The 1,153,433-nt window shown below is 39.2% G+C and overlaps 6 protein-coding genes, 2 long non-coding RNA genes, 1 other non-coding gene and 1 pseudogene across 27 annotated transcripts; 2 read left to right on the top strand and 8 right to left on the bottom strand.

The window, feature by feature from the left end:
- Nucleotides 1-266,247: 266,247 nt before the first annotated feature.
- LOC128312236 (uncharacterized) lies at nt 266,248-300,622 on the bottom strand. The gene is made up of 5 exons (XR_008291259.1): nt 300,490-300,622; nt 299,096-299,218; nt 295,850-295,934; nt 269,138-269,247; nt 266,248-266,518 (listed from the first exon to the last, which is right to left on the bottom strand). It is a non-coding gene; the product is annotated as an uncharacterized LOC128312236 (long non-coding RNA).
- Nucleotides 300,623-419,515: 118,893 nt separating this feature from the next.
- On the top strand, nt 419,516-615,449 carry RORB (RAR related orphan receptor B). Its single transcript, XM_027041032.2, has 10 exons — nt 419,516-419,649; nt 554,176-554,261; nt 559,537-559,678; nt 568,107-568,508; nt 587,674-587,795; nt 589,185-589,317; nt 592,832-592,939; nt 594,451-594,561; nt 597,450-597,562; nt 609,623-615,449. Exons 1-10 carry the CDS (start codon nt 419,643-419,645, stop codon nt 609,776-609,778), a joined length of 1,380 nt encoding a protein of 459 aa, XP_026896833.1. The 5' UTR covers nt 419,516-419,642; the 3' UTR covers nt 609,779-615,449.
- Nucleotides 541,508-547,080, bottom strand: LOC128312234 (mediator of RNA polymerase II transcription subunit 6-like; annotated as a pseudogene).
- LOC128312235 (uncharacterized) lies at nt 603,036-643,823 on the bottom strand. Of its 2 annotated transcripts, none has more exons than XR_008291257.1 (6): nt 642,640-643,823; nt 640,187-640,330; nt 609,643-611,767; nt 609,015-609,071; nt 607,927-608,021; nt 603,036-607,568 (listed from the first exon to the last, which is right to left on the bottom strand). It is a non-coding gene; the product is annotated as an uncharacterized LOC128312235 (long non-coding RNA). The 2 variants fall into 2 exon arrangements; XR_008291258.1 differs by having other exon boundaries at nt 640,187-640,294.
- Nucleotides 643,824-652,357: 8,534 nt separating this feature from the next.
- TRPM6 (transient receptor potential cation channel subfamily M member 6) lies at nt 652,358-851,403 on the bottom strand. 9 transcript variants are annotated; one of them, XM_053205268.1, is made up of 42 exons: nt 850,260-851,403; nt 849,423-849,646; nt 846,376-846,520; nt 820,492-820,657; nt 772,216-772,295; nt 768,825-768,863; nt 762,494-762,671; nt 759,148-759,361; nt 755,785-755,909; nt 751,679-751,850; nt 745,877-746,045; nt 744,654-744,777; nt 741,969-742,041; nt 741,747-741,847; nt 738,846-738,980; nt 737,467-737,520; nt 734,235-734,387; nt 731,975-732,109; nt 730,243-730,523; nt 728,542-728,770; nt 723,907-724,059; nt 718,828-718,974; nt 715,921-716,049; nt 714,328-714,579; nt 712,542-712,716; nt 712,223-712,337; nt 708,199-708,392; nt 704,929-705,061; nt 687,503-688,638; nt 687,207-687,319; nt 682,645-682,768; nt 679,307-679,398; nt 677,732-677,790; nt 676,179-676,204; nt 672,334-672,384; nt 670,797-670,862; nt 668,546-668,832; nt 668,172-668,254; nt 667,204-667,409; nt 660,362-660,413; nt 655,817-655,923; nt 652,358-653,217 (listed from the first exon to the last, which is right to left on the bottom strand). In XM_053205268.1, exons 4-42 carry the CDS (start codon nt 820,498-820,500, stop codon nt 653,084-653,086), a joined length of 6,105 nt encoding a protein of 2,034 aa, XP_053061243.1. In that variant the 5' UTR covers nt 820,501-820,657; nt 846,376-846,520; nt 849,423-849,646; nt 850,260-851,403; the 3' UTR covers nt 652,358-653,083. The 9 variants fall into 9 exon arrangements, with proteins under 9 accessions (XP_053061243.1, XP_053061242.1, XP_053061244.1 ...); XM_053205267.1 differs by having other exon boundaries at nt 849,423-851,403; XM_053205269.1 differs by lacking the exons at nt 846,376-846,520; nt 849,423-849,646; nt 850,260-851,403 and adding an exon at nt 845,784-846,232.
- A 153-nt stretch (nt 851,404-851,556) lies between these two features.
- On the bottom strand, nt 851,557-857,289 carry CD4H9orf40 (chromosome D4 C9orf40 homolog). Its single transcript, XM_027041027.2, has 2 exons — nt 856,522-857,289; nt 851,557-852,139 (listed from the first exon to the last, which is right to left on the bottom strand). Exons 1-2 carry the CDS (start codon nt 856,948-856,950, stop codon nt 851,981-851,983), a joined length of 588 nt encoding a protein of 195 aa, XP_026896828.2. The 5' UTR covers nt 856,951-857,289; the 3' UTR covers nt 851,557-851,980.
- A 16,329-nt stretch (nt 857,290-873,618) lies between these two features.
- On the bottom strand, nt 873,619-916,888 carry CARNMT1 (carnosine N-methyltransferase 1). Of its 2 annotated transcripts, XM_027041026.1 has the most exons (9): nt 916,418-916,531; nt 909,261-909,340; nt 908,570-908,765; nt 907,575-907,738; nt 889,850-889,990; nt 888,707-888,885; nt 886,354-886,467; nt 877,165-877,268; nt 873,619-876,264 (listed from the first exon to the last, which is right to left on the bottom strand). In XM_027041026.1, exons 2-9 carry the CDS (start codon nt 909,272-909,274, stop codon nt 876,163-876,165), a joined length of 1,014 nt encoding a protein of 337 aa, XP_026896827.1. In that variant the 5' UTR covers nt 909,275-909,340; nt 916,418-916,531; the 3' UTR covers nt 873,619-876,162. The 2 variants fall into 2 exon arrangements, with proteins under 2 accessions (XP_026896827.1, XP_026896826.1); XM_027041025.2 differs by lacking the exon at nt 909,261-909,340 and having other exon boundaries at nt 916,418-916,888.
- Nucleotides 916,889-917,620: 732 nt separating this feature from the next.
- On the bottom strand, nt 917,621-966,530 carry NMRK1 (nicotinamide riboside kinase 1). 9 transcript variants are annotated; one of them, XR_003414538.2, is made up of 13 exons: nt 966,284-966,530; nt 962,972-963,035; nt 957,499-957,589; nt 957,163-957,211; nt 951,233-951,380; nt 951,070-951,141; nt 949,907-950,040; nt 947,533-947,616; nt 942,248-942,358; nt 934,677-934,954; nt 931,720-931,921; nt 922,186-922,373; nt 917,621-921,065 (listed from the first exon to the last, which is right to left on the bottom strand). XR_003414538.2 is itself a non-coding variant. In XM_015081134.3 (9 exons), exons 2-9 carry the CDS (start codon nt 962,998-963,000, stop codon nt 942,339-942,341), a joined length of 627 nt encoding a protein of 208 aa, XP_014936620.1. In that variant the 5' UTR covers nt 963,001-963,035; nt 966,284-966,529; the 3' UTR covers nt 941,132-942,338. The 9 variants fall into 9 exon arrangements, 2 of the variants coding, with proteins under 2 accessions (XP_014936620.1, XP_014936621.1); XR_003414539.2 differs by having other exon boundaries at nt 931,720-931,855; XR_008291253.1 differs by lacking the exon at nt 934,677-934,954.
- On the bottom strand, nt 944,360-944,473 carry LOC113594303 (small nucleolar RNA SNORA12). Its single transcript, XR_003414665.1, has one exon. It is a non-coding gene; the product is annotated as a small nucleolar RNA SNORA12 (small nucleolar RNA).
- OSTF1 (osteoclast stimulating factor 1) lies at nt 966,390-1,023,789 on the top strand. Its single transcript, XM_027041022.2, has 10 exons — nt 966,390-967,035; nt 992,138-992,184; nt 1,001,202-1,001,252; nt 1,004,404-1,004,467; nt 1,007,293-1,007,346; nt 1,009,594-1,009,701; nt 1,010,645-1,010,694; nt 1,014,343-1,014,421; nt 1,016,979-1,017,077; nt 1,023,214-1,023,789. Exons 1-10 carry the CDS (start codon nt 966,390-966,392, stop codon nt 1,023,270-1,023,272), a joined length of 1,257 nt encoding a protein of 418 aa, XP_026896823.2. The 3' UTR covers nt 1,023,273-1,023,789.
- The last annotated feature ends 129,644 nt before the right edge of the window (nt 1,023,790-1,153,433 follow it).

Below are 1,153,433 nucleotides of genomic sequence, written 5' to 3'. Positions count from 1 at the left end.
GGCATCTAGGTGGCTCAGTTGGTAAAGTGTTCAGTTTCTGCTCAGGTCATGATCTCACGGTTTGTGGGTTTGAGCCCCGCATCAGACTCTGTGCTGACAGTTCAGAGCCTGGAGACTCCTTTGGATTCTGTCTCTGTCTCTGTCTCTCTCTCTCTGCCCCTCCCCTGCTTGCGCTCTCTCTCTCTCTCTCTCTCTCTCTCTCTCTCTCACTCACTCAAAAAATAAATGATAAACATAAAACAGTTAAAAAATAAAGTGGTTTTTCTTTTCAAATCTTAAGAATTTACTTACTGTCTCAAAATGATAATAATTCATCATAGTTGAGTACCTACTTAAAGTTTTCAAGCCATTTTCATCTGGGTTACTGCTTTCAATCAAATTCAGAAAAGGTCATTCCTTCAACTTAGTTGTAAATCCAATTTGTTTTTAAGAACTACATGTCATTCTACCTGAAAAACCCACACATATTTGGACACTAATTAGAACCAATAGACCATTTGCATGGAAATTCTCAGAATTAAAAGTTTACAACCTGTGTCTCGTGGGCTATTTTGGGCCCCAAACACCTTAGATTTTATTCACATGGTACTTTAAAGTATATTTGAAATGGTTGTCAATATTTGAATATTATAGAGATTTCTCAAAATATTGGATTTCTATCTTCTTTCAAAACAATGTGAAGATCAGCACAGGGTCTGTCTACCCTCAGAATAATCTGTGGAAACAGGGTAGTAATTGCCTGCCTGTTAGCACTCTGCAGTTAATATCATTATTTAAAAAAAAATCACATTTATTTATTTTTGAGAGACAGAGAGCGACAGAGCACAAGTGGGGGAGGAACAGAGAGAGAGGGAGACAGAATCCAAAGCAGACTCCAGGTTCTGAGCTGTCAGCACAGAGCCTGACGTGGGGCTTAAACTCACGAACCATGAGATTATGACATGAGCCGAAGTCGGATGCTTGACCAACTGAGCCACCCAGGGCCCTGGGTTAATCTCATTCTTGCAGGAACAACCTCATCATTCACACTACAAGGGTGGCCCTTTTAGCGCTGTCCTTTAGTGGTTTCAAACTTGCTGCACATACTAATCATCCGGTAGAACTTTTAAGAAGTCCTGATTGCCTTCACTCATCATGACCAATTCAATCATGATCTCTGAGCAAGTGGCCAGGGGATGGTTTTAAGCTCCCTGGGTGATTCTAGTGTGCACGCATCCAGGTTTGGGAGCCACAATTCTAGGGTTTCTGCGTATCCTCCACTGACACTCAAAGCACAATCATTCACATCCGCATCTCCTAGGACACTGTTAGCAATGCAAACGCCACAGCCCATTCCAGATCAAAAAATCACTCTCCAGAGTGGAACCCAGGAAATGGAGTCTCACATGCGTTCCAAGAAAGTATTTAATTCACTACAAGCAACGCATATCTAAAGCACAACTGCCAGTGAGAAAAATCTCATCCTTAATCTGTCCTCTGTGCCTCAGCATCTTTCCTCAAACCTACACAAAGGCCCTAATCCCTGATGTTGGTGTAAGGCCCCACCCGCCTACACTTCTCCTTTATTTTGTTCTACGTGCTTCAAATTTCCCTTCGCCTCTATGATCTTGTTCAATTGCAGATCCATTTTCTCCAGAGTGCTGGTTAAAGGAAAACAATCTGGATATTAATTTCATGATTATGATTACTACCTAGGTTATCCTTATGGAGAATTTAAATTTTAAAGGGTTGGTAATATAAAGAAATCTCAAATTTCAGCATTTGCAATTTGTAGGGAAGATTTGGGGTGGTCAGCAGGAGATACAAGTGCTTTTCCAATCAAGCTTATTTTATGAAAATTGACCTGACTTTATACTATAAATTTGGGTTCACACACAAATGAAATTCCCTAGACATCAAAACATCATAGCCTTGATTCTGTAGGATTTGGGGGCATATTTTCTATATTTGCGTGACATTTTCGCTAAGTCTCATTTCAGAGACCCGTAAACTAAAATGATTAGGCAAAATTCATTATTTTTTTAAAGAGCTTTTTTTTTTTTAAGTAGGCTCCACACCCAGTGCAAAGCTGGGCCTGAGCTCATGTCCCTGAGATCAAGACCTGAGCTGAGATCAAGAGTCAGATGCTTAACTAACTGAGCCACCCAGGTGGCTTAGAGCAAAATCATGAAATCCTGTTACACAAAATAGCTAAAGAAAACTGAACACATTTGATACAAGGGGCACAGAGCACGGTTGTTCACCAGTTTCCCCTCAGTCTGATTGTAAACAATAGGCCAGAAAAGAAGAAAGGAAGGAAAGAAGGAAAGAAGGAAGGAAGGAGGAAGGGGGAAAGCAAGGGAAGAAGGGAGGAAGAAAAAAGGAAGAGGAGAAAGGAGTTACTCTTGGGAGAATGACCCTTTGCATTACTTTCTAGATAAATACAGAATTAATGAAATCTAACCATGTGTATATTTTTTCAAAATCCTTTGCATTTTAGCAGCCAGAGAAATCAGGTTAGTAATATAGGAAAAACAACAATTTGTAAAACTGAAACAGGTATGTTTTCTAATATATTAAAATGCAGTTTTATTGAAACCATGGTGTTTCAGAAAAACTGTTACATGATTAAAATAGATGGTTGAAAATTCTCTTAAAAACACTTCAGGGTGCCTGGCTGGCTCAGTCAGTTAAGCATCTGATTCTTGGTTTCAGCTCAGGTGATGATCCCATGGTTCATGAGTTCGAGCTCCACATCGAACTCATGACTGGGATTCTCTCTTTCCCTCTCTCTCTCTCTGCCTCTCCCCAGTTCGTGCTCTCGCTCTCTCTCTCTCTCTCTCTCAAAATAAATAAAATAAACTTAAAAAAACTTTTTTAAATAAAAAAATAAAAAAAAACACTTCAAGGTAGTTATTACTACTTGTATTTTGCAAAAGAGAAAACTGAGACACAGAATATTGTATAATTGGCCTAAGGTAATATATCTATTAAAAAGAGGTCCAATCTCTTAATCAATGTTCACATTGGTCAAAAGACCAAGTTTTGGGTTGCCTGGGTGGCTTGGTCGGTTGAACATCTAACTTCAGCTCAGGTCATGATCTCACGGTTTGTGAGTTCAAGCCCTGCATCAGGCTCTGTGCTGACAGCTTGGAGCCTGGAGCCTGCTTCAGATTCTGTGTCTCCCTCCCTCTCTCTCTCTGCCCCTCCCCTGCTCATGCTCTGTCTCTCTCTATCTCAAAAATGAATAAACTTAAAAAAATTTTTTTAAGAGACCAAGTTTTACCCATTGCATCAGGCTATTGCTCATCACTAAACACAAAATGTTTCAGACACACATTCCAGAGTCCTTTTATTTGATATTCCTAGTCAGTGAAAGAATTTGGAGTGTGTTTTTTACTGTTGTTGGGATACAGCATATTGAAGTAGGCAAGATCACCCACTGGAGTCAGTTTTATCACTGTTTTACCAAATACTCTGAGCATCTATTTCCTCACTTACAAATAGGATTACAATCCCTATCTTGCAGAATTGTTGGAAGAAGGACATAGAATATTTGTAAGCAAAAGAATGCCTGGCATACAAAAGGTGTTTTTAAACGTTAGTTTCACTTCTGTCCATGGACTTAAGTCTCTGCATATTTCCCTTTGGCCTGGTGCCATGAAAATAAATAAGATATAAGCATTTCAATGGAATTCTGACATTATTAAATGTTGAGAGGTTTCAGACAAATTTTATACACCTAATAGGATTAGAGGAGCCTTGTTAGCTTTACAAAATGATTTGCAGAACTGGCATAGACAGAGGCTAAAATAAGGAGAGTTGTTTTGTTTTGTTTTTAGTTATTTGTTGGGTGGTCCACATGTTTTATATGAGAAATAAGTTGTAAAAAATGATGAAGTACTTGTCAAATATAAAAAGATTAATGAATACTAATGTTATAAAAAGCTAAATCTCTACAAATAAATTTACCCTCAAAACTGAGCTACATGTTTGTGTCTCTGGTTTTTTTTTGTCAGTTTTCAAATCAATTCTTCCTTCAGATAGTGCACTTGGGATCAAAAATTTAGCTTTCTGTTTGAAGAAAACTGGACTCAATATGAATAAATATATTTGTTCTGTGAGTAACTTTTTTCTATTGTTTACAAATACATTTAATAGGTTTTATTCTTCTTCATTAAACTTATAATTTTTCAGTCTCTTTGGAAGTCAGTGTGGCAGTTCCTTAGAAGACAAAACATACCCTTACCATACAACCCAGCACTTGTACTTCATGGTCTGTGCCCAAAGGAATTGAGAAGCTAAAACACACAAAATTAAAGCATACAAAAACCTGCATATGTATCTACATAGAAGTTTATTAATAATTGAGGCAACGAAAAGGTCTTTCAGGGGGTGACTGGATGAATGAACTGTGGGATATCAGGACAACAGAAGACTATTCAGTGTTGAAAACAAATGAGCAATCAAGCCATGAAAAGACATGGAGAACACTTAACTACATATTACTAAGTCAAAGAAGCCAATCTGGAGTGACTACAAATTGTCTGATTCCAACTCCATGACACTCTGGAAAGGACAAAACTCTAAAGATCATGAAAAGATTAGTGTCGCCAGGTGCCAGGAGGAGGGATGAATAGGCAGAGTACAGAAAATCTGTAGGGTGCTAAAACCATTCAGAATGATACAACGATGGATATATGTTATTTTCATTTGCCAAAATCCATGTAATAGACAACACTAAGAGTGAATCCTAATGAAAACTATGGCCTTTGGATGATAATAATGTGTCAGGGTAGGCTCATCAATAATAACAAATATAACATCTGGTGAGGGATATTGATAATGGAGAAGGCTATGCAGGTATGAGGACAGGGAGTATATGGGAACCTCTTATACTTTCTGTCCATTTTGCTGTAAACCTAAACTGCTGTAAAAATCACGTTTACTAATTAAAAGAAATGATATGGAAGGTGCAAAAAGAGATTCTCCAAATGCACTATTAGAACCCATGAAAAAAAAAAACGGGAATAACAGAAATGAACAATTACTTAAAGATGTAATTCAAGAGAACAGGCTTTCAAAGAAGAATTACATATTAATTACATATTACGTACATATTACATATTACCATGACACTAGGAAAATATATCCAAACTGACCCAACTAAAGAATTTTGCCCCAAGTCTAATAAAGTTGTCATACTTCAAAAAAAAGTATCTTGTATATTTCAAGAAGTAATTTGAAGAAGTAACTAGAAGAGCAATAAAAGCACTTATAAGAGAAAAATCAGCCTGGTCTCTGATCTTTCCACAGCCACATTAAAGGCTAGAAGTCAGTGAAGCAATACCTACAATTTTAAAAATGAAAAAAAAAAAAAAAAAAAACAAAGAATTTTTTTTTTTACTTGCCAATATTCTCATTCTAATACAGAAACAACCATCAATAAACATGAGTGTATACACACAGGAACCAAGGGAACAAGGTTCCCATTAATTCTCCTTAAGGGATATAATAGAACCAACCAAGAAAGTATGCAAAACATTTCCAAGCCAATGCTAGTAAACATCTGTTTAAGTTTAGTCCTAATAAAAAGAGAAATTATGGTAAGGAATATTAAAACTAAGAAAAATTGGGAGCTGGAGGAAGAAAAAAAGCATAGTGGTGAGGGCATGTTCTAAAACTCAAAATAGAATTCACAAACCTACAAATTAAAAAATTTATATACTTTTATATGGGTGTAAGCACTAAAATACTGTGAAAAATATATAATAAACAAGAAATTTCAGATGGTGGAGGAGAGAAAGAAGAAGGTGAGAAGGAAGAAATATATAAATTGTATCACAAATTTGTGTGTAGTGGAAAACTTAAGAAATACTATATATCTGTACATTGTGCGTGTGTGTGTGTGTGTGTGTGTGTGTGTTTATTCTTAAGAATATAATATAAAGTTAACCACCAGAGAAACTGAAGACTTTTCTATCAGGCAAAAACCAAAAGTCAAGCCAACAACAACAACAAACCCATAAAATAACCACACATTGAAAAAAAATTTTAATCTATTTTAAAAACAGAAGTCTTAAAATACGGTAAGACTGAATTGAGAGTGATCATACATCCTTTGGATATTTATGCAAAAATGTTCCACACTTCCCAAACTCTATGATTACGGAAGAAATATACCTAAAACTTTGTGACTTAAAAATATTGAAAATAAAAAGATGGCCACAAAAACCTAACAAAGACAAAAATAAATCATGTGTTGCTATTTTAATTCACTTTAAAGTCATGCAGGGGTGCTTGGGTGGCTCAGCTGGTTGAGTGTCCGACCTCGGCTCAGGTCATGATCTCTCTGTGAGTTCGAGCCCTGTGTCAGGCTCTGTGCTGACAGCTAGAGCCTGGAGGCTGCTTTGGATTCTGTGTCCCTCTCTGCCCCTCCTCCACTCGTGCTCTGTCTCTTTCTCCCTCACTCTCAAAAATACAATAAAACATTAAAACAAATAATGCAAAGAGGCAGTAAGTGAAAAAAAAGAGGTGATTTCATAATGATTAATAGTACAATTAATATGATAATATAGCATTTATTAAAATTTACATGCCAGTTAATTTAAGATCAATCTTCATAAAACAAAAACTATAGAAGATTCAAGCAGAAATTGGCAAAAACACATCAGTAGACAAAAACTGTAATTCTCCCAACAATGATAAATCAAGTGAACAAAATTAAGTAAGATTATTAAGATTGAGTCAATATTGGCTTAGTTTAGCTGCAATAACAAACAGGACCTCAATCCCAATGGCTTAAAACAACAGTTTATTTTTTGCTTTTATCACATGTCTTCCAGGATTAGATGGGGTCTCTGCTCAGAGTACTCACTCAGGGATACCAGATGGCACATTGTCCATGGTCTCTAATGTGGCTAGTTTCTGTGTTAGATAGGAAAAGAACATTTTGGGGCATCTCTCCAGCAATTAAATGGCATGTGTCATTTTTGCTTGCCATTCTTTTCATTGCCCCACCCAACCACAAGGTGGGGGCAGAGAGATACAATTCTATACTATGTCCAGAAGTAAGAAAAACCATAAATATTTTGTAAACTGCATTAAAAACTACAGTATAACCAGTGAAGTTTATTTAATTGAGATATAGATATATACATATGTATGCTATAGGTATGGACTTAGATATAGTTATTGGTAACTCACTACCCTAAATACTGTTGCTCATGGAACATTCATAAACATTGACTTGTATTTGGCCATAAAACAAACATAAAGGTGCACTAAAGAAATTATATGATGACAATCAAAAAATGTAGAAAATTAAAAACACTAGAAATATTTGACTCACCTGGAAACTTTTTGAAGTATGTATTTTAAAAACTATTATGAAAAAAAAAAGTTGTGATCAAAACTCATGGGCATATATGAAGCAACGCTCAGAGGAAAATTCACAGTGCTAAATGTTTATGTCTTAATAACATAAAAACATAAAATGTATATATAACATAATAAGTTATATAAATATATAACTCAAAAATGGAGGGGAAAATACAGACACAAAATCTAATAAAAAAAAGAAAATACTGAATTTTAAAAAGAAACAGAAAAAGTTAAACACAAATCTACAAGCTGGTTCTTTTAAAAGTGAAAAAAGGCGCCTGAGTGGCTCAGTTGGTTGAGTGTCTGACTTCAGCTCAGGTCACGATCTCATGATTTGTGAGTTTGAGCCCCACGCTGGGCTTTGTGTTGACAGCTCAGAGCCTGAAGCCTGCTTCAGATTCTGTGTCTCTCCATCTCTCAGCCCCTCCCCTGCTCATGCTCTGTGTCCCTCTGTCTCTCAATAATAAATAATTTAAAAAAGTTTAAAGTGAAAAAAACCCCTACTATTTAACCTTATTAAGCAAATAATTAGAAAATGAAGGGAAGGTGAATGAGCAAATAAGAAACACTATATAGAAAGTAACTATAGAAATTGAGAGAATTAAAGGATCCATAAAAAATTATTAACTCTAAGCAAAACATCTGAAAACCTCAATTAAATAATTCAAAGTGTACCATAACAGACCGTAGGATAATAGAAGATCTAAACAAAGCAATTAGAATAGATGTGGGGGAAAGCAAAGTTTGCAAAGAACTAATCATAGAAAACATAAGGTCAAGATAGATTCATCGTAAAATTCTACTAAATCCCAAAATAAAGGGTAATCTCATTTTTAAAATACTTAAGAGCATAGAAAAGGAATGTCTTCTAAAACATTCTTATAAATAAAATTTAATATTGTTCCCAAGAGCAGCAAAATTTTTAAAAATATGGAACTACCTGATGCCACTTATGAATATCAATGAAAATAAAAACCACATAAAATTATGGAAATATTATAGTACTTTTAATATAAATTACAATATGAATAGATCTAAGAAAAAAAGTAACTTAATCATGCCTATCGATGTTTTATAATCATCTGACTAAAAACCCACATTTCCACATCTTTCTTTATTAAACTTTAAATTCTTAATAAAACAGAAACAGATGGGCATTTCTTTAACATCTTTTACAATACCAAGGATGGCATCATTCTGAAATGAAAAAACACTAAACATATACCCATTTATTGTCAAGAAAAACACAAGAATTTACCCTGAAATTATTACTGTTTAAAATTGTTCTAAATGATCTAACTGATGCAATTAGAGAAATAAATAAATAAATAGATAAAATTAGTTAATTACAGATACAATCTCCAGCTACCTAGGAAACCCACGAAAGCTAACTTCAAAAGCATCATAAGCAAAAAGGCAATTCAGTGAAGTGGCTGGAGACAATATCAGTACACAGAAAAAATAAACTTCATATATACAAATTCACCAGCCTTATAAAAATTACAAGTAATGACCCAATTTACAATAAAATAATCATAACAATCATTAAGTAAAATTCTTAAAAATAAACTTTTAAAAATCTACATAAATAGAAAGATAGAACTAGACAAAGCATCTAAGAGATAAAAAAAATACTGAACTAAATGAAGGTTCTACCATGTTTCTAGACAGAAAATTTCAACATTATAAGATGTCAATTCTCCATAATTTAATTAATAAATTTAATGTAGTTCTAACAAAAATTCATGATGATTAAAAAGGCATGCAAGATATTGAAAGAGAAAGAGAGAGATATGAGAAATTTTCCCCAATAATCAAAATATATTTTAAAACTACAATAGTTAAAATGTGTATTACCACCATATGTATAGATGATAGATCAATAGAACAAAATAAAAAATTCAATTCACTTAAATAGATGTGATAATTATGTTTATTATTATGATGAAGGTGATATTTCAACTCAGTGAGGGAAGGGTTTTTTTTCAATTAATATACTTGAAAAAATAAATAACTGCAAAATAATCCACATCAGTATAAATTCTACATGATCAGATATTTAAATTTTAAAAAGAAAAATAAATAGCATAATAGAATTAGAAGAAAATATAGAACTTAAAAATTAATTTTAGAATGTGGGAGACTTTTATAAATAAGTCATAAAGCTAGAATTCATAAAAGAAAAAACTAAATTTAACTAATTTAACCTTTACATTTTGTAAAGTTTTCATGGAAAAACTCACAATAAAAAAGCCAAAACACAAACTGTAACTAGAAAAAAATTACTTATAAATCATGTCACGATGCAATAATGTTTATACATATGAAAACTTGTTAAAATCCCCTAAGAAAAGCACTGTGAATGCATTAGAAGGAAAAAAAAGACACAAAATATAAACTGACAATTTACTGAAAAGACAATATACATGACTAAACATGTGAAAAGGCAGTCTCAATTGTAATATGAGAAACACAAATTAAATTTCTCTGACCAGTTTTCATTGGGCATTTTGCCAAAGAACAAAGAGTTAGATCTCATTGCTGCACCAAACATGTGAGAAAGCAACCAGTCTCCTCCTCTGTGATAGTGGTGTTCACTGGTATACCAGCTATGAAAGGAAATTTAGCAAAAAAAAAGTACACACATTTTAAAAGCAGTTGTTATTTCCCTGCTCAGTTCTACATCTAGAAATTATCCTATAATTATGTTCATATCCATATGAAATGATATATGCTGGGCTGATGTTAACTAATATATACAGTTATGTCCAGACTGTTATTTACAGCTAACATCTGCTCTGAGGCATCTGCTCTGTGTCTGTAGTTACTGGTTGGTACCCACACCATACTGGTAGTTGTTAAGTGTTTTGAATATTACTCCAATATTGCAGTATCATGGACAGTAGCTAAAGACTGGAAATGACATTCGACATCATTTACCCTAAAAAAAAAAAAAAAAGGAAACTAAAATCCCATCGAAACATCACTACATCTAATAAAATGGCTTTAAAAAAGGACAATGGTAGGGGCGCCTGGGTGGTGCAGTCGGTTGAGCATCCGACTTCAGCCAGGCCACGATCTCGCGGTCCGTGAGTTTGAGCCCCACGTCAGGCTCTGGGCTGATGGCTCGGAGCCTGGAGCCTGTTTCCGACTCTGTGTCTCCCTCTCTCTCTGCCCCTCTCCCGTTCATGCTCTGTCTCTCTCTGTCCCAAAAATAAATAAAAAACGTTGAAAAAATTTTTTTTAAAAAAGGACAATGGCAAGTTGTGAAAAGGATGCAGAACAACTGGAACTCTCAGACATTGCTGGCAAAATGGAAAATGGAAAAAAGGTCAGTTTCTTGCAAAGTTAAATATGCACAAAGTTAAACATACCAGGGATCCCACAGCAAGAAAAACATAAAATTTATATTTACACCAAATCTGTATGCAAATGTTTCTAGTGGCTTTATTCATAACTGCCAAAGAAAAAGAAACCTAACTTGTTCTTCAACTGGTAAATGAATGAACTGTGGTACATCCAAGAAATGGAATACTACTCAAATTTTTTAAAAAAGCACAGACAGATACATAATATGTATTAAAAATATGAAATGAGGGGCACCTAGGTGGCTCAATCGGTTAAGCGTCCAACTTTGGCTTAGGTCATGATCTCATGGTTCGTGAGGGTGAGCCTCATGTAGGGTTCTGTACTGACAGCTCAGAGCCTGGAACCTGCTTCAGAATCTGTGTCTCCCTCTCTCTCTGCCCCTCACCCGCTTGTGCTCTGTCTCTTTCTCTCTCTCAAAAATAAACAATAAATTTTTTTAAATATGAAATGAAAAAATACATACATTTGTATCCTCAATAAAAGAATTCCAGATAAAAACTAGCCAAGTTGAGCTCACTATAGTAGATCTCACTCCTCTCTAACCACACTTAGCAGGTAGCTATCCTTTTCAAGGTTGCAATAAATGTGGCCTATTCCCAAGATTCACATCAGTGCTTCAGGTTAGAGAAAAGAGAAACTTCAGGAAGTCTTAGCTTTATTTTTCTTCAATAGCTTTTTGGAAGTATAATTTGTATACTATAAATTCCACCCATTGTAACTGTACAATTTGGTATTTCTGGTGAATTTACCCCGAATATTGTGCACCTATCACCACAATCATTTTAGAATAATTTCTTCATTCCAGAAATAATGTTCATTTCTAATCAATCCTCATTACCACTTCCAACCACTAACCTGAGACTTTCTATATCTATAGATTGGCCCTTTCCAAATATTTCAAATACATGAAATGATACAATATCTGATTATTGCATTTAGCTTCATTCACTTAATGTTCTGAAGTTCACTCACGTTATAACATGGTTCAGAAAAACCTAGCCAGGAGAGATGCCCATTTTGAGGTCAGGAAAAACTTGGTGAGCAGAATAAGGAAGACAACAAAGGAAGGGAATTAACAAATGAAAATGGGCCATCCAGCATGGTGTGGGGCTGAAAAAGCCAGACAATTTAGGGCACATTTAGCGAGTTCTGAGATCTCCCATAGATTATCTATTATGTAGAACAAATATATCTCCTCATAACAAGCACAGTTACATGAAGCAGCTCACCATGTCATATGGAAGTTCTGTGCCTTCCTGTGATGACTGAATGAGTGCAAAGTAGATTTATTCATATACAAAGAAAATGAGGAAAAAATTTAGTCTCCCGGTTCATTTCATTTGATCGCTTAAAATAACCTTCCAATACATATAAACACCTAGAAATGACAGTAAAAATATAACAAAATTCTCTTTTACATGCTTTATTGAGCATATTAAACAATCCCCAGATGTTAAAACTTAAGAGAAAACAGAAAATCAGAATTGATGAAACCTTTAGTTGTAATAAAGAAACACAATTCCCAAAATGGATAAATATAATCAATGCAATGTAGATGCAGTGTACTATTTTGTTGTGACATTATATGTACTAAAGGAAAAAAAAAGAAAAACTCAGAAAAAAACAGAGAAAGATTGATTCAGGAAAATTGTTTAAGTAAATCTGAGCTTCATAACAACTGCAGGTAAAGTTATATTTAAAACATAAAGATTGAAAGAATAAAAAGCATAAATTCTAATTTCACAAAATAAAAAATAAACATAATAATAAAAATAAAAAATACAAACAAAAATACCTAGTGAAACTTCATTAATCCAAAAGACAGAAGAAGGATAAAGATCATAGGAAACAAAAATCGAAAATAAAGTGGCAGAAATAAGAGCAAACACATTATAAATTACAATAAATATAAATGGGCTAAATGAACTGGTTAAAAAATTATTGACTTTTCAATCTGGACTAAAACAAAAAAAAATAAATAAAACAAAATTTCACTAGACTATCAATAATACAAAATAAAACCAAAAGTACACAAAATGACTAAAAACTGAAAATATATATACTAGGCAAATAATAACCAAAGGACTAAAGAAAAAGAAAATGAAAAATGTGAGATAAGCAGGAGATTAAAGACTTTAGAAATAAGAAGTATATCAAGTAAAGCTATTCGTTTTTTATTCTTAAATTCCAAAATGAACATTGTGTCATGAGGTTATTTCAAAGTAATTGTGATGATGATGATATTGATGATAATTAATCATGCAATTACTTTTCATGGCATTTTTAACAATGAAATCCCTATGCATGTTTCTCCAAATTATTTTTTTCTGTGCAGATTAACAAAATATTTGTCTTTGCTTTTTGTAATTTTTCATCATACTTCTTCGTATATTTGTTGCTTTCAAAATTAAGTTTTTCAGGCATCTTTCTGAGAAGTTAAACTATGTATATAAACCCTGAGTGTTCATACATAAATGAATTATATCCTGCTGATACTCTGACACTTCCACACAGAGATTTAATTAGGAGATACTTCTAACTGACAGACTTTCAAGAAATAGATAATTATATTTCTCATTTTAGTTAATAAACATAAGAACCATTATCATAAATAAGTAAGAGACTGCCCAATTTTGAGCACTTATTTCCTCATAAATCTGTTTATTCAAGATTTTTATTACATGCAAAATGATGTGGAATAGTTTACTGAATTAAAGATAATGTAAAATAGGGGCTTGTACATAAAATCAAAGCAGAAACATTATATTCATAGCTTCTCATTGTTTTACACACACACACACACAAACACACACACACACACACACACACACACAGCAAGAAGTTTATCTGGGAAAGATATTATTAATTAGTTAATTAGAGATAAAATAGAAACCTTGATTCCATGGAATAGCTTCTTTGCAAAATTTTGTAATATATATTTGGCTATATAGTTTGGCAAAGGTATAAAACACTAATCTCAAGGATAATCTTTTCTATTATTACTGTCATATTAAATAATGTAGAAAATAAAACTAATAAATGGAGAACATCATTTCTGCCAGGATATTAAAAACAATTAAAGAAATTATTTCTTTATAATTAAAAGCATCTCTGGATATGTTATATTTTGTCTTAATGCTGGGGAAAATATGTAGATTGACTTCAAAGTATAATGTTCTGTGCATCGATGCTTGAAATAACTCTAGATTCACATACCTGTTCAGACACACTCGATAAGTAATATGAATTTACCTAATCATAGGAAAACTACTATTACTAAAGAAAATATATTAAAAATAACTCCAATAATAACAAGAGAAGTTTAATGTGTATATTTTTCAAAATATTCATCACAATAAAATTAACTTTTTAAAAAGCATGAAGAAAAAAATTTTATTTCTTCCACCAAGAAAAAGGCAACCACAAATATGTATTTATTTCTATTACATATCTATCCTTTTTTGTTTTGTTTTGTTTTGTTTTCCTTCTCAAATTATAATTTTCCCCTTTACACGATTGATGTGGTTGTTTACACTGATTGATACTGAACCTGCTTCCATACCTGAAATAAATCTCACTAGGTTATGGAGCATTTTTCTTTTTACACCTTGTTAGATTTTGATCTGCCTGCATTTTGTTGAAGAATCTTGCACCTAAATTCATTCCTGATACCAGTCTGTAGTTTTCCTTTCTTGTAATCTTTTAATCTGGTTTTAGTGTTAGGATAATATTGAGTTTATAGAATTAATTAGGAAATGTTTCTTCACTTTTATTTTCTGGACTAGTGTGAGAAGAATTGGTATTTTTTTTTCTTATTATATGTTTGGTAAAATACACCAATAAATACATTTGAACCTGTTTCTTTATTTAAAAAGTTATTAAACATTTCATATTGTTACTAGTTATAGGACTATTTAGGCCATTTCTGTGAGTTTGGGAAATTTGTTTTCTTCAAGAAAGTGATCCATTTCTTCTAAGTTATCATATTTGTGGGTACAAAGTTGTTCATAATATTCCTTCATTGTCCTTTTAGTGTTCAGGGAATCACTAGTGATTATCTCTCTTTTATTTCTGATATGTGTCTTCTATCTCCCCCTTTTTTTTAATTGACTAAATAAATGTCTATCACTTTTATTGATCATATCAAGGAACTAGATCATATCAAGGAACTTCAGATTTTGTTGCTTTTCTCTATTGTTTTCTGTTTTAAATTTTACCAATTTATTTTCTAACTTTTATTATTTCTATTTGTCCTGCTTTCTTTTTTCTTTTCTTCTTTCTTTCTCAACCTTCCTTCCTTCCTCTTTCTTTCTCCCTTATTTTCCTTCCTCCTCCTCCCCCACCTTCTTCTTCCTCTCTTTCTTTTCCTTCTTTCTCTCCTTTTTAAAAAAATTTTTTTTCAACATTTATTTACTTTGGAGAGGCAGAGAGAGACAGAGCATGATTGGGGGAGGGGCAGAGAAAAAGAAGGAGACACAGAATCCAAAGCAGGTTCTGTGCTCTGAGCTGTCAGCACAGAGCCCGAGGTGGGGCTCTAACTCACTCATAAAGTCAGACACTTAACCAACTGAGCCACCCAGGCGCCCTTCTCTCTCTCTCTTCTAAAATGAAAGATTAAGTTATTGAATTGAGGTCTTTCGAACATTCTAATGTATGTTTTTAATGCTATAAAATTCCTTCTAAACATCATTAGTACTGTATCCCTCAAAATTTGATACATTGTATTTTAAGTTTCATTTAGTTCAATATGTATTTTTTCAATTTATCTTGCAACTTCCTTAACCAATGTTATATTGGAAATATTTATTTAATTTCAAAATACCTTGAGATTTTCCAGCTTTATTTCTGTTATTGATTTCTAGTTTAATTCCAATGGAATCTGATAGCAAACTTTTCTGATTTCTATTATTTGAAATGTGTTAAGGTGTGTTTTATGTCTCCACATGTGGTCTATTTTGGTGAAGTTCTATGTGAGTTTGAGAAGAGTGTGTATTCTGCTATTGGATGTAGTATTCCATAAATGTCAGTTTGATCAAATGTCCGTTAGATCTACACCCATGCTGATTTTCTGCCTGTTTATCAGTTACTGGCAGAAGGGTATATAATCCACTGTAATAGTGGATTTGTTTATCTTTCCTTCAGGTTCTATAAGTCTTACCTCACATATTTTAATGCTTTATTGTTTGTTGTACAGACATTTAGGATTGGTATGTCCTCTTGGATAAAGAACTTCTTTGGAATTATATAATACATCCCTCTCTCTCTCTCTCTCTCTCTCTCTCTCTCTGTGTGTGTGTGTGTGTGTGTGTGTGTGTGTGTGTATACACACACACACACACACACAGATATACATATACACACATATATATGTTTTTAATTACTGCATTTTCCTTTTCTCCTATTGGGAAATTTAGGCTTTTACTGCAATTTCTGCTACAGTAGAAATCTTTGCACTTGCAACCTTATCACATTAGGAAGGTGAAATTTCAACAGGGATACAAGACTCTCATAATCAATGAATCCTCCCAAGAGTTTTGAAAAGGGGTTCCAATTACATTTGAATCTGAGAGAAACATAATTGAAGACCATTATGTTATCCAGGATAACCTAGATTATATCAAAGTAAGGCTATGCTTTGTTTTGGTTTTTTTTTTTTTTCTGGAACTTTATCAATCAACATTATCCCCACTTTAATAATGAAAAGCAATTACTTCATATATTTTCAAGAGAAATTTGTAACTCAATCAAGTACAAATTATTAATGGACACTAGTTAAGAAGAAAAGTATTTAAAATAAAGCAATAATGTCAGACTACTGAACTATGTCTAATGCAATGTCTGTTACAGACCCAAAAATACTTAGTAGTTCCTAATAATTATAATTATATTAAGACTTTATAACAGAAAAATATGTATTTACTTCAAAACAGGAACAAAATGTTTTATATTAGTAAATGAGTAAAGCAGAAATCAGATCATAAATAGAAGTGTGAGTGCTTAGCATATGTTCACTTTAAGCAAAACATGATGACCTCATTATATTTAAAACCCTTCATAAGAGTATTTAGCTTCAAAGCAGGTGACTAAGTTAAGCAATAGGATACTGGCTGACTTTGATGAAGCTAAACAATTTAATTTGGTGAAGGTAATAATCACTTCATAGAATATACAGGTCTATACAGACAATTAGTAAGTCTAGCTAGTCCATAGCTTATTTTTTCAGAGAAGTATTGAAACTCACCTTAAAAATTAACATGTACTATTATCCTCTCCAACTTGCAATTTACTTAGAAAATGATCTAAGATGTGGCATTGAAGCACGTCCTAGGAACTCAACACTGAACTCTCAGTCAAGGTAAAAGGGTTCTGGATCGCATTTGTCACAAATTAATTCAATTTAAAGTGTAGGAGCCTTCAAATCTCTGGGCTTCGATTTCTTCCTCAGTAAATTCAAGATACTTGACCACTAAATTTTCTTATGTTTTCTCCTAACACTGTTTATTCATCTTTTACTCAGTGAACAAGTAAACAAATATTTATTGAGTCGCTACTATGTGACAGTTGCTAGGCTAGGCACTACAGATAAAATGATAAATGACAGGATATAAAGTTTTTGCTTTAAATGAGTATTAACGTTCATCCTCTGTTTAATAAAAGATACCACTATACATCAACTTACGAAATCAAAAATGTGTCTGTCACTTGAAAACTCTTATGTTTCATAAACTCACACATCTATATAACCACCAAGGAACTATATGGAATTCGGTGCTTTCACAGGGAATGTGACAACAGAAGCACTGAATTAAGAGAAAATTTCTGCTATCTCTCATTCATATTTATATCCCCAGGGTTTAGGACAATGTTTACTTTGTCATACTTTGGCATATGATAGATATTCAATAAATAGTGTTCAATCAGGACATGAATAATATCGTCTTGTCCAACTAGAATGAAAACACAAGTAGAAGTGAGAACTGGTGACATGCTACTACCTTTGATTTATTCACTGAGAAAAACCACCTGCTTTAAAAAATACACAGTAAAGCTTTGGATTGCGAGTAACTTGTTCTGTGAGTGTTCTGCAAGATAAACAGACATTTCTAATAAATTTTAACTTGATAAATTAGCGATGTCTTGCAATAGGAGTAGCACATGATGCCAAACATCACATGATCACAACAGAGTCAATGGTTCTTGAAATTTGCTGTGATATACAAGTGCTTTGGATTATAAGCATGTTTCTGGAATGAATTATGCTCCCAAACCAAGGTTTTACTGTATATCGTTATAATCACTATAGGGTATATGGATGAACAGATCTTAAACCCTGACCCCAAATAATTCACTATGTGCTGATGAAAACAAGGCATGACAATAAACAATAAACATATAGATTAGGACAGAGTCTAAATACTCATCTTTTTAAATCTCTAAATCCATGAAGTTGTACAATCTTAGAAGAATAAGGCAAGGAATAGGCCAAAATTAAAGCAGGCTTCATTTATTTTGTGTTATTTCTTTTAGGCCTCTCCTCTAGGAGACTCATTACAGGGTTACCATCTCTGCTCTGGACTCTTATTTAGGGTTTACAACAATAGTGCACCACCTGCTTCCGCAAAAATTAAAAACTACGTATCTTCTTACCAAAGTCCATTGTACTCTTCTATCGTAAAGTGCTCAAAGTAACAATTCAATAGAACTAAATTTTCTGTAAGCACAAAAGAAAACTTGAAACCATCTGTCTCTGATGGGACTGAGGACTTTTTAAATAACCCCTTTAGATAAGTTGTTGATTCTGTTTTGTTTTGTTGTGTTTAACGACGAGTGTAAAAGTAATTGTTTCATTTTGGCTAGACAGGCCAATTCTCAGGGAAAATGTTTTTGAACTGAAGAACAAGAAATGACACCTTTTTTTTCCTCTAGAATGTAAATGAACTCACTGAATGATATCTATTTTGAAAATCTATGAAAAGTGACCTCAGCAGACTAATTAGTGCCTGTGTTGACACTTCAATTTGCAACCTAATTGTTTACATAACTGCTAGTTATTTTTCTTCCCCCTCAAGGTTGATAGCACTTTTAAAATCATGTTTTAGAACCTGGTAAATTAATCATTTATTTAATCATTAGCTCCCAAGGACCAGGTTGCAAAATGTTATTTAAGAAATAATATAACAAGTAAAAATCAATGAAAATGCTGAAAGGAGAAAGTAAACCATTATCTCACCAGCCTACTAGAAAAATTCTTTTTTCTTCCATATTTCTCTCTAGCCTCTGCCCTATGCATGAGTACTTTTCCCCCCTTTCCCTATGTGTTAGTGACCAACAATGACCCTCACAAATGTTTTTTTTTTCCTTTCGATCATTTTCCTTTCCTTTCTTCATCTTTTCAGCCTTCAGTATTTTCTATCTACCATCATTCAGAATGCCCTAGAGTTAAGAACTGTATAAGCAGAAAGCCCTCATGTCAAAGAATCAGCCCAAACTTCTCAGAATAGTTTTCACAGATGTCTGAGCTTTCTAATAGATGTCATTTAAAATATAATAACTTTTCACTTGAGTTTATTTATTGCGGTTAGACAATCAAGAGAGGAAGCATATCTATACTTCTCAGGTCTTCCATCTGAGCTTATTCCCTTCCTCTGAGTGGAATTATTTTCCTTCCTCTTCTGCATAACACAAACTCATTTCTTTCCTATGCGGTCTGAGTACAGACACACATACTTCATACAAACATACATACATAAAGCAGAGCACAGAAATTTTCTTCTCCCCCTTCTCCCATTATCTTCCTTTACATAAATGTAAAGTTCTACACATCTAGCCAACAAATATGAAATGAAATGAAATAAATAAAATAAAATAAAAAAATAAAATAAAATAAAATAAAATAAAACAATAAAACAAAACGCAGGACAGGAGATGGAACAGAAATTTTAACAACTCAGAAGAACAGAACAGGAAGTGGGTGTACAGCTTACAACAAGGAGGCCTAAAAGGTCTAGATATCACGGGAAAAAATAAAATAGGTGGACCCTTCAGAGCAATGTGGGTCTTGCAGATTCGGCAAGGAGAACCCTATGAATGGCATCACAAAGTGAGGAAAAAAAAGTCTGCAGTACCTACAGAAAAGCAGGTGCAGAAGCTGACTGGAGCAGTGGAATCCAGCAAACTTCACCTGAAAGAGGCCACTATGGTTCACAAAAGGAAACTGAGCCTTAAATAAAGATGTCTTTGCTGCATTCCTCTTGACTCTCATTTTTAGAACCGGACTTCACTCTTCCACCCTTCTGGTGTTAAGAACTTGGCGGGGGAACTGGCCCCTTGCCAATGCCTTCAGCATAATACACAGCTGAGAACTGAAGCCACGGGAGGATTACGGAAATGGTGAAAAGGAATACTACCTGGTAATGCAAAATAGTATGGATTCAAATCATTGAAAGAAATGAAAAGCATTTTGTAAATTCCAAATTGTTGCAAACATTTTACTTGCTAATGTGATTATGTATTATCACTGCCTCTTAACAATCTACTAGCCAACCGCTGCTAGCCTCTAAGTCAGTGGTTCTCAAACATTTTTGGCCTCAGGATTTTTATATTCTGAGGATTAGTCAGAACCCCTAAGAGTTTTTGTTTATGTTGAGTGTACTTATCAGAATCTACCACATTTTAAATTAGAGCAAAAAATATAAATATATTTATTTAGCTATTCGGTTAGTTTAAAATAGCAACAAGTCCCCTGCATGTTAGTATAAACAACATGCTTCCATGAAGAATAACTATTTTCCAATATCGCAAAACAATTTGAGAAGAATAGCATTTGCTTTACATTTAAACAAAGCTGCTTAATCCCTGGCTTAATAGAAGACAGCTGGATTTTCAAATCTTCCGCATTCAATCTGTTATGATATCACATGTCATGTTGTCTCTGGAAAACTACACTATATGTTCATGAGAGAAAAAAATGAAAAGGGCAAATAATAGCTTTCCATTATTATGAAAATAATTTTGAACGCATGAACTCTTCCAAGTGTCATGGAGATCCACACTTTGAGAATCTCTACCCAAAGTCATGGTCATTCCCAGACTAGCTCACATTTCCAACATAAAGGAACATAATTTAGTTGTTCTTCACTTCACTTCAATGCAAACACACCACAATGGTGAGGTTAATTCTGGAAAAACGAAATTAAACCATAGTTTTTTAGCTGTCCCCTATATCTTAGAAATTATTTTGTAAAAACTTGAGGACTATAACTGCTATATGTAGCCCAACTGTGTGTGTGTGTGTGTGTGTGTGTGTGTGTGTGTGTGTATGATCTTACTTAAGATTTACAATAATCTTGGTCCACAAGTGAAGCAGGAAGTGTTCTCATGACTATTTTAGTTGTGAGAAAACAGGCTCTATGAGGACACGTGGGTTCCTCAAGCACAGTGCCTCTATGCATCTAGCTAAACTGAGAAGGCTAAATGGCATTGAATATTGTCCTACAAGTGGATACTGCTCAACAAAGGGATCTGACAAAAAACAAAAGAGAAAAGGGAGGAGAAGAGAAGAGGTAAAAACAAAAACAAAACTCAGTTTATACGTTGGCTCTGTCTGCTGTTCGCATTGGATCTTCTAGAATCTCCTTATAAAAGAAGAGAGAGGAGTTCGGATAAACTAAAAGTTTCTCTAATGCCAACATGTATAAAATGAAGAGAAGGATGAGTTTCTGACTCTTACCTGTCCCTCAGCTCTCTATTAAAGAGTAATTAAACTATCAATATCTGAGCGGGTTTCTTTTTATTTTCTCTCTTGTCCCATTTTCAAATCTTATTTTTATTAGTGTTTGCTGCTCATTGGGGCAATCTGTGGAGACTGACCTGTGGGGTCACCTGGGGGTGGACTCGCTAACTAGATCATCAGTCACTCCCTGAGATGGAAGATACCCGAGCAGTAAAAGTGTACGCTAACTTCTCTGTGGTGAATACTGAAATAACTCAGAATAAGCAAGTTCAAGCGGAAATTTATGATGAGGCAAAGTCCATTAGTGTTCCAGCAAACTCATGTGAATTCTGGAAGGGTTTTAGGGACTGAACCAAGCTTTCTAATTATCTTTAGACTAAATCGTATTAGAAATTGAGCTCTATTCCCCCCTGTACCAGGCTCTCTGGCTGTAACATGCTTTGGGAGGATTGTCAACCCTTCAGGGCCTACAAGGTCCTACTTTGGGTGGATTGACATTTAGCAGCAAGGATCTCACATTTCTGACAAATACCTCTGGGCCTTTTCCTTATGCATGCAGGCTAATATGTGATGAGACCCCACCAAAAAAGTTGGATATATAATCCTTATGCACTTCCATGAACAAAAGACTGGCAGCTACTTTTATCTTAACAACTTCTCTTAACACTGAGAGCAGAAAGATTTCAGATCTTGCTTCATGTTGTATTTTTTTCCCTTTAATTATTTTTTTTGAATCTCTCACTCGCTTAAATATTTCAATTTGTAGGTTCTAAATGCACAACAAATTCAGTAGGTCAAACACAGAAATCTACGTCTTCTTCCAAGAAATCTTCCACAGCTGCTCAAATATTAATTTTAATAGAGGAAATATCAAGTTCTTCTCTTTCTCCCCAACCCAAATCCAAGGTCAAGTTCTGATCTGTTTGCTTTCCTAGTCACATCATCTCTTCCAACATAAAACTATTCAGTTAGACTTATTCTCTTTCCCACTAGTAAATCTCCTGCTTGAATCCTCAACAACATACCCCGGAATGAGAAAAATCTATCTTCTGTTGAGCCTGACACACCAAATCTGGCCTGGTTTGGCCATGCTACTGTGCCAAACTCTGCCCTTAACGCCTGGTGTCTTGTCATTTTGTAGACCAAATTAATGATTGACATTTCAGTGCGGAACTACAGTACTCTCCTTTCAGGTAAGAATACTGCATTGTTGTTACTGTTTTTTAATTACTTAGAACACATTTTAAGTATTGCTGTTAAATATTCGATATATTTTAGATAAAAAAAACTATACATATGCATATATTAAAACATCAAGAAAAACATGAACTTGTGAGAATCTACAAATACTAAGGCTTCTCTGCGATTATAAAATATTCTCTGCTCCCTGGTCCTGGTGCTTCTTTAACTTTCTGCCACCACATCATTCTTGCTGCTGTGATCTCTCTGAAGGAGCTAGTCTTGTTTGCTTTGGTAACTTTCTGTTCTGTTCAGTGACCTGAATAGAGCCTTACATCTGAACCAGTACATCTGAAAACTGCAATTTTGACTTTTCTCCTCACTGGTCAGGGAAGGATGGTCCCATGGTGAAACAAATATCTTTCCCTCGCCAAGACAGAAGTAGACATCAGAGAGTTCTTCTTGCCTTTGTTATGGTGAGTAGGGATCAGGCTACATGAACAGAAAACTATCAGGAGACAGGATAATGAGTTCTAAGAAGTAAGAGGTAAAGAGGATTTGTGAGGGCTTGAGATTGTCAGAAGCGTGAGAGTGGTACTGCGATGGAGAAGCTGCTCAGGGTATCTTTAAAAAAATGTTTTTAATGTTTATTTATTTTGGGGGGGGAGGGAGCATGAGCAGAGGAGGAGCAGAGAGAGAGAGAGGGAGAGAGAGAATCCCAAGCAGGCTCCACACAGTTAGCACAGAGCCCAACACAGGCTTGAACTCATGAAACATGAGATCATGACCTGAGATGAAATCGAGAGTCAGACACTTAACGGACTGAGCCGCTCGAGCGCCCCTCAGGGCATCTTTAATAACAATGTAATACCCACAAAAATACTCGTATTTTGGAACTTTCAAAACTGCAACATGTTGTAAGCCTATAAAACCAATAACAAATATTTTAATCACCAGATCCAAGCTAAACTAATGAATTCAAGCATCTCTATGAGATATCTATTAACATCCACATTTTTAATTAAGAAAACAATTAAAGAAGTTAAATAAATTGCCCAAAATCACATAGCTACCAAATATCAGACACAAAGTTCAAGCTCAGCCTTAAACACTTCACATAATCCTCCCTTCCTGTCAGTTCTGCTTCTATTATGTTAAAATTAAGGTCTGTGAGATATTAGAGATGTGTTATACTTAGTTGGATATTAGTCTGGAGCGGCAGAGTAAGGCCCAGACTGGTGAGACAGTCCTGGGTTTTTCAGAATGTAAAGATGGGGAAATGCATATCAACATTAGAGAAAAGTGAAAAAAATGATATTGTGTTCAGAAATAAATTTTTCAGTACAACAAAATGGTTCGTTTCTATTTAAGATCACTAATATCATCGAAGGGATAAGGTGAGCAATCTATCTTCAATAATTTTCCCTGCATAAAATCTACCCACAGAACCAAACATCTGTTTCTATGCAAACAGCTCTCAAGTTTGTCATCAAAGTGGGTCAATTCTTTCATTCTGCTTCTTTTATTTGAGGGTAATGAATCCAGTAGGAAAGATATAACCTTTTATTTGCACAAATCAGACAAAAGAGTATATCTCAAAGGTAACAACATGTAAACAAGTATTATATTTTTAGAGTGTTATTTGAGAACGGCATACCAGAAATCAGAGGAGTCACATTTTATATAATATGTACACACACGCAAACACACACACACACACACACACACACACACACACACACACACACAACACATCTAATGTATAACTACAACACTTAGTGACATCTTTCAGGTTACTATATATATTGATGTAACTTACTTTTCTTCTTGTTGTGTAATATTCTGTATTGCCATAATCAATCTTTCCCTATTGAAAAACAGTTTTAATTTCCACATCTTAGCTGAACCAGACAACACTGTGATACAATTTTTAGATGTGTTTATATGCAAAGTCACTATACATTCTGATGCTATTAATTCTCTTAAATAATTTCTTCAAAGTGAGATCCTGGGTCAAAGATTATGTGGAATATTCACTTAAATGAATTGCCAGATTACAAAATGATGTAACCATTCAGCCTTTAACCAATAATTTTTGATGTACTGATATATTTGCTTGTTTTCCAACACTTTACTTGTACCCTTTATTTAAGTTTATTTATTTTGAGAGATGAAGAGAGAGAAAACAAGAGGCGGGGAGGGGCAGAGAGAGAGGGAGAGAAGAATCCCAAGATGGCTCTGAGTGCTGTCAGTGTGGAGGTAGATGCAGGGTTTGAACTCACACACCACACCATGGTGTCCCATGTACCCTTTATTTAAATAATTGCTGGGGTACTTGGGTGGCTCAATCAGTTTAGCATCCAAATTCAAGTCAGGTCGTAATCTCCCAGTTCATGGGTTCAAGCCCTACGTAGGGCTCTGTGCTCACAGCTCAGAGCCTGGAGCCTGCTTCGGATTCTGTCTGTCTTTCTCTGCCCCTCCCTTGCTCATGCGCTCTCTCTCTCTCTCTCTCTCTCAAAAATAAATACACATTAAAAGTAAATAAATTTAAAAAATGCCAATTCTAATGATGAAGATGACATCATTATTCACTTTCATTATTAATTTACTTTCTTTTTCATAACAACCAAACAACCATGCTAATTGGCTACTTTGTATTTTTTTGTATATGTATTACTTGTATGTTCCCATTTGCCTATAGAAAATCGAATGATGGTGTTTTCTTTTTAAAACATAACTTATAATGTTTTTCACATTACTGGTATGGCAAGACGAATCTCTCATGCACATTGTGAATATTCTCCCAATCATTTATTTGTCTTTTTATTTTATGGTTTTATTGTATGTTTTTGCTACAGGTACTTACCCATGCAAATTTATATTTACTTTCTGGGTAAATAATTGAACAGGTATTTTCTGATAAATAAACGGCCACTCTTATCAGTACTTTATTAAATGATTATTTCCTCTCTAAATGTAAATTATACAATTTCTTTTTAGTAACTGTGATATATTTTAAAACTTCATATATAATAATAATGCAATTCCTCCTTGCCGTTTGCTATTTTCAGACTTTCTTCTGAAGTGATTTCTTCCCAACGAATATTAAATTATTTTGTAAAGCTTTCAATTTTTTAAGTGTAAGTTACACATATATTTTAATCATTTGATTTTAATGAAAATAGTATAGTGTTTACAATTTCTTTTTTAAAAAAATTTATTAATGTTTATTTATTTTTGAGAGAGAGACAGAGCGCGAGTGGGGAAGGGACGGAGAGAGAGAGGGAGACACAGAATCTGAAGCAGGCTCCAGGCTCTGAGCTGTCAGCACAGAGCCTGAAGCGGGGCTCAAACTCACAAACTGTGAAATCATGACCTGAGCTAAAGCTGGATGCTCAACCGACGGAGCCACCCAGACGCCCCTAGTGTTTACATTTTCAATGCAACATAACATTTTATAATATTATGTTCATTTACTGTACTGTTTTTGTACTTTAATAAAAAATTTCAGATTTTTTTCCTATGATTTAACTTTCTCTAAATTACTTCTTTTCACTTCCATTTCTATCTTGAACTAATTATTGCTAACTTTTTCCTTCATACATACTGAATGGATTAATTTTTTGGTAATCCTCTGTTAGTTTTTCTCAAGACTCTTAGGCTTCCAATGTAAGCAAATATATCTTGACAAACATAAATATTTTCATTTCTTTATTTTAAATATTTATATTTATTACTTCATTTTCTTATCTTGTTTCATTAATTACTGCTTCCAAAATGAGGCTCAATTATGGCAGTGATAATGTAAACCCAAATTTAGTGAAAATAGCATTACTATTTCACTCTTCAATGCAGTTTCCTGGTTCAAACAGTCTTTAACACTTGAGTTTCAATCTGTGCCTATTTTCCATAGCAGTTTAAGTGGAACTTTTGCTAAATATTGTTAAATGCTATTTGAGTCTTTATAGTTGGTTTTACGAATTATATTGATGGCTTTTATGGTCTTAAATGTCTTTTCATTTTTCAAGAAAATTCTAATTAGTGTTGGTATTAGATAATAGTTAAGTTTAATACATTACTATATTCAACCTACTAGTATCTAATTTAACTTCTGGTATTTATATTCATCCTATTATTTAATCATGATTTGAGTTTTTAAATTATTTTTCTAAGTTGTACATAAGGGCATGACAATTTCATAAAATATTGACTTTTCTAAAATTTTATATTATCTTGGATAGTTTTAATAAAGGAATTTTCTGCTTTTTAAAACTTTGATTTAATATTGCGATAAAACTAGGTGAACATGGCAGTGTTTAAAAATTGTAGGTCTTGGGGCAACTGGGTGGTTTAGTTGGTTAAGTGTCCGACTTCAGCTCAGGTCATGATCTCCCCATTTGTGGGTTTGAGCCCCAGGTCCGGCTCTGTGCTGACACCTCAGAGCTCGAAGCCTGCTTCAGATTTTGTGTCTCCCTCTCTCATTGCCCCTCCCCTGCTCACCACACTCAGTCTGTCTCTCTCAAAAATAAACATTAAAAAAGTTAATAAAAAATTTAAAAAATTAAAAAAAACTATAGGTCTTCAGTTATCTTCCCCATTCCTCTCTGGTTATTTGGCTCCTTGAGTCAATTTGTATTAGTTTATATATTTCCAGAAAACTATCCCTTCACTCTAGATATTAAAATTAAGACTGGAAAGTTACACATACATTTTTAATCATTTCTATGTTTACAGTTCTTCTTTCATTAATCAGACTCACCAATTCTTTTTTTTTTTCCATTTCAGGAATCTATCCAGAGAATCATCTTTTGATTTTATCTTTCTTGCCTATTGTTTTCTGTTTTATAATTTGTACTTTATCTTATGCATTCCTGCCGTCTTATTTCTTTCATTCTGTTTTTACTTTATCCTCTAAAGTTCATTGCAGTCTTAAATAATATCATTTCTTTTTAATTTTAAGAGTACTTAACACCTTGTGGTCCTCTAAGTACAGCTTTATTGTGGCCCCTAATTTCTCTTCACTATTTCTAATTTTTTTTTAACGTTTATTTATTTTTGAGACAGAGAGAGACAGAGTATGAATGGGGGAGGGGCAGAGAGAGAGGGAGACACAGAATCGGAAGCAGGCTCCAGGCTCTGAGCCATCAGCCCAGAGCCCGACGCGGGGCTCGAATTCACGGACCGTGAGATCCTGACCTGAGCTGAAGTCAGACGCTTAACCGACTGAGCCACCCAGGCGCCCCTCTCTTCACTATTTCTAAATAATTTTGGTTGTTGTTTTGTTTGTTTGTTTGCTTACTTTGTCTTTGATCTCGAGGTTATTTATATTTTTTCCAAGCTACAAGTATTTATAGTTTTTAGCATCAAGAACCAAGAAATCATTCACTTACTTGTTCATTTATTTAAAACTACTATTCAATAATGGAAATTCAGACAAATCATTATGAAATGCAACTATACTCTTTAGGGCCCATTATATTCTCTTAAAAAAACACCAAACAAACAAACAAAAACACTTCCTTGGCCATGAGAAGAACGTACAGTCTTTCTTTGAAAGACACAAATTTCTACATGATTTTTCCCGTTATTGCGTTGTTTGTGCATTACTATTTTCCCAATGACTAGAAAATTATCTATAGACTGTCGGTGCTTGAGAAGTATTTCTGAAGATATTAATATGTGTATTCTTACCCTTGATTGTATTAATGAAGTTCTTAACCACCCTTATGCTTTGTTTCTTGGCTGGCAAACTCTGAAACACGGGTAGTGGAATTACTTAATATAATTTTTTAATTATCAAATTTTCCTTGTAATTATAATTTTTTGTTTCATAAATGTGTTCTCCATCTACATTTAGTGCATAGACATATCGCTTATATCATATTTTTAAATTTTTTATTAAAAATAAATCCCTTTTTATTCTTTTTAAATCTTTTGCTATCGAGTTATGTTTTAATATTAATATTGCCACTTTTGCTATCTTATTTTACATATATCAGATATAGCTTTTCCTGCCCTTTATTTTAAACTTCCCTTTGCCAATTCATTTTAGATGTCTTTGTAAAGACATCATAGCTGGATTTTTGTTTTTTAGTCTCCTACCACCATATTGTTGCCTTTTTGCAGGGGAATTCAGTCCACAGGCATTTATTCTGAGGTCCCATTGTTTTTTTTTTTTTTATTTCTCTTTTCTCATGTTTGAATCTACATATATTTGTATTTATCTCTCTTTTATCCCATTCTTATTTTTTCTGAACTCATCAAAATTCTTTTTGTTCACTTGCATTCCCGCCTTTACTGTCCGAAGTCATAGTTCAACTCACATGTTTTTGTTTTTATATCAATACTGAAAAACCCTTATGCCTAGTCACTGAGATATTTTATATTAATTCTTGTGTAGTATCCAGGGAATGAAAGCCACCATATTCTTTTTCTCCAGACATCTATGGAGAACTCTTAGGGACACTTCTAGGTTCTACCAACAGTTCTTCTGTTTCTTTGACCAGGAAAATAATTTGTGAGAAAGAGAGGGGACATCAGTGTATATACAGCTGTTCTTACTCTTAATATTTTGTTCTTTTTTTTAAAGTTTTTTAACATTTATTTATTTTTGAGACACAGAGAGAAATAGAGCATGAGCAGGGGAGGAACAGAGAAGGAGGGAGACCCAGAATCTGAAGCAGGCTCCAGGCTCCGAGCTGCCAGCATGGATCCTGGCGCAGGGTTCAAACTGACGAACCATGAGATTGTGACCTGAGCTGAAGTCGGATGCTTAATCAACTGAGCCACCCAGGTGCCCCTTACTATCTTGTTCTTAAATATCTTGCTCCTTTTTTGATAATTTAAACTAAGAATTATATTGTACTTCAAATGTTGTTTCAAATATTTTGTAAAATAAATGCTTCACCGTGAAATATGTTATAGCACACGGAGTAGTGTGATTCATTCAAGGACCAAGCAATCATCTACTTATTTATTTACTCCACAATACATATGCACAACTAATCTAACACATTGCTAGATATAGATACTAAAATCTCAAACTAAAAAACAAATGTCTGTCATTGCTTCCTACTTACAAAGGCAACACAGAATTACTCATGAACTAAATTTCAGAAAGATAAAAAAGGTAGTTGTCAAAGAAGAGTCACATATATTACAGATGATCCAAGAATGAAGAATTTACTGCTAGAAGACTGTACACAGCAAGTATAGAATAAGTGAATGAGATGTGTTTGTGATGAAACTCTGGGGTAAAGTATCCCGATTCACAAAATATGATGGATCTAGAAGGGGGGGGGGGTTTGACTCTATGATGAAAAGTAGGAGAAAGGTTCTAGAATACTGTGGAGACAGGTCACAAAGGGCCCAGGTGCCAGGCACAGGACTCCTAAAAATCTTTTGACAAATGTGCAGCACTTAATACTGATTTTCTCTATCTTTTAAAAAAATTTTTTTGGATATTTTCTAATCATTTTTTTCTATATGCAGTTCCATTCTGCATATATAGGCTTCTTCTATTCTTAATTTTTTTAAATAATTTTCTTCCCCTTTTTAAATTTTTTTTTTCATTTAATTTAGAGAGAGAGAGAAAGAGAGCACAAGTGGGGGAGAGGACAAAGGGAGAGAGAGACAGAGACAGAGAGACAGAGAGGGAGAGAGAGAGAGAGAGAGAGAGAGAGAATCTTATGCAGACTCCATGCTCAGCATGGAGCCCAACTTGGGGCTCGATTCCATGACCCTGGGATCCTTACCTGAGCCGAAATTAGGAGTCGGACCCTCAACGAACTGAGTCACCCAGGCGCTCCGATGTTCTCCCCCTCTCTTTCTGTTGATTTCCTTTTCTAGCTTTCTTAAATATGCTTACCCTTATGTACACAATGTTATAACTAAAGCTATTAAATAATGAATGGCAACTTTCTTTTTGACTCTCATAGTCTATTTTATACTTTATTTTTATGAAGATTTCCAGTGTCAAGCTATTAAATACAATGGTATCGAGAGTCCTCCGTGAAACAAGAGTACCTGCTTTTTCATCTCAGTGTTACCACAATCTATACCAATTCAGAAAGCCACTTAATGATTTTATTTTCTTGCTTCCTCACCAAAGAATGGCAACATTAACACTTGCTAAATAAAATAAAATAAAATTAATGATTGTGCTCTGGAAAAATTTAACTTGTGGGCTAAAGCAATATAAGTTTTATTTTTTTCTCAGAAGCCACCAAAATAGTAAATTTCCAAATTTTTTCAACAGATCCTTTCCAACCCACGTTTTAAGTCACTGTCTATTCTCCCTTCTCGCCAACTGCTCCTCCAGTAGTTCTTCCAGCTGTTGCTATTTCAAGTACTAATGCTGCCAATTTTGTTTTCCTTCTAATAATCCTACATCCTATTAATCATATCAATGTGCCATCAATATTTTCTAGTCTTCACACATTATCATAAGACGGGTTATTTTTTCCACCTGTTTCTCTGCATTGCCAACATAGTATCTCTCTGAGTCCAAAAGATCACACCTGTGCAATTTGGAAAGTGTCCAAAAAACTCTGTAGAATTTTCAATTACATTACCTCTAATTTAGCTCCTTTTGATACAGTATCAGTGGAGTCAAGTATTCTATCCCATTGATTTCTCACTCAATGTTTATATCTAATCCCCCATAACAATTTTCTTTCCATGGCTTACTCAATCCTGCAAGATACATCGTTCTTTTAAAAATAATGTATATATTTTGAACTAATGAGTGTTCCCTCTCAATTCACATCTTTTGCAATTTTAAGGCAACAGGAGACACCTTATTACAAATTCTTACGAACTGACTAGGACTGTTAATCAATACGCGCGCGTGTGTGTGTGTGTGTGTGTGTGTGTGTATGCATATATAGTATACAGGCTTACTTATAGACAGAGTAAGCTTTTTTAACTATGATAAATTAAGTAAGACACAATGAAAAAACAAACCTCATCTCTCAAAACTGTTTTATATATTCCTTCCTTAAGAATGTACTTATTAATTACAAGTTTAATTTAAATACAACGAAATGTGTTGCTACATTAGTATGATACAATTTATCTCCCCAAATTTATTATTTCTTTCCTGAATTATCAAATCTTACCTGATAGAATGATATAAATTAAGACCTTAAAGCATAAAATGCTTCAACTGGAAAGGATCCAAGAGATAATTTATTTTAATCACTTTATTCCGTAACGATCAGAACGAGGCACAGATGGACTTGTGTGTTATCCAATATCACATTTCTGGTCATTTTTTTTGTAGTCTCTAGAGTTTTAGACTGGCACTTTTTTAAATACAGACCTCTCCATTCTTTCCCTCTAAACTTTCCAATGAATATAAATATATTCATAGTTTTGTTAATCGCAAATGCAATTTTCCCTACATTGATTGCATTGGATAAACTGGTCAACATCTGCTAACTCCAATCTGTCTTTTTCATATGTCTTTTACTAAGTGGTTTTTCCTTTCAACACACTTCAAATACTTTGGAAAACCGGAACTCTAATGAAAAACAGAAAAATGAAACATGTTTTTAAATAACCCATTGACCACTATCATGTTATTAAGATAGAAAATTGAGAGTAATAATACAACCTAGTTTTGATTCATGTGTGTCTTTCAGGAAATTCTATGGACAAAGTCTCCTTGCTGTTTTATTACTAATTTCGTTATAATAATAAGCTGGTATATTCATTCCTAGTCATTCTTTTTTCTTTTCAAATATGACCCATTTTCAGTACAATATTCGGTAGAGGAAATTAGTTCCTCTACCAAAACCAGTACTCATTCTTTGACTCCTGCCCGCAATATTTTAGAACCTGATACACTTTATGCCTGGAGCCCTCAGTTGTCACGATTATATAGGACTGTGTTCTACTGTCGTGACCTCTAGTGCTCGCTTCGGCAGCACATACACTGTCATGACCTCTGAAAGCGAAGATGGGCTGTGTTTGTGTTGGAAGAAGGTAGTAAAGGGAAAGGGAGCAGGAGGAGGTAGAAGGCACTTGATGGTTGGCTGGTACAAAAGGAAAAGGTGTAAATGCTTTGTCACCTGCAGGGGCTAATGTGTGTGGGTGGTGCTTCTTTGCAGACTCCAGCTCCTCTCTGAGAATGCAGTTTCTATGGGGCTCTGGACACTTCTTTAGATTAGAGTTTACCAAAAGCGGGTATGTTAGGCCATGACAGACGTTGCTATTTCATGGTGAACTGCAGGTAAAAAGGGACAAAATATTGAGTCTTGTACAAAGCAAGATATACTTAAAGAAATGTGACTTTTCTGATAAACCATCCTTCCTATCTTTATTGTGCTAAAATGTCACTTTCCAAATGTCTTTTCCCAGGAAACTGAAGTTGGTTGCCTGATGTCAGTCACTAGTTTTACATTTCACAAATGCCTATTATAACAACAGATCTTAATCAGTTATTCTGGATGATCTTATGTGAATAATAATGTAGCTAACAGGTTTTGTAGAGCTTTTGTGTAAATATTTTGTGCAGGGCCCATGGCTATATAAATAATTTTTTTTTTTTTTTTAAATTGGCTCCAGGCGCTGAGATGTCAGCACAGAGCCCGACACGGGGCTCAAGCTCACGGACTGCAAGATCATGACCTGAGCCGAAGTCGGCCGCTTAACCGACTGAGCCACCCAGGCGCCCCATATAAATAATTTGAATGACCCAGATCAGCGTGCATGTAGCATTTCAATAGCTCAAGTTCAAGTGACGCGATAAAAAAGCTATCTGTTGGCAAGGCTGCCTTCTACAAACCAGGGCCCAAGTATAGGGCTCAAAACTGAGCCCGTAGACATGAGTCCTGGAAATTTGTGGGACATCTATGGTGTGGTGCTAGCCCCTGTGGCAGTGCTATGGTTTCAATGTTTTTGTCCTCCTCAAATGTGTATGTTGAAGTCCTAACCTGCAAAGATGATGGTATTGGGAGATGAAGACTTTGAGGGCAATTAGATCGGGAAGGTGAAGCCTCTTCACTGCTTTTACGTAAGAGGCCCCAGAAAGATTCCTAGTCTCTCTGTCATGCAAGGATACATAAGTCTGCAGCCCAGAAGGGAGCCCCCATCCGACCATGCCGAAACCTTGATCTCTGACTTCAGCCTTCAGAACCGTTAAGTGACACATTTCTGATGTCTATATGCTAACTCATCTATGGTATTTTATTCGAGCTGCCAGAATGGACTACCACAGGAGGTGTGGTGGGAGAGAAGAAAGGGAGCAGGATGAGAGCAGGTCCAGGACTCCCTGCCATGACAGTATTGCCACCTCTGGCCAATCCTAGGTACCAAAGGATAACTTGGACAGTTTCGAAGGTGGCACTACCACTGACCATGACCCACAGGGAATTGAGTCTGAGCTCAGGGTACCCTTCCTGAGTATTATTGGCTGGTCCCAGGCACCCAAGGGGATCCCAAAAATTTCAAGGAAGGTACTCCAAAGTATAGAGGCTCGGATCTAAGAGGATAGGTGCAGTAATTACTATTATGGTCTCCATTTTCCAGATAAGACTTCATCTGTCAGAGAATGTCCACCAGCCATGTAAAGAATTCAGTGTCTAGCAAATAGTACTTTTTGGTAGTTAGCAGCTACATATACCGACGCAATACTTTTCTTGTCTGATTAAACTCTAAGAAGATAGCCAATTTCTTTTAATATTTCTAACCATTTTAATCATCAATAAATTCTCTTCTTTTGAAATGATGAAGTACAGGATCCCATTTGCTGCCTAAACTTTTGAAAGAGAAAAATATTAGAAGTCAATTGCTAAATAATGCCTATTCTCTTTTAAGTAAGAGAACTTAAAAAAGTAAGATATCCAGGACATGTCTAAGTTTAAAGCCTACTCTCCTATTCCTCATAACTCTTATTTATGCCTTTTCTCATTTTATATTCAGTTTTTGGTTGGTTGGTTGGTTTTTTCAGAGCGAGAGAGAGCGAGAGGGAGCGAGAGAGAGAGAGGGAGAGGGAGAGAGAGACAGCATGCACTGGAGAGGGGCAGAGGGAGTGATAAAGAATCTTAAGCAGGCTCCACACTCAGTGGAGCCTGACGCGTGGCTCAATCTCCTGTGAGCTCATGACCTGAGCCAAAATCAAGAGTCAGATGCTTAACTGACCGAGCCACCCAGGCGTCCCTATAATAAGGACTAGAGAAAAGTCATCCATATCCATATTGGAGATGATCTGTACCATACTTTCAAAATATTATCCAGCAATTTCTCCATGCTATTATTCTAACGCACTTGTTCCCAACGCTATTTCCATTTTTTTTAAATTAACTTTATTTTCTTTTAAGAAACTGTATTTTTTTCTTAATTTCTGCAAAACCTATTGCATTTAATGCTCAAAGATACCAAAAGCATATTTAAAACCAAGTCCTCTTCTTAATTACATTCACTCAGACACCTCGATAAAATTTCCACATATATCATTCCATATTGTTCCTCTAGTTTGTCAGAAATAAAAATATGACAAAGGTCTGATGGAGGTCACATTATCAAGGATTTTTCACTCACACACAAAGTGTTGATAACTAAATTTGCATGTGATTAATCTTCCTGAATAAAAAATAGAAAAAATTTTAAATTTAAAAAAAAAATGGTTTCCTATTGTTAACTACAGATACTTCATCTGTCACCTAGTGAAACTGCATGCTAAGGAACAGGGTGAGTTCATTTTATTTTTCCATAGCCTACATTTTACTGAAAACTTCCTCAGAATATCTCTATAAAATATTATCAGGGACAACCCGGTGAAGATTTTTTTCATCTCTTAATTTTTTCAATTGTATCTGATCACCAGTGAAACTGAGATGTTCCAACCAATTTTAATTTTTTTTAATGTACAACCCCCAGGTTCTGAGCTGTCAGCATAGAGCCCGACGTGGGGCTCAAACCTACGAACCACGAGATCATGACCTGAGCAGAAGTTGGATGCTTAACTGACTGAATCCCCCGGGAGCCCTCCAATCAATCAATTTTAAACATCTCCTTTAAGTACTTTATAATAATCAACTTTTGTTTTGTTTTAGCAGCTGAATTATGGTCATTTCAATTGCCTTTAACAGAAAACAACTAAATCATGCACGAAGGCTGCCTATCTGTAGCCTGAGCAAAATGGAGTCTTGAGAATGATATACTTACATAAAAAAAACCCATAATTATTGAAATATTAGCAAACACAGGGATACGTTTATATATGTATATATATATATGTGTGTGTGTGTGTGTGTGTGTGTGTGTGTGTGTGTATATATCTTTTGCATATTATATGCTAAGATAGTAAATTCAATGATCACCCTAAGGGCTTATCTATCCATGGCTTCCTGTCCTGTCCCCCATGGTTTAGGTAAGTATCATCTGACTAAACTAATACTCTGCTGGTGGCTTCCCAGACTTTAAACTCTCCTAACTTGCAGTTCTGCTCTTCACAATCCTCCAAATTACACTATTAAAACCCTACCTTCTTCATCACGCCGTTGGTTTGAAACTTTTCACTTAGTCTCCGTTTTCTATAAGACAAAGTCCTCAAATTTTACCCCTCTAATGCCAGTTTATGCTTCTAGTAGCAACCCTATACTCCATATATGAATCTAGGTGGGCCTATGGTCTTCTGCTGTCTCCTGGGCATGGCTTCCTCTTTTCTACAGTCACAGAAATGCACATTTACTGCACTCCTGGCCAGCCAAATCATGACCATCATCTGAGACCAAATTCCACTCTTCCTTATGCAATACAATGTCCTTTTACTGAGCAGAGATCTGAGGTTTAACAAAGCATTTTCACAGACAATCTCAATTAATACATTTTAGTTGAACTGATATAAATAGGCATTTTACAGATAAGGGTGCTGATGCTCAAAGAGATCTTTCCTAACCATCAGAATTCATGTTGCTCCCTCCTTTCTCTAACACTGGTAGCAGGATGTCTGTGATATTTATTGGTGTAACTATTTGGCAACAGTTGTATTTACTCTTCATATATGTAAGGTTTTTTTTTAATATTCATTCATTCATTCATTCATTCATTCATTCGACACCGGGTTTTCTGAGGTCTTATAATGTGTCCAGCATTACCTGGGCAGAGTCTCTGTAACAGGAAGCTTATTGCTAGTATTTTTAACTAAATGGTAAGTAAGCTCCTTCCTGGGAGAGATCAGTTTTATCACCTGACAGTGCCTATTACAGGCAATATGCAACACATGTTTAAAAAAGGATAAAGCAAAAGTCAACCATGATTTCAAGATGAATAATCACATTTTTAAATTAAAACGATGCAAACTTGTAACCTGAACTTCTGACACTTTCCCTTAACTATCTCACATGCAGCCTGCTGCATTCAATCTAGTTTTCTAAGTGTAAAGTAAATAACAAATACAAAACCCATACATCAAACTCTTTTAGGACTCGCTGCCACAAGTGATTAGCCATAGGTGTGATTACCGTTACCACCGAAGGCAATTTTTTTGGCCCTAAAATAATTATGCTGAATATTCAGCATCTTTCGGGAAGGCTAATTGAGGAAAAATGAACTAGTAAGCTTCTGTGCTGTGCAGCTGCAATTATTAAGATGTGAAACTCTTGTCATTAGAGTCTCACTGAACATCAGTAGAATGAGTCTTTGTCTGAGCATATCTGCGTTATTTAAACACCTTGATTCCAGATACAAAGTAAGTTGAAATTTAGCTTTGGGATGCACTTTTATGTGTAGGATGCTCAAAGCTCATAAACAGTAATGCGTCTGTCCCCAATAGAGAACAAAAGGATGCCTCTGACTGAGCTACTCATAGGAGATCAACAACTTGGTGATCAGAAAAAATGTAAATCCTGTTATCTGTTCAAGTGTGAGGAACAGGACCTTGTCAATGTGTGTCATCAGCCTTGTATTTTGAAGACAAAGTCTGTGAGCATGCTCTTTCCTCCATGCAGGAGGTTCCTAAAAGAGCCAACGTAAGACCCCAGACCTCTCCACGGAGTACACAGGAGGGCTGTTCTTTGGTTAGTGCTTGGGACCACCACTTGCAAGGCTTTTGTTGCTTTCAACTTTGTTTGCCACAGAAAAAGCTTGACCTCTTTTCCTACACTGAGTTAGCTCAGCTTTGCTGCAAAGCAGAAAGGGCTGGAATATGCCACTGTTGCTGCTTCCCCAAAGCTCTGGCTAGGAAACCTTAGGCGACACATTCTGCTGCCACGTTTCCCCTCCTCTGAGGTCCCTTTCAAGATCTGGGTGCTGGAAAACCTGGTGCTGCAGGTTTTCAGGAATCCTATTATATAAGTAACATAATTTGCCATGTTAAACATTTGGTTCATTTTGTGATAGTTCCTCAGAGGCAAATATGAGGAGCAAAGTATGTTCAAAAAGCTTGGCTTTTCTAAGTGTAAAAGAGGGACTGCATGGATTTCAATTTGAATGGACCTCGGGCACAAAACAGAGGTCCCTCTTGATGTAAAAGACTGTGAAATTTTTGTTCTACTTTTAGGATCTCTGCTCCATTAGGGACTTCTTTCCCTAAGTGCCTAGGGTAATCTAGTTAAGTCTGGGAAAGGCCTAGTATCATAAATTTCTTCAATTATTACAAAAAAGGAAGAAATATCATTTTCCTAACTAATCTCCCCTTAGTGTGGAAACTCCGCATGAAGTACAATGTTTTTCCTGCCCAATGTAAGTGAAAAGAACCATCTTTCAAAACTACCAGTGTTCTAGATTCTTTTTATAAAAGGGTAATCTTCATTATTCTGGGCAGCAGACCCAGTGAATCTCTAGTTATATAAGTGGAATTATTAGAGATATATGTATATTGAGAAAGTGGAATTAATACTGAATTTCCCTTGCCTTTTTCTACTTTTATTTAGTGTGGAATCATATTTAACCCTCTGTATTAATGTCAGCAATATGATTAGAACTGAAAATTTTACTTCTACTTCCACTATCAAAAACTCCCATTATTAATTCTTGATTAGAAAATCATTATTTCAGTAATTAAGGATAACCATATTTTAAATAAAAAAATCTGTTATCAAAAAGCCTTATCCTTTAAATCCTTAAAGATGCACTTGAGTCCTTTTCTACTGGTTAGAAGATATACAACATGGAAATTCATAAGGCTTACCAGCCAATGGGCCTTGAGGAATCACTTCACCCTCTGATCCTATGCTTCCTGTTTCAATGATGTAAAATTCGCCCTGCCAACAGACACAGAGTTGCCGTGGGGATCAAAGAAATTAGTGCAACTGTACAGGAGTTTTCAAAACTTAATAAAGCATTGTACAAATGTAGGATGTACAGCAGGGAAAAAATGGGTGATTTTTATGGATACCAAACATAGATGTTTCCAAAGATTAATTTACAGTTTAAAGGATAATGCTTAATTCTCATTAGAGGTCATGTCTTAGATGTCACTCTTCAGTATGGTGTGTTTCTCTGAGGGTCTCTGTTGACCTGCTCTAGCACGCATATAACTGCAAACAAGTAAATTATTTCCTTGAGCTATAAAAGAAAACAGGTTGTACTGATGGGGTAAAGGAGACAGGGAAGAAGAGCATTAGACAAAGTGAAGTGACTTCCTAAATGCATTCATTCACTAAACAGACTTAGAAAATGTATAGGTTCAATGGCAAGAATAAATGCAGCCTTTTGATACAGGCAGACAGTCCTGTGAGTCACGTCCTAACCCTGCTGTATACTAACTGTATGAGATTAGTATGGGTCAAATCATTTAAACCATACTTCTTAATGTGTGGTCCCAGACCAGCAGCATTAACATCACCAGGGAACACGGTAGAAATGCAAAATTTCCAATGGCACCTCAGATACACAATGTTAAAAATCTTTGAGAGTGTGGCAATGCAAGCTGGTACAGCCACTCTGGAAAAAAGTATGGAGGTTCCTCAAAAACCTAAAAATAGAACTACCCTATGACCCAGCAATGGCACTACTAGCCATTTATCCAAGGGATAAAGGTGTGCTGTTTCAAAGGGACACATGCACCCCCATGTTTATAGCAGCACTATCAACAATAGCCAAAGTATGCAAAGAACCCCAAATGTCCATCGATGGATGAATGGATTAGAATGTGTGGTATATATATATACAATGGAGTATTACTCGGCAATCAGAAAGAATGAAATCTTGCCATTTGCAACTATGTGGATGGAACTGGAGGGTATTATGCTAAGCGAAATTAGTCAGAGAAAGACAAAAATCATATGACTTCACTCATACGGGGACTTTAAGAGACAAAACAGATGAACATAAGGGAAGGGAAGCAAAAATAATATAAAAACAAGGAGGGGTATAAAACATAAGAAACTCATAAATATGGAGAACAAACTGAGGGTTACTGGACGGGTTATGGGAGGGGGGATGGGCTAAGTAGGTAAGGGGTGCTAAGGAACCTACTCCTGAAATCACTGTTGCACTATCTGCTAACTAATTTGGATGTAAATTTTAAAAAAAATAAAAAGAAATAAATAAAAGAAATAGAAGATAGTGTCAAATTAAAAAAAAAAAAATCTTTGAGAGTGGATCCCAGAAATCTGTGCTTTAACCAGCATTCCACACGATTCTGATGCACTTTCAAGTTCGAAAACCACTAATGAACTATCTGATAAGTTTCTTTGCCTATAAAATAGAAACAATAACACTTTTCTTAGAAGTACAATAATAATGATTAGAGACAAGCTATATGTAGAGCCTAACGCATGTTAATTGCTCAATGAATAGAGTCAATAACATTATCCTTCTAGACTTATCTCAGATGCCATCCAGTCCATGAAGTCATTCCTACCTTTCTATGCAGGCATCACCTCCCTACAATTATGAAGAGTAAGTAATCTCAATTCCAACTTCAAGCTATATCATTATATTATATTATATTATATTATATTATATTATATTACTACTACACTATATGCTATTGGCAAATTCTCTCTCTGGGATTATAGGTTTCTTGAATTCAGGCAGAAGACTCCTTGGCATAACACAGAGTGTGGTGGCTTGTCTTTTCATCCAATTAAAAAAGACTAATAATTGTATATATTCTATTATTACAGTGCAGTATTAAATATATTAAATATAAAGCAATTAACACAGTGCCTGGTAATTAATGGTGGTGTTTATTACATTGATATTTTTTAAAACTATTTCAGAAATAAGTACCCCTTAAATATTTGTTGGATTGACTGAAATTGCTGGCGATATCTAAAGTTCTTTTTGACGATATGATTTTAGGAGATGAGGAAAAGTTACCAAGCATCAGCCTTTGTATGAGCCGTATTTACTTAGGAAAAGTAAGAATTTTCTAGTAGTCACTGATCACCTCATCATAGGCTGTTTTGTTTTTTTAATTCCTAGCATTTTCCCCTAAGCAAATAAAAGTGATTGAGCCAATAACAATTGGTGTAGTGCTTCTAATTCATTGGTCTTAAGAGAAAATGCACTAAGGAGAATCCACCTGCTACTCTGACAAGTTTGGCCTAGACACCCTTGAGGAACAACCTGGGAGTGATGGTTAATTTTGCGTCACCTTTACTGGCCATGAGCTGTCCAGGCTAAAGATTGTTTTTGAGTATATCTGTGAGGGTGTTTCAGGATGAGATCAGCATTTAAACTGGTGAGCTAAGTAAACTGCCTTCCCAGATGTTGGTGAACAACTGTCAGTTTTCTTTCTGGGCCTGAATAGAAGAAAAAGTGGAAGAAGGTGGAATTTACTCCTTTTTCTTCCTGCCTTCCTACTTCAGCTGGGACATGGGTCTTCTCCTGACTTTAGACTGGGATTTACACCACTGGTTCTCAGATATTCAGACTTGGATTGGAATTATGTCACCAGCTTTCCTGGGTCTGCTTGCAGATGTTAGATGATAGGGATTCTCAGCCTCCATAACTGAGTGAGCCAGTTCCTTAGATTAGATCTCTCTGTATCTCTCTCTTTCCTCACATATATGCATATGTATGTGTGCATACATATGCATATATGTGTACATGTATCTATATATCTATTATATCCATATCTATAAACCTATATCTACATATATGTATCTATATATGTATATGTATCGATGTATCTCTTATATCTGTATCTATAAACCTATATCTATACCTATACTTATATCTGTATGTATCAATATCTATATATCCTATTGCTTTTGTTTCTCTGGAAACCCAACTACCAATAAATACTCCTGGGTTCTTCCTATGAGAGTGGTGGACAAGGAGAGACCATTGCTATAAGACTGATCCCTCATACAGGGCTGGGCAGTATGGATCTTGCTTATTCAGTTAACATTTTGAGACCCAAACATCCTCCACAGCTTTCCAGAGGGTCAGTAGCTCTGGGCAGGGCATCATACAGCTTAGCCATAGCCCAGGAAGAGATGAGGGTATAGGCCAAGGCTTCCTTCTCCATACACTGCTTTTAATAAATAGATGTCTTCTTCTCCAACACCCACATACATTTTTTAAGAGCCTGGTGTTAAATGTCCAATTAAATTTAACCATGTGGTTAGTATATTAGTTTTCTATTGCTTTCCCAGAGTAACAAATGTGAGAACACAGAGAAATCCTATTGGATTTCCTTTCATTTTATTGGAATGTACAAAAGGAGACATGTCTGTCTGATCTTTTTCCAGAGATAGTCATATCAAATAGCCAGTCAGCAAATAATCAAATGAAACGTGGCTTCACATGGAGGATTAGTAGTCACTACTCTTTTTTTCCCACTGTACACATCAAGAGACTATTCTTCAGACACAGGGCACAGCCACCTTTGTCCACTTTATACAGGAACAGAAGTATTAATCTATGAGTAGTGATCATTCCCAAAAGAAGGATAAATTATTACAAGGTACTATGTTGACAATGCCATGAACCATTTGGGGATTTTCCTAAAAATTTCCCATAGTGTTATCAATCAAAAATGTGACTTTTATTTAGTAAATTGGAATTTGTTGGTGACCATTTTTGATGGGTATAGAAAAGGAAAACTTTGTCTCTGCTTTCAAGGGATTTAGCTTTTGATTTTCACATCCCATTCTGCCCAGACTGTGAGGGAAATGGTTGACTGTCTCACATGTGGAAAGATAGTATGGTTTCTGGCTGAAATGGAAGACTGCCCTTCTAGATTTTTACATTAGATCTACAGGCATTGAAAAGTGTCACTTAAGTACTAGCATCTTCTACTTATAACATCTCTGCCACACCCACAAAAGAAAGGGCAGTGAAACTGTAATTAAGGATATGCTAGTATCTGAACGAGAACTCCTTAAGTTATAGTTGGTCTTCTTAAAATTTTGTTTATTTATTAATTTGCTAATTTTATCTTGATATTGGCTTACATATGTATTTCATCTCTATATAAATTTCAAGGAGTCAGGATTTTTGTTTGTTTTCTTGTATTTTCTTAACTTGTTGATCCTCACTAACTACCTGACAACTTCTTCTCCTATGAATGGAAACGAAATAAAAAAAAAAAAACATTATCATTAGCTAAATATTATCTTTAAGTTTCAAAAGAGTAAGAAAGAATATAATGTTTAGATCTTATTTTATTCCTTACTTTTAAACTGCTGGACAACCAATTTCTTGACAAGTTATTAATATGATACAAAGTGGGTTATGTTCATTTTGTCTGATTTCTGTGCCCACCTTACAATGACCATGCCAACAACTCATGAAATTTAAAAACAAAAGCAAAAAGGATGGGGGACATAAGAGAAAAAGATCTTCATTTTGCTGAAATAACAATTCAATCAGTAAGTACATATACCACGCAGTGATTCTTTCTATCAAAGGGCTTGAACAAATTAACTACAGCTGGTATTTATTAAAGGCTCAAGTCCTAGGCATTGCACTTGGGACTTTGATATGTCTTTTAATTTGTTCTCACAGTAACTCTTCAGAATCAGTACTATTTGTCCATTTCACATTGAGGTTTAAAGAAGTGAAATAAAAAATCTGACTCATAGTAAGTGGCAGAGCTATAAAGTTCATGTATTTTTTTTTTCTTTCTGAAAAGTCAACATGTTTTCCTCTACATAATTCGGTCTCATAAATATATCATAGACTCTAGAGATGATTTGTTTCTATATTCTTCCATGTACCTTAGTTTTCCTAGGTTAATATTTATGATAAGTTAGGTCAGAAAGTTTTGGTTTTGGGTTATTGTTTTTGTGTGTCTGCGTGTATGTGTGTGTGCGTGCTTAATTTGTTATTTAGCATACATTGGTATTTAGCATACATTTGGTATTTAGCATACATTTCTACTCAATTAGGAAAATTCATCTCAAGCCATTCATTTAGCCCTGGATAAGATATTCCTCCGAATAAACTGCTCTTCTACTGTATCTCACTCTGCAGTGTACTCTGAGCACGAGATGATTCAGCTTTTTATCCAGTTGACTACTTTGTTAAATCATCTTATGTCCATATTAACGGTGGTTTAATAACACTTACCATGTGCTGCTGGCCTAGAGGGCACCAATGAGAGAAATCAGTCATAATAAGGGGCTACAGATCAGATACACTGTGCTTTAATGCTATTGAGAAATTACTCAAACAAGATTATTATGTGTTATTACCAAAAACTCAGGCAGCTAAAATGTTGTCTTTGAGAACACAGACACTGGATGTCTAGTCATGGGCAGAGTCATCAATAAATTGTACTCTCTTCAGAAGCCAAGAAAGCTGAGGAAACTATCTGAAGGAATTGGGTTTAAGCGTGCTCTTTGAAGCTGACAGGAAATGGTGTTCAGTGTGTGCCAAGGTTAAAATGCTCTTTACTCAAGGCTAAATTGGATGTGGTCACAGTTGGAAGAGACCATTTACTATCATTTATGCACATTTCAGATCTTTCCAGTGACACATGGGTAACTATTATTTGGGAGACCAAAAAGGATTAAGTGGGAAAAGATGAAAAGATGAGTAATGCAAACAGGCTACACAATGTAACTTTTTCATTTTTATTATTGTGAATTTGTAAAATGACTAAGACAGTCATGTGCTAGTTTACTGGCTTTCATTTTGTTTTAATTTATAACTTTCTAAGTTAATACTACTATATTTCAAACATATGTTCAAGATGTTCCTTTTCTTGAATTTATTTAAGGCAGAGACAAAAATTGAGGAAAGGGAGAACACTTTAAAAAAATATTTTTTCAAAAAAAAATTAAGGGAACATATAATATAATATAAGGAAGGAAAAACCTAGGTCTAAAAAGAGCAAATGACTTCTGCAAGAATACAATTGGTAGGAAGCCAGGTCTTTTATTCATTTACTGGTCCTCTGCCTCCATGCAGTCAACCATTATGCGGCCTAATATATCCATGAGATTATTGAACCTACTCCATAAACTGAGTTCTAGAAACATTTACAAAGCACTTCAATAGCGTGATATTTAATGCATGCAGTAAAAACAACTATAGCTCATAATTTTTGAACATGTAACCAACAACATCAACCAAGTTACTAAGTGCCATACAATGAAGAGGCCACAGAAGGGCATACAAAACAATGACATAGTTTCCTCTCAAAAATGAAGGCAATAGAGTTATACAAAAATAAGAATATGGATAGAAGTGTGTATACTGACGAATCAACAAAATTGTCATAAGCAATTTGGTGTGTGTGACATACTTCCACAACAATTATCAGATTTGATCCTTAACATTGTCCCGTGAAGAATTTAGTACCATTATCTGTATTTGATTATGGGCTGCAAATATTTTAATTCTTTAAATTATACTTACCAAAATGAAATAATGCATCTGACCAGTGTGTGAAATTTACAGATTACCAATTGTTTTCACAAATATATTTTCATTTAATCTACCAGTAACAACCTACTTAATAAGAATCCTATTATTATCCTCACTTAACAGACATGTTGAGAGTGCGTGCCTTTTGCTTAAGTTCTCATAGTCAACAGGTTAGAGTATACAGACTAAAACCCAGAACTGGAGACATTAAATCATACAATGTCCCTTTGATATTATGCTGTTATGGATGGGCAGAATAGGAAGATAACTCTTTTAAAAGAGCAATTAGAAAAGCTTTAAGAAAATAGGCTAAAAATAGTTATTAAATTGTATTCAAATTATTAGCCTTTACATCTATGTCTTTCTTTTACTGATATACAAAATTCCTTAAGGGTCCATGTCTTCTCTTATTCCCAATTATTTCTAATCATTACTGCAATTTGGTCAGACCAAATATCGAATATATTTAAAACAGATGTTGGCATAGTTTCTAGCACTTGACAGGTATACATAAATATTTGCTGGATAAAGAAATTACTTTAACTAAGAGAGCCTTATCATTATTGGAACAAACCCACACCACGGGTCTCTGGATATTCTGCACTGGGAAGGACACATTGCTTCTGTGGTATTCCTGCCCTAACAATTATGAGGAAACAACAGGCAAACTCAAATTGAGGAACGTTCTACAAAACAAATTGGTTTTCCCTCTTCAAAATATCAAGGTCTGAAAAGAAAGAAAAGCTGAGGAACTGATCCAGATTAAAGGAGACCAAATAGATATGACAACTAAATATGGCACATAATCTTCAACTTGATCCTAAACTTAAAACACATAGCTATAAAGCATCATTAGGATAATTTTTAACATTTAAATATGGACTATGGATTAGATAACTATACTGTATCCATATTGAGTTTCCTGATTTTTGTTAACTGAGCTATACTTATGTGACAGAATGTCTTTTCCTTTGGAACTGCACTTAGAACTAGTTAGGGTTAAAGGGGCATGGGGTCTCCAACTTAATTTCAAATGGTTCAGAAAAAGAAAATGGGTGTGTGTGTGTGTGTGTGTGTGTGTGTGTGTGTGTAACAATTGGTGAATCTGGGTAAAAAGAATAGTGGAGTTCTTTTCACTACTTACTATTCTCACTAATTGTAAATTCGAAATTCTATTAAAATTAAAAAATACCAAAAAAAAATTGGATCTCTAAAATGCATCTCTTTCCTCACACCATATCATTCAAACCACCTTAAAGGGATTCTAATCAGTTTGGTCTTCCTGTTCAGACTCCCCTAAAACCTTGGAGATAAATTCATAAACTAAAAATAACTAATAAATAATGAACTAATTTAAAATTTTCATGTGATTAAAATATTAAATGATCAAAGTATGACTATGAAAAAATTGTCAGACATCGTTTTCCTAATCAAAGGTCAATGTCATCATTCATGTTATGGATTTATAAAGCACACAAGAGCTTTGTTTTTATTAACGAAACCTGGTGTTTTCATTTCAGGTACTCATCAGTGATTTTAATACAGGAATATTTGAACATAATCCATTAAAAACTAGACTGGAGCACTTAGACTTTGAGAGAAATAGCTAAACCATCTTACACACTGGTTATGCTGGATTATAAAAGCCCTACATGCAACTCAACCTACAGCATCAAAAATCAACAAATATAATCTCCCCCTCTGAGTTACATTCAACTAAAGACTATATTTTATTTTGTTTTTAATTTTTTTAACGTTTATTCATTTTTGGGAGACAGAGCATGAGCAGGGAAGGGGCAGAGACAGAGGAGACACAGAATCCGAAGCAGGCTCCAGGCTCTGAGCTGTCAGCACAGGGGGCTTGAACCCACGAACTGTGAGATCATGACCTAAGCTGAAGAAGGACACCCAACTGAGCCACCCAGGCACCCTAAAAGACTATATTTTACTTATTCTTGATTGCATTTATTAAACAAATGTTTATTGTATGTCTATTCTACTAAAAACTGAGAACACAATGAGGCCAACAAGAGATATAAAGATGTAAAAGAACAGAGTAAGTAAAGTAGAGTTAATAGAAAATTAGACTCTATAGCATAGAATAACTCTACCGTTCAAGAAAATTCAAGATACCATGGGAGCCCATGAGAGGGACAAAAACAAGCCAAGTATTACAAGGTAAGTAAATGAAACCAATAACATAAAACCTAGTAGGAGTTAGTGAACTGGTATAAGAGAAAAATACATCAGGCTGAGAAGTAAATGGAAAGCCAGTAGATTCCAAGAGAATTTGGGCAACTACTATGAACTTCAGTATGACTTGGGCAAGAGCAGTGGATGGAGACGTTCACAGAGGCAAAGTCACAAAGGCCCATGGGTGGTGATTGAGGAGCTTGGTATTAGAGGTCGATAAAGAGACACTGAGTTGTTGTTTTTTGTTTTTTTTTAATACGAAATTTATTGTCAAATTGGTTTCCATACAACACCCAGTGCTCATCCCCACAGGTGCCCTCCTCAATGCCCATCATCCACTTTCCTCTCCCTCCTACCTCCCACCAACCCTCAGTTTATTCTCAGTTTTTAAGAGTAAGAGACACTGAGTTTTAAGGAGCAAAGAGGCAGGGTAAGATTTGCCTTTTGGAAAACTTCACTGAATATTAGTAATCCTGAACCTTGTTTTGAGGGACCTACTATAAATAGCAGGCCACAATCTCTTGGGAACCTTGGGGGACTAGATATGATTTAGAATTCAGAATATGCTGAGCTTCTAGAAAAGTAGAAATGTAACCATACTGGATATTACATAACACCCCCACAGGGATCTGGAAAAAAAATCCCACAATCAAATACATGAAAATACTCCCACCAAAATGTATACATTTTCACTTTCAATCAGACTAATCAGTTCAGATCAGGTGTGTCACTAAATGAAGTAAAATGAAATGTTTGGTTGCGAATGCATTTCAACTTCAGAATTGAGGGTGAGGGATGGTGGACATATATCAAAAATGCCAGAGACAGACAGGAAGGCAGTATAAGTGTGAAAGCCAAAATGAGCACCTGAGTAACAATTATGATGCAGACACTACAGTGGTATAACCGTGGTGCTACGGTGTCTAGAAGAACATCCACAGGCTGAATTGCACTCACCGACTGCCTTTCACCAAAGGCAAATTGTTTACACATTTTAGTACACACTGGATTTTTTTCTCTCGTATAAAGTCTACATTATATTAGGACTCGGAGCAAGCTGAATCCCACAGCTTTAATGTGATCCACACTGCTCAGCATTCTCTCTAACTATTTTAACAGTGTATTGATAAAACTCTGGTTAAAATATATCATTAAAATCCGGTGACGTAGCCTCTGGACAGTTTGAATTATACTCCATGCTACAGCGTAACAGTTGAGAACTACTCAACAGTTGAGAAAATGGATGGTCAGAAGGAACAAGATTTCAGCCAAGAGAGCTAGTTAGTAATAACCATCCTGTTAATCTCAGAAATAGATGATGGTAGCCCTAACTGGGATCATTGTGGGGGCCCCTGGGTTCTCAGTTGGTTAAGCTTCTGACTTCACCTCAAGTCACGATCTCTCAGTCTGCGGGTTTGAGCCCCACATCGGGCTCTGTGCTGACAGCTCAGAGCCTGGAGCCTGCTTCGGATTCTGTGTCTCCCTCTCTCTCTCTGCCCCTCCCCCCTCACACTCTGTGCGTCTCTCTCTCTCTCTCTCTCAACAATAAATAAACATAAAAAAAATTTTAAAAAAACTGGGATCATTGTGACAGTGTCCTTTGTCCTGGAAACACAGATGATTTTTGTCCCTCTATAGCACAGGGTGGGGGAAAAAAATGAACATATTATTGACCCAGGGAAACAAAGAGTACTAATTTATGATTGGAGCTATTTAGAATGTTTCCTGAAGGGAGAAACTTTTGTCCTGAATCTTAAAACATTCAAAGACAGTCTACTAGTGGAAAAGATAAAGTAGACAGTTAAGTCTAAGTGAGAGATAAGAATGAAAGCCTTAAGGTATGTCTAGATGAAGTTGGCAAGATAAGGTGGGGGTGGAACTATCATGACCTACTGTCACATTAAGAAATTTTGTTTTACTCTGCAGGTAATGTGGGCCGCCTACATAGCTGCAGTATAAAAGACAGATCAAAACAAAGGAGGGAAATTTCAACAGCCCTTATGTTCCAAATATGAGCAAGAATAAATAAAATGTATTGTTAAAAAATGTTAACCCCAAATACACTGGTTCTCTAGAAGACTGCTTTTGTGTATGCACACACATATAGTGTCTATGGGCATGTTTGTGCATGTGTGTTTGTGTATGTATTCTATAACCTCATTTTCTAGGTTTTAAGAATTCAGCTCAAAGGTATTTCATGCATAGCAACTCAACCATAGAGCCTGTAGCATGACTACCCTTCAGCAATGAAAATTCAGCCATCTTTTCCTGAAATAAACGCAGTGAGGTGAAGCATTCCGTGGCTCATGGGGTGAGAAGGTCTCTCTTGAGGCCCTCTGCTGCAGTGCCCTGCCTTCTTACTAATGAATGCTTCCCTTATTTGTAAACTTCTTTAGGCAAAACAATTTCCTTTTAAGGTGCTTTATAATGTCATTAGATTTCCCATTTGTGTTCAAATGCACTACATTCAGGAGCAGGAGATGCCAGCACTGGTTTTCTCCGAAATGAGGGACCAAGAGAGAAACTCCTTTCCACCGAACATTCATCCTCCTTCTCCTTATAGCTCTGCTTCTTAAATGAGAGTATGCCAGGCATCTGTTCATTTTTCCTACCCAACATTTTTTTCATGGACATGAAGAAGAGTGCAATAACACTAGCAGGCTATTGGGGTTCCCAACTTTAACCAGTGGTGTCACGGCCACCATGACATGATGACGGTAGAATCCAAAAGCACATGAACAATAATCACTGGCATCAGTATTTTGATATGACAATAATATTTTCTTTTTTATTTCCCCTTAAAAGCAGAATTCACTAGAATCTAAAAGACACATGTCTTTGGTCCATGAAGAATAAGGTCATACTTCTGGAATATGTAAAGTTCCCACCATTTCATGAGCCATGAACAAATATTTTCTATACTCTGGCAGCAGTCTGCTCTACACTGAGACTATCAGAATGTACCCTAGCACAACGTTCTCAGTGCTTCAAGTATCCCCGCATGTGTGACTTCGTTTCTCTCAACTTGGTATTTTCTTTTGTTTGTTTGACTGTTCATTGGGAACTGACAGGCAAATGAAGTTTAATCTATTCTTCCAGCTTCAACCCTGTGAATGCTAATACTCACGTGCATTCTGACTCTTAGGAGGTTTCGGCACTGATACTTCTCAAAGGATTATTGCAACGAGCTTAGGATTTAGTGTGTAAATCTTGTACCCTATGATTAGCAACCTCTAGAATCCATCACGGGAGGTAAAATAAATAAATATAGATAGATAGATAGATAGATAGATAGATAGATAGATAGATAGATAGATAGGCAGGCAGACGGACAGGTAAATAGACACCATTATGGAGTTCCCAGGGTCTTCATCAGGCCAGGGGAAATACATTACATATATTTTTGTCAAAAGCTGATTAGCCAAGTGGTAAAATAAACACTTGGCTGAAGCAGAGACCAAAACCAAACTCACAGTATTTTGAAGATGAAGATTTCATGCATACACATAAAAGATTTTTTTTTTCATTATCAAACACTGTTTCAACATCCTCATCGCCCTTTATTTAAGAAATAGCTTCCAGTCAGGGATATATCCGATGAGATAGTTCTATAAGTAATATAGTCACAGAAAAGTAGTTACATCAAGATGCCCTTCCAGTTTTCTGCGTGAGTCTTAAGGCTATGCCAACATGACTGATCCACGAATGTTCCCTGTAGAACAGTGTGCTGATCACAGTACAAATTCACTCTGAAACGGTTTGGGTAAAGCTTTCAGAAGCTAACCACTCACTCCTAACTACCTCAGGCAATGACAGGCTTTGTGTAAATGGACTTCAGCCCAAGTGAGCAAGTAAGGCTTCTACTGCAGCTGTTGATGGGGATGAGGCGGCAATGGAGTGTTTTCCCGTTATGTTCTTCCAAGCTGCTTAGAAATAAACGTGAAGTAATTTATCTGCTTTTATGAATTAACATCTCATGTCTGAGGAGCTCAGATATAGACCTTCAAGCACTTGAAGCCAAAATAAATTCATAGATAATTAGTTGGCAACTCAGCAAACAGGGTCTCTATCTTCCCATTCTACTTTGAAGTAGCTATGATCCCAAGGTCCCCAGGCTCCAGGGGACATGTTCAACAAAGTGAGTGACGAGTACTAGCCGCGCTCATTTTCCTACAGTATCTTAATTCACTGATACTCAACTGTGCCTGTGGTTTCCTATGCCTGACTTAAGAAAGTATGTCTCCTCTGAGAGTATTGATTGCTGTGATTTTCTGAAAGAACATTATATTAACTAATTTCTTGGCATTATGTAATATTTAAGCTGGTGTATTGACAGAGGTGAATGAGGGGTCTCTAAGAAGGAAAAAGAATGAAAACAGTTCTGAGCCATCATATTTATTTTCTTCTCCTGATTTCTTTTTTTCTAAATAGAATCAGGACTATCTTATTTTCAAAAAGAATAGTCTATGAAAAACAAAATTAAAGGTATGCATTTATAGTATACAAAGCCATGAGTCTGATGAAAATGTCTTAAGAAATGTGGTGTTAATAATGAAATATTTAATAGCCTCCCACCAACCCCACCCCACTCCCCACCCACCTTGGTAACACTCTCAGTGGCTCTGTTCCCACTGGGCTTTTCCAGCTCCATGAGCTTGTGTCATTCAGGAAATGACAGAAGTCAAAGTCTGCATTTGCAGAAGTCAAAGCTAGAAGTGTGCCACAAATGTGCCCTGACTAGGGAGAAACCGAGGGGATGAGCATGTGTGCCTGACGGAACTTTAAGAGAAGTACTTTCATTCAGGAAAAGACAGTAAGTCCAGTGGATGCAAGTGAAACTCTATGACTAGCTGGAGATTTGCAGTGATGTGGATTGATTCCAGTCAATGGACACTCCAGGTGCAAAGTAGAGGTTTAGGTAGGTTTAACTTATAGTATCCTGGGCCCATTATTCTCTTCCCTCAAGAACTTATTATTATCATATGTGACATTGAAATTACTTTATAATCAGGGATATTGGCTTCCTTTATGTAATTGCTGATATAATACAAGTAAAATCACATGATTTCCTGGTTCATTCTAATTATATCAAATTTATTAGTGTCTACTATGTCCCCACTACTTTTTTTTAAGTTTTTATTTAAATTCCAGTTAGTTAACATACAGTTTAATATTAATTTCAGGTATGCAATTTAGTGATTCAACATTTGCATACAACATTCAGTGCTCATCATGACAAGCATACTCCTAAATCCCCATCACCTACTTAACCATCCCCCACCCACTTCCCCTCTGGTAACCATCAGTTTATTCTCCACAGTTAAGAGTCTGTTTTTTGGTTTCCCTCTTTCTTTTTTCCCCTAATGATCATTTGTTTTATTTCTTAAATTCCACATGAGTGAAATAATATGGTATTTGTCTTTCTCTGACTGACTTATTTTGCTTAGCATAATACTCTCTAGCTCCATCCATGTTGTTGCAAATGGCAAGATGGCATTCCTTTTTATGGCTGAGTAGTATACTATATATATATATATATATATATATATATATATATATATATACATACATACATACATATAGCATATCATATATATATATATATATATATATATATATATATATATATATATATCACATCTTCTTTTTCCTTTTTATGTCCTCACTACTTATAAAATTGGGTCTCTGTCTTCCAGGGTAAAACCTTTGAGTGTAAAAATTTTATCTAGCCTAATGAAATTATATTTTATTTTTCTTGACTTATTTAAACTTGGCAACTTTTAAAATTGTCTTTTAAACTTTCTCTGAACACACAGACCAATGGAACAGAACAGAGAGCCCAGAAATAAACCTACACAAATACAACCAGTTAATTTACAACAAAGAAGGTAAGACTATACAATAGGGAAAGGACAGTCTCCTCAATAAACAGTGTTGGAAAGACTGGATGGCTACATACAAAAGAATCAAACTGGACCTCTAACACCATACAGAAAATCAACTCAAAATGGATTAAAGATTCAAATGTAAGACCTGAAACCATAAAACTCTTGGAAGAAAACATAGGGAGTCAGTTTCTTGACACAGGTCTTGGCAATAATTTTTTGGATTTGACACCAAAAGCAAAGGAAACAAAAGCAAAATCAAACAGGAGGGACTACATCAAACTAAAAAGCTCCTACACAGCAGGGTGCCTGGGTGGCTCAGTGGGCAAGCATCAGACTTCAGCTCAGATCATGATCTCACGGTTCACAAGTTCGAGCCCCCATCAGGCTCTGTGTTGACAGTTCAGAGCCTGGAGCCTCTTTCGGATTCTGTGTCTCCCTCTCTCTCTGCCACTCCCTTACTTGCACTCTGTCTCTCTCCGTCTCTCAAAAATGAATAAACATTAAAAAATAATAAAAAGCTTCTACACAGCAAAAGAAACCACCAGCAAAATGAAAATGCAACCTATGAAATGGGAAGAAATATTTACAAATCGATAAGGGGTTAATATCCAAAATGCACAAGTAAGCACAAATAACACAATAGCGCATATATATATATATATATATATATATATATATATACACACACACACATAAATATACACACACATATATACATACATACACATATATATACACACATATATATGGCAAATATATGTCAAATAAAATTTGGGGAAAGGACTTGAATAAATATTTTTCCAAAGACATATAAAAGGCCAAGAAATACATGTAAAGATGCTCAACATCACTAATCATCAGGAAAATGCAAATCAAAATCACAATGAAATATCACCTCACACCTGTTAGGATGTCTGTTTGATAACAATGCTGGCAAAGACATGGAATAAGGGAGCCCTTGTATACTGTTGGGGAATACATAAACAGATACAAGCACTATACAAAGAAGTATGGAGGTTCCTCAAAAAATTAAAAATAGAACTATTATGTGACCCAGAAATCCCACTTCTGGGTATGAAAACAGGATATCGAAGAGATATCTGCATTACCATGTTCATTGCAGCATTATTCATTAACAGCTAAAGTATGGAAGGAACTTAAGTGTCAGTAGATGAATTAATGGATAAAAATTATATAAATATATGTATATATTACATATGTATTATATATATCATATATAATACATAAAATTAAATATTATTCAGCCCTAAGAGAGAAGGACATCCTGTCATTTATGATAACATGGATGAATTATTTATGCTAAGTGAAATAAGCCATACAGAAAGGCAAATACTTCATGGTATCACTCACATGTGGAATTAAAAAATAGAGATGGGAATGCAAGCTGGTGCAGCCACTCTGGAAAAAAGTATGGAGGTTCCTCAAAAACCTAAAAATAGAACTACCCTACGACCCAGCAATGGCACTACTAGCCATTTATCCAAGGGATACAGGTGTGCTGTTTCAAAGGGACACATGCACCCCCACGTTTATAGCAGCACTATCAACAATAGCCAAAGTACAGAAAGAGCCCAAATGTCCATCGATGGATGAATGGATAAAGAAGATGTGGTATATATATACAATGGAGTATTACTCGGCAATCAAAAAGAATGAAATCTTGCCATTTGCAATTACGTGGATGGAACTGGAGGGTATTATGCTAAGTAAAATTAGTCAGAGAAAGACAAAAATCACATGACTTCACTCATATGAGGACTTTAAGAGACAAAACAGATGAGCATAAGGGAAGGGAAACAAAAATAATATAAAAACAGGGAGGGGGATAAAACAGAAGAGACTCATAAATGTGGAGAACAAACTGAGGGTCACTGCAGGGGTTGTGGGAGGGGGGATGGGCTAAATGGGTAAGGGGCGCTAAGGAATCTACTCCTGAAATCACTGTTGCACTATATGCTAACTAATTTGGATGTAAATTTAAAAAAATAAAAAAGAAAATTAAAAAAAGAAAGACAAAATAGAGAGAGAAAGAATAGAAAAGTGGTTGCCAGGGACTAGGGAGTAAAAAAAAAAAAAAAAAACAGAAAAGGTTAGCAAAAAGGTCCACATTTTTAGTTGTAAGATGAACACAGTCTTAGGATCTAATGTATAACATGGTAACTACAGTTGATAACACTGTATTGTAGAACTGAAATTTGCTAAGAGATTAGAACTTGAATGTTCTCACCCCAAAAAATAAAAAGGTAAATACGTGAGGTGACAAGTGTGTTATCTCATTGAGGGGCATCCTTTCATTCATTTATGTTTGTCAAATCATCATGCTGTACACTTTAAATATCTTATAATTATACCTCTCTAAAACAGAAAATAAATATATAATTGGAGACACTACCAGTACTTATTGATAAAGGAACACGAATAAAGAACAGCTCTTCTTAAAGTTATTCCTTGAAGAATAAATGTTAATTGTTTGTAATACAAAGAAGCACTGAATTACAGTATACATTTGTTTTTTGTGTCATGTAGACATAATTTTGCAGAAAGTTAACGTTTTCTGGAATAATATAGTGATAATCCAAGACTTCAATCTTATCCTATATTGTAACTTTAAAAAAGTCAGAAGGGTTTTTAGATATTACTTAGCATTAAAGTTCAAGGTAGTTTTACTTATTTTTTTCAATAATAACACAGATAGTCTTTCCAGAAAAATAAACTTCCAGACACTAGAAATCCATAAAATTCAAAAGAAGATATTTACTGTTTCTTAGTGGTGCATGACTACATTTCTGTTAACAAAAGGTCAGGAAAGTTTTTGTTTTAAATGCTAGATAATACATTTCATTTCATAGTTTGAAAAGACAAGAACTTTCAATAAGATTTATATCAGTCAAACATAGGAACACATCTTTATAATTCCTTTTTCCTAAACCTTCTTTGATTACTATATTATTGCTTTCCTTTGCTACGCCCTTTTTCTCTTTCCTTTTAATTTTCATTGTCTTTTTCTTTATTTCTACATTACTGTTGCCATCTCTCTATTCTCACTTAATGTTGGCACCCATCTATTTCACTTTTTTCTGTTTTCTAAAGCCACATCCTTATGTTATTTTTCCTATAGATCTCTTACCTTAATCTGTATCTTTTGTTGGGGCATTCCTCAACTTTACCTTTTTGTAAAAGAGCCAAGTGAAAATGATGAGGGATAAGAAAGAAATTTTAACTGCAGTAAGTAATCCTGAAATTTCTGATGGTGCAATCTTGCTTCAACAATTTTTGCATTTTGATTATGAACTTGGAAATGAATGAGAAATTTCAGAAAATCTGTAATTAGGGAGGAAACCAGTCAGCTGCCTAAACCAAAATTCTCTGAACCCAAATTCAAGTTATTTTGAACTCCACATTTAAATATTTTTTACAGAGACTTTATTTATTTAGTTGTTTGTTTGTTTATTTATTTATGCTGAAACACTGAGCGAAGTCACAAGTGAAAAAGAGAAGAATTATCTTAGTAATTTCACCAACTTTCTAGAACATCTCTCACCAATTTGGGGTTTCTGCTCCTCACTAGCTTTCAGTATGCTTCAGTACCATATAGTTAATCATTCATTACTGAGCAATGATTCTGCATTAAAATTTGATCAGCTCCTTTTAAAAGTTTTATATGGTTATGGTAAGAATCCAAGATGAATTTTAAGGGGAAAAATGAGATAGTTTCTGATGCCCTTTTGCTCACTAAACCCAGTACAATTTATAAATACTCTATAATTTGGAAGGACCAATTCAAATAACAACAGACAGAGTAAAACCAACCATGTCTACACTCTGTTTGCAAAAACTTTAAGAACATTTATTTTGATACTCATTGAAAGGGAAAATACTGCAAGAGGAAAGTGTCATGCATTTCAGTCTATTTTGAGTGAAGACGGATATCACATAGATTCCTTTCAATAGGAACAGGAAGGTAAGCAAAATGAATCCTTAAATTTTATCTGTTAAAATTCAACTTAAAGAATAAGGCAGATATAAAAGAATAGACTGTATCCACTCAGTTTAGTGGCATCTTTATTATCCACCTATAAATATGTTTATGCCTGTATCTACATTACTTAAACAGAAAGTGTCTGGCTAGAAATTTACATATAAAATCCTCACTGTATAGGGGCACCTGGGTGGCTCAGTCGGTTAAACATCCGACTTCGGCTCAGGTCATGATCTCGCGGTTCGTGGGTTTGAGCCCCGTGTCGGGCTCTGTGCTGACAGCTCAGAGCCTGGAGCCTGCTTTGGATTCTGTGTCTCCCTCTCTCTCTGCCCCTCCCTTGCTCATGCTCTGTCTCTCTCTGCCTCAAAAATAAATTAAAAAATTATTAAAAAATTTTTTTAAAAAATCCTCACAGTATAAATATGCTATTGAAATTGAGAAAGTGCATAAAATGTGTAAGGGTCAAAATTGCGACCAAAACTTTCTGTACCCATTTTGTACTTCTATATGTTTTATTCTCTAGTATTAAATACATTGTGCTATTTTGAGATACTAAATATTGTCAGCATACATAATAATAGAAATTACAGTCATCCGTGAGTTCAATGTGGCCATATCAACCTTTACTCAAGATCACACATTTTGAAATATAATGCTCAGGCAATTCAGAAATGTAGATATGTGGTTTGTCATTTAGTGAAGAAAAATAAAGCTAGAAAATTCAAAACACAGAGCTATGTTTTCTTCAATAAATCCTTACACTTAACATCCATCCATATTTTTTTAAAAAAAAAGTGTAAGTAACAAAATTAACCATACAATTTTGCATCAATTTTATACTATTTGTCTTCAGTTTATACAATCAGAAATCTGAATCCTAGAAAAAAATGTGACTCTACTACACTCACTACACATGACGTTTAATTAAAAAGGTTTCAGATGAAAATATCCTTTGATAAAAACTCAAAAGAGGTGGTTCCAATACTATTAATAGGTTTGGGGGAAATGCATTGATAATCTGAAAAAACAGACTGCAGTCATTCAATGGTGCACATGGTTCATCTATCGGTGCCTAATTCTCAGCGCCTCATGAAAACTCAGCAGCAATGCAGCCAAGATGAAAATGTATTTACCTACAGCTCCAGAAAAAAAGATTCTTCCGCTGACCTTGTTCATCTGCCACCATTCACTTAGATAGGACTCTTGAACTTTGAGAATATTCTGGAATGAATTTGTGAAAACACCTCACACCAAAAACTAACACCCCAATCTGAAACCTTGAAGAATGGCCTTCATCTTAACACGAAGTTAATATGTATTCATTTTCACATTTAAAAAAAAAAGGTTTTTTCATATATTTATTTTTTGAGAGACAGAGGCAGAGCCCAAGAGGGGAAGGAACAGAGAGAGAGGGAGACACAGAATCCGAAGCAGGCTCCAGGCTCTGAGCTGCCAGCACAGAGCCTGATGCGGGGCTCCAACCCACAAGGTGCGAGATCAAGACCTGAACTGAAGTTGGACACTTAACCGACTGAGCCACCCAGGCACTCCTCATTTTCACATTGTTTAAATGAAAGTTTATATATTTTGAGAGAGAGCAAGCGCATGAGCAGGGGAGGGGCAGCAAGAGAGAGAGAGAAGCCCAAGCAGGCTCCACAACGTCAGTGCAGAGCCCGACATAGGGTTCTATCTCACAAACTGTGAGATCATGACTTGAGCCGAAAGCAAGAGTCGGACGCTTAACTGACCAAGTCACCCAGGCACCCTCATTTTCACATTTTAAAAAAAGTGTAAAAATAAGCAAAACAAAATGGGGTGGAAGTTCTTAAAGGTTTTAAGTGATTCCTCCCGCAGAAAATAATTATTAAAACTGAATAAAAATACTAAAAACAACTATTTGGAGGCAATGGAAAACAGTAAAAGCAGGCAGACACTAGAGTAGACTTGCTCTTTAAAACTTCCTACTTATTGGATTAAAACCTAAAAGATTTTGGTTTTCTTGCTTGAGGGAACATTCTGTTCTCCCTATTTCTGGAAGTGGAGACAACTGCAATATTACCAGGTTTAGGTAGCAAATAGCTGTCAGAATTCACAACCACAGAGCAGCTAGAGACATTAGAAGAGAGCCTAGAGCCTAGGAAGGACCAGTCAGAGAGGAGAGGGACTGGGGTTGGGAGAGTGCCCTCAAAAGACAGAACTGCTCCGTAGGATTTGCAAGCTTGCTATGCTTTTGATTCAGTGCCTTCTCCAAGTTGCACACAGCTTCGCGCGGGGAGAATAGAAGCCCTACAGCTTGAGGGGTCAGAGTACGTGGAAATTCAGGACACTACAAGTGAAGGAATCACAAGGAGAGTGAACCCCTAAAATCTCAACCTCTATTTTTTTTCTACCATTCTGCCGCCTTTCTTCTTGTCTTTTGTATGTGTCTTTAGTAAGAGCACACAGCCAGGTGTGGTTGCTGTTATTTTTTGACCATTAACATAGTCTCTCTCGTAACTAGTGAACTTAATCCCTTAAAATTTTGTGATTTCCAAAATGTTTGATTTTATTTGGATCCTTTTATTTGGGGCTTGCTCTCTGTGATGCATCTTTTTTGGGTCTTTTCTTCCTTCTTCCTTCTGTGAAATTATGCTTCTTTTTCTCTTCCTTGTTTACAATTTTGAAGGTTGTACATAAAATTTTCTGTATTTTATGGTACAGTTACATCTATATACTCAATTTCTCCATCTTCCTTGCAAGCAAACATCATCCTCAATGAATGCGCTACTCTTGTCTACATTAGTGCTATTTTTATTTCTACATCAAAAAAGTCACTCCTATTATTAATATCTTGCCATTATTTCATATCGTAAGTACTTCGATTTGTCCAAAAATTTGCTATTTCATCTTGCACTGTAATCCTTCTTTCTGAATTTAATTCACTTCCTCCTAATATACAAACTTTTAATTTTTTTCCCCTCAAGATCTTTCCATAAGTGATCTCTGTCTTGCATGAAAACATTTAATTTGTCTTCTCTTCAGGTAGTTTGTTTTTAGATGGGTATACCATGAAAATATTTCCCTCAACACTATGACAGAACATAATCTATTTTCATCTGATCCCTATTTTTGCCTTTGAGAAAAGCACTTCAGACCATTCCTTCATTCCAGCTAAAATGTATTTGCTTTCTAGTAGTTTCTAAGAATTTGTCTTTGAAAGGATATAATTTCACTGCCATGTATCTGGGTATGGAATCACTCTGATTTTCTTTTCTGAACTAATTCAACTTCCTGAAGCTTGGAAACTTTCATAAGTTCTGACAAAATTTTAGTCATCATCTCCAACCATATTTTCTCTAGTGTTCCTATTATCACTTCTATTAGATGTATATTGTACTTCTTTAATGAAATATTTTCTTGTAACCTCTGTTTTGTAATTTTCATGTCTTTATCTCGATACTGTGTTTTGGGTAGTTTCCCCCCATCAATATTTCCATTTATCCATTCTCTCTTTGTCTGCATCTAAACTTCCACGTGACACTTTTATTGTATTGTTAGTTTCAATTAATGTATTTTGCAATTCTAAAGTTGTATTGAAATTATCTCAAAATGCCAATACCCCCCTCCCCCTCCCCCCCCCCCCCCCCCCCCGCATTGTGTCATTTGCTTTTTTTGGAATTCAATTACTTCAATTAACATTGTCTTGCTGTCTGGAGTTTTTGAGACTGCAACTTTCTTTTCCCCCCCTGCCAAATCTTGCTTTTGGTGGACTATCATTTGTGTATTTTTTAATTTGGGTAATATGAACTAACAACATGTGTCTTGTGGGGCATGTGCTGTAAGAGTAGTTTCCTAAAGGAGTTTTGTGTTTCCTCTGTTTGACAGAAACTAAACGAATCACAACCCTGACACTAAGTGTTGTTGTTCTTATTGTTGTTGTTACTGTTGTTTTCAGTCTGAAACTGAACATAGAAGAAGCATAACATTTGGATCCTACACAAAGAGAGTTAGAATTGGGGGTTAAAGTTTTTAGGAAACACTTTGGTATTTGTTCACTTCAAGTCAAGGAGAGTCAAGTTGCACTCCCTTCTCCCTGTGCCAGTAAAGTGGAATTGTTCTTAGGTACCCTTTACGCGAGGGCATGGCTTTTTAAAAGCCCTGACTTTATGCTGATGTTCCAGTTCTAAGTCTGCCTCTTACAGAAACAGAGCCTCCTTCCTTGCCCAAGTGCGCCATCAGGAGAAATAAAATAGCTCCCTGTTCTTAGCATATCTGTAGTATCAGTTCACATACTTATGCCTCTAATGCTTAGCCCCTATGTCCTTCAACTGAGTTTTTCTCTTCCTATCTTGCAAAAAAAGAATGTTGTCACATGTTAAAAAGAATTTTTGTTAGTTTTCAGTCAGAATGTTTAGTTGTTTGTGGTGAGAGTGGTTTTAGATAATTTATTCCACCACCTTGACAAAAGATGTCAAGAAGGTGTTTTCTACAACGCAACTCAATGACTTTACATTGCTCTTACCATACAATTCAACCTCCTTAGTACAATGTACGAAGAACCTTGACCTTCAATCCTAACCCTTTGCTTAGGTATCCTTCACACTCAGCTTTCCTATCTCTGGAGCTTCTTAGGTTGTCTTAAGGTCTCCTCAGAGTCTCAGGGTGTACTTTTTCCTACTTAGACCCCCTCTCACTCCTCTGCCTGCTCCCACCATCCCCACATGCACATATACATTTATCTTCAGTTCATACTGTCTCATCTTGAAAATCTGTAATAGTTTCCTAACAGAATAGGTACCTCTACAAGGTGTTTCTCAACACTGTGTAGATCACACTGCATATTGCCACACTTACTAAACTACCTATTTCCCAAATGAATCCCTTAACTACATTCACTTATTCAATGAATGTTTATTAAGCATATACTACATACCAGGATTTGTTTTGGTTGGGGACAGTATTGAACAAATCAAACACGAATGCCTGCTGTGAGAGTAAGTGTCCTATATACTTTGTTTATCAGTGCAAATCCCCATTTTCTAGCATGGTAACCAGAATACATCAGGAAATCAATGAACATCTGCTTGAATAAATGACTCCTATCAAAGTGTCAGTCAGCATACAAAATTTTAAGTTTGTCTTCTTCATCTTGCATGTTGCCTTACTGAGGTTATTTACAAAAATAAAATAAAATAAAATATAGGAAATCACAGCAGCATTCAGCAAGTGTCTAATATATGAACTGCCTTCTGTGTTGAACAATTAAAAAAATAAATAAAATAAAATCCACTAAGGCCAGAGAGTGTATCATCCCCAGGATAGGGCACCTTGGTGATGTAAATCTGACATAACTTAGAGGTAGGACATTTATCACCAAAAATTGCCTCATACGATTTGTAATGTGTTTCTAAAATCCCAAAGCTCCAGACATGTTCACTTTCATTTGTTTTCATTTCATTTTCTAGATTTTTCCCCACAAAAACTTTTATGGGCATTTACAGTATTTCTTCTGCTATATTTACCTATGATAGTGTTTGTTAACAACTGCTTTCTATTTCATCTTGGTGGATACTGTTCATGTATCTGTCATATTCTTTATGTAAACTATTATCTGCAGATAGACAATCTGATTACGGTCAAATTATGGATTACCATTTTTTTTTCATCTTTACTTGAACCAAATTTGGTAACTGTTTTCTTTTTAAAGGGTCTGAAGTCCCTTCATCCAGTAACAGACTATTTAGGGAGCCCTGCTTAGGCCCTGTGAAGTTTATTTTGCTTGCCACCCTTTGGATAAAAATAAGAATGCATTTACTTCATTCTAACTTGTTTTGGGAAAGTAACATCTTGAAAAATTAAATTCATGATTTGCCTGAATAAAAGTTTTTTTCCCCCCCTTTATTCACATGTACAATGTTTCCATTCTTCTTTCAACATGGTGTGTGATTGTATGGTTACCAAAATCACAGCAGATATTTTCTATCCTTTTGTGGTCTTATGCTCTATCTTGAATACTGTATCCTGTGCTAGTTTTCACCATCCCCTGCAACAAAATTCCTTTAAAACCTTGCAACCAGTACTTGCGAAATCAGTGGCAACTAGTTTCTAATATCCTCTCTTTTCACTTCTAAAACATGTCATTAACCTTCTCTGTTTCATGGTCGTGATCATTTCACCTTTCTCTCTCACGCCTTTGAAAACAACAGTGCGAGAATGAATGCCAGGTCAGACCCACCAGTTTTGAAAAATGCAGCAGTAAAGTTTTTAGTCCCATAGCACTGTCCTTCTGCAGTGACCAGACCAAGGAGATCATAGATCATTTTTTGAACTCTGATGTCTACCCGTAAATCACTCATTTTTTAAGTTTCTTAAAAACACACGTAAATATATTTCTTTCTTTCTTTTGAGATAGCCCTGCAAACAACTTATTTTTTTATCTGAACCATCTTAAATCTCTTGCTTCTCTTCTAAATCTGTATCTATTGCTGATTATTGCTCTGAAAAACTGTGAATTCGGTTAGCAACTTTTGGATTCGTTCCTGACATTATCCCTCTATTATCATCCTTATACTTTCTAAATAAAATTATTACATTGCCTATTCTTCCTCTTTATATTATTTTACTTTTAATTTACCTAAGCACTCGGTTAACACTTTTGCCACCGGGAATGTGGTGTTTAATTTGGTGTTTAAATCCTACAAATTTACTTCTCTTAAGAGTTTTCTTTACATCATTATTAATGATGCCTCAGTCTTCTCTGTCATCTTGGAAAGGTGCAAGCTCCCACATCCTTGATCATCCCTACTACAGATTGCATTTGTTTCTATTCTAACAAGAATTAACTCACAGTCCATACACAGCTGCCAAATTACCCACTATGGTGTTAACCCTTTTCATCCAACATCATAGAATCATCAGAAGAAAACTTAAAAGTGATCTTTACTCATACCTTTTTTTCAGTTTTTCTAAGGTATTTCCACCCTTTTTGTTAAATACTCGAAACTGTTAGCATATGCATTTAAGTAAGTGATTTTGCATCTCCATTTCTATATCCCAATTAAATATTTGGTTTCAGAGATAAGTTTTAGTTATAATTTTCATCTACTTGCATGTTTCTGTGAATGCTGAAATCCCTTTCCAATATTATCTTTCATGTTACGTGTAAAGTATCACCATAAATTAAAATGGTTTTATTTTTTACATTCCTCTTTGGGATTTTTTGAGATTGTTACACATTTCATTTTTAAACCTTTCCAAAGCCTTATGTATGATCTAATGCATTCCAACATACTCTGAATGTTTCACAAATTAATCTTATGTATATTAATATAAATATCATCCTTGCATGGCTCTTGCTCACTGTTAACTGATGCAAAACCCCTTAATCTCGGCCCTAAAACTTGCAGTAAATGTTTCCATAATATCTAAAAACGATCAAATTTTTTTAATGCTAAAACATATCTCACTTCATGTTTCAGAATGTGCCAAAAGTAAAATCTCTTTTCCTACTGTAGTCTTAAAAAGTTTTCATTTTAACTTGCTATCCCCAAATTTGTGTGATTTCAATTACTTCATCAATACTTTCATAAATTACTTCTTTCCCTTTTCTTCTCCTATGAGATATGATGTTGATTTCATTTTCCACCTTTTCCCCTCCTTTTCATATCTGTTTAGAAACTTCAGCCCCATTTTCTCCAGGTTTGGGGCTCCCTTTGTCTTTTACCTTCTTGTGCAATTTCTTGTTTTCTTTAAGTGTGTTCCTTCTCCTTCCTCTCTGAGCGCGCCTTTTCCATGCAGCTTCTTGTTTGGTTCCTTGTTCTCTCCCAAGCTGTCCTCTCATTTTTATACCAAACTCTAGCACTGTCTCTTTGTAAAAACCATTTCTTGGGGCACCCGGGTGGCTCAGTCGGTTAAGCACCTGACTTCAGCTCAGGTCATGATCTCACTGTTCGTGAGTTCAAGCCCCACATCAGGCTCTGTGCTGACAGCTCAGAGTCTGGAGCCTGCTTCAGATTCTGTCTCCCTGTCTCTGCCCCTCCCCTGCTTACACTCTGTCTCTTTGTCTCTCAAAAATAAACATTAAAAAAATTTAATAATAATAAAATATTTAAAAAAAAACATTTCTTGATGTGTTCTGCTTATGGCCACAGGGAATTTCACAGAATGTCTTTGACCTGAGATTATAAACTCAGTTGTTCCCTTTCTTGTTTCTTTAAGTGAGCATCCTTTTTAATGCAACATACTCATGAAGAATTTGCACATAGTACCCATTTCCACCTCAAAGTTTATAGAAAAATTCAATTTCTAATGCTTCCAGAGAACCATTTTAATGTGAAAACAAGTGTATCTTAGTTCCATAAGGCTAACTCCTCAGATTTCACTTCTGTACATCACTTTACCAACTTTGATTTGATAAATATTTCATGTAACATGATTCATAGTGACCATTTAATTAACTAGTATTCTTTTGTTTCTTTATGCTATTTTGGAATTTTTTCCAGTATGCAGGATTTTATTTACCATGGTAGTCTATCTGCTTATTATATGTTAATATACCTCTTAATATATATATATATATAAAATATATATTATATAATAATAGTATAATAATATAATATATAATAATTATATTTATATATTATATATTATACATTATAACATATATATTATATATATAGCTATGTATTAATATATAGTTAATATATCTCTTAACAACTGCTAATATTTATTAAGTGATTACACTTATAGACATTTTCTATGTACTTTGTATTTATTAACTCATTTAATGCTCATCACAAACCTATGAGGTATTATCATTATCTCCATTTTATTTATGATTTTTTAAATTTTTTAACGTTTATTTGTTTTTTTTTTTGAGAAAGACAGAGCATGAGTGGGGGAGGGGCAGAGAAAGAGGGAGACACAGAATCCGAAGCAGGCTCCAGGCTCTGAGCTGTCAGCAAAGAGCCTGATGCAGGGCTCCAACTCTGGAACCGTGAGATCATGACCTGAGCCAAAGTCAGTGCTTAACCGACCGAGCCACCCGGGCGCCCCTCATTCTCTCCATTTTAAGAGTATAGACTTTCCATCCGACTTGCCTTTCCTCTCTTATTTCCTATGCATTTGTTTCCTATATCCCTAAGGAACCAATTGCTTCCAACTTAAAATTGGGGTGTCCTGTCAGACTCTCATTTCCCATTGCCCCCATATGCAATACTCAAACACTGTCACTCCCATCTCTGAAACAGCTCATGCCTGCCCGTACGTTCCAGTCCCAACTGCCAATATGCTAGCATAGGCCACCAGACACACCAGGGACAGTGTGCGCATTCCAACCAGAAGATCCGGCCCTCTTAACTCCTAACCCTCACGTCTCGCGCAAGAGGTGCGTCTCTAATGGAGCTTTCTCTGACTCCTCTGGAAACGTTTAATAGAACGTTTCTCCATGCTGAAATAGTTAAGAGTAGCCGTCACTTTTCTCATAAACACTGCACTGTATTTCTTTTTAATTAATTCAGTTTTCCCGAGGTCTGTGTCAGAAAACCTACCTGACAGGTCTATGCATACTCTTATCACACTAGCCACTGACTTTCTTTTTGAAGCCAATTTATACAAAAAACAAACAAACAAACAAACAGGATTTTATCTCAAATACTGCACTATTGTAGCCACAAGGATCATAACCAACGGCTAAGTCACTGTGAAGTGTGCATTTAAGGCAGCCAGAGAGATGCATCGACTCCTACTACCTACGGTTAAAATGTGTGTCTCTGCAAAATATCAAATGTATTCGTGCCTTGGGCAACGAAATCCACCAGGAAGCATTAAAAACAATAAATTCCATATTGTGAATAAATGAATAAACAAATAAACAAATATTTAGTGAATGCCTATACGTTTGTAAATTGCTCAATAAGTTAATGAACAGTTCTTTTTTGTGCAATAGATTCCTTAAAAAAGCAAGATATCTTTTTTAAATTTAAATATAATTGACACATAACATGATACTAGTTTCATGTGTACAATGATTTATTTTTTTTTATTTATTGTGAAATGATTCTTACCATAAGTCTAGTTAACATCTTTCATCATACGTTGAGTACTGTAAAAAACTTACTAATCTTATTTCTTCACATCCAGAACACTGCTCCTGGTGACACATTATACACATATTATTTATTAAATCTTGTAATGAAATGTCTTTGTCCCAGATCCCAATCATAACCTTTTCTGATCACAAATGGGAAAATTCTGGGAGCAATTCAAGTTTATTCCCTCTTCCTTCAGGTAACTCTCATGCTAATTAATGTCATTTAAAACCTGGTATGTCTGTTCCTAGTACTGTAAACTCACAACATCTTTAGGAACTGATACCAGTATAAAATTCATAGGTCACTTAGCCTGAATTATCTCTACAAGTTCCCCAAGTAGTTTTGTGGGAGTTATTTTTGTCTTTATGCAACAACCAAATAAAGACAGTCTTTCTGCTGGCCTGAAGTTCAGCTTAGGATCTTGTTATTTGAATAAACTCAAATCCTGTGTATTCCTTTGACTTATCTTCCTACCTGAATCAGGAAACCTACAACATAATATCTTGTTGAACTGCTTATTCCTGTGGAAGAACATCAAACATCTAATCTTCTCCTTACAAATTCAACTGTTCTTATATATTTTTTGCCCTTCTTTGGTTGTTATGAGATATCTAGGTATTACAAAGAATAAATGTATTTTTCCTTTCTTGTTTATTTATTTTGAGAGTGAGAAAGAGCTAGAGAGAGTGAGAGAGACTGTGCACGTTAGTGGGGGAGGAACAGAGAGACAGAGAATCCCAAGCAGGCTCCATGCTGTTAGCACAGAGCCTGACACAGGGCTTGAACCCACAAACCATAAGATCATGACCTGAGCAGAAACCAAGAGTCCAATGCTTACCTGACTGAGCCACCCAGGAACCCAAAGAAATTTCTTTTAATTATTTTTCATATTTTCATATTTTTCTTAATTATTTCCCTACTTCTTTTCCTATTCCTTCTTTTACCAACCTCACTGTGAAAAGCCTTTCCTTTCCCTTCTCTCTTCCTCCGCCTCACGTTCTTCCATTCCCTCCTTTCCCTCCTCATTCTTCGTCTCCTTCCTGTCTTTCTTATTTGCCGCAGATGCCTTGACCTTCAAAAGGCTCCCATGACTGAATCCAGGCTCGGTACATCTGAAACGTTCTTACAAGGGCTCTTTCTCTTGCATGTTCCCTACGACACTTCCCTCCCTCTCCTGCTCTTTCTTAACCTGTGTGCTAAAAAGAACAGCCCTGATTCTGCTGAAGCGGACTACTTCTCATAGCCCTCCACACCTAGCTTTCCTGTTGTTCCAGCCCAGTGTCCACCACTCATTGGTGATGCTTACCACAGAGCAGTTAAGCACATAAAATCCCTCGTCACCAAGCCTGGGTTCAAATCCAAGCTCTGTTTTTACTGGCAGTATGAGCTTCCTTTCTCTCATAGCACTGATAACATCTGTAGTAAGAATTTATTTGTTTGCTCATTTACTCAAATTTAATGGCTTCTAAAGGAATTTAAAGCACCTGAGGACACAAATAACATATATTATATTACATTATATTATATTATATTATATTATATACATCTTACAGTATCAGATACACATGATACTAAAAATATATATAAATATTATAAATGTTTATATATAGCATATATATATACACATGTACATATATATATATATACATATACACACATATATATATATATATATATATATATATATACTGAATAAAGGAATGAATACATTAAGGGTTTTGGCAGGAATCAAATGAGATTTTGCACATAATGATGATGGTAGCTGATGTTTATTGAGTCTTTGTAATGTTCCAGACACTATTAAAGCAATTTGTACATTATCTCATTTAGTCCTCCCAGTAACTCTCTGAGGTAGATATGATTTACTCTATTGAAAAGATAAGCAAACCATGGTACCCACATGTTAAATCAACTGTCCAATGTCACACAGATAGCGGGTGACAGAATCAAGAAGCCTGACTGTGGATCTTTGGCTCTTACTTTCTACACTAGACTGTTCCCCAGTCTTTGCATTTAGTACTCTGATGCACAAAATACTAGATAAAAAGTACTTTCAGAATTCTCCTTATTACATACAAATTAAATAAGAGTTTGTATATATGCATGTATAGGTATCACACATCTTATATATAACACAAGGATATAGAGATGGGTATAGATGAATAATATTTCCAAAAAAATCTTAGGATATAATGAATAATAGTTACCTATTTGTAGTATAGACCTATTATTATTTTCCCTATGAGCGGACAAGAGCAAAGAGAGAAAATAATAATGCCTAAGGTCAGGTAACTTGTTAATGGCTGAAAGAGATTTACAACCTGGAAGTATTCTGTTGTTATTTTTCACTATCAATAAGTCATCACTACTAATGAAGAGATGTATGTATGTACACTTACAACTGTAGGTGTGTCTATACTTACTACATTCATTGAAGTCGAACTAATTGTAAGTTGTTTCTACTGTAGTTCAATGAATGGTCTGAGCAAGTGTCATCAGACAGGATTTTTAAAGATAATTTATTGGCTGTTGTCTTACAATATATTTTTTGCACTTCAGTTTAATGATTTATTACACACTTTAAATATATATCTAAGTGGTCTACTTATTATCACAGAAGCAGAAGGAAAATAATATCGATTTATCACTGTATACAGGAAAAGAATGTTAAAGTGATTTTTTTTCTTTGTTGGCTATATGTACTTGTATCTACATCATTACAGCTACATATGAACACATTTTCCAATGTATATAATACAGGACATTCTAATTCCCAAATGGTATTTGAATTTGTGGCATAAACCCCTCTAAAATGTATTTTGCTTTACACACTAGAGACAAATTGCTTGTGATGTCACCTTGCCCCAGGAGACAACATTGCTTTTTCCACAGTTACAATATTTTGTCTTTAAAATGCCTCTTCCTCTTTCTGGTTGCGAGTGGAGAATTTTAAAATTGTTTCTAGGTTTTTATGGTTGAGAGTTAGAACTATATTTTCTAAAGCAATAATGTTTAACTTTGAGGCAGAATAACTTTGAGAGCCCTGAATAATTCACTTTGACACTCCTGGCTCTCTAAACGGTGCCCAAGGCAGGAAGGGGTACCATATTGTCTTACAGAGTATATTGCACTGTTTTCTTTGTCATCGCTAGAGATGAATCCCAGGAATCTTAAGGAAGAAGCCTACATCAAAAATTTTGCAAATTAGCATTCTCTTCCCCCGGCTCTCAATGAGACATGACATAAAAATATCGGGGCACTTTAATGGCAAAAAAAAAAAAAAAAGATGGTCTCTGTCCTGTGACAAGTCACCTTGATTTTTATTTTATTTCATTGTCCAGAACCCCATTTCTAAGACTTCATTACATGTATTTACACCAAGCAGGCGGTTGGGAAGTGCCATCTACCGATTGTTTTCTTTCTAAGTTGGAGTCCCTATAATGTCTCTTCATACATCAAACTATAATTAAAACAAAACACATGGGAAATGAAGCCAAGCATTACTTTAATGGCTTGAGCATTCATGGTTAGTACAGTCGGTGTTTTTCTTGTTTTCAGAAACCCAAATATCGTAAATAGAATCCTGCAGCCAGCCTTGTGTTTCAACTATATAACAGAGGCCCGGACTCGGGAGTTTTAACAATTTCACTTCAAAGGAAAGCAGACTACTCAGTGGCTCGATTTTTGTTCTTTTGAAGCAATCAATAATAGACTTGCCAGTTTACAAAATGTGCACATATGAGTAGTGTATCAACATTGTTAAATAAAAGGTTACTGCATTAAATAAGATGACCTTGCTACCTTTTAGTTGCAGTCTTAGAGAGCAAACTTGTTTTAATTAGCAGTCAGCAAGCAGACTGTAACTTCGCTGAAGGAGCATTGAAGAATCACTGCCTATTAACAACCCAGCGGTAAGTAAGCCAGCACAAATACTTATAACCAAATAGTGTGCATTTCAGGAGTTGAGAGGATTAGCTATTGGGCACACAACACAGTGGAGGAAATTGCTTTATTCCCAGTACTGCTGGGTACCAGGAGGCAATCACTGTGCCTCTAGCCCATTAACAGCATTCAGAGTGTTGCTTCCCATAGAAGGGGTTATTGGCTAACCACTGGGTGACCAATTAAATGCTATGAATAAGTCCCAAACCCAGCAGCATGGGGCCTGTTTGTGGCACAGTGGTATCATTACTAAAGTGAAAAACTTGATGAGAAAGGAACATATTTAATTATAGAACTATACAAATGGCTAATTAGGACCATAAAGTGAAATGAATGACTTTCCAGTGGATTTTTGAATGTTACTGATAACTGCTCAGCTTCTTTGGAGACCATGAAAGTGATCTACAGCTAGAGTTTGCACGTCATGGTAATGGATGGATCTTCATTAGAGGAAGCTTTTTTGACCTGGTTGCTCAGGTAGCATGGGTTCTAAAGACAATCCTTGATTCCTTTCACTGCAAGGGTTCCTTCACTTTAACCCCCTGGTCTCTCATGAGTTCCGCTTGCTTTCACAATAATTCTTATGGGTTTAAATGCAGAAACATTATCTGCAATAGTCACTCCCTATCAGTTGGAAAACTGAATTGCAAAAGGATGTCACTTTTTTTGTGGGAAACACTGATCCACGCTCAGTTTAGCTTCTAAACTCTGGGATTAATCTGAAATCTGCTGTCGGACTTCAGTAATCCAAGCATTCCAGTTGCTAAATTCATATGGGGCCTCTAGATTGAAGAATAACCATTAAAGACTGTGTCTCACTTGTGTCCAAGTTCACATTAAAGAAGAACACAAAGAAGATGAAGGATACTGGAAATTCACTGGGAACCATGAAAACAGAAATAAATATGATTGATATCTAGCTATCAGCTCTTGAAGCAAGCATCTGTTTTGGATGTGCTTGTTGGTTTTATGCTAACTTGGTATGTCCATGTCTAATTTTTTTTTCATTTATCAAACATTTAATAAACACCTCTCTGGTGTAAATAAGTATACTGAATATATGCAGAAACACATAGTAAGAGATAAGGAAGGCAGCAAAGAATTATACTGTTTTAGTCAGGTAAGTAAAGAAAACACTGCTAACATTAAATGTCCATCTTTGTTTTTATTGCATTTTATAGCTTAATTTCATTTTTTATTAAAAAATGATTATTCTTCTTAAAAAATTCATCAACCACTGCAATATATACAGTAAAAAGGGAAATTTTATCAACCCAATCCCCTCCACAGTGTGTTAGGGACTATGACATCGTTAAGAGTTTAGTAACCACCTTCCTGATAATCAAGGCTTGAAAAGAAGTACTGGTTATGGATGAATTTACAGCCAATCTGGCTAGGATTTTACAGGAGGATGTTACAAAATCTCTATATTTGTAAATACATCTTATATTCCTAGATTATTGTATTCAATAGTAAAGAAGGGTCAAGATATATTTGTACTAATTCTGTTTCTTAGAACACAAGGGAAGTGGAGATGTTAGGAATAGAGATTCACTCCATCGCCACTGATCACAAAAATACTTCTCCTGAACCTACCGGCTGATTGTTTAATCAGAATTCACATCAATATTATTTCATTTCTAACTTCATCACTGAAATGAGTTGGAGAGTTCTAAAGCTAGCAGGGACCTCCAAAGAAGATCATTTGAGAAGGACCTATGTATGCAAGCAAGCTAGACTTTATCCATCCAACAAAGCTACGGCTCCTTACACGTAAGACATCCCCAGGCGTGCCTAAGAGCCCATGACCTTTCTGTCAGGCTGCTTTCATCCAGGTCACACCTATGGTCAAAATTAGGTTCTGCTTCTCAACCCCAATTTCTCGTGCTAATATTTAAACATGTTTGTCTACATCTGCCCTTGTATTGATTAGAGACCTCTGAAAATATTCCTCATCTATTAAAAGAAGTTAAACACTTACAGAAAATTCTTTAAACTTTGATGACTCTCTGGAAGTTATATTTCTTAATTTTTTTAATGTTTCTTTCTTTTTTTTTTTTTTTTTTGAGATAGAGAGAGAGTGTGTAAGTGGGGAAGGGGCAGAAAGAGAGGGAGACACAGAATCCAAAGCAGGCTCCAGGCTCTGAGCTGTCAGCACAAGAGCCCAACATGGGGCTTGAACTCATGAACCGTAAGATCATGACCTGAGCCAAAGTCGGGTGCTTAACTGACTGAGCCACCCAGGTGACCCTGGAAGTTGTATTTCAAATAATCACTATTTCTTGATTTTTTCCTTCATTATTTCTTAAAAGCTGCAAATTTCAAACACACACAATGTGAAAATGCTAACATATAAATTAGCCGTGCCCTGATATTGGCTATTATTTTTTAAACCATTTGCCTTTTAGTTTCCTATCAGATATTTTGCATGGTACATTTGTCTAAACAGTATCTCTCCACTTTATTCAATGATTCTTTAGGTTGTTCCTGCTTCTGAATATACTGAATAACCCCTATTGGATTTGTCCCTATCCTGTTGACAGGCCATTTTTAATTTCTCTGTTTCAGGTAATAAAACGACTTTGCCAGATTTCTTCATATTCAAGTTAAAGACAGTGTTTTCAACTTTATCACCAAAGGCACAGGTAAGAGTATTAAAAACATATCACTTACTTTTGTTAAACCTTTACTTAAAACTGTAAAATAACAACAACAACAAAATAACTGTGAACCAAATATAATTGTGTTTCCATGAGGATTCTTACTATTTCCTAAAGAAACTCAAGTTGGATTACAAAGGCTTTGCTGAATCACATGTATTGTTCAGAATGCATTCCTGAGGGGTGATGAAGGGATTATCTTGTACAACAAACAACAAACATCCTAAATATTTTATCAATTTTTCTCTCTAACCCCCATATCACAGGCAGCTACCCTCAGCTGTTTCTCTCCCTTGATAAAACTCTCCTCTTGGATGATTCTGATTCACTTTCTTTTTCCTTCCCTATCTAACTTGACTTCTCTTTTACCCCTCCAAGTTACCTCTCCACCATATTCTCAGATCACCACAGAAAGATCCAGAAGTCATCAAACAAAATGATCTGAAGAAAGTAGAAAGGGAGAAAGCTTCTGGATATTTATGTTTAATACTTCTGACTCTGCCACATTAATGTAAACGGTAAAAGTAAATTACAGTGTACCCATTTGAAGGAAAATAATCCAACCATAAAGGTAATAACTGAAGACTACAGAACCATACAGATAAATATTTATGGCAGAATAAAAAAAAATGGAAAAAATGACAGATTTCAGAGCAGAAAATGCACCAAAAAAGATAGTCAGATAAATAAATACATATAGTGTTAGGGTAAAAAAAAAATGTCCATTAACAGGTGAATAGATAACAAAGTATGCTACACTATGTAGTATTACATAGGAATACATAAAAATACAAATATATACATGTATACATACATATTAAATATATTAGAAAAGCAAAGTAAAATGACAAAATGAAGCAGTCAGTATAAAAGTGAAAATATGGTCAGTTCCACAACTCAATGTATGCATCAGTTATAACAAATTAGTTTAAGGGAAACACTAGTTCTAAAATTGGGGCAAGAGAAAAAAAATTCCTTTGGGTCACCTTTCATACTCTGTTAAGAACATCTTCAACAGCATTCATTGCTTTGGACAATTCACGTAATGAAAGTCTTTCAGAAGATCCCTCAATATATGCCAAAGTACAACTCAGACAAAGAGTAACTAAAAGTAGCAGAATGGGATGTGGTGGTATTTAGGAATGGAGAGAAATAAACAATGAGGTCCACATATGCAGCAGATGGATAATATTATAGTTTAATACATGCCACATTTTAATGCTTCTAGAGGAACAATTAGATTTTATACCATTGGGCAATCAGCCAGATTCGATGGGTATTAAGATTAGTTAGTTCAATTTCCTGACAAGCATCTGAGATACAGTTATTCTACATTGTCTATATTATTCTGTATTTCCTATACTGAGTTAAGTTAGATTAACATCCTTTTTAGAAAATAGCAAGATATAACAATATCTTATCCCTAGGTGAGTAACTGTAACCAGTAATATGTGCACATATATGGATATGGATATGTAACAAATATATATTCATAAAATAATCTGGGGTCTTATATTTTCAAGACAAAAGTATGGGAGTGTGTCAGTTTGAGGCCACTGACAAGTAGATTCCAAGGCAGGATCAGATGTGCAGGAAGAAATGCCTCTTAGGGATACGGCGGTGAAGCCAGGGAAGGTAAAGGGAGCCTTCAGAACGAGGCAGATGTAACATGACTATAAGAGACAAAGCATGAGGATAAGGAAGGGTTTTAGACTGTAGAACAGTCCAAGACAGTTTTGGCCAGGCCAATGGAGAATTCTAGAGGTAAAATCCCCAGTTAAATGGCTCCCATATCTTGCAGAAAAAGCCCTGCATTAGTATTCTGACTGTGCTCAGACACTCGCTGGGAGCAGTCTGTGCAAAATGTGTCCTCAGTGCAAACAGTCATGGATTCCGAAGATTAGCAAAAGGGGCCTTCAGATAATTATTCTCCCTGCAGTAGGACATATGAGTGGGACATTTTCATGGCCACCACAGGAGGCTTGTCATATATGTAGAAGAAAATATTTCTTGTTATTTGGTGACCACAAATAATACATGTGTTCAGTCTGAATTCACACTACCTGGGTAGTGTAAAATCAACTTATAAGGAGAATTTTAAAAGGTTTCCTGATTGGTAGTCTCTTGAGAATCTAGAAAAAAATAGAAATCTTCTCTGAAATGATACAACTTTATCAGTCCTCATTAAATTTTAAGGGGAAAAATGAGTAACACAATAAAAATAACAAAGCACACAAGTGAGCAAGGAACCATGAGTGTAAGTCAGTAGAAACAACAAGCAGTATAAAAAAAAAATGAAAGAAAATTAAGATATTGGAATTATCAATATACAGGAATAGAATAAAACAATTACATTTAATATGTTTAAAATATGTTGAATAAAAGATGATTGAAAATATGTACAAGGTATAAGAGACTATTAAACATATAAAAGTAAATTTGAAAAAGAAGCAAATGGTACTTCTAAAACTGGAAAATAATTTTAAAAACTTGATAGATTAGAGTGTGAATCAGAAAACTATAGCCTATGGGCCAGCTGCCTGTTTTTGTAAATAAATTTTACTAGAATGCAGTCAGGCCAATTTGTTCATGTATCACCTTTAGTTGTTTTCATGCTACAGTGCAGAGCAGAATGGTTGTCACAGAGACCATATGTTCCAGAAGCATGGAAGATTTACAATCTAGCCTTTAAGAAAAAGCTGGCTGATTCCTAAATTAAACTCAACCAAAAGAAGAATTAGTTAACTGGAAGAGAAAGTCAAACTACCCTGCGTACAACCCAGAGATGCAATATATATGAAAAGGAAGTCAAGAGACAGAAATGATAAAAGGAAATAAGATAGATTACATACATAAGTGAAATTTTGGTGGAAAAAAAAAGAGGGGAGAAAGAATAGGGAATAGGTGCTATTCAAAGGGAAAGAGGTTTTTGTGTGTTTTTAAAGAATTGTTAAGACAATTCTTAGATCTAAGCTGTCTTAAACTTCACAAGAAAACGCATCACATATCACCAAAGAACAAAATTTCTTCGAACCAGCCAAAGAGAAATGAGAGCTCAACCACAATGGAATGGGAATTTAACAGATGACAGATTTCTCAGTAACAATAATTAAAACCAGAAGACAACTGAATAACAGCTTCCATGTGATGCGAAAATATATTTGTAAATACAGAATTCTATACACAGAAAAATTATTGCTCAGCAAGAACAAAATAAAGACTAAAGAATATACTTCAGACCATAAATATGATGCCTCACAGGAAAGAATATTAACAAAGACTTTGCTTAATATGGGGTAAATCTAAATGAATACTGACTGTGATAAAAAAAAAAGAATCACATTTAATATACATTGGGGGCTAAAAATCAGGACAAAGATTTACTTGAAATATACTTAAAATAATAAAAAATAATAGTATTTAACATGACAGGAACTAATGGGTATTAAGGAATTCTAAGATTATCAGTTTTCAAGAAGAGGGTAAACATACTATTTAATTTTATATTTTGAGTATAAGTGTAAAAACAAACAAAGAAAAATAAGTGGCATACAACCGTCAACTTCCAAATAGGCAGGGGGAAATGGAATGGAAAAAAAAGAAAAAAAAATTGGGAGAGAGGGAGGGGAGGGAGGGAAAGAAAGAGGGAAACATAGTGAAAGAAGAACTAGAAAAAATAAAAAAAAATTGATTAGTTGAAAGCATGTAATACAATGGAGCACTCAATCCAATTATCAATCACTATAAATATAAGTGGTCTAAATTTTTAAGTTAAAAACATTTTTCAGACTGGAGGTTATTTTTTTTTAATTCTTATCACATGGTATGAATGCTATTCATACTTAAAATATAAGAAGAGAAAAGTGTGAAAATCCAAAGAACTGAGAAAGATACAGGGAATATCACCTACCAAAAAGAAAGCTAGTATAGTTCTATTAATGTTGCCAGGGGAAAAAAAAATGCAACTTAAGGTAAAAACCAATATTAAAGACTAAAAAGCAATTCATGAAGATAAAGGTTGAAACTCACCAGAATAACGTGACCATTATGAGCTTGTAATTATTTAATAACATTAGATTCAAAATATATAATGAAAATTTTAACATAACTACAAAGATAAATGAACAAAGCCATAGTCCCTGTAAAAATTTTAAATATGCATCTCTAAGTAAACACAGATCAAGTAAGTAACTTCAAAATCCATAATGACATGACGTGAAGCACAAAATTCAAAGCCTGATGGAATATATAGATAATAAGCACTGAACCTATCAATTAGAGAATAAACATTTTCTTCAAGTACATATAGGTTACTCGTGGAAGTTGACCATATGTTAGAACTTAGAGCTATACTCAACAGATAGTTGAGATTAGTCAAACTAGGTTCTGGCCAGGGAACAATTAAGTGCACTTAATAACCAACAACAATAACAAATTAGATCAGAAAACACAATCTATTTGGAACAAATCAGAGGTCAAAGAAAAATCATAATGAAAAGTTTTAAATATTTAAAATTGGGAAAAAGTGAAAATATTTTATATTAATACTTATAAAATTTACAGGAAATTACATAGGGAATTTCACACTTTCTAATTTATACCCAAATGTTTACAGTATAGAAGGCTGACTCCAAATTAATTTAAGAATTGGCACAGGGGCATCTGGGTGGCTCAGTCAAGTAAGTGTCCGACTTCAGCTCAGGTCATGATCTCACAGTTTGTGGGTTCAAGCCTCACGTCAGGCTCTGCACTGACAGCTCAGAGCCTGGAGCCTGCTTCAGATCCTGTGTCTCCCTCTCTCACTTCCCCTTCCCCACTCGTGCTCTGTCTCTCTCTCTCTTTCTCTCAAAAAGTAAACACACACAAAAAAAGAATCAGAGAATTAATATTTTTGGCTTGTACAACTTTTGTTCTTTGTTAAAGCTGTCCAACTCTGCCTATGTAACACAAAACCAGCTGCACACAATATAAAAATAATGGGTGTGGCTTTATTTCTTTATCAAAATGAAGTTTTATTTCTGAAAGAAGGCAGCCAACCACAGGGCACCTGGGTGGCTCAGTTGGTTAAGCGTCCCAACTTCAGCTCAGGTAATGATTTCATGGTTCCTGAGTTGGAGCCCTGCATTGGGCTCTGTGCTGACAGCTCAGAGCCTGGAGCCCGCTTCAGATTCTGTGTCTCCCTCCCTCTCTCTGTTCCTCCCCCACTCATGCTTGTGCTCTCTCTCTCTCTCTCTCTCTCTCTCTCTCTCAAAAATAAATATTAAAAAAGAAAGAAAGAAAGAAAGAAAGAAAGAAAGAGAGAGAGAGGGAGGGAGGGAGGGAGGGAGGGAGGGAGGGAGGAAGGAAGGAAGGAAGGAAGGAAGGAAGGAAGGAAGGAAGGAAGGAAGGAAGGAAGAAAGAAAGAAAGAAAGAAAGAAAGAAAGAAAGAAAGAAAGAAAGAAAGAAAGAAAAAGAAAGGCAGTCAGGCTGTAGTTCGCCTCACTCCTGGTCTTAGGAGAATACCACTGAGGGAACCAACCTTCCTCAGTACTTGGTACTTTCCAGATAAGGATCTAGAAGTGCTTGTCTAATGCAGCAACAAAAAAATTGAGTCTTCACTTTCTGTTACTTAGATACACACCACTGGATATTGAGAAAAACACCATTAGCTGTCCCACCAAAAAAATGTTTTAAAAGCCTCTTAGAAATAAATCCTTTTAATGAAATAGAATCCTAAGGAAAAGAACTCAAAATAGTCTAAACTATCTTATTAATTTCTTTAATGTTTGCATATTCTCTTTTCTCCAAATCCAAATCCAACCCTAGTTCATCATCCCTGGAATCTTAATTATAGCCCCCTATCAGCTTTTCGTATCCTCCTACACGCTTTGAAAACAACCTTGTTCCTTCTCTATTTAATGATAATACAATAATATCTTTAGCCAATGTCAGCCTGAAAATGTTTAGACTTACCTTCACTATACAGTGATAGAAGAAGAAAGGTAGAAAATAGAAAAATAAATAATGTTATCCCCCAGAACAAGTCTACTTTTATGTAGAGATTAATAGTGAGGTTAGGTCCTGAACTAGATTGAAGAGTTCCTCCTGAATGGTAAGGATCTGTTGGAAAACAGCAAAAGCGTGGAAGGCACAGGTGGGGTAGGCCTGTGAGTGAGACTGCAGTGAGGTTGGAGACATGAAAAGTGTAGCTTAGTCTTTAAGGTTTTCCAGCTTCTCCCTATTGGAGCCAAAGTTTGGTTTTTACCCCCAAACATTGACGAGGAAGATATTTCTGATCTCCTATGCTTTTGAGCTTCTTCCCCAATTTTTGAATCTGCTCCCACTCCAAACACCTGACTGCACTTCTTACGTGTTCCCTCTTTTAGAGTTCTGTTTTATTTTCCTTAGCTTGTATTCTGACTCCCATTACCCCTTGTTTAATATAGCAAGAAGAGCTTGATTCTCTTTCCTTGAAAATTAATAATGCAGTGATTACCTCTGCATTGATTATTGTTACTTATTTGAACTACGGGTCTCTCTGGTCCTCTCTAATTACTTCTACCTACTGGTAATGATTCTCTACTTGAATTCCACAGGCCAGTATAATTTCACAAGCAAACATAACAACACTCTCAATATCTCACATAATGAATTTCTCATCAAAGCCCAGATCCTAAGCTAAGCCAATAATGATTCTTCATGGTAAAACAACAAATAGGACACTAGGCATTAATTAATTTGCTAATAGCTGTTTCCTATTTACAGACCCAGCTCCTTTAATTTTTCTCTTTTATACTGCAAACTGAAACATGTGCAAAAATAGTTTGGCTATGCATTCACTAAAAAATGTTATTTTTGCAAGTAAAAAAAAATATCAAAATTGTTAGCTTTGAATAAAGAAACTGAATTTCTTTTCCTCTTTTTTTTTGTACTTTTAACATTTCTCTACGTAGAACATGTGTTATTTTTATCACTGGTGAAAAAAGTAAAATAGAAATAATTTTTTAAAAAATGGTCAAAAATCCAAGGCTGATTTTTCAAAAGTATATCTGTATTGATATAACTAGTTATTTTAATGCTACCTTCACAAAATGTGTATTCCACCATAAGAAAAGGGTCTATTTTAATACATACAGTTATACATATTATATATATTAATGTAAATATAAATAAATGTAATATCTATGAAATACATTCCTAAATGTATGTATGTGTGCACACATATACGTAGGTGTATGTGTGTGTATGTGTATATATATACATATGTGTATATGTGTGTGTGTGTGTGTGTGTGTGTGTGTATAGTTCTAAAGAAAAATAATAATAAATTTCCTACGTTTTATTTTGAAAAGCTCTGGGGGCGCCTGGGTGGCTCAGTCAGTTAAGCATCCACCTTCAGCTCAGGTCATGATCTCATGGTTCATGAGTTTGAGTCCTGTGTTAGGCTCTGTGCTTATAGCTCGGAGCCTGGGGCCTGCTTCAGATTCTGTCTCCCTTTCTACCTCTCTCCCGCTTGTGCTCACTCTCTCTCTCTCTCTCAAAAAATAAATAAACATTAAGAAAAATGTTTTAAAAGAAAAGCTCCAAATTTGCCAGAATGATTATTTTTTAGTAGCAGGTGGCTCTGGAATGACCCTTCTTAATTCAGTACTTTGTAGTCCACAAAGTATTACTTTGAAAATTGTTCCATTCTTACCAGAAGTCCTTTCAACAGAAGTGGTTTCTTAAACTAACACCTCTGTGGGTTCGTTTAAGTATACCTACATGTGGTATGTAGGAAAATAGGAAAATAGTATAAAATAGGAAAATACTATAAAAAGCAGAGGACTTCTCCCTCATCGGGTGTTGTCTTACGCTCATCAGCAGTTAACCCAAAGATCTGTTTTTCCCTTAGAACGCTGCATGTACAAAAACAAGGAATGTTCTCTAGTTCCTAACAATGTCACCCCTACCTTTTTGCTTTCAATATACCACCATTTTTCCCCAAGCGAAATATAAATTCTTCAGAGCTAATAAAGGCAGCCCCCTTTAATTTTTAATAGAGACAACAGTATTAGATAAACCTACATAAAATTATTCATGCAGAGATAGATGCACTAATTAAAGCAGGAGGAAAAAGTTAGATTTTATACATCTTTAAATATGATGCTATAAGCTATGGATTCTGTGATAGAGAAACTGAGTTTCGTTTTCACTGATTCAAAAATAACAATATTGAATCCACACAGCCTTCATCGACATGAAGATGAATATTAAGTGCCCTCTGCATTCCTAGAAGAGATCTAGAACTATCTCAGATATATTTGGAAGTTTTCAGGACCCCTTGATAAATGCACATTTCTCAAAATTTAGGAGATAGCAGAGGCAGGACTGAGGTATGAGCAGGAGGAAACAGCAGCTACAGCTCAAGGAACAAACCTCTAGGGTGGGTTGGCGGGGGGGGGGGGGGGGGGGGGGTAGGTTTTAACGCAGGGAATAATCTGCAAGAGAAAGGAAGAGAATGTGAACTAGCCACAATGATCCTGTCACTCCACACTAACCAAACTCTACGGGGTTCTCTGAATGCCTTTCTTTATCTGAGTCATTCTGCCTGTTTGTCTTTCACTTTGAAGGCTTTAGCCTATGACTCTTCCCTGGCTTCGTTATCCTAAAGTAATTTTATGAATGTTTTAACATTATCAGATATTATAAGATGAATTTTGTCTGTAGAAAATTCGTATGTGGAGGACCTAACCCCCAGGACCCCAGAGTGTGACTATGTTTGAAGATAAGGTCCTTAAAGAAGTGATTAAGATAAAATGAGATTAGGGTGAGCCCTCATCGAATATGACCAGTGTTCTCATAAGAAGAGGAAATTTGGGCACAGATATGTACAGAAGGGAAACACACAGAGACTCAGGGAGAAGATGGCCATGTACAAGCAAAGAAACAGCCAAGATCCTTCCCTCATAGCCCTCAGAAGAAGCCAATCTTGCGAACACCTTGATCTTGAACTTCCAGCCTCCAAAACTGTAAGAAGGTAATTTTTTGTTGTTTACACCACCCAGTCCAGGTGTTTTGTTAAGGCAGCCTTGCAAACAGATATATCAAATCTTCTGAATTTAGATTTACATGCTCTAAGTCGTGTGTCTAAGGCACTTGTCAGATGCTTTAATGTTTGGACGTATTCAGGTTAAGTTAGGAGTCTGGATGAAATGAGTGGTTTGGGGCAGAAGGCAAGATTCTGCCCCCAGATGGACAAAGCTATATAGCACCTGCTAGGAGACCATGAGAGTGACGAGCTATCCAGGGGATAACAAAAATAAACCAGAAGGTTCACCATATGTTCCTATTACAGATCGAGGGAAAGTGTCTTCTGTGAGACCCAAAAGGATAAAATTTTAGTGAGAGAAGTGCCACTCATTCTCATTATTGGGCAATATTGAAAAGTATTTGTTCTCAATTTAAATGAAAGTGAGGTCTCAGAAAATGGCTAGCAATAAGGAAAAGTAGTCCATCCTGAATTCTAGTAAACTGAGTTTTGATTATTCTCTTTTTGTTGTATTATATTTGAAACCAGATATATCAAAAAGGTCACTTGCAATGTTCAATGGAGTCAAACACTGGGTTATAATCATGAATTACCTCTTTCTCCATCTGTAACAGTATAGAAACACTAATCTAAGAAGTCTTTCTACCACTCTTACTGGCATTGTTATATGTTGTTCTGACTACGATTTACAAAAGGTGATACATGGGATAATGTTGGTAATCGTTTGGCCATTTTCAAAGGCAACAAGGGTTTCTAGATTTAGCATATGAAAACACAGGATACACACTTAAATTTGCACTTCCAATAGGCCATGAGTATATCTTCAGCAAAAATATGCCCCATGAAATATTTGAGACATATTTATTCAAAAACAACCAAATCATTCCTTGTTTATCTGGTTTAAATTCACCTAGGCACCCTACATTTTATCTGGCAATCCATGTATATTCTCCATTTTTACTCAAAAAGCAATAGCTTTTCATCATTTCTTCATCAGAGGTGTCCCGATTATGTTAGCTAAAGTTTCCCGGCTCTACCCTAAAACCATTAAAAACAATCAAGAAATATTTGAATTCCCAGACTTGTATCTCACATCACCTGAGCATTATTACATAGCATGGCACATGACAACCAATGAGGTTGTTGCTGTCACTGGGAAATCCTGAACACTTTGATGAGCACTTAAATACTGTTGTCCTGAAGTCAATTCATGTATTTTTCTAAAAATGTTCATTTTTCTTCACTTGATTCCGAAACTATTCAACAAACCACACAAAAATATGAACATAAAGCATGTAAAACATTAGCTATCATATCATATTTTATAATCACAGGTTTTAGGATTCTGAAAGGCAGTTAAAGTTTATACTGTCAAACTCCCTACTGATGAGAAACGTTTGATAGCTCATACAGAAGGTCACCTATCTTTGAATTAGCCTTTTCTTTTATTGCCCCCAAATATGGATCTCCTCCATTGCAAGAGAGTTTATTCCAATCAGTGTGGATGTATTTTACATTTCTGTCCTCACTCTGAGCTGTGTGCTGATTGGTAAATTTATATTTACTTTGCTTTATTTCGTATTTTCTAAATTATCGATAGTAAGCATACATTGAAATCACAGTAAAAAAAGATATTTTTAAATTAATTTCCTTTTTTTTAAACATTTATTCACTTTTGAGAGATGGAGAAAGACATAGCATGAGTGGGAGAGGGGCAGAGAGAGAGGGAGACACAAATCTGAAGCAGGCTCCAGGCTCTGAGTTGTCAGCACAGAGCCCGAGGCGGGTCTCAAACCCATGGACCCTGAGATCGTGACCTGAGCTGAAGTCGGATGCTTAACCGACTGAGCCACCCAGGCGCCCCCAATTTCTTAAATAAGTTTCTTCTGTGTGTCAAGTCATGATCTATCTTTATATACATAACATCCCGTTATTGGTTTGGTTTATGTCCTCAGAAACAAATAGGCAAGTTAAGATTCTGTGTCTCAGGTGCCTAGGTGGCTCAGTCGGTTAAGTGTCCGATTTCAGCTCAGGTCATGATCTCACAGTTTGTGGGTTCAAGCCCCACATTGGGCTCGGTGCTGACAGCCCAGTGCCTGGAGCCTGCTTCAGCTTCTGTGTCTCCTTCTGTCTCTGCCCCTCCCCTGCTCATTCTCTCTCTCTCTCTCTCTCTCTCTCTCTCTCTCTCCTTCAAAACTAAATAAATATTTTTAAAAATTAAAAAAAAAAAAAGATTCTCTCTCTCATGGGATGATCCTTTTCAAATATTTAAAAACATTGTTTGTAATTTTCTCTTCATCTTCTTCAAGAAAAACAGGCTGATTCTTTGTTCGTTCTGTCAGGATTTTCACGTTTCAACCGTTCTAGATATCCAGGATTTCTTAAAACACGCTGACCAGAACATGCGTGTAGTACTTCTCCTGTGATCCGAAGAAAGGAAAATAGCAATGAACCCTTCCTTTATCAGTAACACAAATTATTATCACAGCTTATTTTTTATCTCCACACTGGTTTTGACAATGACAGGTTAATTGAGAGATCTTAACTCAGGAGGTGTACAAATATAAAATTATTCTTATTTCAGTCTTTGTCCTCAACTCTGTTTTGTATACCTCTTTTGTATTCCTCAGCACCATGTCAGGCAATATGTGAAATCCATTATATTAAGAACTTGTAGTCTCATATCAAATTCAAAGCTCTGTCCAGCTCTTCCAGTATGCTGAGGCAGGGAGGAGGGCCAGAACTGGGGCTCTTTCGTTTTTTAACCTGGCCATTTCTCTGGCTGGCCAATCCCTCTGTGGGATTCTTGTCAACCCCGTATGTCATCCCTAGTAGCATCTTGAACAGTTCCTTGATGTGGGAGATCCGGCTCTGGCTTATCCTCTTCCATAGCCTATAACTCTCAATCTCCTGCCACCAGTAGAAGGCATTATGACCTCTTACTGCCAGAGTTTCAACTGGCAGAAAGCTTTCTTGGATAGAATCTAGCAAGACATTTCAAGCCCATCTTCTTCCTTAAGTATGTGTTCAGTCTGTGGGAATTCAATTATCCTCATTACACCAAACCTTGAAACAGGCTACCCCACTGCTACACCATTTTTGACCCACCATCTTTCCTTTCACTTTTCTTCTGCTTAGATATTGCACAGGAAAAGATAAGAGATCTACTTCCTAGGAAGATATCCAGCCAGTAATCAGTGTGCTAATCTTTATAAATGAACCTTTTTGGACCATCTCACCCAAACATGGATGTCTCATCGGTGGAAATCTTGGCTTTTCTTGTTCTTACCTATTCATGTGCCTATCTAGGATTCTGAGATAACAGGGGGGAAAAACACACTAAAAACCTCTCAACACCCTATTGTGTAATTCAAGCACAACTTTAGATACCTTAGAATGGGTTTCTGGAATAGACCCTTTCATAACCTACAAATATGTCACATCAAAAATAATTTTCCCACAGGATGCAATGGTAAAAGTGCTCATTATATCATTTTCAGAGCACACTGCCTTCCGGCTGGCCATTTGCCTACGCACAGGCCACTTTATGGCATTCCCACAGCACATCACCCTTCACCTCCTCAACCAGGTAAGTTACCACAATACGTTCATTTTCAGATGTCCAAGTTAAATGTTAAGATTTTTAAAATTTATGTTTTTGTTCTTAACACTTATGCCTTGGAAAAAATAGAGAGTGGAAACTCTGAAATGTAAGCATCCTCAGAAATGCATTCCAAAAGGGAGTCCTTATCTCCAACTCTTTTTGATACTACAAGTAACTGATGACTGTTCTATCAAACACTGTAAGGTACTTTACATACACAATTTTAACTTCATCTTCATTAACAGGTCTTATGAGGTAAATATTACTGTTACAGATATTTTACATAAAATGAAATGAGACTAAAAGAGATGAAGAAAGCGAGAAATTAGCAGAAGCAAATTTTTGCAAGTGCATTTGTCAGAAAGACCATTTTCTCTGCCTGACTCCAGAGTGTGGCCTTTTTTTTTTTAATGTTTATCTATTTTTGAGAGAGATACAGAGCATGAGTAGGGGAGGGGCAGACAGAGAGAGAGAGAGAGAGAGGGAGAGAGACAGAATCCGAAGCAGGCTCCAGGCTCTGTGCTGTCAGCACAGAGCCCGACATGGGGCTCAAACTCCAAACGGTGTGATCATGACCTGAGCCAAAGTTGGACGCTCAACAGACTGAGCCACCCGGGCGCCCCAAAGAGTGTGGACTTTTAACTCATTTAAAACCCAGACCCTGCTGGAGCTCCTGCCCCAACCTATCACCTTTGGTCTACAGCTCAAGGGTCTCTAGAGTATAGCTCAGAGAGTCACCTATTTTCCAGCAAGGGAAGTCCCAATCCCATCAAAATTGATGGAGGACATTTGAATTTCCGAAGTTCTTCCAGTAACATGAGAATATATAATGGGTAAGATCTATAATGCCATTGGTACAGTTTTAAGGGTGCTATGTTTTAGGTATAACACATGCTAAATAAGTTTTTCCTATCTGGCTGGGAATCTACCCTAATTGCTAAGGTGAAAAGGTCAGGTTCAAAAAACTAACTCATACATGAATTCTTATAATACAATCTATTCACATAAGTGAGGAGTGTCTTTCACATGCTCTTGTTCATTTGTGTAAATTCTACGAAGTCTGTTTATATGTCCATGCAGGTTGCTTTATATAGAGGGAAAAGTAGATTGTAGAGAATTTGAATTAAATGTTTGTGTGCAGGTATGATTAAGAGTGTGGGATCTGGAACCAGACTGGAATCAAGCTGTGGCTCAACCACTTACCTCTGTGACCTCGAACAAGTTCCTATGACTGACTCTGACTTAGCTAGCAGTTCCTCCTGTTAAAACTGCTCAGGAGTAAATACGAGACATAGATAATAATTTTAATGGTGCCTGATAGGATGATTTTACATAACATCATTCTTGTAGCTGTTCCTATTGTTTTTGTGAGGCCTTACTTTCTAAGAGACTTAATAACCCAAAGAAAGAGGACCCAAGTATTTGTACCTGTAAGCCCTTATAATGCTATCTGATTTTTAGAGTTTTAGTCATGTTACACAACCAAAAAGAAAAAGCAAACAACAACCAAAAAACCAAACAAACAAAAAAACCAAACCATAAGCCACCTGTTTGCATATGCAGAGCAAGCCAACAGATTAGATTTAAAATGTCTAAAAATAGACTTATTTCTTCAAAACTGACTTGCAAATAAATTATGGAAACTAAGATCACCCCCCAAATCTTAAAGATACAACTTGCTTTAGCCTTATTCTTTTCTACTCCTATCTTCTGAGAGACTGAAGAACATTACACTTGCATGGCTTCTCTCATTTCCTAACTCCTATGGAAATAAAATACCAAAGGGTATATCTGTTAAAACATATTATCATTTTAGTAAGAATATTAGAAACCTTGTAACAAAGTGAGAAGTCCAGATTGTATTTGGAACACTTCTAAATTCTTGGATCTGCTTAATGATAAATGTAGTCTTCCCTCACTATCTCTTCAAAGATATATCAAAGAATATTGCAAAAAATGTTACAACACAGACACTATGATTACTTTTTCACATTAATAAAAACTAGATTAAGTTGAAATTTGGCATTAGATCTCAATAAGAATGCATTTTTTCTATTTCTTTGTAAAGAGATCATTTTCTAGCTACGTGATGCCACAACAGTACATAATTGAACACAAATTTATTTGTCTAGAGTGATACATTCATCAAGCAACTGCATGTTTTTGTTTTTGATTGCTTAAATATTGTACCCTACATCTTGTCCTTCTCTCTCTGACTCTCCATTCCCTCATGGCAATTTAAATTAATATTAATGATGCCTGTAAGTAGCTTACTGGAATGGTTTGTTGTCGTATTTTATAAATAAATACTAGGTACTGTCATATGAAAACAGAATGCCCAGGTCTGGTTTCAATTCCAATGGATGGAAATCTGTTGTTTAAATAGAAAGAAGTGGTCATTGGTATACACCAGTCTGTGGCATATTTCAAAAAATGGAAAGGTAACATCTTTAGATGGTTAGTTGGATTAGAAATAAGGAGCAGTGTTAAGAAGCAATGTCCTTCTCAATTTTGTCCCTAAAAATAGCATAATTCACTTGATTATATACCAATCAAACACCCCAAAATACCTTTTTTTTTTTTAATTTTTTTTTCAACGTTTATTTATTTTTGGGACAGAGAGAGACAGAGCATGAACGGGCTAGGGGCAGAGAGAGAGGGAGACACAGAAACGGAAACAGGCTCCAGGCTCTGAGCCATCAGCCCAGAGCCTCACGCGGGGCTCGAACCCACGGACCGCGAGATCGTGACCTGGCTGAAGTCGGACGCTTAACCGACTGCGCCACCCAGGCGCCCCAAAAATACCTTTTTTTAAAGAAGCTTGTGTTTATATACAGACTTGTTTGTGTGTATTTGAAAGAATTCCAAAATTCTTCTACTTTTATATGACAGTTCCTACTATTTACTTGTATGCTTTTTATGTCTTAAGATATGTAAAGCATCAACCCTAGTGTTTACCACTGAACACAATATTCCTACATATAAGTCTACATAGAAATATGCCAACAAATTGAACAACCTAGAAAAAATGGGTAAATTCCTAGAAACATGCAATCTACCAAGACTGAATCATGATTAAACAAAAAATCTGAACAGACCAATTATTAGTAAAAAAGGTGAATCAGTAATGAAAAATCTCCCAACAAACAAAAGTCCAGGACCAAAAGATTTCACTGGTGAATTCTATCAAACATTTAAAAAAGAATTAATATGGGGCGCCTGGGTGGCTCAGTCAGTTAAGCGTCTGACTTCAGCTCAGGTCATGATCTCACAGTTTGTGAGTTCGAACCCCGTGTCGGGCTCTGTGCTGACAGCTCAGAGCCTGGAGCCTGCTTCACATTCTGTGTCTCCCTCTCTCTCTGCCCCTTCCCTGCTCATGCTGTGTCTCTCTCTGTCTCAAAAATAAATAAACATTGAAAAAACTTTTTAATAAAAAAAATAAAAAAGAATTAATATCAATCCTTCTCAAACTCATCCAATTCATTTTAGGGAGCCAGCATTACCGTGATACCAAAACCACTAAAGGATGCCGCAAGAAAAGAAAAAATCATAGGCCAATACCCCTGATAAACACAGATAAAAAATTCCTCAACAAAATATTAGCAAGCCAAATTCAAAAATACATTAAAAGCATCATATACCATGACCAAGTGGGATTTATTTTAGGGGTGCAAGGATGGTTCAACATCTGGAAATTAGTCAATGCTATACACTACATTAACAAAATGAAAGATAAAAAAACATATGATCATCTCAATAGATGCAACAAATGCATCTGACAAAATTCAACACCTATTTACGATAAAAACTCTCAATGAGCAGGTATTGAAAAAACATATCTCAATATAATAAAGGCTATATATGGCAAGCCCACCGCCAACCTCATACTCAATGGTATGAGGAAAGCTGAAAGCTTTTCCTCTAAGGTCAGGTATGAGACAAGGATGTCCACTCTCACCATTTTTATGCAACATAATATTGGAAGTCCTAGTCAGAGAAAGTAGGCAAGAAAAAGAATAAAAGGTATCCAAATTGAAAAGGAAGAAGTAAAATTGTCACTATTTACAGATGACATGATATCATACAAAGAGAACCTAAAGACTCCATAAAAAAAAAAACTGTTACATGTAATAAATGAATTCAGTAAATACAGTATATAGAATAAAAATGCAAAAATATGTTCTTGTTCTATACACTAATAAGAAAATATCAGGAAGAGAAATTAAGAAAACAACCCCATTTATAACTGCATCAAAAAGAATAAAATACCTAATAATAATTTTAACCAAGAAGATGAAAGAACTGGATATTGACAACTAAGACAATGAAAGAAACTGAAGAAGACACAAATAAATGAAAAGGTAGTCCATGTTAATGGAACGAGAAGAATTAATATTGTTAAAATATCCATACTACTCAAAACAATATATACCTTCAATGCAGTCTTCATCATATTTTCAATGGCATTTTTTCATAGAAATAGAATAAGCAATGTGGAAATTTGTATGGAGCCACAAAATACCCCAAATAGCCAGGGCAATCTTGATCAAGAAGAACAAAGCTGGAAGCATCATGTTTCCTGATTTCAAATTATATCACAGATCTACAGTAATTAAAATATTATGTCATAATTTTTACATTTTTTTAATGTTTATTTATTTTTTGAGACAGAGGGAGACAGAGTGTGAGTGGGGGAGGGGCAGAGAAAGAGGGAGACACAGAATCTGAAATAGGCTCCAGGCTCCGAGCTGTCAGCACAGAGCCCGATGCGGGGCTTGAACCCACGAACCGTGAGATCATGACCTGAGTTGAAGTCGGACGCTCAACTGACTGAGCCACCCAGGTGCCCCTCATTTTTTTTAATTTGAGGGAAAGAGAATGCAAGCAGGAAAGGGAGGGGGCAGAGGAAGAGAGAGAGAGAGAGAGAGAGAGAGATAATCTTAAGCAGGTTCCATGCTCAGCATGAAGCCAGAAGTAGGGTTCCATCCCATGACCCTGAGATCATTACCTGAGCTGAAATCAAGACTTGGATGCTCAACCGACTAAGCCACCCAGGCACCCCAAAATTTCTTGCCAGATATAGTCTTCACTGATTTTAAGAAGACAAATTCTTATATTCTGTCATAGAAGGCCACTACTTCTGGGAAAATTAAACATACTGCATGGTTATTTATATAATCAGCTGTACTGTTCTTTCAGTATTCAAATAAGCTGAGTTGAAAGGCCTCAAGAGAAGTTCTTCAATAGAGTAATTCATTCTTGAATAACAGTCCTTGCGTTGTCCTAAAATGTTTTGTCATATAAAACAAAATTTGTTCATGAAACAATCACAATTCTTGGTGACCATCTAATCTGTCTCATTCATATGACAGCATAAATGAAGTCTGACACACAAAATTGGAATCATTGTATTACAAAATGCAAAATGGTTAATACTTTTTGCCTCCTAAAAAAATAACGAACTAATATTTAAACACTGACAAATATTTTTGTTCTGTCTCCTCTTCTAAAACAAAATTTGCAGCGTTTAGAATAAAATTAACAATTCTGTGCCTTTGTTTTGTTACTCATAGATCTCAGCTAAATGATCATATTCTGAGGACAGAACCGTAAGTAAGTTAAAGCCTGTATTGGCAGAGCTTCACATGGATTTGTAATGCTGAAAAGCTAAATCTTATTTCTTCTTCTTTCCAGTGATTGGGGCTTTTGTTATTGCTAAGCAGATGAACTGGAATTACTTCTTACCAAACAGGCTAACAGTGTGAGGCACCTGAAAAAACCTGAATAGTGGCCAGAAGTCTTTCTCACTTGATAACAACAAACTCCCTTCATTTTCCCTACAAATCAACCTCAGCGACCACGTGTGGTTCTGTCTGCAACATGCCGAGGAATGCGTTTGCCTCTGAGGAGACTCAGGAGAGATGCGCAGAACTGGCTGGGAGATGATCACCTTTCATATAGCACCACTTACTTTGCTCTTCTCAAGAAACAAATATTGAATTTGGTATCCTACGTATTGAATTTGAAAAGAAAACAATCTGTATTAAACAAAGCACTTAGGAAGTAGAAAAACATAACAACACTTGAAGAAGTACATCCAGTTTAGTAAAAATTCAGTGATAATGAAGTTTCTGGTGTATTAAAAAATACACACACACACACACACACACACACACACACACACACACAGAATATGGAAATTCTATCCATTGGTGGGACGTTAAGCCAGACAAGGGATGAGGTGTGTCGCTTGCTCTTGTGTATATCAAAATGTGCAAATGCATTTCGGTCAATACAATAGACAAGCTTCAAGAGGCAAATAGAAGTTATCACTTCCTACCTTAGATTCATGACAAAAGTATGACTTTGAAGACTTTTATCACCGGAGCTTAAATATGGCACTGTGGCAAGACAATGAAATAAAAAGATTGAATAGCAAGAAAAGTCTCTCTTGTCCCACAATGTACCATCAACATTTTCTCACTTGCATGAAGACAGGAAGCAGGAAATTCCCAAAGCAGGAAACATGTCTCCATTAAGCCTCATTTCATACCATTCCTATGGCTACTACCAGACGGCTTAGGAAAGAGAATGGCAATCCCTGCCTATGGAAGACAGCAGAAGACAACCTGAGTTTTCCTTGAAGACAGCGTTAAGGGTGGGATCTGACTTTTGAATGATAATTCATGTAGGAAAAGTTACCTACACTGCAATATAACTAAATACAAATAATTACAAGGATGCTACAAATAATGATCAGAATTTCATTTAACCCTTTCAACATGCCAGGCACTATCAGAAAGGCACTACAGATAGGATTTCATTTAATTCTTAAGTTACCTCTATGTGCTAAGAACAGTGGATTACCATCATTCGTGCATTTAACTTAACATCATTCATGGCACTCAAATCTATGCCAGACCTGTGGTCTTTATTTCTTCTTTTCCCTCTCTTTTACAGAATCTAACATAAAGTCATAGTTCGCATATACGTGTGTGTGTATGTGTGTGTGTGTGTATATACATACACATATATATGGATACACAGAAGCATGCACACAGTACTTCATAGACATTTTAAAAGATAATCTCACTGTACTCAATTTTTACTCTATTCACTCATCTTACCACCTTAGTTAAGCATCATTCCAAGAGCATGACAACAATAGCAATAGTTTGTCTAGAGATCATGTGAAGTGTTAGGTACTTATCCTAAGCAGTCTACACCCAACTCCCAGAAGCTCCTTAAGGTTTTCATTTCTGATATCCTCATCTTACAAAGGAAGAAACTGAGGCAGAAGGTTACTGAGTAGCCTGTCCAAGATGACAAAGCAGTAAATACTGAATATTCAACTCAGGCAGTACTATGCCCAGCATGACGCTCTTGACCGTTCTCTTACACGGCCTCATTTCCAAAGCTACCATACTATTATGATCAACAGTTTACAGATGAAGGCGACTAGGCTCAGAGAAGTAAAGGAAATTGCCTAGGTCATAGAGCGAACAGTGGTGGGGCTGACACTGCACCCTCACAAAGGACACGCTCTTAGACATAATGCAAATTCACGTGCTCTCTTCCTCACCATGGGGCTAGAGTTTCAGTCATTCACAGCCACTAAGTTGTATGTTGTCACCTCTGCATCAACGGGCAAGTTATTTGGCCTCCTGTTCCCTCAGTTTCTCACAAAGTAAACTCTGGGGTCCGGTCCTCTGTTTTTGAAGATAAACACCAGGGATGCACTGTCTTGGGATGAGGAAACAGGGAAGGAGAAGACAAACTTTGTATCTTATAAGGCATTCGCTGGAAAGCCATCTTTACGCCCCTTGCTCCCCCCAAAAAAGGATTCGAACGGAATCGAATTAAATAGCAACTAAGAAGTGCCTTGAGATACGTAAAGAAAGACACCTTATGCCATAGTCCAGTGCTGCCTTGCTCCTGACGGTGCCATTTATGAAGCTTTTTGCTGAATGATGCCAGTCATGAATCTGAAGTGGCCCACATGTATTCCTTTGCTGTGGCTTCCTCTTGCTTGCCGTGGCAGGAAGTGAAATGTTTCACAGACTATGATTTGAAGGGCAAGAGCAGCCAAGTACAAGGTTACAAAAAGACTGAGCCAACCCTTTATGTCAAAGTCATTATGACACAACATGTTTCTGTATTGACCCAAGGATTTCAGCATAGAATTGAACAATTTCACACCGATAGACCTGTTTTTTGTCCCCCACCATTAACAGCAGTGCGAAAATCTACATGCTGTATTATAAAAGGACTCCCACTTCTTCATGAGAGAAAACAGTGTAGCCATAAACTCAGTCCTGAGAAATAAACCTGGGGAAATAAACTTCAGTTGTGGCTAAGTGTCGTGGTGATTTTAGCGCGCTTTCCTTAGCTGCTATTTAACCACAGGTAAAATCTTCGAAGAACGAGGTCTCTCAGTATGGGCAGCCCAAATGTTAAGTGGGATAGCTCTGCCCATATCCACAAATATAATGGCACTTTCATGCCTAAGTATATACCTTCTAACGCTTCATATCATCATGCTATGGGATTGTAAAACTGATTTCACAGCAAGTGGTTTATTAAAACTCCGGCCGTCACACAGCATTCCTGTGCACTGGATTTTCAATTTTGTTGTCGCTTTTGATTCCCTTTTGCATATGTATTTGCCAGGAAAACCAATTACCAGATGGCACATGGTTATTTTTACATTTTGTATGGAGGACTTCCAGCTGATAATTATGACATTACAGGAAGACTCCTATGCTTTGCATTAAGAATCTTTGGCAGAGGCCATCATAAGCTCTTCCATTTGACTCTACAACTCCTGACTGATATATATTTATAAATTATTTGTAGATAACTCTTATATATCGGGGAAGAACTTCCCTTCTTTTAAATGAGGTACCACAAACACGCTTCATGAAACAATGAGCTGTTTTTCCACTCCTTCGGTTCGTCAGCACACTCATATATACTTAAAATTTTCTAGTTCAAGGTAACTCAGGACAAATTGTCACAGCCATTGCATAGTGCAGAAGCCACAGAGTCCAGTGGTGTCTGTGTGACCGAGGCTTTCAGACCTGTCAGGTGGCATCTGTGTTACAGCATCCAGTCATTTTTTTTTATTAGCTCCCTTGCTTTAATGCCTCTGAGGGAGGTTTTAAGAGAGAGGCAGAGAGAAAAGGAGAGACTGAAAGCAAAGGTAATAGTACAAAATGACTATAATTACAATTATGTAGTAGTAATAAATCCAGAATTGCGGTATAACACAGCAGAGTAGAGTCGGGCCTTACAACACATTAGGATTAGAATTAATATGCTATACTTTTGTTAGTATATCAACCCCCAACCCCAAATACATCTCAGTTCCTAGAAAAACATTGTGTCGTGTTCCTCTGCTCTGCTCCCTACTTGGACACTTCTTTCCAATTACTTAATTATGTAGAGTGTATGAAATCCTGTTTCCTTAAATGTCACCAACGCTTTCCCTGGACTCACCTCAGTAACAAGAAGGGCGTTTGTTTTTCCCCCTGCATCCATACAGTATTGTTGCTGCTGTTTTTACTTTTTTCAAATTATTTTTAACGTCAGGGAAGCACGGTTACTACAGTATCACACGCTAATATTGTTTAATTATACTATACGTTTTAGGCAAATATTGCTCTAATATTAATACACTTAAAAGTGGGCTGTGAGGAAATGTTTTTAAACAGCTTAATTAAAATTCAGAAAATTTTGCCAGCTTGTTTCCCAGTTTCAATGATAAAAATAAAATGCTGTGCGGTTGATATGAGAATTAGTCCCCAGAGAATAAAGAGAGGACTCAGTAGAAATCTGTATGCTTCCAGACTGTACTTTCCTGCTCAATCCAGTGAACACGAAGCATGCATAATTTGGCACTGCTGTCTCTGTATTTGCATTTAGCACACATACATTAAGCTAATTAATCATGTTGTGTCCTACTCCCCCCAACAAATAAATTAGCTATTCTGTTGGCTGATGACAAAAGTGCTAATTTTTAAACAATAGCCACACTAAAAATTCCGGTTTGGTTCTATTTCCGTTTTAGGTAATTAAGTATTTATTGACAGTCGATGCTTTTCTAGACTGACCCTCCTCCTTCTCAACATGATTTCTGTGTGATTAATATGACAAAAAGAAAAGGCATGTGCTGAATCAATCTATGCACACTGACTGTTCATGCAATTAATATTCCTATTCTCCACAAAGAAAAGCAGAGTGGTGAAAGTATCATTATTGAAAGAACCTCTTTATTAAGTTGATAGAGTTAAAAATTAGAAGCAGAAGGAAGTGATTAGAGAAAAGCATCACGATGGAACACTTCTTCATCATGCCTGATATTAAAGTGACTTCTAGAGGCACACAACGCTTTCTGTGACTTGTGTCAGAGAAATATAGACAGACAGCCTCAGTGCTGACTCTCATTATGAGGACATGTCTTTAATCCTCTCGCTGTTCTTGACCCTGATTCTCAAGATTAGCATTCTGCAAAAATGAGTGATTGGGTTATTCTGGCAAGTTTTACAATCACTGACTTAGAGCACGGTTCTGATCAGTGCGGTACAAGGCTAAGGTAATGCTTGCTCTTCCTGACATTTTTCTTCTCTCGTTTTCTGTTAAGGAGACAATCCAGCGGCTGTGGAAGACTTTACAAGGGTCGGTGTTTGAAAGTTTTCTCTCAAACCACGTTAATGGAACAAAATAATGGGGAACCAACTGAGACTGAGGCCTAATTTAAAGTCATTTTGCCAAATTAAGGCATAGCCTTTCACCCACGGTACCACTCACCTTACCCACATTTGTCTTTTCAGTTGACTTCAGTGGATTCGTGAAATATTAAATATCAAAACACCTAAAAGTAAGCACTTTGAATAAAACCTGGGAGAAGTTCAAGATTAATACAGATATTGCCAACTTGGATGATACATATTTTTTCCCCAAATGGCGGCGCTTGGAAGTTAGGAAGAAAACTCCAGTTGTTTTAAGAGAATGTGTCCTGCATTCTGAAGATGACAAACAGGAGGCAGGTGGGGCGTTATCACTTAGTAAATGGTTACAAAATGGAAGAAGTAACCTAATTAGTTAGAATCCAGATAAGGAAATTAACTCATTATATGACTGAACACAGACATTTTTTAAAAACTGAAAGAAAAATGACTATTATACTTTGATTTTGAAGCTGTTAATATTTCAGTTGAAATGTTTAAACTCAAGACATAACCAAACGGTGTTTTCCTCTGTCTTCTCTTCACCGTCTCAAAGACATAATAGGTAAATTGAATGCCTTATTCTTAATTCAAGATACATATAGAAGGCCATCAAAATTTATTTAAAAAAAAAAAGAAGAAACAAACAAGGATGAGAGGGAGGGAAAAAGAAAGATCCTTACACAGATATTTAAAAGGGAAAATAATTCAATCCTACAAACCTTTAAAAAAAAAAAAAACTGTACTGCAAACAAAAGGATGGAAAAGAAAGCCAGAAGTGTATGTAAAGTTCTGTCTTCCACAGGAATTTTACTTTCTCAAGTTTATGTCTAGTATTTTGTTAACAAGAGGAAGTTATTTTCATCCTGTTTTCTTCCCTTTAATTCTTTATTTCTTGAAAACTTTTGATGAAAAAATTAGTTGTAAATTTGAAGCATGAGATAGATCTATTTTTTTGATCCAGGAAGAAGTCATAATGTCTCCTGGGTCTCCAAAATACCTGACATCTTGACATCTCTGTTCGTCACACTACACACACAGATCTGAAGGATAAATGGTCCAGAAGTTGCAAAAGCTTCTGACTGCCTCAGAGAAAATGAAAGGCATTGAGAAGTATAGATATTGATGTAGTATCTTCTGTATTTAAAAATGGCAGCAAGAAGACTACTATATATATAGATTTTTTTTTCACATGTATGAGAATAAACAGACATAGAATGTGTCGTACTCTAGGATGTTTCTAGAAAGCCAGTCCTTCGGGTTAGTGTTCTTTCTCTTAGTCTGCAAGTTATCTTGATTCTTTGATCAAAATGAACCAGGCCATCCCGGATGGCTGTGAGCTTGGTTGGCCTGCTGCTGCTGTTTCCTTGCATCACACAGCTGTGCTGCATGTCACATGACAAGGTCACTACCCAGGAGGGGCTGCTGCCCTGCTCATCGGCACTCAAGCAGCACACATCGGCTGGCCTGACCCGGTGGAGAAAGGACGACGTTACAGTCAACTGCTGGAAGGCAGTAGAGAGTGGAATGGGGTGTGAGAGAGATGCTACAAGACACAATCACACGGCTTTGTCTGATTGGTGGGCATCGAGAGAGCATCACGTCAACAGAGCTGAAACTCCCAACAGGGTAGGATGGCAGCAACCAACCCAATCCTCTGAGATCAAGTAACTGGGAAATATTTCCCCCACTCCTGCGCACTGAAATCATTTCCATGTCTTTTTTTTTAATTTTAATGTTTATTTATTCTTGAGAGAGACACAGCACAAGCCGGGGAGGGGCAGAGAGAGAGAGGGAGACACAGACTCCAAAGCAGGCTCCAGGCTCTGAGCTGTCAGCACAGAGCCCGATGTGGGGCTCAAGTTCATGGACCGCAAAAACATGACCTGAGCAGAAGTCGGATGCCCAACCAACTGAGCCACCCAGGTGCTCCTACTTCTGTGTCTTTTTATTTAACGTAGTTTAAAGTGTAATGGAGTATATAAAATGAGGATGAAGAGTGGTCTCAGAATTTCCTTAGCCTTATAAAATAACTTCAATAGAAAGGGATCCCTTATGGAGTAAGGCTGTATGAGCCCGTATGTGAGTTGAAGGGTCCTACCTTGAAAAGAGTTGAGCTTTTTGTTTTCTGGGAGTTTAAGTGGGCTATGCAGGGGGAGAGGAGAGGGGGAGAGAGGAAAGGATACCGTTCAGCTAACAACTGGTTTTGATTTAAGATTTTCCAGAAATACCTCATAAGCTTTAAAATAATAGTAAAGAAAGTTTGGCTTATTTACTTATTTACTTTCCAACAGTATTTCACCACGTTGAGTATTTTCCATCAAATGCCACTGATTCATTTAAACCAAAGCTGAGAGTGGTTTTTTGGGGTTTTGTGAGGGAGTTGCTTTTTGTTTGTTTTAAATAATTAGGTCATAACAGGCAAGACTAAGAGGAAGAGGGAGTATTTTCATTCACCTTATACCACAGCAGCACTATTTTTTTAAGTTATGAAAAATAATGTTGTTTTGATGAAGACACTTTTCAGAAAATTCCATCTTCTTCTATATATTCATAAATATTGTGAAAGTACACAACTGAAGTTGAGACGTAAAAAAAAAATTAGACTTGTGATCTCCCATGTTGACCCTAAATCTGCTTCTCATTTTCTGTTCAATATTTCAATGTTAAATATCAAACACTCACAACAAATATACACAGTTAACTGAAGCCTCAACTTTTAGAAAAATTTTCAATGGACACTTAAAACATGAGATAGAAAAAATGGATTAAATGTACTGGTTGGTACCAGTAACTAGGACATTTTTGTGAGATAAAATGTGAGAGTAAAATGAAGCTATAAATATGGAAAGAGATAAAGAATTCTAAAAGAAAGAAAGAAAGAAAGAAAGAAAGAAAGAAAGAAAGAAAGAAAGAAAGAAAAAGAGAGAGAAAGAAAGAGACTGTCTCAGAACAGAAGCACCAATTAAAAAGTGAAAATTTCAGCCAAATCATCAGTTTGAGAGTATGTTTTTTTTTTCTCCCTCAGAACATATTTTGACATATTGCCATATAACTATGGGTTTATTTTTTTCCAAGTGCATTGACCAAATTAACTGATTGCTTTTGCTTTACAAAATTTCAACCTAAGGATGAAGAAAGTTTTAAATTTGCAGGTGGATTGTTGCTACTGTCTGCTAAACAAATGTGTTGAACATCTTGCGATTTGTCCATCATGTGCAGCCTGGGTGTTCTTTTTATTTTTGTCTTTAATTGCTTCTTGAGCTAAATATAAAACCGAGCCAGCCTTACTATTGTTGTGCAGTGTTAACAAACCACCTTAATAAATTACTTTTGGGGTGGAAATCCTGGCAGAGAGCCATATATGTTATTGTTTTTGTTGTAATTGTTGTTTGGGGTTTTGTTTTGTTTTTAAGTACACTACCCCCAGTTCTGTTTCCAGTGTGTCCTTTACCAGCCATTGAAACGTGCTGTCACTCAAAAAGCAGGTTCTTGCTTCTGGGCTCCTCTGCCTAAGTATACCTGAATATTTCAGTTGAAAAGAGGTGGATACAGAGTGGCTGCTTCCTGTTGCTAGCTGGCATTTTCAGACTTTTATTCTTTGAAATGGTCTAATATTTACAACAGAGAAAATAATGAAAATGGAAATAAAATAATATGTATAGGAAATAGAAAATGCATGTGAAATTGACATAATAATATTGCCCAAGGGTATGAGTTGGCATTTCTTGTAAAAAAAAAAAATAGGATGGAATAATATGGATGATTGTTTTTGAGGTCTTCAACACTTAGTCAATGAACCAACACATATTTTTGAAGTTCTAGCAGGTGGAAAGTACCATTCTGGGTTTGAGGAGGAAGAGAATAGAGCAACCATCTTTGTCCACAATTTCAAGGAAAAATAAGGAAAGTGGGATCTGAGCAAGGTGAAGATGAATTTCTATGCTCTAACACCTTTTCTCTCCTAACCACATGGCCTTGCTAAGGTAGCATATCCCCTTCAAACCTCTATTTCCTTGTCCATAATTAGACAGAAACATTTCTAACTCCCACTGATTTTGTGGGGATAAATAAGATAATGCATGCTAAAGTGTCCTGAAGAAAATGCAATCCTGTTCTAATGAAAAGTAGTATTCTTGTTGACATTTTCATTGCTGTGGGGGCTGTCTCGTGCATTAGAGGATATTTAAGGAGCATCACTGGCCTATCCATATCCACTAGATGGCCAGTAGGAGCCCCATCCCCTAGGTTGTAACAACCAGAATGTCAAATTGCCAAATGCCCTCTGGGGGGTGGAGGAAAGATTGTGTTGCAGTCTGAGAACATTTATTATGTATATATGTGTGTATATATACACACACATATAAACATACATATATACATGTATACATATATACATATATACAAAGAATACATATATACAAAGAATATATATATACATAGAATACATATATACAAAGAATACATATATACAAAGAATAAAAATTTCAGAACTAAGGCCATAAAACATCTAATGTATGCAGATATCACTTAACCCACATGGTAAACAAAGACCCACCAAAGAAAAGTATCTGTTTGTTTGGAATTAACAAAAAGCGCTTTCAGACACGTTTTGCACTGTGCCACACATGGGGCCACTTAATTCCCTGAACAACCACAACTGCCTCAGTCCAGTGTGGAAGAAAACTGGCCGTGTCTTCTTGGAACTTTCTCCTACCCTAGTCGTCTCGCTAGTTAAAAGAAATACTTACTTTCTAAGTGAGAACATAAGTTAAACACTAAACTTCTCATTTTTATCAGCTTTATTAAAATGTCTTTGAAATGAATATTCCAGTGAAAGGAGGACTCTGGGGAAATGGATCAAAATACCTATGGAGAGTTTATGTTAGGAGAACCATCTGGGGAAGGATAACATAAAAGGTGAAGAGCTGAAACCAAGCTTGAAGTGGCATCCTACCATTCACTGACTGTGACCTTGGGCCAGACACTTACTAAATTTTCTCAATTGTAAAAATAAGAAAATAGTGCAACCTTCACAGCACATGGTGCAGCTATGCCAAACTCTCAAAAAAACCTCCTGGAATGTTATATAAACAAATAAGTGTTATCAGTTCCTTTCTTTCATTATAGTAAGCATGTTTTTACAGTTTTCCATTGTTTATAAAATAATTCTACCAAACTGACTTCATTTGACCTCCGAACAACAACTTAATGAGTTATGTATTAATATTCCCATTTTAGAGGCGCCTGGGTGGCTTAGTAGGTTAAACAGGTCATGATCTCACAGTTCTTGAGTTTGAGCCTGGCATCAGGTTCTGTGCTGACAGCTAAGAGCCCGGAGCCTGCTTCGGATTCTGTGTCTCCCTCTCTCTCTGCCCCTCCCCTGCTCATACTCTGTCTCTGTCTCTCAAAAAATAAATGAAAGTTAAAAAAAAATTTAAAAATTCCCATTTTACACTGAAACCAGAAGAAGCTCACTAATTTCTCCAAAGACACACAGCTAGTACAAAGCAGACAAAAGATTCAAACTTCTGTCTTCAGGCTACAATGACCATTAATGCCTCATGTGTTTTCTCTAAATGTATGACCTCTGTAACCATTTGTCTTCTCTGGGACTCATTTTTTTTCTACATGAGGCTGTAAAAGTTAGATGCCATCAAATATATTTTTCAACGCTAAAAAAATCTTTTCATTTTCTCTATTTGACATAATTCTAATGTGCACCAAAGTCAATGGTAGGATTATCATGAATAACAATCACTGATTTTTACTTACGGGCCAATTAGAAGCACAATAACTTCCCATATCTGATTATTTTAATCTAAAAATTTCTTAACACAAAAAAAGGGTACATTTTAGCAAAGCACTGTGTGTGTGTGTGTGTGTGTGTGTGTGTGTGTGTGTGTGTGTGTGTTTTAAGTTCAAGAGTGTTGGTGTATTCCTAAAAAAGAATTAAACTATTAAATTATTAAACTATTTTTGGCTCCATTTCAAAATTACAGTTTTGAACTGTACATCAGGTAATTCCCTCCAATAAAAAATGTAATGGTTACTCAAGAGTTAAAATCTTCTCTCACTTTTGCAATCGTGACAATTTGTCTATTTCTGGTTTAATATGTGACTGTCTCAAGAGACCGAAGGTGCCATTAGTGAACACAGAGCTATTGCTGAGGAAATGCTAAATAAAATTAATGTCTTTGGAGTTACTAACCCCAAACACAGCCGCACTCCCTGGGCATGTGACTATGGAAAGACTGTGCATATGAGCCTAAAACCCAGGAGACCACAGCATTGTACTATGAAGAAGATCTTGATTTAGTAACATCTGGTCTTTTTGTTGAGCTGAAAAAGGTAGTGAGGATGAAGGGAAATGCAGTTATTATAGCCATGCTAAAATTAATTTGAGGACGATGACACAGCAGTCATGATTATTTCCTGAAGATCTTATCCCCACTAGGCTTACCAATCCCGAACTGGGGCTGTAAATGAAAGCAGATTACTTTTTCCTGCAAGATCTATGCAGGGATGGGAAGAGATACAAAGAACAAGCTTTGCTGGGAATCTCTAGTTCTTCTTCCAAAGAGCTCAAGAAAAATGGTAAACTCCAGTTCACACAGAGAAGCTGGGGAGATTCTCCAAAACCTTAACCAACTGCAGCCCTCCCTTTCGGTGAAATTGAGGCAAAGTGAAACGAGGGGATCCCAGTGGAGCAGGGGAGACCTTCACTACTACTTTCCCTCTAGGGAAGCTCCACAGACTCTGAAATTGAAAGATTCAAGACAGAAATCATATGGTCATGTCTCAGAGTCAATTTCCACTGTCTAACCTTGTATCTTGTCTCAGTTGGAGATTTTGATGCATTACCTTATGCAGGTAAAATCCTCCCCATTACCTAAGCAACCCTGAGCAGCCAGCATCCTCAAGCATCATTATTTGTCAATAAGGAAAAATGAGGACTTTTTAAAAAGCTAAATCATGCTTTTCAGATGCAGGGTCTGGTGTCTCAGTGATAATTACACAGAGAATACCAGCCAGCTTCACAGCCAATCTCTCTGCTAACAAGACTCAGATACTTCATACCAGGTAAGGCCTATCATCTTTTAAAAAAAGCCTCCAAATCAAAATTCTTCATATATTAGCTTCATTTATTTCTTCTTGGGTGTATCAATTACATTGTTTAGCTCTCCATCCTTATTTTACCCCAGCTAAATTCTGAGTGCCCTCCATAGCTCCTGTCTATTCTCAATTCCTGGGTTGGATTCTTCCCTTTCTCCCCTACTTGTTGGTTGGGGGCCTCCAGACCTGAAGAAATGTTCCAAAGTCTAATAATAAATAATAGCCAACATTCATCAAGTGTATGCTGCACGTCACGTATACTGCATGATGCTTTATATACTCTCAATACAATTAATATAATATAATATAATATAATATAATATAATATAATATAATATATATGATATGAATTGATATAATCTGGGTATTATTCTTCCCGTTTTACAGAAGAGTTGAGAAGCATTACGTATGTCATCATTATTATAAGCCCTATATCCCCATCTTTAATAGATGTATTCTTGCTAAAGTCCTAGAATATTGAACTTAAGACAAGAGCCAAAATCATTCATAGAATCATGGTTTGAGCAATACCAACCAACCATTCTGGGGCAGGCAATATGGCACCTCTGAAACCCAAGTCAGGGAGGAAAACTTTTAACAAATGCTTTATTAGTACATCTACTGATTTCGTATCTTCTTTTAATGGAGCTTCTCTGCATATCACCATGACAATCCTCGCCCCTTACAAAGCAGAACTTTTATTAAGAGAGGATGCAGGAGAATGGAGCTGTTGATGTTTATCCATAGATAAGAGAGGCACTGCTGGTGCCTTCATACACTTATTGTCAGGCTCTGACATTTTATAATTCAATTAGCTCTGAAAGATCTCCATCTTTCAGATGGAATCTGAAAGAAAATACATCTCTTTTCCCCAACATCTGTCAGTAGGCACAACACTTGATCCAAACCTCTGTTCTCTCCAGTCTCTGCAGCCAAACATCAAATAAAACGTGAGCATCTAAGTTACAGAATTCCTATACAGAAGTAAAAGGGAGGAAAATCTCTCTAATTCCTAACTTCTTTCCTGCATCCCAAATTTGTCCATATCTTTTGTTGTCAACTACTACCACTAGCTCAGATCTATATCAACTCTGCTCTAGACCACTGGGACGTCTTCCCTACTGGGACTCTTGCTTCCTCTGCTTCCCCTACACAGCATCCAAAGTCATCTCTGGAAGACATAATTCAAATCATATCATTTCACTACTTAAAATCTTCTTTAAAATTCCCCAACACACTGCATGCAGCACAGCCTTCTTATCCTGACTTGCAAAGTGGTATTTGATCCAACGCTTATATCATACAGCTGGCTTGCCCACACTGTGTTACCCGCACTGATCTTCTCTTCCTGGAAAGATCACACTTGCATTTGGGCTTCTGCAACACCTGTTCTGCCTGTCTTGATGTTTTTCATCTCAATCCTCCTAGACCTTCTCCTTCCAGTCATCCAGATCTCAATTCGCTCATCCTGTTTACAGCAATCTTCCCTGACCACCCAGCTGACAAGAGACATTCGGTCAGTCTCTATCATGTCACCTTATTTTCATCCACTATCCAGCCTACGACTGTACAAAATGTGTTTGGTCTCTCTTTACTTACTACATTTAATTCCTTTATAAGTGACTTTTTTTTTCTGTCTAATTTGCTTACTGGTACAGGCATAAAATACAGTAAGAATTTAGGAAATACCTTGGAATAAATGAATAAATAATGAATGAATGAATGAATGACTCCTAGTCAGAAGAAGAATGTTAAAGACCCATTGGACTAAAAAAGAGAGGATATCCAGGTCCTGAGTAAGTAGATGAAGTACAATGAGGAAAGCTATTTTGAAAAACAAACAAAAGTTTCTAACGAGTTTAGGGATAACAAAATCTGGTTTAAGGATTTCTTTCTGATGCCCTGCCTGACTACCAAGTGAAGGTAACTGCTAGAAAACTCATACAATAGTTCTCCAAATATGGGATTGAAATTCTACTCCATCTCTCAAACCCTGCCTTGGATAGATCTCAAGGGTATTATGCTGAGTAAAAAAATAATAATAATAATCTCAAAACCTTATATACTATATAATATAATCCTGAGTGTGTACTGTCTTTGAATATCAGACCACCCAGCTGCCCTTACCAAACTCAATTTTTCATCTAATTTTCTGTTCTTATTATTATAACTTGACTTTAGGGATGGGAGCTCTGAATCACTGCTCTCCACCAGTACCAAACTGCTGTAATCTCAGCATGCTCTTCAATACAGAACCCAAAGAATGTCAACACCTCAAGTAATACCATGTAAATATTTTAATTTATCTTCCTACCTTTCTGACAGCTCTTCTGGATCCAGAATTAAGTGTTACAAATGTCCTGAAGAATTCAAAGTCCTCTGGGACATGAACATCCCTAAGGATCAAATGTCTCATGAAAATATTAATAACCACATATTTCATGTTATTTTAATTAATTTTTATTGTAAAAAATATACATGATCTACAGCCACTCTGGAAAATGTTTTGACAATTTCTCATAAACTTAAACACACTTTTTTCATATGTTCCAAAAATTCCATTCCTGGACATTTACCCCAGAAAAATGAAATCTTATAACCACACAAAAACCTGCATGCAAATGTTTATAGAAGCTCAATTTATAATCTCCAAAAACTGAAAATGAGCCCAGTGTATTTCATTCATGAATAAACTTTAGTACGTCCAAACGATGGGATACCACTTAGCAATAAAGAGGAGAAAACTATTGATACATGTATCATCTTGGATAGATCGCGAGGGTAGGCTGAGTGAAAAAAAATCTCAAAAGCTTATATACTATATGATATAATTTATATAACATGCTCAAACATTTAAAAATGATGAAGACAGAAACAAATCAAAGGTTACTGGGAGTTGTGGATGAACCAAGTGTGTGAATGTAAAGAGATCACATAAGGGAGGTTTTTAGGGGGACAGACAGCTGTGGGGGTTACATGAATCTTAACATCTGTGTTACAATTCATAGAACTGTATCCAGTGGAAACTACTAACAACAACAACAACAACAACAACAACAACAACAACAAAACAAAGAACTGTATGCAGCAAACCATACTGTATGATTTTTAAAAATAAAAAATAACTATATAATTAACTATATATGCCTATATATGTGTTTGTGTGTATGTTATAAAACATCCAAACAGGAGAAAACAATGTATATAAAGAAAAATACTAAAAGCCTCTTGCTCCATTCTTCTAAATTCTACTTTCAATTGGTAGCTGCTGTGGGGTTAAGTAGTTCCAGAAAAAATTTCTAGGTGTCTACATTTTCTTTTTTTTTTTAATTTTTTTAACGTTTTTATTTATTTTTGAGACAGAGAGAGACAGAGCATGAACAGGGGAGGAGCAGAGAGAGAGGGAGACACAGAATCCGAAGCAGGCTCCGGGCTCTGAGCTGTCAGCACAGAGCCTGACGCGGGGCTCGAACTCACGGACCATGAGATGATGACCTGAGCCAAAGTCGGACACTTAACCGACCAAGCCACCCAGGCACCCCTTTAGGTGTCTACATTTTCTAGTGTCTATTTCTGCTGATAGATAGACAGACAGATAGACGTATCGAGGTATCCCCATATGTCTATATTTGTATGTATGTGTCTGCACACAAACACACAGATTTGGACAAGAGGAATCACACTATATTGTTATGTAATCTGCCTTTTTTTTTCTGTTAACACTACTTCATAGTCATCATACAATATTAACAAAATCATAAGTAACAGTCTTTACAACTACATTATATTCTAATGTACAGATAAAATGATTTATTTAGGGGCGCCTTGTTGGTATTTAGACTTTTTCTAAATGTTTTAGTTTGTGTTTGTTTTCACCATTTATTTTAAGTAAGACTGCAGTGAATGTTCTTGACACATATTTTTTTGCATATTTGGATGAGTACTTTTGTAAAAACAATCCAGGAGACGAGTTCATGAGTAAAAGAATATACCCATTTTAAGTTTTTATAGACATTGGTAAATTTCCATCTGTCAAATGAAAACAAATCCTAACATAGGTAAGAAGAGGCTCCAATCAAAAGTACTATTGAACGTAGTGACGGTGCAAGTATATCGAAGGTCTAGCAGAGAGGATTTTTCTTTTAGAGGAAAAAATAGACAAGGCTATGAAGAATTGCATGTTGGGGAGCAGGCTAAACAGGTGATATAATGGGACAGCTGACCAGAAAATGCTTTTCCCTCAAGTCAGATGATTCTTTACAAAGATCCTTAGAAAGAGACGTTGCTCTGCATGGTAAAGTGTTCAAAGGCAGGCCAAAATTCAGGGTCCTAGAGAAGGAAAGAAGCCTGGCAAAAGTTTGGTCAAGTTAAGTTAGCAGGTATTTTGTCCAGATTGGTCAGTGGGGACACACAGTACACCTAATCATTTATGAGACCAAAAAACATGAATTGGGAAAGTCTGTGTCTCATATTGTCATGAGGAAATGAGGGAGTCAACTGCGAGTCTTATCCATGTCATATGAGGAAGAGTGAATCTTTGCAATAAGCTGTTTCTGGGAACACAAAAGTGTAGAGGGAAGATTCCTTGATCACAATTATTTTCTAGAACCACAGGAGCTTAATCAAAGTTAAACACTGCCCCTTCTAAGAATGATTGTATTGATTGATTCTCCTCAATCATATGTCTACTCAATATGCCCTTGCCAACTCTCGCTTTTAAAGGGTTTTTAATCTTGAACAACGTGAAAGGGGGGAAAATGTCATTTCACTCTTGCTTTAATACACCAATCTCCATCCTCCTCCCTCTCTTGTGGCATGGTACAAAGAGTCTGCTATAGGTATCATGACTCAGAAAGAAGAACAGTAAAGTATGCAATCTTATGTGAAAAGAGATGAATCCCTGAGGCTTTAGGAAATCTCTCCCCACCCAACCAAATGGTGTAAAAACCATAAGCAGGCACACAGTTCTGAGGTCCTCTGACCTTGTGGATTTCTTCCACCAAAGAGGCTGGAAAGCAGAACCCTAAGTCCACCTCCCCACAGAATAAAGGGGGCCCCTGGGGACTTGTCTAGGCATGCCCTTTATTAATTTCTTGTTTGCTGGACCAGCACAATAGAAATAACTTAAGCATGGAGTTATCCTTAGCATTCTTCAAAAATGAACCAGACAGAGGCCTCTCCTAGCTCATACATGTGTCAGTCATTTATATTATTGTTTCTGAGTTAACTGTTTGCAACCTTCTCTTGTTTCTCTTTGCTTTTCAGATGAATTTTTTTTTAATTTTTCTAATAAAATAAATAAGCCTTTTCTTATTCCATTAATGCAAATATATCTTTCCCAGTCTATCTTTTGTCTTTTAAATATTGTATAATACTTTTATAAACTTGTGGTAAACAATTTTTCCATTTTTTCCTTTATGCCATCTCTGTTTGAGTTCATATTTATAAAAGTCTCACTGCTCCAATATTATAAAATCATTCAAATATTTTCTTCTAAATATCTTATTAATATAATAATATAATTTTTGTATCTGCTTTGGTATTCAATGTCATCTTGACTCCACTCTGGTAATTTCTAAAGTAAACCTCAATGTTATTTCATGGATAGTTTTTACTTTTCCATTGGCAGGAGTTGATGTTTGTCATAGCTTTCTTCTTATTTCCTTTTTTGAGGAAATAATTTCTAAAACTATGGAGTTAAAAGAAGTTTCTGTCTCACTTTTTTTTTAATCAGTGTAAACACCCACATTAACAACTGTTCAGTCTCCCACAAAAATCATCTTTGTGTTAACCCTTTATAGGCAAACCCACCTCTTCCTCCCCTCATCCCTAACCCCTGGAAACTACCAATCTCTTCTTCACCTCTATAGTTTTGTTTTATATCAAAATGTTATGCAAATGCAATAATACAGTATGTAGCCTTCATTTTTATTGCTGAGTTGTATTGCCTAGTATGCATATACTCTTAAATTCTCTTCCATCATTCATCTGGTAAAGGAGATTTGGGTTTCCAATTTTTGGCCATTCTAAATAAAGGTGCTATAAACATCTGTGTACAGGTTTTTGTCTGACGTTTTCATTTCTCTGGAATAAATTTCCAAGAGTACAACTCCTAGGTCATATGACACTTGAATGTTTAGTTTTACAGGAAACTGCCAAAATATTTCCCAGTGTGGATGCACCATTTTACATCCCCCTCCCCAATAAATGTATGAATAATTCAGTTTTTCACCATCTTCACAAGTATTTGATGTTAATTTTTCTTTTTACTTTAGCCATTGTAATAAAACTCTCATTATGTATGATTATCACTATACCTAAACTCTCACCGGGCTTTAATTTTAACTATTCTAAAGACTAAGTTAAGCATCCTTTCATGCGCTTATTTATCATCTGTGTATGTCCCCCCCCAAAAAAACACCTGTTCAAGTCTGTTGCCCATTTCCTAGCTGGAATTTTTTTTATAATTTTTGAATTTTTAGAGTTCATTATATTCTAGATGCAAGTGAGACATGTGGCTTTAAATTTTTTTCAGCCAGTTTTTAGTTTGTCTTTTTTATCCTTCTTACAAAAGTAGAGATTTCTAATTTTGATGAGGTATAATTTAGTAGTTTTTCCTTCTCTATATCATATTTTTGGTGTCAGGTTTAAGAACTGTTTACCTAGTCCTAGATTCCAAAGATTTTTCTCTTATATTTCCTTCTAAAAATTTTGTAATGTAACATTTTACACTTAAATCTGTGATTCATTTGATTAATTTTTGAATAAGGTGTGAGGTTTGTTCTTCCTTTTTATTTTCTTTTCCTTTGTTTCCTTTTCTTTTCTTTCCTTTTCTTTTTTTCTGCCTATGGATATCCAACTGCCCCATTTGTTAAAAGGCTGTTCTTCCCCCAATGAATTGCTTTTGTACTTTACAGGAAAATCAATGGGTCTATTTATAGGTCCTCTATTTTGTCCCATTGATCAAAGTCTCTATTCTCTACCAATACCACAGTCTTGCTTCTATATATAGTAAGCCTTCATATCTAATAGGGAGATTCTTTCCACTTTATTCTTTTTTAAAATAAAATAGTTTAAGCTATTCTAGGATCTTTGCTTTTTCATATAATTTTTAGAATAAGTTTGTCTATGTTTATAAAAATATTTGCTGGGATTTTGACAGGAGTTGTATTAAAATTATAAATTAATTTGGGGAGCACTGGTATCTTTATTAATGTTGAGTTTTGAAGTTGGTAAGTACATTATGTCTATTTTGGTCTTTTAATTTCTTTCATGAGCACTTTGTAATGTTTAGCATAGACATTCTGTACATGGTTTTCAGATTTAGTTAAAATATTTACATTTCTTTGGAACAAATGCATTTTTAACTTTGTTTTCTACATGTTCATTGTATGTAGAAATGCAATTGATATTTTTTTGTACTGGCTTTAAGGGTTTTTTCTCCAGCTTTATTGTATTATTGGTATGCAAAAATCTACACATATCTTAATGTGCACAACTTGGTGTGGTTGGACATATATATAAACATTCATGTTATCACCAATCAAGGTATTAAATATTTCCAAACATTTGTGTGTCCCTTTGTTTGTTTTGTGGTAAGAATACCTAGCATGATATCTACCTTACTAACAAAATTTTAAGTGCACACTTATTGTTAACAATGGACAGTATTTTGCACAGATTTCAGTAACTTACACATCTTATCTAACTAACCTTATACCCAATGAACAACAACTTCCTAAATCTCTTCCCTCATCCCCTGACTCACCATTCTGTTGTCTAATTCTATGTACTTGACAGTATTAGAGGTCTCATATGAAAGGAATTACCTAATATTTGTTCTCCTGTGATCAATTTTGCTGGACTCAGATAATAGTTCAAGAAATTCTTTTGTGCTGCCCTTCAAATTTTCCACATAGATAATCATGGCATTTGAAAATAGGCACAATTTTATTTCTTCCTTTCCAATCTGCCACTTGCTTCTTTTTCTTGTCTTATTGTGCTGGCTAGAATTTTCAGTACCTTGTCAAATAAATGTTAGTAAGTATACACACCTTTGTGTCTTCTACATGTTAAGAGGAAAACATTCAGGATTTTAACATTAAATATGATATTAGCTTCAGTCCCTAATAGTTTTTTAAAACAAATATGATAAAGTTCTTTATTTCTACTTTACACAGTTTTTAGCACAAATAGATGTTGAATTCTGTCAAATGCTTCTTCTGTATCAATTGCTATACTCAATGATTTTCTTCTTCTGTAGCCTACTGAAATGATGGAATGCATGAATTAACTTCTAAACATTACTTTAACCTTATATACATGAAATAAATCTCTTTTTGTCTTTATGTGAAAGTCTTCTTATACTTGGCTAGATTCAATTTCTTAACATTTTGTTGATTTTTAAAATTAAGCTCATGAGAGACATTTATTTGCTAAGGTTTTTGTCTGGTTTTGGAATCAAAGTAATACTGGCCTCATACAATGAGTCTGATTCACAATTTTAAAGTTATCCTGCTATAGAATTTTGCTGAATTTGAGAAGGCTATATCATGTTTGTTAAGTAAAAATGTATAGTTTGGCTACACCCCAAGACATGTAACATTTTGTTTTACCAATGCCAAACCAGAAGTTTAATTCTAACGTGCATTGGTAAAATTTTTCTACAATTTCTTCAAGTAAGTTTATTTTTATCACACTCTGTCAATAATCATGCTATGATATTTATGTGTTGTTGACCTTTTGCTGTATTTAACACCAGAGAGTTATATTTCAGTAATGAGTTAAGTGCTTTCCTAGAAACCTAGTACATGAATACAAGACAAATTATTAAACAACTATTGTATTTTTGTTAAGCACATTTTGCACCATTTTCTATGTCAATTTCATTAAAATATTTTAGGCTCCTTACCTCCCCCAAATAATCAGTGGCAGTGGGGAATTAAGCAAAATGAATGGGAACATGTGTGTTTGATGTGACACATGTAAGTATATTAGGTAGATAGTGTAGAAAGATCACTGAGCATGGAAACCCAACATCTGAGTTCACATTCTGGATCTGCTGCTCATTAGCTATGACTTTGGACCAATCACCCAACTATTCATATTGATATAGTAGAGATATTTAATCTTACATAAGAGAGACAGAAGTAAAATAATTTTGGTAATAAATGCTAGGTAAATTTTTACTATAACAATTTGCATTTCACTTACCCGTATTTTGCTTTAAGTATAAGCTTTGGTACAGAGATATATAGTACTGATACTGACATAAACCAAATGATTCTGAAAGATGCTCAATTTGTAGTGGAATTTTCAAGTATTGCAAGTGGGGAAGCTCAAAATTTTCTGGTTGAACAAACTTTGAAAAACATATTTCCCATGGAAGAAGAAGAAGAAGAAGAAGAAGAAGAAGAAGAAGAAGAAGAAGAAGAAGGAGGAGGAGGAGGAGGAGGAGGAGGAGGAGAAGAAATAATACTTCTGGAAAAAAGATGGATAAAATGGGAAGATGTTCTGAGTGCAAAAAAAAAATGTTAATTACATTTTAAAATTCTATAGTTCCCATTTTGTAATTCATAATATACACTAGTTACTAAAATCTCAAGGAAATCTTGAAAAAGACGCCAAAGAGCTTCATTTAACCCAACTTTTTTTTTAAATTTTTTTTAACGTTTATTTATTTTTGATACAGAGAGAGACAGAGCATGAACAGGGGAGGGGCAGAGAGAGAGGGAGACACAGAATCTGAAACAGGCTCCAGGCTCTGAGCTGTCAGCACAGAGCCCGACGTAGGGCTCGAACCTCACGGACCGTGAGATCGTGACCTGAGCCGAAGTCGGACGCCTAACCGACCAAGCCACCCAGGCGCCCCATTTAACCCAACTTTTAACACTTGTTTACACGTGAAGCTCCCTTTATTTTTATTTTTTTTAACTAATTTTTTTTGTTTATTTTTGAGATAGAAACAGAGCATGAATGGGGGAGGGGCAGAGAGAGCGAGACACAGAATCTGAAACAGGCTCCAGGCTCTGAGCTGTCAGCACAGAGCCTGATGCCGGGCTCAAACCCACCAAACCGTGAGATCATGACCTGAGATGAAGTGGGACCCTTAACCAACTGAGCCACCCAGGCGTCCCGTGAAGCTCCCTTTAAAAACAACAACAACAACAACAAAATCAAACTTGTATTCTCCATAAAACTGTGAGGCATTCAGTAAGACATCCTTTACTCAGAGGAAAGCAAAGCAAAGTCATTAATGCAAGACAAGGGTGCCTGTGAAAAAGTTATTTTCTTTCTCATATTTAAAAATAAATTAGAGAAATGAAGTCTGAAAATCTTAATTTTTTACAAAAGATATAAGAGCCATATGGTTTATTTAACTCATATGTTTTGAAATATTTTAATTTACTGCATTTAGCACTTTATTGAGTATACATTGTGTTAGGATGTCCTTGGAACCACAGTAGAGGGGACGGCCATCTTGCCAGCGCAACCCAACGAAAAGCCCCTAGTAGCTGCCAGAATGATTTGGAGGTCAACCAATCACCGAGCAACAGCACGATCTGACCTGACGCGAAAAAGGCCCACCCCGATCTAAACCCGGAACCGCTGCGGCTTAAAAACCCCATCTCTCTCTCTCTCTCTTTCTCTCTCTCTCTCTCTCCCTCCCTCCCTCCCTCTCTCCCTCTCTCCCTGAGTCAGGGAACCTCGCCTGAGACCTTAGTTCCCAAATAAAGCCTTTGACTGCTAAAATTTTTTAGCCTCTGACTCCTATCTCTACCCTGCCTTACGCCTGACCCTAACACATTGTGTATAACAATATATGATAAATACCTAATATATTTAAAGACATATTTATGTCTTTAAACTTACGATAGCGTAATTCAATATATAATATTAAATATAAGTATAGGTTCTTAAATATGCTAATTACATATATTTGGTAGTATAATAAATATATATTAATTAAATGTATTAAATACATTAAATATGTATTAAGTATATAAAGTAAATATATATACTTAACATATATTTAATATTTTATTATTTTATATCTATTATATTTAATATTTTAATATATAACATAAAATTATATGGATTGATATTTTAAAAGACATTTTGAATATTTTAAAATATGGAAAAGTGAAATATAATTTTATATTTCATGTGTTAAATTATGCAATGTGTATTTAAACATATATTTAATAATGTATTGTTTAATAATTTAGTATATTAAAATGAGAAACATAATTTTATATATCACCTATAAATATAAATTATACATAAATATATAGGTAGATCTATTTAAATTTATAAAACATTGATATATGATATAAAACATATTAACTTATTTTTCTAACGCATGTAACTTGGAAAAAATTGTTTTAAAGGCCAAAATGTAAGATGTATGTGCATCTGACGTAAACTAGAGACACAAAGCATAAAAGGGGAAGTCATTAATGAATTTCTTGGGTCAATCAGCTCTTTCTCTCTTACCCAAAGAATTACATACATGGATACTCAATTGCCTGTATCTCTTACAACACAAACTCTCAGGTTATTTCAACTTTCTTTAGAATGAGAGTTTCAAAATTATACAAGTGTTTGACTTAACAGTATTTTAGTCAAGCATGCTTTTCCATTTATTTTATGGCTCACTAAAAAAAAAAAAAATCATGATAATATCAGTATAACTCATTCTTATGAAGAAAAATGTACAGAAAAGGAGAGTTAATGCCAAAGAAACATCCTTTCCCCCTTGCATTCGAAAGAAATAGCTAAATAGTTGTAAGTGTCAGAAGGGGAAATCTTACCTCAAGTGTTCGTGTTTTGACACCAGCCCTCCCTGGGATATGGAGGAATGACAACTGTACATTCAAAGCCTGTTTGATCAAATTGAAGTGGTAATTCTATGTCAAATGGAGAAAACAAAGCAGCTTCAAATTAAACAAGCAATGGTGCATTGGCCATATTCACAGACTTTCTCGGTATTCCTCCAAAACCACTTTTTTTTTCTTGCTTAAAATATATCTCACAGGAGAAAACTGCTATTTTACAAGGACCACAACATCGAAGTTGGGGGTAACTTCTTACAGTAACTGGTGGTACCAGTGGTTGCTTTCTACTGAAGCGATCTATGTGACAGGGAATGTTCACAGCCTTGCTATGTTTCCATGGACTTAATCATACATTAAGAACACCTGCCAACATTTTTGCACTGAATTTAAAAGCGATAATAATGTATAATCAACACCACAGCTAATAATACAGAGCATTTACATCATATGTTCAACTATCCACTCAGCAAAACCAAAGAGAAGAGAAAAACATAAAGCAGAATGAAAATAGATATAAATAGTGCCATAGATTTCTGCCTGCCATTGGGCCCATACAGCCCTTGGACTGAAAAAGAATGAGTTTGTTGTCCCCATCTACTATCTATCATCCAGTTGCCATGAACCCCTACCCTACCACTCTGTCACATCCAGCTCTAGAATAAGCCTCTCATCGGGCTAAAGGGGATTTCTGTGATCAGCTGTAGACACACACACACACACACACACACACACACACACACACACACACGCATGCATGCAAGTCCGAGTCAGGGACCTATTTTTTATAATGGAGAGAAAACTAACTCCGTTGGACTTCACAAAGAATTGTATGTTATATAGTTAGTGTACTTTATTGGCTATTTAGGAAGTATTCATGGATTTTTTTTTTATTCTTGAACTTAGTTTTATATACTGATCATGTAATAGTAATGACTACTTACTATGGACTCATGTGATTTTCATCATATAAACTACTCTAATTCCAATTTAAACTTCATCTATCTACCTACCTAAACTGTCTAATCTATGTATATCAGAATACCAGTAAATCAGAGTAGTCTTATGATAAAAAACAGAAACAGACCCATAAATACAGAGAACAAACTAGTGGTTGCCAGAGGGGAGGGGATTTTTAGGGGTGGATGACATGGGTGAAGGGGAATGGGCGTTACAGGCTCCCATAAATGGAATGAGTAAGTCATGATGATAAAAGGCACAGCACAGGGAATACAGTCAACGGTACTGTAATAACACTGTATGGTGACAGACGGTAGCTACACTTGGGATGAACAGAGGATAATGTATAGACTTGTTGACTTGCTATGTTGTACACCTGAAACTAATGTAAAATTGTGTCAATATATTTTGATTTAAAAAGTGGTCTTATTATAAAAATAACCCTCAAGCCTCCATAATTTGTTTTAAATTTATGTCTAAAAAGTCTGATGGTAATTTTATTAATAGCAGTAGTTGATTTTTGTTGGTATATTGATGAAAACTCTCTACAGTTCACAACCACTTCTCTAGAGAATTTTTTTTTTTTATATAGTGAGTGAAACTTTAAAAAGAAGGGAAGGAGGATAAAATATGAAAGAAAACGTGAGAGAATACCTTTCTCTAAATATATAAAGTTATTTTTTTTTACTGTTTATTTTTGAGAGAGAGAGAGACAGACAGAGCATTAACAAGGAAGAGGCAAAGAGAGAGAGGGAAACAGAGAATCTGAAGCAGGCTCCAGGCTCCAAGCTGTCTGTCAGCACAGAGCCTGACACGGGGCTCGAACCCAGGAACCATGACATCATGACTTAAGCTGAAGTTGGACTTAACTGACTGAGCCACCCAGGTGCCCCGATAAAGTTGTTATTTTAACTCACTATTTCAAGTGTTCAAAATACCATTAATGATAAAATAAGCTTTATATTCAGAGTTAAGGATATTATATTATACACTGCTTCCAGAATTACTTTTCATCACTTCAAAATACAGATGAAACAGTCTTGGTAAATGTTTATTACCTCCCTTCCACTCTCGGATTGGATAGAGCATAATGTTGAGATAGCAGACACGCATACAGGCTTGTGACCATATTGACCATCAGAGGGGAATGCGCCTCTACAATTTGGGTTCTGTTTCCATGTGACTAAACAAAATATAGGTGTAACTGTGTTTGGCCTCTAGGGAGGATGTCAATTATTGGGGCCAGAAGGAAGATTGCAGTAAGGAGTTCTTTGCATGTGTAAATAGAAGATGATATTCATCCACCCACCTCACAGTCTTATTGTAATGACCAAATGAGGTACTAGATGTAAAGATTTTGAAAAATTTGTAGCGCTATCAAAAAGGAGCTGTTGCTATATTACAATATCAAAACTATGTCTGAAAGTGATGCCACACAACTGTACCAACCTGTTAATTCTAGTTCCTTTCTGAAGTACTGTATATGCTATACCAAGTCTTAAATACTAATAATGTTAACAAGTGGTGTAAGAATAGATCAGTTTCCTCAATTTTTTTTTTATTGCAATTAAAGTAGCCAACCTTCAAGATGGATCCCACTAATCCTTGCCTCCTGGTGTTCATATTCTGTGTAATCTCCTCCTGTTGAGTGTGGGCTAGACTTATTGATTGACTTAAAACAAAGAGATTAAAGCAGAAGTGACCCACAAGTTAGGTCATAAAAGGCAGTGTGGTGTGCCTCTTAATTGTTCCTTGATCACGTACTCTGAGGGAAGCTAGCTGCCAAGTCAGGTGCAGCTTTATTGAGGGATCCACATGGCAAGGAGCTGAGACCCTTTGCCCACAACCACTTGAGTGAATTTGGAATAAGATTCTCTAGCCTCAGGAAAAGCCTCAGATGATTGCAACCCTAAGCAGGATCTTGAGTGCAACTTCATGAGTGACTCCAAAGCAAAACCACCGAACTAAGACACCTATGCATTTCTAATCCTCACAAGCTTCATTAAATAGTAAATTCTAGCGACTTTAAGCTGTTAATTGTCAGGTTAATCTGTTACATGATGATAGGTAATTAATGCAGATTCTGGTACCCAACATTTCTGAGAAAAAAAAAAATACATGGGAATGACTTTGAAACCAAACAGTGGTCAGAGGTGGAAAGATTTTGGACAGGGTTAGTGAAAGTTTAAAGTGCCTTGCATACAACTGTTTATAGAATTTTGAACATTGAACTGAGAGTAGGTGATCTCGCAAAGGAGACTGTCAACCAGACGGTGTTGAAGTTGCCATCTGGTTTCTTCTTGCGGCTAATAGTGAAATGTGAGAGGCAATACATAAGCTAAAGGAAGAACTATGAAACAAAAAGCAATCACTGGCTGGCTTTGAAAATTCTCAGTCTCTCCAGATGGCAAACAATGCTGAAATTAAGAAATGGCTTCTGAGTAAAGGTCAAACTCAGGAAACTCTCAGGAAATTACAGTCTAAAGATGACACTGAGATTGTAACTATAAAATCCTTTAAGACTTCAGAAAGACCAAAGAAGGTACCTTAGACTCCACTGATTTAGATTAAAGGGCCTCTAAATATTTTAAGGGTGTAACTGACAAATCAGTTTAATCAAGCCTCCTGGAAGTATAAAGGCACTGTCCTTTAGAAGTCAGAGGCTGAAACAGGCTTATCTCTAAGACTTTTGGGGATGTGTTTTCCATCTAAAGTGCTGGACCCAAATAAGATTCACAGAAGACCCATAACTTTTTATTTGGAGGTCATGGTTCTTATGGTAACTGTGTGCTTAACTTTTTATTTTATTTTTTATTTAGATTCAAGTAAGTTAACATGTTGTGTAATAATGGTTTCAGGAGTAGAATTTTGTGATCACTTACATAGAACACCTAGTGCTCATCACAAGTGCCCTTCTTAATGCCCATCACCCATTTAGCCCATACCCCCCAGTCACCTCCCCTCCAGCAACCCTCAGTGTGATCTCTATATTTAAGAGTCTGTTATGGTTTGTCTCCTTGTCTGTTTTTATCTTATTTTCTTTTCCTTTCCCTTCCCCTATGTCCATCTGCTTTGTTTCTTAAATTCCACATATGATTGAAATCATATGATGTTTGTCCTTCTCTGACTGATTTATTTCACTTAGCATAATACACTCTAGTTCCATCCACATTGTTACAGATGGCAAGATTTCATTATTTTTGATTGCCAAGTAATATTCCACTGTGTGTATGTGTACGTGTGTGTGTGTGTGTGTATAGGTGTGTGTGTTTGCGTGTCTGTATACACATACACACACGAAAACACACACACCTATACACACACACACACACACACACATCACATCTTCTTTATCCATTCATCAGTCAATAGACATTTGTACTCTTTCCATAATTTAGTTTATGTTGATAGTGCTGCTACAAACATTGGAGTACATGAGCCTCTTGGAATCAGTATTTTTGTATCCTTTAGGTAAATATCTAGTAGTGCCATTGCTGGGTTGAAGGGTAGCTCCATTTTTAACTTTTTGAGGAACCTCAGTACTGTTTCCCAGAGTGGCTGTACCAGTTTGCATTCCCAACAGTGCAAAAGGGTTCCCCTTTTTTTGCATCCTCACCAACATCAGTTGTTGCCTGAGTTGTTAATTTTAGCCATGCTGACAGGGGTGAGGTGTTATCTTATTGTGGTTTTTGTTTGTATTTCCCTGATTATGAGTGATGTTGAGCATCTTTTCATGTGTCTGTTAACCATCTGGATGTCTTCCTTGGAAAAGGGTCTATTCATGTCTTCTGTCCATTTCTTCACTGGATTATTTGGTTTTTTTGGGTGTTGAGTTTGCTAAGTTCTTTATAGATTTTGGATACTAACGTTTATATGATATGTCATTTGCAAATATCTTTTCCCAATCTGTCAGTTGCCTTTTAGTTGATTAATACCTTTGCTGTGCAAAGACCCATAAACTTTTTAAAAGAATTATTATCAATGGAATCTGTGTCCATCTGGACTGAAAGGAACAGAGGCGGTACAAATTGATATGAGGCTATTGGACTTTCAAATTCTACCAGCAAAAAGCAAGCACAGAAACTATTCAGCTAAAGAGATATGCTACTTTTCACAGAAAAGGGATGACTCAGGTGTGTCGGGAATGAGCCAATACCCCAGAACTTAAAACAATGGAGAACAACTTCAGAAAAGAACACGAGAGAGTTTTCTCTCCATGGTCCAAAGACTCTTGTATGGAGTCTTTTTCCCTCCTTCTCCTTTGTGACTAAGAGTTCCTATGGCAGTTATCCTATACCTGCCTAACTATGCTGATTATGTATAAGGTAGGAAACTTTCTTCTTTAGTTCACAGAAGGAGTCTTATCTGCACTTGGATTGATTAAAATCCTGGACTTTGATTTGATGCTGCAATGAGATAATGTGGGGGTGTGACTACATTTTGTCTATGGGAGGGAAGTGAATCTCTGGGGCCACAGGAAGTACTGGAGTAGACACCCTTTAAGGTAGCCCCCAATTATCCCTGCCTCCTCCAGTCAGGTAGACTAACTTAATGACTTACTTGTAATGAATATAAAGTAACAGGGTGTGACTCAGAGACTAGGTCATTAAAGACATCACTCACTCTCAAGTCTTTTACTCAGGGAACCCAGATGCCATGCTGTCATCAGCCCTATGGAGAAGTCCACATGCCAAGGAACCGAGGTCACCTGCCAATAACTACAAGTGAGCTTGGAAGCTTTGTCCCCAGTATTGGACAAAGCTGCAGATGACAGATGACTGTAGTCCAGGTTAACAGGTTAAAAGGAACTCATTAGGCACCCTGAGCCAAAACCACATGTCTTAGTTATTCCTGAATTTTTGACCCTTAGAAAAACTCTGTATGATAATAAACAATAGTTGCTTTAAGGGACTAATTTGGGGGAAATTTTGTTGTGTATTAACAGATAACTAATATAATAATAATATAAAATTGAATGGAGCAAATCTGAGTAAAGAGATTTAGTAGATTTAAATTTCAAGTCCAGGCAAATGTCCCACTTAATTTGAGAACTACTATACATGGTTAGCCAATGAGAGCTAGAATTTGGACGCAGTACTGAACACTCCAGTCACAGGCATTAGCTCTTAATACAGCAAATGTTTCCATACAATGAATTTTCTTTTTTTTTTTTTTAATGTTTATTTACTTTTGAAAGAGAGACAGAGACAGAACGTGAACAGGGAAGGGACAGAGAGAGAGGGAGACACAGAAGGCTCCGAGCTGTCAGCACAGGGCCCAATGCAGGGTTCACACCCATGAACCACAGGATCATGACCTGAGCCAGTTGGACGCTTAAGGACTGAGCCACCCATTAGCCCCCCCAGCCAATGAATTTTCTATCAACTTGAGTTAAATGAATCATCTATTCCTTCTTGGTCTCTGTTTTTGCCATTAACTGTATTCCAATAAATACATTTTCAATTTAATAGCTGGCAAATGTGTACAAGTAGCACTTTTAAAAGTATCTTCTAGGAAATGGCTAAGCAAACGTGATAAAGATTAGAAGGAAATTAAGGAGAGTAAGGATCTACCTATAATACTATAGTCCAGCAGCCCAAAGGAGTAACTGATACAATGAAAGGGCACACTTTAGCACAAAAGAAAACATATCATGTAAATAATGTATTATATAATAACTCCAAGTGAGAAACTCAAGTTCTGATTCCCAGTTTAGCTAAATCTCAAGGGTCCATAAAATTGTGCCAGAATCTCATAAAAGTCCATGTACTTTCTGCTTTCTATAAGGCCAGCAATACAGGGGAAGCATTCTTTTTCACAGAATTACACTGCTGCTTCTCATCCTGGTCATATTCCAGGAATGGGAAGATGAAAGAAAAAAATGTTAGGCAGAGTTTTTCCATCTTACTACCTGGCTTTGGGTTCCTGTTCTTAACAGAGTGGCAGAACAGTTTCACTCGTTCTCTTTAAACAATGTGGCAGAAAGGGAGCAAGAGGTCCAAATATTCTTAACAGCAAAGACAATTATAAAGACAAATTCAGGACAAAAAAATCTCTTATTATTAGTGTGTAAATTTCAACATAAAACGTTTTAGCTACAGTTTTAAAAAACAGATGCAACAGGGCAAGGTGAATTTGAACAGAAGTCTTAACACTGGGTTTTCCCTATTTAAGTGATTTCATGTAACATGTTCTTTAGGCATACCTTCATCAAGTAAGACCATACAACTACACTTCCTCCCTGTCTTTTTTTTTTAAGTCTTTGATTATTGTTATAATCTCTCTAACAACTGGTATCAGGAAAAAAATGGTTAAAAGTAATTTTTCTGCTATGTATATTTCTTTAATTTATGCTACAACTTAGCTGTATTCCAGTCAAGCTCTTCAATGAAGACAGATCCTTGCATTCGATATCATCATACAAAACCACAGATTTGCACAGAAGTTTTAACTACCCACAAGGATTTTCCCTACAATTTTTTTTTTCGGTTTTAGCGAAACCAGCATACATGTATCATAAATCCATGCAGATATTGTATCATAAAGCCAAATGGAGGGAAGGCAGCTTGCTAGCTGAAGGCTATAGGCAAACTTGGGTTTGGTGACTCAAGCAACTAGCATCATTGATTGTAGTGTGAATAAATCACAAAGCCATGCAATGTCATGTTAACAGTCTTTCTATTTTTAAATAATGCTACTCTTTAAAGACAATAAGAAGGGCGCCTGGGTGGCTCTGTCAGTTGAGCATCTGACTTAGTCTCAGGTCATGTCTCGAGGTTCAGTGAGTTCAAGCCCCGCGTCAGGCTCTGTTTTGACAGCTCAGCGCTTGGAGCCTCTCTCTTTCTCAAGAAATGAATAAACATTAAAAAAGTAAATTAAAGACAATAAGATGTGTCTTATGGTTAAGTGCCTTCTGCATATAGATCTGATCTGAGATTTTATATTTTAGTATATCTAACAATTTATTTTAATATAAAATAGCTTATGTCTAGTATTTTATTATATACATTACATTTTATATTATATGTGTGTATTATATAAACCTATTGTATACTTTGTTTTATTATACATATAAAATAAAACAAAATAGATAATAAAATATACTCTCCCTCTCTCTCTCTCTCTCTCTCTATATATATATATATAATCATAATACTTTGATCAAAATAAGTATGCAGATAGTTCATAGTGAAAAGATCAAATTCAGGCAACTGATCAGGAATTTTGAAATAATCCTGACACCTTGTCTCTTTCTTTATATGGTGTTACTCCAACCCTGGTGCAAATTTACTGCCCAAGTCAGTCCCAGTACAATTAATCACACTGCAAATGTCTAACTCCTTGGAATGACCATCTCATTATAAAGTTTTGGGCCCCATTATTTTTGACTTTATACTCCCTTCTCTCAAGGCCTCCTCCACAAGCCAAAAACTGGCCACGGTCACCGGGAGAGGAAAAAAGGAAGCAGCTTGTAAGTGCTGCCTCTTTTCTCTGAACATCTGGCTTTTATTCCATTGCCTTTTGTACTTTCCACACACAGATGAATTACTCATATGTAATAATTCTTAAGAAACAGAAAAATTAAAACTTTTATACTGGCACCCAAATCTTTAAAGGGTTTTGCTGAAGATATTTATTTCAGTGTCTTTTTTTTTAATGTTTCTTTATTTTTGAGAGAGAGACAGAGTACAAGCAGGGTAGGGGCAGAGACAGAGGGAGACACAGTATCTGAAGCAGGCTCCAGGCTCTGAGCCTGATGTAGGGCTCAAACTCAAAAAACCATGAGATCATGACCTGAGCTGAAAAGGGCACATAACCAATTGAACCACCCAGGCACCCCTATTTCAGTGTTCTGAAGAATTCCAGAAGTCTATGAAAACATGAATAACATCAGAATTTAATTTTGTGTTGATTTCTCCTGCCCAGCTTGGAAAGGATTAAAGAAGAGAGACCAAAATCTGTAGATATGAATAAAACTCACCCAATGGGGCATCAGAACATCTGGACTTTAAAACCACCTCAGATCCAATATTATGCCAATTCTTATCATAACACTTGCTACCTGAGTGATATAAATAAAGAGACAAGCATTATTTAAAGGCTGGCAAAAGCCAAATGCCATTAAAGACACATTTTTAAAATTTCTCACCTTGGGAGACAAAAATGTCTCAATCCCCTCATATCTAAGGTTAAGGCTGATCTAAAATGGTGGCTCAAAAACTTTCATATGCATTAGAATCAAGTACGATGTTTGCAGAAAATTCAGATTCTCAGGGCCAATCCACAGAAATTTGGGTTAAATAGGTCTGGTATAGAACCTGAGAATCCTGATTTTTGTAAGTTCTTGAGAATAGAAATGACATTTTGATAAACGCTGAGCTGAACCTCCTTTGAGCTTCCTTTCAAGATGAACAACCTTTCTTTGAGGAGCAAAAAAACAGATTTCAGATAGTTCTTAGCTCTACGTTAAATCACCACACTATCTTAGGTCAGGTGTGTCCTGTTTCCCCCAGGTTGCACTTGAAGGTACAGCTGATTTTGAGTTTCGGAGAGGATCCTTCCCGCAGAAGAGAGCACACCATGAAAATAACACTAAGCTACTGTGTTCTTTATTGTCAAATCATGTAATCTGTCACCATATCGCTTTTCTTTTGGATAGGTCATTGCTCAGGTGTGAACCTGATTATTTTTGAAATGTTAAAACAAAGGAAGTATGTATTATCACTGTCTCTTTGGCAGCATAGATTTTCTTTCAATTCTTTATGCTGCAGGGGCAAGGAGATGTTTAGCTCTAGTGAGCACTAAGAGATCTTGGAATCTCTTTTGAGCAGGAATAGGGGAAGAGACAAGAGCCAACTGAATCATTACAGCTGTCAAAAGCATTTTCTTTATGACATTTTGTGTATCTCTTCATTAGACCATCACATAAATTTTTACATGACAATCAGATGCATATAGAAGCATGTTCATTAAGACTGAATAAGGAAACTCTTATCAAGTGGGATCTCTGTAACAATGTTATAGATATGTTAAAATCACATGAAACATGTAACTTCCCCAGTGTAACTGGACCGATGCTATCCAGTAACCCAAGAACAGAGAATAGAGGAATAGAGAATGAGCCTAAAGTTCCCAAACAGTAATTAGAGAAAAGAAAGTAACATTTCCTAAGATTCGAAAAATTTGGTACTTCAAAGACAGGCTAACTGTACATTCATAAAGCCCAAGTTAAAATATTTCCATTGTGACTAAAACTTCAGTTTTATGTCAAAAGATATGTTCCAGTCTCTGCCATTTACTGGAGGAATGGCTCTGGGAAAGTCTTTAACCCTCTGAACCTTAGTTTTCTCATGGTGACTACCGGAAGGCACCTGGGTAGCTCAGTCAGTTGAGCATCCGACTCTTGATTTCAGCTCAGGTCACGATCCCAGGATCGTGGGATTAAGCCCTACATTGGGCTTGGAGCTGACAGTACAGTCTCCTTGGAATTCTCTCTCTCCCTCTCTCTGCCTCTACCCTGGTCACTCTCCCTCTCTCCCAAAATAAATACATAAACATTTTTTAAAAAGAATATTTAAAAAATAAAACAAAATAAAATAAAATGGGACTAATGAAACATCTTATGCAAGGCTATCAAGAGAATTAAAGAGATGTGAGTGCACATTGCCAACAATAAGGCACTATATGAACACAATATTATGCCAATTCTTATCATAACACTTGCTACTTGAGTGATATAAATAAAAAGACAAGAATTCTTTAAAGGCTGGCAAAAGCCAAATGCCATTAAAGACACATTTTTTAAATTTAACAAACCTTATTTTCCCACTGAAATCATTAATGATGATGACGACGGTGACGGCAATGACTTCCATGGTCTGAAATTCAGCAAGTGTTTTGTAAAACAATCCAAAGCCATAGTGAATACCCAATGTTGAGTCTACACTAGGAGTCCTTCAAACAGAAACAAACTGAATCAAAATAAATCTCATCCCTGGAAGAGAGTTTAAGCCTGTTAGGTCAAAAAGATCCTATTCATTCAAAAAGAACTTTGAAGCTAAGGCTTAAAAATGGTCAGGGTGTAGCAAAAATGTCCTTCCCTCTCATTTCTTCACCATTTCCATATTCCCAAACATAGCTAATGATTTCCTTTGCTCTGGAGCCAACATAGAATTTGAAATTATATAGGTTTTTCCAATACAAAACCTACATTGCTGATTTTCACAGACAGGAAGCAAGGGCAGAGTTGTATTAAAATTATTTGGAGAGGTTTTTTTCAAACTATCAAGTGCCCTGCACATCCTTCCCCACATACCTGCTCCCATAACAGGATTCTAATATTATGATACGCAGAGAAAGGCAATACAACTCCAGAAAAACATAACACATTATTATCGAGGAAGAGAAGGGTTAAGCTGCATTATTTGAAAATGTTCTCATGCATACCCTCCAGCACTACAGATTAGAAAACCCTCAGGTTAGATTGCTATGTGCTCAACGATCTTTTTAGAATGAACCTTTTTGAAAACAACAACAGTGTTCTTCACACAAAATATGGTATTGTCAGAGTAGTATTATTTTCTTTAAAAATGAACAACTGTATTACTTCAGGTCTATAAACAGTCATCCAAATAGTGTGTAAACTGAGAAGTGTTTTAAAAATAAGATAGATACGGACAGATAGAAATATGTAATATACATATTTTCTGAAGTATAAATATATTACAACTCAACAATTGTGCCTATAATGAATATACTGCTTCCAGTGTCTGTAATCCATCTTTCACTGACGTTGGCATCGGGATTTGACAAAGGAAGGTAAGGGTTGGTATTGAACAAAATTGAGAAGAGGGAAGGAGAAAAAGAAAAATAGACATTCAGCAGAGAAACAGCACTTTAAAACTAAACATATCTAAGTGCAACAAAAATGAAATTGTGCCTTGAGTAATCAGTATCATGCAGGTGTTGGTAAAGTAAGATCTGAGCAGATTAGTTATTTGCACAGATTCTATAGACAATTTGCAGTGGACTCGTAGGAAGCTTGTCGGTAAGCATGGAGAGGAGGATTGTTTGTGATTAACTTAAAGCAAGGATAAAGCCAGGCCTTTATTAAGTACATACTACAATCTGCACAACATTTGCAATCAACTAGGAAAGGCCCTGGAAGGGGAGGTAAACTCATAGAGTGCTAGATAGCTGGCCAAAAAAAAAAAAAAAGAAAGAAAGAAAGAAAAAGAAAAACAAGTACTTTCCATGAATGGCTCAGTTTTGTGAAGGAAGAGTGGAAATGAATTAGAATTCTCTAAATATTGAGATTCAATTGCCATAATATGCTTAGGGGCATTATTGTGGAATTGAGTGCCTGGAGGCAGATGACGGATTTGACCCAATGCCCTTATCCAGGAATCCTCCAACTCCAATCTAATGAACACATACTCGTAATTATTTCTCAAATAGTTTTTATCTAATTTTAAAGTGGATAATTTATACCACTTGTATAAAAATCCATTAAGTTTCATTAAAATATTCAGCATTAGAACTTTGAGCAGAATACATTTCTTATGGTTTCACAAAGTCATACATATTTATAATATTAAAACTCTTCAGTTGCTTTAATAATAGAATCTCTATCCCATAGATCTGAATACTAATTTTAATATGCTCCTATAGAAGAAAGCTATGTGCATACACACAAAAAATGCATTTGCATTTTATACTTTCTTGTTTTTGTGCTTATTTCTTTTTTATTATGCTTTCTCTTAATTAAACTTTGCTTTTCAGCAAAAAGCTTGTTTTTCCCCTTTTCTTCACTCTTTTATCTTTTTTTTTTCTAAGTTAAAAATACAAGCGCTTGGAAGGTATTTACCACATTCTGTTAAGGAAGTCAAGGAAGGATCTCATCTTATCCTTCCGGTGTGTTCTGCATTATTTCGGCTGGTTTTGTTTCAGTTCAAGGCTTTGCCTAATGGGTCATTCATTTTTGAGAATATAGCCTTAGGGGCAAAGAATCACATATGCTGATGCATTGCTAGTCTCTTGTGGCAAATCTAAAAAGGGAAGTGTCAGAACATCAAACTGGGAGAGGTGGTTTTTGGTGCATGCTGCCTCCCACAACTCAGTCATCTCAGAGAGCTTCACGAAGTGATGAATTAAATACTCATAATCGATGACTCTAATCAAATGGAGCTGTGATCTATCTACCATCTACCCATCCATCTTCAGAATCCATATCTAAAGTGGCTGATGCACGGAACTGCCAAAAGTGGGCAAGTATACACTCATAATAGCTCCCGTCAGCCTGGAAATAAGAGCTATTGAGAGAGGAAGTCTGTGCCAACACACAGGAGCTACAGCTTTTTCTTTTCTCAAAGTGCAGTGAAATCTTTAAGTCTTCTGATTCACATCTGTACAGTTCCAATGAGAATGTAGTGCGAGATTTAAAGTATGCTTCTAAAACAACCTATAAACTAATACCAAGATCCTGTTATTCCTGGATTCCTCCAAGGAATCCAGACACTGAGAAACATTAAACTAATCTTCCGTGGGCTTGTGAAGTCACAGACAGGAGTCTGAAAGAGTAACACTTCAACCTGGGAAGCTTGAGTTCATGAGCTCCGTATAGTTATTCTTAAGCTGATTTAACATTAAGCAATTGTTAAGTCAGGCAGTAACCTGGGTTTTAAAAACTAAGGCAGGCTTGGAGATTTTACTCTAAGTTTAAATTTGGACTTCCTCGTGTGTTAAATTTGTAGTGTGGGTTATCATGCTGACACCAATAAAGTGAGGTCTGGTCAAGCGGACAACGGCCTGGGAATCCAGTGAAACGAGGTGCACATCAACATTTGACTGAATGACTTACACCCTCTGAGCCTCTGTCTTCCGTTATATAAAATATGGATAATATTTGCCAACATATGTTAACGTGGATTTTTTTTTTAGACTTGGTTTTTTTTTAGACTTGGTTAATGCTAAGTTGGTTAATGCTAAGGCCCCAGGATCATAGAGGTCAACTACTCCTAGCTTTCAAAGTGAGCTCCTGAAACATCTAGATGGAACTTGCACAGCAGTGATGAAACCCAGTTCTGCAGTATGTCTGCCCTTGTGAAATTTTTACCAATGACTCAAGGGTATAAAAGGATTAAAGTTGGCCACCCCAGGGGGAGTTGGAGATTAAAGGAAGGATTTTCTTGGAGAAAGTTGTTAATATGAGAGGATTTCCTCCACTCCCATGGAGAGTAGCATGGAACACTTTAGTTTTACCTCAAGGTCAGTGAGCAGAGTTTCAAGGAGACTACACAGTGGACATAATATATGTGCCTTACAGTTTCGGGGAATACTATGGAGTGGCATCTGGTTCCTACCTGACAAATCAAAAGTACAAAAGGTTGTAGCTGGAGTTGTTCAGGAAGCTAAGGCTTGCCTTTTAGAACCCAACCAAGAAGGCCACTTAAAGGGGTGAAAAGACCAGTGAAGATATCAGGATATATATACTAAATACCTAGATACGAGGAAGGAATGATAAGTACCAACTAAAGCAGAAGTAAGTATTTCCCCACTTTCAATGAATTACAAGCGGTAACTTCCTAAGTTAGAGAGACTCAGAAGTGCCCACGAAAGTGACTGATGAAAAAGAACATAAACTTTAAGCATCTACTATGACCCAAAGAAGCCGACACCAGATGGACACCTGGCCAGGCATGTTAAGCCCTTTCTGATTTCCTCAACCCCTTCATTTTTTAATGATGGAGATGGCCTGAGTCAGCCAATTGAGTCAACTTTAGACTGGAAATTACAGAAGATATGGGCCATTTTCACTTCTCCTCATGCTGGGAAGTTATTTTAATGTGAAAAGTTTGAAGTTTGTGATTATGACACTGAATTTGACGTACATGAGACCATAGTATGACTAAAAGTAATCAGACTTCCAAAAAATCCATAAATGACAAGGAAACTTGTGGGGCCAGCTCTAGGCTTCTCATCCAGAGGCTGGAAAAGAACCAGCCATTCAGAATGTGTTTGAAGGGCCACTGTGGGAAAAGAATAAATTTGTTCTATTATCCCCCATATGTCCTGCCTGATCAGTATACCAATTTCATTGCATTTCTTCTTCTGAGCTGTTATAAGGACAAAGTGAAATAATACATGTAAAAGCACAGTAGCCCTATGAAGTGCAGGGAAACAAAACAGTTGAGTCAGGACAGCTGCTTATCACAGCTAAGATCCCATTATTGTGGGCTGCTTCAGTAACAAACATTTTTGCATGAATCTTTTGATACATATATAGAATCCAAAGAACACAACAGCTAATGTAAAGAACATACATACATACATACATAAAAGATGGTCTAGGCTTTTTCATCCCAAACCTGTGGATTTGGGGCTTTGGGAATTAGTGAATGGTGCTTGCAACTGGGTTCAAGAAAAGGAAGGTCTGGGGTGCCTGGGTGGCTCAGTCGGTTGAGTGTCTGACTTCGGCTCAGGTCATGATCTCACAGCTCGTGAGTTCAAGCCCCGTGTCAGGCTCTGAGAGCTCAGAGCCCTGGAGCCTGCTTCAGATTCTGTGCCTCCCTCTCTCTCTGCCCCAACCCACTTGCACTCTGTCTCTGTCTCTCTCAAAAATAAACATTAAAAAAAATAAACATTAAAAAAAATAAAAACATTAAAAAAAAAAAGGAAGGTCTGTATCTTCAGTGGTGTAACAAGGGAGGGTGGGAGTAGTCTAGTCTGGTGGGGATACACGTTATCACTCTTGTTATTTAGAACTGCTGGCATGGAGTAAAGAAGCTGACTGACTTTTTAAGGAAGATCATTATTCCTACATTTTCAACAGACAGTGCACTTTCTTATTGCCTGCACTTGGGATGGAGCACTCTCATTTCTTCTCCCTCCTCTACCTTGGTATGCCGTTGCAGCAGACCATTGATTTCCTCTACTGTTCTAGTCCAAGAGATGAAATATTTTTAGTGACATCAACTGGGTGTGGAGACAATATCTGCCAAACTTTTGTTAACCCACCATTTGCTAGAACTGATTCTAGCACCTATGCTCGTTGAGCAAGTCTCCCCTGCTCTTCATTGGTCCATGTATATCTCTACACTGTCAACATAAATCTGCATTGGTGAAGATGGTCTTTCCAAACTGAGAAAAGCTGTTCTCAACCAAGAGCATACAGTTAGCTACAAACAAGGGCTTGGGTTACTTTTATGGGGGTGAGAAACCTTCCATGGAAAACATTTAAGCCCAACAACATGGCAGATATCAGGACAGTGGCAAAGAAGAGTCCAGAGAGTAAAAACTTTTTTTTTTTTTTTAATAAACTTTTCACAACTAGATGCATCATTATCGCACTATCTGGCAGCATACAAAATGGCCATATGCATTCAAGTCCAGGAGAGGTCATCCATAGAAGTGGACTGAGAAAGGGGAAATTGGGTGGCGGAAAGAACATGGACTGTGGTAAGCATGAATATCTAAGTGTGAATTTTGGTACTGCTACTTAGTACCCGCATAAAATCATGTTAACTAACTCACTTCTCTGATCAGTTTCCTTACCATTATAATGGTGAGGCCAATGCCTGTCTTGCAGCTTAGTACCCAATGATAGGACACGGGTTGATAGCAAAACAACCAACACAACGCCTGGAATTCTCCTAATTAAATACATATAACAAGCTTCAGGATCATATTTGGCACAAAGCAGGCACTCAGAAATGCTCTCTCTCCCACTTTTTCTGTAGAGTGTATAATATATTGGATGGGATATAAAAGCATGACATCTGCAGGCAATGCTTCATGAAGGAAAAAGCTTACATGTGTAAACAGTTTTTCATGGCCAAGTAGAAAATGCATGTACTTTGAAATTATCATTTAGTATTTCAATCACCTTGAGTAAATTAATCTATGTTGGTATTTTTTTTCTTCATCTTCAAAACAAAAGGTAAAAATAGAGTTTTTTCACAAAATTAAATGATCTATATAAAAGTATTTAACACAGTGGTTGGCAGAAAGTTCTCAGTGCAAGCTTTCCTTTCCTTCCCTTTCTTAGCTGGATAAGGAGGCTGGAAACAGGATAATCATTGAAGCACAACATTATGTATAAATATATGTAAATAAATATCAATACGATTATCACTTGATCCATTGATCTACCTTAATTCTTCTTGGTATATTATTAACCAAATTTAAAAACTTGAGAATGAAAAAAGGATCAAGCATATCAAGCAGATATGTCCACAGGGAAAATAACAGTCCAAGAGAGAGAAAGTCCTGAGTAAGACACACAGTATCAAAGCTATTTTCATTAGTTCTTCACAAAAATAAAAGACATCACACTGACTATATCAGAATTGTAAATCTCTGATGTAGTAAAATCCTTCCGCAATACATATGTTGACACTGACTTAAAATGGCCCTCTTCTATTAACGCTGAGTCATCATCAAACTATTCACAGTTCAGGATGCAGGTGGGGCGGTGGTCTGTGGATAATCTCACAATTGGACATTTCTGGGTGGTGAGCAAGCTGGTCCAGTTCACACTTTCTAAGAACAGAGAATTGCTATTATCATGGAAATTTGCCCTATAGAGATGAAGGGGGAAAAAGATGTTATCTTTGGCTGGAGTTGGTCACTGAGGAGGCTAAATTCAAACAGAAAGCCCATAGATCTGCTTCAAATGTGCTTTAGAACTGAATTAGAATCACTGTGATTTCTTCCAAGTTAACCACACTTCAGTCCAATTGGGCTAAGTCCACTGGTCACTTATAAAATAATCTTCCTTAGAAAAGAAAAATAGTGAAAGGCTTTCAAAAAGCATACACAAGGAAATCTTTATGACTGTATATAATACATTAATCTAGTTCTATTAAGAACAGTCCTTAGTGGGGCGCCTGGGTGGCTCAGTCGGTTAAGCGTCCAACTTCAGCTCAGGTCACGATCTCGCAGTCCGTGAGTTCGAGCCCTGCGTCGGGCTCTGGGCTGATGGCTCAGAGCCTGGAGCCTGCTTCCGATTCTGTGTCTCCCTCTCTCTCTCTGCCCCTCCCCCGTTCATGCTCGGTCTCTCTCTGTCTCAAAAATAAATAAACGTTAAAAAAGAATTTTTAAGAACAGTCCTTAGAGTTACTTCTCAAAGATATGTACTGAATCACTGACAAGATTTTTTGTTTGTTTCTCATGACTATTCTCCAATTGAGACATCTTTTTTCTAGAAGAACGATGTTGAAAACATGCAGAAACTAAGGTTTACCTCTTTTCTCTGGTTCATCAAATTAGCTTAGATGTGACCTTCCTAGAATGGAGAAATAGGAACTTTCTAATATTTATAATACATACATATTTCTTCAGACTTTAGCAGTCTCAGAGTTTAGAATGGGGAAAATATTTGGTTCTTTATTCACATTCAAACTAGAATTTTAAAAAAAGCTTTTAAGTCTTTGTACTATGTGTAACAGGAAAAAAAAAAAACTATTGGAGAAATAATTACACATCCTCAATCTGTTTCTAACAAATAGATCCTGCTATCCAGAGAAGAATCTTTAGTTAAGAACAATCAATATACTGTACATTGTGGAAAATAATTAGTTGATTGTGAATATAAAATGCACTGTGGGAAAAAAATTAACTGGTTGATGTTGAATTTAAAACTAAAGAAGTTGAGGCAGTTAACTTGCCTTGAATAAGAAATGGTAAGATCTGGAAGGACTTAGAATGAATAGTGGCAGGAGTAAGGTTGAATGGACAAGTCGGGGGTGAGGTTGCAAAGAAACAAAGGTTTGGTGGCTTTTTGAGTAAGAGAAGAGACCATTAAAATGATGTTGTTTGAAAATTTTTCCATTGTTGAGAAGGTAAAATATTATGAGTTAAATAATATAACCCCTATTGTCTTTCTCCTCTAGGAAATCTTTAGTAAAATACCTTTTTTTTTTTTTTTTCTTTCTCTAGTGCCTAACAGAGTATATTTTCTTTGAATAGAAGTGCTGAGCCTTATTCCAACATTGGGGCAGAATTCTTATGGAAGGACCACATTTATTTGAATATTACATGGATAATCACTGGAAAAGAATACTCAATTCTGACTAAAATCAGGAACTATGTTCAAGTGGGAAAGTTAAGAAGTATTTCAGTGATTTCAGTTGAAATTCTAATATTTCATTTGGAATTCCAATATAATAATTGGATAATTACTTAATACATCTATTCAATTATCATTTTATCCATGTATATTGAGCCTCTGTTATGTACTGAGCATTAGGATACATAGTTGAAGCAGAGATTGCTTTTAAAGCTGAAGACACATCTTGAGACATGCATAGTTAATAAATTTCAAAATACTTTTAAAATCAATCTCCCTATGATAGGTAGTCTCAACGTTTGCCAACAGAAATCACCAATTTTTTTTTCTCTCCCTCACAATCAAATTCCAAGACCTCTGAACTCTTTCCTAATATCAACAACGTAGGCCTTTCATTGTACCCCTCTCATTGTGAAATGCTTCACTGCTAAGAGCAAAGGGAAGCTTTCAAGAGGCAGTGGTATTTGGCATGGGTAATGAAGTAAGAATTGCCAGGCAGAGAAAAAGGGAGCGATGTTCATGCCAGAGGGCACATCAGGTACAAAAATTCTGATTACTGATGAACATGGACTGTTTGAGTGTGTGGCTGCAGTCTATAGATAGGGGATGGGGAGGAGGAGGTGAGGCTAAGTCTATGGACTAGGGTTAGATGCTTAATACCCTTGTGTGACAAACCAAAGAAATATTACTTCATCTTGTGGACCAGAAGGAGCCAGTAAAAGTCTCTAAACTGGAAAAGAACATGATCAGATTGTTTACTGCAAAGGTTACTGGCAAAGAATGGATAAAAGAGGGTGCATCCAGTGACTGAGACTTAATAGAGAAATTTCTGAAATAGTCCAGACGGTCTATTTACTATAGACAAGAGCTGCTGTAGTAGGACATAAATTAAAGGCACACTGAAGATGAAGAATTAATAATAACTGAATGATTGGAATTGGAGGATGGGGCAGAAGTTGCAGAGAATGGCTAGAGCTTTCTAGGTTGGGTAGCAGGGCAAGGAGAGATGTCCGTAGAGGAAGAGAGTTTACACACGGTGGATGATAAGACAAGGGTCCCATAACAAAACACAGTCTGTACCCACTGCTTCTGAGGTAGTTCTAATATAAATGCTCTACTCTTCAAATTCCAAGAAAAACTTATCTTTAAATATACGATTTCTAAAATCAAACACTGGTTGCAGCTAGAAGAAAAAAAAGAGTAGCTTTCCTAACTGGCAAAATTCATTTTCTAAGAAAAACAGAATTACTAAAAACTTTAAGTGATAGAGTAAAAAAAAAAAAAAAAAAAAAAAAAAAAAAAAAACAAATTAAGGATAATAACTAACAAAAAAACAAGACTAAATTTGCTTCAATTAAAACAATGGATTTATAAAATCAAGTCTTAATAATATATAATAATGTTCTTATACCATGCCTCAAATATTTACATACTGCTTACTCTAAAATGTTGATAATTCCCTATATTTTAAAATAAAAGGTAGAAAAAATAGTTTTTATTCTCAATATACAGTGTGTATACTACATTGAACACCAAGGGTATGTTAGATAATATTGTTGAGCTGTAAAAAAAAAAAAAAATACTCCTGGTGTTTTCCACGAAAGTTTTGTATCATCCAAGTAGGTTTTGCTTCTAAAGTCAAGAAAAAGATCTTATTTCCCATAACATAAAACTAAAGTAGAATATTCATTCCATTTTTAAATGAGTCACTGAAAATCAAGTAAGTATAACAATTATTATTCTGGTTCCAGGTCAATTAGCATTCTGGTCCTACTAAAAAACAGTCCATTCTTAATCATGAGACCTCAGAGCAGTTTGGAGACAATTACTGAGCACCAATTGTTTGGAAAATGGCTGTGAGAATTCACAACCAGCTATATGGCAGCAAGGGTAGGAGGTTAGGGGGTGGGGGGTATGCTGAAGCCACCATTTGTTTGTTTGTTTGTTTGTTTTGGGGGGGGTGCAGTGCATGGGCACTTTGCATGGCAACTGACCACATGGTGAATAACAAATAATTTAACTCCTTTCCTTCCAAAAAAATTTAGTCCTTTCCAAATTTTGGCCTGTTAGCCTTATAAAGCTATCAAAAGCATTGCTCTTATTATCAGACTCTTGGCCAGGAATCAGTTTGGAATCTGCAAATGCCCTCAAGGGAAACTGAGTGACCCCAGAGATAGGCTTATGTCTCTCCAATTTTTGTCTTTTATATATTTCTTCACTCCTTTGTTTGCTCTCAAATGCCTTCGAGCCAATTTTTTTAACCTATTTTGTCCAACCTTTCTAGGGGAATTTGTCCTAGGTACCAGGAACAGAATTTGAGGGTTTGTTTTAAAGATATTTTTCTGCCTTTACTACATTGGCTTTCCTTCCCCCATAACTATTCTTTCTGAAAATTCCTAAAGACTTGGATTAAATAAGTCACATGTCCTTTCTAGAAGCATTTTACGTTATCAACATGCTTTTCATCTGTCCATTATCTTTAGTTTTGTATCTTATGTTTTGCCATCATCGAAGATAAAAGGACTAAGGATTCCCACTTTGAGGACTTGATCTACATAGTGTTTCTGCTAAGAGGATATTAAAAATCTCCCAATTTTAAGAACACCTCAGTTTATTCAAAAACCCACAGCTGGAGGAACATGTCTAGAGGGATGTTCTGAGTTGAACATCAGGAACCCACGGTCTGCAAGTTCTCTGTTCTCCTGATTGGTTAGCCTGTTGAGCACAGCTGGCTTGTCAGATCCCACATGTCCTCATACTAGCTGGACCTTCCTAGCTGGATACACAGGAACAGACTGCCAGCCATTAGCTGATACACATAATCTGATCACTTCTTCCTTTACATATGCCTCTATCCAATTATAACATGAATACACTTTTGAGTAGTGATTAATCATATTTTAATATTGTATAGAAAATTCCACACTGCACTTGTACACCATAAAATTTTAAAATTGCAAAACGGCACAGTTGGTTTGGCTAATGTAAGGCTTTTCCTAATAAAAACTTCCATTGGTAATCTTCCAAGATGTATTAACTACCAGTGACTATTCAGTAAAGCACTCTACCACTATCCAGAGTGAATACGCACCAGTCCCACTACCACTGAAATCTTGGAAAAAATCCATCTATACTCTGTTCTATAAATGTCTACTGAGAACCTACTAGAATGATATATACTCAAAAAGACTAATATGAAAGTTAAGGTTGATGAGTCTACGACCAAAAAGCCAAATATCCCATATGGAATAAAACCTAGCAAGCCAGAGTGTCGGGAGGCAAAGTGGCTACAGCACAAAAAGTAAAAGTATAGAATTGGCAAGGCTGGAGAATATATTACTAATAAGACACATTTCCCAGCAAACTTTGTAGTCTGGGTAGACTATAAATAATGTGTGATCACAGAAATTCTCAGAGAGTGAACCTTTTGCTTCTAAGTAGAAGTGTGTGTTTGGGGAAAGGGGGGGTGCTAAATTTCAAGTCAAATGATTCCATTCTGCCACCAAGGATTAGTATGACCTTGGAAGGATACCCAGACTCTAGGAGTTTCAACCTCCTCAGCTATATATTGAGGATTTAAAGGATCGCCAAGATATTTCCCAGCACGAATATTTTATGATGTCATTCTCTTGAGTCCTTCTGCGATGAGAAAGAGTAGTCAAGGTAAAAGTCAGATGACTTCAAAAAGGGGTTGAAAGCAGAAACAGCCTAAGCAAAAAGGCAGTAATCTATATGATGGGACGGGAGAGGAGTGGCAAGACTCCGCCTACGATGTGGGACCCTCCCTGGTGTCATGCCTCCCTCTCACCTGCAATAAATCCTACAGCACTGCTGTGCAAGAACTGTGCAAGATTCTCTTGATGTTGATAGAAGAGGCAGTATTTTCAAGAGCACTTACTGCAGGTGTTATTTTAGTCCTCCCTTTTGGTCACTGAAACGTACAAGGTATCAACTTTTATTTTTTTGTTACTCCTTGACTATTCTTGTTGGCTTTTGTATATGCATCTCTAAGGGATATTCCCCAGATTATGTGTGCTTGATTTACACTTATGCCATTACTTTTGAAGGGACATCTGAGCGATTCATGAGTTAATAATACATTGTTTTTGACTCCTACCTATAGCATTTAATTACTCATTATAACCCACTCTTCTATGTAAGAGAGTAATTAAATAAACAAGGCATAAATATAAGTTGATGGGAAAAAGTAGACTTTTTCAGAAATAAGTGAATCATTTGTGATAACTTTAATAAGGTTAGGTGAGTAGGTTAAATTGATTTTACCTTACTGAAAAATTTCCATTTTGAAAAGTAAAGTAATATCTGTGGTTAAAAAAAAAACACATATGTACCCTCCATAGAGCATCTCCCTTTGTTGAACCTCTTCAGCCTTCCCCTGGCCATTAGTACAGGTTTATGCATACAAGGGAGACAAAGCAAGGCCCTGCAATATTCACTGATGGGCTAATAAACATCTAGTGCATGGAGGGAAGAGGCCCTGAGGGCAAGAAAAACATATCTCAAGAAAAGCAGTCTTCTTGGCCACATTTTCTAAAGCAGCAAGTAACGGAGAAACGAGCTAGGCTAAATAATGTATACTTTTAACAATTTAAAAATGTATTCATGTGGAATCTTAACAGAAGTATATGAGTTACTTCACAGTAAATAATCAGCTAAATTGTTTAAAAAAATAAAATGTCAATGAGAAACTAATCTAGAAGGCATGATTGCCATCGCTAAAAGGCAACAAGGGTAGGAACACAGCGGTAGAGATGCCAAAATGAGGGGTAACAATGTGCCCTTCGTTTTGGTACGAGGAGGCTGCCACTACTTACTAGTTGTAGCTTAATATTTCTGTGCCTAGGTTTATGCTTTTACAAAATGAGGTTAATAATAGCACCTGAATGTTTAAAGAAATTATGAGTCTTGATTAATGCACAGGAAGCTCTTAAAACAGCACCACGCACACTGTGTCAATTTCAAGTGTTAGCTAATATAACTGCCTCTGCTACTGCTGCTGCTGATGTTGTTATTATAGACATCATAATTATCTTGGTAAAGAACTGAAGAAGATGTGCTAATTGAGAAATTCAGTATTTGATATTTTGGCTATAGCCTTTATAGAAAAGATGACAACACTGAAACAAGTTAACTGGGATGAGTTTAACAGAGGGGATTTTAACGAAGTCAAGGACGGTATTAAAGAAGAAACCAGCAAGAGATGGCACGTTAGCCCAGGGCTAGCAACATTAGGGAGACTTTACCACTTGCTGAAAAAGGACAGGAAGGAGACATCATATATACTGGAACCCAGAATAAGTAGCTATAAAGGAGAAGGAAGGGATTGCATGTCAGGAGCTATGGCCTTCAATAAAGAGATGGGGCCAGGCCATACCAACCTGACAAGGAGGAATTCAGAGGAGTAAATACCATAATCATGCATTTTTTTTCCATCCTCCAGATTCATATCGGTGCTTCCCTTGGCCACATCCAACTTGATGTCAAAGGGCAAGGGGTTTCTTTAATGCTGTCTATAAAAAATGATCTTCCCAAGCACAAAGAAAGGTAACAAAGGATGAACTTCCCAGTCAGCACAACTGACTGGACAAAAGGAAATCAAAGATGAACATAGAGGTCATTTTGAAGGTCTTATTCTGGCTCTGACTAGGGATTAAGTCTAGGCAAAAAAGCGGACTGCCATATACAGAAAAAATGCTGGGGGGATAATAGATTCTGAGTCCTGGCTTCCCACCAAAATAAAAACAAATAATATTTTCTAATAAATAGCATCAATTAAAATTGTACTCTTCAAAAAAATTCAGTTAGTCCACGTTTAGACTTCACACTCTGGGTAAAGCCTTGCATTTACAACCCAGGCTCCCTCTTTTTAGCACAGTGCTTCACTCCTGTTTACAGTTTAGTATTTCTGGATGGAGAGTCGACTTCACTGGGTTTTAATATTTTCAACCACCACCATGAAAGAAAAAGTCCAAAGTGATGATGAGGATTAAGACAGAAGAGGGATAGGGGTGCCTGGTGGCTCAGTCAGTTAAGCGACCGACTCTTGATTTCAACTCAGGTCATGATTTCACTGTTCATGAGTCTGAGTCCCACATCGGGCTCTGCACTAGAATCAGAGAGTCTGCTTGGTATTCTTTTTCTCTCCCTATCTCTGCTCCTCCTGCACTCTCCCTTACTCAAAATAAATAAATGAATGTTTTTAAAGACTTTAAGAGAGAGAGAGAAGAGGGATAAAGACCTATCTGGACCGTAGGGAGGGGCACCAAAAGGTGGCTGTAAAAAGTCACCTCACCTACTTCACAGTTTGAATATGACCACTTTATTTCCACCCTAAAAGAAAAAAAAAATCCCTTTGGTATAAATTTACTACAAGTTAGGCAACTCATGAGGTAAAACAGACATTAGCTGTGTCAGTGATTTCTCCATGTCTCACCAGGTCAAACAGAGCTAGAATAGAGTGCCAAGGAAGTGCTCTAAAGAGAGAACAGACTTTAGTCCCATTTGTATTGGTGCCTTCTTTCCTCTATCCTAAATATATTTAAATATGTTAAATGTATAGAATCTATCATATTATTCTCTAAGACAAACAGGTTTCCATGTATCTGTATTTTTTCTGATTTAAAAATTATTTCTACTTTCACTTAGATTACTACTCTTGCTTTTCTTATTTTTTCCATCCATCTTACTTTTTTTTTTCACTCTTTACTTCATTGATGTCCATTCCTTAATTAGAAATGACAACACATAATGCTCTAAAGCTCCCTATAAACCTTTTCGTTGGATATATCTCATGAGTATTTACATATGGGGCATTCATTATTGCTATTACTAAAGTCTGTTGAGCTCTGAATTTTTATTTCCAATTTCACCCAGAGTTGGGTTAGGGAAATACAGGCAGTTTTAACTCCTAAGTGGCTGGATTTCTTCTTATTTTCTTTTTTAATGTAGTTTTGTGTGTTTTTTTTTTAACTGTTAGTCTTATTCCATTTTGGCCATAGAATGAGGTCTATTATCTGCTTTCCAGTTTACAAATATTTGATCCCAGGATCTCTTTATACTCTGAAATATCATAGAAGATTTTAAAGATATTTTATTTATATTGGTTATATCCATCAATTATTACTGAATTAGAAAGTAAAACAGAAAAATAAGAATAATAATCTTACTGTATGTTGGATGCTAATATAACACATTTCGGGGGGACTGTATTTTGTTTGGCACGATAAAAAAAGAAGTAGTATAGCATTTGTTTGTAGTTCTGCAAATTTTTTAAATGTCAAATCCAATAGAATACAGGTGGAATCTCCTATCTGCTTCTACTTTTAATCTATTGTGAGTTTTGACTATTAGACTGAAGTATATGAAGAAAATATAACTTTGTGCAGTTACTTTGCTGGAAAGGGAGGAGAGTCTTAATAGACTTCTCAGATGATTGTGGATATTTTTATTTTCTAATATATCAAAAGTTGACAAGTTATCTTAGAGACAAATTTCTTAAAGGTAAGTTACAATGTGTGCAATGTGGGGATCTGAAACTAGATCAACTAATTTTTCACACTCTAACCCGTTAAAATCCATGGGTCTATCTTGCACTTCAAATGCATGATTTGTAACATCACTTAAAAAAATACTGGCTCAGTGAGTTATTTATTTTTTATTTATAAAATTTTAAAAAATCACATTCATTAATACCATCACCAATTTCATCAGAAAAGTCTGGGAAGTTGTCAAGTGTACAGTGGGGAGTACAAGTTTTCTGAAATTCTGATGTTTACTTACAAACTTGAAATTTACTTTGGCAAAAAAAAACATCACATTTGTTTTATTCATTTTCAATAAAATGCCTGCCAAATACTCAAATCCTGAAATTTAGCATTTACTGTTAATTTTTCAAGCATAAATTGTATTCTACCAAAAAAAAAAAAAAAAAAAAGAATTAAGGATAGTTCAGCTTGCAACTCAAACTACCACACAGTCCTTTTCCTGAGACAACCATCATTCTTTGGTATACAATATAAGCTCCTTATAAATATGCTCAATTTCATCACACAGACTATTACAAAAGCATGTTCTTAAGGGTTGAGTTAATCAAATTAATAATTTTTACTGTTTCACCTAATACACTCTTAAATAAAATTAGTATTTGTTTTCCTTTGAGTACATGGTGGCAAAGAACACAATGACTAGTACAGGTTGGTGCCACTGCCTTGATCTATTTAATTTGCCACCACTTTTATACACTGTTGCTGTACCATCAGTGTAAATGTCCACAAAGTGAAAAAGATAAACAACACCTCACTATTACTGTGAACATCTTGGATGCTCTGAGAGTGGTTAGGAATGCCCATGGATCCAGAGACTACACTGTTTAATAATGTTTAAATAATTAAGTATATTCTCAAAGTGTAGGGTAGAGAGTTCACATATCTATCAACAAATTCAACTGTACTCGTCTAAAAATCCTAATTATTTCTTTATTTTGTAATATTTGATGTGTTATGGATCTAGTAGTATTTATAATTTCCACTACTTTCTGACATATTTCCTTTTATTTAGATCAACCTCACTGGTATTATGTCCTCTGCTTTTATCTCTGAAAGCAAATTCCTTCAACTCTCTATTACCGTACAAATCAGTGTTCATTTTCCAAACAAATGTAGTATAGATTTTCCATTTACCAAAAGAATCTGACCCTTCTCATCACACTTAATTAGTATTTATTGAAATTCTGCTTTATATGATACTCTACCAACCTCACCCTAAGCCTCATCATTAATGGAGCTCATATATATATATATATATATATATATATATATATATATATATATGATATAACATGTATAACATATATATGATATAACTTATAAATGTGTATAAATATATATATGCACATACATATAAATGTGCATATATATATATACATATTAACTCAATCATTTACTTGTGACTTTTCTATGTCACACTTAAAAACCTACTTCTTTAATTATAAAAATTAAAAATTATACATTATTTAATAACACATACTTAATTTTACACATATCTACTAGGTTCTCTTGGTGTAAAAAGAGGAAATAAATACAGTTTTCCTTTCTTCTAACATATCACCTGGTTTGTACAGGTATAATCTGAGATATTTAGGAACATTATTTTGTTGTTACCATATTTAATATTTAATATTCTATTTAAATATTGTATTCAAAGGATTATTTGTGGCATACCATTATCTATATACAATTCTATGAAATGTATTCAATTCTCACTATATTTGTTTCTATGCCATGGCTTTCTTATTTGGTAGTTCTCTATACTGTTTTATTAATCATCTGCCTAAATAAGTCCTTGTGCATTTTCTTAATGGAAAGGAACACAGGCTCTATATTTATGTAGCTGTATGCCTGATTTTTTTATGTTCTTGTATGTTAATGTCAACCTTAATGAGAAAAGGATATCTTTGCCTTCCTCATTATTTTTTCAAAGATGTACAGATATTAGTCTACTTTTCCTGACCTTGAATGTTGAAGAGAATTTTGAGACCCTAACTGATATTCATTCTTTTGCAGATAACTGATTTTCTCTATGAACTTACAGGAAATCTTTTTCTTTTTTTAACATTTCAAATACAACTAGGGAATGTTATTTTTGTCCTTATATTAGTCTTGCCTATACATAATAATCTTTCAGAGTCCTTTGGACTTACAACTTAAGATCTTTTTTTAGTCTTTACTTGTATCATTTCGCTGATCATTGCTTCTGTTCTATTTACTCTAACCACCTCTTTAGAAATTCTGATGATCTGGGTATTGAATTTCCGTTATCTACCCTCTATAACTAGTAATTTTCTCACTCATTTTTATTATTTCTATAACCCCCAACTCTGCACTTCCAGAGCGCATATCAAGCTTTTTCTTCCCACATCACTCACAGGAATTTCTCTAGTACACATTCTTGTCTTTGCTACTTATAATGATGTGTCAAATTTCTGCAAGGCACTACCTCTGTCCTTATAGTTTCATTTTATACAGCTCATCCCCTTTTTCCTGTGATCTGTCATCCTACCATGGCACCACTGTATGCATTTTCATACCAGTTATTTTTTTTCTTAATTTCTCTAAGAAACACAGTAGTTGTTGCAAAATGTGTTAACTCTTCCTAAAAGTTTAAAAATTACTTAATGGCGTATTTGTGCTTGAACCAACTATCTAGAGCCACCATCATAGGTTGGTACATGCATGTAAAAACAGATGTGTAAAAAAATCAATAACTGCCCTCATCTGATTACATATTAAATATATAGATAAAACAAAGCATATAAAATTTGTAACATGTAGGACTAAAGCTAATAAGAAACATATATCTATATGAATACATTTATGTATGTCAGAAAGCAATATACAGAAAGAAAATTAAAAATGTAGACATACTATGATTCTGGATGGGAAAGTAGAAGAGTTAAGATACGTCAGTTCTCTAACTGTTAACCTATAAATTGATTAAATCATAATAAAAATTCCAATAGGCTTTTACATATGAAAATAGTCATGGAATGTTATAACGCACTAATAGTAAGGAGAAACTTTGCCCAACAGATATTTAAAGTAATTTTAAACCTGCACAAAATTAAGTCATGATGGTACTGACGGATCAACAGATTAACCATCAGAAGCTAAAAGAAGAGCTATAAAAATGGAATTTCAAATCAGTCAGTCAAGATTCAGCTTCAGCATCAATTGGAATTCCAGGATAAACTCTGGGAAATAGGAATTTAAAACCAATAAATAAATAGGAATTTAAATAGGAATTTAAAACCAATAAATAAATAGGAATTTAAAACCAATAAATATATATATAGTATAATATATATATATTTCACAGTATAATATACATGTATGTATCATAAATATATACAAAAAGTGTAAAGCAAAATTGACTGAATTGAATTTTTAATGTAAGATATGGGCAAAAATAAGTATATCAGAACAAAATAAATATGAATATATGTATAAACTCCAGTAAGAGTGAGCTATACCAAAGTGCAATTGACTAAGAAGGACTTAATATTCCCCTCCGCTGGACTAAACTTTAGACAGGCTTCTTCCTGATGATAGGTTCCTGACTTCCTTTTCTTAGAGCATTTACTTTAAACAATTTGCAATTCTAATTTTTTCTCTGCTCCTGTGAGATACAAATATTTTACAGCGCAGGATTTCTCACTGACCTGGGAGCCACTCCTTTGAAAAACAATCAAGAAAGATAGGATCCCCATCTTCCAGTCTCTGGAGAGGAGAATGAGCCTCACCTTGATAAGTGCCAATTCGCAAACACAGATGCAAAATCATAGCGATCACCTGCTCACTGATGTCCCAATATTTTCCTATTAACTCGCTCCAGCATTTAAAAATCCTCCTGACTTCTGTGTGTAGCAGAGTTGAGTTCAATCTCTCCTGTTGCAATAGTTTCTCTGGCCTGACCTAACAACCTTAAATAAACTATTGCTTGCCTATTTAACTGAGCCAGAACAATTTTTCTTTTATACAACACACACATATGTGAGGTATAAAGACATTTTCAAAGACTGATATACATTAGTACATAAAAATAAATTTGAATTTTCCTAACAATTAAAAGTAATGATGGAGTTGCTATTTTCACTGAAAGAGAAACATTGTCATGAACTATCACTACAGAGTAATAGGGAAAAATGGTTACAAAATAAAAGAACATGTAGAGCATAAATCTATTTTTGCTTGATTTAGTTTTTTTAGGTTTTATTTTTTTTAATAAAAGCAGTTATACACACACTTACACACATACACAAATATACACAAAGATATACATCAATATGTTGACAGTATTTTCCTCCTTAGATAGTGGGATGATAGGTTAATGTTTATTTTCTTCCTTGTATTTTCTTAATTTTCTTATTTTTTTTCCTACAACATGTATTAATTTCACTAGGAAAAGAATAGATATGTCCATTATAGAAAAATATAAGGAGAGTTTGTCTGGAATGTTATGTTTTATTGTCTTTATGCAGGAGAACTTTTCACCAAATCCATGTTAATTCTTGGTTTTTGTTGCTCGTTTGTTTGTTTACCCAGTCTCAAACAATGAAAAATATCTTGGCATTTTGCATGTTCTCAAGGCAAATGTTTTATGCTCCCTATGTGTCACATCTCTATACTGAATTCCTACTCCAAGCCCATTTCTGTCTCCCTTGACCCTGACAAATATTTTAGACTCTTCCTCTGACATGAATTAACTGATATAATTTTTGATGACCAATTTAGTTATCCAGAAATTTGACCATCTGTAAATTTCAGTGAAGTCCCGAAAAGGAAATGTTCACTCTGTGGTTTGGCCTTGCATTTGGGGAAGCTTTTGACCCAAGCGCAGCTTCCTAAATATGCTTTTGTACTTGGACCTACTCCAGATTTTAGGTATTCAACTCTCTTCTCTGATGCTGTAACCTGAAACAGCTTCAGATAAGAGTCTAAGAGACTGGCAAAAACCATGGCCTCTCTCTATTTACTATGAGTTTCTATTTACTATGGCTTATGTTTGCCCCTGCCCAATCACTCTCAGACATTTAGATGCAAAAACCATAGAGAATTTGTTAAAAATGGACATTCTTAAACTTCAGACCAGAGCTTCTGTGTCAGAATAACTGGTAGAACCAGAGGATATTCATGACCAAGAGCTTTTGTTGTAGGTGATTCTGGGACCAAGTACTGAAAAAAAGCACCCTGAGAAATCACAATATACCCTACCCCCAAATCTACATTTACCCACGTATCTTTGTCCCGTGGAATTAAGATATTTACAAATGTCTGCCAAATTCTCCTCATGAATGTCCCACAACACTGTATCATTAGCTCATGAAAGAGAAATTGTGAGTGGGCCCTTAGTATCATCTTTGAATCCCATTTTGTCCATCCTCTAGAGCTGAGAAATGATTAGAAGGAAGACCTCCTTGCAAAATTTCTAGCAACAAAATAGACTTTTCTGTTTTCTATTCTGTTCATCCTTGTTAGCCAATGCATGCGTCAATGAGTCATTAATAAGCTGAACATGAATTTAAATCTAATTCTAGCCCCCCAAAAAAGATTTGAAATTTTAAGAAGTTGATATTGGTTGATCCTGAGTGAAGTGTATCTTTTTCCAGTGGAAGATGCTGTTTATAATAATATCAAACTCTGTATGAATCAAAATACCTGGTATTCTTGTATTTATGAAAATTAAAACTCGAAAATAATTCCTGTTTCATCTCTCACTTTTACAAATATCCCCTACTGCCAAACCTTATGTTAGCCAAATACTTACTACCCTTCACACATTGCACACTTACCACCATCTTTTACCTATTATACACCTTATACAGAAGTTCTATTTAAGCACTAAAAGAAAAAAGACTATCAAGATTTTCAAGACATAGGGCTCAATATCATCTTAACACCACATCCTGGGTGCTGGCAGATTCTGATGTTTCATTGTCTTGTCCAGGTAATGACATAAATGGGATTTCTAGAGCTCATCTGCTATGTCACCACAGTAAATGGGCCCTCTGCTTATTATCACAGAGACAGCCACTGGATAAAAATGATGGGGATATGACTATAGATGACCGAGCAGGAAAGAGAGAAAATGAGACAGAGACTGACGCAAGAGACATTGTGAAACAAAAAGACAGACAGATTCAGAATCTACGGACTCTAATAATAAGGCAAAAAAAGGAAAAAAAAAAAAACAAAAAACAAGCCCCAGGAATACTAACTGTCTTGGATCTTCCCTGGGTTTGGCAAAGGGCACATACAGTACAAACAAAGCAAGAAGCATGCAGTAAATGCAGGGGCCACAGTTACCCAAGTCTAAGAATGGTTTAATCACACAAAGGTTCAACATACCATAAAAGCTTTAAACTTAGGTACAGTGTTGACTGAGAGGACTATAGCGGAAGTGTCTCCTTCAAATAGAACTGTTCAAAATAAAATAGGGAACCCTCTTGCACTGCTGGTGGGAATGCCAACTGGTACAGCCGCTCTGGAAAACAGTCTGAAGGTTCCTCAAAAAATTAAAAATAGATCTACCCTATGAGCCAGCAATAGCACTGCTAGGAATTTACCCAAGGGATACAGGAGTGCTGATGCATAAAGGCACTTGCACCCCAATGTTTAGAGCAGCACTCTCAACAATAGCCAAATTATGGAAAGAGCCTAAATGTCCATCAACTGAGGAATGGATAAAGAAATTGTGGTTTATATACACAACGGAATATTACTTGGCAATGAGAAAAAATGAAATATGGCCTTTTGTAGCAACGTGGATGGAACTGGAGAGTGTTATGCTAAGTGAAATAAGTCATACGGAGAAAGACAGATACCATATATGTTTTCACTCTTATGTGGATCCTGAGAAACTTAACAGAAGACCATGGGGCAGGGGAAGGAAAAAAAAAGTTAGAGATGGAGGGAACCAAACCATCAGAGACTCTTAAAAACGGAGAATAAACTGAGGGTTGTTGGGGGGGTGGGAGGGAGGGGAAAGTGGGTGATGGGCATTGAGGAAGACACCTGTTGGGATGAGCACTGGGTGTTGTATGGAAACTAATTTGACAATAAATTTCATAATTAATTAATTAATTAATTAAGAATGGTTTTGACCCATAATTATGAGAGACTTTGCAAGGACTCTCTTCTTTTCTGGTGCTTAATTTTAGGGAGGTATTTTGATAGTTTGTTTTTGCATAACACATTGCCCCAAAACATAAAGGCTTAAAACAGTAACTCCTTTTGCCTATTTGCTCACCCTTGCAACTTGGGGTAGGCTTGGTGGGGAGAACTTGTCTTTGTCCCAGGAGGCTTTGCTCTGTTGGCTTTAAACTCTGGGGTCTGGCTGGGACTTCCCTAGTTGGACCATAGGTCCCAGACTTCAGTTCTTGCTATTGGCTGGGTTCCTCAGTACTCCTCCTTGAGCTTTGTGCAGACGTCCTCACAGCACAGAGGTCTGACATCAGTCTGACTTCTTATGTAGCAGCTAGCTACTCTCAGTGTGCAAAAACTAAATATTACCAGATCTTCTTAAGGTATAAAACTAGCAAATAGTTGCTTTCACCACGTTTTATTGGTGTGGTGGGGAAGCACATCTCAAGTCCAGCTTAGAATCGAAGGCAAGGGACCATATAGGCATGAATTCCCAGAGGCATAGTTCATTTGGGGAGTGCCCAAGTAACAGTCAACTACAGAGAGAAAAAGCTTCCTTTGTTCCCAAGAATATACGGCTGAATATTTAATTGTCTAAATAAATGTGTCTAAATTTTAAGTATTTCTTTACAAAGTCCTGTTTTGTAGTACTCAAAGTCATGGAGGTAAATTTCTGATTGGATACTATCACACGTTTTCTGCAGAAAGAACATATCTAAAGGTTTGAGATTGCATTGTACAAGTCAACAACAGCGGATAAAAAATTAGAGCAGTGGAAATTTAGGCAAGGTTCATTTTAAATTTCATTCACAAGCCTCTCAGAGAAGTATAAACAGAAATAAGTTGATGAAGATAACTCTCTATCCTATAGTGACCTAGTATGGAATGAAATTGAATCTCTATAGATAATCCTTTAAAAAAATATAATGCATATCCTTCCTGCTCTTTTCTTCCTTTTACATGTGTATCTTTGAGTAACATGATTATTAGATTTAGTTCCCAGGAATATATTCCCAGATAGCATTAAGAAATAATATAGATATTTTTAAACTAAGAAGAAAATAGCCTGAATACACAGAATCTATCAGGATCTTATGGGAAAGAATAAAGCAAGTTTTAGGTATCTAAAAATAATTATTAAACTAAATATGAAGGCTAATAACACAGGGACCAGACTTACATCCTGCTATACTTAAGATAAAACAGCTTGAAGGAAATTTGTAAAGAAATAAAAAGTGTACTTAACAGAAGCAAAAGTATTAAACATAGTAAAACCTTACCCAAAATGGTTGGGAGTTTTCTATTTCACTAAATATTGTAAGTTACCATAACTTGGATAATTCCAAAATTTAAAAAGTCTTTGAATAATAATTATAAGCATTCATTCAAGTTCAAGAACACTGTAAATATATACATTTTTTTAAATCTGCAAAACAATTTCACTTATATCACCTATATAATTTTTCAACTATTCAGTTGAGTAGATAATTTCCATTTTAGTTTCACTGATCAAATGATATAATTGACCAAAGTATTATTTCTCCAATTTAGTGTATTTTCTATTATGAAAGCTCATGAGGTTATTGCTTGGTACAGTAGATTTAAATGATACATAATATGTATTGAATCAGTAGCATATTACATGAAGTTGTTGGGAAAGCCTCTAAGTGTAAAAGCACAGTTTACATGACTTGATAACAAGCTTCCAGAATGTCAGCCAAATCATACCCAAAGTCTAACGTGGCAATAACTTTATATTTTTGCCTGGTACCTGCAAGCATATGAATCTTACAGCTCCTGACCTACAGTGAAAATTGTAACTGGAAATTCCCTTAGTGTAGTTAAGGTGTGCAAGAGCTCATTAAACTCTACAATTAGTTATTGAGATAAACAGTTTTTGACAGAGGGATCGATAGATACAGGTTCTAAATACAGAGCAGTCCCTGAAAGCCAAAGGCATGGGTAAGATGGCCCCAGTTATAGGCAGGCTTTGTGGAAGGAGGTTGGGGGCAAACAGGGGACACCATTAGGGCATAAAGCCTGGAATAAGAGAGAGCTTCTCACGCTGGACAGGTACTGCACAGACAGAATAAAGGCATTAGCTAACATCAATGGTCTTGCTGAGACTGCTCACATTCAAGAGAGTGAGTCTGAGCCAAAGATAAGATGTATACTAATCTCTCAAGTTTTCCAAGATATAATCCCATGTTAGGGATGTTCTATATAAAATTACACACTTACCTCACATTACTTTATATATTTTTATTATATTTTTTAACATAAGAGCTGTTAATAAATAAATAGGCATTTAAATAGGCATTCCAGTGATACGGGAGAATTCATTATATAAAGAATTTATCTAAATTATTTTTCCATTCCCCAGTCAAGGATATCATATATTTGACTACACAAGGCTTCTTATACAAAGACTCTGTGATATTTTCTTTCAGATCTCAAGACCAACAACATATTTGCTTCTAAGACAAGGTGAAATGCTTCCTTCTTGTTTTTCTCTTTCCTATGGTTGCTGGGAAGCTTAGAGCTAATTTATTTTTAGGAAATTGCAGTAGGTTTTAAGAAACATGGATTAATGGGGCACCTGGGTGGCTCAGTTGGTTGAGCGTCTGACTTCAGTTCAGGTCATGGTCTTGCAGCTCATGAGTTTGAGCCCTATGTCGGGCTCTGTGCTAAAAGCTCAGAGCCTGGAGCCTGTTTCAGATTCTGTGTCTCACTCTCTCTCTCCCTCCCTCTCCCCTGCTCATGTTCTGCCTCCCTTGGTCTCATAAATAAATAAATAAATGTTAAAAAAATTTTTTTAAATAAATGTGGATTAATGATATCTTTTTTATCCTTCATTGACTGATTTGTCAACTAAAAAAAACCAAAATCTTGTATTAGTGTATTATAGAACTTTTGTGTTACATTGTATATTAATTATCTTCTTGAAGTGTGAATAAATCATTTTCAAATACTTATTTGTACATTTTCCTATGGACAGCACTGATCTCAAAGTAACCTACTTGACTGAATCTCGATAGTCACTTAACACAGTTGTCAAATTATTTTTTTTTCAGAGTATTTGAGATTTGGCATTAAAAAAAAAACAGAAAGTATGTTATTTCCCATTTAGAATTTATTCTCTGTGTTTTATTGGGCTGGTCACTTCACTTCTCATTTTTCCACTTATAATATATAGTCAAAGGTGTTTCTTTCTCAGTATTATTGAGCATATCCAATGAGCTAATAACATATGTCAAACCTTTTAGAAGCAATTAAGTGGTAGCCTAAATTGTTATTATCCTTCATACAGTAAAGCACAGGAGAGCTAACTTTGGGGCAATTTATATTCAGGATTAATTGAAATTTAATATTAATTAGAACATGTGGGATTTAAGTGTTTTCTTTTTGAAATTAGCATAAATACAACAGTTTGAGTAAATTCCGTCCGTTACTTAATGTCTGTCAATCAAAAACACGACAACCTTTGCATAGGTTGTACTATGTGGTCAGCATCAAAGAACAATACATAAATACTGATCAGTTTCACTCATTTACTTTCCTCTTCCCTTGTCTCACCAAACTAGACTTTGGCTGATATTTTTGATATATACTTTTATTTATACAGTTACTATTGTATTTTTTCAAATATTCATCATCTTTGTCTGAATCAAAGTTATGTGTCTTCCATCACCACCCCTCACAGGCAGAGAATCCGTCTACACAATTGCCAGAAACCTCACTTCATAATGATCCAAGCATAAATTGACACATTATAAACTCTATTTGTTAGCAATCATATAGAAAAAAGAACATTTTCAAAATAAAATTAGATCCCTCCTCCTCGTTCCTCTCTGTAGTAACAGAAATCCAGAGTACTGAGATCTGATCTACTGATCTAACTAAAATATATTCAAGTGGAAGCATATAGAGATTTTAATATATGTTTTGCTACATTATTTTCAACTAAAAGTAATCTTTTAAAAATGCATTTTAGTATCCCAGATGGGAAAGTAGAAATGGAAAATAGGGAAGATATTTCACTTGGTTTTGGAAGGAAAGCACATCAATTAACAGATTTTAAATTATTGGCCTGCTTTCACAAATTAATGTATTTTGAGGCAGTGTGTATATGTAGAAAGGAAGTTTCATAGTATCTGTTACTATTCCTTTAAGAACTGTAACTTCTGTAAGAAAGTAATGAGTTGAAAGAATTAGAAAGACATCAGGAGCCTTCTAACAATTAGAAGAATCTGTTAATTAGCACAGAATATGAATCTTAAGCTGCCTTGCTCATCAAATCATTTATTTTAATGAAGCAATGTGGATCAGAAACCTTACTAACACAAAAAATAATTGTAAGGAAAATATTTAAATACGTGAAGCTTTCAATGGAAATATGGTCCAGGACTACAGGATATAGACACCTTTAAAACTGGATTTATCATGACGTGTATCTTCCTCTGAGGGATTCTGTGAGGACTAATTAACTGGAATTTGCTTTATGAGTATTAAAGAAGAGTATGGAGCATGTCTGTCATGCCAAAAATGCTGCAAATGGTCCATCAAGCTCACCATTTTAAGAGGTCAGACAACGTAAGAGTGGTGCAGGGTCAGTTTAAATAGGGACCATGGGAGTTCACTATATTCATGATTACTGTGAAGAAGTAAGAAAATTCTATCAGCAGCCATTCAGAGTTCATTGACTGATATTTCATTGGCTTTTAAAATATCAAGTAGAAAGAAAATTAAAGAAGTGTTAGTGAATGCAACGAGGGTTAGAAGAACATAAGATCGAGAACTCAATGTCCACCTGTATGCTTTCTTACAAATGTATCATCGATTGCATGGCTTACCTAGTTCTATCATCTTTCGAGAATTAACTTTATGTGCCTCGTCGGTGTAATTTTTCTTAGTATCTCTATAACTTAAGCAGTTTCCCCTTCCATAGGATGCCCTCCTCTGTGCTCCTACAGTGTAGTCTTACTTTTTTACGTGAAGATTTTCTGTCTAATGTGCGCTGCAAAATGCTGGCTGTCTGCTCTACTTACACACAGAATGGCTCTTTGTGAAGTGTTACTACCTTCTCATCTGAGAAGGACACTCTGATATAAATCTGAAGTAAGAGAGACAAGTGAGAGGAAGAGGAAGAGAAAGAGCAGATTTACTTATTCCATAAGTTTATTAAGACACAGTGAACACAGTGCCTACAGCCCAGAATACATTTAAAGTCCAGAAAAGGTTCTAGTTTCTTTTAAATCAGGGGAAAAATGAAATTTTAGCTTAAAAATTACTATATATCAAGTACTAATATATTGTTTATATATAATTTCCATTAATAATTTAATATATAATAATATATTATGTCTTATGCATATATAATTGTTATTATTTAAATATTTATCTTTATACTGATACCATCATACTCTTTCATTCATCGATTAATTTTTAGTGGAGAAGAGACGTATGCAGGCAAAGTGGTGAAAGCCCTCAAAGGTCATACCGCAGCCCTGGAAGAGACACAGAAAAAGAGAGGGAGAAAGAATCACTTCCCTCAGCGAAGGGAATCACTTTCCAGTTAAGGTATGAAATGAAATGCACTGTGATGCATGTAACAATAGGGAATGTCCCCCATACCCAGGAGTTCAGGGGGTGTTTCTGCTATTCACTTTTCTATCATCATATAACTTAAATTGGTTATTCTATACTAATAGGTGTTCAAACAATAAAACTACATGTAAAGAACTAAATTCACATGTTATTGATGAATAATAACATTTATTCCACATTGACTATGAGTCAAGCTTCTGATTCATGGTCTCATTTATGTGTCCCATAACCCTGAGATAAAGATTATTGCTAACAACCTTTCAACTAAGGGAACAGCAGTTTAAAGACGATAAATGGATAAAGAGATCTATAGATTCCCAGCCATTTTAGGCCTCAATTGGCATTCAAGTTTAGAGGGACAGAATTATAAATCCCTCTTATTATTCACTTATTTGTGGGGATTCTCAAGTGCACGTTATTTCACAAATTTAACTTCCTTTAACCTATAAATATTTTCTGCCTAAAGAGTTATGGAAAGTAGCAGTTTAATCCTAAAGAAGAGTTAATAACATTTAATTTCAAATTGCTAATGTTATACCTTTAGTCAATGAACAGGCCACTTTTGGAGGAAGTATAAATTGATATAATGCCTTTGGAAAAATAGTTGGTAATATCTGGTAAAGCTGAACATATGCACACACCACAGCCTGACAATCCCATACCTAATTAATGTGTGTACATGTGCACCAAAATATTCATGAATATGAAAAACTGGAAACATCTCATATATCCGTCAAAGAATAAGTATAAATAAAATCTATTAAAAAATGGAATATTCTACAGCAATTAGAATGAACTAACTACACATCAACACATACAACTATGAATGAGTTTTATAAATATGTTGTTGAATGAAAGAAATCCTATACAAAAGAACATCTACTACTCTATAATTTCATTTGTATAAATTTCAGAAGCAAATTAAACTACAGTTCTAGAAGCTGAGACAGTGTTTCCTCTGGCATGATTAGAAGATTTAAATGGATCGCCAGAATGGCTTCTAGGTTTCAGTAATAGCCTCATTTTTTTACCTGGGGGGTGATTTTATTCACTATATTCACTTTGTAATAATTTATTGAGCTTACGATATATGCCCTTTCATCATATATATCACATTTCAGTAAACAAATATTTTTTTAAGTCAAGGTAAAAATTCATGCAACTAAATTTCTACATTATATTTAATACACTGTGTTAATATTCCATGCAAATAAAATGTAATATATTGGAATTTTTCTTACAAGACTTGCTAACTTGCAGAAGAAATTATTAAAGAAGAAGCAACTGTGAATTATTCTGACATGCTTTTGCAGGAATAACTCACATGGTTATAGCACAGGGGCAAACTTCTGACATGATAAATGGTGACAGAGAGAATTAATTTAATTGAGATGAGGATAAAATCAATGCAGTAGATTAACACATTCCCTAAATTTAAAAATCTATGTATTTTCCCCTTTAAAGATTTAGTTATCTGTTCTGAAGTAGGGTTATGATTTAATTATAAAACATTCCAAGGTAGAGACTTACTAAATTGATGGTTCATAACCTGTTTTTTTCTAACATCGTGTGTTAAAGTTACAATATATGAGAAAAATATTATAAAGATAATTTTAGAAGTTAAAAGGAAAGGGCAGCTTAAAAATTAAGTCATATTTGGCAAATATTTATAGCTTGGAAAGTCTCAATAGTTTAATGTCTTCTGTAATCTCCCTGGCACATTTTGGTCTAAAATAGATTAGATAGATAAATGGTAAAATCCATGCTGGGCTCTGCTTTAGTCTGCATGCTGCTGAACAATCATCAAAGTTATCCAGTAATTGAAGGGCTAGATCTATTATTATCTCCTAATGATTAGGTCAAATCAGTCAGGTTGGAATCCTCATTAGTACGACAAGGGTCTCTGGAGCCACTGCCCCTTAACAACTTGTAACACAGCAACATTGTAATATTTAATCAACTTCTCAGCTATACATTTGTGGTAAGCCTCCTCCCTCTCCACATGAACAACCTGCTATGCTCAGCACAGCCCCTTTAAAAAGCCTCCTGCCAGCCAGCCATGTCTAGGTTTTCAACAGAGGACAGACTTCTCTTCTGACCGCATCCCCTCATCACCTGGCCTAGAAGATTCACAGAGAACTACTGAGGAAAGGATATAAACATGATCAGCTACAATTTAGGCCACACAGTATTACCTTCAGGCTCCCAGAGGACCTGTCGCTTCTCAGAAATCCTTGCACACGAGAAGACTTGCCAAGTGCCAGTAATGTTCGTGAAAAAGTAGAGTAGGCAAGCCAAGCTTTCAGTTCATGGCGGATCCACCTACCAGCTCTTAGCTGAAGTCCTCCTTCTCCTGTGGATTCTATTTCCATATCCCAAAGAAACCCATTATCTCATCACTAGTTATCATATCAAACACCTCCTTTTACTTTTAACTTCAATAGATTTCCTTTTTATTTACCTAATTTTGTTTTTGGAGTTGGGGGGGTTACCCTCCCCTTTCCACTTTCCTTCTACCTATTTTATAAAGATATTTATAACCTTTGGGGGAAAAGGAAACTTTTTACACATATAATTGTAGCTAAAAATCAGATTACTAATTCAGTGTAAACTGTTTGATCCAGAACATTGTTACATATTTAATTACTTGTCAAAGAAAGCAAAAATACTTCTTCAGTTCCGGGTCCGTTACGCAAGTAAGGCCTGCTAGTGAAAACAGGAAAACAATAAAAGCTTTGAGGGCAGTAGAATTTTGACTGATAGGCGCTCAAAGAAGGAAAAAAATTAAAAAAAAAATCAAAAAATGTTTGTATTTGAAAGTGACACTATCAAGAAAGTGAAAAGAAAATCCACTAGAATCTAGAAAATATGTGCAAATTATATATCTGATAAGAGATGTTTCCAGAATATAAGAAAACAACTCAACAATGAAAAGAAACATGTCAATTTTTAAAATGAGTAAAAGACCTGAACAGAAATTACTCCAAAGATATACAAACAGGTGCATGAAAAGATGTTCAACGTTATTAGCCATTACGGAAATATGGCAAGATATTACTTCATACCCACTAGGCTGCCTATAACCAAAAAGATAGTAACAAGTCGTGCTGAGGCTATGGAAAACTGGAATCTTCCTACATTGCAGGTGGGAATGTTATGTTGCAGCTGCTTCAAGATACTGTTCGACAGTTTCTTAAAATGTTAAGCATAGAGTTACCATACAACCCAGTAATTCATCTCCTGGGAAAATACCCAAAAGAAATGGAAACACTTGCCTAGACAAAACTTAAAAGACGCCCATCACACAAGAGCACATATTGAATGATTCCATTTATATAAAATGTCTAGAATAGGTACATCTATAGAAACAGAAAGTAAATTAATGATTGAGTAGGATTTGGGGGAGGAGAGCAAATGAGAATATGTAGTAACTGCTAATAGGTACAAAGTTTCTTTTGGGGGGTGATAAAAATATTCTGAAATTCACTGCAGTGTTAGTTGTATAAATCTGTGATTATACTAAAATTCATTAAATTACACACTTTAAATGAAAAAATATATAGTTGTGAATTCATAGTTTGTGGGTTCGAGCCCTGCATCAGGCTCTGTGCTGACAGCTCAGAACCCGGAGCCTGCTTCAGATTCTGTGTCTCCCTCACTCTCTGCCCCTCCCCCCACTCAGGCTTTGCCTCTCTCAAAAAAATAAATGAATAAATAAACGTTGAAAAAAATATACTCTTTCCCCTAAAACAATGTTATCTATATGCTAAAATATGAAAGAAAATCCAGTTGGGAAGGAATATACAGCAGCAAATGAGTGTGATAGGATACAAAGGATTATAACACACATGCCTTCAAATTGCTGAAGGATCACAGCTGAGGAAAAATTCTCCTTATTTTCTATGTCTATGACACAGTTCTTACGGACTGCCATGTGTCTATTATGCGTGTGCCCGACAGTGTATGTATGTGTGCAACAGAGTGACCAGGCTACATACACTTGGATATATTTGGCTCACGGAGTACTGCAGCACCTCAATCACCCAGATATCTATTTTTATTCATGGTTCAGCACAGGGCATAAGCAGTGCTATACTGGAGCTAGCTCCTGTCAGTCCAAGAGAGCTGAATACAGGCATCACTTCCCAACTCCATGTACACATCAGTACCCTGAAGTTGTCCAAGCTGGGAGTATTTACACCATGGAAATCCACAAATACGACAAATCAAAACTCCCCACTGCCCTCCTCCACCACCCTGTAGCCTGCTGGTTGTTAAACATTTGCCAGCACACCACTGGGTTTAAAAGTTCTTTTGGAAAGTGACCCACATAGTATCACACTTGGGATTCAGATATATTCATAAATGCCTGGAAAATTGAGGGAGTCATTCAGAAGCCAAACTGCCTGAGGACACTATTGAGTCTCTGAGAAAAAAAAATATGTCATAAGGGAGTACAGAATATGGCATTGTAAGCCCTCCTAGCAAAAGAAGCTAGGAATCAGGAAGAATCAAGTGTTCTGGGTAAAACTCGAAGGCACATCAGCACCTTGGAAGGAGACGGCTTTGGAGAAAACTAAAAAGTGCTAGACACAAACTTTCGGAATGACTCAATGCTCAAGTAATCCTGCTATGGGTTCTTTGTAAGACACAAAGGGGAGACGCTTCAGAAAGAAGCTCACCACTCCGAGAGCAGCAGGGGCCTCAATGAATCGCAGGGATCAGCAGCAGGCTTAAGGGGCAGCCCCTCAGCTTGAATGGAAGAGGGGCTCAGCTGAGCATAAGGGCAGCTGCAGTGGCAGGTGGGGACTGTTCAGAATGAAGTGACAGGTAGCAGGACAGTGGAGAAGCATGGTGGCACCTGCATAAGCAGAAACCACAGCAGCAGTGTGGCATTGAAAGAACAGCAGAGAAGAGGAACCTTAACTTAACATGTTAATTCACGAGTACTCCTCCCGGGAGGCTCTAATATCCTTGAAGATTAGGGAATTTTCAAAAAGAATGTAAGCAACCGAGGTGTATGAGTGTATCTTCTGGGGAGGTAGCTGTTACCACAGTAAACTGATCATACATCATCTATCACAAAACTCATACCATATGTCAGAATTATTTACTTTCCAATCTCTATCCCATAATATATTGTCAGCTCCGTAAGGCAGAATTTATTCTATTCATCTCAGCTCCCATGGCCATCATAGGGCACATTGTGAGCATTCCATGTTTGTTAATAACAGTAAGAGCTAATAATTACTCTGTATAACATTTAAAATGTGCCGGGCACTAGTCAAAGAATTGCACATTAACTCATTTGCAGTTTATGAGAAGGTATTAATATTTTCCCATGTTAAATAAACTAAGGCAGAGAAAAGTAAATAACTTGTTTAAGGTCATAAATTCTCCAGATAGATGAATCAATAGACAGATGATAGATAAATAGATGATAGATAGATAGATAGATAGATAGATAGATAATGGATGGATGGATGGATGGATGGATGGATGGATACATTCAGAAAATTTGGTTTATTATCTAAGTTCTGCCACTTTTTCAAAATGTGCCCTAAGTTTTTCAAACAGGTATAGAAGTCCGTTAGAAGGCAGTAAAACCAATTTAGTGGATTACAACTAGAGTTTCTTTTGTTTTGTTTTGTTTTGTTGTGTAGCAAATGTGAGTTTGCTCTGTGAAACCTCAATTTCAGTTATGTGTAAGTATGGGGGTGTGTTTGTGTATGCAGGGGCATAATGTAAAATGCAGCTCCCACTGTGGTTTGCTATCAAAATTTGAGAAACCCTAATCCAGGCTATATTATTTTAATAGCCTCTGTTCCTTAGTTTATTCAAAACTATCGTGAGCATGCGGTGCTCAATAAAGTAGGTATTTTAGAAGACACTTCCAGTGTATAGGCTTGAAGCTTTCCTAATATAATTAAAACACTGGGAAAAAATAATTTAAACTAATGAACTAAAATATTACATATGTAACACTATGATCTGATTGTCTTCTCGGAAGAGATGTTACACACATTATAAGGCACATGTAATGTTTTAGTTTTTTTGTTAACTTTTAAAAATTCTCTCTGCAAGACAGCTCTGTCCAAAACACTGTGGCCCTGAATGAAGAGAAAAAACTACCCGCGAGACTCCCTCAGATACATTATTGAAGTTACGATTCGATCGTCACAGCACTCGCACTTCTACACGGAGAATGAGATGATAACAATAATGAGTAATAATAAATGAATGAACAGCTCTCCTCTCTGGAGCAGTCTCCTAGTTATGGGGAAAAGCCTCTTCTCCACCTGCACTCAAGAAAAGAGAAAATGCAGAACTGCCGAGACCTTTCGGGGGAAAAAAAGTAATTGCCCAAGCAGAAAGTTGAAACCTCTGTTTTCAGAGGTGATATGTTATCAGAATGAGAGGGACTGTTTTTAATACCATTTTGAATAAGAAATTATGCAATTACTGTTGTCCTCTGCTTTCCCAAAACTTCTTACCCGTGGCTCATTGTAGAAGAATGAGAAATAGGCGTAGCTCAAAGAAGGGAATCGGTTCTTCTCTTTTGCACGTTTCTTAAAAATCATACATTTTTAAGTATTTTACAAAGGATAAACTTTATGAAAATATCATTTATTTTATTACCTAACTAGAATATTATTTCCACAAGTCAAAGGTGAGGATTAGTAGCTTTTTTTTTTAATTTCCTGCAGCAGCTAGCAATTCTTAAAAAAAAAATTTTTTTTTAATAGATTCCTACAGTTAACAAATGCCTTCTAGTGAAATGCATTGAGTCTTGAAAAGTAGGAATCCACATATTAATAGCATGTCTTGGCTAGGCAATTTTGTGTATCTTATCCCATTTTCATTTCATCAAATTAAGTCTCTCAAATGAGTATTGTCACCCTGGTTGTAGGGAAAGAGGAAGAAGTTATTCGGCTAGTAACAACTGTTTGGCTAAGCTGAGAATCATCCTGAGGTCTCTGTGTTCACAGTGCTCACACTCACTCCTTTACGAGTAGTTGAGGCATCATACCAATGTGGAAAGAGAATCACCACATCCCATCACTCCACAGAGCATAACCTACGGATATTTTGCTCTGTTTTCAGAGGTGATATGTTATCAGAATGAGAGGGACTGATCCATAAATAGGAGACATTTAGGCACTAGAGTGACATTTTCTTTCATTATTTCATTTCATGTCATTTGCCACATGTTGGTCTCTAATCCCGTGCACGTTCCTGTCCCTATGTAATATTCAGTGTGAAATTCTATGTCAGTATATTTAAACTTCCAAAAGTCAGTAGGTTCAGAGTTGTGATTCCCATAGCAACCATAATTCCACCCCTTTGTTTTTATATAGCATTTGTATAACTGGGGAAGTTGTTAAGTTTTATATCTTAATATAAATATGCAGTCATGTTGAGTGTCTTTTTATAGTTGCTGTGGGAACCACAATTTAGAATTTTCTTTGCATTTAAATTCCCAATCAGATTACTGCAATCACTGGCGTTCCTCTAATTTTATTGAAGAAGTGGTAATGGGGAAAAGGAATAGTAATTTTATTATGAATTCCCATAGTTTTTATTTTAGAATATTATTTAACTGCCAAAGGGAAATTAAAATTTTTTTTAAAAAAAGGGGGGGAGGAAAGACACATGGCATATTTTGAAATAAAATGGCAAAAGGAAAGAATAGTATGGTAAAGAAACGTAAAGTAACTTTAAATATGTGTAATTCCCAAGTATTTTGAAACATTGTGTTTCTTATTGGTCACAGAGTAGTAAGTGTTATAAATATAAAGACCTATTAAGTTCTTAGATCTCTTATTAGCAGGCACTGGTGTGCACTTTGCAAGTAAGGAGTGACATGAGTGTGTGTATTGTGTTGTATTGATTGTCTTGTGTGTGTGTGTGTGTGTGTGTGTGTGTGTGTGTGTGTGATGCACGTCTCTTTCCACTCCAAGGAAGAGTTTACTGAAATTAAAATATCTGCATATGATTCAGTATCCTTTTAAGTCTTGTGGGGCCATAATGTGAATGTGTGTTTAAACCCAGGTAGTTTTTATTTAATAAGAGCTTACAAAAGTCTTGTATGAAAGTGTCTGATCAAAGAAAGGAGTTTGAAGTCAGGATGGATATTCAGGCAAAATCAGTAATCAAACTCAACTCGTAACATTTCCCTCCCCTAGAGCAGCCCCAGCTGGTTTTGGCAACATTTCTAAAACTCACAAACCACAATTTAAGAACCATTAGTGTAGACATATCTCCTAAATAGAAAATAAGCCAAATATCATGACACGGTGGTATATTTCCTTAGTGCATTCTAGACAGCATCTCTGAAGCCCTAGAGATGGTAATGTTGATGAAGATGGTTCCAGTTTTGTTTTTCAAAAAGAAAAGGGGGGGGGGACATTTTGATAGGGATACTGTTGCCTCACAGTTGACAAAACGATTTTGTGAATTATAAAATCATATCCTTTCACTATGAAATTGTTTTTTGTAAATTTTTCCTCCCAAATTAAAGTGAGAAAAATGTTGTAGCTTTGGTGAAGTTAAAGAGATGCAAAACATGCAGAGCCCTCTGGTTTCCCAGCCAGGAAGACAATAAACCCCTCACTTCATAAGATGAATCCAGGTCAACGGTGTTCCTAAGGTTCATAGGTCTGCAAACTGGATTTTTTTTTTTTTTTTGGCAACTCAGAGCTGAACAGACTTAAAGTAGCTGATTTATTCAGCCAAATTCATAGGAGATTAGGATGTAAATCCAAAAGCCAATTTATTAATGTTTTGTAAACATAATGATTGCCAAGTTGTCTGTGTTACTTGTGAAAAAGTTTTTCCATTATTCCATTCTCTTCATTTAAGTAAATCTTCTTGAGGATGCTAATTTTATTTTTTAAAATTTTTTTAACATTTATTTATTTTTGAAAGACAGAGAGAGACAGAGCGTGAGCAGAGGAGGGGCAGAGAGAGAAGGAGACACAGAATCAGAAGCAGGCTCCAGGCTCTGAGCTGTCAGCACAGAGCCCGACGCAGGGCTCAAACCCATGAAACATGAGATCATGACCCGGACTTCAGCTCAACTGACTAAGCCACTCAGGCACCCTGAGGAGGCTAATTTTAATTGGGTTGCCCACAAAGCCTGGAATCAGAGATAAAAGGTTAACTGAAAGATCTGAATGACAACTGTCTTCTCCATTGAAATTATTTATGCCAAGATGGCTTAAAATTCAAGATGGTGGCAGTAACTGCATTAAGAGACCACAGCAGACGTTGCTGGACTCAAATGCCACAACTAGTCAGCATGGGTCTCATCCCTTCCCCCAACATCCTTCACAGATCCATACATATTGCCCTTAAAGACACATTAATGAACACTTAACACAACAGGGTCTACAGAAAGAGAACTAAAGTGAGGTCTTTATATCCATTATTGCCCAAGGCCTATTTTGTAAAATTCATAGATGTCATATGCTTTCCTATGACTCAAATAAGCACAAAATTCACAAATGACCATTTGACCCAATGAACACAAAAGTATTCAATGCCCAAGAAAAAAGTTTAAGTCTGTTTTGCAAAAATTGACCCTGACACGTATGCAGTCACTATTCGTAAGAATTGTATGTTGCCTTTTTTAGATATGCACAAATAAAAATATGTTTTTACACATATGTGAATGGTGCATGCTTTCTTTAACAGTCTTTCTTCCTTCCTTTTACATGGCTCCCCCATATTAACAACATCCTTTATTGTCTGTGTTATATGATCACCTGTCCTATGTTCCCTGGCTCCATATCATAACAACAAGAATTCTCCTTTTATTTTTACCCCCATGGACAATCCTAAAATTGGAACTATCAACTTGGATAGTTGCTACTCTCTGAGAAGCTGTAATGAAATGACTTATGCTAGATTGATTTGAGACGTGTCCTAATCTCTTTTCTGACAATCTATGATCAAAATTACAGCCCCATCATAATCTCTGGGTGCTGTGGGGCCTTGAAGCAAGATTATCTAGTAGATTCAGAGAAACCCAACTGCCCTTCTGGCCCTCTTCATAATAGTTAATGGCTTGCACGAGCATGGCGTCAGCATTTCAAGGGAAAAGAGTAAACACCATATTTAATTTTCCTATATTACAATATCCAAGGATGCAGAGGTAAGAGAACCTTCATCAGACTGATCCTAAGTTTTTGACATGGTTACTATTGCTATTTCCAAAAGACAGAAATATCATTGCTGTCAAACAGAGCAGGCTGCCATAGGGAGTGGTGGTCACTTCGAAGACTCTGCCATGGAAGGATAATTTTATATAATTTATGAGAACTGTTGCTCTGAGGCAGGAGAAGTTATTGTCACCAAAACACAGGCTGTCACAGATGGGGGTATTAGCCCGTGGAGTGTGACTTATCTGAGAAGGAGTTTAGTTCAAAATGCAAACTCCTCTATTTTCATATTGTTTCATATTCTATCTTGGGGCACACTTTAAATTGATTGACAGACACTGAAAAAAATAGTTTAATTCCAAGGAAGTTTAATAATAAAATCAAGGTAAAGTCTCCATCAGTAAAACATCTACTAAAATAATAACATGGATTTTGTCAAATAAAAACTCTATAGCTGTTTCCCACTTAACCTATATTTCTCTGTCATCTTTGTACTTGTATTTTTTATTCCTTTTTCACATTTAAATCCCAGATGAGGAATAAAATTGAAGCAAAAATTTGCATATTTAAATGAATACTGTCAAATTTATTGGGACTGGGATCAACTGTAGATTATCAGAGAACTCTGGAGGGTGATAGGAGACATTTCAAAATCAAAAAGTTTACTGCCTTTGCCATCTGCAACATTCTCCAGTCCAATTTCCTAATTTCCTTCACTTTGTTTTCTCTATGGAACTTTTTCCTTCTTCCACTGAGATCATTGGTGTCTGCTCAGTTGGGAATATGTTGTCTCAATTTTCAACAATTTCACTATTACCCATTCTCACCCAGTGATGCAAAAAAAGAAAAAAAAAAGTCATCAAAAGTAGAAGAAACCATCCAGATTCATTAACTCCACCTTGGACACCTCCTAGGGACTGTTTTCTAATGCTCACTGTTTTCTGATTCACAATATTTGAAATTTTTGACTCAGGGACTCAGCTTCAACTCTGGCAGAAAAGATCATCCAGGCAAATTGCCTGACATTTTATATTATCTGTGATTATGCTCCCCTCTGCTACTTTAGGTAACTGGCAGTTGATTATGCGTTGGTATCTCTACATCCATGGCCTAGCCTTCTGCTTCTAGTCCTTTTACATGTAATGTAGCAACAAGAAGTCCCTAATATTATCCACCCCATTAGTCTTCAGTATGACTAAAAACCTGATTAAATAAACACTAAATTGACAACTTCATTCATTCAAAATATATTTAAAGAGTTCATCCTACCAAAACTGTATTTGAACTATACAAAATATTAAAAGGAAAGGGGGAACAGATGTCTGAGTGGTTCAGTCAGTTAAGCGTCTGACTCTTGATTTCAGCTCAGGTCATGATCTCATGGCTCATGGGATCTGTGCTGACAGTATGGAGCCTGCTTGGGATCCTCTCTCTTTCTCTCTCTCTCTCTCTCTGCTCCTCCCTCTCTCTCTCAAAATAAATAAATAAACTTTAAAAAATAAAATAAAGTAAAATAAAAGGGGGAAGGATGACCTTTGTTTCTGAGGTATCATAGTCTATAGTACCTGAAAAGAGTACGATTAACAAATCTGTATGCCTGACATACACAGGGAACAAAGAAATAGGAAAAATCTTCCACCTTTTAGTAGTCTCCAAGAGGAAGAAATGATCATTGAAATGGCAAAATTTAGAATATTCATTGGACCTGCTTTTCTGCCTCTTCCTGTTGATATGAAAATGGTGCTTTCATTAGACATATATATAGCAATGTAACATATCTCCCAAAATTCGGCAGCTCAAAACAATGAATTTTTAACATCTCATGCAGTTTCTGAGAGCCAGGACTCTATTGTAGCTTAGGGGAATGGTTATAGTTCAGAGTCTCTCATGAGAGTGTGGTCAAGAGGTAGGACAAGATTCCAGCTATCTGAGGGCTCAACTGGGCTGGGGTGAGGGGATCCACTTCCAAGCTCCCTCATATGGCTACTGTCAGGAAGCCTTAGCTTCTCATCAGACAGGTGTCTCCATAGGCCTACTCAACAACTGGTTTTCCCAAATTAAGTGATCTAAGATAGAGGGTGACCAAAATGTCTTCTACAATTTAATCTTGAAGGGGCTTCCCATCCCTTCTGCTAGGTTTATTGTACAAATGAACTTGGTACAATGCAGGAGAAAACTAGACAAAGTTATAAATCCCAGAAAGAAGGGATCATGAGGGGCCATCTTGAAGACTGACTACCCCAGGTCTGTGTTGTCTCTATCACGTGTGCACCGCCCCGCACCCCTGCCTCTAATATATGCTTGGTCTTGCTTCAAGTTCCTGTACCCTAAAGTTCAACCATAAGGGTTTGGTTACGGGTTTAGGGGAAGGAGGTCGAGACTTGAGGTCAATCCACATGCTTTAAAACTATTTCAACAATACTAGGTTATTCTCATTCTCATTTTTGTATATAGCAACCTTGATGGGAGGTTAATTATAGGACAGAACTGGGCATGTCTAGACCTTTTAGTTAAAACTCATCATAAACCATCAAAACTCTTGCCCTACACTATAAATTAATATATATAATATATACGTATATATTACATGCATATACATATATATTTTTTTTATTTTAACCAATGTTCACTGAGTAAGTTTTTATTGAACACCTACTATGTTTCAGCACTCTTTTGGACGCCTATGATACATCAGTAAATAAGCATCATACAAAAATCCCTGCCCTCATAGTGTTTACATCCTAGTGGGTAAGAAAGATACCACAAATAAATAAATAAATCAAATATTATGCTAGAGGATGATAAGTCCTATGAAAGAATACAGCAGTGGAAAGGGGATTGTAAATTCTAGGGTGGGGATTGTGATTTTTAAACAAAGCAGTAAGGATAGACCAGGTTTAACAGGTCACATTTGAGCAAACACTTGAAGAAAGTGAAAAAGCCATGCACACAACTGGAGGAAGGGTTTTCCAGGAGAGGGATAAGCTATGCCAAAGGGCCTGGGTGGGAACGTCTTATGTTCTTCACTGGAGGAGAGTGGGAAGCAATAAAGAGTAGAAGGAGATGAGGTGTGAGAGGTTACAAAGGAACGAGTTTTAAGAGACCACTGAAAATGTTGGCTTTTAGTCTGGGTGAAAAGGGGAGATACTGGATAGTTTGTTTTGACCAGAGGAGAGTAGATAAAAATTAATCCAACAAGGAAGTAAAGATATTCACTATACATAAGTAAGCATAGGCATATGTTTTCATCTTGTTTATGTCCAGTGCTATTTCCATGTCACGACTACTCCCTCAATTCCACCCTCCTCCACATTTTACCCTTTAAAATTCGGCTCGGGCCTTATCAACCGGCTCTCAGGGGAAAGGAATCCCTGAAAGGTAGCATGTGCAATTTCTGTGATATATATACTTCCCGCATGGCTGATTTCAAGGATGGTTGTGTTTAACAATCCGCTCCTGGAATTTTAATAGATCGTCCTGAGAGCCTATATGAAACAGCTCCAGCATGCTGTGTTTGTGCCCCACAGGGCAAACACCAAACACAGTGACTTTTACAGTCGTTGTTACACAAATGTTTAACGTATTCATAACAATTATCACTTCTGAGTACCTATTATATGTCAAACATATAACTCACCCTTTATCAAGTATTCCCTGAAAAGCCTTGCAATTATATAGGCAGGAAGCCATTTTTCCCCCATATATATTCCTCCATTTACCTGGAGGTAAAATAACTTTTCCAAGTTCACTAGCTAATTAATAAGTGACAGTCATGATGTGAACCATGAACTGCTTATGCCTTTCAGGTTGTGGTAGATAATTGACTCTAACCTGAAATTCAAAATATCAGGTGTCTACTACGTACCCATTGTGTACATTTTTCATCACTGTGGAATTGTTGAAGAACGATAGCATTATTATCAACTCAGCTGAAATCCACTAAATATCATACGTTCATTTTGCACCATGCTATGCATACAAATCGAGATTCCGCTCTCTGCAACAATTTTACCTTCTCTCCTAAAGAAAGACATCTAAATCAAATCAACAGCACCACACTCACCATCCCAACCCTTCACACTGCGTTCTTTAAAATGACGCTTAAGCACGAACTATCCCGGGAAACTTTTTTTCTGCACAATCTTTCTCTTCCTGGCTCCCCTCAGAATGAAATACATGCCCAAAAGTTGTGTTTTCAAGTATCTTGTGAATATATACAGCACACTAAAACACATGGTTATGTGACAAGCATGTGTTTTATTTCTCTTTTCTCCATTAGGACGAGAACTCTTTTTTAAGACACGGGATTGTGTCTTAGTCACCTTTACATCTCCACCACCTGGTATGAGATGTAATTTTTCTTTTATCTTTTTGTTTGACTAAACGAATGATTAAACAGATAAATGCAAGATTCCGGGCAAATATCATCATTTTATATCTGGTATTTCTATTTATATAAGTAGTTCCATAATGTCACAAATTTATGATGGTATTTCAGCTATCATCTATTTCAAAACCCAGAATGAAGCACTGGTTAGATGCTTGAGCTCTAGACTCATACTGCCTGCGTTCCACTTTGTTCTCCCACTTTACCAGCTGGGAATTTACTTTCTCTTTCAAGGCTCTTTCCTTAACTCTAAAATAGAAATGATTTTTATAAGAGTTAAATACATTAATACATATAAAACACATAGAAGAAGCTTGGCAAATAGTAAGCTCCTGAACAGGTGTGCCAGGGGGGCTCAGTCAGTTGAGCTTCCGACTCTTGATTTTGGCTCAGGTCATGATCTCACGGGTCGGGTCATGGGACAGAGCACAGTGTGGGGCTCCCCGCTGGGTGTGGAGCCTCTTGGGATTCAATTTCTCTCTCTACTCTCCTCTCTCTCCCTCTGCCTCTACCTCTCTCCCTCTCTCTCTCTCTTTCTCTCAAAAAAAAAAAAAAAGAAAAGAAAGAAAGAAAAGAGAAAAAAGAAAAAAAGGTAAGCTCCCAAATAAAAATGAATTATCCTTTCACTGGTAAACCTATTGGTAAACATAAAATACATTTATTTGAGGGGCACCTGGGTGGCTCAGTCAGTTAAGCATCCAACTTCTCACAGCCTGTGAGTTCAAGCCCTGCATCAGGCTCTGTGCCAACAGCTCAGAGCCTGGAGCCTGCTTCAGATTCCATGTCTCCCTCTCTCTCTGCCCCTCCCCTGCTGGCTCGCTCTCTCTCGCTCTCAAAAATAAAATTAAAAAAAATACATTTAGTTGATTAAAGAAAGCATGGTTTTTGTTCAATGCCAGGGCAGTGATTAATTTTTTCTTAATAAGACATTATCATTTACCATAATAAAAACAATAACAATTTCCACTACTAACTTCCCAGAAAGATACGTATATTAACACCAAAACCAAACTTCACATTCTTTTAACTATTTTCTCCAAGAAAGCTAAAAAGAATAATTTGATGCTGATCTCACATTGAGTTTGTTCTCTTACCTGTCTACTCTTCACCAACATGGGAGATGTATGAGAATTGGCAATACCTTTTCAGCCCTGGGTTATGCCACAGTGAAATCCAAAACTGGCATAAACAGTCTGGGAGGAACAACAGGGGCTGTTTTAATACAGAAAAATAAGCTGGTGATGACCCACCACATCTGACCTCTCACTGAAATTATTAGGCTAATAGCTATTGTTAACAAAAATTATGTTTCCTAAATTCTCTTATGTCTAACCTCTCCTTTATTCCATCCAGGTAAACTTGAGCTTAAAAATATAATTATAAAGACCCTTTTAATAAATCCTATTTCTGGAGTGTCTGGGTGGCTCAGTCAGTTAAGCTTGTGACTCTTAATTTCAGCTCAGGTCATGATTGAGCCCCGAGGTTCAGGAGATCAAGCCACTCCAGCCTCCCCTCCCCCCACACCGGGGCTCTTTGATGACAGTGCAAAGCCTGCTTGGGATTCTCTCTCTCCTTTTTTCTCTGCCCCTCCCCCAATCCTACTCACTCACTCTCTCTCTCTCAAAATAAATAAACTTTATAATAAATAAATAAACCTTATTCCCTATTCCCATAATGGATTTCCTTATTTCTACAGATTAAACTCATTTTGTCCAATCTGGTTTTGTTTCCACATGGTGTTAACTAGAATATAGCTTTAGTATAGGATGCTCTTTTCTTCGTTCTTTTACTTTCCTTAATGAGATTTCACATTTTCTTAGGAATCTGGGTTCCAAAGTATGGTTAGCATGATATATGTCCACAATTCTTAGGGTTGTATAATACACACAAAAATTTTTGTGAGCGAATTTTGCCAAATAGTCACCAAAACTGGCTGTGTCATGAAGACTGATAATTGGTGAAAATCCCTCAAAAATAATTCAGAAAATCATCATCACAAATTCTATATTATTTTTCCTTTTGTGATGATATATCTCTACATGAACAACCCAGATAATTAACCTGACTCTATACTATACACATGAAACTTTGGATAGTGTAAGATACTTTTTACATCCAAAAATATAGCTCAAATATAGTTATTGAGGCTTACTTATTTCTCCAACTATGGAGTCTCAAGACCAGCTTTGATGGTGATTTATTACAAAATAATGCCAGAAATCAGAAATACAAAATGAGTGATTAAAAAGCTCTGGGCTTTTACTTGAATATGGCCTTCTTTTTCCCTACTTTACCACTTCAAACTCTATGCAATACACTCTCCTGGTTCTTCTTATGCTCCTTTTATAAAAACATTTAAATAAAACATCAGATTGCTTCTTGCCTGACCTATAGGCCCCAGGCAGATTAATCTCATTCCCCATTCATATACTACTCCTTTTACCATATGTGGTGTCAACTTCTGTGTTAATGGCCAACTGAAAGGGTGTGATGAGAAGCAGAAAAAGGGAAAATTTGCTTCCATTCACCTCTAGAAAAGGAGAACTACTTAGGGGGGGAAGAGGGGGGGCTCTGCTATTCTCCAGCTTCATGGGAATTCTATAGGTAGGTCCACTTAAAACAAACACTATTTAATAGAATTTAGCTTTATTGAGACCTGTTTTCAAATGGGAAAATTTATCTAAAAGGTCACTTTTAGCACATGGCCCTAAAGAACACCCTGCCCTTTCTACTATCCCCAACACCGTGGCTTTGCATGGGATGTGTGCTGTCACATTAATAGAGGACATCAAGTCTAATGGAGACGTGCTGGGGTTCCGCAGAGTGTGAATTATTAACTCAGGTATATGGGAGTGTATTAAACAATCCTGCAAGGCAGAAGGCATTGTTTAATGCTCTGTTTGTGTCTGATTCCTTTTTGTTTTCATACACCGATGGAAACCAGGTAGGAATGCTAACAAGAAATTTCAAACAGATAAGAGAGAATTTTAAGATGTTGTCATCAGTCTCAGCTTCTGTCAGTGCATGAAGTAAACAACTTCAGATGAATTAGGCAACAATGAGAGAGACGAAGGATATGGCAGAGGGATGTCAGCATCAACACTATTCCTGCACAATCATTACCAAAGCTCAATTAACTAAGCTTTAAATTCAAGAGAGACAGAGGTCCAGTCCTTCTCTTTTGTTTCTGTAGCTCTTGAGATCCTATTAGAGAAACTGAACTAAAAAATGCTAGCCAATTTTTTATCACATCACTTTTCCACTGAAATACAGATTTCTTTAGAAAGTATCTCATTCTGATAGTAAAAACAGAGTAAACGAAAACGGCAACACAGGAAGAACACTCTTGCTGGGGAAATTAGGGCCAGTCTGGCTATTTTAATCGAAAAGTTGTTTAAAACAAAAAATCATAAAAGTAATATATGCTTATCCAAATACCTTGATCATTTCATCTTAAATAATGTAAGATGTACATGCAATTGCCAAGCTTCTGACGTAGAACCAAGACTTTTTTCTTTTTATACTAGGGGCCCTCCCGTAGTATATCTTCCATGATTTTCAGGCTCCAGGATTAGCTGTTTTTTGTTTGTTTATTTTTTAGTGGGATGAGGATTCAAAGGCTGTGAACAGCCCTTATAATGAGTACAGCAACTATTCTAATTAGCTACTACTCATGCCCTGCTAGTCATTAAATATTCTGAACATCATCTTTGCTTGTAAAGCAATGTGAGTGAACAATTCCTCTAGATTTTTAAGATTTTTTTCTCAAATATTTTATCATTTTTTCATCCACATTGAACAGCATTTTCAGCAACTTACCTTTATCAAGTCTTTCTGAAACAGTCACCTGCTTTCATAAAAACAACTCTTTTTCTCTGCACTTCCAACTGATACATTTATAAAATAGTTAATTAAATAATAAGGTAGTTAATATTAAATAATACAAATATAATCATATGTACAACCACCAGAGAAAGTTTGGGAAGAAGCCACTGGCTCTTGGAAAGCATGTAAATAAACACAGAAGTATGTGAATCTCCTAGAAAGCGTCTACAAGATGCAAGCACTCAGTGAGTCACACACAGTAATCAATATGTTAGAACACACTGGAACAGAAGAATGAGAAAACGTCAAATAATCCAGAAGATCAGTTACCTGGGAGTTAATTAAGAGACCATACACTATACTGTTATATTACTAATTACAAAGATAAAATTATACGCATATTGTCATATCCCAGAACATAACAAAAGTATATGTAATATAAATGAGCTGTAACAGAAAATTTGAAAAATGTGCTCAACTTGCCCAAAAGTATTTCCTTAACTCAAAATTACTTGACTCAAAAATTTGACTCAAAGTATGTGTTTCACTCATGTAAGGAAACTAAATTACAATTTGATTACCACTTAAGATCCGCTTAGAAAAGCAAAGACCATGTATTTCATGTTCATTGGAACATAGCTAAGGTGGTTCCTTGTGTTAAGTGGGGCTACATACATTTGCGCCAGAAATGATTTTGGCTGTGGACACAGAGATCCAAAATAAAACGGCTATTTGAGTAATCCTCAGTGACATTTTTCAACATGTGTAAGAAAACACTGGTAAATCAGAATGCACCTGTGGTAGGAAGAATTCTAAGATGCACTCCCCCACAGTATCTCAGACCTAGAGGTTAAGTACATTTTCTCCGGAGTATTCATTCACATACTGATCTAGGTCCTTCTCTGAAGTCATTTTGTAACTATAACTAATGTCTAAAATCAGTTTACCTTACAATTAGAGAGATTGTCCTGTTTGGGCAGGCGTAACCTAAGCATACAAACCCTTTAAAAGTGGAACATTTTCTTTTGCTGGCAAAAGAAGAAATCAAAAACAGGAAAACAGTACAGCAAATTTTATTTTGTAAAAATCTGCAGTGCAGTGGCGGATTGCAGTTGCTTTTCTGGGGATACAGTGAATACTGAGTGTTGTTTTATGGGTGGGCTAAGAAAAAACCAAAGGATGTTTATGTATGGTTCATCACGTGTGGCATATAGTTGTGCACAGACATCAAATTACCCTCTGAAATACAACTTTAGCAATTGAGTCTTAATACCTAATATCCATTTTTCTACATTCTACTGAAATCACAGAAAATAAAACTGAACATAATAGCTGGTCATCTATTCAGACAGACGCAAGAGAAAGATGACTCTCAAAGTGTGGTCCCCAGACTAGCAACATCAGCATCGCCTGGGAACTTGGAAATGCAAACTCTAAAGCTCTATCCCAGACCCACTAAATCAGAATCTCTGAGAGTAGGCCCAATTATATGTGTTTTAACAAGCCTTCCAGGTGATTCTGAACCATGATCAAGTTTGACAACTGCTGCTAAAAAGACCCTATTATTACTTTAATCTCAATGCCTGCTGCTGGTCTCCACTAGGGACATTATAAGCCTCTGTGAGAATCTTTGTCCGTCCATTTTATGTTATACACATTCCTTTCCTTACAATCTTCTACTTCTCTGTGGGTCTCTCTCCTCTAGAATTTAGATGCGATATTATTATAGAATAAACCTATTTAGAATACTATTTAAAGTGGTATTTTTGCAAAAGTCCATTATGTAATAATACAATTTAACAATTTGAAAAGCCAGAATATGTGATCAGGCTTGTGAATGCCCAAATGTCCCACTCTGTTTGGATATGTATATGCAAGCAAGTAGCTTTCAAGAGAACAATGGTAACACTCCCCTTAAGTAAATCCATACATAAATAGCATGGAATTTCTAAAGCCATTTCACTTGTGCATTGGCATAGATTTGTTGCTATACTTCTGCAAAAATGGAGACTATTGTAATAAAATATATTCTACCAGAACTTAAAGTATCTCATATCACCCTAAGTGTCTTATGGACCCATTAATTATAAGGGGGGGGAAAGGATAGAAGATAAAATGTGTAGGGGACATAAATGTTTAACCACCACATAGAGTCTGAATAATTAATGGAATGATACCCTTTAGTGCAGAGCCCCATATCTTTAAACTATAAGAGAATATGAGTGCACTATTTCAATATTTAAGCCAAAGTAAGTGATGTAGTTTCTGCATGTGAACTATACGTCCGGGCAATGGATTGAACAAATGCTTCATAATAATAAAATGGCTTTTAAACGTGAATTGGTCTCCTAAGGTATAAGGATTTCCCTAACCAACACAATTTATTCAGAGTAAGATTAGCAAAGACAATTTTTGAAGCAATAATATTCATTACCTCCACATTTTATAATATTGCTAGTTTAGTGTATCTGAAGTGCTCCAGTGTGTTTAGACTGAACTTTCATCACGTCTAAACAGCTTAACTGATAGTTACTTGATAACTCTTTTATGAAGCAGTTTTTTTAATAATGCTTTCATATTTCTGGTTTATGATGCCATTAAAGTCATCATTTGTCACATTAGTAATAGAGAGATTCTTAAAATATCCCTAGCAGCAATTCAGGATGGCTTTTAATGTCAGCATAAATTCCTGTATTACTAAACTAGCTATTTGAAATATTAACAGTGTTGTTTGCAATTTCAAAATATATGTGACAACATAAGTACAGAATGTAGATCCCTGGTTTAGGGAAAACCAGAAAACCTAAAGGAATAAAGCTAAAGTAGGTTGGCTTGACCTTGTGATAGGATTTAAAAGCAAAGAAAAAAACGTTCCTTTCATTGTGGAACAGATCGGTGAAGTCGCTGCTACAGAATTATTTATTCTCCACAGACTAAGCAATTTAAAGTGGGGAGTAGTGGAGGAGGGGGGAAATCTAACTTGCCCAGAATTCTATTCTACAGTGAATCTATCTCAATTCAAACGCTCATGGATGTGGTTTCCATTTTTTTCTTAGAAGTTAAAACACTGCATGGCATGCTTCCCCCCCCACCCCCCCCACTCCCATTGCCTCTTGATATGGTGAATTTCTCTAGGGGGCCGTGGATGAGGCCCCAGGGCTCTAAAATTCAATTGGACATAGTTGGTTCGGTGGCACAGGCTTGTGTGCTTACGTAACACCATCCCATCGCACTGTCAGCTGTTCCATTCTTGGACACAAATGGAGTATTAATGTCCAAGAACCCCACTGTTGGGCTGCTTTGGAGACGGGCTTCACACACTCTACGGCTCTGCTCTACATCTGCAGCATCACAGGTGTGTGAAAACTACAGACCTGATCTTCCAAGAGAAGTTTCTCTTCACAGAGGTGTAGTTAGGTCTTATGTTTGGTAGGTACATACATAATGAAAGCTACCTCAAGGGCCAAACCATGGGCTTAGGTCTATGAGGTAGGGTTGTGTTTGCAAAATGGAGACACTAACAGAAAAGGACCATTTGTTATGGACGATGGGTTATGGTGGAACTACACTCTCCTTTCTTGGAACCATAGAGCACCTTTTTCCTGCTCTTGATGCTCCTACTATTTAGTCACACAGAACATGTTAGTTATAAAGTAAAAAGAGCACTGAAATGTAAATCATAAAATTCTTGTTTCTAAACCCTTTTAGTGTTAATGTGCACTTGGCCAATCTTATAATCTTGCTGACTTCATTCTCCTCATTTCCAGAATTATTAACTATATTTGTTTTATCAACTGCAAAGTGTGAATACAGGGTTATTAATTAAGCTATAGTTGACACTTCAAAATGTTATTTATTAATATAGTTATTTTGCCTTGAAATTATCTATTTGTCAACTGTAACACTGGTCTACATATTACCATTATTAAAACTTTTTTTTTTTTAACTCTACCTTTGGACATGAGAGGAAAACAGGAAGAGAATGTCACAGTAAAAATTTTCATGCCTGACTATACCAAGTTATTCCTCTTTCTAAAAGAACTACATTCAAATAAACTGTTGACTGTTGTCACTATGAATGGATGGTGAAATAATTTTGTTACTGAAGACGTCATTTATCCACTGGAAATGTATCTTAATTCTCACTGGCATAAGCCTTTCTCTAGTTCCAAATGTTAACTGGGCCCATGAGGAGTAGGGCTTTCATGAAAAAGAGACCAAGTAACTTTCAACAAATGAGAATAGGGAATGGCCATCACGATTTCCCATCTATCTGCATTTGTTAGGCTTCTCCAGAGAAAAAGAACCAATAAAGAGTGTGTGTGTGTGTGTGTGTGTGTGTGTGTGTGTGTGTGTGTGTGTTTGAATAGAAGTACTATATATAGGAAGAGAAAGAGAGAGAGAGAGAGAGAGAGAGAGAGAGAGAGAGAGAGAGAGAGAATGAAACTTATAAAGAATTACCTCACAAGATTGATTATAGAGGCTGACAAATCCTAAGACCTGCGATGGCAAACTGGACAACCAGTAGCTGAAGGTGCCAATTCTATTCTGAAAGTTATCTGGCTCAAGTCTCAAGAAAACCCTGTTTCAGTTGGAGTCTGATGGCCGGGAAAAACCAAGATCCCCTCTTAAGACAGTAAGGTAGGAGTTCCCTCTTATTTGTGGGAGGGTCAGCCTTTTTGTTCTGTTCAGGTCTTTTTTTTTTTTTTTTTTTAATATATGAAATTTATTGTCCCCCAATGTTCAGGTCTTTAATGGATTGGGTGAAGCCCACTAATCTGCTTTATTCTGCCTACTGATTCAAATGTTAATCTCACCCAGATACCCTAAAGGACATTCCCAGAATAATAAGTGACCAAATATCTGGGCATCAGTGGCCCAGACAAGTTGTTCCATAAAATAAACCATCACATAATCAAAGCTCAGAGGATGGGAAATGCCTTATTACATCCTAAGACTCCTTGGTAGATGGGTACCTAATACCCAAAGTAGAGTGGGGTCATTTTGACTAATCTAATTGATTTAGGACCTAGTTAACTATATTACAAAGTAGTAAAATTGGGACCAAATGCATGGATAAATCTATACAGTCCAGAACAAAAAGGTTCTGTTCCAACAGCAGATGGGTTGAAGGTTTTTGGGTTGCATCCATCTTCTGCCCTGAACCTTGTAGACCATGTTTCTTTAAATCTGAATCCTGCACCAGGCATCACAGTGGCTCAGTTGGTTAAGCACCAGACTTCAGCTCAGGTCATGATCTCGTGGTCTGTGGGTCTGAGCCCTGCACGGGGCTCTATACCAACAACTCAGAACCTGAGTCTGCCTCATATTCTGTGTCTCCCTCTCTTTCTCTGCTCCTCCCCCACTTGCACCCTGTCTCTCTCTCTCTCAAAAATAAGTGAACATTAAAAAAAAAAAAAACTGAATCCTGCACCAATCCCCCTCCCCCCCAACCTCCACCCCCCACCCCATAATCCTCTAAGTTTTACTTTAAGTGTTCTGAGGACTACTGGACAACACACCCACAATTCACATTTTACTCCATATACGTAGCAAAATATAGACTCTATTTTCTCTGGATTGCAGGACTTATTCCTAGTTAATTAGCAACTTTCTAACTCATGATTATCTGTCCACATAAGAGTATTAATTATTAACTAAGTCTTCCATGGAAGACTTGTTTTGTTACATAAGCTTAATGATTCTTATTAGATATTACAATAAAAACTTCATTAGATACCATTTGAAAAGCAACAATTTAACTAAAGTTGTTCTTATTGACTGCTACAATGAAAACCTGAGATTTTAACAACTGTATTACTATTTAGTGAAATGCATAGAGAAAATTGTCATATTCGGTAAACACTTACACTTACCTTTAACTTCTAACTAATAAAAAAATGAAATCAATAGAGATGTAAACCTAGGTAACAAATACAGATGTGTTTGTGTGTAGGTGTGTGTGTATTGTACTAGGAAAAAATGATACGAACGTTTTCTATCTTCATGAAAAGAAATAACATTCCCATTGTGTATATTTAATCCAGAGCAAAACAGAATTAAAAAAAAAAAAACCAACACTTGTGGTGTGTATAGTTTTCTACTGCTTATATCCAAATGTTAACAACTTAGGTAACTTCATACAAATTGACTATCTTGCAGTTCTCTGAGCCAGAATTCTGACAAGGTTCTCATTGGGCTGAAATCAAGGTTTCAGCAGGGCTGCATTCAGTTCTGGAGGCTCTGGAAAAGACCCTGTTTCCTTGTCTTTTCCAGTTTACAGGGCGCCTGCTTTCCTAGGCTTCTGGCCTTTCCATCTACCTTCAGTGAAAACACTGTGGCACCTCCCTGTCCCTTTTCCATCCTCAAGTTCTCTCTCACCATTGTTGGGAAAGGTTCTCTACTTTTAAGGACTCCTGTCCTTGAAAAGATTGAGCCCATGCAGATACTCCAAGATGACACTTCAGCTGGAGGTCCTTAACCTTAATCACACCTGCAAAGTTCCTCTTGCCATGTAAGGCAACAAAGATTTTGCCATTCACAGGTTCCATGGATTAAGACGTGGGCACCTTTGAGGGCCATTATTCTGCCAACCATATGTGATAAAATTGCTTTAGAAATATACATTAATAGACAAAGATCTCTTAGGTTTTATTTTTCTTTTCAGCAAAGTAATTTGCATAATATTAGCTCCTTCAATTAGAAAAACTAGAAAATGCTTTCATATGATAACTTGGAACCAAGAACATATTTAAAGAAAAAAATTTACAGAATTAACTATATATCCTAATTAATAGCCCTTCTCAATTACTAATAAAGCAGTCTGTATTATAACTGAAATCAATTTGTCTTCATTTTTAAAATATCTTCTGCACAGTTGTGGCTTGATAATTAAAACATTATGTCCAGGAACCATCTCCTTCTAACTCAGAGTCATTATTGTCTGGTGAAGTCATTAACTTGGATTAATTGGGTAAGAGTGGTATAATAATCTGTGGATGACTTCCAGCTCTTAGGAGAGCACTGAGAAACTCTGTTATCTTTAGGGTAGCATATAAATTTAAGCTCCATTAAGTCAGGTGCTGTATCTCCTTTGGTTCACTTCTAGGGCAGTGCCTATCACACAGTAAATGGTGAGTAAATATTTTTGAAAGAACAATGAAAAATTGAATGAGTCTGTATATTGACCAAGAGGTATTAAAGTGTAAGAGGACCTAGAAAAAGTTAAGAATAAATGTAAGTTATAATTTGAATGTTTCACTTTAGATCAATTTTCAGAGACCAGTGATGATTTTTGCATCATTCCTTACCTAAAAGCCAGTTTGGAATATTTAATTTGCAATATATGTGAATCTGTTGCATATATAGAACTTCTAGATATGTTAGGTCATTGATCTTCCTTCACATACTTTGTTCACATACTTACTAAGTAAAAGATTAGGCTTTATGAGGGAGGCTTCAGAAATTATAAAGCAAATAAACATATTAAGATTAAAAAAATGGGGCACCTGAGTGTCTCAGTCAGTTGAGCGTCCAACTTCAGCTCAGGTCATGATCTCACTGTCCGTGAGTTCAAGCCCCACGTCAGGCTCTGTGCTGACAGCTCGGAGCCTGGAGCCTGTTTAGGATTCTGTGTCTCCCTCTCTCTCTGCCCCTCCCCAGTCATACTCTGTCTCTCTTTCTCTGTCAAAAACAAATAAACATTAAAAATGTTTCTTTTAAAAAGATATTTTTTTTTTCTGATGCTCTTGTGTTAGATGTTGCAAGAAATGCAGTTTGCCCTCGCTGGAGAGAGCAGTGGCACATGAGGGAAAGAAAGTTCTCCGAGGTTCACTGAAGCTAAATGCCTGCTGACTTTGAGAAGCATTAACTACCAAAGCAGACCAATCACACTCTCAGAAAGAGGTTTTCCAATCTCTAACACCTGCCATTCTTTCCATTCAGGCGCCATCTATCCCTTCCTCTGAAGCAAGTCTTATGAAGAACAAATTCTTAGAAGAGAGGAAATAAATGCTACCAAGGTCTTTAGGAGAACTTGTGGTAGAAATACCCTGCAAAGCACTTTGCTTGGTACCAACTCATTAGGTAGCAGCATTTGCAGTGGCGTGGCCCTTTTCTCCCTCAGGAAGGTGTTTTTGTTCATTTTTCTTAATGACATTCTGATTGAACAGCACGCCCCCTTAGGACTGGCTTGTCTACAGAAAGAATAGGAATAGTTATTTAATGCCATACCCCAACATGATTAAATTGTACCCTCACTTAATGTAAAGTTCTACCAACATAGCTGTCAGGTTTTCACCTAAATATTTTTGTTTGTTTGTTTATGATCAAATATTTCTTCTAGTGGCTAGAATAATGCCTAGCTCATAGAAGTGGCTAAATATACACTTAAGTGACTAAAATGATATTTCTTTCCAAACAGAATTGTCCTTTTGCATTCCTAATGGGTTTAATATTTTTAAAAACATATTTTGATATTTTTGTCATGTCAGTATCTTTTTTTCCTCCCTCTAGAAACCCTCTGCTATCTATAGTAAGCCAGATATATCATTGTTCCAGTGACAGAGAGGATTAGAATAGAATAAAAAGTCTCAGCAATTCTGTGTCAAGATGCTAGTCTTACAAACACAATTTAAAAATGAGCAAAAGGAAAAAAATAAATACATACATTCATATATACATATGGGCAAAGGATTTGAACAGACATTTCTCCAAAGAAGATATACAAGTGGCCAATGAGTACATGAAAGAATGTTCAACATCACTAATTATTAGGGAAATACAAGTCAAAACCACAATGGCATACCACTTCACACCCAACATAACTATTATCAAAAAAAAAGAAAAAGAAAAAGAAAAAAACAGGGGCACCTGGATGGCTGAGTCGTGTAAGCATCCGACTTCAGTTCAGGTCATGACCTCGCGGTTAATGGGTTCGAGCCCTGAGCCGGGCTCTGTGCTGACAGCTCAGAGCCTGGAGCCTGCTTCGGATTCTGTGTCTCCCTGCCCCTCTGACCCCCCCTGCTCGCTCTGTCTGTCTCTGTCTCTCTCTCAAAAATAAAACGTTTAAAAAAAATTTTTTTAAAGCATTGGGAAAGGTATGGAGAAATTGAAACTACACTGTGAAAAGAAGTATGGTGGCTCCTCAAAAAATTAAAAACATAATAACCATTTGATCCAGCAATTCCACCTCTAAGGATATACCTAGAGAATTGAAATCAGGGACTCAAACAGATTTGTACACCAACGGCCGATGTGCATAGCAGTATTATCAACAATAGCCAAAAGGTGGACACCATCCAATGTCCATAAACAGATGAATGGATTAAAAACTGTTCTACATACACAATGGAATATTATACAACCTTAATAAAGGGGTGGTGTGCTTTGAAGATGGAGGGGAGGGACCAAAAGCCAAAAAATACAAGCCACCATGAGAAGCTGAAAAAGTCAAGGCAACAAATTCTCCCCTCAAAGTCTCCAGGCTTGCCAACACCTTGATTTCAGAATTCTGACTTCCAGAAATGTAAGAGAATAAATTCATTCTGTTTTAAGCCAGTCAGTTTGTGGTAATTTGTTACAACAGCAATAGAGAACTAATACGACAATCAGAGAAAGACTGAATAACTGTTCCAAGGAAAGGAGACTATAGAGTCAGGATAAGAACAGTCTGTGATAAGAATTCAGTTAATTTACTATAAAGAATATTATTGAGGCAATTATAAAACTTGAATGGTTATCTAAGGATTATGGTTAATGTGAATTTCTTTACTTTTTTATGATTGTTTCCTGTGGTTGTGTAGGAGAATGGTCTTGTTTGTGGGAAATACACAGTGAAGATTTTGTGGGTGATGGGGCATCAGGTTAACAGCTTACTTTGAAATGGTTCAGAAAAAAATTAGACCTTTAAAATGAGGAAATAGGTTAGTGTGCCACAGATGCTCACATCTGCCTTACATAAGTTCTTTGAAAACCAGACCCTGAAATACACGTGTGTGTGCCAAAGGCTTATTGGGAGTACTTTCTGAATCACCTGTAAAGAAGTGAGGGCAGCAGAACTGGGCACAGGGAGAATCTCAACACCGATACCGCAGCAATAGTGATATTCAGGGTTACATCGAGCTCTGGACCTGGGATGGTTCTTAAGAGTTGCCTTGAATTGAGCCCCCTAGACTCAATTCAAGTCCCCTTGTAATAAATTTCTTTCTCTCTGCCTCTATGTCTTTAAATTTCCACATCAAGCAGTCACTGGATGCTAGCTGCCCCAAAGTGCTGGTGCAAGCTTGGGTAACACAGCTCCCTTCCACCAAAGGCAAACTGTACAAACCATCAGCAGCCAAGACTCTCAGCAGCGGGAATGATTGGCACAGCCCTCAAAGGGGAAACCGGTCAGTGCAACATCGTGTTGTCTACACCCTCTTAGGGAAATTTATGTCCTTGTAGGAGGAGGAACAGAAAATAAGGAAAAAGGTCATAGCATAATATGGCTGGAGTCCATTGGTGATCCAGGACCCTCCCCAAGGTCAGCCCAAAAATTGAGACTAAGAGAATAATACAACTCAACTCAGATAGACTGAATGAGAGCCTAAGAAACCCAGCCTGAGGCCACACTGCCCTTCTGGATATAGTAGAGGATATGTGAGGGCAGCCTCACAGAGTTTTGCGCTGTGACATAAATGGAGTAGTTGAGGGTTGGGGGAGCTCCCAGAATGAACAGTTTGGGGGATAATGTGAACAAGTGATAAACTAGAAGAGGCCTGGGGCTTGCGGAGCCCCCAGAATGAACAGTTGTGGGGCTAACGTGAACAAATGATGGACCAGAAGAGGCCTGGAATCATAATAAAAGGCTAGACTTGGGAGAGACCTCACGACCAGAGAGCATGTTCAAGACTAATGACTTCAGTGATGGGTACCAATTGGTGCCCAAAAGGATGATTCAAGCTAGTCATACTCAGCAAGGACAAGCACTGGAAGGCCAAGGACAAGATCAGAGCATCCACACCACACAGCAGACTAGCTGAGACCCAGAGACAGTCCCCAGATCAAAATGTGACTGATATCTCCTAACTCCATGTGGATTATTTACGTCCTGCAGCATTGGGTAATTTACTCATTCTCTCAGCAAATAATTACTGAATGTCAGTTTTAGGTTCTGGGAATATATCAATGAGCAAAACTTATTTTTTAAAAAAATGTTCTCATGGAGCTTACGTTCTATTAAGGAGAAATAATCAGTTAAGTAACTGAACTCTGTATGTTTCAAAGACTAAGGATTTACTGATGAATTGGATGTGGAAATGTAAAAGAGATTAAGAATGACTAATACAAAAGAATAATGCTCGGTAATAAAAAAATAAATGAACTCTTAATATAACAACATGGATGAATCTCAAACAACTGTGTGTAATGAAAGCCAGATAAAAAGGAACCTACTCTATAATTCCATTTATATAAAATTCTAGAAAATGTAAATAGTCTATAGTGACAGAAAGCAAATCTGTGGTTATTCGGAGGTGGGGGAGAGGTAAAGAGGGAAGAATTACAAGGAAATTTTTAAAGGTGAGAACATATCCATTATCTTGCTTATAGTGATGGTTTTGCAGGTGTGGTAATTAATTTTATGTGTCAACTTGACTGGGCCACACAGGGTGTCCACATATTTGATGAAACATTATTCTGTTTCTGGATGATGTTAGCACTGGAATTGGAAGACTAAGTATTGCAGATTGACCTCCCCAAAGTGGACAGACCTCATCCAATCCACTGAAGGTCTGAACAGAACAAGAAGGCTGAATAGGAGAGAATTGGCACTGACTGCCTGTCTTTGGCTGCATCAATGTTCTGCCTTCAGTATTGGGCTCAGACGAACTGTATTATTGGCTGTCCTGGGTCTCCAGCTTGCTGATTGCAGGTTTTGGGACTTCTTAGTCTCCATAAGCAGATGAACCAATTCCTCATAATAAAACTCTCTACCTTCCCTAGTCCTGTCTACTTTGTCTCTCCCTCTCCCTCTCTTTCCCTCTCTCTCTCTCTCTCTCTCTCTTTCTGATTTGTCTGTTTTTCTGTCTCTTGGGATCCTGTGTAGAAGTTGTTCTCATTAAACACCAGTCAAGTGCATTCACTGTTCTATCTACAAATTTAGTTTCATTTTCTACTTAACAATTTAAATAAACTGAAATACTTCATATATACACATAAATATACATACACGTATATAACATATATATATATAACACAAATATATGTGTATGTTTTATATATATTATATACATACATATATTTATATATTATTTATTTATTTATTTATTTATTTATTTATTTATATATACACACATAAATCCTATTGGTTCTGTTTCTCTGGAGAACCCAAAATAATGTAACAGGAATGGGGGTGCCTGGGGGGCTCAGCCTGTTAAGCATCCACCTTCAGTTCAGGTCATGATTTCATGGTTCATGAATTCAAGCCCTGCGTCAGGCTCTGAGCTGATGGTGCAGAGCCTACTTAGGATTTTCTCTCTCCCTCGCTCTCTGCCCCTCCCCCACTTGCACTTTCTCATTTCCAAAATAAATAAATAAAATTTTAAAAATATACAACAGGTATATGCATATGTCAAAATTTTAGATAGATAGATAGATTTTAAATGTGCACAGTTTTAAGGAACTAAAAGCATAGATTTTTTTTTTTTTTATTTGCCAAGATGGAAAGACTACTCATCAGAATGACTCATGAAGAAGGGTTCAGTTTGGAACTAAAAGAAAAAAAAAAAATCTATTCTCTTTATATTCTACACACTCTACTCAAAGTGGTTCACTTCTGACATCAGATATGTGTGGGTTTTCCACACCAACCAATTCTCTAACTTCATATGCTACAATTCAGTCATGACACTAAATACCCAGAGTTAGCATAGACCCCACAAGTTGGGGGCTCACTCCCACAAGACTGCCACTCATTTCAGAGGCCAATCACAAGAAGTAGGTATCCAGGTTACCTACACTTCTGTCTGATTTGGCTATAAATCAAGGGTACCCACAATTCCCTCCTCAAGTGGGATCATTTGCTATAATAACTCACAAAACTCAGGGAAATATTTAGTTATGTTTACCAGTTTATCATGTAATAAAGGGTATGATAAAGGACACAGATAAATAGCCATATAAAGAGATACCTAGGGGAGGTCCAGAAAGGTCCCAAGCCCAGGAGTTTCTGTCCCTGTGGAATCTGGGTGTGCGACCCTCCTGGCATGTGAATGTGTTCACTAACGTAGAAATTGTTCTCCAAAGCCCACTCTTTAGGGATTTTATGAAGGCTTCATCATGTAGGCAAGAATGATTATTAACTCAACTTCTTCCTCTCTCAGGTCTGAGGATAGGGGATACAGATATAAGTTCTAAGTTTCTAATCATGGCTTAGACTTTCCGGTTACCAGCCCCCATGCAGGAGTCCACCAAGAATCACCTCATTAGAGCAAAAAAATATTCCGATCACCCAAGAACTTCCAAGAGATTTAGGAACTCTGTGTCAGAAACCAGGGTGAAAGACCAAGTATTACAACAAAATATGCTCCTAGCACTAACTGCTTAAGAAATTACAAAGGTTTTAAGAGTTCTGGCTTGGAGCTAGGGATAAAAAACAAAATATATATTTCTTATTACATCACAATATCACAGATACATGCTATGTTAGAGATATCTACCAAATAACCAAGTGAATTGTTTTGTTGGGGACTGTATATTCAAGTCTAGAGTTTAGGACTGAGACAGAACATGAGATATAAATTTGGAAATCATGGCACTGAATAACATTCCTCAGAAAGTAAGTGTTCTTAAAGAACAGAAGTCTGAGAACTGGGAATTCTTTTATTTAGAGCTTGAGAAAAGGAGTAAAAAAACAGTCATTCAAAAGTATTGTCAATGAGGGCAAGAAAAACCAGGATAATATGCTCTATGCCATTGAAAGATATTGCCTCAAATGTAGAAGAGTAATCTAAATGGATGATGGCAAAAAGTTGCCTATTAAACTTAACAAAGCAGACGCCCTCATTATGAGTAATTTTTTTAGGGTGAGGTAGGGTAAAATACTGGACTGTTGTGGATTAAAGAGAATGAGGAGGGAGACACTGAAGATGGAAAGTACTGATGACTCTTTCTTTAGAGATGTAATACAAAATAGAATAAATAAATGAGGAGCTAGCCAGAGACTGAGATAAAGTCAAAAAATCATTTTCTTTTTAATATGGGAGCAACATATTTGGTGCTGATGGAAATGATCCAGTAAAGAGAAAAACATGATCATGAAGTAGAGAAGGAGAGAATTTCAAGTGATATAGTTTAAGCAGGTGAAGGGAGACGGTGTCTAGTGGACAAAGAGAGGAATTAATCATAGACAGGAACACAGTGATCCACACACAGTAACAGGAAGCAGGGTGAAGTAGATGGGCAGCGAAGTGCATGGCCAATGGCCAATGTGGTGGTGAGAGTTTGTGGAAGTTCTCTTCCGTTTGCCCCTATTTTCTTTCAGAAAAAACAAGAAAGCAGTGTCTTTAGCAGAGAGTGACACATGAGAGGAGATGCTAAAGATTTACGCAGAGAAGAGAGTATGACATGGTCATGAACAGATATGAACAAATCAGAACAATGCATCACGATTTCAGGGCAGTAAGATGGGCCTAGGTGAGATCAGCACCCAAGAACAGAAGCCCTGACAACACGGCTGTGTGTTTTCCCATAGCAAAATGTGGCTGTGCTGATGTAGACATAGAGCAGTCAGAGGATTATATTTTACAAGGTTTGGTGTTTTGCCAGATAAGTACCACACACCATGCAAGGACAAAACACCTGAAAATGTATCCAAAGGAGGGACTGAAATGAAAGATCATGAAATTAAAATGCATAAGAAAGTAATTGAAGACCAGGCAGTGAATGAAGGATGATAGGGATGAAAACGAAATAAGACAATAGATTATATATCCCAATAAAGTGGAAGACCTACAGACAGACCTACAGAGTGAGCCAAAAAGATAGGGTATGGTGGTCAGAGGTAGCACATTTGAAGCTGAGATTCTGGCGAATTGGAGTTACCAACAGAATAAGCTCTAGTGTCTGCCATGGGAGTGGTTAGTGAATCAGATGGGGTCGAGCACAAGACCCATTATTGAAGAACAGATAAATGAATTGAAGGAGGAAGATGGAGAGAGGATACATATAGGCAGAAGCAGTACTGGAGACAGTGACCATGAAACAAATCAACATTTTCAGCAATGATGAGAAATGCCATGGGAATCAATAGATGACTCTAACAAGGTGTGGTAGAGAGTAGTACAGTCTAATAATGTGAGGTTGTAAATTGTGTCTTTTTAGAGGAAAGAGAGGAAGAATGGTCCAGAAGTGAGGATCAGGATCTGGGTTCCTTTGCTTACAGTGAACCAATAAAATGAAAGGAGATGAAGAGAAAAAACACTCCACTGGAGATCATTTGCAGAGAACGATGTCCTCTAGAATCAATTTCACCTAGAGGAAAGGAAAAGATAAAGGAACAAAGCAACCATCAGATGAGAGACTGAGTACACAATGGATTTTGATGATAAGGATTCGAGTTTCAGAGGCACATCAGAAATGTTTTAGGATCTGATGAGGGGTGAGAAATGCTATCATAATGAGCCATATGTGGATGACAGGTATAAAAACTGCTGGTGACTGGTACAAACAAGGATATTAACTTAGTTTCAGGAGACAGCAGCAAAGCAAGGAGTTTCAGTGGAAAGAAGAGCTATGAGGAACTCACTAAGGCCAAGTGGAGTTCTGGGGCCCCTTCTGTAACCAGGGAAGGGGGTTTTGCAAGGAGGAGGGAGATGCAGACATCAAAGAATGGGGAACTAAAAGAGAAAGAAAAGAAAAAAAAGAAAGAGAAGAATCCTCATAGGGAGTTCAAACTTCGAGTTGACTGAATACTTACCTGGAAGTGACCTACAAAGCAGGAAAAATAAAAATTACCCTCATAATTTTTAAATTTCTGCTTTATTTGGTCAATGATAGAAATCAGGGCACAAAAAAAGTTTATTTCAGCTATAATATAATATAGAATGCTTCTTCTCTTAATGAACACATGAAAAGTAATGAATGTATTTTGATCACATTACATGTGAGGGCTCATGTAAGATTCTTAAAATTCTGTTTGCAGCAAAATATCTGCATATCACATGGTTACAAACCTTGGCAAGAATAGAAACAGGGTACCAGTTAGAAGACTATGACATTAATCTAGCAAGAAATTATTGTGGATATGATCACAAGTTTCACATCAGAAGTAGTTGCATCAGATTCTAGATATATTTTGATGGTAGGGACAATAGAATGTACTGACAGATGATTATATGAAGGAGGGCTTATGACAGACAGGAATCTGGATACTCCAAGATTGTTGTCCTGAAGAATTAGGTAGCAAATGTATCTTAAAGAAAGGTGTGGGCTGAAGATAAAAATTTGCGTGTCCCTGGTATACAGAAACAAATAGAAAGACAGATACAGGGACAGATATAGATGTAGTCTTAAGGAAACTGAAATAATGCAAAGAATGAGTATATACAGGAAAGAAAGAAGACCAAGTTTTCGGCCTAAGGCATAGTCTGGGATCTGATAATCCAATCACTTCTCAGTAGTGAAAAACCTAACTAGTGATCATGCTATTTCCTGGCCCTAAAATGAAGTATAGAGGGGAGATAGAAAGGGAGGGGGAGAGAGAGAGAGAGAGAGAGAGAGAGAGAGAGAGAGAGAGAGAGAATCTCAGTGGTATGTTCAAACACTGTACAGACTTTAAACATAAGGTTCTAGAGAGGGATACCTTGTTGGCTCAGTCGGCTAAGCATCCAAGTTCAGCTCAGGTCATGATCTCGTGGTTCATGAGTTCGAGCCCCGCATCAGGCTCTGTGCTGACAGGTCAGAGCCTGGAGCCTGCTTCAGATTCTCTGTCTTCCTTTCTGTCTGCCCCTACCCTGCTTGCATAAGCTTGCTCTCTCCCTCTCAAAAATAAACATTAAAAAAATAATAACGTTCTATAGAGAATTTAATTGGCATGAGAACATTTTCCTATTATAATGTGAAGATATAATATAAAGTGAAGAAAGCAGGATAAAGAACTGTATGTGCATTGTGATCCCATGTATTTTTATGTGTAGATGAACATGAATTGGAGTGTGTATATGTAAATATTATGACTTAGACACATCCAAACCACATGTGTTGAAAACTGATTCTTAATTATGCTATCAGAAATCACTTCTTTCGTGAACTCTCACTCTTTAGCAGTAGCAGAAAAATTAAATTGTGTTGTATCCTGACATTTTAGACTCTTTTAATTTAAAATTTTGTCTACTCCAAGTAAATATTCATTACAACTCAAGTATTATTATTTTCTCAGCCATTATTTAGTCATCCTTCTTGAACATTCCTCCCACTGCCAAAGATAACGTTCCCCAATTCTCCTGGGAATTTTTTTCTGACACAATAACATATAATTTTAATAATCAAAAGAAATTTTAAATGGGTCAGAATACTTGTCCCAGCTTCCAAAGTTCTAATGGCAATCAAACAAGGTGATGTGTTAACATTTTAGAAAACTATAATGTGTGCTATAAATATATTCTATTTTCAGCTCATTGGGACGCACTAAACAATTGTTTCAATTTCTGGTTACATTTTAAAGACTGTGATAATGAATCCTATACATGTCTGAGTCCATGTGTGGAAACCTGCTTACTAAAGAAAAGTGAATCTCTCTATATACAATCAATCAGAAAAATGTGGAACTTCTCTCTAGAAAGGTTGTATTAGAAATTATCTAGAGAAAGGAGTCAGGGCAGCATGTATAGTTTGAAAATGATCTCAAGATAATACTGATATATGCCTTATCTCCCCTACCACGCAGATTATGAATCACTTCTCTCTGTTATCTATACACTGTATTAGTGTAGCAAAGTAAGTCACCTGAAAGAAACATGAGTGAGCTGTACTATCTCAGACCCTGTAGAAGTGTCTTTACTAGTCTATGATTTCATTTTATATTAGTGTTTGCTCTAGTAAAGAGCCATACAGAGGTATTTCTGCATTTGCTGTAAAACTACTAAATACATTGCCAGTAACTTTATTTAATCTCTTTTACTATAAAAGTACAAGTGGTAGAGTTTAATGCCAAAGATGGTTACTTCTGTAGAGTCAGTCTTCTATTTATCAGACATTAATAGATAGACAACCTGTCATCTTCCCCTCTTTGGCTTCCAGGAAACAGATTAAATTTCAGGCTTAATTATGGAAATGGCTCACAATTCCTTTTCTTCTCTTTCTGTATATGTTTCCTCATATCTTTTACATCATTTTTAATTTTTTAGCTTCATTTAGCTAAATAGTATTATATGCATTTTTGAGGGAATTTTAAAGTAGAAAAAGTGAGAAAAGACTGAGGTCCAGAGAAATCTCAAATGAATGAAGTAAGGGGGAAAAAATAGAGGTTGTGTTAGGGCAACAGTAGTTTAGGGGTCACTTAAAGAATGAGGCAGGGATGGACCTCTATCAGTGAAGACTGGACCTCTATCAATGAAGAGCAATGAGGAATATAGGAGAGAAGGTGAGCAAGGGGACAGTGGTGGGAGTTACAGGGCATTTTGATTCAACAACCTAAGCGACTCCATAACTCCTGATAAACTGGATTGAAAGCAAGGAATGCAAGAGGACAGTAAGTTTAAAAACAATGCCTGAAATTTTCTCAGGGAGAAAAGTGATTTTAGCCAAGTGTGGCTGTCCTGTGAAATTCGTCATGTCCCACACGATGTTCGTTGGAGGATAAGAAAGCCTACCTAATACAGTAGGGGGCCTGTCCCAGACACCCCACCTGGCCTGCATCCTTAGAAGGCAGACCACTCAAACGCAAGTTACATCTTAGTTGCATATACCATGCCATCAGATAGTTTGAAAATATCTTTACAAAAGTCCATTTAGACAACTTAGCAATGTATGGAAAGGAAGCAGATGAGTTATTAGAGATCAGTCTGTTCCTTCTTGAATCCTGAATTAATTGTAAATTTATATCATCACCACACATACTACACAAGGTGTTGACACTATAGTTTCTTTTGCATTGACCTAATAGCTCTCTGAGTCTGGCAGATCCCTCTGTCTGCAATACCTGTGGCCTTAACATGGCAATGGGGCCCTCAGTCAAGTGACCGCAACTTAGTTCCAACTGTGGAGTCACCATCAGAAGAGGAGGGACGTGCAGTTTGCACGTCTCCTAAATTCCTGGTGATGATCTTTAAAATACAATAAAGGCTTGAGGCAATGCTCCAGTAAAGAATATATTGACAATAAACTCTCACCATGTTACCATGCTTATTGTGGAGAGAGCTTCTAGTTCTAAAGTCTCAGTGTCCTTTCTCATCCCTCCAGAGCACCGAGAGTCCTCAGAGCACTACACTACTCATTTTAATGATTTTTCTTTCACATGATAGAAGAAGCTTTGTACATTAATTTGCTGCTAAAATTATTTACATGGTATGTTCTTCTTTAAGAAAAAGAAAGGTTCTTTTCTCTCCCAGACCACTGGAAAAGACAGCACCAAGGCAGTTACGCACAGGATATATTTAGAAATTTCCTGTCTCAAACAAAACAAAAACAAACAAAAAAGCAAAGAAGAAAAGAAATTATCTGTCTCTAATTTTTTTTAAAAAATGACAGGTTTTAGAGGTGGCGAGGGGCACTGTCTTTTTCAGTATGTTGTTTGGATAGATTCTACTGTGAGTAAATAAAACCAAGAGGGGCAGTAGCAGTGCTAGAACACAAAATATTTGTTTGAAAATCACAAAACTAACACACTAAATAGATCCCATAACTTTATGTACATGCATATCTTGTCTTGTTTTAAAGTTTGGTAGAACTATTGTTGCAATTACGGAATTCAGAAATAACTCAATGAAACTGCATAGGAAACCCTTATTCAACACTTTGCTTTGCTCTCCCCTTTCTTTGAGTAAATCTGACGTTATAAGCATAACTGGTTCTCTGTGGACCTCTTAAATAATTTAAAGATGCTGAGCCTTATATTCTACAGCCCAAAGATGCTGACATTATTTTAAATTAGGTTTTTACACTTAAAACGTATTGAAGTGCATTTGGGGGAGATGAAGTTTTGCTACCTGTGCTTTTTTTCTTTTTTTCCTGCGAGAACAGTGTGTAGCAGACAGAGTCAGAATAAAATAATATCTCCATGGTTTATGCTTAATTCTTTAGCTCCAGTCAGATGACATGGGCTAGGGTAACACACATATGACAACCTGGTAATTTCAAAACAATGGTTTGGTTTTAATTCTTTACCTCCAGTCAAATGACATGAGCAACACACCCATGGCAACCTGAAAATTTGAGAATAAATTCTGAATGCAAAAAAGAGTTGTTTATATCAACTGAAAGAAGCAAAACTTAAATATTTTGTAAGAAAAGCAATAGAGCACTCTTATAACGTTCAATGGATCTGAATTTTGCCATAATTCAAAAGATGTCTGTCACACACAGAGCCGTATATAAGGGACCAGGGAAATGCTTGAAATGTGGTCCATTACTCTCCCCTGTGGCACTAATTTCAATGGAGTTCAGCTATGTCTGAATAATCCCAAACCTAAGAAGTGCACTCTTCTTTGTCAGCACCTTTCTCTGTCTTTATATGGAGGCGGAAACTCAGCCCCATCCTGTTCCCGCATACAACTGCCACATGTGGTTTTCAAGTCCCTGCGCTGAATGTATCTGGGCCAGAGGCAAAGCTCAAAGATGAACGAGGGCTTCATACACTGCTTGGCCTCAATCAGAATTTTCCTTATGTGATCAGGCATATTCCCGGTTGCCGTGCAATGCAACTTGGCAAGGAAGAAGAGGAGTTTAAAAAAAAAAAAAAATCAAGAAATGGGCACCTCGCCAAGTTTTCACAGAGTGAAAAATTGGAGCCCCTGAGAGAAACAAATGTTTGGAACTGCTAACCCTTCTGCCCTATCACATTCCAACTCAGTCAGATGGTCACACCCGTCTCTGCCAGAACATGCCATGCCGTGTTATTGAGCATGGGGACAGGTTTCTAGCCTCACAGGATATGGCATAATGTGCTGGGGAGTCATATGAATTCACATGAAAGATTCTTTTTTTGCTTGTACCTGATGCTGAAGTTTCTCATGTCTCCCTTTTTCCTTTTCCTTGCCCTGCCCCTCTTCTAGGTTCATTTCCCACTGGAACCTTAGATCCTGTACTCAAATGATTCTAGTTATTACATTTTACCTGCATGAGTCAGGTTCATGGTCACTAATCATAGATTTAATATCCAATGAGCAAAACTGACTGAGTGTACAAAAGATAAGCATCCCGCTCAACAACAACAACAACAACAACAACAACAACAACAACAAAAGAATTAAGCCAGAAGATCTCAAATCTGTTCAGATGGACTGTTTTGACCTTAGTGGGTATAGCAACAAAAAACCCTGGCTAGCAATCATCTTGGGAAAAAAAACTCCAAGTCAGCCAAAAATAAGGAAGAAAACATTGGACTTAGATTTTCCATTTGGTGGAGATACGACTTTGGGAAAACCACTTAATATCTCAGACTTGTCTTTCCTCATCTGCCAATGTGTACGATAATGACTGACAGTTCACATTACAAGATTATTAGAAGAGGCAAGTAAGATGGCATGTAAGCAAGCTCATTTTAGAAATATAGACCACTGTGTGACGGTCAGGAACTATCATCTGGCTTTTCCAATGAGTACTACAAAGGTGTAAAGTTGTCATTCCTTCCAGGGGCGGTTCCCCACAAAGCAGTAGTTAGTTCTTGACTTAAAGCCTTCAACTATAGCTTTGTCTTGTTCTATTTTGGATCTGTTTGAACAGCTTTATCGACACATAATTCATACACTATACAATCCACCCACTTAAGATATATAATTCCTTTTTCACATATACACAGGGTTGTACAACCATCACAATCTAATTTTAGAACGTTTTTGTCCACACACACACATAAAAATACCCATCTGCAAGCGCTCCCTATCCCCTCCTGACAAACCTTCACTCCTCAGCCCTAGGAAGCCTTTAATCAATTTTCAGCCTCTATGGATTTGTCTATTCTGGACATTTAATATAGATGGAATTACATGGTATGTGGTATTTGGGGATTGGCTTCTTTCATTTAACATAATGCTTTCAAGGTTTCAAGTTGTAGCATGTATCAGTACTTTATTCCTTTTTATGGCTGAATAATGTTCCATGGTATGGATATACCACTTTTCTTTGTCCATTCATCAGTTGCTGGACATTTGGGCTGTTACAATTTCTTGAATACCATGAATAATGTTACTATGAATGAGTATTTATATACAAGTTTTTGGGTGGACATACTTCTATTTTCTTGAGTATGCACCTAGAAGCAAAACTGTTGGGTCATGTGATAACTCTATTAAGCTGCTGAGGAACTTCCAGACTGGTTTTCAATTGACTCCATTATTTAACATCCCCACCAGTAGTGAATGAGGGTTCCAGTTTCTCCACACCTTCTACAACATTTGTTACCGTCTGTCTTTTTTATTATAGCCATCCTACTGTGTGTAAAATAGTATATCATCATAATTTTGATATGAATTTCCTAATAACGTTGAGCATGTTTGCATGTGCTTATCAGCAATCTGTATGTCTTCTTGAGAGAAACACCTATTTAGACCTTTTGGCTATTTGCTAATCAAGTTGTCTTTTTTTTTTTTTTTTATTTAGCTGTAAGATTTCTTTTTTTTTTTCAATAAATTCCCTTACCAAATATATGATTGGCAAATATGTTCCATTATGTGGGTTGCTCTTCTTATTTCTTTATAGTGTCATTTGCAGCACAAAAGTTGCTGTAAATTATTTTTGCAATCCAAGTTATTTTGATGTAGTCTAGATTTTTTTTTTTTTCTTTTGTTACTTGTGCTTGTTAATTGTGTTGAATCTAGAAAACTACTACCTAACACAAGGTCAAGATTTATTCTTGGGTTTTTTCTGAGTTTAATAACTCTGACCTTTATAGTTAGATTTATGATACATTTTGAGTTCATTTTTGGTGTGATTTGAGACAGGCATCCAACTTCATTATTTTGCATGGAGGTAATCTAGGTCTCCCTCTTCTATTTGTCAAAAAGATCATCTTTCCTCATGAAATTATCCGGGTACCTTGTCAAAAATCAATTAAGTATATATTTATGGATTTATTTGTGGAACCTCCAATCTATTGATTTTTCTGCCAGTTTTAAAATCAGAGAGTGTGAGTCCTCCAACTTCATTCTTCTTTTTCAAAATTCTTTCAGCTATTCTGGGTCTCTTAAATGTCCATATGAATTTTAGGACCGATTTGTAAATTATATTATTAAAATTGGCACTGAATCTGCACATCAATTTGGAGATATTTCCAAATTAACAATATTAAATCTTTTAATTCATGAACACTGAATGTCTACCCATTTATTTAAATGTTCTCTAATTTCTTTTTTTTTTATTTCCATGTTCTATAGCTTTGAATGTACAAGTCTTGCATGTTTTCATTAAATCCATACCGAAATACTGTATTACTTCAGTGCTGTTGTAAATGGAATTGTTGGCTCAATTTCATTCTTGGAATGTTCTTTGGTAGTGTGTAGAAATGCAACTGATTTTTGTATAATCACCTTGCATAGTAAAAAACCCATCTGAATTCATTTATTAGTTCTTAATAGTTTTTTAGTGGATTCCTTAGGATTTTCTATATACAAACTCATGTCATCTGCAAATAGAGATAGATTCACTTTTACCTTTCCAATCTTAGATGCCTTTTACTTCTGTTCCTTCCCTAATTACCCTGGCTAGAGCCTGTACGATTGGTGTTTAATATAAGTAAAAGGTTACAGTTTTCTATTTTAAGAGAAAATAGCCGTAGAAAAAAGGACAGTAATGACAAGCACAGAGTAGTAAGCATATTTACTTATTTCCATATTTGTTTTTGTTATGATTGTTTTAGTGGGTTTGGGGTTTTAGTTGTTCATTGTGGATCTGTATTACATTTAAATATGTAGTCCACCTGGAATTTGTGCCCTTGTTTGTTGTTTCTCTGTGTTTGCTTATACCTGACTTTATCTCCACAGGGATATTAGAGGACCTATTAAGCTAACTGTGGAAGAGAAGAAAGCAATGCCACAGGCCCTGTCAGACTTTCAGTTTGCTCAGGTTGTCAAAACTATTCCAGGACCACTCTTGTATCACACCCGGCTTAATATAATGGTCAGTTAAAATCTGATGCCCACCTTTTTCAACACAGAAACTGTATCAAGAAAGCTAGATCTCATTAATTTCACAACTTTATAGAAAATAGTGATGAGTAGAAAACAATAGTAATCAAGTCTACTGACCTGAGTGATCACAATATGTACAAATAGCCATACATGCATCATGAATTTTGAATAAGAGAATCTAAATGTGTTTATTTTTTTTTGTTTCCTAATCATGTAGCATGTTGCTAGTTTTCCACTCTGCTTTCACCAGCTCATCTATGCAGACAATTCAATTTTTATAACTGCATGTTTCCCTCAAACAAGTTTTCCAATTTATCTTAATTTATAGACTCCATTTAATTGCTGTTAACTAATCAAACACCACTGAAATAGGAGTCTGTGTTTATTTTATTTTTCTTTAATATATGTACATTTAGAAAATAAATATATGATCACTGTAATACATGAAACAAAACTAATATGCATACAATAGTATTATTTTCACCCTGCTCTCTCCTTCCAATCACTGACCTCCTCCTCCCATCACAGGGACAAGTAACCTCTGAGAGCAGCCTAGTTTGTAATCAAACTTACCAAAATATCTACACATATATGAATTTTTGAGTTTATAGATTTGAGATTTTATAAACACTGGACTCATCCAATACACATTATTCAAACTGTTCTCATTTAACAATATAACATGAACATTATTCCACTTCAAAACAACTAGCTTTAACTGTTTTTCTTGCTTTTTTTTTAAAAAAAACTAATTATTTATTTAATAGCATGCCATTCCCCAATGATGAAAATATAAGTTGTTTTCAGTTTTTAGCCACTGAAAAAATCATCTTTGTACATACATCTTCTTGGGTTTCCTTTTTTTTCTAAGTTGTTTTGTCATGTATTCTGTCCATCATTCTTTTGTTCCCCCCTCCAATAATCAATTTGCAGTGGTTTTTTGCATAATATTTATATTGTCTCTAACATATGCATCTCATTTTTTTCCAGTTCTCTAGTCGGCTTTTGACATTATAAAATGATAATTTAATCCAGACAATTTTTTGCAACTGTTTACATACTTATTTATTATTATTTTTTTTAAGTTTCATTTACTTTGAGAGAGACAGAGACAGCACCAGTTGGGGAGGGGCAGAGAGAGATGGAAGAGAGAGAATCCCATGTAGGCTCCACACTATCAGCACAGATCCCAATGTGGGGCTCGAACTCATGAACCCATGATATGATGATCTGAGCCGAGACCAAGAGTTTGAAGCTTAACCAAATGCGCCACCCAGGCGCCCCGCAACTGTTTACATAAATGTATCTTTTCCTTTATGCATTCTATGTTTTCCACCTATGATAAAAAGATATATAGCAGATGATAGGTAGATAGACTGATGTAGACAGATGGATGAATATACATTTTGTTGACGAGGCAAATACAGTTTTCGGAAGAACACACTGGTATTTGGAAATAATGGTTGCCTGGGAGAAGAACTGAAAGAAAGCTGCTTTTCCCTATGTGTCTCCATTCACTATTTGAATTCCTAGCATATTTAATTAGAATTGTGTAATGGCAAAGGGCGTAATCTCAGAAGTGAGCAGGCCGTATTCAAATCTCTGCTCTGACAACTAACTGTGGGAAATAGATCCATTTGCCTCTCTAAATTCAGACACTCCCCCAGAATTTTTCCTGAAAATCCATTACTCTCTTCAGCACTTTCAGTGCTTGTAAGCATTTTTAACATTTTCTATTCATTGTAGTTGTTTTTCAGCTGTATATTTTGCCCAAATAATCAAACTCATTATTACTTGAAAAGTCTTGCTTCTGACTTGAATAGTAATGATTCTAAGTAGTGCTTTGAGAGTGAGCTCAGTACACACACACACATATTCATTAAATGTCTACTTATTCATGTTCTATGAAAGGTTTTTATGATGAATAAATATTAAACTTAATTCAGTATCTTTTCAATATCCATGAAAATAGTCATAGAATTCTACTTTGACTTATTGTTCTGGGTAATTATAGTAACACATTTCATAATATTTATTTAACTTTAAATCACTTGGCCTGGACTTCACATGGCAACCTGCTAATATTTTTATTTAGAAGTTTGCACTAACATTCATAAGTGGGAAAGTCTGCATTAACATTCATAAGTGGGATTGGTCTGCAGCTTCTATTGCCTAGTTTCAGTTTCAAGGTTATGTTGATTTCATAAAAATATTTTGAAAAAAAAAGCAAAGATTTTGAATCTTTAATCATTCTCTATGCTCTGGAACAAGTTGAACACATTAGACATTTCTATTTGTTAATAGCTGGGTAGAATTCACCTATTAAACTCTGTGGTTTAAAGCTTTATCAAAGGAGGTAGCCCTTTGAAAACTATTAATTTTTTTCTACAGTAAATGGCTTACTTCAATTTTTATAAACTATCATCATCAATTTCTTATATTATCAATTTCTTTCAGATAATATATATAAATATATATATGCATATAATGAACCAAAGTGTTATCTTACTCCATGCTAGTCATTTCTTAAAACTTTTTGCTACCTATCCATCTTTTTCATATTTGGTCATTTAAAGCCAAATCTATTTATTTTTAATTTCTATAAGAGAATTGGTTCTTGGATTCACATAATAGTTCTCTCTTTCTCTTTCCTTTTTTTCCTTCTGTATTTTAGAGCACTGACTTCTTTCTAAAGGCTTTTAACATTCTAAGTCGAATATAATTAATTTATTTTTTAGGTCTTAACAATATAGCTATATAAAGGCTATGGGTATGATGAACTGTCTTTCTGTCATTCTTCCATAGGTTCTGATTCAGGGTACTGTATCATTTATTTTTTGAAATATTTTATAACTATTTTAATTTCTTCTGTGGCATAGGAGTTGTTTAGAAAGATTTTTTTAACCTATTCTTTAATTTCTGGGGCAGTGTTTTACTTTTCCTATAAAAAGTTAGATAGAATCATTAATTGGCCTTATGAAATTAGGCAGGTTTCCATTTCTCTCTCTCCCTCTCTCTCTCGCTCTCTCTCTCTTTTTAACCTGATTAATCAAACTCAGAGAAAAGTAAAAGTCTCAAGACATGTGTTTTTATTTCTCGTATATCATATCTTGTTGTGTTTTGTTTGCAATTACATGGGATTTTTTTTTTCAATGTCATTATTTTAGAATTGGGTTTATTTCCCTCATGTTATTTGACAGAACAGAAATGTCTGGTGTTAGTCCCTATCATCTCATTGTATCATTTCTTTTTTAATGCAAATGAAACGGCACCAGGATTGACTGAAAGGTTCCATCAGACAGAACGAGAAGGTGTAAAATACCTTTAATGGCAAAGAATAACAAAATTCACAGAGAAAGTTATGTGAAGCAGGGGCAACCGCAGCAGAACCCCCACTCTCGAAGGTCCTCATGTCCCCAGTTAGGGGCATAAAGTTGCTCTGAAGATCAAGGGCCAGGAGTGAGAATTTCTCTGTGTTTTTGTTTTGTTTTAAGAGAGGAGTTTTCCTTTGCCATAGTTTAGAAAATCTGGCTCCTTTCCTGCCTGCTCACCAGATACACAAAACTGGTACAACACAGCCTTTAGCACATCCCTCAGTATTTAGGAGGAGGTAAGTAGAGCAAAGATCAGTCTCCCAGGTGTATCATCCCTCAGCCGAACCAAACGGAAGGCCTGCCTGAAGTCTATTTCGGCCATCCCCTTTAATGATTGTAACCTTGAATTCTGCTTTGTCTGAATTCTTGCCTTCCTTCCTTGCTTCGTTTTCACTTTTACATTTGCCTGTTACATCTCTATCAATATTTTCACATGTTCAACCTTTATCTGTCACTTTGCTTTATGGGTCTTGCTTAAACAACAAAATATTGAATTTTCTTTTTTTTTACACCATTCTGATTATTTGATATAAAAATATAGGCAAGTTTGCTGATGTAACTAACATACAAGGCATTATTCACTCCATCTTATTTTTAACAGTTACTTACTATTTAACACATTTTATCATTAGTTTCCCTTACTTTCATTAATTTTTCAGCTGAGTCAGCTTTCTGTTCACTTCCTCTATCTCTGTCCTTCCTGTTAATTTTACAGTACTTCTGTGCACTTCAGTTTTACTAACAGTGATAATGAAGCCTATATTAGTCCATTATTTCATCAAAATTAAATAAAAACTGTGGTCTTTCTCTAATATCTGATGCTTAATTTTCCCACCTCCCGCAATTTCACTGAGCCCTTTGGAATAGAAACTTCTTGTGAATAGAGCAGTCCAAGATAGCAGAAAAGGATCTCCTCCTTTTCCAAAAATATGCAAATGCTACAAACAAAATAACCCACCACTTAAAAACAAAACAAACAAAAAAAAAAACTAGAAAAAGTTGACATCAAGGGAACTACCAGAAATGAAGAGAGACCAAGGAATCAGATTATTTTGTTTGGCAAAGCTGGGGGTGGTTTACAGGGGTGTGGAAATTGAGGTTTCAAAGCCTGCCTGGGGAGCCTGGCCAGGACACAGGTTCACCGCAGGGGATGAGCTGACAGGACAAAGGGCAGCACTGTTTCTGTTTCTGAAACTGGGAATTGAGGACTCTCCCTACCTGCTTGAAGAAGGAAGCTGAATGCTTCTTTCTTCTTAAGGCTGCGAGCAAAAATAGATTCATCGGTTAAAAATTAGAAACCCAAGAAGGTTCCTTTACTGCAGAGCTTCTCAAACTGGATACAAATCACCTAGGAATCTTACTAATAAAATCCAGGCTCTACTTTGGTAAGGCTCAAGATTCTGCATTTCTAACAGGTGCCCACACTTGAAGCAGCAAGTGTCGGTCTGAATAAACACTACCCCTGGGAAATGTGGAGACGCAAGTTACTATAAAAGCTGACCTACTGTGAAACCTGCACTAACAAATGTAAAAACACACTATAGGACACAAAGGACATCCATTGCAATCTCCTCTTCCAAGTTGAGTTCAGAGTCAAAAATTTTAAATTTACAACAGAAACCGGTCAGTAGACCTAACAAATGAAAAATGGGTAGTTCAAGCCAGGCCAACCAGCAAATCAAAAACTGCTTATTTGTCAACAGGGATACTTTTATCTGTAAGTAACAGAGAAAAACAAAGACTAGCAGCTTAAACAATCAGTACATTGATTATTTCATATAACAAAAGTATAAAATTAGGCAGCTCAGGTTAATTCAGCAGAATGGCAGCCATAGGATTCTGGCCATAGGATTCTCTGTGCTGTTATCCTCAGCAAGTGGGCTTTTCACCCTCCAAGTTTTCCTTGAATACCCCCCAAATAATTACCACCATTCCAAGCAACACATCCTTAATTGACTCTGTCCAAAACAGAAAAAGTAGGGAAGGGGCAGTTCTTCTCCTAGGTCCCTCTCTTTCCATGAGGGCAAGAGCTCTTTCCCCAAAGTACCTGAAACTACTAGGGAAGTCTTACCCTGAGTCTTGTGAGAATGTGTCAATACCTCCCTCTCTACAACAACTACTGGCAAAGTATGACTTTGCTTGGCCCAGACTAATCAATGATTCATCTCCTGGCGTTAGAGAGGGGTTGGCCTTCTGGAAATACATTTCTCATTCTCTGATCAATCTCTCAACATAATTGGCATTCTGTTCACTAAAAAGGGAATGGCTATTGGTTAGGAAACCAACATTGTCCAATCTTTTTTTTTTTTTAAGTTTATTTATTAATTTTGAGAGAGAGAGAGAGAGAGAGAGAGTGTGTGTGTACATTCAAGAGCATCAGCAGAGGAGGGGCAGAGAGAGAGAGGGAAAGAGAGAATCCCAAGCAGGCTCCACCCTGTCAGCAGAGAGCCCGACATGGGGCTGGATCTCACGAACCATGAGATCATGACTGGGCCTGAAACAAAGAGTTGGACCCTTAACCAAGCCTGAGCTATCCAGGCACCCTTGTCTGTCTCATCTGATGCTCATTTTAAAATTTTCAATTTCTGAATTTCTCTGGTAAGTCTATTTTGGCTATCTGGGGTGAACGTGGGGTTATTTCAGGGTGCCAATGAACATAAAACCTAGGATTTGGATGACAGCCACATTCCTATCTGATGTCCCAATATGTCTTATATCACTGTTTAAGTAAGATTTGTATATAATCAACTTACAGCATAGAAATGAAAAAGTATTTTACATTTGGGGAGTGACACAGGAAAAAAAAAGAAAGAAATATATTTTAGAACATTTTTAGGAGAAATGCCAAAGTGTACATATGATATTACTTAAATTTTAGATAATCCTTTTTACATATATACATGTTATATGACTTTTTATCCTTTCGATGAGATAAATTTTTAAAAAATGAATTTAATAAGAGTATTTCAAGTTTTGACAGCAGCCTGATAACTGTTCAAATCATAATGCTTGAGAGTTAATCAAACAAGAAATAAAATTCCGGTGACAAATCATAAGACTACTAAAGACAATCCTTTTATTAGAAGTAATAATTCAAAGAAGGTTGCCTGTCTTCTACTCCCAACATACAATATACAGGAAAGTGTAATATTAAGAAACTTAAGGAAGTTGATCTGGCAGGCCACAGACAGGTGTCAGTGAGATTTGTTTTCCAGAGAAAACTAGTTTTCAGAACTGGAACGTACAATCAGGGAAAACTAAAATGCTTTAGGCTAACTACAATCTCTACCCTCTTAAGATTTTTTTAGCTGTTTTTTTGTTTTGTTTTGTTTTTCTGTTTTTTGCTTTTTGTTTTGTTTTGCTTTCAATTTGGTTCCAGGCTAAGTCACATGTTTCCTCTCAAAGGTCATGATGCCTCGGAGATAGAACAAGATTAAAATACCTCCAAACTCTATTTGCGACTTGGATAGAAATGCCAGGTACTCCCCATTCTTCTCAAATTCCACCTGTTCCACAATTCAAATGATCAACAACAAGCATTTGTTCCATTCCTCACAAATACTGTGTGAATTAAAGATAAAAATCCAAATTCCAGGCCTGCCTTCAGCATACTGTCTTTTTTGAGTCCCATCACAAATTTAGAGTTGGCTAATTTTTTTTTTTTTTTTTTTGCTTTGTTGGGGTATGTAATAATAAGGACATAGACCTTCAGATGGGGAAAAAACAGGTGGCTGATGTTTCTAAAGCTAGCATATGTGTAGGCTGGAGATGGGACTTCAAGCAGAGGATGCCACTTGGAATATGAGGTAGGATTTGGGGAAAGCTACAGGGGTACCTATATATATGGCAATTAGTCAAGAGCATTTTGTCAAGGTCATGTAGCAGTAATTCCATCTTGTCAAGGACCTGTGTGTTTAGCTCTGTGAAAATATTAGATGAGGAATAATGCTCTTGGTCTTTCTGAAAGATCCAAACTTGGGTGTTTTCATTTATTCGTGCAAACAAGTAATTCATTGTAAACTCATTCTGAATGTGTTCCATAGGGGCGCATACATCATTTAAAACTGAAAAGCTCCCTGATTATGGAGAAACATTGGAGAAATGAAAGAATGTTTTAGATTTATATTATACTTAATAGTTTGGGAAAGAGTTTTTAAAAAGCTGAAAAGAGAGCACACCCATCACAAAACCTTGTGAAAAGAAGAAATCGGGACTCAGAATGGCTGACTTTCCCAAGGTTGGCCACCTAAGAAATTTTCTAGACAGGGGCGCCTGGGTTGCTCAGTCGGTTGAGCATCTGACCTCAGCTCAGGTCATGATCTCACAGTTTGTGAGTTCAAGCCCCGCATCAGGCTCTGTGCTGACAGTTTGGAGCCTGGAGCCTGCTTCGGATTCTATGTCTCCCCATCTCTCTGCCCCTCCCATGCTCATGCTCTGTCTCTCTCTGTCTCTCAATAATAAATAAACATTAAAAAAAATTTTTTTAAAGAAATTTTCTAGACAGGAACTAGACCTTCAGTCTACTCTTCAGGTTAAAGATCTTCTGACCCCAGGTCCAAAGCACATTCTAATTTACATAACACTGTGAGGTTGATATTTAAAAATAACACATTTTGGAAAAGTGCACTCATTAAAAAAGAACAGGGCTGGAAAAAGGGCACCAAGGGTTTTCTGAGTTGGATTTCCTTTCCCCAGAATGAAGTGGGCAAATAGACTAGGAAGAGTACTCCTTTCTTCCTCTCTGTCCCTCTATCTCCTCTCTCTCCTCTTCGCAATATTTATTTTACCTTTTTCGAGAAAAACGTTTACACTAAACTGAATTTCCTCACGCAGATATCAGTATTCCGTAAGATAATTACTTCTATTCACATTAAAGTGGCACGTATTATCCTTTGTTTCTTCTCAAATTTCTACACTTCACCTCATCTCATCAGGATGAGCTTAAAACTCAACATTGATGGCCTCATGTCTTTGGAAACATTTCATATTTTAGAAAAGGAAGACTATAATCAAAATTTTCTGTTGTTTTTTTAAAGGAAAACCGTAATCAAAGATTTCTGTCATTTTAAATACCCAAACCAATGAATTAACTTCCAAAATTCCAAACAAGATGGCAATCAGAAATCTTAAAACCGTGTTGATGTTGACACTCTATTTCAAAGATAAACTGGTTACTAAACTATAAAACACTTAGGTAAGTTATAATCCCACTTAGTTGTTTTTTTTTTTGTTTTTATTTTACCCTTTTTCAACAATTGGGGTTCATTAATTGTGTCATACACCAATACAGGCTGTATGCTCAAACAGAAGAGAATTTCAATGAAGAATGTACTATAATCACGCAAATTTCCCACTTTTCATATTCATACACCTTACACTCAACAAACCCCATTTCCTAGTGTCAGGGACACACCTCGAGGATATCTGGTAGGAGAAGAAGATAGCAGAGTCTGCAAACCCTTCAAACGGAAATGTTAAAGAAAATTAGGAAACATGGCAAAATTGTACAAGCAAATATGGTGCTGTCTCTCTGAGACTAGAGGGCACAGCTCACTGGGGTCAGTAAAAACAATGATGTCACCTGACCACAGAGCCCAGAAACAAACTGATAAAAAGTGAATCCAGGATCCCCCTGACAGCTCCCTTCGCTTAATTAGGGGCAGCATGTTCTGACTGTACAGAGAACAGCAGAGTGATGACATGCTCCTTCAGGTGCAACCGGACAGGTTCCTGTGCTTTGTTGAGAACTCTGGGGTCTTAGGGAAGCCTAGGGGATCAGGGACCAACTACAGAGCTACCAAGGAGCAGAGGTGGCTACATGTCAGTGTGCAACAGAGGGTGTTGAGGCTGCTGTGGGAAATGACACACATCCCTGGAACTGTTTTACCTTTCTAAAATAAAATACAGCTTTTGATGTTTTATATGTGTGTGTGTGTATATATATATATATATATATTTATATATATTTTTTATACATATAAATAAATAAATATTTAAATATATTTATATATATTTATTTATATTTATATTTATATAAATATATATATACACACACATATAAAACGTGTATATATACGTATATATATGTGTGTGTGTGTATATATATGTGTGTGTGTGTGTGTGTGTGTATACGTGTGTGTGTGTGTGTGTGTGTGTGTATGGTTCTCTCCCTCCCTCTTGTATTTCAGTTAGCTTTCCAAACAGGCACAGACATAGGCGGAACAAGAGCCAGCCTCCTGGAAGTTTCTGTGGTTGGGAACTTTTACTACCTCTGTTGCTGCTGGCATACCCCTGCAGAGAACATCCCACAACCAAGGCCAAGCTCCTTTGAGACAATAAAGCTCAAGGTATTCTCCTTTAATTAAAAAAGGAGGAACAAGAGGAAAGTCTCAATGCTATGATTTCAAGAAAGCCAAGGGACCCACTGCTTCCATATTTCTTCCACTACCACTCCCATGTGGAGGTACACAACATCATATCTGAAATTCTCATAAGTAACAAACTGTAGCAAACCCTAGGACTTGAAGGTGGATGAAGAGAGAAGAAAGGTGAAAGTATTCCAAAGATATCACAGGGCTGGGGGAGGAGGGGCAAGGAGGGATGAGTCTGGAAGGGCAGGATGTTAACACCTGACCCTGGGGAGACAGGGGCCTGGTCTAGGGAGAAGTCTGTTTTGTGCAGCATTTTCACTTACATTAGAGTCATCTGCACCTCATTAGGAGAGCAAGGAGAGGGTGGTGACCATTACTGGAATGAAAATATACAGCCAGTAAGCCCTCCAAACTCAACGGGGAAAATCTGAATGAACAATATCTTGATCAAACCAATAATAACTGAGAAAAAGGAAAATGAATCAAACAACTGAAAACATCAAAAATAGGAAGAGATGAAACCCAAAACACTAAAAAAATCGACTGGACTCATGTATTCAAAATACAGTTAGGTTAAAAAGCAAAAACCAGCTTAAACACTCAAATCAATATAAATAAAGGGATGAGAAGAAAGATACTAGACGGAAGTAAATTTTAAAAAAGTATTCTGTTTATCTTACAATTTTTAAATGAGTTTTTTATTCTTTTATATGATACAACCACATTTGTTTTCATAGTAACATTGAACACTAATAATTAATTAAAATGGAGACTCTAAGAAGGGAGTTCTCAAAAGTGTGATTCCAACACCTGGGAACTCTTTAGAAATGTGAATTCTAGGAAGCCACCCCAGACCTCTAAAATCATAGATTCTGGAAAAAAGGACCAGGAATCTGTTTTTAACAAGCCCTCCTGGTGATTCTGTCTTTTTTAGGATTTGAATGAGCCTATGGATATAATACTGGTTTTAGTAGCCTTAAGGCAGCCCTCTACCAAAGAGACACTGATATTGGATGTAGTGAGGGAAAACATAACAGAGCTGATAGGCAGGAAATGGTAAAGATATTTGAGGGAATATGGATGAGCCACTACTATATGCTCTAGCTCCCCAAACAAACTTGATTTTTTTTTTTAATAGCTTTAGAGAGAGAGAACAAAACACTGTAGTCTTCATATTCTCAAGAAAGTTGTCTAAGACTTTCAGTTCAAGCAGTCTTGGATTTGAATCCCATTTCTGTTATTTACAAATTGGGATGCCACTGGGGCGCCTGGGCGGCTCAGTCAGTTAAGCGTCTGACTTCAGCTCAGGTCATAATCTTCACAGTTCCTGAGTTCAAGCCCTGCGTTGGGCTCTGTGCTGACAGCTCAGAGCCTGAAGCCTGCTTCAGATTCTGTGCCTCCCTCTCTCTCTGCCACTCCCTGACTTGTACTCTGTCTCTCTCTGTCTCTCAAAAATGAAAACATTACAAAAAACACTTATAAATTGAGATGACATTAAGGCAAATGACTTAACTTCACTAAGCCTCAGTTCTTTCATCTATAAAACACAGAAATTTTTTGTGAGAATTAAATGAGCTAAAGTAATAAAGTATCATATTGCCACACTTAGGAAACTTAAATCGTGGTAGTTATGGTAATAATAAACATACGATGATGGCTAGCCCAAACTCAGTGTCTATTAGTGCCTTGATATATTGACTTTGTATTCCTCATAGCAGTCTTATGAGGTACATACTATTAGCATCCCCCTTTTACAGATGAGTGAACTAAGGCATAGAAATACTGGCTGAAGGTTACCAGCTGGCTAGTGACAAATAGGAGATCTCTCACAAGCAGGCTGCCCATCCATCATCAGGGATGATGATGCTAAAGACGGTTACATGGCCCCTCCTAGGATGACCAGTCAAGACATTCTAACTTAATTTATCTTTCCACTTGGTTTTCTACCTCGGAAGTTTATTTATAAAGAGCAGACTGCCTACCTAGCAGGGTAATAAACCAGTAATAAACCAATAAACCAAGCCAAGTCTCTTCTGTTAATACACAGGATGTCTGAAGATCTTGTCCCATCAATTGTCCTCTTATTTACGGTCCACTCAGCCAGTGTTTTGGTGCAAAAATCTGTCCTTAGCACCACACAGCATATTCAACTGTGCATACTCTTTCACTACTTCTCCTGTCTAGCTGAGAGGCATGATCTCTCCCCTCAGCCTCTCTCAGGCTAGATCATCAATTTCCTCTCATCATCGCCCTTCCATTACACTCTTCTGGCAAACACCCAGACTGGATAATTTTTTTTACTCTGCCTAAACTGGTGCTGCAGAGGGTTGGTGAATAATTATACAACTATTATGTGACAGAGCGCAAAAAACACTTACCAAATCAGAAGCACATAGCGCACACAAGAAAATGACAGCTCTTATTACTTGCCAATTTTCTTTCATTCCTACCAGTAGCTATCTCAGGCATACTCTGTTCTCTCAGCAAATGAGTTTCAATCACCTAAGGATTCCCTCAGCTTCCTGTCACCAAGAAGGCTTACTTGCACCCACACTTAACAATTGTGATTCCCCTATAATTGGCTAACTTATCTTGAAGAAATGACCCAAAATATGGGAAACACAATGATCACAAGATTTTCACTGAAACATATTTTATAATTCAAGAGGTTAAAAGTAAATTAGGTGAGCACAGGTAAAAGATTGATGAAATCAATTATAGTATATCTGCCTGATTGAAAACAACACAAGTTTTAAAATAAATTAATTATGAGGCAATACGGCAACACATAAAAAAATCCTTCTTAAGCTGACTTTAATAAGAAGGAACAAAATTGTTATAAGTACCTCATGATTCCAACAATGGAAAATGTACCATGTGAATAAAAAACAAAAGGAATAAAACCCACAAACGTTATACTCGGTTTAATATCTGAGTGTTGGGATTATGATTGATATCTTCCCCTCTCTTTGCCAAACTCCCTGTAATGTTGTGACATTGTTTTCACAATTAAAAAAAAGAGAGAGACTTTTTTTTTTCCATAGACCAGACAATTCTTACATAAGTTATGACATATCAGTAAACCTGCCAAATTTTTGCAGCCTTTCTCACATTTAACGAATGTATTGAGGGACTGTGCATCTTTAGCCTGAAGATGGCTGGGGGGTAAATAATTTTTTCATTTCCAGCTGACATCTCCTAAGTTTCTTCTGTTTGCAGAACCTTCTATTAAGCTTGAGACTAGTCAACGAGTGAATTAGTGTTGACTTTGATTGGCATAAATGCCATATTTATCTTCTCAGATATATAATCAGGAGACAGCTGTCTGGCCACACTGATTACTAGGCATATCTAAGGTTAATGTAATATCCAAGTTTGAAATCTTGCGTATTAGAGATAAAATCTGAAGCCCTCTGAAATAGCAGGTCTCATTTATTCCACCCTCAGCTTTCAGAAAGAGGCTGCAATTCATTAGCATACACATCAGAGCAAATTTAAACTAAAATATATATTATATTTATCAATGTAATTAAAGAAGTCTTTCTAAAAGTTACACTGTCACGTGGTATTAGCAATAGTCTGATCAATGAAAGGGTGAAGAGGAATCCAAAAGATTGACTACATCAACTACGGTACCCATCAAAAGCAAATACACACAAAAAAGCGTTGTATACAACACAGCTTCCACATCTGCTAATCAAAACAGCCTTTTTTTTGTTTACAAGTTTTTTTCATGTTCTTTCCAAGGATGGATGGATTATAGGACAAAGTCACTCTCAGTGACTCACATTCCTGAATGTCATCATTCTTTTTTAACATCCACCCATGCAAAGGGGGTGCAAAAATTATTCAGGATTATCTAGGGCCTGTCATCCTGATGAGGTTTTTACAGTTCAACTGTAGACTGGTGCTGTTGGAGTCAAAGGGACAGTGTGAGGGGTAAACAAGAGTGAATCAGATTTTTCTCTGGGCCTTTTCAAATAACATTCATCCACTGGATGTTCCTATTTACGCCAATTTCCCCAGTTTGCAGTGCCCCCCGCCACTCCTACGCCAGCCCTACTCCATCAACATCACTGTGATGATGGTATGATTTCATATTGGTCCAGTGTGCTGGCAACAGATAAACAGTTGGGAACTCCTAATTTAAAAGAGCAGAAGAATATTAACTCCTTATAGAGCACACAGCTTAGAGCTTTGAAGATACCAACAAGATGGAACTACGTATGAAGCATACAAGGCTATAAAAGGAGATTCTAAAACAGTCTGAGGAAGACTCCAATTAGAATAAGCTGTTATTGATGTTAGAACAGAGGTGTCTGTTCCTTTAGAAGCCTGTCCTATATCTATTGTATGTTTGCTTCAGTCTGAGAAGTGTAGACTGGGAAAACAGACAAAGAAGTGTGTTCAAAAGACAGTAGAGACTCACAGGACAGATGAGAAGGGTGGAGTTTCAGATTAGGAGCTAAACTTCCAGGAAAGATGTATAAATTTCCCAGAAACCAGTCTTATGATCATCTGATAGAACTGCCATCATGAACTATATGCTAAAATTTATACAGCCACCAAGGACATGACTCCACTGCCATCACCTTGGTCCCACACCAGTACCACTTCTACACCAGATACATGACATTGGTCACAAATGCTTCAGGCATCTGACAAAGCTTCCTCTTGAAAGGAGACTCACACTACTTAACCTTCCAACCCAACCAATCAGTAAATGCATCTGATTTGTAAAGCCATAGTGACGTACTTGTATCCTACCTGCAAGAAATTTTCTGGCTTCTACATAAGGGTGCTCTGACTCACAAGTAGAGAAATACTCTAGTAATCAAAAAGGTGCTTAATAGTTGGTAGATGGAAGTGGTGGGGGGCGCCTGGGTGGTTCAGTTGGTTGAGCATCCAGCTCTTGATTTCAGCTCAGGTCATGATCTCACGGTTTGTGGGATCAAGAACCATGTTGGGGTCCATGCTGAACGTGGAGTCTGCTTAAGATTCTCTCTTTCCCTTTGCCCAATAATATATCATTATTATTGTGGGGTTGTATAGTATAATAGCTGTTATTCAGCCCACATGGGCGATTGAGGAGTATGCTATGATTTTTCGTAGCTGTGTTTGGTTAAGTCCTCCTCACCCTCAGACTAGGACTGATATGATAGCTATTGTTAGTAGCAAGTTGGGGTTAACGGCAGGTGAGATTTGGTAGAGGATTGACAGCGGTGCAATTTTTTGCCATTTAATAGGATTAGGCCTGAGGATATAGAGATTCCTTGTGTGACTTCAGGCACTCAGTACTGTTTGGGGAAAGATCTGTTTTGCTTAAAAGAGCCAAGGGACAGCAGAATAAGTGATAAGCTCTATAAACTCACCTACTTCTGAAGGGACTGGTTGCCTTGAGAGTAACTACTGTTTCTTGAATTCTTTCTGTGTACCACACAGTGCAAAGTAACCCCTACCCAGAACCTACACAAACCATCAGTTATTTACAGATGAATAGATGAGGCACAGGGAAGTTGGATGACTTGCCCAAGGCCACACAGCTAGGAGGAAATGGGATCGTGACCCAGAAGGGAGCCTGGTAGATGTTAGGTATTTCATCTGAACTACCTCCACCCTCAACCCCAGGCCTCTCTCTCTTTTTTTTTTTTTTAATGTTTATTTATTTTTGAGAGAAAAAGACAGAGTGTGAGAAGCAGAGGGGCAGAGAGAAGGAGACACAGAATCGAAGCAGGCTCCAGCCTCTGAGCCATCAGCACAGAGCCTGATGCGGGGCTCAAACTCGTGAACCACGAGATCATGACCTAACCTGAAGTCAGATGCCCAACTGACTGAGCCACCCAGGTGCCCCTCCCTGGAGTCCTCTTAAGGGTTAGCAATACTTCACTCACGGGGACTGCTGGCCACAAGCTCCGTGCTGACACCAGCCACAAGGTAAGACAGTGGTGTCTAAATAGCGGGAAGAGCAGCAAAAAGAAACACAAATTCAGAGGAACAGCATCCAAAGAGATGATTCCAGAAAAACTGTGAGACAAATAATATGCCAGAGGAGTGCTCTTCAAATTTTTTTTTGCTCATATATTCCCTAAAATAAGTTTGAATATCTATGTACCACTCCTACATTTTCTAAGTTGATGTTCAAATTTTTTCATTATAAGCTGAAATAACTGAAAAGCATACAATTTCAGTATATTGTAAATATTGATATTTCAAAATAAAGCTCTCATCAATTTTCAATGCATCCAATGGAAACTATAAACATTGCGATCTATTTTAAACTTACACAAACATGCTACTCTTCACCATTTGGAATTTTACCTTTTCCTTTTGAAAAGGCACCATACTTATCCATGCCAAAAGTATGTTGTATGTATTAATTGGAATTTAAAGTTTATTTTATTCCCCATGACCCTAAATCTCTAATATTAACTTCTTTTGAACTGCCATTTTTAGTAGTAAAAACTGATTAAAAACTACACAAACATATAAATAAGTTTGAAATGTCGAGATTATTAAATATGGCTAAGATTTTATTGGAAATGCATGAATCCTTAATGAGATAAATGGAGATTTTTAAAAAACTGTCTATACATCTGTAGAACAGACTGCTTCATATTCTGTGGTTTCAAACGGAACTTATCACCCTTTACTTTCAGTTTTGCTCCTCTGGCTCTCACATTTCCTCTGTCTTTTTTTTTTTTTTGTCTTTTTTTTTTAAGTTTACTTATTTTTGAGAGACAGTACAAGCAGGGGAGGGGCAGACAGAGAAGGAGAGAGAGAATCCCAAGCAGGCTCTGAGCTGTCAGCCCAGAGCCTGATGGGGGGGCTCAATCAAGTGAGATCATGACCTGAGCCAGAATCAAGAGTCAGACACTTAACCAACAGAGCCACCCAGGCACCCCCACCCTGCCCATGTCTTTTAATGAACCTTTGGACTGTCCAACTCACAATTACCACAGTCATGAAAAGTATGTTTTTCTCCCACCATTGTCCACCAACATCCAATTAATTTTCAAGCTCCATCTGTTCTAGGTCTATGTTGAATTTCTTCTTTTGTGTTACCTTATCTCTGCCACTACCCTGGATTTCACTGGCAGTTACCGACTGATCTTCTTCATTCCTTTTTCCTTCCCCTAATCTAATACACATATTGCTACCAAGCCAATCCTGCTTGTCCAAAGTAAACTCAAGCCTTGTGACTGCTGTGCTTTAAAACCTTCTATCATGTCACCATTACATAAAGAATTCCCTCCAAGTAGTTTGTCTTAGAACTGCTTGCTCAAGGCCAACCACAATGTAGTGTTAATCTTCCTCTCTGTTCTTAGTTTCTGCTGTTCATATCTGAGCAAGTACATACCAATGCTTCTCAAACCCAGAGCACATATACCCAGGGCTATGACATACTCACTATACCAAGGTGTATGTGTAGCCACAGGATAGTGGCATCTTCCTGAAAACAATTTAAGATACTATTTATATCAAAAACAAAGGTACTTGTATTATAGAATAAAATGCAAACTTTATATGAATTATTAGGAAAAAAGGTCAGGCTTCAAAGAAATGTCAATCCTGTAGCTGGCCATCTCTGGCTACACTACCATATAAACTACATGTTATTTTTAAAACGTAATTATCTAATTATCACAGCAAGATATGAGTTTATAGATACTTTTACCCACTTGTGAGAAATAGATTTATAGACACCCATTTCCTCTGATGTCAGGAAACTTAATGTTACCAATTCAAAGTAAATTTAGCTCCTTCTGCTTTTAATTCCATTCCCTCTAGATAAATATGCTGTCAATTCAATATGTCATGTTCCTCTTGGTTATTTGTATACGCCCAGGGAAGTTTTAAGGATCACTCTTAAGGGGCGCCTGGGTGGCTCAGTTGGTTAAGCACCCGACTCCTGATTATTGGTTCAGGTCATGAACCTGTGATCATGAGATTGAGCCCTACATCGAGCTCCACACTGCATGTGAAGCCTGCTTGGGATTCTCTCTCCCTCTCTCTCTCTTTCTCTCTCTCTCTTTCTCTCTACCCCTCCCATCTGCCCCTCTTCCCTACTCATACACTCTCTCTCTCGCTCTCAAAATACAAACATTAAAAAAAATCACTCTTCATAAACTGTTACCAGCTATAATACTATTTTTTAATCATCTCTTACTTCATTGTACCACTCACTCCCCCTGAATATGCCCTCTACCTTCCTGCCTCTGTTGAATGCACCCATGCTGTTCCTCTCCCCTAAAATAATGTATTATATAAATACATGTTAAAGTTTCATCTATCCTTCAAGGGTCAGATTTAAAACTCTTCCATGGAAGCCTGAAGAACCACACAGCCTCCCCTCTCACCCTCTTTAAGAAGTAACCCTCTGACTGCGCCTTCTCAGGTGACACATGTGACATCATCCCTACTAAGGGATTCTCTAAGCATTGATGTACTTGAGAACAGGATCCACTTCTACACAAGTGTCCCCCGGTCCTCCAATAGGGCATAGAATAGGTGCTCAGTAAATAGTTGAAGGACTGAATGAATGAATGAGGCCCCACTTTATTTCCAGGTGTTATCATCATGTTACTTTGGCTTTGCCTTATAATCTCATAGTCCTTTTGTTGAGAACACATGAAGTATGTGTTTTCCTCTACTCAGAGGAGCAGACCCACTCAGAGTTACTGAAAACTGTCCCCTCGTACAATTTGATACTTTGTTCTGAGCCAGAAGACGCTCCCAAATCTTCTCATCGGTCAATGATATGGCTAGAGGACTCACTTCAATTGCTAATATGCCACCTTCAAAGGAAAACATAGAACTTTCAACGGCATTTTTAAAAGGTGACTCTACCTGATGTAAATAAAATACTGAAATATTTACTAAAACTTGAGTCTTATATGTGCATAAAAGAGCACATTAGTGTAAGGTGTCTTTGCATCACAGCTGCTAGGTCATTTCAGAAAATATGGGTCTGACAGATGGAGAGAAACTAGAATTAAACCTTCAGGTATTTCTTGTTCTTTCTCAAGTCATGTTTATTTTAATTAAATTAGGGAAAAGAGAGTCTCATTTCTTAAAAGGAGAAGTCTTAAAGGACTTTCATCTCCCTACCATTTCTTCCCCTATAGAATTCTGAATGGGGGCAGGGTGACATGGGGGGGAGGAGAAAGCCTGTGGCACTTTATGATTGGAATGAATAACTTTCAAGGGAATGATACATTTCTACTTCCAGAAATGTTTAACAGACTATGCTGTATGAGCTGTTAAGGTAAAGAGTCTTCTATCTGAAGGTAAAATGTAGAGAGAAACATAAAACCAAATTAGGTATCAAACTAATTAGAATCAATTAGTTCTTGCCAATAAATCCTGCATTTGTGTCTGATGCATTATAAACCACATGTTATTTTTAAAAGGTAATTATCTAATTATCATAGCAAGATATGAATTTATAGACACTTTGACCCACTTGTGAAAAATAGATTTATAGACACCCATTTCCTCTGATGTCAGGAAACTTAATCTTACCAATTCAAAGTAAATTTAGTTCCTTCCGCTTTTAATTCCATTCCATCTAGATAAATACGCTGTCAATTCAGTATTTCTCTCCTCCCCCCCCCCCCATTATTCTCTCCTTCCTGCCATGGGGGAGGGGAGGAGAGGTGACCTACATTTCTAACAGTCCTGGTATTTTCTTCAACAATCAGTGTCATGACAGTCACTTCAGTAAAAATTGCCCCATTTTACAGATTAGAAAACTGAAGGACAGGGACTGAGCGGCATGCCCAGATCTCACAGCTAGTAAGGATTTACACACAGGTGTCAGGAGAAAGACCTCTGGTTCCCCATGACTGAGCATCCCTGTATCGTATTATGGCCAAGACCAACCATCTTTGACCACTGGGACCCAGGCCGGCTATACTTGCACTGAGAACTCAAAAGTTCTCTCTGCTGGCTGGTCCTAAATTCTGCACAAGTCACCTGCATCCTCCTTCATGTACCTGACTACAATGAAAACACCTGTCAATAAACGGCTGCTAAGATTTGTGGGTGAAGATATCTTGAGATATTCAAATATATGTGGTTCCCCCACACACAGTATTGCTACTGCTACTACTGTTATTATTAATTAAAGGAAGTAATCTGCTCTTGAGGACATTACAGGATTTCTGAACCTCAAGCAATGGTGAAGACAGAAATTGTCTACCTATAAGTCTGTCTGAATTTTCCTTCACAAATACGTATACTATTAAGGACTTTGAAGTGCTGGGAAAAGAGGCAGGGAACCCAGCAGAAGTACACTGAACATTCAGGTCTCAAGAGAAAGAGAACCTGTGCACTGCTCAGAACGAGGTAACAAAATTCTAGAGAGGTGCTACATGATACAAATAAAGCAGACCGCAGATGCCAGGTCACAAGCACGGCACAGAACGAGGAGAAACATGCCACCCTTGGAAAGGCCGTGTGGAAAGAAGTAAGGACCATCTCAGCAGCCTTCAATGTGGACAGGTTGTACTAGTCAGTTCAGGCTGCTATAACAAAATACATAGACTGAGAGCTTAAGCAACAGATAATTATTTCTCACACTTCTAGAGTCTGTGAAGGCCAGGATTCAAGTGCCAGCAGAATCAGTTCCTGGTGGGAGATTCTCTTCCTGGCTTGCAGATGCTGACGTGTCCTCACATGGCAGAGAAAGAGGGACAGCTCTGGTCTCTCTCCCTCTTCTTATAAGAACACAATTCTCATCACGGGGGCTGCAGCCCCATGACTTAATCTAAACCTCTAATCTAAATGACCTCTCAAAGTACCTCCCCATACCACCACAGTGGGGGTGGGGGGGGTGGGACTTCAACGTATGAATTTGGAGGGGACACAAACATTCAGCCCAGGACCCAGATATCATATGATGAAAGACAAGAGGCCTCCTTTCTAATACTTTCTCTTTGCAAAAGGTCCAAGATTCATGTCCCAACTCAGGGAAGAAAGAACAACTCTAATGAAAGAAAAAAAGAAATCAAGCTGCCCATCACCACAGCAGGAAAGGTCCTCAGAATTTGGCTTTTAGTTCACTCACTGAAAAATAAAGACATGGAACATTGTGTGGACAGTTGAATGTACAGATTGAAAGTCATTTCTATTAATTATTATCATTTTTTTTAATTTAAAGGTGAGCATGTTTTATGCCAAGGAAAAGAGAAAAAAGACTTAGGAAGATGGATCTCTTCCAAAGATAAAAGCTCATTTTCTCCAATATTTACTAATCATAGTGAACTAGGAAAAGATATTTAAAGAGGTGTATTATCTTTTTTGCATCATGCAACACATCACTTATTAGCTAGAGTCCGGGTTAACCAAGTTCTGTGTCAGTGACCATAATGGGAGATTTGCTACACTGAGAGGAAGTTCTGACTCGATAATCAATAAACATACTAGGAATACTTTGAAATTGGTTTTGGTATGGCAAAAAAATTGTCTCTTGGTAAACGTATCTTTATATTGTGAATTTCCTCCAATATGAACAATAAATAAATTAATTCAAACTGGTACAGGCACCATTTGGCCTGAACACACAGATGCTAGAATTCTACTATGCCTGGCAGAGATGGCTGGCTCACTCCTATAAGATGAGCTCTGAGTTGTTCTTTAGACAGGTGTTTCCTGAAAATTGACACTGAGGGTGTCAAAATAAAACCACAATAACAGGTTTAATCAGGCACACTGAAAACATACATAGAAAAACCAACTTAAGCTTACAAATGATAGAAATTGCAAAACAAGATGCAAAATAACAAATTCAGGGGAAATATTTTAAATACTATTCTTCACACATAACAGAAATGACAAAACATTTCCTGGCTCCTAACATGATGATGCTTTCAACATCTGGGATCCAGAGAAGTATCTTCTAGAAAACAGAATAGGTGTATAACAATGTTTATATGTGAATTCAGATACCCAAATAGGCCATGTAGCCCAAAAGACCAGGATGATGCTGATGGATTTTGGTCACGGTTCAAGTTCAGTGGAAATTATCTCAGATGCTTTGAATCTAAATACACAGAGGTGGAGGAGGGGTGGGGATCTTTCTCAAGGTAGTTAGAACGGAATACAGGAATGGCTTAGGGTTTGTTACAACCACAGAGGTTAACTTAGTGCATATGGCTAAAGGACAACCCAGACGAAGTATAAGAGGGTAGGCTGGCTACTACACCTCCCAGGTCAGGCTACACTACAGGCCCCAGACTGCAGACGTGAGACATAAAAGCAGCCAGGAGTAGCCCTTTCATTTGTACACACGGAGGCTGCTGCCAGTTAGGTTTCCTGGGAAACTGACTCAGAAGGGATGAGTCTGCAGGAGGCTGTTGGGAGCTACTGTGTGATCAACATCTGTGGAAGAGAAAGAAAAGACACAGGGCTGAGCAGAGAGAGAAACTGAGCTGTGACGTGGTCTCAAAGAAAGCCTTGGACAAATTCTCGAAAAGTTCTCAAGACAGAATTGATTTTGGTGCTGTCCCAAGTTGGGATGAGAGGTCAGGCCTTTGTAAGTGCCCTCTTCTCACACCTCACCAATGTCCAGCCCTAGAAAGGGCCATGACCTTGGATGTGTCAGCTAAGACAGGGGGTTCTTTAAAGGGGTTCACAGCTGAGTGCTGCTGCCCTGCCTGTCAACCACAGAGGCAGAATTCTATCCATGGTCACGAATGACTCTTTTGGCCCATTTTTTTAAGCTAATTTTACATATTTTCAAAGACTCATCTTTGAGTGACTTTTTTATAGTCCAGTATCAGCAGGGGGCCCATTTACACAATTTAACCAATCACATAACAGCCCTACTTGGCCAATCTTGGTCTTTGAGGTGCCCATTTCACATCACCAGCACAAAGACTGCATCATTCCCAATCAAAAGCAATTCTACTCTATTCACTGGAAGTTATCTAACACATGTTCCATTGGTCATCTTATTAAAACATTATCTGTGTCACTGCCTCCAGAAGACTCACTGTGACCAAATTCCAACAACCGCCTCCCAAACAATAACCAAGATTATAGGAGAATGAATTCAATACCTTTACACAAAGGAATCAAGGATCAAAAGATCAAATATTGTCTCCAAATAGAATTTACTACATTCAGAAGGAATTGGCATTCTCCACTTCCCACTCTATGCCCCAAGTCAATATGTTGCTTTCGCATAGAATTTGCATCCCCACTTAGAGACAAGAAAAAAATGTAGATAACGATAATAGTAAGAAAATAAATGTTAGGTATGCCTCGGTGGCTCAGTCGGTTAGGCGTCCGACTTCAGCTTAGGTCATGATCTCACAGTTCGTGAGTTCGAGCCCCGTGTCGGGCTCTGTACTGACAGCTCAGAGCCTGGAGCCTGCTTCGGATTCTGGGTCTCTCTCTCTGCCCTTCCCCGCTCGCACTCTGTCTCTGTATCTCTCAAAAGTAAATAAACGTGAAAAAAAAAAAGTAAAAAAAAAAAAAAAAGAATATAAATGTTAGAGGTTATATCTTTGTATCCCAGATATTTTACCATGAAAGGTTTTTTATTATTTTCCACCACGGACAATGAAATTCTACATCATCATCTACAGTCAATCAGCCAGGATGATATAATTGTAGCAAACAAGAAAAAAATATATTCCATTAACCTTACAGCTCTCTCATGGTAGTAAATATACGACTTCTGTTAGGCTTTTGACATATTAAGAAAAAAACAACAACGACAACAACAACTCTGGTCTTGCCCTACTACTTTAAGAACCTGAGAATGAAAAACACTGTATCAGACACATTTAAGAAAATATCTCTTTTATGGCAAGATCTGATCAGTCTTACATCTTTCTTTTTAGTTTATGTGAGTATCCTTCATGAGTTCTTCATAAGTAAATTAACCTAGTCAGCTGTTATCAAAAAATAATAATAATAAATCTTTGAACATTTATTAATCTAAGAATTTTCTCAGCCAGTCCAGTTCTAACATGACTATTGGAGAAAACCCATTAAAATAATGGTAAATTTTCCAATAAAATATTCAAGTTTTCGTTCACTCCTTGGTCCCCAGGATCTAAATATCTGCTAAGTTCTGTGTGTACGTGAGGGTTTCGGATGGAGGGAGTTTTGTGCACCAACCTATGGATGAAGAGAACAACAGGAACGGGCAGAGATAACATGTTTTGCTCAAATTGCTTCAATTACAGTTAGACCCTATGTCCAGAGGCTCAGCAGCTTTGTTCCGCATTATAAAAATGTCCTTTTGACATCGGCATTTTGTTTCCTAGCCAAAGCACTCCACGGAGACTTGATGCATCTCATCAACACCATCCCATCACCTATGCTAACTGTGCCATTAAGAAAGGTTTGCAGTGCCTGGAAACTGGAAGGGGCTGTGCACAGGCTATCCCAGCAGCTTAGCTATTGCGCTGGCACAGCTCCAGCTTCTCTGCTAAATACATAATTAAATCTCACGGTCGACATGGTGTGATTCATTCCCATAAAGTGTGAAAACAAACAACTGTGCATGCGCTGTCCCCAATTTCAAATTCAAAACAAAAATATCCTGGAATCTTCTATTTCCCTTAAGTTTCAAGTGTAATTAGACCGTTTTTTAAAGACAAGTAGTCTTCCAGTTTCCATGTGTTAAATCCAATCTGTCGGTTACAAATGGGGGGGGGGGGGGAGAGACAAACGACTGCAAAATGTAACATCTTGGTTTCCTCTCTTTATAATCAAGTGCTCAAATTGACTTTTTTTCCCCTAGAATTACCAAAATGCCATTGCTCTCTCATGCAGAGCCTCTGTTTATTTACCAGTTTACAGCCAAGAGCAAATGTTCACAAGTAAGTAATCAGCCCCTCCAAGTGCTGTTGACTAATGCAAACTTACAAACGGCAGCAATGTGACAAAGGGCAGCCAGGATGCTGGCTTTGGCTCCATTCCATAGCCCTAAGTCACAAGGAATTTAAAGGAGATGTCCAGCACCTCTCCATAGACGTCACTACCAAGTTCTTCTGGAGGGCAACAATTCTTTTCATTCTTCCAAATAAACTTCACAAGTAATAAACCAGATTTGCCCAGCTGCTACTTAGGAGAAATTCAGTGCATGAGGGCTTAGAGTAAAAATTTTAATCCACAAATACATTTTTACAGTACATTTGTATTAACAGAGCTCAAAATAAATCAGTAAATATTTCTGGAAGAGAGGGAAGTCATAATGATATTTTTCTTCTCAATAAATATCAATTTTGTGGCGTAAGTCTAAAATTAATAGCCCGAGTAACCTGAATAATGATTGTAGTTAATACATATACATAAATTTATTCAGGCTAAGCATATTTTATGCAAATGTGTGTCATCTATAAGCATAGCACATATATACACCTCTTCAATGACCAATAATTTCCTATCACATTAAGTTTTCCATATTTCACATCTGATTCTATTCTACCATATCTCCATACGTCTTTATACTATATTAACACATATATACTTTTACATATATACTTCCTTACACCAGAATGCTATTCCACAAATTGTCAAAACACCTCCCATATTTCATAGCCCAACTCAAATGCCACCAACAGCTAAATACTGTCACCTCATGGGGCTCCTGGGTGGCTCAGTCAGTTAAGTGTCTGACTTTGGCTCAGGGCATGATCTCGCAGTTTGTGAGTGTGAGCCCCACATCGGGCTCTCTGCTTTGGACTCTGTGTCTCCCTTTCTCTCTGCCCCTCCCCCACTCACGCTCTGTTTCTCTCTCTCAAGAATAAATAAACATTAAAAAAAATAATAAGTAAGTAAATATTTGTCACCTTATAACCCCTCATAGCATTTTGTGTGTGCTTCTCTAATTGCATTGGTATAATTTTTTGATATATCGGTAATGTGTAGTGGCATTTTTTTCTTTCTCTCCACCTACAAAATTGTAAAGACTGATGACAAGAACTATGTGTCACCCATTCCTAAATCTTTTTCAAAGCCAACAGCAGAATTTTAAATTTAATCCCCACTCAAAAAAAAAAAAAACTGATTGAACAAAGGAATAAATGAGCTAATATCTGTAAGCATATTCATTGTAGAAAAAAAGCAAATGAAGAAAAGCAACACTAAAAACATTTTAAAACAGCCATAATCCATGTGTATGTTATATGCTTCCTATCATTTTTGTATTGTATGTACATGTAACGTAGATTTGTATCTTGTATTTGTGAAAATAAAATTTGTCTATTTTATGACCTACTACATTTATTTAACACTACCATGTATCCTGACTGAATATGCCATTATGAGTTTTTTCTACATATTATATGCACTTTATATAATATTAACTATACGCATGCATCATTCAGATAATCCTCTACCCTTAAATATCGTTACTGTTTTTCATTTTTCTGTCTTCATCTTCCCTGCAAACATGAAACATTTTGAGGTTAAAAAACAAACCTCAACTGAGTAAATTCTAAATATCCTATAGACTTTATTCAACAATTTATGAATCTGATAGCATCCAATTTGGCAGACAGAAAGTTGCTCCGAGGAGCTATGCAAAATGAAAAACTTTTATAGGCAGAAGGGAGAGAGAACAAGGAAGTTACATTAGATCAAAAAAAAAAAAAAAAAAAAGGTTGGTTAATGAAAGGTCACTTTCCTTTAGGGGATGACAGGAGTCTATCAAGCATATTATCTAACCTGGGCTGATCAGGTAAGTTTCTGATTGGTTTAATTTCCATTTCCAAGAGAGCCAAAACTGCAATGAAGTTAGGTCCTGATTTGGAGGCTTGAGGTTTAGCATAAGCAACTCCATTTTGAGCCTGTTGTTTTATTTTTAACAATAATGTAAAAAAAAAAAAAAAAAAATTACCTCCGCTGCTAATTCCATTGCTTAAAATTGCAACCCCACCATGGTGTCTCTCACATGGACATTGCAGTAATCTAGCAACTGGTCTGCCTGTTTTCTTTCTCGTTCTTCTTCTTCGGAATATTCTCAGCTGAGCACACAGAATGATCTGTCACCTGTCAGATCATGTCCCCTATCTTCTCAAATCCTCCAAAGTCTTTCTGTTTGACTCAAAGTAAAAACCAAAGTCCTAATAAGAGGCCAGACGACACTTTGCAACAGCACCCTTACGCTTCCTCCTCATTATTTTTCTGGTCCAATTTATTATCTTTCCCCTCTCCCACCCTTCTCTGCCATCCCTCAAATATCCCAGTTCTTCCAACTTAGAACCTTTGCACCTGTTGTTCCCCCAGCTGGTCTACCCATCCCCAGACTTACCTACATAAAAACTGTCTCCTTTGAACTGCATCACATCTTGTTTGTATTAATGCCAAGGAGGTGCATTCGCCCTCTCCCCTCTTCTACATCTTTACTGAAACACCAATTCTCAGGGAGGCCTGAAAAATCAATCTCTGTCGCAAATCCCACTCTATCTTTTCCATACACTCTTCACCAACTCACACATTTAATTTAATGTCCTTCTCCCCTCTATTTTATAAGAGAGTCTACAGCTCCTAGAACTGTGTATCTGACACACACTTGTTACTTACTAAATACTGGTTTAGTAAGTAGATATTATGACGAACAGACGTTAGCTAAATCTTTGCCTGCATTCAAGTTCCCTTCTTCCCCATTGTTCTTCCCTCAACTATGTATAATCAAAATAAATGGACGCCTGTCTTTCCATCTCTGAAAACATCTTCATTCTTTGGCACAGTGAATGCTCACAGAGAGTGGACCACTCACAAGTGCACCTCCACACTTCTGCCCCCACTCGTCGCATTGTATGTTTAAGAATCAGTTGTCTCTTTTGTGCCAAAACTGTTTATGTCCATTTCCCTTGTTATAATTATACGACTTGATTAAAGCTTCATATGGCTATGGACTATGGATCTGAAAATAGAGTGGGTCACGATGAAAATGTGATTGAAGTATTTAGTAAGACTCAGTAAAGGCAAACTGCTCCAAAAAAAAAAGATGCCAGGTTTGACAACAAAATATTTTTAAATTAACTATAAAAATATAGAAAGAGCTGCACCTATAGCTTTCAAAAATGTTTTTAAATGCTTAACAACCCCCCGACCCTACAAAAAAAAAAACAAAAACAAAAATAAAAACAGAAACCTCTGGAAATTATAGATGATTCAATATGGGGATAATTTATGAAAGAGAAATAAATTATAGAGGACTTCAATCACCAAAAACATGACCTTACCCCCAGTCAAAATGCACATTTGTATCTTTAAGTTAAAATAAGGTGGGCATAGTTGTAGACATATATAGATATAGATACACTTTTTAAAAATAATCAACTTTATTGTTTGACTTACCCCATCAGTAGTAATAGTAATAATAGATTTATATAATCTTTCTGCCTCTTACTTTTATTATCAACAAAATGGAGAAAATACTAATTGTGTTGCCTACAGTGAAGGTTTATCGTGAGAATAAAATAAAGTTACATATCACAAAGTGCCCTGGAAAGCTATTAAAGATGTAAGCTGCTGTTGTAATTAAATGGATTTAAGGAAAAGCTGAAAGTAATAAAAGACACCTTTCCTTCCTCATTCCCCTTAGACATATTCTTTTCTGGAATTATCGAGGCATTTTCACATAATACTGCTCTAAACTTGAAAATTCAAATGCATCAGGCATTCCAAGCATAACTGGAACAAATTCAAATGAACATCAGATTTCCATTTAAATCCAATTTCACTCACTTTCTCCTTCCTCTGTTTCAAGTCTCAGAACGCTCTTTCCTCTTATAACCAAGCCCCTGTCTCAAGAGTCAAGGAACTCACTTGGGTCAACTTCCTACCTGGGGCAGCAGCCATTTTCCAGGGCCTTCTTCTGAGCCTGCACACCAAGGAGATTCCCACAGCAGAGCCCTGGCAGTTTGCTGAGACGGGAGTCCTGGCGTGCGCCATGAATGTAAATGATCTGAGACAATAGGACTGCAGACAAGGAAGGGGCCCAGGTTTCTACCAGTCCGATCATTCCCACCCTTCCCTCCATCGCCTGAACTGAACAGGTGGCAACCGGACCCCACCTGGCTGGGAGGCAGCTCATCCATCCTTCTGTGCGTGTGGGAGCCACTTCAACAGTGTGTCAGCGACACACAAGGTGTTTTTAGGTTCTGGTCTGAGAAAGCGGAAAGGGTTCCACAATTTTGCCAAGGACTCCCAACAGGGCAGGCAACAGGCTTTGTGGGCTGGGCGAGGGCTTTGGATCCAGATCTTTACTACTCAGCACGCTGTGATTTTGTGCAAATTACTTCAGTTTCCTTCGTCTCCATTTCCTCGCTTCTAAAACATATACGAAAATGCCTACCTCACAGTGAGGGGCTTATTTTTTGTTTGTTGTTTGTTTTTATTGTTAAAAATAATATAGATATGTTTGTCTACATTTGCCAGGATGAGATCTTTATTATTATTATCATTATCATTATCATGTTATTATTAATTATGATGATGGCGTTTTAAAACCCTGTAACTTAAAGGTAAAACAGAACTTTGTGACAATTCAGACTTCACATAGAGAAGTTTCTCTTCTTTCAAATAAGGAGAAAAGATGTTTGTGTCATGTGAAGAAAGCTTCGTACATTCTCTTTTTACACTATGTCACATGCAGGGGTTTGCTTCTGTATAAATACAGCACCCTTCCTGCCCGTTCAGGTAGGCAGAATGCAGCTGTTACAGAACTATTTTAAATAATAGATCAACAGCAAATATGAGTAGCAGACTTACAATTTTCACGTTCTTAACCTTAACTCTGTTCTCAGCATTCCACAAGCCCCAGATGTTCAATTAAGACTCGGGGGGCGGGGGGTGGGGGTGGGGTTCACTTTCTAGTTCTTTATTTGAACTGAAAACATCTAAATAAATAAAGGTTTGAATAAAACAATCCCTAAAAAATATTTCATAATATGTCAGGACATGTCAGGACATCCCGTATAGTTTGTATACTGTAAATAACATACTTCCCAATAATTACAACAGAACCTCTTCTAAATAATGTATCTTTTTTAAATTACCTAAATAGACATCAATGAAAGTAATTTAAAAAATAGAAACAAATCATTGTAACAATGTATGGTAAGTATATATAATACGATTATTACATGCACAATATTGATAGATATGTTTTCTAAGTAGCTTTCAAAGATAATCTGCCAAGAAAACAGTTATTCACCTTCTATTTTTAAGTAACTGATCGAATACAAAAACTTATTACCTTTCCCCAGAGACAAAAACTGTTTCCAAAAATGTTTTCCAAGAAGAAGAAGTATCTTTTTTTGCAGTAGAAATTTAATTAAAAAAAGACTCAAGCAAATCACACACCAAGTGAGAAATAAAAAAAAGGTTGATTCAAAGGACTTTTGTGTTTGCATCTGATATTTAATAGATTTTTGTATTACCGCAAAGCTGAAAATAATCATTTCTCAGCATCTTTATCAGAAACTCCAGAAGGCCAAGCCCCATGCAGAACTGGTAATTGAGTGTTAAATTGGGGGGTGGTCGTCGCTTCAGGGGAACTCATCTATTGTCAAATCCTCAAATCTTTCCCTCCTAGGTTCCTAAGTTCCCTCTGTGACACATTTCTTTTTTGTATCTAGTGTGTTGAGAATTTTAAGAGCAGCCTTGCTTCTCAACTTGCTATCAACCGCATTATAGCCTTGGACAGGCACAAGAGGACATTCAATAAATATTCTATAAACACATGTGATATATAAAAGGAAACTAAAGAGTTTGGGGAGTTACAACTTTAAACATACTTTCAAAGCATTTTTGTGTTTCGAACGGGAAAGAACTCAGACCTGGGTAATGCTAACTGTAAAGCTAATGAGAAGAGCCTTCATCCTCAAGAAATTTACAGCTACCTTCTAGGTTTAACAATTAAAATGCCTTCCAATCATTTTGCATAATACTTTACACAAATTCTGAAGCTTTCTTTTAGGGAGTTAACAGTTAAGTTGCTTCAGAGCAAAGATACAATCAGCCTCCAATCTTACAATGGATAATGCTAAACAGTGACTGTTTGAACTGCTGTTTTCTGGGAAATACTACTGAGAAAAATAGAGTGGTTAACATCAGTGCTTGCAGCCTCGACCTTAAAGATCATCGCATCATCACCGAATAGTACAATACTTCATACAATGTGTTTAGACAAAATTATTGTTTTTCTAAACAATTTAATTGTTTAATGTCTAAAGAAGAATGTCTGCAATTTTCCCCATTCATTTCAAACTGTTTTATCTTTAAAAAAAAACAAATTATTTTTTAAGTGCATAAAGCCTTTTATTTTGAGGACACGATGTGTGCTAAATTTCTTCAATAGATGTGATCTGAATGATGCTTAGAATATTATCTATTCTTTTAAAGTCCAATTCAAATTCTATTTCCTTCAAAAAGCTTTTTTTCTGAAAGAAATCACTTCTACCCCTATATATTGTATATCTCTTTCACTCATTTGCATGCTATTATTTCTTGATCATTTGCTAAGTGATTTCATATGGACTGCTGCCTATAAAAACCAAGTATACACTAACATTAATGAAATTGTAACAGAAGTATATACTTTAGCTTATGCACACATTTTTAGTAATATACAGAGAAAGCATTTTGCAGCATATCGAGCAGCAAACATTAGGTCCTTACATTCATCTCAAAATAGAGATGTATCACTGTTTTTGAGTCCAAGAAAAAGCCCCCAATCTTGCAGTGAAAGCATTCATTTCCTTAGTAATTCTCTCTGAGTATTCAAAGACCCCACAAGACTTCATGAAGAATGATGTCATTTTCTTAAGTGCTGCCCTATCCCCATTATCTCCTACAGAGCCAGGTCATAGGTGCAAAATGATATTTATTCAAAGTGAAAGAACTATATTATCTCATTTAAACTTCAAAAATATTAAAAGGATAAATTATTTTCATTGTCATTTATTTTGCAGACAAAGCAAGAGAAATAAACAAGTAACTTGTTTGAGAAAATGCAGGTAGGAGTTTAGAAGATTCTAAAGGTCTTCCTGGCTCTAAACCTTGCTTTAAAGTACTCCACTATGTTTCCCATTATAATAATTATCACATCCTTCTTTTCTTCTTTGTATTAGGTAACATAAGAGCAGGAGTCTTGTCTTTATACCGCTATCGTATGAGACCTTACATGTGCAAGCATCAGTAAATATTGCTAAATTAATGTTTGAATTAATGACTCAATGGACTCTAATGCATTCAGTAACAAATTTACTAATATCATAAAGCAAATAATCTGAAAAATAACTAATATTTGGTAAGTTCTATGTGCCAGGCTTTTTATCTTTACTTACTTTTGAGATTATTATAGATGCACATGCAGTCGTATAAAGAAAGTTCCTATTACCCATTATCCAGTTGCCCACAATGATAACATCCTGAAAAATTATAGCATGATGTCACAACTAGGATATCGACATTGATATAGCCAAGGTGTCTTTCCATCACAAGAGTTGCCCTTTTACAGCCAAACACATTCCATCAACATCACCAACACCCCATCCTATGTTTAAGTGGAATTCATCCAATTTGTTCATGCATTGATAGTTTCTTCCTTTTTGTTACTGAGAAGTATCCCATGGTACAGGTTTACCACAGTTCATTGAACGATGTGAGTTTGTATTGAACATGTCTTTTTATTACGATGTTTTGACATCTGGGGCCTTATGGATCCTGGGGAAACTTCTCCCCACCCTCTAAGACTAATCAATTCCTAGAGATAGTGAACATCTACCTATCTGCCCATACTCCCACGTGGACACTTCCTGTATCAGGCCCTTACACTCCAAACCAATATTCCCCCTGCTCTAATCACGCCAGGGCCAGGTACCAGGCAACTCAGGACAGCCCCTAGGTCCCAGAACCTGCTGAAATTATTCAAATCAACCAATCCTAAACCTGTTTGCACTGACTTTCTTGTTGCTTCCTGCAAGAACCACAACAAAGCCTTGCTCATTTTCCTCCCATGCACTTTGCCTCATGACAAACCCAGGGGAGACTGAGTCAGAGATCCTGCCTCTCATGACCTTTGAACTGTCCCACCTCGCTGGCTACCCTGAACAGCACAGCACACACATACAAAGTACTCACCCATTCAGCAGGCCTCGGTCAGCGTGGGCCCTCCAGGCCTTTGGATCCATGGCCCGGCCAAACCACCTGGATTATCTTCCTGTCGGAGGGCTCCCACCCGCAGAAATACGATGCCATCCTGCTGTGCACAAGCGGCGACAGGCAGTCCCCATTTGGCCATGCTGCTGATCTGGCCTGCCACAGGAATCCAGGCTCCCACTGTCTCTCAAGCCAACAGGTCCCAACAAGCAAAGCCTCCGAGTTCCCGCAAGAGGCGGCTTCACGCGGATTAGAAGCCTCTGCGCTGTGCGGGTTTACAAAGCAGCAGACGCCTGACTTCCCCCAAGAGCAGGCAACCGTGACCCGGGCACTTCCGACCCGGGTCCTGGCCAAATACGGGTCCCCGCTGGTCCATAATCCCCCTGGTTCCAGAACACTGAGCGGAACCGCATGCGCAATGCACTTCCGGCTCGAGGCTGCGCCACCGCCTGGATCAACCGTGCCTCCCACGCGTCTCTCCTGGAGGTTTCCCGACAGCAGCTCCGCCCTGCCTAGCGGAGGAGGCTAGATGTTCAAGCTCTCCCCAGATCTACCTTCGGGGTGAACAGGCTGCGTTGGTGAGGGTATGGCTTGGAATTAGTTAGATCCTTGGGTCCACAACAGCCTCACCAGTTTTGTCTCTCACAACCTTTGAACTGTTGGAGATCCAGGCTCGGAACCCTGGGAACACGCGTGCGCAGTATGTGCCTGTTCAGCCGCCCTGGGGGCCGTGGACGGTCTAACCACCTGAATATCCTCCTGGGTGCAGGGGGCCTCCCTCCCAATATGACCTGATGATGCACCTGCAAAGGCACTATGGCAAGGCAGTGTATGCCTCCTCTTCTTGGGAAGTGTGAGTAACAAACTCTCTTTTCAGTGGCAGCCACCTCCTGAGCTGTTGGCCTCGCCCATACCAGAATAATAACAAGATTGTTTTACTTTGGGGCTATTATGGATAACGTTTCTATGAGCATTTGTGTATGAGTTTTAGTGAACCTAAGCTGCCATTTCTCTAGGATAAATGCCTAGGAGTGCAGTTTCTGAGTTACATGCTGGTTGCGTGTCTAGAGTTTCATCTAAATGCTTATATAACCCTAACAGCAACTCTGTGATGTTGGTGTTATTTTTTTACATTTCACAAATGAGGGAATTGAGGCACAGAGAAGGTCAGCAACTTACTTAAAGTTCTTGGTAGCTTACTTAAGATCCTTCATAAACTGGTATCAACTATAACAAATATTTTTTAATCATCTTTTACTTCATTTGTACCACTCACTGCCCCTGAATATGCCTTCTACCTTCCTGCAGAGTACAGACTCAAACTCAGGCAAGATACGTATATATTCCAATGCTACCAAAAAGAATAAACATTTTACTATGTGATGTAATACGCTAATACCATACAGATACTTCATCCCTTCCTGGTGTCTCTTTTAACATAATTTAAAAAAAAAATGATTGGAGCACCTGGGTGGCTCAGTTGTTAAACATCTGACTTCAGCTCAGGTCATGATCTCATGGTTCAGGAGATCAAGTCCCACATCCACTGGGTGAGCTCAAGCCCTGCGTTGGGTGAGCTTGAGCTCAGCTTCTGGTGAACAGGAGCCCAGCTTCAGGTGAGCCCCTCTTTCCTCTCTCTCCTTCTTTCTCTTCTCTGCCCCTTATGGGATTCTCTCTCTCTCTCTCTCTCTCTCCCTCTCTCTCTATCTCTGTCTCTGTCTCTATCTCTATCTCTTTCTCTTCCCCTCCCTCACTAGTGCCCTCTTGCTCTCTTAAAAAAAAAAGGTTAAAGAAAGTTCTTAAGGATCTCATGCAACCAATCTGTGTCTTGGGAGATAGCACATGATAAATTAAAGAGTCCATTTGGATGAAGTTTATGTAGAATTTATATCCCTTCTTCACATTGCAAAGTTTTGGGTTTTTTTTTCAGATCCCTCTGCCATGTCCATAATAATCCTGTAATGAATTCCAGGGCATTTCCTGAAAGATGAGAGCAGTGGAGACATTTGTCCTCATGGAGTGCCCTTATCAGTCTCTTGGTATCATGTCTCATGCAACAGTAAAAATGTCCCCAGCTGTATTCAAGGAAGAAGTTGGCAGCGGGGCTCTCACTTAAATCCGTACTTGTTCTTCCCAAGTTTAACGTCCAGAACAAATAGCTGAAAGATGAAGGATTTCCACTCTAACCAAAACTGCACAGATGTTACAAAAGGGTATATAGAATATCACCAGGTGGCCTTTTCCTTAGGTAATTAAGCAGGATTTTAGAAAACTGTAATAACATTGTCTGTGGGGGCAAAAGCAGGGACAAAACAGGTCAAGTCAAGTAACTCAAGCATCCTCTACCGTCTCAAAAAATAAAACATTAAAATTTCAACTGAACTGAAGACCTCTATGCATCTCTAAACAATCCCATTCTTTCCTAGAGATAACCACTGCCCTTAATTTTAGTTTATCATACTGATGTATACTTTTATTCCTATTATATTCCTATGTTTTTATTTGTATGTATATTTAAGGAAATATATATATAGTTGTTAAACAAAAAATGTCATTATATAGGTATTAGTTTTTATATACCTGGCTTCTTTCTGTCCATGTACTTCTCAAACTTAACTTTACCTACTCGAAATTATACTTTTCAGTTTTATCCATGTTAGTACATTGTTACTATACTTTTTTTCCCTTTTCACTGCTGAGTAATGCTACATTGTATTATTATACTTAAAAGTATTCATCTATTTTTCTGTTTTTAGACACTTAGATTACTTTTTTGATACAAATAATGTTTCAATAAATATTCATGTATAACATTGAGCTAATGCACAGGAGTATCTCAAGGATATATATATACCTAATAATTGTTATTGCTGTATCATAAGTATATACCTATTAAACTTCACCAGAGATATCCTTTGGGATCCTAGCAAAAATCAGATGACACATTCAAAGTGGACACTTTATGGGGAATGTAAAAAAAAAAAAAACTATTTAATATGCATTTTTAGAGTTTAGGGACATAGGAAATAGTGCAATACTCTGGGATTAGCAAGAGCAGATACTACTCTTAAGGCTTAAATAGCAAAGGGAGGAAGCAGTGAGAAGGATCAAGAAAATGTAACTCCATGGAGAGTTCTATGACAGGATCTTTGGTATAAGGGATAGAATGCAACAAAAACATGTGAGAAGAGCAACAAAATAAATACCATGAACTCACTTCCCTCTCGTCTTCCAATCTTCCACTGAACCCATCAGGAAGGCAAAGAACCTGGGAGACTGTTCATATAAGGTCCACCTCCTAGGGCAAAATGCTGAGCAAAGAAAGACATTGGATCTGGAGGGATAACCAGGAAGTATCCAGCATAATAAATGCAGCAAAATTGCTTTACAAAGTAATTGTATTGTTTTACACTCCCACCAATAGTGTATGAAATTCCACGTTCTCATCAATGCTTTACTTTTAGGCATTTTACTTTTTGCTAATCTGATGGGTATGGAATGATATACGATTTAAATATTCATTATCCTTACATCCTTTGTAGTATGCATCTTTTCTTGTTTGTTAACTATTAGTATTTCCTCCTCTCAAATTTCTTCCCTCAGATGTGTTCTCATTGTTTTTCTTATATTAACATTTTCTTTCTTCCTTCCTTCCTTCCTTCCTTCCTTCCTTTCTTTCTTTCTTTCTTTCTTTCTTTCTTTCTTTCTTTCTTTCTTTCTTTCTTTCTTTCTTTGTTTTAACATACCTCCAATGACTTCTTCCAGGTTTTACTCCACTTTGGTTTGAATGAACAGAATTCCCTTTCTTTCTCTCCCAAATGCACTTTGTTCAACTTCCGGCATCTGGAGTGGTAACTGCATAACTGCCACATAGTATCCATTTTTCCTGGTCCTTGTGGCAGGATGTGCACAGGGATACTATGTGTTACTAAAGCAACAGCATTGATAACATTGCTTTCTATCCTTGTCCCAATTCAATTATGCAAAAATGAAAACTTCTGTGTGCCTTTTTTTCATATGTATATTCTCTGTGGGAAAGTGCACTCTTTTCCATTTAAGAAATAGGAATTTAGTTGAAGGAAGAGGAAGAAGAGAAGGGGAAGGAGGAGGAGAGAAAAGAAGAGAAGGAGAAGGTAGAGAAAAGGGAGAAATTTGAGAACTTGGATCACCTCATTGATATGCAAGGACATATTCTTTATTACTGGCCTTGACTCTATTGGTACTCACTAAATAGTGACTGGTTGCTTCTCTTGAGAGATTTACATTTAAATGTTCAAACAGATAAGCTCTAAAATGCAGAGAGGTGGAAAAGAGTAGGTAATACCTTTAGTGAGGAGTTCTCAAATAGTATAAGAAATTACTTTGCCTGCATTAAACATGTTCTTGTTTATTCTACAAAGGAGCAGTGAATCACAAGATGTTGAACAATAACTATGAAATAATTGAAGATAAAGTTTGAAAACAAAAAGTGCCTTACATTTGGGGCACCTGGGTGGCTCAGTCAGTTAAGCATCTGACTTCAGCTCAGGTCTTAATCTCAAGATTCACGAGTTCAAAAAGATTCATGGTTCAAAAAGTTTGCATGTAACTTAGTGACTTGTTATTTTCAAATGCACAGTTTTCTTTTTAATTCGGTGGGGAAAAAATGTGATCATTTTCTTGCAAAGAAATCTTTATCAGAAAAATGCAAGAAGTGTTTCAGATTATTTTAAAAGAGCTATTTGCCTGTATCTTGAAAGCATCACCACATTATGTGTTTTAAATATCAATGCTACAATTAAAGCCAGAGAATGAAATATTTGATCAGGAAATCCAGGAAAATAGCTATGATAAAGACAAAAGCTATGAGAATAATACAATTGATGCGGCTGAAGCATCTAGTGCAGCTAAAGCATCGTTAGAGGGAAATACCTGTAATTAAAAATAAAACAGGGGTCCATTAAATAACAAACAAATAATATTGAAAATCAATGTGGTCAGCAATTGATTCCTTAAAAGGGCTAATAAAATTGATATAAACCTTCATAATATTCATCAAGGAAAAGAGAAAAAAAAAAGCACAGATTTCCTATACCAGGATTGAATGAAGGGTTGTAACTATAGATTTTATAGGCATTTAAAAGGTTATATCATGAATACTTTATGCTAATAAATTTAGCAATTTTTATGAAATAGAATTTTTTTGAAAAATCAATTTACCAAAACTGATACAGTGAGCCTAGATTATCAGAATATGTCTATGCACCAAAAAAAAAGTGAAAAGAAAAAGCCTTTTGTAAAACAGTGCGTACTTTATGATTCCGCCTATATGAAGAGTTACAATAGGTGAAATTAAGCTATGATAAGAATGTGAAAAACCAGAAGAACAGGCCAAAAAGGGAGTTGTTTATACTAAGCCCCACATCACCAAACTGAGACTGACTTGACTTAAAAAACAAATTTATTTTCTCACAATTCTGGAGGGTAGAGTCTGAGATCAAGGTGTCAAAGGAATGGAATCTTAAACCATCAATCAGGAATTGCCTGGTCAGCTATAGATGGATAATCTGTCTGAGACACTCCTACCATCTTCTAAAGGAAAGTGACCTTACAGTAACTCACCTGCTTTTTTGCCTAGTATTACTTCCTTGTTCCACTTCTTTCTGCCGGCAAGTCTTTCATTTTGTACAGCTCCCCAGAGCTCCTTTTTTTTTTTTTTTAATGTTTATTTATTTTGAGAGGGAGAGAGCACAAGTGGGACAGGGGAAGGGGGGGGGGAGAGAGAGAATCTCAAGCAGCTCCGTGCTATCAGCAGGGAGCCCGATGTGGGGCTTAATCTCATGAACCAAGCAATCATGACCTGAGCTGAAATCAGGAGTCAGACGCTTAACCAACTGAGCCACCCACGCACGGCCCTCAGAGCTCCTTTCTATGTGCTAGATTGGATGCTGCCCAAGTCTTGAATCATGGAATAAAGCCAAGGAGATCTTTAACATTTACTCAAATCTACTTGAATTCTGTTTCTTTAACAGTCTCATGGCAGTGATGGGACTTGAAGAAGACATCTGACAGCTTCAGGGACAAGGAGAAACACAGACATCATTGCCTGCAGACCCCTTGAGTTTTCTTCCAGTTTCTGAGGGCTGTGGGTAAGTTCTCACATCTGAGCTCTGCTCTCTTTACATTGAGCTTCTGATCAAATTGGCATTTGAGTCCAGGGTTAACGTGTCAACCTAGACCAACAAAAGACCTTAACAGATCACTAGCCCTTAATCCTAAATTGGTCGATTCCAGTCCAAGACCTAGCAGGTCAGCTCGAGCTGGCAAACAGTTCCACCCGGAACCCTGGGAATTTGGCTTGACGACCATCAGGTCAGGGGCACGAAAAATATGGCTGGAGAGAAATGTGTGTTGTTATACCATTTAGAGCTAGGATCCTACCAGCTGTTGCATTTTCAAGAGAATTATCTTTTTTCCTTTGGGCTATCTTTGGGAGTGGCTCTGGATCTCAGGAGAATAGTATCCTTAGCACTGTCTTTGGAGAAGCTTCTTGAGTCCTAGGAGTTGTTCAATACTGCCAAAAATATTTGCTGTTTGTTCTGGATGAACCTGACAAGATATTTGAAAGGATTTTCTTTAGTATCTCTATGACCAGAAGTTGGCCAAATTGGAAGCCAATATCTAAATTCCAATATCCAATATCTAAATTGGATATTTAGAGCCTCATAGGAACTATTTTTGGGGCCTTTACTACTAAGCAACATGGAAGTATATACCCAAAGGGAAAGAAAAATATTCCAAAGACAAACAGCTCTAAATCTAGAATATAGGAATCTTTTGACTTCCATTTTTGTTGAAGATCGTCTGCCTGATATAAAGAAGCAAACTGAGGGTAATGTAGTTGGATGAATGGATCGGCCTATGGTGCCATTTAAGTTGCAACCCAATTCCTTGAGGACTTAAGAACAATGGTCCACATCTTATAAATTGAGTCTTTACGAGAACAAAAATACAGCTCCAGAAGCAGTTCGAAGTCCACCTATCCCTTTTACCAATCCCCAAACGTCCCCTATTTGTCTCAAAAGTCTTGTAAGTATTCTAAAACTCTGGTCTTGGAAAATGGAATTCCCTCTTGGAAGAACTTGCATTCTTTCACTAAGACTTTGAGATGTAAATATTCTAACCACTTCTGTCCAGGAACTCTCATCTAGGCCATCGTCTTTGAAGTGCAAACTTCAAGGAGGTAATTCTTATCAGAGGGCAAAAAAAAAAAAAAAAAAAGCAGGGGGGCGTGTTTTGGAAAATAAATAAATGAAAAAATCTTAAATGTCTTGTCACAAATATTAACAAAAAGATGGGGCGCCTGGGTGGCTCAGTGGGTTAAGCTTCCGACTTCATGATCTCGCGGTCCGTGAGTTCACGCCCCGCATCGGGCTCTGTGCTGACAGCTCAGAGCCTGGAGCCTGTTTTGAATTCTGTGTCTCCCTCTCTCTCTGACCCTCCCCCATTCATGCTCTGTCTCTCTCTGTCTCAAAAATAAATAAACGTTAAAAAAACATTAAAAAAAAATATTAACAAAAAGCTTTAGCCATCTGAGCAGATAACTTTGACTTATTCCAACTGCCAGAAACACAATTTGGATTTAAGTATCATTTATAAACTATTGAGTTTTGTATTATTATACCTGACACATGGCTAAAACTTTAAAAACAAAAGTTATAAATCTCTGTTTGTGTCTATCTGTATAGACACATCTGTTATGTATGTACATTATAGATATGTGATATTTTTCTACCTCTGGATGGTATGGTCAAAATCAAATTATAAAGGAGCTCTGTTTAGTTGGCTAAAGGAAAAATAAGCACTTAGCAAATTAAGTATTTTCAGATTCTCAGAGTAATGAAATTGACCCAGATGGTTTTCAGGTTCATGTGATCTGGGATAATCTTTGGTAAATAAATGCTAGTTTCAGTTTATTGGCTTAATTAAAATAGGTATGTCTTCACAGTTGTCAGCATTAGATATATTGTAAAACTACAACTTTTAATTTACTTGGGTTTAATAAGTTTGTATTATCTCTGTTACAAAATTTGTCAGCAAGAAGAATAACTTAGTATATGCCTACCTTTTTTGTGAAATTTTCATGCACAATCTGAATATTTAAAAATAAGCAATTTAGATAGATACAAGTGAGATAACAGTTTTTAGGTGAACTTTTCAGCAATGGTTATGTTTTATGGTGTATCTACTTAAATAGCTTCCAAAATTGTTGGCAACCCAGAATCTTAAAGTTACGCTGCGATAAGTTAAATAATGGATATTCATTGAATGTCTAGATCATTTCCAAATAATATAAAACACTGACTGAAACATTAATTACTGAACATAGATTTACCTACTGGGGCTTCCATTTACAGAGGAAGTAAAGATATTTGGGTCTATTAAAACATATTTTGTGTCACATTGAAAACTTTACTATGAAGAAGAATATACTTCTAGAAATTATGAAATAAATTTGTCAGTCCACAGAATGATAGTGTAAAAGACAGTCCACAATTGCTTACTTCTTAGTTTTCTCTTGGAATTAAGGATTCGAAGGGTTAAGAATTCTAATTGATACATACAATTAAAACTGCTTAGAAATAATAAGGGTGAAAGGAAACAGCTGTGTAATGGAAAATAAAATTATTGGTTGTTCCAGAATTAAAAAAAAAAAAAAAAAGGACCCAATCCGAATGGATATAAAAAAGTTGTAAAGGTTTATGGAAAAGCAACCTGGGGAAGGGAATTTTATGTGTAGTCAAACTGGCTAAAATTGGAATGGATTTAAGTTTGTTTTTTGTTGTTGCTATTGTTTTAATGAGTTTTAATATCAAAAGGACACTGATGCAAAATTAGAATTTGGCTTTGTGTTTACTAAAAGGACAGAATTTTCTTAGACTTTTGGTCTGCTTTAGATAAGACGTTATAAAAGCTTCTTTACCTTGTGCGTAATTCACCGAGATAGCAAAGATTTTGTGTTTTAGCAAAATAATTTATTGTGTTTCACATTGTCTTTATCAGGTCTTTGATTGCTTAAGAAAACCCAGTCTTCTCAATATTGAGAGAGTTAAATTTTGCTCAAAATGATGTAATTTTTTGTATTTGACTTTAATATCTTCTATTGTCACTTTGATCAAATAGATAATTAAGTTTTTTTTTTTCATAATGATCCATGATCCTATTTATTCAAACGTTCAGACCTTAGGATGTTTTGACGACTTCCCCAAATCAAATTCTATATAGAGTTTTTTTTTACCTCAAAGTAACTTTGAGATTTCCCAAAGGGTCATGCAAAAAGATCCTCAAAACACTTAATATAAATGTCCCAGAAATTATATACAATTCCCATAAACCTGAAATGGCCTGGCATAATGTTACCAGTCATAATTTTAGTTATGACCTTAAAATGTTGTATGTCACAGGGGAGCCTGGGTGGCTCAGTTGGTTAAGCATCCAACTCTTGGTTTCAGCTCAGGTCACAATCTTATTGTTAGTGAGTTCAAGCACTCCATCAGGTTCTTGGCTGTCATCGAGGAGCCAGCTTCAGATCCTCTGTCCCCCTCTCCCACTGCCCCTCCCCACTCATGCATGCTCTCTCTCTCTCTCTCTCTCTCTCTCTGTCTCAAAAATAAATAGAAACATTTATAAAAAAAAATGTTGGGGCACCTGAGTGGCTCAGTCAGTTAAGGGTCTGACTTCAGCTCAGGTCATGATCTCGCGGTTCGTGAGTTCGAGTCCCACGTCTGGCTCTGTGCTGACAGCTCAGAGCCTGGAGCCTGCTTCTGATTCTGTGTCTCCCCTTCTCTCTGCCCCTCCCCCACTTGCAGTCTGTCTCTCTGTCACTCCCTCTGAAAAATAAATAAACATTTTTTAAAAATGTTGTATGTCACAGAAATAACCAAATTTCCTTGTCAATTTCATTATAGTAAATTCCCAGGATATTTAACTATGGGCATAAGTCTTTTGTCATTTATAAATAGTTATTGTTTTACTCTAATGGCTTTGCAACAGTGAGATTTGTGGAAAGGACCTTACCAATTGATACTTGACCACTGACACCCCTGCCAAACTACAAGGTACCAAACCTTGGGTGCATATTTTATAACTAAAGAAGACTCCACCTGCATCCAGTTCTGTGAATCTGGAGACCTCAAATCATATTGACTAGTAAGAGAACTATCCAACAGCAGGGTAGACTGGTTCCTGCCAAGACATTGGATCAAGAACATTTCTTTTGATTCCTTCTTTCATGTTTGTATGTATGTATGTATTTATTTTGAGAGATGGGGAGGATGGAAGAGAGACTGAGGAAGAGAGAGAATCCCAAGCAGCTGACAGTGCAGAGCTCAACATGGGACTTGAACCCATGTGTGAGATCATGACCTGAGCCAAAATCGAGAGTCAGACGCTCAACTGACCGAACTACACAGGTGCTCCTCTTCTTCCCTCTTTGATTATCCTTTCCCCAATTTGTATACCGTGAATGTCTTTATGATCTTTTGTTTCCCTTTTTTCCCTGCTCTGGCGTGGACACGTAATGAAAATGTATCTCAAGACAGTGCAAACAGGGGTGATCCAGGCTCCAAATGATTGTTGGATTTGCTATGGTTCTGGTGACTGTAGTTCTGACTGTCACAAACTTCCCCCTGATTTTGAACATTTCAGTCTCTATAGCACAAACTCAGCTCCCTCTCTATTGTGTCAGGTTCCCTAGTTCTCTGGGTCCATTGCCCTGTCTCTGGTTACCTAGAGAAACTTGCAGGCAGGCTCTATGCAAAGAAAGGGACACAAGGTAAGGTTAACCAGAATCAAACCACCTGTGTAGCCTACAGACCATTCCATTTCACTGGCCTCCATGGCTGTCAGCTTTCCAGTCCCAAGCCACAGTCTCAAACAGGAACTACCAGGAGATATTCAGGATTCAAACTTTGTTTTCCTTGGCAGATCCCCACACCCCTGTCAAATGAGGCTGTGACCAGTAACCTCTCTGTAACTCTTTTTTTTTTTTAATTTTCTTAATGTTTATTTATTTTTGAGAGAAAGAGACAGACAGACAGAGCATAAGCAAGGCTGTTAGCAGAGTCTGACGCAGGGCTCAAACCCAGGAACTGTGAGATCATGACCTAAGTCAAAGTCGGACTTTGACTGTCTGAGCCACCTAGGCACCCCTCTATCTGCAACTCTTGAAAGTATTGTAGAATCTGCTGCTGAAGGAAAAATACCTAGACTCTGGCCAAAATTGTTCTTGATTATAGCATAGTCATTGGTTGTCTTTTAGCAGAACAAGGAGGTGCTTGTGCTATGGCCAACACCATTTGCTGCACTCATATGGACACCTCTGGGGACACTGAGACTCAGATACATAAGATCATTGAACAAGCCAGTTGGCTTAAGAAAGTGACTCTTTCAATGTGGTCTTTCTCTGACTTACTGATTCTGATTGGTTTGGGTCTTGGGCATCATGTCTCTGAAGGGCACTCTAGATATTGGGAATTATCCTGTTCATTATAATAATCATAGTAATCTCCTTGATGTTCTTTATTCTCTTAAAAGCTTTAAGTGCGTGCTTGAAGCTGCTAATCACCAAGCAATTGGTGTCCCTAAGACTAGAACATCAAAAAAATCGATCCAAATGGGAACCCAATGTTATGACCTGTGAATGCCATAAAGAAATTAAGTGAAAATACATCATGACCTGTGAATATCACACAGAGAATCAGGAAAAACAAACAACTGTGTAAGAACGCCAGAGCAGTCACTGGGGGTAGCACTAATGCCTTAAATTTTTATCTCCTCTCTCAGTTAAGCTGAGAATCTGATCAAAAGGAGGGAATTGTTAAAAACAAGACAACAGCTCTAAAATGAAACTGTTTATGCTAAGCCCATGTCACCAAACTGAAACCTAACTTAATTACAGTCTTAAGTTCTTTCAGATATGGAATCTTTAAAAAGTCCATCAGGAATTGCCTGATCAGTGCTACTGAAGTTATGTGCCCAATAGACTTCTACTATCTCCTAAAGGAAAGTGACCTTGTGTAGCCGACCTGTTGTGGGTTTTTTTGTTTGTTTTTTGTTTTTTTGTCTAATACAACTTCCTTCTTCCTGCTCCTTTCTGCCGGCAAAAGTCTTTCATTATATATGGCTCCTCTGAGCTTTCTTCTATCTGCTAGATGAATGCTGTCTGATTCATGAATCATTGAGTAAGCCAATAAGATCTTTAGAATTCACTCAGTTGAATTTTTTTCTTTTAACAGAATTAAAACAGTGATTGTTTCTAGGGGCTAGAGATTAACTGGGAAAGATCATGAAGGAGCTTTCTGGGATGATGGAAATATTTTGTTTTTTGTTTCCTGATAATGGCTATGTGTTAAATGAATAAGTGCATTTATCAACACACTGTATGTTACGTATTTAAATTGAACTTCTATTTTAAAAATGTATTTATTTGAAATGGTGATCAGTTGGCATTCAAAAAAAAAAAAAAGAATGAGTTAAAACTAGTTATAATGGTGTACCTTAGTCTATGAACTTATATTTTTTGGAAGAAAATCAGGCTTCTTAGGTTAGTGTTCTGTTTTTGTTATTTTTGTTTTGTTTTATTATGCATGTGTGTGTGTGTGTATGTGTGTGTTGGGTTTTTGTGGTTTTTGTCTTGTTTTGTTTTAGTATTTGGACACCCAGTTTAATTCAAAGTCTTTTGAATTGACCTTAGTATACTTAATCATAATACATGAAAAATAATTTTCGGAATCAAGTTCAACAGTATCACAAGAAATGATCCCAAACCTTGAAACTAAAATGCAAATACTCCAGCCATAGAGATCTCTACAGTTCCTACATTTGATTTAAATTGGGTTTTGAAATTCTTGATCACCCAGGTGAAACAAGAAACATGATAAATTATATAACCTTCAGTATCTAGTTTTTAAAAAGTCCAGTTCCACGTGGGAAGCAAAGTTTTTTCTAGCATGTAATCTTGTTAGATGAAGGAAAAAGAACAAAATAACCAAAGATACAGGACTCCTGTAACTTGCAAGAAACTTAGCAGTTAGCTAATCTAGACTTGCTCTAAAATTATAAGACAGGCAAGCACACTAATTTCCCAGTAGGGAAAGATACCATGCAAATACAGTCTGATTAGGAAAAAAAAGAGAGAGAGAGAGAGAGAGAGAAATGAGTTCCAGGAATGCACAGGGAAATGCTCAGCAACTCCACCTTTTCTAGATCCTGTTTTGTCCAATAATTCAGCAAATTCATGTGTCTTCTATACCAACAGAGAACACTTAGGGGGAAAGTATGTTTAATACCTTCTTGGTTTAAATACTATATTTAGAGAAACGATCTTTTTTCTGAGTTTAGAAATTCAAACAGTGCAGAAGGGAAGAGACGGGTATTGGGTCAGGGATCTGGGCCTTGCAGTTTGTAAGGGAAATCACCAAATGACTCACATATCTACCTCTAGAAAATACCCAGTGAACTCTGTGAGCAGTTTGCAAATTTTGCATTATCTTAGGTGCCTCTGGAGAACTTGTTAACATGTAGATTTCCCACCATAACAAAGATTCAGATTCAATAAAGGCCCAAAAATTTGAGGCCCACAAATCTTCAAGCTTAGTGAGCATACCAGGTGACTCTGATATAATGGTTCTAAGACCACACTTAGAACAAGAATAACTTGGGTTAGAGGATCACAAATCCCAGTGCTACAGAGGCAGGTCTCTCATGCCAAAGAGAGAAGCAGGTCTGACAAGACAACTGAGAGATGGGAATATGGCTGTCTCTCAGAGATGAACACGTGCCTCATGTGCAGACCCTGGGCACTTAGAGCTGAATGAAGGCAATGTAGGTCTAGTGTTGGAGGAGCTTCTGTTTTCTGAAGAGACACTTACATCTGGACCTTTTATATAAAATATCCTGGCTTGGTTTGTTGTTGTTGCTGTTTTTGTGGTGGTTTTTGTTTTCTTTTGTTTTTTTTTTAAATGTTTTATTTATTTTTGAGACAGAGAGAGACAGAGCATGGGGGGGGGGGGGGGAGGGGCAGAAAGAGAGGGAGACACAGAATCCGAAGCAGGCTCCAGGCTCTGAGCTGTCAGCACAGAACCCAATGCGGGGCTCAAACTCACAGACCACGAGATCATGACCTGAGCCGAAGTCGGATGCTTAACCAACTGAGCCACCCAGGCACCCCGCTAGTGGTAGTTTTGAGTTCCATACCCAAAGCAGGGCTTGAACTCAGAATCCCAAGATCAAGAGTAGCATGATCTACCAACTGAACTATCCAGGCGCCCATTTTGTGTTTTGTTTTTGATGTAAGAAATTAATAAAGGCAAAACCCAGCATTGGGATATGGCCAAAACACAACTTCTAGCCTATCGGAGCCTACCCACCTGCCATCAGTTTGCAATTTCTGCTCTTGATTATGGTGGTTTTCCCTACAGTCAGTCTTTCAGATATTAATCAACCTAAGTAAGTATCCAGAAACTGCTAATGCTTAGTCGAAAAGATTGTCCTTTCTGATGAGGGAGAATTAGCCCTGTGATGTAGTTAATGAAGATGATCCATAGTCATCTTATGCTTGAGAATTTAGTGGTATGTCTGGCATTTTCTGTACAAACTATAATCCTCACTGTTTTCCGAGCAGAAGGATGACCAGCCTCTGCACAGGGTTGGGCAACATGGATGCCAAAAGTCAGGGCCAATTTTTCAAAAGGGAAAGAAAGGAAAGAAAATCTGCTCAAATATGTAAACAAGGACTTGGTGGGGACCCAAGGCTTCTATTGTACAGGGTTTGAAAGAGAGGATTTGACTGGGACAAATTTCAGGGCAGTGAAGGTATTTGTATTCAGCCCTTGACATTTTTTGCAGGAAGGTCAGTATGAATCCATGGAATGCCTGACTTTACATAGGCAGTTTCCTATGAGTCCATTTGCATAATTAGTGGCAAAAATATAATCTTGCTACCCTCTTGAATTCTAACAATAATATTTTGATACAAACTTTTAAAAAGCATTAATAGCTTATACTTAAGTCTGCATATGATAGAATAATGTGACAAAAATTATATTGCTCTAATCTTATAAAATAAAACACGATCATCACATGGTTTTGTTGTTCTAATCTGTAATATGTTCTTATGGAAAACATCTTCATTGGTACACGTACTTCACTTTATAAAGCTTACGGAAGATAGGGCAAGAAAGATTGAGAGAGGATTTGCAACACACTGGTTTAATTAGGTTTTTCTTTAATTAATTTCTTTGTTTATATCCCATGAATCTAAAATTAAATGGTGCCTTTATTACTTGACTTGGAGTCCTCTAATGTCCATTACAAGCATAGCAAAATACCATTATAATATTAGTATTAAAAATATTTTGGGGGGTACCTCGGTGGCTCAGTCGGCTAAGCATCTGACTTCAGCTCAAGTCATGATCTCTTGGTTCACAAGTTCAAGTCCCGCCTCAGGCTCTATGCTGACAGCTCAGAGCTTGGAGCCTGCTTCAGATTCTGTGTCCCCCTCTCTCTCTTTCCCTCCCCGACTCACACTCTGTCTCTCTCAAAAATAAATAAACATTAAAAAAATTTTTTTAATTAAAAAAATATTTTGGTATTCTAGGCTTTTGATGATACAGGGTCCCCTTCACTATGTATCAATAGTAAAAAGAGAAAATGAGCAGGTCATAAACTCATTCTCAGGATAAAATTAAAAGGCAGTTTTATAATTTATACATCAAAAATTTTTGAAGTCTTCTTTTTTTAAATGTTTATTTATTTTTGAGAGAGAAAGAGTGAGCAAGGGAGGGGCAGAGAGAGAGGGACAGAGGGTCCAAAGCTGGCTCTGCACTGATATCAGAGAGCCCAGTGTGGGACTCAAACTCACGAACTGCGAGTTCATGACCTGAGCCGAAGTTGGACGCCTAATTGACTGAGCCACCCAGGCACCCCAATACGTGGTAGGAAAGATTGTAAAAGCTCACCAGATATTCCATGTGCTCCCCTATGTTTCCCAGGCTCACTACGGTTAAGTTGGGCCCACAGACCAGTTTTGACCAGTACACATGCCACTTTTGGGCTAAGGTAGTTAAGAGTCAGCATGTCTCCATCATCATCTTCTCCTACCATGGAGGTCTTGGATACCACCTACTCCTGAGAGTAGGGCTGAAAGAGAGGGGGAGGGCTTTTATTGTGTTAAGACACTGAAATTTCAGGGTATATCCATTACCATAGCATAAACTATTAAGTCATGTATAATGTGTAATAATCTCATGTAATATATATAAACCGAGGAAGATAAGAGAAAGAAAAAATATATAAGATCAAGAGCAAAAAAAAAATGAAGAGATGAGTGTAAAAGCCACGATCTGTGGAGGAACTGGGGACAACATCAAAGAAGCCAAATCTATCAGGAGCTAACTAGCGGGGAAGAGATACTTAAGATGATAAATAGAAGGGTTGAAGAAATTTTCCGAAACTGCCTGCAGTGATGGCTTTTTGCACTAGTACCTGCTTTAGGATCATGAAAATGGGTTGGGTTCCTTTCAAGACATGAGATTAAAAAGAATTCAATCATGGGCTGAAGAGGGATTAGGAGATTATTCCATTATGGAAGTCAAGAAGCATGCCCAAATGTGTAGGAAGTGGATCAACAGGAGAACACAGTCGCCGAGATGTAGTTCATCAACAAGGCAGTATGGTGGAGTAAAGACAGGCGGGGACTCTGGTGCCACGTCGTCTAGGATTGAATCTCAGTTCCACTATTAATTCTATGTGACCTTGAACGAGTTGTTTAACCTCTCTGAGTCTCATGTTCCTCACCTGTGAAGTGAGATTTCTTTTTTTTTAATTGTTTTTAATGTTTATTTATTTTTTGAGAGAGAGAGAGACAGAGTGTGAGCAGGGGAGTTGCAGAGACGGAGGGAGACACAGAATCTGAAGCAGGCTCCAGGCTCTGATCCCTCAGCACAGAGCCCGACGCAGGGCTGGAACCCACGAGCCATGAGATCATGACCTGAGCCCAAGTCAAACACTTAACCTACTGAGCCACCCAGGTGCCCCGAGATTTCTAATGCAACAGCATTAAAAGGCCATTTTGAGGACTATTAAATAATTAACTGCATAGAGCACTAGGACAGTGCCTCACATACACCAAGTGCTGTGTGAACACTCCTATTTATTTCACTATCAAGCTTGATAACAAAAATCATTTTTAATAAGCCAGCAGAATAAAAATACTAAACATCAAGTTTGATGATACCCTATATAAGTAGAGAATTAAAATTTAAGACAATTCATTGCATTGAAGGCCATGATTTACTTTTTCAAGTTGAGTGAAATACTTTTAGGCACTAAGACCCCAGAACATTTCATGTTCTTTACTTGGTTCTCAGTGGACTGCCTACTTACAAAAGTCTTTCTTTTCTTTTTTTAATGTTTATTTATTTATTTTGGGGAGAAAGAGAGTGAGCAGGGGAGGGGCAGAGAGAGGGAGAGAATCCCAAGCAGGTTCAGTGCTGTCAGCACAGAGACCAGTGTGAGACTTGAACTCCCAAACCATGAGATCATGACCTGAGCCAAAAGAAGGAGTTGGACACTTAACCGACTGAGCCACCCAGGCGCCCCTGCAAGTCTTTATATTTTAAGTGGAGCAGAGAAATGTCTAATTCATTCAGACATCATGGCTTAAATATCCTAAGATCAAAAGTTAAATCATTGTACTATTAGTAACAATTGCTTGGAATGAAATATTACTCAGATTTGGAAGCTATTATTCAACCTTAGCTCAGTAATGCTGGATGTTTTCATTCCAGATATGGAAAATATGACAGTGATAGATGATTATTCCATCTGATTTCTCTCCCAAATTTGTAAAATAATTTGACAACAATGAGTCCAACAAGAATAAAGCATACATCAAATAAGGAAGTCTACAATATGTATTCCATTTTTCATGCACATCAAATTATCCTTGACATAAGAAATTTGAATTGGTTATATTTTCCCTTCTGCCATGATGATTATTCTATCGTGGCATTGTTTGTCTTAAAAATAATAACTGTTAGACAATTCAAGAAGCTAAAGGAGGAGGGGGGCACATAAGCGTTCCCTCAATTATTACAGATTTTATCACCCTTTCCATTAATTAATAATGAGGATGTTTAGACTCCCAGTTAACAATCACTAGAAACAGCAGTATCTTATTTAGAAGATGCATCATTCAAATTACAAATTGATGTAATGAATTCTAATGAATCCTTTCCTTCTACATTGAAGCTTAATCCCTATTCAAAGTGGATTAGTTAGTATTTAAATTTATCATAGGATCAAGAGTGATTAGTGGCCCATCATAAAAAAAAAAAAAAGAATCCCATGAAATTCATGGTTCTTCATCACATGCAAGACGGAGGGCGAGCTGTTTGAAAGGTTCCAAGGATGGTGCATTGTACTGAAAATCTTGCCGGTGATGCCTGTTCCTGAGGTGTTCTGCAGTAAAATGCAGCCCAGAAAGAATGAGGTCCACTGGTACAAAAAAATTATTCTCTAAGGAATGAAGCAGCTGCATGCTAATGGTCTGCTAAGTTCTTATTATCTGCATTCTCATTGACTGCTCAGCTTTGGAATGTGTGACTGTAAGTCTCCTTTGCCTGAAAGATTTTCTAAGGAGCTTTTGAAAACATTAAAGCTCCTGAAAGACTTAGCTAAGTTTGAAGTTTGACTGAAATGAATATACCAGAGATATGGTTTAGTAATGGAAATTGCCATTTTACTGTGGTTGTGTTTATGTCCTCTCAGGACATAAAGGTGTAGGAGTGAATTAGATTTGAAGGTATTGCAAACTCAGAGATACCGGAAAAATCAGAGTAATAATGACAACCAAATGCCATACTTGCTTAGAACTACATTCTGCTTATAGAACTGTAACTGATAAACATAAGGAGGTATATCAGAGTTGCCTTTCAGTGTGTCATAATAAAAAAGTCAAAGGTCTTTTCTAAATCATCCTAGCTTTCCATTAATAAACAGAATAGCAGTGTCTTCCCCTGAACTCACATAAACCCATTTCCACGGTTTACAATGCATTTAGTAGTTTTTTAAAACCAGACCAAATTTTTCTAGAAAGACACAAAATGTTAACAGTAGTTAATTTTAGGAAGTACGATTGGTAGCGTGACATGGCAGAAGTTAGCTTTTTCAAGTATCTCCCCCATGGTGTTTGCTTCAGGTACATGTTCATTTGCCCTTTGAACTGGAGAAGCTCTACTGTTCAGATTGGGAAAATACCCATCTTCTTCATAACTGAATCCCCTGATTTGAGCAGAGACAAATAGGTCGTATAGTTTCCTTTAATGTATTTATGAATCTTTTTTTAATTTTTACTTCTAATTTTACATATGTCTTTAGGATTAAAATCTAAACCCATGCCTTCTTTTTCTCCCCAGTGTCTTTACTATTATGGTCCTAGTTATTCTGGGAAAAAATGGGGGACCTGGAATTTTTATTTTGTGTACGTAACTTGTTTAATTATAATTATACATATAATGTCAAACCCACTCAGTATATACATTTTTTCAGCTGCTTGTTTGTTTGAGTGTCTCATGGATATATCCTTCTTCAAGGCATTAATGACTTGAGACCAAGGTTAACATCCCCTTATCCACACTATCCATGATTTTGTAAGCAACACTTAACATCTCTTAGCCTTTATTCTGCAAAAGCTAGATCACTCATGTATAACATAGGATTTCTTAACAGTGGAACTGTTGACAAAGAGCTCTCCTGTGCCTTGTGAGATATTGAGCACCAACACAGACCTCTACCCACTGTCTGTATCACTTCCCAAGTTGTGATGATCAAAAATGTCTTCAGACATTGCCAGATACCACACGAGGGCAAAATTGCCCCCAGTTGAGGATCAGTATTGTAGCAGTCTATGTAATTACAGAATGTTTTTATGTATTTTCTCAGGTACAATTGAAACATTATCCATTCAAAACAAACAGTACAAAGATTAGTATTACATTTTAAAGATGGGAATACTAAGGTTCAAGAGTTTTGAATTAAATAATATTGTATTACCCTTGAGAAACTGTAAGGACATGCTGTGATCACAACTCAATGAGGTTATCAGCCGCAGCAATTTTTTACTTGCCACATCCCCAAAGGCAAGGGAATTAAAAGCAAAAATGAACTATTGGGACCTCATGAAGATAAAAAGCTTCTGCACAGCAAAGGAAACAATCAACAAAACTAAAAGGCAACCAACGGAATGGGAAAAGATATTTGCAAATGACATATCAGACAAAGGGCTAGTATCCAAAATCTATAAAGAGTTCACCAAACTCCACACCCAAAAAACAAATAATCCAGTGAAGAAATGGGCAGAAAACATGAATAGACACTTCTCTAAAGAAGACATCCAGATGGCCAACAGGCACATGAAAAGATGCTCAACATCGCTCCTCATCAGGGAAATACAAATCAAAACCACACTCAGATATCACCTCATGCCAGTCAGAGTGGCCAAAATGAATAAATCAGGACACTATAGATGCTGGGGAAGATGTGGAGAAGCGGGAACCCTCTTGCACTGTTGGTAGGAATGCAAATTGGTGCAGCCACTCTGGAAAACAGTGTGGAGGTTCCTCAAAAAATTAAAAATAGACCTACCCTATGACCCAGCAATAGCACTGCTAAGAATTTACCCAAGGGATACAGGAGTATTGATGCATAGGGGCACTTGTACCCCAATGTTTATAGCAGCACTCTCAACAATAGCCAAATTGTGGAAAAAGCCTAAATGTCCATCAGCTGATGAATGGATAAAGAAATTGTGGTTTATATACACAATGGAGTACTATGTGGCAATGAGAAAGAATGAAATATGGCCCTTTGTAGCAACATGGATGCAACTGGAGAGTGTGATGCTAAGTGAAATAAGCCATACAGAGAAAGACAGATACCATATGTTTTCACTCTTATGTGGGTTCTGAGAAACTTAACGGAAACCCATGGGGGAGGGAAGGAAAAAAAAATGAGGTTAGAGTGGGAGAGAGCCAAAGCATAAGAGACTCTTAAAAACTGAGAACAAGCTGAGGGTTGATGGGGGGGGTGGGAGGGAGGGAAGGGTAGGTGATGGGCATTGAAGAGGGCATCTTTTGGGATGAGCACTTGGTGTTGTATGGAAACCAATTTGGCAATAAATTTCATATATTAAAAAAAAACAACTCAATGAGGTTATGATAGAGCTGGGAATATTCTAAGGAATATTAGAATATTAAGATTAATAATTAATATTTAGAAACAAGTCAAAAATGGATGGTTTCCACTTACAAAAATAGATAGAACTGGAGAAAAAAAAAGCAACAAGGAAAAAGAAGACTTGAACACCACTGTAAACCAACTGAACTTAACAGACATTTCTAGAACACTCTACCCAATACAGCAGAGTATGCATTTTTCTCAGGAGCATATGGAACATTCTCTAAGATATGTGAGGCCATAAAACAAACCTTAATGAATTTTAAAAGATAAAAAAAAAATACGAAGTATATTACCTGACCACAAAGGAATGAAATGAAAAGCCAATACCTGGAAAACTAACAAATACATGGAAATTAAACAACACACATAATGAACCAAGGGGTCAAGGAATAAATCAAAAAGGAAGTCAGAAAATACTATGAAGTGAATGAAAATGAAAAATACAACATATGCAAAATTATGAGATGCAGCTAATGCAGTGCTTAGAACGAATCTATAGCTATAAATGTCTATAGTAAGAAAGAAGAAAGATCTCAAGTCGGTAACATGAACTAATATGGGAAAAAGAAAAATAAACTAAACCAAAAGCAAGAGAAGGAAGGATATAATAAAGATTAAAATGAAAATTCATCAAATAGAAGAGAGGAAATATTTGAGAGAAACAATAAGGCCAAAAACTAGTTCTTTGAAAAGATCAACGAAATGTATAAACTTTTAGTTAGATTCTTGGGGGGCGGGGAGGAGAGGGGAGAAGGAGGTTAGTAGAGGAATAGAGCACAGACTCTTATTATTAGAGTCAGAAATAGAAGAGGTGGAAAAGAAAGAAAGAAAAAAGGTGACATTAGTATGACCTTATAGAAATTAAATGGATCATTAATGAATACTATGAACAATTGTGTGCCAACAAATTAAATAACTTAGATGAAATGGAAAAACTTTTTTTTCAGACAAATAAAAACCCAAAATACTAAAATTCACTTGAGAAGAAATCTGAATGAACCTGTAACAAAAGAAAGGACACTGAATTAGTAATAAAAAATAAAAAATTAAATTAAAAAGCCACCAAGAAAAGCCCAGGCCCAAATGGCTTCTGTGGTAAGTTCCAAAAAAGACCCTAAAGAATTAATATGAATTCTTCACAGACTCTTCCAAAAAATAGAAAAGGAGGGAACACTTCCCAAAGTTCACCCTGCCATGAGAACAAAAACATTCCTTTGCTACGAGAACATAAAACCCATAGCCATCATGTTTTCTTTTTATTTTTTAATGTTTATTTGTACACTTTTGAGAGAGAGAGAGAGATCGTGAACAGGGGAGGGACAGAGAGAAAAGGAGAGAGAAAATCCCAAGCAGACTCTGTGCCATGAGCACAGAGCCCAGTGCAGGGCTCGAACCTATGAATCGTGAGATCATAACCTGAACCAATATCAAGAGTCAGTCGCTTAACCGACCGAGCCACCCAGGCACCCCACCATCATGTTTCTAAAAGTAGGGATGCTGGAAAAATATTTAACGTAAGTTGAACCTACGAGCAAAAATGAGTTGCAGGTATCTCTCCAACTGATTTACCTCTACTGAGATATACCAGCAATATAGTTCAAAGGAGTCCTTAAGTGGCTCCGTCGAGATTAAAGCCTATTTACTCAAGACAGTTATTCTGACCCTTAAACGTTACTGTCCTGTTCCAAGATGAATACCCCAGTTTCCTCAACCATTGTTCCCATGGTGTAATTTCCAGGTCCATCACGTCCCCCCTCTCTATATGCTTTCATTTATCATTCTCACGCAAATTTGGGCAGATAAGCCTGGAGTATAATGGGGCATTTATCATCATTGGTTTGGTCACTGTGCATCTAAATAATGAGGAAGATTATGATCCAATTACAAAGTGTGTTGCAAATACCTCTCTACTATGGAGGTTCTACCACCTAAACCAAGTTAGTTATAAATCCAATGTAATCAACTAATATGTGTATGTTTCCTCCTAAATAAAATTTTGGAAAGCTTAGAGAGACACATAGAATATGTGTAAGGGAGTAAATTTGATTCATCAAGGAGAGTGAAGGGTCTGTTGTCTCATAAGTAAACAGACTGACTTGTATATCATCTGTCAACTAAATGCAACATGGAGCCAGATCACTTCAGGGTGCTAGACTTTGGTCTGTTGCTATATCCTAGTTATTAGGAGCCACTGCAGAAATTTAAATGGGGATGATGACCTGAACTACATTAGGGACTCTCTATTGCATTCCAAAATACAAGCAAACATGGTATTGTAAATTGCATCAACTCATAATACAGTTAAAATTATTCGCTGCATAACTCTGTCTGCCAAAAAGAAAGTCATTGCAAATGGCAAAGTACTGTGTCAAATTTTCATTAAGCTTCTAGTTCCCCTAATTAACACATTCTCTTCTCATTTGTCCACATTCCTCTGTGGAGCTGGAGATGGGCCATTCATGGGAGGGAGAGTGATAGTAGGTGGCCAGGAGACAGACTGAATGTCAGCACGCGGGGAAGTGAGAGGAAAACTGAGATCACAAAGGGAAGATATTTTTTTTTTTTAACAAAGAAGTCATTATTGAGGACCAGGTCTGAGGGACAGTGACTGTACATTAACTATGGAAAGAATAAAGACGTCCAAATCAGGCAGCTCCAAAAGAAGTCGAAATACAGAGTGGAAACCAGGCCTGTAAAGGCAGAGAAGCATTAGAGACCTGCCCCTGCGTGTCTCTTGTTCTGAAATAATGGGGTGGATTTTGTAGCTGAAAACGGCTGAAAAAAAGCATTATCTTTCTATATGCAACTTAATCTGTACCCAATCTTCACTATACCTCAGTAACTTAATAAAATGAAAAAAAAAATGGATTATACGTGCAGGTGTCCTTAATCTAAGATAGAATTTAAGGAGTTCAGATATTTAGGGGTGCCTGGGTGGCTCAGTTGGTTAAGCATCCAACTTCGACTCAGGTCACGATCTCACAGTTCGTGGGTTCGAGCCCCACATCAGGCTCTGTTCCGACAGCTGGGAGCCTGGAGCCTGCTTCCGATTCTGTGTCTCCTTCTCTCTCTCTGCCCCTCCCCCAGTTGTGCTCTGTCTCTCTCTCCTTCAAAAATAAATAAAGATTAAAAAAAAAAAGGAGTCCAGATATTTAGATGGGGGAAAAATTGTATCCTTATTTTCACTAAACACTAATTTCTTTCGATCATGCCTCTGCAGAGCAAAATCACAGTAGTGCTGCAAATTCACGGCCTTCGTCAGGCTGCCACAGTAGTCTATGGCACACCAAAGTGGAAGCACACCGAATCTAGTAAATTTCGGTTTAGTGAAAAAAATTTAATTTTTTTTAAATGAATGTATAGCCCTGGAACTTGATCTAACTGGCTTCCAGCTACTGTACTCACTTGAATCCAACCTTAAACCTTAATCCTTACGAGTCTCTTTACTTAAGATCTCAGTCACAGTCCCTTTAGTAACAATACACATCATTTGTCGAACTTCTCAAAATGAAAGCTCTTCACTGTTAGAACCACATGTTTGATTCTGTGGGAAATGGGAAGCCTAGGCCACCTCAGCTAAGAGCTGCATCTATTCTAGAGACCCATGGGGAAACTCACGAGGATCCCCAAGCTATTTTCAGTACTCAGAAAGATCGAGTGTGTCTGTTCTATTCCCCCGCTGAGAAGTTTATAAAAATTAGAATGACAGCATCCTTTGCTTTTGGCTGAAATTGCATCAGCTCAGTGTGTTGATCTCCTGCATCAGATAATCTGTGTAGCAGTTATATTATGTCTGCGATTTAAAAGAAAACGGTAAAATGTATTAGTTGACGCTCAACACATGGAACTTTTTGTGAGAGTCATGGAAGGTTTTGGTGATGAAACGGTTGAGGAGCAGCAGCCCATATTGGTTTTCAGGAGTTTCAAGTAAACTAATACGATTTCGCCATCAAATTCCAACATCTTAACTAAAAATGTAGTCACAGTGAAATTTGTGGTAGTGATGATACTTAAAAATAAATAAATAAGAATGAAAAATTGGAGAGAGCACTTAGTGGGGTAGAGGCAGGGTAGAACAGGGTTCTGGAGAACTCTTAGGATCCTGTAGTGCCAGAGCAGTAAGAAAGGAGAGAAGACCCAGAAATATTCTGAGAACAAAACTAACTTTGATCATGTTAGCAGAGGGCCAGTTGTGCAAGGGAGAGTTACAGTAATCATCTCTCTTCTGATTTGAGCAAGCAGGTTTCCTTTAGAGATGCATCATATTACTTTGCATAAATTACTTCAGCCTGGTTATGTACACACTGGCCACAGCTGGCTTTGCTTCTGCTAGAAGATGTTATGGATTATCCTGTCTTTTGACCAGGTATTAATAGAGCTCTCCTCAGCAACTCACAAGTGATTAATGAGATGAAAATAATAAAATCCCCCACCTGCTGCAGCAGCCCTGAAAACTAAATTAATGAGAGAGTAAGAGAGCTAAAGAACAAGAAAGCAAGAGAGAGGGAGGGAGGGAGGGAGGAAGAAAGAGAGAGAGAGAGAGAGGATTCCTAAAACAGCTTACCTTTACTAGACCCGGCAAATCGGCTGCCTATTTGACTTGGCTTCTAATGATCATCTTTGTGAATGAGTTAGTGCCTTCTGAATGAGTGCACCAGGAGCAGCCAATTTAGGAGAAATTACATATTCCTAAAATGATTGCCACGTACACCACAAAAGTTTTACCTGACTATAGGGCTGTAATCCTAGAGGGATGAAAACCGTATTGTCATTTCTCCATATTTAAGCAAAATAAATTGACTATACAAATTAAAAAGAGAGGGGCTCCTGGGTGGCTCACTCAGTTATGTGTCTGACTTCAGCTCAGGTCATGATCTCGCCGTCCGTGAGTTCAAGCCCCATGTCAGGCTCTGTGCTGACAGCTCAGAGCCTGGAGCCTGCTTCAGATTCTGCGTCTCCCTCTCTCTCTCTCTCTCTCCCCCCCTCCCCTGCTCACACTCTGTCTCTGTCACTCTCAAAAATGAATAAATGTTTAAAAAAATGTTTTAATTAAAAAGAGAAACCCCAACTATGAAAATGCGCTGAAGGGAGGTTTTCTTGATATAGAACATAGACAAACTATCCCAGACAGTGGGCATTCACGCTTCCATCAGTTACATTTCCAGAGAATGAATCCAATGAACACTACTAGACTCCAGTTACTAGTTCTGTGTTTGTTGGGGAGGGCAGTGAAAACAGGAGGAATTCTTTTGTTACATGGATAAGAAGCCGTTGCATGAGAACCACGGTGCATGGGTTCTTGTGTAACAGGGAAAGGATGGGGGTAGGGGCTTGCTCTCCCTGCTTTGCTTCTAACTCAGGAGTCTCTTCCTCTCCAATACACCAGTCCTATCCCAAGAAGGAATTGAAAACTCAGTTGGCCCAATTATGATGTTCTAGGGCCTGTTCAGTACTGGGCAAGATCACTGCCATAAAACCAGTCTACTTTTCCTCCCTCACATGCTGGGGGTAGAATGCAATCATCACTGTGAGCACGGCGCAAGCTGGGGGTACAATGAAAGTAAGGATAAAGGATAAACCTAAGCCACATACTTTAAGCCAGTTCTAAGACAGAGATCTGCTTTGGAATAAGAAATGCAAGAAATATTCTAGATTGTTGCTATTATTGTTTTAAGTCAATCTGATGCATTCCATGTCTTAGTGACTTGCTTACTAGATTGTAAGCTCTCAAACAAGGCATATCTGTCACTTTTGCTCACTGCAGTAGCACCTGGGAAAGTGTCTGGCATAAAGTATACGCTGAATGAAAAGTTTTGACAGAATGACCCTTTGATTCCCACTCACATTAAACCTTATATGTACAACTACCTTATAAGTCTCACAGCAGAGGCAGCATTGACAAAGGAGGGTTTAGATATATCTGGATTGCCTTGCTATAATGACACTTTGAGACAACCAAAACCTCATGGTGTGTCACTTATACTGGTTTTTTACTAAAGTTGGGTAAGGTGGAAAATCCCAGCTATGTTGTGATGTTCAAAGGTGGGAGGAAATCTTTAACATACACTAAAGGTAAAAAATTTTATATTTGGCCCAATTGTATTTTGATCCAGTGAACAAAGCCTCAATAAAACCTAAGATGGTATATCACAATCCAAGTTAAGATAGATGGAGTACACATACCTCCATGGAAGCCCAGCACCTTTCAACAAAACTTCTCCAAAGACCTTTCCTCTAGTTGATTTCTTCAAGTATTATAATATAGTCAGCTTACGTTCATGATTTTTAAGGGACGTGTGAGATTTATAGAGAATAGAATATGTTTCCATTATGCAAGAGAAAAATGGATGGATCTCCTGCTATATTTCATTCCTCAAGGGAATTCTGTCCTTTACCAAAAATACATAGGAGAAAAAAAATTCTTTTCTTTTATAAAAATATCACTTGTTTAAATTGTAAATCAAATTCCTTCAATTATAATCTAAAAATAAAATATTCAGCTTAGCATCAATCAGCAATTCTTTGTTTGGCTGTGTGTGTGTGTGTGTGTGTGTGTGTGTGTGTGTGTGTGTTTTGAAATGCATAGCCATTGGAGCCAGAAAAGGATCTTTCTACTGATGTTTCTACTTGTTTTCTTTTTAAATAAGACAATTATAAACTAATTTTACAATAAAAATGCTTTTATTTTGTTAATTTCGCAAACAACGAGGAGTTAATTTTGCCAAATAAAGGCTAAAAATGTAGTGCATCTTCCCCTGGACTTCTAGTAGAATAGGAAAAACTTACTTTTTTTTTTTCTGGTATTATATCATAGTGCTTCTGAGATCCAACACACTTCCCTAAGTATTGTATATTTTAATTGTTAGATCAATCCAAAGTATTCCTTGGACTATATCCTTTGGTCTCCATGTATTTGCAGTTACTCAATCTTACTCTAGCTTGATGTGGCCAAAATGTATTGAAGGATTTATAAGATTCAGCATACAAAACTCACTGCTAGCTATATTGTATAGAAGATATTACAGATATATTTATCTCTATTTGAATGTCTACTTTGTGTAAAAGTCCCTCGGAGACATCTATCTGAGTTCCCAGTACCAAAGAAACTTCAACTTCTTCTAAACAACTGACATTCTTTGCTACTTAGGACTTTTGTCTTTTAATACCAGTAACACCATTCCTATGAATGCTAAGAAACTTAGAGCCAAATTTTGACTATATTAGTACAGATAACTTGTGGTCTGCATTTATGTACTGACTCAAATTGTGTATTCCACACAGGATTGTGGAAAAGAAGAGACTCAAAATTATTTGTAATTGAAATGAAAAATGTGATGTTTTAAATAGTTAAGATAGTCTCCAAACATTCCTAGTTGGCTATAATTTAATAATTATCAAAGTTTCATCCACAAGGGCAAAATGCAATGATCTTCAATTCCAGGGGTCAATGATGAACCTCAATTAAGGAAACAGAAATAAATGAGAAAAAAAAATTAGTAAGAGATAAGCGATACTCTGATCATTTGAAAACCAGGTCCCATTTCCTCTGAATGGGTACCTTTTAGAGTTTTCAGGCTCACATTTTGCAGAGACTCTCAAGAGAAAATATAAAAGCTGTGATTTAAATAATAATTGCAATAAATAATGGAGAGCTCAGTGGACCTCATGGTGCTTGTACCTCCAGGGGCATTTCTCTGCCTATTCTCCACTCATTCTTTCTTTGTGCAACACCACTGAGTTCTCCAAAATTTGGTCCTTTTTTTCCTTTTAATAATTAAAACTGCCATTCATTCTGTCTTCTAGGGAGAAATGGGGGTGATGGTAAGAGTGGTTCCCATCACTCTTAAAAGAGATGCAAAATGTGAGTAAATCTCTCAAATTCTTCACCCTTTCCTCATGGTCCTCAAAAGACCCAGACAAGTGTACTCAAATTAAAGCCATGGAGATATCTTCTTGCATAATTTTTGTTCCTCATCTTTTATTTCCTATTTCTGTATTCTTAAATTTTTTTTTTCAACGTTTATTTATTTTTTTTTTTGGGACAGAGAGAGACAGAGCATGAACAGGGGAGGGGCAGAGAGAGAGGGAGACACAGAATCGGAAGCAGGCTCCAGGCTCTGAGCCATCAGCCCAGAGCCTGACGCGGGGCTCGAACTCACGGACCGCGAGATCGTGACCTGGCTGAAGTCGGATGCTTAACCGACTGCACCACCCAGGCGCCCCTCCTATTTCTGTATTCTTAATGATCCTGGGAAAGCTGCACCATTAAAAAAATAAAAATAAAAAATGGGCAAAATTCTAAAAGCTAAATAAACTTTAAATTTGTAGTTGACTTTAAGAGCTCTTATCTAGAAGCAGCCAAAGCATGTCAGGGAAAACTCACTGTCTATGGCTGCATGTCAGTGGTCTTTCTGCTCTTATTTCCATGGAAACTGAAGAAGCTTTGATAGAATAAAGCAAGGAGAAGTTTTCATATAGTTCTTTATCTCCTCATGTTAACAGAAGCACAGTATCCAACCTCTGCCCAGCCCCTAGAATTGCAGGCCAAGGAGAATAATATATTTTTGTTACCCCTCAAGCATCCTTACCTCTATTCAATTTCCACTTCATGAGAAAAGAGACAGACAATTCAAAGTAGAGTTTGTCTTGGTTTCTCCCCAATACTTTCAATAATATCAAACATTTCAGCCCTCTATTATAAAACAGAGTGATGCAAAACCCAGAATTCTGTGAATGTAAATGAGCTACATGCAAAAGCTAACACATTTTAAGAAAAACTAGTAATCCTATTAGACACTTGCCAACAGTTTCATGATACTATATCTTCGGGTGCAATTAACTTCAAAGTCTGTTCATCATTGGGCTAAAAAACAACTTCTTCTGTGGGGACAAGATTGATATTGGTCACAGATGATGAATGTCCAAATCTTGGTGGAAAAATCTTATTTTCTTCTATTTAATCTTCGAAACCAAACAATTTTCTATCCAGGCTTCTTGTTAGAGCTCGACAGATGGAAATTCAAACAATCACACAACTTTACTAAGATCTACCTACAATTCCATTTAGATATCTTCATGCTTTCATTCTTCCAGCAAATGTTGTTAAATATCTATTATGTTCCAGGTACTGGACTTATTGTCATTAAATGGAATTGACAAAGTTCTTGCCCTGTGCTGCTTACAACGTAGAAAGTGATGCAATCAACCAAAAAAGCCAAAATCACATAATCACAAATTAAAATGGGTGTGAAGATGAAAATAAAATGAATACTGTAAGAGGGTACTGGTAGGAGCTAAGTAAAACAATGAGGAAACATCATTGACCAGATAAGGACAAGTAAATAGAAGCATTTAAAGTATCAGAGGAAGAGAGCTCCAGGAAGAAAAGACAGAAGGACAAAGGATCCTAAAACAGAGAAGAGACTGATGTATTTGAGGAACCAAAACGTGTCCCAGGGTGCTGAGAGGCAGTAAATGAGAAGAGTAAAGTCAGAGAGATATATCAAGGTTGTATCATGTACTGCTTTGTAGAGCAGGGTAAGAGGGTGGCTTTTAATCTATTTGGGAGGTGATGGAAACTTGGCTAAGTTGAGTAACAATGAAAATGGAGAGAAATGGGTTTGTGTGGAATTCACAGCTCGTACTGGTGAAATGAATGAAGAAGATAAAAAAGGAATAAATAAGGATGACTCTCAAATGTCTGTTTTTGCAAGTTGGTAGGGTCATTTTCTGAGAGGGGGAAGGCTATGAAAGAAATAGATTTAGAAGAGAAAGCCATGGACTGAGTTTTAGAGATTATTAGTTTGAGATGCCTGAGGGACATTTAAATGGAGTTGTGAAGAACTTGGTTATGTATTAGAGCTCAGAGGCTTGCTCTTGCCTGGACATGGGGATTTTGGAGACATCAAGAGCCTTGGGAACGAATAAAACCATTTAGGAAAAGAGTATAGAGAAAGAAAACATCCTCGATCATCAGCATACAGAAGTGCTTTTTCAGAGAGAAGCTATATTGGGAAGCAAACAACAAAAAAAGAATAAATTTCAAGATGAAGGAAGTAGCCAACGGTGCCAGGTAAGAGGAACATGGAAGCGTCTGTCTTCTGAATTTCCTTAAATGGAGTTCACTGGGTACTTGGCATAAGAGTCTCAAGAGGGTGTTGGTCACAGAAACCAAGGTGGGATCCACAGAAGAGTAACCCGAAAATGAGGAAACAGAGGCAGTACAGTTAGGCAACTTGTACAGTGTACCAGAGAAAGTAGCTAAAAGGTAATGAAAGACTCCATAATGGAGGGTTGTTTTGCTTGATTTTGTGGTTTTATATCAGGTTTATCTGGTGATGGGGATAATGCAGAGGCAGAGGTTGAAATAGTGGTGTGAATTTTTTAAAGCAGAGATCTTGAGAAACAGAGATGGTGGGTTCCAGAAGCCATTAGCCTTAAAGAGGATGAAGGATGCTTTCTTCTTTGTGGCAGAGGGATGGAAGGGGAATTAGGTAAGGATGTAGATTCATCTAAGACTTTGAAGGGGGGGGTGGGGGAAGACAACAGAACTTACAGCTGATGGGTTTCTTTTCTTCCCAAGATGACTGAATGAATGTGAGGAAGGGAGCAGAGATTTTGAAATAATCATTGAACGTAGTAGAGGAAGAGCTTTGGAGAGAAGTCCTGGGCAATACTGAATGCTCACTTGAGGCTGCTGATTTTAATTTATTCTAATACAAGTCAGCTACTTTACATGATTCTTCTCTAGTAAGACTTACCTGCAAAGGGAGCAGGCATAGACAGAATTAGTGTGGGAGCTCACGTAGGGTTGAGTTGTGTCAAAGAGAATAGGCAAGACCTGGGAAGTAGAGAAAATTTGTACGGAAACGACTACCATGATGAACCTTAGGATGTGAATGTAAACTACATAAAAAGGCAAATGTAAGTCAGCAGAGGCTTTTACACAGAGGGCCATGTAGCAGATAATTTTATAAACTCCTAAGAATTTAGCAATGCTGGGGCGCCTGGGTGGCGCAGTCGGTTAAGCGTCCGACTTCAGCCAGGTCACGATCTCGCTGTCCGTGAGTTCGAGCCCCGTGTCGGGCTCTGGGCTGATGGCTCAGAGCCTGGAGCCTGTTTCCGATTCTGTGTCTCCCTCTCTCCCTGCCCCTCCCCCGTTCATGCTCTGTCTCTCTCTGTCCCAAAAATAAATAAACGTTGAAAAAAAAAATTAAAAAAAAAAAAAAAAGAATTTTACCAATGCTGAAAGTTAGGGTCTCCATTTGTAAAAGTGATAGTGTATCTGTCAAGTAGAGGTTCCTTGCTTCTCGTTCTTGTGTAAAAGCTTCGGTATGAATGGAAAGGCGGTTCTGGATGTCAAGTGCCCAAAGAAGTGGGCGGTGCACAGTGTCCATGGTTCATCTCCATCCCTGCCTTTCTGTAATCTCCGGCATACATGCCTCTGACTGAAAGCCTGCATGCCACATCTCTAAAACCCCTTTGCCAGTTGAGTTTCTGATGGGTCTGTCCACAGAAAGCAAATAGTAGCAGATGTGAAATTAGGGAGAAGGGAGATGCCATTTTCTTTCCTTCTTCTGGCCAACTCTCCAGCAGAGGCAGCACCCCCATGGGCAACCGAGAGTACCTCTAGGTGACTGTGGGCTCTAGCAGTGACGATGGCAGTTTCAACACTGTCAGTGGGAGTCCAGCCTCCCGGATGAGTCCAACTCAGTGATGCTCAGCACCATTTCCAGCAGAGGCAGCGGCAGCCCCTCCGGCAACTCAAGATGGAGGGCAGGGTCGCTCCAGCCTAGGATCATTTAGCAGCTTTAGATCCTGAGTTCTTGAATTTAAACAAACAGGGGCACCTGGGTGGCTCAGTCGGTTAAGCGTCTGACTTCAGCTCAGGTCCTGAGCTCACGGTTCGTGGGTCTGAGCCCCGCATAAGGCTCTGTGCTGACAGCTCGGAACCTGGACCCTGCTTTGGATTCTGTGTCTCTCTGTTTCTCTGTCTCTCTCTCTCTCTCTCTCAAAAATAAACTTTAATTTGAAAAATAATAATAATAAAGTAAACAAACAACCCCCCCTAATTTTTTTTTCAGTTTCCTTCTACTTCTATTTGCTTTCTAAGACTTTCCAAAACCTTTTAATCAAGTCCCCGAATTAAGTTTTCTCCGCTTGAAATACCTTGAGACATTTCAGATTTCCTAGTCAGATACTACCTGATAAAGAGTAGGGAAGTATGGAGATCGAGAAGACGAATGGAATCAATCAGTACTGTGGTCAAAAGCCAGATGTCAAATCAAATCCAGAAAAGTTACACATGTATCCCAGAATTCAGGACAGGCTCAGCTCTCCCAAATACGCCAGATCCATAAAACGATGAATTCATCAAATGTGGCATAATCAGGCAGGGAGTATCACAATCAGACAGAAGTATGCCCCCTAGTTACCATTTAATAATCCAACAATTCCCTGAGGTTCTTTAGGGCAGTCATTCCTGAAAATGTTTTAAAACTGTAAAATTTCATGAATAAATAAATCTGAGAAATGCTAGATATTATACGTGTAATTTCTGTTTATTTTCAATTAATTATATACGTATTATACACACATGTGTGCTTATATATAAATCCCTCTCTCTCTTTTATCTCTGTCTCTGTTCCTTTTCTCATAACACCTAGTAACATCCCATTTAACACCCCATGAAACAAGTGTTCTGCTCAATGCACTTTGGGAAACTCTGCTGTGAGGGAAGCTGCCCATCTGGTCCGTCTATTCTGGACTCTTAAATCTCAACTACAGTTGGCACTGCAGCACACTTTGACCAGATATCTATATATAAAAATGTTCCAGAAACTTTGAAGGCAACAGAGAGATTAGTGGGAATGATTAAACCAACACTGTGAAATGAATAATTTCCAGTTTAATAGTTAATTTCATTCTAAGTATACATGGGCGGATTTACATGCACGCACACACATCTATACACAAACAGCAACCTCTGTATAGTAAACAGTGAGTTCTGATGTTATCAACCTCTTCCAAAACACAATTAGTGAAACTGTTCTCTAATGAATGACCGAATGCGTAAATGACCTAGAAACTGAGACTGTTCGTTCTCCACCTAACTAGGTAAGATGTTTATTGCACTTCCATTCATCGTTTTCACTTGGTAAGCATCTCTTTGTGTCCTTGCTATGTGGTAGGTCTAGCTAAATGTTGGGGAAATAAAGATACAGAGGACATAGCTCCTGCTTTCAAGGAGTTCAGGTTCAGACAGTGGGAAAGGCAAACATATAAAATGAGGTATGTATGAAAGTGGTGTACCTAGGTAAGTGCATTTTGTACACCAAGGAACAATGGTAACAGTAACACCGGATGCCTAACACAGCCCTGTATGTGTGAGTATGCAAATGTGAAAGGGAAGGAGGGCTGTGGACAATGTGTGTATGGGCAGGGATGTGAGAGCAAAGGAATGCTCTCCTTCGGTGCTGTTTGTGGTGGCAAAGCGAAAGTAGGTAGGAGCAAGCAAGCCATCTCTGGGAGCTGCTATCTTAGCACACAAGGTTGGAGTAGAAATCAGGAGGTTACGGTGAGAAAAGGTCCCGAGTGTTACACAAAGGTGACTCTGAGTTTTGAGAAGGGGCACATTTCTTATGCAATCTCTACCTTAATCACAACTTAATTCAAACAAATAAGCGCTTTCTGAAAGAGTCTCAGATCTCAGCATTAGGCACTTTCGTACCTGCATCCACTCTGCTTGAGACACACCTGACTAACCCTGACTTACCTCCTGTGCCTCCTGCTCAACATGGTTGTCATCTTCCGGGTTCCCAGGGTAAGAACAGAGCACTGAAAAGATAAGGAACCTGTGAGGAGAAAGGAAGAGGTTTGTAAATTATTTTCTGAAAGTCATAGCCACCTTTTGTGTTTCTCGTACAAAGCGTTCTTCCTTCTCTACCCCCTAGATCCTCAGTGGGCTAGTTCAGATATTTCTGATGTCATCTGACATTCCCCTCTTACCTCTTGCTCATGGAGCAGAAAGCATTTGCCATTCTACTTAAGGGGAAAAAGAGAAAATTTAGAAGTTTATAAAAACTCTTTTTATAGGCAAGTTGGTATGAATATTAATATTCACATTGAATCTTGCAACAAGGAGACACAAACTTTCTCATCATTGAATAGTGATCCTTGAATTCCCCCAAATCCTAGACAGGTTCCTAGAATCATGTCGTTAGGAACTGACTTGTGCCCAGATGGACAGAGGCATGTGGCCAAAATCTTTCCTTGTATCTCTGTTACAATATAGTGTCTCAGATATTAGTTACAATATATCTCTGTTACAATATAGTGTCTCAGAGATGACAGAGATCATCTCAGACATAAAGAGGAAGAAATAGGCAGATTTCATAAGAGTAACTCCACAAAATGTTTACCAACTGTGTTGACCTTCATTAAGGCAGTTGGTGGAAGGCCTATGAAATTTAGAGTCTTTACAACTGAAGAATTTTTCCAAAAAGGAGCGATTTTCTATAATATGGTCCTTATAAAGGTGGCGGTGATTGACCATGAGTAACCATGCAAACAGGTTGTGATTTAGAGACTATCTAATTCAGCTTTTTTTTTTTTTGACATACAAACTACTAAGCCTCTGAGAGATGAGTCCCCTCCTCAAGATCATTAGCAGAATACAAACTAGAACTCATGTTTCAGTCCCTTTCTGGGTTATAACGGGCTGTCTCGTATGTTCTTTGGAGGTGTCATACTGTTGATGTGACATATCACTCTGAGTAGAGAGCAACAATCAAACCCCCTAATCCCATTTCTTTTTTACACAGATATTACCATTTCAATGCGTGGCTTCTCATTTTGCTGTGAGTTTTTTCTTCCCCACCCACCCCCTCCTTAAATCAGGCAAAGAGACAAGTAACTGACTTCAGTTTTCAAAAATGTAACCCGCAAGTGCATAATTCTTCCTGTCAGATTTCCTTTTCTGTAAGTTGGTGAGTTTATTGTGGTAGCACTCAAAAGGCTGAGCCTGAAAAGTTCTATAACATATGGCATACATTTAACATGGCTTGTGAATTAAAAATAACAGCCTGCCATCTGCCTCTGCAAGTTGATTTTATCAAAGTCTAAATGAGAAGCTCAAAGATGTGAATGTTGTCAACTGAAATAAGAAATACTCAGGTTCAATACAGAGTGACCAATCTATGCACCCCCCACCCCCAGCCACCACTGGACTAAAGTTATCCATTTCCTCCTCCCTCCACCAAAAAAACCCCAAAAACCAAAAACCACAACAAAACAAAAAACCCAAAAAAACAAAACAAAACAAAACAAAAAACCCTTGTCACAATTTAGCTTCCAGAGTTACCTTCCTATAGGAATATGTTGCGTGGTTTTCTTTTCTGAGGGTTAGTACCCTCCTAAACAATTGATTACAGCTTATAAAATCTTCCCTATAATATTTTATTCTCTACTAAACTTGAGAGTCTATTAAGTAATTGATGTTGGAAGGAGGAATGTGATGATTTTTCACTATCCTGTAGGAATTTCTGGAAATGATATAAAATACTGAACTCTAAGTCAGAAGCCCAGACATCAATTGTTGGATCAGCATTTATTGAGCAACTACACTGGGAATATCCCTAGGGAGGCAGTGCTCAGGTGCAGGGTTTAAGGAGATTGCTGCTTTCAGAAAGTTTGTGTCATAGTTGAGATAAGATTCATACCCAAGAAACAATTTGAAATGAAGCCCATCTCTGTATATCCAAGTGCTCACCTGAGTATCCTGACAATAAGAACAATAAGTGTTCTGAGAAGAGAGAGTTCCTTCCTAAGTCTCTGTTATTCTTTATTTAAGGACTAGAGGCTTAACTTGTAGATGTTTACATTTTATTATTGCAAATACTGATTTTGTGTGAAGGACAATAAAAAATGCAATTATATGAAGTGCTAAATTTGTAAGCATTGTGTAAAAGCTAAAGAGACAACCAAAGAAAACATCAAGGGAGCTACTAAGTAATCTAAGTAAAGTGTCCAAGCCTCAGGACTCATTTGATTGAAATTTCAGAAGGAAATATTTATAGGGACCTGTGATAATTTTTTTTTTTTTACTAAGCTTAAAAAATAAAATAAAAGTACAATACAGAGATTCCATGAATCAGGTATCCTAGATGCCAACTTTGGGAAGTAACTTTTGCAACAGACAAGTGGATATTTTCTCCGCATGAAGATCAGGGTCAAGCCATGCAGGTAGCAAATGGCACAGATATTAGGAGGAGCCATTCACATAGATAATGATATGAGTGCTGTAGTTCTCTAGGGCTGTTGCAACAAATCACCACAAACCTGAAAATAAGTGTCACTGTTCTGGAAGCCAGAAGTCCAAAATCCAGCTGTTGGCAGAGACGAGTCCCCTGCTGAGGATCTTTCACCTTCTCTGAAGGCCCTAGTTGGGGTGGGGGTGGGGACCCTTACCTTACCTCTTGCAGCTTCTGGTGACTCCTGCCATTCCGGTTCCTCACTCCAAGTGTCCTGGCTTGTGGGAACATCCGTCAATGCCTGCCTCCATCTTCCCTTGGCATTCTTCCCTCTGTGTCAAATTTCTTTCTTTCACACGGATACCAATTATTGGATTTAGGGCCCTCCCTAAATCTTGAATGACCTCATCTCTAGATTCTTAACTTAAATGTGTCTGCAAAGATCGCATTTCCAAAGAAAGTCACATTCATAGGTACTTGGATTAGAACATAGATATATCATTGAGTGGGGCAGGGCAGGGGGTTGCAGGGGACACAATACAAGTCACTATAAGGATATAAGTTTCTCTTGTTTCCAAATTACAATTTATTAGCTTACAAATCTAGCTTACAATTCCAAGTTACTACATTAACAATTTAGTAAGGATTCTAAAAATCTGTACCAGACAAGGAGAATCTTATTCACCAAAAAGTTTTCTTGAAAACTTTCAGTAAGTGTACCTGCTTGACTACATTACTCCCTCTCGCTATTCCATTTCTAGGAGCAGATATCTAAATAAACTGGCAATCAATGACATCAAGTTGAGAAGCATGTAGAAGTTAAGAATAATAATGCTCACTAAGTGTCCCCCTCTCCAACTTAGAAAAGCATTCAGTGATTCATATCTTATTCCTTCAAAGCAACACATTTTTGTCTAATCAGGAAAAGCCTTTTGGAAGAAGGTATGCTCAAAATTCCATTAAGAGCAATGCAAGAGAAGAGCCCAAATGATGAACTGTGTACATTTTAAAATGAAAACTCACACCACAGGAATGCCCACATATCAAATAAATCAATGCAAGCAATCAGTCATCTTAATGAAAGCCTATGGTTAGCAGGTGTAAATGCCACTGTGATCTCTTACAATTACAAGAAAAAACCCTGATTCTGGACGTGAACAATTCACTGTGGTTACATACAAATCAACCTCAATAGCATGAACTAAATGGAAACATAATTGAAGTTGGTTAAACATCTACTGTCTTCATTTATCTTTCAAAAGAGGAGGAGAGCTAGAGGGATTTTCCCACCAGTAATTAGATGCTTTTACCCTAAAAACCCATCAATAGCTATTTCAAACAAAACACTGCCTTCCATTCAAATCACATTTGAGTGAGAAAGGAAAACAGAAAAGACAGGTAACAAAATGATACTTCAGATAAAAAGATGTCCAAGTTTAAGCCCAAACTCTGTCACCCACATCTAATAAAAATAAAAATCCATTCAGTGGTCAAGAGGAAATGGTCAATTGTGTGAATAATATGGCAACTGTCACTTGTGATGGGTCATACTTGAAACATTTTATCTATGTAGACTTGGGTTGTGGCTAGCCTACACTGGACTAACCAGTGTGGTGATCTCCATTATGTAGGCATTCACCCCTTTACTTGAAATTAGTGTGAAACATCATCACCAAATTCAGTTGGACTGAAGTGTTATCAGTAATAAACCCCTTTAGTTAACCTGAACCTGTGGTTTTGCGTAATTGACTATGATGAGTGTTGGCAATATCATCTATTAGAATTTCACATGGTGAATCATATTTGAGGTTTTAGGTCATCAATAGTGCTTAAGCATGCATCCACAAAGAAACATCAGGAGATATCACTGTAACCCCCTCTATATATATTGAGTATATCAAGGAGAAAACCGACAAGAATGGACAGCATGTTAAGTGCACATTACAAGTTAGACAGTCAGCTTGGCCAAATAGTGAGGGAATTCATCAGGCTAATATTTGACTTTATGGTGACAAAACAATTTGTTCACACGATGAATTTTATTTTTGTCCAGTTATTTCAGATGTATTATCTCACTCACCTAATGGGAACTGCTACACTGAAAATGAATTTCTTCCTTTGGGTTTTAGATTTCTCCTTCTTCATCCATTCATATTTTTTTTATGTCATTTGAGGAACTTTAGGTTGGGAACTTTAGGAATCTATGCTGCATATATTTAAGTGTAACATTGGCACCGCAGAAATATATTCTGTAAATCTATCCTCTACATTTTCTTTTTTTTTTCAATTGAGATCTTTCTCTTTCTCTCTCGCACTCATTCATTCCCACTATATATATATATATACACCCTCAAAACTATTCTGCTGCCTCCTCAATCTCAGTCCATAGACTTTCAATGTATTCAAAGAGTAATGAACCTCTGTCAACAATTAATCTTTTCTTAATGGCTTCTGCAATTACTGACACGAAGAACCAAAATAAGTACCAAGTACTACAAAACATAAGACAGATCAAAACCCCACAGAGCAATTCAAATAAAAGACCCAGAGCTTTTAAAATTCTCTTAAAATAGGAGTACAGGTGGGGGGAGAATAAACGGCCCTACCACTAAAGGAGGACCATAAAAATGAGGGGGATGGTAGAGAAGAAGACACCAGAAAGGAAAGAATTAAGAGTTTGAAAAGCTGTTCTTGTTGAGAACTCTAAACTGACAAGTACAGAAATTATAATTGGCTGTTTTGAGCCTTCCCTTCCTCCTGGGAATACTCCATTTGGCCTTTGGGAATCCTCTGGTGTTCCCTAAAAGATGGTCCTTGAGAAGTAAAGTATCCCAGATATAAAAGTGATTGCTTTCCCCTACTGAGCCTTCTCACTCCAAAATTGGCAACAATTCAATTTTTTTATTCAGTTATAATCTCAGCCAGATCAAGTGTGCTCATGACAGGAAAATATGCAATAACAAAGGGCATAAGAATTTTTCAGGGACAAAGGGCATAAGAATTTTGCAGGGTGATAGAAGACCATGCCAGTTGCAAACAAAATGAATCTTGTTGTAAGTTTAGTGCAAGCAATAATAATCATTTAAGATTCCAACCACAGTCTTAAGTCCTCACACCTGAACCAGCAAGGAAAAACAGTTTTAAAATAGCCTTAAAAGAGGAGATGTTTTAATTCTTGGAAATGTTTTGGAAAAAAGAGGAAATGTTCTAATTCTTGGAGAAATTTCAGAATTTTCCATTAACCAAAACTATTCAGTCTCTCAAAGAAGCAATGATGGTCTAAAACAATACTGAAAGAATAAAAAGTGTTGAGAAATTATTTCTGTAATACAGCATTTTAATAAATACATTTGTCTTTGTAGGCCATACAAACTCTGTTCCAACTATGCTATTGTAACAATATATAAAGGAATGAATGTGTCTGTGTTCCAATAAAGCTTTGTTTATAAAAACAGCCTATAGGCCAGATTTGGCCCTTGACTATCATTTGCCAAATCCTGAACTAGAATGTAAACATACTCTTTTGTGTATGACCATACTCTGACATGTTTCTCTAATAATTCAGTGGGTTGGTTATGTGTTTCCTATAAAACTGTAAGCTCTATCAGATAAAAGACTATACTTTGCCTTTTATTATCGGTATTGTAAGTAATTATTATAATTATTACAGCATCTAAAGCATAGTTCTACCCTCTGTTTATAGTAAGCACTTCATAAATATTTTATTTAACTTCGGTTTTCCCACCACTAAAATACTAAAATAGCAACTTTTTTTAACTTCTAGTGACTTTCTTGATTGAGTCTTGCAGCAAAGATTAATATAATATTAATTTTGAAGTAGGGGGCAGGGTTCATCTCCAGATAAGATAGACTAGCTTTTAACAGGCCAATACTTCCATTGAAAATATTTTTAAAATCTGGATTTAAAAAAAAGTATGCTGGGGGGGTTCCTGGGGGGCTCAGTCAGTTAAGCATCTAACTCTTGATCAGCTCAGGTCATGATCGTGAGTTTGAGCCCCAAGTCTAACTCTGTGCTGACAGCATGGAGCCTGCTTGGGATTCTGTGTCTCCCTCTTTCTTCCCCTGCCTCCTTTCTCTCTCAAAGATAAACAAGCATTAAAAAAAAAAATACAGCTATCCCAAAAGTTAGGACTTAAAGGGCATGCATTTCAGAGAGAAGGAAATGGTAGAGTAGGAAAGAGGTGAGTTGATATTTTCTGTGAGCTACTTTTCTGCTCAAGATATTTTTACATTTTTTGTGCAGGTGAAAGGATGAGAATCTGGGAAGCAGGACGCACCTAAGAGGCAGAAAAGCCAGAAGAGCTTTTGATATTTTCATAGGGCTGAGGAGATAAAACTTAAACTTCAGGACTTTCACAGCACCTAGGACGTATGGAGCAAAAATTCAAAAGGGAAGGGAGATGCAGTGAATTGGGCCCAGTGCTCAACAGTGTATCGCTAGAGTGTTTGTTGACCTTTTTAACTGCACCAGGAAAGAAACTAAGAAACCAAATAGAAAGGCTCTGAAAAGCAGAGATAATTTTCAGCAGTCTCACAGTGATGGGAAAACAAAGAAATAATTAGATTTAGGAATAGAGATCCTATTAGGGGCATGTGGGTGGCTCAGTTGGTTGAGCGTCTGACTTCTGCCAGATCTGATCTCATGGTTCATGGGTTTGAGCCCTGCATTGGGCTCTGTGCTGACAGCTCAGAGACTGGAGTCTGCTTCGGATTCTGTGTCTCCCTCTCTCTTTCTCTGCCCCTATCTTGCTCTCTCTCGCTCTCTCTCTTTCTCAAAAATAAACAAACATTTAAAAAAAATGAAAAAAAAAAAAAAGAATAGAGATCCTAGGGACACCTGGGTGACTAAGTAGGTTAAGTGCCTGACTCTTGATTTTAGCTCAGATCATGATCTCTCGGCTCATGGGATCGAGCCCTAAATCAGGCTCTGCGCTCATAGGGCAGAGCCTGCTTGGGATTCTCTCTCTCCCTCTCTCTCTGCTCCTCCCCTGTTCATTCTCTATCCTTCTCTCTCTCAAAATAAATAAATAAGCATTAAAAAAAAAAAGAATAGACATCCTATTAAATATGCCAGTCCCAAAGTTAGGAATTCAAAATGATTACATTTTAACAGTGGAGACAAACCAGAAGTAAATCAAAGCTTGTAAGACTATAATTGAGATTCCACTCAGTCCCAGAGTGAAATAAAGTGATCTGACTTCATACAAGCTCTATGAGTTAATAGAGTGAATGGCCTTCAGGGGAAAATATTATCATCCATAATTACTTTAATTTTTGTACAAAATATCCAGTATTTATTTAAAATTATGAGATATATCAAGACAAAGGGCCAAGAGAAAAAACAGACAATAGAAACAGGCACATAGCAAAATTCAAATTTTAGAGTTATGAAACATGGACCTTAAATGTGATTAATATGTACAAGGACTTATGTCCTTATAAACAAGATATAAAATTCATAAGCAATGATAAACTATACAGTGGAATCAAATATAAACACAACAACTGAATTTAAGAAATAAATCAATGGGGTTACTAATAAAAGGGACACATCACACATGAATGTAATCTAGAAAGCAGAATAGTAAAAAATAACCAAGCTAAAGTATAGAGAGCAAAGGATGTAGAATATATGTAAAAAGAATGTCAGTGACATATGGGATATGGTGAAAAGATCTAAGATACTTGTAACTAGAAACACAAAATATGAGAAGACAGAATAAGAGGCTGAAGCAAATTTGAAGAAATAATGAAGAGCAGTAGCCCAGAACTTATGAATAAAGACACATATTTAAAAAATAAAAACACTGAAGAGGATAAATGGCAAAAAAAAATCACAACTAGGCACAACATAAACTCTTGAAAATTAAATACAAGGAGAAAATGTTGCCAGAGTAAAAAAGGCGTATTACCTTCAAATAAAGAAGTTATAAAACTAACAGCTGAGCTCCCAGGAGAAACACAGCATAAGTGAGTGGTATCTTTTAAGTCTTGAAAAAATAACTGTAGGCATATAGCTCTAGTCTCTGTTAAAAAAAAAAAAACATTTAAATGTGAGGTGAATAAAAAAAACTTGTGGGATATAAAGAAAGCAGTTAGTAAGATGTTTGATATAATCCTGCATCAGGCAATAATCAAATTTTAATAATTATGCTTATAAATTAATCATTACTATTAGAAGATATGGATTTCAAGATGGAGGGAGACAACCAAACATGATTATATGCTGTTTAATATAGATAAATCTTAATATAGGAAGACAGAAAGATTGAAGGTTAAAGAATGGCAAAAGGCTATGCTGTGCAAACACTACACAAAGAAATCAATGTAATTATACTAAAAAAGTACCATTAATTAAAGTAGACTTTGATGAAAGAAGTATTGTTAAAGAAATAGAGAAGTATTTCATAATGATAAAAAGCCAATGCTAAGGAATATGTTAAAATGCTATTTTTACATGCACTAAAAATATAGCTGTAAACATAAACCCCAAAAAAAAATGACACAACTAAAAGAAATGAATACACAATCATAGTAAAAATGCTAACATACCTTTCTTGATAACTGAGAAACCAAGTAGACATAAAATCAGTCAAGATACAGAAGATATGAACAATATAAATTCAGCTCATTGACATGTTTGAATATATATGGAATACTTCACACAATTGCAGATTTCTTTTTGTGAACCAGATTTGACCATATGTTGGCCCATAAAGCATTGCTAACCAAGTTTTAAAAGATTAAAATAATATGTAATATGTTATCTGACCACAGTGGAATTAAGCTACACATAAATAAAAAGGTAGGTAGAAAATATCTACATAGTTAAAAATAAGGCAACACATTTTTAACTAATCTGTAGTTCAAAACAGAAACCACAACAAAAATTAGAAGATATTTTTAAGTGAATGATAATGAAAATACAACGTACCAGAATCTGTGGGATGCAACAAAAGCAAGGCGTATAAAAGAGTTTATAGTCTTAAATGCATATATTAAGTAAGAAGAAAAGCTAAAAATAAATGATTTAAATGGTAGTCTCCAAAATTAGAAAAAAATCACAGTAGATTATACCAAATAAAATAGAAAGAATGAAGTAATAAAAATGAGTAAAAATAATGAAATAGAAAACAAATGTACAGTAAAGAATAATCAATGAAGCCAAAATTTAACTGAGAAAAGATTACCAAAGTTAATAGATTGCTAGCAATACTTGATAAGGGGGAAAAACAGAGAAGGAAGGAAGGAAACAGGGAAGGAAAGAAGGAGGGGAAAAAGGGAAGAAAGGGAAGGAGGAAGAAAGAATTTACCAATATCAGAAATGAAAAGGCCTACAGTTGGTGTCAGTAGTAAATTTTTCTAAATGTACAAGATAGAAATCATATCAATCTTACATAATTTTTCTAACAGAGAGAAAAATAGTGATCACTTCCCAGTTCATTCTTTAAAGCCAATATAATAAAACCTAATTAGGATATAATTTGCAAAGGATAATTATAAGCAAGTTTTCTTCACAAATACAAACTTAAAAAATATTAAACAATGTATCAGCAAATTGAATCTAGTGATATATTAAAAAAGTATGATTAAGCTATATTTATTCCATATAGTAAGACTGATTTAATCTTCAAAAAAGAACCAACATTTCACCAAATAAATCAATATATAAGATGAAGTGTTGGACATCTCAATAAATGTAAAAACTGGATGTGATAAAATTCAACAACCACTTATAATTTTAAGTTTAGCAAATTAAAAATAGAAAGGAACTTCTTTAATCTGATTTTAATTTTTAAACCTACTGTAAACATCATTTATAATTATGAAATATGAAAAGATTTCTCAAGATTGGGAATGAGGCAATGATAACCTCAGTAACTACTTTTATTTCAAACTTTACTGCAACCGATGCTCTCTGGACACATTAATTCATGCCATTCAACTCTACCATATCCCACATTCTACTTCCTGGATTCAGAAATACATCTGAATGGAGATCTGTAAACTATTTTATACAAAGGCTACACAATAGCAATAGTAGAACAGAAACATTGAAGGAGCTTGTATGGAAGTTAATTGTCACTACACAGGTCTGACCTGCAGAACTCCAGACCTGTTTTATATGAAAAAAATTACATGTCTGTCTGCTTCAAGTCATTATTATTAAGGGTTCACTACTCTTTGTGGCAAATATAGAAGTTAACTGACACGTCAGCCATTTGTGAAAATATGGTTCAAGATTTATTATTAACCCACAGAGTAAAAAAACACTAATTCAGAAAGATATATGCACCCCTATGTTTATTACAGCATTACTTACAATACCCAAATTATGGAAACAGCCCAAGTGTCTATCAATAGATGAATGAATAAAGAAGAGTGGTGTATATATATGTGTACACACACACACACTAGAATATTATTCAGCCATAAAAAGAATGCCATTTGCAACACAATGGATGGATCCAGTGGGTATAATATAAGTAAAAGAAATCAGAGAAAGAAGTGCCATATGATTTCACTTATATGTGGAATTTAAGAAGCAAAACAAACAAAAAGGGGAGAAAAAAACCAGACTCAGATTTGGAGAACAAACTGGTGCTCGCCAGAGGGGAGGTAGGTGGAGAGATAGGTGAAATAGATAAAAGGGATTAAGAGTACACTTACGGTCTTGAACACTGAGCAATGTATAGAATTGTTGAGTCACGGTATTATACACCTGAAACTAATATAACACTCTATATTAATTATACTAGAATTATTTTTTTCAGATTTCTATGAGCCAGCTTTAAAAAATACTTTCTTAAAAAAATTTTTTAACATTTATTTATTTTTGGGAGACAGAGAGAGACAGAGCATGAGCGGGGGAGGGGCAGAGAGAGAGAAGGAGACCCAGAATCTGAAGCAGGCTGCAGGCTCTGAGCAAGCTGTCAGCACAGAGCCTGGTGCAGGGCTCGAACCCACAAACCGTGAGATCATGACCTGAGCTAAAGTCAGATGCTCAACCGACTGAGCCACCCAGGCGCCCCTAAAAAATACTTTTTAACCAAGGTTGGTGGGCAGCACCACTGCCTTTTATGGTGCGACATAATCTACATAAACTACATACACTACACTGTCTTTTATGGTGCTAATAATTTCAGTTATTGCATTTAAATTATTTGCATGTAAATGATTCTATCTATCTTTAAAAGTTTTCCCTCATGGAAGCAGTCCTCTTTTTCAGACGTTCCAGATGGGACTCCTTCCAGGCAATTCAAATACTACAAGTGATTACCTCTGCCAGAGGGATGTAGAATAAATAAAGGTTAAAAGATCACAAAAATGTGACCATATGTCCAAACATACTGCATACGCTTTGGCAGAGAGAATATAAATGTTAAGGCAGATCATAGTCTGCTTGCCAGGAAATTATATTAAAAAATGAATAAAATAGCTCTTCTCACTTGATAAGGGCAGCTTGACAAAAGTTCCCCTGAACCTTAAAGAGTAAATTTGGCCACCGCACCAAAGTACCTCCCTATTTCTATCCTTCCTCCTTTACACAGCATGACCAGAAAGAAAAAACTCCTAAAACCTTGAAAACAAGAAACTAACATGTGTTTACAAGCATAGAATTCTAAAATCCCTGCAAAATAAAATAAAATTCCTTTCTTTTGACGCTGATGAACCAGTTTTCTAAAATAATCCTTGGTGACTGTGGAGCATGATCCAAGGGATTCTATCAGACCTAAAAATATTCTTCCATAGCTCTTTTTGGCTCATCATCAGCCAAGGTTATTGCTTCCCATAGGCCTGAGGACACCCTGTGAGGTGTGTCCCAATCTGGCAGATCAGTTGGGCCAGTAGAGCTTAACCAATCAGTTCCTGATAGAAGATGAATTTATAGCCTTTTTAAACGAAGGCATTAGCAGTGGAGCTGTGAGAAAATTTAGATTTCCCAAGAATTTTAGTAAGAGAAAGAGAAGTGAGGAAATTCCTAGGTCGAGAATTCAGTTTGGGGGAGGGGGTAAAAAGTCACTTTGGAGTTCTACCTTTCATTGAGTGAAGAGCCGAAGAAGAAATTACTTTTGAAAATGAGTGGATGTGCAGTGTAACGGATGTTTTGATGGGGTAATAGCATTCCTAAAGAAGGATTGCACTCTCAGTGATAATGTACAGATGGTCAAACAAGAGGAAACTGGCATAATATAAAGAGAATTATAAAGGTAGTTTGAAGTTGCAACCGTTTGCTATGACTCTAATCCCAAGGATGGCAGATAAAGATGTTCATGAATAACTGTTGCCCTAATTCACACTTTCTTGGGAGATGTAAGACTATAATTTGAGAGATCAGCCTCTTTACTGATGACCTTGTCTTCTAAGAAAGTCAAATACGCTAAGCAGAACATCTAGCAAATTAAAACTGACCTTGTGTAAGTATATGTGTGTACATACGCACACACACGCCATAAAGTGTGTGTGTGTGTGTGTGTGTGTGTGTCACTTTAGCCAGCTTTTCAGCCCTCCTAATCAGAGAAACTATATCTTCAGAAAACCTTTTCTTGATCTTTCCAGAAAAGTGAGATGAAATATGCCAGAAATAGCTTGTAAATTGACTCTTTTAAAATTGATGCTAGGATTTTGACTATTATTTACAGAGCTATTTTCTTGTATAACATTAAGGTCAAATACCTCCTGATTCCTCAGAAGGTTTATGTTGGGTACTTAATGTAAAGAGCCCCATACCAACCCCTGGCTCATCTGCTTTTGCCTTATGGCATACAACTGGCATAATTTATTCAAAGTCCAGTTATATACTCTGAAGATAATTAACTTTTTAAATTATATTTACTGTGAAAATAGCACATGTAGAGATTTAAAATATAAATTAAAATCTCTTTCCCAGTCCCTAGTCCATTCTCTAGAGATCCAATAGTCCATTAATCACTATTAAAAAATTCTATTTCTGGATCTTCTGTCAGTTTCAGATATAATTTATATAATATATTTGTGCCCTCATATCATGACTTGGCCACTTTGGATATTATCTCTTGATAGTCCTTTAAAAGATAAAATGTCTAGTATATTTAGACTGTTCCTCTACGTCCCAATTTTTGTTTATAATTGATGTTTAAATTTAAACTTAACAAATTCAAGTATTACTTGACTTAGTAAGATTAGACAGTCTCTATTGACTTCCCACTTGGAAAAATGAGGTTTTTAACACCCTTAAACTTCCTTCCACCAATCTTGCTTTTTTCCAAATATGCCACTTGTAATATTATTTTTAAATTGTCAAGATTCATATGTTTATATTCTGCTCTAACAATAATTGTCTTCCATGCTTTGTAAATGATAAAATTAAAACTTAAACACTAACATCATTTACAGCATTATGATTATAGAAGCATTTCGTATATGTACAGACTCAAACATATAAATAATAAACCTGCAATAATTATATAAAAAAGCTAAAATTTTGAAATAATATGGTAGTTCATGGAATCCAAGATATAGATCAAAGTAACAGGAGACAAAATCAAGACACATACCCAAATATTTTTAGTACATTTCATGTTACACATATGGTTTTGAAACCAGTGAACCTTAAAAAAAAAAAGTAAATTACACCCTGACATCATACTTCATACTAAAACAAAATTCAGGTAGTTTAAAAATATAAATGTGAAAAATAAAAATGTAAAATTATTCTAACATGTAAAAACATGGATAAATTTCAACTTTATTATGTTGATTAAGAGAATGAAATTGTATGGGGCGCCTGGGTGTCTCAGTCAGTTAAGCGTCCAACTTCGGCCCAGGTCACGATCTTGCAGTCTGTGAGTTTGAGACCCATGTCAGGCTCTGTGATGACACTTCAGAGCCTGAAGCCTGCTTCTTCGGATTCTGTGTCTCCCTCTCTCTCTGCCCCTCCCCCCGCTCGTGCTCTGTATCTCTTGCTCCCAAAAATAAATAAAACATTAAAAGAAAAATAGAAAATGAAGTTGCATAATAATGTTTACAGTGTTCCATTTATGTAAAATTTAAAATTCAAAAAAGTTCATTTTTATAAATGTAAAAATGTATAGTATAACTTTATAGAAAAGAAAACTACACACCAGTTTCAGTAAGGTGATTATATATAGACAGGGGAAAGATTGGAATCAAGAAGCACAAAAAGAAATTCAGTTGCCTTTAAAGAAAGGACATCTGAAGCAAATTTGGCAGAATGTTAGAGATTTGACAAAACTGGATAGTGGCGGCACAGTTTGTGTTATCTCTGTACTATTCTTAATGTTTGTAGTGGCTCAAACAATAAGCACTCTGAAAGTATGATCATCAAAATAGCTAGTATTAAGGCTTTTAATGCATGTCATTAGTATTCTAACTAACTTACCTATATTTTGTCACTGTCTACCATTTAAGGTAGAAACTATAGTTTTCCACAGATTTTAAAATGAGGAAACTACGAATTAGAGATTAATTTGCCCAAGTGTAAACAGTCTTTGGTGGCTATCTGATGCCAAAATCTGCATTATAAAACATTCAGTCAAATAGCCTCTCTATGAAATATGCAAGAAAAGCTTTTGTAGACATGGCACAAAACTAAAAACCCGTTCAGAGAAAGATTGATATATTTTGACTGGGTAAAAATTTAAATCTCTTTGTGCCAAAATTACCACAAACAAATGACTAAAGGAAAAGTTGTTTTCTGGGGTTATTTTTAAGTCAACTTTTTTTTTTTTTGTGAGGTTTATATGTTTCAAATGCTGTAACTTTTTTAAAGTTTTTTTTTTTCTTTTAGAGAGAGAGAGAGCATGAGTGGAGGAGAGGGGCAGAGAGGGACAGAGAGAGAATCCTAAGGAGACTCCACAACCAGTACCAAGCCCTATCCCTTGACCCCAAGATTACTACCTGAACCAAAATCGAGTCAGACATTTAACCAACTGAGCCATCCAGGCACCTCCTGATGGATTGTGTCAGCTGTAAACCTTATAACCACCACCACATTCAAGATCTATTTCCATTATTCCAGCGAGTTTCATTGTTTCATTGTTTCATTCAAATGAAAGTTTCATTCTCAGTTAATCATTTCCCCATCTTGACATCAGCCCCCCATCCAAGGCCTAAGCAACTATTTATCTGCTGTCTTTTACTATAAATTGGATTAATCTTTTCTAGATGTACATGTAAACGGAACCATATACATGCTTTTGTGTTTGGCTTTTTGCCTTAACATTTTTGAGATTGATCCATGTTTATATCATGTGTGTATCAGTAGTTCATTTATTATTGTTTTTTATTGCAGATAGTATTTCACTATTATATCATGATTTGTTCATTCACTTGATAATGAACAATTGGGTTGTTTGAAGTTTTCAGCTATTACAAAGACATCTATTAGGAAGATTGCTATACAAGTCTTTGTGTGAACATTTCTTTTCTTTTTCTTTTTTTTTTTTTGTTTTTGTTTTTGTTTTAGGTAAATATCTGGGGAGTAGAATGGTAGAGTGATATGGTAGGAATATGTTTAGCTTTATAAGAAATGCCCAAACTGATTAACAAGTTGAGCGTATTTTCAAATATGTTGCACATATTTTCATTGGCCATTCAAACATCTTTTTTGTGAAAGGCTTATTCAAAATTTTACCCATTTTTTTTTCAACGTTTATTTATTTTTGGGACAGAGAAAGACAGAGCATGAACGGGGGAGGGGCAGAGAGAGAGGGAGACACAGAATCGGAAACAGGCTCCAGGCTCTGAGCCATCAGCCCAGAGCCTGACGCGGGGCTCGAACTCACGGACCGCGAGATCGTGACCTGGCTGAAGTCGGACGCTCAACCGACTGCGCCACCCTGGCGCCCCTTACCCATTTTTTAACTGGGTTATTTGTCATCTTATTTTCTAAGTTGCCAGTTCTTTTCTTCCAGATAGAATTCCTCTGTCATTATACACAGTGAATATTTTCTCCCATTTGGGGGATGTTCTTTTCATTTTCTTAATTATGCTAGTGCCAAAACCATTACTGCAGTTTCATAGTAGGTCTTGAAATCCAAGTTTGTTCTTTTGAAAATTGGTTGGGCTCATCTAGATTCTTTAACATAAATTTTATAATCAGGTTTTTATTTTATATATTTTTCAAAAGCTTGCCAAAATTTTGAGGTTTCTGATCCATTACAAATATGTATCACTCCATTTATTTAGACTTTCTTTTATTTCTCTCAGCAATGGTGTATACTTTTCAGTGTAGAGGTATGACACATACTTTGCTAAATTATTCCTAAGACTTTCTTCTTTTCGTTGTAAATGATTTTTTTTATATTTCAATTTCCAATAATCTGTTGATAGTATGCAGCTAATTTTTATTGATTGACCTTGTGTCTGCAAGTTTACACAATTCACTTATTACTTTCACTAGGTTTTTATAGATTTCTTAGGATGACATTCAGTACAAGATTATAGAGAAGAGTGAGCATCTTTGCCCCATCCCCAGTATTAGGGAGAAATTGTTCAGTATCTCACCTTTAAATGCAATGTTAGCTATAAATTTTATAGCTGCCCCTTACAATAGTGAAGAGGTTTTCTAATACTACTTACCTGAGAATTTTTATCATTAATGGATGTTAAGTTTTGTTAAGTTCCTTTCCTTTATCTTTTGTAGTAAGCAAACGATAGGTTTTGTCTCTTTTTTTGTTAATGTGGTTAATTACATTGACTTACTTCATGAATGTTAAAACAATCTTACATTCCTGGGTTAAACTTTTCTGGTCCTAACATAGTTAGCAGCCTTTGATCTAGTTGGAGCTTATTATGGTTCTTAAGTTTGGATGTCTGTTTTCTTCCTCAGATTTTGGAAGTTTGTAACCATCATTGCCTCAAATAAGCTTTCTGCCTGTTTCTCTATCTTCTTTTACTGAGACTCCCATAATAAGTATGTTGATCCACTTTATTGTCACCTGTAGACTTATTTCACTTTCCTCAATTTTTTTCTTTGTTTCTCTGACTTATTAATTTTCAATGACCTATCATTTATTTCAGGATTTTTTTCTAACTAATCACAGTCTTTTGTTGAACCTGTGAGTTTTTAATTCAGTTATTGTATTTCTCAGCTTCAGAATCTGTTTGTTTCTTTTTTACAGTTTCTATATTTTTGTTGATATTCTGAATTTGTTCATGTATTGTGTTTGTGTGTGTATTTAAGTTGTTTATCTTTTAGCTCATTAGCATTTTAAGATGGCTATCTTCAGTTCTTCATCAGGTAATTCATATATCTTTCTTTAGGGTAAGTTTCTGGGGACTAATTTTGCTCCTTTGATTGAGCTATGTTTTCATTTCTCTATATGCCTCTTTTTTGTGTGTTTGCTTGCATTTTGGTTTGGTTTGTGGGGGGATTTTTGTTGTTGTTGTTTTGTTTTGTTTTGTTTTTTGTTTGTTTTGCTTCAATGTAGACATTTGAAGAAGCAGCCACTTGGCTTTGTACAATACTGGCTTTGTACAAGGAACATTGTCATTGTCAGCCTGGAAAGAGATTTGGGAGACTCTCAGACCTTTCTGGGGGATTCATCTTTGCTTGTCTTGGGTATGTTACTTCCCAATTAGAGAGGTTTCCCAGTTTCTTGTCTTTTTTTTCCTTTTTTTTTTTTTTTTAGGTTTATTCTCTTGCTCCCTCTGGTGTCGGTCCATGGTAGTACAGGTTCTTTGGTGCCCCTACAAGCTGCTGAGTCCTTCTTTGTTCTCAGTGGCGCCCCCAAGCATCTGAAATACGCTGGTAGGGTATCATCACTCTAAGTTAAGCAAGACAGAAACTAGTCAGTCCCTCAAAAGTTGGAATATTGGGTATATATTCTACTTTTCTCTTTCCTTCCCAAGTCTGTGTTTTCTCCTGATTGCCCCAAGCTGCGCTGGCTTGGGGAAGAGGCTCTAGGGAGTAAAATACAACTTTTTCTTTTTTACCTGTTTCAATGGAATTGTTCTTGTTTTTGTGCTTGCCTGGAGTACTGTGATATCTTAACTTATTTCTTGAGTTTTCATAAAAGCTTTTTGCACCATATTGCTGTTAACTCAGTGTCTGTGGGGGAACAAGATCTGGGTCTTCTTATTGTACCATCTTGCTGACCACTCCTATTGTCATCTTTTTGGATATTTTCCCTGGTTATAGAATCGTAGGCTAACAAGTTTGTCTTTTAGCATTTTAAAGGTGTCATATTTACTTCTGGATTTAAGTTTCTGATAAGGAATATTCAGTTCCTCTTAGGTTTGTTCCTCTGTACACAATGTGTCTCTTTTTTTTTCTGTGTAATGTTTTTTTTCTTCATTGGCTCTCAGCAATTTTATTTTTAAATTTGTCCACTTACCATTTCTATCAGATTTAGAAATTATTTTAGCCATTACTTCTTCAAAATTTTCCCTGCCTTATTCTCTCTCGTCTCTCTGTCTTAAGGTTCCAATTGCAGGTGATTCTTCTAGACACGGCCCAACAGGTCACTGAGTTCTGTTTTTAGTCTTTTTTGGTATGTGCTTTAGTTTGGATGGTTTCTTTTGCTCTGATTCCAAATTCATTGATGTTTGGTCTTCTACAATATCTAATATGTTGTTATCCTCATTCAGAAAAATTGTCATTTCAAGTTGATTTTTTCTTTATAATTTCTAAGGTTTCATTAGGTTCTTATGTATTCCATTTGTTCTTCAATTTGTTCATATTTTCCTTTAAATATTTGAGCATACAAGCATATTTTAATAGTTGTTTTAAGGTCTGCATAGTAATTTTAATTTGTTATTTCTGGGTCTCTTTACATTTTCTGATTGTTTAATTAAATGCTGTTTGGCATGTCTAGCGATTTTTCCTTGGGTGGTAGAATTTGCAGTCATGCTGTGTATTAAACTGTGTTGTCTTTCTATAAATGCAGTTGAAATTTGTTTTAGAAAACAGATAAACTACTTACAAATCAGGGTTTTTTTCAGGTTTGTTTTTCAACTTAATTAGCATGATCTGAAGTAACCTTCCTTTTAGGGATAATTGAGCTCTACTAAAGTATGACTTCATTGAGGTCACTAATTCTCTGAGCATAAAATGAGGAGTCTCTAAAACATTGAAAATTAATCAACATGCCACTCTGTGTTAGCTCTGGGAATTGTTCAGCTTATAGTTTCCCAGTCATCCTTTGTCCAGCTTCGTGAAGTTTCATCCTACTCATGCACAAATTTGTATTCAGCAAAGACTTAAAAAGAGATCCCTATCCAGAATACTGAAATTCTTTTTACTCAGTAGCTTCTTCTTTTCCAAAACTTCAACTTCCAATCTCTCAGCCATCCTCAATTCCAGTCTCTACCTCTTTAATTTAGCAAGACTGCAATGTTCAGCTTGGAACTTCCTTTTCTAGAACAGGGTCCAGAACCAGACTGAAAATCAGGGTGATCATTAGGCTCACCTCACTTATTTTCCTTACTGTAGGAATCACAGCTACCCAACAGTTGATAATAGTTGTTTCATATACTTTTTCCAGTTATCTAGTTGTTTATGGAGGAGAGAGTAAGTCAAGACCCTCTTATTCCACATCATGGACACAAGCTGAGGGCTTTTTTTTTTTTTTTTAACCAATGAACAAAAAAAAATGTGACCATACATCCCCCACCCAATAAGCCAAATATATGAACAAGTAATAGATTTATTTCTCCTTAAGAAAAGCAAATATCCAATAGATTTATTATGCTCTTATTAGTAATGAAGTACAGTTTATAACACATAGGATAATCTTTCCACTTATCAGGTTAATAAAGATTTTTAATGTAATACCTAATGTATTAAGTATTATAAACACTCCTTCATGATAAAACTCTCAGTAAGCTAGGAATAGAGGAGAATTTTCTCAACTTGATAAAGACTATACACCAAAAAACCTATAGCCAACACCATACTTAGTGAGTACTGCTATAAAGCAGGAAAAGAAAATAAATGGCATACAGTTTGAGAAAAAAGTAGTAAGTCTGCCTTTGTTCTTACATGATCTGTGTAGAAAATCCAAAAGAATTGACCAAAAAACTTCTACCAATAAGTGATTATAGCAAGGTCAGAGGATACAAATTAATGTACAAGATTAATCTGTTTCCTATAGAAACTAATAGAGTTTGATGGAATTTTATACAAATGGAGTTTGATATTTAAAAAAATACCATTTATACTAGCATCTAAACAAATGAAATATCTAAGTATAAATCTAACAAAATAGATAGAGGATCTATATGAGGAGAACTTCAAAACTCCAATGAAACCAATGAAAGAAGAACTAGATAAATTGCAAGGTATTCTGTGTTCATGAACAGGAAGACTCAGTATTGTCAAGATATCAGTTTTTCCCAGCTTGATTCAAAGCAACTGAAATCAAAATCCCAGAAAGTGCTTCTATAAATATAAACAAACTGATTCTGAAGTTTATATGGAGAGGCAAGAGACCCAGAGTAGCCAACACAGTGTTGAAGAAGAACAGCATTAGAGGAATGATGCTACCATCTTTAAGACTTTTGATTGAGTGGGGCACTTGGGTAGCTCAGTCGGTTAAGCATCTGACTTTGGCTCAGGTCATGATCTCATGATTCATAGTTTTGAGCCCCACATCAGCCTCTGTGCTGACAGTTCAGAGCCTGTAGCCTGCTTCAGATTCTGCGTCTCCTTGTATCTCTGCCCCTCCCTCACTCACACTCTGTCTCTCAAAAATGAATAAATGTTTTAAAAAAATTAAAAAATAGACTTATTATCAAGCTACAGTAATTAAGACAGTGTAGTATTGGTGAAAGAATAGACAAACAGATCAATGGAATGGAATAGAGAGCCAAAAAATAATCCCATAAAAATAAAGGCAACTGAATTTTACCAAAGGAGCAAAAGCAATACAATGAAGCAAAAATAGTGTATTCCACAAATGGTGCTGGAACAGCTGGACATCCACGTGTAAAAAAATGAATCTAAACACATACCTTACACTTTACAAAAACGAACTCAAAATGGATCACAGACTTTCAATGTAAAGCACAAAACTAAATAATTCCTAGAATATAACATAAGAATAAACGCTAGATGACTTTGGGCATAATGATATCTTTTTTATTTTATTTATTATTGTAGTTGACATACAATGTTACACTCGTTTCAGGTGTACAAGATAATGATTTCACAAACCTATACATCATGCTCTCCTTTCCATTAGCGTAGCTACCATCTGATGGTGATGCCTATTTAGATACAACACCAAATACAGGATCTATGAAAGAAATAATTGGTAAGTTAGACTTCATTAAAATTTAAAACTTCTGCTCTGTGAAAGGCAATGTTAAGAGAAAACAAGCCACAGACTGGGAGGAAATATTTGCAAAAGATACATCTGATAAAAGACTGTTATCCAAAATATGTGAAGAATACTTTAAAGCTCAACTATAAGAAAACAAACAATCCAACTAAAAAGTAGGCTAGAGGGGAAGGGCCAAGATGGCGGAGGAGCATGGAAGTTCTCGGCTTCTCTCATCCCTGAAATGCAGCACCAAACCATTTTGCACACCTAGGAAATTGATCTGAGGATTAACACAACAATCTGCATAACTTGGTAGGTTCCCAGTGCAGAGAAGTAAACTGGGGGAGAGAGAAGCTGTAAAGGGTAAGGAGCTGTTTTTGTGGAGAGAGTACAGAGAAAGGGGGGGGAGAGAGGGAGTGCAGGAAAAGCACTCCCCCTGAAAGTAGCTGGAGAGAAAGAGAAAGAGAGGAAACACAAGGGACTAAACAAGAAATCTGTCACTCAAAACCAGTGGCAGGGAGAAAGGAGAGGGTTTCAATACCATTAGAATGCTATAAAGAGAGGAGTGAAGAGTTGGAAATTCAGGAGCTCAATACCAGGTGGTGCTCTGGTGGGGGGGAAAGGCGAATCCCCAGTAGGGGGCAGTGAGGTCCAAGGGGTCTGTGAACCACACAGGGAGAAGTGTTTCCCCTGCCCAGAGGGTATTTGGTAGAGGCCATACAGCCTCCCCACAAGCAGAGGTCTCAGTGAACCCCAAAGAACAGCCATGTTTGCTGGTATTGGAACACAGACTCCAGAGTGCAGTGAAACCTGGCACCTGCTGTGTGTTGTGGTTTGCCATAATCTCTGAACCTCTGCCACCATGCAATCACACAAACTTTTTCTGGGGCAAGCCGGCACCAGGCCACAGTTTCTGAACCTCTGCCACAGTGCAATCGCACAAACATTCTCAGGGGCAAGCCAGCACCTGGCTATTACTCAATGAGACCCTCCCCCAAAGGATCCAAGCTGCAGGAGTCTCTGAAGTGAGGGGTTTGGAAACACAGCCCCATCTGGGATAAAATTCAGGAGGAAGGTGCCGCCTGGCAGGCTGACACCTTAGACCTGGACAGTGTAAAAGCGAGGAGTGGACTAAGGCCTAAGACAAAGGAGGGGTGCTTGATTGTGGGTTGGGGAGAGTGCAGAGTTCCCGTGCCAGAGACTAGGAAGCTAGGTGAGGCCATTTTCACATCTACCACGCATGCACATAAACGTGCACATGCGCCACACCAATCCACCCCAATAAGCTAAGCAGTGCAACCTAGTGGAGAACAGAGCCATTACACCAAGCCCCGCCCAACTGTGCCCTCCTAACACATGCCTAGAGGACCACCACAAGTCTCACTGCCTGCTTAGTGTACGGACTATGAAGTGCTTCATTGTCGAGTTCTAGGGAAAACTGGATGTAACTTCATTCAGATTTCATACTGTTTGCTAGTCCATCTGTACATTTTGTTTTGTTGCTTTTGTTTAAGGTTTTTTTCCTTTCTCTTTTCTTTTTCTTTGATACAGAAAGAGACATTTTTATTTCCATTTTTTTAATTTAAATTATTTTTGTTATGTTTTTTAATTTTTTGTAACTTTTTTATTCTATTTCACTTTCTTCATTTCATTTTATTCTATTTTATTGTGTACATTTTTTTTCAATTTTTAAAACTTTTTCTTACTTTTTTTTCTTCTTTCCCTTTTTTCTCTATTCTATCAAGCTTCTTTCAACAACCAGATCAAAACACACCTAGGATCTAGGTTTCTTTATTTGAAATTTTGTGTGTTTTTTAAATTTTTTAATTCTTATTTTGTATTTTATTAATGCGTTTTCTTCCTCCAAAATGACAAAATGAAGGAATTCACCCCAAAAGAAAGAACAGGAAGACATGACATCCAGCAGCTAATCAATACACATATAAGTAAGATGTCTGAACTAGAATTTAGAACCACAATAATTGAATTAAAGAAAAATTAATTAAGTTTAATTTAATTTTAAAAATTACATCACATTAGTGAGACAAAGCATAAGAACCACATGATCCTCTCAATAGATGCAGAGAAAGCATTTCACAAAATACAGCATCCTTTCTTGATAAAAACCATCAAGAAAGTAGGGATAGAAGGCTCACACCTGAAGATCATAAAAGCCATATATGAAAGACCCACCGCTAATATCATCCTCAATGGGGAAAAACTGAGAGCTTTCCCCCTAAGGTAAGGAACATGACAAGGATGTCCACTCTCACCACTGTTATTCAGCGTACTGTTGGAAGTCCTAGCTTCTGGAATCAGACAACACAAAGAAATAAAGCCATCCAAATCAGGAAGGAGGAAGTCCAACTTTCACTCTTTGCAGATGACATGATACTCTATGTGGAAAACCCAAAAGATTCCACTAAAAAACTACTAGAACTAATCTATGAATTCAGCAAAGTCTCAGGATATAAAATCAGTGCACTGAAATCGGTTGCATTTCTATACACCAATAATAAACCAGCAGAAAGAGAAATCAAGGAATCGATCCCATTTACAATTATACCCAAAACCATAAAATACCTAAGAATAAACCTAACCAAGAAGGTGAAAAATCTATTCACTGTAAACTATAGAAAGCTTATGAAAGAAATTGGAGAAGACACCAAAAAAAAAAAAAACAAAAAAAGGAAAAGAAAGTGGGAAAACATTCCATGCTCATGGATTAGAAGAACAAATATTGTTAAAATGTCGATACTACCCAAATCAATCTACATATTCAGTGCAATCCCTATCAAAATAGCACCAGCACTCTTCACAGAACTAGAACAAAGAATCCTAAAATTTGTATGGAACCAGAAAAGACCCTGAATAGCCAGAGCAATGCTGAAAAAGAAAACCAAAGCAGGAGGCATCACAATCCCAGACTTCAAGCTATACTACAAAGCTGTCGAGTATAGTATATAGTACTGGCACAAAAACAGGCACTCAGATCAATGGAACAGAATAGAGAACCCAGAAATGGACCCACAAATGTATGGCCAGCTAATCTTTGACAAAGCAGGAAAGAAGATCCGATGGGATAAAGACAGTGTCTTCAGCAAATGTTGTTGGGAAAACTGGACAGCGACATACAGAAGAATGAGAATGGACCACTTTCTTACACAATACACAAAAATAAACTCAAAATGGATGAACGGCCTCAATGGAAGACAGGAATCCATCAAATCCTAGAGGAAGAAGCAGTCAAAAACCTCTTTGACCTCAGTCACACCAACTTCTTATTCAACATGTCTCCAGAGGCAAGAGAAACAAAAGCAAAAATGAACTATTGGGACCTCATCAAGATAAAAAGCTTCTGCACAGTGAAGGAAACAATCAGTAAAACTAAAAGGCAACTGAAAGAATGTGAGAAGATATTTGCAAATGACATAACAGATAAAGGGTTAATATCCAAAATCTATAAAGAACTTATCAACACCCAGAAAACAAATAATCCAATGAATAAATGGGCAAAAGACATGAATAGACACTGTGTTAAGAAGACATCCAGATGGCTAACAGACACATGAAAAAATGCTCAACATCGCTCATCATCAGAAAAATACAAATCAAAACCCCCATGAGATACCACCTCACACCTGTCAGAATAGTGAAAAATAACAACTCAAGCAATGATAGATGTTGACGAGAATGAGGAGAAAGAGGAACCCTTTTGCACTGTTGGTGGGAATGCAAACTGGTTCAGCCACTCTGGAAAACAATATGGAGTTTCTTCAAAAAACAAAAAATAGAACTACCCTATGACCCAGAAATTGAACTGCTAGGTATTTATTCAAAAGATATAGGAATACATTTTCGAAGGAGCACATGCATCCCAATGTTTATAGCAGCCAAAGTATGGAAAGAACCCAAATGTCCATCGACTGATGAACGGATAAAGAAGATGTGGTACATCTATACAATGTAATAGTACTCGGCAGACAAGAAGAATGAAATCTTGCCATTTGCAACAATGTGGATGGAACTAGAGTATATTACGCTAAGTGAAATTAGTCAGAAAAAGACAAATACCATATAACTTCACTCATATGTGGAATTTAGGATACAAAACACATGAACATAAGGGAAGAGAGGAAAAATAATAGAAAAACAGGAAGGGGGATAAAACATAAGAGACTCAAATACAGAGAACAAACTGAGGGTTGCTGGAGTTGTTTGGTGTGGGGGGATCAGCTAAATGGGCAAGGGGCACTAAGGAGGGCACTTGTTGGGGTGAGCACTAGGTGTTATATGTAGGTGATTAATTACTGGATCCTACTCCTGAAATCATTATTGCACTATATGCTAACAAAGTTGGATGTTAATTTTTAAAAAATAAATTAGAAACAAAAAAAGTAGGCTAAAGAATTTTTTCAGTTTATTTCTTTACTTTTGAGAGAAACAGAGAGAGAGAGCAAGCAGAGGAAGGGCAGAGAGAGGGAGTTTGAGAATCCTAAGCAGGCCCTGCACTGTCAGCACAGATAGGCCAAAGACTTTAACGAACACTTCGCCAAAAAAGACATATAGATGACCAATAAGCATTTGAAAAGATGCCCCACATCATGTGTCCTCAAAGAAATGCAAATTAAAATAACAATGAGATATCACTGCAAATCTTATTAAAATGTCCAAGATCTGGAATACTGACAATAGCAAATGCTGATGAGGATGTGAAGCAACAGGAACTCTCATAGTTTGCTGTTGGGATTGCAAAATGGTACAGCCACTTTGGAAGACAGTTTGGCAGTTTCTTACAAAACTAAACATATTCCTACCATATGAACCAGCAATTTACCTTGGCATTTACCCAAAAGATTTGAAAACTTATGTCCACACAAAAACCTGCACCCAGCTGTTTATAGCAGCTTTATTTACAACTGTCAAAACTTAGAAGCAACCAACATGTTCTTCAGTAGGGGAATAGATAAATAAACTGTGGTACATCCAGACAATGGAATATTATTCAGTGTTAAAAAGAAATGAACTATCAAGCCACAAAAAGACATGGAGAAACCTTAAATACATATTACTAAGTGAAAGAAGACAATTTGAAAAGGCAACATAGTGTATGACACCAACTATATAACACTTGGAAAAGACAAAAACATGGAGGTAATAAAAAAAATCAGTGGTTGGATATGGGAGGGGAATAAATAAGCAGAATAAAGAGGATATTTAAGGCTGTGAAAATGGATATATATCATTACACATATGTCCAAACCCATAGAATGTACAAAACCAACAGTGGACCCTAATGTAAGCTATGGGTGATTATTATGTGTCAGTTTAACTTCATCAATTAAAAAAAAAAAAGGTTTAAAAGTATTTTTAGTTTGCAGTCAGGAAAACTTTATTGTTCTCTTTGAAAGTCATTTTTTCACTAGACACAATTTTATCAAGTTCTATTCCCTGTTATTTGCAAAGATTAAAATTTTGACTCCACTGAAAATATAACGTTGTTACATATTTATGCATTGAACTTTTGTAGCAGTCTATTTATTTTAAGGATTTCTGTCATTAATGGTAGGTAGTTAGTAAGAATGCAGGATTTACACGCATACTAGAGTGGCCATACCAGTCTTGATTTTGTCCTTACCCATGAAAATCATGAGTCCAAACATAGCTAACAACTGGAGGGGACAGGAATCATGGCTCCTCTTGGGTGTTTTATGCCTGACAGAAACCAAATTGCAAGTATTATTTTCTTCTTTCTCCTCTACTCTTCCAATAAACATGTTGAAATCTATGCCACTGGAACGTAATTTACCGTGGTCGCTCCATCTTGCTTACTCTTTAGAACTGTTCTATCAAGGAAAATCACCACCCTGGGACTACAACTGGGACTGGGATTGTAAAGCAATTTAAACCATAATACGATTGTCTCAATTTGGGACTTAGAGACAAAATAGGTCTCCTTCTTCTTATCTGAGTCTGCCATTTGTTCCCTACATCACTCGTGAACATTTCTATCTCCTCTACCAGGCTCTAATTTTCTTTAAGTTTAGGGACAATTTATTATGGGTTTCCACACTCTGAAGGCATATAACTTCCTAAAAGAGGGAAGGGAAAGTAGAAGTCCATGAACAAATTTCTTTTGCCAATGATGTTTTACCAAAGTTTTTATAAGACTTCCAGAGAAGTCAGTTCTCCTATAAGTCTTAAATAGTATCACTTGATTGGATGACAGATAGTAAATATTTTGAACCAGGGATACTTGCTAAAATGATGAATCAGTCAATGTAACATATTCCAAATTCCAGATCAATTATAACCACTCTGAAGTTTTGCTCAGAACCAACCTCTACAGATTTGAAGTGATTATAAAAGATCACTGTATGATAATTGTTAGGTTTTTCTGATTTCTTTAACTTCTCCCATCCCACATAGGTGTTGGAGTAGTATTTAAAATCTGAATTAGGTGAAATACATCAAAAATTATTTCCATTATACCAAAGCAGTATTCAGCCACTTACTGAACCCATCTTTATAGGTTACTAAGAACTGGGAATCACCAACAGCACTTTATTTTTGTAGAAAAGAGCCTTAAGTAAAGTAGATCAACCCAAGTTTTTTTCTAAATATTTCAAATTAAATCACAGTGTATTTATTAAGCTAAGTTTGTTTGGCTACTTATATTGCCCTAATATCTTATTAAATCTATTGTTTTCCCATTGCAATTGAAAAGTACTCCCCAGGACAAGGAACAATCACTGGTTTTGGAGAACAGAGCTTATGTTTTATATAAGCACATAATTTACCAGAGAAGGCTTTATAGCTTCACAGGTCCCACAATATATGGAACCAAGGTATTTTCATAAAGAAGGAAAGTGATGAGATAAGGAAGGTCTATAAAATAGAAAAACCAATTTTATATAAATTCTTAGAAAGAAATTTTCTGAGTTTCTGATTCTAAGATTCTGTTGTGTCTTTGTAAAGATAGTTATGATCCCATAACCAAAGAGCTTAAAGGGGAAAAATTTCCAAAAGATGAGACAAATAAGATCAGACTGAAAACAACATACAACAATAGAAGATCAGAATTAAGGGTAAATGGAAGAGTAGAATGAGCAGATAAACAGAGATCTGAGACAAAGTCTTAAAACAATAGCTCTGTTGAAAGCAGACCACAACGATGTGATCTTAATGAATAAGGGAATTAATTACTTACTCACTCCAGTTTTGATTATGTCTGTCAAGAAGAATTACTTCAAACTGAAAAGTGTAGAGCACACTTACATTTTTTAATCATTGTTCCTGCTGAAAATAATTTATGTTGCATAAGGCATAGAAAACTTACCTTTACAAATGTATCGCTAACCTGACTAAGGTAAAAACTAAGAGCAAACAGGAACTAGAGAGATAAGCAAATCCCATAGAAGCCCACTTGCTGGCTGAAATGTGAGCATCTGCTGAACTCCGATGAACTTTTTCACAGTCCTCAAGGCATGAAAATAAAGTAGATAAAGGCAAGCTGCCAAGGTGGGAGGTCAAATAGGAGACACACACACACACACACACACACACACACACACACACACACACACTTAAATCTGCATTTCCCAAAATGGAAAGCCCTCAAACAAAATTGTAAACAAGAACTGACCTCTGGTACTCCATCCAATGGGAACCAAAAGGAAAATTGCCTATCTTGGCATCAGATGAAGCAGGAAAACACCATGAGAGAGAGCCTGCAGACAAAACAGAGTCACAGAGAAGCAAAAATGAGAAGCAAAAAGGAATTAACATAGCACTCTTTTTTTTTCCTGGTGTGGAGGGAAAGACGTGGAATTAAGACCAAGCACCCAAAGGACTTTACAGTTAATTAGAAATGTTCTAATTATAAACTGTGTATATATACATGGGTATTTTTATATCATTTTCTCCATAAGTGATAAATATTCTTAGTAATTTTCTAAAAATCTTAAAAATGGAAACACTATGTATTTATGAGTATGTGAAGGCCAGAAAAAGTCAGGAATTTCAGAAACTTTTTAAAAAAGTTAAAGATTTACAAAACTTTTCATCAATTCCTGGCAAAATGCTAGAGTCAGTTACTGAACAAATTTGTGAGCTCATAGAAAAGAAAGACGAGCTCTCCAAGCCACAGGAAGAATTTAAGACTAAATCATTTCACAGTAACCTCTTTTTTCAATAAAGTTATCAGATCTTAAACAATGTCTTACTTCCAGTATAGTATCTGTAAATCGGCCTTCATAAAATGTAGGCAAGGAATAAAACCATAACATGATGAGTACACATCATAAGCATAAACATGAACACGGTTGAACAGCAGTTCCAAAATGTCTTGATTAATGTATTATCAATGGATCCCAATATCGTGGCACAGGGCTGCATTTTTGTTTGTTTGTTTGTTTGTTTTTGCTTGCTTGTTTATCTGTCCCACTTTTGTTGGATATTTCTAACAATAATCTGAACAAGGACATAGAAAATGCTCTCCCAGTTGCACAAGTCAAAAAGGATAGATGGTTTATTGATTGAAAGGATTCAAAAATATCTTGAGAAGCTTGCACCCTGATTAAATGTCAAAAGATAAAACATAAGGGAAAACATAATTGTATAGGACCTGATTTAAGTACAGTCCATGTAAATAATATAAAACAAACCACCAAATAATATGGTTGTTAATGAAGTGAAAGCATATGATCCCCAGGTCTGGGCTCATCAGATAATATCTAAAGTATTATATTTAATTAATAAGAAGCTAAGTTTAGTGAGGGAAAGGTGAAATGATAATTGTTTTGGGGAAGAGGAGACCATTTGTGTGATATTGGACAAGTTGTCCAACTTCTCTGGGTCCCATTTCTACTTTTAAAATATTTGAATGTTCCTTTCGGTCTGGAAATCCTTTAGTTCTATCAACCCCATTCTGTTGTGTCCTTCACATGACACGCTTTAAAATAAACCTAGAGCCCCTTGGCTGTGTCCACAGGAAGGATGCCAGGACAGAGAAGGATCTAGAAACATAAAGGCATGTAAGGCATCATCACAGAAGAATTCCCTGAAAAATTGTCCTGAAAAATTGCTTCAAGTGTGGGGAAAATGAAATACTTAAGTTTTCTCTTCTCTTGTTTTGTTTTGTTTTTCCCATTTATCTCGGGGGATGATCTATAGAAGAGAGGTTCAATTTTTTTCTTTTACTGAAGAAATTACCTGGAGGCAGATTTTGGCATTTCCCTACCACTGTTGAAAAACTTATATACAATAATGAGAAGTATACAACCAGGAATGATGATTTTCTCCCAAGAGTATTGTGAAAGGATTCGTAGATAGAACTGGCCTTGATGACCTCTAGGTTCTTTTAAGTTCTTTGATTTCACTGTAGAATTAGGTAACATAAAGTAACCTAAAATACCAGGCCAGGAACTGCTGTTCCCAAGTTAGCCATGAGTATCAACAGAAAGATATTTTTCTTTGCTGTTTCACCTTAAATGACAACAGAAAGAAAGCGAAGTGAACTGCTGTGGATCATTGCAAAATAGAACAGCCATAAAATCCCCAGGTATATGACATAAAGTCATATTCTATCATGTCGATGGCCCAAGACAGATTTAAAGGGAAAGACCTTTAGGGGTGCCTGGGTGGCTCAGTCAGTTAAGCATCCAACTTACGCTCAAGTCATGATCTTGTGGTTTGTGAGTTCGAGCCCCGCATCGGGCTCTGTGCTGACAGCTCGGAGCCTGGAGCCTGCTTCCGATTCTGTGTCACCCTCTCTCTCTGCCCCTCCCCCACGCATGCGCACGCGCTCTCTCTCTCTCTCTCTCTCTCCCAAAAATAAGTAAACGCTAAAAAATAAATAAATAAAAATAAATAAATAAAGGGAAAGACCTTTAACCTGTAAAGCATGGTGGTTCCCTGCCCCCATATCCCTTCTCTCCCCACAGACATTTTGGTCAGGAAGCGGGTCTCTACCATGCTATAATCAAAACAAACAGCTGGTACAGTCTCAGTAAAGATGGACTTACTGAAGAGAAAAAAGAGATGATTCCCTCAAATTGACAAATGGAAGTTGAGATGAAGACGTACCAGAGCATTACTCTTGCAGAGCAGGTGCCAAACAAATCAGATCACCCTCATCTCACCTGATTGATCTGTTGTTCCTCCCTGTTCTATGTGCTCCCTCTACCTTGTCTTAGCAAATTGCATTTAAAACGAAAAGGTAAAATATCATTTTGGCATTCAGTCTGCATGATATTGTTGAAGCTGGCTTCTTGAGGAAAATTCGTGTTGTTCCAACAGCCCGCAGTCATTTTGATGTGAGTACCTCATGATTAAGAGGTCAGTTCTTACCAAGAGGAGCAGATGTTGTTGGTGTTATCTGGGTAGTCTGTTCACTGTCAGCAAACGAAGTTCCCATTAGGAGAAAAACTCTAAGTGTATCTTTCCTAGAGGATTACACTCATTTAATTTTCTTCTCCTGGCTTTTTTCCATGAGATTTGGGGTTGTTACAAAGATGTGCCATGGAAATTTTCTCTTCCCAGCAGATGCCATCATTAAGTTGGATAAGAATTTCAAGATTTAGGGAGAGATTGGATCATGGCACACAGTCGAGTCCTGTTACTTGACTCTGTAAGCAATCAGCCTTCTTTATTATTTAACCATCACGAGGAGCTTTTTCCTTTCGTGTAAATGAAGCTGAACCTCAGAATAAAACATTGCACCTCTACTAAGACTGAAAATGTCACCCTTGTATCCTTTGCAAAACGTAACCGAAATAAACCCTAACAGAGCCCCTTCAGCCTAAACAGCAGGAACCAGAAAATTAAAATACTGTGGTTTTGTAACACATGGGCCTTAATGAAAGTGTGTGCCGCATGCTTGATTACTTACTAGTTCTGTCCCCTGATTATGCTCTCTGACCTCTTCTGGAAGTAACTGCCTCCCTCTGCTCCTTCAGTTTTCCATATGACATGAATGCCAAGATAGCTCGAAAAATTAAAAACAATTAACGCGCTGTGAGGGAAAATAGAAAAGTCTCATTAAGCATCACATGTTTAGAAAAACTCTCCTTCTTCCGTGTCTCTCTGTCTCTTTCCTAAGGGTAAAATAAAGATAAAATTGTTACATTTAGAAGTTTATCATGTATCTCTGAAGATTTCTTAAAAACAGTTTCTCTTACCTTGTCTGGAACCAAGAGATAGCATTTAGGAAAAAGTGACAACAGACAACTAGGCTAGGGTCCGACTGAAGGAAGAAGAATATTCTTAAAGTTGTTATTTGAAGACATGACAGGGGAGAAAGGATCAATTATTCAGGAAGTGCTTTTGTGACGGTTTTCCCCCATGCCCCTCTTTCCTCACCAACAAGCGATAATGAAAACGAAATCATGTTTCTTCAGAAAACTAGAGGATTCTGTTCTCTGTCAAGCTTAGGGCAAAATTCAAATTTGAAAATTATCTGAGCCAGCATTTGATCTATATAAGGAAACTGTGTCTCTGAAATTAAAGTCACTAAAATAAGTGATTGTTTTTGAGTCAGGTAACATTGATAATATTTCTTGAGTCACACGACTGGTAGAACCACTCCTCTGGAGCAAATTAAAAAAAAAATTGGAAAAAAATATTTTAAATTAAAATTATATTATTTAGCACATGGACATGTCCTTACTGATTAAAACACATTTATTGGCAGTTAAGCATGGCATTCACCCATAGACGTTAAACTGAACTTTGCCTGCCACCAAGTTTCTCCTCTAAAACAGAAAATATTCTGATAAAGACGAAGGCTACCCATTCAGAGCTATTTTTTTAAAGTAAAAATTAAGCAGTGATGTTCCTTTTATTTAATTTTGGTAAATAATATCTTTATTATTATTTTCTACTTTATTATTTATTTACTATTATTATCACTGTTTTGCAGCTCCAAAAGCGTGTGGTTCTGTACTGACAATTTCCACCATGTTTGAGGCCAAGTTAATAAATTGTTCCCAAAAGTCCTTACAAAAGATCATAACCAAATAAGATAAACTTATTCTTAAGCATTTATATTACCCAGCTTTTATCACACACTCTGCTGAAATCATTAATAATATTTTCACTCTCTTTGCATAGAGTACAAATTAGGATGTTAATTTCTTATTTGAAAAAATTTTCTATTAAGAGCTCAAGTCTGATGGTGAAGAGGTTCCTATCTGACACTAATTAGCTGTATGACTTTAAGCAAATTATTTAATGGCCTTGTGCCTTGATTTCCTCATCTATAAAGTGAGCCATAGTAATACCCACCTGCTTATCTGTGAAAATCAAACGCATTATCAATGTGAAACTGCTTTCTAGAATTAATAATAACTTTTTGGTTCATAACTTTTATTTTGAATTTAACCTTTTGAATTATTAAGTCTTTGATTGTGAAATGGTGACAACAGTAATGATGGTGATGATGATCATGAGTGCAGCAGGGTCTGTAGGCTCTGTGCTCAGATGCTCAGCAAGAGCTACCAGATCTCTGAATGATGCCATTTCTCTAGTGAGGTAACAGAGCAGCCTTGCCCCTACCAGGATTTGAGTCACATTTGGCTCACAAATGTGAGGGTTTAGGTATTGCTTCCTGGTTGTTAAGGGCTAGAATCCTTCTTAACTGTTAGATTTCGGTTAATGACTGACATAGGGCTATAGTTTCTCACCCCTCCGCGTCCCCTCACCCCCCAAAATCCTATGAATCCCTGTTTCCTGCTGCAGCCCAAGCAAAACTTAAGAATGGCCATCTAGAAATTTACCATGGATACAGGCAAATACATTATAGGAATCCATTTGCATTTCTCTGTTGGACAATCACGTGGGATTCACTGGGATGTGTGTTAACCTTCTCTTCCTGACCTCCTCCACAAAGGGTGCCGTGGTAAGAGATGACGTAAAGACAGGATGTTGTTCCATAGGACACTTAAATGTGCTTTGTTAAAAGACTGAGTCATCTATTTATATTTGCTAAAATTACGAGCAAAAGTGTAAGCCACTTACAAGTTAGTAATGTTTGCAGGAGTAAAAGTTCCAGCAGGCGGGGACTGTCAGCAAAGTGGAACACCTCATGAGCAAAGAGAATTTTAGATCACAAATGCCAGTTCAAGGGCAAAGAGAAAATTCATCAGGCCTTGACCCTGAAAAGATGTATATTTTCCATTTTCTTTGCCCTTAATTTTATACCCATATAATGTGGCAATAACCATTCATTCAAATCCTTAATATCATCATAAAATGTAAAACAGACTAGCTGGATGGGTCAAAAGATGTTAGAATAAAGATGTGGGCTTCTTCCCAGAAGTTACTGATGAGTTCATGGCTGAATTTGGCTAAATAATTAACCTCTTCTCCTTTCACATGTCTCCACTTCAGAAGTCGAAAGTGATTTGATTAAGTGTCTTTTCTCCAACAATTCCCAGATTGAGAACATCAGCGAGTGTGCTGAGAGTGCTGTCCAGCAGTCGCCAGAATCAGTGAATCTCCAGCCTGATGTCATTTCCCCTTTTTCTCTGTAAATTCCCATCGTTGCGGAAGTTAAAAGTGCTCTTCTGAGACTTCCGCTCCACTCAAAGCTTTGAGGCCGTGTTTTTTTGGTACATTTTGGATCAGCAGGTGCAGGAAGCTTTGCAGCTCTCCCTGGAGCCCTTCTGCTTCTTTAGGTAATTCCGAAAGATTTCTAAGATCTTTAGGCCACTGAGAAATTCATAATTGCCACCACAATAACTGACCCATTATGGATTTCAGTAATACCTCTGAAGCCAGATGAGTTTTTCAGTTTGTTACTTTGCTCCCACATACTGAAAAATATCTTTATCATAGATTTTCTCCAACGTACACTGGGCACGGCTTAAATTTATACTAACTTTCTAAATACATAGAACCAAAACAACTCGTCTTCTCCTTAAAATGAGTTCTTCACTTCAATTTATTGTTTTCAAATTCGATATTGAATGTTTTCACTTACAGGCTTCCTTCTCCCCACCCCCAGCCAAGAATTGCCAGCCCCTCTAGGGGAGAAATCAGCTTTCCTCTTGTACTTATCCCTTCCTACCACATGATTCCTGGATTAAAAACCCATCAACAATTGATCAGAAAAGTAAAACCTACCTGGCAGAGGCCTCTGAACTGTTTTTCTTCATAACTACAGTGAATTTCCAGTGTTAGTCACACTGCAGAGATTAATATAAATATGTATTAGTGGCTTTACTTAAAATGGAGGGTCTTGCTATATTTGTTCTGAGTTTCTTACAGATAATTAACTGTATCATTGTCTCATTAAGTAAATGTACTGCATCAGCTAATAGTATTCACTCCAGGAGTTAAAATGCTTCATGGATATGAACTTAACCATATAAGAAGAGCATGCAATACTGGTTAAATTAAAATTTTAACCAAGGAGAGAAACTTTTTTAAAAGAAATGTGTAAAAAGGAAAAGACTAGAGTATGCCATTATAGCCTTTGTGGTTAAAAAACAGTTCATAAAATTGCTACATGTAATAAATACCTTGTACGAGTTATTAAAATAGCTCAGGCTTGTGGACAGAGATATAGATGGATAATAAAGTTTTAAAAAATTATTCTTCACATAAACAAAAGGTGAAGTCCATTAATTTTTGCTCATGACAGATTTTGTGTTTCTAATTGGCTATAAATTACACGCTTGAACTACTATTTAACTTACAATATTACTTACTCTCAATTCAACGAATTTTGACCGAATGGGATCATTACAAAATACACTGATTATAATAGTAAACAGTTTATTTTCCTTATATTCAGGAGAACGTAATGATGTCTGAGTGGCACATATGTGTGCTTTCCCTAGTACAGGCACTAAGAAAGACACAGGTATCACTGATCCTCAGATCTGGACTGGCCCTGTGGAATTTGTTGTTATTTTATCAATTAAGACATGTGAAATGCACATTTCATCATAGGAAGCCTTTCAGGTTTTTGGTCTTAGTCATAAATCTATCAGGGGCAATATTTCATAATATGTTAGTGTTTTCTGTCCTCTTCCATTCTGTAACCCACACGCTAAAGACACTGTTGCCAACAAAAGGTTCTTCCCTTGCTCTTGTTCCTGCATGAAGTGTAGTTTTTAGACAATGCTACATAAATATACCTGCCATCCTCGCTTACCTGATAAGTGCTCAGGCATCCTTTTTCCTACCCTTATCCTCTCCAACTGTCTAAACCCTATATATCACATACATCTTTCCTTTTTTGAACAGCATAGGGTAATTTTTTTAATGTCTGGTATGATTTCATTGGTCCTTTCGTTAGAGCATTACATTCAATTATATTTTGTCGAATTCTTAACTTACTCAAGTCTAATAGCTGGTCATTTGACCTTTATCTAGGCAATGCAGACACTTTTGACTCCATTAATACTTTTTAGAAATGAAATGCCATTATTTTTACGTACTTTACGTATATACATAATATATAATATTAATTCTATGTTAATTATATATATTGATTGTGTATCAAGTATATATTATATAAGTATATATTTATATACTATATAGTCCTATTGTATATTATAATACATAAGCTATAATAATAAATGTAATAGTAATGTTAGTATTATTACATTATGTTATTCATTTAGATTAGCCGATGAGAGGGGTGCCTGGGTGGCTCAGTCGGTTGAGTGTCCAACTTCAGCTCAGGTCAAGATTTCATGGTTCATGGGTTTGAGCCCCATGTCGGGCTCTGTGCTGACGGCTCAGAGCCTGGAGCCTGCTTCAGATTCTCTGTCCCCCTCTTTCTCTGCCCCTCCCCTGCTTACACTGTCTGTGTCCCTCTCAAAAATAAACATTTAAAAAAAATTTTTTTTAGGTTAGCCCATGAGTGTACAATTTTCTTTCCTCTTCATTTCTACCAACACCTTTTCATTTCCTTCTGGAATAATTTTACTTCTTCCTAAAATACACTCTAGTATTTCCTTCACTGTAACACTGTAGATGACAAAAACTTTAATATACTGCAACAAATAAAATATTTGAGATGTCTCTATTTCAGCTTCATTGTTGAAGAATACTTGTACTGACTATATAACTATATATTGGAAATAATTTTCTTTTAATACTGTAGGCTTCATTCAGTTTTCTTTTGGCTTCCATTCTTTCTGTGAACAAGTCAGCTGCCATATAAGAATCACTTATTTGAAGGCAATCTTTCTCTCTTTTCTGGTTGCTCTTAAGATTTTTTTCCTTCATCTTTGACTTTGAGCAATTTTATTATAAGCCTAATTGACAATTTTCTCCCCACCTTGGGGTTTAATAGTTTCTTGAATATCTATTGTAAGTTTGGGAAAATTCTTGGCCACTATTGTTCTCCCAAAAATGTATCTGACCCGTTCTCTTTATGTCCTTTTCTTGGGCTCTAAATAATATATGTAGTACCTTCCTTCTGTATCAGCTTATATTTTGTATTTTCCATCCTTGTGGTCTCATTGCTTCAGTCTAGATATTTTCTTGTGACCTATATTTCAGATTACTAATTTTTTCTTCTTTTCAATTGTATCTGATTTGCTAATAACTGTACTCATTGAGTTCATAATTTTGGTCATAAATTTTTTTCCATTCAAGAATTTCCTTTTGTTGTCTGTTAAATTTCTGAATCTTTATCTCCTTCAACTCGGGAAGAGTGGTTATTTTTAAAATCCGTGTCTAAAATAGTTACACCTGGGTAATACAGACCTTTACCACAAAAGATCGCTTCTGTCTCCCCAGAAAATCCCTTCATGACCCTTCCCAGGAAATACCCCATTCCAGCTCCCCAAATGCGACCACTTTTCTATTTTTTTCATTTTATTTTTAAAAAAATTTTTTTAACGTTTATTCATTTTTGAGACACAGAGAGACAGAGCCTGAATGGGGGAAGGTCAGAGAGCGAGGGAGACACAGAATCTGAAACAGGCTCCAGGCTCTGAGCTGTTAGCACAGAGCCTGACGCGGGGCTCGAACTCACGGACCGCGAGATCATGCCCTGAGCCGAAGTTGGACGCCCAACCGACTGAGCCACCCAGGCGCCCCTATTTTTTTCATTTTAGACTGTTGTTCTGGAACTTCATCAAAATGAAATCATATAGTGTGCACCCTTTTGTACATGGCCTTTTGTTGGCTCGGCATAATGCCTGTAACATTTATCTGGTGGTTCACGGGAGCCAGCTCAAACCAGGGGATGAGAATCAGTTGTGGGCATGTCTTCTGAACTCTGCTTTCGGTGACTGCAAGTTGAAAAGAGGATATCGAAGTGGGAATAGTTAAAACATGGAGACTGGCAAACGTGACAAATGAAGACTTCTCCTATCCCAAAGAATCAATTGTCAGCACATCACTGAATTCAATCATAGGCTTAGGTGAATCAGTAGTGCAGTCCTTTGTATCGCTGAATGGTATTTCTTTGTATAGATATGCCACAAATTGCTTATCAGTATATTGTATAGATATGTTGCAGTTGGGGGCTTTGGAGAATAAAGTTGCTGTGAATGTTCCATAAATCAATCAGTCTGTGTCTGATACTTCTGAAGGCCATTTCTTTCATCTGTTATCTATTATGGGTTTTGAGCATGCTATTTTTTTCTTCCTGAATGCCTGATTATTTTTTTAATTTTGGACTGCATATTTTATTTATACATTTTTTATAAAAATAGTTTGAGAACTGGGATGATGTTATTTCTCCAGAGAGGAGTTCTCTCTGCATCTGCCAGGTCCTTCGGGGGCATTAACACTGTAGGATCATCTTCATACAAGTTTAGAAGCAGCATACTGTTTTACCTTTACTCCTGGGGTGCAGCCCTTTGAGGTTTCTACCCTAAGAGAAGGAGTTTTCCTGACCCTTGGCCCCAAAAGCCTGAAGATTGTCAAAAATGGTGCACAGTCCCTCATCCCCTCAGCTGTGCCTTCTGGAACTGACAAGTACCCCAAATGGAAAGCAAACTCAAATGCCATGACTACTTCCCTGCATCTTTATCCTCCCCTGGATCCTACTTGATAAGGCTTCATAGTTTTTTGTTTGTTTGTTTTTGTTTTATTCTTATTTTTAAATTTTTTGAGTGTTTATTTTTGAGAGAGACAGAGACAGTGTGAGTGGGAGAGGGACAGAGAGAGAGGGAGACACAGAATCTGAAGGAGGCTCCAGGCTCTGAGCTGTCAGCACACAGCCAAATGTGGGGCTCGAACCCACAAACCGTGAGATCATGACCTGAGCTTAAGTCGGATGCCTAACCAACTGAGCCACCCAGGTGCCCCTGTTTGTTTTTGTTTCAATACTTTGATTTATTTAAGTTTTTTTTTTTTAAGATTTTGAGTAGAGTTTTAAGTTATCCTTACGATAAAGCTTAGCTCAGAACAAATATTGTTCAAGTGTCCATACTACCCAAACAATCTATAGATTTAATGCAATCTCTATCAAAATACCAACAACAGTTTTCACAGAACTAGAACAAATAATACTAAAATTTGCATGGGACCACAAAAGACCCTGAATAGCCAATAGTTTTTCTCTTGAAAAAGAAAAACAAAGCTGGAGGTATCAGAATCCCACATTTCAAGTTGTACTACAAAGCTGTAAAAATCAAAACAGTGTCGTACTGGCACAGAAATAGACATACATCAGTGGAACAGAATAGAAAGCCCAGAAACAAGCTCATGATTATATAGTCAATTACTTTTCGACAAAAGAGGCAAATATATGCAATAAGAAAAGACAGTCTGTTCAACAAATAGGGTTGGAAAAACTGGATAGCAAAAAGAATGAAACTGGACCACTTTCTTATATCATACACAAAAATAAACTCAAAAAAGGTTAAAGACCTAAATGTGAGACCTGAAGCAATAAAAATCCTAGAAGAGGGGCACCTGGGTGGCTCAGTCAGTTGAGCGTCCAGCTTCGGCTCAGGTCATGATCTCACCGTTCGTGAGTTCAAGCCCCGCATCGGGCTCTGTGCTGACAACTCGGAGCCTGGAGCCTGCTTCGGATTCTGTGTCTCCCCCCTTCTCTCCCCATCCCCTGCTTGTGCTCTGTCTCTCTCTATCTCTCAAGAATAAATAAACTTAAAAAAAAAATTTTTAAAGAATCCTCGAAGAGAGCACAAGCAATAGTTTCTCTGACATTGGCCAGAGTGACATTTTTCTAGATATGTCTCTTGAGGCAAGGGAAATAAAAACAAAAATAAACTTTTGGGACTGCATCAAAATAAAAAGCTCCTGCACAGCAAAGGATACAATCAACAAAACTAAGAGAGAAGTTACAAAATGAGAGAAGATATTTGCAAATGACATATCCCAAAAAGGTTTAGTATTCAAATTATATAAAGAACTTATAGATCTCAACACCAAAAAATACAAATAACCCAATTAAAAACGAGCAGAGGACATAAACAGATATTTCTCCAAAGAAGACGTCAGATGGCCAACAGATGCATGAAAAAATGCTCAACATCACTTATCATCAGGGAAATGCAAATCAAGACTACGATGAGATAATCACCTCACACCTGTCAGAACGGCTAATATCAAAAACACAAGAGGGGTGCCTGGGCGGTTCAGTTGGTTAAACGTCCAAGTCATGATCTTATGGTTCGTGATTTGAAATCCATGCTTGGGATTCTCTCTTCCTCTCTTTCTGCTCCTCTTGTGTGTTCTCTCTCTCTCTCTCTCAAAATAAATAAACTTGAACACACACACACGCACACACACAAGAAACAAGTGTTGGCGAGGACGTGGAGGCAAAGGAACCCTCTTACACTGTTGGTAGAAATGCATAGTGGTGCAACCACTCTGAAAAACAGTATGGAGGTTCCTCAAATAGTTAAAAATAGAACTACCCTGTGATCCAGTAATCACACTACTGAGTATTTACCCAAAAGATATGAAAGGACTAATTCAAAGGGATACATGCACCCCTATGTTTATTGCAGAATTATTTACAAAGTCAAGATATGGAAGCAGCAAACAGACTCTTTAATTACAGAGAACAATTTGTAGGTTACCCCAGGGGAAGGGAGTGGAGGGATGGGTGAAATAGGTGATGGGGATTAAGGAGTGCACTTATCATGACAAGCACTGAATAATGTATAAAATTGTTGAATCACTGTATTGTACACCTGAAACCAATATAGCGCTGTATGTTAAGTATACTGAAATTAAATGATATATTTTTAAAGAGAAAGTTTAGTTCAAATTACCTAGTTCACCATCATTATATAGAAGTCCCAATTCTGACCATTTTCTAAGATACAGTTTAAATTTAACCTTCTCTACAAAACACTTTCTGCCACCCTGTCTGCTAGGCAGAATTAAATCTTATTTCAACCCCGTGCTCATACCCACCATTTTAAACTACAGTTTTAGAATTTCTATCTGGCATTATGGGTATATACATATGTTCCTTTAAGAACATAAGAGAAAGAATGATATATTTTTGATAGATTTGCCAGGAGACCAAAAAACAACTTTTGGACAATGGACTTAGTTTCTTTCTCCTCCTCCTCCTCCTCCTCCTCCTCCTCCTCCTCCTCCTCTTCCTCCCCCTCCTATTATTATTATTATATTATTGTTGTTGCTGCTGCAGCACTTTGTGCTGACTTTGCATTATTTTAACATTCTCTCAACACACATACCCTGAGGATGAAATAAAATAATTTTAAATGGAAAATTATTGGGAAAAATTGTTATTCTCATTTTCAGTAAGAGTTTTCCAAATCACTTTTATCATATAAGAAGCGTCGTGTGGTATTCTAAACTGGATGGATAGGATTCCATTGTAATGTTGTTCCATAACTATCACTCCTGTGCTTGATTATTGGATGGACAGCTTTCATCAACAAAGTGAGAACTCATTCAGTAAATCCTGTGGAATATAAAGGTAAATCTTTTATTTTTTTTAAGTTTATTTATTTTCAGAAAGAGAGAGAGAGAGTGCGTGCGCAAGCAGGGGGAGGGGCAGACAGAGAAGGAGAGAGAGAATCCCAAGCAGGCTCCGTGCCATCAGCACAGAGCCCACTGCAGGGCTCAAACTCACGAACCATGAGGTCATGACCTGAGCTGAAACCAAAAGTCAGATGTTTAACGGATTAAACCATCCTGGTGCCCCTACAGGTTAATCTTTAAAGATAAGGGAAAAAGACTACTTTGTTTCAGAGATATGAGATTGTCTTATGGGACGAAACTACTAAATGGAGAGAATAAAGAGACCCTGCCCTTATCCTCAGGCTTTCAAATTACCTATATATTCTATTCCATCATATATATATATATTTTTTTCTCCCTATTATAAATCTGAGATGTGCCTTTTATAATTGAATCCTTTCCAATTCATTGTATCCTGGGTTCTATTCTCACTCTATTCTTACTCAGCCTAAGTTCATGATGTGCTGTCACAAATGTTCCTTGTTGTGCACGTTACTAGTTACCATCCACTTTGAACAAAAACAAATCTTTCATGTATAGAGACAAATGAAAGCCTTTATTTGGGTGGTGTAGGGTAGATACTCAGTGACACTTAAGATGCTATGGGGCAAAATGTGCTCCACACCAGGTTGTTCTAACCGTAAACACCACTGTCCCTTGAATTGCATGACCCATGGTGTGGCCAACAGAGTGATTAATGAACTCAGACAGGTCTGTGTCACTGATACCCTGAATTGATGAATGGCTTGAAAAAATTAAGGTCTCCATAAACCCTGCCAGTTTGACTTTCCATGTTCCTCCCTTACTTACATTATTTGACTTTAAAAGGCTACCCGTCCAGGAGTACATTGTACCATTTTTTCTGTGCTCCTGTATTTCTGCTCAGCTGCATGTGACTGCTGCTAGGTAGGAAAGAAAGCAGATGCGTGTGAATGTGTGTGACTGTGTGGTATGTTTGGCGTATGAGCTTTGTGTGTGCATGCGCGCACTCTTCCCATGCCATCTGTGAAGTATGTGGGGGGGGGGGGTAGCGGGGGGGTTCTGAATGTTAGAATGAGGCATGAAGCTAGAGTTATAGCCTTGGAAGACACAGCTAAGAATTTAAAAATACAAGACAAAGTAAATAATTAAAAGTCAGTACACTTTAAAAATCCGTAAAACAAGAGTTCCATTTTAACATTATATCCGATTAGTCATGCCTGACATAGTGTCATCCAGCTTATCACTAACATACATAGGAAAGTAGAGAAAAAGGTGAAAAATAACAATGCTACAACAACCAAATGCTGAAATGTAAGTGGGATTTTCATTTGCTATGGAACAGATGGAGCTAGATTGTGAAAAATCTTCTGAAAGCTTCACCTCACGACATTGCTAGGCTTTCTCTCATGAAGTGGACACCACTTGAGGAAAACAGAAACTTCAGACCTCCTTCGCCGTATGATCTTGAGTTCAAAGATCATGGGGTCTATGCCAAACTGAAATTGTGGGGAGTTCTCTTTCTTGTTTCCAAATTAACCTAGCCTACTTTTTGGACTCAGTAGATTCAAGCCTCCCTGTTATCCTTGATTCACCATTTAAAATTGTATGACTTGGGGCATGCCTGGGTGACTCAGTCAGTTAAGCATCTGACTCTTGATTTCAGCTCAGGTCATGGTCTCGTGGTTCATGGGATGGAGCCCCACCTCGGGGTTTTTAGTGCAGAGCCTGCTTGGGATTCTCTCTCTCTCTCTCTCTCTCTCTCTCTCTCTCTCTCTGTCTGTCTCTGCCCCTCTCCTGCTCATGCTCTCTCTCAAAATAAATAAATAAACATTAAAAAAAAACTGTATGACTTGGACAAATCACTTAACTTTTCTAAGTCACTTAACATTTTGAAGGTAGCATCTACATCATTGGTATTGAGAGATTTAAGTAGGTAAACTACTCAATAAATGTTAGCTCATTTTGCTTTTAAGAAGAAAAAGGCAAAGATTCTGTTGTATAAAGACAGTATAGTTTTATTATTTCATTTTAGTAATGGACTAATCACCAATTCTATCTGCTGGTTATTGCCAAAGAGAAGCACAGAAAAATTATTCTAATACTAAAGTAGTTATTTTTGGAAGCCATTCTATTTCTTTTAATTGGTATATAAATAACAACCCATACAATGAATTACCTCATTTAGTTATTTTGGTGCTTACTCACTAACAGTTTATCTTAGAAGGTACACCAGGAAATTGCACTACTGGAAGGTTAGCATTTTACAGGGATTTTATGGATATTTTACTTTTGTCCAGGCAAGCATCTGATTTCACCTGCCCTAAAATTCTTCAGGTATAACGATTCCTGCAATACAGTATAGAGTATATCTTGGGGGACTTTATTGCCCATTTGTGCAGGCACAGAAGCCAATTCAAAACTATTTTTGAGGACAATTCTGGCCCCCTGGCAAGATTACTTCCAAGCAGAGATAGCAAGCATATATTCACATTAGGTTTCTTAGCTTTCCCCCAAAGACAGGCAGCCACGCCCCTAACTTACACCTGGGGCTATATACAACTGGAAAAATTGAATAGCCATGCTCAGACATTTGTCAGGGAGCATCATCTCAAGCTCAGTGCTATGTACATTAGCCTTGAAAATCTGGATAAAAGGAATAAAATTCAAGAACAGGTTTTCAGAACACTCAGTCTAAACACTGTCTCCCATATTGTAAAATATGCAAGTCAGATTAGGTGCATACATAGCGAGGCTGCACCCATTTGTACCCTCTCTGTCCTCACTGTGGTGAATTATTCCCATTGTGTCATATGGTAATATAATGCAGTCAGCATATATGGAGGGCACTTAAGGTATAGCCATGCAGAATATGTCATCTACATAGTATAACATATTTCTCAGGGTATTATTCACTATATCACAGTATTCTCTTTGTGAGAACTTATAAAAACACTGCTAGCTGCCTCTCCATCCATCTATCTGCCCCCTTCTCTATGCCAGGCTCCCAGGTTCAAAAAAGGTAGATGCTTATAACTCCAGTCTCTCTTGCATGTTCCGGTGGCCACGATGACCCAGTTCTGGCCAATGTGACATAAACAGAGGTCGGGGTAGGGTAGGATGGGAGGTTTAGGAAATTTCCCCTGTCCCCATAAAAACTGAGAAACATGAGAGGAAAATTCTTCCTAGCCCTACATTTCTGTCCCTGCTTCCTACTTTTTGTGCTTGGAACACTGACATCGTGGCATTAAGACAAGCTAAAAGATCAAAGACCATGTAATGAGGATGGGGCAGCAAAGGATGACAAGAACCTGTTTTCTTAATGATATTGAAGGACCACTAAATAAAAAATAAGATGCTTACCTCCAGATTTCTTTAAAAAAATTTTTTTAACTAAAAAAAATTTTTTTAATGTTTATTTATTTTTTAGAGAGAGACAGAGACAGAGTGTGCACAAGGGAGGGACAGAGAAAGGGAGACACAGAATCTGAAGTAGGCTCCAGGCTCTGAGCTGTCACCACAGAGCCCGATTTGGGACTCGAACTCATGAACTGCGAGATCATGACCTGAGCCAAAGTTGACACTTAACCGACTGTGCCACCCAGGTGCCCTGCTTACCTCCAGATTTCTTATTAAGTGAGGTCATCAAACATCTTCATTATGAAGTCACAATTGCTGGGATTTTTTGTTGTTGTTACTTACCTCCAATAGTATTAGCAACTAATCTAGGACTCAGGAGAAAATTCTACTGATTTTCATATCAAGAATGTGGCATTCTCCTAAGGATACAAGTTTTTTTTTTTTCCCCTCTATTTCCTAGATAACATAAACATAGGAATGAACAATGTTTTCTTTTTCAGGTTGTCCTCTATGAAAGTTAAAAAAAAAACTTTAGTTCTTTTGTGCAAAGGACTACATTATGTATTTTATTTTGTTTCAGTTAATTTGTTGGTATCATTCTTGACTTTATTTTGTTCCCCTTTGGCAAAAACTTCTCACTCCTCCCTATGATCCATGTTTCATTGTGCTTGTTAAAGGAAATTCCTTGTCTCAAGTTTCATCTTAGAACAGGTCTGATCAGCTAGATGTAAATGGATATGTCTTATTGCAGTTACCCTAGAACATGAAGCCTGAAGCAAAGAAGAAAGTGATGATGCTTTTGGGGGGAGTTGTAAATTCAGGGATCAAGGATGAGGATAGAGAGACGTGAAGTATGCAAGATGTAAAATGATGTTTCAATGACACACAGCTAGTCACTGTAGGTTGCATCTGTTCAAGTGTAGAACTTCTCTAGATGGACCAAGTAGAGGGCCCAAGTTTCCCAGGGCAAAAGAATGGTCAATCCTATGTGCGCAGCCACCTGCCCTGAGTCATCAGGCCACTGGTGGCCAACACGAAGCAAACACCTGAGGGTTCCAGAGGGGTCCAACATTGAAAGAATCTGGGAAGGTAGAGGTGTGTATCCAACCCAGAAAATGATGTGTGCAATCTCTTAGTCACTTCCTTAAGAGGAAGCTCCTTGCCCTCCACACTCTCCCTATAATTTGATCTCCCTACAGACTAAAATGCAAACACAATGGTTCTAGACAATACGAAAAGAGAGAATGAATCTAAGGCAGTGGATGCCCTCCTGGAGCAGAGCAGCTACTCGCCTTTGAACACGTGTCTATCTCTGTACTAGGAGGGTTAAACAAATTTCCATCTGATTTGACAAATAGTATAAATGGGTCTTTTCGTTCCAATAGCATTTGTTTCTTCCTCTCTCCCTTCCTCCCTCCCTTCCTTTCTTTCACTGTATTTTAACCTATACTATCTTGGGACATCAGCACATCTCTATGAGAGTGCTTAAATCCTTTTTGGTAGAATGTACCTTGCACCATCTGTTTGCATCTCCAGATCCTTGCCCGTAACTCTTCACCCAGCCTTCTTTCCAATTAATGGATGACATCAGTGGGCTTCCTTGCTCTCTAGCTTCCACTTACAATTAGGCGATGGAAACATTGGCAAGAAATGAGAGGTGAGGAGAGAATGATATTGGGGTATCTGTCCCCATGGGCCCCTCACCTCCAGCTGGCTGTGTTCCTCCACTGCAGGTCACTGGCCTCTCCAGGCAGCTCTGCAAAAATTCTCTTCTAGCTTCTAGTAGCCACTCTCTCACCTCATTCCTTCAAGTCTAGAGGTGGTACCAGCTCTGCAGTTACTAACCCAGGGTTACTTCACATTCTTTATCGTTCTTCTGGCAAGCCCACGCTTCTGTAATTATGTCCTGTGCAAATAAACTTTCTTGCAATTGTCTTAATTTATGCTTGACATCTGTTTTCTTTTGGGATTCTGATTGAAACAAAAAGGACCATGTGTATGCACATAAAATGCCTAGATATGTCTGTTCTTATTCCTTCTCTGACCACCTTTGCTTCTCTTTCCTGGCCTTTGATGAGTATCAGGCTTTGTTGTTACTAGAAAGAACACTAGCCTAGAAAGAGGATGGGTTTCTGCTGTTTTTCTGACTCTTCTCTGACTTCATATAATTCTTGTTTTCATTTAGTTAAAGATGGTCCACATTAAATATCACCATAACATCTGCAAAGATAATATTAACTGGTTTCCATTACATTTCTTCACACAGGTTTTGTTTTGTTTTCCAAACAATGAAGGCCTATATAACAGATTTAGTTTGTATTCTGTCTGAGCTTCTATATAATCTTGAAGTTCAGTTAACCTTCCCGAGCCTTAGTTTATTCACTTGTAAAATAAGGTAACACACAAAAATACCTGCAAGGTTTTTTCAGCTCAAAATGTCTCTAAATTTATCATTACAATTAGGTTCTGAGTGAAAAATTGAATGTATGTTACAGACCATTGTTTTCTTACATGCTTTGTAGAAACAAGATAGGGAGCAGTGTGCAAGTGTGCAAAATAAAATCTCTCTAATCGTGAAGTCAGTATTCCAACAAACCATGTCCTTTAAAATACAATTTTATACCCAGAGACAAGTGTAAGAACCTCAGTGTGTTTATCACAAAACCCCTGAATATCGTCACACAGGAAGGGCATTCATTCAAAGACTATTCCAACCTTTCATTTTAACCAAACTATAATTTTATGAATCATACGTGTATTGTCTATTGCAGAATCCAGTGATTCCACAGAAATCACATAAACTATCTTAGTGATGCTGTGAATTTTAAAGAAAGCAAAATAGACTCAGAAATGATTTCCCCATTTTATTAGTCACTTCATCAGCTGGACATAATGGGGAATAAATGACAATTGTCAACTTTCGACTTTGGTATGGCACATACTGGGACACAACTTGAGATTTACATGATTACAAATAATGCAAATTGCTTATGATATACTACACATTGCTTGTCTCTTTAAACCCAACTGGACAGTGTTAAGACCCATGTTCCGGATTGTGGGCTGTTGGCTCATCATTGAAACTCTACCATCTAGCACAGCATCTGACCCACAGTGGCATTTAGGAAATATTTGTCAAATTGACAAATGACAGGATAAAAGAATGTTCCCCCCCCCCAAACCCATTTAGACCATATGCAGCATATATTGCACTTTCTGCGGAAAAAAAATCTGGAAATTTAAGTTCTAAGCTTTATATAAATGAACATAAAATTAGTGATCTAATTTTCTAACATAAACACTTAATTGTCCCACAAAATGTATATCCAGATGCAAGCAAGTAATTGCATATGCAAAACAATAATTTGCAAGTACAATGACTTGCTTGCATGTGTGAGGACATATTTTACAGGTGCAATTTAGGTGCAAATTTCTGAAATTTTGAAACCAGACATTCAACCCATCTAACACATTTTTTACTGTGATGTGAAGAATAAAATAGAAAAGCTGCTTTGGTTCTGAAAGTGTACCAGCACCTCAAGTGCTATATCAAACATCCTATGCCTTGGGGTATTTGGGCAGGGGGAATTAAAAATAATAACATTTGGGAATATAGTTCTTAACCCAGAAGTTACTTTGGGTTTAAATATTAAATAAGTTTTCTCACCAGCTTATACATGCTTACACAGGGCTGCTTGTAGGCCAGATCAAGAAGGAAGGGGAAATTTGTCTCAGGAACCCATCTTTTGTTTCTCAGTTGTCTTCCTCTTTCCCCTTCCCCTACCCCAGGATCAAGGCCATTCCTTCATCTCCAAAGTTTTCAGTAGTTACCTGGCCTCAAAAACTGTAGCGTCTCATATTTCAGACCTTTCTGACCCTCCATACCAATCAAAATAAATTTGTTTACACATGTTAAAACTCGGTTTGCCAGTTTGGCATGAATAATAATTATGAGGCGAGTTTATTAACAATTTAGATTTCACGGCTCAGCTACCAGAGACACTGGTTCTGGAGGGCTGTGTTTGGGCCCAAGAATATGTCTTTTTAATAAACAGTCCCGGTAATCCTGATGTCGAATGTATCTTAGAAACACTGACTTCAAAGCTCTGGTCTTTATTTTCCAAAGGTAAGCTTAACTTAAAATTATGAATTAAACTAGATAGTACTAGATAATAGATTTTAGCATAGGAATTGAAAAGGCCTAATACTTTAACTCTGTAGCTTAGCATCGTGGAAGGAACTCGAATTATGCAAATAGTTGGACCTTGCTTTGAAAATGTGCTCCTCTGCATGTGAAATATATAGTCACAGGCAAGTTCCTGAGGCTCTCTGAGACTCAGTTTCCTCACAAATGGGCTTAGTGAAGTCATGCCTGTCAGGTTCCTGAGGATTGAAGGGCAGCATAGGAGGGAGCCCGCATACTTGGGATGCACGTGTAAGCAAACTCATTCCATGAGCGGTACAAGAGCAGTGAAATATGTCCTGAGAGACTTGAACTCACAGAGATTTTGCAGGAAGGAATGAGAGAGGTCAGTGGGTGACCTGTGTAGACCAAACTCAAGACCAGACCCGCATGAAGATATTTCAGCAGACATCAACACTGACAAATGAAGATACCTGGAATTTGTTCCATCTCCTGGTACCTAAAATCTGGGGCGGGAGAGCCCCAATTTGATTTACATTAAGTGAATGTAACTTAGTAAACTAGAGATGCAAATTAGATATTCAATTCAATTACAGGAAGCTTAAGAAAATCTCCTTTCCTACAAACCTAAGGTTGGGGTCTGAGCTGTCCGCCTTTATGTGCAGTGCACTAGGCACGATGCTTTATCCAAAGCATGTGTTCAAGAGGCATTGGCTGGTTTCTCTAGTCACCAATGAGAAGCAGTTCAGAAAACAAAAGCAAAAGAGGAGTCGGGGTTAGGCTCGTCTTTGGGTGCCCTGACATGGTAGCATCAGGAAAATTATGTCATGAAGGAAAGGTGAATTAGCATGATTTTGTGCTGGCTACTAAGACATTTTTTTTTTCTGAAACATTGGCCTTGTCCTCTGAAAATGAATAAGGAAGGCGGATAGGGCCATCAAAGAGGGTAGTTATTGATCAAGGAAGATTTCAGTGGCAAATGAGATCCTGGAGGGGGTGACTTTGTCAAAACCCAGGAAAGACTAATAGGAGATTGACCTTGTGCAATAGTTTGAAGACAATTAAATTTATTTAAAATCATCTGCCACTGTCAGTGGAGCAAAGTAACGGAGCAAAGCCGCCATTTCTTTGCCTCTCCTAAATAGGTCAAAAGCATGTAAGAAGATAATTTTGAACGAGCCGTCTCTGCCCTGTAGGTTGCCATCTATTGATTCTCTGCCATAGGCCTGGCACTGAACCAGAAACTTTGTATGTTGTTTTTTCTTTCCACAAGCCTGCTGTTATTGTGCCCATTTATCCAAGGAATTCAAGGCGGAGACAATTTAGGGGACTTGCCCAGTGTCACAGAGTAAACTGGGATCCATCCAGGTCTGCCTGACTCCAGAGCCTACTATGTTCTCTCACTTTCAGTGCACAAAGCAGTGCACCCTGTTACATCTGTTATATATCTGCTTAAAAAGAATAAAAGATCAAGGGGCGCCTGGGTGGCTCAGTTGGTTGAGCGACCAACTCGGCTCAGGTCATAATCTCACGGTTTGTGAGTTCGAGCCTTGCGTCAGATTCTGTGCTGACAGCTCAGAGCCTGGAGCCTGCTTCGGATTCTGTGTCTTCCTCTCTCTCTGCCCCTCCCCCACTCATGCTCTGTCTGTCTCTGTCTCAGAACATTAAAAAAAATTGTTTTTTTAAAGAATAAAATATCAATAAACTAAAAAATGAGGAAAAGTTCAGGAACATAATTCAATGCAAAGGACAGGGTTTTTGTTCTTGATTGTTCTAAAGTTAACTGAAAAGTAGTCTGTGAAGAATACTCCCAATTTTACTCTCTTTCAGTTTCCTTCTCTTCTAGCCTTAAAACCCTAGAGAGGCTTATGTTTGCATTTTTTTCAAAAATATTTACTTTCTCACACTAGCAACACCATGTCAAATATTGGTCTCCAGCTGCGGAAAATAGAAGCTTAAAATGAAAACAGCACCTACCATACCTGTGTCCTCAGTGGTGTGGCACTTTCCTGTTGAAAATGTACTGTATTTCACTGAAAACACATCTTTCCTTGTAGGACATGATTTAAATAGGCTTTTTTCTACTAGCTTTACTGGGAGTGATACTGTAATCAAATGTTATATAACAATAGTCAAATATTACACACCATGTCTTTCATCCCCTTACGTTATCCAAGTGTTTGTCCCAAGATGAAGCTACCTTTTACTGGTGAATAATTGATGCTTGGAGAGTGTTATCCACCTTGCCCGAGGCCACACAAAGCTAACAGTAGAAGTACAAAGTTAATCGTGGAATCAAGTATTCCTCCTTCCCTTGAGTTTATTCTTAGATACCTCTACTCCTAAAACTTCTATCTTAAAACGATTCTTTATCTAGGGCACAGTTCCTCACAAGTCTATAATTTGGTTGTAAAGTTCTTGAGGGCCGGAGTAATTCTATTGATTCTTGGTACCTAGCAATGTATATTAATGGAGACTTTTTATAATCGTGTAATCAATTACATGCCTTTCCCCTTTTATTTGAGAAAGCATTCAGAGAAGCTTTCAAGGGAACATAAATTTCTACAACATAACATAAATTAAAAGTGAAAGTGAAAAGATAACATAAGACATAGATGAAAATGTATAAGCAAGATGTGAGATGAAGCCAGGGATATGACAGGGATTTTACCATCCTGCAAAATATTATACTGGCTACAGTTGGATCCCATATTCATTTCTGAGCTTACTAACAGAGAATTAGAAAAGGGAAATCTGATCAGCTACACAGTTCAGTCTCCTCAAGAAACCAATAACTGCAGAAGAGAAAGAATATTTTTGATCCTACAAGCAGATCTTCTTGAATGCTACCAGTGCTTTGTTAAATAATGTGCTAAGTAACTTACGGTGATTGCTTTGGGTTTGGATTGGTTTGCTTTGGTTTGGTTGTTTTCTACACATTTCTCTGTCTTTAGGAACTTACAAGCCAACTTGCTAATAAATTTATAGTCTAGTATTACCCTAAGCTACACGTTTTTTCCTATTCATGGATTTGAGTTTAACAGTACCATACTGTGTGTGTCCTGTTATGCCTTGTGAAATATTAAAGATTGGCAGGATCCCATGATTAGTCATTCCCGGGACGTGATACACAAGGAAACTCTGATCTCTGTGTTATGTACCCATTTCTCTCCCAACCCACATAACTCTCCAACCTTCACCTTTTTCCTGCAAATTCTGGGTTTCTGGAATTATCCCTGACACAGGGAGGTGGTAGCCAGGAGAAAAGGCTGTAGTGCCGCCTGGTGCTCAGAGATGACAGCTCACAGGTACCTACTATCCCCACCTCCTCCCCCGCCACCACCACTTCTAATAAGATTGCCTATAAATAGTACCCCTCTTAGGCCTTCCACACCTAGCCTTCAATATGCATTTTTCAGTGCCTCCTCCCATTCATCTATTCTCCTTCCCAAACTGCCTTTGGTGTTCATTTTATGTTTTCACGTGTAAACACGTTGAATGGTAGGAGGAGAATCACGTGATGTGAGTAACCCCACGATTCCGGCTGGTACCAACTCCAATGTTAAAATAAGAATGTACCAAAGTAAAAATATTTATTGCGTTTTTGGGCATTGAACATTGAAAGTATTCCAAATATCGAGGACCAGGGAGGAAATAAGCACAGATGCCGCCATTTGGTGGGTTGTTGTTGTTGTACGTTTTAGAGACAAAATACAGTAAATGTTTTACAGACATAGTTGCATTGCCATGCATCCCCTGACATATTGTGCTTGTCACTTTATTATTTAGCATTTATGTGGTATTTTAACTGTCCTATATTAGTTTTCAGAAGCGTATCAAGTAGACTAGTTTTATCCCTTTGCAGAAGCTGATGACAAATGACCAGAAAATGTTAAATTTCTCATCACATGCAAAGTTCATAGTTAAAGTGAAAAGGAAGTTCCGTCCTTTGTCTTTGCCTTCTATTAGCTGATCTTATCCATGCACTCAATGGCCATTGAAGTCCTAATATGCATGAGGAAAGGAAACAGAGATGAAATATACAGGTCTGCCTTCATGGAACTTTCCACTCTGGTATGCACTTGGGATTGACAGAAGGTAAAACACAGATTTACATCACAGTGCAATTGAGTGCTATACCTAAATTAATGAAGTACGATCAAGTTATACACTGTACGGTATAAGAATTTACCCTGCTTGTATTAAACTATGGAAGTGTAGCAGAAGAGAAGAAAGAAGAAAGGAGAGGAGGAAGGAAGGATGGAAGGAAGGTGGCAGTGACAATTTAAACAGTGCAATAATTTCCCACACCGCTCCTTTCAATAAGGACGTAAACCACAGGGTGTGCATGTGACAGAAAATGGCGGTCAGCGGTCATCCTGGTCATCTTTGGCTAGACATGGTGCACTTAATGAAAGCACCAACTGCTCCAGTGTCTGAGAAAAAAACACTGTATCAGACTCACAGAGCAACAGCATATCATAATTTAAGGGATAGTATGTCGCCTTAATTTAAGGGATATTGGAGGGGGATTGTAATTCTTTGTGATTTTTACTTTGCATTCCAATTTCAGACTCTTAACACCCAAGGAAATGTAATGGGGATGTGTAAGTTGCTCCGGGGGAAGGAAGAAGGAGTGGCTGCTTTTTTATGGGTCAAGGAAGGTCTGACAAAGGAGGTGGCCTTTGAGTCTTGAGGAGTGACTGGTATTTGTGTAGGCGAATGAGGATAGAGCTTTTTCAACAGAGGAAACAGCAATGTACAGGGACAGAAATGTCTGAAATAATGGCATTTTCTAAAAGTTCTAGATAATTTGATATGGTCAAAGGTTAAAATGCACGGAAGAGAATGATGTTGAGCCTTTGGATTTTATACATTGTGACATTACAGGTAACTGTTAAACAGGGAGGGAGGTGGCATAGTAATTGTGTCCTGAAAGGGGCTGTCTGGTGGCTGTGTAAAGATTACATTTGAAGTGACCAAAGCAGAAGCAGAGATAAGTTTGGAAGCTATTGCCAACGTTCATGTGGAAAACGATGAGAGATTGAACTAAGGCATTGGCAGAAAGAGGGAGTGGAGTACACAGTTTTTAAAGAATTTTGGAGTCAGAAATGACAAGAATTTGGTGACAGATAGGATGCAGAGACGGCATAGTTCCTAACTCAAAGGTGTCTAGAAAGTTGATGTATTCATACCATGAAGAAGTAAAAGTAGCCACATGTGTATAAATTTAATGTATGAGGGGAAATGATCTATATGAAGGAAAATATCTTCCTAACAAAGGACTACAAAAAAATGTGCTTCTCTTTTTCTCCCCCTTGGCTACTAGGAGACTCAGAATTAAATTTAAAATCAATCTTAGCATGGTGGCTAATTTTATATGTAAACGTAGCTAAGCCATAGTACCCAGATATTTGGTCAGATGTTACTCTGTAGGTTTCTGTGAAGATATTTTTAGATGAAATCAACATTTAAATCAGTAAGCTTTGAGCGAAACAAATCATCCTCTTTAATATGCGTAAGCTACATCCAATCAGTTGAAGGCCTTAATAGAAAAAAAACTTGTATATATATGTGTATATATTATTTACTTTAATATACATATATTTTTCAGATGTGTACATATATACGTACATATATACACACATACATATACACCTGAAAAATATATTTTGTGCCCTGTTGATTTTTTTCTTCTTTTGTATAATCCTAGTTTTTTAAATTTGTTTGTTTTATTGCTCGGTATACTTGTTGTAAATATATATCATGTTTGGGGGTTGTCTTTTTCAAAATTAGAAAATGTGGTATGAAATTTCAATGTATTAAAATCAGACTGTGCTAGGTACTTTAGTTGTTTTATGCCGATTCTTAAAACAACCCTGCATGATAAATGGTATATTCTTTCAATAAATATGAGGAAACTGAGGCTTAGAAAATTTAAAGGACATTTCAAACTTCCAAAGCTTGCAGATAATGGAGTTATGATGGAAACCCAGATCCAAGTGACTTCGAGTGACCCCTCACCACATAATGCAGCTTCTACAAAGAAGAAAAGCTTAAATAATCCAATATAACACAAACTCTGGAGGCTTCTTCTAGACCCACGTTAAAAGAGAAATCTCTTATGACTAAATTTAACATTCTGTTTGGATGTGACAATTTCTAAAGGAAGCAGAATGTCTTTGCCAGCATTTTTTCTTACAAATAGCAGAAATCCATCACAAACCAGGTTAGGGCAAAAGTCTCATGCCTGCCTGATCTTCAGGATAGAAATCTAGCCAGGCCTCAGAAATTTCTGGAAGCAGGAACTCAAACACTATCAAGCCTCTCTCTCCTTTTCTGTCTCTCTCTTCATCTCTCCGTTTCTCTCTCTCTCTCCTCTGTCTCTCTCTCTCCCCTTCTCTCTCCCTCTCTCATTTCTGTTCCTCTCTAAAAATGTATTTCTCTCCCCTTCAGGCAAGGTTTTTGGATTTCCTAGGCCACATGACTAAAAGGCTAATGGTGACAGCTCCTGGGTTTGCATTCTATGAGTTTCAAGGAATAGGTAGAAAGAAACAGACTAGTAAAATTAGTGGGGCCACAGGCTTTGAGTAAGGAATGGATACCATGTGTCGTGTGATGAGCAGAATTACCAAAATTGAACCTGAGAGATCCCTCTGACTGACCTAGACAATGAACCAGCTAGGAGCAAAGTAGGAGGGTGGCAGGATGATGGGAAAGAATCATATCACAATTCTCACAATAGAAGGGGCTGTTCCTTATTACCCAAGCTCATTATTCCATAGAAGCAGTAACTCACTTGTTCGGTAGGGAATAACTCCCATGATCTGTTAAGTTCCCAAATGATAGTTAGGATTTCTAGGTTACTCTAGTAAAAAGCTGACAACTAAATCCAGACCACCTAGCACCAAAGTAGATATATTCTTCCTCGCTGATGGTTGCTCTCATAATTTCTCTATAAAAGAGACACCTACAAGAACACGTGGTCTCTCCACTGAACCATAGATAAATCCACACTGCTTGTCCAGAAGAGCAGCTGGGAATTAAGAAATTCCCAGTTGTATGCAGGTACAGCATACTTACAGAGAGCTGAGAAGAAAGCTTACTTCATCTGAGCACAGGAAGGTCTAATAGAGTCAAGCCAAGAAGAAAGCTACCATCATCTGGGGACACTTAATAGAAATTTGGATCAACACACATAATGAAAGTGAATCAGAAAGAAAAAAAAGGAAAGAAGAGGAAAAAAGATGAGATAGTCTTCCCTCTTTGGTCCAGAGAGAGAGAGAGAGAGAGAGAGAGAGAGGGAGAGAAAGAAAGGATCTCTTCAACATCTACCATGTTGGTAACTGTTACTCTACTAGACTGTTACTCTACTAGACCTGAGTATGAAAATATGCATTCTTTTTCCACATTCTCCTCTCACCATGATTTCTGCTTCTGAAGCTTTCCTTTTGGACCCTTCTCCCACCAGTCCTGAATACTTTCCCAGTCTTCAGTCTTTCTAAGACCTACTCTGAGCCATCCACTTTTAGCAGATTTCAAGCAGCAGAAATCCATTTGCTTCAAAATGTTTGTAAAACATATGCATATATACTATCTCTGTGTAAGTGAAAACAAAAAAAAATACAATTTAGAACAAAAACAGCTGAATATTCCTGCTTTCTAAGCGGATCACTTTAATTCATAGGAGAGAGAAAGATAAACCTGTGGATATCTACTTTTCACTTACATAGATGGTGTAGAAAAAGGTCATACTCAAGAACATGGTCCTGAGAAAGAAAAGAGTAATTTCAAAGATTCTACCAGTCTACCAGTGTGATGTGTGACTAAAAGGCCTGAGCTTGAGAGTAGAACCTTTGTTTAGAATAATTTAATGAGGTTTTGGATAGGCAAAGGTAGAATGAGAGGGAGTTAAGAGAGGAGCATGGAGTTGGCCTTCATGAGGAAGCATGAAAGATTGAGTATGAAGGTTTAGGCAAAGGTCACCTGGATGGCTCAATTGGTAGAGCATCTGACACTTGATCTCGGGATTGAGCAGAAGGGTAGAGGGCTATGGAGGAGAGAAGAGAAGGGGCCAGGAAGATATTTGAAATCTGGAATGCAAAGGAACAGGAAAATTGCCTATGACAAATTTCTTTTGGGGGACTGGGGAACTTGGGGTAAGCAGTAGGAGGTCTAATATTCAAAATTATGCTATAGAGCATTCTGAAACATAACCTCCCTCTATTTCTTCCAAGTCTCCATGAAAAAAGTCTGATACAACTGCCTTTCTATAATTCAGTGGGAAAAGAAAAGGTCCATATCTCCAACAACTGACTGGAACTAAGTAGCAGATATACCTCCCTCCTCTCACCTTTAGTTTGCCCCTGTCCTGAGGGTTCCCCACTGTCTGGTTCACATCTGGATTGATGAAGAGCTGAGAGGAGCAAGAGCCACAGGATACAAGACATGAGTGAAAGGAAGAAGCTCTCAGAGAAAAGGGGATACTGAGAAAATAAGCCGTGAGGATTTGTGGAAATCTTGGAGAAGGCTCTGGACCAGACTTCCGAGGGGAAAGAAGACAGGAAAAAGAAAAGAAGAATAAGAATAGAAAAATAAAGAATTTAACTCTTATTTTAAAAGATTTAAAGAATTATAAATAGTACTGGACCTCATAAGGATGAAAAAAATCAGGAAATCACCAACAGATAACTCCTGAGTTATACTGATCCTAATTGGTGGCCCTTGAATCCTGAGGCTTCATTTCCTGAAGCACTGTGCAGATCTACAGAATCTACTTGAAATTTCCTCCCTCCTGTTCTATCTTTACATAGTTTTCTTTGAGAGAACTGCCTGGGGAAATGTTGGCAGCCTGTGTTTCTTTCCATACTAACAGATTTTGTTGGGAGAGTTGGTCCTTGGTCCTATATGGTTTATGCTTAGTATATGTATAACTTAGTGCATACAATGACTTTACATCATAAGTTAATTGTAAATACTACTCATTCCTTAAGTGTGGTGACTTGATACCCCAGCTTAGTATTCCCACATCTTTCCAAACACTCAGTTCTGTGACTGGTCTACAGATGACAAGGCTACTGGGGATAAGAAATGGAGCTCAGAGACCAAAGTACATGGATCAAGCTATGTTCAAACCAAATAGATCTTGTTTAGTCCACGCAGTGTCAAAAAAAAAAAAAATTAAGCCAACATGTATCAGAAAACTAACATAAAAATCCCAATTTCCTGCTTCCTTAGAAAAATCAGAAATCTGGCAAACTTCAGGTGGAATACACACTGCTGATTTGCCCTCTGTGACCCACTTTGCTTATTTAGGTTATCTGCCTTAGAAAGCTATTTGAGTTTTCTCTACTGATCTGACCTCTGCTTGAACAATTCCCATTATGGAAAATGGTCTATCTCACAAGCCAACCAAACCTATTATTAGACTGTTGAAATTGTTAGAAAGTTTTTCCTCATATTGAATAAAGCTCTATTTCCATGAAACTTAAATTGAATTTACCAAATGTCCATCTTCAATCTCAGTTTTACCTCCCAAATCTAAATAGCATCCCTATGATTACTAACAGATAGTCGTAAGTTTCCCCCAAGACTTCTCAATCCAGGCTAAAAATCCTAATTATTTTAACCTTTCACCCATGTCAGTAATTCTCAACCTTTTCTTCTGTCTGGTCATTTTCTTCTAGATAGTATCTAGACATTAATGACCAAAAGAAAATTGTCACAATCTTCTTTGCCATGATGAAATTAATATCTACAGCAGAGTGTAGCCAAAGTCATAACTTTCCCTCTTTTCATATTAATCCTTTTTCTTATTTTGATACATTTGAGTATTATTTGATGCCCTGCCAGAGTAATACAGATATGCCTTAGAAATTACAAATCTCAGAAACAGGATCCATAATGTATTCATTCTGTCCATTCTGCATCCATAATGGATTCACTATGATATGCCCACTGCCCTCTGAGTGTAATATATAAGTAATTGAGCAAGTAAGCACTTTTTGTATACTGTTATTTCAAATGAGGTGAGTTGACAGAGCTAATAATTGACATGAGGTAAGTTCAAATAGGAAGGGGTGTGCGTGTGTGTGTGTGTGTGTGTGTTGCACAATTTTTGTATGCATATAGGAAAATAAAATTCTAGAGGCCTTAATCTGGCCTAGATCAATTAGGAAAATGACAGCTTGAAAGTAGGAGTGACCTGCCTATGGTCACAGAGATAATTGTTGATAGAGCAGACCTAGGATCCAGGTTTCTTGACTCCATTTGCCTCTCTCCAACATACAAATATCTGCTCCTAATATATTTCCAGTAGTTTCTCAAGATCAGTGTATAATTAATGTATTTTAAAGTACATTACAGGTCTAGAGAAGGTAATTAAGTTGAAACTACTAAGAATCGTGCTATGTACGTGTACAGATGCTATTCAAAATCTTACAAATTATCTTCATTCAGGGTTCAAAAGTTCAGGAGAGCAGGTACCCCATTGCTTTTGGAGGGTGGAGGAATGTGTGAAATTTTTAATTTCTGGTAATAATTTTTGTTCACTGATGCCTCGAAATGTATATATTAAGCTTACTTCAAATATTGCTCACATGTAAAAAGGTCAAGATTTTTCCCAAAGGTTAGTGAGTTTTAAACTTCCATAGGACTTTCCTGTTATTTTACTAAACTCCAACATAGAATTTTCATGCTGATTTCTACCTAACTGAAAGAGAATATATTTTCTAACTGGAAGTCTGAATTGAACATAAATCTTTATTTAAAACATCTGTGCTAAAGCAAGCATAGTGGAGATTTATGGATACCTCGATAGAGAAGACTTTGAGTGATCAATTAAAACAGACTGTGAGGTATGTAATTACAAGGCAAGACCAAAAATAAGTAAACTAAACTCCTTAAAGGGAAATAAAAGCTGATCTCCCTTCTATGCAGCAATACCTGAAGCCAAAATATGATCAATAACTACTACACTAGGTCCCTGCGTATGCCTCAAGGGCTACAACATTGACTATAGAGGTTTTCCATCAACAAGTTGCAAGGCATGGTGGATAGAAGTCAGTGTAATGGCCTCTGTGAATTACAGTGAAGGTACCAATGTAGCACTTGATGGATACTCTACATTTCACTGGGATTGACTCTGACTAACAAAATCCCAACGATTGAGGAATATTCCTTTACCCTTGAAAATATGTCATATTCCTTTGATTACTTGACTGTCTCATCAAAACTATCCATTCTGTGAATCTCAAAGTGAGCCTGATTTAAAATAAGAATCATCCCTGATTCAAGGTTAATTTTACTATCATATTTACATTTATGATGATTCATTTTTAAAATTTGGTTTTGACTGAATTAATAATATATCAAGATATTTTCTAAAAAGCAGCCATAACTATTACACAGTTAACAGAGCAAAAAGCAATCCTCAGAATGGGAGAAAGTATTTGCAAATCATATGTCTGGTAAGGGGGTTAATACCCAGAATATATAAAGAACACTTATAAACGAACAATATTCAAAAATATAAAATTTTTGATTGGGAAAAGACTTGAAAAGACATTTCCCCAAAGAACTTTTACAAATGACCAAAAAGCACATTAAAAGATATTCAACATCAGTAATCATTAGGGGAATACAAACCAAAACCACAGTGAAATACTGCCTTATACCTATTTGAATGACTACTACCAGGAAAAAAAAGAAAGAGAGAGAGAGAGAGAAAAGAGAAAAAAAAACAGAAAATAGCTAGTGTTAGTGAGGACACTAATGGGAATTGCTTAATGTGTAAAGGGTTTCAGTTTTGTAAGATGAAAAGAGTTCCAAAAATTAGTAACACTATTGAACTTACACTCAAAAATGGCTAAGAAGGTAAATTTTACACTATGTGTATTTTACCATATTTTTTTTAAAAAGCAACCATTAGCCTCACTAAAATAAAAAGAATGTTTATTATTCTTATTGCCTGTAATGGTAATAATGGCCAGCATTTATCGAGGCCTTATTCCTCAGACACTGTTACATACATTCTCCTGTAAAATTATCCCCCCCCAAATGCCAACAATAAAAGGCATCATTACTGTTTTCTTTTTAGATGAAGAAACTGAAAATTAGAAATTAAATAGTCTAGTCACATCCGATGCTCAGAATTATTGTAGTACAGAAAAGCACCCCACCTGACAAAATCTGATGCTCATTCATGGTTAACTAGGAATATACAAGAACTTTCCCATTTTCATAAAGACTATCTATAAAAAAAAGCTGTAGCTAACATCGTACTTAATAGTGAGAAGCTCAAAGCCTCCTTAGTAAGATCAGGTACAAGACAAGGATTAGTCCTTGCTAATGCAATAGGACAAGGAAATAAAAGATACACAGATTTGAAAGGAAGTAATAAAACTGGTTAGCAGATGACATGATCATCTATATGAAAATCTGGAAAACCCTCCTGGAACTAATAAATGATTATAGCAAAGTTGTTGGACACCAAAGTTAATGTGCAAAAGTCAATTGCTTTTTCTGTATGACAAAATGAACAAGTGGAATTTAATATTAAAAACATAATACCATTTACATTAGCACCAAAAACAATGAATTACTTAGATGTGAATCTAACAAAATGTGTGCAGTATGTATGTGAGAAAAACTACAAGGGGCACCTGGGTGGCTCAGTCGGTTAAACATCCGACTGCGGCTCAGGTCATGATCTTGCAGCTCCTGGGTTCGAGCCCCGCATTGGGGTCTCTGCTGACAGCTCTGATCTTAAAGCCCGCTTCGCATTCTGTGTCTCCCTCTCTCTGCCTCTCTCACTGGTGCTCTGTTTCTCAAAATTAAATAAACGTTAAAAAAATTATATGAGAGAAACTACAAAACTGTGATCAACAAAATCAAAGAAGAGCTAAATAAATGGAGAGAGTCCTTGTTCATGGATAGGAACACTTGATATAAATATGTCAGTTCTTCCCAACTGCATGTATAGATTCAATGTAGTTATGATCAAAATCCCAGGAATTTACTTCATGCATATCAACATACCAAAGAGATCTAGTTTTTTCCCATGTTATCTTCAGGAGTTATGTAGTTGTGGGCTTTACATTTAGGTCTATGATTTATTTTGAGCAAATTTTTGTGAGGGAGGTAAAGTCTGTCTAGATTCAGTTTTTTCTTTTTACATATGGATGTCCAGTTAGTCCAGCATCATTTGTGGAAGAGACAATCTCTGCTCCGTTGTACTGCCTTTCTTATTTTGTTAAATCGAACAAAATTTATTTTGTTTCTGTGGGTCTATTTCTTGACTCTCTATTCTGTTCCATAGATCTATTTGCCTGTTCTTTCACCAATACCACACTGTTTGATTACTATAGCTTGACAATAATCTTGAAGGTGGAGCATCAGTCCTCCCCCTTTGTTCTCCTTCAATAGTATTTTGGCTATTGGGGGGGGTTTTGCCTCTCCATATAAACTTTAAATTTTTTAAATATTTATTTATTTTTGAGAGAGAGAGGGAGACAGAGCACAAGTGGGGGAGGGTCAGAGAGAGAGGGAGACACAGAATCTGAAGCAGGCTCCAGGCTCTAAGCTGTCAGCACAGAGCCTGATGCGGGGCTCGAACTCACAAACTGTGAGATCATGACCTGAGCTGAAGTCGGACCCTGAACTGACTAAGCCACCCAGGCACCCCGTCCATATAAGCTTTAGAATTAGTTTTTTTGATATCCATAAAACAAGTACTGGGATTTTTATTCTCTTTGGCCAAAAGAGTCACAACTCTACCTAAATTCAAGGAGAAGGAACCTAGACCACATCTCTCGATGGCAGAAGTGTCAAAGTAGTTATAGTCATGTTTTAAATTGATCACAGATTCAGAGGCCCTATTCCAGGTCAATATGTGATATTTATTTCTGGAGATACATAGATTGTTATTACGGAGGAAAGCAGGAAAGAATGGGTAATTGATGCAGATTTTTACTCTAATAGAGCGATCTAAGAAAATGAAAGCATATATAACTCCAAGGCATTTTCATTTGAAACACAGTGCTAACTTAGGAATATTTGTAAAACAGTTCATATTACACACAAAATGTTTACGCATTTTTGTTCTTAATGAGAAACGCACCTAAAATAGAGGAACAGTCACAGCAGAGACCAGTGGTGAGATTGTTGGCATCTGAGCAACAAAAGGACAAAGAGATGATGGATGGCAGTATGTATATTAGCAAATACCAAGCACTGTTAATAGCCACTTGCCTGCTTTGAAGGGCAGTACTGGATTTACACCAAAGTCTTTACAAGGAGGAGAGTAAGTGGATGAGCAAGCAGAACCCCTCAGGAGTGTAGACCAGGCTTGGAGGGTTATAAATAGAGATGCCCTAAACCCCTCCACAGACAGAAGTAAACCCATCAATAAAGCTAACTATGAAGAGAAGAAACGTCCTGAAAATTCCAGGGAAAAAGAAAAAAGAAGCTTTGAATAAATGAAAAAACTCTAGGTTATTGTTCCATGTGAGGAAGACTATGTTATCAGTCATTTAAAAAGAGAAATATACAAGGTGTTGTTTTCATGGCCCACTGAGGATATTTTCTTTAGGACATTAAGAAATGATTGTGAAGCCAAAATAAATAATATAATTGAGGGCTGTTGGGCTTCTGTAACTACAAAAGAAATAATGAAACAGGATTTAGAAAAGTTGTAGGCAGTAACTGAACACTTTTGAAAATAATGATAATTTATAAAGCAGGGTTAGTTTTGTCAGTGAGGATGACTAGAAAAATAATCATGGCTTAAAAAGTATTGTCACCTTCCAGATTATTTTGTAGTTATTTTCTTCCTGTATGGGCTGTAACAAGTGTTCTAACCTGAACTTGTTCTATAAAGAAACTAATTTGTTTTTACGATCTACTCCATAATTTAACAGAAGAATTTAGGAAAGAGAGAAATGTAAATAGATATACAAAAAGAGTTGCTTTATCCAGATTTTTATTGACTAGAAATTTGTACTGAGTCACTTCAGTATTCCAATTTTAAAAATACACTACACTTATTTATAATAATGACCAAAGCTCTAAAAGGTACCGAAGTGACTTCTGAGTCATCAAAAGAAAAATGAGAAAAGTTGGCTGGTGAAGAATTATGCAGGACATCAAATACAAACCTAAGACACTTAAGCTTCATTTGATGGACACAAGGGAGGCGTTGAAAGTATTTGAACAAAACAATGACATACCAAAACAACCCTGTAGAAAAATTAATCTGGTGTTCCAAGGTAGTTTATATTTTAATAAGGAATGACTAGAGACAAGTTAGAAGGTCATTGAAATAATCCAGAGTAAAGGGAAAAATTAAGTACCTTAACTAGGTTTTGTGATTGTGCAAGAGGGAGATAAGAGATACATAAGGTATGGAGGGATGTAGGGTCACCAATGATCTCAGTTTGCCTGAGACTGAGGAGTCTACAAGAATGAGAGTTTCAGTGCTTAAATCAGAACAGTCCTGGGCAAGCCAGGATGGTTGGTCAATGTAGTTGGATGTCAGAGGTAAAGGAAGAAGAAGAATCTTTTGTTTATAGGGAGACAGACTGGAGGAACCACTTGTAAATTTTAAGCTAGAACCTTAGGTTAACCAAAATACCCTCATATATAGCCATTAAAGATAATCACAATACACAATGAATATGGAACAAGAGAAAATGGACACTGAAAATGAATAGATTAACCTTATGGAAGGCTTTGTTATATTTCATCTGCAAAGTAGGGTACAGCAAGACAGAAGCCAAGAACCTGAGTGAGATAAATTACAAAAGGATAGAAAGTAAATGTTAAAAATAGTCTAAAAGGTAGTCAATGGATCAATATGTGAGGCAATGTTGGCTAAAGGTATCAGGATGGTGAAAGCAAGAGCTAAGTATGAGTTCGGATGAATCAGGAAAGAGCAGAGGTGATAACGGGATAGGAAATGGGGTTTAGGAAGAAATCCATGTAGGGGCAGTCAGTGTCCAAATCTTCACCAATTTCACTCAACTTAAAGCTTTTCCCTCACCCAGTTCCATGCTCCAACTGTGACCCATAATCCATTCATTTCCAATGGAAACTGCTTGAAAGAGTAGATATATTTATCTTATAACTTACTCTTGTACCCTTTACTTGTTCCTTATACTAGCTAGCATCAATGGGCTCTCCCCCCCATTCCCCTACCCCAAAAGAAACTATTGTGGCAAGATTATACTTGAAAATATCATCTCTAATGTTACTTGTTTTGCAAGTTTCTCCTTCCTGTTGGCCATTTCACTTCTTGGTTAGGGCAGCATTCTCCTTTCACTGCTTCAATAAGGGATGACAAAATAGAATGACAGAAAAGGGTGGGTGAGATGTAGTACAACTCCACATTTTTTGAGTTTCAAATGTCTAGGTATCTGGGGAAAAGGGAAGATGATAGATTTTGGAGAAGACATGATGATGATGATGAACAGACAGACAAAAAGATCTGGATATTCTGAATTTCTGGGATGTGAAGTTGAGAGAGGGAAGACTGCAAGGAACTGAGGAAGGAAAGAGATAAGTGGACAGAGTGACCTGAAGAGATTATAGTGACGAAGGCAGTGTTGCATCCAGACACTTCCCAGCCTCCACCAAAGCATCCAGTCTTTCAGAGCATGACCTAGCACCACCTTTATTCTACCCAGAAATATGGGGGAAATCCTTGACTACTCTCCCCCTCTCCACACTTAGTTCTGTTGATTTTTTTGTTTTCTAAATATGTCCTGAATCACCTTCCCACCTTCCCCACTGCCACTACCTTAGTCCATTCTGTACATGCCAGCCTGGGTCTTGCCCACAGCAACCTACCAATTGGCTTTTCTGAATTGCATCAGACTCCAAACCAATGTGTTAGTCTGTCTAATAGGCTGTACTGTGGATTGGCACATCAACCTTACGTAAGAATGGTTTACTTAAATGTTTTAATTTAGTTTACTCATGTATAAATTGGTTTTAATAATAATACCTGACATCATATTCTTTGGAAGATTCGCTGAGTTAAAACCTGTAAAGTATGCTCACACGTACCTTGTCACCAGTAATACATAGCGAGTATGAGGTACCATCACTATTGTTATTATATTATTAATACAATTCTAACATTTAAATATTTTCTTAATACTCACCTGTCAAAGGCCAAAGTTTGAAATTGACTTAGGAAGAGGGTTTGGGTGAATGTAATTAAAAGTGAGCTAATGTAAACCAAAGGGCACTCCCCCAAGTGGTTCAAGGCCAAAAGTACCACTGGCTTCACAGGCTTCCAGAATGAGTGTCTGGAAAGCATTATGATCCAGAGAAGCTGCTTTCTTTTGTTTTCTTTTTTTCTTTTCTTTTTTCCCAGACCCACATTGGCTTTTGTCCTTGCTTCTCTATCATTCCGTCTCTGAAGACTTTATCTGCTGATTTTGCATGCTTATGAAAGCAGATGGCTGTCCTAAGCTTCCTTACACATGTTCTTAATCCAAACTTCCAACAGAAACAGTTTTCAAAATTTCTATGAGCCTACAAATGATTGGTCATCGTGGGGCAGCTGAGAGTGTAAGAAGGTCTATAAGAAGGGCAGACGACCTGGTTTGTCTGTTGATTCTGACTCCAGACTGTGCTTCCAACCATGTTTCCTACCACTTCCCTGAAGGAGGAATACTCCAGTCACGTCAGATGACTCATTTCCCACAATTGCCATCATCTGTCATGTTTCTGCACACTTCCACATTGTTCCTTCAATCTGAATGCCGCTTACCTAACCTTCCCAGCCAACTTCTGCTTGTCCTTCCATGTCAACCCAAACACCACCACAGTGACGATGACTTCACTTCCCGGGTACTGCAAATGATTTTGTGTATTCTCCAATCACAGAGCCTAACATATTGTATAAAATTGTATATTATATGTTCTCTCTGAGTTTCTTCAGGGCAGGGATTCTTATTTTTATTCCGTCTTTATATCTTCAGCATCTAGACAATTTGTTGATTGAACACTTAAATGAAAATTAATTGTAATCTTTTCTTATAAAATTATATTCATCGAGTCTTTTCAGGAGAATCAATCTGAGCTTATGAAAAATCTAAATTAATAAATATTTTCAAAGCTTTTCAGCATGCACAGTAATGAAACTAAAGCTAATAATTTATTAAAGAGTGAGTATTCTGATAGATCTGTTTTAATTAATAGAGTCATTAGAGATTAGTGCATTTTTTCATGTAAATAGACATCGCCAAAATGGTTTTAGCATTATGTGGAAACAGTTTATTTCATGTAAAATAATCATCTCCTGACTTCGATTCACCATGTATTTTATTGCATGAATAATACATCTTTTTTCAGAGATGATGTAAGAGTAACTAGCTTGTGCCCAATTAAGTCTGAATATCGAACGTACATAAGTCCACGTTAATAACTGTATTCTGTCGGTCTCAATTTGTGACGAAGCTAAATACTCATGCTACTTTTTGAAACTAACTGCTGCTTTTAAAATCATTTCTGTTGAAAAGAAGTCTCTTCTTAGTGCAATGGCACTTCAGTCCTGAGAACTGCTTGTCCCTTTTTCTCCTTATTTTTCTTCTCTTCCTCATCTTATTCTATTGCTTCTGAGCTGTAACTAAAGTCTAGAAACACCCTCTGTTTGATTCTTCTATTCTGATGACCAAAACAGTTTTTTTTTTAATTCTTTCCTCTATGTCCTATAGTCTGAAATCTGGTGATACTTTGAGTATTCCACAAATATCTGTTTGTCTTCTGACCTATCGTGACTTTACTTTCCCACTTCACTCGTTGACACTTAACCTTGTCACTTGCTTTATAATGAATATTAGCAGATGAGCTTGAATGGTTTACCTGGCTCCTTGTGCCTGGTGATGCCACACAAGAAGAGCTCACCCCAGGTAAATGCTGCTCCTTTTAGTTGGACCCTGCGTGAAAGACACATTGAGCCAACTTGGATTTAATGCACAGCCTGGAGCTGAACTCAGATGACCTTGCCACCTAAATCAGGTCTGCACAGATGAACCTATCCTAATTCAGATCTACCAGTTAACCCGCAGACTTTAGAGCATGACAATAAATTGCATTCTCAGTTACCGCATTTTGAGATGATTTGTTACACGGCATGATTGTGGCAAGAGCTGGCTGATAAAAAAAAAAAAAAATTACTCCTAACACTACCACAATAGCTTATTCTAAAACCTAAGAAAAAAATATCAAATTTATGGAATTCAAGCATCTCTCACATGACAAGACTGCCATGTGTAATTAAGAGCTCAAAGAGTTAATGGCAGTCATGATTGAGCACCTGATATGTGCAGACCTAATTTATATGCATTATTTCTAAGCCATCGACTTATAGGTTAGAAAATTGAATTGGGAAGTTTAGCTAATGTTCCCAAGATCTTGACGCTATTAAGTAGCAAGACTGAAACTCGAACCTAGGTTCATACCTTCCCCTCTCTCATTGCACATTATCATTTATGCTGTCACCTAGTGACAGTCATTGTAATACTTAATGCAGCCCCCAGAATTAATGTGATATTCTAGATACAGTTTCTGCTTATGATCAATATCTGATGGGTAGCAAATGGTTTAGACTTCCCTCATCTAAGAAGATGAAAATATTTAAAATATTTTCATCCTGTACAGAGCATAATTTGACTTTTTTTTTTTTAATTTAGAATTTCAACTTCTTGTGGAGGTTGTCAGAGCAGATTTGGAAGACGGCATTTTATTTGTAGTATTACAAAGGTACAGAGTGTTTGAAATAAAGTAAACGTATCATTCTGGGCCTTTCTCATAACATGTCCGGTGATGGACAATTGTGTTGGTGCACAAAACAACTCAGATTTGAAAAAGACCAAATGACCGTTATTTTACCATTATAAAGAGAAAAATATGTTTGAAAATATGACATAAAACGCTCCGAACAACAACTTTGTGAAATTATAGTTGAAGTATAGTTGAAGTAATTTGAAGTAATGTACTCTTTGATTTTTAGTCCTTCTCACCAGCCAAACAAAAACTTCTGTTTTGGATGTTTGGTTTTGCTTTGTTTTGCTTTGTTCTGTTTTCATTCAGGAGTGTTTTATAAATATCATGCCTTTCCTAATACAGAGACTATCTGGAAAAACAAAGACAGTAACTTTTCTAACTCAAACGACAGGCTGCTGACTGTCCGGATAGGCCACATTGCAGTTATGTACCAAAATAACAAATATATAATCACTCTAAGCAACAATCTGGAGAAAGACTCCTCAAGAATAGTACAAAGTTGTGGTCTTTCTTCATCCTGTCTTGATGTGCCAAAAGGTAACACATCTTAAAAATGCCGACATAACTAATATTCCACCAGATTTGTTAACATGTGGCATGTCAGAACCTTTGAGACTTAAGGTGTCAAAAGTGGACATTTGAAATAAGGATAAAAATTGAAATTAGGAGTGGAGTCACGAATTGGACTTGATGTTGAAAGTAATGCAAATTTGCCAGGGACGAGGCAGATTCCAGAGTATATGAATGAAAAATGAGTGCTGTTATGCATCAGATGATTGTTAGCCCCTGTAACACAAATAAACCCCAAGTTTATTTCTTTGTGACAGTTCCGTGAATGAGTCTAAGGGTGACTGAGGCCCTAGCAACTTTTGTCTTCATGTCTCCATATCCCTCAGGGCCTCAGAGCCTGAATCCAGAGTCCTGAGAAAGAGAGAGACATGGAGCAAACACACTTTACCACTTTGACCCTAATGTGACATAATCATTTCCACTCACCTTGTATTGTGGGAAATAGTCACATGGCCCCTTCTAGTTGCCCAGGAAGATGGGAAATGAAGCTCTCAGCTGGGGAGCCATACCCACTGACAAATTTATATTATAAAACTCAACAGAAATTTGGTGGACTGTTGGCTATATTTCTTCAGTAATACGTACTGAATTTCATTGTATGTGTAGTGCTATAAAAAGCACAATGAAGTTATGAATATTTTTTTCTTCGTTCAGGCAGCTTCCCTCACACTTATAAGTAAACTAAATGGGAAAATAAAAGAGGTTGATGGTGTATGCTGCTTATGAGTTTTCATAGAGCTAATTTTCAATTACTCAAAGGACCATTTTGGTTTGGGGCTGTTCAAAACTTTTTTGTTTGGTTTGTTTTTTTTTTTTCCTTTTAACCATATTTTTTAAAACATTTTTTTCCCTGCATGCACACAAACACACAAAAAAAATAGTGCAGTTAGAAAAACCACATGAAATTCAAACCAATCACTTTTGCTGCTTGTCCTCAGTCCTTATAAAACATTTGGGTGGGAAAAATAGATATTAATTTGTTGAAGAATTTCATGTTCATTCTCCCCTTACTACTACAAATATTCAAGTTTAATATAGTAATAAATTACATTTTTACAGGCATAGTAGTGAAGGAAAAGCATGTTTGAGATACAAGCTAGGGTTAATGGTAATAATAACCCATGGTAATAATAACGATTATTTTCTCAGTATCCATCATAGTGTATTTATATTAACCTGTTATCTCTCCTTAGAATCCTCCTACAGCTTATGAAGTTGACTTTTGGGCCAAGCATAAGGTAGAAGAAACACTAAAACCCTCTTCATATTTTGATTAAGGATGTAGGCGTTTTAATTGACAGAAAGAACCTCATTTTTAAATTGTCTCCAGACATTTATATCAAGATTTTTGTTGTTTTCTTGATATTTTATTTGTTTGTTAACTTGCTGTTTTGTAAATGCTTTATTAGGCCCTTACAGAAAGGATTGAATAAATGTTATAATCATGAAAGATTATAGAGTATAAGACGGGAGATTGTAAAGGATGTGTGCAAACAAGGAGTGGGCACAAACTTCTGAAAGCAAGTGTCAAATGTTCAAAAATTATTTTACTGCCTGTTCAACATGATTTGAAATGTAAGAGAGACTTTTACTCTAGAATTAGAAAAGGCATTTTTATTTTTTAACATTTTTAATTTTATTTTTTGAGAGACTGAGAGAGATAGACTGTGAGCAGGAGAGGGGCAGACACAGAATCCAAAGCAGGCTCAGGCTCTGAGCTGTCAGCACAGAGCCTGACACAAGGCTTGAACCTACCAACACAAGATCATGACCTGAGCCAACGTCAGAGGCTTAACCAACTGAGCCACCCAGGTGCCCCTTAGAAAAGGCATTTTTAAATGCTCCTATAAAGGTTAATATATTCTCTTAAAAGTATTACATCCTATAATAGCAAACCTTTTCCTGAATGCAGGTTTTGATACTATGGAAAGAGCCATGTGGAAGAAAATAGACCTTAGAGTTAAGCTTTGAGCCCCAGGGAGCATGCTTAGCCTACTTCATCATTTTGCCCATAACCAACCATAGCTGTAGACATGACAAAATTAGAATGGCTAGATCACAGATATTACTACCCCAGATATATAGGAATATAGAAATAGTGTTTAAAGACATACACATAATTTGGGTGGGAAGTAAATGGTAGAGATCGACAACTTCGGAAGTTCATTTTGGGTGAGGCAAAAAAAAAAAAAAAAAAAAAAAAAAAAAAAAAGCATTGATTTTAACTGGCCAGTCCAGGAAATAGTTTCCGGACTAACTGAGTTTAATGTGTCAGAGAGGAAATTTCAAAGGTTAGGATGAAAAGAACTTCAGAATTTTCTTTCTACTTAGGAGGATGGTCCAAATAAAATTAAATTTTATTCATCTGACTAGCAAACATTTATCATATGCCAGTCGATCATAGGGACCTCCTTAAGCACAAAGGCAGAGATAACAAAGTTTTCCCTTGCACGACCATGGCAGGCATTGCTAATCAGACACAACAGTTTTTCCTAGTGATGTCAGACATAGCCTCAAGATTGCTTCTCCAGAAGGTCACTAACAATCTGTTTGCAGTTGACATAAGAGATGGAATGTATCTACTATCCCAGCACCAGGCAAACATAATCACATAGACATGGCATTATCCCTCAAGGAACACCCATTTAGTATTAATAGGGGGAAAGAAGATTAGGAGGGCCTTGGGGGATAATTGACTCAATGGCTGTAGCTCAAAATTGCACAATCAAGTATACTGTAAGAACAATGAAACAAAAAGGTAACTAAACTATGAGAAGGATAAATTTCATAGGAATATTTCCAGCTGTGCATCCATCGTTGGATTATCAACCTATTAGATAGGGTCAGAGTTTTCTTTCAATTTAATGAAAGCAAGTAAAAATGGTAACTAAATTAAATGTTTGAGTAGTAGCTATAGGTTATTAAGGAGCAAGCATCCTTGGATAACTGGACTTTTGTTCCAAGCTGAAATGTAAAGGTCTTGTTGGTTAAGAATTTAGGGTTAGTTACTTTGGATTAAAGAAGAAAAAAAAGGGGCGCCTGGGTGGCTCAGTAGGTTCAGCATCTGACTGCAGCTCAGGTCACAATCTCGTGGTTCGTGGGTTCGAGCCCCACATGGGGCTTTGCTCTTACAGCACATGTAGTCTGCTTGGAATGCTCTTTCTCCTCTTTCTCTGCCCCTTTCTTGGCTCGTGCTTGCGTGTGCACTTTCTCTCAAAATAAATAAATAAATTTGAAAAAAAATTTTTTTAAATTGTAAATGATTTTAGAATGAGCAATGATTAAATTGGTTTTGTTCAATAACCTTAAAACCTTGGGTTTTATCACTCTTGGTTTCAAATAAAATTTTGTTAGAGCCTGGTTTCTACCAGCGTGTTAACCAGGGTTCTCCAGAGAAACAACCAATAGGATATATGTAGTTATATAAGAAATTTATTATAGGAATTGGGTCACATGGTTATGGAAGCCAAGAATAGCAGTGACCTGCCATCTGCAAGCCGGAGGACCAGATAAGCTAGTAGTATAATTCAGTCCAAGTCCACCACAGCCTGAGAATCAGGGGGCTGACAATAGAAGTCCTGATCTGAGTCAGAAAGCCCAGGAACCAAGAGCACCAAGATCTGAGGGCAGATAAGATAGATGTTTCAGTTCAAGCAGAAAGAGAGGATTTACCAGTCTCGCCCTTTTTTTTTGTTCTATTCAGACTGTCAAGGGATGAGATGATGCCCACCTGCATCGGTAACAATGATCTTTACTCAGTCTGCTAATTCAAATGCTAATCTTTTCTGGAGACGACCTCACAGACATACCCAAAATAATGTTTTACCCACTATTTGGGCATCTTTTAGCCCAGTAAACTTGACACTTAAAATTAGCCATCACAGCCAATGACTGAAAAATGTTTGTTACTGGCACAAATGATAAACATCAGAGCACCATGACTTGCTTCTTGAGAGACTGATCTTGTCAGTGGAAAAATTCTACAATTTGATTGCAGCCAAAAGGGCAGAAGCAAACCTAGCCCAGAGCTGAAATCCCAAACTTCGCTGTATGTAATTCTAAGCATGCAGAGACAAGGAAGGAGATGATACTTCTCGTTTGTTCCCAGCTCAGAGCATTGCTTTCAGTTCTGCCCTTCCCCAGTGGAAATTCCAGGACATAATACAAACAGGATGGTATGAAAAAAAAGAAAAAAAAAGTAACTTTATTTTCTGGGACTTTCAGGTCAGCTAGCAGATCCAAATATAAAGAATGAAAATCCAGATCATAAAAGGCATGATTTTTTTCCAATTCACTTTCTCGTTTTAGTTCCAGAAACGTCAGTGAACTTGTAGATTCCAGTTTTTTGCCGTCAGCTATTAGCCAGCTGATATTTACTCTAGTGGAAGACCAATCAGCCAAATATTTCATTCAAGTCAATTTCACTGTGGGCATGGCAATCAATTTTTTTTAAGAATTAAAGCAAACTGCACAGTGCAAAGGGAAAAAAATGTCCTTGGGTGAATTTGGCAGGAAATAATCTAGTTGAAAAGTAAAGCAGATGATTCATTTAGTCAGTTATGAACTAAGGTGTATTATGCATCTATACTGTTCTAGAAGATGAAAATACAATAGTGAACAAGACTGGTTTTCTTTGATGAAGTCACAACATAAGAGAAGGAAAGAAATAGTAAATAAGTAGGCTAATAACTAAACAAGAAAGCTTCTAAAGATGAATGTTATGAAAACAACTTCTTTCTTTTTTAATTTTTTATGTTTATTTATTTTTGAGAGAAGGAGTGAGAGAGAGAGAGAGAGAGAGAGGAGGGAAGGGGCAGAGAGAGGGAGACAGAATCTCAAGCAGGCTCCATGCCATCAGCACAAAGCCTGATGTGGGATTTGAACCCACAAACAGTAAGATCATGACCAAGAGTCATGAAGCCGAGAGTCAGACGCTCAACCAACTGAGCCACCCAGGCGCCCAAGACAACTTCTTTCTAATGTACAATAGGGTAGAGTAGTGAGGGAACAGGAAGACAATTTGGGAAAAGACTCTGAGAGACCACCTTTGAACTGAGGCCTGAAGGATGAAAAGCCACCAGATAGGGCAAAGATCTGGAGAAAGAACACTCCAGACAGAAGGAACACATGTGCAAAGACCCCAACTGGGAATACACTTAGCATGTTTAGGGAACACGCACAGAAATAACAACAACTGGAGTACATAGGTCAAGATGTACTCAGGGAGCTCTGAGACAAGCGCAATGTGATAAGGCAGGAGGAGACTTCAAGGTCATTGTGATAAGTTTGTTTCTGGTACAAAGAGAAGCCACCAAAAGATTTTTCAAAATAAGATAAATCAAAGGATCTAATCTCTACTTGTACAAGATCTCTCTGACTGCCATGGAGCGTGAATCATAAAGGATACTAGTGGAATCAAAGAAACTCTAAGCATGAGACTTCCAATTGAAGTCATCGGATCTTTCTTCAGGTCTTTGTTTAACATAGACAAAGCCTAAATGGCCCTCATGTTGGCCAAATTTCATGTAAGAACTTATATGAACATATTTGTTTAACTTTTTTAATTGACAAAGTATTCTTATTTACCAGTCAAAAGTAAAATTACAAGCTTATGGTTTCCCGATGATCAAAGGAAGCATGATAGCATAAAAGGCATTTCTCTGTTCTTTCCCTACTGTTTGCAGAGTAGCATTTACTCTGTGAAGTTTTGAAAGAGCTTAAATAAGAAATTTTGTAAAATTGAAGAAAAAAACCTGCCTTTGCTTTCTACACGGACCTCAGCATTCCTTAATTGGTATTCTTTGCCTTAGTCAGAAGCTTTTAATTCAGAGTGAAATAACCCATAAATATCTTACTTGTAATGAACTTGTAAGGACCAACTCACTAAACAAACAAACAAAAACATACAGGAAAGGGTGCTAAATTACTCTGATGGTGTGATGGAAATAGGCACTAATTTACACGAAAGGTTTCTTAAGGTAACCTCTAACTATTGTTTCCCTGTTCTTCATCTTATTTGCTAAATCTTCTTGAAACTTCGTATTAGAACATCAATGAAATTTAGTTTATGTACGCCAATGGAGAATAGCATTGAAGCAGTTAATTTTTTGGAAACGCACCCAATTCTTTATCTTCTCTTCTTCCTAGTCCCAGAGGTTAGCATGGTGGCAAATCCCTTGGATCTTGACCTCATGTGCTTTCCGAAAAAGCAGAAGCATGAAAGTACTAGTGATTGTGGAGGTAGACAAAGACTTTCCAAGGGACTAAGTTTCAGGTATTATATTGATTCTGTTTTCACAAAAGCTGTTCTCTCTTTCACAATCGCCTGTCTGCCTTTCCAAACAGAAGATGATGCAATCCTCAACCATGCCTAATCTTATTTCCATACCTTGTGCTTGAGAGAAAATATTCCAGGGACCATTCAAAACATGGCCTTTAGATTGAGAAATGATATCCTGGGTGGCTCTCATTTACTTTTCAACACCAACATCAGTGAAGGAATTGTGTGAGGTTGCCGTTACAAAACTTCTTCCATTCTTATTTGTAAAATTTACACCAACAATATTTTTCAGCATCTTAACATAAAAAGGTAAAAGAGAAATAAAATTGATCCTGAATTTTATCTCATTCTAGCAATAAATAATATTTATTCATAGATGCATGTTTGTTTTTTAATTAATTTCCGAGACAAGAGTGAGTTGAGCATCTCACTCTTGATTTCAGCTCAGGTCATGATCCCAGAGTCGTGGGACTGAACCCCACTTCAGGTTCCACTCTGGACATGAAGCCTACTTTAGATTCTGACTCCCTCTGCCCCTCCTCCCTGCTCACACTCTCTTGAAAGGAAAGGAAAGGAAAGGAAAGGAAAGGAAAGGAAAGGAAAGGAAAGGAAAGGAAAGGAAAAAAGAAAAATAAACTTCCATACATTTCTTTAAAGGATATACTTCCAATAATCTCTACTATTTATATTTAATTATTAATATGTGAATAGTATATGCAGATATGTATATATAGTGATGAATTGTATACTAATAATTGCACTGATAACTCAATCCAGAAGGGCAATTTTTTATTTTTTATTGTAGTAAAATAAATATAATATTAATTTTTCATTTTAATAATTTTTAAGCATACAATTAAATGACATTAATTATATTTGCAATGTTGTACAATCATCCTTATCTATTTCCAAACGTTTTCCTCACTCTAAACAGAGATTCTATAGCCATTAAGCAATAACTTCACATTCACTCTCCACCAGCCCCTGATAACCTCTAATCCACTTTCTGTCTTTATAAATTTACCTATCCTAAATATTGTGTATTTAGAATGTTTGTTCTTAGGGTAAACTATTTCACTTAACATAGAGTGTTTCAAAGTTTATCTGCAATGTAGCATGTATCAGAACTTAATTCTTTCTTATGGCTGAATAGTACCCTATTTGTGTGTGTGTGTGTGTATGTGTGTGTGTGTGTCTGTGTGTGTAGATAGATTAGAAAGATAGATAGATGATATTTTAATCTTTGACAGCTTATTATAATGTATCTTTGAGTGGGTCTCTTGGAGTCTATTCTGTTTATAGTTCATTGAGCTTCTTAAATGTATAGATGTATGTATTTCATCCTATCTGGGAGAGCTATCAGTCACTACTTCTTTAAACATTCTTTCTCTTTATCTTTTTCCTCTGTACTCTCATTATGCATACTTTGAACAGCTTGATGGTATTCCTCAGATCCCTTAGGCTCTGTTTAGTTGTCTTTATTCTTTCTGCTTCTTTGATTTTATAATTTCAGTTGTCCTATCTTCAAGTTCACTGTTTCTTTTTTCAGCCTGCTCAAATATGCTGTTGCAATCCATTAGTGCATTTTTCATTCAGTTGTTATTTTCAGCTCCAGAATTCGTCTGGTTCCTTTTTATAACTTTTATCTCTGTACTGATATCTCATGTTGCTCACACATCATATCCCTGATTTCTTTTAGTTCTTTGTCCCTGGTTTCCATTAGGATTTTGAGCATATTTAAGATAGTTGTTTTCAGGGCCCCTGGGGGGCTCAGTTGGTTAAGCAGCCGACTTCAGCTCAGGTCATTGATCTCACAGTTCATGGGTTCGAGCCCCGCATCAAGTTCTGTGCTGACAGCTCAGAGTCTGGAGCCTGCTTTGGATTCTGTGTCTCCCTCCCTCTCTGTCCTTCTCCAACTCACGCTCTGTTTCTCTCTCTCTCTCTCAAAAATGAATAAACATTTAAAAAATTTTAAAGATAGCTGTTTTAAAATGCTTTCTTATTAAGTTCAATTTCTGGACTTCTTCACGGGATGGTTTCTGTCAATTTATTTAATTTCTTCGGGTGGACCACTCTTGTTTCTTTGTATGCCCTGTATTTTTGTTGTTGTTGTTGTTGAAAACAGACATCTGAATGTTATAATATAACTCCAAAAATCAAATCTTTTTCTTTCCTCAGGCTGATGGAAGAAATGATATCTAGAACATTGGCAATCTTAATGGTAGAGGGAAAAGAGCTTTTGAGGGTCTCAAACTGGCAATTGTAATGGCCCCAAAATGACATATATCAGTTTCACTGACACCTCTTTAGCCAGAAGTAGGTACATGGCCCTATCCAACTACAAATGGGCCCAGAAGCACAATGCTTCTCAGCACCCGTGAGGTTAGAGAAACAAAAAGATTTGGTTGCTAGCACAAATGACCATAGCCACCATGTTCTCGTTAACTGTAATAGCACTTGAGTACTGTAGGTATTTAGTTAATACAAAATACAAAATACCAACTGTAACAGCACTTCAGTACTGTAGGTACTTAATAAATTAATATGTTCTGATAATGGACAACTCTGCCAGTAACTCAACTACTACATATTTTTGTCACTCAGATGTGAGACAAGTTTACCACAAAGTAGATGACTTTGACTCGCATAATTTTATAACTGGAAGAGATTAAAAGATTTTTTATCTAATCCCCACAGTTTTATAGAAACTAAGAACCAGAAAGCTTACGTGATTTTTCCAAATTTCTGTTAGTTTTTTAACAGTGCATATCTGACTGAAATGAGCATTCCCATCATAATATTAACCCCCAAACTGGAGTGCACTCTTTGGGCTCACAACGTTTTTAAATTTTGATAGCTCTGTAGAAGTTTTTGAAACTCAGTATCACTTTAGCCGCAACATAAACCATTTTAGAATCATAAGCTTATTATACATACCACTCACCATTAGACAAATTCCTTTCTCATCAAGCTAAACCAAACATCACAGAAAATTCTGACACTATTAAAATGGCATGTAAGATCCCTACCACAACATCGTGTTATAGGGGAAACCAGACTGTTGGGTGTTTAGTCTTAACTTTTTATGTCACAGTGAGTCATATTATGTTTAACCGCCAAAATTACTACGTATAATTTGCTGAACATTCTTTTTCCAGTCCACTGAAAATTTGTCCGATTTTCTTTATTAACACTTATGAAGGCAGTAAAGAAGCCTAAATTTATTATCACCGAGTTAGTAAGCAGCTGGGCTTCAGCACGAATCTTGGTATATGTGTAAGATAAAAGGTGAACTCTTGACTTCTTAGTGTCCTAGAAGAAGCTGCAGGTTCCTTCATGACCTGGTCTTTGCTACTGCCACCAGCTGTCCTCCACCTCTGCCCTGCCCACTGCTGAAATGTGTTGCAGTATTTCTCCAACACACAATACTTTTCTTGACTTCACATGTTTGTTGATAATGTGGTTTGTCGTGGTTTGTTTTATTTTGTTTTTTTGGTTTTTTGTGGTTTTTTTTTTTTTTTTGCCTGTACAATGTCTATTTTCTTTTCTTTAAGTCCTGGCTCATGTATCATCTCTCAGAAAGGTTACCCTGATCTCTGTCTACAGAGATTGGGCACCTACCTTTTGGGCTCTTTTGCAGGTTCCTTCATAATTCTGACAGGCCAGACGTAATAGTACTTAGGATAATGCCTGATCCATGAAAGGTTTTCTAGAAATGAGAATTCATCAATTGATTTATTAATTAATGACTCTCACATGTTATACTGAATTAATTGCATGATTTTTTTTTCCCTCTCCCCTTGGATTATATGTTCCTTAAAGGCAGGGATTGTGTAGTATTTATCATTGAATCAGTATTTGTCACAAAGAAGATGCTCTGTAAATATCTGCCGAACTGAATCTAAATTGCACAGATATTCTAAGAAGAAAGGGCTTTTAATTTATGAAATCCTCACAGTATTGTTTAAGAAGAAATAGAGTTGAATCAAGGCAAATCTAAAAACCATTTGTGAAGCAAAACATTTGGTTCACCAAGGGAATTTAGCAGTCCAAATGTGTTTTTGGCTGAAATGTTTACTCTACTCACAGGCATTTCTAAAATGTGCTTTTGCTTTTGAGGCTGAAAAATTTTGTTTTAAAGGCATTAGGACATCGAGTGTTAAAAAAACATATCTAGCCTTTACTTAAACTACGAAAATGATTGTCAGTAGAAATGTTTGCAGGCAAGATTTCAACTTCACATGGTTTCAAAACGTTTCCTTGGGTGAAATGTACTTAGGGATACTTTAAATGGAAGGAACTTTGTTTGCCGGCTCAGCTACTAACATCATTTCATTAGAATGGAGGCCAGTGCGTTGTTGGAAAGTTAAAACAATATTGATTCCACATGATAACAGAACAAAATAAGTAAATAACTCAATATAAATATGAAAATAACAAAAAAGGAAGAAACATCATTCTCCATTCCTTAAATTTAATTATCAATCATGAAGCACTGTAAAAGGCAGTATTAAAATTATATTTTCAAATGCCACTTGATAAAATATCTTGTGGAATGATATTTACAATATGATATAATTTATAGTTTCTGCGAATAACTATACACATATCCAAAAGAGTTAAAGGCCTTCAAAAGTATAGAAAAGAGCATAGTTACACACATCAATATACCAACCCTGGTTCCCTCAGGGAGGGAGGAGAGAAAATTCAGTATTATCCATAATATTGCTATTTTTAGGCAAAAAAATACATATTTACATTATTTACACAATTATAAATTACTGTTTAAATACCTCCCAATGGCAGAGATTTAATGGGAGTTAAAATTTGAAATGAGTAATTAAACTAGGTAATTTTTAACACTCATTCCATCCTAAGATTAAATAATTTCATCTTCATTATGCTTCTGAAGGGAATTTAAAGACAATACATATAGTTAATATATTTAAAGTATTTCTAGCTTTCATGGAGTCATGGGTAATGTCCATCTCATTTACACTGTGTCCCTGACTGTCTGCACAATGCCCACCACTAGTCAATGCTCAATGCATAATTGAATGAATAAATCACCGAATTATACTGAAAAAGTAAATAAATAAAATAAAATAAAATAAAGTATTTCTTTTTATTTTTACACCTTTTAAAAATGCCAAAATTCTTTCTCTAAAACAAACAAAAAACAAACTATAATTCTGACAATGCATTTTGTTCTAAAATTATTTTATCATAATTTGATTTAGATTTCTTTATACAATATGAAAAAGTGGCTCGCTTAGTATTTTTTTCTTGCATGTGTGTTTTTCCCAATTTTAAATGAATATCTGAAATAGACAACATAAGATAATAAACCTACAATAATATTTTCAAAACACTTATCTAAAACTTCTATATGCCAGAAATATAGTGGCAAATTAATGACTCTCCATAAAGAAATATTTGAATAAAGTATGACAAATCCCCACCACGTAATATTATGCTGCCATTACAAAGAATTAATCAAACTGATTTCAAGTAATTTAAAAGACTTCCATAGTGTATGATTAAATGAGAAAAGTAATGTTTAGAGGAATATGTTGAATAATCTATTGCTACATAGCAAATTACCCCAAAACTTAAGTAGTTCACAGCACAGTTATAGTCTTAGATTTTTCTCTTCCTCCAGAGATCCAGGCATGTCTTAACAGGGTCCTCTGCCCAGGGTCTCTCATGAGACTGCAGTTAAGGTTTTGGTCAGGATCACAGTTATCTGAAACTTCAACAGGGGCAGGATCTGCTTGTAAGCCCACTCGGTAGTTATTGGCAAAATTCAGTTCTTTGCAGGCTGTTGGACTGAGCACCTCAATTGCCTACTGTTACCTTAAGTCACCCTCAATTCCTTGCCATTTGAACCTCTCCAAAAGGCAGCTTAAAACATGGCACCTGGCTTCTCCTACATGAGCAAGCAAAGGAGAGTGCCAGTGAGATGGAAGTCAATTTTTTATGACCTAATCTTGGAATTTCTATGCCATCATGTTTGCCGTGTTCCTCAGAAGCAAAGAGCCTGCCCCAGCCCACATTCAAGGGCAAGGGATTAACCAAGAGTATGATTACCAGGAACGGGATCATTAGGAGACATTTGTGAAGGCTTCTTACCCTAAATTAATATACCATTTTTTATTGAGCAAATGCAACCAAAATTCACCTTTCATCATACACGATTATGGAAGTTTTAGATACATATTATGAGCATGGAGTAAATTGGAGAATATTTTCCCACAGGTTAACACAGGAAATTTAAGTAACAATCTACTGGGGGGAGAGGCAAGAAATAGAACAAAAAGACAATTATTGTTTACTAAGACAATAATAACAAATGAAGTGTGACATCTATGTATATAAAATCAGGTGCATGCTTGTATATGTGTGTATGTGTATGTATATCCATTCTGTACTGTTAGGTATTAAATTTCAAAACAAAGACTACCAAACCACCCCCCGCAAAAGAGGCCTTGTCAACCAATGGAACACTCCATAGTGAATAAAATTTACTGAGTGGTTCTCTGAAGGAGAAAGTCAGGACTTTCTAAGCGTCACAAAGGTAGAATTAATGGTGGTTGTACCAATCAGGATTAAAAACTAAACTCCAGGCACTACTAAATGACTTCATGGAACCGTTACGCATTTGGGTAAACATTCCCGTTTTTCCTTGGTCAGAAAAAGAGTCTTTAGTTAGGTCCAAGGGTCTGGTGTCCTGGAATCATGGTTGTGTATCAGCTTCAGCTGGCTAGATCCAGTTATGTTGCAATACAACATTCAGTTTTGTTCTCTCAGTGTTGTTTAAAGGGAAACTTACTTCCTTTTTTTTCAATCAGGAAAAAGAAGAGAGTTAAGGAGAAATGGTAGTTACAGAGAAATGTATGCAATTTCGGTAAAAGCAAAAGACAACAAACCACCTGTTATTTATTGAGTGTATGTTTGGGTATATTGGTATGAGCATAGTGCTGTGAAAGGATGGCAAGGCGGCCAGGTAAAATTACTCGTTTTTCATTTTTACTGTATTTCCCTATATGGTGTTTTGCCTCCTGCTAAGGTGACAAACTGTCCCAGTTTGCCTAGGAACAGGAAGTTTCTCAGGACGTAGAATGTTCAATGCTAAAGCCTGGAAAGTCCCAGGCACTCAATTTCTTGGTAACGACAAGTGTGTATTACTTTTGATCTTTGGAAACATCAAGTAAAGATGTAAATAGCTGCTTTGACTGGATTTAATAATTTTGGAACGTCCTGAGAAAAGAGTTTTTGCTCCTTTAACAACGATTGACAGTGATGTCTCGTGGAAGTTCTTTTGTGACTGGAACAGAGAGCAAGGCTGTCGACTGCATGTGATGACAGTGGAGGCAGGCAGCCAGTCTGAGAAGAGGAAAGAAATGAAGTAGCCATCCATGAGCGGGGAAAGCGGGTTGATAAGGGAAGCAGCTACCGGTTTACCAAGCTGTATGAGGCCCACTTGTGGTCTGATGTTATGGATTTAACGTGAGACCCGGGTGCACACATGTATTGTGTTTCCCGGCTGTGTCCAGCCACACAGGCAGAGCACAGAGCATCTGGGCAGCCAGAGTTGGGTTGACCTAAGTTGGGTTTTTGCTAGGAGGGTGATGAAGAAAAGGAGAAGAAAGGTGGTCAAGAACACATGCAAGGGAGAGAGCATAATGATAGCCCAAGGGGTATAGCCTAATCCACAAGGAAATGAGGACATGAATGGGGATGAGACCCAGGGAAAAGGTTGTGGCATCAAAGAGGGTGGAGTGGCAGGATTTGGGATGGTGGGAAGCGGGAGGAGTGAGCTGGAATGAGAGGCAGAATTATGGTGTCTTGAGACAGAACACTTGGTTGGGCTTCTTTTTCCAGAGAATCCAGTTGGGGCTCCAGGTCGTAGCCATCCTGACGACATGTGAAAATAATAACAGAACACTTCTCCACCCTGCTGTGTCACCGGTGCTAACCAATTAAGGGTGACACGATGTAGTGATGAGGTTGTTGCTGATGACAAGGACTCAGAGCATGTGGAGGAGAAGTTGAGGGACCCATTCCTCACATGGGTAGAAAAATTATTGAGAACGATGACAGGTGGCAAGGCAAGAAACGTGGCCAAACAAAAGACTGACTAAAGCTGTTTGAAATACAAATACAGTAGAAATCACAAACAACACTGCGGAACCACCGGAAAAGTAAAACAAAATTAAAAGCAATTCGTGTTCACCAAGGACAAAGAGATGTTTGAGAGGTTATTTGTGCCCTTCATCTGAATAGCTATCCACAAAACCCCAAATATGGATCAGTATGTAAACAGGAGTTATGAAGAAAGCAGAGTGCCTCTAGATGACAGCAGCCAAATTATAGGTAAGTGGCATGAATACCATTAAGTTCAGCAAGGTCACCAAATGTGTCCCTAGTTTCTACCTTTTCAACTTTCTTTTTTTTAAAAGAGAGAAAGAATGAAGAAGAGGGGCAGAGAGAGAGAGAGAGAGAGAGAGGGAGAGAATCTCAAGCAGGCTCCGTGCTCAGCACAGAGCCCACCTAGGGGCTGGATCCCACGACCCTGGGACCATGACCTGAGCCAAAATCAAGAGTCAGATGCTCAACTCACCGAGCCACCCAGCCACCCCACATTTTTAACTTTTTTTAGTTTATTTATTTATTTTTAGAGAAAGAGAGTGCGGGGAGGACCAGAGAGAGAATCCCAAGCAGGCCTGAGTGCTGCCTGATGCAGAGCTTGAACCCACAAACCATAAGATCATGACCTAAGCCGAAACCAAGAGTCGGACGCTTAACTGACTGAGCCACTCAGGCGCCCCTCCACCTTTTTAACTTTTTTAAATACACGAGATCTCCTGGTTACAGAATAATGAGGAATATACCAAATACATAACAAATGCTGATACGCTGATTTCTTTTTTTTTTTAATGTTTTTATTTATTTTTGAAAGAGAGAGACAGAGCATGAGTCGGGGAGGAGCAGAGAGAGGGAGACACAGAATCTGAGGCAGGCTCCAGGCTCTGAGCCATCAGCACAGAGCCTGATGCGGGGCTCGAACTCACAAACTACAAGATCATGACCTGAGCCGAAGCCGGACGCTCAACCAACTGAGCCACCCAAGCACCCCAGATTTCTTAGTGAAGTATAGTTTTGTGGGGAAAACACATTTGGGCTTCTCTTGCTTGCTGAAAGAACATATTTCTGTTAATCCATGCTTAAAGAAAACGCACTCAGTAAGTCTAAAAAGGAGAATCTTCTAACTGTTACTACCCACCCAAAGTGCCACATTAAATTCATTAAGCCTCTAGCAGCCCTGTTGCCCATTTTCACTGTGTGTGTGTGTGTGTGTGTGTGTGTGTGTGTGTGTGTGTGTGTGTGTTGTGTGAGAGAGAGATGGAACAGCACAGAAATATTGACCAAATTCATGAATTTTTCTTTTCAAAAATTCTAAAAAGTGGTGCCTTGAAACAGAACATTTGGCTGGGCTTCTTTTCCAGAGGATCCAGTCGAGACTCTAAGTTGTAGCCATTCTGATAACGTGTTCAAATAATAATAGAGCTGCTTCTTGCCCTGTCCAATCACCAGTGCTAATTTTAGAGACCCAGATTTCCTACTGTGAACATTTAAAGACCCCATAACATTTGGAGGCCTTCTGTAACATCTTATTTTTTCTTGAAAGGAACGGTACAAAGAGGAAAGATATATTAACCAAAATAATAATGATGATAATAAATAATAATAATGATGATAATAACGTGCTCTGAAGAATACAAATTGTTATTTAACCAGAGGGTGTGCATCTCCGAGGAAGCTCCTTAAAATGTTTACATTCATTTTCTTACATAAAAAGACTCATCTAACAATGTATTACAGACAAAACCACAACACTGTTGATGATCTCAGCTGGAGTGAAAGCATAGAATGCAGACCAATTTATTGCCGACTGGTTAAAGGCAGTTATAGGCCCAGATCCAGGAAAAAATAAAATAAGAGGTTTAGGGCATAGAAGGTAGGAAACAGCATTTTCTGATCAGCAAATACAGAGCTTTGTGCTTGACACTTTATAGAAATTTTCTTATTTAATCCTCAAACTAACTTTATGGTAAATAAACCGGATGTGCTGTTAAGGAAAGTGAGGCTCAATGAATCTAGCCGATTGTTCAAGGTGACACAGCTCATAAAAGATAGACCTTCGTTTATGTGGCTTCAAAGCCAGCAAAAGACACACAAAGAAATTCACTGGAGTATTTTTACATCTTTATTTCAGAAACCAAAAAAGTACACATAGAGGTAACTTTAAGGCTCTCTCCCTTGCCCCGTGCATATTTATGTAAATAATAATTCACAAAGTCTAAATACACCAGCCATGTAGTTTAAGGTTGTTAGGCTGGGTAGGCGCTTTCCGCGGCTCTTTCTGACTCCAAACCGTAAGCTGGCATTTCAACTCCCTGAAAAACTGAGAAACGCAGGATCAAATGCATTAATTGTTTAAATTAAGGGATTAACTTCGGTGTTTACCATTGGTAGCTGGTGGACCAAACCTAACCCTCAGATCTGTTTTCTATGGTCAGAATTGGGTTTGAATTTGACAAGTGATACAGTCTCTGGTTTGCTACAGGCTTTGCTGTCGTCCTCGCTATGATCTTAAGCCCAGTCAGATTCCCATATTTATGTTACCTGCCTGACCCTTGGAGGCATTTGTGTTTGTAATCCCCAGACACCATGCTGCGGACAGTTTCTTCCAGCTCTCATACTCCATGATTATTTAATTTAGAATTACTGAAATATGTACCCAGAGCCATCAAAACATTAAAGATAAAATTCTAGCGCACAATTTGATAGGAAGAAAAATAACTTTTTGAAAGGCAAAGATTTTCTCATCTTCAGAAGACATCAGTATCCGTGGAAAAGGAAAATGGGAATGTGGCATCTCCTTAGCATCTGACTGGAGTAAAATCTTCATATTGTAATCACACGTAAAGCAATCAATGTCTGTGAGACGTCGGTGATGTGCATGCCACTAGGCTAGACATTGAGAAATATATAAAAAGGCATTGCGCGGGCCTGTCATCATCGAAGACGAGGCTTCTCATCTAGTTTATAAATTAACAGTACATCGGTCTTTAAATGTACTGTGTGCCTGGGTTCCTGAAAAGTGGCCATAGATTTTAAAATGCTAAATCAAAAGTATGTTTCCCTATGAAAGAAATAAGATCAAGGAGATTTGGGGAAGTCAAAATATTGCCAGTTGTATCCCTTTTGGCCATACTGAATTAACTGAACAGCAACATAAATGGTTTATGAGGAAAAGAGTTGTTTTTAAGTTTATGAAATAAAGCCATTCATTGTGCCCCCAGAGGCTCAGATAAAAGAGCATGTAGCCATTAGCCGTCTCACCCTCCATTTTCTTTATAAGAATACTTACCCAGAAAGGCCAATTATTCTCTGGGTTCCAAACTCTTCTAATTTTGGTGATATTAGGCAAAACTTACCTAAGCTGTCACAAAGGTGAAGCTTGTGACCACGGCCTGTAATCTTTTGTGAATGAGCCTACTAACTCCTATCCGGTGAGTTGATGTAAGCTTCTAGAACAATGACCAGCACGTAGTAAGTGCTCGATAAACATTAGATGTTTGTAATTTTTATTATCATCACCGTCATTATTTTGGTTCTGATTTTTAAGAATCTGATCCTTCACGGGGGGCTCCCAATGTTGCTCCCTGATATTTTCCAGTATAATTTCACTTTGCAGTTGAAGTAAATACTTGGGGAAGTCTCCAAGCACACAGGAAAAAAAAAAAACTCAGAATATTGAGCAGTTATACATGCCGTGGTCAGATACTGACCAAGAAGATGTTTTACATTACTTGTAGCATAGCATTCTACCTGTTTAGCTCATCTCTGGACAACTGGATACACAGGTGCCATTCAGCCTTACTTGATATGGGGCTCAGTGTAAAGTCTATCACTGTTAAATTAGCAACTAGCTGACAAAAAAGACACTAGAAAGTGTTGATTTCTTCATGTATTCCTTAAAGGTGAATATTTCAATCTTAAATAAATTGGAACCCAGGTATAAAGATAGAAAGTGATTACGAACATGGAATGGGGTAGGAGGGAAGTTTTGAAATGGAACCTCCCTGTGGGCTCCATTTGCTATTTGCTGATGGCTGATACAGCCCCATTGCTTCCCCATGTTATCACTGCTGTGGTTTTTCAGGTGTATCGTCTGCCTTCCCCCATGTTCAGTTAGCAACCTGGTGGTAATTTTGCTCACTATTAGGCCCCTCGGCCCTGCTGAGATCCTAGCGTATCAGGGCCTAGTGGTGCATCATTGTTGAGTAAATAAGTGAACGAAATTACAAGCGGTGCGTTCACTCTTTAACTGTAAAACCGACGGATCTTGTGAAAATCTGTTAAGACCAAAATCGAGTTTCCATTTCTATAAGAAAATCCTTGGATATTTTTGAGATCTCTTTTTTTTTTTTGTTCTGTTTTTTCAAATCATCCCTCATATACTCTGAAAAATTCCCTACACTCTAATTTTTTGGAGGACACTTGCTCTAAGATTTTTAGCTAAACCTATTAGTTTGTGTTATCAGAGGCAATAAAACCTATTATAGATCAGAGTCAGAAGAGAGGGTCTGATACATGCAAGGCCCTGCAACAGCTGCTTGGTATGTTATTCTTATTCATCCCCACAACAATCCCCTAAGAGAAGCAGTGTGATCCCATTGTGCATATACGTAAACCGAGGCTCAACATGGGAAAATTAGCCTGAGGGTAAACCACTGGTATGTGGAATGGCTGGACTTTAGAACGAATCTCTCTGGTTCCAAGTCCTTCCTTTTTTCAGATAACTTGCTAAATAAGCAAATAAAATTGAAGGGAAATAAAATAAAATTAGCACAGGTTTATAAATACAAAAAAAAAAAAAGAAAGAAAAGGAAATTCTAACAAACATATAATCTAATGATTTAAAACTAAGGCCTGGCCTTGGAGCACAAAATCTATTGGCTGTTATTTGAATTAGTACTGCTAAGCAACCTAATGGCAGATGTGAACATATTTTTCCACCATCTAAAAAGTCCCAGTTCTATAATAGAGATCGCTGTGATTTATTGGTTTTTTCCTATAAGAACTTGAAAAGTATTTTCCTCACATTTGTATTTTGAAAATAATCTCTTGGGGCGCCTGGGTGGCGCAGTCGGTTAAGCGTCCGACTTCAGCCAGGTCACGATCTCGCGGTCCGTGAGTTCGAGCCCCGCGTCAGGCTCTGGGCTGATGGCTCAGAGCCTGGAGCCTGTTTCCAATTCTGTGCCTCCCTCTCTCTCTGCCCCTCCCCCGTTCATGCTCTGTCTCTCTCTGTCCCAAAAATAAATAAACGTTGAAAAAAAAATTTTTTTTTAAATAAAAAATAAAAAAAGAAAATAATCTCTTTGTGAGGCTAGGAAAGAATATGACTTTGTACCATGTTTTCAGTTGTAAGAAATCAAACACAATATTCACTGTCAATATTTACTTCAAAATAAGGGGAAAAGCTGTTTCCTAGGACATGCTTTCCCTAGAACCATTTTCATTTCCAAATCAGGCAGTAAAAAGAGTTTTTAAAAGGCTGGGAGGAGGGGCTTGAGGAATTACTAGGCATTAGTGTAAACCATACGCCCAGCAGGTGACTGGATAAAGCTGTTACATCTGTAGAAAGGTAAGGGTCGCAACTGCAATAATTTTTGGGAGACGTCTATCATCTTCTACATGCCGGAATTCTCTACTGAAATTTTGTTCAGAGAATTGTCTGTGTTCATCTCTCCCACCCCCCGGGAATTCCTACAGCTATATTTCTACAGAAGGCAATATTGTGCTTATCCATGGAGAGGAGGAAGTTAATCTGCTGAGCTGTTGTCCTGTTCCTTAGAAACACCAAATCACTGACAATATTGATTTTTGGCTCTTTATAAAACTTTAACTCTTCAGAATTTAATATGGAGAAACTAATGTTGAGGGGGGCAGGGGGAAGAGACCTTTCTTTTTGGACAACCTCAGTGCTTTAAGGGTAAACAAGTATTTTGTAAATTGGTCCACTGAATGACAAGCCAACAGATTTGAAGCCAGCTGTCACCTCTTATTAGTCACACCCATAAATCCAGCCTGATACTGGGGTTGTTCCCAGTGTTCCTGCATCACAGACACGGTATTGAAGGGAGGTCATTGAGGGAGAGTGTCATGTGCCACTTTATAAAGCATTTTATTTGGAAGTCTGAAGGATTGTCTGTGTTCTGTGGATTGATCTCCTCACAAATTTTCATAAGAGGAAATTGATGACATGTATCATTTTTCTTTCCTTCTCTCAAAGGATATGCCTTTCAACAATATATTTAGGCACAAATCCTGACTAACTTACTTTCAGTCTAAAATTTATCAGTCTCCATCAGGACGATATTCCTGTTTTGCCCCGCCTCCCAAACAAGAAATCTGCCTTCTTGTTAATAGATCTTTCAGGCTCACAACTTACTAAATAAAGTAGAATAACCATAGCTGAGCCTTTATGTTTTACCATCAATATGAATTTTAAAAGAGCGTCATCAAGAAAATCATCTTCAAAGATATTTTCTTGCATGCCTAAGTAGCACTGCTGAGATAACACTGCAGTGACAGAAGCAGCCCTGCCTTCCTGGGCTTTTTGGTGTTCTGATTCTTTCCTCACTAGCAGAGGCAGTGAATTTAACACTCAGATTCGCTCTGACAGGCTGACAACTGATATCACAAGACCACAGCTAAGAGTGGTTTATTACTTTTAGTGGGATTTATTTAATTCAGTCTCACAGCCTGAGGGTGGGGTAAAGATTTAACTTGAAATTAAATTCCAGCAGGAGACCTTTTAATATAAGAAAAATGGGCAGAAGGATAAATGACATGCTCAATTGCAATGATTTTTTTTTTAAAGCCTATATTTAACATGGAGGAAAAAATCCCACAAAATCATTTCAGTTGTTTGACAGATATGGAGAGAAAAAGTGCAGATGAACCAGTAATGATGATATAACTTAAAAGAGAATAATCTAAAGGAAAGTTTTTGACACGCTAGAATTTCTTCAGTCTATCCAAAAAATATATATATATTCCTAGTTTATGGATGCTTTCTGTCAATGTCTGGATAAGTTGATAAGAAATCCCAAGAGTTCTTCTGTTGTTTAAACTATACAATAATTCTGGATGAAATAGTAGAGTTTAAGCAAAGCCATGGATAGAAATGACCCTGGTGTTTACCCTGAACATAGGGAATGCTTGTACCCCAAAATTTAGTACATGAAGGTGGTACTCAATTGTATTATGAGTCTGAGTGAATTGGAGTGATATCATAACAGTAACCCTGATGGGGTCTTGCAAGCTGGGGTACTTTTAGGAATATTGGATAGTTATTGATCATGATTCTCTGATAATACTTACATGGAGAAAAGGAGATTCCTCCTGGTCAATAGATATTACAATATCAGTGACATATTTTCTTTCTGTGGTATTATTTTGGTGCCTTGGACTTTCTCTTATAAAGAAAAATGACTGCTTCATAACAGGCTATTAAACTTGAATGCTTTCTATTAAAGTTATGTCTAATTTTGAGGCTTTGGAGAAATCAATGCCAAAGAAAGAGTAGAATATAATGAGCAAGTGACCATTTGCCTTACTTTGTTTAAAAACATTACAGTTCAGGGGCACCTGGGTGGCTCAGTCAGTTAAGCGTCCAACGTCTGCTCAGGTCATGATCTCACAGTTCGTGAGTTCGAGCCCCTCGTTGGGCTCTGTGCTGGCCGCTCAGAACCCGGAGCCTGCTTCGGATCCTCAGTCTCCCTTTCTCTGCCCTTCCTCTGCTCTCTCTCACTGTTTCTCAAAAATAAATAAGCATTTAGGAGAAAAAAACACACATTACAGTTCAGTCTAAGCTTCAGAAGTCATTCCAGATCACACCAGACCTGGAGTCTCTCAGCGAAGTGGTAGGAAGCCTGGTCTTAGACAAAAAACACAGAGGTCACGACCATTTTGTTCACTAACCACATTCTGTATTTGTGCCCTCTCTTCTCTTCTGGAAGTCAGAGTTTTCATGGTTGTCCAAGTAAGCTTTCTTGGAAACCACACACCCACATGCAAAGGAGCTTTCCTGCTTCTCTCTTTCTCATAAAAGCCTGTGCCATGTTTATGTGATCTAAGTGGTTAAAATATTGTCCAATGATTAATACGTGATAACAGCTGAACACAAGGGGTCTCATATTATCTTGGTTGATGGTATTCTTAATTGTCTCATAGCATCCTTGGGCCAAAAGAAATATCTTACAGTCCCATTTATCAAACACTTAGGTCCAAGCATCTTAATACGCATTTATGTCCTAAAACCCAGCACCTATTGGTTGCTACACAAACTTCTCAAACTGTGGAGTCAAATTGGTCTGCACCACTCATTGAAAGGAAGGTAGCAATCAATGTTAAAAATGTTAATTACCTTCAGCTAGTAGTTCACAGGAAGTCCAATAGATGTTACTGTGTTTTTCCTGAATTTTAAAATATCCTACAGTGCCTCTTTGAATTTGCAGTGGAGCCCCAGACAACTTAAGTGCTCAGTTTGAGCATTATGGGCTTGATGTTTCATCTCTGTTAACAACTCTGCAGAGCATCTGAGTGGCTCAGCAGGTTAAACTTCCAACTTCAGCTCAGGTCACGATCTCATGATTCATGGGTTTGAGCCCCTTATCAGGCTCTGTGCTGACAGCTCAGAGCCTGGAACCTGCTTTGGATTCTCTCTCTCTCTCTCTCTCTCAAAAGTAAATACACAATAAAAAATTAATTAAAAAAAAAACCTCTGCATTTCAACAGAGATGCTCATTGTTTACAAATGTACTATTGGTGTCTGCCTCATGCAATATGGTAGACTCAACTAGGAGAGCTATCTGGAGACAGCGATTCTTTTGGTTCCTCTGATCTCACCACTCACCAGCATCCTGATCCATGAAATGATGATAAGACCCTAGTCAGATTCTACCACATTATTATTGGCTTATATAAAAGTCTAAGATCCCAGGAACAATTCTACTCACCCCAACTGACTTTTAAATTATTGACATGTTTTTCATAATCCCAGTGTAATTTATCAATGATTCTTTTCTTTAGAAAGAGTCTCAGCAGTGGGGTGCCTGGGCGGCTCAGTCGGTTGAGCACCCAACTTCGGTTCAGGTGATGATCTCGTGGCTCATGAGTTCGAGCCCCGCATCAGGCTCTGTGCTGACAGCTCAGAGCCTAGAGCCTGCTTCAGATTCTGTGTCTCCCTCTTTCTGCCCCTCCCCTGCTCATGCTGTCTCTCTCTGTCTCTCAAAAATAAATAATCATTAAAAAAATAATAATTTAGAAAGAGTCTCAGCAGTGACAGTCAAACTTCCAACCCCGTGTAGGAATGAGCCCCCTGAAGTAGGCAAACCACAAACAACAGCCATGTGTATCTGCAGGGTAAATAGTCTGTCTCTGGCTTCTAGCATTCCACTTTCTCCTTTTGTCTACCCATCCAGTCCAGACATACAGGGTACAGTGCAATGAGCATCATTTCTTGCTAGGATATGTGTGTCTCTGTGACTGTTTGTCCTTCAAATTTGCCCCCAATACGATTCCTGTACCAGTTCTTTGCCTAGAATCTTACTTGTTTGAATTCAAATGCCTTAGACTCTAAGTAACTTGATACAAAATTGCCTTAATCCAATGGCTCTTAATCCTTGCATGAACTTTTGTCCTGTCTTCTTCCTAAGAGAGTTTCATCCTCACACTGGTATCTGAAATGCCTATTGCGGCTCTAGGCTTCGTGGCCATGATCAATAATGCCCATAAGAAGTCAAAGAAGAGATCACTTCCCAAAGCTCTCCCAGAAGAATGAGAAAGAACTTTCTCAAAAGCCCCTAGCAAACTTCTTACATCACACTCTTTTTCTTTTCTTTTTTTTTTTTTGATACAATGACTTTTCCACCCAAAACACACTAACTACATACACTCTGTAAGAAGTGATATTTCAGACAGAAGGTGTTTTCCTGCTTACTAAGTGATTATTTTTTACTTGTATTAGGTTGTTTTCATTCTACAGTGAAGTTTTTGTTTGTTTTGTTTGTGGTTCGGGATGAAGCTCTTCATAAATTTTCGTATTAGAATTAATACTTTTTTTTTTCACTTAACAGCTTTTTACTTAGCAGCAGATTTTTCAGAAAAGAGTGGAAGTCATTAAACAAGGGAGAGGTATATACGCAAAGCAATTTACTTCTTAGGTGATTTGATAACTGAGATATCACCATATTTTTTCTACAGTGAAGTTAAACTGAAAGCCCATCTGCTGATGAATAGCATAACCAGATTTTAGGTTAATTAGCTCCCAAGTGCCCTGTATGTATTTATACCATCAGAAGATCAAAAGGTACACATTTGAGTGTGTCTGGAACCAGAGCTCCCTTCTACTGAAATCAAGTGTATGCATTTTCCTGAGCCCCTTCTCTGCCAAGGAGAATCAATAGTCAAAGGGTAAAGGTGTGCTTTTACAAACACATTCTGAGGAAATTTTTATACACTGCGAGTTATTACTAAAGAATGTTTTTTGGTTTTTTAATGTTTACTTATTTTTTTTTTACTTTTTTTAACATTTACTTATTTTTGAGAGACAGAGAGAGACAGAGCATGAGTGGGGGAGGGGCAGAGAGAGAGGGAGGCACAGAATCTGAAGCAGGCTCCAGGCTCTGAGCTGTCAGCACAGAGCCCGACGCGGGCTCGAACTCACGAACCATGAGATCATGACCCTAGCTGAAGTTGGATGCTTAACCAACTGGGCCACCCAGGCGCCCCTAATGTTTACTTATTTTTGAAAGAGAGAATGAGCGCAAGCGGGGAGGGAGAGATCACAATGAGGACAGAGGATCCAAAACAGGCTCTGTGCTCATAGCAAAGAGCCAGATGAGGGGCGTGAACTCAAGAAACCTGAGATCATGATCTGGTTGGAAGTTGGATGCTTAACCAACTTAGCCAGCCAGGAGCCCAGCTAAAGAATGATTTAAATATGTTTTCTTATCTTCAGTTTCTAGTGTTGATATAAATATGTTTATTTCCTTTAAAAATCATTATATTGAAACACCCTAGAACATAAGCTCCCTGAAGGAAAGCAATGCATCTTATGCAGGGAAAGCAAATCTCAGACCAAAGGAGTATAATATGCAAAGGAAAAAAAGGCACTTTTTAATTTATAATTCAACTCAATTTCTACTGTGTTTCAAGGTCCCTTCCAAAAACAACTGGCAAGAAATTTTAATTTCATTCTTGTTCCCAGGATTGTATCAGGGTTCTTTCTGGGGGATTTATTCAGTGACTAGGCATTGGAAGGAAGAGACAGATTGTGTCCCTGAGTCATCTGACTATACATTTTCACTAACATAATCACCATCCCAATCCAAGAGCTCGTAACACACTGAGGGGCACAGGAACCTTTCGGCAGAGAACGTGACGTCCCCAAGTCCCCTGGCTACTTACCCAAAAGAATGTCTTCCATCTGCTGCCGACTGATGCTTGAAAATGCCTCTGTGGAAGGTTCTCCCACAATGGCTTGAAAGAGTACACTCTGCTATAATGCAAATCTACTTAACAGAAGAAAATCTTTAAGGACACAACCATTTTCTTATGGTATGCGTTAGCGTCTGAGGCTTTTTTAAAAAGTATGTTCAGACAAGGGAAGAATACAATGTCAAGTTCCTAACGAAACATGGAAGCTGCCCCAAGTGCTGGGTCCCTCTCATACCACAATTCTCATCCTCCTATTTTTTCATGCCTAACTTATGATTTTTATTTAAAGCCTAATAAGCTGGTAGATGGGGATTATTTCCATTTCCTATTGTCTTTTTTTTTTTTTTGAGAGAGAGAGAGAGAGAGAGCACGCCTGCATGCTGGGGATGGGGCAAAGAGAGAGAGAGAGAATCTTAAGCAGACTTCATGCTCAGCGCAGAGCCCTATTCAGGGTTTGACCCCATGACCCTGGGATCAAGACCTGAGCCTAAATCAAGAGTCAGATGCTCAACTGACTAAGCCACCCAGGCACCCCACTTCCTATTGTCTTAATGGATGTTTTCTAATGGAAGGTTCTTAACTTAGAAGCTCCTAAATTTAATTCATGTAGCTACTTGAATATATCAATCCTTAAGAAAACCTAGGCATTCAAATAATAAACAATGACCTCCATTAATACTAATTTCAGTATGGGGTTGTTTCCAGATTTTTCCAATGTTTAGGAAAAAAAAACATTTGTCCCCTTACAAAAGGGCCTTGGGGCCCTTAAGTGACTGAGCCACCCAGGTGCCCCACTAATGGGATATTTTTGACTGAAAACGGAGAGCAAGTGTCTAGAGTCCTAGCTGCAATTGGAATACAGTGGAAATCCATTCTGAGTAAGTCATCAGAAAAAAATAGAACAATGTACACAAATAATTTATAAGTTTTAATACAATATTTGCATTTTCTTGTCTTTTTCAACTCATACCAGTTCCCCACATTTTTAATATACCCTGAAGACACTAATTGGGTCATGTGATTCCCCCGCCATAGGTTAGTCACCCTCAAAGCAGCACTGGGCAGGAGTACATCAGCCAGAGGGTGGGCAACCTCTGAATGAGCAGCAAGGGAGATCTGTACTTCCTGGAAGAACTTTAGGTACTGCTGTTGGTTTCCGTTTGTTTTCTCCTCTTGCCTCACTTTTGTAGTCCAAAGAATCTTTATGCCTTTTAAGCTGCTTGCCCGTGAGCTGCAAACTAAAGTGAAGTCCATAGTTATTTATTTATAAATTCCCACTTGAATCTTGTCTCAAGTTTCTTTATTTTTCTCAAGATCAGAGAAAAATGGGTGAAGATTGTGGAGTCATGTCAGAAAGTAACCTTGAAGGTAGCCATTCTCTGATTTAGGCTTTATTGTGGTGTTGGGCTAAACCAACTCTTGGCTGACTTAAAACCATAGGCATCATTCCCTAGTAAGGGAAAGGTTGTTGAGAACCAGATTCAGATTCTTCTGTGAGGCACCCTGCATTCTAGCATTCCAGTTACATGAGAATGCGCTTACTTCATTGGGCTAGACCTATAGCTTGGGAGGGTCATTGCAATTGCTGGTCAATTAAAATTCAGATATTGTAGGAACATAAAGGCAAGAGTAAAGATCAGCAAAAATTATTTTCAACAAGATGTGTAGGTCAAAGCAGGACTTTCTCTATATCATCGTTGATGAAAGGAGGGGGCACTATAGCTTGAGAATCTGTTGAAGAGAGAAAGACGTGTTCAGGTGGAATGCTGGAATGGAGAGCTATAAAACAGCAGTGTATGGGCACCAACATCAAGAATCAGTAGGCAAAGAAGAAAATGATGGATGAGCGTGACTGAGGGACTATGGCATCACAATATGAAAAGATGTGTCTATCCCACTTGTTCTTTCTAAGCATGCCCTGTGCCATTGGCGGTCTTCATTGGAATTTCTCTTATTAGCTGGATCCCTGATCCAGGGCTAGTCTGCCCCAGGGAACCATCTGACCAAACCTAACATAGTGAATTAACTTCTTTCCCAGTGTTCTTCACAGTGTATGACAACCTAAGTACTTACCACTTCAAACCACGCATACCACTGTAGTAAAATCAGACTGCATAAATCCAGACTCACACAGAGATGCGGGATTTGAAGACTGGAGGAGAGTTTAGGGAAGATCTTACCCCTCAATCTAAGCGCTACACAGAGCTTTGCTAGTAATCATATTCTTCCAGCCACCTAGGAAAAACTTTGTAGTTTTCACTCTTTTTTTTCTAGGTTGCCTTCCACATCGGTTAAGTCTCAAGTCTCTTTGAATTTGACTTGCCAGTATCTCTTAACTTTTGCCCTGAATCTACTCTGGCTTAATTAACTAAAGCATTTCTAGATACATGCCAGATGCATAAAAGAACGACGTCTATGGAATTAGGTAATGGGGTCAAATCTCAACTGTCGCATTTGTTAGGTGTGTGATGTTATGGGCAGGTTTGTTCATCAAAGTTTAATTTCTTCATTTATCAAATGGTACTAACATTTTCTTACAGTGATGTTAGATAGCATATAACAACTATTTGGGATACATTCAGTGCTAAATATATGTTAAGTATCTTCTTGAGTTTATCCTAAAATACTGCATTAATTTCATTATTTTCTTGTTTAAATAAGGCCATTATCCCCAAATGCCTTGAAAGAACTTCCTACCTTGCATCCTAGGTCTCCCACAAAATGTCCCCCACTTACCCTTCCAGTTAGGGTAAACTCCCTTTATTAAAGTCCCAGACCAGCCAGCCTTTAGCTAGAGCCAAGATAAGGTTCTTACTGTCTTCTGTGTTCAACAGTCTTAATGTGTGAAAGCTCAATTTTTTTTTTTATTCCCAGGAGAAAACTTTATTTCTCCCCTTCCCCACTGCTTCTTGACTAAAACTCCTCTAAACATTTTAGACTCAAGAAGAGTCTTTCTTTAGGGGCGCCTGGGTGTCTTCATTGGTTAAGCGTTGGACTTATCTCAGGTCACGATCTCATGGTTCACAAATTCGAGCCCTGCATTGGGCTTTGTGCTGACAGCCCAGAACCTGGGGCCTGCTTTGGATTCTGTGTCTCCCTCTCTCTCTGTCCCTCCCCAAATCGTATTCTGTCTCTCTCTCTCAAAAATATAAATAAAATGTTAGAATTTTAAAAAGAATAGTATTTCTTTAGTAATTAAGTTTCTAGTATCATAATCATATAATTATATTCACTTTATTTATCTATTTGAAAATTTCTCCCCACTTACCTCCAGTTCAAACCTCACTAAAAATAAAATATAAAAATTAAATACATAAGGGGGAAACCCAATCATACTGTCTAAACTTTAGGAAAGTCTGAATAGCTAGTCCCGAGTCACTCCTCAGCATCAGAGAGTACTAGAGCATTCTGGGAAGAGATGTAAGATATACTTCACATACTGTCAATTATGATACAATTGTGTCAGTTCCAGGAGAGAAAACCCACACTGATACCTAATGGAGCCCACCAGAGATTTCCAGTTCAAGAGGGAGCCCACTGTTTCCGAAGTGCAGCCTTTTTTGTCCACTGGAAGTTGAATATGAGGATCTCCAGGGCTATTAGATGACATAAAAATGTGGCCGGAGCACTCACAGTACTACAGCAATCCAAGTTAAGAATTATGGGACATGTAGACTCATAAATTAGGAAGTGGAAGATACCTGATACATCATAGTTTAAAATTCTAGGTCACTCTACAATAGAAGAAGCAAGTCAACCACATCCAAATTTAAATTTTAATATTTCTGTAATGTTTCAGCAACACTAGTTCAAAAGTTTTCAACTCTTGCCCAAATACTAATGGTACCTCCACATTCACAGACTCCAAATATCTTCCATAAAGGAGATCTATGAACTTTTTACTCTAAAAGAACTTGAAAGGAACAATAAAAGGCAATCTTATGAAAGACCAAAGCAGTGCTCCAGACATTGCCCACAAAGACTCTTCCTCAAATTCAGTAAAAAAAATTACCATTCCTCTACCTGGAGCTTCCATGATACCAAACACTCAATGGTAAGACGTGATTTGCCTCGTTCCTAGCAAATGGGTCAATTCTAGATAATCAACTGTTATATTTTATGCTTGATGTCCTTGTGTTATACAGCTAGTTTCTAATATCCCCCCAGAGAAGCCCTGAGGAATACAACTTAAAAAAAAAAAGGCAATTACTGTTTACTCTATTCATTGACATAAGTTTAATCTAAATCAAAAAGGAAAAATTATTATGTAGCATGTCACATTTTCATTTCTTTCTCCCCTCAGAAGCAGTGCATTAGCTTAGACTTCATGTATTTCAAAGAGTAAATACTCAGACTCCTATGTTTGGTTTATCATCTCTGATTTGGAAAACAATATTTGGATTATAAATATCTGTTTATTCATCTGAATCTCTGAAACTGTCTAACTTTATTCACTTACATCCTAAACTGTAATGTTTGGGGGACTGTTCCAGTTACCTACTGTTATATAATAAACCACTCCAAAGTTTAGTAACTTAAAATAACAACCATGGTTATTGTCTCATAATGTCATGTGTCAAGAATTTGAACAGGGTTCCTCTGGGCCATTTTCTTGTTCTCTGTGCCATCAATTGAAGTCTTGCTGCTATCAGCTGGTGGATGAGTTGATCTGGATAATTCAAACTGGCCTCTCATTTGTCTGGTGTCTTGGAGGGGATGGCTGGAAGGCTTAGCTCAGCTAATACCATCCCCTGGAATGCCTACAAATGGCTACTCGGCATGGTGGTCTGAGTAGCAGGACTTCTTTGAGGGTATCTCAAGGCTCTCAAGTAATTGTTAAAACAGGCATGAGAAAAATCACATGGCTTCTTGTGACCAGACCTCAGAAGTCTCAGAGAGCAAGTGCCATCTCATTATATTGTTCAAGCAGGTCTCTATGGCTAGCCCAGTTTCAAGGGGAAGGAAATGAGACTCCATCTTGAAAAGGGTAGAAATCCAAAGAGTTTATGAACATTTTTGGTCTGTCATAGGGACTTTTCTTGATTTACTGAACCCCTTTACATTTACTGAACACATATTTATTAAATCCACCTTAATGTGTTCCAGACAGTGCTCAGCAATGGAAACAGGGAAGTTGAACAACTAAAATGAAAAGCCCTGCTCTTCCATTGCTCCCATTTACATCCTTTATACTCCAGCACCAAGCACAATGCATGGAGTATTGCAGACACCCAGTAGATCTCTGAGGAGCTTAACAGGTGGGTTTGGAGAGGTTGGAGGGATGCACACTCACTCCTTTCAGAAGTGTTGAGAGTGAAGTGGCTGAGAGGAAAGAAGGAGCACTACTTTACCATCTTGGCTGTTTTCAGGAAACATATCTTCTAGTGTCTTTAATGAGCGTGCCTGACATTGCAACTCGACCAGGTCCAAGCTGAGAGTTTGCCAGTGCAAATCGCTTATCCATTTTGGTGTAATGGATACCCTAGAAACATTTTTGTGGGTTTTTTTTAGTTTATTTATTTTGAGAGAGAGTGTGTGAGTGAGCACAGGGGCGGGGCAGAGAGAGTTGGAGAGAGAGAATCCCAAGCAGGCTGTCAGTGCAGGGCCTGACGTGGGGCTTGAGCCAAGATCAAGAGTCAAGACACTTTAACCAACTGAGCCACCAGGTGCTTTAGACTGAAGAAACAATATTTAGCTTAAAGATCTACTTTCTTATTTTTTCCAAGGCTTCAGTGCCTTTGTTTTATTGATTAAGCCTGGAATGTTTGTAGAACTTTCCATCTTCAGTACAAAAACTCACCAGAATGTTAAATCATAATGATAACACTGTTATATACCTCTGAGAATAAGTTGTGCTCATATAGCCTATTTAGAGTATTCTTGGACCTTTATTTGTTTTCTTTTTGGGAGGCTTGTCTTAGAATGACTTGAGGGAATTACTAAATCATGGAGAATAACTTATCCGTTTAGTTTCCTTCCATATTTTCTGATGGCATTATATATTTCAGTGTTGATGCATTCCCAAAAATAGAATCAATTGCTCTGACAACATGGACTCAAGACACATTTCATAAAGCATGATGGAAGGTTTAATATAATATAAAGATAGTAAACTTAAGTTTTTCATAAAAGTCACATCATCTTTATAAAAGATTATTTTAAGCAAAACTCTTTCAAAGGAATTTGAAGGAGTAAACTTTATTATTATTACTATTATTATTATTATTATTATTACAGTAGGGTTTCTTCATATGGGCATTTTTTTCTGTATAGTGAGCTGTCACCACAAAAGGGAGTATCAGTGGAGGGGAATCCAGCTCCCCCATCTACACAATTTAAGATAACCTTACAAATAATAAGGCATGTTGACAAGGTCCTTCTTAAGTTGCTAGTAGATGTTGTCTGGTATGATAGACCTTAACATGTCTTTTTGACTTTGTTTTTCTTCACAAAACCATATGACTCTGACAAAATGAATCCTCCTAAGAACAGGTTTTGAAAATTTAAATAATATGCCAAGAAAGGTACATCACCTAAGAGAAAAATAATATTTTATTTCCTAAAAATTCTCCTTAGAGAATACAGAGAGAAAAATCTGGTGCTGAAAGCGAGCTCTGCAAAAATGCATGTTCAAAGAGCTTTGATTTATAAAGGGGTAAGAACAAGATTGCTTCAGAGCCATTCAGACCTGTAGTAAATGAAAGTGTGTGTGTGTGTGTGTGTGTGTGTGTGTGTGTGTGTGTGTGTTTCTATTTAACAATTCTATTTCACTTCTTTTTATCACCTTTATGGAAATATTTTTACAGACAGTTAATAGAGAACTTCAAAGAAGAAAAAGTCATCAGTTTCAGAAGTTATGATTAACTAGAACTAAGTGTAATGAAACAAAATAATATAATATTATACTGTCATCTATAACCTGTATTTCTTTGTGGCTAAAATAGAATGGAAGTAATACAAAGTTCTGTTCATTTAATTTCAGTTTTGTTTTATAGGTATGCAGACCTAGAAGTCTCATGTAAATATTATAAAAGTTATTAGTTTAATTCTCCCTGGACATTTCACATGAATATTATAGATGATAATAGACAAAATGAATGAATTTGGACATTTGTTTATGAAGAATTAAAATAAATGTTCATCTTTACATAGATACGAATATTAAGATCTTGTCATGCATAGACACTTTCTGAAAGAATCAATAAAGGATGTTCATCAGCAGAAAGAAAACTGAACAGAAAGGAGTTAAATAAAACACAATGTATAACCACAAAACCCATTAAAAATGTGTTGGTAAATGTAATCAAACATTTGCTGTAGGGAACAAACATGTTTATACCTTAAAAATGTGGAAAAGGTCTAAAGAATATGAAGTGGGGTGTTGTTTAGTGGGTAGTTGAAACATGAGACATTTCTTATATTAGTTAGAAGGATGCAAATACTGAATAATTTTGGACTTTGTTAGAAAACTTAGTAGCTGTGGGCACCTGGGTGGCCCAGTCACTTAAGCGTCCAACTCTTTCTTGATTTTGGCTCAGGTCATGATCTCACAGTTTGTGAGATGGAGCCCTGCATCAGGCTCTGTGCTGACAACATGGAGTCTGCTTGGGATCCTTCCTCTCTCTCTTTCTCTCTCTCTCTCTCTCTCTCTCTCTCTCTCTCTCTCTCTGTCTCTCCCCACCTCAAAATGAATAAAACTTAAAAAACCCCAAAATTTAATAACTAATAGTATATGTTAAAAAATTAGAGTAAACATTAAAATATAAATTAAATATCTTATTTCCAAAGTAGGAAAAGATTGAAAAGAAAAAAATTATCAAGCCAATTTAACTGTGAAAAAAGAAAAGAATTATCATAAACATAATATATGTTATTATATTATAATAGTAATATTTTATGTTATTATTGTATTATTAATTGATATAGTTATATTTTATAATAATATTATTCTTTAAAAGATTAAATTGTAGAAATAAATTCAAATATGCATCAGTATTCTCAATGTACTTAAATAGAATAAACTCACTAACTTAAAAAAAATGGGATAAAGACTGTGAGATTCATTTTTTTAATCTGGTTAAATTTTTTATAAGAATTTTTCATAAAATAACAATACTAAAGTTAATAAAAAGATAGGATAAGTTATAGAAGATAAATATCAACCAAAAGGAGATTTATGTAATGGTAAGAACTTCAGACAAAATAGAATTTAAGAAAAAAAGCAGTAAGGATAAAATGTGCCAGTACCTAATTTAAAGAGAATAGTCTACCAGAAAGATTTGTGTAAACCTAACGAATTGGTTTGAAATGTAATTTCATAATGTTAAGGAAAAATAGATAAATTTGCAGTAATATCATGCCTCTTCCAAAAATTGATAGACAAAGCAAAAAAATAAATAAGCTATAGAAGTTCACAACAACCCAATTAATATATTTCATCTAATGGATGTGTATGGCACATTGTAGCCTACAAATAAAAAATATATTTGTTGTTTTCAAACATATACAAACAATTGAAAAACAGGAAGATAAAGCAAGTCTTATGTCCGAAGAATCACTATCATATAGATCACATCCTCTTAATTTCAGGATCAAAACAATGGAAATAGTGGGGTTGCCACATAAAATACATGACCCTCTGCACAACCTGACTTTAGCAAGAACTAACTTTTAGTATCAGCAAATTCCATACAATATTTAAGATATGCTTATTTAAATAATGTTTTGCTGTATGTCTGAAATTCAGATTTCACTGAGCATCCTGTATTTTTATTTTCTAAATCTGGCAATCCTGATTTCTGTATTTAAAAAATACAGAAAACCAAAGCAAAGTGAAAAGGAGATTAATTTTGTCAATAAGAAGATTACTCCAAATTAGTACATAGGGCCAAATGAAGATTACAAGGAAAAGCATTAAATATCTGGAGGAAAAGGACATAGGAAAAAAAAAGAAGGGAAGATTCACCCTACGAGACACGCGCACCATTGTAAGGCTATGTTTTTGTTTGTTTGGGTTTGTTTGTTTTAAACATGGTGGTGTTGTTTTAGAAACAGACACATAGGGAAGTGGAACAGAGTTGACAGAGTTGTACTGTTTTGTGGAAGTTTGACATTTGACAAACGTGGTGTCTCAAGTCAGAAGGCAACAGATGAGTTAGTCTGTAAAACTTATTATAACATTGCACTCTCCAAATGGAAAATAAAGTTAGATTATTTCCCAAGGCTACATGAATTTTCTTTTTAGAAGTATCGAAAACAAAAAAAAAAATTAAAATTTTGGAAGAATGTATAGAATGTCTGTTTGAACTCAGGTTGGAAAACAATTGTCTTGTACAAAGCACAAAAAGTATTTTAGAAAGAAATATTGATAACATTGTCTACATCTACATGAAAAAAAGTCTAGAAAAACAGATCAGTCACAGAGAAAATGATCAGCAAGGGAATGATCTAGAGAGATAAAGAACTACAAATAAGCAAGAGAAAAAACAAAAAATTCAATGAAAAACTGGGCATATCAAAAAACAATTTATAGGAAGGGAACTTCAATTGTCAGTAACTATAAAAATATTTTTCGTGGCATCTGGATCGCTCAATCAGTTAAGTGTCCGACTTCGGCTCAGGTCATGATCTCACAGTTTGTGAGTTCAAGGCCTGCGTTGAGCTCTGTGCTAACAGCTTGGGGCCTGGAGCCTGCTTCAGATTCTGTGTCTCCCTGTCTCTCTTACCGTCCCCTGCTTGTGCTGTGTCTCTCTCTCTCAAAAAATAAACATTGAAAAGATCTTTTTCAATCGTGCTAATAATTAAGCAAATGCAAGATAACAACTATCAGATAGGGAAAAAACATTAATAAAATTTTACAAGTAACACATCTTGTCTCATTTCAGATCAATCCTAACTCTACCACTTAGTAGTTGTCTGATTATAGCAAATCACTTAACCTTTCTATTTTTGTTTTCTCGTCAGTCAAATGGGAACATTACCTGTGTCAGAGAATTGTTATGATAATTAAATAAATGAGTTAATACTTTCAAGGCTCTTAGAACGGAGCCTGCCTACTCCTAGCATTATATAACTTTTTATTAAAATAACTTTTTTAATGCTTATTATTTATTTTTGAGAAGACAGAGTGCAAGCGGGGGGAGGAGCAGAGAGAGGGAGACACAGGATCCCAAGCAGGCTCCAGGCTCTGAGCTGTCAGCACAGAGCCTGACGCTGGGCTTGAGCTCACAAACCGGGAGATCATGACCTGAGTTGAAGTTGGACGCTTAACCAACTGAGCCACCCAGGTGCCCCCAACTTCTTATTAAATTAGAGAAATATTGGCAAGGATATGGAAAAACAGGAATTCTTCTTGTTTTGTTGGTTTTTTGTTTTGTTTTGTTTTTTCAAGTTCTTATTTTAATTCCAGTTAGTTTACATACAGTGTTATATTCATTTCAGTAATTTAATACTTCCGGATGTCACCCTGTGCTCATAATGACAAGCACACTCCTTAATCCCCATCACTTATTTAATCCATCCTTCTCCCTCTGCTCCCTTCTGGTAATCTGCAGATTCTTCTCTATAATTGAGTCTCTTTGTTCGATTTGTTTCTTAAATTCCACACAGGAGTGAAATCATATGGCATTTGTTTTTCTCGCTTATTTTTGACTTATTTCTCTTAGAATTAATACTCTCCAACTCCATGCATATCATTGCAAATGCAAGATTTCATTATTTTTTATGGCTGAATACTGTTCTGAGTGTGTGTGTGTGTGTGTGTGTGTGTGTGTGTGTGTGTTTGTGTGTCTCACATCTTCTTTAACCATTCATCAGTAGATGGACACTTGAGCTGCTTCTGTATCTTGACTATCGTAAATAATGCTGCTATAAACATCAGGGCACATGTAGTCCTTTGAATTAGAGTTCTTGTATTCTTTGGGTAAATACCCATTAGTGTGATGTAGGATCTTAAGGTAGTTCTAATTTTAACTCTTTGAGGAAACTCTGTACTGTTTTCCAGAGTGGCTACACCAGTTTGCATTCCAACCAACAGTACATGAGTGTTCCTTTCTCTCCACATCCTTGCCAACCCCTGTTGTTTCTGTTGTTGATTTTAGCCCTGCTGACAGGTATGAGGTAATATCTCATTGTAGTTTTGATTTGCGTTTCCCTGATGATAAGTGATGATGAGCATCTCTTCATGTGTCTGTTGGCCATCTAGATGTCTGCTTTAGAGAAATGGCTCTTTGTGTCTTCTGCCCATTTTTAACAGGATTATTTGTTTTTTAGGTGTTTAGTTATATAAGTTCTTTATATATTTTGGATACTAGCCCTTTATCAGATACGTCATTTGAAAACATCTTCTCCCATTCGGTAGGTTGGCTTTTAGTTTTGTTGGTTGGGAAAGCAGGAATTCTTGATTCCTGTGTAAGCAGAAGGGTATATTGGAGCCCCTACATTGGAAAACAACTTGGCAATGTTTTGTAAAGGTTGAAATGTATATAATTCAAACTTTAAACAAGCAGAATGCAATTGTAAAATAACTATGTTTTTCTTCTTGTGACAAGTTCCATTACTCAGCCACACATTCCTGGTGAATCTCAAGTCCTCTACTTACTTTAAGACACAATTGCGTTTCAGTATTCAATACTTGAATACTGCATACTTTCTACAAATTGTAGTTAAAAGTTGTTTCTCTCTGTTCCCCAGCGCCAGCCTATGGGAGGGGAGGAGTCAGCAATGGAAAAGGAAGAACATGATCCTTAGCTTTTTTTTTTCTTTGTTATACCTCCACCCCCAACATTCTAATGGCAGTGTTTGATTTCTGGGAAATAGTTTTGTGGTGTTGAGGCTGGGAGGAAGAAGGTGTGTCAGTTTGGGTCCTATGGGAAACAGACCCCAAGTGTAGAAGATTTATTAGGGATAGCACCTGTGAAAGATAAAGAGAGAGAGAAGGGGTAGGCAGAGAGAGAGTTCAGACGTTGATCAGAATTATAAAAGGAGATGGGGCAGAAAAGAAGATTGCAAAGGAAGAGACTCAGACTGTGGTGTAAATCTGAAAACATCTTGGCACGCCCAGTGGAATGTTCTGGCAAAAACACTGGCCATTGATGAGTTCCTCATTGGGCAGAAATGGCCAGGCCAAAGCAACTCTCTGGCTCAAATGCCGTGGGAAATCCTGAAGATGGAGCCGCTCAAGGCTGCCCTCTCACTGCACTTCTCACGGCAAGTCCTCTCTGGAAAAGAGATTTGAGCACAGTTCCACTGGGGCCCCACAGAAGGGTCGGATTGGTCTTACTTGGCTAGTACTATCATGAGTTTCCATCAGTGCTGTCTAGTCGGGACAGGCAAGGAAAGCCAATTCTGCCTTTCATGGGTGCTTTTGTGAGCTCATCCAAGCCTCTCATGACAGTATTGCTCATCAGCAAATCTGTCGTCTTGGGACTTCTGCCTACAGTGAGATAGTAAAAGTTCCATTTTAGCATCCTGTTACATCTGTTTCTTACACCTGGCGACTCAACTTCTAGAGAAAATGTATGCCCAAGAGTGTTCATTCATGCATTGCTTGTAATGTCGAAAAAATGGAAATAATCGAAGTATCTATGAATATAAGAGTGAATAAATAAATTTATACGATAGAACAGTATGTAGCAGTGGTTCTCAAACTTTAGCATCAGAACCACCGGGAGGGCTTATCAGAACATAAATGGCTGGGACCTGCCCCCTAGAGTGCCTGATTCAATGGGAATGGAATGGGGCCTGAGAATCTGCATTTCTAACAAGTTCCCGGTGACACCCGCTGGTTCGGCGTCCACATTTGGAGAGCCACTGTTATATGGCAGTAGAAATGACAAAATTAAATCTGTCTATAACATTATGAATAAATATTCAAACAACATAGCAAGTTGCAGAATCATGCACATGATCTCATACCAGTTATATAAAGTTTAAAAACAAAATAGTACAAAACAGTCCAATGTGCACACAAATTGCAGTAAAATATAAAACACAATCAGGAAGGACACGTGCCAACTTCATGGGACTGGTTATCTGAAGGAGAAAGGGGTATTGGATTGGAGACAAGTTGAAAAATATCTAAAGCTGATATGGGAAAGGTTAACATTTGCTAATACTGGGTTGTTATAGTCCTTCTCTGTGGTTTTCTCCACATTTGAAATGTATCATTAAAAATAACTGAAAATACCTTTCTGAAAGAGAACAGATTTTATCACAATTGATTATTTAGTAATGTTCAAAAGGAATTTAAGGGAGCTGATACATAACAGAAATTTACATTTGATCTGTAAACAGCAAAGACTATTATATTTTGTAAAATAAATCATTATAGATGATATGGAATCTTGTCCAAATTGAAGGTAAAATGAATAAAATTGCCCTAATTGACAGTTTCTTTCTTCTAAAATTTATTTACCACCATATTTAAGTAATTGAAAGTAATGATGGTATGACCATTATCATTAATAGTTATGGCTGGTTATGACTAGTTATTCTTTGGGGGCAGTTCCATGGAGATAGTGGAGGAAGGCAGCAAGTATCACAGGTAGATTGAAGATTTCATTATTCATAGAGAGATAAGCTTAAAGAGTCTTTTAAAATATGGAATTGTTTGTGGGTGCCTTACATCTTTCATCTTAATGGCCCAATTGACTGAATGAAAACTCTAGACAGCAAATAAGTCAAACTTGAAATCCCGTGTTCTGTTCAGCTGCATGCTGTCCATACTAGGTGTGTAGAGAGCAGATAGGGTTTCTTGTTTTAAAACTTCATTAGATCCTTTCCTTAATGTTGTAAATGGAAAAAAAGTGTTTTAAGGGGATCAAACCTCTAAAGAAATGAGTGAATCTGCCAGTTTTACTAATGATACTGAAGATTTTAATATTTCTTTAAAAGGGGTTGGACATGCAAACTCAGACCACGTAGGCTGTACTTAGGAAACTAATCTAAATCAATATAGTAATTATTGGCTGACACTTGTAACACTACATGCATATTCCATTATTCGTAGTCATTTTACAAGATAAAGAAGAACTTATTTTCTCAGTTACAACTGTATCTATTGCATTATGCCAATCTAGTTTGAGAATACGATTTAGTGAACTTGTGCTAAGCTGGTAGAATCAGTGGTTTACCACAATGTGCTTAGTCATTTCTATCAAACAATTTTTGTTTACTGGCATCTTCGAGTCCTGGTTGATCAGAGATTTTGCAGTGTTAGGGATCTACTCTTCCCACAGAAAAGAGAAAAAAAATCTCATTACACATGGCATTTTAATTAAAAGCTATTAAGCACCAATTCCTTCTAACTGAAGTAATAAATTTCAGAAAAAAAATCTTTATTAAAGGATGGGTTCTTAGCTTGAAACGGAGCCAAGTTCAGCTACTCGTGATAAAAATCACGATTAACCTCATTAAAGACCGCTTACCTCCATGTTGTATTCTAAATCAATGCTACAAGTTGATTTTATTTTGTTTTAAACATCTGTGATACTGCTGGCAACATTCAGCAACCGAATTTTTTCAGTGTTTTTTCCTATTAATCATCATCCCCTCTTTTTTTTTTTCCATCCAGAAACTAGTGGGATGTTTCTATTGCTTTTCTTGTCATCCCAGCATTCAAACTCAGCAGAAAGCAAGGCATGTCCACCATGGAGTATTTAACTCAAACTGGGAATGAAGTGTGGGGCGGGGGAGAGGAGTTTGGGTTGAAAGCAAAAACGTGGAAATCCTTCAATTGTTTGCATGTTCAACATTTCCATTAATTAAAATCATCCTGTTTCTGATGAATTCATTTCTTCGTGCAAGTGGCAGAGATATTACCAGACAGAAACTGGTGTAAATTCCATGCAAATGATTTTTATTGAACATGGCCTGCGCACGTTTTAGGGACTGTATTCTACCTAAATAATGCAGCAGCATGTGATGGCTGCCAAACCCCACACAATGTTGAAACCCCAGTTAGTGTTTTATCTTTAAAGAGAGAATTCTTCGTCCTTCTGGCAGCTGATGAGTTCAGATAGAAAACATGCCAGCAGTGTGGACGGATGCATTATCACACGCACACCCCTGCCTCATCATATGCCATAACATTGGCACGCAGAGCCCAGAGCTCTTTAAGAACAAGAAGAGACTCATAAATAATGGTTGAATCACACAAGGGATAATTAAATGAGACAACTGAATGCCAATAGACTCCCCAGCAGAAAATACTCTTCAGTGAGGATCATTCCTGCCTCGTCTTTCTTTCTATCTTTCTATCTTTCTTTCTTTCTAATCTTTCTCAGTTTTAGTTCTGACTAACAGTTCATTACCATAGATACTTCTCAAGTGGGAGGGTTTTAAAAAATTGTCAAACTCTGCAAAACATTTTGAGACACTTTCCTATTTGAGAACGTTTCTTCAATGTATATAAACATATAGATATATTCTTAGTTTTAAATATTTTAGCTTTAATCTCACCATTATAATGGCATATACCCGTTTGACAAACCAACCACAGAAAACACTCCTGAAAAGCAAAAGGAGAAAATTCCATACTGTGCAAAATCTCACCTCGCCGAGTTGTGCATCCCACAATGTGAGTGGAATTCATTCATTCTTTTCATTTAGGATAAATACACATCAATGTTATAGCTGCCTACTCATTCTTAAAAAATGAGATTCACAATGAATTTCAATGTTTCTCCACCAACCTCCTCCGAATTCTTTTTCAGAAATGCTTAATGTTTCTGGCTTGACAGCTTTGTGCTCAAGGTTGACAGGATATTTTTAGTATCCCAAGTATTTTAAAGGCTCAAAAAAATCTAGTTCTGGTTTGCTTGTTTATGAAATACATTTAGCAGACAATTACAGTTGGTTTAATATGCATTCATTGCTGTCTGAGGGGAGGGGGGGGAATGCCTTCAGCTTTTTTAGAAAAGTGAAGAGAAGTATGTATTGTCTCACACTGAGGCCACTTTGAATGGGGTATATTCACTCATCACTGAGGATGGTGCATCTGGCAACAGTAAAAGACAGAAGCTCTAGAAGGAGGTAAAAGTAGCCTAGCTTTACTTCGTGGTCAATACAGGGACCTTGGGGTTTCCATCCTGACCTATTTTAATTTCGTAGTCACAAGGCAACCCTGCACAATGGTGCAAAGTTCCAGGCAGGGCTCTGAAAAGTTAGGTGAAAATCTACTTTCTGATGCCAGTCAATACTTACTTAGTACCTGTAATGTGCCAGGCCCTGTGGTTGGTTCTGGAGCTAAAACAGTAAATAAAATGAAGTTGGTCCCTTCCCTCTTGGTGATTACTCTCCAGCAAAGAGAACAGACGTAAGGAAATAATTAAAAGATCAATGAGATCCCTGACATGACACAGCGTCACTGAGGCTTCACTCTAGCCTGAAATACAGAACATAAATCTAACTACGAGGAAACGTCAGACAAAAACCAAAAGGGCATCAGTTCTGTTTAAAAGAGAAGACAGGACTCTATTCTTTAAAAATGTACCGATTTATTAATAGACAAAAGACAAGTTGTGGAAGTTTTCTGAATTAAAGACTAAAGAAGTGAGGAGACGAACCTGAGCTACATCCTGTCCCCGTGGGTGGATTAACAAAAATGGCACAGAGACAGTAATTAGATAAAAGGAATGCATCAATGATAAGATTGCTGAAGCTCACAATTCTGGCTATTGTGGTTATGAAAGAGAATATCCCCATTCTTAGGAAATATATTCTAAAGTATTTAGGGATAAAAAGCTATGACGTATGTAACTTACACTCAGATGGTTCAGAAAAATAATATTATGTGTGAGTGTGAGGGACATGCAAATGACAAAGATAATGGAACAAAATATTGATGGTAGGTGAATCTGGGTAAAGAATGTTCTACTTACTCTTCTTGCCACTTCTCTAAGTTTAAAATTATATACTTTTGCTGCAAAAGTGTCTTTTAAAGATGTTTGCTGCAAAGGAGTTGTACAGGATGCTATGGGGCCTGTGCAGGGGAATATAGCCTCGTCTCTAAGGGGGCTTGCATCAGAAAGTAGCATTTAGGATGATTCCTGAAAAGCACTAAGATGATTCCTGAGAGAAAAAAAGGAGCTCAGGTGAAATACAGAGTGTGAGGTGTTAGGAAATCCTTCAGGACGCAAACATTTATGAAGGCCTTGAGGTAGTTAAGTGGTCAAAACCTGTGAAATCCGACATAGCTACAGCACAGAGGAGGCAGGGGGGGTGGCTGAGAGGAGAATGGAAGAGGTGAGGTGGTAGGGACCTGGTTATATAGGGTTTCATAAACCAAGTCATAAGAACTGGTAAGTCCAGAAATGGCACGATAAATAGTGTAATGTAGGGGTGCCTGGGTGGCTCAGTCCAATAAGTGTTGGACTCTTGATTTCAGCTCAAGTCATGATCTCACGGTTCATGAGTTCAAGCCCCACATCAGGCTCCCCACTATCAGGACTGGGCCTGCTTGGGATTCTGTCTCTCCCTCTCTCTGTCCCTCCCATGCTCACAAGCATGTGCGCATTCTCTCTCTCTCTCTCTCTCTCTCTCTCTCTCTCTCTCTCTCTCTCCCCCTCTCTCTCTCTCTCTCTCTCTCTCTCAAAATAAAGAAATAAAACTTTAAAAAATAATGTAATGTATTTCAAGGCTAAGGAGAGAAACCAAACAATCCTTCTATCATAATAAAGAATAGGAAAGGTAATGATCTTCGTAGGGTAAAGATTTGTTTTAGTGGTCCACTATGAGACCCCAAATGGTGAGATCCCATGCACACTCCCTTTCTTTCTCAATATCCAAAGGACTCAACTCTATTCCCACCCATCTTTCAGTGAAATCTACAGTAAGAAGAGTCCGCACGCCCAGGGATGGTTGGAAGGGTCATGGGAAGAGGGGATGCTAACCAGTGGTTGGTTGAAAGCAACTGACAAAGGAGAAAGAGAGGGGGACAGGAAGAAGCAATCGGAAAGATGTTCTCAGCAAACCTCCACAGGATGTCCTCAGAGAAAAAAGAGGTTTAAGGTCACAAGCCTAGACATCTGTCTTAGAGAAAAGTCACAGAGAATAATGAAACCCTCTCTTAAATTTCTGTGACTCTATTTAAATTTGACGGTATCACTTAAATTTCAAGTGAGGGGCTGGCTGAAGCCTTCTGTAGTGTTCCTGTTTGTTTCACCACCTAGAAGACCTGTTTAGGTATCACCTCTTCATCCTTGATAACAGGCTACATGTATTTTGCAAATATCTTGATTGTAGTGAGGAAAATGATTGTGGTGTGGACTAGGGGGATAAAGAGGAAGAATGGCTTTAGAAGGTTGCTGAATTATCCAGATAACAATTATCCACGAAAACCAAAGTTACACCCATGGAGGTGATGTCATTCCACTGTGAGTATTTGGTAAGCCTTACACATTGAAAAACTTTGGTGAAAAAATTGTTTTCACATTTTGAATTTGCACAAAATCAGGTATGCTTGTTGATTAACAATCTAGCCTTTTGGAATTTAAGCTGCTAAGTTTACCTAGGTACAATGTTATACAGGTAAACTAGATCCCAAGAGCATTCTGCTAACTAAGATTCCACTTCTATATAAAGCAAAAATGGACAGTCTGAACTATCCAGGCAACTTTCCTATCAATCACAGAGCCTCCTAGAACCTATGTTGTACACATGTTCCTTGTCCTTAAGCATACAGAAGGGATCTCAAGATGGAGAAGCTGACACAAAACATCTAAGAGCTGAGATGACCCTGACATCTTTTAAATTTGCTTCGTATTCCTCCAGGTACTGGCTCTCAATGAAGCTCATGAAACTCAAAATGTATGCTAGATTTGCAGTCCCTTTCTTTGATTTTTAGTAGACTTAATAAGGTGTCATGTTTACTTATTTGTCAGCAATAAAAATAAATTCTTTTTAAAATGGTAAGTTTTGGTTTATAAAACCAAAGAAACTATACCTCTTTGTGAAGTCAAAATAATGCTTAAGTCATAAGTAAATGCAAGTTCTCTGTATTCTCAGAAGCTGAATCTAGGAATTTTATTAGTGTTTGTACAGTTATTCTCATTAAAAGTATGCAATATTAGCATAATTGGGAGAAAATTCATTTCATATATGATTCCCTAAGACTCATTCGCTTATTTTTAATTAGCATGGGGAGCTAAAACAAACACATAAATTATCAGTGAATCTTTACATTACGTCTGAAATTCATCCAGTTGCTTTTCTTAAAAAAACACCACAGATGCATTAAATAAGAAAAAGGCAGGTCAGAACCTAGAGGTCAAGGATTTCCTCTAAAATAATTGAAACAGCCTACAAATTGTTCATTTCATCCTCCCATGTTGCCATTGAGATAGAGATAAGTGTGATAACTTTGATTGTAACGATAGAAGCCACAATGTGATAGAGAAATGGGGAGCAGGATAACAGAACCATCACTGAAGAAAGGGCAAAGCCCAATTCTACACATTTTCTTCTGCAATTTCTATCCACTGAACTTTGATAACACTCATCAGTCTTATTACTGACTTCTGCCTTGTCTCCAAGGAAGACAACACCCATTACATGAAGGTTAATCAACTCCCCACACCCCACCCCCAGTGGTCACCAGACTAGTTCGTCCTTTCCCTTGGGAACTCAAGTTATTCCATCTGACTCCTCCTGAGAGCCTGCCTCTACCTTGTGTGACCTAGATAATCTGAAGCTGGTCAGCAACTCTCAGTTAGGCAGGAAGGGGCTAGACTGCTGAGGCTATACTACCTGTAGCTGTGGGAATCTGCATTTTGAGAATAAACAAAATAGCTTAAGTTGGTTTTAACAATTAAGACAATTTACTGCTTCACTTGACTCAATGTTTTTTGCAGGGAGTTTGGCTTCCGTTAATGTAGATTTGAGAACTGCTTGTCTGTTATCTTCTGCTCTGCGTTCTGTGACTACGAGTCCACTCTCAGATTCCATAGAGTATTTCCATAGCTCAGGGATCTTGCCATTATTTCACATACAGATGGCTGTATTAATGTGCTGGGGCTGCCATAACATAGTACCAAAGACTGGGTGAGTTAAACAACAGAAATGTATTTCCTCACAGTTCTGGACACTGGAAGTCTGAGATCAAAGGGTCAGCTGGAGGTTGGTTTCTCCTGAGGCCTCTCTCCTTTGCGTATAGATGGCCATCTTTTCCTTTTGTCTTCACATGGCCTTTTCTCTGTGTGTCTGTGTCTTAATCGTCTCCTTTATAGGATACCAGCCCCATTGGATCAGGGCCTACATATATGACCTCATTTCACCTTAATCACCTCTTTAAAGGTGTTACCTCCAAATACAGCCACATTCTGAGTTATCACTACTAGGGGTTAAGACTTAAATGTATAAATTGGAAGGAAGAAGGGAGGGACACAGTTCAACTCATAACAACAGTACTTGTTGGGTAGTCAGCTGGTGAACTTACCAGGCACATAGTATGAAGTTCCTGAGAGACAGTCATGGTTTTCTGTGATACTTCACGTGAAAGAGAAAGCTTTACTTTTGCAAAGCCTCAGTACAAATACAGTCACTGATCTCTTAGATGGCTTGGGATGACAGGCCTTCTCGAAGCACTCATCGCGGTCAGAGGTGAGATTAGGCTGGCACCCAGGCACACCCTCAGAGCTGAGGAGGCGCTCCACATCTCATGGAGGAGAATTGGAAAATGGAAATCTGAGTTCAAATTTGAATTTGAGAAGGGAAATTAGGGATATGGTTAGGAAGGAGCAAAGATATTAGATAACTCTAAACAAAACACATGCACCACATTAATTCAATATAAAAAAGTGGCAAAATCCCTCAGGCAATAGAAACAGAAAATCACTGTATTGCATCCACCAAGATAATCGTTGAGTCAGTCAAGGAAACCAATGGGTGTAGAAATGTTAGGAACAAGATATTCACCATGTCAAAGTATCACTTACAGAGTACATTTTAATTACAGTGGAAGAGTCTGGTAGATCCCACCTTAACCAAAATAATCAAATACAGCAATCTGAGCCACAGAAATCACAATGTCATTTATATAGTATTTCTGTCAAAGAATATTTAGCTTGGATTTAATCATGAGGAAAGAATCCAAAACAAGGGCATTTTTCAGCACAATTATAGCTGGATGTTTTCAAAAATGCCAATATCATGAAAGACGCAAGAAGGCTGGGAAACCACACCAGTTTAAGGAGACTAAAGAGACATAACAAATGAAATATTAACACACGATTCTTGGTTGGATCTTGAATCAAATAAAACAACAAAAAGTTATAAAAGATACCATTGGGACAATTGGAGGAATTTGCATACGAACTCTGTGGAAGATAATAGAATTGTCAATGCTAAATTTACACAGTGTAATAACTGTATTTTGTTTATGGAGGAGACTGTCCTTGTTCCTAGACAATACGTGCTGTATTGCAATATTGGTGTGTATTTAAATGCTAAAAATCTCATGTGTCCTAGTATTGGCTTACTCTTAGGAAGTGAGATAGATGCTATTCCATCAAAAATAATAAAGGCTTTGATGTTTATTTTCTTGAAAGTTTCAGTCTTTTAAGATGTCAAATAACTATTGATATTCCTTTGGTTCCTTGAATTTTTCTCCTTCTTTAAAATGAAAACTGTATAAAGTATGAAAGGTCTGTCACTGTTAAAAAGTGCACTGCTTTCACACCATAGAGAAAATGAATATTGGAAGAATCTGTTTGTAGCCTCCTCAACAAAAATCATATTTCTTTATGCAAAAGGCAGTCTGGCAGTGAAGAAAAATGAGGCATACCATAAAAATGTATTTTTCAAGTGCTGAGTACCTAGCTTTTTCCCCCCTGGCTGCATCCTTTTTTAATATTTTGATTCTTTCCCTTTCCCTAAAAATTAAAAATTCTGTGTTTTTTTTAAATCACTTGCTTCTTTAAGCAATAATTACTGAGCATCTTCTTTGTGATTTATAAGATATGTTTTCTATTTCCATGAGAAAATAAGCAAGAGGAAAAGGACTAAAATAGATGGAGAGGTTTAGACCATGTTGAAAGAACTAGCTGTCAGATTCACTGCAAAATTTAAGAAATCTCACTTACTCCTTGAAGATAAATATAATGACCATCTCCTAGAGATAGTCTGGGCACGTAGTTATGAAATGTAGAGCACAGCATTTTAACCAAGCGGTTTCTTGCTTTGCTTTGTAAATCTATAAATATAGTACAATTGATAGGTATTAAGATACTGACATGTTTCTTAAAGATCTAGACGTGTTTTGTTTTTGAGAAATTTAATAAACATAAGGACTCAAATCTATAGCTTAACTTCATAAAACACAATGTCCACTCATGCTAGCTTTTAATTTTATATTACGTTGCAAATACAAAGCCTAATTCACTATTAATACTTACCTTCTAATAGGAAATAACAAGGTGTTTGTTACAAGTCCATATTTATATTATGACCCCATATCCAGAGAAATGCATAATTGCATTAAAGAGCTCAAGATGTTTTCAAGGATTTCCAGGGTTTTTTTTTTCTTTGCCACAATCCAGCTAATTTCCATCCACTGTTTCTTTAATTAATTTATATTTGACTTTTTTCTTCTTCATGTAATGAAGAATTGACAGAAATTTATCCAGATAATCACCATTACATCTCATCACTATTAAAAAAAATTTATAAGGGAAGGTTGTATATTTATTAATTCACTCAATTCCCTTTTTAAAAAATTTTTTCAATTTCTTTTTTTTTTTTAACTGAAGCGTGGTTGGCATGCAATGTTACATTCATTGCAGGTATACAACATAGTGATTCAGTAAGTCTATATATTATTTTATGCTCACCACAAGTGTGGCTACGATCAGTCACCATACAACATTATTACAATACTATTGACTATATTCCCTCTGCTGTACCTTTCATCCCCATGACTTGTTCATTCCAGAACTGGAAGCCTGTACTCCCACAACCTTTACTTTGCTTATCCTCCCTTTTCCTCTGACAACCATCAGTTTATTCTCTATGAGTCTGTTTCTGCTTTATGTTTGTTCATTTGTTTTCTTTTTTAGATTCCACATATAAGTGAAATCATGTATTTGTCTTCCCCTGTCTGACTTATTTCACTTAGCACAATACCTTCTAGGTCCATCCATGTTGTCATAAATGGCAAGATCTCATTCTTTTACGGCTGAGATATATATATATATATATATATATATATATATATATATATATATATCACATCCTTTTTATTCATTCATCTATTGATGGACACCAGTTGCTTCCATATTTTAGCTATTGTAAATAATGCTTCAATAGACATAGGAATGCACGTATCTTTTCAAAATAGTGTTTTTGTTTTCCTTGGGTAAATACCCAGTAGTGGAATTACTGGGTCATATGGTATTTCTGTTTTTTCATTTTTTAAGGAACCTCCATACTGTTTTCCACGGTGGCTGCACCAATTATAATCCCACCAACAGTGCACAAATTCGCTCAATTCTTTCATGTTTGTTTTGAGTTTTGTTTTGTTTTTTAAGTTTTAATGTAAATTCCAGTAGGTCAACATACAGTGTGATAGGAGCAATGTCAACCTCCTCACTGACCTATGTTACTCTTTTAGGACAACAGCACTTAATACTCACACTTTCAAGGTTAGGCTCTGGTAGCCAGTCCACAGGAAATAATGTCATTGCCTCACCTTGGTGTGATAGGGCTCAGTTGGCCATCACTCACTTCTTGATGCCAGCTGCTGGTTGGTAAACCTTTATGGCTTAAATCAAAAGCAACCTTTTATTATCTCTCCCAATTCTGCAATGTGAGCTGAGCTAAGTTTGATGGTTCTTCTGTCCTACATGGTGTCCGCTGGGGATGTAGTCATTATGCTCAACTGGGCCATGCTGACAATGGCCCATTCGCACGACTGACAAAGAAGTGCTGGTGATAGACTGGAAGATCAGATGCAGCTTCTGACTGAAGTGCACGTGTTCTTCTCACTTAGCCTCTCTATGCAGCTTGGACTCAAGCGGAAACGAGCAAGTTTCTTAAATCTAGCCTTGGATGTTATACATGTCATTCTACTGCATTGTTAGTCAAATCAAGTCATAGGGTTAGCCCAGATTAAAGGGAATTATAGGAACAAAAAGCATAGTATTTATGTGTTATAAATATATATAATATATGTATATTAATACTAAATATATATGTACTATTGTGTATTATACTCTATGTATATATACACACACCCATATAAGACACAACAATAGCATATAAAGTCAGGAAGGAGATAAATATATAGAGATATAGATATATATTAGTAAATTCTATGCTTTTTGTTTCTGTAATTCCTCTATAAATATATATATACGCATCTCACATATATGTGATAAAATTACATGCACAACAATATATTTACATATTATACACAACAATAGCATATATAAAATCATGAGGGAGGTAAATGTAGTTAAAATGCCTTAATGGTCCTTTCATTGTGCCCTAGCTTAAGAAGAAGGGCTGAAAATCAATGACTTAAGCATCCATCTCAAGAAGTTTTTAAAAATCAGTAAATACATCCAAAGTAAGTAGAAGGAAAGGAAAAATAAGGAGCAGATAGTAAAGAAAAATAAAGAAAACATAAGATAAAGATCAACAAAATTAAAGTTGGCTCATTGAAAAGAATATAAATTTCTGAAGAGACATATTGAGAAAAAAGAGAGGAGGCACAAATAACCAAGATGAAAAATGAATAAAGTTCAAAGCTATAGCTCTTAAAGGCATTACAAAGATGATAGGATGATATTGTAATATCCCTGTCAATATATTTGAAAATTTAAATAGTAAAGTCAAATTTCTAGAAAAACACAACATACTAAAACTGATCCTCCCAAAACAGAAACTCTGAATAATCCTATGTCTGTTAAAGTTCTATTTATTTTATTTAATCCCCATCCCAAGTTGATGAACTGGTTCCTATTCTCACCATTTTTTTAGGTGAACACACTGAAGTTTGAGGAATATAAGCCACTTATCCAAAGTTACACAGAGAGTTACAAAGCTGAGCCTTGTCCCCAAGCTTCTCTGACTGCAGATTTCCTGTATTCTTACTACATTTCAATACTATTCTAGAAAATCAGACTTTACACTGTAGGCAACATATTGAAGTGTGGGTTGAACAGTGGGCATCCACTGGCATTGAAACAGGAAACCTAAAATTAGGTTATCTTCATGGCTTAGAAAATTAGATCAATGATTTGAGTTTTAATTTTCTTATGTATAGAAAGTTTGATGATATATACATCCTAAAGCTGAAGGATTGAATGAGAAAATGGATAAATGTCTAGCACACAATTTTCCATAATATGTGATTTCTTCTCAAAACCTAATTTAAAAAAATACTAACAAAAACATTAGCATACTGATTAATATATATATATCGCACATGATTCAATGTGTTAATACTGAACATGGGTGTGGAGTGTGTGTGTGTGTGTGTGTGTGTATGTCATAATTCAGAGAAAGCAAGTTTAGTTTATTCCAGGAATACAAAAATATAAGGTTGGCTTGATATTAGAAAACTAATCAGTGTATTTCACTACATTAACAGAAAAAAGGGGAAAAACATATTTTCACCATATTAACAGAATAAACAGAAAAGTATGCTCAAAGATTTTATAAATATTAATAATACTTCATGGTAAAGTTTTTTAAAAACTTAGAAAACTAGGAAAGGAAAGAGATTTGCTTAATCTGATAGAGTCTTAAAAAAAAAGTACAGCAAACACTTAATGGTGAAATGGTAAAAGCTTTCTCTCCGAGACTGAGCGTAACACAAAGATGACCACCATCGCCGCTTGTATTTAACATAGTTCTGAGCATCCTGCCAGTGACATAAGGCAAATATGTATGTACATACATACATGGTAAAGAGATGGGAAATGAAGATTTGTGATATTTGCAAATGGTTTGAGGGCTTATGTAGAATATTATAAGAAATACAGCATATCTTATAATATAGAATATATTATAGATATAATATAGAACAGATATAGATATACAATATTACAGAAAAAAAATATTAGAATTATTGCAAGAGTTTCTCAAGGCTCCAGGATGCAAGGTTGATACTAAAAATCAGTTGCGTTCCTGTATTTCAACCAAAACATTTGAAAATTAAATGTTATGATTATAGTATTTACAAAAGCATCAAAAACATTCAGAATAAATCTAGCAAACATGTTAACGTCTCTAGCAAAACTATAAAACATTGTTTAAAAGGATTAAAAAAGAACAGAACAAATGGAAAAAATATGTTCACGGATTGCACAACAACATTGTAAAGGTGTCAATTTTCACCAAATTGATCTATAAGTTCAAATCAGTCACAATCAAAATCCCAGCAGGGATTGTGTGTCTGTGTGTGTGTGTGTGTGTGTGTGTGTGTGTGTGTGTAGAAATTCACAAGTGAATCCTAAAATTTGTATGTAAATGCAAAAGGCCAAGAATAGAGAAGTCAAATTGAAAAAGAAAAAGGAGGTAAGTGTTGCTTCACCAGACATTAAGACTTACTTTTTAAAGCTACATTAATTAAGACTGTGGGATTTGTGCAAGGATAGCTAAATCAATAAAGGAATAGAAAATGGAATTCAGAAACTGACCACACCTACAGGGACACTTGAATTATGATAAGGTGGCACTGGAGAACAATAGAGAAGGACAATTGTCTTCACAGTTCTGGGCCAATAAGATCTGCATATGGGGGAAATAACTTCACACCATACATAAAATAAATTTCAGATAAATTACAGAGTTAAAAGTAAAAGGTAAGCAATAAAGCATATAAAGTATATTAAGATAGCTTAATGACCTTGGGGTAAGCAATGATTCTTCTAAAGTGACACAAAAATTACTATATCTAAAATAATGTTGAAAATTGGACCATGTTAAGATTTTGAACTGATTACCATAAGTCACAAAATAGTAACTAGGCAAGCCACAGAACGGGAGAAGTTATTTACAGCACATATAATCAAGAAAATGCTGGTATCTACAATATATAAAGAAGTACAAATCCTTCAGTAAAAGACAATGCGAAAGAAAAAAATAAGCAAAAGACTTGAAGAGGCACTTCATAAAAGAAGATATAAACATGTCCTATAAACATTTGCAAGAGTGCTTAACTTTTGTAGTCATTATGGAAATACAAATTAAAGTCACAAAAAGATGATAGTACACACCCACCAGAATATTCGCTACAAATAAGAAGCCTGACAATGCCAACTGTTGTTGAGAAAGAGAAGCTCTAGGAACTATCATAAAAGGCTGGTAGAGAGTAAATGGGCAAAACCACTTGGAAAATTGTTTGGCATTGTATGCTAAGGTTAGACGTAACCATATCTAATGGCCCAGCCATTCCACGCCTAAATATATGTCCATATAAATGTATGTGTATTTCAGCAGCATATATGTACAAGAGTTTCATAGCTGCATAATTTGTGATAGTCCCAAATGGGAAGCAAACCTAATGCCCATTGGCAATAGAAATTCCATATAAATTGCAGAATATTCACTCACTGTACAAGTAAATCTTGGTTACATTTCTTTACACCTTTAGTGAAATGTCCCTCTTTGATGCTCAGTCCTGTGTCATTACTTTGCATCTATCTGATGCCTCTTCTAATCTACAGACCTTAAACAGAGGTGGTCTCAGAACAGGACAAGGAACCCTGTGAACACTGACTATGGGGCAGCTGTGAAGTAGAACCTATAGTCCAAGGCCACTCAAAGGGCATTTTCCTGGGAACTACAGACTTATGAGTAAAAGAATGATTGATCCCATTGACAGCCAAAAGGGTCCCAGAGAGAAGGTTGAGTGTGGCACATATCATGTCCATATGACATGTTTTCTATCCCAGAGTATTAGAAGAAGCACAGAAAAACTTTTGGAAATATACAGACAGCTGAGAAAGGAGACACACACACACAAAAGGTTCATATATAGGGTTGTTTCAACAGCTATCTTTCAATGTGACTCACACTGCAAATGACAACTCTAAATGTTTTTTAATCCGCATCTGGGGAAGTAAGGTTGGGCACAAATAACTCAAATACTGCTCAACTTGAAAAAAATTAAAGGGGCACTTGGGTGGCTCAGTTGGTTGAGCATCCAACTTTGGCTCAGGTCACGATCTCCAGGTTCTTGAGTTCAAGCCCCGCCTCAGGCTCTGTACTGACAGCTCAGAGACTGGAACCTGCTTCAGATTCTGTGTCTCCCTCTCTCTCTGCCCCTCCCCCACTCATGCTCTGTCTCTGTGTCTGTCTCTCTCTCTCTCTCTCAAAAATGAATAAACATTTTAAAAAATTAGTAAAAAATAAAAATAATTAATAATTGAGGGTTTGCTAGTTAAGGCTAATATGCCTTGGAGTCAGTTACATATGCTCCAATTTCGCCATTTTGTCAGTGGAGCATTTTTCAAGCTGTGATGTAGTTAAGTTAGCTAATCTTTTTTAGGTCAAGTTTTGACAAAACCCTAAAACTGTTATAATAATATCTACCAAAAAGGACTATTATAAAAATTAAAAGGGATAATACATGTAAAGTATGTATCATAGTGTTTGATAAAAATAATAATTACTGAATAATGGCAGTTATTATCCAAAAGAGAAACATATTCATACACACCTACAAACACACCTAGCCCAAAGTCTCAGGAAAGACGGTAGCACTTAGTCATAAGAGAAATATAAGGAGAGGTTTGGATTTGTCAACTAACCACGGCTACAGGCTGGTCATCAAAAAAATATTTTTGGGATGCCTGGTAGCTCTTGATTTTGGCTCAGGTCATGATCAAGCCCCACATTGGGCTCCATGCTGAGCATGGAGTCTACTTAACATTTTCTCTCTCTCTCTCTCTCTCTCTCTCTCTCTCTCTCTCTCAGCACCTGGCTGGCTCAAATGGTTAAGTTTCTAATACCAGCTCAGGTCGTGATCTCACAGTTCATGAGTCCAAGCCCCACACGGGGCTCTGTGCTGACAGCTCAGAGTCTGGAGCCTGCTTCAGATTCTGTGTCTCCCTTTCTCTCTCTACCCCTCCCCTGCTCTCTCTCTCTTTCTCTCTCTCTCTCCCTCTCTCTCTCTCTCTCTCTCAGCACCTGGCTGGCTCAAATGGTTAAGTTTCTAATACCAGCTCAGGTCGTGATCTCACAGTTCATGAGTCCAAGCCCCACACGGGGCTCTGTGCTGACAGCTCAGAGTCTGGAGCCTGCTTCAGATTCTGTGTCTCCCTTTCTCTCTCTGCCCCTTCCCTGTTCGCTCTCTCTCTCTCTCTCTCTCTCTTAAAAATAAATAAGCATTAAAAAAAAGAAACAAAAAAAGTATTTCCCTCTTGCTCTGCCCCTCCGCCACTCACTCACATGTACTCTCTCTCTCTCTCTAAATTAAAAAAAAATTTAATTAAAAAAAAAAGAAATTGTTGTATTGAAAAGAATGGGTAGCCTGTCATTATGCCATATGCTAGATGGCAGTGCATGCTGTATGATATCACAGTGCTTTCCAAATGGGTCATGCCGATCCATAATGCCACCAGCAATGCATAAGTTATACATATTTCACAAAAAACACACTTACATAAATTATTAACCTTTTTTTGTTTTGTCTTGGCTAATTGTTGGTCTTTTAGGAGATATTTGATTAATTGTCATAATTTTTAGGAGATACTAACAATAACCATTATAGAGCTGTTGGTCTGAACCAATTGGTTCCATCATTGTCATAAATTGATGAGGCTCATTAAACAGAGGGTGTGCGATAGCATAAGAAAGATATTTTTGTTTTCTAAAATAGTATATACTTAATCCAGAAGCTCATGCGGTTCTGAAGTTCTTTCACAAAGCACATGCAATTATCCACAAAATGTGCTTCCCAAGAGATTTTGAAAACTCAAAATTGGGGGTTATTGTCACACTTCCCAGTGTCTTCAGGCTTTCACTGGTTTTTAAATTAATGGAAAAAGTGTAACAAAACAAACAGAATTTTTCCTTACAGAGAACCTGTTTGAAAGCCTATTGTGCTTTTTGACAGTAAACACCAGGTAGGAAATTCAAGGGCTTTTTTGAAGTCAGCACACACAATTTCTTATTTACTCTTAAAGAGTAATTTGTTAAGAAGTTTCTTTACTTGTACTAATGAAATATGTCTAATCATCTCAAAAACAGAATAATCACTACGAGTGACAATTATCTGACAAAAAGGATTAAGCCTTGAGAGAGAAAAAAGCTGAGTTTAAATAGCTGGTCGTAGACTATTTTGTGAAATAACAGCAAATATATATTGAAATAGACATGTGTGTGTGTCCGTGCACACGTGTGTGAGCACACGCATGTGCGTGTACTACCGCTGTCTGCCATCATTGCTAACCACAATATCCGTGATTATGGTTTTGGTATCATAGACATGTATAATCATACTGTGGAAGTATTTGTCATTCCTTTCCTTGCATAGAAGGGCTATAACAGGGACCCCCTATGTAGCTGATAACTTCAGGTATCTTAAAAAAACCCATCACAACACTGAATTGCTCTCTTATTTTCTGTTTAAAAAGAGAGGAGAAGGAAGAAAGAGTCCATGAAGTATATCCTCATGCCCTCTACAATTCACTGAAACAGCTCAGTACAGTTGTCACCTGAATAATGTATGACCCGGTCTACCACTCTTGAAATAAGTCCATTTCATGTATGGTTATTTCTGTTTTGTGGTAACTTACCTATCATTCTTGAGAAAGTAACACTGAGGATAAATTTGGTTTTTAAGGTAACTCACATCCCTTGGACGTTAAGTATGGTGTTGAGGATGTAATTTACTACAGCAAACATAATCCTCCTGAGAGTTAAGCTTCTCCTTCTTGGTAACTTACTTCTTTTCCATCTCATGAAATTGGTTATACTCTAAATAAATGATCTTTTTGTCTTGGCTAACTACCAAATGTGTGGTTCACCTCTGACAATCTATACTAAACCATACTTCACGTTAATGTGAACCAATCTTACATATGAACTCACTTCATTTTTCCTGTCTTTACTTCCCTTAAATTTTTTTTTTTGATTGAAAAAAATTTAAGTTCTCTTAAATCCTTCTTGACAATGCAGGATCTGAATAAATATGGTAGAACTACTGAAACATTAATGTATTTCATTTGTGCATTCATACTGATTGAGCATCTGCCCTTCCCAAAAGAACTTTGAGAAATGCCCAAATGAATTAAATATAACTTATGCCACAGTTCTGTGAAAGGCATATTTACAGCAATGTATAACAAAAATATTAGTGTATAATAAGAATATAAGAACAGTAATATCTTGTTATGAAAGTAAACAAGATAATGTACATAGCATAGAATATAGCATAAATGCTTAGTATATTTTAACTGAATTTAATAGAGATTATATTAGAAATAGAATTTTATGGATCATAATAATATGGATATTTTGACATGGAAAGAAAAAATACCCAGCACTACAATAAATACAGGGGAAAAAAAAGAACCATGGCAGGAAGGAAATCAGTGTACACACCCAGGGAAGGATGTGTAGTGGCAGTGTTTGACTAAATCTTTTTGGTACCCAAAGAAGTTCAGTTGGAAATAGGTTTGGAATGGTAGGTCTCAATGAAGAGGTTTAAGTGACCGATAATATGTTTGGGTTTTACTCAAAAACAGTGGGAAACACTTTGAGGTTTAAAAAAAGGAGATCGAGGTCGAGATCTAGATCGAGATCGAGGTCGAGATCTAGATGGAGATCGAGGTCGAGATCTCGATCTAGATATATACATATGTATGTAGTAATCAAATTAATGGGAGGATAAAATTGAGGTAAGGGGGCCTGACTGGCTCAGTCGTTAAGTGTCCAACTTCAGCTGAGGTTATGATTTCACAGTTCATGGGTCGAGCCCTGCATAGGGCTCTCTGCTGATAGTTCAGACTCTGGAGCCTCCTTTGGATTCTGTGTCTCCCTCTCTCTCTTCCCCTCCCCTGCTCTCTCTCTCTCTCTCAAAAATACAAAAAATTAATAAACATTTAAAAAAATGAGCCAAGTAAAAATGGTGACAAGTGAGATGGCTAATACAATGGTCTAGGTAAGATGTAATGATACCTAAACTAGGGTAGTTGTGGAAGGAATAGAAGGGAAGGAACAGCTGCAGGTAGTCATAGACCATAGATATTTCAGAACTTGGAAACCTTTCGGTTTGGGTATACAAAAAAAAAAAAAAAAAAGGAAGAAGTCCAAGTCTGTGGCTTTGAAGGTAGTTGATAATCAGTATTCAATGTCATCAAAAGAGAAGTTAAAGAAAAAGGATGGATGGTGTGCCTGGGTGACTCAAATGGTTAAGTGTTGGACTTCAGCTCAGATCATGATCTCAGGATTCGTGAGTTTGAGCCCCACATAGGGCTGTGTGCTGACAGCTCAGAGGCTGGATCCTGCTTCGGATTCTGTGTCTCCCTCTCCTCTGCCCATCCCCTGCTCTCTCGCTCTCTCTCTCTCTCTCTCGCTCTCTCTCCTCTCAAGAACAAATAAACAAGAAAGAAAGAAAGAAAGAAAGAAAGAAAGAAAGAAAGAAAGAAAGAAAGGGGAAAAAGATGAGTTAAGTAATTCAGATTGGATAGTGTTTGAGACACTGTAGGATAGAGAACCGAACTGAGGTGTCAATGAAATTGGAAATGGAAACACACAGAGAAGGGATAAAAGTGAAGGTAAAGAATAAGATTTCACCTATGTGTGGAATCTTAAAAACAAAACAAATGAACAAACAAAAAACAGAGTATTAAATACAGAAAACAAAGTGGTGGTTGCTAGAGTAGAGGTGGGTGGAAGGAGGGTGAAATAGATAAAGATGATTAAGAGATACAAACTTGTAATTATAAAATAAATAAGGTACAGAAATGAAAACTACAGCACAGGGAATAATGTTGCATGGTGACAGATGGTGATTACATTTATCATGGTGAGCACCGAGTGATGTATAGAACTGTTGAATCAATATGTCGTACACCTGGAGCTAACATAACATTGTATGTTAATTGTACTTCAATAAAAAGAAAGGAAGGATGGGGAAAGGAGGGAAGGAAGGAAGGAAGGAAGGAAGGAAGGAAGGAAGGAAGGAGTCATTTGCATTGTTACACCATTAGATTAGAAGGAATAAAAGAAAGTATATCATGGAGAAAATAATGAGAGAAAAGAAGAGAGGTAAGGATCGACCCTTGAAGAGCATTTATATTTATGACTGACGGGCAGTAAAACACCAAAAAGTAGTAGTTAATTGAAGTAGGAGGAAAACCAAAACAATTTGCTACCATCCAAAAAATGAGAAAGCTCCATTCAAATGATGTAGTTTTCCTTCCTCTTTGGCTATTTTTATTTTACTTAGAACTTGATGTAATTGGGGTAAACTTTTTTCAGATCGAATGTCTTTGGAATTTTTCCTAAATATAATTATTATGTTCTTTTTAAAAAAATGCTTATTTATTTTGAGAGAGCACAAGTGGGAGAGGGGCAGAGAGAAAAGGAGAATCTCAAGCAGGCTCCACTCTCATCACAGAGCCAAAGCGGGGCTTGATCTCACAACTGATGGTGAGATCATGACCTCGGCCGCAATCAAAAGTCAGACGCATAACCAACTGAACCACCCAGGCACCCAAATAATGATTATGTTCTGAAATAGTTTGTTTTTCAGCATTGAAAATTCAACAGAAAATGTTTGACTCCATAAGGTATATTGAGTTCCAGTAGTGATACATAGTACTGCAATGATGAACTAAAATTTTTCAAGAGAAACTAAATTAAATCATGACATACGTAGTGTAAGTTTTGAAAAACAACACAACACTCGCAGATAATATATTACTCTCCCTTCACTAATCCGTTCTCCATATCATTTATGACAAATAAGTACACTTTTTACTTTTTCTCTATTTTTACTTCTGTCTGTACATTTTGACTTCAGATTTTCTTCACTATTAAAAGTCTATTGTTACCATTTGGCATTAGGCAATTCACTCTTTATTAACATCTTTCCTCTAACAGCTTATTTTTTTTTAACTTCCAACATGCAGTCAAAAGAAAATTAGGGGCACCTGGGTGGCTCAGTTGGCTAGGCATCCGATTGTTGGTTTCGGCTCAGGTCATGATCTCATGGTTTGTGAGTTTGAGCCCCACATCAAAGAGCGTGCTTCAGATCCTCTGCCTTCCTCTCTCTCTGCCCCTCCCCTGCTCACATGCTTGCTCTCTCTCTCTCAAAAATAAATAAGCATTAAAAAAAAGAAAATTAAAAGGAGCATTGGTAGTAAATTATTGGTTATTACAGTGACCTAAAACCTTCAGAAGACACCAGCCAATGGAAAGCAATGAATTCATATAAATATTAAAACTCTGGTTCCACTATTTATCCACCTCTCCCTGCCTAGTCCCCTACAGTTATTTTTGTCACTCTTTGTGGTACACCTGGCTCACAGAGTCCTCTCAAGTTTCCCCCCAACTCTCCTCCATCACCTGTAACTCCACTTTAAGATCCCACCTTTCTGTTGCCACTCTGTTGATGCCCTCCATTAAGTCAGAGCCTCCCAGCACATGAACCTCAAGTTTTCAAAACAGGCATATTCCTTTCCAGCATCAATGCACCAAATCAAAATGACATTCCACAGAAATGAGGAGAATGCCCATAGGGCTCATATATGGCCCATGATCTGGGCTTGAAAAGAAACAATTTTTTTTTTGTCTCTCTTTTGCTCCTTCCAAAATGCCCTCGTTAGAGCCTCTCTTCCTTCTAATGCAAATTAAGCCATCCAAATGTATCTTTATGATAAGCCCCAGCTGAGCTGCTTACTAGATTTATTAGACTCTGAATTCTAATTTATACTGAGCTTGCCCTCCTGATGTAGATGGAGATACAAATATATTTAGATTCAGATGATATATGTACATATTATAAACATAGATATAGATGATATAGATATAGATACCTATTCAATGAAGATAGAAATAAGTGAAACAAAATGCCCATACTTACTTTGCAGTCTATTTCCTATATCCTAACAGAGGTCCTATTAGGAGTGAATAGAATGAAATTATAAATTTCACTTCAATATTGTATCAGTAATCTTTTTCCACTTAAAAAAAAATCCCAGAACTTAATGGCCTAAAGCAACCATTTATTTAGCTCACAATTCGGCAAGTTGGCAAGTTGGGCTGAGCTCAGTTTGGTGGTTCAGATGGTCTCAGCTGAAATGGCTCATCTCTACTCTAGCAGGCCTGTCTAGACTGGCTCCCACAGTGATCACAGGGATCTAAGGAAGAAAGCTGAAGCCTGCTAGACCTCGAATGACCTAAGCTCAATACCAGCACATCGTCACTTTGCCACATGTTTTAGCCGAAGCAAGTGAAAAGGCCAGTCTAGATCCGAAGGGTGGGGAAAGAGACCCCACATTCTGATGGGAGGAACTGCAAAGTCACATTGTAAAGGTTTGGGGTGGGGGATTAGTGAGGACTCTGGCCATGTTTTTAAAACAGTTATAAAACATTCTTTAAGTTGATAAATGAAAACTGTATTAAGTCAAACAATAGAACAGACAAACCCACATGACAGTCCTCTCCCCAGGATGTCTGTGCTACCTAATGAGAGGTGAGGATTTCTAGAAGACATTGAAGGATTGAATGCAGTAACTGGCAAAAGTAAGGGATTAAAAACTATTTGTTGAATGAATAAATGATTCGGAAGAATGAACTTTCATGGTAACTAAGCAATGGTCAATAAATAGCATAGTCTAAAAAAAAATTGTTATATCTTCCAGATGCCTAGCATTGATTTGAACAAAGAGAAATAAATTATATGAGGTTACAAGAGTTCAGGAATATATAAAATTTTTCAAAAGGCAAATAATACACTAAAACAGGTAATGCATCTTGCATTTGCTAGAGAGGAATGGACTTACAGTAGCCTCAGATCCTCTTGAATATATTCCTATCAAAAGATAAATCAGAGGCAATTCTTGGAAGATGGTGGTCTGAATGCAATCCCTTTGCTTCCTTTATCAGCGAGCTTGTAGATAAAATAACTCAAGCAGTGATAGATGTGTAGGGAAGTGGGAAGAAGGTGGAGAACCATGGCCTACTTCTAAAGCCTAAAGGAGACCCTACAAACATCTGAGGATCTGGTTTCAACCGCACCCAGAAAAGACTTGTAGGAGGTTCTTGCATTCCAGAAGACATGAAGAACCAGACTAAGAGGAAGTCAGCCTCCATAGTAAAGCATGGGGCAGAGAACTTTAATGCTGAAACTTTTGAAAAGTTACAACAGATTGGTAAAAGAGCCCACTCAGTTCATGAAAAAAAGTATCCTCAGTCCTGGAAAAAGACTATTGAAAATATGTAGTACTACCTTTGTCTCCACTGCTGGCCAATACAGCACTGCCCAAGAGGTTCTCACCCCCAACTTGCATAATTGACAAAGAAAACCAAAACACAAATTATTTAATGGGTTTTAGTTATTTCAAGGAGGAAGACCAAGCTAGTAACCAGAACAGAAGATCCTATTCAGGAAGATTGAGTGGAATCTAAAGAAACTATCTTAATAGGAAAGGGAAGGGAAGGGAAGGGAAGGGAAGGGAAGGGAAGGGAAGGGAAGGGAAGGGAAGAGGAGGGGAAGGAGAGAGGAGGAGAGGAAAGTCAATAAAACAAACAAAATTTTGGAAATAAAATAGACATGATTTCCATTTTTAAACCCTCTGTAGAGGAATCAAATAATAAAACAAACCACCAATTAAATGATACCAAACACCAGATGAAGGAGCTGTTGTACATGTAAACACACATATGCCTACACATGCATTCCATTACATATTTGATTATGTATTTGATTATTTATATATATGTATATATATACATATATACATACATATATATATATACAGTGAAAATCATGAATGAAAATAAAAATTAATGGAAGATAAATCTAGATATAATACATATAATAGAAGTTCCAGAAAGAGGAGGGAAAAAAGCAAGAATCACAGAGCTATTGGAAGAAACTAAGCTAAATACTTAAGATTCATGTATCAAAAATCATATTAAACCTAGCCCTCTTGATGAAAACTTTAACTCCAAGGATAAAGGAAAATATTACATGCTTCTTTTAGAGAGAGAGAGAGTTCGTTATGTAGAAAATAAAGAAAAGCAGGCAGTCTTCAATTTCTCATTTACTATAGAAAAATAAGACAATGGAGTGACATTTTAAACATTTTATAATTCACATAAACAAGAAAAAAAGAGACACTTTTAGACACCCAGGGACTCAGAAAGCATAAGATCTAGAAGTCCCTCCTGAGAAAGATACTTAAGAACCTAGTAAAAAAAAAAATTTTTTTTAAATCAGACCAAATATCAATATGCGTCCAAATTGGAATAATTGACATCACATACATTCTACTCTCTTGGGTAATTTTCCTGTCACCCAGGAGTTCCCAGTGGGGGACATGAACTAAGCTTAAGCCAGTTGTGTATCACATTTGTCTTGTTACAATGATTGGTTCAGAGATGGGAACTTGTCCAAGTCAAAATTATTGAGACACGGTGAGACTCCCACATTGTCCCTCTGGGCTTGACTCTTAACAGTAACAACACGTGGAGTACCGCAGCCAATTTATAATCAGAAAGGCAAGATATGAAGAAAAGGATAACATTTTACTGAGGCACAGAAAAGAAGACTTACATTTTTGGAGCAATATACCATATTCCCATCTTCCCAGGAAAACTCAGTATCATAAAGATATCAATTCTCACTAAAGTAATTTACAAATGTAATGCAATCTTAAACCAAATTTGTCTGGAACTTAAGATCTTTGATTGAACTCAACAAGACGTTTCTTATGGAACTTGATAATTTCCATAAGAAAACTCATCTGTACAAAAAACACGTTCAAGACTGTCATTTAAAAAAAAAAAAAGAACAATAATGAGAGGTATATGCTCTTCCAGATAGCAAATATGTCTTAAAATTATGGTAATTAAAACAGAGGGAATTGACAGAAAGTTCAATTAAACAGAATAGAGTCAAGAAACAGGGATGCCTGGGTGGCTCAGTTGTTAAGCATCTAACTCTTGATTTCAGCTCAGGTCATGATCTCATCATTCATGAGAACAAGCCCCACATTCTCTCTCTCCCTCTCTCTCTCTGTCCCTCCCCGACTCATGCTCTCTCTCTCTCTCTTTCAAATAAATGTTAAAAAAAGAAAATTTAAATTTAAAAATTAAAAAAAAACAGACCCATTTATGTAACAGAAATTATAGTAAATATTGTGTATCAGTCCACTAGAGAAAGGACTGGATTTGTTTTGTTGCTATTTCTGTTTCAGGTTTTGGGTTTTTTGGGAGGATGGAGCAGGGCTAATATATATGAAGAAGGGCTTATACTATTCTGAGAAGTATTTTAAGTATTTTTCATCTGAAGAATTCATTTCATCCATCCTATAATCCTATGAGATAGGTAAAAGTGTTATCCACATTGTGTGATGCTAAAAGTGAGGCCCAAAGAGTCAAGTAATACAGAAGTACAAGCAAATGGCAGAGCTGGAAAATGGACTCAGGCATTCTGACTCTATTACACCAAGTAGGTAAAGATAAGTTAGGTTCCTACCTACAGCATACCAAAAAATAGAGTTCCTGTTTTGCAATCAACCTACAGCCAAACTATAAAATATTTAAATAAAACAAGGGAGAATATTCTTATAATCATTTGGGAGAGGGTAAGGAAAAACTTTATTAAAAAACACAAAACCCAGAAGCTGAAAGGAAAATATTTTTTAAGTCATTACATAAAAATAAAATCTCTTAGAAGAAAAAAGACACCATAAAACGTCAGAAGAGAAGCTCCAGACAGAAATGTTCATAACTTAACACGTTTACAACAAAGGACTAATATCCATGCCGTATAAAACGGCCTCTACAGATCAGCAAGAAAATGATAAAAATAATACACAGAACAATTCCTAAGGACCCATCAACATGTGGAAAGATCTTCAACATCAGCATTGATCAGAAAATTAAAACAACAGTGGGTACAAAGTGTTAAATGGGAAAATGGGCTCTCAGTTGATGAGGATAAGGGAAAATGAATGTTCAGTACACCATTGTACAATCAAAATTGGAAAGGGACATTTTGGAGTTTGACCATATCCACCAAAATGTCAAAATGTTAAATCTTATACCTAGCAATTCTTTTGACATGGGAATAAAGAGCAATTTGTAGAATATTTTACATGTATATATACATATATAATATGTGTGTATACATAATATGTGTGTATATACCTGTGTATGTATATATATATATGTGCATATACACACAGAGGGACACATGTATGTATATGTATATGCAAAAGAAAAACTAAAATCGTGGGTATGAACATAAGGTGAGGTGTTTTCTAATAAATGCACTCGTATTCTAGCAGCAGCCCCCGCTAGTGAAAAGAGAGGATAGTGGAGGAGGGGAGAAGGGATTGTCATTTTTACACCATACACTTTGTATTATTTGAATTTTTTCATAATGCATATGTGTTTATGTATCACTTTGTGTTATTTCATGTTTTAAAGAATCAATCTTGGTTATTTAAGAAAATGTCAAAACTAGGTTCTCCTATTTGCAAATATAACTGTATTTCACAGTTTTGCCTCTTGCTCTCTCAGTTTGTTTTCTCTGAAACTATTTACATAATCCAGACAGAGAGGGAATGTAACGTTTTGGCCATATTTGCAGTGGTCCACTCGGGCAGAATACTGTGGAGTAAGGTCACATCGAGCCCAAGTTGTGAATAGTCAGAGGTTTTTTTCACATCTTTTCTCTGCAACCCTTTGTATTATTCTGGTATCTCTAGTGCTGTCCCTCCAGTTTCCAAGGCGTAGCTGTGGGTGCCAAGCCAGCTCCTAGCAACACCAAGGCCGGGTAGATAGTGCCAGGCCAGTTCTTGCTGCCAAGGGCCACTTCCCTCTCTCCCAGGGAAGACCATTAGCTGGCGTGCTGCACCTTTCACCCTCTGCTTCCCCCTTGTTCTTGACGTAATGCGGGTGGGGGAGAAAATATCTGGAGGTCTTCAGGGAAAAAGCAAGAGGACAAGGCCTTATTCTGTAAGTGTCTGAGGAACCAATAGGAGACAGCTGTGTCCCTGATGGAATCATGAAGGCATCGTACCAGCCTACTTACATATGGTTTCTTATAGTGTAAAACAGAAACAGCAGCAAAACTCTCCATTTAATTCATCTAAATTAAACTGGTCTTTCTGTGATTCCCAGACTCCATCCTTACTTATATAAAGCTCCAAGTGGAAATTCAGGGAGATGTCCTTCAGGAAAGGGAAAGGATAAATAAACTGTGGTACATCTAGACAATGAAATATTATTCACTGCCTAAAAAAAAGGTACCAAGCCATGAAAAGAAATGGAGGAAACTTAAATGCATATCACTAAAGGAAAGAAGCCAATCAGAAAAAGGCTACATACTGTTAGGATTTCAATTCTATGACATGCTGGAAAGGACAAAACTATGGAGACAGTAAAAGGATCAGTGGTTTCCAGGGTTAGGGGTGGGAAGAGGGAGGGAAAGATGGATAGGTGGCTTGCAGGGGACTTTTAGAGTAGTGAAATCACAACTCTGTATGCCACATGTGTATACGTGTCAGTATACACGTGTCAGAACCCCCAGAGTATACATCACAAAGAGTGAACCCCAATGTAAAGTACGGATTTTATTTAATAATAATGTATTAATATTGCTTCGTTAATTGTAAAACAAAACAAAACTACCACCCTCATGCAAGATTCTATTAAAAGAAAAAACTCTTCTGGCAGTGGAGTATAGGGGCATATGGACACCCTTCTTTCTGCTCAATTTTCCTGTAAGCCTCAAACTGCTATAAAAAAATAAAGCATTAAAAATGAAATTTGGGGGCATCTGGGTGGCGCATTCAGTTGACTATCCTACTCTTGATTTCAGCTCTGGTCGTGATCCCAGGGTCGTGGGATTGAGCCTGAGTCGGGCTCCACTCTTAACGTGGAGTCTGCTTGAGATTCTCTCTCTCTCTCTCTCTCTCTCTCTCTCTCTCTCTCTCTCTCTCTTTCTCTCTCTCTCTCTCTTTCTCTCTCTCTGCTCCTCTCCCCTCCTCGAACTCTCTCTCTGTCAAATAAAAAATAAAATAAAATAATAATAAAATTTTGACGTGATTCACAAAACGTGATTCACAAAAAATTTATCTTATGATAAATTCTAGCTTTGTTTTTTATTGTGTTTACTAAACTTTTTGGTTATGGAGTATTACAAATTTTCCACGTAAATTTTAAAGCAAAATTTCCAGGCTTATGTCTATCTTAGAATATTTTATAGAAGCATTCCTAGTTAAGTAAATATTGGATTTTTAACCATTTCTATTGTCTTTGTAACACAATGTACTCAAGGTTTGAGCTCTGTTGAAATGTATTGGTGACTGAAATGTCAGATTTTACTTAATCTGTATTCAATGAATTTTTAAATGAATGAAAAACCTACCTGTAAACATAGTAGTAGCTTCACAATATCTGCTTTTTATTTTTTTCAATTTTTTTAATGTTTATTTTTGGGAGAGAGAGAGAGAGAGAGAGTGGGGGAGGGGCAGAGAGAGAGGGAGACACAGAATCCGAAGCAGGCTCCAGGCTCCAAGCTGTCAGCACAGATCCCAACGTGGGGCTTGAAGCCATGAACCGTGAGATCATGACCTGAGCCGAAGTCAGACACTTAACCGACAGAGCCACCCAGGCGCCACCACAACGTCTGCTTTTTAAAAATAATTCCTTTTTTCCTTGAGTTTCATCTCAGTCATTTATAACTATATCATCCAGATTTTCCTACCACATCCCTGTCCTTGCAGGCACTGTGCTTGCTTACCCATCACTGTCCACAGGATCAAAACCTGCTTGCCTTTTCCTTAGACTTTCTGATGCTTCCATAGAGCTGATGTAAGGACCTACTATTGCCCAGAAGAGGTGGTCTCACAAGATGAAGAGGTTGATGAGGTTGATGAAGATGATGAGGTTGGTCTCACACGTGCGGCCAACTTGCTAAAGACCTAGTATCTCAACATTTAAATGGAATAAACCTAGAATAAGCCAGAAACACACACACACACACACAATAATTGACGCAACAGACAGGTATATAAGACAATACTCTTGTTGATTGAAGGCAACTATGAAAAATTAATAGCTGAGAGCTCCTCATTGATACTTCAAAAAAAATCACAAGTATTTAGGCAGGTGAATATGGTTGGTTTCGTATACTTAATTTTGAGCTCGGGGGCTTGAAGGTCAAATATTGATTTGACTTCCTAACTATGGGAAGAGGCCGGGCCTTTGTATTATCACCACTTCTGGGTCTTCAGGTTCTCCGGTTCCTTTCAGCCAGTAGGTGGTTGTTGAACCATTCCTGACTCCAGCACTGCAACCTCTGCTGGACACTAATATTCTCCCTTCTCCAAATCCGTTAGGACAGGAAAGGAATGCGGTTTGCCCCTTGGAGTGGGGCAGAAACCACATGTTTGTCTGTTGCTTTGAATGCCTCCACTTACCTATTTCATTTAAATTGCACCAGTGTCTCCAGAAGCAAGAATAGCAAATACGGGATCTAAGCAACACTCTACAATCATTTATCAGCTTAACTTGAGTTTAAATACATGACATACACCAGCCTTCTCTGGGGACATGCTTACACATGTATTTCAAATATGACATGACTAATTATTTTCATACTTTTCTGCTTTGATTACATAACTCTTTGAGACTTTTGACCAGCAAAAATTCATTTTTTTCAAAGCCCTGTTCCCCTTTTTCCTATACTGTAAGTGTAACAATCCTATACAGTGGGGAAAAAATGATTCACTTGGATGTATTATACCTTTTGTCAACTTCCTGGCATTTGGAAGGAGCTTTTTCTCCCTCTTTAAAGATAATAGCTGTCTCATAGCACTAATTTCATTAAACTTAAGTAATTTCCAAGTTAACAATATTAACTTTACCAATTTTTTTTATCATAAAACATCTTAGTTAATGGCTATGTGTGTACTTTGCAGGAAAGAGAAACAAAGTCCTTTCTGAAACGTTTATCTGGAGAGTGTAAATTTTGCCCTGTATTACTGGTTTCATATTTGGATGTTGTAGATTATTAGCCTGAGCCGAAATGTGCATCACTCTTTTTTCCCCCATAGAGCATAGTGGTTAAAGATAGGGACAGATAGTTTAGGGGTACCATGGTGAGAACACCCTTGGGACTGAATTGCCAAAAATACAAACAAATAAACAAACCCTCAGGCACTACTCAGGAAACAAGACAACCAATTCCAGTCCTAAGTAATCCACTGCCCTTACCAGAAGCCAGTAAGTGGATCCAAACAAAGAAAGCTTCCACTGTCTACACCTCTTTTTTCCTTATCCCTTCTTCCTTTTCTGCTCTCCATCATATGTCCCAGCCCAGTGTTTGTCTTCATTCATCACAGAATGACTAATCTGAAACATGTGCCACTAAATATATAATACACTTGAGTTATCACTGTATTCAAGACATCATGTGCCTTCCCCATTCCTCTCAAGGCTTTTGAAACCCCTGAATTCACATCCTTCTCTCATATTTTATTCCCTTCTCCCACCTTTATTCCCATGTTTCTCTCTCTCTGTCTTCTATGTCCTGGCTGTTAGGTTGAGGAGAATTTACATTCAAATAAAACATAAAATTTCTTTCTCCAGATTTTCATACCAGCTGACTGGGATTGTAAGTGCCCCACTGGAGAGGCCTGATATACTTACTTAGAGTTTTTAAAAAGCATGCTGATTTCATACCTTTCCTCCCAGTGTCCTCCAGAGAGGAGGACGGACTATTCGGAATTGGTTTGGATTGATAAAGTACTTTGCCCTTATTTAAAGAGCTCATCTTGCATCAACCTCTCTTTTCATTCACTAAACATATTCTGCAGCCCTCCTCATCTGAGAGAATTGGGCCTCCCTTGTCTGCTTTGATCCAGAAAATCATGCTTTCATTAACACAAACATCTCCTGATCTCTGCCAGTGCATTTTAGATTTTCAAATTATGTATGTGCATCATTTATCAAAATGCCGTCAGTCTCCAGGTCTGCCAGGCATTCAAACTGGGCAATCCCATGGCATGTATGTATGTGAATTCATTCTAAGGGAAGTTGCATGGTGATTATAATCTCGGTCCCTAAAGTAGCTGCAGTTAGCTGTATATTCTTTATTTTAAGGAAAGAAATGTGGTGTTAAGTACCAAGGATGAAATCTCAGAACATCTTAAGCAAAATGCAGATTCCTATCTATTTTCTGTTTTCCCAATAGAAAAGATGAAAGCATTCTGTATTGAGAAACGGTCTGACTTCGGTGAATGAGTTGAAAAGAGAGTAGTGTTTTTAGTGATATTATAGACATGCAGCAGTCTGCCAGTAACAGTTTTGATATTTGAGAACTGGAAACATACAGGAAGTTCTTTAATCTTAATGGAGAATCCCTGGGTCATTTGGTCCACATACCTGCCTGTCAACGTTTTTTGGGTTTTGTTTTGTTTTTTTAAATTCAAATCTTCAAAATTGCCTTCACTTCTGTTTTCTTTATCCATTTCAATCTTCACTGAAACACAGAAAGATACAGACCACCATAAAAATTAGCATTTAGACCACCATTTAGACATTAGCCTATGTAACTATAGACTGTGTCTATAATTTCAATAAAAAATTCTGGTAAATACATAAAAACTAACAGATGACCATGATATTGAAATTGTCCCTATGGATTAAAATACTAATGTATTCATATGTTCAAGGAAATAAGTGAACTAGGTGAAGGGGATTAAGAGCACACTTATCATGAGCACTGAGTAATGTATAGAACTCTTGAGTCACTGTATCATACACCTGAAACCAGCGTAACACTGTGTGTTAACTATACTGGAATTAAAATCTAAAACAACAGATGACAAGATGGAGGATTTTACCAGATAATAGGAACCTATAAAAAATAATCAAATAGAAATTCTAGGACTGAAAAATGGAATAATTGAAACAAAGACCGAATAGACTTAACAACAAACTGAAAGATACAGCTAAGGAAAGCATCGGTGAGCTAGAAGTTAGGTGAATATAAAATAACCTGATGGAAGCCTGGAGAACAAAAGGATAGAAACGACACAGTGAGGGGGAAAGTGATATGTGGGGCAAAATGAAAGTATACATATACATACATATATACACGCCATACATAATGCATGCATATAATGCCATCTCCCTCCAGAAGAAGACAGAGGAAATGGGGCCAGGGCAATATTGAAGAGAAAATGTCAAGAACTTTCCAATTAATAAAAGATACCAAGCCATAAGTTCAAAAAGTGTTTTAAACTCCAGACAGGGCAACTGAAAAGAAAACCACATCTACGCACATCACAGTAAAACAACTAAAGACCAAAGAGAAAGAGAAAAGCCCAAAATTGAGACCAAAAAGGAAGATACATCATTTTCAAAGGAACAACCATAATGCTGAGAAGTGACTCTTCAACAGAAAAGATGTAAGATGGAAGACAATGGAATGATATGAGCAGAGTGTGGAAAAAAGAAAGAAATCCAGCAACCAGTAAAAAACCCATCTTTCAAAAGTGAAGCAACATAAACATTTCCAGATAACCAAAAACCAAGTGTGTTCAGCAGCAGCAGCCGACATGAAAGGGAATGCTAAAAGTAGTTCTTCAAGCAGAAGGAAAATGATCCACAAGAGAAACACAAAAATGCAGAAAAAAAATTATATGACTCAATTTGGGGCAAATCTGAAGGAATACTGATGATGCAAAATAATAATCACAATATGAATAATATTTTATGGGGTTCAAAATATATGTAGAACTAAGATACATGACAACAATAACACTAATGGTACTAATGGGATAGGGAAGGTTAGCAGAGTTCAACGTGTTAAGGTCTTAGCATTGACCGCAGTGTGGTAAAAGTACTCATTTATATTTGTTCTAATAATCCAAGGACACATGTTTAATCTCTAGGAGGATTACCAAAAGAATAGTAAAGATGTGGAACCAGCAAACCAATGGGAGAAAAATAAATGGAATACTCCAAAATTGATCAATTCAGACTAAGAAAGGAGAAAAAAAAAAAAAAAGCAGGGTCACAAAGCATTTGGGGAAAAGGAAATGGAAAACAACTGATAAAATTATAAATTAGTTTATATTTGTGCTTTTGTTGATTGTTTACAAGTAACTGGGAACTGTGATAGACAGGCAACGTCTAATTGACCTGAATTGAAAACTTTGCTGTCGCTAACTCATTAAACAGATTTTCCACAAGCAAGTCATAAAATTATAAATAGTTGATGATTTTTGCATGATCATGATGTGCTAAGCACTATGTTAGCATATCTCCTTTTATCCTTTTGAGTTCATTAGTCCTATTTAAATATTTTTAAGCGCATTTTAAGCATGTTAACTACCAGCTCACATTAAAAATAGCAGATCTGGAATGGAAAACAATTTATGGGTGTTTTTTTTTGGGGGGAGGGTGTTTTTTTGTTTCATTTTACTCCAGAACTGATATACTTAATCATCACGATATATATCGTCTTAAAAAGAAAAACTTAATACCACATGTATTTTTAAATGTGCCCATAATGACACATGAAGACATCTTAGCAAATGTATAGGCCAAGTTTTCAAAAAGAAAACAAAAAGCATTACTTACATCACTTAAGTTTTATTTTTTTAATGTTTATTTGTTTTGAGAAAGAGAGAGAGGGGGCACATGAGCTGTCTCTATATTCCTGCCTCATCAAGGAGGATTCAAGCTACTGTCCATTGCCTACCTACATGAAGACCAGGTTCTCAGAATTTGTCTTTCTACCTCCAGATTTTTGTCCCTTAACCTATATATTTTCCAATTGGCAGCTTGAGAGAACTTTAACCAACAGAAAACTTTAAAAAACACAGAGCCCAACGTGGGGCTGGACTCACCAACCATGAGATCATGACCTGAGCCCAAATCAAGAGTCCGACACTAAACTGACTGAGCCACCCAGGTGCCCCTACATTGCTTAAATTTTGACAATCAGTCCAAATTATTGATTATTGAACAAACTTCGATTAAGCATGGGCTAGGTGTCAACCATCATACTAGGTCTTGATGATACGATACAAAATAGCAGAGATGTGGTCCTTGCCTTGTAGGGCAAATAATAATATTAATTATAAATTAATTCATTCCCTTCATTAGATAACAACAAGACAAAAGTAAATAATCATAATTATGATCTGATCACAAAAAGATGCTCTGAAAAAGCATTATGAATGAGTACTCTGTTAGATAGTATGATGAGGGACAATTTTCTCTGAAAACATAACCTTTAAGCCAGCAGACGCTTACAATTAGGGCAACTGTATTACGTATTGCTCAGACTGGAATACTTTTGAGAATGAAACAGGGCACTTCTAATAATTATTCAGGGCGTCAGTGCAAACCAGAATGTTTTCACCCTCTTTGTAAGCCCTGATAAGGTTATTTTTAAGTGCAATAGAAAGACACTCTAATGTTTTTTGCAAGGGGTTATCTATTATATGACTTACATTTTTTAATGTTCTGTCTAGCTGCCAGTTGGAAAATATGTAGATTAAGGGGCAAAAATGGAGGTAGAGAGACAAATTCTGAGAACCTGGTACCCATCTAGGTAGGTGAGGGACAGTAGCTTGAATTGATGGGGCAGGAATATAGAGAAAAATAGCCAATTCAAGATAAATTTTGCAGTGTATCAGCAGCCAAGATGAAGCCATACGAAACCGTCCATTTGCATCTAGTTCATATCTTAATAAATAAACAAGAAAGTATCTTAAAGTTTGTCAGATGATCTTGGAAAGGGAGTTTTCAGTAGCATTAACAAATACAAACACAAAGGAGAAATGTTCATCTACAGCAAAAACAATCAGGAAAAAAATCTAAATTTAGCAGCTCCCCTTTCTTCTCTACCAACCCCCGTTTTGAGAATTTTTTTATCCAATTCTTATAATGTATAAGTGTGTATGCATTTTTATAAAAAGTACTACTTGTTTCTACAGCCGTATTTTCTCCAGTCTGCTGTGTGTATTTTCACTTTCTTTGGGGGGCCTTTTGCCATTCAAAATATTCACCTTTTTACTTTGTACATAGGGACATACATCTAACTTTTTATTTTCATAGGGACTGGGTTTACTACTTTGGAAAAGTTTGCCCCTATCCACATTATATAAATATACACAAAAATATAATTTTATTATTTTGGGCTTTTACTTATATATTTCATTAAATTCTCTAATCATCTGAAATGTACTCTTGTATGTGATATGATATAGAAATCTGGCATTGCCCACGATATTAAAATGCATATTTTCTAACCTGAACCTAAAATCCATTTTGATTTTTATATAAAGTTCTCACAGTCTTAAATCATTTATGTATGCTCTGATGCTTACCTACTTTTGTGATAATATATATATATTTTAATTTTTTTTAATGTTTATTCATTTTTGAGAGACAGAGAGAGACAGAGTGAAAGTGGGGGAAGGGCAGAGAGAGAGGGAGACACAGAATCTGAAACAGGCTCCAGGCTCTGAGCTGTCAGCAGAGAGCCTCACGTGGGGCTTAAACTCATGAACTGCGAGATCATGACCTGAGCTGGACGCTTAACCGCCTGAGCCACCTCAGTGCCCCAACAATATATTTTATTTTTATTGGAATGATTTTCAAGTAAGTTTTGGTAAGGGAAGTCCCCTGTACTAATCTCCTTTTTTTCTACTTTGGTTGTCTTGAAAAAATCTTTTTTTATCACACACACACACGCACACACACGCACACACACATTTACCTCTTGTAAATAAACAGTACAAAATATATGGCACAAAAAATGTTATAGTCTTCACTCTCCCTCTAATTCTTCAGGTTACTCTCTATTAAAATGTTAGTGTAGGGGCTCCTGGGTGGCTCAGTTGGTTAAGCATCCGACTTAGACTCAGGTCATGATCTCACAGTTTGTCAGTCCGAGCCCAACATCGGGCTCTGTGCTGACAGCTCAGAGCCTGGAGCCTGCTTCGGATTCTGTGTCTCCCTCTGTCTCTGCCCCTCCCTTGCTCATTCTCTAGCTCTCAAAAATAAACAAATGTTAAAAAAAAATTTTTTAATGTTAGTGTATTTTCTGGTTTTTTGGCTAAGCATTATTATACATTTAAATTCATTCTGAACCAGCCTTATTTTTTGAAGTAATTTCATTAGCTATTCACAGGCATTTATTCTTCTAAAGAAACATTAAAATATTTTAATCTAGTTTTATAAAATAAAGCATAACTCATCTTTTACTATGTAGTGTCTGGAACATACTGGCAGCCAGTAGTTAGTTTGTGCCTTTGATGTTTTTCAATCAGCCTGTTTTGGTAGAGCTTGTATGTTTGCAACAAAAGGAGATCCACTCAATCTAGCTTATGTAAATGGGGATTTGTTATATTTAAGTCTTCAAGGGTCATGATAAAAAATTGGGAGTTTACCAAAATATAACAGGACAAGCACTAAACTGAGACAAAAGTTTCACTAATGATCCAACTGTCAAGTTGAACTAAATCATTTAACAAGCAGTTTCTAGAACACCAGGTGCTGGATACCAAAATGAAAATGACAGAGTTACTGTCCTTAAGATGCTCACTGCACTTGTTGTGATGAGCACTGGGTGATGCATGGAACTGTTGAATCACTGTATTGTATACCTGAAACTAATATTACACTGTATATTAACTAACTGGAATTTAATAAAAACTTTAGTTTTTTAAATTTTTTAATGTTTATTTTTGAGAGAGAGAGAGGGAGAGACAGAGCGAGAGCAGTAGAGGGGCAGAGAGAGAGAGACGCACAGAATCAAAAGCAGGCTCTAAGCTCTAAGCTGTCAGTACAGAGCCCAACGCGGGGCTCAAACTCATGAACCTGAGATCATGACCTGAGCCAAAGTTGGAGGCTTAACCGAATGAGCCACCTTGGTACCCCTTAAATAAAAACTTAAAAAAAAAATACTCACTGTATAATGGGGAAACTGGGATGCAGAAATAATGTGACTTGCATGGGATTGCACAGGTAAATTAATTGCTGGCACCTAGACCTTAATATTTTCCCTCTACCCATGCTTTCAAATCCCATTAACTCTACAATGTTGCTTGGTCTTTATCTATCCATTCAGTTTCTTGACTTTGGTCTCAGAAGAAAAGGTGCTGTTGTTACCAAAGCTAACCTATGACCACTGATCTCATTTGTTCAGACTCTCTTTTTATATTTAAAATTACCATTTTGTTCAGTCCCAGATTTATATAGAAGGAAAGAAGTGTGTGTGTGTGTGTGTGTGTGTGTGTGTGTGTGTGTGTGGAGAGAGAGAGAGAGAGAGAGAGAGAGAGAGAGAACTTGATCTACCATCTTTTCAGCTAATGGTCCACCCTTCTCCCATCCCCCAAACAACTAGAAAGGATAATCCAAACTCTTCCCTGCATTCATCCATGACTTAATAGCTCTTTAGTCCTCTGTCCTGAAGGTTTCCTGGGAATCACTAATAACTTCCTAATCAGCAAACCCAATGGCCCTTGAGTTCTCTGCATATTTGACATTGTTGATCATTCCTTCTTTCTTGAAACTCTTCCCTACTTTGGCTTCTCTGATACAATACCAACATAGTCCACCATAACCCATCCATCCTCTTATTCATTGGCTTATCCTCCACCTACTACCCCTTAAAAAGAGACATTTGGTTTCTTCTCATGTTATTTTGCTTCTGCTTAATGGTTTTGAGCATCTTAAAAATCTTTATTTTCACCTCTTAACAATTTCCAAATCTTCAGTTCTACCTACCCAACCATCTGTTAGATATTGTCATCAATATACACAAAAACTGAAAATTAATCTCAACATTTTCCTCTATTCAGTCAAGAACCTACTCTTCCTTCCTTCCTTATTTCTATTGATGGTATATTCATTCTACCAGCTTCCTAATTATGAAGCTGTGGTTTGACTTCTTTCTCATCTTAACCAACGCACTGCCCACAAGTACCACCATATCATCATGAACTAGACTTTATAGCTTTTGCCTTTCAAAACATGTCCAACCTTTCCCCCCACCCTTTTTTTTTCATTTTTACTGGTGCCATTTTAATTTTTGTTATGTCTTTGTTTATTTTTAAGCGAGGGGGACAGAGGGCAAGTGGAGGAGGGGCAGAGCGAGAGGGAGATACAGACTCCAAAGCAGGCTCCAGGCTCTGAGCTATAAGCACAGAGCCCCACATGGGCTGTAAGATCATGACCTGAACCGAAGTCAGACGCTTAACCAACTGAGCCACCCAGGAGCCCCTTACTGGTACCATTTTAATTCAGCCCCATGCTATGTATGACCTGAAATATTTATTACAAAAGTATTTCCTAGACTCCGTGATGGACCTGAATCAGGCATAATAATTTTTTCACAGTATCCTTTGATCTCTAAAGTCACTGTTCTTTATTTAATGGCATTTAGCAAATAACTAGCTTCAGTCATGGAGTGTATAGATATGCTGTACTGTGCAGTGGACAAGAGTCCAAATGTCCACAAGTGCATTTGGAGCATGTACTATTTGCCAGGAAAAATGCTAGATTCTGGGAATTCAGCACTGAAAACACTAAAATGGAACTTACATTTTAGAGACTATATCTGGGTTTGAATCGTGGATCCAACATTTTTAGATTTGTGATCTTAGACAAGTTACTTGACCTTTCTAAGCCTTTATCTTAAAAAAAAAAAAGCAGGGGTCCGGGGAGTGAGATATAATACACACCATGTAGGTTCTTTAAGGAAATAAAAATTAGAGAGGCTGATAGACTATGTGGTTCATCCAATAAATGTTAGCTCTTTTTTCCCCTAATCTAATATGCCATTTTCCTAAAGCTTACCTTACCTCCTATCCCACCTATTGGGGTTCATTTTGTTTTGGCCCATGCATTCTTTCCAATTTATTACATAAAGCACAAGATATACATTTTAAACATATTTTCTCTTGTTGCATTCTGAAAAGTTATTGAATTTGCATTCATACCTAAAAACAAAGCAGAACTTGGAGTGCCTGGGCGGTTCACTCAGTTAAGCATCTGACTCTTGACTTCAGCTCAGATCATGAGTTCAAGCCCCTCATCAGGCTCTGTGCCAACAGTGAGGAGCCTGCTTGGGATTCTCACTCTCCTTCTCTCTGCCTCCCACCCCTGCTCACACACGTGCTCACACTCTCTCTCTCTCAAAAGTAAATAAACATTTTTTTAAATGAAGCAGAATTTTAAAAATTATGAAAACCCTCCATCTGAGAATAAAACAGAATGGTAACAAATATGAAAATAAGTAGATTTTGCTTCTTTTATAATTACGTAACCAAACCCAAACATCAGTGTTTCTTTTTTTTTCTTCCACAAATTAGGAGAGTTTAAAATGAAAAAAGAAAACTCTCTTTTCTCTCTCTCTTTCCTCCCCTTCTCCTCCCCACTAGAAACTAAGAAAGAAGAGCTCTTATTTAGGTGTTTGCTATATTTCTGGTTCACATCCAGGGGACAAAAGAGTAGAAAGCATTCATTCAGCCAATAATTATCAAGCACCTATAAAGTACCCAGAACTCTTCCAAAGTCTTGGGAAATCCTGGCTCCTGTTCTCATGTTAGGAAGCACAGGTCTGCTGCAGCTGCTGGGGCAGTAGTAAGTGTCTCCATGTGAATACATTTAGAGTTGCGGAAGATATCAGAGCTAATCTAGACAGTCCTCAGCCCACTAAAGAAATCTGTAAACCAGAGCATCTTTACCAAAGTTTTTCATTCAATCTTTGCTGGTTGCCTCCAGCAACAGTAAGCTCAGTACTTCACCTTTTCTATTTTTAATAGGTCTAAACATATAAAGTTATCTTTTTTTTCCTCGTTTTCCCAGTATTTAAGGTAGCTTTGTATATCTGTCATGACTTTCACAGCCACATAGCCCCCTAAACACCCAGTCTTTTAGTCATTCTAAATGTAATGTTATTATCAATATTGCCAATGTTCCTCCAAGATGCAGAGATATTTTAAGTAGAATCTATAGACTGGCCAGCTCAGAATGTGGTGAAGCATTACTTCCTATTTTGGTTGAAGCATTTGAGGATCGAAATAATCCTACATGCCGTGTTCACCCTAACTGGTTGGCTCATGACAAACCTTTGCCTCTGTCAAGATATTTCTTGTCGTTACTACTCTGTGTCCTTAGAGCTGAACCTGAGGGATGGTGGTATGTTCAGAACACAGTTAGCAGGAACGTAAGTAAAATTGTATCTGTTCTTGAGATTAAGCACAGTGCTATGTGACCTACTGATTTTCATTTAAAATTATCACAATTTATATAGCAGCTTCGAACATCTTTCAGGCCCAGAGCCAAAAGCAGAGCTTCAAGACTATAGGAAACCAAACAGCTCTACAATCATTCAAGTAATGACCGACGCTGCACTTCATGTGAGCAAGGACATTATATTAATGTATTATTATGCCAATCAAAATATGGATAGTTGCTGGCAGATAGGTTACAAAAACATCAGATTATATGTAACTATTTTATGACTTCTTGGAAAATGCTGATTTAAGTCCTGAATATTTATTTTACACAAATAGGTTCCATTCAGTTGACATAATTTGCAATTTATTAGAAATGCTCAAGAACTCAGTTTTTGAATTTTTGGGAAGATCCAAAATATCCCAGATCACCACAGTATAACCAGTGATCAACATTTATTCCACTCTAAAAGAGAAATACTTTTGTAGCACCATATATAATATGATATGATATGATATGATATGATATATAATATAAATAAATACATACACATGTATATATATATACATATATAATATGTATATATATAAAGTTTTGAAAATGATATAACTTAAGTATTTTTAATTGACAGTTTTTTTCAGAAGTATTCAGAAGGGATTAAAAACTATGTGATAGAGTTGTAAGCAAAATTATGCGTTGTTGTACTGACAAAGCAAAAGTCACATAAAAATGTGTAGGAGGGGGACAGGCACTTGTCATATATGTGTTGACTTTTTTTTTTTAAGAATTACAGATATTGCAGCAGCAAAAGAAATTTAAGAATTCAATAAATGTTCAGAAATTTGAGACGAAGAAAGAGTTAAAATTCTTGAATTCTGAAATTTCTCTTTAATCAGAAATAGAAATCTAAAATAATGACAGCAATAATAATTATAGTGTTTACAAAGACCTGGGAACTTTCACCATTCCTGTGTCTCTGTTGGAAGCACATATAATTAAAATGATATAGTCACAATTTGTTTCTTGACTATTTTACATTCAGTAATTTTTAATGAAGCAACTAAATTAGGCATAACTTAGTGCAGCTTTAATGTAGTTATGATGAATATATTTTACTTGATTAAAAATGATAAAAACCAGGGAGCCTTAAATATTATCTTAAAAGATTAACTACTGTGTCAATTACAAATCTAGGGGAAAGGTATTTATAAGGGAATAACTATTCTGAACAGTCACTTCCTTTTGTTCATTTCATTTAATTAAAGACTCAATCAACTTTCAGTCTTAATACTAAAATTTTTCTAAATTACACATTGGCTTGCAAATTGAAGGGCATATAGCAGGGCTAAGTCAATTCAGCGCTAGGGAAGATTCAGCAAGTGATCTATTTTTTATATAAATGGGGGGGGGCGAGTACAAACTACTTCTCAGTATAGGGTGGAGTAATTAACTACATAATTGCCAATTGTGCACCGCACTTTGTGTTACATGACGAAATCTGAATAAATACCAGTAAAGATCAAATTATTTGGGCACATGAATGATGATGAGGCCGCTCTGCCAACAGGTAGACTAATGAATTGAAACCTCAATGCCTAACACCAAGTGGAAGAAGCCAATTTTTTCACCTCTGCCTTTGAGGGGACCAGTTAACCTACTGCAGCGGGAGGGAGTAGATGTGATCACCATATGTTTACTTTGTCCACTCAGGGGAAACTTGCAAAGGAACAGTTTTGAAATACGCACTGGATTTTTATCAAAATACAAATAAATGGCAGTTTTCACCTAAGGAATACAAAATACTTACGTTTAATTGCCAGTCTCCAATAAATAGATAAGTGTCTTCTGGTAGCAAGTGGACTTAAAAGTCTTCCCTCCTAAATAGCCCTGCACCTCAATCAAATAAACAGCACCAGACAATCATACCTCTGGCCTCAGCCATTTCCCTTGCATCACTGAGGTGGCCACAATGTCCACTGAGGCTGTTATCCTTGAATAGGGTAGCCCAATGCCAGGAGATCCTCCAAGTGCTAATAAAAATGTCCTTGACAAAAAGAAGATATTAAAATGTTTTTTAAACAATTTTTTTTAACAGACGAAATCTTAGTGTTTCGTGGGTTTTGCTTTTAGGATTCGGGACGGGAAGCATCTGAAAGACGATTTCAAAGGAAGCAGATGACACTTGCACGGGACTGCATTTTGGTCTATGCTCAAAGTGATGAAGTTGATTTGCATCATTCTGCCACTAACGCTGAAGCGTCCTGCTCCTGGAAACCCCCGCCAGAGATGCGGAGTCTACCGAGAGAGGACTCCGCGGAGCGCTGCCATAAATTCAAAACTAACTATCGGGGCAGGCAATCGCTTTGAGAGAGGGACGGAACGTGGGACCCGGGGAGCCCCGCGCCCCTCGCCTGGAAAGGGCTGGTCAAGTGCCTTCTCCCTCCTCCCCGAGTCGGAAGTGAATGTCACCTGCAGGTCTGCCCCACTCTCTGGGCGCTTCCCCCTCCTCTGCCCAGTTCGGACAGTGTCTAGTGACCGGTTTCAGCTCCGGCCGTCTTCGGGCTCCAGGCTGCAACCCCCCGCCCCGCTCCGGGAATCGCGTCCCCTCCCCCGTGGTCTCCGCCCCCTCCAAGCTCTGCCGGGCGCTGATTGGCGGCGGCGCTGACAGGAGGCGGGGCCTGGAAGTCCCGGCCAAGCCCGCCCTCGCGTATAAGCGCCTTCTCGGCTCTCTCTCTCTCCATCTCTCTCCTCTCTTTCTCTCTCGCTCCCTTCCTCCCTGTAACTGAACAGTGAAAATTCACTGGATCCGCTAACAGGCACAGATGTCATGTGAAAACGCACATGCTCTGCCATCCACACCGCCTTTCTTCCTTTTCTGTTTCCTTTTCTTCCCCCCCTTGCTCCTTCTCCTTCTTTGTAACTAACAAAACCACCACCAACTCCTCCTCCTGCCGCTGCTGCCCTTCCTCCTCCTCCTCAGTCCAAGTGATCACAAAAGAAATCTTCTGAGCCGGAGGCGGTGGCATTTTTAAAAAGCAAGCACATTAGAGAGAAAGGAAAAAAAAAAAAAAGAAAAAAAAAAAAAACAAAAGCAAAACAAAACCCAGGCACCAGCCAGACAGCCCATTTTTTTTTCCACCCTTCCTGAAAACAAACAACCAAACAACCATCAAAACAGTCATCACCACCATCATCAAACTGTTAACATAGCAGCGGCGGCGGCGGCAAACGTCACCCTCGGGCCACGGCGTCCGCCTAAAGGGATGGTTTTCTCGGCGGAGCAGCTCTTTGCCGACCACCTTCTTCACTCGTGCTGAGCAGGATTTTTGGGCTCTCCGGGGTTCGGGCTGGGAGCAGCTTCATGACTACGCGGAGCGGGAGAGCGGCCACACCATGCGAGGTAAGCGAGCCCGCGGACCCCGAGGCTCCCCGGGTCCGGCCAACTCCAGCCAGATGGGGAGATGGGGGAGGGGAGCGCACGCTGCCCGGGGGGAGGGGGGGAGAGGTTCGCGGCGCGCAGTGCTCGAGTTCGCGTTCGCAGGTGGGCTACGAGCGGCCTGGGCGTAGAAAGTTGTGGGAAGGTGTTGATGCGTCTCGGGAGTTCTGGAGGGACGCAGGAGGGCGCTTTTTGGAGAGGGGAGCGACGCTAGTTGCGGTCTCCCCGTCCGCGAGTTGCACCGAGCCGTGTTTGCTTGTCACTCCCGGGTACGGAAGCGGACCCTGGGTGGAGGGAGAGCGGGAGCGGGCTGCCTCCCGGCAGAAGCGGCTAGAAGCGCCGGGCGCGCAGCGGTGGCCTGCCGGGGTGGGGCGCGCCGGGCGCACGGGCAGGCGGCGGGCCGGGAGCGCGCGGGCACGCAGACTCGGGCTTGCTAGGCCCACCGGCGTCCCGGCCCGCGAACGCGTCCCTTCGTGGGAGTGGTGGGCAGAGGGGCGGTGTCCCGGGACTGGACGCGGATTCCGGGATCGTCCCCTGTGCGGGTTCTCTTGCGCCGGCGCTACGCCCCGGCCAGGTCCTCGCGCGGAGCCCGTGCGGTCCAGGGACGAGCGCCACCCCGAAAAAAGTTGTGCGGAGAAAGTTCCAGAGGATAGGAGAGCCCGCGCTCCCCGCGTCAGAGAAGGTTCTTTTGTCGAAGGGCCGCTGCGGGAGGCGGTGCCGGGTGAGCCCTCGAGCCAAGACCCCCAGCGGCGACGGCGGTGGCAGGTCTCTCGGGGTGAGCTGGCAGCTGTGGGGCAGCGCGCGGGGGACAGGGGAAAGACGCTTCCTCTGGCCACCCTTTGGGCTGCCCCAGCAGATGGCCTGGCCGGCTCTAGGGAGTCACTCTGCCCGTCTCTCCCCGCGCAGTGCTGGGACCCTCAGGTTTCTTGCGCGCACTCCCTTACTTTCTGCTCGGCCACAACTTCACTCTTTTCTTGGAGAGCGGGCCCGGTGCCAGAGTGCCATGGGGATACGTGCAAGCCTCTGGGCACCTGCCTCACCTCCCCCCTCCCCCCGTTTTTCTTCCTGGCCACTCTTCGGTTTTGTGGGGCACTCCTCTACCCTCCGCGTGCCCTCCGGGTCCTGGTAACAGAAAGTTGGAAACGGCCAGCCCCTGGCCTCCCTACATCCCTGACCCGGCGACAGGTGGACCGACAGGAAGAACTGCAAACACTCGTCACCTTCCACCGGGCAGTGCACACCTCCCACTCACTCCCCAGCACCTCTCTAGGAGGGCCCCGAGGGAGCAGGAGGCATGCTCCCCATGCTGGGCATAGTGAGTCCCCATAGCTTGACACTAGGGGCAGGGACTGGGTTAGCTGGCTGGGCACTGGGGACGTGGCAGGAAAAGGGAGGGAGGAGAAGGAACAGAGAGGTTGTGCAAGGAAGTGGGTGTGAGGGAAGTAGCTGAAGATCAGGGACAGGGACGGTCTGGTGGGATGGTTGATTGACCCGTGCACTGGGAGTGGGGCATCTGCGCTGGCGAGCTGGTTCCGGTTGAGGGGCCCAGTTGGGGATGTGGTCACATGCTCCACTGCCTAAATTCTTTCAGAAAACTATACTGGGCAATTGGCGAGTATAGAACCTTTAAGTGAAAGATGCCCCGGGTCTTTGTTTTCCTTTTTCTGTCCCATCTCACCACCATCCGCTCTCCTTTCAATTTCCTCTCCTCTGGTCTGGGGCTGCCAGGTCGCCCGGAATTCCCTTGCTTCGACCCTTCCAACATTCCTCCCGTGGCGGTGTTCTTATGTTCTGAAGGTCCGAAACCACGAGTCACCTACGCTGCGACCCGGCACTAGCACCTGCGGCGTAAAAGCCGCTCACTCGCCCCTTAAATTGAAGAAAACCCGAGGAGTATGAGGCAGGAGTGGGTTGTAGCTTGATCGCGCTGCTCCTGAAGGAGCTGTAAGCCCAGGCAGCCCGGGTTCGCCACCGCGCTCGCTTCAGGGACTGCAGCAGCTTGAAGGCTTGAAAGCCAGGCGCCTCGCCTAGGGCTCACCTTTAGAAACCAGTCGAAGCCCACACCCACTTTCCAAAAGGCGTCACGCCAGCCAGGCTGCCCAGAAGAGCTTACAAGTTCTAATTCACAAGGGCGACCCGGGGATTCGCACTGGAGAAAAATTTGCAAGCTTACAAGGTGGCAGATTCCTTTCCTCTACCTCCCAGGCTCTCCTTTGTTGACCCTTCACTGTCTCTCCTCAGCCATCCCTGTGCGTTTCCTACAGACTGCCCCTTCCCGCGGAAGGCAGGAGTTGTTCTTTAAGGATAGGTTGAGAAGAGATCCAGGCTACTCAGAGGTCTTGTGGAAGTCGGGGTTGAACTTGAGTGTGAACTTGAGAAGTGAGAGCCGAATGGAATCAGCTTTCTCTTGTGCCTGGGATACTAATCAGCCTACCACAAGGGGAGGGGACGGTTTTTGAACTTGGCTTTACTGTGTACCCACTCCGTTTCTCCCGTGCACGCCCCTCCCCCAACACACACACACACACACACACACACACACACACACACACACACTCTCCCCATCTCCAAGGGGTCCCTGTCAGTGCCTTGGCCTCGGCTTCAGTGTTTGCAGTTGGTAACTATCCTGAGTCAGGACGCTTTGTGCGACATAAACTTGGTCCAGGATTAAGTGGTCTCCCTCGGGACCAATCCAGCAAACCCACCCACCCTCCACCTCCTTCCGACCTCGGGCAGATCTGTGGTAGTTAAAAGAGACTTTATCTCAACGGAAGCTCAAGGGGTAAGAAAGGGGTTAAAAGGCTCTGATCCTGGAGGTCATTATCGTGCCCACTGCTGAACTGATTTGTCCCTAGCTCGGTGGCTTACTCTGGGCTGGCCTGGGGCGAAGGAGGTTGTATTTGTTGGCACACAAAGCACGTCACCCTTTGTCTGCTAGAGGGTACCACTTAAGTTCTAGAGATGCTACTTCACAGATTGCATTCAAAAAGAATAGCTTCTAATAGCTTCTAAAGGCTAAAGGGAAGACTTTTAATTGGACCCTGTCCATAGGTGAGAAACGGGTAAGCACAGGTGTGGGTTTCAAGACTCCTTCCTGAGAAACCTGTCAGCTGTTTAGTACACAGGCACACAGAAATGGTCAGATTTTTCAGCCCTGCCTCCGCAGAAAGCCCTACCTCCCAAAACAGGGGCACAGATGTCCTCGCAATCAATAGGTGATTGTGGCCTCTATGGATTAGAAATCTGGTTTTATGCTTGCTGTAAACAAGGATGGGGCTTGGCTTTTTGAAAGCCCAGTTTTCATCTATTATTTTCAGGTAGTTACTTTTTATTAACTGCTAACTTGAGAAAAACAGTAGCTTGCTCTGAGAGGCATGGTAGCCCTTTGGAAGTCTGGAGCTCTGAATGTCCTGCTGGCCAGGCCTTTCGATTTCCTAAACGAGTTCTCTATCTTAATTTCTTCCACAAATGCCGATTAAATATTTCTAACCGAGATTTCTATCTTAATTTCTTCCACAAATTCCAATTAAATATTTCTAACCAAGATTCCACCTTTCCCAATTAAAAAAAAAAAAACAAACATTGCTGGAAGGACATGTCTGTGAATAGCCCATTAATGTTCATTAAATAATCATCAGTAAGCTGTCCTTATTCCTAGAAAAGTGAACATTTAAACAGTTTAAAGAAAAATTCTGAAGCTGTATTTCAAGTATTGTTGGGAAAAAAATATGTAGCCAGAAACATAAAATATGTTCCTAGGTGGTTACCACTTGGGACTCTCTCCTCCCCCCATCTCCAACACCGTGAGTGAATTTACAGCAAGTTTTATGACACAGAAGTGTCGGACATCCTCAGCTTTTGGGATATGTCTTAGAAACAGCAAGGGTTGTCTTTACTTGTCTAGATGTTCAGATAATCAGGAACTGGGAAACCAGGATGGAAATATAAAGGGGGAACTTTTGAAGAGCAGGCCTCATAAACATGAGGGATACAAGATTAAAACGCCTTTGTTAGAATTAATTTAAAACTTAGAAGTCCTGGATTTTACATCAAGAATGGTATAGCTTTTGCTATACTGTTTAGAAAATCCTTACAAGATGATTTCTCGTATCATTATTAAAGTAGTTTATGTGAAGCTTTACTTTAACATAAATAGCATGTTTATTTTATACTCTTAAATATGAATGCTAGCCTTTACTTATTTTGGTGACAATTTGTTAAATACTAAACTATTAATAGCCTTAAAAGCAATTATTCTAGTGTGAACGTGATGAGGATACACTGTATTTCAAATTTAAATGTTACAGAATCATGAAACCTAATTTTACAGCAACAAGGATTTTATAGCACCAAGGATTTTACAGCACCAAGAAAATGTTAAGTTTTAGGGTTGGTCTTCATGAAAATGCCACTCGAACTATGTAATAATACCTACTTTTTCCCTAAAAGTAGCATATATAGAATTGGCACTAGGATTTTAACATGACTCAAGTTTTTGTAGATAAAAAGAGAAAGACAAGCAAAACTTTTTTTTTCAGCCATTATGTCACATTTTATAAACTTGTGTCCACCTTTCAGAAACATAATGTGGCCATTGTAGTTTTTATGCTTTTTACTACAATAGTTCTAAAAAATAAAAGTGTGAATCACAACACTTACAGATTTTTTCATTGCAATGAGTATATATACCTCTAATTTAAAGTGCATATTGTAGCATTCAATTAATACAGAGTTTAAAAGTATTCTAGTAAATTATCAAGTTAAAAACATTCTACATAGGTAGATATGCTGGTGTTCGGCAAATTTGTAAATCAAGTAAGGTTTTAAATTGTGAACAATAACATCATTGTTACTGTACATTCTTGAAATCTAAGCCTTAGAGATAATTATATGAGGAAGCAGGAGAAGTAATTTCCAGGTTAAAGCCATCAAATTCTGGCCAGATTAAAACAAATCAAAGGTTATGAGCACTTTATGTTATTAGTGCAAAAGTTATTAGTGATTGAGGTGGCTTAGTATATACGTATATTTTTCTTATTCTGTCGTTAAGAAAAGAATTTCTTTTCTTTGTGTTTGTTGTATAAATGCAACAAAACATAAAGGCTTTAAATTATATTGCTGTTCATTTAATGTAAAAGACATTAATGAAACATTTTATTGTGATGTTAAAATATACAGAAAAGTAAATATTAGGAGTGGACGTTGTGCTTACTAATTAATATGTGGTTTTACCATTCCATCCATTCTTACCTAAAGGATAGAAATTAAGTAGACAAATGAAATGAGTCTTTTGCAATGGAATGAATAATGACCTTTGATAAAATGAGCGCTCTACACATAAAGTATTATTCCTGTAATTTTGTAATCATCTTCCAATTACAGCTTCTTGCAAATATTTATCTTACTTTGAATAGAATCTCTGACTTAACAGAATCCCTAGCAGATAATAGCAGTCTTTGGAGGCGTCTGTTGATACACACTGATACACAATATGTATATGTATGTGCCTATAACCGCCCACTCAGACAAGAAGAATGAATATTTGAGAGAGAAAATCATTCTTATCTTTGCTTTCACAATCCAGACTTCCAAATTCAAACATATTTAGAGAAACAGAAGCAACTTTCCAGAGCATTCAAAAGAAAGAAATGAATACATGTGGTACTTGAGTCGCATAAAAAGAAACTGTTAATGGCATCTATTTATAAATAATCTACACAAAACTCCATTATACTACCTAATGATAATTAGAGAGAAAAGGAATCAAAGAACTCAGGACTGCCAAATAAATAAAATATTCCCTCTCAAATTAAGCTACAAATTCATAGATAACAAGGCTGATGCCATGAATTGAAGGATGTCTCCTTTGTAGCACAAGACAAAGGGAGCATAGAGGAATAAATATTGATTGAACTAATCATCTGATGAATAGAAATGAGATTTACCAGTGCACCAATATAATAGGCTATGTTAACTAGTTCTTTCATAGTGCATATGCTGCCCTTTCAACCCCTGACCCCATCCATTCAATTCTTAATGAGGGAAACCACAGGTGTTATAACGGCATTTATAGTGAATCAAGCTAACTATAATAACCATGTGGTTAACTAATGGCATTGAGGGGGGTTGGTTCTTAATGAAAAAACAGTGTGATCTTAGTGTCACAAAATTATTATGCATTGCAAGCCACTTGGAATTTCGGTCTGCTCTGTTCCCCTTTAAGATATATCATTGTTGCACTATATGCTAACTAATTTGGATGTAAATTTAAAAACGTAAAAAATAAAATAAAAAGATATATCATGTGGCCATCAATATTTCAAGCCCCAGATTTGTTTTCTCCTCAATAAGTGCAATTTTAGTTGTGCGTATCTGAGGAGTTCAAAATGTTATTCAATATATATGTTTTTACCTACATTGTTTAATACCTTGCATAGTAAGCATTTAAAACATTTAAAAATAACACTGAGAAGGTATACTGTTTTATTCTTAATATAACACGTATTTTTCTTGGTTAGTGCTTATTTTATGAGTATTTGGAATGGAATATAACTTTGTAATAATTATTATACTTTTATGATAAATTTCGCCGTAGAATTAAATTAGGATGTTCTTGGCTCAGGCAAGGTCTTACGAAAGACACAATGAACATATCACCTTTTTCCAAAACACGAAGCTAAAAACTGGTTGGAAAACATGCTCTTATAAAAGAGCAAAAGTAATTTGTTCTGACTTAGGCATGCTCACCTCTGCCTCATGAATATTTTATTAACTGGCTGGGTAGGCTGACTTTGTAACTCACTTTGCCAAAGTATTTTGCTTCAAGTATCTCTTGATGTCATTTTTGTGTGTGATTATTCATCATATCATGTGGTCCTGGGTTCTATTTCTCTAATTCAGAGGAATTACAGAAAGCAAAGAATGGGAAAATTAATCTGATTGTGTACTGAATTATTTTTCTGTTACCAGCTCTCACTTTGTACTCACATGAGCCCAGTATCCTGGTACCATGGGGCATATGAAAGATTTGGGTTGCTTAAGGAAAACTGTTGCGTAGATTTTTATCTCATAGGAAAGCTTTTTTAACAATGAATATTACAAGTTAATCTAAATTACATTCTTAAACTTTTTCATATGGCTATTCGGTAAAGCCTCCTTCTTCAAAGACTGTTACATTCTTTACATTAGAGTTATGTTGTGAACATGTGACAACAGCAGATATATAATATTTTAAATTAAATCTGAAGTACAAAAGGTATTCTATGAATTTGGACAGAAAATCATCCTTAAAAAGGAAACTGCAAAAGCTTATTTTTAAAAGGCCTTGGCATTTACAGTCATTTCTTGGCGTGGAATAAATGAGTATTACCGGCCACACACAAAAAATATAAAATATTTTATTTTAATCTTCTGACTGTTTTTTTTAATACCACTTCCAAATACATCTTTCTTTCCTTATTTGGAACCAGCTAATTTTGATTCTCCTCTGTTCTGAAAACTTTGTCCAACTCATTGAGCCACTCATTTCTCAGAGTCCAAAGTAAGATGGACTCTCAAATACAAGAATAAGATCATCTTCCCAAATGTTTCCATTTCCAGTTTCCATTTTAAAAAGTATAGGCCTAAGATTTCATCTTTCGCAGACATACCTATACACGAGTAGGAATGTGTGCGACTCACATTTATTTATTCAGGATTTATTGAGCATCTACTCAAAGCAAGGCACAGAACTGAGCCTTAAGCATGCCCACGTTGGTAAAGAATACACAACTCGTGAGTTAAAGCCATGGTCAAAGCAAGAGCAGAAGAGAATGCTGTGGAGACACAATCAGAACCACTCTTGCAGGGCAAGTGATATTTGCGATGCGCCTATAAGGATGAATAGAAGTCCAGGTTTAGTTAGTTAATTGGCTGATCATGAATGAAATATATTAAAATTTTCTTTGTTGTATTCCCCAGTTGTCTTTTCAGTTGGTACTATGTGAAATTTAGTTTATCAGAACTATTCCAAAAAGAGCATTCCTGATGTAGAACAAGTAGTAGTATTGTTCTCATACAAAACTTTTACTAGTAAAATGATTTTCAAGTGACAATTAAAAGAAACCTCTAAGGTAATTTTAAATTACAAAAAGAAAATGTACTGAAGGAGAGAAATAATTTTGTAAGACTAGAGCACGTAAGAAAAAAATAGCACCAGGGAGGGAAAAAAGGAGGGACACCTTACGGCGTCCTTATATACTTGTTTTTATCAGAGAAGTTCTTAATTTTGCAAAATAAGGAAATGGCTGATACACATTGAGAGTCATTTTCTTTAACATTTAAGGTAATGCCTGAAAGTAATGATATCTGCTCTAGGAGGTATCTTAGATTACTGGCCATCGGAGAGAATAAAATCTACTGAAGTGATAGGGTATGTCAGCAGTGTCTAAGGGCCATAAGTGATATTCTTCAAATTCTTCCATTCTAAGAAATTGGATATAAGATTGAACTCTGGAAATTAAACTATAAAGTCAACACATAATGGTCTTGGCGACTTTTGAGTTATTCTTTCTTTTAAGCATATTTAAAGAAGGAAGATTCCTGGCCTCCTAGATCCTGATAAAAATGTGAGTGTATAAAGGAACTATTGGCCATGCCCTTCCCAACACTATCTGTAGGTAAATCACTGATCAGACTGAAAAAAGTATCCACTGCAGTTCATAATTAGGTTCTTCATTTTGAAGTGATAATTTGGCATGCTGGTCTTATACAATCGCTCTTGTGAGCTTTGTTACCTTGAATTCTCATACAGAGATCTCATCCACTCTGAAACACTGGTGAGATCAAGTTTCTGAGCCCACAAAGCTCACAACCAGACCCGGGGCTGGAGAGAATTCACCAAAGTCAGTTTCACCATCTGAGACTTCCAGGCAGCCAAATTGCCTCTCTCGGTCATAACCGTCTGCATTAGCATGAACTGCATCTTCAGACTTCTACATGGCTAGCAAGGCAGAGTCATAAGCTTTCAGTCTTGAAAAACAGATATGTTTATTAAAATGCTGATTATTAATTGGACTTCATTAGACTGAGGAAGGGTGCTCTTCTCTTGTAACACACCCTGATGATGTAACAGCTGTTGTACTTGATCTGTTTATTTCTTGGCCCTCGAAGAATTCCAGAGGCGGCTTAATGACCCCATTTCTTCTTGGAGCTTTTCTTAAAAGGGGAGAGGTTGGAAGAGAGGGGACACAGAGACCCCTGTAGCTTCTAGAAGCTTTGATTGAAGAATTATTTAAGAAGGCAACTGTTTTTCTAGACACCTCCTCCCTCGTCTCTTGCTGCACTGGTGCTGGTGTGTTACACAACAGTGGACACATAGATCCACGATATTCCTGTGCCAGTGTGCTTTTCTAGGTGGCAAATGTAGACTGAATCTTTGTGGAGAACAGTGGTTTTACTTGGAAGTGATGTATGTAATATGAGTCTAGATTTTCACTCTGGCTCTCATGGAAATATGCCTAGTAGTTAGTAAACATTAACTCCCTATTTTGATCCTTCTATTAAAAAGACTATTTGAAGACAATCCCGTTAAATGGGATCAGAATGTGTTGTTGCCTGTAATTAATTCTGAGAATAGGAAATTCAGACAGTGGTACTATTTTTATTTGCCTAAATAGTGTAATGAAAATCATTGTAACTAGTTCTTTTTCGAGCTACATTTAAAATATGTTTCATCTCACTTGCCCAAGGCGTGGGTCATAAAAGTACTTCAGATGTGTTTCATAACACCGCATTAACATGAATTAGACCCCTATTCTAAATTCCCAAGTAAAAATTTCGGTGTATCGCTTGAGCTGGAATGAACGTGCAAGTCATATTTTACCATCCAGCAGCTGTTAGCTTCTAGATCCCAGAATCAAACAATTAACACACAAGTTGAAACGACTTCGACATCTTGAGTTTCTAATGAATAGTTGGCCACCAGTATTATTGTCAGGTCAAATAATAAAATTATTACACAGAAAATTTCCTATTAACTTGTACATAAGTTGTTCCTGGCACATAGCAAAGGAATTAAACACTTTTTCATAAAAAAAAAAAAAGAAGAAACCTTGTTCCAAATTTCCACAGTTATTGAATATGAGCAAATGCCACACAGTCTGCTTAAATAGAGGAACATTTGTTCAGGAAAAACACATCGTATCATTAAGGTGCAGTGCTTCTTGGCAATAATATGTTTTTTTTTTTTTTACAAACAGATAAATTCATTTTGAAATTTTTAGGATCTTAATCTACTCATCAGTTTGCTTAAAACTTAAGCTTAAAACAGTCTAATATTCTTCTTCTTTTTTTTTAATGCTGACTATCTTTCAAAAGGTTTAATTCTAGGCACTTCCACCCTTGTACATATATTTTCATTCTTGCGATTAAAATAAAAAAGTGAAGTACCAAAGGAACAAAGGAAAGGATTATCTTTCCAAAGACAGCTCAGAAATACCAATAATAAGAATGCCAGGAGGGTAGCATTAACACCCTTCCAGTTATGTTTTTGTTTTATTTTGTTTTGTTTACTAATATTTCTAACGGGCAGTTCTGGCTGCCATCCATGTCAGAGTTAGTCAGAATTTATTTTATTTGTTGTGGAAAGTGTTCTTTTTTAATGAAATAAATTGATACTGAATTCCTCTCCACCGCAATTTCGTTAATGATTTTTGAAAGGTTATCTAACGCAGTTGGCGATGAGTGTTGATTTAGAGTCAAACAAAGACTTTTTTTTTTTAATCATACTACAGTGACCAAAAGAAGTAAAAGAAAACACATGACAGATAGGGAGCTGACCTCCCAACAGTGGATGGTGCTTCAATGTGATTCCATAAATCTTGATTACTGAGTACTTACAGTATGTAATAGGTGCCCTCTAAGTCTCAAGAAAAGTGGTTTTCCTATAAAATTCCTTCAGAATTCCTTAGATACTTTTTGTTTCATTTGAATTTCTCAGATCTCCAGTGTTGACTACATCCTTTTCTCGTAAAGGAGAAAAATAGATGACGTGTCCGTAATTATTTGTTAAAAAGGGTTGAGATCAGAATTTGACTTCAATCGAGGGCTTCTGACTCTGACTCCAGTTCTATTTTCGTTACTCTGTGTTTTCTTTCTCAGGCTGTATGACTTTTTTTTGCCACTGCTGCACCCACAGCGGACATCAGTTACATAGCAGCCTAATAAATTACGGCGTTCAGACTTGCTAAGTGCAGATGCACCTTCCACCACCGTGTGACCAGCATTGGCCCTCGAGATAAAACTTTTTACCAAAGCTCTCATGAGTGTTTCGGCCATATAAAGAATACCTAATCGTGAAATAAAATTGTTTTCTACTCAATCACAAGATCCCCTTGGGCAAACAATACCTCTCCACCGTTTTTACTCCTAAAATAATGGGAATGACATTTACTGATCCCAGGAAGCATTAAAATAAGTATTATGGACATACCTACAGATTCTTGATAGAAACTATCCAGTAAAAATAATGACAAATTCCAAATATAGATAGAATAAAATTTTCTCAAAGATTCTAAAATTGGTTTTATAAACTAAATGCCATCTTTTACAGAGATGTCAAATTCTGAGTCAAACTGTATTTACAGATTTTTCCTCCACTAAGATCCCAACGTTATCTGCATCTACTTTAAGGAAGGAAACAACTTTACGGGAAGGTAGCCATAAACACTGTTGATGTTTAAATATGAAGTTCCTCTTCATTCAGTAACCGACATACACTTGCCTCATAATTTATAATGTTAACCTGCTCATTTGTCCCTCAGCTTGTCAATTTTCTCTTACGAGTTTTATGTTTGTCTAGAGGAGGGATATCTATCTTTGGCCATAAGCACTTCAAGCAAAGCAATGGGTTGAATAGCCAAGTATACCACCGATGACCCACCTGAGTTTAATCAATTTTGTGATTGACTGGGATTGAAAGTCCCGTCAGCACATCATTTGCATCAAAAGCATCATCCTGTCCAATAATTTGTTTTGTACAAGCATAAAATATTTTCTTAAGGAAAAATCTCAACAACTTAAGGGGGAGCCATGTCTAATTGTGCCCTGCCACATAAAGAAAAAAAAATTAAATTTGACATGAATTCTAAATAAATACAGAGTTCTGCTCTGCCTTAACAATACTGCAGTGTAATGTGTTTTGCATTTTGGCTGAAACCATAGTATTCCTTACAGCAAGCTGCCACTTAGATGGTTAATTTTTGTGCTTTCAAGTGAAGTCCATTCATATTTCTTTAAAAGCACAATCATCAGTGCACTATTATTGATTTTTCAGGTCCCTTCGGTAAGCTGTACCATACACAGAGCTCGAAACACCGTCCCTACCCTGTTGTTCGTTCTCCAGGTCTCGAATTGATCCTATTTTATAATGGTCCCGACTCCCACACTAGACTAAATTTGACTACAGCTACTATTAGAAAGAAAATGGACTGCACCAGAATCTGCATTTGAGTTGTCTTCATCTTATATTTAGTACCTGGTGTGTTTAATAATATCATAGTGGGGGAAATTGTAGGCTTATCTCAGGTGATTCTGTGTTTCACCTCATGTAAAATACCTGCTTTGCTTACTCTGTCTTTCAGAAATGGGGATATGGTTTTTTTTCGTGCTCATTAATTCTGTCAGTCTTTGTACCGTGGCTGCTCTTAAGGAAAATTCTGAAAACATTTTAAAAAGGGACTGTGTAGACCTGAGAGGAGCTGACACACGCAGCGTCACATCTTTACAAATGTAACAGCAGGGAGAAGGAAAATAATCTCCTACCTGTGTGTGGTGCTCTGTAGTTTCCAGCCAGCTTCTGTGGATGCCACCTAGACGATCCCCGCAGCGATCGTGGGAGACACGCAGGACGGGCGAGATAGGAGCGTGCCTGGGGCAGCTGGGCCAAAGCAAACCCCCAAATATAAACAAAGTGCTTTTTAGCGGTTTAAGAGTATGGTTTCAGTGCCTTAAAAAAATAGTCCTCAGCCAAAAAACATAAACAACTGTTTTCCAAAAGGAGGAAATGTGATTGGCTGATAAACATTGGGTGAGGAAGAGCTCAGCCTCACTTATTAAAGAATTAGAACAATATGAACGGCATCTTCACCTGTCAAACTATAGCAGGGTGTGATGAAATGGACACCCTCATATTCTATAGCAGGTGTTTATATTGGTACAGTCATTGTGCCTAAAGGCTTAATAATGATCATACTTGGGTGCCTGGGGGGCTCAGTCAGTTAAGCGTCCGACTTCAGCTCAGGTCGTGATCTCACAGTTCGTGGGTTGGAGACCTACGTTGGGGTCTGTGCTGAAAGCTCAGAGCCTGGAATCTGCTTCAGATTCTGTGCCTCCCTCTCTCTCTGCCCCTCCCCCACTCGCACTCTGTCTCTCTCTTTCAAAAATAAACATTAAAAAAAATAATGATCATACTCTTTGGCCTAGTAATTCACCTTCTGGAAATCTTTCCAAAGGAAATAAAGTATCAACAAGCCTATATACCTAAAGACTTGTGCCTGAAGACTTACTGTACTGTCATCATGATATTTTCAATAATATAGGGAAACTTTTTTTACGGCACACTTTCATTCAGTATATAGTCGCTGTTACACTAATATGTATTTACCGCGTGTTCAGTATACTTCCCTAGTATTAGGTGATGATTATACATACCTGACAATGTGTTTTAGGTTCTAGGGGTAAAATGATGAGCAAGAACAATATCATTCCTCACCTCACTAAACCTAAAGTGTCATAATAAAAAAAGTTGGAATGAAATATGGTATATATTATGTGATCTAAGTTGTATAAAATGCATACAAAACATATGGTGTCTGTCTTTCTCTGTATGACTTATTTCACTGAACATAACACTCTCCAGTCCCATCCACGTTGCTACAAAAGGCCATATTTCATTCTTTCTCATTGCCACGTAGTATTCCATTGTGTATATAAACCACGATTTCTTTATCCATTCATCAGTTGATGGACATTTAGGCTCTTTCCATAATTTGGCTATTGTTGAAAGTGCTGCTATAAACATTGGGGTACAAGTGCCCCTATGCATCAGTGCTCCTGTGTTCCTTGGGTAAATTCCTAGCAGTGCTACAGAGAAAGACAGATACCATATGTTTTCACTCTTATGTGGATCCTGGGAAACTTAACAGAAGACCGTGGGGGAGGGGAAGGGAGAAAAAAAAAAAGAGAGGGAGGGAGCCAAACCATAAGAGACTCTTAAAAACTCAGAACAAACTGAGGATCGAAGGGGGGGGGGGGGGGGAAGGGGTGGGAGGGAGGAGAAAGAGGGTGATGGGCATTGAGGAGGGCACCTGTTGGGAGGAGCACTGGGTGTTCTATGGAAACCAACTTGACAATAAATTTCATATTAAAAAAATTAAAAATAAATAAAATGCATACAAAAGAAATTGACAAAAACATACAAAAAATGTTAAAAGTCACTTCTAGATATTAAGATACCAGATAATTATTTTCTTTGTCATTGCCTTTTTTTGTGCATTCTAAATTTCCCATATATTCTTTGTAGATTAGTCCTTAGTATCAAAGTGAATGCTCAATTTCTTTGGCATAGTAAGGCTGTACTTTATTTATGACTCATTGTATTTTAGCTCATCCATTTGCCTGAGTTCAGCTAGGATGATAATGGGGTAAGGTGAAAGTTTAATGACACATTAAGACAATTAACTTATTTCATACTTGCACAACTATTCACTCGTTCATAACCAAATATTTATCAGGCACTATCCTAAGTGTTGAAGATACAGGGGTGATAGGATTCACTCTCATTCTCTGAAGATCTTAGACTCTAGTCTTGAAAGCCATAAGGTATAATTCATAAAAAGTACTGCAAATAGCAATAATGTAAATAATAATAATATGCAGTTAAGAAAAAGCTTTCTCCATCACTGAGAAATGAAGGGTTCTCCCTAAGATCTTATTAAGAGTGGGTTAATACTGCCTTTTTTGTCTCTAAAGGCTCATGTTCATTTGAGAAATATATTATTTCAAATATTGGAGGAAAGATCAGGATACTCATATAGAAAAATTAATCAACTTGCTTTTTTTACCTCCACTAAACTAGCCCGTATGTATTTCCTGGCAATGCTGTGGAGTTTTACAATCCCTGGAGATATTAAAGAACCCAATCACAGACATACTGAAGTCTCAAAATGTAAGCAGCTAGAGGATTAATTGATTCCTATTGGTAAGGTTGTGGGAAATTTATAAATATTCCTATGCTCTGAGGTAGATAAGAAATCCCAGTTTGCCCTTGAGTCTGCTGAAAACGCATTGGTACCCTGCAGGGCAGAATTCAAGTGTGATGTTCACTGCTAAGGTAGTCTTCCTTCATGGGTACTCATACCCCTAGGGCCATGGTTCAAAACAGGTGGCGGTTTTGTGTCCCAAGAGATATGCGGCAATGTCTAGGAGCAGTTTTGGTTGCCACAGTTGGGGAGACGCTACTGGCATCCGATTGGTAAAGGTCGGGAACACCTTATTCTGGTATCCCAGAAAGAATTATTCTGTCACAAATACCCGCAGCGCTGAGATGGAGAAACATGAAGGCTTTCTAGGCAGCATCACTTTACAGGTCCTCGGTTTTTACGGGTGTTCTCTGAAAAAGCTGGCTCCTTTTCCCCACCTCCCCTTACACAACAGCCCCACTTCCACTCCACAAAAGGCCAAACTCCCATTCATTGCAAATCTTATTATGGGCTATACACGGTTCCCAAGATGGAAAAGTTGCCATTGCCCTAAAACAGAGACAACTTGAAATACTGATTTGATGCTGAGAAAGTGAATGATTCTAATGAAGGAGCAAAACATCCTTTTGCAAGCCAGGTAGTTTCCATTTCTTTAACTTAAACAAAACTGGAGGAAGATCTAACCAAATTATCAGTTTCTTTAGATCATTAAAAATAGTTTTTGATGATAGAACGCTATGTGATTTGAGGTGTATGCTTCAGAAGGAGTTTAAAGAGTGAGTTAAATTGCCATGGCAAAATTAGTTTCGCTTCTGTCTATATGTTTATGTGAATACATCTTTCAGCGCTTAACATTTCTAAACACAAAAATAGGAAGGAAAGTGAGGCTAAGCTGTAGCATATTCTAGGAGTAAATAATAGACAAGTATAGGTACCAGAATTAAGTGAAAGAAAAAAAGAGCCCCATCTGGCTCATTAAGAGACTAATTTCCTTTAAATTTATTTTTATGTCTAATAAGCATAAAATTTGTTATATATTTATGCAATTTGTATCAGTTGTGTGGTAGTGATAACAATAGCAATAAATCAATCCAGAAGAAATGTTACCGTAACTCAGAACCCATGTCCAGGGTGGGAAGGGAATGCTAAATTTGAATATATAAACATACTTTTCTTGGTGAGAAGTAAACCCGGTGATTTAAAAAGTCTTTTAAACATGAAAATGTTGGCATCCAAATAAAATTCTGGAAGGAGCAGGGGGAGTGAAATGGAAGTATGAATTTAAAGAGGAAAGTGTATGTTATAAAATTCCTGTTACAGAAGACCTTATTTATGCATTTTTTTTCAAATGTATGATATGGATATCAAAAGATTTTGAGATTTAGATTTCATTAGCATATTTAAGGAGAAATTCGTAACTTTTATTTAAAAATATGAACTCTAAAAGGTCTCAGAAATTGCACCCTTTGCAATTTCGTTGCAAGTTTTTTCAGGTCCATATTAACCTGATATCCTAATAGCTTAGGAACTACATTAGATTGAGTACCTAGGCAATAACTGTTTCAAACTCTAAGAACCAAGAATGATATCCTGTTCTCTTTTGACTTTTCATAGATAACCAGGAACAGTCATTTCTGAGATACTTTGGACAATAACCAACTGTTCATTTCACTCCGGTTTCTAAATTCTTATTTTTTAAATATTTATTTACTTTGGGGAGAGTGCAAACAGGGGAGGGACAGAGAGAGGGGGACAGAGGATCTGAGGCAGGCTCCTCGCTGACAGACTGACACCAGCAAGCCCAACGTGGGGCTCGAACTCACAATCCACGAGATCATGACCTGAGCCAAAATCAGACACTCACCCGACTGAGCCCCCACCGAGCTCATGTTTCTAAAGTGCCAGTTCTCTGTAGAAGTTCTGGATGACCACCAACCTCAGAACCAGCAATGCTGAGATAGAAATAATGTCCTTCTCAAAAAAGAGGCATTTCAGTACGTTCCGCCAGACCAGGGGCCAGCAAAATTTTTCCATAAAGCCCCAGTAGTTAATATTTTGGACTTTATGGCCCATGTGTTCTGTGTGCAACCGCTCAACTCTGACACTGTAGCACAAAAGCAACCATGGTCCATATGTAAATGAATGATCATGGCTGTGTTCCAATAAAACTGTATTCATAAAAACAAGTGTTAGACTAGATTTGGGTGGGCAATAGTTTCCTGGCCCCAGCGCTGGACTTTCCAGTGCCGGAAGAAAGGATCCGCATCTTTTATCAAACTTTGTATTCCCGTCACAAAACCAGACACCCAATAAATGGTGAGTAAATGGAAGTATTTAAGCATTAAAAGAAAGATAATGTATTAAAAGCATGCTGTACAATGCACTATGGAAGAGAATAGAAAAAGAATTGTAAACCTCATTGAGTTTAGATGTTAGACAAGGAGACCTATTTCTAAGAAATGCCAGGCAGCTTGGCCCCAACGAATAAAACGAGTCTGCAATACATTATTTATACACATCCCCATATTGAGTGATTAATTAATATTCAAGCATAACTTCTCACATGTTTATCCTCTCTATAGTTTGAACCCCTGGAGGTCAGACAACTTGGAACTTCCAACTCCAAATTCTATACCTTACCCATGCATAATAGGTATTTGAAACTTCAAATTAATGAAGCATGAGAAAAAGTAACTCAAAAATGGCCACTGAGCTAGCTGATGAACAAATATTTGGTGTATCTGGTATGTTCTAAGCATTACGTAATCGTCAGAAAATATCCAATGAACAAAATTTATTTGTTAAAAAAAAATAAGTAACTTTTAGCTCTTATAATTGTCATGTTCAGGTCTAATTCCTAACAAATACTAACTCCGTTAATCCTCACCACAACCTTATGATAAAATAGCGCTTATTATCAGGTCCATTTGAGAGGTAAAAGAACAGAGATACAGAAAGGTTAAGTAACTTGTCCAATGTCACACATCTAGTAAATGGCAATACTGGGATTCAGGTCCGGGCAGGCTACTGCTTTCTGTGTCCTTGACCAATGCAAAATGCTGTCACTTTTCTTGAGAAGTGAACCCCTGGGGTCTCAAAGGGACATATGTGAATTGTTAACTAAGAGCACAACACATTGCCAAAGGATTCCTGTAACAGGTAAAGGCTAGGTGAGTTCGGAAGTGAGAAGGTCAATGTTACAGTGATTAGGATGAATTTTGTGGGCAGCCACTTGAACTAATAAACCTTCCGATTGTGTAGAATTTTATTAGCAAGGAATTGCAGAGGAGCTTTTCCGGGAGAGCGGGGAGGACAGAATGGACAAAAGTTTGGGGACAGAAGTATAAGGCAGAAATTATATGTGTATACCACCTGCAATGAATCAAAATGTAGGAGAGGAAACTAACATTTATGCAACCCTTACCGTGTGTCAGCTATTCTATTAGGTTCTTGACCTCTTAGGGAGCTCGTTACAATCTCAGGCATTAAAAGTGAGACACTCGGGTTCTAGTCCAGCCTCCAGTGTGTACTGTGTGGCCTAGGGCAAATTACTTAACTTCTCTGGGCCTCACTTTCTTTTGTAAAATGAAGATAAACAATACTTGCACCGTGGGGTCATTGCCAGGGTTAAATTACCTGAGATAGCATTATAAAGTACTTAGCATAGTGCGTTGGCATTTAGTCCTCATTGAATTTTTGTCACAAAAAACTGTGAAGTGCTGTTATCTCTATATAGCAAATGAGAAAGCTGAAGCTCAGAGAGCCTCAGACCAACGCCTATACATATGCACAATTTTCCCAAAGAGTTCTCTGAGAAGTAGAAATTTGGTTAGACCAAGGAAGGAACTGAGAGATGCTGAACTTCCAAATGAAGAGTTTTGTTGTCGCAAGATGAATTGAGGCTGGGGACCTAGAGTTTGAACTTTTGAAAAACGGAAATATATGACTGCTTCTGCATTGAAAATTCACCTCCTAACAATTTAGGGGGTCACTAGATAAAAAGAGGAGATCTGGAGGCTTGGTGGGGCCTACCCCGGTGTCACCAGGCTTAGCTGACATCTCAGGTGCCCCCCTCCCCAAACTTCTCTTAGTAAGTGTCCTCACTGTCACCTACCAGGTCCTACCATACCTGGTGAATTTGATTTCAAAACACTGACTGAGCGTAGTATTGCATCCAATTACAGAGAAGAAATTCAAGATTGTTATGATAGTTTGGTGCTTTTTTCCTTATATTTATGTACATTCGTTTAGCGCGATCAGCTGAAAAAGCTTATAGACACAACATTTACCAGATATAAATTGCAATGTTTTCCCACATACCGTCTCGCTAAATATTGTTATACCCATCTTGTTTTGTTTTGTTTTTTCCCCCCATAGCTACGGAGCGTTGATCTGTTCTTTTGGAGGGCTGAAGGAACTTACCACTTTTTATGTAGGAGCTACTCACTATTTTGTTTTACCACACCTTACCACACAAACCTATGAAGATCCCACAAAGGATCGAAAATAGTCGACTCTTTCCTCTTTTTCCCACTAAAAAAATATGCTTTCCATTAGGAAAAACTCAAAAATTTCATATGAATCTACTTGCAAATACACACCTGCAAATGCATGTGCAATTTAAAAAAAAAAAAAACAAATGAACGCTTGTGTTCATCATTTCATTTTTAAGATTCCCATCAGGAGGGTGATAATTTCAGCGGAGTTTTCTGCTGTAACGGAAGGTACTGACATTGGGAGATCTAAATGGTGAGACTTATATAACGTGCACTATACTCAGCCTAGCATCTTACGGTCTAATTAGATACAAACCGACTCAGTTGGCAGAAAAGAACAGTGTTGTGGTGCAGATGTTAGCACCTTGTTAGCAGTCCAAAACCTGCTTTCTCAGGCAGAACCTATTTCTGAATGCAAAGTTTTATATAGATAAAAGCCGTAATGTTTGAAAGGCATTTGATGAACTCTATTCGAATCCAGAAAAAAAAATGTATATTTTCTTACCAGACATTACTAATTAAAACAAAGCAAAACAAAACAAAAACAAAAACCAGTATTCTTACAAGCAGTGGACATTTTTGAAAACAATTGTTTCACTACTTAGGGCTGAATTTCCAGAGAAGGTAAAGATACTTATTTTCAAAATGCCACTACAATTAATTGATCATGTGAAATAATATGTTCTATAAATATAAATGTGTTATAAGGCCCATGTTCCCCTGGCATGAGTCTATACTTCTGCATCATCATAGCTAATTCTCACTGATCACTTACTATATTCTAGGCACTGTTGTGAGCACTTTATATTAATTACTTCAGTTAATCATCAGAATAGGTCCTTGAAATTAGTAGAAAAAAATTTTTTTTATCCAAGTTACACAGATGAGGAAAATGGAGCACAGATAGGTTAAGTAACTTGTCCAAGGTTACCCAGAGAGCACCGGGAGGAGTTGGAATTTGAATCTAGGGTTTTAGGAGCTGTGTTTTCCCCTCTTCCCATTGCTCACTTATGGCCACCAGATGCCGCGAGCTGATGTCCTACTGTTTGTCTCCTCTGTCTCAATGGCTTTTGCTGGGGTGCCTGACCTTCAGATGCCTCCTGGGCGCTGGCCAGGGCAAAGCTAGGTGAGTGGCCTGGGGAGAAAAGTTCTAGTTCACCTTTCTATTTATGTCACACACAATATATTAAAACGACCCTTTTTGGCGCCATTAACTGAGCATCTGGGATGAGAAGATGATCATTCGAAGTCACTTGAACGCCGGTCTTCCTATTATAAACATTCATCTTTAAAAATTGCCGCCAGTGACCATACACTGCACCTGTCTCACACACAGCCCGTCTTAATTCGAGAATGTGTGGCTCGCACCCAAATGCAAGCGGTATCCAACAAGGTGATGATTTGCCGTCTTACAAAATCCAGACTGTCTTCTGGGGATTTAGTGGGAAGAGTTCTAAAATGTAAACCAAGAAGCATTTTGTTACCCTTAACTGACTGTGTGTCCCAGACAAGTCAGCTCTTGGGCTGGCCTCCTTGTCTCTAAATAAGATTGTCCCCGGGGTGCCTCCAGCTTTCAAAGTCCATGGATTCATGCCTTTAAGGATAATAATACTATGTTACCAGTATTGGTTCTCTGTTGTTCTGGTTATTGAGGGATCAGAGATTTTTATAGATTAGGTGGTCTGTTCGGAACTAAACGGGTATAAGGTACGCACACTGGGATTCTGCATCAGGACCAGGAGATTCCAAAATCCTGACCTGGAATGTCCTTGGTGATTCTAAAATTGAATAGGTCTGTCCTGCACAATGTGCCTGGTCTCCAACTTTATTAGAATTAGAGTGTATTTCTACATAGCCCCACATCTTACATCTTACAATGCACCAGTAACACAATAATTCATTAGAACTATAGTAAGGGTCACAGATCTCAAAATAAGAGTCTGATTGCTCCTGAATTCTATTATAAGGTACATACCACTGAGAAATTTAGTCTCAATATCATTTATACCGTGGTAAATGAGTTTACCAAATCCTTTCCCAAGAACGCGCTTTCATAGGGGATACAAAGAGACCTCAAGGGCCTGTAAACTTGAAAGCTCCTTCCATCCTCTCTAGACAGAGTTGAGATGGGGCGAGCACAGAAAGGTTGTGCTGATTTAAGATAAATATCCTGCCTATTGCACTGTTTTGCTGAGGGCCAGTTGGAGTGTGTGTGCGCGTGCGTACTCGCGGGAAGTATTTAGAGAAGTCAGGGTGGGTAGCTTGTGTGGGAGATAAGGGAATTCAATGAAGGGAGATACTTTAGCCTTTCCTTCAAGTACATCTCCCTCCTGAGTACATTTACTTCCATCACAATGGACTAGAAGAGATCCTTGCTTAGTGGTGCAGAACCCTTGAGACCTAATTTAGCTTTTATAGGAAATTCAAAAAGAGAGAGACGGCACAAGAGCAAGAGAACAGAACAAAGATATGAGTTTGTACAGGGAATATTGATACTTCTGGACTGCCTCTGTAACTCTTTTAAAAGAAATTTTCTAAGTAAATGCTGACTTAGACTTTTTTGTTAGCGGAAGGCCTGAGCTCCTCCCGCCGGAACAATGCACTGCCGGAGTCATCTTTACAATTCCCGACAGTCTGTCGTCTTGGAATCTCAGGTTCATTGCTTTTTGTGCTGTGAAGGTCAGCAAACATTTTGGAAAAATAAATTTCCCCTTTTAATTTCTTAAATGTGTCCTCACACGGATGCCCAGAAATAGGAAAGTTACATAAATGCAAATTAAAAACATGCCTGACAAGCTGTGCCTGTCGGTCCCGTTGATCATTTTTATTCACATTTCACAGCAATTTCCAGGAGCAACACCACATCTTTTGTTAACTACATATCAATTAAAATACCTCTGAGAGGCAGGTACAATAGTGTGCTATTTGTTAACCTTCTTCAACAGTGAAAGGCCCACTTTTTTACTAACTGCTACAGGTAGGTAACACATAAAGACTTAGAAAGAGAGAGAGGAAAGAAAGAAAGAAAAAGAAAAAGCCTGCCCTTAAGGATTTCATAGAAGATGAAGAAAGACGTTTTTTCCAATGCTGTAAGAAAAAAAAGTCAGCAGCTTAACCAAGCAATCAGGGGGACGATAAGACTAGAGCCTAGACATTCTTATTCCTTCTCATCTATTGCAGCCACAAAGTCTAATAGATTGTCAATCACAAGCAATTTTGGCCACACAAATAAAAAGTTGTTAGTGCAAAGAGCCCACATTACTTCTGTGGATGGCTATAGGAGGATAGTAGCGGAAGGCAGACTGATGTAAAAAAGAAAAGGAAAAAAAAATCGAAAACGTTGAGCTTTGAAATTAAGAGTCGTTCTGCCTGCCCTGCTTAACTTTCTGAGTCCCTCCCCTCTGAGTCTCTGTTTCTTCCCCTAATGAGAGGCTGAGACCTCCTTTGTCGGAGAGGTATGAGAATTAAATGAGGCAATAAACACCAAATATAGCAGGAACTTCACTCGCAATACGATTATTATCTGATAGATAGCAATCAAGTATAATGTGTGCGCGTTAAAAAGTTAGCCTTGTGTACCTGCAGTGCATTTCATATGTTGCTCATATTTCTGGGGCTGGCTTGCTCTGCCGCGTACTAGGAACCTGCCTGTGGTGTGTTGATGTTGCATTTCGTCTGAGAACAGCTAAAGCCTTACCACCAACCTTAGAGTCTTTCACCTCCTTTAGTTTTTTTTTGCTCTCTGTAGCGCCACACCACTTGGGCCTGTTGGGTATGAGTACAAAATAAATGGTCAACTTCTGTGGTTTGGCAGATGGATTAATCAGGTCAAAATGCATTGAGGCAACGATCTTCATGTGACTGACCTGTATGCAGTTTATTGGTTAGCCGGATGCTAGCTGGCATTCTCTAGCAGCTAGAAAAATACATCTGCAAAACAACTTCCTGGCTTCTAAATCCTGCCGTGAACTAAAACTTGATTGTACCACCGCATTCATCACCGAGCTTGAGCCGAAACTCTTGTTTTTATTCTGGGAAGATGATTTATTCAAAATAATGTTTCACTTAGGGGTCTAATCATAAGCCCAAGATGATTCAGATGGTGAAGTCCAGCTGTAACAACAACAGTATCCTCCAGAAAAATAACCACATGTATATTGAATCCCTTGAAAGTTTTCCATCACAGATCTAGGGATGATAAATCATGCAAACTCATTCTATAATTAACTAAAGTGTTCCTTTTCTTTCACCATAATCCGAAAGGATTAGCCCAGGGTCTTTCATTGGATAAAACGGGGGGCCATCATTTACTCTGCAGTGCAAAACTAAACTCAGATTTTAAAATCTGATCAAAATAAATTCTAAACACATGCACAAGTGAGCCTTTTCAGAAACTTTACAAGAAATCTTCACAGCAAATAAAAGTCTCAACAGTGGATGATGTCTCTATACTAAATAGCAGAGCTCTCAATAATCTATTTTAGAACACTTCCATAGGAATCTCCTGAAACCTCATGGTGATGTCATTCAGTTATTGAGTAACACAGGTAAGCCAAAAGAATCAGGTTTCTACGGTTCATCCCTAATCTTGGATTGTCACAAGACTGATTTTTCACCATTTTATCCCCATTGAAAAATATCGTACCTGACACAGATGTTGAATGAATGCATCCAGGAAATGGAACCACACCTCATTTTTCTGTCTGTGATGGTACGGAAGTACATTTACCCACCTTCGGATGGTTTACTATGATAACACAAGGACTGGTAAAGCAACATTGCTGGAATATTCCAATCTTTCATAAATATGCTGTTCTGTATTACCTCCTCTGTCTCCTGCTGCTGCTGCCAACAGGCCTTGGTTCTGCTCCTGTCTGGCTTTTGTTTTCTGTTGTCACACCACAGATACATTCAGTAAAAATTTATTCAGCAGTCACTTAAGACCCCTTTTGCAGCCAAGCGGAGATGGATGGATAGATGGATGGATGGATGGAGGGATGGAGGGATGGAGGGATGGATAGACAGATGGCCTAATAGCTTTCTTTTCAAAGAACATTTGTAGTTGCTGAATATAGCAGCACACCTTCAATTTCAATTTTACATTTTCAGCTCTCTGAGAAATTGATCATCTTTGGAAAACTGCACTGTGCTGAACTTATTGATTTCCACCGAGCATGTTGAAAATGGCCATTACTTGATACATCATTAATATAATAATTGAGATCAAGCATTTTTAGATCCAAAGTGCCTGACATCAAAATTTCACAAGCATTAGAAAAATAGATGATAGATATCACCTTCTCTTCAGGAAATAGTGACCAAAATTATTCTCTCCAGGTTGTGGATTCTTGGCAGGGAGGGGGGGGGTGGCATTATTTTCTAAGTTATCTGTATTTAGGTCAAATATAGGCCAAGAAATTGAGTTCACATTATTAACCTGAGCACCGATCACAAATTGGTTGTTTTCCTCAGTAAGGAGAGAGCCTAATTCTTTGATTTTGCTAAGATAGATCATTTAATGCAGCGTATTGTGTGTGACTTGTTTCCCTGGAGGATGGTGTTGATATTCACTTCTTTATACTGGTTACCAAAAAGAGAAACAGCATAAATCAGAATCTGTACAGGTTATTCTTCACAGGGAACAACCTATAAGCTGAAGTCATTGTTTGGTTTTCTACTGTACCAGGATAATAAACTAAAGAATGGAAGGAAATGTTTTGATGAATAGGGGCGTCACTGCAAATCACTATTAACCTAAAAAAAAAAGAAGGAAGGAAAATGTAAAATGCCTGTGAATACCTTTTTTCTGGCTTCCAGCTCTGTCTCTAATCCTTATTAACCTAGCTCATCACACTGATTTATAGCTCAGGGATAGTGCTGTTTGAGTTTAGGTACTTAACAAGCAGGAAGCATTTGGTAGTATTTCTTGATGTTTGACTCAGGTTGTTAGCTTTGATTTTCCCAAATTTTCTTCTCTATAGTAGGATTAATTTATATATAAATTAATTTATATATAAACTATATAGTCTATAAAGCCTATTTAAGCTATAGTCTAATGTTTTGAACTTATATTCTCCTACATGAGAATATATCCTTTTCCCCGCGTCATTTTTAAAAATTTATATGTAAATTTATTATAAACTTATATGATGTATAATAAAATATAGTCTATAAATCCTATCTAAGCTATAGTCTTATGTGTTCAATTTATATTCTCCTACATGAGAATATATCCTTTTTGCCTGTAATTTTTTTTTTTGATCATCTCTCCCCCTTGGGATTGACTCCTTTTCCCTCTTCTTTTGTTGTTTTTCCATCTTTTCTTCTTTTTTCTGTATTCCATTCACGTTATCTCAGTTCTTGTAACTTTTCCCCTTATTTCGTGTGAAAGAGTTTGCCCGACCCAGATCTTCCTCTGCATTTCCTTAATCTGCCCATTTTCATCCTTTTCTTTAAACACCTCTACCTTTGGCAGAAGTTTATTAGAATTGCCATGGGATTAAAGAAGAGATCTCTAGATCTCCACCTTGTACCTTTGAACACTGGATTGGATACAAAACACAAATCCACATTTACTGGCCATGGATCTGATTTAAAAGTATATTTGTCCCTGCATCTGTGTTGTTTTACATCTATGAACATTTCACAGCTAGAACACTCCAGCCAAGCACTTTCAAAATAAAATCTTTGACCTTATTGTTAGTGCCCATTAATCAAATGTTGAAAGAAAAAAAAAGCCACTTGTTACGTTTTCTAGCTTTCCAGCTGGACTCTTTTTCTAGGAGACTATTAAAGTGTTAAGTGTTTGCACTTCTTAAATTTAATTCTTTTAATAGCAATAAACAATCTTTTGTTTCCTGTGAAATCTTTTTTCTACCATCAGTAATAAGTGTGGCCAGACAATTTTGATGAATTGATTATGTAGCAGAATGTTTATACTCTGTCTTTAATTCCTGAATTATGAAAAACTCTTGAGAAGAATTCATGGTACTACACACCAGAATTTTAAATTTGAACCATGGAAATTATTGCCAAGGCTTCATTCATTGGGTTAGCCACAGTTTTTTAAGTAAATATCACGTGCCACTAGTTTTAAATTTGCAGCATGGAAATTATCGACATGGCTTCATTCACTGGGTTAACCACAATTTTTTAAGCAAATATTATGTGCCAAGGCCCGTGCTCGATTCTGAGAGAAGAAAGGGAAATAAGTAAAGATCATATCACATATAGAGAGCCAGAGATAAGACCAACTAGTAATTATAACACATAATGGTTTGCCAGGGTGGAATTTTACCTATAGGGCTATAAGGTCATAGGAGGGGGGACTTAATCTGCCTTCCATGTGAAAAGGCCCGAAGAAAGGTGAGATGCCTTCAGCGAAGGGAACGGTGAAGATCAACCCAAGCAAGAGCAATGCCCAAAAAGAAATTCAATTTTACTAGATGTGATGGAGAATGAAATTGGGGGGAAACTTGCTATAAATAATTGATACCACAACTATATCATTATCATCTCTTAGATACAGAGTCTTAGGAGATCTTGAAAGAAATCCAAAGGTCTTGACTTCTGCTGAGAAGCTAATTAACTTTATTTTCTGCTGACCTTTTCATTTCCTTCCCATAAGATGAGCTGGTGATTTAAATACATGCATGAAAAGGTTTAACTAATTTATAGAAGATGATGTTTAAATATTTATTCTATTGTTCACTCAAGCTACTCCTGTGGTCTCTTCTCTATTTGCATAATGTAAATACTTTTTTTTCAACCACTATTGATTCTTCCCTTGTCTGGTAATCAAAGCCTAGATCAACCATCATAGCTCAAATATGAAAAGCCAAATTCAAAAAATTATATTATTTGTCTTCATTTTATATTCAAACAATGAAAAGGGAAAACATAGAATTATATAACTGCAAAGATAACATCTGGAAACCTACTGATCTTTTCTATTTTTTTTATTTTTATTTCTTGGAAAATATATCTTAGATCCTAATTATACATAATAAGACTTTTAGAAAGGGAAATTACTACTTTTCACCTTGGATTTGCTTTAGCACAAAGCTCAGGGCATTACACAGTATTTAAAAATTACTCACTAAGTTATATTTAATTTAAAGCTGAGTCCGCGCAGTGATCTCCCTCCCCAATGCTGGTAAATAAACATAAATGATTAACTCGAACTATATCATCTTTAGATCAAGAATGATGGTGTTAACTCCAATTTTCAGAAAACAAGCAATACCTCATTTTGTCAACTGAATGGAGAAAGAAAAGAGTACTATGTGCCATAATTCCTACTGTGACTGATTAAATCCTTTGTAAGTAAAATATAGAAGTTATAAAGAATTGGAGCTTATATTGATTTTTCATCACTGGCTAAAGGCTTGCATGCCATATAAAAAGGATTTCTAACATCAAGGCAGGGAGAAGTCATTTCTGAGATCCTTTTTTAGAACTCAGCTGGAGCCCAAACCATTGTAGAGACTAGTTAATCGTCGGGTAGTAGAGTGATGGAACTTTATTTTTATTCTTTCTTAGAGAAAGCTAGAGATTTATCTTTGTAACTGGTCAAATAATCTTCCATTTCCAATCTTGCATTTCACAAATTATTAAACCAGCCAGATGTTGATTCCTAAGTCCCTCTTAAAAAAGAAGATACCACACCACATGTTAGAATGTTACCTCTATCAATACAGCAAGCGAACAGGTATGTGGGAAACCTGCTTTTTAGTTCAGATGTACTTAGAGGAAGAGGAGTAGATTGAAGAAGACCTGTTTTCAATTTTTAGAATCAATGTAGAACTCTACTGTTTTTGTTTTCCATGCCCATTCTAGCAGCAACCTGATGAGTGTTTACTTTTGCTTACTGAAATCTGCAACTAAATTAGAATCTCTTACCAGAAGTATCTCAGGTGACTCCAGCACAGAAGCTGAGACTGAGAGACATTGAGAAAATAGAAAAGAAGAAGGAGAAGGAGAAGGAGAAGGAGAAGGAGAAGGAGAAGAAGAAGAAGAAGAAGAAGAAGAAGTTAATCAGCTTCTCAGCAAAAGTCAAGACCTTTGGATTTCTAGTTAGAAAATACAAGATGTGATGCAGTAATTTTAAGAAAAAGTAACGTCTGCTCCTATCTAATTTACAGCTTTTTCACACGTACTTATTTTCACAGTCAGAAAACCAAAATGGACTCTCAGACTTGCCTAATTTGGAACCACTCAAGATGTGGTCAGCTCCTGGCTTGCTGAGAACTACTGGGGAATTTATTTAAAATGCACACATTACTGGATCAGAATCTCTCACTAAGGGGCCCAGTAACTTAATAAACATCCCCTTTAGCAAAGACTTCCAAATGATTCTCCATTGCAGCTTGAAATTCATTACTCTAGTTTACCAACACACTTTTCAGTGAGAAAAAGCCTGAAGATTTACTGAGACTCAGCTGGATAGTCCGTCACGGTCCTCCAGTTTCTTCTTCCGTGTGCACTCACTGTCCTTTCTCACTTCTGTAGACCAAGGCTGCCACAGTTCTGCGGGTACATTCTCTTCAAATGCTTGTTTCTCACAATTCCAGACTACTGGGGATGCTTGTGTGAGACATCCAATAGAAGTTTCCTGTCAACTTCCAAAAATTAAAGATTGTGCCAGAAATTTGGGAAAGGTATATTTTCTTAGATGCACAGTACCGTGTCTGTCACCCATGACTTCTGGTCTTGCTGCCATGATTTCTGGTTTTTTTAATTATGTGATTATAATTAATTTCAAAATATACTTCTATAACAATATAAGAAGAAATACCTAAGGCAGAGGTGGATGCTCATGGCTGATCAGAAGAAAAAGCAGGTGATTATCCTCTTCAGCAATGAATGCTTTAAAACCCTAAAAACAGGGTTTTTAGCCTGGGTGGCTCAGTCAGTTAAGCGTCTGACTTCAGCTCTGGTCATGATCTCAGGATTCATGAGCTCAAGCCCCACGTTGGGCTCTGTGCTGACAGCTTAGAGCCTGGAGCCTGCTTCGAAATCTGTGTCTCTGTCTCTCTTGGCCCTTCCCCGGCTCACACTCTCTCAAAAATAAATGAATGTTAAAAAAAATTTTTAAACCCTAAAAACAGGGGTGCCTGGGTGGGTCAGCTGGTTGAGCATTGGACTCCTGATTTCGGCTCAGGTCATGATCTCACAGTTCGTGGGATCGAGCCCTGCACTGGGCTCCGTGCTGACAGCGTGGAGCCTGCTTGGAATTCTCTCTCTGCCCCTCCCCTTCTCACACTCACATGCTCTCTCTCTCTTGCAGAATAAATAAACTTAAAAAAATAAATAAAACACGGAAAACAAACAAGACAATAAACAACAATAATAAATATCAACCTACCAATTCCCACCCCCAAATAAAAAAACAAAGACAATAAAGATTAAATGTTAGAGAGGGAAACATTCTATGACACTGGTAGAGCCAAGCCTTATGAGTTGAAGCTACTAGAAAGCAGATTTCCATCCATAACGAGGAATAATTGCCTAAGAAAGCTGTGTTGGGCTCAATCTTTGACATGTTCAAACACAGCTTGGTATGGTTGACTTTCAGGGATGTTTATAAGCATAAACCTCACTGAGTGGAATATTGGGCTTAAAGATCTAAATTCTATTACATAATATTCTGTGTTGATGTATTTACAGCTATTCACAAAACACAGTTTGGGAAAAACATCCTAATTAATTAAAGCTAGCCATAACACCCATGAGAATTTGGACCTAGAAACTATTAGCCTGAGCAGTCGACCATTATCTGTTATTAGTAATACAACTTTCAGCGTGAAAGGACTTTGATTATTATTCAAATTTTGAATCGGAAATTTATTCTCAAGCAGTTTTAGATAGAATGCAAGGGGACGCTTTAATTACAGTACTCTACTACAGAAAACAGGATGCTAAATTATGAATAGTTATAGGACTCATTCATTCTGTAAGGATTTACTAAGCACCTATCATGTGCCAGTCACTGTTCCAAGATCTGGGAATACAGCAGCAAACAGAAAAGACCAGAAATCCCTACCCTAATGAAACCTACACTCCAGGAGGGAGAGACAGACAACAATAATAATGATTTTGATAAAGTAAAATCTATAGTGTTGTGATGGTAATCATATCTACAAAGAAAAATAAAGCAAGAGGGATAGAGGTGATAACATGATAAGAAGTTTCAGGGAATTACTATTTTCATCTGTCTACACAATAAAAGGATAGCCATGTTTATTATTGCCAAGAATGATTCTAGAATTCATAAACTCAGTGTCATTTGGTTCAACCCCTGGTTTTACAGAACCAAGAACCGAGCCCACAGCAGTTCATGTTTTGTCTAAGATTCCCAGGGCCTGAGTTCGAGCTCTACTCACACAAATGCACAACGTACCATGTGCATTTCTTAAGAGTTTAGAGAATTTCCTTCAAATCCATTTGTCACTGCAAATGAGGCCAGACTTTGACTAAGAATATTTTCATTCTTCCAAAATATTTCTCTGTGTGTATATCTCTCCAGCAGCATGTTTATAGGTTAGCCAGTCGACTTCATGCACTTGAAGATAGATGGCTGTTAACACCATGTTGTGAGTGATGACGTAATTGCACACGATTTCCAAATGGAGTTTCAGAGCAAATCTTCCAAGACTGAGATCTATGTAGACTATCAACAGATGACCATAAATATAGTTTGCCATAATTTATTTTTAAACTATCTGCTTTTAAAAGACACTCCAAATCTGTCACTTCCTTTTCCCTAAACTTCAGTGACACAAAACAAGAGATCATTTTTCAGTGGGGGCAAGGAGCAGAGAAACCTTGAAGGAAGAGGTGGGCAGGAAATGACCCTACTTCAGTAAAACTGTAATCTACGTAAAAGGAGTGGCGGATTCTTGTAGTCCAAGTGTTGAAAACACTTTTAAAGTGCAGTTATTACTAGAAGTAACTGTGAAAATACTATTCTAGTACAGCTGCTCCCTTCGTATTTGCTTTACTGAAAAAAGAAAACTGTTTATTATGGTTAGTAATGCAAGCCTCAGGCATCAATGTCTCAAGTGTCTCCTAATCTCTCCTCGCACAGACGTGTGTCTGGCAGTGGGAAAGGCAGCAGCCCTAGATGTTTCAATCCAGGATTTAGTGTTCCAGGCCAATGTCTTCTTACCCTTTCCACCTGTAATGTGCAATCAAATGAAAGAAAGATAGAGACCGATAAAGCAGCCTGTGCACTATTAACTGTGACTACAATTGGGTTTTCAATTCAATTCAGTTCAATTCAATTCATTTCAGGGCCAAACTGAAAATTATTTCTTATGAACGTAATGTGTCCTTTTTTGTAGCATTACTGATAGGATTTTCCTCTTTGCTGGCCATGTTGCAATTAGCATTTATTGAAGAGGTAGGAGGCACCAGTTCTGTGGGCTTGGTTTTAGGTTTTATTGCACTGGTAAGAAGAGGAACTGACATTTCTTGTGTGCCTACTGTGTTCCAGGCACTGTGCTAAGGGATTGGCATGCGTGACTTTATTCCATCTTCACAACAAACCCATGAAGTGGATACTGTGATTACTGTCATGTTTTAAACGAGGATATGAAGTTACGAGAGATTAAATTACATCCCCAGAGTCATCTACTTAGTGACTGTTGGAGCTAGGATTTCAGACCAGCAGGATTCAAACTCATGAAGCTTCTTTCATCAAAATGTTGACTGAATTCTCTTTGTTTTACCATTTTTTCAAAGGGGAGTCCCATATTTTCTATCCATGAAGATGGTTAAGGAATGAAGAGAGTATTTTTGCAAGTAGCAAAAGTTTAATAATTTTAAAAATAATTCCTCATGCCATCAGAGAATTTGGAAGCACAAACTTTTAGACAATAATGTGGGTTTTTTCTTCATAAAAGGAAGAGGTATTGAAACCCCAGGCCTTCTGAAGATTGATTTGTTACTGGGAAAAGGAAGGAAGGGAAGAAGGGTAGTTTGTAGTGGCAAGAAGATCGAACAGAAGAACAAAGGTGATACATAAGGACCCAATAAGCTGAGAATGGTTAATGGAATGCTAGGAAAAATACACCATTAAGATCCGATTTAATGATTTAGTTGTTAATCATAAAAAAAACCTCTCCACAGCCTCCGCTCCCTGTAGAATTTTCCTCGATATTTATGTCTTTGAAAGTTGAGGCTTTCTTTGCCTCCATGTCTTATCATCAGAATGGGCATAGTAATAGTACCTGGCTGAGCGCCCTGTTCTGACAATCAAAATAATAAATTCATTTAAAAGAGCTAATACAAAGTATTTTAAAAGTGTTTTTAATAGTGCCTAATAACACAGTAAACAATAAATGTTGGAGACTAAGTTTTATTATTACATGTCTGTGTGTAAAAGACCATGATACCTAGGAGAAGAAAAACTAGTGTCTATCCTAAATATGAGGATTTGTCATTAAACGGGTATATTAACTAATTTAGAACACTCCAGAGCAGTATCACATGGAAGTATATCAGACTGATGTCATGCCTCGGCAAAAGGTGCAGTGCAAATATTCTCTCACCCCAAACATGGAAGCATTCATGTTTTCCTCCGAAGACTGATCTTCCTTTTCCGTTTCTACAGATAAATCCCAAGCCCAGCTCAAGTATTATGAAAGAGCATTTACACATATCCAAAATACTTTCCAAAGAGAAGTAAAATTTTACTCCCTATTAGATTTCAGTGGTTAAGGAAGGAAACATGGCTGTATGCACTCCTTTCGAGAGTCAACTGCAAATTCTCTTTTCTTTGGGCTTAGCAAAATCAAAACTATCATACTTGACATACCCTGAATTTGAAACCGAATAAAGCCCCAACAGCTAAAGTGATGCCCATATCTTTAAAGAGGACACCGGCCAAGTTGTGGATGCTGCTGTGAAATCTTTGCAAAGCTTTCTGCAAGTGAAATTGGCCAGATGGCCGCCTGGAGAGGAAATTTGGTCTTTCTCGTCAGCTGGATCCGGGGACGTTGGACGAAGTAGAGGAGAAATTGTCAAGTCTTGCCATTTTTGCTGGTAATCAAAAGGCACTCGTCTACCAATCAGGCAGAAACACGAATGGCTTATGGCCTGAAATTACTCATTTTCCTTTATTTCATTTTTTAGGTGCAAATTAAAGACAGCAGCTCTTCTATCTTTCATTCCTAATGTGGGCTAATTGTTTATTTCCCAATGAGCACTTGAGATATTTTTTAATGACATCTTCTTTCTTAATCATTTCCATTTATTTTTTTTAACATTTATTCATTGTTGAGAGACAGAGACAGAGCGTGAGTGGGGGAGGGGCAGAGAGAGAGGGGGACACAGAATCTGAAGCAGGCTCCAGGCTCTGAGCCCTCAGCACAGAGCCCGACGTGGGGCTTGAACTCATGGTCCAAGAGATCATGACCTGAGCTGAAGTCAGACGCCCAACTGACTGAGCCACCCAGGCACCCCAATCATTTCCGTGTATTAAGTGTGATTTTTATCCCAGAAATCTATTGATTTATAACCCTTCGTTTCTCTTTTGTTGTTTCATGAGGCACTAGACTATCAAGTCCTTCGTCTCAACGTTTCTTCTGCAACATAAGGATAACGCTGCACCCTCCCCCCCCCCCCCCCGCAAAGACACTATCTCATAAAGAGACTCTGGGTACATGGGAACACTTTGCTGGGGAGGCAGTTTGCTTTGAGAGTTGTCAGTCAGCATGAGTGGGCTCACATCTGGTTGAAGGTGTAAACTGACAACCTAAGCACTGGGATTTCACTGATTATTGTATCAAACTGACAATGACTGATCAAGGTAAAATGTAGTTTCAAGCTTTCTGCTTTTTAAGACGCAGCCATAACCCCAAAGCTGTCCAGTTCCAACATGTGCAGCACTCTCCCAAATCAAAAGTGTCTCCAAAGCTCCCTGTCATCTACATATTATGTCCAGGCAAAGAGTGAAGACCTTGAAGTAATGAGGAAGCTGAATTTCCCTCCCTGATTAAATGACATTCCCTTTTCACAAATATCAAACTCATGGTTTTGTGCCACTTTATCCTCCTATAAAATGCAATTCTATTACGAGATCAGTTTGTAAGGTTCAGACATATTAGGTTCAGACATCTGACCCTCAGATATGTATAACCACTGTGTAATTGCCTTCTTTAAATAGGATGACAATCAAATTTTAATATTATTTGGCTTCTTTGATACACAAAAAAATAAGCTCTACATTTTTATGATATCTTCTTTTCAAAGAAAAATAAATATAATGGGAAGCTTGGCTCAGTCGGTTAAGCGTCTGACTGTTGATCTCAGCTCAGGTCATGATCTCGCGGTTTGTGGGTTCAAGCCCCACGCTGGGCTCCGCACTGTTAGCAGGATTTTGTCTTTCCCTCTCTCTGCTCCTCCCCTGCGCTCTCACTCAAAGTAAATAAATAAACGTTTAAAAAAGAAGAAGAAAAATAAATATAAGTCAACTCAGAATAGCTTTTCTCTCTCCATGCCTCCCCAGTAAAATTTGAGTCTAACCATGCTAAATCTTGGATGATAATCTGTTATAAAGACTAAGTCTTCTTGCAGATGGGGTGCCATTTACATGGAGGGGGTGATGAATTCCTAGCCTTGAAATTCACAGTGTCAAAATTATTGCTATTTAATGTCACATCTGGAAATTTTTCATCGGAATTAATGCTATGTGATGTTTGAAGCCCATGAAAAACTTTCAGTGTTTCTTTTCATCTAAGCTGACACACTGTCACTGTGCATAAAAATAAAAGAACATATAATGCCGTGGAATTGTTTGCAATCAGAAATTTTCTTTCAAGCTTACCTATCCTTGATCAGCTATCCGTGACCTCTGCAGTCAATATTGAGTTTAAAAGAATCAAAACCTGAATATTTCTATAACTCTTTCCTCTGCTGTGCTACACATCATGGAAATGACCAACTGTGATTGCAGTCTTATTTCCACAGCAGTCACACTGCCTAGAAATGTATGTCTGTGAAGACCATTCAAAATGTAAACAGATCCTCTGCTCTACCCAGCTTCTTCCCTTTTTCTCAGTAACTGGGTCTGATATTTACCCTAAACTACCACTCCAAGATTAGAATTTATTTTCTCTCTCCAGTTTCATTCACTCCTTCTGGTCTTTATCTCTCAAAAAAATCTGATCCGTTCTTACTATTAAGAATAAGTAAAAGGAAGCAAATACTTACCAGGTAAATACTAAGTAAAAGGAAGAACGCAATGCTATAGCACACTGTACTTTTGCAATATTGTTGGAGAATTACTTTCTTTACTTGGGTCAGTTCTCCAAATATACATAATAATACTCTTTGAGATGACAATCCCTGTCTTCAGCGTATACAGTCTTCTGCATATATTCAGGAGACTTAACAATCGCGGATAATGTGATAACATGCTCCGTAAATTGCAAATGGCAGCTGGTATGATGCATCCCAATGGCGTTTTTTGTCTTGTTTTGTCTGGCTGCTTTTTGGTTGGTTAGTTTAAGGGTTGGGCTCATTTTGAAATAAGTTGCCCTCATTTTAAAAGCAGGAAACTTCGCCAAAATCCAAATTTCCAGTTTCTCTTCGTAAAACATCAGTAGCTTTGGGTCTCCATTCTTACAGGGCAACAACTGCCACCAAGAAGCAGCTTCCATCTTTAGCTGGGCACACGCTGCCTGTCCCCTGAGCCCACTGGACTTGTTTCACTCATTCCGCTACCTGCCTAGCCCTTTGAATTTGCTACCTCTGCTCTGCACAAACATCGTTCAAAGACTTTCTAATCCATTTTATGGAATTATCTCACAAATGCAATTTCCCCTTGAAGCAAAATGATAGATACTTTCTTCTGATAGGATCCAGTCAGTGTCAAAATGTTGTTCCTGTGGCTTTTCTCATATTTATGCAAAATTTTGCAAGACTTTTCTTTATACTTCTACAGGAGCCCTTATTCGGCTGCTCCCACCCTGGGAATATGATGAGATCTGCATTTGTGAAGCATTCTGTAAAGTGTCCTGAAAAATTACTAACAGTGGCAGTACCAGCAATATTCTTACCCAGAATAATGCTAATGACAGTAAGACGGAAGCAGGGTCTCTTCCACATCTTTTTTTTTTTTCAGGTTCATTTATTTTGAGAAAGAAAGTGAGAGAGAGAGAGAGAAAAACAAAACACAAGTGGGGGAGGGGCAGAGAGAGAGAGGGAGAGAAAGAGAATCTCAAGCAGGCTCCGCGGAGCCTGATGCAGGGCTCGAACCACAAGATCATGACCTGAGCCCAAGTCAGACGCTTAACCCATTGAGCCACCCAGGCACCCCCACATCTTTGTTTTTAATCACAATGCAGTTCTCCAAGGCTTAACAAGCTCTGCTGCTTATTATTATTTTTTTAATCTACCCCCTAACTTTAAAAATTCATTTAATGTGGATGGGCCTATCAAGCTTATTTAAATTGATTGCATGACTGAATGTCAGTCCAAGGAGATAATGGCACCAGTTCTTACACAAGTTTGGCTTTGTTATTATATCCATGAGCTACAGTAGTTATGATTCCTTAATTAGAAGGGACCTAGAGAAATGTTTTTAATTCTTTTTTAATGTATGCACCGCTGCTGAAATTGCAGACATTGAAGAATATTGATTCTGTTCTCTTACTAAGAATTATGAGTTGGTGACGTTCTTGAAAAAAAAATTTGCAGGATGGATTTGGTAGAGGGCCCTTTAAAGGTGGACATTTTACCATTGACTCATTAATTTAGCCGTGTCGTGATGGGGAAAACAATCCATCCGAATAGCGGATGGCCACTGTGGCATCTGGATAACTGATCTGTTGACAAAAGTATTCATTTCTCCAGAGTATTCCCCAACAGACTTGAGTCCAAATGTGACTTTTTTGATGAAGTTTCTCCTGCTAGTTCATACGTATCTCTTCCCCGTGTTCCCTGTTTTCTTGCTATTATTAAAATGGCCAGGTTCATTAAGGGATGAAGGATAAACAGAATGCCTTTCAGCATGCCCTTTGGGAGCAAAGAGCATTCTGAGAAAGAAGTTCCTCTCAGATATGGAATGCTGAATGGAGGTTGATTGTCAAAGGGCACCAGTTAAATATGATTGATAATGTCTTGATATTATTTCTTTGATCTTATTTCTTTTTTTCTCTCTTTAATCCACATGAATAGTAATGAACACAGCTGAGTGCATGAGCACAAAAGCAGATAAGCTACTGTGCACATTTTATACCCTCCAATCTAATGAGCACATTGTCTTCAGCATCATTAATGAGTTTTGCAAAATCTGTAATATTTTTATAGAACACTACTGCAGCTTGTTTAAGGGTCATTTGGCCCTATTTTGCCCCTGGCACCAGAGTGATGGCTTAATTTTTAATTACAAATGCTAATTCTAATTAGCACACCTAGAAAAGTCAGACGGAGTTCTGTGTGACCCTGTCTGCCCCCTTGCACCCCAGATGCCAACTTGAACCCCAAAGCCAAACATATGAACTCTCTGCATTGCCTGAGAAAGGATGCTGAAGCAGCTGTTATATCCCCCATGGTAGATGTGGAGTCAGGGAGTATCTTGATACAATTATCACAATAATATTTTCACTCTGCAGCTACTGCACCCCAAAGTGGCTATGTCAGGACATCATTTCTTCTTTTCCTGTTTTCTCAACCACGAGCCCAGACTAACAATTGGATTTGGCAGCTGCCGAGCTACCCTAATATAGCAGCAGACGAATCCAGGCAAAGAACAGATCTATCACTGTATCTGACTGATCTTTCTGCTTATGCACAGTGACAAATTCTCACCTCTCCATATAGATCAGCGGGCACTGTAACCAGTCAGTCACGCATAAGTTGTGACAGCACATCACAAGATTGGCATTTTGGAACCCCGGAGAACAAGGTGAAACATGCAGTTATTTTACATGAAAACTGCAGTCTTTCCCAAAGCAACATAGAAGTGTGTGAGTGTGTGTGTGTCTGTGTGTGTGTGTGTGCGTGCGCGTGCGCGCCTTTTACAAAAAGAGACATACTGTTCAGTTCACTTTAGTAAAATACGTAGAGAAAGGAGATAAAAAATAAATCATTGTGCCACAGGAGAGGGATTGACATTGTTCATTGGATAAAGGCTACCCAGCTTTCTTTTCCCAATTGCTTCTAAGTTACTCAGAGTGGCTAAATCAAGGGAGCCTCTGCCTAATGGGAATACGCGTCCATGTCTCTGGGATTCCAGAACTATGCTTAGGATGACAGATGAAAAAAATCTTGGGATAAATTTTCCCATGTTTCTCCTCCTACTTCCAGTGAAATACACTCTCAGAAGGCTTCTCTTTACCCTCATGAAATCAAAAACTCCCACTTTTATCTCTCAACTTAAGAATGTTGAGGGGCGCCTGGGTGGCTCAGTCGGTTGAGCATCTGACTCCAGTTCGGGTCATGATCTCGCAGTTTATGGGATCGAGTCCCACGTCTGGCTTTGTGCTGACAGCTCAGAGCCTGGAGCCTGCTTCAGGTTCTGTGTCTCCCTCTCTCTTTGCCCCTCCCCTGCTCACATTCTGTCTCTCTCTGTCTCAAAAATAAATAAACATTTAAAAAAAAAGAAGAATGTTGAGGGTACCTGGGTGGCCCAGTGGGTTAAGCGTTTGACTTCAGCTCAGGTCATGATCTCATGGGTTCATGATTTCGAGTCCCACGTCGGGCTCTGTGCTGACAGCTCAGAGCCTAGAGCCTGCTTTGGATTCTGTGTCTCCCTCTCTCTCTCTACCCCTCCCCTGCTTGCTCTCTCTCTCTCTCTCAAAAATAAATAAACATTAAAAAAAATTTAAAAAGAATGTTGAGAAATGATTTCAGTATTTGCACAGATTTTAGACTCCCTTTGTTGTTTCATGGTAAACATATTCACACACACACACACACACACACACACACACACACAACGCCTGGCTGCTTCAGAAGTGTTTCAAGGTATATCATGAAAATCATTCCCGAGAGCTATCCATATTTGGAGGAAGGCAGTAACTTGCTAATAAAAGAAACCTATTAATAATGTGTGTTGGAATGTATAGTTTAGAGGTGTACAAATTAAGTGTATTTAATATTTTTCAAATATAAGGAACTAAATCTAAAAACCAATGACTCAATAATAAAGTATTGTAGAGTTTTAGGATTGTTGTTGTTGATTATCTATAAGTTACAGATGTAAGAAATAATAAATTGTGTCTGAAAACAATCTCAGGTCATTGGCTCAAAAGATAACCCCCAAATGGAAACAACATAATTATATATAAAAAATAAATCTATTGCAAAGTCTCATCACATATAAAAAATTGCCCTGCTTGTATAAAGTATTAAATTTTTCCATTAAATTTGCTTCTAACTAAGAAAAGACAAGACTTTATTCAGTCGATGGTTTAGATATTTAAATGCAGGCTTAGTTCAAATTTAGGTTTAAATAGTTAATATAACATCTATTTTTAGGTTTGGTTTGAAAAAAGGGAGGAATCAGCTGTTACACTTTCTGCGCTTAAAAGGAGCTAAGGCACTGCATTAAAATTGAGTAGGAATTAGTGTTTAATGATGATGATGATGATGACGATAAGGAGGAGGAGAAATGTAAGAGGTGGTAGAAAAGGAAGAGGAGATTAAAGAAATTATATTAACTCTGACATAATCTTGTAGGGTGATGTAAAGAAAGAACACTGTGTTAGCAAACTAGTTTTTTGAGTTTATGTAAGTCCTTGGAAATATACATTAACTGAAACTCTTCACCTCTTTTGGGAACATTAAAGCACCATTAAGTAATTAAAGATTATAAACAATTCACAATCCCCCTTTCCCTTACTTTCTTTAGCAAACCCATTGGCTATACTATTTCAAATCAGTTGCCAACTCTGACTGTCTTGCAGCAATAAGACCAAGTCAGTAACTTCAAGGTTCCAAAAATGGATTATGTAGCTGGAGTCATTTATTAAATTGTTCCCATTGCAGAAAAAGGGTGGGGCGGCGGGGGGGTGGGGGGACCTGACATCCTGAAGATGTAAAAACTACAAAGAGGAAATGTCAGCTGACTAGCCCAAGGTCACCTGGTGAGACAGTGATAAAGACAGAAGTTTAATATTTGCCATTCAAAACCTTTTAACTTGCATAGAAAAGGAAGCATTTTTAAGCTTTCCTCAAATGTGTGAACATGCTCATGACCCACATAAGGAAGAATTCTCTCTCTTCTATTGATATTGAACTTTTCTTCTTTGCACATGCAGTTCACTTATTTGAACTGATTCCCACAATATTTGAGGATATATATTAGGCAGATATAAAACCCATTTTACAAATAAGGAAACTGAGCCCCAGGAGCTTAAATGACTCACTTCAGGTTATAGAACCAGCTAGGAACAGAATTGGAAGTGGAACGGAAACCTTTATTCTCCTAATCTAATATTTTTAAGGACATCACAATGCTTCCTTCATCATTACCTCCTCCACATGCTCTCTGGCACAAAAATCTGGCTTCTGCTTAGGGGATTTGAAGAATAAAGACTACATTTTCTTACTTATGTAGTAAACAGAGGTGAGTGGGACATGAATATTTTAAGCATCTGAAAGCAAAGGCACTGTTGTACGCACGGCTTTCTAGTTCTTAAGGGGTTTATTTTTTTCCTCTTACTTTTGTCTACTCAAAAGCAAGTCCCCTCCTGAAACTTGAAAAGCCTAATTTGTTTCCTCCACATGAAACCCTCAACCCTGGTTAAATGTAAGAAATCTTCAAGCAGGTGTTTGTTTCCCTAAAAATAAGAATGACATTTTAATTTTCTTCATTCTGCTACAAAAGTAAGCATTTTATTCATTAGTTTAAAATGAAACATTTTCAAAGAGCTTCATTGCTGACTAGATTCATGCCATTTGAAGTTTTAAATGTCATTTGATGAGTTTCAGCAGTACATAGAAATAATAAAAAGATTTTTCGTTAACTGATAAAACACACAGTATTCTTATTCTCAAGAACACTTGGGTAATTTTAAAAGTGGAATGAAATGTTATCACTGGAGAAATTTGTCTGCATTTGCCCACTATTCACAATAAAAAAAAACCCTAAAGATAAATAAAAGAAGACAAAACTAGGATTTGAAAAGCAGGGAAAACATTTCCAAGAGGCCACCTCTTTAGCACAATTTACTGTGAAAGTACTTTCTCTTGTAGTGTTTTGCTTCAGCAATAGCAATATAAATACTGTGTACTTCAATTATTACTTCAATTATGTATTAGTAATTATATAAAAAATGTTTTTTCAATGTTTATTTTTGAGAGGCAGAGAGAGACACGGGGCGAGATGGGGGGGTGCAGAGAGAGAGACACACACACACACACACACACACACAGAATCCGAAACAGGGTCCAGGCTCTGAGCTGTCAGCACAGAGACCCATGTGGGGCTTGAACCCACGAACCAAGAGATCATGTCCTGAGCCAAAGTCTGACACTTAACCGAGTGAGCCACCCAGGCGCCCCTTGTATTAGTAATTATTAATTTCACTTCATATACAAAGAAAGTGAGAACTGTGGGAGGCATTTGTATACATATGTATTTATTTATTATGCATGATCTACTTCATAAAATAATTTTGAGTTGCTTGCAATAAAAGACAAAGATGCAAACAATAAATAAATAAACAGGGTTAAAAAGAAAAGCTAAATAGTAAAAGGGAAGTAGTCCAGTTGTGATGAAGAGCATGGACCTTGGAGTCAGATAAAATTGGGTTTGAATCCAAGCTGGGCTGTGTGACCTTGGACAATTTCCCCAACCTCCCTGATCTTCAGCTCTGTAATCTAAAAAACGGAGATAATAATGACCCCCCTCCATGAAGAAAACAGTGGCTGTTTTCGTCTTTATTCCTGAAATGTCTTTACTGATGGACTCTTGCAATTAGACACAAAAACAAAATTCTGAGTGACTTCCTTTGCCACTACTCATGAGAACATCGGTAGAAAAACAAATGCTGAAAAAGTTCATTTTTTTTACGAGGTTAGAGAGATCAAATTAAATTGTAAAACAAATTCTGTAGAAGGGCATTCATGAATGTGTTGCATATGTTGAGCAATGCCTGTGAAAATAAGCAATCAGTGAAGAACCACAGCAGAAATCCGTAGCAAACATCAGAGAGAAGCACGTACCTTTATTCTTAAAGCTTGAGGTATGTTTTGCATTAGATTTCATCGAGAAGTTGCTGGTTGCTCTTTGTAACACCCCTTGAAATGCAATGTCTTAGAGAAACTAATTCCAGAAGACCATGAAAATGAATGCATGGCATTCCAAGATTGGTCACTGTTCGGATGAGAACAAATGAAAGAAGCAGAAAATTATGTAGAAAACCACTCACTTCGAATATATATACTTATGTAGAGAGATTAAGCTGGCACGTTCTATTAGTAACTTCAATAAATATTTATTGAAAGGGGACCATTATTTCTTAGTGTCTGGGCTATAGTATCAATAGACTAGATAAGGTTCTGGCCCTCCGAAAGTATTTTATTCACTATTTCAGTAAGAGAGACGAATCATGAACAAAGAAACATGACAACAAAAATAATACAAATGACCATTATTGGTAAATATCATGAGCTAATATAAAGCAGGTAAAGTAATAAAGGGGGATAGGAAACCAGAGGCCACCTTTTGTTATGATTGTCATGTGTGGGTAAAAGTAAACATGATTTTCAAGCACAATTCCAGAAAAACCTGAAGTTTGATAATTACATAGACCAGATCAACCTACCCACCCAGCCCCTCAGCACCAAAAGCAACTAAAAATTATATAAAACATAAAATATATATAAACAGGGTATACACGGGGATCTCTTGTTCCAACCCCACTCGCCCCATCTACTCCACTGTAGTTCATCATTTTTATTAGTTTCTTGTGTATCCTTCTATTCCCAGCTATGTGACCTGGGAGATATTACGTAACCTGTGTTTCAGTTTCTTCACCTGCAAAAGCAGAGATAATATCATCTACCTAAAGGGTCTTAAATGAGGATGAATTGGGTTGATAGTCATAAAAAAATACATAGAAGAGTTCCTGAAGTGTTAGGTACATACTTAAGTAAATCAATACGTTAAGCAAATATACTAGTAACTTCCTCCTTTGTTGTCCAAAGGAAGAATGTAACGTATTCTGTTTTATACTTTATGCTTTTTCTATTTAATATATATTTTAAAACATGTCATTATTAGTGCATGGAACTTTCTCCTTTTTCCTAGATGCAAAGTATTCCATTGGTCAGATGTCCTATATTTGGGTTAACCATCTCTCCATTGCTGATCATTTGGAATGTTTTCTTTCACAAACAGTGCTTCAGTGAACAACTTCATAAGTATACCATTTTGTAGGCATGCAGGTAAATCTGTAGGACAGATTTCCAGAAGTGATATCGCTGGGTCAAGAAGTAAGTGCAATTGTTATTTTACTAAATATTCCCAACCATCTCTCTGTAGTGGTTGTACCATGTTGTACCCCCACCAGCAATCAATGAGAACGAGAAACAAGAGTACATTGCCAGAGTCAAAAAAGTAGACTTCTGAGAGGCATAAAAAAAGGGGGGGGGACAAAACTGAGAAGAAGTGGAGGCTATTATTATACTATTATATTTAAAAGATAGTTTAAGAACTAAAAGTGGTGTCCACAGTAAAGGACAATCCCCTCTGTAAACAACCATCTTATCCTCTAAATCACCTTCCATTTACTTTTCTTTTCTTTTATTTATTTGAGAGAGAGAGAGTGAGAGAGAGCATGAGCAGGAAGCAGAGAGAGAGAGGGAGAGAGAGAATCCAAAGCAGGCTCTGTGCTCTCAGCACAAAGCTGGATTCAAGGTTTGAACCCACAAACCATGAGATCACGACCTGAGCTGAAACCAAGAGTCTGATGGTTAACCGACTGAGCCACCCCAGTGCCCCTCACCTTCCATTTTCTTAAACGGAATCTATTCAACTTGTGATTTATTGTTTTCCTAAGGTACATTTTTGTGTTTTGGCAATGATGCTGTTCAAAAAAAAAAAAAAAAAGGAGTGTTTATCATTTTGACATGTGTTTAAAGTGTAAATGATTTTCAGAGTTTAAATATAAAGTTCTACATAGAAAAAAAAATGCTTTGCCTTCAATAAACTTATAAACATACCTAATCCAGAATGAGAGAGAGAAGAAGAGGTGCATTGAAGCCGTTTTTCAGCCCCAAGGAATCTGCCAGCCCCGGGGACCTTCCATTTTGATGACCACGGGGGGTGGGGGAGAGAGTTGAAGAGACAGAATAATGATCTTAGGACCTTCCCCAAATGGAGATTCTAGTGAGAGACCCCCCACATAAAACTGGGAAAGGCCATTAATCCCTTGGCATTAGAGGAAAAAAGTCTTTCTTTTGGAAATTCATAACCACAAAATAGTTCTTTTGTGGATTTGCATCCCATGTTTAGAGGACCTATGTGTGTGTGGGGGGAACACTATCCAATTTAAAAATTTACTATTTTATTTTATTTTATTTTATTTTATTTTATTTTACTTTATTTTATTAAGAGAGGGAGAGAGAACATGAACGGGGGGGGAGGGGGCAGAGGGAGAGAGAGAGATAGAATCCCAAGCAGGCTCCATGCTCAGTGCCGAGGCGGGGCTGGATCGCGCAACCCTGAGATCATGAGCTGAGCCGAAATCAAGAGTTGGCAGATTAACCAGCTGAGCCACCCAGGCACCCCTCAAAAATGTATTTTAAATAATTGCCGGTACCCTCAGATCCCTAACAGAAGCAAATGCAATCTGCTCTAGAAAATTGAAACTTCAATCCAAATCTCAAAGAATTCAGAAAAAAGTTCTGAGAAACATAAGTTAGCAATCAAAAATGACCCAAACGCTAAAGGAAACAAGGCATTCCGACAGAAACACTAGACAGCAAAGCTAGATTCAGAAAGACTTCAGGTATTGGGATTATAAAATTCAAAACAAGAATATGTTAACCATGTTTCAGAAAACAAAAAGTGATACATAATATGTGACTAATAAATAAGTGACGACAAGACTGAGCATATTTGGGGAAAGGAGCAAAAACCTTATATAAAGAAAAACAGATTAATTTAGAAGCCCAAGGAAGTTGGAGTGAAAAAGAAAGACCTTAGCTTTGATGGAAGAGTTTGAACTGTCGAAATGATGCATATGTGTTCCAATAAAAACAAATTGAGTCAGTAGATACTGTCTCCCTAATCGCTGGTATCGAAAGCTAATATAATCCTTTATCAATGATCTTTAAAAGAGAGTTGGGAAATGTTTTCCTTTGTGGTAATGCGAAGGAAATTAATATCACTTCATCTGAGCACGAAAAGAAATTACTGGGAGACAGTCTCAGCTAAATGCATATAATAGGAAGCCTAGTTTCGTCTCTCTGTGTAAACGAGGATGTGATGTGGGCTTGCAATTAAATAGAACACCTTGAAGCTAGACTCAAGTGCTAGAGGATTTTGTTTCCAATCCCTTGACCTAGGGCTTAAATTGGATGGAATCTTTCAGAATAGTGTGCCAGTGACTCGCTTTGGTGGGGAAGAGCCGGTGAAATGTACTGTCAGCAGGCACAATGCCTTTTCGCTTTCTTATTCTGTCTTCATTACTCGCCCTCAGCCCCCGCCTCCTCCACACACTCCCTTTGCCTCGGTGCCCCTGTTTGCTCCATTCTCTGTCATTATCCTTCTGATTTGAGGACACAGCTATTGATGTTGATTGCTATCTGGTCACGTGAGGGAGGCTGAAAAGGCCCACACCGGTACAGCAAGCCCTCTTTTCTTCACTCACACACACGTAAAGACCGTTCCTTAGTTTCCAGCAACCGCAGGATGTCTGTGCACAATTGCACAGTTCTGTACTGGAAATTGTTAAAAGCAAAGATGGGGGAAGGGAAGGGATGTGCTCCGCTGATTGCTTCGTAATTTTCTAATTTGCACACAGTGGGTCAAAATAAATAAATACACACGTTCACTGAGCGGAGTGCTCCTGGTTTAGAGGGCTAGTTCCGTGCTATCGGCCGCCTTCAGAGCCTGAACCTCTTCTCCCTCCTCCCTCCATGTTTACCCTGCCCCTTCCTATCCCTGCCTCATCAGGCTCATGTGCAATACTGTAGCTCCTGGAGGCCTTGATTCTGGGGCCCCATCACCACAAGCTCTCCTCTGGATTTTTTACCGTGCACATCCTGCAGAAACGCTACAGACAGTCCTCTCCCCTCGATGTGCACCCCGATCCTCTGGGAGGAAGACTTCCCCACCCCTAGCCAGCTCCATCAGCTGAGTCAACTCCAGCCTGCAGAAGGATGACAAAGGTCACAGCCAGATCCTCATCATCTACAGGGATAAACAGATCTTTGAAAGCAGATCTTTAGAACTGGCATTCAGGGACACCTGGGTGGCTCAGTCAGTTAAGCGTCCGACTTTGGCTCAGGTCATGATCTCACAGTTTGTGAGCTAGAGCCCCGCATCAGGCTCTGTGCTGACAGCTCAGAGCCCGGAGCCTGCTTCAGATTCTGTGACTCCCTCTCTCTCTGCCCCTCCCCTGCTCGTGCTTACTCTCTCTGTCTCTCTCTCTCTCTCTCTCTCAAAAAAAAAAAAAATGAACATTAAAAAATGGAAAGAATTTGCATTCAGCATGGCCACTAACTGGTTGTGTACCATGGGGAAGGTGGGGACATTGAACTCTTCAGAAGCTTGTTTACCTCATCTTAAAATTGGGATTCGTTACACAGGATATTGTGGCACTTTAACGTGGAAAGGTTTTGGAACTGATTTTGGAAATCCTAATGTACTTATGCCAGAAATGTGAATTCTTCTTCTTCTCTTCTACTTCCATTGCCACAAGGATTTCTTGCAGCATTCATTTCAGGGATCCTTCCTTTTGCTTTTCAAAGGGATAGCTAGCTAGTGTTAGGTTGGCTGGAGCCCATGGTTTAATTAAAGCTAATCCCTACCAATTTTGTGCTTCAAATGGGGCCTTTTGGATGCCCTGTTATAACCCAAAACGTTGTTTAAATAATGGTGATTTCTGTCACACTGGTAGATCTACTAGAGGTAATAATGTAATGACTTTTTTTAATCTATCAAATCTCTCCATTATCTTATGCAAAGAAAGAAAGAAAGAAAGAAAGAAAGAAAGAAAGAAAGAAAGAAAGAAAGAAAGAAAACTAGCCCAGTGGACTCTTTGACATGACCCAAGTCTATGTTTATAGTAACTATATCTTACATTATCATGGCTAAGTCATTCTCTGTTCCAGCAGGTGGATGAATCCGATTCTCCAATTAGGAGAAGTTTCTTAACATAGGTAATGTCTGAGAAAGGCCTTTGAGAATCACAGAAAGAGGTACTCCCCTCAAGAAGAGGAACAAACCAGGGTAAAGGCAGAGAGGTGAGGTTGGAGAGAAGTTGTAGAGAAATCATCTGGTTAAGTTAGGACAGTTCCTCTGAAAGGAAAAAAAAATTCCGGGGTCAATTAAGTTTGGAAACAGTTCATGCATCCTTTTTGGAGATTTATAATGAGCATGAGAATAATAATCTGTAATATGGAAATTAGTTTAGTGACTCTTATTTTACCTGAAAATCATTTTTTCCCCCAGGGGGCATGATGTGTCTATTATCATTAGTGAGAACCAATTATAAATGAATCACTGGTAGAGCTTTTAAATCAGAGTCAAAGTCGACATTTCGTTTCAGGCATATTCATCTAATAATATGCAAACACATACAAATAAAAAGATAAAAATTACCAATGGAAAGATATTTACAGGCTGTTTCTTAATCCAGGAGAGTGACAGTAGTGAGAATTTTCTGTTATGCAAAAAAAAAGGACAGATACAAAGACTTGGCAGAAAGGGAAAATGTGGGCTTTTGCTTCTGTTTGATTATTGGGGATAATCTAGATAAAATAATCGAAAAAGGACTTGGAGGTTTCAAACTGGGGTTACAGGAAACAATAATGGGGTTGATTTTAGCTATCCATGGCAGACTCAAGGCGACGGTGGGACGGTGGTAGAAATTTGAATTTACACCTAGAAAGGAGAGGTATGCCAGAGTTTGAGGAATCCTCTCGGAAAGGTCACTGTTGAAATTGCTAAAGCAGCTTCTATTTCAAGACTCTAGTGAGATAAGAGATGAGGGCTGAGGTAAGAACCTTGGGGGATTGTCTGCACTCAGGAGGCAGGAGAAAGAGTTGCTAACAAAGATGCATCAAGAAAGCGAAGAACCGGTGTGCCCGGGTGGCTCAGTCGGTTGAGCATCCGACTTTGGCTCAGGTCATGATCTCGTGGTCCGTGAGTTCAAGCCCCGCTGACAGCTCAGAGCCCGGAGCCTGGTTCAGATTCTGTGTCTCCCTCTCTCTCTCTGCCCCTCCCCGCCCCCGTCTCAAAAATAAACAAACATTAAAAAGAAAGCAAAGAGCCACTGTAGGTCACCATCACAGAAGCAAGTGGGGGAAAAAGATGGGGTCGAGAAGGAAGACATAATCAATGGCTTCGTAAACTGATGAGAGTTTCAGGAGGCAGAGAGCTAAGAAAAAGCCACTGGCTCTGATGATTAGAAGGTGAACCACTGACAAGCTTCGATGGAAAAATTTGGGGAGGTAGCAAACGGACTGGCAGGAGCTGAGGCAGTTGTCGGTGGTTCTCAGCCCAGCGCAGTGCATCTGCATCACCTGTGGATTCGGCTTCAGCACTGGTGTTACTCTTTTCTTTTTGTGCAATGCGTATAATCAGAACCCACACCTGCGGGTTCAGATTCAGCGATCTTAAGTCACTTGCGAATGAATTAGTGGTGATAAAAATAGAGCAAAGAGCTGTGTTCTAAGAATTTTGGCAATGAGAAGGAGGAAAGAAGAGTGTCAAGATCAAAATCTGTTGGGTTGTGTTGGTTGTATTGTGTTTTTAAGAGGAGAGATCAGAGGTTGTAGGTTGGTAGAGAGGATGGAAAACCATAGGAAAAACGTGTGTGAGGTGATCCCTGATGAAGCACAGCGCAGAGGCAGGGAGGAGGGAATGGGATCTGAGCACGAGCGCAGATCATGGCTTCAAATAAGTTTTGATCTTCCTTGGAGGGAAGAAAGATGGAGGGAGGAAGAAGAGGCGAGGTTCGTTAAGGTGTAGAGGTAGGGAGATGTGGGAAGGCAGTTTTGATGGTTGTAAATGTTGAACTAGACTTCTAGGCCCAAGATAGAGCCCCTCCTGTCCAAAACAGACCTGCTTCTACCGCACCAGCAAATCGAAACTTAGATAACTTTTGTGTCCCTATCAACGCGCCCTTTGACCACAAACACAGTATACATTCACTCAGCCATTTTCCCCAAGCATTGAGCCAACTCTGGGCTCTCTACGTGGTTCCTTGCTCCTTCTCACCCTAAACAAGGTTAACTGTGTGGCCACAGCTAGTCAGATTTTTTGTTTTCATTTTCTCTTCCTTGTTGTTTATTCTTTATTTTTTATCCCGTGAAAGTATCCTGCCTGCTGCCCCATTTTGCAGTCCTCTAAGCAGAGACTGTCCATTTCGCGAAGTGTTAAGTAGTGTTTATTTGTATCACCTAAATGGTCTTCTTGAATCATTTTTTTTAACACAAATTTCTGTCAGTTAACACAGGACAAAAGAGCAGCTGAGAGTGAAGGGGACTGGATTAAGATAAGGGAACCAAGATTGGGGAAGGTTTGTGATAGCTGATCTGGGAATTTCTAATAGTAGATTCAAGAGGCATGCTTCTAAATAGGGTGGCTAGAGAGACCTCACTGAAATGGTGACATTTGTGCCTAGATCTCAAGTTGGTGAGGGAGTAAAAGATGTGGATATCTGCTAAAGAGCAGCATCCCAAGGAGAGAGAACAGCACGTGCAAAGGCCCTGAGGTGGGAGAATACCTGATGTGTTGAGTGAACAGCAAAGTGCAAGAAGATTAAGTCAGAGAATTGAAAGGGGAAAGAGTGTTCATGATTACCGTAATCCATGATTACATAGGACCTTGTGCACGATTGCAAGGAATGTAAGTTTATCTTGTGTAAAAATGGGAATCCCCTCAAGGATGGAGTGGGGAGTTGACATGGTTAATCCAGGCTATAAAGTAGTGTCTTGGACCAAAACCGTAGCCCTGAAAGTGTTTTGGGTTTTTTTTTGATACTGAGTTATTAAAATTTAGTATTTAATGTATTAAAAGTATATTAAAATACTTTCTAAAGAAAGAACCAAGAGTTGCTGATGGATTGAATATAGTGTATGAGAAATCAGGCAGGGATGAGTCCCTGTTTTTCTTAGCATGAGCATCTCGAGCAATAGCATTACCAATAATGGGATGATCATGGTGGACAGGGCCAGGGAAAGAAGGGAGATCGGCTCATGTGTGAGGTAGCTGTTGTTATTGTCACTTTGCTTATGGTCACCTTCTCTACTTGGCAGACCTTACCTTTTGCATTGAAATGGTATTACCTTTGTGGAGATAAAGAGGTTAGTTTTGTTTTTTGTACTTAGAAAGTGTCTTCACAACTCCAGCTTCTCCGAAACAGCAGTGCCTATTGGCTGAGAAGTATCAACGATATATGATTCCAAGATAACACAGGGCCAAATCACCTACTAGAAATGAGCTTTCTGGTTAGAAAAGATTTCCTTCATCCCGTGGATTCAGTATTTTTTTTTTCCAGATGAATTCTTTATAGTGTTTCTTATTTTGAATTTTTTTTTTTTTTTTAGAATAAGTGGATTTACAACATAATCTCAGCTGCCGCCCACAGTTACACAAGCAGTGCACTGCACAAGCTCAGGAACCACCATTTACATGGTGGCCTCCGCTCCCTGCACAAGACAGCTACCCAGAAAGCAGTATCTGTTTCAAAAGTAGTAACTGGTCATTGCAGAGAGTGTGGACAATGCAGAAATACATAACAAACAAACAAACAAACAAACAAAAAACATTAACAAAGGTTAGTGAGCCCTTTGACATCTAGTGGTGAATTTTCTTCCAGGCTTTTCTATGCATATGTATAAATACGTGCTTTTGTTTTGCAAATTCGAGATAACGCTACAAACAAATTTAGCAGCCTACTCACTGTGCAGCTTTCATTTAGAATATTCTACTTAAAACATCCTATCTGTTTAATAATTGTACCATTATTGGATATTTATGTTCTTTCAAATAAAATCTATCAAGAATCATGCGATTCCCATCCATTGTTCAAATTTCAAACTCTTTGTCTTTAACCACATCAAAGTGGGAATACTGGACCAAATGCTGAGTATTTAGAGACTTTCAACCTACTGTCAAATAATTTTCTGTGAAAGTTGGACATGTTCACATTCTCATTGACATTCTCTGAGATGCTTGCGTCATTCTACCCCTTTAAGGGCAGAGTGCTCTTTCTAATTCCCTTTCTTCGGACCACACTAAGTGCTCTCATCAATGTATTATAGAAATTCAAATTCCAAAAAAACACAGTTATCAATATTTTCTCAATTATTTTGAAGTGTTTTATATATTCCCACCATTAATTCAGTTGATGTTTCAAGGGTGGAATTTGTTTTAATCTCGGGGGTTTTTTCAATTAAAGTAGAAAAGAACCAATCTATGCTTTTAAAATACGATGAAAGAAAAGTCACTTCCAAATACCATGCAGATGACAGTAAGGAAGAGAACTCACCCTTTTGAGAACTGTACCCTTTTCCAACCCTAACTGACTTAATAAGCACTGATTAACTGAACCACTGATAAGTGGTTCTTAACTTCGACTGCAAATTAGACCTGAACTCCATCTCCAGAAATTTTCATTTAGCAGAGCAAGGAGGGGGCTTGGGTAACTATAAGTTTGGAAAAACGCCACAAGTGGTCTTTTAGCCTAGCCAGGTTGAGAACTGCTTTTCTATCAGTTTCCAGCAAAAGAAAAGTAGCTTTTATCTCTAGCTCTCCTCAACTTCCTCTTAATTGGACAATGCTAACTTGGGTCCCTTCTACCTTTCAATTACCACTTGACAGTCCATTTGGCAGAAAAGGATGTCACTTCGAACAGTTTTCTCTTCCCCTTTTATATAACTACTCTGGAAGAAAGCAGTTCTTGGGTCAGTCTTATATGCTGGTCATAAACAGCAAAATCTAAAGGGGCAGCACAAAAAACAAATATTATGAACATTTAGAGCTGCACTGTTCAATATGGCAGCCATTAGCCACATGGGGCTGTTGAGCAGTTAAATATGGCTAATTGAAACTGACAAGTTCTACAAGCATAAAATGCACAATGGGCTTTGAGGACTCCAAAAAAAATTAAAATTAAAATATCCTACTGATGATTTTCATATTGCTTACATTGTTAAAATGACGATACTTTGGATATACTGGGTTAACTAAAAAGGGTTATTAAAATTTCACCTGTTTCTTTTTATGCTTTTTAAAATGCGGCTTCTAGAAAATTTTAAATTACATATGAAGCTTGCATTATACTCTATTGGACAGCACTGATCTAGAGATAAAGCATGCCCACTGAAGCAGATTAAATTTATTCTCACATTATTGGAAATTTAGGCATCTAAAATTACACAATATAATTGGAGACTTAGATAATTTCGTTTTGTTTAATCTTAAGCATATTCATAATATATTCATAATATATATAAAAATCTCTCAGAGTAATTGCAGCTCAAGAAGTTTGTCCTGGAAAAAAAAAAATGATAGTGGTTACCATTGTTTGATTTTCAAAACTTTATTGTGGATTATGTTTTACAACATGAATATTTTTAATTGATTTGACAGAACTGCTGAAGATTTTTCGAGCATAGAACTAGTTGTTAATTCAAATATATTAAAATAAGACTTTCTCTCTCTCTCTCTCTCTCTCTCTCTCTCTCTCTCTCTTTTGTCAGGCAGAGTGGCCAAGGGGCAGCCCAGTTGTAGCCCAGGAGGATAGATTACTGTTAAGGGCATAATAAAGTACTGTTTCCAAAATGGAATCTCTGGGAATCCAGAGAAAATAACCAGCCTGGATGCGGCAAACCAGACAGGGTTGTTACAACACAAACTCTGGACGAAGCCAGATAGGGTTAGCAGCAAATTCCGCAAACAGCTACAGCATGGCAGTGTGGACAGGCAGGCTATCTGGCCGGACGCTTCAGGGCACACAGCAGCAATCACTGTCAGACGGATGTCTCCAAACTCTGATTACTGTCTCAATCCACAGGATAATCCGGGGTGCAACTCTGGAAGGAAGCAGTTGTCTCTTTGAGGTATAAATCTCACCACCAACTTCAGGGCTATGCTTTCGATTTTCTTCACAGATACCTTTCTCTAGTCAAATGAAACCATGCCTTTCTCATATAAGAACATTAACTCTTCGGTATCATCTAATGTTAGACCACAGAATTGCAGTATGTAGAACATTAGAACTGGAAGGGGCTTTCCTGAGATCATCCAGGGATGTTGATTAATGTTATGAAAGAAGAAAGTTCTGGGGGGAGAAAAAAGGTTTAAATATTAAAAGGAATTCTGTTCTTTCTGAGTCTTCTTGAATGCTGTTAATGAACATCATGATTCTTCAAGTTGGTGATACGGTATGTGACATTTTCCAAACCTTTATGCTATACCCAGTGGACCCACTGCTCAGAGCATCGCAGTTTGGAAAACTTGAGCTAATTCTTCCCACTTGTTTCCCAAATGAAGTCCTAGGGATGCATATAGTAATCTGTCCATAGTAACAAAGGGAGTGAATGGATGAGTCTAGAACTCATTTTGTTAACTCTTCACCGGAAGAAAGGAAATTATGTTTCAGAACTATGCCCAGGTAAAATTCAGTATGTTGGTAAATAATGTTGCTATACATCCAGAGCTGGCTTTTTAAACTTTCTGACTGGGACCCACTGTTGAAAGATTTTTCCTTATGACCCAGTTCACATACACACGTACTGACACACACACACATTGTGCACATAAATTTACATATCATAAAATAGTGCCCGCCCTTACTCCATGTGCTGCGCTCTTTATCTTCAAATTTTTCAATGTTGGTTGTACCATTTGTTTATAAGAACATGGGAAATTTGAATAATGACTAAATATGTGATGACACTGAGGCATTTGTTTTTAGATGTGATAATAATTTGGCAGTTATCAAAATAAAAAGTGCTTATATGTTGTTTTTAGGTAAAATGATATGATGCATGGAATTTGTTTCACAATAATTCAGGAGGAGAGAGGGTAGGTGAGGTTGAGATGAGATTGGCCATAAGATGATAATCATTGAGACTGGGTGACATACACCTGTTAGTTGATTGTGTTCTTTTGCCCACTTTTCTGTGTGTTTGACATTCTCCATAATTATTTTTACTTTAAGGAAATTAAAGATTTAGCGATCCACTACAAAGTTTTTATAACCCACTGATAAACAGTGGTCCACAGTTTGAGGGCACACTATTTTAGAAAAAGAAATCTTGTCACAGGTGTTATTGTTTCAACTGAGTAACTTGCTTAAGATATTGATTTTATTTAAAAAATAAAGTATGATTTTAACACAAAGCTATACAATTAAAGAAAATAGGGGGCACCTGGGTGGCTCAGTCAGTTAAGCATCTGATGTCAGCTCACCTCATGATCTCACAGTTTGTGAGTTCGAGCCCCACATTGGGCTCTCTGCTCTCAGCGCAGAGCCTGCTTTGGATCCTCTGTCACCCTCGCTCTCTGCCCCTCCTCCCCTCAAAAATAAACATTAAAAAAAAGAGAGAATTTTGCTACATCACAAGTGAATTAAAATTTTCAAATAAAAGTTGGAATCAGTAGGTGATTTGGCTATCCATAAAGTCATTGTTTTTTCTGTTAATACCCATTGATAAATTCTGTCAATAACATTCATTAATATAATTGTATTATCAATAATGATGGAGAAAATTTATCCATTTTTTTGTGTTGATCAGACCATAAGAAAAATACTGTATTTAATTCTGGCACCGAATTTTTAGAGGATATAGACTAAAGAAGCAACCAGTATAGTTGGAGAGCTAAAGTATTACCAAGCAAGAAGCCATCGAAAGAATAAAGGTATGTTTCAGATTAGAGGAAAGAAGATTTGGGTAGGCAGTGCTAAATAGCTTCTAAAATTTGAAGGGTTGTCATGTGGAAGACAGATTATATTTGTTCTGTAGGCCTTAAGGAAAAGTAGGACCAACGGGTAGAGGAAACATCGGGAGAAATTTGGGGTCACAGGATATGGCAGAACTTCTTACCAGAGCATTCAATATACAAAATGGGCTGATTCCGAAGAGGTGAGAATTCCATCAGTAGAAATGATTAAACATAAATGGGATAGTCATTTGGTAAGGATTTATTTATTTATTTTTTTGGAGGGGCTAATTCTCTTAAGAGCCTCATCTTACCATCCATTACATAATGGGTAAGAGCACATATGCTGAAAACAGACAACCTGGATTTGAATCTTGACCAGGTACTTACTGGCTTTCTGACTTTTATCAAGTCCATTAACTTCTCTGGTCTTCAGTCTCCTCATGTGTAAAACATGAAGTATGATGATGGTACTACAGCTTAAGTTTGATATGCAAAGTAAGTGTTTATATACTTTGGAAAAGTGCCTAACATACAATATGCACACACAATATAAATGTTTAACTAGTTTAATATAGGCTTATGTTTCTACGCAGAGCAAAACGATTTCTCCCATATCATGTTTGTAGCATCATTCACTCACTCATTCATTCATTCATTCATTCAACAAATGAATGTATTGACCATATACAATTCACCATGTACTCTACTAGGCTCCAAGAACAGGGTGATCAGTATAGAGAGGATTCCTGCCATCACGGAACTTACATTTTCATAGGAATTGTGCGCAGACACAGATAATGAAGATGTAAATATCCAACAAGAACAATAGCCGGTAACAAATGCTACGCAGTTAACACAAGACTAAGTGACAGAAAGTGGTTGGACAGTCATGGAGGATCTCTTTGGAGATCTGAATTGAAGGGAGGATTCAGCCTAGAGAACGTTTCAGACGCAAGGTCCTGTTGGTGTAAAGGCCCTGAGAAGGAAACCAACTTGCCTTGTTCAGGGAAGGTCACTATCAAGTTTGGGAAACTAGGAGAAGGCTATCTGGAAAAAGTGGGGTTGGGGAAGGGTAGGAGCCTTAGTACAGAATTTGGATTTTATTCTGAAAGCAATGAGAAACCATTGGGAGATCTTACCCAGAGAGGTAGGGAGCGGAAACAGAAGCAGGAAGACCAATTTGGGGTCGTCCTGGTAAGAGGCAATTGTGGAAACAATTATCTAACCTTAAATCTAGAACTACCAGATGGGACTTCTATAGTCTGTCTCATTTTTAATTTCTATTTTGGTTCTAAAACAGATACACATTTCATGTACTTACATATTTGGAAATCCAGAACCATAAACAAATATTGTTAACTCAAGGCAAGAATGCTGTCATTTTGTAGATAAGATCTTTGAGACCCAGAGTGGTAACATGACTTAATTACGGTTGTATTTTGTTAACAACAGAACTAGAATCAGAATTAATGTCATGTGATTCACCAGTGACTGCAGAGACCAGCATTTATTTACCAAGAACTAGAGTCACCTTAACAATGAGGTGTATTTATATTACAAACAGGAATTTTATTTTTTCCAGCTTTATTGAGATATGATTGACACAGAATATTGTGCAAGTTTAAGGACTACAATGTGTTGATTTGATACACTTAGATATCACAAAATTAGCTAACACCTGCATCACATCACCTAATTACTATTCCTTTTTTATAGTGAGAACATTTAAGATCTACTCTCTTAGTGACTTTCAAGTATGTAATGACTATGCTGAAATGTATATAACAAACATGATTTTAAATGCAGGAAAAGAAGATACAAAGAGAGAGCACAGTCTGTTAACATGAAGCTGTCAACAAATGAATTTCCATCTATATCTTTGCAGGTCAATTTGTCTACATAAATTGATTGCCAATTTTAAAAAAAAAAGCATTTTACACTTTCAGGTAGACATTTGTCATCACTTTCTGTTTTAACTGTCAAGTGAATGACTTCGAAGAAAACTGGAATCTTGTGATTTTCTACTCAAACCATAGAAGGCTGAGTTATGGCCACTCTCCAGTTCTCCTGACCCAGGCATAAGCACGTATAACACTAGACTGCACATGAAATGACGTGCAGTACTTTAGAACCTGCAGATCCATTGGAAACCATCTAGGTCAGTAGTTCCCAGCGAGTGTTCCCTGACTCACAACATCAACATCACCTGGGAAATTGTTAGAAATGCACATTCCACCCCAGCCCTGCTGAATCAAACACCCTGATGATGAGGCCCAGAAATTTGTGCTTTAACAAGATCTGTCAGTCATCGTTCTTGACCTATGCTTAAGTATGAGAACTGCTGACCTAGATCAAACTTTGGGTTTTTCTTTTTTTTTTAACGTTTATTTATTTTTGAGAGACAGAGCATGAGAAGCGGAGGGGCAGAGAGAGAGGGACACACAGAATCGGAAGCAGGCTCCAGGCTCTGAGCTGTCCGCACAGAGCCCGACGTGGGGCTCGAACCCATGAACCGTGAGATCATGAGCTGAGCTGAGGCTGGACGCTCAACTGACTGAGCCACCCAGGAGCCCCTAGATCAACCTTTATTGCACAAGAGAGGCAGCTGAGAAGCAGAGGAATAATGTGATTTGCTTGAGATGACCCTGGTTAGCATCACAACCAGGACTAGAACCTGGGCCTCCTGACGCCTGGTGTGGTCTGTTTGCATCTTGAACTGGACTTCCTTCCTTTCTCTGCAGTTGCAACCCGAGAAGCCCAGTTTGGGCCCAACCGTCATTGCTTTTTGTCTGCGCTCTCCTATCCTACATCAGGGAAAGGTATGCTTCACCCAAGCCCTGGGCTCTTTCGTTTCTTTTTGGACAGTTGCAGGAGTTTGTTGTTTGGAAGCTGCATAAATAATGAGCAGGCACAGCCAGTCCTGTTTAGCCACAGCTAAACCTTAGAAGAGAGTGTAGAACTACCCAAAGTCCAGCCTCTTCCAGATGCAATTTGAATAACTTAAAAAAAAAAAAAAAGAATAGAGGTCCACTATCTATTTACACAAGCATTTATCTGATCATAGCTTGAATACAAGCTTTCTGTTTGTTTGTTTGTTGAGGAATGAATTAATACAAAGGTCCCAGTAGAAGTGGAAAGATAGTTGAAATACTAGCCTGAAAATTCAGATGACCAGTGACTATTTGGTAGCACCAGGCCATAGCAGTGTACCCCCTCCTTTCTTTGCCGGTCAGATGGTATTACGAATTCAGTCCCCGCTAAAAAGAGATCTTGTTATCCTAGAACTTCACCTGGCATCTCCTTTCTATGGTTGTTAATATAGCCAAATACGATACAGTTACCCCAATGCTTGGGTGTTATTTCTGGCAGGTGTGATTGCAAGTGAGTCTATGTGCATAAGAGGTAAGGAGAGGAGGAGTCAGAGAGGGGGGAAAAATGGGCAAAGAAGCAAATCAACATTGAGAATCAGCTATCTGAGGAAATGGGTCACTAAAACGAGGCACATGCTAATTGCACAGCCTGGCCCCCTCCCCCCGCTTATCTTCCCTCATGCCTCCTTCCCACTCCAGTTTATTCTCCTGAGCACTGAGGCCACAGCCCCACTGCCTCTTATGTAAGACTGAAATCAGAGCTGGCGTGTGGTTTGTTTTAGCCTGTCACAGACGCAGGGCACTGTGTTGCCCTGACAAGGCTGTTCAGCATAGCATATGACTGTAAATCTTCTTTTTCATGCACCACAGTGGGGACCTTTGTCCTAGCTGATTTAGCAGCTTTTCTTAGCCTGAGAAGCAGCCAGTAATCAGGAAACATTTAAAGTGGGAGCTTGCTCATTGCGATGGAGAAGAATCCAGAAGAAACCAACAGCCTTTTAAAAATTACTTTTCATCAAAGAAAAATAGGACCTTAGTAAATATACATGTATGGTATGTTTCCATTTTAAATCTATCACTGCTTAAAACGATCCACACAAAACTTTGCAAAGATTTGAACTCACAACTGCTAAAGTATCCTTAAAACGCTGCATTTGTCAAGTCACAAAGCATGGGGGTTTATTTAACTTTCGAGTTTTCAGAAGTATGCATTTTGAAAGAATGTAGGTCTTGGATGGCGGCTCTGTGTATGTTATTCAGGTCCTGGAGTGTCCACTGCTTTTAAATGCACTGTAATTCCAATTAGAGCTTGGGCTCAGGGGCTGGCAGCAGCTGCAAATAAGAAGTAATAATGTTTCATTCCACTGCTTATGTATTCTGCAAATGCGTTCTTGACATGGTAGTTTGCATATGATGTCAGCGTGGGAAAATAGGAAGGTATTAGCATCTGTAAGCCCAGCAGAAATTTCTCAGAGAAGTCCCCTCTCAAGCGCTTACAGCCGATTCCACAGTTTAGCCAGTGTTTGCATTTTAAAAAATGTATTTGGTGATTTCTTTTTATTAGTTCAGTCCTAAACTATCAATGGCTCTTTTATTTGCATGTATCTGCAAGTTTTTAATTCACTTTCATGGAGATCAAGTTTCCCATTACAAATCGGTGGCCTTTTTTTCTCCTTTGTAATTTTTATACAGACAAAATAATTATTCTCAGAAATTTCAACATATTATGTATGGCCGTCCATGAGAAGGCTTTTGTTGAAATGATATCTGTAAGTTCCTGAAACTATTTGTGGGAAGACAGAAGCATAATATGAATTCAACTCATTTATATCTTAAACTTATTATTGATATATGCTATTGTAGAAACACAAGCACCTCTGCTGTAGGTCTTAGGACCCTCTCTGGGATAGTGAAAGAGTGTCATATGATACTAAAAGAGGAAAATGAGCTTTTCCAAAGGAACCCTTGCTTTTAAAATGTGGCATAAATGATCTTATCTCTACAGCAAGGAGTTTGATCCTGATTCACAAAGAGCCGGAGTTATGCAGCCAAAGAAAAGTGGAGGGCTGTCCATTTATCTGAGGATTTGGGGACCATCCACAGTGACCAGGCAGGTTGTTCAGGAAACAAAGCCCACCCTTCCCTGCATTATCTGATGGCATAGATGGTCTTATATTTCCCAGATAATTGCACCACACACTGTTTTGCTTTGCTGGGTCATAGCAATTGGCTGATCGGCCATGAGATAAATGGGGGGTCGGGGTGGGGGGGGAAAGAAAGAAAGAAAATGAAAAAGAAAAAAAAATTCACCAGGAAGTCATTCCTTTGAAAGTATTTACCTATATGCTGTAGTGGGTGCTTTGTGTTCTGGGGAGCAGGCAGCCAGGATAGGGGGAGGAAGGGAATGAGTAACAATCTGATAATGGAGCTGAATGGGGCCATAGAATTATTTTTACACCAGCTTGCTACTGTTGCAATAGCTGAAACCCAGCAATTCTGTGAGTTTCCTCACAAATGATTTGTTAATGCCAACCCCCCCTCCCCCCCGCCGCGATAGAGTCTGGGTGTCTGATTTATATCTTGATAATTTTTTCTCACTATAACTGTACTACCATGTAGTAGATACTGTTCCTTGTCTACCCGGTATTTATTGACCCCTTTTCTTGTATTCACTAGAACCCCACAGCACTCAACCCTCTGCCCTTTTTTTTCTTTTTCTTTTTCTCTATTTTCTTTTTCTCTTTCTTTCTTTCTTTTTTTTTTTTTTTTTTTTTTTTTTTTTATGTAACCCCAGGGACAAACTTTTCCCATTTAGTACATAAGACTCAGGCACTGTGGATCCTATTCCTATCTACATCAATTAAGAGAACCACCCTCCCTTGCCTGGGATTAGTCTTGGAAAGATGTATAAGCCAATCATCACAGGCCATTCTCTAATGTCATTATTTGCCCGAATAAACTGATAGGAAGGACTTTCATGCCATACTTGGCGGGGGAGAGGGTCTGTTGCTCTTCCGGAGACATGAATAAGGAAGCAAGTGGCCGCAGGTGCAGCCGGCAGCCATCTTGAAACCATGGGAAAAGCCAACTGGAAGAGCAAACCTTACAGACAGAAGAGGGCAGTGCCAGGAGGACAGCCAAAATGCTAATGGTGTTGTTCTTTGAACTTGTGCTGCCTCCAGGTGCTTTAAGTAACTTACTAAATTTTTTAATCACGTCAGCCAACGTAAGTCACAGTTTCTGTGATTTGCCGCTGGAACATCTCATGCAACACACAGTAAGGTATTCAGATATGTGAATACACCCAAATGTGTGATTTGGGCTAAGGGAAGGTTTGCGAGTTGACAGAAGATCCCACTGTCATTGTTAAGACAGCCTTCCAGAACTTTGTCTTTAACTGTGGTAATGGCAAAGAACTCTTTGACATCCCTCACAACTGAAGCAACCTCATTTACAAATTGTAGCAATCAGAAGCATAGACACAGGAATTCTGTCTTGCCCCTTCATTTCCATTTTGGTTTTGATATTTTAACAAGGAGAAAACACCATATTTGATTTCCTTCCCATTGCTCATATTAGTAACATTTATTGGTTTGTGTTGTATTTTCCTATTAACTTTCAAGCTTCTAGAACTTCAGATGTGTTAACCAATTATTACATAAAATTCTTAAAATATTAAAACAAGAAGAAAATGGAAATGACCTATTGTAGTCCCGTTCTCAATAGCAAATCATTGCCAACAGATGGTCACATACGTTTGTGCTCTCTTGTCAAGGAGTATGTATTTTCCTTAATATTTGTAAAAATGCTATTTTTATATATTTTATTTTTCATATCATGTGGACATCTTGATCAGTGTTCTATTCCATTTGAATTATAACACCCCACAAAGCTACCTTTCTTTTGTGACCTCAGGTAACTCCATCCAGTTTGTGTGCCTACAGATTGAAAGGATATTCAATTGAGCCTAAGAAGGGGGGGAGAGGTCGCCGTCAGAGCTGGGGAGTGCTATTACGCAGCATTGAAAATCTATCTACTGCCCTGGGATTGGCTCCTCTTGGAGATATGCCCAATCACTTCTGTCAGTTTTTCCTCTTTCTCTACCTTCTTACCTTAGCTGTCATTTCCACTCTCGGATTATATTTAAACAGATCCATGTGGTGACATCAGAACTCTAACGACCAGAAGATTCACTTTTTAAGATACACTGCATTCATTCATTCACTCAGCACACCCTAGCATGGAACAAATGGATCAGAGTACCGACCTTCAGGGCTCCTTGTCTTCTGGGGGAGACAGACTAAAAATATCATGGCAATACAATGGGAGAAAGGTAGAACACAATTATGAGAAGAAATAGGAGGAGAAACAACTAGAATCCGCAAACCCCACTTCTCTTCACAAGCCATTCAAATTTGTGTTGTAATGTAGTTTTATACAGGGCTTGAGACAAGTTACCTGCCAGTTATCCTGGGACTTTAGCTCTCGAAAGGATGTGAGCACTTGTCTGCTAAATGTCCTCCTTGGAGAGGGTTGATTAAAAGCAGACATATGTCAGTGGTCATTGTTAGCAACAATTATGAAAAGAACATTCTAGGGAGAGACCCATTTAATAAAGACTTCAATCTCTTGAACTGGAGTGTCATTAGCAATTTTAAAATGCCATATTTAGTACCCATGTTTCCAAACTTGTGGTATAGGATTTCATAACCACCATGGGCTAGTGGAGTAGAATATATGGAATTTACTGTTATATTGCAAAATCCAAGGCATAGGATCTCAGTAAACCCTATTTCCTTGCATATTTGCATCTTTTGAGCAAGTTGTTTTATTTACCTTCTGTGCCAGAATGCCAAGTAGTGGCTTCTAAAACATAATGAGTCTTTAGACACATTGCCTCCCTAGATCCAAGGTGCAGTCATTAATGGAAGGCAGAAATTTCAGAGCTGCTTTGGCCAGAGTGTGAAAATGAGGCTGATGTCCTGTGGAGTTCCTGGGGGCCATCCCTCCTGCCTCTGGCCCCTGAAAACCATTTCCCAATATCCTCGGCTACCACCTTTCCTTGACTATTCTTCTCTCTGTGAGTTATTTTTTTTGTTTTGTTTTTAATATAGCCAGAGTTTCACCTTTGACTTTGCACATTATTGATAGAGCTAGAAAGTTGATGAAATTTAAAAGCAAATTTAGAACTTTCAGACTGGAGTTTTATACACAAAGACAGGACCTTTGGGCTTACTTTTCATTCGAGCTAGATGTGATTATAATAGTAATATTCTGGTTTTCTACAACATCTTACCACCAAGGAGATGAATATACCTTGATAGCAATATTGAAATATTTATAGCATTTCCATAAAGTAGATATAATACTATTATCCTATCTCGTTTATAAAGGAAAGCAAGGTCTTCTTCTTTTAAAGACACTGTTCAAGGTCATACAGAAAGTGGTTGAGTTGGTGTTCTCACAGTCTTCGGAGCAGGGACACTAAGGAAAAATTTAAGAATTCCATGTAAATGTCATACACCCATTAGACAACCCATTGTAAGTTAGACTACAAACCATTTACAAAATCTCATTTGAATGTATTAATACCGAATAATCATATGGAGTGAATCCTTCTTGAAATTCATATTTCTCAAAAAACTATGGCCAACGTGTTGAAAAATATTAAGGCAATTGGAGCATTTGTTTCCTCTACAATTTACCCATTTCTATTCATGGTTCTTCAGTGACATGTAAAAACCTCATGGTTCTCCTACAACGTGTCATTTAAGAGGACGAATCTATCTCTGGAAGCATCCTTTGGCTATTTCCCTTACTGGCTAGTCTAAAAAGTTCAGATTGCAGGTCACAACGTAAAGTGCAGGATATTTTTAATCTATCATATGCTTGTGAGTGCATAATGAAAGCACTCAGAATCCAAGGTAGGGCATAAGGCACATTGTAGCACAATGTCTTAAATTCTCCAGCAACACAAGATTGTTATGTTACACAAAGCAAGCCAAAGAGCACTGTATCTCCATATATTACCAATTGCTGTGCTCTGATCACCTCAAACTCTAAAGCAGATTATTGAAGTGAATATACAGGGGGAAAATTATGATTAGAGTTACTTATTCATAGATTCAAGAAAATACATATAATGAAATCTTGCCATTTGCAGCAACATGGATGGACCTAGAGGACATTACACTAAGTGCAATAAGTTAGACAGAGAAAGACAAATCCAAAACAAACAAACAAAATAGAAATAGATTTACAGATACAGGTTGGTTACCAGAAGAGGGCACAGTTGAGGAGCAGGCCAAATACGTAGGATTACTTACTCTTCTTCTACCTAATAGAAGAGGATTCAGAGGTACAAACTTCCATTCAGAAGATAAATAAGTCATGGCATGTAATGCACAGCATAAAGGATATACTCACTAATATTGCAATAACATCATACAGTGACAGATGGTAACTAGACTTACCACGGGAATCATTTAGTGTATAAAAATATTAAATCACCATGATCTACACTTGAAACCAATAGAATACTGTATGTTAATTATACATACATGTATGTATATCCGTAAAAACATGTATATTCTCATAACCTTTAGCTTTGGGTAAAAACATTTGAGATTTTACCAAAGAGAGGCTGAAGGTTGTTGGGTAAATCTTAAAGCAGATTCAAAAGGCCTTGGTCATCCTTTTGAAATCTATCTATTAATATGTGGATTTAACTTAAATATAATCAGGATCGATATAGTAGGTATAAACGATTACTACTTACCTATAATTTCAAAAGCATTTGCCCCAGTAAAAGTGAAAGTAAGACAAATAAATAGTTCTTTTTACTACAACCAGGAGGCTACAGTTTCCTTTACGTGATCCTCTTAGAACTATTGAAATGTATGACATTTCCATGATGCTATCTGAAAATACATCTGTCATGAAGATTAGGCCTGAAATGTAGCATCAGGCAGTGGTCTTGGCTTTCAGTCTATGGAGTAGATATGAAGCTGTTACTCCTCCCAGCCCTTAACAAATTAAAGATCATGTTGCCTCCAGTAGGTGCAATTTTTCTTTCATTTTTGTGTGAAAGAATAAGCCATGCTTTTTCTACATAACCCCAGTGGATGGAACCAGAAGAAGAAATATTTGCACCAAATTGCAGCAGTAGAAATCCTCTCCCTTGAGTCCTTTCCAGAGATGAGAGGAATTTGAGCTGATCAAGTAACCCCTCCCAGCAATGTATGTTTCTCTAGTTCTTGTCCTAAGTGTCAATCAAAAATAGACTTGAATATCAGGGGAAATAGTGAATAAAGTACCACATTCTCCTGAAAGATACTCAAAGTAAATATCTTGCCTTTGCATAAATACTCTGAGCCTTTAGAATCATTCTTCAACGTCTCTCTATAAGCACCAACTAAATGAATATGAGTTTAAAATTTCAAACCTTTTATGTCTCATATAAAATAACATTTTAGGACTTAATGTGCCATGTTTATGCATAAAACTTAAAACATTCAAGATAGAATTGCAATAGTTTTATTAAAAATAACGAATCCCTGTCAGTCTTTTATTTTCTATTTTTAAATAATTTTAGAGACCTACAGAACAGTGCAAATATATACAGAGAGCTCACATAGACCCCACAGTCAACTTCCCCTAATGTTAACAATTTCTCCAGTGTTTCCTCTATTGTTCTTCTCTTCCAAAATCTAATCCAGAAGTCCGTGTTTTATTTCATTGATGTGCCTCTCTAACCTGTGAGAATCTCTTAGTCTTTCTTGTGTTTTTGTGGACTTAACACTTATGATGACTACTTGGTCAGGTATTATGTAGAATCTCACTCAGCTCAGTTTAGGCTTATCTGATGTTTTCTCATGAATAGACTGAATTTCCATTTTCAGCTAAAATATCATATAAGTGATATTGTGTCCTTTTCAATACCTTGTATCAGGGACCAGTATGTTATATCCCTGATGGCGTTTATCTGGATCATTTGCCTAAGATGGTATCTTCCAAATCACTAGGAATCCTGACTCTGCTACCCTTGAACCAGTGAATCTTCTACATCCAAATATGGTGCATATTTGAATCTGTTATCCTGCTAATCCAATTATGTTAGGTGTGACTCCGTATCTTACCTACAAGGGTGTGCTGAAATATTACTCTTGACAAATCAGAGTTAGGTCAAAAGAAGCAGGAATTCAAGTTGAAGTCTTTATCATGTACTTTGACCTCCTCTGCAATGTTCTGTGTGTGTGTGTGTGTGTGTGTGTGTGTGATGGGAATAAATTTTTGTATATATAATACATGACATTAAGTGATACATTTTATGTCGAGAATATCAAGAAACATAAATTTGCATTTATTTGTGAAGCCCAACTGGGAGCAAAGCTAGGGCTCTGAATGCCTTGGGAGGCACCTCAATTACTCTCCTGCTGCTTTACCCCTTCTTAGACCTGGTGAGCTAGGTGGCCATCTTTTCTCCTCCCCAGGCCTTCACCATGGTGGCTCATGTGGCTGTGAAGCAATGAAAGGGTTGAACGGTGGGATTATCATTTTTTAGTAGACAGCAGTTAACATGGAGATTAGAATCCTTATCAGTGAGGGTCTTGGTATGAGACAGCACTCTCAGTAGAATTCTTAAAAACCTTTTTTTTCATTTTTAAAAGATTTTATTTTGAAATATTTCTGATTTACAGAAAAGTTAAAAAGATATTATAAAATACTCCTATGTGCACTTGACCCAGATTCCCAAATTGTTAACACTTTATCAGTATTTCTTTCTCATTCTCTCTTCCTTTCTCCTTCTCTTTCTCTCTCCATATATATATAATTTATATATATTATATTATATATAATTTGTATAATTTTATATATAATATAGAAAGAGACATTTATAAAGACTATAGAGAGAGATTATATATATCACCATGTATATATTATATACACAAACATTATTAGTTTTTTTCTTTTTTTTAATGTTTATTTATTTTTGAGAGAGAGAGAAAGAGAGAGAGAGAGAGATAGCAGGGGAGGAGCAGAGAGAAAGGGAGACACAGAACGTGAAGCAGGCTCCAGACTCTGAGCTGTCAGCACAGAGCCCGACACGGGGCTAGAACTCTTGAACCTCAAGATCATGACCTGAGCTGAAGTCTGATGCTTAACCCACTGAACCACCCAGGGGCCCCACATTATTAGTTTTTTCTGTTCCACTTAAAAGTCAGGTGAAGACATGATGTTTCTTTACTTCCCTAAGTATTTTAATGTGCATTTCCTAACAACAAAGATAGTATCTCATATATTCACACTACAGTCATCAAAATCAAGAAATTAACAATGATACATTACCAATACCTAATGCACGGACCTTATTTATATTTCACTTGTTTTCCCAATAATGTTCTTTATAGCAAAACTTTTAAATCTTGTCTGGAGTCCAGTCGGGTCACACATTGCATTTAGTTGTCGTGTCTTTCTAGTATCCTTTAATCTGTAATATGTCTTGAGCGTGTTTTTGTTTTTCTGTTTTTTCGTTTTTTCATGGCGATGACATTTTGAAGTGTAAAGGCCCATTATTTCATAGAAAGTCCCTCACTGGGTTTGTCTGATGTTTCCTCATGATTAGATTGAAGTTGTGCATTTTTGACAGTGATGTGTCTTGAAGAGACTCATAATGAAGGGACAGGGTTCACACATATGGGTGGGGTTAGGGAAACCCACAAGGGATGCAGAGGCACTTAAAAGCGGCAAAAGAGGAAGTCGTGCCCTTGGGATAGTCTGTTAAGAGCTAGAGCTAGAACCTTGTGGGAGATAGGGCCTAGAGGACGCATTTGAGAAAAACGATAGTCTTGAGGGAGGTAATCACTGCCAGCGTTGTGCCAGAAAACAGGGGGAGTGAAAGTAGGTACCTCTCAATGGCTAAATACAGTAAGAAGCCCCAAGGCAGAGAAGACCAGTGTTGATGTTCATAAACAAAGGAAAAGAGAATAGATCCATAGACGAAAAGAGAATTGCCACTGCAGAATTTAAGCTTCCCGCTTCACATTCCTCCTCTTCTAAACAACACTTACCATCAAGCTCCAATATGTAATGTTCTATACTGTAAAATATCAAGGATTCTAAACTATGATCAGAAAACCTAGGTTCATTTGCTAGCATCACCTCCTTCCGACCATGTTACCTTAGACCAGATGCTAACCCCTCTGAGTCTCTGTAAGGTCAGCGTCCTAAACATATGTCCTTCTCCTTCATGGTGGAGTTGCATAGATTGCTTTTGAGCTATGTAATAGGTGTGGGGCTATGAAAGCCACAGTTCGTTAACTTAGAGCAAGAATAAATGAAGCATAATCTGTGTTTATGCCTCACGTTTGAGGTGAGGACAGCTATGCCTCTTTATTAGAATTGTTTTCCGAGAAAACCATTTTCTCACGCAGTGTGCCTTTCTTGCATCTACTATATCACTACTTCCCTGTGAGTTACATAAATCATAAATAGCTTTAACTTGCAAACCCACCATTTTCTCCCATTTTGGGATAGCTCTGAAAAGAACTGAACTATTTTGACTGTTCCGTCTCTTGTTTTCTCTGGGTTTTTTTCCCCTTTTGAATTTCTGTAGTCATACTTTGTATAAGTGACCGTGATTCTTTCAATAGTCTGTAAATATCCAGTTGGTGAAAGGTAAATAGAGTGAATATAAACATGGTTTTCATGTTTTTTTTTTAAATAGCATCCTCCAAGATTCAAAAGTACTTAGAAATGAAAAGAAGATTTTAAAAAATAGGATGAGACAAAGCACTGATAGGTGGAGATTTAAAGGACCTGAATCTCAGTCCTAGTGCCTTTTTTTTTTAAGGATGTAAAGATGCCAGGAGCTTAGGCTTAGACTGGTGACATAGAGGGAAATGTAGCTTTTTGATTGGCAGAAAATATCCAAACATCTTTCTACTTACATCTTCTCAGTGTGGATTGAGTAAATATTGATTCACTGGCATCTTCAAGCAGTGGTGACTCTTACAAAGAATTTATTTTTAATGCAATAGGCACTTGTCAGATACATGAAAAGAAAATAAGGCATCTCTTTAAAATTTCCTATTTTATTGTTAAATTTCTTTCAGTGGTGGTTCCAATTTGTATTACTTGAAACTGGTACACAGGACCTAATGACATAAATACCAGATAACAGGATAATTCTTAGCACTCACCCTTTGCAAACACACACCGCAATATATGCCCTCAGAAGAGAGCTTCCCAGGCAAAATCCACTTATTCGCAAAGTTGCACAAATAAATTTTCTGTTTGAGAATTGCTAGAGAGAACCATGGGGTTGCTGTTGACGGTTCCTTCTTTGGCTTAACATTTAACGACCTTGGTGAGAGGAGTGAATTGTTGAGACAGCCACATTAAAATCAGAACTTTGATTAAGATCACACAAATGAGGGGTGCCTGAGTGGCCCAGTTGGTTAAGTGTCCAACTTCTGCTAAGGTCATGATCTCACAGTTGGTAAGTTGGAGCCCTGCGTCAGGCTCTGCACTGACAGCTCAGAGCCTAGAGCCTGCTTTGGATTCTGTGTCTCCCTCTCTCTCTAGCTCCTCCACTGTTTGCACTCTGTCTTTCTCTCTCTCAAAAATAAACTTTTAAGAACTCACATTTGATGAATTTGGTTTATCGTTTATTATTCAGTTTTTGTTGGCATTAGCATCAGACTTTATCATAAGCACTCTATACCTTACAGATCAATGTGATTATCTTTGTTTTTAAAGACACTCCATTTTGTGGGCCCTTACATGACTTATAAGCAGTTCAATTTAAAGACTGTGAAGTCAAGTTAAGATAAAGATTATTTATCTTTGCATTTCTTTCAAAATGTACGATATAAAGACCTGTCTTAATATCTTATGTTTTTTCTTAAAAAGCATCTTTTTCATACATTTTTGGTTAAGCTTTTCTGTTTGTGTGTTGGCAAACTGTGTCTCTTTCGTGTTATATGTGATTGACCCATGGCCGTTCTGTCAGTGAGATCTCCTAGTTTTATTCTTCATACTTCGGCATAAATCATATCCCCTTCAAGACCTCCTCTTACATGCATATCAGAATTGTCTAATTCAGATGAAACTGCCCTGATTAGTGGCAAGGGCTCTTTGGATAAGATGTTCTGATGATCTCCGGTCCTAAAATTCCCTGTTAAAAAGGTTCTGTAGAAATACATCATGCGTCATAATCTCGCTTTCAAGCACTGACAAAGTATTAGTGAAAAATACCGTAATCACCTATGTATTTGTTACCTATTGAGGGAGGTCAGATAGTCCCCTACCCAGGGGTAAATCTGTTCCCTTTCTCTTCTGTCCTTTACCAACGTTTATCACCTCAACTGTTGAAAGGAAAGCAAAGAAATGATAAAAATTCAAGACCAGAAATGCATTCGTCAAAACTCTCTCCATTAATGCTTTTACAGCTCTCCAACTTTTCCCAGCTTTATGAAATCTAAACATTTAAGTTAGAACCTCAAAAATAATCCTGCTTCATGCAGATGTTGGAAGGTTATGGTATACTGCATACACATTTCTTGTCATTTTTGAAGGACATGTTATTTCTGCTATTTTCCATTATTTTATCAGTAATGTTCATTTTATTATCTCGCCTATACTATTATCAACAGTTTTATATTTCTACAGGGGTTCCTTATGCCACCTAAATCTTCATCTTTTATAAGTCTCTAAGGCTTCTGATAATCCCTCTCTAAGTTAGCTGTGGGAAGTGAGGTAAGATGTAAGGCTAATAGCCCCAATTACAAGACCAGTGCTCTAACCCCTGAGCTACGGAGCCGCTAATAGCCCCAATTAAATCAGAGAAGTCATTAGTATTTCAGCAATGGAACCATATTGATGTCATCACTAGATATGAATTATCTGCCTTTGGGGGAACCTAAAATAGCCCAGAAACTTCTGCTTAAAGGAATTTGGTCTGTGGGTTTGGCTTTCCAAAAGCTGTTGCTTACCTGCCTCATTTGGGGCAGGGATGCCCTCTATTTGACAGGACTTTCTAGTCCTAGGAGAGCTGGGTGAGTTCCAAAGGAGATGAAGCAAGATTCATCTTAGACACAGTTCAATTGGGCCTTCACATTTTCTTCTTAGTAATTAAGCTCATGTAACCAAACTAGGAAAAAGGGGAAGAACAGGAGGTAATGGCAAGGAATGAAGAGTAGACTTCCCTAATGTTACAGCTCTCAGGAACAGGAACCGTGTGGGTTCTATGACAATGAGAGGTATGTCAATGTGGGGGAGGTATGACAATGAGGGTCTACAAAGAAGCCATAATTTTGATGGGTACCATGTTTTTCAAAGCAATGGCACATATCAAATTTAATTCAGCACCATCATCTCCTCTCTTTCTGAAACTGTGCTGCCAGTCTTAAGGAAAATGATTCCTCTTATGAAATGTAAAGACCCAGCAGTCTGATTTTCAGTACTCTGAAACAGCCTATCTCTTTTCTTGGGTGAACGGGTGCTTTTATTCAAATATATTGCAAATATCTATACTTCCTTTCAACTGGAGGGCCATGAAAGAAAACACAGTTTTACCAATTACAGAGCAAACATCAGGAGCGGTCAGATAATTTGTCACAGAGCTTTTAAATCTAATGTCATTTTATTTTTACAACCCAGAGTTTTAACAACTCAGAGCCTTTCTATATGTTCCCTAATCATAAATCTGTAATTTAAACACGTAAATTCTCCTGTTTAATCATCGAGCGTATCATTTCCATTCATATTTTCCATTCCTTCCTGCTCTCAGTACTCGCAATAGACCCAAATATTTCAAACTTTTATAACATCTTTCACATGTTAGAAGTGCAGTTTTGCTGAACAAAACAAAATAAATAAAATTCAGCACTGGACAGCACTCCCCAAAGCTGCTTGGTTCAGGTGGAAAGTATTCTGTTTCCATATTGGCCTGCAGCAAATATTTATGTAAATTTTCTGAAAATGGAAATCCAACAAAATTCTTGTGGTTTTTTTAGGTCATTACATTGGGGATAAAGAAAGGTCACCTAATGATTAGAATTAGCCAAAAAAATATGACTATGAGAGTAGTAAACATTTCTTCTCCATCCCCAAAAATCTAGAAACTTGTCTTAAAATTTGAATTAGCATTTTCATCTAGATTAGATGAACAGTTCAAACCTAAATCTAAGATTATATCTCTAAATATAAATATCTATTAAAATATTTATAGTTTCCTCGGGATATTTACAGTGTCACAATTCTACAGCTATGAAAATCCGTCATCATAATTATACCAAATATTAAAAATCATAAACTTCACAAAAGTTCCAATTATAAGAAATACTCTTCTAGGCACATGTAAGAGATATCCCCCCGCTAAAGAAATTATAGTGAATGTACCAATAGTAACGTTTTTGTTAAAGAGTTTGCTCCTCAAATGAATATAAACTCTTGAGATGTTATCATATGAATAAAGCATATATCAACCTATTTCAATTGCAACACACAAATGGGAAAAATTTTAATGGACTGCAAAAAAACAAATTTGTGGAAAATCAATTTTCGTTGATTTTATTAATGAATGCAATACCTATTTGCCATTACTTTAAGCTTTAGCTTACAGAGTTCAGATTTATTTTTCTTAGTTTTTATAACAATGTGAGATCCATTTTTTAAATTTTGTTGTTGTTAAAAGGACTGCATTCAAAGGAATTAGGAATATACATATATACTTATAGGAATGTATGTTATTAAATATATAAATATTAAATTATATAGTATGGCCATAGTCAAGGTTTATTAGAAATGCCAATGCTAATTTTTGCTGAAGTTCATTATGATGACAGCATAAAAAGTGAGGCCAATTCTAGAGTGCTTGTTACATACAAAAAAGGTAATAACTATTTACATTGTACTTTATGGTGTCTGGGGGTAAGATTATTTAATAAATTTGATGTATTGCATTGAAATGTCATGTAAAGACCAGTCACAGATACTTTGCTTCAAAGATAAAATGTGTGTTGCTTTTTGAGGCCCAACTCATTCTTTGAAATGATCTTTAAATTTTGATATTCTTGTTTATAAATAAGTCAAAAACACCTCAGGGAACTTAAAAAGAGAAAACCATGCACTGCATTTTTCACAAATGTGACTCTTTGACAACTATAATACAAATGCAAATTTCTCTTTCTTTGGTTGTATACAGATAAAGTCAAACATCAGGCATAACCACAAAAAATTCAGTTATATGTTTTCCCTGCCAAATATTTAGAAACGTTTAAAATTTTTATTCCATTTTTTCAGATCTTATTAAAGTGTTTGGTTGAGCATGTTTTTTATTCTCCCTCCCTCTCTTATGTACCTTAGAAAGGAACATCTTATACATTCCAGTAATTGAAAACTTCAGTTGATATTCTTTATGGCTAATGAAACTATCTTATAACACTAAAGTTCCTTCTTCCTCTGAAACTTTTTTGGGAATGACATAGAGAATAATCAACAACAAAAAAATATGAATCTCTATAACTTAGAGTTATTTTTAGTAAAAGGGATTTTTACATAAGTTTGTCAAATAGTTTTTTCCATACTTTCTCGCTTTTTAATGTATAATTACATGTCATTATTTGTTAAATTAATAGAATCTTGCATACAGGCATATATGTGTTGAATGTGTAAATGAATATGTATTTGTCATCTTTAATGTATTTGAATTTGGCTGATGTACCCATAAAAAATCCTCCAGCATATTTGCATAATTAAGCATAATATTATGATAAACCATTTTAAAGAAAAAAATGGATTTTACCATCACATTATGTTTACTTTTTTTAACCTTGTATATTCAGAATGCATCTGTGAAAACAATTGGAAGTAGAAAAGATTGGCTTTGCTTCATGAAGAGAAGTGAAATATTATTTTAATTAATCTTGTGTTATGCCAAAAAGCATAATTATGTAATAAATATTAAACATGATTGATATAATTTTGAGGGGCCAGATTATCCTATTTCCAACTTTCACATAAGAAAAGAATACCAGAAGGTAGTATTGATTTGGACTACAGTGTAATACAGCTGTGTGTGTGTGCATGTGTGTGTGTGTGTGTGTGTGTGTGCACGTGTTATAAATGTGTCTATTTCTGCAACACAGCAGAGTCAGTGTTCAATACATAATCTTTGATGAATTCTTCTCACTCCTGAATTATATCATCATAACATATGTGAAAGTTAATAAGCAAATGGATATTTTGAAAAGATATTTTTAAATTCCATTATTAATATTTTAAAAAATAAATTTAGAAATGTATAAATTCTGAGAATTGCACTATAGTTATAAATTACTTATAATTAGTTATAAATTAATAGTAAATAATAAAAATGTAGTAATAGATTGATATTAAGTGTTTGTAGTTTGATGAATAGAAAGAAAATTCATGAACAAAATACGAAATGATTTAACCTATGGGGAAATGCATGCATTAAAGTTCTTCCCCAGAGCTCTAAGTCGGTACTGTAGTTATTGGTGACATCGTGTGGTTGATGTTGGTATCTACAGTGGTCAGAGAGTTTCCTAAAAACAGTTTAATTACTCTTATTATCAAATTTGAACTCTGCAATATAGTGTTGTCATGTTACACATTAGGTAATTAGATCTTATTTATCTTAATAACTGAAGGTTTGTATCTTTTTACCAACTTCGTATTTTCCCCACCCATCAGCCCCTGGCAACCACTTCTCTACTCTCTGTTTCTGTGATTTAACTTAGTGTTCTCAAACACACACACATGCGCACACGCACACACACACACACACACACACACACACAAAGAGCAAATATGTGAGGTGACAGATGTGTGAACTCAATGAGTGGAATCCCTTCACAATGTCTATGTGTATCACAATGTGTTATGTATATCAAATCATCGCCTGTTCACTATAAACATCTTAAAATTTTATTCATCAGGGGCGCCTGGATGGCTTGGTCGGTTTAGCGTCTGACTTCAGCTCAGGAGGCTGCTTTGGATTCTGTATCTCCCTCTCTCCCTGCTCCTCCCCCACTCATGCTGTGTCTCTCTCTCTGTCTCTCAGAAATAAATACTTAAAAAAATAAAATTTTATTCATCAACTATATACCTCAGTAAATCTGGAACAAAATTACTGTTCAGAAAAAATAGAATTTAAATATATATTGTCTAAATTACATTTGAAACAAAGTACTTCACCTATACCATGACTAATAATGTGTCCCTTAAATTATACACTTCTTTTAGAGTAGTGTGCAGCCGCTTGTGAAAATTGGTGAGTTATATTGGGGCACCTAGATGGCTCAGTGAGTTAAGCATCCGACTTCAACTCTGGTTATGATCTCACGGTTCATGGGTTGGAGTCCCACATCGGGCTCTGTGCTGACAGCTCAGAGCCTGGAGCCTGCTTTGGATTCTGTGACTCTACCCCTCCCCTGCTCGTGCTCTGTCTCTCTCTGTCTCTCTCTCAAGAATAAGTAAACATTACAAAAAAAAAAGAATTAATGAGTTATAGAACTACGTGCAGAGTACACAGGGCAGTATTTTTTACTAGAGCATTTGCTCCTGTACATTAAAAAAAAAAGCTACTATTTTTAATTATTAGAGTTGGACAGTCATTGTTTTCCTCAAAAGAGGGTAGAATTCTCTATTCACCATCTCACCTCTTTACTTAAAAAACATTACCAGTATTAAAAGCACTTTAAAAACTAAATTTTATCCTGTTTTTTTTTCACTTAAACTATCTATGATGTTTTAATCAAATGTTACCATTTCTGGGGAGCACCTAACATCACCAAAAGTTTAGAAGTGTTGTATCATAATTCCCTTTTCAATTCATAATAGAAAAAGAAGTAAGTCTCTTTTAAACTTTGAACTTACAAGTTCCATAAAGGAGAGTGCTGGTATCTAATGTAACTCTCATCTCTACTATGCCCTGCTCCTGTCGTTAGATGAAATCGGAGGTTGTAGATGTTAATGTAGCCATCTGCTCTCCTGGAGTAGAGGCAAGGCTGAAATGCAGGGTGGCATAAATGTCTCTGAGCCATCTCCTGCACAGAGCACTGAAGGGACGTTCCTTCAGTGAACGCTGAGGTCTTTCCTGTGTCTGCACCTCCCCCTCTCACCTGTGGCTCCTACCTGGTCCCACCTTACATTATGTTGCACAATACAGAGCCCTCTGGGAAACTTCTGTCCCTACCTGGGGAAGGACTTCTAAATTCTACCGTATCTCCACCCGAGATATCAATTTGTGACTTTTGCCAGAGCTGAGTGAAAGCAGGTTCCCCAGAGGAAATCTTATTGTGCCATGCGAGACGAAATAAAAGCCTCTCTCTCTCTCTCTCTCTCTCTCTCTCTCTCTCTCTCTCTCTCTTCCCCTCTCTTTTAAAATTCAAGCCACTAAATTCAACAGGAAGGGGGAGCACAGATCACATTTATTTATATAACGATTGTCGCTGGTTTTAAAGAAAAATGGAAGTCATGGGTACTGGCGTTAGAGAAAATACCATGGTCAGTTGTGTCTCAAGACCGAAGTCACAGGAAATGCTATCTTTAGTTGACTATGAAAGCATCTCAAAGAAAGTGCAGGGATGAAAAGTCTTCTTTCCTGAGCTTGGATGACTGAGGAAACCTGGGATGCTCTTGGCATAGTCACGCAGGCTATTTTTGGAGAAAGCCAAGATCTCTAGTTGCCGCTCATCAAGAGAGATGCCCCACAGTGATATACGGTTATTGAACTGGTGGCATTGGCAATTGATGAGGCAATGGTATCACCCTTTAAGTTCAGGTCACAGGAGGAAGACAGGGTGATCTTGAGGGCAACGAGATACAAAACCAGCAGAACCACACTGCCATTGCCCAGAGCTAACTTGAACCCAGTAAGGAAACCCCTTGGAATATTTTTCCTTCTCACTCGAGGCCAGTCTTGGGACTAACTAGCTAAAATCAGCTGAAATCTCCTTTTTTCCTCAGCAGGATTCACTTCATTACTTCATATATTTCCTCATCCAGGTGTAACAGGACAGTCAAACAGGTCCGAATGCCACTAAGATATCTTCTCCATTGTGTTGTCATGTATGTGGCACAAAGGATGAGAATTTCTAGAATGTGAGGAAATTGCTTATCGAATGACTATTTAAAAATTAGCAAACTGGGGCGCCTGGGTGGCTCAGTCAGTTGAGCGTCCGACTTCTGCCCAGGTCATGATCTCACGTCCGTGAGTTCAAGCCCCGCATCGGGCTCTGTGCTGACAGCTCGGAGCCTGGAGCCTGTTTCAGATTCTGTGTCTCCCTCTCTCTGACCCTCCCGCATTCATGCTCTGTCTCTCTCTGTCTCAAAAATAAATACATGTTAAAAAAAATTTTTTTAAATTAGCAAACTATAGCTGAATTTGAACAGATGATTTCCACCATTCAGAATCTTTTGACTGTAGAGTACTAAGATCTCACCTTTTTTTTTTTTTGGCATTCAATTATTTTGGTAATTCAGTCAGGAGGCCCACTTTCCCAACCTATAAAATATATAACTTGAGGTTACAGGTTTCACATGTGTTTTGATCACTGAAACCATTGGCAAGTTTTCAAATGCGCTTTTTCCACATCTTAACTCTATCAGGCTTAGTTTTTGAACAAAATACAGGGTGCCATCTTGGCCATTTGATCAACTGGTGCATCCTGTAAAAAATTCAAGTGTGATCTATAACTGTTTTGAAGGGGCAACACATCAGATACTGACGACGGGCCCATCAGCCACTTGTGACATTCGTACAAGTGGGTGTTTCCCATTCAGTTTTGGGTCCACTCTAAAAGATGACTTCAGTGCTTGAATTTATTCCATGGAAGGCCAGGAAAGCACTGTGTTCTCTAAGCTTGATGGGACAACCTTCAACCAAAGCCTGGGCTTTTGTTGTGAAAAAACCGGGCCTAATGATTGCCGCAAACAGGGTTGGGATTTTATTGGTGTCCTCTATGTGACTGTGACAGTGTTGACATTAAATCAAATTCAATTAGCATGGGCTTGCTAATGACTTACACTGCTTCAGAAAGTGGCAAGGACAAAGCACTTGGCAAAAATTCTCCCGGTTACAGTCTGGTTTCCAACTTCTCTTGGTTGCTTTTCAATGCGATAACGAACTGCCAGCTTGTCTCCATAGATGAATGTTAAAGAACTTCACTAATGAAACTCTTGACAATATCTGTGTGCCATGAGAGGGAGAGGGGAGGGCGGGCAGGGGTACCTCTGTCCTCAGGTGCTCTTGAAGCAATTTCGAAAACCACTGTGGAGCACATCGAAAGACACAGCAACTGTGTCCCCAGAGGGTAACTTGGCTGGACAGGGTATCAAAGCTGCAAGGGGAAATAAGGTCTGTGGTCAGGATTGGGTTTCCGTAAAGCTAGAGACACCCTCTCCGAGTGCGTGGGAGGCCGGGCCATTATCTGAGCAGCATTTTAAAGGAACAGAGGAGCCATTATGATACCCGCACCACCCCAGCAAGACGAAGACGATGTCCATGCTAGATAGCCGCAGCTTTGACTGACTGCCTCCCCATTGTTGCTCCCCTGATCGGCTGGCACTGTCCTTATCATACCCACCCCTCCCCCAAAAGGGGGCAAGGACAGCTTGCATTCACACACATGCCTCCCACTGTATTGTCAGCAAACAGTCCCGGCATGGAGTCGCTGTCAGGAGGTCCTCTGTAGACATAATATTGAGTAAATCAAGTACTATCTAAATTTAGAGAACGAGTTTATGAGAGGAAAAGCCCCCATCCTGCCATGTTGTTAAGTCATCTTAATATGTCAAGCTGGTTTCCTTGAATGTTTATCTTCAAATTATCTTCTGGCACCTCATGGACATTTTCCCTTCATATCTTGTTCTCTGTTCATTAAAATACACTGTTAATAACAATTGCATAAGAAAGTAGCCTTAAAGAGCTCTGAAATTAAGCACGGTATCTGCTGAGAACACAATTCGTTTAGCCTTTGGGCGTATATCGCCGCCCATGTTACAATGTAACCAGATTATTGTAAAGGAATAAAGTCTCACAAAGTCAGAATTGCGTAAAAACTTCAGCCTTCCTGGATCCTCTGTAACTGATACGTAAAGTTATCATGTAAATCTGGAACTTGGAAAGACCATGAAAAAGCCCCAAACTAGCGATACGGTTGAGAACCCAAGCCCACAGTGAGACGATTTTGACATTAGCAAGAAGGCGAGAGATCTTTTCATTCTAGTGACCTCTGAGATGATAAATGAAGAGAAAAAGATAGGGTGCTATGCTCCAAAAAGGAAGTATCCCGTTAGGGAGAACCAGTGCCGAACGCTGCTCGGTTCAAAGCTTGTCTGGGACTGAAGCCTGGCACGGGTTGGGGGCAGAGGAGTATTTGTTCAAGAAGAATACAAAAGCAAAGAATCATAAGAAATTCAAATTACTCTAAGTACGTCCCGATTCTTTTCAAAAGTCAATTGTGCCATGTGTGAAATGAGCGTGGACGTTCCAAATACCTGGACTGGTACAGAAAGGGCAGAAAGTATGCCTCACTCTTACTAACAGCAACTGCAAAATTGCCTTTTCTATGCCTCTGTGATAAAAGAATCACCTTGTTTAGTCTTTAAAATTACCCCGAAAAATAGGTATTATTCTTCTTACTTTACAAATGAGGAAGCTGAGACTCAGCCTCAATGGCAGCTCTAGAATTTCTCAATGGCAACATCCACTTGGAAGAGCCAGTTCAGGGAGGAAGGGAGAGAGCTGCGTTTGTGTGGCTGTGACTCTTTTCACTTAAACTGAATGTCCGTTCACATGGCTTAGCACTGCTACTCCCTTAACCAGAAAAGGTGAGAAACTTTTTCAGGTCTACCCAATAGTGGCAGAGCCAGGATGATTTGAATCTATGTGCCTGACATCAAAGCCTGTGCTCTTATAGATTGCTTGCAAAATGTTCCATCGGTGGTGACTTTATTCGCTGTTACAGGCTTCCAAAATCATTGTACATGTCTGGACATTGACCCAGGAATAAGCTAACTATTCCAAAAGGCCCAATTTTTTTTAAATTTTTTTTTATATTTATTTTTTGAGAGAGAGAGTGAACACGAGTGGGAGAGGGGAAGGTGGGGGGGACAGAGGATCTGAAGCATGCTCTGTGCTGACAGCAGAGAGCCTGACGTGGGGCTCGAACTCACGAACCGCAAGATCATTACCCGAAGTCGGATGCTTAACCGACTGAGCCACCCAGGTGCCCCCCCAAAAGGCTCAATTTTTAAAGGTCTGACTGCCACCCACTTTCCTGTCTACAAGTTAGGGATTTGCCTCCTGAAATTTTGCACACAGTGCAAGTCAGAAGGGGAAGGGATAAAGAGCAGTCTCCTTAATGGATGATACAGGGAATATTATATTCCACAGAGTAGGAGGACAAATCGGACACAGAAATTTGTGAAAATCAAATTAGATGAGACATGTGGAAGCACTTTGTAAATGAAAAGTCGTTGTGAAATGTAAGCTTGTGTCATTAATGATATTATCACACAGGATTTCTCTGCCTCCCTTCTTAATGAAATAATGGTCTTCCTCAAGGTCCCTAGAAGCCAGACCAAAGGAGTGTTTCCAGAGAAACAAAATGTAGAGGTAATTGTGGATGTTCAATAAATATTAAACAGCCTTGCTATTTGTGGGAAGCTTCAAGTACATGATTAAGTTGCAGGTGATGGTAAGGGAAACCAGCATGATCTTTAATTATAAAATACTTGTTAGGTTTGATTCCAGCGAAATGCAATTACCCTTGAGACTTCCGGTTATATCTCACAAGAGGTTATGTTCTCGAGATGAAAGCTTTTGCGGATGAATGTTACACTCTATTGTTTGGGACCATCTACCCTGATCCTGGCTCCTGTGTGTAGCAGCTAATCACCGTTAACTTGGCGAGCCTTGCAGGAATTCCCAGTTGTATGCCAGCCATTCTGTGGCCCGCCTTGAAGTATGGAAACATCACAGAAGTGGGGATAAGGGCAACAGTGGCAGACCAGAGCATTAGCTAGGCTCAGGGAGAAAGGAACTTAAAGGGAATTCAAGATTTCATAGTGGACAAAAGAGAGCTCAGTAGGAGGGAGAAAATGGAATTGTCCTTGTACATGTGGCCATGATTATAATGCAAACATGTATCTTTTTTAAAAAGACTAGCATGAAAACCTCTGGATTTCATTTTGGAAAACTATCCCATCAGCTTGTATTGCTTCATTTTTAAACTGAAAATTTTAATCAGTTTCTATTTTTTGAAACTGCCCATGGAAGCAACTGAGAGACTAAGAAAATGCTATTTTGAAAGGCTTTTTTTTTTTTTTTTTAGTTTCATACCAGTAGGGTTCCAAAAGCCTTTGATTAAGAACATTCTGATATAATAATAACAGCTAACAGTTAACTAGGACTTACAACATGCCATTACTGGCAAGCTCTTTATATATGTTAACTCGATACTCATAATGAACCCATAGGGAAACTGAGGCACACTAATGCTAATTAACTCATCTCCAGTCGCACAGCCTAGAAATGGGAGGAATCAGTTTGTGTGTCCAAGTGGACTGGTCGCAGAATCCATGCTCTCAGCCACCACACCTTCCTGACTCCCAGGCGAGTGCCACAGAGGTTCCGGGTGTGTGCGTATCTGCATGATCTGTGGATCTTATGCATGGAAACAATTGGATTTTGCTGTTTTCTTTCTCTTTACGTTCTTCGGTTTCTTTCTGAAATTGATTCTATCAGTCGGGTTTAGTTTCTTCACTATGTCCAAATGGTTCTATAGAGGAGTCCCACCTCCCTTTTGTGGATGAACTTTGTGTTTTTCCCTTTGCTTTCTAAGTTATCACTTCCCTAAATTAGAGTCAGGAGCTTAAATGCAAGGTGGCCATAGGTCCACTTTTAGGAATCTACCTGGTTTCATTCGCCTCATCCTACATTTGCTCTAGAGAGCAATCGCAGGCATCACTGGACATGAGTCTTCACGTGGAACAGGCTAGTTAATAGGCAAAGTAGTTTGTATATTTCCATTTGCGAGAGACTGAGTGCTACAGACCATGAGGTGAGTGGTAGATCACCTCCAAAATCAAGAGCAAACATGGGGCAACCGGGTGGCTTAGTCGGTTAAGGTCAGCTCTTGGTGTTGGCTCAGGTTATATCTCACAGTTCACGGGATGGAGCCCCACACTGGGCTCTGTGCCAACAGCATGGAGCTTGCTTGAAATTCTCTCTCCCTCTCCCCCCCACCACGTTCTCTCTCTCTCTCTCTCTCTCTCTCTCTCTCTCTCTCTCTCTCTCATGATAAATAAATAAAAATTGAAAAAACTCAAGAGCAAATACTTCCTCAGAGACAGTTAAGTAAAGAGTGATACCCCCAAAGTGAAATTGAACTGAACAGGCTCAGAAACAAGACAAACCTGAGTTTAAGTCACTGCTCTCCTACTTTCCAGTTATTTGGCTTCTCTGATCCTCAGTTTCCAACCCTGTGAAATGAGGGCAGTAACACTGAACAAAAATGGGAACTAAGCAATATGTCTTCTGGGCATTTCTCCTTTCTCTTGCTGCTCTTTTTCTGTATTGAAAGTCTTGGGCCAGTAGGGGTCAGCCAAGAGCAATCTTATTTCTACATTTTAAGCCTGGTTTCCAATGACCACCGAGATCAGAAGATAAAAATGGGTGTTCTAGGAAAGTCAGGGAAAATATAGATTATATCAGGCCTTCGAATGCTCATGTGAGAAAGAATAGTAACAGTTTACAGAGAGCACGATTAAGATGCAAACTGAACATATTCTTTGGGGATGGTCCTTTTTATATTTAATTTGGTTTAGTGAATGTGTCCAGGTCCAGGGCATGGAAGGACTCTGGGAAGTTGGTTAAGACAGCCAGGGGACACAGTTGTCTTTCAAATGGATTCTTAAAAATTGTACCATAAAAACGCAGTGAAAAAGATTTTATTTTGAATATTAGAAGTTTATTTGAAGTGGTAGATTCTTTTTTTTTAATGTTTATTTTTGAGAGAGAAAGAATGCAATGTGACCAGGAGAAGGGCAGAGAGAGAGAGAGAGAGAGAGAGAAAGAGAGAAAATCACACTCAGCACGGAGCCTGATACAAGGCTCAATCCCACAACCCTGGGATAATGACATGAGCCAAAACTAAGAGTCCAACACTCAACCATCTATGTCACCCAGGCACTCCTGACCTTGATTTTATATAAATAGATAGACGGTAGATACATAGATAGATAGATAGATAGATAGATAGATAATAGATAGATGAGCAGATGAGTACCTCTTCCCAGCAAGCCAGTTTATATACTGTATTCATTTCACATATAAATATATATATTATATAAATGAATCTTTTATCTGATCATTAAGTTCTTTTTGTGATTTTCTAATGCTTATTCCATGATTCCCTCATCTGAAATAATAATTTACACTTAGTACATAATATTTTAGTTCTTTAAGGCGTTTCCAATTTTGACTTTGAGCAAGTCAAGCATATGGACCTGGAACTTAAAACTAGTAGACACTAAGTGTTAGGTAATAGCAAAACTACTATTTATTGATATATTAACAATAAGTTACATATTGCAGAGTGTACTTTCACTTTTTTCTTCTTCAGTTTCTTTCTTTGGTTTGTTTGTTTGAAGTTCTGGCGGCCTCTTTTAAGCATGATTAGAGGGCTGAATTCCCAAAGGCTTTCCTCCTTGAGTCACATCAGGGCTAACTGGACTCTGAGGGGTGGGCCATTCTTTTTCTTACCAAAAGCTACCGTGTTGTTATGCACAAGAGTTGCATAGACACACAAGATTAAAATGTTGATGGTAAATAAATGGGGGGTGGAAAAGAAGTCTTATTTGCCTAAGCATGTAAATTGCAATCCTGAACTTGAGAAGCACTTTCCCCATCATGTCACATCACCACAATGGGAGTATCTTATAAAGCATCAACTGTAAGAATTTGAAAGTACTCGATTTTGATTTCAATTTGTGTCAGTCAGCCTTGGCTCCCTTCTGCCAGGGGACAGTTTGTGTTCCCTTTGGATAGACATATTTGTCCAGAGAACATTGGAAGGCATTTCAGAATAGCTTTAAAAGGCCTTTATTTAAGAGGAGGTAAAATTTAGAAGTGACACACATGTAGCAAGCCTCAACAAGAAATGAGGCAATCATCAGACAGTTTAACATAAACTTCCCTGTGACAGTCTCCAAAATATGCATGAAATACACTTGAATGTTCTATGTTCTATGTTAATTTGCTAAGCCAATGTTACATCTTGCCAAGATTTGCATGAATATTCAAAAAAGTGAAATTATTCTGGTGGTTTTGCCCCCTTTCCTCCCCAATTTTATTGAGATATAAGTGACACATAACACTGGGCAAGTTTAGGGTGTAAAATGTGATTACTTCATACACATGTATATTGGAAAATGATTAGCACAATAAGGTTAGTTAACACATACTTTATCTCAGGTAATTGCCATCACCATTGTTTTTGTTGTAAATCGCCATTTTGTTGTTTTTGTGGTAAAGAGGACATTTAAGGTCTTTCTTAGCAATTCTCAAATGTACAACATGGCATTGTGAACTGTAGTCCCCATGGTGTCCATTAGATCCCCCAAACTTACTCATCTTATAACTGGAAGTTTGTACCGTTTGACCAACATCTCCCAATTTCCCATTCTCCCTGCCCCGGCAACCACTATTCTATTCTCTGCTTCTATGAGTGCCGTTTTTTAGATTCAGCATATAAGTGAGACCACACGGTATTTGTCTTTGTCTGACTTATTTCACTGACTTGCCCCTTAACTGGGATTCAGAATCATCTTTCTGAGAATTACTGCCTGCAAGACAGTGTGAGACATTGAAGTCTTTTTGGTGTACTAATTAATGGCGGCTATGGAATGATTTGAGAGAAAATGTCACTTCTCTTACCTATTACTGCAGCTCCTCAAAAAGAATTCTATAATGATTTAGGGAATATACTGTTTTTCCAAGGAAGGAAATTAAAGCCACTAAACTTTATTTGTGAGGGATGGTAGATCAAATAACTAGCTGTAGCTTTCTCCGGAGACCCCAGGAAGCTGCTGTAATCCCCAAGGAATTCACAGAAATCAGCCCAGTTGAGTGGCAAGAACACTCTACATACCAATGATATCACCTTACGTTGGGGAGATCACTGAAATAAACCATGCCTCAGTCACTCTAACTATATAATGGGAATTTCTATAACAGAAAAAGTAGTAGTGAGGACAACTTCTCTAGTAAGTCCAAAATTAAGCAATGGAAAGTTAGAATCAAATACCCTTTTAGAATCAAATACTCCATTGAATCTCCAGATGAGAATGGAGTTTTGTCCCATCAGGCTGTGGAGAAGAGCCAGAAGTTCAGATGGGAAAACAGCCTGACTCCTTCACTCTACCTTGAAGGCTCAAGTCCCTGCCATTGGTAGCAGAAAACCCAAGAAACCCTACATATCTCCGTTGGGTCCCAAAGTGAAGTGGAAGTATGGATATGTTTCCCAGTTTCTTTCTTCCCTCATAAAATTTCACCAGCATTTTGAGAACTTAGCCCATACCTTCTAAAAGATCCAGAGCCCTAGAAAACAGTCTTATGCAACATCAGGCACCAAAAATGTTACCATTCTATAGAAAACTGATCATGGTCAAAGGTGGGGGATCCAGAAGGTCTCCTTTTTCTTAAACTGTAAACAGACGTTTTCTATGTGCTCCATTCCTTCATCAGCTGATGAATAAAAATTAGACTAGCAAATGAAGAGATCATTTACTAAGGAGACCAGATTTGTTTGTTTGTTTGTTTGTTTTTATCTCTTATCCTAGGAACTTAAGACCAAAGGAAGACTTCTATTAGCAAGCAAGATTTACCATCAGTGAATTGATTGACTTTGCAATTTCACCAAAATGATAGGAAATACCTCTATCTACTTGAGAGGGAAAAGTGTGTAGCCCTCAAACCAGAATGCAAAGGCACAAGAGGCATTAATGATAAAATGTGAGCCTACATCCATCTCTTCAAATATCCCACTCTTCCTACAGATGCACCTGCATCAATCTAGTCAAAGGCCCCAGTCTGTGTAACCTGCAATGAAATTGTCTCTTCATGAAGTGATCCTCCCAAGAGCCAACATTTGGTTTTGAATCCATGACCGCCAGTATGCATTAAAGCATGGGGCGTTCCTCTGGTGGCTCACTTGATTATATTTTTTATGCCGCTATTTCTCTAGAGCTTTAGAAACTCAGATGCCTGCTATAGTTGTTATTTTACATTTAAAAATAGCATTATTATTTTAGTTCTTACTTAAAGTCTGTAGTCATGAAGCAAAATAAAGAATTCTCACCCATATCAATCAGTTCAAAGAAAAATCAGATTCCTTGGGCTTATGGTGACAACATAAACATTCTATCATCTATCCAGTGTCTATGTATATCTTTTCTTGAAATTCCCAGCGTGGATGAAATATTGCATTCTGTCAGAAGAAATAACACCCAAAATAGCATTATATTTTAAGTGAAATGGAAAAATTCATGACTGGTTTGCTAAGTTTATTGGGCCATGATATTAATAAGACCAAGGTTTAAGGTGGGAATTATGAGCTTTTTAGCTCTTCTCTGGTAATTTACTTCCTCCTTGTCTCTGATATCAATTTCCAATTGGCTTTTACTATGTGTACAAAAAAGAACTTAGCCGAGAGGCTAAGTAGACGAGTGGATGTTGTCACCAATTATTAGAAAAATGGCCTAAGAATGGCGGGTGAGGAATGCCAGCGTCAGTTAAAGATGTGACCAAATTATTAAGTTAAAAAGAACCTAATAAAGGTTAGAAATTGGAAGGCTGTTAGCAAAATACCTGCAACAGTATTATTTTGTTTGACCCCTACAGGATTTAAAAATACCCGAACCATTTACCGATGTTAAAAAATGGGAAGGGGCACCGGGGTGGCTGTCGGTTAAGCGTCCGACTCTTGACATTGACTCAGGTCGTGATCTCAGAGTTGTGGAATTGAGCCTGGTTTGGGGTTCCACGCTGAGCTGGCAGGCTGCTTGAGATTTTCTCTCTCTCTCTTCCTCTGTCTCTCCTCCACTTGTGTGCGTGTGCTCGCTCTGTCTCTCTCTCTCTCTCAAATAAATACACATTTTTAAAAAATTGGAAGATGTCACACAAAATTTGGGGCACCCCTTATGTCTAGAGCCGTGCTTAGCAACTGGCAGCAGGATCTGAGCAAAGCTGCTCCTTTGGACAGAGCACACACTTCCCAGCTCGCCACAGTCTCCACCATCCCCTGTTGTCTTGTGCTCAACTCCTGTTAGCCACATATGCTGCCTACCCAAACCTGAGAAGGTACTTGAGCTTGCAACCTCCTAAAGTTCTTATATGCACAAGTTACACAGTTGTAGGATCTCAGCAGTTGATCCTTGGGGGAAAAAAAATAGATCCAGTCTTCGGTAGATGTCAGAATTCACTTCCAAAGGTTAATAAAGTGAAAGTTGCTATGTCTTCAAGAGAAGACTTAGGCAGTTCTACCACTTGCTCCCATCTTTGCATGGGATTGTGTGTCCTTAGGGCTCTGTTGATACACAAGGCAGCTGTGTGGCACATGGACTACACCCTGGTGTGGGAAGATGGAAGGGTAGGGAATGCATACCTAGGTTCCCATACCCATCCTCTTTCCCCCAAAGTCTGCAAGGCTTACCACTTCTAGAACTGACACAAACCTACTTTCTAATTCTAGGGCTCATGTGTTTCTCTTTAGAAATTTACTATTGCCTACGTACATGGTTTATGAAGCAATCTTTGGGCTAAAGAACGGGCATTGACACACGCAGGCAATTCCCAAAGATTCACATGCCCCAAGCATCTTCCCTGAACATCCAGACAGTCCCTATGGATCCACTGATCCATTTCCTGTACAGAGTCCTGGTAATTCTGCAAAACCGATGCCCCTTTTTCTCCCTTTGCAAGATTGTTCCTATTTCTGAGTATTTATTATCTGTTTTATTTGGTTTGCTAATTCTACGCGTAATTATTTGCCAAAAATAATCGTCTTGTCTAGTCGAATAGGCTTGTCTAGCCAAAAGTTGTCCCCAGGCCGATGATCTGCTAGTTACAGAAGACAAACCCTTCAGACTATAAACCAGCTTCATCCTTCCTGGATGTGAGGGCATTGGCTTACAGTTGAGATGTAGCATCTAAGGAGTAAATACAACTTAGCTCTAAACCTCTCAAATGTTTCAGACTCTGATGGCTGATTCCAAATATGCTCCGTGTTAGTTCTGATGGGTAGTCTACAAGTTAAAGATGCCTTTTCCCTCCACAAGGCAGAATTCAGCATTTGCCCAGCCAGAAAATAAATTCGCTAGGAAACATGCTCAGAATTTCCTTGGCTTTTCTCAAGTTTATGCAAATGCTATCTTTGTGTAGAGCTGGTACAAACTGAAACTTTTCCACGAAGGCTTCCATGATGGTAACAAGACATTTCAGAGGATTAAAGCAAGCCTGTGCTGTCCCTCTCTATGCTAGTCCTGATGATAAACATTCTCTCCAGATTGAGACTCTGACTGCACAGACTGACAATTAAAGACCACTGATATCCACTGATATCATTAAATGGGCTATTCCCGGTAGGCTCTGTGTTGCAGATCATACAGAATTTTATTCCCATCCCTATGCAATCTTACCCATGAGTTTTGTCCTTTTTAAATTTTTTTAATACAGCTCTGTCATTTCAACAGCACTGTAGACAGTATAATGGAGTGGCAGACGTTCTCTGGAGCCAGTCAGTCTGGAGTTGTACTGACTAGACGACCTTAGGCAAAACATTTATCTTCTCTATGCCTCAGTTGCCTGGTACAAAATGAGTATTATGATCCTATAACCACCTATGGGGTTGTTGTGAGGATTCACTGAGATACTATATGAAACAAGACTTCCTATAATGATTGGCATATAGCAAGCACTGATTTCAATGTTGATTTCTTCTTCTTTCTCCGGGAAGCGTAGTGTGCTAGGTTTTTGGAGCAGTCTGGGACTTTCACAAGGCCGTTCGTTGCATTGGAAAGGTTATCTGTTTATTCAAGAGTCTACGGTTCTTCACGTCAGGTCAGTGTCGCAGAGGACAGAAACCATTAAGGACACATTTAGCTACACAATAGTTTATTCTATATAAACTCATTGTTTATCGGTAACGGAGACCCATGCTTTGCCAATAGTTACGCATCTTTCTTCAGCAACTATTGTGGCAGACCCTTAGACTAAGGGAGCTGTAGGCAAAAGGAAAGCAGAAATGGAATGAATCTGGAGCCTGCCTTCAAAGGGAGATCACCAGTTAAATGCTGGAAGGCTTCTGACACTTGGACTGACTGTCAGTGGATGTAAAGTTGTGTTGTCACATACAAAACAACCGCACTAATGTAATGCTATGGGATAATACGCCCGGGGCTCTGGTGGACAAGGCCTCCATTCTCCCTTTTAATCTCAGCGTTAATGCAGTGGTCCAGCCAGAGGCCCTCAGGGTAATGGCGGAGTCACCCAACCTGTAGGCACACAAAGTCCTGCCTGAGGCTAAAAAATGTGATCTTGTACACATAGATGTGACCCTTTTTGAAATGTAGATGCTTCACTGAGAGCATTGGAAGCATTTTATAACTGTGACTCTTCCCCATCAACAGATTCTTACAAGTTAGGATATATCTCACATCTGCCTATCCTAAGTAAGTCTTTTTATTCCAAATTTTGTAAACCACTCTCCTTAGCCTAATTTCAAAATATATCAGGGACCCAAAGAGTAATGTATGAAAATATAAAAGTTAACGGAGTTCTCCAAAAGTTAAATAACCATATTCTATATGGAGCTTTTGTAAAGAATATAAGCAAGGGTCTGCTATCAGATTTTTCAACCAGATCATGAATTACTCAAGGTTTGTCAAACTGAAGATCTGTTGCTTTTCAGCGATCGTGGTAAGTCTTCCTGTCTCTCTGAATTTTAAATGTTAGAGGGAATTCAGATGACAGCCATAGTCTACCTTTTGATTGTCCTAACCATTAGGTTATGAAGAAGAATAACTTCATTGGTACATCAGCCCATCTTATCCGGGGTTTCAATTTCCCCACTTTCAGGGACCCGTGGTCAACCGCCATCTGGAGGCAGACCGTCCTCCTTCTGCTGTATTGTCAGAAGGTCAACAGTGTTCTAACGTTACGTCACAATGCTTACACAGTTCACTTCACTTGGTGTCATCATGTAGGCATTTTATCATCCCACGCCACCACAAGAAGGGTGAATATAGGACAATAAGATATTTTGAGAGAGGCCTCATTTACATAACTTTCATTACATCGTATTATTACAATCTTATTTTATTGTTAGTTGTTCATCTCTTACTGTGCCTAATTTATAAATTGAACTTTATTATAGGTATGTATGCATTTGAAAAAGACATAGTATATGTAAGGCTCAGACTATCTGCAGTTTTCACTGGGGGTCTTGGGACATATCCCCCGTGGATAAGGCGGGACTACTGTGTACTATCTGTCCCTTCTTTTTCCCCCATAAGAAGCTATTGACATTTAGCTTTCAACTAATACTTTTAGGCGTATGCATATTATCACTTCATTCTCACCCAAAGTAAGTTTATGAGCATTTAGATATACTTTTAAAAATCTACACAGCCAATTTTAAGACATTATTTTTAGACTTTATTTAGAGCGGTCTTAGTTTCACTGAAAAAGTGAGAAGAAGGTACGGAGACTTCGCATATACTCCCCGCCCCCACACATACATAGTTTTACCCATTCTCAGCCTCGCTCACCAGAATGGTACATTATTTAACAAGGATGAACCTATACGAACACATCATAATCACCCACAGTCCACAGTTTACCTTAGGGTTCACTCCTGGTGTTATACGTTCTATAGGTTTGGATAAATGTATAAGGGTGTGTACCCATTATCATAATAGTAATACAAAGTATTTTCACTGCCCTAAAAATCCTCCGTGCTCCACCTGTTCATCCCTCCTCACCACTCCCACCCACACCACTGTTTTTCATAGAGGATATTTAGCACTGGACATGTCCATAATTTACCACAGTGCTAATGATCGATAGATGCCAATGGCATATGAAATTCTAGAACTAACAGATAGCTTATATTATGAAGAAATATATTTCACTTATTTTTATTGGTACTTATTAATTCAAGAAAAATAAAATTGTGTATGTACGAGTGTGTGTGTGTGTTATGTGTGTTTTCAGAGAATTTTATTTTTGGAATTCTTATTTTTGCTTCTGTGTTATGCCACTCCACATGGACAAAGTTGGATCTTCTCTCTGAGCCTGGCAAATGTCTTTATTTGTGCTTTGCCATGTACTTGAATTTCGAGCAGAGAAGAGATGGTGAGAGAAATTCTAGTAATGTGTGCTGGCATCACTCAGGAGACTGGTCAGACTGAACAGTTTTTAGCTTCAGTGTAATCATAAAATTAACAGCATTGCCCTTTCCTGTCTGTGTCAATGAGAATGCATTGTTTCTTTATCTAATGCTCCATATTAAAAGTCATGTCTGGTATCCAGTGGGCTCCTAACCAAGGTGTGCATTTTCTTAGCACCAATATTAGCTGGTATTTCCTTGCAGAACAGACTGTTTAACTTTGAGCTTCACTTTCTCCATAAATAAAACTAACAACTTCATGTAAATGGACAGTGGTGTGATAAATTATGGGAAAACCTATGGATGACTAAAAAATAATTAAAAGAATGCCGACCATGTGGACCCACAGTGCTCTGTATTTATGTTTTGATGGTTTGGGGATTTGGGGTTTGCATTGGTTAGAGCGTCCTTTCAGTGAGAATCAATCTGTTCACCTAAAGAAAGGCATTTAGGCTAAGGACTCTGAAAGTCTACACCACAGGGTGTCCAGTATATGTATAACAGTATAAAACCTGATTCTGCGCCTCAGTAAACATACGGATATATTGCTCTGTGAGGAAAATATTGACCTTGGCAAACTCAAGTCAATAAATTTGGATGTTTGCCTTTAAAAAAATCAATACCTGCTTTTTTATCTCCACATAAAATAATGCTTTCAAGAGCCAAAGCTAGCGATGGAAATGAGTTTACCTCTCATCCTAATAAATGCATTATATACGACCTAATGTTATTATAGCTCATCATTTATTATGGCTGAGTATCCTTTGATTTAGAACAAGGGTATTATATTCTTAATTCATCATTCAGTTAACTTTTCTTCCGAAGAAAAGATTTAAAAAAAGCATTTCTCATTCTTTTTGAGGCATTAGTACATGAAATAGTTCATTACATAAGAACACTCGGAGCTTTTAAGCTATCAATGGAATCTTGTTTAGTCAGCTAAACAACATGTATTACCTTGTTGCATGGGTACAAAGTGATTCAGAGCGAGATATCTTTTAATCCTCTGAGGAAAACAGTTGTATATTTCTCTGGCCTGCTGTCCCTGTTAACGTTTCTTATTTCTTCTTGTTTTTCCTTTGGGTTTGGCTCTGACCATTAGATGGGATTTTTTTAAAAACAAGAGACCCAGAAAGAGATAAAGGCTTTTCCATGCATGTTTGGCAAAAGAGTGATTCTAACCATAATTTCTCTCTAAAATGAAACACTGTGTTAACATTCAGAGAGCAGGATGGCTTGGACATGCTATTGTAGGACATTTTTAAAACATTCCTTTCAAAAACTTATCCATGTTTGAGGTCATAACAGTTTTTTGGAATCATTTTTCCCTCAGTTAGATTCAATCTAAGAATTTCGTAATTTTGCACATAGAATGGGCAGGAAGGGGAATTAAGGAAGGGGGGAGGGGTTCTTCAGTGATTGAATGAAAAAATTTGTGACCCTAAAAGAATTGTAATGGGGTTTCTGGGTCTCACTACTATTTCTTCCATTTCTGGAACCTGACTATACAGGTCCTGACCCCATTCCATGACTTAGAGTTTTCTCTTCAAACAGGGTCCCCGGCACCTCGGTGTCTCAGTCAGTCGAGTGTCCATCTCTGACTCGGGTCATGATCTCACAGTTTGTGACTTTAAGCCCCACATTGGGCTCGCTGCTGTCCGCACAGAGCCCGCCTAGGATCCTCTGTCCCTCTCTCTCTCTGCCCCTCCCCCACTTGCACTCTCTCGCTCAAACATTAAAAAAAAAAAAAAAAAAAAAAAAGAGTCCCCATGGGTCAGTGACAAGAGCCCAGGACTGGACTGGATTCAAAACCTGACTGTGTCATCGACGTGCTGTGGGACTCTGGGCAAGTCACTTTGGAAGCCTCAGTTTCCTCATTCTTTAAATGGTGTCACAGGACATGTGTGAGAATTAAAAGTCATTTATTGTCTGGAATGCATCAAGCGAAGGACCCTAACTCAATAAATATCCATTATCCTTTCCGCACTTTCCTTCCTTATCCCCACATCCACGACACTAAATTTAAAAGGAAAAGAAAAAACCATAGGATGAGAGCATCATAGGAGCTTCTCACACAGCTTCCTGCCTCTCCCATTCTGTCCTCTCTCAAGGACCTCTTAAGCTGGCCCTGTCTGCACTCCATCCCAAACTGCAAGCCTCCGGTCTTCCTCAGAGAAGCATTTCAAACCCAGACACTAGGTTGGGTCTCTAGTTACGCACATCTTCTTCTTTTTTAAGTTTATTTGTTTATTTATCCATTTGTTTAGAGCGAGAAAGAGGGAGAGCGTGCATGGGAGAGAGGCAGAGAGAGAGGGAGAGAGTGAATCCCAAGCAGGCTGTCCCAATTGCCGTCTGTCAGCCCAGAACCTGACACGGGGCTTGATCTCAGGAACCGTGAGATCATCACCTGAGCCAAAAGCAAGTCGGATGCTTAACTGACTGAGCTACCCAGGTGCCCCACACCTTATTCTTTCTGTTGCAGTTGGCACACTTGCTATTCATTCATTCTATAGCATGAAATATGAATGCCAGGATCAACTTCAATCGTGTTGACTGGCTTTCTGTGGCAGCTAAGAACATGGACTTTGGTGTCAGGCTGCCTAGATTCTACTTCCACCTCCTCCACTTGCTACCTGTATGACCTCGGGCAAGTCGCTTAATATCTGTGCCTCAGTTTCCTTATCTGTAACACAAAGATAACAACAGTACCTGTTTCAAGGAGATAATAGAGAGAGCATTTAAAATCCTGCCTGGCACATAGCAAGGTCCAAGTCGTAGTAGCAATGATAATAGTAGAAGTAGTAGCACTCGTTACTGATTCTAGGACTAAGCGCACTAAGCACACTGAGTAGCAGCACCCCTTGCTGGAGAGAAAGGCACATCTCTTTTGCTTACCACTATCCTCAGTGCCTAGGTTTGCGTCTGGCACATAGTAGGCATTCAGATATGCTTGTTGACAGACTGATTGCTTTTGTGTCAATTATGAGTCCTTCTAAAAGGTAACATAAATTATTATCAGTCATATAGTAACAGTATTTGCTAATAGTCTGGGTTATAGCCTAAGAGTTATAGTGCTGTGGTCTATATTCTGATCTCAGCCAGACCTTAGTTCAAGTTATGATTCTACACTTACATATTGTGTCACTTTGGGAAATTTCCTTACCCTCCACAATCTTCTATTTCCTCGCTAGTAAATGGGGATTTTCATTAGGATTAAATAAGATAATACTTATGAGATGTTATGCATGGTGCCTGGGGGGCTTGATCAGTTGAGCATCCAACTCTTGATTTCGTCCCAGGTCACTATCCCAGGGTCAGGGGATTGAGCCCCAAGTCAGGCTCTGCCCTGAGCATGGAGCCTGCTTGATTTTTTCTCTCTCTCTCTCTCGCTCTCTCTCTCTCTCTGCTTCGGCCCCTCTCCTCTGCTTATGCTCTCTCCCTCTCTCTCTAAAATAAAATAAAATAAAATAAAATAAAATAAAATAAAATAAAATAAAAATAAATAAAATGTTATGCATACTGACCTACACACTGTAAGTCTCTTTCCATGATTGGCTGTCAATCTAAGTAAGACCTCTGACCCGTCCAGCTTTGTATCCTGTCCTTCACAAGGAATGCCAAAGGGTACTTTGTTGCATGTTAGGAGTTATTTGTATTTTCACTTTGTAAAGCTTCCTAATCTGAGCAATTTGGTGATTTTAAAGGAAATTTCAGAGGCCACTGCATGGCAGTGGAAAGGGGAATGGTGAAGACATCTTCTACCAAATACTAGAAAGCCCTGAATTTCTAACCAAACTGAGATCTTATAAGATGGACTTTAATGTAGAGTGAGCTTCTAAAATTCAGCTAACCTTCTATTGCCCTTAAAAAAAGTCACCCCAATGTTGAATTGGGACCATGATAGTCTGTGCATGTAAAGGAATGGCCTTCCATGACGGGAGTCGATGTCTATTCAGCAGGTAAAACATCCCGTCTTCTCATTAATTCTCTTTTTAAGATGAAATCCCTTAGCTTTAAAAATGTTTTAGGAGAACACAAAAGTTAAATACACCCTAGTTACAAAAATAAAAAGAAAACTTAAGATTTATAGCAAACAAACAGACGAAACAAAGCCATAAACATTCTAATTGAAGGTGGAAAGCTGATACTAAGTGGACATAGATCATAAAGTCCTGGTGACTGGTCTGATTATTCATTTAACTGCTCTAGAGTGATAGGGTTGAGATAATAAATAGGTGCTTTCAGGGAATTTGAAATTGTTTTTCACATAAGGCATGTTTTTCTCAAGGCTGGATTTACCTAAATTCACTGACAGCTGGAAGCCAAATGTATTCCCATTAAATTGTTTATATCACAGGGATTCCAGTAGATAAACTACATTTCATTTATTAATGTACAACAAATAGAAGGGACCCTAACTCCTACGTTTAACCAGATATGTTTCTCATCATTTCTAATGCCTAGAATGTTATTGAGAAGTTTGTGTGTGTGTGTGTGTGTGTGTGTGTGTGTGTGTTTGCGATGTGAGATGACGGTTGATTTTTTGTGTGTGCTGGCAATGTATCATTATTTAGGGTTTGTTTCTGTTTGGTTTAGCAAAATGGGGAGTGGACTCCTATGTACAGTGGCTCAGATATTGATAGTCAGGAAACTGACCATCGCCACCCATATTCACTTTGCCAGGAGCCCTCAATCTCCTGCTTCCTGCTTTTTTTTTTTCCTGGAAAATAACAGGTGGGAATGCAGAACGTCAGGAATAACAAGACAGGAGTTGGCTTTCTTGGTAGAGAAAATGTAATACTCGGAGTAGAAGGATTTATTAGAAATGCAGACTTTCAAGTCCGTCCTGGGACCTAGTGAACCAAGATCTGCATTTTTAGAGTATTTCTGTGTACCTTAAGGCTGAGGAAACATTGCCCTGGGAAGTCCCCTAGACTGCTGACCAGCTCCAACCCCCAGGTTTTTTGGAATATCCCCATGACATTGCTGTATAGTTTGTAGAAGTAAGGAGAGTAAGATACAGCCAAGGGTGTCAAGAAAATGATATTCTTGTATCACTCACTGCTGGGCAAATTTTCTAGGAATAGGTGATTTAGGGGCCAGTGGAAGTGTAGATGTGAAGGACCTCAAGGGGGAAAGCAGATACTGCCTGTGTGTAATCTGAGAAGCCAGACTCAGGCTGGGTAGTGATGATCAGTAACGTGTCTCAAAACCTACAATGGATGCCAGGAGACACTGTGAGCCTCTCAAGGATGTTCCAAAAGCCACGATTCAGGGGTGAAGGGAGTTAGGGAACTGGAGAATCTCGTGGGTGACAGGCCCGTGAAGACCTTGCTGAACCTTAGGAAGGTCTTGCTTGTGTACTACTGCTTGTAGAGCAGGTGGTCTACACTGTTTCTTGAGCCGGTGACAATCACAGCAGCTTTCTACCTGTGGTGGTTTTTAAGGGTCCGCCCAGATGCTGATAGCATCCAGGTGTCGCCCTTCATCCATCGATAGCTCAACCCGCAGATACACATCAGAAATTTAGTTTCATTCAATTTGACATATTTATTGACTGTTTGTGTCAGGCACCGTACTCATGACTCAACTTTTTTTTAATTAAAAAACAATTCGAATAACCAAAATAGGCAACAAAGCTAATTACTGAAGCTCATGTAGCTGATTCTTCCATGTAGAATCAGGACGGGCCTAATTCTGAGTCTATTTTTATTCATCTGTTTTATTCTACTTTATACACAATTCCAGCAAGCTCGGTTATCTGGTTTCCAAGGCCTCCCTAGAAGGAGCGAATTGGAATGGATGGAAAGAAAGGGACAGGACAGTTAATGCTGTTGCCCCAGGAAAACGCACTGATTCAGTCAGAAGGGCAATAGATTGTCCATAAATAAAGAGACAGAGATCTGCAAACAGAAGACAGAAGAGCTCAGACAGCACAGCCATCTGAAACCATTTTGGTGTCGATACCAACATTTCTATACCTCACAAGATCCAGGCCACAGTGTGTTACATCAGTGAAATGGATCCTTAAAAGGGAGCCGAACCTTCCCAAAAACGTTAAATCACGTTCAGAATACTAGTTTAAAGAAAGATAAAACTTATGCAACCTATTTTAGAAAGCTCTCCACGAGAAGAGGCTCCAGGAGAAAAATCTCGATGCTTGAAAGAGCAACCACAGCACTTGAGGGGAATTTGCAAAGGCTCAAAGCTATATCGCTCTGGATATATGAGGCTTTAGTATGTTTTTAAAGGGATAAAGGTTACTAGGCATAACATCAACACACTGAAATTAGGAACATCCTCTCTATTGGACCCTAATTTATTCTATATACTATAGTATACCTTTGGAATGAATGAAGCTTTTGTGCCAGATGTACATTTATGAACGTCGCATAGCATTTGCCCGAGATATATCTGAGGACTCAGAGATGTCAACATGCCCTTCCCATATTTCAACGCCCGGTTCCAGGTTCTTAAGGATCATTTCAATTAAACTTTAAACAAAAGAACCCTGACTCTTACTTGCCTGCTTCTTAGGGGATATGCAGAAATAGGGCTGAGTATAAAGTATCACGGAAATTGTATGTACAATTTGTACATAACATGTATGTTGATATAGTATATTTAATTCAAATATATATTTTATATTACATTATCACACACACATATATGTGAGAGAGAGAGAGAAATGGGAATATGCCAGGAAAAAGTTCATAACAAATACACTCTAAACTCTTTAACAGTGGTTTTTCTCTGGGAAATAGGATTACTTGCATCTACTTTCTTCTGAAAGTAGATCTCTGCATTCTATGTTTTTGCAAAGAACAGACACACACACACACACATATATGTATATAATACTAGAATACTAGTATAATACTATGTATTTTATTTATACTATATAAATATATATATTTATATATACTATATATACTATATAAATATATATATACTTATATGTAAAATAGTATACTATTTTACATATAAGTATATATAGTATACTATTTTATATATACTATATAAAATACTATATATATATAAAATACTATATATTTATATATATAATACTATATATATATATATATATATATATATATAATACTAGTATTTCCATTTGGAAGGAAAGGAAGAAAGAAACAGTGAAAGAAGGAGAAAGGAAGAAAGTAAAGAAAGAAAAAAGGAAGAAAAGCAGGAAGGGAGAAAGGTAGGGAAAGGATTGGGAGAGTGAGCAGGTGGGCTCTCTGATCCAAATGCCACTGAGCCTGTCAGCTTCCCTTCATCCTTCTCCATTCTGGGATTTCCTGCCCTTTTCATTGTATGCGGCTTCCCTATCATCGCCACGGATCATTCTACAAATCCAGTCCCCGAGAATATTCCTTTTTGTTGGATGGTAAAAACCAGCCTGAAGTCGCAAAGCCAGACTTCGGTACAGCCAAAGATCGGGATCCTCCTTCAGTTGGGTCTCTCTCGGCCACTTAAGGCTGTCTGTGACTCTTTTCTTTTTGACCCATGTGCAGCCCGGTCATCTTCCTATTCAGGAACACGTCTATGAATCAAAAAAAAAATCCTTGGCTCAAAATGATGTTCACCCTGTCATGGGTTGGTGCAAATTAGGACAGGCTGGAGAAAGAGAAGACTTTGGGTACAGGTAGCCTCTTGCTGGTACAATCATTGCTCCACCGGCTAAGCAGGGCATAACTCAGCTAAAGAGGTACTTTATTTTTTCTCTCCTAAACATGCCCGTTCTTCGTGTGCTGTTTAAGACTAAACAGTATAAAACGGGATTGACATTATGTAATTACATGCCTTTTACACTGTGCTAACTTAATTTGCTTTTCATTCTCAGGTATTTAAGAGATCATTATTTTCCCATCAGACTTCCCTGTCTGCCAATTATGGTGTGTCAGATGGATGAGGTAGACCATTGTTCGGGAAGGTTTCAGGTAGACGTATCGAGAACAACAGCTTTGTGTCACTTTTCTTTGGTCAACGACAGAATTATTTTGCCAGTTTATTAGTTTATGCGGTACCTTCTGTGCATTATATGTTGTTGTTGTTTTTGGTTCTACTTACAAATAAAAATGGCACAGCCATCATAAAAGTTCTAGCATTTACAACTAGGTACAAGCTGAGTCTCCTGTCTCTGGGAAGAGTAGGCAGATGGGAGATTCAGGAACTGGAGTTGTTTTGAGGGCACCTTACCCTCATGGCTGCACCCGCGTTACAAAGCATGCTGTGATGGGGCCCAGTGGTGCCGCCAGCTACGCTGTCCCTCTGTTTTGCCAGGTACAGTTTATCAGAAACCACATCCTAGTTCCATACAACCTACATCAGTCACATGATCAAATATGGCTCACGTCCAGAGAAACATGGGAGTTAAGTTGGTTGAAGGAAGATGTGATGATCCGAACAAAAAATCCAAGCCACTTGTCTTCCTATCCATTGTCATTTTTAGTAAGAAGAGTCATAGCACTGAGGTTTTTCTATCTAGTACCTGGAGACACAGCCATTTTCTTTTTCTCTCTGTCACTGTGGAAAATGCTTATACTTTGGAAGCGCAAGGAAACCATAGTAATTGCTCCAGAACTGTGGAGGGGGAGAGGGTCCAGGAGAAAGGTAGGGACATTTGTCAGCTCCAGAAAGCATTTTCTAGAAAAGAGAATGAACAAATTAAAAAAAAAAAAAAAAAAGGTCACCATAAGCACAGCCAGATTGCCTGTACCATTAAAAAATTAATAGACTGTCCACTGTGATAACTCAAGAGCCAAAGAAAGAGAACAGCTTGTGCAATCATTAATTACAAAATATCATTATTGTGTCATAGCTTCCTTGTCAGAACTTGTAGTTCTACTTCTGACCTGGAAAAATAAGTCCCTAAGTCTTGAGCAAGCAGTGGGCTACAGGTTGTTTTGATTCCAGTAATCCTGGGTTTAGAACACACACCGGTTCAGTGAATCCACTTCATCTCTGTTCTAAAAGAGTAACCCTGGAGAAGGCAGGGCTGTTGCCTATCAGATTCCACCTCTGAGTTAACCCTTAACTCACTGCAGGTTTGGACCAATGACCCTGCACAGTCACTAAACCCCACGCCTGTAAGAGAGGCTCATTCGATAACAGCTAGCCAAACTCAGCTACCTAAATTTAGATTTAAGGTCATCAGAATTAAATAGAATTTAAAACCTAGTTCCTTACTGCACTAGCCCTGTTTCACGTGGCCAGTAGCCATGCGGCTGGTGCGTGTGATATTGGACAGCGCAGAAAGTTCTATTGGAGGCTCTTGTTCTCCTGACATCCCTCACCCCAAGAAAAGCCTTTAGACCTATCGTGGTAGTTTTCAAACTGGAGCATGAATCAGAATCACCTGGTGGGCAGGCTAAACTATAGATTGCTGGGTCCCACCCCCAGAATTTCTGTCACAGTAGGTCTAGGAGAGGTCCCTCAGATTTGCATTTCTGACAAGTTCTCAGGTGATGCAGATGTTGCTGTTCACTAGACCACACTTTGAGAACCATGCTCTCTGTGAAGTAGGAGTGATACCAGCATAAGTACGGGGCTACGAATATCAGGCCTCGATTCTGTAACTGAAAGGAAGTATTATCTAAAGCTGCACTGTTCAAGACAGCGGCCACTGGCCACACGTAGCTAGTGAGCACTAGAAACGTGCCCCTAAAAATTAAAACTATTTAACTTTTATTTAACATAATTATAACTATATATAATCATAATTTAAATAGTAAAGCAGTGTAAAATATTTTCCCACTTATTTCAGCTATATTCTTTTGGCAGAACTATATTTAACTTAAACCGTTGAGAAATTTAACATCCACGCTGAGATGGGTGTGTAAAATGCATATCAAATTTTGAAGATCTTGTATGGAAAACGAAGGTAGAATATCTCATTAATAATGTGTGTATCGATTACATGCTGAATGATAATATTCGGTACGTATTAGGTCAAATAAAACGTATTGAAATTAGTTTTAACTGTTTCTTGTTATTTTTTAAGGTGGCTGCTAGAAAAGTTCTAAATTATGTATATTGTTTGCGTTACATTTCTATTGGACTGTGCTGGTCTAGAATTTAACTTCACTCTCTTGGACTGTCAATTTACCATCAATTATTTGGGGTCCTCGGTTGGAGGAGAGGAGCGGTAGACTAGTGATCTCCAAAAGGCCCTGTAACACTCTCAAAGTCTGTAATTCCTACAAGATGAACTGCCAGAAGATAATCTCTCTCCACTGCTTTTCTTCCAAACATTGTGCCAACCTGCCAAAGATTTCCCTTTCAAAGCCCTGACAGCTCACTGTCTATCTGCACTTCAGAGAAAGATGATTGAATCTCCTTAAGCCACAGAGGCCTACACGACAGGCCCACATGACCAATAACACATGCTTTTCTAACGGGGCTGCAATTCCTAAACACGTATCTTCGTAGCTAACTTAGAACAGGTTTGTTTCTACTGTGTATAGCAAAACACTGGGCTCCCAGCTCCAAAAAGTCTCTCCATCAGACACAAAAATCCCATGAATTGAAAGGCTAGCTATTATTCAATGACCACTAAGGTCAAAATTATGGAATTTGCTTCTACCACACACACATGAAATGTTTTTTAATGAAATCAATATGCCATGTTCATAGCAGCATTACTCACAATAATCAAAAGGCGGAAGTAACCCAAACAGCCACCTATAGATAAATGGATGAACAAAGTGTGTTGTATGCATATAATAGAATATTATTCAGGCTTTAACAGGAAGGAAATTCTGACCATGCATAGATCTTGAAGACATCATGTTAAGTGAACTATGTTGGTCATAAAAGAACAAAGCGTGTTTGATTCCCCGTAGATAAGGAACCTAGAAGTAATCAGGTTTATAGACAGAAAGAGTGGTGGTTTCCAGAGACTAGATGGAGGGAGGCATGGGGAGTTAGTGTACAGAGTTTCAGTCTGGGAAAACGAAAAGTTCTGGAGATGAATGCAGACGATGGATCCATAACAGGGTGAATGTACTTAAAACATGTCTGTTATGTAATTTCTTCCACAATTAAAGGAAAAAACTAAAACAACCTACTAAACTTATGAATGTGGTCACCTCTTTTCCTCCCCTGCTCCCAAAGATTGCAAAATCCTAGAGAACTGTTAATAATAATGGCAAAACTGACAATAATATTCATTCTGTAATTTCAGAGTACTTTAGCGTTTATAGAACTTTTATTCTTTCACTTGAAATAATAAATCATCGCCAGTGTGTTGTACGTACTATAGCTACATTGAGAATTAAGGTTCAATGACATGTCCAGGGTCATAAGGGTGAGTTGTGGCAGGGCCGGGACTCTGTCTTCTAGCTACACCATATCTGACTTTCTTCTGGGGTCCTAATGGCTGCCCCGTGATCAGCTCTGAGCCAGACCATGCCAAGCAAACGTCAAACATCCCAGAAATCCAAGCTATTTCAGAAACTACTGGTATGGAACTTCCCCAGACCAATTGAAGACAAGGACCAGCCGTAGACAAATTGTGAAGGGGTTGAATTTTTTCTTTCACAGATTTCTAATTTCCCCTCTTATCCTGCTGTCTCCTGGCTGGTCTCATGTCATCTCCCAAGATAGCCAAACTTTGCCACTGCTTCATAGAGACTACTTTTCAATGATGACCCTTGGGGAAGCTCTAGGCATATCCCTTGCCCCTTCTCCATTAAAGCTTATCCATCCCGTGTATCCTTCACTTAGAGCTTTGCTGAGCTCCTGAGCCCCAAACAATTAGTTCACATTCAGAAGAGCAGGGGCCCTTAGAGGTGGTTTCATTCTTAAAAGTAATTTCTTAGAGGGACGCCTGGGTGGCTCAGCCGGTTCAGCATTTGACTCTTGATTTTGGCTCAGGTAGTGATCTCACAGTTCATGGGCTCGAGCCCAGGATCAGGCTCTGCACTGGCAGCATCGAGCCTGCTTGGGATTCTCTCTTTGTCTCTCTCTCTCTGTCCTTCCCCCACTTGCTCGTGCTCCCTCTCAAAATAAATAAATTTTTAAAAAAGGAATTCCTTAGAGATAGGAATATCTTCAACAAAGGAGTAACTGATCAAATGGGAAATTTCAGACACAGAGCAGGCGAGAAATGAGATATTTTCAGATTTTGGTGGTGTCCTTAATCAGATTATGGAAACTATCTGTAGGTGAAGGTTGTATTCATAATTAAGCTAAACCTCTCTGTTCACCACTGAGATGCTTTGGCCATCTTCCCTAGGATGCAGAAACCTTCACAAAGTCCCTCACGAGGGCACTTCGTGTCCCTGAGATCACTAATGGGCCACCCAGACTGTCACTCATAGTCACCATTTCATCTGAACAACAGATGGTCCCAAACCTGTCATTTGGTGCAACATGAACTGAACCAACTCAAAGGTCTCCTGTTGGCTTTGGTATACTTTTCTGACTGAGATAGACTCAGATATTAAGGTAGTAAGAAATTCCAAAGATGAATTCCAGGACTAGAAACAGCAATGAATTAAAATCTTTGTTGAAGTACAATCGTATTTTATCAGTCCTAATGTTTATCTTCTGCATTGTCCATCCAACAAAGAACTAAAATAGTGCAGATCTTACCAAAACCAAAAGAAACCTAAAGACTATTTCTACCTAGGGTTGACTTGACCGAATTTCTTTTTAAAATTATAATTTTCTTAGACTAATAGCTTTTGGTAATTTGCATTCCTCAGATACAAACTATACAAGAACCACAATTTTATGTTAAATGGTAGATAGAAGTGAATCTGGGGTAAATATGTTATCATATTATAACCTTGAGATATCAAGAGGCCATTTTTCACCTATTCCATTAGCAATTACTGTTTTGAAATAATAATAATAATGTCAGAAAGAGTATAATTAGGCATGCTCATAACATGCTCAGTGTTCAAAGAAACTTTAAAATAATTATGCCCTTTTTCTTAGCTGTTCCTTTTATGGGAATCTAAGAAAATAAAACAGAAATGTGCATTTTACTGTAGGGAAAAAAGTCTTAGAAACAACTTAGATACCACTTATGATAAAATTGAATGAATTAAGGCAAACCATTTAAAGAAGTCCTACATAGCTCCTAAAATTAATGTTTATTTGAAACTATTTTCACAATTGTTTGGTTTTTATTTTAAGTTTTAATTGAATTTAATTCTGCATAGGGAATATTCAAATAATATACACACAGTATTTTAATGGCTCAAAAGATAGTCCATAAATGCCCCCCCTCACCTCTAACCATCAGAGACAAACAGTCTCTCATTTATCATATCAGAGTTATTTTCTGCACATGCAAGTTCTAACACATGTGAATAAAGTATTTATTTTCCCTTGAGGACACTCCTATTAAATTTGTGAAAAGAAATTATTACTCTAAGTATCTCAATTCTTACTATAAAGCTTCCTATGAGATTTCCAAAATGTTCATTGCAGAAAGACTTAATACTGTGTGACATTGCTAGAAATCCTATTTGCCCACCTGTCTATAGGGACCTGTAATCAAGAGCAAAATAAGGAGTTGGCGTCATGCAGGCAGGGCACTTTCACTCCAAACTCTCAGCAACCTGTTATGGCTCAGTGGGTGAATGGGAGTGGATGAGTTTTCCTTTCTGTAAGCCTAGACTATAGCTACTAGGAGAGTATACTTCTAGTATAAATGTGCAAAATAAGCAACGTAACCCCCCCCCCAATCTTGGCACAAGCTATAGTGATAAGGAAGAACCACATTCTCCCCTTAGAAGCAAGACTGGACCTTGAACTTAGCTTAGCTCATGGCATAAGCTAGCCACCCAGCACCAACTCTTCCTGCTCTACATCACGCTGACCAGGGGTCCAGCTACATCAGTGCAGTGCATCTAACTCCTGGCATCTAACTCCGTCAAAGCCACCACCCTCACTGTGCTTGCAGGAAACTGGAAACCTTAGAGAGCAACCCTACCCACTGTTCCTCCGGGCAGAATAAAATGTCTTCCACTGTGGCTTTTTTGCTGAAACTTGGCGCTTTTTCCTCAGATTAAAATCTTAAGATGTGAGGCACCTGGGTGGCTCAGTTAGTTAAGTGTCCAACTCTTGATTTCGGCTCAGGTCATGATCTCATAGTCCATGGGTTTGAGCCCCGCATCTGGCTCCGTGCTGATAGTGCAGAGCCTGCTTGGGATTCTCTCTCTCTCTCTGCCCCTCCCCTTCTCTCTCTCTCTCTCTCAAAATAAATGAAACATTAAAAGAATTAATAAAATAAAATCTTAAGATGTGGGGCATCTGGGTGGCTCAGTTGGTTGAGCAGTCAACTCTTGATCTTGGCTCAGGTCATGATCCTAGGGTCATGGAATCAAGCCCCGTGTCGGGCTCCACACTGAGCATGGAGCCTCCTTAGGATTCTCAGTCTCTCTCTCTCTCTCTCTCTCTGCCCCTCCCCAACAAGCACACCAGCACACAGGCACGTGTACACACTATCTAAAACAAAAGTAAAATCAAATCAAATCATAAGATGTAAATGAAATTTGTTATATAAACTGTTGGTTAAATTCCTGAACCGGCACCAATAAGCACTCAAGAATTTTCAAATGGATGAATTTTGTATTGTTTCAAAGAATATTTTTTAAAGATGTGTGCATGCTGTCTTTTGGCACTGTGTATTATGTTATATAAAAACAGTGCAGGCAGAAGTTCTGGGGACAAGGAAAGAAGTTGTGCTTGAGAAAGACGTGTTGCAGCATTTGGCTCTAATGATGACAGGATGTACAATGTGACCACAAGTGTGGGTCCGCCCTTTGCAGCTGACCTTGTTAACGGGCTCTTGTGTGCCTGAACTGTTTCGTCTCCAGCCATCTTTGCACAGGGGTTAAAAATGGATGACCCCAGAATGACATAGCTCCATTTTTGTCTGAAGAACTCCAGTGTCTGGGCAACAATTCCTCTCCCCATATCTGTTATTTAATACCTTTCCTTCTGCTTTGCCAAGAAATTATTCACTATGTAAATTGGTTTCATTTATAAATGGTGAACATTTTCAAATTCTAAAATGCACATAGAAATGTACATAAAAATGTGCCATATAAAGTATTGTTATTTATGATAACTATTATTGCCGTTATGATTAGTGTAAGAATGATAGTGTTTATAATGTTCTCCTAAAATAACAAGCAACGTGGTAGCTGCATAACTAGAGAGTGTAAATGAGCACTGGCCTAGGCAATTAGTATGCATTTGATAAGAATTTATTGCTGAATTAATCATTAGGTGTAATTTTTCCTGTCATGGAATTAAAGGGAGTAAGAACTAGCTTGGGAGGTGAGGTCCCATCTGGGGGAGGAATGCGTGGTCAGTGGGACAACTCTTCTTGATATACGATATGCCAAGTCATAGGAGTTTCGGATAGTCAACCCCCAAACATATACGTCCCCCATGGGATAGGCAGTTTTCATGCTTAGTAATGACTACCATATGCTGACCACTTTCTGTGTGCCACGTATGGACCTGTTACCCTGCACCAGGATATCATTTTATTCTTCCAATAACCCTTTGAGGTAGGAGTTATCACACCAATTTGTTAGATGGGAACACCAAGAGACAGCGAGGTTGATCATCTTGACTAAGTATGCATCTCTCGAGTGGACTAGAACATGAGCACAGGTCCGGAGCCTATGCTGCAAACTAGTGTCTCTCAAAGTGTGATCCTCGATTCACTGGGAGGGCCATGAATTCCTCAAGGCCAATCTCTAATTAAATATTACAAGCCCTTTTTATTTCCAGTTCTTAAAATAGGCAAATGACAGTTCCACCGGTTCATTTTTACATTAGACTAGTAACTTACTTGGTGGATTACAAGTTTTTATCATTTTGCTTAACTGAAATTAACATGTAATTGAGTAGCTTGTAGACGGCTCCAATTTATTATTCTGTGAGAAACTCAGATTAACATATGACATTGTAAAGTTGCTACTTTACATATGTAAACCCACAGACAATTGGAAATCCTCTAGAAAGTGGGAGAGGGTGAACCGAGGTGTTGGCCTGGTCTAAGTGTGCTCCAACTTTACCATTATGCTAATATGGAAAGGGAGAGGGGAGAGTCAGTCCATTTGGGCTGCTATAACAAAGTATCATGACTTACTGGCTTAGAAACAACAGAAATCTGTTTCTCCCAGTGCTGGAAGCTGAAAATCTGGGACCAAGGTCAGATTCTGGTGAGGGCCCTCTTCTGGGTTGTAGACTTCTCATATCCTCACATGCTGGCTTGCTCTCTGCTGTCTTCTTATAAGGACACTAAATCCTATTCACGAAGTTTCCACCCTCACAACCTTATTACCTCCTAAAGGTTGCACCTCCTAATACTATCATATTTGAGGTTAAGGTTTCAATATATGAATTTGGGGGACACACAAATGTTCAGTCCATTGTAAAGAGTTTATTCCATTACATGTGGACAGAACACAGTATGCTGGCATTATTTTCCTATACATGGAATGTGAGCTTAAGCCTAAAATGTTATTTTGTTGTTCACATATCCATATAATTTATATAGGATAAGATCCTTCAAAGAAAAAAAAAGCCCCATTGTTATTTTCAGAATAAATGATCTAGAATCTCAAATAAGGCAGGACGATGCATCCGGTACTGATTAGCTCTGTCTTAAGTCTCACACTGATTTGTTTTTTGAGTAAATGTTTGAATTCTTTCCTGTTTTAAGGTATCCTAACGATTTTATCTTTTCATACCCTAAGCTACATAAACTCTTCAGTGAGGCCATTTAGTCTTTTTTCAGAAAATCAGAATAAGCACTTTTCTGAAACATACCTAAGGCAGTTCCTTCTCCAACACATCACCCATCAACTGCCTTTAGCAAACAAAAGATAATTTTCAGATTCCAAGCATTCACTATTCTTGGACCCATTAGCTGTAAGGGCCGGGGCAAATTGGGTTATTCACTCTATGAGGGTTTCTGTCACAGAGTCAAAGATATGTATTGTCCTTTATTTATTGAAATGTTCCTGCAGCATTCATGCCCTACTCATCGGAAAGATTCTTTAGCCGATGGGATACAGTTTTTAATTTTCAGCCATAAAACAATAATTCAGTGTTTATTCCTGCAGATCAGCCAGTTATTTTTTGTTACTAAATGTAATGGTGTTAACTAGCAATTATTTCTACTTGGTGATTTTATCTCAGCCGCCCCCCCAAAAAATTGCCTAAGTAGGGTAAGAAAAGAAGTCTTTAAGCTTTGATATGACATTTATCACTAAAAATTCCCCAGGCTTTGTTGACCTCCAAAACAGCAATATTTTGATAATGCTTTTCAAGCAGTTTGAAAAGCATTACTTAAAGCAAACTTTAATTTACCACTTAATAGTGCTTAAGACAGCGACTTGAACACCTAATAAGTATTAAGGACAACAAACAAAATATTAAAAAAATGTCAGGGCAGTGTTACTACATTGGCTAAATTGTATCTCCCCCCCCCCCCCCCCCGCCCCAACACACACATTATTTTACCCTTTGTTGTGGCAAAATAGAGTAAGCCTCCCGATTGTATGCAGTAACCCTTTAATCCTAGGAAGCAAAGGGAGAGATGAATTTAAGCATGCATTGTTCTTTGTTCCCCTTTCTTTCTTCAGGGGGACTAGAGTTTAAATCTTTCTTTGAGTTCTGAAGTAACATCCCCCATGAAGTGTAGTAAAGGTACTTAATGATACTAAGTAAAAACAGTAGTGACAAAAATGCCACCCCCGCTTCATATCATGATTAAAATGTAGAAAGAGAAGATAAAGTCACAATTCGTTTCTCATCGAGACACACAGATTTATAATAGTTAATCATATTTCATGAGGGCTAGGAGGATCCCAGGTCAACTTTAGAACGAAAAACTCACAGCACTATGGGTTAGTAAAACTTTCTATGGGCCAGCAGTGTCTGCAAGAGAAACATTTTGTGGAATTTTAACCTCAGCAGTGGTGACGTGTTCCATTTTTCACAGTGTGGGCACGCTATCCACCATGGCAAGCACTAATCTGCACCCAGCAAGGAGATAACCCAGTGTCAGTCTGCTCCTTAAAAATAAAGAGGGAAAGGCTTGCGTAATATGCAACTTGTGCTTCTTTGCTGGAATCATCCAGGCCTGCTGAAACCCCCAGAGCTGGTAACAGGCCTTCAGGACTCACTCAAATAGAAGGAACAAGCAATGCTTAATACTTAACAGTAAAAAAATCTGTCTTCATTGTGGTGCTTCTAAATATCACTCACCTTTGAGAACAAGTCTGTATACCTTGCGTATGTGATTTAGAGCATGGGCAACACAGAAATGGATTCACCATTATTAAATGTGGACTACAAGCCACTGTCCTCAGATTTTAGCAGTCATTAAAATCAGTCAGAGGGCTTCTTAAAACACAGAGTGGTATAATGTTCACTCCTGGAGTTTCTGGACCACACCTCAGTAGATCCTGGGTGGTCCAAAGAATGTTCACTCTAACAAGTACAGAGGAATGGGAGGCACTCCTGGGGCTACTCCTCTGTGGATCGCATTTTGAGACCACCACTATAAGGTTCTATTTCCTAGCCCCACTGCGACCCGGTCTCTTTCCCAGCCACTTGAGGGTACTCACGGTACTTCCCAGAGTTGTGACAATACATAAGATAATGCAGCTGAAGCTCTTTAACACACTAAGTTCTCAGTCTCTGCTAGCTGAGACCCTTTAGTTCTATAGGCCCTGGAGGGGGATTCTGCACATGAAAACAGTGAATGGCTTCATATATTTGCCTTTAAAACAAACAAACAAAAATATTTTAAGTAATCTCTGCACCCAGTGTGGTGCTCGAACTCACGACACTGAGATCAAGCGTTGCATACTCCACCAACTGAGCCAGCCAGGCGCCCCATCTACTTGCCTTTGATCAGTCCTCTGGATTTCCTGCTTTGAACTTTAGATCAGAGTGAACTCCTGCTTTCACTTTTGAGTTACAGAGGAAAGATTTTGTTCTTCAAGGATGCTAAATCTACATTTAGTTTACCGACATGTGATTTGTTTGTGTTTTACATACTCCATTTGTTTCTTATTCTGTTCAGTAAAAATATTCACGATGTTGGTTGGCCGTGACATGTGTAAGAGGTCCCAGGAGGAGTGAAGGAAAACAACCGTACACAGTTCTATCTTGCAAGGTACTTTAGGGACAGATTCCTTTCTCCTAATGCAAACGTGGACTGCACACGGAGATAATGCTACCATTCTTGGGCTCTACATTTTTAAGTGAATTTGCTGTATCTGGTTGAAAAGTTGTCTCTTGGCTAATATGTTCCTTAGAAGATACAAGATGAGAAACTCAACTCCTTTGCTGATTTTGGAGCAAAACTGAGTTGGCTTAGCCCTGATGAACGTACCTGAATTCTGGATTCAGGATTGCCTGGTTCGCATGTAAATGTAAATTAGGGTATGTTGTTGGTGCCTTTATACAGAAAGAAAAAAAAGTAGAATCTAAGCCATAGCAATAAGTGACAGAGCCTAGATACGTAGGGTGAAAAATCACTGATGTTTATAATGTTATTTTTCCTGATTACCGCAATGAAAGAAGACCAGGCTCTTAAGAAATAAGAATGGTTTTGCTAGAAAATTCTGAGCTGGTATGGATGAAGCCCATGCAAGAATATTCAATAATGCAGGTCCGAGGTACAGCAGTTTGTAGCCCTGTGTCCTGGGTTAAAGCCCTCAAAGCTCATCTGGTATGGAACCTGGTCTGGATCACCCAGCTGAAGAACCAAGCGGCACTCGGAGATCTTGGAAGGCAGGAGGTTTATTTTACACAGGCGGGCTCAGAGATCACTCTCCAGAGGTCTGAGCACTGAGCATAAGCAGAGGGAACAATTTATAGTCTGTTACTTCCACATCCCGCATTAGCAGTAAGCACGGCAAGAAGGGTGGAAAGAAGAACGCAGAAGGGGAGCCTTTGGTTGGGGACTGGAATTTCCCGATCAGTCCTGTCAGCCGTCTTGTCACAGATTTTTCCCTATCACATCCACTGATGCAAGTCCAGCAACATGCAAAATTACTACTGTCTCTCATGGCACCAGGTAATGTTAGTCTCCATCATATACAGGCTTACGGAGGAGCTTATCTGAAGTCAACTTCCAAGTTAAGATACCTTGGAAGACCTTCTAATGGTATCAATCTTTTTGCATCTTTTTAAGAATGGTGTCTCCTCCACTCGAGAGAATGACTTTCAGACTGGAAGGAGGCACAAGAGTCGTTAAGGCAGAGTTGAAGTTTACCAGTGAATAGAGGGTTGTGAGGGCGAAGTTTGCTACTTTAAGTAAGGACAAGTCTCCAGATGAATGCTATATTGGAGATTGCAGATTGTTTCTTCTTTCATGGTAATCTTTGAGATTCCTGGCAAACTAAAATCTTCCCGAAGATTAGAAATAACTAAAATGCCCCACATTCAGAAACAGGCAGAGAAAGATGAATTACATATAGGCAAGTATTTATACCATATGTGTATACAGATATGGATATGTGTTATGTCTATACATATATATGCATATATACACATATGCACTAAAGACCCTCCATAGCAAAACCTTAGAACAAATTACTAACTAGAACCATAGGACCAGGGAGGTAAAGTTGTATCACCAGCACTCATCTTGAGACACCAGAAATTAAGTTATGGCAAACTAACCCCAAACACTTTTTTTCTTTTAATGTATATTTTTGAGAGAGAGAGTGAGAGAGACAGAGCATGAGTGGGGGAGGGGCAGAGAGAGAGGGAGACACAGAATCTAAAGCAGGCTCCAGGCTCTGAGCTGTCAGCACAGAGCCCTGTGCGGGGCTCGAACTTGGGAACAGTGAGATCGTGACCTGAGCCAAAGTCTGACACTCAACAGACTGAGCCACCCAGGCACCCCCTGCCAAGCACTTTTTGATAGAGCTTTTATAACTTTATAATACGATAAGACCAACAGAACAACAGAGGCATCGTATTTTCATTTCAGCAAGGCTTGTGGGCATACTCCATGTGGGCTTTAGGAAATCCTCATTGATTGATCAGCAGGAGAATGCAATAGTGAAACTGGATGTCTTGCAAAGTGCTGAACCTCCCATCATTGACTGTAACCAAACAGATGCTACATGAGAACCAGGGAAATCTCTTGGCCCTCCTGCAAAGTACAGTTACATACTTGGAATGCATAAGGGAAGCTATTTAACTCAGTTATCAAAATATCAGATGCATTCAACAATCATGGATTTGCTAAATGAACAAATACCAAATTTAAGAAGTTAGGTTTCAGCCATTTCCAATGATCAGGTCTCAACTCCTAAATGGCTTGGATTTACGCCATTTATCAAAAATATCAATATCAAAAATATGAAAAGCAAAACAATGGAAATAATAAAAAGATCAGTGGTTGCTTGGGGAAGCAACAGGGGAAGATGAATAGGCAGAACACACAAGATTTCTAGGACAGTGAAATTACATGCTATTAGGACAGTATGCTATTATAGATATAAGTCATTGTACATTTGTCCAAACCTATAGAATGTACAACACCAAGAGTGAACCCTAATGTAAATTATGGACTTTGGGTGATTATGATGTGTCAATGTAAGCTCATCCTTGTTAAAAAAAAAAATGTACCTTTCTGGTGAGGGATGTTGATAATGGGGGAGGTTATGCGCATTGGTGAGCAGTAGGTGTGTGGAAAATCTTTCTTTCAAATTTATTGTAAGCCTAATACTGATCTAAAAAATAAAATCTTTTATAAAATATTCAGCATTTTTTATGCAAATAAAAAATTACTTGGGGCGCCCTGGTGGCTCAGTCGGTTAAGCGTCTGACTTTGGCTCAGGTCATGATCTCATGGTTTGTGAATTCGAGCCCCACATCTGTGCTGACAGCTCAGAGCCTGGAGCCTGCTTTCTCAAGGCAGTGTCTCCCTCTCTCTCTACCCCTGCCCCACTCATGCTCTGTCTTTCTCTCTCTCTCTCAAAAGTAAATAAACATTAAAAAAAAATTTTTAATGCATAGTTCCAAAAGGATAGAAACCACACCACTCGGATTCTGTAATGCTTTCACTCTTCTCTCTGTCTTCTACACCAGCTGCAGACCCCAGGACGTATATGAGGATTTAGTCATTCTGATTCATTACGCAGGGAATAAATTGATGAATGGATACACAACTTGCATGTAAAGACTTTAGGAAAAGAGTTCTCCCGGTATTTTGGAATCAAAATAAGACTATCGAGATATATATACATATATATATATATATATATGCTATATATACATATATAACATACATATGCTATATATACATATATAACATAACATCTACACACACATATGCATAAATGATAGCTGACATTTACTAAATATGTACTATCTTAGTCTATTCAAGCTATGATAGCAAAGTACTATAGACTGGGTGGCTCATAAACAGCGAATTTCTCCCAGCTCTAGAGGCTGGAAGTCTGAGATCAGGATGCTGGCATGGTTGGGTCTGGTGAGAGCTCTCATTCAGGCTGCAGACTGCTGACTTCTCGTTGTCTCCTCACAATGTGAAAAGAGAGCAAGAGAGCTCTCCAGAGACCTTTTAGAAAGACACTAATCCCATTCATGCAGGCTCTACCTCATGACCTCATGAGTGGGGACCTTCCCAAAGTCCCCACTTCTTAATACCATCACATTGGGAGTTAGGATCTCAGCATCAGAGTTTGAGGGGACATAAACATTCAGTCTGTAACGTCTGCCATGCTCTAGATGCTGTTCTCAGGGCTTTAGATGCATTTTCTCTTTTATCTTTCGAACGCCCGACACAACTCTATGAGGGGAGTATTATTACCTCCGTTTCAGAAGAAGGGAAACTGAGGCACAAAGGACTTGTAGCTTGCTCTAATCATACAGCTGTTACATAGTAAAGCCTGGATTTGTATCCAGACACGGAAACTCTAGAACTAGAGTTGTCACTATTTCATCCCCCCAGGGGATGCTTGGCAATACTTGGATATCGCTTTGGTTGTCACAACCGCGGAATGATACTGGCATCTAGAGGACAGACAGATAGAGGCCAGAGATAAATACAATTCACAGAAAAGCTGCCCAGAAAAAAAAGAATTGTCCAGCCTAAAAATGTCAGTAACGGCAAGGTGGGGAACCCTGGTCTAGAACCTACATTTTAGCATTTCCCTGTACTTCTCTACCATGGAATTAGGGTGAAATCATGGAAATAATGAATATGACATCTGACTTTCCTCATGATTCATTCTTACCTGCATTTAATCTCACACCTCTTTTGATATTGATTTTAATATATAACAACAGTATATTACATTGTATATCAGAATCATCTTGTCATCCTCTGTGTAATTAAAATAAAAATGCCTGGCCTCACTTGCAGAATTCTTACTGAATTAATCTGCAGTGAGTCTCTTGGGAATCAGATATATTTTCTTAAGGTCTCCAAGTGATTTTAACACGCAGCTAAGTTTTGAGACATTTGTAAAAGCAGAGAGCGGAGGTTTTTAAAGTACAAACTACTTTCTTTTCTCCACTGAGGTAATATCAGAGTAACGGCCCAGAGGAACTGAGTGCTTATTTTGTGCTTAGGACTGTGCTGAGTACTTCACAGGAATTAGCTCACTTTAAATTCTTCAACACTTCCATCAGGTAGGTGTTCTAATGGCCATTTTACAAATGATAGAACTGAGGTGTCAGGAGATTAAAGAACTTGTCCAAACCACACGACCAGAATGTGACAGAGCTGTGAATTAACTCCGGCTCCTCCTGATTGAAAAACCCATGCTGTAAACCAGTGGCTCTGTGCTTCAGAACCACCTGGAGGGTTGTGAAAGCACCTGGACACCCCTGCCGCGCCCCCCAAGAGTTTCTGATTCAGTAGGTCTGGACTGAGTCCAAGAATTCACATTTCTAACAAATTCCCAGGTGCTGCTACTGACCCTGCTGGTCTGGGGACCTGTACTTTGAGAACCCCAACGCCAAAGAGGAAGTGTTTCCTATGTTTGTAATGTTTATTTGTTTACTTCTGGGAGAGAGAGAGAGAAAGTGCGTGCATGCGTGTGGGGAGGGGCAGAGAGAGAGGGAGACAGAGAATCCCAATCCAACAGCACAGAACCAGACACGGGGCTCAATACTACAAACCATGAGATCATGACCTGAGCCAAAACCAAGAGTCAGACGCTCAACCAACTGAGCCACCCAGGCGCCCCAAGCCATTTCTCTGTTATGACATTTCTTTTGTTTAAGAAGCTTCTTCTCTCATGTTCCTCCCTGAATTTGGGGAATTGTTGTTTGTTTGTCTGTCTGTTTGTTTGTTTTTTAAGAGCTTTTCTGTCCCTCTAGCTTAATGACTTGTGATACCAGAGACAGTCTAAGTACCACGCTGGTGTGAGAAGTATATAAGAGCCTCTGCCTACAGCAGAGTGGGGTCCAGGGAGAGTCATCCAGGAGGAGAGGTCAACTAATGATAATACTTCTAACCAGAGAAAAAGCAATCCACCAACAGGACAGAGGAAAGACCTAAGCCAGTGGGACAACAGTTCAAAGAGGCAATTAGATGATTCACAAAGGGGAGGAAGGAGAGTCATAGATTAAGGGAAAAGAGGAAATCAAGAGAGGTTATTTTTTCAAACCTTGTTCCTACACTAAGAACCAATTACAAATTAAGATTAAATAAAGAACACAAAGAGGCAAATTTTTTTTTTCTTAACCTTCTCTTATTTCCACTAAGGAGCAGCAAGCCAGTAAGCCCCAAAGATCCAATAGCCAGAAAAGTGAAACTTGAGGTAAAGGAAATGGTGGGAGCAGACAGGCAGTGAGACTTATGTATGATCCCCCAGTGATGCAGTCAATCAGTAGGCATATACTCACCCACTGATGGGCTCCATACATTTATTGAATCCCTACGCTAGACACTGGGAAACACAGAGAGTGCTTATCCCTAAGGAGCTTATAGTCAAGGTTAAACGTAAGCATCTGAGAAGGATTAATGAAGAATACCAGGACCAATGAGTGGTAGATACATAGGGTCCCGGGGTAATCATGGTGGTTGGAGTGGTCAGTGATCTTGTAGGTAGGTGTTGTGATCTTATTTTAGAGATATGCAAACGGAAGCACGGAAAACGTTAAGTAACCTACCCAAGAATTTAAAACCAGATGTCCTAATTCAAAGTCCAAGGTTTTCCCAAAACTTATCTAATCATTGCCAATACATGAGTGCTTACTACAATAGCTTCCCAGGCTCCTCAGAAGATTCTGACTCAGTGGCTGGTGGGCGACAGGAATCTGTACATGTGACATGCGTCTGTGGTGTTTCTGAGAATCATTCCTGGGGTCTTTAGACCTGGCTGCCCGTTAGAATCACTTTGGAATTGTTCAAAAACCCCAGATGCCCACACAAAACAAATCAATGGAAGAAGATAAGAGAGAAATCCCTGGACATCAATATTTTTAAATTCTCCAGATTATTCCAATGGGCATCCAAAGCTGAGAACCACTGGGCTCAGCTCCACCATGCTGACAATAATACCAAGTGGGTTTGCACAGCCTCCTCTGACCACCTCACCATTCCTTGCCTTATTTCCCTTTGAAAAGCAGTTTCGGGGCACCTGGGTGGCTCAGTTGGCTAAGCGTCTGACTCTTGATTTCGGCTCAGGTTATGATCTTATGGTTTGTGAGATAGCACCCCACATCGGGGTCTACACGGACAGTGTAGAACCTGCTTGGGATTCTCTCTCTCCCCCTCTCTCCCTCTGCCCCTCCCTGGCTCTCTCTCACGCTCTCTCTCTCAAATAAATAAACTTTAAAAAAAAAAAAAAAAAAAAGGAAAGCAGTTTCTACTGCAGGCCAGGAAAAAACAGAGATGTTTAAGAGAAGAGAGGAATAGTAGGGAAGATCAAGAAACATTTGTGACAAATGATTAGTGAAAAGAAAATAAGAACTGTCCCAGATGGTGGGAAAGAAAAAGGTGAAGAGAAAGGTTTGAGATTCATCACTCAATCAATCTGGTAACTCTAAGCAAAGGTTAAATAATGCTGCTGCTCAGGAGCATTTTGCTCTCACATAAAGATCATGCTCTTTTCTATGGAAGTTAACACAATTTTTACATAGTAATATATTTATCCTTCCTGGTGACAAGGGTTGAGGATCAGAAATTTCTGTCTAGGTGACTTGCTCATTCTTATTTTACAAGTGGGAGCACTGGGGCATGCTGGGAGAATGAAGTCACTTTAGACCTCAGGGTTGAGGTTGGTGACCCACCTAGTGTTAAGTCCTCAGACCGGGTTCCCAGGCTCTGTTGCCACAGACATGCTGTAAGGCATGCGTGTTTTCTTTCTAATATGCTCTTCTAAAATCTCGTGCTGTATTCATTACTCCATAGACAACTATGATCCAGCATTTAGAAGAACAGGACCACGGTAATACCTTCACACCATCCTTCATCCCTGGACCTCAACAGAGGGTCTAGAATCATTGGAGCAAAGTAATTCTGAAGGAAAATTGCATTATACTTTTAGAATCACAGAGACGACCCTTGTTTACATGGCACATGCCTATTGGATCTGTTTCCAAAGGGATGAGAACAAAGAAGAATTTAAGTGCAGAATAAATATATATAAATAATATATTTCCATACAATTCTGGGGGGCAGCTGGATAACGTTTTTAAACTGCTGACTGTGATTTAGCAAATGCTGCATTCTTTTGTGAATAAGTGCTATCAAAAGGAAAAGCCAATATCCTCCCTCCTGCCTTCCTTGCCTGGGCAGCCCTTCACCCTTACTTAATGAAATGGAACAGTTGATGCCTTTAACTCCCTCTTTCATTTAATCTCATTAATGCAGTCTGTTGGGATGCTAGTTGTGGAGTAACACTGGGGCAGCCGTCAGACCTCCAGGGAAAAGTGCAATATTTCTCAGTTAGACTTTTAATTGCTAACGTCAAAATGTGTGAGAACGAGCTCAAAACTAAAGCTGACGCCACTGGTGAGTTTTCCGTTTTCTTCTCTCTTCTGACGCTTAGCTGTATGAACTATCCTTCAGGTAAAACAGTAAGCGTTTGTAAGCTCTCAGCAAAAGAAATTGAGGTCTAGGTGTGGGAACAATAAAATATTTTCTGACTTGCAAATGTATATAATAAATAAGCCACTCAGGCTTTATTTTACACTGGAGAGCATATTTATATGTGAGTATCATCATACCCTGTAGTGAATTACCAAATGCATGAGTTTTGAGAATGAATTCAGGTAGTCACCAGCCACATTACACGAGCGTGAGGTTAACTCTATGAACATCCTTGTCACAATTTTGTAGCTCTGATTTTAGTCATTGGCATTATCATTGTTATGATCATTTCACTTTTCTGACTTGTTAAATATTCAGTTCATAAATATATTATACCACACAGTTCCTCCTATGTAAAAGATCTAGTTTCAAAAAAGAAAGAAACAAAGAAAGAAAGAAAGAAACAAAGAAAGAAAGAAAAAAGAAAAGAAAGAAAAGAAAAGAAAAGAGAAAAGAAAAGAAAAAAATCTATTTGGTTGAATGATTATGAACAATCAGGTGAAACCTATTTGAGTTTTTCTGCTAAATTTTTAACAAATTAGTACCTAGTTCCCTAAACGCACATTATCTCATAACATAGAAAGGTTTTGAGCCTTTGTTCTAAAAATATTTCAGGGCAATATGATGTATGATTTTTTGCCATTTTTTGGCTAGTACTAAATAGCAATGAACAACAGTTGGAAATATTACAATGTAAATTAACATAATTGTTAGGTTCAAACAATACAAAACTAACGGTTATTCAAAAAAAGTTACTAATCAAACTAAAACTTCCCCAAATGTTTATAAACTCGGAATTACATCTTTGCACAATGCTTCGAGCCTCCCGTTGCTTGTAATTTTAGACAAGAATGGATATTATTTCAATGCAATTATTCGCTGATTTCACAATGTATGTATTTGAAGACTGTATCAGTGAAATAAGCCATTAACAGCAGATTGCAGTTGTGACATCAATGGAGTCTTTAAACAACTATTTATCCTCACTACTGACAGATTTACTCAGGTTATTGTTGCTATTGTTGTTTAGAAATTAATAACACTGGACGTATTAACGTCTATGCACTTAATCCTCTTTGGGTCTGAATTACAATTAGCAGAGGCTGACAGGTAAACATAAGTGTTCCTTTCTCTCCTGATTTGGTGAGGTGGAAAGAAAAACAGGAATTTTCCCCCTGTTATAAAATGACAGAAAACAGGTTTTGATTTTAAGAGCATGTGCACACACACACAACTCATTTTTTCAAACGAATTATATGAGCCAATGTGTGTTTACGTATTGCAAAGAGAAACAAATATTTTACTTTCCTTTTAAATTTTAGTGCAATCAAAAGGAATATCCTAAATTGAAACCGCAGCTTTTGTAAAGGCACTGTCGTAGAATACTTAGTACTGTGCTTAGCAGTTTCTGATTTTCACTAGTCTTTTTCCTCCGTTATTTCCCCCCAAAATAAGTATCTCCGAAGTAACTCAAACCTCTAAAGAAATGACAAAAAAAAAAACAAAAAAAAACCACTTTACTTTTTCCTACCAATTCAGTCCACGGGTAGCCTCAAAGGGCCTTTGGTAGAAACTCATGTATAGGAAACACAGCCACAAACATCCCCATGCAAATGTTACCATACACTATCAAACAATGATTATGCATTTTTGGCTTGTAGCAAAAAAAAGAAACTTGGTAAAGTGTGTTTTGAAAATGACGATATTTGTTCTTAGTACTTGGTTACCGTTGGTCCTACAATTCTTTCCCCAGCTTACATAAACACTGAGTAAAGCTGGGACGGATTACGTGCAGCATGCTGGATCTGATGAGCTCAAAAATAAGATAGCTTGGGTCCTATAATGTTTAGGATTATGCTGGTAATCTCTTTAGGGAAAGTGTGCAATATCAGCAGAACAGACACTTTGGTCTTCGAGGGAGCTGTGCACTCATAATTCTCCATTTGTTGAGTGGCTAAGCCTTTGCCTACATTGATGCGGGACCTTTGTGATATTTCGCATAGGGTGAAATTATAAGACAGAGCTTTGAGGGTGACATCCTGAGTTATCATTTGACCCCTGAAATAATTTCTGGTGCTGCGTGAAGGTGAGAACACCTTCCTTTAAAATCTACGTGCCTCATTTTTCGAAAAAGGCCATTTATGTAAGGATGAACTAAACCTATACATGCCTTTGCTAGAACATGAAATGATATAATAATGTAATTCTCAATGCAGAAACCTGCCATATGTTTTGCTCCTGTAGCATTATCTGCTTTAAAAATAAAATCAGGGGCGCCTGGGTAGCTCAGTCGGTTAAGCATCTGACTCTTGGTTTGGGCTCAGGTCATGATCTCATGGTTCGTGGGTTCGAGCCCTGCATTGGGCTCTGCACTGACAGTGTGGAACCTGCTCAGGATTCTCTCTCTCTCCCTTTCTCTCCCTCTCTCTCTCTCTCTCCCACTCTCTGCCCCTCCCCCACTTGCGTGTGCACTTTCTCTCTCTCTTTCTGAAAATAAATAAATAAACTTTAAAAATAAAGTTGTTTTTTTTTTTTGCAGATGATCCAAAACATGAGTGCCTAAAATCTGAGTGGTTTTTTTTTTATTTATACAAATACTTTTATTTTGTTTTTAGATGTATATATAGCAGTATACATTTGAGTAAGAGGCTGCTCAAGTCTAGTAGGGGAAAGGTTACAAAAGATACATAAAAAATATTCATATCAAAAGCATGAGGATCCTTACATCCTTCTTAAAGAACAAGCACATTCTATACAAATGGAAGGGTCGTGACAAAGAATTTTAAAGTTCAAGAGCCTGTCATGGTAATGAGGTGCCAATAATGGACAAGAGGAGTCTTGCAGGCTTCTCTCTGACCAGTACTCACTGAAGCCCCATTCGTTTTTCCAGGGGGCCTTTCGTGCTCACTATCTGTTGGACGTTCTTCGCGGTCTCCTTTTCCTCAGATTTAACAGTCTCTGGTATAGGTTCTGCCTCTTTCTTTGTCTGACCCACTGGGACAGGCTTTTCTCCAGACTTTTACTACCCAAATTTGGGTGGAAATTTCTGCCTAAGGTCCAGGAGCAAAGCCTCCACACGTTGTCTCTGAAAAATAGAGCTTGGTTCTTCTTTCCTTTTGGCTTTAGGTTTGACTTTATCTTGCTCTTCACGATCTTTGAAGTGCCACCAATAACCTGGGAAGGATGGTATTGACAGTACAACACAGCTTCATCAAAAGCTGATTGAATGCCATGCACTGTAGTAAGCACCCTAGAGTTTATAACTGACCCCAGGTCTGGTGCCTGGTAGATCACTCCAGCAATGATACAGTAATCAGCCAGTGGGATAACTTGGGTAGAAGACTGCCACTGTTGCTTCCAAATGATAAAAAAGAATGGGCTCTTGAGAGTGCAGAAGGATGTATTCCACTCCAACCATTTGATTTAATGTAAGCCTCTGCATTTTGACCACTTCATTGTTACATGTCCTGTCGTAGAAAGGATTACTTCTTTCTGAAATGTAATCCGGGCCGTATCCACAGTTCAAAATGGGGATCCAGGAACAGTCAACCCAAGAGATTCCCAGCAGCTTATCTTGGATATCCACGGCTGCCATAATTCCAAAAGCGCTCGCCTAAAATCTGAGTTCTTATAGTACAGTCACCGATGCCATTTTACATCCAAAGTGTCCTCCCATAAGTGAAAACTCCCTAATGTCCTGTTGGAGTGTCTCTTCATACAAATTTTTCCCTAAACCAACCCTCTGATGGCAAAGAAAGTCTTTGAAGTAACTGTTCCTTTTCCATTTCATTCTGTCTCTCTCTCCTCTGTCTCTCTGACACGTAAAACAGATGTAAATATCTCATCTACGTTCTAAAGTTTGCTTATATAATCATTTTCTGCATCAGTGGCTGAGAGAATATGAAAAAAACAGATACGCTTATAAATATGAAAGGGTGACAAATAATGCCACTATTTAGTTTTTGGTCATCCAAGCAAATTATAGGACATTATGAGCCAGTTAAATAACACTATTACATTAGGGGAAAAAATGTTAGTATGGTGCTAACATGCTGATAATATGTGGACATTGTCTTCATATGGGACAGTGATCCACCCAAATCTCTTATGAGAGGATGGCATGCCATTTTTATTTTACAAGGTTTCCCTATTCCAGAGCAAAGGCATTGATATTGGATTCTGATCACTGCATTTTAGAATATAACTTAGTTCTTCTCCCTGTGGTCCTGCTTTGTCTCTTTTTTTTTTAAACATATTTCAAGAGATTTAGTCTTTCTTTTCCACCAAGCAGAGAGAGACAGATTTTTCTTGGTTTTGAACTCTCTGAACAGGTGCTGAGAACTTCAGGAATGGTCTCTACTGCTTCTACCAATGAAGAAAATGAGAAGTAGTATTGTGTGCTTTCCATCCCGAACTTGAGTCACTTGGGATTTTCTTGGGGTGTGTGTGTGTGTGTGTGTGTGGGTTTAGTGTTCCTGTTCCAACCTTTGAATTTTCAGATATATAATTTAATGTCTTTATTTTCATATTTATCACCTATGTCCCAGCTAACTGGCTTTTCCAAGTATTCTTGAAAAGAAAGTAGTGGCTCAGTCAGTTAAGCGTCCAACTTCGGCTCAGGTCATGATCTCGCGGTTCGTGGGTTCGAGCCCCACGTCAGGCTCTGTGCTGACAGCTCAGAGCCTGGACCCTGTTTCAGATTCTGTGTCTCCCTCTCTCTGCCCCTCCCCTGCTCATGCTCTGTCTCTCTGTTTCAAAAATAAATAAAACATTAAGAAAGTGGTATATAAACCACCTCTTAGAGCACAGTGAACAGTAATACTCCATTGAGCCATATAAAATTGCCAATGCTGAGTGTTTCCTTGCATAAAAAAGTGACAATTTCCTGTAGTTCAGCCTGTTGTCTGTGACTACGTATGGAAAGCATAGTCGTATGATAATTCTGAAAGCATTCTGCCACTGTTGGCTGTCATTTAACCCCAATAACGAGCCCCCCCCCCAAATAAGTTTACATCCCTCATCTGGAATTTTATTCTCATCATTGAATTTTCCTCTTTCAATCTTTAGTCACCAATTTTAGGGGTGCCGTTTTCCTCCATAGTTACCACTTGAAGTCCTGCTCGCCGTCTAAGAGGTGGCTCAAAAACCACCTCATCCACAAACCTTCCAGGCTCCCCCCAGTTAAAATCAACATCTCTTCCCCATGTGCACCTAGCAGTCTCTGAGTCTGCCCTGTATTCAAATTATTTAGACTTGCGTGGGGCTGTCCAATCACTGTATTCATTTTGAAGATGGAAGTTTGAATGTGCATGTGTTTGTGGCCTGAAACAAATAAATATTTGCTGGAACAATTCTTTTAAAGTATCCCTTACTTGTGTTGGTTGGGCTGTCTCACATGATCCTCACTACCTCGAAAAAAGAAGTGCTTTTGTGGAATTATTTTAAATAACTAATAGAATGTTGAATGTATTTCTAGATTTACAGAATAATTGAGTACAGTTCCGTATAGTTACTCACCCCCCCACACACACACATACAATTGTCCTCTATTATTAATACCTTGCATGAGTGTGATATATTTGTTACAAATGAGGAGCCAATCCTGATACATTATTAACTCTAGTCCGTACTTTAAGGTTCACTCTTTGTGTTGTGTCTTTCTATGGGTCTCAGCAAATAGACAGACACGTGTCCATCTTCATATCCTACGGAACAATTTCACACCCCCAACAATTCTCTCTGCCTCACCTACTTGGTGAGGCATCCATCTCCCAAATGACTTTTGTTTTACTGTCTCTATTTTGTCTTCTCCAAAATGTCATAGACTTGCAATTATATAGTGTATAACCTGTCCAGACTGCCTTCTTCACTTACCAGTATGCCTATGTGGTTCTGCCATGATTTTTCATGGTTTGATAGGTCACCTTTTTTTTTTAAATCACTGAATAGTACTCCTTGTCTGCATGCCCCCAGTTGGTTTATCCACTCACATGTGAAAGGACATCTTGTTTGGGGGGCGCCTGGGTGGCTCAGGCGTTTAAGTGTCCAACTCTTGATTTCGGTTTGGGCCATGATCTGATGGTTCATGGGATTGAGCCCCACGTCGGGCTCTATGCTGACAGCGCTGGTGCCTGCTGGGGATTCTCTCTCTCTCCCCCTCTCTCTGCCCCTCCCCTGCTTGCACTCTCTCTCTCTCTCTCTCCCTCTCTAAATAAATAAATAAACATTTAAAAAATGTTTAAAAAGGATATCTTGTTTGTGGGGCAAGTATGAATAAAGTTGCCATCAACATTAATGCAGGTTTTTGTATGGACAGTTTTCAATTCAGTTGCTGGGTCTTAGGGTAAGACGATGTAGTTTTATAAGAAACTGCCAAACTGCCTTCCAAAGTGGCTGTCCCATTTTGCCTTCCCACCAGCAACAAATAAGCGCTCCTTTTGCTCTGCATCCTTGCCAGCATTTGGTGGTGTCATTTTTTTAGATTTCGTCATTCTGATAAGCATGTAGTTGCTTCACATTGTTGTTTTATTTTCTAATTCCCTAAAGACATAGGATGTTGAGCATCTCATCACACGCTTATTTGCCATCCATATACCTTCTTTGCTGAGGTGTATGGTTCTGGTCTTTGGCCCATTTTTTTGAATTTGGAGAACTCTTTGAATATTTTGAATAAAAGCCCTCCATCAGATACATGTGCTACAATATTTTCTGTCTGTCTGTGATTTGTCTGTTCATACTCTTCATGCAATTTGATTTTTAACATAGAAAAGCTGTCTTTTTTTCATCTTCCAGAAACTGGGGTTTTTTCTCTTTTTGAGTTTTTATCAAGGGAATGAAGCCTGCCTGAGCCACTCTGAATCACCTGTGTAGAGTTCGCCATTCTTGTTCTCCTTCAGTGAAGGTGGTGTTTCACAAACATGAGCTTCCTGTTGAAGATTTCAGCTGTAAGGGAGACTAGAGAAAGGGGCTCAGAAACACACGAAGGAACTACCGAGAGACAGGGTTTTCCACGAAGCAAAATAATGGCTGTTTTCTTCTTTCTGTGACTGAAAACATTAACTAGCAAGAATACATGTCTTCTTTTTTCAATACAAAGTTCTCCTCACATGGAGTTATGGTTTGGGGACAGACAACCCTGAGACTTAAATTGTAGATTATCTTCCCTTTCTTTCTCCCAGAACTTCTCAGACTTCGCTGTGCATACGAATCACAGAGATAATGTTATAATGCAGATTCTGATTATACTGGCCTAAGGTATAAGCAAATGCCTGAATTTCTAGCAAGCGCCCAGGTGATGCTGTGCTGCTGGTCAGGGACCACGCTTTGAGTACTATGGCTCAGGACAGCGTGATGATAGATGGGAGGAATATGATGAGTGGCCATCACGACCCCTGAGCTCCGTGTTACCTAATCTGCGTCCACGAGATGGGGCAGCTTTCCAAATGTATCATTTCCAGAATTACCACGGAGAGCTGAAATTAGTTCATTTCTGTTTCAAATATTGTTTCACCTCCTTACCGCCACCAAAAGAAGTAAAAAAAAAAAAAATTTGTGCAATTAAAAATTTTAAGTAGAAAAACTACCTTTGAAAGTCTTCTCAGGGGAGATTTTTTTCTGCCAGAGTATCTAGAGAGTCAGCTAATGGGCCAGACCCCAAGAGCAAGTCCACAGAAGAGGGAGGACATACTACCACACAGTGTTACAGCATGAAGATGATGTAGACGCCATTCACAATCGTGAAATCTGTAAAGGAAAACCGGGTACACTGGGTGTTAATGACAGTAATGCAAGATGTTTCTGGCTTTTCTTTCTTCTGCCTTGTCAGTTAATGACCAGGGCTTTTTGTAACTAACCCTTCACGTGTCCTCCTGCCTTTTGAACAACAGAGAAATACCTAACAGACAATAGCAGGAACTGCTTTTCCGGAATCCTGTATAGTTTCTAATTTTCCTTAATGCCGGAGAAATTAAAAATGCCATTAGTTCTCAGAATAGCTACAACCATAATTACCTGGACATCACAGAACAGTTCTTCTCAAACTTCAATGCTGTCTGTCCTAGGAAGCTTGTTAAAAAGCAAATTCTGATTCAAATCGGTCTTAGGTAAATCTTGATTCTTTGCATTTCTAACATGCCCCCAGATCATGCCAATGCCATACAGAAGACATTACTGCTTTCATCCTGAATGATGTCAGGTTCTACACACACATTATCTTGTTATAATTAAAACTTTGATAGGACAAGATGTGTTTAATGGGAATTAATTCATAATTTACGAGTTTAAAACCACTACGACTTTCAAGGGGGATATTTCCCTTATTGTCAGTAATTGCTATTAATGATAATACTAATGGCTACTACTGTCCTATGTTGGTCTCAATCTCTGTTATTTCAGTCTTCTGAAGAGTTAGCAGCGGCGAACAATTCTTCGGGGCTGAAGGCTCCTATGTAAGATAAGTCAACTCCCTTCATAATAATCCTATAAATCATGCCTTTGAAAAAAATCATTTTTTGCCATTCTCATCTGAGAGTAATTTTTTTCTTACCCTAGTTTCCAATGACATGTAGTACAGGGATATAATAATAGAAAAATAAATCTTATCTATAGGTCGCTTAGAAGCTGTCTATCAACTGATGGGAAGTGAAGACTCACACAGACCACCACCCAGAATATTACAGAGGAGAGAGAGGAGAGGTTAAGATGAAAGGGAGATCCCAAATGCTGATAGAGGAATTGGTGGATTCTAGTAAGAATTAGAGTGCACTGAATTGCAAGCACTCTATGTGGCATTTAAGCAGGAAGCTGGGACTGAGATGCTGTGCGCCCGGAAGAGACGTACGTGAACACGTACCTGATCCAATGTCAGGAATCTCTTAGATTCACCACCTAGCATGATATCGAAGCTCAAAGACGCTTACTTCTTTTCCTAAGGGTCCCCTTTTCCCACACTTCCATTCTGCCTCAATCTTGGGGCTCTTTTCTGATCACTCAAAACTTAGAGTGGAGCCAGATCTTAGAAATACTTGCTTCATCCTATAGGTTTGCTCTTAGGTGACAGCAGAAGACCGTGTGCCTCATAAAGGCAGAAAGTTATCCATCTGCTAGTGAAGTGAGGGAGAAGCTACAATCAGGGGTTTTAATGTGGGCTTCCCACAAATGGTAGACAATACAACTTGGGCTGCTGATACCAGGTGCAGAGGGAATTTTCACCAGAAGAGTCATCCTTATTGGACGTTTTGTAGGTGCAAATTGCGTTTCTTTCAGACACTAAGAGTTTTTCCTGCACTGCCCACTTTTTAGCAGAACTGTGAAATTCTGGGAAACAGGAACTGAGGAGCAAACCCAGTATCCAGAATGAAGTTATTGTGCACTGAATAGATGCTTCTTATTTCCCTTAAGGGAAAAAAAAAAAAAAAGGCAGAAAACAAGATGCTACAAGTATAGCCCAAACCAAAGGTCAGGACACAGAGAGAGAATTATTGGTCATTTCCTCGTATTTTCTTTTTAATGTTTATTTATTTTTGAGAAAGAGGGAGACAGAGCATGAGTGGGAGAGGGGCAGCGAGAGACAGAGACATGGAATCCGAAGCAGGCTTCAGGCTCTGAGCTGTCAGCACAGAGCCCAATGTGGGGCTCGAACTCACAAACCGCGAGATCATGCCTTGTGCTGAAGTCGGACACTTAACTGACTGAGCCACCCAGTAGCCCCATCCTTCGTGTTTTCATATTACCACCTTGTCCCTGGGTCTTATTTCCTTTGCAGGTGATTTTCCTGCTGCAGATAATTCCTAGCTCATGACTTGATTCGTTGAATCCTCAATGGGAGACTTACCATATCAGAATCACTTGGGGACCTATTCCAAAATATATACCCACCTTGATCTTAAGATTCTGATTACTACTCCTCAGCCCAAATATGGGAGATCAGTATTGTTTAAAGCCTTTTTTTATATATAAAAAGGAGTATGTCAAATCTCTTGGCTGTACTGAAAGAAAGAAAATCAGGATTACTGCTTTAAGGAGCTATACAACTTCTCTTTTGGTCTCTATAGAAAAAAAAATTTTTTTTAAGTATTATCTGGACCTGGAACCTTTCCTCAATGGACTTAAAATGCCCAGACTATAGAAAGGGCCAGGTTGAGTTATAGGAGATGAAATGGGGAAATGAGAGCCACAAGAACACATGCAATAAAAATGTTTACTTCGACCAGAAAGTGCCTGCACAGTCCACTGTGACTACCATTCCTGATGGATTCTTTTAAGAATTAAGGTATCTTGGGAACACCTGCATCCCTTAGTTGGTCCTGTGACCAACTCTTGATTTTGTCTCAGGTCATGATCTCACAGTTCGTGGGTTTGAGCCCTGCATTGGGCTCTGGGTGGACAGCACCAGATCCTGCTTGGAATTCTCTCTCTCCCTGTCTCTCTCTGCCCCTCCCCTGTACATTCTCTCTCTCTCTCTCCCTCTCTTTCTCTCTCAAAATAAATAAGCTTAAAAAAAAAAGAATTAAGGTATTTTGGTGCATCAAAGTGATGCATTTTCTGGTGAATGCATTAGCCTGGATTAGTTCATCTCCCTTAACACCTGCATTCACCAGCAGGGGGTTCTGAGGGAGCAGAACAAAAAGACATGCACGTTTTGATAATCAGGAAGAACTGAACACACAGTGGCTTTGTGCAATGTTGTAAGGGGTGCTAAGCAAGGAAGGGCCTTCAGGAGGTGCTGGGGGGAGAGGAGAGACCCGCCATCTTCAAAGACACAAACTGTGACTAGTTTATAGTTATTGAATAGGACCTTCCTGATAAATCATAGGGTGTTAAATTAATTGTACTTCATTAAGTGTTCTAATACAAGGTACAACATCAAATTAGTTTCAATATTTCATGATATTCTTTAAGAATATCATTTCCCCCAAAAACATACATATGCTTTTGTATACAAAGAGATTTCATTGGTAAATGCAATGCTAAGTATAGTCTCCACAGAGGATTACCAATAGAAATAATATAAGGGAGCGGAAGATATAAGCAATGTAGAAAGTGAGAAAAGAGCGCACCTCGAGCCATCTCTCAGGGCATGGGGGCTCCCCTACGTTTGTCGCTCAGAGAACGCTACCGTTGAATTGATCCATGAGTCATGCAAAAGGAGGAAAGTTGAACTTCCCCCACAGTTTCCTTAGAGCACCTTCATTGTCACAGCTGGTGGGGTCCAAGCCACCAAATCCTCCCTAGATGTTCAGCCTGAAGCCGTGACAAAGAGCATGCCACCGTGTCTGCATTCACTGCAAGATCACTGCCCGGGAGACAGTGGCTGGAGTAATGGCTAGACATTTGGAAGGGGCAAACATCGGAGCAATTACGTCATGCATTGTCCTCATCTTTGTCTGGAATACTCCGCCTTGAAGTATTATAAAATACATAGTATGAACTACGATGTTGTAGCTCAGAAGCAGTGTATTTTAAATGAGCGCAAAGGAAAAGGATTAGTGCTTTCCATTATTTATGTTTATCTTCACCTAGAGCGCCCGGGTGGCTCAGTCATTAAGCATCTGTCATTGGCTCAGGCCACGATCTCACGGTTTGTGAGTTCGAGCCCCATATCAGGTGAGCTCAAACCCTGCTTCAGGTAAGGATGATCCCCACCTCGGGTAAAACACGAGCCCTGTTTGGGGTGAGCCCCATTTCTATCTCTCTCTGTCTCTGCCCCTCGTGGGATTCTCTCTCTCTCTCTGCCCTTTGCTCACTTGCGCGCTCTCTCTCTCTCTCTCTCTCAAAAAAAAAAAAAAAAAAAGTATCATTCTGTATAACCTCGTATAACCCATTCTGTCCTAATAGGTAAAGTGGCCATGGGTTTTCTGAACTGATAATCCCTCCCCACACATATCGACACACATATGTCCTTTTAAGTGACTTCTTTCTCTTTAAAAATACTGTTAAAATGTTTATGGTTCTTCAGGATTACATGTTGAGCTAAGATAATAAATATGTATAAATATGCAGATACTCTACCGAATCATTCCTGATCCCATTTGTATTTTCCAAGTTGTATAAGATAACCTTTGTGGCTTTCAAAAACATCGTCTCACACCCTAGGGGGCAAATTACTTCTATTTTCATTTCCTTTAGAGTTAGATCATTTTATAATTAAGAACTTATTGAAGCAGATTCTCCCCACGTGTAAGTTACTCCCTGGGGAGTAATTTATGCAAAGAGCACCTCTGACTTAATATCATATAAGCTTAACAACTGTACAATGGATACCTGGTATTTTTAGTCAATTTTGTAATCATTGTAAAGAATCCACTGTGTGAAAGGTTATCGCTAAAAAGAAAAAAAAAAGTACAAATTATGTATAGTGTCATTCATTTGTATTTTTTAAATAAGATTTTTAGTAAAGGAATAATAATGTGGCTTGTCATAATTCTCGTCCAATAGCATTAGAAATACCAGTTAGCAATGATTCTGACGCTGTTAAAAACTGACATTTTGTAGCTCTTCACTATTTGCAAGGCAGTTCTACATAAAATATCTCATTAAACCTCACAAATCTATGAAGTTTGTCAGCTAACTTTATAAACCAGGAAATAAAATAAGACTTTTATCTTACCTATGGACCCAATCATTATCAGGTTCGGGACAGGAATCCAGGAAAACAGAATAGAAATTACATCAGATCTCACGTGTTTTCCCCATATCACAAAATCTTGAAAACAAATACTAGTTCATATAATCTGAAAGCTGAAAAAACAGAAGCAATAGAAATACTTAGTCTAATAAGTATTTTAGTTGACTTTGTCTCATCTCTTGATATTTTTATCATTGTCTCTTTAGCTGGCACTATTAGAATAATACAGAAATTTAAAATTGTATTCATGTTGTGTCTCTGTGGTAAGCAGGGAAAGGGTCACAGAACAAAATATCAGGAAAATTGGCTAATTTCTGGTTGCCATCTCCCAAATCAACTCAAAGGCATCATTAACTACTTGGATTCTGAGTTTTCTCATATGAAAAATAGGCCATAATGCTGAATTTTTTGCTTATAAAGATGATTTGAACATACCGTGAAATATTGAATTTCAAAAAAAATTTAAGATGCTCTCCTCAAGCTAAGTATTATCTTTTTTAAAATGTAAAATAATAAGACAATGAGGGTTATGTCTTGCATTTATCTGTTTTGTATATTCAAGGGTGAGAAACTGTAGAAAAGCATCCACATGGCAGATTGATGTACAAAGCATTTTGAGGCATATTTTGCATAATTATTTTAAATTGGGAACGGGAATAGCAGATCTTCCTGGTGTGTATAATTTTAACAACACTTAGAATACTACCAGAGACATAGGAATTACTACATTCTAAATAAAGTTTATCTCGTGGATTCATCCATAACCTCAATGCTGATGCCTTAAAATCATCTTTCCAGAGGGTTCTGTATACAGGTGCTTGCACAGCACACATGCAAACTGGAAATCCTGTCCCCCACCCCCACCATGTTCCATAAAGTGGCTGCCTTACCAACAATTCCATTTGTGTCAAACCAACTGTTGAACCTCATCCTAAGGGTGAAGCTAGAAGTCATCTTTGGATTCTTCATCAGTTTCTACCTCTGTGTCCTTTCTTTCATTTATCTTCATAGAACTGTCCTTCTATTTGCTTCTCCCTCTCCCCTTATCCTGCCACTGACGTCTTCCACACTTCCATCTCCCGACACCGGGTTCGGAATAGCCTTTTAGTCTCCTGCCTGTTTCCAGTTAGCAAAGGTACCCAAACCACCACTTTGATCCTGTCGTCACCCCGTTCCTTCCCTTGAACCCTTGTGGCCAGTGGTATCAGGTAGAAATTCCTCTGCCTAACTCCCAGGAGCTCCATAATCTCTTATCCCTCCCTCTACCCAACCATATGGCCCACGTCTCCAGTGGAGCCGAGGTGTTTGTCTCAACGATCACGAGCCACAGTCATTCCAGACGCCCTTCATTCCATTCTGCTTTCAGAAACAGCCTTTTCCTTTCACTTCAGCCCAACAGTCTTCGGAATCAACCCTAATGTCTTCATCTCCACGAAATTATTTTCTTCGTATTGAAGTCATAGGAGCCACATGTTCTATCATTTTCTCCTGGTTTTTCCATGCATTAATTTTGTTTTATGAATGAAATAATCTGTGTCACTAATACATCTTGTGTCAACAACTTTTATTATTTTAGCGGACGTATGGAGTGTGCTCAATAAATATTGTCACCACTGACATACTCGAAGTAAACATCCAGCCACGTTACTTATAAAATCACGCCCTTCCATTTCAGCTTTGCTTTGTTTACTTATTTAAAATACTGTTGAAATAAGGCAGCATGATAACTCTCAGTGACTTGATGTTTGAAGTGCAAAATAAGAAAACCGAAGCCACTGGTTCAAGGGATTTTTTTAGTCTAATTAATAACCAGGTCAGGTTTATTTTTTGAATGTGTTTTTTTTTTTAATTTTTAAGTTTACTTGTCTATTTTGAGAGAGAGAGAGAGAGCAAGAGCATGTGCAAGTAGAGTAGGGGCAGAGAGAGAGAGAGAAGGAGAGAGACAGGATCCCAAGCAGGCTCCAGGCTCTGAGCTGTCAGTGCAGAGTCCGATGCGGGGCTCAAACTCACGAACCGTGAGATCATGACCTGAGCTTAAATCAAGAGTCGGACACTTAACTGACTGAGCCACCCAGGCGCCCCAATAACCAGGTCAGGTTTAAAAAGGAGAAAGCAGGGGCGCCTGGGTGGCTCAGTCGGTTGAGCGTGCGACTCTTGGTTTCGGCTCAGGTCATGATCTCATGGTTTGTGAGTTCGAGCCCCACATCAGGCTCTGCACGGACAGCGCAGAGCCTGCTTGGGATTCTCTTTCTCCCTCTCTCTATCTCTTCCACTCCCCCTCAGCCTCTCACTCTGTCTCTTTATCTTTCTCTCTCTCTCAACAATAAACAAAACAAACATTTTTAAAAAATAAATAAATAAAAAGGAGAAAGCAGTGAAGTAAGAGTTTAGAAGACTTCCGGTCCCTGGTTATATTTTGTAGTTTTCGAAAAACAAAGCAAACCTTGGTAGATGGATAGATACCTTTCTCTTAGAAGAAGATTCAGGAAGCTGGGTCAATAGTGGTGAGTGAGCCCACGCCAGGGTCTTCCAACACTCAGGTCGTGTCAGGGGGAGGTGGGGAGGGAGCCAGGCAAGCAAAAGGAAGAAGCTCAAAATGTCTGTTTTCCCCTTGCAGCACAAATTGAAGTGATACCATGCAAAATTTGTGGCGATAAGTCCTCCGGGATCCACTACGGAGTCATCACGTGCGAAGGCTGCAAGGTAGGGGGACTTTGACAGGACACTGCCAACAGCGTCTGTGTTTGCCCCAGGCATCCGTGTATGTCACCATGCGCGTGATGACATCTTTTTAAAGAGGGCCTGCTAAAGGATTCTTGTGCTTGCTGCTGACACTCGGGAATCTCTGCTTGGTGTGTGGGTGGGTTGACTTCCCATTCTTGGCCTTTCAGCTTTTTGTGATCGTCTAACTGGTCAACCGCGACTGGAAAATTGATTGTTATTTAAGAGCTTGAATTACTCACATTTACAGAGATATAAATACTGCCTCCTGCTCTCTTTTAACTGTACTGCCTTCAGTAAACTCAAGGGCATTTATTACTGTATGAAGCAACCAAAGGTTAAAGATGGCAAGCCAACGGCCTATGTTTCCTTATCTGCTTACAAAAGAAGTTCAAGGTAACAGTTGCAATATGCATATGTTCATCCTTTATTCTCATATTCCAGAAAAAAATAAGTAGAGTCATGGAATGTTAGAAGGATACCAGATAATCTCTGAAGTAATTAAAAATTATCTGCCCCAACCTCCTCATTTTCAATGAGATAATGAAGTATAAACAAGATTATGTCATTTGGCCAACATCACTGATCTAGTTAGTGAAAAAGTATGGCCAAACACACAGGATTTTTCATTCTTGGTCCAGCATTCCCCTCCAAGGACATTGAACCAATCCTTCCAAAAACAAACTAATTCCTATGAGCAAGATGCTCTTAAAATACAAAGTTGAAAATAGCAGTTAACGGAGACTTAATCTGAAATAAGGGAAACTTGAAACTTCACAGTAAGTGTTTAAAATTCTTCCTTAGAAGGAAAAACAAGAGAGACTAAGTGTCAAGGGGGAAATAAGAAACAATTCCACACCTAATTTCAAAGGGCAACGTGTCACCGGAACAAAATGCAGTGTAATCTGGGAGTGAAAAGTGATATGTTGGCGAAGTTATTGATGAAAACAATCATATTTTTGACCAAAGATGCAAGCAGGGCGGGCGCCTGAGTGGCTCAGTCGGTTAAGCGTCTGACTTCAGCTCAGGTCATGATTACAGTTTGTGAGTTCGAGCCTCACGTTGGGCTCTGTGCTGACAGCTCAGAGCCTGGAGCCTGCTTCCGATTCTGTGTCTCCCTCTCTCTCTGCCCCTGCCCCACTTGTGTTCTCTCTGTATCTCTAATAAATAATTAAAACTTTTAAAATTTTTTTAAAAAGATGCAAGCAGAAAGAATTTAATATCAGTAGACTGTGGGCACTGGCTGACTCAGTCCATAGAACATGCGTTGTGAGTTCAAGTCCCACATTGGGTGTAGAGATTACTTAAAACATTTTTTTAATTAAAAAAAAAACAAATAAGTAGCCTGAAAGAGATGTAACACGATCACGGATTCTAAGGACTAATCTTAATCCTCACAGAGTCAAACATACATGAGACAAAACATACCATAACTCTCCAGTAGTCATGCTATGAGAACACTTGACAAGGTCTTCATAATGGTCTCAAAAAGTATGAATTCTGAAATTGAAACTGAAGCAAAGAAAAGGAAAAGAAAGAAATGAAACTAAAGTGGGAAGAGGACACAGAGAAGGGAGAATAACGTGAATGTAACTCGCCCATCGACATCCTGACCTCAAAGGTGATTAGTGATAATCCATATTTGAACATCCTGAGATATTCCTTGTATTCCTCTGTTTGCTCTGCGGACCTGTGATTAAGAACTGCATGTTATCCACCTTGATGCAAAGTTTTCAACTCATCAGAAGACCCAATAAAGCAAAATTCCTAATCAGCAATTTTTTACCCTCCTTAAGCTATTACTACCTCGGGGAGGTAGGCAAATCGTTTTCTTCATAAATGCTAATAATTTCGGAATCCAAACCCTCCAGAGAAAGCATTTCCACTACTGTGTTGGTTTAGTAGGTATTTTTAAGGCCTCTGGTCTAGTTTATTAAGTACCCACCAAGCATATATATTTTTAGATCAGTGTCAAAGTGGAGATCTGTGTCATTGTGAAAGCTCTATTTGGAAAATGCCCGATTTCAAAATAGGAAGGTATGTTCCTGTTAAAAAGCAAAACATTTTACACAGAAGGTTTAACTAACCTTACAAATATATTCCATAGACCAACAGCTAAAACAAGTGTGTAGGGTACGGCCATCTTTTCTATTTAAAGCGGGAAACACAATCAAAGAAATTATGCTGCTATTTTGAAGCATACTCTGAAGTTTGAGTCAAAATGACATTTTACACGGCACTACTTTTTTTTTTAATTTCATGGAGAAACCCACATTTGTAAATATGCTGTGTTTTTCACCAACTGGAAAACTCAAGAAATTCCGTTTAGAATAAGATGTCAGTGTCAGCGCATTCGGTATCAACCTCTGAATTTTCATAATACCATTCCGAGTCAACATGAACAACCCATTTTAAATAACATCAGTTCAGCCTGCACACTTAATTCAAATTCCTATTCATTCAATAACGTTTGAAACAGAATCTCTTTTTCGTGCCAAAAACCTCATTTGCAATAATGAGCAACAGATAAGCAAGAAATGCCTCGTAATTAATGTCAAATTGGCCTTAAATTAGGCCTGTAGCTGTGACTTTAGAAGTCTTCTCTGTCAGCTCTTTTGCTAAGTGGCACTGGAGTATCCGAACATAAAACACCACCAATTCTTTCTTAAAATGTAAATTCCCAAGTCATCTTTCACCAAGACTGATGGGCCAAAGTTTCGCTTTCTGACACCTTTGCTGGCACAGATCTTCCTTGACTTACATGGGGTTATGTCCCTATAAACTCACTGTGAGCTGAACATATCTTAAGTCAAAAATGCATTTAATACACTTAACCCAGTGGACATCATAGCTTCGCCTAGCCCACCTTAAATGTGCTCAGAACACTTGCTTTAGCCTACAATTGGGCAAAATCGCCTAACACAAAGCCCCTTGTGTAATAAAGCATGGAATGTCTTATGTAATTTATTGAATACTGCACAGAACATGAAAACCAGAATGGCTGTGAGCGCTATCGGTCGTTGACCCCCACAATTGCTGGGCTGATTGGAAGCTGTGGCCGCAGGCCTGCCCAGCGTCACAAAAGAGCATCGTGCTGTCTCTCACTAGCCTGGGAAAAGATCCAGATTGAAAATTCGAAGTATGATTTCTACTGAATGTGTATTGCTTTCAGACCATCTGTAATGTCGAAAAATCGTAAATTGAACCATTGAAGTCAGGGACCGTTTGTATATGGAGTACGTCCTTTCAATCCCTGGCAGCTTGGATGGGATCTCTGTTTGAAAGGGCTCTGTGAATTCATTCACACTGGACAGTTGGATATCTCATCCTGCCACCACTGGTCCGTGGGGACCAAACTAGTCCTTGTGTTGAATGGCTTGGGGCTTACAACACAAAACCAGTTGGCATTTTTTTCTCTCTTGTCCCATTTCCAAGTTACCCATTTCCGAAGTTCTTCATAAGAGTGGCAAGCTCACAGGGCACCTGGGTGGCTCAGTCGGTTAAGCATCGACTTTTGGTTTTGGCTCAGGTCATGATCTCCCAGTTTCTTGAGTTCAAGCCCTGAATCCGGCTCTGTGCTGGCAGTGCAGAGCCTGCTTGGGATTCTCTCTCATCCTCTCTCTGCCCCTCACCCACTCACACCATCTCTGTCTTTCTCAAAATAAATAAACTTAAAAAAAAGAAAAGAGTGGCAAGCTCTCTTTATAGTGACAGGCCATGTCTAGGAGAGCCCAAAACTAAAGGAAAATCGATGATCTTGACCCTCTTTAAACTTTTTGGGGTGTTTTGCATTAATGTTGATTCTTAATATATTGTGTTAAAATATTACTTATCCTGATTGACAGGTTTTTTGGCAATCCTTAAATTTTGTGGCCAAGATGGTTGCCTGACTAGCCACAGCCTAGTCCCAGCCCTGCTCTGTCCTCCTGCTGATAATCGAGGAAACCCAGATTTTCCTCTTTAGGGTTTTCCTTTCTTTTTTTTAACGTTTTCTTTAATTTTTTTAATGTTTATTTATTTTTCAGAAAGAGAGAGAGAGACAGAGCATGAGAGGGGGAGGGCAGAGAGGGAGGGAGACACAGAATCTGAAGCAGGATCCAGGCTCCGAACTGTCAACACAGAGCGTGACGTGGGGCTCGAACCCACAAACTGTGAGATCGTGCCTTGAGCTAAAGTTGGATGCTTAACTGATTGAGCCACCCAGGAGCCCCCTGCCCCACCTTTAGGGTTTTCTGTAAGATAGCTAAGGCGCATGGTATCCAAAGAATTTTTTAATTAAAAAAAATTTTTTTTAAGTTTATTTATTTTGAGAGAGAGAGAGAGAGAGAGAAAGCAGGAGTGGGGGAGGAGCAGAGAGTGAGGAGAGAGAGAGAATCCCAAGCAGACCCTTCACTGTCAGTGCAGAGCCTGATGTGGGGCTCGAACTCACAAATCACGAGATCATGACCTGAGCCGAAGTCAGACACTCAACCAACTGAGCCACCTAGGCACCCCAAAGAAATTTTTTTAATAATTAACTCAGTTATGGATTTATTTAGAATGGTAATGTATGGTTCATGGCAGTTAACTGTGTACCAGAAAGAAACCTAACTTGCACGAAAACCTCCTACATCTCTATCATCTATTTATTGCTTATTCTTATTGAACAGTTTATATACCATATTTGCTTTATTTAAAAATATGGTTAATTATAAGGCACATCACTGGTTTAAAAAAAACAACCTCGCAGATGCCTTCTGGGCATATTTAAAGTTTTTCAAATGGGTAAAATGCTTCTTAGAAACCGGGAAGATATTGGCACATGCTGAACCCACCCTCCTCAGTACGGCTCTTGTGACCAATGTCCCCCACAGCACTTGACATAAGCCTGTGTTATTTTCCTCCTCAAGTTTTGTCATATTTGGCTTAGCAGTGACACTGTCCTCTGCCATTCCTTTGATGCCCGGAACCCTGTCCGGTTTTTCTTTGCAAAGAACACAGAGCACAAATGTCTTTAGTAAACACTGATTAAATGAATGAATGAAAGATGCCTTCCTATCTCTGTAGATGGTATATATTTTCCCCCAGGCAAATCATCTGTAAGGTATCCAAGGAGAAGTATCCAGAAAAAGTTGTTTTTTTTTTTATTAAACTCCATTACATTCACGGTAGAAAATGTATAGCAAACCTGTATGTTAATTGTCTCAAACATGTGTGTTAATTATCTCCGTTTTCCTTCTTATAAATAAGATCTCCCTCCCATTCTCTTTTCTTCCAGGGATTCTTCAGGAGGAGCCAACAAAACAATGCCTCTTACTCCTGCCCAAGGCAGAGAAACTGTTTAATCGACAGAACCAACAGAAACCGTTGCCAACACTGCCGACTGCAGAAGTGTCTTGCCCTCGGGATGTCAAGAGATGGTAAGACATGCCTTCCAGGTTCTTACTTAAAGGTTTTCACGTGGGGCTCTTGGGTGGCTCCGTTGGTTAAGCATCTGACCTCAGCTCAGGTTTTGGTCTTGTGGTTCATGAATTCAAGCTGTGCTGACAGCTCAGAGCCTGGAGCCTGCTTCAGATTCTGTGTCTCCCTCTCTCTCTGCCCCTCCCTTTCTGACATATTCTCCCCCCACCGCACCCCCTCTCTCTCAAAAATAGATAAACATTGGTAAAAAAAAAATTAAAGGCTTTCACATGGATGCTTTGCTGGAGTCTATTTAAGCCATTGGAAGGATTTTAGACAAAAGGAATTGGGGATAAAACGAAAAGAAAACGATGTGCTGGTAGAACTTCTAAAAACTTCATATTGCCCATGAAATAGGAATATAGGAAAGACTTTGCTGGAGCTCATGGAGCAAGCTGTACTAATAAGGTTAGGTGCAAGCTGTACGAATAAGGTTAGGTGAAAGCCACATTGGCCTAGGTTCAAAAGTTTGCATGTGCACGAGTGGTTCCTAGGATGTGAGATTTTTCAGAGCTAAAACCAGGGAACATGTCAGGCAAACCAGGACCATTTTGTCACTGGGTGAGTCTGACTAGTACATGAGTTGCTTGGTGTGTGGAGATATTAAGCAGCAGAACCTACTTCCATAGGAAGCCCAGAAGCCCTACTATTATTGGCCATGGACTTTCTAAAGCAGCATGAAAATTTCAAAAGCTATAACATAAGTCCAAGCCTTAAAAGGGCTGTGTAACTGGTGTCCTTCTCAGAATATGACCCAAATGGGTGAGCTGGGCCCCCCACTGATTTTCTTAGATTAATTAAAGAAGACAAACACACACAAAGAATTTTATCTAGTGTTGCTTCCATTTTTAAGCACTCATCTAAACTAATTATCTCCCACCCTACCCCCACCCTCCCACCCCCGACACTGGCTACAGCACAGGCTAGAGCCACCCTGAGTCCTGAGGGCACTTCTGTCTTGTTCTCACTGTATCCTCAGGATCTGGTTAAAGGCAGGCACCTAAATGTTTGTTGAATGAACCATGGAATTCTCTTTTACCTAGAGCCTGAGACAGACAGTTCCCCTGGTACTTATTCTCTTTATGTGAATCATTGTAGATTCTCTGCTCCTGGTCACATTCTTCTAATGAAGTTCAAGGTAGTGTGGACAAAAGGAAGGAAGGAAGGAAGGAAGGAAGGAAGGAAGGAAGGAAGATAGGAAGAAAGGAGGGAGGGACAGAGAGATGGAGGGAGAGAGGGAGACTTCCAGATCTTAAAGAAATAGGGATAATTGGCATACACCATCTCTTGGTATATAGGGAGTTTTATGAGTTATTAAATTAAATGTGAGCCTTTTACTCATTTGGATAGAATCTGTTCTGCATAAGTCTTGATATCTAAACCTAAAAACTGCTTACTTCTTAGCTTGCATTCTCCAAATACTTATATCATAAAAGTTTACCTTTTTTTCTACTTCCCATCCCACCTAAACTTGTATTGCATAAAAGTATACCTATGAGGCAAATTGGATCCAGAAAATAAAAAGAATTTGACCTTGAGCCCTTCAGTTTAGAGGTAGCTTCTAAAACTGCAGAGATATGTTTCCAAGCTTTTCTATTAACTACCTGACTTTGTGTTTATTTGCTTTTCTAGACTTGCTAGCCATGTAAATATACTCCTAGGGTGTGTACTTTCACATAACTAAAGTGAAGAAAGTGGAAGGTGGGGATTTAGTGGTTTCAAGCACTTATTTAGTGCAATTCTACGGGAACTTTAGTTGGTGATTTTGTACTTTGTTTCTGCTATATGGAGGCAGCATATTAATTGACAGTATATGAAAAACTCCACTAATTGTGCAAAGAGATTGAGCCATTGGTTATTTTTCTTTGTTACTTCTTCCTACAATAAAAGGAAGTGTCTCTTTTGGAAGGGCAGATCTTTGGTCTGTGCTGGTGAACAGAATCATAGACAAGAGATGGGCTTATGGTCCAATGTCTACAAAATCTAGGAGATTGTTTGAATACCATGGCAAAAAAAAAAAAAAAAAGTGTGTTGGGAGGGAGGGTCATTTAATGGACAGAGCCACGATCTTTTCTCAAGGGGGAAGAAATGTAGTGTAGCATATAAACTGCGAGTAAAAACAATACAGTGTCTGAAGATACTGGAGATTCAGGATAATGACCCGTCTTGGTTTTAGATCCAGAGACCATTCTGAGGATGCCAGGGACATCCTCCAAAATACCTCCTGACTGTGTCTTATGTAAAACTAATGACAAGGAGAAATGCTCCAGGGTAGGAGCGGTGGTTGGAAATGAGGATAAGAGGTTCCAGCAGAAGGAAAAAAAAAAAGGATTCTTCCTAAGGGAGAACAATTCTTCCTGTTACGCAAGAGGAAGTTTCGTCTGAACCTTGATTACAAAGAGTATTTCCTTTATACCAAATAAATTCTACTAATACCAGGGTAGCTGAATAGGCTTTATCTCCTGTTTGATATGTAATGTCTGGCCTGTGGTATTGATGGCTTAAAAATCCCTGAACTTATTGGTGATTACCTATTTGTAGTGAGGACCCAGCAATGAGAGCTGGGACTTCCCCTGCCATTAATTGATTATATTTACCTTCTACTGGTTGAGCAGGTATTTTCAAAGTGCTTTCATAGTAGTGCTAGTAGCCAAGTTCAGATGCCCTCATACCTAGCTTCTTTCCACATACACCTTGCCCACGTTCCTTCAGACACAAAGTGGCATCTTCATTTTGAGAATCGCATTTGTTTTCTGTCAGGGATGCATGGCACCAAGAATGTTTATTTCACCTACATGGTCACTGAAAAACCATGGATGGTTACTTGTAGATAGCTTGATATAACTTTTAAAATCCCTGGACTTTCATTCTGTCCTGAATTTCCACTTTGATCATGGTTTATTAGCCATGGCACATAGATGAGTGGACAAAAAAATTCAGCAGTAACAGATTTGTTCAAATTTAGTTTGGGCAGAGAATCAAAAATCAAATCCACTTGGAATATATACACGTGTGTTTATGTGTATAAAAAGGTGAAATCCGGACGCCTGAGTAGCTCAGTTGGTTAAGCGTCCGATTCTTGATTTCAGCTCAGGTCATGATCTCAGGGTCATGAGTTCAAGCCCCGCGTTGGGCTCCTCACTGGGCGTGAAGACTACCTAAAAAAATTTTTAAAGGTGAAGACATGCATGTATTTATGTGTGAGAGCTGATAGCATGTATATGCCCATCACATATTCTCCACCATCATATTTACTTTTCTTTTTAACTGGAAGCTTCATAAATGTTAGTTGCAGGAATCTTTCGGATAAACTGTTTCCAATCGTACTACTACAAACAAACAAATAAAAACCAGAAAAATGTTTGGTGTCCGTAGGAAGATACTGAGCCCCAAAGAGAAAACATGATACTCACATTGCAATCATTGAATAGGCATCCTCCTAATGACATGTAAGTAGCTAACTTACGAGGACAGATTTCACAAATTAGGTTTCTATTTATCCAGAACAGCATTGTCCGGTATCCAGAATGGTAACCACATGTCACTATTTAAATTTAAATTAATTAGAATTAAATACAACTTAAAGTTCACTTCTTCAGTCACACTAGCTGTATTTCAAGCGCTCAATAGCCCCATGTGCCTGTGGCTACCATTTTGGAAAGCATAGATGACATTCGATCATCACAGGAAGTTCTATTGGAAAAGGAGAAGGATGTGAGAGAATATTTTGAAATTAGGAATAAGGTTGGGTAGATTGAATCTGATCTTTTCTACAAAGCTTGGAGCACTATAAAAAAAAAAGGCACATCCTTGAAACTGAAAAAAGTTAAATTAAGACCAGTTTACTTGGTAAGCAACAAGATACGAGCATGGTGAACTTTACAGCCAGAAGATTGTGAGATACAATAATTTCCAAAATGACTACAGAAAGTCACAGATGATAGTTCTACAATTGGGCTCTCTTGAAACCAACAGCATATATCTAGTTGTCCTGTGTTGGTAAGCAGAAATCTTCAAAGAAGCAATGACTTTGTTTTACAGTTACTCCAAAAACTTCCATTCCACTTAGAATGCCACAATCCAAATAAAAATGAAAAGATCCCCGATACTTTGCATAAAATCGTTCTTTGCTAGCATGAGATCAGAGTGAGTGATAAGAGCATATCATGAGTAAATACCACCATCACTGAATATTTATAAGGCACTTGCAATGTATACAGAATCGTGCAAGTTTCTTTGAGAGCTAGCAGTTTAACAAGAGGCTGCCTCTATACTCAAGTGAAAATCATTAACAGAATGATTCAAGTCTGAGAGGGGCAAACACTTAAAACATGTGCCATTCTGATTAATGGGTAGTGGTAAGAAGAATGCTAATCCTTGAAAATAGAACAGTAATACAGCCTTTGTTAAAAATACCCCTATGAATACAACAAATGTTTTTACAGATAGTGACAAAGGGATTCTATACACGTCAGGAAAGTTGGGTAGATTTATTTGTTCCATGTACCGTAACTGTTTTCCCCAAATATGCCATTACTTTTATGATAGGAAAGGGGCACAAAACCACTAGGACATCACTGTTTCCGACATGAATGGAAAAATCTATTCTAAAATAATATTAGAGTAATTGCCAGCAAAGTTCTTTATTTAGAATGAAGTCTGTTAGTTCCAAAATGTAGTGGAGCTTTAGGTCGTCTCTGAAAATATTTCAGTTTGCTCAGTGACCTGATAAGTCAATACCTTGGAAAAGGCATCACTATTCACCATTGGGTTTTCAGATGTTTACCAGGACAGAGGTCTTGACAGCCTACTGATTTGACATTGTTTGCTTGGATTATGAGAACTATGGTCAACAGCAGATTTCTGGACCTAAAATTATTAAATGTAGAGTCTTAACTGGGTTTGGTCATTCATCAGCTGCCAGCTAGAGGTCAGCCTGTGCCTCTGCTGAGGGTAGATGGCCTTCTCTGGAAAGACCTTATCGTCTAGCAAGCTAGTGCAGGCACATCCTTTTTGTGGTGAGAGATTCAGTCACCTAAGAACTTTTGAAGCTTCTGTTTGTATCACATATGTCAGTATCTCATTGGCCCAAAGCAGGTCACATTGATGAGGTTTTTGGGGGGTGACAGTGGGGCTCATGGGGTCCAGAGCCAACAACCAAGAAGGAATTCTTGAAGATGTCTTTTGGTGCAAAAGTGATTTTATTGAAGCATGGGGACAGGACCCGTGGGCAGGAAGAGCTGCCAAGGAACCAAGAGAGACTGGTTGTATACTGTGGGATTGGGGGAGGTAAAGTCCAGGGGAAGTTTCCAGAGAGATTTTTGTATGCTAAAGACTCACAGGGTACTGGAGGCTGAGCTGTGGTCAAGCTAAAATTGTTTTCCCTCTAGCAAAGCATTAACATGAAGACAGTAAGGAGTTAGTTCCTGGAGAAACATTTTACTCTGCCTGCCTCAAGTATTTACCAATGCGCTGCAGGCCATAAGGAAATGGAGTTCTATCTGCCGTTTCCTTCAGCCTTTATTTCCCACAATCACTCTGGAGGGGTGATGGAGACTTTTAGGTCCTTCAGGACTATGATCTCTATCATTTTTTTCCCCCTTTCCTTTGTTCTTGGGCAGCCAGGAGTGCCTGAAGAATATCACACTTATCCCACCTGGGGGTAGGGGTGGGGGGGGGGGGCGTGTCGCCTGTCAGCTTGCCTTAAGCTCCCTCATCAACGTGCCCCTGAGGCAAGTGGTGAGGCCTGCCTGGAATGAAAGGGCATTGCATATTGACACCCGGAAGGGCATAGAAATAGGTAAGAGGAATCAGGGTCATTAATGAAATCAATCTACCACAAGTATATTTCACCTAACTATAGAGTGCATGGACATCTAAAGCAAGGTTTAAATGGAAAGGGTTTTAAAAGGAGGCACTGCATTTATGTCTCCATGATAGAAGAGCCTCCTCTTCTCAGTCTTTGCTCTCTAATAGATTTTAAACAAACAAATGCAAAAGCTCTTCTACTAAAGTAACTCAAGAAAGTAATCTACTTCCACCAAAATCTTAATCTACCAATAGATAGAAATTTTGTATCATCCTCAGGAGTTCTGTAACAAATTGCTGTTCTGAACCTACCTGAATGCAAAAGACAGGTTAGCAAATAAAGAATGTCGCATTCATATCTTGCTGGGGGGGGGGGGGGGGGGAGTCCTTCCTGAATCAAAAGTTATCATGATTTATTTTTTTCTGATACAAAAAGTTTTTTCCCCAGAGAATTTATATTTATTTATTTATAAATTTATTTATTTAAAAAGTATTATATTACATAATATATATAATATTTGTAAAGTTATAATATAAAGGTACAAAGGAATGCTTTCCCTAAAATTTACTTTAGGATTTGCCCCATGGACAAACTGGAAATATCACCGCAATTAATAAGCAAATCCATGTGTCTCTGAGAAACAGAACCTAATAAAGATAGTATCTCTACCAACAAAGTTAAACACAATGATCTAAATGATTCGAGACGCTATTAAAATGACAGTAGAGGTAGAAAGGGGAGTTTGGTCTGAATTAAACAGATGAATTGTCTTCATTCAGAAAACTTACTGGATAAATCATCCCTTTGTTTTTCTATTTAGGCAGCGTCAGAATGCCTGCCTGAACGTTTTTGGTTTTTTTTTTTTTTTTTTTTTACTGAGGATTAAGGAAAAACAGGAAGTTTGGGCTGCTACAAATCCAGTCCTCATATCCACAATCCAGCAGGCAGGAAAGAAGAAAACAGTGAGCCCCAACACTGAGAAGTATATGCAGCATTTCTATTTACCTCCTCTTATCCAGAACTTAATCTCATAGCTGCACCTGGCAGTGAGGGAGGCTGGGAAATGTGGTCTCCATTCTGAACAGCCGATGCTCAGATAAAATTTGACAACTCTGTAGCCAACAGAAGGAGAAGACGAGCACTGATGGAACGTGGCCAGCGGGGAGGGGGGTGGCTCTTCCACAGTAGGAATCTCTTCTGTGGGCCCTCTGTGCTGGAGAGTCCTTAAGCACTTCACCATGTAGTTATTTTCAGAAATCATTCTCACGAACCCGACTAACTGAATCCAGGAACTGGACCTGTTCCTACCCTCCACTTCCTTCTTTCTACATTCCCTGGGCTTCCAAATACCAACAGGTGATGAGAACACTGTCACGAAAGAAAAGAAAATAGAAACTCAGGAGCCTCCAAGTTTGCCGTAGTCCCCACCGTTAACATGAACTGCAGGACATAGTGTTTGATGAGGCAGACAAGGTGGCCTCTCACTTAAAATATTCACAGCCTAAACTGGGAGTTGACAGTTTGTGAGGGAAAATGTCGATATCCATAACAAATCAGGAGGTCAAACTCTACCAGTTAAGAAACAATGAATTCAGATCAAAGCATCCTCAGATTACTCTGTGACCTGTTAGAGACTTTTCCTCCTTTTTCCTCACGATGGCTAAGGATTTGGGGCAATATAAAACTTGGGGCTGGTGGAACAAGAAAGGAGGGGTAGCTGTGGGCTTCCTTGCTGAGTATTGGACTTAACAAGATTGCTGTTTTCCAAATATTCTTTGAATTGGATCCCAAAAGCCAGCTGAAGACAAATACTTCCTTAAAATTGCGTTTATCACCCTGCCCCACAGCGTTGGTCTTACCCAACATGCTGTGTAGAAAATAGTGAGGGGGTGCCTGGGTGGCTCAGTCCGTTAAGCGTCCAACTTCGGCTCAGGTCATGATCTCTCAGTTCGTGAGTTCGAGCCCCTCATCGGGCTCTGTGCCGACAGCTCGGAGCCTGGAGCCTGCTTTGGATTCTGTGTCTCCCTCTCTCTCTGTTCCTCCCCCGCTTGTGTTTCCCTCTCTCTCTCTGTCTCTCACTCAAAAATAAATAAATAAACATTTATAATAAAAAGGTGAGGCATGTCCAGAGATTTAAAAAAATGAAAATGGTGAAATAATAGGGCCCTATCCAACAATCTAGTAACCCTAATGCTTAGTAGGGGAAGCTAATATTCAATGTTGGTTGACATTTTAACAGCAGGTACTATTTGTAGTTTTTGGTTTGTGGATTCCCCCCCCCCCCCCAACACATAAGAAAGAACCAGGAAATATGCCTTCTAACTTCATGGCCATCAGAAATAAAGTTAAGCCCTGGCATTCCTTCCTAGCTCACGGTTAGCTCTCGCTCTGCTCATACACCAGCACAACACCCCTGAACATAGCCTTTCACCAAATGTGGGGTGCGAACGCATGGAGCCTTCCGCTATGGTGCTGGGATTTTGTGCGCTGGATGCTGAGGGGACAACCGTCCGTGACCCCTCGGATGGATCGGGAATGATAACCCCAAGTGCCCTCTTCTGCTTGTCTCTCCAACGCAGCTGTGAAGTTCGGGAGGATGTCCAAGAAGCAGAGGGACAGCCTGTACGCCGAGGTGCAGAAGCACCAGCAGCGGCTGCAGGAGCAGCGGCAGCAGCAGAGCGGGGAGGCGGAAGCCCTCGCCAGGGTCTACAGCGGCAGCATCAGCAACGGCCTGGGCAACCTGAGCAACGAGGCCGGCGGCGCCTACGCCAACGGACACGTCATCGACCTGCCCAAGTCCGAGGGCTATTACAGCGTGGATTCCGGCCAGCCGTCCCCTGATCAGTCAGGACTTGACATGACTGGAATCAAACAGATAAAGCAAGAACCTATCTATGACCTCACCTCCGTACCCAACTTGTTTACCTATAGCTCTTTCAACAACGGGCAGCTAGCACCCGGGATAACGATGACTGAAATCGGTAAGTGGCGGTCTCCTCCCCCACCTCGCTGTTGGCAATCGCGCTTTGAAGCTGCCATGGTCTTGTTTAGGCCGGGCATTTTCTCAGGTGTAGAGTCAATGACTTGCATTCGTGGCTTCTAAAGAAAAAAAAAATGATAATAATAAGACTGTCTGATTTAAAAAGTGCGTTGTAATAAATGGCATTGTTCTCCAGCCCCATAAAAGTTTATGGCAAGCAAAGGAGGAGAGAAGAAATTGAAAACGGAAAGACGCTATCCGTAAAGAACAGAACCTATCTGTTGGATTTGGGCTCAATTTGGCATAAACACGGGAATTTCAGCAAGAATTCTGAGTGATACTATTTAAAATAAAATAGGGGAGGGATGTAGAACGGGTATGTGATAACTGAATGGGCAGGGCTCCGATTCTTGCTCTAAGATAACTTGGGACAAACCGTAAGCAAATGGGACCTCAGTTTGCTTCTTTTCAAAGGCAGAGGGGTAGATCAGAAAGATGGCTAAGCCTCTTGTAAATCTGAATTCATGAATTCTACATGGGAATAGAGTCTGAATCACTGGCAGTGAAACGAGGGTAGTCTGGAATGTCACGGAACATACGAGCAACAAATGAGTTACAGCGAACAGGGCTAGTCACAGTCACGATGGCATGCTTGCTTCAGCAACCTGACCCTCCTTTGGCTGCAGTGAGCTTTGATCCCTTAAGGCGTGGTCCTCAAGAGTGCCCTGTCCCTAGGTATGCGCTCTCCCGACCTGTTACAACTTTGTTTTACCCTGTTAAGCTCAGGAGTCTATTAAATGTTTAACCAGTTGAGCTCATCAACTAACTGCCATAAAAATATTGATGGTTTAACACATGAGCCTCCTGGATACCGAGGCTGCATGTCTCTATCAGGCTTCATTGTGGTATTTGGGGGCTGGGGGGTGGGGAGCAAGCTCGGTCTCAGGAACCTTGGAGCAACCTCCCCCTCTCATCCTGACCTCATCCTGGCCGAGCAGAGTCCTTAGGACCCAGGCCACCTGAGTTCAAATGCCGACTCTGGCTTCTTTCAGCTGGGATGAGTTGCTGGATCCCGGCTTCCTCCTCTTTAAAAAGAGAAAAGTGTTAGTTCCTAGATCACACGGTTGTAAGTAAGAATTAAATGAGTTCATACTCGCAAAGCAGAGGGATGTTGGACACTCGGCAAGTGTTCAATTGCTCTTAGCTGTTATTATTTGGATGCCAGTCACCTTCTCTGTCTAAACTGTGAGTAGGAGCCCGGAGCCTACGAGTGTTTTAAATAAAGTTGACGTGAACACATAATGAAGCACATGCCATATGTATCCTGGCTACTTCTGCCATCTGGGTGAGGAAGAAGTGATGTTACACAGTTATACAACCTGAAACGTTATTTCTCTCGTTCAGCAATTTAGCACGTGACCGTGACTGAAGAGGTGATTGACAAAGCCCCTGTAAAGACATTCACAACTGAGAGACACAGAAAACAGAACATCCGCTATCGCAACAAAAGTTCATTATTCATTATTACTGCTCCCTTTAACCTTGTTTTTTAACGATGTCACAGGCACTTCACATACATTTAATTTTTACAAACACCTTATAAGTAAAAGTAGGATTCCCATTTTACAGATGTGGACACAGAGGCTTAGAGATGTCTCATGACCTTCCCAGGGTCCTTCAGGTCCACTAGGACAGTCTGATTCCAGAGTCCTTTTGCTTATCTATTACCCTGTTACCCGCTCTGGGTTTAATATCCACGAACTGCACTGTCAACCAATAGGGACAGTCTTTTAAGGTGGGCTCACTCAATTTCCAAGAGACATGTTAAAAAGAAAAAGAAATAGGTTCCATTTTTTCCTTAATATCTAAGTGTCTGAGTCTGCTACTGATTTTGAACATCTGTATAAAACATAATGAGGCAAACACTCGTCATCGTTGGGCAGTCTTCTGCCCCGTACGAAGACTTAGAAAGTCTTCCAGGAATTCAGAAACCAGTTTCTCTGTGATTTAGAATCAGTTGGAAGTATTAGGGAAAGAGAACTACAGCCAAAGCCATCAAGTCTGGGTACCCTTCTCCAAGTAACACTTCCTCTCTGGCCCTCAGTCTATTTATGAACTGATGCGTTTGGACTACATGGTTTCAAAACGCCTCCAGATTTTCTACAAACTTCGATGCTCAGAAAAAAGCCAGCATAGATTTTTTTCCTAACTAGTTCTCGGTACCACTAGTCTTTAGAGTTCTCTGGATATGCTGTAAAGTTTGGAGGTTTCTTCCATCAGACTGTCAGGCATGGAATTAGATTGTCGTGGCTGGTCTCAAATTTAGCAGGCTCCTAAGCCAAAGTGTTGACTTGGTTCTCATTTCGTTAACACAACAGCGCCATCTAGTGGACACAAACTCATGCCATGGGTATCAAAAGTAGGTACCTTTGACGAGCGGCAGTAATGGGATACACCGTTCTTTCCTGCACCATCCAGAACACTGCCACTCATTTCACGAAAACATTAAGTCCGCAACAGCATCGCTGGGCAGAAAGGCATCAGTAGTGTGGGGTGGTGGTATGATTCTAGAGCTGAATTTTGCCTGAGTTCAAAACCGGGTGTGCCCTTTCCCATGAGCAAGTTACCTAATAGCCTCTTTGAGTCTCAGTTGTAAACCTGGAACAATAGTAGTCCCACCAGTGTGTGTTGATGAAGTGAGTTAATATTCCTAAGTTCTTAGGACAGTACCAATCAAGCATTCGCCTTATTATAATAGAAATGGTATTGCAATTTTATTCATCTCACGATAATTAATAACATTACCAGCTGTTACAGACAATAGAATTACCTTTTGTTGAGCACCTACATTGTGCTGAGCAACGTCCTATATTTAATTTTCATAACAATCGTATTATGCCTATTATGGAAGTATGTTTATGTCCATTTTACAGATGGAAAAAAAGGCTCAGAAGTTACAAAACTTTAAAAAAAAAAGCATAATAAACATATGAGCTCAGGTCTGAGTAACATTAAAAACGATTCTTTGGACCATCATATTATATGTCCTCCCACCAAAGGGAGCCCCTCGCAAGTTAGTTGGCGTTCCCATAGCAAAACATGCTTGGTGTTTGTTGCCTGCCTGTTGCTCTTCTAGGTGCTACAAAGGAGCTCTCAGAGTGGGAAAGCTGACCTTCTGACCTGGCTTGATTTTTTTTAATGTTGATTTTCATTTTGAGAGAGACACAGAGAGACCCTCAAGTGGGGGAGGGGCAGAGAGAGAGAGGGAGACACAGACTCTAAAGCAGGCTCCGGGCTCTGAGCTGTCAGCACAGAGCCTAATGAGAGGCTCGAACCCGTGAACTGTAAGATCATGACCCGAGCTGAAGTCAGACGCTTAACCGACTGAGCCGCTCAGATTCCCCTGACCTGACTTGATTAATGAGCATCTATACTAATCTTGCTGGTGACAAGCTGTCACAGAACAAACCCTATGCAGACAAAAGAGACAATCTGATTTTAGCCACATTTTTGACTGGGTGAATTGAAGGCTGTAAGGGCGCTACAGGATTTCTGAACATCGTGCCTGGCTGTTAGAAACCCTGGTCTGCTTCCTCTGGTTTCTGAAGGAACAGTGAACTGTGTACAAGCAGGACACTATTCTGATATTGAATTATCATAAAAACAGCTGTAAAACCAGTTTTCGGACTAGTTCATGTAGAATATGGCCTTACAGCTTGGAATTGTTTAATAAAAATACATGTTTATGAACCATCAAACAGGGGTGCCTGGGTGGCTCAGTTGGTTAAGCATCCGACTCTTGATTTGGGCTCAGGTCGAGATCTCACATTTGGTGAGATTGAGCCCCACGTCGGGATCTAGACTGATGGTGTAGAGCCTGCTTGGGATTCTCTCTCTCCCTCTCTCTCTTTCCCTCCCCCCCCACTCTCTCTCTCAAAATAAATGAATAAATATTTTATAAAAAGCATCAAACAAGTGTATAAGCAAAAGCAGGCAGATCCCAAAAAGTAAGCTTAAGGAATATCATCAGAGTCAGGAATATCCCCCAGAAAATCCAAACTTGTCTTTCTAAAAATGTACCAAAGAAACTACAGACTTCTTAGGTTAAGGACCTAAGACTCAATGTAAGGAGAGAAGTGTAGAAAATGCATGTTAGCCATTTTGAACCTCATAGCAATGCCTTCAAGTGGGTAGTGACGAAATCATTCCATTGTGCAGATGAAGAAATTAGGGGATTTTCCTTGAACAGAGTGAGTTAAGTGGTAAAGCTTAAATTCCAATGTAGGTTACTACCTCAGACTGCCAGGCGTTCTTTCAAAAACATATTTTTGAAATGTGCCAGGCACTCACAACCAGCAGACCGTGGCTCCTGCCCTCACCAGCTATGATGTGGACATGAAGAAAAATCATTGCAATTCAGTGCGTCCTTTACTGTAAGTCCTGGGCATGATGTTACCACAAACCCTCCTAGAGGTGAGGAAGAGGGGGGTATGGCTTGCCCCGAGCCATATCTCTTATCAGAGATGGCTTCTTCCCATGGTCTTGGTAAGACAAAACAAAATGTGGATAAACAAACAAAAATATGAAACATGTCAAGAATTATACCCTTGGGTTTCTCAAAATCCCATCGGAGGAAAAGCGATGAAATAAGGCAGGGACAAAAGTAAGCTGCAAATGAATATTTAGGCAGGAGTATTAACTGGGTTTAGCTGGAATTTCACTGCAAGCTGGCATGAGGATGTGTTCTATGTTTCGGGGTAAAATTTTGCAGTGGTTGGTGGTAGGGAGGGGATGCTGGGGAAGGGGTACCCGGCAAGCAAGCAAAGAAGAAAGGGGAGACTCTTGTATGCCCTCCCCGCCGTCGCTCTCAGATGGGCTGGGGGATTCCGCAGGACTAATACTCTTAACAAAAGCCCATTTAAGTTCAAAGATGATTGATAATGTATCTGTGAGGAGCTAGACAATAAGATAGTCCAAATAACCAAACAAATGCTTTCATTTCTTTTTAATTTTTTTAAGTTTGTTGATTTGTTTGCTTGTTTTAATTTACATCCAAATTAGTTAGTATATAGTGCAACGATGATTTCAGAAGTAGGTTCCTCAGTGCCCCTTACCCATTTAGCCCATCCCCCCTCCCACAACCCCTCCACTAACCCTCCGTTTGTTCTCCATATCTCTTTTGTTCTCCATATCTCTTATGTTCTCCGTATCTCTTATGTTTTGTCCCCCTCCCTGTTTTTGTATTATTTTTGCTTCCCTTCCCTTATGTTCATCTGTTTTGTATCTTAAAGTCCTCATATGAGGGAAGTCATATGATATTTGTCTTTCTCTGACTAAATGCGCTCAGCATAATACCCTCCAGTTCCATCCACGTAGTTGCAGATGGCAAGATTTCATTCTTTTTGATTATCGAGTAATGCTCCATTGTATATATATATATACCACACCTTCTAATCCATTCATCCATCGATGGACATGTGGGCTCTTTCCCTACTTTGGCTATTGTTGATAGCGCTGCTATGAACATTGGGGTGCATGTGCCCCTTCAAAACAGCATACCCGTATCCCTTGGATAAATACCTAGTATTGCAATTGCTAGGTCATAGGGTAGTTCTATGTCTGATTTTTTGAGGAACCTCCATACTGTTTTCCAGAGTGGCTGCTGCACCAGTGTGCATTCCCACCAGCCGTGCAAAAGTGTTCCTCTTTCTCCTCATCCTCACCAACATCTGCTGTTGCCTGAGTTGTTCACGTTAGCCATTCTGACAGGTGTGAGGTGGTATCTCATTGTGGTTTTCTGTTGTATTTCCCTGATGATGAGTGGTGTTCAGTATTTTTTCATGTGTCAGTTGGCCATCTGGATGTCTACTTTGGAGAAGTGTCTATTCGTGTCTTTTGCCCGTTTCTTCACTGGATTATTTGTTTTTTGGGTGTTGAGTTTGATAAGTTCTTTATAGATTTTGGATACGAACCCTTTATCTGACATGTCGTTTGCAAGTACCTTCTCCCATTCCACTGGTTGCCTTTTAGTTTTGCTGATTGTTTCCTTCGCTGTGCAGAAGCTTTTTATTTTGATGAGGTCCCAATAGTTCATTTTTGCTTTTGGTTCCCTTGCCTCTGGAGAGGTGTTGAGTAAGAAGTTGCTGCGGCCAAGATCAAAAAGGTTTTTGCCTGCTTTCTCCTCGAGGATTTTGATGGCTTCCTGTCTTACATTGAGGTCTTTCATCCATTTTGAGTTTATTTTTGTGTATGGTATAAGAAAGTGATCCCGGTTCATTCTTATGCATGTCACTGTCCAGTTTTCCCAGCACCACTTGCTGAAGAGACTCTCTTTACCCCATTGAATATTCTTTCCTGCTTTGTAAAAGATTAGGTGGCCATACATTTGTGGGTAAGTTTATTTATTTATTTTGAGAGAGAAAGAGAGCAAGTGAGTAAGGGAGGGACAGAGAGAGAGGGAAAGGGAGAGAGAGGGACAGGGAGAGAGAGAATCCCAAGCAGGCTCTGTGCTGACAGACCCATGTGGGGCTCGAACTCACAAACCTTGAGATCATGACCTGAGCTGAAACTAAGAGTCGGATGTTTAACAGACCAAGCCACCCAGGTGCCCTGCAAATATGCTTTTAAAAACAGTAGGGGAAATCCATCAAGGGAGCTGTGAGACTAAGGGGATAAACTGCCTTTTACACACATTACCTGAGTTGGCTGTCGTATTTAGTAATTTTCTGTCCAGATAAAGGCAAAGAAATATGAACTCCTTGGTCTCGCCTATATAATCTTAAATGTAGATTTAGTTTCATCTTTCTTGTGTGTTCTATTTATGGAGCCTGAAATTTTAAGCATCAAAACTAGACGTAAACCTCTTTTTTGAAAAAAGTTACCTGTTCCAGATGCTGAGTATTAATAGAGGAGAGTACAAAAAGAGAGGAGTATGAAAGTGATCTAGTCCCTTCCACTACCACTTTATTCTATGAAGTCTACACAGAGACAGAGTGAATATCGCTAGTGTGTTTTATTTGGGGGATTCTATCAAGATTGCTGTTTTAATTGTTACTTATTAACACCAAGCAGGTGCTATGGTCTTAAGGCAGCACCTTTAATGACACATGCTTCTACAGATCAATCTTCTATAACTGCTTGAATCTATCTATGCATATTCACATGTATATTTAATAAATATACATTTCTCTATGCATATTTAACTACTCGTTCAGATATGGTACAGGGAATAGAATTTAACTCTAGCTATATATTTCCCTCGCCCCTCTCATGGCACTGGTAGCAAAGACAGGTAGGCATGCGATTCCAGAACAACTGTCTGCTTAGTCATTGAAATGGATAAAAATAGACTAAATGAGAAAAATGATTCAAGCAATAGGGGAAAATGAAAATGCAGTGTTGTTTGCTTTTCCTGTCTTGCTTTTGGGGAAGACACCTTTTGAGCTTCCACTGTTCTCTAATACCTCTTGCTCCCTTCCCCAACCACAGGCCCTTTGCAGGTAGTTTAGGGACCACATTGAAATTGAGAGTCCTTACTCTACATGCTCGCCATGTGACTTTGTTCAAACTTGGTTCAGCTTTCTGAGGCTCCGTCTCTTCATCTGAAAAATCAGGTGGATTGCATATAATGACTTTGAAAAACTATGACTCTCCCACCTTGTGGTGGGAGCTTTGATCCTATGTATAGACATTCCCTTTGTTACAGCCACTTCCCAAAGAGAAGGGTAGGGTGGTGGAGAGGGGGGCTTGCTGGCAACTAGACTGTCCTGAGAGAAGCTCAAACCCTAGCCTGAGACCATGGCCAGCCCTGCCTCCTTCACAGGGAGGAAGACCTTAGGGGGTGGGATGACCCTGTCCGTGACACAGTTAATAACCACAGTCAAACCAGAACTATGTACCAGCATCTTCTCTCCATTCCTGCTCCTGAAAAAACAAAACAAAACAAAAACAAGAAACCAGATTAAAATGAGCATCAAGGATAACCAGAGGCAGCTGAAAAAAAAGAAGGTGGCAACCAATCTCCAAATGCCCCAAGTTTAGGTACGTTCAACGTAAAGGATGAAATGCTGTACAGACATAGCTTCAAGGTAAATCCACCTGTCCTCGCCTCCCAGACCTAGCCAGATCACCTTGGTCAGGTCTTACTCGACTCCTCCGAAATTTTAACACCCCTTTGTTCTTTGCCACCTACAGGAGAGGCTGCTATTTCTGGAATCCTGCTTTCTATCTTAAAAGAAATTGCCTGAGTATGGGGACTGGGCTAATCAACTCCATTTGTCACATTTCTGGGATCTCTACCGTGGTCACACTATTGTATTGACCAGTCCGTAGCCATGCACTATTCTAGAGTGTCCTAGGATCAGGGAACTATAGTTCTTTTCTAGGGTCATTCAAATCCATATCCTTCTAGATTTTCTTCAGTAACCTCACGAAGATGATCTAAAATCACCCACTGATATGTTGCACCCACTTTAGTATCATGCTCAGTGCAGCAATTTTCCACAACTGGAGTAAATGGCACAATGGATACAAAAGTACTTTGTGACCAGCAAGGCTCTATAAACAAATATAAATATGGCTTACATTATAAGCAATACAAAGACATACATGCAATTCAAGTATTTGTACATGAGTGCATATTAGTCCCTACATGCCTGTACCCCCACTAATACAGCTTTCCTAATGTGCTGGCATTCGCTATGTGAGGTAATTATTCCAACTCACCTTTTCGAATTTCAGTTGAAAATGTGCAAAATTGAGGCACCTGTGTGGCTCACTCAGTCAAGCGTCCGACTTCAGCTCAGGTCGTGATCTCACAGTTGGTGGGTTCGAGCCCCACGTCAGGCTCTGTGCTGACAGCTCAGAGCCTGGAGCCTGCTTCAGATCCTGTGTCTCCCTCTCTCTCTGCTCCTCCCCTGCTCACACTCTGTGTCTCTCTGTCTCTCAAAAATAAACAAACATTAAATTTTTTTTTTACAAAAATGCGCAAAATTGATCTTCCTCAGTAGACTTTTCCTAGAGATACGAGTTTGGGATTAATTTTTGATTCAGAATTCAGGACATCGTAAGAAAACTCTAAAATCCACCAGCCAATCAATCAATCAATCAATAAATATTGAGAAGCTGCCAGAAAACCAATTCCACTTTATATACTCAATTTCAAAAGCCATAGTAGATATGAAATATTCCACAGTAAGGAAGAGGAAAAGAGAGAGAGATTCTGCCTATGGCTTGTGGAGGGAGGAAATGTCTATTCTATGCTTATAAGGTAGCCTCTGAAATAGCCCCCATGTCAGAAGAGTGTTTCAGGTCATTGAGAGCTTTGACACTGGCTCTTGGTGAGAGCCCTGAGTTGCTTTTCCACTGACTGGAGTGGATATGTACCACTTTCACCATAGTCTCAAGCACCTATTTTGGGAAGAACTGGTTAAGGTTAACCATGTGTTCCACACGGGCCATGGAACACAGACATGGCATTTGATGGCCAGGTGACTGGAGGTGAATACACTTGGGTTTTGTTGGCAGGAGATACAACCAACTTCAGAGGCTCTCCTGCTCAACAGGTACAGGATTTACCTCTGTGATGTTCACAAATGTGGGGAGATCTGTTGGAAGTGTTCCAAGCTGGAAAGACTTTTTGTTTGTTTGTTTGTTTTACTTTATTATTGCTTTGCTTTTATTTTAGGATATAAACTTTTTCCTGTGACAAAATGCCTTCAACGCTGAGGAGAAAAAATTTTGCTCTTTAAATTTGAGTCACATTTGTAAGACTCATTGTGGAACTGCTCTGTGGTTTTCAGACAGGTTTGTCGTAGGACGATTTGGTACTAGATGACTTAGAAAAAACTTATTTTAAAACACTAGTCAATTAAAGGCCTTATTTAAGTAATCAAGTTACTTTTAAAATTTTAGATTAAAGGTTTGAAAATGTAAAAGTTACCTCCAAAGATTTCCTCTGAATTAGTTTTTCCTTAAGGTCAGAAGTACATTGACTAAAGGGGAGGAGGAGGAAATTGACGGGCAATCCAGGGCACCTTGGTGGCTCAGTCAGTTAAGCGTCCAACTCTTTTTTTTTTTTTTCTAATATTTATTTATTTATTTTGAGAGAGAGAGGGGGAGAGAGAGTGCGAGGAGGGGAGGGGCAGAGAGAGAGGGAGACACAGAATCCAAAGCAGGCTCCAGGCTCTGAGCTGTCAGCACAGAGCCTGACGCGGGGCTCAAACTCACAAACCTGAGTTTGATCATGACCTGAGCCGAAGTTGGATGCTTAACTGACTGAGCCACCCACGTGCCCCAAGCATCCAACTCTTAATTTTTTTATTTTTTATTTTTTAACATTTATTCATTTTTTTGATAGAGAGAGACAGATTGTGAGTGGGGGCCGAAGCAAGCTGCAGGCTCTGAACTGACAGCACAGAGCCCAACGCGGGGCTCGAACTCATGGACCGTGAGATCATGACCTGAGCTGAAGTCAGATGCTTAACCGACTGAGCCACCCAGGTGCCCCCCCGCCAAGCATCCAATTCTTGACTTGATTTTGGCTCAGGTCATGATCTCACAGTTAGCGAGTTGGAGGCTTGCGTCGGGCTCCGTGCTGACAGTGCGGAGCCTGCTTGGGATTCTCTCTCTCTCAAAAATAAATAAATAAACTTTAAAATTAATTGCCTAACGGTCAATCCGTATGCCAACAAAATCCAAATAGAAAAAGTCAATCCTAATGATGGCCCTGAGCAGTTTTCATAATTAGGTTTTCATCATTTGTGACCCACTAATTGTCCTTTGGGTAGGGTATGGAGGTGCAGTTTTTTTCAAGAGAGCAGGGAAGGATTTTAATGGGCTCTGACTTACCTTGTTCTTGTTTGTTCCATCTGAGACTCTTCAAATGCTTTTCAGGCTGTGAGCTGTACCCTCACTGTCTGTAACTCTGAAAGACTTCCCCTTATGAATCAAAACAAAGAGAAATTCCCACGTAGCCCCTCAGACTCAAGTCGCCATGCTTCACACAGCCCTTAGAAGATGTCTCTGCAGCTAAATCCTTCTGTAGATAGAAAATCAAACCCAAAGACACTAAGACTCTAAGATATTAAGTGACATCCCAAAGGGCACAAAGGAGAAGTCTAAAGGGGTCCATATTGGCTTCTGCTGTTTTACAAGATAGCTCCCTTAGAACTCATCAACTCTAGGACATTGAAGTAAGTTGATGTTTTCTGATTGTTCTTTGAAGGAGATCTTTCACTGTGAAAGTTAACTTTGAAATGTAATGTTTTCATAATAGACTCTTTCTCAATTTTATTAGCTAGTTTGAAGAAAAGAAACTATAATTTCCCCCCAAGTTAGACATATACCATCGCAATAAAACAAAACACTTGGCGATTCCAAACAGCTTTCCATTATTAAATTATTAAGAAAGCCGCCCCTTGATGGTTCATTTCTTTTGCTGCTCACGATGCTTTTTTCATTTGGCTTTAACACAAATGCTGGATGGATTCTTTCAGTTTTTCTTTATGCTTTACATTGTGCTTCCTTTCCTTCTATTAAAATGCTCTTACCTGAGCCTCCCGAAATTTGAGAAAATATTAGCCATTTTATTAACCATCCATTCATTCAGTCTTTGCTCAGATATTACTATTACTTATCTGATTTTTTCATTGTTTTTCTCTATGTTCCTATTTTGTTGAACTGTGTGGATCACCTTTTCATCATTTTTTATAGTTAAGGACATCATCTCTTATTTTGTTAATGTATTTTTTTCTGAAGAACTCTACGAACATTTTGGTTTCAGTCCACATGAAGTACAAATCTGTTATGCCAGTTTTTGATAAAATAATTGGCAATAGAATGTACGAAAAGGAGACCAGAAGCTATCTTAATTCACTGGTGAGGGGGTAATGGTGGTTAGACGGTGAAAGTGAGCCAACAAAGGGACTGTGGGTTATTTATGCCCCAGCTCCTTCTTAAAAGAATTTGAGAAACTTAAATGCTAAAAATATACTACTTTCCTGTCGAGGCTATGCGTCACTAATAGGTGGCTGTTTTAATTAAGCTTAAAGGTTGTTGATGTTTTTATGCTGACAGCACAATTCTATTTATGCTAGGAAAACAATAATCACTAAGTAGAGATGAGAAAAACCAGAAAGGTCTTAAAATTGACATTGTCCTCTCTGACACTGTCTCCTAGTGCATCCTAACCAGTACACTTGTTCTATTTAATGACAGAAAATGTACAAAACTAGCGGTCTATGGTCAAAAAGCAAAATGCACACTTGGTTAAATGTTTCACTTTTCAACCAGTTGTTCTAATATATTATAGTCACTGCCTCGGAGCGTGGATTCTGAGGAATCGTGATATCCCAAAAACCTAACACAGGCACTTAAAACTCGCCTTGAGCAAGTCCGTAGAGATATCCTGGCATTCATTCAAAGTAAATCCCCTAAGAATTCCACTTTCACACTAGTAGTACAAACGAAACAGAGAATTGAGTGGTTCTCTAGATCCTTAAGGCAAGTGATAAATTAAAAATTCATTAATCATTTTGATGGAGACTGAGATACAGTATTTTAGGGAGGATACTTCCAAGTTTAAAAGAAATCTCTTGTGGAGGAAAATGAATAGAGGGTATAGTTCACCGAGAAGAAGCCGTACTTTCTCATGAAAAAAAAAAAGGAGGGGAGGAGAAAGAATTAGGAAGTTCAGATGCAACCCCCTCTAGTCCTATATATAGCGTGGAGTCTCAGCTTTCTCGCCTTGGTACAGTTGGGCCACGGTGATCTTGGTAATAACACTGAAAGCAGCAGTTTTTAAAGATATACTCAACTTTCCCCGCTCCCAGGATGTGGGATTCTAATGAAACCACCTGTGTAATCCGTGTCAGAGATGCTGCAGCCTTTGGAGAGCACCGTTTGCTGAAATGTCTAGTGAGGGCTAAAATAAGCCCCTTTGGTGGGAAAAAAAAACCCGCTGAGTGGTTGAAATCAGAGTTGCAGAAGGTCACTTGCTATTTTAAAAGCTGCAAGCTGGTCCTCATTTTATAGCATCACAGTTATAAACAAGAAATTGTCACCTTGCTTGTCAGTTTATGTATTTCTCGCTGAAATAGATACACGTAGCCTTTTTTTCTGCAGAGAATTAATTAATTTGGACGACTTGTTTCCAAACTGCTTTGCTGTGCGGAGCAGTACATATGAAAAACTATTTTTTGTGTATTTCTTTAAGGGTTACTTCCAAATATTATTTTTGGCATTGTGCTATGATTAGCTTTTTAAAAAATTTTTAATGTTTATTTTACTTTTGAGAGAGAGAGAGAGCGAGCGCACATGCAAGTGGGAGAGGGGCAGACGGAGAGAGGGAGACACAGAATCTGAAGCAGGCTCCGAGCGATCCGCACAGAGCCTGACATCCAGCTCAAACCTGTGAACTGTGAGATCATGATCCGAGCCGAAGTCGGACGCTTAACCGACTGAGGCACCCAGGCACCCCTTTCTTTTTTTTTTTTTAATGTTTTAATTTTGTTTAATGTTTATTTATTTTTGAGAGAGAGAGAGACACAATGTGAGCAGGGGAGGGTCAAAGAGAGGGAAACAGAATCTGAAGCAGGCTCCAGGCTCTGAGCTGTCATCACAGAGCCCGACGTGGGGCTCAAACTCACAGACTCGAGATCATGACCTGAGCCGAAGTCAGACGCTTAACGGACTGAGCCACCCAAGAGCTCCAATGTTATGATTGATCTTTAAAACTCCCTTTACCTTTGTGAACTTTATCATATGCATCTCAACCATCTCTAAATGCTTTAAGGAAAGACTTCCTTCCTACTTTTTTGATTTATTCAACAGATCATGATGAAGGTTGATGTGGATGGGGGAGAGGTGCGCACAGAGACTAGGGAGCCAACTCACTTCTGGAATTATTTAGATACAGTCCATTTGGAAATGGAAGAAAGAGGTTAGCTCCAGCCCCAGGATTCTGTAATTTTTGCACACACCACTGAGAATTACCATCAATTTTATTCCAGCTTTCTCTGCAAAATTTTAATTTTTCTCTTCTTATCGCCCACATCATAAGTGGATTTAAGATTACCCCTAAGAGTTCCAGAGAAGTGTGACAATTTTAAAAATATTTTTTTTAGAATTTTTTCATCAACGATGGTAATTTGCTTATATCAGTTACTTTCTTTTTTATTTTATTTTTTTATATCGGTTACTTTCTCTTTATTGGGGGACAATTGGCATACAAAAATCTGTTCCTATTATTAAATATGCAACTCAGTGAGTTTGGAGATACGTGTACCAAAATCTGTGCCATAAACATTTCCCTATAACAGTTATTTTAAAGATTTCTAGGATGACTCCTACACTTGACTCAGATGTTGTTATTTCTATCTCATAAAGAAAATTACTTAATATGTGAAGTTACCAACTCTATTAGTCGCTTATAAGTCTTGTGTGCCAACAAGCCTTCCTTCAAGAAAAGTAGCAGGGTCAAAGTCTAAAAACAAACAGCCATTTTATGGGGGTGGGGGACGGTGGCAGGGGTAGAGAGAAAGTGAGAGCAAGCCATTTTTTCCTACAATTTATAAACAGAAAATAAGGATCATAGACTTGATATTAACCTGTAATTACACACCCAGTTTTCCCTTGCCAGTATCTATGTTTGCATTTCACCTCACCAGGATCGAAAAGAAGTGACTGAGCATATAAAATTGTTTTTTTCTCATTCTTTGACATCGTTTCATAAACTAGCAAAGCAGCTTGCGTACTCTCAGTGAGCGAGACAAACCACTATCTCACTGAACATGTACAGAACACATATACAATCTTAACTCCTGAGAAAATGTAGCTGCGTGTTCCTATCCACTTTTGAAATATCTAGCCTCATCCCTGATATCAGGAAGAGCAGAGGGTAGAGTTCATGGACATTGCTTCTCAGGGCGGGAAACTTTCCCCTTTGCCAGTCACCTGGGCCATACTGCTGTCGAACCCCTCATCCCAGCACCGTGCGGGCGGGCTCTGTCTTTAACATGTGCCATCCAGGGCCCACGCTGGTTAAAGAATCCGACGAGAACTGGGCCCTAACAAGCAACTGCAATCCAATTCCGGGAAACGGATGAAGGGTGTGCGATTGCCCAGAAAGATTCTCTGTCCTCTACTCTTTTACCTCAGTCTCTTTGTCTGGGCTTCTCATGTGGTCGGTCCCTGGAGAGGACTGCGTTTACTATTACCTTTTCTGTTTTTCCAGGCAAGGACTCTTGAAAGTTCCTTTGGCTCCTAGCAGGAACTTTGTATACTGTGTTCTTTGTCTCTCCCTTTGTCCCCTTCCTCTTAAATCCTTCTCCCCTTTTCACAGCCGCAGACTCTCAGTCCAGGCAGACCATCTCCTCTAATGGCCATGCATCTTTCTCATCGACAGAATGCGCCCTCGGGCCCTGCTCCCGTGGGACCAAGTCTAGCTTTACCCTGTGTTTTATTGACCTGAGCCTTGAGAGGGCCGTCAGGTTTTGCATGTGGCTTGCCTCTGCATGGCAGACCCATGGAACAAAGTGGGGAAGGGCTGTCCTGCAGCTGCCACTACTGTGTCTTTACTGTCGCTGATAGTTATAAATCTTATGTCAAACAGAGATTTGCCTTCTATTTCTCGCCACAAGGGCATGGGAAATAATAGTGCACGTTCGATGTTTGACCTCAAAGCCATCGTGCGTGCTTAGGCTTTAAGATGTCACGGTTCAAGGGGCACCTGGGTGGCTCAGTCGGTAAGCGTCCGACTTCAACTCAGGTCATGATCTCACGGTGTGCTGACAGCTCAGAGCCTAGAGCCTGCTTCGGATTCTGTGTCTCCCTCTCTCTCTCTGCTCCTCCCCCACTCACACTCTGTCTCTCTCTCAAAAATAAATAAACGTTAAAAAAAAAAAAAAGATCTCATGGTGACAGTACAGAGCAAGTTACATAATACAGTACAGAGCCTGCTTGGGATTCTCTTTCTCCCTCTCTCTCTCTCTCTGTCCCACCCCTGCTTGCACGCACACTCTCTCTCTCTCAAAATACATTAAAAAATAAAAAAAGATTTTTGAACAAAGGATCAGTATAAGCTTTCTAAAATCCTTGTGAAATAGAGCAGAAAATGGAAGAGTGGGTGGGTGGATGGACAGATGGATAGATGGACATTTTCAATATTACCTTTATTAACTCAACATTGGTTGAGCACCTTCCGTATTTAATGTTCTCTCCACCCCCTCTCAGCCACATCTTCTGGTCCTGTACATAATATTTCAGAACTCTCTTGAATCCAGAACCTCCTCGTATCTTGCTTGAATGATCACCAACCCTGATTAATCTCACGTACTCCCTAATGCCACTTCATCTTTCTGCCATGGCCAAGGTCACCTTTGTAAGACAAAAAACTGACCGTGTCATTCTCCTGCTTCACAGCTTCTACTAGCTCCCCGTTGCCTAAAGTTAAAATCCAGATTCCTCGGGGTGCCTTACTCAGCTGTTGGATCTCTAGTGACAATTTCCTTGCCTGGTCTCATTTCTCCCCATCTCTCCATGCACTCTGTGCCGCAAGCACGATAGTGTTCTTGCCGGGAAAGACAACCTGATTTCAAAACACCACTTGCTAGCTCTATAAAAATGGATCTAAAGTCACTCCCTCATTCCCTCAGTAAGAGGGAAACTGGTTGTAAAAGGTAAGGACTGTAAGGACATGAAATGTAATATGAGAAATTATCTAGCTCCTAACTAGCTTTCTATCTGTACCTTTGTAATATCACTCCCTCTACCTGAGGTATACCTATCTCTTCTCCATGTGACAAACCTCTCCTCAGACCCAGATCAACAGGCATCTTCTCTGTGGTTATATTCCAGCCTCCTGCAGACTGAGTTAGATACATTCTTATTTGAGCTCCCACAATAACTCAAGGGCATTTATTATATCATGATATGATATAATATGATATGATATGATATGATATGATGATACAATATGATATGATGATATGATATGATACATGATATTGTAAGATCCTTTTAAAAAAAGAGACAACATCCTTTTTTTAAAAAAATCTATACTTTATAACCTGGTTCATAATAGCCTTTCAAAAAATATTTGTTGAACGAGTACATGAAGTCACTTGTGCTGGGCTCTACAGTCCAGCTCTTGAAGAATTCACACAACCTCAAAGGGTAAGAAACAAACAGACCCAAACAAATAACCACAGTGCAAGTCTGAGCGGAATAAGAGCTCTGGAGGTAGAATCAAGTGTAACAGCCGCCGACCCCTCTACCAAAGGGCCAGGGGAGGAGGGAAACCTCCACCAGTAATGGACATCTGAGCTGAGTCCTAAAGCCTGTGTGTGGATTTAACTTCCAATTTTGCCCTAACCTGTCCATGTATTTATTATGCCCACTCCTTCCTCCTTATGCCCTACACCCCCAAGCTTTCGTGGCAGAAGGCTAGAGAATTTTTAAACCTTGGCCAGTAGTTCCCAGGAGATGCCATAAAGGAACAGATAAAGAGTTTTTCATAATGCAATTTTGAGTGGCAGCTGTAGTTTTGCTTATAAACCCTGAAGCCTGTAAATTACTGACAAATCAGCGTATCTTTGAAGATGAAAACAGACTACACCAAGAAGATAAAGGTTTGAAAACTAGAAAGCCATAGAAATCTTATGTTTTCATTATATACTGACTGAGAAATAGATATTTTTTTTAGCTTCTAAGTAATTAGACTGCCCAAGTGAAATTGAAAAATGATGAACCATGACATCTATTTTAATATGATGTATAAAGTAATTCCTGCCCTTTTTTTTAACAACATAGGAGGATATTCAATAAAATTTGCATATAGGATTTTTTAAAGAAAGGATTTTAGAATATGATAAGCAATGAAAGTCTAGAAATGCTAAATGAGGAACCCAATAGAGCATGACTATAATCCTAAGTTAGCATTTTGTAGCATCTTCTACATCTAGCACTTGATGGTTCTGATTGAGAAACTCTAGTAAACATTGAAATGGCTTCCTTCAGTAGCACTGACTCCAAAATTAAATACCTCTGTTTTGTGCCAATTGGAGTCATCGCATTGCTTCCCTGATGACAAATTCTACAGAATGTCCTAATAATGATAATTATGGGTACCATTTATTCAGTGTTTGTAATATGCCAGGCAGTGCGCTCTACAAGATTTTTTATTTTTGGAAAGTTCATTAGAGGTGCAAGCTTCCATTTTTTTATTCTCTACATCACCAAAGCTCAATATATTTCATACCACATATACCAGAAGCTTAGCGAGGTAAAAGGAAGGTACTTACAAGCACTGCTTTGAGAGTTATCCTGGAGAAATGAAATATGGCTATTTAGAAAGAACAGAAACTGCATTTGAAATGGCATGACCTAAAACACTAGAAAAAAATCTATTTCTCTATTAGCCAAGAACAGTTATCAGGCAGACAATGTGGTCATCTTCCTTTCTACTCAGGCCCCCCAGACAGAATCCCTGTGTCCTTTGGTTTCCCAAGATGTCGCCTTCTTCAAAGAGCTGGGGGGATTTTGAGGGAACCTCCTCACAGCTGTATCTAACTTCAGGGAACTCACTGCAGATTTTTGAGAAATCTGCCGTGTCTGGTTCTGTTGCTCAATTTCCATACCTCCAAATCCAGAATGTTCAGTATTGAAAGTTTAATACCGAATACAACTCATTTGAGGTAAACAGCCCCCAAAGACTTGATTGTGTTTGTTCCTGCTTTTTTGTGAATGTAATCATTTTCTCTTTTTAACCTTTTTAAAGAAAAGCTCTGGTGATTCTAAAGATATTTTCAAGTCTTTGGACCATACATGTCAAGACCGTTAGTGGAATTTTAGGCCACAGAGTAGGAAACATGGTCGTTTGTATTTATTTTTAAAATCATTATTTGAACACTCTACAACTCATGAGCCCTCAGATTTGTGACCAAAAGGGGGAAGTAAAGGCAGTAAATTTTGATTCAAAGACTGAAAATTGGGAGAAAAAAAAAGGACAACAGTTTGGAGATTGTTAGATAGAGAGTAAGTAGTGTTAAAGACAGTCGAGTACAACCGAAGGGTCTCCAAAGGTATTCCGGTGGTAAACGTGAAGTGCTTGTTTCTTTGCAGAGCGAGAATGTATTGACGAGCCCTCAAACTGACATTCTTTCCCACAGATCGAATTGCACAGAACATCATTAAGTCCCACCTGGAGACGTGTCAGTACACCACGGAGGAGCTGCACCAGCTGGCATGGCAGACCCACACCTACGAGGAAATTAAAGCCTATCAGAGCAAGGTACTCTGGGAAACTATGACAATGTTTCTCCCTGTGATGTCTCTATTTCCGGCTTTCTCACTCAGCGTTATTGACATTTGGGGCTGGATAAGCCTTTGTGTAGGGACTTGTCCTGCACACTGTAGGATGGTTAGCATCATCCCTCATCTCTACCCACTAGATGCCAGTAGCAACCCCCTCACACACACAGTTGTCACAAGCAGGTGTCTCCAAATGTTCCCTGGAAGGCAAAACCGCCCCAATTAAAAAAAAAAAAAATAACCACTGCCCTATTTAAGTGACCAGGGAGACTGTGCCCACATCAGATGACTTTAGAACCTTTTCACGGTGGCTTCCTGGGGCCAAGCAAGGAAGAGAAAAGATTGAGAAACTATAGCAGTAATAATAGTTGTAAATCTATACTACAAAGGTATGCAATAAAGCACCTTTAATGTTTCTCTTGCCCTACATGTTTAAAAAGGCCAAAGGGAAAAAAAAAGACAACTCACCTCATTATTATTACCATTATTCTTTTGATTGCTACTTTGTCCATTAGAGAAGTTTTTAAGAGAAGGAATTTGCTGCTGTTATATATTCACATTACTTTCCTGTGGGGTTGATAGCCACAATTACAAGATCTACTAGTAAATGACTGGTATTATCATTTTATTTTAAATAAAATATATAAATGTGTCTACACCTGAACATATGATTACAAAATACTGATTTTTCTCCATGGGAACAATCATATCTTACCCCTTTTATGTAAATAAGGAAACAAAAGCATAGGTACTCTTATGGTCAATAAAAAGCAGAATCAATACACTTGGATTTATGTTTCCAAAGAAAATAACCCCAGGATCAAAATACACTTCTGAGATTCTATATTACTTAGGAGAGTGATTTGATTTGAGGTCTTTTCCCGTGAAATTCTTTTTATACCAAAAAAGCAACCTCCATAAGTTCCGGGAAAAGAACACAATGTAAAAATCTTACAGATTTAGTGTCTGCTGGGCACACATAAAAGTGACTGTACAGAAGCCTGGGAATGAAATCACTAGTCCTCAGTGCAAAAGTTTGTTTTCACAAAACGGACTAAGAGCCTGAGTTGGTTTAGGTGAGCAGGAGGAGGAGAAAGAGAGTAAAGAAACTGTACATATCTATCTTTACATATTATTGCAGTGTTTCCATTATTTCGGTCTCAGTACATTGACATTTGTGCCATAGCAAGGCTCAAACAGGGCAAAACAGTCTGTTCGAAAATACTGTCTTCCTCTTTGGAAGGAATGGGGTAGAGTCCCACCTTGGGCCCCAAGTGACGGGTGAGCTCCAGGAGGGAAACCCTGAATGTTGCATTGACTCTCCACGTTGCTTTTGTTCCATGTACGTTGTGTGTCTCGTCTCTTGAAGTCTAGGGAAGCACTATGGCAGCAATGCGCCATCCAGATCACTCACGCCATCCAGTATGTGGTAGAGTTTGCCAAGCGGATAACGGGCTTCATGGAGCTCTGTCAAAATGATCAGATTCTACTTCTGAAGTCAGGTAAGCAAGGAGAAGATTCATGGGTGGGGCACCTGTTTTAGCCCGGGAGGTGGTCAACCCTTTGCTCAGTGTTGGCTGTAGAAAAATCTTCCTTCCAGTATGTAGTTCATTTTTACCACCCACACTGTCAGCCAACTCCCAAAGGAAACTCTCAGTAATAAAAATGCCCTGATACTCATTCAGTTCCCCTTTGAAGTCAAACCCAATTTTGCTTATTGAAAGTGGAGCTATTAATTGCGGAGGTTGAGATACCCAGCTTGACAGGCAGTGCAAGTAATTAGCGTGTCAAGGTGGCTGAATTGCTGAGCTGGCTCTAAAATGCACTACTTGCCTTCTGTTGGGGTGGGGGGGGAATCCAGGCTAGCAGAGCTCTGCCTCTGTGGTCATCTCCAATCATTTTAATGAGGATAGCCTGCAGCCAGTATAGACCCGGAGAAACTCCCTGAGCTCTAATCCTTCCCTCCCCTTCTTCCAACACATGCTCTGTGACACACGCACACTTAGGAAGGAGCTCAAGAAATTCCGCACATGACTGACCTCACAGATGGTATTACCCAAACAGGAAACAAATTTTCTTTCCCTGACCCCCACCTTTGAAAGTAGAAAATAAGAGCCACCATGGTGTTTGTTAACCCTCATGGACCTGGGCCAGAGTACTAAGCATAACATGTATACGTGTGCGTGTGATAACGCACCTGCATATGTTAATGTTTGCCCATGACAGCTCATTTAGTCTCATGACACCAGTATTATTTCCATCTTATAGAAGGAGGGGGAGATTCAGAGAAGTGAAGGGCTGTGTTCAATATCACAAAGCCAACGTATGGCAAAGCTGGCATTTGAACTTGGGCCAAATAGAATAGGTATAAGTCGCTGCTGCTTTCTCACCACGTGATTAAAGTTGATGCAGACCTTGACCCAAACATGAACTTGACCTATCAGTTATCTATCGCTGGCTAAAAACAACCCCAAAACTTAGTTAAGATGACAGTAATCATTTGTTTTGCTCCCAAAGCTACAAGGTGAGCAGGGCTCAGCGAGGAATGCTCCATGTGGTGTTCACTGAGGGACTTGAAGGAAGGCAGGAGGATCCGCTTTTAAATTGTCTCCCTCAACACGGCTGGCACTGTGTGCTGATTGACGATCCCGAGTTCGGCCAAGGCTCTGGGCCACAGGCCCCAGTTCCTCTCCATGTCAGTGCCTCCATGGGCCGCTTGGACTTTCTCATAGCATGGTTGTGAGGTTTCAAAAGCTAGCACGCCAAGAGAACAAGGCCACAGCGCATCGCATTTTTCTGGCTTACCTTTAAAAGTCATGCAGTGCTATTTCCACCCCACTCTATTGGTCAAGGCAGCCATGACGGCTGACCTGGGCTCAAGGGTAGACGAACTGGATCTTCCCCTTTTTTTTTTTAAGTTTATTTATTTATTTTGAGAGAGAGAGCAAGCAGGGGAGAGGCAGTGAGAGAAGGAGGGAGAGAGAATCCCAAGCAGGCTCTGCACCATCAGCACCGAGCCCGATGCAGGGTTCAAACTCACAAGCCGTGAGATCATGACCTGGCCCGAAACCAAGAGTCGGACGCTTAACCGACTGAGCCACCCAGGCGCCCTGAACATGGATCCTTCTTGATGGGGGGGTGGTAAGGCTCTTAAAAAGCATGTGGGATGGAACATATTTTTGCAGCTCTCCTTGGGGAAAAAAAAAAATCTGCCACATTTGATACGTGACCTTGAGCTAACCTCTGTAGATGGCAGCTTCCTCATTTGCCAAATGAAGAGATGGACCAGAAATAATGAATTCCAAACTTACAATTGCATCAGCAGCATCAGAGGAGAATATTGACTGCTCTGAGTCGGAGGCATCATCTGAGGCCCATGGGTCTGAATCTCCTAGAAGAGAACCCAGAACCCACCTCACGGTCTTTCCAGCCAAGTCTCAGATATAACCAGTCCATAGACTGACATTGGAGAACCAGTGCACCATATAATCGTTTAACATCCCTGCTGCTGTAAAAATGTTGACTCTAGTATAAAAGGCAGAGTACGTAACCTCCTTAAGCCTCCTGTAACTCACCTATAAGAAAGGGCTAATAAAAGTCACCCAGGAGGCACCTGGGTGGCTCAGTCGGTTAGGCATCTGACTTCAGCTCAGAGCATGATTTCACGGTTCGTGAGTTCGAGCCCCACGTCAGGCTCGCTGCTGTCAGTGTGGAGCTTGCTTCAGATCCTCTCTCTCTCTCGACAAATAAATAAACATTTAAAAAATCACCTGAAATGGCATTGTAAGGAACAAATAAAATAATGCAAGGGGCCAAGGAAAGTGACTTCCACCCTATAAATACTCAATAAACGGTACCTATTATTGTTTTTGTCAGAAAAACACTGTTTTAATTAATATTGACAAGTCCCCTTCTATGTGTAAGCCCCTGTGCTAGGTGGCATATAAGGGAAAGCAAGGAGAAATCAGCAGATCAAAAAAAAGAAGACAGAGACATAAATACTAAGTGGCAGCATAAGAAAGGCACCACGGGTCCCTTGGGAACACCATGGATGTAACCAAAGCACCCGTACCATGCTTTCCTGCAAATTTGTGGTTTCTGAGTCTGGCCGTCACCTTCCAACACACTTTGGGGCAAAAGCCCGTTTGTCCATAATGTGGAGAAACTGCACAGCGCTGGTTCCTCAGAGCATCAATAAATGTTCAGAGGGAAAAACAAAGGTGGCAAACTAATTCACTCACTAAATATTTATTTATTTACGCGCCAGCAACTTTTCGAGGTCCTGGAGCTATACTAGTGAATAAAATAAGCACCACTACCTGTGGCTGCGGACAAAGGTCCCGCCCTCACCGGGCTAACAGTGAACTCAGAGAAATGCTGGGCCCATTGAGGTTGAACAAGTTTCTTCATGTTGGGACTTTCCCAAGCCTTTGATCTGTGAATGTGGATTATAACTCTCTGAAGTCAGATAATATTAGTATTTTGCCAAAACTCATTTGACCAAGAAAACTTCATTTCCAAGACATCAGATGTAAATGGTGCCCTCAAGAAACACCCTCAAGGGGTTCCTGTATAAAGTCATCCTGTGCTGAAATATACATGGAGGATGTTTAAAACTGAAACAGAGAGCAAGTTTTCCCAACAGCAAAACTTTTACAAAAGTTAACAAACTGCAAAGCTCCTTGTGAATTCATGAGTGGAAAATACCTTTAATACTAGTCCAGAAAACAAAAAACAAAAACTATGTATGCTTCCCCAACACGTGTTGTTGCTGCCCTGCATTTTAGCCACCTTTAAGGTATATTTTATCTTTAATTCCTCACGTAAGCATGTCGAGAGGTTTCTTTCTAATATAGTTATCTTTTACTTGGGAAGAAATCTTGATGCATTTCTGAATGTGTGTGTCTGTGCATCTCCATGGGTATGTTTTTTAAGTCTGTTGACCTAAATACAGTAAGAATTGCTTTACTATTGCACATATATACCTATTTTCTTTCTTTTTTTTTTTATACATAGGTTGCCTGGAAGTGGTTTTAGTGAGAATGTGCCGTGCCTTCAACCCATTAAACAACACTGTTCTGTTTGAAGGAAAATATGGAGGAATGCAGATGTTCAAGGCCTTAGGTAAGTTTACCTTTGGTGGTGACATAATTTTCTTAGCTGCCTTCAGTTTCTCCACTCAGATCGAAGTGGGTAAATGAGATGCCTTGATTCTTTAATGTGAACTGGCATCTCATTTGATAAGGTGTGGACCAGGTGAGCCTCCAATATTTTATCCAACCTGTGAGATGCACAGTCGTGCATCCTAATATGAAAGGCAGGCGAGAACCACAGACCCCATTGAGATCGACCACACCTCATTCAGAAATCAATGAAGAGCTGGATGTGTTCTAGATCATTCTTTGAAGGATCAATTTTTATTTTCCTTGTAGCTTACTGCCCCACAGAGTATATTAGGTAGACCTCTGGTGGTCCATGGGTGATTTCTTAAGTTTCTTATGTAAATCGATAATCATTAGTTAAGATATTTAATTAAAAGAAGAGCTTCTTCACTGGCTTCTCGCTAAGAGCACTGACATTCTTCCTGTTAAGTCATGCAGCTCTGGAAGCACAGATAGAGTGGGTGCCAACCTGCCCCAAATGATCCCCAGACCTTTCCTGTGGGTGGGCACGGGCAGAGTCAATCTTCGGGAGTGTTGTGTACCATTCACATCCAGTCATCAGTACACGGTGCAGATAAGAAGAACGTTAGCAAAGATGGGTCGATGCCAGGAAAGGTTTTCACGATGACGGTGCCACTTGTTCCATACCCGGCCCACGGGCATCACGGAAGGCCAGTGCCCTTTCACCTTTTGTGCTGTTAGCTGATATGGTAGCTAACAGCAAGTCCATCCGACAGGCAGCGTTTCCCTTCTGCAGTTGATACACATCCATGTCATCTACAAGGCTAGACTTTCAAGAAAGGAGGAAAAGTCTTGGCAGGCAACTTGGCTGTATTTCCAGCTTCATAAAATAAACATTTACCAAGGATCAGTGTAGGGATGAAGCATTATTATGCCAAAATTCACAATTACTAAGCGACTGACCTGAAGCATCCATCAGAAAGCAGAAAGCAATGAATGCCTGCCCCCTCCGTAAGATTTCCCGGGAAGTTACCAAATTGAAAGGTACCTCATCTTCCATCTATAAGACGTTTTTAACATCTCAGTTTGAGGCCTCTCAGCGTTCTAAATTGCCAGGTTCAAGTGCCACTAAGACTGACAGCCCTTGGCCCCTCATACATCATGTTTTAGGTTTTCTGTGAATGCTGTCTCTATACCAAAGGATCCCGAAATAACGTATTAAATTTTTTCTAGTTGGAGCTCATCTCAACATTACAAGATTAGATTTAGTTTATATCTTCCCAGGGGAATATGGCAATCAGCATACACCATTTCTGTCAGCCCCTCATTGGTGACGTCAACACTCCGTACTTGATCAAGACGTTTCCCAATTTCCTCATTCTATAATTATTAGGAACTTGGAAATATTGTTGCCTCGTGTGCAAGTCCTTGAGTAACTTTTCGACTATGGGACTTTCTTACTATTGCCCCATTCCATTCAAGTGTTCTCACTTAATCCGCCTTCTCTTACAGGTTCTGATGACCTAGTGAATGAAGCATTTGACTTTGCAAAGAATTTGTGTTCCTTGCAGCTGACTGAGGAGGAGATTGCTTTGTTCTCATCTGCTGTTCTGATATCTCCAGGTAAGGAGGTCTGAGGCTCTGTCTTAAAAAAAAAAAAAAGTCCTATCTTTAACGTGGATTATCCCCACTAAACCTAGGTAGTCAGCAGAAATTTAAAAGAACTGTGTTTACTTTGACAAGCTTGTGATATTTATGGACCACTCAAAGGAAAGTAGCCTTAAATTAATTAAAACGACCGATTTTGCCCCACAAGCAAGAGTAGGATGTGTGCTAAGGGTCACTCCAGATTCAGACAAGCGAAAGCATTTCTTAACAGATAAATGAGGACACACGGCGGCCTGAGTTACAGCTAAGTCCTATTTTGATTTTGAGAATAAAAGACATCGCAAAAAAAAAAAAAAAATGCCCAGGAAGAAAAGTGAGACTTAGTAGAAATGTATTGAAATGAGAGATCCAGCATGAGAACAAAAGTAAATAAAACGTACACCTTCTCCTCTTTAAATACCTCTTGTGTTGGCTTCTCCACCTAAATTAGTGATATTAGGGGCTTTAAAAGGAGGTACGGACAACAGAGGGGAAAATGACTCCCTCTAAAGACTGGAAAAGGAAGAGTCTCTGATGTGCCAGTGGACATTCCAGAACGGGGATCTGTCATCATTCATCTGTGAGACCCTAAATGCGCGACCTCCCAGACCCGCAGTTTCCTCGCCTATAAATAGGGTTTGACTTCATTTTAATGAAGATCATTTCTACCTAGCTCTAAAATGCAATAAAGTACCAAAATTTTCAGAGAAGGTAAGGAGTGACGGTTATAGGCCACACAGAATTGTAGCAATTGAAATGCTGCTTAAAAGTACACGGCAGCTCGAAAATGTATAGATTGCTAATGAATACGTGGCTCCTTCAGCCAGAAGGAGAACTCAGTCTCTCAGCTGTCTGCTCGGTTAGAATTCGGTGAGGAGACGGCAGTGCCATTTACAGTTCTCTGTTGGAACCCATTCCTAATAATTTTTATGGCCAAGAGCCTCATTCTTTCTATAAAATCCACCTTAGAGACGAGATTCCTTCTGATACCTTAACATGGTTTTCAGTGGGGCTGGAAGAAATTAATCTCACCGGCGACGGTACATTGACGTGTCATTCTAGTGATATCTACCAATAACCCCAGCCTCTACCCTTCCTATCAGTGAGGCTTTATCTATTTATTTTTAAGTCTTGAAGGTTTTTTTTTTTTAATGTGCTTCTGTTTTTTATTTAACCACATTATCAAAAATGGAAATTATCACTTGGCATGTTATCACTAACAGTTTCTTTTGTGGCTCTGTCTACAATCAAGCTGTTCCTCTAGGCCTCTTTTGGTTTTACTTTTTTTCCTTTTTTTTTTTTTTTTTTTTTTGAACCTGACCAAGTTTCCCAGGCCTCGAAGCACAAAGATAAATGGGAGAAGTGACAAGAAAGATTTATATCTGATAGCAACCACATGCCAAATAATTTTCCTTGCTACCACTTTCTTATTGCATTTGACTGTTTTTATGGAATATAGTTCAGCATTAGATTCATTCTAAGCCTGTGGTTCTAAGATGAGGGAGGAGGCTTCATTCGGGTTCCTGCTTGCTCAAAGAACGTGTTGCCAAAGTTCACTGTCCTTGTTAGGTACGTTTGTAATAAGCCAGTAAATTCCTAGCAGCAAATACTTACGACATGGTATATCAAGCCTAAATAATCCATGAAGATAATTGCCCGAGATGTAAGGCAAGCCTGCTGTTTATAGGTCAGAACTCAGTTGAATTATAAGCCTTTTTCCAAACAGAACATAGTATAGCCATCAAATTCTGCTGGGTTTGGAAACAGGACATTTCTTACTCTACCTAGTGGAAAATCTTCCAGTCCTTGTAGCAGACCCACACTCAGAGCCTTCTGAAACTCTCAAATACCTCGTCTGCCACCCTGGCCTAGTGTCACATTCAAAAAGAGAGGAAAGACAGATAGATGCCCTGCTCTATCTCATGCCAGACCCCACCCTTCCCCCAGTTCTTACCCTAATAGCCACGCTCTGTTCAGCTCCAGATAGTTTAGGGAAGGGAGAGGGAAGGAAACTTAATTTATTCTGATTGACAATTGTCACTGAAGGCTTTTATGCTCACTTACATAAGGGTTTGCTTAACTGTTGGCTAGACTTGTCCTTACCCTGTCTAGGATTACAGAATTGAGTTTCTTGCCTGACCTGAACTGTGTTCAGATGGATCATTTCCAAGTTCTTTTCCATGAGTATTTGTTCATCATTTGGAGACTCTAGATGTCTCTTCATTGAAGCGCCAACCTGAGGCATTGATGTTGGGCTGAATTTTGTCACCATGGCATATAAAGCTTCTTGGAAGAAAGGAAGGGAGGAGGGAGGGGGTGGGAGGGAATGAAGAGAGGGATGTTGGAAGGAAAAAAGAAAAGAAGGTAGGATGGGAGGAAGGAAAGGAGGGATTATCTTATCCACCATTTTAAAATTCCATGTAGAAAAACAGCTTAGTTAAATTTGGGGGATTAAATTTTTGAAAATGATACATGCAGATTCTATGAATTATAGCATAGTTTAAAAAGGGAAGGGGAATCCTGAATACAAAAAACAGTCCTGTGCAGATTTTCTTACTTCTATAATTCATTTTCTTCGTAAGTCACTGACTTCTACTTTGAAAGAATCTAAGGATATGTCCCCCAAAAAGAGTGAGAGGTGTAAATGGTCACAGGCAATAAAAAAAAAAATACTGGTGTTTATTGGAACCATTGGGTTCTAACTACTTCCATCCTCATTTCCTGTGTCAATGTATCTGGCATTACTGTCATCAGGGTATTTCTTATAAAATATGTGCGGTTGTGTAAACGGAAACTAAGCACTTATATATGTAGGTAAAAGGTTACATCCCCTCCCTTCTTACCTAATTCTTTTCCTTTGTCAGACCGAGCTTGGCTGATAGAACCAAGGAAGGTCCAGAAGCTTCAGGAAAAAATTTATTTTGCACTTCAACATGTGATTCAGAAGAATCACCTGGATGACGAGACCTTGGCAAAGGTAGGTCCTCAGATCGTAGAGCTGTGGCCACTCAAAGCACCGTGGCCAAAAAGGGCTAGTTATAAAGCAAAGGCATTTATCAGCAGCAACAATTTCTGGAAGTTACCAAAGGTGCATAAATGTTGAGGTGGCCATTTTAAAAGGGAGACTAGTAAATTATAATAGATTGAGAGGAGAATGACTTTCTTAGGAAAGGATATTGATGGATCTGGACCCCAGGCATAGGAAGACAAGCAAAGAAACCTAGAGCGTTTTATCTGAAGAACAAAAGCATGAAGCAGGGAATCAAGCCTTCAAAATTGACACGTGATGAAGGAGGAGACTGTGTCACTTCAGAAGTCAGATGCGGGCCAAAGTTAAGAGCAAGTAGATATTTATTCAAAATAAGAGAACTATAAAATGATAAGAGGGGGCGCCTGGGTGGCTCAGTCGGTTAAGCGGCCAACTTTGGCTCAGATCGTGATCTTGCGGTTTGTGAGTTCGAGCCCCACGTCGGGCTCTGTGCTGACAGTTCAGAGCCTGGAGCCAGCTTCGGATTCTGCATCTCCCTGTCTCTCTGCCCCTCCCCCTCTCACGCTCTATCTCTCTCTCAAAAATAAATAAACATTAAAAAAAATTTTTTTTAATGATTAAAATTGCTGACCAGAGGGGTACACCATGGTGAGGTTGTGAGCTCCCTGACATTGGTCATAGTCAAATAGATACCGCTTGGTTTCCTCTCAGGTGTCTTGTAAGTCAGAGTCCTTCCCAGAGTGGAACGCTAGACTGATTACTTGTACATTTTCCTTCAGTTCTAATCTTTTCACACAAGATATGCCCTGGGGTCCCTTCAAAATGGTGAAGAATCCCAGGGGCAAAATGCCATCAATTTCTCGGTTCAGCTTAATTAACAATAGTGATCTTTAAGAAGAGATGTTTACCAGAGTAGAATCCTCATAAGAGGAAGTATATTCTCATGATTGATACTCAGCATTATTTTAGATCATAAAGTATCTTTGATTTCTTAAGAACTGGACTTTTTTAGCCGGTAAGCAACTAGGAAATGAGGCATATTCTTGGTTAAAGATGATAGGAATCCTAGTCTATATTTATAAACATTAAAACCCTCCCACTTTGCTCTTAAAGTTCTTTCGTTTTAAAAAAGGGGGAAGACTCTCTCTGAGATATTATCAGATATGACTTCACACATACAGAGGCTCCTTTAAAAAAAAAAACCTCTATGAATCAAATATGCTGTTTCGTTATGGTGACATTTTTATTCAAATGAACACCTCATTTTACAGTGAAGAGTGATAGTTATCTTTGGTAGAACTTTCTACTTTTTATGTGAGCAAGGACAAATCACCTGGTCTCTGCACCTCAGTTTTCTTTGGGTCTAAGGCAAACCTTCCACATGCTTGCAGATCTCCTGGGCAGAAAAGATGGTTATAGAAATATATGCATCTGTTTCTATAATCGCTCTGCAGAATATACCATAAATACATCTGGCCACTTAATGGAAGGGGATGTTTCCTGCATTTCGGATGTCCCAAAGACCTCCCCATATTTGCCGTCTTAAAATTAAGGCCTTGATGTGAGGATAATGAGGGTTATCATTTGTTGCTTTTGTACCGATGTTTTGAGGTTTAAGGTATTACAGTGCATAAATTCTCACGCTGACACTATCTTCTACCTCCTGGTGTTCTAAGGGTGGCAGTCGGAGGTATTTGCTATAGAAAGGAGACAGAAGTTGAAGCATGAAAGATATTTAATGGCAACAAAAAGTAAAAATAAAACACTGACTGTGGGTCACCTCCCCTTTCCACTCGCCATCTTTCAGGGGAGAAGTACACAGTTCAGTCCTATTCTTATAAAGTGTTTTAACACTGGGGAGCAGAGAAAGAGTTAGGAGGGGATTATTTCTTGTATAAAGTTCACTGGAGCCAGATGACAAAGCATTGCTTCCACAGGTCATGTGTAGGTATAGGGGTTTGTGTGGCCCCTCCTTGTAAGTCAGCATTTTAATAGGATGCTCCGTGGAGGGACCATGAAACTAAGGAGGGACCACCAGCTAAGGTGGAGGGACCATGAAACAGAATGAGTGCTGGATTCTAGTTTATCCCAGTCCTGAACTCTGTGGCTTTGGCTGAGTCATTCTGTTTGTCTAAGTCTCAGATTCCTCAGCTGTCAAGGGCTGGGGGTGGCAGGAGGGATGGGTAAGTGTCTCAGGTTCCTGACTGCTTTAACCCCGTGAGGACCCTGTGCTATCGACGTATAGGCACGCCCTCTCATCGTGCCCGCTAAGAGAAATCATTTTATTTGTCTATCCTACCACAAATTCTCATCTTTGCAGAAATGCTCCTTCTGCCTTCTTCGGCCTCTACAGTGCCTCTGTAACAGTGCCAACCGTTCTTAATATTTGTTATTTATAGACCCCTTGGGGAGCCTGGCAAACATCATGAAACCCATCTGTAGAAAAATGTGCGCATACCCGACTGTGGTATTCAAGTCTGCGGTAGTTGGGGTACATCTGCCTTCTGGGTGATGTGCAAAGACTTTTTATAGTGCCGACCGGTTTGCCCCTGAAGGAATGTAACGGACATCAGGTGAGAGAGGCAGGGCTCGGATACAGTCACTGGGCTTCATCCTGAAGGAACAGTCTCCACCACACTTCAGCCGTGCTCACTTCCTGAAATGAAAGTTCAAGTAGCCGTGCCTTATCCTTTTGACCAAATTTGGACCTAGGGACGGTATGAGAATTCAGGAATTCTGTATCCACTCACTAGACGATTTCAATCCCAATATAGTAATCATTTTGTTGATTTAGTTATTTATATTTAAAAAAAAAAAAAAACCCTTTTGGAGAACTTATTTTCCTTTCCTTATCAGCATCGTGATGGTATGTAGCATATTTATAATAAACCATCAGAGCCATTTCCTAGCTGAGTGACCCTGCAAAAGTGGCTTAACTTCTCTGTGCCTCAGTTTCCTCATTTGTAAAATGTGACTAAGGATAGTGTCAAGGTCATGTGGTTATTGTGAGGACCGAGTGGTATTACGTGCAAGCAAGCTGCACGTCCATAATAGGTACGGTACGTAAGTGCTATTGTTGTAGCTGTGGACGGAAGAAATTCTGTTTCGGCAGGGAAATTTTTATTGGAAGTGGTATTTTTGAGTTAATCACGAATGGATGAAAACGCAAAAAAATGGAAGCTGGGGGCGCCTGGGTGGCTCAGTTGGTTAAGCACCCAGCTCTTGATTTCGGCTCAGGTCATGATCTCACAGTTTGGGGGATGGAGCCCCACACTGGGCTCTGGGCCGACAGCACAGAGCCTACTTGGGATGCTCTCATTCTCCCTCTCTCTGCCCCTCCCCTGCTCATGCTTCCTCTCTCTGTGTGTCTCTCAAAATAAATAAATAAACATTTTTTAAAAATGCAAGTTGGAGGGCTGAGGAGATGGGATTTGGCATTCTAAGTGATGGGGAAATGATAAGAGGTAAGAAAGTACAAGGTATGTTTGAACTATGAGTGATGGTTAGATCTGTCTGCATCCTGGATTTGAAAAGCCAGGAAACAAGAGGACACTGGTCACTTTCGCGAAGCTCATAAAAATAAAAAATGAAAAAAAAAAAAAAAACCCACAACGTATATATTTTTAAGCTCCCATCTGTTCTCTGAGTTTCACTTTCCCTGTCTAGGAAATGAGTAGGTTGGATTGGCTGGTCATTAAGGTCCCTTCTGTAGAATGTTCTTTGACTCCGAGAGAGAAAAACAAAGCTTGCTCCTGACATCTTCATTCATCCTCTAATACTCAGTGCAACGGACTCATTTTAAGGACTTTTTAGTAATTCTACCGTTACAGCTAATAAAGAAATAGACTGCTCTCACCAGGTCTTAAAGCTTCAAAGTCTTGAAGCTACAGTGATCTAGCTTAGGATGATATTCTGGCCCCAAAGCTGCAAAGAGCAGTGTTTTCGAAGCCCCCGGCCGGAGCTCAGCATTCCTGTCAGGCCTTCAGCCGGGGCTCCATCACCTTGTGCGTTGGGTGCTGTGGTGGCTCAGTCTGAGGTGTTTACTTCCTGGGAGAGGAGCGTGCTGGGGGAGTTCCTGTTCCTGTGGTTCTCTTTCTCCGCTCAGCTGAGACCAGCATGACCACTGCCAGGGTGCAGTGACTATTTCAGCTGCAGACTGGTGACAATTCCATTCTCTGGCCTCTGGGCTTCCTTTATGACAAGTCACTAAATCTGCCATTTTTGTTGCTCAGACCAGAGGACAGAGGGTGAAGGAAACAAAGGAGTGAAGTTAGTTCAGGACAGGTTGTGGCAGCACACTCATGGCCAAAGGCAGGGCTTTGATCCGGACGACTTGCTCACCTCCCAGCCCTACCCTAAGTGCAGCTTCTGGGTCAGGCCATAGCTGGAGGCTTGTTTCGTAAAGTCTTCAGCCCCTACTGTTGAGTCTCCTGGATAATCAGAGTCATGAGATATTAGGCAGTATATTTACTTTTCCTAGCACTCTTGTAAAGACACGCAGCCCTCCTGAAGGTATGTTCTTGCCCCAGGCTGTACTGAGAAGTTTACAAGTAGCAAACTCCGTAACAACACATATCCAATGGAAAGGCGTGGAGAGCTCGTAGGGCAAGTCGGACCCCCAAGCTCACTCATCTCGCCATATGCAGGGACTGGAGGGAGTGCCATTTTATTTTACCACAACTTCAGCGACGACCATGCCTTCAATGCACTTCTCAAACAGTGTTCAATTGCTCATGCCTTGTCATGCCCTGTAGATGGGCCACGCCACCCTTCTGGGTGTTTTTAAACATACAGCTCTGTGCCAACGGAACTTCTAATTCTTCTAGAATATGGAGGAGTCTAGTTATTATGCTAAAGCTCAGAATGTCTCTCACTCCTCTCTTTCCTCCTATTCCTGGATGGCCAAAAAGTTCTTACCTGCCCCTGTGGCTTTCTCTCTTCCACTCTTTTTAAGCCTTTGCTGCCAGGGAAGGTGTTCCACCACAACCCTTCAATCCATAAGGTAGTCGTCTAAGTTTGCACCATGTTAATGAAAACACAGGAGAGAGCTCAGGTAAACTGTGGAAAGAGATTGTCCTGAACAAGAACAATGTTTGCACCATGTGGTGACAAATCTGTTTCTTTGAGGTTCATTTTCTCAGATCTGGAAGGCTCTAGCCTTCCCAGAGAGAACTGTGAGGGGTTGAGCTGGGAGAGGTACAAGCCAACAGATACACTAACGTCTTAAATCCTGAGGCCCTTTCTAGCATAACAGCAGCAAAACTGTACTGTCAACATAGAGAGGGAAGCCTCTCTTTCTGCTGTAACAGAACCAAGATAGTAAATAAAACCTTACAAGATGGAAGGCTTAGACAGCTCTATTTCACATGTTAACAAATTGAAATTTTACCTGAAAGGAGTCGTTCCTGGTCACTCTCACATTAATGGTGTGCTTCTGATTTAGATTTAGAAAGAAAAAAAAAAAAAAAACAACATGTTGATTCACAGATAGAGTCTATGGAGCAAATCCTGACTGAGAGATGGATGAGAACCGCACAGCGTCATTTACACTGACCTTCGTTGTTTTCTCAATGAGGTCAAAACAGACTGTGTCCTGACTAATAATGGGATGTTGCTATCTAAAGTCTGCTTTCTTCTTGGAAGACACTAGGTGTTATACTAGAATTCTTAATAGGTGGCTTTAGGGATTTGGGGTCACTTTAATCTTAAAGAGCAGTCTGTCCAGCAAGTACTTGGGAGCCCCTACCCAAATGATGAGCCTCCTCATTCCTCTTTCCATTTGGCTAGGGCTTTGTTTCACACTTGAAAATTCCTGTGCTTTCTGGGGTGCCTGCGTGGCTCACTCGATTAAGCATCCAACTCTTGATTTCAGCTCAGGTCATGATCTCATGGTTCGTGGGATTGAGCCCCATGTTGGGCTCTGCACGGAGAGTGCGGAGCCTGCTTGGGATTCTCTCTCCCTCCCTGTCTCTGCCCCTCCCCTGCTTGTGCACTTGCTCCATGCATGCTCTTTCTTCCTCTCTCTCTCAGAAATAAATGGACGTTAAAAAAATTCTCATGGGGGCGCCTGGGTGGCTCAGTCGGTTGAGCGTCCAACTTCGGCTCAGGTCACGATCTCACGGTCTGTGAGTTCGAGCCCCGCATCAGGCTCTGTGCTGATGGCTCAGAGCTTGGAGCCTGCTTCCGATTCTGTGTCTCCCTCTCTCTCTGCCACTCCCCCGTTCATTCTCTGTCTCTCTCTGTCTCAAAAATAAATAAAAACATTAAGAAAAAAAATTTAAAAAAAAATTCCCATGCTTTTTAAAGTATAACACATGCTGAAAAGCTCTTAAATGATAAGTAGATAGCGCAGTGAACGATCACAAAGGTAACATACCCACATAACCACTTCCCCGGGTGAAACCGGGCACCCCAGAAGGCCTACTTAGGCTTCTCCGGCTTCCTCACAATGGTATTTATGCTTTAAAATAACCCAAGCATAGACAAAACTATAGAAAGCAATTCAGCACATCGCTCAAGATTTTAAATTCTGAATCCATACTCAAGAAATACAGCTTTCTTCTGGGGTAGTTTTCCACCTCAGCATATGTTTATTAGGAGCATGTGCTCTGTGCCAGATGCAAGGGAGAAAGTGGTGATGACACATGGTGGTGTTCCTGAGCGGTTCCCCTGCAGAATTCCTGTGAAGGATCAGATTATTTTGGTCCATTTTAGCCATCCAGAGTTTGCTGGCGTGCGCCACATGTCTAAGACCCAGACATCCCAGAGGTTCTCCATTAGACTAACGGTCCATAAATGAAAAGAGATGTCTTGATGCAACTGCCCACACGTCAAGTTGGAAGTTGGTGCATTCCTTAGAAGTCTGTGATAACAAGTAATAGGAACCAACTCACACTAGCTTAAGCAAAAAGAAAAAAATAAAATAACGGAGAGAGATCTCGTGGAACCTAAGGATGAAAACTCGGCCACCATTCAGGGTGGCCCTGGAACGAGGAATCGGAAAGCTTTCCTTCTTCTCTCCCCTCCCTGAATACCAGCTGAGTCTGCTTCCCTGGTCCGCGTAGTGAAATACAGCTAGCTCTCAGCTTCTTCACTTACTGGAAGTTTCTGCTACATTTAGAAAGTAAGCTGCTGGCTCTCGGTCCAATTCCAGATTTCGACCGCAGATGAATCAATGTCCACTGCCACTTTAGTTGGCCAGCTCCACATGGATGCCAAGGATGGGGTGAGGAGGGGCAGGGAAGGCTTATGACCTGATGAATATTTCAAATCCGATATTCCAATTCTAATCCACATGTCTAGGTCTAGCTAAACATAAAGAAATAAGGAAATAGCAAAATAAAAAATATAGAAAAGCGAGTGAGCAAGTGAAATGGATATAGTTAGCCTCACTTGATGTGCCCTGTGTTTATCAGTGATTTTGAAGTTTCTTCCACTTTGGTGAAACCATCGTTGGCTTCCTGCTTCAGGTTGGAGGGCATTGCAATGGCCGGGAAGCCCGTATGAACAAAATCACTAGTTTTACCCTCTGCATGTTCCATTTTCCATATCGAATGTACTAGTTATAAAATTGTGGATTTTCTCATAAAACCACTCCCTAGAAAGAAGCATAGGATTATTAGCCCTTCTCCAACAGCCGCTTTTTCTTCTGGTCAACCCCTGTAGGTATAAGCTAAAGCTTCCTTATCTTCTAGGAAACGCTTGGTCATAAGAGAAAGAGGAGGGGGAAAATGCCTTTTTCTAGACCCTCTGTCTACTCCTGCTATGGGGATTATTTAAACATGAAGACATTTCATGATGATTTGAAATCGACTACCCCCTCCATCTCCAAATGCTTCTGGATCACCTCCCCAGCTGTTTAAAAAGTTGTTGAGCCATTAACTGCTGCGGAGGCTGCTCTAAACTCCCTTTGAAATGGGGGTCCCCCAGCTGCGGTACATAATATTAATGAGCAAGTAAGTGACTGCCTGCTGCTTCCTCCACCAGGCCCTTCTGGGCTCTGACAAGCGCTGCTGCTGTGTCCACATGGCCTCCTGGCCCTTCCCGCCTCCGGAGCGATGGATGCCCCTGTCTGTCAGAACTTCTATTTCCACAGCTGACTGGAGGCTTCTAAAACAGCCTCTTCTGAGAGCACGCAGGTTAGGGTGCTCTTTGCTAAAGCAGCCCCATTGCCCTTAAGAAAAAGTTATCCTCACCATCCCGGCCCATTATACAGATGAGCAGCAGGGTAAGATCCAAATCCCATAAAAGACGGAAGAACTAGGACCCGAGCCAGACGTTTCTTAAACCCCAGTTTGGAGCAGGAAGGAAGCAAGAGTCCATATTCACTTTCCAAAGCCGAACACACAGCTAAATATTACCAGTGCAAATGAGCAACTACAGAAGGGTCATCCTCTTATGCATCTAATTTCTCATATCTCCCCTTCACTAAAGGAAAAAAAAAAAGTTTTAAGAATTATATAGGATGCTACAGAGGGTTACTGGAGGGATTGTGGGAGGGGGGATGGGCTAAATGGGTAAGGGGCATTAAGGAATCTACTCCTGAAATCATTGTTGCACTATGTGCTAACTTGGATGTAAATTTAAAAAATTAATTAAATTAAAAAAAAAATTCTATAGGCTTCTACTTTATACATCACAGTTTATTAGATCAGCAAGTTACTTTAATTGCTCCAAAAAAATGATCATCCATATGATGTTGCTTTTTCATTTCAACAAAAGTAAATGGCTGATTTCCCCATACATTAACACGTGACTCCACTTTCGGTGCTCAGTTAAGGGTTATGTTGGGTTCTTGCCCCCTGATCGAGCATAGCCTTGACTATTCCTCTCTTTGAAGGAAACATTATGTGGAAACGGAAGCATAACACCTAACACGTATATGGCCACCATGTGCCAGGCACCGCTATAGACAGTTTGGATTGACCCAGGTAACCCTGACAACAATCCTCTGAGGTAGGGACTGTCTGATGGATAAGGAAGCTGAGAAGTTAACTGACTTGCCCAAGATCACACAGCTGTAAATAGCAGGTCCGCGATTCAAACCCAACAGTTGGGCTTTCTAACCCATAGCTTTTGTTTTTGTTTTTGTTTTTGTTTTTGTTTTATCACTAGGCTAATCTTCTCTATGTTGTATTTGTGTGTCATAGGGAACTCAGGGAATCCCATTGCCGGTCCCCCCAGCAAACTAATAGAGCTAAGCAAATGGAACCTCCCTTCTCTGGGAATGATGATTCTGTCTCTGCCTCCTGAAAAGGAGCTGACTTTCCATTTGGCTCCCAGGACTGTTCCAAGTTTGATACAGAATTTACTTTTCAATTTTGAAAATTAGTTGTAAATTTATATGATTTGAACCTCTGTAGTAGTTTTTTTTTTTTAAGTGTATTTATTTTGAGAGAGACAGACAGTGCAAGTGGGGGAGGGGCAAAGAGGGAGGGAGAGAGAGAATCCCAAGCAGGTCCCGTGCTGCCAGCAGAGCCCCACATGGGGCTCGAACTCACGAAACTGTGAGATCATGACCCGAGCCAAAACCAAGAGTCAGATGCTTAACTGACTGAGCCCCCCAGAAGCCCCTATGATAGTGTCTTTTAATGTCCATTCCATGGCCCGAGTCCATCAGTATCCCAGGAGATGTTTGTTTCAAACGTGGAGTCTCAGCTCCACCCAGACTTACTGAAATAGAGTCCCTAGGGGTAGATCCCAGGAATCTGCATTTTTAGGAAGCACCCCAGTGATTCTTATGCAGAGTAAAGGTTGGCAGTCATTATAGAATCACATCTGGAAGTTTCAGGAGCTCTGCATAGCATCAGTTCAACTGCAGGTGATTATAGAAAGCTTTCAAAACCTCCCTGCATTCAATAGCTATTTCAGGGAGACCGTCATGTATAAGAAGTGTTCCAAATTGTAGTCTCCGTCTGTGTGAACCACTTGGTTGAGAGAGCTTGGATGATTTCCCAAGGGACTTTAGCTATGTGGACACTGGGATAATCTTTACCTGTGAAAATACGGAAAAGACACCATTTTCCACCCTGGAACCAAAGTGACTCTTTGATCGTGTGATTCTTATCATCTTTCTTGCTTGCCCGAAACCCTTCCGAAGCGTCTTAACATAGACTTGCGGATTCTAGTCACGTCCATCTCTCCAGCTTTTCCCTCAGACCTGCTCACCCATACTGCTCAATTCTTCCAGTGCGCTAAGCACGACGCCATCTTTATGCCTGGCCCTGCGGCGTATCATGGACCCCAACATCTGTTTGGCTCTTGCTTTTACTTCAGAGCTCAGCTTAAATGGCCCTTTCTCGGGGAGGCCTTCCCTGGCCTGACAGAAGAAGTCAGAACGTCCTATTACCTACCACTTCTAGATCATTCCTGCATGGCACCCACCGCAGGTTTTCAGTCTGCTTTCGAGTGTGTGGTAACGTTACTCACATCTGTCTTCACAAGGTGGCTGTAAGCAGAGAACCGTACTGTCTTGAGCATTTTGGCAGCTAGCAGAGTGCCTGCTATGAGTTTAAGTAACTCATAATGTTGGAAAGAAAGTCTGGATTCTCAGTCTAAAACTTAACATCCATTCCATAAACAAAGATTTCACATTTCTTCTTGCTACCCCTATCGTTAAATAGCCCTGGAAATGGAAAGTCTGCACCCCAAATTTCTTTATGTGTTCTAGATCCCTTTAAGAATATGTCAACAGCTCTAATCCTTATGGTATTTTGAATTGCTCATAGTGTGGTTACATAGTCATGAGTTGTTAAAAGGAAAGTTAATGAATGTGGAAATTTCTGATTTTGAAGAGCCACAAAGTAACTAATTATCTATTTGCTCTTTTACTCCAAAGGCTGAAAATTGCTTCTTATTACCGAATAGGGGAGGGGGCACAATGAGCCTAACTGATGACTAGATGGGGTTTATTTCATTTTATTTTTATCGTCACTTTCAAGTGTTCCTATGGTCAGCTGTATAAACTATCAGGCTTATCTTTTCTGAGAGTGTTCTCTATATGAGAACACATCTGATTCCAACAGTAATTTGATCACAATGATACTTGGTTTTAAGCTAATTTTGACATGAAATGATGAATTCTACATGTTCCTAAATTATAAATATGTGAAAAGCTAGAGCTGTTCATCTTCTAAGAATGTTATAGCATTTTGCAAACCGTGGACATTTTAAAATGTCTTCTGGGTATTTGAACTCAAAAAAAATAAAATAAAATCACGTCCTGCATGATACATATGCAATAAAACCTACCAATGGTAAGTGGATATTCCCCCACGAGTTTTTTAAATGCCTCAAGGAAGCAAGTGCCAGTGACCTCTGAAATTCTCTCTTGATTAAATATAGGTTTCATTCTATGCATTACAGTGGGAAAGAACTAGAAAGATTCAGGCAGGCTAGTCCTGACAGTTACGGATCACGCCTCGTACAGTTTAGGTCCTACCTTTCCTAACAACGTCGCCTTCCAAAACCGAGAATCTCGTGTTCATATCATAAAAATCTTTGGGAAATAATAGATAATATTAGCTCCCAATTGCATTTCACACCTATAGTGTTCTTACCACTTTTATATGAATTACCTCAGTGCACACAACAATATGAGTAGGCCCATTTTACAAATAAGAAAGCTGAGACCGAGTATTTCACAGCCAAACAGCCATTTAGCTATTTTGGAACCAGGATTCTGACTCAGTCAGCCTGGCTGCAAAGCACCCACTCGTATCGATTAAACTCGACTACCTCCCATACACATTTTATTTAAGAGCAGTGACTCAGGAAGCTTGGCCCCGCTGGCTTGCCTTCTCTATTTTCCCGAGGGGGGTAGGAGGTGCGTTTTGTTTTGTTTTGTTGGGAAGGAGAAGCTGAAAGTGAGCCTTCTTTCTTTGTGAACGTCTTTTCCCAAAACCATTTTCCTTCATCCCAGGCCAGGAAGGACCCTGATTCAGAAGCCAGAGCACTAATGAGCTTCCCCTTTTGTTTCGCCCCACCTCCCTACTCCCCGTCCCCCCCCCCCCCCCCACAACACCCGACCCTGGTCTCCGGACTCCGCAGTTAATAGCCAAGATACCAACCATCACGGCGGTCTGCAACTTGCACGGGGAGAAGCTGCAGGTATTTAAACAATCACATCCAGACATAGTGAATACACTCTTTCCTCCATTGTACAAGGAGCTCTTTAATCCTGACTGTGCCACCGTCTGCAAATGAAGGCAACGAGAGAACTGTCTCCTAGTCGTGGAATGCGTCACCATTAAGACAAAAGCAATGTGTTCATGAAGACTTAAGAAAAATGTCACTACTGCAACATTAGGAATGTCCTGCACTTAATAGAATTATTTTTCACCGCTACAGTTTGAAGAATGTAAATACGCACCTGAGTGGGGCTCTTTTATTTGTTTGTTTTTGAAATGACCATAAATATACAAATATAGGACACTGGGTGTTATCTTTTTTTTTTAATTTTATTTTATTCGGGTATGTTTTGGGAGACAACTGTTTATAGAATTTTATTGTAGATACGTACAAGAACAGAGCGGTACTTTACATGATTACTTTTCCTGTTAATTGTTCAAATATAATTTAAGAAAATTCCACTTAATAGGCTTACCTATTTCTATGTTTTTAGATAGCTGATGCATGTGTAAATTTGTAGCTGTCTTGGAAAGCACTGTGCATGTATGTAATAAGCATATAATATCTGAGAATATTATATATGACTATTACTTATACATGCACATGCACTGTGACCTAAAATCCCATACATACTAACAAAGGAGGTTCAGTCAGGCTCTCTTATATTATTTACCTTCTGTGTTATATGTTACCTTTATGTTAGACAATCAGGATTTTGTTTTCCCAGCCAGAATCTTCAACTATCGTCGATGGCAGGATGGTACCAATTCAGAGATAACGTCTACAAAGGAATAAATATAATGCGCGGCCTCTGTATAAGAACTCTGTTTCTATCAATGACATCAAAGCCTTGTCAGGATGGTAAATATCGGCGGGTGGGGGGGTAGGGGGAATATTTGGAGCCATTTTCCTGTTTTAAGAATTCGGCCACAGATAACGTTGTGGAGTCCAGGACTTTTTTGACCAATCACTATTTCCTATTTTTCACCAGGACACATAAAACACCTTTTTTTTTTTTTCCTTTGGATTTCAGGTGGGTAAAGAAACTGATTTTGGTGCTCACTGTGTTGTCACCAGAGAAATGCAGTCTGTAGGTTTGACCACCAGCAATTTTTTTCTAATAAAATTAGAGTCACAGAGGAAACCAGAACCCAGGGCCCCGATGCCATTTCATGTAGACATTTTTTTCTCTAACCTGTTGTGTCTGGGTTTGATATTTTTTGTTTTTTGAGGGTTTTTTTTTGTTTTGGGGGGCTTTTTTTGGCAACGAAGAGGTAGAAAGAGCTTGGTTCTTTATATTCACTCTCTTTGCTACATTTGTTAGAAAAAGCAGCAATAAAAGGGGAGGCAGGATTTGATATGTCCTTCTAGTGGGGAGGGGGTCCTCTAATTTCTCTCAACTCCAAAGTGCTGTACTATAAACACAGAGCAAGAACTTGACAGATAACGAAAACACATCGGAGTTATTCCGTAGAACTAATACACCCCAAAGCCCAAACTATTTCCTATGCAGTTTGCAATTAGATCATCCGTCTGGCCTGGGATTCTTTCTTTTAGCAACTTGTCAAAAACACAGAATACAAGAGGGGATATGAGGTTTGGAGTATTAAGACTTCCTAGTATAAGTCTCACCTCTCCACCTGCTCCCCAAGCAAACTGAGTACCAGAAAAGCATAAATCCCAAGCAGCTTGTTCTGCCTGTGCTCCAGAGGCCCTATGCCTTTGGTCTTAGCCGATCCAAAATTAAGAGTTTTTAAAAAGGAAGCCGGAGCAGAGCCTCATGTAACTCAGTGACATTCACGCTCTCCTGTGAGTAAAGCCCAGCAGCCAGCTCCGGAGGACCCGCCCTTTTCTCCTCGTCAAACACACACACGCACACCTGCTCGGTAAAGTTTCCATCGGTGGAAACCTTGATTTCCTTTTAATCTCTGACGCTCTCCTGAAGTTACGTGGTCTTGAGAGCTGTCTCCGCAAGGCCACAAAACCCCTCGTTGATGATCAGACAGTAGTGCTAGTCTTTTCTCTAGAAAACAGAGCCTTTTCCCACCGCATGATTGATGAATGCTAAACCAATGGGGAAAAACAAAAAGGCTTTAAAATAATGACTCTCTTTCTCAACTACTGTTATATTCAATTAATTTAACTACATTGAACCAAATTACCTTCAGTGTCTAAGAAGACAGCTGCAGACTGCTTATTATGTGGCTGTAGAGACTCAGTTCTTTTTGGTGTAAATGTCACTCCTGCTAGCTCTTTGTATAAAGAATTAATTCCAAGAGTCATATTTCCTTCTAATGGAAAGATTACTTTACTGATTGCTAGGAAAACAGGGTAATGGAAGGCGCTCAATTAAACCAAGCCGTTTCCAAATGCAATGTATGTTTTATGATTGGCTTGTGATAGGCAATGCTCAACATGTCTGCTTGGTGTTTCCCTTTGAGCTTTGAACTTATGTCAAAGTTTGTTTTCATTGTTCTGTTGGCCTAGTGTTTTCCATCGTCCGCCTGTAATTCCCGCTCAGTTGCAAGGGGAATCGTTTGTTTCCTCCAATTTACCTTAGAGGGTTTAAATTGGTTCTGTTGATGAAGTGGCTGAGAATTTTTTCCTCCCTGCCCCATGGGTGATGTAGGAAAAGGATTGCTCCCCACATTTGCCTCAGGAGGTACTCGATTTGAATGTGTTTGTCGTTTCTACTAGTGCAAGCATTTCACTGGGACCGCATGAACCTTTTGAAGCTAGGGGACAGGAAACAGCTAGCGACTGAACCAGAACAAAACAGTGGAAACGAGTACACGCTCAGCCCACTTCGGTTGAGAAAAGAGATTTCCATCTTCCGCCACAGTTGCCAAATCTGTCCGTTAAAAGACCACCAATCACATTTTCAGTGGTAACGACAAACGCCTTGAAAAGCTGCCTTTTTGAACATCTCCTGTGACTACATCTCGAGGTGTTTTGAAATTTTGCTAAGATCGCCTTTCCTTACCACATGCAATCTCTGTCCCTTCCCTACGAAGACTCCCAAATGTTCACCACACCTTCATGGTAAAACGGGCACTGGAAGAAAGAACCCATGATCTGTACGTTTCACTTCTTGCTTCGTAAATGACAATCACTGCTTGGCACAGATATTGCACTGTAACCACTCAGGGATGTTTCATTAAAAAAAAAAGAAAAAGAAAAAAAAAAGAAGGAGGGGAAAAAAAAAAAACAGGAAAATGACAACAAAACGTAAATGGCACAAATTAAATACGCCAGGGAGAGAACCTCTCTGACAAGGCTTTCAGAACAGTAGGCAGTAACTTTGTGTTGTTAACTGTTTGGACTTGTTGAAAAGTTGCACATGAATAAGGACAACTTAGCCTCATTTTCTGAAATCTGCTAAGAGCCAAATAATCCAGCTACCCTGTTAATAGGAATATGTCTCTCCCAAGCAGCCCCAAGCTTCCTGTACAAGTCCTGAGCAAGGAAAATAAGAAATCTGAGTGGCATTACCTGAATCTGACAAGGGAGGTAAAGCTGTGTGAATTCAAATTCCACTGTGATTCTGGAGGGAATGTAGGAGAAGAAGGGATTCCAAATTTGGTTTAATATGCCACACAAACTCCTACTGCCCGTGACTTGGGTCATCTTTGTGTCCCTTATTCTCTGGCTCTTTTTTCCCCAGAGACTGAAAGCTGAGAGTAGAGGTGTCCCTTACAAACATACCCTTTCTGGATTTCCCTTGTTGAAATACTGGTCTTCAGGACTCTGGAATAAAGGACCACAGTGTAGGTATAAACAGAGAATGTGGTGGTCTCTTGGGTAATTCCACTTCTTGGACACAATCTGTGACACCCTAAATCACAGTCAACTCTGGACATGAATAAGAGATTCCGGGGAGACACCCGTACATTTCCTATCGTAGCTGCCTTGTTCGACACATAACTTCACAGCAGTCAAGCTAAATTGTAGAAAACCACGCACATGGCTAGTCAACTCACGCTCACTCTCTACAGTCCCAAGCGTACCAGGCTTGAATGCAAAAGCGATTCTTCTGTCCCAAGGACAACCTAAAACTTAACCAGCTTTTTTCAAAAACATCAGTCAGATGCAAATGATATCAGTTCTGTTCCATGTTCTTTGTTTTCATTTATTATAGAAGCAAGGAAAAATTCCACTGCTATTGGAAATTAGAAGAAATAACTTTTCCCTGACTCTCTTTTCTCCATACACTTTCGCTTCCAATGAAGTTACTACAATTGGCAGTGAATTCAGGCAAGGATGCCTGTGCCCTGACAGAGCCACCGTTCAATAGAACAGCAATAACTTGAAAGTATGCATCTGTAGTGAAACTTTGCACAAAGCCCCCTGTATAAAGAAGACAAAAAAGCCCACCATCTGCTTTAGACAAAGTAGTATTTAATTTTCTGTTTCCAGCTGTTAATAAAAGCAGCAACCTGATATGGGAAACCACATGGGCCTTTAGACAAGAGTTGACCACCTATTTTTGGAGGGGCAGGCAGGGGCCAGGTCTCAGGACCAGAGGCACGTGTTCCCTTAAAGCAAGGGTTAAAAATCCAAGAGCCTAAAAGGGCCAGGGAGCCAATGCAAATGAGCGCAAGCAGTCCAATGGCCAGCTGGCAAGGAAATGCCCCATCTGAAAAGGGACATCCGATAGTCAGCTAAAGCACAAGTGTGGCTAAAGCTTCTGAATCTTATAACATCTGTCTAGTTGTAAGTGATGTCAGTTGATTCAGAGCTTAATGCAGACCAGACAAATACATCTCTGTGCAGAAAAAGGTTCACAGTTTGCAACCTCTGGTTTAGCACAAAATTGAATCCAAGGGCCTGTTTCCTGGCAGCAAGTCTGGCCAGACAGGACTCAGAATGAATTAGAGTGGGGGGGGTGGGCAGAACTCTTGCCCACTGATACTGAATTTGGTTTCCATATTTGACTATCACTACCGGAGGACATAGTAAGAGTTCCGTTGAAAACACAGCAGTCTAAAAATGAAGACAATTCATTTAACGATGGCATATAAAGGACATTTCTATTTGCCTTGCCCAAACTCTTAGCTTCACAGAGCCAGGTGGTTAGATTTCTTGCCACTTTTTTCTGAACGTCAAATGCACGACTTTTACGTTTTTGAGTCTCGGTGTGTCTCTTTAAACGTGTGGCTTCACTATCTGTGACAAGTTTTCATTTTTCCCTTAGTCGTATCTGCAGAATTTATCCTATAGTTGTGATAACGTAGTCCCCTCCGTGTTCTGAAGTGCGGGACCTCAGATTCCTATGCAACAGATGGAGGTCATCTGTCTGTGCACTTTTTGCCTAAGCTGCTGAGATCCCTTCGAAGTGAATTGGCCATAGTAATCTTTGCCTCCTGCATGACTGTAAGCACGACCTCCAGTGGGTCAGAAGAAGCAGCTCAGTGATTGTTCTCATGGCCAAAACTAAAGCACAAGGTTACCAGAATTGAAAAAGCCCCCAGTTGAGGGAGGCACGGGGTGTCTACACCCCAGCTGGGCAGCGCGATCCCTGTATGAAACCATACTCTCCTGGCGGTAGCTGACGGAGGACATCTGTGTGCCTCTGTCGTGACACACATTAGGTATGTCTGAAAAGCTACAGACCCCACACCCAAGCACAGTCCTGTCTCCTCCACCCGAGGAACCACACACACAAGAATGAAAACCACACCCACAGAAAACTGAGTATGTATTGTAGAAATGTAGAGGAAAAATAAAAATATTTTTTCAAATGTAATTACTTTTAATATATGCTTGTGGAAGGTCTAATACAATGTATGCTGTCTCTGTAATTTTTGCTGTAAATAACTGGAGACAGTGAATACACTGATTTTTCTATGTCTCTGTTTAAGCTTAAGACTTTGTAACAATTTTTTTAGAGGGGGAAAACCAACAAAGAGCAAATATGTACTTGCTTCCTTTCTGCGTGTTATGTACTTCTTAGAAACTGGTTGTAAACAGGTTAAGCATCTTGACGGGCCATTGGTGTCATGTGTACACTTCTTTTTGTAATACAGCTGAGAAAGGGACAGGGCTGTCGATTAGATGTGCTCCAAAGAATTTGTACTGAAGATTGGCCTCTAAGACCTGCAAACGCTATCTGAACTAGACGACGTGAAAAAGGAAAGTTAAAAAGAAAACAAAAACAAAAGCAAAACAAAACAAAACAAAAAAACACATTGCCTGAATAAGTCATCTTTCCTTGTAGCAAATGGCTTTGTCCAAATCCTTTCTGCATGGACTAGCTTAAGGAACACAAACTCTGCTTTCTGATGAACAAAATATTTTTATACACGTTTATTTCGTATTAGTAGCCTGAGGTCAGATCACTCATTCGCTGAAGCCATAACTGACCTTCACCAAATAAATGTTGTAAAGAACCTGGGGGAGGGTTGGGGGAGAGCCCAAGAGGGAGGAAGATCGAAGGTGATATGAGCTCTAACAACACAGGCAGGAGCAAGTCCGATGAACCTGATGCTTTTCCTGCATCCCAAATAGGACTTTCAAAGGCTAGTATTTTATGATGATCGATTTATAATAAAAAAAAAGATATTTAGATTTAAATGAGACTTTCCAGTATTTTTTAAATCCCTGACAATGCTTCCCTGCTTTTAGGATTGAGAGAAATGATTTTCATATGCTTCCAACATTCAGAAATGTAATTTTTATGTTAGCTCCAACCTGCACGTCTAAAGCGAAGAACGACTCCAAGTCCCCCAGCGGTTGGGGAACCGGGGACTGTCGGGGGCTCGGCTGTACCTACCGACCAGAATCGCACCTTGAGGGGCGGCCGTGAGGTGCACCTGACATCTCTTGTTAGCATGCATACCGTTGCTGGCAATGCACAAGAGTTGCATTGCCAAACATACATAAAAATAAAAGCATTCACTCTAAAAAGCATATTAATTGTACTTTTTTAAAAAGAATAATGCCTCCCATAGTCACCATTGATTTTTCTGGAGCTTAATTACACTATTACCATATATTACTATTATTATTGGCCTATAGAGGCAAAAGGCAAACCACAAATAAACCCAGTGACATATAGTTTTAAAATCTACAATTTTCTGATCTCTCTCTCCTTGTTTAATATATAAGCCCTAATTTCTGTGTACGTGAGTAAAACTGCAGCCTGAGTCATTTAGGAAGTAAGCATTGAGTTGTTGTTTTGGGGTTTTTTTATTATAAATATACTAGAATAAAACAGCACTCCCTAACAATTAAAAAAAAAGAGTTTTATATTACTTTAGAATGTAATAGGTTTTTGTCCTTATTTTATGTCCTGTAAATTATTAGTTGAATACTGTTAGCATTCCCTGATAATGCACACATGATTTCTGAATGTTTTCTGTAAATGACAATCAATGTTTATGAAGTTCCCTCCTTTAATGCTGAACAAAATTAAAAGAAGAAAAAGATGAAAATCTTGCCTAGTCGTTTTCTTTCCCCTGACAGGGAACAAGGAGGGAATGAAAAAGATAAATTTGGCTTTCAAAACATTATCCCATGGGCCCTCACCTACAGAGTTGCCCCTTTTCCAAGAAATCATGGGTAATTTCTTTCTGGCAATTCTTCTGCCCTCATGGACCTGGCCTGAGTTAGAAGTGCTCATTGAGAGAAGACCCACACTTCACTGTAAGTTACAATTAAAAGCAGCAGCGGGGCACCTGGGTGGCCCAGTCGGTTGAGCGTCCAACTCTTGATTTTGGTTCGGGTCATGATCCCAAGGTCATGGAATTGAGCCCATGCTGAGCATGGAGACTGCTTAAGTTTCTCTCTCTCTCCCCCCACCTTTGTCCCTGCCCCCTGCTCATTCTCTCCCCCCCGCCAAAAATAAAAATAAATAAATAAATAATGAAATAATGAAATTTAAAGAAATAAGAACAGCAGCTCTCAAAGATGGTGGCCCTCCTTCTCTAGAATTTTCATGAAAGAAAGCCCCAGCTAGCAAAGCCATAGCAACGCCTCCGCAAACACTTTGTTGGAACCTCTTGCTGCAGGTTTACGATAAATGTGACAATCCCTATGTCTGATGAAAGCTTTCAGATAATAATTAATGATGAAGTTTCTCGGTCTGATTTTTTCTAACAAAGCAAGACCACGCTGCTCCATCACCAAATTCAATGCTCCGACATATGAACACTGTGAGTTTTATGCAGAGATGTGGTAGAAAGTAATTGAGGATAATCACAGACTCTCAGAGATGCTGAAAAAGGCAATTCTGAGAGAGGCTGGTGATTGTTCAGGTGCTTGGAGTTTGTTGCATGTTGGCGTCGCTAGAGCTGAAATGCTCCAAGAATAATAGCTTAAAGCAAGATTTAACAGATTTTAAAACTGAAGGCACTGACCCACACAACAAGATGAGCCTTAGAGAGCCTTCGGTAATGTTCCTCCCAACTTCAGTCTTTGGAAACAGTGGAAATCCTTGCAGAGTGTTTCACGCAACGTCTCTTTTCCAGACCTCCAGATTCCATGGGGCCCTGATCAGAGGACACAAAAACAGAACCTCCCCGATCTTTCTGTTAGAGCACCATGTCTGTCCCATGGTTTCTGATCAGGTCTTCAAATGACTGGTCGGAGACAGCACATATATTATCTCCACCTATCCCAGGCTCATGCCAATTGGCACCAACAATTGACCAAAAAACTCTTTACTGTAAAATCATCTTTTTTTTTTTTTCCAGAAACCTAGATCGAGGGAGCAATGAAACACAAAATGAAACTTCACCCTTTTCAACTCCGGTTGGACCACACAGGATGACAGTTACTAACCTTTGATAGCATTATCAAAAATTATGAAGTAAGCCATTTTTTGTGTGCACAGCTTTGTTCCATCCATAGATTCTCTTCTCTATTTAACAGTAAGAACTGGCGACATGTCCCCATCGTCACACCACACTAGTGTGCATGAGACATTTGGGAGAGCAAAGCAGTGGCCAGGGTTTGTCACCATACTCTACATGGCAGCAGATGCCTGACTCAATCAGAGAAGCCGAAGTGAAGCGGACCCCTAATGCCAACTTGGTGGGAGGCAGGGGGTGTCTCACATGACCAAGCCACCGGGCTACACAAGTTTTCTCTCACTGTTTTCAGAACTTGACCTTGGTAAGCATAACTGGTTGAATAACTATTACTATAAAATAAGATATTGTAAAAATTTTTTACAGCTATGTCTCACAGATCTTTAAATCTCCCGAGTTCATGAAGCAGGGCATGGCATTGTGTAAGCACTGAATACATGTGTCCACTACATGTATTGAAGTCCATTTTCCTTTTGTAATTTTAGCTTCCCAGCTACTTGCTGTCATGTCACTGGTTTTACCCTTGAGCAAATCACCTTCTTGCAGAGGCACCCCATTTAGACATGTTTTTTACCATAAGCAGGGAAAGTGTAAATGGCAGTCCCTCGGCAAAGGGCACCAGAAGAATGTTCTTTCCCCTCTTTTCTCGAAAGATTTAACCAAAAGCAATAAGAGAAGGAGCCTGAGTGGCTATTAGAGGTTAGACATAACTTCCCAGATTGTCACAGAAGACTCAGCTGTGCAAGAAACAAAAACAAAAACAAAACAAAAAACAAAAACAGAAAAACCACGGAGCCCAATTTGTAAAACAAATTGGACATAATAGCCCGGGCTTGATATACCCCTCTCAAATCCCCCAGTCTGGTCTGATCAAATCACAAAGTCTCAGTCAAAAAGAAGAGAATCTGGGGCACCTGGGTGGCTCAGTCAGTTAAGCGTCTGACTTCAGTTCGGGTCATGGTCTCGCGGTTCGTGGGTTCAAGCCCCATGTCAGGCTCCGTGCTGACAGCTCGGAGGCTGGAGTCTGCTTCAGATTCTGTGTCTCCATTTATCTCTCTGCCCCTCCCCTGCTTGTGCGCTCGCTCTCTCTCTCTCTCTCTCTCTCTCAAAAATAAATAAACATTATAAAACATTATTTAAAAAAAGAGAGAGAATCTGGAGAACAGATCACTTATTTAGCTATTTCACTGTACAAGTAAGAAATTTTAGTGGAGTTACTGCTTTTTAAGAGATGGAAATTATTACAGTTGTAATCATGCATTCCCGTTGCAGCAAAGTGGTAAGCCAAATCTCATCTTACACGTCTTCTTAGTCACTGGCTACTTTGCGTGTGGCCAGGAGATGTGGAAAGCAAGAGAGAGCATTCGAGATTACCCAGTAGGTTTGGATGGACCTGGTCTACGCACATTCCCCCAATCAGATTTAGGCCCCTGGCTTAAAAACAGTAAAGGTTGTGGGGAATGTTGTCCACTTGTATGGCCACAGGGTAAAGGAAACCAGGGTTTAGAAACACTTAGCAGTCCCGACACCAATGTGAAAGGCATCCAAGAAAGTCTCTCATTTCATTTCCTACCAGGTACTGCAACAAACATTTATTCAACAAATATTTATTTCCGCTACTATATGCCGGGCACTGTTCACCAGAAATAACAAATCATGAAATATGACAGATAGAGATTAGACTCTGCTCTTAGGGTCCAAGAGAGGTGGATATACAAGAGGACGCAGACATAATACAAATAACTATAAATGATCAATTTTATTACGACCAATCTACTAACTACAAAAACAACTACAGGATACTCCTACAGATGGTCATTTATTCTCTATTTAACTCTACTCTTGAAGTCATTATCACGCGTCATTCATTCATCATTGCCATTCTGGTTTTTTTGTTTTGTTTTTTTAAAAACACTGTTAATTATTTAATAAATTTCTTAATAGTGAGACAAAAGCAGGGGCACCTGGGTGGCTCAGTTAGTCAAGCGTCCGTCTTCACCTCCGGTCACGGTCTCATGGTCAGTGAGTTCGAGCCCCATGTCAGGCTCCGCGCTGACAGCTCAGAACCTGGAGCCTGCTTCAGATTCTGTGTGTGTTATGTGTGTGTGTGTGTGTGTGTGTGTGTGTGTGTGTGTCTGCCCCTTCCCCACTCACCCTCTCTCTCTGACTCTCAAAAATGAATAAACGTTAAAAAATAATAATTTTAAAAAATAGACAAAATCTTCTTTGTCCTATCTTTTACCCCCAGTAAAAAAGCTGGTTTGGCTTATTGAGACTAAGCCGAGCACTGTGTGACCAAACCTCTTTACCATATCAATGCCCTAAATAAAATACATCTCTCACTTCTGACCCCCAGTCTTCCTTTGCACACACTAAAAATTCACAGTTATCCCAGACATCTCTCACAACATAACCTGCTCATAACGACAAGTATTGTTCATTTGAAGAACCTCTTCAGAACAACCAGTAACGCGTATCAGTGACATGAGGGGCAACTGGGGATTCTGTCCATATCAATGGTATCAGTCATATGTGCATTTAGAACATGGCCTTTGTAGACACCTGTGTTTTAAAACCTAGGTTTTATTATTATTCAGGTACAGTGAGGCCAACTGATCAGGAGACAGTGACCATTGAAGAGTTTGTTGCCAACAGTCCCCAAGAGAAGGGGGCACCCATGCCATGCCATGCCATGTCATGCCATGCCATGTGGGGAAGCACCAGGTTGGTCAGAAGGCAGAAGGAATGGGGGAGAAACCAGGAAAGAGCTTTTCTTGTGGTTTCCGTGGCAAGGAACTGATGAGGCAAGATGAGCAGGTTTAGGATTGACTAATTTAGAACATTGGATCTGGATAATCTCAGCAGGCTCTGGGGTATAGGAACTGTCTCTAGTCCTCCTCCATACCTGGCCCCTGGATAATTAGGGTGGGGGGGACAGTAAGCAGATTGTGAGAACCCAGTAAAAGAAGTGGTTGGGGCAGAGGCTCCGACTGGCCACTAGACATTTGGAAGGGATCACTTCCGGGCATCATTTACTATCCTAGGAATTGGTTAGCCCTGGGAGGGGGGAGTCTTTAGTCTTTGCAGGGGCAGCAAGGCCCCAAATGTCAAAGCACAATAAAAAGACATACTTAATACACATTGATTTGTGCTATTGACCCGCAGGAGAGAATACCTGATCCCAAACCTTTTATGTGAAGAATTGAACAATTTCTGGCTATTGTGGAAAGACTGTTCTTGAGAAATTCATCTGTGTTTTTCCATTTTCCCTCCTCGGGTTCAAACTCACACCTTAGGCTCTCAATTCCTTACTTCAAGGATTTTTACAAAGTAGAAAGCTGAGTCCCAGGCTCCTGCGTCCCTGTCCCAGCAAGGATGATTCTGTCTCACACAGAGCACCAAAGAAGAGAATGTTCATCTTTGAGGTTTGGATCATGAAGATATACACAGTGATTATGTTGACTAGAACACAGGCACTTAGTCCCAATTTCTAGGCCTGGCAGAGACCTCCCCTGTGAGGGGGACACCAGTTATTAATTCATTCAGCTCATATTTATTAAGCACCTACCATGGCCAGCCAGTGTGTCAATCGTTACAATAATAGTTCACTAGGGCTGCTGTAATAAAGAGCCACAGACTGGGTGGTTTAATGACAGAGATGTATTGTCTCACAGTTCTGGAGGCTATAAATCCAAGATCAACATGGCGGCAGGGTTGGTTTCCTCTGAGGGCTGTGAGAAAGAATCTGTTCCATGCCTCTCACTTAACCTCTCAGGTTTTCTGGAAATCTTTGGCATATAGAAGCATCATCCCAATCTCTGCTTTCACCTTCACCTGGCATGCACCCTGTGCATGTTATCTGTGTCCAAATTTCCCCTTTTTATATGTCATATGGGATTGGGAACCACCCTAATGAGCTCAATTTAACTCAATAACCACTATAAAGCCCCTATATCTAAGGATCACATTCTGAGGTACCGGGGGTTAAGAAGCCAAAATATTTTGTGGTTTGTTTTTTAAGAGACACGATTCAGCTGATAAAAACTAGGGAAGAAGTAATGAACAAACAGACAAGTTATTTCCTCTCATATAGTGTTCATTCCAATGATATTTTGTAGTTTCCCACCCACTCAATGTGATGACACTCAAAATTGATCTCAAGAAAATAAAGGTTTTTCTTGAACACCTGTGTGAACCAATAATCCACACATCACACAACTTGTTCATAATGCAAAGGAAAGAGGGTGAAGCAGCATGAGAAAATAACGGGGTAGAGGGAAGAAATAAAGTTGTTTAAAGAATGCTATAGGAGGCATTTAAGAGGTAAGTGAATTAAGTGTGAATTCCGAGATTCAAATATGGCTGGCCAATCCCAAACCCTCCGTCATCCTTCCATGTACTTTTCCCAGATATGAAATGTCCCACTTCTCTATCCAAACATGAACCGAGAATTTATACTTCCTCACAGCCAGCTAAAAATATTTAACCAGCAGGATGGAGAAGGGAATTAACAATCCTTTCCATCTGCCAAGTGGCAGGAAAGTTTTACCTGAGCTGTGATCCATACTGATACTATTTAGTATCATCTAGAATGTGTTAACAACTTCCTCCTTGGTACTTTCCATCCTCACCACACTTTACAAACCTGAAGCCCTGCAGCTCTCTGACATCTTGGGGGGTTGGGGAATGCCATTTTAAGGTGGGATGGAGCTGAATGAGGGTTGGGGTGTAGATAAGTGGGGGAAGCAAAGTCAGGAAAGACTCTCCCCAAATAAATAGTAACTCTCATGACCCTCAGACTGCAGAAACTCTCCCTCCATAAGCCCCACATCCACATCATTAGGGAATTCTTGCTCATTACACAGTGAAACTCCCTGTGCACATACTAGACAAGATAAAAACATGATACACGCATGGAAACTGTTGCTTTTGTTTTGTTCTTAAAGCAACTGAGCCCTAAGATGTTTTGAGTCTTGGAGGAACCAGTCATAAAAATATCAATTATTAAAATAATATCCCCCCTGTAAAAAATCCCCTGGTGTATAACTTAATTCTACATCATCCAACTACAATAAAATTTCATCCTTATTGATTTTTTTTATTAAAACTGATTATTCCAGGCTAGTGAGGAGATGGGGGTTTTAAGTTTTCTCTCTCCAAATTCTCCTTTCCAAAATACTGTTTCCCCCTTGAAATTAAGAATTACATTCCTACAAGTAATGTTATATGAACTTGTGGAGACTCAACCCTCAGACAGTTAAATGGCATTGCTCTATGGGAAATACTTCTCTATTTCTTAGATTTTAAATCTCTTATCCAGACAGATTCAAGGTAGCAGTCAGATTACTCTTTGTAATTCACATTTTGGAGAGGAGTCCCGGGTGCTATCTAGACTGTTCTGTCCAATATCCAGCTTTTACCTCACTCACACATTCCCCTTCACCCTGGCAAGAACAAACGTTTGCCCAATTGCCCTCAATGGACTGTGCAGTAAAATACTCTTTAAAGATAAACTCTTCAACGAAAGAGCCCAGACATTTGCTCAAAACAACTAGCAAATTGTTTTTCCACACTAGTTTTTCACATAGATTGTATTAGCTATTTTTATGCTTTTCCCTAGAGGTCAGGGATAACAACTGCCAAAAGGCAAGGCATTGTGATCAACAAAACAAAACAAACTAAAATAACGTATAAAAGTTAAGCAGAAAAAAGCTGAGCTCAGGCCTCACATCCCAAAGTCATGTCTATTTCCCTCATCCATTCAAAAAAACATTGAGTGCTTACTATGCACTAAGCATTATACCAGATCCAGAGGATAAAGAGGCAGTTAGCATGGCCCCTGTCCTTGAGATTTCATGGCATAGCAAAGTGGGGTGGATAGACCAGCTAACAAAAGCAGTGACACATTTCAAACAAAGTGTTTAAACAGAGGGTTCGGATAACCGGAAAGAAGGAGTAATTATATCTATTTGGGGATCGCTGTAGGAGAAAATGGGGCGATCCAGAGAAAGAGTGCCATTTGAACTGAGCCCTGAGCTGTGTGACATGATGTTTGTCAGAAGAAGGAATATTTCCAGTTGGAGGAAAAGAACGTGCAAAAACAGAGTGAGAAGTCTATAACATGGAGCACTGGTAGCTGCGATCTGAATATGACCCTCAGACACATTTTGTTTGGGCTTTACTTAAATAGTAAATTTCATATGAAATCAGAATCTCCAGATTCTTTTATACAAAACAGAAGATCTAACACCAATGTTCCCATATTCTCATCTGGAAAAATTGTCCCTTTAGACAAGACGGGTTTTCTCTAGTTTTGCTCTCTACTCATTTCCTAACCTGCCTGGCTCCTCAGACAATTGAATTGATGGTGAGCAATGGTGGAAGATTAGTAGAAAAAAAGTCAAAAGTAGGCTGGTTACAAAAGATCTGGAATGCCTAATAGAAAGCTTATTTTTATTTTTGTGGTTTGATTCAAGTTGTGATTTAAATTCTAGTTAGTTTACATATTGGGTAATCTTGGTTTCAGGAGAATTTAGTGATTCATCATTTACATATAACACCCAGTGCTCATCAAAACAAGTGCCCTCCTTAGCACTCACTACCCATCTAGCCCATCCCCCAGCCACCTCCCTCCATCAATACTCAGTTTGTTCTCTATAGTTAAGAGCCTCTTGTGGTTTGCTTCTCTTTCTCTTTCTCTTTTTTCATTCCTCTATGTTCATCTGTTTTGTTCTTAAGTTCCTCGTATGAGTGAAATCATATGGTATTTGTCTTTTTCTGACTGACTTTATTTCACCAACAATAATACATTCTAGCTCCGTCCATGTCATTGCAAATGGCAAGATTTTATTCTTTTTTGATGGCTAATATTCCATTATATATATATATATATATATATATATATATATATATATACCACATCTTCTTTATCCATTCATCGATCGATGCACATTTGGGATCCTTCATAGTTTGGCTATTGTTGATAGTGCTGCTGTAAACATCAGGGTGCATGTATCCCTTCAAATTGGTATTTTTGTATCATTTGGGTAAATACCTAGTGGTGCAATTTCTGGGTTGTAAGGTAGTTCTATTTTTAACTTTCTGAGGAAACTCCATACTGTTTTCCAGAGTGGCTGCACCAGTTTGCATTCCCACCTACAGTGCAAAATAGTTCCTCTTTCTCCTCATCCTCACCAACATCTGTTGTTTCCTGTGTTGTTAACTTTAGCCATTCTGACAAGTGTGAGGTGCTGTCTTACCACGGTTTTGATTTGCATTTCCCTGTGACGAGTGATGTCGAACAACTTTTCATGTGTCTATTAGCCATCCAGATGTCTTCTTTAGAAAAGTGTCTATTTATGTCTTCTGCCCGTTTCTTAACTGGCTTATTTGTTTTTTGCGTGTTGAGTTTGGTAAGTTCTTTATAGATTTTGGATAGTAACCCTTTATCAGATATGTCATTTGCAACTATCTTCTCGCACTCCATAGGCCACTTTTACTTTTGCTGATTGTTTCCTTTGCTTTACAGAAGCTTTTTTGGGACCTTGATGAGGTCCCAACAGTTCATTTGTTTTTATTTTCCCTGCCTTTGGAGACATGTCTAGTAAGAAGTTGCTGGGGCCAAGCTCAAAGAGGTTGCTGATTCTATTCTCCTCCTCTAGGATTTTAATGGTTTCCTATCTCACATTTAGGTCTTTCATCCATTTTGAATTTATTTTTGTGTATGGTATAAGAAAGTGGTCCAGTTTTATTCTTCTGCATATTGCTGTCCAGTTTTCCCATTGCCATTTGTTGAAGAGACTGTCTTTTTTCCATTGGATATTCTTTCCGCTTTGTCAAAGATTAGTTGGCCATATGGTTGTGGGTCTGTTTCTGGGTTTTCTATTCTGTTCCATTGATCTATGTGTCTGTTTTAGTGCCAGTACCATACTGTCTTGATTGCTGCAACTAATATAGCTTGAAGTCCAGAAATGTGATGCCTCCAGCTTTGCTTTTCTTTTTCTATTTCTATTTCTTTTTGCTATTCAGGGACTTTTGTGATTCCATACAAATTTTAGGATTGTTTGCTCTAGCTTTGTGGAAAATGCTGGTGATATTTTGATAAGGATTGTATTAAATGTGTAGATTGCTTTGTGCAGTATAGACATTTTAATAATATTTGTTCCCCCAATCCGTGAGCATGGAATATTTTTCCTTTTCTTTGTGTCATCTTCAATTTCTTTCATAAGTTTTCAGAGTATAGATCTTTTACCTCTTTGATTAGGTTTATTCTTAGGTATCTTACGGTTGTTGGTGCAATTGTAAATGGGATCCATTCCTTGATTTATCTTGCTGCTGCTTCATTATTGGTGTACAGAAATTCAACAGATTTCTGTACATTTCCTACGACTTTGCTGAATTCGCATATCAGTTCTAGAGATTTCTTGGTGGAGACTTTTGGGTTTTCTACATAGAGTATCATGTCATCTGCAAAGAATGAAAGTTTGACTTCTTCCTTGCTGGTTTGGATGTATTTCTTTTCGTCGTCTGATTGCTGAGGCTGACTTCTAGTACTATGTTGAACAACAATGGTGAGAGTGGCCATCCTGTCATCTTCCTGACCATAGAAGAAAAGCTCTCCGTTTTTCCCCATTGAGGGTGATATTAGCTGGGTCTTTTGTATATAGTCTATGTGATATTGAGGTATGTTCCCTTTATGCCTACTTTGCTGAGGATTCTTAGCAAGAATGGATGCTGTATTTTGTCAAATGCTTTGTCTGCATGATTGACATGATCTTATGGTTCTTATCTTTCCTTGATTAATGTAGTATGTCACGTTGATTGATTTGTGAATATTGAACCATCTGTGTAGCCCAGGAATAAACGCCACTTGATCGTGGTGAATAATTCTCTTAATGTACTGTTGGATTCAATTTGCTAGTATCCTGTTGAGAATTTTCGCATTCATCTTCATCAAGGACACTGGCTTGTAATTTTCCTTTATACTGGGGTCTTTGTCTAGTTTTGGAATCAAGATAATGCTGGCCTCATAGAATGAGTTTGGAAGTTTTCCTTCCTTTTTTTGGGAACAGTTTGAGAAGAATAGTTATTAACTCTTCTTTAAATGTTTGGTAAAATCCCCCTGGGAAGTCATCTGGCCCTGGACTTTTGTTTGTTGGAAGAATTTTGATTCAATTTCTTTGCTGATTATGGGTCTGTTAAAATTTTCTATTTCTCCCTGTTTCAATTTTGGTAGTTTGTATGTTTCTAGAAATTTGTCCATTTCTTCCAGGTTGTTCAATTTGGTGATGTATGATTTTTCATAATATTATAGTTGTTTGTATTTCTGTTGTATTAGCTGTGATCTCTCCTCTTTCATTCATGATTTTATTTATTTGGGTCCTTACTCTTTTCCTTTTGGTAAGTCTGGCTAGGGGTTTATCAATTTTACTAATTCTTTCAAAGAACCAGCTCTTAGTTTGGTTGATGTGTTCTACTGTGGTGTTTGTTTGTTTGTTTCTATATCCATTTATTTCTACTGTAATCTTTATTATTTTTCTTCTGCTGGCTTTAGGCTTTATTTTCTGTTCCTCTTCTAGCTCCTTTAGGTGTAAGATTAGGTTGTATATTTGATATTTTTCTCGCTTCTTAACGTAAACCTGTAGTGCTATATACTTCCCTCTTATGATTGATTTCACTGCACCCCAAAGGTTCTGGACAGTCATGTTTTCATTTTCATTTGCTTCCATGTATTTTTTTTCTTTACTTTCCTGTCTAACCGATTCATTCTTTAGCAGGATGTTCTTTAACTTTCATGTTTTTGTGGTCTTTCTAAATTTTTTCTTGCCGTTGAGTTCCAGTTTCATAATGTTGTATTCTGAAAATATTCATGGTATGATCTCATTCTTTTTGAATTTGTTGAGGCCTGATTTGTGACCCAGTATGTGATCTATTCTGGAGAATGCTCCATGTGCACTTGAAAAGAATGTGTATTTTGCTGTTTTAGGATGAAATGTTCTGAATATATCTGTTAAGTCCACCGGATCCAGTGTGTCATTCAAAGCTGTTTCCTTGTTGATTTTCTGCTTAGACGATCTGTCCATTGCTATAAGTGGGGTGTTAAAGTCCCCTGCTCTTCTTGTATTATTATCGAGTTTCTTTGTTATTAATTGATTTCTATATTTGGGTTCTCTCAAGTTGGGGGCATAAATATTTACAATTGTTAGATCTTCTTATTGGAAAGCCTGCTTTATTATGATATAGTGCCCTTCATCTTTTGTGACAGTCTTTGGTTTAAAATCTAGTTTGTGTGACATGAGTATGGCTACTCTGGCTTTGACATCCATTGGCATGACAAATAGTTGTCCATCCCCACTTTCAATCTGCAGGTGTCTTTAGTTCTACAATGAGTTTCTTGTTTGTTTGTTTGTTTTTTTATCCAATCTGATACCCTATGTCTTTTGATTGGAGCATTTACTCCATTTACATTCAGAGTGATTATTGATAGATATTAATTTAGTGTCATTGTATTACCTATAAAGTCAGTGTTTCTGGAGATGTTCTCTATTCCTATCTAGCTTTATTGCTTTTGGTATTTCTTTCCCACTCAAAGAGCACCCCTCAATATTTCTTGTAGGGCTGGGTTAGTGGTCACAAACTCCTTTAGCTTTTCTTTGTCTGGGAAACTCTTTATCTCTCCTTCTATTCTGAATGACAATCTTGCTGGATAAAGTATTCTTGGCTGCATATTTTTCCCATTCAGCACATTGAATATATCATGCCATTCCCTTCTAGCTTGCCAAGTTTATGTGGTGAGATCTGCTGCAAGCCTGATGTGTCTTCCCTTGTAAGTTAGGGACTTCTTTTCCCTTGCTGCTTTCAGGATTTTTTCCTTATCTCTGTATTTTTGCAAATCTTACTACAATATGTTTTGGTGTTAGCCTACTTTTATTGATTTTGATAGGAGTTATTTTGCCTCCTGGATTTGGATGTCTGTTCCTTTTCCCACATTAGGGAAGTTTTCAGCTATAATTTGCTCAAATAAACCTTCTGCCCCCTTTTCCATCTTTTCCTTTTCTGGGACTCCTATGATACAAGTGTTATTATGCTTTATAGAGTCACTGAGTTCCCTAAGTCTACCTTCATGATCCAATTTTTTTTTCCTCTTCTTTTCAGCTTCATTATTTTCCATAATTGTATCTTCAGTATCACTTATTCATTCTTTTGTTTCTTCCATTCTTATTGTCATTACATCCAGTCAATTTGTATCTTGGTTATAGCATTCTTTATTTCAGCCTAACTAGTTTTTAGATCTTTCATCACTATGGTAAGGGATTCCGTGGTGTCTTCTATGCTTTTCTGAAGCCTGGCTAGTATCCTTATAATTGTTGTTTTAAATTTTGATTTAGGCACATTGCTTATATTTGTTTTTATTAGATCCCTGGCCACGACCTCTTTTGTTCTTTCTTTGGAAGATTCCTTCATCTTGGCATTTTGTCTAGGTCTCTGTCTTCTGTGTGTTAGGTTAATACCAGATTATGTTTCCTCCTCCAATAGTTTTTGTGAATATTTTTCTTATGCAATCCTTTGCATATTGCTTTCTTTACTTCTCTCTCTCTCTCTCTCTCTCCCCTCACTGTGATCAGGACTCTACAGCACCTGTGATTCTTTTTTTCCCTAAATCACATCTCTGTACCTCCTACCTTCCACATTACAATGTGTCATCTTTTCTTCCTCTAGTTCAGTTTGTTCTCTCAGTCCTCAGATTTCTTGGGTGTTCAGAATAATTTGATATGTATATCTGTGGTCAAGGGATGAGGCAAACATGATTATTATTTCATGAATAATCTTAATATCTGATAATAATGTATTATTTTTGTGTAAGGAGCAACACGAGTCACAGCAGCTTTGACACCTGAACACATCTGATGAGCACAAAGCAGAAGAAGACTCTCAGAGGCTCTCCAGTTCTCTAGTTAGGAAATAGTTCATGGAACTCAACCTAGGAGAAGCCAGGGGATATTTTCTCCAAGTTTCCACTTGTCTCGTGGGAACCTAGGGCTCTTCTAGGCCAACACCCTAGCCCTTGTAGGCAAGGTCTGTGTCAGGTTGCCTAATTGCCCTTTGGAATGAACACAACTTTACCTGCATTGGAATTCAATCACAAAGTCTCACCAGCTGGTGAAACAGCTTTGGTCTATTATTCACCTCTTGGCTCCTGGTCTTTGTGCCCGATGGATGCAAATCCCCAAGCTCTCCATTCCAAATGGTGCCTATAGTAAAGCTTGGGTCTCACCGTGAATCATCAGATCATAGTCCTGCCTTCAGCTGGAATGAAATGTGTCCTTGGATTTCCTAGTCTAGAGACTCTTGCTGAGACAACAAAGTCCTGCCAGGTGGTTGGGGCTCAAGCAAGCATTTGCTCAGCTTTGTATTTGACCAAATGACCACAGGGATGCATGTGTTACACAGATGTGTTGTCAGAATCAACAGAAAAACAAAACAAAACGAAAAACCAAAAAACCTCATGTCTGCCTCTAAAAGGAAGCTTTATGTTGTAATTCATTTCTGAATAAGTAACTCCCACAGAACCTACTAAGTCTCTGGGCACAGGATCCCATATGCCTTTTGGAAAGGTCACACATAATTGAAAAAGGAAACATGTGGCAAAGGTGGCCAAGTTAGGTATCAGACTGAATCAGCACATACTGACTGAGGGCCCACTCTGATAATAGTGACCAACCATGGCAGACTTCTTTACACCTCACAGTGCTTTTCACATGTATCCCTCCTCTGAGCATCACAACAGCCCATTAGGGGAAAAACGGGTGCTAAGAAGATCATCAATATTTGTAATCAGCACTTGAAAAATCCAGCTGTGGAATGCAAAATCATCCTTATAGTCTAAACAATATCTAGAAAATCCAAAAGACTACTTTTCAAAAATCTATGCAAAGTAAAAAGATAATTTCATTAGCTTCATGGATGATAAATATGCAGAAACCTAAATTTTAAATTATATCACTAAGAAATGAAATGGAAAAAAATCTCATTCACTACATTAATAATACTATAAAGTTCAGTGACAAATTAACAATAAAAGTACAGAGCCCATATGAACAAACTTTCTCGTAAAGCAGAAAAAGAGTCAACACAATGAATTCCTAGAGGAAAAATGAGAAAAACAACAATACCAACAGCAACAACAACAACAACAACAGAAAGCATAATACGTAGAAAATGTAATGAAATGACTGAAAAAGAAGTTTATGCATAGTAATAATTTAAAACAGATGTGTTAATTCTCCCTTTTAAAGGTAGAGGCACAAATCAGGTTTTTGTAAAAATTTAAATATGTCTTGTTTTAAGAGAGCCTCAAAACAAATTGACACACGAACATTGCAAATAAAGAAATTTAAAAATATGCCCTAGATAATTGCTAACAAAAATACCATTTAAGTATATACAAAGATAGACAAAACAGAATTTAAGAACATTATAATATGGACTATTCAGCATTTTTTTAAGTTTCAAATCCACCTAAAAGATTGAGCAGTCATCTTTTTTTTTTTTTTTCGAGAGACAGACAGAGAGAGAGACAGAGAGAGAGAGAGAGAGAGAGAATCCCAAGCAGGTTCCACACTCAGCACAGAGCCCAATGAAGGGCTTAGTCTCACAACACTGGGATCATGAACTGAGCTGAAATCAAGAGTATGACACTCAGCTGACTGAGCCACCCAGGCACCCAACAGTCATCTACTTTTTAATGTACTTATCAATGTAGTTTTAAAATATATAAATCAAAATCCATCAGAGTTCCCAGGAGAAATTGAAAAGCTACAATAGATCACACAGATCACAGATCCTAGAAGATAAAATTAATTGTTTTTCAAGAAAATTTAGACAGTTAACAACTTTGATCTAAGAGATAAATATTTAGCTCTGTACCCAATAAACAAAGAATGCACATTATTTTCAAACACACGGAACATTTGTAAACATGGACTGTGTATTGAGTCACAAAGAAACTCTCAATGAATTCCAAAAAGAAGAAATTACTCACCACAATGGAAAAAAATTAGAAGTTAAAGGACAAAATAAAAACACCACTACCACCAAAAAAAAAAAAAAAAAAGCACCCAGAAATTTAAAAATAAACTTCTAAGTAATTTCTGAATAAAGAGGAAATCAAAACTTCTTAAATTAAAAATTGTTTAGAAATAAAAGTAATCTGAGGTGCCTCGGTGGCTCGGTCAGTTAAGCACCCAACTCCTGGTTTTCAGCTCAGGTCATGACCTCCTGATTCATGGGTTCAAGCCCTGCTTTGGGCTCTGTGCTGTCAGCGCAAAGCCTGCTTGAGAGTCTCTCTCTCCCTCTCTGCCCATCTCCGACTCGCATTCTCTCTCTCTCTTTCAAGATAAATAAACTTAAAAAAAAAAAGAAAAGAAATGAAAGTAATCTAAGCTCTAAATACCAATACTTAATGGGATGCAATATGTATATGTGTGAACCAATAAATATATATGTGAATATATATTCTTATGTTTTAAAAAACAAAACTAAGCTTTCAGCTCAAGAATAAAATAAACACAAAGTAGACAAATATAATGTAGACAAAAGCAGAAATTAATCAAAATTAAGTAGATTTATCAAGAAGACAAAAAGTTAACTATGAAAAAAGCGATGCAACGGACAACTTCAAGAGAGACTTCTCTTGCCACCCCATCTACAAGAAAAAGCACCTCCACTGCCCTCTCTACCCCCCTTACTATGCTTTGTTACTCTTCACTGCATTTGTTATATACATACTGGTGTGCAGTGAAGAATTAACCTCACCCAAAAGGAGGTCTGGGTTTTGCCCTTGGCTCCTCGAGATGAACTACAGCTCCCTGGAATGTCCTAATAGGAGTGTCTTAATCTAGATGTTTTGGTCACCGGACCAACAAAATCTAACAATGTGAGTTATGATGGGGGCTTTCGGCCATGCCACATCAGTTCCAACTTCCAGAGAGATAGGAGACTAAAGGTAGGAGCCCAACCTCCAGGAGGGGCTAGAGACTAAAATACAGCAAGGCAGGCTACATATGCAATTGAGCCCAGTAAAAAATAGATGAGCCTACTGGCTCGGCAATTGTTACACATCATGATCAAGAGGAGGTAATGCCACCATGACTCCATGGAGAGAGGCCAACCAGAAGCTTTGTACTCCTCTAAGTATCTACCCTATGTATCTCTTTCTTTGGCTGCTTCTAATGTGTATCTTTTCCCTGTAATAACCCATTTCCATGAGCATAAAAGCCTGTAGCAAGTTCTGTGAGAACTTCTAGTGAATCATCAAATCTGAAGGTGGTTTTGTGAATACCCCAAGCTTGTAATTGGTGTCAGAAGTGAGAGCAGTCTTGTGGGAACTGTTCCCTCAGACGCTGGAGTTTAGCTAATTAATTATTACCCAATTACCCAGAGTTAGCTAATTCCTCCTCCCACCCTATACCTCAATGAGGTGGTCAGCTTCACAAGGTTTGGTTTGCTGTTATATACCTAAAGCATATAACTACATCTCATACACAGAAACAGCATAATAAATATTTATCGAATTGATTAATTAATCCAAGAAGATAAAACAATTCACCTTCAAGGGACAAAAATTGCATTGACTTTTGCAACAGTAAATGCTAAAAGACAATAAAACACTATTTACTAGCTTTCAGAGAAAAAATTATTATCCAAGATTCCTACTCCACCAATTTCTTGTTCCTGTGTGAAGATGCAAAAATAAATAAATAAATAAATAAAAATAAATCGTATTCAAATATGCAAGATTGCAGAATAATAGTAACTATATACTTTTTCTGGATGAAGTAGAAGACACGTCCCCAAAACACTTACCAAAACACTGAAGGATGAGCCAAACACAAAGAAAAGAGAAAATAATACTAGTTAATAGCGCTTGCTATATGCTAGGCACTCTCCTGGGTGCTTATAGTCATTCATTCCAATCTTTTTGTGCAAATCAATGAGGTAGCTACTACTATTATTCTCCATTTCCAGTGAGGAGCCTGAGACAGAGAGAGGTTCGCTTTTCTGCTCAAAATCATACAGTCAACAAGAAGGGGCACCAGGATTTGAACTGCAGCACTATGGATTCAAATTTGAAACTTGCTGACCTTACACTATACTGCCTTTAATAAAGCTTTAAAGAATCACAAGAGTTGACTGATGAATCTAAATCCTTACTTCAGTTATTACAAAATTGAACACTAAAAAAAGAGTTTTTGTCTCAAATGATACAATGCAGAACTCCAGACAAAAATTATGAAGATTAAGAAGTGGAGAATACATCTTTAAAGCAAAAACAGTAAACTCATTGCCTATAAAGAATTGAAATTAAGTGTTATGATTTGGTATTGATAAATATAGGCTCAAAAATGTTCTTTTGAAAAATAATTTTTTTGCATTTGTTTTTGAGAGACAGAGAGAGACAGCGCACAAGTGGGGGAGGGGCAGAGAGAGAGGGAGACACAGAATCCGAAGCAGGCACCAGGCTCCGAGCAGTCAGCACAGAGCCTGACACGGGGCTCGAACTCACAAACCGTGACGTCATGACCTAAGCCGAAAGTCAGACATTCAACTGACTGAGCCACCCAGGTGCCCCAAGAATGTTCTTTAAAAAAAAAAAAAAAAAGCTTTAATGTAATCACTGATAACCAGCTATGGTTCAAATCAAGCTTCCATGGAAGGCATCTAAAACTGCTAAACAGCGGTAGGTCAGGAGATTCAGGGCAGCAGACGGACCCTTGGCCCAGGATTCCTGGAACATGGGGAACAGCCTGTCCTGCCTCTCCTCTGCCTTGACCTCCCAAGGAGAAAAGACTCAAAAAAATAAACCACTTCAAGTTCTGGTCCAAGATGGTGACATAGGAGGCTCCTGAGCTCCCCTCCTCGCATGGACATACCAAATGCACAACTATATACAAGCAAACAATTTCTTTTGAAACAAATCCAAAAGGAGCTGAGCAACACCTATGCATCAAAATAGTGGCTGACTACTCTCAACAATAGCCAAATTATGGAAAGAGCCTAAATGTCCATCAACTGATGAATGGATAAAGAAATCGTGGTTTATATACACAATGGAGTACTACATGGCAATGAGAAAGAACAAAATATGGCCCTTTGTAGCAACGTGGATGGAACTGGACAGTGTGATGCTAAGTGAAATAAGCCATACAGAGAAAGACAGATACCATATGTTTTCACTCATATATGGATCCTGAGAAATGTAACAGAAGACCATGGGGGAGGGGAAGGGAAAAAGAAAAAGAGGTTAGAGTGGGAGAGAGCCAAAGCATAAGAGACTCTTAAAAACTGAGAACAAACTGAGGGTTGATGGGGGGTGGGAGGGAGGGGAGGGTGGGTGATGGGTATTGAAGAGGGCACCTGTTGGGATGAGCACTGGGTGTTTTATGGAAACCAATTTGACAATAAATTTCATATATTGAAAAAAAAAATAGTGGCTGACTGCTATTCTCCCCAGAGACTGGGGAGACAAGTGGATGCCTCCCCCACCTCTCCCTCTAGCCCAGTCACCAGTATTTACCTGGAAGGAGCTTAAACACAGACCAGGGCCCCAGTTTTTGCAGCTTCTGCCCAGAGGATTTTTTTTTTTTTTGAGATGAGGAGGGACAAATCAAGAGTTCAGGTATTAAATCGTGTTAGATGTCTGCTGGAGTCCAGGGCTAGCAGTCAGTGTCAAGCAAACATTTAAACATAGGGGACTGATATCCCAGGGTGTTTTTATGTTTAAATGTGTGTGTTGTGTGTGTTCATTTTACATACACTGGATCACATTTTCCACACTGTTCTAACTATATTTACATTCTTACAGATGCAAAATGAATGAATGAAACAATCCATCAGTGTACATTTACAGAGATGTCTGAAGTTTTGATAATCAGAATCTCTCAGTGGTAAGATAGTGGATTACTTATACAATCTTTTTGGATTCTCTGCTGCACTGTTTGAGTTTTATTTATTTATTTTTTTACAACGAGCATTGGATTGTTCTTGTCTATACAATAACGTAATTTTCAAAAGACATTAGAAGAAATTTGTTTTGGGGTTTTTTTTTTAATGTTTAATGTTTATTTTTGAGAGAGACAGAGAGAGACAAAGTGTGAACAGGGGAGGGGCAGAGAGAGAGAGAGAGAGAGAGAGAGAGAGAGACAGAATCTAAAGCAGGCTCCAGGCTCCAAACTGTCAGTACAGAGCCAGACACGGGGCCTGAACTCACAAACTGCGAGATCGTGACCCGAGCCAAAGTCGGACACTCAACCTCAACTGACTGAGCCCTCCAGGTGCCTCTAGAGGAAATTCGTTTTACATGTAATAAATCCTGAAAGTAAATATGGTCTCTGATACAGAAAATTTACAAGATCTAAACCTTAGCACTTCTCTTCAGTTTCACACAAAGAGCTAGAATGAGTATACACTGACGTGAGTTGTAAACATTGCCAATTACCCATTTTCAGATTGTGACTGGACCGGATGCCCTTTTTTGACAATGCTAAGTTAAGCCTGAGCCAGTGTATGGAGCAGGTAGGTACAGAGCGTTATGCACGTAAGTTTCTAAGTGTGCGTGTCAACAACCTGCATCGGGACCTGGCGGGTGCCTTCCACACCCGTACTAGAAGACTCCTTGCTAAAGAACCCTGCCTTTTAATGAGTTTACCATTAAAAACAAAAATTGGGACACTGCCTAGTTCCACAGTGTTAAATGAAAATAACATTTGGAGCTGAGTTAATCGGATTGCGTGGGATCTGTTTTTCCCCTTGCTGCAAATCAGAAGAGTTTTCAGCTAACAAGAATGGGTGCCCTACTTGAACGGGCAGCGGGCACCACTGCTAGGCAGGGCAGCCCTTAGCATGGCATTGCCATCATTACATCCCCGGGTTCGCGGCAGTGAAACTCCGGGAGTGGCAAAGCCAAATCAGTTCAATTGTCTGATTGTTCATACTCATAAAGTGGGGAAGCTGGCAGGGGTCCGGCATAAAACTTGGGAGTTCGGCAGTGGAGCTCCTTTAAGGTAATTCATTGCCCTCTGCAGTAGCTTAAATCAGAAGGGCCAGCATGGTCACAGAAAATGCAGCTCCCCACACTGCTTGAGAGCAATATCGCACATAGCCGGCTGCTCTGCCAGATGTCAAAGGTGCACTAAAAGCACTTGTTTTTGATCTACCCCATTCCCGAGAAGTACAATGGATGGGCCTTTAAGTACGGCCATAAAAAAAGATTGTGATTAATGAGGCAGCACAACTTAATAAACCAAGCTGACTCCCGCTTCTTTCTCCTAGGCATTTTCACTGTCCACAAAGCAGTTCTTTTACTTAGCAGCAGGGACATGTAAAATGTTAATCATCAATCTGTGGGCCATTAAAGAAGTTGCTTTCCCTTTCTCAACTTGAAACCAAGGGGGAAAGATAATAGGTTTGGTTAACAGAGCTGTTCACATAATGGAGATGTGCGGAGGAAAGCTTTGATAGAGTCAGCGTGGGAGCCCTGAGCGCTAATCCATCCTGCTCTTGGGACCACGAGTTCAAGTCTTTGGTGGGGCCGGAAGGCTCAGTGTGGAGGCTGGGGTGAGTGTCTTGATCTCGCTGGACACAGGGGAGGGAACTGTACCTGAGTGGGGCCAAAAATAAGATCAGAAGGCATGGGTGCTCTCTGTGTCAGAAGAGAGGAACAAAGATACTGCTCATTTATCTGGCTTCCTTCTTCCCAGAAGAGACGGCCAAAGTAGCCTTCCCAGGTAGGCGAGCAGATGTGAGGGGAGGTCCACACAGTAGAATCCCCCTTTGCCCAGCGACCGAGGGAGTTTTCTGCTAATTCTCCAAAATCTAATGAAATACTTCCTCGGCAGGAGTTGAAGGTACATCAGAGATATCCAACGTGAAGACTGTCTCATGATATAAGAATTACTTTCAACAGGGGCAGGAGTCAGAGATGCAAGGATCAGGCACACGGCCCACAGATGTTTAAAACGGCCGATCAGTTAATACCAGTAGAAAAAGAGAAGATACTGGAAGGCAGCACCAGATGAGGGCATTTTTGAAATGGCCACAGCTGGGAAAGTTGATGCTAAAGTTAAGAACAGTTCACGAAACTTTTCTCCTTCCTTCCAGTAAACCCTTGGTCTTGTCTTGCTAAAGAAAACTTAGACTGCACTGTGGCCAGAGCATGTATCAGGAGATTCCTCCAACTCCTGGAGAATGTGGAGCTGATGACCCCAATGAGGAGGACCAATGGCCCATGGCCTTTTGAGAAACTCTACCTGGTCAGCTGAAATGCTCCTTCCCTGCTAGAGGATTTACCCCTCCGTTATCATTACTTCCTCTAAAAATGAAACAGGGCAAGGACATTTTTCATTGTTTAAAATCATGGGCACCTACAGTTCTTTGTGTGTTTTGCTCAGGAAGCTTCTCCTGAATCCCAAGTTAAGACCCTGAGGTACAATGAAATTGGTCTCTTACTAAACCAGTAGGTGAGGAATACCAACCAGGCTCAAATATGCAACACTCACTTCTCAGACCAGGACACGCAGACCATGAGAGAGGTGCCAACAACCTTGAAAAGTAGACCGTGGCCAAAGAAATCTTTGGCAGTTTATACCGGGGCCATGATGTTCATTGTTTTATGAGGTTTCTTGGAGCAAGAGAATGAATTTATGGGACAGCTATGCTGAGTCAATAAAAGTGGGCTTCCTTCCTTGCTCCCTCTCTCCCTACACATCTCACTTAAATTATTATATAGTTATCAAGGAATAGATCTTGGTCAAACAAGCCTGAACACTTTCTTCAAGACCTTTCACTTATCAAGGCGACCATATCATTTCCCACTCTCAACCTCCGCTCTCTCCTCCACAAAGCAACCACAGCAGTTGGTCCAAACACTGATGCTCCTGTTTCCCGCCACGCCCTCTGCTGGGCATGCCCTTCTCCCTGCCTTTCCCTAGTTTTCTCATTCCCCAGGACTCAGCGCAAGCTTGAGCCCCTCCAGGAAGCCTTCTCTTGCTAGGCACATTAAGCACCCATAGGAGATCCCCTGCATGTACTTGCTCTCTCTCTCGACCCTGGGCTATGACAATTGATTTGGGTCTGTGTGTCCCTCAGTATACACCTCATAGAATACCCTGTGACAGTAAAACCTGTCATTGTTGCTGCTTCAGACTTCCTATACACAACAGGTATCAACAAAATAGCAGTATTTTCTAAAAATGTGCTTGACATAGATTGAGAAAAACTTCTTTCAGACACATCAAAGAAATAATGGTGGTAATGGTGATATGAAGTTGGAAGGGGTCGTTGGGATGAGCAATTAAAGGGCTTCCCAAAAAACCCTTAGAGCCATCTCTCCTGGTTGTAATCACTCACCAAACAGCAACTTGCTTATGGGCAGGGTCTACATCATATTCAGTGTCCTACTTCTAATGCCAAGAAGCTTATACTCCGTGTATAATTAATAAATGTTTGCTCAATTAATTAAGTCAGTATTAACTATATGTGGAGAACAGTTCCTAACTTCCCTAGCCTGCATGGTAAAACTTAACTCCTTAGAATTACATGGAAGACGTTTTAACAAATTTCCCCCAAAATTCTCCTGTTTGAAAGGAGAATAAATAGACATTTGTTTCTTGCTTACTTAACAGTCTAGGGCCCAGGCTGACAACGGTTCTTCTGTGTTCAACAGATGGATCTCAAGATTGCCCTTGGGTATCCACAGTCCAGCCGCTGGGAGGGGAGAAGAACACTGAGGAGAACACATGGGAGGCTTTATGAGTCATCCCTAGAAGTGAAACACATCTTTTTGCTCATACCATTGGCTAGAACTCAGTCAATTACAGGGTCATGCCTACTTGCCCCTCCTACCACCTCCTACCTTATTCCATGATGTGCCCTAGGAATAGCCACACAACTACTCATCAGTTCCCAAGCATCTCTTCTGGCTGCCATTCCCTTCTCCAGGTAAAATTCTTATCATTCTCTGTGAAGCCCTCCCTTCCTTCTCGAGGGAGTGTGTCCCTCCTTCGCTTGACTTCAAAAGCATTTTGCAAATGGCTCAATTGTAGCTTGCGGTGGAGTGAGGTTTTTAAACATGTGTCTTCCCACAGACCTGTGAGTAGCCACCTTGCTAATCTTGGCACAGTGAATAAATCTTAGTTAAATCAATGAATCAATGACTAACCAATAAAGTAATTGAGCAGCTGCTATGGGGCAGGGGAAGGAGAGGGTCACAAAAGATAACATCTAGTCCAGTCTATCTACGCTCTATCAGCCGTGGTTCTCAGGCAGCTTAAAAAAGAGATCATAAATTTTCATAATAGTACTGTAGAAACGGGTTCACTTTTAAAATCTGATAAAATGAGATATTTTATCAAAATGTTTCAATTCCCCACTCACTGCTCTTCAAGAAATGATCCAAGAGAACTCTTAAAAATTATTCCCAAGCTTATGCACCCAAGCTTTGAAGTCAAAGCACCCTTTAAGTTCCTCTACTTTGTGGAAAAGGTAGGTGATAATTAACTTTCTTCACAAAATGTAGTCAATTCCCATCTCTTAGGTATATCCCAAGTTTTCCACCTCCATCTTAGCTCTTGCAGTGATGAAAATTTACAGTGATCATGGCCATTCAGTGTAAGAAATGAATTAACATTCTCCACAGGACCCTCATTTGTATAGTATATTAATAGGCTCCTTATGTAAATTTCTACTCTTACCTCACTGCTTATATGCCTGCTAGCTGGTTGTAGGCAATTGAGAAATGAGGGCAAGACATGTTTGATTTCACATGATGTTGCTTAGAGGGATGGTGAGGGGGGAAAATGGGTGGGGTTCAAGCAGCGAAAGTTACAATGGACATATTTTGTAGCTGTTACCAAACTAGCAGTGCTCAGTAAAGCCTACTTTCATTTAATTACATCTTGCTTCTTGTGTCAGATTTTGCCATTGTAAGTGAATAATGGGAAAATAAAAGAGAATATATCTGATGATATTTTGAAGATGCCTGGTGCAAGATATGGACAGCTAGTCAAAAGTGTGCCCTTTCCTAAATAAGGAGAATTTTTTATTAAAGATTTCTGAAGAAAGGGTCTCCTAGGTGGCTCAGCAGGTTAAGAATCTGACTCTTGATTTCGGCTCAGGTCATGATCTCATGTTTGGTGAAATCAAGCCCCATGTTGGGCTCTGTGTTGACAGTGTGGAGCCTACTTGGGATTCTCTCTCCTGCTCTCTCTCTGTCCCACCCCGTTCGTACTCTCTCATGAAATAAACATTTTTTTTTTTTTAATGTTAAGTCACCACATTTTGGTGTCTACCGTTGTGGCTTAGTATTCCCTAATATAGGACTCCTTCAATTTTGGCATTCTAGGATCAATCTCATGAACTATCATATTACTCTTCTGTTTGAAAAGAGAAGTAGATGGGGAAGGTTATGTATGTGTTGAGGCAAGGAGTATATGGGAATCTCTGTATCTTTTGTTCAATTTTCCTGTGAACCCAAAATTGTTCTAAAAAAATAAAGTCAATTTTTTTAAAAAGAGGAGAGAAGTAGCTTTAGGTCCACCAATCTTGAGTTGGAGGTTGTTTTGATGACAAAATAAAAATATCTTAAATAATAATTATTAATAATTGCTCAGCATGTCTATTTTGTGCCAGACACTGCCCTAAGTGCTCTAGGCATGTTATCTCTAATTCTCAGAATAATCCTATTTGACAGAGATTAGGTTGCAGAGATAATGTTCTCCACAACATTCAGGTACAAGAAATGGCACATTTCCTTATTTTTCTAAATCTAGATAGAAGTCCCCTCTCTCTAAAATGGTAAGTGTCAATCTTAGCCATATTATAAAACAATTATACAACATGTAATAACAAAGGTAGTTTACTGGGCACTTGGAAAGTAGGGAAGGGTTTCTAACCTTTAGGCCATCAGGCCCAGGGTCCCAGCCCATGTGATTCATTGACAGGCAGGAGGCTCCATTTGGTCCATGACTAGCATGGACATACATTTCTCCCTATGACTTCTCAGGCCATAGTTCTCAGTCACTCCTCCTAATATCCATGAACTAGCCCTTTCACAAGCCCTATACCTCTTACCAAAAACACCACCATCTTTCCTATCTCTAGGAATGAATTCCTCTTTTCTTTCCCGGGGTAGATTTCCTCTGCTTCATCAACTCCGAGTTCCAGCCCTCATCAATGTTCCAGAAATCTTAGTAAGGGGTTAGCATATTGGGACCTTGCAACTTCTGAAGTAAGCCATTAATGCTCTGAGACAAGTGCATCCACCTATGTTCTTGGGATGGAAAATAGCAAGAAGAAACACAAGTCAGTTTATGAACAGATTATCCTGCCATATTCAGAGGATCAACTGGCTTCGGAAAGGTTCAACAAGTTGCCCAAGCTCACAAACTATTCAGTGGTAAAGCTTCAGTTCAAACCTAAGTCCATCTGGCTCCAAAGCCTAGAGAATTTTCTACCATTCCCTGTAACCCATTCTGGGAAAACTCAAGGTATACCATAGGGCTAAGAGGCTTTTTGTGGTAATAGGAAATAATCATAAATCATCCTCAATAAATGAAATATCTTACAGATTCACTGAACTCCAAGTGTTAGAGAATCTTTTCACTTGATATCTTCAATGGTTACCCAAGCCTGGTATTCAAATAACTACTTTCCACTTATACAAACACACATACATACATATACACATACAAATAAGTAAAGAGAATTATTAAAAGCATTAATTTGCCATATCATTTTGCAACTAGAATTCTGCAATCACATATCTCATGAATTATCATTATGGAAAAGCATAGACAATTAAATCTTATTGGACTCATCTTAATGACAGCCATATAAATATTTCCAAGTTAAAAACTTAGTCTCAGAAACCTCTGCATATTTTCCAGGAAAACAGAGAAATATTTTAATACAACAAGAGACCACTATTTGCCTTAACACAAATTTGGCCATTATTAAGATAAATGATGGTGACTTAGAAGGCTTGAGTTCTAGTCCCTCTTCTGAAAATAGTTATATTAACTTTGGGCAAAGCACAGTCTCTTTGGATCTCATTACTTCATCTATCTTTGTTGCTCTCACATTTTCTAATTCTACATTTCTGGAAAAAATTGGTGCCTTGCTTGTAAAATTAATGATGTTTCTTGGTCCACATTTGCAGTCAGGGAAGGAAAGGGAAGAGGATGGGAGGGGAGAGGAGGTGAGAAAATATTTCCACATTTTCCATAAGAAATTTCCATAAGAAATTATGGTCCATATTTCTTTTTTTTTTTTTAATGTTTTTTTTTTCAACGTTTATTTATTTTTGGGACAGAGAGAGACAGAGCATGAACGGGGGAGGGGCAGAGAGAGAGGGAGACACAGAATCGGAAACAGGCTCCAGGCTCTGAGCCATCAGCCCAGAGCCCGACACGGGGCTCGAACTCCCGGACCGCGAGATCGTGACCTGGCTGAAGTCGGACGCTTAACCGACTGCGCCACCCAGGCGCCCCTGGTCCATATTTCTTAAGGCTAATCTAAGAGTCCAACTGAAATTCTGTCGCATCCTCTGGAATCAGTCTGGAGTTTTATAGACTTTGGTATTGCACTCCCCCTAGCAGGCCCATCCCTTTGGACGAGATGGGTTGAAACAGGATGTCTTGGTCAGACACCATCAAATAATTGATTTACCTAACTCTCTTTGTTCTAATTCCATGTACTTCAAGCAACCCTCTGATTATAATCCATCTTCCAAGGCCTCCCGGGACACAGTGTGATGGTCAGGCTGATTAAGTTTTTGTAGTTTTCATAGATTCTACTTTTCACTGTAATTTGAGAAACTGGAATGTCATGAGATGCTATCCAATAGTTAGTTGCTGTGTTCACCAAAAAATATTTATTTGTCTAGGAAGGCAAAAAAAAAAAAAAAAAAAAAAAAAAAAAAAGCATAGTAGAGGCAGAAAATTTTCACTGGCATACACAATGCCAGACTTAAAAGAACCCACTCATTATCTTGCACTTACATTGTGATGATGTCAAAAGGGAGTGGCTTTACCATGGACTCACATAGTCTATAAATGGCCATTAACTGTGCAGGAAAGATTCCCCCCCCCTTGAAATGGACAGATGCCGAAGATACAAGGTAACATTTCACAGAGGACAGTTTGGATTTTCTCATCTGATGGCCTAAGTTAGGTCCTGACATTCAAATATGCATTTCAGGGGCACCTGGGTGGCTTGGTCGGTTAAGTGTCCGACTTCGGCTCAGGTCGTGATCTCACGGTCTGTGAGTTCGAGCCCCGCGTCGGGCTCTGTGCTGACAGCTCAGAGCCTGGAGCCTGTTTCCGATTCTGGGTCTCCCTCTCTCTCTGCTCCTCCCCTGTTCATGCTCTGTCTCTCTCTGTCTCAAAAATAAATAAACATTTAAAAAAAATTAAAAAAAAAAAACAAATATGCATTTCAGCCTATTCAGGAATGCATGCTTTAGCAATTATTTTGTTTTTCTGGTTGTTTTTTTTGTTTGTTTGTTTCAGGTGTAGAATTTAGTGATTCATCATATACATACAACACTCAGTGCTCATCACAAGTCCCCTCCCATCACCTGTTTAACTCATCCCTCCACCCATCTCCCCCCTCCAGTAACCTTCAGTTTGTTCTCTATAGTTAAGATTCTGTTTTATGGTTTGTCTTTTTTTTTCTGCTATGTTCGCCTGGGTTTTTTTTTTTCTAATGTTTATTTATTTTTTGAGAGAGCAAGAGCACACGCTTGAGCACAGGAGGGGCAGGGAGAGAGGGGGACAAAGGATCTAAAGCAGGCTCTGTGCTGACAACAGAGAGCCTGATGTGGGGCTCAAGCTCACGAACCATGAGATCATGACCTGAGCTGAAGTCGGACACCTAATGGACTAAGCCACCCCAGGGCCCCATCTGTTTTGTTTCTTAAATTCTGCAAATGAGTGAAATCATATGATATTTTCCTTTCTCTGACTGACTTATTTCACTTAGTATAATATGCTCTAGCTCCACCCACATCATTGCAAATGGCAAGCTTTCATTCTTTTTGATGCCTGAGTAATACTCCACTGTGTACACATACTACATCTTCTTTATCCATTCATTAGTCATTGCACATTTGGGCTCTTTCCACAATGTGGCTATTGTTGATAATGCTTCTATAAACATCAGGGTGCATGTATCCCTTCAAATCGGTATTTTTGTGTCCTTTGGGTAAATAACTGGTAGCACCTTGCTGGGTCATAAGGTATTTTTAACTTTTTAAGGACCCTCCATACTGTTTTCCAGAGTGGCTGCACCAGTTTGCATTCCCACCAACAGCACAAGAGGGTCCCCCTTTTTCCACATCCTTGCCAACATCTGTTATTTCCCGTGTTGTTGACTTTAGCCATTCTGACAGGTGTGAGGTGGTATCTCATAATGATTTTGATCTGTATTTCCCTGATGCTGAGTGATGTTGAGCATATTTTCATGTGTCTGTTGGCCATCTGGATGTCTCCTTTGGAAAAATGTCTGTTCATGTCTTCTGCCCATTTCTTAACTGGATTATTTGTTTTTTGGGTGTTGAGTTTGGTAAGTTCTTTATAGATTTTGGATACTAATTCTTTATGCAATATGTCATTTGCAAATATCTTCTCCCATTCTATAGGCTACCATTTACTTTTATTGTTTCCTTTGCTTTGCAGAAGCTTTTTATCCTGAAGAGGCCCCAATAGTTCATTTTTGCTTTTGCTTCCATTGCCTCAGGAGATGTATCTAGTAAGAAGTTGCTAGGGCTGAGGTCAAGGAGGTTGCTGCCTGTGTTTTTGATGGTTTTTTGATGGTTTCCTATATCACATTTAGGTCTTTCACCCATTTTGAATTTATTTTTGCATAGAATATAAGAAAGTGGTCCAGTTTCATTCTTTTGTATGTTGCTGTCCAGTTTTCTTAACACCATTTATTGAAGAGACTATCGTTTTTCCCTTGGATATTGTTTCTTGCTTTGTCAAAGATTAGTTAGCCATATGGTGGCGGGCCCATTTCTGAACTTTCTATTCTGTTTCATTGATCTATGTGTCTGTTTTTGTGCCAGTACCATACTGTCTTCATCACTATAGCTTTCTAATATAACTTGAGGTCCGAAGTTGTGACGCCTCCAGCTTCACTTTTCTTTTTCAAGATGGCTTTGACTCTTCAGGGTTTTTTATGGTCCCATAAAAATTTTAGGATTGTTTGTTCTAGTTCTGTGAAAAATGCTGGTGGTATTTTGACAGGGATGGTATGAAATGTATAGATTGCTTTGGGTAGTATAGCCATTTTTAACAATATTTGTTCTTCTAATCCATGAGCCCAGAATGATTTTCCTTTTCTTTTTTTAATCTTCAATTTCTTTCATAAGTGTTTTATAGTTTTCAGGCATGCTCTAGTAATTCCAAGTATTCTGGCTAGTATTGCCTAGTCTTCTTTGTTACTGATTTGATCTAGCTTTAACTCGTGGCTCTCCCTTGGGTAGCTGATTTAATTAAGTCACTTAACTTACAACCATCATTTTCAAATCTTTATAATGGGCATAGCCATCACGTTGGGGTTCAGATAAGTGAAACTGCACATAGTATACATTTAGCACAATGCCTTAAACACAATGAGTGCTCAACACATGTTACCTATAGTAATAGTATTAAAAAGTTATCATTATAATTATTACTGCTCGGCAATAATTATCAGCATTTTGTAAACTCCTTATTTGTCCTGGAGACCCTTGAAGACAGAAATGGGTCTTATCTACTAAGGCTAACCTCAGTGTCAGGGCATAAGATATGGCAAGGCTCTATAAATATTTCTTGAGTAGGATATACACTGAACAGTGGTACAAAACTAAGGAGTGTACCTCCCCCCACCCATCCCCTAAGATATCCCCAGAAGCCCTTCAGCAGTCATCATCCCGTCTCAGGAAGCCCCAGCCCATGTTTGTCTTCGTCTGTCGCATTCATGTGAACTTCAGAACACACCGCCCTCTACTCCCTCAATAAAACAATTTACAATCCTACCACCATCCATGAGGACTCTCTATGCTCTCCCCCAGCAGATGAATGCATCCAACAATCATCTCTCCTCCTCCTCCTCTTTGTTGTTACCAGTCTCTCTGCTCTTCAAGTCCTTATCTACAAAATTTCGAAAGTAAGTAAGGAGTTCCCAAATATGGCGACAAACTACAACAGTTTTCTAAGGCTGCCATAACAAAGTAGTGCAGACTGGGTGGCTTAAACACAAGGAATTAATTCCCTCACAGTTCTGGAGGCTGGAAGTCCCAGAGGAAGGTGTTGGCATGTCTAGTTTCCTTTGAGGCACCTCTCCTCGGTTTGCAGGTGGCCACTTTCTCTCTGTGTCTTCACGTGATCTTTCCTGAGTGTGTCCATGCTCTAATCTCCTCTCCTTATAAGGACATCAGTAATACGGATCAGGGTTCACCTTAATGACCTCATTTAACCTGATTACCTCTTTAAAGACCTTATCTCCAAACACAGTCACATTCTGAGGTACTGGGAGTTAGGATTTCAACCCATGAATCTGGGGGGCGGTGCGAAGGAAGGGAAGGCATATTTTAGCCTATAACACACACTAAGAGTTTCTTTTGGTTACCAAAGCATCCTGAGGCTCTGTAACCTCTTACTTGGTGACCGATAGGGAAACAGAGAAAAAAGACTCGTTAGTAGCTGAAATGCAACCACATGATATCAATGATGATTCCCCCAAATACATGCAAGGAAAAGCAATTGTCATGTCCACATTTGGACAGTCATTAGTCACAGGGTTTCTACCATAATACTTGTAAGTCCTCTGGGATACTAATATAGCAAATGGAATGTCTAAAGTTTCACAATGAAAAAAAAATCACTGGGAGAAGATGAGAATTCTAAAAGAGGTTACAGTTGACCTTTGAACAATGCAGAGGGATTGGGAGCGTCAACCCCCCCCCCTCATGGCTGAAAATCTGTACATAACTTTTAGCCCCCCCAAAACTTAACTACCAATAACCTACCATTGACTAGAAGTCTTACCAATAATATAAACAGTGATTAGCATATATTTTGTATGTTATATGTGTGATGAACTCTGTTTTCATAGCAAAGTAAGCTAGAGAACAGAATATGTTATTAAGAAAATCAAGGGCAATATATCTACAGTACAGTGCTATAAACAATGCGCATATAAGTGGACGCGCGCAGTTCGAACTCGTGTTGTTCAACGGTTGCTAAAAGATGCTGGCAAGCTAGAGGCCAGAATTTTGTTAATAAACAGCCCCCTACAGGCAAAATTTAATCACCATTATTTAAAATTTTTGTAAAACATCAGGCTTTACAAGCATCAAGATTCTAAACCTGCTCTCCTTTTATTCCCCAAAACATCACCCATGATAGTGCTCAGTTTGGGCTTTACTTGTTATGGGAGGCTTTCTTTGGGCAGAAGATGGCCAAAGAAACTAGCTGCATAAACCTAAATTCATCGGAAAACAAAATAAACAGAAGACACTGTGAAATGGTGAACTTCCTGATTTTGAACTATTTAATTAAGCTTCAAAACAATAAAGGAGCAATGGGCTTTTTCCCCTTGGAAAGGGAGAAATAGCAAAGACCACTTTTGTGTTTATACTGAAACAGGTCCACTGAGCATCCTCTGTAAACATTAAATAATGATCACATAATATCAAAAATGAAAAACCCTTATTATTTATTGAACTGGATCCCATGCTCACAAGAAGCCTGTTAAATGAGATTCTCAAAGGGCTTGATAAATGCCCTCTCATTATTGTTCACCTTTTTTTAAAAAAAAGGTAAGTAACTTATCTCCATTTCAGAGTTAGGGGTTAAGAGAAAGGTTAAACAAATTATACAAAGTTATACCAAAGTCTGCCAATGATACAGACCAAGGGCTGTTACCCCTTGAGGACTGAAAAATCTCGCTTTGAAAAATTAAGCAACTTACTAATTATTTTTAGGAGGGCATTTCACAAAAATATATTTTATCTGCACATCATGGTCTAGAAAGAAAAGTCACAAAGTATTAACTGTGCTAAATAAAAAAAAAACAAAACAAAACAAAAAAAACAACAGTGTGGTTTCCAGAACGCTTTCTATTCTATGTACCCACCCATGTGACTGGAGATTTGAAATGCTATTTAAGCCTCATTTTCCTTCAGAAGCTAACCTCTGTGGAATAAAAGACTGTTAAGGGGGGAAAAAATCTTTTCTGTCATTTGACTTTAACTTATGATAAATTAGCTTCAACTAGTTTCTTAGAAAATTGCCCAAGAAATGACTACAGAAAATTAAATACCAAGACTTCAAAGAGGCGAACACACAGACTTCAAATTCCGACCTCAGAGAATAATCCTCCCTTTCTCATGCTTTGGAGAGATGTGAGTAAAGAAATCGTACTAGGGCATGGTAATGAACCATCTTTCAAATGACTTTTCTATCAATCTTCTTTTCAAAGGGTAATAAAGTGATGATTATTTCTAGGCAGTTTCTGGGAACTTATCATCTCATTTCAATTGTCACCAGTAAGAAGGACTGTACTCTGTATCACAACGGTGATAAGGGCAAGAACTGGTGGAAAATTCAATAGACAAGGTGTAGGTTGTTAAAAGCTATTTCCTGGAAAATTAAAACAGAGAGAGATCAAAAGAATTGTGTTGGGTCTTAAGGAATTGGTAATCATTCCCTTCTAGATTAAAAATGCAAATCTGATTTATTACCTAGTGAATGAAATCCATGATCATTTGCAGGTTTTATTATTTCTTTCAATAAATAATGTCAAAAGCTCATAATGTGCCATGTTTAGTGCTAGATGCTGGTGACCATCGGAGAAAGACAACACACCATGACAGGGGCTTCTGTGTCATGACTTCTAGAACCTTAGTGATCCATCTCATCTAAAACAGTAACAAACAACCACCACCAAGAAAATACAATTGTGTTTTAAACATTCAGTGAATGGTTGTTTAGGAAGTCTTAGTCACCTAGAACTTGTTTTGCACAGCCACAGAAAATAGTAACAGGGTGAGGAACACCCAAAACTATATCTGATCTCATTCCCCCAGAGCACTCAGAGGCTTTAAGATGTCATGGACAGAAGTCACTCCAGGAACACACAGCCTCGCTGAAAGGAAAACATGTACATAGGGTACCTGCAGGAAGGATTCCTGGGAACCTGGCTGCCTCTCCGATCCCCTGATTCAGATCCCATCTGTGACATGGGCTTTGTGCTCATGTGAGAATTGGGCAGTTCATTTTTCCTCAGTGGTTCCTAAAACCAGCCCTAGCCAGGTCTTCTTGCTTTCCCCAATTCTCTTATACAAGTCAGACCTACACCCACTGTCAGATGAAACATGGGACACATCACTGCCTCCAACATTCCCCCCAGAAGTCTTTTTGTTTTTGTTTTTGTTTTTTAGTATTAACCAGAAATCCCAACTTGGTTCCAAAGGGGGGAAAAAAAAAAACCAGAAAGAAACACGACACATAAAGCTTTTTAAGGGTGAAGAAATGCTCTGTTCATTGCATCCTCGTCACTCACACAGTACAGAGAAGGCACTTAGTAAATATCTGTTGAATAAAACTGACCGAATGAATGAATGAATATCCACCCTTCTGTGATCATGAACTGCTCAAAAGTCATGACTGTCACATCGGTATTTGCATGCAAGCAGTCCTACAGTGATCTTTGCCCAGCATTTCATCTTTTTAAGATATTATTCTGGTGATTTTTCTGAAAAAAAAAAAAAGGAAGAGAAGGGAAGGGAAGGGAAGGGAAGGGAAGGGAAGGGAAGGGAAGGGAAGAGAAAGGAAGGGAAGGGAAGAAAATGAGAGAGGAGGGGAGGGGAGGGAAGAGCATAACAGAAATTTGAAATCAAAATGCATTTGTTTTCAAGTTCCATTCCAGATAACAAATATTTGACCAATCAATGCCTGCCTCTTTCCACAGTTGAACACAGCACTGAGGTACTCGTAGATCCCTTACTGATTTTCAGAATAGGGTAAAGCAGGTAAGCTCTGAAAAAAGCGTGAACATTTTATCCCCATTGACAATCGAGAAACCACCCAATCTCCTGCCCACCGCCACTCTCAAGACCAGAGTAAAATGGGTAGAAATTAGTCCTTTGCAAGCCACACAAGAATCGTGTGTTGTGTCTACAACCCTTGGCAACCTGAATGTGTAGCTCTCCAGCCCTGAATGCCTGGGCAACTTTTCCCCTGAAGCATAACCTAGAAATGCAGGCATGTCAGTTAAAAAGCAAACCAGCTAATGTAAGGGCTAGAGATAAAGAGGAGTTGACATTTTCCAAACTCTCCATTCCCTCCTTGTGTAAAAAGCTCATGCTAGTTCTGAGGTGGGGTGACCCCGATCAGTACAACAGCGTGATGGCTGATCCCCCAAAGGTTCTGTGCAGTGCAGTGTCCTGGCAGCCTTCCTTTGAGCCTCTGAAACTGATACCATGTTCTCGGGCCATACTTTAAATGTACACTGTGGCCCTCTATAAGCCACCAGCACTCTGCACTGGGACGAAGCAAACACCTTCGAAGTGCGTTTTCAGTCAGAAACATCATCTTTCCCCCGAGGACCTGACGGAGTAACTTAGCCCGTAATATTATATACGAAGCTTTGGAAAAGGGAGTCATGTTTTAGAGGTTGGCTTAGCCAACTCTAACTGACGGTACTCCTGAGCTTAAGGGAAGGGAAAATTTTTCTTGGCAATTTGTACTTCTACATATCCCTGTTCCCCTTTAAAAAAAAAAATGAAGAAGGATGCAGGAGCATTTGTTTCAGATTTCCCTTTTCCTTACTTTCAGAGGAAACTGAAGTGTCCAGGCATCGTGTGATTCACTGACAAAACCTCAGCCCCATCTAGATTTCACCAGGATCCTAACTTTTTTAACCGGTGAGACTGCGCGGGAGTGTGCTCCAGTCTATGCAAATACACCCATTCCACCGTTTTCCTTGTGGTTGCTCTTCAAAGCCCTACGCTTCAGGAAAGGAGAGAGGAGAAGTCAAATGCCTTTTTAATGTGCGTGTCCCTACAGAAACACAACGTGTGGGTGAGGTAATGAATCGCGGTGGGGGCTAGAGTCGGCATACACAGTGCAGCGAGGAAATAAATTAAATTCATCTCCCTGGTCCTTCAGTGCCCACCGTCCTGCTCCAAGGGTTCTAAGCAACTAGCTAAAGCAATGAGGTATGAAGGAGCAGCATCCCCAGGGGCTCGTCCGAGTGTCTTCCTTCCCAACTACAGGAGGATGAACACGTGCAAAGCACTGCACACACAGGGCAGCATCCGGGGGAGCCCAGCCATCTACACCAATGAGGTCTTGAGGCAGGACAACACTTGAGGTTCGGAAGGCACGTCTCCAGGAGGGCCGCGGGGTAAGGCCGTCCTGACAGAGGCTCCGGTGTCATGGATGTTACTCCGGTCGGTCTTTGTTCCCACAGAGTCCACCGAAGGGAGGGCAAGTACTGGTGTCCTCTTGCCTCTCCTTCCCCTTTTTCACAGTCGTGTGAGGTCTTCTGGAGAATTCCCACCCCCTTCCCTCGCCGGAGGCCCCTCGGCTGGTTCTATTTTGGTATCAAGTCCCAAAGTGGAATTTAGCCTTCCAGGGGAATAGTCATTTCTTTTTAAATCTGCAAGGAAAGCAATTAAGACAGTTATAGGGGGACCCTCGAGAAGGTAGTGTTCACACGGATGAATTGAACTTCAGGTCTGGCCACGTGCTCAGAAAGGACCCTGCCTCCTCAGGTCACAGATACGTGAAACTCGCACCCTCCACCATGTCCAAACCACCCCCCGCCCCGCCCGCCGTGTCCACGTGTCAGTCTAACTCCCCAGTGCTGTCGTAGGTTTGCGTTCACTGGGGCAAGTGAAGAAAGATTTGGTTGCTGGATTCAGTATGCAGCACCCTAGAAGGCACGGCCTGGATGGAGTTAAACAAGGCCAACCTGGAAACAGGGCATTTTCGTTGCTGAATGGTGTGCAGGACCAGGGAGCTCAGCCAAAAAGGTAGACTCGAGATTTCAGTGCTCGGTGTTCTACGACAAAGCTGTCTGTAGGTTTGATGCTGCCTGGGAAGGCTTCATCCAGTTACTGGATCCTATGCTCCCTAGAGCCTCCTTCTTCCATTTGAAAAAGAAATTATTGGGGTGCCTGGGTGGCTCAGTCGGTAAAGCATCCAACTCCGGCTCAGGTCACGATCTCACGGTGTGTGAGTTTGAGCCCCGCATTGAGCTCTGTGCTGACAGCTCGGAGGAGCCTGGAGCCTGCTTCCGATTCTGGGTCTCCCTCTCTCTCTCTGCCCCTCCCCCACTCGTGCTCTGTCTCAAAAATAGACATTAAAAAAAAAGAAAAGGAAATTATCAAAAGAAAGCACTGATAGGAGTGTAATCTCTAGGGAGAAGCTTATGGAGGAGGGTGAGCTTTTGGTGTTTATGTAGCATTTACTGCTGTATTGATTAAGATTAACCTTAAATATGTACTCCTTACTTTCCTTTTTAATGTTATGTGGGGATTATCTGGACATAAAATGAATACGTATTTTAGTTTATTGATAACCAGCACTTATGGAACATATGCGTATATTACTTCGATCCTCACATCAATTTTATGAGCTATGTGCTATTATACTCAGTTTGTGGATGAGAAAATCAAGGCCCAAGGTCACATAGCTAGTAAAAAGCATTACTGGGATATGAGCTCAACCTATCTGGCTCTGAATTCTATGCTCTTACATACTATCTTAAATTACTTTTCCTTTAAAAAAAAAAAAGTAAATCATAATCAAGGCCAAAGAAAAATCACCTGTAATTCTATTTTCCTAACTAAAACTTTTTTATACTCATATTACCAAATGTCTGAATACATGAGGGTACTCCTTATTTCCACTGAAATGTGTTAACTAAGGTTTTGAAAGAAAACAAATACTAAGCCTAGAATTGGAAGAATTACTGAATGACTCAAAACACACCATGGTGGGTTTAAAAAAAAAACAATCTCAACCTTAATCATGCAGAAGAGCCAACTGGACTCAAGGACAGAAGCAGTGAGTTACGTCTCTGGTCTCCTGTGTTCTTAGGCGATCAGATGCAGTCCCTGTGTCTGCCAGAGAGAGGAGGCCACTAGGGAGCGTGGCCACCATGCTGTGAACTGATCTCTTTGCTCAAGTCTGCCATGTGGCTGTGAGACAGAATCCCGAGCAGCTACAAGATGAGAGTGAGAGCCCCCCTCCCTGCTGTTCCAGTCTGATCTCTCCCCCGACCCAACCATCCATCACCCCTGGCTGCCAGGCTATTTCCCACTGGAACTAGAAGCCTGATCCCAATCCCAGTCTTCTGCCGTGCCATGCCATGCCTACACGAGCTTCTCAACCTCCTACCTCTATCTCCAACGAGATTACAAGTTGCCCTTCTTTGTTGTAAATTGACACCTACTCCACCCTAAGCTACAATGGATGATGATGCTCTTTTACCAATTTCCAATTCAGGGCATGCTCACTTATTCTAAGGCAGGAAGGACTACTCCGCTTAAAATATGTGAGATGCCAGTCTAAGGACAAGTTTGGTATGACCTAAGGAAAAGAGGGAACAAGCTGAGACAGACATGAAGCATCCCTTCTGAGATCAAAGAAAAGAATTTGACAGAGTAGGACTGCCAGTCTGGAGGACACAGACCTCCTGCTGCTTGCTTTTCTGTTAAGAATATTTTTCTGTGGAGACTATGTCAGTTTTGGACAAAGTGTGCCATATTATCAAATCAACTTTTTAAAAATACACATTGCAATATATGTTTAACGTGGCCGGTTTTTGTAGTGAAAAGCACTATTTTAATTGACAACTGTTGTTTCCCTAGATACTCCACGGTCCCGAGCGTCCAATGGGTAAATAAGGATTGAAATCCTGTGGACACCACACAGGACTCAAAGAGGGAGGGGTCGGGGGAGACCTGCCTCAGTTCAATTTTACCCCAATTAAGTTGGTAAACCTTTCCCCTTGGAGAGACTGTGACAAGTATTGGGCCCAATGTTGTTTTATCACATTTTGGCAGAACCTGAAGTAAATCCCTGTCCTTTTAATCCCTTCAGAGACTTGAAAAATTTGCAGTCAGAAAGTCAGGACTCGACTGTGAATGAGATAAAAATGTGATTGAGATTTTCGACTCCATCCCAGGTTACAAAGGATGTTGTTCTAGGAGAGATTTACTAAGAGAGAAATAGAATTGTTCGGAGCATACCCGGGAGTTTGAGCTTCCGGCAGCAGGAGTTGCAACGATGTTTTGCAATGAAGTTTCTAATTGCATCTTCCCCTAAATTGGCTGGTCCAAACACCATTCCTCTTGATCTAGAGGAAATATCAGAATATCAATGAGATCACAGTGAAGGAAAAGGGCTCAGCTAGGATTCTCTGAGATACCGAACAGTATCCCGTAGTAACCCAGTAAACTTGAAGGAGCCCACAAAGAATAGAGCACTTTGGGGAAGCAACAATGTTAGGTTTGCAAATTTAAAATTCAAATGCACTTAAATCTTTGTACCCAACTCCAAGACCTACTGTGAAACTCATTTCAACGCTAATCTGATAGAAGAAGAGTGAATTTTCTATGTACCGCATTAAAACAAAATACAGTGAGACCCTTTTTTAATGCCTATGGGGTGAGAGTGAGTGACATTCATGACCAAATGTTCTACTAAAATACTCGAAAGGTGAGGTACAAAGTAAAATAAACGTACTATGGGAACACACCTTCTGAAAAGATCCATAAACATTGTTTCAAACCCAAATGCTTTTCTGAAAATAATTGATATCCTCAAAAATAAATGCCTGACAAGACCCTACTTCCAGCACTCACGGTGCTTCGGACAGATGGATTTTATCCTGCAAACTGCTATAGCTGGGCTCTTTGTGGAAAGACAAGACCACGGGGAGGCATTGACTTTGTGGAAGTGAACTACGTACGCTAATTGTAGGTGACAAAATTACAGACAGAACCAGCGTAGATGAGGCACCTTCTGAATACTCCATAAAGCAGATCCCTGGCAGATTCCAGCCTCAAAGTTTGTCCATGATAAGGTCGTTGTCGTTGTCACAGACAACGATTTCTTTAGGCGGATGCTCTGCACACCGTGAAACAGAGTACACCAGGAGCACATCCAAAGCAACTTTAGGGAAGCTAACACTTTAATGACATGCAGAGTGGAAACGGCACATTTTAAAATCTGAACTCAATTACCACTCTTAAATGCCACGTCTTAAGGAAAAAAGAAAAGCAAACTATCACAAAAGGAAACAATAAACTCCGCTTCTAAGGAATGTGGTTTTTCAAAAAGGGACGTGGTGTAAAAAAACTTTTTTTTCCATCTGAGTATTGAAACATTTATCTCAATTTCCACTTCCTTTTGGCAGAACAACAGTAGCTGCTCTGAAGATGTGCCAAGCTCAGAATGAGGGCTGATGTCAGTTTGATCTCAGGTTGCCTCGTTGCTCTGAGGCTGGGAGGTGGAGGAAATCTCTTGGGAAGACAACGTGAACAGACACCCAGGATTAACTTTCCTGGTCACTCGATCGCCCTCACAAAGTGCGGCTCTGGTGGTATTTACCCGGCTGCGTAAGCTACCTCTAGTTAACTATTCCTCTTTTTCAGTACATCTGGTGAAATCAAATGTGGGAGAAAAAAAAAAGAAAAAGTAGAATCGCTCGATATTTTGTACCAAATCTCTTACGATGCCAATAGAGTGAAAAATGAAAGTGTTATTTCAGTCATTCCTCGTATATTCTGTCAAGCGGGACCCTGTTGGGAATACTTCATTCTTGGATTCCTTACTGCCATTCCTTTCTTCCCAGTAAAGCAGAACGCACCCCCGCCCACTTAGGGATGTAACATTGATTCTCAGATAAAAGCTTTAAGCTAAACAATTTCCCTCCATGAGCTTTGTGAAAGTTAACGCAAAAGAATCAAAGTTACTCTAAAATGCCTGTATGAGGGGTCTGGCCACTCCCTGTACAGAGGAGAGGGGAAGGGGGTCGTAGAATCATTCACATGCATCTGTTGCATGTACAATCCTACCGCATGCCGACAGCCTTGAGGTCTTGGCAAAGTTTAAAAACAGCAACAACAACAACAACAAACTGTTTTCCAGATCTTTCACAGCCCAGCAAAAGCAAGTGGTAGTTTGGTTCCACAAGTGAGAGAATGCCAATTAGCACCATGTACACACAGATTTAGTAAAGAACATCTAATGACCACCGTCGTCATTTCGGACTTGTCAAACGCCCCAAGCCATCAAAGCAGTGAGTAGAAAACAATCCCTAACTGCCAATGACTGAGGCAGCCTCCAGTGAGGCTTGGTGACCCCCAGGAAGCACACCAAGTGGCCAGACAGGCTTCGGGGGAGAAGCCCCCTGACTGTGCCCTCACATGCGCAAGTCTGGCGAGAGAGCAGAGACAAGAGGCACTATAGAGTAGAAGCCGTACCACAAAAAATCTTCTCCTTTGGTAGAGGGTTTTTCCCTTTCATTGGCCCCTCATCCTCGTAGGCAAGTTAAGCGTCTTCACCAGGCTTTAGCTTTCTCATTTGGGAATGGGAAGGAGGACGCCTACTTCCAAGGTTGTTGTGAAGGGCAAAGCAAGCGTCACGGGAAGGCACTTGCTTCAACAGGCACTTCTCAAACTTCCAGTTCCACCAAATCGCCTGCAGATCTTGTCAAAGTTCAGACTCTGATTCGGTAGCTCTAGGGAGGGTCGTGAGGGTTTGCATGTCTGACCATCTCCCAGGTGCTGCTGTCACTGGGCTGTGGCAGGTTGGTCACACAAGGCGCTCAAAAACGTGTGCCTCGTTGAACCAATTACACGCGACCTGCCACCACTGTGAGAAAATAGTTACCTTCACCAGGAAAACCCACTGCACCCAAAATGAGGTAACCCCACCAAACCAGGCAGGCTACAGTGACACCATCCGATCAGTTTCCAAAGTTCCTACCTTCAAGTCATAAACAATAGAGTCTGCCGTAAGACAAGAGGTCCCTACCCCTGGTTGCCCAGCAGAATCACATAGGTGACTTCTCAAAAAATACAAACATCAGGACTCCATCCCCATAAATTTTGATTTGATACTCATTCTGAGAAGCATTTTTTTTTTTTTTTAGTTTCCTAGGTGACCTTAATAGAAACCGAGACCCCCTGGCCTACAGAATGCAATTAAATACTCAACTGTCAAGTGGGATAATATAAGCTTCTTAAATTCTAGAAGTTGGAAATATTCAGGTCACTTTAAATGACATACATATCAAGGTCAAAAATGTAATAGATGATGAAGTATACATAAACTTGGTTCATTCTTTATGCAAAAAGTTTTTCACTGCAAACTTATCAAGGAAGTACTATGTATAGTACAAGGTCCGTACTCTAAACCCTTGGGCACATGGTGCTATGGAAGAAATAATATCCTAAAATAATATCTGCTAAAATAAAAAATAATAAAGACTTTATCTGTACCCTAAAGGTTACAATATGCATTCTATGCTCAAATATCATAGAAACTGTATGCATAGGAGCATTATGGATGACCTTTATCTTCTCTAACTCACCTAGTCCAAAGAAATAGCTAAAACACTTTTAGATGAACCTCTTGGCATAGATGCCCTACACATGAGAATATATTTAGAGTAAATAGTTGAGGGGGAAAAAATAGCACATTAAAGCAACAAATGTTTACAATATGAGTGTTATGGGAGAGAGGTAAAAATTTCAGGTGTTATTGTATGAAGACTGACCACATAGATCATTTCATATCTATTTTCTACAACCCAGGGGCCAAGTACAGACATTTAGGACAACTGAGAGGTCAAGCTACCATATGCTAGCAGTTCTCAAAGTGTCGTCTCCAGGCCAGCAGCATCAGAATCGTCTGGAAACTTGTTACCTTATTTGACCTCACCCCAAACCCACTGAATCACAACCAGCTCTCCTGGTGATTGATTGTGAGGGAAGCTCATGTTTGGGAAGCACTGTTGTCGGCCATTTTGATCAGTCCTTAACCATTTTGATCAAAGTCCCTTTGATCACCTTTAACAGAAGAATAAAACCTCAGACCCTCCGCTGCCAAGCTTTCCCCAAAGCCTACTTCCGGGACCAAATGCCCATGGGAATTCAAAGGACAGGCAGATGACTCATTCTTCTGTGGAATTTAAACTGCATCCCTGAATTTAGTCAGTCTGATGCTTCATATTTAAGCCTTGTTTTCTTGGCCTCTTGTAGATTTGCTGTGACTGAATAGCACACTCGATGCCTTTCAATTTATAGGCATGTGATCGAAGACGTGAGATGCAGTGACTCCAATGAGAAGACAACAACGAAATCTTTGCTTCTCCTATGACACTAACTGTTTTCGTGTCAAAGCCTATAGAAGCTGAACCTACCCATATTTCTCTTTTGTTTGGGCCACCAGAAAACTCAGAGTTAAATTTGCATTGGTTACGGCATTGGTCTTTATATTTTCCATTTATGTGTATTAACTCCAAATTTCATCTTATTTCCATATGTTCTTTTTGTTCCCATTTCCTAAGTTCTGCATTAAAAAAAAATCTTATGGTATTAGACAGAGGTAGATATAGATAGATATATATCCAATACAGATATCCAGCTTCTATGAAAACATAAGCTGCCTCAAAATCTTTCTAGGAGCTAGGCAAGATATATAAATGTTTAAAAATTATTTTGATAAAACCATGTACAATGTGTTAAGTGCGATTTTCAAAATGAGAACATCATAAATTAACTTACTGTTTGTCTTCAGGTTTTATAACAGATGGATCAGTCAAATTTTCCCCAACACCTCCAAAGAAAAAAGAAAATGCATTTAGCAAATGGGGATTTCACTTCCTCAGAAACTCAAGAAAACAATAACCAGAATCTTAATTTCTTTCTTTAAACTTGCATTCACCCTGTAGTAAGTTCAACATTATGTGAACTAAATGTACCGTAAAAACTGTCCAGGTGGGCTTGAAAATTTTAGTAAATTCACTGTCTCCCGCAACGCCCTCTGTTATGCTATTATAAACTTTGAGGCCACAAATGAATGTCTTAGCGGTGTGTTCACAGTTACTGATGGTGGTATCCATCATTCTTTTACCATTTGTCTATACTAGACATTCTAATGATATTTTCTCTAATTCTCAGCTACCATAAAGGGAAAGCATGAGCATCCTCACAGCCTCATTTTGCCAATAAGTACATTGATGTTCGAGACGATGAAGCAATTTGTCAGAGTCTGCACAGTTCACGAGTGATGATGACAGGATTCGAATTGAGCTAAAGCCTGTGTCCCTCACATGAGGCCACGGTCTCTGTAGGTGGAGTCCATCAGTGCTCGGCAGGGCACAACCACTGCTTCATCAAAGGCACCCGTTAAATGCTATATACGCAGCATTTATATCCAGTAGAATATACATGCTCCCAAATTCTTGATCTGGATGTTGGTTACACATATGTCTCGGTTGTGAAAAGTCCTTGAAAGATATGCTTATGTCGTGTGCACTTTTCTGAAATGGCTTTCTTCAGTAAAATTTACTTTTTAAAAAACTGACACCAAAGCATAAAAGGATAGCCTAAGTGTAATTTCGTGCTAACACTGATCAAAACGGCAACTGACACTCAGAGTGACTCTGTTACAAAATGGGTGAGGGGGCGCCTGGGTGGCTCAGATGGTTAAGTGTCCAACTTCAGCTCAGGTCGTGATCCCGTGGTTCATGGGTTCAAGCCCCATGTCGGGCTCTGCTGACAGCCCGGAGCCTGGAACCTGCTTCAGATTCTGTGCCTCCCTCTCTCTCTCTACCCCTCCCCCGCTCACACTCTGTGTCTCTCTCTCTCTCTCTCTGAAAATAATAAACATTAAAAAAAATTTTTAAAGGGTGAGGGAGATGTTTCTGATGGTAGTAATATTTGCCATGCTGGGTATGTTTTACCATATGTTAAATCTTTCACAAGAAAATGTAACCCTTATAGTTTATAGGTCTTTCCTCCAAGAAACTGACTTCCTTAGGAAAATAACCTGTTTTTGGAGTTTCCAAGCATTTTTGTGTCAGGACCCTCTTTGCCAGACTGGGGAAACAAAATGGATCCCCTTCTCAGAATAACGTTTTAAAATGCATAATTTAAATACATAAGATTACAGAGGAAACCAATGATACTGAAATACAGTCATCAAAATATCTGTTTAAATTATACTGCAATACATGTGCTTCTTTATTAACACATTAAATAACAGAATCTAGTGCAAGTCTATAACTACCGTAACATCAAGTAATACATAGTATAACAGTGTTTTGAGATATCTGCCAACATCATAAAGTGCTATGTTAATATCGGTAATTGCGACTGCAAACAGTCATGGGTACTCCTAATACCACTGTGGTTTGTGGTCTCCATTATAATCAAAGGAAACGATGAATTTCAGTTGTAGGTTAGTGAAAATAATAGTGTAATTTGTTGTCTCATCAAAGTTCACAGACCCTCTGAATTTTCTTTAAGAGCCTCTGGCTTAGAATCTCTTTGTACACTGGTTTTGTACAGGGAAAGTAACAGTAAGGCTGAAACTCAGGCTCAAGGGGAAGTGTGTAAAATGTGATGTGCTCGGTCTTTGTTCTTTTTAAAGAAAAAGTCATAGGAAGCTCTTTATACCTTTTCTTATTATAGATACAAGAACGAACAGCCTAGAGAGGCCCTGCTTTTCTAATGATGTAGTACATCAACAGAACAACAGACAGAAAGTGCGAATACCCTCAACAGAGACTAAAGGCTACGGATCCTTTTCATGTTTAAGCTCAGACCTAACTTTAAGCCTGAACCTTTCTAGCAATGACGAAAGCTTTAGGCTGATGGCTGAGGAAACTGTAAATTTAAGCTGCGAATATGCAGAGTACTTAAAGAGGTCATATAGATGGGAGAAAAGGAGGTTTATAGGGGAGAAAACGTCTTATCAAAATCACATCAGCTCCAGTTTACTTTAAACCTTGTTGCGTGTTAGATAGGCAGGAGTCAAAGGGATTGGGTCCCACTCATGGGCTCTGTCGTCTTCTAGTTATGTGACCTGAACACCTTCTCTAATCTCTCTGAATCTCAATATTCTCATCTGGAAGTGTGTAGAATAATGGGCCTCATCTTATACACTTACTGAGGATTCAGTAAACTATTGTATACAAGCTGCTTAGCAAAGTGACCCAGAGAAAGCTAAAACATGCCAGCTGCTATTTTTATTATCTTTTTTCTATCAAGACCTCTTGTGAAGTAAAACTGTATTTTCTTACCACTGGTAAAATCATGTTCTGATGATCTCATTTACCTAATGAATAAATCCCACAAGGAGAATGAGAGTGGGATTTCCACAAACCTTTACAACCCTAAATCCAGTCTGATGATTCAAAGTATAACTACTAAATACATACTTTGGGGCCTTCCAATGGCAGAAGGAACGTTCTAGTGAGTGAGAAAATATGGAAGAAAACTAGCCATTTCAACGTCCAAAAATCCCAATCGCACGTGTTTACCGAACTTTAATAGGGTAAATGCCCATGTGCACGTAGTACGCAGCATGGCCTTGTGAGAAACCCAGACACATACATTCTGATCCCAATCACGTTGGGATACATTGGTGAGCTTCTACATCTTGGAAATAAGTTACCTTCTTTATAACAGCAGGATTCATTATGACAGTGTTAATGCAAATGCTTACTCTGGAAAGTGCTTTGCTGAATATAAAAACCTATACTTCCAAAGTTCTTTGAAAAATATAATGAGCTTTAAAAAAAGAATGCTCTAGACCACTGTAATTTGAAGTATCATTGTTTTTCATTGCCATTGCTGGGGATTAAATGTTGGATTTCACATCTAGTGATGATGAGGCAGGCCTTCGTATATAAGATTTTTAAATGGAAAGAAACTGGAAAACTACAGTATAATTGCAAGTGATCAGAAATTGGTCAAGCCTTGGGCCACCTGGGTGGCTCAGTCGGCTGGCCATCTGACTTTGGCTCAGGACATGATCTCACGGTTCATGTGTTTGAGCTCCACATTGGGCTCACTGCTATCAAACCTATCAGTACAGAGCCAGCTTCAGATCCTCTGTCTCCCTCTCTCTTTCCCTCCTCTGCTTGCACTCTCCCAAAAATAAATAAATATTAGAAAGAAGGAAAGAAAGAAAGAAAGAAAGAAAGAAAGAAAGAAAGAAAGAAAGAGAAATTGGTCAAGCCTTTCCTTAGAGTTCAGCATCCAAGCCCAGTGTGGCAACTCCTGGGTTAGTGATTGGCACTCCTTTGGAAGAAAGTAGAAAAGAGAAGAGAAAAAAAAAAAACTGCCAGAGTGTTCCTCATTCCTTCTTTCTCTCAAAGCAATAGGGAGCCACAGCAAGCTGATGACAATTCACTTCCATTTAAAAAAATGTTTTTATGTTTATTTATTTTTGAAACAGAGAGAAACAGAGCATGAGTGGGGAAGGGGCAGAGAGAGAGGGAGACACAGAACCCGAAGCAGACTCCAGGCTCTGAGCTGTCAGCTCAAGCCCACCAATCATGAGATCATGACCTGAGCCGAAATCAGACACTTAACCAACTGAGCCACCCAGACGCCCTGATTCGCTTCCATTTTAAAAAGCCAAACAGAGATTTGGAGTGCCTGGGTAGCTCAGTCGGTTAAGCGTCCGAATCTTGATTTTCGGCTCAGGTCATGATCTCATGGCTGGTGAGTCATTGGGCTCCATGCTAACAGCACAGAGCCTGCTTGGGATTCTCTGTCTCTGCACACACACTCATGCATACACTCTCTATCAAAAAAAAAAAAAAAAAAAAAAAAAAAAAAAAAACATAAGTAAGAAATAAATAAATAAACAAATACATAAATATAAAGAGTCACACAGAGATTACTACTAACAACAATAAATGACATTACTGAGGACTCACTGTGTGTCAAGAACTTGCCTCATTTCAGCTCCTTAACATAAGGGGTTAACAATGAATTAAGTGCATAATATTATCTCTCCCATTGCAAATGAGGAAAGTGGGACTCAAGGTGGCTGCCCCCTGGTCACACAGCTAATTCATGGTGAAGCCAGGAGTCAGACCCTAACACTGTCGACCTAGGGCTCTTTCTCCAAACTGCTGCGAGTAGGTCTCTCAATCTCTACCCACTCCGAACCCATGTGAACAAGGTACCATCATCTCTCCAAAGACTACAATACTAACCAATCAAATATGAAACTGAACCAAAAACCATTAAGGTATTCTAAGAATACATATATTCTCCCCATTTCTCCTTTCCAACTTGGTGTGGATTAAATATCGTAATGCATGAAGTCTTTACCCAAGTGCCTGACGGAAAAGAAATACTTAGTAGATGTCAGCTGCTGGTAGTAGTAATGTAACTGCTTATAGTGACTATTATAGGACTCATATTCTTCCATAAATTCAGGCCTCCCCAACTGACCAAAACTCTCCAATAAGTATCTCAATTTCTTCATGCTTGTTCTATGACGTCCACTCTCCTCTTCTTTGAAGGTCAGTGTTTTGACATCGTTTATTTGGAGTGGCCTAGTTCTGCAATTCACATAATTGCCCAGTAAAAGAATAAAGTTAATTCCATTTCCCCCCCAAGACTATCAACGCAGCATTTGTTCTGTTTAATGTCACTTTGGATTACTTAGAGACATAAAAATCCCCAAACATAAACATCATTAAAGAAAAACCTATTCAAGTGGAATACAAAACACACTAAAGAGTCATCATTAATTCCTTAAAGTTTTTCTTTGGTTGTTTTTTTTTGTTGTTTGTTTGTTTTTGTTTTTTCTTTTTAAACAACTCCACCCAAAACTCAAAGCAGAGACACTCAAATACAGATGAAAACAATCAACCTCTCTTCAACATGAGCTACAAAAGCAGATGCCTTGGGCACCAGCATGCTGAGTTTACATGGATCACGTACTTGCTGGTTTAAAAGCTGAATCATGTTGACTGTTTTAACTTTTGTTTATATTGCTTCCTAAAATATTGTGTTTGAGGGTTAGAAATATAACTCAACTCTGCAAACAGTACAGATCTGAAAAGACAGCAGGACTTATGTGTACTTTAAAAAGTCTATACACATCCTTGAGCACATGGTACAAATTTCAATCAAAATGTATTGGATGTTGCTCACGATGCCTCAGGATTATTTATCTTGACTGTGCCCAGCCTCCAAGCCTGGCTTCCAGTGCAGAATCCCAGGATTGGAGAGGTGGGGAAGTCAGAGAGCACAAGGGATAAGCCCAATCTGTTTAAATGAACCATAACATGGTTATGTCCTCTGAAACTCGTAAAGAAACAAAAGACAGTACCATGAGAAGAAAAGAACATAGGTGGTCAAAACAGCTTCAGTCTGCATCCTGGCTCCCTCTTTAGGAGCTGTGCAACTTTGCGCAAGTTATTTAAACTTTTTGGGCCTATCAGGTCATGATCTCACGGTTCGTGAGTTCAAGCCCCACGTCAGGCTCTGCGATGGCAGCACAGAGCCTGCTTGGGATTCTCTCTCCCTCTCTGTGCCCTTCCCCACTCATGCTGTCTCTAACTCTCTCAAAATAAATAAGTAAAAATTTAACATTTATAAACCTCCTGGGCCTAAATTCCCCATAATATCTACCTTGAGGTGCTGCTTCTAGGATTAAGTCAGATAACTTCTATGAAATTTCCTGGACTAAATCCCCTATTTAAAACCAAAGCCCCAGTAAGTGAGCCCAAGGACTAAACTTTGACCTTAATACATATTTTGTTCTGTGTCTGCAAGGAAAGCTTGCTGGAAATACTCAGTTTTGTGCTGCAGGATTTTAAGTCACACGGGAGGCTGACAGTGGAGAGACTCGCTGATCAGAGGCTTCCATTAAATATGAGTGTACTGTGTCGCCTCTCTCAGACTGAGTTTGTACTTTCATGAACTGTCATATCAAGGTACACAGCAAAGAGAGCAAGGGAAACTATAAACTACTAAAGCATTGAGCTCAAAATCATGAAAAATGCCCCCAGAAATTACTTTCCTGTGTGTATAAACACATGTCTAAGTGCTGTTATGAATGTTAAGTCCCAGCCATAAAGCCATAAAACTAGAAAATTTGGTACAAAATTCATTCCCCGTTGAGATCAAAGTTTCAGACGTACTTAAATTTTAGGCAGCTAATCATCAGCCTATATTTTTCTCTGGAGCTAAATGGGAAGCAACATAGTAGGGGCTCATGATCACCACTGTCCAAAGTCTCTGAAATAAATGGTCCTACCTCCCTTCAAAGCCAGGTAGGGCAACTCAATACATTGTCCATCCCGGTTCTTGCAAGATTTCTTGGGACACCTGCCTGGTTTCTCACCCTTTGCACAGTTTCACAAATAATAAATACACTCAGAAAATTGATATCATCTTTCACTGTTCAAATCAAGGGGAAGAAAGCATACACTATCAGGGAATGTCTCCACTGAAAGACCTTAACTGTGGCTTTGAGCAAAGAAAGAGCCAGGGTCAAATGTAGCTGACAACGAGATGCAGAAAGGATCCCTGGTCAATGGTTCCTGAACTGTGCCTCATGCTTGTTTATCAAGTCCTCGGCGATCAATCACCTTGCAGATCTAAAACCAGCAGCTCTCCCCGGGTATACTCATAGGTCCAGTGAGAGAAAGCCAACAACAGCTCCTCCAAGGTGTTGCTGGGGGCAATTTCATCACCATTGTTATTGTTGTACTTCCGGAACTCTCCCGTCATATACTTCTCAATGGTCAACCACTGGTTAGCCGAATGGCAGTAGATTAAGAAAACTTCCAGAAACCTGTGAGGGTGAAAAGGAGGCCAGTGAGTCCCCACAAGGCAGCAAAGGTGAAACTCACGTTACCAGACAGTCAGCAGCAGGGAAGATTATCTAACTCTCGCTCGAGGCAGCCTCAATGAACATGCCCTTGCCTTTCTGTGGCAGGGACAGAATGCAAAGATTGAGAGATTTTCCCATGCCGACCGACCTCTCTTCTCTTTGAGGAAACCTTCCAAATCCCTTATGAGTACTGGACTCAACTTTTTTTTTTGCCATGCTCTATAGAGGTCCTTATAAACGAAACAATAAAACTTGACCATAATCCCCAGCACCGAATTATGATCCGTCTCGCTAACGCAAGCGTCTTGAGACACTCAAGCAAAAGTAACAAGATTTCATTCTCATAAAGTTCCCTAATTTCTCTAAGATATTAGGGGAAGAAACTGCTTAAAATAGAAAGGTTTTTCTTCCATAATATTCCCAGACCTTAGTAACGACATCTAGGGTCTCCCTGTTTCATGTAACTGAGAAGTTAGTCATGGTCTCTGCCTGAACTTCTGTCTTCCACTCACATAACTTCAGTGTTTAAGCCAAGATATTCCTGGGACACCTAACTTTCTTTTTACCAGTCTCTGGGACTGTAGAAGGAATAACCCAAAAAGAAGATTGTGGAGAACTACCCTGTGGGTCTGGCATTTCTCATGACTAACAGGGCTCAGAAGAAATTGAGAGAAGTTCTTATTTAAAATGAAGGACTGGGGCGCCCTTATTCCCTATACTCACCTTGGCGTGTAGGGAATGGTTTGTGGTTTCACTTGGTTGAAAGTATAGATAAGCTTTTGAGCAGCTCTTTGTTGTTGAATTTCCTACAAAATTGGGAGCATTGACAAAAATATTAGTTTGCTATCATATGCATGCTGATCAATGATCACAGAAAAACTCAAGGCCTCCCCAGTGTGATTTTTAGCCTCATTCAGCTCCGACCGCACTCTATTCCAAAAGGAAAAGCTCTACAAAACAAAAATAATGAAATGCCACCACTTCCAGAACAGAACTTCCAGGCTGTCCTCTGGGTTGAGGATAACGGTCTCCAATCAGGATGTAGCCAGAACGCCACTCTTTGACCTATCCAGCTGGGCTCTGGGTCTCGGACTTACCCTGAGGCAAAGATGAAGCACAGTACTCTCCTGGAAGATTCTGTGCCATGACTGCACAACCTCAGGTAGAAAGGACTTCACGATGAAAACCTGCCCTGGCCGGAGAACATCATCCTCGGACCAGGTGCTGACGACCCTCATGGCTTTGCGGAGCCCGCCGCCCATCTCCTCTCGGGACAGCACCTGGATCATTGCGGCTCTCCCTCGTTGGGACCAAGAAGACATGCTTTTCCCAAGATTCAAAGGGGAACTCTCCTCCAGCCTGTAGACAGTTACCTCTTCTCCTGCTACAAAAAGAAGTACAGGTGAGAAGTTCAATGGTAGCTCGTGTCTGACAGGGACGGCGTCCCAAATAACAACTCAGAATTCATTCCGTTTCCCAATGAACAGAAGAGAATGGGAATTTCACCTCTGCAGGAACAAGTACAGAACAGAAGCATGGATTTTGGCCACATTATTGTCTCATAAAGGACAGGGGTAGAGAGAGGGAGGGAGGAGGAAGGGACAAAGCATCAGCTGATATATAAGAATTAAATTGTTCTTATTCTAAACTATAACCAGACAAAACGAAAATCAAAGTAGCAGAGCTATGCTTCTTTTGTTAAATACAAATACTTCCAAAGAGATAGTTTAATCCTGTGTTTTCATTACCATCCCCTTTAAAGCCTTATTAGATTTTTTTCCCTAATTCCCCCTTCCATGACATTTTAATACTAAAAATACACTGTGTGTATGTACATGTACTGATACATGCATGTACTGTACGTCTGTGTGTGTGTGTGTGTGTGTGTGTGTGTGTGTGTGTATATAATGGCATGTACATACAATATATACATAGAAATATACATACATATATACATACATATACAGATATATACCGATATAGAGATAGAGATACCTGTGCTTTATACATAAAAAGAAGTTTCTGCTCCCTTAGGGGTGATGTTACCCCCACTGAGAACTCATGGTTTAAACACAGCTAGAGTTAGCACCAAGGTCATATCCCAGAGCCTCCCCCTCCTTCCTTTGTGCCCTTAGACAAGTTCCTGAAAGCCTCACTTTCCTCAGCAGTAAAATGATGGTGAAAATAATGCTCACCTCACTGGGTGGCTGTAAAGATTAAATATGTTAACTTCACTAATGTGAACTAGAACCTCAGATACCAACTCAACCCACTTAATAGATTTTAGACACAAAATGCTCTTTATAACTGCTAGATAACTTCCACTTTTAATGGAACCTAATACGGTGTTCCTGTATTAGGAGTCCTAGACTCCACCTAATACAGTGTTTAATGCTTCATAACAGAAGGAACATATTCTAGACACAGTTTCTGCCCAACCTGTGTTTGATTTTCTCCTTATACCTCTGCTCTAAATGCCCATTTTGTTTTGTTTTGTTTTGTTTTGTTGCTAACACGATACTGATTTCCCAAGAAAGGAATCTATTTACTCACTCTTGCATTGGATTGCTTACCAAAAAAATATGTCTAGGTAATTCTTATTCAATGCTCAATAAATAATTCGAATACTTATTGTTGGTACCCAGATAAACGCCGCTGACGGCGGCTGACGGTCTCTTTAGACTTCTAAACACTTAAATACTTAGAGGATTTAGAGCAGAGCTCCTAAGTTGCAGAACTAGCCATGGAGTCATGAGGAAGGAGAAGTCCCTGATCAGAAGCCACCTGATCTGTCCCCATATGAAGAGAACTAAGATCTAGGACAGAGTTGTTACATTGTCAGCTGGCTGGACAGTCTTGGCTTAATGCGAGCTTGTTTTTCCTTACTACTTCAGCCTTTAAAAGTGACATTTACTCTCTGAGCTAAGAGCAATTAGTTTACATGAAACAAAACAAACAAAAAAAACAATACGCAAAGCATTTCCCTTCAGATGCCTGTTAGTTTTTACCGTATTGACATTTATCTCTTTCTTCTGGGTTTATTACACATGGTCGGATGGTTCTTTTCTCTCCTACTTCCAGCCTTACGTCAGTGAATGCCAGGTGCAACATTATTGCTTTTTTCCCAACTGCTGTTCGTTATCGGTCCCATCCCTACAGCATTAGATTTTGACCCTAGATGCTGGCTAGGCAGTTAACAAGAATTTCCATTTTAGGAGATTAGTCTCACTAAACCGCAACCACTAGCAAAGCAAAATCTTCAGCTAAAACGATGCAAAATGGTTTCTGCTTCTCAGATGTTATGCCTCTGCCCTGGCACGGCCTCAAGAAGGTAGAAATGGCACTCACCAAACAGTTGGATTGGTGTAAATGGTATAGTCTGAGAAAGCCTCATTAAATTATTCCTTTCAATGGCTGCAAACAAAAAGAGATTTACTATTTTAAGTATGCGTCAGTGGATTGAATGCACAGCAAGCCTCCCCCACATCAATCTACTCATATAACACAGAAAATGTTCATTTCAAAGACCCCTCACTTTTGCTCTCATCAAAAATATTATCCACAACCCAGTTTTAAAAAGAAACTATGCCTTCAACAGGAAGTATACCCCAGTCTTACGAACTACATGAGATTACATAACATCGTCCGAGGTAGGGCTATCACTTCCACTCTCCCGAACATCAAATCAGAGACTAATCCATACATATGTGGAACTTTCCTTTAGAGAGCATTCTGTGGTCTTCCTTCTCTGGTCGGTCTTTTCCAGAGCAAATCTAATGCACAGTGGACTGTGGGGACATCTACTGTTGACTTTGCACAGTTCACCTTCTTTTCCCAGAGAGAACTGAAGACCAGTTTTAATTAGAAGCAAGTGATCTGCATTTTCCTGTTAAGAGCCGTATCCTAACAGATCAGAGTCAATATGAGTTCCAGTATTCTTCACCAGACTTTCTAGAGTTGACAGCTGGAGTCAAAATATTGGATTATTACTGCTGAGCTGAAAGACCCAGTTATAAGAGCCTAGAATGTGGAGTCTGGAATCCACTGAAACACTATTCACTACAGAGGAGAATTTAGGAAAAGGCAGTCTATTAGTGGACCTTGAACACATGACCTTGATATGATAGTAACGGTAACTGTCACACCAATAAACTCTCACTCATGTGCTGAGCTGTGTAAAAAAGACTGTGTAAAAGGCTTGCCTGTGTATCATCTCATCCAATGCTGACAGCAATGACATGCAGAAGACCAACCAATGGCACAAGTCCAGTTGGTTGTTACATCGCTTTGCATTTCAAAGTGTTTCCCTCTTAATTCTCACTAGCCCTTTGGCAGATTGTTCCTCAGGAAGGGCAAGTACAATTATTCCCACTCTGAAAGAAAGACAACTGAAGCACTGTGAAGCAATGTTACTTATGAGAGTCAAGACCCTTGACATCTTGTTTAATAACATCCTTGTAAGGTGTCTTTGTTGAACTTACTCAGTGGGGTTGGCATTCATTCAGTGGTTATGTTCACTTGAGAGCCAGGGAGGGTATAAAATCCTCCTTCAAAGAGCTAGTTTTAGGCCCCATCCAAAATATGGAGATCTCTGGCTTCGGACTTGTAAGGACTTTTTAAATCTCAAGGTCACCCTTCTCCTTCACCATTTGGAACTTGCAAATACAGACAAAAATGCTTTTTAATTCCATATTCTCTTAAATCCTAACAACTTGTTTTCCCAAGTAAATGGCAAGATAAGAAATCTGAATGCTCTTCTCATGAGAGTGAATAACATCTTGTTGGGAGTCGTATCAATACTTCAAAATTCATCAATACTCCTGTTCACGAGTGCAGAATCACAGACGTTTAGCTCAGTTGACATGTCTAGGTGCACGTGCCCTACCTGAATAATGATGGTGAGGCTCTTGAGGGCTTTTTAAGGAGGCTGAGATTTCTGAAATTGTAGAGAAGATTGGCATTTTAATTACGTGGCTGGTGATAAATACATGCTTATGAATATATTGCCTTCAGAGTTATTATTGAACAGGTTAATCACAATGGCTTCTCAGTCTTTGAGAAAGATGGCCTAATATCCTTTAACCACGTTATTGGGCATGGTATCCTGACAGCTTCCAATCATCAATGTAATATCTCCAAACATGTTTATATAGGGAATTGGAGAAAGACAGGTAATATTAGCCTCAAAGATGTATTTCCTCTGAACCAATTACACCTCTGGGTTGTGGCAGACACTCAGCTGCCCATCACACTTCATGACATCCCCAGAGCACAATTCTCTGAGCTCCCACCAAGACGCAGTGCCCATATAAAGACATTATTAATACCAAGTTATTAGCAGTCCACTTCACTGACCTAAAATGACAACAAACTGATGAAAACAAATTAAGAGGCATACACCAGAAACAAAGAAGTGGGTGGAGAACACGATGCCAAGGGACTTCTTTGTTGGGAACACCTCCCACAAGTTTAACTGGTTCCCTTCTACCTTCTCAAGTCCTAAATTACAAGGCTCTAGAGAAATCCTTTGCAACAGTTTTGCCATTTCATAAAATTAAAATTAAACTGGAGAACTTTAGTCTCACGGTGGCAACTTCTTTATACCTAGTAGAGTAAGCAGCATAATGAGCCCAATTTCACAGATCTCTCTGGCTTCTTGTTGCTGGATAAGGAAAGGAACAAAAATCCCTTCCTCTGGGGGTGCTTAGTAAAAAGTAACATCAGCAAAGAAAAGACTTTCTTTCTTTCTCAGTTCACTCAATAATAAAAATTAAAAAGTGTTCAACTGCCACTATAGGTCATGCTAGGCAAGACAGATGTGAATAAGTTATGGCTTCTGCCCTTGAAAAAAGAAACTGTGAAATACTGAGAGCAAAAGACATGTAAACTATGGTCACAACACGGTTGGCTAAGTAATGTAATGGAGGTGTATACAGAGACTTATGGAACCTTCATAGACAAGCAATGTGATACTCTTTTTTTTTTTTTGAGAGAGAGAGAGAGGGAATGCAAGTGGGGGAGAGGGGCAGAGGGAGAGAGAGAGCAAATCACACTCAGCACGGAGCCCAATACGGGCTTGATCCCACAACCCTGAGACCATGACCTGAGCCAAAATCAGAAGTCAGACACTCAAGCGACTGAGCCACCCAGGAGCTCCTCGATGTGATATTCTTTTTTTATTTAATTTTTAAATTTATTTTGAGAGGGAGAGAACACACACGAGTGAGGGAGGGACAGAGAGAGAGAGAGACAGAGAGAGAGAGAGAGAGAGAGAGAGAGAGTCCCAAGCAGGCTCCACACTATCAGCACGGGGCCCTTTGCGGGGCTCGAACTCACAAACCATAAGGCAATGACCTGGGCTGAAACGAAGTCAGACACTTAACCGACTGAGCCACCCAGGCATGCCAATGTGATATTCTTCAAGAGTATGGACATCTGAATCTGAGAAAGCTGAGTTTCAGTTCTGGCTCCACCATTTAAGGAACTGTGGGAAGAAACTGTTCACATTCATTCAAAACATATTTATTCCACACCTACCATATGCTTGAGAGAGGAGCAGTAAAAACAAAAAACAAAAACAAAAACAAAAACAAAACAGGTAAAATCTCTGGCTGCATTCTAGTAAAAGGAAAATACATAAACAAGTAAATACATAGTGCATACAGTATTACATATATTCAAGCTACAGGGTTAGAAAGTGTGGGAGACAGGGAGGCTATTATTTTAAGGGTGGTAAAGGCAAGGCCTCTGTGATAAGGTAAAATGTGAGCAGAGACGTGAAGGAAGAGAGGGATAGTCATATGGCAAAACAAAAATATTCCAGGTAGAGGCGATAGCAAGTGCAAATGCCCAGAGGCAGGACAATAGAGAGTGTGGCCAGAGTGGACTGTGCCGAGAGGAAACGGGTTTGGAGAGTGGGAGGAGGGGCAGCAGATCAGTAGGGCCTTGTGGAGCCTGTTTGGACTTCGAGTTTACAGAGTGTGATGAGATGCCATTGGAGCAGAAGAGTGACTTGATTAGAATTTCAGTTTAAAAGGGTTATTCTGGCTACACTCTGGAAATTGACTGTCAGAGAGCAATAGTTTGGAGGCCATCCTGTAACCCAGGATCAAGATGAAGAGTGGTACGTGGGAGTAGCAAAGTGATCAGATTCTTGATATACTTTGAGGGATGGGTTGGAAGCGGGGATGTGGGAAAACAGGAGTGAAATACGATGGCAAGACTTTGACCTCAGCAACTGGAAGGATGGAGTTGTCATTTCCAGAGATGAGTGAGGAAGGAGAGGGTGCATTTTGCCTGAGACGTCTTCTAGACGCTCAAGTGGAGGGGTGCATAGGAAGGTGGTCATATTCTATGTGGCAGAAATGTTGACCTAAAGAATGAACTTGAGCCTGGAAATTTGGATGAGGGCCAGGCTGTCGAAAGCACTGAGAAGGACTAAGGAATTTGCAGCCAATCCTGTAGGTAACGGGAAGTCCCTGGAAGCTTCGACATAAGTGACGGTTCATCTTTCAGAAGGTAATTCCAGGGTGAACACAGGAAGGTGCAAAGGGAGAGAAACCACCAGAATGCTAACATGAAATAAAGGGCAAAACTTTTTTACTTAGGAAAATAAATGTTGGAGGCTGTAAGGCAGAAGCAGTGGGGTAGGGCAAAACAGACACCTTCTAAGGATGGGGGGCGGGAGGTGGGGGTAGTACGGAGTTAGAAAACAAAGTTGATGGCTAAGAGGAGTGGGCTGGGAAAGGCAGTATACATCAGTAAGAGGCCCAGTTTGGGCAAAGGAAGAGTAAGTGATAGGAAACGCCAGGCAATAAAGTAATACAATTAATAGCCCAGGAAGAACAGCCTCCAAGAAACTTTGAAAATGGATAAAATGGTCAACATCAAATGCTACAAGTTCCATGAAGACTAAAACAAACAAACAAACAAACAAACAAACAAAAAAAGGTTGTGTGATTTGGCATCTAGAACGCAGCTTCAGTAGAGCGGTGGGGACAGGCACTATGCAGAGCAGATGCTAATGCTTTCTCATTAATTTCGAGGTGGATAGGAGTGGCAGTTTGGAAGCTCGGTAACATCGAGAAAACAGTTATTGTTTCTTTGGTACAGAAAATGACTTAAATATGTATGCAGTTGAAGGAGAAGGAAGCAACTTGAAGAGCTACTGAAAACCAGAGAAAGTGGGATGGAACAAGGCCGTGGAAGAGAAGGAACCCCATCTGCATCAAGAGGTCAAGAACATGGAAAGGAGCTTGTAGGCTGTGGTGAAGTTTGAGAACAGCCTTGACAGTGGTCTTGCTAGGGAGTTGTCTCCCATGACCTAGCCCTACGCAGCCACTTGGGGCACAGAGTCCTACAGGAACCATACGGAAAGGGTATCCTCATATAAGATGAATAGCTCTTAATGAGCTATATGTAAAAGCTCATTAATTGACAGGAAGAGTTGTCGGACAGTTGAAATGAGCTCAGTGGAAACACTCTCACTCACAGAGGAAATTGGAAAATCACTGTCAAAAATAGGCAGTTCAAAAGAAAACTTTAAACCATACATCAATCCTGATTTATGTGGAGAAAGACAATCAACTTGCTACTTTTCTACTGAACTTTCTACTTCGTGTAATAGGCAAAATCATAAATAGAACTCCAGGAACTACAAAAATCTCAGCAGGGCAGTGAACTTCACCATGAATAAAATGAAAAATAACATGTTTAAATACAAAAACTTACTGTCAACTCCATTTGAACTTCTCAACCTGTTTGAAAAACGAAAATTGTTTAGATAATTCTTTAAATCTGTCAATGACCAGAAAAAGGAAAAGTATGTGCAATAGTAACAATACAGAGTCTAAATGTCTATATATATGTATGTGTGTGTGTGTGTTTTCTTTGAAAGACGTGTCGTTTGACCCCTATCTCTATCAATAGAGAAATGGTTTGCAACCCTGCGATTATTTTCATAGAAAAATGAATACCACATATGTGTGTGATTCATTTACTGCACACGCTCTAAGCTAACCAATATAAGACTTCACTGTGTTTGTGTTGTTCTGGATCAATTAAACTAAAGGGTTCCTGAACTATGCAAAGCAGATGCCTACAAATGAGTCTGTGAATGTCTCCGGACAAGACTACAAATCAGTTTCATTAGCCCACGTGGCCCCTAAATGTTCATGGACTGAAATTAACTCTCTGTAAATTGTTACTTGCCCTGCTCAAGTGCACAAGTGGCCACAGGCAAGTCTGAATAGACGCATTCAAAGAATATCTCCAGTATTGAAGGTCCTTAGGGAAGAAAGTACAATTACAATTATTGTTTAATTTCATGCTGCAATAACCCAGTACTCTGCATGAGCACAAGCTACTGAACCTCTGGGAGGAGAAAGTCATGTGCACTTGGAGTCTAAAGGCAGGCTTGCACACAGAGACCTTGATGGCAGTTCCAGAAAAAAAGGCCATCTCAAATAGCGCTGGCTGAAAACTGCAAGTCACATTCCAGTGCTTAGGATCAACTGGCCTTCACACGTTAGATGGTTTAGAATTCTGTTCCCCCAGCTGTACAGACAATCTGATGATGTAACTAGAGAAGTCCAGAAAACACTACAAATGAAATACAATAATTTTGCTTGGCTGGTTTTCAAACTTTATTTCTCGGAATAAATAAAATTCCAGGAAAATACTCAAGCCTACACCCATGTGACTTCTCTATCTCCTCTCTCTCTCTCTCTCTCTCTCTCTCTCTCTCCCGACCCCTATCTTCCCTTTGCTACGTCTCCATCCTTCTCAAAGAGTTACTGCTTTGATAGACACTTAGGATGTTCATGAGAAACCAAAAATAAAAACGATAAACTTCATAAACTAAAATTAACAATCTGAAAAAAAAAATCTAAAGGGAAAACTACCAGGTTTTCAGTCTTTTTCTTTAGGCCAGACAGATTTGTCCTTACTCTTGAACACAAATTTCACAATCTTATCTGTCAGAGAAGTTAGGATACTCATTATTCTGCGTGTGCTTTTTTGACACTGAAAAGGCAAATGTTTAATCTGCTGTGGTAATATGTGTTTCATTATATTCTTAAAAGGCACTGAGGTGAGATCGTAGTGCCAGAAATGGGAAAACTTGAGAATAAGTGATTTTCCTTCTTGCACCAAGAGAAAAATACTATCATTGCAAACACGTTTTTCCCCCTCTTTTCCTGACCCAATGAAACCTTTGTTCCCAATCATGTTAAAGAAAAAAGAAGCCAAAGATGCTTTAAAAACAAACATTTAGAAATACTCACAGGGAGTTCCTATTGAAGCTGGTGCTCCTGGAGTTCCACAAGGAGTTTTTGCTCAGATCCTGAGTGGAAGGGAAAGGTCATTGCACATTCACCCAGCATTCTCCTTACCAAGCTTCTGGTAATACATTTGCAATACACATGCCTTGGAGGGCATAGTTCTTTACCGCCCCCCCCCGCCCCATTCTCTAGCTCAATACTTCCTTTTTACTGGATGCACTAAATTCAAGTTAGAAAGATGCATAATGTTAGCACAATATCTGAATAATTCAATGTATTGACTGACTTAAGCAGAATGAAATTATTTTTGTGGGGACATCGTAGAGAGAATGGAATGTATTAAAGGTTTTCACAGAAATGAGAGTGAATAGTCAATGACGTGGAAGAAGGAACGAAGGTTGAAGTTGACAAGAAACGTCAGTCATTACATCATTACGTCTTCTATCAGGATATTATTGTTTCAGTTGATGATTATTTAGAATAACATTACCTTGAACTTATCATTCTATTTTCTACTTAGATTCATCTATTACTTCTTGAAACCTGGTATGCTCCAGGCATTACTCTAGGTGTTTCCACTGGTGTTATTTTTGTTATCCACTACCAATAATCTCATAAGAATGGCATTAGCCCCATTTTAGAGACATAGCTAACAGAGCTCAGAGGCTAATTAATATACGTAGCTCTGAAACCCAGGAAGTAGCAAAGTAGGATTTGATATGGCAGGCATGTTCTTGCCTCCAATCACCTACCTCCAAGCAGTCTTACGTTTTATTTTCAAAACCTTCTACAAATTACATTCATGAGCTCATTAGCATACATTCCTACAGGTATTGTGGATACTGTTCCCAAGTTCATAGAAATGACATGCAAACCAAGAGCAAAATTAGATTTCTTGCATTAGTCTAACGAGATCACACTTCCCACATGGTGGATGGTAGTAAAACAGAAACATATCTGCAGATGTGAGAAACACAAGACCACAATCAGAGAACCTCAGTGTTGGAGAAAGACAAAGGGCCCTTTACCCCTCAACACCCAAATCCCCCCCCCCCCACCCCAACACATCGGGCAAAAATGTTTGCTCAGCCTGGTTGACTAACCACACTCAGTAAGGAACTTACTGCTTCCAGAAATAAACCATTCCATCCTTAGAAAGCTCCAATTGCTAAAAATTCCTCCTCAGAGTGGGCTGAAATCTGCTTCCCGGTACCTTCTATATGTTGACTCTAGCTCCACCTTTTAAAGCGTATTGAAAATACCTTATTTTTCTTCCACGTGGCAACATTCATGTATTTCAAAACAATTACAAAAATTCCTGAATTATTTATCTTTCATGTTAAAAACGCCCAGGATAAATTACTGGATGGACAGATATATTGAATGGAGAAGAAGGAAAGAATGGCAGGGGTTGGGGGGAGAGTGAACAACCTGAGCATATATTCAAAGCAAAGATTTAAATGTAATACCAATAAAAAGAGGAAGCCAATTATGGGGCATAAAGGTAAAACAGACACGGTCAAGGAGTTAGAGAGCGTGTGCACACATTTTTTTAAATATCGAATAAGATGTTTTTACCTCTTGAGACTGCTTTAGATAATCACTGACTTGTACAGCATGCCGTTCAATTTCTTTAGTTTTCATTTTCTGATATATAGGGGGTTCTAGACCTTGTTAAAAGGAAGAAAAAAAATAGAGAATACATCAAAATGTGTTACATTCAAATTACATCCCTAAATAGAAAGATCTGAACATAGTACGTTCATCTAAATTTGAACATGTTTTTTTTCTCTATTTAGCAAGTGTTACCAAGATTCTTTTGTCCCTTTTTTCTCAAATGGTTGAAAGCTATATATTCTACAGTATTTCTACTTGTCAGTAGTTTCTTTTACATTTATAATAATGTATGCTCTCTATCAAAGTCAAGAATCAAATGATCCATGACTTGTCCTCCTACAAAATAAAACCTTTAGCAATTTTTTTTTTTAAACTCACCTTCTCCTGTACCCTATTGTCCATGCTTTATTTAAAACACATGGAATTTTCATTCCAAATTGTTAGGAATCCTTCCTTAAAAACTGCATCAAGCATCATAGTAGGCTACTTAAAAAAATAAAATAAAACAAAAACAAAAGATAGAAAAGAATGCCAACAGATAGGTTTAATTATCATCTCTCTCTTAAAAACACATTACAAGGATCATTATTGTCATTATGTTTTACACTGATACCTGCAGAGTCACTGGCATATAGTAGGTATCCAATAATAATTTAATTATTGGATTGGATTAATTCTGAGAATAATGCTTGGGAGTCCCTCGCTAAATGTAGGAGAAAACAGTTGTAATTTTCTCCCCTAATGATTTTATGCTGAAAATACACACACACACACACACACACACACACAAAGTGCAAAAAACCTATTGGAAAAAAATCATAAAATGTCATATGTGATATTTTTGTAATATCATAAAATTATGATCAATATGGTTTCAATGTATTAAAATACCTATAGGAAAAGTTAAAAATAGACTTTTCATTTTCATAGCTAAATTCCTCAGAACTTTTCTTTTTGTATTTAACAAGAGCTTGTATTTAAAGAGAGCTGACAGGGTATCACCCAACCCTCAAATTTTTTTTTAATTCTTTTTCAATTAATGCTTAACACGGACACATTTCAAAAAAAAAAAAAGAAAAGATTCTTAATTCACATTAACCAAATCTCAGTAAATGTCAGATTAACTAGACACACGGACTCAGCCTATTTCCCTACATCTTGTCTTCCTTTCTGATCACTGGACTCGAGATTCTTTTCCAGAACCCTCCTGCTACCTGCATCTTTCTCTAGTTGAAATTCAATGGAAATAACTTAAATAACTTGGGGAGGGGAGTGAGTGGAATGGGTGGGGGCGGGGATGATCCCAAGGTACAGACTTCCGGCTGTAATAAAAGTAAGCCCTGGGGAGGTAGTGTGTAGTGTGATGACTGTAGTTAACAACACTGTATTGTGTATTTGAAAGTTGCTGAGAGAAGAGATCTTAAAAAGTTCTCATTACAAGGAAAACAAGTGTAACTATGTCAAGTAATGTTAATTCAACTTGTTGTAGTAAACATTTCACAATATATATGTATGCCAAATCATTACATTGTACACATAAAACGAATACAATGTTACATAGGTCAATTACATCTCAATGAAAAAAGAACTTGAATAATTTAAGAAAGATATAATAATTTAAATATCGGTTAGACTATTCATAAAAAGTATAATACATAATAAATATAAAATATTTTATTTTGCATATTACATATATAATATCAAATAAGATATATATATAATATCAAATATATATATATATTTTGAGTCATATCTGTAGATGAAGGGAGTTCTGAATAATTTCTAATATCTCTTTCAGCTGTAGTCCACTTGATTCTCAGTGAGTTAGTAGACAATTAATTGAGTATTTTAAAATATAAACCAAGGTTTCTCATCCACTAGTATTTGGGGTTGGATGACTCCTTGTCAGGAGCAGAGAGACTGTCCCATGCGTTGTACGATTTTTAGCAGCATCCCTGGCCTCTACCCACCAGATGTCAAGAGTACCTGCACCTTCCTTACTGGTGACAATCAAAAATATCCTTAGACATTGTCAAATGTCCCAGGGAAGAGAGGTAGGAGGTATAGAAAATAGCCCCATGGTTGAAAACAACTACCCAGAGGACAAAGCAAGGTTTTTAAAGAAGCATAATAACAAAGATTTCAAGACAGTATCTATTTGTACCTTAAGTTTAGTCTTTCAAGTAATTTTAAATCTGTATGAGTCCTGGGTCACACAGTTCCTTCTGTTTAAAAATTAGTAAAAGGGAGTGTGAGGAAGACGGCAGCAGAGTAGGAGGACCCTCGGCTCGCCTCTTCCCACGGACACAACTAGATAACTACCAAATCACCCTAAATACCCCAGAAATTGACCCGAAGACCATCAGAACAAACTCCATAACTAAAGGTACAGAAGACGCCGTGTCAAAGAAGATATTTGCACACCCATGTTCATAACAGCATTATTCACAGTAGCTAAGAGGTGGAACAACCCACGTGTCCATTGATGGATGAATGGATAAACAAAATATGGGTGACAACTGCATTTCATCTTGCCATGGTAGCCATGGAGGTGCCCCACAGAGATCTTGGGAGCCCTGTGTTGAACATGACAGAGCTACAACATGGTGGAACCCGGGTCCCTGCATCCCTACACGGAGGGCTGCCTGTCAAACATTAGCACCGGGCTTTGCTTAAAAAAGAATAAACCTCAAATGTGTGAAAGAATTAATAAGGGTCTCTTAGTGTGTAATGCAGGAAGTTCCAAGTTCTGATCATTGCTACCAATTCTGTTCATAATCTGCCTTCATTTTACCTGTCCAGCCTTATTTCACATTCTCTGCCTGCCTCATAGTTTTTATTTGTAGCCTGTTGATACATCTTTTCTCCTCTACAAACTCCATTAAGAGATACTTGCCCATGGATTAAATGTTGTATGACAGCAGTAATAATAAGTCATCCCACTGAGTTCTGTGCAAGGGTGCATATCAACCTCTCATGAACCTGAAGAATTTATAACATTAGACAACCCTCCACTCCATACAGCAGACTGAAGTACAGTCTCTGAGCCAGGTTTAACAGCTCTGAGTATGAGACTATCTACTCCTTAATTTTTCTTTTCTGGATCGCAACAACTATTCCATTAAATGAATGGAAATTTTGTCCTTTTCATAAAAGTTAAAAATCGAAAAGAGCTATTCTCCTAAATGGGTGCTGCCACCCTCTCATTCTCTCGTCTCCACTTAGAAGAACATTAGGGACCACCACTGGTCTGCGGGTAGTGTGAGGAAACTCCTACTAGAGTCAAGACTGTTACATACTTATCTGACTATATTTGGACACCGTAAGCCAGTTCTTGCTGCACTCCTCTTCTTCTGAGATGTTACTTTCTCCTGGCTCGGAATTCAACTGGTCGCTTGGGGAGCAGGTATCGACCATTATGACCTGGAGGGAAAGACACTTGTTGGAACATAGTGACATTAATCTGAAAACATTTTGAGTCATTAATGTGACTCAGAGAGGTACTATGGTGAGCAGCAGTGGTTGTTAACATTGGCTTCACATTTTAGAATCACCTGGAAATCTTTGAAAACTCCTATCAGTCATGCTGGCAGGACATAAGCACCCATGTAACTACTATTTGTGGCCATGACAGAGAACTGGGGGGGGGCAGCAGTTGTCAAACTTGAGTGTAAATCAGAATCACTCAAGCCTATGCTAAACCACAGATCACTGGGTCCTACCTCCAAGATCTGTGATTCAGTAGGTCTACAGGGAGAAAGGATTTGAATGTCTGATAAGTTTCCAGGTAACGCTAATACTGCTGATAGGAGACCACAATTTGAGAACCACTGGCACAGAGCAAAAAAATAATAAATAAAATAAAATAATAAAATAAAACAAAATAAAATAAAATAAGGCTTGGATCTAAAAAGAGCTTATGTTGGAACACTAGATTTGTCACTTAGCAGTTTTGTGAACCTGAAGGGTGCCTGGCCGGCTCAGTCAGTAGAGAGTCCATTACATGAACTTGGACAAATGTCTGTGAGTCCCATTCCCTTTGTCATTAAAATAACAGGTAGCCAAGAGGCGCCTGGGTGGCTCAGTCGGTTAAGCACCTGACTTCGGCTCAGGTCATGATCTCATGGTTCATGGTTTCGAGCCCCACATCAGGCTCTGTGCTGACAGCTCAGAGCCTGGAGCCTGCTTCAGTTTCTATGTCTCCCTCTCTCTCTGCCCCTCCCCTGTTCATGCTCTGTCTCATTCTCTCTCTCCCTCTCCCTCTCTCTCTCTCTCTCTATCAAAAATAAATAAAACATTTAAAATAAATTTTAAAAAAATAACAGGTAGCCAACAATAGTGGCTGCCTTATGTACTAACCAGAGACAGAGAAGAAATGAGGTATATTGACAAATACAAAGAAATAAACAAATGCAAGTTATTAGTACCTGAGCCCAGTTGCAATTTCTAGTTAAATTCTGGTCATTTTAATCATTGCAAAAAATAAATCTACCAAATTCATATTTCGTAAGATTCCAGCAACTCATAGCATTTTCCCTGAAAGAAGAGTCATCTTTACCAAGCTAAATCTCTCCTTGCAAAAGGTAATTTTACATAATTGTCTTTATACTTATCTCTTTGCTTTAGCTTCTCATTCTAAAAAGAGCCTAGGTGCTTTTAAAAATGCATCCAGATTATTATACAGAAAAATGAGGCAGAACATTAAGATCAGGAAAGGTGAAGTCCTATGGAATGCTAACTCAGAAGTAAGACTTCCTAATAATAAAAAGATTCACTAATAAAATGTGAAAATATGAACATAACATATTGGAATTTGTGGGATATAGTTAAAACAATGGTTAAAGGGGATTTTATACCACTAAGTACCTGTATTAAAAGACAGTCTCAAATCAATGACCAAAGCTTCTTTCTTAACAAACAAACTAGGGGGGAGAAAAAAGCAAATTACACCCAAAGTAAACAGAACAAAAAAAAAATAATAAAGAGCAGAAATCAATGGAATAGTAGTCAGAGAAAATCAATGAAAACAAGAACTGGTTCTTTGAAAAGATCAATAAAGCAGACAAACCAGTAGCCAGACTGATCGAAATGAAAAGAGAAAAACACAAATTTCAAATATGACAAATGAGAGAAGCGATGTCACTACGGACCTCCTAGACAATAAAGGGATAATAAAAGAATATTATAATACTATAATGCCAATAAATTCAACAACTTAGATGAAATGGACAAATTCCTTGAAAGAGACAAACAAATAAAGCAAACTCCAGATGAATCAGATAGCCTGAATAGCCCTCTATTACAGAAATTGAATTTGTAGCTAAAATCTTTCCCACAAAGATGGTTTCATTGGTTAATTCTACCAAATAATATAAGTTGAAATAGTATCAATTCTATACAAACTCACCTAGAAAACTGAAGAGAGAATACTTCCCAACTCAGTCAGTAAGCCCAGCATCACCCTGATACCAAAACCAAAGACATTACAAGAAAAGAGACCTAGAGACAAATATTCTTCAAGAATACAGATGCAAGAAAATCTTATTAAGATTTTAGCAAAATATAGCATACAAAAAAGATAATACATCATGATCAAGCAGGGTTCATCGCAGCCAGGTTGATTTAATATTCTAAATAGTAATTCTATGTTATAAAATTAATCAATATAATTAATTATATTAACATAATAAGAAGGAAAAACCATCTGTTTATATAAATAGGTGCAGAAAAAGCACTTGACAAATGCTGAGATCTACTAACATAAAAATTCTCAGAAAACAAGGTGCAGAAGGGAATTCTTTAACTTGATAAAGGGCATCTACATAAAAAGCTACAGCTAACACTGTATGTACTAATAAAAGCCCAATGTTTTCCCCCTAAGAGCAGAGACAAGGAATGGACTCTGCTTTTACCACTTTTATTCAGTCTATAACTAGAGATTCTAGCCAGTGTAATAAGGCACGAAAAATAAATAAAACACATCCTGATTTGAAAGAAAAGTAAAACAATCTTCATTTGTACATAACATGATCATTTATATAGAAAAGTCTGAAGAAGCAACAAATCTACTCAAATTAATAAGCTTAGCAAGATTGTAAGATAAAATAAATATTTTAAAAGTATATTTGTATATACCACCACCAAATAATCAGAAATTATTTTTTATAATTTCATTAATAATAAAATAAAAAATATTAAGTACTTATGGATACATTTTTAAAAATATGTGCAAGAACTGTACACCCAAAACTATAAAATGCTGCCAAGAGAGATTAAGGAATATCTAAATAAATAGACATATCATGCTCATAGATCAGAAAAGTCATCACTGTTAAGATGCCAATTCTCCCCAAGATGATTCACAGAATTCTACTCTCCCCAACAAGTTTCTCTGTAAAAATTGTCAAGCTGATTCTAAGTATATGTGGAAATACAAAGAAACTAGAATAGCCAACAAACAAACAAAACCTTTGAAAAGGAAGAAAAACTTCAGCAGACCTATACTATGTGATTTCAATATTTAATATAAAATTATAGTATTCAATATACTGTAATATTATCATAAAGATAGACATATAGGTAAATGGAACAGAATATATCCAGAAATAGATCTACACATATTATGAACACACATGGCCAATTAATTTTTGACAAAGGTGTCAAGGCAACCCAATAGGAAAAATATAATCTTTTTACCCGAAAATACTAGAAAAAATTGATATTCGTATTCAAGGAAGGAAGGGAAGAAAGAAGAGACAAAGAAAGAAAGGGGGGGGAGAAAAAAGGAAAAAAGGGAGGAATCTCAATCCTTACCTATCACCATATACAAAAATTAACTCAAAGTGGGCTAGAACTTAATATAAGAGCAAAAACTATGAAACTTCTAGAAGAAAACATGAGAGAAAATCTTAGTGATCTTGGGTTTTGCAAATTTTCTTAAACATGATGCAAAAAGTATAGACTGAAAAAAACAAGCAAGAGACTTCATTAAAATAAAAAATGTATGCACTTCAAAGTACATTTATGAAAAAGCAAAAGGCAAGCCACCAAGAGAAAATATTTATAAAACATATATCCAACAACGGGCTTATATCTAGAAAAAAACTCTGACAACTTAATAATAAGACAACCCAATTTTTTTTTCAGGGAACTCTACGCCCAAGGTGGGGCTTGAACTCATGACCCCCCAAGATCAAGAGTTGCATGCTCTACTGACTGAGCCAGCCAGGTGCCCCTCAACAATCCAATTTTTTAAGTAGCATATTTAAACAGACAGGTGACCAAAAAAAGATATATGGATGTCAAATAAGCATGTGGAAAGATACTTTGCAGCACTAGTCGCCACAGAAATGCAAATGAAATCACTGTGAGATACCATTACACAGCCACCACGACGGCTAAAATTAAAAAGACGGGGCATACTAAGGATTGGTGAGAATGTGCCCCACCGAAACACTCATAAACTGCTCCTCAGAAACTGGTGGGAATGTAAAATGGCACAGCCACTTGGAAAAGCAGTTTGGAAGTTTCTTCTAAAATTAAACAAATACTCACCATATGACTCTGACATTCCACTCCTAAATATTTACCAAAGAGAAACTGAGACATATGTCCACACAAAGACTTGTGCACAAATGTTCATAACAGCTTTGTTTGGAATAGCCAAAAACTGAAAATAACACAAGTGTCCTTCAGCATGTGAGCTGATAAATGAGCTGTGGCATTTCCACTCTGATGACTCTTAAATCTTCACTCCTTCCAGTACAGTGCTATTTTTTAGCGGCCTGGCACTTTACAATAAAGAGAAACCAAAAAAAGATAGGCTACTACCTCTACTGCCAATAACATGAAAGACACTTACTGGCACCTGTAGCCCTTGTGTTTTCTTCTTTTTCTTTGACAACCTCCTATCCTTGATTAGCATTTTTGTCCTGATCCATGCTGACTGCCTGATCTCTGAGGATCTTGAAAGATCTGTAAAGGAAAGCATTTGCATGAAAAAGTTTAAGAAGATTGTACAGGGAGCCATTTGGTTTTACAGACAGCTGAGAATGGGGAGAATGAGGATGTAGTTAAAGATCATCGACCTTTAAAACATAATAGCCATGCACAGAATTTAATAGTTGATTTTTTAACAAAAATAAAATCACTTCTTACTTTTAATCCTACAGATCTTCAGTTTCTCCTCCTTGTGGAATCTCAAACTATGACTCCGAGTGAAGGGCCTATCTCTGCAGAAAGGATTGATCCAAAAGGATGTGTTTGGCGGCAGCCATGGTCCCACTTCTGAGCAATCGCTACTCTGGGCCAAGCTTGATGAGTTATCAGACAGGGATCTGACCCGGATCTGCTTCTGGCATTGGTCATTCTCCTCACCACCACAAGTGGAGGCCAAGCAGGTTTGCCATTTTTTCTTGATGCTAAACACACCAGTTTCATCACCTTCTGAAAATGCCCAGTTCACATATCCACCTCCAACTTGCATGCTTTCAGCTTGAGAAGGGAGGGAGGTCACTTGCATGGGTGCTGGTGTGCAAATCAAAGTGGGTGGAACTTGCTCCCCCTTGTCTTCTCTGGCTGGTGTGTGAGCAATTGACTCGTACTGTTCCTTGGGTTCAGCCACTGAGCCCTGAGCTGAGATACCTGGGGTCTGCCAAGTCAGATGAACAGGGACCTCATTCTGGGCGACCTGTTCAGTTGCCATCACATCTATACCTGCTTCCACAGATGGTCTGAACAGGGGCAAGTCAATTTCCTCAGAAAAAGGAACTTGCTTTAGATAAGAGGGGACCAGAAGAAACTGGCCATGCTTTGGGTGTGTTTGTGTGTAAAGGGACACTCCAGAAGCAACTACACTAGTTTCTGTGTCTTGCTTTTCCTGCTCATCTCTTATATTTGAAGCCTTTCTCTGAATGTCTGTAATCTCAAGAAGGGGTCCCCTCTGTACTCTTAGGGTATGCTGACCTCTGGCCAGGCTCCGCAGCAAAGAAGGAGGCATGCTATAATACTGATATTTCTTCTCCCCAGAGATCTCCATGCTGCCTAGAACCCCTGCACAGATGACATTGCTCCAGCTGTGGGGAAGTTTTCTGCAAGTAGAATGCTTTCTGTTGGCCAGGAGAGCCTCATCCTCTTGTAAGGTGTCAACAGCAGAAAGGACTTTTAGGGTATCCACCGTTAGGGCAGAGAGGTCCTGCAGGTGCCCCACTTGGCTGTCCAAGGACAGTAAGGAGTCCTTTATAAAAGACACTTTTTCGTTCATTTCTTTCAGCTGGAAGTACATCTCTGTAACCCTGATGGTAAAGGGAGGGAGAAAACCAATAAATGCATTAAGCTAAGAAGAACTTTCCTTGTTCTTCTCCCATCCTACAGCCTGCCTTAGGAGGCTCCTCAGCCTAAGCTGCTTCCCCAAGTTAGGTGAGTCTTCTGCCTTCTCATCCCAGGTGATCTCCCCCACTCCTATAATTCCCACTATCTCCCCAATGAGGAAACACTACAAATCTGTATTTCTAGCCCTTATTTCTAACATTTCAGAACCACATTTCCAGCTAGTTATGCCTCCAATTGTTCTATCCATCAGCCCTATTGTATTCATTAATATATTCATTAATTTGCATGACAAACATCTGAATATCTCCTACTGACAAGCCCTATATTACTTTGGATACAGAAAAAAGATCTTGAGGAAGAAGCCAGAATGAGAGGAACAGAATAATCAAGTATGTAATTAGAAAAAAAAAATTATAGATCTTAAACAACAACAACAATAAAAATCCAAGTCTACAGTTCAAATAGGCTTCCCAAGCTGCAAGCAAAACCCATTCTAAGAGACCTACATTCAGAGAAAGCCTCAGCCAAATTTTTAAAATTATTTTGAAAACTTTAACCCAACATTATGATGTTTAGCCGTGGATTCATGTAAAAGCAGCACAAGACATTTTCAGCTGGAAGAGTCAAAAGGCAAATCGAATCTAATTAAATGTATTAATTGACTTAGAGACAGAACGAATGAAGGAAATGTTGGTTAGTATTATCTGTATATTTATAAATACCTCCAAATGGGGATGGGTTTTACTCTGTGCCCCCAGAAAGAAATATGTTGATGTCCTAATGTCCCAGTAACTTGTAGATTGGGACTTTATTTGGAAACATGGTCTTTACAGAGATAATCAAGTTGAATTGAGGTCATTACGGTAGGCCCTAAGCCACTATGGCTGGTGTCCGTATAAAAGGGAAATCTGGACACAGTGAGAAGATGATGTGAATATACACAGGGAGAAAGCCACCCTAGGACTTCAGTAATGCATCTACAAGCCCAGGAATACCAAGGATTGACAGTAAACACCAGAAGCTAGAAGAGGCAAGGAAGGATTCTCCGCTAGAGGCATCAGAGCAAGCATGGCCCTACCCCTACCAACTTCTTGATTTTGGACTTGTAACCTCCAGAATGGTGAGACAACAAATTTCTGCTGTTATAAGACACCCAATTTTTGGTACTTCATTATGGCAGCTTAGGAAACTACTTACATCTTTCTAAGCTTAACAATACATACAATAAATTACAAAATGTATCAGACTTGGTTACAAAAAATAAACTCCTACACATAAAAATATAACACTTTAAAATAAATGGTAAGTTGGAGATTATTCTAACAAATACGATGAGGTGTTTGTATCCTTCGATAAATCAAAACTTTTATGAATTGTTATGGAGAAAAAATTAAGAAGAATCCAAAGGATGTGAACAGACAATTCACAAAAGACAAAATATAAAAGATAAGGAAATATGGTAAAATATTCACACTCATTAGGTATGCAGAGAAATGGAAATGAAAACAACGATGAGCTCATCTACACTGTAACAACATTTTCTTAGCCTCGCAAATGATTAAAATAACTCTGGGGACAAGGATGCCACACTGGGCCAATTAGGCAATGTACATAAAGAGGCTATAATTTCACTGTGCTAAAGGTGATAGAGATATTCTTTACATTACGAGACAGAATATCATGCAGCTGTTAAAATCATGTTTACATTGTTAATAGTAATTTCCTTTGGCTTATTTATTTATTTATTTATTTATTTATTTTAAGTTTCTTTGTTTTTGAGAGACAGAGCGTGAGTGGGGAAGGGGCAGAGAGAGAGGGAGACCCAGAATCTGAAGCAGGCTCCAGCCTCTGAGCTGTCAGCACAGAGCCCGATGTGAGGCTCCCTCGAATTGCAAGATCATGACCTGAGCCGAAGTCGGTCACTTAACTGACTGAGCCACCCAGGTGCCCCCAAACTTGTATAATTTTAACTAAAAAAAAAAAAAAGTATATATACACATACATACACACATACATATATGACAAAATGGAAAAAAGAACAACATTTTCAGAGTGGGCTCTGGCTTATGACATATTTTCTTTCTTTTCTTTCCCTGTTTTATTCTTTTATTTGGATAAGCGAATATTCTGAGCAAATTCTCTATAATGAAAATCTTTGATAAACAGAAATAAAATAGTGGTGCCTGAGTGGCTCAGTTGGCTAAGTGTCTGACCCCTGATATTGGCTTAGGTCATGATCTCATGGTCATGAGATCAAGTCCCGTGTCAGCCTCCATACTGGGCATGGAGCCTGCTTAAGAGTCTCTCTCTCCCTCTGCCTTTCCCTGACTCATAATCAATCTCTCTCTCTCTCTCAATCTCAATCAATCAATAAAGTTAAAGAAAAAAAAAACCAGCAAGGGAGGGAATCTTATCCAATTTCATGGCTGACATGACCATATGCATGAATTAAAAATGATCCCCAGGAGGGACACCTGGGTGGCTCAGCCAGTTAAGCATCTGACTCTTGATCTCAGCTCAGGTCATGATCTCATGATTCATGAGATCAATCCCTGCACCTGCTATCAGCACAGAGCCTGCCTGGGATTCTCTCTCTCTCTCTCTCTCTCTCTCTCTCTCTCTCTCTCTCTCTCCATCTCCCTCTCTCTCTCTCTCTCTCTCTCCCCCCCTGCATCTTTCTCTCTCTCCTTCTCAAAATAAATAAATAAACTTAAAAAAAAAGATCCCCAGTCTTATGTGGGGACTGGAAGAAGCAGTGATTATACTATGGAGAATTTAGCATTCGGGTGCAACAAGCACTTGCCAAAATAGTGTGAGACTTTCCCTATCTAGAATATACCTCACGTCATATGGATCGAGACATCCTCCACTTCTTTCTGGGAGCTTGGCAGATAGGAATTAAACAATGAAGAGGGTGGTATTTTCTGTGTTTATTATATGTGGGTGGACCCCTCTCTTTCTTACTTCTGCTATAGAATTCAACTTCTGTCACTCAATAGAGGCTTAATAAATGCTTCCTGACCCTCTGGAGCCTGCAAAACAAGAATTGGCAGGGATGATGACGGAAAGAGCACAAAATATATGTATATCCCTTTCCAAATATGCTTAATTGGAGCCTCTCCATCTAGTGCACTGCTTCATCTAATTCAGACACAGTACAGTCTGAACAGCAGTAATGGAGGCTCATTAAGCTCCATTAGCAGCAGTCCCATCGAATGGATACAATAGAAGCCAGCAACTATTCACAGCAACAGGTGACACGCTACAATAGAGACCTGTTAGACAAATAACCTGGTCACCCTCACGTCGGGTCCTCTTGCTTCTATGGGCACTGTTTATTTCAAAGCATTATGTCCTGTGAAACATATTTTGATTGTATTCCTCAGCCACCAACCGCATTAATTTAATCTAAACTTTCAGTCGTTCTTACATGTAACATAAATTCTTATAAGTTTCGTTTCCCCTGTGCAAGGTTTTTTTTTTTTAATGTAAAATTTATGGCCAAATTTTTTCCCATACAACACCCAGTGCTCATCGCAACAGGTGCCCTCCTCAGTGCCCATCACCCACCCTCCCCTGCCTCCCACCCCCCATCAACCCTCAGTTTGTTCTCAGTTTTTAAAAGTCTCTTATGGTTTGGCTCTCTCCCTCTCTAACTTTTTGTTTTTTTCCTTCCCCAAGGGAAGGCCGGTATGGTTATTGTTTAACTGTGGGTCTTTGAACAAGATGTTTTAATAAAATAAGGTTATAAGAAGTATAATTATAACCATCATGATAATCATAATATTCACCGAGTGCTCACTATGTGCCAGGCACTTTACAAAGACTCTACATAATTATTTTATTTAATCTGCATAACAACCCTATAATGTAGGCATTACTTTTATCCTTTTCATAAAAGAGGTTGAGCCGGTCAAATGGTTGGGGATAGAGGGAGGCTTCAAACCCAGACGGTCTGACTCCACATCCAGTGGCATTAACCCCTGCACTCTGGCACCTCTGGGCAACTCATCCGGGATCTAGACAAAGTTCTCACGGGGGCCTTTGAGGCCTGGGAAGGGTTAAACAAATTACACCAAAGTTTCCCACGCTGGGAGGTATTCACAAATGTTCCTCAGTAAGGTTTCACAGCAAAATAATGACAGGACCTGCTTAAGTGATAACTCTGCTGAGTCACCATGTGACTTGTTTTAAAATGCAGCCCTTCCTGGAAAGATGGTGGAGTCGTAGGAAGGACCCTCTGCTTGCCTTGTCCCTCAAATACAGCTAGCTAAATATCAAATCATTCTGAACACCCAGGAAATCTATCTGAGGAGCAAAAGAGGCCACATCATGGAAGGCAGGAGGTACAGAGACACGATTTGGGGGAGAAAAGAATTGCCAGCGCTGCAGAGGGAAGGGAGTTGCGTTCAGGGACAGGAGACAGAAAGAGAGAGAAAGAGACTAGAACACAGGGCATTGCACCAGAAAAACACGTCCCGATAACCACTGATGGGGAAAGCAAGAGAGGCTGATTATCACAAGTTTTTACAAGGCAGCGGAGCTCAGTCTGAAGTTTGAGAAGTCAGGGTGGAGCCTGGCAGGCACAGAGGTGCTCCTGTGGAGGAGGGCAGAGGCCCGAAGCAGACAGTGGTTTCTGAGTATCCCCTGGGTCACCCTGGGAGAGAAAGCCCCCCTTCGTCGAGTGCATTTGGGAGAGGCAGAACTGCCTCTCTGGGAACGAAAGAGCCAGAAGGCACCACTGAGCCGCCCTGCTCATCGGCATATGAGCAGAGATGCCTGCCTGACCCAGATGCTGCCTTTTTGCTGCACTTTACCACAGACCCCAAGCCCCTGCATGTTCAAGGAACTGCCCTTCTGGGACAAACCGGCACCTGCCAGGGCACAGCAAGAGCCACCCCCCCCCCCCCCCCCGCCATTATCAAGGTGGGTCCCTACCGTGCCGGGTCTCTAACAGTTGGATTTCTGAAACCTAAGCAGCAAGCCTGAATTATACACAGGAGCACTGTGCTGCCACATGGGCAGATGGGCTCGGACACAGGGTGAAGGCAGGGATCTGACAGAAGCCTGGGATAAAAGAGGGGAGATGGTTAAGTCTTCTGGGAGGGATTCCTGAACAGCAGCAGGCACAAATTCCCCTCTGGGGTGAAAGCAGGCTGATGCCACTGTTCACTCCTCCCATCAGCGTGGACAGACTTCGGAGACGCAAAACCCATGGTGGAGGCTTGAGCCTTGCTTACGTGAAGCCCCGCCCCCTGCACTCTGCAGGTGCTTCTGAGCTAGGGCAAGTGTGCCCGAGAGGCAGAGCGGCAGCGGGCCCCTCCCCCAGAAGACCAGCACAAACCTCCCACATGCACCAAGTCTACTTGCCAGAAAGTGCTGCAAAGTTTCAGCAACAGGGGAAATAGGATCTAGCTTCTTTTAACAAGGAGACCAAAACACACCTAGTTAAAACCTGGAGCACAATGGACAAGGTGGTAATATTTCTTACTGCAGACAAGAAGAAACTCTGCAGAAGACTGACCTGAGGGAAAGAGCAGCCAAAACACAACAGCAGAGTGCACACCGCATACACAAAAAACACTTCCTAACGCCCCAGGCCCTGGGCAGTACATGACCTCTCCTTAATATAGCCATTATTTTCAGGAGCAGGAAACATAACAGGCTTTCCTAACACACAGAAGACAGAGGCCTAGACAAAAATGCCAAGATGGAGGAATTCATCCCAAAAGAAAGAACAAGAAGAGGTCATGGCCAGGGATCTAATCAAAACAGATATAAGGAATATGCCTGAGCCAGAATTTAAAACAACAATCACAAGGATACTAGCCAGCCTTGAGAAAAGCATGGAGAACACCAGGGAGTCCCTTACCACAGAGATAAAAGACCTAAACACTAGTCAGACTGACTGGATGTACTGACCATAAGAATGGAAGAAGCAGAGGAACGAATACATGATAGAGAAGATACAATTATGGAAAGTAATGAAGCTGAAAAGAAGAGGGAAAAAACAATACTGAATCACAAATGTAGATTTAGGGAACTCAGTGACTCCATTAAGCATAATCGCATTTGTATCATAGCAGTGCCAGAAAAAGAGAGGGAAAAAGGGCCAGAAGGTTCATTTGAGCAAATTATAGCTGAAAACTTCCCTAATCGGGGAAGGAAACAGACATCCAAATCTAGGAGGCAAAAAGAACTCCCATCAAAATCAACAAAAGCAGGCCAACACCACGATATTTCATAGGAAAATTTGTAAAATACAGAGATAAGGAAAGAATCCTGAAAGCAGCAAAGGAAAAGAAGTCCCTAACCTACAAGGGAAGACAAACCAGGCTTGTAGCAGATCTCACCACAGAAACTTGGTAGGCTAGAACGCAGTGGCAAGATACAGTCAATGTGCTGAATGGAAAAATATACAGCCAAGAATACTTTATCCAGCAAGGCTGTCATTCAGAATAGAAGGAGACATAAAAAGAGTTTCTCAGAAAAACAAAAAGTTTGTGACTACTAAACCAGCCCTGTAAGAAATAAAAGCAGGGGGTGGGGAGGGGATGCCAGGATGACTGTTGGTTAAACCTCCAACTCTTGATCTCAGCTCAGGTCATGATCTCACGATTCATGAGAACGAGCCCCATGCCGGGCTCTACACTGACTGCATGGAGCCTGCTTGGGATTCTCTCTGTGCCTCTTTCCCTGCCCCTACCCTGCTCATGCCTTCTCTCTCTCTCTCTCTCAAAATAAAAAAAATAAACTTCAAAGAAATATTAAAGAGGACTCTGAGTGGGAAAGAAAGACAAAAAACAACAAAGACTAGAAAGGAACAGAGAACATCTCCAGAAACACCGATTTTACATGTAATACAACGGCACCAAATTCATATCTATTAATAATCACTCTGAATGTAAATGCGCTAAGCACTCCAATCAAAAGAGACAGAGTATCAGAATGGATTAAAAAAAAAAGCGCCTACAAAAGACTCATTTTAGACCTAAAGGCACCTGCAGATTAAAAGTGAGGGGATGGAGAACCAATTTATCACGCTAATCGACGTCAAAAGAAAACTAGAGTAGTGATACTTCTATCCAATGAACTAGATTTTAAACCAAAGACTGGACAAAAGATATGGAAGGACACTATATCATATTAAAGGGGTCTATCCAACAAGAAGATCTAACCATTGTAAATATTTATGCCCCAACTTGGAAGAACCCAAATACATAAATCAATTAGTAACAAACATAAAGAAACTCATTGATAATAATACAAGAAAATTTGTAAAATACAGAGATAAGGAAAGAATCCTGAGAGCAGCAAGGGAAAAGAAGTCCCTAACCTACGAGGGAAGACAAATCAGGCTTGCAGCAGATCTCACCACAGAAACTTGGTAGGAAAATTTGGGACTTAAGGGAAAATTAGGGACTTTAACACCCCACTTACAGTAATGGACAGATCATCTAGCAGAAAATCAACTAGGAAACAATGGCTTTGAATGACACACTGGACCAGATGGACTTAACAGATATATTCAGAACATTTCCTCCTAAAGCAACAGAATATACATTCATTCCAAGTGTCCATGGAACATTCTCCAGAATATATCACATACTGACTCACAAATAAGGCTTCAACAAGTACAAAAAGACTGAAATCATGCCTTGCATATTTTCAGACCACAATGTTATGAAACTTAACATGAACCACAAGAAAAAATTTGGAAAGACCAAAAATACATGGAAGTTAAAGAACATCCTACTAAAGAATGAATGGGTTAACCAGGAAAGTAAAGAAGAAATAAAAAAAAAAATACATGGAAGCAAACAAAAATGAAAACACAACAGTCCAAATCCTTTGGGATGCAGCAAAAATGGTCATAAGAGGGAATTGTATAGCAATACAGGTCCTCCTCAAGAATAAAGAAAAGTCTTAAATTTTAATACTCAACATAACCTTACACGTAAAGGAGCCAGAAAAGGAATAGCAAATAAAGTCTAAAGCCACCAGAAGAAGGAAAATATAAATATTTGAGCAGAAATAAATTATACAGAAACACACAAACAAAATAACCAGTAGAACAGACAGATAAAACTAGGAGCTGGTGGTTCTTTGAAGGAATTAATAAAATTGATAAACCCCTAGCAAGATTTATCACAAGAAAAGAGAAAGGACCCAAATAAACAAATCACGAATGAAAGAGGAGAGATCACAACCAATACCACAGAAATACAAAGAGTTATAGGAGAATACTATGAACCAACAAATCGGGCAATCTAAATTCCTAGAAATATATAAACTATCAAAACTGAAACAGGAAAAAATAGAACATTTGAACAGACCCAAAACCAGCAAAGAAATTGAATCAACAATCAAAAATCTCCCAACAAACAAAAGTCCAAGGCCACATGGCTTCCTGGAGGAATTCTACCAAACATTTGAAGAAGAGTTAATACCTATTCTTCTCAAATTGTTCCAAAAAATAGAAATAGAAGTAAAACTTCCAAAATCATTCTATGAGGCCAGCATTACGTAGATTCCAAAACCAGACAAAGTTCCCACTAAAAAAGGAGAATTACAGAACAAAGAAGTGAAGATTCTCAAGAAGATACTAGCAAATTGAATCCAACAGTACATTAAAAGAATTATTCACCACAATTAAGTGGCATTTATTCCTGGACCACAAGGGTGGTTCAACATTCATAAGTCAGTCAACAGGATACACCACATTAATATTCTGTAAATAGATGCAGAAAAAGCATTTGACAAAATACAGCATCCATTCTTGAAAAAAACCCTCAGCAAAGTAGGGATAGAGGCAACATACCTCAGCATCATAAAGGGCATATACAAACACCCACAGCTAATAATATCCTCAGTGGGGAAAAACCAAGATCTTTTCCTCTATGGTCAGGAACAAGACAGGGATGTCCATTGTCACCATTGTTATTTAACACAGTAGTGGAAGTCCTAACTTCAGCAATCAGACAACAAAAAGAAATAAAAGGCACCTAAATTGGCAAGGAAGAAGTCAAACTCTCACTCTTCACAGATGACATGATACTCTATGTAGACACCTGAAAGACTCCACCAAAGAAAAACCCGCTAGAACTGATACATGACTTCAGCAGACACACAGGATATGAAATCAACATACAGAAGTCTGTCGCATTTCTATACACCAATAATGAAGCAACAGAAAGAAAAATCAAGGAATGGATCCCATTTACAATTACACCAAAAATCATAAGATATCTAGGAATAAACCTAACCACAGGGGTAAAAGATCTGTACTCTGAAAACCATACAATACTTATGAAAGAAGCTGAAGAACACACAAACAACTGGAAAAATGTTCCATGCTCATAGATTGGAAGAACAAACATAGCTAAAATGTCTATACTACCCAAAGCAATCTACACATTTAATACAATTCCTATCAAACATCACTGGCATTTCTCACAGAGCTAAAGCATACAATCCTAAAATTTGTATGGAACCACAAAAGACCCTGAATAGTCAAAGCAATCCTGAAAAAGAAAGCCAAGCTGGAGGCATCACAATTCCAGATTTCAAGCTACATTACAAAGCTGTAGTCATCAAGACAGGATGGCACTGGCACGACAACAGACACATAGATCAATGGAACAGAATAGAAAACCCAGAATGGACTCACAGCTATGAAGTCATCTAATCTTTGACAAAGCAGGAAAGACTATCCAAAGGAAAAAAAGAGAGTCTCTTCAACGAATGGCACCAGGAAGACTGGGGCAACAAGCAGAAGAATGAAATTGGACCACTTTCTTACACCACACACAAAAATGAATTCAAAATGGATGAAAGATGTAAATGTGAGACAGGAAACCATCAAAATCCTAGAGGAGAAAACAGACAGCAACCTCTTTGACATCAACCGTATCAACTTCTTATTAGACACATTTCCTGAGGTAATGGAAGCAAAAGCAAAAACAAACTATTGGGACTTCAAGATAAAAGGCTTCTGCACAGTGAAGGAAACAATCAATAAAATTAAAAGGCAACCTACAGAATGGAGAAGATATTTGCAAATGATATGTCTGACAAAGGGTTAATATCCAAAAATCTACAAAGAACTTATCAAACTTAACACCCAAAAAGCAAATAATCCAATTAAGAAATGGCCAGAAGACATGAATAGACATTTTTCTACAGAAGACATCCAGATGGCTAACAGACACATGAAAAGATGCTCAACATCACTCATCATCAGGGAAATACAAGTCAAAACTACAATGAGCTACCACCTCACACCTGCCAGAATTGCTAAAGTTAACAACACAGGAAATAACAGATGTTGGCAAGGATGTGGAGAAAATGGAACCCTCGAACACTGTTGGTGGGAATGCAAACTGGTGCAGCCACTCTGAAAAATAGTATGAATGTTCCTCAAAAAGTTAAAAATAGAACTACCCTACGACCCAGCAATTGCACTACTAGGTATTCACCCTAAGGATACAAAAATACTGATTTGAAGGGGCTGTGCCCCGATGTTTACAGCAGCATTATCAATAATAGCCAAACTATGGAAGGAGCCCAAATGTGCATCAAACGATGATAGATAATGAAGACGTGGAATATATATACAATGAAATATTACTCAGCCATCAAAAAGAATGAAATTTTGCCATTTGCCATGATGTGGATGGCAAATAAATTAGAGAAAGATAAACACCATACGATTTGACTCATATGTGAAATTTAAGAATCAAAGCAGATGAACATAGAAAAAAAGGAAGGCACACCATAAGAGACTTTTAACTGTAGAGAACTACTGAGGGTTACTGGAAGGGAGGTGGGCAGGGGATAGGCTAAATGGGTGACAGACATTAAAGGAGGGCACTTGTGATGTGCACTGGGTATTATACGTAAGTGATGGATCACTGATTTCTACTCCTGAAACCGGTATTACCTTATATGTTAACTTTAAACAAAATCTAAACAAAAACTTTAAAAAAAAAACAAAATAAAATGTAGTACTTCCCAAATATAACATGCTTAATATGGAAAAATACCCAATTAACTAGTACCCCATAGAACAGAGAGAGGGAAGTGCTGGTTTATAGCACTAGGGTCAAAAATAACCAGTTTTCCAGTAAAGGAAGACATAAAACAGCCCTTAATACTTCTCTTTTTCTAGTATCACAACTCACTGAATTCTGTAAGTAGATAGATAGGTGATCTCTTCTTTACGGGTAAGGGCCCATGCAAATCCCCTCCTAATCTCATTTCCTTCCCTCTTCAAACTATTGGCTCGGCTACCTCGGGAAAGAATTCTTCCCTCCCTCCCATACCTCTGTGGCAAGCTCCCCAGGGGCTACCTCAACAAGGCCAGCCATGTAAACAAGGGCTGGTGAGGCAGCTCTGTCAACAGGGAAAATCGGTGGATGATGTTCTGAAAAACCGGGCCTCCATAATCGAATTCTAGAGCCCATGGAAGCCTCTGGAATAGTTTTCAGAAGCCACATACCCATCTAGCTTCTAATCCTTCTCTACGCAAATCTCAAGGGAAACAACCAAGAAGCATATCATGGTACATGATGACTAATGGTGTTAGGCTTACTTCCACCACCACCACCACCACCACCATCATTGAATTACTTGTTCATAAGTGTCTGCTTCTCAGGTTTTCACTCCATATTCATTTGGCTCACAACACTACCATTTCCTAGTTGTCCCTATTCTCCTCTGATAGATTCTGGCTCGTTTTCTCCATGAGCTCCTATTCCTTGGTCCATTATACAGCTGTCAGGACCCCCCTCATGGAACCACCCTCACCCCCCTGAGTTTCCTTACTTTTCTTGCTTCCTGGGCATACTCACTTCCTTGGTCATGGTTTTATTTTCCCACAAGGGGCAGGTGACTCCCAAATCTCCCTGTCCAGTTCAATCTTTACCCTAAGACTTCCTACCCTCACATCTAAAACCTCCCAGAAATCTCTGGCTAAATGTGCCATAAGAATCCACAAAACTGAAACTTGACAAAGCTAAAGCTAAAACTCAACAAAGCTAAAACTCATCACTTGCCCCCTCCCCGTGTCTTTTGCACATTTTTTTTTTCAATCATGGTGGTGCCACCTTTCACCTAATTACCCCCGCTACAGATCTGAGAGTCATCCTCGACTCCACCCTCTCCCTCGGCTGCATGTCCAATCCCTAACTCCCCTCATCAACTGCCCTTTCTAAATGTGTCTTCGTTCATCCCTTCTGCTACAGTCTGAATGTTTGTGTGTCCCTGAGATTCAGGTTGACATTCTAACCCCCAAAGTGATGATGTTAGTAGGTAGGGCCTTTGGGAGGTGATTAGGTCAGGAAGGTGGAACCCTCATGAATGGAATTCGTGGCTTTATAAAAGAGAACCCACAGAGCTCCCTCACCCCCGCCACCATGTGAGGATACAACATGGAGTCTACAACCTAGAAGGGGACTGTCACCCATACCGTGCTGGCACGCCGATCTTGGACAGCCTCCAGAACTTTAAGCAGTAACTTTCTGTTGCTTACAAGCCACCCAGCCTATAGTACTTCACTATACAGTCTGAACAGACTAAGACACCTCCTTTCAACCCCATCATGGCTACTTTGGCTAGCCCTTGGGACTCATCCTCCTGCTGCATCAGTCTCTCAAATGGCCTCCATATTTCCAATTCTGACACCTTAAATCCACACTGTAACTGAGGGAATCTGCCTAGAAAGTAAAACTGCCCATATCCAACCACCTAAAAATCCTTCCTTAGTTTATAGTATAAAGTAAGGGACTCTCCATGACCTTGTCCTCATTCATAGCCTAGGGCAGTGAGGTCATCTTATCTATTTATTCCCCTTTGAAGGTTTAAAAGAAAAGATGTATTTTTTTATATGAAATTTATTGTCAGATTGGTTTCCATACAACACCCAGTGCTCATCCCAACAGGTGCCCTCCTCAATGCCCATCACCCACTTTTCCCTCCCACCCACCCCCCCCATCGACCCTCAGTTTGTTCTCAGTTTTTAACAATCTCTTATGGTTTGGCTCCCTCCCTTTCTAACTTTTTTGTTCTCCCCCTCCCCCATGGTCTTCTGTTAAGATGTATTTAAAAAAAATTTTTTTTTACATTTATTTATTTTTGAGAAACAGAGGAGACAAAGTGTGAACGGGGCAAGGGCAGAGAGAGAAGGAGACACAGAATCTGAAGCAGGCTCTAGGCTCTGAGCAAGAGGTCAGCACAGAGCCCGACACGGGACTCAAACTCACACACTGTGAGATCATGACCTGAGCCGAAGTCAGAGGCTCAACCGACTGAGCCACCCAGGTGCCCCTGTTAAGATGTATTTAAAAAGAAATCACATTCATAGCTTTTTAGAGCCTTTCTTTTTTTTTTTTTTAATTTTTTTTTAACATTTATTTATTTTTGAGACAGGGAGAGACAGCATGAACGGGGGAGGGTCAGAGAGAGAAGGAGACACAGAATCCGAAATAGGCTCTGGGCTCTGAGCTGTCAGCACGGAGCCCGACGCGGGGCTCGAACTCACAGACCGTGAGATCATGACCTGAGCCAAAGTCGGATAGAGACTTTCTAAAAATATTTATTTTTGAGACGGAGAGAGACAGAGTGCGAGCAGGGCAGGGGCAGAGAGAGAGGGAGACACAGAATCTGAAGGAGGCTCCAAGGCCTGAGCTGTCAGCATCGATGCCGACACGGGGCTCGAACCCACGAACTGTGAGATCATGACCTGAGCTGAAGTCAGATGCTTGACCAACTGAGCCATCTGAGCACCCCAGAGCCTATCTTTACTTGCATCATACCCTTACTCTTGACCAGCACTCTGCCACACAGTCCATCTGTGTTATCTCATGTAATCCTCAACACGTCTAAGGGGTATATCTATTTTTGTGTACATCTTGCAAATAAGAAAACAAAGACCCAGAGTAAATTGGCCCAAGTACGTAGAGCTAGTAAATAGCAGACGCAGGCCTTCATCCTGGCTCTATAAACTCCTATCTGGGTATGTGTCTCCTGGAAGACCGAGAGCCAGGCTGGCCCATGGAACTCAGTGAGCATATCGATAACAGAGGCAGAATGTGAAGAAGAGGAACAAGGTAAGAGAAGGTCATCGAGCTCTGGCCTAAAGATATTATTTAAGGAAAATAAAATTTTGTGGGCTCAAAAACCAATTCTATTTGATATTTTGTTCTCAATATAAAATTTGGTCTGAAATTCAATCAGCCACCTAAGTACATATCTACATAATATGGTATCATTTGAAAAGTGCAGAAAAGGGCACCTGGGTGGTTCAGTTGATTGAGCATCTGACTTCAGCTCATGACATCAGGTCATGATCTCATGGTTTGTGAGTTCTAGCCCCACGCTGGGCTCTGTGCTGACAGCTTGGAGCCTGGAGCCTGCTTCATATTCTATGTCTCCCTCTCTCTGCCCCTCCCCAGCTCACTCTCTGTCTCTATCTCTCAAAAAATTAATAAACATTAAAAAAAAGTGCAGAAATATCCATAGTGAACCATTTACAGAGTTCTTTGTGTAATTCAATTAAGGATTCACTATCTATCCATTTGGATATCAGAAAAAAATACATGCATTATTAGGTATAACATTTTATTTTGGGGCATCTGGGTGGCTCAGTTGGTTGAGCGTCTGACTTCAGTTCAGGTCATGATCTCTCAGTTCGTGAGTTTGAGCCCCGCATCAGGCTCTGTGCTGACTGCTAACAGCCTGAAGCCTGCTTCGGATTCTGTGTCCCCCTCTCTCTGCCCTTTCCCCGCTCATGTTCTGTCGCTCTCTGTCTCTCAATAAACATTAAAAAAAATATTTGTTAAACACTTTTATTTTTTAACTGTTTATTTATTTTTTGAGAGAGGGAGAGAGAGAATGAGCAGGGAGGGGCAGACAGAGAGGAAGAGAGAATCCTAAGCAGGCTTCATGCTGTCAGCGCAGAGCTCAACGCGGGGCTGAAACTCACAAACCGTGAGATCGTGACCTGGCCCAAAATCAAAAGTCAGATGCTTAACTGACTGAGTCACCCAGGTGCCCCAGGTATAACATTTTATAGCCAGGTCCGTGTATATTTGAAAATGAAGGAACGCCTTTAACTTCTGTCAATTTGCTTTGGTTACAAAAACAATTCTGTGTTGTTTTTTAAAAAAAAAAATGCATATAACAATGCAGTCTTCCATATTTTAACACAATGCCATGTACGCACAATTATCAGTACAGCCATGATGGCTTTGATCCCAGTTTCTGAATACGTTCACTTTCTCCAATACATTTTCTCTTTCCTCAAATCTCTCAGTGGCCTCCCTGCACTGACCCCCCAAATCACACATACCCACAGGCACCATCAGATGGTCCCCTGGCCTCGACAGCTGTGTGCCCGCATCCTCCTGAACACTGGCCGTACTCTCTCCAGGCGCCCTGTTTGAGGGAGATGCCCAGGACCTGCAGTAAACCGTTCCTCGGGGACTGCACTTCGGCAAATCACCTCCTCCCTCCTGTTTCTGCAGCTTCTCCCTTGCTGGTGAATCATTTCCAGGACCACACGCGTTTATTTTGTTATCTCCATATGAAAGCAAAACAAGAGAACCTCCCCTGTCCTCATCTCCCCAGTGCAACCAGGACGCAGCCCTCGACCTTCTCTAGTCCTACCTGCTGCTCATGGACGCACCTTGCTGCCTCAGGCATCTGCATTTGCTGTTCCTTCGATCAGGTGTGCCATCCCACTGGATGTCTCTGCCTGGCCCTCCCCTCTCAGTTCCCCCCTCTGCGACTCCGCAGTGACCTCCCTGCCCCAGACTACCCCAAGGAGTCCAACCCAACCCCCAACTCTGGCAGACCCCTCCCCAACATCATTTCCTATTCCCTTACGCAACTTTATTTTCTTCATCGCTATTTAACTGACATCGAATTACATATTTGTATGTGTTTCCTTGTTTGTTATGTGTCCTCCATCCCCGCCCTCTTACTGGTCTGCCTGCACACACTAGAACACAAGTCCTACAAAGGCAGGGACTCTTGTCTCTTATTCATCATTTATCACTGGTGAATGGAAGAGCGTCTGGAATACACATAGTAGGTCCTCAATGAATACACATCAATTCCATAAATATTATACACTGACAAAAAAAATTTTTAGAGAATCTAAACTTCTGGGTTTTAAAAATACATCTTTCTACTTCTTTGGACATTTTAGTAGAATCAGGTTTGGGGAGCTGGAAAAAACATGTATCTTTTACCTTTCTGATGTTACTCGGATTCGTTCCTCACAGCTGTAATTCAGTCTTTCCATCTTCTCGTGGAAGTAGATTTCCACACACTGTTCTTCAAAGTCATGAAGTCTCTTCAGATCCTCATCACTCAGGTAGAGTTCTGTGTAAATAAGTATGGCACATTAAAAAAAAAATCATAATTTGCCTTTAACAGGAAGCTGATACTGAGTAGGCGGGGCTTTTCTTCCACTTGTGTTGAAAACTCTATGAACTGGAGCTCGCGTGATAAAACTTTGCTGCTCTATCACACCAAATTCTTAATATTAATGGAGAGGCAGTGTGTAGAAACAGATAGAAACACCAGATTGGATCTTGCCTATCTGTCGTATAAACAGGCATGGGAATTTGAACAGGACTCATGTGGAACAGACACTCTGTTCAATATGCTCATAGGTTAGAATGTCTCTACCCATTTACAAAAATCTGCTACATTTATATGCATATGGGTAAAGAATCTGGTTGCCTCCCTCTCCTCTGCCAACTGTTTTGTCTATCAAAATGACAATAAGTAACCTGTAGGTTAAAATCAAGGTTAGATGAAGTCCAAGTCTGTTAAATTAATCCAGCAAGTGTCAGAAAGTTTCATGTTGTTACACTGAATTTGTACAACATAGTTTGAACTGCATAAGTTCACTTACATGTGGGTTTTTTTCTCAGTAAAGAGTAAATACCATTTTTTGGTAAATACTGTAAATGTTTCTCTCCCGTAAGATTTTCTTAATAACCTTTGCCTTTCTCCAGCTTGCTTTATTATAAGTCTCAGTATACAGCACATATAATATCCACGGTATGTGTTAATTAACTATGTTATAAGGCTTCTGGTCAACAGTAGGCTATCAGTAAAGTTTGGGGGGAGTCAAAAGTTATATACTGATTTTTGACCATGCAGGGGGCTGACATCCCAACCCCAATGTTGTTCACGGATAAATGGGACTAAGTTACTCTACTAGAAACAGAAACATCATTGCCAGTCAGTGGCTGAGGCTGTCCACCTTCCTTGACATAATTATAATTAACTCACAAAAAGACACATCACTTCATGATATTATGAAACAATTCTGTGTCAGACTTTGATGATCACATTCCATCTACCACCTTGGCTCTCACTCTGATCTAACAGAAAAATACATTAGCTCTTGAGCAGGTTTCTAATACTTGGAAAATATATAAATGGTGTCGCAAAAAGGGTAAAAATTGGTGCATTCTCTTCCTTCAGTGGTATCACTTAACTTAGGGAAAAAAATAGAGTTCCCTCAAACTTATTAGAAATGCAAACATTCCATTATTTTCCAATAAAATAGGGAAAAATATTGATTTTATGGCATGAAAGAATCTCTCAGAACTAAAAAAAAAAAAAAATCCAGTATCCTCACTCACAAACTCTAAATGCCTGTTTGCATCAAAGAATCTCTTAAGAATGAGGAACTTTACAATTGTTATGATTTAATCTTTCTGTGGATTCCTAAGAGCAAACAACCCAAGGACCAATCCCAGTGACAGCTGCAGCCTGCATGTGTGGAGCGTTCTTGTGACTCTCCGCCAGGTGGCACTGCAGCCCCAAATGCAAACGATCTTCAAAACAGGATGGGAAGAAGTTTCAGAAAAATGCAAGAATTTTCCGGAACTCAGAATGAACACACCTCCATGCTTCGGCAAATTTACTTTCGTTATATACCGGAATCACCCTATAAGCCCAGATGAAGGCAAGCCCCAAATGTGGCCAAACCCCAGCCAATTCCAGGATCTCTCAGGTGGTCCACATTCTACTGTTAACTTGCAGCAGGTTCACGGACAGGCCTGGGACAGCTCTCTGTTAGAAGCCTAAAGTTTAGAGTATAATTAGAAACCTTTAAATTAACTTCATTTGTGCTTTGGCTTCCTTATTAAGGCTGAATCTCTTGGGGGGCAGCGGATGGAAAAGAAAAATAAATCTCCGAAGTGACTCAAGAGGAGAAAAATACTTCACTGAGCCAATTACCAGCAAGAAGAAAAGCATATCATCCTATCAACCTTGTAATGACACCTGTCCCCCTAAAAGCCCATAGAAATGTATAAATAGTGCGCAATCCATTATCTGAAACTCCTGGAACCAAGTGTGTTTTAGAATTCAGAATTTTCCTTTTCTCAATTTCGAAAGGTAATACAGTACATATACCATAAATGCAGTAAAATACCTAACTGAGGCTAGGGCAGTACCCAAAAATCCAACACATTATTTCTGCAGCAAAATCAATGAATAGTCACACTACAAGGGATAAAGACAATAAATGGCTTCACATTAGTTCCATCAGCCTCTTTTATCCCAATGAGTCTCTAACTTAAGAAGGGGGGGAAAAAAGCTTTCCATTTTCAGGCGTATTTTGGATTTAGGGATTGATATAAAGGATTGTGGGTTTATGCCACCCATTTCCTTTATATTCAGGGACTATCTAAAAATGGGCATGGCACCAATTGTGAAATTGCTTGAAAGGAACTACCAAAAGATCTGCAAAACCACAATAAGAAATGTTCTATTATAACAGTTAGTGTGACAGTCATATCATGCAGGTTAAGATACGAATCAGCAAAATTAACTAGGAGATTCTCAAAAAATGTAGACTTAAGCACTGCAAAACAAATAAATACATAAATACATAAGAAAAGTAAAGAAAAATATAAAAATGAGAATCCACATTTCCGCATCCTGAATTGTTCTTGAAAAATGAAACATTCATACAGAATCACCTCCATTCTCAGTAGATCAGAGAACCAGAGAATCAGGACTCTGGTTAACAAGTGAAGCTGTCTTATCTCTTCCCCTTATTCCACAAGACCTTTTGTAATCCCTTTCTATGTCAATCCTGTCTTCCACAACAGGGAAATGAGTCTGGGTCACTGTGACTACTCCCTAGGAGTTATTCTAATGCCTTTCCAAGTAAGCAGAGAAAACAAGGTTTTCTAGGCAACAGAAAGCCTTTGCACACTTACGGGGAAATTTTGTCCCTACCTATTTCTTTCTTTCGAAGTATCGGTTAATCTTGGCAAACGTACTACAACCACATGATGGAATCAATGTATTTACTCAGATGCAGGTCCTCTATTTACTTAGACCCAAGTCCTTAGCAGACACTCGATCATCAGTGAAGTCCTAGAGCCTTCCATCCTGTGCCCGGAATTTAACTGACAATGTTCCAGCGTGTCTTCACGTTGGATCTCCACTCTTACTCTCATCCTAGTGCCCCACCGATGAAAACTTACTTAATCCAACATCACCCTCATCTTGGTCGTTTGGAGCTCGATGATGGCAAAGACGGCGAAGGAGGAGTCCCACATGGCTCAGCAGGATGAAAGGTGGTGGCAGCCAAGGCTTCTTGTGATAAGTCATGATGTAGCGATAGCGATTGTACTTCCATAGTTTATTGGAAATGGATTTCATATCCACGTAAACATTACTGCAAGTTGTAGTTAAGACAGGGATAACTTTTTAATATGGCATCCTGAAACATCACAGATCCTTTCTCTACTTTCCAACTTTTTGACTGGTTCACCTGACCTTCCCAGCCTTAGCCAATAAAAATAATATCCATTGCCTTTGTGATTCTTCTTCTACCCAAAAAGATACATTAATCACCTTCTACAGTAAAATATGCTAATCAGAATAAACAAAAAATAGGAATGACAATCAGAAAGAAAATGCTAATGTTTTAAATGCAATGAACAGAAACTGAAACTTTACACTATTCTTGGTACACCATCTCTTCTCACATAGGAAGTTCTTTTCAGTCCATAATTCACCATTCACAGTAACTACTGTTAATGTTTCTCTCTATTATCAGCCTCATGAAGAGATTCTCCTCATGTCAAACATGAGAACTAATAGAATAATCCTAGTTAAAACACACCCAAAGGAAAGAATGGTAATGAAGAAGCGACAGGGAAGAAAAATGAATTCACCCTAAAATAATCAATAAGGGCACCTTCTATGTAGAAACTAAACTAAATTACTTAGATTAACTTTACAATGAGGGTAATCCCTTATCAATAGGCTACCTTAGATGATCTCTTTTACATTAATTTTAATATGTAGATACTAGGGTAAATACTGATATTATGGAACTGTCCATGAAGTTGTGGTAGGTGGTACACTTACTCCAAAACACCATATCATCCCTAATTACTTAACTTTAAGTCTATAACACGGTAAGTGCAGGGAGAGGACACAATGGAATGTCTATCTTAACATTCTGCTCAGGCTAATATAAAGTTTGGCTTTTATAGAGAAAGATGGCAAAGTGGCACTTGAGTAGGACAGGAGAAATTAGCCAGTAAAAAGACAGGCAGCCCTAAATGTGAGCGATCATAAAAAGAAGGAACCAGAACTATCCTGGAGAAAGCCAGCTCAGAATAAGAGGGAGGGGGAAGTTTCACAGAATCCATAAAGTGGATGATGGAAAGAAAGAAAACTGGGTTTGGCAGAAGAGACTCATAAATATGGAGAACAAACTGAGGGATGCTGGAGGGGCTGTGGGAGGGGGGATGGGCTAAATGGGTAAGGGGCATTAAGGAATCTACTCCTGAAATCATTGTTTCACTATATGCTAACTAAATTGGACGTAAATTTTTAAAAATAAAAAATAAAATTAAAAAAAAAAGAAAGAAAGAAAACTGGGTTTGCTTTGGTTTTGTGAGAAGGGGGTGGGTACAGAGAGAATCCTAAGCAGGCTCTGTCCTCAGTGCGGAACCCGATGTGGGGCTCAATCTCACGACCATGAGATCATGGCCTGAACTGAAATCAAGAGTCGGACACTTAACTAATTGAGCCATCCAGGTGCCCCAAAAGATAGAAAACTGGGTCTTAACATAGTTCTCAAAGTGTGGTCTGAACCACAGCATTAGCATCACCTGAGGACATGTCAAAAATGTAAATTCATGGGCCCTAGCCCAGAACTACTGAATCAGAAACTCTAGCAGAGACGTAACATCAATCTGTGTCTCAGCAAGCCCTCCAGGTGATTCTCCTGCACCATCAGGTTTGAGAACCACCAGGATTAAATGCCAGTCACTCCAAGTGTAACTACAGCCTGTCCACCAGCAGGTGGCAATCTTCACAGTGTATTTCAGGGTGGTGGTGGGGAGGGGTGGTTTGTCTGTTTTTGTTTTTTTGTTTGTTTTTATTTTTGTTTTTTGTAATTCTTGCTATGAAGAATTTAGAATGGGCACCTGGACAAGTAGTCATATCTGGGGTTTCTCAGCTCATTGGTCCTCAGGCTGTCCATCTCTAGAGAGAGACAACTGTCTATGTGAGGATTTCTCAACCTCTCTTTTGACACCTGCCATTTTTGAGAAGCAAAAATCTCATACCCACTCTAAATATTATTTGAAATGTCATAAATAATAGCTATACTAACTAAACACCAGGATATGTTAGACATTTATAAAATGGTGGGACTAAAAGAGATGACAGTTACATAAGCTTGTAACAAACAGAAAGGTACATCTTCCCATATATTTGCAACAACAGTCATTTTTTTAGTATTCTGATTTATTTTGCTCCCCTCCAGCCCTTTGCTTCCCTATTTTCTTTACTTATATTCCACTGCATTGGTTTCTCTTCTTTTATATTGCCCTCTTCAGTGGGGTAATCAATGAATAAAATACTAAGCACACTGCCTGGCATAAACGAGGCATTCAAAAAATACTAGTTTCCTCCCATCACTTCACTTGATTTCTCTTAACCATTGAACAAATATATTTATGCACTCTTTTTGGTACTTGGGAAAATTTTTTCAGCAAAAAAGACAATACGATATCTTGTCCTTGAGGCACTTATATTCCAGTAGACAAAAAAGACAAACAGGAAAAAAAATATATAAAATATAAAACTTGTATATACACAAGTGGGTACAAAGAAAGAAGAATAAGGGGGACCAGGCAAAGAGATGGCTGAAGGAAAGGGCGGTGTGCTTTCAAATGCCATCCTTAAGTTAGGTCTAATTAAAAAGGGAACATTTGAGCACAGGCTTGAAGGGGGTGAGGGAATGGGTCCCACTGATACCTGAAGGAAGAGCACTCCAGGCAGAGGGAACAGCAACTGCAAACACACCTGTGCTGGTTGAAAACCTATGGGTGTGTGTTCGGGGGGGGGGGGGGGGGGCAGTGTGGTTGGAGGGGAAAGGGTTAAGGGAAGAGTAGTGTGATGTGTGATTTTAAAAGCAGCAGGAAAACCAACTCACCAGGGCTCTCTAGGTCATGGTAGGAATTGTGAAATGGGGAACCATTGAGGGTTTGGAGCAGAGTAGTGACACCATCTGACATATGTCTTTGAAGAGTCATTAGGGACAACTGTTGATAAGAGTATATAGGAGCCAAAGACAGAAGCAGAGAAATAAGTAGGAGGCTCTCCAGTAGCAGTGGGGTGGTAAGAGGTGGTTGGATTGATGATCTATTTGAAGGCAGAGTCAACAGGAGTCCCTGGCAGTTTAGAGGTAGAGACATAAGTAGCATTAAGAATGACTCCAAGGCTTTTGATCTGAACAACTGGGGAAATGGAGATTTGATGGAAACTTGTGGTCTTCTCCCTAGATTTGAGAAAGATGACAAGTAGAATAAGTACATGCTGGCAAAGAGAGGAGATCAGGTGGACACTTAGAATTTTTAGAATTCTATTATACATCCAACCGGTAGCAGATAAGGGGGCAGTTGGAGCTGTAAGACTGCAGTTCAAGGAAGAGATTCAGGCTGGAAATACAAATTGGAATTTGTCAGCATTACAGGAAACTGACCAAGATCACCAAACGAAATGTAAATAAAAGATGAGCAAGGTCTGGGCCCAGGGAAGTTCCAAGGTTAAAAGGTTGAGGAGAAGGAGATGATCCAGAAAAGTAGACCGAGAAGAAATGAAAAGGGAGAAAGAGGAAGCAAAGAGGAAGACATACTGGAGCCAAGTAACGAAAAGTCACAAAGAAGCCCTCCATCAGCTTTTAATCTCAGCAACAGTTATTCTTCCGCGATTCCAACTTACTACTTTATTACAATGCATGATCTCCTTTCATTCTGCTTTTATTACTCTCTCCATTTATTGTTTTTTTTTTTCCTTTTCTTGTGCTCTCTTCCCTTCCTACCAGTAGTTTCATGCCCATGTTTTAAAACCATAATGAAAAGGGGGAGAAAATGGCACACACAAAAACCAAAGGTTACATACCCAAAATATGAGAATCTACTCAAAACAACTGCCCCCATTTTGATTTAAATAAAATAACCATATTTAACTAAAATAACCTACTTGAAAAAAGCAATCAACAGGTTCACCATGATGATATACTGCACGAAGAGGTAGACAGCTTGGAGGAACGGAGTAAGAAAAGAACCAGGAGGGCAAGACGGATGGCTTGCACAAACTACAAATAAAGAATTTAACAGAATGAGAGATAAGATGAATCACAGTCCTATGGTTCTACACAAATATTTATCACATTAACTTAGCAGAATACCATAAATTTTTGACATCTTTAAGATCCAGATGAATATTTTCCAGATTGTTTTTTTACTCTGAGTATCTACAAGGGTTTGATTTCTGAACGATGCCAAAATCCCCAACACACCATCTATATCTGAAGCATAGACTTCTCCATATATCATCCAGTATGGCTCAAATACAATATCTCGAGCAAGGCTCCAAGATGGCAGTTGCTTTGGTGAAAGAATGGCCTTGCGTGCCACTCCAAAGCTCAGCAGGACGATGGCCATCATGATCACAATGTAGAACATGTTTGCGGTCTACAAAATAACACAGCACAACCAGAACTTTACCTCTGATTTTAAATTTAGAACAAATCAAACACCAGCAGCATTCATAATCACACCTCCCGGTATTAAGACTGTCTAGTCATTGACCAAAATGCCGTAGTCCATGACTAGCTGGGTTTCCTTTGGCTAAACCATTTCCTTCCCTCTGCCACAGCATGTTTCATGTCAATGTCTGTCTAAAAACATAGATGTGTTGAGGGTGAAGAATCTGTACTTAAACAAAAAATAGGGTGTATTCAAATTGGTCAAAGGAGTCCTTATCCCTAAGGTTATCTTCTGGAATCAATTAGAGACTGAGAAATGGATCAGGTCATGTTCATTTCACTTACTAAATGTACATCAATTCAACCCTTTTGTTCACTTATTTCATGAGTATTTCATGAGCTCCTCTGAATTTCTTAGCCTCCCTTCCACAAAGCTGGTACCATATGACCTATTCTAACCGATAGCCTGTGGAGTGGCAGTGAGTTATTTTAATTCCTGCCCAGAACAGTTAAAAGCTGTTAAACTTTCTCCATCCCTCTCATTCCCCACCACAGGAGACCTTGGAATCCATGTTATGTTGACATGGCACCGTCACAAGATAAAAGGATTCTTGATCCCTGAGTTATAGGGTAGAGCTCAGCCCCCATGAACACTCATTAAACTTTGCATTAGGGAGAAATAGCTTGTGCTAACTCACCAAGATGTATCTGTTACCTCAGCACAACCTATCTGATAAATATCAATGCCACCAAGACCAGAGAACATTTCTTGTTTAAAAATATAAAGAAAAAAAAATTTTTAATATAAGTGTAAAGAAAGAAAAATCTGTCTTTGGAGTCCTAGAGGTTCTCCCTCTTCTGTTCTCCTTTGTTCAAGCACTACCCTTCTCTCTCCAGAACTTGCCCCATCCCTGCCAGTGAGTATTCCAGAAGGAAAAGCCAAAGATGATCTGGAGAGTACTTCCTAGAGGGTGGGTCTCAGGTCCCTAAGCCAGTTGGAGAAGGCTAACCCAACTGCACAGCAGGCTCAGATGACAGAGCCGGATGGTCCAGATTTGAAACCTGACTCCCCTACTTATGCCCTGGGGAAATTTACTTAACCTCCATTTCCGTGTATGAAAAATATGGACAACAGTAACAGTGCCTATCTTATAATGTTATTTTGAAGATTAAATGAGTTAATAGGTACAAGTACTTAGAACATAGTGTAGCCCATGACACATACTACCTAAGAGTTGGCTGCGGGTGAGGAGATAAAAAGATACATTGAAAGTGTTAGCAGAAAATATTACTGGTGGTAGCCTCACACAAATCTGACCTTCGAGAATCACTGTGCTCAGAGACACATTTGATTCAATCATATCTTCTGGCCGTACCAGAAGGCTAATAAGTGGAGTCTCCTTATCAATCACCCAATATACTCTGCAAGGACATTTGTTAAATATGAGTTTGTGGTTATAAAGAAAGCAGAGACGACATGAGCTCAGTGTCTGTGCTTCTATAAACAATTCTAAAGGTTAAACTACTGGATGTGAACCATGAAAGTAGGCAACGTCATTAAAAAGGGCCCCAGAACACACAAACAGATCGTACTCACCATTTTTGCAATCATGGTCACATATGGACCTACGTGTTGATTCACGGCAAAGAAGTCCAGGAGCCGTGAGAACCAGAATATGATGTCTATGCAGTAGATTAGTCTTCCCGCTGTGTGCAAAGGAGGGTCACCCCACCGAAGGCCAAAACCAACTGAAAACAGGCCAATAGCCACAGTTTCTATTAGGTTCCAGTACTCACTAATCCATACCTTCACCTTTTGAGTAAACTTCCCAGGTTCTGAAATACAGACCTAAAAGAAGAAAGAAATTTAAAGAATGGAGTGTGACCCAAGGGGCTCATAATACTGTTCTTTGGTACATCAACTGCTAGCTTAGAGAATAATTTGAACCCCACCAAACCTTGATCACAAGGGTATTTTAGAGGCTTCAGTTATCCTTGGCCAATGAATTATTAAAACGATTCTATAAATGTGTTTTAATGTCACCAGCTATTTGAAAAACAAACCAGAAAATAACAAAAAAGAATACGTTTTCCTAGCTTTCATTAATCCTAAGCTAACACAGGGGGCCACCAAGACATTTAAAAACTCAGTATTACCGTGGATCTATTACAGCTACTTTTCTGTTTTCATGAGGGAGAGCCAGTACAGAGGAAACTGGTTTGAAACCAAGGAATCCTGTAATCGAGTCCTCCTACCACTACTTAGTGAGTCGTTGACAAATCACTAAGAATGCCACATTAGAAGTCACTAGTATAAGAAATTACCCCTGCAAAAGAATATCAGACAAATTCAAACATAAAGTCATAAGCTTATTTTTCCCGAAGCATAAAAAATGGTGGCATTCAGAGGTTTTTCTCCTGAATTGTTTTCTATAAACTCCATGATACTGACCAGCAGGCGATACAGGTATAATTACTAAGAATACATTCACTTAGTATACAGTGTTCATCATATTAGCTCCAGGACAAAATGAATGTATGTGAATGCATATACATAGAGACACATATACACTGACATGTAAAACAAAGTTATAGCTGCATATGATCATGGTTAAAACTGCATGAATGTTACCTCTGGGGTTTTTTTTAAGCGACTCACTTGCAAAACCAAAAATGAAAGTTTTGTTTTGTCTTTTGGACTACTTGCCTCAGGGATTCTCAGTTTCAATTTTCAAAGGTGTTTAGGAAAATAATTCAAAAGCCATCAATGAATTCTTTCCTTATTGCACAACTCTGGCCACTTATTTGCCTACTGTAAAATGAGGCTGACAAGGTACAGTAATGGTAGGCTATAAAAATCAATCTAATTAAAAATAAAAAAACCTTCTGGGAAATCAAACAGTTGGAGGGTCTAACAACAATTAGATAGCCTCACTCTAAGACAGATAAACACACTTGGACGTCTTTAAAAATAACTGCTTTCAAAGAGCAGCAACCAGCAGTAAGTCTTTGGCAAGGATTAAGGGTTGAGATCAGAGATCTTCCCCTAAATACCCTTTCTATCCCAAGCAAATCAGGATCAGCATTGCCTGTCTCGCCCCCACCCTTGCTGTATCTGTCCGTTTTCATCACGAGCCCAAAACACCTCTTCCTAGAGGTGGAGAAGACAAAGGTAGAAGGGGCGACTCACCTCCCTGACCTTCTCAATGGCATTGGTGAAGATATAAATGATAACAAGCCACTCTTGCACGCTGGGCTGGGGCTGCATCTCCACCAACACAGTGTAAGTGAACAGCATGAGGAATGCCAAATATGCCATCTATGAGGGGGACACACATTCCCTGGACATGAGTGAGAGTCGTAATGGAGAATGCCAAGTAGACACAAACCGAGCCAAGCAGAGACACAAAGGAACTTCAACATGATAACATGGAAATATAACTTCCGTTTACGCAGAACCTGATTTCAAGGAAAGTACAAGAATGTACAGTTTTCTATGCCAGAATTTAATGAAAGCAATGAAGACCGCTGTTCCCAAATGCATGGAATGGGGCACTGTCTCATCTTGTTGGCTCCTGACCAGAATTTCTGGAACCCGGCCCATGCCGACATGGACACCGTCAGGCTAACGACAAACAGAGAGAATGATACACTTTCCCCTCCCTGTAAGCATAGAAAACACGTGCCCCAAGTACACCAAGGAGCAGTATCAGTAGGTGTCTATTTTCGAATGTAATAAAATGTGACATTAGCTTCTGCTGGGAGTTTTATTTTATGTTGATAAAAACATCCTGGTTAGCGGGAAAGTATCGTCCAACTGTGAGTCCTTGTAGTGAAAGACTGTTCACATTTTTATCTTCAGCACTCAAACTAACACATGGTAGACATTCAAGAAATGCATGTTTCATTTTTAACTATATATATTAAACCTAGATTTCCAATATCTTCAAAAAGTTAAGACACACTAAGCACACACATATATAGACACATAGGGACTAATAGCTTTGTAATCTTTTCCAACATTCTTATTATCTTAAGATATATTCCCAGAAGTAGAATCACTGGGCATACACATTTAAACCCGTGACAATGCTACTAAATTGCCCATCAGAAAGGCTTTACCAGTTTCCATAATCACCAACAATGCATGAGACCGTGTTCTTTTAATGACTTCAGTGACAATATGTAGTGCTAGCTGATCGACAGATGTATTAAAGCCCCAGATCAATAGCGAGGGACATGTGTGTGTGTGTGTGTGTGTGTGTGTGTGTGTGCGCGCGCGCGCGTGCGTGTGTGCGTGTGTGCGCGCTCATTTTCATTCTCAAGGAAGTGAATCATATTACTTTAACCTGAATCTCTATTTTCAGATCTTTCTGAGCTCTACCTAAGCTTGGTACATTACCCTCCCAGTAGAGTTCTACGCAGAGAATGGCCAAAACCACTTCTAACTACACAGTAGTCATTGTATATACAATGGGTGGTATTTGGGGAAGGCACGGTGGGTATTGCTGCCTATGAAATAAAGAGTTTAGAAAAGCAAGCACATAAGAAAGTTAAGGTAAATTCTGTTAATTCTATATTTCTCGAAGTTTATTCCTCAAAGTCTAAGCATGTTTGATGACCACTTAGACACAAAATTTAAATAAATTTGTTCTATCAAGTAATCTTCTTTTTTTTTTCCTTTTTGTCATTGGCTTCATGATGACCAAACACTAAATCACCATAGATATTAGTAATATTGCCCCCTGATACTTTCTTTCTTTGCAACTCTTAAAAGATCCAAAAATGTTTACATTTTTTCTTCTTCATCATCACATTTGTAACAAGACACTGCTTCAGTAAAACACGCACATCATAACCGAGCCATGTGACATCAAGTCAAGAATGTCTGTGTTCACTGCTAACACTGTCCATTATGGGGGGGGGGGGGGGCAGACCCAGGTGGCTAATTTGTTCCATTTGTTTGTTAACTATGTGTTGTTGCTCTTCTCTTTGCTTAGCTTTACTCCTGTCCCTAAGAGTTCATTGGCTGGAGATTTCCAAGAACAGAAATATTGAATATTTTTTTCTCAATGACATGGCTATGGCTAAAAGTCTCTCAAAGCTACTATCAGAGACTTTGGGATATTTTGTTACACATTCACAAAAAATGGTGAAACCTCATCATTTGAAGGAAGATTTGATTTTTGATAGCGGAACTATGTACATATTTAATAAATATATGAAATACACGTTTGGATGGGCAAATAAATATTTTGCAATGTAACACATTTAGATAAGTGTCCTTTTATAATCGCACTTGAAATGTTTTAGAAATACACAATGTGGCCAGGAGCAATTTAAAGTATAAGTAAGCATTAGAAAAATAAATGTTATTAAATAAATGTGAAAAGCACTCATTACATTTAAAGTGCAGTTAATGATTTCTCTGTATCACTACTATCAATATTAAATGTATTATTTATTTATAAAATTAACTTCTGCAATGTCATTGTCCTCCAAGGCGGAGGGGGGTGTCAGAAGAGGAAAATGAAATGATATGAATGAAATGAAATGAAATGAAGTGAAGTGAAGTGAAGTGAAGTGAAGTGAAATGAAATGAAATAAAATAAAATAAAATAGTTTTATTATTCCCTCTATATTTATAATATGTGATTGAAGACAAAAAGCAAACACTTTGCATTTTTTGTTCATATTACACATTACACCTACAAATAAAAAATCAACTCAACTGCTTGATTTCTTTGCCCAAGATGAGAAAAGGATCCACAGCCATCACTTAATTCTACAACCACTACTGTTACTTGGCTGTTCCACAAAGTTTCACAGGCTCAGTCCCAGCAGAGCTAATAGGAAGCGCTCAGGAAAGAAGAAAATTCTTGTTCTTTTACTCCCATAGTAAGAGAGATTTGCTACAACCTGTCCTCACCTCCCTCCAATCTTCTCTCCTACCTCCTCTGTGATTCCCCTCATTTTTTTTTCTTATCACACTTCTACATTTTATCACAAGTTGGCAAACCAGGCATATCATTACCAAAATCATCATTAACTATTGACCATCATGAAGCCTATTTTTAATTGCTGCAATGAGACCAACCGTGTAAAACCAAAACTTGACAATTGGAGCATTGTAGAACTCATAGATTTTCCTGGTCCATGGGAGGCTTTGGGGACCACTCTTTAAATCAAAGTGCTGATTTTCATCTAGTTTCTCATCAGGGCCTCTCTCCAAATCACGGTCTTTCTGCAAAATAAATAATCATTTATTGTCAGAGCCTTAACTAAAATCCTGATATTTGCAAACATCCAAAATATGTAACTATTTATGAATATAATACATTAGAAATTAATTGGGCACCCACCTGCCAAATTATAATCTTAGTCTTGCGATGAAAGAAAACTACATGTATTGCATAAATCTCTGACTTTTTGGGGAAGGAGCCCAAGAGATCTCTGAAATGCAAGCCAAGTATCCAATAATGAAACCTAGTCAGACCAAGAGTAGTTCCAAGGGTTTAAAAGTGGTCCCTGCTCCTATTCTGCTTAACCTCCTTTGTCAGTATTTTGAAACCTAAAGATATCGTAACATTCCCCTGAAATCATTAACAGATAATACAACTATCTCCATAATAGAGGAAGACAAAATAGACACCCATCGATGATGTATTTCCCAAGTCCTAGGAAAGTTGGGCACAGCATGAGTTTTAGAATTTTGGCTTTTGATAGCAGACATGTAGCCCTCATTGATGGCAGGGGTGCTGTGCCTAAAGTCCATGGACTCTCTGAGCTTCCAGGGTTCCTTGAATCCTCCTGCAACTATACGCCAGTATTTGTGTTGTACATGCAAATATTTTTCCAAGGAAAGCACCAAATCTTTCACCAGTTTCTTACAACAGATGTGTCAGTCCAAAGGGGTTAACCTTTGTAGGTGATGAGAAATAAGCATCTGTGTGGCAGACAAGGGGATGCATGACCGTGACTACACAGGTGTGCACACAGGATAAAAGCCTTGTAAAAAGCAGGGGGAAAGAACTGAAAAGAAAAGAAAGTATTACTTGTAGCCTGGTTGTTTTGGGGAAGAGGGAACTTAGGAATGGTAAAAGAGAAGCAAAGAGATGTCACCCTACTCTTTAAAGGTCTGTGTGGTCCTAATTTTTAAACAGGAAATGCATTCCTTTTGTGACTTTAAAAAATATTAAATGAAAAGAAAGCAATGTTCTCTGATGCTTCTTTGACAAGTACGTTTCTCATCCTATCCACCAAAGATCTCTCTCTAGTTGTCACACCTGCAAGACTGGTATGATTTTACAAGACAAGGAATAAACGAAGTGTTGTTTGAAATGTCCATAAAATTGAGAAAATGTAATTTTTGAGGCTTCTGGCTTCTAGACGGGTTATCTCAGTGTCTGATTGATGGCTGTCATTCACATCACTTTGGGCAATGAAATTGGGGTTGTGACTTAAAAGTATAGGAACTGATCTGGTTCCTAACAGGTTTGGACCAGCCCAGAGTTAAAATAACTTAGAACCAATAAGAAAAGTCATCATTTACTGTGATTTTAATGACATCAGTACCACGTTAAGAAGACCCCAGAAAGCAATTTAAGTAATGACTTTGTGAGTAAATAATATCTCTTATTATTTTTTTCTAGGAATTTCTCATTAGGTCTTACTTAACTCTTGACAATTTGGTATGCGTTATAAAGCCCTAATTGGGCCTCTCTCTAAGTTGAATTCAAAGACACCCAACTACCATGAGGAAGACAACGTGAGAATATAAATTCAGATTCAGGACTTTCCTTCCTTCACCCTTACAAGAAGGTAAACATAAAAATGTTTCACTTAGCTAACTTTTTTTCTATTCAAATCTCAATATCATCAATCAAATGGTCTCTCTCTCTCTCTCTCTCTCTCTCTCTCTCTCTCCCCCTTCCTCTCCTTCTTTTCTCTCCCCTCTCCCCTGTCCTCTCTCCTTCCTCTTTCTCTCAAAGGAATCTGCTATCAGCAGGCACACAGGATAAAATTATAACTACAACAATCAACTCTACTAAAATTCATACCTATTTTCCATTGTATTACTATCATCTTCCCCACTTAATGATGGTCTGATCAAACACATTATCGTTCAACTTTCGAAAACATTTTTTCATTGTAGTGTATCAACATGTCTAAGAACTAAACTCCTCTTTCTCCTTCCAAACCTGCTCCTTTTCCAAATATTCCCATATCCTTTCAAGATGTCCTTGTTTTAACCATCAACCTCTTGGTCGTATTTGCTACCTCCCTTTCATTCATGCTCCATGTTCAAACTCTATTTGATTCTTCACTTAAGATTTCTCTTTTCCTCTCTATGCCCATCGCTACTAACTCTGGCCAAAGCCCGTAATCCTCCTCATCTGGATGGTTACACCAGGCTATGTTCTCCCTGTTTTCAGCCTATCTTCTTGCCACGTCATCCTCTACGCTGGAGGCAGAATAATTTTCCTAATGGTCAGAGCATCTTGCTACTGTATCACATACATCCACGGGGTCTCCGTTACCTACAGAAAAAATACCACATTCCCTCATAGGATATACAAGAGTCTCCATGATCTAGCCTCAATCTACTTTCCCAGCCATACCCACAAATATTTCCTCCTTGTCCCATATCCACTATAACCTGGGCTCTAGCCAAGCCAAGGAACATACGATGTTTGACATACGCCTTGCAATTCCTGCCTCTGGGCCCCTACCTACTATCTGTCCTTCCACAGAAATGCTATTTCCACATAAGTCCATCTTAACCACTACCTCATTCATGAAGCCACCACCAATCTCCAATCCTCACTGACTGACACCAGATGAGAAGAATCTTCTTCTTCTAGTTAGGGCATTCGGCCATCTTGCTATAATTTGTTCCTAAGAAAGCTCCTGTCATCAAAAGTCATGCTTTCAAAGGGCTAGCAGCTAGATAGATTAAACTTCTGATGGCAAAGTTATTTTACCTGTAGAGACTTCAGTAAGGACTTTTATAAAACCTCATGAAGCAGATGCAGTGGGTGAATCTACACAGCTTCAGAACAATGGGCTTCCTTTTCCTATTACCGGTGGTACTTTCGTTATATTCATTATCACCTACTATTACCACAAGGACAAACTACAAAGACCTGCTAAAAGAGCATCTACCTGCCTTCACTTTTCTCCCAAAATATAGAATACAAATTGTGTTCTTCAACTTATCAAGCATATTATATTTAATCAACATTGTGAAATCTTACCGTCTCATCAAATGCTGACTCTCTGCTTAGCAAAATTCCAAACATAAAGCAGGTAATCAAAAACTATTGCTCTAGTTAAATTCATAGACAAGAGAACATTGTTACTGTGATTATAATCCATTCAGAACAGGACAAATTGAAACATTTTTTAAAAAATGCTTTAAATTGAATAATGCTGAGGTATCGCAGGTACTCTGCCTGATTATAAGCCCCATGGTGGCAGAAGCCACCATGCAGTGTCCCCAGAACACTGTATCTTATCTGGCACATGGGAGGTGGCCATTAAATATTAATTTAATTGATAAATTGATATGGCCATGTCCAAAGCATCCAGGTGGGCAACTGTTATAAACAGAACCACTACAGTACAGCCAAAGTTTAATTTTTCAGGGAATTGTGAGAACGTACCATATTTTTCAATGTTAAGAGTATAGTTAATTGCCACTTAAGGAAGGACTTCCTACTCTAAAAGTTCCCCTTTGAGAATGACTACTTAGTGGAATGCTCCAGCTATCTACAATGCCTTAAGTGTTTGTGGGAGCTTAGCTTTCCGTGAAACCTGTAAGAGCCAAAAGTGAAGTTACATCCGCTTGCAAAGTACTATTTGCTACCAACTGCCAACATATTTATACACTTGTTTATAGATAAGTAGGTGGGTGGATGGATGGATAGATAGATAGATAGATAGATAGATAGGTAGATAAGCAGCTTTCTCCATTGTTCATTTCAATAAACTAACTCAGTGTGAACATATAAATGAGCAAATTCAAACAAAATATCTCACATATGAAGACTTCATTCTATTTCTAAAGGTGTTAAGCCAACACTGCATTTCTTATCTTCCCTTAAAAAAACACTTGAAATGGTCTGTGCTTAGTAACCATATCATCTAGCCAGTACAGTCACAATTGCGACAACTTGATTAGCCCAGCTTGGCAAGATAATTGCTCACGCATTCTACAGAGGTTAGAATGCACCTGTCATCTTATACTCTGAGAACCCCAGATAAAACATCAGTCTTAGCAAAGTGAGGATGGAAGGAAGGGAGAGAGGGTAGAGGAGAGGAATACATATATACCCAAACAGGCATGAGAGTCAAAATATTTAACAACTGATCTGATAGGGGCATTAACCAATCAGAATGGATGCTCACCCAATCAAAACAGACGTCAGCCATACCTGCTAATTATAATTATTTTGAATTTAATACTTACTGAATACATTTTTAGATACTATAACAAATACTTCACAAGTGCAAAAGCATATCCAAAAAAGATGCTAACTAAAGATGCCTCATTAAAATATTAAGTACCACAGAAGACGGTCACTGCACCTACAGTAATAAGTTTATAAGTAATGATCCAAGCTGAGACAAAAAAGCAAAAAATACGTGCACAGACAGAATACTGGGGACTTTCCAATGAAGACAGGTTGCGAGAGCAGTAGCTCAAGTTACTCAGGAAAGCATATACAGCTGGGAACTCATGTAAAATTAGTTGGTCACTGGATATAACGAATGTAAAAAAAAATTGTGCAGTGAAACAGTAAAGATAATGCAAATTCTAAACCTGCATCTTAACAAATAAAGATTTTTAAGGATATGAGGCATTCCTCATTGTAACTTTAGAGAAACAGTAACTCTATTTATTCTACTTGTCACAAGGGAAAATGAAAAGTGAAGCAGCCATCAAGGCAGAATAAAGACTTTATTTCCCAAAGAAATGGGATATTTTGCTTAATCATATATGGGGGTTAATTAGACATATCATACATGCTATGCCTGATCATAGATAATATGACTAAGATTGCTAAATAAGTTGTTTCCTAAACAAATTTTGGGAATGTGTACATTTGTGCAGGTGTATGAAAATGTGTACGAATGCATATGAAAGCTTAGTTCCTGGGGATATTGTACTAACCGTATAAGCACTTTCTTTGGCATTGCTGGCGTTCTGGTCACCATAATACCACGCAAACTGGAAGTCCTGGGATTGGGGAACATGTGACATCTCTGCTTTGCTTTTAAATTCCAATGACAAAATGGTGGGTGGAAAAAGAATACTTATGATGATCTTTGAAAGAAAATAAAGCAAAATAAACAGTAAGAGTTACACAAGTCACAAGTATTAGCCAAGTAACAAAATGAAGATTTTCACGTACATATAGTGTCAGACCTATCCCCAATTCAGTTGATAACCTGATTCGACATGTACTTGTTGACTCAATTCCAATTCTAGAAGTGTCTCTCTCAGAAATACTCATAAATACAAGTGCATGTGTATAGGGATGATTGTTGCAGGGTTATGTGTAATAGCAAAAAACCTATGTCAACCTGGGGTACCTGGGTGGCTCAGTCAGTTGAGCGTCTAACTCTTGATTTTGGCTCAGGTCATGATTTCACGATTCGTGGGATCGAGCCCCGTGTCGAGCTCTACACTGACAGTACAGAGTTTTCTTGGGATTCTCTCTCTCCCTACCTCGCTCTGCCCCTGCTCCCCTGTCAAGTAAATAAATAAACTTAAAAAAATGTCTATGTCAACCTAAATATCCATCTCCAAAGGGAGGATAGCTGGTGTAGGACAACCTATGAGTGGAATATTATGCAATCATTAAAAAGATAAAGGCAATTTTTAATATAATGAAAAGATATCCAAGTTATATTGTTATGTGAATAAAAGCAAACTATATAATAACATATATAGTGTGCTCCCATTACTGTGCAAAAAGAAAATTAAAAATTAAAGAAGATATGTACATACACATATATGCATTTAAAGGCTTAAAAATATGTATACTACACTGTAATTATTTATCCATAGGAGCAGGCAGTAAGAAGTATTATTTTTCAGTAAGCATGAGCATATTGCTTTCATAACCTTTTAATGCCATTAAGTAGTTATCCCGTAAAACACATTAAAATGTATTCATATTATGAAATCAAGAATATAAAAACATACCAAGTGCCACCTTCTGGTGCATTCAGCTCACATCCTACACAAATATTTTCTTTGCCAGTAAATCCCAAGGAAGGTATTCATCCAGATATCCATAGTTCCTTCATTATTATTGCTATTATTCATGTATTTATGGGCTATTCAAAAGATTTTTTTTATTCAAAAGATTACTTTATGTTCAATTTATATGGCTTTTAAGAATAAATGGTGTAGGAGATTTACTAAATGTTGTACAACTCAACTTCTTGAGCACTACTTTTCTTTCAAGCTAAAATCAGGCCTTAGTTCTCTGGGATTCGGTGAACAAAAATACAATTAACCCTGACTGCACACCATTCATGATTAAATAAACTGAAGTCATATCCTGGTCAACTTTCACTGCTGAAATGACTTTTTGTTGTATTTTAAAGCCTGATCTCCTATAAGAAGTTTTTCAGGACCGTCCCAGTTTTGACAGGGTTTTGTTTGTGTGAACAGTATATGCTTTCTCTTCAGATGTGGAACCCAAAATACACACAGTCTTCTAGGTCTGGAAACATCATAGTTACCAGGCACAATGATGACATTACACTAATTAATTCCTAACCCACTTCCTGAAAAGACTCCACTTGTCCCTTGCAGGACAACTGCCTCATGAAACACTACTCAAGGATAGCGATATCCCATTCCCAAGGGATCAGTTGGAGCCTATCACCCTATAAGTATTTAAATGAGTTTTCTCTTCCACCACACCCTATAAGGTCTTCCTCCAGTCTTCATGCACTTGGAATTAGTCTAACCAGGACACCTTACAATTATTTGCAAATGTGTTCTCAAAACTCACAAGCCAAACACTGAGGAATCAGGATCTACACAGGGAGAGCAATTTCCTGCAGCTCAGAGATTTTAAGTAGCTAATTCAGACTTCTTTCTCGACTCACTGTGTTTTGGGGCAAAACATTCAGTCTTGTTTCACTCAGGTCTCTTTGTTGATACAAAGTATATGAGGAGCAAAATGTTATTAAGTTCTCAGTAAAAAGGATTTCTAGTAAACTAAACTATGTACAGGACACAGCCATGGGGAAAATTACTGCTCAAACTTGCAGCCAACTTACCCCATCTCATTCTCTACACATTTTATTAAAAACAGTTATTGCCAGAGATTGCGTAGCTAGAGGTGGACCCATTCATGTCTCTGCTTCATCATTTCCAAAGTTGAAATCAAAACAGATCAAAGGAGAACTTCTAGAAACAGCTGTTATTTATCTAATATTTTTAAAAGAGGAATCTATGTGAGATAAGTTTTGATTCAATTTCTCTTATTTTTGCAATCTCATTGGTGGAATTGAAATGTGAAAGTTCTTTTATTTATTTTATATATTATGCCTTTTATTTCTTTGTGCTTTCTATAGTGTGTCCAACAAAAACATATTTTTAAGAAAGTCGTCCTATCTGGGACACAAATTTTTAAGAACTGCAGGAAAAATAAAATAATATACAGTCTTAATGTATCTCTTAACTCTCATGCTTTATCCCTTTTAATTCAGTTTTTATAAGCATAAGTACTTTATAAGCTTGACCATAACCTAAAGCTTTAGATTTGATGTCAAAAGTCTAATGTTTTTAGTAGTTAACTAAATTACTCTTGATAATTCAAGATGAGAGGTGAGGCCAAACTGTAATGGGTAGAAGAATCTGGAAATGGGTGAACAAATGTGTTTGAGGGAAGCTTTATAAAATAAGCATTTAAGGGACACCTGGGTGGTTCAGTCAGTTAAGTGTCCTACTCTTGAATCTCGGCTCAGGTCATGAACTCCCAGTTGGTGAGATAGAGCCCCATGTCAGGCTCTGCACTGACAGTGTGGAGCCTGCCTGGGTTCCCTCTGTCCCTCTATCTCCCCATTCATGGAGTATGGAGTATGCAGTATGGGGGTAATGGAGTATGACCCCCATTCATACTCATTCTCTCTGTCTCTCAAAATAAATAAACTTTAAAAAAAATAAAATAAGCATTATTCCCTAAAGCATCACATTGGATGAAGAGAACAGAAATTGTTGATTTTATTTAGTTTATTATTGGTCAATATTCTTAAGATGAAAAAAATTTCACTAAAAAGGCTCATTTAGTTCTGTTATAATTATCAGAGGTAATGGAGTTTACTAAGAATGAAATCTTGTATGGGAATGCAAGCTGGTACAGCCACTCTGGAAAACAGTATGCAGGTTCCTCAAAAAACTAAAAATAGAACTACCCTACAACCCAGCAATTGCACTACTAGGCATTTATCCATGGGATACAGGTGTGGTGTTTCAAAGGGACACATGCACCCCCATGTTTGTAGCAGCACAATCAACAATAGCAAAAGTATGGAAAGAGCCCAAATGTCCATCGATAGATGAATGGATAAAGAAGATGTGGTATATATATACAACGGAGTATTACTTGGCAATCAAAACGAGTGAAATCTTGCCACTTGCAACTATGTGGATGGAACTGGAGGGTATTATGCTATGTGAAATTAGTCAGAGAAAGACAAAAATCATATGACTTCACTCATATGAGGACTTTAAGAGACAAAACAGATGAACATAAGGGAAGGGAAGCAAAAATAATATAAAAACAGGGAGGGGGGCAAAACAGAAGAGACTCATAAATCTGGAGAACAAACTGAGGGTTACTGGAGGGGTTGTGGGAGAGAGGATGGGCTAAATGGGTAAGGGGCGCTAAGGAATCTACTCCTGAAATCATTGTCGCACTATATGCTAACTAATTTGGATGTAAATTTTAAAAAATAAAAAAATAAAAAAAAACAAGAGAATGAAATTTTGTATATGTTTGTATATGCTTCCAACTTCTAACCACCTTCACAAGAGAATGCCTTTTGATGGACAGAGTTGGTACAATCATCCCCATTTTTAAAAAAGAAACCGGGAGATAAAGTAGTTGTCAGAGGGTCCCCTGGGAAGATCCCGGCTCATCTGTGAGAGCCAAAGATACTAACTGGCTTTCCTGAATATACTCTTCCACAACAAGGGAAAAATGAAGTCCAGAATATAGACCTTCAGAGTAAACCAATATTAAATTCTATACAGCAAGTAAATACATCTTTTTTTTTTTAAGTATACTTATTTATTTGGAGAGAGAGAGAATGAATGAGCGGGGGAGGGGCAAGAAGAGAGGGAGAGAGAGAAACCCAAGCACTGACAGCGCAGAGCCCATCGTGGGGCTCCATCCCACGAACTATGAGACCATGACCTGAGCCAAAATCAAGAGTTGGATGCTTAACCAACTGGGCCACCCAGGCGCCCCAAATACACCTTTTTCTTTCAATTCAAGTACAGCTGACCCACAAGGTTACATTAGTTTCGGGTGTACAGAACAGAGACTTGAGACCTCTATGCTTGCACTGTGCTCCCCACAACTGTAGCTACCGTCTGTCTCTACACAACACGACCACAGCACCACTGACCACATTCCTTGTGCTGCGCCGTTCATCCCTGTGGCTTACTCATTCCATAACTAGAAGCCTGTGCCTGCCTCTCCCCTTCACCCATTTTGCCCATCCCCCCAGCCTCCTCCCCTTTGGCAACCACCAGTGCGTTCTCTGTGAGTCAATGTACCTTTAGCCAAGCATGTTTCCTCATTTTCAGGCGCCCAGTCCACATGTCTGTTAGCAGCATCTGGGTGCAAGTATGTGAAACGAAGGGCCGCAACCTTCCAGACACGGCCAGTTTCAGACAGGTGGCATCGCTCCAGTTCTTGAGTTCGTAGGTCAGCAGTTTCATGGCCATTCTTTCATTCTGCTTGAATGCCTTCTCCAACACATCCAGGGCAAGCTGGCCAAACTGTCTGTAATGACACACAGTTAGTGGCAAAAAAAAAAAAAAAAAAAAAAAAAAATGCAGGTGAGAGTCCCAGTAACATTCAAAACGATGAGAGAGGAGACTCAGGAAAGACCGATGCAAAAGAATGAACAGCAACAGAATAACCTCAGATTGCAAAAGCTATTTGAAAGTGATTGCTGCTCAGATGAACGGTTCTCCCTTTCCAGAATTTGGTTTATACCAGGCATGGCTGAGCTATCTATTCATGGAGAGAAGCCTGTCTACACTACAAACCAGGCTATATATAGCTTGGTTTGGGGCTCTCTGACAAGACCTAATAAAGAATTTTTTTACAGAAAAGACTGTTCAATACTGAACTAGCGATTAAGGAAAATCATGGGGTCACCCTTTTTTTTCCTTAACATTTTAGAAAATAAATAGATGACTTGAGTAAGAAGCTAGACTTGGAGACATTTTTGGGGATGTTGTTTACTCTAAGAAGCAGACCCTGCTATTCTCTTGGAATCTTTTTTTTTAATTATTTTTAAAAACTGTGTATATATTTTGAGAGAGAGAACAGGGGATGGGCAGAGAGAGAGGGAAACAGAGAGAATCCCAAGCAGGCTCCAAGCTGTCAGAACAGAGCCTGACTCAGGGCTCAAATTGAGCCTTCCAGGTGCCCCTCTCTGGAACTTTTATTTTATTTTATTTTATTTTATTTTATTTTATTTTAAAGTTTATTTATTTATTTTGAGAGAGAAAGAGAAAGAGCGAGCAGGAGAGGGGCAGAAAGAGAGGGAGAGAGAGAATCCCAAGCAGGCTCCATGCTGTCAGCACAGAGCCCGATGTGGGACTCAAACCCACAAACTGTGAGATCATGACCTGAGCCAAAATCAAAAGTCTGACACTTAATCGACTGAGCTATCCAGGCGCTCCTCTCTGAAACTTAAAAGTCACAATTACACATTAGTTTCCATTAACTCTAGCCCCTCTTCTTTCCTCACTATTATAATGCTTCAGTAATAAAAAAAAAAAAAAATCAAAACTATTTCTAACTTTTCTATCTTTTGCCATCATGCTCTGGTTCTTTGACACATAACACATTTATTTGTTTTCCTGCCTGAAAGGTACTACAAGTAAACAACAAGTTTTCACTTAACTTAGTATCAAAGAGTATGAGAGTTCAAAATCATTAACTGAACATTCTGTGTGAGGAAACTAGAGTCCTGAAATCTGGCCAACTAATCACCCAATTAGTAAACAGCTGGACTAAGACCAAAACCCAGCTCTCCTAATTTGAGGACCAACTCTCGATTCTCTTCTGCTTGTTCCACAAAGCACCCTGAAATACCTAAAGACCCTTATTTACAGGAGAGCCCAGGAAATGCACGGCAACAAGCCCATGCGTCTTACAAGTTCTAAGTTGAGGGAGATAAAAGTGTCTAACCATTCTAAGAACTGTCGATGTTTAGTATGAAGTGAAGAGAGAACTCCTACTTTGAGTAATTTTTCAACTCTTCTGAGGCATCATCCACCATGTTGCTCTCCTTAGCTTCATGGGCCATGGCTCGGTAGAGTTTACAAGCAATCACTGCCTTGACCGTGGCCTCCTCTCCATGCTGCCAGAAGAACATGGCCATCTTCTGTCTTTTCATTAGCACAGCCCAAACCAATAGGTCATTGTAAGGGTAAATAAAGCCAGTAGACTCAGGGTCATCTGATATATTTTGCTCTTCTTTTGACTTCTTCCTTGATTTATGAAGGACTACAGACTTTTCCTGTTGGAAAATAAAATACAAATGGAGTCCCAAATACTCAGATGCATGATATTTGACCTAATGAAACATATCAGGTATCCTAAGAATATTTTTTAAATCATTGACAAGAGATGGAAATAACAATGGAACTTTATAAACCAGAAATCAAAATTTTGGTCTTTTAGGTGATCTATTTCTCATTGTGTCTGACAGATACAGGGTCCAGAAGCTGAGATACCTTGTGTTTATTTAGCACAACTTAAAACACTACGCCTTTGGGATAGACCCAATAACTATATGACAATTTTTAATTTCTCCAAGAAATAGGTCAAAATAACATACTGGATAAATGAGAGCTATTCAATTACTCTAACCTTACTTTATAAATCGATTCATTATCTTTCCCTCAGAAAAATGTCACTAGTATTGACAACATGTATCCAAACTGATCGGTTTTAAGTTTCCTTTCCTTTATTCTGATTATTTTCCTCTAGTAATAGTAATATGTAATAATGAAATACTATTCTCTGCCTGGCAAGCTAACACTTTACAGCCCATCAGAAATGCTACTGCCTAACTCCCCCATGTGCTTCTATATCACTATGTGCGTATTTCTATTTCAATATTTATCATGCTGCAATACTATATTACTTCGGGGAGAGTGGGATCATTTCTCAGTCATCTTTATATCTTCTCCACCCATCTGCATCCCAAATTCCACCAAGCACCCAAAGTAATGCCTGCTAAATAACAAGATTCAATGATCATTCTTTTTGATAAAAGGGGATAAGAGAGAAAACTATAAGCTTCCTCTATTTCTATAAATAAAAGGAATTTGTATTCATTGATGGTGATCAAGGGTAATTTGATAAACTATCCATTCATCCTAGGAGCTATGGAAAGCAAACCTCTTTGAGCCAACATAGGAATCGTGTATACAGAAACTTGAGCAAAAGCACGTAGCCCTGAGGAAAGTGAACTAAGGGAATGCGAGGAGCAGTGGAATAGCAACGTTGCTCACAGCGCTCAGTTGTTGTTGGAAGACGGCGGTGGCACCCACCTTCCTACGGTACTTGCAAATGGTCTATTGGTGCCTCCCCGTCTCCAACTTTAAATGAAGAAATGGTCTAATCTGCAAGAACAATTTTATTTTCAAGTCTAAAAGTAAATAAGTAGTGGGGCACCTGGCTGATCTCAGGGTTCTGAGTTCAAACCTCACATTGGGCAGAGAGATTACTTTAAAAAAAAAGTTTCAGGGGCGTCTGGGTGGCTCAGTTGGTTGAGTGTCCAACTCTTGATCTCAGCTCAGGTCGTGATTCCAGGGTCATGGGATCCAGCCCGTGTCAGGCTCTGTGCTGAGTGTGGAGCCTGCTTGGGATTCTTTCTTTCTCTTTCTCTTTCTCTCTCTCTCCCTCTCTCTCTAAAAAATAAAAAAAATTTTTTTTTCATTTCTAAAACTAAATAAGTGGTACCTTGAATTTGTAAGGCTGGGCGGTTCTAATGAACTGGGAGTGCAGAGTGCTTTCTGCGGATTCCTTTCTATTTCCTGAGGGACGTCTTCGGTGCAGAGGGGGCTGGGAACGGCTTTCAGCAAAACTGGTCACTTGCTGGCATACGTTATTTTGTTTTTCAAACAAAACAAAAAGGGAAATGAATATTATTATGGTGACAATGAACATTTCATTTCTAGACAGTAATGAAAACAAAATATTATATTGTATCAGGTATCCTACCAAGTATCCAATGGTTCTGTCTCTAGCCCATAATTAGAATTAATTACTCACCCCACAAAAGCCTCTCATGATCACCTCCTTATTAAGCACAGTTATTTCCTAACGTCTGAGAGAACATGCTCTTTTGTTCCCTATTATATATCTGCATTCCTTCTCTATGTGGAAATTCCATTAAAAATCAATGGATGTTCTATACCTGGAACGAGTTCAGAAGAGGCAATAAAGATTCACAGTTCTGATAAGAGAAAGTTCCCACTCACAAACAACTCCAAGGTTAAGTTAGAAAGTTATGGAACTTCTCCAGATATTATGAATCACCACTGCAATTCCAGTGATTAGACCCAATAACAACATAATTTGTTGCTTATCAGCATGAAGCTTTCATCAATGAGAAACCAAAAGAAGCATTCTTAAAGGGGCTGATACAAACTATGGCCTTTGAGCTACTTTATCTATCTATCTATCTATTTAAGTTTACATTCTACAGATATAAATTAGAGAAATGATGGGATCTGGACTTCTAAAAAAATACTCAAATTATTATCATTATCATTGTGATACAGAATTAATAGCATTGTCAGTAGTAATCATAATGACTATTATTATTCATACTCTATACCCTCCATATACTAGGAATATGTGCTTTCGGGTGTTACTTTATTTAATCCTTTTGATGAATTTATGAAAGAGATGTTCTATTATTATTCCCATTTTATAGATAAGGAAAATGACACACAGAAACGTTAAGTTTCTCACTCAAGATTTCACATGGAGCAAAACTAATCCTCTGTCCCAAATCTCTCTGACTCCAAACCATGTGTTTGTAAGTGCTACAATCTAACTTACCATCAGAATTTACTAATAACTCTACTCCTTCACCAGAAAACAGTCAGAGAAATGGGTAGTAATTTCATACCATTTCAAAAGAAAAAAAACCACTAGGGGTACTTGCCTAGTAAGTTCCCCGCTGGGCTACAGCGAGGCCACAGTCAGTCCTCATACCTATCCCAGGGAACCTCACAGCAAGGAATACTTAGTTCAAGTGAAGGAGCTCATATGTCAAGTGCATCCCTATGCCTTTGAAATCTCAGGGAAGATTATTTTCTCTGTGAGATTTGAGTTTCTTTTTGTTTTACTCTTTTATTTCTTACAGACAAGTTGGGCTTTCACTTTACCTGATTCTTTATAAATAAAGGTGGCCTCATATTCTGGACTCTTCCTGTGAGCCCACCCCAAACCTCCTTTCTAGTCTCATCCTGCACAACCTGTCAGCACGGCACCAGCAGCAAAGGCCTCCTTGCCACTGCAGAAACATATCCTCGTGTCCACAGCACTGTGCCTGTCACTGCCCCAGAATGCCCCGGACCACCTTTTCTAACACTTCCATTAACCTCTAAGAAGAAAGGCTCTCTTCAGTCTACCGGTTAATAACAGCGGTTTTAAGAAACCAGCAATGTTTTCTCTGCTAATCAACCAGGCAGCAACTCTAACTTTGCATTCCTAGACTTTCGAAAACATGATGGAAAATAAAGTATGTACAGTGTGTGTTTTTACCTAGTACACTCTGCATGCATTTTCCAATATAACCCTTACACACCTGTGCCAAGATTGTGGTTTCCAGACTACGGACTACTAGGAGTTCACAGATGTAAGCCCAGTAATCTTTTCCCCTCTATACTTTCAAAAGGAGAGAAAAGAACTGGTCATCCCCCCATCAAATCTTTCTCAACACATTGCTTCTATGGCAGTACATCACATATTGTATCCTGTTCCATATTATGGCTAGTTATTCATAAATCTGTTTCCTCTGAGAGTTTCTAAACTCCTGATCTTTAGGTCCAACCTAGACCAGCACTGCCATTGACACGTAGCAGAGACTCAGTGAATGTCCATAAACACAGATGTCCGTTTTAGAAGCTATTCCCATCTGAACTTCCGAAGCCATTTTTCGAAACGTGTAACTCCTAGTTATCATCCCCAATTTTACTCAGGTACTTACCAATTGTGGCACCTTACGTTTTCTGTAGAGGTTGTTGTAGAGGGCTCTGAAACTTTTTCTAGTGTAGCTGCTGCGATAAGCTCCACCAATGAGGTATTCGATGACCAATCCAATGTCGATCAGTGTTATTCTGTAGCCTGAGAGAAGGGCATGCTGAAACAAAACCATGTAATGGACTGTAACTTTCAGTGCCTTTTTTTGGTCTGGTTTGCCATCTGTTAGAACATAACCCATAACCTTTGCCTCAAGTGCAAAGAGGCGGACTCACGCTTTTCAATCATCTTTACAAACTGGTTGATTAATATGACCAACTATTGATACAGTCTGCTTGTTCAGATGGAAAAACGAATTTGGCCTTAATGTGTTTTTAGTTTCACAGACATCAAATGTGTGCTTATATTTGCTCATTCAACTCTCTTTTTTTTCTCTCTCTCTCATGCATACACATACTTTATAAGAAAATACACTTAAATATAGTTAAAAGATTGTTTTTAACGGGAAATTGTGGATCTACTATAGCAGAAGTCAAATCACTGGAGGATATCACCAAAATGTGCCATTTTGACATATTATTTTGAATAAAAGTTACTTAAGAGACAGCCTGTACCAGAAAACACTCAGACTGACTCTGTCCCCTTGAAAGCAGGAAATAACTCTCCCTGTAAAAGGTACCCTCCCTGTACCACGAGATAAAGAGACATCCTTTTCACCAGAGATGAGAAATTTAGAGTGGAGAAGGCTGAATAAACAACCTTGTTACTTTTTACTAATTTACTCCCCCTGCCAAATTCTGTTTAGAACTCCTTACTAACCGAAGCTCCCAAAGTTAACTCTCTTTGTCCTGTCAATTCCTCATAGATGTATTGTCTTTTTGTCTGAAAAGTATAAAAACTGCCTGCCTTGGTCATTTCTTGAGGTCTCAATTTCATTATTGGGTCTCTGTGTGCACACAATAAAACTTTGGGTGTGTTTTTTTTTCCTGCTAATCTGTCGCATGTAAAATTTAATTCTTAGTCCAGCTGGAAGAACCTTGGACTGAGGAAAATTTCTTCCTCCCCCTCAATATACTGAATGTAGGTGATCCAAAATCTTTCACCTCTCCATTGAAATGGCTATAGCCCTCTGCACTGTGTGGACTATATCACACACAACATGAGAATATGGAAGGAAGTAGAGCAAATAGAAATAAGGAACATGGAATGATAGAACAAAGTAAGATATCAAAACATGAAGCTACCGAAACACATGTAATGGTGAGCAGGAGGGCTAAGCAGCAGATTTCCACGTACATGGGTCTTGGTCTAAATGAAGATTACTTTGACCACTTAAAACCCACCTTACTACCTCTTCGTAACTGTTACTCTCAACTACCATTCATAGTACATTTTTTAAATTAAAGTATAATTGACAAACACTATCCTATTTGTTTCAGGTACATATCAAAGTGATTTCATATTTTTATACATTATGAAATGGTCCCCATGATAAGTCTAGTTATCACCTGTTGCCATAAAAAGTTAGTACCATACCGTTGACTATTTTCCCTATGCTGTACATTACATCCCCAGGACGTATTTATTGTATAATATCCTTCACCTATTGAGCCCACCATCCAACTCTGGCCCTCTCCAGGAATCAACAATTTGATCTCTGAATCTGCGAGTCTGTTTCTGTTTGATTACTAGAGTCCACATCTAAGTGAAATCACACAGCATTTGTCTTTCTCTATCCAACTTATTTCAACATTTTTAAGGCACACATGGTGCTGAACAAGATCTTTGAAACAAACAGATTATGAACAACATTCACAAAGCTTTGAACAAGAAATAAGGCTTTATATACATATATATTTGCTTATTTATAAATAGATGCAATAAATGATATAAATACGTATTTACATATTTCACATATGAATGAATGTAAATAATTTCTTTTTCATAACCATAATTTACTTTTTGCAAGGAATACCAAAACTAATGTTCTTAGTTGCTCCTAGTTAAAAGCAGATTTAACTTATTCCATTCCTTTTTCTTTCACTTACTGTAATGGAATCAAAGTTCAAGGAAATAATCTACAGAGAATTATTTTGATCCAGCAGAAATCACGCAAACTAAATTTATATCACCACGGACTCTTTTCCTTACGTCTAACTTTGCCAACTACACGTCTTCCTCCGCCAAGGCTCTCCCACCACGTCAACATAGCCAGAAAGCCTGGACACTCTCCATCAAGAAAACCAGACTTCAGAGAAATGAGGGAAGTACTTTTAAACTGTGCCAGGGATGGATTTTAATCATGGGGACAAAAAAAAGTCTCTCCTAATTGTCTGCAGATGTGAATAAAAGTTCTTGGTGATTAAAAGAGAAGGAATTAAGGCATAAAAGTCTGTTAAAGTGGGAGGGTTTGGGGGCTCCTGGGTGGCTCAGTCAGTTAAGCATCCAACTTTGGCTCAGGTCATGATCTTGCATTCATGAGTTTGGTCCTGCCTGGGCTCTGTGCTGACAGCCCGGAGGCTGGAGCCTGCTTCAGATTCTGTGTCTCCCTCTCTCTCTGCCCCTCCCCTGCTTGTACTCTGTCTCTCTCTCTCTGTCTTTCAAAAATAAATAAAACATTAAAAAACAAAAAAAGTTGGGAAGGTTTGGTAACTAACAGATGATTTTATTTGAAGTCTGACCTAACTCAGAGTTCAATGCGAACACTATAAGCAGAATATGAGCAAGGGTATAGAGCAGTGTGATTCCTCCTGGCTCCCTAGAACAATGTGTAGGCTTAAAAAAGAAGATAGGGACCCCAAGCTATCGCTTATAGTCAAAACAATAACAAAACAATGCAAAGCACATATTAGTCCTCTGATAAAGACAACCGGACAAGGACAAAATTTCTTTATTTTCAGCAAATATTATCATCATTGGCAATACTGTTGTATCATGTTGAGCTAATGTTCTGATTGAAAGTTTTATATGTCTCCGGTTCATATTTTATCAGAGAAAATAATTATTAGTGCCACTTACTTGGTAGGTCAAATCCTTAAAAACATAAAATAAATTGTAAGGAAAAAAAAACCTTCCGAGTATTGTTTGGTGATGAAATTATTCAGAGGCGGAGGCAAAGAGGGTAGGTAATTCACTAGAAAATCCAAATGTACATTTTACAGGGCAAAATCTGGCAATACCTCAATCACAAAGCTAAGGCAATACACAAAGAAATCTGTCCGCATTCGTAATTAGGTTACCTGCTTTACATCTCGGACGAGATGATGCAAGAGCATATTGGTTGGTCCTTGTTTCTGTCATAAAGAAGAAAAGAAAAAAATGATTCCTTTTAATTACCACGTGCAAGGGGAAAAAATATTTTATTTCAGAATGTACAAATAACCCAGAATACTGACAATTGTCTTCAACCTCTTTAGTAATGAAGCTCACCCCAATTATTAGAAAGGTACTCCCTAAGAGAAGACATAATTAGATTGAAATACTTTTCAAAGCAAGATGTATGTTTTTTTAGTTTTTTTAATGTTTGTTTATTTTGAGAGAGAGAGAGAGAAAGAGACAGAGACAGAGTGTGAGCAGGGAAGGGGCAGAGACAGAGGGAGACACAGAATCCGAAGCAGGCTGCAGGCTCTGAGCGGTCAGCACAGAGCCCGACGCGGGGCTCCAACCCACTAACCGTTGAGACCATGACCTGAACTGAAGTCAGGGGCTTCACAGACTGGGCCACCCAGGTGCCCCCAAGATGTATTTTAAAGAGATATATACGTAGATAGTAAAAACGTAATTAACTTTATTTTTTTCAAGAGATAAAAATAAATTTTAAATAGTTTATAGCTATCCTTTATCGTATATAAACTACACAATTACAAACCCCATCCATCACACAATTACATTCCATCAACAAATACTTATTGAATGCTTACCACACTCAGGCAAGTTTTGAGGGAGTCAGTGAAGAATAGAAGTACTTTCTTCATAGTGTTTACAGTCTAATTGAAGAGAGTGGGGACTTACATGAGAAAATAACCTAAACTATTAAGACTGTGTGTGTTCAAAAAGAGTTGCAAAAAGTATGTACCATAAGATCAGATTTACTGTGAACTGGAATATTCAAAAAGGCAGGCCTTGAATAGGGCTTTGAAGAAAGGGTGAGATTCAAAGGCCAAGAAAGGACATTTCAAGAAGGGTGCTTGGCTTGAGCGAATGGTGTTTTTACAGTGAGTAAGCTGGTCTATGTTCAATAAAGGGTTTGCATAGGAAAGTTGCAGGAACAGACTTTTAACAGTGGCCTTAGGTTGAGATGCCTCCAACAACTCAATAAAAGCAATTTGTCCTTATTCACATTATTGGCTTTAATTATGGTCTTACTGTGGTATTTTCTTAGATGAGTTTATATTTCTATTCTGTGTAATTAATTAAAATAAAAAACACAGAAATGACTATAGGATAAAATAGATTTGGTAAGAATGTTTGCCCTTTGGTTGAGAAATCTCTAATTTATCTTTGTGCGTGAATATTCAAGGAGACGAACATTTAATATTCATTTAGCTTAAGCTAAAGCTTAAGCTAATTAATAAATAAAGCCTAAGGGAGGTGGTTGATGGGATGTTCCCATACTCACTGTATTATAGAGCTCTTCCAGTCGGGGGATGGTAAGAAAGCGATGGAGGTTCACTCCATATTCTATTAGGAGCTTCACAAAATCCACTCGATCCATCACCAAAGCATCTAACATTGCTTGCTCCAGTGTGCCAGGCTTCGGAAGGTAGAAATACATAAGAGACATAGAGATAATTAAGAAAGCAGAAACTTGAAAAAGTAGAAATAACTAAAGAATTACATATATTTGATCTCAATACAGACACAACAATCATAAAATACAATCGTAGTAGAAATGTTCAGGACCTGAGTGAAGAAATAATAAAAAGTGAACTTGAAGGCACAAAAGACACCTTAAATAAATCTGTTCTGGTTCCAGAAGACTGATAATTGTAAACATCCCAAATTAATGTGTAGGTTTAATGCAATTCTAATAAAACAAAAATCAAGGTTATTTTTTTGTTGTTGTGTTCACTTGGCATGTTTTCATTTAAACTACACTGGTATCTGAATACAAATGACAAATTAAAAACACTCATTTAATTTTATTCTGGCCTAAAACTTTACTAAAATTATAGCAAAATAATTTTTCTTAAAGAAATTAATCCACAAGAACACAGAGGTCCAGAGAGTAACATTTTGGAAGTCGGAAAGGAGATGGTCAAGTGGTACTTGACTTAGTAGTCCCCAGAATCCCCCAAGGTAAAAGTCCCCAGAAATCAAAACTGGGAAAAGCCAAGAACCAAACAGATCTCTGCCACAAAATCCTGGCAGCTCCAGGATGACATCGATGTACAAATAGTGAATTACTAATGTTGAGACCTTCCCAATCCTCTTCCCCTGTCTGACCTCCATTAACACTAGCAACAAGGCTTTTACCTTATCCAGGCAGGGGTCTGGAGGATTCTTTTCTGGTAAAGGAACTAAGAGAAAAGGCAGGAATATGCTGTCATCTCAGGTCCCCCAACAAACAGCGTCCAGATCACTCCACTGCGAAGCTCAAAACTACAGCTAAGCTTCACCTAGATGCTCAGAATTTCTAAAGAGCTTTCTCCCCTCCACTCTTAAATAAAAAGCCCAGAAAAAACACACCACAAAACATCAATCAGTAAGAATCAGACAATGCAGGAAGAAGAAAACCTCAAACAAAAACAAAAACAAAAACAAAAACAAAAACAAAAAAAACCTATCAATATCCTCAGCGAAATAAGATACTACATTCAGGATGCTTTAAAAAAAAAAAAAAGGCAAAGAACAAATTTGCTCCTAGAAATTAATAGTATGCTACCAGAAACAAAACGCTCCACATAAGGCATGAAAAGGAAAATTGAGGAAATCTAGCAAAGGAAAGATATAGAAGATAAAAGGGAAAAGATAAGATTAGAGGAGCAGTCCATAGGTCCAACATTTAAATGCTATGAATTCCAGAAAGAGAACCCAGAAAAAACAGGAAGCAAATTCCCCAGCATGGAAACATGTGATTGCTAAGTTGAAAGCATCTGCCCAGCATTATGGATATCCAGACTCAAAGCAGCACGCATCATTGTGAAATCGGAAAATACTAGAAAGATATTTTTTTGAACTTCCAGAGAGGAGAAGAAATGGTGACAAAGGAGCAGAAAACAGAAAGATTTTTATTCTCAATAGCAATGTTGAATGCTGGAAGCTAAGCATTCAAAATGAGTTCTCGTCTTTAATTAAAAGATCTCCAGACATGTGAGCTCTCAAAATGTTTCTCTCCCATGTTCCCTTTCTCAGAAAGCTACTGAAGGATGCACCCCATTAAAATAAAACAGCAAGCCAAACAAGAGGAAGGCACGGGATACAGAGAACAGGTGCTCCACTACAGGAGAGAGGCAAAGGGAATCTCCACTACGATGAAGGTAGATTCCAGCACGACAGCCCAGAACCGGGAACAATAGGCAACCAGTCCAGATTGTAGCAGTGAGGACAGCATCACAGAGAGAAATGTTGAGAGGTCTCTAAAATAGATGAATCAGAAAAGAGCAATATGATTTGTTATTTAGAAATATGGAGATTTTGAAATATCAGTACAATCAGAAAATGTCAAAAATACTTGGGTCTCCTGGTCAGCAGGCCAAAGAACTACTGTGTTTCTTGTTGTTGTTGTTGTTGTTTGTTGTTGTTATTGTTTTAGTGCCTTTTAGTACCATTAGATGTTTTAAAAATGGGGCACCTGGGTGGCTCAGGTAGTTACGCGTCTGACTCTTGATTTTGGCTCAGGTCATGATCTCACTGTTGGCAGGATCAAGCCCCACATTGGGCTTTGTGCCGACAGTGTAGAGCCTGCTTGGGGTTCCCTCTCTCTCTCCTTCTCTTTCTGACCCTCCCCTGCTCATGCACACGTGTGCACATTCTCCCTCACGTGCTCTCCCTCCTCCCTCTCTCTCTCAAAAAAAAAAAAAGTTTTAAATAATGTGCATGTATTAGTTTGACTGAAAAATAATATACCAATGGTATGGTCACAACTGCAATTCTTAAAAACGAAATGTTAATAGTGATTATCATTAGCACAATGGATAATCTTTCTTCTTTCACTTTTTCGCTGTTTTCACTTATTTCTATTGTGAGTACATTTTAATTCAAAAATAAGGAAAACTTCAAGTTTGAAATCACAATATAAAAATCTGGCCATAGAAAAAATAAATAAAATATGCTTCCATTCTTTCTTTCTCCCAACTTTGTTTGCGTGTTTCAATCAGGCTGCAGAGCCTGAGGGGGAAAGACATGTTTTTAAGGAGACAAAGTTGATGAGAAAAATGTCTCCGGTATCCTGGGGACCCAGCTATTGCAATGCTACCTCCATACCCCTCCCAAACCAATCTATCTCTCCTCCATTTTTTTTTTTGGCCCTCCCTTACAAGCCAAATATTTTTCCCAAATAACTTCATTCTCACTATACCTTCCAATGTTGTCCATAAGTTAGGATATGTTTCTTGGCAATGTCCATTCTGTCCCAAGCCATTGCCAGATTTAATTGTTCTGATGCTGCTAAATTTGTGCCTAGGGTAAAGAAGGGAACAAGCACAGATCCTATTTAAAATATCCACATAAAAAATACTGAGTTCCACGGAACGTGAGAAGAGGAAACGAGGAAGACATGTAACCCTCATCAGACACTCACCTTTTAGCAGAGCTGTTAGGATTACTAAATCAAGGTCTGGTGACTCCTCAGAATCAGCATCAAATATGGTCATCTATAGCAGTTGAAACACAGAAAGCCACACATTTTGGGAACTCATAAAGAAATGGTTTCAAAAAGTACCCACAAAATGCATTCTAGAGCTAATGACTTGAGCAAAACATTAATGTAAAAAACCACATAGGGTTAATCTCCTTGATTTGTTACTTTCCCTTTTTACTCATAGAAAACTTTTTAAATAGGGTAATAGAGAATTGTGGAAGCTCAAGGGAAAAAAAAATGTAAAAATTCCATGTGTCCTACAGGAAACACATGAAAAAACATGACTACACTAAATTTACTATGGATACACTATAATGAAAAGAAACTCAGTGTCAATTCCTTTAAAAAAATTTTTTTTTAATGCTTATTTATTTTTGAGAGAGAGAGAAAGACAGAGTGCAAGCAGGGGAGGGGCAGAGACAGAGGGAGAGACAGAATCTGAAGCAGGTCCAGGCTCTGAGCCATCAACACAGAGCCCAATGTGGGGCTCAAACCCATGAACTGCGAGATCATGACCTGAGCCAAAGTCAGACACTTAACCAACCGAGCCACCCAGGAGCCCCTCGGTGTCAATTCCTAATGTGAAAAAAAAAAAACAAAACAAAAACATTCCTTTTGAAGCAATACCATATGACATCCTTCTGTTCACGTAGTCTGAGAAACTAAAATTTTTGCTTTTTTCATGAGAAGTGAATCCTCAAGGATTTTTCATAAAATAAGTGAGGCAATTACAATGCACCCAGTGAGTAACTACAACGGATGGGCACAGCCAGTCTTCACAATGTCAACGTCCAATGCATCCGGACATGAGACTGATTTTTTTAAGACAAATAAGGATTTTATTTATGATTATAAAAGGCTGCTTGCTGTTAAGGAATGTATCTCAAGCTTTCTAAATGCAAATATATTTTATATAGTAAAGGGAAGTATTTGGAAAAAAAGAGCTAAGTCTGGCAAGCCCAGAAACGCCACCAACTAGTGAGTTTGAGGGAAATACCTACAGGCCACTGAACCTCAGGTTTCTCATCTACAAGGTGAGAGGAACCCACTAAATAATCTCTAAGGTCCTGTAAAGATAGAATAACAATGCTTCCACAATTCAGATGCTTCCACATTTCCCTCCAACTAACAGCCCCTTTATGTGCATGAATAAAATCAACTCTCAATTATGCAGACGTCGAGGACCTAATTCCTAAGATGTGCAAACCCATCGCTGCCTACTCTTGCCTCCTCTTTGATCGTTACACTGTTTGTTACTCTCTTTGATGACAGGAAGACACAAATAGAAGGGTGATCTCTTTAAGTTGTCCTTTCCTTACTGAGTACTATGGGAGATATCAAATGTAGTAGGCCACGCACAAAATTTCAACTCTGAGCCCCATTTCAGTTCTATCATTCTATAACTGCTGACTCTGTGCAAATCACCTAAGTTCTCTAGGTTGTAGCTTTGGCATCTCTGAAATTGGAATAAACAGTCACTGCCATATTGCACTCACTCAAGGTTGTTATGTTTGTGGTTATTAGGTCAACTGACACCTTTAAAAGTGTTTTTCACATATGTTTATCCATGCTTTGTCCAGCCTGAATTTGTTCAATTTGTTTGTCTGAGGCCAGGTGCTTAAATATTACTAAAATCTTGTGTGATTTGGCCTAGCTTTTGAATTGTGGAAAGATCACTGTGAATCATGACATATTTGCATGTTTACTATACCTGTTGGCTTTATATCATCTAAGTCATTGATAAAAATCTTGATCAAAGTACCCTAAAACACGAAAATCTTTTCACGAGTCTATATTATGTTTACAGTCCATAGTTTGTGGTCTCCATTTTCTGGCCCAGAGTAAATTCCCACATTTCCCATTGTTCAGTACATCCCCAAAGATCTCCTACATGATTTACTAGGATGTTATGATGCAGTCACCTAAGCCAGGAGAGAACACATGGAGCTATGCTTTTACCCTCTGAAAATATTTATGTGTGATCATCACTAAATGTGCTCACTCTTCCGTAATACTGACATGTTGGTTTTTCTCCTAAGTGCAGTCTGAAATGTGAAGCATTGTAGGGAGGTGGGGAGGGCAGGGAATAAAAAGCCAAGTTGACTCAAATAAGGGTGAAGTTCTCCAGATCTATATACAATCAAAGTAAAATTAAAAACTCCTTATTTTGGAGGCACTTTGCTGGCTCAGTTGGAAAAGCATGTGACTCTTGATCTTGGGGCCATGAGTTTGAGCCCCACACTAAGTGTAGAGATTACTTAAAAAGTAAATATTAAAATAAAATCTTAAAAAAAGAAAAAAAAAAACCCTTAGTTTTAAATGTTGCGGAGGGGTGCCTGGGTGGCTCGATCAGATGAGCATCCGACTTCAGCTCAGGTCATGATCTCACGATTTGTGGGTTCGAGCCCCGAGTCAGGCTGTGCACTGACAGCATGGAACCTGCTTCAAATTCTTTCTGCCTCTCTCTCTCTGCCCCTCCCCAACCTGCTCACTCACGTACACACATGCATGCTCTCTCAAAAATAAATAAACAATAAAAAAAATAAAAGTTTTGGAAACAAATATTACAAATGATGCAAATTACCAGTTTTAAAGTTGGTAAAGTTACCAACTCATCATACTCACAGAATCCCTGTGCACCATACACTCCATGAGAATTTGAAAAAGGTGCTTGGACTGCTTAAGACTAAAGTTGAAAGTGCTCTGAATCATGCAGATGATCTCCTCCTTCACCTGAGGACGTAGGATCCTGGGAAGAGAGAGAAATGGTAATGCCTTGGCGCAACACAGAGAAGAGAACGAGCCAAACACTTCAGTGCAGGAACCCTTGTCTGTCCCATCCGACTGAAAAGGTTTCTGTAGATGCTTCTGCTGTGAGAGCAAATGAGGAGGAAGCAAAAGGAAGCAGGGCACCTGGAGAGGCTGAATTTGAAAGTGAGCGTGAACAGATCCACCATGATCCTGGAAAGAATGCACTCCAGGACAAGGTTCTCGAGCTGACAGATTTCCAGGGGACTGTGCATCGCCAGAAACTGCAGGCATCATATCTCAAAGAATCCGACACTCCAGGTTTAAGAAGCACACATTTAGGAAAGAGACACACGGGAAAGAATAAGAACAGGGTCAAAGCGTAGAAGTAGAGGCTAGGGGCTGAGGGGAGAGAGGGAGTGTAAGGAAAGGGTCGTCAGAGCATTTATACCATAAGCAGTGAATACACATTTACTATGTAAACTGGTGGGGCCAACATTTAGTTCATAGGCATCATATTTACTTACACAGAAGAAATATTATGCTTTTGAAATTGGAAAAATCACACCGGATATAGGCATGCCTAGAGAAAAACTACCTTTTTATTTGAAAAGGCTAAAGAGTTAAAGCCTCAAATAAATATAACATATGTTATATAAATGCCAGGATGCTGACTTCCCCCAATTCCTGCTATTTTTACTAATGGCAAACGAATCTGAAGGTGATCGGGGGGCCAGCACTGGTCTCCTCAGTCACCACAGGGTTTTCTCAGCTATCAAGGCCAACTGCAGGAGCGTCTCCTCTCTCAACAACACCCCCCACCCCCACCCACGCCCGGATGCTTTTTCCCTTGAAGCTCAGACAGGGTTCAAGAGCCCCTGATAGAGGCAGGACCATTCTTCAGCTATAAAAAGAGCAACTTGCATCAGGGGAGAGCATTTTGGCATTAATTAATACACATAAAAATCACTGGAAAATTAATTCCAGTCTCAGCCTCTGCCCCCAAGGATATCTGGCCCACATAAAAGCAGAGCTTAAAGAACTAAAATGGAGGAATAAACAGTCACCGTGGCTTAAAAACTGAGGAGTCAGCAACTCACCCTTCGTCTGCTAAATGTTTGTGGGTGAAGGCCAAGAGGTCGGCCGCCCTGCCTGTGCCTTCACACACCACCACCGGGTCTTTGTCTTTCACAGTCTCCCACACCGCGAGGATGACATTGGGACCTCCTTCTACCACCAGCCCCACCACAGGCACGCCTTGTCTTGAACCTATTTCAGATGACAAGCAACACCAAACTGTTACAAAGAACTCCTATCTTGGCCAGGCATCCATTTTGCTTTCCCCGACACCAGTCTTTCAATTACCACATAAACCTTTTACTTACACTCACCCCTCTTTCTTCCTGGACTCACCCAGACTTGCTTAGCTCAAGACCAAGCCAGAAGCTTGGACTGTCAATAAAGTCACTTAAATGTGGTGAGAGCATCTTCAAGCTTTCCCCGTTAAAAAGGTACCTAAAGGTTTTCACTAATTACAAAACAAAAAACAAAAAACAAAAAACTTTTTAAGTTTTTTTTATTTTAAGAGACATAGAGAGCAAGGGAGGGGCAGAGAGAGAGAATCCCAATCAGGTTCCTCACTGTCGGCAACAAGCCTGATGTAGGGCTCGAACTCACAAACCATGAGATCATGACCTGAACTGAAGTCAGACGCTTAACCAACTGAGCCACCCAGGCGCCCCTAATTTAAAAAATATTTTTTTTAAGTAGTCTTCAAGAAATTTCAACTTCTCATTGTGGAAACTTCAAACATATCTTGAAAAAAAACCAGAAATATAATGGATCCCAATGTATCTATCACTCACCTCCAAAAATGATCAAAATTTGCCAGGTCAATCAACTTCTAAGGATGATTATTTCTAAGTACAAGATGGGATGGGTAACTCTCAAAGACTTTTATACTTCAACATATTCTATTTTTTAAATGTATTCCACTGTTAAAATTTCTTATCACTAGGATATATTATTTTATTTTTTATTAAAGGAAGGAAGACCAAAAAAAAAAAAAAAAAGAAAGAAACAAAGACGGTGGAATCATTCTTTCTGAGAAGATATTAAGTGAAAAACAGTTACAGAATGATGTATATAGTACAATCCTTTTTATAGTTTTAAGACCACATACATGAATATATATTCTATATATGTTTGCATTATATATATGCTTGTATGATATATATGTGTATAACTATATACCCATATATCTCTACATATATATATGACCAGAAACTCTGGAAGGGTACACATCAAACTATTATTAATGAAGAAGGGAGGGGAGGATTTGGGGAAATGTTGAAAAAGAACCATTAATCATGGGGGCGCCTGCGTGGCTCAGTCCGTTGAGCGTCTGACTTTGGCTCAGGTCATGATCTCACAGTTCATGAGTTTGAGCCCCACGCCGGGCTCTGTGCTGACAGCTCAGAGCCTGAAGCCTGCTTCAGAGTCTGTGTCTCCCTCTCTCTGCCTCTCCCCCACTCATTCTCTCTCTCTCTCTCTCTCTCTCTCTCTCTCTCTCTCTCTCTCTCTCCAAAATAAATAAACATGAGTAAAATTTAAAAAATAAAGAACCATTAATCATGAATTATTGAAATCTATGGAAAAAACTTTTGTGAGAGCATCTCTTATATCCTATATAATGAAACACGATGCAGCCATTAAAGATGTGCTAAGCTATTCTAATTTCTTTTAATGTTTATTTTTGAGAGAGACAGAGAGACAGAGGACGAGCAGGGGAGGGGCAGAGAAAGAGGGTGACACAGAACCTGAAGCAGGGTCCAGGTTCTGAGCTGTCTGCACAGAGCCCAATGTGGGGCTCGAACTCAAAGATAGTGAGATCATGACCTGAGCCGAAGTCAGATGCTTAACCAACTGAGCCACCCAGGTGCCCCTAAGCTATCCTTATTGATGTAGAAATGCATCCAAGTTGAAAAGCAAGTATATTATATGAATCTAGTGTTTGTTTAAAAAATGTTGTTCTGGGTGTGTGTGTAGAATATTTCTAAAAGTATATATATGATAAAGTAGACAATGGTGAGGTTTTTATTGTGAGAATATGGAAAACCCTTCCTTTTCTCATGTGCTCTCTTTGCTTTATCTGAATATGAGAATATATAGTACTTTTATCATCAGGAAAAAAATCAACAAGGGGAAAGAGGGAATTCAATTTCTACTGGGTATATCTTTCTTGAAGCAATAACTATTTCCCACAAAAATAAAAATATTTATGATTGCTTCCTACCAAAAGGATCTCACTGATGCTAATTAAACTTGTTAAAAAAAGAAAAAAAATTGTCATGTTCTTGCTGAGAAATCTCACTAGAGAGCTGCCTCTATTCTTGGATCCCAGAGTTAGGCAAGAATACAATATCATGCCTCCAAATTAAAAGCTCCTGGAATGGACATTCCAGGAAAGCATGCTATTCCATTGAGAGTTGGACTATGAAGAGACACAAAGGCATCTGATCCTATGCTTTCTATCCTCGGAGGCTTAGGAACTGACACTGGCCACGTTTCAAATGGCTGAATCCAGGAATTCCTAGAGCAACTTTATGATGTCAGGTTTTTTTGGTTTTTTGTTTTTTCTTTTTTGGATTTTTTGTAAGTACTCTTGGCCAGGATCAAGGGTTTGCTGGGGACTCTAAGAAGTCCAGCTGAAAAGAAATAAAAGAAATCAGCAAAATATGTAAGTATTATTCCATCCAAATAAATCTCTTTTTAAGCAATACAAATATGGTAGGAAGTAGTGAACATGATGGGTATGAAAATCAGCTTTGATACATAAGAATTTTGGGTCTGTTGGAGACTTTGATTTTTTTGTCTTCCTCCCTCCCTCCCTTCCTTCCTTCATTAATCCTTTTTCTTCCCCTTCTTCTCTCTTTTTCCTTCCTTCTCTCCTTCCTTCCTTTCCTGTGAGTGTGTGTGTGTGTGTGTGTGCGTGTGCGTGTGTGTATGTGTGTGTGTGTTTAGGTGGCTTACTGTTTTTGCTCCTTCATATTGGTTTCCCTTAGAATAATAAATGTTACCAATCCACTGATATGGACTCCACATTCTTTCTCTATACGCAGTGAAACTCTCCAAATAAATCCTAAGTTTCAAGACCTTTGAAAACAGAAATCTTCCTTGACCCCATATGTAAGCTTCAGGTTGTATGCATTCATCCACAAATGGATCAGAATAAGAAAGACAAGACTTTGCTCTCCTGGGGCACACATTATGATGCTGTAGGAACCCCCTGAGTAATTTCTATGGTGAGCATAGATCAAGAGAGTAAACAGGACATTTCAGGGAATTGATATTTGTGACCCCAAAAGGAACCCTCCCTGCAGGAACTCTTCTTCAGAGCCAGTCTCTGACCTGTCGTCTCCTCTATGGGTCTTCTTTCCCCCCACCCACATCTACTCTGCAGAGGACCTGACCCTCTCTCCCCACTTCCTGACTTAAATGAGCCTCCAAGTTTCATTCACACTAAGCACAAAGTGACTGGCAACAGTTCCCAGTGTCCCTCCCACACAGAACCCCACCCCAACAAGGAGATTACCTGTATCAAAGAGGAATAAAAGGAAAGGAAGAAACAGACATTTATTAAGGGCATACTACAGCCAAAACTATTCTAGGCACATCAAACATACATTATCTCAATTCTCACAACAAAAGGTGGAGGTAGACAGTTCCTTCCCTTTTATATTAAGAAAACAGTTTAGGGGCACCTGGGTGGCTCAAATGGCTGAGTATCCAACTCATGATTTCAGCTCCGGTCATGATCTCAGGGTTGTGAGATTAAGCCCTGCATCAGGTTCCGCAAGACAGCACGGAGCCTGCTTGGTATTCTCGCTCTCCCTCTCTCTGCCCCTCCCCTACTCATGCTCGCTCTCTCTTTCTCTCTCTCTCAAAATAAATTAACTAAAAAAAAAGAAAAGAAAACAGTTTAACAGATGTAAACTCCATCAGCCAAGGTCACAGACAGTAGATGACAGAACTTTGGAAGGACATTTAGCGTGTCCAGCCAAAAGTCGAAGGTTGAAGAGGACTTGAGCCTCCCAAGGGCCTTTGCTCTCTGGTCTTCTTCCTCAAGGGTGAGAGTATTTTGTGAAAGATTCAACTCATGGAAAGAGACAGAGGCCCACTTTCTGCTGCCTTGGATGAAAAGTCTCCATTTCTCCAGGCAGCACCTACCTTTCAACCTCTCCACCCAAGGATGTTTGCTGATTCTGACCCTTTCCTTTCTTCTCCTTCCTATAGATACTATTAAAAAAGAGACAACAGGCCCAAAATGGAGTCCCTTGTGCTAAGCTCCAAATCAACAAATGAAGATTTAATACCTAATTGCAGTTGCAGCCTCTCCCAGGAATGTAACCTTTAACCAGTCATTCTGGAATTACATAGTTGGCACTAGGCAGGTAATTGGCCTGGTAGGACCCCCACGCCCACCCCACCTTCCCCCAAAGGAAAGTGACCTTGCCCAGAACAATCCATCCTTGTTAGAATAACTCTCTTGCCACACCAACTTTTGCCTATAAAAGTCTTCCATTCTGTCCAGCTCCTTGGAATTCCTTTCTACCTGCTAGATGGGATGCTGTCCAACCGATGAATCACTGAATAAGGCCAATAAGATCTTTACATTTACTCAGTTGAATTTTGTTTTTAAACACTACCAAAATGGCCATCTCAAAGCATCCCTGGAAGCATGACACAACACTGATACCTTCAAAGGTCCCTATCATTGTTGTTTACTTGTTACACCCATTTTTAAAAATTTTATTTAAATCCAAGTTAGTTAACATATCGTATAATTATGGTTTCAGGAGTAGAACTCAGTGCTTCATAACTTCCATATATCACCCAGTGCTCATCCCAACAAGTGCCCTCCTTAATGCCCATCACCCATTTAGCCCATCCCCCCATCCAACACCCTACCAGCAGCCCTCAGTTTGTTCTGTGTATTTAAGAATCTCTTATGGTTTGCCTCCCTCTCTGTTTGTATCTTATTTTTCCTTCCCTTTCCCTATATTCATCTGTTTAGTTTCTTAAATTCCACATATGAGTGAAATCATATGGTATTTATTTATCTTTCTCTGACCGACTTACTTCACTTAGCATAATACACTCTAGTTCCATCCACGTTGTTGTTGCAAATGGCAAGATTCCATTCTTTTGATCACTGAGTAATATCCCATTGTGTGTGTGTGTGTGTGTGTGTGTGTGTGTGTGTGTGTGTGTGTATATATATATATATATACACCACATCTTCTTTATCCATTCATCAGTCAATGGACATTTGGGATCTACTCAGTATTTATCCAAAGGATACAAAAATGCTGATTCGAAGGGGCACATGCACCCCAATGTTTATAGCAGCACTATGAACAATAGCCAAAGTATGCAAAGGTCCCTATTTCTAAAAGCTCTGTTTGCTTTGAACCCTTCCCTGTCTAGGGGACGTCACCAGATATGAAATGCCATCCTCCCTGATGATCAAATTCATACCCCCACTCTTCTCAGTCCAGTCTAGTTACTGCTCTTTAGTCATTCCCATTCTGGTAACAATACTCCCACTACCCAACCATCCTCCACCTACCCAACCCTACAGTATGCTGGAGGCTCTGCTAAAGTCTCCACTGTTCCAGTCCTCTCCTGACTATGCTGTCTCCAAGACTTCTTCCCCTCTCCTGCCATCCACAAGTCCGCACCACCTCACATCCTGCTTTCTTCTGGCTGTGGGTTCACTCGTGTTAATTTAGGCAGAGACCAGCTTGGACCTCTCCACTCCATATGGATGACAAAGGAGTGCCTTTCTCCATAGCAGCGCCCCAGCCAGGCCCTGGTGGCTGAGCCTCTGTGGTACTCACGGCTATGTATTTTCTGTAGAGAGAGGTACTTTTCCAGGTTCCTCCTGAGATTCATCTCATTTCCATACTTGCCCACAGTCCCATCATCGGACAAGATGAAGTGGGAGTGCATGCTGTTGAGTGTGGTGAGCTTGCTGAGGGGGTTGCCCAGAGTCTGGTACAGGCACACCGCCTGGAAGACAAGAGAGGGTTAGAGTCCGAGGTCCTTCCCTGGGCTCAACTGCTCCAAAGGGCTGCCCATGCACCATGCAGTTCCTGCCACGGCTAATAAGTGCCACTTGCTACCTAGAGAGGTGTATCTCAGGCTATCCGCGGTGAAGAACCAACTCTTTTTTTTAATCTCCCATTTTTTATGGATCGCTATGTGGTCCTACTATGTGTAACCAGTATGCGGCTCATACTACATGAGACTCACAACACAAGGACACAAGTTCAACAACCCTTGCACGCACTGTGCTCAGAAAGATAAGTCCACCGGCCATATACTTAGGTGTCACAGCACTACCACATTGCTAAAAATGGTTCTAAATATTTATTTTTAATTTCTGTACTTACCTTGTCTCAGATTGTAATAAAAGAGCTCAAGGACATACAGTAATATACAGACTACACTGCTATCCAGAAAATATGCCTTTCAATAGATCTATTCCAAAATAATATTTTGACACTGCTTTTTTTTTTCTAGTATTGAAATGAAGAGTGACAGCCAACCAACCAAATGGACAGCCATCCACTCAGTATAAAACATCCCGATCTTCATAAATATTTGTGGATTCTTCCTTAAGCCACTCCAATTCTCATTTGTTTTTAGAGACGAAAAGCACACTATTTGGAGTAAGAGGGCCCAGACTCTTCTACTTCCTAACTTTAACTCTGGGTAACTCCTGCCTCCTTTCTCAGGCTTACTTGCCTCACGTCTAAGGGAGAATGATAATTCTTACACCAGAGGGTTGCTGTGAGGCTTAAAAGAAACAATGAGGTAAAAAACACTATAAATTTTACCAACATTAGTCTTTAAAAGTTACCTAAAAAACAATACACATTTTACCAACATTAGTCTTTAAAAGTTATCTTTATAATTCCTAACAGTGATACAGATGACAGAAATCAAGAAGAAAATAACTAATAGATTTAATACATCTAAAGTATCTTATCATAACATTAATATCATTTTTTATAAAAGCAAAACAAAATGGATAATAGAAGAATGGTTAAATTATAGTACTATTAAAGTACAGTACAGTAGAGCATTATTAGGCATGAAAAATCAGAATGCACCTTTTACCCCTAGAATGCGGTCTTTTACTATAATTTCCCACTAAAAGCAACCAGCCATTTCTCTAGGAGCAAAACAATATACACAATTAGCCTGGAACAGTTTTTTGTTTTTTGTTTTTTGTTTTTTTTCAGAGTAAAACACAAGGAAGCAAGGAAAAACAACTAGAATTGTGTTAAAAGGACTCAAGAGATAACTTGAAAAGTTTCCACTGGCCAAAACGGGATGAGCTGAGCATAATTAAGAGTAATAACTAGATGGAATAATGACTTGAAACATATTTGATATGTTTCAAAAAAAAATCTCATTGTTCACCTTGAAGAATGGTAGATAACCAATTCATTGCTTTGAAAGCTGGAAAATAAAGAGAGAATCAAACATTGTGTCCTTTCCCATACAACAGTACCACAAAGTAAACCAAATGGCTGATGAGAAAATGTTTTCTTTATAGAGTGTTTAAGCTAATAAATAAAGAACACAATAATTTCATATCAGTATTTGCAACTCTGTTGAGGTCATGAATCTAGTCAATGACATTATAAAAAGAAAAACAATCATATGTTATGAGGGGGAAGGACAGACACATCTCTTATGGCATAAACTTGCACAAAAAGAACTTGTATCTAATCATACCTTTGGATCAAACTACCAAGTTGAAGAGACAAGACAGAGAAATAGGCTAAACCCTACTATAACAGGCTAAATTTGCAAAATCCAAACTATGGGGAACTCTTTAGGACAAATGACCTAGTTTCTTTTTTTATTTTTAAGTTTATTTATTTATTTTGAGAAACAGAGCATGCATGGGAGGGGCAGAGGCAGAGACAGAGAGAGAGAGAAAGAGAGAGAGAGAGAGAGAGAGAGAGAGAGAGAGAGAGAGAGAGAGAGAGAATCCCAAGCAGGCTCCACACTTTCAGCACAGGGCCCAACTCAGGGCCTGATTTCACAAACTGTGAGATCATAACCTAAGATGAAGCCAAGAGTCGGATGCTTACCCGACTGAGCCACCCAGGTGTCCTGTGACCCAGTTTCTTTAACAAACAAATTGCACCCCCCCCCAAAAAAAGAGATGGAGGGAAAATCCATAGATTAAAAACGACTGAAAATAAGTGACTCAGGAGACATATCAACCCATCACATTGTAGGGAACTTTTCTGGATGATGAAATCAAACAACTAAAAAATATGACACAACCAGAATGTTGAACGTGGACTAGCTAGTTGTTGATATTCAGAAATTAACTATTAATTTTTTTAGGTATGAAAATGGTAATGTGGTTATATATATTTTTAATTGTCCATATATTTTAGAATGCCTACTTTTTGGTACTTAGAAATACCAAATTATTGGTAAATTAATTGGTTAATTAGAAATACTGGTAAAATATTTACCAATGATGTTATTTAATATCTGGAATTTGCTTTAAAATATTGGAGTGGGGAGTGGATAAGGAATAGATGAAACAAAATTGGCTCTGGGCTCATAACTGTTGAAGCTGGGAGATAGGGACATAGGAGTTCATTATTTTCACAACTCTACTCCTTAATATGTTTGACATTTTCCAAAATGGAAGTTAAGATAAACCATATACATGTCTATATTAATTTACATAGAGAAGTAATTATGTTAAATAATTAAGCTAAATACCAGATTCATATCAGTGGGTTTCTGTTACTACTTTTTTTCATACAAACTGTTTCTTATTATGCATATGTACACATACGTAGTAAAAATTCTGGAATGATACACCCCAAAATGTTAATAGCGGTTATCTTTCCTTTTCATATCTTTTGTAATACCTGAGACTTTTATCAGAAATACACACTACTCATAAACAGACTTAGACAAGTTCCTTCCCTTTAGAAAAACAGATGGGATCAAAGAACCAATACATAGGATAAAGCAGAGAGTAGTACAAGATAAGGAAAGAGCAGGTTCCCGTCATGAATGTTATCACATGCACGCCTGTGCAAGAAACTCGGCTATTACTCTGAACCAGATAGGAGCCACGGAAGTGTTTTTCACAGAGAAGTGGCACGATCTGAGTTGTATTTTGGAAGCATCATCCTGGTTACTGTGTTGAGATTAGATTGCAGTGAGAGACAAGGATGAGAGAAGGGAAAGCTATTACTACAGTCATCCAGGAGACAGGAAAGGGGGCTGCTCGGTAACAGTGGAGGTAACAGAAGAGGTCAGATTCTGGATATATTTCTATATTTAAGTAAAGCTAAAAAAGGGGGGTGGGTGCCTGGGTGGCGCATTCAGTTGAGTGTCTGACTTGATGTGAGCTCAGGTCATGATCCCAGGGTTCTGAGATCAAGCCCCGTTTCTGGCTCTGCACTGAGCACAGAGCCTGCCTAAGATTCTCTCTACCTTTCCCTCTGCCCCTCCCCTGCTCACATGTGCAGGCACACTCTCTCTCTTTCTGTAGAAAGAAAGAAAGAGAGAGAGACAGAGAGAGAGAGAGAGAGAGAGAAAGAAAGAAAGAAAGAAAGAGAAAGAAAGAAAGGGAGAAAAAAGAAAGAGAGAGAAAGAAAGAAAAGAAAAGAGAAAGAAAGAAAGAAAGAAAAAGAAAAAGTGAAGCTGAGGTAATTTACTGATGGATTAGGTTGAGTTGTGAGACAGAGATCATTCTAGGATTAGTCTAAGGCTTTTGGCTTGAACAAGTGTAAGGATGGGATCATTACTTTCTAAGATGGGGCAAGTAGGAAGACCAAAGTTGGTGTGAGGTATATTACATTTGAGATGGCGTTTAGATATCCAGGTGGTGCTAAGTTGGCAATTGGATACACGTTCATCCCCTTCTGTTGTGAATGGGTTGTCTACTCACATCTTTTCCAATAAGATCTCTCTGGTTCTCAATGACACCCCAAGGAGGGATTCCAACTGTCCAGATTTTTCTCAAGGACCGGAAGGAATGGGCTTTCAGGGCATCCCCAACATGTTTGGACACACCTATGAACAATCAGTTTAAAAGTCAAACTTTTATGCACAAATCACGCAAAACACTGTGACTGCAAGAAAGAGACAAATGGCAGATATTCGTAGGGAATATACAAAAGGACATTCATAGGGAATATACAAAAGGACATTCGTAGGGAAAGTTGTGACGCAGTGGAATTAATTTCTGATACCTTGGCTTCCTCTACTCTCTCTTAACACCTCTTTCTCCTATCACTGACCTCTTTACCTGAATAATTCTCCTCTCCCTTTGGGTAAGTTTTGCTTACAAAACCTCAGTTCTTCCCCTATTTTTGATTGACCAGAAAGTCTTATGAGACCATCATGAATGTTCTAAATGGTTTTTTTTTTTCTGTAACCTTCTCAACTGTCCCAGCAAAACATCCTGCAGATGTGTCCCTTGCTTCACTGAAGCAAATTAATTTAATAGCTTATATACATAAGTATGCCAGCATGAATGCATTCATACTTGCCCTTCTGGAATTAATAATAACAATAACTATAAAAGCCAACACTTACTGAACTCTTACAATGCACCAGGTACTTTAAAGTGTTTTCCATGTATTCACACTTTAAGTAGAAACTTCAGTCTATTTTATAGGCAAGAATTGAATCATAAAGAAGTTAAATAATTTGCCCAAGGTTATACAGCTGGTAATTTGTAGAGCTAGGATTCCCACCCAAAATATCGGACTTTTCTTTTTTAAACAGACTTTGTTTTTTAAAGCAGTTTTAGGTTCACGGCAAAATTGAGCCACTGGTACAGATTTCCCATGTACCCCCCCACCCCACACACCCACAACCCCTGACCACTATCAACATTGCCCATCAGAGTGGTACATTTGTATCACTGATGAACCTATACTGACACGTGATTATCACTCAAAGACCACAGTTTACATCAGGGATTGGTGCTGTAGATTCCATAGTTTGAACAAATACACAATGATATATTTCCATCATTGTAGTATCAGACAGAACAGCATCACTGCCCTAAAAATTGTCTGCATTCCACTTATTCACTCCCCCTGCCATAACCCCTTGCAACCACCGATCTTTATACTGTCTCCAGTTTTGCCTTTTGCAGAATGTCTTAAAGTGAGAATCACGTGGTATGTAGCCTTTGACATTGACTTAATCTGCCTTTTAATTACAACGCTGTGCCACTTACTCTTCCTATATATATAGTTTTGACCCTGTCTGTGTCATTAGCACAGAAACAAACAAACACTCTACATATGCACACATCTGATGCACAGTACCTAATCATTTCTCCCTCTCTCTCTCCGGCATCTTCCCCTCCAACCTCTTTTACTTCTCCCAGAGTCATTTTCTAGAATCCAGGTTCTGGATGTATATCACCATCAACTGTGCAGTCAACTCTGCAGTAGGGTTTTGGATCCCATAGGTTTGGCATGGGTTATCAGTATTGTGGTGCTGCTGGTTGTATTTCCACATCCCACAGGTGGTTCTAGTACAGATTGTCTATTGAGACTCTCTGTAAAAGCCAGACCCAACTATATTATTTCCTATTCATTCTCCTGTTCAAATTCCTTTGAGAGCCCTCTGCTCTCAGCCCATCAGCATGGCATCTAGTATGGCTCCAGTCTCCCTGGTTGTCCCTGTCCTCTGCCTCAAGGCATACCCAGCCTGTAGCCTTATCACCTCTTTCTGCATGTGCCTCAAACTCCAGCTGTGTGCCTGGCCCTGAACGGCCACCTCTGCCTAGCATGCTCCTTCCTACTCTTCCCTCAAGGTCAATACCAAGTGCTATATCCTTGTCTATGCCTTCTCAGGTGCCCTCAGTTGGAACTGGAATGCGTCTTCCTCTTCCCTGTACTCCCAAATATATATATATTATATAATTTATATATAGCATAGTATATATACAAGGAGATTCTTGTAGCTTGTGGCCTTCAATTGAATGCCAAAATTCAATTAAATGTCAAAAATTCACGCCAGATAATGTTCAACTACAGTAGAAGCAGCTCAAGAATAGGCAGAAGCTGGAAGGAAACCTTCTCAAATTTGAATGTACATAAGAATCATCTGAGGATATTGTCAAAATGGAGAGTGGCAGTCCTGCGGGTCTGGGGAGGTATCTGAGATCTGCGTTCCCAACAAGCTCCCTGGTGGTCCTGATGCTGCTCGTTCATGGATCCTTCCCTGAGCAGTCAGGCCTTAAGGAGCTGTGGTTGAATTGGGGCCGACCCTGATTATTGCGTAAGAAAGCTCCAAGCGTGTCTCGTTTCTCAGTTCTTTTGTTCATCTGAACGAATTCAATAGTCTTCACATTATCATATTTGTGTTCCTTAACTGGCCCTAACCTGAAATGTTTTTAAAAAACAAACCAAAAAAGCAGCAAGTAAAATAAAGCACATGTTGTTAAAAAGGGAAACCACAGGCCCAAAATGGAATCACTTAGGCCAAGTTATCACACTGGGGCTTAGTACCTAACTGTAGTGCCAACCTCTCCCACCCCCGAAATGTAGTCTTAACCACTCAGTAAGAAAGTTTCTGATCAGCACCAATGAGGTAATCTGTCACCAGGACTCTCCCCCTCCCCTTCCCCGCCAAAGGAAGATGAGGTAATCTGCATGAAAGGACCCCCTCCCTTGCCCCCTGAGGGAAGGGGACCTAGCCTGCCACAGTCCTTTCTTTACTTTTGTTAATAACTTCCTTGCCCCACCCTCCTTCCTATAAAAACCTTCCACTTCATACATAGTCTCTGAGCAACTCTTTACTTGTGAAATGGGATGCTGCCCAATTCGTGAGTTGCTTAAGAAAGACAATTCGATCTTCAAATTTGTGCAGTTGTATTTTTGTTGTCAAACTTGACCATGGGGAGTTTAGCTCTTGCCCATGACCACACACTACATACTTGCATGGATTCCGTGTCCTTTCAAACCTCACCATAGCCTCAAGTTCATGAAAAGACTATTTTGTTGAAGTTTACCCAAAGTTGTGGTAAAATGGCAGATGTTAACAATGGTGAAAACACATACTAGGAAAGGTCTATGATTCTTCCGGGGGTTTTGTTTTTGTTTTTGTTTTTGTTTTTGTTTTCCGGTCACCATGCTTTTTGTCTGACTCGCACTACCATATCCGCTGGGAGCACTGCAGAGCACAGATTAGGTGCCTTGCTGCCTGATTCAGTTAGAAAGAGGTATTAAAAAACAAAAAAAAAGGAAAGAAGAAGAAGATGAAAAGAAAGAGAAGCAGTGCACTTTACCAGTATTAATGCCTTCAGTTATTATCCATGCTCCTGTTGTCTCCGCAGCTTTGACCAAACCTTGGCTGAAGATCTCTTTAAGCTTAGACGGCATCCTGAAGTTCTGGATGCCCCCGTGGACAGAGATCACCAGTTTGGGCAGTTCCATCTTCCACTCTTTCAACATTAAATGTAATAGATGATCTGCCTTTGTATCATAAGATGTTCTAATATACTGGAAGATATGCATAGACACATGTACATAAAACAGTGAAAACTACATGCCGGGCAACAATAAGCACACAGCAGGGCGACTGGAATGGCCCAAACTTAAAAGGAAGTGTCTGGGATTTCTGTAAAAGTTCATCTTTGTACAATGTAAACATTTACTTTGAAAGGATCCCACACCCCGCTTTAAGTTCCTTCTGGGAATTACAAGTCACGGTAGGAAGGCTTCCTCTGGTTTTCAGGGTTGACCCACCAATGTCCTCTAGAAGATCTGGGATGAGGCAGAAATACTTCAAACTGGCAAAAACCACTACTCCAGGAAACCCATTTTAAAAAAAAGCATTTACACAGAGGTGAAATGGGGTTTTTCATACATGGTATGGCCTTTGATTTACTTGACGATTTCATAAATTTGCATCATTTAAATTAAATTATGGTCTGGGAGCATGTACATTTAATTTATTGTAAATGTTATATTCTAAACATTTCCTTTATATATAATTATCTCTCTGAAAATGTCTTTTTCCAAAATAAATACTTTTCACAAAAGAATCACATCTTTGACTAGTCAATGTAACCAAAAGAAGAGAGAATCTGAATCAGCAGGTAGGACCAGAATCATTTTGTGCTTTGCCTAAGATCATAGTGTATAACTGGTTCTCTTTTTCCGGCAGAAACAGCCACACACAGACTGTGAAAATCACATTAAGAGGAGTTTGCCATCCTCAAGCATAAGCCAGCCAACAGCAAGAATAAGTCAGATTTATAGGAACGAGGGACTAAGAAACCATGAATTAGAAAACTACACCAAAAAGAACCACAGGTGGAGATCTTCATCCATATGAAATAGAATTCTCACATTATCTTCCAGGATGTGATAGTGACTTAAAACAACTGTCCATTCATCTTTGAAATTCTTAAAACATAATCTCTTTATTAAAATGTTAGAATTTCTGAACATCGAGTTGGTACAGCCATCGCAGAATGTAATAGAACCTAAGGATAATCAGGATTCAATTTACAGGTGAGGGAAATGAGTTGCCATGGCTTCTTACATATTCACATGGTAGGAAAAAATACAAGTTGACCTTTGTGAAATGGTTTGTGTTGCTCTGAAACATGAATAAAGGTAGAGGAGGCGGCTCTAATGTGGTTCACCTTTTCTCTACCTCAACTCTCCTGGGTGCCTCTCTCTTTCATCTAGAAGTCCTTTTAGTCCTAGCAGATATTTCTCCTAGAGATTTCAGATAAACAACTTTGATTAACTAAATTATCAGCACTGGAGTCTTTTCTTCCAAAGGCCAACCGAAGATGACGCCAAAGGTTAATGACTTACTTTCCCCCCACCCCCTCCTTTATAACTAACTGGGCAGATTCTTACTGGCATAGATTCTTCTCAAATCCTCTGTGGAATGAGGTGGGCGGGATAAACTGGGAAGGGGAATGCAGTGGAGGGAGAAGAATAACCAGCTCTCACTGCTTTCCCGCCTCTCGCTGTAAATACGAAGTGCAGCTCTGGTATTAAATATGAGAGGTAGATTCTTCTCTCCTGAGAGATCACATAAAATGCATTCCAGGTACTTAGGATGTAATGAAGTCTAACGCTAAGCCTAAAATCTGTTAGTGATCAGGAGATCTGTTGAACCATATTTTCAGTTTTCCTAAATGTACCATACTCTCCCTTGGCCTTCCCACCAGCCCAGAGCGGTCTTACCCCTCTGCCTCACCAGACACCAAACACCTCACTCACCTTTCTGATATCAGCTTAGCTGTCCCTACTTCCAGATGGCTTCCTTCACACACACACACACACACACACACACACACACACCCAGAAAAACAAGAGTTACCCTTTTCATTCTCTAGAAGAACCCTGTATTCCCATCCAGAGCATCCCTGCACCACCCCCCTCCCATGGAACAGATGCTCCCTGGGGCTTACCAAAGTGGGAGCACCAATGAATATCTCCCAAATGGATGGAAAAAAATGAGCAAATCAAGGTGATTTGATTATGAATGAACATACAAGCAAAAGGAGGTAGATTAAACTTAAGGGGACATTTATATACGGGGTTCTGTAAGAGTCCGCTTCCAGAAAGGATTGTAGAGGAGGATGAGTGCAGTTTTCCTACCAACTAAAGAAAACTTCAACACACAACACTAAACACAAGAGGATTAATAACCGGAAAAGTAGATTACTGTAAAACTCTATTATGAAACTTGATTATGACCGCATCATTAAGAACTGTTGTTTCAAATTCATTCAGCTGAAGGTCACACTCCAGGATACAGTTGATTCTAAGCTTTCCTGAGGTGGAATCCCCTGCAGGTTCCCAAGGGAAATCTGCCTCTAATAAAACAGGTGATTAACAAGCACAAGGAAAAACACCTGAGAGATGCCTGACCTGTCAGAACTACGCAAATTACATGCAAACTCCATATTAGAACAGGAGAAAAACTGGCCTGGAAAGCCCAAGGACTATCATTCAGGGGGTACAGAGAAAAATTCCCCCACTTCCTCTCATGAGGACTTGGCAGGCATGAACAGCCCCAAGTTACTGGTAATTGCTATGGTCATGCTTCAGCTAAAGCCTGCTCTTTGGTAGTGACTTTTCTCCATTCCTTAAAAACAGGGCAGTCCTTTCTCAAGAGCAATAAGCCATTCTCCTATGCGGAAGGCATAACCACGCTGAAAGAGGTCAAATAAAGACCTGGCCATACCACACCCTGGAAAGGTAGAATGCCCTCAGACGTAAAGGAAAGAGAAGAGTCAGGTCATTTTTGGGAAGAGGTCAATACCATGGAACACTTTTGCAATAAAACCTGGTCATCTGATCATCTACACTTGGAGATACAATTGGGAGAAACATTTGGTGGTTACTTTCTGTTAAAAACTAGCAAAACGGGGTGCCCGGTGGCTGAGTCAGTTGAGCTTCTGACTTTGATTTTGGCTCAGGTCATGATCCCAGGGTCATGGGATCGAGCCCTATGTCAGGCTTCAGGCTAACTGTGCAGCCTGCTTAAGATTCTCTATCTCTCTCCCTCTGCCCCTCTCTCCCCTATTGCACTCTCTCTCTCTTAAACAACAACAACAACAACAACAACAACAAAGCTAGCAAAATAATGTGTTATTAGCAAACCTTGGAGTGGTGGGTATGCTCTCCGTCTTGAAAATTAATAGTGCCAAACGTATCTGTAGGGCTTTTCGTTGTGTGCTTTTCAACAGACCATTGCTCATTTTCATTACCATTGGCAGCTGAGATAGTCCAGGAATAATCTATCCCATGATGGTCTCCAATTAATCGCCCACAGTAACACCTTAAATATGGGATAAAAACCAGTTTCAGAATAGAAAACTACACAATATCAAAATAGAAAATAGATGTAATGTTTCTACATTTTTCTAGGTAATATATAGATGATACAAATGAACAATTTTTGAAATTCCACATTAATATTATATATTATATTTATATCATTAGATTGTCTTCTGAGTTTAGAAATACTCAGAAGTGGTTCTCTCCTTTGGCTGCACATTAAAATCATTTGGGGAATGTTTTAAAAAAAAACACCAAAAATCTTGTTCACACCCATGTTCATTTAAGTATTCCAAATCATTATTCATAATCACCAAGTGCCCACTGACAGATGAATAGCCAAACCAATGTGGCATATACATACAATGGAATATTATCTAGCCTTAAAAAGGGAAGAATCCTGGATATGCTTCAATATGGTTAAACTTTGAGGATATTATGCTAAGTGAAATAAGCCAGTCATAATACAACTGCTGTATGACTCCACTTATATGAGGTACGCAGAGTAGTCAAATCCACAGTGACAGAAAATAGAATGAATGGTGGCTGCCAGGGGCTGGGAGGAGTGGCCAATGGGGAATTATTGTTTAGTGGACACAGAGTTTCAGTTTTACACGATGAAAAAGTTCTGAAGATGTGTTGTACAACATAAATATACTTAACACTACTGAAATTGTTAGGATGGTAAAAAAAAAATCATATTGTACACTTCAAATATGTGTAGTTTATGTTAATTATACCTCAACAAAGCTGTTAAGAAAAAAATGAGAGTGGAGGGGATAGCTAAATTGGCAAGGGGCAGTAAGGAAGACACTTGTTGGGATGAGCACTGGGTGTCACATGTAAGGGATGAATCACTGGACTCTACTTCTGAAATCATTACTGCACTATACGCTAACTAACTTGGATGTAAATTAAAAAAAAAAAAAAAACAACGCTATCCTAAAAATTAAAAAAAAGAAAGAAATGAGGGGTGCCAGGGTGGCTCAGTCGGTTAAGTATCTGACTTAATCTTGGCTCAGGTCATGATCTCAGGGTTGTGAGATCGAGTCCCATGCCGGGCTCCCTTCTGGGCGTGGAGCTTGCTTAAGACTCTCTCTTTCTCTCCTTCTGCCCTTCCCCCATTTGCGTACGTGTGCGCTCTCTCTCAAAAAAAAAAAAAAAAAAAAGAAAAGAAAAAAAACTAAAAATCTCTAATATGCAATACTTAAGGAGAGTCAGAAGATGACTTCATGTAAAACATAATATGCATATTGAAAGGAATATTAATCAATGCAAAAAAAGATTCAACTTCAGAGAAACATGTAAACATAGAGCTGCCACAAGAGCCATGAATGAGCCTTGACTATAAATATAAATAATAAATTAATATTTGTAATATAAGGAAGGAAAAGTTAATAAATGTTCTTGCCAATAATTAGAAGGTGTGAAAACTATTTCAGATACATAGCCATAATTTCTTCAATGTAACAAAATAAACTAAGCAAATTAAAAGGTTAACTCTTTTTGAAACTAGAACTACATAAAAACTAACAAAATATAATAATAATCATATTGGCGAAAGGATGATAACCTTCTTCTGTTTCCCGAATTAGAAAACACCAGAAGGAAAATTTACAATTTGAGCACACAGAACTTGAAAACCTGAGGCAATGAAAAATCATATGTCTGCCGACCAAGAAAGTTATTTGCATCAAATGTGTCAGATCATATACCCATTGTATACGAAGAGGTTACTCAACTTTATAAGTGATTCTGGCTTTTCATGTGTGTGTGTGAAAAGCAACATAAAAATGTGTACAAGTTATAGGTCTCTGCTAAGCAAGAAAACAGGATGATAAGGAGAAGTCAGAACAAGAAGTCAGAGGACCATTTTGGAGTTCTGCATGGAGGGGCTCTTGACTCAAAGGGTGGAGAAATAATCTCAAATGTATAAAATATACATAATAAGAATCTATCAAAGAGAAATGTATCACCTGGTCATCTTTTAGAACAAGGGTTAGTCTTCAAAATGAAAAAGGATTTTATTCATAAGCTGAATGATTCATTTCACTGTGGCTTTTTCAAACCGGACATGAGTGAAGGCAAACCATCATTCACACCTGGAAAGATAAATCACTAACTTTTCATAGGACTATTCTTCAGTTTGAACCCACTTTGCTCTAAGTATTTTTCTAGTCTAACCCATTTGATTGGGTCAATGTAGTTTCATTCTAGTTTTTACCAGGTCATTAAATTATAGCAAGATGTTCTCATAGAAGAAACCAATTACCCCCAAATTTTAAAAAAAGCTTCCATAATCATCCTTTTAGTTAAAACTTTTAGAAGTCCTAAATTACATATCACTAACTAAAGACTTACCTTCAGAATCACCTTTGTAAAGGTGCTAAATGCCAATTCCTTCCCAAATTGCTTTTATACATTCTATAAAATACCCATCAAAATACTAAAACAATTTTTCAGGGAATTTGACAAAGCAATTCTAACATTCATATGGATATGTAAATTGTTTAAAAGAGTAAAATGACTTAAAAAAAAAAAGAATAAAGCATAGCGGACTTGCCCTATCAGATATCAAGATATATTACAAAACTATAATAATGAAGCAGAGTGGCATTTACCAGGAACAGGAGAAGTAGGTCAATGACACAAAATAAAATAAAATAAAATAAAATAAAATAAAATAAAATAAAATAAAATAAAACAAAACAAAATAAAATAAAATAAAATAAGATAAAATAGCTTAGAAACACAGCCATAGACATATGGGAATCTGTTATGTAACAGAGAAGATACCAGCAATGGCTAGGATAGACTGCTCAGTAACTGACATTGAGACATTTCATTCTCTTTATGAAAAAAATCAAACTAGGTCCTAGTTAGGTGCAAAAATTACAAGTTTCAACCATTTTTAATTTCTGGATAGTGTGAAATAGATGTTTTCCCAGTATCATCCACATTAGTTATCTCTAAAGATTGTGAGGTTGGGAAAACATTGCCAGGGAGAGGTTCTGGAGAATAAAGTAGGAAACAGAAGGAGTAAATGAAGCCTTTCACTTCTTTTCAATATATTCTTGGGTTTTCCTTTCAATGTCAGCAAATTTGAAATAATTACTAAAAAGTAAAAATAATTTGAGGAAAGATAAAAGAGGTTAGCCAAATGGAAACTCTTCATCAGTGTTATGAACTGAACTGTATCCCCCAAAATTCATAGGTTGAAGCCCTAATCCCCAATGTGACTGTATTTGGAGATAGGACCTATAAGGCAGTACTAGTTTAAATGACGTCATAAGATAAATGTGAGACAGAAAACTGTCAAAACCTAGAGGTGAAAACAGGCAACAATCTCTTTGACCTCAGCCACAGCACTTTCCTGCTCGACATGTCTCTAAAGGCAAGGGAAATAAAAGCAAAAATGAAGTACTGGGACCTCATCAAGATAAAAAAAACTTCTACACTGTAAAGGAAAAAAATCAACAAAACAGAAAGGCAACTGACGGAATGGGAGAAGATATCTGCAAATGACATATCGAATAAAGGGCCAGTATGCAAAATCTATAAAAAACCCTACCAAACTCAACACTTGAAAAACGAATAATCCAGTGAAGAAAAGGGCAGAAAACATGAATAGACACTTTTCCAAAGAAGACATCCAGATGGCCAACAGACACATGAAAAGATGTTCAACATCACTCATCATCAGGGAAATACAAATCAAAACCACAATGAGATACCACCCCACAACTGTCAGAATGGCTAACATTAACAACTCAGGAAACAACAGATGCTGGCATGGATGTGAAGAAACGGGAACCCTCTTGCACTGTTGGTGGGAATACAAACTGGTGCAGCTGCTTTGGAAAACAGTGTGGAGGTTCCTCAAAAAATTAAAAATAGAATTAACCTATGACCCAGCAATAGCATTACTAGATATTTATCCAAAGGATACAGGAGTGCTGTTTCGAAAGGGCACATGCACCTCAATGTTTATAGCACCACTGTCAACAATAGTGAAATTATGGAAAGAGCCCAAATATCCATCAACTGAAGAATGGATAAAGAAGATGAGGTTTATATATACAATGAAATACTACTTGGCAGTGAGAAAGAATGAAATCCTGCCATTTGCAGCGACATGGATGGAACTGGAGGGTATTATGCTAAGTGAAATAAGTCAGAGAAAGACAGATATCCTATGTTTTCACTCATATGTGAAACTTGAGAAGCTTAACAGAAGACCATGGGGAAGAGAAGGGGGAAAAAAAGTTTCAAACAGAGAGGGAGGCAAACCATAAGAGACTGTTGAATAGAACAAACTGAGAGTTGATGGAGGGGAGGGGAGTAGAGAGGGGGAAATGGGTGATGGGCATTGAGGAGGGCACTTGTTGGAATGAGCACTGGGTGTTGTATGTATGCAATGAACATGGGAATCTACCCCCAAACCAAGAGCACACTGTGTACACTGTATGTTAGCTAACTTGACAATAAATTATATAAAGAATAAATAAATAAATAAATAAATAAATAAATAAATAAATAATTCAACAGAAAAAAAATAAGTAAATAATAAGTGAGGTCATAAGAGTGGGACTCTAATCTGATAGGGATGGTGTCTTTGTAAGAAAAGAAAGAGACACAAGAGCTCTCTTCTCTGTCAGCGCACAGAGGAAAGGCCATGTGAAGACACAGTGGGAAGGTAGCTGCCTGCAGAGCAAGAAGAGACACCTCATCAGAAATCAGCTCTAATGGCACCTTGATCTTGGACTTGCATGGCTCTGAAATAATAAATTTTTATTGTTTAAACCACCCAATGTGTAGTACGCTGTTAGGGCAGCTTGAACAGACCAACACACCCAGCAAGCTTATACTTCCTCCCCTCCTACAGCCATGGACCGTGTTTTCCTTTCCCCATAATTTGCTAAACTTGGGATTCTGGATTTTTTTCTTTTACAAAAATAAGTTTAACTCTGGGTCAATCTGTAATGTGAACTATGCTCAAAATTCAGGAAATTACATTTTCCTCCACTTACAAAGAGAAGGGTAAAACCCGTTATTAATAGATAGTTTAAAATGCAAATCACTGTTAACATTTGTATTCTGCTAAAGAGTTCGTTTTGCCCATAAACTCGGGTAATATTGTGATTTATAATAAATATATATTTGCTCTTTGTCCCCATTTATGGCACAGAGCCCCTAAAACCCTTGAAATTCCCTATGTGATAAGAAAGATAAGGATGCTGATAAGAAAGACAAAGATAAAGAAAGATAAAGATAAACCACCAATGGCCAATGATTCAACCAATCATGCTTATGTAATAAAGCCTCTATAAAAACCGAAAAGGATGGAATTCAGAGAACTTCAGGTTGGTGATCATATGCAGGTGCTAGAAGACTGACTTGCTCAGAAAGAACATTGAAGCTCCGTGCCCCTTCCCACATACCTGGCCCTATGCACCTCTTCCATCTAGCTGTTTATCCTTCCTAATATCCTTTATAATAAACTGGTAAACATAAGCCAATGTTTCTCTGAGTCTGGGAGCCTTGCTAGCAAATTAAATGACCCCGTGGAGATATCCTTGGGAATCTCTCATCTATAGCCTACCACTCAGAACCACAGGTGACAACTTGGACTTGGGGTTGGCACCCAAAGTGCGGGGAAGAAGAGCAGTCTTGTGGGACTGAGCTGTTCACCTACAGGATGTGACACTATCTCCAGAATTTAATTTCCTGGTGCTGTTGGGAAAAAAAACATACACATCAAAACCGGTGTCAGAATCAGAGCTTGGTCTGAGCACACATCACTTGAAAGTCATAGATCAAACCCGGTGCACAAAGCATCTTCATTATCCAAGTAAAATATAACATAGTCAAATGAAAAGGTAATGCTTTACAAGTATTTCAACTGCTAGAAGCTCTTGCCAAACGCCCTTGCCATTTACATGTCTCAGTAATTCAAGTAATCTATTACATTCAAAAACTCGCTCTCCTTCAAAAACATCCCACATTTGTTTTTAAAACTTCCCTTGGAGAGGTAAACAGGATCCACCAATAAAGTCCTTTCATTGAGTCCATTCAAGATGTGAGAAAACTACCCCAATAAGTTTTACACAGAGTGCCTAAATATTAAAAGAAATCTTATTTCTCTAAGTCTTACCTGATTAAATTCTGGCAGACCTGGCATCCTGCGGTGCATCTAAATTAAAAAAAAAACACAACACAACCTCTGTTAGTCTAGTGATGCATTTTGAAAGCACACTTAATGCACATACCGCAAATATCTATTATTTTCCAAGGTCTAGCAAAATCAGCACGTGCTAGTACTCATGTATCATCTCCCAAATATTCCCATTTGTCATTTGCCAAATATAATTAGACTGCAGCAACCATGACCTAATGAACAGAACACTGAAATTGAAACCTAAATACCTGGATTTAAATCTCATTGATTCAATGATTCCTCCAAGCCCCAGTTTTCACATCTGAAAATAACATCTGCCCCATAAGGTTATTAAGAGGATGACCTGAGATAATATATGTAATGTGTCTTAGAGTGGTGGCATTGCAGTATATATAATAATGGTAGCTATTATTATTATTATTATTATTACTCTATGAAGATAAGAGAATTCTTGAGAATTCTGAGAATTAAGAAAATGTATCTACATAGTATAAATATGTAAACATATATTTATAAATTATATATAATAGTTATATATTACTTATATGCTGTATATTATATGATTTAGTAATATAATTGTATATAAATTTATATATAAACAACTTTAAAACCATAAAACACTGTCAAATCAAAAGACGGTTGGTGTGATTATAAGTATTACCCTTATTAATCTTTCTTTTTATAATTCAAAAAAGAACCTTCTGATGTTGGGGGATCATGGTGATCACCACTGATCATATTTTAGGTATAAAGAAGCTTCAATTAGAAGAGAATATTAGTTAAAACAATGGAAGAAAATATAGTACTCATAGAATCAGGATCATTCTAAATTATTCAGAAACAAATATTTAGGCCCTGTCACTTCTTCCTGTCCTAGCCTTTTGGGACTGTCTTTTCTCAGAAGCTTCACTTCGCCAGCAAATTAAAAATAAGAAGGAAAAAGACATTGTCATCAAGTCTATCAGATCAGTTTCTTATTAGGAATTACAAAAATAACAAACAAAAGATAAATTTTCATCTAAATTTAAAATCATGAAGTATCACCTTTTTCTTGTGCACAGTCAGGAAGAAAACCTCATGAAAGATACAATTTTGAGATTCTTACTAGGATCTAAGAAAAAGGCTGGCAAACGAAGAACCATAATCATTCATTAATTTTTTTTCATAATTACACAAAATAGAGACTGCTTGTGGTAGATCTTGGACCATTCTATAATATGGAACTATGATCATTGCTATTCTTCTTGAGTCTATGGGCTAATGGCCTGTAGTTTATCACATTTCATTAACACGATGATTATGAAAATGATTTTCTATTTACAGAAGCAGAAGGAGTTGCCTGAGCTCAGTCTGCCTTCCATTGCGACCATCGTCACATCACAAGATGTCATAAAAGATGAAGGGAAAAAACAAGGTTACCTTGGCATTCTGTAAAACATTTTATAAGCAGGTAAAATAAGAACTTCCAATCACAAGGCTTACAGACCACAGGTAATTCAATGAGGGTGGGGCCAGTAAATATTTAACAAAGGCAAGGATCACTGTTTTAGTTGTCCCCAAAGATCAAGAATTTCATGCTACCCTTCATAAGCATACAACTGTGGTTTCTAAACTTTAAATGAACATAAGGCCAAATGCTAAAAAGGATCTAAAAATAGAGTGCCCCCCCAATTAAAATATGGCTCTTCTATTTTCCTTTTCCTTTTAATTTCTACTCCCCAAGGGCAATGCCATCCAATCTTAATTTCATGAACCCAATTACCCTGGGGAATTTTCCATAGCCCTTTATTCTCCTATCTTTCACTGGCCGCTGTTTTGAACTTTGTTCTAAAAGTAGAGCTTCCAAAGGGTTCTCAAGAACTTAGCAAACTCAAGTCATTCCATTCTGCCATCCACTACCCGCTCAAACAAAAAGTATATGGGGCAAACAGGGAACTCTGCATAATCTGAACACGGCGTCTTGAAATATCCCGAACTGTCACGATTTTCCATAAATGCTTGAGATGGGGAAAAGGAACATTCACAATATTTTCAATATTCAGTATTCAGAAGCTGTAAATTGTTCATCCAAACCAGGTAGAATGGACACAGCACCAGATATTTTCCTCATTTCTTTTCTTTAATTTGTTTTTAAATTATTTTTTTTTTAATTTTTATTTATTTTGAGAGAGAGAGAGAGGCAGAAAACTAACAAGTGGGGAAGGGGCAGAGACAAAGGGGGACAGAGTATCCCAAGCAGGTTCCATGCAGACAGCAGAGAGCCTGATGTGGGGCTTGAACCCACGAACCGTGAGATCATGACCTGAGCCAAAGGCAGTCACTTAACCAAGTGAGCCACCCAGGCACCCCCTTAGGTTTTGAATTTTAATTTCAGTATAGTTAACATCCAGTATTCTATTAGTTTCAGGTGTACAATAGAGTGATTCAACAATGCTCTACAGTACTCAGTGTTCATCCTAAATGCGCCCTTAATCCCCTTCACCATTTCACCCACCTCCTTCCAGTAACCTTCAGATTATTCTCTGCAGTAAAGAGTCTATTTCTCAGTTTGTCTCCCTCTCCTTTTTTGTCTTCCCCTTTGCTCATTTGTTTTGTTTCTTAAATTCCACAAATGAGTTAAATCATATGGTCTCTGTCTTTCCCTGACTTATTTTGCTTAGCATGATGATCTCTAGCACCATCATGTTTGTTGCAGGGGTTCCCCTAATTGCCATTATTTCACTAAGAGAAATAGAAGCATCAAAGAAATGACAACCGCCACGATAGTAACAGTGGCTCCATCAGGGTGATGTCATTATGATAAACCTTTTCTTCTTTATACTTCCCTTGGTCATTAAACAGATGTTTGTCAGGAGCGTACCAAGCAGCAGGCACGGTCAGAAGCAACTGGGGTTGGAGTAAGGTATGAAATCAACAAGGTCCCTGAGTTCGGCAGGTTGTCTGCAATAATCATGTATTACTTTTATAAAGACAACGAAACAGGGGCGCCTGGGTAGCTCAATCAGTTAAGCATCTGACTTCAGCTCAGGTCATGATCTCACAGTTCATGGGTTTGAGCCCCACGTTGGGCTCTGTGCCGATGGCTCAGAGCCTGGAACCTGTTTCAGATTCTGCGCCTCCCTCTCTCTCTCTGCCCCTCCCCCACGTGTGCTCTGTCTCTCTCTCTCTCTCTCTCTCTCTCTCTCAAAAATAAATAAACATTGAAATAAATAAATATATAAAAAGAAACATTGATTAAAAATAAAGAAACGCTCACTTTACAGATATATATTATTGAATCCTCTAGACAAATCGTATCTCTAAGTTTCCATAAACAGTCCTCAAAGTAGTGTTGCTTTAAAATTGAAAATAGAATTAAAAATTGTACCTGTGAGGGTCTTTTGAGCTAGGTATGATTTTGCTACATTCTCTCTTGTTGAACACTCCTTCAATCCAGGATTTCTGGGACTGAAGAGAAAGTGTCGTTATTTTTCATATTATAATTATGTAAGAAAGCAGTGTAACTACAGTAGTTCTGGCAGGCAAGATATATTTAAATATCATGGAGACGAATCAAAATGTCAAGACCAACCCCAAACAGACTAAGCATTTACTGGCTTCTATCACAGACCACACAGACACAAATAAACCAAATGCGAACACAAAAATAATCACAAATAGATCCATAATCTCATTTTCAGCAAAATGTCCATAAATGCACAAAACTCTAGGAAGGAAGGAATGTTATAACTGAAGCATCATTTTAATTCTGTTACAAGTCACTTTTAAATCTTGTACCATAGTTCTATAGAGTGAATTTCAAGTTCTCAAACTTCAAAATTCTCACTCATAAAGTCCCACTTTGGTGAAGATTTCACAGGAAGCTGGAATCTCAGCAGGATTCTGTGAAAGGGCTTGAATCTCAAATGGGACTGCAGGATATGAATTGAGGAATCTCATGCACATGACCTCAGAAGAACAGAGCTTAAAAACTGAGACACTGACTCCCAGTAAATGCCTCACATACAGAAGACTGAGACTTACCTCCTGACCAATGAACATCTGCCAAGAATCTCTCCTCATCCTCAAGCCAATGAACTTAATGAGTTGGAGTCTGGCTGGACTTCTTCCTGTTTGCACTCCTTACCCATAAATATAGACCACCCCAAGCCTTCCATGGACTCAGGTATAGCTTGCTACAGCGTGCTTCCTGAACTGCAATTGTCTTGCTCTTCCTGAATCAACTCAATTTCTGGTCATTAGGGCTTGCCTCAGTTTACTTCTCTGTTTAGGTAGACAATTTGATTCACATTCTATAAGCATGGCTTACCCCTGACTGTGCCGCTTCATGTTGCACAGCCTACAACCGTCCTTAAATCCTCATGGGACATAGGTACTCGCTCAACCTCGTAATAAAATCTCTCCCGTTCTACAAAACTCAACTCACAGCCGTGCTCTCCCATGGGCCATATTATAAATCCAGAAGCAGAGGACACTGGAGCCACAATAGACCCCAGCCAATTGGTGAGCTTGGCCTTCTCCTAATATGAAAATATTTTAGCTCATATCGACATATAAGTACATTACATAAAAATATAAACACATGCATTACCGCAGTGACAAAAGGGCAGTGGACGGGAATCCGCAAGGGGGCTTTTCAAACTCCATGTTACTGCCGCCCCCACCTCACTCTGACATCTGTTCTCATCCTGCAGTTGCAGGAAATGCACAGCACCAGACAACAGGTGACAAATCCAGCTGTGCAACTTCACTCTCTGGGACTTTATCCTCACGTCCCAGATGCTCAGGACATGCCAGCCTAAAACATGCTGCCCTGGTGTATAGGTTCTTTTGAGCTGTAGGCACTTGGAAAACGGCAAGTACAGTGAGAGGCTTTCGCTGACCTCTCCCAACTGCCTGAACATGGATCTTCCACAGGAACTCAATTGTCATGAAGCCCTGGGAGTTTCATCAACCAGGAAGGATTGACTCTTACCTCAAGACAAGGGACTAGAAGTCAACATCGCACCCAGACAAACCTGCTCACAAACTATCATATCTCCCGTCTATTCTTCTAAGGGCCCATTCATCTTTTCTACAAATCATTAACTCTCTCCTAAATTGCCTACACCCCCAACCCTTCCCCTATCGGGACAGTATATCAATTCTCAAATATCATCACCCTTTTTGGGGCATTTACTTTTGTTTTCCCGTCATGTCCCCATGCACCTATCAAAAATTAATCAATGTGCCTATCTTTTCTTCTGTCAGTTTATTACAGAGCCAGCCATCAAACCTAAGAGAGCAGGGGAAAAGTTTTCCTTCCCCCACAATTACAAATGAGGCATTTATGGACTCCCCTGTATACTTCAATATTAAACTCATGGATCTTGTTCAATATGCGCCAACCCTAAACATAACTGCTGACTACTGACTGGAACTGTATATAAGCAGAATCCAGATCTTGTTAAGCAAAAAGGAGGGGGGTGGGCATTGACTGACTGGTTCCTGCACATTTTAAACATATCTATAAACAAGGAAAACTTCCCAGATCAAGCCCAGGTCATCTTAAAATCATTCTACCCTCTTTTTTTTTATTTTTAGACAGAGAGAGCATGAGAGCAGGGGAGAGGGACAGAAGGAGAGACATAATCTTAAGCAGGCTGCACACTCAGTGCAGAACAACCCTGGATTCATAACCTGAGCCAAAATCAAGAGTCAGACACTCGAGTGACTGAGCCACCCAGGTGCCCCCAAATCATTCTACCTTCTTATCCCTTTTGCATACTCAGCAGCTTTTTAAAAGCCATCCGCTAAATTGGTAGAGCACTAAAAACATAGAAACTTGGAAAAATTCAGAGTCACAGACCATGGAGTGAACTCAACAAAGTAATCTCAAAATCTACTTACTACAACAAGAAATGACACAATCTTTCGGAATTGGTAAGCCCTATTTCCACTACAAAAACTAACAATTTCGTTTATTCACTCTGCAAGCATTTATTAAGTACCTAACTTTTTGCAAAGTACTGAGAAGAGTGCTATAGGGAAGTCAGTATGTTCTCAAAGAGCTCTTCATTCCAAATTGATTCAACCAATATATCGGATAGGCCTCCAGGCTGCATGCTGTCAACTCTATGACAGGTAAGATAAGCTTTTTGCTCTGATGTAACTTGGAATAAAAAGGAGGAAACATAATAAGCTGGTATCGTTAAACTGCACGTTCACCAGTTAACTATTAAAAAGCGCTCCAAAAAGGGTCATTAATATAGGAAACTAGATATACAAATTAAGCAGGCTATGTTGTCATTCATTCTTTTTAAGAGACTAGATTAGGTATCTGACTGGTAGGCAAATTAATTTCTTCATTCCTGTTTGGTCATATATTGAAAATGGAGATAATAATAATACCTCATAGCACTGTTGAAAGGAATAAATTAAAGCTTTAGAATTTTCCCTGGGACTTATTAAGGGTCTATTAAAGCTTAGCTATTATTATTGATATATAAAAAAAAAAATTAGCTTTTGGTTGGTAGCCAGGGAACTTAACTTTGATTTTTTTTTTCTTCCATAGGAAAATACTTCCTGACCTCCAAATCCTCCTCCTGGGACATCTCATACTTAAAAGAAATGACTTCTCTGGGTCCACCTTCCCCACTAGACTCTTGCTCTCATGGGCCCCACTGACAGTCATTTCTGTTACCCCTGGGGCCCAACCCAGTCATTACTGGAATGAACAACACAACGAACACGCATAAACTAGAACTTCAGGAATCCATGAACATAATTTTCCCTTCAAAGGTGTAAACAGGAGACCTGTGCCATACCAAGAACATGGAAACTTTGTTCCTGCAATTCTCACGTCTAATCTCAAAACTATGGGAAAAGAAAATCAGGCCTAATTTGCAAGAGTTTCAAGCAATTCCCAGTTTCAAACTTTATCTTGTAACGATAGCCTTTTTAATACACTCTGCAGCACATACAGAAGAGGCTCTCACATTCAGATCAACAGAGAGTGGTTAGAAACCAAATGTTTGTTGGTTCTAATTCAATAGCCCAGATCCATTGAGGACAAATGTCCAACGTGGTGGCTTCTGCCACTTGGAGCAGCAAACTGTCGTGGGCAGTAGTTGGGGGTGGAGACTATGCCATTTCTGCAGCTATGATGGCAGCCTACAGAGCTGGGTGTTTTGCTGAGATGATAGATAGACAGACAGACAGGCAGACAGATAGATACTGAGGGGGGTGGGGGGCGGGGGTGTGTTTGTTGACTGACATTACTATCCGGAGGAGGGAAAGGCAGAGGACAAAAAAGGGAAACTGTTGGTCTCGGGTTCTGTGTTTGCCTCACTCGAAAACATAATCAGATTGTACATACAATCCCAGGCCTGAGGGGAGGGTGGCCAATAGCAAACAAAGGTCTAAAAACGAATCTCCCAACAGAAGCTATACAAATTAACTAATAATAAGCTTATCAATCAATAAGCTATATGAATTCATCCCTGTCCTCAATGAAACTATTTCTACACTGGGGCTTTTCAGGCTCCGAGAGAATAAACAGATCCTCTCTCAGGGGAATCTCTGAGAGGGCATCATTTTAAAGAGTGTATTTTTAAAGTGATCTCTGCATCCAACATGGGGCTTAGAGTCACAATTTTGAGATCAAAAGTTGTATGCTCCACCGACTGAGCCAGCCAGGCACCCCTGAGAAGGCATAGTTTTAGACACATTCCTTAATTTAAAAAAAAAAAAAATTCTGCAAATGATTGTTCTTTAAAATCCAGAGGGCTGTGCGATTGGGAGTGAAGGGGTACACAGATTACAGGTCATTTCTTTTTAAAAACTCGGTTGTACTTTCAAAAAATCTAATGTCTAACAAATGTTTTCCCAGGTGAAACTACAGGTTCCCATTTTTATGCTTCCCACAGTATCTTTTTGTTTTTCTAATTCAAGTTAGTTAACATATACTGTAGTATTGGTTTCAGGAGTTGAATTTAGTGATTCATCACTTACATAGAACACCCAGTGCTCATCCCAAGTGCCCTCCTTAATCCCCATGACCCATTTAGTCTATCCCCCCACCCACCTCACCTCCAGCAACCCTCAGTTTGTTCTCTGTATTTAAGCATCTCTTATGGTTTGCCTCCCTCTGTTTTTATCTTATTTTTCCTTCCCTTTCCCTGTGTTCATCTGTCTAGTTTCTTAAATTCCACATATGAGTGAAATCATGATATTTGTCTTTCTCCGGCTTATTTCCCTTAGCATAATACACTCTAGTTCCATCCATGTTGTTGCAAATGGAAAGATTTCACTCTTTTTGATCGCAGAGTAATATTTCATTACACACACACACACACACACACACACACACACACACACACACACCCCATGTCTTCTTTATCTGTTCATCAATCAATTTTTGCCCACACTATCTTATACATATCACAGCATGAACAATGCTTAATTAATTGCTCTTACTCAAGTCGTTTTTCTCTTCACATTATCGTAATCTACTTTAAGATAGAGTGTTAGCTTATTTATCTTGGAATCGACGACACACAGGAGGCACCAGAATGGACCAGAGAAATACTATTTTCAGACTCAAGATGGACATTTGATATTTCTTCTACATGGCTTCTCCTCTGGAGCCTCTTCAAGCCGAGGGCAGGCAGGTGGATTTCCACAGCGCACAATCTGTTGGCCCAGAGAAACTGCTTCACTGCAAAGCAAACCCATTCACTCAGAAGAGTCAGCTCAGGGCCTTCTGTCCTCGTTCTACAGGGATGCTTCACAGGACTCACTTGATTGAAGATTAACAATCTTAGGCAAAGGGTGTGCAAACCTAAAAGAACCAAAACCCAAGGAGCTGGTTCGTCTACACTGCCACAAGTTGATCTCACTGGTTTCCAAGTAAATAATCTGTCCAGCAGGCAGCATTTAGGCATACTTCGTAAAAGATAATCTTGCATGTTTTTTCTTTTGGGGTAGGAGAAAGTGAGTGCTACTTTTGTTGGTAATGATTTTTTTGGGTAACATCGTTAAAAATGGAATGTCAACTGAAAAACTCACAATTCCCTAGAATGCCAGTTCTCCTGTTTAGGTGAGAAATTTTGCCAACATTTTCATTTCCTGCCTTGTAGGGCAAAGGCATTTAGAACTTCAGAATGAATGTCTACATTATATAAACTCTTAAGTACATGAGTACAACATTTATGATTTCTCCACAGAGCCTAATGGGGCATTGGAAGAACTCAACAGTCACCTCAACAGCCAAGTAGAGTGTATCATAAATGTTCAAACTAAAATGATGTCTTACCCCAACCCTCTCCTTCCCAAATTGGTGAAAGTCCTCATTATGTCCTAAAACACAATTTCAAATAGCAGTGAGGAGACATCCTTTTCTCTGCTGTCACCCAGGCTTCAGCTTTATGCAGTCCCTTGGGGAATAAAACATGGTAAAAAAAAAAAAAAAGTTTGTAATCTCAGATCATGTTAAATCATTTTGATAAGAAAAGGGGGAAAGAAATGGGAAGTTCCTCTATGAGTATTCTTTACCACTGTCCCTGGATAGTAAAATACAGAATTTAACTGAATGCTGGGTCTATTTGTTATAAAACTACTCTAATCTGTTAAGATTTTCAAATTAAACAAGATCAGTCGTGGGGACCCTGGATGGCACAGTTGGTTACGTGTCTGACTTCAGCTCAGATCATGATCTCATGGTTCGTGAGTTTGAGCCCCACGTCGGGCTCTGTATTGACAGCTCAGAGCCTGGAGCCTGCTTCAGATTCTGTGTCTCCCTCTCTCTCTCTGCCCTTCCCCTGTTTGTGCTCTGTCTCTGTCTCTCTCTCTGTCTCTCTCAAAAAGTAAATAAGCATTTAAGAAAATGTTTTTAAATAAATCAATAAATAAAATCAGTCTTCTCCAATTTCCAAGTAGAAAATATCCATGAATTTGTTATCTGTGTACATAGATGGTCTTTATGCTCCAAATATCCTGTTAAATTATCCACAACTTTACCAAAACTACATCTGAGTGAACTACATAGTCTAAAAATCCTTTTCTTGGGGTGAAACTATACTTTTTTTCTTTTCTTTTTTTTTTTTTTTTTTGCCACAAGTGTCATTATTAGTGAAGCTATCCTCTTAAATAATCAACTTTTAAGAAACCTACCATCCTCTGGAACAATAATGCTTTTATTTGGAATTCCAGGTTGAAGGCAATTTTATTGAGGTCATCCATAGAGAGGTTTATATATGTGCAGCACAGCAGAAAGAACACTGCAACAGGATTTTACTTCTTGAATATCAGGAGACAAATACCACACGTCTAATTTGGAAAAAATTAAAATGTTCAGTGAAAGAATAAGAGAGAGAGAAAAGAAGAAAGACGAGAAGAAACAACAACAACAAAAAACTTAAGTGTGAGCAACTTCAATGCCATTCTACGTCCAGGAGTATACAAAGTTCAAGAGTGACAGTTCTCAGAACTTTGGGCCTTAGGACCCTTTCATAGTCATAGATATTAACAAAAAGCTCTCATTTATATGAGCGTATCTACCAATACTTATGAACTTAGGAAATCAGAACTGGGACTTTTTAAGACATTTATTTAGTTCATTTTAAATACCAGTAGTAAACCTATCACATGTTAACATACTTTTTATGAAAAAAAATTTAAGATTCATAAAGATTTTAAAGAGAAGAGCGTTGTCTTATTTTTTTACAAATCTCTTTAATGTCTGACAAGACAACTAGATTCTCACATCTGCCTCTATATTCAGTCTGTTGCAGTAAGTGGTTTGGGTTGAAGTATACAAAGAAAATTGGCCTCACACTGACATGTAATCGGAAAAGGAAGTAGTATTTTAATTGCCTTTTTAAATTTTTTTTAATGTTTATTTATTTTTGTGAGAGACAGAGACAGAGTGTGAGTGGGGGAAGGGGCAGAGAGAGAGGGAGACACCGAATCCGAAGCAGGCTCCAGGCTCCGAGCTGTCAGCCCAGAGCCCCACACGGGGCTCGAACCCTTGAACCGCAAGATCATGACCTGAGCCGAAGTCAGACACTTAACCAACTGAGCCACCCAGGTGCCCCAACTGCCTTTTTAGGTACTGTGAATTGATCATATAACCTTAGGAAACCTCCTCTGGACACTCATAAGAGAATGAGCAAAAGAGGCAAATGTCTTAGTACCATTATTTGATTTTAAGGATCCTTTGAAAGGGTCTCAAAGACCCCCAGGAGTCCATGAACCACACATAGAAAACCATTGCCCCAAAGTGATCACATGTGGGCACGAGCATGAGCCAGAGACAGGATCTACGGTTTCCTTATTGGTCTTAGGTCCCACATGCTGTCTTAGTGTGTGCATCTTATTCCAATTGCACTGTAGTATTTCAACATCCCCTATTTAATCTGTTGCTCAGCTGAAAAAACATTTCAACCTAGAGAAAAAAAGCAATTAGAGATCAACTCTTCATGTACGATACTTTATGAGCAATGTAGGGACTTTTGAAAGATAACTTTGACTGTATTCATTTCTAGCCTTAGGGATAACTTTAGAGCCTACCAAATTCTCCATCCCAGAGATGTCACTGAAGCATGATAAATGGGGGATCATCAGCCCTTCAGAACCCATAGGTAGCATATATTCTAACAGTTTATCCATTCTTCCTTTGAAATATCAATACCTCTAAGAATAAGAGCTTCATTCATTCAAAAATACTTTGGTTCATAAATAAATTTTAAAAGTGGGTGGGGAGGTTGCCTGGGTGGTTCAGTTGGTGAAGCATCTGACTCTTGATTTTGGCTCAGATCATGATCTCACAGTTCGTGGGACTGAGCCCCAAGTCGGGCTCTGAGCTGACAGCACAGAGCCTGCTTGGGATTGTCTCTCATTCCCTCTCTCTCTGCCCCTCCCCGGCTCATTCATTCTCTCTCTCTCGCTCAAAATAAATAAATAAACTTAAAAAAATACTTTGGTTGGCATATATTATTCTTATAAAAATAAATAAAACTGTGTCCCAAAGACCGACACCAAAGGGGGGAAAAAAAAAAAACAACCCTATGTTTATAAATAGATACCAAGTATGGCACAAGACCAGACTATGGGACTCATTGGAAAGAGAAACCCCTCTGCCTACGGATATTTGGGAAACCTTTAAGGAGGACGTGAGACTTAGGAAAAGCCTTGAAAGATGACAAAGGTTTTGAGAAGTGGTGACAGAATTCCATGCTGGTTAGACATGCAGAGAATTCTGAGAATACTTACGGTAAAGCCATGAGTTCCCTGGGGAGCAGAGAACAGAGAAGATGAAAGAGCCAAGTACCTCTGGAAATAACTAAACATATGGTGCAGAGAGTTCAGGGAATAAGGAACAAAGAGTTACCAATGCGGATAGTGATATGATACCTGAAGTAGAGAATGGAGAAAGTTCCTCTCTTCAGTAAAAAATCTGCATTATTACAAAAGCAGGACCATTCAAAGAAGAGCTAAGATGGGTTTAATCCTGACAAGAAAGTACGGAGAATGATGATTTTGTCCATGATCAGCGAACAGGTTGAGAGAGATGTAGGAACTGGGGTGCAAAGCAGGAGGCAGCTAGTGTAATACACCCTTGGGAGAAGCAACATTAGGAACAAGAGCCGCTAAATGAACCCTATCAAGCAACAGCCATCATTAGTGTAGCCTTCCCTAGACGTCAAAGGCCACACTAAGTGCTTTATGTGCCTTAGCTACCGTAATATCCACATCTGTGTGATGGATACAATTATTACCACCTTTTCATGGAGGAAGAGCAGGTTCTACCAAATACCAGAGCCACAGATCTCTTGCAATATGTTTAAGAGACAAAATTGAAAGAAGCTTATTTCATGTTGAGAAAGCCTAGACCTTGTTTATAGATAAAAGAGAAGTCAATACAAAGAGAGAGAAGTTGTAAGAGAGAATGGAAATGACTGTAGAGACTCCGGCGGGGGGGGGGGGGGGTGGGAGGAGGTGAGGAACTGGTATGAACAGCTAAGAAGGAAGGCTCGGCCTTGAAGAAAATGCATCCTCTTCCAACAGAGGCAAGGAGAGGATGACAAATGTTTCCTTCTTGGTAATTCTGCCCAACACCCTATTACCTATGTGCTACAGAAGTCAGCCCATTTCACTCTGAAGGCTGCGAATCTCAGCATTCTCCTTTAGCCCTCTTTCCACGGGAGAAAAAGGAAGGAAGGAGATACACATGTGCAATCATAGTGCCCTTTCTTATCACCAGCTATTATACAACAGCTATTATAGATATAGTGATCTATAGAACACTATATGTTCTATAGATCAAAAAGCATAGGAGATACTCTCTCAACAGAGGATTCACCAAACTTAAGCTAGATGGGGAAGATCATTTGGATCCCCCTGGATGCTCTAAAGAGTAACGTGTCGCATGATATTCCAAGGATGTCCCCCAGTACACCAACCTAAAAATGTGTGCCTCAGAATATATGGGTCTACAGACATCTACACTAAGCAAGTAGGAATTTAGTGTAAAGGATAAGAGTAAATGTTAATTGGAGATCACTGGGCAGTCAGACTGGCAGGGCAAGGTATAATGACAGGAAAGGAAGCAGGGGAGAAAGGCAAGGTAAATGTCCTTTCTTTGCTAGCCTGTAAGATATCTCCATCAGCGAACTGGAGAAATCTTTATCTTCCTGGGTGATTGACCCCAGAGGTTGTTACAGCAACATCCAACTGTCCAGCTGTAAAAATATTCGTGAGCATTCCTTTAGCTGCACTTAGAAACAGGCACTCAACTTTCATTTAAAAAAATTTCACTGGAGCACCTGAGTGGCTCAGTCAGTTGAGCACCTGACTCTTGATTTCAGCTCAGGTCATGATCCCAGGGTCGTGGGATCAAGTCTCGTGTCAGGCGCCAAGCTAAGCGTGGAGCCTGCTTGGACTTCTCTCTGTCCCTCTCTCTCTCTACCCCTCCCCTGCTCACATGCTCACTCTCTCTCTCTCTTTCTCTCTCTCTCTCTCAAAAATAAAATAAAATAGAATAAAATAAAATAACTTTTTACATAAATAGAGCCATATAACACACACCGTTCTTCACCTTGCTTTTTCTTCACTTATTAATAACTTGGACATCCTTATGTACTTGTACACATACAGTTGCCTTCATTCTTTTGGGGGCTGACCAGTATTCCTTTGCATGGAAGTCCCATAATTTATTTAGCTAAAATACATACCGCATAGCTTTCATGTGCATGTATATCTATCTGTCAGAAATGTCAACATTTCTTCAAAAAAATGTTTTTAATATTTATTTATTTATTGGAAGAGCACAAGTGGGGTAGGGGCGGGGGGGGGGGACAAAGATCTGAAGCGGGCTCTGAGCTGATAGGCTGACAGCAGCGAGCCTGATGTGGGGCTTGAACTCACAAACCATGAGATCAGGACCTGAGCCAAAGTCGGACACTTAAACCGACTGAGCCACCCAGGAGCCCCACTAGTAAAACTTTCTAAGTGAATTCAAACATTGTCACGTTGCCCTCCATAGAGGTTGTGCCAATTTATAAACAAAAGGTATGAGTTACTAATAACTCTTAAATGTTAGCGAAAACACTGGGTATAATGCATTTTAATTGCTTTAGGGAACTATAGTATTTTTTATTATTAATACTCAACTTCCAAAAAATATTTGAAGTGACCAAATTGCTTCAATTTAAAAATAATCTAAAATAAAATAAAACACCAAAAAATGTACTTGTCTGAGGAACAAGAATCTCCTTAAGCATCCAAAATGGCTTTAGTGTTCAGAAGTGATAAAGGGTCTTTGGCAGAACTTTGCCAACGTGTGATATTAAGTAGCAGCAAGACAAATAAAGACAAGAAGACTTCAACCAAAGAATCTCAATGAAAAGAGTACCAGTTTTCTAACCGTTACCTATGAAAGTCACATCTTCTTTGAGAAGTCATGGGTCATAGTAGAGAAAGAACAGAAGAAGCAAGTACAATACAGGGGCTGCCCATGGCAGTCTATTCATTGTATGTAACTCAGCCAACAGGGTAAATAAAACCCACCCTATTTACCTTACCAGGTTTAAAAGGTTAACAAAAAAACATCTGACTTCAATCTGTCTAAATCTGTACCCCTTGTGTCCCCCACCTAAGCCTATCCCTCACCCGTATTCCCAAAGAGCTTACCAGTTTACCCAGGTGTCCAAGTTTGAAACCAGAGCACCACGGTTAATTCTTCCCCATCCTTACTTCCCAGTCAGTCAACCACCAAGACCTATGGATTCTATTTCTTTTTTTTTTTTTTAATTTTTTTTTTCAACGTTTATTTATTTTTGGGACAGAGAGAGAGACAGAGCATGAATGGGGGAGGGGCAGAGAGAGAGGGAGACACAGAATCGGAAACAGGCTCCAGGCTCTGAGCCATCAGCCCAGAGCCCGACGCGGGGCTCAAACTCACGGACCGCGAGACCGTGACCTGGCTGAAGTCGGACGCCCAACCGACTGCGCCACCCAGGCGCCCCATGGATTCTATTTCTTAAACATCTCTTGCATCGGCCCATGTCTCTCCATCTATATTGCCACTATCCGGAAGTCACCATGAATTGTTGACTGGATTGCCTCCCAACTGGTTTTTCTGCCTCCAGACTTCCCTTCTCCGATCCATTCTCTGCAGTAAAGCCTATAATCTTAAAGTGAAAAAGTAAACATGTCATTCTCACCTTAAAACTTTCAGGGGTTCCCCTGATGTCATCAGGATAGTTTAGAAGTCCATCACCAGGTGTACCGCCCACTGCCTACCACATCTGAGATGCTCCCTCTCTCATCTCATCCCTTGCCTCTCTCTAGTTCAATTTCTATATTCTAAATATACTAAACAACTTTGTATTCTCTGAATTCACCTCCTGTTCCCTCCATGCCCTTCTCTTCCTAGGATAGTCTCTACTCCCCTCCTTTCTCCACCAAGATAGACATCATGAAAACCTTCTTGGAAACTCTTTTTCTGAATCTCTGAATCAAGATCTCCTTCCATGTGCCTCTGATCCTTCTGTGCTTACCCCCAGGCACTGTATAATCATGACCTATTTAGACTGACTACACTCAGCTCTGGAACATAGGGAACTGCCTTGTTCATTGTAGTATCTCCAGGGGTTACCTGAGTTCTGGGTACACATTTGAGCATTCTACCAGAGTTCCTTAAGTATATCCTGGGGACCAAAGGTAGTATATGGGAGGAAAAGAAAATATTTTGTGGCTCTATAAATACATGCAAATAGTGTGATTCTCCAGAAAAGATAAATCCATTATTATCCATTATTCTCCTAAATATATTTGACCAAGAATCATCTCTGAGGGAAACAGACACTCATTTGCACAGGGTAAACTTTTGGGAGATTCTTTTCCAAGAGATTTCTAACAGCTCTCAATTAAGAATGTTCCCTCCCCAAAATCATATATTTTAATGTAAGATTTTTGTCTTCATCTAAGATTTTCAACTTACTTTCTAAAAAACATCTTCAAAAATAAATAAATAAATAAATAAATAAATAAATAAATAAATAAATTTAAAAAACATCTTTGAGATGTTTAATTTAAAAGATACAAATCTTTAAGATTTTTTTATCTGAATTGAAGCTAAATGATTTCAGGTAGGGTACAAATCAGTTTTAGTTTTTTCAGTTTTGGGTTTGTTGTTGTTTCAGAAGAAAAGAATTCACATCCAGAATAACCAATTCCACTAAAATTCCAAAAGGAAAAAGGTGTCTTAATAAAATGAGTGTGGTCCAGGAAGCCGAGAATCACAAGTCAGTGGGATACCAAGAATCCTGTGAGTAACAGAGGCTGGCAGATGAGAAATCTCATTTGCTAGAATAAAGTTTCCCAGCTTCTGTTTCTGGCTGTTACACTTGATTTTCAAAGTTCCAATGTTGTTTAGAAACTGACTGTTCTTTCAGTGCAATTCAGGAAGGAAAGGGGAACATAACTACCACACAATGCCTTTCTCTAGATCATTGAGAAGCCAAACTACAGAGGAGATTCCCATTTTACTGAGTTTTCGTTATTAGGATGTTTCTTCTATATTTAATTTCTTCTGCTATTAAGATGAAAAGAAATATATCCATAAGGAAAAGACCCTGAAATGACTCAAAAAGGCAATTGTAAAAGAAGGATTAAACAAAAGAAAGGCAGCTTTTCTAAGAAATGTGTCACTCAAATGCTAACAGTATTTATATAATGCAATAGGTTGTATTATACAAAGAGGAACATTCCACTTTCACCACCTCATGTCTCAAGCTGACCAAGACTCTCTCCTTGACCAAATTTGATTCAGGCTATTTTTGACTTGAGTCCTTTTTCTGATGAGGCCCCAACTTTGGGCTCTGTTCTTGACCCATCTAGTTCATTTTCGCAAGAACCTGCTGAGTCAGTTAGTGAAAATCCCCCACCCTTGATATCTGATCACCCGGCCTGCCTTCAGCAAGAATCCTGTTGAGGTGGTCTAGCAAGAATCCTTCTGGCTGTGATCTTTTCTCTTGTAATTTCTTTCCCTCCCCTGACCTGACCTCCACCCCTCTCCTAGGCTATAAATATATAAATACACACACACACACACACACACACACACACACACACACGTAATATAAATCTCCACTTACTGTACTCAAAGTTGAGCCCCATCTCTCAGCCCTACTGCAAAACCCCCGTTGAGCAGTCTTTCTTGCTGTCTTTAACAAGTGTTATGAAAAAATTTTCTTTAACAAAACCCAAGCCCCCTGCTCCCCCCCCTCCCCTCCCCCCCCCCCCCGACACACACACAGGGCTGTCTGTAGATCAGAGAACAAAACTCATAAAACACTGGAATCCCAGTAACTCCCGAGACTCTCTGGTACACTGGACCTTACTTACAGAGCTTTTTCCTTCAACTAAACTGGAAGATAGACTCTGACATCAAGAAGACCCCACAGCGTAGGGGCACCTGGGTGGCTCAGTCAGTTAAGTGATCCATTTCAGCTCAGGTCATGATCTCAAGGTTTGTGAGTTCAAGCCCACATTGGGCTCTGCCCTGACAGCTCAGAGCCTGGAGCCTGCTTCGGATTCTCTGTCTCCCTCTCTCTCTGCCCCTCCCCGGCTCATGCTCTGTGTCTCTCAAAAATAAACATTACGATAGATAGATAGATAGATAGATAGATAGATAGATAGATAGATGGAAAGCTTAAATCTTAAGACTTTGGACCCTCTTCTCTGTTTTAATCCAACAATATCTACTTGCTTGAACTTCCTATCACAGAGCAAAACTGCCTGGCTGGAATCCTGAGTTCCTCTAGGCCAGGTAAGGACAAAGATTAGGAGGAGGGTGGGGTGGGGGAGGTGGTGCTTTGTTTTGTTTTTTTAAATTACTTTATAGGGGCACCTGGGTGGTTCAGTTGGTTGAGCGTCTGACTTCGGCTCAGGTCATGATCTTGCAATTTGTGAGTTCGGGCCCGCATCGGGCTCTGTGCTGACAGCTCGGAGCTTGCAGCCTGCTTCGCATTCTGTGTCTCCCTCTCTCTCTGACCTTCCCCTGCTCATATTTTGCCTCTCTCTGTCTCTCATAAATAAATGTTACGAAAAAAATTTTTAAAAAATAAAATAAAATAAAATCACTTTATAGCAGACACTGACAGTGGGGACACAATTTGGAGAGGAGTAACTGATCTAGGCCAAGGATCTATAAAGTACCTTAAGGACTCAAAATTCTTCTGGGAGTAAAATTCTCTTTCCCAAGATTATAAGATTTAATTTATAAAACCTCTTGATTCTTTAAAATATCAATGGAGGACATCTATTTTCCCCAGAAGGAAGAAAGATATTTCCATATTCCAAGACCAACCTGCTCCACTATAAGATAATATGCCTGGTTCCTTTGTGAGATAATATTTAAAAAGCAGGTATCTTAGTCAGTTTGGGCTACCATAAACAGAACACCATACACTGGGTGGTTTATACAACAAATGTTGATTTTTCACAGTTCTAGAGAATGGAAGTCCAAGATCAGGGTGCCCACATGGCCACGTTCTGATGAGAGCCATCTTCCTGGTTGACAGTGGTCACCTTCTCACTGTATTCTCACATGGCAGACAGAGATCATCTCTTTTATGTGTCTTCTTATAAGGGTACCAATCCCAGTCATGAAGGCTCCACCCTGAAGTTCTAATTACCTCCAGAAGGCTCCACCTCCAAATACTATCACATAGGAGGAGGTTAGGACATTAACATACCAATTTGGGGAGACACAAACACCCAGTCCACAGCATCAGCTGAATAATTTATTCAGCACTTTCTATGTGCCCACCTGCACAATAGGAAGCACTTTATGTTAACTTCCCAAGAAGATGTGGGAAGTAGGTCGGTTGTTATTTCCACTTTACAAATGAAAACACTGAGTCAGAGACACTGAATGATTGCCCCAAAACACAACGGCTCATAAAAGTGACACTAGGATCCAAACATGGGCAGTCTGACTCCAGCTCATGGCCTTAACAACTCCATCCACCTCACTATCACTTACCTACGGAGTTCGTAGACCTACAGCAACCCCTGAAGTTGGATAGTGATTTATGGTTCACAAATCACTTGCCTGAACATCTAATCCTCACATGAATCCCACAAGGTCCCTAGTAGATAATATGAGTAAGAGCAAGCATATGAAATGCCCAGAAAAACCCCTGCTACATAGCATGTTTTCTATGGGTACCGTCAGATCCGTAGAGAAATATCAAGAGGGTCATGAACCCCTAGAAACTGTGCACAGCAGTCCTTCTTTGTCCATGGTTTCAGTTACCTGCAGTCAATCGCAGTCTAACAAATCATCAGAAGGTCAATAAGAGCCCAACACAATGTCACGATGCCCGTATCATTCATTTCCCTTCATCTCATATCATCACAAGAAGGGGGAGTACAGTACAATAAGATATTTGGAGAGAGTCATTATTAGGTGTTATTATTATTAGCTGTTGAGAGTCATCTCTTACTAGAGATGTCATCTCTTACTAGACCTCGTTTATAAGTAAAACTTTATCACAGGTACGTACATGTAGGAAAAAAACACTATGTATAGGATTTGATACTATCCAAAGTTTCAGGTGTTCATTGGGGGGTCTTGGAATATATCTCCTGCAGATAAGGGGGGTCCACCTGTACCACCTTTTGTGTGGATGTGAATATGCGCATTTCCCAGGAGAAAATCTCAAGAGCTGGATTAAAAATAAGTGCCATACAAAGGATCTGAACAGACAGTTCTCCAAAGAAGACATACAAATGGCCAATAAACACATGAAAAGCCTCAGCATCATTAGTCATTAGGGAAACGCAACTCTAAACCACAACAGATACCTCTTCACACCCACTAGGACGACTATGATCAAGAAGACAAACAAGGTGTTGGCGAGTTGAAACTATCATATGTATTGCTGGGGAGAATGTAAAATGGCATGGTCTCTTTGGAAGCCAGTCTGACACTTCCTCAAAAGGCTAAACGTAGAATTACCAAGTCCACTTCTAGATGCCCACCAAAAGAAATGGAAATACATGTCCACACGAAAACCTGTATACAAATGTTCACCGCACCATTGTTCATAATGGCCCAAAATCAAAAGCAACCCAACTGTCCATCAACTGTTGAATGGACAAATGTGCTATATCCATACAATGGAATATTATTCAGCAATACAGAAAAAAAAAATGAAGTAGTGATACATGCTACATGGATGAACTTTGAAAACCTTACAATAAAGGAAAGAAACCGGACAAAAAGGAATACATACAGTATTCCTGCATTATATTCCTGCATTATATAAAATGCCCAGAACAGGCAGATCTATAGTGGCAGAAAGTAGATCAGCGGTTGTCTAGGGCTGGTGGGGATAGAGGGACTGGGGGTTAATAGCTAAGGGGTGTGGGGTTTCTTTTAGGGATGATAAATATGTTCTAAAATTGACTGTGGTGATTAGATGTACAATTCTGTGAATATACTAAAAGCCGTTAAATTGTATACTTTGAATAGGTGAATTGGGGGTGCCTTCCTGGCTCGGTTGGTAGAGCGTGCAACTCCTGATCTTAGGGTTGTGAGTTCGAGCCCAACATTGGGCATAGAGACTACTTATAAATACATAAATTAAATAAATAAAGTAATATGTGAATTACTCAAAAGTTTCTCAGTGGGGAGCAGCACAGGCAGAAAGATTGACCCATCACAGAAAAGTACAATGGTCCCTCTTTATCCATGGAGGATCCTGGACGCATGAAAGAGTGGATAGTATTGAGCACTAGGTATGCTACATTTTTTTCCTACATACACATACCTATGATAAAGTTTAATTTATAAATTAGGCACAATGATAAACAATTACAATAAATTATGTAAATGGGATCTCTCTCTGCCTCCGAACACCTTGTATTGTACTCATCCTTATGACGATGACGTGAGATAATAAAATGCCTGTGTGAAGAGATGAAGGGAGGTGAATGACGTAGGCCAGTGATGTAGTGTGACGCTACCTGACCTTGTGAGGAGCTGTTGAAGGAGGATCATCTGCTTCCAGACTGATGGTTGAATGAAACCGTAGAAAACAGAACCATAGATTAAGAAGGGACTACTGTGTTCATATAAATAACAGCCCACAGGCAGAAAGCAAACCACAAATATGTGTCATCCAACCAACAAAATTTCTTCAAAAATCTTCACAAGCAACTACCAAAATGTAGAAATCAAGAGGTTTTACACTCAAGAAAGAATCTGGGGCACCTGGGTGGCTCAGTCAGTTGGACGTCCAACTCGATTTCGGCTGGGGTCATGATCTTGCCGTCAGGATCTCTCATAGGTGGGATCAGCTCCAAGTTGGGCTCTGCACTGACAGCGTGGAAGCTGCTTGGGATTCTCTCTCCCTCTCTCTCTGCCCTTTCCCCACTCAAGCACATGTGCGTGCACATGGGCTCTCTTTCTCTCAAAATAAACATAAAAAAAAAAAAAAAAAGAATCTGTACGTCTGTTCTTATATAACAAGGAGGGGGGCGGGGAGCAAAGCAGAATCTGGCAATGCTAAGCTTGCATTGCAGCTTGGTGACAGTTGGGGCCAATGGTGGGCAGCCATTTTTAGTCAGGGCTCAGTACACCTGAGTCCCCAGTAGGCCTGGTTTTGAGTTTGAGTTTTGGAGCTCCTGATCTATTGCTTTCATTGCATTTTCAGAGGAATTTCTGCCTCAAAGCACATTCATAGCTCTTAGAAGGAGGTGGCCAGTGAATGGTAGCTATTTGCTTTATAGGTAAGGAAACTGAGGTAAGCTTGCCTAAGGCACAAGGGCATGCAGCCAGCAGTAAAACTACCTTTTCCAACTATTCCTTTTATTACTCTTCTCACCTTCCTGCTGATACTTCTAGAGACTTAATTACCGCATTATGTTCCTTTTTTGATTACAACTAAGGAAAATCAGTGATCAAGAACATGCCAGACATTCCAAAATGGCGCTATCAGGCTCTGTGATCTAATCACAAGGAAAGTTTTGCCTGGCTCTAAGTATCTTTAGTTGGTGTGGGCAATTTGAGGGGCCCCTCCTGGCCTATATCCCAACACACTCCAATACTAGGGAAGATAAAAAGTATGCGAATCTTGCAGAGAAATAAAATCCCAAGAAAGCATATATTCTCCAAGGTCACCGCACACACCTGTTACGGAAAGGCCAAGTTTCTGACAGACAGACCCTGGACCAGATGGGCTGCTCACATCAAAAATGACCATTGTAAGAAGCTTTGAATCTGCAATCTGCAAAGTGAGGAGAGAACCTTGGTTGCCCATACTCATTCATTCCAGTAGGCTTGGAGTTTGCCTGGAAGAAACTTCTGTATGATGGCCATACGTAGTTTAGAGAAAAGGAGAATAGAGCATGATCAAATCCGCCAGGCTGATCTCTCTAGTCAACATGTATAGCACCGTTGCGGTTCTGGAATACCTGACCTTTACCCATTCCTAGTGTTTCAAGAACCAGAGCCAGCATAGCACAGAATCACTCCACAGAGGGCTGCGAAGCAAACGCTGGCAGGAAAAACGCAGGGAAGGCACCTGCCTGTGCTACCAAGTAAACTTCTTCGTTTCCAATCAAAATGCATCAGGAGGCCCTCAAGAGGCACATGCTTACAAACTCAGAAAAAGAACGCAGCCTCCAAGCCAAACAAAACTACCACTTGTCACTGCTCCCTATTGCGTAACTGGTCACGGCACTCTGAGATAGTCTCAAGAGTTTATCTGTACTATAAATAACTGACGACCTCTTCCTCAGAGATATGGAACCACCACGGAAAGAAAAGGAAAGCAGCATTAGGCCACCCCAACAAGGCGACCTGCCAAACATTCTGGTGCTAAGCGCATCAAAAGAAAGTCCCCAGGGCAATCCATGGCCATCCCCTCGCATGCCCTAGAAAGCCGGGGATCCCAGGCAGCAGCTGAACCCAACTACAACTAGGTTCAGTCACCCTAATCAAATGATAGGATGAACTCCATTATGGGGTTTATGTGAAAATCTATTTTTTTTTTGTTTAATTGTGGTAAAATACGTATCATGTGGAATTTGCCATCTTAACTATTTTTAAGTGTGTGGTTTAGTATTATTAAATATAGTCACATATTTGTGCAACCAATCTCCAGAACTTTTCATCCTGTAAAACTGAACCTTTACACCCATTAAATAACTCATTTCCCTCTTCCCCCAGCCTCTGACAACCTCCAGTCCACTTTTCCTTTCTTTGAACTGGACTAGTTTATATACATTATATAAGTGGAATCATACAATAATTTGTCTTTGTCTTCTTATGACCGCCTATTTTAATTAGTATAACATCTTCAAGGTTCATCCATGTTTTAGCAGGTGTCAGATTTTTTTTTTCCTTTTTAAGGCTAAATATTCCAGTGTGTGTGTGTGTGTGTGTGTGTGTGTGGTGTGTGTGGTGTAAACACACCACATTCTGTTTACCCATTCAGAAAATCTATCTCTATATCTCAGGAGTATGATGATGTTGCTCTGGTGACACACAGGTTATGAGGTTCGATTTATAACTGTCATGATTTTACATGCACAAGAGAGACAGGCAGAGACAGACACAGCCTTGACTATGCCATGTTCGTATTCCAGGAAAAGAACAACAAGCTAATCCAAGTGGCAGTGGAGCTAAATTCCAGCATCAAGAAACATCACACCATTCCTCTCCAGCTCAAAAATAAGTTTTGTTCACTGTATATTTCCAGGTTCTGGAACGGGTCTTAGCACATGGTTGGCACTCATAAATTTATAAATATCTGTTGACTGAATGAATCCAGAAAAATGACTCAATGCTCCAAATCCAACAGTCGGAATGCCTCTGAATAGAGAGAGATGAGGTTGAGGGATAGAAAAAGAAACTTCTGTTTGAATTTCTTCTTTTTTAACATTTATTTACTTTTGAGAGAGAGAAAGAGAGCGTGAGCAGGGAAAGGGCAGAGAGAGAGGGAGACACAGAATCCGAAGCAGGGTCCAGGCCCTGAGCTGTCAGCACAGAGCCCGATGCGGGGCTTGAATTCACGAACCGCGAGATCATGACTTGAGCCGAAGTCGGACACTTAACCGACTGAGCCACCCAGGCTCCCTGTTTGAATTTCTATTGGTACTGTTTAAATTATTTACCACAAGAAATTATTTTTGCATTGTTAGTGGAATTTTTTTTGAGGGCAAAAAATCTGAAAGGATAATTTGTCATTAAAAATACATCAGTTCAGGGGCCGCCTGGGTGGCTCAGTTGGTTGAGCATCAGACTTCAGCTGAGGTCATGATCTTACGGCTCATGAGTTCAAGCCCCACGTCAGGCTCTATGCCGACAGCTTGGAGCCTGGAGCCTGCTTCGGATTATGTGCCTCCCTCTCTCTCTGCCCCAACCCACTCACATTCTGTCTCTGTCACCCTCAAAAATAAGTAAACATTAAAAAAAATTTTTTTTAAAAATACATCAGTTCAGTTCACTTTATGTGTACCCTTTCTCAGAGAGCTACTGGAATGAGTGCTCCAACAAAATGGTAGAAAAAATCAAGAAGACATGGGATAGAAGAAACAAGACCCATCATGACAGAGGCAAATTCTTAGTGTTGTAAAGCACCGCCCTGGGTTTAAAGCTGTTTTCCTCCTTCATGCTGCTGAAGGCAGACCCCAAAGTAACAGCTGTGCATCCAACATCATGAGCAACCGGTCTGGGCTGGCAAATCAGGTCAGAAAGCTGGACTTGAGATAAAATTGGTTGAAATAGGGGCTAAAATGGGATCATCTTAAGAGAAGATTTAAGTAACTGGCAAAGAACTTGTCGGTTAAATTATTGAAAACACCATAGAAAATTCTGGAAACACAGAAAGACAACTCTGGGGGGAAACAAAAGTCAGAAAGGAGGAGTGATCATATAGTACATAATTCAGCTTTTAACAGTGTGTAAGAAGGCATAATACCATTGACTGTACTAAATACTGACCTAACTAAAAATTATGGTGGAAAGAACAGGAAGGATGCATGTGATTGGTAGTTGCAGGAATGCAAAAGAAATCTAAATTCTCATACTCCACCTGGAAAGATAATGCATGATGACTACACCCGAAAAATCAAGAAAGAGCAACATAGGTATTATTTAGGGCATGAGTAAGTACTAACAAGCTAAAAGCAATGAACATGAAATGCTCTTTCTGAAAAGCAGGAAATGATGGGGGGGGGCTGCTATTTTTAATAACAAACCTTATGGAATTATTTGACTCTGAACTATGTGTATACACAACTTCAATAAAATTAAGAGGCAAAAAAGAAAAAAAAAAAAACACAACTGGGACCCACACTGGAATATCTTACTTCACAATGATTTTTTTGAGATAGAGATAGAGAGAAAGAGAGAGAGTGGCAGTGGGGAGGGGGGTGCGGGCAGAGGGAGGGAGAGAGAGAGGGAGGGAGAGAGAGAGAGGGAGGGAGAGAGAGACAGAGAATCTTAAGAATCTTAAGCAGGCTCTATGCCCAGCAGGGAGCCCGATGTGGGACTTGATCTCACAACCTATGAGATCATGACCTAAGCTGAAATCAACAGTCAGTCGGATGCTTAAGTGACTGAGTCACCAGGTGCCCCAATTTTTTTTAACAGGAAATAGTTGCCATGTTGGTTTCTAATGGGACACAAAGGAATAACTGAGTTACAGGTAGGATGGATGCTTTGAGTTCCAACACTGGACGGTTCTACAGAAGTGTAACGAAAGTCCCTCTAAGAGTGTTTGGGCTCTTCAGCCTGTACGGAATTACCCATGACCAAAAATCTATTGAGAAACAAAAGGAGGCAAGACATACTTCAGGTCCAATATTTACCAAACCTTGACAGTTCGGGCATGGATGTCTTGCCAAAAGCATGAGCCATGATAGAAAATTGTAAATAGTCAAGATATGACCAAAATTTGTTCCAAATCACCAGTGTGCCGTATGGGTCTTTTCCCTCTCCTCCAGGATACAATCAGTTCAAAGTCCTATTCATACCCTTGTCTATCGAGGCAAGTTTAATACTAGACTACTAGTCTGTAGTTTTGGCCCCCAAAATGAGGCTGATGCTGAGCCCCATCTCAAATGATTTCCAAGCCCTGGAAGGTTGGGGAGGGGGAAACTGGGGGGGGGGGGGGGGGAGGGGAAGGGAAGGGGGTAAGAAATGGCCAGATTCTTACAAACTCAGATGTCAGTCTCATCAGAACACTTAACACTTTGTCAGTCGTGGAAGAATCCAAGGCAGATGAAAAATGAACATCAACATTTGTATACCAGGAGAAAGAAATTAAAGAACTTGGTTCCCACCCTGGCAGTGAGGGGTGACCCCACCTTCTCCCTAGAGCAAATGATCAAAATCCTTTGTGTGGATAGAATATATTCTTAGTGTTGTAAAGCACTGCCCTGGGTTTAAAGCTGTTTTCCTCCCTCATTTTTCTCACCTGTAAACCAGTGAGTTAGGGTGGGGTGGGGGGAGGGGTGACGATAAACCTCATAGGGTTACTGCCAAGATGAGGTGATTAACAATTGCAAAGTTTTGCAACCGGCTAAGTGCGTTGGGCGTTATTTTCTAAGTGCATGGCATATGAAGCAGCTCATTTAATCTTCAAATTATAAACATTATCATGTCATCTTCCAGATGAGGAGACAGAAGCACACAGATTGAGTAACTTGCTCAGGATCCTAGTTAGTGGCGGAGCTGATACGCTAATTCAGGTGATCTGGCTCCAAAGACAGTGCTCCTAAGAACCAGTCTGTACCGAAACGAATGAAACACGATGGGCTCAGTAGACGTTATGTGTTCACACACAGTGTGCGCCAGTCCGGACAAAGAAGGTAAGTGATAGCCACCTTGAGGTCTGGCTGCCTGACGAGACCAAGGTCTCCACTCCTCTCCCTAGGTCCCCAAGCGCATTGCTTTCCCAAGGGTCCCCAGCGGCTGCGGGCGCCCTCCCTCTCCAAGCCCCCAGAATTCCAGCCCCACTGCTGGCCAGGAGTGGAGAGGAGCCGGTCCGCAAGGCCCCAGACGGCGATCCCGGCGGCGCGAGGTCGGGGGCCCGAGTTTACCTTGACCTGCACTCTCATCGCTCCCGGACTCCCGCGCGGGGCCGCGCAGGGGCGCACAGAGCACCTGGGCACTTCTTCCGCGGGCTCCGGGAACCGCGGCGCCCGGCTGGGCCGGATCGCCGCCGGCCAGACGTGCCCCCCGGCCGCTCCGAGCTGCGCCTTCTCTCCTCCCTGCGTCCGGCTCACGCCACGTCCGGTCTCCTCTGCCACCGGCCCCGAGCGGAACCAGAGAACGCGTCCCTACCGCCCTAAGCTGAACCCCGTGCCCCGTTAGGTTTCCGCTCTGACACCACCTCTGCGCTGGCCCCATCCCAGCTTCTGGACTGGCGACTGCGGGACCAGCCCTTTAGTGGGTGCCCTGCATTGGCCAAAACCTCAGAGATGATAATCAGCTTCTGGTGGAGACCCGAGGGCTAGGGAGAGCAGGTATTTCGTAAATCCTAGCTATTCTAGATCCGAGTTAGATACTTTTGCGACTGGCCCCACCCACAGCCACCCAGGGCCCTGGGTGCAGATCAGGTGAGTGGCCTAAGGCTCTTTTGCCCCACCAAGCCTGGGCTGCCCTGCCTACCTGTGAGCGCTCCACAGCCCGTCGGGCTTTCATCCTTGCCTTGCAGGCCCCGCTAGCAAAGCCTTATCTGAGCTTCTGACTTGTGGAGTCAGATCTGGGCTCCACCTCCACTCGCTGCCTTTTACAGCCCTGTAGATTTGTCATGATACTTTTTCCCCTCAGTTACCGCCTGTGTAGAAAAGATGTGTGTCGACCTTACCTAAATGAAAAGAGTATAGTGAGGGTCAAATGGAATGTTCAACAACAGACAGATTTGTGGTATTGCATTGTTCTTGTTGAGTCACTGTGGTGGGGGGAGGACACGAGACATTTACCCTTAGAGCACTTTTACTATGGAGGAGTTAGTGGGTATGCCAAGGGACCCCTTGGCACCTGAGTTTACTTATCTATGCCGTGGGAATGACAGCAAATAAACCCACCTTCCTCAGAGGTTCTACTGAGCAAAAGAAATCCACAAAGGGCCAATACAAATGCTTTCCTGGTTTCGGTGTATTTTCAGTGCATTCTCCTAGCTAGGAGTCTTGATTAAGGCTGGGTCTGTGACTATGAGTGGATCCCAGTATGCTGGCAGAAGTCATTCTCACTTGTAATTAATTACAAGTGTTGTAATTAACAATGCTAGCTATTCATCCCTGATTATTGACTTCAGATTAGGGGCGCCTACCATTTTAGTCCATTCTGAATTTCTGCCCAGGGAGCTCACATTTGCAGACATGGGTTCCCCCCCATTTCTCAGTGTGGTTTTAACAAACATTTCTTTGTTTATTAGAAAACTTGAACCTCTCATATGTGTAGTAACATTTTGTTTTCCTATTAACACATTCAATCTTTCCTCTCCTTGACCCATCTCCTTCAAACTGTTAATGATCTGTAAGCAGTTAACAGGTTCAGAAGCTCCCACCTAAGGCAGTTAAGCATGTCTTGATTGGTGTTCCTCCATGTATGTCCCCTGTTAGGTCTCTAGGGACTGGAGCTCTCAGAAATCTGCAGACCTGCCAAGAAGACTGGACATTTGAGATCCAAGGTTCTTAGGAATCTTGGTGCACTGTGATCACTATCTTCTTGTTTAATCTTTGGTACATTTACATGTTGGTATGGTTATATGTTCGTTTCAGATCAAGCTACAAGGCACAAAGTCTAAAATACCACAGCCATACTAGGATATACCAGGGCAATTCCAGGGCGTATGGCATCTGATGGGCTAGTTTACAAGCTGCCTTCAGTTCCCAAGCTGGATCCGAAACACCTGAGCCATCGGTGAAAACTGCAGATTCCCAGGGCCCCACCCACCCCTCCCAGACCACTTGTATTGGAATCTCTGGGGTGGGGCCAGGGAATCTGCATCTTTTACAGGCACCTGGATCAACTTAAAGGCTTATCTATAGAAGTCTTCTGGCCATAAATATACCTATGCCCAGAGACTAGCTATGAAATTTAAACTTTAGAATGTTCATTAGTAGTCTAGTGTGGCTTGTGATTCAGGCCAAAAAATATTTCCTGAACACAGACTGTTTGTCAGGTATCCTGCTGGGTGTTGGGAAAACAAAGATGAATAAGACATTGTCCAGTCTGCAAGGAGTTTGAGTTTGTAGGAGGAGGAACAATAAAAAATGAAACAGTACCTGGGGCACCATTGGTAACCCTCGTCAACAGAAACAGCGTTGTATTTTCTCATTTGTTGCCCTCCCTTAGACTTTTCTTCTTTTGCCCATTCTTAACTCCTATGTCTTCGGCTTTGTCAGACCTCCTGTTTTTATCCTAGACCTTGTAAATGTTTGCTTCCTGACCCAACATGGTTTTAAAGTCAATATGAGATTTCAGAATGGAAAGGAACAGCTGATTTTTCAGCAGAGAAAAATGGGTATGAAAACATTTTTTTTTTTTTTAATGTGTGAAGATCTTAATGAGTCCCGGTAATTGGAAGCCACTAAGGGGTAGCTTCTAAGATACACGTTCTTCTCTTGAAGAGAATTGCTTCAAGCTTGGAATTGTTTTGGTTGGGTTTCCTTTATTTGGACAGGAGTGAGGGTTGTTGGGGTTTTTGCACAGTAATACTTCCCAGCCTCTCTGGACAGCCAATGGGGAGAAAATGAGGGGAAAAAAAAAAAAAAAAACAAACTCTGTGCCTTTACACCAAGAAGAGACAGCACCATGGGAAACCTCTTGCCCAATGCATCAGGGCATATGATCACCTCTAGTTTGTGGTCACCACTTTCCTTTCTGAAGCATAAAGGAAACAAAACAAATGCCATGGTATTCTGAAGGGGGTAGTGGAAACTATGATAAGCCTACTGTGTGGTGTTCCACAAGTGGGGAAAGTTTAAAGGAATGGGTTATGAATTGAAGAAGTCAGATGAAGGTGTATGGCCAGTAATGAAGGATGAAATTCAGCTCTCCTAGTCCATTCCTGTGTAACTGTCTCTGTTTTTAGACGTTCCTATTCAAAACCAAGGGTTTGAGTTTGAATTTCACGCATTTATTTTCCCAAACGGCTACAAATCAAATTTCCTATTTTTAAAGCGTTTGCTTATTTCGATAGAGCATGCGCATGGGGGAGGAGCAGAGAGAGAAAGGGAGAAAGAGAATCCCAAGCAGGCTCCACACTGTCAGCACAGAGTCCAACACGGGCTCAACCTCACGACCGTTAGTTCATGACCTAAGCCAAAACTGACAGTCGGATGCTCAACTGACTGAGCCACCCAGGTGCCCCAAATTTCCTTTTGAAAGGAAGTAATCTATTTTCTTCTGCTGACTGGATAAATTTCTCTCTTATTCAGTGCTTCTAAAGGGAATCTGCTCCCAATTTATTTCTCTATTTGCTATGAAAATGGATTATTTCTCCTATTACATAACCAAAGATGAAATTATTAATGGCTGGCAAGGTGAAATAGGAACCCTAAAATACTTTTTGTGAAAGTTTAAAACAATGCCCTTTTTAGAAAAAATTTTTTTTAAATAAATGTTCATCTATTTTTGAGAGAGACAGAGACAGAGCATGATCAGGGGAGGCGCAGAAAGAGAGACGGAGACACAGAATCCTAAGCAGGCTCCAGGCTCTGAGCTGTCAGCACAGCGCCCAATGTGGGGCTTGGACCCACGAGCCGTGAGATCATGACCAAAGTCGGATGCTTAACCGACTGAGCCACACAGGCACCCCAAAACGATACCCTTTTTGAAGGCATTTTAGCATTCCTGATTGAAGGCATGTCCTTTTCCATCACAGTGCCCATCTTAGGGCTTCATACTTCAGAACTACTCAAAGATGTGTATATAAGGATATATGTAGTAGCACTTTCTATAATGAATAAAGATTGCTAACAACTCACACAGCCGTCATGAACATTGAAATAAACTGTGGTGAGTCCATGCCGTGAAACACCATGCAGCTTTCAAAAGAATGAGTTAGATCTAAATGTACAGATAATAGAAAGGGGAAACAGCAACTAGTAAAAGTAAGTATCATTCCACTTTTTAAGATTTCTATGTGTAGACTGGAATATGCACAGGAAAGTTCTAGAAGAATATAGCCAAACTGTTAACAAGGGAAGGCAAACTTACATTAAAAAATTATTCAGTGCTTATCCGAAGTTCAAATTTAACTGGACATCCTATCACACAAGGTTGTTGCACCAGCCCACTTTGGTAGCTTCAAGCAGCTGTGGGTGCTCTTTTAAAGTGTGTATTACAGGGGCACCTGGGTGGCTCAGTTGGTTAAACGTCCAACTTCGGCTCAGGTCATGATCTCGCAGTTTGTGAGTTAGAGGCCCTGGTCAGACTCCGTGCTGACAGCTCAGAACCTGGAGCCTGCCTCGGATTCTGTGTCTGCTTCTCTCTCTGCCTCTCCCCTGCTCATGCTCTCTCTCTCTCTGTCTCAAAAATAAATAAAACATTAAAAAAAAAAAAAGAGTCTTTAAAAAAAATAAAAAATAAAGTGTGCATTATAGATGATGACACCAAAACCTAAGCTCCACCAGAACTGTACCTTCACATTCAACTCTGAATGATTACTGGAGGGAGGATAAGAAGTGTCTTAAAACTGGTTGAGCACCTGTAACAAATTGCCGGGCCAGCTGAATCTGGTCGATGACCACAAACTCCTTCCATCCCAGCACACACCTCTTTGCGATGTGACTCTGCGACAGCCCCCACCCCTACCCCACCCCATGCAGTGGCTCCATTTCTTCTCCACAGCCCTCAATCCAAACTAAACTTGTGGCCAATAAAATATGGCCACAGTGACAGGGTTTAAATTCCTGAGTCTAGGCCCCAAGCAGCCCTGAAAGCTTCGGTCTTCACCCCCTGGGCACCTTACCCTAGCCCACCATCCTGGGAAGAAAGACCACGTGGAGAGACGAGCCAACCCTCGGAATTACGTGGCATTATCATCTGATGCTATTTTAAGCCACTAAATTTGGGGGTTATTCATTGTGAGGCAATGCGTAATTCAGTTTATTTTCTCATTCTTTTCCACACAGAATCTCTGTGAGGATTCACTGAAGGTCAGAAATCTTCACTGTGAGTCTCACCAGTTTCTCAACTTGTAAGGTGTGAGGCCAATGAAAATTTGAACACAGGTCTATGGGGCTGTAAAGATCTACTGTTTTGTTTTGTTTTGTTTTCTTTTTTACATACACCTTGAACATAATGAGCGTTCATTAAAAATTTAGTTGGATAACGAACTGTATGAGTCAGAGATTGGTTTTTATTACTTGCATATATCAGAACCAAGAATATATTTATTTGACAGGAAATGTCTACCAGTACTAACATTTTAACCTTTAATCCTTTCCTCTTGATTAAGTTACTTGGAAGAAAAAACAAAAAACCCCAAACCCACTACTCAACCTGTTATGTTTTCCCTGAAAGGGGAGCCACAGCTGCTCATCCATGGAACAAGTATTCTGGTAGCTTAAGGAATTTCACTATTGCATTTTAGGGGAGAAAACTGAAGACAGAAAATATGTGGCTTAAGTGGAAGAAACCAACTAACTGAACCCTCCACACCTGACTCATTTATATAGCGTTGCCTTTTTTCTTTTCAACTTATTTCTAAGTGAATAGAACCTCACAGAAAGTTATAAAAATCCTATGTATGTAATCCCTTGAACTAAAACGAGAGCCTTTTAGGGGCGCCTGGGTGGCTCAGTCGGTTAAGTATCCAACTCTTGATTTTGGCTCAGGTCACAATCTCATGGATGTGGGATGGAGCTTTGGGTTGGGCGTGGAGCCTGCTTAAGATTCTCTCTCCCCCTGCCCCTCCCCTGCTCGTGCCTGGGCACTCTCTCTCTCAAATAAATAAATAATGAGAGTCTTTTAAAAGCATTTTTTTAAATTTATTTTTTAGTGTTTATTTTTGAAAGAGAGACAGAGCACAAGCAGGGGTGGGGCAGAGAGAGAGGGAGACACAGAATCCAAAGCAGTCTCAAGGCTCCGAGCTGTCAGCACAGAGCCCAACATGGGGCTTGAACTCACGGACCGTGAGATCATGACCTGAGCCGAAGTCAGCTGCTTAACCAACTGAGCCACCCAAGTGCCCCTAAAAGCATTTTGACTTAATATATTTTAAGTATTCCTTCTGAGATATTCTTTACATTATCAATGTGTGCCATGAATAAAGGAGGGAAGAAATGGCTACTTATTGGGCACTCCCTGTGGGCTGGGTACTTTGTTATATACCTTCTTTTTATTTAAGACATTATTAACCATCATTCTATACAATAACTGAGCCAAAAAGGTCAAAACTTGCCCAGAGTCACGGGCTGAGTAGAAAAACTGGAATTCTGGGGAGAGTCTGTCTGATTCCGAGGCCCACGGTGTCTCCATCCTGCCGGAGGTCCTCTCCAGAATAATCTCAAATTCATTTACTACTGAGGTCTCATTTTGCTATTATTTATTTCGTTTTCATGTCCCTTCAGTGAAGTTATTTATAAACGCTGAGCGAAGACCCATTTTTCTTCCAGCCAGCTTTCAGGGCAGTAGTAGGTCTACACAGCCAAAGCAACTGCAGGCTTCCAGTGCCGACGAGGCCTCTACATCCTTCTCTACACAAATTGCGTATGATTTACTTAATGAGAAAGATGCCCGGGCATTTCTGTAATATCCTTGAAGGTATGATAACTCAAACTTTTCTGAGATAAGGTCATTATGTTTAGATATTAAATCTGGAATTGCTGTAATCCAAGCACAAAATTTATCTGGCCATTTTAAGTAAATAAATCCTGAGGGTTGGCTGTGTGGTTCTGAAGGTTGGCTGGTCTCTCTCTACATGGTCTTTCCTCCCAGGATGGTGGTTTGGGTAGTGTTACATGAGGGGGAGGTTCGAGGCTGCAAGGTCACTTGAGGCCTAGACTCAGGAACTTCACAGCTCTGGTGAAATGGAGACTGTGTTACTCGCCTAAGAGTAAAATGCTGTCATAGAAGGCTTTACAACCCTGGGACCCAGAAAGATCACATCTAGAACTCTTGCCCCAAAAAACACCTTATGTACGACGCTAATTCATATAACAAGATATTCGTATCAAAATTATATAGTACATTAGGAATTAGCTTAAAGGCTATTATTAGAGAAGTAATAAATTATTATATGGGCAATATGTACCTGTTGAAAAATACTAACAAAGAAGATTCCAAAGGAAAGCCGAGGAGGAAGTTAGAAGGGAGTATATACTGTATGAGTACAACTATGTAAAAAACTACGTAGACAAAAAATTAGAAATGGCTCCTTTTTGTTTTTTCCAAGTATTCTGTAATGCGATCTTATTATTTTTGTAATTTTTAAAATTCATTAAAAGTGAAAATCTCACATATCTTGGAATGACTTATGGGATTACCTGAAATTCCCATTTTGTACTCTTTCTCATCATTTATTGCCTCTGATGAATAAAGTGTGAATCACTCATTTCCCAGACCCTTTGGGCCCAAAGTTCAGAACCAGTGCTATTATTTTTTTATATTCTATGATTTATCTATTACCCTCAATAGCCTGGTGCTTCTTAACCTCACAGGCTAGTATAATTTTGTTCAGGCTACAGCTGTTTAACTGAACACAAAACCCTGATGCCAACTTCTTCTTTGCCAAGGAAACTATTGCATCAATACTGACGGAGATCAAGATCAATAATGAAAGAGCAACAACATAAGAATGAAAACATTTCTATGTGAATTTCAGCAGGAATCCGCATATTATCATGATGTATGAAGTTTCCCATTGGCCTTTCACAGTAAGGACACACAGGTACAGATTATACTTTGCAAGAACGTGAAGGTCTGAGATTTCTATACCTAAGCCTCTAACACCTAAGTCAAGCAAAGTGTATATTCCTTTCCCTGACTTTTCTTCCACATACTATTTTGCAAGTATAAGTGATCAATTCGATATGCTGTTTCTTGAACGTATCCCAAAACTTTGGTCACTATAGACACTTTGAACTAACTCAAGGTAGTTCCTCCACAGAGCTCAGAATTCATCATATTTATTATTCTGTGAACCATAAAATCCCTGTGGAGAAGGGGGAAGGAAAAAAATAGCTTTCATTTCATAAGTAAAGAAAGTCAGGACTCATAGCAGAGAACTACCCGCTAAGGTGCTAAAATCTGGCCAGCCTATCCGTGGCTCCTCCCAGACAGGGCATCCCACAGCTTGGTAGGCGCTCTAGTCAACTGTCACTTGAAGATCCCTCTGTCACCAGTGTCCAATCTATTGCCCATCTGGAAAGAGGACTCCTGGAGCACAAATAATGCTCCCCAAAAAGTCCCTATTTCTCTACTGATCCTTCATTTTTTTAATTCTCTCTTGTCCATCTTATTCAAACCTAATAGATGTGCCTCTTGATCATGATGTGTGCCAGGAGGACAGTGCCCGCCAACTCTCCAGATGTTAACTTCTCTGCTATTGTGGCACTCTTGCCAATTTCCTACCATCCCTTCTGTTATTAGTTGAAATTGTGGCCCTCGTAAAAAGGTATGTTGGAATCCTAACCCCCAGCACCTCAGAATGTGACCTTTTTTGGAGACAGGATTTTTTTCAGAGGTAACAATTTAAAATGAGGCCGTTAAGTTAGACTCTAATCGAATATGGTGTGGTGTCCTTATGAAGAGGGGAGATGTGGACATGTGCAGAGTCACACATAGAGGGGAGAAGATAACCCTCTACCAGCCAAGGACAGGGGCCTGGAATAGATCCTTCCCTCACAGCTCTCAGAAGACCCAACCCTGCCAATGCCTCGATTTTCAACTTCTGACTTCCAGAACTACGAGACAATAAAATATCCATTGTTTAAGCCATCCGTTTATGGCAGCCACACAAACCAATATGCTTTCCTACCATTAAGATTCATGACAGGGGCACCTGGGTGGCTCAGTCGGTTAAGCGACTGACTTCGGCTCAGGCCATGATCTCATGGTTTGTGGGTTCGAGCCCCGCGTCAGGCTTTATGCTGACAGCTCAGAGCCTGGAGCCTGCTTCGGATTCTGTGTCTCCCTCTCTCTCTGCCCCTTCCCCACTCATGCTCTGTCTCAGAAATAAATAAACATTAAAAAAAAATTTAAAAAAAAGATTCATGACAATTCTCCCTAAATCTGGCCTTTTAATGACGGGCGTCATTACTCCCTGTTGCCCTAACATAGACCCAGATAGTACGTCTAGCCCAGGCATAAATATCAATAGCACCCTTTTTTATTCTCAAAAGAGCCCATGTTTGTGCAATCATCCCACCTACACCACTCACAATCCTTCCTATAACCCACTTCCCTTTAGCCATGACGTTCTTCGCAATCACTGTGGCCTCTGAATATTACAGACTTCCCTTCGTGCAACAAACAACAAAGCATATTCATTTAATAGCCTTCATCAATTTTTGTTTTGTTTTGACTAGACTGTACACCTTGTAAAGATAGGAATTGCTTCTTCCCCGTTGCCTGACCTCGCATTTACATGGCCAAGCATGCAAGAAATGTTTATTCAACCCAATTAAATGGAAGTAAGAGCTTTATTATCTATACCTCTTTGGTAAGCATCATACTTGCTCCAAATTACCCTTTCTTACTTTAAAAGTTACCAAGAAACGGATGTAAACTGCTAAGTATATGCTAAGGGGCTCAGGGATTCTCATTAAAAAAGTATGAAGAATAAGCAAGTTGAAACATTTTAGCTTTTAGTGGCATTAGTATGCTTAGGCCAGCATGACTGTATCGGCAGAGGAAAGCCGGACTTGTACAAGTATTAGTATCATATTTCCATAAGATATTTTGCGAAGTTGTCATAGTGTAACGGAACTCAAAACCAACAAACGGAGAAGATGATTGCTGCAAATAATGCATCTCCTCATTGAAATGAGCAGAGATTAGAAGACACACACTTTCCTCTGGACTGTCAGCTAGATCTAAAGAGACAGGCACACTTATTTATAGACTTAAAAGTCCCAACTAGGACAGCATCGAGAAGACACAAGCCCGATTGCCGCTCCTTGAGGCTGTATGCAGAAACAGAAAAGGATCTGCAATCATGGTCATGGGACCAAGTCAGTATCAGGACCACCCAAGAAAACAAGAGTACTTCAGAAGGCTGTTACTCAGAGATGTCTGGACACTTGGCCTTCTTTCTTCCCCGGTTAGAGTGAGCACTTAGCGATAGCAGGTTTCATTCTGAAGAACTAAGAGCAGGATGTCGGTCAACATTGCCTGAACGGAAGTGCAAGGTTCCCAGTGTAACTTCTTCCAGAAGGGTGGTGTAAACCCGGGGATTATAGGGCTTGTGGCCCAGAAGGGACCGGGCTCCTTTCTTGACTCTGTCCACAGGTGTCAAGGGCAGCTTCGTATTTCAGTAGGAAAACCAAAGAGAGGGTGGCCCCTGTCATTTCTCTGGGTAGACACCTCTTCTCCAAAGTTCTGAATCATGGAGGCACTTGGGTGTGCTCGGAGCTCCTCCCCGATGCTGCTGGAGCTAGAAACGGCCTTGCCTCTTTCTTTTGCAATGGTTTCAATTACACCAAATGCAATCTGTAATTCAAGTGTCGACCCACTGAACGGTCAGTTCCATACGAGATGACACAGGAAGTGCAAGACGGAGAGCTGATGAGGAGAACTAGGGACACCTGGGTGGCTCAGGCGGTTAAGCCTCCGACTCTCAGTTTAGGCTTCGGTCATGATCTCACAGTTTGTGAGTTCGAGCTCCACATCGGGTTCTGCACGGACAGTGCAGAGACTGCTTGGGATTCTCTCTCTCCCTCTCTCTCTGCCCCTCCCCCACTAGGGCTCACTCTCTCTCTCTCTCTCTCAAAATAAATGAATAAACATTTTAAAAAGGGGGGAGGGGCGTTCCCTTTAACGTCACCCACTGTACACAGTGGCAGAGTGTGGCTACAAAACGGGACCTGTTAAGAGAAGAATCCATCTGATACAGCAGAGAATCCCTCTCCCTGACTCCCAGGGAGCACACAACCACCATGTGCAGCAATGACAGACACTGCTCCGAATAAGGACTGTTTCCATCCTGAGTGACACAGGCCAGGAGAGAGGCCAGGAACCCATCACCTCTGTACCTCGGTCTCCATGGGAAAATCGGTTCTGGGTTCCAGACCGCTTCTTTACAAACTAGCTCACACAGCGGATGACTTCTAGGAGGGAGACTGCCTGCGTTTGGACCCCCGGGTAAGAGCACAGCAGGAAGTGCTCGGGGAGCATTTGTGAAGAGGAAGCGGCAAGCCCGCTGGGGCGGGGGAGGTAAGGGGGGGCGGGCGGTGAGTGTTCAAAGGGGCATGTGGCATACCTACACACTGGAAGGAAAGAGAAAGAGGACATCTCTGCAAAGGAACTGCCCTGTGAGGTTTTGGTTCTTCCAGTTTTTCCTCATTCCTCTTGTCTTTTGAAATTCATTTATCAAAGCTCAGTTCCACAGGAGTATGCGCACAGAAAACCGGAAAGGATCTGTAGATTGTCCCAATGTGGATGTGCCGGTTTTGATATTGTACGACAGACAGTCGTGTAAGCTGTTACCATTAGGGGAAGCTCGGCGAAGGGCGCACGAGGCCTCTCTGTGCTATTCTTGCTACTTCCCGTGAATCCATAATTATGTCAAAAGAAAGAGAAACGCTCAGCTCCAGAGGTTTCTGCAGCACAGCCTTGCCCAACAACCTGACTCACACACCTGCCGACTGCCTTGGCTTGCTGTCCCTTCACATAATTTCCAAACTGCATCTTGCCTGTTTTCTGTTTGTGCCACACCACTTAGCATCCGCGTCTGTTTATGCTTGTATTACTTACGTTACCGTGTGCTTACGCACAATGAGACAAACACACACAGGTGGATGCAACACTATCCCGTTCGCTGTTTCTTACGTGTGTCTATCGTGAATCCCCAGCAAAACTGTAAGCTCTTTCACCTCCTTCCTTGGCACACCGTGGCACTGCCCACTGTTAACTGCAGGGCAGGTACTCGATAGGTATTACGTAAGAGCGACTGAAAAGGCAAAAAATGTTAAAGAAAATAAAGAGAGAGTTAAAATACCTGACCAACTTTTTTTTTTTTTTTTGAAGAATATGATTTGATACCCAGAAAACATTTACCAGACCAAGATTAGAGTTTAGAGGCACATCTGTCTCCTTTAATCCTAGTTATCGCCATGACCAGGCGGTTATCAACCGAGAAGCACAAAGGTTAATCACACGTGTGTTGTTTGGACCCTTGCCATAGAATACCCCTGAATTCATTGAGGGAAATGCTGAAGGGGCACTTTGCTAACTCCAGAATCCACCCTTCCCTTGGGATTATCTTGTCTGAATCAAACGGTGAGCAGGTTTGTTTGTTTAAGCCGAAACCTTGGGTTTAAAAAAAAAAGGAGAAAGAAAGAAAGAGAGAAAGAAAGAAAGAAAGAAAGAAAGAAAGAAAGAAAGAAAGAAAGAAAGAAAGGAAGGAAGAAAAGGACAAGTAAATTTAAAGTTTTATGAAAAATGTGTGCCTTCAAAATCAATATGAGCAGTATCTCCAAATTGGGGAAACTAGGAACATATCTACTGACTTTATTTAATACAGTATATTCTGAGAAAAAGTACCTGCTTATTTAAACTATTTACAGGTTAAAATATATTGGTTGCAGCCTACAAAGAGGGACTGACGTTATCACTTTTATCTAATTTGGCCCTATGGGATAGGGAACAGTCTATAATAATACAGTCAGTGAAATAAACAAAGATCAGAACATGTGCATGGCATTCTTCTTTTTTTTTTTTTTAGAGAGAGTGAGTGTGAGTGAGAGAAAGGCACAGAGAGAGAGAGAGAGAGAGAGAGAGAGAGAGAGAGAGAATTTCAAGCGGGCTCCATGCTCAGCACAGAGACTGACGTGGGGTGGGGCTTGATCCCACGATCCTGGGATCGCAATCTGTGCCAAAATCAAGAGTCGATGCTCAACTGACTGAGCCCCCCAGGCGCCCCGCATTTCTTTATAATTTAACAACCAAGAATGCATTCCTAGCTGCTATAGTCCTGCTCATTTTTTTTTGTTTTGTTTTTTATGTTATCTTTCATATACATGTTCTTCCTCCATTCCTTTCTTTCCTTACACTTTTTCTATTGAACAACACAGGCCGTTTGGCCTACAGAGATTTCCCCTGGTCTGGATGGTGCTGACTGCACACTCCCGGAATAGTTCAACATGTTCCTCCTATCGCTTTCCCTGCAAACTGACAGTTGAATCCAGAGGCCTGAGCAGACTCAGGCTCAGTCCCTTTGGCAAGATGCAGGCGGTGGTGTGTTCTTTCCACATACGTCTGATTTTTGTTCTTCATTGTCAGCAGCACTTCATGCCTGGTGCCTAAATTCGTTAATTTGTTGGGGGTTGTAACATGGTTCATATTCCAACCCTATCATTTCATTTCATTAGCTGGACTGTCCTCACTGTCTCTGTGCACACAGGGAAGTCAGACTGTAAGCGGCCCCATGGAGAGGCCTACATGGTGAAGAACGTGAGCATCCTGCCAAGAGCCACGTGAGTAATTTCTGATGTGGATCTTCTCTGCCCAGATGCAAGCAAACATATCTGCAGTGCACAGCCCAACTGCAATCTCATTCGTGACTCTGAACAACTAGATAAGCCGCTCTTGGACTCCTGACTCTCAGAAACTGTGATGTGACGGGTCTGGCTTCAAGCAAAACTTCGGGACAACTTGTTACACAGCACCAGATAACTCATTTGCAATCCACTGCAATTCTTATCATTATTGAAACTCAATTTGTCCCATCTCTGGTCAGTGAGGGCCTCTTCAAATTATCTCTTGAGTTATTTGAGACCATTCTAATAGTCTTTGATAGCTCCAAAATTAGAATCACCTATTTCTCTAAGAAGTCCTGGTTTATTTCACTGGGAACGGTCTTGAGGAAGACCACAGTCTGGGGTGCCACAGGAGCTTTTTGGTCATTATTTCTAGAACTTTTCAGTAAAGAAATAAAATATCTTATGAGTTCATATTGAAATTATAATTCAAATTCAGGTGAAACATGTTTTATTTAATTTCTTTATATTAAATCTGTATTCTTTTGAACTACACGAAGAATCCTGGTTCTCAAGGACAGAGGCAATAAAATTAAATATCCATTAATTTTTCATTGCTTTATCCCACATAAACACAGCAGTCTTAGGAAAACAATTCTTTTTTTTTAATGTTTATTTATTTTTGAGATCGAGAGAGAGAGAGAGAGAGAGAGAGCGAGCTTGAGTGGGAGAGGGGCAGAGAGAGAAGGAAACACAGAATCCAAAGCAGGCTCCTGGCTCTGAGCTGTCAGCACAGAGCCCAATGCAGGGCTCAAACTCACAGACCATGAGATCATGACCTGAGCCAAAGTCAGACACAACCGACTGAGCCACCCAGGCACCCCATCAGGAAAACAATTCTAATACTACAACCAATCATTATTATTTCTGAAAAGAAAATTTTACACATGCTACTGTAATTCTTCCCCTTTTAAATAGTTGTACTATGTCTACATTCTCAGATCACGTAGCCATTACATACTATACTCTCTCTTTTTAATGCTTATTTATTGTTAGATCTACAGATAACCACACAGTACATTTAATGCCACCACCAGTACTCATGGTGATGTCTCACATCATTATGGTTAAGCTGCTCTTTAGTAGTACTCAGGTAAAGCTCATAAAGACAATATTCTCTAAGTCTTTGCATGTTGCTTCATACTTGAAGGCCAGTTTTATTGGATAGAAAAGCCTCAGCTCACAGGTGCTTTCACCAAGTATCTGAAAAAATGTTACTGCATTTTTTTCTGGAACAGATTATTGCTGTCAGAATGTCTGAAGATAGTATGATTTTCTTTCTCTTATACATCACATGGGTTTTTTTTTTTCCTAGATGACCAAAGGTTTTTTGGGTTTTTGTTTTTGTTTTCCTTTTAAGTTCAGCAATTTTACCAGAATAATACTGGGACACAGTTATTCTAGATCAGTGTTCTCAGATACTCAATGTGCCCTTTCAATACATACTTCAATTTTTTTTTTTTTTTTAGTTTCAGGAAATGTTTTAAAAATTATACTTTTTAATATTTGTTCTGTTCTCTTACTTAGGGTTTCTTCTTCAGGAACTCCTATGAACCATGTGGCAAGTCATCTCTGTCTATCCTCAATGTTTGCTTTTTTTAGCCCTCAAATTCTGTTTTCTCCCTTTTCCTTTTTCTATTGTTTCTCCTATTCTTCTATTTTTTTTTTATTTTTTTTTAACGTTTATTTATTTTTGAGACAGAGAGAGACAGAGCATGAACGGGGGAGGGTCAGAGAGAGAGGGAGACACAGAATCCGAAACAGGCTCCAGGCTCTGAGCAGTCAGCACAGAGCCAGACGCGGGGCTCGAACCCACATACCGCGAGATCGTGACCTGAGCCGAAGTCGGACGCTTAACCGACTGAGCCACCCAGGCGCCCCTCCTATTCTTCTATTTTTATTAAAACATTATTTGCTGTGTTTATATACTCTCTTATATCTTCTAGTTTAGTCATTACAAGTTTTTATTATTTTATTCTAATTCATTTTTGAGTCCTGCCACCTTGTGTCTGAATTTTTCTATTTCTGATTTATATTGCTCTTTCATGCTTGTGTTATTTCCTCATTGTCTATTAGTCTGTTTTGAAATAGTTCCAGTGTTTATGTTTTTTAAAATAGTTTATTTATTTATTTTGAGAGAGACAAAGTACTTGTGGGGAAGGGGCAGAGAAAGAGAGAGAATCCCAAGCAGGCTCCATGCTGTCAGCACAAAGCCCATGCAAGGCTCGAACTTATGAAACCCTGAGATCATGACCTGAGCCAAAATCAAGACACTTAACTGACTGAGCCACCCACTTCTTATCTATTTTTTTACTCATATTTTCCGATATGCTTTCATTGTCTAGGGATGTTATTCTGACCCTTATTCTCTTTATTTCTTATTGCAATTTTGTGTGGCACTTGAACTCAATACTTTGCTGTTGCTCATTTTATGTAAGTTAATTTTCCTGAGATTTTAGAAGGAGGAGAAGTTGGGATAGTTTTCAAGTCTCCACAGAGCTCGCTCTCTTATGTGTCATGCGCAGAAATACAGTGAGTCCTTTCTGAGATTTCCTGGCTCTCCTCCCATCTTTTTTTGGTTTTGTTTTGTTTTTCAAACCCTTGTGTCGAGGGCTGACGTTCAATAGATCACAGCGAGGCTCTCCTCCCATCTTCCACTTTTATCTTTTATCTTTCCTCTTCCTCTGGTTTCTCTGTTTGCTCAATTTTGATTTCACTCCCAATAGTTTTCCCCCCACTTGGACCCATCTGGAAAGAAACTGTAGAGGGTCTATTTCAAGAGTTTACGGGGGTGGACTCTGCCACACCTTACCACAAGGCCACTCACCGTTTCTCACTAGTGTAGGCCAAGTCCCTCTTGGTTTTAGCTGCTGTTCTCAGATTAACCCACCACACTTTTCAGTGAATGTCTGTTGGCTCCTTTGGGTTTCACCTGTTCGTAGTCCACCTGCCACCCCATTGCCTCTGAGATCCCCCACATAGATACATAGATGATGATAATATGCACAGTCTGTGGTTGTTGGCAATTCTCTCCACCTGGTTGTATTTGGGGTTTCCTAGTGCTAACTTGTATTCAATTTGGTATTTATTCTGCTTCGTGTTCTCTGAGTTCCTGAATCTGTGGTTTGGTATTTGTCATGAATTTGAGGAAATTCCCGGTCATTACTGCTTCAAATATTTCTGTGTCCCGCCCCCCTTCCCTCTTCTCCTTCTGGTATTGCCATTACATATATGTCACATGTTTTGTACCTGTCCCAGAGAACTGGATATCTGTTTCTTTTTCATTCTTTTTCTCTCTTTGCACTTCAGAAGTTTCTAGTGACATTTCTTCAAAGAATAGCGGTTAACTCTGTTCGGCTTTGTTCTTATTGTGGCATTGGGAGTGGCAACTTCTAATCCCCTTACATGCTGGAATAGAGACTGAAGTCTACTGAGTTTTGTTGCAAATGCTGTTCAAGGGTTTTTAGTTTTTTGTTTTTTAACGTTTTATTTATTTTTGAGACAGAGAGAGACAGAGCATGAACGGGGGAGGGGCAGAGAGAGGGGGAGACACAGAATGGAAGCAGGCTCCAGGCTCTGAGCCATCAGCCCAGAGCCTGACGCGGGGCTCGAACTCACGGACCGCGAGATCGTGACCTGAGCCGAAGTCGGACGCTCAACCGACTGAGCCACCCAGGCGCCCCTCAAGGGTTTTTAGTTTTGCCACATATTTTATTTTATTATTTTTTTTCCAACGTTTATTTATTTTTGGGACAGAGAGAGACAGAGCATGAACGGGGGAGGGGCAGAGAGAGAGGGAGACACAGAATCGGAAACAGGCTCCAGGCTCTGAGCCATCAGCCCAGAGCCCGACGCGGGGCATGAACCCACGGACCGCAAGATCGTGACCTGGCTGAAGTCGGACGCTTAACCGACGGCGCCCCTGCCACATATTTTATATGTGGGGATTTGGGAGGATCTAAAAACTAAACAGCCACTACTCTATCTTCTCAAAATCAGAAATAATGTTTAGTAATACTAAAGTAAGAGGTATTCAGCAAAGTGATTCAACGCTACAACATAAGTCAATTTTCTTGGTTGAAAAAAATGACTTAATAAGCACCCAATTGTAAATTAACAACAACAACCATAACGACAAGAATTCCCTTAGAAATAAATGGAAAAATTTTTACAAACAGGTAATTCATAGGGAAAAAACCCAAACAGAAGCATCAAGCAAAAATTTGAAACTCCTTCATAAAGTTACACTAACTAAAACAGCAATGAAATATCAATTTTTAATTGTTAGACTAGCAAAAATTAGAAAGCTGGGTAACACTAAGTATTAGTAGGGTTGTAGTTTATAGAAACATAGTGCAATGCTTTATGGGGCAGGGAGGGAACGTGTGCATAAAACCATTCTGCAGTGGAACCTGGTACTCCTGAGTCAAATTAAATAGATGTATACCCTGTGATCCAGCAATGGCATTCCTGGAGATTTATCCCAAATAAATTCCCATACTAGGTATAGGAGGGAACAATGCAAGCATGTTCATCGTAACTTGTAGTGAGAGGGGTTTGGAGGTGGTATTAGTTTCCATCACTGGAGGTGTAAATCGGTGAAATGTGCTAAATTTACTTCATGAAGCATTGTGTAGCAATCAGAAACAATACATCTATACCATTGCAATATGTAGATATCTTAAACACCTTAATGCTTTGTAAAGAAGGTAAGATACAGGTTGAGATTCATAACACATCGCCTCATATATAAATGTTTTCAATACATCCTAAAAAACGAAGAAAATACACATTTTTCAAAAACAGACACAAGAAGAGGACACACATTAACCACATTAGAACCACTGCTGTGGTTGTGAAGGGGAATGGCCATGGGCAATGAGAATAATTAGGAATATATCCATAAGTAAATAAAGAAGTGAATACATAAAAACAAGAGCAGTATCTCACACAGATCAGTGAGCAAGTGCCCTAAACTGAGACGTCAATTAACTCATTTCTCCACATCTGAATTTTTACTAATAAAATTTTTAAATGAACTCAAGTATTTTTCGCTCAAAACTTATACTTTTTGAGAACCCCTCTATGTACAAAGTACTAATTATTTTCCTATCCTATTAGCATTTCTTCCAATTATTTTCTCTTCTCTTTACTCTGTGTTCTGACTTCCCTTTTTGGCAACATTTCCAACCTCATAATTTTTATTCATCTCACTCATTCAGGTATTCAAGTGTCAACTCAAATATTAAGTAAATGTACTATTCTGGGTACTAAGAGGATATGAAGGAAACCTCTCATGCTCTGTCTTTCCGGGAACCCACATTCATTTTTTTTTTTAATTTTTTTAATGTTTATTTTGAGAAAGAGAGAGACAGAGTGTGAAAGCAGAAGGAGCAGAGAGAGAGAGACACACACACACAGAATCTGAAGCAGGCTCCAGGCTCCGAGCTGTCAGCACAGAGCCCGATGTGGGGCTTGAACCCATGAACCATGAGATCATGACCTGAGCTGAAGTCGGATGTTTAACCGACTGAGCCACCCAGGTGCCCCATCTGGGAACCCACATTCTAATGGACACAAAGCACTAGCCCATGAAATGGCTTAAACCAGCCCAAGGCAGCACTGGTTTAGTGTCTGAAAAGTGAGAGATGGATGTGAATATGTGATGGAATCCAGAGATGAGACATCAATGAGGATCAAGGTGGGGGGAAAAATCTGCCTGAAAGGTCATAGTTGTGTTGGATCTTATAGGATGAGTGGTATAGATTAGAGAGAAAGGAGGGGACATCCTGAGTGGGGAGCATATCTTTTTTACAAGGCATGGAGTTAAGACTGAATGAAGCCAAGTCAGCAAGCATCAAACTAGACACCGGGAACTGAGGTAAGAAAGTAAGGGTAATACAAGTGAATCAGCAGAGAACAAGTTGTAGAGGACTTGAAGGACTTTCTTGCCAAGAAATCTTGATCTTATCCCGTGGACATCAGGAAGCTTCTGGAGATATTTGAGTCAGGCATTGGATAGAATTTTCCTTTTTATTTACTATATCCAGCCTCCTACCAAATCCTGCTGAGGCTCACAGTGCTATTTCTGTCCAGTCCCGGGGAGGCAGACCTTGTGGTAGGTCTCCACGGCAGGTCCACTGAACTCCCACAAACGTGCTTTCTTTGCTGCCCCCACCCCCCTTTCACTTCTCCCACTTCTTCAGCTTCGTAACCTGACCTCATCCTATCAGATATTGGGTTATGTGTGTTCTCCTGGCATCCCATGGTTGCTTCTACCATATTAACTGATTCCTTAGTTCATTCAACAGACGCTTACCGATCCCATCCTGCCTGCCGGGCACTCTGCTAGAAGCTGAGTGATAAGCTAAAACAGAACTAAAACCTGCTCTCATGTAGCCTAGAGGCAGAGAGAAAAGTTATCATATCTCAGTATCCTATTTTTCACTGTAGAATTTATTACACTGTATGCCAACTGCCTCTTAGACTACGAGTTCAGCGTATCTGGCACTTTGTAAATGCTCAATAAACGTTAACCGATTGAATGAATGGGTAGATGCTTGGAGAACCCTGCTCATACGGCAATAAGAATTATCAGTTCTGAATCGATAATGGCAATCTCACCCCTCCTCAGAACTGCTGATCACATACAAATGTAAACTCTAGATCACAGGTCAGCAGACTTCTCCTGCCAAGTGCTAGGTAGTAAATACATTAGGCTCTATAAGCCATATGGTATCTGTCACAACTGCTCAGCTCTGCTATCGGAGCACAAAAGCAGACGTAGACTCTACGTAAACAGTGAGTGTGGCTGTGTCCCAATAAGAAGTTTATAAAGGCAGCTGTAGGCTGGATTTGGCCCATGGGCCCTAGTCTGCCAAACCATGATACAGAAATGTCACCTCTGTTGATTTTTCAAAACTGCCTTCATGCCTGTTCCATATATTAATTTAGTTGTTACATCCAACATCTCAGCTTACATTTTTTTTTTACAGTTTACTTATTTTTGAGAGAGAAAAAGAGAGTGCGCAAGTGGGGTATGGACAGAGAGAGAGGGGAGAGAGAATCCCAAGCAGGCTCTGCACTGTCAGCACAAAGCCTGATGTGGGGCTCAAACTCACAAACCATAAAATCACAACCTGAGCCAAAACCAAGAGTCGGATGCTTAACCAACTGAGCCACCCATGTGCCCCCTGAGTTTACCTTTAAACACCCATCAGACATTTGCAATTGTAGTGTTATGAAAGAATGTGCAATTTGGAGCCAAACAGACCTATTTTACTCTATGGTTGGCCTTTTGGTAAGTTTTATCTTTTTGAACCTCTGTTTCCTCACTATAAATATACTCTTTTAATCCTGACTATGAAGATCAAGTGAGAAATGTGTATTGAGAACTGATTGTGATGCCTAACACACGGTAGCCAGTTCACAAATCCCCCCCACTCCCCCACCCCACCCTCTGTGCTCGGTCATGTTCTTTTTTCCTCCTGTAAATCCCATAATCAGATTAGCTATTGAGGATCTACTACATTCAAGGCACACTTTCAGGTACTTCTAAAACTCCTCTAAATCCTCCCTGATATCTCTCTTGATCACTGTTTCTCAAACTTGGCTATACCACAGTTTACTTGGGAGCCTAAAAGTACTGATGCCTGGGCCCTGACTGTAGATATAACTGTTACAAAGAGTGGCATGGGCATCAGAATCATCCCTGGATAATTTCAATATGGAACCAATCTGAGAGTCATTGCTCTGCACTCAGATTCTGGCTTTAATCAATTCAGAGAGCTCCTCCCTCTATCTTTCCATCTGCCTCCCTTAAACAGTTAATAACTGCACATTTTTGCAGAGCTAGAGTTGACTGGTTCTTGCATCTGTTACTTATTCGTATTTGTATATATTCATTTAGGGAGAGCAGAAAAGAAAAGAATGATATATAATCATCTTCCTTTGTCTTTGACCTTTGCTATTTAACTACCAGACAGCCAATCCCCTTTCCTATGGCAACAGCCTTGATTTTTATTTGGGGCTCCACTTCTCCCCCACCCTCAGTCCACCTGGTCTGCTTGAGGCTTCACCCTTAGCCCTGGAAACTCCTGAAGCTCATGAAAGCGGTACATGAACTCTCTTGGCTACGGTTAGTGTTGGTTGACTCTGACTGTCATGACTTAGTTTTCTAGGTAAGACTGCTGAAGCGAAGACATCTTTTCTGCTGGACTGGATCTGAAAGAATGTGTTCGTATAGATTTGGGTGGCTATTTTACAATCTCAAAGATAAAGTCTGAGAACAGAACAAGACAGAGACAGAGATGTCATTTTGAGCAAGAGTGTCTAACTATTTCTAAGTGTCTAGCTAAGTCTAAGCCAGGTGCACTATTAAACTGCCATGGGAAGCCAATAAATTCCCTTTCTCTTCCACTCCTGCCAGTTTAGTCAGGTGGTGTATTCTCGGCAACCAAAAGAATCCCGAACAGATTGTCTCCTCCCGTCTCCCTCAGAACAAGATCTAATCATCTGTTTATCTGCAGAGATTATGTGCCAGGATCAAGCCTGGTCATTCATTCAACAAACATGCACTGGGTGCCTATTGTATACAATGCTTGGCTTACAAGGAAGGGTTACAGTAGCCCTCCATCATTAAGAACTGCACACGTTTCTGGAAAGAATATCCAGCAACAAAACTATCCCCCTACTATCAGTGAGGCCCTGTGCTAAGTATTGAGGACAGAAAAGATCATAAGACAGAGTCCGTATCTCCAGGGTTTATAATCAAATTGGAAAGACGGCACGTGCATAAGAAGATAAGCAGCACTCTGGGATGTGAGGTGCACAGACTCCTGAGCGCAGACATCAAACCCAAAGTAAGAAATGTAGGCAGAAAATCTTAAGTGAGCACAGGGACCACAACATTTTCATTTTCCTTTGAACCAAAATTAGCTAGGAAAAGGAAGGAAAGTATTGCAAAAAGTAGGAAAGAAGAGTATCAGAGGCTTTGAATGTTGTTCTAAATCACTTTTTATACTTAAAAATTAAGGTATTTTGTGAATCTTATTTGCTTGTAAATTAACCATGCCAGTTTTAAATGATTTACGGGCACCTGGGTGGCTCAGTCGGTTAAGCGGCCGACTTTGGCTCAGGTCACAATCTCGAGGTTTGTGACCTGGAGCCCCATGTCAGGCTCCATGATGGGCTCTGTGCTGACAGCTCAGAGCCTGGAGCCTGCTTCAGATTCTGTGTCTCCCTCTCTCTCTGCCCCTCCCCTGCTCATGCTCTGTCTCTCTCTCTCTCAAAAATAAACATTAAATAATTTAAATATTATAGAAATCTCTTCATTCATTCATCCATTCAACACTATTTATTGCATGCCTATTATGTACCAGAAACAATTATATACACTAAGGTTTGAGGAGTAAATAAAACAATATCCCCACCACTTACCTTCTAATGACTACAGAATAGAAAGAAAACTTTTGCATTCAGCTCCCCAAAAGTAGCCAGTGTAAACAGTTTGGTGAATATCACTACAGATTTGTAAATGTAGATACTGGTATTTATTTGCACACACAAAAAATGAAAATATCCTGTACTTACTTACTATTTTTTAGAAACTTGCTTTTTTTTTTTTTAATTAACTTAGCAATATGAATTGGACTGGTTTCATGTTAATAAATACAGATTTTTTCATTCTTTTTCATGGGTTCTGTCCTATTCCAGTGATTTCACCACTATCCTATTCATGAACATTTGGCTGCTCTCAGGTTTTCACAATGATAAGCAATGCTATAAACATGTGTGTTATCCCAATAATTTTTGGAACACTCAGAAAAATGTTCATTAATGTTCTCAGAAACGGAACAGCTTGAATCATAGAGGCAAAGATGTGAATTAAATTATTTTTCAAGTACTAACCCTATCTTCTACTTCCTTTTTAATTCATCACTGATATATCGTGTACATAAGATTTTATACAAGTGATTGGAAAATACCTTCTAAAACCCATTAATGTAAGTGCAGACAGAATAAAAAAAGCGGGTGGGGAGAAATCATCATTAGCTCTTTCCACCAAATCTTCTATGTGCCCAGGACTGTTCTGGGCCTTGAAGAAATCTATTTTTACTGAACAGTCCCATGAGCATTCCATCAACGTAGAAAGACATTTCAGTAACAGTTCAATTAACCAAACAAGCTGTTTAATTAATAAAAATATTTTTTTCAAGAAGCAACTGAAGCAATTTTGTTTGGCATGCATGGTTAATTGTGTGTTTTAATTTCTTGGTTTTGGCCTGTGATCACTTAAAAACAATCATCAAGCAAATCTGAATGGTTAACTGTAATTGGAAGAGTACGCCTTTTGCATTTTATGGTGTATAAACTCTAGCAAAGAAGAAAATAAACACAAGAGCAACAAAGAGGTTCATTCACTTACCCTCTTCATAACCACAGCCAGGGTAAACTTCACTCAGCCTTCGGCCATTGAATTTTATCCTGAAGTTTCCATCTACCGCACAATCAGATAAACTCCAGCTCGTGGGAGCAACTAATGGAAACAGTGCCGTAAAAGGAACGGCTGCACAAATTTCCATGTGCTTAACCTGGAAGGGAGAAATTGCGGTGTGAATGGAGTAAAAAGTGTTGAGCTGTTTTTAAACCAGAGGGGGTGATTTCACTTTTAGCAGGAACTTGTGACTAAGATTGCCGGTCGGGAAATGATTAACACTCCTGTCGTCATCTGCTTCAGCTCCCCAGCTGCAGGAAATCGACTGAGGCGACCTTATCAATCCTGGGCTTTTGTGGCCTGAATACACCGTCCTCCTGCGCGGGCAGTCCGTGCGCTGACTTCAACGTTAGCGTGAAGTTATATAACATGAAAATGCATTTAGAACCGCTGCCAACTTTGTGAGTGGTTATTTTCATGGAAGTAGAGAAAGGGTTGATTTTTATTTTTCATTTCGGTGCCCCACCTCCAAAGATGGATTATTATTTAGATCCTTTTTCTTAAAATTCCAAAGTTTTATAGGAAGCATTAGGAGGGTCTCTGGGTTCCCTCTGCCTTGTTTTCTTCCCCAACCATGCTTGAGTCTAAAAACTTCAGTGCCCCTTTTGAACTGCCATTTCTCACTTTTCTGGAAACTGGGGGCTTGGAAAAACGAGAAAGAACTAATCAATATGTGTGCATACGTTGGAGGCACTAGAAAGTAATCAAAGGATTACTCTTTTTTTAGATGGTTGTTATAAAGACCAACTAGTATGTGATCAGTCCTTCATAAATGCTTCCAGAAGAAGCAGGGGGAAAAAATCTCACCCAGATATGAGAAAGAAATGGCAGAGATTTATTTAGGTAAACTGTGCCTTATCTTGTGAACAGGAGCCTGATATATCTGCAAACACATTTCTTTTAGTGGAATTGTGCTCCACCAACCGGGCAAAGTAGATGAGGCATTTCCTGTCAAGGGGCTGAGGAAAGCCCAAACTGGGTCTTAAATACAGTGCTGAAGAGAGAGCTTGAGAGCTAGCTGTCCGTTGTGTTTATTATGCTATAAACTTCATTTTCCTCATAGCCCTTAGATTGCTGACTTAGAAGCAGATTGATGACTCAGAGTTCTTATCACCCTTCCAGAGGTATTTTCTACGAATTGCCAAGCTCTTTTTAGGAACTCAGTTGCATCACCACGCCACCCCATCCCACCCCTGCCACCAAAGAAAGCAAGTGTGAACAGTTTCAATGCTGTAAAACCATTCCAAATAAATTCAAGGAGTTTCTCCCTCTGCATCCATGCATTGCTTTGTCTCTGAAATTTAGCAAGTGCTCTAAGTGAATTTCACATATTCTTTGCATGCCGAAAATGATGAGCATTTTAAAGTCCTTATTATTACACCCTCATTTCCTTTTGTTGAGCTACAACAAATAGCTGAGAAGTTGGAGAAAAATGCCAAGCATACACACACACACACACACACACACACACACACAGTCACACGCACAAGTTTTAAGTCACCTTCCTTGTTTGTCATTGTTAACAGTGCCTGGCACATAGTAAGCACTGAATACTCATTTGCCGAAAAAGCAAAAAAAAAAAAAAAAAATCCAAATCTTCCAGAACTGAGTTTCTTAACCTAGATTTTAAGAGAATCAAGAGCTCTCTGAACCCTAAATTGTATGTGAAATTTATGATTATGTGCATTTTTCTAGGGAAAAGGCTGGTAGGGTCCATGAGATCCTTAATGTGTCAATGACACACACAGAAAAGGGCAAGAACCACCACCCCGGAGGAGTATTAAAAATACAAAGTCTCAAAAAAAAAAAAAAAAAAAAAAGGAAAGAAATGTAGTCTCCAGGGGTGGGCTTGTGAAGTAGAGTCTATAGAGTTGGAGTGAGATTTTTCAGGAAAGGATTATACTATCTCCATAATATGGCAGAAACCAATATTAACTGTTTTGAGGGACATACAATATCACTACCTCTTTTTTATTACAAATATTACAAGGTTACTATTATTTTAGAGTAATAAACACAAATGGACAGATGACCATACTGCAGGCTCAAGTGAGTCAGATCAGTTAATGACAGCCATGGTGTTGTAAGGTAATTAGACACAAACGATAAGAAAACGCAAGTGCCTGAAACCAATGTTACTTTTATGTGGTCAGAACAAATTTCTCTCTTTTCATTCTTTAATTTTAATAGCTGCAATAACCCTAATACCAGCCATAAGCATCATGCATGCTTATGAGGGGATGCTCCTGAGTCCGGCCTGAGATGATTTCATCCTTACCCAGACCCAGGAGTTGGTGCTGGGTTGCAGAGGAGTCCCAAGGAAATGAACTCTGCATATCTGACATTGGGCAGAGAGAAGGAATCCCATCTAGCATCCAAAGAAATAGGGAAGGCAATGGGAATGCAAGCTGGTGCAGCCACTCTGAAAAACAGTATAGAGGTTCCTCAAAAAACTAAAGACAGAACTACCCTATGACCTAGCAATTGCACGACTAGGCATTTATCCACGGGATACAGGTGTGCTGTTTCAAAGGGGCACATGCACCCCCATGTTTATAGCAGCACTATCAACAATAGCCAAAGTAGGGAAAGAGCCCAAATGTCCATTGATGGATGAATGGATAAAGAAGATGTGGTATCGAGAAATAAGTCAGAGAAAGATAAATACTGTCTGGTATCACTTATATGTGGAATCTAAAGGGAAAAAAAGGCTACCCTCAAATTGTAGAATGGTTGTTGCCAAGGACTGGGGATTGGAGAAAGGAGGAGATATTGGTTAAAGGATAAAAAGTTTGAGTTATCAGATGACTAGGTTGTGAGAATCTAATGTACAGCACGATGACTTAGTTCACAATACTATATTGTATACTTGAAATTTGCTGAGAGATCTTAAGCACTCTCACCAAAATAAATAAATAAATAATAAAAATTTAAAAAGTGTGAGGTGGAAAAAAAAAAGAAGTTATATATATATATATATATATATATATATATATATATATATATACACATACATACAATGGAGTATTACTCGGCATTCAAAAAGAATGAAATCTTGCCATTTGCAATTACGTGGATGGAACTGGAGGGTATTATGCTCAGTGAAATTAGTCAGAGAAAGAAAAATACCATATGACTTCACTCATATGAGGACTTTAAGAGACAAAACAGATGAACATGAGGAAAGGGAAACAAAAAATAATAGAAAAACAGGGAGGGGGACAAAACAGAAGAGACTCATAAATATGGAAAACAAACAGAGGGTTACTGGAAGGCATATGGGAGGGGAGGGATGGGCTAAATGGGTAAGCTAAATGGGTAAGGGGCATTAAAGAATCTACTCCTGAAATCATCGTTGCACTACATGCTAACTAATTTGGATGTAAATTAAAAAATAAATAAATAAAAATAAATAAATAAATAACATGGAAAGAAAGAAAGAAAGAAAGAAAGAAAGAAAGAAAGAAAGAAAGAAAGAAAGAAAGAAAGAAAAAGAAAGAGAGAAATAGGGAAGGCAAGATACCAGGTTAGGGAATGAAGGCCCAGGGCTGTCAACCGAACTCAGGCAGGGAATGTCTTACACTGGAAGAACACACATTGCCCCATATACCGCTGCAACAGCTGGGCAACCCACAGATCTCTGTGGTAACTGGGCATCTGGAGGGCAGGAACCATTCCTTCTCCCACAGCCTTCCTCCCTTTCTAGAAAGACTCCATAGGTTTACCAACCTCCACCCTACCCCAAATTCCTTCCACTGGAAAGAAAGCAAATACAATCCCTCCCAAACAAATGCTTTGGAGGAGAGAGCATGTGTGAGCAGCCTAACCACCATCATTTCTCAAGCACCTATTAAACACCATGTGTTTGCTCTGTATTCATTTTCTCCATTTATTTCTCACAACAACACTATAAGATAGACACTGTAATTATTGACATTTAACAGACCAAATCTTCTTAAATGCAAAGTAGTGCAACTTGGAAAGAAGTATCCTGGAGCTCTCTAATTTTCATTACAATATTTTTATCTTTAACTTCTGTTTATTCTCATTTAGTGTCAACCTTTCTTTCTTCATTTCTGAAGAAATACTACACTTGCTGCCTACCTGGTCTCTTATCCCCCAGAGTCCACACCTGATTCAACTGCATACACACACATTCCCTCAAGTGTAAACATGAGGTGGGCCAGTCTAGACTCATCACCACTGCAAGAAGCTAGATAGACAACAATAAACAGTTTTCTGCTTCTTAGAAAAATGTGGAAGTTGTAAACACTTTAATATTCATGCTTTTTTCATATTTTCAACCACATTTTCTTTTTTAAAGGAAGTTCTTTTTGAGAGGAAGATATATTTTGGCATATTTAGTCTTTGAGAAGCCAGTGAATAGAACACTGTCAAATGTTTACTTCGACTAAATAAAATCTGTTATGACTATGATTCTGATAGAATGCATCACATGAGTGATACATGAGCAATTTTTACTGCAAAGGCAGCTCTTGGAGCATTCTTTTGACTTGGCATCACTGAGTGACATTTGGGCTGATGAGGCTAAAGTTCTTGGTCACCTGATCGTCATTTACACAGGGCTGATTGTTTCTGGAGCCATTAGTGCTCCATAACAAAGGAGTCACTCTTGATAAAGGAGCAAAGATGAGCTAAAAGGAACAAGCAAACAACAAACAACAACAGATCTTTTCCACTAAATGACCAGCAATTAAAACAATAAAATAAGAGCCACAGTAAAAGTGTGTGCTAGTTAGCAAAATGTGACAAAAAATTCTGATCAGGTTTTTCAAAAAGACCATACAGAAATATAACTTGTCTGAAGTTTGACTTTCACTTTGAGCTTTGCAAATCCTAGAACCATGCATATATCTATATAATATGTTGATGGGTTACAAAAAAAAAAAAAAAGCTAGTATGAATCATGCATATTTAACTGTGCAGTTGTCAATAAGGGTGTGCTGTCAGATAATTACCTGTTGTGGTTATCTTGTCTGCCTTTCTGGTGGTTGGGGCATCTCTAAGGGTGAAGATCATGTCTCCTGACCACCCGCCCTCTCTCTAAGCCCCTGGCTTTCATTCCTGTAAAATCATTCTTTGAAATACACCAATAGTTCGATTTGACTTTTGCTAAGATCCATCTTCTTTCATTTCTCCTAACCTCCATGGGCCTGTGGCCAAATAGGAACTCTCTCCCCGCCTTTGGTTTTAGAGATGTTACACTCTCTTCACTCCTCTGAGACTGCCCTTTATCTGCTTCCTACCCTTTCTAAAAGGGGTGCTGGTTCTAGATATGTGGCCACAGTCTTCTTTCTGTCTTCTCCCCCCAAATCTCAATCACTCCCATTGCTTCAGTGGGCACCTCCAGGCAAATGACTCCAAAACTAGTATGTCAGCTCCAAGTTTTCCCCATCCAGACATTCCAGACAACCTACAGAACATTTGCAGCCACCACCAAGTTCTGTCCACTAAGTTGAAACTTGCTTTGACCTCATCCTCACAATCCCTGTTCTCACTCTCTTTTTCCGGTAATGATCCAATTATTCTCTTACCAAGGTGTGAAACTTCAGTGTCACATTTTACCTAACTCTGTCTCATGGTCCCTTCCCACTCACCAGTATATGTAATCGTTGCCTAAGTTTTATAGGCTTTTTCCTTCATTAAAAAACTCTTGTCTCCCATCCAAATCAGCCAGGAGGAGGTCAAACTTTCACTCTTCACAGATGACATGATACTCTATGGAAAACCCAAAAGAGTCCACCAAAAAACTGCTAGAAATGATCCATGAATTCAGCAAAGTGGCAGGATATAAAATCAATGCACAGAAATCGGTTGCATTCCTATACACCAACAACAAAGCAACAGAAAGAGAAATCAAGGAATCAATCCCATTTACAGTTGCACCAAAAACCATAAAATACCTAGGAATAAATCTAACCAAAGAGGTGAAAAATTTATACACTGAAAACTATAGAAAGCTTATGAAAGAAATTGAAGAAGACACCAAAAAATACATGGAAAAATATTCCATGCTCTTGAATAGGAAGAACAAATATTGTTAAAATGCCAATACTATCCAAAGCAATCTACATATTCAATGCAATTCCTATCAAAATAACACCAGCATTCTTCACAGAGCTAGAACAAATAATCCTAAAATTTGTATGGAACCAGAAAAGACCCCAAATAGTCAAAGCAATCTTGAAAAAGAACACCAAAGCAGGAGGCATCACAATCCCGGACTTCAAGCTGTATTACAAAGCTGTAATCATAAAGACAGTATGGTACTGGCACAAGAACAGACACTCAGATCAATGGAACAGAAAAGAGAACCCAGAAATGGACCCACAAACGTATGGCCAACTAATCTTTGACAAAGCAGGAAAGAATATCTAATGGAATAAAGACAGTCTCTTCAGCAAGTGGTACTGGGAAAACTGAACGGCGACATGCAGAAAAATGAACCTGGACCACTTTCTTACACCTGACACAAAAATAAACACAAAATGGATGAAAGGCCTAAACATACGACAGGAAGCCATCAAAATCCTTGAGGAGAAAGCAGGCAAAAAACTCTAGGACCCCGGCCACAGCAGCATCTTACTCAACAGGTCTCTGGAGGCAAAGGAAACAAAAGCCAAAATGAACTATTAGGACTTCATCAAAATAAAATGTTTCTGCACAGCAAAGGAAACAATCAGCAAAACTAAAAGGCAACCAACAGAATGGGAGAAGATATTTGCAAACGACATCTCAGATAAAGGTATCTATAAATAGTGTCCAAAATCTATAAAGAACTTAACAAACTCAACACCCAAAAAACAAATAATCCAGTGAAGAAATGGGCAAAAGACATGAATAGACACTTCTGTAAAGGAGACATCCAAATGGCCAACCGACACATGAAAAAATGCTCAACATCACTCATCATCAGGGAAATACAAATCAAAACCACAATGAGATACCACCTCACACCTGTCAGCATGGCTAACATTAACAACTCAGGCAAAAACAGATGTTGGCGAGGATGCAGAGAAAGAGGATCTCTATTGAACTGCTGGTGGGAATGCAAACTGGTGCAGCCACTCTGGAAAACAGTATGGAGTCTCCTCAAAAAACTAAAAATAGAACTCCTCTACGACCCAGCAATTGCACTACTAGGTATTTATCCAAGGGACACAGGTATGCTGTTTTGAAGGGGCACGTGCACCCCAATGTTTATAGCAGCACTATCAACAATAGCCAAAGTATGGAAAGAGCCCAAATATCCATCGATGGATGAATGGATAAAGAACACATACATACAATGGAGTATTACTTGGCAAACAAAAAGGTTGAAATCTTGCCATTTGCAACTACGTGGATGGAACTGGAGGGTATTATGCTGAGTGAAATCAGTCAGTCAGAAAAAGACAAATATCATATGACTTCACTCATATGAGGACTTTAAGATACAAAACAGATGAACATAAGGGAAGGGAAGCAAAAATAATATAAAAACAGGGAGGGGGACAAAATGTAAGAGACTCTTAAATATGGAGAACAAACTGAGGGTTACTGGAGGGGTTCTGGGAGGGGGGATAGGCTAAATGGGTAAGGGGCATTAAGGAATCTACTCCTGAAATCATTGTTGAACTATACGCTAACTAACTTGAATGTAAATTTAAAAAATAAATAAAAATCAAAAAATAAAAATATAAAAAAAATAAAATTATAGGATTAAAAAAAAAAACTCTTGCCTCCATTCCTTCTTAAAAATGAGTTTTCCTTCCTACTGTTATTGTCTTACTTCAGCCATTCGGCCCTAAACTTCTGGGTTATTATAATTTCCTCCTGTTTGGCATCCCTCTCTCTTCTCTGTTTATTTGCTACCAAATAACAATTCCTTAGAACACCATTTCAATGATATTCTTTCCTGATCAATGAGTTTCAACAACAATATCTCTTAGAGTTTGAGACCAAGGCTTTTCAAGCTTTAATGTACAAGTGAATCACTTGAGGCTCCTCCTAAAATACAAATTCATCTGGTCTGGGGAAGGGCCTGAGAGTCTGCATTTCTAAGGTCCCAGGTGATGTTGGTGCTGCTGGTCTGCTTGTGTTAAGAGTTTAGGACCTGGGCGCCTGGGTGGCTCAGACGGTCAAGCGTCCGACTCTTGGTTTCAGCTCAAGTCATGGTCTCAGGGTTTCATGAGTTCCAGCTCCATGTCAGGCTCTGTGCTATCAGCACAAAATGGGATTCTCCTTCTCCCTCTCTCTGCCCCTCCCCTGCTCACACTGTCTCTGTCTGTCTTAAAATAAATAAATGACCTTAAAAAAAAAAAAAAGCTCTTTAAAAAAAGATAGGGGCGCCTGGGTGGCTCAGTTGGTTAAGCATCTGACTTAAGCTCAGGTCATGATCTCACAGTTCATTGGTTCGGGCCCCGCATCGGGCTCTGTGCTGACAGCTGGGAGCCTGGAGCCTGCTTCAGATTCTGTGTCTCCTTTTCTCTCTAACCCTCCCCCACTGGCGCTCTGTCTCTGTCTCAAAAATAAATAATAAACATTAGTAAAAAAACTTTTAAAAGATAAAAAAAAGGGGGTTTATGATTTGGGTCAAGTTCACGTCTCATTCTCCTCACCTGCCAAATGGGGAGACTAATTAGCTAATAACAGACCACCCTGCCCGTATTCCTGCTCCAATCAATAAAATAGAGTGAATTTGTTAATATGTAAGTCCAATCATGTCCCTCCTCTGATCAAAGAGCTCAATGCCTTCTGTCTCAGAAGCAACAAGAAAGTCCTTATAGTTGCCTGCAAGATCAGACCCAGCCTTGTCTCCACGACTGTATCTCCTTGCACTCTCCCTCTAGCCAGACTGCCTTCCTTGTTTTCAGAAGACCAAAAAGTTTCTTCTTGTAGGCTTTTACTCTTGCCTTTTCTTCTGCCTGGGTTACTCTTCCTCTTGATCTCCCTTTAAACGTGGACTCAGAGGTCATTTTCTCAGCGGTATCTTCCTTTGCACACTATCTAAAATTGTGAACATCCCTCCTTCATCACCAGCTCCTTACATCCCCTTCCTTGTTTTATTTTTCTCAGCAACATTTATCCATTATCTAGTAAGCCACATATTTTGCTTGTAAAACGTAAGCTCCAGGAGGGCATAGATTCTTGCCTGTTTTATTAAACCATTCATTGATACATGTCTGTTTCTTTTGACTGATCCCCCAACACCTAGAAAAGTGACTGGTATATAATGGATATAAATAAATATTTATTAATTGAGTGAGGAATGAATGAATGAATGAATGACCTAACTCTAGGGTTATTACAAAGATAAATAAGATCACACACATAAAGCATTTAACACAGTGCTTGACTGATTTCATAAAACCAGAAAAGAATGGTGGTTGCCAGGGACTAGGGAGAGGGAAAGTCAAAGGGCACAAATTTTCAGTTATGAGAAGAAAAAGTTCTGAAGATCTGATTTGCAGCATGGTGGTGACTATAGTTAATAATACAATAATGTACACTTGAAAGGGGCGGAGGGTAGAGCGAAAAAAGAATTAACTGAGTCAGGTGATAAATATGTTAATTATCTTGATCTTGCAATCATTCTACTATACATATATATACCAAATCATCATGTTGTATAGTTTAAATACATATAATTACGCTTGTTAATTATTCCTTAAAAAGTTTACTGCAATTTCTTCTATTAAATTCAAGAAAAACTGCTTGTAATACCTTTTATGATGCAAGTTTATAAAACTACTTCTATCTTTCTTCTATACTCTATGTTCCATTCATCTATTCCCCTGTCCATCAAGAGGTGCTTAGATATGATTCTCAGTGTTACCAAACATTACTTCTGAGTGATGGTGATGATACTTTTCACATTCTACTTTGCATTTATTTGTATTGCTTAAATATTTAGGACTATGCTTCTTTTTATTAAAGTCAAAGCAACTATATTTTTAAATATTGGGGAATTTTAAGCTCACAGAAAGGTCACAAAAGAGCATGTTAAAACGATTCGAGAGTAGACACTCAAGAGCTTGGAGGAGTTAAGATGGCAGAGAAGTAGGGGGACCTGGATTTTCCTGGTCCCTCAAACACAGCTGTATTGGGGTCAGAACACTGAGAAAACCCAAGGTATCAACCTGCAGGGAGGTAGAAGGATGTCCACAGTTGGAAGGAGACAGCTTGGAGGGATTTAGGTGCATGCACGTGAACTGGGGGAGATAAAAGAGCAGAGCTGTGGAGACGAGGGAACCCTTTGTGTGGAGAGACAAAAGGCAGAGAAAGACAGAGGGGTTGTGAAAGTGTGGCATAGGGTTAGCACAAGAGGAAAACCGCTCAGGACCATGGACTGGGGAAGCTGAAGTACTGAGCATCCCAGTGCATTTTTGCTAACAGCCTTTGGAGCTGAAACTCAGAGGTTTTGGAAGTACATGACTTTCTCCAGAGCGGAGCGTTGGTGCATATTCCTGGGCAGGAGGGAGCCAGCCCCCGAGAGCATGGTGTGGTGTCGTGGTCTCCGGGGTGCACTGGGAAAGAAGAGTCCCCTTCCCAGAGTACTCTGGGAAGAAGACCCTCCAGGTGCTAGCCAAAGGCCTTTCATCAGCAAGGGGGAGAGGCTCCAGTCTGGAGGAGGGGAATAGATCCACAAAGGGCTGGGTCCTTTAAGACATAGGGTTTTGAATCCCAGCTGAATGCCAAGGGGAAGGCTCAGGAGACCTGTGGTGCAGGGCAAGCTGACCACCCTATTCTGAGGGCTGCCTGAACAGCATGGGTTGAGAACCCCGATTGGGGAGGAGAAATTGGGGTGATGTCTTTTCCCCACACACACACCAACAGGGTGAACTTCTGAGAGCAGCACAGTTGTCCCCAGTGAAGGTGGGACCACTTACACCTACCCCGCCCCTCGGTGCCTGGCAACTGCTAATCTAACGGAGCAAGACTGAGTCTGACCCAAGGCAGCCGGTCTCTCCTCCAGACCAGCACAGCCACCACCTCCAGGCACCAACAGACATTTTTTTTTTCTTTTCTCTTTCTTTCCTCCCTCTTTTTATTTTTTTCTTTTGGAATCAGGCTCATTGTGTCTGACTTGTTTTTTGTCATTTTTTCTTATATGTACATATATGTATTTTTTGGTCAGGCTTTTTTATTCTATTCTTTTTCCATCTTTTCTCTTTTCTTCTGCTTTTTTCGTCTTTCTTTTCCTCTCTCTTTCGTTGTAATGAGCCTTATAGTTTTTTGATTCTCTGTTTGGTTTTCCTTTCTCACCTATCCTTTTTCTCTTTTTATGGGATCAGGCTTCCCCCACCCTCTTTTTTTTCCAGGGTTACTCCGACAAACAAATCAAAGCATAGCACACCTAGTTCAAGGTCCAAACACTGCCCACTGCAAGCTAAGAGGAGCTCTGCAGAGGACTCACCAGTGGGACAGAGCAGCCAAAACACAACAACAGAGTACAGCCAACATACACCAAAAACACTTCCTAGAGTGCCGGGCCCTGGACAGCGTATGACCCCTTTTTAATATGGTAGTACTTGAGAGTGCAGGTCACATAACAAGCTTTTAAAACACCCAAAAGATAGAAACTTAGCCGAAATGACAAGATGGAGGAATTCTCCCCAAAAGAAAGGCGAAGAAGAAATCACAGCCAGAGACTTGCTCAAAAGAACAAGAGATATAAATAATATATTTGAACAAGAATTTAGAACAACATTCATAAGACTAATAGCTTGGCTTGAAAAAAGCATATAAGACACCAGAGAAACCCTTGTTGCAGAGATCAAAGACCTAAGGACTAGTCGGGATGAATTTAAAAATGCTGTGTCTGAGATGCAAAATAAACTAGATACAGTGACAGTGAGGATTAAAGAACCAGAGGAGAGGGTAGGTCAAATAGAAGATAAAATTATGGGAATAATGAGGCTGAAAAAGAGGGAAAGGATCGTACTAGATCATGAGGGGAGAATTAGAGAATTAAGTGATTCCATGAAACAAAACAATATCCATATCATAGTAGTCCCAGAAGAAAAGAGTGAGAAAAAGGGGCAGAAGGTTTCTTGGACAAATTATAGCTGAGACCTTCCCTAATCTGGGGGGGGGGGGGGGAAATAGTCATCTAAGTCCAAGAGATACAGAGAACTGCCTTCAAAATCAACAATAATAGGTCAATACCGTGGCACCTGGGTGGCTCAGTCAGTTGAGTGTCTGACTCTTGATCTTGGGTCAGGTCATGATCTCATGGTTCATGAGTTTGAGCCTTGCATCAGGCTCTGTGCTGACAGCAAGGAGCGTGCTTAGGATTTTCTCTCTTCCCTGTCTCTCTGCCCCTACCCCACCTGTGCTCTCTCTCAAAATAAATAAACTTTAAAAATTTAAAAAAAAAAAAAGTCAACACCATGATATATCATAGTGAAACTTGTAAAATACAAAGATAAAGAGAGAATTCTGAAAGCAGCTAGGGACAAATGGTCCTTAACCTACACACGCAGATACATAAGTTCAGTGGCACACCTGTCCACTGTAACGTGGCAGGCCATAAGGGGGTGGCAGGAAATATTCAATGTGTTCAATAGGAAGCAAGTGAGGTTGTCATTCAGAATAGGAGAAAGACTTTCCCAGACATATGAAAACTAAAAGAGTTCGTGGCCATTAAACCAACCCTGCAAGAAATCCTAAGGGGACTCTGAATACAAAGCAGCAAAGACTACAAAGGACCAGAGGACATTATCACAAACATGAAATCTAGAGATAACACAATGGTACTAAATTCATATCTTTCAATAATCACTCTGAATGCAAATGGACTAAATGCCCCAATCAAAAGACACAGGTTATCAGAATGGATAAAAAAAATAAGATCCATCTATATGCTGCCTACAAGAGACTCATTTTAGATCTGAAGACACCTGTAGATTGAAAGTGAGGGGATGGAGAGCCATCTATCATGCTACTGGACATCAAAAGAAAGCCAGAGTAGCCACACTTATATCAGACAAATTGATTTTAAAACAAAGATTGTAACAAGAGATGAAGAAGGGCATTACATCATATTTAAGAGGTCTATCCATCAAGAAGAGCTAACAGTTGTAAGTATTTATGCCCCCAATTTGATATACCCAAATATATAAATCACAAACATAAGCAAATTTATTGATAATAATACTATAATTATAGGAGACTTTAATACTCCACTTATGGGGTGCCTGGGTGGCTCAGTCGGTTAAGCGTCCGACTTTGGCTCAGGTCACGATCTCGCGGTACGTGAGTTCAAGCCCCGCGTCAGGCTCTGTGCTGATGGCTCAGAGCCTGGAGCCTGTTTCAGATTCTGTGTCTTCCTCTCTCTCTGACCCTCCCCCATTCATGCTCTGTCTCTCTCTGTCTCAAAAATAAATAAACGTTAAAAAATTAAAAAAAAAATACTCCACTTACAACAAAGGACAGATAATCTAAGCACAAAATCAACAAGTAAACAACAGCTCTCAATGACACACTGGAACAGGTGGACTTAACAGATATATCCAGAACATTTCATCCTAAAGCAGCAGAATACACATTCTTCTCAAGTACACATGGAACATTCTCAGAATAGATCACATATTGGATCACCAAATCAGCCCTCAACAGGTACAAAAATACTGAGATCATACCATGCATATTTTCAGATTACAACACCATGAAACTTGAAATTGACCATAAAAAAATTGGAAAGCCCTCAAATACATGGAGGTTAAAGAACAGCCCACTAAAGAATGAATGGGTTAACCAGGAAATTATATTGGAAATTAAAAAATACCTGGAAGCAAATGAAAATTAAAACAAGACAGCTCAATCCCTTTGGGATGCAGCAAAGGTAGCCCTAAGAGAAAAATACATTGCAATTCAGGCCTGTCTCAAAAATCAAGAAAGGTCCCAAATACACAACCTAACCTTACACCTAAAGAATCCAGAAAATGAGCAGCAAATAAAGCCCAAAGGCAGCAGAAGAGGGGAAATAATAAATATTAGAGCAGAAATGAATAGTATAGAATCAAAAAAAAAAAAAAATCAGTAGAACAGATCAATGAAACTAAGAGCTGATTTCTTGAAAGAATAAACAAAATTGATAAATTCCTAGCTAGACTTCTCAAAAAGCAGACTCAAATAGATAAAATCACAAACAAAAGGGGAGAGATCACAACCAACAACACAGAAATACAGTTATAAGAGAATACTCTGAAAAATTATATGTCAACAAACTGGACAATCTGGAAGAAGTAGACAAATTCCTAGACAGTCACACACTACCAAAATTCAAACAGGAAGAAATAGAAAATTTGAACAGGCCCATAACCAGCAAAGAAATAGAATCAGTTATTGGGGCACCTGGGTGGCTCAGTCGGTCGAGTATCCAACTTTGGTTCAGGTCATGATCTCACAGTTTGTGGGTTTGAGCCCCGCATCGGGCTCTGTGCTGACAGCTCAGAGCCTGGAGCCTGCTTCGGATTCTGTGTCTCCCTCTTTCTCTGCCCCTCCCCTGCTCATGCTCTGTCTCTCTTTCTCTCTGTCAAAAATAAATAAACATTTAAAAAATTTTTTAAAAAAGAAAGAAATCGAATCAGTTATCAAAAATCTCCCAACAAATAAGAGTCCTGGGCCAGATGGCTTCCCAGGGGAATTCTATCAGACATTTAAAGAAGAGGTAATACCTATTCTCCTCAAAGTGTTCCAAAAAACGGCAATGGAAGGAAAACTTCCAAACTCATTCTATGAAGCCAGCATTACCTTGATTCTAAAACCCAACAAAGACCCCACTAAAAAAGGAGAATTACTAGTCAATATCCCTGATAAACCTGAATGCAAATTAAAAATATGCGAATAAAAAATTAAAAAATATATATATATATATACACACACATATATATAGTCATATTCATGTATTACTTTGACTAATTAAAGAAATAATGATAAATTCAAATATATAACTATGGATCAAAAAACAAGCTAAAGTATTACCGTGGTTGTCTTTGGGAAAAGGATTTTAACTGTTTGTTTATATTTTTGTGCCTTTATGCATTTCCAAAACGGGAATATATTATTTATACAATCAGGAAAAGAATATACATTGTTTAATTTAAGGTTCTGGTTCAAGATGGTGACATAGGTAGATCCTGAATTCACTGACTCCCACAGAGCCTAAAGCTGCATATGGAAATATTTCTTCTTAAAAACCTGAAAGGCTGGTTGAGTAATAACTACACATCAGCCTAATTAGAAGAAAACCACCTCAGAGCAGGTAGGAGAGGCTGGAACACAATCTTCAAGAAGACCCACAACCAGGAAGGAACTCAAAACCCAAGAGTTTCTCCATGAGGAGCAAAGGGCTTAAACCCCCTATTGGACACTTCAACCTTTTTTTTTTTTTTAATATTTATTTACTTTTAAGTGTGTGTGGGGGGGGGGGGGGGAGAGAGGTGGGGGGGAGGCGCAGAGAGAGAGGGGGGAACCAGAGGATCCAAAGTGGGCTCCGTGCTGACAGCAGCAAGCCCGATGTGGGGCTCAAACTCATGAACTGTGAGACCATGACCTGAGCCAAAGTCAGACGCTCAACTGACTAAGCCACCCAGGTGCCCGTAGACACTCTAACTTTTAAAACCTGCACCTAAGAGATGAGCCACCAAATATCTAACTTTGAAAATCAATGGGACGCATGCCCTGAGACTCACAAGACTGAAATGATCTGAGAAACACCTCTTAAAGGGCTTGTGTGCTCAGACTTGTGTGCACCTGCCCCAGGGCCCAGCTCAGAGCAGCAGACCATACCCAGACTCAGAGTGAAGAAGGGACACCTGCTCATGTTGAAGCATTGGTCTGAGGGGCATCTGACTGAACACACATATCTAGGAGCTTGCAGAACACTATCCAGGGATGGAGACTGGAAAGCACGATCTTCACGTTCTCCCTTTGCCATGCTCCAAAGCACCCGTATTTCATGCAAAGGAGCTTGTACAGACATCTGGTGCCCTGATTTGTGCAGCTGCTGCCCAGGGGATGCCTCTTGATTTCCTGGCTCTGGAGGCCAGGGGAGTTTGTGGTCCCATGGGACTGTAATAATTGGTATCGCCCAGAAAGGATCTCAGACCTCTGTCTGGCTCCCTAATTTTTGTGACTGCTTCTAGGGGACACTTCTGTATCACCTGACTCTGGTGGCCACTGGGGCTTACACCCATGAATCCCACGGATATAACCAACAGAAAAAGCGTTCTTAAACAGCTTCCATCTCCAGGACAGAGCAAGAGGCAATAGACCCAGGAGCTCAGTCTTTCCATGTAGGAGACCTATTAAGGTAATAATGATCATGACTGTGGTCTGAGGTGCAGGGTTCTAATTAAACATGCGATCTTGGGACTGACTGGAATCCTTTCCAGAGACCTCAGAGGGCAGGTACTATATTCGTGCTCACCTGCTGACATACTCTGGAACACCACTGTCTCCTGAAGGGCAGCTTTACACATACCTATCTGTTGCACTGGTTTTTGTTGCTGCCACTGAGGGGACACCCCTTGACCACCTAACTCTAGTGGCTTGCAGTCCTAGGTCCCACTGAACTATGGAAAACAGAAAGATGGCTCTTGGCAAACTACTGCTCCCCAAGGTACCACACAGATTGCAGGCTGAGGCACACCCCTGCCCCCAATCTTTCTGTGAGGGAGGCCCCTTTGTTTGTCCTGGAGCTTTGGCCTGAGGAGCACACTTCAGGTTTAGCCCACATTTAGTGGCCCATGGAGTTGCTCTCAAAGAACGTAGGCTGCGGATGCCACCTTAGTGCTCTCCCTTTGCCTCGTTCCAGCTTGTCAGTATCTCCCAGAAAAGAGCTTATACACTCATCTGAAGCCCTGATTTTTGTGCATGCTGCCAAGTGGACACCTCTAGATCCCCTGGCCCTGGTGACAAATGGGGCTTATGTTTGTGGTCCCATAGGACTGCATTTGGTGCATAGTTGTAAAAGCTGATACCTGAGGATCTGGCTTTCAGTTGGCCTGAATCTAGGTGCTAAGATCTTTGGGACAAAGACAGGTCTTGGCACATCCTGAACTAGTGGGAGCTATTAAAAATATAATAGGCTGCTTGGACAAGTACAAAGGTTTAAAAGACAACCAAGAGCTGATGCAGGGCTCAATAACAAGGTTCATCTCCCACATGAGGCCACTCCTTCAAGACTGGGAGAAGTGGTTGCTTCATCTGCTATAGAAACCAACACAGAGAGTAAAGCAAAATAAAGAAACAGAGAAATATGTTCCAAATGAAAAATCAAAATAAAACCTCAGAGGGGAAAAAAAAAGCTTAAAGAAATGGAGATAAATAATTTACCCAATAAAGAGTTCAGAATAATGGTCATAAGGATACTCACTGAATTTGGGAGAAGAATGAAACACAGTGACAACTTCGACAAAGAGATTAAAAAAATAATAAGAAAATACTAAATAGAAGTCACAGAGCAGAAGAATACAGTAACTGAAATGAAAAATACGATAGAGAGGTTCAACAACAAACAAGATGATGCAGAAGAAAAGATTAGTTAACTAGAAGGAAATCAATCAGAGCAGTGAAATCAAAAAAGAATTTTCAAAGTGAAGGTAGCTTAAGGGACTTCTAGGACAACATCAAGCAGACTAACATTCACATTATAGGAGTCCCAGAAAGAACAGAGAGAGAAAAGGGGGCAGAAATCTTATTTGAAGAAATAATGGCAGAAACCTTCTCTAACCTGGGTGAGGAAACAGACATCCTGATCCAGGAAGCCCAGAAAATTCCAAATAAGAGGGGCACAAAGGAATCCACACCAAGACACATTTTAATTAAAATGACAAAAGTTAAAGGCAAAGAGAGAATATTAAAAGAAGCAAGAAGGAAAAAACTTCTTACCTACAAGGGAACCCCCATAAGACTGTAAGTAGATTTTCAGCAACAATGTTGCAGGCCTGAAGGGAGTGGTATGACATATTCAAAGTGCTGAAGGAAAAAAATTCCAACCAAGAATACTATGCCCAGCACAGTTATCATTCAGAAGTGAAGGTGAGATAAAAGATTTTCCAGACAAGTAAAAACTAAAGGAGTTCATCACCACTACACTGGCCTTACAGGAATGGATAAAGAGACTTCTTTAAGCTAAAAAGAAAGGGCACCAATTTGTAACAAGAACACATATGAAAGAATGAACTTCACTGGAAAGATAAATATATAGTAAAGGTAGTTGCTTAATCACTTACAAAGCTAACATGAAGGTTATAAAACAAAAGTACTAAAAGCTATGATTATAATAATTTGGTAAGGGATACATAAGACATAAAGATGTAAAATGTAACATTAAAAATATAATACATGGAAAAAAATATATATATATAATACATGGTGGGGGAATAATAATGTTGAGCTTTCCATTGGGATCAAACTCAAGTTGTTATCAGCTTCAAATAGACTGTTTCATTTATTTTTTATTTTTTAATGTTTATTTTTGAGAGAGACAGAGGTGTGAGCAGGGGTGGTGGGGTAGGGGTTGCAGAGAGAGAGGGAGACAGAATCTGAAGCAGGCTCCAGGCTCTTCACTGTCAGCACAGAGCTTGCCGTGAGGCGTGAACTCACAGGCTGTGAGATCATGACCTGAGCCAAAGTTGGATGCTTAACTGACTGAGCCACCCAGGCGCCCCTAAAATAGACTGTTTCAGATTTAAGTTGCTATATATAAGTCTCATGGTAACCACAAAACAAAACCTATAGCAAACACACAAAAGAGAAAGAGAAAGGAATACAAGCATACCACTAAAGTAAGTCAACAAACCAGAAAGGAAGAGAACAAGAGAAGAAAAGACTAAAGAGGGACTACAAAAACAGCCAGAAAACAACTAACCAAATGATGAGTTTAGTCCATTTACATTTAAAGCCACCATTGACAGATAAAAGTACATACCTATCAATAATGACTTTAAATGTAAATGGACTAAATTCTACTATCAAAAGACATAAAGTGTGCTGAATAGATATAAAAACAGGACCCATCTCTATGCTGCCTAGAAGAAACTCACATTTATTTATTTATTTATTTACTTACTTACTTATATTTTGAGAGAACATGAGTGGGGGAAGGACAGAGAGAGAGAGGGAAAGAGAGAATTCCAAGCAGGCTCTGTGCTATTAGCACAGAGCACAATTTGAGGCTTGATCTCACAATCATGAGATCATGACCCAAGCTAAAATCAGGAGTCAGACACTTAACTAATTATACCACCTAGGTGCCCCAAAACTCACTTTAGATGTAAGAACACACACAGGCTAAAAGTGAAGGGATGGAGGGACACCTGGGTGGTTTAGCTGAGCGTTGGACTTCAGCTCAGTTCATGGTCTCAAGGTTCGTGAGTTTGAGCCCTGCGTTGGGCTCTGTGCTGACAGCTCAGCGCCTGGAGCCTGCTTCATTTTCTGTGTCTCCCTCTATGTCTGCCCCTCCCCTCCTCACACTCTGTCTCTCTTTCTGTCAAAAATAAATATACATTAAACATTTTTTAAATAAAAGTGAAGGGATGAAAAAAGATATTCCATGCAAATGGAAACCAAAAGAAAGCTGGAGTACCTACACTTTTATCAGAAAAAAATAGACTTTAAAATAAAGACTGAAATTAGAGACAAAGAAAGGCATTACATAATGATAGTCAATCCAATAAGAAAATATAACATGTATAAATATTTACACACCCAACATAGCAAAACCTAAGTATATAAAATGAATATTATTAGACTTAAGAGAAGTAGACAGCAATAAAATGATAGTAGGGAATTTAATACTCCACTTACGTCAGTGCATAGATCATTCAGACAGAAAACCAATAAGGAAACATTGGCCTTAAATGACACGCTAGACCAGATGGACTTAACAGATACTTATAGAACGTTCCATCCAAAAACAACAGAATACATATTCTTCTCAAGTGCATCTGGAACATTTTTCAAGATAGATCATATGTTAGGCCACAAAACAAGTATTTTTATTAAGTATTTTTTTTATTTTTATTTTTAATTATTTTTTTAATGTTTATTTATTTTTGAGAAAAAGAGCACAAGCAGGGGAGGAACAGAGAGAGGAGACAGAGGATCTGAAGCAGGCTCTGTGCTGACAGCAGACAGCCCGATGTGGGGCTCGAACTCACAAACTGTGAGACCATGGCCTAAGCCAAAGTCAGACACTTATCTGACTGAGCCACCTAGGAGCCCCAAAACAAGTCTTAATAAATTTAAGAGGATTGGAATCATATGAAGCATCTTTTCTGACCACAATGGTATGAAACTAGAAATTAATTACATGAAGAAAAATTAAATATACACAAATATGTGGAGGTTAAACAACATGCTACTGAATAACCAATGGGTCATTGAGGAAATCAAAGGAGATATCAAAAACAACTTCAGACAGATGAAAATAGAAATCTAACATACTAAAATTTATGGGATATAGCAAGAGCAGTTCTAAGAGGAAAGTTGAAAGCAATAAATGCCCACCCTCAAGAAACAAAAAAAGCTCTCAAATAAACAACCTAACTCTCTGCCTCAAGAAACTAGAGAAAAAAGAACAAATAAAGCTCAAAGTTAAGAGAAGGAAGGACATGACAAAGATTAGAGCAGAAATAAATGAAACAAAGACTAAAAAGACAACAGAAAAGATCCAGGAAATTAAAAGCTAGTTCTTTGAAAGGATAAATCTTTGACAAATCATTAGCTAGACTCACCAAGAAAGAAGTGAGTCAGAAATGAAAGATGTTACAACTGAACTAGAGAAATACATAGAATCATAACAGACTGGTATGAACAATTATATGACAACAAATTGAATAACCTAGAAGAAATAGATAAATTTCTACATACAGTATACCAACACTGAATACTGATGAAATAGAAAAATCTGAACAGATCAATTATTATCAAGGAGATTGAATCAGTAATCACAAACCTCACAACAAATTCCAGGACCAGACAACTTCACAGGTGAATTCTACCAAATTTGCAAGGAAGAATTGAGACCAATCCTTGTCAAATCTTCCAAAAAATAGAATAGGAGGGAACTCTTCCTAACTCATTTTATGAGGCCAGTAGCACCCTGATACCAAAACCAGACAAGGATGCCAGAAGAAAAGAAAATTACAGGTCAATATCCCTGATGAACACAGATGGGAAAATCCTCAATCAAACATTAGCCAAGAGCATTCAAAAATACATTAAAAGAATCATGCACCATGATGAAGTAGGATTTATTCCAAGGATGCAAGGATGGTTCAACATCCACAAATTAGTCAGTGTCATACATCACGGCCAATTATATAGCCATCTGAATAGATGCAGAAAAAGCATTTGGCAAAATTCAACCAACATTTATAAAAAAAAAACTCTCAACAAAGTTGGCATAAGAGGGAATGTACCTCAATATGATAAAGCTAACTCCATACTCAGTGGCAAAAAGCTGAAAGCTTGTCCTTAAAGACCAGGAACAATACAAGACATTCCATTACTCACAGATGGAAATAATTAATATTGTTAAAATGTCCCTACTCGGCAAGGCAATATACAGATTCAATACAATCCCTATCAAAATTCGAATGGCATTATTCACAGAAATAGAAATCATAAAAAACCCTGAACAGCCAAAGCAAACTTGAGAAAGAACAACAAAGCTGGAGACATCATGCATCCTGATCTCAAATTATATTACAAAGCTATAATAATTAAAACAGTGTGGTAATGGCACACAGAGATCAATAGAATAGAGAGCCCCAAAATAAACCCATGCATATATGGTTAATTAACTTACAAAAAAGGAGCCACAAATATTCAATGGGAAAAGAGAAGTGTCTTCAATAAATGGTACTGGGAAAACTGAACAGCCAAATGCAAAAGGATGAAGTTGAACCACTATCTTCTACTACACACAAGAATTAACTCACAATGGATTAAAGACTAGAGGCACCTGGCTGGCTCAGTTGGTAGGGCATGCAACTATTGACTGTGGGGTTAATGGTTCGAGCCCCACACTGGCAGTGCCATTTGCTTTTTAAAAGTTGTAAAAAATGGATTAAAGACTTGAAAATAGACCTAAAACTATAAAAATCCTAGAATAAAACCTAAGTGGCAAAATCCTTGACATAGGTCTTGGCAATAATTTTTTGAATCTGACACGAAAAACAAAAGCAACAAAAGCAAAAATAAACAAGTGAGACTACATCAGACTAAAAAGCTTTTGACAGTAAAGAAAACCATCAACAAAATGAAAAGGCAACCTATCAATTGGAAGAAAATATTTACAAATCATATATCTGATAAGGGGCTTATAACTAAAATATATAAATAACACAAGCAACATAATGGCAAAAAAAAAGTCCAATTAAAACTTGGGCAGATCTGTGGGAATGCAAGCTGGTTCAGTCACTCTGGAAAACAGTATGGAGGTTCCTCAACAACTACCCTACGACCCAGCAATTGCACTACTAGGCATTTATCCACAGGATACAGGTGTGCTGTTTCGAAGGGACACATGCACCCCCATGTTTACAGCAGCACTATCAACAATAGCCAAAGTAGGGAAAGAGCCCAAATGTCCATCGATGGGTGAAAGGATAAAGAAGATGTGGGGTGTGTGTGTGTGTGTGTGTGTGTGTGTGCGCGCGCGCACACACACACACACCATGGAGTGTTACTCAGCAATCAAAAAGAATGAAATCTTGCCATTTGCTACTACATGGATGGAACTGGAGGGTATTACGCTAAGTGAAAGTAGTCAGAGAAAGACAAAAATCATGACTTCACGCATATGAGGACTTTAAGAGACAAAACAGATGAACAGAAGGGAAGGGAAGCAAAAATAACATAAAAACAGGGAGGGGGACAAAACAGAAGAGACTCATAAATAAGGCGAACAAACCGAGGGTTACTGGAGGGGTTGTGGGAGGGGGGATGGGCTAAATGGGTAAGGGGCACAAAGGAATCTACTCCTGAAATCATTGTTGCACCATATGCTAACTAATTTGGATGTAAATTTCAAAAATAAAAATAAAAAATAAAATTAAAAAAAAATTGGGCAGATCTGAATAGACATTTTTCCAAAGAAGGCATATCTTGGCCAACAGGTGCATGAAAAGAGGCTCTATAACATTAATCACCAGAAATAACAAGTGTTGGTAAGGATGTGGAGAAAGGGAAACCCCTGTGCACTGCTGATGGGAATATAAATTGGTATAGATACTATGGAAAAAAGTATTAAATATTAATATTATATATTAAAATAGACCTACATATGATCCAGTTATTTCACTTCTGGGTGTTTATCCAAACAAGATGAAAACACTAACTCAAAAAGGTATATGCAACTCCATGTTCATTTCAGCATTCCTTATCAATAGCCAAGATATGGAAATATCTTTTTTAAATTATTTTTTATTTATTTATTTTGAGAAAGAAAGAGAGCCAGGGAGGGTCGGAGAGAGAGGGAGGGAGAGAATCCCAAGCAGACTCAGTGCTGTCAGCACAGAGCCCAGCACGGGGCTCCATCTCACGAACTGTGAGATCGTGACCTGAGCCGAAATCAAGAGTCGGCTGGCTGCTTGACCGACTGAGCCACCCAAGCACCCTGATATGGAAACAATCTAAATCTCCATCAATGACTGAATGAATAAAGAAGCTGGAATATTATCCAGTCACAAAATTTGTAACAACATGGATAGACCTTGTGAGAATTATGCTTAAGTGAACTAAGTCAAAGTCAGAAAAAGGTAATTACTGTGTCATCTCTCTTACATTTGGAATCTATAAATTAAATAAATAATAAATTAGCAAACCAAGCTCACAGATACAGAGAAGAGATTGGTGGTTGCCAGAGGTGGTGAGTGAGGGGTGGGAGAAATAGGGAAAAAAACTAATTGATGGATTTAGTCATGTACTGATACAGAGTCATGTACTGCACTAACACCTTTGCCTGCAAGACTTCACAGGTGCTTGTTCAACAATGGAACACAGGAGTCAAATGACGCCTGTAAAGCTGAGGGCTGGAATGACATTAGACATTATTGGATACACCCACATTTTTGCACCTGCGGTTTTATAAGCTCAAGTTAGAAAACCTATCACATTAATAAAAATAAAAATATTGTCTTCAAATTTTAACAAGCATAACAGAATTATGTAACAATTCCCTTTGTAATTATAATAATTACCACCTTTCTTCTAAAGGGTAAACTAACATATTTTAAAGAGGTGATTAAAAATATAGAGCCACTTTTATGGAGAGCAATACTCTTTAAAAAATTCCAAGTGTTCAAGAGACTCATTAAGCCTCAGAAAAACTCAAATAAAATATTCAACATCATTCTAACTTAGACTAAGCACCAAAACAAAACAAAAATCATAATTAGCTTAATACAGGTACAAAAGAATAATGTTTATATCTATCCCACTTATTTCAGCAGATCAGAAAGGAGTATGTATTTTTTTTTAATATATTATCCTTTCCTTTTTTTTCAAGTTGTTATTTGAATTCCAGTTAGTTAACATACTGTGTAATATCAGTTACAGGTGTACAAATAGTGTTTCAACACTTCCATACAATACCCGGAGCTCATCACAAGTGCCCTCCTCAGTCCCCATCACTTACCTAAACCATCCCCCCACCCACCTCCCTTCTGGTGACTATCAGTTTGTTCCCTGCAGTTAAGAATCTGTTTCTTGGTTTAGCATTCTCTCTCTCTGTCTCTCTTTTCCCTTTTGCTCGTTTGTTTCTTAAATTCCACATGTGAGTGAAATCATATGGTATTTGTCATTCTCTAATTTCACTTAGCATACATAATACTCTGTAGCTCCATCCATGTCATTGCATATGGCAAGATTTCATTCATTTCATTCATTTCTTATGTCTGTATTTGTATTCTTCTCTCCTAAAATTTTCACATGTTTCTTATTGGTTATATTTTTCTTTTGAGAAATTCTAGGTTTTCATTCACATCAGTTTCCTTATAGAGAAGTTTTGATAGGTGTTTTAAAATTTTGGGTAATTCTAATATTTGGGTCACCTTGAAATTGACATCTCTTGATTGTCTTTGAAAACAGGTCACCTTTCACTGACTGTTTACATGCTGACTATTGCGTTTCCTTTTAAAACTGGCCACACTTTTTTTATTCTTTGCATGTCAAGTATTTTGGATTGTGTCTTGAATAATTACCTTGTGAGACTATGGGTCTTGTCAAAATCTTCTAGAGGATGTTGATTTTTTTTTTTTTTAAGTAGATATTCAACACAGTTAGGTTCAGACTGTAAGTACTGTCTCTTCTTCCGTGGGCATGCGTTCTAAGGTCAGCTCAGTTTTCAAATCCTTGGCTATGCTGCTTTGGGCATGTCCCAAGTATGCAACACTCAGACATTTGTGAGGGACTTGAACATAAGTTTATACTGTGGTTTAGTTCTCAAAGTCTTTGCTATATGGCTCTCAATCTGTCCCTTGCATGTGTCCCTCCAGAATAAGCCCAGGACTGAGGCACCAGGGTGGCTCAGTTAGTTAAATATTTGACTTTGGCTGAGGTCATGATCTTGTGCTTCGTGAGTTCAATACCCACATCAGGCTCTGGGCTGATTGCCCAGAGCCTGGAGCCTGCTTTGGATTCTGTGTGTCTCTCTCTCTGCCCCTCCCCTACTTGTTCCCTCTCTCTCTTTCTCTTTCTCTCTCTCAAAAATAAAGATTAAAAAAATAAAACAAGTAAGAAGGAATAAGCCCAGGACTAGTGCCAGTTTATACACAGAATTAAGGGATCACTTACCCAGCTCTCTCATCCCCAGAATTCACTCTTGCTCAGAGCAGCTTCCTTTCCTGCTCTTCTGGCCAAAAAGGTAGGTTTCTTTCAGTGTTTGGGCTGCCCATGTTGACCGGTGGAGTTCTGCTGGGTGTTCACTCTTGGTTCAAAGCTGGGAGAGAAGGCAAAAAATAAAACCATAAAACTTTACTCTGTATGAGTCGATTTGCCAAGTTGGACTTCCATTCCATATTCGGTAATGCCTTCATTTAGGTTTTAGAGACCAGAGGTGTATTTTAGTTGGGCTCTCAGTTGTAATTAGTGGAAGACAGAGTTTGATTAGCTGTCTGAAAGTCCTATTTTTTTTGTTTGTTATTTTTAAGCATTTTTCCCATATCATTAAAACTCTTAGTAATACCAATTTATGATTTCATTCTATCATGTATATTTTAATTATCCATCAATTTTCTTAAAAGTTTTTTTTTTAATTTCTAATATTTTACTATTACAGTGATGTGTGAATTTGCATCTAGTTTTCTGATTATCCCTTCAGGATATATTTTTGGATACAGAATGAAAACTAGTTCAAAGATTATGATAAGGCTCTTCAAGCATATTGCCAAACTGCTTTTCAGACAGGCTTTCCTAACAATAAAACATGATCTGCAACTTTTGCCAATTTATATAGAGAAATAGATTCTTACTTAAAATTTGAGATCACAATTAAACAAAAATGTTTATTTTTATTCTCATGTTTTTCTTTTGTAAACTAGTTTTTCTATGTCCATTACCCATTTATTAGAACCATAGTTTTCTAATAAATTTGTATGAGTTATAAATATATAAAGAAGAAATTATATGTGTATCTGCCCATTAGTGCAAGAAAACAAAAACAAAAACAACACACACACACACACACACACACACACACACACACACACAAGAACAAGCCAGAAACTAATGAAATTGTTTATTTACAGAGGTAAAGGGAACAAAGTAGGGAAAACAGGGGAATGAATGGAGAAGAGTTAGGGTGAATGACACTTCTCTGATTATACATTTTTTGTGTAGTTCTGACTTGAAGAACCATGTCAATGTTTTACAAACTTTAAAACATTAGATGGGGAGTCAAAACTGATATATAAACAGAAACAAATGAATCCAACTGTATTACAAGTAAATAACCAACCTAAGTAACTTTAGGGAACAATATATTAATTGAATAGCCAATGGCTAAACACAAAAAGAAGTATATACATTAGCAGGCATGTTGGTGCAGTAGTGTATTTGAGGATTGAGCAAACAAATAAACAGGGGATATGACGTCTACTTTTCAAAGGAGTTAAAAATAAGGGATGTCTGGGTGGCTTACTCAGGTGTCTGACTCTTGGTTTCCACTCAGGTCTCGAGCCCATTGGATTCTCTCTCCCTCTCTCTCTTCCCCTCCCCCTCCCCCTTTCCCGCATATGTGTGCCCACACTCTCCTCTCTAAATACAGCAATAAGTAAATATAAATTACTAGAACGCTATTGTTTAGATTTGTGGACTCCAGACAATTGTTGAAATTCTTTAAAAGTGACTTTAGTGTTGGCCTCAATTTCAGGTATTGTCAGAGATCACTAGTAGATTTATCTGTCTACCTACCAAAAAAGATGGCAAAAATGTGCATTTCATGTCCTATGAGGAAGAGACATGTATTATTTATTGCCCATTATGGGTTCTGCACGGCCACTGTGTCATTTCATCCCCATTCTGTTCCTCTAGGTGGGTATTCGTGTCCCCATTTTCTGAAGAGGATGTCAGGGCTCAGGTTGTTCAGTGAAAAACACAGTGGTGCACACGGGGCATAATTTCCATCCATTAACCTTGTAAATGCAGAAGTGCATTGCCAAGATTAACCAGTACTCACACAATAAATAGTATGTTAAAAAATGGGGAAGGGCACAAGAGCTAACTCAAAGGGCCCCCCAGTGGCCAAATCTGTTGGGATAATTTCTACAACAAAATAACACATTTATAACTGATAGAATAAAATATATGCCCATAAGTCTATCCTGATATAAATCACTGAATGAAACATGAGGGTGAAAGGAAAGCTCTTGCTTTATAGAATTCCAATGGATAGATGTAGAAGGGATAATGGAAAGAGAAAGTTACCACTTGACATACACCAGACCAAAAATCTTTCATGTAAAGAATCATCAACAGATCCGATAATTTACGGGCAGAATGTGATGATAAATGGGATATTTACATGGTCTCAGAAGTAGCTTCCCAGAAGATAACTATTATATAGGAGAAGATATTAACTTTCTAACACAGAAGCCTGGCAGACACCTCCTTTTCCAAGAAACCAAAGTTATAATCACCAATGACAAGACAAGGTGAAGGGCAGTGCCTTCCAGTGTGATGTGCTGAGGATACATCATTTCTCTGGAGTTCTTACCAAAGATGGCTGCCTATGAGACATACCAGACGAACCAAAATTGTGGGCTACCCTATGAAATAACTGCTCAGTACTCTGCACAAAGTGCTAAGGTCATGAAAGGCAAAGAAATTCCAAGGAATCTTTTTAAAGGACGCTGAGGAGATACTACCACTAAATAGAACATGTGACCCTGGATTGAATCCTGGGCCAGAAAAAGGTTAGCGGGATGATGGTAAAATGTGAATAGTCTATAAATTCTGTACATTTTTTACTTCTATCTTTTAAGAACTGTCGGAAGTCACTCTTTCCGCGTCCTCATACTAGCATTATAGAATTATATTAACTTTAATTTCCTCATTTTCATAATTGTACTGTGGTAAGATGTTATACTAGGGAATCTGGGTGAAGTGTATATAACCTGAAAAAAAAAAATCTACCTTTAAATTTTCATCTTAATTTACCCACCATGCAATTTTGCCAAATTATCTGGAGTTAATAAAAATTTTTTTCTAAAAGGATGTAGTTATTTCAAATCTGTTCTCTCTATATATACATATATATGTATGGGTATGTATGTATACATCTTTACATATAAATTCATATTTTACATATCAAACATGTTGAAATGCTTGAAGTATATATATACCTGTATAAAAATGTTCAGCCTTCGGGGCGCCTGGGTGGCTCAGTTGGTTGGGCATCTGACTTCGGCTCAGGTCATGATCTCGCAGTTTGTGGGTTTGGGCCCGACATCGGGCTCTGGGCTGACAGCTCAGAGCCTGGAGCCTGCTTCAGATTTTGTGTCTCCCTCTCTCTCTGCCCCTCCCCAGCTTGGACTCTGTCTTTCTCTCTCTCTCTCAAAAATAAACACTAAAAAAAAAAAAAAAAATTTTTTTAAATGTTCAGCCTTCAACATATTGACAGCAAATATTTTCCCTGAATCTCTTTACATTAGTTTTGTATGTTGACACACAATGCTCAAAAAAGTTGTCTGAGCTACTCATTTTCTAAGTAAGTTTTACACCTATGGTAGGGCTTGAACCACAACCCTGGGATCAAGAGTCACATAGCTCTACCAACAGAGTCAGCCAGGACCCCGTCTGAGGTACACTTTGAATCTCCCATTCACAAACCTGCAATGTAATATCCTATGAAATTTCTCATTAAAGTAAATGACCACCTCCTGTAGTTCATTAGCTGGACTTGTCTCAGTTTTTATGTTTCCAGCGTTTTATTATTTGATCTCTGCAACACATCTTTTGTATGCACTTCTTCGGTAGAATGCCTAGCTTTGTAAGATATGTTTCTAGAAAACTGCTGGCATTAACCTTCCTGTCAATAGGTAAGATCACTAATTTGCTTGTGCAATTTCTATGGACTATCTATTATGTGACACACACTGTTCTGGGCACCAGGAAGAGTAGTGAACAAAAATGGACACCTTCCTTACGCTCAGGCCAAACAGAAGGGGAAGAAAGTTTACCATTTTCCTTTTTTCCACAGTAATTTAACTGCTTCCCGCACTAGCTTGCCATGCTTACTATCTCAATTCCAATTCTTACCGTGAAACTTCTAGTGGCAATTTAAAGTAGAATGAAGCATAACTACAAAAAGTACATTTATTCTAACTACTGTTTTGTACCTACAGTAAGGTTATTATGAGAATTAAACAAGATGTGGGTGAAGTACTTAGTCCATTGCTTGACAACACACATAGCCTCTTTTGAGGTAGATACTATTTATTGTTTCTCATTTTACAGTTAAGGAACCTAGGGCTTGGCGATGAAAAATAACTCGCTTAGCGTTACATAGGTAGAAAGTGGCAGTACAAGCCCTTGAACCAGGTCTGACTCCAAAGGCTTAACTTTTAACTACAATACATGTCTTTTGTTCTAGGATATTCTTATTAATGTCAACTCATACTTAAATCCTACAGTATACACAAAACGTTCTCTTTCTCTCATTGGCATTTATCATTCTTTCTCAATTTGGGATCTACTGTCATTAACAACAAAAAAATATACAAGGACGGGTTACTCTATTACAAAGCCAACATTCTGGATGTAGTACAAAAGTTAATTAACTTAATCATTGATACTCAACTCAAACACAAACTGCTTACTTTATTTTTTTAACAATGAAATAGTAATAACAACACAATAAGTTACTTGTAACAAATCCATCAGTAGAGTGAAATAAAAACAAAGCTAATTAAGAGGTGCTGTTTCACGTCAAATGTTATCTCCTTTAAACAGGAAAAACTACCATCAGTTTAGTGGTTCTCAAAGCTGTCGGCATATTAGGATTGGGGAAAAGGAGGAGGATTGGTGCCTAAAAAAACAGCTATACCCAAGGCCCGTCTCAGACAGTTAAACGGGAATCTCTTGAGTGCTACTCAGGCAAAGATTTCTGAAGTGTTGCCAGTGTTGAGAACTGTAAGTCTGAAGCAATAAGCAATAAAAACCGTGCCCTCAAAGCAACTCAAAGCCAAGAAATTAATACCACTAAATTTCTTTCCTCTTAACCTGGGAAAAGGGGGAGGGAAGAACCTCTTCACTTCTCATTGTTCTCTATCCATTTTTGATTCCCCAGAGTAGAGTTAAACAAATATCAAATACTGGAAGCTATGCAAACATGCTCCCCAAATTGAAATTCTATGTTACACTTTACATTTAGAAAGTTCTTTTAAAACTATACCACCTTGAAGAGTCCCCCGCACTTTAAGTTTGCATAGATGTTTAAGTCAGTTATTTGTTCAACTAAGAAGAGTCGATACGATGTACTAGAAAGCATTTTATTAATAACAGGTAAAAAACAATATTCATTTCATGTACCACAAATTAACTTTTTGGTACAGACAAGAGGAACATTTGAGCATTTCCCACCTGTTTCTAAAACTGTCAGAATTCTTTTTTAGAAGACCAATATTTTCAAATTTAGAACCTAAACATAAATTTTTCTTTGAGAGTACATATATAAAATACTTCCCCTCTAACTGCACTAGATCCTTGACAAATCCCTCTTGGGAGTTTCAGTAGTGACCACAGGCATTTATCTTTAAAACAACTCTTCCTCATTTTTCAGGTTTGGGAATGGTATCGCATCAAGTATGGAAAATAACTTTTCTCCTTAAGAATATGCAAATTCACTTGAGAGGTCGCCTCAAAGGCCGAAGCCGAAAGACCTATTCTTCAGGTGCTTGTGTCAGGACTCCATGTCGATCTCAACCACTTCGTTCTTGCCCTGAAGCCTTGCTTCCCGCAGGCTGCCTTCGCTGATGTCTTCAAGGTCTGCCAGATCAATAGGTGGCAGGGGATTCCTCCAGTACTGGAAGGTGTTATACTGCCAGAATTCTTCATTGAGCTTTAGGGAAAAAAGAAAGAGATGAAGGGACAGCAGCGGTGTATGAAAAAGTTACTTTTCCCCCCCAGGAAACAAATTTTGTTTTAAAAGCAAACTCACATGAAGATTTTGGGTCTTTTACTTCGCATCTTCAACAAATGTACATTTTTAATTCTGCCTAATCAAAGTACTTCAATGGGCTCAGTCAACTCTGTGCATTTTCATACTCATGGATTTGTGAAAATATTTTGTTAGTAGTTTAACTTTAAAAGAATGTCTTCCAAGAGCATCTTCTTGATAATTGTCTTCCATTTTTCAACCAAAGAAAATGTTGGAAAATGTCATAATTTTTTTTCTTTCTCTTTTTTTTAAGTCATTAAAAAAAATTTTTTTTCATAAATTTATTTTTATCTTTCAGTGAGGAACAAAACTTGTTTTAAAAATACAAATATACCTTAAAATTTATTTTTTCATCTTTCCCCTGAGGCTTGGTATTTTAAGTGATTGACTTTACATAGGCTAAAATATTTTGAAAACTTGCCAAGAAGTTTTAGATTATAAACATGCTAAATAACGAGAAAATCTTAAACTGATTATTTTATCAAAGATACAAGATTCGGTGCAAGGCAGGACTTTTTAATTTTAATGTTATTTTATAAAGAGAGAGAGAGTGGGGGAGAGAGGCAAAGAGACAGAGCATCTTAAGGAGGCTCCACACTCAGTCCAAAGCCTGATGCGGGGCTTGATCCCAAGACCCTGGCATGCTGACCTGAGCCAAAATCAAGAGTCAGATGTTCAATGGACTGAGCCACCCAGACGCCCCGAAGGCATGACTTTTAAATCAATAAATCAACGTTGATAAATCCAAGTTGAGTGCTGGCTCCTTTAAAATTCAACAGATTGAATGGCTATAAAATTGTTTCAAGTAACTATGAAGTGAAGCTGACATTCCAATGAAGTTCAAGATTGACACAAAATGTGAAAAGCATCCCCAAAATACTTTGTGCAAGGAAGCAGCACTGGAATTATATACAGGCTTCCATGGTGAACATTTTGAAGGTTAACACTGTGCCCAGATGAATATTTATATATCTATTCTACCAGGTTGTGTTTTTACTTTAGGCTCATGCTTGTTGTAACAGCACTAACCATCAGAAGTATGAGAGCCACATAAGTAATTTTAAAAAGTAAAAAAAGTGAAATTCTCTTAACAATATTTTATTTGACCTTATATATCCAAAATATTATTTCAATGTGTAGTCAGTATTTTTAAAAATGAATGCGATATTTCACGTTCTTTTTGTCATACTAAGTTTTCACAATCTGGTGAGTATTTTATACTTACAGCACTATTCAGACTAGCCACATTTCAATGCTTGATAGCCACATGTGGCTAGTTACTTTACTGGACCACACAGGCCTAAAAGGAAATCTTAGACACTAAAACCTAGAGAATTAAGAGTGTCTCTGGAATTTCTTTACACAGGGATTAAAAAAAAAAAAAATTGCAGTAATTCAAAGGATGCCCCCCCCAATTCATTTTGATACACAAACAGGGTTAAAAAACAAGGGTTGTATCTTTGCCTTTTTGAAAAAAATCTACCGTCCAAATTACCTACTTATAAACATGGGCCCAAAAAAGATCTTTTAAGGACATCAGTGTAACCTACTAGCGGACAGCACAAACTTTGCCACCAGACAGACCTGGGTTTGCAAGATAACTCCGCCATCCACTAACTCTGACTTTGATCGAAGTCTGTTTCCTCATCGGTGAGATGCAGGACTCATTTTCAAATTAAGGGCTAGTACTGTAATAGCTCAACATGGCTACATATTATATCCCAAGAAACCTATGAATCATTCATTATTGTCTTCCTAAGAAGAGGAAGAAAACATTTCTGCTTACTTTCCATTAAAAGTAACTACCAGTGAGGATCAGCAGACAGAGCAAATGAATCTGCACGAAGTGACACGATCATGACAAAACACAAATATTTAATGAAGTAATATCTGGTTTTTACTTCTCTGGTTAAAAAAACCAAAACTAAACAAAAAAAAACACCTAGGAAAAAAGCCAACACAACAAAAAAACATGAGACAACTCAAAAAATACTGAGGTTCTAGGACAGAAAAAAGGTATCTTTATTCTGCCTAAATTAAATCTTCAACGTAGAAAGGACATATTTGAGAAAACTTTTCCTAAATAAGATCCCAAGGGTGAAGGTAGGGACTTACGCTCTACTGAGTGCTAGGAACCAGGGAGACATTTACTGCATGAATTGAAAAGCCTTTTTAACTTCTCCATGTTTCTGTTATACCGTGTATCTTGGTAATTAGCTGTAAATCCCTTAAAAGACAAAAAACAAAAAACAAACAAAAAAAAACAACAAAAAACCTGCATCTTTAGAAGCAGGAAGGAAAGAGAGGAACTGGAGAAAACATGTCCCTCTCTTAAATTTGCAGAAGACAAGAAGCTCATGGAACAGAACTAACAAAAGGAAGAAACACGAGGCTTTAGCCAAAAGAAAAGGGAACAGGGATTGTCTTGGTGAAGAAGGTACCCCATGGCCAAGCTTAGTCCTTGCCATGGGCCTGTAGTGACTGGGAAGCAAAGAGCTGTCAGATGTAGTCATCGCTGTAGAAGATACAGCTGTGTCTAAGAGATTCTAAGGTGAGTCAGCCTACTCAAAAATTTTCCTCTACCTATAATTTCCCTATTTCCTTCTTATCAATCTGTGGCATACTTCAGTGAGTATACTCTGGTAGGGAAGACAACCCTATATACGGGTGGGGTACCAAAATGGTCCGAAGAGTAAAAGTTTTCAAGCTACACACTACTTACCCTCAGATCAAATAGATCTGGATAATTATCATCCTGGGTTTGTTTTCTTAGATTTTGCCATTGTCAACACACACAATACAACTGGAAACTCTAATTATTCTGTTTTCAAAACATAAGTGCTATCATTCAGTTTTAAGTAAGCGGATTTTGAATATCCAAAAGCAATCTAAAGAAAAAAGTCTAAAAAAAAAAAACCTCCTAAACCTCATGTTTTCTAAATTCCAAGAAAACTGGGGATGGGAATATTTACAATTTAGAATTTCAACCAGAAATGTCCATTATTATCTGAAGGATGATTTCTCACAACTAGAGAAAAAGTTCTTTCCCAACTATAAAATTCTCATTATTTTATTAGGTTTTTCCACCAAGAAGGCATGCCAAAGGAACCTCAATTTACCTTTTTTTTTTTTTTTTCCCCAGCAAAGGCATTTGGTTAATTCTGCAAGAGATACTGAACACAATGGAAAAAGGTGAGGTGAATACTATGATGTAGTGCTTGGAAAGAGTTTGGTGAATTCTAAGCCCTACACTTGGTACTTCTATTCCCAAAGCTCCTGGTAAGTCAATCCAGAACTGCCAAAATGCAGCCCGAATTCCTAAGTATAAACCAAAGCAGTCTCATAAATATGTAATGCAGGCCACAAGCACAATTTAAATTTTTCTAGTGGCTGTATTAAAAAAGGGAAACAGGTAAATTTTAATACATTTTATCCAATCCAGTATCTTCAAGTCCTTTCAATGTGCAATCAATATAAAAATTTTTGAGACCTTCGAAATCTAGAGTGTTTTTTTACACTTAACAGCACACATCAATTTGGATTAGTCACATTTCAAGGGTTCAGCTGTCTCACACGGTGAACTTCGAGACAAATCAAATCTCAGGCTCAGAGATGGGGCAGGCTCGTTTCCCAAAGAATAGGAACTCTTATATATGATCCTCATATACGTTTTACTTTAGGGCCCAAATTAATTTTCAACAATGATCCTTTTTTTAAAAATCCGATTTAACACTGAGTTTTTAAATGCCTGTTCCCAAGGCAGGGAGGCCCTTCCTCTCTACCACAAGCGCTGTACTATGCCTACAGACCATCCAACTGATGAAGACCACATTGATCACCCTCCTTAGAAAGAAATCTACCACGAATTCTAGAAGAAATCATCATTAAGCCAAGGAAGGCGCGCTACCCTTTCTCCATTTGTCGTTGAGCTGACCTATCGCGGTTCACGGTCAAGGTCTTCATCAGGCTCTAGTCCGTCGTGACCCACGCTCCTGCTTCCCTCTTCCACACCACAGGCACTAAAGGTGCAAGCCCACACGACTCTCCCAAAACGCTGCCAAGGGGCCAAGGGCTCTGAGGCCCTTGGTGGGTAGTCTGGGAGTCCACGTCCTTCCTGCCCTAGGGTTCCCGGCTTTTCGCCTTTTGGGGCTTCTTGATGAACTCGAGTCAAGAGGGGAACAATCTGTTTCTTCCCGGGGCGTGCCATGAGTGCGTAAAGGGTGAGCCCCTCTCTCCTCATCCCTCCCGCCCTCTGGAGCGCTCAGCCGGTCCCCAGCCCCTACCTGGCGCGGTGCGGCCCCCCAGTCTCCCCGTGGGGGCTCCGTGCGCCCCGCCCCGTCGTCGCCACCGCCCCTCGGGGGCCGGGCGCCCCGGGGCTCCTCCCCCGGCCCGCGGGGCCGCACGGGAGGCTGCAGCAACTGCGGCTCGCCCGTCTCCAGGCCTTGGCCCTCACGCTCCACGCCGCCCGGAACGCTGGTGTCCCCGCCGTCGCGGCGCTTGCTGGGCGAAGCTGAAGCCTCAGTCATAGCCCCCGCGTCGATTTTGCGCTTTCGGGGCGGCTCCGGGACGCCGACGGGCTGCCCGGGATGCGAGGCCCCCGGCGGCGGGATCCAGAGCGGCGGCGGCGGCGGCTCCTCGGGGAAGTCGCAGAGCAGGAGCCGCTTCCAAGGCACGTGGAACGTCAGCGGCTCGGCCGCACGCCGCTTGGCCATGGGCCCCGGAGCCCCGGGCGGAGCCCGCCCGGCGCGGGAGGCCGAGCGCGGAGAGCTCCGGGGGCGAAGGGCGAGGGCGGAGCGCGCGACGGGGGGCGAGGACCTGCTCCGGGCGAGCCGGCGGCGGGCAGGTGGGGCGTGCGGAGGGGGCGGGGCGGCCGGTCCCAGCGCAGCCCGCGAGCTGCCCTCGCGGCCGCCGCGGTGCTGCCGGACGTTGGGGAGCAACCGCGAAACGGCGGAGATTCGAACCTGCGCACAAATGTGCGCGCGCGTACTCGCGCCTGCCAGGCGGAGCCGCTGGTTGGTGGAGGCTCGCGGGGCGCGCTCCCGAACGCCCCCGCGGCCGGAAGTGCGCGCCCCGGGGGGAGGCGGGAAGGCGGCCGCGGCTTTATTAAAGGCCCAGCGGCGGTGTCCGCGGAGGGCGCGACCTTGGTTCCTCTTAGATGGGGCGTGGTTCTGCAAATCCCGAACTCGGTAAAGCGGGGTAGGTTCAAGACCTTTAAGACGTATTTGTTGGTATTCCCTTCCTGGAGTCATGGCTTCGGGGACTCCTCCAGGAGGTTAAAATCACCTCCAGGAGGTACAGACTTTTAGCAAACTTGTGTTAGGAGTCTGGCGCCACGTTAAGTGATTTTTGGAGGCGGACTTCGCTTGACAGCGGTCGGGCCCAAGCCAACGCGCAAAAACAAAGCAGAACAAAACCCAACGAAGTGTGTATTTTTCAGTGGCTGTCCTGGAAAGTGAAGTAAGGCACCACATTCTTCGAAGCTGTTCTGATTAAAAATTCATTGATGAAGTTGTTGAGGAGATGTGCCGCTCACCTAAAATAGCTCACCCTAGAGCCCAAGCCTGGAGCACAGCTCTTTGCTTTTCCAACCGAAGCCTAAAATTATTTGGCTCTTAAAATGATGTGGGTAGCGCACAGTTCCCTTGTTACTCCGAGCGATGATCGGAAGTGAGATTCCAAGACCTTCCTGGCAGCAGAAGTTGTAACCAAGCAAAGTGAGGGAGCTGAGAGCAGCGCGTTTACTATGGCTTGTATTTTAGTGGTTAAGAAAGAGTAAAACAATGTGAGGAAGAAAACCGTGCATAAGTGTTTTGAGGGGAGAAGCTACATGATCTTTTAGAGAAAGTGCAAGGAAGATAATTGTACTCTAACTGGTAAGTGACGAGGGATCATAAGACCTGAGGGCCAAACACAAGCTAGCATAGGTCACACACATCTCCCTCCTCCCCCACCCAGGTGGGATAAGTATGACATTCCTCAGGCACTCCTGGCTGCCCAAGTACAAAGGTAAGGACAGAAAGCAAACGGTTAACTGAGAGCGTCTCCAGCAGTTTACAAATATCTTAGTAAATTGCAAGAAAAAGGTAATCTTAACAATAGCCTAATCTCCAGAAACTGTCGTTTCCGGAGCCCCAACATCATGGTGATGTGGGGAAACAAAGATGAGAAGGAAATGGCAAATAAAATGGAATTTCCTTATAACCTGTAACCCATTGACAAATACTTGAGGCAGGCAGAGTTTTCTCCAGGAACTCTTAACGTGTTAATGTTAATGATTTGCTAGAGGCGAAAACAACCTTAGCTTGACAATAGTTAGGCCTCCAGTAATCTGTGAGTGTTTAGCATATGGAAATCTCTTGAAGAAACTTCTGTCTTGACTTTACCTCCCCAGCTCCATAGCATATAACTCTTCACAACCCCAGTGCAGCTCTTTCTGCCCATGGGTCCTGTCCCCGTGCTTTAATAAAATCATCTTTTTGCACCAAAGACATCTCTAAGAATTTTTTCTTGGCTATCAGCTCCCAACCTCACCATTTCCCTAGAGCCCCATCAGAAAGTACTTATCCTATATATTATTTAGCCTGTGTCCCTAAGCCTCAAGGTTGTGACAAGATAAGCAACGACTCGCTTTTTGTTTGTTTGTTTGTTTAATGTGTATTTATTTTTGGCAGAGAGAGAAGGGGACAGCGGATCGGAAGCAGAATCCCTGCTGACAGCAGAGAACCTGATGCAGGGCTCAAACCCACAGACTGAGATCATGACCTGAGCTGAAGTCGGATGCTTAACCTACTGAGCCACCTAGGTGCCCTGGCAACTACTTAGTTAATATGTACAGAAATGTTAACAAGTTAGGGTGTTAAACAATAGCTTTTCAGTGTGATCTTTCCATTCCTTCTTTGAAATTGATAACCTATCTGTCTCAAAGATCAGATCACACCTATCTGATACGAAGGAGCTTAATTTTATTGAAAAGGTTTTGATGGTGTCCTGCCCACAAAAGTGCAGTTTAGCTAATACAGGTTCTTTCCTTCGTGGTCCTCACCACAGGCTCTGTGTTTTTCTAAATTGTGGAATAGATCATATATACAAAAGGTGGCGTAAAACACATGCAGTTAAAAGAATGATAATAAGCTGTCCAGCACCCAGTTTCATGTATAGAATATTGCTTTCACCAGAACATGTCAAGGTCCCTACATGCCTGTCCCGCTGACACCTTTCTCCCTGTCCTCCCTCTACGCCAGGTAATTGCTGTTTTGAATTTTGAATTGACCATTTCTTTGCTTTACTTTGTAATTTTTCCCATCTGTATTTGTGTTCTTAAATAACATTTTTAATTTTTGCTGGCTTTTTAACACTTAAGTGAGCCCTAATTGACATAAAATAAAATGCATATATTTCAAATGTTTGCTGAGTTTTTGTGTGAAACCATAGCCACAGTTAAGATAATGCACATGTCCACCACCCCCAAAAGTTTCCATTGACCCTTTCGTAATTCCTCCCTCCTCCCCGGGGGAATGTAACCACTACTTTACTTTCTGTCATTGTAGATTAATTTGCATTTTTCTAGAGTTTTACATAAATGGAATCATATGGTATGTACTGTTTTTGTTTGGCTTCCTTTGGCACAATTATTCTGAGATTCATTCACGTTATCAGATACTCATTCCCCTTTTTTTTTTTACCCAGTACTTTTCCATTATGTGGCTATAGCACAGTTTGTGTCTCCATTCACCTGGTAATGAACATGTGGTTGCTACCAGTTTGGGGCTATGCAGATAAAGCTGCTGAGAACATGTGTGTATTAGGCTTTGTACGCACATAGGCATTCTCTTCTCTTGAAAAGAGTATATGAGAGTTCCAGTTCCTACCCATGCCCTCCAACAATTAGTATGGTCAGACTTCAATTTTAGTCTTTCTAAATAGGTATCTCGTGTATGTATCTCATTGTAGTTTTAATTTACATTTCCCTAATGACCAATGATGTTGAGCGTCTTTTAAGTGGTTATTTGCTATCTGTATCTCTTCTTTGTAAAATATTCAGATCTTTTGCCCACTTAAAATATGGAGTTGTTTGCTTTCCTGTTTTCCTTATTTTATATGTTTATGCATGTAATTGTATTTCATTCATTTATATTGAGTATGGTATTCCATCAGGTGAATCCACTCTCCCCTCCCCCCACCCCAGACAGAACGCATGCTCAAGTTGGGGAGGGGCAGAGGGAGGGAGAGAGAGAATTTTAAGCCTGGTCTACATCCAGTGTGGAGCCCAATGTGGGGGGCTCTATATCACAAACTGAGATCATGACCTGAGCCAAAATCAAGAGTCGGGCACTGAACCAGACTGATGAGCCACCCAGGCACCATGGATGAATCCACTCTATTGGTAAACATTTTGAGTGTTTTTATAGAAATAGTGTGCTGTGAACATACTTGTTCATGATTTTTTTTTTAATTGAAGTATAATTGACATACCATATCCTGTTTTCAGGTGTATATCCTAGCGATTCGATCGTTTTATATATTATGAAATGATCCCCGTGGTAACTCTGGTTACTGTCACCATACAAAGTAATTACAAAATTATTGGCTGTATTCCCTGTGCTGTACCCTATATTCCCTGATTTCTTTTTTGACCTATGGATTATTTGTGTTAACTTTCCAAGTCTCAGAGGTTTTCCAAAATATCTTTTTCTTACTGGTTTCTAGTTTTAATTCCTTTCCCATTTAATACATTATCTGTGTGTTTTTAATACGTTTAAATTTGTTGAGATATATTTTAGGACACAACATATAAATTATCATGGTGCATGTACATGTGCTCTTGAAAAAGAACATATATCGTGCAGGCATTGGGCATAGTGTTCTATAAATGTCACTTAGGTTAAGGTGTTTGATAGTGTTTCTCAGATATTATATGTCTGAACAGATTTGGGGTTTTTTTGTTTGTTTTGGGGGTGCTTTTTGATCTCAATGTTCTATTAATTGCTAAGAAATAGGTATTAAAATACCCAACTATCACAGTAGATTTTTATGTTTCTCCCTTTAGTTCTATCAGTTTTTGTCTATATATTTTAAAGCCCTGTTATTAGGCACACACATACTATGATTGTTTTGTCTCTGATGCATTAACCCTTTGTTCTTAATGAAATATCCCTATCTCTGGTAATGCTCTTCATGTTGAAGTCATCTTACTATGATTTTATAGCCATTGCAGCCCTCTTATGCGTACTATTTGCATAGTACATCTTTTCTTTCCATCCATTTACTTTCAGTTTATCTGCATCTTATCTCTTGGAGACAACGTATATAGTTAGATCTTGCTTTTCTGACATTCTGACAGTTTCTGTATTTTAATTGGAATGTTTAATGCTTTAACACTTGATATAAATTATTGCTATGACTGGATTTAGGTCTGGTCCCTTTCTTTTTTGACTGTACCTCCTTTCCAGACCTCTTTTGGATTAATTCAGTATTGTTTTGAATTTGATTTTAATTTAATCTATCAACATTTCACCTCTACCTCTTTGTATGAATTTTCTAAGATGATTTTTCTTTTATTTATTTCAAGAGAGAGCATGCTCAAGATGAATGGGGGAGGAGCAGAGAGCGTGAGAGAATCCCAAGCAGGCTCCGCACGTCAGCACAGAGCCCAACACGGGGCTCAATGTCACGATGAACCATGAGATCATGACCTGAGCCAAAATCAAGAGTCAGATACTTGGGGTGCCTGGGTGGCTCAGTCAGTTAAGCGTCCGACTTTGGCTCAGGTCATGGTCTCACAGTTTGTGAGTTCGAGCCCCGCGTCGGGCTGTGTGCTGACAGCTCAGAGCGTGGAACCTGCTTCAGATTCTGTGTCTCCCTCTCTCTCTCCCTCTCTCTCCCCTGCTCACGCTCAGTCTCCCAATAATAAATAAATATTAAAAAAAAACTAAAAAAAAAAAAGTCAGACACTTAACCGACAAAGCCACCCAGCACCCCTCTTTATATGAATTTTCCATGGTTGCTCTAAGGATTGCAGTATACATCTTTAACTTTTCACAATTTACTTAAAGCCAACACTGTACCACTTCATGTAAAGCAGAAATCTCGCAGCCCTTCACTCCCTTCCTCACCCTGTCCAGGTGCACTTTCGTATTGACCCAATAGGATCTTCTTTCTCTCCTATTCTATGAACAGCTCTCTGATTTCTTTCCCCAGCACTTCTTCTGGATAATGACTCAGAACTCATCACTAGTAACAGCAAAGCAACGAAGAAGGAAACTTTTCTTAGTGTGTTCTTGGTAAAGTAGGGATGCACACTCACAAACTTACTCTGCTTATCTTAAAATTGGCCTGTTTCAGACTGATTAAAGCCTTACAGTGGTTTAGGGTGGGGAAGTGGTTTAAAATTTTTTAGCAGCTATGTATTTGCCAGACCTCCTAACAACATATCTCGTTTAAAACTCTGTGGCAAATATTATTGCCAATTTAACAGATAAACCTCACCCCAGAGCATTAGACCCTTGGCCACTTCCCAATGAGTCCAGCCCTGACCACCCTATTTGAAAGTGGAGCTGGCTCATCACTGCCCGAGACTCTTGAGGTTCCCTTTGCCTGATTTTTATTTTCCCATAGCACATATCACCTTTCAATCTATTACATAATTTGCTTATTTATTATTTTTATTGTGTCCCTCTCTAGAAAGTAAGCTCCTTGAGGGTAGGATTCTTTGGGGTTTTTTTCACTTCTGATATATTCAAGTGCTTGGCACAGTGCCTGGCTTGTATCAGGTGCTCAGTACTTCTTTGTTGAACAAATGACTATGCTTCGTTTTCACTTGGATGTTTCACAGGCATCTCCTAGTCATCCTCGTGTGCCCTGTATCCCATCATTCATCCAACCAGGAACTCGTATCAGAAGTATAACTGTACCCCTTCACAAACTTATGCTCACTCCTTAACTTATTCTTTGAAAACTAGCATCTGCTATAGCAGGGAAAATTCTAGAGTTACAAGAGTAAACAAAACATCCCTGTCTTGTGACTCCCCCCACTGACACTTGCATCGAGGGAGACAGACAATAAACAAGTGCCTATGTCAAGTGCTGAGGAAAAGCAGCAGATTAAGAAGGATGGGGGAGGTTATATTAGGTTGTCAAGGAGGGTGTCTCAGATAAGACTTCTGAGCAGGGACCTGAGGAAAATCAAGGGGTGAGCTGAGTATGTATGGCGACTGATTGTAGGCAGAGGTAGTAACAAATGCAAATGTGCTAAAGCAAGATCGTGCCTGGCGTGAGCTTGGGACAGCAAAAAAAAAAAAAAAAAAAAAAAAAAAAAAAAGCCAGCGTGGCCTTTCCTCCCTTAGTGTTTCATTCTAGTTTCCATTGCTGTGATTTCAAGCTAACCTTTTCTCCCCTCATGCCTTTTCTGCTGTTAATCTCATACACTGTGTTTTTCATTCCAATGCACTTAGCATCTCCAGAAGTTCAGTGTAAGTCTCACACACATCTCAGTAACTTTGAACACATGGAACAGTTATACTGTTTTAATGTCCTTCTCTGTTAATTCTCACATCTGTGTCGGTTCTGGGTTGGTCTCCATTGGTTGATCTTTTCTCTATGGGTGTTGTCTTGTTCTTTGTATATGTGGTGATTCTTTTTTTTTTTTTTAAATATTTTTATTTATTTTTGATAGAGCACAACCAGGGTAGGAGCAGAGAGAGAGACACACAGAATGTGAAGCAGGCTCCAGGCTCTGAGCTGTCAGCACAGAACCCGACGTGGGGCTCGAACTCTACAACTGTGAGATCATGACCTGAGCCAAAGTCGGATGCTCAACCCACAGAGCCACTCAGGTGCCCCTGTATACGTGGTAATTCTTATTTGGATACCAGGTATTACGAGTTTTACTTTCCTGGTGCTTCTTTCTCTGGCCTTGGGTAGTTATCTCACACACGTGTACTGATCAGTACTCTAGGGGACTGTGCTCAGATCTTCAGAGGTTCTCTGTATGTGGTTTTCGCCTGTCGGGTCCTCAGTCCCGCAAACTCTAGCCGTCTTGATTTCCCTGGACCGTCCACTGCATGCCCTCAGTTCAGGCACACTGCCAGGCTTGCTTCCTGTCTCTCAGAAATCACTGTCCTTTGTTGGCAGTTGTCTTATATGTTGTGTTCAGGTTTGGGGTTGTTTTAGGTGGGAGGATAAATGTAGTCCATTATTCCATCTTGCCCGGAAGCCGAAAATGCCTTACTATAAGATTTCACTTTGACTTTAGGGTCATATTGTGTGTGACTTTTAACTTGGAGATATGCCTGTTTCCTCATTTGTTGTAGATTGTATTTATTCATTATATATTAGTATCTTATATATTAAGGTGTATTAATACATAATTAACATATTTATAATGTATGAAAGGAGAGTCATCAACCTTGTAATATGCAAACCACTGACTATGACATACCTGATTTTTTTCAAGAAAGAACTCAACTAGTGTAAAGAAATTATATAAATTTTCCCAGAGACTAGAAAAATACCAGTTTTCCTCTTTGTATTAATTAGGTTATGTATAAGAAAATGAAGATGATGGCAGGAGCACTTGAAAAATGAAATATGGATCCTTGATTGTATTTGTACGTTGTGTTTGAGAAGTTCTGGTTTTCCTTCAGGTCTCAGCTCAAATATCATTTCTTTAGGGAAGTCTTCTCTAAGTCAGCACGTCCCTACTGCTCAGTTCTTACAATTATGTAATTACTTGGGTTTTTAGTTTCGGTTTTGGTTTTGTAATTACTTGTTTGACATCTTTTTCTGTTATGGAAGCTCTGGTGGGAGAAACTATCTTTTGACCTCTGAATCCCCAGGATCAAGCCATTCCAGACACAATGCAGGTTCTCAATAAATGTGAGGTGAATGAAAAAGTTGAAGACCACACAGTAAATAGTGAGGCTGGGATACTGACCAGGTCTATCTATCTCCATTCTATTTCCTCCTTACCGGGCAGCCTGTGATAGTGAAGAGCAAAAACAGAAAAATCAAATGAGAAAGCAAAAAAACAAAAAGCCCACAAAAAAAACCATTGCATATTTCAAAGGATTTTAATGCAGTTTTCAACATCAGATTATTCATTTAAATGTTTAATAATAGGTTGTATTGATGAAGATATTGAGAAACAGATACGCTCCTTGTTTTCAAGTGTAACCTTTTAAGAGAGCCATCTGACATCTGTGAAAATTTAAAAATGCACTGCCACCTTCAGGAATTTACACCAGATGTATAAATGTGTCCAGAGAATAGACACAAAGCCGGTATGTACTAGGCTATTCCTTGTAATATAGTGCTGAGTAGCAAAAAGTTAAAAACAACCTAAATGTTACTTGGTAGCATTGCATGTAAGTGTGTGTGTATGTATTATACATACAGACATGCAGATTTTATTAAATGGAGTAAATTTATATGTATGGATATAGAACAATTGGCAAAATGTATTAAGTCAAAAAATATATATGTATATGTATATAGGCCAAAACCAAGGAAACAGTAGAGGATGTACATATATGTGCACACATGTATATTTGCATTTTTTTGGTATTACACAAAATGTTCCTGGGACAAGATTGTTAATAGTCAGTTGGGTGGGATATTAGGAAACATGGGTAGAGGGCATATGGGACACATCTTTGGGCCACCTCAGATTATTTTAGTGTCAATGATACTTGTATGGGTTACAAGTTCCTTTATGCCAACAGTTAAAAGCTTGTGACCTCTGTAATCTTCTGTTGGGAGTCAGTTTTCCATGTTTGTTTGTTTTTTTTTTCTTCCATTTCAGCATATTTCACAAGCAGAAGTACTGGCTAACTGTATTCCTGATTATCTTTTCTTGGATACGTGTACAGAGAACAGGCTTGGAAGAGAGAGACAGTGTCTCCTTCTAGAACAAAGGGCAGGTTTTGTTTACTGTCTAGCATAGTATCTTCTCCTAGGGCAAAAAGTCAATCACACTTACTGCTAGCCCACCCTAAAAGAATAAGGATTCTTAAGCTCAAAGTTCTCTGATGCAACCCAACGCTGGTGCAGGTGTCACCTAGAACTCTCTTGTGTCCCTCTATGTGATTTGGGTCTCAGGGTACTGTGCAAAATTAATACTCTGGCTAGTGCTATTGCTCTGAGTTATAAACTCTCCTTTGACTTTGATGTAGGAGTTTTGTGTCAAAAGTGGCTGCTTTATAAGCTGCTAAGAAATCTGCAGAAAGTTTTCATTCTTGGCGATTGTGGATTAGCCTCTCAGTTTGGAAGAATTGGGAGTCTCTTACACAAAGGATGTTTGCGCACATAAGATTTTTTTTTCATGGCCTTCCATTGGATGCTCCAGACAAAGACTTGGGGCAGGGCAGGAGGCTGGAAGGGACAGACATTATTTCTTTGTGGGGAAGTGTAGAAGCAAACCCCCCGCCTCAGGGAAGGGATAGGAAGAAGTCTCTCATCCCTAGGACAAGAGCAAAGATCCTCGGAGGAAAAGTAGAAGCAAAAATCAGGATATTCCTGCTTAAGACCAACCACAAACACATGGGAAGAGGATGGGAATGCTGAGGAAAAACCCACTGACGAGGCCTGGGTGACAGAGCCTGCCTAAGAATGAGGCAACACTACAAGAATTCCTGTTTTCCCTACCATGAACTTAGCACAGACTCACAAGGACCAGTAGTCTACCCCTGGGGAAGACGCTGGAGCATGTAGTGAAGATTCCTTTATGGCACAGGCATGCAGACACAGCTGAACGCTAGAGAGCATGCAAGAACACTGGGAAAAGCCCTCTGGTATCCTGTCCTCTACTCTAAATGCAAGGTAACAACAGGTAACCGCTAGCAGAGGTTGAAGCCTGTGATGCAGTGCAGATATAATGCAAACCCAACTCAACTTCTTGTGACACTGATTTGGCCTCCCACACCAGCCTACCAGGCATATAGTCATACCCACGCATAAATACTGTTTATCTTGGTTTGTCGTTTTCTACACAGCAAATGGAATTCAATACTATAAGACTCAGAAAGAAAGCAATAGGAGAAAATAAGCAAACAAAAACCTTGTCAAGAGATGAAGCAAAGCAATTAACAGAACTAGACTCAGAGGTGACCAGGATATTGGGGTTATCGCTCTTTATTAGTCAAATTCTTATATTAAAGGATACAGTGGAAAAAGCAGACACCATGTGTTGAGCCACAGGGAATTTCAGCAGAGAGATGGAAATTAAAGATCAATGGAAATGCTTGAAATAAAAAAGCATAACTTGAAAATTCTTAACAGGCTTATTATTAGAATGGACACGGACGAAGGAAGTTTTAAGGAACTTGAAGTAGAAGAAATATTGTGTCTGAAATATGAAGAAAAAAATAAAGAGTAAAAACTAAATAAAAACAAGAAACCACCACAACAGCGGCTCCAGGAATTGCGGGACAATAACAAGCAACCTAATGTACCTGCAAAAGCGGTCCCAGGAAGAGAAGGGGGAAGGAGAAATATTTGAAGAGGTAGGAATTTTCCAGAAATAGTAACATCAACCACAGATATGACAAACAGGATGAATTCCAAAAACAAACCAGAAAAACCACACATGCTTAGACACATCATAGTCAAAGTACTGAAAATTGAAGAGGGAATATTGAAAGTCAGAGGGAAAAAAAAAACACATTCAGAGAGACAAAAATAAGAATTCTAGCAGAGTACTCATCAAAACAATGGAATGGCTTCTTTTTTTTTTTTTGGAGTGACATCTTAAAAAAATTTTTTTTAATGTTTGTTTTTGAGAGAGAGACAGAGCATGAGCAGGGGAGGGGCAGAGAGAGGATCCCAAGCAGGTTCCATGCTATCAGCACACAGCCCAGTGCGGGGCTTAAACTTGTGAACTGTGAGATCGTAACCTGAGCCGGTCAGACGCTCAACTGCCTGAGCCACACCAGTGGCCCAAGGAGTGACGTCTTTAAAGAATAAATGTCAATCCAGAATTCTGTATTCAGCATATCTTTTAATAAAGGACTTCTCAGAAAAAAATCTTAAGAATTCGGTGCCAGCAGACCTGATATGAGAAATGTTAAAGGAAGTTCTTCAGGTTCCAGGTGGAAACTTGGTACACACTAAGAAATGAGCATTTTGTCACAAATTACCCCAAAACTCCGTGGCTTAAGCCAACAAACATTTTCTCAGTCGTGGGTCAGGAGTCCTAACATCAGCTTAGCTGGGGAGTTTAGGGTTGCCGACCAGGGTTGCCCATGTGGCTGCAGTCAAGATGTTGGCTGGGGCTGCAGTCGTTAGAAGGCCTGACTGGAGCTGGAGGAGCCACCACCAGTACATGTGACTGTTTCGAGAAGGCCTCAGTTACTCACCTCGTGGGATTCTCCACAGGGCTATTTGAATGTCCTCATGACCTGTCTTACCTCCCCTAATGCAAGTGATCAGAGAGAAAAATGGAAGCTACAATGTCTTTTATGACCTGCAAAATGTTTCACATTCTTGGCAGTTGTGGTTACCATCTCCCTTTGGAAGAGCTGGGAGTCTCAGACACAAGGGTTTCTTTCATGGCCTTCCATTGGGGGCTCAAAATAAGAACTTGGAGCAGGGGACTTATACCACACACACACACACACACACACACACACACACACACACACACAGCATAGCTGCTGCTGCTGAGGGGAGCTGACATAAATCTCACGTCTCTACCTCAGTCTGTTCATTAGAACTGTGTCACTACAGTCCACACTTGAAAAGGGAGAGGAATGAGGCTGCACCAAAGGGAGGAGTATCAAAGAGTCTGTGGAGAGATTTTTAAAGCACCACCCATTAGAAGCTATAAAAATGAAGATAAACATAAAATATGTTTGTTATTTTTATTGCTTTAAAAGAATTCAGTTAAAGCAAAAATAGTAACAATGTATTCTGGGGTTTATTATGCACATTAAAATGCATGACAATACCATGAATAATGGAAGAGAAGAATTGTAAGTATATTTTAAGAGTTGTAATTGTTACTAACAACTATACATCTAGTGGTGTAATACTTTGAAGGCAGACTGTAACAAGCTAGCAATATATATTGGAAGCCCTAAGAGAAACCACTGAAACTTTTTTTTGGTAAAGAGCTATACCTAATAAAAGCCAGTAGTGGAGATGAAATCAAGTAAATAGTCCAGAAATAGATGAGAAAAGAGGGGGAACAGGGAAGAAATGGAACAAGTAGAAAACTAGCAAAATGGTAGGTTTAAATTCACTCCTATCAATAATTAAGATGAGGGGCGCCTGGGTGGCTCAGTCGGTTAATCGTCCGACTTCAGCTCGGGTCATGATCTCACGGTTCGTGAGTTCGAGCCCCGCATCAGGCTCTGTGCTACCAGCTCAGAGCCTGGAGCCTGCTTCGGATTCTGTGTCTCCCTCTCTCTCTCTGTCTCAAAGATAAATAAAAACATTAAAAAAAATTTTTTTTTTAATAATTAAGATGAAAATGGTTTAAACACCCAATGAAAAGATACCTCCCTCCCCCCAAATCAGATTGAAAAAAAAGGGCAAGACCTTTTATATACTGTCAGTAAGAAACCCACTTTAGATACAAATCATAAAGTTTAAAAGTAGAAGGCATTTTTAAAAGTGCGTGCAAAACCCTGCAAACTTCAAACAAGGTGTACAGTCATATAACAGAATCATGCCAACGTCCATTTCACAGTTTTGGCCAATGTCTTAGGACGACATGAAATGTTATTGGGGGAGGGAAGCTGGGTGAAGGGTACCCAGGAACTCTACTTTTGTGTAACTTGTCATGTCTTCTGTCAGCAGCCGTGAAACCGGCATAGGCTTACCCATTTGTAAACAGGGTAAAACCAAATCCCGGACTCAGCAGTTTTGTGGACAGGTCTGGGATGCTGACAGGAGTGGCGTTCCAGATCAGGAAGGCAGAGGTCCTACAGGCCAGTTCAGGAACACGAGACCTCCTGGGAGACAGCAGCAAATGCTCTTGCCTAAGTGGTTAACGCGGAAACAAAGTAACGAGCTCCCTACCTCCTATTAAGGATGATGAACAGCTAGATGCGGGATTGACGTCGGTCTGGCAACCCAAATTTGCTCCCTCTTCTGGGCAGGATGAGATAGGGATGTTACCACAGCAGAGCAGCAAGCCCCATGGCCCCAGCAGGAAGGCAACAGGGCTAGGAATGCTACGGAAGGAAAGGAGACCTCGAAACTGAGATTAACGTTGTCAGTGATGAGGACTTTGCTATTCGATAGAGAGCTCTGGGTGACCTGAAAACAGAAGTCCATTTGGTTGAAATGGAGTGTGGGTGGCCCCTCGAAGGCGAGGAAAGCCTTGCCCGTTAGCGCAAAGTCTCAGCCAAACCTGGCAGAGAGTGAAGATGGGGCTCTGGGTGCCAGGGTGGCCAAAGCTGGAAGACTGCATGCAGCACAATGGCGTGTGCGTGAGCAGGAAGTAAAGGGCCCCCGAGGATGGGCACTCACTGGGTGCCGGGAGCACTTGGGGGAGGAAGCAGCAGCGGTGCTCAAGCATTACCTGCAGCCAGAGGTTAATGGAGAAAATCCGGATTCCCCCCTTCCCCCTCCCCACCAATGCTCCCACTGTCCCCATGGACAAGCCTCCTCCATCTCCCGGCTGGGGGTGACTTGGTCTCTTGGCATCTGTGCTGTAGCCCCTGATACGTGGGTTAAACTTCTCGGTCTGTGATCCTATTGAGAAATAAAGACACTTGAATTCAACTGACGGGTTGGACAAGGCTTGTAGTGGGGAAGGAAGCTGAAATTGTTAGGGACCCCTCTGAGCCAGAGAGAGCAGTGCCCAAGTGCTGAAATAGGTTAATATAAGAGGCCGAAATGAAACTTACAGTCAAGCCTCTGATCACTTCAATAGTAAAAGTGACAGACTAAATCAGATGAAGTGTAGGTTCCTCTACAAAGGCTCCTGAAGGCTTGTAGACCTGGGGGGTGGGGAGGGGGAAGTGAAAGAGGAGGAGGGCCTAAGAGTGGAAAAAGTCCGGAGAGGGAAGAAAGGTGTCCTCAAGTTAACCCCCTTCCCTCCTATAAGCAGGTGTCAGTAAAGGTACCTGAGGAATGCTTCGGCTGAAGCCCGTGACAAAGAGGCTCTGAATAGAGGCACTGGGCTACGTAGGACTGCGGCTGTGAATAAAAGCCTGTGTCCTTGGGGCGCCTGGGGGACTCAGTGGGTTAAGCGTCCGACGTCAGCTCAGGTCATGATCTCGCTGTTCTTGAGTTCGAGCCCCGCGTCGGAGCCCGGAGCCTGCTTCGGATTCTGTGTCTCCCCTTCTCTCTGCCCCTCCCTTGCTCTCGCCCTGTCTCTCTCAATAAATAAACGTTTAAAAAAATAAAAAAAGCCCGTGTCCTTGACTGCAGGTCCCACTAGAGACTGCTGTGCGTTAGCTGTGCACCAAGTCTGGTAAGTGGAGGGCAGCTTTCTTCCATGAGCCTGCCAGGTAATTACCTATGTTCAGGCCTGAAAAAAAAAATCATAGTTTTTTTGTTTTTTTTTACCTGGAGTCAGAGATCTCAAAAATAACCTCTCACTGAGGTGCTTTGGACCAATTCAATAAACGTATGATGGATCTGATGTACTACATGCCTGCAGTAAGTGTCACGTTCAAGGACTACTGTATGGACTGTCCCCTCCTGGGTGGTCCCACAGAAATAATACTAAACTCCAAGACCGAAGCCACAGCTTCAAAGATCTAACGGCTGCCCAAATTCTCACAGGCCACAGCCAGGCACTACAACAGGATTAAGTACCTGACCATCACCAGACATGCCTTGGTACAAAAGAAGGAAGCTATTAATCTGCTACTAAGCTTTTGGGACTGAACGCATGGCGTATGGTAGCCCTAGGCCTCTTCGGTTTCACATTCTCATCTGCAGGTGGGTCGGTTCAGACTTGCTGACTAACAAGGTGAAAAATACCCAACGGGAATTACAAGTCAAATAAATAGCATATTCAAGAGTGCAGCTGGCCTGGCCCTAGCAGCTTTTGGTGCCATGGTAAGATGGCAGCTGTTCCTTTGGGAGTCAACTTTATGCCCCACTCCGCCACCTAAAGCAAAGCCGCTGGTTCAGTGGGGCTCTCGACTCACCGACGTTCCCTGAACTCCTGGACCCCGAGCACTGGCTAAGTGGACACCTAGTGGGGTCCATCGGGCTGCAGCTGTTCAGCCTCAGTGCCAGCTCTGTAAAACCAGAAGCAGATATGGTCACTGCTATCAGTGGAGAGAACTCAAGCAGTCCTCAAGATTGGCCAGTCCCCCTCTTGATGAAGCTCGACACATTTTTAGCAACTTTTGGAGTGCTGCCAATGACCTGTCTGCTATACCGGGTGAAAACCGACCGACTGGCCGATCAAAGACCCCCCTCTTTGGGCGTTACACTTAACACAACTGCTCAGCTCCCCTAATCGTTCAAGAAATGAATATTAAAATAGATACTTTTTCCTATCGTATTGACAAAAATGACAAGCTTAGCAAAATCCAGTATTGAGCAGAGAATGAAAACAAAGTTATTCCAAAACACTGTCAATGGCATGTAAATTGTTCATCTTTTTGAAAGGCAACTTGACTGAAGAGGCACATACACACTGGCTCAATGACTCTGCTTCTATGTATCTACTGAAGAGAAATAAACACACAATAGGCATGTACTGACATGTTTCTAAAAGTGGGAATAACCATGAAGTTTTCCTTGTGCCCTCTCTCCCATTACCTACCGTTTTATTTCTTTACAATTCCCACCAGACTTGAACATTCAAGAATCTATCCACACATACCTGTCCTCTTGGTCTCCCCCCAGCCCCAGGATTCCACTGAAACTTTTTTCCGCCATAGCATTATTAAAACTGATGTCCTGTTACTAATCTTCACCTTTTGTATCACTGCACAGTGTCAACACAGACTGAAACTGCGTTGTCTACCAGGTGCTTTCACATGTTCACACAGAAGACTGCACACAGTCGCGCATGACTTTATCAAAACCCTCTGAAGTCGGTGGTGTCAGTCTTCTCTTACAGATGAGGAAACACACTTCAAGCGCTGTGCCTGAGATCACAAACAGAAGTTCAGGAAAACATACCCAGAGTATTTATGTGCCATGCCCAGTGTTATCCAACTAATGGCTGGTCCTGGAACTCTCTGGTACTGGTTTCCTTTATACTTATTTGTCTATTATTTAACAAAACCAAAGATCAAGATGAATCAGTATAAAGCCTAACATACTCTAAGACCAAGTGCTCTTACTATTGACTTTCTAGAAGCATACAAGAATAGGCTCATCTAAAGATTCAAAAGCATGCATTCAATTAATTAAAATGCCTACATCTACAGTTACTACTAACCTAGATGGAAACAACCAAGCAAATACGGTTTCGTAGCAATTGGCAGACTTTAATATTCAAGAAAAATTAAGTCCATCATACACATTAAAAATATAGGAAATTTCATGCAGACATGAAGCTTCCAATTCAGCCTTTGTGGCAACTTTTAGAATGAGAATTACATATAAATACAGTACATCTTACAGTTCCCAAACTTCGTAATTTTATACTGTGATTTATACAGCTCCTCTTCATACTTCACATTTCCCGTCTTGCTCACTTGATTAACAGACCCTAACCTGCACTACTTCAGAATATGGAAGGGGGGGGGGAGGGGGGAGAGGGTTGGAAAGCAAGCACAATGACCTATCTCCTCCTGCTTTATGGCAATGAATGGAAACATCTGTATAGGGCTAATGCAAGGAAAAAGAACACAAAACTTTAAGGCTTACACACTTTAGTAGCTAGGACTACATATAATATAAAATTAAATCCTCCAGTGACACTTCTATTACTGATTGACACAATTTTCAAGTTTAGAATATATTAACTACAAAAGCAGTAGGAAAAAAAAAGTGATGCAAATTTGTGCAGAACATTTGAAAAACAGTAGTCATGATATGAGAGATTAAAAACAAATGAAATAATTGATTTCAGAATTAACTAAAATGAAGCTCTGATTTAGAAATATAAGTAACATTATTAAAGAATAAAACCTGATAGCCAAAACTTTTAAGTAATAAAGCCAACCCATTGCTGTCAACACATTTTTGCCTCTATGAGAAAAACAAGATCATGTGTTTGGATACAAGTAAAAAAGTGAATACTAGTCAGTGAATAAAAAGCCTTTCTACATTACTCAAAAATAGCATGCATTCCTTTCCTTTCTGCATTTTTTAAATACTTAGGATCCTTTTAGCTTTTTTCTTTCTTAAACAAATAAACAAAAATTTGGGGGTGGTTTCCCCTAAAAATTAATTTCAAATTCATTCAGGTGGTAGTTAATGAGAATTCTAATTAACTGGACATCTGCCAAGTATGGGGATGGGGCATCAAAGAGAAATAGTTGTGTTTTGTTCTTTTTTTTTTTTTTTAAACTCAACAGGCTACAGGCTTCTATAATTTAGCAAGTCAAATAGCTTTCCTGGAGTCCTTTCCAGGACCAAGAGCTCCCTTACTGCACACAGAAAAGCTCCCAACGGTAACATGCCAGACTGTGTCGACTCCCCCAACCCAACTGACAAAAAGAGGTCTAAAGATTCACAAGGAGGTTTTCCGATTAAAACATGACGTGAATCCTACAGCACATTATTGAGATTAAGTCTATCTAATTCAAATTGCCACAGAGGTCATTTAGCGCCATCATAATCACCTGTGGAAATATTCAACGCGAGCAATTCCTTTTTCCAAGAAAAGGTTAATAGTCATTTCTGCTTTCCAAGCTACTGGAAACAAAACGATAAACATAAAAAAATACAAAGGAAAACTCTCTCCAATAAAGATTCTGCTAGAGGTAGAAATTTAAAGCAGCATATATTCTTTTAACTCCAGCTATCAGGGAACAAAACTGGCGTTATATGAAATTACATTAACGGCTGCTGCTGACAATACTGAAGACAGACCACGGGCAGTAATTTATCCCTGAATTTTGTACTCAAAATTTCCCCACAGTAATACCATCATGACAGTTTTACTCGTATCTAATTTTTTGACGAAAAAAAGTGCGTGCTTTTGTAATCCAGGTAATTTAAAGAAAAGACATTATTGTAAACATCTCACTGACAGACTATATTCACTTCTAGTTTAAAATCAGACATTTCCAATGGGCAGATTTTATTCTTATTTCCCCATTTTCTAGCAGTACCTTTAATAAAGGCTTTTGTGCCTCACTTAAGAGTGCTGAGACCTTCTACATTTCAGAGCGATTCATGATGAGTATGCTTTCAAATAATGTTCAGGTCAGTGTGCCCAAAAGACCACTTTCTCAGTTACTTGAACGCATTTTACCGGCCTGTGATCTTATTAAATTTAGCATTTCATAAAAATGAAACGTCTGATGCCCAGGTTCAGCTGAGCTGGCAAAAAAATAATCTGAATGATAAAAGGGCGCACATTTTCTGTAGGGATCGCTTCGGTCCAAAGCAAACAAAAGTCCCAATTCCAGATGCTGAATGTGAGAGAGGATCCTCAGACTCTTCTAAAAGTACCATGTGCAATGCACACAGAACAGAAAGATTTGGGGGGACTTCAATACTAGTAGTCGTGAACATGGCGGACTTGGCAATAGCTTCATGAAGACCACTGGAGATGGGTTTTTCTACTGAAAGACAATTCTGGGCTTCAAGGAAAAAGTATACTTGAAGACATTTCCTCCTTTTTTTACTTTTGTAGTACAAATATGCACAGCATAGTATATTTCTGAAAAAGCAATAGACGTATTAAGAAAATAGACGCTATTTCTAAATTTTGTTAGGAATAAGAAGGCACCACTGATTTGAGGTTGTGTCCTGTCGATGGGATAGTTGATTTTGAGTCGTTTATTTCAGCATTTGCTCTTATTAAGCTTTTTTCCTGCTGATACCACTTGAGAACGTTACTGTGGTTTACGGACCACAAACAAGACACATTCATAGTAGTATTTCATCATGGAGAGGTCATTCACAGTATATGTTGACAAGACAGATTCCTTTTCAACCTGGAATGCAAACAACAACCAGAATGGTGATGAGCGTGACGATGACACAGATCCTGAGTGCTTGTGAGTGACGGGAGCTCATATTAACTCATTTAGTACATACAGATACCCCAATACTGGCATTATTAGTAATCCTAACTTTACAAAGAACAGACTGCTCAAGGTCATACCACCAGTAAGTGGGAGAACTGGGATTCCAACTCAGGCGGTCTAACTCCAGAGCTTGAGCTCTACATCACTGATACGTTACTCTTCCTTCTTTCTCTCTTTTTTTTTTTTTTTTTGAGAGAGAGAGACCGACAGACAGACAGAACAAGTGGGGGAGAGGCAGGAGAGGAAAAGAGAGAATCTTAAGCAGGCTCCATGCCCAGTGTGGAGCCCCACGATCCCATGACCATGAGATCAAGAGTCAGACACTTAACCGACTGATCCACCCAGACACCCCAACTTCTCCTTATTTTGAAGAACGAATCTGTTGTTTTTAAAACGAATAAAATACTTTTAAATAAACACAATTAAAACATAAGTCAAAGTATCATACAATCTTACAATCCCACATAAGAAATGAAGACTACAAAAGTACATATAGTGAACGATACCCTCTGTCCTCCCACCTCTGCTGGTCCAGACCCTAGCGTACTTGGTATCTGTGAGTCTACAGGAGCTGACGCCAGGACCATGGTCAGCTACCATGTACTACGGAAAGGTGACTGATCACATTGAGGATTATAGTTTTCTCCTTACACATACATTATGCCAAATCTTTATCATTCTAAAAGCTGAGTGCGTATTATTTTCACTTCAGGGATGAAAACACAGGTGAAGAGGTGAAAGCCTGTAACTGTCCTAAGATTAAAGCTTTGGAAGTGAAACCGTGGCCGTACTTCATTCCAGCCTTACCTCCACCTGGAATCCATACTGCAGAACAACGTTTTTTATATCTTCATAGCTCAATTCTATGGAAAGTTCGTTTGCCAAATTTTCAAAGTGGTACAGCAGAGGACCTATGGTTTAAAGATATTATGAATGAATTACTTAAATATAAACATGCAGCAGTTGCTGTGTTAGATACAACTCCAAGCTGAATTAGAAGTTGGGCACTAGACGGAACATAAAAAGGAGATGTAAAGAACGTTTACGTCTGCCAAGGGCACGTGTCCAGACCCCTGAGACTTTGGCCCAGTAGCTGACATTCGAGTGCTGGGGCTGCACTCCCGGGGAGTGAGTCCCTCTGGTATACCAGGGCTGCCCTGTGATTCTCCACATCACGGCGCTTACACCTGTTACGGAAGGAGCAACTGCATCAGGGAATGCCAGGTCCCTAACTTCCAAAGGTACACTGTAGTTATAATGCCTTAAGTAAATGCCCAACGGCAGCCACAAACTGGACGTCCCATGAAAACACAAGGGTCCTCCAGCTAGCCTGGGTGAGACAGAGTGTGGGTACGATGGGAGGTTCTAGGCAAGGCTTTCTGGAAGGAGGAGGTGACATTGGGGCTGGCTTTTTTAAGTGCTCAGCTCATATCCCAGCTCCAACACTTACTACTTGTGTGCCTGTGGGCAAGCCACTGGCTCGCTCCATCTAACGGGTAACATCCAGTACACCCAGTGTAGAGAAGGCACTGAGTAAATGACAGCAATCCCAACTTTTTAAAATGACGTTCTCCTTTTACTATCCTCTAATTCCACATGTCCAAGGAACTATCATCTGATTCAAACCAGATTCTTCAATCTTTCAATCTCACATTTTGCCCAATGTATCAGCCTTGTCCAGGCAATGCTACCATTCAACAGTTATGCTTCAGGACTAAGCTAAACAATCTTGGTTTTTTGTTTTTGTTTTTGTTTTACCAGTTCATTGGGTTAACTATAGGTCCCAGATCCAACTCACCACCCCTCAGCCTCACACAATGTGCTAATCACAGGAAATAAGAAGAACAGGACAGTTTCTCCTCCCAAATGGCTCATCACTCTGTGGAACATACTTACTGAGACTTAAAATGTTTTTCTTCCACTCCTCTTTTTAACCTTACATAAAACACTAAAAAAATGATGACGAACATGTATGTTATTACTCTTTTTCAGAAGACAACAATGGTTCCCTATCAAACTATTCTGTCAAGCTTAACTTCCTGTTAGTTTCATTAGTACTAATATAAATGACAGGAGCTACCATTTACTGAGTACCTGCTGTGTGTCCTAGACCATCTGAACCCTTGGAAGCCTTTTTATAAACACACAGAGCACTGTAGTCTGTCCTGCTCTAAAGTGTATGATGTTTCTGCCCCATTATTTTAAGAGCCTCCAACAATATTGTTTTATTGTATCTAAATGAACCCACTCCAATGATTCTTACACCCTCAGGTCCTATGGTACCTCTACTCATGCTGTGTCCCACTTAGAGAGCTCCAACTTTCCAACTCAAGCTTTAACCATGCTCCAACACCTTGCTGGAATCAAGTTTTAGTATAATCCCTCCAAGTTCCCAGCCCTACTGCTCACTCTCTCAATATACCACATCATAAAACTCATTTTATGTAGTGTTGCATTGCTCACTGATTATTTTTCATGTAATCAGCGCCTTTTTTAACCAAATTGCAAGCTACATGAGTAAAGGAACATGTTTTCAGTTTCACAATGATGCCCAGCATAGCAGTGAATGTACAGGTAAGCATCTGTAATTTTACCACCCAAAGATAACTACTGTAGTTGTGTTTAATTTTTTAAAAGTTTATTTACTTATTTTGAGAGAAAGGAGGGGAGGGTTAGAGAGAAGGGGGAGAGAGAATCCCATGCAGGCTCTGCAAAGTCAGAGTAGAGCCCAAGGTGGGGATCAATTCCACAGACCATGAGATATGACCTGAGCCAAAATCAAAAGTTGGACACTGACCCGACCGAGCTACCTAGGCGCCCCTATAGTTTGTATTTTTTACAGTCTATTACAGATAGTAATTCGACAAATATCTCTGGGCAGATTTCAGACGTCTACAAATATAATTAATCTAGCATTTCTACATACCGTTCTCTATTAAAAAGAACCAGGAATCTTTGGGGGTAAAATGGCTTATCTCAGGGCCTGGCAGAGAAAGTACAAGATGTGCTTAGAATGCCTGGCTTTTCCACAAAGGAGGAACATATCAAAAGGGATATGTCCAAAGGACACAGGAGAAGGGGGTACCCACCTGCCAAATCTGGGACAAGTTAACTTAAACCATTTGTATTTTTAAGGTTCTAAAAGTTCCAGTTAAAAGACAGAGACAGTCAGATTGGGTAACAAAATGTAATTGTGTTGTTTATAAGACATTTCTGAAACAAAGAAAGGACTTAAGATCTAGAAAAAGATATCCTATATATTAACTAGAAGAAAGCTTGTGGTAGCTTTGTTGACATGCCCACTTACAGAAACATGGTTTGCAATTGTCCAGAACAAAAGAGCTGGCACTCACACCTCAACAGAAAGTTTTATAGGCAGGAAAGGAGGGAGGCACTGTGGGCGAGGGTGGGTGCTAGTCACAGGCTGCTTTCCAAAGCAGACTTTTAATCAGTCTCCTTCTTTTCTGTCCTGTGTCTCACGCTTACTCTCTACTAGGTCACATCTTCTTAAACTTTCTTCTTTTCCAGTCACTTTTTCCAGTAAATTAAATTTCTGGTCTCTGCCTGAGCATGGACTGGAATGGGCATGAGGGAGGCATCTTGGTTACTTGGTTACATAGGGATGAACTGGTCCCTATGCGCTGACCTTCAATTCCTGTTTTTCCCCATATGGCCACTCATGTTCCAGGATCATACCAGATCTTCCACACAGATAGTCATTTTCCAGGGTTATTCCAGGTCAAACAGCTCTGTTCACATTGGTGTTTTGTTTTTTGTTTATTTGTTGGTTGGTTTTTGCAAAACTTATCCACCTACCGTATCTTCTGAAAAACTGTTACATTCTGTTGTCCCTTAATGACATCGCTGCCATTCTCTGTCATTGTTTCAGGCTTTTTTCTATTTTTACAATCACTGTAACAAGGTCTCAGTGAGTAAAGGAGGCAATGGGTCAAATACCCACCTTTTATAGGAAGTTTCCCACGTTTAAAAAATATCAAGCTTTATAATGCTTTAAAATACAGGACTCATCTCCCATTACACTTTATAAAGTTCTCCTTTGGTGCTTGTAAGATAATAGAAAATATACATATTGGTCTCTGGCAGAGAACCTCCAAGCTACAGCCTACAGACCAACAGCTGGTCAGAAGCACAGGGGACAGTTTGTGACTAGCATTTGAGTGTGTGGAGGGGTGGGGGCGGAGGTCTTGGAGGCTAAACCCTTAACCCATGGTATCTTACACTATCTCCAGGAAGACAACATAGGAAGTACTTAAACTGGAGGACACCCAGCTGGTGTCCAAGAGAATCCCTTATTGTGGAGGAAAACACCTCATTTGGGGTCCAGATGTGTCAGAAGTGTTTAGGAAGAAATGGGTTTATCCCAGTAGGAAGGAAAAGACTGTGGGTCTTTGAGAACTTTCACCTGTTTATTCTTCCAGATGAAGTTTAGATTCACTTCACTAATCGCCTGCCCTCCAGTGCTGGACCTAAGTGTCAGTGCAGACATATGCACACCCGTGCACACGGTTTAAAATACATTACCCATCATGCGTTTAGGGAGCACTGGTCAGCATGAAAAACTGAACAAAAGGTTTCCCCAAGGACACATGTAAACAGTTCCCTTATAAAGCTCACTAGCTTTCCCTCACCTGAGGAAGATCAGAGAACTTCAAATCCCCCTTAAAGCAGTTTACAAATTAACCATATTCCCAACTCTGATTTCATAGAATGTAGACAATATCTTTGTTATAATTTAACTTCCAATATAGCTTTTTAGTTATGCACCCGGCACTCCTTCCCTATGAATGTTCTGGTCTAGGGCAGCATGGTGAGTGTGAAATCACCCCCCAGGGGCCGATACGCTCTCGGCTTATACGTAAAATTAATTTTCCAGGCCCACACGACTGAAGCCAAAACCATGGGAATGTTACAAATTTACCCATATAAATGCCACTTTGTCATGTCTCCTGGCAGCCGATCTTCTACCATTACATTGTTTCCGCTTTCAAATACTGAAACAATACACTCATGCACAGAACACTCACTAAACAGCCACTAACTGTCGGGCTCTGAGGGAGGTTAAAGAGCAAGCACAGCTTCTGGCCCTCACTGAGCTCAGAGACCAACGGGGAAAACAAAAACACAGGTGGCAACACGACGTTGTGTTAAATGCTCACAGAGTCTGTGAGAACATAAAAGAGGAAGACAACAAAAATTTACTCCATCTTGAAGGATCACCTGAGCTGAGTGTTGAGCGCACACAGCAAAGAGCCCACGTGAGAACAGAGGGAAAACAGAAAAGGCTTTCTGGTCAGAGGGCTGGCACTTGAGGTCAAGGCTGGGGAGGTAAAAAAAAAAAAAAAGAAGAAGCTAAGACACAAGACACAGCAAAGATCACAAAGGGCACTATGCACAATCCTGAAGAGTTCAGGTCATCCAGAAAGCTGGAATTCTATGTGGGGAGTGGGACAGCAAGAGATCGGCTTGCGGGGAAGATCACTCCAGGGGTCACACAGAGAACTAGAAGAGGCACGAGGTTGGAGGCAACCTGGACGTGGGGGACACGCCGGGAACTGCCGCATAACCCAGGCAAGCGATGATGAGGGCCTGAGCCCTCAACCAGCTGGAGACTGGAGCAGCGCTTCGCCACTAGGCTCATTCTGCGTTTCTGTCGTCACAACTGAGGACGTGTCACTGCGGCTGAGTAAGCAGAAGCCAGGAACGGTGCTCACCCCCCTGCACTGTACAGGACAGCCCTCCCTCTCCGCCCCCCTGCTGAGTACAGCACGACCCCCCCCCACCCCCCTGCACTGTACAGGACAGCCCTCCCTCTCCGCCCCCCTGTGGAGTACAGCACGACCCCCCCCCGCCCCCCTGCACTGTACAGGACAGCCCTCCCTCTCCGCCCCCCTGCACTGTACAGGACAGCCCTCCCTCTCCGCCCCCCTGCACTGTACAGGACAGCCCTCCCTCTCCGCCCCCCTGCACTGTACAGGACAGCCCTCCCTCTCCGCCCCCCTGTGGAGTACAGCACGACCCCCCCCCGCCCCCCTGCACTGTACAGGACAGCCCTCCCTCTCCGCCCCCCTGTGGAGTACAGCACGACCCCCCCCCGCCCCCCTGCACTGTACAGGACAGCCCTCCCTCTCCGCCCATCCAAATGAAGAATGATCTTGACCCAAATATCAAGGGCGCTGCCACTGAGAAACCCTGAGATAGAAAGAGGTTCAAGACCTATTAGGAAGCTTTAGGAGACACAACTTGTGGACTAGGTACCGATGGTGAGGAAGAAGAGGGCTAAGGAGGACACATGGTTTTCCGGTTGGGGGAAATCTGTGCAGATGACGGAGGGGGTTCTCTTCGATTCCGAAGTACCCAAGTTGGTACCGAGTGGCGTGGCACATAACAGAGGTATGTGGACCAGAGAGATGAAAGAATAGGAGAAGCAGCAGTAAGAGTGACGCTTAGGAAAAGATGAGCACGTGGCCTAAGAAGCGAACAACACTGTTCTGCACAGACACCTGGAGCACACCAGTATCACTGGTATATTCACCGAGCCAATTACTATTATTTTTATTTTTCAATTGGTTTCTTAGAGAGAGCGCACAAGCAGGGGGGTGAAGGGCAGAGGGAGAGAGAGAGAATCTTAAGCAGGCTCGATGCTGGGCGCAGAGCCTGACGTGGAGCTCAATGGATTCCACAACCCTGTGATCGAGACCGGAGCCGGAATCAAGAGTCACTCAACTGACTGAGCTACTCAGGCACCCTGACATAATTAGTATTTTTACAATTCTTCAGCTTATACATTTAATGTTTTTTTAACATTTCTTTTTGAGAGAGCGAGACAGAGCACAAGTGGGGTTGGGGCAGAGCGCGGGTGGGACACAGAATCTGAAGCAGGCTCCAGCCTCGAGCTGTCAAGCCCCTGACACGGGCCTTGAACTCACGGACTGTGAGATCATGACCTGAGGCGAAGTTGGCCGCCAACCGACTGAGCCACCCAGGCACCCCTCAGCTTATACGTTAAAAGAATTTTACTTGGAAAATATTAACCTTCCGAACAAGTATTTTTAAGGACTATGCTTCTCCACTACTCTAATTCTCAGAATCGTTTTGAAACTCTGGTAAGAAGAGTAGAAGATCTCCTCATTGACCTCCCACTAACCAATGTGCCCTATTCCCTCTGGTGCCTGGGACAGATCACAATAGAGCCCAGCACATCCATTCTTATCAAACAGTATGCTTAGGCAGGGCCAATTTTATTTATTCCAGGCAGTTGTAAACAATTATTGTTATTATATAACTTAATACAATATTAATAAACCACTTAAAAGTTCAAACAGAAAAGTGGTTTCTGTGAAACTTAACCCAATGCTTTGGAAATACGCAAATCCTTACCATGTCTCAGTAATTGGGGTCAAAAGTATTAATTACATAACATGACTGCTACTGCTAAGTCACAAACTGACCCAGGGTGAGCCGGAGGGCTAGCTGGTTAGGCATTCGAGGTATTGGATCTGGGCTGTGAGCCTGTCTCTGCCATATATAAGCTCCAGGACCCCAAGGACTCCAAGGATCCCACGGCTAGTTACTTAAAAGCAAGACTCAGTTTCTTCAACTGTAAGACAGTAGACATACCATTTCAACATAGGGCTGTTTTCAGATTAAATAACGCATTTACAAGTGGCTCACACAGGGGCGCCTGGGTGGCTCAGTCGGTTAAGCCGCCGACTTCGGCTCAGGTCATGATCTCGCGGTCTGTGAGTTCAAGCCCCGCGTCGGGCTCTGTGCTGACAGCTCAGAGCCTGGAGCCTGTTTCAGATTCTGTGTCTCCCTCTCTCTGACCCTCCCCCGTTCATGCTCTGTCTCTCTGTCTCAAAAATAAATAAACGTTAAAAAAAAAAAAACAAACAAGTGGCTCACACACCGTCTAACCCCCAGTGAGCAAATATCCAGTAGGTAATACATCTGACCCTTGAAAATCACAGGTGTGAGCTGCACCAATCCACTTACACACGTTTTGTGTTGATAAATACATGCCAGTGAAACTTAATGTACTCAGTGCATTTTTTCTTCCTTATAATTTTTTTTAACTTTTTAAATATGTTTTTATTTATTTTTGAGAGAGAGAGCGAGCGAGCATGAAAAGGGGACAGGCAGAGAAAGAGGGAGACACAGCATCTGAAGCAGGTTCCAGGCTCTGAGCTGTCAGCACAGAGCCCAATGTGGGACCAGAACTCACTAAATGATAGATGATGACCTGAGCCGAAGTCAGACGCTTAACCACCTGAGCCACCCACAGACCCCACCTTCCTTATAATTTTCTTAATAACATTTTCTTTCCTCTAGCTTCCTTTGCTGTAAGAATACAATATATAATACATGTAATATACAAAATATGTGTTAACTATGTTATCCGTAGGCTTCTGGTCAACAGCAGGCATTAATAGTTAAGTTTTTGGGGAGTCAAAAGTTATATGCAGATTTTTTATTGTGCAAGGGATCAGCATCCCTCTAATGCCCACATTGTTCAAGGGTCAACTGTATTACAGTTCAATCATTTCTTGGGAAATTTTTAAAGAAATCTGCTTTAAAGAAGTGACTACTTTTAAAGAGGATCTAAGGTTTGAGATAATTGTTTCATATGATGGTTACATTTTACAACTACTCTCATTTGCCCCCATGAAATTCTAAAGAGAAATTTGAAAAGACCTAATACTGCCTCTAGTCTTAGTCCTAATGGGAAAATCTGTGGTCAAGTCCAATCACTAAAAAGAGAGCACAGAGGTGCCTGGGTGGCTCAATCAGTTAAGTGTCCGACTTCAGCTCAGGTCATGATCTCCTGGTCCATGAGTTCAAGACCCACATCAGACTCTGTGCAGACAGCTTGGAGCTTGGAGCCTGCTTCAGATTTGAGGTCTCCCTTTCTCTCTGTCCCTCCCCCACTCACACTCTGTCTCTGTCTCTCAAAAAATGAGTAAATGTTAAAAAAAAAAATTTTTTTTTTTTTTTTAAAAGAGAGCACATGACAGAACAACAAAACTAGACCAATCCTGAAGGCCATGGATTCAAACAAGGTGTATCTGTCCTCTTATGTTACGTGATAACCCTCATCTTGAAAATCTTTATATTCTAGTCATTACGTCTATTTTTTTTTTTTTAAGTTTATTTACTTATTTTGAGAGAGAGAGAGAGAGCAGGAACAGGGGAGGGACAGAGACAGAGGGAGTGAGAGAGAATCCCAAGCAGGCTCCCCACTGTCAGCACACAGCTTAGTCCCACAAACTGTAAGATCATGAACTGAGCTGAAATGAGGAGTCGGACGCTGAACTGACTGAGCCCACGGGCACCCCTAGCCATTATGTCTTTCTTAACATGGATTATACATCTAACTAAAAAAGACAAGTATATTTACCTTGGTATTATTATTCTCCCTTTATTTTAAAGGAGGAGGATAAAACTGGTAACTTCCTCTAGATGCTGGATGGGAATATTCATCACCTAGTAGTAGGATGCAGTAAAAAGGTTTTTGCATAAATGAAATGATATTCTCTCTTAAACTCAAGGCAGTCCTGAAAATCACCATATCTACTCTTTTCCCACTATGGTTTGTACCTCGGAGAAAGTTGGGGAGGGCGGTTTAAGGGCTTTTTTTCAAATGTTTCATTTGAAAGAAAAAAAGAGCACTTCCTTCTTAACAGATTGCTGTCACTGGAGGGGAGAGTGGGGATGATGAGAGAAGGATTATCAGGGTAGTAACTGTACTCTTTGAAACGAGGACTGCTGTGAGAATGACCTAGGAGAATACACAACTTCTGGGGTTCCACTGCTTTCAGAGGAACTGCATGACTGACCAGGGTAGTATCTAAAGGACACTGTACAACTTAACTAACTATAACCTTTGTGAACATTGGTTACTGTGAGATTACCAAACAGAGAATTGCTCTAAGTACTCAGATAACTGTATGAGATTCTAATAAATACTGAGGAACTTACCTAGATTTATCCAGATTCCACCTGGCTTGAGTATTTTCCATATTGTGTCAATATAATCGATTACATTGTGAGCTGTGTCTATGAAGAAACAGGTAGCAATGCAGTCCCAGGTATCTAGTGAAGGAAAACCAAGTTACTACATTTAATTATGTTATTCTGCCTTTTCTTTTAATTAATTCCATAAATGTACCAGCTATGTCTTAAGAGACTATGAATGTTTAATTTAACTGGAGGAATACAGAAGCTAAACTCTTCCAATCAACTGTGTAATTACGGTAACCAAACAATCATTTATGAGATACTTTGCAATTCGTAAAAGTTTTTATTAAGAATTTGATAGTCGGGGTGCCTAGGTGGCTCAGTCAGTTAAGCGCCTGACTTCAGCTCAGGTCATGATCTCGCAGTTCTCAGATTTGAGCCCCGCATCGGGCTCTGTGCTGGCAGCTTGGAGCCTGGAGCCTGCTTTGGATTCTGTGCCCCTCTCCCTCTCTCTCTCTCTGCCCCTACCCTGCTCATGCTCGCTCTCTCTCTCTCTCTCAAAAATAAATAAACATTAAAAAAGTTTTTTTAAAAAAAGAAAGAATTTGATGATCAGCTTGGAAACCATTTTCGATAGCCTATATTACTAGTATCTTTACCAAAAGGTACTCGTAAGAGTTTTGTTTATAATCTACTCAATGTCTACCCTTCATTTCAAATCAATTAAGATAAATAGTTATTTGAACTTTAAACTGTGATTTAAGCCAATGTTAACCATCAATTCTGGCAAGTTTCAGAAAGACTGTAGGCACTTGTTGCCAAGTAAGAAATGAATGGCATCAAAATACTCAAACTACCCACCAGTGCTCCGGATACTGGCCGGTGTAAAAGGGGGGCCAGGTAGCCAAGTGAACCCCCTGGACAGCAGTGTCCTTGGAGGCTGTGGCCCAGGACAGGGACAGAGGCTGAACTAAGGCAGGCCTCCGTACAAATGCTGGCACGACAAAGGCACGCATCCAACCGAGGAGGCCTGTGTCACCATCTGCTCTCCCAAATCCTGCTGCAGAACAATGTCCCCTGGACTCGCCTAACTGATGTTTCCCATTATTTCAGCTCTATTCTGAGCCCTTGCTCTCTATCCCCAGCACCCAACATCTTCCATCTCATTCTTTCCACCTTCAAAGTACAGGTTTTCCCAATGTCAGAGTTCAGGGAAAAAGAAACAAAAACCTACCTCAATCCCTCTAATGGCTTCCCACCTCTCTGAGTACAATCAAACCCTCCCCAACCTGGCCTCCCACCGCAGTGCCCACTGCCCACTACACCCCAGCCCGAGTGGCCGCTCACTCTTCCTTGAGCAGAACAAGCGCCCTCCCCACCGCGAATCCTCCTTCTCTCGCCATTCTTTCTCTCTGCAACATTCCCCCCCAAGTATCTAATGGCTTGCCTCTTCACTTTTTCGAGGTTCTCTGCTCAACATTTTTTTTAAAGTTTGGCTTGGAAAGGACTTCCCTGAGCACTCGATGAACAGCAGCCCCTCCCCTGCCACTCTATATCCTTGTCACCCTGCCTTAGTATTCTTCCTCACAATGTTCATGTCACTGCCCCTCACTCCCTATCAGAATAGAAACCTCTGTACAGGGACTGTGCTTTGCTCACTGCTGTCTTTCCAATGCCTACAACACACCTGGGACTTAGCAGGTGCTCAGAAAAGTACCTGTTGAATTAATGACCTTACCGACCTCTCAGCATTCTACTTTTCCTCTTGCTTTTACTGCCAATCCACTTCCCCTTGACCCTCTCTCCATTACCGTCTCCTTTTCTCTAATGATGGCTCAAACTTCGACAGTTTGCCCAGGTGAAGTCCAAACTTCATAACCTGATTATAAAGGTCTTCCACAATCTGGAACCAACCTACTTTTCTAGCCACATCCACCATTAAACTCCCAAACCAACCTCTCTTTTCCTTCCAGTCAGGCTGTGTCACCATCTCCGATGACCTTATTCATTCATCTCTTTGCACTACCTCTCTCTCCCTATTCTTGAAGTCACAGCCTTCTCTCTACAAAGAACTTCTTTCCCACACTCATCTACTTTTAGCTTTACTGTACTCATTACTCACTGAAATTTGTTTACATGTCATCTTATATTAATAGACCCAACAGAGTCTACATTTCTGAATTGTGGAATCTTACCCTTCTTTATATTTCCCATCATTACCTTACATACGTCTTGGAATATCCTAAATTGTCACTGAAGTATACCTCACATTCTACTATCAGAGTGAATGACCAAAACTTTGCCTTAGGATAAAATTGGCTCATTAAATTTAGAACAAAGGACAAGACCGTTTAAATGCTTGTTTTGGACTTACTGCATTCTGAGTAAATCTCCTGAAAATCTCCTGCTGTCATCGAAAAGTTAGAACCGGGAGGAAGACTGTGGGGATCAACATCAGGGAAAAAGATGGGTCGAATCTGATCCGCTGACCTCCGGTTATTGCTAAACTGATGAATCCAAGGATAAAGCTTATATTTATTAACTTCAGAACATCTGCAAAATAGGAGCATAAAATTCAGTGTTAACTAAAGACTTCACCAAAAAAATCTACTTTAAACACTAAAATATAATCTGATTGAAGGTTTACTTATAAAACTCATTAATACTTAAAAGTGCTACCACTATACCCCTCCCCAATTATCTGAAAATGCACATACACATGTAGATGAGCAACCAATCATGAATTAAAAGACAGGAAAAAAATTAAAGTAAATTCAGAAATATAAATGTGTCGTTCACTCACATTTTAAAAAATGTGTTTCCAAACTTCAGACTCAAGTAAAAACACAGTCCACTATTTTCTCAAAAAAGTGGTATGGGTTTCGTTTGCTACTCAACTATTCTAATTGTCTCCTTTTAACCTTCTCACCCCTCCCTAACCCATACTGCCACCAAGAAAACATTGTATTTAATTTAAACAAGGCAGCTAGTTCTTTTTTCCCAATGCACCTCTTCTGGCTTTAAAAATAACAATCCTTTTCCACTATTTTCTAAAAGAGGCCACAGAAATTCTGAGACATGTTTCCAACTCAGTCATATGAGCATACTTGGCCACTTTATAAGAATCTGATGGAGGGAAGAAGTTACGACTGCTACACCGAACTCTGATTCCATTAAAGAAACCAATGGGTGGAGAAGTTTAGGGAACAGAGAGAAAACACTCCTTCCCGGATCATACATACAGTCTTGCAATTCTGCACAGGAAGCATTTCTGTTTTGTGGGATATCTCATCATTTTCTAAAAAGTCACTTATCCATCCTGTTTCAACATTCTGCTAACTAGGAACTGATTAAAAGTGGTATTTTGTATAAGCAACTTGATGTTAATATAAGAAACAATTATGACACATATAATAAAACACTATGTATTTATCTGCAAATTCAGAATTGCTCAAAAATAGGTAAGTCAATCTGATTCTGAGAAAATACTATTTCTAGCAAAAAGTAAATTAAATACCTGTTGAGTACAAAGTTGGAAGAAAAGAGCATAAAAAAACTCCATTCATTTCCTTGACAAGCATAACCTAGCATAGCTATCTCCCAGGCCAGTCTTCCTAGTCCAGCACCAGGTACCAGAATATTTACTTTAGAAGGATCCCTGAAATGAAATAAGGCAATTATGTCCAACCCCTCAAAGGAAAAAAAAAAAAAAAAAAAGACAAAATCCACATTAACTAAAAACTTAGATATTCAGTAAGTTCACTCAAGACTCTGACTTCTTAAAATTGAGAAGTACTTCTAAACATAAATGAAAAATAAGAGTATGAGGAATTATCACATGTGCAGATATCGGATGAAGGTTTCATGCTCTAAATATTTTTCAGGAAAAAAAGGAGTCACCTTATATCTAAACTTACAAAGACACTCATATTCCCCAGTAGCTGTCACTTGAACAACTACCTCAAGAAGACAAATTATACCCAGGGAAGGGATCCCGATACACACAAAGACTGAACAAAATTATTTTATCATGGAACAGTAAAACAAAACATTATTTCTAAAGTCTGTAGCAAATACAATGGTTTGTGTGACTAAGATAAAATGTATGTAGATTTTAACGTGTTAGGTGTATCTGTAAGAGTCTACAGATTTTGCCGGCACAAGAACCTGGAGGGAGGGTGTCCTCATGGGCGAAGTGAGGAAGCACCTGCTAACTGAGCACAGATAGTGGCAAGCAGGTCACACCAAACCACTGGCTCTCCACCGATTAGCATCACACTACAGTCACAACTTCTCTTCACGTAAGACCCACCATCCACTTTCAAATGGCTAACAGCCTTAGCAAAGCAAGGGACTTTCTCAGAAATTCCAGTCAAATAGAACTCTAGGGGAACTAAAATGGCATTCTTATAGAAATCAGCTGCCATCACGTCAATTAAGAAGGAATTTCATTATTATCTGCATTCTCCAAATTTAGCTCATAAATCAAATCTAGGGGCGCCAGGGTGGCTCAGGGGGTTAAGCATCTGAGCCTGGAGCCTGCTTCGGATTCTGTGTCTCCCTCTTCTCTCTGCCCCTACGCCACTCATGCTCAGTCTCTCTCAAAAATAAATGAACATTAAAAAATTTCATAAAAAAAAAAAACAAATCCAATTTCCAAATCTACTCCCATGTAGAACTCTTTTTTAAATCTTTATACCACATGGTCTTTAAGTTTGGTGTGTGCCACCAAATAGCAACAGGTCTTTTCACTAGTGGCCCATATGGTAACCTCAGCATTTCCCATTCTGAAATGAAGAAGAAACAAACAGAACCATGGGGCTTTTGACAATTCAGTCTATAAATATAGTAGTGTGGGAATTTGTCCACGGTCATCCAGTCTGAAACATATTACATATGTATTTGCATAAAAACCTTAACAAAGTCTCTTTAGTTTCACTGTTTAATTTTATATATACAATAAGGCACAACCAAGATTTGTTAAAAATCATTTCTGACAAGTAGGCTTATTCTGATATAGACATTCTTTAACATTTGATATGAGCAAACTGATGCCAAGTGGTCATAGAACAGTTTTCACTAAAATAAAATGCTTTCTTATTTCAGATTACACACAATGTCTCTATGTGTGAACACTTTAATATTTTTTCTTTTTGTTTTGTTTTTAGAGAGATAGAGAATGCAAGTGGGAGAGAAGGGCAGAGGGAGGGAGAGAGAGAGAGAGACTGACCCAAGCAGGCTCCATGCTCAGCACGGAGCCTGATGTGCAGCTCAATCCCATGGTCCTGGGATTGTGACCTGAACTGAAATCAAGAATCATACGCTTAACTAATTGACCCTCCCAGGCACCCCAACACTTTAATTTTTAATTGACTTTATAGATTAAACTTTAAATTTTTTTTAAATTTTTAAGTAATCTGTACATCCAACGTGGGGCTCGAACTTACAACCCCAAGATCAAGAGTCAGACGTTCTTCTGACTGAGCCAGCCAGGTGCCTCTGATTACATTTCTTTTTTTTCTTTTTTTAATGTTTATTTATTTTTGAGACAGAGAGAAAGCATGAATGGTGGAGGGTCAGAGAGAGAGGGAGACACAGAATCCAAAGCAGGCTCCGGGCTCCAAGTTGTCAGCACAGAGCCCGACGCGGGGCTCGAACTCACAGACCGTGAGATCATGACCTGAGCCGAAGTCCGATGCTCAACTGACTGACCCAGGAGCCCCTGATTACATTTCTAATGAAGAGAATGGGTAACATCCTCTCGCTTGGTGTAGACCTACCTGCACCAGTATCTAACAAGCATATACATATTTTTAGTATCAGAATTTGTAAAACTACAAGCCATAGAATTCTGTGCTACCCTTTGTTTAAAGGACATGCCACTGTGACACCTCACCCAGGCCTGCCTCTCTCATTTCCACTCCCTATCAGATCCACCAAAACCCTTAGTCTCCCAGAATTACCTCTTTATTTTTCTCAGTTCCTATTTGCCCAATCAAAACATGCATTTTTCCCAAGTGACCGTTCTCACCTTAGATTAAAAAAAAAAAAAAAAAAAAACAAAGTAATGCAACAAAAAGTAAATGATATGGAAGTAAATTCATAGAGTATTTAAACTGTTACAAAAATAATCACTAATAATTTCTGAATGGCTGATGAGCTGAGTAAAATATTACCATGAAGAAATTAGAAATCCTGCTAACCCTAAGGGGCAGTTGTGTTAACAATGGTGCCGGACAATTATTTTGTTAACTTATGGAAAGCTAAACTTTATGACCAAATTCTCCTTACCTAAAAAGGCCTATAGAACTCTCTACCCCCACCTTGTGGCAGAAAGTGCCATATAAAACTACTAAAAAGCTATCAAGCCGTGCAATGCAGACTATATCAAGGCCCCACACTAAGAGCAGAGATCATGATAGATCTATTATATAATATATATTTCTGTGGGTATATAAAAGACACATTAAAATAAATGCCACAGAATTGAAAAAACAGTCAAAAATCAAGCAATGAATGAATGACACGGTGAGAATTTTTCCCTAAATTTTTGTCCTCAGCTAGATTTGTTTTTCATTGGATTATATGAGGGATACTAACAGCATAATGGAAAGTGTCTCTAATTTAATGTGTATGAAACTAAAACATGCTAAAAGGCAGTTTCCGCTAGGACTCCAGGTCAACTCTACAGCATTTCAATGAAGATATTTCTGCGGAAAATAAGAGAACTAGAAGTCTACATACAGACTTTGGGGTGAGGTGACTTTAACCTTGGCTAAAACTTAGAAAACCAGGCATAGAGGCATATTACATGGAGCTCAATAATCAAATGATGCTGCTGGAGATTCTTTGCAAAGAAATGTAAGCTAACAGGTCTACCTACTTACTAAGGTCCGACTATGGAGAAGCAGTATGTTTGCTACCAATGTGGCACCCCTGAGAAGAGCAGGAAAAGTTTCAGCAGTTTACCCCAGACAAGCAAGAATGAAGAGCGTACTCCTGTAAGGACAGGGCAGGGGCCCCTGCGTGTCTACAGAGGCCGTGCATCGTGCCTGTCCCGCGCTCCGTGCTCCAACCATCAGCAGCAGTAATTGCTCTTCTTGAGAGAGGTTTCCTTTATTGCACACAGAATGATTTCTGTGCTGCGGCTGCAGGATTAGCAAGTTCCAAAACACAAAAGACTTTCTCTTGGGTCAACATGCCCCTGGAGGTCAGGAGCGCGCGCAACTGTCAAGCACTTGGGGGTGTTCCGTCCTGCTTGAACGGGAGCAGTTCTCTGTTCAATACAGTAAAAGCCACTAACCACTTGCGACTACTGAACACTTAAAACGTGGCTAGTCCAAGCTGAGAGGTGTTGCAAGTGTGAAACAGATGCCAGATTTCAAAGATCTAGTATAAAAAAGGAATGTAAAGTACCTCATTAATAATCTCACCTACTGATTATATGCTGAAATAATATTTCAGACACACTGGGCTACTAAAGTATATTATTAATTTCACCTGTGACTTTTTATGTGGCTATTACAGAAGTTAAAATAACATATACAGCTTGCATTTTATTTCTATTGACTGGGGCTGATCCACACACAGAAATAGTAAAAACACAATTTTGAGCAAAAGCCAATTGTGAAATGACACCACAAACCATTCTTTGAACTTTTACAATATAAAGAACAATAAAATATATTGTGTATAAAGGTATATGAACATGTAGTTAATGTCGGAAGGCTAGAGTAACAAATTCATATTAGCTATTATCTCTGGAAAGAGATAAGAATATATACTCAGCATGGTTTGCAGGGCACGGTTTCAACTGTGTCTATAATGTTTCTTTTACAAAACATATGCCAAAAAACCCACGCAAATTAAAAAAAAAAAAAAAAAGCCCTGAAGTAAATATGGCAAAATTTAAAGGTCTAACAGAGGTAGGCATTCAAATATTTTTTATTCGAAGTAGAAAATGGGTTAGAAACCACATTAGTGTCTACCCCTTCAAAAATATGATCCCAGTTTACCTCTTCATCCACTCTCAACACAGAACTCCACGTATCAAACAACTCCTCACCAATTCCAGAAAACACCTCCTCCTCACCTTAATCTTCAGAGCTTCAACACACCCACAGAAACTCAGTTTAAATGATCACCTACCTCATTCATCTATGAAGTCGTTCCCAAATATCCCAGGCAAAGCTTGAACTCACTACCCAGTGCTCTCAGCACTTCATACCTCTGTTATAGTTTATATTCCAAGTTCTTCTATGCCCCACAGACCAGTCACCTGTTTCTGTAAATAAGACTTCATTGCAACACAGTCATACACATAGACATATGGTCTGTGGCTGTGTCCCCCAACAACAGAGAAAAGCCTAAAATATTTACTAGCTGGCCCTTTAAGAAGTTTGCCATCCCAACACTACACGTCTGGAACCTCTCTCCTACTCCTACACAGAGCTTCCTTAACCTGTTTTATGACTGAATAAGTATTCTACTACATGACTGTAACATAATGTATCAAAATCTACTAAGGACATTTCCATTCTTTCCCATCTTTTGTTAGCATAATGTTAAAATTAATACCCTTGGCATAAATGATCTTTCACATTCAGGAATAAATATATCTGTAGAAAGCTTCCCCAAAATTGAATTTCAAGAGTCAAAAGATAAACATTAAAATTTTGTTAAATATTACCAAGTTGCCCTCCATAAGATTGTACTGATTTATTCTTCCATAGGCAAGCTATAGGTTTCTTCAGGTCTTCAGTAAGTTGTGTAATTTTTAAACTTTGCATTGTAATAGGTGAAAAATGGCATCTTAGTGTGTTTTTCACATTTGCATATTCTTAGGAGATGGAGTTCCTTGTATTTCGTGTTCTGTGTACTGTCTATTTACACTATTTTTCTACTGGGTTATTAGTATACATTGTTTTCCCACTGAGATATTACTCTAAATTTGTAAGCACTTGAAATCCTGAAGTTTAAGAGCTTGAGATCTTGTTTGAAAGACATCTGAAATATTTGTCTTTGGCCTAAGAGGGCTTTCAGGATGAGGGGTATATCTAAATTTTCAGGCTCTATTCTTGCATTATTTGGCAGTCTACATTTCCTCTATTTTCTCATTTTAAATGGTTTCTTTTAGCTAAAAGAATCCTTTCATAAATTATATAGTTCTTATTTTAATCTAAGTAGAAAAAAATGCTTCTTTAAAGCTCATCCTAATGCCCAACTATATGAGACAAAAATATATTCAACTAGGCAATTGTGTACCTATTATCTCTTCGGAGTGAACTGCAAAGACATGATAGATTTCTCCCACACACAAACAAAATACCACTTCAAATTCTTCTAAACTAGGATGGGCTAATGAAATTAGGACCTAAATATACAGTCTGACAGTTTTCAGAATTCATAAGAGAATACAGTTTCACATGGCTGTGCTTTTTCATCTCAGGACTCAAGACTCTCTTTCCTTAGCAGCTATAAACTTTATAGCATAAAATTCTTAAATTCAAATGATTAAATGATTAGATAGTCACCTGAAAAATTAAAACTCTCCATCCATTCAGTTCAGACCACCAACTGAAATGTTACTGTGCTTATGTTCGTATTTAAGAAAAAGCTTTAAAATTACATTGCTAATTTCAATGAGCAACTGCTCACTAAAGCAGAGTCCAAGTCTATTTAAACCCTAAACAGACTAGAAGCTAGTAATTACTGAAATGGTTGGCATCCGGCACAATTAAACAGCATTTCCTTAATGAACAGAGACCCCAATACACGTGTCAATCTGTGGCTTCAAAGCTGCTTGTGCTTGTAAATTCAGGCATTTAAAAACTCTAAGCAAACAAATAAAAATAAAAACTCTAAACAGAGACAAACTGGACCAACTCATGACAAGTGTGTTTTCATAGGAAAAAAATATTTTAATGATCACAGGCATAGTTAATTCTATGCATATCTAAATGTATTCTCTTTTAGAGACGGCTCAGTTAGAAAAAGCCTCCACTAAAATTTCAGAAAGAAAGAACCCGACACACCAGGGAACAAGGTGGTGAAAAGAGGAGGACTTGGTTTGGTGCTGTCGTTTCTATCTCTGGGGGTGCTGCGCTTTTCGCAGAACTTCCAACAGCGCTATGTTGGGACAGAGCATCGGAGATTCACCACCTCTGTGGTCCGTAGGAGCCACTATGAGGAGGGCCCAGGGAAGAATTTGCCATTTTCAGTGGAAAACAAGTGGTGGTTACTTGTTATGATGACTATGTACTTTGGACCTGGATTTGCTGCACCTTTTTTTTTTTTTTTATAGTAAGACACCAACTGCTTAAGAAATAAGGACGTCTGGGGCGCCTGGGTGGCTTAGTGGGTTAAGAATCCGGCTTTGGCTCAGGTCATGATCTTGCGGTCCGTGAGTTCGAGCCCTGCGTCGGGCTCTGTGCTGACAGCTCAGAGCCCAGAGCCTGTTTCAGATTCTGCGTCTCCCTCTCTCTCTGACCCTCCTCCATTCAAGCTCTGTCTCTCTCTGTCTCAAAAATAAATAAATGTTAAAAAAAAAATGAAAAAAAAAAAGAAATAAGGATGTTTTAATTAATCCATTAAACAGATGTGAAAAGGAGCATTTTAAGAAGTGCAGTCTCTCTGAAAAATGGATCAAACTCTTGAATTCAACATACTCAATGTTTGTAAATAAACTTATGGCATGAATCCTTAATGCCTCTTCTCTGAAACCTGGAATGTAATAATTGTGCTTACTTTTCATTTAGGAAATGTTCCAGAATTTGTTTGGTCAAAATATGTGTGTAATTTAGCCTCTCTTGGTTTTAAATTTTGAGATTTAATTTTTGATTACTAGGTCAGGACCTTGTTAGTAATTTATGTTCTATAAAATGCAAATTTGACTTTGTTGTCCCACAATAATTTTTTTTAATTGAAAAAGAGGAAGAAGTGTACTTTTAGTCTTTACTTTGAGGCAGTAAAATTGTTTTTCTTCATGAGTGATAATTACTTATTCATGAGTAAAACCAATAGTGAGTGGATAGAGTGAAGTACAAGAGCTTTTTTCCCTCCAGACTGGTTATCTAAAACTAAATTTTTTGCCTTGATAAATTTGCTATTGACCAATACTAGTTTTGTTTAGACTGAATAAAAGTAGAATATCTGAAATGAAATGTAAAAAAAAAAAAAAAGAAAGAAAGAACCCAAGCAGACATAAATTCGAGTCAAATCCAGCCTGAAATATGAAGACATCAAATTCCCATGTGCTTGCTGTGGCATAAATAGGGGCCTGGAAGTTTATCCGAGACTCAACGCTGACCAGGACTGAACTAAGAATCAACCTGGATTCTGAAGGGCTGTATTAATGTCCCTTCCAAGGACGAGGGGTTTACTTTTTTATGGCGAAGTTATGACTTTAATACAGATATTGACTTTACTGTTTTATTAGCTTCATGTTTTTAAGGTTCTATGACAGCTCATCTTACCAACTATAAGGAAACCAACCTACATTAAACAAGAAAAACAAATGACATAGGAAAAGATAATGAAAGGTTCTCACCAGGTCCAAGAATGGCACAAAAAAAAGAAGGCTGACAGATACTTTGGCACACTCCATTCAAAGTTTAAATACACCAGTCTACTTTTATAATATTATTTACTTTCAGGGAAGGGAAATGGGTGGCTGGGTAACAGTTATGGGAAAGAGACTTTAAATCCTGTTAAGTTTTTAAATTTTTGAATACTGTGATATGTTTTACCAAATCAAAATCATTTAATTATTATTTTATTTTAAAATAAATGATTACAATCATTAAGAGTTAATCCATCCTTTTCTCACCAGTCCACATTCTATCTTTCAGTAGAAATAGTAATAATAATAGTAGATAGATAACAGCAAAATAATGTTCTGTATTAGTTCACCAGGAAATTTAACAATGGCAAGCCCTATCGTAAAGCTTTTTTTTTTTTACCATTTTATTTATTTTTGACAGAGAGAGAGAGAGAGACAGAGCATGAGCAAGGGAGGGGTAGAGAGAGAAGGAGATACAGAATCTGAAGCCAGCTCCAGGCTCTAAGCTGTCGGCACAGAGCACGACGCGGGGCTCGAACCCGCAAACCATGAGATCATGACCTGAGCCGAAGCTGGAGGCTTAACCAACTGAGCCACCCAGGCGCCTGATAGCTGACATTGTTATACTGACTGGACAGCATGGTAATATACATGATTCATTGATCGTGACTAAATGAGTACGAACAAAGTCATGTCGAAAGTGCTAGAAATGATGCTGACATAAGCATTTGGCATTTAGCTTTCCAAAAATACCCAAAATTTGGTACATTCCAATTATAAAGAGTCTCACTTCATAACCTACTTTTCAAAAACAGAAATAATTTGAATTTTGAGAAATACCTGGATTTTATGTTTATAGAAGCTATTCAGCTATTATGTATTATTTTTAGAGCAGAGCACTGAATATATACACTGACAGCACCAACTAGAAACTATGAGTATAACATCCTACAATATGATCTACAATATATCAATGTTTATAAAAGTCCATAAAATTGAAAACACTTGTTTATGAAAAATAAGGAAATGAGAGATTATATAATAATTCTTTTTTAAGTCTACTTATTTTGAGAGAGAGAGAGAGAATGCATGTGGGAGAGGCAGAGAGACAGAGGGAGAGAGAGAGAATCCCAAGCAGGATCTGTACTATCAGCATGAAGCCTGATGCAGGGCTCAAACTCATGAACTGCAAGATCATGACCTGAGCTGAAATCAAGAGTTGGATGCTTAACTGACTGTTATCCTAATGTAGGATAAGAAAATCTGTAGCATGTATTAAAGTAAACAAAGATAGCCTTTAACAACTGTGTGATTTTTAGCTATTTATTCCAACTTGAGCCCTCAGTTTTCAAAACAAACGTTATTGAGGAAGAAGACTTCATATCTTAAAGAAAAATTAAAAGCATATTTCAACATTGCCACCTCAATATTCCCTAGTCAAAGACGTAAAGATGTCTCCCAATAAAGAAAAGCCATGGACCAGATGGTTTTAGAGGTGAATTCCATTAAATATTTAATGACAAATGAACACCGTTTCCTCTCAAACTCCCAAAAAAGTAAAGAACACTTCCTAACTCATTCTACGACACCAACATTATCTTGATACCAAAATCAGGTAACAACATCACAGGAAAAGAAAATTCACAAGAGTTTTCACAAAAGAAAAAGAGAACAGATCAAGAACACCCTTTTTATAAATGTAAAAATCCTCAACAAAATATTAGCAAATTGAACCCAACAACTATTAAAAGGATTGTTCACCATGAACAAATGCAAATTTATGTCAGGAATGCAAGAGTGGTTCAATATAAGACAATCAGTCAATGTAACATAACATTAATAGAACAAAGGAAAGAGGGAGGATTTTTTCACTTAGCACAGAAGAGGTATTTGATAAAATGCAACACTTTTTCTTGATAAAAACGCTCAGGACGCTAGGAATAGAGAGAAAATTCCTCATAATGATAAGGGGTATTTATGAAAAACCTACAGCTAAAAACATCAAATTCAATAGTGAAAGAAAGACCCGGAACATGATAAGGATGCTCCCTTTTATCACTGCTATTCAATGCTGTACCAGAAGTTCTGGCCGGAGCTATTCAAATAGGAAAGGAAGAGGTAAAAATCCATCTCTACTTGCAGATGTCACGAACCTGTATATTAGAAAATTGCAAAGAATCCACAAGAAAGCTCCTAGAGCTAATAAGTTAAGCAAAGTTGCAGGGTCACACAATCAACACATAAAAATCAGCTGTGTTTCTATACATCAGCAATGAACAATCCAAAAGAAAAAATTAAGAAAGTTAATTCCATTTATAATAATAGCATCCAAAAGAACTAAATACTTAAGGAAGGAATCCAACCAAGGGGGGGAAAAAAAAGACTTGTACACTGAAAACTACAAAACACTGCTGAAAGAAATTAAAGATCTAAATAAATAGAAAGACATCCCGTGTTCATGGATAGGAAGATTTAACACCATTAAGATGTCAATACTATCCAAACCAATCTACATGTTTAACAGTCCCTAAGAAAATTCCAACACCTTTTTTTCACAAGAATGGAAAAGCTGATTCTGAAATTCATATGGAATTGCAAGGGGTCCCAAAAAGCCAAAACTACCTTGAAAAATAATAAACTGAAGGACTTAAGCTTCCTGACTTCAAAATTTACAAAGCTACAGAGATTAAAATACTATGGCATTGACATAAGGTCCAATGTATAGACCCACAGAATAGAAGAGAATAGAGAGCCCAGAAATAAACCCTCACACACACGGTCAATTGATTTTCAACAACAGAACCAAGACAATTGGATGCAGAAAGGATAGTCTTTTAAGAAATGGTGCTGGGAAAACTGGATATCCATATGTAAAAAAAAATGAAGTTAGACCCTTACCTTATAACATATACAAAATGAATTCAAAACGGATCAAAGATCTAAACTTAAGAATTAAAACTATAAAACTCTTAGAAGAAAGTACTGAGGAGGGGCGCCTGGGTGGCTCAATCAGCTGAGCATCCGACTCCTGGTTTCGACTCCGTTCTTGAGTCGGAGCACTGCGTCAGGCTCTGTGCTGACAGGACACAGGACGGAGCCTACTTGGGATTCTATCTCCCATTCTCTCTGCCCCGCCCCTGCTCGTTCTCTCTCTCTCTCTCTCTCAAAATAAATAAATAAACAAACTTAAAAACAAAACAAAAAGAAAGTATTCAGGACACTGGATTTGGCAGTGATTTCATAAACATGACATGAAAAGCACTAGTGCCAAAAGGAAAAAACAGATAAACTGGACTTCACCAAAATTATAAAATTTTGTATGTCAAAGGACATCATAAAGTGCAGAGACAACCTATAGAGTTGGAGAAAATATTTGCAAGTCATAGATCCAACAAGGAAACAATACATGCAGGAAAAAAAAAGGGGGGGGTTAACACATATCACAAAGATCACACAATTTCATCTATGACAAATCATCTTCAACCCAAACATAATAAAGACTATAAAAGCATGAAGAGTCAGTGCTATAAAAAATTAGAAACCCCAAGTATACTGTATCCTCACTGATCAAACTTGGAATACAAAATGTATTAACAAGTCTGCGGACACTAAAAATGTGAGTGAGTAGCATACATGTCAAGCATTTCTAGTAGTTGAAGTATTTGGAATCTGCCTAGCTTTGAAGCCTATGGATAAACTTCTTTCTACAAAAACATGTCATTAGAAAACGTCTTCCTAAATTATATCTGCAGGGCACAATCAGTGAATTATTACCTATATTACTTCTGAATCTTATAGATCGGCTATTTGAACATGTAGAAATAAGCACTGGTCTTTTTTTTTTTTTTTTCCAGGAGCGATAACATGGCTGGAATAATAATTTCAACTGTGCTTCCAACGTTACTCACTTACTGAGCTATATCTGGGTTTCAGACCCAGAACACTATAAATCTGATTGAAGAAATATTTACAGTGAAGTGTCATAACTGTCATCAACAATGGAATAAAAGAATGAAAGCTTTAAGTGACACAGGAATCACAAGTACATAATCAATCTATTATCCCCTCAACTGGATGTTAAGAACACAGCGGGTCAAAAATTTACTGACCACAAGGAGAAATACAGTGGGTGATTTTCATGGTACTGAGCTACAATCTGTATGGCACAGACGTGTAGATATTCAAACAAGGTGGATTAGCTGTCATTACATGTAAAAGGCTGACTAAATAAGAGAGCCTCAATCTTATCTTTGGCAGAGGACAGTTCCAATATACAAATGGCTTCCTGTGGACCTCGTGGGTCATTTACTGCTGAAGAAATAACTATATTTTCATGCTCTGAGAGTCCGAGTGCTTAATATTGCAAACAACTTCCTATCAATTAATTCAGGAAAGATCGTAAAATCAATGTACACGAATCAATGTACAAGAATGAAGTAAAAGGTGAGATGCAGATGAAAACTAAGAAACTATTTCAATCTAGAAATTGACAATGGTTACATTGCCACATTTCTAGATGCAAGGTTTAGACCATTTTTTCTTAAGTGACTGAAGCAGCTAATACATGCAATAATATCAAATATTAAAAACATTTAAGAGATTCAGTCAACCTCCCAAGTTCATAGCTTGCCAGAATAAGGAGAATGCCTCTTTTCTGGTTGTCAATATACTTCAGTTCCTACTGTTCTTTTACATACACCGTCTGGCATTCTATCAAAAAATTATGAGACATGCAAAGCAGCAAGAAAATGTACCCCATCGCTATGAGAGGAAATGATTATCAGAACTGACCCACAAACAGCACATATGTTGGAATTATCAGACAGGGATTTAAAAATAAACATAACAGGAGCGCCGGGTGGCTCAGTTGGTTAAGCATCCAACTTGAGCTCAGGTCACGATCTTGCGGTTCAGGAGTTTGAGCCCCGCATTGGGCTCTGTGCTGATAGCTCAGAGCCTGGAGCCTGCTTTGGATTCTGTGTCTCCCTCTCTCTCTGCCCCTCCCCACTCGCACTGTGTGTGTGTGTGTGCGTGTGTGTGTGAAAAATAAACATTAAAAAAAATAAAAAATTTTAAAACCTAAACATAAAAAATACATTAAAACATCAGGTGGAAAAAGTAGATCACATGCACAAACAGGAAATGTCAGCACAGAGAGAACACACATAGAAAGGTATGTGTATATGGAAGTACTAGAAATTTTTTAAAAATTCTGTATCAGAATTAAAGAAGTCTTTCAATGGGTTTATCAACAGATTGGCATAATAAATAATTCGTGAAATTCAAGTAAGGTCAATAGAAACTACCCAAACTAAAATATAGAAAGAATTAGTGGGAAAAGAGCCATCTGACACGTTACAGACCATGTCAAGCAGTTTCATAAACATACGATTCAGTCCCAGAAGGGAAAGAAATAAGAGCAAACAATTTTTGATTTTTGATTTGGCGATACATATCTACCCAAGCCTCCCAAAGCAAAACAAAGCCCACACTGGATAAATACAAAGAAAACCACATCTAGGCAACTCATCGTCAAACTTCTGACAAACAGAAGTCAGGGGTGGAGTAAGGAGAATGGGGAGTAACCGCTTCATGGGTATGGGATTTATTGTGGGTTGTGGAAATGTTTTCCAACTCTGTAAGAGACAATGGATACACAATACTGTTAATTTACTAACTACCATCAAAGTGTTCACTTTAAAACTGTCACATTTTTTATATGCATTTCACCTCAACTTTTTAAAAGGAGGGGAAAAACACCAATATGTATTTCTCAAAACAAGGTATAAAATGGCCCTTAAACATATGAGACTAGTCAATTTCTTTCATAGCAAGAGAAATGCAAATAAGAAGTAGGCCAAAATACGATTCTCCACCCATCAGATTGGCAAAAGTTTACAAGTTTGGTAATGATTGTGAACACACAGCGTGTGGCAAGGCTGTGAGTAAACTGGCACTTTTGTACATTGCTGACAAGAAGGCGAAACAGTACAGCCCTTATAGGGATATGTGGCAATAACTGTGGCACAGAGCCTAAAGTGCCCCACCTACTGGTGTTCACGCCTTTTTATAATCTGCTCCCTTTAGTGTGTGCAGGGATTTATGACTTGCTTCTTCGAACCAACGGTCACCGTGTGATAACATCACATCATAAAAACTCCACTGAAGGCTTCTAAAGACTCCTTGCCGGCCTGGCGAAGTAAGTGACCAGTTGAGGAAAGCTCACAAGACAAAACTGCTGAGGCAGACTCCCACGGCAGACAACAGGAAGGTAGGGCCCTCAGTCCTGCAACCCCAATGAAATGAATTCTGCCAACAACATGAGTGTGTGTGGAAGCAGATATTTCCACAGTCGAGCCACCAGATTAGAACACAGCCCACCAGACATCCTGACACAACCTTTTAAAGATCCTACACCAAGGACTCAATTAAGCTATGTCCAGACTTCTGACTCCCAGAAACTGTGAAATGATAAATGTGTCTGTTTTAAGCAGTTAAATTTGTGGTAATTTCTTTTACAGCAACAGGCATTTAAACTTGTGGTAATTTCTTTTATAGCAACAGGTAACCAATACACTTATGTCCCACATGCATTTACCTTTCAGATTCAGTAATCCCATGTCTAAGAATTTACACTAAAGATACACTTCCAACAGTACAAAAATACACATGCATATGGTCATTAATTGTAACACTATATAATCTCGACACTCAACGTGGGGCCCAAACTCACAACCCTGAGATCAAGAGTCAATGCTCTACCGACGGAGCCAGCCAGGAGCCCCAACAATTGGCTATTTCTAAGATAAACTGTTAAGTGAAAAAAGCAGAATGCAACATAAAATATACAGGCTGCTACATTTTGTGTTTGAAAAAAGGAGGCAATTTAGAAGAAAACCTGTATCTGCTTACATTCATAGGAAACAAAAAATAAAAACAAGGACAAACAAGAAATCAATGATACTGATTACCTACATGGGGTGTGGGACTGAGAATGAGGATTGAAGAGATGGGCTATCAAAGGAATAGGAAAGGGAATGACACTTTTTCTGATTATCACAAGTTGATAGCTGACAGCTCATGAATCAAAAAAATAAATATATACCAGCAAGGATGGAGAATGGGGGGAGGACAGAACAACCCTAAAAACTGAAAGCAAACAGAAATAAACCATGATGTACTGAATTTCAAATTAAACACACAACCACACTGAGGGTAGGGGGTTGAAAGGAAGTGACTCTGAGTAACCTGTAAAGAATATTTTTGTGAATAACCTTAGTTTAGGGGAAAAAATAATTGCTAGCAAATCCTAAACTCATGTGGGTAGTTTGTTTTTCATAGTGGTATGGAGGTAGCAATTCTGAAAGCCTTATGTGAGTACTGTAGGATTGAGTGAATGAGTAAATGTATTGATGTTGTCAGAAGCCAGGGTTCTTACTGTGGAAAAAGGCAGACAGATATAGGGAACAAGGAGGCCAAGAAGGAAACCTTTGGGGTTAGACTGGAACTGAAGGGATAAGTATGAACTAATGATTTCTAATATGTGTGTGTGTGTTCTATCCACTAAAAGGCTCAAAAGCAGTGACATCTTAGTAACAACAAAAGTGCCTAGGGCCCGATCTTGGTTTCTATACACCATTCCACATTAAAGGAACTGGGTCCTTGGAAAAACATCCAATTCCAAGGCTAAAGCCGGGAAGATACACAATGGGACTAAAGTATTTTACTGTGCCAGAGAAATAAGGAAGCCCTAAAAAACAATTGGGCCATGCTGAAAGGACAAAGGGGCCAACTTGAAGGCACTCCTGCTGGCTAAAGCTGAGGCAATTTGAACAACAACAAACCAACAGTAATGGATCATTACTCACTAAATAAAATAGGAACCATTAGTCCTTTCAGGTAATAGTTTACAGATACAATAGAATGCTGATAATTGTAAAGTTAGAAAATCACCATTCCAGGGTACGTGGGTGGCTCAGTCGGTTGAGCATCCGACTTCAGCTTAGGTCATGATCTCACAGTTTGTGAGTTCGAGCCCCACGTCAGGCTCTGTGCTGACCGTTCAGAGCCTGGAGCCTGCTTCGGATTCTGTGTCTCCCTCTCTCTGCCCCTACCCCACTCATGCTCTGTCTCTCAAAAATGAATAAATGTTAAGAAAAAAAATCTTAAAAAAAAAGAAAATCACCATTCCATAACCATCACAGGATAGATTAGTTCATGCAAAAATCCTCACTGGCTGACAATTCTAAGGCAGAGAAAGTTTGAGGAGGAGCAGGAAATTAACTGCATGGTCTCAAAGTGTCTCCCCAGAAACTGCTTATCAGTTGTAAGAGGAGAAACAGTAACTGAACAGTAGAGAAACTGAATGACATTCTGAATGGGTAATCAAAATTAAAATTATTATTGATGGACTAACAGACATTGCACTACTCCAAATGTGACATCCTAAAAAGAACACATCAATTATGTATCAATTATGTATTATTTTCAAAAGGACATATAATCCAGATTCAATCATGAAGAAACAGATAATCTCAAACTGAGGAACAGTGTATAAAATAACTTCCTTCTTTCTTCACAAATGTCAATGTCATGAAAGAAAAAGAAAGGCCAAGGAACTGTTCCAGATTAAAAACTAAAATATTATAATGAAATGTAATACAATATCCAGGGCTGGATCTAGACTAGAAAGAAATGTTATTAAGAATATTTTCAGGATAATTTATAAAAATTGAATACAGACTGTAGATTAGAAGACAGTATTAAATTTTCCTCCACCTGACAACTGCACTGTATTTACGTATATTCTTGTTCTTCAGAAATTAACTCTGACGTATTAGGAGGTAAACAAAACAAAACAAAACAAAACATAATGTACACACAAATTGATCTCTCAAATGGTTTAAATAGTAGCTGTGCATATATGTGGTTTTAGACATACTTATAAAGCAGGGGAAGGAGGGAGGGAAGTAGGAAGAAATAATGAAGTAAGTGTAAAATGTTAAGAACTGGTGATTAGGGAGAATACGTAAGAAGTGTAAAATGTATGCAACTTATCTCTTATTTTGAAGCTGTTGAGATTCTCAAAATAACACATACACTGGCATTTTTAAAGTACAGTAATTATACTTGCTGCTAGATCTGATTTAGTGCAATACAGGATACAAAGCATGTTCTAGCACAAATTAGCTTTTTAAATATTTTTATAGCTGTGCTTCAAAATTGGTTTCTTGGTAATCTTATGCCTTCTATCTGATCCATTCAGAAATGTTATTCAGAAAAGTGGCCTGCATAGGGTTTTCATGGCACAAAAAAGTGACGAATCTCTGCTCCAAGCTATAAATCCCCTATTTACTTACAAGTTTGTCGTAATAAGGAAAATTAAATTAGTCTGAAGCTTTTTGCTTTGCCATAAGCAAATTATAAAAGGAAAACATCACTGATAATGAACATCTAACCTTACAAATTTCTAGAGTGATTAAGTGCTACAGCAAAGAGTATTGAAAATATTAACCACAGCTTCACACAAAGCATCTAAAAACACACACAAGACCACACATCCATATATGAAAAAATACAGGCACATAGCAACTATAAAAATGAATCAAGACTGTGACATTTCTTACAGAAAAACTTAGTGCTTATCTTTAAAGAAATGGGTTAAAAATTAGATACTATTTACCATCTCTCTTTTGGAAAATTTTTTAAAATTTCTTTAATGATTGGCTGGTAGCAGGCTTCCCTTTCTGCTTTCCCGGTTTCACTCCAGTCTCTCACAAACTGTTTCAGTGTGGATTTTAATTTATCCATGTCAAATGTAGATGCTGGCATAATCTTTCCATTCCCCTGTTTAAAAAACAGAAATCAATTAGCTTCTGACAAAGTAATCAATTTTGGATATGGTCACACAGACATGCTACTCGGGGGCCATATAGATGGTTTAGTGGATAAATCACTAGCCTCTCACCTCAACCGGGATTCAAGTGCAGCTTGAGATCCTAAATGAAAAGAGCTTGGTGGTCTCACTTCTACCCTCAATAGATTAAGGTCCATTAATCATGAAACCACCATATAATTAAGCAGTCTTTACTCAGGAGAGGACCAGAACTGAGCTCCTATGGAGACGGAACATCTCTCTCTAAGAGAGGGAAGAAAGTCCCTCCGGGTCATTGATGGGGCAGCATGGAGAGGCTCACACTGGAGTGGCCCAACTGTATCTATCCTGTGGATACAAAAAGAGGACTTCAGTTTCTATTACTGCCAGTCCCTTGAGATTTAGAAGTGAAAATAATTTCTTAAAGTAAAAGATAAATATCAATAGATACAAGATACTGACAATGAGTTTAGCAAGGGAAATTAATTTTACACGGCTACTAAAGTTTACAAAAATTTAAGTCACTAACTCTACATGCTAGAACAGTCAGAATACTATGTGAAATGTATATCCATATGGCAACAATTATCTTACTATTTTTAGGGAAAAAAATCAGTGAACAAATCCAGTTTCTGGCGTACTATCCTATTAAGCCTAATCAAATGCCTGAACATGTAAGTGAAAACAATCTCTGAGTAGAGCAAATGACTCATGCAAAATATAAAAATGAAATCCAGAAAGATAAAGACCTCAAAAGACAGAGGTTAAACCCTAAAATAAAAATAGAACAAACTTTCACATACATCTTCTCCATATTCTTTATTTTCAAACATATGTATGCAATCATTCACAATGGTCAGTAGTATTTCTTGATTATGATCAATGCATTTCCGAATCTTGTCCAAGTGAAGAAGAAACTGAGGAAGTAGTTTCTGTTGGTTATCTGGAAGTGATCGAAATTGTCTTTCTGTTCGGTTCACTCGCTCATGCATACTGGTGCTAAAACATAAAAGGTGTTTTTTAAATTGGCGAAAGAATTCTCACCAGGGCCAATCTTATTTTAAGGTTGTCTTTCTGTACAATTATTCCTTATAATGTTGGATACTGTCCTGTTATTTACAATCTTTTGGTTTCTTAAAGGATGCCAACTTAGAAATTTTATATTTTCACCTTATTACAAATTCTTTAGACAAACAAAAGACAAAGAGTTTATAAGTAGCAAAGTAAACATCTGCACCATTTGGAGGGGTAAAAGAAAACATGAAGAGGATTAACATACAATGAGTTTATTTTTTAATTTCCAAGCTTAAAATTTTCAGCAAACTAGTTGAATGCTTTAAATCTATCAGAGCAGAATACTGCTCTGAAATTACTTTAGAATACACAAAATGTGTTTTGAAATTAACTAACAGCCAACCAAGCTAAATTTTTAAAAATCACAAAAGATCTTATGCACTACAAAAGTAGTAAACAAAAAAAAAAAATGAAATTTACATGATATTATTCATAATTTGCAATCCAGAAGTTTCCAGATAACTCTAAAGGTCACTTTGGGGATTATCTATTTATAAAATCTGAAAAAAAAAAAAACCATCATTTAAAAAAGTCAAATATTACATTTGCAATGAGTGCCATTTTATATCAATCAGATGGGCAAAATCTAAAAGCCTGACTATAGGAATATATAAATATGTATACATATATATACCGATTGATGGTAGGTGCATAAATTGGTACAACCACTCTGGAAAATAATTTAGCATTTCCCAGTAAATCTTAATACACACACTCCCTATGACATAGCAATTATAGTCCTAGACACATACTCAAGAAACTCTCGCAAATGGGCACCAAGAAACTATCTTCTTAATAGCACTGTTATAAACCACAAACAACCTAAAGGTCCATCACCAGTAAAATGAATGAAGAAAGTACCGTATAATCATACAATGGAAGGTAATTAAATTAATAAACTACAACTAGACACAATAATATGGATAAAACTCACGAATGTAAGTATTTGTCAAAAAAAGCAAGTTGCAGAAAAATGCGTAATGTACAATTCCACCTTTTATAAAAATAAACAATACATTACAGGGACTGAATACAAGTAGAAAAACTATAAGGAAAGCAAGTAAGTGAAAATTCAATAAAGCGATGTTCTTTGAAGGGAAAGGGAAAGGATGTTTTTTGGTTTTTTCTTAACCCAGGTGTTAGATTTCTGGGTATTCACTGTATCGTTCTTTACATTTTATACATCCAAACAAGTCAGTCAATGTTTATGTTTCTTCTAAACACTCTTTGGCATTTACTCCTAAATAAAAATGAAAAGCACTTTTTCATTTGATTGACTAAACCTTTCTATTCATCCAAATAATTCTCATTTTTATGCCACATCACTAATTTCTGAATAGTAATAAAGACGTTCTGAGGAAGCTCTTGACTAAAGCAATAACCTGACCGTGCTTTTAGAAGCTTAATGTGGTGGCTCTGGTAGTTAGGGGCGAGGGGGGAATGGCGAGGTAACGTGAATAGATGAAATTGGCAGTGGCTGCATGCATGTTTGCTTTTTTCCCCCTGGAGACAGTGTAACAGTGAGCTCTGGAGTCAAAACACATGTATGAATTGAAATTCAGGTTATGCCACCTATTTGCTGTGCAACCCTTGGAGAGCTACTTCCTTCCTCTGTGCCCCAATTGTCTCATACACAAAACAAGGTAATACGTAACGATGATGATGATGATGGCGACAGAAGTTGTCATTTATTGAGATTTAATAAAAGCCAGGCCCTACATCAAAAGTCACTAAACATGGATTATTCTGGAAAATCTCCATAAAATTCCATGAGGTGGCTACCGTAATACTCCTCTGCCAACCCAATGGATTTTACTGAAAATGTAACAAAATAATGCACACATATCACTTAGCCCAGGGCCTGAAACACAGCTCAAATATGGTAGGTATATCTAATTTACATAATGAAAATACAAAAATAAAAAAATGTAGAGAAGTAAAAGTCCTCCAGGAAAAAAAGCTACTAATAATTCCTCTTCTAGAGGCAATCACTTCTAACTTTTGACATATTTCTCCTTGTCGTTAAGACAAAGTCACGTAAGTGCTTTTCTAGTCAAAACGTGATACACAGAACAGCAGATCACTTGGAGGTAACTAGAAATGAAGAATCTGACGCCCCACCGAAGACCTACCGAAATGTAATCTGCCTTTTAATGAGATCTCCAAATGATTCACATGTACACCAAGCTTTCAGAAGGACTTGTAACCCTTCATCTTTATCAAAGGAATTTTCCCAGATCAGAAAAAAAGTTCTCTAATGACTACAGCACAAAAAACTATATAATGACTGTTCATTATCCCATCTATGCAACCAAAATTTACATATTTCCCAAACACTGGACATCTAGATACTTTCACTTGTCTATATGATAAACTTTCTGTTCTAAATTGGTCTATATTTTAGGAAAAAAAAAATACTACAAATTCCCAAAAGAAGAATTACCAAGTTAGAAAGAATAAGTAGGGGCCCCTGGGTGATTCAGCCGGTTAAGCATCTGACTCTTGGTTTTGGCTCAGGTCATGATCTCACAGTCTTGTGAGTTGCAGCCCCATATCGGGCTCTGCGATGACAGCTCGGAGTCTGCTTGGGATTCTCTCTCTCCTTCTCTCTCTCTGCCCCTTCCCTGCTCATGCTCTTATCTGTCTCAAAAATCAATAAACTCAAAAAAAGTAAAAAAAAAAAAGAATAAGTATTTTTCAGGTTAACACAAACTGATTTTCAGAAGGACTGCATCAGTTTGCATTCCTATAAAATAGATTATGACGCTAAAGAATAATTAAAAGGGACCATACTGTGTTAGGCAAACAGTGGAGTTGTGAAGGTTTACAGCTCACAGTCAAATGGTGAAAACAGTCTTACAGTACTTTATTTCTAGTATTCTTGGCCACTGGATGCCGCTCAACGTTCCTCTCAGCACACCTCAAAATTCAACACAGACACACTGAACGTAGCACATGATCATCCCCCCCAAAAACCTGGCACTTCTTCCCATATGGCTGATGAATGGCACACCATACATCCACTCAGGTCAGAAACAAATGAGTCATCCTAAAATGCCTCTTCTCACAGATCCCACACTCACAAGCCCCAGATCCTTTTGATTCTACTTCATAAACTGTCTGCAAATCACTACCTCTCCCAGGCCCTCATTAGGTCTCCCAAAGATTCCTAAGAGGCCTGCTCCCTGGGAATGCTGTACCCGGCCTAAGTCTACCACTCCCTATGAATTCTAAAATACAGTCTTGTCCCCACTGAATCTCCAGATTTCAGCATATGCAAAGAGCAATGAATACACATTCAGTTATGTTCCCTAAGTGCCATTTTTGATGTTCGATGAAGACTACTTAATTTCCACGTTTGCAGGGTAGTTGAGGTAAGTTATAGATTGGTCAGAAGAGCCCACACGTATTTGCTGTCAATTACTGATACAGAAGTGATGTTAACAACACAGAACAGGATGAGAGGCTGCATATCTTTTAACCCTTGATTACTCTATGGTGTGCCAAACTATCCATAACATACACCCACAGTGTCTCTCTTGAAATAAGGGAGGTCTTAGAAGTTGAGAAGAGAGTCTACTCCTTACTACATTATTTTAAATTTTTTTAAGATTTTTGAGAGACAGAGAGAGAGAGAGAGAGCGCATGAGTGGGGGAGAAGCAGAGAGAGGGAGACACAGAATCTGAAGCAGGCTCCAGCTCCGAGCTGTCAACACAGAGCCCAATGCAAGGGCTCGAACTCACAAACCGAGAGATCATGACCTGAGCTGAAGTCAGACACCCAACTGACTGGGCCACCCAGGTGCCCCCTTACTATATTATTTTAAATGGGGCTAGCTTCACTGTTCTAAAGATGCTGACCCTACCAATGTACTTTAAGAAAGGGGTGGGCAAACTATGGCCCCCTGGTTACTAGGCCCATTTTACAAGGAGTTTTACTGGAACATAGCCATGCCCAATTGTTCACATACTGCCGACAGCTGTTTCCACACAGGGCAGAGTTAAATAGCTGTAAGAGACTACCTAGGCTTTCAACCTTAAAAACATTCATTGCCTGGCCCTTTAAACAAAGTTTCCCAAACGGCTTTTAAGGAATTTTTTATAACCTTCAGGCTCTCCTTGGTTCTGAACTCAGTGGCAAGAGGCCATATCCTCTGGTGGCTAAGGGGAGAAAGGAGAGTGAGCAGCCATATTTCCTGGGATAGCTCTGGGATATTATTTCCTTCAGCTCTCTCCGGAAGGCTGGTCTCGGCAGTGACCCCAACTCTGATTTAGTCTCCTTTCATCAGCGTGGGTCTGATACTCCTGGGTCTGAGCCAAGGGCCAAGGTCATAGACCCATTCTTCTGCACCTGTTGAATTACTCTAGAATTCCAAACGAGAAAGCATTATCTTTTCAGAAGGAAAGTCTGTCTCAATCCATTTTAAATATTTATTAAAAACTCACAGTTAGGGGCGTCTGGGTGGCTCAGTCGGTTAAGTGTCCGATTTCGGCTCAGGTCATGATCTTGTGGTTCACGGGTTCGAGCCCCACATCAGGCTCTGTGAGGACAGCTCAGAGCCTGGAGCCTGCTTCGGATTCTGTGTCTCCCTCTCTCTGCCCCTTCCCCAGCTCACCTCTGTCTCTGTCTCTCTCTCAAAAATAAATAAACATTAAAAAAAAAAAAAAACCTCACAGTTAAAACTGTCTTACTAAGTATCACTGCTTACTAATGCAGGGTAAAATCTTAGTGAACAATTCTGGATTTCAGGCCAGACTCTACCACAACTTGGTTGTGTAAGCCTGGGCAAGCTATTTGCCTCTTTATATGGCTATTCCTTCACCTGTACAAAAGCACTTTACCTCTCCATGTTTTGAATCTCACCTAATTGCTATTTCTAAAAGCAGGATGTTTCTGACGAGACCTTTGATTTTTTTAACTGTAGTATCTTCTCCATGACCAAGTATCTTCATTCATTTTAGGACTGACAAATTTTTTTGTTGTTGTTGTTATTTGCTACAATACTCGAATCGTTTTTGCCTTAATCAAAATATATCATCTATGCATAATCTGTAGGAAACACAAAGTTGGAAGCCATTGGAAAAACATTAATCAAGACAATTCTTGCCTTGTGATTTTTAATCTAAGTCCCCTATATAATAACTAAAAGACATTTAGCAATAAAAGTAAACTCCACAATTTAGAAGTACTCGCTAAAGCTTTAGAACAGGATCGTCCATCAGAACGTACTGCAGTGATGGAAAGGTTTACATCTGCACTGTCCAATATGGCAGCCACCAGCCACATTTGAAAAGCACTTGAAATGTGGCTAGTGAGGCTGAGAAAATGAATTTTACATTTTATTAAGTTTTAATTAATTTAAGCTTAAATTTAGCGAGATGTGATTAGTGACTACGGTACCACAGTGCAGGTCTAGAAGATCATAAAATGTTGGACTGTAACAACTCAGAGTATTTTCTGCTACAAAATGCTTTCCATACCCCCTAGTCCTTCAAGTGATGTTTTAAAACACATTTTTTAAATACTATTTTCAGTCTATTTCAATGTTTCATCAAGAGAGTACATGCCAGGAGCACCTGAGTGGCTCAGTTAAGCCTCCTGATTTCAGCTGAGATCATCATCTTACTCTTCATGAGATAGAGCCCTGCATTGGGCTCTGCACTGATAGGAGCCTGCTTGGGACTCTCTCTTTCTCTCTCTCTCAAATAAACAAACACTTAAAAAAAAAAAAAGAGTACACATAAATAAAAAGGATTGTTTTTAAAAAGTGAAAGTGTCCTCAATCCCACATTAAACAGAGGGATGAGTATAGGAAACTATCACAACCACCAGAACATTCACACAAGCACTCTTCTCTATATTGCCACACTCGAGCCCTCCTGCCAGATCAAAGGTCTCTGTGCTCTCACAAAAAGGCCCATTTGATACCTAATCATAAGTATCAATTTTATATATGAATCTGCACAAACACACATTTTAACTAATTGGGTCTACTGTGATTCACTGTATTTCCAGAAAATATTCCAATATTCTTTCTAGAATTTTCATAGTAAAATGTACCAGACTTCTCTGCACCTACCTCTCCTAGCTATCTAAATCTAAGGTCAGTTGTTTCCCCTCCCTGTGGTGATTCTTGAAGGCACAATACTTGCATCAAATTCAATTCTGTGGTTTTCTGCCTTCCTCCCTGTGTTGATACTAAGTAAAATACCCATATGAGTTACTTCCCTTTTGGGCTCCATAAGTAATGCAGTCCACAGTTCCTGTGCTTGGGTTTAATCAGTAAATTATTTCACCAAGATCTTTGCATTTCAAAATGTCATGTTACAAATGTAGTCAGATTCTAAATAACTTTAAGTTTTTATTAAGCAAGTTTCCCAATTCAAAAAAGTAACAAACTACCGACCCGTCACAAATTCAGACTACTTGGGAATGACAAACGCATTTCTTTGCTACTACTTGTCTTATTTGTTAAAAATAGAGCTTCAACAACATATGCCAAGCTCTGGTGACACAAAAATAAATAAGGATCAGTCCCTGCCCTTGAAGAGGTCACAGTCAAGCAATTAAAAAAAAAAAAAAAACAAGTCTGCATAAAGCACAGCAGGAGCCCATCTAAGGGAACAAGTTTTACTTGTGCAGGTCATGTCCATGTATCTCATTCCAACTGCAGGCTCAGAACACAGCCGTCGGTGGCCTCATCTCTTAACACGAATGAAAGTGCTATATTTACCTAAAAATCTAAGTCCCTTTCAGATCTCGGAATTAGAATTTTGCGACTAAGCTATTTTAACATCTATCTAAAAAAAAAAAGTGGAAGTTAGGGAGTTTAAAAGTCCTACCACCGTGCCCAGCCCACAGTGAGAATTCGATACATATTTGCCGAAGAAAAGATCATAAAAGCGGTTCTTTGCTGTGCCTTCTCTCATTTCCCTCTTTAATACTTAAATTGTAGAGCATCCGGACCACCTCCGACCTTAATTTCACCCACCAGTTAAAGACATTGAGCGCCATCATTCACCACTAATGTGCCTGTACATTCAAAGCGCCAAGGGGGTTGGGGTGGAAATCTTACGCAGCTCTCACAAGAACTGGCCAACAGTTTGGGAAAATTCGTCCTACGGCATCCCACGTGTAGGTGAACTTGGGTTCTCCGTGTGTTCAGTTTGGAGGACATCGACAACACATACAGATCATGCCCAGCACTGGACGATTTTACCACCATCATCTTCTATCTGCAATTGTTAACAGCACTTTTCCGGTCACCCCCACCGGCCTCAAAGCCAAACCTTTAACGAGGGATGAAAGGCAAGAGAGCTAATCTGATCCTGAGGTTGGAAGACACGAGGCTGAGCAGCAGACGGCGCGGCAGACACGCGGCTGTGCAGGGCCGGGAAGGGCTAACGTGGTACGAGGTGACTCAGGGGCCCGGAGGTCAGATCTGGCGGCCCGGTCCGGGTGCCCCGGAGGCGTGGCGGCCGAGGGCGAGCGCGGCGGGCGCCCCCGTTCCGGCGGGTCCGCCGCAACCAGCGGGCACCTCGATGGGCTGCGCCGGGGTCCGCCACGGGCTTCTTACCCGTAGTAGCGGAAGGCATTAATGATCTTCCAGAAGTGCTCGCGCTCGAGCCGCTCCTCCTCCTCCTCGGTGCTGCGCGCGGCCGCCGCCGCCGCCGAAACCGCCGCGGCTGAGGCCAAACGCCCGGCGGAGAACTGCACTTCCACCTCCTCGCTCCCGGCGCGGCCGCCGCCGCCTCCCCCGCAGCCCTCGGGCAGCTGAGAAGCGGGCGGCGGAGGGCGCCGCCGTCGCTGCATCGCCGCCGCGGCCCTAGGCCTGGCTCGCTTGCGTCTCGCCGCGACTGAGAGCGTGGTGGCGGCTGCTCGGCCTTCCTCTAGACGGCGCCCGCCGCGGACATGCCCCCAGCTCGCGGTGCGCTCCGCCCCCGCCGCCCTCAGGCCTCCATCCGCGCCGGGCTCCGCCAGGTCTTCAGGAGCGCCCGGCACGAGCGCGCATGCGCATGCGAGGGTACGACGGAGGGCCGCGGCCGCCTGCGCTCATTTGCTGCCGGGCCTCGGCGACCGCGCGCTGCCGTAAGGACGGCGCGCCCGATGGGCGGGGCGAAGGGTCAGGTGGGAGGAGCGAAGGAGGGGGAATCCCTGGTGGGGTGGGGCTGGCACCTGCGAGACACGGCGTGGGTTGGGTTTAAGAGCCTGCGAGTGCTGGATTTGGGGACAGGCAGTTGAACTAAGTCTACAGGAAGGGAAAACAGAAAAACTGGTCAGCTTTGATGACTTCATTAGGAATTTTTATTTAAGAAAATCTAGAGGGAAGGTCTTGCGTCCACCCTAATTTAAATCTTAATTTATTTTCTAAATACATTTCCATTTGTAATTACGGGGGGGAGCGGGGAGAGACACACCATCATCTTTTCAGTGTTGAGGAGTTTGCGAAAATCCTAATCCCGCCTTGACTGGTGGTGGTAGCCGATGAAGAACATGTTGGACCCAAGCTCAGTCCAGTACCCGCGCTCTGGAAGACCCCCAAAGTGCCCATGAGCCATAATGCCTCAGCGCTGGTGCCAGTAGCCTCCAACAGTGGTCCTTAACAATGCCAGCCTTAACTTCTTTCTCTTCTTCCTCTCTATACATTTTTTGCCTCATTACTTCTGAGCTCATAGTTAAAACAGGTGCCCCCCCACATTCACACTTAATACTATTCTTAGAAAATAACTTATTTTATTCAATTTTATCTGTCACTCAGCATGTCAGTCTTACAAAAAAGTGCTTTTTTCAGAAGAGTTAAATATGCCCAGAGACCACAAATTCAGTAAAAACATATAATGATATTGAAAAGGAAGTGGCTTCATATTTTCAGAATTTAATAATTTAAAAGCAATGCTTTAAAAAGTCCTGTGGTTAGTCTATATTAATGTTACATTTTTATACAAGATTTTTATAAAAGGTTAAAGTATTTGTTGAATAGTAATGCAGTAATATATGCTCCAAAATTCAAAAGGAAAATACAAAGAGTTACAAATATGAAGCTTCTTTACCTTTCTAGCCACTCTTATCCCCTACCCAGACACAATATATCAATTTCTTGCCCATTCTTCCACTTCTATCCAGTGCATATTGTTCTTAGAAACTGGTATTTGGAAGTTATATATATATTCTCATATTATTAACTGTTAACCAATACTGTTTTCATATATCATTGCACATACAAATATCCAAATTACCTATGTAATAATTTTGATGCACTGATATAGGTCTCAATGACCTAATTGATATCGGCCAGAATGCTATGGATAATGATAATCAGCAACATACTTTTCATCATCCTGGGAAGGATAATAAACATTTTCAAATTAATCTATGTAGAGGTTTGCTTGGTTCTGTCTCATTATTCGGTGAGAATCTTAGGGTCTATGTCATTAAGGCACTCCACCTTAATCTCACTTGTGATTTCACAGATAAGGAAACTCGATATTAAATAATCCATGGGGCACAGTACCTTACTGGCACTACACCCACCCACCCACCCAACTCTTGCGCCTGCATTTTATCAGTATTTGGTTATGACCCTGACTGTACTTTTAGAATATTATGTAACATTTAACATTTTTCAACTTTTTTTTCACATCACCTCATTTGTTCACGACTCTGTGAAGGAGGTGTTATTATTGTCTTCCTTCAACAAAAGAAGAAAGACTCAGAGAATTTAATTGTCTTGCCAAGGAGTACATAAATAGCAGAACTGACATTCATCTATTCATTCAGTCTTCTCAACAAATGTGTTGATTGCCTCCTATGTTTCCTGCACTGAGCTAAAGGCAGCTAGAAGCTGGGCTTTTTAGTCTCACTTTGCCGGTTGGTAACTGTGACTGTTTGAAAAGTTACTTGAGACCTTGATTACATTATTTCTAAAATAAGCATAGTACCCTTCTTACAGGGTCGTCTGAGGAATAAATGAGATAAAGAATGAGAAATGCCTGGTATTTCTGCTCTGTAAATGTTAATTTCCTCTCTTCCTTTCAGATGTATCTAGGATTCATTTTTGGCCTTGTTTCAAAGCACTTTTAGGACTTCCTTGACCTAACTTCTTTACAACGAGTACCTCCTATAGAAATCTTCGTAAACCATGGGGCCATTTGGGCAGAAATATTTTCATCAGATCATTCTTTCTTCAGTTATTCTGAAGAACTATTAGTTAAGCAGTTAAAGCTCACACACTCATATGTTCATACATTGCTAATGGGAATGGAAAATAGAAAAGCCACTGTTGGAAAGAGTATAGCACTTTCTTACAAAACTGAACCTGTGCATACTATACTATCCAGTCATTGCACTCTTGGACATTCATCCCAGAGAAATGAAAAAATGTGTTCACACAAAAACCTAATGTACACGAAAGCTCATGGTAGAAGCCAAAATTTAGTAACAACCCAAATGAGTGTTAGTAGATGAATGGTTAAACAAAGTGGAGCACATCCATACCATGAGATCCTTACTCAGCAATGAGAAAAGGAATCATCTAGTTATACACTTGGTAACTCAGATGAGGGGTGCCTGGCTGGCTCAGTCAGTGGAGCATGCAACTCTTGATCTTGGGGTTGTGAGTTCGAGCCCCACAATGGATGCAGAGATTATTTTAAAAACAAATGACTTAAAAATATAACTTAGGTGAATCTCAAAAGAATTATGGTGAGTGGGAAGAAAATCACAAAGGGTTACACATACTGTATGATTCCATTTATATATTTTGTCTTGAAATGACAAAACTATAGAGCTAGAAAACAGATTTGTGGCTGCCAGAGGTCAGAGGAGGTAGGAGTAAAAGGGGTGTCTGTTGTGATAAAAGGGAGTACAAAAGAATCTTGTGATAGAACTGTTCTGTATCTTGACTGTGGTAGAGGTCACAAAAATCTATGCTTTGGTAAAATTGCATAGAAATTAATATATATGCCATATATACATAAATGGATATGTACCAAACTGGTGAAATTGAATAAGGTCAATTGGTTGTATCAATGTCAACTTCCAGACTGTGATATTGTGCTATGGTTATGCAAGATAATGCCATTGGGTCGAGGGTATACGAAATCTTTCCGAATTATTTCTTGCAACTGCATACGAATCTACAATAATCTCAAAACAAAAGGTCTTCAGAATCACACATAAACCTGTGACTTCTACTTAATTCTAGATACATTTTTACATATAAGCCCAGAAGAAGCTTCTAAGTAAATTAAATAAGTTTCTCATTTTAAAAACTTGAATTATGGAAATTTTCAAAGTAAAATAAAAGTAGAGGCAATAACATAAGCAATCTACTATATTATTACAATCCTTCACCCAATGTCACCAATTCTCAAAAGTTTGTAACCTTGTTTTACCTAACTTCCTCTTGCTGTTTTACAAGGGTGTTCCCAGACATTATATTGTTTTTCCCCCATGCAAACTTCAGTGTGCATGTCTGAGAGGAACTTTGAAAAGATAACCATCATGTCATTATTGTGTCTATCGACAAAAATTAATAACCAATCTTATTAACTTCTAATACCCAGTTCTTATTCAAATTTCCCTAATCGCCTCAAAGATGTCTTTTTGTAGTTAGTTGTTACAACTCAGAACATCATGACTCTTGTATCTCTTCTATTCCTCAAGACCCTGCTTCTTTCCCTCTTCCTTTCTTGTTATCATGGCATTTTTTTGCTCTGTTTTGTTCTGTTTTTGTTTTTGTTTTTGTTTTTTTAGAAAGCTGGATCGTTGGACCTGCAGAATATCCCATATTCTGGATTTAGTCTGATTGTTTTCTCGTGGCATCATTTCTTGCTTCTTTTACTCAATACTATGTTTCAAAGTTTTATCCACGTTGTGTGTAGAGCTATAGTTTGTTCGTTTTCACACCATAAGGTATTCCTTGGGTGAACACAGCACAATTGATTTTTTATTAGAAGACATCTTACTTTTTTTCACGTACACCCCAGCTCCTTTATCCATTTTTTTCTTCAGAACACTTAGCACTACCTGACATTGCAGTCCTGTAATGGTTAATTTTATGTGTCAACTTGACTGAGTTGAGAGATGCCCAGATAGCTGTTAAAACACGATTTCTGGGTGTGGCTGTCAGCGTGTCTCCAAAAAGAGATTACCATATGAGTCAGTAGACTGAGAAAAGAGCATTCTCATCAGTGCAGGTGGGCACTATCCAATCCTCTGGGGGCCTGAGTAGAACAAAAAAAGCAGAGGAAGGGTGAATTTGCTTGGGCTGAAACAATCAGCTTCCTCTGCTCTTGGACAGCAGAGCTTTGGGTTCTCAAGCTTTCAGATTCAGACCTGGACTTACACCTTCAACCCCCTATTCTCAGGCCTCAGACTCAAGTTGCCTATTTTCAATTTTCTTCTCAATAGTGACATAAGGGGCTTTCCTTCATCACTAAGATTCAGTTGGAAACCACTCAACCCAAGTCAGATTTCTCAGCTGCAGACAACAGAATCCATTCTAGCTACTTTAAGCAGAAAATAATTTATTGAAATGCTGGCACACAAAATTTTTAGGAAGCCCTGGGAATTGAGCTTGATCTGCTACACGGAAATAATGTGGCTCAATGCCTGTTTTTCCAAAGGAATTGGACACCAATTCCACCCCTGCCCACCATTCATCACTTATAATGTTAAGGACCAGATAATAAAACCTGGGCTATAACTACCCTGAAAACACCAAATGCTTCTGCCATGAGATCACGGTTTCCCACATGTGGCCATCATTTTATCACGCTCGCTTCTGCCTTCCAAGTGAGAACCTTAGTTACAAAGAAGTGTGAGGAATGTGTGTTTTCGCTTTCTAACCTCTAAAGTAGAGGAAGGCATTCGGGAAAGTGGAAGGAGGGGATATTCAGAGAGCTAAGCTATGTCACTGCCAGGATGACTATTTGTGTGTCACTAATGAGCACCATAGTCAACACTGGTCGACTGGGTCCAGGTGACAAGGAACAGAGCAGTACAGAGCAACAACACCGGATCTGGCTTAGGAGGTCTAGGCTAGGATGTTGACATTGATACAAGTAGGCATATGACCTTAGGGAAGTCAACTAATCTCCCTGGACTATGTTCTCATCTATAAAGTGAAACCGCTAGACAACTGTTCTTAAAAGATCTTTGTAGCTCTAACATTCTATGATTCAAAAATCATTTTAGAGGCAAAATCCTTCGATTTCAAGCAGTCTTTTTAAAAAAAAAATGCTGTTGGTCAGTGAGTTTTATATCTGCAGTTTTCTATGTTTAGTTTCTTGTTTTTTAGTTTTTTTCCCCTGCTCTCAGTTTGCCTATTATTTTTTTAAATACCTTGGTATCCAGGGATGCCCGGGTGGCTCAGTCGATTTAGTGTCCAACGCTTGATTTTGGCTCAGGTCATGATGTTGAGGTTTGTGAGATCGAGCCTTGCTTTAGCTTCCAGGCTGACAGCAAGGAGTCTGCTTAGGATTCTCTCTCTCCCCCTCTTTCTCTGCCTCTCCTCCGCCTGCTCTCTCTCTCTCTCTCTCTGAAAAATACATAAATAAACTCTATAAATACATACATACATACACGCATATGTATGTACCTTGGTATCCAGGATGAGATTCCTGCATACCATTTCCAAAGCTGATCTCTCACTCAGGTATAGACTGGATAAACATGATGAATTGAAAGAAGGAAACTCCACGTTTTATTGTCTGAACAAGAAGTCCAAACCTGTTTTCTTGCTTTGGGTAGAATGGTTAACAAAAGCATCCCTTAGTTTTCTTAGTGTGCCGACGAAGATACTCCCTCATTATTCTCAAGTTGGTTTCATAATGATTAAATGTTAGAAATCTGTGGGCCTGTTCATCTACAGATTATACTTATACAATGAGAAGACATCTCATTGGAAGTTCACATTTACATATTATGTTGATTTGCCTTCTAATTGGCTGCTTTACCCACTTTGAAGTAAAACTTCTTTGAGGGTGGGAGGCATATTCGTTTTGTTCGTGCCCATATCCCCAACATCCAGCCCTGTGTCTCGCACGTACAGATTTTCTAAAACCATTTTGTGAAATAAATAAGTGAATCCATAAGTGCCAGGCACTGTACAAAACACTGTAGATATATAATTGCATATAATTTAATACAATAGTATTGTCATCCTTTTTTTTTTTTTAACAGACAAGAACACTAAGAAGACTTTCAGTGACCCTGTCAAAGTAATACAGCTATTAAATGGGAAAGCCCTGAAGGGGAAGCAAGTCTACAAAACCCAGAAAAAAACTATTAACCACTGAATCTACTGCCTATTGAAGTTGGTCTTGTTTACCCTTAAATAAGATTCATGAAGTCCTTTTACTTTGGGAAACCTTATTAACTTGCAAATAATTGTTATTCACAGAGACTTAACATTCCAGGTGGACAAGAAGGGCTAGAGATTTTGCTAACCAAAACTGAGAGAATAGATTGCCCAAATAATAGGTCTGCAGAGACAAACTACTTCTTAGGCTTTATGTGAAATATCTTGATTTTCTGTCAACACAGACCCCAGCTGCTATTGACCTAAGGATCTCACGGAAAAGGGAAAAGGCCACTTGGGACTTCCTTGGCTCACTAACAGAGTTCCTATATGATCATCATCATCATTCTAGGATTTATGATTTTATTCTTGGAATTCCTCTACTAATTCTGCTCTTTATGAGTCTAGTGTTTGTCTTAGAACTAGCTTGTTTTGCCTTTGTATTCTTTGTTGGCAGTAGCTGGATCTAGATGAAGGAGACCATCATTTGGTCTTAAAATAACAAGCACGCTCTCCCCTATAAAAATAGAGATATGATTCCTAGAAATGGTTTCCGTGTACTTTTGTGACTCTTTATATTCTTTTTTCTTTTAATTTTTTTTAATGTTTATTTATTTTTGAGAGACAGAGCATAAGTGGGGCAGGGGCAGAGAGACAGGGAGACACAGAGTCCGAAGCAGGCTCCAGGCTCTGAGCTGTCAGCACAGAACCCGATGCGGGGCTCAAACTCACGAACGGTGAGATCATGACCCGAGCCGAAGTCGGCCGCTTAACCGATGGAGCCACCCAGGTGCCCCAATTCTTTACAGTCTTAATCACAGTGGGAGCCAATAGCCACTTGCAATCTTTGTATGCACATTGTTTTAATGTTCTCAATAGTTATTCTCCAATTTGGGATGAAAACTCTATTACTATTACTAATTTTTTGAAATAAAAAGTGAAATAAAATGGATTTTTGTGTAAATTATAAATGGAAGTTGGTTTACAAAATATATCATAGATTATCTACTGCTAGGAATCACTGTTTCTTTACAGGAACACTAAAACAGTCCTTACAAAGTTACCTTCACATCCTATAAGTTCTAAATCTTTTTTTGTTGTTGTCATTGTTGAACATTTCAGATTAAAGAGATACTTTGAACTGACATTATTCCAAGCCTTCCCATTCTGAAATCCAGGGCAAGTTACCCTATACGCATACTTTTCCATGATTAGGGTACCAGGCAAGCAAATGTACCCCCGCAAAAAAAAATTGGAAGGAATTATATAACTATTACCTCTTAAAAGAAAAAAAAAAGCATCCTAGGGGGCAAAAAGCATCTAAGCAGTAATCATAGGGAAAAAATCAGAATTTGTTTGGGCTTCCTTACTTTACAGATTCCTTTTTTGCTGTTGGTTGACATCACCCACAGTGACGAGGATAGGCATACCACCAGATTTTCAGGGCAAAAGGTCTATATGGTCATCTGAAAGCATTGAAAGAACCATGGATTTGTGCTTTGTCTGGGGATCTCACACAGGGAAAAAAGACACTTTCTGCAGAGCTCGTCCATCTTCCACCATTTGTCCTTTAACTTAAAGAAGACATAATATTGGCTATTCTATTTGAATGATCAGAATCACCATTACACCCCGCCATGACTCCTGGCTTTCCCTTTAAAAGTCCTATCAGGGCATCTGGGTGGCTCAGTCAGTTGAGTGACCAACTTCAGCTCACGTCATGATCTCCAGTTTGTGAATTCGAGCCCTGCGTCGGGCTCTGTGCTGACAGCTCAGAGCCTGGAGCCTGCATAGGATTCTGTGTCTTCCTCTCTCTCTGTCCCTCCCCCATTCGCACTCTGTCTCTCTCTCTCTCTGTCTCTCAAAAATAAACATTAGAAAAAGTCTCTCAAAAATAAAAGTTAAACATTAAAAAAAAAAAAAAAGTCCTATCAGTTTTTGAGAGATCTCCGCATTGTCGAACCTTAAATGAGCTGTATCCGTGGTCTCATCAACATCTCCTGGGCATTTCTAAGAGATGCAGTATCTCACCTACTGAACCTGAATCTGAATCTGCATTTAAAGGAGGTCCCCAGGTGATTCATAGGCACATTAAAATTTGAAAAGCACTACTTTAGAAGCAACACAGAACACACATCCATGAATCCTTTCACTGATTGAAAGCTCATATGTATCATTCTGAGAGCCTGTCAAAAAGAACAGAACGGCCAACTGACACAAGCTTCAGTAATAAGGACATTTACTATCTTAAGCAACATGAAGCCCCAAGGTAGGCATCTTCAGGTTGAGTCATCCATATCACCCACCCAGGCCCCCCCAGCCTTCGGCTCTGCTATTTTCAGTGTGTGAGTGTAGTCCCTCAAAATCGCAGATGGTTGCTACAGTCCAAGCATCACATCCAGATCCAACAAATCTAGCAAAGAAGAAAGTCCACTTCCTCCCATATGTGTTCCTTTTATTCAGTAGGTACACCTTTCCCGGAAGCCTCTCAGCCAACTTCCCCTTTCTGCAACACGGGGCCCACATCTAAGATAATGGAAGGCAGAGTATATATGACTACCTTGACAGTCTCAGATTCATTAATATCCTCCTCATAATCCTGAAACACATACCTGATCCAAAAACCAGGCCTCTTATCTCTTGTCAAGAAGAAAAATGAAGAAGGGTGGGGTAGATATGAGATGGGAGGGTGAGCTTGCAGGGACGGTAACTGATAATAACTTTACCTTCATGTGTAAACAGAAAAAAAGAATAAAGTAGGGATGACAGAAATCCTCTTTAAGAAATGAATCCCCTCTGATTTAATATCTACCCAGGCTGTAAGCATAACTATGTGCATCTAATTAATGTTTGGCTTCAGTTTACTTTATTGCACTCTATGCTCCATGCCAAATGAAGCCCTGATAAGTGTTTTACTGGCTAATAAACAGGCTTACATAAAAATTATTTGGGGCAGAGCTTGGCCTAGGTAAAAGATCTAATTTCAGACTTCTGTGTATCAGATACAGGAGAGATTTCATACGATTGCTTTTCAAGAAATAATTTTCTTTTTTGGAAGCAAATGGATAATGTTCCTCTTCTGATTCAAATCCCTTACCGGTGTTTTGCTGCTCTTCGATAAAGTCTAAGTTACACAGCATAACATTTCACCCTTCCCAGTGGGCAGTAGGCCACCTTTCCTGTCATGTCCCAGCTGGGACCTCCCATCCCTCACCTTATCACTCCCAAAAGGCACTCCTGGTTTTACAACTTCAGAGTTCTCCTTCCTCTGTGTCTGTGTTTCTCACACTGCTTTGTAAGTAGTTGCTAAAAAATATTTGGTTCCCCAGCAGGTTGTGAGCTCATTTAAGGCCCAGAGTGTTCCTGTTCGTAGCACCGTGTAGGTAATCCATAAGCACTCCATGAGCAGATATAGAGCAAAGGTTGGCAAACTTCTACAGAGAACCAGATAGTAAATATTTTTTACTTTGCAGGCCATGGGGTCTATCACAACTACTCAGCTCTGCTGTTATATCATGCACACAACCACACAGTACCTAAAGGGATGGGTGTTGCTGTGTTCTAATAAAACTTTATTAAAAGAAAAAAACAGGTGACTAGCTGGATTTAGCAAGTGGAACATAATTTGCTGACCCTGTTATAGATGAATAAATGTTAATAAACATTTGTGTTGCCATATTGACTTTTTCCTTTTTTTCCACACCATTTGAAGGCCCTTGGTGGCCTCAAACATTATCTCTCTGTCCTTCTTTAGTGCTGTATCTACTAGATGACAGTTTCCAAGCGTCTGGACCTGTTGGCCCTTTCCCTGGTCCCATTATAAAGAGCAGAAATAGGTGACACAGAATACAACCAAGAGCCGTAAGTAGGATATTTCTCAGACACCAGGCATCTGAGAGGTGACCCTACATTTTATAGATTTAGCCACCCAGGAACCCCTGGGGTGGGAGGTGGGCGGGATTGAATCAACCTTTTAGTATCAGTTAGCTGAAATTCTGGATTTAAAGTGTAAAACGTGAGGGTGCCTGGGTGGCTCAGTCAGTTAAGCAGCTGACTCTTGGTTTTGGCTCAGGTCATGATCTCACAGTTCATGAGTTTGAGCCCTGTGTGAGGCTCTGCACTGGCAGTGCGGAGACTGCTTGGGATTCTTTTTCTCCCTTTCTCTGCCCCTCCCCCACTCGTGCAGTCTCTGTGTCTCTCAAAATAAATAAATAAAATTTAAAATAAAATGTAAAACATGAAGCTGGAATCGCGACAAGTGCCAGAATTTCACTATCTTCCTAAAATCTCTAGGAAAATCGGGTTTTTGGTGGGAGGTAATGTTTCTTACCCACTCTTGATGTTTCTTTCCACGAAAAGGGAATTTACTCAAGCAATACCATCTTGACATTCTCTACTCCACTCACTCCGCCTGGGGGGAGGTGAGATGTCTTATCTGATTGATACATTTGGGAAGAATATACTGGGCATGCTTGACTCATCTCTTGACCTTATTTCTTTTCCCCCCTTGTTGGAAGTAAATGTGCTTGCGGTGAGCACAATTTCTTGTCTGTTGCTCATACTAAAAAGTCCTTCCCAGCTGGGAAACTTGTCCTGGTCCAATGCTGCCTATGACAACATGAGTACGTCTAATTCCAGATGGAGTTAGAAGACCTCACATTCAGACACATTCTCAAATGTAGGCTTCCTCGGTAACAGAGGGGATATTTTGTCCACCATCTGCTTCTCCTTTGTCTTATTGTTCAGTTTGTTCTGAACCCAGGTGGGAAAGAGGACAGCATGTTAACTGTATGTTCTTATTGTCGCTATTTGTGATACTCTGCCACCAGAGCCTCACTGACTGGGGATAGACTGCCCTCCCCGCACCCCCCCGACCCAGACTAGCTAATTCCTTAGATAGCAAATAACTCCCCAGAACCTTTCCTATGTAAACTGACCAATCCAGAACCTACGTCCCCCCCCAACCACGTCCTTTACCAAACTCTCACACACTACGCCAATATTCCCCTGTTCTAATCAATCCAGGCTCAGGAACCAGACAATTTGGGACAGCCCCTACACCCTAGAGCCTCCTGAAATTATTCAAACTGGCCCATCCTAAACCTGCTCACTCTGCCTTGCCTGGCCTTTCCTGTGGAAACCATAATAAAGACTTTCCCCTTGTTCCTTCTATCTGCGGAACAGCCCTGTGCTTCCCCACGTGGTCCTGCGGGCTGTGGTGTGCCCTCTCCTCTTGCGGACTGTGAGTAAAGAACTATCTTTTCAATGGCAGTCATCTCCTGATTTATTGGCTTCACCATACCTGAATAAAAATAACACCTACATTGGGGCACCTGGGTGGCTCAGTTGGTTAAGCATCCGACTTCAGCTCAGGTCATGATCTCATAGCTCATGGGTTCAAGCCCTGTGTCGGCTCTGTGCTGACAGCTCAGAACCTAGAGCCTGCTTCAGATTCTGTGTCTCCCTCTCTCTCTGCCCCTCCCCCCCCCATACTCTGCCTTTCTCTCTCTCTCAAAAGTAAATAAAACATTAAAAAAATTTTTTTAAATAAATTCTACATTCTAAACAGATAGTTGTCATTGGGCCCCTCCAAAGGCCTGAACTGAACAGATAGCCTCAGAAGGTGACGCGAAGTGTGACTTTATACCACTGTCACTGATCTCATTTCCCCTTCTTTCCTCCCATACTTGTTTTTAATCAGGAAGGTGGGAACAGAATTATCCAACAGAGCAGGGCTCTGATTAGCAACAATTTGCCCACTTTTTCATTTACTCTTGAGATTCTGACCATTGATTGACTTCTTAAAGAAAAGTAACCTAACCAAGACTTTATGAGTCAATCTGCATCTTACATGTGAAAAACTCTTAAGTGTCGTGGACACAAGAGGAATGTAATTAATGGTCCAAGCTTTCAAGAAGCGTATGGTACAGCAGGGAAGCAACACCAGCAAATATTGAACAATTGAGGTGATCTAGTGTTAACGCAGTACAGATGAAGTAAGGTGTAATGGGAATTAAGGAAAGGGAAGAATAGTTCAAAAGTAGTATGAGAGCTACATCTCGAAGGATAAATTTAACTTGAAGAGGTAAAGAGGATGGACTATTCTTTGCAAACTAATTCAAGAAGGTTTAAGCCAAAGGGAAAAAAGGGTTTATTATTTCTTATAACTGAAAAGATCAGGCATAGGTAGATCTAGAAGCTCAAATTATATCCTCAGGAATCTATCATTTGTTGTTTCTTGGCTTTGCCAAGCACTACTCCTTTTTAAAGTTTCCGACAAAAGATACGGGCAGGGGTCTCAATGGACAGCTTGGGTCATCTGTTCTATACTGAATCAACTGCTATGACCAAGGGATTGCAGTTTTCTGATCAGTCGGTGTCACATGTCCACCCCAGAGCTGGTTGTGGAGTCAGCTACATCCAAAGCTATGGACTTGATGGGTTTGATGGTTCCTAAAGGAAATTCTGGTGATGTTCCCAAAAAGGAAGATCACTTCTGGATGGGAATGTATAAAAATCGTTGGTGTGGCAGGGGAATAACAGCATGAGCAAGGTGGAGAGGAAGACAAAGACCAGTCTTACTATAATAACCCATATAAAGAAACAGAGGGAAATAAATTTCAATAATTCAGGTGGTATAAAATTATTAGAAACTTTCAAAGTCCGACAGAGGAGTTTGGATGAGTCACTTAGCAATGGAGATTCATTTTAGGTTCTGAAGCAATAGAGTGATGTGATGAAAGGAGTATTATAGAAGGATTAATCAATCTGGCAAGAGCCAGGGGATAAAATGCTGTCAAGAAGACCAGATGAGATTGTTCGAATAATCCTGAAATGATGTGATAAAGAGTTATGCTAGATGGTGGTCATAGTGAAGGAAAGAGATGCAGGTAAATCCAGATCATAATTTCAAAGGAAAAAAAGGTGGGGCTGAACATAGGGGATGAATAAAGAGAAGAGTCAAAAGGGAGGACAATGTTTGTAGCTAGTGTTATAAAAACATCACTAATAGAAATTTATAAGGAGAGTGGATTTCTCCTTCTCCCAGTGTCCCTGCCACACAAGCCTGCTCTCATATCCTGCTCTCATATCTATCAGCAGGCTAGATAAAAACTGCTAGAGATTCTAAGTTCTGGAAGATCATGGTGCCCCACCTCCACCGTCATATGCAATTCCACATAAAAACAACAAATGATAAAATAAGCACAAGTTCAGGGGTGCCTGGGTGGCTCAGTCAGTTGAGCGTCCAACTTTGGCTCAGGTCATGATCACAGGGTTTGTGAGTTCAAGCCTCCCATATGGGTCTCTGCTGTCAGTGCAGGGTCCACTTCGGATCCTCTGTCCCCCTCTCTTTCTGCCCCTGTCCTGCTCGCCCTCTCTCTCTCTCAAAAATGAATATCAAAATAATAATAATAATAATAATAATAATAATAATAATAATAATAAAAGCACAGGAAATCCAACAGCATGATTTGTCACAGGATGCTGCTGTGATGTTTGTTTACAATCACAAATATCATTTTACGATTTTTCCTCATTAGAACTTGACTTGCTGAGGCCCCAATTCATGTTTAGTTTATATAAGCCAGCACTGTTTCTTAGTGTCCTTACTCTTCACCTCAGGTTGAAAACACACATTCTTAGGGGCACCTGGCTGGCTCAGTCGGTTAAGCGTCCGACTCCCGATTTTGGCTCAGGTTGTGATCTCATGGTTGTGGGATCGAGCCCCACATCAGGCTCTGGGCTGAGTGTGGAGCCTGCTTGGGATTCTCTCTCTCCCGCTCACTCTCTGCTCCTCCCCCTCTTGCGTGCGTGCACACGCTCTGTCTCTCTCTGAAGAGATAAATGAAAATAAACATTAAAAAAAAAAAGAAAACGCATATTCTTAGACTACATGTTCTTTGGATTCTTTTTCAAAGGCAACTTTTATAGTGGTACTCTAATACAGTTGAAATTCTTCTTTTTCCCCAAAGGAAATGAAAACAGGATATTGAAAATATCTACACTCTTATGTTCATTGCAGCAAGAAACATAAGAAAACAACCTAAATGTGCTTCAATGGATGAATGGATAAAATTTTATATATATATATATATATATATATATATATATACACACACACACACATATATATATGTAAAATAATATATATAATTGTATTTATATATAAAATAATATATATATAAAGTCCTGTAAATACACATGAATATATATGTGAATTCTGAAATTCTTATTTATAATTTCTGACCATGTTATTTTATTTTATCTTACTTATTTTGACAGAGTGAGTGAGTGTGAGTGAGGGATGGGCAGAGAGACAGGGAGACAGAGAATCCCAAGCAGGCTCCGCGCTGTCAGTGCAGAACCTGTCGTGGGGCTCGATCTCAGGAACCACGAGATCATGACCTGAGCTGAAACCAAGACTCCCACACTCAACCGACTGAGCCACCCAGGTGCCCCAATAATTTCCAACTGTTCAAAAATAAAAGCATATCTATCTCATCTTAGGCTATTTGATAGAGGCAGCAATTATACATAGACACGAGGAAAAGAAGAGGGAGGTGGAAAGATGAAACGTGCCTCAGGTAGAGTCCTCTCACGGACGGGGAGCCGACTGACAGCAGCACTCAGGCGATGGGAGCCATCTTTCCTCTCCAGGTTCCTTTTCCTGCTCACTAGATCAGAGGCTGGATTCTCCTTCATGAAGGGAAACTGGAGAGATTCAGTGATTCGGTTAACAGAATACAGAGAATGTGAGAATTCCCACAGGAGCGAAGTCTAGAATGGAAAAAGAAAGCCGAGTACAAGTTCACAACTTCAAAACAGTATACTGAGTACGGGATTAAACGGGGCCCTACAATCGGAGTTATACTTGAATGCCTCATCACTGACCTTCTGCTACTGCAAATTTTAGATTTTTTTTCCTTATGCCTTTAAATAACAGCTAATATTTAATGAGCACATATCCTGTGCCAGAATACTGCGCTAAATATAAAGCGCTTGCATGGGTTAAAAATTTAATATTCTCAGCAATGTTATAAAGTAAGTTTAACATTATCTCTCTGTTCCACAGACAAGGAGATCAAGCCTCAATATGGACAATAATAATTTGCTGGAGGTCACACAGCTAGATGTGATTCTGCTCTATATCATGGACACCAAAGCTCTGGTTTTCATTACATTATGCTCTTTTCCAAATAAACAGAGAAACTCTTCAATTCCTTTCAGCCAGGTGACAATGTTCCAACCGGAAGACCAGGAATTTTATTGAAGAAGAAGGAGCAGATGGAAACTGGGAGGCATTCTCTGCCACATTCAGTAAAACAGCACAGCCAGTCTTTCCTAGTACTGGAGCAAACCACTGTTTCTTCAGCTGAGCACCAGATGAAGTAACTGGCTTGCATTTAGGGACTGCATATTCTTTTTTTCTTTAAAAAAATTTTTTTTTAAGTTCATTTATTTTGAGAGAGAGAGAGTAGACCATGCAAGCAGAGAAGAGGTAGAGAGAGGGAGAGAGAAAATCCCAAGCAGGCTCTGCACCCACAGCACAGAGCCGAACGCCAGGCTCCAACTCATGAACTGTGAGATCATGACTTGAACCGAAATCAAGAGTCAGATGCTTAACTAACTGAGCCACCCAGACACCCCTAGGGATTGCATTTTCTAAAGAGTCAAATGACATTTAGCCCTGTGGGATGCTCCAACTATAGGTGTCTTTGGAGGGCTCGCGAGAGATCTTGTAAATTCACATCTCATCCCATGGTACCAGCCTGATGTGCATTGATATCACCTCCATCCCAGTCTCTCCTTCATTAAGCCTATATAGTTGATTGGAATTTGATGCAATGGCACTTCCCCCCCCCCAACCCCCCATCCTTTTAGTCTATCTTTTGAAATAATTTTAGACTCCAGAAAGGTTTCAGGAGTAGTAGAGACATTTCAAATACTTTTCACTCAGCTTTCTCTAATTTCTACATCTTGCAAAATGGTCAAAACTAAGAAGCTGACATGACCGCATTAACGACAAAATTTATTTGCTCTTCACCAGTTTTTCTACTAATGTCTTTTTATCGTTCCAGAAACCAATCCAGGATCTGGCATTGCATTTAGTCATGGGGTCTCCTTTGTCTTCACCAGTGTGTGACAGCTCCTTAGTCTTTTTCTGTCATAACCTTGACGCTGTGGAAGAATACTAACCATTTGTTTCATAGAATGTCCCTGAGCCGCGTTTATCTAGTGTTTTCTCACAATTAGAGTGGGGCTCTGTATCTCTGGCAAGAATACCACAGAAGTGATGTGCGCTTCCCCGTGTATCATATTAGGGATTACGTGAGATCACGGAGTGTTTTTAATCAAAAGGGTGCCATGATACAATTTACAATTTGGAATGATAACTCTGGCAGATGGGTGCAGAATGCGTTGGAGTGGAGGAAGCTTGTGCTCAAGGCCCTGGTTAAGAGACTGGGGATGAAGGTAATCTGAGCAAAGGCTGTGGCTCTTAGGGGTGGGGATCAAAGTCTGAATATGGGATTCCTGAAGAGAAGCTAACAGGATGTGGGGGCTATTTCCATTCGTGAAGTGAGGAGAGGAACCGAGGATAATTACTAGGATATTAGGATAACAGGTAGATGGTTGACTCTGTGATCAGTTGGTGGCCAAGGTCATTGCAATTCAGATTTCTGAAGATAAAAAAAAAAAAGTAATACTTTGCCAGTCTGTGGCTGCTCTAAGAGGATGTTTGAGTGTCTGTGAAAAAAGACACAGAAATAAGAAGGAGATGCTCAGCCATGCATTTACTCTTGTTTTCAACTTTCAGGTTTGGAAATTCAGCATCTTGGGTGAGTATGTTTGAGTGAGACAGAGTGTCAGCCTCTCATCATGACCCTCATTTTCTCTGGGTCAAACAGAATTTTCATATGTACTTGACAAATATTTGTGGAATGAAGGAGTCAGTGCTTTTGAGTCAGGGGCAAAGGAGGATTTGCAAGAGAGTGTGATGGGAGCCACTGCAAATTGTCCCATGGCCAAGGAGTGTTTCATATGAACCGGTTTTGGTCTTCAGTCAGAGCAATGAAGCCAAGAGGAAAACTGAAGAGGAAAGCAGTGAAGATGAATCTTTCTTGCTCATTTCTATGTTAGAGATAGGAGAAGAAAACCAGATTTTCCTAATGGTGGGGATGCCCATCCGAACTTCCAATGGCCTAAAAGCGAGGGCTCTTACAGTGCATCACGGAGGGAAGAATGCAGTTTAGCTGACGCAAAGCCAGTGGGTTATAATTACACGTTAAATATTTATATTTCCCAATAAAACAGAGGTTTTTAACTGCACATCAAATTCATCTACCAGAGCTTTAAAACCTACAGACGCCCGGGACTCATCCCAAGTGATTCGGATGTATTATTCAAAATGTCTTCGGTGGAAAGTGGCAGAAATGCATCGCAAATCGGCCTCAGCCAACAATTTGGAGTAGGTCGTGGGCTGCCTAACGAATTGCCCAGTTACCCAAAATGCAGCAGCTGAAATCGCAGTTACCTTGCTCGGTTACCGTGGATCTGGATTTTAGGAGTGGCTTCGCTGGTGGTTCTGCCTCAGAATCTCTGATGAAGTTGAAATCAAGCTGTCGGTTGGGCTTCAGTCACCTAAAGGCTTGACCGGTGTTGGAAGACCCATTTCCGAGGTGGCTCAGCTACGTGGCAGGCAAGCTGGTGTGGCACTTGGCAGGTGGCCCTATTTTGCCACCTGGGCTTTTGCACAGGGCCGCTCGAATGTTCTCAGAACACGTTGGGTGGTTTTCCCCCAGATCAAGAAATCTGAGAGAGCAAGGCAGAAACAACAGCTGGATGCAATTTTATGGCTGGGATCAGGGTTCGTTTGAGCAGGAGGAGGAGGATGGTATTTATCTACTGTTGCAAAAGCTGAAGACCCTTGTATAGAGCTGTGGGGCCTAGAGCAAACATACCATATGTTCCATTCGTTCTTTATAGGGCACAATGATTAAAATTAGAATCAGATGAAGGCTTGAAGAGGAAAGAATAATAATTTTTAAAAACCCAAGGGTTATGTGTGACTTGCCTCTAGCCTTGGTTTTCATCTGCCATAATAATCTTTAACACGTTAACATTTGCAGAGCCCTTTAGATTCCATCAGATGGTTTTCTAACATTTTATTTATCTCAAGAACGATCTTGTAGGATGGAGTCAAGAGGGCCGGGACTAATAGAGACGGAAGAAGACGGAGAAGGCGTCTTCTCAAGAAGACGGAGCTAATAACAGTGAACACCCACCAGCTGCCAGGCATTTGACTGGATGCTTCATATTCATTAACCCATTTAGCCAGATACCACGAGGTGGGGCTGAACAACTTCAATGGTGAGGAGGCTCGCCTCCTTGGGTTCAGAGAAGTTAAAGGGCACGGCCAGGCTCGAGCATCAGAGCTGGAAGGAGAACCTGGGTATTACTACCCATCGTCCCACGTGCTTTCCGGGCTTTTCGGGCTTCTTCACTCTTCAGCATGACTGACCACCGCTGCCACTTTCTCCATGTGCCACATCCTTGAATTAATCTTCATTGTTGGCCACATGGGACTCCCCCAAAAGACAGCCCCGTAACTGCGGGCCCACACTCACTGTACCCTGAGAATGACAACAGCTTTTTGTTTTGTTTTGCTTTGGTGAGCACTTCATTATAGGCCTACTGGAAAGAAAAAAAAAAAAAGGACAGAAGAAAATATGTTGGGTTGGAAAAGAAATCAAGTTCACAATTTATACTGGAATAAATCCAATTCTCTGTGAATATCTCCCTTTGTTTGATTTTTATTAAAAACCTGGCCCCAGTGCAGACTACGTCAGTGGCCTCAAGTAACAACTCGGCATCTCCTTTTCCTTTGTTGTCAAGTGGGGTAATACTTCTTAAGGTTGGTCTAAGTTTCACGAATGTGTAAGGATAGTTGGCATGAAAGGTGGGAAGCATTTTGTGTTCCTACATGTGTTTGGGAGATATAAATGATTTTCATTTTCAGGCTGTAAACATCATCTCTATTGCTAGTGACCTCAAACTTTCTAAATGCTCTTACAGTTTACAAATATGCCCCAATGCGAACTGAGTCAAGGTTTCCAACTGCAGGTACATATTACTTCTCCGTGTTGTTTGCGGTTTACTAGAAGCAATAATAATAATAATACCTGTGATTTTCCAATATAGATGTCAACTCTTCCATCAAATAACTTTGCTATTTCTGGAGATTAGCTAGGCAAATATGTCCTCAATCCAGTATTGTCAGGGTGACCCCAGGAAAGAGCTCCTTTTCTGAACCCTGTAACACCTCTGCTTCCTTAAGAATCACATCAAAAGAGAGGACTGGAGAGCCTCCTATTTTACATGCCCCACACATCCTGGCATCCAGAACACTCAGCCAGTCATATCTTCAGTGAAGTCTTACCCCTTCACCCCCTCATTCCACCCTATCAATCAGAAAGTCAGTCATTCCTGATGTGGTAGAGTGTAGCGGTTAAGAGCATGAACTTGGAAATCAAATCTGAATCTGGCTCTGGCACACTACCTGTGTGGCAATGCGCAGTTACTCAATCTCTTTGTGCCTCAATTTCTTCACATGAAAAATACCATCTTCTAATAGGGGTCTAATGGGTATTAAATGAGAAAAATAGGTAGGGCACTTAGAATAATGCCTGGTTAAATGGCCAGCACCCCACAGGTGATAGCTATGTTTATTATTTCATGTATTTTTCCTAAAGCTGGGTTACCTCCTAAGAACTTTAAGAGGCAAATACCTGCTTAATCAGGGAGCCCAATAAATATCTACAATACTGCCTACTGTGATTACTATTATTGGGCCAGACAGAGAAGTCATGAATCAGCACAGACCTAAACTAAATAGCTTCAAGTGCTGTTGTCATCAATACCTGAGGCCCTTGTGCCTTCTTCTACCACATCCTGCATTTGTAGAACAGGAAGAGGGACAAAAAGTGAACACTAGGATGAGCAGGTCCCACCAGGGTGCCTTCTGGATGTGTCTTTTTCCCAGAGAGAGAGATAGCAGCAGCCCACTTATGGAGAGAGTTCAAGGAGTGTGTTGAACATGGTGTTTTGCACTGGGTAGTGTAAAAGGAGAAGATCCCAGGCATTCTCCTGCCAGCCGACTATTGTGTTGACTTCTGGGATATAATAAGCATAAAATGTTTCAGTTAGAAGGGTACTCTGATTGGCTCTTGGATTTTAAACTATGAAGCCCTTTCATAGTGGGTAGCCAAGAGCAGTGGCAGTGTGATTGCAAACTAAGTGTAATGACAATAGTAAGCCAGGTCACAAAGTTCCGGGACTAGCCTTACAGTACAGTATAGTATGGTGGTTAAGAGCTCAACACTTGGGTTCCGAACTTGGTTCCAACAAGTGTTAGCTGTGTAATTTTGGTAGTTATTTTACCTCTCAAAACTTCATATTTATGTGGCCACTAATGAGAGCCAAACCTTGTTGGAGAAGGCACTGCCATGGCTCATGAAAGGCAGGAAGGCAGCTATGGTGCCACACTGGCAAAACTTGTTAGAAATCCATCCTCTGGGTTTGGGGACCAGCAATCTGTGTTCTCACAAGCCCTCCAAGTGATTCTGGTACGTGCTAAGGCTGGAAAACCACTGCTGCCACAGTAAGTTGTGGGAGCTTGTTGTGCAGGCTTGGAAAGAAGAGTCAATAGGGATTTCTTTATCTGAGTTTTAGTTTCAGTTAAAAAAGAATGTTTATTTATTTTGAGAGAGAGCGAGAACAAGCATGGGGGAGGGGCAGAGAGAGAGAGGGAGAGAGACAATCCCAAGCTAGCCCCATGCTATCAGCACAGAGCCCAACTCGGGGCTTGAACTCACAAGCTGTGTGATCATGACCTGAGCTGAAGTCGGACGCTCAACCGACTGAGCCACCCAGGCGCCCCAACCCTAGTCTCAATTTTTAATTTTGAAGATGATGCATCTTTCTGGGGATCTGGGAGCCAGCAGGGGGCATGTTATTGTGTCTCCACGTCTGCACTGACGGCACGAAGATGACACTGATGGACGCGAACATATCAGATACTCTCACTTTGGTGAGAAAGTCTGTCTTTGATGTTCTCTTATCTGCAGGCCATGCTCCCTTGATTAGGGCCCTGAACCTGCTTTTGCGATTTCCATCTATTTCTGTATCTGCAAACAAGGGGTGTGATGCCTGTTCTGCTTCTTCCACAGCCTTGCTTTTCCCTCACTCTCCACCTTGGATGGAGTGTCGGAAGAACAGCTAGAGCCACAGCCTAAGGTCAGCACAGCCGGACGGCGGCATGGAGCACGCGCTGGCTGCCCCCCGCTCGTGAGCTGGCTTGCCTCCTTGCCTGGCCTCCACCAACCCAGAACAGAAAGCTTCATGTTTCCCTGACTCGGCCCTCGTCTTCCCGGCCTCCTCGTCTTGCTCTCTTCAAAGCAGAGAGGGCAGATGATGTAGTCGGGCGGATGATTTTTCTGTCCTTCTTTGTGTTAACATTAAAAATGTGTGTGTGCGTGCATATTTGAGCGGCATGCAGATTGTGGCCTGGCCCCGGTCCTGCCGCCAGCTAGCTGCATGGGGTTGGGCAGGTCACCAGCTCTGGTTTTAATTTCCATACCGAAATACGGAATGTTGGGCCAGCTGCTGCTGCTCCAGCATTTTAGGATTCGATGTACTACCACAAGCATATCCTTAAAAGGTAACTTGGGTTTGAATCTCGCCCTCTACTGTGACTGTCTGCATATGAGGTCCCTTTTTAATTTCCTCCTGAGATCAAGAACGATGAAACCTTCCTCTAAGTTCACCTAAAGGACTGAGGTTACTCATGCACAGAAGAGTGAAGACTTCAGCAGGTTCGCTCCTTTCAGTATAGAAGAGCGAGTGCCTTCTGCAATAGATACAAAGTCCCATTCACTGCACGGGTAAGAGGAGCCGTAGCCAGAAAGGAGGCACTCGTAGCCAGAAAGGAGGCACTCGTAGCCTTCATTTCCAATTCCTGATTTATTCCTCACTGAGAGTAGTAAGCAAAAAGACATTTATCTCCTCTCAAAGTGCTTTGAATACTTCCATTTTTAATTTTTTTTAACGTTTATTTATTTTTGAGAGAGAGCAAGAGCAAGCAGGGGACGGGTAGAGAGAGAGGGGACAGAGGATCTGAAGCAGGCTCCATGCTGAAAGCAGAGAGCCTTGAACTCACGAGGCTTGAACTCACAAACCGTGAGATCATGACTTGAACCAAAGTCGGACGCTTAACCGACTGAGCCACCCAGGCACCCTGAATATTTCCATTTTTAATGTCTGTTAAGGTTTTTCTTTTCCCCTTTAAGATAAAGCCTCTCTCTGACCTACTTCCCCAAGCTGAAATGGGGAGAAAAGTCCCCATTGATTTTCAGTGTGTAATAATTTTCAATCAGCACGGACATCCCTCTGTGCTGGGGGAAGGGGTGAAGAGGGTATTTCACAAATTCTCGGAAATGATGTTTGAAAAATTGTGTCTACATTTTTATTCTAGAAAAAAATTCCTATTGTTTTGATAACAGGAATTTGGAATTACAGCCATCGGTGGGTTGGGCGTCTGACTCTGGCTCAGCTCACGATCTTGCAGTTTGTGAGTTCGAGCCCCGCGTCGGGCTGGCTACTGTCAGCACAGAGCCTGCTTTGGATCCCCTCTCTCTCCCTCTCTGCCCCTCCCCTGCTCATGCTTTCTCAAAAATAAGAAACATTAAAAAGAAAAAGAAAAAAAAGATTGTGGCAGGCACTTTCGATTTCTCACCTGTTCCCTCCTCCTTCCTTGCTGAAAGAGGCTTGATTTTGTTCCCGTGGCAGCATTCCCAGACAATGAATCATAATTGGTTCAAATGTGACATGACACCCTCTATCGAGCCTCCCTTTGCAGTGAGAAGTGGCCACGTGAGCCACTTCCGGCTCCAGGGACATACGAAGTCTGCAGGGGACACTGTTGGGTAGGTAACTCTGGAAGGCACGCAGCTACTTGTGTGTGCCTCCCGACACCATCTTCCTTCTTGGTTGCTGACACTATGTTGGGAGTTTCCAATGCTTCCCTGTGACCTCCTGGTGATAGGTCCACAAGTCCAGGGTGGAAAACCCTGGGTTTTTTTCTGCTGACATTTTTGAGTCGCTACAAAAGCGAGGTGCCATATAAAATATGACACCCATTAGATACGAATTTCAGAAAAACAACAGTCTTACATATATAGTGTTTGGGATTTATTTATACTAAAGTTATTGATAAAGAGCTACAGTTTACCTGAAATTCAAATTTACCTGTGTGTCCTCTAATTTTGTTGTTTTTTCCCCCTAAATCTGACAACTCGATGTGCAAACCCTAGACTGCCTGCCTTAAACTTTCTTCTTTTGTAAAAAAAAAAAAAAAAAAATACATAAATAAAATAAATCCCAATGAGTGTAAATTACTACTCCTCGAATAAGATATTGGTTGCATGTGAATCCATTCCTGATGTAACAGGAAGTTATAAAAAGTACCCGGTATTTTTTGTGTGTTCACCATGAGCCAGACACTGTGCTGGTGAGCAGGGGCGTGTCTGTAACTAAGTCACAGAGGTCAGACCTGCCTTCATGGAGTTTCCATGTAGCTGGGGAGATAGCCACTAAATGAGCGACTGTGTAGGGGGCAGGACAGTTACAATTGGGATGAGTGCTGCGACGGCCAGGTAGGGCAGCTTTGAGCGCATCTGTGGAGGCAAGGATGAGAGAAGTCCTCCATGAAGCAGGATGTCTGCCTCTGTGGAGGGACAGGTTGGTTGGAGGGAAAGGTTGTGGCACTTGCTCCGAGTGTCGGGAACAGCCTGGGTGCCCGCCATGAGGCAGGAAGGGCCCCGGTAAGTTTGAGGGCACCGAACAGCAATGGACTGAATGATGGGCAATGAGAATAGAGAGGCAGGCACACTGAAGCTAGTTCAGGGAATGCCCTGGCGGCCATGTGAAGGATTTTGAACATGATCCTTATTCTACGCTACACCCATGCTAAGTACTGTTGCTATTCCCCTTTTACAAAGAGGAAATGAAGACTTTGAATAGTGTGATCCAAGTCATATAGCTATTAGGTGGAAGAACTGCCATTTGAGCTCAGGGTTTGTTTTTTTGTTCTGTTTTGTTGTTTTGTGTAGTACGTGTGACCAAAAAAACCCCTTCCCTAATTGCCACTGAGCTAGTTAGAAATATAGAAATAATGAGAGCTGATCAAATGAGTTACAGTTAATGTAACAATACATTTCTATTTGTAAAGACTGAGAGGATTGTGAGCAATCTGTTTGTTAAAAAAACAAGAGGTTGATCAGTATAATACATGATTTAAATTCCAGTATTTAAAGAGACCTCAAAACATTATCGAATTCAGATCTCCTGTCTCTTCCTTTCAATCAAAGGTACTACTTATCATCTAAGTAACTGTAACTGATTTCTGGGACTTCAAACCACTGGTTTGACAAAACGCAAAAAAAAACAGAAAATATACCATTTGTAACAAAGTAGCAACGCAAGAGACACAACGACCCAGTGGTTTTACACATATGCAAGAACAGGAAAAGCAGCCACAGCGACAGAACCCACACAAAAAAGACATTGCAGCAAATTGTTGATTCGTTCAATGTGACTGCTACTCCTGGTAAAGCCTTCATTTGCAGGAAATAGAATCGATACTGGATGGTAATGAAGATTATAAAAAAATTAAAAATAGAAAAATATCAGCATGCTTTAGTTAAATCCTTTGTGATCCTTGTATGTGTGTGTATCTCTATACACACATTGCACACATCTATACCTACACACACACAGACACACACAAACATAATGGATTACATCTCTACTGGATTGTGATGTAAACCTTATTTCGTACTTGGTCCTATTTGGAAAAGTTTGACGATCATTGGTCTAGAGGAACTGACTCGTTAGTGAGCTAATGCTGTATCTCTGCACTCCTTGGAGCGAGAACAACTCATCAAGGTACATTCCGGTCCAGTGGCACGGATCCCTATTTACTGTTCCTCACGTCGGGGAAATCATTATGTGGTAACACAAACGAACGAACTACAGCTGTCATCATACCAAAGTACATATTGTATCTTCGTGCAGGTTCTTAAATAGAGGCCTTCGAGTTTCCTAATTCATCCCCCGAAGGGTTCAGTGCACTCCATCTCTACGTTGTCACGTGCAAACCTTGGGAACAAATATAAGCAGAAGAGAAATGAATAGAGAATTCCAATTTCCATTTTATTAAATCTTTACACTATCAACAGTAAATCTTAATGTTAACATCACAGGGATTCTGGGACCAGAAATGCTGGTTTTCCACAAAGAACTAAATAGAGGCCAAGTCTCATTCTTTTAATCCTTGATTAAATTTAAGCCTATCTGAAGATATCAGATACCCAATATCATTTGCAATTGGTATAATAATCATTGGCTTAAAAGAATGAAATAGTTTGAAAATTAGAAGAATATCACAAAGGGTGGCTGGCTGTACTAGAATTATTGTTTTGGAATGTTTTCCTTGATTTGGGAAAAGTGTATTGGTACCTTTAGTCTTTTTTCATAAACCAAGGAAGCGATGTGAGCCTGACTTTGGGACTTTGGCTTGAAACTCAATGATAAACCTGTTGTATTTGTGCTACATAGTTTGTGTTGGAAAAACACACATTTTTTGGTGTAGTCATCTCTGAAGTATGTAAATATAAAAATGATTATAGTCTTTGACCAAGCAAGTGCTACTTCCAAAAAATTTTAATTTTTTTTAATATTTATTTTTGAGAGAGAGACAGAGACAGAGCATGAATGGGGGAGAGGCAGAGAGAGAGGGAGGCACAGAATCCGAAGCAGGCTCTGGGCTCCGAGCTGCCAGCACAGAGCCTGACACGAGACTTCAACTCCTGAACCATGAGAACATGACCTGAGCTGAAGTTGGACGCTTAACTGACTGACTGAGCCACCCAGGTGCCCTGAAAAATTTTAATATAATTCAAGAAGAAGAAAACAAGTGATATAGGCAGATATTTTTATAGCACATTATTTGTTAATGTGAAAAACTTACGATGGCACTAAATGTCCAGCAATTGTGAAATGGGTCATTAATGCTATGATAATGTGGACTACTGTATTAGATAATTATACTACTATTACCTTTAATTGGACATATTTTAAATTCAACGTATAAAAATACCAAAGAGAAAATACACACATTTTATTAAATTTTTATTTTGCAATTTCTTATTCCTTAGATTTGAAATGTAACATAGGACATCTTTCTTCTCCACTGAGATGTCAAAGCCAAGTCTTATAATGCACTTTTTTTTTTTTTTTTTAGAGAGGGAGAAAGAGCATGTGAGCAGGGGTAGGGGCAGGGGGGGTGGAGGGGAGGGAGAGAGAGAGAAAGGGGGGGAGAGAGAGAGAGAGAGGGAGAGAGAGAGGGAGAGAGAGAGAGAGAGAGAGAGAGAGAGAGAGAGAGAGAGAGAGAGAATTTTAAGCAGACTCTATGCCCAGCACGGAGCCTGACTCAGGGCTTGATCTCACAACCCTGAGGTCATGACCTGAGCCAAAATCAAGAGTCAGACATGTAACTGAGCCACCCAAGTACCCCCTTATAATTCACTTAAAAAAAAAGTTTTTTAAGTTTATTTTGAGAGAAAGAGAGAATGAGTGAGCAGGGGAGGGGTGAGAGAGAGAGAGAGAGAGAGAGAGAGAGAGAGAGAGAGAATCCCAGGCAGGCTCTACGCTGTCAGCACAGAGCCCGACACTGGGCTTGAACTCACCAACTGTGAGATCACGATTTGAGCCGAAACCAAGAGTTGGGCCCTTACATGACTGAGCCACCCCAGTGCCCCCATAACTCACTTTTAATGAGCAAAACAGAACTCAGCCTTGACTCCTTTCACTGGGAGAGCTGTTTAGTCTTGCTCAGTTTCATTTTATAATCAGCTCTATAAAGCTCCTTAAATAGTAAATATTAATGTAAAAACAGAAAAAACCATGGCAAGTAACCATGTAACCACGTAAAGAGACTGATGGGAACAGCAAAAATATTGACTGTGTCCTCATTAAAATGGTAACACTGCTGATTGGTGGGAATTTAAGTGATTTTTTTTTACATAAAAACTTTTAAAAAATAATTAATATGCTTTTATAATGAGATGGAAATACACACTTTTGCCCCTTTTCCTTCCCGCATGTGGGAGCCGCTCTCCTGCCAACCTTTTCTAGCTCCTACCCAGTACATGTGGCAGAGTCGGGCTCCGTTGAAAACCTAACAAGTGTGCCAGAAAGAAAACCATCGCCATGAAAATAAACATTCTCAAAAGGACTCTGGACGTTCCGATGGCTAGCCTGCCTTGTCATTGTGAGAATGGGTAACGACTGCATTTTGCCTCAAACACTGAATTTAAATAAGGATTAAATTAGAACTTTATGTTTCTTACTCTCCTGGGTCATTTGTTTCATTAATAATTAAATTCAATCTCTGTTTCCCTCTCGTTATTATTACTTTACCACAATTATGATTTTATGTGCTTAGAGTGGAAATTGAGTTCAGCAGGTTTAGGAGACGTTACGCGAGGCCTGCAGAGTAGTGCTTAGAAACACGGGCAAGGCCTCCCTGCCAGCTCAGCCCCTGACTGTGGGTTAAACCAGGCCACACTGAGGATCCCTCCAGGAGGCTCTGCCAGGGCACCGCGGTTTAAGAACTGGGAAGGGGGGCGGGTACTATAAATAATACCAGAACTTACTAAGGCAACTGGAAAACAAAACAAAACAAAACATAGATCTTAAGAGGTAGGAAAAGCTCATCTACTTTGGACTTTATAGCTTTTTTAACATTCTTTATTTTTTCTCCTACTTAACTTTACCCAATATCTACGACACAAACGAGATAGCCTTAAAAGGCGAAGTTGAATACTCCTTACAAACCTCTAGGACGTAAGCAAGGGAAAAGGTGGGTGCCACACACGTGGACATGTACTTTCTTGTGGGCTTTCAGTGTCCATCAAAACATACCTGTTGTCCTTGGGCCCTGGGACAGATGGCACACGCTGGCGTGTGGTGTGGAACTAGGTTAGGTTTGCCTGAGCTATTTGCTTAAGGCTCCTTTCATCTTTATCAGGAGATGGGCGACAAGGCAACGCCACAGAGTCCGACTTGGTCACTAAGGAATGGAGGTGAGGGGCGCCTGGGTGGCTCAGCTGGTTGGGTGTCTGACTTCAGCTCAGGTCATGATGTCACGGTTCGTGGATTCGAGCCCCACATCGGGCTCTGTGCTGACAGCTCAGAGCCTGGAGCCTGTTTCGGATTCTTTGTCTCCCTCTCTCTCTGCCCCTCCCCTGCTCATGCTCTTTCTCTCAAAGATGAATAAACGTTTACAAAAAGAAAAAAAAGAAAAAAAAAAACAGAAATGGACTTGAGCACTGGCCATTATTAAGAGGATGGAAAGGTATAGGTGTCCAGCAGCTAAAACACCCTGAAGTATCTCACTAGGGCCAGAAAGGGAGCTGATAACCCTCAGAAAGGGGCCCTGGCTCAGGGGCTATGATTTATGAAGGCTGAACGCCCCCTTCACCCTACACCTCCTTATAGCCATTCATGCCAGTGCTGAGTTTCCCGGCCTTTCATCCAAGTAACAGATGGCAGAGGTAGTCCGGTATATCTGCCACGGACTGTAAGTTCCACTAGAAGAAACCTTAAAATGCTACTGAAATTTCTTCAAATGGGCTCCTGCCTCCGTGAAGGGCTGAGCCTGAAACCAGGAGTGTGGAGGACCAGTGGGCTGGCTGGCTGGGCTCAGTCCCCTTGTAAGACAGGGATTTACTGAGAACAAAGGAAATCTAATTCTTATTAGAGATGATGACATCTGGACTAGGGTAGTTAAATGCATGTAATATTCTCCACTGCAGGAGTGACTCATACCCATCTCTATTGAATGAGCATTTTGCATATATTCACCATGAAAACCCTGTTAGTTCAAACAGTTCGAATATAACAGCAGGTAGGTCTAGAGTTTTGTTCTCCCTGCATGCTTTTTCATCCTTCTGGTTTCTACCACCTGCTCTGCTTTCCCTTTGGGGAATTTCTCCCCCTAAACAAAAGGCCTTAAGAGAGGCATTCAATTACAAGATGTGCGCATGTTCCAGTCCTAGCCAATCAGAGTATGCCATCTCCCTGGCCAAAGTGATTGCGTTAGCACAAGGCATGTGACCCAAGCAGGACCAATCAAAATCTTCCCTGAGAATTTTTAGCTCGGCTAAAATGTAGAAGTGCTTTTTTTTTTCATTTCTTTTTTTTTGTCCTTTCATATTGGTTTTTTTTTTAATATACGAAATTTATTGTCAAATTGGTTTCCATACAACACCCAGTGCTCATTCCAAAAGGTGCCCTCCTCAGTACCCATCACCCACCCTCCCCACCCTCCCACGCCCCATCAGCCCTCAGTTTGTTCTCAGTTTTTACGAGTCTCTTATGCTTTGGCTCTCTCCCACTCTAACCTCTTTTTTTTTCTTCTTCCCCTCCCCCTAAAAGTGCTTTTAAAAAAAACATTTAAAATAAAGAATTTTAAACATATGCTAAAGCAGTGAGAATCACATATAAACCCCTTGGAACCCAAAACCCAGCTTCAACATTTATCAACTCATGGGAAATCTTGGGAAAGGATTAATGGTCTTTTTCTACTGTTGAGCCTAAGAGGCTGTTCAGCCTAGGAGTATGGTGCTGCCACAGCCATCGTATCTGTCAGTAGAGAGAGTCTGACTTCAAAAGAAACCCAAACAGAACGTGGAATTGTGGCAGAGTCTTGAAGATGACATTTGAACCAGCTTGATCCAGCTAAGCCTGAAGCCACCACTACCCCTGTACTTTCTTTGTGCTTAAACTAGATAAAGGAAAAGTTTCTGGTACTTGCAAAATGTGTCATCTTATATGAACACCTTAAGGAAACATTCAATAAATATTTTTTAACATCTTGTGTTTATTTTTGAAGTATTTGGGAAAATAAATTCATGGGAAATCTTCTAGAAGAATAAAGGAAACGGGGAATTCTTGACATACTAAAATGAGATCACCAGCATTTTAACTTCACTCTGCTCAAAGGATAATTTCAGTCCCATTGAAATAACATCCATCTACTAAACAATTTAAATGACATAACATAAACATATTTTCACCCTTAAATAAAAAAAACCTTATAAACAAAATAATCAAGTCCCCAAACCCATTCAGAGTCTCTGATTCTGAATTATCTTCAAAGCAATGAATGAATGGATATAATCACTCCTACATTAGCATTCTGGTAAGCCATTCTTGGGTACAAAATGAACTAGTTTCCTGGCTGTTCCTTCACCATCCATAATACTTACCCTTTTGCTTTGCTAGTTCTTGTATTAGATCTTCATACACTTCTTTAAAGAGGTCCTCTTCAGATTTTGTTCCATCTAGGTAAACTGGGAAGGAGAAAGGAGGGTGGATCGGTTAGTACAGGATTCTTACTCTGGCACTTGACATCTCTTAAGAATACGAATAGGTTTGGGGTGCCTGGATGGCTCAGTCCATTAAGTGTCTGATACTTGGGTTCAGCTCAGGTCATGAGCTCATGGTTTCATGAGTTTGAGCCCGCACCTGGCTCTGCACTGAGTGTGTGGGGCCTGCTTGGGATTCTCTTTCTCTCTCTCTCTCTCTCTGTCTCTCTCTCTTTCTTTCTGCCTCTCCCCCACTCACACTGTCACTCTCAAAATAAATAAATAAACTTAAAAAAAAAGAATACAAATAGGTTTAAACAAAGAATTCAGGGCCATAATGTAAAAAGAAATGAATAGTCATTAAAGAGAGAAATAGATTACAGTCAGGAACAATAAGTTAAAAAAAATTTGGTTTCAGAAATGCATACTAGCAGATGTGAAAGTTATTTTTTGAAAAAGCAAGAGTTACGTGGTACTGTGCATGTGGCACTTTAGGAGCACTGCAGAGGTGTCTCCCCAAAAGAATCATTAAGGGGGTGGTTCTCCAACCTACGTATGCATCAGGCTTGCCTATGAAGCTTCTTGAATCATGCAGGGGTCTGGGCTGTGCCACGTATGTACTGACTCAGAATTCTCCAGGCCCAGGAGATATTTTTACCCAAACTGGCATAGTTAATTTTGAAGAAAAAGTAGAAGCTATGTAGTTAAAGGAAGGAAAGAACTCTTTAATCGGAAAACTGGAGGTCAGGGGCGCCTGGGTGGCTCAGTTGGTTAGGCGTCCGACTTTGGCTCAGGTCATGATCTCACAGTTCACGAGTTCGAGCTTGGGCTCGGTGCTGACAGCTCAGAGCCTGGAGCCTGCTTCAGATTCTGTGCCTCCCTTTCTCTCTGTCCCTCCCCTGCTCACACTGTCTCTTTCTCTCAAAGATAGATAAACATTAACAAAAATAATTAAAAAAAAAAAAAGAAAACTGGAGGTAAGAGATAAACTTGTCTGTTAAGAAAAGGATGCACAGTTTGGAAGGGCTAGAAGCTGGGAGGTCGGAACACTGTAGGGATGAGATTTTAGAGCAAGGCTGTCTGTGCCTTAGTCTTTAGGGGCCCTGAAGTATGTTTGGATTTTATACCAGAAAGCTGGAGACTCTGACGGTATTTCAGCAAAGGGGGTGGGGGGCATGGTTAGAGTGGCATTTGAGATGGAGAGGGAGAGTGCCGCTCCATATCTATTTCGTCACCCTGTTCTACTGAGCACACGCGTCCAACATCACACCCTCTGCATCCACCCTCACATAGCCAGGGGAATCGCACTAAAACAAGAATTTGATATCAACTATGTCCTTGTTTAAAATTGTTTTTTCAGTTTACTCATTTTGAGAGAGAGAGCGAGTGCATGAGCAGGGGAGGGGCAGAGAGAGGAGACAGAGAATCCGAAGCAGGCTCCGTGCTGTCAGCGCAGAGCCCCATGCGGGGCTTGAACCCACAACCCGTGAGATCGTGACCTGAGCTGAAGTCAAGAACAAGATGCTGAGTCACCCAGGTGCCCCTACCATGTCTTTGTTTAAAACCTCTCTGTACAGGGCTTCCCACTTCTCCCAGGATAATGCCCCAAGTCCTTAACTGGCCTGGTAGAGTTTAGATCTTCCCTGTGTCTCCAGTATCACCTCTCTCAGTTTTCTCTACCAAAAATACACCAACCTTCTCTCAGATGCTACTAGCTCCTTTGTGTCCCTGGTCTTTTCGGGTACTCTGGAGTGATCTTCTGTCTACCGACCTATCTCCCTTTGTCCATTTAAACCCTTTAGAGTGTGGTTTAAGAGGCTTCTTCAAGGAAGCCTTCCCTGATTGCTGGGCCTTGGGCCGTCCCCCTGGAACTTGGTAGCACAGCACTTGGCATAGTTAGAGAGGACATGCTCGTGCAGCCAGGATCTTTAGCGGCTGTTTCCTGGACAGAATGTTGGCTCTTACAAGTGGGGGCAGGTTTTGTCTTACTTCCCTTGACATCAGCAGGACACTGCCTTACACACAGAAGACATTCACTCAATATGAGTTTCATGAATGACCACCTAGAAGCTGACAGGCTTTGATGAGAGTTGAAGACCGAGAAACAGAAACCAGTAGCGCCTACTGTGGAAGCAGAGGAGCCCAGAGTGTTGTGGCTTAGAAGGATCCTTTATTATGTAATCCACAAGGAAAAAACCTCCTAATGTCCTTGCTCTTGTGGACTTAAAGGCAAAGACAAGTAAATGCCCTCTGTAGAGGGAGAAAAGGCGCTTACCAATCTCCCACGTGATCTTCTCCATTTCTCGTCTGTGCTTTAGATACATGGGCCACACGTGGCCATCAAAGTACCCTGGGGTGTCTGGAGGCTCGTAGACTCTCGTACTATCAAAACACACAGGAAACTTTATACTGATGGAAACACACAATTAATACACTAACAGTGGTCAGGATAATGGGAAAATCACTGAGACTTAATCTAAACAGGATTAAGAGCATACATACATTTTAGATTCAGTGCTACTTACAAAGACAATAAAATGGATTTACTTTCCGGGTTCCAAAAACATTATTTTTGTAATTCGCTACCATTCATAATTATTTGTCTACGCTTCAGTGCTTTATAAAAAAATCAAGAGCAAATATCAACATAAATAATGACAGAGGAACTGATATGTTGGATTAAGCTTTCAACTAACTGGTGTCCTTTGTGGCTATAGCAGAACAATGGTTCACAAATTTAAAATTATAATCAACATGGGACTGGCTCACTTGAAGATTTAGGACAGAGAAGTCAAATGGTTTGTCGAAAGGCCTTTTCTTGGAACAGTAATTTGCAGGGTGCCTGGGTAGCTCAGTCAGTTAAACGCCCGACTCTTGATTTCAGTTCAGGTCATGATCCCATGGTTGTGGGACTGAGCCCCACATGGGACTCTGCACTGACAGCTCGGAGCATGCTTGGGATTCTCTCTCTCTCTCTCTGTCTCCTCTTCCCCTGCTCACGCCCTCTCTGTCTAAATAAACAAATAAATAAATGTATGTTAGAAAAATAATTTGCATTAGTCCAGGTGGATGAGCATTTATGTAACAAGGTTTTGTTCTTTATGTAGAAGAGATGAGGCCTTGTTGACATATACACTGCTCAATAATGTTCTTTCCTTGTTTTTCCTACAATTTTGTCTTTTAAAAAATTTAAAAAATGTTTTTGCTTAAAAAATTTTATTTTTTGTTGAAGTACAGTTCACACACTAGTTTCAGGTGTGCAACACAGGGATTCAACGGGCCTATATGTGACTCCATGGTCACCATGAGTTAGCTGCCATCTGTCACCATACAAGCTGTTATAAACACGACCAACTCTATTCCCTATGCTGTACTTTTCATCCCCATGCATATTTTGTCCTTGGAATTCCAATCCACAAAGGTGATATCAAAACTCACCTCCTCCTCCTCTTACATTCTTCATACGGAATGGTCAGAAAGTAGCTTCTGTTCCATAGTGTGTCAAGGGGCCTAAAATGACAGCATATTTAGTTCGCAAGGTTTCCCTTCCCCCACCCCCCCACCATTCACTAAAGGTCAGTATAAGGTTGAGGATGCTTACTTATAATTAAAGAGAAGGAAGCCTTCGACGATCAGTATGGGAATTTCCTCGGCACTTCCAGAGTCTGTTGATGCCAGGGACTGTCCTTGGCTTTCCATCCAGCAGGAAATGGTGGACATCATTTTTTCCATATTGAGCGCTTCAAGCACTTCAAGTAAATGTACAAAAATACATGAAATGAATACAACAAAAGTTTTATGATGTGGCTTTGTACGATGAGTATGTCTAGGGCTCTATAAATACATAAAATAATACTATTTCATTTACCTTTCAAAATAGCTAATAAATATTTTAGATAAATTTAAACTCTATTATTGACAAATTGATATGTTTGAAATATTTAAAACAAATTTTTTTAATATTTATTTTTGAGAGAGAGAGAGAGAGAGAGCGAGTGCAAGCAGGGGAGGGGCAGAGGGAGAGGGAGACACAGAATCTGAAGCAGACTCCAGGCTCTGAGCTGTCAGTACAGAGCCCGATGCGAGGCTCGAACCATTGAACCTGGAGATCATGACCTGAGCCAAAGTCAGACGCTCAACCGACTGAGACACCCTGGTACCCCAAAACATTTTTAATATGTGAAATTTCAAATATATACAAAAGTAGAGTACGATGAATTCCCATGGCCCCATTACCAGCTTCGACAATCATAAACTCATGGCTAATCTTGCTTTATTTATAATGCCTGTTCCCCCCGTGACTACATAAAAGTTTAATATTTTTGATAACAAAATATCTATAAATTAGTTTGAAAAATAAATGATATGCTGGGGAAAATACCTGCAATGTATTTCACAACATCTTTAATATACAAAGCATTCTCATAGGCAATTAAGAGAAAAATCATTAAAAATTTTATAAAGGACATGAATATGTCCTTTTCAAACTCTAAACTGAGCATACTTTTTGAGCTTACAATTATAATTCTGCAAAAGTATTCTACAACACTGATTCTCAAAGTATAGTACGTAGACCAACAGCATTGGTATCACCTGGGAATTTACCAGAATTGTAATTTCTGAGCCCTACTCTGGAACTACTGAATTGAGCCATCTGGACTTAGGTTTTTTAGTGGAAGGTTTTAAAATTATTGATTAATTTATTTAATAGACATAGGACTCTTAGGATTTTCTCTTCTGTTGTTAGCCTTGGTAACTTGCATTTTCCCAGGAAATTGTCAATTTCATTAAAGTTTTCTAATTTAGTTGCACAGAACGTCCATAATATGCTCTTATCTTTTTAATGCCTGTAGGCTCCGTAGTGATACTACCTTTGTTGTTTTTGATATTTGTAATTTGTGCCTTCTCTTTTCTTCTGGATCCGTCTTGTCTAATCTGCTTAGGGATCAGATTCTTGAATTTGTAGGTTTATGTCTTATGCCAAATTTATGATGTTTTACCTACTTCTTTAGCACCACACTCTTTCTCCTTTCCTTCTGAGACTCCAATGATATGAATGTTAGAGCTTTTGTTATTGTCCCATATTTCTGTTAATTTCTTTTCAGTCCATTTTCTCTCTGTTGTTCAGATAAATTTCTACTGTTCTGTCCTTAAATTCAGATTCTTTCCCCTGTCATATTTATTCTGTTCTTGAGCCCATTTGGTGAGTTTTAAAATTTCAGTTTACTGTATGTTGTCAATTTAAAAATTCCTATTTGATTTTTACCTCTTCTATTTCTTTACTGAGGCTTTCACATTTCTCACTTGATTCAAGAATGTTCACAATTGCTAGCTGAAGCCTTTTTATGAATGCTGCTTTAAAATCCTTGTTAGATAATTCCAGCATCTGGGTAATCATGGAGTGGTTGTTGATTTCTTTTCTCATTCAAGTTGAGAGTTGCCTGGTTTTTGATGTAACGAATGAATTTCAGTCTCGTCCTGGAAGGTTAGGGTATTATGTTGTGAGGCTCTGGATCCTATTTGATCTTTTTTTTTTTTTTAATAGGTAGTTACCCTGTTTAGGTGTGGTATGCAGGTTTAGGTGGGGATGGGAGGTCATCCCCCTGCTAAACCTCACCAACATGGAGTGGGGGCAGCCACGAGGGGAGATGCGGGTGTAGCTTCATTGTTGCTTGGTGAGGACAGACGTTCAGCTCTCAACTGCATCCTCCTGACAGTAGCTGACGCTCCTCGGGTGGGGACAGTGGAGTCTCAAGTAACACCACCTCACACCGCGTCATCCTGTCACTGCTGTAGGTGGCTGTGGGAATCCAGCTCTCTGGCTCCAGTGATAGGACCCCGGTGGGGTCCTTGCCTTGTGGTGCCGGATGGGTCCAGAAGTCTTGCTCACTAGTCCCTGCTGACACCATGAGGGGACGATGGTTTTTCCCTCTGTGTTTAGCTACAATAGGGTGGATATTATCAAAATGATATTCGATTTGAGTAGGCCATCCTTTTCCTGGTCCTTTGACTAGAGGGAACAGGTTTCTTGGGGCTTTTTTTGTCTGCACCTATTGATGATTCCATGTTTCACACCCTTCCAGTACCCCTTCCTGGATATATGACAGGTAAAAAGAAAACCCACAGAATCACAGTCATGCCCTTCCTCAAGTCCTGAAGGCCCTAGGCGTTTGGCTCCCTTCTTTTCATCTTCGAGTCTTCCTTTGTTTGTCATGTTCCATCCAGGATTTTCAATTATAAGGGGGAGGAAGAGCAAGGAATGGGGCCAATCCAACTTAGCTGCAACCAGAAATACCATTAGTTTTAATATATTTTCATTACTGTTCAGTTAAAAGGATCTTCTGATTTTCACTGCGATTTATTCTTTGGCCCACGGGATACACAGAAGTGCTTTGCTTCAGATGAAATGTGATGACGTCTGGAATTTACTTCAAAAAATATAGAAGGAGAAGGTAAGGGTACAGATGAAATATAAATTGGTCAAGAGTGCATCATTTAGAAGTTGAATCCATGAGAGTTCATTATACTTTTCTGCCAACTTTTGCATATGTTTAAATTTTTCCAGAAAGAAAGGATACTGATTAGTTTCTAAACACTTGGGAGTTTTCTGCTTACTCTTTTGTTACTGATTTCTAATTCAGTTCTCTGTGATTAGAAGATACCTCTATATTACTTCAAGTTACTGAAATGTACTAGGAATTGCTCCATGCCCTTGCATACGCTCTCTATTTTAATTAATGTGCCCTGTATTCTTAAGAAAATCAAAATGTGTATGTTGCTGTGATTGGCTACATGTTCCATATATGCCAGTTCAGTTAAGTTTGTTAATTGTGTGCTTCAAATCTGTTATACCCTTATAATTTTTGTCTGCTTTTCCCACTAGTTACTGAAGAAGTTGTATTAAAAATCTCCCACAACTGGGGTGCATGGGTGGCTCAGTTGGTTAAGTGTCTGACGTTGGCTCAGGTCATGATCTCACGGTTGGTGGGTTCAAGCCCTGCACCCGGCTCTGTGCTGACAGCACAGAGCCTGGAGCCTGCTTCAGATTCTGTGTCTCCCTTTCTCTCTCTGCCCCTCCCCCACTCACATACACACACACTCTCTCTCTTAAAATTAAATAAACTTTAAAAAAATATTTAAAAAATCCCACAATAATTATAGATTTATGTATTTCCCCATTTAGTTTTCTCAGTTTTTGCTTAACATATTTTGAAGTTATGTTATGAGGTGCATACAAATTTTGGATTGTTTATCTTCCTGTTGAATTAACTTATTTATCTCTTTGTTTTTAGTAATATATTAGTAACAGTATCTCTAGTGACACTCTTTGTGTTTACTTTGTCTGATATTAGTAGTTATACCAGATTTCTTTCAGTAGGCATTATTATTCACATGGCATTATCTTTTTCTAGCCTTGTCTACTTTTCTTTGTCTTAATATTTAAATATATCTCTTGTAAGGAGCTTTTTTTATTTTTCTTTCAATCCAGCTTGACAATCTTTGCTGTATTTTAGTTCAATTAATTTAATATAGCTACCAATATATTTGGCTTAAATCTATCATCTTACTCTCATTTTCTACTTTTCCATATCTTTTGACTTCTTTTAAGTTCTCTGTTTTTTACCTCTTCTGACTTATTTTGTATGTATCAACTACATTTTAATGATTCCATCTATTTATAAACTTGATAGCTTTGTGTCTTTAAATTAACCTTTTGGTGGTTATTATAAAGATTTCAACATTACTTTGTAAATCATTACAAAACATTGATTTACTTTAAATTTGTGTACTTGCCTAAAAATTTCAGATTTTCCTTAAGATAGACTCCTGGAAGTGGGACACTTGACACACGGCATGAATATATTAAGGACTTTGGGACATGCGTTCAGTCTCCCTTCCAGAAAGCTTATGTCAGTTGATATTTCCATTTATGAAAGTTTTTGTTTTATTAAGCCTGTGCCATCATTAGATAATTATTTCTTTACAAATCTGTTCACTTTGGGGCACCTGGGTGGCTCAGTCAGTTAAGGATCTGACTCTTGGTTTTGGCTCAGGTCATGATCTCAGGGTTTGTGATATTGAGCCCCACGATGGGCTCCATGTTGAGAGCGTGGAGCCTGCTTGGGATTCTCTCTCCCCCTCCCTCTCTGCCCCTGTCCTGCTCATGTGCACGTGTGTGGACACGGGCTCTTCTCTCTTAAAATAAACACTGAGAAAAAAATCTCCTTGCAAGATAAGTGGGAAAAAATCATTTACAACTCTTTGGCTACTTCTGAGGTTGACTTTTTATTGTATATTTATTAATCGAATAACCTTTTGCTTTTGTAAAAAGCTTATTTATATCCTTGGACATTTTTCAATTAGAATATTAGTGTTTTTCTTATCAGTTTATAAGAACTCATTTGCATTAGAAATAATTCTTTGTCTGTTGTTGAAAATGGTTTTTCCTTGTTTAACTCTTACTTTTTAATAATCTTCCTTACAAACCTTCGGGGGGGGGGGGGGGAGGAAATGAAAAAAAATATCCTGGCTACAGTTCAAGACACAAGAACAGGCAGCGAGTCAAGGATTTTGCTTCTCTTAAAACTATCATGTGTCTGTAAGAACTGATTACACAACATTTTTCCTCTAAGGTCGTCAAAGTTAAAAATAAAGAACACAGTTTATGGGTCTTTAAGAGAGCTGTTTCTGCTGCCAGTTTGCATAAACACTCAGTGATCATCTTGTTAGTTATCAAAGTTGATAAGACCATTAAATATAGTTTATTAGCATGACATTCTCTAGAGGAAAATAAGTATTTTCTGACTTTATAATCCTTTGGCTTCAAAACAGTATTAGATTGGGCAAGGGAGCGAGGTGAATCCATCTAAAAAATATTCACTAACCCTTATGAGCAGTGGAAAGAAGAAACCAGCTGTCCGGTGCACCTTGGTCACTGGGAGGGAAGCCTACAGGATGAGCCTGGACTTTGTTCCAGGCAAGACTGCAGGGAGGGGGTGAGAGTAGAGCTATGTGTGCCCCCCCGGCAGGGATGAATATAGTACCAGCAAACATACCTTGTTCTAGCTTTAGAAAAAAAAAATCTATTGTTCCAATGTTTTCAGTTTTAAATATAAAACTGGGGAAAAAGGGTTTCATTTATTTATGTATTGTTAAAAAAATTGTTTTTAATGTTTATTTTTGAGAGACAGAGATAGAGCATGAGTCGGGGAGGGGCAGAGAGAGAGAGGGAGACACAGAATCCGAAGCAGGCTCCAGGGTCCGAGTTGTCAGCACAGAGCCTGATGCGGGGCTTGAACTCACGAACCACGAGACCATGACCTGAGCCGAAGTCAGACACTACACAGACTGAGCCACCCAGGTGCCCTGGGTTTCATTTATTTAAACAGTTGGACATAAATCAGAAACCTTTACAAAAGCATGTGTAGAGTATAGCAGTGTGTTTGAGCACGTTTCGAGACTGTCTTCACAGACAGAGGTTTGAAACAGAAAATGAACATTTGTGCGTGTTTCACAAACCCATCTACTTACCGTCATACTGCAGAAATCCATTTGCGTCTATCTCTATCTCAGACTCTGGCTGAAAAAATAACGAGGCACCCATCAAAACTGTGCAGTGCAGAAATAATACAATTATAGAATGAAGAGGCGATAAACTTTTAGTAAACGCTTTGCATGAGGAGGATAAATAAAATCAGAGCCGCAACAATAAGTAATGCCATCTAGTGGATCAGTGACATTACTGCATGGAACCTGCCTTCACTACAAAAGCTGTATCATTCAGCAAAGGCTTTCTGGACGTAATTTAATCAACCGGCTACTAGGATTTTGTTGTGTTAAATGAATTACCTGAGAAGTTTTAGATACCTTAAAGAAATCATCCTGAGATACGATACTGCAGTTTGGGAGGTGTTTCTGCAAAATCTTAGCCAGCGTTGTCTTCCCGCCATTTGTCACACTGAACAAAAAAAAAAAAAAGGAAAAGAAAAAAAAATCAAAAATACCAAGAAGGAAGATGCATTTAATATAAACCATTTTAAAGTGATCTTAAAAAAAAAGGATATTTAAAACAATATGTATGGGATGCCTGGCTGGCTCAGTCATAAGAGCATGTGACTCTTGACCCTGGGGTCATGAGTTCGAGACCCACACTGGGTGTAGAGATTACTTAATAAATAATTTTAAAAATAAATAAGGTAAAATAAAACAACATGCAATGTCTAAAAGAAATTATTGGGGCACCTGGGTGACTCAGTTGGTTGGGCATCGGAGTTCAGCTGAGGACATGATCTCACGGTCTATGAGTTCAAGCCCCGCATCGGGCTTTGTGCTGACAGCTCAGAGCCTGGAGGCTGCTTTGGATTCTGTGTCTCCCTCTCTCTCTGCCCTTCCCCTGCTCACACTCTGTCTGTCTCTCTCTCAAAAATAAATAAACATAAATGAGAAATTATTTCTTTCATAGATATGTTGGCAAAACCATAGCCCTAAGTAGATCTACCATAAGGAATGATAAGAAATATACTGGAAAGGATGAAGGAGAAAGGAAACTAAGCACTGGGCAAGTGAACTGGGTAATACTAAGGCTTAAAAATATAGCTACTATGTGGGAAGCAAAAGAATGTTCTGTGTGTACTGAAACATTCAGAGGGTTCATATGCAAAACCACAGAATATGAGCAGCACTTTTGGTTCAAGTGTATAAAATTGCAGGCGGGTCATTGTGATTTTGTTTCCATGTATCATAGAGAAAAATGGAGGATGGGCTTATTACAAGCACTTAGCACACATCCACAGCTCTGCTGTACTGCCTCCTTTCTCAACCTCTCTCCGCTTTGGGGAGAGGTGGGAGAACCCATCGAAGCGTATCACATGCAGTCATCAAGGCTGGACTGTGACACCAAGGAGAATGGGGACCCTGACTAACTGCTCTGTGTGTCTACTTTTCCAGCATCTAATGCCACACACAGCACTTCGCTAGTCATTTGGTCAGAGCTTTTCTCAACCTGGGGCTGACGTTTCTGAGGGTCTGTGGACAGACTCATAGACTTTGTGAACTTGGATGGGAAAGAGATTACATCTTTATTCTTACTATATTCTAACAGAACTTTAGCTTCCCCTTTAATTATGAATATAAGTAACAAACATCAGTAGTCTTTACAGTACCTGTGACTTTGTCACCAATAGAAATCATAGATATTTTCATATTATGGTACAGTTGGGGCAGATATCTTGAAGCATCATCGACACTCATCATTATTTCAAATTTATGGCAGTTTTCAGACCTACCGCTGGATACTATTATCTAATAAGTTAGTAAAGAAATGTATATATCACAATGCTACAATTTGTTTTGAAAAGATTTTTATAACTGTATTTCAATATAACTGGTTTTTCCTCTGTATTCCTATGTTTTACTTTGTGCATTTAAAACCATTCCTCTAGGGGCGCCTGGGTGGCTCAGTTGGTTGAGTGTCTGACTCTGGATAAGGGCTCAGGTCATGATCCTAGAGTCGTAAGATTGAGTCCTGCACGGGCTCCGCGCTGAGTGTAAAGCCTGCTTAAGACTCTCTCCCTCTCCCCCCTCCCCTCCTGGTATTCTGTCTCTTCTAAAAACAAAACAACAAAAAACAACAACAAACAAAACGTAAAGTTACTTGAGGCAGCTCTTTCTGCTCACAGGTCCTGTTCCCATGCTACAATAAAACCACTTGGTTTCTCGGAAAACAAACAACAAAATATTATATTAAGTCAAGGCTTCATCATACGACCAAATGTCCACACTACAAGACTCTCTTTTGTTGTTTAAGTGTTCATTTGTTTTTGAGAGAGAGAGTGTGTGTGTGTGCGCACGCTCAAGTGAGGAAGGGGCAGAGAGAGACAGGGGGACAGAGGATCCAAAGCAGGCTCTGTGCTGTCAGCAGGACTGAACTCATGAGCCATGAGATCATGACCTGAGCCAAAGTAGGACGCTTCACCAACTGAGCCACCCAGGTGCCCTGATGGTACGAAAAACTCTTAACTGCACATTTATTTGCGAGAACCTGTGCTTAATCCCAGTTGAAAGAGTACAATATATTTAAAATCTAGAAAAGAAACTAACATTAATTCACCAAAATTGTTTATTGGATTTATTCAATATCACCTATATAACATACCTACAAAGTACAAGAAATAGGAGTCAAGTTTTTCCAATTAACCTTAGAATACATAATTGGGTAGGATATGGGTGATCTTCTTGAAAAGACGGGAAAGTGGGGCGGGGTGTTACTTTTTGCCTTGAGAAAATACTGGTACAATTTTTTTTTCCCTTTTAACAAAAAAGGCCATAACCCATGGTGACTTTATATAGTCCAGATTCTGAACTTTGGTTTAAAATAGAGAGTAAACAGGGATAACTTTATTATAGTATAGGCAACCTGGTTAGAAAATGTGTCGTGTTCTAGACTTATCCCTTTCAGATGATACAGTCAAACCGACAGTAATTAGATCCCTTCTCATTGAGTTAGCTGGAGACAATGAAGAACAGGTACTCTGGTTTTGTAGACTTGGAGGAGACAGACCAGGCAGAAGGCAGTCCAGGTGAGACAGATGGGAAAGGGAATTTAACAAGAATTTAACAAGTCGGAATTGAACAAGCTCAAGTCTAAGATCTACACTTGGAATCCTGCTCGGGTGACAGCTTAAGACTAACTCTTCCCTTTCAGCATGCTCAGAACCACCAGGCGCCAAGATCACAACCACCTCACGTGCATTCCAACCTCAGGGCAAGAGTGTCCCGACAGGTGCATGCTTTATCCTAGGATACGGAGAAGGAAAACGACTACCTACTCGGAGCCACTTCCGCCTTTGTTCATAACACCCAAATAAACGCACAAGTCCTGGTCCATTTGTTTTTTTGTTACATAGCCAAGAGACAAGAGGGTTAAGTATATTTGGAATATGACAGAGCGCTAAGGAGGAGTTAAAAAGGCTATCTGTAGGTACTTAAACAAGAGGAAATCCATTCTGTAGCAGGTATATATTAATATTTCCATTTTAAAGTTGAGGAACCTAAGGACTGAAAAACCGTATACTCATAAAGCTTGCCCAAGATAACAGCCAGCAAGTAATAGCATACAAAGTCTAACTCCAAGGCCCATGGAGTTATATATATATTTTTAATTTTATTTTTTAAAATTTACATCCAAATTAGTTAGCATATACTGCAACAATGACTTCAGGAGTAGATTTCTTAGTGCCCCTTACCCATTTAGCCCATTCCCCCTCCCACAACCCCTCCAGTAACCCTCAGTTTGTTCTCACCATTTATGAGTCTCTTCTGTTTTGTCCCCCTCCCTGTTTTTATATTATTTTTGTTTCCCTTCCCTTATGTTCATCTGTTTTGTCTCTTAAAGTCCTCATATGAGTAAAGTCATACGATATTTGTCTTTCTCTGACTGACTAACTTCACTTAGCATAATACCCTTCAGTTCTACCCACGTAGTTGTCTATGGATGAATGGATAAAGAAGATGTGGTACCTATATACAATGGAGTCTTACTCGGCAATCAAAAAGAATGAAATCTTGCCATTTGCAACTACATGGATGGAACTGGAGGGTATTATGCTAAGTGAAATTAGTCAGTTGGAGTTATATTTTTTAACATCACATTTTTTAACATGAAAATCTGGTAAAGATTATATACCCCTTCCCCGGAAAAGTGAATATCATCACACATGCATTACATTTTCAGGATCTTGACTGACTCTTGAACGCTTTAGAATCCCCACTATTCCTGGACGTCTTAATGTAATGATTATTTCATAGGGTAGTAAGGGGTAAGTATACAAGAAAGATCCAACACTGAGTCTAGACGAAGGAAGAAAGGTAGGAGCAGAGGTCACTGCAGCCGAGTCTGGCAGGTGCTTCGCGGAAGCAGCACTAAAATGAAATCTTGGCACTTGCTGAGGAAGAGAGAGTAAAGAGGAGGCTTTCTTAGGGAGGTGTGGGCAGCACTCAGTGCACGTGGCAAGAAAGCCCGAGGCAGATATTGAGAAGAAGGGAATACGTAGAATGCAAGTTGGACTAGATGCTAGAGTAGACTGGGCAGCTGCCTCCCCAGGTGCACCCCTGCTTCCGAGGCCTGGTGTGGACTGACCCTGCTCTCAACTCCAGGGCAGGGCCCCGCTGGCCTAAGCTCATCAAGGCAGGTTCATCCCTTTGGCCACAGTGACTGTGTGCACAGGGTACAGCTAGTGCCGTCAAAGGGAAAACCATGACTTAGAGGGAGAGAGGCAGGCTAAGAAGAATAAAGTCTCAGGACCTGCTGGTCCTTGTGACCAACACGTGGAGCCAAGTCTAGGACGAATCCAAGTGGAGGAAGACACAAAGAGATGGAAAGAAACAAGTCTTTGGGGATACCACAGAGCTCCTGTATCAAACCTCTCCTACAGCCTACCTGTCCCTGAAGCTAATGCATTTCTTTTATTATGTATGGAATGGTCTTCATGCACCAGGATACTCAGATTACATTCTGGGTGACTGATAACCACGGACTATTGTTCACTAAGCGAGAGAATAATTAAAACTTTTTTGCAAGACGATTCAACTGGCAGAGAGGTATGGAAAAAAAGTTAAGGGGGGGAGGGACTGGAATTTGGGAATGAGGGTCTGAATTAGGATGATGGCAGTGAACGCAGCAGGGAAGGCATGGACAAGAGAAGCCATGCAGAAAAAAACCGGAACTCTGGTTCTGGTTAGATGGGAGCCAGACAAGGCAGAGTTCTGCCACAGGATTCATCCCCTTTGACTTCTGATTACTTACCACAGTAATGTAATAAAATAACACAGTGATCTCCCCCAAATCACAAACTTCTAATTTTAATAGTCTCAAGTATTTCATTAATTGGACCATGCATAATGTGAATGTACCCAGAAGAAAGATGAACATAAAACAGTAGCAAAACAAATAATGTCCTTTGCTGTCTTATTTGCATGCACACCTCTGGTACCAGAGAGACTGGGCGACCATATAATTTAGGACACTTTTGAGAGGGAGAGGGGCACACAGCTAATAATTATGCCAGGGCAATGAGGACATAGGATAAAAAAGCATCTGATGTTAACTCCAGAAAAGAAATGGTAAAACAGGCAGATTTTGATTACTGAGGGTCCTGTTTCTCTGTTTGTAAGAGACTCTCTCATCTCCCATCTCCTGCCGCCATTTATAAAACAGCCAGTGGCCTGTTCCTTTCTTCAGGATTCAGGAATCCTGACTCCTCCTTCCCCACCACGTCTACAGGAAAACACCCTCTGGACATCCTGAGTACGTCCACCGGCTGTTTGTAGCAAAATTACTCACCCACTGATTCCCACGACAAATGTTTTCATAATTAGCTTTGAAAATCACGTCTTCGTAAAATTTCCTAAAAATTAAAAAAAAAAAAAATTGAACGTGTATCACTTGGATATCTAAAGAAATAAGACCCCTAAATTAGGAGAGCCAGCTGAGGGGGAAGGATGACCATGACCTCTGGGGAACCCCACCCTGGATTATCCACATTCAGGAGAAGAGCTTCACCTCGTACCAGCTTCTCTGTCGTACTCACAACAGCTGGCGCGTGCTCCAGGCTTATAGGCCAGAGTCTCAGAGACCACACACGACAGAGGTTCATAACTCTGAAACTCAGTTTTAAGATTCAATCACCTGGAGATGACCCGTTTATTTCCCCAGTGGCAGGGAACCCACAGAGCTGGGGGGAAACGTCACTGCTGGCCAGAGGCAAAAGAAAGTGAATTCCCTTTAAGGGTACTATTTTCTCACTCAAAAATCAAAGTCCAGGGCCAGGGTAGACACACTTTTTCAGAAAAGGGCCAGGTAGTAAATATTTGAGCCTTTGGGAGGCAAGAGGCAAACTCAAAGTTATTACGTAGGTACCTCTACAACAAGAGAGAAAACAAGTTTGCATAACGGTTTTTCTTGACGGAAGTCAAAACTAATAATGGAGTACAGTTTTGTTGTTGTAATACACATCTACTAACGAGAAGAATGGAATTCCTTTCTTACTGGGATAACATCTCTCTTGCTGGATTTCAAAGTTAGCGTTCCTAATCAGAAAACTGACTGCAAATGTTCAAGCCTAGGGCCAGGTTCTAGCCACAGGCCATTGTTTGTTGACCCTGCGTCTAGTGGGTGGAGGGCAGTTTCACACAAGGCCCCCTAAGGTTCAGTAAAGCAGTCCTATGGATATTCTAATGGAGTGTTTTCACCTCTTTACGTGAAAAGGAGGCGCAGCTGCAGGGAATCTCACAATAGTGCTTCCTGAGGGTTGCCTGAACTAATGCTGCTCTTTATTCTGGACTGGCCTGGTGGGGTGATCAGGGAGCTAATCTGGGCCACTGGGGTGAGTGGCCACGGAGCTGGAGACCCCCAGCAGCCCTCCCAATTCCCATCCCTGATCTGTGTCCAAGCGACTTATTTTCTTTCTTCTTTCCAAGCTGCTAAAAAGCACTTTATTACCAAGAGCAAAGAAAGGATGCCCATATGTGCTGGCTTAATTGTGAGGCTCTCATGTATAATAGATGTCATTTTTATTGATGTATTATTAATGGCTGTGAACACTGAGTGGCAAGGGCTCCTGGTCACCCTGCTTCATGCCACAGCTGTGCATACACATGAGGATACTGGATCAATTACACAGCATGCAAAGAACAAGTGTGGCTGTGGCACTGGAGAGACGCTTGAGGGGATTATCTGGGTGGCAACGAGCAATTCAGAAATAAGGAGTGAGAGTCAAGAACGTACCTGTAAAATTGCTTGGGCTCAGGAGGGAATTCCCACAGTCAAATGCAAGTTTTTATCGAAACAGGAGCCCTTAATTCTATGGTAGTCAGCAGTCTCAGCCTGCCCAAGACTGTTTGGGTAAATGTCGGCTACAATTTAGTAGCACCGATCACGTGACCATGTGCTGAGCGGGGTGGGGAACTGGGAGAAGCCAAAGCAAGACAGATGCTGGGGTGAGGGTGGGCCCAGCAATACCAGAAGTCATTTATTTCAGAAACCGCACTGGATGCACAGGGCAGCACCAAGGTGAACTCCAAGTGCAGGGCTGGAACCGTCCACCTCCACACTTTGTGTTATTACACTGCCTGCTGCCCACTTTGAGAACTATTTTAAAATCACACTTAAAAGCCAGCAATCAAGACTTGCCCCACTCCAAATATATGTAGTAGCAGACCCCATGAGGCGAAAACCAGCTTGATCAACTACAAACTAAATCACAGGCTGTCCCTGGAGAGACAACCCCTATTTGATCTGGGGCATCTGATTCCCTGGACTCATGTATTTTATTTTCTCAGCACAAAGTTTTCCTCAACAGCAGAGTCATTTACATGGGGGGGAAGAAACTAAAATAGCCCAGAGCAAACCCAAAATGAGTATTTTAATTTCTTCTGATACCTTTTTTACTCTAAGTAAGATAGGATGCTGAATCCTTTTTTCACTACTTGTATGTTCTTATTCCGTGTATTCCACTACTAACCGAGGTACATTTTGGCCTCTAAACCGCAAAACGGTCAGAAGCGGTATGTGCAGAAATCAGCAGATTATAAGGAAGAGAGCAACTCTCGAATACACGTAACGAAATGTACCTCTCAGGGCATCTAAAGAACAGTCGGATATTTTGAAACCGGTGACATGTTTCAGGACTTCTCACTTAGTTGTTTTGTTCAGCAGATATTTTGATTATCTTCTCCCACACAACAGGGAAGTCTTTTCCTACTATTGTTTAAACTTTGCTCCCTTTTAGTAAACAGAATTTCTGAATACTCAGCCCAGGCCCCTCTCCCTTGGAATCACTTTTATCTTTCACTAACCCCCAGCAGAAACTTTCAAGCTTCCCTTTACATAGACCCTCCTGTAAAGTTTTTTCTTTTAGGTTTTTTTTTTTTCCTTCCCTTAAAGATACAACTGATTTTATTACATAGACTGTGCTATTTTGAACTGAACGCACACTTGTATTTCTTGTATGCTCTGGCCCTTGTCTCCCACTGGAGATTCAATCTGCTCGGTGAGGGGTCGGCGAACTTCTGTGAAGCGCAGACAGTCAATGTTTTCGGCTTTGGGGACAGCAGCTCAGCTCTGCTGTGGCGAAGAGAAAGCGGTCACAGGCAATATATAAGCCAAATGAGCGTGGCTGTGTTCTAGCAAAACTTTATGGACACCGAAATGTGAATTTCTTATAACTTTCACGTGCCACAAAAATCTTCTTTTGATTTCTTTTCAGCCTTTTTAAAATGGTAAAAATCATTCTCAGTTAGCAGGCCGTACAATAATAGGTGGCAGGCGGGTCGTGGTGAGTCCACCACAATACTCGTGAAATAAAAGGCTGTCTCCTCTCGTGGGGATCAAGAGCTGGCCCTGTCCCTGGTGACTTCACAATCCTACCACCTCTTGGTTGTCTCTTACTAAGGATTATTATGGGCCGTTAAAGCACCACGCCACCACGGACACATCCTCCTCGGCGGGCCATCTAGCAGCCCGTTTGGGGTGTTGAGAGTCCCAACAGGGCTCGAAAGACACAACCAGGTTCGGGGTTCAGCACTGCCACACATCGGGAAGACCTTCAGGCCTCGGCGACGCTGCGCAGCGCGGCCGGGTCGCGCAGATACTCACCGGCGCCAGTTCGAGTCTTCCCAAGCAAAGCTGCACAGGCGCTGGCCCAATGCGCGCCTGTCGCTGACCCGCCGCAACCCCCAAAGCTCGCTAGCGGAGAGGCCCAATGCCCCTCCTTCCGCGCTCCTACCCGGTAGGAGGCGGCCCAGGTAGCAGCCGCCAACCGAGGGCTCCGTCCCACTCGAGCCGGACGCGGCGCCGGCTCCAGCCCCGGCGGGCCGGGGCGGGGCGGGGCGGGCGGGCGGGACTCCGGCGACCCGGGCCACGCGCGCGCGTGCGCCCCCGCAAGGTCCGGCCCTTTCTCATCGGGGGCGCGCGCAGCCGGGCCAGCCCCGGCGCGAGCCTGCGGCGCCCTCCCTCGGCTTCGGCTCGTTCCGCCGCCGCGCGCGCCGCCGCGCGCGCCGCCCGCGCTCCCGCCGCGCCGGAGCTGCCAGCCCGGGAGCCAATTAGCGCTCGGAGGCCAGACGGCGGCCACTTCCTCGTCTCCCGGCCGCGCGCTCGGGAGGCTCGGGCGGCCGCGGGGCGGGGCGGGGCACGGCGCCGAGCGGCTCTGACGGCGTTCGCTAGTCCGACGGCCAAGGGTGGGCGCAGGTCCCTGAAGGCGCACCGCCGCACAGCAGACAAAAAGAAACTTTGGGGCCCCCGGAGTGCCGGCTGGCGGGGCGTTCGGTTGGCTTTTCGTGCTTGGTCTCGAGGCTCCGCCGCTCCAGGAAGCGCGATGTCGAAGCCGCCACCCAAACCGGTCAAACCAGGTAAGGGAGCTGCTCGCGGGGTCCCCTGGCCGCCTTGGTGCCCTGCGCTTCCTCTGCCACTTGGCAGGGCAGACCACGCACGTACCCGGCCTGGAGCCTCGCTCTCGGGAGCCGACCCACCGGGATGGATCGCTTTGTTGCGTTCGCAGAGGGGAGGGAAGCATTTTGGACAGCAAGAGGATTTCCAGGATTAAAAAATTTTTTTTTCTTTTAGAGAGGAGTCGCCCTTGATTTTGCGACATTATAATTCGCTGCAACTTTCTAGTGGGTGTGATGGCTACTTCCCATTGAAGCTTCACTGGAAGACAGGGATCTTGCCCCTCTTAAAGAAATACATATATGTATCTATGCCTTACAATGGTCTTTTAGCCACTTCCTCTTTTTTTTCAGTGTGTGTCACTGTCAAATTAGAGTTCTTGACCGGCCAGAGCGAACGGGAAGTGCTCTGCTTGCAGGGTGGGGTGGGTGAGCGAGTGTCCTTTGGGACTTTTGAGAGGAGCCGCTTTTGAAACTGACCTCGGGATCTTGGGGAAAGCATTTAGAAAACTCTGTACTCTAGCTCGTGGCGAGGAGAATCCAGGCTGCGGCAGAGTAATCTCGGCTGTTGCAATTCGGGAGTGTCACTTTATCGTGCTGTGCAAGTCCTCTGCCTCCTCTCCCCCAATGAATTTGCGGGGTTTAAGCTGGAGAGGGTGAGATTACTAAATTCCTCCAAGCAGTGTTCTTGGCCTACAGTCCCTGTTCATTTTTGATTCTATTCTTAGAATATTTTCTGTGATATGGAGAAAGGAGAATGTAAAAGGGGCTGACGTATTTCAATTCAGTACTGTGACAAACTCGTGCATTCATTTGGTGAGTAATTACGGGAAACGTAGGAAATGGAAGATAAATGGCCCTGATACACTCTCGGGTTGTTTCTTCCAGTCTCCTGTAACTTCAGTATAGCAGGAGCTGAAATGTGTCCTTTCACATGAAATTTAGAAGTAACCTTGGTTGCAAGTACTGCACCTTTTATGATTATCTAGTTTTCTTTCTTTGCCATCATACTGTGGCAGTTTCAAGTCATTTTATTTGAAGATTATGTACAAACTCATATCTGTGACAGTCATTCACCGAGGACTTAAATTTTTTGGTGGGCTGGGTGTGAAGGAAGTTGCTGGGACTTTGGCTTTGCTGTGAGCAAAGATGGGGCGGGGCTAGTGCTGGGTTCTGTGTTTCTTCATAAGTGGAATCTGATGAGGAGTTTGCATTTTAAGAGCACGTGTAGGAGGTAGCAGCTTTCTAAAATCAGATGTAAATCAGGACCTCAAGTATCCAACAAAGCCTTGTTGTTCTTCTTTGATCGCCAAAGTACTTTATTTTAAAGAATGTCCTGAGAAGTCCATGAGCTTTTTCATTTCTCTAGACCTTCAAGTGATGTCTGTGCTGCAGCTGGAAAAGCATTGACTGCGATGTGCAAGGGTGTGCATGAGTAGTCGGGCATACTCAGGTCTGATGGAAGGATCGCACTGTTACCGTTGGGGATACACTCCCACAAACTGTTTTGTTGTTGGACATTGCTGCATTCTCCTTCTCTTCAGCAAATCAGAAAGCAAATGTTTGAAAGAGCTTTGACTCCACACTGATTTTTAAATGAGATCCGAACTCAAGGTGACCACAGAAATCAGTTTGTGAGTTTACTCATTTACAGTGAGACATTCTACTTTCAATCAGAGTTGAGACATCGCATGGCCTGGCTTAATGGAAAACAAAACTGTCCCATTAGAGTAGTGGCACGCACGTACTGAGTGCCAGGCACTGATCTAATCACTTTACATGTATTAACTCATTTACTTCTCACAACAACCCTGTTGGGTCAGTGCCATTATTGTTCCCATTGCACAGGCGAGGAAATTAAGGCAGGGCACAGAGAGGTTAAGTAACTTGCCCAAGGTCAGTAGCCGGTAGAGCGGAGCAGGCAGGATTAGCACTGAGGTCCCTCTGGTTTCCGAATCTGCGTTTCTTACTCATAATGCTGTTCTGCCTTAACATCACTGTGCACCATTCACACGCATGGTCTTGTGTATGTTAGAGCTGGTGGGTGGGAGTGGAAAGGAAAGTGCCTCTGGTCCTCAGTCAGATTTTCGGATCACAGATGGCATATAAAGGTCACCCCCTGGCCAACAGCAGTGAGGAGAGTGGTGTTGAGCTCTACACTCTTGTCCTGCAGGCAAGATGCATGGGTGAAAAATGTCTGGAGCAGCTTGAAATTAGGGGTGGGGGGGTGCATTTAATTTTTGGCTTCTTGATTTGTTTATACCCTGCCTCATCCCAGATGTTAAGAAGGCAAGAAAGGGCCATGTAGGAGGAGGGAAGAAGAATAAGAGGAAACCAGAGGAAAGGTTAGCTTACAGACATGCATGTCCCAAGGTCCTCCCGGGTTTCTAAAAGATGGCCATAGATTTGGCGCTCAGCTTCCGGCATAAAGATAAAAGATCAATTATAAGATTCCTACTCATCTTAAAACTAAAATGTATTACTTGCTCTGAGGAGAGTTACTTTAATGACCCTGAGATCTGAGATAAACTTCCCATGGGTTCTTTCAAAGTGTTGGAGTGAACCGGACATCTCTATAAGATGGTCTCTATCATGGTAGTAGTCCCTGTAGCTTCCTGCAGAACAAGACCCCAGCAAAACAGCATGGTTCAAGTCCACACGCAGTGCCAAAAGGAGGGGAGCTAGGTGAGGGAGCACATAGGCCTTCATGGAAGATTTTAGTAGCAAGAGACACTAAGCTATAATGTCAGTAATATACCTATTGGGATGATTGGCATATGTCCCATAAGGGGACCATTTTCTTTTGTACCTTCCTCGGGTTACACCAGAGTGTGGGTTTGCAGCCACATCCAAAATTCATTTGCTAAACATTTCTTAATATATGCAGCTAATCTTTTAGGCCTCGTGCTAGATATTGGGGTTCCAAGGAACGATAAAATAAAGTCTCGCCCATGGAGGTGTCGAGCCTGATGGGGCAAATTTATGTATCTTAGACAATATCTTAGATTAACCTATATCTATAATTGGATGGCTGATCTTACCCATTTTGTTAAGAAAAATCTTGGTATTAAAAATAAAAGTAATATGTTTTTTCTACCTCTTTTTTTCTCCAAGCCTCAAAATATATTTTTTTTATTGTAGAAAATTTAGGAAATACATATAGAAAAACAATATATAAACATAGAAATACCATCCCTGCCTATCTAGTGATAATCACTGTTCTCAGGATTCTCCAAATCTATTTTATTCAAAAAAGAAAGCACAGTTATCCTCAGAAGGGTGTCTCAGTTTCAATTTTAAGTGGTTTGCTGTTGATTGGCTGATTTCCTACAGTCAGTAAATTATCATTTACAGTCTGCTTGAAAATCAGTTGTCAGGGCGCCTGGGTGGCTCAGTCGATTAAGTGTCCGTCTTAGGCTCAGGTCATGATCTCACGGTTTGTGAGTTCCAGCCCCACATTGGGCTCTGTGCCGACAGCTCAGAGCCTGGAACCTGCTTCAGATTCTGTGTCTCCCTTGCTCTCTGCCCCTCCCCCACTTGCACTCTATCCCTCTGTCTCTCTCTCTCTCTCTCTCTCTCAAAAATAAATAAACATTAAAAAAAAGAAAAATCAGTTGTCACATTTTGACTTTTCCTTTCTTACTGATTTCTTTTTATAGGGTCACTTTTGTCCACTCAAGGTCTGTCGTTGAAACTCTCCCCTCTAATTATCAGATGGGCCACCGTCTAATATGGTTTTTAGTCATGACTTAATAGTCTTTAGCTTATTCTCTATGGGACCCCCCTCCTTCTTTGGGACCAATGTAGCCTCTCAGTTTTATAAATTCAGCACTTTTTGGTCTTTTCAGCTGCCCTCCCAAGCCTTGCTGATCAATTAGGGTGAAGCCACCTGGCTTCTCAGAGTGTAGAGGACAGCTTGTATTCTCACAAAGACCTTTTTTTAAAAAAGACTTTATTCTGAGACTTCTGTAAAGATGGGCCAAAGGATATTGAATGAGATTTGAACTAGAATCGTCTCTTTCTAAGCCGGTTTGATAACCCTCCACTGTAGTTGGAAGCCTGATGTCTGACCTTGACCAGTTCTTTTAAATGGCTTATTGATCTTGGTGGTGGAAATAAAACAGCGTAAATATTTTATGTGTCTTATGAAAATAAATTCGTGGGACTTTGAAAAAGCAAATGTCAGTATTTGGGGTTCTTTTGTATTTACAATAAAAACATAAACTTCAAAGATGTCACACATATGCTGCTTATGTAACACTGTTGAGAGGAAAAAGGTCTTCATCTAAAATGATCGGAACTCTTGTGTATTTTTTTTCCCCTCTGAATAAATAAATTCATCAACGGTGAGATGGGGTTGGCTAGAAATGTGCACTTGGATAGTTTCCTTCATAAACTTGATGCTGCATTTATGCCTGGTGGCAGAATAAAGTTTGGAAAACATTCTGAAACTTCCAGAAGGATGATTATGATGATGATAATAATAGCTAACATTTATTTGGCCCTAAGTATCCGGTACTATGCAAAGCATTTTATGTGTTCTATCTCATTTAATTATTCTAACTTCCCTATGAGGTGGGTCCTAATATCCCCATTTTATGGGTGAAGTAGGACTTAATGAAGTCAACTAAGCCACTTAAAGGTCTCAGATCTAGGAAGTGGTGTTTTGGTTTGACGTGAGAATGGCACACTGGCCTTAAGTCCAAGCTATGTCTTTTGGACAGAGAAATCTATGAGGATCTATTAGATTGGCTTTTTTGTTTTTGTTTTTTAATTTGTTTTCACATTTATTTATTTTTGAGAGACAGAGCAAAGCAAAGCGTGTGTAGGGGAGGGGCAGAGAGAGGGAGACACAGAATCTGAAACAAGCTCCAGGCTCTGAGCTGTCAGCACAGAGCCCGACGCGGGGCTCGAACTCACGGACTGCGAGATCATGACCTGAGCTGAAGTCGGACACTTAACCCACTGAGCCACCCAGGCGCCCCAAGGACTGGCTTTTGTTTCAGGCAGCCACCTTTATTGACTTAGGCAGTTGTGTTATTTGCATTTGTGTTGTATAACTCCCCTCTTTCAATGCTTCTGTATTAGACTCTGAGATACTTTTTGAGAGTAGAATAACCTTTTATTTCCTTGTAACTTTGCAGCAGCTAAACTTTTTATTCATGGCAAATACATAAAAAGTCTAGATAAATCATAAAGTCCTTGTCCGGAAGAAGGTGGAGTGGGCTGTGGTTGGGAACATCTTCTAGCTACACTATAAAGCAGCAAAGGTTGGAGGCAGTATCCATCGGTACTATTTCTGGAAACAGTGGCGCCCTCTCCGTCTTGTGTTCCAGCATTCACACAGCTTGACTCCAGTGTCACCAGTGCAGTGAGCTTTTCTGACACACCTGTGTAGGGGAGGAAAAAAATCTTCCCTCTACCTTCTTATGTTCTGTGTCCTGCAAATTAAGCTAATACAAAAATCGGATTAACAGGAAGAAAAGGCATACAAGTTTATTTGATGTTTTCAGTTTTACCTGCACGGGGGCTATACACAAAAGAGGTGACAATCCAAAGAAGGGGTTGATTTGAAAGCTTATGTGCCATTTTGGAAACATGATACATCGTGGAGAAATAACTAGACAAAGGAAAGAGGGGTTTTGGTTTCTAGGGGCAGTAAATTACGGAAAGGTAAATATATAGGGAAGTAATCGAAGATAAGGATTATTTTAGTAAGGTTTGTTTGTGTAGACACAACTACCTGTCATCTCCACCTCTGATAATAAAAGTTTTCTTTCTTGTATGGGGGGAGAACTCCTTCATGAAGGAAATTTATGCCCTGCTTTTAGGCAGATGGGGAGAAGGAAGAGAGGCTTCAGAGGCAGAGAGGCTGTGTCTGTTTTTTCTCAATTGCCTTCAGCTCAAAATACTTCTTATACCAAAGTGGCCTCCTTTGGAGTGGCATATTCTGACGCCCTTCACCTCATACTTCATGTCCGGTGAAAACCATTGCCAAAGTTGTACTCCGTTGTTTAATGATCAGGGGAAGACAAAACACATGAGAGACCTAGAGAGAGAAGGAGAGAGGGAGAGGGACGGAGAAACATCTTTCAGTGGGCTAATGTGAGGCGTCACATCAAGATTTTGTATCACTTTGTCAGTCATACTTCAGTAAAGCTGGGGAAAAAAAGACGATCAAAAATATTGAAGGAGTTTGGGGAAAAACTTAAAGATAACAGTATAGAGAGAGCTCCCTGGTTCTTTTGAACGATCACGTGATATTCCACTGTATCTATTTGTTAGATGGTTGCACAGTAGATTAGAATGCACTTTTAGATTGTTTCCACATTTACATAGTTACAACAGCCTGGCTGCTTACTTGGTGTGAGTTGATCTGCAAGAGAAAGTCCTGGGTCTGATTGTTGAAACAGAGCGTATGTGCATCGTCATTTTCATAGACATTTCCGAAATGCTCTCCAAAAAGGTTTTACCAGTTTACCTTCCTACCAAAAATGTGTGCACATGCCTTAAACAGAAAAATTTCAGTGCACAGGATAGGAGACAGGAATCAAAGGGCTGGGAAGTCCAAAGCAGAGAATTTTGAGGATGCTTGGGGTGTGTCACCTAAGGGGGGAAATTTAAGCAGAGTCTTGAATGCTGAGTACGAGTTTGCCAGGCAGAAAAAGCGGGAAATGTCATTTGACTCGGGCACAATGAGATAACTTGGTATGTCCTCCAGTCTCGGTTTGCCTGACTGCTTGAAGCTGAGCTCCCCTCTCTCAGAGAAGCCAGGGGACTTGGTCTGGACACATGGAGCTGTGAACTGGAGAAATTTGTTCCGAATTAAAGAGAAAGCCGTTGGCCTGGAGTAACAGATTGTGGAAAACAGTACTGCTCCCTGCAGAAAGTGAGACTGTCCGTGTGTCAGCCCTGTGCGCGCGTATCTGCTTGTCTGTTTGTCAGGATGTTAACAATGGCTGTGGGCGTTTGGGGTGCAGCCAAATGTTAAAGAGGGTCACAGCTTAAAGTCACTTAAGTCGCTGGTGGGACTGTGGTGGCCACTTCCTCTTAATGAATTCTTGCTAGTCACTTCCCACTTTATGCTTGGGCATCTGTAGAATTTTTAGAAAATCACAAGGCAAATTCCTCACCCTACTCTTGGCGTAGGACTTGGGGGAGAGTTTTGTATTTGTGGATTTGATTCACATGGGATTTAAAAACTCATTAGCATCCCTTAGAACTTGATAGACTACTTTGGTTTAATATTCTTGGGACCAAAGAATGCACTGAACGTGGTCCTTTCCTAGTCTGGGGCGCTGGATTTCCAGGGAGCCTGAGGCAATTTGAATTCAAGTTAAGGAAGACTCTAGAGACCCAACTCAGTTTATTCTCCTGCTGGAGGGTCTGTCTCAGGCCCCCTTACAAGGCTCTGAAGGCAGCCTTGAAGTCTCTGTGCCATCCTTTGACCCGGGGATTTTGCTTGGTTCTGATAAAGTCATGGATTCTATTAAGGGATTCCCTCAGCTATCAGGAGACATTTGAATCGACTCACTTGCATGAGACAAAGAAATGACTTCCACCTGGAGAGTATTCTGGAGTGGCTGCGTCTTCCGGAAACCTCCTAATCCGACCCATGCCTTGGGGGGACCCGCCTCTGAGTCCTAGCTCCCCGAGCATGGGTGGGGGCTGCCAGCCCAGGCGAAGCCCCTGGCCTTTTGTCACATCTGGCGGGCATCTCAGACCACAGAGTATCTTAGATTCCCTTGCTTGACAAAACCAGACTCTTGTGTGTCTAAAATGTTGCTTACCCAGGTTTACAGGATTTTGCGGCTGCTTTTTGGGCCTGTTGTTTTGATGAGTCAGCACAAGCTTGTCGACTGTGGCCCTGGGAGGACCTAAACAGAAGGTATTCTTGCTGGTTTTTTAGGCAGGAAACTGGCTGTGAAACACTCATTGCAACAGAAACCTGTCCCTCCAAAGTTCATTTTCTTTATTTTTGTTTTTTAAAGTTTGTTTTGAGGGGCACCTGGGTGGCTCAGTCGGTTGAGCGGCCGACTTCGGCTCAGGTCATGATCTCGTGGTCCATGAGTTTGAGCCCCGCGTCAGGCTCTGTGCTGACCGCTCAGAGCCTGGAGCCTGTTTCAGATTCTGTGTCTCCCTCTCTCTGACCCTCCCCCGTTCACGCTCTGTCTCTCTCTGTCTCAAAAATAAATAAACGTTAAAAAAAAAATTAAAAGTAAAGTTTGTTTTGAGAGAGAGAGAGAGAGAGAGAAAGAGAGAGAGAGGAGGGGAGGGGCAGAGGGAGAGGGAGAGGGAGAGAGAGAATCCCGAGCAGGCTCTTCACCATCAGCATGGAGCCCATCGCAGGGCTGGAACTCACCAACTGTGAGATCGTGACCTGAGCCAAAATCAAGAGTAGGATGCTTAACTGACTGAGCCACCTAGGTGCCCCCAAAGTTCATTTTCTTAATACTGTGTCAAACTTGACATTGTTCTCAGCCTTATTCTTCTGTTAAGGAATAAGTCATTCCCTTTTATTCCTCTGCACTCAGGTTCTAAATATGAGTCACGCAAGCAGCTGCCGACCAGAACCTGGGCCTATGAACTGCTGAACCGTGAAGTAGGAGTCACTGCTTAGGGGTGACTGTCCACTTCCTCTTTCAGGGAGCCTGTCACATCGACAGGCTTACTTCTAGTACTTGCTTAATGCCTTCCTACTCTCGAGGGCCAATTCTGTACCTAAGTATTGGGGCTCTAAAGGGTGCCTAGGACTTGACGCTGGCTTGGTAAGGAGCTCTGTTCTCCACAATGGGCTCAGGCCCATTTTCTGATTTTTGGTTTGTACCAGGTCTCTTGGTGTCTTGACATCTGGTCTAGCACTTTTTTGTTTACTGGCACAGGAAATCTGCTTCCTAGTTTGCCCTGAGTCCTTGTCATTGGCCTGCTTTTTCCCTGCTTAGGATACCTGCTCCATATCACGTGGACCTCTGGCTAACACACCTGTGTCTTTCCGACGTACTATGACCCTAAGATTAGTGTGGGTCCGTGTCTACTCTTGAATGGATTTCCCCTTGGTCTGCCTTCATTTTCCAGAACTAACCTTTGGCAGACCTGAATGTCACAACCAACTAGCTGTTGGTTAAGCTCTCATTATTGTACCTCAAGGAGTCAGGGCCACATGTCCAGAGAGCCTTCCAAGAGTATCTCGCTGAAGACTGAAGTTTTCCTCTGAAGTCACCTGGAACTTGGTTCCTTCTACTTTTTAATTCCCCATGGTTCTGGGAACAAAGTCACTGATTCACATCTGATGAACAAATTGATCTGCAGTGTTAAACAAATCACTGATTTATCAACATCCCCTTCCCAAAGGTATTTACATTAAAGAATAAGATAAGCTAAATACAAGATTCCCGAAAAGAATTACCTTTTTAAATGAGCCACTCTAATGGTAGGACTTCAGGCATGAAGACAGGCTCATAGGGTGATATAAGACCAAGCTGTGATTTGGAGGAGGCGGAGGCAGAATACAGTAATGGGTGCCTGGGTGGCTCAGTTGGTTAAGTGTCCCACTCGTGGTTTCTGTTCTGGTCGTGATCTCCTGGTTCGTGGGACTGAGCCCTGCATCAGGCTCTGTGCTGACAGCGTGGAGCCTGCTTGGGATTCTCTGTCTCTGTCTCTCTGCCCCTCCCCCGATTATGTACCCCCCCCCCCCGCAAATAAATAAATAAACATTAAAAAAAAGAATATAGTAATGGAAAATGGACATTAGTTTGGAAATACAGTTCTGGCCCCCATTCTTTTATTGACTTGCTGGGTCGCCTTGATGAGTGAGACCACACCCATTCTGGTCCTAGGTTTCTTCATTTGCTTCTAAGTGTTCATTGCCTGAGACTAACTTTTCAAATAATCCCGCAGGTTTCTACATCATTTCATTCTGTGCTTCTTCTGGAGCCATGGGACATTTTCAGTGGTCCTCTACCCACTGCATTGCTGCTTCCAATGCTCAGGGCCAGACGATTGCCCACAGATGGAAGCATTAAATACTTGAAGGACTTTTTCCTAAGTCCAGATTTCCATGACAGAGAGAGGGGAACGGATGGGAAGAGGGTTTGGGTGGAGACATAATATATTCTTAATTAGACCTGATCTGATTTCACTTAGACTCTAGCTACATAGGACAGTGGAGTTTGTTTTTGTTACTGTTTTTTGTTTTTTTTTTTTTTCCCTCAGTTGCCTACAGGCATACAGCATCAGGGTGGCCCTGCAGAAATGTGTCCAATGACATTCCAGTGGCAAAAAAAAAAAAAAAAAAAAAAAAATTGTCATTCCTGAATGGCTCTTGGGACTTTTATGTTTGAAAAATGTATAAAGTCAATTATAACTCAGTGACATCAACTCTGTAGATTTGAGATTTAAGAATATACTGCTAGTTTTTTGAAATTAAGTCTCTGTGCAAAATATTGTTCTCCCATCTTGTTTTTTCCTGTCTGTTTTGGAGGTGACAATTTTAAGCCGTGAATTCAAGTTCAGACCTTGCTTTGTAGCAGTTCTCAAATTTCATTCCAGGAAGGAGGGTTTTCAGTGCTTCTCTTCAGAAGAGAGACACTTGTTCCACCAAGAGAGTGGTTCTCAGTCCACCTGTCACTTTGTAAGTTACGTAGGGCTCACACAGAAACCAGAAGCTGGGGTGCCTGGGTGGCTCAGTTGGTTAAGCGTCCGGCTTCAGCTCAGGTCATGATCTCATGGCTCATGAGTTCAAGCCCCACGTCAGGCTCTGTGCTGACAGCTCAGAGCTTGGAGCCTGCTTTGGATCTGTGCCTCCCTCTCTCTCTCACTCTGTCTCGCACTCTCTCTCAAAAATAAAATAAAAACATAAAAAAATATTTAAAAAACCCCAGAAGCCACCTTGTTTGTTTGTTTGTTTGTTTTAATTTTTTTTTAACGTTTATTATTGAGAGACAGAGAGACACAGAGCGTGAACAGGGGAGGGGCAGAGAGAGAGGGAGACACAGAATCTGAAGTAGGCTCCAGGCTCTGAGCTGTCAGCACAGAGCCCGACGTGGGGCTCGAACTCACGGATGGCGAGATCACGACCTGAGCCAAAGTCGGTCGCCCAACCAACTGAGCCACCCAGGCACCCCTTGTTTGTTTGTTTTTAAAGAAAATAATATTTATATACTCCTAGGGATATAATGATAAATTTAAGAACATAACATTGTACATTGTACATTGTACATTGTATTCTGATCAGAATAAATGTTATTGCTCTAATTTTAGAACTAAAAAAAATTGTTCATAGTTAGAAGTTGAGTATTAAGTCTCTACTAAATGTCTTAAGACCATAGGTAAAGAAACTGGAGTTTGTTAGGCCAGATGATGAGAGAAGGCAGGTTACTTCTGCAGCTGGACAGTGGGTACTGAAGGAGAGCGAACTCCTAGTAATTATTATGAAAGCCTGCAATTTACACAACCCACTGCATGTCGGTGGGAAGCCACCATCCAAGAGAGCACAGAACTTTCCCTCTTCTGTCCCTGTGAACTGGGGTTGTTTTCACTGTCATCCCATCCACATTGTAAACAGCAAGTGTTTCTTCAGGCTCAAGGATTTAGGAGGGGCTGTATTCCTAGACATTTTAGGGCAAATTCCAATGTCTCCATCCCCTGCCTTCCCTCAGCCGATGACCCCGTGTTCATAAAATGATAAATGATCGTCTGGGCATCCATGAATGAAAAGGAGTTAACAACACACACACACACACACACACACACACACACACACACACACACACACAAATCCATGAGCACTTTGCAGCCTCAGGAATGGGTGTGAAAGGTACCCTGGGCCTTGGAGTGGCTGAGGTTTTAGCCGCCGAATGTAAGTACAAGACCCTCAGGAGTGTGCTGTCATAGCTCCTGCCCAGGCCTTGAGTAGAAGGGAGATTTTCATCAGAACGATCCTGTAATTACCCTATTTTAATTACAGCCCCAGAAAACCACAGCTTTTCACTTGTCTGGCCTTACCACTCTCTAGGGAAAATCCAACCCCATTCTCCTTCCTCCTACGAGCATCTGATCTGGTGTGGGAAAATACCTGAGCATTTCTTTGGGTTAACATTCTCCCTTTTCTGGGAGCCACTTGGATTCCTGGGGTCTTTCCAGGCCTCCAGAGCTCTGTCTCAACCCTCCTTTTCGTAAACCGTCTAGACTTAAGGGACTAGGCAAGTTGGGAGAAGGAACTGATCGCCTGGGGTATCCTCCCTGCCTGGGCTGAACCTTCAGTGAGCTGCCAAGGTGTGGCCCTGGAATGGCCAGAAGGTGTTAGGGCCACCAGGCCCCTCGAGGCTTACCACTTTCAGGATAGGAAGCAGACCCTCAGGAAAAGGTAGTAAACCTTGTGAAGGAGCACCGTTGTCTGTCTTGACAGAGGATGCAACTAGGGAGTAATTTCCAGCTTAAAGGTTGTTGTATTAGTAAGTAGATGATCTTGGAAGAAATGAGTGTCTTAGACATCTTGTTGATTTCCTACAGATGGCCTCTCTGAACCCACTCTCCTGTCTTGGGTTCTGATGTAATTTTGAATATGGGCTTTGGCAGAGTCTCGTGTCTGTGCTGCAGAAGAAAATTTGAGTCCTTTTGTTTTCTGAATGGAGAGGAGCTCAGTTTCAGGGGTATTGCCAGTCATTGCCCTCTCATTAGTTTCTCCTGCTGTGTTTGATAATGTTTCCCATTCATCCAGAGTTTGTATTGTTATATGAGAGCTCTGGTGTTAGAAGTAGTAAAATGCCCTCAGCTACAGATCTGGCCCCTGTATGGCCATCAGGTAAGCTTCAAGTGAACACCTTGCTTAAGTTCGGTCTATGTCTCTAGAAATTTTCTTTTTTTGTTCTTAGATATAGTGTGTATCTTTGTCTTTATATTAGGTTTTAAAGGGGCCTTTTAAGTAAAGGAGACATTTTTATCATCATGTTGTCTTGCTAGCATGGATTTTTTTTTTAATGTTTATTTTTGAGACAGAGAGAGGGACAGAGAACAGGACCGGGGGCGGGGCAGAGAGAGAAGGAGACACAGAATCCCAAGCAGGCTTCAGGCTCTGAGCTGTCAGCACAGAGCCTGACATGGGGCGGGGCTTCAACCCACAAACCGTGAGATCATGACCTGAGCCAAAGTTGGACTCTCAACCAACTGAGCCACCAAGGCACCCCAAGTCTTTTTTTTTTAATAATTTTTTTGGGGAAAGCACAAGTGGGGAGGGGCAGAGAGAGGGAGACAGAGAATCTGAAGCAGGTTCCATGCTGACAGGCTGACGGCAGTGAGCCTGACATGGGGCTCAAACCCACAAACCGTGAGATTATGACCTGAGCCGAAGTTGGACTCTCAACCAACTGAGCCACCCAGGCGCCCCACTAGCATGGGTCTTTATAGAGGGCTAAGACCAAGGCCTTTTTTGTTCTGGCAACTTTTTATCTCCTGAGTACAATTGTAGTTTTCCAATGAATTGGGCATTCATGAAGTCTGAATTTTAAGCTTGTCCACTTATTATTTGCTCAAAATGAAAAAAAAATTTTTTCTTGAAATAAAAATAATTTCTAAGGCCATTTTTAATATTTTATAATCTCAGAGCGCTTCATTATTGCCAAGATTACCAGATATCTAAATCTGAATGAATTTCCATTTGGCCCCTGGACACTGGTTACACACATTCATATGTTAAAGGCTCTGGCCTGGTATATTTTCAGACTGAGTGGTGACCCAGTGGTAGGTCACAAAGCCTGTGTAGTGTGCGATGACTAGCATCTTGATAAGAAGGAAGGAAAGAGAATAGAGCAAGAATAGAAGATACCAGAGAGAATCAGTCAAAGTAAGGATAAGTTGGGTTTTTTTTTTTTTTTGGAAGCTGTGTTTTAGGGGTGAGTGTGTGTGTGTGTGTTTCCTGAGTCCCGCTGTGCAACATATTTCTTAATGTGGGTCTTGGAGACATTTGAGACATCTCTGCCCAGTCTGTGCTTATGTCTCCAGGCAGCAAGTATCTCTCCTGCCGGGCTCAGTCCCACGGATTTCCATGACTTTCCTCCTCCCCCCTGCCTGGCCTCCAGGCCTCTGTCTGCGTACAGGCTCCGAATTCTGGGTCTGCCCTGCTCCTCTTTCATTGGCAACTCCTCTTATCTTTCCAGAGACAAAGTGCATGCCACCTCTTGTACAGGCTGCACTGACCTACAGGTCTCCCACCGTCAGTGTGACTTACGTGTCACCCTCGGCATCGTGGTTGCTTATCTCCTCACTGACTCAGTGTGTGTGTGTGTGTGTGTGTGTGTGTGTGTGTGTGTGTGTGTGGTGAGATCAAGGAGGCAAAGAGGACTCAATATTAAAAAATACTCTGTTGGGGCACCTGGGTGGCTTAGTCCGTTAGCATCTGACTCTTGATTTCAGCTGAGGTCATGATCTCATGGTTCGTGAGTCCGACCCCCATGTTGGGATCTGTGCTGACAGCAGGGAGCCTGCTTGGGATGGTCTCTGTCCCTTTCTGCCCTTCCCCACTCTCTCTCCCTCTCTCAAAAATAAATAAACTAATAAAAAAAAGAGACCACCTCTGCCGACAGAGTACATATAACATGAGTTGTGCTTCAATAGGGCATTGGAAGAAACCATGTTTTCCTGATTGTATGTGGGATTCTCATTCTTTGTGGACAATTTAGAAAATAAAGGAAGAAAATAAACCTGGCTCATAGTGGCACCACCCAGAGTAACTGTTAGCATTTTGATGTTGTTTTTTTCTACTGTTTCTTCCATGCATAGATTGTGTAGGTAATATTACCATCAAACCAGCACTTTTTGTATAAGCCTATTCCCCAAAAGCTGATTTTTAAAGGTCGCGATAAACCTTTTTATTGTTTTTACTGTTGAATCTCTATTCCCACGTGGGTACATTTACATGTTCATGCGTTTCTGTCTCTTTTATAATCCTATATTCATAGCTGTTGTGAGCTCAGTGTTTATGTTCCCCCAGAACTCATACCCCCTGTGTGGTGGTATTTGGAGATGGGCCTTGGGGAAGCATTTAGGGTTAGAGTCAGTCATGAGGATGGGGCCCACATGGTGGGATTAGTGGTTTTCTAAGAAGGGAGAATCTCTCTGTATATACTTCTGCATACGAAGGCCGTGTGGACACACGGTGGGAAGGCAGCCATGTGCATGTGAGGAAGAGGGTTCTCACCAGAAACCAGATTGGCTCGTATCTTCATCCGAGACTGCCCAGCCTCCAGAGCTGTGAGAAATTAACGTCTGTGTAAACCACCCAGATTGTCGCATTTTATTATGGCACCTTGCATAGATTAAAGACAGTAGCTATAGGTTTCAAAAACGACAACTTAAAACTTACATTTAATTCTTTAATAGCCCTTCAGAGATGTAATATTACGTATTATACTTTATTTGCTTAACAAAAATGTGAAGATTTCTCTGCTGGGGTGTGATAAATGTTAAATTCTCTTATGTATGGGAGCAAGATTAGGGTGAATGGCCTCACGGCCTTGCCAATGACGATAAAGACACAAGGAATGACCCCTCACATCAGCTAAAAATTTATAATAAATGATAATGGCTAAACTTGTGGGTGCATAAAATGCCTTAGGAACTTCATTAAGTCCTTTACGTAAATTGACTTGTTCATTCTCACTTAATCCCAGCCTGCTGGCATCATCCAGAGTCCTGAGGCCAGAAGCCCTGGGTTTAAACCCCATGTCTGCCCCTTTCTAGTTGTGTAGATTTGGAGTAGTTACTTGTCTAACCTCAGTTACCCCAGCTATTAGTAGGCTACATACATAAAGTATTTATTTCCCAGGATTTTTTTAAAGTTTTTTTTTTTAAATGTTTATTTATTTTTGAGAGAATGCAAGCAGGAGAGGGGCAGAGAGAATGGGGCTGAGGATCCGAAGCAGGCTTTGCGCCGACAGCAATAAGCCCCATGCAGGGCTCCAACTCATGAACAGCGAGGTCATAACCTGAACCGAAGTTAGTTACTTAACTGACTGAGCCACCCAGGTGCACCCCCGCATTTTTTTTAAGTTTGTTTATTTGAGAGAGCGAGAGCGAGCGAGCGAGCGAGAGAGAGAGAGAGAGAGAGAAGGCCCAAGTGAGGGAGGGGCAGAGAGAAAATCCCAAGCAGGCTCCACGCTGTCAGCACAAAGCCCAACACAGAGCTTGAACTCATGAACCATGAGATCGTGACCTAAGCCGAAATCGTGTTGGATGCCCAACTGACTGAGCCACCCAGGCGCCCCCTGCCCAGGGTTATTTTGAAGATTAAATAGGTTGTGGCAAATCAGCACTTTGCATGGTACTTGGTTCTTGGTAAGTGTCCCATAAACATGGGTTTAGATGGGGAATTCTGTTTTGGATGAAAGATTTTAGTGTTAGAGAATCTTCTGTCTCAATCTTGGATGTATAGACAACCAGTCATTTCACATAGGATGAGGCTGAAACCCACACTGCTTGTGGAGTCTGTGAGAGACTGATTTGGACCCTTCTTGCTGGGGCTAATGCTCCTGTGGTCTGACTCGTTACTAACAGGAATAGGGGCCAGAGGATAGGGGTAGGCAGACTTTCTTCCATAAAGATCCACATAGTAAATATTTTAGGCTTTGTGGGTCACAGATGGTTCCTGTTGCAACTGCTCAACTCTGCCATCATAGCGTGAAAGCAGCCGTAGAACAGAATGTATATATGGGTTCTGTTCCAATAAAACTTTACTTACGGACACTGCAATTTAAATTTCAGATAATTTTCATGTGTCTTGTAATATTATTATTCCTTCGATCCTCCTGCTCCCCAACCATTAAAAATGTAAAACCTTATGGGGCACCCGGGTGGTTCAGTCGGTTAAGTGTCAGACTTCAGCTCAGGTTATGATCTCATGGTTCGTGAGTTCAAGCCCTGCATTGGTCTCTGTGCTGACAGTTCAGAGTCTGGTGTCTGCTTTGGATTCTGTGTTTCCCTCTGTCTGCCTCCTCCCCCATTTGTGCTCTCTCTCTCTCTCTCTCTCTCTCAAAAATAAACATTAAAAAAATTTTTTTTTAAAAAGTAAAATCATTCTTAGTTCCTGGGTCATGCAATAACTGTTGTTGCTGTCATGGGTCGGCCCTTGGATTCATCTTGCCTTTTGCAGAAAGTAGTATGACCAGTGTCGCCTTTTTAAGTTAAATTCCAAGGTCTGAAATAAAGATTTCTCTTAAGTTCCCTGTGGGGTCCTCAGAGTGACTTTGGAAGCGGTTTGTCTGGGAGTGAAGGGTCTTTGGGGGCCATTGCTTCCTCTCTAATTTTTAGCCAGTCAAGACATAGTTGGCAACGAGCGTGTCCTTTGAAATTTTGAACGCTGTTCTTTGGGACTTTTATGCTATACCGCGGAGAAGAAAGAAAAATAACCAGTAGCTATGGCTCCTGAAGATGTAAAAGTAACCAAGTTTGCTGAAAGGCCCTGAAAAGTATAAGGAAAAGAAAAAATGGATAAGAAAGGCACACTGTTAATAAACAGAACCCTCTTGTCAGAAAACACACTGGCTACTGTTTTTAACGAGTCTGGCATTCCTGCAGCTGAAATCAAGACACGTTTCAAATTCTTCAGTGGCTTTTTTTTTTTTCTGGATTGGTTGACGTGGTGTTGGTGTGAGGAGAGATGAAAATATTATGTTCATATTTTTTTATTAGTATATCCTTTAAAGGTACATGTGCAAATAGAATTCATTGGAGTTGACTTAATGAATCCGAGAATGGAAGTGCGAGGAAAGAAACATCCTTTATGGTGGAAACTCTTAAACGTTGTGCTCGCACGATGATTTTCTCTGCAAGGATCATAGCCTCTGTGTTTTATCTTCAAGAGCAGTGGGCTTTTGTGGAATGACATGCTTAGAGATCATTACCAAGAAGCCTATTCTGAACTAACCACCTCATTTATGGGCGTTGAAATCCACAAAGCCCAGGGGAGCCTGTGTTGGCCCAACAGAGCACAGCTGTTTCCTCTTACCCTGCAGGCGAAATGATGGCCTTGACTCTTGGATACTATCATGTACACTCCCTCTGTTTTGTTTTTGAGCAGAAAACATCCTGTTTCATCCTGCATGTTTAATGGAATAATTTAAATATGTGTAGTAGAAATACTATTAATACTTTTATTTGCCCTGAGAGTATTCGAAGGCGGTGACAGTTTTTTCATACCCACAGAGTATAAGTTAAGAAGTGATATTCCCTGCATTCTCATAGACAAATGTGAGAACTCTGTGTATATGGTAAATTCTTATTTTTCCATGATGTTCCCCTATTCAAATAATTCTCTTCCTTCTCTTTCTTTTCAAAAGCTCCAGTGTCGGTTCTAACTCTCTGGGGCATATTGGAGAATATTAGTTTTTACATGCGAGCTGAATTTTGAAAATAGAGGAAATATTATTCATTCTTTAGAGAGTCCTGTACAGATCCCTCATTTGATCAGATAGTTTGGTCACTTTTAAACTTTTTTTTGACTTTGATCTTCAGTAGGATACATATTTTATCCAATGATCTGATAACGTACAAAAGTACACACACATACACACTAGACCATAGGGATACACAGGAATTCACCTTAAATTTTTTCCTAAAACTGCCATTCAGCCTCGGCCGACTGGCCAAAAGGCGGGGTGCCTGACTTTGGTGTTGTTTCTGGCACACTTGCACTTGTACATGAACAAGGATTGTACATTGCATAGGTAGCCCTCCTGTCCAACCAGGGTGGGGGCACCAGTGACGCAAACAAGGCAGACCTTTGGGATTTATTATCATAACATTTGCTTTGAAAAATAGGTAAACGCTCTGTATGTAACTCTTGGCAGTGTCCCGTTTTATGCTTTGTATATGGAGACTCAGTCAACTGAAAGTATAAACATCTATATTTTTTTATTGGAGAATAAAATATTGCAAAAATTAAGGGTGATTATCAGGCTGTGAATTTTATGTGCCCAAAACCAGTGATACAAATATTAAAAAATGATAGGTATAGATTGAGAATTAGTGTTGAGAGAGGACGGTTGCTAATAATTTTGGGGAAACTGCTGTCTCCTCTGGGGGATAGGCTTCAGTGAAATTGCACCATCAGGCATTAAGCAAGCCTTCAAGTCCAGGAGATCAGGGGTCTTCACCTAAGTCTTGACCTCGCTCGGTTTCCATTAGGGAGGAAGGAAAGCTTCCTAACTTGCTGGCAGAATCACCGCAGGCAGCGGCCGTCTTGGCACCAAAATGTCTTGCCTTTTTACACAGACCTGATTTTCAGAGCATCCATTTAATTTTGCAGAAATTAATTCTGCAAATTCTCATTAGTCTGCTGTGGATCGTGCTGAGGAATTACGGTTCCTGCCCTTTTATATCAAATGTTCAAAATGGATCTACCGGAATTTTTGACAATAAAATTGTAAACATAATACATTTTTTGAATAGAACTTCAGATTTATACTTGCTTTCCAATAGTCCCTTCCGTAAAGCAGCATTTGGCTTTGGCAAGTATTTGGTTTTAACATTTGGCCACTTGGCATTATGCCAAAAGGTGTGTTTGGTAAATTTCTGAACGAAACATCACTTTCTCCATCCATCTGTCCAGTCCCGACGAAAGAAACACACAAAACCATAATTATTTGTGCCATGCACACTGTACTCTGGTCATTTCTGTTTTATTTCATATTTTTAAAAGCCACGAAATTAGTTTCATGGTGTGCAGTTAAAAAAAATGTTGAGACTCACTGTACTCTGGGGATGGATAGTAACACCGTCTGGGAGGGGTCGTTTTTGTAGACAGCATTTTAGCCCCACAAAAGATGAGAGGAGGGGTTTTCCAATTTCCTTTCCCAGAAATGTCATGTAAGATCTCAAAGGTATGTTAAGGCTTACAAAAACTGAATGAATGCTACTGCCAAATAATTTTCTCCAGCAGTTGTACCTGTTTACACACCCACTGATACTGTCTGAGAATTCCAGTTCTGTATCCTTCTTAACACTTAGCACTGCCAGCGTTTTTAGTGTTAACTACCACAGTGGGTATGTAATCGTTATCATAGCCATTTAATTTTTTTTTATTATTTAAAAACATTTTTTAAATGTTTATTTTTGAGAGAGAGCACAAGCCGGGGGGAGAGTCAGAGAAAGGGAGACAGAGAATGTGAAGCAGGCTCCAGGCTCTGAGCTGTCAGCACAGAGCCCGACGCAGGGCTCAAACTTGTGAACAGTGGGATTATGACCCGAGCCAAAGTCAGACGCTTTAACCGACTGAGCCACCCAGGTGCTCCTATCATAACCATTTTAAATGAAGTCCATCTAAAAGGTCTTAGGCCTTCCAACATTTTTTTTCAGTTTATTTTAATTTTTGAGAGAGAGAGAGAGAGAGAGAGTGAGCAGGGGAGGGCAGAGAGAAAGAGGATCCCAAGCAGGCTCCACACTGTCAATGCAGAGCCCAACACAGGGCTCCATCCCATGAACTGTGGGGTCATGATCCGAGCAGAAATCAAGAGTCGGATGTCTAACTGACTGAGCCACCCAGCGCCCCTGGCCTTGCGATGGTTTTAAGCAGAATGTAAATGAAATGGATCCTCTGTTTCAGATAACCAAGTTCTGATATGTTGAATAGTTGGTCCTTTTGCTGTGAGTGATCCTTTTTTTAATGCTGTCTTTGTGGCTCACTCTAGAAGCTTCTCTTCCACTCCTTCACCAACAGAGAAGAAACTAGAATAGAAACTGTGTGTTTCAGTTTGTGCACCCCACGTCCATCGAAGAGCTCTTTCAGGGCCACAGAGGTGCACCCATCTGCATTCTGTTGGCAGACTTCAGACACAGAAAAGTCTCTTACCCGTTGCCTGTACGTGACCCCTCCCAGATCCCCTTTCCCTCTATCTGCCTCCACTGCTGTGGACAAGGATTCGTTCGCTGTAGTCTGGGTTTCAGCCCTCACTCCAGAGGCAAACAGTGTTCCGGCTGATGACTGGTGGACTGAGCCCCTCTCTGTAGGGGCAGGGTGGGGTTGCAGAGAAAAAGGAAGGGTGTGCCTGGCAAGGTGAGGGGCCGGCAAAGTGAAAAGCCAGCAGGGCCCAGCTGCTGCCTGCAAACATGGGAATCTGCTTATCTTGCTTGCATCGGGAGGCCAGCCCTACTGAAATCCTAAATACCATTCACATGCTAGTTCATGTGAGATCCACTGAAAGGATCTTACACAAGATCGGGCCTCTTTCCAGTCTTAATTCAGGGTGAATTCCAGGTAATTCATACAGTCTTCTGGTTCCACTTTCTCTCTTTGTTTTGTGTAACCAGCCTTCCGATCGAGGTTGGGGGTGCTGCCCGGAGAAGGCATCTGATTTTGCCTCCCTGCCAATCCAAGAACACCACGATTTTATGTTTGTGAATCTGCCTTCTTTAAATATATTTGGAATTCGGATGCCTGGTTAGCTCAGTCAGTTAAGTGTCTGACTTTGGCTCAGGTCATGATCTCGTAGTTCACGAGTTTGAGCCCCATGTCAGGCACCGTGCTGACAGCTTAGAGCTTGGAGCCTACTTTGGATTCTGTGTCTCCCTCTCTCCTGTGCCTCCCTCACTCATCTTTGGTCTCTCTCTCAAAAATAAATAAAAACTTAAATTAAAATGAATAAATAAAATTGGAATTGATCAGTGCCTATCTTGATAATTTATTAAGATGTTTATTACGATTTTTTTAGGTGTCAGTGAGGGCAGTGCTATAGAAACACAGAATACCCTGAGTCCTTTAATATTCTGTGTGAACCTGTACACCTATAGAACAGTTGAATTAAATATGTAAAAATGCTCAGTGAATTAAATATCATTAATTATTATTCTCTTGAGAGACTAACCAGGGTTGGTAGACTGTAACCATGAAAGTCATTTTTTTTTTTTTTTAATCTGTATGCAATTCTTTCATATCCTCTGGCTGGTATTTTTGGTTTTTTTTTTTTTTTTTTTTTTGCTTTTTTGCATTGTTTCTTTTCTGTTTGACTCAGGTTTGAGAATTGAATAAATTAAGGCCTAGAACTTTTATAATATATGGATTAAAAGGGAGCCCCATGAGGCTAACATCCCAACATTAATCAATAAACAGGATCATGTAGGTGAAAATGTTTTGTACAGCTTCACACAGAGAGAATGTTCCCTTGTATAACCACGTAAAAGACTGGCTTGATGTTCAATGTTTAGTATAAATCAAAATCCAAATAAATCTCCCACTTCCTTTTAGTTGGGAACATTTTAAGTAAGACAATCACAAAAGATAACAAAACTCAGTGGCTTAGGCACACTCCAAGAATTTATTTTTTTTCAGGTTCTTTAGTTGGTGTTGAATTTTACGTAAGCTCGTTAAGTTCACATTGGATCTGGTTTCCACAGTTAGCCATAGCTCATCTCGTTGCTGCCATTCCCTCCAAGGATGAGAACATTCTGTCATTACTGATTTTGGTCACCAGTGGACTGCTTCCTTGTATAACGTCTCTTTGGAAAGTTTGAAGTCATCAAGATAACCGCTCTCCCCTCTCAGAGAGACAGTTGGGTCCACAGGTATTTCTCCGGGCAGCTCTTCCTTCCGTCCCGTGTTTCCTTTCTCAGGGCTGTGGGGGTGTGTGAAAAACTCCAGAAGAAAACACGTTTCGTATTTGCTTCTGCCTCTCAGCCTCCCTTAGACGAGCAGGGAAGGAGGGGCATTAGAATTCAGACTGCAAAAAATAGTGTTTCCTAGCAAACGTGCTGAGTGACAGGGGATGTGAGCAGGGGATCTTCTGTATTAGGGCATTTAAGAGAAACGATGATAGCCAGCCCCACCTCCCCAGGCTCCCACCGCCTGCCGTGCAAGTGTCTTTACTGTTCTTGTTGATTATAAAAGTCATACATGCTAAGTGTCATGAATATAAACCGTATACATAAAGGAGAAGGTGAAGGTTCCCCATAGCTGGTGCTACCATTCAAGGGGTGTACGTGTGCGTGTGTATATTGTCAACACGAACGGAATAGTATTCGGTATACTGTTCTGTAACCTGCTTTTTGTCACTGAATATTTTGCAGGGTCTCTGCTGTGTCAGTGTCTGCAGATCTGTCTGCAGTATTCTTAGGATGAATCAGAGTCGATTTACGTAATCCCTTCTTAATGGACATTACGGTCATTTCCCATTTTTTTTGATATTCTAAACCTCTATTGTTCCCCATGCCATATGTGGCAATTTAACTTAATTAAAATTACATAATGTTTAAATATCAGTTCTCAGTCATGTTAGCCACATTTCAAGTGCTCTGTCGCCATATGTGACTAGCACAGAAATAGAACTTACCCATCGTTGCGTGAAGTTCTGTTGGACAGTGCTGTTGGCTGGCTTTCTGATTTTTTTTTCAGTGCATGTTTCCATTCTTTTATTCATCCATCCAACAAATAATTACTGAGTGCCTCCTATGTGCCAGGCAGGCACTGTGCTAGGTACTTGGATATCTTGCTCATAAAACATAAACACCCGTCCTCATAATGCTTAACATTCTATTCAGCAAAAGGTTTTCAGTACTTATTCCCAATAAATATATGTGTATTACAAGTTGCATATGTATCCTATTAAGTTGTTATATTATAAAACGTAATATATGGAACAAATTAAAATAGGAATGAAAAAGAATAAGACAAAAATGTAAATAACTTCCAAAATAGTCCTCTTCTGTTGCATCTTGGAGACCACTTTTTTGAATGATGCTCTTGTAGGCAGCAGCCATGTTTAAAGGTTCTTGTAGTAGCAGGGCACCTGGGTGGCTCAGTCGGTTAAGCACCTGACTTGGGCTCATTTTATGATCTCGCGGTTCATGAGTTCCAGCCCCGCATTGGGCTCTGTGCTGACAGCTCAGAACCTAGAGCCTGCTTCAGATTCTGTGTCTCCCTCTGTCTCTGCCCCTCCCCTGCTTGCCCTCTCTTTCTCTCTCTCTTTAAAAATAAATAAATAATTAAAAATTTTTAAAAATATGAATAAATAAATGTTCTGTAGTGCTGATATGGAGTTGTTATCACATTTTAAATAGGTAGTCCTTCTATTTTGATATTCCTTCTAAATCTATTTATTTCATAAAAGACCTCTTTTTTTTTTTTCTATCTGTAGACTTCTTCCTACTGTTTGAATTTGTTCTCTTACGTATTCATTTAGTAATTATTTATGAAGTTCATACTGTATGCTAGGTGGTGCCGGGAAATTGAACAGGTCCAAGTTCCTGCTCCCAAATGACACAGGCCAGCAAATCACTTATTCTAACATAAGGTGTTATGGAAACACAGGGAAGGGGCATATTAATAGGGATCTTGTTTGGGAGAGTGGAGGACAGCTTTCATGAATATAATCTCCTCTTTGCTGAGTTATTGCACTCTGTTTTGGGACTTAACGGAATCTTATTTTTATCCAACCGATACTATTTTTCTCCATGTTTTTTTCTTTTCTTTTGGAAAATATAAAGTTCTAAATAATTGATTTAATAATACTAAACCACCATTGATTGTCACATTAAATATCTCTTTATGTTAAATGCTTACCTTAAACTTAGATCCTAGGGTTGGAAGGGCTCTATATAGGACAGAAGTGAAGTCCAAATAATTGTGTAGTTCCTGTTTTTTGAGAAGGAGAGGCAAAATCATCCCCAGAGGTGTGTGTTTATTCATGCCTTTATTTAACAAATATTTACAAAATACCTTCTATGCTGAAAAAAAGCACTTAATTTCAAAATACATTTCTCACATGGGCTTTTAATTAGGGTATTCTGAAGAATATAATGGATAATGCTATTTAGAGTAAACTTAAGGGGTGCCTGGGTGGCTCAGTCGGTTGAGCGTCTGACTTTGGCTCAGGTCATGATCTCGTGGTTTGTGGGTTCGAGCCCCGTGTTGGGTTCTGTGCTGACAGCTCAGAGCCCGGAGCCTGCTTCAGATTCTGTGTCTCCCTCTCTTTCTGACCCTCTCCCGTTCATGCTCTGTCTCTCTCAAAAATAAATAAACATTAAAAAATTAGAGTAAACAAAATGAAAGAATTGATCATGTGTTTATCTGTTCCCTCTCTTTTAGGGCAAGTTAAAGTGTTCAGAGCTCTTTATACATTTGAACCCAGAACTGTAAGTATTGAGTTTTTAACTTTAAAACTGGCATAAAAACCTAAGGTGATTTCATTTAGACACTTCCTCTGGCCTTTTCTTTGATAGCTGTAAAAGATTCATAGGAGTAGATGTTCATTGACTTCCCTGTGGTCCAGAGGTGTGAAAGCTGAGTCCCTGAATTGATCTGAATGTCTTCCCCACCTTGAGTTTGTGTCGTCCATCCTGTGTGGCTTGTTCCTGCATGGTGACACCACCTGCTTTAAAAATCACCAAGTGGCCTGCATATAAAGTACATGACCTTATCTCAGTCAGCCTTCCTGTGACTCTCGCCCTGGCCTTCTTTGTTCTTTCTGTTGACCCTCTACCTCAGGCCACTTCATAATGGCACCTTTTACCAACCATCAGGAGCAATTTTGTTTTTCTTTCCAAGATTTTATTTAAATTCAAGTTAACATACAGTGTGGTATTGGTTTCAGGAGTAGAATTGTGTGATTCATGACTTACATACAACACCCACAAGTGCCCTCCTTAATGCCCATCGCCCATTTAGCCCATTCCCCCCCCCCATCCCCTCCAGCAACCCTCAGTTTGTTGTGTCTAGAGCAATTTTCTGTGTTTCTGCTGTGTACACTCTCCATTGTTATAGTTTCTGGTGTCCATCCATCAATCCACCCATCCATCCGTGATCTAGTGAGCACTTACTATGTGTCGGACCCCGGCCCAGGCCTGGGAGATAGTGCCCCATCAACAGAAAGGGTGGTCTCATGGAGCTGCCATCCCCAGTGTGGGGAGACAGATAACAAATGAACATGACTGTGAGGGCCTGGTAAGTGCTCAGAAGAAAAATAAGGAGCATATAGGGCCAAAAGGTTAGTGGAGAAAAAAGAGTGTTATTTTCCGCAGGGTGTTCGGGGATGGCCTTTCTGTGAAGGTGACGATTGAGTAGAGACCTGAGGGAAGTGAGAGAGCCAAGGGAACAGCAAGGAGCATCTTTGGCATGTTCTAGAAACAGCAGGGACAGCAGCAGCTTAGAAAGTCATGTATAAAGAACAGGGAGTTAGGAGATAGGTTCAAGAGGCTGGGCGGAGAGAGAGGGCAGGCAGATCATGTAGGGCCTCATAGGGCTCATTTGGATTTTGCCCTGGGTAAGATGGAGTTTTGTTTTGTTTTATGTTTATTTATTTTTTAGAGAGAGAGAGAGACAGAGTGCGAACAGGGAAGGGGCAGAGAGAGAAGGAGACAGAATCTGAAGCAGACTCCAGGCTCTGAGCTGTCAGCATAGAGCCCGACGCGGGGCTCAAACTCATGAACCACAAGATCATGACCTGAGCTGAAGTCAGATGCTTAACCGACTGAGCCACCCAGGCGCCCCCCTTTTTTTAATTAAAACAATTTTTTTAAGTTTATTTATTTATTTTGAGAGAGACTGAGAGAGCATGTGGGGGAGGGACAGAGAGGGAGAGAGAGAGAGAATCCGAGTAGGTTCCAAACTGTCAGCATGGAGCCTGCTGTGGGGATTGAACTCATGAACCTTGAGATCATGACCTGAGCTGATACCAAGAGTTGGACACTTACCTCACTGAGGCCTCCAGGCCCCAGAAGATGGGAGGGTTTTGAGTCCAGGACCGATTAGCTAAGTTTTAGAAGAGTCACTCTCCCTGAGGTGTGGGGAACCATCCCGGAGAGCAAGAGTGGGGGAGCAGGGTGTCCAGACAGGAGGCAGAGGAGAGAGACACCCAGCAAGAACACCTGCTCTCTTGACTTTGTGGCCTTACTCACTGCAGATGTGAGCCTTCCTGCCAGAGGCTGGCGGCTCTGCCGGCTTTGTCTGGGCTTGTCCTGGACCCTGTCGTCCCAAGTCGGACGCCTCAGAAGGTAGCACAGAACAAGTGTCAGTGAGCGTTGGTTCACGGCTGTCAGGCTGAGGCCCGCCTTCAGATTCCAAATCTGTCGTGTACTCACGACGAATTGCCTTAACCTGTGGCCATCTGTTTCCTCGTTTGAAAATGGGAATAACAGTAGCCATCCTGCAGAGTTTTGCTGTGAGCATGGATTGAGATGAGTATTTCAAGCCTAGCACGTGGGGAGCACCAGTAAATGGCAGCAGGGAATTCAGCCGATACGGAGTGTGCTCGTGTTCCGACGACCTTGAATCAACACGATGTTCCTGGAACAAGAAAGGGGTTGGGGGGCGGGTAGAGGTAGATCTCTGGTTTTCATTCCTCTCACCCTGAAGCCCCATTGGCATCTCTCCCGTGTCGGTGAGGGTGGGGAAGGAACGAGAAGGGCGTTAGCTTGCCGGGGCTGCCGTAACTGAGTGCTGCAGACTACTTAGCTGAACCGACAGAAATTTTTCTTAGAATTTTGGAGGCAAGAGGTCACACTGAGGTGTTGACAGAGTCGGCTTCTCCTGAAGCATCTCTCCGTGACTGGTAGATGGTCACGTTCTCCCGGTGTCCACATGTGGTCTTTCCCCCGTGCTTGTCTGTTTTCCAGTCTGGTCTTCTCCCCCCACCCCCCATCTGTTCTTCTTAAAAGGACACCAGTCAGATTATAGGTTACGGCTCACTCTAATGACCTAATTTTAATTTAATTACCTGTTTAAAGAACCTGTCTCAGGGCGCCTGGGTGGCTTAGTTGGTTAAGCGTCCGACATACAGCTCCTGAGTTCAAGTCCCGCGTCAGGCTGTGTGCTTTCAGCTCAGAGCCTGGAGCCTGCTTCGGATTCTGTGTCTCCCTGTTTCTTTCTCTGTCCCTCCCCGGCTTGTGGTCTCTCTCAAAACAAATAAATAAACATTAAAAAAAAAAAAGACTCTGTCTCCACGTACACTCACATCTCAGGTATTGGGGGTTAGGACTTGAACATACAAATTTTGGAGGGAGGGCGAGGGACAGAAAAAGGTGAGGAAGTATGAGGCCCAGAAGTTGTTGTCTTTGTGTTTGTCCCCAGCACACAGGAAGGAGTCCCATTGTCCTAATCAGTTGTTTCCTAGGTTGCAAGACCTCTGAGGTTGATAAGAGTTGGTGTGGGAGGGGGCGTTGCTCATCAGCTGCCCTCCTGGACTGGTCAATGAGTCGATGATTCGCAGCAGCCTCCCTCACTCCAGGAAGGGACCTGCGTGTACTCAGTTTGAGACTGGGATGGGACTCCTGATCGTACCCTCTCCCCTCCCAGTGTCCTGTTGGTCGTCACCTTTGTCCTTTCTCACTGACCTCCCACTCCTTTGGTTCTCTTGTGCCTTGTCTTGCTTCTGGCACATGAACTCCAGCCTCCCCATTCCATCCGCATTCTTCAGAGCTAAAATGTGGCTTTGATCCCATCACCTGCTTCAACTCGATTTGACGTAGGAGAGAGTCCCTGTGGGCCAGCCCCTTTCCAGCCCCCCAGTCCTCTCTCTGCTCCTTCCCTTTCTTGGACCATTCCAGTCTGGATGTGATGCACTGTAGAACCCATCTCTAGACTCATGGTACTGCCTCTCTCTAGGCTCTAATACCACGACCATACTTCCTTTTCCATGAAGACTCTCTGATTAACCCAGCTAAGAGTGGGGTGCCTCTCCCCACTCTGAACTTACGCACTTGGCATTTCAGTCCTGCTCACCAGCACGTGTCTAGGAGGGCAGCAGAAGACAAGGCTGTTCAGAGCTGGCCGTAAGTTTTAGGACCCACGCCGCCTCTTTGGCATCTATGTGGCCTGGGAAAGTCAGAAATTCCCTAACATCTGTGCCTCAGTGTGCTCCTCTGTGAAATGAAAATAACAGTAATCTCATAGGGTTTTAGTGAGACTTAGGTGAGATTCGGTGTGATTAACTGTGTGAAGCTGCTGTTACTCTAAGGAGGAGTAGTGTATTCATAGACACATTCATAGTCGCTGTATTCATAGACATTTATCAAATAGTTTCGATTGGTCGACATATTATTTTAATTCACATCCAACTCTGCTCCAGGATGGAATCTCGCTACTGTTTTTCAAAAATCTTAGTTATTATTGGGGCGCCTGGTGGCTCAGTTGGTTAAGCATCCGACTCTTGACTTCAGCTCAGGTCATGATCTTACGGTTCGTGAGTTCGAGCTCCATGTCGGGCTCTGTGCTGACACCACGGAAGCTGCTTGGGATTCTCTCCCTCTCTGCCCCTCCCACTGCTTGTGCTCTCTCTCTCTCTCTCTCTCTCTCTCTCTCTCAAAAATAAACTTAAAAAAAATCTTAGTGTTGAATATGCAGAAGAAAATGGATATGTAATTCATTAGGTTTCTTGAATAGTCCATGTTTAAAGTGTTATTTTTTTTTAATATCCCTGGTCCCAAGGACCCTCAGCTGTGGGGCAGTGCTGCTGATTCATCCAGGATGTACTGGGTGGGCAGGAATGAGTACCCTACCAACGCCTGCTGCCCCCACACTCCGTCCCTTTCCACGTCCCCTCGGTCCAGATGTTAAAGGGGAGGCAGGTGTCTGGCCAGGCAAGTGGCCTCTAGCTCCCGAGCGCCGTCCTGACTGCCGAAGTGCCTGTGCTCTGCTGGCTTTTCAGTATTTGGAATCTCATCCCAGAGCTAGTTCAGTTTCACATTTCGTTTCCTGAATAAGAATTTCTGTTGGACGACGAGGGAAGCTCACTTGCGTCTCTCTCTCCCATATCACTCAGTAGCCATCTCCTCTGGCGGGACAGCTGTCCCCTGCTACATCCTGAACCGACCTGGCCTCCTCAGTGTCACGGGGGGCCAGGCAGGATGGAGGGGTTGAGCTGGACTCTGCGGGACACTTGCCGACAAGCGCCGCACCCCAGGGAGGCCTGGGGCCAGCTTGTCGCCCCTCTTCTGTCCTCGGGCCATACAGAGACAGCACTAGTCTCGGTGATCCACAGAACAGGTAGAACACTGGGCATTTGTCGCTCCTGGTTCTTCCTGCCACCCCACTTCCCTTCTGTCAGGCTTGGAGGCAGGGTAGTCCTGGCACCACCCATGCCTGTTTGGTTCTTAATTCTTGCCTAATCCTCAGTCCAGTAAAGCCTCACACAGAGACCTGGCTGGACTGGACAGACCAGTGTCTAGATGTGCTGATAGAGAACGGCATTTTCTGGGTGCTGGCTGTGTACTGATTTCTCAAGGGAAACCAGCAGGACCCCGCGCCGTCATGTCGTGTTTTCTGGGCTTCGCTAGGGCTTTGTAGCACTCTGTGTAGATGCAGGCGCCCCAGAATGGGATTCCAGAAGCTGAAATCGCAGCCAGCCCTGCCACTCCCTTAACTGTGTGAGTTGTGGCCAGCTCTTCCGCAGCCCTCTGAGCCTGGTTATGAAATGGAGATTATGCCCGTGTTCCAGCCCTGCCCTCGTGGGTTGCTGTGAGGGGTAAGGGAGGCGGAGCGTGCTTTGCAAGTGTCAGGTGCTGGTGTTGGTTTTGTGCTGCGTTGGGGGGGGGGGGGGGGCGGGGGGGAGGGGCGCACGTGGCCACCACCTTTTCACCTGGTCATGACACCGTGATGAGCAGGAATGGCCCTGCACGAACTCTCGTGTGAGAGAGGAAGCACAGGTGCTGGTGAAGAGCAGACTCCGGAGTCTGACCGTCATGGGTCAAGTCCGGCATCTGCCACGTACCTGCTCTGTGGCCTTGGACGAGTTTCTCACCTACAGCGTGCTGATGAGAGGAACACCCCCGCCTCCTGGCGTTGCTGCTGGGGATTAAATTGGTTGATATTTTTAAGTGTCCAGACTAGGGCCTGGCACATGATAGTACTACACAGTGTTAAATGAGAACATTCGTGGAGAATTTGTTTTTTAAAGATCTTTTTATTAATTCTTGGGGTTTCAGGTTGGCAAATCTGAAAAGCTTCAAAACTACATTATCGTCTCTTTAACAGTGTCCACAGAACACATATTTTCATAAACCCACAAGATGAATGCCTCAGGAATCCTACGTTACCAAGAATATATGGAAGAGGAATGAGAACGTATATTACCAAATTTGTACTCATTGCTCTAACATTCCAGGGCCAACTGTTTCCTTGTTCTGATACCTTGTGGTTCTTCAAGGAGAGAGGAAAAGAGGAATGTGGTTGGAAACCAAAGAACAAACTGGAAAGAAAGTGCTTACTTGATTGTGTCACTGTGTTCCCATTTCTGTTCCGTGAATATGATGCCAGCAACTTAAAAGCAGACCCTCATCAAACCATTTACGTTAAGGGCCCTGCAAGCACTTTCCTTTAGGAAAGTGTGAATATCGTAGGTACAATCCAGTTTTAAGATCAAGTTTACTGCCATCGACAGTCTGAAGAATTTGGTAGACCGCCTCCTTTGCTAGGTTAGGAAAAACTGCCCCTGGTTTCTTTGGAAGAAGATATTTTATGGGAAGTAGCATTATCCGTCTGGAAGCTATCGATTAAAAAGAGAATAAACTGTCCACTGTCCTTTCTCAGGAGGCAAAAATGGTGAGCCCTTGTTTTCTTCCCCCCCCCCCCCCCCCGACTGAAATCGACGGTCTGTTACTCAGTTGAAAAACAAGCCTCACCTACTGGGTGGCTTGTGGTAGGCACCACTGTTGAACAGCAGCCATTATTTTACAAACCGAAGCAGCGCTGAGAAATCTCGAAATGACTGCACTTACTGACATTTTCCAAATGGTGTGTTCTTACCAAACGGCAAAGGACAAGAATTACTTCAAAGACATTAAGAGTTTTAACTGCTCTTGGCTTTATTGCCCTTAAGTTTATCTTTATTTTATTGTTTTAAGTTGCCTTTTTAAAAATTGTGGTAAAAATTCACGTAACAAAACTAGCTATTTTAAAGTGGGCAATTCAGTGGCATTTAGTACATTCACAACGTTGTGAACTAAGCCACCATCTTAGTTCCAAAACATTTTCATCTTCCCAAAAGAAAAGCCTCAGCCCATTAAGCACTTACTTTCCATTGTTCTGGGCTTTATTCCTTTCTTTTCTTTTTTTTTTTTTTAAGAAGGACCAATCACAGGGATTTTTGTGCGCGTGCTTTTTTTTTTTTTAAGCTCTTTGTTCAGCACTTTTTTCAAAATATGCCTTTTTCTTTGAAGGGTGAATGGATTTATCAAATATGGAAATTTAGGCAAACTTGACTTTTGTGATTTTAGAAGGAGACTAACATCGTAGGTAGAGATGATCTTTAACTTTGATGAAATCTCCCTTATTAGGCATAAGTGGGGCAAGGTTAGATCTTGGAGAGTTACCGGGTGAAAATGGCTCAGAATGGCTCTAAGACCAGAGAGCTAGCTCTTCAAGCCATTGAAGTCTTTTGAAATTTCAGGAAACTCAGTCCCTCCAGAAAAAATACTAAGTTTTCACTTATGTTCTGTTTTCCTTACTGCCTTCCATTCAACTTCAGTCTCTCCTCCTAACACTTGTTGTCATCTCAAGGAGGGACACTCCAGTGGTGTTAAAATTGCCAGCAAAGGCCAACCTTACTATTATGGGGATGGCCCCTGTGTGTAGCTAGGGTGCTTGGTGAGGAGTGCGTCCCCTTTCCAGCCTCTCTGGGAGTGATCCAGTTGGTGGCAGGGAAATAACTAAAAGAAATAGTTTGTTGCCCTAATTACTCGCTATATTCATCGCATATTGGTAGTTTATTGCTCACAGATCATCAGAACATTATAGAGAAAGATGAGAGAAGATCTTAGAAGACTTTACTTTTTTTGCCCTAAATGCCTGTTTGAAATAATACTAAACTCTATGTCATCAAATCTAATAGGTTCTACTAATTTTACAGAGCACATGCTGTGTCTAGACTCGGTCAATCAGTTGTAAATGTAGCTCTCAGCAAGCACCTTTTAAAGGAACTCAGCCATTTTTTTTTAGTATCATTGATTGTCATTTGGTACTTTTTGTATTTGAATGCATTTAAGTGTCTAAGTTGCTTAAAGCATGATATAGCTGCTATAGTCTTCATTTATATTCAGGAGGAAATAGTTATAATGATAATATAGATCAGCTTTGAAACTAAATAAATTAATAGCTCTGAGTCGCATTTACCGCCCCAGTGCTACTGAGACAGGAGATAAAGACATGGAAAAATGAATGGATGAAATAATTTGCTTCACAAACATAACTTCCGTTTGTATGGAATGGTAGTGATAATCAGAGATATCAAAGCCCTTTTCAAAAATAGTTTTCCAGCCAAAATTATGAAAGTAATACATGCTCATGATAGAAGATTTGGAAAAACTTTTTATGCATATTTCATGCCTACTTGTGATCTTCTCCTATATGAAATTTTGTGCTCCACATTTTTCACTCAACATGACAATGTAAATATTTCCCAGTATCTGAAAATTGATCCTAATAGGCACTGTCCTGTAGAGTCATAAAGTCATGCTGGTAAGTGCTATGTACTGATAGAAAAAAAGGTGCTTAATTAGAGCAGCTGGCTTTAATTCAGAGATTTGCAGGCCATTTGGCTGGAACAAGCCAGAGCACTTATTGCCTGTATAATCCACTAGCCCCTGAGAGCTGCCTGTGGTCTGGACTGCCTGTGGTCTTATATATGAAATGTTCATTCTCTCTGAACATGAAGAGATAGGGTAATGGTTTTTGTCAAAATAAGCAGGTAGCAGATGTTGATCTGAAAGTGTTTAAGGATTGAAGCCTAATCATTTAGATGAGAGCCAAGCCTCTGGCTGGTTTTCATGGTTTTAAGTTCTAGACATGTATCCTTTTATGAAAAAATACATATCACCTTTTAGAACATTTACAAGGATGAAGTTTTATTAATATTCTATTTTGATACAAAAATGCCTTGCTTTCATTGTGGAAGAATATAAAAGATGTGTGCATAGGGAGGAATTCTTATATGTTATATATGGAATTCTTGGAAGTTCCTCCCAGGAAAAATTCAGTTTTCTACACGTTTTAGTTTGTCAGTAGAATATTGTTATGTGGTCTGTGTGCAGACTTAAGTATATAAAAGCCACATTGTCTACAAGGCACATTAAGATTGGAAATTCATACAATTGTTATCATAATCATTGGATTCTAATTCATGAAAAATCACACGAGGTCAAACTCTATTTTTTTCTTTCAGCCAGATGAATTGTACTTCGAGGAGGGTGATATTATCTACATTACTGACATGGTAAGTCTAGCTAATATTTTTGTAATACCACATATCAGCTAAAGATGCATAAGACTATTTTGTGTAGCTGTAATATTGTACATTATTTAAAGCTGTGTCTGTACAGAAATATATACGCCTGAGTTTGTTCATTTTAGTACAATCTGTAATAATAGCATAAAATTGGAAGTAGCCGTTATGTCCACCACTTGGAATATGGTTGAAAAAACTTTGGTATATCCACAGACAGAGTATTATGCAGCTATAAAAAATAATGAGGACTATCTCTAAATGCTATTATGGAGTACTTTAAGTGGAAAAAGACAAAGTAAAAAGATATGGATAGTATGCCTTATTTATCTAAGAGAGGTTATATGTATAACTATTTTCTTCAACTTAAAACAAAAAAATCAAAGGAAAAATCATAAAGTAAAAATTTAAAAATAGTTTCTTCTATGGCAGGGAAGGAAAAAAAGGGTAGAGGGAACATAGATGGAACCTATAGACTTTTAAGAAATCTCCTTGTTTTGGAGATCTGACTTTGGAGTGATGTACACTTTTGCATAGTTATAAAATTAAATTAAATGGTGAAAAGCAATCCCTGAAATTTAAAAGCAGAGTGAATCAAATGAAGTTAATGATACGCAGGTAAATGGCATAACCACACAGAAAGAAGCTGTCCCAAGTCACCTTAAACCTCAGCAGTTCGACTGAACATCCCCAGTCAGATCCCCGGGAAGGACAAAAAGGACTGGCAAGAAAAAACAGTTGTAAACTGTTTTCAGTCATGATCTTGTTACAGAAGCGGTGGCATTGCTATTCTGAGATCACTGCATGTACATTGTGGTTTAGAGCAAATGAGTCATTAGGTCTGTGATACTGAAAATTGGGATTTTTCAGCCTGCAACAAAAGATACACACAGGAAAGATCAACGAGGTTAAGTAAAAATCCTGTAGCTCTGCATTTGTATTGCAAGCATGTTGTATTTTATCTAAAATAAAATAAAAAATATGTCCTGCTCTGTCCTTTGAAAAGGCCTAGGGAAAAAAAAAAAAAAAAGACCAACCCAATAATAATGTGTTATTTGCATGCAAAGGAAAAGGAACAAGGCTCTTTTTCGAAATAGCTATTACCAGGTTGGGGGCAGCAGAGGTACAAGATAATCCCAGAACTCTGCATTATTAGGAACCAGGAAGCCTCCAAAGACAGAACTTTCTAGTTCCTAGAAAGACAGGAACTAAGTTGAAGAGGGTGTCACTAGTCAAAGGTGGGACAATTTGAGCAGTCAACCAGGGCAACAGTCCCCAAGAATTGAAACGCATTTGTGATGTTTAAATTCACAAGCTCCTAATGATACTTCAGAAATCCCATCATCATAATTCTTCACCCCGAGGGGATGCTAGGGAACCAACTTTGTCTTCTGACAGCTTCAGTTAAGGAAAATAATTAGCATTGATCTGCCTTTTCTCTGTGAACTTTGTCTCTGCGTAACCTGAAAGTTGATGAGGGAAAATTTTTCTTTAAAGAGAGATTCTAATTGTTTATTTTCTTTAATCTTATTTTATTTTTTAACATCTATTCATTTTTGAGAGACAGAGAGAGAGAGCATGAGCATGGGAAGGGCAGAGAGAGAGGGAGACACAGAATCTTAAACAGCCTCCAGGCTCTGAGCTGTCAGCACAGAGCCTGATGCGGGGCTCGAGCCCAGGAACCATGAGATTGTGACCTGAGCCGAAGTCAGGCACTTAACTGACTGAGCCACCCAGGCACCCTGATATCCTAACTGTTTAAATGAAAAAGGCATGATAGAATGTCACGGTTTTGCAACCCCCAGGAAATAATGAATCCAGCTAATGTATACCAGCAGCTAACTAACATTACAAAAAGAGAGACCACCAGACATTATTTGTCTCCTGGTAGAAGACATCAATACTACCTATGAAATAGTCTTGCCCAAAAAACTGAATCTAAATCTAATTAAGCCTTTAGAACTAATGACCGATTTCTAGGCAATATGGGGAACAGAAGAACACATTTTTGATAACACAGGGATGCGATAGGTAAAATCTAGACTATTTGAAACTCAGTAGAACAAATAAACTGGCTTCTGACTTCTTCAACAAGTGTATTATGAAGAAGTGAAAAAAAAATGGAGGGAGGGGCACCTGGGTGGCTCAGTTGGTTAAGCGTCCGACTGGCTCAGGTCATGATCTCTTGGTCCATGAGTTCAAGCCCCACATCTGGGTCTGTGCTGACAGCTCAGAGCCTGGAGCCTGCTTCAGATCCTGCTCCCTCTTTCTCTGCTCCTCCTCTGCTCATGCTCTCTGTCTTTCAAAAATAAACATTAAAAAAATTTTTTTAAAAATTTGTTTTAAAACTTGGAGGAGACTAAAAGAAAAGAGGCAAATCAATCAGTCGTATTGTATGGCCCTTATTTGGATTCCCAATTGTGAAAAACTGGATTCCAAACTGGAAAATTTGGACCTTGATCTAGATATTTGATGGTAGTAAGAAATTATTGAAATAAATTTTAAGCTGTGATAATGTCTTTGGAAAAAAATCCTTATCTTTGAGGAATATGTACTGAAATATGTGCAGATGATATAATGTCTACAGTTTGCTTCAAAATAATCTGAAGGAGAGGGAAGTTGTGGTGGAAATATATGGAATGATACTGGCCACGAGGAAATAATTTATGCAGTTGGGAGATGAGTGTATGTAAGCGTATTATACTGTTCTTTTTACTTTTTATAGGTGTGAGTTTTTCCAAAATAAAGTTTCCCAAAAAAGAAAGGTGAAATAAAGTGATCTTTAGAAAAAAAAAATCATGAAACTTGGAGAAACTAGACTCTGGACAAAAAAATTCTATGGATAGTTTAAACTAAATGTAATTGTGTTCTTCTCTTCCATATACTCTCTGATTTGTGCGATTGTTGAGGCTCTGCGATGAAGTGTATTGTGTTTGTTGCAGGCTTATGTGTGTATATTTGTACTTTAATGATAAGGGGAATGGACATCCATAAGTAGGGGTGAGGAAGCTTGGTCAGTGTGACGAGGACTGATGGACATTTTGTAGAGCAGGTGCACTCTGTGAGCCAAACAGTTTTAAAAGTGATTGACTGTAAACTGGATTTGGTGCCACTTAACTGAATCTTAATCTTCTTTCACTAGAGTGATACCAATTGGTGGAAAGGCACCTCCAAAGGCAAGACTGGACTAATCCCAAGCAACTATGGTAAGCAGGGCTGTGGTGGTTTTGCTTTGGGTATGCTCTTTGCACGTTCAGTTCTCTAGAGGGTTCTTGGGGCTTTCTGCTTGCTGCTGTGGCTGCAAAATCGGTGGAGTCATTGCCAACGTAGGATGTTTTCTACTCCATGAACCTCTTGTCAATTAAATGGTAGTGCACACTGGAGGTACTTGAACGTGATTCTTTGGCTTAAGAAAATGCATCGTAGCACTCTTGATAGAACCCAAGGTTTCCAAAGAAAGAAATGCTTATGGCTCTCCCTTATTCAACTCTTAGAATATTTTTTTCTTTCTTTCTTTTTGCTTATTTATTTATTTATTTATTTAATTTATTTATTGCTGTTAAACCACATCTCGCAGATTTGTTTCTTAGCCTAGCCTTTTCTTTTGGGATGAAGTGACCCTGCCTCGTTAATTCACGTGTGGGGCAGTTATGTTCATTATCAGGTATCAAGGCAGTTGGAGGGGCTTGAACAGTGAGATATGGCCCCTGCCGTGAAGCTAATGACGTTTTGGGGTGATGGGGGGTTTGTGGGGTCCGGAACCAATGGCCAAGAAAGAATTCTTGAAGACGTCTTTGGTGCAAAAATGGTGATTTTATTAAAGCACGGGGACAGGTCCCATGGGCAGGAAGAGCTGTGCTAGGGTTGTGACGGGTAACTCCTTATATACCAGGTTGGGACGGGGTCAGGGATAGAGTAAGTCTCTAAGGAATTCTGGAAGCAACGTTTCTAGGACCTTGAGGGACGAGCTGTTGCTAGGGATACACCGTTTATCACTGTTTAATAAAACCTCAGACATTAGTCCCTTCAGGTGCCTATTGGGGGCCATAAACTTGGAGCATGATTGCCAGCATATATCCTCGGGCAGTTGAGATAAAGGACTCACAGGATCCTCGAGGTTGGGACAATGTTCAGCTGAGGTTCTCTTTTGCTCCTAGCAAAGTGTCATCATCAAGGCAGCTGAGCTCCTAAAGGGAGGTCACTCTCGGTCTCAAGGACTTGTCAGTAAGGGAATTCAATTTACCTTAGTTTCCCATGTCGCCATGGCAAGCACTTAAACCTCTTTCCTTTGTTCTTGGGTAGCTGGGAGTGTCCAAGGAACATCACACAGATCTCAGCTGGGGTGGGGGTGGGGGTGGGGGCTTGTGCTTTGCCCCTTAGCCTGCCTCATGCCCCGTTATCAAAGCCACTTCTAGCTGGGAGAGGGACAAACAGACAAAAGTACTTATGTAGAAAACAGCAAAGTAAAGTAAAAAGAGCACAGGATTGGCAAACAGCATTTTAATCCTTTTTCTTCCACTTCTTAATAACAAGGGGCTTTGGTGAAGGCACTTAACTGCTGTCCCCGGGACTGTATAATGAGAGGTTTGATTTAAATCACTTCCCAAGATTCCTTTGACTTCAGCATTCGATGAGTCCCTAGACCAGTGGGGCTGGCATCAGGCACCAGTTCCAAGCACTGGCAGAAGACTGAAAATTTCAAGGAAGGCACTGCAACGCCAGGGGAGCCAGGAGGGGAGGAGGGGAAGGGAAGGGGAAGTGAGAGCTGAGGTTTGGGGCCCAACACAGGGACCCCACTTGCCCTGGTCTAAAGGGGATACCTGAGTGGCTCAGTTAGTTAAGCGTCTGACTTCGGCACAGGTCATGATCTTGCGGTTCATGAGTTCAAGCCCTGTGTCAGGCTCAGTGCTGACAGCTTGGAGCCTGGAGCCTGGAGCCTGCTTTGGATTCTGTGTCTCCTCCTCTCTCTGCCCCTCCCATGCTCGTACTCTGTCTCTCTCTGTTTCTCAATAATAAATAAACGTTAAAAAAAAAAAAATTTAAAGGCGATACCGTTCTGGGTTAAAAAAGACTTGTGGGGCATCTGGGTGGCTCAGTCGGTGAAGCGTCCGACTTCAGCTCAGGTCATGTTCTTGTGGTTTGTGGGTTTGAGCCCCGCGTTGGGCTGTGTGCTGACAGCTCAGAGCCTGGAGCCTGCTTCGGATTCTGTGTCTGCCTCCCTCTCTGCGCATCCCCGACTCATGCTCTGTCTCTCAAAAGTGAATGTTAAAAAAAAAAAAAGAAGCAGTTCTACATTCTTCTAACCTTTGAAATCCCCAGTCTCCCTCCACCATGCACTCCACTTCAGCCAGGCATAGACACTGAGCACGTAGTTCTTCTGTTGCTTTGGATCCCCAGTGGCCAAGGGAGTGTCCAGGTACAGCTCTTTAGGGCGGGAGGGGGTGGGTCTGAAGTCTGTTTTGAACCACAGTCTTCAGGTGATCATACTCCTGCTTCTAGGACAACTGAGAACACACCTTCCTTAGAGGCAGGTAGGTGTGCCGATTGCCCTCTGTAAATAAAGGAGGCAAACTGTTTCCCCCTCCCGCGTGCCCCCCACATGCGCACACACGAGGGAAACAATTATTTTCAGCCGTCTTCAAGTAGGGTGTTTTTACAGAATGTAAAATTGAACATCAGATGTTTTCTTTTGCCTGTTTGTGACTGCGTTTATTGCATCCTTGAGTATACTGGTATGCAGGCCACGGATCTGTTTGTTTTTGCTTCCAGTTAATTGCCGCGTTTGTTTTTGTTTATACTTCCTCTCAATTGCTGTGGTGTTGCCTTACTGCTTAGCTTTGCTTTCATTGCACAGATAATTCAGCTTCTTTTAAAGCGGGAAACATCGGTTTGCTTTTCTGCTACTTTTTCAATCCACATTGGAAGGGATGCTGTGTGGTGAGGGCCGTGGCTGGGGACTGCCAGGTGGCTTCCGTGAGTCATTTGGGCAGTGTGCTCACTGTTGGGTTTGCACTTTCTCTTTTCGATCTAGTGGCCGAGCAGGCAGAATCCATTGACAATCCATTGCACGAAGCTGCAAAAAGAGGTAGGTGTGATTGTTTTTCATTGGGATACGCAGTGCTGTGTACAGTAAAACACACAGATCTTAATTATATGGTTTGATGACTTTTTTTTAAATGTTGATTTATTTCCGAGAGAGAGAGAGTAAGCTCAAGTGGGGAACGGGCAGAGAGAGGGGGACAGAGGATCTGAAACAGGCTCTACACTGCGAGCAGAGAGCCCAATGTGAGGCTTGAATTCACAGCCTATGAGATGATGATCTGAGCCGAAGTTGGAGGGTTAACCTAACCGACTGAGCCACCAGGGTGCCCCAGTTTGACAAACGTGCACACCCACGTAACCAACACCCGGATCAAGAGCTAGAACATTTCTGTCATCCCAGAAAGTTCCAGTTAACCCCTGCCTCCCCCAGAGGCAGTCTCTGTTCCACTATCACCCTAGAAAGAGAAGTGATTTTAATTTTTTTTTTTTTTTTTTTTTAGTTTTCTTAAGTAATCTCTACATCTCAATGTGGGGCTCCAACTCACAACCCCGAGATCAAGAGTCACGTGCTCTACCAACTGAGCCAGCCCGGTGCCCCTGCGATTTTAATTTTTAATTTTTAATTAAAAATGTCAGCCACCAAACACTTCTGAGTACTTTACGTACCCTGCGCTCAGTGGTAAGCAGAAAGGCATGGTCTGTGACTCCCAGAGCTCAGAGTCCAGCAGGAGAGAGATGTGTGTAACAGATCATTATAAGATGGTGTCAGAAGCACAGCAGTGGAAGTTATGTTTAAGTTAAACAGGCTGTGGAGGCCAGCATGAGTCACTGGAGGGCAGTGGGGTGGAGGCTTCCTGGGGATAAAGCATTTAGGAGGGTATTGGTATAGGGCAAGTGTGTGGGGTAAGGATGGAGTTGGGGAGGGACAGAGCAACAGGGGTGGGCCTCGTTTGGGGGGCTCTATCTTGTTTTCTTCTTTAAATTTTTTTAATGTTTATATTTGAGAAAGAGAGAGAGCACATGAGCTGGGGAGGTGCAGAGAGAGAGAGAGAGAGAGAGAAAGAGAGAGCTAGAAGATGAAGGGGGAGGGGCAGAGAGTGAGGGAGACACAGAATCTGAAGCAGGGTCTAGGCTCTGAGCTGTCAGCACAGAGCCCGATGTGGGGCTTCAGCTTACAAAGTGTGAGATCATGACCTGAGCCGAAATCGAGTTGGATGCTTAACTGACTGAGCCAGCCAGGAGCCCCTAAATAACTGGAATTTAAATAAAAACTTGAAGGGAGAAAGAAAGAGAGAGAGAGAGAGAGAGAGAGAGAGAGAGAAAGGAAGGGAGGAAGGGAGGAAGGGAGGAAGGGAGGGAGGGAGAATTATTTGTAAGTTAGATATTTAGGACATTAGCCAGAGGATTTTAAATTAATAGTTATATTTTAACATATGAGAGCAGCAACTTTGAGTAGGTTATTTAGCATTTGTTTTCTTATTTTCTTATAAGAACTGATTTTAAGATGCATTTCATATGAATATGAGTATTATCTACTTGTTCTTAGGTTTGACTGGTTTTTTCCCCCACGTTCCAGGATTTCACGAAACAAAAAATTACATGTAGGTAGCTTTTACAGAGTAAGACTACCATAAGTAGACTCACATAGGCAACTCCTCCCCTGAACCTACCATTAAAAATTGTTGTTGTACAATCTATCAAGCTTATTTGTTACTTCATCAGTTTCATACACACTGTTTAGTGTATGTGTACCAACCCGTGTATACCATCAATTGAATGTTTGTGTCCCCTGAAAATTCACATGTCGAAACTCAACCCCAATGTGGCGGTATTTGGAGGTAGGGACTTCGGCAGGTGGTTAGGTTATGAGGGCTCTGCCCTCGTGAAGGGAGCTGGTAGAGACCCCAGAAGAGCTCTCTCTCTCTGCTCTTTCTGTTGAAGGGGTGGAAAGACAGCGTCTATGAACCAGGAAGTAGGCTCTTACCAGACACTGAATCTGCTGGCGCCTTGATTCTGGACTTCCCAGAACTGTGACAAATAATTCGTGTCCCTTAAGCCATTCCTACTCTACCTCCCCTCACCCCCCCCCCCCCCACAAATTGTTGTTAAGGCTTTTCATTAATAAGTTGGGAGTGAAAATGTACCATAATGAATGCATTACTGAGGAGGTCTTAATTTCAGATTTGCTGACTAAATCCATTCTAGGTGGAAATGTATGGAGGATGAAATGGATTTCAAAGCAAAACAAAACACTCTTTCTTGTGCTTTTATAAACGTAAAACTTTTTCAGGCAACTTGAGCTGGTTAAGAGAGTGTTTGGACAACCGAGTCGGTGTGAATGGCTTAGACAAAGCTGGAAGCACTGCCCTGTACTGGGCCTGCCACGGGGGCCACAAAGGTACTATGTTCTGTTCATTACCGTCGATGTCCATGCTGCTGAAAATGTGCTTCAGGTGGGGGAGCGGGGTTTACAGAAATGAAACAAAAATTATGCTTTTCACATCCTATAGAAGATCGGCCAAAACCTTGCTCCGGGAGGTCTGGAAAACAGTAGGTAGGATGCTCACTGCATGGACCTCTCTCACTTGAAAGAGTGGGAACTTCCTTTCCTCTCTTGAGCTTGGAGGGGTTACAGGAAAACCATAGTAATGTCAACACAAACCCCACTATCTAATCTGACAGAAGAAAGGGGCAGAAGTGACTACTCTGCCTACTGCTCTAGCTTAGCTTTTCCCGAGACATGTTTTCATGGTTTACATGAATGTTTAATGCATGCTGTTAGATTCAGGGGAAAGACAGCATTTGTGTCAGTTAGTGGTTGAGTGGGCAGCCTTCTCAGTTGCAACCAGTAATACAACAAATGGAATTTCTAGATCTGTTTCAGCCTGACCCCAAATCTGCCACATCCACTCTCTTTCCCCCTCTCCCTACAACACACACACACAAAATAAATACGACAGCAATGAGAAAGAGCACCCAACAAACTAAAGAGCATAGCCAGAGGACAGTTCGTGGCTCTTCCCCAAAAGAAGCCGATCTCATTTTAGCTAACAAACGCAGATTTGTTAAATGACTGTAAAGTGTCATGGTGAATGTAGAGATATTTCTATAATAGTTGCCATGTGAAAAATGCAAAAGCCAAATTATTGGAACACAGTTTTTCTTTAGATAATTCTACTTTTTAGGCTCTTAAGTCTTGTATTTACGTAAATTTTAACAAATTTGTTGCAAGGATTTTTTTGAAGATTCTTCTAAAGAATCAATCCTCTTTTTAAAATGATTATGCCTAGTCTTGTCAGCCTTTTCCTTTGCACTCTTGAAAAATACCTTTTCTATTTCAGATATAGTGGAGATGCTGTTTACTCAACCAAACATTGAACTGAACCAACAGGTAAGATCGCTTATGCGGAAGTTGGTGGTCACTTAACACACCTGCCTTGTTCTCGTGGTGTGACTTATGGGCATGGAAAGTCCTATCTTTGTGCCTTGAACTGACCTTTTCCCATTTATTATCTTTCATACAATTTTTAATCCAAGTAGTAGAAGTGCATCATTAAAAATGTACCGTTGTACCGAAGTCCAAATTGTATAAAGCCCAAAACACCTACCATGTTCCTTCTCATATGTCACTCTCTCAGCATTTAGCTCTTAACTCTTGCCTTCATGTTACTAAGGAAGATGCTTATGGGGCTGTCCCCTAAGTCATCATCTTCATAAATATTTCAGTGCCCCATCTGAAGGTTGAAGCTTATCAGCTGCCCCAACTCTGATCTGCCAGTGCCCACCCTTTGTTCCTCTGGTCTGCCCCACGTATCATATCATAGTTTTTGGTTATATTACTCTATGATGCTTACAAGTATTATGGCTATTTAAATGTTTAAATACTGCTCGCTGCTTGTATAACTTTTGTTTCTGTACTTCTTGACTTTTATTTTGCTGAGAATTTTTTTTTTTGGAGGCTTATTTATCTTGAGACAGAGAGAAAGCATGAGTGGGGGAGGGGCAGAGAGAGAGAGGAGAGAGTGAGACTCCCAAGTAGGCTCTACACTGTCCGGGCAGAGCCCAGTGCAGGGATCAAACTCAGGTAGCATGAAATCATGACCTAAGTCGGACACTTAACCGGTTGAGCCACCCAGGAGCCCCTCACTGGTTTTTGGTTTTTGTATCTCATTAAGATTCCCACACTGTTTAACATTCTCTTGATATAATTTCTTTTTTCTCCCTGGAATGGTGCTTCCCAAAGCCCTCATCCTCCATCTCTGCTCTGAGCGTCTCTTTACTGTCACCTTTCTCCCGGGGTGTGTCTTCACTTTTCTGGATCCCATGTTTTCCTCCTTTTGTTGAAGAACATCCTTGAAGATTCCTAAGAAAGGGGACCTAGGGATTGATTATTTGGCTGACAGAATTCTAGGTTGAGAATGATTTTCCTCAGAATTTCGCAGGCAAGGCTCTATGGTATTCTGGTTTTTAGGATTGCTCTTGAGAAGTTTGATGCCATTTTGATTCCCATTCTTTTGTGTGTGATCTGCTTTTTTGTTGCTTAGAATCATTACCCTGTCCTTGATGTTCTAAAATTTCTTAATGTGCTTCAGCGTGTTTCTTCCCAGTAAAGGTGGTAGACTCTCTCAGCCTGAAAGGGTCTACTGTTTCTTTTCTAGTTTTTATTGACCATTGTCTTTATTCTTTGGTTCTGGAATGCCCACCAGTAGTTAGGTTGGACCTCTGGTTGAGTCTCCAGTTATTTTAGTTTTTCTCAGAGATTTTTTCCTTTTTTTTTTTAAGTTTATGTGTTTATTTTGAGAGAGAGAGAGAAAGAGAGAGAAACTGAGAAAGAGTATGCAGGGGAGGGGCAGAGAGAGAGGGAGAGATTGAGAATCCCAAGAAGGCTCTGTGCTGTCAGTATGGAGCCCTACTCGGGGCTCGAACTCACCAACCATGAGATCACGACTGGAGCAGAAATCAAGACTTAACCAACTGAGCCACCCAGGCACCCCAAGATTTTCTTAGCTTTATGTTTTATTTTGGTTACCTTTTTAATTCCTCAGTGTCCTAGGTTTTCTATTGCTGTGTGACAAATAACCCACAAGCTTAGCCGCTTAAAACAACACTCATTTACCTTATACATTCTGTAAGCCAGAATTCTGGGCATGGCGGAGCTGGGCTCTCTGCTCAGGGTCTCACGGGCCAGAGTCACGGTATTGGCCAGAAGCAGGTTCTCATCTGGAGCTCGGATCTCATTCCAGGTTCGTTCAGGTTGCCGGCGGGATTGAGTTTCTTGCACCTGCAGTGCTCTGGACCTCAGCTTTCAGAGATCACCCCTCTCCATTGACATTTCACAACATGGCTGTTTGCTTTCTTCCTTAAGGTCACTAGGAGATTGTGTTTCTGAAGCTATACCTTTGGGAAAGGGCCCGTCTGATTTGGTCATGCCCACCCAGTATAATCTCTCTTTTGATGAGCTCAATGTCAACTGATTAGAAACTGCATTATGGGAGTGATATCCTATTATATTCATTAGTCTCATACATACTTGAGGGGGAAGAATTTTACAGGGGGTGGATCCCCAGGGGGCGGGGATCTTGGGCAGCATCTTAGAATTTTGTCTACTTATAAGCTCTTTTACTCTCATGATCGCTTTATTTTTTAAATGTTTCTTCTTTTTACTTATTTTTGAGGGGTGGGGGGGGACAGAGGATCTGAAGCAGGCTCTGTACTGACAGCAGAGAGCCTGACGCGGGGCTCACATTCATGAATGGCCAAGTCATAACTTGAGCCGAAGTCAGATGCTTAACTGACTGAGCCACCCAGGTGCCCTGCTGATTATTGCTTTTAAATAGCTTCTTTTCTTGTTGCATGATGCTGTATATCATGTTGTATCTTGACTATATTAATTACAGCTTTTTAAAACCTTTCCTGCCATTCACTGTACTGTGTCTTTTCCCTCTGAGATCCATTCGTTTTGTTTTAATCTTCTCTCAAATATGAGAGGCTTTCCTCAAATACCTAGTATCTTTGTGTCTCCAGTCATGTGTAAGGGTGACTGGAAGTTCTGCATGCACATGGGGCTTACTGGCTGTGGGCTTCTCTGTAGGGTGAGGTGGAAAGGTCCTGGCTGTTGTGCTGGGTTATCCCCAGATGTCAGCGTGAGTATGCTCTCCCCCTCCACATGCGGGGCTATTCACCTCCACCGGAGGATTGTCCTCCAGCTCCCTGCCTGCAGGTGCTAGGCTGTATACACTGGGGCAGCAGGGTAGGTAAAGGCAGCTGGGAGAGGAGTCTTACCGCTCAATTTGTAGGTGTCTCAGCTCACCCACCACTTTTAATTCCTGGCCTTATTGCCACCTTCCCTTGTACCCGAGTCCCCTGAGCTTGGAAACTACCTGGTTATTTTTCAACAGGGTCATCCTGCCATCCGCACTGGGTCACCTGGCAGCAAGGAGAGAGGAAGGTGATCTAATTACTTTTTTTTTTTTTTAATGTTTATTTATTTGGAGAGAGAGTGCGCGTGCGTGAGCTGGGGAAGAGCCTAGAGAGATGGAAGAGAGAGAATCCCAAGCAGGCTCCCCACTCTCAGCACCGAGCCTGACATGGGGCTCGATCTCACGAACCAGGAGATCATGACCTGAGCCAAAATCAAGAGTCAGATGCTTAACCGACTGACTCACCCAGGCGCCCCTGATTATTTCTATAAACACTTTCACCCAGTACTCTTGTGTCCAATTCCGTGCCTCACGCTCGTTCCAGTGTCTCTGGGCATCGCCAGGGCCTGATTTCTTGCGAGGTTTGCAGGGGCAGGTCTGCTTGCTCCCTCCTGGTGTTTCCCTCTGCTCTGCCACGTCCGTTTCTCCTCTTTCATCCATCCCCTCCCCCCAAATGACTTTTCTCTCATCCCTTGAGTCTCCTTTCTCTCTTGGGAACTTTATATGACTTTATAACTTGTTCTCGCTTTGAGTTTGCTTGGAGTAAACCTGAATTTGTGCATGTTTTCAACCCACCGTCTCTTTTTAAAATGCTGCTTTCTCTTTTTAAATCACCATAGAACAAGTTGGGAGACACAGCTTTGCACGCCGCTGCCTGGAAAGGTTATGCAGATATTGTCCACTTGCTTCTGGAAAAAGGTAAAGCATCTGTCTGGCCTTTGCTCACCCTGGAAAAACAGGCTGTGTTCAATTACATTATTTGAAATAGTAGGAAGAGTCATAGGCTCCGTATTTTGAAACTGGGATTTTAACCTCTACTCTGTCTGTATCACAGAGTTGTTACAATAAGACGAAGTTACAGTGGTGATTCGTGTTAAATTTTTCGTTTTACGTTAAAAGCTTGGTAAGCTTTAAAATTACATATATTACTTTTCGTAGGAGTTTATTGTATATTTCTGTGGGATTAAAGGGTCCTTGGAGAAAGGCGTGTGTATGTGTACCCGTGCAGAGAAGATGCTATCTCAGAAAGCTGTAGGGGAAAGGTGCTGAGGCCCCTGTTCACAAGGAAAGTCCTGACAGATAAAGAATGCTGTGGCTGTAATGTCCTGCTTTGATCTGAGCAGGTGCTACAAGTACGGGGAAGATGAAGATACCTTGATTCCCTATTTTTATACAAGTCAGAGGGGACAGTGAAATTACGAACTGACCATCCATCCATCCATCCGTCACATAAATATTAATCCTTACAGAGGGCCAGGCATATCTCCCCGTCCTGCATCCTGGTCCAGAAGCTATAATATAAGATGCTTGAATCCCAAGGTGTCTTATGGATGCACGTTCATTAGGGATCCTCACAGCAATGTTGTGGGATATAGAGAGGACATGTTATTGATTTAAAGGACATTGGTGATGTACATCTCAGGTACAAAAGATCAGACAGCATGAGGTGCCCCCTAAGGGTTATGCTGAGAACTGGGCTGTCTGTGCTGGCTGCCACTAACCACACAGGCCCCTGAGCCCATGAAATGAGCATGGTCTGGACCAAGATGTACTGTAAGTGTAACAGGCACGTCAAATTTCAAAGACTTAGGGAAAAAAAAAAAGACGTAAAGTATCGCAATAACTTTTATATCGGTTATATGATAAAGGGGTAACATTTTGGATCTACTGTGTTAAATAAGATATGTCATTAAAATGATTTCCACCTTTTGAAAATGTGGCCGCTAGAAAATTTAAAATGACACATGTGGCTCACATCGTATTTCTCTTGGGTAGCACTCGTTGAGAGGGACCCAGAAAATGGTCATTTCTTCTCTTGCCTTGCTGGCTCCAAACATTTCCTGTCCTGAAAGAAATCATGTATATGGGTTTTAAAGTGCAATTTAACGTAAGATATGATCAGTCACAGAGCTCTTAACCCTCCGGAATTTATCCCCGTGGCCCAATAAGCGAATGAGGTTTCTATAGACCCTTAGCTGTGGGCAGATCTAAGTCTCATGAGAGAGATTTTTAGACACAGTCGCCATATTCCTAATTAAACAAACCATGCTTTCTTGACTCAGTATTTTTGTCCCTTTGAGTTTCATTACACTTATTTTTTTGTTTCCTGAAGAGGATGAGATTACAAGCAAAATGACTCTCTCCTGTACTGTGGCAGAAAGTATAAATTGGTAAAGCCTTCTTGGACAGCGATCGGACAGTAGCTAGCAGAATTAAAAATATACATAGCCTTATATCCCAGCATCACTTCTAGGAAGCCATACTTCAGAAAGCTGGTGTTCAAGGAGATTTACAGCAATATTGTTTGTGGTAAAGGAACAGCCTAAGTGTCCCTCGATAGGGGAAGAGGAGAGTTATTAAATAAATATTGGAATGCCCACAAAATTGAATACTTACAAATGTTTACATGGATTGAGCTATGTGTACTACTGAGGAATGAGTACCATTATATATTGCTAAGTAAAAAAAATCAAGTTACAGACTGTTACATGTGGTGTGATTTTACGTATATATGCATAGATGTCTGTGAGTGCATTCCTGCACCTGAGGGAGGTGAGGACTGATACCCACTTGCTGGGAATGGATTCCCCCAGACAAACTGGAGGATGGGGCAGGGAGGGGTTAGTCAGGGGACGAAACGGGACGTATGCTTTTGTTCAGCACACTTCTGCATTTGTGAAGTTTTGTCAATGAAAATATACCCACGAATTCTGATGTAATTTTTATTACCACGAAGACCTGGACAAAACGCAAGCAGAAGATGTGCTGTGGGAACAATGGATTGCCTCTAGGTTTTATGGTGTTACTCTTCTGCTAATTTGCACAAGAGTATACTTGGCAGATATGAAATACTAATCCCAGCAGGCACCACCCACACGGGCTTCTCTCAAGAAGCAAAGGGTATGTTAAACTAATCTCCAAAAACTCATGCCAAGACACATTGGAGTCCAACTGACTCAGGAGGTACCTCGGGGATAGTGAAGTCCCCCCTGAAAAGTCACATGCAGCAGTCTGAGGATTTGAAAGGAAAGGCTCTATTTTAATTGTGCCTAATTATCTGGGACGCAGCAGCAAGCGCCCTGATTTCAAGACGCCAAACGTGCTTTGACTGTTTTGAAAAAGCTTACTTCAGGGCCAGAATGGTTCTCTAGTCAGTTTGGCCAAAAGTGATTCGTCTTGGTGGGAAGAAGAATCTGTAGTAGCGGACTACAGATTCTTCAAAAACACCTGACTTGCTTTTCTTGTGTTGGGGAAGGTGCAAGAACAGACTTGAGAAACAACGAGAAGAAGCTGGCCCTGGACATGGCCACCAACGCAGCCTGTGCGTCTCTCCTGAAAAAGAAACAGGGAACAGGTATTTGCCTTCGATCCTTCTTTCTCCTCTGACGCCATCATGACTAAGATTTACCATCTTAGAATTGGGGAAACGTTTTCTTGGTAAACTCTTCATGGGGTTCTGAAGTCAGATTTTATATCCTGGGTCTCATTTGGAATGTGCAACATTGAAGAATGCCTTCATGCAAGCAAATCGAAGAGACTTTGGCCTTTTAGTATTTTTTGTGTGTTTCCTTTGTTCCTTGCAATCAGGTCGTAATCACTTGCTTTCCAGTAGAGCCCTTATCAGAGAACCATGGTTCCGGATATGGTTTTACAAGTGGTTGTCTCTAAATATTTATTTTTCAATTAAGCACTGAAGAGCTCCATGATTATATTTTATCTCTGTTTTAAACGAGAGTATCAGTACACTACGATCAGAATTATTCTTGATAACCAATTTGATGTTTGTTTACAGACCGTGGGGTGGTTTTTAAAGGTAAAGTTTAGGTATACATTCTTCGAGATAAAAATATCTATTGGCGTGGGAGATGGGGTTGGAAAAAAAAAAAGAAAGGTCCTTGTGGTTATTTTGAAAAGGTGTTAAAGAAAAGGTGTGAAACACACTTGCATTGTTCATGATTACTATTCAGAGACTGGCTGTTTATTGGACTTCTCTGTACATAATGTACTGAATGCTTCCCCCTGAAAGAAATGCTGGGGGGCGGTGTGCCTTACCCCTCCTTCTCATTTTCCTCTCCTGTCTCTCCGTTTCGTCCACCATCAGCCTCCCGGCCCCTGAGGAACCCCGAGGGAGAAAAAAGAAAAATACAAGATGTTTTGGCTGGAGGGGACATTCAATCTTTTTTTTTCCCCCTCACTTCTCAAGCCTTCCTCTACTTTCATCTCGTGTTTGGCACTTTCATACCACTTTGGAGTATAAGCCGATGATCGATACATCTTGTCCACCGTTTTCTAGAATGGAACTAGTATAACGGAGAACTCGCTTTTCATGTCTTTAGTGAGCATTGGTACTCATCATTCCAACCCTTTTTAGTATTGCTTTTCAGAGTCTAAAGTTTAGCCTGGTCCATGTTGGTGGAGAGTCACCAAAACAACTTCTGAGACATTTCTAGTGTAGAGGCTGAGTACATTTTTGTTTCTACTTTAATCTGAGGACGTTGTCACCCTCCGAGCTTGTGGAGTGAGGTACTGATTTGTTTTCCTATATGAATCACATTCCCATTCGTTTTGGAACCCTTGGAAAGCTTCTCTCTTCCTTAAGTCCCCTTTGTTTTATGAGAAGAGGTGGTGTTACCTTGTCCCATATCCCTGTTCCCGCAGAAGCAACAAAATACAGTCAGATCTCTGGTTTCCTGCTTTAGTTAATCAAAAATAGCAAACAGTCCTCCTTTCTTCATGACTTGCCAAGGGAGCTTCCCAGAATGATCCTCCTTGCCCATCACCAAATTCCCGTCATAGCCCTCCTCACGAGTCTGCTGTTCCTTTTGTTCTTTACTCCAGGTATGTCTTTGTTTCAGTTTCTTACTTCTTTTAACTTCAGTTCAGATGTAGTGTAAACCACTAAGCAGCTTGGGTTTCTTAATTATCTCAGCCGTGAATGCTCACTGGCAGAGCTGGTGTTTCTTTAAAGTAATTACTCATGCATAGATGGATCGAGGGTCTGCTAAGTGAGCGGGAAAGTATGTACCAGCTGCGTGGTGCTCCCCAGCTACATTTTGATTGAGAAGTGTATATGCAGCCATGTAGGAGAGATGCTTTTACTTGGCACAGACCTCTTCCTTCCTGCTGCCTTGGTTGGGTCAGGAAGTAGGACTATGGCCCAACTTCCTTTTTCTGCCACTGACTTCCTGTTGTTCTATGGGTACCTTCAGAATGTCCTGAGCGAGGAGTAAGGTTTCTTAGGAGCTGAAGGTTATCAGAGCCCCATGTACACTATGAGCTTGATCACGATAGGCAAGGAGAATGCCACACTTGCTCAGATCCCAGAGAGCTGCACCCAGAAGCCTCCATCTGGGCACCCAGAGCTGGGAAGGCACATATGCTTTTTCCCTCACCCTTCTGCAGTCTTTGTAGAACAGGGCTGGGAGGTAGGTCTCCTCTACTCTGTTCACACTAAGTGTCTTTGGTCTACTTTCCTAAATGTGTAATGATTAGATAATGGACTCATCAATGAGGTAATCTTAGGGCTTGACACAGAGGCAAGAAATGAATTTTCATATTTCAGTTTTCACGTTACCTTTTTCTTTTCTTTTTTCTCGCTTCATTACCTCAACCGTCCAGTGAAAAGTCTGAATTTGTATTGTGATCTTAGTTGGAGTAAGAGTTGAATATTGGGCCATATAGCTAATTGCCAGCACGAACTCTACACTGGGAAAAGTATATTCTGATGTTGTTTTCCAGTTTTTTGTTTTTTTTTTAAATTTTTTTTTCAACGTTTTTTATTTATTTTTGGGAGAGAGAGAGAGACAGAGCATGAACAGGGGAGGGGCAGAGAGAGAGGGAGACACAGAATCGGAAACAGGCTCCAGGCTCTGAGCCATCAGCCCAGAGCCTGACGCGGGGCTCGAACTCACGGACCGCGAGATCGTGACCTGGCTGAAGTCGGACGTTTAACCGACTGCGCCACCCAGGCACCCCAATTGTTTTCCAGTTTTAAAAGCACATCTTGGAATTTTTTTTTTTTAAGAGAGAGAGTGCACTAGCAGGGGAGAGGGGCAGAGGGAGAGAGAGCGAGAGAGACAGAAACTCTCAGGCAGCCTCCACACTCAGCATGAAGCTGACATGGGGCTCGATCCCACAACCCTGGTATCATGACCTGAGCCGAAATCAAGAGTCAGATGCTCAATTGACTGGGCCACCCAGGCACCCCTTATCTTGGATTTTTTTTTTTTAATTTTTTTTTTCAACGTTTATTTATTTTTGGGACAGAGAGAGAGCATGAACGGGGGAGGGGCAGAGAGAGGGAGACACAGAATCGGAAACAGGCTCCAGGCTCTGAGCCATCCGCCCAGAGCCTGACGCGGGGCTCGAACTCACGGACCGCGAGATCGTGACCTGGCTGAAGTCGGACGATTAACCGACTGCGCCACCCAGGCGCCCCATATCTTGGATTTTTTTAATGAGAAAAAACAAGTCACATTTTGTAGTTACCATGAAGGGTAACTTTGGGACGTGTGTAGGGCCGAGGTTCAGCCCTACCTTGAGGAGTCAACACTTTAAATTCTTTTTCCAGTTTTTACAAATTGGGGTATAATTTATATTAAGTAAAGTATATAAATCCTAAGTTTACATCTTGATTTTTTTTTTAAACCGTGCTTACACCTATTTGCCACAACCCGGATTAAGGTAGAGAACATTTTCCATACCCTGAAAACCCCTCCACGTCCACCTCTTCTCTCACCATAGCCTAGTTTTGCCTGTGCTTGAACTTGATATAAATGGAATCAAACAGTATGTACTTTCTTGTGTCTAACTTCTTTTCACTTAATGCTGTGCCTGTGAGATTTATCCAGGTTACTGTGTCTGTCTTTCCACCCTTTATGGTTTGTTTGACTGTCTGTCTTAAGTGCTAGTACTTGGTTTGGAATGTGCAAATTCAGGTCAGTGACATTGAGGAGACATGGAAGTCAGCTAGGGGGAACGGGGAGGCATGGTTAGGAGTTACATTACCATGATGGTCACGGCCCAAGATGGGCTATGAAGAGACGGAGCTCCTCAGCACTTGGCCATGTGAGAAGATTCCAGAGAAACTGTGCCTGGGAGCAATCCATAAAAGGAAGGAAGGAGAAGGAATTTATTTTCCTGGCTCGTTCCTGTCTCTTGATTTCCATTCAGTAAGAGTTTGCAGCATGGCGAGCCTTCTTCTCTTGCTAACAGGAGAAACGAGGTTGAAATAAAGCGCCGAGGTAACCGTTGGAGGCCCAAGACTACCTCAGTGGGCAACACGTAGGATTGTAGGAGCAAAGCAGAGTAGGAAAGAGCCTTGCTATGGTCTTTTTGTCTGTGGCTTAAGAAGACAAAAAGTTTACAGCCAGTCCTGAAGTTGTACGTGCACGTGGGATAGAACAAAGTATATTCCTCCCAGGTCTCCAGAACTTCTCATAAGGAGGATGGAGATGAATGCAGACAAGCTGGAGATTTCTAGTAGTTTGGAAGCTGGTGTGAAATTATTCAAGGCTGCCTCTGTTCTGTTTATATCCACTTCTTTGAATCCGAATCTTTCCTTCTCGTATACGTTTCTACCTCCCTTGTACCAACTCTCCCTTGTCCCTTTCTTTTTTCTCTATAATTATTTTCCTAAATTTGTAAAGATAATGACTGAGAAGCTACATTATCACTAGCAGACCTAAAATTAATAATTCCTTCATATCTTCAAGTATCTTGTCACTGTCCAGATTCACCATTTTTTCCCATACATGTTTGTTTCTGCTTTGTTGACTTACTTATCTGTTTCTTTATTTATAGTTTAAGTCAGGGTCTAAATAAGGTCAGGTTCTGATTGGTAGATACATCTCCTAAATCATTGTTTCCTTTCCTTCTCCTCTCCCCCTCTTCGTTTAGCCTGGCTATTTATTTATTAAAGAAGCAGGGTCAGTTTTCCTGAATTTCTCAGTCTAGGCATTGCATAAATGCATTCTCAGGGTGTTTGACAGGTTCCTCTTTCCTCTGTAATCTTGTCACTTGGTGTTAGATCTAAAGGTTCCTCTGTATTTTTGTCATTTGGTGTTATATCTAGAGGTTTGATTAGATTCTACATTTTATGTGTCTGTGAAAGGGTAGATGGAAGAATGCTTCCTGAAGAAAGCTGTGTTCTTTCATCAGAGGCACGTATTATCTGTCTGTCACTCATCCTGTGATGTTAGCATTCATTGATGATCGTTGTCTAGATCCATTAGTTCACTAACAGTTGTGAAATGGCCATATTCTAGTTCTGTCACTCCTGTCTCCGTTATCAGCTGGAACATTCTATAAAAAAAATTGCCCTTCATCCATGGTTTGATGACTCCAAGGAATAGTTTGTGTAGTAGAAGAATAAAGGCTTGATTTTCGTCCTTTATTTAGGAGTTTTCAAAATAATGTGCTGGTTCCTTCTCATTCTCCAAAGAGGACTAGTGGCTTCTCTGTGATGTGCGTTGAAATATTTGCTGTGTTTCAATCCATTATATTTAGTATCCCTATTGATAGCTCCTCTTTGGCTAGTGGAGGCCTCTTCGGGTTGGATCGTGAACCTTTGACGCTCTCTTTGACAGCATCCTTGTTTTACGGTATGACAAGAGGTACACTTTCTGCCCCAGACTTGGAATCAGTCATTTCTCCAATGAGCACGGGAAGATAGTATTTAGAGACCATGATAACATACACTTGTTGAGCTCTGACGGTGGTTAGGCTCGTGTTTCAGTTTGCCCCCTGAAATTATACCCCGTGTAACCTGTTGCTTATAGGCATTTAAATAGACAACCGAATAGGTGACCATTTAAAGATGAGATGTCTTCGTTTTGACCCCTGCTCAAGCTTGATGTCACGTATGGTAGGGTTCGGCTCTTTCTGTTTCAAATTTCTGGGTTTTTTTTTTATTTCATTCTTTTACCTCTGAGCATACTTTATTTATCCGTGCTTTTTAAAAAAAAATTTTTTTTTTATTTATCCGTGCTTTTAGAGATGAAACCGAAGCTTCTGTGTTTTCATTCTGCTTCTTTTCCTTTTTTTCTCCCCTCATTAGTTACCTTTCTACCCAGTGATCTTGCCTTCAAGTAAGGCTGCAGGCTGTCGACTGACCGAAGCCACATGTGGCACTTGTCATTGGGAGAGGGGGTTGGACGAGTGGAGGGGCGTCCGGTGTGTTCCGTGCCGGTCACGCACATGTGGCTGGTTGCATTTTGTGCAAGGTAGATTAATGGTACCTGCGGCCTACGGGCTTTACTTTTCTGTGTGTCCAAGGAACGAGCAGACAGCTGCGTTTGTCAGCCTCTGGGACAGCAGACACTGAACAGTCAGGCAGGAAAGCAAAAGTTGAAAAAGATCCTCAGGGGTGGTACAGTCCCGGGGCCTGAGGAAAGATTACGATCCCTTGAGGTATCAGGAGCTTTGAAAGTGCAAACCAAATGTGAGCAATCTGTAATTTTCCCGTTTTGCCTTCCCGCCATTCCTTTTAGATGCTGTTCGAACATTAAGCAATGCCGAGGAGTATCTTGATGACGAAGACTCAGATTAATTCCCTTCTGGAGCTTTGAGATCTAAAACTTGTGTTCCTTTTGCCATTCCAAAACCCTCGTCTTTGCCAGAAGAGTGTTGGTAACCGGTTTTTGGTTTTTTTTGGTTTGGGTGTTTTTGTTTTTGTTTTTTGAAGTCTATATGAACATGGAAGTCTTGCACTGTGTTTGAGTAGAACATGTAAATGGGTAGGTTCTCACCTTCAGTTTGCCAATAAGTGACTGGATATTTTGCTGTATAAAGTACATTTTTGTTCACCAGAGTAGAACAAGAAGAGATTATTTCTATTTATCAAGCTAAAGGAATTTTAAGAATTTTTTTCTTTAAAAAAAAAGATCAGTTCTTTTTTGTTTTTTTTGTTTTGTTTTGTTTTTTTAGTTAAAGTTCTTTACCTCAAGGATTAAAATATTTTGAGTGGGTTTTTCAAGGGGAAAAATGCTTGTTATAGTAATGAACCAAAAGACTTAACAGAAAATCGTCAGCTATTCTGACAAAAATAAACATTTGAAGAGACTGGATTCCTTTTGTCTGTTTTTTGTGGTATCACTCTTTGCCGGTAAATAAAGCTTTTTATATTTATATTTAGGTGAAGGCTGATTTTATCTTTTAAGTTGTATTTTATATTTATTAGCACAAAGGAATCACAATAGCCAAATTTCTTTTCAGCTCTGTATATTGGCTTTCATTAGAGTCCATAATCATTGAGAAGATATATTTATAATGAAATACATAATGTTAGTCATCGTTAGACTTTTAGTTTATCTCTGAGGTTACACTTAGTATGAAGAAATTCAGCAACTCATTACAGTCTGCTGAAGGTCTGAAAATGAAAAAAATTGATTTCCTTATCATACAAGACGCCATGGTTTTCTGTAACGGAGTAGCCAGGAGCCATGAAATTTTTTTTACTTTGATAGCATTTGTTTTCCCAGAGCATGGCTCGAGCTCATAAAAACTCAGCTTCTTTTGCTAAAACATCAATTTATATTGCAGGGAGCCCTCTGTACTACTGAAAGACACTTGATTTGAGATTCTAATTTTGTATCAAGGTGGCGATGACATTAAGAATGACATGGCCGTTGGCATTTGCCTAGGTTCCAGGCCCCGGGTCCAGAAGTGTATTTTGCAAGAAGACTTTGATGCTAATTTCAAAAAACACATTGGTGAAGAGAAGGAAATGTTTGAAAAAGGAAGTGGGTTAGCTCAGGAAATGAATAACTGCTACTGTGAGAGTTTTCTATCTGTGACTGTTTGGTTTTTTTCTCTCTGTGGGTGCCTTGAGGAAGAGTATCCTGAGAAGCCTGTTTGAGGTCTTTCTAATACCCCAACCAAATTTCAATAGAAAGAAATCTGTATAAGTAGTGAAAGCACAAAATCTGAAAATTAATGAAAAAGGTATTTTATCCTCAAAATAAATGTTTACTAAATTTGAGTTAAGCAGTTGTATTTCTTCATAAGCATAAACTTGAAGATATGAAATCCTTGTTGAAATTACATCTGTTCCCCCAGAACCTTTAGGGGTTCATTCTTTAAAACGGGGCTTGTCCGGCGGTGGGGGGGCACCTGGCTGGCTCAGTCGGTGGAGTGTGCAACTCTTGATCTCAGGGTTGTGAGTTCGAGCCCCATGTTGAGTGTAGAGATTGCTTACAAATAAAATCTTTGAAATGAAATGATTAAAATAAAATACAGGGTTCGTGCCTTAATGAAAAGTTTTTGGAAATCTCTCATTTTTTGTTCTTGTATACTTTGGGCCTGGAGTAATTAGGATAGATGCCAGTTAAACACTTTTAATTTTTTAACATGGGCAGAGGTAATACAGATTGCATGAATATAGATAATTTTGGGGGAACTGCTCTGTGCTTGATGTAGGCATACTATTTATGTATTGAAGGAAAAGAATAGTGAGTAGCTTCACTGTCATTGCTTTTAACATTATTGACCTTATAAAGATTTTAGAAAGTTGGCCAACCAGAGTTTTGTGGGGGTGCGGGTTGGACTTCGGTATATGCGAGGAGTTTCTGGTGAAACAAAGAAGGACAGTGCAGTTAGCTGTAGTTGAGACTTCATAAGAAAACATACTTTTCCTTCTTGTTTATTCAGCCTAGCCGATCTGCGCTTTTTCAGAGACTGTTTAATGCTGAACTCAGCAACAAAACTCAGTTCTAAGAACTTGTCACCACTCTGATGCTGTGCAGAGAAGAGCTTTGATTATGTTCTGGAAAGACTTTGGAGGTTTTGCTCTAGCATGAGCTTTTTGACAGTCCCTGTGGCCTGAACTCCTCCCCAGCCTGTTGCACGCGTTAGATAGAGAATGTCTTCCAGCCCTTGGGTCCGTGAAGTGTATCAGCTTTAGGCCCAGTAGCCTCCCGCAGAGAACGGTTTTTATCAATTTCCCATTTTAGTTTCCTTTCTGGGACTGGTCTGTGGCAGATTATCTGTTGTTGAGCTGCCATGCATTACATTTGTCAATTTCCGTATTTCTCTGGTGAGCCCTCCCCATTGTCTTATTTTTTTTTCAATAGAGTGTCCGTGTTGTCACCCAAAAGGGAATAAATGTTAAGCAAAGCAGGAGTGATCTTATTTTTTCTTAATCTTAAAAACCCAATTGGAAACAATGCTGAAAATGAAATCTCAGGTAATTTTAGGTAGAAGAAAATAAAATTTGCCCATATGAGCTTTCTTCGTAAGTGTTCTTTATTGTGTGGAATTTCTGATTTACTGCTGTTTCTTCTTATCCTGAACCCTGTACTTCTCGTTTTTGTGAATGATGATTTCTTTTCTGATAAGCTACATGGAGCCTAACATTTACATCAGCCTTTCCCTGTTGGCTTTGATTTTGTGCTCGTTCTCCTGAATTTTATGCTGTATATACGTCTGTAACAGTAATACGCAGATAGCCATACATTGTCCAGCCAAACTTCAAAGTGCCTGATTACTGAAAGTTGGGGTTTTGGTGGGAGAAGTATTGCAAAAGATTCTATTCTCCCTATTTGAGCTGAAAACACAACTTTGGTGAAGTTTTCTGAAGTGAAGGAAAAAATCGCAGGCCACAAATTCATGGTTGCTTTCTCCTCATTTCTTAATAACAAGCCTTTACATCTGCCCGTCCCTTAAAATGACATAAGATTAAATAAAACTACCATTTATTAAATGCCTACCCTGCCGGTTTCTGTGCCAGGCAGTTTCGTAGACGTGATGTCATTTGATCTTTGCAGCAACCCCGGGCGGTGAACATTAATGCCCCTGTCTTTACAGAAAAGCTGAGGTTTGAAGAAGCTAAGTAACTAGCTCAAGGTCACACTGCTTGAAGGTGGAAGTGCAGGTCTGGCTGACTCCTGAGCTAATGCACTTGCAGCCTATTGCATCTGGCAGATGATGCCATTCATAGTTGGCCAGAAAAATAATGCAGAAACAGACCAGTCCCTTGATGTTACATCAAGCCCTGGATGTCACATCTAACGAATTCAGCATATCTGCTAATTTACCTAAATGTGTTATTTAAACCAACCCTAAGTGCTTTTTTAAAAAAATGTTTATTTTTGAGGGGTGCCTGGGCGGCTCAGTCGGTTGAGTGTCCGACTTCAGCTCAGGTCATGATTTCACAGTCTGTGAGTTCGAGCCCCACGTCGGGCTCTGTGCTGACAGCTCAGAGCCTGGAGCCTGCTTCGGATTCTGTGTCTCCCTCTCTCTCTGCCCCTCCCCTGCTCATGCTCTGTCTCTGTCTCAAAAATAAATAAAAACATTAAAACATTTTTTAAAAAATACAAAAAATAAATTAAAAAATGTTTACTTTTGAGACGGAGCAAGAGGAGGGGAGGGGCAGAGTGAGAGGGAGACACAGAATCCGAAGCAGGCTCCAGGCTCTGTCTGACCTGTCAGCACAGAGCCCGATGCAGGGCTCAAACTCAGGAACCATGAGATCATGACCTAAACCAAAGTCGGATGCTCAACCAACTGACCCACCCAGGCGCCCCAACTATCTTTATGATTTTTTGACTACTCATATAGTACCTTATACAATTGGAATCATACAGTACTTGTCTTTTTTATGATTGGCTTATTTGTAGAAATGTCTCTTTTTTTCTAGTTTATTTTGAGAGAGAGAGAGAGAGCAGGGGAATGGCAGAGAGAGAGGGAGAGAGCTGTCAGCACAGAGCCTGACATGGGGCTCCATCCTACAAACCGTGAGATCAGGACCTGAGCTGAAACCAAGAGACGCTCAACCGACTGAGCCACCCAGGCGCTCCCCACTTTTTTTTTTAATAAAAGGTTTTCCCTTTGCTCCCCTCAGAAAACTTTTGGCAATACTTTTTAATTCCCAGTACCCTGAAGAAGTATTTAATGAACAAGTTTCCAAATTTTCCTATCTATGCACACACTATAAAGAAATGCCAAAGAAGGAAAGCCTCAATTAGCAGGTACTCGCCTTGCTCTCAGCTTGCACTGCTCACTTCGATGTTTCCCCCAGTCGGTCCGAGAGCTCCTCGCATATTTCCTTGTAACCATAAAAGAAACGTGTGCCTGGGAAGGGTCGGAGGATGTTTTCTTACCCAAGTCTGGGAGCTCGCCGTGGACATGCGGGTCACCTCCCACTTTCCAGGCAGTTCTGCTCTTGCCTTGTGCCAGCGGCCATCTGCTTGGGGCTCCCGTGAGGCCCAGCCTTCTCCCTACACTTGTACTATCGCCAACGGGGGGCTGGAGTGATGTCAGGTTCCTGGCGGTGGCTGAAAACGAAAACCGAAGAAATCCGAAGCATGAGTTCGAAAGCCCGAGAGGCAGTAGGAAGGAAAGTGGAAGAGGAGACAAGGAGGAAAGAGGGCGCACAGCAAAGGAGAAAGGATGACCTTTTCTAAGTTGCAGTTCTGATATGAAATCTCAAGAACGCTTCAAGAAGTGGCTAAGAGTACAGACTTCCAGGTGGACTCTCTGGATTCAAGTTCGGCATTGCCGCTCCTTGCTGAGGGACCTTGGACAGATTACCTAAAACATTCATGTTCATTAGCTGCAACTGGGTTAAGTGAAAGTACCTGTGTCTGAAGTTAGGATTAAACTAGGTGATCGTGTAACGACTGGAGGTAGTGCCTGGCAGAGTGATTGCTTAATAAATGTTGGCTACTCCCATAAACGTGAAGGAAGAAGTTTTCATTAAATAAATGTGTGTGTGTGTGAAGGATGGATCACACGTGTTTTTCAAAGACATGGCCATCGTGGGATTTCCTAAAATACTTTAACAATGAGTACAGGACAGTGATGTTTCCTTCCTGTCGTTTATGTATGCTTTCATCTGGTAGAGCATTTTTCAATATGAATTTACTTACTGAGAGTTGTAATGAAGAGGTATATAACTCAAAAAGACCTGGATATTATTATTGTTATTATTATTATTAATTCACAGGTCAAGTGGGAAGAATGTCTGCCACCATTTTGGTTTTACGTGTTTTGATGGGCTCAGGAGACCATGGGTCCAATATTTGGTATGTGATGACTTCCAATTGGAAGGGTATTTGGTATTACCATCTTGCTGTTACACATCTTCAAAATAGAAACAATCCGTCTTTTCAAACGGATAAACTTTGCAACTTCATATGGTTCCCCTATAAAGTCTAAGCCGTGAGAATTTGATCTCCCAGTGTCAATGACACGAGGGTCTAAGACATTAGAAGTTAAGTATCATATAATCCTTACTAACTTTGAGCAAGAAGGCTATAGAGGAAGAACTGCATTGGGTATTTCATTTCCCATTCCATAAGGGGACTTCTTGGGGCTACATGAAAATGTCTTCTTATAAATGAGGAAGAAGTCTAAGATGCAGAGGTGAGGCCTGTTGGGACACAGGTTGGTGTTAAGAATTAGCCAAAGTTCACTCTTCAACTGACTAGAAATTGCTTCAGAGAAATCCACAGCTCTGAAGAGCCCTTAGGTAGAGAAGATGCACCACGTGGCCTGCAGCCCTTGCCCTGTCATTTCTGAGCCCTGTGACGTTGGCTGGGCTCTTTGTCCCCTTGAGGCACCAGTAGAGGATCAAGTGACATTGGCTTGTGTGAATTCAAAGTGGCATTGCTGGATCAATTTTTTAGAGGACCTCCATCAAGGACCTTTCCTGAGACCTCAGGTTACGGTATAACCCTTTCGAGCATGCGCAGCAGGACACATGAAGAACCCCCCACCCTTAATCTCAGAACTGGGCTTCAGATAGCGAACCTCAGGGTGGAAGAATACTTGGGGCTCTTCTCCTTTGTACCAGCTGAGTATATGAGTGTGAGATGTGGTACAGTGGGAGGTTTTCATTGTATCTTTACATCGGCGTTCGTCAGTGCTGTGGGTATTGCTCTTCTATGAGTCATCAGCTTTTCATTAGTTGTGGTTTTTTTCAAAGATGTTTTTAAAAATGTTTTTTAATTTATTTTGAGAGAGAGGGAGTGAGCATGTGTGAGCAGGGGCGGGGCAAAGAGAGAGAGGCAAAGAGAATCCCAAGCACATTCCATGCTGTCGGTGCTGAGCCTGACGTGGGGCTCAATCCCACCAACTGTGAGATCATGATCTGAGCTGAAATCAAGAGTTGGACACTTAGCCGGCTGAGCCACCCAGGCATCCCAGCTTTTCATTAGTGTTTAACCTTTGGGTCATCACTTACGGGCACTGTATTAATTTGTGAATGCCTTGCTTCTCTCTCTTAAAATTGGAAATTGTGCCTTATCTCTCCCTTGCTCCATTTTTCAGTATTAGTGACTGTTATGTGCATTCATTAATTACCCCTACTGCTACTACTTGTAATTATTAAGCATTTATTCCCCACTAGGAGATTTCAGCAAGAACACTGTAACTGCTAATGTAAGACTTGTTCTTTTTTTTTTAAGTTTATTTATTTGTGTTGGGGGGGGATAGGAAGAGAGAGAGAGAGAGAGAGAGAATCCCAAGTGCTCTGCGCTGTCAGCCCAGAGCCCAACACAGGGCTCAAACTCACAAACCATGAGATCATGATCTGAGCTGAAACCAAGAGTTGGACACTTAACCGACTGAGCCACCCAGGGACCCCTATAAGACTTGTTCTTAATTTTGTCCTTGAACAGTGCTTCGGTATTATTTATTCAGTCCAATGTCTGGCCCCTCTCCCTCTTTTTAAATAGATGGAGCCTGATGTCCAGAAGTGACTTCCTATTGGAAACACAGCAAGGTCATGACATAACTGATCACTGATGAGGAATCAAATAGAGGGGATTTGAGATCTTTGCCATGAGTATTTTCTTTCTAGATCGTGTGGCTTTGTGAGAGATTGTTTTCCCACAGTACACATGCTTTACTCTAGTGGATTTTCCAGGTCCTCTGTATTCAGCCATCTCTCTCTTGCCCCTTTTTTTTTCTTCAATTACATTTTAACCACACACACAGGAAATGGGAAGGGTCTGATCAAATCAACTCATTTTGTTGTTTACTTTTATCTCCTGATAAAAGGTTAATATGGGGAGAAATTGAAATGCGAGCCAAAATAAAATTTGAAATGATTGAGTTTATTATCCCTGTTTTGTGGCTGGCCTCTATGAGCTGTCCTAGACACAAAGGAGTCGAAATTCTTATGTCCTAATTTTTATGGTGTCTGAGTCATTACAGTAACAAGACGACTTGTGCTGTGGAGTATGTTCAGTCATAGGCTATCAGTGTTCCTGTGCTTTCTCTCTGTTTCGTCCATCAGCAAGGAATATCACCGGACATTTAGCAAGTATTTATTAACATTTGTATGTTGAAAGTGCTTTCTCTTTAATTGAAGAAAAATCACGAAATTTGTTGACTGGTTTTACTTAGTATGAGCCTAGCAGCCTTGTCATTTAGATTCACTGATGAGTCCTAAGAATGAAAATGTGGTAAATAGGTGATGTGTCAGTAAGCCCTTGTGGCTGCGGTGTTTTCCTTTGAACCAAGAGCCCTGTAAACCTGGTAATGACTTCAGAGAATAAGAATAGAAGGCTGGTTTCATTTCTTTTCTCACTGATGTGCTTGCTTGTTTTAATGGTTTGCATTTATTTTTTATTGCAGTGTTAATGATGATTTCACATATATTCATACCAATAGGAAAAATCTCACTGTGTTCAAATTAGTTGACAGGCCTCCTCTGTTGCATACGTTTGTGGTTTAAGACTGAGACTATAGCAATATACATTTAGTACTACCAAATTTCCTTTTTACTAAAGCCATACAGCAAACTTTATTCTCCGTATGTCATTTTTATTTCTCTTTCAACATAATTTCTTTACTGTGAGGAAAACCACTGATTCTCATTTTTAAAGAATTCTTCAGTCATATGTTATTTTCTTATTCTCTATTTTTGTAAAATCTGTAATTTTTTCCTCATCTCCATAGCCAATAAGGAGTTCTTAATTGCAATTTCAGAGATTGTCTATTATTTGATCTTTCAAAAATTGGATTACATCATGCTGTTGCTTGAAATACCTTTAAGGTTTTTGTTTGTTTTATTTATTTTTGAGAGAGAAAGAGAGAGAGAGAGAGATGAGTGGAGGAGGGGCAAAGACAGAGGGGGACAAAGGATCTGAAGACGGCTCTGCGCTAACAGCAGTCAGCCCGATGTGGGTCTTGAACTCACGGACTGTGAGACATGGCCTGAGCTGAAGTCAGTCACTTAACTGACTCAGCTATCTAGGTGCCCCAGATGTTTTCTTTTTGAAGCCTGTTCAGGCTTGATTTAACATACGGTAGGGGTTGGCTTCTTTTGTTTTTCTTTTTTTAAATATTTATTTTTTGAGAGAGAAAGAGACAGAGCGTGAGTGGGGGAGGCGCAGAGAGGGGGGAGACACAGAATTGGAAGCAGGCTCCAGGCTCCGAGCTGTCAGCACAGAGCCTGATGCGGGGATTGAACTCACAGATGGTGACATCATGACCTGAGCTAAAGTCAAATGCTCAACCGACTGAGTCACCCAGGAGCCCCAGTTTTGAGGGGTTTTTTTTTGAGATAGAGTACCTATGAGCGGGGAGAGGGGCTGAGGGAGAAGGAGAGAGAACCACAAGCAGGTTCCATGCTCAACACTGAGCCCAGTGCAGGGCTTGATCCCACAAACCGTGAGATCATGACCTGAGCTGAAATCAAGAGCTGGGGGGTGCCTGGGTGGCTCAGTGGGTTAAGCCTCTGACTTTGGCTTAGGTCACAATCTCACGGTTCACAAGTTCGAGCCCTGCATTGGGCTTTTTGCTGTCAGTGCTGAGCCTGCTTCAGGTCCTCTGTCCCCCTCTCAACCTGCCCCTCCCTCCTTCACTCGCACACAAGCACACACACACTGTCTCTCAAAAATAAATAGACATTAAAGAAAAAAAGACCCAGAGGAAAAAAAAAAACGAAAAGAAATCAAGGGTCAGACACTTAACCAACTGAGCCATCCAGGCACCCCTACTGTGAAAAGCGAGAAGATTCATTTTCAGAAATACCAAATAAAAGCTGTGCTGTCTGTTTAATAGGTTTACAACCTCTTGGAAATATGTATGAAACCCACCCCCCGCACACACACACACACACACACAATGGACCCCCAAACCGTTAGACATTTCACTTCCTGGTTCTTCTTCCCCTCTCCATTTCACAGGCTTATTTTCACAGGCTTTGCAATGAGTGTGTGCCAAAGAACTGAAGTCTCTGTGTCCCCTCAAGGAATGTACTTTTTGCCTTACGTGGACGTAGACGACTTCTGGGCAAGACTGTAACCTCTGTGGTGCTCAGCCAATAAGGAATCAGGGGAGGGACTTGCACACTAGGAGATAAATTGTCTGCTGTAACCACCCCGAGTGTTCTTGTCCAGCAGACACCCGCTCTTGGAAGAACATTGACTAAAGCCTTGCTTCACTGTGCTCCCAGCCCCCGTGTCCCTCCTTTGATTGGGTCAGTGGGCTTATTTCTTACATCTACCTTTAAGTTTTTTTTATTTTTTTAATTTTTTTTAATGTTTATTTATTTTTGAGAGAGAGAGAGAGAGACAGAGTGCAAGTGGGGGAGGCGCAGAGAGAGAGAGAGGGAGACACAGAACCTGAAGCAGGTTCCAGGCCCTGAGCTCTCAGCACAGAGTCCAATGTGGGGCTTGAACTCACGAACCACGAGATCATGACCTGAGCCCAAGTCTTAACTGATCGAGCCATCCAGGCGCCCCAAAGTTTTTAGTTAAAGTTAGAATGGCCTGGGTCACCTGCTGGCTCAGTCAGTTAAGCATCTGACTTTGGCTCAGGTCATGACCTTGCCATTCGTGAGTTCGAGCCCCACATCTGGCTCTGTATTGACAGCTCAGAGCCTGGGGCCTTCTTCGGATTCTGTGTCTCCCTCTCTCTCTACCCCTCCCCCACTCATGCTCTGTCTCTCTCTCAAAAATAAATAAACATTGAAAAAAAATTTTTTAAAGTCAGAATGGCTTATTCTCAAATAGTATTTAATTTCCCTGCATGTATTTTTAAGGAAAGAAAAATTGGTTTTAGTTATAAATATTGCTAAAGCAAATTAATATTTAAATGCCGTTGTTGGACAAGAATTAAAACAATCAACAAATTTACATTTCCTTAGAACTTTGCCTCCAGATCTGCGCTTGATTTTCTTCCCAGTTCCTGCATCCCTTTCATCCATTTTGCAACCCAGTCTTATTAATGCATCCTAACTGCGAAGTCATGTCTCTCAAACCTGTGCTTTCCCCTCCATTTTCACTACGGCTGCCTGGATCCCTAAGGAGGGAGCTCGTGTCCCTGTCTTGGGGGGCTCTATCTGTGCAGAGGTTGCATAGATCTATGCAGAGATAGCATTACAATTAGGAAGAGCCACGGTAGTAGCAAGGAAGATGAACATATACCCCATATTTGTATGTGAGGCAAAAACAAAAAACAAAAAACAACCCTTAAGTGTTGGTAATAAAATGAAGAAGCGGACCAAGCGTGGTCTCCGTGGCACCCAGCAGGGGTGGGTCCCACTGCCCGCAAAGGCCTTGCTGGGCCTGATAGCCAGCACCCCAGCCAAGGCTCTCCCCAGATTCCTTATCTCTTAACTAGGCACACTTTTTGTCCTTAGGCACTTCTGTCCCATTCCTCCCTGCACACTATTGACGTAATGCATGTAAATGATCATCTGCCTTCTCTTGCCCTTGAAAGTGTGATCCAGTACAATCTCTGCTCTGAAGCATTTTCTGTTAAGCTGGAAATGATCTCTTTCTCCTTTCATTTTCTAACATTTGGGGTTTTTTTTTCATTTTATTTATTTTAAAATATTTTTTAAGTTTTTATTTATTTTGAGAGACGCAGAGACAGTGTGTGGGCGGGAGGGGCAGAGAGAGAGAATCTCAAGCAGGCTCCGCGCTCAGGGCAGAGCCCCACGTGGGGCTCCATCCCACAACGCTGGGTTTGTGACCTGAGCCGAGATCAAGAGTCAGATGCTTACCTGACTAGCCACCCAGGTGCCCCTTCTCTGTAAAGTTGTACGGCTTTTAACACATGTATGAAGTTTATAACCACCACCGTAATCAGGATACAGAGCAGTTCTGGCACCCCGGATAACTGGGCTGCTAGCCCTTTGTGATCACGCCCTCTCCTTTCCCATCCCCTGTCAATTACTGATCTGTTCCTCCTCCCTCTACTTTTGTCTTTTCCAGAATGTCCTGTAAATGGAGTCATAAACTGTGTAATCTTTTGAGACCGACCTCTTTCACTCGGGGTTATGCCCTTGCGATTCACCAGGTTTGGTTGCTAACGTTGCATTCTGTGAACATAACACAGATTTGTTGCTGAACGTTTGGGTTGTTTCCAGTTTGGGGCAATTATGAAAAGCTACAAACATTTGCGTAGAGGTTTTGTAATTCCTTTTTTAATCAAAAAAAAGGTGTGTTTTTTTTTAACGGAGAGCAAATCAGGTTTCCCTTCATTTCCGTTTTTGCTAGGGGATGTGGTGGCAGGAATGGTGCAGGTGCCTGGATTCTAATCTCCCACCTCTTTTCTTGCGGGTGTTTTCTTGCGCCTGTGATTTCCCTGCCTGTCTTTCAGATGCATGTGGTTTCCTTTTTTTTTGTTTGACCCCCTTCCCTGGGAATTGCTGTAGAAGCCTTCATTCCCTCGGCGACACACCTAAGGCGCGGGTGGGCAGGATCTCTGCTGCAGCCTAGCTGATAACCGAGCTGCAATTCTAAATCCGTGATGTTCTGCAATTGAACGGTGGGCTGAACAAGGGCCACCGCTTGGCAGGCACTGGAAGGGGGACGCCCTCCGGCATGAGGCGCGGCTGGGGGCAGGAGCCACGGAGCGGACCCCGCCCTCTCTGGCCACCTCTGCACAGCCCAGCTAAGCCGATAGGGATCCTGTCAAAGGGGTCCCGCTTCACCAGGCAGCTGTTTGTTTAGCACCTGGAAGACAATGTCACCCCACGATCGGTGGGGGGCGGATCTGGCCCCGCCGCCCTGCCATCTTGCCTCAGCAGCACTGAGCATCCCTGTTGCTGCGACATTTCCAACGTCCAGCTTCCTGGCTGCCGGCTTCCTTCTGGCCCCCACCCCCCCCCCCCAACCCCCAGGCCTCCGGACCCAGCGCCATCCACCTCCTAAGTGCTTTTCGAAACTGGTGAATAAATGGTCAGTACGGTTTCAACCGCTTGGTCTTATGGACTGCCATAGGTAAGCAAAATTTGTGACAGGCCTCATGAGAGGCTAAAAAAACCCACAACCTTTTTCTCTACTGTCCACATATCTGACACCGATGTGTGGAATTTACACATGGAATAACTCCCCCGGTCTCTGGACACCAACTGGGTGAGTCTATGTCAATTCAGTTCTGACACTGTCCACCTGGACTCAGTGCCGAGCCCACAGATTAAAGTCTCAGTCCTTCAAGACTGTCCCCCACCCCCTTCAGATGCCCGTCACAAGCCCAGGTTGTCACCTGTGCTTCTGACTGGCTGGTCATAAATCAGATGTGCCCGTGAACCCCTTCTCAAGACTGGTAAGGTGTTGGAATGGCTCACAGAACTCAGGAGTTAACAGTTTACTAGTTTCACCGCCACATGGAAGACATGCATAGGGCAAGGTATGGGGTAAGGGTGAGTGCACCACCCTCCCAGCACCTTTTGGGTTGCTATTCAACGCAGAAATTCTCCAAACCACTTTGGTTAGGGTTTTTACAAAGGCCTCATTACATAGGCATGATTGATTAACTCACTGGCAGTAGGCGATTAACTCAACCTCCAGTCTCTGGCAGCTCCCTGTAGGTAGGGGGTGGGGCTTAAATTTCCAACTCTCTAATCACATGGTTGGTTCTTCTGTTGACCAGCCTCCATCCTGAGGCTCTCCAGGAGCCCCGAGCCATTAGTCGTATCATTAGTACACAAAAAGACGCTTCTCACTTAAGAGATCCCAAGGGTTGGGGCACCTGGGTGGCTCAGTCATTAAGCATCTGACTTCCCATCCGGTCATGATTTCACAGTTCATGCGTTTGAGCCCCACATCAGGCCCTCTGCTGTCAGTGCAGACTGCGTGTCTCAGTTTCTCTCTCTCTCTCAAAAATAAACATTAAAAAAAAAAAAAAAAGATTCCAAGGATTTTAGGAACTATGTGCCAGAGGAAGACTATATGTATGTTTCTTATTGTGTACTGTATGTTCTATATGTACCTAAAGATTATATATACAGACTATATATTTTTATACATGATGAGTAATTCTAAAATAAACCTATAACATTCATATTTCAGGGGAAGCTAGGATTAGGTGTGTCACAGAATTGTAATCAATATTATTTGGATTCTGAAATCAAATGATTGCTTCCTACAGGCTTGACACATATCAAGGAAATACATGAATTTGCATAAAGCAGTGTGCTTCTTTTGAGATTTATATAGAATTTATTATTTTTGAAATGCTTGCAAGAGGTCCAAAATGTCAGTTTACATCATTGATGGAGTCATTCCCAACGATTCAGAAATAAAAAGACACTTTAAACACAGATTTCTTAAGAACTTGTCAGTGTAAAAAAACAAAAACAAAAAAGAACTTGTCACCTTAGACATTCTTGGAAATTTCAGATACAGCAAGACATACTCAGAACGGTAAAAACAGTGCAAAAATATCTGACTTCCCCTTTTACTAACAAAAGACAGTATGTGTTACAAAGTCTAGTAGAGAGAAAGATCCATTCGCTTTGAGGGAGAAATGAAAGTGAGTCCCAGATTAGCTACAAACTTGCTGAGTCACTTCAGGCGAGTCACTTAACCTCTCTGAGCGTCTGTTTCCTCATCTCTGAAATGAGGGCACTTTTGATTAGCACTCAGGATGGTTGTGCAGATTTCAAGAGATAACATGCAGGAAATGCTTGTCATAATATTCATGTAGTAAATGTTAAGTCCCTGCCTTCTTCTCTGAACTGTAACCTCTTTGTCTTTAAAACTTGATTTTCAACTTTCTACTATAGGTCAAGCCAGAGTACAAAAGAGGATGTAGGACATCATATTTAACTTGTTGATAGAGAGATTGGTGTGCCCAGAAGATGTACCTATTCACATGGGAGGAAAAAAAGTCTAGAGCTGCAAAAATTTTGCAAATTATCTGGTCTTAGTCCCACATTTTAATGACTAGGAAGTTTTTTCTCTGTGAAGTTACTTGGCTGGGTATGGGGAGAAAGGTTAGTCACAAACAGTGAACAGAGATCCAGGCTTCCAAATTAAGGAATATAACTTCGTGATTAATAAAGAATAATGGCATTGAATATTTTACCTTGAACTCAAAGATTCCTAGCTGCTGTACAGAATTTTCAATCTGACGTTCACTTTTTTCTTTTAAGATTTAATTTTTTAGAGCAGTTTTAGGTTCACAGCAAAATTCAGAGGAAGGTTCAGAGATTTCTTACGTAATACCCCATCCTCCCTCATCATCAACCACCAGATCTGTACATGATCTCCCACCAGACTGTACCTTTGTTACAGTTGATGAGCCTATATTGATAAATCGCAATCACCCAAAGTCCCTAGTTCACGCCAGGGTTCACTCGTGGTGGGATACGTTCTCTGGGTTTGGACAAATGTATAATGCCATGTATCCCTCATTATAGGATCATACAGAGTATTTCCTTGGCCTTAAAAACGTTCTTTCCTCTGCCTGTTCATCTCTTCTCCTCATCCCCTAAAACCTCTGCCTTTTCCAGAATGTCATATAGTTGGAATCATACACCATGCAGCCTTTTAAGATTGACTTCTTTCACTTAATAATGTATGTTCCATTTCCTCGTATCTTTTCTGGGCTTAATAGCTCGTTACTTTTTAGCGGTGAGTAGTGTTCAATCGTCTGGATGTACCACAGCTTATTTATCTGTTCACCTACTGAAGGACATCTTGGTTACGCAGAGACAGAGTGCAAGCAGGGAAGGGACAGGGAGAGAGAGAGAGAGAGAGAGAGAGAGAGAGAGAGAGAATCCAAAACAGGCTCCGGGCTCGGAGCTGTCAGCACAGAGCCCGGCGTGGGGCTCCAACTCATGAACTGCGAGATCACGACCTGAGCTGAAGTCGGATGCTCAACCGACTGAGCCACTCAGGCGCCCCAAACTTTGGCCCATTTTAAAATCCAGTTGTTTGTTTTCCTAATGAGTTTTAGGAGTTTTTTGTATATTGTGGGTAGTGTTCATTTATCAGATGTGATTTTTGCAAATATTTTCTCCCAGTCCGTGGTTCTCTTGTTCTCTTTACATTGTCTTTCACAGAGCAGAAGTTTTTTTAATTTTAATGAAGCTCGGGTTAGGGTTTAGTTCTTTCATGGGTTGGGTCTTTGGTGTTGTATCTAAAAAGGCATCATCATACCCAAGGCCATCTGGGTTTTCTCCTATGTTGTCTTACGGGAATTTTATAGTTTTGCATTTTACATTTAGGTCTATGATCCCTGTTGAGTTAATTTTGTGAAGGTTGCAAGGTCTGTCCCTGGAGGCCACTTGTAAAATTAATTCTTATGTATGTTCCTAAAACACAGAGAAGATGGTGAAAGCCATAGGTCTCTAATCCATGTGTCAGAAGGTCAGGAGGAAATTTACAACGGGCTTTGAGCAGCTAATATTGCTAGGAGTCGGTTGCATAAAGGGCCTTATTATTTTTCTAAAAGGCCTAAATGTGATTGCAGCAAACGTGTTTATTTTCCAAAGAAGGAAATATTGCGTTGAATTTCAGACACTGTGGGCCAATGAGCTTACCAGAAATTATTACCAAGATAGTGAGTGAAGTATAAAATGAAAGTAGAAATGTAGGACATTCTCCTACATAACCACGACATAATCAAGGCACTCAGGAAATGTAACATTGTTATACTACTACTTGCCTGGTTGTTTTACTAATACCCTTGATGGTATTCTTCTTAAATCCAGAATTTCTCTTTCCTTTTACACAGTCACATATTCGATCTTTGCTTTCTAAAAAATTTTTTTATTGTTCTTACTTAAAATTCTATGTTGACAGTAGCATTTTCTCTTTATTTAATTTTTTTTTTTAATGTTTGTTTTTGAGAGAGAGAGAGACAGACAGAGTGTGAGCTGGGGAGGGGCAGAGAGAAGAGGGAGACACAGAATCCCAAGCAGGCTCCAGGCTCTGAGCTGTCAGCACAGAGATCATGTGAGATCATGACCAGAGCCAAAGTTGGACGCTTCACCAATTGAGCCACCCAGGTGCCCAGCATTTTCTCTTTAAATTAAGATTCCCCCCCCGCTTTTTATAACATGAAGTTTTATATTTTACATTTCGGGGGGGGGAAGGGGGAGGCTGTTTCATTTTTGTTATTAGTGTTTAAAAATTTATCTTGGTAATTATTCTCTATGTGTACATGAGAGCTTGATCGCACATTTTTTATTGTCAAATAGTATTTCAGTGTATGACCGCACCATAACCTGTTTGTCCAGATTGCAATTGTTGGATATGTAAAATTACTTCCGATCTTTTATGACTACAAACAGTGCAGTAGTAATGAGACGTTCAGCGTGTGCCATTTTACCCATGTCTGTCTCTAGGATGAATTCACAGAACTGCTGAATACGTACGTGTATTCCCATAAATGTTGTCAAATTACCCTGATAGTTTGCTGTACATCAGCAATGTATGAGAATGCTTCTTTACCCAAAGCCTAATCAACAAAGGATTTAGCAAACATTTTGTGATTTTAGAGCATTAAATGGATTCGCTTTCTGGCTCGTGGAGATTTTTCTTTCAAGCTCATAGGAGTGCCTGAATTCCTCTATTTAGTTGTATCACCCTTAAATCATTCTTCATGGCACTGCCCATAATTGTATTACTACCTTGCTTAAAATCTTTCAGTGTCTTCTCCATAGGGTAAGATGAGGACTTCTCTGCATGGCTAAGTCTTGTTTTCGCTTGTCTCTTTAACCTCATCTCTTACCACCCCTCAGGGACCACCCACTCCATCCCAACTCTGTTTCAACCTTGCTCAACCACTAATAAATAGTTCTTCCCTAAAGCCTGATGTCTGTCTCACCAAAGCCTTCACAAAAGTTCCTCTTCTTGCTCCGAATACTTTGACCCTTTTGAGTTGTATTTCTTCCCTCATCCTGATCTGAGTTAGCGACTCCTTCTGTGCACCGTCTAGCTCCCCAAGTGTACATTCATCTCTGAATTTCTCAGAGTTGACATCGGGCTTGTCGGTCTCTTCCACGGGATTGTAAATTCCTCGAGGTCAGGGACCTCGTCTTGATGTTTGTTGACCAGATGAGTAGCACAGAGTCTGTACCAGAAAATGCTAGTTAAATAAATATAGTCCTCTACTAAAAGGCAAATATTCCCAGGATATATGTCTGTTCACATTCTCTTGTTAGTGTACATGTGTTTTTATTTACTTACGTATGTGTTCCTTACTGTGGTAAAATATACAGAACGTAGAATTTACCATTAACTGTTTGTTCACGTACAACTCAGTGGTATTTGTTACAGTCGCATTGTGGTGCGACCCTCATCACTGTTTCCAAAACAGTTTCATCACCTCAAACAGAAACTCTGTAACCATTAGACAATAACCCCCCTGCGTCCATCTTCTCCTAGCCCCTGGTAACCATACCCTACTTTCTATCTCTATGAATTTGACTCATCTAGACATTTCATAGAAGAGAAATCACATGATATTTATCCTCTGTGTCTGACTGTTCGCTCAGCGTACTGTGTTCAGGGTTCATCCATGTTGTAGCATGCATTGGAACTTCCTTCATTTTATGGATGAGTACTATTCCATTTGGTGGATGTATATACCATTTTTAATTTTTCCACTCATCTTTTGATGGATGGACACCTGAGTTATTTCCACCTTTCGACTGTTGTGGATAGCGCTACAATGAACATTGCCATACAAGTATCTGAGTCCCTGTTTTAAATTCTTTTGGCTATTATACCTAAGAGTGGAGTTGCTGGATCGTATGGTAATTCTGTGTCTTGTAAGGAACCACCAAACAATTTTCCACACTGACTGTGCTGTCTCACTTTCCCACCGGCAGCGCATAAGTGTTTCAGTTTCTCCACATCCTTGCCAACACTTCTCATTTTCCACTTTTTCTAGACATTCTAGTAGGTTCGAAGTGCTATCACATTGTGGTTTTGATTTGCATTTTCCTGGAGACTGAGGATATTGAACATATTTTCATGCGCTTCTTGGCCATTTGTTTATCTTCTTTGGAGAAATGGCTATTTGAGCATTTGGCCCATTTTAAAATTGGGTTGTTTGTCTTTATAAAATTGAGTTCTAAGGGTTCTTTATACATTCTGGTTATTTAAACCTTACATATACGTGATCAACAAATATTCTCTCCCATTCCACAGGTTGTCTTTTCACTTTATTTTTTTAATGTTTATTATTAAAAAAAATTTTTTAATGTTTATTTTTGAGAGAGAGAGACAGAGTGTGAGCAAGGGAGGGAGGGCAGAGAGAGAGAGGGAGACACAGAATCTGAAACAGGTTCCAGGCTCTGAGCTGTCAGGGCAGAGCCTGTTGTGGGGCTCAAACTCATGAACCGTGAGATCATGACCTGAGCCCAAGTTGGAGGCTTAGCCGACTGAGCCACCCAGGTGCCCCATAATGTTTATTGATTTATTTCTGAGAGAGAGAGAGAGAAAGAGAAAGCATAAGTGGGGGAGGGGCAGAGAAAGAGAGTGAGACACAGAATCTGAAGCAGGCTCCAGGCTCCGAGCTGTCAGCATAGAGCCTGACTCAGGGCTCGAACCCACAAACCATGACATCATGACCTGAGCTAAAGTTGGACGCCTAACCGACTGAGCCACCCAGGCGCCCCTGTCTTTTCATTTTCTGCATAATGTCCTTTGATGCACCAAAGTTCTTAATATTGATGAAGTCAGATTTATCTATTTTTCTTTTGTTGCTTATGTCATGTCTAAAGCTCTATCACTACATCCAAGGTCATGAAGATTTACCCCTATGTTGTCTTTGAAGAATTTTATAGTTTCCCCTCTTCTGTTTAGCTCATCGATCCAGCTGAAGTTACCTTGTGTGTATGGTGTGATGTACTTCATTCTTCCGCATGTGGAAAACCAGTCATGCCGGCACCAGCTGTTGAACAATCTCTTCCTCCCCAGTGAATGAACTTAGCACCCTTGTCAGAAATGAGCTGGCCATGCAAACTTGACTTTATCTCTTGGCTCTCAATATTACTCCATTGTTCTATATACTTTTTTTTAAAGCTTTTTCATTATTTATTTAGAATAATAATTGTTTTTTCTTAACATGAAATTTATTGTCAAATTGGTTTGGGGAAAAACTGAGAGCTTTCCCCCTGAGATCAGGAACATGACAGGGATGTCCACTCTCACTGCTGTTGTTTAACATAGTGTTGGAAGTTCTAGCCTGAGCAATCAGACAACAAAAGGAAATCAAAGGCATGAAAATTGGCAAAGATGAAGTCAAGCTTTCACTTTTTGCAGATGACATGATACTATATGTGGAAAACCCGGTAGATTCCACCAAAAGTCTGCTAGAACTGATACATGAATTCAGCAAAGTCGCAGGATACAAAATTAATGTACAGAAATCAGTTGCATTTTTATACACTAATAATGAAGCAACAGAAAGACAAATAAAGAAACTGATCCCATTCACAATTGCACCAAGAAGCATAAAATACCTAGGAATAAACCTAACTGAAAATGTAAAAGATCTGTATGCTGAAAACTATAGAAAGCCTTATGAAGGAAATTGAAGAAGATATAAAGAAATGGAAAAACATTCCATGCTCATGGATTGGAAGAATAAATATTGTTAAAATGTCAATACTACCCAAAGCTATCTACACATTCAATGCAATCCCAATCAAAACTGCACCAACATTCTTCTAGAAGCTAGAACAAGCAATCCTAAAATTTGTATGGAACCACAAAAGACCCCGAATAGCCAAAGTAATTTTGAAGAAGAAGACCAAAGCGGGAGGCATCACAATCCCAGACTTTAGCCTCTACTACAAAGCTGTAATCATCAAGACAGCACGGTATTGGCACAAAAACAGACACAGAGACCAACAGAATAGAATAGAGACTCCAGAATTGGACCCACAAAAGTATGGCCAACTCATCTTTGACAAAGCAGGAAAGAATATACAATGGAAAAAAGACAGTCTCTTTAACAAATGGTGCTGGGAGAACTGGACAGCAACATGCAGAAGATTGAAACTAGACCTCTTTCTCACACCATTCACAAAAATAAACTCAAAATGGATAAAGGACCTGGATGTGAGACAGGAAGCCATCAAAACCTTAGAGGAGAAAGCAGAAAAAAATCTCTGTGACCTCAGCCGCAGCATTTTCTATATTCTTTTTTAAAAAATTATTTATTTTGAGAGAGTGGAGGACGGGCAGGGAGAGAGGAAGAGAGAATCCGAAGCAGGCACATCGTCAGCACAGAGCCTTGACTCAGGGCTTGAACCCGTGAACCCTGAGATCATGACCTGAGCCGAAATCAAAAGTAGATGCTTAACCAATTGAGCCACCCAGGGGCCCCGATTTTGTTTCTTTGAATGGGCTATACTTTTCTGTTTCTTTGTTTGTCTTTGTTGTTGTTGTGTTGCTGTTGTTGAAAACTAGACATTTGAATATTCTGAGGTGGTAACTCGGGAGTCAGATTCTCTTCCTTTTCTAGGATTTGCTGTTTTATTCTTTAGTTGTTGAAGGCTATAGTGTTTAGTAACTTTTTAAAACTTTTGTGGTGAAGACTGTTGCTCTCATTGTGTGACAACCCTGAAGTCTCTGTTCCTCAGCTAGTATTTTGACACGTTTCCTTGAATGCTAGGAACGAGAAACAAAAAAAACAAACAAACCAACAAAGAAAAGCAAGGAGACAGACAGAGAGAGAGAGAGAGAGAGAGAGAGAGACTGTTCTGGGGCCCTCCTTCTACACTTTTGCCAGGCTGGCTCCTAGCGTAGGGACCAGCCCAAGGTAAAGGCCTACAATCTTCTCAGGGTTTTTCTCTGCATGTGTCTCACCCTGGGCACACACGTGGCCTTCTAAATTCCAGGGCACATGGCCGCTTTTGAATGTCCAAAACTTTCCCTGACTTTTGCCTCAGGCGGCCTGTTGTCTTTTGAGACTGTACTCTCTTTGTCCCAGGTGTCTGAAAATCGTTAGGTTTGCTCACGGTGTTTTTGAGCCATGCACACTGGCTTGATGCCTGAGTTAGGCAAAACAGACAATTGATTGCCTTGCATCAGACCTTCAGGTAGTCCCCAGGCTGCTTAAAACACAATTTGAACGTTTCTGCTTGTTTTTCAGTGTTTTTGTGACAAACAAAAGCTTGGAGATGCCAACTCTATTTTCCTGACACCACTTAATGAAATCAGGCTAACTGAAATTAGGCTGTATGTTCCTAGAGGGTCAGAGCTGTGATGAATCTCCCCCTGTCCCCCAGTTTTATTGAGATATAATTGGCACTAGAAAGAGGTCTAGTGTAAGTTTAAGGTGTACAGAATAATGACATGACTTACATATATTGTTTCATGATGACCACAATCAATTTGTTTAACATCTGTCATCTCACATAGACACACACACACAAAGGAAACTAAAGAAAAAAATGGGGTTTTTCCTTGTAGTGTGAACTCCCAGAACTTACTCACTTAACACCTTTTATATATGCCATATGGCAGGGTTACCAATAGTCATCATATTGTACATTACATTTCCACTCCTTATTTATCTTAGAACTGGAAGTTTGTGCCTTTGGACCCCCTCATCCAACCCCCCACCCCCACCCCCACTGCCCTGCTACAGGTACTTTTGTTGTTTCTGTTGTTTGGATTTGTGGTTAATTTGTAAAGTTCTCTCCTCGGTGGTTAGTGCAAAGTTGTGCGTGAAATTGGATTCGATGCATGTTCACTGTGAATAGAGCTGTATCTGTCACTTGCTGAACACTCAAGCATTAAGTGGTTCATTCATTCACTCAACAATATTTGTTGACCTCCTCTTATATTTGAGGCAATGTCCTAGCTGAGTTAGCATTTTGAATCTGAGACACAAAGTCTCTTTTCTAAAGGACCTTACAACCTAAAAGGAGGGAAGACGAACCATATATCCTGAAGCAAAGCAAGAGGTTGGTTAGTGTTTGTGTTGGGGGGAGTTTCTTTTGGTGGTGGCTTCTTAAATGATGGAAGTCTGAGACTAGGCTCTGTGGAAGGATCTAGAGGTGATTCCTATCCTCTCTCTCATTCCTACCTGGAGTCTTTGACCCTGGAGAAGGATATTTAGACATTCAAGGAAGTACTGAAGAGGGACCTTCTGTTAGTTCTCCAAATCCTTTGTTATTTCATGGGAGATTCTGAAATCTACTCTTGGGTCGCACACAATGCTTAGCTTTGGCTTTGATGCTTCTGTAATTTGTCTCTGGCACTTTCCCTCCCACCCCACCCTCTAAATTGAGCATCTCCTAATCTCCTATTTAATGTTTCAAATGTGGATGGTTGTATCTTAATTTTTTAAAATTTATTTATTTTGAGAGAGACAGAGACAGCACAGGTGGGGGAAGGGCAGCTAGAGAGGGAGAGAGAGAATCCCAAGCAGGCTCTACACTGCCCTCACAGAGCCCGACATGGGGCTCAAACCCATGAAGCCGTGAGATCATGACCCGACCGAAACCAAGAGTTGGGTGCTTAACCAACGGAGTCACCCAGATGACCCGGATGGTTGTATCTTAAAAAATACTCTCTGCATGCATAATGATTAATTGAATTTCTTCAAGAGTTCAAGACAACAGTAGAGAAATTAAATTACATTTCTTTCTTTCTTTCTTTCTTTCTTTCTTTCTTTCTTTCTTTCTTTCTCTTTCTTTCAGAATAATCGGCTAGGGCACCACCTGCTTGTCAAGCCTTTTTTTCCCCAACAAAGATTTCAGGAAGTCTTATATGCTTAGAGATTTTTGTTTTTGATTGACTTGTCTTTCATATTCAGATTATTGTACAACAACGTACAAATAAAAGACACAATAAAAATCATTAAACAAAACTACAGAACTGTGCAATCATTAAACAAAACAACCACAAAAAACATAGCTTGCTGGTCTCCCCTCTTCCCTTAGCTGTGTCAATTTAAATCTTAACTTTAAAATGTTGACCCTGTGGGTTAATGTTATTATCTAAATGGAGTGTAAAAAGGCACACATTTGCACTGAGTAAGAGAATATTGTGAAGTTATTTAACAGGATGACAGAGACTCAGAATGATTTTACTTTCGCACAAAGCACCATTAAGGTCAGTTAATAGCAGACAATCCTGTCCTTATATAATTTTGGATTCAGTACTATCCTTCAGGGAATTTTGAATTTGAATAAATGGTTGAATACGACCACAGAATAATGGTGTACTTTTGTATTTCATTTTGACTGGGTTGGCCTGGCTCAGATGCTGAATATTCAAGGATAGATAGCATGGCCAGTAGTATGCTCCATGAGAAAAGCCCACTCATTTGTTCATTCAGTCAGTCACTCAACAAATATTTACAGAGTGCCTGGTGTATGCCAGGTGCTGGTGGTGAATAAAGCTGACATGGTTCTTCCCTTTAGTGAACCGAGGCCTAATTTAGGAGGCAAACAGTAAACAAATAAACAAAATGAATTATGTTAGGTGGTATGCAGAAATGGGTGAGGTGCTCTGTTAGAGAAAAACAGGGCAACTACTTCAGTTGAAATGGTCATTTGAGAGAATGGAGTCAAAATGAGATTGGAGGAGAAGGAACTTCAGGCAGATGAGTGGGGATGTCGAAGCTTCCAGATCCAGGGAAAGGGATGTATCTTGAAGCTGGAGAGAGTGTGTTCTGGTTAAGATACAGAAAGTAGGGCTGGGGGTGCCTGGGTGGCTCAGTCGGTGAAGCATCCAACTTCGGCTCATCATGATCTCGCAGTTCATGGGTTCGAGCCCCCTGTCGGGCTCTGTGCTGACAACTCCGAGTCTGGAGCCTGCTTCAGATTCTGTGTCTTCCTCTCTCTCTGTCCCTCCCTCCCCTGCTTGTGCCCTCTCTCTCTCTCTCTCTCTCAAAAATGAATAAACATAAAAAATAATAAAAAGAAAAAGGAAGAAAGACGGGCTGGGACACAGCAAAGGAGGAAGAGTCTTTGCCAGATCATCTAGGTCCGTGTGTTTCAGCTGATCCATGACGGGATAAATACAGAAGTTGAAAAAAAGCACTTAAGCCTTTTAAACAATTGATACAGTGGTTTTATATCTATTCAATCTAATTTAAAAAATTGAACTTGTATTCTGATGGTTTTTCGCCCGTTTTATCTTTTCTAGTAATTCATTTTTATTATATCTTATAAAGAAGGTAACCATATCTTATAAAGAAAGGAATTGGAAATTAAAAAAAAAAAAAAAGAAGAAGAAAAGAAAACTGGCCCTTTACCATGGATAGTTTGAAAAGTATGTTAGGGCCTTATAAAGACTCTGGTAAAGAGTTAGATTTTCTTTTTGCTCCAGAGAGAAGTCATTGAAAAGTTCTAAACAGAAGAGTCGCATGAATTGTGACCACCATGGAGCTAGTTTGTCTAGCACACGTGTCAAAAAGTAGACTCCCGGGGTGCCTGGGTGGCTCAGTCAGTTGAGCGTCCCACTCTTGATTTTGGCTCAGGTCATGATTTCACGGTTCATGGGTTTGAGCCCCGAGTCAGGCTCCATGCTAACAGCACAGAGCCTGCTTGGGATTTTCTCTCTCCCTCTCTCTCTGCCCCTCTCCCGCTAATGCGCGTGCTCTCTCTCTCTCTCTCTCTCTCCTCCTCTCTCTCAAAATAATAAATAAATTAATAAATTTTTAAAATAAGTGGACTCCCTTGGCAGATGAGGGATGTATTCCTGAGGCATTTGATTGACTTATGAAAGGGAAAAGAACAATAGAAAAGAAGACTAATGAGAATGGAAACACTGCCTCTTAGAAGTAGTAAGGATTGAAAGAAACCCAAGCTCTTGTTACAGTTGCATAAAAATTCTGCAACCCTTTTTCTTCTTTGGGGGAAGAAAAATGGAAATACAGGCATAAAAAAAGCAAATAATTTTTCACAAGAGCTGCAGTGGTTTCCGTGTGGAGCATGGGTTGAGAATTACCAAGGAGACCATGGGAAGAACAGTTAGGAAGACCATTGCAATGTCCAGCGTAGTTTGCTTTAGGGGTCTAGAAGTGAAAAGGCAGAAAGTGGATGGGTCCTAGATATATTTTGTATGTGGACTCAACAGAACTTGTTGGTAAAGATTGGCTATGATGGAATGAGGAGAAGTAGGAGTTGCGGAGAATTCTTGCGTGTCGCACGGAATAACTGGTTATATGGTGATTCATCATTTACTAAGGTAGGGAAGGCTCAGCAACAGATTTGAGGGCGGGACAATGGATGCACAAGGAGCCGTGTTGGTAGCGGCAGAATCAAATACTGTGTTTTGTACATGTTGAAGTTAAGATGTGTGAAGTGCACAAGTAGAGATGTCAAGTAGGCAGTTGGATAGATATGACGGTGCAGGCTCTGAAGAGAGGTTCTTGTTTCAAGACATCCATTTGGTGGTGTAAGTGTATAGGTGGAAGAGATGGTATTTAATGATATGGAAAGAGAGTGGTTGCCATTACTGGAGCTTGAAGGACCTTCAGCCTTTAGAGGTGATGGCAAGGGCCAGAAAAGGAAACTAACTTGAAAGGAGTCAGTAGAGGAGGAGACCAGAAAAGTACAGAGTTATTGAAACCAAAAGAGAAAAGTGTTTAAAGAAAGTGACAAGAATGGTTGATGGTGTGAAAAGCTGCTGAAAGACACAATAAAATTAGGACAGAGGGTGGTGACTGGCCTTGGCAACAGTGAGGTAATTGGTGACCTCGTGGTTACGATTCTTTTTTCCTGTAAGGATAAGACACTTTTCCTGTAGGAAGGATCTGTGCAGAGTTGGTGACCTTCTTTCTTGTGATAACCTCTCCCTTAGTTACCAAAGTTCTCTCCCAGACTCATGGCACAAGCACTCCTATCCACATGCCAATACTGGCTCTTACCTTGTCCTGCCTCAGCCAACACAGAGTTTTGTAGGTATGCCATAAATGCTACTAAGTTCAAGGTTCCTACCACTCATTTCCTTGTTTTCTGCTTTAAAATATAGCTTGTGCATTAACTTTTCTATGCCCCCAAACCAATAGGTGTCACATTTCTCTATGTCCAATTATTTGCATTTATTTGTATGGCACCTTTAAACTTTCACCTTGGTACAAACATGGAGGTTCTGTGGGATGGCTGTTTCACTAATTACTCCCCAGTAGCACGCGCTGCAATTTCTGGCAAGAGTTGCTTCTCTTCCAAATTCTGCTGGATGGGTCTGTTGAACCATCAAACTTTCGCTCACCCGGGAAGGAATGGCCAATAGATTATGTACGAAGACGGTTCTTACATGGAGATTGTAGGCTTGTAGATTATAAAAGAAGTCAGAAAAACAGGCACTGAAGTTGATCAGACTTTAAATTATATGATCGCATTGTTGGAGGATACTCGATATCAAACAAACAGCCTGTTAGTAACTGACGGTTGTGGGAATCTTGTCCGTAACATCCCCACCAAATAGTTATCAGACCCTGCTACCTGCCCTCCAGGGAGTGGAAGGTATGCCATTTTCGGAGGCATCGTGTTCCACTGGTTAACAATTTTAACAGAAAGAAGATGTTTGCTTTTATTAAACCAAGGTCTATAGCCCTATGACTTCCATATACTGACTCATGTTTAAAAATTAAAAAAAAAAAAAACCCACAATATAAAGGTTTTCACTTTGGGATTAAGTTTGCTTTTTTTACATGACAGCCCTTCGGGTGTGTGGTAGGTTCAAGATGACCACAAATTCTTTACCATCCCACCCAGTGATAGGGAGGGGGGGTTTAATTCTTGTCCCCTCAAATCCATGCTGACTTTTGTGACATGCTTCACCAGTAGAATAAAACAGAAGTGATATTCTGGGACTTAAGATTACGTTACAAAATGGTTTCCAGCTTCTGTTCAGGCCTCTGGGAACATGAACTCTTGGAACCTAGTGGCCAGACTGGCAGAGACCAAGTAGCCCTATGGAGAGGCCCATTGGAGAGGAACCGAGATCTCAGGTCAATAGCGCTGGGTGGTCTTCCCACCTGGCCATCTTGGAAGTGGGTCCTCCAGCCTCAATGGAATCACCTCAGCTGATGCTTGTGGGGTAGGGATGGACCAAATTCCTGACCCACAAAATAAAATTGCTGTTTTAAGCCACTCAATTTGAGTTTTTTTTTTTTTTTATGTAGCACCAGATAACTAGACTTACATGTATTATTTAATTCTCACATTTACCCTTTGAAGGAAGTACTGTTCTTTATGCGATTTTACTGGTGATGAAATTGACCCAGAGGTGTTAAATAATTTGCCCAAGATCCTACAAGTCACAAGCCAGGGAGACAGGAATTGAATCAAGGACTGTCCGACTCTACAGGCCCACTTTAAATTTTTGAGCTAAACTGTTCATGTAATTTCACCAGATCTCAGTTAACATGAGGAAGTAAATTTATGGTAATTGAGTGTGTGGAAGCTTTAGTTTTTCAGACACCAAGTTGCCTTTTTTAAAAAAAATATTAGGGGGGTGCCTGGGTGGCTCAGTCGGTTAAGCATCCGACTTCGGCTCAGGTCATGATCTCGCGGTCCGTGAGTTCGAACCCCACGTCGGGGTCTGTGCTGCCAGCTCAGAGCCTGGAGCCTGTTTCAGATTCTGTGTCTCCCTCTCTCTGACCCTCCCCCATTCATGCTCTGTCTCTCTCTGTCTCAAAAATAAATAAACATTAAAAAAAAAAATAAAAAAAATATTAGGATCTTAAACAGATACGGACTTCTGGAATCACCCAGAAAGTAAGCAGTCACTTTTTTGCTGATAAAGTGCTCACTTATCCATATGAATTCTTTGGATTATATCTGAGATCACTGAGGTAAGCGCAGAGTCTGAGTTGTGAGAAATGAAACAGAAACCACAGCTTGCAAAACGATACCCAAAAGAGACTTGCAAAGGTAACTTGCAAAAGAGACCCAACTGTACCAAACCCATGACCTGCGGGACAAACCATTTAAGCACCGGTCCCCTTAACACCAGCCCATTCAGACCCCTGTGTTCAAGTCATGAACTTGACTTAATAGTAACTGTATAAGGACTTGGATCTTTTAGAGATAAAAAACTGCTGATTGTTCCAGAAACTCATCTAGTTTACAAATTCTGACCCATCCCTGCCTAGACCTTGTTTACTATCTTCTGCCTTAAGCCACCTGGTGACAATCCCCTGTCCCCCAAAACCCTGTAAGTGTCCTTCCCTAACCTAGTTGGAGACACGTCACGGTTCTTCAGGCACATGTTTCCCCTTGCTACAGGAAGCTAAGACACCCCCGCCCCCCTTTTTTTTGACCCCTGGTGTATTTTGGTGATCTTTGGTGAATGGACTTTAATCGCAGAAGAAAAGGTACAAGGAAGCCTAGTTTAGGTAACAGAAAATTAAAAATCAGACATTACACCTTAAGGGATGTATTATTTACTAGGGCTGTGCTAATAGAGAACAGCAGACCTGGTGGCTTAAACAACAGAAATTTATTTCCTGACAGTTCTGGAGGCTGGAGGTCCAGGATCAAGTGGTCCACTCGCTTGATTTCTCCTTGGCTGGCAAACAGATCTCCTCTTAAGGTCCCCTTACATGTTGTGCACATATATCCAGGTGTCTCTTGTGAACAACGCATCAGAAGAATCATGGACAGGTTCCCGGAGCAAATTCTGTGTAATGTACCATCCAGACTTCTTTTCCCCACTATGATACAAATGAGGGAAAATGTTCCTGAGTACAACACACCCTGTAGTCAGTTTCTTTCACCCGGGCTACCTCTAATTCCCCTATTCTTAGCCAAATGAAGCATATTGAATGCAAGTAAAGGGAGATGACATTATTGTAGGGATACCAAGACGATTCTACTTTAAAAAGCCAAATAATTTGCAAACTTTAGCTATTTGAAACCCAGCAATTTGTTGTCTGGGTGACCTCACATCTTCCAGACTTGGGAGGTTACTCTATCCTTTAAAAACTAGTAGAATTGCTCCAGCTCGAGTCCCAGTCCCGTGTGTTATTGGAAATCCAGTGCTCTCCCCATTATCTCCAGAGATCTCTAGAAACTTACTCTTCTTCAGGTCACAGCCTGCTCTGATTTCCTGCTGCTTCCGAATACCCCTCGTTCCTTTCCAGTTATGAAGAGCTTACCTCTTCTTTCCAAAAGACCTCCTCTTTTTACGAATACCAACATGGCTTTTAGAAAGCCCTACGCTAACCACAAGTTTGCATGCCTGACATGAATGCTCTACACACACACTACATTTTGTCAAAATTGCACTCTCTTCTGGTCTGGTGATGCCACCTTTTCCACTAGCCAACTCAACAGATTTATATTCTTGTTTCTATTTCTGTAATTATTTTAATGGGACTTGGGAAGGAGGAAAAGGGAAATGAGTCTGCTTGGTTAGTTATCGTGAACTAACTGCTAGTTTTCAAAGGCAAAAAGATATATGATGATTACATTATAAGTAAAGGCATTTCAAAGAGTTAAAAATTTTCATATGAAAATGTATGATTCATTACGTCACGCCCAGGGATTCTGATTTAAGTCCGAGTTATAAATTTCATTCATTTTCATACATTATGAAGTTTCTGGAATTATCCTTTCAGACAAGAAAAGTCTTGCTCCCTAGGAAGTCTGCACAGTTATGCTAGTGAACTTGAAATCGTTTTTATGGACTTTCTAGTGAAATAAATATTTCAGTCATATATTATTCTGGCATTGCTGAAATAACGTGGGGGGAAAGTTGAACATCTGACGAACAGGGTTTTCAGTTTATTTGTCTAGCTATTTCAGAGACATCTACAGCGTCTAACACATCTTAGATGCTCAATATAGCTTTAATCAGTGAGCCAGAAAAAGGATTTTTTTTTTTTACTGTGAATTCCTACACTGGCCACTAGAGAGCACTAGATGCAATGATAAAAAATTAGAATTCCTAAAAATTATATACAACATTGAATTGTTATCTGTAGTATTTTTTAAAAGAACTTATTTATTTATTTTGAGAGAGAGAGAGAGAGAAAGAGCTAGTGGGGAAGGGACAGAGAGAGGGAGAGAGATTGAGAGAGAGAGAGAGAGAGAGAGAGAGAATCGCAAGCCAGCTCCACACCGTCAGCTCAGGGCCTGGTGCTGGGCTCTATCTGACGAACTGTGAGATCATGACCTGAGCCGAAACCAAGAGTTACATGCTTAATAGACTGAGCCACCCAGTTGACCCTGTTATATTTAGTATTAACTCTAAGATCAATTTTCTTTCTTTTTTTTTTTTTTAATTTTTTTTTCAACGTTTATTTATTTTTGGGACAGAGAGAGACAGAGCATGAACGGGGGAGGGGCAGAGAGAGAGGGAGACACAGAATCGGAAACAGGCTCCAGGCTCTGAGCCATCCGCCCAGAGCCTGACGCGGGGCTCGAACTCACGGACCGCGAGATCGTGGCCTGGCTGAAGTCGGACGCTTAACCGACTGCGCCACCCAGGCGCCCCACTAAGATCAATTTTCATCACACTTGATGTGCAATATGACTTCTGAGATTTCATCTGAGAAAGGTAGCTTTATTTGAGGACTACCCTGAATTTTCTGCTAACATAGAAATGCAGTTTCTAGTTTGAATAAGAATGTAAGGAGAAGAGTCCCGGAATAATGGAAAGATTCTCCCTCGGGGAACGTGGAGAGAGAGAAAAAGTCTAAATAGCGGAAAGGGAATGGAAAAACATAACAATCAAAAGAACAAGACTACGAAGAGGAGGAAATGAAAAAATGTATCTTTTAATATTTCTTTATTTTTTTGAGAGAACGAGAGCAAGCAGGGAAGGGGCAGATAGAGGGAGACAGAGGATCCAAAGCGGGCTCTGTGCTGACAGCAGACAGCCCAATGCAGGGCTCAAACTCACGAACCGTGAGATCATGACCCGAGCCAAAGTTTGATGCTTAACTGACTGAGCCACCCAGGCACCCCCAAAAGTGTGTCTTTTCACGTGGCATTTCCCCATTCATGTGTCCTTAACCAATTTGTCCTATACCTGAGTGTTGTCATAGGTTAAATGGTGCCTACGCTTCCCTCTAAAGAGATGTCTCCAGAACCTGTGAATTTGAGTGGAAAGGATGCCTTTGAAGGTGTAATAACGTTAGGGTCTCCAGGTGGGCCCTAAATCCAATGACAAGTGTGTTTATGAGAAACAGGTGAATACACACACAGAGGAGAAGACTTTGTGAAGACGAGGGCAGAATCTGGAGCAAGGTGACCATGAGGAATGCCAGCAGCTGGCAGAAGCTGGAAAAGGAAGGAGCCTTCAGAGGGAGTCCCGTCCTACCTGCACTTCCAGAACTGTAAGAAAATAAATGTTCTTCTTCTTTTAACGTTTATTTATTTCTGAGACCGAGAGAGACAGAGCATGAGCAGGGGAGGGGCAGAGGGAGAGGGAGACACAGAATCAGAAGCAGGCTCCGGGCTCTGAGCCATCAGCCCAGAGCCCGACGCGGGGCTCGAACTCACAGACTGTGAGATCATGACCTGAGCCGAAGTCGGTCGCTCAACCGACTGAGCCACCCAGGCGCCCCTCTTCTTCTTTTTTTTTTAAAGCCACCTGGTTTCTGGTCATCTGCTGTGACAGCGCTAGGAAATTAATACAAGTGTGTATCACACTCACCTGGAGGGGTTGTTAAAGCTCAGATTGCTGGCCCCCGGCTCCCAGAGTATCTAATTCAGTAGTTCTGAGTTGGGGCTGAGATTTTTGTATTTCTAGCAAGTTCTCAGGGGATGTTGGTGCTACTGGTCTGGGAACAACACTTTGACAATCACTGTTCTAAACCTATGGCTTTCAACACTGGCTTTATGTGACAGACTCACTTGGAATGTTGTTAAAATCCCCAGATATTCTGATTTTTAATTGTCTGTAGTGGGACCTAGGGAGCAGTAGTTTTAAAAGCTCCCCAGGTGATTCTAATTTATAGCTGACAAAGAACTACTTTAGACCTGCCATTTACTTTAAAAAATTCTCCAAAGTAGCCTGTGATATGAAAAGGGGCATTACTGTGAGACTGTAAAAGTGATGGCCTTGAATCATTAACCAAAAGTTAACCATGATTGGGATACCTGGGTGACTCGGTTAAGCATCCAACTCTTGATCTTGGCTCCGGTCATGATCTCACAGTTGGTGAAGTCGAACCCCATGTCTGGCTCTGTGCTGACAGCGAGAAGCTTGCTTGGGATTCTCCCTCTCCCTCCTTCCCTCCCTCTCTCTATCTGCCACTCCCCCACTCATGCTCGCTCTCTGTGTGTCTCTCTCTCAAAATAAATAAATAAACCTTAAAAACATGCAAACTGGTGCAGCAACTCTTGAAAACAGTATGGGGGTTCCTCAAAAAATTAAAAATAGAACTACCTTATGAGCCAGCAATTGCACTACTAGGTATTTATCCAAAGGATACAGGAGTGCTCTTTCGAGGGGCACAGGCACCCCAATGTTTATAGCAGCACTATTGACAATAGCCAAAGTATGGAAAGAGCCCAAATGTCCAGCGACTGATGAATGGATAACGAAGATGTTGTATATATATATACAATGGAATATTACTCAGCAATCAGAAAGAGTGAAATCTGGCCATTTGTAACGACATGGATGAAACTAGAGTGTATTATGCTAAGTGAAATTAGAGAAAGACAAATATCATATGGCTTCACTCATAAGTGGTGTTTAAGATATGGAAGAGATGAACATAAGGGAAGGGAAGCAAAAATAATATAAAAACAGGGAGGGGGACAAAACAGAAGAGACTCTTAAATACAGAGAACAAACTGAGGGTTTCTGGAGGGGTGGTGGGTAGGTTGACGGGCTAAATGGGCAAGGGGCATTAAGGAGGATGCTTGTTGGGATGAGCACTGGGTGTTATATGCAGGGGATGAATCACTGGATTCTACTCCTGAAAACATTATTGCACTATATGCTAATTACTTGGATGTAAATTTCAAATAATAATAATAATAATAATAATAACAATAATTAAGAAAAAAGAGAAAAGAAGAAATCATTTAAAATGTTAACAATGATTATTACTTTATTTCTAAGAAAGTGGGAATGAGAATAATCATTTTAAAAATGACTTCCTAAATTATAAAACAGATCTTGGTATTACCGTTCAGTCTCAGAGGATCCAGATCAAAGAATGTGTCGCTATTTGTTGTTACCATCTGATACCGACTAATGTTTTGGTATAATTCTTCTAGGCAATAAACTCTGGGTAATATCTCTAACATGATACTGTGTAGCACTCTGTGGTGTTAGAAATGCACATTTTGTAGAGTAGGATTTATGGCTTAAACACCCGACATATAAAAAATGACGTTGTTAGCAAGGCAGAATCAGCACATAGAGGAGTTAAAGCATAGAGTTTGCATAACAGACCTGGATTGGAATCCTAGTGCCATCACTACTACGTGTACAACCTGTGGCAAGCTACAATTTAAATTATTTGCTTTGTTATATGTAAAATGGATCCTCATACTTAAATGCTATTCCTTAGTGTTTTAGCTTAAATTTTTTTTTTAAATTTTTATTTATTTTTGAGAGAGAGAGGGAGAGAGAAAGAGAAAGAGAGAGAGAGAGAGAGACAGAGCACAAGCAGGGGAGGAACAGAGACAGTGGGAAACACAGAATCCTAAGCAGGCTCCAGGTTCTGAGCTGTCAGCACAGAGCCCCATGCAGGGCTTGAACTGATGAACTGTGAGATCATGACCTGAGCAGAAGTTGGACACTTAACCGACTGAGCCACCCAGGTGCCCCATAGTGTTTTAGTTTTAAGTGTGTTCTATTGATTTTCTACTAGAGAAGTTGAGGTTTTGTCTCTCTTGTACTTCCTCAGAACCAGTGTCTCCACCAATCCCATCCAAGCTTCTGCTCCTATCCTAATATTACACATTTTTTTGAAATCAATAATCACAACTTATACTATTTTGATTATATAACTATTGTTCACAGCATTATCATATAACATGTAATATAATATAATTACTGTTTATTTCTTTTATAATTTTTTGTCCCACCTGGAGTTTATAATTGCTGTGTTTTTTTTTCATATACTTCATTTTCTATGTGCCTACCATTACTTCTAACTCAAACATTCAACAGAATGATAAATGTCTTTTCTGTATAGCCACACTCATCAGATAATCTATTAATTCCCCCCCCCCCCCCCCCCCACACACACACCTGGAAACAACTTTCTTGGAGCCTTTCATCCTATTGCTCCAATCTGGGCTTTTGGAGAATGACCATCTAGGAACTACCCTCTTCCAAATTCCCCTCACTGCTCTCCTATGTTTCACTCCTTGTTTCTTGGATCTTGTGACTTCTTGGCTTGCTTCCTCCTTTTGAAGGGATTTATATTCTAAAAGCTTTCTGGAAAACAATGCTTGGGACATATATTGTCTGGGGAGTACCTTGCATTCTAAACATGTCTTTATTTTGTCTTTTGTTTAATAATGTGGGAGAGGGAATAATTTTAAGTTGGAAATAATTATTTCCTCAGAATTTTGATCACATTTTCTATCTCCCTTCCCTCCCCTCCACCCTAATTTTTGCTCTTTAGGTGTCTGGTGACATTCTTGAATCATTGATGTGTTGTCTTTTTTTTTTTTTCCTATTTAAACATTTAGGATCTTCTTCACCCTGCTGCCCCCATCCCCCCATACGCTAAAATTTTATAACTACTTGCCTTGGTACTTTTAAGTACTCTGTGGGCCTTCCACACTATAGTTTTATTCTCTGTAGTTCTGAGAAATTTGATTGTATCTTTAATAGTTTTTTCTCCAGTAATGGTGGTTTGTTCTCTTTTCTTGGAATTTCTATTATTTAGATGACAAACTTCTCAATAGATACTCTAATTTTCTTGTCTTTTCTCTACTTCCTAAAAGTATTTTTGGGGAAAACTTAATGGGAGATTTGTTGATGTAATCTTCCCAGTGTTCTTTTGAGCTTTTATTTGTAATTTGGGTTATGACAATTTTAATTTTCAAAAACGCTCCCTTTTTGGGAAAGTTCTCTTATTTTAAAAGTATCTTGTCCTGTCGTACGAATGTTATGCTTTCTCTTATTTTTTTGAAGGTTAAATTATTACTTAAAAAGTTGTCTTGGTTAATGTTCCCCGTATTTTCAGTGTTTCCTCTGAATTCCTTAATTCTATTTTGTTTTTCTGCTTCTGTTTTTCATTTTAGAAGTGTGCCAGTTATTTATTTGTTGCCTCTAGGCTGAACACTTGCTCTTCCATACTTGGTTCTGAACTCTTGCTTCTAGGAGTCTGCAAACTACATTTCCCAGACTCCTTTGCCAATGGGCTCCCTCTTAGTTGCTGTCATTAGGAAGTGTTTTATTTTATTTATTTTTTTTAATATGAAATTTATTGTCAAATTGGTTTCTGTACAACATCCAGTGCTCATCCCAACAGGTACCCTCCTTAATGTCCATCACCCCCTTTCCCCTCCTTCCCACCCCCCATCAACCCTGAGTTTATGCTCAGTTTTTAAGAGTCTCTTACGGTTTGGCTCCCTCCCTCTCTAACCTTTTTTTTCCCCTTCCCCTCCCCATGGTCTTCTGTTAAGTTTCTCAGGATCCACATAACAGTGAAAACATATGGTATCTGTCTTTCTCTGTATGACTTATTTCGCTTTGCATAACACTCTCCAGTTCCATCCACGTTGCTACAAAAGGCCACATTTTTAAAAGAGTTCAGAAGTAGGTGGAAAAGGCACACCTTCTGCCTCTGGCTTCCACAACAGCGACTCCTGGAGGCTGCTGGTGATTGCCGTAGGGGTTGTGGGGTTGTGGTAATTGCACACCAGTGGTCCAGTAAGCAACAGTAGCACCTCTTTGGCATTTCCGCTTCTACTTTGAGGCTTCTGCTGTCCTAGGCTGCCATCTTGTAAGGAGAATAAATGGAAGTGAAATGTTCATTGATTTGCTGTTTATGAAGGTTACATCCAAACACATCTCTTTTTCAAGGAAACCAGCTCCAGAGAGAGTAGATGGAAAATCAGTTCACATCACCAATTCTGGACTGTGTTGACAGAATTTATATAAACTTCACTCTATCATTCTTGAATAAGATGATAAATTACATTTATAATACTGTATTTTTTACATGAACTACTGGGAGGAAAAGCTAAGGGAACTTGTTGGATTTGAAATAGACTAGTAGCATCTATACAAAACTTGTTTATGACACAGCATTCTGCTTGGCCAGGACCTGTGCTTCAGCAGGAAAATGTCACATCTGAATTGGAAATAGGGATTTGAGGCCATTTATTTCTCTGTATATGGAAACATTCGTTTTAGTTTTCTATCCATACTAGATTGCACCTTTCAAAAGCCATGGAGTCTTGTTTCAAGTACATTTGTCACCAGGTTCATTTCTCCTGTGTGCAGTTACTTTGGTAGTGTGTGTGTGTGTGTGTGTGTGTGTGTGTGTGTGTGTTAACTATGTAACATGATTAGTGCGGAGCACTGTGCCCGTGTGGCTCACTAGAGCTTTTTCACATTTGTCAACAAAGAGACAAAGATAAAGGCAGAAGAATTAGAGCCAGGCCTCATGTGTTTTTTCAGCCACACAGTTTTCCCCCAAACTGGCCAAGTGAGGAAAGCTGGAAAACTCCTAAAGAGACTCCGCTTCACAGGAATTAGGTCATTCAGAAGGGATTCCCATTCCAAGCCATTAAAACAATGTAAATTGAACAAGGACCACATTTTTTTTCTTGACTCTGTGTCTCAAAAGGCATATTATTTAATAAACAGTCAGTCAATTACTTTGGAGTGAGAATTCTATTCACTTGAATCGGACAGTCAACATAAATCTTTCATGGGAATCTTTATGTGTTTGTTTCTGTGTTTGTTCAGAATCTATCTATGGCATATCTAATGCGATCTGAGTTTTCCCAATTTGGCACAGAGAAAAATGTATTACTTGGGAATGAGAATTAGGAGTCTAGCTCCAGGTCAGAGCTAATACTTGTGCATGAATAACCTCCTAGGAGACTTAACCACAAGAATGTTCATCCACAGTATTGTTTATAATAATGAAATTTGAAAAAAAAATCATTAAATTTCCAACGACTGGGAATTGTTTAAAGTTTGGTGCATTTACATAATGGAATTTACTCAGCCTTTAAAAATATTGCTGAAGAAGCATGTAGACTACCATGAGATGATATTTTCCTGTATAGAGTTACTTCATATAATGATTGTTCATTGAAAGATTTTTTTTTTTTTGGTCTTTTGCTCTAACGGCTGTTTAATAGCTATACCACTTATCAAAAAACTCTTTTGAAATAAGTAATTATTTTTCATCCAAGAAATACTAAATCAATATGCTTTCTAAAACATTATGGTTTTAGGCTAATGAGCAGTCACCAATTTTCTCAACACAAGAGTTTCTGATCAAATACTACAAGATTAAACTGTAAAGTAGGACCATATTTGTCGATTCCAAAATGATTCCTTTGTGTGTGGCCACTAGTCAAGTAGGATAAAACTATAACGTCTCTATATTCTGTTTCCATATGTCACTAAGGACTAGTAGATTTAGCATTTATTTTGTCCTACAAGTGTTTTTCAGTATTATAATTTATTTCTAAGTGTAATTTCAATGCAAAATAATTATCATGGATCCCTCCCCCCCGACAAATTTAAAAAAGTTTGTAAAGAAAATGATACCTGGAGAATTTATCTTCTAAATGAGTGGCTCCCTCCCAGCTATTCCCAGACAACACCCACTCTCAAGACCCTTCTTTCTCATTTTGTGAGAATAATAAAGCTTTATTATATTTTAGTCAATGTAAAAACCATATTCATATCCTTTTAAATATCATTGTTTATTGCTTATATAACTTATTTTCATTTTTCAATTAGCAGTGTGAAAATTGTTTGGATATCATAGGTTGGGATGAAATGCATCATCATTTTTCCCACTGAAATTAATGAAAATTTAAAAATTACTGTTTTTCTCACTTAGCAAGGTTTTCCAGAACCAAATAATGTTACACAAGAGATAGCCAAATGATTAAATTAAACAAAGCAGGTTGCAACCTATAGATAGCAAAAGACAGGCATAGTAGAAATATATACATATACATATAAATGGATAATGAGTTGAAAAAGATATATATTCAAATTGTTTCCAGTGATTATGGTGTTAGTTGATGGGTCCTTTAATTTTTCTTATTATATCCAACTCGTTTGTAGCTGTTCTTTCTGTCTTCTTTTATTTGCTTAAAGGGCAATATAATATTCTGAGATATAAACTACCCACCTCCTTGCCCATAGATTTTATTCCTCTGACGCATTATGAGACTTACTTTCGTGCCATGGGGATGGGCGGACATGCAGTCTTTTTTTTAACTTTTGTATTTTTGGAGTCGAGACCCAGGAAAAAAGCATAGTTTAGAAGACTATATGAGCAGTGAGAGCCAGTTTCCACTGCATAAAGACCAGATGTCTGCCTTGACTTGGGAAGGGCTGAAGAAAATCAGGGAAAGCATGGAGGTAGTGGGTCCTAGATGGGCCACATTCTAGAATTTGGGGGGAGGAGAGTGCTGGAATCCTCCAATGCATTTGGGGGTTCGACAGCAGGAAAGAACTTCTTGCAGAGGAATTAAAACTTACAGGCAAGGGCGCCCGGGGGGCTCAGTCGGTTAAGTGTCCGACTTCAGCTCAGGTCGTAATCTCATAGTTTGTGAGTTTGAGCCCCGCGTTGGGCTCTGTGCTGACAGCCTGGAGCCTGCTTCAGATGCTGTGTCTCCCTCTCTCTCCCCTTCTCCGCTCTCGCTCTGTCTGTCTCTGAAAAATGAATAAATGTTAAAAAAAAAAAAGGCACAGGTAAACAGTCATGATAAAATAACACTAGCTATGATCTTGTCAGTTCTTGATTTAGGGCTTTTCACATATGGATGATTATTGAGGGAAAGAGGGAGAAGGTGAAAGAGAGGGGCAGGCCTAGTTTCTTCCTAGACTCTTATAATAATCTAGAGATGTCAATCACAACAATGGATTCGTAATTCTGGGTCAGTACAGATCATTCGGTCATGGTAACGTACAAAATATTCTCTTCAAATGGCAATCATGGCAGCCAATATTACAATACACAAAGAGAACTTTCCTGGAATTTTCCTGGTTTCAGGATGTGTTTGTGGCTGCTCTCAGGCCACTTTACAAATAAACAAAAGTAACAGTTTTGAAAGCTCAGAGATTCACGAGGCTTTGTTTCTATTAAAACCTAATCTGAACAAAATATACCAATCGAGTTCCACAGGAGGTGGAAATGTGACTTCATTTCTAACCTGCCAAATAGCCTAATTTTAAAAACCGCTTTGCACAAATAAAGTATCTCTTTATGACTTCTAGTAATGAATTCTGTCTCCTCTATTTACATCTATTTAAAAAAATTACAACTCCAGGGTAAAAAATGTGCAAATATGCAATGCCCTTATTTCTTGTGTTGTTGTGCCTTTATTTCTTTCCCAGCTCACGCTGCTAAGGCAGCCCTTAACTCTGTGCCCTGACTGCTGCCCCCTCCCCCACTCCACCGGAAGTCCTCCTTTCCAGCATCCCCACCGCCCGGCTGCTCCGCCCATGGATCCCTGCTCTGTCTTTACCTAACGGAACCCACCATTGACCTCTGACGTGACGGCTCATGCCTTCCTTCTTGGTAATTTCTCTGCCTCTGCTTTGTCCACCATGCTTTCTGGGATTTCTTTTCCCTATTGCGCTTAATCTTTCTTAAGAGCTCTTCGTTTTCCTTTCCCCGTTCTTTAAAGATTGGCGATCGTCTGACTTATGTCCTCAAGTCCTTTTTCTTTTCGTGTATCCTCATAGTTTTCCTGAGAAATGTCATTTATTTATTTATTTATTTATTTATTTATTTATTTATTTAATGTTTCTTACCTTTTTTAAAATTTTATTTTTAATTTTTTAAATTTATATCCAAGTTAGCACATAGTGCAACAGTGATTTCAGGAGTAGATTCCTTAGTGCCCCTTCCCCATTTAGCCCATCCCCCCTCCCAGACCCTCTCCAGTAACCCTCTGTTTGTTCTCCATATTTAAGAGTCTCTTATGCTTTGTCCCCCTCCCTGTTTTTATATTATTTTTGTTTCCCTTCCCTTATGTTCATGTTTTTGTCTCTTAAAGTCTTCATATGAGTGAAGTCATATGATTTTTGTCTTTCTTTGACTAATTTCGCTTAGCATAATACCCTCCAGTTCCATCCACGTAGTTGCAAATGGCAAGATTTCATTCTTTTTGATTGTCGAGTAATACTCCATTGTATATATATACCACGTCTTGTTTATCCATTCATCCATTGATGGACATTTGGGCTCTTTCCATACTTTGGCTATTTTTGATAGTGCTGCTATAAACATGGGGGTGCATGTGTCCCTTCGAAACAGCACACCTGTATCCCTTGGATAAATGGCTAGTAGTGCCATTGCTGGGTCGTAGGGTAGTTCTATTTTCAGTTTTTTGAGGAACCTCCATACTGTTTTCTAGAGTGGCTGCACCAGCTTGCATTCCCAGAAATGTCATTTGTTTTTAAGGCTTTAATTATCACCTGATTTTTCCCAAACGCACATCTCTGACAAAGCTTTTTCTTCTGAGTTGTGTATCTGGCTGCTTACTGAACATCTTCACAAGGATCCTCATTGTCTCTCATTGCCCAGACTGGACTCATCCTCCCCCACAAGCCTATTTCTCCCATGCTTCTCTACCAGTGACTGGTATGCTAGGTGGTCCCATGACCAAGCTAGAGCCCTGGATGTTCCACCAGATTCCATCCCTTCCCTGAATCCCCATCTGTGTTAACCTGCTCAGGCTGCTACAACCAAACACCATAGTAAGTGTACTTTAAGAAACAGGGTTTTATTTCTTCACGTTTCTTTATGCTGAAAAGTTCTAGATCGTGGTGTTCGTGGTGCTGGCAAATTCAGTTTCTGGTGAAGGCTCTCCTCCTGGCTTGCAGACAGCTGCCTTCTCGCTGTGTCCTCACATGGTGGAGAGTGAGAGCTCCCTGGAATCTCTTCTTATAAGGATAGTAATCCCATCAGATCAGGACCCCATCCTTATGACCTCATTTAACCTTAATTACTTCCTTAGAGGCTCCACCTCCAAATCCAGCTGCACTAGAGGTTAGGGCTTTCAATACATGAATTCTGAGGGGGACACACACATTTGGCCTATGACACTATTCAGCAGTCACCGAGGTCTTTCAATTCTTCCTAATAAATAGTGTTTGAAATATCGGCTTATTTCAACTCCTACCATCATTAGTTTTTTTTTTTTTTTTTAAGTGTAGTTATTTATTTTGAGAGAGAGAGAGAGAGAGAGCGCGCACATATGCGAGTAAGCCGGGGAGGGGCAGAGAGAGAGGGGAGAGACAGAGAATCCCAAGCAGACTCCACACTGTCAGCGGAGAGCCCGACGCAGGCCTTGATCTCACGAACCGAGAGATCATGACCTGAGCCAAAATCAAGAGTCAGATGCTGAACCGACTGAGCTAGCCAGGTGCCCCTCCATCATTCGTTTAATTCTGAACACCATTATCTCTCACCCCATTGACCACAGCGGGCATCCTTTCTGTTCCCCTGCTTCCAGTCTGCCCCCGTACCATGTAGTCCCTCTGCTGTAGCTAGGGTGCAAGTCTGATCATATCACTCTTCTCTTACATGGTTTCTATGCTCCTCCATTACTCTCTTGCTAAAGCCCAGATCCCTTAATCCTGCTCACAAGGCCCGTTGTGAATTGGACCTTGCTTGCCACCCTAGCCCCCCGTCTCGCCACTTCCCAGGCCATCCCTGACAGCTCCCTGTCTCCATGGAAATGGATGGCTGCAAACCCAAATGATATTTAAGACATTTAACAATGACAATGTTTATATACATAAATAAATGAATACGAAAATGAGAAACATATTTCTTATTCTCTGACTAAACTTTATGTCATAAAACAAGAGCTATAAATTCTAGTGTAAATCATTTATCCAGTTACCCTAATAATTTCCAAATTATTGGTGGACTTTAGAAAAAAATTTTTTTTGGCTGTCACCAAGTAAATCATGTTTCTTTCTGAGCCATGATATAACACAGGGAACTACACCAAGGCCTTTCAAGGACTTTTTCTTTCTTCCTTCCTTCCTTCCTTTCTTTCTTTCTTTCTTTCTTTCTTTCTTTCTTTCTTTCTTTCTTTTCTTTCCTTTAATGTTTATTTATTTTTGAGACACAGAGAGAGAGAGCTTGAGTGGTGGAGGGGCAGAGAGAAAGGGAGACATAGAATCCGAAGCAAGCTCCAGCCTTTGAGCTGTCAGCACAGAGCCCAACTGCGGGACTCGAACTCACGAACTGCAAGATCATGACCTGAGCCGAAATCAAGACTCAGACGCTTAATTGTCCGAGCCACCCTCAAGGACTTTTTCATTTGCTTTGTTGCAGCCAGAAGAGCCTAGGTTGGGTGTACATCCAGATACAAACACTTCCCATGTGTTGGGACCTGGAGCCAGCCCCGCCCACAGTCTCACCAACAGGGTACATGCCCCCACTTATGCTGGGGTCCCAACCCAGGCCCATGTGGAGTAGTGGGGGAAAAGGTGACCTTGTTCCCTCTGCCATTGGCTAAGTGGCCACCTGGGGCCACCCCTACCTGCCCCATCAATGCTTCTAGGCTCTTTTACTTGCCTTTGTGGCCTCAGCAGGTAACAAGCTAGACATAGTAAGGACTTGGGTATGAAGTATCTCAATCGGCCTGAAGAACTACCAGCTCTCTGAATCAATGGTTTTCAGTGCAGGAGGAGGATTCGAGCTTTCAGTAGGGGAGGAGGATTCTGCTAAAGAACCTTCTTTCTTTCTAATAGGAAATACTTACGTATGGATCCCTCTGCCTGACCTAGGGAGCCCTCTATAGAATGTTCCAGTCTGTCTTATTGCCCCATGTCATTTTGTTTTCTAGATGTGCCTTGTATTGCAGGAAAACTGGAGCGTCCTTTTTACACACACACACACACACACACACACACCCTTGCCTCTTTTACTACATTTGGACAGTTGCCTCTTTCTGAATTTTTCTCCCTCTCTCCTCTCCCTTGATTCTGCTTGTTAATATTTTATCCTTCCTTCAAGGCGTATTTGACACGCTGCCATCTCCCATGAAGGGAGACTTGATCCCGCCAACCGGATTAAAACCATTCTCTTATTTGAACTTCCATTTAGTCCTCATATGACCTTGACCCTCCTGAGGCTTATATTTTTAAATTATCATTTGCATACTCTTTTTTTTCAGTCCTCTTCATTGTCCTAGACTGAAGCTCTTAGAGAGAAATGTGTTCTACCTTTACTTTTTACCCATGTAAGATCTTGCTCTGGTGCCTTTGACATAACAGATAGATATCCCTTTTGGGGGGGGTGGAATTAATTTTACGTGATAAGTGAAAACTTTATTGAGGAGAAATTTTTGAGCCAATGTGAAAGCTACTGGGAGAAATGTTTCTGGTTTCTTTGTTTCTCTAAGCCTTAAGATTCCTCCTCTACTGAACTGGGGTATTAGTGATAGACACATGCCTTTTAGGGTTGTTGTACGAATTAAGTGAGATCATATATTATTTAGCACAAGTAGTCTGCAGTCCATGCAGGAAGCGATCAGTAAATGGCTGTTTTTCTTCTTCTTCTTACCCTGCTCCATAGTAAGATCTTCCTAATAGAATTGTCCAAGGATTGAAAGTCTATGGTACAATTCTTCCGTCTTTCCCTGGGGTTAATTGTTTATTCTTTCATTCCACTTCTATTCATGGAAACTTATGATGTGCCAAGTCTGGGCTAGGGGCTGGAAATCCCATGCTTAGGACAAATACCAAGTATTTGAATCAAGACTTGGTTCTTGCCATCATAAAGCTCAGAGTGCAAAGTGGAAGGTAGTATTTATCCACATCCAGTAGTTATGCAAGGACAGGTACGTGTCCCCTTGGGAGCCTGGTTCAAGCAGCCTGGTTTGGTAAAAGAAGGCATCCCTGAGGTGCTCAAACAGGAGCCAACTGCCTGGGGAAAGTATGTTAGGAAGTAGTTTGATCAGAGTTGGAACTGGGGTGAAGTGACAGAGGCATTTATGTCAGGTGCAAAACTTTTTTTCTTTTTCTTCTTTTAATTTGAAATATACATGTCCTTTATTAATACTTAAAAATTTTTTCTTTCTGTTCTTATTGTGACATAATTGACATATAACATTGTGTAAGCTATTTTATTTTATTTTTATTTTTATAATTTATTTATTTATTTTTAAATTTACATCCAAGTTAGTTGGCATATGGTGCAACAATGACTTCAGGAGTAGATTCCTTCGTGCCCCTTACCCATTTAGCCCATCCTCCCCTCCCACAACCCCTCTAGTAACCCTCTGTTTGTTCTCCATATTTAAGAGTCTATTATGTTTTGTCCCCCTCCCTGTTTTTATATTGTTTTTGCTTCCCTTCCCTTGCGTTAAAGTCCTTATATGAGTGAAATTATATGATATTTTTCTTTCTTTGACTGACTAATTTTGCTTAGCATAATACCCTCCAGTTCCATCCATGTAGTTGCAAATGGCAAGATTTCATCTTTTTTGATTGCTGAGTAATATTCCATTGTGTGTGTGTGTGTGTGTGTGTATGTATATATATATATATATATATATATATATATATATATATATACACCACATCTTCTTTATCCATTCATCCATCGATGGACATTTGGGCTCTTTCCATACTTCGGCTATTGTCGATAGTGCTGCTACAAACATGGGGGTGCATGTGCCCCTTGGAAACAATATACTTGTATCCCTTGGATATATGCCTAGTAGTGCAATTGCTGGGTCATAAGGTAGTTCTATTTTTAGTTTTTTGAGGAACCTCCATACTGTTTTCCAGAGTGGCTGCACCAGTTTGCATTCCCACCAACAGTGCAAAAGAGATCCTCTCTCTCCGCATCCTCAGCAACATCTGTTGTTGCCTGAGTTGTTAATGTTAGCCATTCTGACAGGTGTGAGGTGGTATCCATTGTGGTTTTGATTTGTATTTCCTAGATGATGAGTGATGTTGAGCATTTTTTCATGTATCGATTGGCCACCTGGATGTCTTCTTTGGAGAAGTGTCTATTCATGTCTTTTGCCCGTTTCTTCACTGGATTATTTATTTTTTGGGTGTTGAGTTTGATAAGTTCTTTGTAGATTTTGGATACTAACATCTGACATGTCATTTGCAAATATCTTCTCCCATTCCGTCGGTTGCCTTTTAGTTTTGATGATTATTTCCTTCGCTGTGCAGAAGCCTTTTATTTTGATGAGGTCCCAAGAGTTCATTTTTGCTTTTGTTTCCCTTGCATCTGGAGACATGTTGAGTAAGAAGTTGCTGCGGGCAAGATCAAAGAGGTTTTGGCCTGCTTTCTCCTCGAGGATTTTGATGGCTTCCTGTCTTACATTGAGGTCTTTCATCCATTTTGAGCTTATTTTTGTGTATGGTGTAGGAGAGTGGTTGAGGTTCATTTTTCTGCATGTCGCTGTCCAGTTTTCCCAGCACCACTTGCTGAAGAGACTGTCTTTATTGTATTGGATATTCTTTCCTACTTTGTCAAAGATTAGTTGGCCAAACGTTTGTGGGTCCACTTCTGAGTTCTCTATTCTGTTCCATTGATCTGAGTGTCTGTTTTTGTGCCAGTACCATATGGTCTTGATGATTACAGCTTTGTAGTATAGCTTGAAGTCTGGGATTGTGATGCCTCCTGCTTTGGTTTTCTTTTTCAAAATTTCTCTGGCTATTCAGGGTCTTTTCTGGTTCCATACAAATTTTAGGATTATTTGTTCTAGCTCTGTGAAGAATGCTGGTGTTATTTTGATAGGGATTGCTTAAATTTTTTTTAATGTTTATTTATCTTTGAGAAAGAGAGAGAGAGAGATAGAATGCAAGTGGGGGAGGGGCAGAGAGAGAGGGGACACAGAATCTGAAGCAGCCTCCAGGCTCTGAGCTGTCAGCACAGAGCCCAATGTGGCTGTGAAATCATGACCTGAGCCAAAGTTAGACACTTAACTGACTGACCCACCCAGTCACCCCTCTTTATTAACACTTTAAATTAATTGATTTTTTTTTTTTGTAAGTAGGCTCCACACCCTGTGTGGGGCTTGAACTCACAACCCTGAGATCAAGAGTCATGTGCTCTGCCACTGAGCCAGCCAGATTCCCCCAGGTGAAAACCTGAAGGGGACACAAAAAGAGTCAATAATCAAGATAAACAATATTTTAATACAATATTTTTAAAATGAAAATTAATGCATCATACTTCATGGTGAATAAGACATATTTTGAATGAAGATGAATCAAGGATCAGTAATAATGCTGTGCTGAGCCATAGTGGAGCCTTAGGCAAAAGGAAAAATCAAGTACCGAACCTTAGTCTTCGCCCTGGGTTTGAACAAATAAAAATAACTTGAAAGGTTTCTTCCTACCCAGAGAGTCTGGAAAATTAAGTCTGTTCACTTCTAATTCTCTCCAGCAGAGGGCAGTGATACCTAAGTAAACAGTTGGACACTTGCCATCTCATCCATCATTGTCGTCATCATCATTATTATTGAATTCTTGGAGTTACTTTAAAGGTTAAGAGTTTTTGCGGTGGAAAGAATATGTGCTGTGGAAAGTTCATATAACCGTGGGGTTGGAGGGCCAGCAGACGCTGATGAACTGCATTACCTCAAGCTTTCTTTTTGATAGATACATTGTTGCAGATTGGATTTGAAATGTAGCCAAATCCGGGACTTCTAAGCCACGTGGTAAAGAGCAGTCTGGAATTTTGTGGGGCAAATTTTTGGAAGGAGCAGTTAATATTCCTGCTTTTTCTTCTTTCAATATTACGATGTACAGATTTGGAAGGGAAACTGGACATCCTGTAGAAAGAGATCATTTGCCAGATGAGAAAACAAGAGCAAGAGAAGCTATTTTATTTACTGCTTAATTCATTTGTTCATCAATTCATTGCCCATTCATTCAAGAGTTTCATAAGCATTTATTGGCTACCATATGACAAGCACTGTGGTGGCACCATGGACACAAAGACTCACATAAATCACCATTCTCATCTTTCAAGAACAACCATTGGAGAGAAGGAAACACTGGCAGAAACAGATACTTAGGATACTTCGGGTAAGTGGGTATACAGAATTATGTGCCTAGGGCTGTGGGAACTTGGTTGAGAAGCAATTAACAAGTATTTGTCCAGTTTACTGTTATGAATATGTTTAGGGTCTAAGTCATGAGGTTCAGTACTTTGTTTTTATTTAATTGTGTCTTTGGCGCAATTAAGCATCATAAATTTCTGATTGCGCATCATAAATTTCCCAGCTTAAGTTCAATGGAGGCACCATCAAATGTAGGTTTTTTGGTGATCATCTGGGGATTGGGATAGAAAAGCGGGCCTTAGAGAAATCATTTCGGCACGTGGCTTGTAGACTGTGCTGTACGAAACCCTAAGGCAGTGTTTTGCACAGTGTGGTTGGTATCCCCTGCATATCAAATACTTTGCAGTGCTTGTTGAAAGTTCTGATTTCCCCACTTGAGACTTACAGAATCGGCTGCTGGAGGTATGGAGGCGGGAGATCTGCAGTTAGTCAAGGGTCCCCGATGATTCTTGAGCATATTGAAGAACCCCAGGGACTGTCCCCCTTGCCTCTTCAGCTCATATATACCCTTCAACCAGAGCACTTCTTCTAAGCTGTGAGCTCCGTGAGGCCGGAGGTTTTACGTTTGCTGTGTTCACTGCTGTATTCCCAGCACTTTGAACAATGCCTGGTGCATGATAAATATTTGTTGATTGAATAAATGAAGATACATCCATCAGGTTTCTGGCCAAGAGTTGACTTTGAATAAAAGTTTCTACTGTTAAAAAAACAGAAGCTTCCAGACCATGAGTTTGAATTATTCTCTTTCTTTAAGCAAAACAAATATAGCTGAAGGCCCTATGGTAATTACATTAGGTAAGGAACCTAATTGACTACATTTTCAATGCCAAGTTTCCATTTCATTCTAAGAATAATCTGTAAGGCACAAATATCACCCCAGCATTTAAACCGGTGGAGATTGCGATTTGCCAGATGTCAAGCGTCAGTTACTAGTGAGTTTCATTTCCAGTCCAGCTCTCCTGACTTGTGGGCCAAAGCTCTTGATGCTGGCACTGGGCTTGACACAGTTCTTGAGTCTGACACTCTTGGTTCTAGACGAAGTTCGGGGGTAGTGTGACGGATGCTGTGTGTGTTATGCGTGGATGCAGTGATGGAGCTGACACTGGGCTCTTCTTGGACCCTCACATTCAGCTCAATGGCTTTTCCAATCTTTATCTTGCTTTCATGACCCATGTGTTCAATTCTACAATGGGAAGCTTGCCATTCATTCATTCTCTTTTCATCCATGAATAAGTGTTGATTGAGCATCTCTGTCTAGGAATGCCTTCAACATGACTTCAGCTTTACAGATAAGACCGGGCAGTCTTTACATATTTATGAGAAGAACCTACTCCCACTTGTATTTTGTAAAACGACTCCAGGTTTGTGTGGCTGTGTTTGTGTGGGTGCATTGCTAATAGCGAAGGGGGTCGTCCAGTATTCCTGGTTCTCTCTTCTCAATGTAATGAAGATCAACTATTTTCTTTCCGTGTGTGTGAATTATGGAGATAAACTCTCTTTACCTAAACTGGGGGTTGGGAGTCGGAAGGAGGTAGTAACAAGGGAAGGAAGCGATGCGGGGTGAAAACAACCTGCTTGGAGATGGTCTTCATTTAGGTTTTCCCCAAGGCATGTGCTCTGACAAGGATTTGGGTGCAAGTAGTTCCTTTGGGAGGTGACCCCGGGAGGCACTGTGAGGGAGTGGGGAAATGAGACAGGGCCGGGAGGAAAGATCCGTCTCACTTTTAGGTTGGATGAGCGAGCCTCTGAATGTCACCGTGAGTGATGAGGAATTTGAGATGATCTACCAACTCCCAGCCTCATTAGTTAAAGGTTGCTCTAGAGCAATCACTTCCTGCTACCTCCCGTCTGTGTGGCCAGAAGATGTTCTCAAGTAAGGAGACGGAGGTCATGGAGACACATGGGAACTGTCTGCAGGTGACCTCTGGGTAGGTGGAGAGGGCACGGACAGGGCTTTGAGATGATGTATGGATGCACGAACCCGATTTCTTCTGGCGAGAGATCACAGCAGTAGCTACTTTTTGAAAACAGGCCAAGTTTTGTTGGTTTTATGTATTTTATTTTAATTATGAAACAGAATGGCATTTTTAAATAAGTTTTCTGAAAGTTGGGAAACATTTTGCTTAAACATTTTCTGAAGGTAGCCAAAAGTACAAGCCCAGACAACTTTAAACTCTTAAAACCAACTACCCCCCAATGACAGCAGGGTTTCATTCCAGGGGTGTTTTATTATGGAGGACAGGGGTAGACACTGGTACAAATCTGTGTTTTTGTTTTTGTTGTCCTTTTGGGGATTCTGTATGTAGGCTACACACTTTTTTTTTTAAATTGTGGTTTAGTTCATAGTACATTCTGTCACTGAGAACATTGCTGTTGAAGTGTATCTGGCTCTTACCTGTTCAGTGCTACTTAGCATATATAAAATGAAGGTAGAATGAATTTAGTATTTTCCAGTAAGTGCTAAGGTACCTCATTCTCATCTATGATTCTCTTGGTCCTTGAGTCCCTGAAAACACCTCTTAAGAATAACTCTGGAAGCAGGATAGTAAAATAAATGTATTCTTGTTTGCATAGTCTGAACATTTTTAATTGCATGCATTTCAGCGTTTCGTTACATGTCAATATTTAGTTGGAGTCCCTCGAACATCAAAAAAGGCTAATCTAGAAGAGAGGCATTAAATATGATCTTATTTTCTACATTAAAAAACTAATTTTCAGAGCAGCAATTTGTATGAAGCGACTAATCATATTATTTCCTTTATCTCTAAGTGTTTCCCAGATGGAACAGCCTATATAATAGTATATTATGCAGCTCGACTTGGACGTATATCAAAACCCATTAGCTTACTTTAAGAGCTCCACTGGGAAGAGGAGAAGGAGAGTCATGATGAAACTTACTCTTTGAAGAAGAATTGCAACCAGGTCAAGACAAATATGTGGGAAAAACACCATCTTTTGAAATACTTATCAACTATATTTAATATTCTTGGATTTCCGTTAGACAGTCTGAAGTAGAAGTTAGTGACATAATGAATTACCAACTAAGAGATGAAACTGAGAGGAGAATGTTTATTCTCGGCTCTCCCCCTTTTACTCATGACACCTTGCCTGCTATCAGAAGAATAATTGCTGTCTGTTTCAGTGGAAACCCTATAGGATGTAAGACAGAAACCGAACCTTCAGCACCGCCACGCTGTAGGAAGGGGAAGCTGGCCAGAGCGGTAAGTGGAGCCCGGGACTTGAGCCATGTCAAGAGTCTCTTACCCCTAAATTCAACTTCTCGTTGGGTGTCACCTTCATTCTTTCGGAGCACAGCCTTTCTCCATATGGCAGGAGACATGACCACTGACCGTTGCTAAGATTTACATCTTTAATTTCCCTCACGGGAGAGGGTTTGACTTAAGGTGCGCAGACTCAAGGAGTTAGGAAACACATACACACAGGCCTCCCCATATTGGGTGAAGTCACTCACTGATCCGAGGTGGAAACCCTCAGCCTTGGCCAGGGTGTGAGCTTCCTCCTCTGAGTATCTGCCACGTTCCAGGCAGGCCTTACCCGCGGCTTCACACACACGATCTCCAACCGTGGGACTTGTAAAGGTAAGTCTTATTGTTCATTTCTCTTTTCCAGATGAGACTTAAAGAGGCTAGATTACCCAGAGTCATGCTGCTAGAAAGTGATGACCTTGGATTTGAACCCCAAGTCCATCTGTGCTCTTTCCTCTGCACCCTGCTGCTTCCCTAAAAAGTTTTTCTGGCTGATGGTGGTGGTTTTTGTTTTTGTTTTTTGACTACAAGACATTTATAATGCATTTTGGGCACCAATATGCCCTTTTGCCTGTTAGATACCTTCAGATTTCATCACATTTGCTTATCCCCAAGCAGTAGACAGAAATGCATCTAACTTTTTTCAAGTATTACTGAGATGAGTTTTACTTGCAGAGATTAACTCGTCACACCAGCCTCAGTAACAAGTGATGTCGTGAAGCTGTGTTTTTCCAATAAGAGTCTCAGGTACCCAATATTTTCCTCTCAGAAGTTCATTGAGCTTGACAATGTTGAACTTCATCTGAGCCCTGAAAACACCCGCAGTTAAGGTATCTGTGTACCCTTTTGTCTTCTGAGAAACAGTTTGCCACAAAGAACCATACTTCCGTATGACTTAGATAAGACTTGCTGTCCACCCTTCATTCTTTCTCATGACATTTATCAGACTCATGGATGACTCTTTTGTTTATCTGTGATGAGGCCAGTCATAGATCTCTCTCCTTTGGTCCGAATCTTCTGACAATGCCCGATGCAGACTTTCCAATGGTTCCATGCATTGTCCCAGGAATAAATAGCTCAACTGTGTGTTTCCTTGAAACTAGCTAGACATAAACATCTCCTGATCCACATGGAAGAAAACGTGTGTGTGCAAATGTGTGTATGTGTGTGTGTGCTTGTGTGTATGAGAGAGTCAATGTCCTAAAATGAACATTGGAAGTTATCCCACATTGGACTAGCCCACCTCAAATATGACAACAGAAAAGTCCAGTAGGTAGTATATATTGATGTCACTATCATAGATTGAAAGGCACAGTAAGTCTCCTTAGATGGAAATATCACCAGTTGTCATTGCCGTTAGGGTTTATGGCAAGGATCTAGATAATTTTATGTCTAGGTCCATCTCTATTTTCTTTATTTTTGGAGTACTTATGTTTGAATATGCTCTGTGTCTTTTTCCCACGACCTATCTGGTTGGAACGTATAATATAACAAGAGTACCATGAGGCCTAGTCTTTATTTGTGGATTCAAAGATGTAGCAGCCTGACAAAAAAAAAGTATAATGGTAACAGTCAAATCTTAGAGTTTCTCCAAAAAATATCAAAAGGAATCCTTTTTATAACCCATCGTTATGCTATTTAAAGCCTTTTCCCCATTGATCTTTAGCCACCCAAAAACTTTTCAGTTGACCTCAACTATTTTATCCCTCCACTCCAAAAAACCAAGGACACAAGGGAGACAAGTAGTTAATTAATATGTAAATATACATAGTGTTCCCTCCTCTCCCATCCTCCAAACAAAGGTCTGTCCTTGTCTACTCAGTTTGTTGGCTTTTGTGATGCTGAATCAAGGTGATAACTGGAAAAACCAGAATGGAGTAGAAGCTTAACTCCAGGTGAGAAAAGGCAGAAAAATGGCCCCAAAAAGAGAGAAAAAAGTGAGAGAAAAAAAGAATAGTGATGTTTAAAAAATTTTTTTTAATGTTTATTTATTTTTGAGAGAGAGAGAGAGAAAGAGTGAGAGTAGGGGAGGGACAGAGAGAGAGAGAGAGAGAGAGAGAGAATCTGAAGCAGGCTCCAGGCTCCTAGCTCAGCTCTGAGCTGTCAGCATAGAGCCCAAGCCGGGGCTCGAACCCATGGACTGCAAGACCATGATCTGAGCCAAAGTCAGATGCTTAACCGATTGAGCCACCCAGGTGCCCCAAGAATAGTGATGTTTTAAAAAGTGGATGCATAGGTGTGTGGATGCAAGAGAACAGTAGAAAATCACAACTTTATGTGACTCAGTTTTTCTCAACACAGAACTTTGTATATAGTAAATTTAGAGAAACTATCTGCAATAGATAAATGGCTACCAACCATTTTTTTTCTAAATCAATGGAACCATTTTTTAAAAACCTAAGGAAAACTTTATTATACAAAATAAAACTGAAGTGTGGACACGGATCCTGGATATCTGCACACTCTGCCTCTCTTCTGGAGAAGACAGTTTGAAATCCAGTTAGAAATGCCAGCTCAGTTGGAGTCTATAGTATGAATTTTTTATATTAAGAAACAAATTATTGATTTTTCTTTTATTATGAATATGATTACTAAATTAATTACTAATATTATTAGTAATATATGTTTACTTGGGGCAAAATTAAAAATTCAGATAAGTACGGGAAGTATAATCTCAGCACCCCAAGATAACCCTTGATGAGGGAGCCCAAGGACAAGCTAGCAGGCCCCGCCCCCTGGTGAGATATGTGTGACACTCCTCGGGCACTCCTGGCTGCCCAAGAACAAAGGAAAGGACAGAAAACAAATGGTTGAACTGATAAGAGTCTCCATCAGTTTACAAATATCTTAGTATAATTACAAGAAAAGGACAGTCTTATCAATAGCCTAATGTCCAGGAACCCCCTACTGTCCTAATGTTAATGCTTTGCTAGAGGGAAAAACAACCTTAGCCTGACAATGGTTAGGCCACCAATAGTCTGTGAGTCTTTAGCATTTGAAAATCTCTTTGGAAACTTTCCTTTGACTTTACCTCCCTCAAGTCCATGGTGTGTAATCGGTCACACTTCACAACCCCAATGCAGCTCTTTCTGCCCACGGGTCCTATCCCCGTGGTTTAATAAAATCATCTTTTTGCACCAAAGACATCTTCAAGAATGCCTTCTTGGCCATCACCCCCAAACCCCATCACCTTGATTCATGATACTGTTAGCATTTTCCTGTGTACTCACTGATTTTTAAATACGTCAGTATTGTAATGTAGTAACCCCATAGATTTTTGTTTCTGGTTCATGGAAAGAATCACATTGTGTCATTAAAGGCTCAAAAGCGATCTGATGTACAGTCCTAAGCACATTAAACTGTGATCTCTGGGTTATGGAAAAATGGACTTTTCTTTGAGTTTTTTCTTTTTCTTTTTCTTCAGCTTCCTGTTATCTATCACGTCAAAGATCTGTCACATCAAAGGTAATGATCTTTCTACTCACTTCTTACACCTGGGTATAAATTCTCTGGTTCCATTGAATTTGGTTCATAAATACCCAGGAAATGAAAACCCAAATGGTCTAATTAAATTGTGATGCATTCAGCTTCTCCTGTCAGAAAACATAGCATGGGACTCCAAGTCAGGGAGTCCATTAGCAACATGGACAAAATGGCAGACTCAGAGCCACATCATCAGACCTTGAGAGGGCTCCCCAGTTTCATAAGGTGCCATCAATCTGAATGAATTAGAAGATTATTTGTTTATTTAGATTCTGTTTTGTCCATGTAAGTAAGCCTAGGACACTAGCAAAATGGGGCTGCAACTGGGGCTTGAGATCAACTGTGAAATTAATTTAGCCTTGTTACGCATGACTCTTGTTTGGTCAGATAACCGAGAATTACACTCTCTTCCCAAGGAAAGCACAGCTCTGGTTTGGGGGAGATAACAGCTTTAATGAAAGGAGAAGGGACATGGAATTTCATAGCAACACTCTCTTCCATTCCCGCCTCAGTTAGGGCCGAGGGTCTGCGATAGCAAAGCCAACCTTCAAATCGTTTACTTGACTTTAAAAAGTGCAAAGCATGTTCTGCTTTATGTTTTAAACTCTTGACCCCTGATCATTATCAGGGTAAGAACCATATCAATTACCATAACTGTAATTGCATGGCTTTTCATATTATCTAGAAAATCATGCACATTAATAGTGGAGCTTTTTATCTCTTTTGAAGAACAATTACTCCTAAAAATTTATTATACTGTGAAAGGAGATGATTTTTGCTTTCATTTTTGTGCAAAAGAAATCCCAGATTGAAGTACTTTAAAAAACAGTTTTGGGGAGAAATACATTAAGTTTCTTCAACAACACAGTCTTTTAGTGCCGGAGTAATTTTGCATTATAGAAATGCAAATGTTCCTTCCTTCAGGATTAATGTGCTTATTTCTTGACTGATGATCAGCTTTTTTATCTGGCAGGGGTGTGATAAGCCCAGTTTGACTACTTCTATGTTCTATTTTGCAAAGCTTTATAGTTTCTATGCTATTTCATTGTGCCTGTAGGCTATAACAGCTTAAAATAATTATTTTAATATCAGGAATTGATAAGAGCGGTCTAAAAAGAAATACAACATTGTTTGCATCATATCTGCACTTAGAAGGTAATGGCGGTAATGAGATTAAACCCGTATGTGAATTAATCATATTGAGGCTTCATCTTTCCAGCCAAATCCTCTTGAACAACACGCAAAAGAACACAGCAAACTTGTAGGTTGTGCATGTTTTTGTGTCTTTGTAATATATTTGTTGCTTGTTTTTATATCATTGGTGGTAATATATTTGTCGGTTGAACAGATAGCAGTTATCTTTATTGAGGACCAACCATGTACGGTAATATTTTTAAGGTTCAGGTTATAAAATGGGTTTCCTATTATAGTTTACAAGGCCAAGTGCTGGAGTGTGTTTCTTTTCCTTGGTATACAAAACTTCTTGATTAAAAGATCACTTTCTTACTAAAAAACAAATATCATTTCTTTCTTTTCAGGTCTTTTTGTTCCTATAGTTTTTTTTTTTTTCCTTTCAGCAACTTTTCCCCTCAATATTATTTCTTTTCTCTGAAAACTCTCCCAGCTGCATGTATTTTGGTCTTTTTCTCTGTGATATTTTGTTCTATGAGAAATAATAATCATAAACATGACCACAAATGATCACAGTTGACTTGATTTTATGTTTGGGTGTAACTATGTAATATCAACTATGTTATGAATAAATATCTCCAAAGTGAAGATTAAGAAAATTGAGGTGAAATTTACATAACCTAAATTCAGCCGTTTTATTTCTTTAAATGTTTACTGATTTATTTTTGAGAGAGAGAGAGAGAGAGAGAGAGAGAATGAGAATCCCAAGTAGGCTCCACACTGCCAGTGTAGAGCCCAGACACTGGGCTCAATCTCAGGATCACGGGGTCAGGACCTGAGCAGTTGGATGCTTAGCCGACTGAGCCACCCAGGTGCCCATAAAATAAACCATTTTAAAGTGAGCAAGTCAGTGGCGTTTAGTACGCTGACAATGTTATGTAACCACCACCTCTATCTAGCTCCAGAACATTTTAATCACCACAAAAGGAAACCCCCACCTGCTAAACAGTTATATTTTACTTCCTTCTCCTCTCTGTCCCTGGCAATGGTCAGTTTACCTTTTGTCTCCGTGGATTTTCCTATTCTGGTTATTTTGTATGGATGGAATCATAATATTCGTCCTTTTGTATCTTTCTTCATTCACTTAGCATGATGTTTTTGAGATTTATTTGCATTGCAGTATGATTGGTACTTCATTCCTTCATATGGCTGAATAACATTCCATTGTATGGATATACCACAATTTGTTTATCCATCTACCCATTGGTGCACATTGGGATTATTTTAACCATATTGTGAATATGAATAATGCTGTCATGAACGTGCATGTACATGTATGAGTAGCTCTTTTCAGTTCTTTTGGCTATCTCTTTAGTATGGAATTGCTGGGTTGTATGGTAATTCTGTGTTTAATTTTTGAAAAACAGAATTTTTTACTTCAAATTTTGGGCAAATGTTTATATCAGTAATGCTAGTTAGACAACTAGCTGTGCTTGATTCATCTGAGGACTCGCTAGGCAGACTTTAAAAAAGGTCCTCAACTAGAGTTCGTGAAATCAACGAGGCATATAATAGAATGTGAACAACAATACTCACTTCAGGGCACCTGCCTGGGTCCTAGGCCTCCGAGGGCCCCGTGCTTTGGAGTGCCTTTATCAGAAATTTCTAAGACTCTCTTGGGCCTGGAATTGGCCAGGGTCACAGTACACGTGGGATTGACCAGATGCCCCAGTGAACTCATGCCTGTGGGTCGTCCTGAGGCCCTGTGGCTGGGCCGGTTCCAGGCGGGCAGCAGATTGCTCCTGCTTCAGTCTGTTTTCTTTGCCAGATCATGTGAGATTGGGCCATCAGAATAACGCTGAGGCTGACATTGGGTGATTATCATCATATCAGACTCAGGATGAGTCTGGGCTGCTGAGAGTCCCCCTTGGGCTTGAGCCAGGTGCGTGGGACTGTGTGTTTTTTCTTCTCACCCACGCCACATGACCTTGGTGCCACCTCTAGTCTACAGCACATGACTCTGGCAAGGGTGAGGCCGGCTGTCTTTGACCCTAGGCGTCCCCTTCCATTAGCGCCCAGATTGTCCACTCCACCTTTCTGCAGGCTCCACACCACTGACAGTCTTCCAGGCATGATGTGCCGATGTCCTCCGTGGGCTTTCAAGACTTTTGTTTGGTGACGCCAGTGGACCCTTCCAACCCACGTCCTCTCTTACCTCCAATCAATATGGTGGCCCTGGGTCTCTCAGGTTGCTCGTAAGGGAGGTTCCTTGCGTGAATGGGTCTATGTCTCTTACAGCACCCACAGGGCCCTGCCTATCATCCTTAAAGGTGGCAGTACATGGAAAGAGATGTATGGTTAACATGGAAAGAATTCACATAGCCAGAAAACAAATTACTGTCCACATTTGCCCTTACTCCTCAGGGTAAATCTTGTGTTTTTGGTCTTCACCAACGAAGCACAGTAACGACCTTTGAGAGACTCGTTAGAAGCCAGCTTTACAGGCAGTAGGATGGATGATGCAACCTGATGAGTAATGAAATAACCAGCCCCGAATAAATGGTATTTGGGAACTGCAAAGGCAAGAAGGTCTATGTTGTTTCAACACAAAGAGCTTCTGAAGAGCCAGGGTATTGTGAACAAGCATGTGACTACTTTTCCTCATAGGACATTTTATACTTGTGACACATTTGAGAGTTTAAAAAAAAAAGAAGAGGTGATGGACCCGAATAGGAAAAAACGGTGCCTGGACACTCTGAAGAATCTTTGCACACACAGATTGAACAATCAGTTAATTCTAAGGATCCTTCTCAATCCATTACTTGTGATTAGTGATTTGTGATCACTATGCTTCATATGGACCCATAAGTTTTGCAACACCTTGTAAAATGAAATATTGCCCAGGGCCCAGCACCTCCTAGCGGTGGCCCCAGTGAACAGTACTCTGGGCTTGTATAACTAATGGCTGCTTTCTATAACTGGAGACTACAGTTTCTCTAATGATGGAGAGGGTAGTCCTTTCCAAACAGAGAATGCTCTTCCTTTCGAGTTGTAAGAAGAATACTGCACTCCAGATCAAGTTATAAGTGATGTCAGCAGAGTCTAGCTGATGAAGAATTCTATGTCTTGTTGTAACTTGGACATTATTTCATCGTGAAACTGGTATAGAGAGGCTGTTATTTAGTAGAGAATCATTTTGAAAGAGCCAAGACCAGACAAAATGATACCATTTATGAAGCCATTGCAATAGTTCTGGAAGAGATAGTGAAGGTAGGCGTACAAGGAACGAACAAATTGGATTTTCTCTACAATGCTATCTATTACCTATTAAAACTGATGTTCAAATTATTCATTAACATGAAACCGCTTAAAAAGTTATGATACATTTATTCAATGGAAAACAACTGAATTATTATAACTGATGCAGATCTATGTTTGATAGGGGAAGTTATCACATGTTTTTTAAAGGGAGGAAGCAGACTATTAAACATTTTGTATAATATTATCTAATTTTGGGGGGACTAACTCTGCCTCACTTCTGCATTTGTACATTTCCTGAGGAAATATTTCTGAACGTATATATCCCAAAATACTAACAGTGCTTGATTCTGGGTGATTGGATTAAAGGTGTTATTAAAAAAAAATACCCCCTTCTCCCACCTATAACAAGATCAATACAAAACATACTGCTATAGACATTCATTTTATCAGCTTAGGGTAGAATAAGATCACGACATATTTAATATTTAAATAAATATGGCTTTGTGTCCCATCCCAACATAAAAAATTCACTTAAATTAAAAAATTTTTAAATTATTTTTTAGAGAGAGAGAGAGAAGTGGGGTGGGGGGAGAGGGGCAAAGGGAAGAGAGAGAGAATATTAAGCAGGCTCCACACTCAGCATGGAGCCCAACATGGGGCTCAATCTCATGACCATGGCTGGAGTCAAAACCAAGAGTCAGATGTTTAACCAACTGAGCCACCCAGCTGCCCCAAAAAGCTCATTTTTATTCAGAGGTTCTTTTCTCTGATATGTCTTGGGACCCCTTGATTTACTTATTAAGTCCAAAGGGGTCAAGTATGAACACTATCAGTAAAAGTTCAGGCTGCTGAAAAGTCCAGTTTCTTTGCTTTGCTCCTGTTTTTGCTTCTGCTGGGAAACAGTGTTACCTCCAACATCAGATAATCCAGGGTAGTGAGCAAGACTCTGTCCTCGGCGGAAATCAACATGGTGGTTGAAGACCTGTCCACCATAACTCTGGTCATTCTGCAGGATGCGAGATCAAAAACCATTCTGGCATCTGCTTTTTGTGTCCAGAATTATCCTTTTTCTTCCAATTTGCTCCTAAATTTTCCTCCTAAAGCAATGACTAGATAATTACCTTACGTTGATGTAAATAAAGGATAAGTCCTGGTGGGTTTTCCAAACAAGGGAAGGAAAACTCCAAAGTTCTTCCAAAATGTTCAGAATTTCCCTAAAAGATGACTCTCTTTTAAAAATAATAAAAAAAACATTAACAAAATACTTCCTCCCCCCCCCCCCCCCCATTTCTTCAATCTCAGGCAAGGGCCAAATTTTTGGTCACCTGTCTTCTAAACATGGTGGTTACCTGTGAGAATGCCATTGTTCTCGACCACATAGTCTCTTCAGATCTGGCTGCCTTGATGCTTTCAGGTTGTGCTTGGTGCCTGGTGGGCTTTGGTGAGTCTGGAACCCCCCCAGCCTAGGAGATTAGCCTTTATCATGTCCCACGAAGTTCTTTCTTGGCATTCGCCCCCCCTGGGCATTTCTAGGGAGTGGTCTACAAGTCGTCTGCTTTCTACATTTGCAGACCTCTTTCTCCTCACCTTTCACCTCTCAAATTCTTTTCTCCTATATGGTCTTGATTCTTCTGGAGATGAAGGGAAGAAATTGCCCTTAGGCAATTTTGATTCTAGCCTGCCTCACACTTCCTCTGAAGAGTGCTTGTGTTTACATCTACCTTCCTAAATGGGAAAGAGGAAAATATAAGAAAATCATAAGTAGTATCTCAAGAAATCATTCTGCCAAATTGTGAGCAGTCAGATCTACAAGTGGGTTTGGAAGTCCACTCATTCAGAGAAGAAGAGACCTTAGAGATGGCCAGGTCCTGCTTTCTCATTTTTACGCAGTGAATCCAAGGGCCAAGAGGTTGATGACCTGATGAAGGCCACGTGGAAAATCTTTTATATGCATTTGGTTACTGTTTCTGTGGACTCCAAGCAAATGCTGAATCGGTCTCATCCAGACTTTTGGACCAAACTCTAAGGACAACTCAAAGTCGTTTGGTTCTGACTTTTTATGTTGTTAGGTAACGTTTGGAATCTATGCAAAGGAGCATAGAGCTGGTTTTGATGGCATTCTTGCCTGACCCGGTGGACACACAACTTATTTTTGAAAATAAAGGACAGTTTCATTATGAACTCTTCTCATGGAGGGAATGGAAGGCAGCGTTGGGTGATTCTGGAAATCGTCCTGAACTTCTCTGGTCTTAAAGCCTCTCCTCTAAAATGAGTTTAATACACCTTCGCCTACCCACCTCCTGGAGTTATTATGAAAATTACAGGCATACTTTGTTTTATTATGCCTCACTTTATTGAGCTTCATAGCTACTGTGTGTTTCACAAACGAAGCTTTGTGGGAACAGCAAGAGAACCCGAACGAGAAGTGGAGCCTGCAGATGGGACTGAACTGCTGCGGATCTCGCCATCAGACTTTAACGGAGGGGGAGTTGCTTCGTATGATGAGAGAAGAAAGTGGTTTCCCGAGATGGAATTACTCCCGGTGAGCATGCCGTGAAGGCTGTTGAAAGGGCTACGAAGGATTCAGAATATTACATAAACTTAGTTGATACAGCAGAGGCAGGGTTCGGAAGGCTTGACTCGAACTTTGAAAGACGTCCTACTGGGAGCAGTACTCCTTGCTACAGAGACATTGTTCACGAAAGGGAGAGTCAGTCAGGCAAGACCCTCTCCCAGCAAAAAGATTACGACTTGCTGAAAGCTCAGATAATGGTGGGCATGTTTTAGCAGTCGAGTACGTTGGGTTTTTCATTTTTTAGCAACAAAGCCTTTTTTATTTTCGTTAATTAATTAATTAATTTTTATTTGGGAGAGAGAGTGCAAGTGGGGGAGAGGGGCGGACGTAGAGAGAGAGAGTCTCAAGCAGGCTCCACGTTCGGCACGGAGCCTGATGTGGAGGCTCGATCCCAAGACCCCAGGCTCATGACCTGAGCCAAAATCAAGAGTCAGAAACTGAACCGACTGAGCCAGCCAGGTGCTGCAAGTAGTTTTTAAGTTAAGGTGTGCACGTTGTTTTGTTTTAGACATAATGCTAACTCATAATGCACACTCAGTAGACTATAGTATAGAGTAAACGTAAGTTTTATATGCACTGGGAAGCGAAAAAATTCATTTGACACACTTTATTGTGATATTTGCTTTATTTTGGTGGTCTGGAATTGAACCCACAATGTCTCCAGAGTATGCCTGTTATGTGAAAGAATGTCATTATTTAACTAAGGTTTTCAACAAATCTTTAGTCCACGTCCGTTGTATTCTGGAGCATACTGGGCATAGCTAGTACAGAGGTGAGCAGAACTGTCCCTACGCTAGCCCTCGTGAAGCCAGTAATCCCACCAAAGAATCTAATTGTGGTAAGTGTTCTGACAGAAAAGCACCATGGAAAACTAGAATGCTGGTAAGCCTTCTTGAGAAAGTGACATTGAAACTGAAGCCTAAAAGGTGAGTAGGAGGTCATCCGACCCTGGAGGCCGGGAAGAGCATTCTGGGCAAAGGGAATGACAGGTGCAAAGGCCCAGGGGTGAGCACTAAGGGAAGCTAGTAAGACTGGAGCATAGTGAGACAAAGGTGGGGGTGTGAGCAGGTGCCAAATTTTCTGGCTCTGCCTGTAAGACTGCTTTGTGAAACTGTAAGGAATTAGAAACCACGGGTGGGTGAGGCTCCAAGTGAAGCATAAGAAAGCACCACGTGGGTGCTGAACAGAGTTTTGGGTTCACTTACGTTATCAAATAGTGGTTGTGCATGTGGGATCTGGAGCCAATAGCCTGGGCTTGAATCTTGGCTCTGATAGTTTTTAGCTGTGTGATCTCAGGCAGCTAGGTAGCCATCTCAGTGCCTCTTTTTCCTCATTTGTAAAAAGGACAAATAGTAGCCTCTACTCAGAGGGTTTTCAGGAGATCAATATGACAATTATTTTAGGAAGAGCCTGGGCTATTGGATGCACTCAGCACACGATTAGCTATTCTATTAGTACTTCTCTTTTTGATCTATACTGAGGTTGGCAACAGTCTAACTTTCAGAGAAATGGAGCCAGTATTTTTATTTACTTGCCAATACACCGTCTATAGCATCTTTGAGGTGTGGAGAGGCCAGCTGAGTCCGGGGTGAGGAGTCCTGGCTTGGGTAGGATGAACCTCCAAATCTCAGTTTCTTCATCTACAATTTGGAATGGAAAGCTTCTTCCTGCCAGTCACCATGGTTGTCATTCTTCTCCTCTGCATCATTTTTCAATAACCTGCGTTTATCAGGTAGAAATAGGTCTTTTGTCATATGGAGAAGCTTCCTTCCCTGTAATCTGGGGGTTAGGAGACCAGCCGCTGAATTCACGCGACAGCTGAATGCGTTGTACTCCCTAGGCTTGGAAGGTCTGGAACAAAGAAGCTGCAACGTGCCAGGCCTGTCCGTGTTACGCTGATAAAGACCATTTTATGTCTCACTGGACAATACTTTTCTATCATCCCCTTGTTGCCTTCGCTTTCACAGAACAGTCCCCCCCCCCCCCCGCCTTTTTTGACAACTAGGACCTTTCTGTTTTCCGTCCTGTATTTCGATTCTGCCTAGGTGCACGATCCCGCTTTCCCTGGTGATCAAATCTAACACTCCTACAGAATTGGGAATGAGAATGGTGATTGTTTCCTTATTAACTGCATTATAGCCTTTTCCTAAATCCTGTGTTAATCGGTAGCATCTCCATGCGGCCTGCCTCCTTTGTAATGTGTTAGATTACAGCAAGTTGGTGTCTGGGATACCTAGCAGGACCATCGGGCTGGGAGGGAATTTGATCACAGCGGTGCATAATTTTAATCTTGAAAAATGTATTTTTACGTGTTGCGAGACGAGGGACTCCAAGGGGAAAAAGGTAGAGATGTTTTTACCAAATGCTCTCCCCTATGTTGTTTCGTTTAATCCTCACCTTTCTGAGAAGGAGCAGGTTTGATCTCTGCGTTAGAGATGAGGAGACGGAGAACTTCGTTAGCGGAGATTCATTTGCCTGGAGTCACACAACCAGCATATGGGAGAGCTGGGGCTTGAATCCTGGTCTTTTGACGGCCTCAGCAATGCCTGTGCCACGACACTGCAAACGTGGGTTCTCAAGAAGGGGCCAGATTCTTCCGTTGCTAATGACCTCCTCCCTGGCTTTCATGTTCATGATGTTGCCTGTGGACTGATGTTAGAAATAAATAAGCAACGTGGGCAGAGTGTTTCAGGTCCAGAGGACTCTTATTCCCAGTGACTCACAGCGAGGGGTGTATGTCTAGATTAACAACAAGTGTGTGCCTGATGCACTGGGCTCCAGGGCAAGAAGTAAAACCACACATCAATAAAGTACAGCTCTGTGTGTTCAACAGCCAAACCATCTCAGTCCACATGCTGACCGTGACTCTTGGCCAGACCGACCCAGGAAGTTATTCTATGCAGAAGCATGGTTGCGTTACCATCTTCTGTCTGACCGGAGAGTAGGGAAGCATTGAGAAACTTCATACCCACCTTGTCTGGGGACAGTGCTCAGGACTGTTAATTCTTGGAGCAGGTGACCACCTTCCAGCTGCAGGGAGAGCTGTAGATACAGTCAGAGCCACAACACATGTGGTAGGAGGGAATTGGTTTAGTAAAGCCTTTTTTTTTTAAATGTTTTTATTTATTTTTGAGACAGAGAGAGACCGAGCATGAGCGGGGGAGGGGCAGAGAGAGGGGGAAACACAGAATCTGAAGCGGGCTCTAGGCTCTGAGCTGTCAGCCCAGAGCCCGACGCGGGGCTCGAACTCACGGAGTGTGAGATCATGACCTGAGCTGAAGTCGGACACTCAACCGACAGAGCCACCCAGGCGCCCCAGTAAAGCCTTTTAAGATGCATAGGGGATTGTGCATTAAGGCTGGAGTAAATCTTGGATACCATCTTACACGTGGGAAAACGGAGAACCAGAGCAGCCAAGTGATAAGTCCAAGGTCACATGCAAATTAGTGGCCAAGCAGAGCCTAGAATCTAGTTATTACCCCTTCTTTGGTGTTCTTTCCTCTGTAGCAGATTTCAAGCACTGATTTCAACTTAGACTTGCACACCGGAAACACCCTGGGCAATTACACTGATGCCTGGGTCCCCTGCCCCTCGGTTCTGATTTAGGTGATGTGAAGTGTGGCCTGGGGCATCAGGACTTTTCAAAGCTCCCCAGGTAAGGAGAACCTTGGGCTAGTGGTTCTCAATCCTGGAATACATTAAAATCACAGGGGAGTTTGGAAAAAAGTAGGTATGCCTGAAGCCCCACCACAACTCAATCAAATCAGAATCTCTGGAAATAACATTAAAGGAGAACAAAACCGGGAGTATCTTTTGATGGGATCTGTCTTCTTTCACTGTCTCTTTTGATCAGGAAGACTTGACAGCCAGACCCACGTGCCCCGTGGCACTACCACTGCCAAGGCTAGGTATTGTGGGCTCTGAACAAGGAGCCAGACTTCTTGATTTCAGAAGCTAACAGCATCCGAGAGGGGCCCGGGGCTTGAGATTCTCTGCCTTCCTGTCTTGTTAATTTCAAATAGCCCCACAAAGTAGTAACATCACGGAAATGAAAGCCGGGCAGGGGCAGAGAGCATTTGTAGCTGAAATCGAGAGGTCTTGCTCCTTCTTCAGAGTCCATTGGATCACTGCTCATGGTGGTCCAACTAGAATAACCTGGGAAGCTTTCAATGACAACCACACCTTGGCACCATTCTTGAGATTCTTATTCAATTGGTGAGATGCAGGGCTTGGGCCGGGGTAGTTTTTAAAAGTTCCCAGGTGCAGTCAGGAGTCGGAAAAGCATTGAAGGCAGCTGGATGGCAGGTGCCTCACCTGCACACGGGGGGGGCTGGAGCGGTTACGCCCTCCTGCGCGTGCTCAGCACGGGGAGGTGCCTTTGCTGCTCCCCAGCGCGTCACCAGAGAGAAGATATGCGGTGTTCCATCAGCAGGTGGCCACGTGGTCATTCTTCTCCTTGCTCTTGGGCTTCTTCGGTTAAGCTTGGAAATAAAAGGTCTCTGTGGTCCCTGCTCCCATGTGAGGAATTCAAAGTCAGGTAAGACCGCAGTTCTTGGGCGGAGGAGTGGGTGTTTGTGCAGGGGATGGGGGATGACTGGGGGGGCTCACCGCCTCGCACGCTGGCCTCTTGCACCTTTGGCCGCCACACACTTTGGGTTTCAGCACACACCATCATGCCACAGCCGGGTAAGAGACCAAAACCATTTTCAGAGAAGGGAAGCTGGTGGGAATAAGAGGTAGTAGTAGGTCGGGAAGGATCTTCAGAGCTAAGAAGCTCTATGCTTTGATGTTGACCCTCTGGTGGGAATCTGACCTTGTCTTTGCAGCCTCCAGAGCTCAGCCTCTTTTTTTTTTTTTTAAGTTTTTTTAATGTTTGCTTATTTTTGAGAGCGAGAGAGACCGAGTGCGAGTGGGGGAGGAGCAGAGAGAGAGGGAGACACAGAAAGAGAAGCAGGCTCCAGGCTCCGTGCTGTCAGCACCCACTCTGCTGCAGGGCTCGAGCTCACGAAGGGGGAAATCATGACCTGAGCCGAACCCGGACGCTTAACCGACTGCGTCACCCTGGGGTGCCCCCGGAGCTCAGCTGTTTTCAATGTGTCTCTTCTACCTCTCCTCGAGGTGAATGAAAATGCCCAGGTCAGTGCTCATCTCCCTGGATCTGGAGGAAAAATGGAAATGGGATCTTGATCTTGTGGTGTTTGGGATTCCCAGTTAGAAGGTATTTTGGAAAAATGTGAAGCCAAACAGGGGACAATCCCATGGAGGCTTCCCCTGCCTTTCTATCTGCCTCGTATATAAAATATATATGGCCGCCCTCTCCTCTCCGTGCCTCAGGCCTCCTCGGTGCTGACTGCCCCCCTTTTGTGAGCCCCGTGTTCTTCTCTGCAGCTGAGTTCAGCATCATTTTCTCTCTTTTCTAAGTGCTTTGTTGCCTCTTTAAGGCCATGTCATATTTATAGCACTTTTTCTCTCCCCACTCAGACCGTTAAATTCTCTCAGGCAGGAACCTTTGCTCACTCATTTTGTTTGATTTTGTACCTAACACGCCCCCTCTACACAGCTGATGCTCACGGAGGTGCTCGTTTCTGTCTTTGTTTTTAATGAGTAAATGATTGAAAAGTCCCTTCTCTTTTTTTCTCTCCTGTTCTCCTGATTTGGTTGTTGAAAGCATCTCCTCCCTGGGTTCTCAAAGTTAATGTTTAAAAGAGACCTTTGTGATGGGGCTGTGACGGCAGGCGACGCTTTCCCTGGAGTGTTTTTTTTTTTTTTTAAGTCCAAGCGGTCAGCAGAGTTGGGGACCCCCCATCTCTCTGGGCTCCCCAGACCTTTCCTGACCTCCATGACCCTGAGCGATCTAAAATATATGGGCTCTGTGGTGAGGGGCCTGACTGAAGCAAGGCAGAGAAATAAACCACTTCATGAACCGAGGCGGAGAGGGGGCCTCACCTCCCTTGAGCCTGGCACTTGGCAAGTAAATACTTGTTGGATGAACTTGTCTAATATAACCCAAGAAGGCACCGGTTCACCAAGACTTCACGTAGCTTCTAATATGTGGCGTGGCTCCATTTCTGTTGCTTTCCTAGCATGACGAGACACTATTAAGTTGAGGTGATTCATTAGTTGTTGCCAGAACAGTTTTACTGGGATGACTATTACCGTGTATTTAACTTCTCAGATCCCCATAGCATTTTATCGCTGATTATGGTTCCACTAATCCATTCAACGGTGATGAAGTTGTGTTCAGTTTTAGCAAGGGCCAATCTATTCAGCTAGCTGCATGTCCAATGAGCCCCTGGTTAAAATCCCCACAGAGACCCTCCCAGAATATATCAGGACCTTTAATTATGTGGTGCTAATAGAGATCACGCAGAGTTTCCTTTGACATTTTCACTAGACAAGTATTATAGACATCTGTGATTACCATTGTGTAGAAAACTAGTGAGGGTATAATTAAGATAGGTTTCAAGAGACCAGAATTCAGGAAATTACTGAGTTTTTAAAGAAGAGAAATAAAAGATGCCTGAGAGGCATCTAGGGCTTTCGCGTTTACATATATACCCCATGGAAACCAATTATTAAAAGTGTTTTGTTTTGATCTCCTTGAAAGGGTTCTATAATGTCTTCTAATCTAAGATACGTTCGTACACAAAGAAGGAAGGCAATTGGCTTTGAAATAAATATGGTTATAAACCAAGGCTTTGGGTTGTTGCAAAGTGTTCTATATGCCATTCTATGAAATTGGAATTTTCGATGTATGTGGTGACTTAGTGTGATGCTTTCAGATGTGTTTTAGTAGCAGCAGAAACTTGGGGTGGGCCGGGGGGAGGATGAGAACTCACATGGCACCCCACTGTAGGGGCTACAAAAAAGAACTCTTTCAGTGGATCTGGGGTTTGCTTTCCCCACATTCCATGTCTGTAGGTCTTAGCTCCCCCACACCATCCATTCAGAAGCGCTTCTCTGGAACTCTTGGGCTCAACACAGTTTGAAAACTATTACCCTACTGACTACAGTTCATGGAAGAATTCTCTGGAGTGAAAATGGACTCCTTTTCTTCCCTGAAAAGACATCTGGGTAAACTTTCAGCTTCTCTGTCCCTGAACTCTCTGGATTCTATTCAGTAGTAATGGAGAAGGCTGCTAGATCAGCTCCATCTTGAACCTTGCCGTTTGTTTAATCTTCACCATTGTTGCTAAGGGAGATCCTTGAGAAATGTATTTCCAGTGCCTGTGAAGATCTCAGTAGACAATAGACGCCAAGTATAAGGGAGCCGGTATCAGAATCCGTCATCGACCTAACATGCAATAACCGTTCAACACCTACAAAATAGAAGACACCCCATGAAACCCAGGCTCTCATGAGACATCTTTGCTAGGATTTTTTTTTAGAGGAAAGAATTAATTCCAACATCTAACAAGTATTTCACACATATGAGTTAATTCAATCAATAGTGGAGGCTTAAATTAAAAGTAATTTATGTAATCTGATTTTAAGGCAGCTATTACATAAAATTCTATAGTCTACCATGCGTTGGCAGAACAGTCACATGCTGGGGGATTGTGTAGAGGAAAGGGCACTGAGTGAGAAGTTTCACGTGGGCCGTGATCTTGCCTTGGCACAAGTAAGTCGAAGCGACAGCAAAGCCCAGGGAGGCCAAATAACTTGCCTTTGTGTCTTACCTATAAAATTCGATGGTTCAGCTTCATGATCTAAGTCCCTTTCAGTTAGAGCAGTCTACAAATATCCATGATCTGAGCTGCTATTGATTATGTTACCGCCTATAGGACACATGCGTGAACTCAACTGGAGAGACCAACCTGTGATTCATGTTTCTGCACTCTCAACTCTGATCACTGGACTCTCTTTCCAGTGATATCAGCCTAAATTGTGCTTTGCAATCTCCTCCCTCATGGGAAATCTTGCCTGGCTCAAAAGAGGATTTCTGTGCTCTGGTTCATGGCTGTCAGCAGAGCACAGCATTGTCCTTCTGCTTTTTACACTTGGTGATTAGCAGTTGTGTTCCGTTAAATAGCCCCTGGTTAGATTCTGCGTACCCGCCGCATATTGACTCCTTTTGTTGTCGTGAATCTATATTTTTATGGCATCATTTATATCTTTAAACATACACATTATGACACTACATAAAATGAACCACATTTGGCACTTTTTAACACCATAATCCTCTTTTTTCCACGGCACCTTATGTTAGATATAAATGACTTGTTTATCTTCAAATCTTCCCGACTCACAACCTCCTGTGATATGTCTGTATTTCTTGCCAATATCACATCTACTTACCCTTGTCAAAAGTTCTCTTCAGGCGTTGGGTTCAAACTTCAGTGTCAATAAAAACCACCACAGATGTTTGTTAAAAATACATATCTGGGACCTCTTCTCCAGGAATTCTATTTCAATAGATCTGGGGTGTCTCCTGGAATCTGTATTTCTATCAACAATCTCAGGTGATTCTGATGCAAGAGAATACTCCTGCTGTCGGTGTCATTTCATGACTCCTTGGGTGGGACAGAGTGCTTGTGCCCAGGACCTGGTATTATATGATCCCCTATGCAGTTTGCTCTCTCTGTCCTGGGGCATGGATTGCAATCATGGTTCCCTTAGGCCAGTTCTTTTTGTAGTCTTAATAAAGGAAGCTTCAGTTCTGGAAGCATCGCTCTTTTTCCTAGGTTTCTTTCTATACACACTAATATTTGAGAACCACTTCTTAAAAGGAACATCATGGGGCAGCTGGGTAGCTCAGCTGGTTAAACGTCTGACTTCGGCTCAGGTCATGATCTCACAGCTTGTGAGTTTGAACCCCGCATCAGGCTCTGTGCTGACAGCTCAGAGCCTGGAGCCTGCTTTGGATTCTGTGTCTCCCTCTCTCTCTCTCCCTTCCCCGCTCATGCTCCGTCTCCCTCTCAAAAATAAATAAACATTAAAAAAAAATTTTTTTTAAAGGAACATCACAATTAGATTTAAACCTTTATATAAAATCTAACCAAATGACTATAAGGAAGGAATATATGGATTTTAGAATTTAGATTTTGAAAAGCAACATCCTAAGCAGAACAATCATACAAGAATAAACAGATACTGGGAGGAAAGCAGGTACATATTATAGTCAATAAATACTATATCCCAGATTTAAGAAATGCTTCTAAGGGCTTCCTGCATTGAATGGTCCCTTCATTCTCTGAAATTAATATCTAACCTCTTTTCTGGGGCGGGTTCTCCAAAGCATTCTCCTTAGATTTCTCTACCAGAATGGCTCTCCTTACTCATAATGAAGCCCAAATGAACATTCTAGAAGGCATTTATTCAGCTATAGTTCCAAGCCATTTACATTCAAGTCGCCTGAAGATGGGAGTAAAAAAAATGCAGATTTCTGGGTTTCACGTGCAATACAGCAAAACAGAGGGAGTGAAGTTTGGGAATCAAACATGCATTTTTATAAATCTCTTGAACTGATTCTCAGGCATACTGAAGACTGAGGACCATAGCTTAAAGATGTTGCTATGATAATGTAGAACGCTGGACTTCTCCAAATCAAACCAAAGCAAAACAACCCCTGAAGAGTGGTGAAAAAAAGCGCTCAAGATCTTAGAAATTTCAGGCAGCTGAGGTTTAGGACGTAGGCTTTCACCCCATTCCACCCCCAACTGCCTGAGTGAATGTAGGCAAGTGTCTGAAGCCCCTTAAGGCTGTCAGTGATTCTGCAAACTGAGAGCCAGTCTGTCCTGAATCATCCTGCTCCGGTTTTCTGTTTAGAAACGGGACAGCTCTGTACAATGAACTGATCTGAGCTAATTTGACCATTCGGCAATATTCAGGCCCATTTTGCTAAAATTCCACAAAATTCCTTGTATCCCCCCACAGTGTTGCTACGAGGTGGTGTTGCAGATGGAAAATCGCCTTAAACCAAGTTCTTCTAAATGTTTTCCTTTCTGTTAGCACGGAGACCCCCAAATAGCCCTCCTACCTGCTCTTATACACATGGGAAGGTCCTCATGTCTCTGATTTTTGGCTTTTCTGAAAGCATTCTAAGAGGTTCTCTGTGAGGCCGATACAGCATTGTGGTGCCTAGACGCTAGCTTCCCATGTGGGTCAGATGACAGGTCCTCTGTGAAGCGAGGAGAGGACCAAGTAGAGCTGTAGGTGGTCTTCGGGATTAGGACGCTGGGGTTGCCGATTTTATTCTGCTGGTTTAGAAAAGACTGGTGAGGCCCTAACAATCGTTCTAGTCTACAGTGTATTCTAAATTCCTTTTGTTTACATTTATTTTACTAGAGAAAAAGGATTTCTAACAGTCCTTACACTAATAAACCATCTGGTGTCGATTTTGAAAACCGTATTTGAAGTTCTTCCTAAAATCATCTGCGAGTGGGTATTCCTGATAAGCATTTGTCAAATTCGAAATAGATGCCTCCAGATGTCATCCAATCTATTTCCAAGTAAATTACCACACAGGTAGTAAGTATTAGCACGTGACCAGTGTTTCCTGCTGATCTACTGGATATTGGCTTCAAAGTGTAGAAGCACCTTAGCAATCTATGTAAGGTTCTGAATTAAAGGTGGACTACTACTAGAGTTTCCAACCAAGTTTTGAGTTTTTATGTGTTTTTGATATCTTTGAAATCTGAAGGAGTAACATTGGAGAAACCACCATTCCATTACTGCTTCCTCCCGCAAGGGGGCAGCATTACCCCCAGTTGAGAACTGTTAAAAACTGTAATTTCAGGGTCTTTCCCAGTCTGGGTTGCTAAAAAAGCTGCAGATACTTATCACATTAAGCTGAGCACCTAAATGGGTAGGTGTAAAGTTGGGCTGTTTAGCAGTAGGGCCCCGAGAGCAGATCTGTCCCATGAGTGGAAAGACCTGTTGTTGCAGGATTTTTTTTTTTTTTTTTTTTTTAACCATAATACCCGGTTTGTTGTCTCGCTGTTTGAAAGAATGAAGAGGTGGACACAGAATGAGCAGCAGGCAAAGTTTATTGAAATATGAAATCTCTTTACAGAGAGGGGACATTCGCAAGTGAATACTCGCGACTATAGGCGAGCGTCCTTGTTTTATAAGGTTCTGGTCAGCACCCCCATCTTCCCCCTTGTTCGCTCTGAGGCTCTACCCTTATTGGCTGGACAACTCTAGGTGCCGGGTGGTCCATTCCTGATTAGTTCGAATCCATTGTGTGGGGAGTCAGACCTGGCCTACTGTTTTATTGTCAAATTCCCCAGGGGAACCTGAGGGGGAGTAGGTGGGGTCTGTTACAATCTTAAGAGGGAATTTACCCCCTGAGGGGGTTGCTGTGGTCAACCTCTCCCAGCATTGTTCCGAACTATGTGTCTCCACCCCCCCCCCCCCCCCCCCCCCCCCAGACCTCAGGTCCTAACCTTTCCCTCTCTGCCTATTTTATCCTAAGTTTCCCTATTATACTGGGAGTTTGGAATAGGTCGGGGGTGATGGGGTGAGTTGGGAGAGGTGGGGGAGGGAGGGGAAGGAGCCATCACCCTTAAGATGGTAAGACAGGTTACCTGGGGCGGCAAAACAAGTGACAAATCTGGAGTCAGGATAACAGAAAGGATTTGGAGAATAGGAAAGTATGCTGTGGGATTTTAGTTTGTTGTGTGATGCAGAATGAAATCCCTTCCTGCTGAAGGTCTTCTATGGGATTGGGGAAATAAAAATTCATCAGGGGCTTGAAATTAACACCAGAAGTCACTCTGGGAATATGAATCTCCTGGACATTTATACAAATATTAGTAAAGGCAGTGGGCCTTCCACTGCCCACTGGGGGTAATGCTGCCCCCTTGCGGGAGGAAGCAGTAATGGAATGGTGGTTTCTCCACCATTCCAAATCCACAAGATTTGAGAAAATCTTGTTCACATTTTAAGTTGCCGACTGACCTGATTCTCGGGCTAAGACTCGTGATTTATTTCAACCAATATTTCTATAGGAATCTATTATTTGCTTGCCAGGTAGTGGTATTATCCAAAGGAAAGATAAAACGGTTCCTGCGCTCCAAGAACTTATTTTCTCTGTAGGGAAGTAAAAGCTTCCTATTTAAATGTTTGACACGTCAGGGACTATTGTCTTTGACGCGGCTGCTCGGTCCAGCTCAAAATGTTTGGGAGGGGATGGGCCCAGAACCATGGTGCTCAGTTTTGGCTGTACATTGGAACCACTCAGGGAGTCATTTAAAGCTTTTAAGATCTGTATCTTCCTAACCCAACATTGTTGGTGTCCTCCATGTTTCTCTTAGGTCCTCTTCTGATGGAAATCAGAAAAACCTGAATTTCCCCTTATGACTCCTGTGCTTCAGGAATGCACGGTATCTAAAATGTCACAGTCTCTCTTTTAGCTTCCACATCGGTGTGACCAGGCAAGGAGAGTTCCCTCTAGAAATCCCAGTACGACAAGGAGTTAACCTGATTATAAGATCTCTAAGGGCTCAAGTGGTCCACATACTTCCCATAGCCAGCATATCTGATGCAACAGAATTCCCGCTCAACAGAATAATGTTGTCAGTCTCTTAAAATACATTGCATGGGATTTGCAATATGTGGTGCTGGTCTAACAATGAAGTCAGCATCTTTAGAAAATACTCAGAGAACAATAAAGGAGTACATGTAACAGAAGGACATTGCCTAAGCCAAGCCAAGTCCAGTCACTATTCTATCAGCTCTGGAGCAAAGATATTAATGATCTTTGAGTCCCTATCACTTTCTATAATAAGCAGACAACCATTCCTCATCCTTTCTTTGTCCATGCCTAGGGTCCATCAGTAACCCTATTGAAAAATGATCCTTGTTCTTTTCTTCTTTTGCTCGCAGTGCTGTTTTTGGCTCCTCACATCAAATGAGTCATTCCTGGAATGTTCAGTTTGTTTTATGGTTGTGGCACTCTGGAAAAGCAGGGCAGCTCACCTGCCCCACTCCAGGCCTGATTTTAGCTGGGAAGGTTCCCAACATCTGTGTCTGTAATAAAAGATCCTACAAAAGCAAAATAAATCATCTCCTACCTCCATTTCTCCTGCACATTAAAGGCCGATCACCCACGGTCATGATCCTGGCCCCGAACTGGGTTGCAGCATCTGATCTGATGGCACAAAGCAAGATCAATACCTGCCACCATAAAAAGTCAATGGAACATAAATTAGGAAGAGAATATTTTCTAACTCTGGCCCCAAGCAGTGAGTGGTTGGGTGCAAGGCATACTGTTGGTCAATGAAAAGAGAAAGCAACTTTCCTTAGCAGCAGGGTAGACTATACTCGGCTCGTATTCTGTGCTATCCTAGTGCTCTTTATTGATCTCCAAATAATGAATTGAAGGGTGATTATCCTTTCTGAAGTTTTTCAAGATTTTGCTACTAAAACATTACCAGATAAAGTTTCTGACTGTGGCTAAAGAAGTATGTGAAATTAATCCAGGCATAGGGATTGCTGGGTATTCAGCATTTTCGAACGTGTAAGATGATTTTGGCCCCAAAGTGAGGTCTTACATAATACTTACAGGAATGTTTTAGAATTGTAATTAAGTTGGTTGCTGATGAGCAAATGCGCCTGTTTTCTGTCCTTTCTTTGGCTAGCTTACCTTTTCCTGATATGAGGCCCAAGGTTTTTAACGTCTAAATACTTTTTTTCTTTCTAAAATGAATGTAGGGTTTTTTTGAAATTTATTCAAGAAACCCATGTGAGTAAAGGAAGAAAATAAACCTCACCCATAATACTATGAATGATTATTGATGGCATGTTAACGTATGTATTTTCCAGTCGTGTGTGTGTGTGTGTGCGCGTGTGTGCATTCTTGCACACACCTATTGTTCAAAAGTGGGAACACGGTATAGGTGGTATGTGATCTGTATGGGAACTGAATAAATAGCATCCCTCTTTCCCTCCGTAGTTGAATTGAGAATTAACAACAAAGGTTTAATGTAAATGGAGGTCAAAATGCCATTTTAATTGCTGATAAAATCTTAAGATTGGAGCGTGTATTTGTAGCTGACGTCAGGAGGACTTTCTACTATGAGGCTTATTATCAGATACGCTTGATATAATTAATTAGATCACTTACTATAACATGCCCACTGTCACATGGTGTTTTATTCCATGTCCCCTTGATGGCATGGAACACAAAATGTAAAAGGGTAAGCAGAACAGCGACAGAGAAGACAGTTACATTAAAGAAGCAGAAATCCAGAAGCTCAACTATTTTAGCTCACAAAGCGTAAGAATTGAGGCATCTCCAGGGACTGGTCACTCTCTGGGATCTTAGAGTGATATATGAGGGGAAGGTTTACTTCTGTCATCCTAGCACAGCCTTTTCTCCTAATGTTTTGATGGCTAAGTCACTATTTTTAGTTTTTCTGTTAGTTACCTCAGTTTAATTAGAATTAAACCACTCTCTCTGGCTTGATCAACTTTGAAGTGTAACTCTAAACTCCCAACATCTTTCTTTAAGATTTTTCTTAGTAGTTTATTTATTTTGAGAGAGAGAGAGCAAGCGTGAGCGGGGAAAAGGCAGAGAGAGAGAATCCCAGGCAGTCACTGCACTGTCTGCACAGAGCCCAAGGCGGGGGGCTGGATGTCAAGAACCGCGAGATCATGACCTGAGCCGAACTAAGAGTCAGACGCTTAACCGACTGAGCCAGCCAGGTGCCTCCACCCTTCCTCCCCCAGCAACATCCCTCATTTTTTAAAGATGAACCCATTAACCACCTTCCATTTCTTCAGTTTCCCTCCACTCTGGTCAGCTGTGCCACAGTTTAGCATCATAAGATGGAGAGCTTTCGTGAATATTTTTTTATAACCACGGTTAAAGTCTTACTGTGTCACCAGGTTGATTCGAAAAATTAAAACTCATATACAAAAATGGTTGCATCTCCGTGGTTTGTAAAATTGTGACTCTGACCAAAAAGGCTCTGACTGAAACTCCTTTTCTATAGTTCGATATTATAAATCCTGTTCCATTCAAGGTGAAGATTCTTTTTTACACTCCACCAATGAATCCAAATCATGCTTCATTTTAGTTCATGTATGGTCCATGACATCCTCATATGGAATTTTGTTTTTCCTGCAGTTAAAAAAAAAAAGAACTCAGCCTGATTAGGATATAACTTAGATACCACAAATTCATCCATTATAAATGTACATTCAATGATTTCTCAGCAAATGTATACACTTAGGAGACCATTATCATATCTAGCTTTAGAATATTTCCATCAGCCCCAGAAGTTCCCCTGTGTTTCTTTCCAGCACATCCCTGCTCCCACCCCCACCTCCAGGAAAGAACTAATCTGCTTTCTGTCTTTCTAGATTTGTCTTTCCTGTATACTTCATATTAACGGAATCACGTAATATGTCATCTTTTGGGTCTGGCTCCTTTCACTTAGTATGCTTTTGAGACACGTCCCTGTTACAGTTTTAACCTTGTTACGCTTAGTCGTATTCCATTGTATAGCTGTATCATATTTTGTTTGTCCATTCACCAGTAGTGAGGGACGTTTGAACTGTTTCCAGTGTGGGTCTGTCATGAGTAACATGACTGTACCATTTGCACGCAAGGCTTCGTGTGGATATATGTTTTATTTCTTCTGGGTGGAGACTTAGAGTGGAATCACTGGGTCATATGGTAAGTATATATTTAACTTTTGAAAGACAGCCACTATTTTCCATTCCACTAGCAATGCATGAGAACCGCAATTTCTCTATTTCCTCAATACTTGGTAATGTCATTCTTTTGGATTAAAGCCATTCTAGTGGGTGTGCAATAGTATCTCATTATGGTTTTAATTTGCATATTCCTAATGACTAATGATGCTGAGCGTCTTTTCATCTTACATCTGTTCAAATATTTTGCCCATTTTTAAATTGGGTTGTTTTCTTATTGAGCTGTAGGAATTTTTAAAAATATATTCTAGTTATAAGCTTTTTTATTAGATATGTGATTTAAGACCTTTTTATATCTTTTGTCATTTTTTATATTTTCATATAAAACAATCTGTGGATTGTTTATTTTCCTAATGGCAACCTTTGAAGAGCTAAAGTTTTAATATTTTATGAAGTTCAATTTATCATTTTTTTTTCTCCTAAGGATCCTTATTTTAGTGTTATATTTAAGAAATCTTTGCCAAAACCAAGGTCACTAAGATTTTTTCCAACACTCATCTAGAAGTTTTATACTTTTATCTTTTACATTTAAATCCATTATTAATTTTGAGTTAATTTTTTTTGTGAGTATAAGGCAAAGTCTAAGTTCTTTCTCTCTTCTTCTTCTTCTTCTTCTTCTTCTTCTCCTTCCCTTTTTTTTTTTTTTTTTTTTTTTTTTTTGCTTGTCCAGGGCCCAAAGACCACCCTCAGGACCCGCAAGTATGCAGAAAACCTGTTATATTCATGGTTATACATTTATTGCAGAAATGTTTATTATAAAGTGTAATCAGCGAAGGAAAAAGGATGCTTAGAGCATATTTCAGGAAAAGCAAGTGCAGTCTTTCAGGGTCTTCTCATACTTCTGCATGGATAGTGCTTGGTCTGCCCAGCAGCAGTGTGTGACAACACATGGGAAGTGTTGCCAACCATGGAAGCTCACCTAAGTTCGGAGTTTTTATTCGGGATCAGTTCTCACAGACATGGAACGTCTACAGGACTGGCCTTAGGTTCTTAGTATCCAGTCCCTAAGAGATACAGCATAGCTCAGGCACACAAAAACAGGTGTTCACCACCAATTCCTGTGCACTTAAACTATCTGGTATGGCCCAGGGTTTCAGGTGTGCAAACATACTCTCATCAGGTATGGTTTTCCAGGGGCTCCCTCAGAGTTTATTTTCCAGAAGTTGGTCAAGGGCCAATTCTAAGATCTTTGGCGTGTGCAAGGTTTGGAAAACCTAAGTCCACTGAGTCAACACTTGACTGCTCAGACATCAGTTGTATGAGCACAGATTGTTAAAAACAGACCATCTTTTCCCGGTTGGATTGCATTGGCTCCTTAGTAGATATCAATTGGTCACAAATGTAAGGGTTTATTTCTGAAGTTTCTATTCTGTTCAATTGACCTATATAGTTTCTCCTTATGCCAATCCCACACTGTTTTGATTTCTATAGCTATACGTAAGTTTTGACATCAAATATTATAATTCCTCCAACATTGTTCTTCTTTTTCAAAACCATTTTGGGCCTTATGCAAGACTATGTAAGTGTTGGGATCAGTTTGTCAATTTCTACAAAGAAGCATATGGGGATTTTGATAAGGATTACCTTGAACCTGTAGATCAATCAGGGAGGATTGCCATCTTAACAATATCGAGTCTTATAATCTGTGGCCGTTACCTTTTTATGTATATATTGATATTCTTTCATTTCTCTTGGCAGTGGTTCATAGTTATCATTGTGTAGATATTATACTCAATTATTTCTATATATTTTCTTCTTTTTGATGTCGCTGTGAAAGAAATTGCATTCTTTTTTTAATGTTTATTTTTGAGAGACGGTGGCGCGGTGGGGGGGGGGACGGGCAGACAGAGGGGCTGGGGACAGAGGATCCGAAAGTGGCTGTGCACTGACAGCAGTGAGTCCTATGTGGGGCTCAAACTTCTCAACCATGAGATCATGACCTGAGGCAAAGTTGGATGCTGAACCAACTGAGCCACCCAGGCACCCCAAGAAATTGTAATCTTAATCTCAGTTTTTGATTGTTCTTATTTCTGTGTGGGAGGAAAGTTATATAGGCTGTCCTTATCCTCTCCCTTTCTCTTTTACCAATCTTTGTGTGTCTTTTCCATCTTTTACTAATTTGTTGCTTAAAATAATTCTGTTCTTCTTTTTAAAGACACATACCTCAGAGGTCAATGACTTCCTGTTTTAATTTCCTGATTGCTTTCGAGGACTGACTCATGGCAATCGACCTGAGAATTACTTTTTCACTATATTTCTTATATCCTACATCTTCTTGTTTTGATATTATTCTTATTTTACTGACGAACATCTTTACTTCTAAGAAAGAGCATATGGGCAGTAAATGAGTTGCATGTCTGAGAATGACTATTATACTTTGCATTAATACTTGAACTGATAGCTTGGCTGGCTGTAGAATTTTATATTTGAAATTATTTTCCCTTTGGACTCGGAAGACTTATTCCATGGTTTTCCAGAATTCAGGGTTGCTCTGATGAGACTAATGGCGGTCTGATTGTTGTTCCTTTCGACAGAAACTTTCAGGCTTTTCTCTTGGTCCTCGGAAGTCTGAAATGCCACCAGGATTGGTCTAGATGACGAATCTCTTTTCATTCCTTCTGCTGAGCAACCATTGGAACCATTCAACTTAAAGACCTATTTTTCAAGTTTGTGAAAATTTTCTCTTTTTTCCTTGACAATTTCTTACTCAACATTTTCCATTTCTCTGTTTCTCCTGTATCTGTAAGTCAGAACTTCAAACTCTTGGTCTGATCCTTTGGGTCTTTATATATTCCCTCCTTTTTTCCACTCTAATATCTTGGGTTCTGCTTGTACCTTAATCTAATATTTCTGAATTTTTGCAACTGTGCTTTTTTCTGTAATAATAATTTCTTACTCTAACATATGATAATAAATTTAAAACATCTTAAAGAGTTAAAAGAATAATTTAACAACTATTCAAATAACCTCTACCTAATTTCAACAGATGTTAACTTTTTGCCACATTTCTCCCCTCTGTATATACAGATATATCTTTGCTGTGGACCATTTGAAAGTAAGTTGCAGGTATAATAATCATTTATCCTTAAATGTTTTTAGAGTGCATCTCATAAGAATAAGGATATTTGTTTCTAATGTTTGTTCATTTTTCTTTTTAAGAGAGAGAGAGGCAGAGAGAGCAGGCGTGTGGGGTGGGGAGGTGTGGAGGGAGGGGCAGAGAGAGAGGGAGACACAGAATCTGAAACAGGCTCCAGGCTCTGAGCTGTCAGCACAGAGCCCGATGCAGGGCTCAAACTCTGAATGGCAAGACCACGACCTGAGCCAAAGTCGGACACTTAAATGACTGAGCCACCCAGAAGCCCCAAGGATATTTGTTTCTAATACTACAATACCCCTATCACAGCTAAGAAAATTAACAATTATTCAATAACAGCATATTCAATAATATCATTTAGCCCATATTCAGTTTCTTCAGTTGTCCAAAGAATATCTTTCACATTAAAAAAAAACAACAATGTAATGTAGGCTCACATACTGCATTTAATTGTTATGATTGCCGTTTGTAACCTAGAACAGTACCCTGTCCTCCCTACCCCCACAATGCTATCACCTTTTTTTCTGGTAGCGTGTTTCACATTCTGGGTGTGTCTGATTGATTGTCTCCTCACAGTATCATTTAACATGCTTCCCCATCCTCTGTATTTCCTCTCAATTAGATCCAGGGAATCGATTATATTCAGGTTAAATATTATGCCATGAAAATTTTGTAGGTTAAGTTGTAGACTTCAAATTGTGTCACATAAGAAGGCACATTATGTCTGGCTATCCTGGTTATAGTATTGCTAAGTCTGCTCATTTTATTAAGATCTGCCTTTCGGGGGGTGCCTGGGTGGCTTGGTCGGTAAAGCATCCGACTTCGGCTCAGGTCATGATCTCACGGCACGTGAGTTCGAGCCCCGCGTCGGGCTCTGTGCTGACAGCTCATTGAAATGGTACATTTTTCACTTTTCCATTGGTAAGTTAGTACTGGGGTGATTAAGTTTTCCAAAGGTCTTTCACCTGATGGTTTTAGTATGGATAGGTTATGTTTATCTGTCAATTATTACATTAGAAGTTGCAAAATGGTGATTTTATACTTCTGTAAATCCATGTATATTCATTAATAGGTATTCTTTTGCAGAGAGGAGATTTTAAACATCTTGGGGTGCCTGGGTGGCTCAGTCAGTTAAGCATCTAACTTTGGCTCAGGTTATGATCTCATGGTTTGTGAGTTTGAGCCCCCCGTCGAGCTCTCTGCTGACAGCTCGGAGCCTGGAGCCTGCTTTGGATTCTGTGTCTCCCTCTTTCTCGGCCCCTGCCCCACTCACATTCTGTCTCTCTCAAAATTAAATAAGCATTAAAAATTTTTTTAAAAATCTTATTTTGAGATTTACTGTCTGCACAAGGAATTTTTATTTAAAATATTATAATCAATTATAATTACTATTTTCTTGAATGGTCATATTGTCCCAAATCTGACCACTGGGAGCTGACCACTGGGAGCTCCCTGTGTCCTTTTGTCATGACTCAATTGGTCTTTGGAGATTTTCTTACTTTTTGACACAGCATGTTCCACATTGAGAGGGATACTTTCTGCGCCCCAGATATGGAATCAAGCATTTCTCCAAGGAGCCCTGGTTCCTTTTAGTGGGGTATGGTATTCAGAAACCAGAATCTGAGTACTGGGTTTGTTCATTGCTACAAGGTATCGTCAGTTCTAAGGCCCTTCCTATAAGTAGAGCTAGGAAAATCTTTAAAAAATGTTTTTTCTTTTTACATTTATTTATTTTTGAGAGACAGAGACAGAGCACAAGTGCGGTAGGGGCAGAGAGAGAATGAGACACAGATCCGAAGCAGGCTCCAGGCTTCGAGCTGTCAGCACAGAGCCCGATGTGGGGCTCGAACTCACCGTGAGATAGTGACCTGAGTCGAAGTTGGACGCTTCACCGACTGAGCCACCCAGGTGCCCCTAGCTAGGAAAAATCTTAAAAAAAAAAAAACCATACTATTTCTAATTCCAATTTAACCTCATATTTTTTTTTTAAATCTTATTTTAAAATGGTACATTTTTTCCACTGGGAATTTACACTTTACGTTTACTTTTAACACTGAGAATCTTTTGTTCTTAGCACCATGAATGTACTATGCGCTTTATCCTATAATATACATAAAATAATTTCTAAAGTACAATATTACTGCCAACAAAAAACATACTGAGTGTGGTTTCATGTATCTTTGCTGTTCTTTTTGTCCTTGGGATGTATCAGGGTAAGAATCAACAGTTTACTGCACTTAACAGAATTCTTTTCTCTGTGTGGTTATTGATTTCATACACTTAAGTTCATTTGTTGCTGTTGGTGTTCAATGTTTGGATTTGCTTGTCTCTTTTTGATTAAATTTTTCGAACATAGGAAAACACAGGGTGCCTCCTGTACCCTGCTCTGTGATGCCGGGGGTGGGATGCAACAAAGCTCATTTCTGTTGTTCTAGCTAGTTCCCTGCTACATGGTTCATACACAAAAGTCATTACTCAAAGAGACCTTTCTTCCATCCCAGATCTTTTTGCCCCATTACCATCTCACCCCTCGAGGTCATAATTTTATTAGTCACTGTATTGTTGGCTGTTTTGACAAAATTAATCACACACGTGCATGCACACACACATACTTTCTCTTACACACAGGGAGTGTATTCTCTATGTAAAAGGTTGTGTAACATGTCAGCCTTAAAAATTGAATGGCAAAGGTTGTTGAGCAGCAGATGAGCTTATCTGAGAAGAGCAGAGAATTGCAATTTGGGACACGCCAACTATGGCAAAGCACAGACAAGTCCCAGGAGCAAAGGAGGAGAGCGTCCTTTTATAGAGGAAAGGAGGAAGTTGGGAGGGGTTGTTCTGAAGAAAATTCATTAGCGGAAAATGAGAGTTCAGAGTGGTGGTGCTTCTCACTGGCTGTTGGTGAGGGCGGCTTGAGAAGAAATCTTTCTTCCCGCTGGACTACGACAGCTGTCACAGGCCTCAGAGCTCTCCTTTCAGAGCTTTCTGATTCCATTTTGAATGAAATTTCCTTGATTCATCTTCACACATATATACTGCGCTGTACCCTGCTTATTCACTAAGCCGTCTATCCTGGAAATCGTTCCACATCAGTTTTTAGAGATCATTCTCCGTTGGGTAGCTGTACAATAATTGTTGCCCCCATCTTTTTTATTAAAAAGAATTTTTTTATTTTTAGCATTTACTTATTTTTTGAGAGGGAGTGAGTGGGGAAGGGGCAGAGAGGGAGTCATAGAATCCGAAGCAGGCTCCAGGCTCTGAGCTGTCAGCACAGAGCCCGACGCGGGGCTCGAACTCACAAACCGCAAGATCATGTCCTGAGCCGAAGTCAGACGCTTAACCGACTAGGCCACCCAGGCGCCCCACACCCATCTTTGACTAATGGATATTTGGGTTGATTCTAATATTTTTCATTGTTGTTGCAAATAATGCTATAATGAAGTGCAGTTTTGAGCATTTATTGTTTGTAATTGTGTCTGTGTATCTTCAGGTGGAATCCTAGAAGTGAGATTACTAAGTCATAGGGTAAATGTATATAGAATTTTATTATAGTTTTACAAAATATTTCTCCATAGGTCTGTACCATTTTCTTTTCTTATCAGGAATGTATGAAAGTGTTTGTTTCTCTTCAGTTTTGCCAAAGGAGTGTGTTGTCAATGTTCTGAATTTTTACCATTTCCATACAAATGACAAAAGACCTCTCAGTGGTGTTTTAATTTGCATTTCTTTAACTGTAGTGAAATTGAGGCTCTTATATGTGACAGGATTATTTGCCTTTCTTTTTCTGTGAGCTGTCTCTTTATCCCATTTTTCTGTTGGGCTCTTGGTCTTTCTCTTCTTGAGAGTTAAAAGTGGATTAGATTCTAGGGAGATTAGTTCTTTTTTGTGATATATGTTGCAAATATTTCCCCCCAGTTTGCAATTTTTCTTTTCACTTTGCTTATAGTGTTTTTTTTTTCATGCAAATATTTAAAAATTTTCATGTAGTCAAACTTTTAATCTATCTTTTGACTGCTTTGGGGTTTTGGACAAAAGTCAGAAAGTCTTCTTGCAACCATGGTTTTAATATTGAAGAATTCCTTCATGTTCTGTGATGTTTCCTTTCCATAATATTCTGCTGTCATTCCACATAAGTAATGGCTCCTTGAGTTTCTTACAGGATACTAGGGACTTTAAAAATTCTCTTTTCTTTCCTGAAATATCTGTTCATCTGGAATCAGTTTTTTTTTTCTGCTTTTCTTTATCATCCTCCTTGATGATGCATTTATTTTTTTTTTTGAAAATCTAGTCAATCTTTTATTTAAGAAAGAATGGTCTCAGAGGTTGCCAACACAAGGGACTTCTGTTTGGGTTGAATGGTCAGGGATCTAGCTCCTGCACAGTGAGAGTGGCTGCAGTGTGTGGATGAAGGGGACATTTTTGGGGGGTACTAACACAGGCATCCTCAATACCTATCCTGAGTAGGAGAAGAAATTTTTGCCTATAGGTATATTGTAGGATGCCTAGAATTTGTAGTTTGTAGTTTGTGAGTAGGGAGGCTACTAGAGGGCAGACAAATCTTAAATACTCCCCTTGTTTTTATCTCCATTTCTTACTTCCACACTTTTTTGGGCCATTAGTCTCTGAATCCAGAAATTTCCAGAGGTTTTTGTCTCCTCACTTACAGTTTTCATGCATACTATAGTCTACTTTCAATATCTTAATTCTATCTACCAGAAATTTGTTGAAATCCCTCATCCATTTATGCCATCACCTAATTTTCCTTTCTGTTATGGGATTATACCCTATTCAGTTTTTTAAAGGTTTTAGGTATTCTCTACACCCAGCGTGGGGCTCAAATTTACAACCCCAAGATCAAGAGTCACATGCTCCATTGATTGAGATAGCCAGGGCACCTACTCTTTTCATTTTTTAACTATTATTTTAATGTATCTTTGAGGAATAAAGAAGAAAAACACATGTTCAGGTCACCAAACTCTAACCACAAGGTTGTTTTTTTTTTTTTTTTAAGTTTATTTATTTTGAGAGAGACAGACACAGCATGAGCAGGGGAGGGGCAGAGAGAGGAAGGGAGAGAGAGAATCCCAAGTAGGCTCCGCACTGCCAGGGCAGAGCCCGACGTGGAGCTCAAACTCACAAACAGTAAGATCATGACCTGAGTTAAAACCAAGAGTTGGACACTTAACCAATTGAGCCACTCAGGTGCTCCTCTAATCGGAAGTTTCTATGTCCAACTCATTTTGTAAGTCAGGTCATGTGTGGTTTGCATTGCTGGTCAGCCTATGTAGGGGCTCTCTTTTGATTTAGGTTCAATTTGGGTCAAATCAATTCAGTAGAAATTTAAGTTATTCCTAATTTTTATTATAAGCCTGTGATTGCCTATCTTATATACATTTGGGGGCACTTTTCCAAACACTTCCTTAGGACACATTTTTAGATACAGAATTGCTGACTGAAAGGACATCAGATCTTATGGCTTTTGACACATTTTCCCTCAGAAATGTTATACCAGTTATATTCCCAGCCACAGTGAGTAAAAGAGGCCCATTCCTCAAGCCTCACTGACAATGAGTATTATCAATCTATTAAATCTTTTGAAGTTTTGAAAGCAAAGGCATTATCTAACTCAGGACCTCTTATGTTGGTTTTGGAGGTAATGATGGTATTTGTGTCTACTCATGGAACATATAATTTACGTTATGAGTTATATCCTGGTTTTCACAACAGTTCTGTATACTGTGGGTTGAATTACATTTTGTAGAAGAGGAATATGAGATCCAGAAGTGTTAAGTAATTGTTCCAAGGGCATGCAGCTAATGAACGTCTTATCTGGTATTTGAACTGGTCTCTGTGTTACTTCTAAAAACAGTTGGAGGCAGAATTTGGTGGAAAATCCCAGTAAAAATATGCAAATGTCATATTATTACTCAGGCTATAAATGTCTGGAAATAAGTCCTCTATTTGGTGATGATGAAAGATCAAAGCTTTCTGCCTTCTGACAAAGCCTGGAGGAACAGGATGGAACGATTACAATCTTTTCACTTTTTTTTTTCATTTCATTTCATTTCATTTCGTTTTATTTCGTTTTATTTTGTTTTATCTTATTTATTTATGATTTTTTAATCTAATTTATTGTCAGACTGGCTTCCATCCAACACCCAGTGCTCATCCCAACAAGTGGCCTCTTTCAATGCCCATCACCCACTTTCCCTTCTCCCCCACCCCCCCATCAACCCATGGTTTGTTCTCTGTATTTAAGAGTCTTTTATGGTTTGCCTCCCTCCCTCTCTGTTTGTAACTATTTTTCCCCCTTCCCCTCCCACATGGTCTTCTGTTAAGTTTCTCAAGATCCACATATGAGTGAAAACATATGGTATCTGTCTTTCTCTGACTATTTCACTTAGGATAATACCCTCCAGTTCCATCCACATTGCTGAAAATGGCCAGATTTCATTCTTTATCATTGCCAAGTAGTATTCCATTATAAATGTAAACCACATCTTTTTTATCCATTCATCAGTTGACGGACATTTAGGCTCTTTCCATAATGTTTATAGCAACACTTTCAATGATCTTTTCACTCTTATGTGACTTTTACATAATTTCAAGTACCAATTATATTGTCAATTGCTTTGTGTCATCGATACACCTCACTTACTGCTAATAGAAAACAAGCAGTGATTTTGTTGGTTGAAGGAATAAAATTTTTACATGGTTTATTATCTATTGCTGAGTGAGTGGCAAGTTACCTCAAAGCTTAGTGGCTAAAAGCAAGAAAAAATTTTTTTATCTTGTCATGGTTTTGTGGGTTAGGAATTTAAAAGTGGCTTAGTTAATTCTCACTTAGACAGATTTCTATCAAGAAGATGGCCTGGGATGTAGTTATCAGAAGGCTTGAGTAGGACTGGAGAATCTGCTTTCAAGGTGATTCACTCAGATTTCTGGTAAGTTAGTCCTACTTAGAGGACCTCAGTTCCTCAGCATGTGAACCTTCCCATAGGACTGCTTAGTGACCTCCTGCCATGGCAGCTGGCTTGCTCTGGAACAGGTAATCCAAGAGGGAGCAAGGACAAAACTGCAAAGTCTTTTATAAACCAGCCTTGTCACACTATGGTGTCCACAGTAGCCAATTTGCTATATAGGTCAGTCCTAGTCAACATGGGAGGGAGACTCCACAAAGGTTTGAATACCCGGAGACAGGAATCATTGGAGATCATCTTAAAGGCTGGTTACCACACATGGATATGTAGTATCCAAGCAGAAACTGAATGTAGGAATCAACAAACAATATGCTGACCATGGTGGGTCTATGTAAAGACAGATGAGATAGATAGATCCCTACTCATTTAAAAATGGAATAACTTTCGTTATCTTATAGCAGTAAGAAAACAAAGTAGGGTTGAATTCTTTTGGAAATGATTGCAGCCGTTGGTCCAAAATGGTTGTCCTTCAATCTCAACATTTATTGTGCAAATGTTCATACTGTAACTTTTTGCACTAGATAATCAAGTAGGCAAATTTGCTTTGTTCCTAGAAAAGTATTTGCATTATTGTTTCTTGTTTACAGAGGAAAACATGAAGCCTAAGAGAGATTGAGTGACAAGCCTAAGGCTATTTAACTCAGAGGTGTTTTCGTACTGAGTTTCATCCCTGGGTCTTCTCCTTTGTTCTGTGTTGTGTCCCATCACCCTGAAGTCCTGGGAGCCCCAGATTTGTACATTGAGGCTGACAAAAGGCAGAGCTGAACTTTATACCTGATCGCATAGTGAGAACAGATACTTTGAAGCTGATCTCTGACCTTCTAACCTTTTCCATACTGAAAAAAAATTAAAGGAACCTGTGAGGATAGAGGAAGAAACTGTGTTTTAACCACAGAGTGATGACCTCTGCTTTTGAGAAAGAAGCAACTTCGATGCTTTCAGCATGCCTCGACCCATCTTAGTAGTGAATTCTGGTTTTTATTCAGCCAGAAGGAGAACATCACTGAGGTTCCTTTGCAGCAATACCCTGCTTACTCTTTCCCACTAAAGAAGGCATATGTTTATTCAACAAGTCAGCTACAATTTGTTTTAAGGCAAAAATTGTTCTTAATAACCTGGTAGTGTTTCATCTGGCTTGAGAGTCACTGCTTGGCTACTGAAGATGTATCTTTCAGGCAACAATAGTTACCTATTGAAAGTTCAGTATAGCTGTGTAGACCTTCAGCATCCTGATTTAATGTGATGAACATGATGATAGGTATTGAACCACGACATAATGCTTCAGTGTTTCAGGATGTCAAGTTCAGTTTGGTCTAATTCGGTTCAGATCAGCTTTTACGCTTCTTTGAGAGTTGGTCCTGGGTTTTAAAATATTCAAAAGTGTGGTTATCCCTTCACCTAAAATTAGTGAGGTTGGTTGTGACCTGCTCAAAAGGTTTTTGAGGATTTTTATTGTTGGAGGTCTATAGGAAACTGCTTGTGCCGGATAGATAATGATACCTTTTTACTGGAACTTTATCCAGTAATCTTGCCATTTAATATCCCTTTTATCTGTATCAGTATTGCTACCCTCATCTTTGGGATAGTTTTTCCTCTCCACTAAGAGTTTATGTTTGCATCCCCTGCCGAAATTCATATGTTGAAACCTGATTTCCCACGGTGATGGTATTTGGAGGTGGGGCCTATGGGAAGTGACTGGGTCGTGAGGGTGGAGCTCTCAGGAATGGGACTAGTGCCTCTATGAGAGACCCCAGAGGGCCCCCTCACCCCTCCACCATGTGAGGACACAATGAAAAGATGAACCAGGGAGCAGGATCTCACCAGACACCGAATCTGCCAGTGCCTTGAACTTGGACATCCCAGCCTCCAGAACTGTCAGAAATAAATGTTTGCTGTTTAAGCCACCCAGTCTCTGGCATTTTTGTTAAAGCAGCCCCAACAGACTAAGACAGGGTGGTGGCGTCCTGCCTTACTTCTGACGATAATACCCAAGGATCCTGTGTCTCTGTAAACCCCTATTTATTGGACAGAAAGGATCTGCACTAGTTTTCTTTGAAACAAAGCCATTAATCCTTATTTGGCCTGTTATAGCTCTCTTATTTTGGAATCTCTTTTCTGACCACAGCAAGTTTGTTCGTACTCTGATTATTCTTTGTTAGAGCATCCTGTTTCTTTCCTTTAAATTCTCTATTTCAGTCTGTAATCTTACTTGGTGGTTTATGTGTTTATTATCTGCTTTCTCCACTGGAACGTAGGCTGGATCACTGTGCCTACCATGTCTGCTTTTGCTCACCACTCTTCCCCAGCACCCGGCCCCACAACTGAGACACAGATAGAGGACCCAGTAGTTATTGTCCAATGAATAAATGAGCATTTACGAAATACTAAAAGTTAGACTAGAAGGCAATGTTGATGCTCACCATTGCCACCATAAGACACAACTGTCTTCAACTTCCAGTACCTGCACTTAATTACCTGAGGACTTATTATTATTATTATTATTTTGCTGTTGGACTATGCTTTCCACCCAGCGGGCTGGGAGTACCTGGAAGGGAACATACCCCCGGGAGCAGCCTTCAACCACTGACTAGAATTGGTATATAGACGCCCTAGCTCCCTTGTCCCCACAGCAGGATTAAGCTTCGATCATGCAATGTGCCAGCTGCCTCTACTTTGCAGCCTTTATTAGCTGTTCCCCTTTCCTTCCTTCCTTGCTTCACTTCCCAATTCCCTTGCTATTTTCTTGTTACTTCCCCAATAAATCACTTGCACTTAAAACTTTGCCTCAGGTCTTCTTCTGGACAACCCACACCAAGACAGGACACAAAAATTAACAGAAGCTTTATAAGTTTTCCAGACTCTATTTCTAAATGAGGGATCATGTGCTCTATTTTAGAAGGAAGTCAGAAAAAAAAAAGTCCTTTCCTAAGACATAGACCTTAGTATTGTCTTTTGATTACCTTGTATACTAAAATATGACCATTTACTGATTTTTTTAACTTTATTTTTTATTTTTAAAAATTTATATCCAAATTAGCATATAGTGAAGCAATGATTTCGGGAGTAGATTCTTTAATGCCCCTTACCCATTAAGTCCATCCCCCCTCCCATACCCCTTCCAGTAACCCTCTGTTTGTTCTCCATATTTATGAGTGTCTTCTGTTTTGTCCCCCTCCCTGTTTTTATATCATTTTTGTTTCCCTTCCCTTATGTTCATCTGTTTTGTCTCTTAAAGTTCCCATATGAGTGAAGTCATATGGTTTTTGTCTTTCTCTGACTAATTTCACTTAGCATGATACCCTCCAGTTCCATCCACGTAGTTGCAAATGGCAAGATTTCATTCTTTTTGATTTCCGAGTAATACTCCATTGTATGTATGTGTGTATATATATATATGTATATATATGTATATATATATATGTGTGTGTGTGTATGTGTGTGTGTATATATATATATATATATATATATATATATATACACACACATACATACACCACATTCTTTATCCACTCATCCATCGATGGACATTTGGGCTCTTTCCATACTTCGGCTATTGTTGATAGTGCTGCTACAAACATGGGGGTGCATGTGTCTCTTCGAAACAGCACACCTGTATCCCTTGGATAAATGCCTAGTAGTGCAATTGCTGGGTCATAAGGTAGTTCTATTTTTAGTTTTTTTGAGGAACCTCCATACTGTTTTCCAGAGTGGCTGCACCAGCTTGCATTCCCACCAACAATGCAGAAGAGATCCTCTTTCTCTGCATCCTCGCCAACATCTGTTGTTGCCTGAGTTGTTAATGTTAGCCATTCTGACAGGTGTGAGGTGGTATGTCATGGTGGTTTTGTGTTGTATTTCCCTGATGATGAGTGATGTTGAGCATTTTTTCATGTGTCGGTTGGCCATCTGGATGTCTTTGGAGAAGTGTCTATTCATGTCTTTTGCCCGTTTCTTCACTGGATTATTTGTTTTTTGGGTGTTGAGTTTGATAAGTTCTTTGTAGATTTTGGATACTAGCCCTTTGTCTGATATGTCATTTACAAATATCTTCTCCCATTCTGTCAGTTGCCTTTTAGTTTTGCTGATTATTTCCTTCGCTGTGCAGAAGCTTTTTATTTTGATGAGGTCCCAGTAGTTCATTTTTGCTTTTGTTTCCCTTGCCTCTGGAGATGTGTTGAATAAGAAGTTGCTGCGGGCAAGATCAAAGAGGTTTTGGCCTGCTTTCTCCTGGAGGATTTTGATGGCTTCCTGTCTTACATTGAAGTCTTTCATCCATTTTGAGTTTATTTTTGTGTATGGTGTAAGAAAGTGGTCCAGGTTCATTTTTCTGCATGTCGCTGTCCAGTTTTCCCAGCACCACTTGCTGAAGAGACTGTCTTTATTGCATTGGATATTCTTTCCTGCTTTGTCAAAGATTCGTTGGCCAAACGTTTCTGGGTCCATTTCTGGGTTCTCTATTCTATTCCATTGATCTGAGTGTCTGTTTTTGTGCCAGTATCATACTGTCTTGACTACAGCTTTGTAGTATAGCTTGAAGTCTGGGATTGTGATGCCTCCTGCTTTGGTTTTCTTTTTCAAGATTGCTTTGGCTATTCGGGGTCTTTTCTGGTTCCATACAAATTTTAGGATTATTTGTTCTAGCTCTGTGAAGAATGCTGGTGTTACTTTGATAGGGATTGCATTGAATATGTAGATTGCTTTGGGTAGTATTGACATTTTAACAATATTTGTTCTTCCTATCCAGGAGCATGGAACCTTTTTCCATTTCTTTGTGTCTTCTTCAATTTCTTTCATCAGCTTTCTATAGTTTTCAGTGTATAGATTTTTCACCTCTTTGGTTAGATTTATTCCTAGGTATTTTATGGGTTTTGGTGCAACTGTAAATGGGATTGGTTCCTTGATTTTTCTGTCACTTCATTGTTGGTGTATAAGAATGCAACCAATTTCTGTGCGTTGATTTTATATCCTGCAACTTTGCTGAATTCATGAATCAATTCTAGCAGTTTTTTTGGTGGAATCATTTGGGTTTTCCATATAGAGTATGTCATCTGTGAAGAGTGAAAGTTTGACCTCCTCTTGGCCGATTTGGGTGCCTTTTATTTCTTTGTGCTGTCTGATTGCAGAGGCTAAGACTTCCAATACTATGTTGAATAACAGTGGTGAGAGTAGACATCCCTGTCTTCTTCCTGACCTTAGGGGGAAAGCTGTCAGTTTTTCCCCATTGAGGATGATATTAGCATTGGGTCCTTCATACATGGCTTTTATGATCTCGAGGTATGGTTCTTCTATCCCTCCTATCTTGAGGGTTTTTTTTCAAGAAAGGATGCTGTATTTTGTCAAATGCTTTCTCTGCATCTATTGAGAGGATCATATGGTTCTTGTCCTTTCTTTTATTGACGTGATGAGTCATGTTAATGGTTTTGTGGATATTGAACCAGGCCTGCATCCCAGGTACAAATCCCACTTGGTCATGGTGAATAGTTTTTTTAATGTATTGTTGGAGCAGGTTGGCTAATATCTTGTTGAGGATTTTTGCATCCATGGTCATCAGGGAAATTGGTCTATAGTTCTCCTTTTTAGTGGGGTCTCTGTCTGGTTTTGGAATCAAGGTAATGCTGGCTTCATAGAAAGAGTTTGGAAGTTTTCCTTCCATTTCTATTTTTTGGAATAGCTTCAAGAGAATAGGTGTTAACTCTTCCTTAAATGCTTGGTAGAATTCCCCTGGAAAGCCATCTGGCCCTAGACTCTTGGTTTTTGGCAGATTTTTGGTTACTAATTTGATTTCCTTACTGGTTATGGGTCTGTTCAAATTTTCTATTTCTTCCTGTTTCAGTTTTGGTAGTGTATATGTTTCTAGGAATTTGTCCATTTCTTCCAGATTGCCCATTTTATTGGCATATAATTGCTCATAATATTCTCTTATTATTGTTTTTATTTCTGCTGTGTTGGTTGTGATCTCTCCTCTTTCATTCATGATTTTATTTATCTGGGTCCTTTCCTTTTTCTTTTTGATCAAACTGGCTAGTGGTTTATCAATTTTGTTAATTCTTTCAAAGAACCAGCTTCTGGTTTCATTGATCTGTTCTACTGTTTTTTTTTTTTTTTTTTTGGTTTCAATAGCATTAATTTCTGCTCTAATCTTTATTATTTCCTGTCTTCTGCTGTTTTTGGGTTTTATTTGCTGTTCTTTTTCCAGCTCTTTAAGGTGTAAGGTTCGGTTGTGTAGTGTATCTGAGATCTTTCCTCCTTCTTTAGGAAGGCCTGGATTACTATATACTTTCCTCTTATGACCGCCTTTGCTGCATCCCAGAGGTTTTGGGTTGTGGTGGTATCATTTTCATTGACTTCCATATACTTTTTAATTTCCTCTTTAACTGCTTGGTTAGCCCATTCATTCTTTAGTAGGATGTTCTTCGGTCTCCAAGTATTTGTTACCTTTCCAAATTTTTTCTTGTGGTTGAGTTCGAGTTTCATAGCATTGTGGTCTGAAAATATGCACGGTATGATCTCGATCTTTTTGTACTTACTTAAGTCTGATTTGTGTCCCAGTATATGGTCTTTTCTGGAGAACTTTCCATGTGCACTGGAGAAGAATGTATAATCTGCTGCTTTAGGATGAAATGTTCTGAATATATCTGTTAAGTCCATCTGGTCCAAAGTGTCATTCAAAGCCATTGTTTTCCTTGTTGATTTTTTGATTAGATGATCTGTCCATTGTTGTGAATGGGGTGTTTCAGTCTCCTACTATTATGGTATTACTACTGATGAGTTTCTTTATGTTTGTGATTAATTGATTTATATATTTGGGTGCTGCCACATTGGGCGCATAAATGTTTACAATTGTTAGGTCTTCTTGGTGGATAGACCCCTTGATTATGATATAATGCCCTTCTGCATCTCTTGATACAGTCTTTATTTTAAAGTCTAGATTGTCTAAGTATGGCTACTCCAGCTTTCTTTTGTTGACCATTAGCATGATAGGTGGTTCTCCATCCCCTTATTTTCAATCTGAGGATGCCTTCAGGTCTAAAGTGGGTCTCTTGTAAACAGCATATAGATGAATCTTGTTTTCTTATCCATTCTGTTACCCTATGTCTTTTGATTGGAGCATTGAGTCCATTGACGTTTAGAGTAAGTACTGAAAGATGTGAATTTATTGCTATTATGATGCTTATAGAGTTGGAGTTTCTGGTGGTGGTCTCTGGTCCTTTCTAATCTTTGTTGCTTTTGGTATTTATGTATGTTTTCATCTTTTCTCCCCTCAGAGAGTCCCCCTGAAAATTTCTTGCAGGGCTGGTTTAGTGGTCACAAACTCCTCTAATTTTTGTTTGTCTGGGAAACTTTTCATCTCTCCTTCTATTTTGAATGACAGCCTTGCTGGATAAAGCATTCTTGGCTGCATATTTTTCTGATTCAGCACACTGAATATATCTCCCCACTCCTTTCTTGCCTGCCAGGTTTCTGTGGATAGGTCTGCTGCAAACCTGATCTGTCTTCCCTTGTAGGTTAGGGACTTTTTTTCCCTTGCTGCTTTCATGATTCTCTCCTTGCCTGAGTATTTTGTGAATTTGACTATGATATGCCTTGTTGATGGTCGGTTTTTGTTGAATCTAATGGGAGTCCTCTGTGCTTCCTGGATTTTGGTGTCTGTGTCTTTCCCCAGGTTAGGAAAGTTTTCTGCTATGATTTGCTCACATAACCCTTCTACCCCTATTTCTCTCTCTTTCTTTTCTGGCACCCCTATGATTCTGATGTTGTTCCTTTTTAATGAGTCACTGATTTCTCTAATTCTTAAATTGTGCTCTTTTGCCTTAATCTCTCTCTTTTTTTCTGCTTTGTTAGTCTCCATTAGTTTGTCCTCTATATCACTGATTCTCTGTTCTGCCTCATCCATCCTTGTTGCCGCGGCATCGATCCATGATTGCAGCTTAGTTATTGCATTTTTAATTTCATTCTGGTTATTTTTTTTTAATTCTTTTATCTCTGCAGAAAGGGATTCTAATCTATTTTCGACTCCAGCTAGTATTCTTGTTATCGTGATTCTAAATTCTGGTTCAGACATCTTGCTTGTATCTGTGTTGGTTAAATCCCTGGCTGTCGTTTCCTTGTGCTCTTTCTTTTGGGGGTGAATTCCTTCGTTTCGTCATTTTGAAGGCAGAAAAGGAATTAATGAGGTAGAAAAATTGAAATTAAAAAAATTAAAATTAAAAAATATTAAAATTAAAAATAAAACACACACACACACACACAAATCGAATAGATGATGCTAGATCCTAGGTGTGTTTTGGTCTGGGTGTTGAAAGTGGTTTGACAGATTAGAGAAATGAAAAAAAAAGGGGGGGGAAGGAAATTGTTTGAGAATTTGAAAAAATGAATACACTAAAGTAGACTAAAATGAGATGATGTGGGTAAAATAGAATTTGAAAAAATATACAGAAAAGTAGAGAATATAGGAGAAAAAAATTAAAAATATTTTTAATAAAAATTAAAAAGAAATATGAATTTTTTCATTTTCTGTATTTAAGAAAAAAGAGAAAAAAGATAAAGAAAAAAGAAAATGAAAAAAAGAAATCGTTTGAAAATTTGAAAACGTGAATACACTCTAGTAGACTGAAATAAATGATGGGAGGAAGATAGAATTTAAAAAAATTTATATAAAAGCAAAAAATATAGTAATAAAAATTAAATAAAAATATTTTTAAAAGAATTGAAAGTAAAAATGAAGTTTTTCTCTTTCTGCATTCAAGAAAAAGAAATGAAAAAGAGAAAAAAAAGAAAAAGGAAATTGTTTGAAAATTGAAAAGGTGAGTACACTGAAGTAGACTATAATAAAATGATGGAAGTGAAGTAGAATTTGAAAAAATTTAAACAAAATTAAAAAATATAGTAATAAAAAAGACAGATACTTTTAATAAAGAATGAAAATAAAAATGAGTTTTTTCTTTCTGTATTCAAGAAAAAGAAAAGAATTATAAAAGAGTGAAAGGAAAAAGAGAAAAAAAAAGAAAAAAAATTGAATAGATGAACTTGCTGACAGATTGAAGTAGGACTGAAATTGCTTCGTTTTCCCCTAGAGGTCAGTCCATATAGCTCCTCATAGTCCATAAATTAAGCCTGCCGTGAGGCTTGTGTTCTTGAAGGGTGAAGTTGGTCCAGTGGGTGGGGCTCGGTGTAACAGCTCTGCTCTCCACTAGATGGCGCTGCTAGCCTACTGGGTGGATTGTTGTGCTCGTAGGTGCGTATGCGCGGGAGCGGTGAAAATGGCACCACCCACCTACCCAGTCTGTTCTCCCGGCTCAGCAATCACGCACCAGTCCTCCATCTTTAGGTCTCATCCACTCCCTGCTTTTCCACTCTCCGTGACCAGGCCCCAGGCAGTACCTCTTTCCCAAGTTTTGTCTCAGATGCGGCTGTTTTCCCCGGCCCCTTACTTCCAAAGGACTGCGGCTTTGACCCCTTTCGCCCCTCTGCAGGAGGGTCTCACCGAGCAATGGCTGAATGAGCAATGGCCAAATGTCGGCTACACCCATGAACACCTGCTGGACCCTGCTGTCGCCGGTGCCCCGAGACTGTGGCCAGGTGCCAGCCCGCTCCAGAAACAGTTCGTGAGACAGTGTAGCAGCAGCATTTCAGGGATTATGGAAAATCACAACAGACATCTGGCACCAGGCTTCACCCTTAATGACCTTGCCCCCACACCAGTGAATGTGGCTGCCTTCCGAGGTCTGCTGGGACCAGGTGGCTTCAATAGTCTCTACCAAATGTCCTTCCAGCAGTGGAACCGCTGTTCCCTGTGTGGCCTGAGAACCTCTGAGACCCTGCTCTATTCCTGGGGATTCACCTTTCCTGCCAGAGCACCGCCAGGTATCGAGCTGTGGAGTTGCAGCCTTTGCGCTCCCCTTGTTTACAGTCTTAATGGAATTTAAGCCCTCTCCTTTCTCCCTTTTTAGTTTAGTCCCTGCGGCTGTTTCCAATTTTCTGCTTTCTCTCCAGCTGTTTTTGGGGAGGGGTGCTTTTCCCATATGCTCCCCCCATCCCCAGTCTCCATCCTCTCTCCTCCCACAAAAGGGGTTCCCTACCTTTTGCAGCTTTTTGCTACCCAAGTTCAGCTCTTTGTGTCATGTACCTGCTGAATTCTGTGGTTCAGGTTGTGCAGATTGTTGTGTTAATCTTCCAATCAGTTTTCTAGGTGTGTAGGATGGTTTAGTGTTGGTCTGGCTGTATTTCATGGGCGCGAGACACAAAGCTTCCATGCTGTTCCGCCATCTTGGCTCCTCTTCTAAAAGTATGACTATTTAAAAAACGTTATTTCATTAAATTACTTTTCTACTCTTCCAACTTTAGTTTTTAATATGTATCACAATTTCAGACCACCATCTGGGCAATTGCAAACACGCATTTTGTGCGTCACCATGCAGAAATGTGGTTAACCATCGGAGAGTCACTCATAGCACAGTTATTATATGAAAAGCAATGAAGCCTTTTTAGAAGACACAAAGCTGGAATAAGACATTTGTGCCCATCCCTTTAGAGCTCAAAATCCAGTAATGAAGAGAAGCACATACACATTAAAGTGGGGGTCTGCACTTTGCAAGCTAAAAGGCATGTGCTATGGTGTTAAAGTTAGAATCAGAAGAACTCTGGTGAGGAACTATATAAGATGGGACCTGAGGTTAAGTAATTCTGCAGAGGAAACATTGTGGACACAGTAAGGTTGGAAATGACAAGTTATGCTGAGAAGACAGCTTTTATTCTGATTTTGTAGAAGGGAAGGGAGTCATGATAGATAAGGTTGAAAGGCAGAAATAAGTATTTTTTTGAGATAATTTATATTAAAAGATGAAAAGTTCACAAAAGTTGGGACAAAATGTATCAATCCAATGGATCCATTACTGCTCTACTCATAGAAAAATTACCGGCTGCTTCACTCATGTGGAAATATTACCAAGGTATTGCCCATTCATTCCCAAACACATTCTCTACCTCTGACCAGAGGAGCTTACAGTTGTCTAGGTCAGGGGTCTACAAGCTTTATCTGTAGAGGAGTAGGTAGTAAATACGTTAGGCTTTGTGGGCTGTAGCCTTCTTTTGCAGCTACTTTACTGCCACTGTAGTGTGAAATCAGTCACAGATAGTACGTACATGAATGAGTGTGATTGTGTTCTAATAAAACTTTATTTATGAAACAGCTAGCTGGATTTGGCCCATGGGCTATATTTTGCTGACCTTATGGTAGACTGATTCTGGGCAAGCTAAAATGTCCCAAATGACTTGGTCTTCTATTAGGTAATGTTTGCATTGAAACTCAGTCTTCAGTGTTTTAACATGAAAGGAACAAGAGAGATAGAGGAGAACACTAGGGGTGGGAAGATAGAATTTCTGGTGCCCAACCAGTGGCCCTGGATAGAAAGCTACTTACACATATATTAGGTCATATACCCAGTCCCATGGGTTTGGGACTCATGATCTCAGCACTGAGCTCTAGGACTCCAACAAAAAAGCAATATGGCGATTTTGCCATACATTGACAGCATAGTGAGATTATTGTGGGCGTATTAGTTTGCTAGGGCTGCTGTAACAAAGCACCACAGACTGTACCTGAATTTTCTCTTAGTTCTGGAGGCTGGGATAGTTCTGGAGGCTGGGAGTCTGAGATCAGGTGCTGGCAGAGTTAGTTTCTTCTGAGGCTTCTCTCATATGGCCATCTTCTCTCAATATAAGTTTGTGTCCTAATCTCTTCTTAAAAGATTACCCATTGTATTGGATTAGGACCCACCTTTAATTACCTCTTTAAAGATCCTGTCTCTAATTATAGTCACATTCTGAGGTACTGGGGGTTAAGACTTTGACATATGAATTTGTGGTGGGGAACATAATTTAGCTTATTAACAGGGAGGTAGAAAACAATGGGGTGGGTATGTATGTGGGTACATGGGTTTATACACATACAAGGTGTAATCAAGTTCATCCAATCTCAGTGATGTGAAGAAAGAGTAGTTAATGAGAGAACAGGACAAGGAAAGACCAGGTAGACTGGGCAGAAAAAACCAACCAACCAACCAACCAACCAACCAAAAACACACAAAAAAGAGGCTGAAGGTAGCTGTGGAAGAAAGAAGACATGGTTACAGAGATTACGGTTACAGAGATTAGAGGTAGGTTTCAGAAAATGAGAGAAAGGGGTGCACCCTAATATGAATGGATCACGGTGATTCACAGAGGGGGTGGTCATGGCAAGTGAAAGCCGGGATGGCCACATAGTTGAAAAACAGTGGTCAGGCAGGCCTGAAGAAGAGAAATAAACTATTCGTATGTATTTTTCCCAAGAAAAATGCCAACTATGCTCTCGAAAGTCAATGTTACATGTAAATTTAGACAGAAGCAAGATGGCATTTTCATTAATGTGGGGGAAACAGGCTCATGGTGACATAAAAATATGGCCTATGCTGAACGTCTACCTGTGTTCCACATTGATATAATGTTAGCTTCTGTACTCTGAATATTATAGGATTCATTATCAAAGAGCGGAATGAGATTTTTACTGTATGTCTAACAGTGTTTAGTACCAGATTCTGTGCTGGGATCCTAGAGATAAGATAGGACTTCTCTCCAGAAGGAGTTCACATGATGCTGTTCAATGTATATTTTTACATATTTATATAATTTCAACATTAAGGAAAACCTTTTATTTCTCCGTGCTTTGTGTGGGCATTCATTCCTGTCTGGAAACCTCAGTAGTTGGCATGAAAATAGACATTTTGTTGTAGGTGTTGGGTTGAAGGATGAATGCTTATCTTACTCGTGTTCAAAATATTTGAGCCTAAAAGTTTACTGGCTAGTTTGAAGTTTAAACTATAGATTCTGGGCTTACATTAAAAACATCGACAGGAATGCAAATTTGCCATTTTACTTGATTCTGCCATTTTGTTATAGAAAAATCCTGATGTAGAATACACCACAGAGGAGAAAAAGAACTGTAAAATGTGGGTGCTTAGGGAGCTTAGTGGTAGAGCATTGACATTCCTGGACTGGAAAGCAGAGGAATTTATGCTAACGCTGCCCCTTGTGCTGGTGTTTCAGGAAAAGTCACGACTTTTCTAGGCTTTCATTCCCTCCTCTCCCCACTTCTAATTTTTATTTTGAAAAATTTCAGCCCCTCAGAATAATACAACAAACTCTCCTATAATTCTCTAGATTCACCAATAGATAGCACTTTGTCACATTTGTTTTGTTTCTCTCTATATCATTAGCTACCCGTATAGGTATTTATGTCTTTATAATTTTTTTCTCAACCTTTTGAAAATAAGTTGCAGACGTGATGTAACGTGCTAAATGTGTTGGCATGTATCACCTAAAAACAAGGACATCCTTCTATGTCACTACATAACCACCTACTTTAACTGTCAAGATATTTAACATTGATACAGAAATACTATCAATATTCAAAATTTTCCAATTGCTCCAAATACGTCCTTTACAGTGTTTTCCTCCCCATTTTGAATCTAAACAAACATTATGCATTGCATTCGGTTGTCATGTCTCTTTCATTTCTTGTAATCTAGAGTAGTATTTTGTCTTTTATAATATTTATGATTTGTAAGAGTTTAAGCTAGCAAATTTGTAGACAGTTTCTCAACTTGAAATTAATCCTATTGTTTTCTGAGTAGGAAATTCAGATGAATCATTTATTGGCATAAGAATACTCCATAGATGGCATTATGCACTTTTTATTCTCCATTAGGAGACACGTGGTATTAATTTGTCTTGCTGTTGGTATTATTATTATTATTATTATTATTATTATTATTATTATTATTTTTAATGTTTATTTTATTTTTGAGACAGAGACAGAGCATGAGTGGGCGAGGGGCAGAGAGAGAGGGAGACAGAAAATCCAAAGAAGGCTCCAGGCTCTGAGCTGTCAGCACAGAGCCTGATGCGGGGCTCGAACCCACAAACAGATCATGACCTGAGCCAAAGTCAGATGCTCAACTGATTGAGCCACCCAGGCGCCCCTGCTGTTGGTATTATTAAGTGTGACCAGATGATTGAGGTGGTGCCCACAAGATTTCTCCCATTGTACAAGGTATATCCCCCACCCCCCCTTTCTTTTTTTAGCTAATGAGAGACCATGTAAGTATTTTATTTTCCAACAAATTTCACCCAATGGTTTTATTATTCATGAATGATCCTAGCTTGATTCAGTTATTAAATTGATGCTTACTAATTGTAATGTTCTATTCATGACTGAGTATGGAATAGGGAAGTCTCCACTCTTATTGTTGAATTGTCTTTTTATCACTTTCAATCTGTCAATTACACTTTATTATTACTATCTCACAGTAGCTATTTTAGTAAGTGTGAGGTGGTAGATTATTGTCGTTTTGATTTGCATTTCCCTAATGAGAGATGTTAAACATTTTGTATATGCTTGGCGACCATTCATATATCATGAATGGAGAACTGTCTATTCAAGTCCTTTGTCCAATTTTGAATTGGGGTGCTTGCTTTTGTTGTTGAATTGTAGGAGTTCTTCATATATACCGGATATTGCTCCTTATCAAACATAGGATTTGCAACCCTCTCCCAATTCTGTGGGTTGCCTTTTCACTATGTTAATTTTATCTGTTGCACAGAAGTTTTTAATTTTATGTGTTCCAAGTTACCCATTTTTCTTTATTGCCCATGCTTTTATTGTCATAGTCAAGAAATTATTGCCAAATTCAATGTCATGAAGTTTTCCCTCTGTTTTATTCTAAGAGTTTTATAGTTTTAGATTTTACATTTAGGTCTTTGATCAATTTTGAATTGAGTTTTATATATGGTTCAAAGTAAGGATTCAGTTTCATTCTTTTGCATGTAGATGTCCACTTTTCCCAGCATCATTTGTTGAAAAGACTATCCTTTCTCCATTGAATAGTTTTGCATCCTTGTCAAAAGTCACTTGACCATAGATGTGAGGGTTTATTTCTGGACAGTCTGTTTTATTCCATTGGTCTGTGTGCCTGTGTTAATGGAATTACCACACTGTTTTGTTTGCTGCAGCTCTGTGATAAGTTTTGAAATCAGGAGTATGAAACTTTTAACTTTGTTCTTTTTCAAGATTGTTTTGACTATTTGAGGTTTCTTGAGATTTCATATGAATTTAGGATGGACTTTTCTATTTCTGCAAAAAAAGATACCACTGGAATTTTGATTGAGATTGCACTAACTCTGTAGATAGCTTTGGGTAATATTGAATTCCTAACAATGTTAAGTCTTCCAGTCCATGATCATGGATGTCTTTCCACCAACGTTCTATAGTTTTCAGTGCGTAAGTCTGTCACCTACCTAAGTTTATTCTTAAATTTATTCTTTTTGATGATGTTGTAAGTAGAACTGTTTTCATAATTCTCATTTTAGATGATTTATTGTTAGTATTTAGAAACACAACTGATATTTTTGTGTTGATTTTATATCCTGCTACTTTGCTGAATTCATTTATTAGTTCTAACAGGTTGTGTGTGTGTGTGTGTGTGTGTGTGTAACATTTAGGGTTCTCTACATAAGATCATGTTTCTATGAACAGAGAGGACTTTAGTTTTTCCTTTTCAATTTGGAAAGAAGCATAATTGCTCTAGTTAGGACTTCCAATACTATGTTGAATACAAGTGGCAAAAGCAGACATCCTTGTCTGGTTCCTATCTAAGAGGAAAAGCTTTTAATCTTTCACCATTGAGTATGATATTAGCTGTGGGATCTTCATATATATCCTTTATTATGTTGAGTTTACTTCTGTTCCTTATTTTTGGAGTGTTTTTTAATGATAAAGCTCTTCATTTTTTTTATTAGTTTTTTTTTCTGTTGGTTCTTTGGATTGTATATTATCTATCAATGTATCTTGAGGTTTTCTGATTCTTCTGACATTCATATCTACTGTTGAACCCCTTTAGTGAATTTTTTATTTAAGTTATTGCATTTTTAATGCCAGAATTTACATTTGGTTAATTTTTAAAATAATTTGTATGTCTTCATGTTCTCAATTTGATGAAGCATTTTCATCATAGCTTCCTTTACATCTTAAAGTATTTTTGCCTTTTGTTTTTAGAACATATTTATAAAGGTAACTTTGATATCTTTGTTAAACTTACTATCTCACCTTCTCACAGATTGGTTTTTTTTTTTTGCTTGTTTCTCCCCTCTGCCCCCATTCCTGTATATGGGTCACTCTTTCCTGTTTCTCTGCATGTCTCATAATTTTTTGTTAAAACTGGACCACCCTAGATACTAATTCTCCACTGCCTCTGGGACTTCTTTTTGTTGTTTGCTTGATTGTTTAATAACTTGGCTAGACTATTTTAGTGAATTATATATCCCCCATAGTGGGAAGCTTTTGGTTTTGCTCCTGGTAGAGTGCAGCCTTGGGTACATGCACAGTCACTCTGGGATTTCTCCTTTTCTGATCTTTCTGTTAAGCTGTTGTCCTCATTTGTTATTGCAATCAGCTATTGGGCCCCACTAATTGCCAGATGATTGCTCTCTTCTTTTAGACAATGCCCTGGGGCATAAACTGCTTCACACTCTGAGACAATTAAATTTGAGGAAGGTAGTTTTTGATGCCCATCTTGGAGGTTTGTTCTGACCTCAGGAGGACGCTTAGCTTTTTCTTCGTTACTCTCTGGTGGGTTAGCTGGCCTATGGTTTGTGGCTCTTAATTAAGAGAAACTATTGTTTTTGAGAGCATGCTGAGACTTGAACTTCTCTACTCTCTCTTTCAGATAAAGTTAATTCCTTTGGGGAGAATTTTGGAACTCTCTTATTATGAATGGTATTTTTTTAGGGGGGTAGGTAAAATCTTTGAGCACTTATTTTGGCAGCTGGAGGGGATGGCATACTCTGACCTTGGCTTGCTTCTTCTGATTTGGAACCTGCATTTAGCTGATGAGAGAATGATTGAGGCCCTCATACTCTTGGCCTGTTGCACATATGGTCTCTCTGTCTTGGGTGTTGGGTAGAAGAAGGGATCTACTTATGGTGTCTAAATGGGGTGCCTCTTTATTGGATAGGGGCTCCCAAATGTAGGGTGATGGTTGGGTGGAGGTCCATGACACTGGTTATGAAAGAATTCACCTAAAACAGAGCAAAGGAGATGAAAGTTAACTGAGTATACTGCAAGGGAGTGGGCAGTGAGCAGGTGGACAGGACAGTAGAGGAGAAGATGTCTGCAATGAGGCATGGGGGGGTGCTGTTTTTAAAGGGGGAAGATGAGGAGGTATAGTGACATATGGAATTCTCCCTTTTTTGGTAGCTGTGCCTGGTTGTAAGTAGCCCACTTGTTAATTAGGGTCTAGGGATATTTCGTGGTGGGTCGCCTGATGCGCCTGTCTGTATTCAGTCAGGTGGTCCCTGTGGGCCCTTTCTCTATTCCATCGCTCAAGCCTCCTTGTCCAAAAGCAGCTTCTACGCTACTGACATTTTGGCTGTATTCACTGGGAATTTAGCTGATTCAACAAAATTCAGAATTGGAGGGAATGAGAAATGCTAATGACTTGCCTATGGGTGAGATACTATATCTCTCTATGGGCAGCTGAGGGAGAGGGAAACCACATTCTTGGCCACACCCACTGAGAGTGTCAAACTGAGTTGGAGGTTGGAGGGGAAGAGAAGGAGGTGAGTTCTAATGCCACAGGCTTTCCCAGTTTTTACCAAATTCTTGTAGCTTTTCTTGAATAAGTGTTTCTTCATTTGCAGTATGCCCTTAGGACAATATCCAAAGACTGTTGTTTTTGAAACACGTTGATCAGTTATTTTTGTTTCATTGGGCAGTGAGTCTGTAGGGCTGCTCATATAATTATCCTGAAAGTTCCTCATAAATTTTTCAGAAGTTTACAATCAAGGTGTTAGTACAGTCATGCTCTCTCTAAATACCCTAAGAGAGGATTCTTCCTTGCCTTACTTTAGCTTCTGGTGGTTGTTGGCAATCCTTGATATTCCTTGGCTTGTAGATGCATACTCCAACCTCTGCCTTTGTCTTCCTTGGTGTACTTTGCCGTGTGTGTGTGTGTGTGTGTGTGTGTCCCCATATTTCCCTTTTCTTAGAAGAGCAGTATAATCGTATCTTAATCACCTCTTTGAAGACCCTATTTCCAAGTAAGGTCACGTTTATAAGTACTGGCTTTAGGACGTGAACATACTTTTTGGTGGACACAATTCAAGCCACAGCGCCATCAGTAACATATAAGACATCTACTTACCTGTAATCCTGCCAAAAGACCGTTGCCAAGTTCTTGAATATTTGCCAACCATACAGATTCTTTTTTTAAAAGATTTTTCTTTTTTTATTTACTTATGTACTCTCTGCACCCAATGTGGGGTCAAACTCACAACCCTGAGATCAGGAGTCACATGCTCCACTAACTGAGCCAGTCAGGCGCCCCAGCATTTCTATTTCTCTTATTGCAAAAAAAGTGGAATGTTCTTTCCTATGTTTATGTGCCATTTAAGAACTCCCTATGGCTTTTTAATTTGTAATTAAAAACTTTATGATGGAGATTTTCAAACAGGCACCATAGTAGAGAGGCCATTTAATAATCTCCCATATTTATGACATCTGGCTTAATCAATTGTCAGTATTTTGCCACTATTATTTCATCAATGACTACCCTCTGCCCCACATCTCTCGTATTCTAGGCATCCTGTCACTTCATCTATAAGAATTCAGTAGGGGGATAGCTGGGTAGCTCAGTCAGCTAAGTGTCCGACTTGCAGCTCAGGTCATGATCTCATAGTTTGTGGGTTCAAGCCCCACGTTGGGCTCTGACAGCTTGGAGCTGACAGCTTGGAGCCTGGATCCTGCTTCAGATTCTGTGTCTCCCTCTCTTGGCCCCTCCCTCCCTTGTGCTCTGTCTCTCTCTCTCTCTGTCTCAAAAAATAAACATTAAAAAATTTTTTTAAAGATTTCAATTGGTAACTCTAATGTATATAACTTAAAAAATGCATAATAGCAATACCATTTTTTGTACATAATAAAATTATTAATGATTCCTTAATTTTATCTAATGCCCAGTCTGTGTTCAAGTTGTCTTAAGAATCTGTGCTGGTACAATTTTTTAAACTTATTCAGTGAGGGACTAGACGAAATCGTGTCTAAGGTCTCCTTTCATTTTAAAATTTAGAGATTTATCCTCTAATTCTACATAATAAATGAAGAGAAACCTTGCTATTGTAAGCCCTGAAATACTGCTGGATAATGATCTCATTACTTATTGGTGAATTCTACAGAGCACTGTTTCCATGTTCTCTTTCTTCAGTTTGTAATAGTCTTATCTATTGTGCTATCATTAGATTGTTATCTATTACTTCTCTGGAAATAGTGACTTGGTTCTCTAATGGGACTTTGTTCTCAAAGCCTTTTTCAAATGTGAAAATAGACCATAATGTCACCTTAATCTTGCTGTGAGCCTAATAGGGAGTGAAAAATGTCATTGGTGATGGTATGATTATAGGCCCGTCATTTTTTCTCATTTGCTATGTCCTATAAACTCTTTCAAAATCTTGACTTTACCTCTTCTTTATTCTGCTGATATTTGTATTACTTCCACATTCTATGTGGTATCCCTCCCAAGCAGAGTCAGACATCTGGGGTTCAAATCCCACTTCTGCCATTCACCAGCTGTTTCCTCATCTGTGAAAGAGGGGAATAATAAAGTCGTTGACTTCATTTGGATTGTAGTGAAGATTAGATGAGTTAATTCATGTTAAACAATTAGCAACAGAAACAATGGCCACTACATAGGAAGTGCCAAGCGAATGGTAGATTTTATTAATCTCTTTGCCTCCTGAATGCCTCTGCTCTAACTCAATTTTGCTTACCATTGTCAGGAGAACTGGAAAGCTCCTCTTAGAGAACCACATTGTTCAATATGGATGCCACTATTTGCCCTAGGTGGCTACTTAAATTTAAGTTAATTAAAGTTAAACATTTGGCTTCTCATTTAATCTAGACTCTTAGCCAATATTTAATAGCCATGTATGCATAGTCGCTACCATATTGGGAAGCATAGATATAAACATTTCATTAGTGCAGAAAGTTCTGCTTTCTGCTCTAGAACTTTCTCCTGCTGGAGTGATGGCACTAATGTCAGAAGGGAGCCCCTTATCCCCTTCTCCTCTCTTTTCCATGAAGACATTTCCTTCTGCCTTCTAGGCGATGATAGTTTTCTGAGGCCAGACAGCATTCCTCACTTAGTTCTCTTTATGGGATAATAACCTAATTGGATAGAGAGTTAGAAAAATCTACTGGACCAAGTTTCTTTGTTGGGAGGAGATAATATTTTAAAAGTCTTCCCCCCTATGTGGCCCTACTTCTTGGCTCTTGCCCTTTCTTAGACATGGCTGCCTGTAAATAACATTCTTCCATTCTCTCTCTCTCTCTCTCTCTCTTCTCTCTCTCTCTCTCTCTCTCTCTCTCTCTCTCTCTCTCTCTCTCTCTCTTACTTCTCATCTGGTAAACACACTGGGGCATAGATTTCTGGCTATGTTTCTCCTTCCCTCACACCTCTGAAGAGTCTGTCATCTCCTCTTATAATTGGAGAGGTAACTTCAATTCAGAGATGGAGGGCTATCATGAATCCTTTTGGCCACAGATCTGAGCTGCATTAGCCACTCCAGTTTTATCAAGGGTCCTAGTGCTTAGAACATAAATATAGTAACTTGTTTTAATTGCCTTGTACATATATCTCAAGTTGATAAGATCTCATGGGGGAGTTTGGGAGATTAGTTAGTATCCTACAGAAGTTTTACTCCCATTATAGCTCCCCAAAGCCTACCCATCAAGTCAAAATTGCTCTGCCTGACTTTCAAAGCTCTCTATAATTTGACTCCACTGTAATTATCCACATTTCTTTAATTCAATTCAGTGACTATTGGCTGAATGTCTATTACATTCTAGTTTCTCTGTTTGACCCTGAAGTTATAAAGATGGTAAGACATGGAATCTTCCATAAAGGCCTTATAGATTAGTTTGATAGGAAGGCATATAAATAAATACCATATATAATGTGCCAAGTACCATAGTTGAAGATGTTCTAAGTACTAGGTGAATATGAAAGAGATATCAATAAGTCCTTCCTGGTGAGACAGAGTGAGAGTAAGGGACAGTGTCAAAGACACACACATATACACACATGTGTATAGTTGATACAGTTTGCAGATAGAAATGTTAGGGGAGGCACTTTCTAGATAAAGGGAACAGTATGAGGAAAAAAGGTATGAACTTTACATTCTTTACTCCAAATAGACGTTTTGTCCACAAGGAATATGTTTCAGCTGCTGTGAAGTTTGTGGAAGAACTCATCCTCTTTTTTGGATGAGCTCTATCTGAGGGTTTTTATTTTTTGCAGCTATACAGCAGAGCCAGGAAAAATGCTTTATGTTTAGCAAGAGAACATAGACAACACATTACAGCAGAGGATTAGTTATCACCAGGCTCATAAATTCATTTGCAGGGGGGTGGGTTAATTACCACCCTGGTTGATGAATTCATTTACAGGGGAAAAAACTTCAGTTTTCCCTAACAAACATATTTTCTAATTTATCATATATATTTCTACAGATTATGCAAACAAATAAAATTTCCCATTTGAAGATATCCTCTGATGAAATGAACAAAACCAACTTTCCATACAAAGGAGGTTTGTGATCATCATAGCCTTCAAGTTCAAAAGTTGTATTCCTTGGAAATCAAATAGACAAAAACCCAGAAAATTATTTATGGTTAACAGTTGACTATGTTACAGTACTTTGATGAACATTAAACAGAAGAGCTATAATTGATCATATCAAGAATTAGAGCAGAGACCTATATCATACTAGTTTTCTAAAGGTGCTTTCCTTTTTTTTTTTATTGTATTGCTTTCGTTTTTTTTTGTATTATCACGATCATAATGTACATATCTTATAATTCTTTCCTCCTTGTTGTGAAGAGCAATAGCCAGCTCAGAACTTGATTCTCAAAAACTTTCATCAAATATAATTGTAATTTCCATTTTTATAACTTTGATCAGTAGAAGAAACTACAGCCTTGATTTTCTTTTTTCTGTTTCTGCTGTCTATACCCTCAATTCCTTCTAGGTGAGACTTGGTCATTGATTGGATGCTGGGGGTGATATCTGGTGAGGAAAAAGGAGGAGTTAGGGTGATATTCTCTTTTCTCACCAAAGACTGCTCCATGGATGGTGCTTGGGGGGAGGGGAATAATATTATTTGATGGAGAAGAAAAAAAATGCTGAATTGAATGCCGGACATGAAGTTTGAGGTACTTGGGGCACAAACAGCAACAACCAAATGAGTCCCTTTTCAAATAAAAACTTATGGTCTCTTTTAAAATGGGAATCGGAAGCAAGCAAGCACCAGGGTCATTGAGTCCTACCCATTCCAAGTACCCTAATCCTGCTCTGGCCTCTGGAGTGGTCCATGAGTTCTTAGAGTTCCACAGAATTGTACTTCGGAAGGCTGGATCTAGTCTAACGCCTTTCACAGGTGAGGAAACTGAAGTATAAGGTACTTTGTTAAGGAAGGAACCAAGGAGGTAATGACTGAAGTGTGCGCAGAACTGTGGTCTCCTGGCTTGCTCATCCATTATGCTGCCTAGAATGTCTTGTCTACAGCTGGATACATACCAGGTTGGATCACATAACACCTCCAAACGCTTATTCACTGAGTGAATGTAATATCTGGTACCTATCGCTTTTTAATTTAATTGTTTAAAACTGGTATATTGAAGGTTTCTGAGATTTAATTCTGGTTACATTGCTACAAACCGAGTAGTTTTATAAATACATTACAATAAAAGTATTCTGTACTTTGAACTAGCAGTGATATTTCCAAGCCTCAGGTCATAATATATTTATTAGATAGATACTTCTTGCAATGAGCTTTCATTATGACGAAACATTCTAGGGGTTTATTATAATGGGTTAAAAATTGCATCTGGGGGGATTGATGAGTATATTCATATAATAATACTTTAATAAATATTACTACTTACAAAACTTTTTCACATACATTACCGTATTTTCCTATTTTCATAAAACTTGGTAGGGGAAAGCTGTATTTCCCAATTTTATAAATACAGAAACGAAGGTTTAGATGATTTTATTTCAAAGACTGGGATTCTAGTAGACCTCTAGGTCTTCTGAATATCAAGATTAGATAGGTTCAGAGCACTGTGACCTGGAGATCAGGACTTGGATAGAAGAGTGTGCATAAATCTAGACCAGACATTCATCAATCTAATAATTCATTCAGTAAACATTAATTAGACACCTTCTGGGCGACTGGCCCCAAATCTAGGAGATCCTAGAAAGAATGCATGAAAGTGTAAGCAAAAACAGTTATAATTTTCAGGCATTAAATAGAGATAATACACCCAAAGATAAGCATTTTGCTTGGTGTGGTCTGACAAGGGAAGCCGAAAAGAAACCGGAATCTCCATGGCCAACATTATGACGTTGGCAACAAGGGCAGAAGTGTATGGATTCCCAGTATGTGTCAATATATGATACTGTTATAAAATATTGCTAATAAGCTATATTAACAAACTTTTCAACCTAAACACATTTAGGATTTCACCATTTATAAAAGATTAATAATATAATTCTGCTTAGTGGTCCCAAATCAATAAATGGGAATGTGATCTTAGTGGAAGATGCTTAGTAACTAACTTCCCTTAGTAACTTCATATCTATATCTATATCTATATCTATATCTATATCTATATCTATATCTATACCTATACCTATACCTATACCTATACCTATACCTATACCTATACCTATATCTATATCTATCTATGTGTATATGTATATATATATGTGTGTGTGTGTGTGTGTATAAATGACCAACGAAGGTCAGGCTTTTCCATTTCTCATCTTTCTTATCTGCCAGCCCTGTCACCTGTCCCCCCATCTAATCCTTGAATGAAGTCATCTGCTCTGAGAAGAAAGTAGGAGACATGCAGAAATATAGCTAGGGTCTACTTTTATGTTGTAAATTATATAGAATATTATTAGTAACATTTTTTTCTGAGTAAAGTAATTAATTAAGAAAATGCTGTCCTTTTTCCATAATTATTTCTGGCGATTTAGGGTAAAAACATAATCATATTTGTAAAGCACAGCACTAGAAGAATTTTATTTTTATTACTTTTTATGAGATAATCGACATATACCATTATATTAGTCTTAGCTGTACAACATAATGACTTGAGATTTGAACACATTTACAAGAAGTCTATTTAACATCTGCCACCACACACAGTTACAAACTTTTTTTCTTGTGATGAGGCCTTTAAAAATCCACTCTCTTAGCAACTTTCAAATATTTAACATAATATTAGTAACTGTAGTCACTATGCTGTACATTAAATCCCCACGACTTACTTGTTTTATAACTGGAACTTCATACCTTTTGACTCCCTTCACCTATTTTGCCCACCTACATCACCCACCTACATGCCACCTACATCACCCACCTACATGGCAACCACCCATCTGTTTCTGTATCTCTGACTCTGCTTGTTCTTTGCTTTTTTTTTTTGTTTGTTTGTTTCATTTTTTAAGATTCCACATATAAGTGAGATCATACAGTATTTGTCCTTTCTCTGTCTGACTTATTTCACTTAGCATAATGCCCTCCATGATGCTATTTAGATTTTATTCTTTTTTTTTGTGGTTGAATAGTATTCTTTTGGTATGTGAATATATATCTTCTTCTTCTGTTTTTATATCCAACCTCTTCTTTGTCCATCAATCCACTAATGGACACTTGTGTTATTTGCATATCTTGGCTATTGTAAATAATGCTGCAATGAACATGGTGGTGCAGATATCTTTTTGAATTAGAGTTTTCATTTTCTTTGGACAAATACCTAGAGGTAGAATTGCTATATCATATAGCAGTTCTATTTTTACTTTAAGGAACATTTATACTGTTTTCTATAGTGACTGCACCAATCTGCATTCCCACCAACAATGCACAGGGGTTCCCTTTTCTCCACATTTTGCCAACACTTGTTATTTTTTGTACTTTTGATAATAGCCATGATGAGATGATATCTCATTATTGGTATTGATTTGCATTTCCCTGACGATTAGTGATGTGGATCACCTTTTCATGTGCCTATTGGCCATCTATATGTTTTCTTTGGAAAAATGTCTATTTAGATCCTCTAACCACTTTTTAATTGGATTACTTGATTTTTTGCTATTGGGTTGTATGAGTTCTTTGTATATTTTGGATATTAATATGTTACCAGATAGATGATTTGCAAGTATTTTCTCCCATTCAGTAGGTTGCCTTTGCATTTTGTTGGTTATTTCTTTTGCTTTGGAGAAGGTTCTCAGTCTGATACAGTTCTACCTGTTTATTGTTGCCTTTACTGTAGGCAACAACTTGCTTTTGTTGCCTTTACTGTAGGAGTCAGATAAAAAAATTATCACCAAGACTGATGTCAAGTAGCTTACTGCCTATGTTTTCTTCTAGGAGTTTTATGATTTGAGGTCTTACATTCAAGTCTATAATCTATTTTGAATTAATTTTTGTGGATGTTGTACGATAGTATTCCAGTTTCATTCTTTTCTATGTGGCTGTCCAGTTTTCCCAACACTATTTAAATTAAAAGAGTGACCTTCCTTGCATTTTATTCTGGGGACCTTTGTTCTTTGGTTCTTTTGGTTCTTTGCTTCCTTTGTCACAAATTAATTGAAAAAAAAAAATATATATATATATATATATATATATATATATATATATATATATGGGTTTATTCTGGGCTGTCTATTCTGTTCCATTGATCTATGTGTCTGTTTTTATACTGTTTTGATTACTAGGAAATATATTATAATATATTTTGTAATCAGGGAGTATGATATCTTTAGTTTTGTTCTTTTTTCTCAACGTTACATTGGCTACTCAGGGTTTTTGTGGTTCATATACATTTTAGGATTGTTCTATTTCTGTGAGAAACGCCGTTGCAATTTTGTTAGGAATTGCATTGAGTCTGTAGGTTGCTTTGGGCGGTATGGACTTTTCAACAATATTAATTCTTCTACTCCATGAACATGGAATATTTTTCATTTAGTTGTGTTTTCTTTCATCAGTGTCTTATAATTTTCAGTGTATAAGTCTTTCAACTTCTTGGTTAAATTTTGTCCTAGGTATTTTATTCTTTTTGATGCAATTATAAATGTATTGTTCATTTCTCTTTCTGAATAATTGTTGTTAGTGTGTACAAATGCAACAGATTTTGGTATATATATTGCATCCTACAATAGGACTGAGTTCATTTGGTCTAACAGTTTTTGGGTGACATGTTTAGAGTTTTCTATATGTGATGTCATGTCATCTGCATATAGTGGCAGTTTTACTTCTCCCTTTCCAATTTGGATGCCTTTTATTTCTCCTCCCCCCCCCCCCACCCCAATTGCTATAGTTAGGACTTCCAATACCACGCTGAATAAAAATGGTAAGAGTGGGCATCCTTGTCTTATTCCTGATCTTAGAGGAAAAGCTTTCAGCTTTTCACTGTTGAGTATGATGTTGGCTGGGATCTTGTCTGAGAAGAAAGCAGGGCCCATGCAGAAATATAGTTAGGGCTTACTTTTCTGTTTAAATTATATAGAACATTTTTTTACCATTAACTTTTAAATTAATCCTAGAGGATAAATGTACATGGGATTGAAATGTTTGTGAAGATAAGTACAATAATAAGAATAAACTGATAAATTGTCAAATTGAAGCTATCGTACTCTTGGAAAAATCCTGCATAACATTTAAAACCATCTTAGGTTTAAGAAATTTTACTAAAATACACATACACCATGCATTTTATTTTACTATTTCTTAAGTTTATTTATTTATTTATTTTGAGAGAGACAGAGACAGTATTGAGTGGAGGAGGGGCAGAGAGAGAGAGAGAGAGAGAATCCCAAGGAGGCTCTGTGCTACCAGTACAGAGCCTGATGTGGGGCTTGAACTCACAAAACCATGAGATCATGACCGGAGCTGAAACAAAGAGGTACTTAACCAACCGAGCCACCCAGGTGCCCCTACAAACACCATGTATTTTAAGAATACACACATATGAAAAAAATGCACATATATGTATACCATATAATATAAAGGTCATGGATAATTTGTAAGTGCATTTAAATTTCTATGTAATTGTGACAGCAAGGCTCTAAGATGGCTTCCTATAATCCCCACCTTCTGGTACTCATGCCCAGGTGTAATTCACTCTCCTTGAGCCTGAGTTGGACCTATTGATTTGTTTATAGCTAATAGAGTTTGGCAGAAGTGATAGTATGTCACTTTTGAAATTAGGCTATTAAAGATTGTGGCTTCTGTATTGGGTCTCTCTCTCTCTCTCTCTCTCTTTCTCTCTCTCTCTGTCTCTCTCTGTCTCTCTGTCTCTCTCTCTCATCACTTGCTCTGAGGGAAGTAAACTGCTATGTTGTTAGCAGTCCTATAGAAAGGAATCTATGGCAAGAAACCAAAGGCTTCTGTTAGCAGTGACAGACCTGCAGCATCAGACCTGATGTCTGCCAACAACCAGTGAGCTTGAAAGAGAATTCTCCAGTTAAGTTTTGACATGATTCCACCCTTGACTGACATCTTTACTGCAACCATGTGAGGGACTTGGAGCCACAATGGCTCAGTTCTTGCCCATAAAAATTGGTGTGAGCTAATGAATGTTTTTTGTTTTAAGCTCCTAAGTTTTGGGGTAACTTGTTATGCAGCAATAGAAAAGTAATATGTTGTAATCTATATACACACATACCTGTATTTATATGTATGCACATGTAGTTATGCCAAATATATCTCAGTGTTTTTTGACTCTTTAATTTAAATTTTTTTTTCAACGTTTATTTATTTTTGGGACAGAGAGAGACAGAGCATGAACGGGGGAGGGGCAGAGAGAGAGGGAGACACAGAATGGGAAACAGGCTCCAGGCTCTGAGCCATCAGCCCAGAGCCCGACGCGGGGCTCGAACTCACAGACCGCGAGATCTTGACCTGGCTGAAGTCGGACGCTTAACCGACTGCGCCACCCAGGCGCCCCGACTCTTTAATTTAAAAGCATTGCTATTTTATACCTCAAGCAATCTGCTTTATTATTTATTTATTTATTTATTTAGAGTAGTCCTGTATTAATTTTTGGTCATTAGTATTTTGGGCGGGGGGACAAAAGGAGCATTGTCTTTCTGTTTTATATTGCTTTATAAGAAATTGTTATATATTCTATGTACTATTTTTCTGTTATGTTGAGAACATTGTCTCCCAATCTACTGTTTATTTGTTTTATGGTACCACTGTCAAACAAATGTTTGCTATACTTAGATACTTTTGATGCTCTTAATATTTTAAAACGTTTTGTTCTAAAGTGATCTCTACACCCTACGTGGGACTTGAACTCACAACCCCAAGATCAGGAGTCTCCTGCTCTTCTCGCTGAGCCAATCAGGTGCCCCTTGATGCTCTTAATTTTTAAATTTTCTATAGACTTTCTGGATTTTTATAATTTTCTTAAGAAGCTTTCATTGCCTCCAAGATTACAAAACTTCTGTTTTAGCTCTTTTGCTGTTTAATTGTTATTAATTTCTAAACTTCCATTTCCTCCATGATTAGACTCTGTCTCTATAGTTTTTCTTAGATTGTAAACCCATATTTCTACTCTTATTTTATTTTTCTACTTTTATCAAACAAATATGTTTTATCTTTATACTCACTAAGAAAATATATATTCATAACTTTATGACTTTGAAACATTTATTTGGAAAGTTTCTCTCTTCTTAGTTGAATTGTTTTAACTTATTTTTCTCATTAGATTTTACCTTTACCTAGGATAACATAATGAGATAAAAGATTATATACTTGAAAACACTTTAAAAAGATTATATATATTTATACACATATATAAATATATATTTTAAAACAAAAAATAGCACAAAAGTGTCTGTCCAGGATAACAAAGTGCTTATGCAGCTGACACCTATAAGCCTTCCAACCAGGTCAAGAGAGTTTTGGCAATGTCTGTAATGGTTTTTCTTTTAAAAGGAAAGCTCTGAAAAAAATATGACAAAATATGAATAATTGAAATCTACATGGTGAGTTTACAGATGTTTTATTATTCTCTAGGCTTTCCTCTATGTTTAAAACAGCTTATGGTAAGCAGCACCTGGGTAGCTCAGTCAGTTAAGCGTCCGACTTTGGCTCAGGTCATGGTCTCATGACTAATAAGTTCGAGCCCCATGTCAGGCTCTGTGCTGACAGCTCGGAGCCTGGAGCCTGCTCTGGATCCTGTGTCTCCTCCCCTCTCTCCCTGCCCCTCCCAGCTTGTGCTCTCTCTCTCAAAAATAAATAAACATTAAAAAAAGAAACAACTTATGGCAATACAGCAATAGTAAAAGAGAAATCACCCCAAAAGCAGAGGCTTCCGAGCAGTGTTTATAATACTTAACAATATTTAGGATAAGACTTGAATATAGGTTCTTAATGGTGAAAAGGAAGGTTGGTGGGGGAAAAAAAATCCTCCAAATGAGAGAGAACTGATGAGTCTGGCTAATAGTCTGAAATCATAATTTCTTACAACAGAGACATTTGATTGTAGGGTGTCTAATTTTTTTCACCTTAATTATGTTTTTTCTCTTCAAATTTTTATTTAAATTCTCAGCTTGCCTGGTTAAGAACAGAATAAGACCTTACTCGGAGCAAAATGACTACAAAATGTCAACTCGGTATTCACAGGTTTTATCCTAGAAAGGAGGAGGATATAAAACAACACAGAACCCTTATTGGGCCATAAAGCCCTCCTCTGGGGGCAGGTGGAGTTGATGACCTGTGAATGTATGAGACTAATTAAGGTTTTCTAAAAAGACTCCAGGGACGAGCTTTCACAGAGCACTCAACCATGGAAAGAGTCCCGAAAATTAGGGGAAAAGTAGAGAAACCAGCTAAAAGCGGAAATGTATGTGGCTAGCGGAAGCTATGCATCTATTTAGTGGGTTGTCTTTTGTAGATGCCTGAATCAAAATATTTTTTCAGGGGGTTCCTGGTTGTGACATAACTTGCCCTGACTTAAGTCTATTAGTCACTAGTGTTGTGATGGGCACTATGCGCTGGGGAGTTTTTATATTGCCGTCTAGTGATTCTCCAAATTTAGAGTGCAAAAATTGCCTTTGTGGACATGCCTGGAAGGTTGCCAGCCTCCTCCTCCCCACGCCCTTCGTCCCCACTGCTTCCATCAGTGAGCAACTGACTGACTGGGGCAGACCAAAGCCTGGCCCCTTACCTTAAGAGAGGACAGCACTTCAATATAATCTACAGCCCAGAAGGGTCCCCTCCCTCACCAAACCCTTTTCCTACCAAGCCTGCTTCTCCTTTCATATTCTCCTTCCCTCACTCTTATGCAGGTTTTTCATAAAAAAACAGAGACAAAAACCAACAAAACCCCCAATATATCTTTGATGCCTAAATCTCTATCTTTGGCTCTGCTTCTAGGGTCCCCCAACCTAACACTGTGCGCAGAACTCTCAGACTTTGATTTTTAGGGGTTGTCTTAAGTTGTGTCTGCTTTGGAGCCTTGCAGGTTCAAATAAAAGCTGTTCACTGATAGCTGCTCTCTGCTTAATTGTTGCTTCTTGGTAATTAAACGTTACTATTTGAAAAAGTTCCTGCGGACTTGGCAGGCAGGACTGTTGTGTTCAAAACACGTTATAAAGGCCCATAGCTGCTTTGTCCAACTTTAAACATTATTAGTTCTAACTGATTGAAAACTGGAAGGAAATAGGGAGCTGATCAGGCCACAGTCTAGCCGTGGAAAAGAGTTAATAAGGCCAAGTAAACAAATCTTGAAAATCACGAGGGGAAGAGATGTGTGCTCATGATGGAAATGGCGAGTGTCGGGGAGGGGATCAGATTCAGAGGAGTCAGGGATGCCCAGTTTGAAATGTAGTTCTAGCCGTCTCATACTAGGTGATTGAGACCTATCATTAGCACCGAGGTCATTCTGTGCTGCCATTGATACGCCTTCCCCTAACAGCCAACTGTCTCCAGGCATAGGTGGGTGATGTTAAAAGGTCCTTCCTGACTTCACATTGAGAAGACAACTGGGGCCTTTGCAGTCTCCCTCCTCCTCAACACTCCTTCTCCATGGCTTACACTGGCAACAGCGTTCCTGGATGCCAGAAAATCGTGTGGCGAGTGGGTGTTGACTTGAGGTTCGATCCAACCCAGGTTGGTTCTGCCCCTGATTGAGGGCAGGTTTTTAGCAGCTCTGGTGGCCTTAGTTTCTTCTTCTTGTAAATGTGGGCTAATGAGATAATAGCGTTTATAAGCCTGCAATATGTTTCTAGATCCACGCTAAGTACTTACTTTCCTTACTGTATGTGAGTCCATCCCATTCCTTCCTTACCTGCAAAGTAAGTATATTATCAGGTGCCTTTCCCAGTAGGCTATTTCTGATTACTGATTCTTGCATTCCTTTATCCCTTTGATTATTAAGGGAGCTGGCTTGCATTTGGTGTGCAACCACTGGGGAAGAATCTGGCCACACAGGTTATCAGCGGCTTGGCAATTTTCTGATGAAAGATGAAAGAGATAAGTGCAAAGTATGATTAACTCTGGGACTGTGAACAAAATGACGTAACTGCACTCGAAAAAACCCAAGCAAACACAAACCAAATACTCTTTCTTAAGAACGTGTAAATTGAAGCAGCAATACAGTTTCCGAACACAGAAGGAATATAAAGCAGTCATTCCACTCCACATTCAGTCACTCAATCTCCTTCCTTAATCTGTCCTTTTTCTCACCAAAATTATGTAAAAAATTTTTTTTAAATATTCATTGATCTTTGAGAGAGACACAAAGCACAAACAACAGAGCAACAGAGAGAGAGGGAGACACAGAATCTGAAGCAGGCTCCAGGCTCTGAGCTGTCAGCACAGAGCCTGACACGGGGCTCAAACCCATGAACCGTGAGATCATGACCTGAGCCGAGGTCAGCTGCTTAACTGACTGAGCCACCCAGGTGCCCCTCACCGATATTATTTTTAATGAATCCTACAGCCTTTCGATCTCCCAGGCAGCAATGGTTTGACATATGTTTTCCTGGCAAATGATGAGGCAGAAATAGCCGGCATTTTGATTACCTTGGAAATCACAGGCTGACAGCAGTTATGGAACAGTCCTCTCAGATGCTATAGCTCACGCAGCAAAAAGCCATGGAATCAACTCTCAGCCATGACGTTTCTGAGGTAAAATGAGCGAGCGCACACTTTGGACTTCATGCATTGCCAGCCATGTGTTCCCTTCAGGTACTTAGGCTGAAACACGAAATAAACCATAAAGTCAGTGCTATTCTCAGCGTTCCAGCAGGGACACCAAGGGACCCCAGAGCAGAGCGGTAGAAATACATTCATACTCTCCATTAATCTGTGTATCGAATTCTAAGAAGCTCTAACTCCAGAGGTGTAAAATGAATCAGAAAAAATTAATTAGCACATTCCACTGCGATTAGATTTAAGTTCAGTGTTCCGGGTAAGGGAATTCAATACAACAATATGTATTGAATTAGGTATTTGGAGGCATACTGAAATGAGTAAGATCTCGTGCTCGTGTCTTAATCTAGTGAGGGAGCTGGATACACACGTCAACGCTTATGTTCACCATGTCTGAGGTGCAGGAAAACTGCGATATTTGACTTTCCTTTTTCTCTTGAGTCAACTGTCCATTCGTAAAGTCCACATTGGGTGGGCCCTAAGAGTGTCTCCTCTCCCTCTGGTTTCCCTCCCTCTGTTATCCTATGGCCCTATATCTTTACCCGCCTTTCCTCCTGTTGGTTTTCTGGAATTCAGGCAATGAATTCCAGATTGGTTCCAATTACTACCATTTTCCCTTTGAAAGGAGCTAGGGCCATGGGTCCCAAACTCTGTGCCACGGTGCCCTGGGAAACAGCAACGAACTCAAAGAGGGCACTATCACCATGGATATTTGTTTTGGAGGAAAACAGTTCAACCTGTGTCACATGCCATGTGAGCTATGGTTTTGACATTGAGCACTCTGTTGCTTTTAGCAAAGGCATCTCTTAGCGAAGCTCGGTTTTTGGTAGGTGCCGTGATAAAAAGCCACCGCTCTTGAAACTCAGCGTATAGTAGGAAATGAGGGTGGCGATGTCTAATCTAATTCCAGGGCTTAAGAAGTTGTATGCTGCATACAAGGCCGACACATCGTATCAGTGAAGGGATTAAAAATACATTTCCCCTTCAATTTATGCGTGGTATTTTTTCAGACTGCTAAAGGTGTTAGGCCTGAAGTGCTTTATTGAGCGTTTGGATTTCGTAATTTTATCAATGGCAGCCGTTTGGCATTTCTTTTGGCCTCAGTTGACATTTAGGGAGCTTTGGACTGAGAAAGTATGGAGAAGAGAAGTCGCACATTCCTTGGGTTCTGTGTGAAGGATGTAAAACCATTACATGGTCTTCCATGTAGAGGAAAATAAAGTGTCCTCTCCATAATATCAGTCACCTTTTTTGGCATAGCTCGGACATGTTTCCAGAACCAGATGTTCTTTTGTTTTCTTCCGTCTGCCCAAAGACAACTTTGGAAGGAAGAGGCATGAATGTCAATGGGGGGGGGGGGGGGAAGTGGAGACAGCAAAAGAGTGGGATTAAAGAAGAAACCTCTATGCTGTCACACACAGAGGTGATCGTTACACAAGCGTTAAAGTGAGGTTCAAAGACACCGCGATGGAAAATTGGAGGAGAAGATGCACAAAAATAAATGGCCAGGTCTATTCTTTTCTCTCTCTCCTCTGTGGGTGGATTGGTTAGATTCCAGAGCACGTAATGCTGAACTACGGCCTTCTGGAGTTGGGAGCGATCTCAGGGATGCTCTAATACTGATTATTAGAATTTTCTCTTTTTACAGAGGAGGGAACAGCCTTAGGAAAAATGACTTTTAGCACTCTTAGGTTTGATACCAGACCTGTATGAGGGGGGACCCCACTCACCTCTCCTGTCTGTTTCCCAAGCATATCCTTATATGCAGCTAGAGCTTGGCTGCTGGTGAGGACAGCAGGCTGGTGCTCTGCCTTCCGTGGCTTGTGCCATTAGCTAGCTAGAGTCCCATGCCACCCATGCAGGGGAAACCATACACAAAGCCCCAATCTAACCACTGGATTGTCAATATTATTTAGTCGTGTATTCATCTCTAGGAAAGGTTGCAAGAGCCCTCACACCCGGTCCTTATATCCAGTTTTCTTCACACACCATGCTGCGCTAGAAAATGATTCTATTCATATGCCTAGATGTTTTTCCTAAGGTCAAGAGCTGAGAGTGATGGTGGTGTTATCAACTGTAGGCTATGTATTATTGGTCTCTCTCTTTCACCTGGGGCTTCATGAGGAAGAATCCTATAAAAATTTTACAAATTCAAAAGATATGCAGGAAGTACAGGTGATATATATTTTTAATGTTTATTTGTTTTTGAGGGAGAGGCAGAGGGTGAGCATGGGAAGGGCAGAGAGAGAGGGGAAGACACAGAATCCGAAGCAGGCTCCAGGCTCTGAGCTGTCAGCACAGAGCCCGACACGGGGCTTGAACCCGCAAACCACGAGATCATGACCTGAGCCGAAGTCAGAGGCTTAACCGACTGAGCCACCCAGGCGCCCCGGTGGTTGTTTTTTTCTTGAGGTATATATGGTTATGGCACTTTTTCCCATACGAAACAGGATAATAATGATATGAGATTGAATATTTGAAATGAAACTTTGCTTACCAAATCATTTTTGAAACATTATGCTATGAGCAATTCTGCCTCACTTGCCTGAACAACATGGAGTGGAAAGGCTAGGAGGAAACGCACCAGGATTAATTCTCCACCATTGCTGGGGAACATGAATTCTCAGGGACATCTGGAAAGTACTTTAGCAGAATAAAAAGAAGCACATCTACCCCAGAGATCTGATAGGTCTGTAACTCCTAAAAGAGTTACTATGAGCTGGTGAAGAATTTAGGATAAAAGAATAATGAAAATGATATAGAAGGTAAGGAGGGAATTTTAATAAGAGAGAAGAGATGGTGAAGAAGACCGAAACATGGAAGATACTGGAGAAAGATGCATGGTGGCCTGAGAAAACAGATGGGATTTTAAAGCTATTGTTTGCAAGGGATGGAAAAACAGCATCAAGTAGCAGAGAGCCATGCAGTCCTGGGTATTTGTGGCCTGGGTATTTGTCTACTGGCTCTAAGCACCTTGTGCAAGAGCAAGATCAGGACCTTAGCAGAGTTGGGACAAGTCATGGGTGCTATGATGTACTGCTGTAAAGAGTTGCTGCTTTTAACGGACTCTGAACACAAATTCACAGAAGGAACATTTACTACCGGTGTGGATGGGTGGTGAATGTCATCTGTGAGATGTTGGAGAGAGTCCATCATGTCAACAGCTACATTTGTTTCTTTAAAGAGATTTTTCTTGGGAAAAAGAGTAGCTTCCTGCTTATTTGCGTTAGCTGGTCTTCACTGAATGATTGTGGTTCATTCATGCCTCTCAAAGGGGTCCCTTTGTGGTGACTGTATTTCTAAGTGGCTCTGTGCCCACTTTTGACTTCTATGGTTGCCTTTTTGGATAAAATTGAACTATAATACAAATGATGAATGTTTTCCCAGGAACTCCTAGCTTTTAATCATTTCAGGTCATTAATTATGTCAATGTCTTTCACACACGTATACAGGCACTCACGGGATTTCACATTTTTTTGTTCTTCGAGTACTCCTGAGTTATCTAGACCTGCAGCTATCTTGTGACCATGAAGGTAAGGTGACAAGAATCCTAGAGAAGTTGATCCAGCATTGAGCTGTTGAACCAATCCTTGAATTACTTAATGCTAGACTTCTTGTTATTTAAGAAATGAAAACTATTCGATGAAGTCACTGTCAATCAGGTATTCAATAGAATATCTGTAATAGCCAAATCACTCCTGTTTCAATGTCATGCCTGAAAGAATCAGAATAATCTGAAGTGGCACATACCATAATCTCCCTGATCCTGGTTGTCTCATTGTTAAAAACGGAGATAAAGTCCCTGGCCTGGAGAATTTTTGAGGTAACGTATGTGAAAATAGCTTAACATGCTCCCTGCAATGTAGTAGGTGTGCAATGATATTTCCCTTTCTGTGGCTTGGTTCTTCTAGAGTTAACATACTTGCTCCAATTGTTTAACTATATGGGTATCAGTTTTTCACTCTGTTGCATAAGGATAATAAATCTATTTTTTACTTTTTTTCTTGTTAACTTTCCACATAGAGTCTATTATGCTAATGTATTAAGTTTTAAAAAATGGTTTTATTACTTGTCTATACTTATAGACTTGGGACACAGATTAGTTACTCAATGCTCCACTAATTCTTCCGGGCTTCTTGAACACAATAAATTATTTGCTGTAATGCAATATACAATTAAATACAAGTGTTATGAAAAACTTTCTGTAGAATGATTTGGGACCATGCGTTCATATTATTCAAGAACATTTAGGGCTAAAAGTGAACTTAGAACTATTTGGAATACTTCTCCATATACAGATGAGAAAACAGATGTGGAGATAAAAGTGACCTACCCAAGATCAAATGGTTAATGGAGCAGATTAAAATCATTCTGCATAAGATTTTACTGGATGAAGAACGTCCAGACAATGATAGTTTTATAAAGCTCTGCAAAGGACTAACAGCTATTTGCTCTGAGAATTTTTATTTTAAAATTATTCTATTCTATTCTAATAATGTTTAAAGAAAAGGCACAACGATATTTTGCCAACTCAATTAAATTCAATGAATTTAGATACAATGTAATGAGCAAATACACAAAAGGATCACAGGCCTATTTTTCTAAGAAATTTAGCCTCTGCTTTTCTGTTTAAAAGCTTTATCATGGGAATATGCTTTTACAGAAACACACAGCAAATGAATAACATACTCCACGAGCAACATTTTTAACGTTAAGCATCATGAAATCAACATTGTTAATAAATTGGAATTGCAAAAAATAGGATTTGTTTTAGGGAAATATTTCCTTGACTAAATTAGTATATGGTCTGTTAGCTAATTAATCCTCTGACTGAACTCGCATGTCATACTCAGAATATAAACTCAGACGTTGTCTTTGATATACCAGCAGCTCCGAATGTTGCGTTTACCTTTGCTCACGATTGTGTAAGTGGATATGAAGCAATTATTTCAAGAAAGTTTATTTTTTATTTTTATTGAGAAAAAAGTTTTTTAATACTTAGTTTTGAGAGAGAAAGACCGAGTGCAAGCAGGAGAGGGGCAGAGAGAGACAGAGACAGAATCCGAAGCAGGCTCCAGTCTCTGAGCTGTCAGCACAGAGCCTGATGCAGGGCTCAAACTCATGAACCATGTGATCATGACCTGAGCCAAAGTCAGATGCTCAATGGACTGAACCACCCCAGCAGCCCTCAAGAAAGCTGAAATACAAGTTTAAGGACTGGGGAGGGGGCACCTAAGAGCCACATGCTCCTGGAAAGCCCCTGGAATTTATAGTAAATCCTGACCATGCCTGAATGCCTGTACAATGCATGTACAATGCTCCTGCCTGATACTCTGGTTGAGTCTGCTAGTCTCAGCGCCTTCAAGAATGAACATTCAGTGTGATCCGAATTACAAGGCGTTTTCCTATGTAACATACACCCTTCCCTCTCCAAAAATAAAACTCATTTGAAAATCTTGTCCTTTTCAATAAGCTTATTACTATCACCGGAGGACCACGGAACAACCTCCAAACCCCACACATGGAATTCTCCCCAACAGCTTGTTAAAGTTTCATGAGCTCATCTGTTGTCTTTTGTTAACAACTCCCCACACCTCCTCCCCTTGCAAACCTCTACTTACACACAACTCATCCAGTATTTAAAGAATTTTTAGAGAAGGGAGTTGACTTCAACCAGGAGCTGAGCCAAATTCCACAGCTGGCCCACACACATTGCTTCAAGTCTCCAGCCATTGGCTTAGAAAGGTCACAGCCACATGTTTGCAAATTAGATTTAGGCCACTTATCAAAGAAGTCGACTCACATTGTGGGCCATAAATTCTTAATTGTGCGTATTCCGTGATGTTCGCAGAAAAGTGAAGCCTATGGGTTTTCAGACTCAGAGGTTTTATTTTTGTCTAAGCGTCAAAGGCTCGAAAATATCTCTTCTGTCTCAAGGCATAAAAAAAATTGAAAACTGAAGAAAATCACCTAGCATTACTACAGTGTTTTCTGTTGGAGGTAACTTTTTCGTAATGCCTTGTGTATTGAGTAACTTTTGATTGTGGTGCTTATATTTCTGGGAATTAAGAAGCAGGGGTGGTCAATGTCACCATAACCTTTTAAACTATTAATCTCTTCCATCTAGGAGTGAACAAAGTGGGATTTTTTTGCCCCATTTAAAATGATCAAGATTGACTTCCCATTTCTGTCTTATCTGAATAAGGAATTTTATAGTTTTAAAATCATTTTTATAAACATTCCCTCTTTTTATGGTCCTACCTCCAGGCATGATTGTTTCCTCCTCACATAGGTGGGAAAACCACACTTGGAGAGCAGTGCATTTTTTTCCTACAGTCTCACACGAAAGAGCAACATCTAGGACTATTTTACTTTGGATAAGGAGCCAGGCTTTATTCTGGAAAACAGTTCATCTCATAGGAGTATGTACATCTCTCAGGCCATTTTAAAGGACGATTTTCAATAGTAACTTGAGCAATTGTTTTATCTGACAATTGTGAAGTTCTCTGAGGCAGTACTCCTAAAGGAGGCACCATTTACTTAGATGCAGAAGTCAAAAACATTTGCCACAGTTGGCTCTACTTTGTTGGGACTAATATTTAGATTTCCTAGCTTTTTGTCCAGTGTTCTTCTCTTCTACCCAGTGCCTCAGTGATGTCTTTGTTCATGTGGAGAGAATGGTGCAAGATGACCCTTTCTGGTAGAAACTTCCTACCGTGAAATGAGGTGTTAAAGAAGCTACAAATCCTGTCTTCCGAGGAGATGGGACTTTGAGTTTGTCAGTCAACGAATGCGAACAGGTTCTCCATGTGTTAAGAGGAGCATGGGCTTTGGATGCCAGTTTGGTCTTTGGGATTCTGGATGAGACTTTTCTAAGTTCATTTCTTCTTTAAAATGGAAATAAGGGAATCCATCTGCTAGGTTTCTAGAATATTAAATAAGACTCTGAATGTAAAGAACTTAGCTAAGTGCCTGACACACAGTAATATTAACACTCTTACTAATAATGATGACAAATAAGAATTTGAAAGACTGTATGGTGTACTGGAAAGCTAGTCAGGAAGCCAAAAGACTAGAACTTGATTGATAATTCAGCTTTTAGCCAAGGCATTTTATTGTCATGGATTTTGTAATAAACTGTGGGGATAAAATGGACCTTCTCTGACATCTCTTTCAGTTTTTTTTTTTTTAGGTTTATTTATTTTGAGAGAGAGAATGTGTGTGTGTGTGTAGGGGAGGGGCAGAGAGAGAGAGAGAGAGGGGGAGAGCGAGAATCCCAAACAGGCTCCACCCTGTCAGCATGGAGCCCCACGTGAGGCTTGATCTCACTAACCATGAGATTATGACCTGAGCCCAAATCAAGAGTCGGACACTTAACTAACTGAGCCACCCAGATGCCCCAAGTTCTAAGCATTCAATTCTACACTTGTGTCTGTCTATGGTGCCATGGATAGGATAAGTGGAAATCCCAGGTACCCTCCTTTCCATTGATTCAGGCTTGGTGCCATCTGAGATGGAATTCTTCTGTGTCTGACTTAAACTCCTTGAAGGCACCAAATTTGTCCTTTGTCCACTTATAAGAGTTAAAACATTTTTGTCTGCCTCTATTTTTGCTTGTGGTTTTACCAGCAATGTGGGGACTGTGTGCATATGGTTTCTGAGGACTGGGAAGGATCACCGATGGGTGTTGACACTGATGGCATCCAAGACATTTGCATGGGTTACTCCCTGTTTGCTTGTTGATGCTGCATGACAAGTGGGAGAATTAGAATCAGCGGTTATCTCCCAGCTACTAAATCAAGTTGTCTTTTCAGAGTGCTTATCTTTCTTGATCTAAAACATTACATCTTACCATTACTACTATTTTGAGAGGTGGTAGTGGTGGTGTATGTGTGTGTCGCATCAGTTCCACCAGAGGCGACCCTGAAGACGAGAACTCAGATTCATGTGGTTTATTGAGGGAGCACTCCCAAGAGAGACCACCAAGTGTGTAGGGAGAGTAGGATGGGGAAGGAACAAGGGAAGCATGGATTTGCTTTCAGGGGAACTCTCAATGTTAACCTGATTCAGTAGCACCTTGCCACAGCTTGGGGATGTGGGGAAAGGGAGCTGGGCTTTCATGCTCCCATACCCAACCATCATTGTTTATGACCCTCTGGTGGGCCATCAGCCTCTGGATGCTTCCAGTTTTTCTGAGCACATGGAGAAAAACAACTCTAGTGACTCTGAGGGTCTGTTCTCTGAGGAGAGTCAAAGGTTCAGGCTATATGTAACTGGGATTTGAGGAAATCTGGGCAGAGCTCCTTTGAATGCTTTCCTTTGTCCATTTTCTATATTCCTGTGATGCTATCATAACAAGAGATCTCTAAATCTTTATCTCTAAACTTGAAGTCTTACTAAAATTTCTCACTCCCTTTATATTGAAAGTTGACCCAGTGCCAACATGGCTTACCTGGTTAAGGATTCCTTTAGGAGGAAGAGGTGGTGAGAGTGTCCTGTGGTTGACCCTAAATCTTCTGCCTGACCCTAAATCACTGCTCCTCCATGGGGGCTTCTCCCACTGCCTTCCCTTCGGCTGTGGGTCATTCCTCACTTGGAGGAAGGCTGTGGTAGAGTAATCTTTCTGGGGGCGTTGCTGCTGAAGGCCTCTGCAGACAGACAGATGGGGGCAGGCTGAATATCTCTTCATCACAGCTTTTCTAATTTGCCTCTGTGCGCCACATAAAGTACAGAGGAGCTGGGAAAAATACGAAGTTTCACAATATATGAAAGAGTTGAAGATTATATATTATTTACAACTTTCCCCACAGTTAAGAAATAAGCAACCTAAGTGTCCATTGATGGATGAACAGATGAAGAAAATGTGGTGCCTTTTCACACGCACACATAGATACATAATGGAATATCATTCAACCATAAAAAAAAAAAGAAGGAAATCCTGCCAATTGTGACAACATGGACTGACCTTGAAGGTATTATTCTAAGTGAAATAAGTCAGGCGAATATCATATGATCTCACCTGTATACGATCTCACCAAACTCATAGAAACAGAGAATGAATTAGTGGTTTCCAAGATAGAGGTTTGGAGGTGAGTGAAATGGGCAAAGATGGTCAAAAGGTATAAAACCTCCTTATAAAATAATATGAATATATAAGTTCTGGGGATCTAACGTACAGCCTGGTGACTATAGTTAGCAGCTCTGTATTGTTTTTGAAAGTTGCTAAGAGAGTGAATCTTCAAGATTTTCATCGTAGGAAAAAAATCGTAACTATGTGAGGTGATGAGTATGTTAATTAAAATTATTGTGATCATTTCACAATATATACACATCAAATCATTATGTTGTACACCTTGAACTCCTATGTCAGTTATATCTCAATAAAACTGGGAAAAAAAGAAACTAAATCACCCAAGAAGTTAACCATTCATAAGAGCTATTCTCATGAAACCCATTCCTAAATTTCCTTCCTTGTCCCCAGGTCCTTCGTTCTCTTCAGGGAAATTCTTTAAACTTCCAAGGCACTAATCCCCAGTTTCCATTAGGAAACCTTATCTTCTATCCATGGGAACGTTGACTCATCTTCATTAGGTTCCATTCTCTTATGCCATTGGACCCTTTGTGGGATGCCGTGTTTTCCAGAAGTACATTCCCTAAGTCCAGAATACCAAATGGTGAGGGACGGGAAAAGGTAGGAATGGGGTGATCGAGTACTGACTTTGCTGCTCCTACTCCTGTGGGAGAGCCTAAGTTGGGTGGAAACATAACCTCATGGTCCACTGAGGTTCCTTTGATGTTGTGAGTTGTAAGTATGCCTTTTACTGGGTCTCGCTAACTGTTGGAAAGCACACACGCGCGCGCGCGCGCGCACACACACACACACACACACACACACACACACACTGCAGCCAGGTTTTAAAAAGAAAGACTGATTCTCAGATGCCATAAGGTCCAAACTCATAAGGAAGAGGAGATTCCTTTTTGCCAACTGCCCCATACTTTGTTAAGACCACTTCTTCCCACGTGGCAATTGTGATTTATGTTTTTATAGAAAGAATTGTGGCTTCTTTGATTTACTCTTAGTCCCTGCATCTGATCTTTAAACTTCATGGCCTGGAAGCAGAGGCTGACTATCTGTTCAACAAATTTATTTCCTTATCCTACAGGGCTCATAGTTACCTTCATATTTCCAAGCCTCCCTTACTGTTAAGTTACGGCCATAGGATTGAGTTCTAGCCAAATACATGTGGGTAAAAGTGATGTGTACTATTTTAAGGCTTGGGCCATAAAGCCCTTCCATGAAATTCTCTTTCTTATTCCCCAACTGTCATCTGGATGTTAATGCTCAAATGACCTTGGAAGCCAAGTGTTAAAGACAAAAGAACTTCTATCCTCCTAAGTCTCTGAATAACAGCATGGAGTACGCTCTTACCCTGCCAGGGAAAGCTACATTCAAACGAGTGAAATTAAATTGTATGGTATTAGACCACTGAGATTTGGAGGATTTTCTAACTGTGGACAGTATTGCCCTAACACTTGCCTTTATAAGAAATGAGTAGTAAAAAATAAATATTTAAATAAATTCAAATA

This window comes from Acinonyx jubatus, chromosome D4 (assembly GCF_027475565.1).
Source record: "Acinonyx jubatus isolate Ajub_Pintada_27869175 chromosome D4, VMU_Ajub_asm_v1.0, whole genome shotgun sequence".
Classification (NCBI taxonomy): Eukaryota; Metazoa; Chordata; class Mammalia; order Carnivora; family Felidae; genus Acinonyx; species Acinonyx jubatus.
The sequence above is the reverse complement of the archived record's forward strand: the minus strand, read 5'-3'. Positions and strand labels throughout refer to the sequence as shown.

What these genes read in the sequence shown, in the direction of transcription:
- CD4H9orf40 (XM_027041027.2), bottom strand. Translation starts at nt 856,950, where the DNA reads ATGGCCAAGCGGCGTGCGGCCGAGCCGCTGACGTTCCACGTGCCTTGG. An exon ending in GGGGGGCCGCACCGCGCCAG is followed by an intron (nt 852,140 to 856,521) that starts GTAGGGGCTGGG and finishes TTTTCCCTAAAG; the next exon opens with CTCAATGAAGAATTCTGGCA.
- OSTF1 (XM_027041022.2), top strand. Translation starts at nt 966,390, where the DNA reads ATGCCCCTCCTTCCGCGCTCCTACCCGGTAGGAGGCGGCCCAGGTAGC. An exon ending in ACTAATCCCAAGCAACTATG is followed by an intron (nt 1,004,468 to 1,007,292) that starts GTAAGCAGGGCT and finishes TTTTCGATCTAG; the next exon opens with TGGCCGAGCAGGCAGAATCC. An exon ending in ACATTGAACTGAACCAACAG is followed by an intron (nt 1,010,695 to 1,014,342) that starts GTAAGATCGCTT and finishes AAATCACCATAG; the next exon opens with AACAAGTTGGGAGACACAGC.
- NMRK1 (XM_015081134.3), bottom strand. Translation starts at nt 963,000, where the DNA reads ATGAAAACATTTGTCGTGGGAATCAGTGG. An exon ending in CTCAGGATGATTTCTTTAAG is followed by an intron (nt 957,212 to 957,498) that starts GTATCTAAAACT and finishes TTATTTTTTCAG; the next exon opens with CCAGAGTCTGAGATAGAGAT. An exon ending in GAAGATCACGTGGGAGATTG is followed by an intron (nt 947,617 to 949,906) that starts GTAAGCGCCTTT and finishes TCTCCTTCCCAG; the next exon opens with TTTACCTAGATGGAACAAAA.
- RORB (XM_027041032.2), top strand. An exon ending in GCAGATGTTCAAGGCCTTAG is followed by an intron (nt 592,940 to 594,450) that starts GTAAGTTTACCT and finishes CTTCTCTTACAG; the next exon opens with GTTCTGATGACCTAGTGAAT. An exon ending in TGCTGTTCTGATATCTCCAG is followed by an intron (nt 594,562 to 597,449) that starts GTAAGGAGGTCT and finishes TTCCTTTGTCAG; the next exon opens with ACCGAGCTTGGCTGATAGAA.
- CARNMT1 (XM_027041025.2), bottom strand. Translation starts at nt 916,653, where the DNA reads ATGCAGCGACGGCGGCGCCCTCCGCCGCCCGCTTCTCAGCTGCCCGAG. An exon ending in ATAAAGAATATGGAGAAGAT is followed by an intron (nt 907,739 to 908,569) that starts GTATGTGAAAGT and finishes TTTTTTAAACAG; the next exon opens with GGGAATGGAAAGATTATGCC. An exon ending in TGGAATCTGGATAAATCTAG is followed by an intron (nt 877,269 to 886,353) that starts GTAAGTTCCTCA and finishes TTTAAACCATAG; the next exon opens with GTCCTCTGCTGTACCACTTT.
- TRPM6 (XM_053205266.1), bottom strand. Translation starts at nt 797,055, where the DNA reads ATGAAAGCCCGACGGGCTGTGGAGCGCTCACAG. An exon ending in CCAAAGAAAGTGCTTATACG is followed by an intron (nt 718,975 to 723,906) that starts GTTAGTACAATA and finishes TTTATTTTGCAG; the next exon opens with AAAGACCGTGATTTGGAGAG. An exon ending in TGACCATGATTGCAAAAATG is followed by an intron (nt 712,717 to 714,327) that starts GTGAGTACGATC and finishes GTTATTTTGTAG; the next exon opens with ACCGCAAACATGTTCTACAT.